This window comes from Ursus americanus, chromosome 17 (assembly GCF_024610735.1).
Source record: "Ursus americanus isolate L20-20 chromosome 17, mUrsAme1.1.p, whole genome shotgun sequence".
Classification (NCBI taxonomy): domain Eukaryota; kingdom Metazoa; phylum Chordata; class Mammalia; order Carnivora; family Ursidae; genus Ursus; species Ursus americanus.
In genome coordinates, this window is record NC_142143.1 from 31,370,535 (window position 1) to 32,523,967 (window position 1,153,433).

The window sequence follows — 1,153,433 nt, forward strand, 5'->3', positions numbered from 1 at the left end:
TTATTCTTGATACTTGAGAAATAAAGTGCTCTTGCTCTGAAGTTTTCAAACAAGATTGCGGTACTAAAGTTTAATCAGCATTCAGTCAGACTGTTCATGTGGAGGCTGAGGCTAGATAGCTGAATATTAAGATTCCCTCCTTAGGCCTTTTGGAATAAAGGGAAATGAAAGTAGAATGTTAGAACCGGAAAGAACTTAAGTGTTTTCTTCCAAAGTTTTTCTCTTCAGCCTGGCAAACAGAAAGTGTTCCTTGTTCATTCCAGTATCTTCATTATACTGGCGATAGACTGCTAACTTCTCAGGAGACTCTCAGTCAAAAGTTCTGTACACACACACACACACACACACACACACACACTCACACATCAAATTAAAGTTCAAACTAGGTTTTCTTTCCAGAGTACAAGTAGTCAATTGCAGCAGCTTTTCTGACTACATATTTCAGCATAAAAATCAAAAGGTAATGAAAAGGCAAAGATAACAAAGGAAAAAGGAATATAAAAGTGATGGGAAGCACTACTTTTTTTTCCACTTTTCTGTGTTTGTCTTTATAGGTCTTCCAAGATGGAATTATTAATAACACTTTATTATTTTTTTCTGTTACTCCTTTTAATAAGTTTTTCCTAGGGTAAATTTTATAGTTTCTGGTTGACTATAGTCCATGATATTCCCCTACTGTTAGATATTTCAATATCCTGTTTCTTTCATATAACAATGAATTCTCTAGGTTATATTCTGAGTTGTACCATATCAACTCATACAGATTGAATAAACATCATTGTTTATTTAGTTTGTCACTGGGCGCACTTTCAAATGTATTTGTAAGAAAAAACGCTGGGGGGCGCCTGGGTGGCTCAGTCATTAAGCTTCTGCCCTCGGCTCAGGGCATGATCCCAGGGTCCTGGGATCGAACCCCGCGTCGGGCTCCCTGCTCTGCTGGGAACCTGCTTCTTCCTCTCCCACTCCCCCTGCTTGTGTTCCCTCTCTCGCTGGCTGTCTCTTTCTCTGTCAAATAAATAAATAAAATCTTAAAAAAAAAATTGCTGGAAGTAGAAAGTGTGATTCAAAGTGTGTAAATGTTTAAAATTTTTATAGATGTTGCCAAGTTGCATTCCAAATTGTACAAATCACATTCATTCTAACAGTGTGTGGGAGATATCCACCCCCATTTAACTATAAAATGTTCTTTTAGGAAACATTCCATTTGGTATTTGACCTTTTAGCTATTTTACTCATTTAGTATTTTACCAGTTTAACTACTCAAAATAAAATAAAACCTCATGTTTTTTCTTATATGTTTACTTTTATATGTTCACTTGTTTATTTTACTTTTAATCATTGTGTAGAATTCATTTTCATATGAAGTGTGAGTGAAGAGTCTGGTTCTATTTTTATATATTATGTTGTCTCAGCATCATTGACTAAATAATATGTATTTTCTCCAAAATTTGGTAGGCCACATTATAATATACTAAATTGCCCTATGTATTTGGATTCATTTCTGGTCTATCCTGGCTGTAAAATTTGCATACTCTTATATCAGTTCACACTTAAAATTCTGTTAGCTTCATTATGTAGTTTTTCTTTACCTTAAATGATTTTTCAGTGCCACCTAATTAAACTTAGTTTTGAGAATTTCCCAACTATTTTGCACGCTTATGTCTGTATGAATGTTGGAATCATTTGTAGTTACAAATCTGTACATATTTGGGGGACAGAATTTATGTATAAACTGATATATCAGGGGGCACCTGGGTGGGTCAGTTGGTTAAGCATCTTACATTTGATTTCAGCTCAAGGTATGATCTTAGGGTTGTGAGATTGAGCCCCACACTGGCTCCACACTCAGTGCAGAGTCTGCTTGAGATTTCTCCTCCTCCCTCTGACCCTCCTCCAGCTTGCACACTCACTTCTTCTCTGTCTCTAAAAAAAAAAAAAAAAAAAAAGTCTTTGAACTCATATATCAGAATTTTTCTCCATTAGCATAATTGATTGAATATCCAATATAAAACCTTATAAGTGAAATAAGGAGTTTATTAACTCATATGACAGGACATCCAAAGACACAGTGATATGGGTTAGCTAAGTCAGTACTTCAAGGATGGATTCTCCCTGTTTGTGCACTACAGTTCTTGCTGTTTCGACTTTTGCCATCAGGCTTGACCGTAATGGATCATCTGTAAGCACATCCAAAGGCTAAGATCAAAAGAAAAATATGTTTCTTCTTTGTATTCGGAGTCAAGAACATTTTTCTAGGACCTCTTCGCAGAACTCATCTTATTTGTGAGAATTCCATTGTTGCCTATTATAGAACTAATCACTGGCAAGTGAGTTAATAAAAATTCACCTCTCGGGATGAGGAAGATTTCAGCTTTCACTAAAGCATAGGGCATCTCAATATCTGATGAAAGAAGGGTTTTTGCTTTTGATTTCAAGACATTATTATTATTATTATTTTAAAGATTTTATTTATTTATTTGACAGAGACAGCCAGTGAGAGAGGGAACACAAGCAGGGGGAGTAGGAGAGGAAGAAGCAGGCTCCCAGTGGAGAAGCCTGATGTGGGGCTCGATCCCACAACGCCGGGATCACGCCCTGAGCCGAAGGCAGACGCTTAACGACTGTGCCACCCAGGTCCCCTTCGAGACATTATTTTTTGTGAGCAGTTTCAGATTCACCCAAAATCAGAAGAAGGTACTAAGATTTCCCATATACCTCCTGTCTCCATACATGTATAACCTCCCTATTATCTACACCCTCATAAGAGTGGTACATTTGTTATAACTAATGAACCTACATTGACATAGGTTTTTGTGTGAATCTAAGTCTTCAGCTGCTTTGGGTAAATAACAAGGAGTGAAATTGCTGGATTATACACTAAGAATGTATTTAGTTTTATAAGAAACTGCCAAATTATCTTCCAAAATGGCTGTACCATTTTGCATTCCCTCCAGCAATTAATGAGAGTTCCTGTTGTTCCATATTCTTGTTAGCATTTGGGGTTGTCAGTGTTCAGGATTTTGGCCATACCAATAGTTGTGTATTGATAGCTCATTGTCATTTATTTATTTTTAAATTTTTTATTATCATATGTTAGTTACCATACAGTGTGCTCATTGTCATTTAAATTCATATTTCCTTGATGACACATGATGTGGAACATCTTTTCATATGCTTATTTGGGTTTCTATTTTCAAAGAAGAAGAAGTAGACAGGTTCTTGGGTAGGTAAATAAGAGTCAGCCATACTTAACCTGGAGAGACTTGATCTACTTAAATTATCAAGTTTTTCTATCCCAAACCAACATATAGCGTTACACTTGTCCAAGTACTTGTATAGACTACGAGAGGTTCTTTTATTTGTTTTCTTCATATAGAAGTTGTACACTTCTTGGTGCATTTTTTCCCCCAGAGGTTTATCTTCTTAAGTTATTTTCAATGAGCTCTTTCCTTCCTTTCAATTTTCTTAACTATTAAGACAAACACTTTTTTAAAATAATCTTTCTCTCCCTTTCTCTTTCTCTGTGTGTGTATTTTATATAGATCAGACAAAAAGTTACAAAAACTTTGTCTATGTTTTTCCACTGACTAAACATGCTTTTAGTATCAACTCTAGCACGTTCTAATAAGACATTTGATACGGAGAACCTGGTTTTAGAGGTTTTAGAGGTAAGCTTGCCTATCTTTGATTTCTTTTGATTGTCTTCGAATTTACTAAGTGCTTGGTCTTGGGTAGGTTACTAAACATCTCTGTAATTGAGTTTCCTCATAAGTATGATGGGATGATAATAGTGTCTACCTCACGGGAGAGTTGGGTGGAAAGGGGATATTTGTGAAGATTAATCCTTACAAAACTAATATACAGTAAGTATCAAGTAATTTTTCTTATTACTAATAGTACTAATCCTTTTCCCACTTTCCTAATAGATCTTTTTCAGTTTTTTAGGACTCGTGGAAAGGATGAAATGCATAATCACAGTGTTTGAGACAATTTTAAGATCACATATTCCACATGATTATAATTGAATGTGGCAATTGCTAAAATGGAATATTAGCCAAGTGCTGTGGGAAGCCAAAGGAGGGGCTGGTTCACTTTTTGGAGGGGTCAGGAAACACTAGACAAAACCTGTGATATTTGTGCTACCACTTTAAAAACATAGATTTAAACAAAACAAGTCAAGTTGAAAGTTTTCTATTTTTTCCCGCTTTGGCTTAAAGCAGAAATGCAATTTTCTGAAAAATCTGAACATGATTGAGAAAAACAATCCATATTACCCACTTGATAATGGATATGAAACCCTTAAAGTTGTCTATTAAAAGATAGTATTAAAAGATATAATGGATATGCTTGAGATTTGAATGCAAGGGTATCACAAAAGTATCACAATTTCTCGTGGTTTTTAAAAAATTTTATCAAATTTTGTCAGAAAATATTTAATGTCAGCAAAAGTATTCACTAGGAGAATCTATCATTGGATGGTCTACTACAAAATACAAAAATTCCAAATATGGACACTATGGAAAAAAGACAATAATAGAAGATTCTCAAGCAAACAGGATGAGCAGGGTTAGTTTTCTAATTCTACTTCTATCCATCAAAATGTTTTGGAATGTGTCAACATAAACCCAAGGATTCTATTAATATCACTGAACAGAACACATAAAGATCACAATTTTTTAGTTTAATTTTTTAATTAAATTTAAATGGCATACATAATGTGCATGTTTCTTTAACAAAAACAGTAATAATTTTAGAATAACAACAAAAAAGAATTAAATGGAAGCATATATGCCCAGACCTTAATGATGGTAAACTCTGAGTCATGAAAACTCATATTTATCATGGGTCTTGGGAATTATCATGTTCATCTTTGTATTTTATACCTTTTTAAAATATAAAACATTTTAATGTGTATATAAAATACATTGATATGAGATATTCTTAACAATAAAACAATCTTCATAATTGTTGATTATTATAGTAAAATATTTTCTAATTGTGGTTGGCTGTTACAATTTCCTCAAGCCTTCAGCCACACACACACACAAATGTCTTTGTGCATTTCTCTAGTGTTCTGTCATGTAGAGTGTCATGGCGTAAACCTACTACTTTAACCTCCTACTTACTTGAAAACACTAAGAAACATAGTAATATTGATTTTCTGAGTATTCCATAATATACTCTTTCATAGTTATTATTTAACATACTGGTATATGCAAAGAAAGATAATACCTTAATTTTCTTTCTCATTGGCTCTCATCCATGGCCCAGTAATGTGAAAAGTTTTAGTACAGTGCAGAAAGTTCAATCTATTAAAATAACGCCAGCAGTCTGTTTAAGTTTAATGATTTAAGCAGTGGTTTGCTCATTTTTTATTTCCCCAATTTCTTTAGAAAAGGCACAGAAGAAGCAGAGGACTTTTCAACCCTTGTCATGTTAGAGATGGGGGCTGCAACCCTTTGGTGGAACCAGTAAATTCTCTTTCTTCTATATGTGACCTTCTTCTTCTTTTGAATGTCAGAAGCTGTTATTAATTCTTTTTCATTTTGCTTTCATGCTTCAATGAATTTTATCCCTTCAAAGTAAATAGAAGGTTTTGACTAACTGTGGAGAATATCAGTATATGGGAATGCACATTTTTTCCCCAAAATTTTACATATATATTGCTTTATGCATCTTTTATTGAAGTATAATTAACACACAGTGTTATATTAGTTTCAGGTGTAAGCTTTATACTTTCTAATGGAGTTTTCATCTCATTACTTAACTGGAGTCTATTATCAGTATGGAAAAATAGAGCAGTAACACAAAAGAACCGAGAAAGGGGTAAATGGATGTTATCTAGGCACTCATTATGTGGTAGCGCTACGTGTAGGGATAAAGGAAAAAAATACACGAAGGGGGCAAAATAAAAATGTGGACAAAACTTACACAAAGCCTTATAGCTACAATGATAATTTAAGAGGGGCCTCTCAGTAAATTATGTACTGATCATGGTGAGAAAATAAAGAGAAGCATTATGGAAGAAATAAATTCCATTCATTATAGATTTATAATTCAAATTTATCTTTATTCCTTTAGGGACATTAATCTGGAATTATGCAAATTTCAAAATATGTGGTGGATGTTCTACCATTTATTCATTTTATAATATTTAATGTTGAATACTAGAATGTTATGCATAAGAATCCAGGTTTTTAAAAAAATGCTCCATCTGTAGATACAAATCCCAAACAGGAACTTTAAGTCAAGACATTGTGAATGTGTTTTGGAATAAAAATTCTGACAATCAAAAAAATTAAATTGAAAACTGATTTTCTTTTTTTTCAAGCATTGACAATTTCAGTTCAAAAGTTAAGAACTGGGAAAGAGATTATATCAAACTAAGATAACATTGCTTGATATTATACTTCCAGCTGTGAAAGAAAAAAAAACCTTGACATCCCACCTCTAATTTGTGAAATCACAAGGGTATAGTTATAAGAGTAGTTGTTATATGTATTTGTCTTAAAATTTTTGAGACATTGAGAACTGTTTGGAACTAAGATACAGGTAGAACTACTCTCCCTATAGAAGAAATAAATGGAGGCATTAGATATAATATTAAAGAATATTAAATTTATAGGTTAGAATTCTGTCTTCTCACGTTTTCAACTTTATTGTTTTATATAGCATGCCTAAATTTGCTAAATAGTATGTACATATACAGGTGACCTGTCCTCTTATGCGTAGATTTTTTACAGTACAGTAAATGTGTTTTTTCTTTCTTATGATTTTCTTAACATCTTCTTTCTCTAGCATATTGTAAAATATATATTATACATATAACATATGAAATATGTGTTAATGGGCTATTTATGTCATTGTTAAAGCTTCTGGTAAACAGTAGGCTGTTAGTAAAGTTTTGGGGAGTCAAAAGTTATAAGCAGATTTCAACTGTGTAGGGGTTGCCATCCCTAAACCTCGTGTTGTTCAAGGGTCAACTGTGTTTATGTATATATACACATATATATTCATATACAATAATGGCAGCTATGCAATATATATGTGTATGTATACAAACATATATAGCATATATACATATATAGAATATGTATATAGCAATACATAGAGGTACATATATTCAAGTTTGTGTGTATGTATGCGTAGAAACATGATTGTATTCCAGAATATATATTCAGTCATTCTAGACATTCCCTTGGATAACTTTCATAAATTCCTGATTAAAAAACTTCTAAATGTTTATTTTTAAAGAGATTGGGTAGAAAGTAGTTTCCTTTAGAGGCTTCTATTTAGACCAAGTTTGTTCTACCAGGTGAGTTAGAAATGAACATTATCATTACTCATCTCCATGGATTTAAGATTTGTCTCATTGGAGCATAGTACCTTTATTTATTTATTTATTTATTTATTTATTTATGGACTGAAATTTTAATATGGACTTAGCTATTAGATGGTATTAAGGAAGAGCTGTTAAGTTTGATAAGAATGTTAGCGGAATATGGCTGAAGAATAAGTCATCATTGATGTATATTATGATGCTTACAAGTAAAATTTTTAAGAACTTTAAAAAAGATGATATAAACATCTACTTTTAAATAGCCATATTTATAAGTCATCTTCAAGTTTTCCAATAATGTTAAAGTATTTTTAGAATCTTATAATAGATTTGATTACCTCCTATTTTGATTTGTGGCATAAATACTAGTCTCGGAAGGCTAGTTATATGAAATAAAAATTGGTTCTAAAATAAATAGGAAGGATCTAGTAGCATCCATCCCTGGCAATGATAGATGTTCATCTACAAGAATACCACACACTTGTTTTCTAATAGAAGCTTAAGCTAATATCTATAATACAAATATTGTAAAATGTATATTAACATAAAGTCCTTGGAAATAAACCAGGGTTAGAAAAGTAGAGATTCAGAGTCATTATCACATCTCAGATGCTATGCAAATTTAGGAAGGCATCCTTGGGATTTAGTTTTGCATCAGTGAAATAAAAGAGCTAAAGTTTAACAGTTGGTCTCTATACATCTAGACATTGTACTTAATGTTCTTAAAATTTTGAATTATATTGTTTCATGAGTTTTAAAGTTTGGGTTTTACCGTATTAGTATTATCAATCTGTTTCCTTTCTAGACTTAAATTTTTTCTATTTGATTATTTTAAACAAATTGTTTGTCTTCACATAGTCTTAAGTTTCTTTTTCTCTAAAAAATTAGTAGAGAATATATGGAAGTGAAATTATATGTATACATTACAAATTATCTATTTATAAATGATATATTACATATTTTATATATGTATATGTTGTATGCCTGAAAATTCTGGCACAAAGGTTATTCTTTATAAATTTTAGTTTTCACCTTTCTTTACAGTTTTGAATTTCGGGTAAAAATTGACAAACAATAAGTGATCTCATCTTTCTCTCTCTTTTTTTCCCCTGTAATAATTGTTTAAAATGTAGCCTGAATGATAGTAACTATATAACCTAGTAAGATTTTTTAAAATTATGACTCAAAAATAACAATATCATAGATATATGAATGTAAAAAAATAAAACATTATGCAATTATGAAGTAATCATAATGGTTGTAATTTCTTCGCTATATCATAAAATTCTTCAGTCTTAGACATTTCATCTAAATACATGACTGTTCCCAAAGATTTAAAACATGTGTAAAGAATAACTAGAATTCTGAAACTTTAAAAAGATCCGCATTTAGTGATTTGATTATACATGTATTCATCATCATTGTCAGCATCATCAAAATCAGACCAAATGTGTGTGTATGTACATATATAGTGTTCATTGTATATAGCACGTGTATACATGTATATAGGTATATCACATGTAGGAATGCTTCTTACTTATCCTACATATGGTACTTCTTTAGTCCTCAAAGCAGCCCTATATGGTAGATAATATGGATGTTCTTTTAGAGATGAGGACACTGAAATCCCAGAGGGTTCAACATTTGCTCAAGGTAATGCAGCTATCAAATGGCAGCAGTTGATTTTGAGTCTTTACAAAAATTGTGGAAACTGCATTCTAAAAGGAAAATATTCATCATTATGAAAGTGAAATCAGTGTCACTGAATTTCTGTGTCACTACTGGTGAATCACAAGTCTATACAGATTTTGGTTTTCTAATCTATAAAATTAGAAAATTGCATTATATCATTGTAAATGCCCCCTTTTCCTATATAAGTTGATAATTTTAGTGCTTGTTAATTATTTTAAATTCTAATTAGTAAAGCCTAACCTAAAACAAGTTGGTATAGTGCTCTTTCCCCTTGTCTAAGGTTTTAGGGGGCAATAAAGTCAATAAATATACACTTAGTATCCTCAGTTATTTATGCAATCATACACTCATGCACTCATTCACTCATTTATTTAGCTTTCACTTAATTTTTAAATACTCACCCTGGTCCAGTATCTTTGTTATTCACTGAGGTATACTGACATGGCATTATCTACTTGGGATCACAATATACGTACGTAGGAGGCAAATACTAATGAAATAATCCCATCAGTAATTTCACAATTGTAAATTAAAAAAAAGTGCTATGGGGAGCACAATGCAGAATGTCAAGAAAGCATATAAAAGCAGGAAAATTAAAAATGTCTATGTACACTCAGGGATAAGTAGATGAGCTATGAAGTGCCTGCTCTAGGAGAATCATTACAATATGGTGATACACTATACAGCAGTGTACATTTTATATCTAGAAGCAACTTCTCTTTTAACCACTCATTTTGGTACCAAAGACTTAATATTAAAGTGTTTGAAACCATCATCCAGCAGGATGGGCTAAGTTATGCTGTTGTTATGAATAACCCCAAAACTTATTGATATATGACTAAATATTTATTATTCCCTCACATGGAGTGCCCATTAGGGAGTGGGTTGGGATCTGCTTATCATGGCCACTCAAAGACCCAAGCTTACACAGACTCCTTCTCGATATGTGTGTCCATGATCACCATGACAGATGAAAGAAAATGCATCAAATAATGCATTAGATCTTAAAAGCATTAGATCTTAAAAGCATTTGTCTAGACATAACCCATGCCACTTTCCTTCATCAGAGAAAGTTACTTGTTTAGAACTACCCTTAACTGAGGCACGGGTTAGGTGGATGTGTGAAATATATGAAGGGGATTAAGAGGTACAGACTTTCAGGTATAAAATAAAATAAATAAATTCAGGTATAAAAAGCAGTGATGAAAAGTACAGCATAGGGAATATAGTCCATAATATTGTAATAACATTGTGTGGTGACAGATGCTAACTCTATTTACCATGGTGAGCATTAACTAGTGTATAGAACTCAGGAATCACTTTAGATGTTGTACATCTAAAGCTAGTATAACATTGTGTGTCAACTATACTTCAATAATAAAAAAATTAAAGAGCAAGGAAGTACAATCCTACCATGTATTCAGAAGTAAAATCTGAATGTTTATGAACTTCCTGACAGTTACCATAAAATACAGCCTGTGAGGGCACTTTGAAGAGGGATCAAATAAACCTGAATGAGCCTTCAAATAACCCACTAGTGACATTAGCATGGACTCTGTTAAGGACCATGGTTGAATTTTGTTTAGAGAAGAATAGTATTTAAAGTGCCCTTTAACTACTTGATGAATAGTTTATTCATTCTTCAGTCCCAAATCATATATCACTTCTTCTGCAAAGTCTCCCTTAACTCCCCCAAGTAGCAATAATCACTCACTCTCCATGCAATCTCTCTGTGGTTTTCCTGCTTTATTATTTATCATACTTAACTGTCAGTTTATTTATCTATGTGAACATGACTTGATGACATGTTCTTTTGAGTGCAGAGACTGTACCCTATTCCTCTCTGAGTCCTCAGCGTATGTGACAATGAATAGAACATAGAAAATTTCCAGTTCAGGTTGAATTATTTACTACATCTTGCAAGCCGTGTGTTTAATAATAAAACATATATGGTTAGTTGATGAGAAAAGATCATTAAAGACTGAAGGAAGGTTGTGTCATAATAGGATCATAGCTCGTTCAGCAACTTATTACAGATGAGTTCCAAAGGATACTACTGTATCGGATGTATTAATTATATAACCAGAACCACAGTACTTTTCATTGAGGGTGGTATATTGTTTTGGAGGCAAGAGCAACTACGTAAAAATTGGGAAAACTAACTTGTGTTTTGCTGTGTAAGATTTGTTAATTAGAAGTATTTATTAGTGGGGGCACCTGGGTGGCTCATTTGTTAAGCATCTGCCTTCAGCTCAGGTCATGATCTTGGGGTCCTGGGATAAAGCCCTGCATTGAGCCCCACATTGGGCTCCCTGCTCAGTGGGGAGTCTGCTTCTCTCTCTCCCTCTGCCGCTCTCCCTGCTCATTCACTTTCACTGTCTCTCTCTCAAATAAATAAATAAAATCTTTTTTTTAAGTATTCACTATTGAAGTAACTCTTCAAAATATACTGTTTGACATCATAAAAATGAAAAAACTCTTCTTCATTACCTAAATAACTCAACTACTCCTAAGAAGGAAATAACTATGTGTATGTGTGGGTGTGTGTGGGGGGTGTGTGTGTATCCTTTATCTGCATGTAAATATACTGAAATGTATGGTTTCTCAAGGCTTATCTCTTAGATGAATTTTCTACGTCTCTTAATTAAGGTTACTTCAAATTAAAAATATGACAGTTTAGTTAACCACTGATTGTAATGTGTAAATATGTTTTAACTCAATCAGTGTTATATATGCAGAGCTGAGAAGAATAATGATGAGGAAACTTACCATAATTACTCAGTTGCATCAACAATCTTATTGAAAAGCAAGTTAATTCAATCTGAGTTATTGACTTCTGGGTTAAAGTAAAAATGAAGGGAAAAAGTAGGTTCGCCTGCTCTAAGATGGTACATGGGCAAATGTTATATCACAAAGGAGTACATACAATTTATTTTGTTTTTATAAAAAGCCACCTCCTCTTTTTCACTGTAAAGAATATGTGGCATGTCTGGCTCTATTTTAAAAGACTTCCATGTTAAAAAAAAAAAAAAGAACTGATGGAGGAAAAGTTTATTTTTAAAACACTGATAAAAAACTATTGGGTCCATTTAGAGCACTGTTAAGGTATGTAATTAGGAAGTAGATTGGTCTGAAAGAAAGTTTTCCACTCTGGACTTAGTTACATTACATCTTCACTGAAATGGATAGCACTTTAGAATATTGTTCAGGAAATAATGATTAGTTAAATGCAATTAAGTAAAACTTGAGTTTGAATCCTTTATTTTAGTGTCTTGTTAGAAAAAGCTAATATTCATTTGGCTTATTTAAAAATGAGCTAAACGCTTTATCAAGACTCACTCTCACTTTATGAAAAACTCTTGAATCTTAACTACACTAAAATAGCTACGTCACTCCTGTAGCAGTCATGAATGAAATTGTTAGTAAAGTGGGGAAGAAAACTAAACCACTTGTTTTCATGAAAAACAAATGATTCACTAGAAACTAAACTACGGTTTAATGCAGATAAAATAATTTTGTTCGGCCATGTTTGCTAAAAAAAAGAATGGTGGATAGAATGTGAAGTAAACTCATCTGCTTTGTGTAGGCACTCTTTTAGGTCCCTAAGGGAGACAGATGCCCCAGCATAAGGCTAAACCAGGGTATTAACTTTATCAAAAGCCGAGCTTTGGCTTCAAACCCCATTGTGGTTGCTTGAAATGGTGACTGTACATGAATCACAGACTAACTGGGATTGCTAATTTGTAGATGAAACTAGGGTCAGTTTGAGGAGCTGTCTTGACCCATTTCTTGTAGGTTTTCACCCCAATCTGGCCCTCAAGATCTTATAATTTTGTAGATAAAAAGATGTGAAGAACGAAGATTTCTCAAGGGAAAAAGAAAAAAAAAATCCCCTAAGCTTAGGACAAAACACTTAACATATGTAACAAGTGTCCAGAGATACCTACTTATTAAGGATTACCAGGTGTATATACACTACATCCATTCCTTTTCTGTGATGTAAAATACCACTTGGATTAAGGTAGGATATTCTAGAATCAGGTATTAGGTCACTCATTCCCAATTTAATTATTACCAAATTGTTCTTTGGTGTGAACACCATACTCTCTGGTGTTATTTTAAGCATATGGTTAAAAAGTGTTTCTCAGGATATATTCTCTATGAGGGCAAAGGCAAATAATACTTGTTATTTCTTTACATAGATTATATGTACTTTAATAAACACACATTGTGTTACACTTAGGTTTATGATCCATCTGAATTAATTTTTACATATCGTGAGGATCTATGCTTTTATTTATATTTTTCTGGTAAGGGGACCGGAGAAACCTTTATTCTAGGGTTAATTTGTCCCATTGTTGAGTATACCTTCTGAGTACAATACCCCTGGTCCTGTGAGTTAAGGGACTTTCTTACTATGGCTTTTTCAGTATGGAAGGAAACTATTCATGGCCCTGTGGAAAATCCATTGACTGTTAGTCATGTTCCCATTCACCAAACCTTGTATAGTTTCTTCATATATGTTGCTGTTCTTTACTCATCTGTGGATACAAGTTAATCTTGCAAAGACCTCCAGAACTATCTATCTTTGCAATATTCTCCTCTCTGGTATGCTGTCCTGCATACTCTAGCCACTTTGGCCTCCTGGGAACTCCAACTCAGTCTCCTCCCTTCAGGGAAACCACTTAACTCTACCTTGGTTTCATCTTGTTCTGTGCCATGAGGATACTCTACAGGCAGTATGCGGAGAACATTCTCTTCAGTACTAGTATTGTGATAAAACTTTCAAAGGAAATTCTCATATCTAATTTGCTGTTTTACTTGTAGCATTTTCTTTATAGTCTTTCCTTTTAGGTTTAAATGGCTCCTAAATTTACCATTATTCAAGGCATGGTCTTTACCTGTTTCACTTTTAAGATGATCTTTTAAGATGTTATTTATAGTTATTTTAATCTCCACTTGTTAGTTCCAATATATTTATCATCCCAGGATTTGTGTCTGTTAGCTGTTTATTTCCTGAGTTGCTGCTCTTCTGCTTCTACTTCTTTTTCTTTTTTAAAGATTTTATTTATTTATTTGACAGAGAGAGAGAGACAGCGAGAGAGGGAACATAGGCAAGAGGGGGTGGGAGAGGAAGAAGCAGGCTCCCAGCGGAGGAGCCTGATGTGGGGCTCGATCCCAGGACTCCAGGATCACGCCCTGAGCCGAAGGCAGACGCTTAATGACTAAGCCATCCAAGAGCCCCTTCTTTTTCTAATTCTAAGCAGAATTCTGATTCTGATTGTTCTGAGTTTTCTTCTTTTTTTCTTCTCTGGTGTCTGTTATAATGTTTCATGCTGACTGTGGAAACAAAAAACAAACCTGTAGAGAGTGAGATAAACAGAATTTAGGCCAAAACATTAGTATGATCTCTTGCTTTTGTTATTGTTTTGTTTTTTCTTTAAGTAAGTAATGATGGACATTGCACCAATAGATTCATTGCAACCATAAATGAACTGGTATAGCATTTTATGATTGGCATAGTAAACTTGCATTGGAATATATACTTTAAATTTAAATTACTAGGTATTAGGCTTCTTGTAGAATAGGGAGTTTTCTTGGTTTCATAATTAATAAAGGTTGAATACAAATGAAGGTTACACAAGGTCTAATGTACTATTTCTCCAACTAATTTGAAGGTTTAAACTTTTAAAAATGTTTGGAAAAGCATAATGCCTAACTACCCTCTAGAGAATAATAACTTCATGAACCAGAACTTTTAATTCAAGCATACACAATAGTCATTTGTTACATACAGTCATGAAAAACTGTGGAAATACCAGTTTATAAAGACAAGAATACATTAATTAATGGAGCCAGTTATCTGTACTAAACTTTTGGTTTTTTGAATTATCAATGCCCTCTTTTTTCTAGATAGCCCATAACAGTTATTTATAAGTGATCCAAAAGTGTTTTTCAAGACTGACTAGAAGAATAAAATTATATTTATTATATATATTATATATTATCATTTAATTCATATTATGTTAAGCAGACTTGCTTCACCTATGTTACATAAACATAAAAATAAGAGATTGTATTAAAAGAAAGAACATTATGAGAAAAAGAAGTATCAAAATCGAGAAGCAGATGATGTTTTTTTTCACTAAAAAACGAAGAAACTATTGTCATTTGAACAAACATTTAATAATTACCTACTGTGTGCAAGACACACTGTTTAGTAGGCATTTAAAGATTATAAAGATGAATAAGTCACACTTTGCTCCTAAGGGGATGAGTAACTAATTTTATTTCAATATCTTGGTGAATTATTGAATCTATCTGCAATGTTTGGTTGAAAATTTAAAACTAATTATTTTGTTTTTCTTTCATTCTTTTTTTTTTTTTTTTTTTGGTCCAACAGGCAAATTATATGTTTAGAAATATGCAGCTCTGCTTCTTCGTAACTAAATATATTTTTGTTTTGTTATCAACTGAAGGGAAGAAAATTATTTGATACATTATTAAGTTGACATTATGTGCTTCAAGGGAAAAACAACTCTTATATTTAGTGAGTCATTTTACATTCTAACTGCTATTTCTATGAAGTACTTTTATCTGCTATTTTTCTGTTTTAAAAAATCTACATAATCACAGAAAAAGCATGTTACTATCAGACTAAAATATATTTTAAATGCTCTTTTTAAACATTTGATTTCATTAAAATTATAAGTATGTAAGATCAAAATATTTTAAGGACACTTTGAATGTGTGCTTCAAATGTTGTTTAATGATGATATTTATAATGGATTGTTTATCTGTGATCATATAGCAACAATGTAGAAATTCTAATACTATCACTCAGAAATTTGATGTTTATTATGTTATTAAGTAACTACCGTATAATGTCCTAAACACAAAATTTGGGATAGTCAGTGAGTTTTCGCAAGAAGTAACTAGATGTATTTTATGCTTCTTTGAAACTACTTTGAAATTGGGGTGCCTGGGTGGCTCAGTCATTAAGCATCTTCCTTCAGGCCTGGGCGTGATCCCAGAGTCCTGGGATCGAGTCCCACATCAGGCTCCTCCGCTGGGAGCCTGCTTCTTCCTCTCCCACTCCCCCTGCTTATGTTCCTTCTCTCACTGGCTGCCTCTCTCTCTGTCAAATAAATAAATAAAATCTTAAAAAAAAAAAAGAGAGAGACTACTTTGAAATCGATATAAAATGGATAGTAGGTGATTGAAATGTTAGCCCACCTCTTCCACCAAGGATTTTAAGACTTTAGTAATAAAGTCATTATATAAATGCCATCATACATATAGATTCCTTCTACCTAACATCTATCTAGAATAATTTTAAATGAAAAAAATTATTATTAAATGTATTTTGGTTAGTTTTGGAACATCACTGAGTATGACACAATATGAAGAGAGAAAAATTCATCTTCAAAAGAATAACAAAAATAGTGACAAATGATTTTTCAACAAAAACAACGGAAGTCAGTGAATATTATTTGCTGATATATATTTTAAGATATTTTGCTTCTTTCTTCATCCATTTCCATACTCTTATCTGCCATCTAAATCTTGATGAAAAATAATATATCAGCTAAGATCTCATTGAGATGTATCATATTGTATGTCCCCACAAGTAATTCAGACTTATTACCTCTGGCCCTAAACTCAGTTACTCATTCTCCCAATGCCTTATCTAGAATTTCAGGACAGCAGCGGGCTGGTAGGGTTGCTGTTGAATTCTGAATGAATTCCAGGTCTCCATGAAGCCTGGATTTTCAAATGCTAGATGAGTTTCTTAAGCTTTTGTATCCCTCATTGTATGTGCTAATCATACCCTGCCCTTTTCTGTCACAGCACTGTTAACTCTGTGTGGGACTATAAGATTTATAAGTCTCTCTCACTACAGTAGAAACCCATAAACTCAAGTGTGATTGCTGTTGTAGCTAACATTATATCCCTAGATCTTAGCACAGTGCCTGTTACACTATTGATTGTCAAAAACCATTAAGGAAAGAATGTATTACTATTTCTTGGCTTCTGTATGTATTCTTGCAATAAACTCCTATTACCTAAATTAACCTGGGTCTGTGACTTGTGATGAGAAAAATCTAACTACTTATTACTAGTTACCTGCAGTTTCCCCCAAAATATCATTATCTCTTTCACCTCCGAGGATCTGTCCCTACCATTTCCTTTCCTTGAAAGGTTTTCCATACCTTTTTGCATTTTTCCCTGACTTGCCCATTCTCTAACCATAGTTCAGGTTGCAGATTTTCCTTGTGGCATGCTTCAGCTCTGCAAATCTAGTGTAAGTGGCTCTCTTTTCAATCTTATAAACAGGTTCATGATGACTAATATTTGCCCATCTCTCCTCTATCATAAACCATTGCCTATGGGATTGTAAATATGGTAGAAGCCATATCAGCTATATGTAGGGTATATAATTTATAGCCAATGAATATTTGTTGAGTAAAAAAGGTAAATGACAAATCATGGCTTTGATTCAAGGCATCCTTTTCGACCATTCTTTTCACTCAAAAACAAATGCCAGGTGTTTCAGAAATCATTTCTCCCTAAGAATTATTTTTAAAAATTTAATGTTACTGGGGAACCTGGATGGCACAGCAGTTAAGTGTCTGCCTTCGGCTCAGGGCATGATCCCGGTGTTCTGGGATCGAGCCCCACATCAGGCTCTTCCGCTATGAGCCTGCTTCTTCCTCTCCCACTCCCCTGCTTGTGTTCCCTCTCTCGCTGGCTGTCTCTATCTCTGTCGAATAAATAAATAAAATCTTAAAAAAAATTTAATGTTACTAATTTAACCATTAATTTAATAGATGAATTAATTCGTTTTTTAGCATTGCATTATTAGACAACTAAATATTTACACATCAAGCTCTAGAGCCTAAAAGATATTGGTATAGGTGACTCTGAGGGAAAAAAAGTTGAAGAAAAAGAATGCTTGCTAATCATGTAAGAGCTTTGACCTGGAAACAGTATTTATATGGTATAGTATCAGGAGTATATATCAGGGGCGCCTGGGTGGCACAGCGGTTAAGCGTCTGCCTTCGGCTCAGGGCATGATCCCGGCGTTATGGGATCGAGTCCCACATCAGGCTCTTCCGCTATGAGCCTGCTTCTTCCTCTCCCACTCCCCCTGCTTGTGTTCCCTCTCTCGCTGGCTGTCTCTCTCTGTCGAATAAATAAATAAAATCTTAAAAAAAAAAAGAGTATATATCAGATAGAGTGCTAACATTAGTGAGGGAATATTCAGCTCCCCTGGGAAGGGGAGTTAAACAGAGGCTTTGAAGAAGATCAATGGTAAATTTGAGAGTTAAAAATTGGTTGTTTTCCAAATAAGGGAGAGAAGGGAATTATATGCATAGCAAAGGGACTATATGCCTAAAGTAATGGACAGGAAGGAAGGAAGGAAAGAAAGAAGGAGGAGTTAAGAGGAAAGAAGGGAGGGAGCGAGGAAGGGAGGGAGAGAGAAAGGAAAGCACTGCATTTAGAAAATTATAACTCTCTCATTGTTAGAGTATAGCATGTAATGTGGAAGAAATTATTGAGTGAATATGCATCTAAGATAAGCTACTCTTGGGGTCATGTGTTATGTCATGTGAAAGCTTCTGGCTTTTCTGTGCAGGGAATAGGAAGTTTTTAGGTAAGATAATGATACGATGACTGATGCAGGAAGAGCACTCAGCATTGTCTACACTTTGTAAAGCAAAGATTAGAACAATTCTAAGGATGATGGACGAATGAGGAGCACATAAGTGTGGATAACAATGAACAGATTTCTGTTTCAGACAGCCAGCATAGTAGTGTCACTAACAGCAATAGGGCTAATAAGAGGAAATGGAATATGCTAATCTTATTTCTATGTAAAGAAATCATCTGCGAATATTAGTGAGTAAACAACTCTCATAATTTCATAATATTGCTTAATAATGTTTGTTATAGCTGGTTAGGCTCCTGTGATTTTTTTTTAACCCTCAAAGTCTACATAAAAATGGAGAGGACTTGTTAGACTCTAACAGTGCTACCACTGCTCTTCATGGGATGCAAGTAGAAGTGTACAGCTTGTCAAAGTAATTTTGCTGAAATGAGTAAGTGAGGTAAAGGAGCCACATGCACACATTGTTGGTTTTAGGTATCTGTTTTTAACTTTCCAATTTGAATTATCCTATGTGAAATACACTAAAGAGATAATTTCACAAAAATAAGGCAGTGTTTACCATAAAATAGCCCCAGAGAAAGAAGGGGAAATAGTACCTTCACAGTAATTATGGTTGGAGTTTGTTTTCCTGAAGTGGTAATGAAATAATGGGCTTTCCCTCCCTTTCTTCCTCACCCTCTCCTTTCTTTCTCCAAGAATTTATATGTATTTTTAATTGTGTTTTCATATAAAAGTTAATAAGTAAACTGATAGCTACACATGAAATTGGAAAGTGAACCAAGTTAATATTGTTGGTGAACTTTAATACCAAAAAGTTAAAGAATTTAATATCACAAGCCCTTATTCTTTAAGCACTGTTGCAAATTTTTCCTTGCATTTAGGTTGCTAAGCAACAGCCTGAAAATATTTTTTGTTATCCATAAATACAATTCTGTGTGGTCCTAAAAAGCATAGGCATTTCCCCAGTCTTTTCGTTTGTTTGTTTGAGCTCTCATATCATATTATCGAGCAGGGCTTCTTAAATGACAATGTTAAATGAAAATGCTATGTGTGATATGCAAACACTTTCATAAATATCTTGTATTTTCTTTCCAGTGAATAACTATTGTGGCAGCATAATTATAGTTAAAAGTAAAAACATGGACTATATAAGCAATTTGGGTAGAGTTTGTAAAAGAGGTTTTTTTTTTAATATATGTGAAAACAATCAGAAATATGTATTAAAACAACACAATCACATGATAAAGATAATCTAAGAACTACTGTATATTGGCCTTTAATTTATTCACAAATTAGAAGATACTACATGGTATTAATATGCACTTACCTTGGAATATTTTATGTTTCATGATTTACTATGGCTAATACATTCCATTATATATACGTGTGTGTGTATAATATCCATGATATAATTATCACAATATCAATATGTGATTACCTGAGGGGAGGCAGAATCATTAAGGGAAAGAAGCACAAGTTCTCCTAGGAGAAATGGAAAAAGGTAATGAAGGTTGTTTATTACATGATAAGATGCGATATCACCAGATCAAAAGTTCAAGTTTACATATTATAGCAATAGGATCTGGGGAGATTATATAAAAGATAATTTGCTGTTCTGTAGATGAACTGTACTTGATACTCTGAACTTTTTCAAGGATGATAAAAGTGGTTCACATGTTTTCTTTCCTATAATTTGATATTTTGATAAGTGATACTGTAGCCTATGGGGAAATAAAAAATAATTAAATTCATTCTATTTTACCCACCTTTTGTGAAGCTCAGTCAAGAAATTCTACTTGGGGTTTTAGGTTTCTGTGTTCCTTAACTAATGTTAGATGTTTCTTCTAATTACAAATTTTGAATGTAATATGTCATTATTAATGGCATGTTTCTTGAAAGAATGGGTCCCACAGTTATGTAGAATCACAAATTCAAGTTTATCTAAGTATTGCAGTAAGTGACTTTCTAAGATTTTTCTAATGCCTGTTACTATGTTTCACAAGTGTAGTGAAAAAATACAGGTGTTCTATCACTTGCTCAGAGAAGTAATACTGGATTAAAACTGAAAGTTATATAAGCACAGTCTCTTCCCCTCTGGCTGCTTGAAGCTTGGCTGCCATCATGAATGACACAGTAACTGTCTGGACCAGGAAGTTCATGACCAACTGACTACTTCAGCGAAAACAGATAGTCGTTGATGTCCTTCATGCTGGAAAGGCAACAGTATCTAAGACAGAAATTTGGGAAAAACTAGCTAAAATGTACAAGACCATCACTTTCGTATTTGTATTCAGAACCCATTTGGTGGTGGCAAAACAACTGGCTTTGGTAGGATTTATGATTCCCTAGATTATGCAAAGAAAAATGAACCCAAACATAGACTTCTAAGACATGGCCTGTATGAGAAGAATTTTAAAAGTCTGTGCTTGTACAGGAGAGAATATGCAATGGAAAAGACAGTCTCTTCAACAAATAGTGCTGGGAAAATTGGATGGTCACATGAAGAATGAAACTGGACCACTTTCTTACACCATGCACAAAAATAAATTAAAAATAGATGAAATACCTAAATGTGAGACAGGAATCCATCAAAATCCTAGAGCAGAACACAGGCTGCAACCTCTTTGACCTTCTTACTAGATATGCCTACAGAGGCAAGGGAAACAAAAGCAAAAATGAACTATTGGGACTTCCATCAAGATAAAAGCTTCTGCACAGCAAAGGAAACAATCAACAAAACTAAAAGGCAACCTACACAATGGGAGAAGATATTTGCAAATGACATATCAGATAAAGGTCTAGTATCCCAAATCTGTAAACTTATCAAACTCAACACCCAAACAACAGAAAAATCCAGTTAAGAAATGGGCAGAAGACATGAACAGACATTTCTCCAAAGAAGACATACAAATTGCTAATAGACACGTGAAAAAATGCTCAACATCACTCATCATCAGGGAAATACACATCAAAACTACAATGAGATACCACCTCACACCACAGGAAACAGTAGCTGTTGGCAAGTATGCAGAGAGAGGGGAACCCTTTTACACTGCTGGTGGGAATGCAAGCTGGTACAGCCACTCTGGAAAACAGTATGGAGGTTCCTCAAGTTAAAAATAGAACTACCCTATGACCCAGCAATTGCACTACTAGGTATATACCCTAAAGATATACGTGTAGTGATCTGAAGGGGCACCTGCACCCTAATGGTTATAGCAGCAATGTCCACAATAGCCAACCTATGGAAAGAGCCCAGATGTCCATCAACAGATAAATGGATAAAAATGTGGTATATATGGACAATGGAATATCACTCAGCCATCAAAAAAATTAAATCTTACTATTTGCAAGGACGTGCATGGAACTAGAGGGTATTATTCTAAATAAAATAAGCCAGTCAGAGAAAGACAGTTGTCAAAGGATTTTACTCCTATGTAGAATTTAAGAAACAAAACAGAGGACCATAGAGGAGGGGTGGAAAAATAAGATGTAATTAGAGAGGAATACAAACCATAAGAGACTTTTAACCACAGGAAACAAACCAAGGGTTTTTGGAGGGGAAGGGGGTAGGGGGATGGGGTAACACTCTCCACAGTAGCCAAAATATGGAAATAGCCCAAATGTCCATCGACTAATGAATGGATAAAGAAGATGTGGTATATATATATATATATATACACCCACACACAATGGAATATTACTCAGCCATCAAAAAAAAAAAAAGAAATCTTGCCATTTGCAATTATGTGCCTGGAGCTAGAGGGTGTTATGCTAAGCAAACAAGTCAAAGAAAGACAAATATCAGGACTTCACTCACATGTGGAATTTAAGATACAAAGCAGATGAACATAGGGGAAGGGAAAGAAAAATAAAGTAAGATAAAAACAGAGAGGGAGGCAAACCATAAAAGACTCTTAACTATAGAGAGGGTTGCTGGAGGGGAGGTGGGTGGGGCAGATGGGCCAAATGGGTAATGGGCATTAAGGAGGGCACTTGTAATGAGCACCAGGTGCTTTATGCAAGTGATGAATCACTAAATTCTACCCCTGAAACTAATACTACACTATAGGTAACTAACTTGAATTTAAATAGAATCTTGAAAGAAAAAAAAAGTCTATGATTATACTACTTTAACTGAAGTGGAATATCCAGGCTATACATTGTAAGGATTAATAGTAATAGAAAATTTGTAACACAGTATAACTTTTCAGGTTTATTTTGTATTTTTTTATTTTAAAAATATGTTTTTTTTTTCCTGACCCTTTGTCTTTTGTTTTAACACAAATTGTGTATTATGTAATATAATCCCAAACCTCTCTGTCCCTACCTAAGCATTTGTTGATGGCACTCCATTAATAACAGCAAGGAGCTGTTGTACTAGGGTGAGATTGTGTTGATGTGAATTTACAATTTCCAGTCTTTGTGAAACTTTCTCTGCTTCTCTGTGCCTCCTTTTTATCATCCACAACATAGTTATAATAAAGTTATATATGTTATAAAGTTATTGTGATAATTACAGGACATGATGCTTTATGCAAAAGGACATAGAACCATAACAATTGTATTAATAAATCTCAGTTATTTTTTCATTATTACCCACAATAATAGTCATTGTTAATTATGTTTACTTATTTGGGATCCCAACTTTGAAACAATAAAAGAACCTATACAAATTAGGATAAATGTACAGTATTGGAACAAAACATTAGATAGCAAAGATTTCAGTATTTCACCTAACAGGGAATCTATATATAGGTATTTTCAGTTTTGATGCAATAATTCAGTGGTTAATAGTAAGGCTCTTACTAAATCCTTCTAATAAATTATGTTGGCTTTTGTCTTTATGTTTGTAACCTCATGGCCTGAAGATGGTTTCCAAAGCTATATTACGTTTAAGGCAAGAAGAAGAAAAGGCAGAGTATTTTAGAATTGTGTCTTGTCTTTTTTTTTTTCTTAAAATCAAGAATTAGATTTCTGAAAATTCTAGTCATCAGACTTCTTAAGAATCATTGATGAGACTCAGGTCACACTTTCCTAACCAATACTAGTAGAGGATATAGAATTATCATACTTGATTTAGACAAATAATAACCCATCCCCGGGGTTAGTGAAGAGGCTTGTGTTAATGTAGCATATTGTGGCTCAACAAAATTTGGTTTTAATGCACCAGGAAAACAAATTGTTAGCAAATAAACAGTATCTGACACCAGCAATGTATAATTGGCTGCTTTGATTTAATTGGCACTTGTTGGATAGGGAGTAGGGAGAGGAGCAGTTAGCATCATTTTTGCAATGAACAGATTGTATAGGAGAGTTGAATGCTAATTATTTGATACATGTAGTATTGACAGTATTTCTGTGTAGCTTTCATTTTTAAATTAAGATTATATACTTTTAGGTGATGGGGATTAATGGGGATTGCATTTTTTGTGATGAGCACCAGGTGTTGTAATGTTGAATCACTAAATTGTACTACTGAAACTAATATTACACTGTATGTTAACTAACTGGAATTTAAATAAAAACTTAAAAAAATTAAATGCTTTCATGTCTAATTAATACCATAGTAATTGTAATCAATGTGGAAATATTTCTAAGAGCTAATTGCCATTTTAAGTGGAGAAACAGCTAGAGAGTTTATAATAAAATGGTGACGTAAACATCCAGAAAAAATTAAAAATGTTTAGATTACTGTATATGTTTAATATGGAGAAAAAGATTAATCATTTAGAGTTAAAAATGCAAATATCCAAGAAAACAATGTTTATGATGCTAACTTCTATATGTATGTTACTAGATAAAAGCTTATCGAGCTTCTGCTTATAGGTCAAATTCATTACAGGTAGTAAAAGTACACCCAAGCCCTCGAATAAATGCATGTGATTATGTTTAAAATATCCAAAGATGTTGAATAGATTAAATATATTAACATATAATACTATACAGAAGCACAGAGGGGCATGGCCAAATGCAAGCTATTCCACTTGCTTAGATAAATAGAATTCTTAATGCAGTAGAACCACAGATGATTGCAAGAGTAAATTTTACATTTCTGCCTAGATATTAAAAAGTTTGCATGAAATGAAGTTTCTTTCCTGATTCATATCAATTTGTAAAGGTAGGCAATTCAGTTTGCTACACGAAATATTTCCTTATGAAGCATAGCAAAATCCAATTTACCAGTAAAATCCATTTAAATTAAAATCAAAGACTAATCTTCATATAATCCTTTACTTGTACCATAATGATGAAAAATGAACAGATACCTATAGTGAATACTTACTTATCCTGATTATTATTTTTATTTGATAGAAATTACCTTCTGCAGGGAAGAAAAGTATATGGAAAGGTCACATTACTTAATTTTTGCAACAAGTAAACTTATTAAAGCTATAGTAGAGAAATAAAAGATTAGTCACATTTTTCAGTCTTAGAGAATGGAACTGCATAATGATGTTCTTTAAGGCGAAGTCTGAAATATATAAAACCTTATGAATTCCAACAAAATTCTTCTAAACAACTATTGAAAATTGCTAAAGTGCCACCTTTATGATGATCTTATAAAATTTGATATATAATGAAAATTGGCAAGATCTTTCTAAAATATATACTGAAATGCAAATGGCCAAAAATAGTTAAGGAAATGTTGAAGAAGTACAAAGATGAAATTACACCATTCGATATAAAATTCCATTATAAAGTTATGGCATTTGATGGTTTTGAGTAGGAAATGAACTTCTATATAACTGTAAAGAAATCATTCTGCTCCTAGTTAAGAACAAATGGAAGAAGGCTGGGGCATATTCTAGGAGATCAGTTAGGAGGTATTAGGATAATCCAAGAAGATGCTGATTTCTAGCATGGTACTATCAGTCGCGTTGATTTAAAAACTGCTTATATTCTGACTATATTTGAAGTTACAAGCAATAAAATTTACAGATACATTGAATGTACACTATAATAAAAGTGAAAAATAAAGAATATCCTCAAGTATTTTAGCCTGAACAACAGGGAGTATATGCGAAAGAGCATTTTGGGCTGGGTAAGTGGATTAAAGTTGTCTAGTAGTGGAGATAGTGATGTTCCAAATGAGAGGTCTAGGTAGGATATATAAATTGTGTAGTCATCAGTGTATACATAACTATTCTCAAATTACTTCATTTTTTGAAATATCGGATTCTGATTTTTTTTTATTCTGCATAGGTATCTGAGATCAGTATGTACTCATAGATATCTATTTTATGCATTGGGTTTTAATCCAATCCTGCTTCATTTATTTTATTATTTAAATGCTTTCAGCTTTATCATTGGCATTTCTTCCAGTTGACTCCCGTGCTCCTTTGATATAACCCCATCTTGGTGTTTTTTTTTTTTTCTTTTCTTCTCCTCTCCTGTTATTTTCCATTTTCCCTCTGTGGGCACTTACTTACTTTCTAGCACTATAGAATGCTCTATTCTCATTTTGTGCATTTTCTTCCTTAGTACTAGAATCAGCCATTTTCTCAAAAATCCCTGGTTTATTTTATTAGAAAATTCTATTAGGAACCAATATAAGGGTACTAGGCGTGTTCCTTGTTACTGAGGTACTGCTAGATGATTTCAGCTGAAAGAGGAAGAACACAGACGGATGTATACTAACCTGTAGAAGCATGTGCATGCACACACATCCACACACACGTTAACATTTGTATCTATCTAGTGCTAAACATGACTTCATTCTAATGTTACCAGTTCTAATGTTATCTCATGGATAATTCTAGCCTTCCACTCTTGTTTATCTGCAAACTCCTCCTCCAAAAATAAGAAACTTGGCTCACGTCATCACCATTTGTGTACTTAATTGTTTAATTCTAATATGTATATTAGTTCTGAGTTGCTACCCAAGACCCTTCTGTGGAACAGATTTGTCAACCAGAATATGGTGTTTATGTATAGGTTTTGTTGTTATTTGTTTTGTTTTGTTTTTTGCCAAAAAAAAAAGTTAAATAGGTTTTGAAAAATGCGTAATGTTATGTATCTATAATAGTATTCATAATAGTTTCAATACCCTAAAAATCCTTGGTATGTCACCTACTCATCATTCTCTTCTACCCACAACCCTGGTAACCACTGATATTTTTACCATTTCTATAGTTTTGCCTTTTCCTGGATGTCATATAATTGGAATCGTACAGTATTTAGTATTTTCACACTTTTTTTTCACTTCAGAATATACATTTAATATTCATGCCTGTCATTATGTGACTTGATGGGTTATCTCTTTATCGCTGAATAATATTCCATTGTATAGATGTACCACAGTTTATTCACCTATTGAAGGGCATGTTGGTTGCTTCCAGTTTTGGAAATTATGAATAAAGTTATTATAAACATTTCTGCACAGATTTTTGTGTGGACATTAAGGTTTCCAAAATAAATGGATAAATACCTAGGAGTGTGATTGCTAGATCATATGGCAAAACTATGTTTACCTTTGTATGAAGCTACCACAAGGTCTTCCAAAGTGTCCGTATCTTTTTTGCACTTACGCCAGCAATGAATGACAGTTTCTGTTGTTCTGTGTTCTTGCTATCAATTGGTGTTATCAGAGTTGTGTTTTTTTTTTAATCTTAGCCTTTTTAATAGGCATGTAGTGGTATTTTATTGTTTTTACTTTAAATTCCCCAATGAAAAATGATGTTGACTACTATTTGAAATTTATTTGACATCTGTACATTTTCTTTGGTGAGGTGTCTGTTCTAACATTTTTTCCATTATAATGGGTTGTTTGTTTTATTTTTTACTTTTGAGACTTTTTTGTACATTTTGGAGATAAGTCCTTTATCAAATATGTGTTTTAAAAATATTATCTCTCAGTCTGTGGCTTGTGATTTTCATTCTCTTAACTGTCTTTCACAGAGAAGAAGTCAAAATATAGGAATCCAAAAACCTTCTTTCATTTTGTCTAGGCCCTGTCCCTTTCTGGCAGTGTTTCTGATGATACAATGTTTCCAGAACACCCTATCTGTCTCCCATGTAAGTCATAAAAGCCACAGCATTATATAAAAGTTTTCTATATATCCTTCCTGGATAAAGTCATCTGTAATCCTGGCTTCTACTGAGATGATTGGCTAGATCCGTGCATCACACACCTCATCTTTTCAGTAAAAGATTTTCGAGCCACACCCTCAGCCCTCTCTCCAGAGCATGGTTTTCCAAGGTTGAATTTCCTAAATTAAGCTTCCTTTGCAATCTTGTTAGACTAAGAATTTCCCAGATCATCAAATGTTTGTTTCTTTTTGCTTAGCGATTTATCTTTCCTCTCACATTTTACTATGAGCAGCAAGGAGAAACCAGGCTGCCACTTTAACATTTTGCCTGGCAATCTCCACAGGTAATTGCATCTATTTATTACAAATTCTGCTTTCCACTCAACAGTAGAATAAATTCAGCCAGGCTTAATGCCACTTTCTAACAAGGCCTGCTGCCATTCCTCCTGTCTCCAGTGACATGTTCCTCACTTCCTTCTGAACTCTTTACCAGTCACCTTTAACAGTCATGTTTCTACCCATCACCTCTTCAGGACAGTTGAGGCTTTTTCTCTCATGTCCATCTAAATTCTTCTAGCCTCTATGCATTGTCCAATTCCAAAGCCATATCCAAATTTGAAGGTATTTGCTACAGTAGCACTCTACTTTTTAGTACCAGAATATGTATTAATTTCCTAGGACAACCATAACAAATTATCACAAACTTGGTGGCTTAAAACAACAGAAATTTATTCTCTCATAGTTTTGGAAGCCAAAAATCCAAAATCAAAGTGTCAGCAGGGCTGATTCCTTCCGGGTACTTGGAGCAACAATCTGCCCAATGCCTCTGTCCTGGAATGTAGTAGCAGCCAGCAAGTTGTGGTTTTCTCTGTCTTGTAGACGCATGGGTCCCACACTGAATCCAGGGTGATCTCATCTGAGCATTCTTAATAACATAAACAAAGACTCTGTTTTTAAATAAGGTCAAATTCACGTGTACTGGAGGTTAGGATTTGGACACACCCTTTTGGGGGAGACTATTCAATTCACTGCACAAACCAATATAATTTTCTTTCTTGACTGAAGAGCTTTTTAAAACATTTCTACAGAGCGTGTCTTATGGTAATAAGTTCCCTCATTTTTTGTTTGTCTGAAAGAGTATTTCTCCTGGTTTTTTTTGTTGTTGTTGTTTGTTTTGTTTTTTGGTATTTTTGAAAGTATATTTTGCCTGGTTAAGAAATTCTAGGTTAGTGAGGGCTTTGTTTTGTTTTGTTTTTAATTTTAACACTTTAAATATTTTACTTCACACTCTTTGCGTTTACATAATTTCTGCCAACAAGTTTTTTCAGATTCTTATCCTTGTTCCCTCTGAATTATTTCAAGATTATCCCATTGTCTTTGGCTTCTGTAGTTTTTATATGATATGGCTTGGTGCAGACTTTTTCTTTTTTTTTTTTTAAAGATTTTATTTATTTAACAGAGAGTGAGACAGCGAGAGAGGTAACACAAGCAGGAGGAGTGGGAGAGGGAGAAGCAGGCTTCCCTCTGAGGGAGCTGGATGCAGGGTTCGATCCCAGGACCCTGGGATCATGACCTGAGCCAAAGGCAGACGCTTAACAACTGAACCACCCAGGCACCCCTTGGTGCAGACGTAATTTATCCTACCTGGTGTTCTCTGAGATTCTGAAGTCTGTCATTTGATTTCTGTCATTAATTTTGGAAAGTTCTCAGCCATTGTTACTTCCAGTATTTCTTCCTCTCTGTCTTCTTCTTCTTGAATTCCTATTATGCATGTTACATCTTTTGACATTGTCTTTCCTTCTTTAAAAATTTTTTTTAGTTCTTTTTATTTTACAGTTAAATGAAGTATGGCAACAACAAGAGGAATAACAACCATCCAGGGTCAACACACAGGGCCATCACAAATGTAAAACATAAAACAAGGAAAAAACCTCTTTAATCAAGTCATTATACAACAATTAGCTATTTGAAAAATCAAAATGATTAACAATACATTTAGAAATAGGTATTTTAAAAAACACATTTTCATAAACTAAAAATACCTGAGGCAAAAAATAAGGAAAAAAATAATCAGCAACTATGAAACATGAATTTTAGCTCTTGTTCTGCTGGATTACTTAAAACATAAACACCATGTAATAAAAATAAAAAATTCTTATAATCTGTTATAAAATATAATGATGATGACTCTACACTCTGATGATAATGATGTCTAACATCTCTGAGTTTTTTCTATGTTCCACAAACTGTGCTAAGCAATTTATGTCACAGTAGAGAGACTTGCTGTTTTTACCCGTCCAGCATTCATTCCCCACTTCTTCTTCTTTTTTTTTTAATTATTAACATATAATGTATTATTTGTTTTAGGGGTACAGGTCCATGATTCATCAGTCTTACACAATACACAGCGCTCCCCACAACACATACCCTCCCCAGTGTCCATCACCCAGCAAACCTATCCCCCAAATCCTCGCCCCTTCAACAACCCTCAGTTTGTTTCCTGAGATTAAGAGTCTCTTATGGTTTGTCTCCCTCTCTGGATTCATCTTGTTTCATTTTTTCCTCTCGTCTCCTATGATCCTCTCCTTCTCAAATTCCACATATCAGTGAGATCATTTGATAATTGTCTTTCTCTGATTGACTTATTTTGCTTAGCATAATACCCTCTAGTTCCATCCATGTTGTTGCAGATGGCAAGATTTCATTTTTTTTTTGATGGCTGAGTAATAGTCTATTTTGTATATGTACATTCTATTGTGTATGTGTATATATACACAAACGTGTATATATGTATACGTATGTGTGTGTGTGTCATCTGTCGACGGACACCTGGGGTCTTTCCATAGGTTGGCTATTGTGGACATTGCTGCTATAAACATTGGGGTGCAGGTGCCCTTTTGGATCACTACATTTGTATCTTTGGGGTAAATACCCAGTAGTGCGATTGCTGGGTTGTAGGATAGGTCTATTTTCAACTTTTTGAGGAATCTCCGTACCGTTTTCCAGAGTGATTGCACCAGCTTGTGTTCCCACCAACAGTGTAGGAGGGTTCCCCTTTCTCTGCGTCCTCACCAACATCTTTCGTTTTCTGACTTATTAATTTTAGCCGTTCTGACCGGTGTGAGGTAGTATCTCATTGTGGTTTTGGTTTGTATTTCCCTGATGCCGAGTGATGTTGAGTGCTTTTTCATGTGTCTGTTGGCCATTTGTATAAGACTCTTCTTTGGAGAAATATCTATTCATATCTTCTGCCCATTTCTTGATTAGATTATTTGTTCCTTAGGTGTTGAGTTTGATAAGTCCTTTATAGATTTTGAATATTTAACCCTTTATCTGATATTTCATTTGCAAATGTCTTCTCCCATTCTGTCAGTTGTCTTTTGGTTTTGTTGATTGTTTCCTTTGCTGTGCAAAAGCTTTTTATCTTTATGAAGTCCCAATAGTTCATTTTTTTTTTTTAAATGATTTTTTATTATATTATGTTAGTCACCATACAGTACATCCCCGGTTTCCGATATAAGGCTCGATGATTCATTAGTTGTGTATAACACCCCGTGCACCATGCAATACGTGCCCTCCTTACTACCCATCACCGGTCTATCCCATTCCCCCACCCCCCTCCCCTCTGAAGTCCTCAGTTTGTTTCTCATAGTCCATAGTCTCTCATGTTTCATTCCCCCTTCTGATTATCCCCCCTTTCTTTATCCCTTTCTTCCCCTACCGATCATCCTAGTTCTTATGTTCCATAGATGAGAGAAATCATATGATAGTTGTCTTTCTCTGCTTGACTTATTTCACTTAGCATTATCTCCTCCAGTGCCGTCCATGTTGTAGCAAATGTTGAGAACTCGTTCTTTCTGATAGCTGAGTAATATTCCATTGTATATATGGACCACAACTTCTTAATCCAGTCATCTGTTGAAGGGCATCTCGGCTCCTTCCACAATTTAGCTATTGTGGACATTGCTGCTATGAACATTGGGGTGCATATGGCCCTTCTCTTCACTACGTCTGTATCTTTGGGGTAAATACCCAGTAGTGCAATGGCTGGATCATAGGGTAGCTCAATTTTTAACTTTTTAAGGGACCTCCACACTGTTTTCCAGAGTGGCTGTACCAACTTTCATTCCCACCAACAATGTAGGAGGGATCCCCTTTCTCCACATCCTCTCCAACAATTGTTGTTTCTTGCCTTGTCTATTTTTGCCATTCTAACTGGCGTAAGGTGGTATCTCAGTGTGGTTTTGATTTGAATTTCCTTGATGGCTAATGATTTTGAACATTTTTTCATGTGTCTGTTAGCCATTTGTATGTCTTCATTGGAAAAGTGTCTGTTCATATCTTCTGCCCATTTTTTGATTTGTTTATTTGTTTCTCGTGTATTGAGTTTGAGAAGTTCTTTGTAGATCTTGGATACCAGTCCTTTATCTGTAGTGTCATTTGCAAATATATTCTCCCATTCCGTGGGCTGCCTCTTAGTTTTTCTGACTGTTTCCTTGGATGTGCAGAAACTTTTAATCTTGATGAAGTCCCATAAATTCATTTTATCTTTTGTTTCTCTTGCCTTTGGGGATGTGTCATGAAAAAGGTTGCTTTGGCCGATGTCATAGAGGTTGTTGCCTATGTTCTCCTCTAGAATTTTGATGGATTCCTGTCTCACATCGAGGTCTTTCATCCAATTGGAGTTTATTTTTGTGTATGGTGTGAGATAGTGGTCCAGTTTCATTCTCTTGCATGTAGCTGTCCCATTTTCCCAGCACCATTTATTGAAGAGACTGTCTTTTTCCCACCGGATGTTTTTTCCTGCTTTATCAAATATTAGTTGCCCAAAGAGCCGAGGGTCCATTTCTGGGCTCTCTATTCTGTTCCATTGGTCTATGTGTCTGTTTTTGTGCCAGTACCATGCTGTCTTTGTGATCACAGCTTTGTAGTACAGCTCGAAATCCGGCATTGTGATGCCCCCAGCTTTGTTTTTCCTTTTCAACAGTTCCTAGAGGATTCGGGGCCTTTTCTGTTTCCATACAAATTTAAGGACTGTTTGTTCCAGTTCTTTGAAAAATGTCCTTGGTATTTTGATCGGGATAGCATTGAAAGTGTAGATTGCTCTGGGTAGCATGGACATTTTAACTATGTTAATTCTTCCGATCCATGAGCATGGAATATCTTTCCATCTTTTTATGTCTTCCTCAATGTCTTTTAAGAGTGATTTATAGTTTCTAGAATATAGGTCCTTTACGTCTCTGGTTAAGTTAATTCCAAGGTAACGTATGGTTTTTGGTGCTATTGTAAATGGGATGGATTCCCTAATTTCTCTTTCTTCGGTCTCGTTATTCGTGTATAGAAATGCAACTGATTTCTGAGCATTTATTTTGTATCCTGCCACGTTACTGAATTGCTCTATAACTTCTAATAGTTTGGGAGTGGCTTCTTTTGGGTTTTCCATATAGAGTATCATGTCATCTGTGAAGAGAGACATTTTGACTTCTTCTTTGCCAATTTGAATACCTTTGATCCCTTTTTGTCGTCTGATTGCTGTTGCAAGGACTTCTAGTACTATGTTGAATAATAGTGGCGAGAGTGGGCATCCTTGTCGAGTTCCTGATCTTAAGGGAAAGGCTTCCAGCTTTTCCCAATTGAGAATAATATTTGCAGTAGGCTTTTCATAGATGGCTTTTATGAGATTGAGAAATGTACCTTCTATTCCTACACTCTGAAGGGTTTTAATCAGGAAAGGATGCTGTATTTTATCAAATGCTTTTTCGGCATCGATTGAGAGGATCATATGGTTCCTGAGTCTTTTCTTGTTGATATGATGTATCACGCTGATTGTTTTGCGAATATTGAACCACGCTTGCATCCCAGGTATGAATCCCACTTGATCGTGATGGATAATCCTTTTAATGTACTGTTGGATTCTATTAGCAAGTATCTTGTTGAGGATTTTGGCATCCATATTCATTAGGGAAATCGGTCTGTAATTCTCCTTTTTGAGGGGGTCTTTGCCTGGTTTGGGGATCAAGGTAATATTGGCCTCATAGAATGAGTTTGGTAGCTTTCCTTCTGTTTCTATTTTTTGAAATAGCTTTAGGAGAATAGGTATTATTTCTTCTTTGAATGTTTGGTAGAATTCCCCAGGAAAACCGTCTGGGCCTGGAGTTTTGTTATTTGGAAGGTTGTTTATCACTGACTCAATTTCTTCATAATTAATTGGCCTGTTTAAGGAATCAATTTCTTCCGGTTTCAATCTTGGTAGTTTATAGGTTTCCAGGAAGGATTCCATCTCTTCCAGATTGCTTAGTTTATTGGCATATAGCTGTTGATAAAAATTTCTAATAATCCTTCCAATTTCAATGGTGCTCGTCGTGACCTCTCCTTTTTCATTCATAATTTTAATAATCTGGGTCCTTTCTCTTTTCTTTTGGATAAGTCTTGCCAGTGGTCTGTCAATTTTATTGATTCTCTCAAAGAACCAGCTTCTAGTCCTGTTGATCTGCTCTACTGTACTTCTGGTTTCTGCTTGATTGATTTCAGCTCTAATTTTGGTCAACTGCTTCCTCGTGCGTGGATTAGGCCTGTCCCTCTGTTGCTGTTCCAGCTTCTTGAGGTGAGAATATAAAAACTGCATTTTAGATTTTTCTATTCTTTTGAGTGAGGCTTGGATGGCTATGTATTTCCCCCTTAGGACTGCCTTTGCAGTATCCCATAGGTTTTGGACTGTTGTATTTTCATTCTCATTGGTCTCCATAAATTGTTTAATTTGATTTTTGATTTCCTGGTTTATCGAGTCATTCCTGAGCAGGATGGTTCTTAGTCTCCAAGTGTTTGAGTTTCTTCCAAATTTTTCCTTGTGGTTGAGTTCCAATTTCAGAGCGTTGTGGTCTGAGAATATGCAGGGGATAATTTCAGTCTTTTGGTATTGGTTGAGACCTGTTTTGTGTCCCAGAACATGGTCTATTCTTGAGAATGTTCCATGGGCATTAGAATAGAATGAGTATTCTTTGGTTCTGGGGTGTAGTGTTCTATATATATCTACGAGGTCCAACTCGTCGAGTATGGCATTCAAAGCCTTTGATTCTTTGCTTAGTTTTTGCCAGGGTGTTCTGTCTATTTCTGATAGTGGAGTGTTGAGGTCCCCTACTATTAATGTATTTTTATTTATATGTCTCTTTATTCTGGTTAAGAGTTGGCTTGTGTATCTTGCTGCTCCCCTGTTGGGGGCATATATATTTATAATTGTCATATCCACTTGTTGAATACTTCCCTTAAGAATAATATAGTGCCCTTCTGCATCTCTAACTATAGTCTGTAGTTTAAAATCCAATTTATCTGATATGAGAATTGCTACCCCAGCTTTCTTTTGAGGTCCATTTGCGTGAAAGATGGTACTCCATCCCCTTACTCTCAGTCTGAATGCATCTTTGGGTTTGAAATGAGTCTCTTGTAGACAGCAAATGGATGGGTCATTTCTTTTTATCCAATCTGCAACCCTGTGGCGTTTTATGGGAGAATTTAAGCCATTAATATTAAGGCTGAGTACTGAGAGATATGCTTTTAATGATGCCATGTTGCCAGTAAAGTCTTTGTTTGTATTGGCTGTGACTTTCTGTTCTGTATCACTCTTGGGGCCTTTTTACTTTTATAGAACCCCCCGTAATATCTCCTGTAGGGCTGGTTTCGTGGTTACAAAATTGGTTAGTGACTGGCGATTCTGAAATGTCTTTATTTCTCCATCAATTCTGAATGACAGCCTTGCTGGATAAAGGATCCTTGGCTGCATGTTTTTCTCTGAAAGAGCTTTAAATATGCTCCCCCAACCCTTTCTCTCATTCCAGGTCTGTGTAGACAGGTCTGACGTAATTCTGATGCTTTTGCCTTGGTACGTGAGAAATTTCTTTGCCCTGGCCGCTTTCAATACTGTATCCTTGCATCTAATATTTGCGAATTGCACTATGACGTGACGTGGCGTAGGTTTGTCATGGTTGAGCTTGGGAGGGGTCCTCTCTGCCTCTTGGACACGAATGTTTGTTTCCCTTGCTAGATTAGGGAAGTTTTCAGCTACAATTTGTTCAAATATCTCTTCTAGACCTCTGTTTTTCTCCACCCCCTCGGGGATGCCGATGATTCTAACATTGGATCGTTTCATTGAGTCAGTAATCTCCCGTAACCTACATTCGTGGGCGTGGATTTTTTTAAGACCATCTTCTATTTTCATTTTTTCCTCTATTAACCCATCCTCCAATTCACTAACCCGTTCCTCTGCTTCTGCGACCCTGGCCGTCAGAGCCTCTAGTTTTGCCTGCATTTGGCTCATAGAATTTTTAATTTCCGTCAGATTCGCTCTCATTTCTGTCCTTAGGGATTCTATATTCTCAGTAACCTTTTCGTTAATAGTTTTTTCAATTCTACTCATCATTTTGACCATCGTTACTCTGAATTCCATTTCTGATAATTTGGTTACATCCATATCCATTATTTCTGCGGCAGAGGCCACAGAATCACTGTCTTTTCTTTGCTGGGGGGGGCTTCTCCTTCTTGTCATTCTGATGAAGAGAGGTTGCGGGGTTTCCAGAGCCCAAATTATTGACTGGGTCCCAGGCCGTGCCCCTTGTTTTATAGGGATCTTAGGGATGTGGGCTTCTTCTTTAAAGATTTTATTTATTTATTTATGTGGCAGCCAACCAGCAAGAGAGGGAACAGAAGCAGGGGAGTGGGAGAGGAAGAAGCAGGCTCCCAGCGGAGGAGCCCGATGAGGGACTCCTTTCCGGAACGCTGGGATCACGCCCTAAGCCGAAGGCAGGCGCTCAATGACTGCGCCACCCAGGCGCCCGGGTTGTGGGCTTCTTGATCTTTCAGCCTGTGTTCTGGGGGAGGGGCCTGCTGCGCCGATACTCAGGCAGCCATGTTTGGGTAGAGTCTCGGCGTCCCCTGCGAGGGGGGATGGGGATGGGCACTCCCTGAGCCGGTATTTCCAGGCTTTTGTTCTCTGGCGGCTTTTCCTGGCGGTTTGCTGTGCCTCTTCTGAGAGTCAGAGCAGCAGCGGCCAAATTTCAGGCTCTGTCACAGAACAGAGGGATTGCGGCCCGTTCTCTAGTAATGTTCTGGCCACTTTAACTCTGTTTCTGTTGGTGCTGCTCAACCCAGCAGCGTCCGGGATGTGCGCCCCACACCCGGCGTCCCAGCCCTCACTTCCAGGGCCGGCGCGTCTCTGTCCTTTGTGTTTCTAACGCCGCCAGCTGCCAGCCGCCCCGCGCGCGCTCCCGGATCTCCAGGTCTCAGTCTGGATCCCGTGAGCACACCGGGATTCCGGTGTTCCGCGAGATGCCTGGTGGCGCGCGCACCCGGCTCACGGTCTCAGTCTGCTGTTTTGCGGGTGCCGTCCGCGAGCCCCGCCCGCTCTCCCGTGTAAGTGGCTACCGCTTCCCGGCGCCTGAACACTGCGGCTCCCTCCCCCTTCCGTTTATCTTCCGATATCTGTGCACAGTTTCATGGCTCCCCGCTTCGTACCTCAATACTCAGCGCTGGAGATGTTCATTTGTAGAGATCCAGATGCGTCTTCCTGCGTCTCAGGCTGGTTCCGTGGTTGTTTAGGCTGGTCTGTTACCTATCCAGCTCGACTCGGAGGACCGGCTGAAAACGGTGTCTCCTACTCCTCCGCCATCTTAACTCCTCCCCCAATAGTTCATTTTCAAGTCTTAGGTGATTTATTATTATTGCCATCATCATCAACATAATGATTTTAGTTCAATTTCAGTTTGAGAAGTTGATCCATCTTCAAACACACTTACCCATTTCCAGTCATCTTATAACCCCATCAAAGACATTCTTCATTTCTTTTAAAGTGTTTTTAATTTTTTGCATTTCTTTTTGATTTGTTAGAGTTTCTGTATCTCTGCTTACATTACCTATCTATTCTCGGATGCTATCTGCTTTTTCCAATAGAGCTCTTAACATAGTAATCATAGTTGTTTTGAATTCCTGAGCTGATAATTCCCATATCCCTACATATTTGGGTCTGATTCTGATGCTTTCTTTGCATCTTCAGACTTTGTTTCCTTCTACCATGATTTAAAATTATGTTGAAAACTTAACGTGATGAAAACTTAACAGGTATTACCGCCTGACTTAAATAGGCTTTAGTGTGAGGTTTTATATTAATCTCTATGGGAGTTGGGCTGGGTTTAATATTGTAGCTGTAGATGCCAGAAGATTCAGATTCCTCTATTGATCTTTTGTCTTCTCTGCTGTCTTTGGGGTTCCTTAACTCCTCATCAGATAGAGTGTACATCTTACTGCTCTTTGAGCTGCAGTCATCTGTTGCTATATTGAGGTCTTGTTGGCATAGTTGTTAGGTGTAAGGGAGGGGAAGAATTTCACAATTGTATGATTAAATCTCTGTCTTTTAGTGGGCCTGTGTCCATGGACTTTGACTTTCACAAGTGTGTCTTAGAACCTTAGGTGAGACAGAGAGTGACCTGGAGTGAGAGAAATGACATTTTGTTTGGTGGGATGTGGTTCTAGTTGTCTTTTCCCTGTACAGTAGGCCTTTGATATGGAGAACACTCTGAGTGTATTTTACAGGGTTTTCCATCCCCTACCCTTGCCAAAATCACGAGAGGATCTTTCTTGGCTCTCCACTGTGACAGCTTGGATGGATTCCTGGAGGTAAACCCCATGAAAATTGTCTCTCCCCACAAAACTGCAGCTTCCAGGAGTTTTTCACTCTCAGGCGAGTTTATACTCACCTTCCAGTATTTCATCAAAATTACCATTAAATGTACTTATCAGTTTATGGTTCCAGTGGACTGTGCTTCAGGTAGGATCTCAGTTGTGACTTTCTGTACTTGTCTGTCTATCCATACTTCAATGTGCTGATTTTCTCCACAACTTCAGTCTTGGATGATCCATGCTAAGTCATTGATTGCCGCGACACCACCCATGGAGCCACGGCATGATTCGGGAAAAGGATGGGGCACAGACAGGTTAGCTGTGAAAGAGAGCATGGGTGCAGGGGACGACCGCAAAGAGTGTGACCGCCCCGAACAGCTGCAACCTTGTGTATTTATTGGTGGTAAACAATCAAATACAATCAAGGGGAATCTCGTGATCCTAGTGAATGGTAGTACATCACGGGAAAGGTCACGGGATTAGATGATGTAACATTCAGCAAGTGAGGCCTATTCTTAAACATGTTTTTATGGACCCCACGGGCTACTGTCAAGAGCAATCAGGTTTCGGTTGGTGCGGCGTTCCGCCCTTAGCAGACCAGGTGTTCCTGGCCACTCGTTATCGGAGGGGATTTCGGGAAGGGCAGTGTTCCACCCTGAGCAAGCCGGGCGTTCCCAACTGCTCTTGCTCTGACGTTTATGCTAAAGCCCGCAGGGTCACAAACATGTTTTCCTGTTATATCCTTAGCATAAGCTCTCGGCCAGGGCTGCTGCAATTGATTTTCCATTTTTCACCTTTTTCTTATAAAAATGAGAGTGACAACTTCTAAAACTTTTGTATGTCAGAGCTTAGCTAGCCAGAATTTTCTCTATACTTTTAAAAGCCAAACTTCTTCAGATAATTGTTTCCAAATATTATGTCCAGTTTTTACTTCTTGTTCACTTTTTTTAACATTTGATTATGAAAAAATTAAACACATACAAATAGAATAGTACCACGATTCCACGGAGTCATCATTTAGTTTCAACAATTATGAAACGTATAAGAGGAACTTGTGATATCCTTTCAGATGAGATAGAAAGTAACTGAAATACTTCACATTCTACTAAGATTGTGTCAAATTGAGACTCCAACTTGAAGAAGCTACCATTGACCTAAAATAGGACAATATGAGCACCATGAAGGATCACTATTGGAATTGACTGAAACACTTCAAACTTATTTAAATCTATGAGTTCATAACAAAAAGATACAAACCTAAAGATAGTGAATAAACTCATCATTTTTAAAACTGGTAAAATAAAAGTTTGAATCATTTATCCTGTGTTTCCTAATTATTGTTACCAAGTATGAATATATTTTTTAAATTTTTTTGGAAAAATTTCTCTTTAAAATATAAAGTATATGAGACACCTAGGTGCCTTAGTTAGTTAAGTGTCTGCCTTCGGCTCAGGTCCTGATCCCAGGGTCTTGGAATTGAGTCCCACATCGGACTTCTCTGCTCATCTGGGAGCCTGCTTCTCCCTCTGCCTCCTGTTCCCCCTGCTTGCTCAGTCTCAACCTCTCTCTCTCTCTGTGACAAATAAATAAAATATTTTAAAATATATATATAAAGAATAGAGCAAGATTAAAATATCACCATTTTGGAACTATTAATATTTTAATGAATCTCGGCATCAGGCATTAGTGACTACTAACACTAGGAAAAACAATGGCATCTATCCAAATTCCTCCCTGATAAAAGATAATTAACTTCCCTATGAAGTACTCTTACCAAAAATATGTAATCTGAATCTAATGCTCTGTAGATCTTATTAATAAGGTATAGGAAATAGAGGGCACAGAGGAACATATTACTGTACATTGTGAGGATAGAATCAGCAACTCTCAGACTGGAAAATGCTATGGACCAAATAACCCAGTTACTTCCTCAAGAATATTGACAGCAAAAATGGAATGAATGGAATCCTATCATGCTTAATAAAACTTAATAAAGAATGAGAGTGTGCTAAAAGATTGTTTTTCAGTTCTGGCTTTTTAAGACCAAAAAGTTGGAATATATTTTATGTTTTTTCTTTTATCTTTGTTAATGTTATTGGTTATTTCTTTTTCTAGGCAGTTCTGCGGCCCTATGATATACATATTTAAGGCTATGTTGTACAGTTGTAATCCTCTAAAATTAGTCAGAACTATCATAAAATAACACTGACATCATATCAAAATTAGGAGAGAAATAGGTCAAATACTACAATTTGAAAAGTTATCCCAAGAGAGTATTTAGAGAATTAAAATTTAATGTAACTTATACAATATTGATTGTATTTTCTTTAAAAGAGCAAACCTTGGAACATAAAAGTACAATTGGATTATAGGTTTTACCATTTTCAGTTCCATACCTGCATTATGTTTAGATAATCCCCAAACCATAAAAGTAAACACCCTTACATATTTGGTACAGAACACATGGATATGGAAAGCGTGTAATACAGTTATAGAAAATTTTAAGAGAAATACAGCGATGATGGTGATGATGATGTGCTCTCTGAGGTAATGTCAAGGACATGAAATTTAGAATATGAAGCCAATTTAAAAAATTGAAACTTCCAGGGTACCTGAGTGGCTCAGTTGGTTGAGCATCGACTCTTGTTTCAACTCAGTCATGATCTCATGGGTCTTGAGATCAAGCCCTGCATCAGGCTCTCCACTCAGCAGGGAGTCTGCTTGAAGATGTTCTTTCTCTGCCCTTGCTCCCAGTCGTGTGAGTGCTTGTGCTATCTCTCTCTCTCTCTCTTGCTCTCTCATTCTTTCTCTAATAATAAATAAATAAATCTTTTAAAAAAATTGAAACTTCCTACAATCACCTATTATACTAAAAAAGATTTCATTTCAAATTGTAGTATCAGGTAAGGAAGTCAAAGAACTAAGATGTATTAATTTCCTCCATTTTATGTTATAAACTTTATATACTTCCATTATTAAACTTTTACTTTAAAAAGTTTGAATATACAACATCCTAAAAAGCAAATTATATTTATGAAAAGATGGATTCTCTGGGCTCTCCTTCCTATTCCTCCATTATTAAACTTTTACTTTAAAAAGTTGGAATATAGAACATCCTAAAAAGCAAATTATATTTATGAAAAGATGGATTCTCTGGGCTCTCCTTCCCATCCAAGGCCTAAAGCTAATTTTCTGAAATAACCCAAAAGGAAGGAAAGTTTTTCGAAGTGTTGAGTACTGGGGAAAAACATTTCAATTATTATGTTTGGTTCTATTAATATGAATGAAATTGTCCTTTTTTTTTTCTATATTAGTTTAAGTCAAGAAAATTCATTTTTCTCTAAAAGTTAGTTATGCCTCCAATACAAATTTTATAGCTTGTAACAGTATCAACCAGCTCTTTTGCAATAATGCTGCATAAAATACTCTCCAAAAGAAAGAGGCAAGTATCAGTCAGTCAGCATATGTTCTTATGTTCACGGTTCTGAATGCATCTTCAGGTCAATATATTTAAGCTGAGTTCAGTTGTGAAGTTCTTTTTCAGACCACTGGTCTGTAGGACTTGGCTTCTTCCTACAAGTTTAGCTAAGATTCAAATGGCATATATTAATATTAGCTAAAAGAGAAGCAATAGTACATGAAAGAAAGCCCATTCATGTGAGCATATTTGAACCCCTTACTCTATAATTAATATCCAGTAGGCCAAAGTAGGTCACCTGGCGTGAGACATTGATTCAGGGAGGGGTCAGGAATTACAAAAAGAATAATTAAGTCTGTCACCACTGTCAACTCCCTTAGTCAGTTATTTATGATCCTTCCACACACAATTTATTCACTTAATCCCCAAGATTTACCAATTGTTGATCAGGATTTCAAAATCTGCATCAGGTCTGGAATCAATTATTTTTATATGGAGACCTATTAACTAAAAAACAAGTTATTCTCCATCCACATACCCAGTGTGATTGTGGAACAGGAATAGGATCATTGCAAAAAATACTCTCATTTGGTAAGAGAAGAAATAAGAGACTTATGGTAGCCACTGATCCCAGGAATTCTAAAATCCTATTAGGCAAACACTATCATGTACTTCCATTCTTGATACATAAAATTTTCTTGATCAGACCCTGGTTCCACTTTCTGGCAGAACCTGTGGTCTGTGGATCTTTCCATTTGACACTTTGGCATTTTCTATTTATTCTCTGCCTATAGTAAGTGGAGGACTAGAGTTGTTTGTTTAACATCTTGAACAGACTAGCAACATGCTTACAAATGTAGACATCTCAAAATGTGTCTAAATGGGTGATGGGTGTTAAGGAGAGCACTTGTGATGAGCACTGGGTGTATATGTAAGTGATGAATCACTAAATTCTACACCTGAACCCAATTTTATCATATATGTTAACTAACTGGAATTTAAATAAATACTTGAAAATTTTAGAAGTGTGTTTTTTTTTAAATGTATTACAGTCAATTATATGTGCTAACAGCCTCACCCACAAATCTATTGTTTTTGAAAATATTTTTATTTATGTATTTGAGAGAATGAGAGATCACAAGCAGGAGAAGGGGCAGAGGGACAAACAGACTCCCCACTGAGTAGGGAGCCCAATGCAGGGCTTGATCCCAGGACCCTGAGATCATGACCTGAGTGAGTCTAAGTCAGACACTTAACTAGCTGAGCCACCTGGGCAACCTTACTCACAAATCTTTTAAAGGCATTATTCTTATCACACTTTTGTGAGTCCATGTGTTTTGCTTTATTAAGGGTCTGTTAATTCAGTTATAATTAAGAGGTGTTGCCTTACTTATTTTAGAAGTCCTAAAAAAAAGTCTTAGTAAATTGTGAGGCTCCCAAGCCCTTGGTTTTGTGTATTTACACCTACAAGAAGCATTTGAAAGCTGCATAGTTTTTCAAACTTTGTTCCAAGGCTGTATTTTAACTTTTGAATCATTGCTGTCTGGAGAGATCAAAGATGAGAAAGTTTTATTTTCAAAGCCATCATGTCCTGGCATTTCTAGTTTCTCCACAGTCCTTCTTAATTCTATTGGTTCATGTGCCTGCTCTCTTTGTTTCAAGCTCCTGTAATAGGTTTTTAAAATTAATTAATTTATTTATTTTTGTTTCAAGTTTTTATTTAAATTGTAGTTGGTTAACATGTAGTGTACTGTTGGCTTCAGGAGTAGAATTTAGTGATTCATCACTTACATACAACACCCAGTGGTCATCTTAACAAGTGCCTTCCTTAATATCCATCACCCATTTAACACCCCCTACCTCCCCTCCAGCAACCCTCAGTTTGTTCTCTGTAGTTAAGAGTTTATTTCGTGGTTTGCCTCTCTCTTTTTCCCCCATGTTCATCTGTTTTGTTTCTTAAATTCCACATGTGAGTGAAATCCTAGGGTATTTGTCCTTCTCTGACTGATTTATTTTGCTTAGAATAATACACTCTACCTCCATTCATTTCATTGCATATGGCAAGATATCATTCTTTTTGATTCAAGCCCCTGTAATGATTTACTCAGCTTGTGGTATCCAGTCCCAAAGCCCATGCCACATTTTTAGGTTTTGGTTTTGGCAGCATTCAACTTCTAGATGCTAGTATTTTGTTTTGCTAGCTTATTGAGTAAATAATGCTCAATAACAATTCATTCCAAACCCTAGTGACCTATAATAACAATAAATATTTCTTATTCACAGGTCCCCAGTTCTTTGTGAATCAGCTAATTGAGGCCAGGCTTGGCAAAGTGAATCTCTCAACTGTGGATCCGGATGGACTTAGCTCATTACTACAGAGTGAACTCAGGTAGGCCTCACAGGTATTCATTCTGAGGATGAAGTTAAAACGGTTCTTAGCTACTTGAGAGAAGCTCTTTTCATGTGAATGGCAGCAATGCTAGGGTCCAAGCCCATCTACTCAGGCACACCTGACTAAAGCTCCCCTTTCATCACATCTGATAACATAGGTTTGGTGAAAACAGTTCATATGGTAAAGGGTGTGGATGCACGAAAACATGTATAATTGGAAAACATAATGTAACCTGCAACAATAATATTATTACATTTATGGTAATTGTTTACTTTATTGCTATAAGTCTATTTTAATTTATTTCACTAAGAAATTATGGACTGCTTTGAAAATCATAAAACTTAGTTAAAAAAATGGAAACAAGGCCTCAGACACACAAACCTGTTATAATCTAAAGCATCATAAATAATTTACCAATTTACTGGTGGAAATATTATGTTCTCACTTACATAAACTCTTTAACCTTTGAACACTAATTTTAACTCAATTTGTTCCTAATACATAGGCACAAATAGAAGAATCTCAAGGTCAGTGCTGTCTGGCTTCAAGGAGATAAACATAGCACAGATTTTAAAACAGATTTACTCACAGTTATAAACCTTAGCTTGGAACCAGTTTCCCCCTTGGGCACTCTTTTGAGGAAGGTCAGTGAAGATGTGGATTGGCTTATTTTTGCTAATAGTCTCTTTTCCATTCACATGTTTGGTAATAATTCTCTTACCCTTGTTTAATTGTCTCTTTATTTCTACCACTTACCTACAAAGAATCCTTCCACTTTCCCTTGAAGGCAGAGTCATGACAAACTTGTAACATCTTTATCTGTCTCCCTTCTCTAACTTTCCAACGAAGGACTGCTATCCCTGTGACTGGACAACAGAGTACAGGCATCTCTGAAGGAGATGTGACCTCAGGCTTCTGTGTTACTCTTCAGTTACACTCTCTTGCTTTCCCAGGGACAGATGACAGAACTAATATGGGAGTAATCATGGAAGTTGACTATGTGTTTGGATCTTCCAGTTTACACAGAAATAAAATGTTCAGTCATTTTCCCACCCAAGTTTGAGAAAAACAGAGAGATTCTGCTCACTCTGTAAGTTAACATGTTCCATGTCCCCTCCTCTGCCCCCCAGCATCTACAGCGTGGCATAGCACTCACTCTGTTTAATGATGGTTGCACTTGCCTTTTGTCTTCCATGGCAAGAACAAGCTGATAGGTCTTTTGCAGTGACTTTCTATTAAGCCTACCAGTCTGAATGGTTTGATCAGTACCCATCTCAGTTGTAAGTATAGTTAGTTGATTATGAGGTTTTACAGAATAAAAAGGTGGGCCATAAACTAAGGCCTTGCTTGGGTTATGCAAGTGAAACATCATAATCATCAACAATAACAAAACAATAATGATAACAAACACGTATCTAATGTAACCAACAGAAGCTGAACTGACCCACCTGTAGTTACAGTCTCTGACTAATTTTCAGACTTGAGTCAGTTCAAAGAATTAGAGTGCTTCATTGAGGGTAAGGTTGATACATTGAGGGAGACCTGTTATAACATATGAAGTACATGGTGTATATTTTCCTCTTTATCTCCCCTGAAAGAGCTCATAAACTGTTCATTAAACAGAGAAATAGCGCATCAGGGAAAGTAAAATGCCTAGTCATTCCTCAGCTTAAGGGACACTGGTCCTGAGCTATCACAAATCCCTGTTGAATAAAAGTACCACAAAGGAGAATAATGCTTTATGGGGATCAGATGATAAATGGAGTTTTGTTTCATGTCCATTTCACTGTAGGAGAGTGTGTCAGCATAAATGTAACTTGGTCCTTTGCCCAGTTCTTAAGAGATTAATTGGAATAGAACTAAGTGACAACTGCAGAATACCAACATTGGCTACCAGATTACGTTGTGAGAGCCATTATTACAGGATGATCAAGTGTAAAACTGTGTGGAGTCTCACCCTCCCACATCAAAATCACAAATTAAAACAGTACTGAAGACTTTGGTTTCTAGGTAGGCTCTAATAAGTAGCAGCAGGCCATTATTCCTGCTGAAAAAACTAGGAACATTTGTATAAATTACCAAAGGTGCATTTTCAAAGGCAGGAGGAGATAGCTATGGAAGAAATAAAATTTAGGTAAGCAAAAATTCTACTGAGGAGATAACTTTTCCTTGGTAAGCTGATAAACTGCAGTCTTTTTTAGACCCCTGTGGACATTAGCTGATTCTGGGCACAGGCTTCGGATCAGACTTAGCTCAAGCAGAGTCTGCTGGAGGAAGGAGAAAACTGAGAAGTTTTTAGTTGACATGCAGGGCTAGAATAACAAAGCAGAAAACGGCGGCACCTCAAATGCTTGACCAGTTCTCTCCACAGGACTTTTTCTGAGTTCTGGGACTATGTTGGGAGTCTGGGGAGTTGAGATAAAATTTCTGAAAGCTAGACTGAAATGTCCTGCAGTCTACAGTACTTAAGAAACAAAGTCCTGCTGGGGAAAGCAGCAGGACCCAAGTGCGTGGCTGGAATCCCTTCAAGGTATTTGCCAGATTTTGAACCTTCATGAGAGGGAGAATATGAAGCTTGGCTGGCAAATTCTGAAGGCAGAGCTTGGTTTTATTTTTAAAAACTTTGGTGTTATCCCCTTTCTTTCATTGCAAATATTATCATTTTAATATTTCTAATGATAATGGTGGTGGACTTGGAATGTTTTTCACGTATTTCAGAATTATGAAATTCTGAAGCTCTGATGTGTAGAGAGCACATGTATTGGTAAAGTAGTCACCTTGCACCTAGCTTGAGACCGTTAGAAAGTCACATGAGGGGCGCCTGGGTGGCTCAGTCGTTAAGCGTCTGCCTTCGGCCCAGGGCGTGATCCTGGCGTTCCAGGATCAAGCCCCACATCAGGCTCCTCTGCTGGGAGCCTGCTTCTTCCTCTCCCACTCCCCCTGTTTGTGTTCCCTCTCTCCCTGGCTGTCTCTCTCTCTCTGTCGAATGAATAAATAAAATCTTAAAAAAAAAAAAAAAGTCACATGAGCCATAAACCAACACAGATCTCTGCTTTATATGAAGATAGGGCTATTTACTCCACCGTGTTCTCAATGCCTACTGTTCATGTGGCCTAGAGTACTTGTCCTCCTACTTTCACACATCAATTCTCATTCTTGAGATATTGGCCTGCATATCACCTCCTCAAAGAAGCCGTGACTGACCAGATTATCAGAGGTAGACAGCCCCTCATTTTCTGCTCATACACGCTGTTTATTTCTGTCTAATCACCTATAACACTTTACAGGTGATGTATGTATATTTTCTGTACTTTGGATTGTTTTTCTCTTGCAATTTCCCTCTCCGGAAAATTTGCTCCATGAAGGTAGGGACCATTTTTGTGTCTTTCTTCTTTGCATGTGTTCACAGTCCCTAACACATGTCATGTACATAGCAGTCACTGAATAAATATTGATTGGATTAAATGGGGTAAATCAATGAATATTATTGTAAAATATGTATTGTGTCATCCCCTATGCTAATTTCCAGTTTATTTTTGGTATATACATCTTGGTTGATTCTTGAATCTGTCCAGGTTTCAAGTTTTATTACTCTGTCCATGACAGAAAACACATATTCACAAGCACAATATATTATACAACTTTTAATATGATACTATGTTAAATGATGAGTCTAGAAATAAATAGACATTTCTCTGAATGTAAGTGGTTATTGAACACAATGCTGTTTTTGTAGTCTTATCAAATAAGAAAATACATTCCTTATATGTCATTTAAAATAATTTTTAAGATTAAAAACCTCCTAAGTATTTTCTTAATGTCTAATTTCGCATCCTAAGTGGGAGATAATAGTGCATGGAATTCCAGTAGTGTTATTCATGACTAGATGTCTGTGTACAGCTATCCTTTTGATAAAACAGGTCAGTGTTAAGCTTCAATAGGCTGAGAAATTTAACATGATTAGTTCTCATTAATGTCAGAGTTAAGCTTTTTCATTATAATAAAGGCAGAGCCATTCAAACAGGATTCTTGCAGAACCCAAATATCTGTCACACAGTGATTGTCCTTTCTTGCACCATTAATTTCAGGTCAACTAACAGAATATTAAAGGAAGAGTAGTACAAAAAAATCAGTGTCCTGAGGCTTAAAATTATATAAATTTAACATTTATGAAATAGATACATATAAAAAACACTAATTCATCTACTGTATGTATTTAATGATACTTTTTAAATAGCATCATTTTGTTTCTCAATACTAGAAAACTATATTCTATCTTAAAAGATTGAGAAATATGCAAAAGAATATATGCTAAATAATAATCATGAAGAAACCTAAAATCCAGTGAAAATAATCACAATGATATTGGTATATTTCTTTCTTGACCTCACTACTGGCATGCCTGAGGATGACCAAGACTAAATCATACACTTGCGATTCTCATAAGCATTTGTTGAAGAAAAGGCTATAGGAAAGTAGGGAGTTCTGTGAAAAGGCAGGTTGGAGGCCTGGCATTGTGATTTTGACATAAAAAATATTGTGACTCACAACTTGGTGAACCTTTTAATAGACCTGGTAGAAACCATTTTAAAATTTCTTTAAAATTTAATAAAAATTCCATTTTCCATAATTAGTTGTGATAGAATTTGATTATTTATGTTTACCTTTCGGTATTATAAGTGAAACTGAAATAAGGATATTTGAATTCAAGTCTTTCTGGGAATGTCTGCTTGTTTCTAAAGGGAAAAAATGCCAATGAAAGAAGTATATGTCAAAGCATAGAAAAATGAAAATGTGATTTTGATAAATTAGCCTCATAGAAGTTTTAATTTCACATTTAGCAATTATGATGGGAAAGTTTTCAAAGAATTTTTATCAGCATCAGGTGCCATTCTTTTTAAAAAAATATTTCCCGGGGCACCTGGGTGGCACAGTCGTTAAGCGTCTGCCTCCGGCTCAGGGAGTGATCCCAGTGTTCTGGGATCGAGCCCCACATCAGGCTCCTCCGCTAGGAGCCTGCTTCTTCCTCTCCCACTCCCCCTGACTGTGTTCTCTCTCTCGCTGGCTGTCTCTCTGTCTGTTAAATAAATAAATAAAATCTTAAAAAATATATATATATATATATAAACACACAAAAAAAAAGAAAAAAAATATTTCCCACTACAACCTCATTAAAATGTGGGAATTTGGTTTATATTAAATTTGGTAACATTGATTTCAATTTATGTTAATTATGTTAGTGATTGTATCATCTTTGTTCACTTTGTTATTATGATGCCACTTTCCACTGGAATGAGAAGACCCTAGCTCCAGAGACTGGCCTTTTTGCACTAAACTGAACTACACTGCCTCTTTTTTTATAACAGATCACAAAATAACATGCAATTCTATTATGTAAGGACAATAATGGGCATCATTCTTTCACACACAGACACAGTGAAGTGAGGAATAGGAATGCTAAATACGAGAAAATGTAATCCCATTTCAATTAGCATTAAATGAGGAAAAAGAAGATAACTTCATATTTATTACAAACATAGTTCATTATGAATATCTAGCAACCTATATGCAATAAGTAATCTATTACTAATGTATCAGATGCCTTTTAACTCAGGAATATGTGACAGGACATAATTGTGTGTGTGTGTGTGTGTGTGTGTGTAATTTATATGAAATAACAAACATCATATTATAGTGTATTTGACTTCCTATGACAAGAAAAAAAGAGATGATCATATTTAATAGCTTCATGGCATCCACAGGAGGTTTAGTCGCTGGTAGAAGTTAGAAACCCATTGATTTTATGGAGTTGAACATTGTTTCTCTTTGGGACATGTAGAGTGTTGTATATCTCTAAGACAACCAAAGAACTAGAATACATAGTTGAATATACAGGACTATAGTACTGAAGAGAACTCTGGACTTAGATAAATAGTTGAGAAGTAGAAAATGATTGAAATAATGGCTGGTCTTGAGATAACCGAAGGAAAATATATAAGCACTAATCTCAATCTGATGGATCTACAGATGTGTGATTTAGCCAATGTAATGTTTAAAAAATAGGCCAGCGAATTAGAAAAACCTGCCCAGCTGGAGAATCTATGTTTTACCTAAAAGATAAGCTCTGTTTGTTCTTTCTCCCCGTGAGTGCCTTCACTCAATCACATTATCTGTATATCTGTATATCTCCTGGTCACTTGAGTTCTCTCATGTTTATGATGAAAGAGATAAGTTAGGCTTAGGACTTAGCATTGGGAAATCTCAATTTTGTACATTTGATTTGTGGGATGTAATGTGCTTTAGAACAATCCCCATCAAAATATCTGTGGTGAAAGACCAGGCCTCACTGTGTGTGTGTGTGAATATATATAATAGTCTGTCAGATCCATACTGAAATGAGAAAATGAATAAAAGAGAATTACTTAAATTATATCATGAAGTTATATAAGTAGATACAATGAGTATTTTCACTATAAAAAGGGTACAAATACTGTTTTATAGTAAGGGCTCAAAAATATTTAAAAATAGTTACAATATCATTAATAGAATCACTAGGACCATAAAAGAATAAATCCTGTACTTTTGTGGGAGAAAAAAAAAACCTTTGTAGTGCTAGATAAATTATTAAAAGAATACAAGTGAATGTAGTTTTTATTAATATGTCCAGCTGTGTTTTATACTGTCCCTTTGGCATTTTTGTTTGCAGTTTTGAAAATTACTGTTGCATTATGTCATGATATGGTAAGAAGTAATGCAACTTTCTATTGTTTATAAATATTTTAAGAAATTTTTTTTTTTTTTTTAAGAAAGTAAGATGAAACATATTATAGACTCTGCTAAGAGCGTGAAATCTGAGGCCAAATTGCCTGGATTCAAATCCTAACTTTCAAAGACTTGCTTGTGATCTTGAGCAGATTACATAATGTCTCTTTACCTCCATTTTCTCAATATGAGAATAAAATAATCATTATGAGAATTAATGAGTTAATATGTGTAAATGAGTTATATTTGTATTGTTTGCATGCTCTCTACCTAAAAATATTTTCTGAAAATTATTACTTTATGAAGTCTACTATTTTATAAATTTTAATAATTTATAAATTTTAATAATAAAAATATTTTTTATAATTTTAATAAAAATTTAATTTAATAAATACATGTTTTAATAAAGCCCACTATTTTATAAGTTACCCACTGTCGATTTTGAAGACTAGATTTTAATATTCACATTTTATAGGAGTTCAATTAAATCATACTGTTTCAACTGTTGATTAAAAATGATGTATACCAAAACATAAATTATATCTGAACTCATCAGTTATCTCCAGCACCAAACAAGGTGTCAGATGGATAATAGACAGCTATTTTTTTAAGTTAATTTGTAACTTTCCTGAAGACATATTAGGATAGAAAGGTGGAAATGTGGGCTGAGAACAGATAAATGATAGGACATCCACTTCTCTGGATTCTCAGTATTCTTTCTTTCCCTTCTACTCATGCTTAAAACAGTAATGACAGTAACATCTTCTTCACTACATGATGCAGGCATCTCTCATAAATCTAAAGATATCTGACCATCTTCCAATATGGATGTTTTAAAATATAGTGTAATGGTAGAAAATTTGAGGTATAGTAAGGTGAACACATCAGCAGATTATTGCCATTGTAAAGATTGTTTATTATTCACAGTTCTCAAGATGAAAAGGCATGCCATGCCTTAGGGGTAGGGTCACATGGGGAAGCCCCCTGGGTTGATCATGAGGCAGATGGAATGGAGAAACAGGGCAAGAGCCATTACTGTGATTTCCGTGGAAAGAAATGGGTAAGGCAGGGTAAGCAAGCTTAGAATTGGCTAGTGTCAGGCCCTGAGGCATAAAATCTGTCCCTAATTGTTGGGTACCTGGTCCTGGGTGATTAAAGCAAGTTTCAGTGACAGAGAGTATGAAAGCCCAATAAGGAAAGTAGTTAGGAGTGTGGACTCTGGATTGGTAGATGTGTGTTTGAAAAGTGCACCCCCAGGAGGAGGACTCCTCTTGAGAAAGTGAGGTGGCACAAGGGAGTCAGGAGGCCAAGGCACCATGATATAGACATATTATCAGGTTGTCCAAAATAATACCTGTCTGGCATATGCATGTAGGGCAGAAGCTGGAAACATGAATAATACATCTGGTCACACCAAAATCTTACCTCCTCATCTATTGTATTCACATACACATATGGATATTCTGTAACCTTAAACTAAGTTGCAAAAGTAGCTGTTACTATTCCTTATATAAAATATTAGGACAAGGGTGGAAGGTAAAAAGGAATAATGTGCTAATACCATTGATCGTAAGGGAGTAGTTCAAATTATTGCTGCAGTCTTCCTTTACTCATTTTATATCCCTTTTTCCTTGACCTGAGTTTTTTATTGTCAGAGGTCTCTAGTTGGTTGGGTTACTCAAACCACATTCCTAAAGGCTTGATTCTCAGTAGTTTTGCTATTATTGAGTTAGAGATATTTCATTAACTTTTATCTCTGGACATGGATATAGTAGGAGGGACTCCAGAGGATTTTCTGAATTCCAAACATAGTTCTATCTGCCCTTGTGGTTATTTACTGATACGCCACAATGATAAATAATTTAATGGATACCCACAAAATAGGACATTGTGCTTCTTAAATATAAGAAGTTGCCACAAGAAGACTAGTTCCTCATAAAGGAGTTGATTATAAATATATAAAGCCATTTCTGACTTCTATTAGTGAGTAAAATGATCTAATGACAATCTATAAGAAAAGAACAACAAAGCCAAAAGGGAAAGAACTGGAACTTTAAACATCATTCAATATACACCAGAAGTATTCTCAAATTTAGAGAACAGCAAATGAATGAGGTGCTTTGGCTTGGAGGTATAGTTGTGGTGTTCTGGCTTTACTAATATTTGATCATGCTGACTGCAGAAAGCCAAGTAGGTCAGAAGAGAAATAGCCTGAAAACACTAACACAGACACACACTCAATACATAGAGATCTTCCTTACCCAGATTCACATATTCCACAGTGGAGTTTTCAATAACTATTTTATCAAGTCATAGAGGTATATAGCTACTCACGGAAATGAAAGAATCAGTTGATCAGGCTCAGTGTCATATTCTGTAGGTTCTAATGTCAAGTGTTTGTGTCTTTAAAATTTTCGAAGGGAAGAAAAGGAGTAGAGCCTCCTCATTTTCCCCAACAGTAAGGAGTGACAGAGTACACATTTTTTTTTTCAAACTGCTCACAATAGCAAATAACTTGACAGGAAAGTTCTCTTCTAGTATTATGAATATGTAGAGATTTTGTAAGCTATATGTATAGATTTTGTAAATTATTTTTTCTGAACATTTTTTCCCAATTTTATCATCTAGAGATCTGCCTCAGCAAATTATCAGGATAAAAACTGATAGACATGCTTAAAAATGATAATAATAAAAGAGAATGCCCTTGGAGAACACCACTACAATTATTATTATATAGTAGCAATTATGTAATTTTTAAATAGCTACCAAGCATTGAAATGGCATGCCAGGGCCGAGGTATGATTTTAATATTGTTTAGTATTCACAGTAAGTTAATATTTTAGGGACCTTTTCAATAAAGAACTATGAGAAGTGCCAAGATTATAGTTCTAGAGAAAAATATTAGCTATTTTAATATGTTTTTAGATCTTGATGTTAGTTTCAGTACCTGTGAACTAGAGAAAAACATAATTCTTCCTCTTTGCATGTTAGTGTTTTGTGAATCCTAACCTTCTCAAGTCCCACAGAAAATAAGATGACTCAAATCTTCCACCCTCTCTGGTGTATGTTACCCAAGGTGGCCAAAGTCAGTGCCAGCATTGTGATAGGGACTCTAGTTGTACAATGATATAAGTTTCATAGTGACTTCAGTCTTGCGTTTGTTCCATTGTAAACCTCTAAGAATGGGACAAAAGTTCCCCCCAAACATTCTGTTAGATTTCCAGTGGTCCCTTGGAGCTTACATATATCCCGAGAAGTATAGGAAGGCAACAACTATAGTAGTCAGATGGGTGCTGGGCAAGGTTCTGTTGAACTGGTGTTCATCCCTCTTGCTGGACAGTGAAAGGTATGACTTCTGTGGAAAAAAACGGGACTTCTCTCTTTGAAGCAGGTGATGTGATTAACTGGCTGATAGCCAGGGTGTGAGGTTGAGAGATAATAGTTACCAGTCAGGTGTTTACTGAAGAGGACCTCTACCCAACTTAAATCCTGAGAACTCAAATATTAATCATTTAAAGTGATACTTCTCGATCTGTGAAGCCAGCACTTTTTAGGAAGGCCAGTAACAACTCTGTCCTTTGGCAACTCTATTAGCCTCAAATCTCCAGATTCTTGAGCCCAACCCATAAGTTATCACACATTGTTTCCCTCTCATTTGCCATTTCTTCTTTATCCATATACAAAGGCTTTCTGGTTTGTTTGATTTTTTTTCCCCTATGGACTTTCAGACAGTAAATGAAACTGATAACAGTAATCGTCGACAATCAAACTTTTTTTTCCCCCTCAAACACAAGAAGTAGTCAAACACATGCTGAAGGTAAGGAAGATACACGGAAGTGCTACCATGAAAATCTGAATCATTCTATAGCAGCAAGAAAAATTTTTAGGGCACCTGGGTGGCTCAGTTGATTAAGTGACTGCCTTCGGCTCAGGTCATGATCCCAGGGTGCTGGGATGGAGTCCTACATAGTGCTCGGCCTGCTCGGCGGGGAGCCTGTTTCTCCCTCTGCCTCTGCCTGCCACTCCCCCTGCTTGTGCTCTCTCTCTCCATCAAATAAATAAATAAATAAAATCTTAAAAAAGAAATATTTTTAAAAAGCAAAAATGTTAACTTCCACGTTAGAACATATGATATTCTGTTATAATTGTGTATGATGCACTGATTCAGTCATTCTAAACCCAATATCTCCACATGTGGCTCCCAGATTATTCTTGGGGAAGGAAAGGAATGGAAGTAAGGAAAGGACAGAGAGGAAGAGGAGATATGTGACAGTCATCTGATGTGACTCAGATGTGACTGAGCAAAAGAGAGAACATTACATTACTCAAAGGTAACTGTTGAGCCAATTCCAGTGGCTCCTGAGGTCTTCTCATTCCCACAAACAGTAGTATCCCATAGTTTGTACTTAACAGGGACATAAATGCAAAGATTAAGCATTTATCATAGAGTAAGTCATGCTATACTACTCCCTAAATTGCGTTTAACTCAAACATTTCTCAATACAAAATCCCATAACTTTTTCAAGCTTAGTGCCTTGAACATGGATAATAAATGAAATGTTACATGTAGCACAAAATTTGAAAGAAATAGTTTATACTATTTTATTTTTTTCATACATTTCATTAAAATGTATCAATGATAGAATCATTTCTATGTTACATGTGGTAGGCTGAAAAATGTCCCCACAAAAGATAACCATGATCTAATTTTTGGAACCTATGTATGTTACCTTACATGACTAATAATAATAAAATAAAAAAGCTGTTTGTAGTTATACTTAAGGATTTTGAGATGGAGAGATTACCCTGGATTATCCAGTGGCCTCTAAATGCAATCTCATATATCCCTGTAAAAGGGTGTCACAGGGAGATTTAACATGCACAGAGGAAAAAGCAATGTTAAGATGGAACAGAGAGAGTTTTAATGATATTGGCCTTGAAGGTTAGAGTGATGTGGCCACAACTCAAGGAATGACAAAAGCCACCAGAAGCTGGAAGAAGCAGGGAAGTAATTCTTCTCTGGAGCTTCCAAAGAGAGGGTGGCCTCACTGACTTTTGCCTTGATTTCAGCCCAGTGATACTGACTTTGGATTTATGGCCTCCAGAACTGTGAGAAAATACATTTCTGTTGTTTTAAGCCACCAGTTTGTAGCTATGTGTCACAGCAGCCACAGGATAGGAATACATCATGCAGCTGCATGTTTGGTAGATAGAAACACATTGAATTCAATTCATTCATTTAACCAGCTCTTACAATGAGCCTGATACCAGTCATTGAAATCGATTATGTCAGTAAGAATTAGTGAAAGCATGATTCAGGTTGTTAGGTGACTCACATAAAATTAGACAAAGTTCCAGAAGAGTATGGGATCAAGACTATAGGTGAAGGAATCTACTTAACAAAGAAGGAAAGATTATTTCTTCAGACAAGAATAATAAGAAAAAAGGAAAGACAATTAAATCATTAAGAATGGAAAGAGGGGCTTTGGGAATTACCCTTCCTAGATACAAATCCTGCTCTAAGACTAATCTACTAACTTCTCTAAAAATATAAAAATGAGTATGCTAAGTATGTCTATATTATAGAGTAATTGATGTGATAACTTTTTAATAATAGCATAAAATAATGTGGCTGGCTTATAGTAAGTGTTTATTAGATGTTGGAAGTCATCAAGATTTTGAAGAAAAGAAAGATCATTGTGATTATTAAAATTGTTAATATCAACAGGTATTCTTTTTTTCTATAAAATTTGGATTCTTTACATTTTTTATTATGTTCAATTAGTCAACATATAGTACCTAGTTTTACTTGATATTTGGATTTTTAAATTAAAAAATATAATATTTTAGGTAGGTAACATAGAGTACCATATTGATTTCTGGAGTAGAATTCAGTGATTCCTCACTTACATAGAACACCCAGCGCTCATCATAACAAGTGCCCTCCTTAAAACCCATCACCACGTAGCCCATGCCCTACCCAGTTCCTTCCATCACCCCTTAGCTTGTTCTCTATAGTTAAGAGTCTCTAATGGCTTGTTTCTTTCTCTCCTTTGTTTCTTTTCCCCCTTCCCATAATTTCATCTGTTTTCTTTCTTGAATTCCACATTTGAGTGAGATCATATGGTATTTATCTTTCTCTGGCTGATTTTGTTGAGCATAATATACTCTAGCTCCATCCATGTCATTGCAAATGGCAAGATTTCATTCTTTCTGATAGCTGAGCAATATTCCATTGCATATATGTACCAAATCTTCTTTATTCATTCATCAGTCAGTGGACATTTGGGCTCTCTCCATAGTTTGACTGTTGCTGATAATACTGCTATAAACAATCTGGGTGCATGTATCCCTTCAAATCTGTATTTTTGTATCCTTTGGGTAAATACCTAGTGGTGCAATTGCTGGATCATAGGGTAGTTCTATTTTTAGCATTTTGAAGAACCTCCGTACTGTTCTCCAGAGTGACTGCACCAGTTTGCATTCTCACCAACAGTGCAAGAAGGTCCCGTTTCTCCACATCCTCACCAACACCTGTTGTTTCTTATTCAACAGGTATTCTTAATAAAATAAGAAACTAAAGCCAATTTTTTTGAGAATTAGAAGCATAAGGAAATTAAAGTTTAGTAAATGAATAAGCATCACATTTTGGACTACTGAATCAGAAATTCCCAGGTGGTACTTGTAGTTCTGTTTTTCTAAAAGTCTTCATAGAGGTCCTGATGCAGCTAGTCCAACATTAGACTAACAGTTCACCGAAATGATAACTGTAAAATATTTATTATGGAGCCTAACATAATATGAGCACTCAAAACTTAACAAGGCAAGTATGTTTATAATGTGGAAAATAGACTAAAAAAACTACCAAGAAAAGATCTGAAGAAAAAATTCACAGAATGGCCATTTTAGGGGCCCATAGGTGATAGAAGGCGAGAATGGTAGTCTCTTTTATTTTGGTCAGGCCCGGAGAGTTAAAGGGCCAAATTTTTTGTTTTCCTAAGATTTTATTAATTTATTTAACAGAGAGAGAGAGCACAAGTAGGGGGAAAAGCAGGCAGAGGGAGAAGCAGGGGCTTGATCCCAGGACCCTGGGATCATGACCTGAGCCGAAGGCAGACACTTAACTGACTGAGCCACCCAGGGGCCCCAAAGGGCCAATTTAATGAATGTGCCTTCGCATTTTTAGAACAAGTTTAATAAGATTATCTTCTTTCTCTTTCCCTCTTGAGTATAGAGTCCCTCTCCTAGGATCTTGGGGCATTCAAATATAGAGACCAAATTTTCAGAATACATCCATTTCTCATCTCACCATATCAGGGTACGCTGTTCTTTCTCTCTAAATTGTCTTTATTCCAATCATACACATTTATTTAGCAAAATTCTGTATGTGCTTCAAGACACAAATCAGTATTATCCTTGACAATGATCTCCTATCATGTTGTTGTCAGTAGTTAATTACAGTGATTATCTTACTGTTAAAATTACATATATATAATAAAATATATAATATACATGTCATATATATATATACATGCTATATATATATAAAATATACATTATATATGTGTGTGTGTATATATATAAATATATTTATATATATATAAATATATCTCCTTTGGAAAACTCTGGTTCTAAGGAGGTCAAATACTATATATTTATTCATCACAATATCCCCAGAATTTCACTCAGTACTTAGCACGTAGGTGACCTAAAATACAAGTTTGGAGAATGAATGAAAACCTCATTTCATGGTAGAATAGGAACACATTCTGATCCCAGTAGATTCATTATATAGATGATTCTAAAGATAGAGAGGTATAAAAGTAAAGATGAGAAGGTGATTAATACAATCATAACACTATTAGAGGAGACAGCTTGGATCTGCATACATTTAAGTACATATTCCATGATATTCCGGGAAGGGAGAGAGGGAAGAGATGGGAAACTATTAGAGGGAATATGAATGATGAAAATACATGAAACCACAATGGTCCTCCTCCACCACCCATCCTGAGCTAAAGCAAATGACAAGTATCAGTCTGTAGGAGGAATTACCACCAACACCTAAGTAATGAGTGACCCTTGTGACTAAATTTCAGCTGTACTGTGCCTTGGATACTGAAGATAAACTTGCTCACATGTGTGAATGTGTCCTGATTTAAGTGTCTATACTAAAGTCATGATTCCTAAATCACAAGGGTTGGTGAAGTATTCATGCCTGCTACAACATGAACTAACCCATAACACATTATGCTAATTTAAAGATGCTTGTCACAAAAGGCCAAACATTGTATGTAGACTGAAAATAGATTAGTGGTTGCTGGAAGAAGAGTGACAGCAGATGTTCTAAAATTAGATAAAGGTGGTAGTGCTGCATGGCTGTGAACACACTAGAATAGCACTGAACTGTGCACTTTAAAAGGATGAATTGTGCAATATATGAATTAGATCTCAATAAAGCAGATATACAAAATTGGAGGTAAAGAGTTTGGCGTATGATCAGACAACAGAACACCTAATTAAAATCAGGAATCCTTTGAGAAATAGATGGCATGTAGCATCCAACGTTCTTTATATCTCCTCATTAGTTTATGTGCCCTTTACATTTTAAAGAAACTCTTAAAAAATACATCATATTTCACAAAATAATGTGTCAAAAGCCCTATGTTCCCATCACCACAATAAAAAAAAAACTATTAGCAGTTTGTCCTATATGATTCAATACTTTTAATATGCAAAAGAAATAAAATATTTTGCATAAATGTAAATGCCTTTTCAACCAATGGCTTGGGTCTGTATTCCTATTTTGTTGGAAATCAGAATATGCTTAAGTCACTTAATTCTCTAATCGATATTTACCTAATGTTCTATTGGGCAATAGAAAGTGCAAACCAGCCACCAATTATTAACATTAATATTTTCAAACTGCCAGTTAAGGTGCATGCATTGCAAAGTATAAAAATAAAATGCTCATTTAAAAAATGTGAAAATTAAATTAATAAAAACATTGCTATCAATCTCTGTTAGGAGAGGCAATGACAACCCTAACAAAAACTATTTCAGTACAAGTAGTTTAGAAAGATGTTTAAATTTTTCAGTAATGTGAATAAGAAGAAACTTGACAATACCATTGGGAAGATAACAAATACTCAGTTTTTCTTTCATTCTCTTCCAGATCTCTTAACGTTTTAGTTTGAAGTAAAGTAGGAAAGCCTATAGGAAAAAAAGAAGTTAGAAGAATGGGTTAACTGACTGATATAAATCAAAATAAATAATAGTGTTTTATTTTGTTTTAGTAGAACAATAGTTTTGAAATGTAAGAGCAGGAACTGTAACTTAACTTTCTAAAACTCAAATTCATTTTAATTTTGGGCTCCCATCTTTTCAGATGGGTGAGGAACGTAATCCAATTATTTGTAAATATCTCCTACTTTCTTTATAAACTACGGTCAATCAAAATATTGGAATTTTAGTGGTCCAGAATAAGCCACCTCATATGGATCATGTGATTCTCCATGCAAAAACTATATTTCATAAAATGGAAATTAATATGGATTTTAAACACTTACTTCACTGCATGACCTCAGGTGCTCAGAGTTAGTGGACAGGTTAGTGTCAAAGTTCAGAGAGACATTTCAAAGAGCTGAACATGGGCAAAGACCATTTATGCAAGAATATTGTTTGAAACACCATCATTGTCAACATAAATGCTCAGATTCATCACCTGTCTGAGGCCAGTGTTTCAAGTGGTCACAAAGGAAATGTCACAAGACTATCTGCGGTTCTCTCAGGTTTTATAATGTGTCATTTCTCTTTGAACTCCTTGACTCAGTGGCATTGTGAAACTCCCATCTCACCCAGGTGACTGCAGGGAAGCATGGCTCAGTTTCTCACACTCTTTCACTTCCCCTCTGCTCCCACATCCCTGCTTGCTCCATAGCTTCCTTGCCTTTCCCAAACCCAGACTAGGGGAACCTTTTCCTAATCCATGGTGGAGCCTACACTTGCTATTCCTGTTCACATCAACAGATAGATGATAGACTAGATAGATAGATAGATAGATAGGGATAGAGATCTAGGTATAGCTATCCTTTCCTTACTCAAATGCCTCTTCTTAGACACAAGTTTTGGCTTTCAGGAAAAAAAGGCAGGAAGAGCCACAAGTTCTTTTTGCTTTTTATCATATCAGCTAAGTTCTTGAATTGGGAAAAGAAAAATGCCAGTATTATATACCATTATGTAATATGATAGGACATAGATAGAAATAAATAAATAGATATAGATAGAAATAAATAATAGATTAATGTCTCATTGTCTGTAATAGGCTAAGGTATGTGAATGAAAACACTTTAGACATGCAATAGGCTATTCTCAATTTTTACAAATAATAAGCTTTTAATAACATTTAAGAAAATGAATGTATAAGGAAGAGACTTACATGTTTAATGGAAGATTTCTCTTTCTAAAGAACTAAAACTCTTCTAATATCCATAATTGGGTTTTAATATCCAGGGTCCTTGAATTTGTATTATGTGCAATACCTGTGTAGTGTCTTACAAGATATTAAAATATAAGCATTAAATATAATTAAAATATTTTTTAAACATTTTACATTTTTCTTTCGATTAACTTGAATTTTAATAGATTAAACAAAGTACTTCAATGTTTGACGGAAGTGTATTTTGGTGATTTTGCAAAGGATTATTCAGAAAAGCAAAATATTTTTGCATGGAGATTGTGTTGATGATTTTGATGAGTTCTTAACGTATTTCCTTAAATAAATTGTCAAGACAAATTTAAAGGCCAGATTTCTTTTTTAAAAAGATTCTGTTTTTTTTAATAATAATTTTTTATTATATCATGTTAGTCACCATACAGTACATCCCTAGTTTTTGATGTAAAGTTCCATGATTCATTACTTGCATATAACACCCAGTGCACCATGCAATACGTGCCCTCCTTACTACCCATCACTAGCGATAGATTCTGTTTGTTTTTAGCTCAGAGAGATAGAGAGCTAAAAAGAGGATCATTCCCATCCATGCGACATTGATAAACCTGGGACAAACTGCACATTAATTACTTTTCTCAAACCCATCACAGTTAGGTTGCAGTGCAATTAAGTAACTTGAAACCTTAGGAAGCCTTAGGAAAGAGAGCCACCTGCAGCAACAAAACAAAACAACCCAAACGGATCCCCCTCATTTGCATACTTAGAGTGGATAAGAAACACAGATTAGATTATTTTAACAAATTGCTAAAGACCGATATGGATTAAACTAGTGTGGGAAGCCCATTGGAGCAGCAAGATGTGAGGAATTCACAAACTTTTTCAGACCTTTTGTCCTTGAACCTGACCATATTATAGAAAAAAATCAGGGAGAATCCAAGAAAGCTCTTCTTCTGGTGCTGGTTGATGAAGTAGATAAGCATCAGCTCCTAAAATTTTGCCCAGATCCTATCTCCTCTATCTCCCATTCAGAATAAAATATTTAGTCTTCAGAGGGAAAACAATAAAAACTGTTGCTTAAGGCACTGGTGGAAACTCACTGCAGCTGATGGAAGGGAAGAAATTTTACCAATTCCAAACAATATCTTCCAAAAATAGGAGGGAAGCAAACAATCCTCAACTTACTGAAAACTCAACATTTTCTTAATACCAATGCCAGACAGAACCATTTAAAGAAAACATCAGACCCATGTGGCTTATAAAAATAAATTTAAAAATTCTCACCAAAATATTAACATGTTAAATTCAGCAATGTATACAATACATCACCACCAAGTAGGATTCACCCCAGGAATGCAAAACTGGTTCAACATTCAGAACTCAATGTAATTCTTTATATCCATAGACTAAAGAAGAAATGCTGTATGATCAGCTCAATTAAGACCGAAAAGGCATTTGAAAAAAAAAAAAGTCATTCATAACAAATATTTTTAGCAAACAATGAATAAGAGAGTGACCTTAACATAATAAATAATATACTTTTTCCCTAAGTTCAGGAAGAAGGAAAGAATGTCTACTCTTACCATTGCTATCCAATATCATACTGGAAGTTAAAGCCAGTGCATTGAAGCAAAAAATAAAAGGCATAAAATAATATAGTTTGTAAAGGAAAAAATTAAAGTAAATCTATTCACAGAATACCTCTTTTGGTATGTAGAAAAACCCAAAGAATTGACAGAAGCTAATGCATTTAATTTATTTACTTAGGATATAGGGTCCAGATACAAATCAATAATATAGCCATAGTCCTAAGCAGACACTAATGATATGTGTTGAAGTATGGACTGTCCAATACCCCCTCTGACTCTCTTTTTTTAGAGATTTATTAAGTTCTTTGTGTGTGTTCATTTTTCCATAGGAACTTCATTATTAATATTCGTTGTTCCAGAAAATACAAAGAATAGCTTATTGACTACTGTATTGGGGTTGCATTATGTATAAAATACATTAATCAGTGAAGCACAGGATTTTTGCATATGTATATTCAAAGAAGTACATTAACCAGACATATCTCTACATCTTTATGATGCTGAGTAAACTTATCTATGAAAAAGGGATGGCTCTCCATTTGTTCAAATACACTCATAAGTCTTTCAGTAGTGTGTTTTTTTCTCATACAAATGTTGCTCATTTAAAAAAACTATTAATTCCCTGAAGGTGTATATTTTTATCGCTCTTTTATTCTTATTTTATTTTTTTTAAAGATTTTATGTATTTATCAGAGAGAGAGACAGAGCACAAGCAGGGGGAACGGCAGGCAGAGGGAGAAGCAGACTCCCCACTGAGCAGGGAGCCCAATGTGGGACTCGATGCCAGGACCCTGGGATCATGACCTGAGCTGAAGGCAGACACTTAACAGACTAAGACACCCAGGTGGCCATTTATTGCTCTTTTAAGTGGAGTTCCTGTTCCATTATGTCTTGTAACTGGTAAATTTTGGAGCTTTGTCAGAAATCTAAGGATTCATGCTAACGATTGAAAAATGTGGGTTTCTTTGGCAAATGATTTATTTTGCAAGTTTTAGCTGTGCATTTTTAAATGAAAAAGAATGTTGGAGTGGATTGTGGGTTTGAGTAAGAAAAGTTGTTTTCAAGTGTATTTTCAAGAAAATTGAATATATTAAAATATTAGGAAAGGGTCCAGCAAAAAGGAATAAGTTAAATATGTAAAGGGAAAGGGAGCTAATTGATACTAAGAAATCTTCAAAGGGCCCCAGGCCATGTACGGAATAATTATTTTTTGAGAGGATGAGGGATATTTTATCCAGTGTGACAGGACAGAAAAGAAATGATTGGTGTTTTTGAAGTTCGTGGTGTTTAGCTTAATGAAGTATTTGTGTGCTAAAAAGTCCAAGTCATTTACTGAATGCGAGAAAGTAATTGGAGGTTACATTGAAAGAACTTGGGGCAGCCCGACTGTGAGAGTTGTGAAGATTGGGAGAAAAATCTAACAAGGCAAATACCAAGATTTCTGGGTGCATTGAAAGCCCACTTGGGTTGGAACCACAAAGGTATAATAATCAGTCTAGAGCTGTGCTGTTCAATATAGTAACCAGTAGCTATATGTCTATTAAAAATTGAAGCAATTAAAATCATAATTCAGTTCCTTAGATGCACTAGTCATGGTTTTACTACTCTGCACGGATACAGGAGATTCCCATCACTGCAGAAACATTCTGTTGAGTAGTCTACACTAGAAAGTTGGCTAATTGGTTTGCAAATAGTGTTCAGTAGTTTAGGAACAACAGTCGAGAGTACATACATTTACATGGTCCCCTTTCTGTGGAGAGTAGGAGATCCATTGCCAAAACAAAACAAAACAAAAAGGTTCCTTGTGAAGACCAATCTGCATAGAAAAAGATAAGAAGAATAGGAAAGGGCTGATACATAACTACTCTTAGAGATGTCAAGAACTTCAGTGTTTGAAGAGGCTGAGTCACAGAATGAAAGAGCTGGAAGATTTGTGCTCAGAGGGAGCTTTGAGGACTAAGCTCAGGGTCTTATGGAAGTAGAGTGTGGACTTAGATAAATCTGGGCTTCTAACCTCAGCTCTATACCATTTACCTGACATTTAATTTTGGTAACATTATATAACTTCACTAAATTTTCTTTCTTCCTTTTTAAAATTTTTTTTTATTAAAAATTTTTATTATGTTATGTTAGTCACCATACAGTACATCATTAGTTTTTGATGTAGTGTTCCATGATTCATTGTTTGCATATAACACCCAGTGTTCCATGCAATACGTGCCCTCCTTAATACCCATCGTGGGGCTAGCCCATCCCCCCACTCCCCCCCCCCCCGAAACCCTCAGTTTGTTTCACAGAGTCCATAGTCTCTCGTGGTTCATTCCCACTTCTGTTTACTCCCCTTTCATTATTCCCTTCCTTCTCCTACCTTTCTCCCCGCTATTTCTTCTGTTCCACAAATGAGTGAACCCATATGATAATTGTCTTTCTCTTCTTGACTTATTTCACTTAGCATAAGCTCCTTCAGTCCTGTCCATGTTGCTGTAAATGTTGGGTAATCATTCTTTCTGATGGCTGAGTAATATTCCATTGTATATATGGATCACATCTTCTTTATCCATTCATCTGTTGAAAGACATCTCGGCGCCTTCCACAGTTTAGCTATTGTGGACAATGCTGCTATGAACACTGGGGTGCATGTGGCCCCCCCCCCATGCGCCTTCTCTTCACTACATCTGTATCTTTGGGGTAGATACCCAGTAGTGCAATTGCTGGGTCGTAGGGTAGCTCTATTTTTAACTTTTTGAGGGACCTCCACACTGTTTTCCACAGTGGCTGTACCAACTTGCATTCCCACCAATAGTATAAGAGGGATCCCCTTTACCTTTCTTCCTTTTTGAAATGGAAATTGTAAAACTTATCTCCAAGAGCATCATATGGATTCAACAGATGCGTTGACCCACCTCCTACTCAGCCTTCTTTCTTTTCCCACTGTGTTCCAGCCATGCAATCATTTACCCCTTGAACACAGCATATTCATTTTTAACTTCAAAGCCTTTGCATTCCTGTATCAGCTAGGTTCCATCTGAGAAGCAGAGATATTGATTGAAGATATTCTCCTTTACATAAAGTCAGCTGATTTAGATGTTAATCATATCTGCCATATGACTTCACAGCAAGAAGTAGTTAAGTGAATGATCAAATAACTAGTGTTTGAATAATAGTAGCCTAACCAAACTGATACATAAAACACACCATCACAGCTCTGTAGCCTGATGTGAACAATTTCCCTTGCTTTTCATGTTCCTGCAGACTACAGACCTAGGAAGATTTTTTTTTGGACTGTCCTATATAATATACCTTGTTCACGTATTATATGTCCCAGAAACCATGTTTGTTTATTTTATACTTGTGTCTCTTCTGTTTATTTGTTTCATTTATTTCTTGTCTCCTACACTTGCCTTAAGGACTTAAGGATCGTAAGGGATCATGCCTATTCACTTCACTGCTATATCCCACATGTCTCACACTGAACTTGCCACATAGCACATAGAAGTTCAATGAATATTTATTGAATAAAGTGTCTGGAAAAGAATTAACATTCAAATAATTAGAGTTTCCAGTTGTGTCCATGAGTTAGACTTCATTTTATAATTAATAAATGAGTTAATGATTTCTTTTCCTGTTTTTGCTCTGTCTTACAAATTTTATTTGTAGATTTTCTTACATATTTACCTGCTATATACACAAACATTTACCAACCTCCCCTGCATACACACTAAGGAGTATGGGTATGAAGGCAGTTTACTTGAAAATTTAGACTTGTTTCCTCCATATTGTGTTATAAAATGTGATGCATTATGTTTCAAAATTTGGGGTCACTTATAAGTTGACCGTCTATTGTATATGTTTGTTTAAAATTCCATAAGTGTGACTAGGTTATGCCATTTTTTTATGTACCATGTACTTTGTTCATTCTTTTTTATTTGTCTTTCCCACATTAGCCTCTTTGCTTTTTCTTTACGAATATTTACCACTCTGACCACTCCTGTTCACTTCTGAAATGTATTCTTAGTATATTTATCCAAGTGTATGTAATTATAATCAAATATATATAGGATCGTATCCTATGCTGAGACTTGTTTTCTCAGTATGACCTTGTAGAATTAATCGACTGATACCGTTCTAACTTAGTCTTCCTAAAATTTCACATGAGAATATATGGTGCAGATGTACCTTCATTTTTGAGCACTTTCTCTGTTTATGGACACAAAATATATATTCACATGTTAGCCCTACCATCAGTTCTTTAGTTCACATCCTGGAAATTTTCATTACTTCTATTTCTGTGGGAAAAAACCAGGAGAATGATTGAGGGTCACAGGTAGCTTCCAAACAAGCTTTATCAGTTCACATTCCTACTGACAATGATCTCTAAATTCTTGCCACAAGTAGATCTTGTAGCTGTTTTAATTTTTGTAAGTCTGATTAGTGTAAATTGATTTATTTTATTTTGAACATTTGTATTTGTTTGGCATATCATTTAATATTTAATCATCCAGTTGTAAATACAAGTAAGTCATAATATTTTTCACTAAAAAGATGCCTTTAAAATGATATTTCTGTTTTGGAATTATGCATGTCCTTTTGGTATTGGATATATCTTAGGAAAGATTGTGGTGTTAAATTTTTCATTTTCCTTAAAGAGTATCCTGAGTCCACACTGGCATGTGTTGAAGTAAAGCTGGATGATTACATGATCTTCATAAACTTACTATTTTTTTGGTTTTTTGAAGACCTAAAAATTTAATTTACTTGAAATCAGACTGCTTTATGTTACATTGTAAAACATACTCTATTATATTTTTAAAATATGGGTAATTTTGAAATCTACAATGCATTTAGACAAAAATACCACATTGTGTGTATGTGTGTGTGTGTGTGTGTGTGTGTGTGTATGAAATAGAAACATTTCTAAGATTGAGAGAAGCCAAAATGAAAAAAAAAAAGATCACAAAAGACAACTGAAGTTTTCTGATTTTGTTTCTACTTTTCCTAGCAGTAGCATATATGCACTAATATTGAACTTTTTGGTGTTAGCGAATGTATATGTTGTAGGAATAATGAACTATGGGAACACTTTGTTTTAAAATGCATATGTGTTTAAAAATTCTTTAAACAAAGGATGACCATGTTTCTCAGTTCTGAATATAACATTATGCATCAATTTCATTAGGAGATATTAGGCTTATTGCTGTTTGAGTACTCATTTATTTCCTACACTAAGTGCATTTCTCTTTTGAGTAACTTTTCAGAAAATATAATTAGAACATAGCAATGTTGAAAGGATACATCCAAGAACACATTTTGTTGTTAAATGAGACTACTGTGTATTTTCTTCACTTAAAATATAAGATACATGCAAAATGTCAATGGTCTTATAATGCTGCTTCTTTGTATCATGTATTTTAAAACCAGTCTTTAAAAATTTATTTATTGTACCGGAAATGGATTAGAAAACTTTGGTGCAATTTACAATGTCTCATTTCACTTAGAAATTTCACATATATTTCAGCCACTTTTGTTGACAATAGCTGCAGTTGAATTTCTGATTGTGTTTAGAAAATGGCTTAAGGTAATCATACAACCTGTCTGAGTTTTTATATTTTACCTACCTCCCATCCCAGGAGTTACTATTTGATATACAAATTCACTGTAGATTTTGATCAACTGGAATGGGCCAAGAGAGGACACTGTAGATAATACAGTGGTAGAAGTGAGATGTGAGATTTGGAGATAAAAATAAAGATGATAGAAAGAGAAAGGTTAGTTTTTGTGTTTGGCCCTTTCTGAGCTGGAGTTCCCACAAACTAAAAGATGGTGTGATGAGTAAAGCTGTCATGAAGGACACATGAGAATGCTGGGAAGGCTCTGGTTGCTAAAAATTGTGTGTCATGAATTATCTTTTGTCATGAGCAGAAATAATTTGCTCATCACTATTCTGGAGTGAAAAATGTGGGACAATTATGTTTGCTTGAGAGGTTTATTGTAACTAGAAGAATTTTAACAAACTTACTCATTTTAGGTTTTTTTTTTTTTCTTAAAAATGATCTGTAAGCTAATTTTTTTTTATTATTATTGTCAAGTAGAGTAAATGTAGTCTAAGGATTATTTTGCTAGTTTTGGGGATACAGAATGATTAAGTATGACCCCTAGCTTCAGTAAAAACTTAAGAGTTTGTTAAAGGCTATTCAAAAGATAAATAAGTACATCCAAAAGGAAAACTGAGGAATGAGGTTAAAAAAAGAAAAGAAAAAAAGGAGGAGGAAATGCAACATTTATATTTTATATCAAAAGACAAAATGTAAAACCAGTTTTTCAAAGTACATGTTTAGTTAAATTTAAAACTTAAAATATTTAATTTCATTAATTTTTTATAAATTTCACTACCTCAATTTTTATACTCTGAAACTTGTTAATGTGAGATATCAATATCCTGAATGTGGGTTCATGAGTAAATGTACTACCTAGATAGTCTTTCATTGAGAGAGCATTTCAAAAACAAAACCTTACCCAGTTGTGAGAGTTCAGGCTCTAAGATAGAAGGAAATCTTTTAGATAGGGTGTAACTTTCAACCCTTTTCATATCATTTTGCTTTTTCTAGCAAGTTTTAAACATAGACAACTTAAAATATAACCATATAGGCACACATTATGTGTCATGTATATTGGTAGGTTGTTGAAAAATTTCTGTGTTTATCTGGTTCACAATTCCTGTGGTGGATATCTAATGAATAAATTTGTATTGACTGCATACGCTGTGTTTTCTGTGAGGGTGAGTAAAGAAAGATGTATAATAAAGCATTTTTAGTGCTAAAATGCTACATCAGTCACCTTAATTTGCTGCAAATAAGACTAAATTAGAGTTTAAAATGAGAACATTGCTACCCTGTTCTTCTCGTAGCAATGCAGCATCCTAACAGCATGTAAGCCATCACAAGATTTAGAGCTCAACTCAATCAGTGGCAACAAAATTAGAAATAAATAGAAAAGGATCAATACAAAGTGTTGTCTGGAATAATGAAACAGCCTTTGGCTGGAAAAATCTATTTTATTTTTCTTCTTTTAGTTAGGTGTTCTGGAAATATCTGACCTAGCTCAATAGAAAGGGAGTCTACTTTGTTTATAAAGACAAAGAAGAGTCAGTGATAAATACTATATATTATATGTAAATATAAACACACATATCTTTTTTAAAGATGAACTGGCAGAAAAATAGGGCATGTAGGGAAGACTTAATTATTAAAATTAATTTAAATTGATAAAACAGCTTTAAATATGTCTGCCATTTGAAATGTTATTAACCAGTCTCATTATTTTTCCTTAAATGAATTCCTTCAAGTTTTATTTTGGCAAAGTTACTTACACAAGGAGCTTCTAATACATTTAATATCAAGATATTTCAGTTATATACCTTGGAAAAGTAAAGATAATAACCAAAACATGATAACTAATCATTTGTTCTAAGATTCTTAAAGTGCTCAGTCCAACCTGTGAGGTAAGGAACTTTGAGCTACCCTATTAAGGAAGTCCTGGTTTCTCCTCTCATGTGATTGGGGGCAAGGTTACAACAGTAATGTGGTTTGTTAGAATATCAGCACCAGCTTCATCCTGGTAGGTCAGCATTGGTGCTTAGTGGAAGAACCAGCCCTTCGTATGGCATGATTAGGGAAAAGGGGTCTGATCCTTATGGTTGCAGCTATTTGATGGAGCCTTCAAGTGGTAGATTTTTACTGTATCAGCCTTCCTGTTTTGGGGCAGGATCACTTTCCCTTTGACAACAGAAGTGAGAATATAGTCTTAGTGTCTAAGCCTTAGCAGTGACCAGATTGAATTTTTTCTTTTTTTTTTTTTTTTTTTTTAAAGATTTTATATATTCGACAGAGTTAGAGACAGCCAGCGAGAGAGGGAACACAAGTAGGGGGAGTGGAAGAGGAAGAAGCAGGCTCATGGCGGAGGAGTCTGATGTGGGGCTCGATCCCCTAACGCCGGGATCACGCCCTGAGCTGAAGGCAGACACTTAACCGCTGTGCCACCCAGGCGCCCCCAGATTGAATTTTCTTAAACCATGAGCATAAGCCAGTTTCCATAACATTTCAAGAATGGAAAATACGTTTTCTAGCAAGCCAGTCAGAAGATGATCTGTCCTAAGAAGTTATTTCTTTCCTTTCAGTAGCTTTGTTTGAAAATGACTTATACTACATTTGGCTCTTGAATATTAATAACACATCTGGCTTCTGAACATTAATTAAAATAGGAGCTTACCTGAATTTTTACCTATAAATCAGAGCTATGGATAGGTGAGACTATTCCCTTAAAAATGCCCTTTGAAAGCTTGAGTTACAGTATATCTGCCATAACCACACACAACAAATTCTATTGAGAATAAAAATCTTTCGAATGGAGATTTTTTAAAAAACCCATATGAAAAATCTTTTCAAGTAAAGAGTAGCATCACCAATTGATATAAACATTTCAGCTTATTTTAAGGAACATAAATGCCAAATTTGTATTTTAAGAGGTTATTTCTCTTCTCATAGGAAATGATTCTTTAGAAAAATAATGTTTTAATCGTATAGTTTTATTTCAATTCAGACCCTTGTAATTATAATCTTTATTAATCATCTAACAAATATGTTGCCTACTAAAGTATAATACCCACACATAGACTACAACCAAAACACCCCAAAAAAGTAACCCTTATTGTTCACGATGTTTAAGAGTAAAATTTTAACATATTTAGGGAGAATTTTAGAACTTTTTTTTTTTTTTGGAAAAGTTTGTTTTTTTGGTATTCTTTATATATAGAATAGAAGTGAGGTATAAGAAATATAATTCCTGGGTGGCTCAGTTGGTTAAACATCTGCCTTTGGCTCAGGTCATGATCTGGGGGTCCTGGAATAGAGCCCCATATCAGGCTTCTTGCTCAGCAGGGGGTCTGCTTCTCCCTCTCCCCTGCCCCCCCCCCACTTGTGCTGTCTTTCTCTCTCTCTGTCTCTCAAATAAATAAATAAAATATTTAAAAAAAATAAATATAATTCCTTTCCTTACTTTTTAATACAATATACAGATTACACTAATACTTCACTTGTTTTTCATTAGTTTTTACTAGAAATTCAGTAAGATTACATTTTTAAAAATGTAAAACCTCAGATACCTATATTTAAATATCATTATATTCAGAGTGATTATACTGAAATGATGACTATTTTAATGCCAATTTTAATTGGCTTTTATTTACAGTATCTGATTTTTTAAAGTGTTCATAGAAAAATTAACTGTAAAATGTTTTAAAGGCTACAACAGTCTCCTCTATCAATAGTTCTAATTTATGCGTAAAAATTCAAATGAATTTATAATTTAGTTAATCTATCATAAACAGATGTGTAACAAGTGATTTCAGAAAATAAACACTTTCCCACTTTAATAGCTTGAAGTGATATAATCAACAAGCTTGGATCAATGCTTTCCATAAGCTGCAGTGTCTATGATAGAGCAAGAATGCACCATCTAATTACCACCTTAGACCTTTGAATGGTGAAGGAATGTCACTGGTATACCTCAAATGTGGATGATAATGGGAAAACTTCAATTTCTGTCCCTTTGAGATTACACCTGTGACATTACTTCTTCCTTAGCTATTCAGAATTAGGTCACCGCTTGTTAACAGAATTCTTAAATATCATTTGCAGGGAATTCATTGTAACAAATAAAACAGCATTACCCAAAGTCTTTATGAATACCCTGAAAACGTGTAAAATGAAATTCAAAAGTAGATTTTATTTCCTAGCCAGAATGTTATAACCCAGATGTACCTTTAAATGCTCACTTAATTGGGTCCTAAGAGTCAGGAGAGGTTAAGCACTAAACAAAATTAAAGTTAGGGGAAGGGATATTTTCTTGCTGGTACCTTATTTTAATTTTTTTTCTTTATAGAATTCTTTTTTTTTTCTTTTTTCCTTTTGTGTTCTGTTCTTATAAAGGAAGGAATAGATGTATTTCTGCATTGCACATTTTGGGGTGAATGTAGCTGCAGTTATGTGACTCCATTTTTCCCTTTCTAAATACCATCGCTTTTCATCAAAATAAATTCTGCTGGTTTTTTAATTTAAAAAAAATCAGATATAAGATGAGACCATTAGAGTTCCTTGAAGTATACCTAACAATCACAATAATAAAACTATGTGCTTAATAACAGAATGAATACATTGGAAATAATGAGCTAGAAGACCAAACTCAGGATTTTTTTAAATAAAAATTTGGTAAAATTCAGGACAGAGATGAAAGAGAAATAAAATAGATGATACAAATGTAAGCTACGTGAGACTAGAAAAAAAAGAAAGTTATCAAAGAAACAATAAAAAAAAAAAGTTTTCCGCAAATGAAGAAAAATGTTTTAGATAGAAATTACCATCTAAGTACTGAACAGAATGAATATAAAAACCTAAGTACACGATGCTAAAATTTCTACAAAAACACCCCTAAAAACAAGCATACACATACATATTTTTGTGTATACATACTTACATGATAGATGGGGAACTTATAAAGATATGAGAATAAAAATATCCATAGCCAACTTATGCACAATGCTTGTAGAAAGAATCATAGAAGCAATGATGAAATAATCACTCATTCTGGGGCGCCTGGGTGGCACAGTGGTTAAGCGTCTGCCTTCGGCTCAGGGCGTGATCCTGGCGTTATGGGATTGAGTCCCACATCAGGCTCTTCCGCTATGAGCCTGCTTCTTCCTCTCCCACTCCCCCTGCTTGTGTTCCCTCTCTCACTGGCTGTCTCTATCTCTGTCGAATAAATAAACAAAATCTTAAAAAAAAAAAAAAAAAAAGAAATAATCACTCATTCATTCATCAGCAGATTTAATGGAACAATGACTTTTTTAAATCATGGTTCTGGTTGCTTGATATATATCCATGAAAAAAACATAAAAGTGTTCTTACCTGCCCTTTTTCATCAATGATTTTGAATCTAAGTGTGAATGGCCACTGGAAGGGAAAAGAAGTATCTTTTTAATATTTAGAGATTCCAGAGATAATATCAATCACAGACTAAGTTGGAAGAATTATCAGAGGGGGCGCCTGGGTGGCTCAGTCGTTGAGTGTCTGCCTTCGGCTCAGGGCATGATCCTGGCGTTCTGGGATTGAGCCCCGCATCAGGCTCCTCTGCTGGAAGCCTGCTTCTTCCTCTCCCACTCCCCCTGCTTGTGTTCCCTCTCTTGCTAGCTGTCTCGCTCTCTGTCAAATAAATAAATAAAATCTTTAAAAAAAAAAAAAAAAAGAAAGAATTATCAGAAAATATTACTCAGACAAAAAGGTAACCACAAAAAAGGGAAAGAGTAAGAAATTAACAAACATTTAGAATATCTTCTTAAGTTGACATGTAATCATGTTTTTTTAAGATAAAAGAGAATTAGCTAGCTGTTACTATGGGCAAATTACAGCAAATTCTGTGTTTTTTGCTGCAAAGGAAATATAAATATGGCAGTAGGTAATGCAAACATACAAGGCTTATCTGTATTAATCTGAAATACTTGCATGCTGTACCCATAAAAGAGTACTACAGACTAAACCCACTTCTTAATATTTATGTAGAAATCTTAAATAAAGTGTTACCAAACCAAAGACAACATCTTAAGAAATATTTTAAAATGGATTTATTTCAGAATTCATGGAAATCCATTATGTGTGTGTGTATATATATATATATATATATATATATATATATATATATATAGTATATATGTGATCCTTTAATGTATCTACTACATAATATATTAATTTATATTGTTGCCCAACAAATTATCAATAAGCTTAGCATCCTAAAATGATATACATTTATTATCTCACAGTTTTCATGGCTCGGAAGTTCAAGCACAGCTTAACTGGTTCATCTGCTCAAGGTGTCTCCAGGCTGCAATTAAAATGTCTCCTCTGAGGTCTGAGGTTCTCTCTCAAGATCACTTGGCATTATTCACTTACTTACATTGGTAGAACTGAGGTTCTCTTTACAAAGGGGCCACCTCTCCCCCATTTGCAGTTCACAGCAAGCTTCTTCATGGCCAGAAGGAGAAACATGGCTATTTCTGACTTCTGTTTCTCACTCCTAGACCTGCTTTTAAGTGACTAACCTGATTAGATTAGACCCACGTAATATAATCTCCTTTTTATCTTAACTTAAAGTAAATTAAGGGCTTGTATTATATCTGCAAAATCTCTTTTTTAAAATTCTGTGTAATATAATGCAACCACAAGTCTAATATCCCATTACCTTTGCCGTATTCTGTTGGTTAGAATGAAGTCACAGATCCTGCATACACTCAAGTTGAAGGGACTGAATAAGGGCATGGGTCATTATGGATAATTCTAGAATTATTCCTACAATATAATATTGTTATATAACTATATAACAATATAACGATATATAATAGAAATAAGAATCCATTAATATTTCCATTGAGCCATTCATTTATCCATTATGATATTTTAATAGAAGAAAAATAACATATCACCTCTGTAGATTCTTAATAGTTGTTTACCAAAATACTACTTTTTAACATGACAATCAGTAATTCAGAATCAATGCATTTAACATGTTAGAATTAATGTACCTCAGCTCTAGAACCAGACACTTAATGGAGAAATGCTAAGTGGTTTTCTATTTAGAAATTTTAAAAAGGGTATCTTTTATCTTCTCTACTACTTTACTAACATTGTGTTGAGAGAAAATTCTCCATGGTCGTTCTGCAGGTCTCAATTTTTATTCTAGAATGTATCTTAATTTTGTTTATATAAGTAAATAGTCTTAAAGTACAGACATAATGGCTCCCCGCAGGGCCAGGGCAGATTTGTCTACTAACCAGGGTAGTAAGGAAACTATGTGTCTTTCTCTGGGACAAAGGTTGAACAGATTTACTTATTTCCTCTTTATATGATTTGGGTTATCCTAAGTTGGGAGTTCATCAGTTGTGATACAGATCCACTGTGTGCACGGTATCTATCTAGGCTGTTGCATATCACCCCTGTGTAGAACTTGGAGGGCAAGGAGAACCAATAAAAATATGAAACTTTGCTGTAATAAAATCCTTTGTCTCAGGTCTCTGTCAGCATCCCTGGAACTGTAGCAGTCTAGTTTGTGAGCTTGCAAATAGGGTAACATATCAGACCCTTCAAAGTTCATGACATATAGTTTTGGAGATGTTAGTTATTGCAACGAGTTGAGATAAAGCAATGAGCAGAATCAGAATTGGAAAAAAAAATTCTATTTGCTTATAACTGGAATACACATCTTGGAATCCCCAAAAGTTCAATTACAAAATGAAAACAAATATTAAGCTAGTAAGTCAGACAGAGAAAGATAAATACCATATGATCTCACTTATGTATGGAATCTAAACAAAACAAAGAGCAAAAATCATGGATATAGAGAACAGATTGGTGGTTGCCAGAGGCAGGTGGTGGAGGGTGGGAGAAATGGGTGAAGGAGGTCAAGAGAAACTTCCACTTACAAAATAGAGAAGTCATGAGGATGAAATGTACAGCGTGGTGACTACAGTTAGTAACACTGTATTGTATATTTGAAAGTTGGCAAGAGAGTACATCTTAAAAGTCCTCATCACAAAAAAAAAATAACTGTACGGTGACAGATATTAATTAGGCTAATTGTGATCATTTTTTAGTAATTACAAATATCAGCTCATTGTATACCTAAAACTAATGTTGTATCAACTATACTTCTATTAAAAAATAATATGTTAGGGGCATCTAGGTGGTTCAGTCTGTTAAGCATCTGCCTTCTGATCTCAGGGTTCTGGGATCAAACCTCACATTGGGTTCTCTGCTCAGTGGAGAGCCTCCTTCTCCCTTTCCCTCATTCTGCCACTCCCCCTGCTTGTGCTCTCTCTCTCTCTGCCAAATAAATAAAATCATATATATATATAAATAAATGCCTGGTTTTTCAACCAACGTACTGAAAACAAATAATCTTCATTGATATAAGCAAAAAAAAAAAAAAAAGAAAATGAAAAAGAGGAAATATTGGAAGAGAAGATATTTTGATAGCAAAAATGAAATATTCTTAGGCATAAACTCAAGTAATACTAGAGAACCTATACAAATAACTGAAACACATTTTTTAAAAACACGAAATAGACTTACAGATAGGAAAAAAACGCCATCATTTACTTGGATAGGAAAACTCAAAACCAAAAATCCCCAAAGTCCCCAATTAATTTATGAATGTTTTAAAATTTCAGTTAAAATAGGGTTAGGTCCCTGCTTCCAGCCCTGAGCTAGGCACGTTGGTTAGAAAATGCACTTGGAAGAACAAATAAGTGAGATTGTCCAGGAAACCCCCAACAGAAACAACAATGGAGAATGATTGGCACATCAACAGATTAATGGAAACAGTCCACCATAAATGTCATGCCATACTCCTGCTACAGTGAACTGGTGTACACTGTAGCACACAGTGGCAAGTGGAAGCTATTTTCTGGTATACTTGCATTTGCACACATATATTCTCTTTCCGTCTCTCTCTGGAGGGGAATCAAATACTTGATGGCGTATGTATTTGTGTTTATTTATTTTATTCTTTTATAGCTACTTTTAAAGGTCATGGCCATACCTCTGAGATTTTTCTTGGATTCTATTTTTCTTTGACTTTAGTGAAACATAGCTTATGTGTTTGTCTTACTGAGATTTTTATTGTGGCTTTCCCATGTTTATGGTCCCCAAGTTGTTCTGTGGGAGTCTTTCCTTTTTTACTAGTTTACTTATTTTAAAATTGTAGTACCATAAACCCTTGCTGTTATTTTCACCTCAAATATCACAAAAACGTTGTCAGAATAATTATTTTCATGGTAAAGTAGTGTTTCAGTCTTTTATTTTCAAGTTGAACACATATTGATCTGCAATTTCTGGATTATAGAAGAAGATTAAAGAACATAAAATGTGCTACTTAAACACTATTAAACTTTTCTGACAGTTTATTCAAAAGCCAATAATTTGTCATGAATTCATTTTTCTAAAAGTGATCTTTAATCTTTAGTATATTTTCATACTGTCGATTCCTCCATTCTTTTTTTTTAAACAGTACATAAATGTCTTCTCAGGAAAAAAAGTAAAATTTCTTTGGCATCAGAAATGGAGTTGGGCTTATCCACTATTAAGTTAACATTTTTTGAACATCTGCAACATGCCAGACACCATGTCAACAGGTGGGTATAAGAAAGGGTTAAAAGTGCCTTTGATCAGTTTGAGTTTGGATAGAAAAAAATAGCATGAAAAGCAATACATTTGGTATTCAGAGTGTCAAAATGCACCAGATGTAGTGAATTACTAAGAGATAGGGACTTCAGTAGCTGCCAAAGGTAAGTAAATTTTACCTGGCAGCAATGGCTTTCCTTCTCTTGTCTTTTGCCCTTCCCTTTTGCTTTCCCTGCCATTGTCCTTTGGCAGTTGCTTGACAAAGTTCCTTTTGTTTCTTCAGGAGGCTTTTGGGTGGTCCCCTTGTCTTCTCTATTCTCTTGTTCAGTCATGTATTATGTATCATGCTGTTTTAAATTCTCTTATGTAATTTATGATTTCTTCATATTCTTTCTGATAGTTTGTTGATGATAACATTAATTTTCCTCTGACTTTCTTTATATAAACTTACCAGTTTATTTTGACATAGACTTGCTTTGCATTGCTTATTTTGACTTTCCTGATGGCAGTTTATAGCTTTATATTTACTTACTAAATGATGTACCAGTTCTCTCCTCGTTTGACCATTCAGAATAACTTGGTAGTTGAAAATAAGATATACTTTAGTTACCCCTCATCTGCTAGTAAATGTAGTTTGTTTCTTTGTTCACTATATATATATTCAACAACTTTGTGCACATTGTAGGCTCTGGGGATTTTTTTGGTAGAATTACCCATTGAACATAATAAAGCCATGATCCTCATAAGATTAAGCTCTTCTTTGTGGCGGGGAACAATGACAATAAAACTAAAGAAAAAATAATATACAGTCGTGATAAGCTCAATATTATAGTGTAAGGCAGGATAAAGGGACAGAGAATGATGGAAATGAGGACAAACTAATCATTTATAAAGAACAGTCAGGTGATTTCTCTCTAAAGAGCAGCTTGCCCCAGATGGACAAAGGGCAACCATTCATGCAAAGAGCTGTGTCCAATTAGATTGAAGAGCATTGCAGCAGAAGGGAGAATAAGAACCAAAGCCCTGAGGTAAAAATGAGGGCACTTGTTTGTGGTATAGAAAGGAGGGGTTAAATATAGAATGGCAAACAGAAAGGGACTCAAAATGAGCGAGGTATAATTTTTTTAAAGATTTTATTTATTTATTTGACAGAGACAGTGAGAGAGGGAACACAAGCAAGGGGAGTGTGAGAGGGAGAAGCAGGCTTCCTGCCGAGCAGGAAGCCCGATGCGAGGCTCAATCCCAGGACCCTGGGATCATGACCTGAGCCGAAGGCAGACGCTTAACAGCTGAGCCACCCAGGGACCCCTATATTTTTTTTTTATTTCCATTTTGGAGATGTTTTTCTTTTAAAGCACTATACAAATATTATGTATTCATTTGTATTTATCATTTCCCCTGGAGCAGCATGTAATAATTAAAATACAACAATTAATATATATTATTATCTTATTTAGTCATCATAATATCTGTGAGTTTATAAAAGCAAATATGTCAGTGATTTTTACAAGTAAAGAAACCAAGGAATTACGGCTTGTTTAGCATAAGCAGGTAAGTGATGTATTTGGAACTTGTTGAGGATTCTTTGTACACTCCCTTTGTCACTGATTTTTATTATTTAGAAACAATGTTCGCAGAAGCAAATTGGTATCATCATTAGCTTTATTAATGGTGACCGAATAACTTGAGAATCCTTATTCTTCATTAAATGTAAGATGCAGAACACAATTTAAGCTGATGTCAAATGAGGTTTTCCTACTGGGGGCCTCAAATTGAGACATTGGGTGGTAGGGGAGGAATTTACATCTCTCTGCAGTCTAAGAGTTCACTTAAGATATCTTCATGTAGTGATCTCAGTTTTGCTTTGCCAGTTCCTTAACTACCAAAGAGTGTGTGAGAAAGAATGGCCCATCTATACCCAAGAAGAAAGGTTTTGAGATCTGAGACTTCCCCAAAAGTTCAAACAACCTGGTAGCGGGGAGTAGAAAGAGACTTCTCTTCTAAATCATCCATCCATCCATTCAGTGGCACAGTCCAGAGAGTCAGAGACAGATTCCTGTTGCTGTAGCAGTTAGTGAACCTGAACACTGGTAGTGTAATACAATGATATTAGGCCTTCACAGATGAAATCAACCACTCTTCCACTTCAGAGTAGATACAGAGTTAAAGAGAAAGTTGCAAAGAGAAAGCAACTCAGAGTTATTTTTTTTTTTTTTTAAAGATTTTATTTATTTATTCGACAGAAATAGAGACAGCCAGCGAGAGAGGGAACACAAGCAGGGGGAGTGGGAGAGGAAGAAGCAGGCTCCCACCGGAGGAGCCTGATGTGGGGCTCGATCCCATAACGCCGGGATCACGCCCTGAGCCGAAGGCAGACGCTTAACCGCTGTGCCACCCAGGCGCCCCTCAGAGTTATTTTTTTGATCATTCTTCCTTGCAAGGATAAAGTGACTTGAGGTTGGGTGGAATAATGATTCCCTTTATAGCACAAAGAGCATAATTTCTGAATGCTACTCCCATTTTTTGTCCATCTACATTTTGAGAATTATGTGTCATGTATATATAATAAAAAGTGGACTTTCAAAAAAAAAGTTGTGAATCGTTAGCAGCTGAATGGCACATAGAAATGATGTGTAATTTAGATAATTTAAACTGCTAAAGAAGATCGGTTGTATTAGTTATCTATTTCTGGATATCATATTACCTCAAAACTTAGTGTCATAAAACAGTAGTATGTATTATTTCAGTTTCTGTTTTTAGGAATCTAGGCATGACTTATCTAGGACCTATGGCCCAGGATCTGTTGAGAGGCTTTAATTGAATTGTCTACTGGGCCTGTAGTGATCTTGAATCTTGACTAGGGAAGGATCTAGTCCCAAACTCACTCACCTGGTTGTTGACAGCAGTCAGCTCATGTGCTATCACAATAAGGGCCTCAGTTTTTTGCTGCTTATTGGCCAGAGATTGCCTTTCATTCCTTGTGAAGTGGGTTTCTTGATAAGGCAACTCACAACACGGTGGCTTGCTTTATTAGAGCAAGCAAGTGATGAAAGGGAGAGGGAGAGATGTTCAACCACTTTTCAATTTTCAAAGAACAAGGCTGTTTTCTCATCTATTAAGTGGGGTCATGATACTTTCCTTGAAAACAACATCATGTAAGAAGTACGGCATGGTGTGTATGTGAAAGCATGTTAAAAGCATCAGGTACTTATGTAAAAAACAAGCTATTATTGTTGTCAGTAGTAATAGTATAATTAAAAATAATGTCTAATAATGGTATATTGAAGTAACATTTATGAAATAAGGTTTGAATAAGGAGCCTGCAAAAGCAGTGTTTTACATAGTAGCAGAAGCTAAAGATAAAACCCTAATTTTTGGAAAATGTGGATTTTAAGGTGAAGTAGTAGAGTGAGCAAAACATTCATTCATTTCACAAACATATTTGAGCATTTTTGCAGTGCTAATCACACTAAATGTGGCTCAGTTATAGATCTAAAGTGAGTTCAATTCTATTATGTGTTAGGAATAGATTTCAGGAAAGGGTGGGATAAATGCCTCAAAGGAATAATAGAATTAACCTCATTCAAACCTCATGTTTTATAAAAGTGGAGAGAGGCAGAGTTAAAAGTCTACCTAGATCATACAGCAAGGAAGCATCAGAGTCATCTCTAGACTCTGTCCTCTGATATCTAGGGCAAATTTCTTTTTTTAAAGAAAGATAGTTGTTTTTATTCCTACTTGTTTTTTTTTTCTTTATCTCCATTGATATTTTATTATTTTTGACAAAAAAACCCCCACAAAAACCTGACTAGTTGTAAAAAACAGTAGATAAAATAGTGGGAATGAATGTTTCATTCTAACATCATAAATTCAAGCTTTCTTGTTTTGTTAGTGTGGTTCTATTTTCAAAAAAAAGTTTTTTGAGGGGCGCCTGGGTGGCACAGCGGTTAAGCGTCTGCCTTCGGCTCAGGGCGTGATCCCAGCGTTATGGGATCGAGCCCCACATCAGGCTCCTCCGCTATGAGCCTGCTTCTTCCTCTCCCACTCCCCCTGCTTGTGTTCCCTCTCTCGCTGGCTGTCTCTATCTCTGTCAAATAAAGAAATAAAATCTTTAAAAAAAAAACAAAAAACAAAAAAAACAAAAAAACAAAAAAAAGTTTTTTGAGATTTAAAAAACATATGCAAATATTTTTGTCTACATGAGTAAAATATTGTAGTGAAGAGTGTTGGAAACTCTTGCCATTAAAGTAAGGCAGTATTTGTTATAGATATCATAAGGGAAATATAGAGGTCACTGTAATTTTCATTTGCATGAGATTACTTCATGAGAGCTGAGAGCAAAATTACTTATTATTTACACTTACTATTATTTATAGAAGGTTTTGGAACACACATGAGTGATTCCATGATAATAGGCATACATCAAGTGTGGGTATTTGAATATTGGGTTAAAGCTAGTTCTCATTACTGGCTTCTGGGTCTAAACCGGGGGAGCTTTAAACGATACTGATGCCTTGACATCATACCTGACCAAATAAATCAGAACCTCTGGAATTGCAGTCAAGGTATCAATATTTTTAAAGTTTTTTAGGTGAGTCTAATGTATAGCTGGGGTTGAGAAGCCCTGAGTTATAATAAAAAGAAGATACTAATGTGATATCCACATTTGGGTGCATACATTGACACTGACTGGTACAAATACTTCCCCAAAAGGGTAACAACTTTAGATACTCAACTGATATTTACAGTTACTTTCTCTTATGAAGTTCTTTTGAGCTAATATACACGATGGCTTGTAAGGAGTTGCAACAACAAGTTATCAAATTAATAATGTGTCATCACCTGCTAACATGAAATAGGTGTTATGTTTCTAATAGCAAATGTTAGATTAATGTCATTTTAGTCACAAGAAGTTCTAAATCAATTTCAATGCTAATCAACAGTTGAAAGAATAGATTAGTAATGCAGGGCATGCCATTACCCTTTCAAGCATTTCTTTTATGCAATACTCCCCGCTGAAGTGAATTAGGTTGTGGGGCTATAATACAATAAAGCAAAGGTATCAGATTAAAAGAAAGAAAGAAAAAAGATCCTGGAGAAGAAAAAGTTAAGTTAAAAAAAATCCTTATTATATTTAGTTTTGCCTACAATAGACTGTCAGTAATAGAGTGAATATTTTAATATTTAAAATAAAAATCTCTTCCAAATTTAAAAAAATGATTTGTATGATTTTGAAGATTTTTGTGTTGTCATTTTAATTTTAATATAAATTCTTAACTCAGAATTGTTATTTTTATCTCTACTGGATGATACTATTTTAGACTGATTATTATTATATTTGCTCTACTATATTATTAAAGTAACCTAATCAGTAGAAGACAGCATCACAGTAATATTCCTAAGAGAAAAATCTGGTCTTGTTATTCTAATCCAGTGGTAATTTGTAAAGGACCCAAAGCACATTTTCTCTTACTACAGATCTCTTTCTCATTTTTAGTGTAGGTTTAGATGATATTCTGTGACTATAGTTACTTTGTGCATACAAAAACATTACCTATGGAGAGAAATTCAGATCCACATGAGATTCTCAGTTCAAGGAAGTTATTTAAAAATTTGATTGAGGATGAAGTCTTTTTGTATATCATTTCTCTACTGTAGGAAAGTTTAGCAGAAAAAAAGGTAAGAATATTTTTTTAACTTTCTCATTTTGCTTCGAATTCTAGTATAAAGCCATGAGTTGTATATAATACATTTAAAAATAGATTAGAAATTGAACTGGAACGCAGAATGATCTGTATTTTTCAAAGTCAGAATATATTGAGGATATTAGCTGTGTAGATATGGATAGTAGATGAAGTGCAGGATATTCCCTCACATCAGCAATATGTTCTTACCACATTAAACTAGGGATACCTTGCTAGTATTGGGTTCTTGGCTCATTTCCTATAATGTGTATTCACTTTGGAGCAGTGCCTCCTTAATGTGATCATTGTGCAGATAAGAGCCAAATAAGAGGCTAATTGAAAGGAATTGTCAGGCAATGTCAACCCATTTTCAGTTTGAAACATTGGATCATATGATAGCCATGACCTTATTTTAAGCATTGTGGCAAGGCTATATTTTTATTTCCTGGATTCTTCACTAAAAAGTTCTCATTTTTATCATTTGATTTTTGACCGAATATCAGTTGTCTTTTCCATCTTAATGCCTAAATTTATTGACTTTCTTTATTGCTTTTTATTCTTGGTTGCAAAAAAGGCAAATTCTTTGAGTTTCTTATAGAGCCTGGTCAAACACAACTAAGCAAAAAACACATGCTACCAACAAGCTATTTTTAACATCCCATCACTCACTACCCTAGGGTAAATTACCTGTATTATATGTCTTCCAACTTATTGCAGGTGTATTGTACTGAATATTTTTCCACTATACCATTAATATGGATATTGTCCCATACTCTGATAATGATAACTTCTTTTTCTCACTTCAACTGCCTGACCCCTAAAACAGTGCCACAGGTAACAGATTTTAATTTTTGAGGCAGCACTCCATTCATAGTTACCAATTTCTCTCTCAGACAGGGTGGGTTAAATTATGCTATTTTAAAAACACCATAAAAATCTCTATTTTTTAAAATTAATAGACTTTGCTTTTTAGAACTGTTTTAGATTTACAGAAAACTTGAACAGAATATATAGAAAGCTCTCATATGTCCCCATTCCCCACCCAGAATTTATCTTATCATTAACATCTTCCCTTAGTGTTGTACATTTATCATAATTGATGAAGTATTATTGATATATTAACTAAAATCTATAGTTCACATTAGGATTCAGATTTTAATTTGTATAGTTCTCTGGGTTTTGAAAAATATATACTGTCTTTATCTGCCATTACAGTATCATACAGAATAGTTTCACTGCCCTAAAACCCTTCTGTGTTCTCCCTAATCATCTTCCTGCCCTCCATTCACCTGGCAACCACTGATCTTTTTACTGTCTCTATAGTTTTGCCTTTTCCAGAAGGTCACATAATTGGAATCATACAGAAGACAGCCTTTTGGATTGTCTTCGTTCATGTAACAGTATGCCTTTAAAGTTTCTCCAGTGGCTTTTTATGGCTTGATAAGTTATTTCATTTTAATCATTGAATAATATTCCATTGTATTGATGTACCATAATTTGACCATTCATCTTTTGAAGGATATCTTAGTTGCTTCCAAGTTTTGGCACTTATGAATAAAGATGTGTAAGCAATTTGGTGGAGGCTTTTGTGTGGACACAAGTTTTTAAGTCGTTTGGGTAAATACGGAGTGTGATTGCTGGATAATACAAGACTGTTTAGCTTTGTAAGAAACTGTCAGACTATCTTCAAGAGTGTCTGTACATTTTTGCATTCTCACCAGCAACGCATGATATTTCCTGTTGCTCCACATCCTGGCAGTACTTGATGTTATTAACATTTTGGATTTTAACCATCCTAACAAGTGTGCAGTGGTATCATTACTCTTTTAATTTGCAATTCCCTAATGGCATATGATGTTAAACTTCTTTTAATATGATTATTTGACCTCTTTATATCTTTTTTGGTAAGGTGTGTATTCTTATCTTTTGCCCATTATTATTTGTTTTTTTATTGTTGACCTTTAAAAGTCCTTTGTATATTTGGATGCAAGTCCTTAATGAGGTATGTTTTGCAAGTATTTTCTCCCAGTATGTGGCTTTTCTGTGAATTCTCTTACCAGTGTATCTGCAGGAAGAATTTTTTACTTTTAATAAAGACCCACTTCTTAGTTATTTCTTCCATGTATGATGCGTCTGATGTTGTATATCAAAGGTTATCTCCAAACTCAAGATCACCTAGATATTCTGTGTGCTCGGAATCTTAGAGTTTTACATTTTAAATTTAAACCTATGATCCGTTTTGAGTTAACGTCTGTAAAATGCTTAAGGTCTGTGTCTATATTTTTTTTTATTTATGTGTATGTCCAGTTGTTCTAGTACCATTTTTCTTTCTAGACTCCTTTTTCCATTGGATTGTTTTTCCTTTCATCAAAAATAATTTGACTATATTTGTTAGATCTATTCCTGGGCTCTCTATTATGTTCCATTGATCTATATGTCTATTCCTTCACCAATACCGCAGTAGCTTCGTTATTATAGCCTTATAGAAGGTCTCAAAGTTAGGTACTGTCGGTCCTCTCATTTGGGTCTTTTTTTTTTTTTTTTAAGATTTTATTTATTTATTTGACAGAGACAGAGACAGCCAGCGAGAGAGGGAACACAAGCAGGGGGAGTGGGAGAGAAGAAGCAGACTCATAGCAGAGGAGCCTGATGTGGGGCTCGATCCCATAACGCCAGGATCATGCCCTGAGCCGAAGGCAGGTGCTTAACCACTGTGCCACCCAGGCGCCCCTCATTTGGTTCTTCTTTAATATTGTGTTGGCTACTCTGGATTTTTGCCCTTTCTCTATAACTTTAGAATCAGTTTGTTGATAGCCACAAAATATCAGTTTGTTGGGATCTGGATTGGATTGCAGTGAATCTGTAGACCATGTTGGAAAGAACTGATGTCTTAATAATATTGAGTCTTTCTATCCATAAACATCAAATATCTCTATTTAGACTTTCTTTGATTTCTTTCATCAGAATTTTGATTTGCTGTGTTCTGAATGTTTGGGTGATCCCACAATTCAAATGTTGAGATTCTAACTTCCAAAGGTGATAGCATTAGTAGGTTAGATCTTTGGAAGGTGGTCAGGCCATCAGGGTGGAGCTCTTATAAATGAGATTAGGGCTTTTACAAAAGAAATTCTAAGCTGCACAGCAGAGGAAACAGTGGATAAAACCAAAAGACAACTGGCAGAATGGGAAATGATATTTGCAAATGTCTTATCAGATAAACGGCTAGTATCCAAATTCTGTAAAGAACTTGTCAGGCTCATCACCTAAGTAACAAATAATCCAATCAAGAAATGGGCAGAAGACATGAACAGATATTTCTCCAAAGAAGACATACAAATGGCCAATGGACACATGAAAAAATACATCACTCAGCATCAGGGAAATACAAATCAAAACCACAATGAGATTCCACCAGTCAGAATGGCTAAAATTAACAAGTCAGGACATGACAGATGTTGGCGAGGATGCAGAGAAAGGGGAAGCTTCTTTACTGTTGGTAGAAATGCAGGATGGTGCAACCACTCTGGAAAATGGTATGGAAGTTCCTAAAAAGTTGAAAATAGAGCTACCCTACGACCCAGTAATTGCACTACTGGGTATTTACCCCAAAGATACAAATGTAGTGATCCGGAGGGGCACCTGCACCCCAGTGTTTATAGAAGCAGTGTCCACAATAGCCACTGTATGGAAAGACCCCAGATGTCCATCGACAGATGAATGGATAAAGAAGATGTGGTGCATATGTGTATGTATGTGTGTATATATACAATAGACTACTACTCAGCATCAAAAAAAATGAAATCTTGCTATTTGCAGCAATGTGGATGGAACTAGAGGGTATTATGCTAAGTGAAATAAGTCAGAGAAAGACAATTATCGTATGATCTCACTGTTATGTGAAATTTAAGAAACAAAATAGAGGATCATAGGGGAAGAGAGGAAAAAATGAAACAAGATGAAATTAGATAGGGAGACAAACTGTAAGAGACTCTTAAACATAGGAAACAAACTGAGAGTTACTGGAGGGGAGGAGGTAGGGGATGGGGTAATTGGGTGATAGACATTAGGAGGACACATGTTGTAATGAGCACTGGGTATTATAGGTAACTGATGAATCACTGACCTCTACCTCTGAAACCAATAATACACTATATGTTAATTAATTGAATTTAAATTAAAAAATGGAAAAAATAAATATTGAATAAATAAATAAATAAATAAATAAATAAATAAATAAATAATGAAGAGCTCCCTTGCTGCTCCTTATACCCTGTGAGGACATAGTGAGAAGTCTGTCATCAGGAAGAGAACCCTCACCTGACCATGCTGGTACCTTAATGTCAGATTTCCAGCTTCTAAAACTGTAATAAATTTCTGTTGTTTATAAACTACCCCGTCTGTGATATATTTTGTTATAGCAACCTGAATATACTAAAATATTAATTTTCTTCATATTGTTCTGGTACATATTTTATGAGATGGACACCTAAGCATTTGAATTTTTGCTGTGAATATAAATAGCATTATGTTTTTAGTTTCAAGCTGATAAATGGAAATACAATTAACCTTGTAGCCTGCAAACTGCCATCTTTGCTTATTAGTCCCAGTTCTTTGGGACTTTGGGATTTCCTATATAAACAGTCATATCATCTGTGTACAAAGATAGTTTTACCTCTTCTTTCCCAATCTGTAAGCCTGTATTTCCTTTCTTTTTCTTTTTTTTTTTAACTTTGTCACATTAGCTAGTACTTCCAGTTCAATGTTGATAGAAGTATTGAGAGGGTACATCCATACCTTCTCCCAGTCTCTGTGTGAAAGCATTCAGTTTCTCGCCATTAAATATGATGCTGGTTGTAAGGTTTTTGGAGATGTTCTTTATTAAGTTGAGAAAGTTTTCCTCCATTTCTTGTTTGCTGAGAGTTTTTATCATAGATCAGTGTTGATTTTTGTCACATGCTTTTTCTGAATCTATTGGTATGAGCATGTCATTTTTCTTCTTGAGCCTTTTTTAAATTTTTTAACAGCAAAATATACAAAGTTTATTAAATTTTTGTAACACACATGCACAGAGTCTTCATAAGAGCATGAAGGCCCAAAGAAATGACCAAAGCAGGCATTTTTTATACCTTTTAAATAAAGAAATAATAAATTGGTGAAAAATTGACGAGATAAGGTAGTTTTGGTTAGGAGTGTTAAAATGGTGAAAAAGTAACTAGGAAGATAACTGTTCACTTAACAAGTTTTGTTTGTCCAGATTTATCTTCTTCATCCTATTGATATGATGGATTCCAATAATTAATTGAATCAAACTTGCATTACTTGAGATAAATCCCATTTGCTTATAGTGTATAATACTTTTTATACACTGCTGGGATTTTTTCTAATATTTTGTTGAGGACTTTTGCATCTGTTTATGAAAAACAGTGGTCTGTAATATTCCTTTCTTGTAATTTCTTTGTGTGGTATTCCTGTTAGATTAACACTAACTTCAGGGTCACCTGGGTGGCGCAGATGTTAAGTGTCTGCCTTTGGCTCAGGACGTGATCCCAGCGTTCTGGGATCGAGCCCCACATCAGGCTCCTCCACTAGGAGCCTGCTTCTTTCTCTCCCACTCCCCCTGTTTGTAAAGTTCCCTCTCTCACTGGCTGTCTCTGTCAAATCAATAAATAAAATCTTAAAAAAAAAAAAAAAAGATTAACACTAACTTCATAATATGAGTTAGAAAGTATCCCATCTGCTTCTATTTTCTCAAAGTGGTTCTGGAAGATTGGTGTCATTTCTTCTTTAGAATTCACTAAAGAATTCACTAAATTCGCTTTCTGTTTTGGTTATTAGTTATTGAATGAATTTCTTTAATAGATTCCGGTCTCTTGAGGTGATCTGTTCCTTCTTGTGTGTTTTTGTAGATTCTGTCTTTCAAGGAATTATTTCATCAAATTTATCAATATTGTGGGCATAGAGTGGTCCATAATATTTCTTTATTATTCTTTTAATATCTGTGGGTTCAGTAGTGATAGTCCCTTTTTAGTCTCTGATAATTTGTGTTTTTTCTTTTTTTCTTTTTTTCCCCTTGGTTAGTCTGGTTAGAAGTTATCAATTTTAGTATCAAAGAACCAGCTTTAAGTTTTGTCAGTTTCCTTCTATTGATCCCCTGTTTTTAATTTCATAGATTTCTGGTCTATATTATTTCTTTATATCTGGTTTACTTAGAATTTCATTTCATCTTTTTCTAGCTTTGTATTTTAAGTTATAAGCTTAAATTAATGATATTAGATCTCTCTTTTCTAATATGCAATGAATGTGAAAATTTTCTTCTAAGCACTGTTTTCTTTGCATCCCACAAATTTGCTAAGATTTATTTTTATTTTCATTCAATTCAAACTATTTTTAAATTTCTTTAACCCAAGTGTTATGGAGAAGTATTATTTAATCTTCAGATACTTCAGTGTTTTTCAGTTATTTTTCTCTTACTGATTTCTAACTTAATTCCAATACAGTCCGTGAGCAAACTGTATGATTTCTATTCTTTTAAATTTATTAAGAGGTATGGCTCCAAATTTGGTTTATCTTGGTGAATGGTCCACATGAGCTTGAGAAGAACGTATATTATGCTGTTTTTGAAAGAGGTAGTCTTCAATTAGATTTAATTGGTGATGGTACTGTCCATTTGAACTATATCCTTACTGATTTACTGTCTGCTGAACCTGAAATTACTGAGAGATTGGTATTGAACTCACCAACTGTAAAAACATTCTTGGTCTCACATATTTTTATGCTCTGGTTTTAGGTTCATATACATTATGAGTCTTTGGTTCTTTTTGGATACTTAACCCCTTTATATTACGTAAGCCCTTTTCTATATCTGATAATTTTCCTTGCCATGAAGTTGGATTTGTCTGAAATGAATATATTTTCTACAGATTTCCTTTGATTAGTCTTAGCATGGTGTATTTTTCTCAATTCCTTTACTTTTTATCTATTTTTTTTCCTTTTATTAAGGTAGATTTCTTTTCTTTTCTTTTTTTTTTCCTTCTCTTGCCATTTTCTTGAGTTACATTCAATGCCTTTCACTGAGACTGATAACACAGAGTCTAGCTAAAGATTTATACCCTTATTTAGCATCTTTTAATCTTCAAAACTTGACATTTACTCTCTTTTCAGTTTCTTTTTTTTTTTAAGCCAGCATATAGTACATCATTAGTTTTTAATGTAGTGTTCAACTATTCATCAGTTGTGTATAACACCCAGTGCTCATCACCGCATGTGCCCTCCTTAATACCAATAACATGGTTACTCCATACTCCCACCCCCTCCCTTCTGGAACCCTGTCTTTGGTTCCCGGAGTCCAGAGTCTCTCATGGTTTGTCTCCCTCTCTGATTTCTTCCCATTCAGTTTTCCCTCCCTTTCCCTATGGACCTCTGCACTATTCCTTATGTTCCACATATGAGTGAAACCATATGATAATTGTCTTTCTCTGCTTGACTTATTTCACTTAGCATAATCCCCTCCAGTTCCATCCATGTCGATGCAAATGGTCGGTATTCATCCTTTCTGATGGCTGAGTAATATTCCATTGTATATATGTGCCATATCTTCTTCATCCGTTCATCTGTTGAAGGGCATCTTGGCTCCTTCCACAGTTTGGCTATTGTGGACATTGCCGCTGTGAGCATTGGGGTGCATGTGCCCCTTCTTTTCACTACATCTTTGGGGTAAAAACCTAGTAGGGCAATTGCTGTGTCATAGGGTAGCTCTATTTTTAATGTCTTTAGGAACCTCCATACTATTTTCCAGAGTGGCTGTACCAGCTTACATTCCACCAACAGTGTAAGAGGGTTCTTCTTTCTCCACATCCTCACCAACACTTGTTTCCTGTCTTGTTAATTTTTGCCATTCTAACTGGTGTATGGTGGTATCTCATCGTGGTTTTGATTTGTATCTCCCTGATGGTTGGTGATGGTGAACATTCTTTCATGTGTCTGTTAGGTAGATTTCTTGTAAACAATAGGTAGTTAGATCTCTTTTCTTTCGTTCTTTCTTTCTTTCTTTTTTTAATCCACTGTGATTGTTGTCTCTTTTAATTGGTGAAGTTATACCACTGACACTTAAAATGATTGTTGATATAATTGGTTTCTAACCTATTTTTAAACTATATTCTAATCCTTGTCTCCTTTTTTCTCACTATTTGTATGCTTTCTCTGATTTTAATTTAGTATTTTATATGACTCCACATTTTTTTCTCCTTTCTTAGCATTTCAATTACACGTCTTAAAAAAAAAAATGTTTTTGGTTGCCCTAGTGTGTGAAAGACACATTTACAACTAATAATTCCACTTTTGAATAAGACTATACTGTTTCACTGGTAGTGTAATTATTTTATAACAGTTATCGAGTTCCTCTTCCCTCCCTTTAAAATTGCTGTCATTCATTTCACTTAATCCATAAACTGTAATCACCTAATACACATTGCTATGATTATTTTGAGCAATCATGGTTATGAAGAAGCAAAACAGGTATTGGGTATATAAAGCTCATTTGAAGGCTCAAAGACATTGAGTAGCTTAACATCTGATCTAGCAAGCAATTTATTACTACAAATTAAACTTCTATAAACACTTTTATATTATCATAGTCCTCTCACCTTTCTGTCCAGAAACATCAAACATCAAAAATCATCTCTGTATTCGATGGACCATGTATCAATATGATTTAAATTAAAAAAAAATGTTCTCTTGGCATATCTGTAAGATCATTAAAATGCATACAAAGTTTCTCGTGTTATCTCAAATTATGACTTTGATTATCTCTTCAAAATGAAACATGACTTTTCATAAAATAGAACAACATTTCTGATAAGAGTATTAATAGTACTGATTTTAGTCATTATAATGGAGTGGTGATTTTGAACTTAGTTGTTAATTTTAAAAATCAGTAATAGATCCTTGAAACACATTTGAAATTAAAAGTCAAGTGTAATTTTTAGGCATCTTTGCGATAACCTTTTTTTTTTAAATCACTATATGAGCATATCACTCAAGATAATTGAGAATAAGAAACCCAAAATATGGTCACAAGTTAGGAACTGTTCATAGAATCCCTTACTCTGTGAAATAATCATTTCAGTAGCCATTTATATTTTATTAGTACCTGGTAGGTTTTTTTTTTTTTTTTTTTTTGAGAGATGTTTTTCTGACCAGTCGTTGCAAAGCCCTTTTTGGTTTGTATATAAATCTTAGAAATCCAGATACAGGGGCGCCTGGGTAGCGCAGTCGTTAAAGCGTCTGCCTTCAGCTCAGGGCGTGATCCCGGCGTACCGGGATCGAGTCCCACATCGGGCTCCTCCGCTGGGAGCCTGCTTCTTCCTCTCCCACTCCCCCTGCTGTGTTCCCTCTCTCGCTGGCTGTCTCTCTGTCACATAAATAAATAAAATCTTTAAAAAAAAAAAAAAAAAAAAATCCAGATACAGACAGAGAATTTCCAAAGAAAATTTTCCTTTTTTTTTTCTTTCCAAAAGAATATATACTTTTCATATTCTGATTCAAGTGAAATGCAGTGCAATCTACATTAAATATGCAATAAGTTTAAGTTTTTGGTAACCAAATGTTGACTTTAGAAAGCTGTAACAACCAAGTGCTTATTTTTCATTTTCACCTCTCTTCAGTAGCTGGGAAATCCACTTCAGAAATCTTTAAGTCTTCCAGTTTTAAGTTCTAAGCTTTCATTTGATTTATATAGATGGTTACTTCCACTTTAGTGCTGGGTTACTGTATAAATATTTATTATTCAGGTATCTCATAAATCATTTTGTATAAATAACCCTAATGGTAGTGAACTATATAGTATAAGAGTGCACCTAGAAAGTTCTAGCATGTCTTTTGGTTTCAAGATTTTATAAAACAGTAAATAAAATAATGGCAAAAAATATTGTCATACTTTTGACGACTGTGGTGATTATTAAACAAATAACCATGATGCAAGGCAACTACTGTGAGCCAAGAACATAATATGTCACCAGGGACAATTATGGCAAATTAATTACATTGTAGAAGTAATTTTACAATGAAGAATAATTATTATTTTATTCCTGTGGTCCATGACTCAATATTAGCTCATAAAGTGGGGCTCTATTGAGTGTAAAATGATCTTTTCATTTCTTTAATAAGAAAAATCCATTTTAGAGGAATATCTGATGTAAATTAAATAAGATGTATGAAAATGCTTAACACAGTGATGTCCATATTCATATTCTGTAACTATAATTGTTTAGTGATACTTTATTAGAACACTTCAACTTTTCATTGAAATATGTCCTTTTTTCCCAGATTTTTATCCGTAGTAAAAGAAAATTATATTTTTTCATTTAAAAAGATAATTTGTTCATTTAAGAAACACCAAACTAATTTAGTAAAGAAGAAAAAGAAATATTCCACTATGAATTACTTTTTAGTGATAATGAATATTTAACACATTTTGAAATGTAGAAGAGGAAGCTCTCACAATCTACTCTTTGAGAAGCTAATTTTGATTTCCTGAAATAAAGTTTAAGTGAATAGAGCACTTGTGGTTTATCAGTTACATTATTCTTATTGTTCTTGCCAAACTGGTATCTGCAATAGCACTGCTGGCCCGGAAATCCCAGAAAAAGGTAAGTCACACTTTATGTATATGGTTTTGAGCTTCGTGCTTCTTTTGTTTAGTGTTCCTGACAAAAGAAAAACCATGTTTTCTCCAAAGGTATTTTGTGTTTCTCCAGGGCGCACAGAAGCATTATTCCAGTTTCTACCCTTTCTTCTCATGGAGTTAGGTGGCAGTATGTGACCAATTTCACTTAATAGAATGTGGGAAGAAAGATTATGTACCACAACCAGATTTGGATTGAAATCTTTTCATTTTCCTTCCCCTCACCCACCACTCTGTTAATACATTGTGGGCATATGTTAAGGAAGTCAGTTTCACAAGATAAAGGGACGGGGTGTGGTTTCCTAATGGCAACCATACTGGATTTTGAGCCTTACTGAAAGCTGAGTAACCAAGTCTCAGTGTTAATTCACTCAGAATTTTTTTTTTTCTGATACAAAAGCTTGCATATTTACCCAAAGCCTATAAACTTTGAATTTACTTAAGAATTTAGATGTAGTGTAACAGGATGTAATTCAGAGTGTTTAGGAGATGTGATTTAAATTGAACTTTAATATTATGCATTGTAAGGAAAGTTTAGTTAAGTGTAAAAACATCTAGTTTTTTGTTAATACATTTTATTTAATACTATAACACAAAATACATGTTATCCTGTAATTATAGTATTGTCTATATTTGTTACATAGTTAAGCTATGCAAGCACTATACTCTGATTAATAATTCTCCTATGTATAACTTAAAGATAAACACAGATTGAATTTGCTGCTCTGCTTATATATTAACTAAAGGAGAGGTCATTTTAAGGATTATAGAATAACAAATATAAAGCTATGTCTTACTCCTATAATTTTAATAAATGGATTAAATCCTAATATACAGCCTTGGAAACACTTTTATTTTCAAAGTTTAATGCCCTCAATAATGAAGAATTAAAGTTTTTATTTTATTTTTATTATTTATTTTTTTAGAGAGAAAGAGCACGAGGATGGAAGGGGTAGAGGCAGAGGAGAGAATCTTAAGCAGGCTCCATGCTTATCCCAGAGCCCAAGCTGGGGCTCGATTTCACGACCCTGAGATTATGACCTGAACTGAAATAAAAAGTCAGACACTTACTGACTGAATCACCCAGGTGCCCCTAAATATGAATTTTAGATGCAATAATTCTGCATTGGGAATTGTCATCATGGAATAAAATATCTTTTTAGTTTTTTAATATTTTGTTCATAGAGAAAATAACAATACAGTTAGTCGTATATCTGTTTAGGCCATAATTCTATGAATGTTCATTAAGTGCAGTGTAATCTGCTCAGCCACATATAGTATGTCATATATATATATATGTCAACATATATTATCAATTATAAATATCATATATAAAATCTTTGTAAAGACTTATCAAAAGTAACTAATGGGTGTATTTCCACAGCCAGTTCTGTAGTGAGCAAGCCAAATCATATTTGTGTCTTAATTAGATAGGAAAAGGGACGGGGATGTGCTCTGATTTAAAAAAACAACACTCCCTATGAAATAAAAAAGGATCTTGCACCAGGCAGTTAGGCATATTTCCATCACCGGAATGGCTCTGAAAATTGATCTCGGGCACTGGTAAAATGAATATTCTTCAATATAAACATCAGACAAAAAAGCCTTTTGTACAGAGAATGAAAGCTATATAATGTCCATATTTATTTTCCAAAAAGTTACGTAGCTTTTTTGCAATGCAGAGACACTGTGTAAAAAAGCTTGTTCTTTCACACTCTGCCATGAGTATGAAGTCTAATTATAATATTGTCTCTTTTTCTATTTGAATGTGTCAGTTTTCATATTATGACTTTCACACCTGTACTAGCTAAGATTAAACAGCCATGTCATCTGAGACCACCCAGCAACTAAACTGTGAAAATTAATTTCAATTTCACCTAAGCTCAACCCCATGCTGTTTTCCCATTATTCCCATACCAGGGTATCTGTGACTTTCGCCTACCAAATGGCTTACTTATTATTATAGACAATACTCTAAAGAGTTATAGTGATGAACGCTATCTCATATTTCTGTAAAACTTTAATAAACACATTTTATGTTAGATAGAAAGATATTATGAAAGTATTTTTCTTGTTGACAAATATTTAACTGAAAACCTCCTAATGATAAATATTAAACTCTAGAAAGTATTTAGGCTAGCTGGCAATATGTGTGATAATGTTATATAATAAACATATAAATGCCTTATATAAGAGGTATTTTAAAAAAGATTTAAAATATAAATGAAGTAAAAACTGACACCTAAGGAGAAAGTAGAAAAATCTACAATCACAGTTGGAGATGTAATGATTCTTCATTAAATGATAGAACAAAACAAGACAATGACATTATAAGGACACTACAGCCCAATATCCGAGTGTGTGTGTGTGTGTGTGTGCACGCGTGCACACGTGCACGCACACAAAAATATGAACGTATCTTTAAGATTTTCATTAAATATTAGCATTTAGAATCTACCAATGCATAAAAATGATATTACACCATGATTAAATAGAGTTTATCCCTGGAATTCAAGACTGTTTTAACTTTAAAAACAATCAGTCTACCATATTGGTAAATCAGAAAAAAAAGTCATCATCTCGCTAAATCCAGGTAAATTATCTGACACAATTGAGCAACATTCATAAGACCTCTCAGAAAACTGGATAAGAAAGGAATTCCCTCAACCTGATAAAGTGTAGCTTAAAAAAAAATAGAGCTAACATTATACTTAATGATAAATATGAAATGCTCTCCCCTGATGGTCAGGAACAAATCAAGGATGAGTAACTTCACACGATTTCTAGTCTACGTACCATGGTTCTAGATAATATAATAAACCAGGGGTGTTGGGGGGAGAGAGAGAGAGAGATAGAGAGTGAAAAAGAGGTGGAGGGAGGAAGGGACATACAGAGGATGGGAGGGTGAGGGAGAGAGAATGGGAAAAGAGAGAAAGGGAGACAGAGCATGCAATTTGGAACAAAGCAGTAAACTTATTTACAGAGGATATGATCAAGTATATAAGAAATTCTAAGGAATCTATAAAATTGTTACTAGATTCAATAAACTCTAATATGAGTTTACCAAGTCATAAAATGCTAGATCAGTATACCAAAAGCAATTTTTATATATAAACAATTAAAAGTTGAATTTAAAAATATCACTTAAGTACATTTTAATGACATGAAATATTTTAGGAATAAACTTATATAAGCAAAATTTGTAAACTGAAAACTACAAAGTACTGTTGAAAGAAAGTAACAAATATCAGAGTAAACCTAGAAGTATACCTTGTTATTGGATTGGAAGACTCAATGTGGTTAAGATAGAATTTATCCTCACATCAATCTATGTATTCCTTGCAATGACAATCAAAATCCTAGCAAACTTCTGTAGAAATTGACAAGGTTATTCCAAAATGTATATGGATATTTTAGGGACATGGTACAATCAAAAAATTTTTGAAAATAACAGACTTAGAGAACTAACACTACCTATTTCACTGGAATACTATAAAACTACAGTAATCAGGACCAGTGCCGTATTGGTATAAGTATAGGTATGTGCATGAGTGGAACAGAATAGAGTCCAGAAGTAGAGCCACAACTTACACAGTCAGTTGATTTTAAATACATGTGTAGAAGTCGGTCAGTCAGGAAAAACTCTCCAACAAATTGGACTGGAACAATTGGACACTCATAAAGACAAAATAAACCTTGAACCATACTTCACATCGTATGCCAAAATCAACTTGAAAATAGAGCATAGACCTAAATACAAAAGTACAACGTTTCTAGGAGAAAATCTTTGAGATATTAGTTTAGGAAAACTTTTTTTTTTTTTTTTAAAGATTTTATTTATTTATTTGACAGAGAGATAGCCAGCGAGAGAGGGAACACAGCAGGGGGAGTGGGAGAGGAAGAAGCAGGCTCCCAGCAGAGCAGGGAGCCCAATGCAGGGCTCAATCCCAGAATGCTGGGCTCACGCCCTGGGCCGAAGGCAGAGGCTTAATGACTGAGCCACCCAGGTGCCCCTAGGAAAACATTTTTAACCAGACCACAAAAAGCATAAACAAACAAACAAATAAAAAATTGTTTAAATTTTGTTATCAAAATTTAAAGCAGCTACTCTTAAAATACTTTAAAGAATTTGGGGACGCCTGGGTGGCACAGCGGTTAAGCGTCTGCCTTCAGCTCAGGGTGTGATCCTGGCGTTATGGGATCGAGCCCCATATCAGGCTCCTCCGCTAGGAGCCTGCTTCTTCCTCTCCCACTCCCCCTGCTTGTGTTCCCCCTCTTGCTGGCTGTCTCTATCTCTGTTGAATAAATAAATAAAATCTTAAAAAAAAAATACTTTAGAGAATTTGAAAAGGCAAATTTTGCACATATATACATATGTATTTTTTAAATTATATGTAGACTTGTGTCATTTTTTAATCTTAAAATTCATTAAAAACACAACTAACTCAGTTACAAATAGACAAATAGACAAACAGGCACTTGAGAAAAATATATTAGCTAATATGTTTATGAAAAAAACAGTAGTTTTTTGGTCATATGTAAATGCAGATTTAAACTGTAATGAAATAAAATCTCAAACCTATTAGAATAGCAAAAATTAAAGAGATGGGCAATATCCAGGGTTGATGAGGATGGGAAGTAACTATAACCTTTGAAAACCATTTGGAAGTTTCTTTTAATACCAAGTATATGCTTAGAATACAGGTAGTAATTCTGCTAGATATTCAGAACAGATGAAAAGTGTATATCCAAAAAAAATGAGCACATACTAGATGAGTCCATTAATATAAAGTCTAGAACCGGTAAAACTAATGTATAGTGATAGAAATGAAATCACTGGTTTCTGGGCCAGCAGATTGGTGAGTAGCAAGGTGGGGGATGACTAAATGGACAAGCGGGAATTAATTATTTGAGTTGTTGAAATTCTTTATATGTTGATTTTGGTGGTGCTTACTTGGGTATGCAAATTCATCATGATTAAATGTATATGTAAAAGAATGTGTTTATTTGACTCACAATATAATACAATATGTATGAAATACCAAGTGAGACCATGCCTCAAAGAAGATTTTCAATGGAATCAGTTTCACAACCTTTAAAAAGTAAAATTTACTCACACCAGAAGGGAATAGGAAGGCTAAAAGAATGATTAGTAAGAGAGGATTTTATTTGGAAGTGTAGGAGAAGAAAATTTCTCCTTCACTTCTAGGTTCTTTAACTAAATTGATAGAACAAGTTAACAGGAGAAAAACAAATTTTGTACATACAGGAGCTCCATAAAAACATGAAACTTTTTAGCAGTCAGTATTCGAGGCTCAAATACCATCCTGAGCTAAGGAGAAGAGGTTAGGGGTCTAGGGCTTCAAAGGGGAGGAAGACAATTCACAGAAAGATGGGAAGAGCAAATAAACGTTTGCCTCGTGCAGGTAAGTCTTTCTGATAATAAGGAATTATCTCTGGTAATAGTTTTCTTCCTGGCACAATCCCCCTAAGTTATTTTAGGCAGTTAAAGGGAGGTTAAAAACACTTCTTGAGTCTGCTGGGCCTTGATTATCTTCAGCTTGAAGTAATCCACATCCCAAACAAGGTAGCGCATTCTGGGGTGGCATAGTCTGTGCCTTCAAATTATTTAAAGAAAATTGTTTCCATACTGTAAGCCGCCCTGCTACCACTACATCCATACGCTAAGGAGAAAATGGGTGGGGTGAGCGTCTTTAAATTTAAAGGGAGAGGGACCATTTGGAAAGCTTAGTTAGATGTTGTCATGGGTTGAATTGGGTCTCCAAAAAGATATGTTGAAATCCTAACCACAGGTACTTATTAGTGTGACTTTATTTGAAATAGGGTCTTTGCAGGTATCGTCAAATTAAGATGGGATCATTGAGGTGGGCTCTAATTCACTGAGTGGTATCCTTATATGAAGAGAAGAGGCACATATAGTCACAGGAGAGAAGACTGCCTGTCATGTGACGACAGAGGTAGAGATTGAAATGCTGAAGCTGTGAGCCTGGGGATGCTAAGGATTGCTGGCAAACTATCAGAAGGTAGGAAGAGGCATGGGTGGATTCTCCTTAAAGGTTACAGAGGGAACATGACTCTTCCAACACCTCAGTTTCAGAACACTAGCCTCCAGAATAGCGAGACAATAAATTTGTTCTAAGCCACCCAGCTTGTGGTACTTTTTTCATTAACACTAGGAAACTAATAAAGATGTTTTCATTAACCAAGATTGTGACTTTGAAAGAGGAAAATAGAGAATGAGATATTTTGACTAACTTTTCCAATGAATGGAGTAAGGGACAAGTTGCTTCTGTGTTGAATTTAGCCTGTACTCCCATATTTTATGAAGGCCAAAGATTGTATAAATGTTTCCTGTGGACCAAATGTAGTCCATTTGGGAGATAGCCAGGGTGGAATTAAGTCCTACCCAAGCCAAGAGTATTGCCTTCAGGGAAGACATAGAAATTGTGTGGGGTAGATTACTGGAAAGTCACTCTGGAAAAGAATTGCCAGCTGAAGCAATATCAGGATCAACATCAGGTCAGTGGGGTTTGAGTTGATGGGTTCAGAGTGGGTATGTGAGAGAAGGAGTAAACTTTAAATATTTGCCAAGCACAGAATGTGCTAAATTCTTTTACAAGAGCAGCCACCAAGTAGATATTTTTCTATACCCCTTTCTTTCTCATTTTTGCTCTGATCCTGGAGGGTCAGAAATAGCAGCTAGTGAGTGGCAAATAGAGAGAGAAAAAAAAAAAGGCTCCAAGTATATGCTCTTTTTAAAAGGCAGAGAACCTGCTTCTAACCTGCACTAGTTAGGGGAAGGAAAAAATTAAATAGAAAGGCTTACTGTTCAATTTGGATTGAGGACCTGAGTAATAATATCAAACTGTATATAAGATTATTTCTAGAACAAGGCTGTGTTTTCTGGCAAAAGTGATAAAAAATTGTATTAAGAGGATTCTGGAAAATCATGAGATTTGCCCAAGTTTTTATCCAGGAGCAGAGGAGATACTTACAGAATATTTTTAAAGAATGTAGTAGAATGAAAATAAAGGTTCTTCTATGATTACATCCCATGGGTCCTAATTGTTTGTAAACAAATCTTAGAGACAGAGATCAAAACTTGAATAAAGTCAGGCATTCCTGGTCTGATCATCATATCATGATGAGGTGTCTTGTGAAAACAATGTATTGGAGGGCTATTTTCAACCCCAGCAGATACTTTCTGGAGAAATTTAAATAAAAAAGGTAAAGAAGGAAAGTCGGTGTGGTGCTAAGTAAGACAGAGGTTTTTAAAACAATGCAGACGTCAAAAATTGCGGTTAGTAATAACTAGAATCTGTGTGGTAGGAAGATAGGAGAAGTGGTAATGGGATTTAATGTATCTGAAAACTGTGGAAGGGTTCTGTCTAGATAGAATAAGGAGCAACAGATTTATCTAAGTCTCGAATGCCTGATTTCCTTTTGGGACACAGCAGTTGTCACTGTATTCTGAATAACAAAGAACAATAATCTCTGTCTGGAGACCCAGGGTTTGTTACTGCGGAGGAGCTTTGTGTGTATGTGTGTTTGTGTTTTTCCCATGATGTTTTCTTAGTATCAGCTCTTATCTCTAGAGATAATCTCCAGAGATGGCCCAGTTTTCTTCCATTGTACATACATAATTTAACCACTTACTGATAACCAAGATATAACCAACATATTTATATTGGTTATCAAAATACTGTTTTCTCATCTCCCTCTCTCTCTACATACACATACACTATATTTATAAACACATCTTTAACAATGATGATGAATGCATAATATGCCATCATTTAACAGTTTGTTTTAATGAACCTTTTTTTTTTTTTTTTGAGGGAGAGGTGGGGGGAGAGGCAGAGGGAGAAAGAAAGAGAGAACCCCATGTAACCCCCTATGCGGGGCTGGATCCCACAACCCTGAGATCATGACTGGCGTGTAAATCAAGACCCAGACGCCTAACTGAGCCACCCAGGTGCCCCTGTTTTAATGAACATTTTAATTGTTTCCAACTCCTTTGTCATTATCAACAATTGTTCACAGATACTTGTGTATAAATATTTGTACCTGTTACTTTTTTATGATATATATATATGTGTGTGTGTGTGTGTGTGTGTGTGTGTGTGTGTAAATTGTATTACCCAACAAAGATTCTCACAGAAATTGTAACCAAATTCAAGGGGTTCATCACTTGGGATGCATCAAATTGAACACAACCCATGGAAGTTTTGGAAATAAAGAACATTTTATTACTTGTTACAAGTAAGGAGACAGGGAGATAGCTCTCAAAGCTCTGTGTCCCCATAGGGTTAGTACAGGAAGCCTTTATTCAGTGTATTAGGGGATGGGGACAGGGAGCTTGCCCGGTCACTTCTGTTGAGTTGCACATGGCTGGCACATCAACATACTGGCATATACATATTCTGTTCAAAAAGTGGCAGAAAGACATGACATTTTGGGCCTGAGAATTCCAATTCAAACTATGTTTGAAAAATAGAATGTATTTGAGAAAAAAGACTATAATTATGTAAAATTCTAATTTCATAGTCACATTTTAAAAAATATGTAAATAATAACTGACCTTTAACATGTGTTTGACAGATATAATTTAAAAGTAATTATATGGAGTCATGAATTTATACTCCTGAGTAATTTGAATGCTACTTCCCTTACTTTTTAGATAGAAGAACTAAAATTAGAAACTTTTGGTGTTACATTATTTGAAAGAGTATCCTTAAAAAGTGTGGTTTTAAAAAGAGTTGGAGTATAACATATATACACACACAATTGTGCAAAAAACAGTCACAAAAACAAGGTAATACCTACAAAGACAAATCTTTAATTGTACTTTTCAGTGACTAAGAATGTATAATATTTGCATTTTAAATATTAACTTTCTGTATTTCTCTTATGAGTGTTAGCTTTTGTCTCTAGAAAAAAATTATATGAGAAAAAATGTCAGAAGACTGATATGTACATCTTAAAGGTGTCTATTTATAGAAAAATATATTCCAATATGATCCATAGACACAGAAGCACACATATGCATATGTATATTATCATTCTAAGGTAATAATTTTCCATATTTTAAAACTTTTGAGAGAAAGATGTAGGGGATATAACTTAGGAATCTAAGTTAGGTTAAATTATTTAGGGTTATTTATTTTCTAAATGCCTCATTTTTATGTACTGTAATAGGAACTAAATACAGAGAGGACTTGGTGGTAAAGCAAAGTGGGTGAAGTCTAATGCTTTCTGATAAATATAAATTTGATTTGTTTTTAATTGATTTCTTTCTTTCAATATAGAATCTTTGCCCAAAAGATTTGGACACTAGAAAAAATGAAGGACTTAAGAAGTGTTCATTCATATTCAAACTAGCATTTCCTTTTTTTTTTTTTTTTTTTAAAAGATTTTATTCATTTATTCGACAGAGATAGAGACAGCCAGCGAGAGAGGGAACACAAGCAGGGGGAGTGGGAGAGGAAGAAGCAGGCTCATAGTGGAGGAGCCTGATGTGGGGCTCGATCCCACAACGCCGGGATCACGCCCTGAGCCGAAGGCAGACGCTCAACCACTATGCCACCCAGGCGCCCCCAAACTAGCATTTCCTTTTATAATGTTAAAATAAGATTAATATTTACTAAAATTCAACTCGTTTTTTCCTTCATTCCTTCCATCGTCCCTACCCTCCTTTTCCTTTTTTCTTGCCAAAAAGAGAGGAAATGTGATATTTTTAAAAGAGAACATGTAGGGGCATCTGGGTGGCTAAATCGGTTAAGTGTCGGCCTTCAGCTCAGGTCATGATCCCAGCACCCTGTGATGGAGCCTCACATGGGGCTCGCTGCTCAGTCTGCTTCTCCCTCTGCCCTTCACGCTGCTCATATTCTCTCTCTCTCTCAAATAAATAAATAAAATGTTTAAAAAAATAAAGAATAAAAGAGAACATGTTTTAGAACATTGGTCTTAGAATAAAATATAACATTTGTTTAAATATGATGATATACTTTTAAGAAAACAAATAAAAAGTAAATAACCTCTCCACCAAAAAAAAAAAAAGATATCTACTAACTGAAGTTTCAAATAATTTTATTTTGTTTTTAATTCTTTTGACCAATGAACTGAGATTCAGAATCCTCTCCCCTCACTTCCTTGAGTTTCATGCTATTTCCTTTTTAATGAATTTGTAAACTATTTCATTTTATGAGGAAGTGTTCTACATTATAAGTTTTTTCAATGTCAGAAAAGTTGGGGGTAAATGAGAGAAATATCAGTGTTTCCTAAACATATTCAAGATTTTTCCAAGCCAATGAACTGCCATGTATAATGTCAGATAGTTGCATGTTGGGAGTGCCAGCTTGACAAAGAGGGTCGTATTAACTGTCAGTGAAAGCAGTTAAATTTTTATAGAGTAAGCCAATAAAATTAGAATGATGGGTGCTATAGTAAACTTTGGAGAGAGGAGGGAGAAAAGCATATATACAATAAGCATGGCATATTGATGTAAATACCATAATTTTTTAATTTTTTTTAATGATGACTACTATTTATTGAGTTTATATTAAGTTCCAGGAATTGCTCTCATTTAATCCTTAATCCAGCCCTATCAGATAGATGCTATTATTATCCCCATTCCATAGGCAGAAAAACTGGGAATTGAGAGATTAAGTAACCTGCCTAAGATAATTATATATGGAGAAGAGCTGAGAATCACACCAAAATAATATACCTTATTATTTATTTATTTATTTATTTATTTATTCATTCATTCATTCATTCATTCATTCATCCATTTTTAAGAAAGGAGAGGAAGAGAGAGAGGAGAAAGAGAAAGGAGAGGCAGAAAGTGAGGGAGAGAGAATCTCAACCAGGCTCTAGGCCCAGTGTGGAGCTGGATGTGAGGATTGACTTCATGACCCTGAGATCATGACCTGAGCCAAAATCAAGAATCAGATGCTTAACCAACTGAGCCACCCAAGTGCCCACCATAATTTTTTAAATTTAATATATATAACATATGTTATTAAAACAAAAATCCAAAATGGACATAGTGTGAAATGTAAGAACTAAAATTATTAAACTTCTAGGAGAGAACAGAACAAAAGTTAGGCATATATTGTCAAAGTACAAAAAAAAAAAAAAAAGCGCCAGTCTGCAACAAAGAAAAGCCAATAATAATAATAATTAAAAGGTTTTAACCAAGATTAAGACCCTTCTGTCTTTGAGGAATTTATATAATCTTTGTACTAGATGTAATTGATTTACATTGTTTTTACTTTTTTAATTTAAATGTTTTTTTATTAAAAATATATTAGTTTATTTTTAATTGGGGTAAAATTGGTATCTAACATTATATTAGTTTCGGGTACACAATGCAATAATTTGATTCTTGATTCCTGTATACATTACAAAGTGATCACCATAATAAATCTATTACTCTCTGTCATCATATAAATTTATCCCTTCACCCATTTCTCCAATCTTCACTCCCTTCCCCTCTGATAATCACCAATCTATTTTGCATATCTATGTGTTTTGTGTGTTCATTTGTGTTTTTTTTAATTCAGCACATATGTGAAATGATATGGTATGTGTCTTTCTCTTTCTGACTTATTTTACTTGACCTAATACCTTTAACTGAGGTTCACCCATGTGGTTGCAAATGGCAAAATTCCCTTTCTTGTGGCTAAGTAGTATTTCATTGCGTGTGTGTGTGTGTGTGTGTGTGTGTGTACACCCCATATATTCTTTATCCACTGCTGTATCAATGAATACTTAGATTATTTTCATGTTTTGACTATTGTAAATAATGCTGTAATGAACATAGGGGTGCATATATCTTTGAATTAGTGTTTTATTTTCTTTAGATAAAGAACCAGAAGTGGGGTAGCTAGATCATATGGTAGTTCTATTTTTAATTTTTTGAGGACCCTCCATGCTGTTTTTCATACTGGCTATACCAGTTTACATTTTTACCAACAGTGTGCAAGGATTTGCTTTTCTCCACACCCTCTCCAACACTTATTATTTCTTGTCTTTGTGATAATAGCCCTTCTAACAAGTGTGAAGTAATATCTCATTGTGGTTTTAATTTGTATCCCCCTGATAATTAGTGACTTTGAGCGTCTTATCTTTCCTTTCCTTTCCTTTTCTCTTTTCTCTTTTCTTTTCTTTTCTTTTCTTTTCTTTTCTTTTCTAAGATTTTATGAATTTATCTGACAGAGAGAGACAGTGAGAGAGGGAACACAAGCAAAGGGAGTGTGAGAGAGAGAAGCAGGCTTCCTGCCGAGCAGGGAGCCCGATGGGGGCTCGATCCCAGGACCCTGGGATAATGACCTGAGCCGAAGGCAGACACTTAATGGCTGAGCCACCCAGGTGCCCCTGAGCATTTTTTCATGTGTCTGTTGGTCATCTGTATGTCTTTGGAAAAATGTTTTTGTTTTGTTTTGTTTTGTTTTAGGATCTCTGCCCATTTTTTAATCAGATTTTTAAAAAATTTTTGCTGTTGAGTTGTTTGAGTTCTTTGTATATTTTAGATATTAACCCCTTATCAGAAACATGGTTTTCAGATATTTTCTCCCATTCAATATGTTGCCCTTTCATTTTTTTGATCATTTCCTTTGTTGTGTAGAAGCTTTTTAGTTTAATGTAGTCCCACTTATTTATTTTTGCTTTTGCTGCCTTTGCTTTTGGAGTAAGGTAAAAAAATTAAACACAAAGATCTCTATCAAGGAGCTTACCACCTATGTTTTCTACAGGGAGTTTTATGTATTCAGGTATTAAATTCAAGTCTCGAATCCATTTTGCATTAGTATTTGTGAAAGATATAAGATAGTGGTCTGTTTCATTCTTTTGCATGTGGCTGTCCAGATTTCCCAACACCATTTATTGAAGAGATTATCCTTTCCCCATTGTATAATTTTGGCTCCTTTGTTGTAAATTAACTGGCCATATATATGTGGTTCTCTATCTCTGGGCTTTCTATTGTATTTCATTGATATATGTGTCTCTTTTATGCCAGTACTATACTGTTTTAATTACGACAGCTTTGTAGGTAGTTTGAAATCAGAGAGTGTGATACCTCCAGGTTTGTTCTTCTGCATTAAGATTGCTTTGGCTATTCAAGGTCTTTTAAGGTTCCATCCAAATTTTAGAAGTATTTGTTCTACTTCTGTGAAAGATGCCATTGGAATTTTGATAAGGATTGCATTGAATCTGTAGATTGCTTTGGGTAGTATAGATATTTTAATAATATCCATTTGTCTAATCAGTGAACACAGGATATCTTTCCATTTATTTATATCTTTTTCATTTTCTTTCACCAACATCTTATAGTTTTTATTGTACAGGTCTTTCATCTCCTTGGTTAAATTTATTCCAAGTATTTTATTCTTTTTGATGCAGTTATAAATGGGGTTGTTTTCTTAAATTCTCTTTCTCCTTGTTCATTATTACTGTATAGAAAAGCTACAGATTTCTGCATATCAATTTTGTATCCTGCAGTTCTACTGAACCCATTTATTGTAACAATTTTTTAGTAGAATCTTTAGGATTTTCTACATATGGTATGTCATAGGCAAGTAGTGACAATTTTACTTTTTCCTTTTCAACTCTGATCTTTTATTTATCTTTCCTATTTGCTGTGGCTAGGACCTCTAATATTATGTTAAATGCAAAAATGGCACTTACCAGTGCCTTTGTCCCCCCAAAAAGTCTCACTGGTCCTTGCCCCTCCAGCAGATGCTTTAAGATTTAGCAAATGAATGTCCTTCACATATAATCCCATCACTTCTCGAATTGCTAGTTCAGTAACCCTGCACATGAGCCCCATAAAAGGAATATCTCAGATCCACACAGTCTCCCAGGTCTTTTGTACATAACCCTGTTAGTTCCCAAAGCCAGACTCTTTTGGGGACTTGTCTCTTTGGTGCAGGTCCCAAGGGTTGGGGAGGCTATCGTGAAAAACAAACCTCTCACTCTTCAGGGAGAGGCTCCAGACCCATGACATTCCTCCCTATTAAGGGTTACTATGACTGGGGGTGGGAAATATTTTGATGAGACCATATCTTTGCCTCTCCTCCCCTATCTGGATTTGGCCATTTTATCCCTTGTGGAGGGAGCTGTTCAGCTACATTTTAATTCTTTTTCAAAGGGAAGTATTCCATATGTAGTTGTAGATTTGGTATATCTGTGGGAAGAGGTAAATTCAGGTTTCTCTGTGCTGCCATCTTGGACTACCTTCTACTCTTGAACATTTTATTAAATTTATTTCTAAGCATTTCATTTCTTAATCTAAGTGGGTTCATTGTTTTCTTATTTTCTTTTCTAATAGCTCATTGCTATTATTTCAAAATAAAATAAATTTTTGTATATTAACCTTATAACCTTGCAAACTTTTAAAATTTACTTTTTAGTTCCTATAGCCATCTTCAAATAAGATTCTCTTTTGACCTTAAATATTTTCTACCTGCACATGATTTCCCCTCCTTACCTCAAATTTGGTTTAAACTCTAAAAGTGACCTTTAGAAAGATTCTTGACCTCACCTCAAACCAAGTTATTCACTCCTTTCTCTATGCTCTCACTGAACTTTTGTCATATTCTTTTTTATTATATTTGAAAATGTCTATGGTAAGCTTTGTAAGTATGATATGAATCGGATTGAATTAAATCTATTATTTCTCCATTTGCAACTAATACTAATAGACAGAGCTAACTGATGCCATTAAATTGTGAGAGGCAGCATAATATACATATAGGCTACTGGTGTAAACACAGCCATGTTGAATGAAGTTTTATTTCTTAAGTCTTCTATAAACATTGGCCTTTGTTTTCTAGTCTGTTAAATGTACGTAGGTATATTCTTATTCAGGTATTTTCTTATTCAAGCTGCTAGTGTAGAGTTAGTCAAAAAGGGTGTTGTTGTTATTACTATTGTTAAGACTAAAATGCCCTCTTTACCCAAAAGAGATTTGCATTTTAACTGATTTTCAATGGCTTAACTCAAATGAATTATCAAATTAAGCACCATGATTGTTTATTTGGTGCCTTACTTTTAGACAGCACAATCTCCCATCTCCAATATTAAAATTTAAATATTCTTTATTTTCCTTGATATGAGGCAACCCTTACTGTCACATAGACAGTAACCAAGTGGCAGCTAAGCTTATTGTCAGCTTCAAAGGGAATGGATAAAAGTACAAAAAATTGTGAAAATGAAATATTGCTTGGTCTAAAAATACAAGATTAATTTAATTCAGGGAGTTTTAAATTTTTAAAGAACTGTTCAATCTCTGCTGACCTATGATACACACATACCTACTCCTTAGGGAGGAGTAGTGGTGAGAAGCTATAAAAAGTCTAATATCTGAAAGCTTAAATTAGATTTGAGAAAGCTACAGGATTCTCAAGTGTTTAAATGATGCAATTATTGTAGAAACAAACTTGATTGTACCTGATAACATAGAGATTTCTTTATATGATGTTTCTGCCACTGGAGATATTATATTACCATAAAAAATTTTTTTTCAAACCCATCCAAGTAAGTTATCTTAGAAAAGATTTAGTAGTTGTTTAATTTAACTCATAAAAAGACCCATAAACAAGTATCAGCTTACGAATTGAGGATAAAACACCCACGACCAATAATAGTATTTAATGCTTTATGAAATGTAACCCCATGAAAAATACAGTGTAATTACATTTAGTGACATGCTTCAATTTAATTAGGGTTAATTAAATCGAACTATCGGCAATTTTTGCTTATTTGCTTTATTTAAAAAAAAAACTGTGATTTGAAGGTTAATTGCAGTATTTATAAGAAAATAAAATCGTATCTCCATCAACTTTTTTTTCATATAAATACAGATGGATGATTTTGTCACTCTGTAAATAAATTCGTGGATGTATTATTTAATATTATGAATTGAACATAAAAGAATGGACAGCTTAAACTATGAATATAAAATTTTATTTTAAACTAATAATTGCTGTGTTGGTGCTTTTTTTAATTCAGAAGAATGATTCTTCTTAAAGCTCAGGAGGATGGTCTTCTGTGTTTAAGGAGCTTGCTTTTGGGGTTGTCTTATTGGTGTCACTCATCTTATGAGATATTTCACTTGTGCCTGCTTTTATTCACACTTGTGCTCCTTATATGCTCTCCAGTTTATTTATTTGTTTTATAACTCTTTACCCCACTTTCAAAGATCTCAAGTTCTCAACCTTCATCAAGCTTAGTAGTTACCATCTTAATTGCTTTATGGTTTTGCTGCTTCTCCGGTAGGAACCCTTATCTTCACAAACTGTCAGCTCTGCTGATTTATCTGTCACCAGTATAAACTATCCCTTGTTAAATCATCTGTTTTTCTTTTCTTTTCTTTTTTTCTTTTTTCTTTTCTTTTCTTTTCCTTTTCTTTTCTTCTTCTCGTTTTTCAGAACATCAGTAAATAGTGATCCATTCCAACTAGAGTATAGCGTAAGGGAGAAAATTGCAAACTAGATCAGGATGTCTGAGTTCGAATTATAGCTCTACCACTTACCCACCTGTATTATACTGGGAAATATGCTTAACTGCTCTAAACCTCAATTCCTTTAACTGTAAAATGGGAGTAATAGTAATGTATTAAAGGACTCAAAGAGGGGTGCCTGGATGGTGCAGTTGGTTGAGCTTAAGACTCTTGGTTTCAGCTCAGGTTGTGATCTCAGGGTCATGAGATCAACCTCTACATTGGGCTCCACGCTCGGTGTGGAGTCTGCTTAGGATTCTCTTGCCCTCTCCCTCTGCCTCTCCAGCTCAAGCTCTCTCTCTGTCTCTCTAAAATAAAAATAAATGTTAAAAGAAAAAGAGATTCAGTGAGATAATGTAACTAGCCCATGCTCTAATTCATATTAGTCAATATTTGTATTATTGACTTTGGTCTTTTACAGTTAGCTTCTCAGTCAATTCATGTCCATTATCATCATGGTCAACCTGTCAAAAACATGTCAATAATTGAAAACTACCATAGTGATGTGACACCTCAAAATTTACTCTAGATAAATGTATTCATTGGAATGGGAGAAAATGTTTCTTTGCCCTGAAAGGCAGGTTAGATATTAATGAAATTAATAATCAGTTATAAAGATGCATTTGCTTCTTTGCTTTCTCTATATCCTTTCTCCTAAGTTGTGACCACTTGTTCCCATGCAGCTCCAGCTCAGGCAAATTGTGAGCTATGAATATAAATACACATGATCAGAGGAATCAAAGGAACGGCAGTCAGGTACATATGGCACTCAGACCACTGAATGTTGAAGCAGTGCTCTTCAACAAAGCCACAATGAAACCAAGTGATTCTATTTGGGCAAACTCTTAGTAAACCATTGTAAAATGCGTGGTTTCTGGCCAAAAGGAGACTGCATAATTCTAGAGAATGTAGTTTAAGGAAATGGCTAAGGACTTTGGGAAGAGAAAACCTATGTCTTAATTATGATTGCTCTTTTACATCTTTAATATAAATCAGTTCTAGATGTTTATTAATTTTCTGCAAGGACAGTCAAAACATTACATAATTCAGCCTCCTATTTTCATGTTTAGCCTATAATCATGTGCCCGTGAGAAGAAAATTTAATACTGAAAAGCACGGAGCTGAATGTTACAGTTCATGTTTCAATAGTGATATGACAAAATCTCATATTCTTTGTCCTGGGATTTTATTTTACCATTCTTATAAATCAGAGTGTTGTGAAAATTCATTGGAAAGACTTGCACTATGAAAAATAATCATTTTATTTTGTATCATCTTTTAATGATGTACTTAAAATTTCTAGCATCATGATATGATCTCTTCACATTTATTCCAGTTGCTACTCTTTCACTCTATGCTTTACAGATATGAAAATACTATTGAAATAATCATAAACACGTGAAAGAGACTAGAATAATTCTTTTTAAAACCACTTTCATTAGAATGTTCTAATGAAATACATCCTTCTCACTTAATAACTTTAATATAAAACTGAAATAAGTTGTATCTGTTTAATATTGTCACCAATACTAATTACATTTTTTGCCTGTGTTATTTCATTAGAAGAGGTGAACAAATTAATGAAAAGCAAGCAATTGGCAGTATTTTAAGTGTGATATCTCTCTTCAGTCTCATTTGGGAGAAGACATTATGATTTAGAGTTTTCTTAGTGGCTTATGCACCTAAATAATTATCCTAATAACATTGTATTTTAAATTATAGACTTAAAATAGATAGCAATATTTACCATTAAAACAAAGTATTTATTTCATGGGTATGTATGTATGTATGTACTTAGACTAATTGATTTAGAATGACACAAGTGTACGAAAACATGAAAATATTTTGCAACTCATGTTTTTAAATAATGCAAGTGTAGAAAATTATGACCTTCTTTCTAATGTACGATAGATATTCTAGTGCAGCTTCCAATTTTAAAATAGCGTGAAGTGATTAATATTCATCAAAAGGAAGTGGGAAGAGAAGCATCATTTTATTTTCAATTAATAGAAAACATGGCATTGTCTATTTTTAGTCTCTTAGCTATTTATCCATTCCCTGTGAAAGTGAATGGGCTTCCACACTCCTTGTCTGCATTTTTGCTAAAAGTGCTTGCTTGCCTGTGCTGCCAAGCTCACCATGCAGTTTCTATCTGCTATTGAAGCACTATCTTTTTCAGCCATGCAAGTCTGTGTTTTGTGATAAAGTATAGTTATGGGCAGCCTTGCTGACTCTACTCTGCTTTAGAAAGAACTCTCCCTCGCTACAGTATTCCATTTGAAAACTCTCTCTTCTGATGCTTGACTTTCTTCTGAAATTGTTCTTGCAGTCCTAATGGTTCTCTCTTCAATATTTGAACTCATTTTATTTGTTTAATATGAACTAGATATTTAATTCTAAATTGAACAGTGAGGAAGTTTCTGACTGCTACAGATGTAATTTTATAAGAGATCAACTAGAATTTATATACTTGATTTAACCTGGCATATATCACTTAAAAGTAGAATTTAGAATTTCTAGGCCACTATGGAGGTAATCTGATTTGTGATATGTTGGTCTATTCATTTCGAATTCTACAAGATCTACGGTGATTATTTCAATCTATGTGATGGCATAGTGGCTATATCACTGTCGGTTATTTCAGCGTGAGAAATGAATGCGTTGGTTGTCCTGTTAACCATTTATTTAATGTGTGTCTAGGCATTACCTTGGAGCATCCATTTCTGGTGTTTTATAGGTACAGGACACTGCTTCAAACACATAGGAAGGATTTATAGTAACTTGGTGTATCTATTTATAATTTTACCTAACAAAGTTTCTTTAAAGTTTTTTTTTTTTTTTACCTGCATTTATAAATTACATGTATTTAGTTTTCTTTATTAGGTGTCACACAAGCGTGACAGAGAAAACTCACAACTCTTAACAGGAAAATCTCTCCCAAAACTGTTTTCATAAAAGCAAATTTTCATAAAAGCAAACTTGTACATTGGTAAATTAAATTCCGTTAATACTCTAATGCTGTTAGCAGAAGATCATCTTAGACATTTTAGCTAAAAGTATCAAATATACCATGTTCCCCTAAATATCATAAGCACTTTAATTAAAAAAGACACTGATAATATAAACTTAATAATGAAGTATGAGTGATTTAGAGTTGGCTTCCTTCATTATATCTTAATTATCTTTTAACTTACTAATGGGCACGCTGAGGTTACTTGGTAGAAAATTAAAAACCATTGTACTTTGCTATGCTAGGTTAGCTGTAATTGGTATATTTGTTTATTCATAAATTTGAAATAACTTTATGAGAACTGTATATATGCCCTGGATTCCTCCCAGGACACTGATGAGACAAGTGGGAACGTTTTTAAAGCTGTCTGATTTGGTAGGTAGAATTTCCTACTCCTTTTAATTTATTACCTAATTGAAATCTATTTCTTCCCATGATCTTCTCTGACTACAATTCTAAATATCTCTAGCACTGCCACAATTCTAAATTTGTTTTAATGTCATCTGTTGGGTTTCAGAATTCTTCACCTATCTTTGTTTTCTGTAGCTGTAATTCTGATGTCAGGCTAATGACATTTTAGAAGCAAAAGAGAAGGAAATTTATGAGTAGCAGAAAATAAGAGAGGTATTTGTTTCTTTTTCCCTCTAATACAGATTATTTCTTTTAAGCTGTTTGTATTTATTAAGTTGGCTTTTAATTCCTCATCTTATTGGGTAATAGCAAATTTAACATTCCTGTTTATATAGAAAAGGGCACATGTCAGCTAGTCTGATATTTTAGGCAATATGTGTCTAATTTCAGCTGGGACCCTAAAGTTACAATGTAGACTAGTGGAGAGAACTTGGGTTTTAGGGTTAGACATGTGTCCTAATCTGACTTTATCAATTTTCACCTGGATGATGTTGAACATGTTACTTAATTTTTAATGTCAGTTTTCATATCTTCATATCTGGGGTAACTAAACAAACCACACCAATTTATTGTGAAGATAAAATCACATCTCTTAAGTGCATTTTAACATGCCTGACCCATAGATAGTGCTTATTAAATTATAGTTGCAGTTAATCTATCAAAATAATCTTACATATGCTCGGGTGGAGTGGTTCATTACTGATTTAAATGTAGCTTCTAAAATAGATTTTACTTTTAAGCTCACTAGGGCAAATAATTTAATTTAAAATCTGCCATATTTCATACAGATGTCAAGATCTGTGAAGGGAGTGATTTTGCCCTATGTGTAAGTTAATAAATTACCTTGCCAAAAGTTCATGTACATCTGCAAAGACACAAGGCACCTGCATGAGATAAAGGACAGTTTATGACTCCAAGCAACAGCGATGGTCAGCATTGTATTGTTTACACTAGTTCTCCAAGCCCTAATTCGCACACGTCACATGGTGACTGGACAAGGTCTGGGTGATGCCTGTACACACAGTGGGTTGTGTTAGGAGGAAAAACTGCATTTAAAACCTTATATTTAAAAAAAGGAGATCAATTACTTGTAAATGTCTTAATAGTGTTTCAGAGAGAGGACAGGAAAAATTGCGATATTTATGAGGTTTTTTGATATAATTAAGGAATGTATTTCATTGTGAGGTCTTAATTAGTATTGGTTCATGATATAGTGTTTGAGGATTGGTGGACCAGGCAAGGCTAAGGTTTTGAGAAAAAGGTTTCAAAGTGAGTGTTATGCATTGAAAGTTAACAGATTATGTTCATATTAATGAGTTTTTCAAAAGTGCTTGAAAGGAAAAATAATGTTACTTGCATCTTTTATCTCTCTAGGTTGGATTTTCTGCAACAGCAAGAATAAGTGTAAGATTAGTGAAGTCATGGTTATGTAGAGATTAAGCTGTGTGGATTCTTCAAAGTCAAATGACCTTTATCCAGAGCCTGTCATTATATGAACATATATGAACCTGGACTTGTGGCAGAGAGAGTTCTACTCAATTTTAGTAGATTAGTTTTACATTTTGAAGACAGTGTTGGAAAAAGGGATAAAACACAGAATATACCAAATGGGGAAATTAGAGAAAAATTGACATGGTGTGGGAAAATGACCAATTTAAGGTTAAAAAAAAAATGTAGAGAGAAACAGATAGGTAAGAAATTTTAAACACAGAAGAATTCTGGCAGAACACTAGGATCTGCTCTAAGAATGAATATAAGGCTGGAGTCACTTTAATATAAAAAAGGAATCTTCCTTGCATTTACAATAGAGAAAAACAATTCCAATCACAATACCTGACCCCAGTACATATGCATATTTAATCTTATTATGGAAAATACTTAATTGAGCAGTATTTTTAAGATGATTATAATGAGTCTCAACTTGTAGCCAGCTGAGAATTTTTCCAGATATTATTTGTTCTTTCCTTATTTTCCCTTTTTGTATACATCTGATTTTTCCAAAGTCAAAGTTACATAAATCCCTATAGGCAAGGGGTGATTTATAAGCATAGAGGGTCATCAAGATTAGGATGGAGTTCAAAAGAAGCAATAAGAGAGAAACCACTTGAGAAAACAAAAGTCATTTTATGCTCCAATAAGAATTCCCCAAGCCTATCATTCTCAAAGTAGGCCATCCAGAAAATAAAGGCTTTTCTTAAAAATAAACTTTCGGATTTTAAAAAATACTTCCTGTTGCATATGACAAAATTAGAGCTTTATGACCGATGGGCTTCCATTTTCCAGGATAGTTATTAAAATATGAGAAAACAAGGAAGTAATACTAGCTGTAAATTTAAAACATTTAGTTCTTCCTAAACAGAGTTGGCATTTGTTCATATAGTTTGGTGGGCTGCCTTTTTTTTTTTTTTTTTTTAACATTCTGGTTCGTATTCCAGTTTCCCTGTTGAAGGATTTGCTCTGGTACATTAATAGGAAGCCCATTATTAAAACTAACCAAAGCTGCAGCTTCCAAATTCACCTGTATCCATAGTAAAGATGACACTTCATCTGCATCATTCTGACATTTTTGTCTTATCAGATGTGTTTCTGAATTTGATATGGTAAAAAAGAATACAATAACCTCTAACAAAAGAGGACACAAGGGAAGAGAGAGCAGACTGGAATGACTCCTTCAGAGGGAGCTGTTTGCTGGAAAATTGGCATATAATCTCTTAAAGCAGGAGATTGAGAGCTGGTGACAACAGCAATTAAGGAACAACCCTTGTAATATCGTGACAGCTTTATTTAGTTGTCACAGAAAATTTAGGCAGACTTTATGGTGGATGACTGGACAGATCAGTCTAAAAACTTTAAACATTATAATGTGAGTTTCAAGGTGAACACTTTTCCTGGGTAGAGGCACAGCTACCTCCTGTTTTTTTTTTCATGAAAAATGCCTGATAAATTAATACCATTTGCCACTAAAGGAAGACATAGACAGGAAGGCACATTAAATGTTCCTTAGCTCAAGGTCTACCCTGAAAACAGAACCTGAGTCAAAGGTTCCCAGGTAGGAGGTGGAATGCAAGGCAGTGGCAGTGAATGAAATAGGAAAGGAGGAAGAGCTATTGCAATTATGTGTTATGGAGTTGAATGTTCTCTGGGCAACTGTTACCCATTCCCACTGGGGACCTTCTGAGGACTTTATAAAATGGACCACAGAATTGTCCACCCAAGGACAAAACAGGGAAATAGTGTCCAATCCTTTTTTCCGTGTTGGTCTGGGATGACCCTGTTGACATCAATTCCTTATACTTCCAGATCACAAGCCAGTCTGACTTGATGATATTCCCCACCTGGGTCTCACAGAAATTCCAGGGCAAGACTCACAGTGTAAGATCTTCAGCTTGAGGCAATGCTCTGTGAGGTTGCACCTGCAAAAGCTCTCTACAGCTTGTGTGAATCTGATCCTGGGACCAGAGGATTTTCAAATAGTGTATATGTTGTGTCCAATGTAAAGAATAGTCAGAACAATAATATTGTATTGAGTCTAGGCTGGGGTTAGTCTGATGAAGCACAATTTGGGAGATTTAATGATTTTCATGATCCAAAAGGCAGTGCCATACTAGTGTATTTGATTCCCAGAACTAATCTCTTTTTATTACTCTTTTCCTTTATATGATGGAATTATTTTCAGAAATAATCATGAATTTAAATAAAGTAATAATAATGGTCAAATAAAGCATACAGTGATTTTTTTTTAAATTCTGTACCTATAATAATACCAGTAAAATAGTATAAATATTAATTACAGGGAACGCCTAGGTAACTCAGTCAGTTAAGCACCTTCCTTTGGCTCTGGTCATGATCCCAGGGTTTTGGAATCGGGATTGAGTCCCACATGGGGTTCCTTGCTCAGCAGGGAGCCTGCTTCTCCCTCTGCCTGCTGCTCCCCCTTCTTGTGCTCGCTCTGTCTCTCTGACAAATAAATAAAATCTTTAAATATATATATATATAATGAATATCACTGTACAAAAAAAATTTAATGATTAAATCACTTTAATTTAAAAAATCTGTGTTTTTGTAAAATATTAAAAGCCCTACAATTTTATATCTATAATACCGGTCTATCACAAAAATGAATAATAACATTACATTTTAGTTTTGATCTGTAAGTTCTGCAAACTTGTCAAAAGCTTTGACAAAATATATTCTTCATATATTAATGTTTATTTAATAAATAGCGTCGCCAAATTATTCCATTTTTCATTCATGATTGATAAAATATTTTAATATTCTTTTAATTTCAAAAGGTTTTCACTTGATGTGACAATTATACAAAAGAAGTTCTTAAATATGATAGTTTGTCAGAGATTAATAAAAAATAAATTTTGAAATAAAATCCAGACATTCCCATAATGTCTGTGTATATATTTCTTCAGGATTGATCCTAGCAGATTTCAGTATTTCTGTAATCCAAAAATATGTTCACCAAACAATTCATCTTACATAATCTGTTACATTTGATACAAATATATTTGAAATTTTCTTCTTTAGAGAAAAATCTCTAAATGTTAGTGTATACTGACTTCATTTGATCTACTGTTTTGGAATAATTGCCCAGTTGTTAATAAAAACAATTGAGACATTCAGATACTGTCTTTTTAATTTTATTATGTTGATATAACACCACTATTGTTTATCATTTCTTTTGGTATTTGTCTCCTAAATTCAATTTTTTTCCTCTGCAAATATTCATTTCCTTACATTTTATTGTTGCAAAGTTAATACACTTACGCATGTTTTTCTGTGAGTCAGTCTTCAAGGGTTAATTTAAAAATTGATGTTTCACAGTAAATGATTCAAATCTTCTAGCTGTTTGCAATATTCATATCTTTCTAATATTTACATCTCAAATGTCATCTTCAAATGAGATAACTCACAGAAGACATACACAGCAGAAAACAACATCTGAGCTGATGTTCATGTGTCCACATTTTCCTTTGGATCACCCAGTACATTATAGGTTGAATTAACTGTCAGTTGTGTCTTTCCTGCACTCACAGCTTCATAATGAGCACTAAATCTTATAGGAAAGTCCTTTAGTGATGATATCTACATTCTGTAGTACTTTCTCTAGATCAGGTGAACCTGGTAGGATAGATTTATTTTTCACAAATTCAAAATACATTACAATGAGCAAAATCCTTGTAAAAGAGTGAATTCTGTTAAGCTTTGGAGAAAAATGTGCTCAAGGGAAAAATGAGAATTAAGGATTAATGTATTTGATGTTTTGCCCTCATGTGTATTGGCCACAGTTATAGTGTTGTCATATTCTTGACCACTGTGCTTTGGGTAGTTTCCTGGAAAATACAGTAAAAGCTCAAAATTAATTCCTTTGTTTTATCTTGACCACCTTCAAGATTGTTCTGTTTGATCAACTTGTATAAATGAGCAGAGTTGTAAAACTTTGGGAATGTTGAGAATTTCAGACTACTTTGCATTTTTAATACCTGTAACTATCTGTTCTTTGAGATAATTTCCTAGAAGATGATTACAATTATTTGGATCAATCTCTCTTCAGAAAAAACTAACATAGTAATAATTAAGAAATGTTCTTTCAACTTTGGGTCATAATTTGAGAGTAATTCCCTCAACGTCAATGTAATGTCCTTTATTGCTGATGATATATGGTTTTTGTGATAAGGGAAAGGGTGATATTTAGAGATCAAAATATTCAGAGGGTAAATGGACACCTGTTATTTCATAATCATTGGTAATATGTGTTAGTAAGCCAAGGAATTTCTTCATTTATGTATTTGAGTTATTCTTTACTCTGACATTCTTTTTAGGATTTATTTCTGAATCCCAAGGTAAGAAGAGGAAAACATATGAAATTATCCATGATAAACTTCTTCAGTTGTAGCATACTCCTTAATTGTATACACCTAGAAGAGTATTGTAATGTCTCTAGTAGCCTAGCATACAAGAGAAAAAGTTAAATTTTTAGATAACTTCACAGTTGAGGTTTTCTATGCTATAGACTTAATGAAGCTTATTTTAGTTCCACACATGGACCACGCTCTTTCTCACTTTCAGACTTCAGCCTCTGTGGTCTATTCAATTCTGCAGGCCCTTCTTCTCCACTTTTGATTTTAAAGTACATTAGAAATTTACTTTCTCATGAATGTCTTCCAGAGCTCTTAGATTATTATTTCCCCTTATTTTGTGCTGCTGTTTTACCCTGCACTTTTCTGTTTGTTCAAATGTTGTGTTTTGTTTTTTTTTTAATTGTCTGTTTCACATCTGAGAACCTAAAGCACTATGAAGCCTGAGGTCATGCATCTGTCGAAATTTGTTGAACAGATATTTAAATGAATGAATAACAATGGAGCACACATATTGAGTGTGATGACAAATGTAGGATCATGAGGTTCAGGCAGGTTGCAGAAGAAAACAAAACTCAAATAACTAATAGTCGCAATGAGTAAAGCCATGATAAGAAACCAAGTTTTCTCATTTTTAGTCCTATTCCTATTCTACCACAGTACATTGCCCTAATTAATCATGATCCTCTGATTATATGTTATGATAAAGAAAAAGAAAGAAAAAGAAAAAGTGGTTTTAATAAGCCATTTTGCTAAAATCCATTTTGGGGTTAATATCTATATCCATTCTTACTGACTTTAGTAATTCACGCACATTAAACTTGCTCCAGAATTTTAACTTATTTTTTTCTCATTTACATCTCTAAAGAGCAAGGATTCTATCAATGAATAATGAATCACAACAGTTGGACTTTTATTGCTGAGCAGATATATATAGTGCTATAAATAAATCAATATTTTTATTTGTGTGCTATGGCCACAGTATTTTTTCTCTGTTAAATTAAGCCTTAATGAATTTTGTAAGTGATCTTGGACTTCAATAAAAAGTCCATCAGCAGACTACAAAGGTATTCCTTTGTGAGGTATTAAAATAGAAAAACAGCAATGGTAGATAGCCTACTTTGTAGAAGGAAAAACACCTAGATTTTAAAGGCCTAATTTGATCTCACTCTCTGATTATGCTTCCAGAAAATTTTGAGGAAAAGAGTAGGATAACCCATTGTTAAGAGAGACAGTAAGGGTGTAAGAGCAGTAGAGAAATAATGCAGTATCCCATCAAAGGGAAAGAAAGGGAAGCATCTTTTCTCAGGTTGGGCACACTTATGCTAGCTAATAAGTGCTTCCTTTAAATCTCCAACATCTCTCATAAAGAGGAAATAAAAATACTATAAATCAAGAGAAAAAGGTCAGAAAGGGCATTTCTTTTCTTTTTCTCTCCTAAGTTCTTCCTTGCAAAGGAAATATGTAAAAGAATCTCATAAATATTCTTCTTAAAGGCTATGTAGCACATTTTAAAATATTCCTTTCAGAAAGGATCACTAACAATTACTTTTTTCCTTATTACCCTCTAGTTGAAATTTATTTTGTACATAACACATGTTATTTTATATTATTAGAATATCAAAAAAAATCCCAATATGGTAATGCTGCTGTACTACTTAAATTTCCTTATCAGCCATTTGATTACATACCTAAGTCACGTTCATTTGATTACTATAAATCTTATATGCTTCATTTTACAGACAAAATAATGAAAACAGGATTAACATCTATATGCAATTCCTTTTTTTTCCTTTTATTTAAAAATACAGAAAATTTTATTGTTTCTAGGCAGAAAACAGATGTTATTTATAAAGGATCCAATATTAGCCTCATTTCATGCTTTTTTTCCTGCAACTATTTTAACAAAAGTCAGTGGCATAATTTCTAGAGTCTGTGGGAAAATATTTGTTCTTCAATATTTATATAACTAGTTCTACTTTGTTTGAAAGAATGTGATGGACTCACACTGGTAACAACCACAAGATTAATTAAATTCTAATTGAACACTATATATTTCTGATTTAAATTAATTTTAATGGTGATTAGATTGTTATTGAATCATTCAATTTTTAAAAGAAAAACAATGAAAATTTGTCTTCATTGTGAAAGCAAAGTATATTAAAATGATAAATAAATTTTTGGAAATGTTCTTTTTCAGAAAATTTAGTTTTTTAAATTGCCTTAACCATTGGAACAAATTAACAGCATGAATCGAGTTTGTTTCTAAGACCTGAATTGGTTTTTACTACATCACCAAGGGACTCAAGCTTTCAGTCTGAAAAAGTAATATGTGCCCTGTGTGTCTTAACCACATCGCCACTAAGATAGGAAGAAATAGTTATGTAAGTTAGTGTGGAGAAAACACTGGGTTATCCATGATGTCCTTCCTGTCCATGGCAAAGGCAAGGTGAGGGTTCTGCTGGTGGTTTGATTCCTTTTGTCATTCACACATCTCTGAAACATCATGAACTTCTGTCAGAGTTTGATCATCTAGTCCACTTTACTGCCCAGTTATATCATCTTCTACAGGCAATATTAAACTGATTTCTTCAAAATATTTGTGGCTATCTACTCTATACCAGCCATATTGAAGTGTTAATGAGAACTACTTTGCTCTTTCCTAGATAGAGAAACATTATCAAATAAATAATTACATGTAGCAACTGAATATTTTAATAAAAGCTACCCTATAAAGGATAAAAGAGGGAAATGGAATTTAAAATAGTAAGGTGAAAAGGAGAGATAGAATCTATAGCTCTTATTAATTATGTAGATATATCAAGGTTTAAAGTGAAGTAAAGCAGGAAAGAAAAATAGGTCTAGCTAGTGGAAGAACATTTTCCTAACAGGAAAATTGGGAAAAGCTATATTTAATTCTACATTTGTATTGAATTTTTTTTTTTTTTAACATTTGAAGAAAGTGGTGCCCAAATAAACATGGCATTGGATTTAACATTATTTGAACCCTGACCTCCTCTTATAGAGGACTTTTATTACCCTCTGACAATATCCCCTTTTTACACAAAAGATAAATATTTCAGTTTTGCTAAAATCTCTATGAGTTTGTGTTAGAGTTTAATGTACCAAAAAAGATTATTCATCATATAACATGTGTTAGATCTTGACCAAAATCATTTCAGAAGGCCTTTCTAATTTGACAAATTAAAACTGTTGGAAGTGAAATTCCTAAAGGCAGCAACACTGTCCAGGAGTGTGTAATTTTTACGTGTGTTATAAAGAGAAGCTCTGCACAGGGGCACCTGGGTGTCTCAGTCAGTTAAGCATCTGACTCTTAATTTTGGCTCAGGTCATGATCTCAGGGTTGTGGGATTGGGCTCCATGTCAGGCTCTGTTCTGGGCACGGTATGGTGGGGAAGAAAATATGATAAGGTTATGGTGATGCATGAAGGGTTTTATAGTTCAAAGGTTGTAAAAATGGAAAAGTGATTTCTTTATTAATTACCCACATCAGAGTTCCCCAGAAAACACTTTTTTCTCACTTGGGGGAATAGTCACTGTGAAAGTCACTGTGAATAGTCACTGTGAAAGTCACTGTTATTGCTATAATGGTGGCCCTCATTAGTGATAAGATATCCTGACCTCCATTAAAGTATTTATTTTGAACATTGAGAATATAGTATATACCAGGTCCTATTTAAAAACCTGGTAATTGTTTCAGAGCCCATAGGATATAATGGTTAATGGCTAAGACCTCCAAATCAGGCTGAGTATGAATCCTGCTTTACTGCTAATGAACTTTGTAATCTTAGCCAAATTACTGCGTATATCAGAGCATAATCTGAAAAAGGGGATGTGATATGTTTGATAATATATGTAGAGTTAAGCAGTGTCTGTCATAGAGGAAGAGTCAGTAAATATTAGCCATAACTCTCTGGGAAACAACTGAGGGCTTCAGAGGGGAGGGGGTTGAGGATTGGGATAGGCCGGTGATGGGTATTAAGGAGGGCACATATTGCATGGTGCACTGGGAGTTATACGCAAATAATGAATCATGGAACATTACATCAAAAACTAAGGATATACTATATGGTGGCTGACATAACATAATAAAAAATTATTATTAAAAAAAAGAAAAAATATTACCCATAACTGTTAGTATTATTTGTTGTCATTGATGTCATTATTATTAAAGTTTTTCAAGGACAAAAACATCTAGACTTGAAAATTACCTTCTTTGGAACTTTTAGGAGGTCATATATCTTCTAGGCTTATCAATTAATAAATCACATTAAAATTAAATTCTTTCAAGTAACAACTGCTTATCTCATTGAATTCCAAAGAGTAGCTTATAACTTGGTACTATACAACTAAATATGAAACATTTTCGAAGTTTCAAGTGGATAATGGAGAAAGATATTTAGAATGTTTTATAGATCCTTGGGGATTTTATTTGAAGAAATAATTAATTCAATAGTCCTTTAACTATGTCCAGAACTTAAAATACTTTGATCATTCTTGGATTTAATGAGGGTTCATTTTGCTGTACTACATTCAACCATATTATAAAGTAGAATATCTTTAAATTTCCAATTAGACAATGGTATAGATAATTACCCCTTAAAAGCTTATATAAACACAGAATATGAATATTTGATTCTAACTCCCAACTATTCAAATCAAATTTTATTATATGTAGAATAGTCATTTATAAATAAATTAGACGCAGCACTTTTTTTCATCTAAATGTTATGTCTTTCCCAGTTGATGTTTATTGTGCTTGAGACTGCTTTCTTGAAATGAGAATATATAACTTTATTTCCAAAAGGAATGTGTTCTGAATGTCATTTTTTACTTTGTTGAAAGTTCTACACATTTATTTCCTATGCTAGCAAAGAGGATATTAGAGAGTTGAAAATGTTCAACTCATATATAAAATGAAATTTGGATTTTTTTAATTAAAATTTGAGGTTTCTTCATTTACAAATAAGGACAAGGAGATAAGGGAATTTATTAAATTAATTTATTCTAGGAAAGGTTTTTGCCCCTGAAATATTTTACTTCATACTTATTTCATAAAAACTGGTGTTAATAGTTTCATATTTGTTAGCAAATATTAGTAGGTTTCTACTATGAACAACCTAAGTAAAGATTAAGAGAATGAGACTGAATCATCACATCCACATTAAATCATCCAGCTCCAGGTGTACATGGCCTACATAAGACTGAAGTGAGAACAGAAGAATTAAGAATTCCACTCTGTCCTCAACAGCAGTCCAGTACTAGAGATGAGGCAAGAGCTTGGAGAGGGATCCCTTCATACAGAGACTGCTGAAAATAGGGCAGAAACACTGAGAAAATCCTAGCACCCTTTCATAAAGCATAAAGGAATTTGAAGGAATTCTGTGGGAATTTGAAGTCAGATGTGCACTAAAGAGCCTTAATCAACCACAAAATGCAAATACAGTTCAACTATTGACTCAGCATTCATAAGTTCCCAAAAGAAAAAAGAGGCATGACTATCTTCAGGTGTAAATGCTATTTATCTCATATGATACAATAGTATAGTAGCATATGGTGATAAAGATAAAAATATGAAAAACCTTTATGAATAAAATTTTAAAACTTTATAAAAATAATAAAGCAGATATTCTTAAATATGGAGATATGCCATTCAGTTAAATCAAAAAGCTTAATATTAAAGTAGGTTTCAATTATCCCTACATTGATCTGTAGATTTAATGACATTAAAATTATAAATGTTTTGACATTGCATTTCTAAAATTTTAATACAGATACAAATGTCCACAAATAGCCAAGTGGCACTTAAAAGAGTACTTTCATTGGTACTGATAAGACAAAGATGGAGTTGGACAGAGGAACAAGGATCATCTCTTTATTTCTAGTTTTCATTCCAAGCATCTGGTGATTGCATGGGAAAAAATGGAATTAGATCCTTACCTCACAAAATAAACACTTAAAAATTCAAAGAAAATATATAAATATAAAACTGTATTAAATGATCAGAGTAAAATGTAAGAAACCATATTCATGATATTTATAAAGATTTCTTATACAAGAAAAAATAAAATATTCATGAATTATCCAACATTAACATTACAAGCCGCTGTTTATTAAACAACTCTGTCAGGAAAGTGAAAAGAAATGCCATGAACTGTCTTGGAACACATTAACTATTGAAAGATTAGTTACTTTAGAGAAAATAAAATGAGCTTTTTTAAATCAACATGAAAAGAAAACAAACACTAGAAAAATAGTAAAAGAAAAAAAGGATTTCAAAGAGAAAGTACAAATTGCCTTTAAACTTTGATTGATATGTAGATAAGTAGAGAGGGATAAATGAGTAGACAGATGGTTGGATAGAGATAGATATATCAAGAATCAGAGTAATGTAGCAGAAGGCATTATTTTCTACTCACTAAATGAGCATCTTTTAGAAAACAGATTCTGCTAATGGTTGAATGTGGATTTGCAAGAACTCAGTCCCTGCAGATGGAGTGTTAGTTCGTACAACTTCTTTGGAAAACTGAACACACTTACCTTAAACCTAGGGATTCCATTCATAGTTATCTGATGCAGAGAACCCCTATACCCCTATGAATGTATATATGAATGCAAATATCAGCATTTGTGTGTGTTCTAGCTCTAAATTCGCATAGCTCTTTTTTGACTTAGATACCACCATATAGCTACTTTTATAAGGCTTTATCACATTTCTTTTAACAGTACATACACAATTTCATGTATTCTTTATATGTTTGCTGCTTACAGTTTTTTAATTTTTTATAATAAGTTTTATTATGTTAAGTTAGTCACCATACAATATATCCTTAGTTCCATGACTCATTATTTGTGTATAACACCCAGTGTAAAAATTTTAATCACATTTGATAATTCTTTTATACAATAATGTATACTTGCTTACATATATATTGCATAAATGTATAAATTTACATAAAGTATACTTGTTTATATACATATGTCTACAAAATTTTAGCTATAAATTAATATATCAATATTTTAAAGTAAATTTTCAAATGTATAGTTGAATATAAATACTTTGCATTAAGTAGTACTTAAATATATACTTGTATATCAAATAAAATTACTATAAGTATATGAATTCAAAGATTCTGTTACAGTTCATTTATATTTATTGAGTTGTGTACTAAGTGCAAGGATTAGGTATATACTGGTATATAGGCACATAGAGTTCAGTGTAAAATGCAATTCAAATACAAAATGCCTACTTCAAAATTCATAAAATAACTAGATGTATTTAATAGCATTGGAACAAAATGCACTTTTAACACTATTTATCATGAGTAATAATAAAGAAATCCATATATCTGTTATTTTCTCTAAGACAGAAAGATGTCATTTTAATTTAAGAGATTTTAGAGGTTTTATTTTATAATGATTTTTTATTTTATTATGTTAGTCACCATACAGTACATCCCCAGTTTCCGATGTAAGGTTCGATGATTCATTAGTTGTGTATAACACCCAGTGCACCATGCAATACGTGACCTCCTTACTACCCATCACCGGCCTATCCCATTCCCCCAACCCCCCTCCCCTCTGAGGCCCTCAGTTTGTTTCTCATAGTCCATAGTCTCTCATGTTTCTTATATACATTTATTCCTTGTAGCTTTCAAAATGTATGATTATTATTACTCATCGTCATTTGTTACAAATATCTAGTATAGAATCCTCTAGCACATTCATGTCTTTTTTTTCTTTAGTGAAACAGTCTGAAACATGTAGGTTTAGCTAAAAATGTTCTATAAAATGAATAGATTTGGGGCTAGAAATTGGACATGGGTTGTAAAGGTATTACTAGAAATGGAAGTAGGATAAATCAGATGGACTCACACATTGTTTGAGGAAACTGCCATGTGAACTCCCACAAAAAACATGTCACGCTGACTTTCATGAAAGAAGTAATCTGGGCTTTGTGGGTGACAGCTGTGGGGGTGGATAGAGGAAACAATTTTCAAAATATTACATGTTCTACCAATAAAATTGTTCTACAAGTGCTAAGGAATCCTTCTGGATATGGTAATGTGACTTGACTATAAAAAAATATTGAGCATGAGAATGAATGCATACAAATACCCACATAGTCCTCCTGTGTTATTTCCTTAGACTAATACACAGGTAATAATTGCTGGAAAACATATATGCTATTTGTCTGCAGTGTCATATGAGAATACTTTGAAAATGTAGAACTATACGTCATTTCATTAGTGGAGAAAATAAAGCTTTGCTTTATACTAGCTTCCTCTTGTGTGGCTGTCCCCTCACACAGCAGTGCCAGGATTGTGCCTCCAGTCAGCATGCATAGTATAGTAATAGGATTTGGGGGACTGAATTTAGCATTTTGATATCATTGCCAATACTTTTTGGTTGTGAAAATTTCCCAAATTGCTACAAATAGATGTTTAATAGGGAGCATTTTCATTAAACAAGGGTGCACCTTGTTTAAAGAAGCTTTGAAACACCGCCTATTTCTGCAACTCTGTGCATTCTCTTTTGTAGTACCACACTCTGCACCTCATATTCCTCAGTGTTTCTCTAAGCTGTTAGAAGCCCTGCTAGCAAAATCATTGCATCTGTACATACCGGCCAAGTGGGGAAGGGCAATCTAGCCTTTTCTCATAAGTAAGGGGTAGAAAAATGTTTTTGAAAGGCAGAATCAAGCACAAAAACAGTGTTTGTTAGGGTCTTTCTTAGCAACACACTTTTTTTACGCTTTTTAAATGGTCATAATTAAAGTGTAGTTCAGGGACAAAGTTTTATAATTTATAAATTGCGACAGTGTGAGATATAAGGATTTGATGCACCTAAATATATTCTTTAAAAAGTCAGTGAACCAGATTGTAAAAGAAGCGATACTTTTTTTTTTTTTTTTAGCAGCAGAGGTATAGTTGGCAAAATGCACGACGGAATCACACACACAATAGTAGAAGCTACTTTGAAATGAGAGTGATGATTTAAAATATAACATAAATTTACTATGAAAAACTAATGTTACAGCTGATGAAAAGTTCCTTTCAGAAACTTGAAGTATAAATGATGAAAACAAAATGTAGTATTAATTTGATATATGTGAGAGTTTTGTTTTTTTTTACCCATTTATGTTAATATTATCTGTTTAGAATCCCTTTTTTACATATAACCTAGGGAAGGTCACTGAAGTCGTAAGCCAAATTCAATATATCACATAGTTATATATGTGTATGTGTGTATATTTGAATGCACCCCCACGTGTGCACATAGGATATTGATAGTTACTCTCTTTCATACAAGTAACATATAATTCTATATAATACAGGATCTTTCTAAGTACAATCTAGTACTTACCAGAAACAAAATTATTTCTAGATTGTATTCTTAAAATCGTTCAAGTAGTTCTTGCGACCTGGGAAAATCCCTTTATATATGTAAGATTATAATCGTATAAAAGCAAATTTGATACACTCACATATATTTCATCAAAAATATCACATGCAATATATTGATATTTTTTAATGAAAAAATCCTTTTTGGAGCAACCCAATATCAAATTTTGAATGAGAACTCTAGTGAAATTGTGATAAAATATACTTCTTGGTGGTTATGCTTAATGGATTGTTATTAAAAATTAGGGCATTCAGAAATGTGATTTGAAAAGTGGATGAGATCTGAGATTAAAAAAACTAATATTCAGCCATGAGTAGTATGCTAATTAAACTGCATAATCAAGTAATGTCAGGGACTTAAAGATTATTATACAGCCGCTTCAGAATAAGTGTGGAAAAGGAGTGAGGATAAATTACCGTTTACTCCCTTTTAACTCCTTTAAACCTTGTATGTATGCAGGTTGGAGGTGACAAGCAGGGGCCTAAGAAGAAATCACTGCAGGCTGGCCCATCTTCCCACTTGGAAACTCCTCTTTCCACCTTAACCCAGTCTTCTCATTTCAGTCTGTTTCTATTTGTTTTCTTTAGTGCAAATCTGTTATTTCACTAAATTTTGTCATTGGCAATTACTCCTTGGTTTCGAAGTCCTAAAATATGGTTACTTCAGGGCACTAGGCTCTACACCCACTTGAGCCCTAACAGGCCACCAGCAGACCCTCAGCACAAAATTCCTTTACATTCACAGATTGGAACGAGATAAGAACAAGATGAATGGGATACTATTTGAGTGAAGTCATCTATTTCCACTTGCTTTAAATGTTATAGTGAATTTTCTTTTTTATTTAGGGTGTGGCAATCCTAATTTATGAGGGAAAATATTATCTCTTAAAATACAAAGCAAAAATTCTATAGTATTTGCAACCATGAAAACATTGGTTATGGTTTGCCTTAGCCATTCAAAGATTGAACATTTTTGTTCCAAAAACTTTATGCACATTCATAGAAAGATAGACTGCATACAAGGTCGATACCATTTCCACATTTCTTCCCCAGAATGACTGAATGCTAAACATTAATTGTAAACAAAGAAGTTCTGCAACTTAAGAAGGCCAGTATTAGATGAGAAGAGCATTTGCATACACTGAAGTGTAAGCTCTGGATGAGCAGGAGCCATTTCTGTCATATTTCTGTCACATTTAATGCTGTAACCTCTGTGCATAACCTAATACATTGAGTGTACTTGTCACTCAATGGATATTTGTCATATTAAGTAATAAATGGTAATATAAGATAGGAATGTTATTTTAGTGACTAACATTTCTTGAGAACCTTTTGGTGCTGCCATTATTTTCCATTATTCACCATTATTATTGATGATGATAGCAAATATTAATAACTTAGAGTATTTTAACAAATAGTATGCACTGACCATATACTGTGTGAGGGCTTGTTGTTACAGACTGATTCTGGATATTTCTTCGCATAGACTTATTTGAAGTGTGCAAAAACAGGCACGTCTGATAGTTCTATCTGTATTTCCTTAAAATGACCTTTTTTTGCATCTTATTTAATTTGTTTAGCAGATATTTAAAATATGTATCTCTAATTGCTTATGAATGAAGAATTTTACACAGGACAATATTTTTTAAGTGAGTGAACTTATTTTTGAAAACACTTTTTTTTTTTTAAACAGACTAACGTCCATTTTACTTTATAGGCTATTAATGTTAACATGAGAAAATAAAACAGAAATAATGGTTTACCATTGCATAGAAAAAATCAAATATAAGTTCATTGTAAATTTAAATCACATTCATAAAATTGAAACCATCTCTTCTCCTTTATTGTTATTATACCCCTTATGATCCATTTGTTTTGTATTTTCATACTTTTTTAAATCTCATAAAAGGAGTTGTTATTCCAATGTTGAATTCTAGCAACTATTTTAAAATCTGAAATGTGAAACCTGTATTTAATGATCAGATTTAAAAAAGAAACAGAAAGGGATTCTGGTTTCAGCTCCAACTTACAAAGAGCTTGAAAGTTGTCAGTCGTTTCCTTACAACAACAACAACAACAACAACAACAACAACAACAACAACTAAAATGAACAAAATGAAAATGAAGGGATTGTTTTGAATCCCTCAGATAAATGAGGTTGCGGGGCAAATCACCACCCTAAAATCTGGAGAGAGAGTGAATGCCGAGAACCAGAGTCAAGATCTATTTACCTGGAACAAATTCCATACCGGAACTATAAGTATCAGGAGCTCTCAATTGGTAATTTTGATGAACTGTTGAAGGCTAAGTGTAGACTAACTAGAGTGAGAGTGAAAAACTCCTGGAACCACAGTCTTGGGATACAGCTTTTGTGGGTTTTACCTTCAGGAGTCCCACCAGTTTCTCATGGTACAGAATCAGGAAAGATCCTCTGGTGGCTTTGGCAGGAGTAGAGAAACCTAAAACTTTATATTAAAAACCTAATTGCTGGGCTCCAGCAGACATAAACATCAATGCCCACAAGGCAGACAATATGAAAATAATGCATGTTAAATAATGCTAACAACTGAGCAACAGATGTGTGGTCCATTTGAATCATGGCTCCTCAGTTCCTGCCTCCAAAATCCTCTCTGATTTGAACACTCTGAGCTGGCTTCTAAGATGGCAGAGAAGTAGGGGGCCTTGGGGCTTCCTCATCCCTTGGACACAGCTGGATTGAGGTCAGATCACTTGGAACAAGCAGGAAATTGATCTGAGGATTCAAAGAAGGATTTCTATGGTTGGAGGGAACAATGTGGCAGGTGCAAGATGTGTGGAAGTGAAATGGGGGAGAGAAAAACTGCCATGCTGTGGAGGGGAGGGAACCCTTTTAGTAGGGAGAGAAAAGGGAGAGAGGGGTTGAGAGAGTGCGGTGTCAGCACAAGAAACCTCTCGGACCATAAAATAGGGAGCTGGGGGCACAGAGTGCACAGGTTTTTTGCAAACAGTGTAGCTCAAGCTCTGAGCTTTTGCAGGTGCACAAATTTTGTGGGAGAGTTGCTATAGTATGTGCTCTGGGAGAGAAGGACAGCTCTGGCCCAGGAGGGCACGCAAAGTGATGTAATGATCTTGGAGGTTGCACTGGGAGAGATTGGTCCCCTTCCTAGAGTACATTTGGAAGAGGGTATGTATCCTCTCCAAGGACAAAAGTCCCAGGAGGAGCCCGCAAACAGCCTTTTGTTGGCAGTGAACAAACACACGTGCAGAGGCTGGGTAACCTGGTCTCTGCTATTCATGTTGCCAAAGCACAGAATCCATGCACAGCGCAGACAGGGGAGACTGTTTTGCTGGGACAAAAAGCACCAGTCAGAGTGCAGCAAGCCTCTAACCCAGAGACGGGAGCAGATCGGAGAGGTGCCAGCTACTTTAAGATTTGAAGTTTTGAATCCCAGCCACGTCAGAGATAAACTCAAGATAGCTGGGCACCAGCTGTGCTGACAGCCCTTGATTTTCTGTGAGGACTTCCTGAACGTTGCAGGGCGGGCAGTGGTGGTGAGATCCCATGGCCCACCGAGAGAGTGGGGAGTCACCATTTTACACCCCCCACCTCCCCAACAGGGTTGGATGTTAGAGAGCAACACAGAAGCCTCCAGTGGAGGTGGAAGCCACTTACATCAAACCCAGCTCCCCTGTGCTTGGCAAGTGCTTTTTTTTTTTTTTTTTTATTGGGCAGGATCAACTCTGAGCCAGTGCAGCAGGTCTCTCCCCTAGAAGAGGAACACAGGCAGCACACACCACGTGCACCAAGTCTACTGATCATAGGATACCTCACAGTGGCCCCTTCAGTTCTGGTGGAAATGGGACCAGGCTGGATTTTGGTTTTTCTTTTACTTTTTTTTCCTTTGGAATCAGAATTATAGTTTTTTTGTTTGTTCGTTTTTTCATTTCCTTTCTCTGTTTTTTTGTTTTTGTTTTTGATCAGACTTCTTTTTTTTTCTTTCTTTTTTCCTCTCTTTTTCTCTAGAATCAGGCTTATAGTATTTTTTTATAGTCTTTTTTTTTTTCATTCCTTTTCCTTTTCTCTTATTTTTGGATCAGGCTTCTTTTCTTTTCTTTTCTTTTCTTTTCTTTTCTTTTCTTTTCTTTTCCTCTCCTTTTTTCCCTTCGTTCCTTCCTTCCTTCCTCCCTCCCTCCCTTCCTTTCCCTTCTTTTCCCTTCCTTCCTTCGCTCCCTCCCTCCCTCTCTCTTTCACGGTTTTTTTCAGCAAACAAATCAAAGCACACCTAGATAAATGTCCAAACACTCCACACTGCAAAGCAAGGAGGAGCTCTGTAGAGGATAGGACTCTGGGAAAGAACAGCCAAGACGCAACAACGGAGTACTACACACAACATATACCTGAAATACTTCACTAGGTGCCAGGCCTCGGAGAGTATATGACCTCTTTTTAATATAGCATTACTCTGAAGTACGGGAAACACAACAAGCTTTCATAACACACAAAAGACAGAAATTTAGCCAAAATGAGAAGACAGAGGAACTCTCCCCAAAAGAAAGATCAGGAAGGTATCACAGCCAGGGACTTGCTCAAACCAGATATAAACAACATATCTGAACAAGAATTTAGGTCAATAGTCATAAGAGTACTAACTGGATTTGAAAAAAGTGTAGAAGATACCAGAGAAACCCTTGCTGCAGAGATAAAAGACCTAAAAACTAGTCAGGCTGAAATAAAAAAATGTCATAACTGAGATGCAAAACAAACTGGATATAATCACTACAAGGATTGAAGAAACAGAGGAGAGGATAGGTGATATAAAATTATAGAAAATAATGAAGCTGAAAAGAAGAGGGAAAGGAAACTATTAGATCACGAAGGTAGCGTTAGGGAACACAGCAATTCCATAAAGCAAAATAATATCTGCATCAGAGGTTTCCCAGAGGATGAAGAGCAGGAAAAGGGCAGAAGATTTATTTCAACAAATTAGTGCTGAGAACTTTCCTAATCTGGGGAAGTAAACAAGCATTCAAGTCCAAGAGGAGCAGAGAACTCCCTTCAAAATCAACAAAAACAGGTCAACACCACAACATATTATACTGAAGCTTGCAAATTACAAAGATTAAGATAAAATCCTGAAAGCAGCTTGGGACAAGAGGTCCTGAACCTACAAGGGTAGACACATAAGGCTGGCAGCAGACCTGTCCATAGAGACCTGGCAGGCCAGAAAGGACTGGCACGATATACTCAACATACTAAGTGGGAAAATATGCAGTCAAGAATACTTAATCCAGCAAGGCTGTCATTCAGAATAGAAGGAGAGAGGAAGAGTTTCCAAGAAAAAGACTAAAGGAGTTTGTGAACACTAAACCAGCCCTACAAGAAATATTAAAGAGGACCCTTTGAGCAGAACGAGAATCCAAAAGTAACAAAGACTAGGAAGGAACAGAGACAATCTACAGGAACATTGATTTTACAGGTAATAAAATGGCACTAAATTAATATTTCAATATTACTCTGAATGTAAATAGACTAAATGCTCCAGTCAAAAGACATAATGTATCAGGATGGATAAAGCAAACAAACGAACAAACAACCCAACAAAACAAGACTCATCAATATGCTGCTTACAAGAGACTCATTTTAGACCCAAAGACATCTTTAGATTGAAAGTGAGGGGATAGAGAACCATTTATCATGCTAATGGACATCAAAAGAAAGCTGGAGCAGCCATACTTATATCAGACAAACCAGATTTTAAACCAAAGATTGCAATAAGAGATGAGGACACTATATCATAATAAAGGGGTCTATCCAACAAGAAGATCTAACACTTATAAGTATTTATGTCCCTACCTCCGGAATAGCCAAATATATAAATCAATAACAAACTTAAAGAAGCTCATTGACAATAATACAATAATAGTATTGTAGCAGTGGACTGATCATCTAAACATATCAATAAGGAAACAAGGACTTTGAATGACACATTGGACCAGATGGTCTTAACAGGTATATTCAGAGCATTTCATCCTAAAGCAAGAGAATACACATTCTTTTTGAGTTCACATGGAACATTCTCCAGAATAAATCACATACTGGATCACAAATCAAGACTCAACTGATACAAAAAGATCAAGATCATAGCATGCATAGTTTCAGACCATAATGCTAAAAAACTTGTAGTTGACCACAAGAAAAAATTTGGAAGAACTACAAATACATGGAGGTTAAAGAACATCCTAAGCATCCTACTTATTTCTTGGTCAACCAGGAAATTTAATAAGAATTAAAATAATTCATGGAAGCAAATGAAAATGAAAACATGATAGTTAAAAACCTTTGGGATGCAGCCAAGGTGGTCCTAAGAAGGAAGTATATAGTAATACAGGTCTTCCTCAAGAAGCAAGAAAAGTCTCAAATTCACAACCTAACCTTACACCAAAGAGCTGGAAAAAGAACAGCAAGTAAAGCCTAAATCCAGCAGGAATAGGAAAATAATAAAGATTAGAGCAGAAAGCAATGATATAGAAAAACAAAAAACAAAAAACAACAACAAAAAAAAACCCCACCAGTATAACAGATCAACAAAACTAAGAACTGGTTCTTTGAAAGAATTAACAAGATTGATAAATCCCTAGCCTGACTTATCAAAAAGAAAAGAGAAAAAAACCCCAATAAATAAAATCATGAATGAAAGAAGAGAGATAACAACCAAAACCGAAGAAATAAAATTGTAAGAGACTATTATGAGCAATTATATGCCAACAAATTAGGCGATCTGGAAGAAATGGATAAATTCCTAAAAACCTATAAACTACCAAAACCGAAACAGGAAGAAATAGAAAGCCTGAACAGACCCATAACCAGCAAAGAAATGGAATCAGTGATCAAAAATCTCCCAACAAATAATAGTCTAGGGCTGGATGGTTTCCCAGGGGAATTCTGAACAATTAAAGAAGAATTAATATCTATCCTTCTGAAACTGTTCCAAAAAGTAGAAATGGAAGGAAAACCTCAGAACTCATTCTATAAGGCCAGCATTACTTCGATCCTAAAAGGATCATTCCTAAAAGGGAAATTACAGACCAGTATCCCTGATGAACATGGATGCAAAAATTCTCAACAAGATATTAGCTAATGGGATCCAACAGTACATTAAATAATGCAGAATAACACTGGACCACTTTCTTACACCATACAGAAAAATAAATTCAAAATAGAAGAAAGAACTAAGTGTGAGACAGAAATCCATCAAAATCCTAGAGAATAACACAGGCTGCAACCTCTTTGACCTTGGCCACAGCAACTTCTTGGCTGACACATCTCCAGAGGCAAGGGAAACAAAAGCAAAAATGAACTCTTGGGACTTCATAAAGATAAAAAGCTTTTGCACAGTAAAGGAAACAATCAACAAAACTAAAAGGCAACTGACAGAGTAGGAAAAGGTATTTGCAAATGACATATCAGATAAAGGGTTAGTATCCAAAATCTGTAAAGAACTTATCAAACTCAACACCCAAACAACAAAAAATCCAGTTAAGATATAGGCAGAAGACATGAATAGACATTTCTCCAAAGAAGACATACAAATGGCTAACAGACACATGAAAAAATGCTCAACATCCCTTGGCATCGGGGATATACAAATCAAAACCACAATGAGATATCACTTCACACTGGTCAGAATGGCTAAAATTAACAACTCAGGAAATAATAGATGTTGGTGAGGATGTGGAGAAAGGGGAACCCTCCTACACTTTTGGTGGGAATGCAAACTGGTACGCCAGTAAAATAAAATAAAAACGAGCCTAATTGCCCTAGTTACTATTACCACATATATCTGGTTTTTAGCAAAATATTACAACACATGCTCTAAAAGCCAAGAAAAAACAGTCTGAAGAGACAAAGGATGTATAGAAGAAAATCTACACGAACTTGGGTTCTTTAATGAGTTTTTAGCTACAGCACAAAAATGTAATCCATGGAAGAAAATTTGACAAGTTCTTCTTTATTAATATTAAATAAGTAAGACTGTTAAGAGAACAAAAACATAGCCATGCACTGGGAAAATATTTGCAAAACAAATATCTGATAAAGTATTTGTTTCCAAAAATTGTATAAAAAAAACACTTTAAAATCAACAATAAGAAAATATACAGCTCAATTTAAAGATGGGCATAAGATTTGAACAGACCCTTCAACTAAGAAGATATACAGATGGTGATCAAGCACATGGGAAGATGCTTAATATCATTAATTATTAAGAAATTACAAATTAAAACAGCAATGAGGTATTATGACACTCATAATGACTAAAATCCAAAAAGCTTACAATACAAATTATTGGTGAAGATATAAGAAACAAAACTCTCATTCATTGCTGGTAGGAATGCAAATGATACAGACACCTTGGAAGACCATTCTACAGTTTCTTACAAAGCTAAACATAATCTTATTATATGATCCAGCAATTGTGCTTATAGGTATTTACCCAACTGATTTGAAAAATTATGTCCCCATGAAAACTAGCATGTGAATCTTATTAGAAATTTTATTTTATAATTTTATATAAGCTCTATAGAAGCTTTATTTTATAATTTTATAGTTATTTTGTAATTAATACAAAATGGAAGCAACCAGTATGTCCTTCAAAGCTATTGAATGAATAAGTAATCTATGGGTGCATCAGTACAATGGACTAATATTCAGTAGTAGAAAGGAATGAGCTGTCAAAATATGAAAAGACATTGGTGAATCATCAATGCATATTGCTAAATGAAAGATGCCTATATGAAAAGGATACATATATGATTCTGGAAAAGGCAAAATTATAAACTGTGGAAATATCCATGGTTTCTTGGGTTTCAGGGGGAAAGAGAGGTAAAGTGGTATTTTTTTTTAGGACCTTAAGGCTATTTATAGTTCTTTAATGGTAAATACATGTCACTATGCGTTTGCTAAAACACATAGAAATTTACAGTACATAGTGAACCCTAATATATGCAAGCATATATATATTTTTTGGAGGTCAGCCATCCCAGGCTGGAATGTGAAAGGGATAAACAGTCTAACTCTATTGCAAATGCATGAAACAATCTCACTGAAAGAGGGGAGGAGGAAAAGGATGCTGACCTAATTAACTTTGGAGATGATTAGCGTCTGTACATGAGCACTGTACTTCAGATGATACATTTGTTTCCATTGGGTATACATATTAACAACTCTGATACCACTATGCATGTATAATGGATTTAAACAATTAAATCAATGGATGGCTGATGGCAGGTGTCAGGATTATCATGATTGGAGTTGGGGTTGACAGATAAGCAAAGATCTGCTTACCTGGGCCAGATGGGAGGGGGATAGAATAAGCCATGTGATAACGGAGTGTAATAGAAGGAATCCATATAAACTCATCTGTCGCTTAGTGTGGACAGAGATTGTTACATACAGAAATATTTATAGATATTTGTATACACCTGGGTTACTATACACAGGTATATTTCCTTGCTCTGTTAGCTGAGAGGGCTAAGAAGCAAGAATTTCTCAGTAACAATTAGCACCTTTAGCACCCAGATACTGTTTTTTAAGCACAACCCTGAGATCTCACAACCCTGACATCATGACCTGAGCCAAAATCAAGAGTTGGATGCTTAACCAACTGAGGCACCCAGGCGCCCCAGTAAGATTTTAATAATAGAGAAATTAGTTGAGGTGATATATGGGAACTGTAAGCTTGTTAGTTTTCTATAATAATAAGAAACTACTCCAAAATGTAAAGTTCATTTGGAAAAAACAATCTCTCATCTCTTTAATAAAATTATGAAAACAATTTTGTAGTTTTAATACTATGGGTTTTTTTTGCCCTCATTACTGACAAATTAAGCAATATGCAGATGCTATTCATTTCTGGAAGGTGGCTTTTGAATGTAGGTTACCTTTCCAATTTTCTTATTATGGCTATAATTGGTTGTCTAATTATTTTTGGATCAAGTATTTATTCTTTGAGAGTACATTATTAGAATGTTTGAGAAATTTTCAACTAATTATAGGTTTGGTGTATTTGACTAGTAAAATTGAATTTGAAATGGTTGGAATAAGAATTAAAACTTCCTATGAGCATATTAAATCATTTAGTATGATGGCTTGGTAGTGTATTCATATTAAAATGCATATTACTGAAGGATTGGTGGTTCCTATACGCTAACTAGAGAACATCTTGTTTGATAATCACTCTTTTTCTTTTTATCAGACCTTTTAAAATTGACTTGGTCATTCCAGATTTGGTATATTTCATTAAACCAACTATGTGCATCATAGTGGACAATGTGCAAACTGCAAAATGTTCTCTAGGGTTACTGGCATATCTACTTGTACAGCTTCTTAGAGATTAGCTTTTCACATTTGGAAACTTCTGGATGATTTTCTAAAGATCTTTTTATGTCATTCATAGCCTGTTGAATTTGGGAAATATGCTAGAGAACTAGACGCATTTTAATAGTTTCTAAGTCCCTTGTGTGTTTTGCATGGCTATTTTCCAGAGATTAAATGAGACTTTTCCTAATACACAATACTTTCTTCACTCCACTGGTAAAGAATAGGTTTGACCTTGCTCTTTTACAGTAGGATATAGCCTGCTCTCATTATGAAGTAATTTTATTTTCTTATCAAGTTTGCTGCTCCACAATATAGTTAGTGACTACCAATCCCTATTTTGAATTCTTAATTGCACTTTGTTTGTAACTCTTCTTTGTTATAGCATGTTTTGCCTTGTGGTTTGATTGATTTTAAGCTTTCCTGTTGAATTGTTTCTAAGATCTTATAGGAGTAGTTAGTATTTTTCTTCATTATTTTGTCACCTGGAGTGCCTTGCACAGTGATTTAACAGAATTATTAAAATTTTTGTGTGGCTGGATAATACTATGTAAAGTAGTTGATACTTCTAGACTTTTTCCATAGATGAAGGTATAGTATGGTTTGATGAAATGAATATACACAAAAAAATATCAGTTGTAGATTTTCTGTCACTGACTTTGGGGAACACATCAAACAAGGGAATAAAGAAAAAAGGGTTGAAATACATGATTTATAAAGTGTTTTTTTCACAAATTTAAATGTATATGATTTTTTTTTTTTAAGATTTTATTTATTCGACAGAGATAGAGACAGCCAGCGAGAGAGGGAACACAAGCAGGGGGAGTGGGAGAGGAAGAAGCAGGCTCACAGTGGAGGAGCCTGACGTGGGGCTCGATCCCGTAACGCCGGGATCATGCCCTGAGCCGAAGGCAGATGCCGAACTGCTGTGCCACCCAGGCGCCCCAAATGTATATGATTTTAAAACACTCCCAAAAAGAAATATTTACATGTCCTGTATTTCACTGGAGCCAAAAGACATTCAAAAAAATTAGAAAACACTATGAAATGGTTGTCCAGAAACTATGCACTCAGTAATTTGGTGATAGGGGAGAATATATTTTGTTCATGATAATCACACTCAGCTTTCTTACCAATCTAAGAGAAGATCCAATAAAGTTGGCTCTTAGTGTATAATTTTAACATTTTTTCCCCCACCCTCAATAATGAAATAAAACCTCTGCCTATTCCTAAGAATTCCTGTCCTGCATAATTTCATGAAATTATTCCAAAGGTGTTTTTGGCCTTGAGCATGACCTTGACATTTTCTTATTTGAAATTACATTACTTTGTCAACATGAAGTGCATAGGTTTTTCTAATACATCTGTATTTTTTTAGCTTTGAAAATTGGCTTAAGTATTTTTTGATACATGAACATGTTTTATAAAATATTAAATTTTTAAGGTTTATACTAGAATGTTTAGTGTTTTGATGACAAATTTGAAAACAAATTAGTTGCTGTAATTGTCACTTTAGAGCTAAAAAAGTGTTTACTTTAATGCCTCTCAACCTGACTTAAAAGCTTACATCTAACATAAGCCTTACTGATATATAAACTCTTTATTTTCTTTCTATCCAGAAATGTATCAAAATATTCATAGATGACCTACAGAGCAGATAGCAATTCTGAAAGCCAGAAGCAATTCAGATCATTTGGATTGGAAATTTCTTGCCGCTATTATATATATATATATATATATATATATATATATATATATATATATATATATATAAATTATATATATATGTTATATATATTACATATATATTATCACATATATATTCACATATATTATATATATGAGTTTATATATATATGAAGATATATATATATATAATTTCAATTGAGAAAGTATATTGTTTATTTTTATGCAGTGTTTTAATAGTTTGTGTATCTGTAAAAGGAGTATTATTCTGGCAATGGAGTTCAGGTGATATCTTAAATCATTTTTATCTAATCCATAAAATATTAACATTAGTTACAAAATGCTTTTAGGTAGTTTGAGAATTTTTAAAATAATATTTCCTGGAAAAACAGTTTATTGTTTATGATACAACCAAACTCTCTTGAATCATAGTTGTCAGTACTATGGATTAATATTAAATTCTTCTGAAGTCATTTATAAATACTTTATTTTCGTGGAAATCAGTAACAATTTGTAAATAGATAACTGGGCTGAGGCTCTTTAGAGTTTGAATATAGAGAATAAATAAGAAACTCATTTAATTTTGGAAGAGCAAAATATAGCTTGCTACTGAGTTGCTTTCAAAATCAGGGTTCGCCTGTTTAAAGAAATATAAGAGAGCTCCTATGTGTTTTACCTTAAGCTGCTTGTGAGAGAGGTGTCTATCATTGGATCTATCTGTGGAATCTCCTGAGTGTTAATATTTCAGCTTTTTGAATATACCAGACACTTGTGTTTCTGCTCTTTAGTCAAAGTTGCAATGTATAACATGAAATGCTGCACATTTTTAATGTAATTATCAAGAATATTTTGCCTTGGGGCACCTGGATGGCTCAGTCAGTTAAGTGTCTGCCTTCAGCTCAGGTCATGATCCCAGGGTCTTGGGATCAAGACTCACATCAGGCTCCCGGCTGAGCGGGGCGCCTACTTCTCCCTCTGCTGTGCCTAACTTGTGCATGCGCGTGCTCTCTGTCAAAAAAATAAATAAAATCTTAAAAAAAAAATTTTACCTTGAGTAAAGAAAACAAGAAAGTTACTTTTTTATTGGTAAAATTACTTTGAATTTACCAATAAATGATTAAAAATGTATTTTAAGGAAATAACTGAATGATGAATGAAATTTCTTTCATATAGATTTTGACTTACAATATTAATATGAATTCTAAGGCTTATCATGGATTCTTTTTTTTTATTTTTTAAATTTTATTTATTTGAGAGAGAGACAGTGAGTGAGAGCGAGAACACGAGGGGTTAGGGAGAGAGGAAGAAACAGACTCCCCAGCTGAGGAGGGAGCCCCACTTGAGGCTTGATCCCAGGACTCTGGGATCAGGAGCTGAGGTGAAGACAGACTCTTAACCCACTGAGCCACCCAGGCGCCCCTCATGGACTCTTTTTAAAAATATGTTCTTATAATATATGATTTTTTGCAATGATTTTTAAAACTCATCTTCCATCGAAAACATTTTTTTTTAAAGATTTTATTTATTTATTTGAGAAAGAGAGTATGAGAGAGAGTACAGGCAGGGGGGAGGGTAGAGGGAGAAACAGACTCCCTGCTAACCAGGGAGCCCAACACGGGGGCTCCATCCCAGGATCCTAGGATCATGACCTGAGCCAAAGGCAGATGCTTAACTGACTGTCACCCAGGCACCCATCAAAAGCATTTTTAGAAACATATTTATTATATGATTTTCAAAATTTAAATTGTGATAAAGTACACATAACTTAAATTTATCATCTTATATTTTTACTGTATGATATTGTTAAATACATTTATATTGTTCAGCTGATCTCCAGAACTTTCTCACCTTGCAAAACTAAATATTCTTATTCTCTTTCTGTAAATATATGTGTGTACACATATGTAGTACATAACTGTACATAAACATATATACATACACTTTTCATGAACATATGGGAAATTATATATATATTTAGAGAGAGAGATTTTATATATATAAAGTCCTGATATGTATATGTGTATTTTATAAGTTTATGTATATGTGTGTATATATACATATTTAAAAAAGAGAGATTGGAGGAAAGGATATATCGTTAAGGTGTTAACAGTGATGGAATTTATGCATTTTATTCTTTTTAACCCTTGTATTCACATTTTTCTACAATGAATGTATAACTTTTTGTTAAAAGAAGCAATAAATCTTATGTTTGTATTCAGACATTTACATTCTTTTTTTTTTAAGATTTTATTTATTTGAGAGAGAGAGATAGAGCAGAGAGCACAAGCGGGGGTGGGGAAGCAGGAGAAGCAACCCCCTGCTGAGCAGGGACCCTAATGCAGGACTTGATCCCAGGACCCTGAGATCATGACCTGAGCCAAAGGCAGAGCTTAACCGACTGAGCCACCCAGGCACCCCTAGACATTTACATTCTTAATCAAAGAAACCATGTTTTTGTTCCATTATTTTACGATGAAATGGTAATAAATAGAACAGATATCCCATAACTCAAAAACGAGATGCACGGTTTTTGAGATCACTTACTATGCCATACAGAAAACAGCGTATATGTTCAATGCTTTGATGTTAAAACACTTTACACTTGGAAAATTAGAATTTCTCACCTCTGATTTTTTTCATCAGAGGTCAGTAATGTTTAATATTTACTTTTGGACCTTTTTTTTTTTTACTGTGGTAAAATATATAACATAAAATTTATCATTGTAACCATTTTTAAGTGTAACAGTTCAGGCATACTCTGCAGTCATCACCACTATTCACATCTACAACTTTTTTCATCTTCTCAAACTAAAACTCCATACCCATTAGAAAATAGCTCCTCATTCTTTCTTTCCCCAGTCTCTGACAATCGCCACTCTTATCTTCTGTCTCGATGAATTTGACTAATCTAAGTACAGTCATACAAGATTTGTCTTTTTGTGCCTGGCTTATTTTACTCAGCATGTCTTCAGGATTCATCCATATTGTAGTATGTGTCAGAATTTCCTTCCCTTTAAGACTGAATAATATCCCATTGCATATATATTCCATATTTTGTTTATATAGTCATCCTTAGATGGGAACTTGGGTTGCTTCCAACTTTGAGCTATTGTGAATAATGCTGCTATGAACATGGGTGCATGTATATCTGTTTGAATCTCCTTCAGTTCATTGGGGTATATATCCAGAAGTGAAATTACTAGATCATATAGTAATTCTATTTTTAATTTTTTGAGGATCTGCCACATTGTTTTTCATAGCAGCTCAGAATTTTACGTTCCTACTAATAGTGCACTGGAGTTTGAATTTCTCCACCTCCTCACCAACACTTGTTATTTTCTGTTTTTCTGATGATAGCCATCTGAATGAGGGATATCTCAATTGGTTTTGATTTGTATTTCTGTAATGATTAGTTATATTGAACATCTTTTCATTTGCTTATGGACCATCTGTATATCTTCTTTAGAGAAATGTTTATTTAAGGCCTTTGCCTATTTTTTTTAAATTGTGGTGTTTGTGTTTTTGGTGTTGAGTTCTAGGAGTTCTTTAAATGTTTTAATTATTAACCCCTTATCTGACATATTATTTTCAAATATTTTCTACCATTTTGTGAATTGCCTTTTGATTCTGTGGACTGTGTTGTTTGCTCTGAATTTTTTAATTTGATGTCTTCCAGTAGTTCCAGATGTCATATCCAAGAAATCATTGCCAATGTAATGTCATGAAACTTCCTTCTATGTTCTTCTTAGAGTTTTATAGTTGTATGTTTTTCATTTAAGTCTTTGATCCATTTTGAGTGAATTCCTGTGTATAGTTTAAGTGTTCAACTTCATTTTTTTTTTGCCTGTAGGCATGTAGTTCTCCCAGCACCGTCTGTTAAAAAGACTGCCCTTTCTCTTGAATGATCTTGGTGCCGTTGTCAAAAATCATTTCACCATAAGGGGTGCCTGGGTGGCACAGTTCGTTAAGCGCCTGACTCTTGGTTTCAGGCTCAGGTCATGATCTCAGGGCTCTGTTCTCAGGGTCATGAGATCAGGTCCTGCACTCAGTGCAGAGTCTGCTTGGGATTCTGTGTCACTCTACCCGTCTTGCTCATGCTTGCTGTCTCTCTCTCTCTCTAAAATAAATCTTGAAAAAAAATCATTTGACCATATGTGTAATTTTTATACATATATGTAATTTTTTTTACTCTCTGTTCTCTTCTGTTCTATATATCTGTCTTTATGCCAATACAACACTGTTTTGATAACTGTGGCTTTGTGGTCAGTTTTGAAATCAGGAAGATGAGATCTCCCATTTTGATTTCTGTTTTAAGATTGTTTTGGCTACTCAAGGTCCTTTGAGTTTCAATATGAATTTTAGAATGGATTTTTCTATTTCTGCCAAAAATGCCTTTGGAATATTGATAGGGATTACACTGAGTCTGCAGATAACATTGGGTGGTATTGACATCTTAACAATATGAAGTATTCCAATCCACATACATGGAATGTCTTTCTATTGATTTGTGTCCTATTTAATTTTTTTTTTGGTAACTTTTTATAGTTTTTAGCGTGCAAGTATTTCAAGTTTATTTCTAAGTTAAATATTTATTATGTTTTTAATGTAAGTCTCTATTTCTTTTCAATGCTGCCAGTTCAGAAAGACGTTCTATGAAAGTTGCTTTTTATTAAATCTCTCATAAATATTTCCTGTCTTCTAGACTTACATTTCTTTTATTTAAAAGCAAGATGCTATGTCTATGTTTATTTTATTCTTAACTTTATCATGCTGCAGCTATCTCCCATGTTGTAAAGTTGGTCACCCTAACAACTACTTAAGGATAAAAAGTTTTTAAAATTTAAAAATGTATAAATGTTGAGCTGATTTTTCATAAAATTAGCAACATTTTTGGAGTGCTATAGCTAACATCAAACTAAGAGAAAATAAATTATTTTATAAATCATATACAGTGACGAAGTAAATTTCCATTCTGATTATTGCTATTAAAAATAAATTTTGAATGATAAAAATAATTTTGCTCGACATGCAGATTTTTATTATTTTAATTGAAATTGTAACTTAGGAAAAATAGTATTTTACAATAAAGCTTGTAGAGAACCATGAGCTTAACAACAAAATAATTAAAAAGCCAATTTCTATGTAGACCTATATCACAAGCATGTAACGAAAATCAAATGCAACCCTTTCCCACAATTTAGTTTGTGTATCGTTAATTGAAGAGAGTAAGAAAATGAGAGTGTCCATCAGTTGGAGAATTTTTCAGTGTATTTCTCCAAAAGTTAGTAAGATGGTTTCAAGGTCTTTATTTTTTTCTTTTCTTTCTTTCTTTTCTTTTTCTTTCTTTCTTTTTTTTTTTAAGATAGTAAGGGACTCTTAACTATAGAGAGCAAACTGATGGTTACCAGAGGGAGGTGGGTAGGGGGATGGGTGAAATAGGTGAAGGGGATTAGGAGTGCACTTGTGAGGAGCACTGGGTGATATATGGAAGTGTTGAACTACTGTATTGTACAACTGAAATTGCTATCATACTGTATGCTAACTGGAATTTAAATAAAAACTTTAAAAATGATAGGGATTAGAAAGGAGGAGAAATGAAGCAAGCAACAGGTCAGAAAGAAGCAAGAGGAATAGGAAAATATAGAAGAATGAATGAAGAAGGGAATAAAAAATAGGAAGAAAAACAGTAAAAGAGAAGTGGAAAAATATAAATGAAAATATCAGGAAAAAAATAGATGACAAGAGAATTGAGGTGTACAGTATTTGCCACGAACTTAAATATATAAATCTACATACATGTATGGAAAGTGAATAGCAAGCATAAGTTGTTAAGAAAGGAAGGGAGGGAGGGAGAGAGGGAGAGGGAGAAAGAAAAGGAGAGAGTCCAGGAGAGGAAAGGGGAGGGTTGGGAAGGAAAGGGGAGAGGAGTTTCCAAAAGGGAATATATATTTTACCTGAGAATTGACTTTATTGAGATGGTCACCAAACCATTACATAAGAGACAAATATTAACCTCAAAGAGCAAAATTGACTATGTGAAGGAATCAGGATGGCTTCAAAGAGAAAATAATATTTAACAAAAATATTCCATATTTAGGAAATCCATATAAAGGAGATCTAGGTAGTTCTAGTAAAAAAACTCTAGGTAAAAGGGGCAGTATATTTGTGGAGGTTTTAGAAGTAAAATCCGACAATGTGGTTAGTCCTTTTTGTCCTTAAGGTGGCAGTCTGGACAGGGTAGGTGTCAACTGAGAACACACTACAGTCAGATCTTGTTAGAGGAGGTCATCAGAAGGATGTGACCCCTAACCCACTAGTGGACCTGAGCAGCCCCTCTTCTGTGCTTGGAATGTAACATCCTGCACACCACTGCTGCAGAGCTGTTTTCAAGGATGCAGCCTTGAGAGACTGCTCAACACAGTTAAAGCCTCTGTATTAACTTTTAAGCTTAGGGCAGGTGTGGAGATGTACTCATTTTGCAGCCACCCAAGACAAGCCTCCCATATAAGTTCGCTTGCTTATTAAACTTGCCACCTACTCATCTGGAGTGGCCTGCTTCTTCTGTCTCTCTGTCTCCTTTGCATAGGGGGGCCAGTTTCACACTTCATCCCGATGTTCCCAAGGTTTCAAACCAACACTTGCAGATCATTTTAAAGATTTGTGCATTATTCTTCAGGTGATGATGATTACATAAATTGTCGTAAGCAGGAGAATGATATAACTATGCATATTTAGATAGAATTGGCAGCTATATAATAGGTTTTGATGTAGTAAATCACTTGAAACAGGGGTATGAAATAAAAGGTTCTTGCCATTATGGAGGTAGATGAAAGCTAGAAATAATACCATGAAAGCTAGAAATAACAAAAGATTTTAAAGAAGTTGGAATCAATAGATAACGATCTGGATATTAGAAATAAAGACATAAATAGTATGACTACTAAGTGTCTGGCTTGGCAAACTAGTATGTGGTGATGCTTTTTACCTGACTAGTGTGACATGAGGAGTGATCTTTCTGAAATGCAAATATGATTATTTCTCACCCTGATTTAGAGTCCTCAATGACTCTCTATTCAAAGATAAAGTCCAAACTCTTTTATATAGCATAAATGACACATTATCTCTCCAGATACATCTTTTTTTTTATGCCCTTCATACCTCACTCTACACTTCAGCTATACTGATATACTCTCACTTATCCAAATGTAATATGCTATTTCCCCTGGGGCTTTGTTCCCAGTGCCTGGAAATATTCCTTATCCTTTTAACCAGGCTCTACTTAGCCTTTTCTTAACTGTTACTTCCTATGAGGAACGAGTCCTAATACCCCAGGAATAGTTTAGGTATCACTCATATATAATTGCATATGGTCCTGAATGTATCTTCGATGTAGTGTTAGTAAAACTGGCAGTTTCTAAGTGGAGACATACATCGGAAATTCTTAAAGTATGTTCTTTGTTCACTACTGTAATTATTATATTAACTGAGATGCTCAATGCACATTTGTGCAATGCAGTTGGATATTGACTCAGTTGTTAGCTATTAGATATATTAACTTTTATCATTTTTCATTTTCTTTATGTATCTTCAGCCACCATGGTCATTATAAAAACAGCAATTGAGAGTGATAAATAGCTTTCCTCCTTCCGTTTCTTCCTTCCTTTCTTTTTCTTTCATGGTCTTTGAAAATCTGCTATATAACTATAATTCCCAACTGGGATACTGAAACTACTTCTTTTGGACTGTTGTGTTTTATCCCCAGTGATAGCTACAGTGTTACCACTTCTGAAGAGGGAGAGAAGCTGGAACATTTGCTCCAGTGTTTCCTTATGCCTCTCCTATTTCTTCTCCCCTCCATCTCCTGAATAAAGTGATCAGCTACAGGATGGATGGAGGAAAAATGGAAAGTTTGATTTACTTTTTTCTTTTGGCTCTCAGGTCATTACATCAGATCGTCTTTGCTTCCCTCACAATGTATACACCTAATTTTCGTCTTGGAAGCAACAATGTGTTTACGCAGGAAATAACCAGACATAAAGCATTACAATATGTCATGAGGAAAGTTATGAAAGGATAATATTCTAATTTTTTTAGCAGCATTTAAAAAAAGTTACATGAACTCATGGATTATGATGGTCTTAATTGTCCTTTCTGATAATGTACAAATTGTCTTGTATAGAAAATCCAAGTAAAAAATGGAGCAGAAAATTTTGATAACTCTTCTGTGTTTTGTGTATTGCTAATACACTGGTAAAGTGTACTAAGTCTCAAATCCAGAATATTATTAGAATTCCGAAAGAGCTATCTAATTGAACAGGAAAAATGTTATATCACAACATATCATTCAACTGAAACAGAATTCAAAAATGGCTTGTTTTTATTTAGAAGGAGAATAATTTGTGGAGCATGGTATAATTTGGAACATCATCTATTCTTTAGGAGAATATTCAGAGTCCAGATTTACTTCTGTGGTCACATATTAGGATTCCATATCCCCTTTTCTAATTGTGTATAACTTCTGAATTTTAACTTCTGTTGAAAATGATGCATTTCTTTGTGGAACCACATTAAGAGAAGTGATTGTTAATGTAAAAATATATAATTATTCATATTAAGGTAGTGGAATTTAGAACAAAATCTACTGCATATAATACAGTAAAGTAAAATGGCTTTTGGACCTAAAGAAGACATGTTCTATACATAAATGATCTTTAAAACTGCAAAAGGGATATGATTTAATATGTTAGCTGAAAACTTTAAATGTTTCTCTCAGATAGAAATGTATATAGCATGATAGTATGGATTCTAGACTGTAGTTTGAAAGAAAGCAATAGTGAAAATGAATTTCATGCCAGTAGACACTTTAAAAACTAGATTTAGCAGCAGTCACATTAGCTTAGATAATGGGAGAATTTTTCTTCATTGAAAATGCTCTGTGTCGCTTAAGAAGAACTTACTGAGGCAGCCTGCCATCTAGCTTTTTCACAGAAAAACAGGCTTACAGACTGCAGATGAGAGAGTCTGGAGCAGAGACAATTTTAACTTAGCCATTCCTAATTTATCTCAAGCATTTTCAATTCATCTTCACTGCTCTATGCACACAGGAACACCAGATTGCCATCCCTGGGGAACAGAATGCAACCAGGGATCTGGAGAGCTGTCACATTCCAAGAAATATTTAAATTGTGCTGATTTTCTTCTGGAGAACTGAGCCCAGGGAATGAAACTCTCCATCAAGTCATAGCTTTGCGGGCAATAGATCAGAGGATATTGCCAGTTTTCTAATGGATTATTGTTATCGGGCAGGTTTTCTCTGAAGGTACGTATTTTCTCAATTCATTACCCTCTCCTATTTATCAGGTAATGATCTAATGAGCTGGAGATCCAAACCGGTGAAAAAGAGAAAGATGTTAAGTAGTCAGTATTGACTAAAGAATGACACTTTATTGCTGCATGTTTGTAGGTGAATAATCCGACTCCTTTAGTAAAGATTAGTAGGGTATAGTTTGAATTGCATCGTCAGCAAAAACAGGCAAAACCAAAACAAAACCGTGCTGCAGGCTGCATTATCATAAGTTCATATTAATTCTCTTGAGGATTTTTTGTAGCTGCAGTGTATAATGAAGGGAAATACATACTTTGAAAACTCAGTTAACCTTATGCATCTTACAGATATTTTTACATGATCATGATGTTTCTTCCGTATATTCTCAAATACAAACTTTGTCTCAAATGCTGCTGTTAATTTTGGTGCCATTGATATTTATAGTATATAAATATATGAATGATAAAAGTATTCAATTTAAAGAAACTCCAGTGGGAGTCTTCATGAAAATATTATATTGGTGTAATTTTCTGGCTTTATAGGTCTTCATTTTTAAGTTTGAAAGAATCTTCCTAAAATTAATTGCTACATTTTTAGTAAAATATCTTACCATAAAAATTTGTTATTCAACTTTGTTCTGTGAAGTGAAAAGCCCCAATACATCTGTGAAGTACACAAAACTGTTTAACAAAGTAAAATGTAAAAAGCTGGCAAACTTCTGAATATTAACTGAATTAATAAAAATGGAGAAAGCCTTATCCTACCCTGAAATTTAGCTTATTATACCTATGATATTTTAGAACAGAAAGAGGGGTGACTACTGTACCTGTTTCCTAAAAGTTAAAGGTATGTGTGTAGAGGGGTGTTTTGTGTCAGCAAGTGAGTGGGGGTGTAGGATAGAAAGCAAGCACATAGTAACCACAGTGAGTTTATGAAAATTAAAGAAATATTTTAAAATATGATATTAGGGCTCTTGATGTTTTTAAGTGTTTTATTATTGTGTGAATAGTCTCAGTGAAACCTGCCATGGTGTTGATATTCTTCCGTGTTAAAAATGACTATTAGAATAGGTAGAATAGCAGGTGTATTTGACCTGGAGTGTGGTTTACCTGCTGCTGTATTTGGACTGGAACACAGAGTTTGTGGACCCATCAGTGGGTTAATCACAGGCTCAGGAGAGGAAATGGTTGCTCAGCTTCATGAAAGCACTTGTTAAATGTGTTCTCATTTCTTATGAACATTTGAGAGACTATTAGAAGAATGAAGGAGAGGGAGAAAAAGGGTTGAGTCACCCAAATAGTTACTTCGAGTTTATTTTCTCTTATTCTCAGAGAGATTGTAAAAGGCAAAAAATGGAAAAGATGAAGAAGAATAGTGTCCTCAAAGAGTACTTTTAAGTGCTTCTTTTCTTTTCATGAATCTTACAAGAATTGAGGAACAGGGGCTTAAATTAAGGTTTCCCTATGGATTCCTCCATTTGGCAAGCTTTCTCTCCTTTATAGAATATTTTCCCTCCACTCACTTAAGGAGAAAAAAAAAAAGTGAGCTTGCTCCCGGTCTGGTTTCTTCCCCAGTAACTTGCAGCCCTAATTTAAACCTACAGAAGTATGCTCTCTAAAACTGCATACACTCCTGAGTGTCTCAAAGTTTTATAATTCATTGACTTATGAGTGCCAAATCTAAAGTGATTTAACTTCGTTTATTTATTTACTCAAGCATAAGGAAGATATGACAACAGCTTAGTAATATATCCTATAATTTATATTTTGGATGTTAGATGAATAGAACAAATATGAAAATCAGGAGGGGCAGTTTTAGTTGTCAAACTGCAATAAAATTTTTTATTGCTCTGACCTCCTACTAACCTTTTCTACCGTATCATGCTAGTGTCTCTTGCCTCCCTGTAGGGTTCATTCACTTACCCAGCTATCTAAATCTGCTCAGCTTCCAGGTCTAGTGCTAAAACTTGTTTTACTTCATCTAATGGTGAGTTCATTGCAAAATATATTACTATAATTTCATTTTATTAGTTGCTCTTAAATATTTAATATTTATTGAGTGCCCATGATCTGTTTGGTGTTTCAAAGGAAGATGTAGGAAGAAAGTACGTAATGGTATTTTCTCTTAAATCAGCCAGTTTATTAATATTTCAGAACTTGTAATTGGTGCCCATAGAGGAAGGCAATTAAGGCTGGCTTTTTAGTGGCTGCTTATGCACATGTAAGACAAGAAATATCCTATATTCAGTCAATGATTTGCATTCATCTTTACTGTGGATCCCAGACTTATCATCCAATTGTATTCAGAGACTCTCTTCACTCTAATCCATAGGCCAAAGTGTCATCATAGGCAAAACATTGGATTGAGGATAAGGAAAACGAAATTTAAATGTGTTAAGCAAGTTTGTGTAAGTTAATTGGTTTCCTGCATACCTCTCTCCTATTAGGTGTATAATAGAGATAATGGTATCTACTTTTTAGATTAGTGTGGGTAGTAGAGATCACACACATTAACTAACAAACACATAGTGTGTGCACAACATATGTTTGATAAACAGTATTTATTTATGAATGCATTGTATCATAGAGTCTCACATACAGAATGTACCAATTGAAACTACCTTGACTCATCTTCAATGATGCATGTGTGTGTATGAATGTGTATGTATGTATATATGTGTATTATCATAGATCCATTGTTTAACAGTCTTAGTGATAAAAATAATGTATTGATCATGTAGTTATTGCTCAGCACTAAAGTACTCTATAGAAGTACTTTATACATAGATAAAATTAGAAATTAAGATTAGCTTGAGAAATAGGTTGGCGTATTCTCTATGGCTATCAAACAGCTAAATTTTCAACCATACCTTACCAGAGGAAGCAGATAGAACTCTATTTCATATTCCCATTTTTTGCCTTCTCCCAAAAGATAGGGAAATAGAAGACAAGCCAGTAAATCCTCTTGCTCATTATGTTGTGCCCTTTGCCTTTTTTTTTTTTTTTTACATTTTATTTTGCTACAGTGGCTTGTCTAGTGAGATGGCCTCAAATTCTAACTGCACAGAGTAGTTTAAGCATACAAACCACCCCCTCAAGGGACAAAGCAAACATATGAATACTTTTATTTTTAAAAAAGACAGCTTTTGCTTTGAAAAAATGCTAAACATTTTTTAATGAAAGTGAAACTGTTAAATGTGAATGTTCAATCCAGCCAGATGTTGACCTTAACTGTGAGTTTGAATCTTTACAAAAATAGTATGCAAATCCAAGCTAGAAACTGCTTTCTTTAGGTCACAAGACTGCTGAAAAATTCTGAGTCTGAATTTCTCAGATACATTTCATATTGAGTTAAGCACATACAGAAAACCTACTTTAATATTCTGAGTTATATGGGGAGGTAAATTAAGCATCATACATGTCTTTCATATATCTTTTATTGGAATTTGGAAACAGATGTACAAATGTCCTCTTTATAAAAGGGAACCACCAAGTAATTATTTTGAAAGTGTATTACAGGAAATTATCTTGCACATTATGACTAGATCAAAATGTGGACACAAACACAAGTACCTGCTGAGAGGTATCATTTCCTTTCCTGTCCAGTCCTTTCCTTTTCTTTCCTTTTCTCCCCCCCCTTTTTTTATTTTTTTGAGTCAGTGTCTGTTGTCAGTGCCAATCCTGTCTTAAAATCAATGAATCAACCTGCTTACCAATAAAGTGAAGGTTTAGGCATCTGACTTCATTCTCCACAAGACCCTTGAATTTCTTGTTCTATTGCTATTTGATTTCAAACTTTGGATATTTTGATGCAATATCTAAGGAGATTAGAACCTGTGTCCTAATTCCAACCAATTTCTAATCTGTAAACATGTGTGGGAGGGTAATAATAATATTCATATGGTTGTGTGGAATGAGTGACAAAATGTCATAAATTGTACTGTAGGGGCTTATTGATATAAGTACTAAAAAATGGTACTGAGTGTTGTATAGTTATCACAACATCACCATCTCCAGGCCTGTCCCCGATATTGGGCTTCCTTTTATTCAGTGTGATTATCTGACCCCTTTGTGGGACCCAGATATGTGTTCGCCTACATTCCTCTGCCTATGGCTTCCTCTAAGTAAATATTTTCATTAAATCAGCCCTGCCTCTTTTTACCTAACCCTAGCTACCAATTCCTTGAGGTGTTTTTCCCTCAGCATATCCAGCATATCTTAATGGGAAATCAGGTATCTCTGAGCTTAGTGATTCTCTCCTTCTGTCTCAATTTGTATTGGCAAACACTTATTAAAGGAGACACAAAGATACTGGTTCCCATGTCATATATAACCTCCTCAGGCTTCTAGAACACAGGCTAGTAAACTTTTTCTGTGAAAGGCCAACAAAACTGAGGGGCTGAACTGTCCGTAAAATTCATATGCTTAAGTTCTAACTCCTGGTCCCTCACAATGAGTGTATTTGACAATAGGGTTTTTTAAAGAAGTGATTAAATTAAAATGAGGTCATTAAGGTGAATCCTAACCCAGTATGACTGATGTCGTTATAAGAAGAGGAAATGTAGATACAGACACATATGGAGGGAAGACCATGTAAAGACACCAGAAAAGGCAGCTCTCTATAAGCCAGGAAATAGGTCTCAAAAGAAGCCAACTCTCCTGACACTTTGATCTCAGCTTCTAGCCTCCAGAATTTTGAGGGAAAAAAAAAAAAAAGTCTGTCGTTTGTACCATCCAATCTGTGGTACTTTATTCCAACAGCCCTAGAAAACTAAGCTCTCTGCCATGTATTCCTCCTCTTCCTTCCCTCTTTGTCCTTATTTAACCCTTTAAAAATGTAAAACAAAAACAACAAACAAACAAAAACAAGAAAAGAAATGTTTTTAGGGGCCATATTTGTCCAAGAGCATAGTTTTCCAACCCTTGTTCTAGAACAGAAAGATCTTCCAACGTTTGGGTGAAATATAACACTAAACTTCCATGTTCAGGATAGACTACTTTGCAGATAACCACTTATTTTTAGGCTAAAAATATAACTTTATCCTTTTCTTCTGCCAAAATCCTTCCAAATTCCTCAATTTGATGTGGATATCTATAGAGAGTATTACCTTCACTCTTAATGGACCCTTTAAAGCCCTAAAGTTAGAATGGCATCTGAAAAATATTAATAATAGCATTTTGTATTTGTCGAGTATATTCTGTGGGCTAAAGACTATTCTAAACACAACATATATTTTCTCATGTTAATCCTACCAATAGCCTTGCATGGTAGCTCCTGTTATAACATTTTTCTGATGTGGAAATCGAGACAGAAAGAGATGAAGCAATTGCCTGTGGTTATTTAGCATAAGTAGCTTAGTGGTTAAGCAAGGTTTGGATAGAGAATCTTAGGCTCAGAGTCTTGCATTTAACCATTATACTCTAATGGCTCTTGGATCATGGCAGAGTTTTATGTTTACTGTAAGAACAGCTGTGAAAATGTTGAAAAATACATATCAGACAACAATTCAGGTGAAAGAGAAGGGAAATGATGCAGTGCTTATTTCAGTCCCATATTTTTATGCGAATATAGTAGGCATGATGGTTTTCTAGTGAATTATGCAATTTGTTTGTCTTTTCTTGTGGAGTTCATGAATTATCTTTTTAAGACTTTTTTTTTGTCTTCAAAATATCATATGGTGAATGAATATGGTTAAGGAGGTTAGGTTTATCAAAGGAAACCTAAAGAACAAAATGGTATAATTTTGAAGCTCACAGGAATTTCACATTTAATTTTGCATGTAAGTAAGTTAATGCTTAATTTAATAATTCATATTATATGGGGAAACAATGAATAACCAAACTGACTACTGGGCATAAATACTGTATTATTTCTAGTTATTTTCATGAAATCAGTAGGTACTCAGTTTGAATATGTTCAAAAAGCGACCTGTTCAAATGAAAACTTTGCCAGGTGGCAATTCTGCTTTAATTCTAAGAAGCATATGTTGTGTGTTGTATGAATTCCTGGATTGTCCTTTTTAATTTCATCAATACATCTGATATGCCTTCAGTATTTCTGTGCCACTGAATCATATTTTCTATGCATATCTGAATTTGGTAGAACTTCTTTGAAAAGAGAAATAGGCCACTACTACTATGCGATGTAAGTACAGTTGACCTATTTCATAAATTATTCTTCTGTCACTTCATTAGCACAAAAAAATTCTTGTGATATTGTCCAATGTCCACATCTAGTATAAGAAATATCATCATCATAAAGTTAGAAGGTTGTCCATCACTTGCCAAAGTCTATTAAAGTAAATAAGCAGTTTTAATAGTTTCAGCTTTGAATTGTAATGTCTAGTAATTAAAATACATGCATGTGTATATGTAGAACCTTAACAAAGAACTATTACTGTTCAGAAAAGTATTGCAGTGGGTCTTGGTATTTTAGGTTCTACTAGGTCCTTGGACATTGTAGAGCAAAACCAGAGTAAACTTTCTTTGGTTGCATTTATTGGGACATGTAGGTAACTGGGCATTCTATTGTTCTGGAATTATCTTTAATATGAATTTATATTTACTCTCTCTAAATTTTTTTTAAGAAGACATGAGTAGCCATGTGAATGTGTGTATGAAGGCATTTGTGCACATGTCTGTGTGTGTCATGTCCGCTTGTGTTTTTTTCCAAGAATTACCCATGGGAGATTTGAAAGCAGATCTTTAGTTCACAGGCAGGATATTGAGATTCATCTTCTCACCTCACCAGCAAGTGGACCTTGAAATATATAGGAATTAGAGCATTAAATACCACCCTGGGTTATCTTGCAATTCTCACCCTCCTTTTACTTAGTGTTATTCCTCAAAAAAGAACTTAAGCTTTAGAAAATGTTCTACCAGGATTTTTTTTTTTTTTTCTCCTTTGGATTATTCTTGTGGGGTAGAACATGGGAACATTTTAGGAAAGGGAAAATCTTTATGAGAATTGGTGGAATTTACATGAAGGGATGAAGGTTTGCCTTACCAAAGAAGAAAATTATTTTTAGGTTGTCAACAGGGGTGGGAGTAGGCTGGATCTTGAGAATAATGCTGAGAACTGGGATATTCCCATAAAAACAAATCTCTGAAGTGTTTAAGTTCTTATATATTCTCCTTTGACTCTGAGAACAGTTGTATTTGGCTTTAGTTACAACTCTCTTTTTCATTTTGAAACCCCTTCTAGCTATCTCCAGACCTTTAGTCAATACCCACATAGTTCATAGGGTAGAGTAGAGACTAAATCTGGACTACAGGAAAAATTTTAATATGCACCTAGGTACACATAGTATCATAGACAGGCACGTACCTGCATATGGATATATATAGAACAACAGATATACAAACAGGGCCAGTCTGACAAGTAAATGTGGAGAAAGATTGACAGTTTGGAACTGACAACGGGGCAGGGATGGACGGACCAATACACAGGGACAGGCAAACTGACAACCAGCCAGAAACATATTACAGAGAGATGTAGATGAATAGACAGGCAGATACACGCAACAGAAAAATTGATGAAGAGACGAAAGACAGTGAGACTCAGACCCATGCTCTAACATGGACAGGCAGATGTGTTCACTGATTGGCAGCCCAGCATAGATGTAAACATAGACATGTATGTGTATATACACTATATACTAGAATTTTACCTTATCCATTCATGAGGCAAAATCTAGCAGTAAACCGTTATTTTTATTGCTTATTAAACGATCATTTCTAAGGTATATTCATCTATGCATTTTTGTTTTTCACTACATAGATACAGTAAAAAGAATCATGGATAAGTATGAAAAACATGCTTTGTCATTCTTTTAAATTTTATCTAGTACTTCTGTCTTTGGATAAGAGTAACAAAAATAGTGAAGTTATTGTGAGGATGCTGTTGAAATGTTACCTTAAGTTTTTTTCAAGCTCTGTAATGTAAGAGGCAAGTCAGAATTCAGACAAGAGAATGATCATTTTTCTTTCTCCAGGAGAAGCAACAATAATTATAAAACAAATAAACAAAAGAACAAAACACTTATGCCTCGAAAACATTATTAATGTCAAAACAATTATTGCAGCCCTTAGTCTTTTGCTGTGGGTCACTGAAACCACTTCTAAGTTATAAATGCACTTGATATTTTTTGTTGCAATAAAATGAGAAAAGCTGGGGGAAAGTATATGCTCTTTTGATTGAATGAAATTTTAATGGCTTGAATGGACACATATCAGACTTTTAAAGTCTTATAAAAAGTTTTGACTATTGCTTTATATTTAACTGTTGATTTGAAATACTCAGTCTTTCAAAATTTTTTTAATTTTAAGAATTATAGGATTAAAAGATGGCAAAATTTAGTAGTTATTTAGAAGCTGCTTTTAGAGGCTTAGAAGGGTATATGGACTGTATAATTAAATGGATGTTTAATTATCATTAGATAAATATTTTGCATGTGGTATCTTGCTAGTACTTGTAACCACCCTTCATTTTCACTGGTAGGTGGGCATATTCAACCTGTTCTGAACTTTAAATAATCTTTCATATATTTTATTTTTTTAAACTATTTCCCCACCTTAAAAAAAAAAGATTTTTACTTGAGAGAGAGAGAAAGAGAAAGTGTATGAGCAGGTGGGAGGAGCAGAGGGAGAGGGACAAGCAGACTCCTCTTGGAACAGGGAGCCCAAAGACTCGGGGCTCAATCCCAGGATCCCAGGATCATGACTTGCCAAAGGTAGAAGCTTACCCAACTGAGCCACCCAGGTGCCCTGTCTTTCATATTATTTTAAAACTGCTGTTGTGCATCACATCTGGTACTTTTACAAATTAACACCAACTGAAAATTGAGATTTGTGTTTGAGATTTTTTTTAGTAGAGGGTATTTTCCTTTTTATTTTGATCTCTGGAAAGCATACGTGCTTATATATTGAACCCCCCCTTTAAAGAGCTTTATTGAGGTATAATTTACATATCATAAAATTCATCAGTTTTAAGTGCACATTGTTCAATGACTTTTAGTACATTTACTGTTTGTGCAACTCTTCCTACAACTGAATTTTAGAACCTTTCCATCATCACAAAGAGAAATCTTGTGTCTATTTAGAGTCACTCTCATTTCTCATCTTGACTCAAGTCAACCACTAATCTACTTTCTGTCTCTCTATATTTGCCTTTTCTGGACATTTCATATAAACGGAATCATACAATATGTAGTCTTCTGTGGCTGGCTTCTTTCATGTAGCATACTGTGTTTGAAGTTTATCCATGTTGTAGTGCCTTTTCATTGACAGATAATATCTCGTTCTTTGGACCTACCAAATTTTACTTCTCCGTCAACTAGTAAATGTATGTATGGATTGTTTCTGAGTTTACCTTTTATAGCTGTTTACTCTCAAAGAGTGAAGATTGTGTTTATTTTTTCTAGCCTCTCTCTATTCACAAAATGAATATATGCTTGGAAACTAATGTTCAAATTAATTTACATTATATTGAGATTTGCAAGACTGCTTTTTTAAAACTAAGAAAACTAAGCAAAGCTAACTAATCAAAAAAAGTTTGTTTATGGAAATATATTAAGATGTTGCATAATGATATATTCTATCCTAATAAGCTTAAGGTTACTTATAAATAATATAATACAAATATATTAAATATAAATAATCTTAAATATAATCTTACCCTACATATAAAACATATCTAAATAGAAATAAAAATGACAAAGATATAAAGTAGTTAATATTTTGAGTCCTGTTTAAAATAGAAAAAAAAAGTTCTTGAAAAGTGTTGATGTTTTCTGACTGAATCAACTATTATGGAAATATAAAATCTTCAGATAATGAACTTTATTGTGCCCTTTTTGTTTATAACAGATTTTCTACTTAAAATCCATTTTTTTCTATTTCTAGAAATTTTCTATGCATAATCTTACCTGTTTGCATGAATTACCATGTGAAAACTGTTTTAAGTTTGGTATTTAGGGTTTGCTAACTTACTGAAAACAGTGTAGGTGTTAATTTTCAAATCATATGGATGACTGGGGCCACCTATGAGTGAGCCTTTTTATCTCAATGGTTCCTGTCTCTTTCTAAATTGACTGACATCCCAGACAGCTTGTAAACCTTTTTATGAGTTTTATACTTGATGATGATCTTTCTCCTTCATTTATTTGTGATTAACTGACATGGAACCATGACTTTATTCATATTCTCATTTCAAAATAGGTAACTTGGAGATGAAGCGAAATTTGACTTTTAAATGGATTTTTTTTTCCTGCCACATACAGTATATCAGAAAATCAAACAGAATTTACTGGAATACTTTCTTTCTCTTAGTTTAAGTGTGAGAAACGCACATCTTTCCAAGATACTTTTCCTTCTGTGCATCTTTCAGTATATATTCCTCTAAGTTTTATTTTACTTTATTTTTCTTATTTTTACTCAGCCTGGGTAGTTTCATCCACTGCTACATCTTCACCTCCATCTAGTTTTATCTAGGTCATCTGGTCATCTAGGTCAACAACTCTAGTCATGACTTCTTTCCTTTGATCCTGACCTGGAAGTTTCAAGTTCAATATCCAATAAAAACTTTGTTTATTAAGATAAAACAAAAACAAACAAAAAAATAAGACTTATTCAAACACATATTCAAGAAAATATAAAGGAGAAAGTAGTGCCTACATTTTTTAAAATATTTTTTTATTATATTATGTTAGTCACAGTACATCCCTGGTTTTTGATGTAAAGTTCGATGATTCATTAGTTGAGTGCCTACATTTCTAAAGAGAATTCAGATGGTTTCCCGTTTTATAATGCACACTATTACACCAAGAATACAGAGAATTTGGATCTAATTAAATGCTCTGTTTTCCATCATTATTCTTACAGGTGCTATAAAACCAAGCTAGTCCATTTTTGTTGCAAATGTGGCTAGTCTTTACTTGGTTAAATTGAGATTATTTTGGGAAAGGGTGCCATAGTCAAGCAGTTTTCCTATAAACAAAATAAATGTATCTTCGAATTTGTTACAGTGAAATATTTTAATTCTATAAATGATATCATTAAAATTTGCTGTGTCTATTATAATGTGAACTTCTTTTATAAAAATTAAGTACCACACTCTGTTATTTTAGAAATATAGAGGATTAGTAACATAATTAAAGAATTTCTTTGACTTTAGAATCTTTTTGAAATAATAATTTTATTGTGCTTTATATTTTAGAAAAAAATAGACATTGGCTATAATTGTAAAACCACAATGTTAACATTTTACTTGAGGTTTGGCAGAACATCCACTGTTCCCACTCTGTTTCAATTTAACTCAGTTGCTGATTCCCAGAAGCAATCTAGAAATGTTGTAATACATCAGCCTAAGGAAAACCACACATACTCTCATGAACTATCCCATTCTGACACATGCCCACCACGCACAAAACACTATATCTGTTGGATTCTCTTAATTACGATACTTACATCTCCATGGATTAAAAATGTGATGAACTGTTTTGGGTAAAAAAAATATTTTCTCTTAGCTCTTGCCACATAGACAACATTTAAACAGATTGTGATGGCATCATTGAGGGCATGGACATATGAAGAAAACTTTGGGTATAATTTTTAAATTGGACTTGAGTAAATATCTTAAATTACCACATGCAAAATGGGAGTGATTAGTAGACTTCTGGAGTTCCTCAATTTCAGCCAATTTTTTTTTTTTTTAATTACCTGAATCTGCCCTGCATCCCACCAGATTAGTGTGGGATAACTATGACCTCATGACCTAAACTATAGTAATTAGATTCTCTTTCCCTGGAATCTAGAGTAGAGTTATAGGAACTCTAATCAGTCTTAATTTGGTGTCTAAACTGGGTAGTCAAGTAGAGCAGGAATTTGGCAGCCATTACTGGGCTGTGTGCAAATGGGGCAGAGAAAGGCAGTCTGCAGAGAACAATACAGTGAAATAAAGCTTGGGGGGGGGGGTTTGCTGGTGAGACACTCCACAGTTACAGAGCTGGGAGACAGACATAGCAATAGACTGAGTAGCTTTTCTGAGTCCTGACTGCCTTTACTTTCTGCTCTTGGATTCTGGGAATCATCCAGTACCCTGTATCATTCCAATTGACCTGAAATAAGCTCTTAGCACTAGTGCTAATCACACTAACTTGCTCATTACAGCAGTCTATTGCTCTTTCAGAAAATTATTTCAGCAGTTTTTTTTTTTCCTTAAACCTCTAACATCTCTCATTTTCACTTGTTTCTTGTTTTAATCAGAAGAAAAATTTCTGTCTCCTCTTCAAATATATAAATATATTTATCTGCTTCAGCCAAGAGGCACTCTAGAATCGCAGTATAGGATGCTGGTCAAGAGATTAGTCTCTGGAGCCAGTGATGATGAGTGAGAATCAGACCTATCATTTATTGTAACTGTATATATTTTATTTTATATATTTAAGTGTTCTGTGTCTCCTTCATTTGTTAAGGGTCCAGACAGGTGAAATTAAATATCCACTACTAATATGTTTCTTTTTATCCTTGTTTTTCCTATAGATGTTAATGCATATTGAAACTCTTATTTGATATGTTGATATTCTATTTTATCTACTATATTATTTGTATTATTTAATATTATAAAGATTCCTGATATGTCACTGGGAATGCTTTTGACCTGAATTCACCCTTGTTTGTTATTGATATAGTGAATTCTACTTTTTTTTATGTTTGAATTGCCTCTGTCTCTGTACATTTTTAAAAATCTTTATGAATCACTTTGCTTCAGGTTTATCTCTTATATACAACAAAGAATTAGGATCCTTTTGAAATCCATTGTGGAAATCTTTCCCTTTTAAAAATTTAGTTTTGTTAATTAAAATGTACTAATTTGAGAAATGTTTGTAAGTTCTATCTTTTTGATGTTACCCATTATCAGAAAGGTGAGGAATCAGCATATGTTCTTCTTTCATTGCTCTTTCCTCTAACTGTGGTGCTTATGGCATTTCTACATTAAGGCATACAACACATACCTTCTGTTCCTTCCCCCCAAACCTCACGTTTACATGTACAGATAAATGTATAAATGTATCCACAGAAAACCCCTCCACTCCTTTCCCAGTAGTTTTTGTAATACCCTTTTGGTCAGCTGGGGTTCAATGTGTAGCACTTATATCAGAAACAGTTCATAGAAATAGTTTTTGTATATTCAAAATATTTTATTATTTTTATTCTTGAAAGATTATTCAACTCAGTATAAGCTCCTTGGATCATAATTCCTTCCGTTGAGCATTTTTATTTTTCCATTTTATTTTCACAATTAAAACTCTTCAGAAGAGTTCTAAGATGAGCCTTTTTTCCTCTTAATCTTAATGTAAAGGATTTTTTTTTTTTTTTGCCTGACTCTGTGTACAGCATCTTTGATAGGATATTGTATTTAATGTCAATTTACAGAGTATACTTGAGTGTTGATAGTTTGGGGTGATTTTTCACTGGGATGTGGTACCCCTTTTTTAATATGCAGATTCAAGCCCTTTGCATTATGAAATACTAGCTTTGCTCCAATATTTTGGTTCAGTGGAGTGCACTTATACAAATTTTGGTTCCTTTTATGTGTCTTTCACATCTACTATTTTCTCCATAATCCTTTTTCAGCTTTCAAAAATTTTACATTTCTTTTGCTCATTTCCTATTCTCTGTATTCCTTTTGTTTTCTCCTTATTTTTTATGTCTATCACTTTCTTCATAATCCTTTTTAACTCCCTTTTTTTAAATTTGTACTTATTTTTGCCCACTTCCTATCCTGCATATCTTTTTGGTAAGTTTATCATTTTATTCCACTACTTTTCTAAGCCTTAAAGGGCTCACATTATATCTCCTTCTGTTGTCTTACCATTTCTTCCTTAAGATGGTAAAATTCTGGTTTGTGCTTATACTGAATCGATATATTTGTCTTAATTTTTACAATTCATGGAAAATGTTAGATTATCTGCTCGAGGCAGTAATTTTATAGGGTGATTTATCTCTGTCATTTTTTCTTGTTCTCTTCCTTTAATTTCCCTTTTTAAAAAAAGATTATTTTTTAAATACTTATTTATTTATTTTAGAGCATGAGCAGGAAGGGCAGAGGGAGAAGGAGAGAGAATCTGAAGCAGACTCTGTGCTGAGCACGGAGTCCCATGCAGGGCTCCATCTGAGGATTCTGAGATCACAACCTGAGCTGGAAACCAAGAGGTGGAAGCTTAACCCAGTGTGCCACCCAGGCACCCCTAAAAATTATTTCTTTGTATGTTATGTGTTTGTTGATTTTTGTTTATTTATTTTCATAAAAGTTTAATTACCCTGAACCATTAATTGGCAAGAAAGTCCTGTAGGTGAGTGACCAAGGCTGTATTTTAGGCTAGGTGGAGGTTTACTTATACCCAAGATTTTGAGCATGAGTATATTTAGTCTTTACTCCTCCAGGTTCAATAGGGATAGAAGAAAAGCTTCACCTCTTTCACATAGTCATGAAGACTGCTCTTTGCAAATATTGACTTTTCAATGTGATTTCTTATCTAGAAAAACCTCTTTTGATTTTTAGGATGGAGCTTACTCCAGAGTATCACCCACTTCTGATACACACCCCCCATTCCTGCATTGGCAAATGTGAGATAGGTTTCGACACCTGAATGTTTGCATTCATGTTGAGAAGCGACTTTACTGGCTCTTCATAAAATTTCTGGCCTTGCAGTTTTCTTTTTGCCTTCTGCTTCATACGCTGGCCTTTATATTTCCTATATTTCAGAAGCATTTCTACCTTTCTGTTGTTTGAGGAGTTAGCTATTGCCTAGTTTCACCAAAAATGTAAATTTTCTTCTTGATTTCTTGTCTCCCTTGTTACTTTTGGACAGTTTTTGTGGGAAAAAATAAAGGGAAAATATGCCAATTCTATTTCTCTGTACCCAAACTGAAATTTTCTTAAATCATACTTTAGAAATATGTATCAGATCATGATCCACTCCTCAGAATTTTCTGGTGATTTCCTATGACCCTTAGCAAAAATATCAAGTCCTTAAAGGGGTCCACAAAATCATGTGATGATGTGAACTCAGGCCTGATCTCAACTTTCACCTTCTGTTCTTTGTCCTTCTCCACCACGCTGCTCTAGTCATGCAGGCCTTCTTGCCATCACCTAATTATGCCAATCTCAGTTTTTTGCTTTTCTCATTCCAGACATTTGCACTTTCTGTTCCTTGTGTCTGCAGTAATTTATATCAAAATATTTGCATAGACAGTGCTCTCATTTCGTTTAGGTCCCTGCTTAAAAATCTCTTCCTCAGAGACTCATTCACAGACTTTATTATTAATGTTAGCTCGTTAGTCAGTTGAATTTTTTTCATATTACTTAGAACTCTCTGATACTATAGTGCTTGTTTTCATATTGCATTTTACTGTCCCCCTTAGTCCAATATAAGCTCTATGAGGACAGAATTTTTTTTTAAGATTTTATTTATTTATTTATTTGACAGAGAGAGAGAGACAACCAGTGAGAGAGGGAACACAAGCAGGGGGAGTGGGAGAGGAAGAAGCAATTCCCCACACCCTAGTCCCCAGTGGAGCAGGGAGCCTGATGCGGGCCTTGATCCTAGGACCCCGGGATCACACCCTGAGCCAAAGGCAGACACTTAACGACTGAGCCATCCAGGAGCCCCAGGACAGAATTTTTTTTTATTCTTGTTACTGTTTGATCTCCACATCTAGAACAGTGTCTGCCATATATAAATATTCGATATGTATGTTGGAATTAAGAAATGTTGCTGAACTTTTCCTTAATGTTTTCTTTTGATTAAAGTGGAATTCCTTCTGACATAATAAATAACTAGCAATTTATACTACTTGCTAAGTACTCTTGTAAGAGTGTTAAGAGTATTTATTTACTTTGCAAACAACCCTTGGGTTAAATACTATAATTATGTTTATTTTACAGATGAAGAAATTAGGGACAGAGAGGTTAAGTATTCCCTAAAAGTGATGGAGAATGATATAATTCAGTGCTGTGAGTCTTAGCCAGTTTGTATCTCTCTCTCGATATATGGCTTTCTTACTTAACCATAACCTGCCCTTTTAAACTTTTACCTTTTTGCTCAGTGTTGGATCCACCTGACAGGTGGTGGTTGTTGTTTTAATCACATTTCTGCAAAGATCCTACTATTTTAAACTGTGAGTCACATAACTTTTCAGTAAGCGATGTCAGTTCTTCTCTATCACAGAATTCTCTTTTCCTCTGATGCTAGTATTGCTTCTTTTCTTCATTTATTTTAGCTGATCTTCTAAACTGTATGACCAAAGCTGTATCATGATGTCCTAGGTTTTTAGCAATCTGCTCTAGACCTACATGAGATGCCATTATGTCTCTACATTAATGAGATTTCAACTGCGTGGTGTTTTTAAAATTTATCCCACACTTTTCCAATTAAGTTGGTTTGTCTATGCAGACTTATTCTTTAGATGCTCTTCTACGCATCTTACTGAAATTATATGTGTACTTCAAGACTCTTGTCAAATATGAGTTTTCATCAGAATTACACAAATCTTTCCTTACTGCATAAAACCTAAGTCTGATCTGTCCCTCTTTTAAAATAGTATCACATTTTTTTGTACTCCTCCTCTGTTACTTATGTGTTATTTCATTTTGTATTGTAGTAATGCTATTCATCTTATTCTTATCTTCATTAGATGGATCTCCCTTGATTTATCAATTTATGTTAGATCCAATCTATCTGTTAGACTTTTTCTTCATCACACTTTTTACACTTTATAACTATGCATTGTTTTTGTGATTAAGTCTGTATTCCCATTAAATTAAGGTCCAATTGGCTGGGAAGTATGTTTAGTATAGGGCCTGTACATAACTAAAAGGTTAATAAACATTTTTATTCGTTGAATGAAAGAAACGTATTACATTTAACTTACTGTATTTAAATCTCTTTATTTTAGGTAGGTATTTTTTTATAGGTACCTGTTTAATTCCTATAGTCTGGCATACATTGGTTATCTATAAATATTTATGAAATTTAAAATTATATGAAAATGCCAAGAGAAAATCAAATAATACCAAACTTCCCCTGAAATAATGATTTCATATCCTGGGTACTAATTTTTTTTTAAATTGAGATATAATTACACATAACGTTGTGTTGGTGTAAATAGTTTAGATACACTTACATATTGCAGTATGATTACCACCATCATGTTAACTGACATCTCCGTCACATTCACATAATAGTGATTTCTTATTTGTGGTGGAACATTTAAGACCTAGTCTCTTAGCAACTTGCAAGTATGTAGTATTGTTAACTATAATCACAGTGATGTGCATTAGCTCCCCAGAACTTACTCATCTTTTAACTGCAAATTTGTACTCCTTTGCCAAGACCTTCTCAATTCCCCACACCCTAGTCCCCAGTAACCACCATTCTACTCTCTTTCTGTAAGTTCATCTCCTTTAGATTCCACATGGAAGTTACACAGTATTTGTCTATGTCTGACTTATTTCTTTTAGCATAATGCCCCCAAAGTCCATCCATGTTAAAACAAATGACAGGGTTTCCTTCTTTCTCATGGCTGAATAATATTATATATATAAATTTAATATAAATATTATAATATATATAATTCATATATGTGTAATTCATGTATAAAAATAATATTCAATATTAATATATATGAATATATGTTAGTTTATACATATATGTATGTGTGTGTGTGCGTATGTGTATCACATCTCCTTTATCCATTCATCTGTTGAGAGACACTTAGGCCATTTCCATATCTTGGCTTTTGTGACTAATGCTGCAGTGAACATGGGAGTGTGGATATCTTTTGGAAATCCTATTTACATTTCCTTTGGGTATATATCCAAAAGTGAGGTTGTTGGACCATATGATAGTTCTATTTTTAACTATTTAAGAAACCTCCACCCTGTTCTTCATAGTGGCTGAACCAAATTACAGTCCTACAAACAGTGCACACGGGTTCCCTTTTCTCCACATCCTCACCAAAAATAATGCAATTAAAAAATAAGCAGAGAAAGTGAATTGATATTTTTCTAAAGAAGACATGCAAATGGTCAACAGGTACATTAATGGTGTTCAACATTAGTAAACATCAGAAAATGCAAATCAAAACCGTAGTGAGGTATCACCTTACACCTGTTAGAACGGCTGTTGTTAAAAAGACAAGAGCTACCAAATGTTGATGAGGTTATGGAGAAAAGGAAACCCTGGACACCTAGTCTCATTTGTAATTATTAAATGGATATCCAAATATACATTCCAGCAGCCTAGGTACCAGGATCAATGAAAAGTTTTATCTCAGTACTCTGTTTTCCCTAGCTTCTTTGTCAGTGTGGGGTGCCATAAAAAAGGACAGTAAACTGGATGGCTTAAATAACAGAAATTTATTTCCTTCAATTCTGGAGGCTGGAAGTCCAAGATCAGGATGCCTGCATGGTTGCGTTCTGATGAGAGCTTTCTTTGAAGCTTGCAGATGGTTGCTTTCTCACTCTGTCCTCAAATGGGAGATGAAAAGGGAGAGGCGGAGACAGAAGGAAAGAGAGAGGACAGGTTTCTTTGTGGTGTGTCTTCTCTCTTATAAAGGAACTAATCCCATGAGGGCCCCATTCCTCTGACCTCATCTAGACTTAATTAACTCCCATGACGCCTCTTCAAATACCATTACCTTGTGGGGGCGAGAACTTCAATATATGCACTATGGAAACACAGTTCAGTCCATAGCACCTAGCTTTGGTGCACGTACGAAAGGATCAAAGGGTCAAAAACTCTTATGAATGTCTAACAAGTGATTCAGTTGTATCTATGATTCTATAAGTAGGGTAGATTTCCATACTAGAAATTATATATAGAGAAATTCTGACTATAGTGATTTATGAATGTTTCTATTATTGATACCACTTATTACTTACACTACTGATTTACTTATGTCTTTATGTCTTTTAGAACAGTTAAAATTTCTCCAGTGTGGGGTAGCTTCATCTCAGGTGTATCCCAGAGACTCTTTGGAGCCTTACAGTATCTCACAACCATTCTACTACCTAAGTATATTTAAAATGATTCTAATACTTATGGATCTAAGTTATTTCTTTATATTCTGTCAACAGCAGTCATTCAAATTAGCAAATATTTATTAAAGACTAAGTATTGAGGATATAAAACTGCCCTTCTGGGAGTCTATATATATATAAGCATAGGCACAGTTGGTGCATGTAGCAAGGACAAATAACTCAGCCTGTGAGAATGAATTAGGAGAAGTTTCTTTATGTAAACGATGTCCGAGCTTAGGCTAGACTCCTTTGAAATAATCTTTATTAAAAGGCAATAATTTTCAGGATATGTTTAGTGGAAAAAGCAGATCACAGAACTCACATGACCTGCTGTTTATCTGACATGGAATAACCATAAAATACTCATTTTATTTCTTTTTTTGTACCTACAGTGTTCAGATTTTAGTCATTTTTCCAAGTGCGAAACAGTTATTTGAAATGTGTAAGAATAACAGTTCCCTTTAAGAAAACATTTATAGTATTGTCTAATTCCCATCATAGTAACTAAAAATAGTGCTTTATAGATTTTAAAAATCCTTGCTGATTCTTACATGTAAATTCAAGAAGAAAAATCTTTAATTTAGAATTTTAATCAATATTTGTTAATAGTTTATTCATGAAAAATAATTAGTCATGATTCTATAAATATAGAATTTCACTGATGACTACTAGAATAGGAATTAACTTTGTCAAAATGATCTAAAACCTCAATATTTAAAGAATTTAAAAAGTCAAACTCTAATATTTTTATTAGTAATTTGATTTTCTTGTATTTTTATTTCTTCTCTTAATTCTTAAAATAAGAATATATCTATTTTATTTTTTCAACATCATTTTGCAGCTGTGACACTTCTTGCAGATGAGCATACCATTAAAAAATAAAATATATCACAGTATATATAGTTTAATAATAATTTTAGAAATTACTCCATTAGTGTTAAAATAACTCATGTTAAATACCTTAAAATTCACTTTGTGATAAATGTTACCAAGCAACTTGAACTAATATTTTATCAGAAAACATTTAAGGCAGATATGAATTTAAAATGTGGCTATGTTCAAAGCATTGAATGTTTTAGTTAAAAGTTTATATACAGTAAATTAAATTTGAAATAGAATATTCCTTTTACACTAAGAAATATCTAATTTTATGGTTCTTAAAATGTTCTCATTTGGCTCACATAAACTGTATTCTCATTTTGCAAATAGAAAACAAGATGTAATAGATGGTCATCTAGTTCTTTGATTCATTAATTAAAGAAATTATTTGTGCCTATTATGCTAGATTTGGAGTGCGGAATCAAAAATTAACAATCAAGACTCAGTTCCTCTTCTCAAGAAACTCACAGAATGTTCTCTTTTTCTTTAGTCACTTTGTACCTTCTGCTGTACCTTAGGATGGCCTGGCTACACTAATTTCTTTCTTTTTTCTTTTCTTTCTTATCTTTTTTTTTGGTGGGGGGAGATGTGGGGGCACAGATGTGGGGCAGAGGGAGAGGGAGAGAGAGAATCTTAAGCAGGCTGTATGCCCAAGAAGCCGGGCTCCATCTCAGGACCCTGAAGTCATGTAATGAGCTGAAAACACTAGTACGTGGCTTCACCAGCTGAGCCACCCAGGCATCCCTGGCCTGGCTTATTTCTAATTCAGTCTCCTAGTCTTAGCTCCAGCATCACCTTTTGTTTAAAGTGTCTGTTTTCCCTGCTTCCCTCCATGTGTCAGACTGAGTTAGAGAACTCCTCCTTCTGTAGCAAACAGAATGGGCTCCCATCTTCCATAATAATAGTTATTCTTCAACTGAGGTGTAACACGTTGACTTAATTTACTCTCCCTACCCACTTGCCATCTGCGGTATAAAGAAGAGTGTTTGGTGTAATATTAATTTGATATTCTCTAAGTGTATTATCATTACTTATTCAAAAAGGGTTGCATGGGGGCGCCTGGGTGGCTCAGTCGTTAAGCATCTGCCTACAGTTCAGGGCGTGATCCCGGAGTCCTGGGATCGAGCCCCACATCAGGCTCCTCCGCTGGGAGCCTGCTTCTTCCTCTCCCACTCCCCCTGCTTGTGTTCCCTCTCTCGCTGGCTGTCTCTTTCTGTGTCAAATAAATAAATAAAATCTTAAAAAAAAAAAGGTTGCAGAAGAGCATGCCCTTCTGCTTCTGGTGCCTTTAATTCTCTAACTTCCCAGTATTCCTTTTTTGTCATCCCCTTTACTTAAGATGGAAGCTGATCTTTCATGAATGCTTGGCTGGATGAGGGAGGCTACCAAGTAATTGCAGTAACTATCCCTTTTTTTTCTCTTTTATTTTATTTTGGGAATTTTGAAAAATACTAAAACAGTAGAAATAAAAACCAAGCGCTCAATATTCTGATTTCCCAGAATTATCCACTCTTTTTAATTTGGCATATTCGTTTGCTGTTTTTTTACTGGGTTTCCATTTATATTGCATCAATGGAATATAAATGTTGTTTTCCTTTAAACAGTACACTATTAAACAAGAAGATGAATTATTTCATGTACATAAAGCACAGATTCTTTCCCCCAAATCCAGGTATAATGACTTTTATAGGTATGATATATGGAATTCTAGTCCATTTTTTGTCATTTATATAGCGGTGACAATAGATCTTATTTACTATTTGTGGGTTTTTTGTTTTTATTTTCTTATTTTTTTCAGTTTTACTTAAATGGTATTATGTAGGGGCGCCTGGGTGGCTCAGTCGTTAAGTGTCTGCCTTCGGCTTAGGGCGTGATCCCGGCGTTATGGGATTGAGCCCCACATCAGGCTCCTTCGCTTGGAGCCTGCTTCTTCCTCTCCCACTCCCCCTGGTTGTGTTCCCTCTCTCGCTGGCTGTCTCTCTCTCTGTCAAATAAATAAAATAAAATCTTTAAAAAAAATAAATGATATTATGTAACATGAACTATATTATATTTCTTTTTTTTCACTTAGTAATTTCCCAGAGATTTTTCAGTATTACTATACATACATATATGTATGTATATGATTGTATGTATGTATATGTTTGGTTCCTTCAATTGCTATACAGTCAATAGATGTTGCATATGTTCATTATCCCTTGCTCTATTTATGCATAATTAGTGTGTGTCCTGTTTTTCGCTATTATAAACAAGGCTTTAGTAAAGTTCCTTTTAAATTTTGACGTGTCTCAGCTTACAGTAATGTTTTTCTGAGCAGGATACTTGGAATTACAATAGTGAGCATAGGAAATATGCTTTCTCAATTTACTATTTACTTCAAAGTTGTATCAGTTTATATTCCCACTCAGTGCTTGATCTCTTCAGATCTTTTTAAAACCTTTTTTTCCCCCTCGGTATCTCCTGAAATAATGCATAAACTATAGTTGAAATTTGGTTTTTCTTCCCTGTAAATTGGCTTCTCTCAAATTTTAGTGCTCTGTAGTTTAAGAAAGGTTAAGTAAGACCTTATGAGAAAGGCTTTATAGGGAGGAAAATACCACAGGGTTTAGAATTAATCTCAAAGAATATATATGGGAAATTGCAGGAAGTGTATGCTCAGTTTGGCCAAATGTGAGTTTACAGACAGACTACTCCACACATTATTTTAATAAATACTTACTCAGCAAATATCTTTTTATGTATTCTGTAAACAAAGTGTTGGGCTGTGTGAGTAGGAGGGAACGGACAGGGTATGAGAATGGAGAGGGAAATAAATTTTGATCATCCAGAGTTTACACTATCTTGCAATTAATTCGGTTACCAGCACTACACAACTAATACCTAGACAGAGAGGTCTGTCTCTTCTTGTAGCACCATATATCCAGGCTAATACCTGCCCTCTCTTTGCAGCTTAATTTGATCCACAAATATTTTGTCTTCTTTGGCCCTTTAGTATCTTTGCTAAAATTTGTTAAGTGTTAAACATAGCATTGACTGAGTCAGGGGCTTCATGGTGAAAAATAACATACAGATAATTCAATCAGGCTTGTGAATTTCAAAGCCATTTTCATTTTTTTGATTGCTTTCCTCTGCATGCACTATCAAAAATAATGAGGACTTTTCTGTAGCATTTACAGTAATTCTATTTGCCTCTCTTATCTAGGTATAATCTATACTCTTTCTGCTTTTTATGTTTATATATGACAGCTGAAGTGAGTGAGCAGTGGGTAGATAATATAATTGCAAGCGTGGATCAGTTGTCTTCATTATATTTTAAAATCAAAGGCAGCAATTTAGAACCTTTCTTATGGTTTGTAACATCCCTTAAGATATTGATTATGCACCACTAAACTAAATGTCCAGTAACTCTAAGTACCTGCTAATACTATAGCTTTTCACAACTACTGCAAGCAGGGAGATAGCATTAACCTGTAATAAACTCTTCCCTGATGCATTTAAAAAGTTTGCTTCATTTGGGTCTCAGTGATTTACCATTCTTCCATTCATTCATCAGTGCAGCCTGTATACATTTACAAAATGCCTGGCCTGGCGATTTTATACTTGCTGCAGGTACATCACTGCATAAGAACAAATTTCAAATTCTCTGAGAGCTGATATTGTGTTAAGATTTTTCCTACCACTTAAAATTTCTCTTCATGTCTTACATTCATACTTACTTTTAATGACTCAGTTAAATAATAATATTTTTCTTGAATGTCTTGTTTTGTCATTTTAGCTTTAAGATTTGCCAAAGATAATATATGGCTTAAATAAGATTTCACATGTGTGTTGGGAATTGTTTTTTCTTTCTTGTCTCCGATAAAGTTCTAATATAATTGAGGATATTCCACCATTGGATAGTATCAAGATTTTTATTCATAGAGCCAAATTTGGTGGAGCTCTATTTAATGTTCCATGCATAGGAAATGGAGAATTATTTATAATAATTATTTAACAGTGGCCACCAAAAGAATTTCACCATGACCTAATATTAAAGTTTTCAACTCTGTACATCTATTTTCTTAGACATATATTCTACTTTCAAATCAGAAACCAACCTTAACTAAATTTAAGATATTATATCTCTGTTGTGTCCCTTCATAAACCAATCTCTGGTGGAACTTTTGAAAAATATATATATATCTTTTTATTATTAAGTTCTTTAAAAAATTAAATTGGGAATAACATTTTAAAATTCTATGGATCATGGTTATTAGGGCTGTTCAAATATATTGTGGTTTTCCTTCTTCCAGTCATATGGTTAAATTGCAATTTCCTGCCACTTAAGGGGTCATGGTCCCTAGATTTGCTTCTGTCAATGAAATCAGACATAGTCTCACATGTCAATTGAAGGTGGGAGGGATTGATTGATGCTGTCAGATTTCAACCTTTCTTTTTCTTTCCTAGCCTGAGAAATTCTATATGTGTGGAGATTAAACCTTTGTTATCCGGAATCCCTGAAAGTTCCTTATAAATGGAGCCCTCCTGCCAACCCCAATTAGACAGATTACGGGCAAGAAATAACCCTTGAAATATTGAGCCAAATGTTGTGCTCTTTGTTATGGACTATATCATTGGCCATTTGATTTGTTTGTTTGTCTCAAGTTTATATTTAAATTCAAGTTAGTTAACATATAGTATAATATTAGTTTCAGGAGTAGAATTTAGTGATTCATCCCTTATATATGATACCCAGTACTCATGGGAGGTGCTGTCCTTAATGCTCATCACCCATTTAGCCCATCCCCCACACCTGCCTCCCCTCCAGCAACTCTCAGTTTGTTCTCCATAGTTAAGAGTCTGTTTTATGGTTTTCCTCTCTCTTTTCTTTTCCCCCATGCTCATCTGTTTTGTTTTGTAAATTCCACATATGAGTGAAACCATATGGTGTTTGTCTTTCTCCGACTGAGTTATATCCTTGGCCACTTATAAGACCATAGGAGAAATGATAATCTTTTATATTGAATTAGAGACAGATCATAAGTTTCAATTAAAAATTTCTTTCTTTTGGTTTAGATTTATTCTTAAAATCTTGCTAGATGAAGCTCTGATTAAACTTCTCTTCAGATTTTCTAGTAGTTGCTTTTATAAACAGTAAACAAAAATGAAAAGGAAGGAATGAAAACAATATTTCCTCAGGTGCATCCCGTGGAAATATCGTGTGCCCAAATAGCCCAGTATAGTCTAATCTTCACAGCACAAAGGTGATACTCAAATAATGCTTTTTGGGTTTTGTGTGTGTTTTTAAAACAAAACTTTGTAGAGAGCTTTAGTATTATATTTGTTATATAATCACTGTTATTAAGCACTGTTTTTCATACTGAGGAATTGGAGACATTTTGTTATTTATTAAATAACTTTTTAAATCCAAAGCTTTTACAGTACAAAATTGATTTTCATTATGATTATATTTTATAGCAAAATAGGGAGGATATTCTAAATTAGCTCTAAGTTAGTACTGCAGGGCGGTTCATGAAAAATGTATTCTTTGTTTTTTTTTTTTTAAGTGTTTTTTTTTTTAATTTATTCATTTGAGAGAGAGAGAGAAACAGAGACAGAGAGACAGAGAATGAAGGAGCAGAGGGCGAGGAAGAAGCAGACTCCCCACTGAGCAGGGAGCCCTATGTCAGGCTTGATCCCAGGACCCTGGAATCATGCCCTGAGCAGAAGGCAGACGCTTAACTATCGGAGCCACCCAGGCACCTCTATTCTTTGTTTTAAAATACAGGAGTGCCTGGGTGGCTCAGTTGGTTAAAAGACTGCCTTTGGCTCAGGTCATGATCCTGGAGTCCGAGGATTTGAGTCCCACATCAGACTCCCTGCAGGGAGTCTGCTTCTTCCTCTGACCCTCCCCCTCATGTTCTTTCTCTCTCTCAAATAAATAAATAAAATCTTAAAATAAATAAATAAGTAAATAAGTAAAATAAAATACCAGTAAGAATTGCTCTGACTACTAAATGTTGATTTAGTAAGGTACATTAACTGACACAAGAAAGTTTTGGAAATCTTGCAATAAAGAAATATATTTTATGTTGTTCACTGTGGCTTTTCCCAAATATATTTGATCACAATACCCTTCTTCACAAAACAGATTTTATTTTTGTTTCAGGTTTTGTTTTGTTTTCCTTTTGTTTGTTTGTTTTGCTATCATATGTCTAGATATATCCTACTCAGGAGCACTTGGCACTTGTGTTTCTTGAACTTGAATAGTCAAGATTTTTATCAATTCTGGCATATCCGCAATCGTTATCTACAAAAAATTACTTTGCTTCATTTTTTCTAATTCTTAAGGTATTAGGCTTGCTCATTCTAGTTTACAAGCCTCTTAACCATTCATTTAGAGTTTTCATTTTTTATTCTTCTATGTTTTTTCATAATTATTCAGTTAATTATTTATCTTTTCAAGCTGTGCTACACTGTGGCTTTACCTGTTCATTAATATTTTAAATATGCCTTTTCGATTTTGCCTTTTTAATTTTCCTATAATACTTAAACATTTGTTATGTTTGTTTTGATTCACTATTTTATAACTTTATTTCTAAAACAGTTTCTATGTCTTGATTATAGTTCTGTTGTTAGTCTTGGAAATTCTAATTCTCTTCTTTCTTGCTTTTGAATATTATTTATGGTAGAAGTTTTCCTTGTGTTGTACAATTTTAAATAAAGTATGTATCTTCTGTGATGAAATTTTCTCCTGTTCTGGTAATACACCCTCAAAGCATACAGCAGACAAATGGCTAAACAAAGTGTGATGCGTACATATCACAGAATACCACTTAGAATAAAAGGGAACAAGTTGTCTACACAGGGAACAACTTGGATTTATCTCCAAGGAATCATGCCAAATGACGAAGTCAACTCCAAAAGATTTCCAACTGTAGAATTTCATTTAAACATTTAGAAATGACAAAATTTTAGAAACGGAGAGAAAGTTAGTGTGTGCTACATGTTAGAGTTGAAAGTGCAGTGGATAGGTGAGATGGAGGAAGAATGGCAAAAGGGAGATGGGCATTATTATGTAAAGGCAACAGGAAAGATTATTTTGATGGTATTGGTCAGATTTTTGACTGTGGTGATGAATATAAGAAACCACATATATGATAAAATTTTATAAAATGAAATATATACACATACACAAGTATAAGCAAGTAAAACTGGAACATATTGAATAAAAGCTGTGAATTGTATTAATGTCACTATTCAGGTGGTGATATCATACCGTAGTTTTACAAAATAATACCATTGTGGCAAACTGGGTAAAGTGTACACAGGAAATCTGTATTATTTCTTATAACTTCATGTAAGGCTATAATTACCTCAATAAAAAGTCCAATTAAGCACAGAATGTATAAAGAAATATGCCATCCACGATCTAGGAAAAGATGTTTGCAACCTATATAACTAACCAGGGATAAGTGTGAGAATATATACAAAACTCCTAAAACAAACTTCTGTTCCAATGAGTGCAATTCATTGCTTCCTCAGTGATGAAGGGGCATAATGTGATCAACCTGCCAGGAGGTGAAAGAAAGGCTCATGGCCGTGGGGAGTGCTGCCACAGTGGGTGCCTAGCACTAGCCTTTATTGTTTGTAAATTAGACACTACACAGTCTAGTCAGATGAGCTTGAGGACAAGTCCATGCTGTGTAGTTCCTGAGAAGAGAATATACTCAGATTCTGTGCCCACTCTTGGAGGTCCTACCACATGCCAGTTCCTCAGATTTCCTCATAACCAGTTTCTGGTTTTGATCTTTATAAATTCCTGAACTCGTTGTCAAACTGTTAACTTTGGATCAGTCTAGATCCATATATCAGGCCATTTCTCCTTCTACCCAAGAGGACAATAAGAAATAGTGCCTGGTATATGCCAACTAGGATTATTTCTATTTAACATAATCCTTAAAAGACACTACATAATGAGGAGATGAAACAGTGGCAGTGTACTCCTGCTATTGCTACCATGGATTCCTTCTTCCATCAAAAGCGGGATTACCCCATGAGGCCATGAGTACAAGCGAGGAAAGGATGGGGATAGAGCAGAAAAAGGTATTATGGCATCCATTTATTAGGTTGTGCCTTCAAACTCTATGTTAGCAAGACTTTATAATATACCGTTGGGAAAGGCAGTGTTGTGCATACAGCCTTTCAGCCCCTCCTTGGTCGTATAAGAATAAAGGCCCTGGAGTTCCAACACTTTCTTACCCCCATAAAGAGTCCACATTGCCTGTGCTGAGCTTATCAAGGCTTGTGTGGGAATAGCTTTCCCTGCTCTAGACTCAGTATGCCCTCCTTTGTTCTACTGAAGTGTCTGTCATATGACCCCTGGCTAACCCCACAACCATATCTGTACCCTATGGGAAGAGGATGGGATTCTTTATTCTGTGGCATAGAAAGGGTTTGTGCAAGCCCTGTATCAGCTGCCAAGAGGGACCCACTGGCTAGCGGGGATCTACACCTGCTACTGAAGTTGATTTTGCTCTGTCTCTTCTCCGTGTGAGTAGGGTGTTGTTCCATCCAGCACTTGACTGTGCTGCGCTTTCCTTGGTGACTCAGATACCAAGAGGCAGTGGGCGGAAGTGTTGGATTTCTGCTCCCGGTGATAGGCAACTGATGTTATTTTCCAACATATACCATACCCATTTGATGATAGATTACTGATGCTTATGCCTAACTTTATGGTTAGTGGAAAACGTCTAAGATGGTATAGTCATTGCCCCATAGTTAAGTGTTTGGTCTCCACTATAGCCCATAGCAAGCCGAGAGCTGCCTTTTAAATACAGAATATTTCTCTTATTTCCTTCTCTTCTACTTTCTTGGTCTTCACTTCTCTCCAGTTATAAAGATCTTTTGTGTTCCTCAAATATATCAAATATGATCTTATCTCCTTTGTATTTGTTATCTTTAACATTTTTCTCTCAGTAGCTGCATGACTTATAACCTCCCATTCTTGGTGTCTCTGGCCCCACAACGCCTTCTCAGGGATGCCTTTCCTGACCACCCAGTTAAAATAGCAATATCCACCCACTCCCATAATCCATTTGCTTTACTTTTCTCCACAGCATTTTTTACCTCCAGTATTATATATTTTACCTGTTGTTTTCATCATCTATGTCCATCACTACCTTTACTAGGTAGCTTACATTTTTTTGTTTTTTTCATAGTTTTTGTTTGTTTTTGGATCTTTCTTCCCTTGGTTACTTTGCCAGTAATGCAACTTGTACCAGTTGTTCAGTAAATATTCACTTAGTAAATGGTTCACTTTCCCTTTCTAATCTTGTTTCTAATATTGACTGAGTTTTCCCTCTTTGTATGCCATAGAAAGAATAGTAATTAACTGTATATAATCACTGTATCATGTAAGTTATCTGAATTAAAATTTGAATATAACATTAGGCACAATTTGGGAAATGTCTGTTATGTTTGATATAATCTTATAAAAAGATTGCTTTGTTGACTTCTTACTATATGAGATATTGAAAACAAGAGATAATGCTGATAATTTAAATATAATAATATAAGAGAAAAAAGAAACTTCATGGAATTGAACCTTATGGGACATATTTACTTTCAATCTAATATGAAACCATGCACCAAATATAAATATAAGTATAATAAAATTCAGTAAGTAAATAAGACTTATAAAGGTGGGAGCACCCTCATTCCTCCAGGTTCTCATACTGAAAACTGCTTTGAACAGTAATAACAAAAATTCTTGAGATTTACATAATGTTTAAAACCTCAGTCTTAGAATAATTTCTAAAATGTGTTTTCTATGTGCATATTGCAAAGGTGATAGCTGAAAATGCTTGCTGTCTCACAGCTGCTCTTTATCATTATGTCAGTTTAATTTTAAACCATTATTTATGAAGCAGACATAGATTTAATAATTACAAAAAGAGTATCTCAGATGAGAGAACAATCTAGAAGCTACTTAAGAGTGAAGCTTCTATCATATTTTGTACTAGGTGATCTTTCCTATGGCTTTTCATATTTGCCCATAATGTGGACACATGTGTTAAGGATGTTACAAAAATTACTGTATTTAAATTACCACCATCTCTTTTGCTTTAGGCTATCTCATATTGTGGAGACTCCACAGAGCAATCTTTTTAAAAGTTTGTGTCAAACAACATAACAGACATTTCCCAAATTGTTGTTAATGTTATATTCAAATTCGGATTCAGATAACTTACAAGAGGGAATGATTGTATGCAAATTATAACAAGCAGAAATCACTAGAAAAACATGTAAATGAGCAAGAGTCATGGTGATTGTGCTGGTGAGGGCAAAAGAAGGTAAGGAGGTGTCAGGAGTGATAAATAGATAATTACCTCAAAATATAGGCTGCATTTACAAAAACCAAATCCTTTTGTCCCTATTGATTTTCATATTCTGAACTTCACCTTACTATAATTCAGATTTTGTTAATTAACTTTGGCACTGGTTATTTTAATTGGACAAAGTATGCTAGGCAAATTGAATTATTTAAGCAAAAGTCCCTCCTATAAGGTGACTCTGGTTTTAGTAGCTTGCACTATTCCTGAATGAAACTTGTTTTTCAAGCTGTAGCAACACTTAGATTACTTGGTTAATATACATTAAAAACCAAACCAAACCAAACAATCCATATTTAAGTTAATAAAATAACTTGATGTTTATAAAATACTTCATTTAACTCACCTTTGTATTTCTTCAAGACTTTGCATACATGCTAACCAATTGATAACATGATGACTAGTTGAAGTAGAAATAACGAATACATTCTTTAAATGCGAAGAATAGCCAGTGTTCTAAGCTCCATCACTCAGCCTTTATTCCAATGGCATGCTTCATTATTTTTTTCACTTTCTCTAAAGAAAAGCAAAGCAATGTTTGCCTGCTTTTCTACACATGTTGCTTAGATTTAAGAGCCCTATATGCATTGAGCATCTGTAAAATGCTAGACAAAGATAAAAAATATTAAATCATTACCCCCCAGAGGAGATCAGAATATATTAGAAAAGGCTCTCATATAAAACTGAGTTAAAGGGCCCCTAGGTGGCTCAGTCAGTTACGCGTCTGGCTCTTGATTTCAGTTCAGGTTGTGATCTCAGAGTTGTGAGATTGAGCCCTTCGCTGAGTGTGGAGCCTGCTTAGGATTCTCTATATTCCTCTGCCCCACTCCCCTCTCTCCCCTCTCTCTCTCTCTAAAAATAAAATAAAATAAAATAAAATAAAATAAAATAAAATAAAATAAAATAAAATTAAATTAAATTAAATTAAATTTAGAATTGAATAAAAAAATGCCAATAATTAAGCCTGGGGAATATCTAGGTTAATTTACTTGTATGTGTGAAAGGTAGGAGGGTGGAATGGTTCCTCAGACAATGACACCTACTCAGATACTAATCTAGAATATTTAGTAGGAAGTATGTTCAGCAAGGGAGGTGGGAAGAACATCACTGGTAGAGAAAACAACACAAACTAAAGAAAAGATGAAATAAAATGAGTATTATGAATAAAAGTTAAAAAGAAGAATGTAATGTGCAAATTATGGTTAATTAAAACAGTTTTGTATTTGATCCTAACATGTTAGGGCCAGCTTCATGGGCATGTGGCTATTGATAGTTTTATATTTCTTAGAAAGGATATAGTCAGTTATTCTGACAGAGGAAGTCACTAAATTACTGTTATATAAGAAAAGGATATTACTATGGTCTTAATGTTTATATCCCAAATGGACTAACACAGATCTGATGTGATTAACCTTGGTAGCAATTGGAGAGATAGATAGTTACAGTTAGTTATGGGTAAGATATGTAAGTAAGAATACACAGATTATAAAGAGAAAACAAATAAATTGCATGGTAATAAAGATGAAGAAGTAGGTTCAGGAGTATTTAGGAGCTAAGCGTGTGTGAACTTAGCAATTGACAGGTTGTAAGATTGAAGAAAGAAGGACTTCAACAGATAGAAGTGTCTTGATTGCCCAAGATGCTAGCTAGGGTGACTTGGTGTTAGTAATTACAAGAAAGAATACCAAAGAAGGAGAGGTTATATAAAGAACAAGGACTTCAGACTTGAAAATGTTGTTAATAAAATGCTTTATATCGTTTGAAGATGTGGCTTTTTTTTTTAAGTGAAATCTAGAGAACAGTTTAAATTATCTAAAGAGTTAGAAGAGGATTAGAGGATGTACTTATGTATATACTCTGTAAATTGAAGTCAAGAAATACTCAAAGAGAAGCAGATAACTGTGGAATCAATATTGGATCATGTATATTCTTGAAGCAAGGTTCACAGACACATTGGGAGCAGTGTTTCTGTGTTTTTTTTTTTTTAATATTTGTAATTTTTACAATGGTGTTGGCTTTTATATCACCAAAACATAGCTATAATCACAACAAGGAAACTTTATGAATCTGATGATACATTTTATCATATCAAACCAAAGAGAATCTTTGATTTTTGGTACTCAGTTAGTTTTGCCTTAATTTATCGGCTTGTCTTAACTTATTCAGCTTAGCTTATTAGACTTCAGGACAATTAAAGATTTCAGCGTTCCCTCAGAGGAGGTTCTTTTAAGCACACATTTAAGAGGCATCTTTCATTTAAGAACATGAATGGCCTTTGTGCTATTTTCTATTAAGAATAAATTTCTGTCATGATTTTAAAAAGTAGTATTTTAAAGGAGAATCAAAATGATCAGTATTGTAACAATGTATTCTAGATTTTAATTGCTTAGTAAATATTAACATTGGGTCAAGTTCCAATAATTAGAAAATGGATTATAACTGAAGAGTGAAATAAGCTGTAGAAAGAAATTAAGCACGTTAACTTTTTCAGAACACAAAATTAATAAAATATTTCTAAATCCTAATTTTATTAAAATTTCTGATAATTGAATATATAAAATAATTCCTAGTTTATTTGTGGTAGATTTTAAAGTATATTTTTAAAGCAGTATTAAGTTCTACATAAAATGTTAAAAAGAACATTCAGTCACATTCAAAGAAAACAAGAAAGAATGTTGATTTCTTAATATCAAAATTCTATTATAACTCTAATCAAATAAAAATTTACTCTGTTGCAAACATATTTACTTTATTATTTTTATTATGATACCATATTGCCATATCTTCTATATTTACTTATCTGTGTAAATGTATATGCATTCTTTAATATGTGTTTGAATTTAAGTATTGCATGTATATGGAAACATAAACCCATACATTCTTATACCCCTTACTTGCTCCCCAAATTCTTGGTGTATTGATTTCATTTTCATTGTTTTTATTAGTGATAAGTGGAAGAATTTTCCAACATTTTTATAAGATTTACCCATATCCATGTTTTAGTTTTCAATTCAACTTAATCTATAAAAAAAAAAAAAATGGCACCAACTAAGTTGCAGATGGAAGAAGATTCAATGATTATTTAAATTATTCACAATTTAATAAGTAGATAAATTGAATTAATAAAATTGTGAGAATTTTTATGTGCCCTATCAAAAGAAATTTACTATTACACAGTTAAAGAAAACATTGCCAGGTTCATAAATGTGTACTCAGAAATGTTTGTTAACTGAAAGTAAATGAGCGTGTGTGTAATTTTAAATCATTATTTTATTCATAGTTTTGAAATCATCCAGGCTTTTTTCTGGCACTATTCCTAATTTCAGTAAAAATGCCCATATTCATTTTTGGTATTTTTTACTTTTTCTTAGAAAACAAGCATAAAATTAAAATGAAATAGAAAGTTCTATTAAAATCCAACAATATTAAAAGTACTAATAGCAACAGTATAAATAGTACTTTACATTTGAAAAAGAGTACCTAGCTTAGCCCAAGTTAGCATTTGCTTATAATTTGCACTGAGTTGGTGTCGATTTAGTTTGCCTTAATTACTCAATAAATCACTTCCCTTCTGAGTAATGATACACTCCTCTGAACAGCAGTAGCATCTTTAGATAATGCAGAGCAAAATTAAACTAAAAAATGGACCCTGCGTAATTATCTTTAAAACGACTGTTAATAAAAAATAAAACCCAAAAACAAAAAAAAACAAGTGTTAATCAAATCCAAAATTCAGTGGCCAGTTAAATAAGTTAGATTCCAAAGTTTGAAGACAAATATGGGGTAAGTTATTATTTTCTATCAGATAAACGATAGGCTGTTGTGAGTCTGAAGTCACTTCAAAGTCGGAGCAGTGGTAGGTCCTTCTTCATTAGACTTTCCAGGCAATTAAATTTTACCTTGAAAAATGTATCTATTTTCTTCATTTTTCTAAAATGCACAAACTTATAGTATTTTGTCTGAGTCTATATATTTGCTCAAGATTTTTTTTCCCTTTTCTTTTTTTTTTTTTAATTAGGGGCTTTGTATTCTGTCAATGACTTGAAATCTAAATAGAGATATATCAGGAACAATATATATTTATGTGACTATACTAGGAGATTTACTCTTTTCAGATGAAATCTCTGATAGCAGCTTATCACCTAGTAAAGTCTAAGGTGCGTTGGCTTATCCTTCTGTGCAAGTGTCTCATTCCTCTCTCTCAAAATATTGCTCAAGTATACATTTTAAAAGTATGAGCATATTACCATTTAAATGTGCACAGGAAATAAAGCTTTTTATTATCTGTAATATATGTGATTTCTTCCCTCTCAGACCCACACCCTGACTTTAACCTTCATATTCACCTGATGTGTAAGAGAAAATCAACCAAACAAAAATAAACTATGAATTTAAGTAGCACTGTTTTTTAAAGTTAAAAAAAAATATCTTTCTTGAAAATGCACAAATACTCAATTTTTATGACTCCCTATTCCTTTCAAGATGGTGTTAGATCTCAGATGCATATGCTGTTCTGGATATCTGTTGTGGAGAGGCTCCTCTGCTTTTGACCTTGGGGAGAGACTTGTATTCTCTGGCTTTTCAGAGAGAGATTTTTTTGGTACCTGTTGCTGGTGTCTAAGGTCCTGGTCATTTTCTGCATTTATAAAACCTGCAAATAAAACCCCCTAGCACTTGACTTATCCTTTGGCCTTCTCAGCACTTATGTGTATCCTAACAAAAGTGCACAGGAACTTCTGGATCCATTAAAGGCTGTGTTTAAATTGGAGAGAGTTAGAAAAGCTTCCACATGCTTCATCTCCATGGTAAATTCCCTATTGCCTATATGATGTGGAGATTGGTTATACAGTGTCTTTTTAATTTTTTCCTAGAAGAGTGTTTTTCAACACTAACCGAACATTCAAAAACACTTGGTAACTGTTTTAAAAATATGGGCAACCAGGCTCCATTTTCAGAGATTGTATTTATAAGTGTGTAGTAGGGCCTTGGTGTTAAGTCTTGGTCTTACCATTACCCCTTTCCCTATGGAAAAGGTTTCTGTACATCACATGTGATCTCTTTTTCTACTGTGACTCAGTATTGATGGGGTCAGGGATATCCCTTCAAAAGTATGGGGCAGAATCTATGATCTCGTCTATGAGAATTGGCTTTTAGTGTATTATTGTAATCTAACGAAACATAAAACTACACATCTTTTTTGGTAGAGTCTGCACTTCAAAGTCATTGCTTTGGTATAATGTTAAAAAGGAAGCAGGATCAAAACCAAAACTACCCATTGAAACCTAAATCTAGCCATGGCTGTTTTGTTCCCGGCAGCACTGGCCCTCCTTCTTCTCCCTGGGTTGAGAGATTTATAATAGGTCTTGGACTATCAGGAACATAATTAATGGGAGAAATGAAATTCATTAAGGTAATACACTTTAAATGTTAATTCTGGCTACTTTACCTGTCCACAGATATATTCAATAACAGTCATCACATGTTGATGCATATTCTAGTAATTAGGACTTTGAGCTCTGCCCTCAGACAGACCTAGTTTGAATTCTAGCTCAACCATTCACTGGCTAATTGCTTCAGAGTAGCTATTTAATTTCTTCGTGCCTCCATTTCCTTATCTTCTGGGAAATAACACCTGACATTTTCTGTTGCACCATTCTATTTTCAGCACGTGTGGTTTGTAAAGGAATGTCCTTATTATCTTTTCAGTGGATGAATGACATTACAGTAGAATGGTTACTTTGTAGACTTAAGAGCCAGACAAATTCTAATCAAATTCCATCTCTTCCACTTGACATCTATGTGAATATTGTCAGTTAACCACTCTGTGCCTCAATTTTCTCATCAATATAATGTGAATCATAATAGCGCATTATGTATTATGGTTATTGTGAAAATCTTTAGTCCAAGTCATTAGAATTTGAAAGTAAATATAAATGGTCACTGCTATTATTATGATTATGATGTTTATTACTTTCACACAGTTTTTTTGTTGCAACATGTGCAAGTCAAACAGAACATGTCATCCTGATTGTGTTAGATATGAGTACCATCTAATGTAGACAGTCAGAATCAAGCCAAATGTTGTTTGGATAGATGACTTCAACATGTTGAGGGATAAGAAATGTTTCTTTCCTCTAGACTTTGAGTTAGTAGTGTGTCCAGTTGGACTTATCTAGCCATCCTGTGATCCTGAAGGGGTTAGATAATGACAACTCATGAAAAAGGGGAGATTCAGAGTGAGAAGCTGAAAGTGTAAATCTTGTTTATAGATTTTAAACCCTTTAAGACAACCCTCTTCCAGAAAATTTTATTTGTGTGAACCAATAAATGTCCTATTTGCTTAAACAAATTTGGATTCAGGTTTTGTGTTTCATTTTGACCAAAGAGCCTTAAGATTTATAAAGCCTGTCCTATAACACATCTTGTGAGGCTTAAATGAAATAGTTTGCATAGTTGCCAAGATAGATTCTGCCATTTCATTCTAAATACTTTTTAGCTGTTATTAATAGCAAAAGTTGTTTAATGTTAGCAAGAGGTTTGATGAATACCTGACATATAAATTAGATGGCATTTTTAATTATGAAAATAAATTTCTTGCTTTATATTGTTTTTATCCTGAGTCTGTCCTTCTTTGTTTACTCTTAACCTTTTATTTTTTTACACAGAAATTACTTAAACATAAATATATTTCTTACCAGCTGCACATTTTCAAATAATTGAAAATATCTTCTTTAAGCTCTCCAAGAATAATCTAATTCTTGTTTTCTCAATATAAATTATTGATTTTATGGGCTTGCTACAAAAGCATGAGAAACTTATTCTTTTCAAAAACCCTTTCTAATTCACAGTTATTTTGTGTACATTGATTTATGATTTCCCTCAAAGGGTAGCACAGCATTTTCTACATAATGATGTCTTGGAATAATATCTGTACTACAGAAACTCCTTCACTGCACAGATCTTTTGATTTTTCATTCTTGCTTTGAAAACTGCATATATGAAACAAAATACTGTTTTATCCTTACTCCCACAATCTGTATGAAAATGTTACATAATGTAATTCTCTTGGTTACTGAGTAAGAGTACTTTGGTCTTAAGCAACCAAAATAAACTCTACCCTACTTAAGGGAAACAAAAGGGTTTTATTGGAAGGGTTCATGGCAATTCATAAGCCAAAATGAGAGCAAAACAACCAGCTCTTGCAAAGGACAGGACATGGGAAAGTTGGCAGGAAAAGGAAATATCTCCATGACACTGTAATTGGTGTGCTTCATCTTCTCCCTTTTTCTGTCCTCTGTCAGTGGCGGGGATTCAAATTCCTGGGAGAGACTGTCCCTTAGTGAAAAGGGATATTTCCAAAATATAATTCAGGGTGTTTTTACAGAAAACAAATAAGACTAAAATAAAAGCAGGTAAAAGATTTAGGGTGACCAAAATCAAGATACCCATTCTAATACCTAGCCTAAACTCTTTAGCTGGATATTCAAATCTCCCTCCTTCATAACCCTAGTTTTTCTTTTAAGCCTTATCTCATTTTATTTATCTACCCATGACATATTTTCTAGCCAAAATGCAGACGTTTCTTTATTCTAAACAGTTTCCACCTTCCTAACTTCAGTGGCTTTTATAGAATTTTCTTCTCTCTTGAATGAGCCACTGGATCTATTAAAATTCTTTCTTGCGAGTTCCAACTCTAGTTCCTTCTTTTTCAAAATTCTTTCTCCATCCTTACTAAAACATAACTAAAACATCCTTGAGGGCAGGATCCATGTTCATGTGAAATTTTTCATAACAAGTAATGATGTGGCCTAGAACAAATATATATTGAATAAATAGTAAATTTTTGCCAAATCTGGATAGTTCCTCATTTATGACCCCTCCTGTATCTGTCTCTTCTGATTTTTCAGTCCTATCTTATCAGTTCAGGTTCTGTTATTATTTGCCTATTAATTAATAATTTCCTCTTACTTTCCATGCTCAAAAATTCTCCCCATTCCAGACTTTACTAAACACATCAATACTCTACTTGTAATTGTTTATTTACTTATTTATTTGAGAGAGAGAGAGCAGGGGTGGGGGAGCATAGAGGGGGAGAGAGAGATTCTCAAACAGACTCCTTGCTGAGCATGGAGCCCAGCTTGGGGCTCAATCTCATGACTATGCGATCATAACCTGAGCCAAAATCAAGAGTTGGATGCTTAACTGACTGAGCCACCCAGGCGCCTCACTGCTTGTAATTTTGTTGTCTTCCTCTTGCTTATTGATTGAGGAATTGATTTTAATCACACAAATTTCTGGAGTCCCCTATTCTAATTACAGCCTGAATTTCTGGTTCTTTTACCCACTGATTAATTTAAGAAAGAATTTAAGAAATTCATTTATTAATTCTTTCATTCATTACTTACCTATTTTATTTTATTAAGTTTACATTCCCCATAGCAGGACTACTTTCTCTCTCCTATTATAAGTCATGTTTTCCTACATTTCCAACCATTTTGTTTCCTATGTCTGGAATAGCTGTCAAATCAGCATGTTCAGATCATACTCATGTATTTCAGGGTCTTTCTTGAAATTATAATTTATTCATTTTTAAAGTCAAAGTTTAAGCATCACTACAAACAAACATTTAGAGATGCAAAAATGAATAACCTATAGTCTCATTCCCCAGTTTAGGTCTGAAGTTTAAGGTGAACTTCCTGCTTATGAAAAAAGAAATGACTTAATTCAGTTAAATGCAACAAATATTTATAGATTCTCTATGCATAGCATTAGAGACAATATTTTTTAAATATTCAGAGAAAATTTCCTGTTAAAATATGTACTATTTAAAGAGATAAGACAGAGAAGAGGCTAAGCAGTATATGAATAGTGCTAATATAAGTAATCCAGAGGGCTACTTTTTAGAAATTCAAAGATGGAGAGGGCAGTGGAGCGCAAACCAAAGGAAATATCCTCAAAGAGGCACTAGACCAACACATATTTCCAGCCATTGTGGTCTGGATTGGAGACAGATTTTTTTTTAAGGATAATTAGTATTTCAGAAAGAATAAACATTTGTGCAGAGAATTGGAGGTAAAGAAAAGCTAGTGTATTTGAGAAATGAAACCCCTTACCAATTTGAACATTTATTACAATCACATAAACATAGTTCCCTGGCATATTTGCCTTGTTCTTGCTTTTTTTTTTTTTTTTTTTTTTTTTTTTTTTTTTCCGAAACAAAAAGAAGGAAGGAAGGTGGGGAGGGAGGGAGGGAGGGAGGAAGGAAGGAAGGAAGGAAAGGAAGGAAGGAAGGAAGGAAGGAAGGAAGGAAGGAAGGAAGGAAGGAAGGAAGGAAGATTTAATATCAAAGCCTAATTCTAAGTACTTCTTTTGTTAGAAGCCATTTTTAACTATATAGTGTATTCCCTGCAAATTTGGTCACTCCCTTATCTGTGGTCTCATAGCACTTTATACATAAATTTTCATAGTATTTACCACATTGAATTTAGTTAGCTGTTTGACTGTCAGCCTTCACCTGCTGCTTTTCTGAATTTGTAGAATGCAAGATAATGTTCTATTCATTTTTGTTCCCCATAACAGATAGCATTTGACTACCACATAGTAGGTGTGAAAGTTGAGTGGTTATAAATCTTAAATGGCTCTAGGGGGTGAATTACACTGCTACAGACAACGGAAACAGAGGAACAATATTGTGTCACATGTTGGAGATCTTTGGTTAAATGATTTGAGAAGGCTGAAAAAATAAGAATTCAAGTTGTGTACTTGTTCCTTAAGCGTTAATACTCCTCAATCACTTTGAAATGTACTTTTAATGACCAGAAAAAAAGGGCAGATTTGGAGTACTTCAAATATTGTAAGCTTTTTTCAATGCTATATTATATCATGGTAATACAAAGTTAAATTATAACTTTCTTGCAATAGTAGATGACTTTAGTTTTGGAAAACTAGAATAATAACACTTTTAGTTAATATTGTGATGGTGAAATTATGTTTTAGTTTATGTTACCTCTGGTACTTTTTATTGAATATCAGATTTTGTTTTCACTAAAAGCATAAAAATACATTATTTTAATGGATTTTACATTTGATACTCCATATTCTAGAAAGCTGTGTTTGTGTGACTTATCTGACCTATGTATAATTTTCATAACATCTACACATATCTTCATGGAATTTGATTTTTTCCTCAGTATTGGTAATTAATTCTTAAAAGTATTTATCTAATTTTCATGTATGAAATTTCCAAACATTTGTTGTGCATACTGTCAATGTTATCTCAGTCAGCTCAGGCTGATTGAATATACCACAGACTGGGTGACTTAAACAATGTTTCTTGCAGTAGAATCTGGGAAGTCCAAGATCAAGCTGCTGGTAGATCCAGTGTCTAACGGGGTCCCTCTCTCTTCCTGGTTTGCTGAAGAACATCTCATTGTATCCTCACCTGGCAGGAAGGGAGAGGGAGCAGGTTCTTTTCTGCCTCTGGTTACAGGGGCACTAATCCTATCATGAGGGCTCCAACCTTATGACCTAATTATCTGCCAAATGCTCCATCTCCAGATACCATCACATTTAGTATTAGGGTTTCAACATATGAATTTTAGAGAGATAGAAATAGTTTATAACAATTGTATTTATATTTTCCCTAGATTTGACTTTTTGAAATACTGCAGTGTTTCTCATTCAATTTAGTAGTTATTTAGTTATAGAGAAAATACCCAAAAATGAGGAATAGCTATTTCAGTATCAAAGCAAGGGAATATTGCTGTTCATTATCTTGTAATCAATATACTGCAATCGTTTTTCGAGCAAATCGAGACAGACATTTATGATAGTTTAGTTTTCTCATGTTTGAATGATAAATAGTGCATGAAATAGCTGTATAATTTAGCTACTGTATTTATAAAGTTATTCCTGGAAGCTAATACTGCCTTCCATGTAAAGAAGAAAGGTATAAAGAAGAATTATTTTAGCCATTAACAAATATCCATTCTTCCAAATTTATATCATGCACTGAGTAGAAGACCCAGATCTGTCTAATTCCAAGAGCTTAATAACTGTTTTCCCATATCCACCTAAGGCTCCCTATAATCATTTATTTTTTCTCTCTACAAAGCTGCATGAGTTATCTTTTAAAAACACAAATTTTGTATTTTCCCTTCATTAACCCTTACATTTTAAGTCTATGGGTACAGACACTGCCTTCTAATACCTTTTCTTTTTTTTAAGGTTAAAATTAGCCAAGCCCTATGTGTTAGAATCAGTCTCTACTTCCTCATTCAGGATCCTAGAGGGTCACTCTCTGCTCTAGCTAGACTAGCCTCCTGTGAGTTTCTTTTACCCATTGTGACATTTATTCATTCACTCATTCACTCACTTTACTCATTCATTTATTTAATAAAGATTTTTGCCCATGCTGTTGCGTCTGTCATACACATTGCCGTGATTGCAATTTCACTTATATTTAAAAGTATGTGATCAGTTTTCAACTTCCTGGTTAGACTGAACTCTATGAAATTGTGCATGGCATCTTTTCTGCTTGCCAATTTTGTATTCTCTGTGCTAAGCCCAAGTATCAATCTACAGAAAACAATGTATGTTTTCAAGAATAATGAATGGGAAGATGGCAGTGGAGTAGGAAGACCCTAGGCTCATCTCATCCTATGAACACAACTGGATAACTATCAAATCATCCTAAATACCCCAGAAGCCAACCTGCAGACTACCAGAAAAATTCCACAACTAAAGGGAGTGAAGAGGCCACATCAAAGAAGGTAGAAAGTGTGGAGATATGGTTTAGGGGAGAAACAGATTTTGGGTGCTCTAGAGGGGAGGAAGTTATAGTCATGAAGAAGGGCAAGAGAGAGAGGAGCACACAGAGGAATATACAAGGAGAGGAGCACACAGAGGAATATGCAAGGAGAAAGTTTCCCCAAAGTCATTGGCTTGGAAACAGAGGGGCTGAATTATGTACATTGTTGTAATCAGTGGGACTTAAAGTCTGGAGTTTTAAAGGTCAGCAGACTTGAATGGCATAGAGCTAGGAGGGCACTGCGCTGTTCCTGGAGAAAAGGCAAGCAAACAACCCAAGGGCAAAGAGCATGGAAAGGGTGATCTTAAGAACACCTGGGGCACACAGGGGGGATACTATTCACTCACTCTTCTTGGAATGCTTTCCTGAGAGGAAGCATTCATGGAGACACCTCTTCAGGAACAAATGGCTGGCACCATTTTCTCCCCTGGCCCCTAGCATAAACAGGGAAGCAGTGCTTTACTGACATTGACTACCTAACTTGCTTAGACCAAGTTCCACCTCCCTGTGCTCTGGAGGGACTACCTTTTCTCAGTGTAGCTTCCCTCAGTACCAGAATGGTGGACCCCCTCCCCTAGAAGACCAACACAAACCCCTGCCCACACCACATCTCCTGATCAGAGAGTTCTGCAGGTCCTCAGTTCTGGTGGAGTTGGTGTCAAGTCTTTATTTCACAAGAAGACCAGAACACACCTACTTAAAACTCACTACATTCAGGCCAGGGACCAAACACTGCCCACAGCAGGAAAGAAGGCCAGATGACTGGCCTGAATTAAAGAGCAGCCAAAACACAATGGCAGAGCACATGTAGCACACAACAGAGACACTCCCTGAAATGCCAGGCCTGGACACTACATGACCTCTTCTTCATAAGGCTATTACTTTCAGGAGCAGGAGACATAACTGGTTTTTCTAACACAGAGAAGAAGGCAGAAATTTATATAAAATGCCAAGGCAGATGAATTTATCCCAAATGAAAGAACAAGATAAAGCCGTAGCCAGAAATCTAAGTGAAGCAGATATAAGTAACATTCCTGATGGAGAACTTAAAGCAGCAATCATAAGGATACTCACTGGGCTTGAGAAAGAAAAATAGAGACATTAGTGAGACTCTTACTACAGAGATAAGAGAGTTAAAAAAGAATCAGAGATGAAGATGCAATAAACGAGATTGGAAACAGGCTCAATGCAATGAACAGCAGGCTGGAAGAAGCAGAGAAATGAATTAGTGAACAAGAAGACAAAATAATGGAAAATAATGAAGCTGAACAAGAGAGAAGGAGAATTATATAACATAAGAATAGCCTTAGGAACTCAGTGACTCCATCAAGCATAATGGCATTTGTATTATAGGTGTCCCAGAAGAAGAGGAGAGAGAAAAGGGCAGAAAATTTATTTCAAGAAATAATAGCAGAAAACTTTCCTAATCTGGCGACGGAAACAGATGTCCAATTCAGGAGGCACAGCAAACTCCCATCAGAATCAACAAAGCACACCAACACCAAAACATACTGCAATCAAATTTGCAAAATATAGTGATAAAGAAAAAATCTTGAAAGCAGCAAGAAAAAAAGAAGTCCTTAACTTAAAGGGAAAACCCATAAGGCTAGCTGGAGATTTCTCAACAGAAACTTAGCAAGTCAGAAGAAAGTGGTATGATATATTAAAAATGCTGATTGGGAAAAATCTGTAGCCAAGATTGCTCTATCTAGCAAGGCTATCATTCAGAATAGAAGGAAAGATAAAAAGTTTCCCAGACAAACAAAAGCTAAAGGAGTTTGTGACCACTAAACTTCAAGAAATATTAAAGGGGACTCTTTGAATATAAAGGAGAGACCAAGAGTGACAAAAATAAGAAAGGATCAGAGAAAGTCTCCAGAAACACTGACAAAACAAGTAATAAAATGGCAATAAATACGTATCTATGAGTAATTACTATGAATGTAAATGGACTAAATGCTCCAATCAAAAGACATAGGGTGTCAGGATAGATGAAGAACAAACAAATAAATTAATGAAAAATAAAAAAAAAAAAAAAAAAGCAAGATCATCTATATGCTTCCTACAAGAGACTCATGTTAGTCCTAAAGACACCTACAGATTGAAAGTAAGGGGTTGGAGAAACATTTATTACACAAATGGCTATCAAAAGAAAGCCAACATAGCAATACTTAATATCACACAAACTAGACTTAAAAAGACTAAAAAAAGACAAAGAAGAGCATTATATAATCATAAAGGGGATAATCCAACAAGAAGATACAACTATAAATATTTATGCACCCAACAACATGGAAACACCCAAATATATAAAACAATAACAAACATAAAGGAATTGATTGATAAGAACAATAATAATAGGGGACTTTAACACCCCACTTACATCAATGAACAGATCATCTAAATAAAAAATAAGCAAGGAAACAACAGCTTTGAATGACACACTAGACCAAGTGGACTTAACAGATATACCCAGAACAGTCCATCCTAAAACAGCAGAATACACATTCTTTTCAGGTGCACATGGAACATTCTCCAGAATAGGTCACAAATAGGTCACAAAACAGGCCTCAGGAAATATAAAAAGACTGAAATTGTAGCGTACAACCTTTTCTGACCACAACGCTATGAAACTAGAAGTCAACCACTAAAAAATATTTGGAAAGACCACAAATACATGGAAGTTAAACAACATGTTACTAAACAATGAATGGATCAAAGAAGAGATTTTTTTAAATGTGGAAACAAATGAAAATGAAAACACCATGGTCAAAAACCTTTGGGATGCAGTAAAAGCAGTCCTAAAAGGGAAGTATATAGCCATACAGACCCACCTCAAGAAGCAAGAAAAATCTCAATAAACAACCTTACCCTACACCTAAAGGAGCTAGAAATAATGGCACCAGTCTCAGCAGATCAGGGTCCCACCTTTTTGATGTTGTTTGATGGCAATTCCCTCCCTTAATGCCTTGTGTCCAAATACAATCATATTGAAGGTTAAGGCTTCAATATATGAATTTAGGGATATACAGTTCAGCTATAACATAAACCTTGCAGTATTTTGAAAAATAAAGCACATTTATACCACCAGTAACTTATGGTATTTTTTATTAATCCTGTTCCAAGCAACTCCTAATTTGAAAATTATCACCTGTCATTGAACTTCAATAAAAAATGAATATCTTTAAGTAACACAGAGAAATTGGTTTTAATTTTTGCATAACAAATTTTAATGAGTGCTAGGATACAATCAAATATTCTACATAAACATAAACAATTTTATGTTAAAGCATTACGATATGGGTATAACTATATGGTGAAATTATCAAGCTTTAAAAAATAATTTTGAAATATTTTGTGTCCAACTTAAGATTTGTTATCTCATAGGAAGAAAGAAAGCTAGAATGGGAAATATTGAATATTGAGAAGATTACTGTCCAAAATGATATCATGAGAATGGGATTTTTGTGAGGAGAGGGATGTTGTCTGCTTTCTTTTTTGCCACAATATCCCCACAGCCTAGAGCAGTGTCTTTCTCAAAATAAGGGCTCTAAAAAAGTTGGTCAAATAGATAAATAGCACATTGTTTGGTCAACCTAACTTAATTTCCTAAATCACTTTACAGTTCTCCTGAATCCTTACCATAATGTCATAAATTGGTTAAAGAAAGATAGGTTTTGAAAATCTGTACAGCTCATTGGGCAGAAGCTTTCATACTGTCTTGTTGCTGTTGTTCTCTCTAACTTAAAAGTGCTGTGTTATCATCTCAATACCCTGTATCTACTTTTTAAAATTTTAAATGTCTCAGGATCAAAAATCCATACCTTCTTACCTACAGAAGTGTGATTAGAGTTAATGTATCCTAACTGCAACTTTAAAGTTAACATTGATTCTTAGGAAACAAAAATGAATAAACTATGATTTTATAAATCATAAATTTTGAGGCCATATATAATATATAATCACAAAACCAATGGGAAATTAATGTAAGTATCATTTATTTGCTTTGTAAGAAAACTCTAAATTGTTCTACTTTGGGCAAATAATCAAAAAGAGACATTACTGTTTATCAAAGATATACTTTCTTATTTTGATGATCTGTATTGACAGATGTTAATTACTATTAGTTTTCACAAGATCCCCAAGGGAACTGAGGAATACTTCATTTCTTATTTTTTACTTTGCCTTTTGTCATTTTATAATTTGTCTTTTAAGTGAAGTAATTAGAATGCAGAAAAATGTAGGGAAAAGAGTTCTGGTTTTAGAATTAAGCATAACATCATAATCCCTGATGGCTAAACTGCTTCCTGGCTGTGTGTTCTTTCGAAATTTATGTATCTTTTGTTTTCTCCTCCAGAATATGACAAATTTTAAAGAGAAACATTAGGCATAATAAAAATGGCTCAGATTCTATTCTTTTATAAATAAAATATTTGTATTATGTTAAATCAATTTAGATTTTCTTCATAGGAAAACTATAAGACTTAGTGTGGGTCTCTAGTATAAGTAATACAATTAGTTGCATACCATGCAGGAGAATTTTAAAGATTTTGAAAACATAAAAAATAAATATGTATTTGGTAGGAAAGCCAACTCCTAGAGATTCTGTCCTCAACATTAGTAAACGTTTCAAAACAGGGTTGATTCAAATCACATAAGGATGTGAACTTTTCCTTGTTATTTGTCACTAACAAGCTTGGCAGCAGTGAAGATGTTAGTGACAAATGTAAGAAAATAGGTCATCTTTGCTCATTTTGAATATAGTAGATACTTCTTTTCTTATGTGGTTGTCAGATTAGACCTGGGGATATTTTTCAGGTTGCCAGATCTACTATGTTTACTGTGTGTAGTAAACTACTACTATTATCTGTGTGTAGATGTTTGGCTTTATTTTGATGCCACCAAATTTAGTACTAAAATAGAAAGCTTTTTTTCTTAAATTCTTTCAAGTCTCTCTTCCACCAGCTTATATTCTTCAATTAAATTTCAGAAAGGTGAGCACCTGGGTGGCTCAGTCGGCTAAGCATCTGCCTTTGGCTCAGGTCATGACCACAGGGCGCCCTGCTCAGTGGGGAGTCTGCTTCTCCCTCTATCCCTCTCCCCTGCCCATGATCGCTCTCTCACCCTCTCTCTCTCAAATAAATAAATAAATAAATAAATAAATAAATAAATAAAACCTTTAAAAAAATAAATTTCAGAAAGGAGAAATTTCTCAAAGAAGAGTGTACCTATGCTCTTTGGTGTCTTTTGTAAAATATACGTAAATAGGTTTTCTAAAATAACACATCTTTTCTGTCTTTATGCAGCTTATCCTCTTTTTTATTGTCTCAGTTCCTCTCTGTTTCTCTGTGTCTCTGTGTCTCTGTCTCTCTCTTTCTCACACACATACCTGCTTGGTGAAAATAGAAAATTGCAAACACTCTTCAACATTAGGACCTTTGACATTGACCTTGATGCTTTACATACATTTATCTCTATTTCCACTCTCCTTTGAGGATAGTAGTATTTTCATTTTCATGTGATAGAAAGATGCTTAGAGACAGAAAGGGGCTTGATGAAGGACACAGAATTAGCAAGCTAGGAGATGAGATTTGAATCAGTTCACCTGGATCAATAGGTTGTACTCAACTCACTTCCCTCCTTCCCTCCAGAGGGAAAGGAGTAAGAAAAAAAAAATGTAATGAGATTATTTATTTTAAAATACATTTTTATTATTATAAAGACTACTTGATAAGTATTATTAAAAATTCAAAAATTTAGTTCCACATAGAGAATTGATTTAAAAATTTGTGGAAAGGGGTGCTTGGGAGGCTTAATCAGTTAAGTGTCTGCCTTCAACTCAGGTCACAATCCCAGGGTCCTGGGATCAAGCCCCAAGTTGGGCTTCCCTGCTCAGCAGGGGAGTCTGCTTCTCCCTTTCCCCACTGTGCTCCCATGCTCTTTCTCTTGATCACTCTCCCTCTCTCTAAAATAAATAAAACCTTTTTAAAAATATAGAAATAATAAAAATAAATAAAAATAAAATATATGGAAGAATAAAATTCCATGTATAGCTATTTTGCCTAATTTTATCAGTTTTTCTTTTATGACTTAAGTTAGTCTTCCTATTACAAATATACAGAAAACACTTGAAAATATATTTCAAAAAACCTCTAGAAGGGATCATGAGTAGGGAGTCAACTCAAATTCTTATATTTCATCCTACACTGAAAGGCACAAGCTTCCTTTGCTATGTATTTCACTTCTCATGTTCCTCAATCCCAGCTCTCCAGCTTTCAAAATCTAACACTCTTGAATAAGAAGAAATCTGTGCCAAAGACTATTCAGAAATTTTTCAACCACAAGATTCACAGGCTTTGGCTGTCTCTAATTCATTATCTCCTACATATTCATCAATGATGCAAGCCAAACACCAGCCAGCCAGGATACCTTCTGATATGCCAAAGCAACTTGTGAAGGAGGTAACCAGTCCAATTCTGATAAATTTTCTATGAGTGAATTAGATAGTCTTCTAGCAAACATCAATACTGTAACCAAGCAGAGATGACAGAATTCACAAGCTATTTTATCACTGGAATGTATCAGATGGAATACTTTTAGTAACCATGATGAGTGTACTAAACCATCTTTCCAGCATTGTATTTGGATTTAATAAGAATGACTGGGCCACATGACTGATTATAATGCAACATTGTGATTTGGCAATTTGACATTGATTTTCATATATTAATCTTACCAAACTGGATAAGTTAGTCCTTTAAAATTATTTATTAGGACTAGATAGATTTAGGTGCAGTTTTAATTGACTATATGTCTTAGTCAAGTAGGCAATTTTAAATTTATTTTATTTTTTATTACGTTTTTAATTTTAATTCCAGTATCATTAATATACAGTGTTCTATTAGTTTCAGGTGTACAACATAGTGATTCAACAATTCTATATATCACTCGGTGCTCATCATAAATCTACTCTTCAATCCCCATCACCTATTTCATCCATCACTCCACCTACCTCTCCTCTGGTAATATCAGTTTGTTCTCTGTAGTTAAGAGTCTGTTGATTTTAGCCATTCTTTTTTTTTTTTTAAAGATTTTATTTATTTATTCGACAGAGATAGAGACAGCCAGCGAGAGAGGGAACACAAGCAGGGGGAGTGGGAGAGGAAGAAGCAGTTTCATAGTGGAGGAGCCTGATGTGGGGCTCGATCCCATAATGCCGGGATCACGCCCTGAGCCAAAGGCAGACGGTTAACCGCTGTGCCACCCAGGCGCCCCGATTTTAGCCATTCTGACAGGTGTGAGGTAATACCTCATTTTAGTTTTGATTTACATTTCCCTGATGATTAATGATGTTGAGGATTTTTTCGTGTATCTGTTGGCCAAGCGGATGTCTTCTTTTGAGAAAGATCTGTTCATATCTTCTGCCCATTTTTGAATTGGATTATTTTGGAGGGGTGTTGAGTTGTATCAGTTCCTTATATATTTTGGATACTAACCCTTTATTGAATATGTAATTTACAAATATCTCCTCCCACTCAGCAGGCTACCTTTTAATTTTGTTGATTATTTCCGTCACTGTGCAGAAGCTTTTTATTTTGATGTAGTCCCAATAGTTTAGTTTTGCTTTTTCCCTTACCTCAGGAGACATACTTAGAAAAATGTTGCTATGGCCAATGTCAGAAATTACTGCCTGTGTTCTCTTCTAGGATTTTTATGGTTTCAGGTTTTACACTTAGGTCTTTAATCCATTTTGAATTCATTTTTGTGTGTGGCGTAAGAAAGAGGTCCTGTTTAATTCTTTTTCGTGTTGCTGTCAAGTTTTCCCAACACCATTTGTTAAAGAGACTGTTTTTTTTTCCCTGTTGTATATTCTTTCCTCCTTTGTCTAAGATTAACTGACCGTATAATTGGGGGTTTATTTCTGGGTTTTCTATTCTGTTCCATTGATTTGTCTATTTTTGTGCCAACACCATACTGTTTAGATTACTACAGTTTTGTAATATAATTTGAAGTCTAGAGTTGTGATACCTCCAGTTTTGTTTTTCTTTTTCAAGATTGCTTTGGCTATTCAGGGTCTTTAGTGGTTCCAAACAAATTTTAGGATTGTTTGTTTGTTCTAGTTCTGTGAAAATGCTGTTGGTATTTTGATGGGATTACATTAAATGTGTATATTGCTTTGGGTAGTATAGAAATTTTAACAATATTTGTTCTTCCAATCCATGAGCATGGAATGTCTCCATTTCTTCATGTCATCTTCACTTTTTGTCACCATTGTTTTATAGTTTTCAGAGTACAGGTCTCTTACCTCTTTAGTTAGGTTTATTCCTAGATATTTTGCTATTTTGGGTATTTATAAATAGGATTTTTAAAAATTTCACTTTCTACTGCTTCATTATTGGTGTGTAGAAATGCAGCATATAGATATGTTGACTTTGTATCCTGCAACTTTACTGAATTCCTTTATCAGTTCTAGCAGTTTTTTTGTGGAGTCTTTGGATTTTTCTATATAGAGTATCATGTCCTCTGTAAATAGTGAAAGTTTTACTCCTTTCTTACCAGTTGGATGCCTTTTATTTCTTTTTGTTGTCTAGTTGCTATGGCTAGGACTTCCAGTACTCTGTTGAATAAAAGTGGTGAGAGTGGACATCAAGTAGGCAATTTTTTATTTTTATTTATTTTTTTATTTTTTTAAAGATTTTATTTATTTATTTGACAGAGATAGAGACAGCCAGCGAGAGAGGGAACACAAGCAGGGGGAGTGGGAGAGGAAGAAGCAGGCTCATAGCGGAGGAGCCTGATGTGGGGCTCGATCCCATAACGCTGGGATCATGCCCTGAGCCGAAGGCAGATGCCTAACCACTGTGCCACCCAGGCGCCCCAGTAGGCAATTTTTTAAATATAATTTTCTGTTGTGTGGATAATGGCAAGTAAGAAAGAAACTGAATCTTTTCATAATTTATCTTCTTGGGTGTGTCTTAATAGTCATACTTTAAAAATACATTCATGTGTCTTACTTGATTTAGACATATTAAAAAAGGGGGAAAGAAGAAGTATAACAAGTGTAAAATGTTGTATGAGGCAGTTCCATGTATTTTCACTAATTATTCCTTAAAACAACTCTGGAACATAATTATTATCCAAATTTTATAGATGGCAAAACTGACACTTATAAATGTACAAGATCACAAAGTAGTAAATGAATATTGTTCTCCTTAGTGCTTTGAATTCTCTACCAGCTCATATAAGGCTCTATTAATGACATCAGTTTAAATTACTTTTTGAGAAAAAGTATTCAGTATTTTTTTAGTGAGTTTTACTTCCCATGTTAAGCTGTAAACCACTTCAGGAATAAGATGGTATCTTAAATAAATATATTGTTTTTATCGATTAATGAAGGCTCTCATACCTGGAAATAGTTATCTGAATTTAAGCTAAAAATAAAAATAAATTATTATAAATGTTCTTTTACATCCATAACTTTTAGTAATGTTTAATTAGTACAATATTTTAGGAATGGCCACTTAAGTGCAATAAATTTAAAGGTGATATTTTTTTCTTTTCTATCCTTACCCTCTAAAACTGATTCTTTCCCAGTATTTCCTGTTACAGTAACTATTTCCATTGAATATTTGCTCCCTGTGCTAATGTATGTATTAGCGCGCACGCACACACACACACACACACACACACACACACACACACATATATAGTATATAATGCTTACAATATATGTATGTATATAATGCTTACTCCTTTTGCTCAACTCCTATATCTAATCAGTCATCAAATTGTAAAATTTCTGACCTGTTAATGTCTTCCAAATCTGCCTCATTCTCACTCTCATCACCTTAGGTCAGGTTTTATCAACACACAATTGCTTTTAAAGGCAAAATTCTAAATTTTAAGCATCACAGTTAACAATATTTTCATCAAATTTTTATGGGTTGTTCTCGTTTTGTATACAGGAATCTATTGTGCAATAAGAGGGCAAAAAACCCTCATGCTTGATAAGATAGGCAGTGACTCATGAGAGACTATGGTCTCTGAGAAACAAACTGCGGGCTACAGAGGGGAGGGGGGTGGGGGAATGGGATAAGCTGGTGGTGGGTAGTAAGGAGGGCATGTATTGCATGGTGCACTGGTGTTATACGCAACTAATGAATCATCGAACTTTACATCAAAAACCAGAAAAAAAAAGATAGGCAGTGACTCAGGTGGTTGTGATTTTATATAAATTTCAGGGAAAAAAGAAAGCACTTAAAACTCCAGAAGGTTGAAAAATAAAAATAACTGATGATTTAGAAATAGTAAATCACATTGTCTAGCAAAAAGATTGTACATTTCTGTAACTCAGATTCCTCCTACCCTTTTTCTTTCAAAGGTTATTGTCCACATATTAAGTATATCAGTGACTCTGAAATCTTTTTAAACCCGTTCCAAAAGGTTTGCTTCTCCTTCTTCCTTCCTGTACCACTTTCATATGCCTTGTGTTAGAGCTTGTCCAGTTTTAGTTTATTTGATTATATGTGTGACATCACCATGAGACTTTCACCTCCTTACAGAGCTGAAATGCTGCCTTTTCTCATCAGTATTTGGAATAAACACTCAACAAATGTTTTTAATTGTAAATATATATACTAATTTGTGAATATATATTAAATTAATTTTATTATTTATATTATAATATGTTAAATTAATTTTATAAGTAATTAATCATATTATATATATTTTATATATTATACAATATATATAATATAATATAAATATAATATAATATATAATAAATTAATTTTATTATTTATAATATGTATATCATTATGTGTTACTTATATAATAGGTAAATTATTTTACGTGTTAATTATAAACAGAAATGAAAAAATGACTGACTGTATTTACCTTTATTCACATGGTTTTGTGTTAAGCTATAGTGCTGTATGCTATGTTCAGTAGGATGGTAAGTTTACATTTCCCAATTAAAAAAACAAAGGTGACTGGCCAGTTTTCTAATCTGCAGGAGGAGAGTTTATATCTGTGCCTATGTGAAAAGCACCTGAGAAAGTCATTTGCAACACCTATTTCATGGTTCTTTTCACTAAATAGGAACATCCATTTTAAAGGCCTGTTACCTTTTATAATAAAATGTATGGATTTTTAAAAGATAATTTTTTATAATTTGTAAAAATTAACCACTAAACAACGATTTTTGCCTAAGTATACTTGACATACAAATAATCCATTATACTGATTCTGCTCTCATCAATAGTTCTCTTTTTTCCCAGAATTGGTTGTCTTTGGGGATGTTACTTTATTACATAGTAAAGTACTCATGAGGCCTCATTATAGAACCAACTCTATTTTCAGTCATTAAATTAGTGTTCTTATTAGATGAAGTGTGAAGCTGTTTGGATAGCTGCTTTCTTGAAATAATACTTAAAGTATTTAAAATCCTTTAGAATGGAGAAGGAACATTTTTTTGTAGTAATGAAGAATGGTATTTTTAGGTTAAGAAAAGCTAATTGGAATTAAATTGATATATGTAGTGAATTATTTTATATACAGACTGAATTGATGCAAGCATGATTTCTTTTCAAAAGATAAAAAAGTATGAGAATATCATAATTATAATCATTTGACAGTATAGCCACTCCCAACTGTGAGGCAAATAACTTTAAAAAAAAATTTTATCAAAAGCATCCTTATGCATTTAGCCTGTTGCGTTTCACTTGTGTTTAGTTGCATGGATAAGAGTAAAAAAAAAAGAAGCACTTTAAAGTTACTTTTATTTAATTTATCCTTATTAAACTGATATATTTTGGCTAAGTAGAGTTAACTATCTAATGTAACTTAAATAATCTGTATTTAATTATTTTATTCAAACTTACTAGATAACCATAGGTACACTAAATTGTATGTTATACATAAATACAAATAAAAGTTAATAATTATCTTTTACCTGAAGGAGCTTAAAATGAGTAATATAAGTAACTATGTGGATATGGATATACATGTGTATGGACATGTATATATACACACATATGTACCATTTGCTTTATAAATAAGTAGTTAGATATTAATTATTATATTTATTATGCAGTAGCATTGTAAGACTTTTAATGACAAATGATCAAATTTTACATTTATTTTCCTATTCAACAACAGGAAAAATTTAAGAAGTGTTTTAGTCAGTTGTCTTCTCTGTCAGTTTGCTTGTGTTGCTACAACAGAGAACCATAGACTGAGTGGATTAAACAACAGAAATTCACTTTCTCACAGTTCTGGAAGTTATAAGTCCAAGATCAAACTCTGAACTGGGTTGGTTGCCTCTGAGGGGCGCTGTCCCAGGCCTCTCTCCTTGGCTTATAGATGGTCGTCTTCTCACCGTGCCTCCACACCATCTTCCCTCTGCACGTCTGTGTCTAAATTGCCACTTTATACAATGACCGCAGTCATACTGGATGAGGGCCTACCACAATGACGTCATTTTATCTTAATTACCTCTGGAAAGTAATCCCCAATATGATGATACCTTAGATACTAGGGTTTAGGACTTAAACATATGAATTTTGAAGGGAAACAATTAAGCCCGCAATACTCCACCCTTGGCCCCCTTAAAATCCATGTCCTCCTCATATGTAAAATCTGTTCACCTGATTATTCCAGCAACAAATATAAGTTCAAATCACCTCTAAGAAACACCTATATCAGGTATGGGTGAGACTTGAGATATGATTGATTGACTGATTTGTGAGTGAGAGAGAGAGAGAGTTCACACGTGCATGTGAGCACGGGGGAGGGACAGAGGACGAGGGATAGAGAGGCTCTTAAGCAGACTTTGTGCCCAGCTCAGAGCCCTGTGCGGGGCTCAGTCTCACAGCCCAAAGGTCATGACCTGAGCTGAAATTGAGAGTCCGATGCTTAGCTGACTGAGCCACTTAGGCACCCTGAAGTATGATTCATTCTAAGGGAAAATTTCTTTCCAGCCCTTATCTAGGGCTGTTTTACCAACTTACCACAAACTAGGTGGTTTAAACAGCAGAAGTTTATTTCCTTATAGTTTTGGATGGTAGAAGTCCAAGGATCAAGTTTTTGGCAGGCTTGTTTCCTTCTGAATGCCGGAAGGAATAAGTCTGTTTCAGATCTTTCTCTGTGGCTTATAGATGGCTGTCTTCTCCATGTATCTTCATATCATTTTCCCTCTGTACACATCTATGTCCAGACTTTATCTTCTTATAAGGACACCATTCATATTGGACTAAGGCCACCTTACTAATGACCTAATTTTAATTCTGATGTACTAGGGTTAGAATTTCAACATACACACTTGGGAGGGGTACAATTCAATCCAGAATACTTTCTTCAAACTAATGTCATATTTATAATACTATATCTTCCAACTAAATATTTCCAGAGAAACAACTCAAAATTTTTACCCTTAATTCCAAATTTATTTTTCTGATTTAAAACCTAAATTTCTAATGGTGCAGAGTAAAGTTATTAACTATTTCCAAGAATGAATCTTTGATCTTAACCTTGAAGGCATCCTTACATAAATTGGTGACTCAGCTGTTAAGCATATATTACTGAATTACCTGGAATTTATTTCCACATTCTATGACAAGTACATTATCTATGTAAAAAATCTGACAATTACTTTTTTAAGATTTTTTTAACGGTCTTCTGTAATCCCATTTCTATGCATCATATGCAAATTTTAAAATAGTTTTTAGAGGCCTCAAAATATATATAAAGCAAAAATCACAGCTAACAATTATAGAATGTTCTTCAAGAACTTTGGTTAGTCAACAAAATAACAAAACAATATTATTTAGATATAAATATGTAATAGGTATTATTTTTCAGAATTGTATTAATATTGGGAAATAAAAGGATTATTGTAAACTATACATATTTCCTCAGAGTTTAAAGTCTGTAATGATAAAAATTTGTTGTAGTGCATATAGGCAGTTAACTATTTCTACACCATTATTATCACCATAATTGATACTTATAATGAAACTTTGCTTTATTTCAATACTTACTTATGGAAGACCATTGCTCTATGAAGAGGTTGCTGTGTTCCTGAATATAGGTTTAAACCATTCTCACTAGATCATAAACACTAACACCAATGCTAAATTTTAAGTCATAGAGTTTCTAATAGGATGGAGCCCACAGTACCATTATTCTTAACTGTGTCCTAGATAAAGCTTAACTAAATCCTAGTGGGTTGATTTATAAATGTAATTACAGTTACCAGTTACAGAACAACTACTATGTATCAGGCGTTTTGCAGATACACCGTATACAACGGGTACACACATTTATGTGTAATAGAGTGCAAATTGGTATGCCTATCCCTCTATCAATGAAAATTTATGCTTAGATTACAAAATGCTTAAAATTTTGTGAAATACTGAAATCAGATTTATTGAAATTATCTGTAGAATCAATATTAATTATTTTTGGTAATATTCAAAGCATAGGTATGGACACTAGTGAAAAAAGAAACATGAACTAATTCCTGCCTCTTAGTTCATAATATCTACTTTGGCATGTCATGTATATGTGAAATATTAATAAAAATCCAGTAGGGCATATTAATGGGATATCAAATAACCACTATATTTCATCAGTATAGATTTAGGTATGGTTGTGATAAAATGAAAAAAAAAAAAAAAAGTACTACATATAAACACAACTCCAAAAGGAGTAGACTGTAGAGTTGTCTCTACCTAGCTTCCAATAAACCTTTGTAAAGGGAAAAGTTCATTAGGAATTGTAGAATCGGTTCATAATTTTGTTTAGAACCTAAATAGGCCTCACTTTCTTTCCTCCCTTGTCATTTATATACAAATTTATGTTTTGAATCACATTTAATGTTTTTCTCTTGATAATTTCTTTTTGTGGTTTCACTAAAATAAAACAGGAACACAAAGATATATGTTATTATTCTCTTTTTAAACCAATGACAAAACCCTAAAATATGCTTATTTCATTTCATTCTTCTTAAAGTATCAGAAAATTCAATAAGGTACCTTTTGTAACAAAATGTCTTGAAGAAGCATAAATTCCATAGAGAGTGAAACATATGTTGCAACTCAGTATCTGATTTATATTGAACACCTGCAGACTGGAATTCTTTCTATTTGCTTTCCATTTGAAAAATGGCAGAAAAGAGCACTGAGCATCATCAATGTGACTCTTTTATTTGTCTGCTTTGAACCTGCTACTGCTTTATGATGACATGTTTTTCTACTTTGGAATATGTTCATTGTTTGTTAGTACATGGTAGGCGGTGCCTTCAAAAAAGATAAAATATATCGAAATGTCAAAAGTACTTACAAAAGGCTTCTGCTTTTTCCTAAAATGTGTAACAAAAATATTCAACCTAACTTGCTTAACTGGGGGAAAATGCTGACTAACATAGAACTAAGGTTATATAAGACACCGATCATCATAATAACAAAGTAAATTTTTGTGAGTTTGAAAAAGTGCTGCATGATGTGAAAGTCATGTGACGAGATCCTGAGGTTGACGTCTAGCTGCTGATAGTGATTCCCTCAGCAGGCAGCCAGTAAGAAATTCTACAACCTCAAGTCTGCCAACAACCTGAATGAGGTTAGAAGAGGACCTCTAGCCTCATAGGACTGTACCACCCTAGCCATTACCATAATTTCAGCCTGTTGCGACCTGAGTACGGACTCATTGTGGTAGACTGAATAGCCATTTCCCAAAGATATCCACGTCCTAATCCCCAGAACCTATGAATGTGACCTTAAAGGGCAAAGAGGCTTTGCAGATGTGATTCAGTTAAGGATCATAAGAGGGGACATTAGCCTGCCTTATCTGGGTGGGCACTAGATGCAATCACAAAGGTCCTTATAAGAGAGAGCAAGAAAGTCAAGAGAGAAGAAGGCAATGTCAAAATGGAAGCAGAGATTGGAGTGATGCACTTTGAAGATGGAAGAAGAGGACACAAGTCAAGAGATATTGGTGGCCACTGGAAGCTGAAAAAGGCAAGGTAATTGAATCTCCCCTGAGAGCATCCAGAAGAAAACAGCCTTGCCAAAACCTTGCAATTCAGCTTTACTTTAGTGAAATTGATTTTAGATTTCTTACCTCCAGAAATATAACAGTATAAATTTGTGTTATGTTAAGAAACTGAGTTTGTGGTAATTTATTACAGTAGTAATAAGAAGCTAATACAGTCATGCTGACCCTTGATCCCTGGAAACTGTGAAATAATAAATTTGCATTATTTTAAGCTACTAGATTGTAGTAATTGTTATGCAGCAGTAGAAAATAAATACAATGTCTTTGTAGATAATTGCGGCTATCCCACAACAGTATTTAATCCCAAACTGCCTCTGTACTTTCTCATATGACCCAAATTAACTAATATTCAAGCCAAACTAATCAAGTTACAGACCTCTAAAAACAATATAGTGCTGCTCTACTTGCACCATTCATCATAGTCTTTCCTTTTATTTTCTTTTAGTAAACGCTATCATTCCATAAAGACTGTCTTAAAAGGGTCAGACTGTTGTAACAAATTCCCACAAATTGGGTAGATTAAATAACAAACATTTATTTCTTTTAATTCTGGAAGCTGGAGGTCCAAGATCACAATGGCAATATGGTCGGATTCCAGTGAAAGCCCTCTTCCTGGTTTATAAATGTCCATCTTCTGGTTGTATCCCCACATGGAGGAGAGAAAGGGCTAGCTGTCTTCCTCTTGTTATAAGAATATGAATCCCATCATGAAGCTTCACCATTATGACCTAATTATTTCCTAAATGCCCTACCTCTTAATATCAACCTATTAGAAGTTAGTGACCTATGCATTTTGAAGGGACACAAATATGACATTCACAACAAAACCAATTCTAAAGCCCAACTTTCCTTAAAACATTGTACCCAAACCAGACATTTTTATAACATTGAGGTATAAATAAATATAAATTATGCATATTTCAAGTGTATAGTATGGTAAGTTGTGGCATATTTATATACCTGTGAAATTACTACCCAAATTAAGATATTGAATATAACCTTTACCCTCAAAAGTTACCTCATGGTCTTGTGTAATCCTTCCCTACAAATATGTGTGCTGAACCGCCCCAAATAATCACTGATCTGCTGTTGATTAAGTTTGCATTTTCTAGGGTCTTATGTAAGTGGAATTATATACTATTTTTCGTCTGCCTTCTTTTGCTCCACATAATTACTTTGAGATTCATTCATGATATATTGTAATTCACTCCCTAAGCTTACTTTCAGCAAAATGTTCCTAACTTAGGGACTCCATCTGAATTCTCCTTTGGTATGGCCTGGACATACTCTCAGTAAGCAGAGGCACTGTGAGACTCAGCATTTTGTTTCTTATTACTTTTTTTTTTGGGGGGGGGGTAGTTGATACAATGTTATATTAGTTTCATGTGTAGATTCTTGTTTCTCAGGGATCACTGTCCTTCCTTGCCTGATCTACTGTCTTTGAAACTGTGAGCAAATATTTTTTTTTCTTTTTATATATTTTTCTTTTGGTTGTTTCAGGCAAGAGAATCCTATTACTCCATTTTGGATACAATTGGGAGCCTCAAACAGCTCTGAATTCTCATCAAATTTATTACTCGAATCACTTATTTTACATTTGTCATTTACTATTTTGAAAAGATGCTTACCTTTTCATCTACAAGCTAAGAAATATAAATACGTTCTTATATTTCATTCTAAATCTGTCAGGAGCATAGTGCTCTGCTCATTTTTGTGTTCAGGAAATGTTGGGCCATGGTATCAAAACCATAAAATCAGTGCAAAGAAAGTGAGCTCTTGTGAAAGTTTATGATAGGATCCTCGGAGTTACCAGTTTTGCCTAATAAAATATCTGCCATTCGTGGACTTGATTATGACTCAACTTCTTTGTACTTGACTCATTGCATTTACTTGAATTTGAAAATTTTAGTACTATGTAAATATGATTACATGCAGAAATCTCTAGAACCAGAGTGCCTCTGTTTGAATTTTGATGTTGTCACTTACCATCTGAATGAGTTGAGGAAATTTATTAAATTTCTCTGTACCTCAGGTTTCTTATCTATGAGGGGAAGGAAAGTTAATAATCTCAAAAAGCTGTCAGTGATTTAATGAGTTAATAAAAAAAGAGTAATAGAAAATGTATCAAAGAATTGTGCTAAGTAAAAGTTATTTTTTTAAAGCACTTAAAAAAAGTTTACTACCTTTGTTTTCTAAGGTTTGTGGCTTATCAAAATTCCTTTGATTCATCTTTATCCAAATATGTGTTTCTGTGATAACCTGCCAACTTGGTCTAGCAAAACCTTTAGTGGTATATGATTGCAAAGCTTTATAGCAATTTATTTTTGTGACACCCATGTAAGAACCAAAGGAGCCTTGGGTAATTGAAATGCGATTTGTTGAATTTCAGTAGAAACTCATGATGTAAGATCTCAATCAACAGCTCTGCCACCTATCATAAGAAAAATGTAAAGTGTCCCATAAATTGTGCTCAATATAAAATGTTCTTTGGACACTTTTGAAAAGAAGCTGTTAGAGAAAGGCATTTTCTCACTTACTTTTCGGTTCACCCTGGGGATACTATATGTGATATCCATTAGTTCCATAGTAACTGAATTTAAGAGGTTTTAAAAGTGACCAGATATGACCCATAGAGGACATAAGAATTTCAGCTGTTAAAATTGAGGTGAAGCTACGGTTTTAGCTGAATTGGAAACTGAATTACTACTTACTGTTAGACAGAATGGTTATTTTTAGTGCCTTGAGGTTAAAGTCAGTGGGAAGGCAAGAATCAGTGTTATATTATATTGTAGGGAGCTGCCTCTATTGTGGCAGGTATACAGTTCCATTTGTGACTATCTTTCACATTTCTAAGCTAAAATATATATTCTAAGAAGAACAATAATCCAGATATAAAAATATTAAACTGTATGCAGTATCACCTAAAACTAGCATTTTCAAATCATTCCAGCAGCATGAAGGAAGAAAGGGTTCCAATGGTTTGCCCTGGAGAGAAAGGGACAAAGTAGATGCAGATTCAGATCTCTGCATTTACACGCATATGTACCACCTAAAGCCACCCAGTCAGTATATTTAGTCCACTGTATTTCATTGCAAGTATTTATTTAAAGAATAATTTTCTTCTTTAAAATAGATTTCAAAGCCTCGTTTCTTAGCACTTGTTCCCCACAGTTGGGGAAAATATATATTAGTAAAATACACAAAATACATTTTTAGGCTATTTTTGCATATCTTTCATCCAGAGTTTTTGAGAACTATTCTGATCATAACTTTTAGATAAGTCAATCAGCAACAGCACTTCTAAAATAATTTAATTCAACTTGACAAAGGCCTGTTAGGGTTACTATAAAATTGAGTGAGTGTAACACTTTGGTTTGCTGGAAACCTAATTACTACTCAGTTTTTAGAATAGTTATCTTTAAGGCCATTGAGGGTAAATCAGTAGAACTGCCAGAACCAAAGAGTTTTTATTGCAATTGTCCCTATCTCTGTATTGCATACCAACATAGAGCTCTTTCTTTTATGGACCTGAAGATATTTTGAAATAGTGTGATGTAACAAAATAATAATATTATTCTAAACTGTAAGGAAATAGTTCTTGTTTCTGCTGACAATATTTGATGCTGAGCAAGTCATTTGGCTTTTTCAGTGTTAGAGTTTTATTTTTTTCTCTTTCTATGAAAAATAGTGATGATATGCTACTTAGTCTACTTGATATAATGGCTGTTAAAATCAACTGAAACAAAATATGTGATAATGTTTGAAGGTATATCAGACTCCAAAGAAAATAAGTTATTAGTGTGATTTGGAGGAAAACATTTATGTATTGGGATGACCTGAACTGTGTCCTCCTCAAAATTCAAACGTTGAAGTTCTAACCCCCAATGTGATGGTATTTAAAGATGGATAAAGGTAATTAGATTTAGATGATATCAGGTTGGTGGGACCCTCATGATGGGATTAGTGCCCTTAAAGAAGAGACACCAAAATTCTTGTTCTGTTCTTTACCTGGGTGCATGTGCTAACGAAAGGCCGTGTGAGCATGTAGCAAGAAGGTGACCTTCTGCAAGCCTGGAAGATAGCCCTTACCAGGAACCTAATTAGCCAGCACCTTAATCTTAGATGTCCTAGCCACCAGGACTATTCGTAGGAGATAATTTTAATAAGACATCCAGTCTATCATATTTTGTTATGGCAGCCTGAACTAATACATGTATTTTAAGATTAGATGAAAAAAATTTTGAAAATTGTATTTTGTTAAGGCAACCTGATCTAATACATATATTTTAAGATTAGAAGAAAAAAACAAAATTTGAAAATTGTAAACCAGTCTTTAAACATTAGTGATTATTATCTTAAATATCATCTTGTAAATAGTTCATGAAGTATTAAAATATGTTTTAAGTTTTGTGATGAAAAATGAAGAGTTCCACGAAGTGTTGAAATCAGGAATGATATTTCTCCTCATAGTAAAACAATAGCATTAGTACATATTATATTAGTAATTATATCAGTCTACATTCTCCAGAGAACCAAAACCAATATGATATACATCGATCTAGGTAGTAAGAGATTTGTTTTAAGGAATTAGCTCAGGTGATTGTAGGGGCTAGCAACTCTGAAATTAGTAATGCTGGCCAGCTGACCAGAAACTCAGACCAAAAGATGATGTTGCAGTCTTCCTTCCTCCCTCCCTCCCTCCCTCCCTCCCTCCCTCCCTCCCTCCCTCCCTCCCTCCTTTCCTTCCTTCCTTCCTTCCTTCCTTCCTTCCTTCCTTCCTTCCTTCCTTCCTTCCTTTTTGATTTTATTTATTTATTTGAGAGAGAGAGAGCACAAGCAGGGGGAGGAGCACAGGGGAGAGAGAGAGAAACAGGCTCTCCACTGAGCAGGGAGCCTGACGCAGGGCTGGATCCCAGGACCCCAGGATCATGGGATCGCAGTCTGAGCCAAAAGCAGATACTTAACCAACTGAGCCACCCACATGCTCCAGATGATGTTGCAGTCTTGAGGCAGAGTTACTTCTCTTGGAAACCCAAGTTTTCTCTTTTAAGATCTTCTAAGTAGTTGGATAAGGCCCATCCACATCATCAAGGGTAATCTTTACTTAAACCGACTTAAAGTCAACTGCTTGCAGTTGTTAAATACCTCTGCAAAATAACTTCACAGCAACATGTGGATTACTTTTTGATTAAATAACTGTGTACTATAGCCTGACCAAGTTGAATCATATAACAAACCCTCATAGTGTTGTTGAAAATCTCTTTAAGGAAACATACCATAAGTAAAGGACTGGTTTGAAGTCTAATTGGATATATTAACATGGCTAAAGAAAAAAATGTGCCAGTTGCTATTCAGACTAACGTGGAAGCAAGGAAGCTGAGTCACAGAAGAAAATATTGACAATACTCTTTTTAGTACTGTCTAGGGGAAAGGAGTTTTAGCAAAAGACCACTAATTTTTAAATCCTCCTTATGAAAATCTACCCTGAAGTAGAAATGGATACATCAGGCTCCTATGACTATAGTGGGGAGAGAGCATAGATCCTTCCTAATGATATTCAGATTCACTTCTAAAGCAATGTACAGTACAAACAAAAACATGTCTTTGGGTCGAATCAGCCTCCTTGAGAATGGGACCTCTATGATAAAAATGATTCCTAGTGATAGCTTTTTCAACTGAGGTATTACCTTCTTGGGAAATATGTTCCTATCCTGTGAGGCTCTAATTCAGCACTTGTATAAAGACTGACTGCATTTGTATAGAGTTACTAGAACCCTGTGTAAACCAAATTATTCTTGCTATCTCTCAACAGACCTTTCTCAAGGAGGCTGCTTCTCATTTGTCAGATTTTGACAATATACACTCCATCTCAATTTACTCATCTGGGAACCAGGGAGATAAAATCAACAATCAAACAAATATGTTGATTCCTATCATGCTCTAATTGTATGCTAGGTATTCTGTGGGGTTCAAGATAACCAAAGTTGTTCCTACAAATGAACTGAATAAACTTGATCATTACCATTCAACCTGGGTAAATTTATTTTCTCGGTGGCTCTTAACATATATGTGATACAGTGGTACTAATTTTAATTTCAATCTCTGCTCCAGCTAAGTGGAACTCTACTTACTGAAAGAAAATATTTCCTCAAACATGTTAGATATCTTTAGATTTTATTCAGGGAGAGTCATGGGTTTTGAGCTTCACACTATTAATATCCAAAAGTGACTTGAAATTTTTTGCCATGCAACAGTGTTTACCCAGCCAACTTACCCAAGAAATTTGACATAGAATTCATGCTTGTTTTGCATTATTAAGTGATTTAAAGAGATCTAAGGCCGCCATTTTTTTTAAGTCAAGAAACATTTTTAAAATTTAAAATTTTAAAAACCTTTTAAAAAAACATTTTTAAAATCTTAAAACATTTTAAGTCAAGAAACATTTTAAAAACAATTTTAAAATTTTAAAACATTTAAAAATACATTGCACTATTTTTTCTTTATTTTCTTTTGTTACCCATTTCATGATCATTTAAAGATAATGGTTTGTCTCTGAAAAGGAAAAATCAACATCAGAGGAAAAGCTAGTACTTTGCATTCAGTGACAGCTGCTATTTCTGTATAAAATAATTGAATGAAGACATAGGTTTTACATCAGAAATCCTTACCAAAGTGAAAGTTTCTATATATTTTACGCAAACTAACACAATTTAAAAATTAACACGACAAAAGACTGATCATTTGGTAAAGTACTCCAAAGGTTGTACATTGTCAGAGGTTATTTCTATATAACCTTAAAAATAGAATAAAATGTGAAAAAGATAAGTCTATTACATAGAAGAATGGAATATAAGAAGAATCTGAGTATTGAGAAAATCTGCCATTCAAAGATGTCGGATTGCTCTTAATATTACTCTATGTTTTCAGCTACTGTTGCTGACTAGATCATCTAAATTGAGAGAAGAGAGTTGGGGGCAGGTTTAGGATGTATAAGCCAGGTTGGATGAGTACCAGAATGAGTGGGTGAAAGGAAAATAAAGCAGTAAGTGTCAGCTACTTTCGAAAGAAATTTAGTTGTAATCAAAGAAAAAAAAAGTTGAAGAAAAGTATATTTCCTTCAACTTAAAATTTATGATTAAACGCTCAACACTTTTGGGGCTCCTGAGTGGCTCAGTAGGTTAAGTGTCTGTGTTCGGGTCAGGTCATGATCCCAAGGTCCTGGGATAGAGCCCTGCATTGGGCTCCCTGCTCTGTGGAGAGCCTGCTTCTCTCTCTCCCTCTGTTGCACCCCCTGCTTGCATGTGCTCTCTCTCTCTCTTTCTCTCTCTGTCAAATAAATAAATAAAATCTTAAAAAAAAACACTCAACACTTCTAATCATTAATAAACATCTATGTGAAGAACTGAACAATTGCTTTGGCTGAACTTCCTACTGATATCTTAAAAAATTTTAATTTTCTCCATTTCCTGATCATTTTCTACGATATGGCTGTGTAAATGCTAAGAAAAATATTCTGACTTGAATAACACATTAAAATGCACATCTTATACCCCTTGAAGTCTCTATAAATATTCAGTAGTTGATTACCATTTCCCTTTAGTGTTCTCCTTTGGTTTACATGAAATTATACAATATATTTCTGACCCTGGCTATTCCTTCTCCTACTCTGAATTCCAAAGATAGGCATTCCCTTCAGTTCTGTTCTCAGGACTCTTTCTCTTCTTTGTCTGAGTCATTGCCTCATCTGGTGTCTTAATCCATGTGAATCCCAAATGGGAAAGCCAATTACCCTTGAAGAGATTGGCATGTTAGGAACATGAACCAAAATCCACACCAATTCAGCTTTCATTGAGGAAATAAAATGTTAAATTTCCGGCTCTTTGTCATCCTCCCAATTTCTATCATGATAAATTTCTGATATTATCAAGAGGCTATGGCCCATATCTAATATTTGTAACATTTCTGATTGCCTATATTATCTGAAGGTGAGCTGATCACGGTGTCTAGATGAGTGTGCCTGATAGTCATCCATTTAGTATTAATGTTTAGTATATTAATAGATTAAACACTCTCTTATGAGCTACAGAATGCTTGGTCGAAAGAATTTTGAATATATTGAGATCTCCTTAACCAAAAATCCACTGACATATTGATAAGTGAAATAGCAATGAGTAGTAGAGGGCTAGGGTCCTGTTTGTTCTTAAATCTTCACAAGGATTGATGCAAATCAAATCAAAAGTTTTGGCCTTAATTTTGCTGGATAACTTAGGTATTACAGAACCTGTTATTAAAGACTTGAAAATGCCCAATTCATTGTGTGGATAGAAGCTTTTCTTCTGCATTTGTCATTGTATTTTCTGCCATCCCTTCCCTATATGTGTGACCCAGGTCTCTGATCTTTCAAATTGAACGTATCAACCATTTATTACCAGTTCTATATTAATTTCCTTTCCAACTACCACTTGAAGTACAAGATGCTAGTTGTTTTTAATTTCGCTTTAGACAGCAAAAGATATATCTGCATGATTAAAATGCCAGATATCTATATAACTGTTATCAATTATATTAATTAAGGAAAAATTATAGCAAAATTTGCTCTGAGGGAGGAAAAAAAGTATTGCCCTGAAACCTTTATTAACACATGGATGGCCACAAGGTATTATGTTTCTCATAGTTTACTTTTGATTTGTCCAGTTTTAACACAAAAATTTTAGAGGACTTGGGAAAAAGTGTAGTTTTAAGGAGAAATAATTGTGAAATTGGTACCTGTGAACATCATGAGTAGCTACTTTGATGCAAATTATAATAACCTCCACACAAGTACAGGTGATGAAATAGCTGAATTGAATAATTGTTTTTAAATATATGCCTGGTTGGACACCCATTTACATTCTGTAACAAGCTACACAGTTCAGAAAGTTTTTAAGCCACTTAGGAAAATGAACCTTATAGCTCAACAGCATTTCTACTAACATCTAGAAAATTACGATTTGAATTTAAAATGATTATAGCTGTAAATCAGTATTTAAAGAGATTTTACATGCATTACCTCATTTAATCCTCACTGAAATCCTGCAAGATAGGGAGCATCAGAGGATGCTGTGAATTTATTAGAAGCTTGACTATGATCCCACAAATGGTATTGGAGTGCAGATTCAAAGTCAGGTTATCTACTTCCAAGTTTAGTGCCACCCTTATCCACTCATTTATGTGTAAGTATCTCATCTGTGTCAGTACCTGGTACAGATATCATAGGTTGGGAACGGAGAGCACAATTCTGAATAGGTTGATGTTTTTGCCTCCAAGTAGCTTTCAATGTAGCAGGTGAGACAAACACCTAGGTCATGTGATAATTTTAAAGTATCCTATCCAGGGTAAGTGTAAGGTGTCTTGATAGGACCTAGGAAGGAGATGTAATTTTTGTTTGGAGGGGGCACAGACAAAATATCTGAAATGATATTTGCTGGTCCTTCTGTAATTAGTTACATCTCTGGAGATGAAGGACTGTTTCAGAAGAGGAGCATACAGACGTATCTAAGGTAAGAGAAAGCATTGCTTACTAAGTGCACTGTGAGTAATTCACTGTTGATTGAAGTTTAGTATTTAAGTGAGAAATAGTCTACATTGAGGAGGTTCTCTAGCCTTCCTATGAACACTTGGAAATCTCTAGAGATGTTTTTATATGTTATAATGACTGAGGAGAAGCATTACCAAGATCTAGTAGGTATGGGACAAGATTTCACTGCAGGGGCTTCTAGCACAGTGGGTGATTTTCTCACCCTAAAATGATCATTGTGCTCTCCTGAGAAACACAGACAACGAATCATCAACAGCCTTCTAGGATATACTGAGACATTTGGACTCTCTTTGGAAACACTTTTCTGGGCCACTAAGGGCTTTTAAGCAAAGGGTAGACATGGTAAGATTTTTTCTTTACAAATCTCCCTCTAGTTGCCTTGTGGAAAGTGAGTTAGAGGGTATGTGAGTAGACACTAACACCACAAGTTCATGCTTTGCCTTGCAACAGGAAAATCTAAGAGAGCAGGAACAATTTGGCCAAGCCTGAGAGAATTTCCATGCACGGACTCTTCCTACTGGAAAATGTGGATGTTAGCTCCCTTGAGCAGACTGAATGAGAGAGGGTGAAGTGTGCTAGAAGAACAAACCCCATTAAAAGTCCCTATAGTGGGCCAGAGCAAAAGCCATTCATTCCAAAGAACAATGGCACACTCTTTGCCAAGGAATAGACAGCTCTACGATTTTGCCACGTTAAACATTTTTTCCTAAAGATACATCAATCAAATCCCTATTTAGTTTAACTTCCTGAAGTTGGATTTCTGTTTCTGCAACTGAAAGAAACCCTTATTGATTCATATGGGGAGATTCAGTCATGACATATCTTGATTCTGACATATTACCAGAGACAGTGCTCTATTTATATTTTAGTACGTTTATGAAAAAGAAGATGCTTTCATGGAGCCAGAGTTTTTCATTCATTAATTCATCTATGTATGCATGCATGCATCCATCCATCCATTTAGTCATTATTCAAGAAATATGTATTGCAGGCATTGATTAAACACTGGAGAGAAAAAAAATGCTGTTCAGAGTTTGGTCTTATAGACAGATCTCTGGAATTCACCTGGAAATTTGTATTTCCAGGAATAATTCTATCATTTTGTTCATACTTTTGTGAAACTCATCAGTATTGTAAGAACCTATGCCTATTGTGTTATGAAGTTTGGATTTCAAAATCAGAAGTAGAAATGCAAAGCATGAGTTACATTCATAATAGTATGTGAATATCTTCTGAAACTGGTACTTTATACCAAATATCTCTTTAGTTCGTCAAGATATTTTGATTACACTGAAAAAGGGAATTTCTTCATTCTCCAGATGCAAACTGCTTCATTTACATGCCCATTTAGAATCTGAATATATATGCCTTTCTTTGTACCATTTAGTTATTCTAGAAATTTTAAAAGATGGGATGCCTTCAGTAGGTGGTGAAGAGCCTTTTAAAAGCATTTTTATTTTACACAGGTGTAACACAGGTGGTACACCCTTTCCTCTCTGCCCCATAGGGTGTAGCTCTAACTACCCTCTAGGGAAGAGAAGGTTGGGTGAACAGCCTTACTATTTCTCCAGCTCAGTAATTACCTGCAGGAACATTCTCTTCACTCTTCAGGAGTTCTTAAAGGAAGTGCAGGCTGATGCATACAGAATGGCCTTGCATCGTGATTCTTCTACGTGTCACTTCAGCTTCTTCCCCAAACCTTATACACATGTGTGGCTAATTATGTTTTACTTTTTTTCCCTCCTCTTAATTGAAGGATTCAAGTCTCTGTCATGAAATTGTGCATACTGTGGTGGAAGGGCCTCAGATATGGTGCCCTGATATAACTACTTTGTTTTTAGTGACACATGTGGAGGATAGTTTTCACTAATAGAATCTCAGGGGATTCCTACAAAGACACACCGTTACCCATACTTAGATTAATAACACTGGTTTTATTATACTCAGAATATCCTGGGTTTCATAATAAAGTGTATGTAAAAAAAACAAATGATGAGAGAAGCAGAATTCTTCCATTTGGGATTTAGATGAACTAAAATGTCTTTTGAATCAGGATGGGGTGAAGGAGAGGGACAGATTTAGATTCTCTTGCTTCTGATTTGAAACACTGGATAGGTTTGTTAGATACACTGTTTACCCTTCCAGGTTTACTTTTCACCTTTCTCCACCCTGCTCTGGCACCACAAGACCAACCTTTACCAATTTCATCAGTGGCCTTTTCTTTCCCCCTAGCTTCCTGTTCACTTTGGCTAATGGAAGTCATAATGGGAAAAGATTTGGCAGGGGGAGATTGAAGTTGCAGTATTTACTTCTGTGATTATCTCCCTGCCAAGGGACAGATGACCTTTTTCTGAGTTTTTCTACTGAAGTCCATAGTTACTATTCAGCAGTACTGTCTTGTAACTACAGCACCAGCTTCGGCCCTCCCTACATTTCATAAATGCTCCCACCCTCTCCTTTTTAAGCCAAATGATGTTGACTTCCTGTGGTTGCTAAACTCAGGGTGACTCACCATGCCTTGATAGCTTACTTTAAACATGTTCTCATATTTATTAACTGTCCCTGCATTAACTGTCCCTAAATAATTGCATTTAAGTGTGCCCTTTTTTTCTGTTGTGATCATTGCTGATGCTAATGTTCATACTACTTAGCTACTAAGTAGAGAAAAAAAGAAGAAGAAGACCACCACACTTAGCTGGGGAAAGTAGAAGTGAATCTAATTTTAGACCTGTCAGATTTCAGATGTCTGACTAATATCCTGTAAGTCAGATATCTGACTAATATTCCCATATTAGTCTAACCCTAACCCTAACCCTAACTCTGGGGGAAGTGAAAAGAGGTATCTGGGATAGGTAGTTGATTTGGAGATCTGATGAAGTTTATGAATTTGGGAAAATCTGGGTTTCATTTAACACTATAAAATTAAAGAAATCCATGGATTATTTCTCTGTGCTTCCATCCTTGTGAGCCTTTATTTTATGTAGAGAGCTGATTAGAAAAGCAGGAGCTTCAGGACCCAGGAATCTATTATAGCCACAAAACTTACGTGAAAACTGCAGTATCTCATTTTGTGGCAGTAATTCCTAGCCATTACATCAAATGTAAAATGATTTCTTCAAGAGGAAGCTCATCTTCCTCTGAGACATATTTACTCTTCAAACATAGAATACATTCACAACATGAATTATCAAGGCACTGATATGTGTTACAATTTTAGGCAGTATGTAATTGAATAATATGTTTTCTTTGTATATAACACAACTCTAATATTAAAATTTTAAAAGTTATACCATATGGCTATTTCTCAATTTCTTTATGAAGAAAAACTTCTTGTACTAACTCTATATAGTACTCATGGTATCTAAATGGAAGCCAGAAATGACACCTATTTACATAAAATATTATATGATATAAAAACATTATATCAATTATATAATGATTTTATGTATTATTTATTATAATTATAATATAATATTTGCTATAATTGAGCTCTTCCCTTAGGTGGTAATCTATATATTTATAGGTAAAATGTTACACCTTTCAGTCTGTGAGACATTCTTAAAATATCTTTAATGTTTCACAGCCGTGATTTTGAGAATAATTCATCACCTGTGAACACTACTCAGGAGGGAAGATTTAAGATATGATGCTGCTTTTACTATTAATAACCTTCTAAAGTGTTTACTACCTTTCTGTATTTCTTATAGTCTTATTAAAGGTTCTGAATAAATGCTCATATTCTATGCTAGGGAATGTTAGTTTTCTGCTATGTAAATGTTACATAACAACCTCCCCAGAAACTTACTGTCTTAAAATAATTATTTATTTAAACCTCAGTGGTCTGCAGGTCAGCTAATCTCAGCTTGGATATTTTGATCTAAACTGAAGACCACAGGTTTTTGGTCATGTATTTTCGTTTTAGTAGTTTGGCTGAAACAACAATGGATAACTGTGATATGGCATTTTCAAGGAACAGGGTGGAAGCAGAAACACATACACACTGTTAAGGCTTCAACTCAGAAATGGCACCCTGTCACTTTTCCATTGGTTAAATCAAGTTACATGACCATGTCGAACGTTAATTCCTTATGGAAGTATACTCTATAAATACCAAGCTTTGGGAGACACTTGGAGGAAAGGAAGAATTTATTGATAAATACTATAATCTGCCAATAGTGCTTGCAAAGAGACATGTGTTCTCAGTGGTTTTAATCAACCAGTGTTTATTATGCTTTTGTAGGATTTAGAAAATTCATACAGAAAAGTGTACCTTAAGTCTAGAAGGAGACCCAAGACCACAAACATGGATAAGAATAAACTCAGGATAAGTACATGAGAACCAAAAATTAACTGTTTGTGTTAACTAACAATGCCTAAATAAATGGATAACCCTTACAACATTAAAAAAGTACTCCAATATGTGAAGATAATTTTGTTAAAATGTGATACAGGAAAGATTTTAATGGAAGCTACTACACTGGTTTACTTTTAAATATACAGCTGAAAAATGATGAAAGAATTAAGTCAACCCTCTTGTTGATGGTTGGTTTCCTATTCTATTTTGTAATCTGAAGGAACATTTTATTGAAAAGGGGAATCTCTGGATTGGAAGAGCCCTTAAATGATGAAAGAACCTCAGGAAGCTGTGTAGGAATAAAATTAAGATGAATCATTGTACACAGGCAAAGCCATTCTTGTGTTTATTAAACTTCTGAAATTTTCCTGGATACTTTCTATGCATGAGTTCAAGGACTGTTCTTAAATGATCATTTTGTATTGTGAGTTAAAAGGAAGTTTTATTTTGCCTCTTGCCTATTACATTTCTTTGTTCAAGTGTTGTGTACTCTTTGGATATTTTAAATGGTACCAATAAAGCACATTGGTTTGCTACTTTTTAACTTTATATTTCTAAAACCTAACCTAAGAACAAGACAGAGAAATTTGGCCGTTACGTTTTTGAGAAACTCATTGCAGCAGTTTTTTTTTTTTCAATTTATTCAATATTTGTTTTCTTTACTCTTGTGCAAAAAGGAAGCAATGAGTTTTTATTATGAAGAGACATATATTCTATAACTTCAAAAGACAAAAAAAATACATTTTTATGAAATTTCTATGTATGGTAACTTAGAACAACCTAAAATAAAATCATATGTTAAAATATATTATGAAGCCGTTTTAAATATCATTTATATTAAATGGTTTCTGGAGTGAATAATCTTCTCTCAAGAACTGTGTGGAAATTTAATACTATTTTAACAAGTATATCATCTATTTTGTTTCTGATTAATAAAAGCTTATATTTGGTATTTCAGGTTTTTTTTTCAGTTAAAAAGTAATTTTACAGAATCCTTTTCTTCAATTTTACTTTAAAATTGTGAAGTCTGTTTTATATTACAACCCCATTTTCCCATTCCTCGGCCCCTGGCAACCAGCATTCTGTTGCCATTCTGTTTCTATGAGTTGGACTTTTATGTGAGTTAGAATAGTTTTCAGTATTGTCTGAAATAATTTGGAAAGGGTTTGAAATAATGAAGGGCTCTTACTAAAATGAAATTGAACATTTTGCTTCAAATACCTTTGTAATTCCAAAAATAATTATTGTGAATCAGTTAATAGTTTTGTAATTGAAGGAAAAATTGGTGCTTCTTATTGTCCTTAGAGAAGCCTTTTAGCTATGGATAGTTCATAAGAATATTATATTAGGAATGGACTCTTTCAATTTAGAGAAATATCTATATTTCACTTTATGTAAATATATAATAAGAATATAGATTTTATAAATTTGAATGTTACTAAAAGTAAATATTTTAAATTTAAATATCTAAAAATGCATATTTTAATGATTGTATTTTTAGCTTCCTTCTTTTGAAGTATAGTGGACACACGATATTGCATTAGTTTCAGGTGTACAACAAGTATGCATGTTATGCTATGTTCACCACAAATATAGCTATTACCATGATCACCATACAATGCTATTACAATACTACTAACTAAATTTAAAGTTGGGTTTTAAAAATATGTATTTAAATTTGGAAGTTACTCTTTAACCATGGATAAAATATCTATTTGTGAGTATACTATCATATTCTGAAAAAGAATACAACAATTTACAAATATTTGCTTTGTACTTAGGTTTATACCATTTATATGTTATTTGTTTTCCAAAAGATTTTTGTCTCAATCATAAGATTTATTTCGTGTTTATACAGGGAGCATAGCTGAATTAAAAATCTTTGTTATTTTTTTCCTAATCCATCTTAAAGAGATTAATAGAGCTACCATGATGACAGTAATAACTGACATTCGTTGAATGCATACTACACACCAAGGATCTCCAATGATACTTTATACATAGAAACCTTTGTTTAATACAAAATTGAGCATAATTTCTTAATTTTCTCTTTTCCCCCTCTGCTTTAGATGTGGACAGACATTTAATAAAATTTTATAATGAAAGAGCTTCCACAATCCTTTATCTTAACCTCTTCATTTTTAGAGGAGAGAATTCTAGGAATCAGCTAATTTTATGGCAGGCTAGAAATTCAACTTGAAAGACCTAATGAATAAGTTCAGTCTTGTTTTATTAATTTGTTTTACAATTGAGATCCACAAAAGTAGGTATCATATTCTTAACATTAGTTCTATTAGTAATCAAATCTGAAATTTTATTGGTATAGAACCTGACTTCCAGAAGCAATAACATATTTGAAAAATAATAACACACTTCTTGTAGAAGTTTGATTAATGTATACTGAGTTTCATACTTGACATTGATTATAAAATGGAACAAATGACATTATTCATTTATTCAACAAATATTTATTGAGCATCTGTTATGTGTACAGGCTCTGTTATCCATTAGTAAACAAAACAGACAAAAATCCCTACCTTCTAGTTAAAGTAGACTGAACTGTCTCACTGAAAATGTGATTTTTAAAAATAAAGATCTGAAGGAAATGCAAATGTGTGTGGGAAGAGCATCCCCAGCAAAAGGAACAGAAAGGACAGAGACCTTAATGTGGGAGTGTAGCTGGCAGGTTTGAAAATTATGGAGGAGGAATGGGGGATGACTAAAGGAAGTGTTGAGGTAGATGAAGAAACAGTTAGATTATAAATGGTTTTACAGATTAAGTTGAAGATTTTAACATTCGTATTGAGAGGGAAAACAATTGTCAGTTGAAGACTTTTCAGTAAAGTCATTTAAGGGAATCAATAGAGTGATATGGTTCAAAGACTGAATCTTATGGTTCTTACTATTTAGGTGTTAGATAATTTAAAAGCAAAACAAGACAAAACAAAAAAGTAGATTGAGGAAGGATAGCCAGAAAAGTGGAAGGAAGCCAGGTTTGTTTTTATTAGAAAAGAGGCCAAGTAAAGAAAGTATTTTGAGTTAGAATGATCTATGGTGCCACCTGCTCCTGACACATCTAAAAAGGTGAGAGAATTGACCATTGGACTTAGCAGTGTGGAGATCAATAGTGACAACAAAATGAGCAGTTTTGTTGGAGTTGTGGCAATAAATATATGATGTAGTAGGTTTGAGAGAAAATAGGAAGAAAGACATTCAAAAAATCAAGAATAAGGAGATATTTCAAGGAGTTTTACTTTATACTTAGAAGAATGAGGTGATAGCTGCAAGAAGTGGTATCAATATAGTTTCTCTTTATAAAATGAACAACGTAACTGCATGTTATTTTGATACTGAAAGGTATGTACCAGTTGATGGGGAATATGTGATAATTAAAGAAAGACAAAGGGAAAATTGCTACAGAAATGTTTTTGAGAAAGAAAAGGGAGATGAGATTGTGTACACAATGGAAAATTTACATTCAGTTAGAGTGCAGTCCATCCTGATGATAGAGGGGAAGTTAGAGTATTCAGGTACAAATGCAGGAAAATAGATGTGCGAGGGCAGGTGGTGGTTGGAATTTCTCTTCTGACTGCTTTATTTTCTTCATTGAAATAGGAAGAATGGTCACAAGCTGGGAGTGGGAGAAAAGTTTGAAGCAAAGGGACCTAGTACAACAAAATCTTATAGTAGAGAAAAAGAGTGAATGGACTATAGAAATACAGTATGAGTTAGTGCTCAGGAGTTTAAAGCTAGTCCAGATGGTTTGGGGTTTCTTCCAGGCTGGTGTGGTGGTGCAGGTTTAGATATGCAGCTAGTAGAGATTCGGATTTAACTCTAATTGTGGTTTAGCTAAGAGAGCAAACAAATATTATAGAAAACAATGGAGTTGATGTTGCATTTAAGTGAGAGATTTTATAATAACAATTAAATTTAAGCTTGATAGTAAGAGAAGTGTGTGTATTGGATCAGGGGTGAGAGATAAAGAAATAGGTTAAGGTCTCACTGACTTTAAACCATTGTTGGAGTTGGTCCTTTAGAAGGATTGAGCTGCAACATAGAACATTGTAGTAAGACATGCTCGAAATTGAGGTTTTAGGAGAGTAGCAGTGATTAGTAACAACAAAGTCATGGGTACGATCACAGAAGTGAGTTTTGAAGTTAGCGTGGGGACCAAAAAGGTCGAGAAGAAGAATGGAAAGGTCTAGGTCTTAGACTTTGGACTTTGAGGTCACTGCTGAAGAAGTAGTTTGGGAGATATTTGCAGTGAGCCAGGAGCTAATATTGTCAAACAACAAAGGGAGGTGACATGGGGGACAAGGCAGCCAAGGAGATGTTTTATAGAGGAAAGAGATTCATTTGTATGGAATAGGATGATGAATACAGAAAGGGTACTTACTGGAGTCCCAGGCTTATTAAGTCTACAGAAGAAGCAGTATCATCAGGAAAGAACAGATTTAAGTTAGGACAAGACAGTGGGAGAGACATTCAAGGAAGAGATCAAGGACATAGTCAATTTTTCTAATGTTAAACTTGAGAGGAAGAAAAAAAACTATGGATGGTGGGTGGATAAAGAAGATTCAGAAGAGATCTAGGAGTAGGAAGAGACTTCAAAGATGATATAATCTAATATTTTATAACTTGAAGGCTCTTCATAATATAACTAATACTTATCTGGTCTATTTGAGTATTTTCTGTGACTGGCTTCTCACAATGAAGCCCATTCCAAAAAGGAGATATCTTCTATGTTCAAAGATAACTTCCATTTGCCTGAAAACTCAATAAAATCTATACAACACAATTTCCTTATAGTAAGGACTCTCGCTTCTTTGCTCCGTTACATTCAAACACTCTGGTTTGCCTGCTGTCTTCCCTCATCCCTTTCGGAGACTGGACATTTATAGATCTCCTAGTAACTCATTTCAAATCACTGATAATTTCGTCAGCTGACCACCCTAACAGCTACCACCATTTCAAGCAACTTTGGTGAGGAAGTACCCAATTCATTGATCCCCAGTTGCCTCACTATTGATTAGATTCCTTCTACTTTCACATTATTCCTCCATACCCACCTTCTCTTTCTGGTCATATCATATTTACTAATATTCCTTTCAAAAATATTCTTGACTCCCTTTCTCTAATCTCACATAGTCAAGAGTGCAACTATGGACAAATCCCTTTCTATGCCTATATCCCAACAGCTAAGCATCAAACAGTAGATTGGAGGTACTATAGTTTCACATTTACCACACTCAAGTTGTCTTTCCACAATGCATTCAAGAACCTGTTTCTCCAGAAAGTTTAATCTGCTTATTTCCACAATAAAATCACATTTTAGCCACTCTACTTAAATCTTTTATTACTTCTTTCTTTCCTCTACTAATCTCAGTGTATGGCTTCACTTCTGACCAGAGAGAATGCATCAGACAGTAACCACTTAATCTTTTTGCTACCACATCTAAAAATTAACCTGCTGCCTCCCTTTCTCATGACCATGAAGAAAGTGCTACTCCAGTCCAAATCCAATCCCTTCATGTGTGCTTCTTTGCTCCCACTGCACTTCTAGCTTTTCTGTCTCCTGCATCTCAGCATCTCGATTTCTACTACACACTCCCTTTGATCAGTCAAACATGATCTAGTACCTGTAATCTTAAATAAAGCAAGACAAGCCTTGACTTGACCTCATATATCCCTTTAGCTATGACTTTTATCTGTCTTTTGTTTCCCATCTTTTCATAACTAGCTTTTCAAGAGAATTTGTGTGTGTGTGTGTGTGTGTGTGTGTGTGTGTGTTATTTATACTATTTCAACTTTCTCACCTTCCATTTGATTTTTTATTCTTGCCATTCTAGGGTTCTGCTTGCAGGGTTATCAATTAATAACATGTTTTCTATCCTAATTTAGTTGTCAAATATTCTACATAATTGAGCACTATTTTCTTCCTGTGGAGATCAAGAGGATGTCTTGTGGTTATATATATTCTTGGGCTTTAAAATTCAAGTGATGACAGTATGTAATTATTTTAACTTTAATTTATTTTTTTTCTTATAACCACAATTAGCTTTTGAGTTCCCATTCTACTTGGTAGCAAAAACAAAGATAACTGAATCAATTCTAAGTAAATGTGTTTGCTTGAAAGTATTCTCAGGCTTAAAGTATTCTCAGGGTTAGGTTTTCAGTCAAATCAAAGTTGCCTTTCCCCCTCCTCCTTCTTTTCTTTCTGGATTGGTTTAATTTCTGATAAGTTTATGTAATACTATAGTATCAGATGGTGAGGCATCTGGGCTTCATCCTTCCTTTGTCCTAGACTGACATCTGTTGCAATGTACAAGCATGTCCCATGTCCCTACCACATTGGCATCTGTTGAAGTTTCTGTATTCCCACCTGGTTTCTTGACACACATCCTCACACTGCTCTTTGTTATAATTTCCTCTCATCATGACCATGGATCCCTTCAACATCTGCCTGCTTCCTCTCTCTCAGCCAAGTGTCTTGTTATCAGAGGCAAAAGGAAATCCTGTTGCTTCCTCTTGTTACCCAGGGACCACATGAGACTTGCTATGGCTGTCTTGTGTCTTTTCCCTTTCCAGAAGCAAAAAGATATCTCAGCCCTCTTCCCCCAGTTTTACCTGGGTTACTAGGGAATCCTAAAAGGATATTTTTTCACATTGTCCTGGAAAGGATTAGGGTAAATGTATCCTTTATTCATGGGTCCCCAGACTGTTGAGTAATTTTTGTAAATACCCATTTTAATCTTTCCTGATTTAAGAGCAGAAAAGACAATGCATAAAACTTTTCCTTAGGTCCTTTGGGGTCTAAAGGATTATCTCCAACACATTGTTCAATTTTTTTCTGTACCAAAAGAAGTAATTATTCTTATTATTCGAATGAGGGGGAAGAGCAATTTAATGTTTCCATTCTTCCAACTCTTTGTTGTATTAGTAACATAGCTTTCATTAAAATAATAACCAAAGATTTAGCATATCTGCTTTTAGGTCTCTGTTTTCATTCCTCCCAGCTGGCTGGGCTGGGAAAAAAAAAAAAGGACCACATGTTAAAGGTGAAGATACTTGATGAAGATTAGGGGGAGAGATTTGCATTTCTGCAGTAGGACAGAAAAAGTGATCTGCCCTCTCTTTGGGGAAAGATTATAAATGCTGAATAGATTAACATATTTAAATGTATTGATGAGCTGACTAGAAAGTAAGGAATACTCAGAGGCAAAACTAAACGAAAGGAGAAAATGAAAAGTAATAAGCAACATGTTGATCCTACCTTCTATCTCGAGAACAATTGTGAATTCTAGTGACTTGAGTTTTAGTTTTCATGGATTTGGAGAGCATAGAAAATAGATAAGTACTTTCTTAAGTTAGGAAGGCTAAAAGACTATGATCCTGTCATAAAGCTAGGTCCAGCAAATTGGCTAGTCCGTTGATGTAAGTGTAAAAAATATGTAAATGTACATTCACTGAGGGTTTTATAAGAAGATATTCTTATCTTAAATCCTAGTGCTGAATAAGAGGGAAAAATAATCCTAGCTTAAAACCAACTCTTATATTGGATTATAGCCTGAATTTACCTTACTTAGGTGATGTGAAACACTTTAATGCAACACTACAGTTTAAAGTGGTCTGAGGTTGGTATAGCCCCCCAGTCACCTGGCAGAAATAATTGTGAACTTTCTCTGAAAGAAACTGTCTTTAGTCCAAGCCACAAATAATTCCCCTAAGTAAAATTTTAAGAAATACAGATTTATAATAAAAAATCACAAAACACCCAAGGAAATAAGATACCACAGCTAGAGTCTCCAAAAAGGAGTCAGAATATCAAAGCTGAATATACAAAATAAATTTGCTTCATGGGTTGGATAAATAAATTAAAATACTGAGAAGAAGATGGGGCGCCTGGGTGGCTCAGTCAGTTAGGCATCTTCCTTTGGCTCAGGTCATGATCCCAAGGTCCTGGGATGGAGCTCTGAGTCAGGCTCCCTGCTCAGCTGAGAGTCTGCTTCTCCCTCTTCCTCTGCCCCTCCCCGTCCCCCTGCTTGTGCTCTTTCTTTCTCAAATAAATAAATAAAATCTTAAAAAAATATATATAGTCTGAGAAGAAGAAAATAGCAAGAGATTATTAAAGAGACCGGAAAGATTTAGCTAAAAAGATTCAAAAGATTGGTTTGATATTGAAACTACTGTTTAAGGTCAGAGTCTCTGGAAACAGACTCTGAGATACACATTTACATGCAGGAAGTTTACTTGAGTGTGTTCTTGGGGGGGAAAAACAAAAACAAAAACAAAAAACAACCTACAGGGTGGTAAGAGAAGCCTCATTAGGTGAGGAGCCTAATGCAGCAGGAGCCTCAGCTGACGTTATCATAAACTCTGGACCTATTCTCTCCTAAAATTACTACTCAGAGCCAGACACATTTTTAGTGTTTCTATTATACAGAACAGCAGCCATCCCACAGATAGAATATCAGGTTATAAGGGGAAAATGAGATCACAGGCATGAAAATTTCTTAGAAACTCTGAAAGTTCTGCACACATGGTTATCATGATCATGTATCCAGGAATCAAAAGTACAGCCACTGGAATCAGATAATTTCAATTCACTTCTGACCCTGATACTCACTAGCTACTAGACTGAAAGCAAATTACTATGTCTGTCTTTTCCTCAGTTTTCCCATATCTAAAGTGAAATGTATAAAAACTACTTTGTAGGATTGTGGAGGAGAGGAACATAGCTGATGAATAAGCGTAACACTTATTATACAATAATAGTTTATTACATATTATCTGATACAATAAAGATACTTTTGAAAGGAGAGGAGGATATTAACCATGATCCCTAATTTAGCATCTCCCTCAACTTTCCTATATTTATTTTGATGTATTATTTTAATTCCCTGTCCCTATGACATTTTCTGACCATAGCATATGGAGAACATAATTCCCTCTCCAAAAGCAAAACAATATTTTACTGAAGGTTAGCTTTACTGAAATATATGCATTCTAAAACCTCAGGAGGACTCCTTCTCTGACTTTTTCTGTACTTCTACAGAAAAAAATTGCCCATCTTACCTTTGTTATGACCGCATATCACATATTTGCACAGTGATACTATTTCGTGGGCTAAGCATTTTATTTTATTTTATTTTATTTTATTTTATTTTATTTTATTTTATTTTATTTTAAGATGTTATTTATTTATTTGACAGAGATAGAAACAGCCAGTGAGAGAGGGAACACAAGCAGGGGGAGTGGGAGAAGAAGAAGCAGGCTCATAGCGGAGGAGCCTAAGCATTTTAAAATAGGGTTTTTCCTTTTATCTTACTCCTACATTGACAAAACAAGTATAGATTATGGCATTGAGATTTTTGTTGGCAGAAGCATTCACTATTAAATAACATTGAAAAATATGTTTTTATCTGTGCCCTGAAAAGACTATATATGATTTTCTTCTTGTGTTTTTTGTTTTCCTACACTTAGAACAAGTGAAGTACAATTGTTTCACTAAAGTAAAGTCCCTGTATTCTGGCCCTTCAAAAAGAGTGAAATTACTGCTAATTTTTATGGTTGAAATTTCCAACCTATCCAGTAGCATTGGAAATACATCTCATATGGAAACTGATCCACAGTGGATTTCTTTATAGCAATAAACAAGTACTTTGTTTTATTCTTTATGTTTGACCAGATTTATCCTGTTCTTCTTTAAAGAAAATCTGGGGCAAGTTGGCTCCTACCAGAAGCTGTCAAGATGAAAAATCCACACTGTAATGTCAATTTGCAATGCTTGTGGTTCAAAGGATATTTATGGCACATGTGATTTATTTTTCAATCACCTAAGATTTAACAAAGAAACTATATTATGATTAATCTCAAAAAAATTGAGAGGTAATTTATTTTTACAAATTCTGGTTGAACAGCAAAAGCATGTCATTTCTAAAGGTGCTATTAAGAACAACAATAGCACACCAGCTATTGAAGTATGTATAGACTGAATATTTTAAATTGCAAAGAAAACAAAAGACAACACCCGAGGAAAAACTAATATAGACACTGTACTGTCATTTTAGGGAATGCTTTCACGGATATTAGATAGGTGAAAGTGATGTATAACATCTTTTTAGGGCTTTTATTATGAGATTAACTTATTTCTCAAATGCATGTCATCCTTTTGAGTCTTTCTAACATGGTAATTTTAACACAAATTTTAGTTTTCTTAATAAAATTGACAAAAATAAATTAGTTGAGATGAAAATTCAACAGTGTTGGAATAGCTCCTATGTTTCAAATGCTCTGATTCTCAATTTTGGCAGATAACTTCTTGTACTTCTTAGCATCAACTTCGGAAAATCTACTTCAGAATTAATCTCCTAATATTCTCTTTTCAGCTGTATTCTTTTCAGGATTACACCTTACGACCTGCCTTCTGCTTATGAGTAAGTCCTTGGCTTCCTTACTTACGCAATTTTATTTTCTTAACGATAATATTCTTCATTGCAAATTGCATCTGACATAAATTCTCCTTAAGGTCTTTCTCCTTGTTTTCCTGTAAAACTGATTTAGTCTTGTTTTAACTATAAAAACTAATAATTGACAGTTCTTGTTAAAGTGCATTATTCTGTTACCAAAAATTATATAAACTAATCATTTTTGTTCTTTTATTACAAGTATATAAACAGTAAATAATTAGATGTGTTTGAATCAATATTGAAATATCTAAGATACAGTGTTAAAAAAGTTGGTTTGAAAATAGTGTGCTTTTTAACTATAGCTGTCTGTAGAAATATATTTGTTCATTAGGTAACAAAGTTAAAACACGTTGGTATGTGCTTAGAAAAAATCTGGTATGACATGCAGCAAATTTAGCATTCATTTATTGAGTGGGATTATAGTGAACATTCATTCCTTGTATCTTTATGTGAATATTTGGCAAGAGAGGTTTTGTTTTGGTTTGGCTTGGTTTAAAAATTAAAATGTTGCATTTATTTTAACACAACTGAATTTAGTGTGGAAAGCATTTTTGTTTGTTCGGTTTGGTTTGGTGTTGGCTTTGGTTTTGGTAATAAAACATGGGGAAAAGACCAGAAGCATGTATATCCACATATTAACAATGATAGAATTACAGGCAACCTTAATTTCCTTGTTTCTTGACTATATTTAAAATATGTGTTCATAAAAAAGAATTATCAATTTAGGCAGTGCAAGGTAGAATCATATGAACGGACTAAAATTCAAAAACTCTCTTATTTATGACACTTGTAAAAACATCTCATTCCTCAAATACTTTGTTTTGGAAATATGATTTTATTAGTATGGTTAACTCTGGATGAAATTTGCTTATCAGTAAGCTACCTTAATTGTGTGAGCATTGTTAAAGCAGCAAACCAAATGTAGCACATCATAGCTAAGTTATTGCTTGACTTTCTCAAAAGCTTTAGTCAGTCGTGAGGGGAATGACAGTTAAGTGAGGTTTTTCTTTAACATTTTTTTTTCTTGATGGTTATGTCAGTTTTTCATTTGTTTGTTTTTAATAGGGTCACAGGTAATGACAGTAGAATAACAGCATACCCTCTTTCATGTATAACAGGGAAAATATATTGGGAAGATTAGTTTCTATTTGTAAATAACATTAAAAGAATTTAAAAAATAAAAAAAATACTACTTAGGAAGCCGTTGTTTAAGATATTTATTTCCCTTCTGTTTTAATTGGTTCAACCACTCTTTCTTACGAACCACATAGACTTTTGGGTTTCATTAATTTGTTTTAAAATTCTTATGTCATTAAGTGTGCGTGTTTAATTCCTAATTATCCATTCTATTTTTCTTGCTATTATTGTCTTTCTTTGACTTCTGGCTTTCCTTTGCCTTTTCAAACATTTCCAGCAATATTTAAGATCTTTGATAGCTAATGGTAATGTCAGAGGACATTTTCTGGATCCAAGCCAATCATAACGTGTTTAAGTAATGTTTATATATACCAAGCTTGCCAGCTACTTACCAGTGCATAACAGAAGATAAATGTACACCATTCTACTACCAAGGCTAAAAGAAGCCAAGCCATCTGACTGCTAGCAACCTAATTTTTACATAGCTGTTTATAATTCTCATCGTCATGTTACAGCAATATGATTTATTAATCCTTCTGGCATTTTTCTCCTTGACAGCTTCTCAGCTGCTGTTACATCCTTCTTGGATGGGTAAGTTCTATATACTATTTTGAAACTGTGAGTCAAATTTTATGTGTTGAGACTTCATTTGTTTTAGGCACTTAGTCTACTAAAGTGGAAGAACTTGAATTTAACACGATCAAAGATAAAAAAAAGTAGGGTTCAAGAGAAGTAAAAATGAAGAAAAATGAATTTGGAGTTGTGATTGCAATGGAACCTTTCCATAATTTTAACTCAGAGTGGGTTAAAATATAACATACATTACAGTTTTTACAGGCAGGGCATAGCATTTTACCCCAAATGGAAAATATACTTTTAATACCTTGGCATTCTCTCATGAACATTCAAGTACTTTGATTCAGGACCATTTTTGCCAGAATATTTAAAATTTTACACCTTTTCACTATACTTTTACATTTTCAAGTTAATTTAAAATCATCAATAATTAGCTAAAACCATCAATTCAAGATGGTGTTTATGCATTATGTTTCATGTAATTTTTATATTATAAAATTAGATTTGATGCTACTTACATATTATATATATTTAATATGAACAATAAAAAAATATTGGAAAGGAGAGTATACACACACACACACACACTCTGTTTTCGTTTGTTTTTTGTAATAAAACATGGGGAAAGACCAGAAGCATGTGGATCCACATATATTAACAATGGCTAACTCCCACAGAATTATAGGCAATCTTCATTTTCTTTATATGTGTGTATATATATTTACTTCTTATTTATATATTACATACACACACACCAGTGATTTACTAAACTAAGCTCTAATCAGGGTTGTATTGCCAAAATCTATAGCAAAAAAAGAAAAAAATTTTGAATTCTATAGTTCCCTTTGTCTAATAAAAGAAATGAAGTATTTTTATTTAATGTGGACAGACACATTTCTTCATGCGAGTGAATCCAGAAGCAATTCAGCCATGTGAAATATATTATGTACTATCATATTGTCAACTATAAATTTACACAGACTATTTTTTTCAGATGGGTAAATCATATTTTTAGATCTCTATCTGATCTGCTGTCTGGATATTGACATCCTACATCTGTAGTGTTACGTCCTAACATTGTTGAAAATTTGGCTATGGAAAAATGAAGATAATGTGGGTTCATGTTACTTCCTTATGATCTAATTTGATACAGTTAGTTTAAAAATGTAAGAGGAAGGTATAGTTTATCATGAGGTGATCTCACTCAAAATTCCAGTGCCTCAAACTGGCTATTGTCAAGTGATAAATTATGTTGCTGTGATGATTATTTGAAATTTCAAGATAAACATCTATTGGAGTATATTCTCTAGTGTTAGAGAAGGATCTGTAATCTTTAGACATTAACATTCTTCTGTGAGAGCTTTGGTGTGTGATTGTATGTTTCCTCAACTATTCAAGTGTTTTCTATCACATTTCTTCAGAGAAGTAAAACAAATGGTTAATTCCTGTAGGAAAAATGCAACCATAATACAATTTAGAATCTGTTTTAACCTCAGTCAGGAGCTTGTTTTGAAATGCAGAGTTCTTCACCATTGTATTAGAAAGTCATACTATTTGTCTAAAGGATTTTATTTTATTTTTTTTAAAGATTTTATGTATTGGGGCACCTGGGTGGTGCAGTCGTTAAGCGTCTGCCTTGGCTCAGGGCGTGATCCTGGCGTTCCGGGATCGAGCCCCACATCAGGCTCCTCCACTAGGAGCCTGCTTCTTCCTCTCCCACTCCCCCTGCTTGTGCTCCGTCTCTCGCTGGCTGTCTCTGTCTAATAAATAAATAAATAAATAAATCTAAAAAAAAAAGATTTTATGTATTTATTTAAGAGAGAGCAGAGCGAGAGAGAGCACATGAGTGGGGGTGCAGGGGCAGAGGGAGAGGGAGAAGCAGGCTCTCCACTGAGCAGGGAGCCCAACATGCAGCTGGATCCCAGGACACTGGGATCATGACCTGAACTGAAGGCAGATGCTTAACCGACTGAGCCACCCAGGGACCCCTGTCTAAAGTATTTTAAACACAGCTGTGCTGATTGCAAGTGAATACACAAAATAAGAAAGAATTTTTGTCGCTGTGTCTATCCAATTTCTTGTGGAGTCTTTTGTCTTAGTCTAACTCAAAATCATTACTACTTATACCTAACTTGTTTAAGTTCCGTGAAAACTGGTAAACAATCAGTGGAGAACCAGTTAAGTAATTATTAATTTTCACATAGCTTCTTCCTCATTAAAAACTAGGGAAAATAGAGGAAAATCTGGTATACTCTAGATTTTAAGAAGTAAATTCCTCTGTTTCAATCTCTTCTTTTATAGTGTATAATAATATATGGTAGGAGATAATGTCACAACATCCAGAAATTTGAATTTTAAGTCCGTGATCTTTATTAATATAATAGTACTATGAGAGATCCTTTTAAAGTTGTGTTGATATGTAAACTTTCAGTAATTGGACAAATAATTTACTTATGTTCACATTATTAAAATGACATTTCACCAATAGTAAACTGCATTTCCCAAAATTAGCACATCTTATTTTCTTTCTGAAGTCACATAAAGAAATTAATTTGTAACTGTTGATATTGCATATGTGGTGGGGAAGTTTGGGCCATTATGAATTTACAAATATAAAATACATGGTTTTATATACATATATGCACATCAATTGTGGTATATGCAATGCATATGGTATATATCATAATCAATGTAACAAACTATAGAAATGATCCCTGAAAGTATAGTCTTCATAATCAATGTATATATACAATTAATGATTAAGCAGTCTTTATAAGGTTTTAGACCAGAGAAAGTGGATGCCCCAAAAGATAGCTCTGGTAGTGATAGTAATAAATTTAAAGCATTGGATTACCCAGTTTTTGAAAGACTTATTAATGAGTAAAGATTTCATTTTAGAAAATTATTAGGAATGCCTATAATTCTGTCAAAGTTCAGGTAAGGAAATCTTCACAATTTGGGGAAGGGCAGTGTCAAAGAGGTCATTAAAGATTGTTGCATCTTGCACTTTACACGTCACAAAGAAAAGATTTACAAAGAATTATTAATTGGGTGCTGATTTACCATTAACCATTTTGAATCATAATTAATGACAAAGCATTTATTTTGAATCACAATGAAAGTATTTCATATTTTAAAAAAATCATGTGTAGTAAAAATCTATGAAAATGCATTTTTATTCAGGTTTGGAGTTTTTCAGCATCTTATAAAAAGTGAAATTTACAATGCATGGATATTGTGCAGAATATGTCTGAATAAAGGAAAAACTTACATGTGCTTATACAGAAGACTTATTCTCAAAAGCCCCAAAGTGCCTTGATTCTCTTTTGCTTTCCTCTTTTGATTGTTACCTAAGTTAAGACATATATGTACTCAATTTGCAAACATTCGATTTCAGAAATGTTCGCAGAGGTGAGAAATTTAATTACATGTTTCTTGCATGTTTACCAGTGAACTTTATTGCAGTTGTTACATTTTATTTTTTTTATCAAATTCAGAGAATTAATAGTATTTTGTGAAATGTGTAATTATGAATTTCTAAGGAACAGTGATGAACCTGGCAACATTAGTTTTTTGATATTCTCAAAATTCAAAGAGTAAGAGGAACCAACTTTCTTAGCTAATTGTTATATAAAACACTGTGTGATGGGGCTATCAGTGTATAAAATTGCTTTAAAGACTTGGAACATGACTTCAACCTCAATGTAGCACATACGTCTCCATATTCTTCCCAAGAAGAGGAATAAGGGGTGCCCGGATGGCTCAGTTGGTTTAGTGTCGGACTCTTGATTTCGGCTCAGGTCATGATCTCCAGGTTGTGAGATAGAGCCCCACATCAGGCTCTATGCACTCAGTGTGGAGTCTGCTTGAGATTTCTCTCCCTCTCCCTCTGCCCCTCCACCTGCTTGCACACACTTACTAAATAAATAAATAAATTCTTAAATTAAAAAAAAAAAAGCAGGAATAATAAGCATGAGGACCCCTGAGTTTAGCATATATAGGAATATGGCAGACCTGTGTTTTTCATATGCATACCGTATCTTTCCCACTAAAATAACCCAATTCATTACATGTGTATCAATTAGTGGGGACCCAGCTCCCATCCCTTCATAACCCCCTACAGCATAATAGGGGATGGACCATATGACTCTGGTCTATAAAATTGGAGTCCACTATACCATTTGGTCAGATTGGTACTGGGCTATGTGAGAAATACAAGTTAGGTTACTACTTTTGTCTTCACTTGCTATTATAAAGGAACAGAGTAAAGCAAACCTGAGACGTGAATAGAAACGGAATCCCTATGTCATGGTTTGAGACCTAGAATCTTTTCGATAACATTTGTCAATATATTCACTTTTTAAAAAATGGTTGTTATTTTGAGATTGATTCTTGATAAATCCAGGAAAAATATTGACTTGGTGGAATATGATATTTTGGGACTTCCATGTCATTCTCTGAGGTGTTCTTGATGACAGTATGGTAACTGAATCTAAATGTTGTGTGACCAAGATCTAGACTTTGCACAAAATTTGTTAAAGTCGGGGAAAATGAGCCATTTAGATACATATTTTTACAATGTGAGTATGTGTGTGCATGTGTGTTTGATTTTTTGGGGTTAATTACAAGAAAAGACCCAGTAGCAGAATTACAAGTGTCAGTTCTTTTTTTAGCATCTGAAGAATTGACCTCTGTGTCAGACATTTGACTATTCTAAGGATATTGGCTCTGTTCTTCGGTGTCTTTTGGGATCTTTGGAGAAGCTGCATACATAGAATCTTCTGTGACCTGCATCAATGCTAGCATTCCTTCGCTTTCATTTTACACCCTGCTTGTTTCCTGGTATGCATAGTTTACATTGCCCTTCCTCCTGCTGTTAACCTCATTTCTCTAGTTCTTGAGATGCCTAATGGGAGAAGAGAACCATTACTAAACAACGACTACAATGTGCTAAAATGCTCACCCATCCATAAGATTCTTCTATTTACTGTCCTTTTTATTTATGTCGGTATTTGCTTGATCTAAGATGCATGTAGTTAACATATTGGGTGATTTAGAAAGACCATGCAAATAAATTTTATCCGCAATTCTTTCTTTCATTGAATTACATGAGATTAATAATATCTGGGGTAATGATTTTACCCACACTAAATGTTGTAACATCTTTGTATCTACTCTTTTAAAATACAGAAGCACGGCATGCTGTATATTATCAGTAGGATGGACTTGCACAATTGAGAATATATTTAGAATCCACTGGCAGGCCCCATGGTTTCTGTATTGTTTTGTTTTTATTATTATAATTTTGATCAATCTTATGTTATCAGATGCCTTGTGGTCACTTTAAGACAAAAACACAATTCCAGTTTGGTAAAACTGAATTGCCTAACCCCGCATAGTAATCAAATGTGGAATGTAATTTAAAGTTAAATATTTTCCCTTTCTCCTTATGGACCCCATAATATAAGGCAGAGGAATGAATCTTTTATTCTATTTTATTTTATTTAAATTCAGTTAATAGCATGTATTGTATTAGTAGTTTCAGAGGTAGAGTTCAGGGATTCATCAGTTGCATATAATACCCAGTGCTTATTATACCCTCCTTAATGCCCATCACCCGTTACCCCATTCCTTCATCCACCTCCCCTCCAGCAACCCTCAGTTTGTTTCCTGTAGTTAAGAGTATCTTATGGTTTGTTGCCCTCTCTGATTTTGTCTTATTTTATTTTTCCCTCCCTTCCCCTATGATTTTCTGTTTTGTTTCTTAAATTCCACATACGAGTGAAATCATATAATTGTCTTTCTCTGATTGACTTATTTCGCTTAGCATAATAGTCTCTAGTTCCATCCACGTGATTTTTCATTCTTTCCTAGCTTGCATTCCCTCAACCAACTCAGCTATTTAGCTAAGGACTCTTCAGTCGCCATGATCAAAGGAGAAGAGGAGGGAAAAGAAAGCAGATAAGCACACTTTAAAGGTGAACTCATGCCTTCTAGGCCAGATGCATTGTTTCAGTCAAACTTTCTTTGTTCTTATGGATCATTTCTGTAGCTCTTTTGTTGCTAGGTCATCATTTTGGACAAGATAGCATTTTAAATGACTGCAGGCCAGTGCTTCTATTGCTAGATCCATACCTGGTACATCAGATTCTTGTACTTTTTAACTTAGCATTAGGGCAAGTGGTGTGGTCTTGCTCTGGCAACCTTGTGCTATTTCCCTTTTAGCTTTCTCAAGCATAAGTCAGGAACCACGTCAGTGTCATACCCCCTTTGGTGACATATACCCAATTCCTTGATTGGCCCGTTAAACTTCCTTTCACTGACTTACATTAGTTTTACCCTCCACTTTTTGAAGTATTGAACATAGGAGGGATTGTGGGGGAGGACAAAGTATACAACTTAGTGTTCAACTTTCTCCAAAGAAGTCTTTAAATATTCCATCTTTATTTTCCAGCTCTTAACCATCTGTGTCCTTGATGTGACTGAGGGGATTCATTTTAATTATTTATTCATTTATTATCCATTTAATTATTGTTTTAGGTCACTGTTTTTGGCTGTTACGCAGAAGTAGATAACCAGAACAAGAACTACGAAATATTGAGAGCATTTTTCCTTTAGAAAAATGCATAAAAGATGAACCAGTTACAGAGTTTATTTTACCATTATGGTTCAGATCAGGATTCCTCAAAGTAGTCCTACTGACATTTGGGGCCAGATAATTTTTGTTGTGGGGGGCTTCCCCGTGTATTGTTAAAAGTTTACCAGCTCCCTGTTCTACTAAATGCCAATGGCGCATAATCCCCTTAGTTATAACTACCAAAAATGGCTCTAGAATGTCCAAATCTCCAAATCCTGGCTGAGAATCACTGGTTTAGATAATCTTAGGGAAAGAATGGTAGGAGAAAAAAAAGTCTTGGGAAAGAAAAAGTATAAAATGTTATAATCTAAATAGTCAAGAATTTATATCAAGCCCATTAATAGTAAACCATGAAGTAGAAACATTACTGAAAGAAGCACATTCCAGGATTAGATGCACTGTTCACAAAATCATCAAAATGTTCACGCTATTCATACTTTTGTAAATACATAGGACTAGAGCTCCATTAAGTTACGCAGTTAGTGAAGTTCACCTTCATGAATTGTTTTGTTTCTGGTACTTTGTTTCTCTTATTTCATGCTTCAACTGATTTTTCGTTATTTTGGATTGTTTCAATAAAAAAACATTTTTATAAATGAATGGCTTTCCAAGAGATGAGTTTTGTCCCTCAGATAACCCCATGATTTAGCATTTGGAGCTTTTAAAAATACTTATGAGGACACAATTACTAATTGAGATTAATGGGATATGCTGTACATTTCTGACAGTATAATCTACCTCTTCAAATTTTGATGATAATAATTGCATGGTAACTTAACAATTCAGAAAGGAAACACTATCAGAATTTTTACTCATGGAAAAGGAACAAAAGGGTTAGGGTTTAGAGTAAGGGGACATTAGATTTTAAAAAGAATCCTTGTTTTCTTCTCCAACATGAATATTTTAAACTACTGGCATTATAGTCCCGATTTTTCACTTTTCATATTCCTATATAAGTCATTTAAGAAGGGGCTCTGGGTACTCCATTGTAACTTATTACAATTGTTTCGAACTTTTATTTTTGAACAAGGAACATTGTGATAATTACAATTACTTGTTTGTTTACTTTTGTAAATTGTTTAATAGTCCAGAGGAGCTTGGCCAAAAAGAGAGGCAGTGAGTTGATTTGGTTTTCATCTTGGAGCCATTGACAGTGCTATTATTTCCTAACAATTCTCCTTCAAATGCTGGTTGTCACAAATGGTGAAAAACTGTGAGAGGATTAGTCCAAATCTGTCTTCAGTATTGGACAATGCAAATCTATCACCAGAACAATGAAAACATCCCAGAATATAATATATATATTGCTAGGAGATGAGAAGCATTAACTACAAGTTTAATAGGCAAGAGATTTGCCCACATTCCCAATGCTAACGTAGTGGTGTTTCTACTGGAAGTCTAGGTAAGTTAGTGCCTCATCATATTCTGGACTTAACTTTCAAATATACTAGACATTATCTTTTTTTTGGTAATTGGCATGTCACTCTTACAAGGCATATATCTGTCATCAGTTGACAGCTACCACTTATCAAAGGAATAGGACATCCATTGCACAGAGGATTAAAATAGATTAAATCCATTTTTCTTCTTTTTTTTAAACAAACTTTACATAGTACAATGACATATAAATTCATTTGTAAACTATAACTTCTAGATGGGTTTGCCTCTTTCATTTTTCAGGAAGTAAAGGAATTGTTAAAGCTGAATAGATCTGGCATGCCAGTATATTTGCCCTTCTATAACTGATTTTTATTTTAACATTACTCTCTTTTTTGTGAGGGCAAGTTGCTGAACAAGATGAGATAATTTATATTTTGTCACATTTGCTTTGAAGGATTAATGTACATCAACAGAAGAATCAAAAAGATAATATTAGGTAGAGCCAACTTATGAAGCAAAGAGAGTAGACTACTATCTAAAAACAAAATTAGGTTGCATGCTGTTTATCAGTATGGTTTCTTAACTTTCATACTTATTTAATTTAATTTGGCACATGTCCTGTTTAATGTCTAGGAGTACCTCCTCTGTCAGATTGATGTTGGTTTATAAATGTTATTGGTAATTAGGAGGCAATTTATGTCATACTTTTTAGAAAACTACTAGAACTTTTTTTTATAACAGCAACAAGCAAAATTAAGCATACTAACACGTTATGTTGTCATCTGCCCAAATCAATAGTTCTTAGATTATATATAAATCAATTAACTTCAGGGGAATAAATTGAAACAAAGAAATAAAAACCCAGAACCTAGTTTTGTTCACTGTTTCTCTATCAGAAACACATTAAAACCATGTGATTTGAAAGTATATTTTTTATAAAGGTCAGTCTTTTCTCTCTTGAAATTTAGATATCATCACTAGTAAACTTTAGGTATTCATAATCCAGAATAATAACCTAAAACTGATGTCGATTTATGATATCAAATAAATCAGATGAAGTATACCAAAGTTCCAAAGTAAAAGGAAGAGACTTTTCGGGTATGTGTACAGTAAATATTGAGGGAAATAAATGAACATGGGAATAATACCTAAGAGCCTAAATTCTGAAATGTTTTTCTGTGATACTCATTTACTTCTCCCATGTCTTTATGTTCACACATACACCAAAAAGGAACAAGGTCGATTCTGTAAAAGATTTTATATGTAGGTAAACATCTCTAAATCATTTGAAACTTACCGTTTTAGTATTATTTTTATATTTACTTTAAATTGAGGAGCTATTTAGAAATTATTATATATAATTACACAAGGCTTAACACTAATGTAATGAGATAAATTTTCCTGTGACTTATAGTTGAATTCTTACAACTTCACAGTCATCCCTCAAATATGTCAAAATATATGAGACAATCTTATTCTGATTACTTTTTGCTCATTATGTGTACCTTCTACAGTTGTCTTCTACCATAACTGTCTAAAATTACTTTGTATGCCCAAAAGAGCTTTATTTGTATTTATTTTTGTTTGGCATACATATTATTCTCTTCTCCTGTGATAGAACAGAGTAGATCACAGTATTTTTTGCAAAATAGAGCTCAATACCTTCGTGGTGAGTCCATAAATGATAAAATGAAGGCACAAACAAATGACTGATGAACTGAATGATTGGTGAATGAATGAGTATCATATGATACTTTTTTCCTGGTGTTCTCTCTGATCACAAAATCTTTTCCCCCTTGTCCATTATCATTGTCTGTTTCCCAGGCTTCAGTTTTCTGCTATTTTATCCTTCTTTGATCAATTCATTTGGTATCATTATCCTAATAAGTTATTGTTTATAATAAACATTCTTCAATGAAATATTTTGACATACTTTTTAACAGTGTTTTCTTGTATCATTTCTAGGCCCTCTCTGGTTACTAACATGTACAGAAAAGTTATGAAAAGAATATATAATTTCCAAGTAGGATGTACGTCAAGAATATTTATTTATTTATTTATTTATTTATTTATTTATTTATACATTGACTAATTAAAGAATCAAAAACAGTCACTTCTGTAAATGCCAAAAGACATTTAACAACTTTAACACACATTTTCAAATAAAAACAATAAATAAGTAGGAGAAATATATTTTCTTAAACTGATAAGGAGAATCTATCAAAAACAAGCATCATAGTTAATGCTGAAACCCTAGAGGCATCTCTGTGGAAATGAGAACCTGAACAAAGATACCACCAATTTTCATCTTTAAAAAAAAGTCATATACAATTTGATAAAATCATTTTAACAACAATAGTCAAAAATTGTGACATACTTTGATAAATCTACTTTTATGGGTGATCACTAGGTAAATTTTGTAAGACAAAATTAGAAATCTAAATGTTTATGAATGAGACAGTAGAAGACTAATTCAGTTATGTTGATGTAATGAAATAATACATAGTCGTTTGAAGATGAGCCATGTATATAGAACAATATCCTAGTTATAAAATCATGTGGTAGAAAATATAGATTATATCATTAAATTTTGGAGGGGGAATATATATATTAACCTCTGTATATATGTATACATATATATTTAATACCTCGTATCTGTAAAAAGAATGAACTAGATTCATATATACTAGAAAGAATCCATAATATGTAAAGAAAGAAAATTAAAGGAGGGGCGCCTGGGTGGCGCAGCGGTTAAGCGTCTGCCTTCGGCTCAGGGCGTGATCCCGGCGTTCTGGGATCGAGCCCCACATCAGGCTCCTCTGCTATGAGCCTGCTTCTTCCTCTCCCACTCCCCCTGCTTGTGTTCCCTCTCTCGCTGGCTGTCTCTATGTCTGTCAAATAAATAAATAAAATCTTAAAAAAAAAAAAAAAAAGAAAATTAAAGGAAAATACTGTAATATATGTATGTTTACATATTAACTTTGTTTTTTAGAATTATAGATTGTATACCTATAGTCAATTTTTTGATGAAACTATCCTTTCCTAAAGTGTAGAGTCTTCTGCAAGTCCATATATACAGTGTGTGTGTGTAGAGTGTGTGTGTGTGTGTGTGTGTGTGTGTGTACATATACACCTTTACAATGGAGGTACAAGCCCTTAAATAGATTAAATGGATGTTACCCATTTTAAGCCTATGGCCATAGCAAGTGCATTTATGTATATGGTGTGATAACCCAAGAAGATGAATTAAAATTTTCAGAATAAAATGATACATCCTCAGAGGGTGGGGTCAACCTAATACTTGTTGTTTGAAATGTTCAACAGCTGTTTGAACATGCTGTCATCTGGAAGTTAAAAAAGGACCAATTCATCAAAATCAACAGTACTCACAGGGGGAATGGTCTCATAGCTACCTTTATATTAAATCTTGAAAAAAAAAACATCATGTAAACCATCTGTTGTACACAAGAAGACACTAGTTAATGGCAACACTGTTATCTTCAACAGAAGCAGAACTGCTGAACAGTAACACCGTGGAAGCCATTGTTTGTGTGTATGTTTTGTAGCCTTGTGTATTTGAGCAGAACAGTTTCATGGTAATTAAATCAAATGAAAAGTTGGTTTACAGAGATTTTCAGAATAAATAGTGGGCAATTACAGAATGATTAAACTTTTGCACTGCTAACCTTTTGACAAAATCTCTTTCCATGAAACAATTTTATCAATGCTCATTATTACTCTCATGGTGAGAAAGTACCTTTTCATTTTCTGACTTAATGGCCATAGGTCATCAGGCATTGGGTTGTAGAAAAATACAGACTCTATTAGGGAAGGGAATCAAAGGAGGAAAATATTGTCTACTGTTGGCAGATAATTTTTCTGTGTAAACTTAATAGAGCTTTTCCTTCTTGATACCTGGATAAAAGAACCTAGATACTTCATTCTCTCTCTCTTTCTCTCTCTCTCTCTCTTTCTCCCCCAAATTACTTTTGTTTATGTTGTGGACTAGAAGGTGAAAATCTGATTAAAAAAAAAAAAAACCCACAACAACACCATGTTCTTTGCCCAGTTTTAATGATTAGTGCTCAAAGAAAAATCTAATTTTCAAAAATAATAATTTTGTCATGACTCAAAGTGACATCTGATGACACAAAAAATTTTGTGAAGAAGGCATGTAACTCGTGAAATGTTGGACATAACTCAGATGATTCCTGCATCCCCCAAATGACTCATTTATCCTGTACTGCTAATATATAGCCTAGAGCATTGAAATCACTCAAGTTTGATGAGTTTTGGCTTTGACTTAGATGCATTCTGAAGTTTCTTTTTCCTTCTTCCTTCCATCCCTCCCCTCCGCTTCCTTTCCTTTCCCTTCCCATGGTCAGGTATTGATTGTGTTCTTCATGGTCAAGAACTGGTAAACATCTGAATCTTGAAAAATACTTTTTACATTTCCTATTCCATCATTATATTTTTTTCTTGAGTTAGGATATTTTATTGATTCAAGGTAAAGAAGAGTAGACTTCATATTTATACATCCTTAAAAATATTTAAATACTAAAAAACTTGAATATATTTTCAATATATCATGTTTTTTAGGTTTCTTTTCTCTAAATGTCTCTTCAACTAAAATCTTAAATCTGTTTTTTTTGTCATTTTATAAATGGATGAAATAGAGAACTGCGACAAATTTGGAATCTAAAGGGCTTTATTTTATAAATAGTTTCTCATATTGTATAAATACCTATCTCTAGCATATGCCAACATATCAAACTAGAAAATTTCTCCACTTAAAAACTATATTTATTTATTCCCAGGGCAGGACAGCCTTCATGGAAATGTGACCTACAGAGTCAAACATGACCCTGTTCTTGGTTTATGTCTCTGTTTTTGCTGCCCTGAAATTATTAATAATTTTTAATAGTGAGCCCCATATTTTCATTTTGCACTGGGCCATTCCAGTTACATGTCTGCATAAAGATACAAAGTATAAAAATGTAAAACTATGTGTGTATGTATGATTTACTTAAATAACTGAGTTTGTGAGGTGAAAACCTATCTAGTTTCCATATTTTCTTCTTTCCTTCTGTCCTTTTTTTTCCAAGTTAATAGAGATCTTCTACTATTGAACAAAAAAAACCCTGTATGACTAAAATGAAAACTAGTAAGATTCAAAACCTAATTTTTCATGAGTATAACAGTGTAGTGACCATCTACACACAAAATCTTGAGTTCATATTTGTGAACTGTTTTCAAACTATGTGGTAGACCTGCTTCATTACCGTTCCCATAGCCTCTCTATTAGGCCAGTATCCTCATTTCCCAGTTTCTAAGTGTCAAGTGTTAACGTTCAATTTAGTCCACCCACAGCACTTGTACTAACTGGTAGGGAGGCAACTCTGTAGGAAGATCCAGGGATTGACTTTATCTTAGACACATCTTTACCCTTTCTTGGCTTTTTATCCTTCCCTTACCTGCTTCACTTCTTCCCTTAAGAATCAAATTATTTGTGCCTAAATCCCTTCTTAGACTGACTTAAGTCAGAAGCGAACTTTAAACAGTTTAAGTTTTAAGGAAGCTGATTTGGAAAGAACAGATCCCTGGAAATGGAACCAAAGATGCAATGATAATGAGTAAGTTTTGAGAAGTTGCTATCTAGAAAGATTACATAATATTAAATTGTCCACATTTGATGTTCAAGAGTATTTACCATCACTATATCAGCACAAAAGTGACCTGTGTTAATGTGAAAAAGAGGATAGTATCAGGGATGTCCAATTTGTGTAAGACAACAACTAATTTTTAACTTATTGTACTTTAATGATTCATGAACTTGAAAGATTTTTAATGTATCTTTTGGTTGTCCTTATACCTTTTTTGCTGTTCTATTGTGACGTAAGTAGGAATTAATATTGTTTATTCTATAAAGAGTAATGATCTCACAACCACTGTTATTTGAAGAAAAGTTTCACCAAGGTCATAATTAATAATTATCAGTTGTCACTAAGATCAGAAAAAAATAACTGGGCTCAACTTGCAGAGCTTGTACTTTTGTGTATGTGTGCATATACGAGAAGATCTTTATACCAAACATGAGTATTAAGACAGAAATAGGAAAGATAAATTCTAAGATTTCCTTCTCTGCTGATATATTTTAATGTGTATATATACATATATACACATATACATATATACACATTTATACATATACCTGTTGACAGTGATTGTAAGTACATCTATGAAACACTCAAGTCCCTTTATAGATTCAGCACCTATAATTATGAGCATTTCTTAAAAGTGTTCAAAACATAATTAATCATAAATCTTGTATGGCTGCTTGTGATAAAATAACCATTTCTTAGGGTTTATAAATGTTGAGGGTTTTTTCCTTAACACTTCTTCCTGTAGGTAAAAAAGTGACCTGATTATCATCAAAGAGTTGGGCATTTTCTTTCCAGGAAAGGTAAGTCTAAGGTTGGAAGGCATTGATATACACAGAGAAAAACTGGACTTTTTGATTCAGCATGAATTTTAAAATTGATGAGATCCATGTATTTTATTCAGTGTGGAGTTGTTGACATTATGGAAGAGTCATTATTCTCCTCTTCAGCTCTTAGATACTGCATCATATCAGCACCTCTTCTCTCTCCTTCCCAGTCCTCTAAAAATAAAGAAATGATAAGTTTTCTGTTCTACATTCAACTCTTATTAAGTCCAGGCACTGTACCAGAAATGCTAGGTTTCTACCTATCTTTCAATTTAAAGTGTTAGTGTTTAAAAGTGGTTTCAAGAGGTGAGATGCTCTGAATTTTGCTTACTTGAAGAATCAGTGGTAGGAGCAATGAAGAAAATTTCTTGGAATACATTGCTGAAATTGCACATTTCGGGAAGTTATAAATGAGTTTATTTCAGATTCTAGTCCTTTGCTGTATACAAGCAGATAGAAATTCATTTGTTATAGGGGCACCTGGGTGGCTCAGTCGGCTAAGCATTGGACTCCTGATTTTGGCTCAAGTCATGATCTCCAGGTTGTGACATGAGCCCTGTGTGGGCCTCCAGTGCTCTGCCAGAAGTCTGCTTGAGATTCTCTCTCCCTCTCTCTCTGCCCCTCCCCCCGACCCCCATGCGTGCTCTCTCTGTCTCTAAAAATAAATAAATAGATCTTTAAAAAATTCTTCTCTTATATAAGTGAGAAAAAATTGTATACTAATTGAGCATGCTTTTTAAACCCTTTAAAAACACTCAGCATTTAAACTTGTATTTGAGCTTGTGGGTGTTCTTTTTGTTATCACGTGTTCTCAAAATTTCCACTGTCTTCTGTGAGTAACTCAAGAAAACCAGTTCTTTCCAGATTCCTTATTTGATTTACTTAATTAGGCATTACCTAAGTACATTGTATTATTACCATAAATGGGTAAAAGTAAATTTGGTCTTGTGAAACCGTGTCCTGTGCTTTTATATTCCACAAAGTAAATTCATTTTCACAGAAACTCAGTATTATTTCTAAACCAGAAATTTTTCTTGTGCTAATAATGCTATAAGAAAGAAAAGTAAATGAGTTTTTTTTCTGCTTAAAAATATATAGTAACGGGATTTCTAGCTACATTAAAAATAAAGTATGATTTCAAACTGGAAAAAAAAAAAGATCTGTTTGAATCTGACTTGTGGGTCTGAAGGACATGTCTGTACCTTCCTACAAGAAATATTTTTAAATTAACTCTGCTTGTAATTTGAGAAGGTGGGGTGAAAACACAGGAAGATACCTAAAACAAGAGGCTGTTCAGTGTGAATGAGGGAACACATAACATGAAAAATATTCACTCGATATGGATGGTTATTACAGAATGTGTGTTTATTTTGTTATTCCTTAAAAGCATTTACATTTTAGAAGTAATAAATCATGTGCTATGCTTTTTCATAGAGACCCAGAGTCTTATTTATCTGGATTCTAAACTCCATCCCATTTGTGTGACTTTGGGCAAGAAAATTAATTTCACTCTCACCAATCAAGTTTACTCATCAGCAAATGTTGGGTAATAAAATCTGTCTCATAGGGTGATAGTTAGAACTAAAGGAAATATCTTAAGTGCCCAGTACAAGTATTAGGTCCCTTATACCTGGGTTTCCAGTCTTTCTCTCACCCTTATATATTATTCTATAAGTATTTATTAATATAATAATGAGCACATAAGGTTTTCTGTCACTTTATTTTCTGCTCTATAGGCTTATTGTTACAACTTATAGAAGAATTTGGAAATTAGTTGTAGTAGATATACGTTTTACTGTCCATCATAAAAAAACTCTAATAGTATTCAGTCTTTCTATTGTGTGTTATGGTAGGAACTATAGACCTGTCCTATGTGATATAAACCAGAGGGGCCATTCCTACCATTTTATAAAGCCTGACATAGCCAGAGACCTGACCCATAACTTAAGTTGGTAAAGATGTTTTCTACCAACAGAAAGACACTTGTTCTTCAGGAACACAGAGAAGTTATTCGATGAGAGAATACTAATAACTTCTTCAGTTTCCTTTAAAACATAAAAGGACATAATCCAAGCAGGACACTCTTAACAGATCCTTGAATACAATTATAAATCAATAAAATACAACTCATTGTCTTTGTTACTTTGGTGTTATTATTATGGAAGTTCATATTAACTGTAAAAGTCATATTTCCTTTAAGGTTGTTTAACCAAACTGTTTTCTACAAAATTTGCTTCTGGAGATTCCTTGGTACTTGTTTTTGTTTTTTTTGTTTGTTTGTTTTCTAAATCTGCTATACGTTTTGAGAACTCTTGATATCCTTGCAATACTTAAATCTTTTGTCTTAAAGTTAGATTTAGATTCTGTTGCTTAAAAACTAAGAACAGTAACATAAATATACCAAAGAAGTTTGCCTTTGAAATTGTAGTAATAGCCTTGGTTTGCTTAATTAGTTGTTGGTTGAATTGCATGGATTTTGTACTTTTATTTATTTATTTTTAATATTTTATTTATTTAGTTGAGAGAGAGAGAGAGTGTGAGAGAGCACAAGCAAAGGAGAGGGAGAGGGAGAAGTAGACTCCTTGCTGAGCAGGGAGCCTGACTAGGGTCTTGATCCCAGGACCCTGGGATCATGATCTGAGCTGAAGGCAGATGTTCAACCTACTGAGCCACCCAGGAGCCCTGATTTTATACTTTCAAACAGTTAATCTGTCCAAGACCAAGACGGATAAAAGACACTGAAGAATACAATATCAGAGTCTGGCTTCTGTTTAAAAGCCTGAAACTGGGACACCTGGGTGGCTCATTTGGTTAAGCATCTCCCTTTGGCTCAGGTCATGATCCCAGGGTCATGGGATCAAGTCCCACATCACACTCCTTGCTTGGCAGGGAGCCTGACTCTCCCTCTGCCTGCTGCTCCCCCTGCTTGTGCGTGTTCTCTCTCTCTCTTTATGAAAAAGAAATAAAAACTTAAAAAAAAAATAAAAGCCTGAAACAATAGATGTTTATATGTGCTATTAATAATTTCTTTTTTTAATTGAAATATAATTAACATACAGCATTATATTAGTTTCAGATATACAACATAATTCAACAATTCTACATATTATTCAGTGTTCACTCTGATGAGTATAGTCACCATCTGTCACCAAACAATGTTATTACAATCTTATTGGCAGTGTTCGCTATGTTGTACTTTTGATATCCATGACTTATTTAATTTGGAACTAGAAGTTTGTACCTCTTTAATGCTCATTATCTATTTCACCCATCTACCCACCCATTTCCCCTCTGGCAACCACCCATCAGTCCTCTGTCTTTAAGAGTCTTATTTTTTTGTTGATGGACACTTGGGTTGCTTCCACATCTTGGCTATGGCAAATAATGCTGCAATAAACAAAGGTTGCATATATCTTTTCAAATTTGTGTTTTCATTTTCCTTAGTTAAATACCCAAAAGTGAAATTATTCAATCATATGGTATTTCTATTTTTAATTTTTTGAAATCCTGTTTCCCACAGTGGCTACACGAATTTGCATTCCCACCAACAGTGCACCAGGGTTCCTTTTTATCCACATCCTTGCCAACACTTGTTATTTCTTTTTGATTCTAGCCATTTTGGCAGGTGTAAGGTGATATCTCATTATTGTTTTGATTTGCATTTCCCTCATGATTAGAGAAGTTGACCATTTTTATGTGTGTGTTGACCATCTATATTGTTTTGTTTCTGTTTTTTTTTTCTTTTTTCTTTTTTTGGAGAAATCTCTGTTAATGTCTTCTGCACATTTTTAATGGATTGTTTGTGTTGGTATTGAGTTGTATAAGTTCTTTATATATTTTGGATACTAACCCCTTATCAGATATATCATTTAAAAATCTTCTCTCATTCAGTAGGTAGCCTTTCTGTTTTGTTGATGGTCTTCTTTGCTTTGCAAAAAATATTTTGACATAGTCCCAGTAGTTTACTTTTGCTTTTGTATTGCTTGCCTGAGAAGATATATCTAGAAAATTATTGCTATGGCCAGTGTCAGAGCAATTACTGCCTGTGTTCTCTTTTAGGATTTTTATGGTTTCAGGTCTCACATATAAGCCTTTAATCCATTTTGAGTTTACTTTTGTGTATGGTATAAGAAAGTGATCTGCTTGTGTTCTTTTGAATGTAGCTGTACAGTTTTCCCTATACCATTTGTTTAAGAGACATTATATATTCTTGCCTTCTTTGTCTTAATTAATTGGCCATATATGCATGGGTTTACTTTTGGACTCTGTATTCTGTCCTATTGAACTATGTGTCTGCTTTTGTGCCGGTATCGTACTGTTTTGATTACTAAATTTTTGTAGATCTTGAAATCTGGCATTGTGACATCTTTAGCTTCATTCTTTTTTCTCAAGATCACTTTGACTATTTGGGGTCTTCTGTGGTTCCATACATATTTTAATATTATTTGTTCTAGTCATGTGAAAAATGTTGGTATTTTGATAGAGATTACATTAAATGTGTAGATTGCTTTGGGTAGTATGGACATTTTATCAATATTTGGTCTGCTGATCTATAAGCACACAATATCTTTCCATTTATTTGCATTTTCTTCAGTTTCTTTCATCAATGTTTTATAGTTTTCAGATTACAGATCTTTCACTTCCTTGGTTAAATTATTCCTAGGTATTTTATTCTTCTTGGTGCAATTGTAAGTGTGATTATTTTCTTAATTTCTCTTTCTGCCACTTCATTATTAGTGTTTAGAAATGCAATAGATTTTTGCATATTAATTTTGTATCCTGAAACTTTACTGAATTCATTTATTAGTTCTAATAATTTTTTTGGTAGAGTCTTTAGGTTTTTCTGTCTATAGTATCATGTCATCTGCAAATAATGACAGTTTTACTTCTTTACTAGTTTGGATGCCTTTTATTTCTTGTCTGACTGCTGTAGCTAGGACTTCCAGTACTATGTTGAATATAAGTAATGAAAGTGGCCATCTTTATTTTGTTTTTGGTTTTAGAGGAAAAGCTCTGTTTTTCCCCATTGAGGATGAAGTTAGCTGTGGGTTTTTCATAAAAGCCCTGTATTATGTTGAGATATGTGTCCTCTAAATCTACTTCATTGAGAGTTTTTATCATGAATGGATGTCGTACTTTGTTAAAAGTCTTTTCTGCATCTATTGAGATGATTTTATGTTTTTCATCCTTCCTCTTGTCAGTGTGATGTATCACATTGATTGATTTGTGAATATTGAACTACACTTGAATCCCTGGAATAAATCATGGTGAGCAATTTTTTTAAAAGTACTATTGCATTCAGTTTGCTAATATTTTGTTGAGGATTTTTGCATCTATGTTCATCAGAGATATCGGTCTGTAAGTTTACTTTTTTGTGGTGTCTTTGTCTGGTTTTGGTATCAGGGTAATGCAGACCTCATATAATGAACTTGGAAGCTTTCCTTCCTCTTCTGTTTTTTTGAAATAATTTGAAAAGAATAGGCATTAACTCTTCTTTAAATTCTTCTTTGGTAGAATTCATTTGTGAGTCCCATTTGGTCCTGGGCTTTTCATTTATTGGGAGTTTTTGGATTACTGATTCAATTTCATTGCTAGTAATCAGTCTGTTCAAATTTTCTATTTCCTCCTGATTTAGTTTTGGAAGGTTATGTATTTCTAGGAATTTATCCATTTCTTTAAGGTTGTCCAATTTTTTGGCATATAATTTTTTATAGTATTTTCTTGTAATCCTTTGTATTTCTGTGGTGCTGGTTGTTATTTCTCTTTCATTTCTGATTTCATTTGAGTCCTCTTTTTTTCCTTGATGAGTCTGGTTAACAGTTTACCAATTTTGTTGATTTTTTTCAAAGAATCAGCTTCTAGTTTCATTGTTCTTTTATTTTTTTGTTCATTTTTTCCCTAATTTTTACTATTTCCTTGTTTTCTACTGGCTTTGGGCTTTATTTGTTTTTCTTTTTTCTAGATCCTTTAGATGTACATTTAGATTTTTTATTTGAGATTTTTCTTGTTCCTTGAGGCAGGTCCATATTCCTGTAAGCTTCCCTGTTAGTAGAACTGCTTTTGCTGCATCCCACAGACTAGACTGTTATATTTTCATATTCTCATATTCACTTGTCACCATGCATTTTTTTAATTTCCCCTCATGTTTTATTTGACCCATTCATTGTTTAGTAGCATCTCATTTAGCCTACATGTATTTGAGTTCTTTCCAGATTTTTTTCTTGTAATTGATTTCTTTTTTTTTTTAAGATTTTATTTATTTATTTGAGAGAAAGAGAGATCATGAGCAGAGGGGAGGGGTAGAGGGAGAAGCAGGCTCCCTGCTTAGCAGGGGACTCGATCCCAGGACCCTGGGATCATGACCTGAGTGAAAGGCAGACGCTTAACTGACTGAGCCACCCAGGTACCCCTCTTATAACTGATTTCTAGATTCATACCATTGTGTTCAGAAAAGATGTATGTTTAAAAAAAAAAAGATGTATGATAAGATTTAAATCTTCAACTTACTGAAACTTATTTTGTAGCCTAATGTGATCTATCCTGGAGATCTATCCATGTGTACTTGAAAAGAATGTGTATTCTGTTTTTGGATAGAATATTCTATATATATCTGTGAGGTCCATCTGGTCTAATGTGTTGTTCTAAGCCACTGTTTCCTTGTTGATTTTCTGTCTTGATGATCTATCCATTGAGGGAATTGGGGTGTTAAAGCCCCTTGGTATTATTGTATTCCTGTCAATTTCTCCCTTTAAGTCTGTTAATATTCCTTTATATATCTATGTGCTCCCATGTTCTGTGCATAGATATTTGTAATTCTTATATCCTCTTGTTGGATTGTACCTTTTATTGTTATGCACTTCCTTCTTTGTCTCTTGATACAGTCTTTGCTCTAGAGTCTGTTTGTCTGCTATAAGTATTGCTATCCCAACTTTCTGTTTGCATCCATTTGCAGGGTAAATGTTTTTCCATCCCTTCATTTTCAATCTGCATATGTCTTTAGGTCTGAAGTGAGCCTCTTCTGACAGAGTATAAATGGATTTTCCTTTTTTATCCACCCTATATCTTTTGATTGGAAGATTTAGTCCATTTACATTTAAAGTAAGTGTTGATAGGTATACACTTTTTGCCATTTTGTTCATTTTTTTAATTGTTTTCTTGCTGTTCCTTTCTTCTCTTGTTCTCACCTTTGATGGTTTGATGGCTTTCTTTATTGTCATGCTTTTATTCCTTTCTCTTTTTTGTATATGTGTATTTATTATAGGTTTTTGATTTGTGGTTGCCGTTAAGTTCATATATAACCTCTTATGAGTATAGCATTCTATATTAAGTTGATGGTTGCTTAAGTTTGAACACATTTTAAAAGCACTAAAATTTTACTCCACCCCCATATTTTAGGTATATGATGTCATATTTTATATCCTTTTATTTTGTGAATCCCTTCTCTAAATTTTATAGACATAATTGATTTTGTTGCTTTTGTGGTTTAACCTCCATACTGGCTTTATAAGTGATTAATCTACTACTTTTATTGTATGTTACCTATGATTGCATATTGCATTTACCTATGACTTTTTTTCTTTCATAATTTTCTTACTTCTAGTTATGGCCTTTTCTTTCCACTCAAAGAATCCCCTTTAACATTTTCTGTAAGGCTGGTTTAGTTGTGATGAACTCCTTTCATTTCTGTTTGTCTAGGAAATTCTTCCTCTCTGCTTCTATTCTGAATGATCATATTGCTAGGTAGAATATTCTTGGTTGCAGGGTTTTTTGTTTGTTGGTTTTGTTTTGTTTCTTCCAGTACTTTGAATATATCTTGCCACTCTCTGCTGGCCTACAAAGTTTCTCCTAAAACTCAGTCAATAACCTTATGGGATTTCCTTTGTCTCTGTTTTCTTTTCTCTTGATCCTTCTAAAATTCACTCTTTATCACTACTTTTTTGCCAGTTTAGTTGTTATGTGTCTTAGCATGAATTTCATTGGGTTAATTTTGTTAGGGGCTCTCATTGCTTCCTTGATCTGGATGCCCATTTCTTTCCCCCAAATGGGGAACTTTTTAGTTATTATTTCAGTAATTTTTTTTCACCCTTCTCTCTCTTCTGTGATCCCTGTAATGTGAGTGTCGTTATGCTTGATAATGTTACTGAGTTTCCTTAACCTATTCTCATTTTTTATTATTCTTTTTTTCTTTTTGCTGTTCAGCTTGGTAGCTTTCCATTGCCCTTTCAGGTCACTGATCCATTTTCTGCATTCTCTAATCTACAATTGACTCCCTCTAGTGTATTTTTTTATTTTAGTTATTGAGTTCTTTACCTCTGAATTTATATGTATATATTTCTTTGTTGAAGGTCTTACTGAGATCCTCCACTCTTTTGTCAAGTCCATGAAGTATCTTCATGGCCATTACTTTTAAGAATTCTTTATCAGGCATATTGTTTATTTTCATTTCATTTAGTTCTTTTGCTGTGATTTTGTCTTAAATTCTTTTATTTGGGACATATTCCTCTGCTTCCTTATTTTGCCTACTCTCTCTGTCTTTTCTGTGAATTAGGAAGGTCAGGTATGTCTCCCGAACTTGAAAGTAGTGGCCTTATGAAGAAGAGGCCCTGTAGCACAGTGCCCCCTTCTACAAGGATGTTTTCTATGTGGGCTGCATGTACCCTACTATTGTGACTGAGGCACGTTTGCCTTCAGCGCAGTCAGCTGCAATGGCCCACTTTGCCTGTTGTGGGTGCACTGGGCAGGGTTTGGTTTGGTGGTGTCAAGAGGAATGTCTGTGGTAACCATGGACACCACAGTTGGGTGGCATCTGCAGTCAGGCTAGCTGTCTGTACACAGTCTGTGTGTTGCAGTTCTGTGCCCACCAAATTGGAAGACACTGTGCTGCCCCTTGAAAGGCATTCTTTGATGGGTGGGGCTGGCAGCCAGATCAGACATCTGCCCTGAGTCCCTCTGTGAGGCTGAGTTGCACTGAACTGTAGGGTGCTCTCCCTGGACTGCCAGCAAAAAGGCTCAGGCACTTTGGGATGTATAGTTATCTCCCCTTCTCATCAGGCCAAGAGTCACTTTGGGGAGACACCAGTCCCTGTCTGGGCTGCTTACATGGTATGCCTGGGCAGGAGCCTTTTTGGAGCTAAGCCTGATGGGTGGGCAAAGTTGGATGGAGCAGGTCCACAGAGAACATGAGGATAGGGCACTCAGTGCTAGCAAGTTAGGTGGAGAGTTTTCCTGCTGGTTTCTGCAATTTTCCAGCTATCTAAGCTGGGGAGGGGAAGCAAAATGGCACCTACCAGCACTTTTGTTCTTAGAGAAGTCTCCTAAAGATCCCTTGCTCCTCCGGAGCATCTCCTTCACGTATACCCCAGGCACTTTTCAAACTTCTGCTTCTGTGCTCTGTCTCTGCTGGGTTATTTGTTTTGCTGGCTCCTTAAGGGAAGGATCTATTTCCTATTGCCCTCTGGCTCTCCCAGAGCTAAGCCTGCTGATTTTTCAAGTACCCAGAGTTGGGCCCTGCTGATTTAAAAAACTTGTGAAGTTAAGCCCTATTGGTTTTCAAAGCCAAATGTTGTGGGGACTCATCTTCCCCATTCAGGTCTCCTATGCCTGGGCTGCCTTATGTGGGGCCTGATCTTCTTGCTTCTCCATGCTTGAGGAGTCTTTCCCATTTGTACTTAGTCTCACCTGGGGTTTGGTTTTCAACCATGTTTCTGCCCCTCTTACCCTTTCTGATGTGGTCTCCTCTCTATTATTAACTGTGGAAAGTCTGTTCTGCCGATTATATCATATTCAGAATTAGTTACCTACATATAGCTGTTATCTTGGTGTGTCCTTGGCATGAGATAAGCTGAGGATCCTCCTACTCTGCCATCTTCCGAACGCTTTAACAACAATTTCTTATTTTATTTAAATTGAATGCAATTCCTTGAAAGACTTCTTACTATATTTTAATAAATTAGTTGTGTCATTTGCTAATTGTACATTATTGAGGAAGTTTCTTAATATCAGTAAAGCTTAATTTTCTCACTTGTGAAAAAAATAAAATAATGCTTTTCCTTACTAAGATGTTTTTGGTAAGGATTACATTGGATATTATATAAAAGGCATTAAGTAGTATTAGTTTTGGGTGGGGTTTGTCTTTTTTTTTTTTTTTAACCAAAATAAGTTGCAAGATCTGTATTTATAATAACAAGAAAGTCTTGGCTTTATTTTATTTATTGAATCAGGCCAAACCAAAGTTAAAGTCATATGGTTTCTAGTTTAATCAAAGCATCCCATCTTTCACTTCTATCTCTGTGGATATAGACGTAACTCTCCATTCTAACATATTATTGTACTATACGTCTGTCACATTTTCTTGACCTTACCTAGAAACAATACAATTAGAATGCCATTTCATTTAAATAATGCCCATTATTTCCTTTGAGAGATATTAGGTTAAGGCACAGTGGTATGTCTGTGAAAAATCTTCATTTTACTTTTCCTAAAGTCACAACATGTATATTTACTTCATATTTTAGTGGGCCAACAGGCAAATAACAATATTTGTCAATGATTTAACTTTTGTATGTTTAGATTTGTTTGTTGATGCTGTTACAGTTGTTTTTGTTGTTTTAATTAGTTGTTTTTGTTTTTTGTTTTAATTTGAGGGAATTGTAAGAGTGGTTTGGCTATTCATCATTAAAATTTTGATTCCTCTGGGAACAATTTGCTTTTTCCTTGAAGGAATTTTTGATATACTTTAATTACTTATATATACACCATATTTATGTGTCTATACATATATAAAATTATGTGTATATACATATATATACTTATGTGGTGCAGTTTTCTAAGTATTGAATTGACTTTATTTAACTACACACTGGTCAGCTACTACTTATCTGGTACCAGCATGGGCAAATTTATGCAGATGTACTTTAATTTTACATTTTGTGTTTAACATCTTTTATTTGCTCTCTTTAGTTTTTTTTGCAGTTATTAGATATTAAAAATGTTTTGATCATAAATAACAAAGCATATACATATTATATATGTATTATATATATATTCTAAAATTAACTCTTTGTTAGTCAATATATTGAGACTTTAAATCTACACACACACACACACACACACACACACACACACTGATGACCCAAGTTGATATGTAAATTATATATTCATTCATGGTGAAAATATAATCAGAAATAAAGTGAATAGATGGAAAATACACATTTTATTCTCTCTCTTTTGAAAGCCATGGAAATAATTCTCTCTAGTACACTAGAAATAATCTAAGTGCTTATATTGCAACAGCATATTGATTTTCTGACTGTAGGATCCGTCATAATTGAACAGTAAACGAGCCTATTTAATTTGTGGAAGTGTTGTCAGAAGTATATAATGTAGAATTATATATTAAATAAATTTAAATAAGGCCCTTGGATTTATTTATCTACCTCATTTGAATTAACCTGCCCTTCTGTATGGTAATGAGAAGACACAGAATTCCTACGTAATGATGAAGAATGATTAGAATTTTAACCTATCTTTTGAGATATAAATTAATTCTCTAGTTAGTAAAAATGGAGAATAATGTGCCTTGTTGCTCTTAACAGAGAATGCTATCTTGCCCATTAACTATGAGCTTACTGTCTCTTTTTCCTTGCATGTTTTTCTAATCAAGGACATACTTTCTCCCCTGAGGCACGTGGGAGTTTAGCAATTACTTGCAGCTCTAACACTAGGCAATTTCTTCTGGGACTGCAATCTGTTAGAGTTCAATTTTCTCAACCACAGACAAAATGATCAGAATGAATTCATTCCTTCAGAATGAAACCAAGTGAATAAACTAAATTTGATTGAAATGAACTTAGGTGGCACTCATACATAAATCAACAGACTACCCCGGCATATATCCCGACTGTACATACTTGTGGCATGTGTTTCTTATTCTAGCAACTTTTAAAAGTTTCTTTTTAGTATTCCAAAAAACATTTTTTAAAATCCCAATAAAGTTCAATATGAATGTAAAAATTGTAATTATGTATAGGTATTACTGTATCATCCTGCAAAGAGGTTGCATTTTATTACCCTGCCCTCCAACGTGCAAGAGAGCTATATCATGGCCACACATCTTCACCAATGCTTGGTGGTAACAAATAATTTTGTTTTTGCCAGTCTGTTCGGTAAAACAACAACCACAAGGATAAAACCCATTTTGGAAAATTTGCATGTATTTCAGGATGAGTAAGGTTAAATAATTTTCACATGTTTATTGGCCATTTATTTATTTTTTATTTATCTATTTATACCTGATTTACATTTAAGTAAAGAATCATTCTTTTTGGCTTTTAGTAATGTTTATATTTAAATGAAAATTATCCTGGGAATTTTTTTAAGGCTTTTGTTTATTTTTTGGTTTTAGTTTGTGTGTTTTTTGTTTTTGTAAAGGAGAAAATCAGTAATGGTCATAAGTACTGAAAGGTGTGGATGAGTGAGAGACACTTGGGATAATGACTTCTCATTTGTGTAGCTCCGTGGAGGATAAATCCTCATTCTGATTTTTCTAGGTGTGATTTTGTCTCATGCTGTGGGAATCAGGATATCTGATTTATTTTCCCAAGGGTCATCTCCCAATCGTACTGCAGCTATAAAATGAGAAGTTTGGACTAAATAAACTTTAGGTTCCATTTTATCCAACTATCTATGATTTCCTGGCTGTTATATTTTAATATCATTATATAGTTAAAATTGTAGAAATACTCAATATATATGAATGGTAAAATGCCAAGATTACCAAGGCAAACTGCATGAAAAGTTCATGAGGCTTCAAATAGGGGGAAAGTTGCAGGTAATTTCTAGTTAATACATGTGGGAAATTCTAACCCATATTGCACATCAGGTCATGATCTTTATATTACCAATCACCTATGTAGAGCGCATGGAATTTCCCAGAGGACTGGATGAATTGCCAGCCAAAGGAGATATTCTCACTTGTACATAGGAATTACTACATTAATCCCTGTACTATTTTAATTCAGTACAGTAAGAATTTATCAACCAACTCCTATAAAATCTGAGGAAATTAAATGAGTCATAGTAGAGAGAAAGGGTAGTCACAGGGTTGTCTCCTAACATTTACTTGTTTAGAATATAGTCTTCTTCCCTATAGTCTCAAAATCCACTTGTTCAAAAACAGATTTCTCTCTGTATAGTGGGCTCATATAAACCAAACCCATGAGAATGGTGGTAATTAATCAGAACATCACATGACTGATATTATTTTTATTTCAGCAGACCCATAGGGTAAGATAAATGAAAATTGGAAAGTTGTATGGAGACCATAGGTTTGAACTATAGAAAATGAATTTAGGTTTAGTGAATTAACTAAAATATCCTAGGGGCACCTGGGTGGCTCAGTTAGTTAAGGATCTGACTTAATCTAAGGTCATGCATGATCTTGGGATCCTAGGATTGAGCCCCACATTCGGCTGCCAGCTCAATGGGGCATCTGCTTGACACTCTGCCCCTCCCCCTACTTGTATTTTTTCTCTCTCTCTAACAAGTAAATAAAATCTTTAAAAAATAAAAATAAAATAAAATAAAATAAAATAAAATATCCTGTTGCATTCCCTTCTTGCAAATGGTATTTTCATATAAATGGCACTGGCATTTGCAAAGTACTTTCACTGAATCTTTTGTACTCACTTCTAAAAGGGGATAGACTTGCCACCAGGAACACCATGTCTCAAAAGCCCTTGCTTAAAGCTTGCTTATGAAGGAATAGACTTGAGAGGATTCTTCTGGATTTTACTTGTTTGTTCTAATTGTCTTATAGAATTCTGGTTCACTCATATTGTGCTTAACAACTTTTTTTTGGGTAAGTACTCTTAAGAATTCAAATCCTACTGGAATGGGAACATTGCAATCACTTGAAAGTAACCCTGACTTTGCATGCTTTCATTAGTGGTATACAATTTTGAAAGAGGTATCTCATTTGACTTATCAATCAAGGGAAAAAAAATCATCAAACCATTCAAATACTGGTAATATGCTATTTGTACAGGTGTTACAAAAGATGCATTTCCCATTTTCTACTAACTCATCCTAAATATTTTTGCGGCTCTGGTGGCCTCATATCAAGATAAGCATAATTGTTTGAAAATCCTAAAGAAAAGTTATGTTAAGGAATCTACAGTTTTAATGATGGCCTTTCATGTTTTGTCAAGTTCAAAATCTATTTCAAATATATAGGAAATGTCATTTATAAAAAGTACAATAGAAGCAAAATAAAAGACTAGCTTGCTAAGAATAATTAAAGTGGAGGTGGTACCTAAGATCAGGAAAAAGGAGGTTGAAAATATCTGATTTGATGTTCACTAAGGAAGAGGTGAAAGTGTAGAACAATACAACAGGTAGATCTTTGGTCAGTTTGTTTGGAAATTCAGAAACACTAAATATGGCCGAAGAATCTGGAAGCAACTTGTTAAAAATGTTCTCTGTCTTATGGTTTTGCATCCCAAAAAGGGGGACATTTCTCTTTATTTATTTATTTTTTTAAATTTGAATATAGTTAACACACGATGTTACATACATTTCAGGTGTGTAACATAGTGATTCAACTTCTCTATACAGAGCACTTGTTTTTAAAGTCCAAGTTTCAGAATAGAAGCCAAAGAATAATGAATGGATGCCATTATTGGCTAAATGTCTCAGACATTACCATTTGTTGTCCAAAAAAAAAAAAAAATTGAAAAAGAAACAAATAACTGAGGAGTTTTTAAAACAAAATGGAGAGCACTTGAAAGGGCTTCACATCAGACATAAGGTTCCTGGAGGAGACAGAAATACATTAAATTAAACTGAAAAGAAATTGATAAGAAATAAAGCCTTTGCAATATTGTCTTCTATGTTTGTAACATAATTTATCTTTCTATTTTTTATGTTTTTAATATTTCTCATTAATGATTTCATTTTTTGTAGCAGCCTTAAACATTTTTCATTAGACTTATTTCTAAGTAGTTGTTATGTTTTTGATAATTTATATGTAATTCAATATATAGTATATATATTGAATTTACTTTATATAATGTACCTAGTGTGATTTTCTTTGTAGTTATACTATTTGCATCATTGACTTTATCTGTTTTTCATACATAAAACTTTCAAACATCTTTTCCTTAAATATTGCTTCTGCCCCATTTTCTTTCTTCCCTTTTTACTAGGACTTTAGTTATGAGTGTTTGGTCCTTTCTGCTGTGGCCCACTATCATTCATAGTTTTTTATTTATTTTCCATTTTTTTAAAAAAATTTCTCTTATGCTTATGTGGGATCTTTCCTTCTGACTATTCTTTCAATATAATAATTATCACCTCAGTTATGACCAATGTCGTGGTAAGCCAATCCACTGATACCTTAAATTATTACATTTTCAGTTGTCATTTAATTATACATATGCAGAAATAGAATTCTCTATTGAAATTAATTTGTCTTTTTTTCTTTAAAAGTTTTTATTTATTTGAGAGAGAGAGAGAGAGGGAGAGAGAGAGAACATGAGCAGGGCGAAAGACAGAGGGAGAAGCAAACTCCCTGCTGATCAGGGAGCCTGATACGGGGCTCGATCCTGGGACGCCCAAATCATCACCTGAGCTGAAGGCAGACACTTAGCCAACTGACCACCCAGCCACCTTGAAATTGTTTTGTCTTTTAAGATAAATATTTTAAAGCCTACATTTATAATAACTATTATCTCAACTTGCTATAAATTAATGTTTCTATTATATGCCTTTTATCCCTATTTCATTTTTATTCTTTTTTAACTTTTGATGTGTATCTTATGCTAACTAATTTTGTGCTGTCAGAGATAATATATGAAAAGTAGGTGGAGATAATTTGAGACTCTAGATAATGTTATATTTTGATTTGTTTTGCTTATAGAAGACAGCTATAATATAGAAAGATCACCTTAATCCAATTACAAATTGAACTGATTGATAACTGGGCTTTAGTCCTACTTCATGTTGGCTGTTTCAATACATTCATATCCCTAGGATGTAGTCATTTGGGGTTCCAACACAAAGCTTACTAGTGTGTCTTTGTCTTGGCTCGACCTCACTGACAATTTTTATGCTTTCAGTACAGTGATGTCAGGAAGTTCTGCTCAATGTGTCTCAACATCTAACTCACTGCTTTTGGAAACTGTAACTCAAAGAGAAAATCAGTTTAAATTCTGGATTTACTTCCCTTTGTTTTTCTCCGTTCCCTGATCTTGACCCTGTTAATTCTTACTGCCACCATAGCTCCACTATGTCTTTTTTTTTTTTTTTTTAAGATTTACTTATTTTTTATTTACTTGAGAGAAAGAGAGCATGAGCAGGGGGGAGATGGAGAAGCAGGCTCCCCACTGAGCAGGAAGCTCAATGAAGGATATGGGGCTGGATCCCAGGACCCTGGTACCATGACCTGGGCCAAAGGCAGACGCTTAACTGACTGAGCCACCCAGGTACCTCACTCCACTATGGCTTAAAGCATATACTGTTTTATCAATTCTTCTAGTTGCTGTCATCAAGAGGATTGTTCCAAAACATGCTAGTCCTTTATTGCCAGTGTAGGAGCAGAAAAATTTTTCCTTCTTCCCGTCTAGGTTCTTTGGCTAGTCTAATAATTAAATTTAAATAAAGCAGATTAACAAGAGAATAAAATTTCATATGTATGGGGGCCCTATCAAAATATGAGACTCAAAGAAATGACCAAAGCAGGAAGTGTTCATACCTTTTAGACAAGGAAACAAAATTTGTGAAGAAGTGACAAGACAAATGGGACTTAGGGTACTAAATTGGTAAAGAAGTAACAAGGTTTATTTATACAGCCTTTTCAGCCCTAACTTTCCTATTTCTGGTGATAAGGACATCTACCCTGCTGTTATAGGAGGGTACCTTCCACGTGAGAGATTTATTTCCTGTTTTCAGGGAGACAAAGGAGGATCAAAGTGTCCTTCTTGGACTGTTTCTTAAGTAACTTTAATTCAAAATAATATGCCAAAATGGCACATTTTGGTGTGGCATATTCTGTACCCTTTCACCAGTAAGAACTAGTAATACATATAAACAGACTGAATATGGAGTATAATAGAAAATAAAGTATCAAGGAGGCCTTTAAAGTTTAGGGCTTGTGTAACTGAGGAAGAAATTTTGCCATTTATTATACCAGTGAAAATACTGAATAAAGACCAGGTTTAGGAATTGATGAAGATCAAAGTTATTGTCAAACATTAAAGTTGTTTACATACATACAATGTATGTAGTTGAATAGATACATCTAGAATTTATGAGAACAATGGGTTGATATACATTTCAGATATCATATATACATTTCAGAATCATTACTATAAATGGCAATATAAAGCCACTAAACTGGATGAGACTAAGAACTGTTAGATAGAAAAGTCAAGTGATTAAAAGATTGACTCCTAGGAATCCCAGTATTTAGAGGTTGGGATCAATGAACAAGCAAAGAAAATGAAAAGCAGTTTCCAGAGATGTGAGGGGATGAGTAGATGTGTGGAATTAATGTGGACATATCATGAAATGATCTGTTTTAAGTTGTAAAGTACATAGATTGAGAAATGTTATTGGATTTGGTAATGTGTTGATCACAGAAGACCTTATAAAAGTATTTTCAGATAAGGAATGGGAAGGATATCATGAATAAAGTATTTTCAAGCAAAGAGGGAAAAGAAGTGCACACAGCACATGTAGACAATATATTTGAGCAATTTTCTATAATGGATCAGACAACTAGGGAGTGTTGGAACTATTTATAGAGTTTTCTTTTAATTCACGTGGGACATTTTTTAGAAATCATTCTGCTCAGAGGGAAGATGTGGTAATGTCAGAAAAAAAAAAGGGAACATTTGTAGAAGGAAATTACATGACTAAATTAGAATATGAAATGATGGACACAAGTGGAGGTTGGCATTAGATAAGACAATGGGTAGGTCACCAGCTGCAACAGAAAGAAAGGGAGTATGTAGGTGTGGATGCAAAAGTTATTGGTGCTATGGTTTTTTGCTGCTTGTTTCCCCCCTAATTACCAAAGAAGCAAAGTTTTCTAAGCATGAGAAAAACGGAGAAGGATTATAACTTTGAAGAAAAGATAATACGTGAAAAAGGACTCAAGCGAATGGGAGAGGGGGGTAACTAAGGAAATGTTATAGGAAAATCAAGTCATTGCTGGGGGCTCACTCCACATCTGTGATGATAGATCTAATGTGAGACAAATTAGCATCATGGTGAATGTTTCTCCAGCACCATTCATCTTCACTGAAGCACATAATTCAGCTTGGATTTAGCAAATGTTGAGTTTTTGAAAGAAGAGCAGGCATGACGGTCTATTTCCTACCCTAGAGGTGGGAAGATGTACTTAAAAGGATAGACAATGATATTTAAACCTAGCAAGTACAGTGTTGAAGATAGGGGATAGGGGATGCTGATTGACTATGTAAAGCTCATATTCTCTGAAAATTTCCTGAGACCCATTTTATGATTTGGAAAACTTGATAGAAAGAGAGAAAGAGAGATAGAGAGGGGGGAGGGGAAGAGGGAGAGGGGAAAAAAGAAAGAAGAGAGAGAGAAAGAAAAAGAGAAAGGAAGAGGAAGGAAGAAAGAGATAAGCAAATAAACAATTGTTTTGTATTGAATCTTCCCTCTGTGCTAGAATAACGCTCTGAGTGTTTTTTTTAATATCTTTAATTCATTAAACTCTATGAGGTATTCTTATGTCCATTTCATAGGCACACTGAAACATAGGGATATTATCCAATTCACCCTAAGTCACAGACAACAGGTCCAGAGTCAAGTCTCAAACTCAGACTGTCAAGATCCTGGAGCCTACTTTCTTAAACATCACAGTGTTCTTCCAGCCCAGCAAAACGGGGAAAATTGGAGCAATCTCTCTAAGTTGCCAAACCTATATAATAAAGGACATTGGTTAAACGCCAGTGTTTACACGTGGGAGGAGGTGATAGTGTTCAGACAAGCTCATTATGGCTTATATCTCCTAAAATTATAACTAGAGAGAAAAGTGGGTCCAAGTCCAACTTTTCTTTTTTATTTTATTTTTATTTTTTTTTAAGATTTTTTTTTTTTAATTCAACAGAGATAGAGACAGCCAGCGAGAGAGGGAACACAAGCAGGGGGAGTGGAAGAGGGAGAAGCAGGCTCATAGCGGAGGAGCCTGATGTGGGGCTCGATCCCATAATGCCGGGATCACGCCCTGAGCCGAAGGCAGACGCTTAACTGCTGTGCCACCCAGGCGCCCCCCCAAGTCCAACTTTTCAACTGAAGTTACTCTGTTGTAAAATATATTTGCTAAATCTTTCTCCTTGTAGTCCATGGACTATAGACTCGTTCTCTGTGAGGTATGTAAGTAAGTGCATTTTACACCGCTTTGTTTCATATTGAGCTCAGATTTTGAATTTGTTGAAATGGAAGCGTAGCACTTCACACTGTGATGTAACCAGCAACTTTTTTTACCTTAAGTGTGGCCTCCCACATCTAGTTGTCATAGTAGTTGTTGATGAAGAGAGCTTAAATTACAAATGTTTAGTTATGAAAAATATAACTAGAGCCAAATATACCACCAACCAGTGAGAAGGTTCAAGATTACTTTTAAATATAGATCTCATTTAATGGTTCAGAGAAAGAAAAAATAGTTTTATAGCTTAGTTATTGTTACAGACTGAATGTGTTCCCCCAAAATCCATATGTTAAAATACTGATCCCCAATGGGATGGTATTATGAGGTGGGACCTTTGGATGATGATCAGCTCTTGAGTATGAAACGCTCACGTGTGGGATTAGTGGCCATATAGAAGACACCCCAGAGAGCCCTCTTGACTCTTCTGTCATCTGAAAACACAGGGAGAAAATGATCATCTATGAATGAGGAAGCAGGTTCTCACCAGATGCCAAATCTGCCAGAACCTTGATCTTTGACTTCTTAGCCTCCAGGGCTGTGAAATATAAACTTTTGTTGTTTATAAACCATCCAGTCTTTGATAATTTGTCATAGAAGCGTGAAAAATACACCCATTGATTATTTGAGGTTAATCTTATGGTTAAAACAAATACACTTTCTTGAACTGCCCTGAAAACTTCTCAAAATCTTCCTAAAATGTAAGGTTTTGAGTCATAAAAAGCATTGGGCAAAATGTTCTGCCTTGTTATGATGATTTTCATAAATGTGATTTAAGGCTTCCTCTTCCTCCTTCTACATAAGATTGATGAATGTCTATGCAAGAATTTAACATTAGAAAAATTTCATTGTTGTAAGTTAATTATCTCTGTAACCTTGGAAATTTATCATTCAAATATTTATATTCAAGGTAGTCTACTAACTTGGAAACTATAAAAAAAGAACCAAATCTTTCTCTCATTGAATTTATTATTATCAGTAAAAAATTAAATGAAATAGAGAATTTAAAATAAAAATCAAGTTTCATACCATTTAATAAATGGTAGTTCCTATCAATTGCCAGTTTTTACTCCCACTGAAATTTAAAATTAATAATTGAACATGCCTATATTACTTGCACATATGAGAAAGGATTTTTATAAGTCATTAGAAGTATACTTGCAGCAACTAATATTTGTGATGCTGTTTTACGTACACAAGCATATACCTATATTCAGACTTAAACTTAAAAATCTGAAATCTTTGTTTTCAATCCATTGAGGAACATTTTTGAGTGCTCCAATGGCCATTTGTGCCTTCTTACCTTATAAACAAGATCATATATGCATGTTGATTGTTTTTTAAAGAAGATAAGGTGGGAACACCTAAGTGGCTCAGTCGGTTAAGTGTTGGTTAAAGGTAGGACTCTTTTTTTTTTTTAAGATAGATTTATTTATTTATTTATTTATTTAAATTTTTTATACTGTTCAGTTAGCCATTGTGTAGTATCTCATTAATTTTTGATGTAGTGTTCAATGATTCATTAGTTACATATAACACCCAGTGCTCATCACAACATGTGCTCTCCTTAATACCCATCAGCCTGTTACCCCTCCCCCCAACCCCCTCCCCTCTGAAACCCCCAGTCTGTTTCCTGGGGCCCATAGTCTCTCATGGTTTGTCTCCCTCTCTGATTTCTCCCCCTTCAGATATCCCTCCCTTCTCCTATGGTCCTCTGTGCTGTTGCCTATGTTCCACATATGAGTGAAACTATATGATAATTGTCTTTCTCTGATTGACTTACTTCATTTAGCATAACCCCCTCCATTTGCATCCATGTCTATGCAAATGGTGGGTATTCATCCTTTCTGATGGCTGAGTAATATTCCATTGTATATATGGACCACATCTTCTTTATCCATTGGTCTGTTGAAGGGTATCTCGGCTGCTTCCACAATTTGGCTATTGTGGGCACTGCTGCTATGAACATTGGGATGCATGTTCCCCTTCTTTTCACCACAACTGTATCTTTGGAGTAAATACCTGGTAGTGCAATTGCTGGGTTGAGGGGTAGCTCTATTTTTAACATCTTGAGGAACCTCCATACTCTTTTCCAGAGTGGCTATACCAGCTTACATTCCCACCAAGAGTGTATAAAGAGCTTCTCAAACTCAACACTCAGAAATAAAGATTGGACTCTTGATTTCGACTCAGGTCATTATCTCAGGGTCCTGAGATCAAGCTCCCAGTTGGGCTCTGTTTGTTCAGTGGGAAGTCTGCTTCTCTCCCTCTCCCTCTCCCCCTCCCCCATCCTGCTTGCATGCTCTCTCTCTAAAATAAATAAATAAATATTTAAAAACGACAACAACAACAGAAGATGAGTTGGAATAACAGCATCACTAGGTAAAATTGCCTGGATTTTGTCATCTTTCTTCAGCAGATTTCTACTTTCCAAGTTCTAGTACTCAGCTGTAAAAACTCAGAAACTTGATTTTTGCTGCCAAACTAAGAGGGAATCAATCTTCCATACTTTGGCACATGTTAATCTCATAAAAATTTTATATATGAGAATTCTAATGTGTTAATTTATAATAAAATATGTAATTGTTAAATAGCCCAGAATATACTGGTATTCTCAGCAGTCATTAGGTAGATGGAAAGCCATGTGATAATTGTTGTTTTCTTTGTTTGTCCTACTAAGCTATAGATTTCATTAAAGCACCGATTATTTAAATTTAACTTTTTAATCCTAGCAACTATCACTGTACTCAATAAACATACAGTGTTTGATGAACAAGTGAGTGAATTTGGATGATATTATCTTAAAACATCATTTATAATTAAAAGAATTATCAAGGCACAGTTTATGTAAGCTTTTAATGTAAACATAAAGGAAAGGAAAATCTCACATTACACCAAGATTATAAATGTCATAGCCTATAAAGTAATTTGTCATAAGAGACCTTCCTCTTTTTTTAAATCAAGCTCTATAATTTGCACTTTGTTGTATATACATTTTTATTACATCAACGGCAATCTGGATCATCCTGATATGGTTGTTATAAAGGCTATTACTTCCAAATTCATAATGAAATCTAAGTTCTAAAAGGTATGATCCTAGAATATTGCATGGATAATACAGTATTGGTATATAGAACCACATATATCACAGGACTTTCTAGGTTATGTCTATTTTCTAGTTGATAAGAAATAGGTCCTTTCTCATAATTTATTTTTTAAACAAGTGTGTTAAGGAGGTTTTGAAATAAATTAACACTACCTTGGAAATGGAATGCACAAAAATCCCCTGAGCATAATGTATTACACACCAGAAAAACGGTGCTTACAGATATGTAACAAATAAGGTTTCTTTATTTTCCTGTTTCTTCCTGAAGTCTTGGCTTCAAATAGCTCTAAATTCATAGCAATAGAAAGAAGGAATGAAAAGAAACATAATATAGAATCTTAAAATTCATCAATTACACATAATGGTTTGCCTATCACATTCAGTAATAATCAATCTCATTCTAGCTCAAGTGCATGGTTATTAACTTACCTCCAGTACATCCTAGCTATGAATGTAACTTCTACACCAGGAAAATTAGGTAAGCTAATTTTTATTTTGTCTCTAAGTCATTGTTTACTTAGTGGATAAGTTATTTGAAGAGCTTGCTTTTTAAAAATGCTGTCTTGTCTAAGAAACTATATAACCATATGGCTAAGAATTATACTCCATGTATCTTTCATATTGCACTAAACACAAAACAATTGCACATTAGTCCTGAAGCTCAGCCAGAGAGAAGGTAGTATGAAGTCTAGAAGTACATCAGAGCTGGTATCTTCCCTTGTCCTAATAATTGAATAGATGCTGGTCCTAGGAAAAGTTCTTTAACCTCTCTTAGCCCCATTATTCTCATTTGTAAAGTGAAGATATCTTAATCTATTTAAACTCTGATTATCATATGAGATAACCTGTGAAAGTGCTTTGTAAAATGCAACACATGATAAAATTTCCAATTGTTAATTTAAATACTATAACCTAACCACCTAGATGTATTAAAAATAGATTAGCAATCATCAAATGCAGCGTCCCTGCATGTATTCATTCATCCAGCAGTATTTTTACATCACCTATAGCGTGTCAAATAATCTTCCAGCATACTAAGTATTTGGTCAAATTATCTGCCTTTTTGGGTGAAGCCTATGTTTAGGAGCAGAGATAGACCAAAAAAAAAAAACAAAAAAAAAACCCAAAAACTTCAGAGTAGATAGCAAGATGGAAGATCTGTCTGAATCCGTGACATTTAATCAAAGCCCTGAATGAGGTGAGGATATTCTCTGCAAAAGGAACATTAATCCCAAAGGTCCTAAAGAGAGAATAATTTAGAATATTTTATGAACCATGAAAAGGCCATAAAGTTGGGCTATGTAGATCACAGTGTTTAGATTTTATGCTGAATACTATAGGAAGTAATTGGAGAATTTTGGATAAGAAGACAACATGACATGTTTTTGTTATATATATCATGGTGGATACTGTGGTTAGAGAAGCTTTAAGGAAAGCAAAAGAGGAAATGGGGTGACTTGGAGGTTGTTGAATTAGGTAGAAGGTGGATGATGCAACCAGAGCTAGACAGTGGTGATAGAAGTGATAAGCCAGCAGGCCCACTGAGCCATCATGGGTTGGGGGGGTGGGGGGGTAGGAGGTAAGGCAAGCTGAGGAATAAAGCATGAGTCTTATGCTTTTGGCCAAGTATTTGCGAGGTTGGTAGTGCCATTTACAGAAATGGGTAACCTAAATGGAGGATCGGGTTGTTTGTTTTGCTTTGTTCTCCCTTTACTATGCTATAGTATTTAGCATAATCAAGGGATATTTGAGATTGTCATCAGAGATATCTAAATGGGAGAATCATTGGGGGCGCCTGGGTGGCACAGTCGTAAGGCGTCTGCCTTCAGCTCAGGACGTGATCCTGGTGTTCTGGGATCAAGCCCCACATCAGGCTCCTCCGCTAGGAGCCTGCTTCTTCCTCTCCCACTCCCCCTGCTTGTGTCCCTCTCTCACTGGCTGGCTCTGTCACATAAATAAAATAAAATCTTTAAAAAAATAAATAAATAAAACAAATGGGAGAATCAAGTTGGCTGAAGTATAAGTAAATCTAGAACTCAGGATGAGTTCAGGACAGGTGATATAAATTTAAGAGTCATCAGTGTATATTCAGGATGTAAATCCTGGGACAGGATGCTGTTTTGGGAGAAGGGAGTGTAAAGACAGAAGAAAAAGCTCCAAGAGATAAACACTGGAGAACTTAAATATCTAGATATTAGGGAAAAGAGGACAAATAGTTTTCTGCTTAACAGTTCTAACCATTTATTTTCTAAAGCATTATAAATTAACAAGGATAAATTAATAGCTGTGTTGGTATTGTACCTATCCCATTTAGCATTTTTTTACTATTGACCAAATTGTACATCAGCTACTTAAACAGCATGAAAATTAAATTTATGTGAAATCCATTAATTTGTTGTATCATATTTATAGCAGATTAAGAATACTTCAAGAATTATTATTCTTTTATCCCTTTTCTCCTGACAAAAATATATTAAACTTTCTACAGTCTTTAATATCTTCTCTGTAAACAAAATATAATCACTATCTCCATGAAATTGCACAACGCTTCTAAAGGCTTTTATTATCAATTATTTTTCAAAACTTATTCCAGATGGCATGGAATTAGGAGGATTTGACCTTATTCTTTATTCCTTAACAGAAGAGTAAATCTGATGAGTATATTTTTTAGTAGCCATTGTGTACAAAGCTCTACAGCTATCATTTGGGATTTTACAAAGAAAATGAAAGATGCAGTTAGTACTAACTCCCAACTTAGGAATTTGCAATTCAATATCCAATAGGAGATTGGTAATAGAACAGGAGGCATGACTAGAATTTCTGTAGCTAGAGATAGGTGGGGTTAATTAATATGAAAAATAGTTGGAAGCAGAAACTGTTTTTATTTATTTAATTCAAGAAGACCATTATGAGTGATGACATAGTTTCTCAAATAAGAAATTGTGTAATTAAATATTGTTTGAAAAACCAGGTAAGTATATGTAGGGTTTTGTGTGTGTGTTTTTGTTTTGTTTTTGTTTTTTTAAGAAAAATACTACCTCACATGCTTTTTATTCCTCAACCTTCTGCAGCCTAACTGGTAATCTCTGTCACATCACTGTGGAAACATTATTCTATTGGAGATTAATTACCTAACATCAGTCTCTCTTGGTTTTTCTCTTACCTTTCTAGTTATTTCTTCTTCATCTCCTTACAGGTCTCTATTCCTCCACCTGTGTTTTAAATATTTTTGCTTCTGAGAGTTCTTTTCTTTAGTCTCAATTTCCATATTCACTTTATTGAACTATAGTTCCAAATATCCTATAGACTTGTTTCTCCATATTTATATGCTCTATCTTGTTCTCGCTTGGCTTCAAGCCCTTTATATATACATATGGAATGTGTTCGGTTGACTGTCTCGTGGTCAACATTGACAAGCTGGAATGGAAGTTACCTTTTTCATCCTCTTAACTTCTACTTCTATACTCCATGCCTCAGTGATTGTAAATGGCCAACCCATCCACACAGATTCTCTGAAAAGATAAAAGATCATTGGTTATTCTTGGTTATTACAATGACTTCTCATCTGACTATCAATCTCCAAATGGGATATATCATCATTATGTCTTCAAAATTTGTAAATGACAGTATTGCTATAGAATAATCATGTTCTAATGCTTCAGTCATGAATATGAAATGTATTTCTGTGTTTAGTTTGCACATTAAGATTCTTCAATGCCTTCCTATTATCTCTATGGTAAAAATGTAACATCTTCGGCAGGACATTTAAGTTCCTCTTTAACTGATTATTTCAAGACTCGTGTCTCTATCCTTTACTCCATTTTTTTCTAACCAACCCTCATACTGAACTGCGTACTGTAAATCTCCCCAAATATTCTACATCGTTACATCTTTTTAACTTTGCATACTTTCCTCCTGATCAGGAATACCTTTCCTCTCTCTGACCCTTTCCTTCTTCATCTAGGTGAGTTTTTCAAGATTATACTCAACCTTTGCTTCCTCTAGAATTCCTTATATAGCCTCCTCCTCCAGGTTGGTTTAGCTGTGCCCCAATCTGCACTGTTACAGGAATCTACAATACCTCTATCACATTGATTACAATTGTCTGTTCACTTGTTAGTTTTTCATCTTCACCTATGAACTCCATTGGAATAGAGTTTTGTAAATCTCTATAAATATCAAATACAGCAATAGAAAAAAATGTCACAGAAAGAAGGAAACAAGGAAAGATAATCATAACAGTACCAGTAATTGCTGCAATATTGAAGATACATATATGAGGACACTGAAAATGTTAGATTGCTACATTCATTATTTATGTTTCTGCACCCTATTCTAAGTATTTAGCTGGAGAATTGCAGAGGGAAATTGGGGAAAAAATAGGAAATATTGAGTAATTTTGATGGCAAGTAGGAACCCTTTGCCTAACTATGCAGAACTGTGCACCAGCTTCAGAGGATGAAGTGAGGAGGCATGTACATAAGATGATGAAAAATACTGCTAAGCTAGAAACTGAATTAGAGTGCAGTGCATACCCTTCATTTAGAGATTTACTGATTCTTCTAGTGAGACAATGTGTTTCAGATTTAAAGATACTTTAGAGATTGTTAAATACTATATTTCACAATTCTGGCTGAAAAACAAACAAAACACTTTAGAGTTATTTAAAAAATACCAATGATGGGAGCACTTGGGTGACTCAGTAGGTTAAGCAGCCAGCTCAGATAATGATCTCAGGGTCATGATCTCACGTAGAGCTCCAGACGCAGTGTGGAGTCGGCTTGTCCTTCTCCCTTTCTCTCTGTGCACCCCCAAACTCATGTGCATGTGTATTCTCTCTCTCTCAAATAAATAAAATCTTTTTAAAAAAATTACCAATGATGAAGCTCCATTTTAGAACAATTAAACCAGAATCTCCCAGAGTGGAACCTGAGCACTGATATTTGTAAAAAAGTCCCCAAGTGATTAAAATATGCAGCCTGGGTTGAGAACTGGTCTGGTATAGCAACCTCATTTTACAGTTGAGAAAACTGAAAATCTTTCCATATAAACTTTAAAAGCCTTGGTCATCTGGTTCCCTGACCCAGAGTCCCTGAGAGGAATCAGAGCAGAAGGCTGTTAGATGCAGGCGGAATGATGGCAGACCATGACAGCTGACAGCTTGACAGGCACAGCATTACCACAGGGTATGGTAATGGATGTTCAAGATGGAGGCTGTGACTCATCAAGATAAAAGTAAATTCCCTTTAGTGAACTATTTTTAAGAAGACAGAGAAGTGTTAATAGTCTTTGAGAAGATTTCTATCAAAAAAATGTTGAAAATAAATGTTTCCTCAGGACCAAAAAGGTAATTTCCACTTTTGGAAATTCAGTAGGTGTATTCTCCAGTGGTGCCAGACAAAAATAGCGTTATCAGATTATGCCACAGTAATTGAGTGCAGGTCATCTTTTGTGTAGCGGGAAGCGACTTGGACTCGTATTCAAAACCTGCATTCAGATTATCAACCGTGGCCTGTATTTGCAGCACAATCTTGAAGACGTGGCATAAGCTTTCTTTTGAATTATCTTAGTGCTCTTGCTTAAGAACAGGAAAAGTAACAAATACCTAATAGGTTATAAAGAAGACAGAACGGGGTTAAATGTGCCTTGTGTAAATATTTATATCTGTCCCATCCTAAAAAGGATATAAAGAAGCTGGAGAAAAGGATGTGTATTTTGTATTTGTATTTTTGCATTTTATAGTCTATCTGGATTTTTTACTACACTTTGTTTTTGTGCTTGTTTTGTTGTTTGTACCTGAAAAATTGGGTTTTGTATGATGTTAAACTTATAAGCATTCATTTTAGAATTTATTTTTACAAAGGTCAGAAAGACAAGGTGACAATGGTTTATACTTTAGTGACAACGCTGTCAATTATCACATTTAAATATTTTAATTTGAAACTACTACCAGATTTTCGAAATACCTTACCATAAGACTAATTCATAAGTGTGGAACTTGGAAGCAGTTGCTTTTATTTGTGACCTCTCACTGAATTTCTATGCCAAGTCAATACAAATATAGTTCTAAAATTAGAAATGCACATGTAATGTTCAATTAGAATACAGAGGCATATAACTAATAGGAAGAGTAACCTGTCAATGGAGTAAAATTACCTTAACCCTTTCAGGCAAAATTTTCACTATAATTGTGGTAACTAATTGATAATATTCTTTTTGCTCAAATCCATATATTGAAATAGCTATTTAAGTATGCATTTAGTGTAAAATATACTTTTATCTCTTCTAAAGATTAAATACTCCTTTATATTTTAAAACAAGCTCTGTTTTTCAGATTGAAATGAAGAACATGAGTAGGAAATTACTGTCATATTGAAAGTTGACCAAGATATGTGTTAATGTTCATATAAAGGACATTTGTCTAGATCACCTAATTATCTTGCTAGCCAAAATTGTGCATGTGCATGTATGTGTGTATGTGTGTGTATGTGTATTATTCTGATTATTTAAAGGGAGTTTCTTTTTTTTTTTAAAGATTTTATTTATTTGAGAGAGAGAGCACACACATGACAGGGGGAGGGGCAGAGGGAGAGGGAGAAGCAGGCTTCCCACTGAGCAGGAAGTGAGATGGATGTGGGACTGGATCCCAGGACTCTGGGATCAAGACCTGAGCCAAAGGCAGATGCTTAATCAACTGAGCCACCCAGGCTCCTTCAAGGGAGTGTCTGACAATGAGGAAATGATACTTGAGGGGGTGATTTCTGATAAGGATAACAAATCAAACAACTTTATAAAGCTTACTTTGTGTCAGTCCCTAGTCTAAGTATTTTACATAGGTTTTTGCAAAAGACCTCTATGGAATATCTCCATTTTGTAGATGAATCACTGAGGAACAGAGTTTAGGTAACCTGAACAAAGTGATATAGTAAGAAGTGACCCAACTCTGATTTGTGTCCAGGCAGTCTGTTTCTATAGACCATCCCCTTAACCACTGTACATACAACCTTGAAAATGTAAATGTCCTCTTTAAAATTAGATATGCTGTTTTCATTTCAGCACCAAAGCCTGAAGTTTTGCTAACTATCCTATAAGAAGGTACACATTTTGCCATATATTTAGACATATATTAGATCTATATGTATTTCATAGAAAAATACAGCTAATTATTTTAAAATATCTGTCAAGTCTTTAAGATGACTTTATAATAGTTAGAGCAAAATACAAATAAAAATAGTCCTAGGCACAATCTGCCGAATCTATTTAAATTCAAGATTTTATTTGTCACTAAATTAAGCCACAGGCTTTCATGTCAGAAAAACTGAATTAGAATACTGCAAGTTGCTGATGCTATTGATTCTTGAAACAAATTTCAGACTAGAGAATTCCTGCTAAAACTACTCACATTTTGCAGATTCCCAGCATCAACCATGCTCTCTTATTACAAAGGTTTTATTTCTCTAGCTTATGTGCCAGCAAACTACAACAGACAGGTCAAAACTAGCCAGCATCTATTTGTGTGTGTTCTGATAACTAAGAAGTATTTTTATACGGTTTTAAGTGGTTGGAAAGTAATAAAAAGAAGAATATTTTGTATCATGTGAAAACTTGAATTTTAGTGTCTATAAAGTTTTAGTGGAACATAGCACCATTCATTTATTTATATATTGTCTATGATTGCATCCTCACTGCATAGATTTGAGTAGTAATAACAAACACTAAATGGCCTGCAAAGCCTGAAGTATTTATTATCTAAATCTTTATGGAAAACATCTACTGCTTTAGACATTGAAATCTTCTTTCCCTGGGTTAAGCAGTGATCCGATTTGCTGCTTATTCAGATAATATGTGTATGAATTCTAGTGATTTGTAGATTTTTCAATCTAGATCTTTGTATCTCTGACCATTTGTCCTACTGGATCAAAATGAAAACTCAAAAGTTTACACGTTGGCCTGGATTTTCCCTTGGTTACTGTGTTGATTCTGCCAAATCTAGCATGCATCTGCTACATAACAGGTGCATTCCAGTATCCCCTTCTCCTGGTACAAGCCTCTCCTGTTGGCTTCACAGTGACTCTGCTCTTCACTCTTACTCCTGATTTTACTCTTAGTTCATACACTCCTTTTCCTCTTAAAATTTTACTTTATATTTTGCAACACAATTTCCACTGTGTGCATTTTATAGACTATACTTCAGTGACTTGATTTCTTTTGTACTGTGGAAGTATATTTGATAAAATATAAGAAATAGACATCAAGCAGGAGCACAGAGCAATTTCAGCATATTCCATGATCAAAATGTTTCCTAAATGCATGCATCACATATCCCTTTACCACTAGGTAGCCAATCATTCATTGTAGGCTACCGTTGATTCTGCTGACAACTGTGTTTGACAGAAGTTTTGTTGGGCTTTAGCTCTATAAAAGTGAATTTGAATGGAGATAACATATTTTTAAGAGTTTTTTTTTTTTTTTAAGTTACACGATCTGGTTAATGTTTATTAGATTGATAAATGCTCACCAGATGTCAGTTTGGGGGGAAAGCTGCTGTTTCATTGCTTAGGGACATCTGATTCAAAGTGTGTCAGAAAGACTGGTCAGTGTGCTAAACTCCTGACGGCTCAGAGGAAGTACTTGAAACTTTTTGCTTAGAGGTATTCTTAGAGCACAGTGCTGTCTTCATGTTTCTAATTACTGAAACACTTGTGGAGAAACAAAGGGGCTCCTTGTTATGATTCTTGTTATTTTTCATAAAATAATAATTTTATTTGTGAATCATGTCAGAGAAGATGAGTCCATGGAAAATGAAGGTTAACAAAGTACTGATTCTCAGTAAACTTAGATCCTACATTTCTGCAGTTTTGTTTAGAAAAAGAGCAAGGCATACAATCCCAGAAGATGTTAAGGAAAAAGTATTGTGGAAAAATAGAATGCTTTTGTAAGTATGACATGACACATCAATAATATTTAAGGCTCAATGGATTACCAGCTTGCTTTCAAAAAGGATTTAACAAAGGTCCATTCTTAGTTGCGAGGTTTTTTGAGAATAAATTCTATCATATTTAAGTGTGTTATTTTAATTTAAATGACAATGCTGATCTCAGAGCTGTAAAGAAAAGAATTAGACTAATGGTGTCAGAGTACAGGTCTTGAGAAAAATAGCTACAAATCGGAGGTGTGATCTAACGGTCTGCTGTAGAGACATTCGATGTGCAGCATCTTTGTGGCATTGTCAGCAAAAACAGAAGCACAAGTGTGAGAAAGAAAGTCTGTTTTTTTCTTCTTTTTTTTCTTAATGCTTGAATCCAAAATTGCCTTCAGCTTGTCTGAAGAGCTGCAGTTTTGATTGTCACTTTTCCAGCTTCATTGGTCGAGTAATCTAGAAGGCAACTTTGTACAACATGTCTTTAAAAAATGTACTTGTTTCCTTGAACTGGAAGACTGCAAAAGACTAAAGGAAATAACCAGAGGTATGCAGAATGATTGCTTCATTATTTTATTTGCTTTTTGGAACTACTTCTAATAGTTATCTTTAAATAAAGATGCAAGCATAAATAAATTCAATCTTAGGCAATGTAATCAATCTGCTTCAGTTTTGCCAGGAGAAAAATGATTCCTTCCTCCCTCCCTCCCTTCCTTCCTTCCTTCCTTCCTTCCTTCCTTCCTTCCTTCCTTCCTTCCTCCCTCCCTCCCTTCTTTCCTTCCTTCCTCCCTTCCTTCCTTCCTTCCTTCCTCCCTCCCTCCCTCCCTCCCTTCCTTCCTTCCTTCTTTCCTTCCTTCCTTCCTTCCTCCCTTCCTTCCTCCCTCCCTCCCTTCCTTCCTTCCTTCCTTCCTTCCTTCCTTCCTTCCTTCCTTCCTTCCTCCCTCCCTCCCTCCCTCCCTTCCTTCCTCCCTCCCTCCCTTCCTTCCTTTCTTTTTTTAGATTTTATTTATTTATTTAAGAGAAAGAGCCAGAGTGAGCACAAGCAGAGGGAAGGACAGTGGGAGAGGGAGAAACAGATTCCCCACTGATCAGGGAGCCCTGCATGGGTCTCTATCCCAGGACCCCAAAATCAGGACCAAGTCAGACACTCAACCATCTGAGCCACCCGGGTGCCCCGAAAATGATCCCTTTCTTGAACATCACTTTTTTTTCTGACATTCTTATCTTCTCCCACCATGGTTCTGAACAGAAAAATCACACTTCTATAAAATTTCCAACATAATCGCTTTTCTGTAACAGGTTTCAAATTGTCTATTTCCCCAGAGTTAGTCAGAGAAAACTGTAAAGCAGCTGAGAACTGATTTTTAAATCCATTAAAGTTTTGTCATCTTACGTGAGGCTGGCCTTCCACTGACTACTGTATTCTACAGACACTGCTGCTTTTACTGGCAAATGATCCCATTGTCCAGTGTAGCTACTTGACACTTAATTAAAATAAACCGATTCCATATGCCATCTTCTTGAAGGCAGTTTATCTAATTAAAAAAAAATTTAAAGTGCAACATGGAGTGGACAGAACAAGGGAGCTAGACTGTAGATAATTCTACTCTGTGTGACCGAGGGCAACTTATATCGTCTCAATGATCATCAAGCATAAAATGAGGGATACTAATATACATAAAAAATATAACAAACCTGATAAGATGCTAGAACACAACTAATTAAATGGCCAACAATATGTGAATTGTGTCTGATTTTATTCAAAAAATTTACTATGAATGTTATTATTTAGTTAATTAAAATGTCCAAGCAGAAACTTGGAATTTTTTTTCTATAGGAATTTATTTTATGGGATCCTTCATATAGTTAAAGCTTTTTAATATTTTGAATGATAATTTAATTATCTATACCTTAATAACTTGTCCAGTTATTAGGTGGCTTTTTTGTTGTTATTGTTCTTTTAATCTTTTCTTCTTTTAGTCAGTAATTAATGTCTGGAAATCAAATTGCTTTACAGAGCCAGAGAAAAGCATCAATGTAGCACTTTTAACTACGAAATTCTAAATAAGTCTGAAAGTTCCCAGAGAACTTAAGTGGGCATGCCTGAGGGGTGACTGTTCATGGCACAGAAACCAAAACCATAAACTGCTGGTATCTGTTAGCGTGGCAACAGAATTGTGTTCTTTACAATTTCATTCTACTGTGGTCAAAATCTGGGACAAATAAAATAATAAAGTCTGTTTCCTGATGAAATTGCACAAATATTTTTTGCACAAATACTGGAATTTTACGTTATATTATTTCTTTTGCGCTTTCAAATCTAAATGAAACAAGACAGATAAAATGTGGAAAACAGGAAGGAAAGAAGGAAAGCGAAGGGGAGAGGGAAGAAAAGAAAGGGGGGAGAGAAAGAAGGGAGAAAAGTAGAAAAGATGCAGGGAGGTGGACATGAAGAGGTAAATAAAAGCATTACCCAGAGCAGCTACTCCTGGATAGCTGTGCAGGAGGTTCTCTGAAGAACAAAGAATATTGACTGTGCAGGACCAGATGATAAACAGTGTCTCCAGAATTCCAGCAGTTTTGTTGCTGTTTGTTTCTTTCCCTGAATAAACAGATTTCCAAATGCTCGAGTGCCAAGTCCCAAAAGGTAATAAAATAGAGCCAACTAATGACAACTTGAAAAACAAAGCCAAAATGAAAGAAATACAGAAAGTCACATAATCAACCCCTCCATATAATTGGAACTTCATTTTTGTCAGAAGCACAGAAATTCTTTGCCCAAAAGCATAGAAGCTTTGAAACAGTAAATGCAGTTGTTTACTTTTTACACTTGCCGCATGGTTTCACTCAAAAAGCTGAGAACCTTGTTTTCTGTTTCAGAAGTGAGTAGCACTTTGTGAAGGGGCAGGGGTGGTAGGGAGGTGGCGGGGCATATATCCTTTTCTTAAAGCCTGATTTTACCCACCTGTGGCCATCCCATTTCTGTTCTTGATTTTCTATTGGTTGTCATTATAGACAAGAATAGTGTATTAAAAGCCATAGTTAAAGGTCTAGATGGAAAAATCAATAGGACACATTTTCCAAGTAAAAATCAATAATACTTAAAACAACTTTTCTTACCTTAGAGGCAAATCCTATTGTGGTAAATAACTAAAATTCTACATGTGCTGTGACCGTGTCATGTCTGACTTATCATGTCCTTTTATATTTATATGAATGGTCATCAGACCAGTTAATCCTGACAACACTAGTTACTGAATAAGAATACACTAATGTGAAAGATGCTTGGATAAATGAATTAGCACGGAAGTTATTTTAACTGCAAGTATCAGATATGTATTTTATTGTACAATGACTGCAACATAATCTGAAGGGAAGGTCACTGAAATTTTTAAAAAGAGTAGCAGCGCTGATTTTTTGACACCAATTAATTGAGTTAATTGGCTTGCTTGTGGCCTTTCAAAACCTTCCTAGTATTCAAGTTAGTTTATGATTGAAGATTAGTGCTAATTCCAGAACAGTGCAAACTCAGTAGCTGTAAGTATAACAACAAAAATGAGAGGTACTTTTCACTCTGTGAGATACGATGTGCCAGATGTTTTGTATGCATCATTTTTAATCTTGAAAATAGCCCTACAAGTTGCACACATTAAAAGCCTGAGGAATCTGAGATATTAGGGGAAAAACTCACAGAGTAAGGAACAGACTTAAGATTCAAACCTACAACTTTATGTTTCATTATACATTACAAATGCTTCTATAATTTATTAGATCATGGCAGAATGATGAATCAAAGATTGAAATTATGCATAAGTCATTGCTTAAGCTTCTCTGCCTATAATTTTCATAGAGCAATTATTCTTCAAGTCATTCTGAGATAAATATATAATATACAAATAGGAATTTTCCACCACCAGCTATATCAGGACTATTGGCCAAGTTTTTAAAAATTTTTTGTTCATTATGTTTTTTCTTTCCTACAATATAATTTTATATTTGTATTTAGTATACACCAATGATTTATGGTATGCATGAGTAAATGTGTTTCTCTGATTTTCTAGACTGCTGGGATTTCTGAGAACATTGAACTCATTAATGTATGGTTCTTAGTAGGTCACTGGGGGTCTTCAATTTTTCTCTGACTTGAACTGTAGCCTAGAGTAAAACAAGATCATATCTTGGCAAACCATCCTTCAGGGCAATTAGGCCAGGTCAGTCCAAGGTCATGGACTGTTCAACAAAAATCAGATACATAGAAAATACTAATAAGAATCTAAATCCCTGCCCGGCTTATGTTTGATTTCTTCACTTCTACCCTGCCACTTCTCATTCAAATATAGGTCATAAACTGACTTTGGACTATCCACTTTTATTTTTTAGCTTTAAAGAAATATAGTTTTATACTTTATAGTTACTTGGTTATTAATTTCATGGGTTCATATAAATATCTTGTCTGAAGGTTTTAAGATTATTCATTTCTTTCACATGTTTAGATATACATATGTTTTATTATAATCATTCTTATTTTAAATATTGTGGCTTTAACTTTTAACTTAAATTTTATATTGTATTTTCTAGTTATGCTTACCTCTTTAAAATTATTTATTTCAATATTTTTCTTGTTTTTACTCTAAAGTTTTAATTGTATCTAATCTTTTTTTTTTCTTATTCTAATTTTCATTTGGCTCTTCTCGTTTTCCTCTTCTTGCTTTTCTTTACTGCATACTTTTTGCTTTTATAGTTGCTGGCAGGATTGTGACTATAATGATGATAATATGGAAAAAGCCCAAACCATCAAGGGGAGGCCGAGGACTTTCTTACCCACAGACTTTCCAACAGCAACTCTCTGACTGCCCAAGGGAACCTTCTAACTCATCGAAGAATGATTCTCCATGAAAACTCACCCTGGGAAAGGTAGTTAATTCCACCCAGGGCTATAAGTCACCATGCAGATGTCACTCTTCATTTATTAAGATGATGTTGCCCCCTGATAGCTCATATCATTCAGTCATAGTATGAGAAATTGTTTTAAAAATTCATTGTCAATAACATGAATAACTACTAGATTTTAGGTGCAGGAGGCACACATGTTATAGTTTGCCATCATTCAGGAAAAAGATGTTATATGGAGTGTTCCAATGGAGATAAACCCTCCGTGTGCTGTATAAAACCTGGCCTTGTGAAAGGAATACTTGGTACTGAATGTCCTGATGGAAGCCAGGGGAACAAAAGCATACCATTAAATACTAGTTTTTTTTCTGGGTTACATGTCTTTGGCAGGCTTCTCTTTTCACTCTTCATTCTTGATTGGTATAATCCAATGTCTGTTATTTTACCTAGCAACTCTCTGCTGGATTCTATATCAAGTATTTAATGATTATTTTGTATGAAAAGTATAAAATCCATATCCCAGTTTGTATCCCCTCCTGAGCTCCAGACCTTTGTATTCAATTATCTAAAGGACACGTCCATCTAGATATTTAATATGTATCTTTGATTCAATGTGTCTACAACTTCCTTTAATAATTTTCTTCCCTGCTGATCTTCCCAAGGATCATTTCTTCTTTAATTTCATATTTTAGGGAATCAGTCATCCATGGTCAAATCCGAGGATTAGATTCTTCCTCTTTCTTCCATCCCACATCCAATCTGTTAACAAATTCTGTCAAATCTACTTTGCTAATGGCTCTACATCTCACAAAGGTAGTCCACCTCCCTTTCCATGCTCTTGGAATAGTCACCGACGTGTCTTACCTGGCATGTCAGTTATCAGTTCACTGCCTCTCAATTCCAAAGTCATTGTGCATTGCCTTCTCTGTAAACATGTATCTGGGAATCTTTAAATTATTTTCTTTTGGCAATTGGTATGATTGTAAGCTTTTCCCGCAGAAGATGTTGGACAGACATTGTAAGAGGAAAAGGTTTTCGCCTCCTTATTTTTGTGTGCTAGCATACGTGGCTTATCATGTAGTCCTGTAGTTGATAGTGACCTGCATTTTCTGTGCACACTTCCTTAGGTGGTTTTGCAGTAGAGTGTCTCAGTAGGACACTGCTCAGCACTATAGGGGACATATTTCCAGCAAGTTCTACAGGAACAACACCATAGTAATTTCTTTGACATGCAATGATTCAGAACAATGCCCTCCAGTAAAGTCTATGTCTCAGCTCTGGATGGAAAATGGAGGGGTGGAGGCAGGAATGGGGTCTCTTCCTTGGGCCTTTTATCCCAGCCCTAGTACTACTTATACATATATATTTTTTTTTCCTTTGGTATTTGTGTCTGCTCCTTCCATTTGCTATTCCTAGATCTTGTAAGTTCTCTTTATCTCTTACTAGCCTATTCTCTATTACTCCACTCCTCTGTTGTAGTTAATGCTTCTGTATATTGAACTTCCCCTGTTCAAATTGCTATGTTGTTTCTCTTTCTTGATTTGCCTGGACTTCATAGATAACTATAATACCAGTGCTTCAATTTCCTACCATCCCACTTTGATTCATTTTCTCTTTTCATCTGGAAAGAAAAATGAAATTGACACAGTCAGTGAGAGAGCTTGTATCTCTCCTCTGGCATTTTGGAGAGATTAGGTTGAATCAGCCTTAGGTTGAAATGCCCTTCTTCCTCCCATGCACCTTCCATCTGGCTAATAATTACCACAGTCACTAAACTAGGCACTGGGGATTCAGCAATGAAAATACTAAAGTCTCTGCCCTCATGGAGCTTATATTTTTATGTGTGGAAACAGACAATAAACAAATAAAGATATCTATGTTAAAAGGAAAAAAAATGCTATGAGAAAAAAAAGTGATGCAAGTTAAAGGAAGTATACCTGCAGTTTATATGAGATACTGGGAATAGGCTGGTTATACTGCGATAACAATCAGACCCCAAATCTCAGAGGTTTACTACAGTAAACATTAATTATGGCTAAAACTACCTGTCAGTCACAGGGCATGTTGTTTTACCCTGAGGGCTCAGGTTAAGAACAGCTTCTGTGCAGACCATGAGGGCATTTGGGCTGTGGGAAATGAGATGCGAGCAACAATGTAAAGATTCTCAAAGCTTCTGCTCGGAAGAACGTGTGCCACTTCTCTTCACATGTTATTGGACAAAACAAGTCGTATGGCCACACCCAAAGTCCAGTCTCCTCCTGGGAGAGTGAATAAATTGTGAACAAAAAAACAATCTCACATAGGTGATAAAATCTTTTATGAGAAAGTGCTATCTGATCAGTGAGACCTGAAAGAAGTCAATGAGGGAACTGTGAGGATATCCAGGGCGAGATCACTCCATAATAGGCACAAAAAGACTACTTGTATTCTTTTTGTTTTAAGTGAAAACACTTTAAGTGCAGAGAAAATGATTCTTTTAATAGTAATTCTCTTGACAGTAATTGCTGTGATATGTCATGTCATGTATAGTTAGCATGTGAAGAAAATGAATCAGGCACATTTCCTAATAACAATTATTCTAGTGAATGATGATTCAAATAGACAAGAGGATAGGAGCTTCCTTAAGTGCTTATCTGTCTTGAAACTTAATGAAAGTTTTGTGTTTTAAACATAAAATCCTTAAAGTCTGTTTTTGTGAAATACTTTCTCAGATATACCTGATTTTGCCACTGAGAGATTCTTACTAAAACCTTTGTTATTCGGTTGATCCTTTTCCAAAATGAATTGTTCTGACTATGTAGAGACAGAATTTATGAATCAATACAAACTAAATTTGATTTAATATCTTATACAAATATTTAACTTAGTATAAATAATTTAATGAAAACTCTATATCTACATATATAATATAACCATGTTATCTCATATTTGCCATATTTATATTCTGCTTTGGTTATATGAATAAATGTGATCTTTTATTAATCTTTAAGCTAACTTCTGAGCTTTTCCATGGCAAAACTTACTTCTAATGTTTTATTGCTGGTTTTTAAAGTAATGAATAATTTATAAACAATTGCAGTTATAGCAACCTACAAACCTGGGTAACCACTGTTTGTAGGTTATAACGTGCTCTTATGTTCATGAAAATCTCGACCATGGTGCTCTTTTAGTGAAAATATCTCACCGTATCTTAATTTTATTTGTTGGCTCAAATATAAATTTTCTTTGTTGGCTTAAATATTACATATTAAAATTTTTCTTTGTTGGCTTAAATATTAGAATTCTTTTAAAATTAACGCTTTTCAAGAACATTTTTCTACAAAAGTGTCCATTGTTCATAACATTCTCATATTTTTTAATTGCTCCCATTCTAGTTGTACTTGCTTTCATTCTAACCTCCGTAACTTCATTTTTTCTCTTGATTATAGAGTTGTCAGCATCTTATCAATATAATATATTTTAAAGAACTGAATCTTAGTTTTGTCAATTCTACAGTTATCCAGTTTTATTAGCACTTAATTTCTGCTTTTAACTTCCATTTTCTATTTCTTTCATTTATTTATTTTCTGTATCCTCACGATCAAGGCTTGAAAGTCCTACTGGAAGCTCCCAAGGTCTTTTCATTACCTCAATTCCTTCACTATTTTCTCTTTTTATATAGAAACTATTGAAGACACCAGTTTTTCCTGTGGTCATGGAAGCATTCCTTTTAATCATCATGGATTTCAGCATAGGATTGTAAAACAAGAGTGGTACGAGGAAGAGTCCCATGTAGTGTATTGTTTTAAATCAAAGTTTTATCTCCTTGTTTCGCACAGATCCCTTCTAATCTTTTCTGGTTTATTGACTTTTATGCCCAATTCCATCTTAATTTAATCTTGGTCCCCCACTTTTGTTCATGAATTCTCAAAGTGAGAATATAGTAGAAGATAAAGTGTTCCGGCTTTTTGCTCCTCACTTTCTGTGACTCAAAACTGGTAAATGGGATTTTACTTTGAAGTCAGTTTACATTTTATATTATTTACATATATATAATTTATAAATCGATAAACATATATATTTATATTATTATACAATTGCAGTAGACATAATTTCAGGATACTAAGATTAATAGGGATTCCCAGTGTTATATTATTCCAAATTGGTCAAAATACAAATACTTGAAAATATGTTCAGATACTAAAATTGAAGAGAAAAAATACATAATTTCAAATGTGATCCTAAGTCTTTACTAAAACTCTATTTATGTGGAAGCAATTAATTAGTAAGGTGTTAATTAAACTCTCAGGTATTGAATTTGAAAAGCAAAGGAAACCTTGGCTAATAGCATATTTGCCTGAGTGTCAGAAGATGTGCCTACTCCATTACTCCACAAACACACAAGGTTTCCATCTATTCTCAACTTGTGAAGCATTTTTCACACTCAAGTGTACTCCTAAAATGCTTTTTTGAAACTGTTATTTCAATTTTGAATATTAGATAAAAAAATGGTAAAATATTTGAAAAGTTTTAGTACACATGTCTGAAATATTCCAGCTTAGGAACGTGGTCCTCATGTGGCTTGTGTTAATACTCTTTCTGAGTCAGCCAATATCGATTCAGAAATACAACACAGGGGTTAGGAAGAAACACAGTCACAGATTTGTTAGCATCTCAACAAATTGTTGATGGCTGATTTTCCCTTTTTTAACATTGATCCTACCCCCTCAAATATGCAAATTGGGCATTAGTTTGTTGCTTTTGTAATGAGATATACTCATTTTCTTCATATTGGAATACTCTTCTGACTTGTTTTCAAAAGTATATATGCCAATAAACTCATCGGTAATATATTACGATTGACCACAGAAGTACCACTTATTCTTTTTTTATTAAGCTACTATGTGGTTCTAATAATTTGTCTGATAAGTTTATCTAGAATCCATATTAATGGGACTGTACTATCTTCCTTTATCTCTATTCCAGTTGGTTTCTGTAAATAATGAAAGGTCACCTATTTTATTTTACTTTTTTTTTTTTTTTTTTTTTAAAGAGTGCTCCAGAGAACACAGAGAATGAGCTGAGTAAGAATAAAAGGCAGGGGCGCCTGGGTGGCTCAGTCAGTTAAGTGTCTGTCTTCCGCTCAGGTTATGGTCCCAGTGTACTGGGATCAAGCCCCGCATCGGGCTCCCTGCTCAGTGGGAAGTCTGTTTGTCCCTCTCCCTCTGCCGTTCCCTCTCGGTTTGTGCCCTCTCTGTCCCTCTCTCTCTAAATAAATGAAATCTTCAAAAAAGAAAAAAAGAATAAAAGACGATGTCTGATGTTGCTCACTGTCTAATGCTTATCTGTGCGCCTGGCTCATAATAGGCAAACAAAAGACATTGTTAAATGAATGTTGAATCTAAACTTCCTTGCATTTTTTTTGTACTAAATTACTTAAAACTTTTATACATCTTCTTCTTCCCTTATTTTCATTCTCAGTACACACTGAAACAGTAATAGATAACATTTATTTAGTGATTTTGTGGTGTGTGTGGTGTGTGTGATCACCGATCCTTTTAAGTTTGCTAGGTTTGTATTTCCCCAAAAGTCCATAAAAAGAAGCTATCAGTGTTAGCAAGTGGCTTTTCTCAAGTCATGCAACTAATGAGAATCAGAGTCAGAATTAAAACTGAGTTCTACTTGAGTTCACTGTCCTCTGCTTCTAAAACTCTTCAACTCAAGTATCAGTAATAACAGAGGACATTTACGTTACTTCGCTCTGTAATAATAAAGGGCAGAGATAGGATTTAAAACCACGCAGTACAGCTCTAGAATTTGTTTTCTTAATCATTCTCCTTAAATTCAGAGGGAGAATATGAGCATGCATCACCCAGTGAAAGTAGGGTGCTATTTTACCTATTGTATGATGAACTAAGATACACATTCTTTCACTTGTCTAAAGGAGCATGTTTGAGGAATATTTGACAAAATAAGTTTGCTGAATAAAGTCTCATGTCATAGAATGTGGCATTTGTATTGTGGGCATGAATCTAAATTGTGGTACATAATAGCTTTGTGAAGGAGGACTGAGAAGAAAGCCTGGATACTGAGTCCCAGGGAGGTATATGAAAGTGGGAAGGACTTAGAAGGCAAAAAGAGATATCAATGGATTTATAGTATGTAAGTCTTTGGTCTACACACGAAATGTACAGTATTCACCAGAACTTTTTGAATGGGGTTAGAAGGGGATGAGAGAGAGAAATGATTAAGAACCGTAGTGTTACAGGATGTGTTCAGGTCAAAAGCAAAACCTGCCAAAGTAGGCACAGCCACATATTTATTATCTTTCCTAATACTTAATGCAAAATCTTATTTTCCATAATTTGTATGCTTTCATATATCAATGTGGTCCTGGATCCCACAAAATCTTCAAATAAATGATGATCCTAAAAGATGTTCCCTGTTTATCATGAAACTTTTCTGATCTTCAGTGCAAAACTTATCCACAGTATAATGCAGCTTCTTCAGTAAACATCCCAGAGAAAGTCAGATAACACTTTATAAATATATCATTTTGAGGGTAAGAAAATAGATACGGGGAAATAAGGCCTTGCTCCAAATCATGTAATTATATTGATATTTCTAGTTGAGGATCCAGGATTCTAAACCCATGTTCTTACAGCTAAAATAAAGATTCCACAAACAGACTAGAAGCAAACGTAACTACACTGATTTGGAAAGCTAATCTGATTGATATTGAGCCAAAAATCCAAATGGAAAATTGTATTTTTTTTTAAATCTCTAAAGTTTCAAACTAAAACCTTCTCTTGGACTAAAATAAGATGTATGATTGCTGGTACATAGATCAGGTTTATTTTCCTATTTCAATCTTTTTTTATTATTTTGTTTCTCTACCACTTTGAAAAGAAAGCTGATTTCTTTTGCTTTAAAAAAAAAACCCTTAAACTTATTTTTCATTAGTTTCGAACTTCTACATTAGGGTTTTTCTATCTTTCTCACATCAGCCACAATTTGTAGACTTTACTCTCCTTGTCTGATGCAATCAGTGTAAATGAAATGGAGAATCGAAAGGTCAATACCTTTCTAATCCAGGAAACACCATCTCATTTTTACTTTCTCCAATTTCTCCTAGGTCATAAGTCTTTGTTCATCAGTGATTAAAAATTTGGAACCATAGAGATTTTAGAAATATAGACATTTTTCTGTTTAATGCTCTGTAACATCAAAGTTTTTCTTGGAACATTATGGCAAAATAGTAACTTACTCTAGTTTGTAAGATACTAGTTTGGTGTTTGGTAGTTCGGTTTAAAAACTTGCATTCCTTATTTAAACAGAAAATCACAACCCTATTATAATTTGTTTTAAAAACTATGTAATGAAGTAGATTGGCCTTTAAATAAATTAATGAAATTCATTTCATATTTTACTGTATTAAAATATGTTTCTAAATAAGTTTTATGCTTGTTAATACATATATCATGAGTAGAACCTTTTAATGGGTGAAAAAATATTCAATTGGCTGTTGATAAAAATCTCTGGTATTATTGCTCCTGCCAACCTATGATTTCTAAGTATTTTTGTTATACAGGAAAGATCTATACAAAAAGATTATATCAGAAGATTATTTCTTGGCAGAGATTTTAATTTCTCACCAATCTCTTTCTCCCTGTTAGTAATAGAACCCTCCACACCCAACTCCTAGCAAGTCCCATGGCTAAAGTTAAAAGACCTCCCATAGAATTAGGTATGACCATGTGGAGAAACCCTTGCTACAAGAATGTAAGCAGATGCGTTGTGTGCAACTTTCATGTTATTTCCATAAAATGATCCTGCTTGTCACTCATTTCGTCCTTCATTCCTTTCCACTGGCTGTGAGCTTGAGACTCCTGTAACTGCTACTTTAGGCCCAGAGTGGGAAACTGCTTTTTGCGGAGAGTAGAAGTTACTACCAATTTGAGACCCTGGATAGACATATGAAGTAGAGCTGCCCTTGATAACTTGCCTACCTGGAAGATTGTGTGAAAGAGAAATAATCTTCTATATTACTTAAACTGCATACACTGAAAGCTCAACATTACAGATGAATGCGGTTATATTGCAAAAGACAAAGTTAAGCATTATAATATTCTTTTTTCTCTAAAATAATTCTACTGTACATGTACATTCCACAAGGAAAATATCAATGAGCTACTAGTTTAAAATGTCAAACATTCATATACCTTTATCTCTCTAGAAAAGAGTAATTAGTTGTGAGTGCTCAAGAATGAAATAAACTTAGGTATGATTATCTTTGTTAATATAGGATTGTAATCATGGAGAGTTTTATTATAAAATAATAGATACCCATTCAAATGAGTTTAAGTAAAATAAGAATGTATTGCCATATGGAAAGTATGAAGGATTAATTGCAAGATATACAATGTGACCACAATATAAGTGTAAGTTTATAGTTCCTCCCTGTCTTTGTGTGGCTGTGAATCTTTTCATATCTTCCCTCTATATACATTTGTTCAGTTTTCCTCTCTGAAGACTGGCTTTTGAGGCAGGGTGTTTCATTTTTGTTTTCCATAATTTTTACTTGACCATTCATTGCTTTAGCCATTATTGGCACCAACAATAGTGCCAATGATATGAACAAAGTTGATACTAATTTTGACATCTAACTAATGCACTCTTCTATCAATATTCCAAATTCCAAGAAGAAAAACTAATGATTTGCCCATTGTGGATCAGGTGTTCATTCTCAGGTTCCCCAATCCTCTCCCTTATCTGAAGGGAGGTTGGGGGTGGGTATGTTATTTGGGGAGACAACAACTGGGATCTCTAGCAACAAACTTAAAAAAGAAATCATATAGGAAAGAGGGAATTATGTTTTAGGTAACTAAACATAGTTTAGGTAACTAAACATGTTGTAAAGCATAAAGTGTCTATGAGGAAAGGAGTACACATGTGGGTTTGATTATTTCTATCAAGAATCATATTTAAAATAAGAATTACATTTATGTTTCTCCTATATGGATTGACATTATGCTAATTATGATCAACTCAAGTTTGAAAAAGACTGTGTAGAGGAAGAGGTAGTTGTCACCATAAAGGTGAGCCCTGCAAATAATTTCCAAGAAAAGTAGTTACTTAGCAGTTTCAGTTATTTAAAAATATTTCCATAGCAGTCATGTGTGTCTTGAAACAGGCCATCTTGACTTCACCTCTTTGATAAACTCATCTTTAGTCATTTTCACCCAGTCATTAAGTCACAGACTCAGATAATATTTTTTTAGTTTTATTTGACTTGCTATTTATCTACTTTTTACAAAAACAAATAGCCTTAACATATTTTTGATAATTCATATAGTTCTATGAATCTAAATCATTCAGTTCTAATGATAACCTGTTCCATAATTAAACATTCATCCACTCATTGATTGCAATGTTAATCTAAATGAAATCCGGTGATTTCATTTATTTATACATTATTTACCATCTAAAAAAAAGTGGAATCATTAAAAAATGAAGTTGATGGTTGCTAGGCTGGAGAGATATATTTGTGGTACTGTTTTTTTACACTATTATGCATTCTGTGTGTAGGGAAAGAAATCATTAAGGAATATCAGGATTTTTTTTCTTTTCATAGTTATTATATCTACTTATAAGTAATAACCAAGCCCATTCTTGAAATGAATTTTAGATTGTCAGTTTAAAAAACATATTCTAAATTGTAATGGAGTAAGGTATTATATGGATTTTTGAAATGAAACAATTCCACGAGGACCTTCCTGATCTTTTCATTTGACTTTCCAAATATGTAGCTACCTGCTCTTTGTTGAAAGTGGATCTACTGATGATTTTTTTTTTTTTAAGATAAATAGATCTACAATTACATGGATTCTGGTCTCCATTACTCTAGCATTCCATTTGGTTAATATACCATGAAGAATCTTGTACTTCCCTAATAGATCTTAGTAATATAGATAGGTTGGAACTCTTTTCTGAGGTAGAGAGCACACACAATATATTACCTCTTAACACATTTTAATATTACATATAATTAGAATGTTAAATGCCACCAACTACACTTTATAAATTATAGCTAATGTACCTCTCACCAAAGAGTTGCTCACCTGCAGAGCAGCCATCATATTTAAAAGCCATTTCCAAGTCTTTGTATGCCCTCAAGGATAAGATAGGCTAAAGTAATGATACTATTGGAACTGCACGTAATCAGCTCCTATAAAAACATCTAGTCCTGATTCCAATTATGTTAATTCATTGCAGCGGGACTGTACATTTCAATCACCAAAAGGTTCAGTGCCTTTCGGAAGCCCCTTGGCAGCACAGGCAGTCCCCATGAAAGTATTTAGGAAATCCTTTTGTGATGCATGAGGGTTTTAAAGTGGTAATAAACCAATCCCTTTACATTGATAAATTTCTCTTAAGTCAATGAGGGCTTTGCTTGGGACTGAAGTCTGAAGATTTTTCTTCTTCATTTCAGTCTCCAGAAGAATCTTGGAAAATGTATAATAATATAGACATCATTTTCAATGTCTGGATCCACTAGAGGGCAAGGGGATCATAATTCACAGTGAAACAACAGTTTAAATCTGAGCCACCTAATTTCAGTCCCTTAGAAATGCTAGCGGTACTTTTTTTGCAGCAGTTTGTATTTAAATGTGTCACTGCTGCATTTCTGTATACTTAATAGAGCACTGAAGACACATTTATTGTGCTGTGGAAAGGGATACATTACAATATTTTTGCTTTATCAGTAAAGCTCCTTTTGTAATAAAGAGGTTGATTTTTAAGTCCATAGCAGAGTCTATGCATAGAATTCTACTGAAGCAAAAGCACAATTATATTTGGAAACCCAGAAAGGATATACCTTGTAGAACTATAAGCTTAGTATGAGTATTAACCTACTGTCTGACATAATTCCTTGTTGTGGAGTAAATGGAAAATTTACTTAGAATTTCTTTTTTTCTTTTTCTAAACACAAAACCATTTCTTAGTGACTAAGTATACCCAATATTGTCAGAGAAATAGATTCTGAGGTGAGCAGCAATTGTAAAATATAGAATGCCACGAAAAAGTCTATTAAAGTTTATAACTCCAAAAGCATGACTTAATTAAGAATTGTAGTCTGCAGCCCTTATTTAGCAAACCTTGACTTTTTTTCAATTTTCCAGACTGATGGTGCATTGCAGTAGGAAAAGTCTGGCAAGGGTTGTCCTACTGACTTTGAAATTCTTATAGCATTGTTAATATTTTTTAAATATTCTAAATATTCCAATTTTTAAAAATAGTATAGGGATTTAAAATACATGATCCAATATATACTAGCAAAAGTTTTTATGTGTGTAAATTATCAACACCCTACATATGTATTACTACCTTGCTAGATTTTAGGAACTTTACTCAATGTTTTAAAAGAATCTATAAAATAATGGCCTGAAAATTTAAAAGAGATCAGATCTTAACTTAAATGTTAATACTTCCTTTGATCTGATTCTTGGTAAAGGATAAGCTTAAAGGTATCCAATCTAATTTTGTATAAAAAGTACATTTTGTTAGGTGGGCTTACACTAACGTCTATATGCTTTGCTGCCTTCTAATGAAAAAGTTATACACACGCACCCACCCTCACACAGTCATTGAGGTTTTAAAATTCTTTAAATCCTACATTACATGAATCAGAAATAATTGTCTAATATCTATATAAACTGATTGAGTTCAAAATGTCTTATAAACACCCCATACATTAAAGATTTTCTGGTAATAACAAGAAATGAAATAAATGTTCAATGGTGTTTTAGTTCTCCCATCAAGGAGCTTAGACCCAATTGAGTGAGCAGAATCCATATATAGATCATTTCAATAGAGTATAAAACTGTTCTGTAAAGGTATTTTTTTTTAAAGATTTTATTTATTTATGTGACAGAGAGACAGCCAGCGAGAGAGGAAACACAAGCAGGGGGAGTGGGAGAGGAAGAAGCAGGCTCATAGCGGAGGAGCCTGATGTGGGGCTCAACCCCAGAACGCTGGGATCATGCCCTGAGCCGAAGGCAGACGCTCAACCGCTGTGCCACCCAGGCGCCCCTGTAAAGGTATTTAAAAAAAAAAAAATTAGAGACGGGGTGCCTGGGTCACTCAGTTGGTTAAGCATCTGCTTCAGCTCAGGTTATGATCTCAGGGTCCTGGGATTGATTGAGCCCCCTGTGGGACTCCCTGCTCAGTGGCGAGTGGGCCTCTCCCTCTCTCTTTGTCCCTCCCCCTGCTTATGCTCTCTCTCTTGCTCACTCTCTCTCAAATAAATAAAATATTTTTAAAATTATAGACTCAGAAGAAGTATCCTTAAAGCAGTCTGAAGTACTCAAGTATTCTGAAAGAAGTAACACTATTGTTGGCTCTCAAAAGATATTGAGCTATAAATATTAGGTATGTGAGGGGCACACAGTTATCTCGAAAAGGCCACCTAATAGGTATTGATTGTTGTTATTATTACAACCATTGAAGAAAATTGCATGTGTTAATTTCCTGGTTAAGTGTAGCAGGATCTACCATAGGAAGGCCCTAGATAAAATTATAACAGATTTTTTTAAAAATCACACAGTGAAATCAAGGACTACGAATTTTAGAAAAAAAGTTATGGTGGAGAACAATTTTAAAACATAAGAAATTGGTAGCATTTACAATTTAAATTTTTAAGTAGGGATATTAAAATTGCCAAAATTAAAGAACTCCACAATATGACTTATGATTGAATTAAAACACTAAAGACCAGCAAGTATATCTGTGTTTGGTTCAGTATCCCCAGTTCACATAAAAGTGCCTAGCAGTGAGTACTCAATATATCTCAAATAAGTAATGTCTTTCACAGAAAATTATATATTCTCTTTCTATTGGTGGAAAAGATAATTTTGAACAAAATAGATTTTAGAACAAAAATCATATATATAGATAGAAATTTCATCTGAAAGATTTAGACATTATATATCTAATGCACAACTATTTTAAAGAAGTAAAAACTGATAGGAAAAAAGAAATTGACAAACCCATCCTCACAGTAAAAAATTTAAATAAATGTCTCCAGATGATAGGGAGTTAAAGAAGGTCAGAATATTAAGGATACAGAATATTCACACAGTACAGTTAAAGAAGGTCAGAATATTAAGGATACAGAATATTCACACAGTACAACTACATCATAATATATGCAACATCACAGAAAACAATTGGTGATTACCTTATATTCTCAAGATCTCATTCATACTAAATAATTATTTATATCAGACAAACTAGATTTTGCTGATAAAGTTTCATTAGAGGGTCAGCTAATTTTTCATTTGGTGAATATCTGGTATTCTTCCAACCTAGAATTTATTTGCCCTTCATTCAGTAAAATATCTTTTATCTTTCTGGGTAACTATACATATCAGGTGGAGATAGTAACTCAGTTAAAGGTTGTAACATGTGACCTAGACTGAAGATAATCAGTGTATCCTATATTGCAATTAAACCCAAGTAGAATTTTCTAGGAATTCTATTTTGTTTTGTTTTGTTTTGTTTTTAGAGATAGAGAAAGACAAAGTGCAAGCAGGGAGGGAGAGAGGGCAGAGGGAGAAGGAGAGAGAGACTCTTAAGCAGACTCCACGACCAGCATGGAGCCCACACAGGTCTCAGTCTCGCCACCCCGAGATCATGACCTGAGCCAGGATTAATTGATGAATATATATGAAATAATGCAAAATTAAGAGGAAAATTAGGTTTTTAACCAATGTTACTTGAAACCTTGATTAATTTACATAAAAACCTAGTTGTCTCTGGATTTATGAATTTTGTGACACAAAAAATTCCCTGGTTCCTTAAAAGAGTTTGATTTAGGTTTGATTTCATTTTAACTTTTTAAATAAATCCTAATTGATGGTACATAGAATTATCAAAGTAGTTGTATCAAATAGTTTTGGAGTACTGAATTACCCCAAAATTTAGTGACTTAAAATGAGAATTTGTTATTTCTGATGATTCTTTGGGTGGTCAGACAGTTTTCTGTTCTCACCTGGGCTTATTCATAGGGCTGCAGTCAGCTGGTGGGTCAGCAGGGCAATGGCAGCAGCTGGAATGGTTGGGATGGTTGGGTCAGTGGTTTTTCCACAGGTCTCTCATCTTTCATCACAGCATAGGCCCAAGGTTGTCAACAGAAAGAGAGGGCAAGCCTCAATGAACACTTGCTTTGAAAGCCTTTGCTTGTGTCACCTTAGCTACATCCCACTCGTCAAATGAATTCACGTGGTCAAGTCCAAATTTCTGGCATATAAATACAAACTTCACCTCTTAATTGCAAGAGTTACAGTCGCACTCTGAAGAGTGTACAGACGGGTGGGAGAAATGTGTAACCATTTTTGCCATCTACCACAAAGGTTTTTAAGCAAATAACAGAAGTGAAAAAAAAATTGCAGAGAGAAAATAGAATGTAAAATGGCCAGAGCTGCATAAAATGTGTCATTTACTAGACCCATGAAATAAAATAGAAATGAGATGCCTTTATTGGCATCTTACATTTTATTTTCTCAAGAGTAGTTGGAGTCCATTTATACTACCTTGAATGATTGACTCAATATATTGAATTATAATAGTTGTTTATGGATTTTTGAGATCTACAAAGTAGCTTTCATAGCCATGTTCTCATAGTATTAAGCAGACATCAAATGTTACCCACCTTCTTCCCATAATATAGTGTATGCCAGTCAGTATTTATTGAATAAATTAGGTGATTTTTTAAAAAAAGTTTTTATTTGTCAGAGAGACAGCACAAGCAGGGGGAGTAGCAGCAGAGGGAGAAGCAAGCTCCCGCTGAGCAAGGAGCCCGATGCAGGACTTGATCCCAGGACCCCGAGACCATGACCGTGACCTGAGCCAAAGGCAGGTGCTTAATTGACTGAGCCACCCAGGTGTCCCTAAATTAGGTGAATTTTTATGCCAGCCAATATACAAGAACACCAAAATAATGATTTATTCAGATGAAAACCAATTTATCCTGGTGTCTAACCATAGCTGTTTACCATTTTTCTTGCCATTGCTACTTGGCAAATGCATTTTGATTGATTATGGCCGACTCTCAAGAGCCCCTCCCCCTTTTTTTAATTAGCAGCAATCTTTTTTTTTTTTTTAAATTTCAATTGTAGTTAGTTAACACAGTGTAATATTAGTTTCAGGTGTATGGTATAGTGATTCAGTACTTCCATACATCACCTGGTGTTCATCACAGCAAGTGCATTCCTTAATCTCCATCACCTATCTAACCCCTCACCCCAACTCCCTTCTGGTAACAGTCTTTTCTCTGTATTAAGGGACTGTTTCTTGGTTTGCCTCTCTCTCTCTCTCTTTCTTTCTGCTCATTTGTTTCTGAAATTCCACATATGAATGAAATCATATAGTATTTGACTTTCTCTGACTGACTTATTTTGCTTAGCAGTTTACTCTCTAGCTCCATCCATATCATTGCAAATAGCAAGATTTCATGCTTTTTTATGGTAGAGTAATATTCCATTATATATACCACATCTTTATCCATTCATCAATCCATGGACGCTTGGGCTGTTTACATAACTTGGCTATTGTACATACTGCTGCTGTAAACATTGGGGTGCATGTATCCCTTTGAATTAGTATTTTTGTATTCTTTGGATAAATACCTACTAGTGAGATTGCTGGATCCTGGGTAGTTCTATTTTTAACTTTTTGAAGAACCTCCATACTATTTTCCACAGTGGCTGTACCAATTTGAATTCCCACCAGCAGTGCAAGAATGTTCCTTTTTCTTGTTTTTAATTTTAACTATTCTGACAGGTGTGAGGTGATATCTCATTGTGGTTTTGATTTTTATTTCTCCAATGATGAATGATGAGCCTTTTTTTATGTGTTTGTTAGCTATTTGTATGTCTTCTTTGAAGAAATGTCTGTTCATATCTTCTGCCCATTTCTTAACTGGATTATTTATTTTTTGGGTGTTGATTTTGATGAGTTTGTTATAGATTCTGGAGATTACTCCCTTATTGGAGATATCATTTACAAATATCTTCTCCCATTCTGTAGGTTGCCTTTTAGTTTTGTCGATTGTTCCTGTTTTGATTACTACAGCTTTATAATATAACTTGAGGTCTGGAATTGTGATGCCTCCAGCTTTGCTTTTCTTTTTCAAGGTTGCTTTGGCTATTTGAGGTCTTTCGTGGCTCCATACAAATTTTAGGGTTTTTTGTTCTAGCTCTGGGAAAAATGCCGTTGGCATTTTGATAGGGATTGCATTAAATCTGTAGATTACTTTGGTCAGTATAGACACTTTAACAATATTTGTTTTTCCAATCTATGAGCATGCACTGTCTCCATTTCTTTGTGTCATCTTCAATTTCTTTCATCAGTGTTTTAAGATTTTCAGAGTATAGGTCTTTCACCTCTTTGGTCACGTTTATTCCTAGGTATTTTGTGTGTGTGCAATTCTAAATGGGATTGATTTCCTTAATTTCTCTTTCTGCTGCTTCATAATTGACATATAGATATGCAACAGATTTCTGTACATTGATATTGTATCCTGCAACTTTACTGAAATCCTTTATCAGTTCTAGCAGTTTTTTGGTGGAGTCTTTTGGATTTTCTATATACAGTATCATATCATCTGCACATAGTGAAAATTTGACTTCTTCCTTGCCAATTTGGATGCCTTGAATTACTTTTTGTTGTCTGGTAGCTAGGATTTCCAGTACTACTTTGAATAAAAACAGTGAGAGTGGACATCCCTATCTTCTTCCTGACCATAAAGGAAAAGCTCTTAGTTTTTCCCCATTGAGGATAGTATTAGCTGTGGGTTTTCATATATGGCCTTTATTATGTTTCCTCTAAGCCTACTTTATTTAGGGTTTTTATCATGAATGGATGTTGTACTTTGTCAAATGCTTTTTCTGCCTCTAGTAAAATGATCATAAGGTTCTTATCCTTTCATTTATTAATGTGATTTATCACATCGGTTGATCTTAATGGCCTTGATAGAATTTTTCTATCATCCCAATTATTTTACACAGAAAACTTAGAAATAGTGCTGTACTGAGTCAACAGAAATATATATATATACTTTTTCTCTTCAACTTGTTTCTAAACTTATGAGACTCCAAAAAAATGTTATTTATGTAGTTTTAAATAAAACTAAATGGGACATCATGAAATATTTAGATTGAAAAACAGAAATCCTTTTCTTTTGGAAAATTCTGATAATTGCAGAATAATACCATGAGCGTGTTAAGTATAAGCATTACCTATTTTGAGTAGAAAAGGGTTACTAGAGTCACTGGACAATGTTGTTTTGAACTTCCTTATGTGGTTAGATTTCTCTTTTGAAAATAAGTGTAAAAGGCCACTGCTGTCAAGAAGAATGAAATGTAGAAAGTGTCTGCCATATAGATTTGGTGCAGGATCATAAAATATTGAATTGTAAAATTTTAAAACAGATTTATGAGAGAAATGCTTCCATGTAATTCCACAGCCCTGAATACCTGAAAAACTTGCTGAGATTTTAAAGTTTGCAGATTTAAGAAGGTAGAGGGGATAGGAATAGAAATTATTACCAAGATTTCACTTTATTGCTTGCTGAATATTGTTCACTGTCTGAAAATGTCTTGACACAGGTGACTGATTTTGACCACAGAGCATTTCCTCAATAATGGTCCCATGCTACATTGAAGTGATTTAAAACTGATAACTCTGAAAACATTAATGAGAAAAAAAATGTATTTAATGTTGCTTATAATTTTGCATTTAAACATTATATAAGTGACACATGAGTGACCTCAGTGAAATAAAATTTTAATATTTTAGGAGTAAATAGTGAGCCCCTAATTTGTATCCACCATCCTAGCCTAATACTCAGAGGTAAGCACTGCTAAATACTGTTTCATCCAATAAGAGAGTCCCTTTGTACTTATAAACATTAAACATCTCTATTTTCTATATCATATATATGTAATACATTTATAAACTACAAAAATACGTTGCCGGGAATGGCCAGCAATCCCTGTACGTTGGATGAAAGATTACTCCAAACTTTGCTATGAAAGAGAGGAGAAGGCACGGGGGTCAATGCGCAGAGACAAGACCCTTTGCCCTTCTTTGCTCGGGCTTTTATTGGTCCTTCAGGGTAATCACAAATCCTTATCACTGTTTCTCAAGCACAGATGTGTGACAAAGGGTCTTACTGGAACTGGGAGGAGCTCTTTCGCAGAAAGATATGAGATAGCCTAAGGGACAATGCATACATCTCTTAGGTCACAGGGCGGCTGTTTGGGCTGAGAAAGCTTCTGGGAAGGCAACTCCCCATGGCATTCCAACGGCAGAGTGGTGGTAGTGCAGTCCTCCGCATTCCGAAGGCCCATGTCCTTCTCTGAAACCTTCCCTCCCTGCCAGCGTCCTGTGTGTTGTTACATTTTAGCAAGCTAGGTATTATGGCTGATTTCATGCTCTACATTAACCCCAACAATACGTGATATATTAATGTCAAGTATCATATAAATTTATAGATATGGTTTTGTTCATAAGTACATATAAGATCATATGTTTAATATTATTTGGTAACTTGAATATAAAAACAATTATCATGAGGTAAAACACCCAGAAGAATGCAGGAATTATTACTCAGTGATTGAATAACCACCACCCAATTCAGGATATAGAACATTAGTAGCATGTGAGAAATTCCTTTTTTTTTTTTTTTTTTTAAAGATTTTATTTATTTATTCCACAGTGATAGAGACAGCCAGCGAGAGAGGGAACACAAGCAGGGGGAGTGGGAGAGGAAGAAGCAGGCTCCTAGCAGAGGAGCCTGATGTGGGGCTCGATCCCATAACGCTGGGATCACGCCCTGAGCTGAAGGCAGACGCTTAACTGCTGTGCCACCCAGGCGCCCCCCGCATGTGAGAAATTCCTATCTATTGCCTCTTCTAGTGAATCCATGCTCCCTTCTTAAATCATGATCATGACTTTTAATACCATAGGTTAGATTTGCATGTATTTTTAATTAAATTCATAATTTCATATGTGGTTGTGTTCATAGATACGATATAGGGGAGGTTAAATCTCATTTTTTGTATGCCATTCATTAATTTTCAATGATGGTAAAAGTTGAACATCCTTTTACTATTGATGAACTTTGGGTTGAAAGAACAATACTTTGAACATTCTTGTATATGTTTTTTGGTATTCACAGCCTGGCATTTTGTTGACTGATACTTAGGAGTAGAAGTATCTCCTTGGGTCACAGCATATGCATATGTGCATCTCTAGTAGCTAAAGCCCAAGAGTTTTCCAAAACAGTAGTATCAATTTGAATTTCCACCAGCAACACAGAAGATATGCTAATTTATATTGTTGCCACCATTTGATATTGCCATTTCTGGAAATTTTATTCATTCTGATCTTTATACAATAATACATAATTTTAGTTTTCATTTTAATTTCCTAATGAATAATGAGCATTTCCTAATGAGATTGAGCATTTTAAAATACATTTATTGACCATTTGTGTATACCTTTTTGAATTCCTGTTTATGTCTATTTTCCAATTTTAGTAAGGTTATTTATTATTTATTATTATTGATTTGTATTCTGATTATGAACCCTTTGTCAGTTGTGAATATCTCCTTCCATCTGGGGGTTTATTTTCCATTCACACGTGGTTTCTTTTGATAAGCAGACATCTTACCTCTAAGTAGTCAGTGCTTGTTACTTTTCTTAAGTTATCTTTCTGTAAAACAAGTGCATAAACATGACTTTTTAAAAGAATCCACAATCTTAATTATCATTTACATTTAACTTTAAAAATCCACATATAATTTATTTAATTGTATTATTTTTATTGAGATAAACTTCACATAATAAAAATTTACCTATGAAAGTATACAGTTCAGTGGCTTTTAGTATATTCACAAAGTTGTAATTCCAGAATATTTCCATCAACCAAAAAAAAAAACCCAAAAAAACAAAAAAAAAAAACACCCAACCAAAAACAGGTACCCATTAGCAGTCATTCCTCATTTTCTCCCCACTGGCAACCCCTTCCTTACATTGCTAAATTACTTCCTATCTCTGTGGATTTGTCTAATCTGGACATTTCCTGTAAATAGAATCATACAATAATTGACCTTTTGTGTCTGGCTTCTTCCATTTAGCATGATAAATTCAAAGTTCATCCTTGTTGTGGTATGTCTTAATATGCCATTCTTATTGTGGTTCAATATTACTCCTTTTTATGGGTATACTGTATTTTGTTTATCCATTCATTAATTAGTGGGCATTGTTCTTTCAAGTTTTGGCAATTATGAATAATATGGTTATGAACATTCAAGTTTTGTGTTTAAAACACATATGTTTTCAGTTCTCTTGGATATACACCTAGAATTTCTGGGTCATAGGGTAACTCTACATTTAACTTTTTGAAGACTGCCAAAGTATTGCCAAGAGAACAATGATGTGATTGAGCAATGTAATCTAAGGTGGAGAGGGGAAGAAAGACAAAACCATAAAGTTGAATGTCTAATGAGGTTAAATGAAGTCCCTAATGTCAAATTTGTGGTAACTGGCGTAATTAGGTCTCCTGACTCCTTTACAAGTGTCCTAAAACAGCACTATTAATTTCAACTTAATTTGAAAATCCTGTTTGTTTTTGGGCAAATGCTAGAACTTGCAGCCCTTAATTCATCAATACCCAAAATAGTATTTTATCATGTTATACTCCAACCCAAGGCATTTCATTATCGATGAATTAGGTATTCTAACTTGTTCAGAGCTCTCTGACCCCATCCCTTTAGAGTTTCTTTCCATGTGGTGTTGTCAGCAGGCAAAATTGAAAAGGCAGTATATATTCATATATATTTGGTCAGTTGTAATGGTTGTGAGCATACCAATAAGGGAAATGGCATGAGAGACGAATACCCAAGATGTTCTGCAGCTTTTAGGTTGAACAAATTTCTTTTCATTCATGTGTCAAATTCTTATCTATATAATTTCATAGCACTTTGTTGATAGCAGAATTTCTCCTTATCTCCATATTGATTTTTCCTCTTTTGTAGTCATAATAATGACAGAACTATACACTTCCTTTGTTGGTTGTTCCCATTTTATTCTTATATTCTTAAGTAGCTTATAAAATACGTTCTTCACGATGCAAACAAGTTCTTGTTTACAGAATCTTTTACTGACCGAATACATATTATTTTATCAAAATTATTTTTAATTAAAATACACAAAATATTCCAAACAAATATGACCATCTGTAGAGCCACCGGCAAGTTTCTTTACTCATATATTATTTAACCTAATCATTTCTGCTTATTTAAATGTTACTGTCCCTCAGCAATCAGGGATATCTTTGAATTACAGATTATTTTCCCTTTTTTTGAGGGGGTTATATGTTTCTCTTTGCTTTCACCATTCTTTGCTGATTTGCTGATTACCTGCCTATCTTTCTGACTTTATCATAGCAGTCCTATTCCCAGCTAAGCATGGTTGCTTATAGAGTTTTTGCAATACTTCATTCTGTTTCTTCAGTCAGCTATAGGAAAGCAATCAAAATCAGTGCTGCCACCCATCTCTCCTCATACATTCCCATCAGAGATCAGTGCTTCACCTTAGAATTCTTAAAACTTAGTGTTATAGGCAGTCTGAAATAACTCTCCATTTATTTTAGAACTTCTACTTTAAAAAGTTTGACATATTTCTATTTAATCTTTATCTAATCAAAATAACTCCAGTGTTTATTTACATAGTTAGTTATACTCTTCATGAGTTTAACTTGAGAATTAATGATCAATATCAAACCAGTCCTATGGGAATATAAAATACTTGCATATGGTAAGTAAGGCTATCTTTTGAATAATTAAAAATGAGACAGAATTGATCAGGGATATACAAAAATGGATGAACCATAAATGACATATATTTGAAAAAAAGAATAATAGCTGCATATTAAATTAAATGAAATGAATGTTAGAAATCATGTATCTAACAGAGCCTATCACTAGTTGATCCACTAGCCAGCACAGGAGGCCAGTTAGAGGAGAAAAGGGATCCAAGAATCTTTATAGGCTTGATGTTGCTAAATTTTCTATTCTAGTGTTGAGAAATTTTGAGTTATTGATTCCATTCAAAATTAAAATTAAACATTGGTACATATTAACAGCAATTCAATTCCTATTATGCAATGTTATTTAGAAAATTCCCCCTGACACGTTGGGAACTTTTATATGAGTATGTAATGACAAACATATATTATGAGCAAGGCTTATGCCAAATGATAATAATTCTGGGTGTCTTAGTCGTTTTGTTCTTCAGTAAAAAAACAACAACAACAACAAAAAACCATAGACTGGGTGGCTTAAATGACAAACATTTATTTCTCACAGTTTTGGAGGCTGGGAAGTCAAAGATCAAGATGCTGGTAAATCTGGTATCTTTTGAGACCCCACTTCCTGGTGAAAGATGCCCTTCTTTTCCTGTATCCTCACATAGTAGAGGGAGAGTAAGAGAACTCTGTGGGGTCCTCTTTTTTTTTTTTTTTTTTTTTTTTTACGATTTATTTATTTGAGAGAGAGAGTGAGCGCACAGGAGGGATAGGCAGAGGGAGAGGGAGAGAGAATCCCAAGCAAACTCCATGGTGAATGTGGGGCTCGATCTCATGACCCTGAGATCACAACTCTGAGGTCACTACCTGAGCAGAACCAAAAGTCAGACACTTAACCTACTGTACCACCCAGGTGCCCCTGTAGGGTCCTATTTATATAAGAGCTTTAATCTCATTCATAGGGGCTCCACCCTCAGGACCTTATCACCTTCCAAAGGCCCCACCTCCTAATACCACCACATAGAATTTCAACATAAAAATTTGGGGAGGACATATATATTCAGTTCATTGCACTAAGTGATTAGGAACGGATCAGTTTTGAGGTTCAAAAACTTAGATCCTTTTCAAACCCTTTATTTAATCAATCAAATAACTATATTATTGGTATGATTTTGGCTGCCTCTATTTATATTTTCCTAAATCATTGATAGGTTTGCTTTGTATTTTCTCTTTTTGTTTCACCTAAGTTGTCTTGGTAATCCACAGAAAACATTTGCTTTTCTATCAACAATGACCCAAAAACAAAAATAGAAAATACCTACTCAAAGTTCTCATACTGATAGATTTTTTTCTTTCTTTTTTTTTTTTTTTATTTGAGTATAGTTGACACACAATGTTACATTAGTTTCAGGTGTACAACATAGTGATTCAACTTTTCTTTAGATTGTCCTATGCTCACCACAAGTGTAGCTATCATCTTGTCACCATACAAAGCTATTGCAATATCATTGACTGTATTCCCTATGCTGTGCCTTCTATTACCATGACTTATTCATTCCTCGTAACTGGAAACCTTCATCTCCCATTATCCTTCACATATTTTGCCCATCCCCCATCTCTCTCTCCTCTGACAACCATCAGTTTATTCGCCACAATTATAGGTCTGGTTCTGCTTTTTGTTTGTGAATAGGTATTTTCAAATTCATCTGCTTTAGATAATTCTGAGAGTCTTGTGATGAAATAGTATTAAAGAATATATTGCTTGATGTGATATGTAAATTATAAAACAACAATGTAAGTCTACTTTAATTATTTTGAAATATATCCTTTATTATCAGATGAACTTTTATAAGAAACCAAAATATTATTGTATACTGAGTAAAGCAAAATAATTTTGGTTGATGACATTGTGCAATAGAGAGCAGAGTAGACCAAAGGGTGAAGGAACTGGAACTATTTGAGACAAAAGGGCCAAAGTGATTCTTAAGACTCTCAAATTGTTCTTTCTTCATAATATTTCTATCTGCCAAATAAATAATTTTCCATTCTCTTACATTGTATTGCACTATAATGGGGAGATTTTTTTGTGGCTCTCAAAGAGTTTACTATGAAGATTTGGAAAAAGAAAATCAATAATTGAATGTCACTGATGAGTGTTATAATAGAAGTATGGCTATAGCAAAGGAGTAAATTGGAATATGAGCTTCAGGACCTAGAGAAAAACACATTTTCATAATATACAATATGCTTAAGGAAAGAATTTTTTAATATGGTCTTTGTATTCATTATAAAACATTTTCATGTTCATATTTAGTTTCTATGGTCAGATTTCTTGGGCATTAATCCTGGTTCCTTCTCTTATAGAGCTGTTATTTGATGCAAATAACTAGACTCTTTTTTAATTTCCTAATCTGCGAAATGGGGACAAAAATTTTACTGAAGTCATAGAATTGAGTGAGGGGTTATTTTATTGACATACCATAAACCTTTAGAATACCCTGGTTCCTAAAGCACTTGATAAATGTTGGATGTGTGTCCTACTTAGCATGTATCCCCAGTTCTTAAAGCAGCACTTTGCACGAAGTAGATGCCTTAATTAATATCAATTGACAGAGTAAATAAAATGAATGAATGCCCCAAAATAAAATTTTAAAGTAGGGAAAGTTTGATATCTTTTTTGCCTCTAACTAAGCCAAATCACTCATTTCAGCATCATTTTGAAAATTTTGGCACTTCCCAGCCACTGGTCACATCTACTCAGGAACTCCTATAACCACCAAATTCAAACACTTCATTCATGTGCTGTATCTATCCTAATTGGCTCTGATATAATAAAATACCAAAATTTTACCTGATAAGTAAAAAACTGACCTGTACATTTTAACCTTCATAGGAGTTTCACATTTAAAAAGAGTTATGTAACTTTTTCAGCTCCTAAGGAGGAGGCAGGTAACATAGAAGAGAATTGAAAATTGTTGGGTGTGTTGATCAAAAGTGTCTTACACGATGGTTAAAGTCTAAAAAGGTCAACTGTGAGGAAGGTGATGAGGTACTATAATTGGTGACTATCTACTAAATTTATGACTGTAGTAGGTAGAGGAATTATTTTCTGATAGCAAGGGAGTGAAAGTCATCTTATTAGTAAGTTTGGAAGGAAGAATGTCTCTGGACAGATTTAAAAAAATGAATGTCTACTAAATGTAATTCAATTATAAAAGTCATGACATTTCAATAGGCTCATTTAGTATTTCATTTGTATATTTGTAGACATTGCCTTGGACAACTAATGTTCTAGGACCTCACGAACAAATATAAGTAAAACCTGAGCAAAGGCACACAGAGATAAAAACACAGAAATCCCAGTAACCCTACTCGAGTAACTTTTCAAGATATTATCTTGAATTACAAGAATTAAAGAGAACTCTAAATGATATCCAGAAGATGAAAACGAGAGTAAGAAAACCCTTTTGAGAAGAATATTGAAATAACCTCTTCCTTTTTTAGACTGGTAGGTTCAAAATGAATGCATTCTGTTAGTGTGATGGGGAAGAATAAGACTCTGGGGTTCCCTGGGTCCTACGGGAAAGATGGGATATTCTTGTAACACCCTAGTTGGGAATCTAAAGCATTATGTGATATGGTTCTTTGGGGAAAATATATTTAATATTCAAATGATAATGCTGTGTTAGACAGAATTCTAAAGATATTTCCCAAGATTCCCATTTCTGATTTTGTGATCAAACCCTCATTTAGGTTCTGATGTGAAGGGAATTTTGCAGTTGTATTAAGGCCATTAATCAGCCAATCTTAAAAGGGGGAGACTGTCCTAGATTGCCTAAGTAGCCCCCATGTAATCATGTGAGAGTCCTTAAAAACAGAAGAAGAAAGGAGAGGAGAGATGAGGCAGAAAGTGAGGTTAGAGAGATTCAAAGCATAAGACAAACTCTACCACGTGTGCTTTCTTTGAAGGTGATGTTAAGGGGACAAATGCCAAGGAGTATAGGCAGCCTCTCAAAGCTAAAGACATTTCCTGGTTGATAGTCAGCAAGGAAACAGAAACCTTAGTCCTACAATTGTATGAAACTGAATTTTACCAAAACCCAGATTATCTTTGATGTAAATTTTCCCCCAGAACTTCCAGAAAGTAAAGAAGTCCTGGCAACATCTTGATTTTTGCCCAGTGAGATCCACGCTGGGCTTGTATTCCGCACACTGTGAGATAACACGTTTGCTGCTTCAAGGTGCTAAATTTGTAGTATTTTGTTATAGCAGCAATAGAAAAAGGATACAGTGATACAAAAATATAAAAACCCATGATTATATCACGTTAAAGGACATGTGGCTGATCTGAGAAATTATAGAAATGAAATATTCCGAAAGAAGAGTCCATTTCTATTTCTTATAGAGTTAAGTCACACCATACATGTGAACATTGCCCTTTTCTCTCCTCCAGGACGTGATTTTTTTATTAATATATTATTTAAATAAAAATTTGAATTTCAAAGGAAGAATGAGTCTGGAGAAGGTAACTTTGTTTTTTGTGTGTGTCTTTTTTTTAATAGAGTCATAAGGCACACTAAGTGGGAAATATTTTGTTGCACTAAAACTACTATGGGAAATATATAAATAAGCACAGGAGTCATGGCAAAAACAAAGATGTATGCTTTAATTGAAGATATTATGGAAACCAATGTTTTAGTTAGCATTGTTTCTTTTGTGTCGTATTTTATTACATGAGTTTTTTTGGGCAGCAGTCACCTTTGACTTGTCCAAAAAGGATATGAATTTGGATTCTACAGCTCGGAAATGTTGACATTTTGAATTGCATCATTATTTGCTATGGGAGGCTATCCGGGCACTGGTAGGGCATTTAGCAACTTTCTGGGCCTCTAACCACTAAATACCAATAGCACTACCCTCATATACACACACCCCAACTATGACAACCAAACGTGTCTCCAGACATTACCAAATATCCCCTGGGGACAAAATCACCCCTGACTGAGAACCACTTTTCTATGTGATGAAGATTCTATAATTTAATAGAAAGCACAATTATGGGTCCAGGAAATTAAGGAGGCCGCTGTACAATATTAATGATATCATATATATATATATACACACACATATATATAGATCAAAGAAATATATATATAAATAAATATTATATATATATATATATATATATATATATATATATATATATCAAAGAAACAAACAAACTGTATTTTCTTTTTCATTTGAATTGCAGAAGAAAACCAAATCTCATTTTGCCTTTACGTGGTTAGGCATGCAGTAATTTTTCATAATCTTGCTTCCAAGGTATCTATTGTAATCAACCAGTGCCAGATGCCTTGGGTTCAATGATTGTATCAGAGAATATACTCAGCTATGTTGATGATATAATAATTCTTAAATTTGAAAAAAATGTATTTAAAACTGTTGGTAGCTCAAAAGACAGAGTAAAATTGGTTTATAGTCATCTAAAGATTCAAGGACTTAAGTAACAAAAGAAAAAATTACTTAGGTTGGAGTTGTTAGAAGCATTATCTAGTAATTTATTTTTATTTTTGAACTACTTCAAAATGAGAGGAATCAAACTGGATCTTTTTGGATTTTGGAGGATCCTTACATATATTTATCACTATTTGGAGGAACTCTTTGTCATCTCAGGTTACCATAACAAAAATATCATAAACTGGGTAAGTTAAACAACAGAGTTATTTCTCACAGTTCTGGAGGCTGGGAAGTCCAAGATCAATGTGCTGGTGAATTTGGTTCCTGCTGAGTGCTCTCTTTCTTGCTTGCAGGTGGCTGCCTTCTCTCTGTGTGCTCACATGGCCTTTCCTCACTGTGGAGAAAAAGAGCAACTTTTCTCGTGTCTCTTTTTATAAGAGCATTAATCCCCACTTCATGACCTCATCTAACCCTAATTACCTCCTAGTGACCCCATTTCTAAATATCATCACATTGAGGGTTAATGCCTTAACATATGAAATATGGGAAAACATAACATTCAGTCCATAACAGGTACTCTGGATATGCTGACTTATGGCTTTGAGGGATATGAGCAGATGTCCTGGATTGTAGTAGAAAGGCTATCTCATGAGGAAGTCAGTGATCAACAGAGCTCTCTAATTAAATTGAGCTGATTTATTTTTAGGAAGGTATTGGGTCATGAAATAAGAAGCTCCTACATGTTCCAAGACAGTTCAATATCCTTTCGAGATTTAATTCCTGTCATAATAGATACAGTGATTCCCAGCATTTGGTATATTGTCAGATTCAAATCAAAAGGTAATTAGTTTATAGATGGAAGTAATAAAATGATTGAAGAAATAAAGGGATAGAAAAAAAAAGGTAAATAAGGAAAAAGTAAGTCTGCTTAAAATGTTAAACTGCCTGCTCTCTGGCTATGTGTGCTGTGTTGATTGAAACTAATAATCCACAAATGGTATACAGCACCTTACTCATTTGGTCAGGAAAAAAAAAATGAACAGGAAAGAAGGGATTATCCAAAGTCCTATGATATGGAAACAGGAATTGTGAAAGTTTTTGTAGTCCTCTCAGACCATGGATTATGTAGACAATGTAGATGAAATCTGTGTGCTCCTAAAGAAAGTATTAGTGATTGAAGTAGTTTTGGGAGTTTCAGGGCTAATACAATTCATGGGAAAAACAGCAAGATTATTAAGATAAAGATCATTGTCCAGATAATAATCACAGGGAATAAAATCTGATTGTCATTTTAACTGGCTTGGGGTACCCCAACAAGTTATATCTAATATATTTAAAAATAAAGTGGTGGGAAGGAAAAATTGCCAGAAGGCAGAGAGAAGCTCCAGAAGATTTTCTGTTCAGAAATTGAGTTGGGGGGCGCCTGGGTGGCACAGCGGTTAAGCATCTGCCTTCGGCTCAGGGTGTGATCCCGGCGTTACGGGATCGAGCCCCACATCAGGCTCCTCTGCTATGAGCCTGCTTCTTCCTCTGCCACTCCCCCTGCTTGTGTTTCCTCTCTCTCTGGCTGTCTCTATCTCTGTCAAATAGATAAATAAAATCTTAAAAAAAAAAAAAGAAATTGAGTTGGAAACAGTAGTTCCCCAATGAGGAGAGGAAGCTTTATAAATCCGGCCTATTATAACCTCAGTGTTTGGGGGTACTTGGCTAGAACTCAGTTTTTAAAATAATTCTGGTTATTCACTCTAGAAAAAATTTTTAATATGCTAACAGAAATGGAATCAGAATTGTATAGTCTGAAATCCTAGAATACCAAACAAACAAATTATGAAGAAGGTATGAAACTCAGAGTACTTGAAAATATAAGATGAAAGTAGGCCTGCAGTACAGCTTCCTAGCAGTTTAAATAGCCTGAATAAATATTTATGTTCAATATACAATTAGTAGGAATGATCTAGATTGTAGAAGATCAGAGGCTAATGCCCAGGGGCAATCAATGGTCTGTAATTAATGAATGCTACTTTGCAACTCATTTCTTTGCGTAACTGTCCTTTTATAATCAGTCAGTGGTTATGACCCCAGAAATATTTTGGAATGTAATTACTGAAACTTGGCCTCTTGTGTATAATCCTCTTTCAATCTTGGAAGGTGTCAAAAAAGAGGATATTTCTGGAAAGGAAATAGCCTTAATAATGACCAACACTTGGTATCAACAAATTACTTATACATTGAATTATACTGATAGTCGTATAATCATGAATATATTATGGGACACAATGATTGTATATGGAGTAAACATTTTGATAGCACTGTGTAACTGATGTACGTTGATAACTTGAAATGATAATCTCCTAGTTCTCCAAAATATAGAAAACAACTGTCCAAGTTATATATGATTGAAGATGAAGTCACAAATCAGTAAATCAATCTACTTGCAAAAAGCAATACCTGTTCATACAAAAAGGTGAAGCACAAGTTTTTCAATTGATTAATATGAAACTCCCTCTCAAAGAAAATGGAAAAGTATCGTTTATTTATCTAATCCTGTTTTTCTTTTTTCTTTTTTTATTATAATATTTTTTTATTGTATTATGTTAGTCACCATACAGTACATCCCTGGTTTCTGATGCAAAGTTCGATGATTCATTACTTGTGTATAACACCCAGTGCACCATGCAATATGTGCCCTCCTTACTACCCATCACCAGCCTATCCCATTCCCGCACCCCCCTCCCCTCTGAAGCCCTCAGTTTGTTTCTCAGAGTCCATAGTCACTCATGCTTCATTCCCCCTTCTGATAATCCCCGCTTTCTTTATCCCTTTCTAATCCTGTTTTTCTTAATCTAAGCATCTCTTTGGGTATTTCACACAGGTATTGACACAGTAATAGAAAAAACGTTTGGGATGTTATCAAGGATATTAATATGATTGTAGAAGTTTTGTAAAGAGGAACACCAATGAGATAGTAAGGTGACTATAGGAAATTGCAGACCAGGCGATATGTTACCTGCTTATAAAGGAACCTCAGAGAAAACCATTGGAACACTCACCTACAATCCAACCTAGTCTAAAATACCTATTGACAATGGTGCTAGTACTTGTACTGACAGGTCACCATGCTGATAAGGAGGATGGAAGTGATATTCCTAGAAAAAGATATATTATTGTTAATTGACCCATGGTTGCACTAACAGGAGTGGGCTGACATTGTGTGGAATTGCTCTGTGTCCTCATTTTTTGAGAGTGGCCACAGCAGTTTAACCCTCTCTTTCCATTCCACCAGTCGGAGGAACTGTCTGGGTCTTCACCTTCATAAACTTGTAAGATCTACATTTGAATTTCAGGGGATGCAAAAACCAAAGAATGACATCACTAGCTGGTAGCATGCTATTGTGTCCATTGTGCTATATGGTCTCCCTGTTCATAAGGATAAATAAGAGTAAGTTCTTATAACTTCTACCCTTATTAAAGACATGTGTTTAATTTATCTCTCAATTGGTGTCTTTTCATCAGTCCTTATCACTTTTGTGGTAACAGTTTTGTTGCATAGAGAGCCAAGGACCAGTGGCCCAGAAAAAGAGACACTTTTTGTTTTCAAAGATTTTATTTATTTTATTTTTTTAAGTAAACTCTCCACCCAACATGGGGCATGAAATTATGACACACGGTCTACTGACTGAGCCAGCCAGGCAACCCAGAAAGTAAGAGACTCTTTAGAGAGAAGACCGTGAGAAAACTTTTAAGGCAGCCTAACAGTTGAAACAACTGAATTCATAAAGCAACCAGAAGCGTATGATAGAAAGTGGAAAGTTTTGCTAGGTAACAACAGCAGTAGTAGCTAAGAGCTAGAATTACTGAGAATGTGCTCTTACCAAACAATATTATGAATTTTTGCCTGTATTAGTTAATTTAATCCTCATGTGTTAGACAAACCAAGGTGACATCTCAGTGAGTCATGTGCTTATATAATCTTTCCTTCACGACGGGCAGAATCTGTTCCTTGCTGTTAACCAACAGAATATGGCAAAAAGGATGAGATAATTATTCCTGTGATTACTTTAGCTTAAATAAGATCCCATCTTATCAGACAGAGATAAGAGATTCTCCAGCTGGCCTTGAAGAAATAAGTTGTCATATTATCAGAGGCCCTATGAGAGGTCTTCCTGGCTTGGATTGCAGGAGGCCTCCCAGAGCTAAGAGCCAAGCCAGAATGATAGTCAGCAAGAAAACAAGGTCTTCAGACTCCTGACTCATAAAAACCATAAGGTATTAAATGTATGTTGTTTTAATCTGCTAAATTGGTGGTAATTTGTTACAAAAAATAGATAAATAATATATTTTAAACCAACCCCACTGATGGTTGCCGGAGGGGAGGTGTAGGGGCGGGGGTTGGACAAAATGGGTAAAAAGGAGTGGGAAATACAGGCTTTCAGCTATGAAATGAATAAGTCATGAGATAAAAGGCACAGACAGCATGAGGAATGTTCAATGATACCATAATGGTGGTGTATCAGGACAGATGGTAGCTACACTTGTAGTGAATAAGCGTATGTATAAACTTATCAAATCACTGTGTTATATACCTGAAACTAATTTAACATTGTATGTCAACTATACTAAAAAAAAAAACCACAAATTCAGTACTATTATTTTTCTTATTATTTCTGATATGATAATTGAAGTATGGATCGATTAAATAACTTCGAGTTTGCATAGCTAAGACATGGTAGAACTAGAATCTTGAACCGGGGTGGTACAAAGATGAAAATGGATGTCTATAATCTTAATTTGATGTATAGAAAACTAGAAAATTCACTGTTAAATAACCACTAATGATAGGCTACAATCTATTATATCCTCTAAATGACTATGAATTATTTTCTAATTCTCAACATGCCTGTTGAGAATGTTTCCTTGTTTTTATATTCCCATATATATTTACGATAAGCTCCTTTTAATTAGGTTACCCAGAAAATATTTTTCTTCCTCTGTTCTTAAAACACCTTAGGAGTTAGGAACATCTATGGGAAAGTAAAAGTATGTATGCCTGTTGTCCATTACTACAGTAAGAAAGGAATTCACATGTTATATATGGAATTATGGAGAGAGACATCTTAATAATCTAAGAATTTCATTTCAAGAGCTTCTAAGATATACTAGTGTTACAGCTAAATAACATAATATTTAAAATCTAGTTTACCATTGGGTTTTCGGGAAACATTTTAATATAAGCACAATAATAATGAAACTAAAGTATCGCAGCTTTAGATACTTAAAATTTTTTTTAATGCAACTAAACAGCACATTATTCAGTAGTCACAAAGCTACAATATTGAGAGGAATTTTGTACAAATTTACTACATCTAATTATAATTGAGATTATGGGGTTTTGTTTGTTTGTTTTCATCCTAAAGGGAAAAAGTCTGATTAAGTTGTATTATTTTCTTAATAATGAGAATTTGAGAGGATTCCTGTCATAGTATCTTGCCAACCACTTCAAAAAGTGCCACCAGCTTTGGAAATTAGGAGATGCTGAAAGAATCATATTAAATATTCCTACAAGTCTGAAAATGAAAGGCAGTTCCCATAGTTAATTTTTACATCATCTATAATACTTAAAATAATTGGAAACAGAGATAGTAAATACAGCCTAATTATATATTTTAGAATTAAATAATGTTAGAATATTTTTATGGTCACACAATTTAAAATATTTTTAAAACATTGACATGGGTGAGAAGGGAAATAATCTATGGTTCATTGCCAACATTCCATTATGTCTCAAGCCTTCTTAGCTGAAAACCTGCAATAATAGATTATCTTTAAAAGATATTTATTACCTTCTATTATAATCATACATGATAGAATATGAAATAATTAGCTTCATAAAATGTGATGTGTAATGCACTATCCCTTTGAAATTTACTGATAAATATTTGGAAAAATATATATATATACACATATATAAACAGGAAAATATATTTACACAAATAACTCTCTTTTTGTGTGTATTTTATCTTAGATATTAAATTCCAGTACAATTTCCCCCACACAATTTTTCAATGCTTTATAACATAATATTAGTTACTATTCATTTAGCAGCATTTCCCAAATGTTTTGTTAATAATTTAGTATCTATAATCCTTAAAGTAATACTAGGAAATATCAGAAAGGCATAGTACTTTGCCTAAGCATGTAATTTCTTTTTTTTTTTTAAAGATTTAATTTATTTGTTTGAGAGAGAGTGAGAGAGAACACGAGTCAGGGGCAGAGGCAGAGGGAGAGGAAGAAGCAGACCTCCCCCACTGAGCACGGAACCCTATGCAGGGCTCAATCTCGGGACCCTGAGATCAGGACCCCAGCTGAAGGCAATGCTTAACCGACGGAGTCACCCAGGTGCCCCAAGCATGGAATTTCTGAAACAAGAATTCAAACTCTATCCCTTTCTTCCCCTACCGATCCTCCTAGTTCTTATGTTCCATAGATGAGAGAAATCATATGATAATTGTCTTTCTCTGCTTGACTTATTTCACTTAGCATTATCATGAGAGACTATGGACTCTGAGAAACAAACTGAGGGCTTCAGAGGGGAGGAGGGTGGGGGAATGGGATAGGCTAGTGATGGGTAGTAGGGAGGGCACGTATTGCATGGTGCACTGGGTGTTATACGCAACTAATGAATCATTGAACTTTACTTCAGAAACCAGGGATGTACTGTATGGTGACTAACATAATATAATTAAAAAAAACATAAAAAAAAAAAAGAATTCAAACTCTAGTCTGGATTACTTCACATCCATGTCTTTGCTCTGATCTATACTGCATTATTGTTTTCTCTTCATTAGACTAAAAACCACCACAATCACCACACTACAAGTTGTGTAATAAAATTAGAACATATTAAGGTTGTCTGCTTTGCACAAAGTAAGTTCTTGACTCATGTTTATTTCATCTATTGGGGCATAATTCTTGTCAAGGAAAATACTTTAAAGTAAGATTTTGCAATTTATTTTAACTTCGAGAAATCAGGAAAAGAATTGGGCTATTTAAAAAAAGAATTGAACTACTTACATGTACACATCAAATACAATCTTTTTTTCTTTTTATGACTCATATTCATTCAATTCTTATATCCTTAGATTGTGTTGCAAACAATTTTGTTACTTTATCTAGTGTAGTCTCAGTCTTGTATTAATATAGCCACTTTTGCTTTCTTTTTAATTCATTTATGTATCCTTTTTTTTTTTTTTTGCTTTCAACAATCTGTATTTTTATATTTCAAAAAGATTGCTTGAAAGGAGTGTATAGTTAGGTGTTGCTTCGTTTATTCAATCTGACACTGTCCCTTTTAAAGGGGACATTTAGTCCATTTAAATTTAATACCATTATTTAAATGGGTATATTTATATTTTCCATCTTTCTATTAGTTTTGTATTTTTCTCCATTTGTTCATTTATTTTTCCTACTTTTATGCATTTTTTATTAAATGAAGACTTTTTGTAACTTATTTTACTTTCAAAATTGGCTTAATAAACCTAATTTTTTGTTGTATTATTTTTAGAGGTTGGTTTAGGATTTATAAAATATTTATCCTAGCCTAGGCAACTTAGAATAAAAGTCAGTACTTCAGATGTAGTACATGAACCTTTAAGAGTCTTCCTATATCGGGGCGCCTGGGTGGCACAGCGGTTAAGCGTCTGCCTTCGGCTCAGGGCATGATGCTGGCGTTCTGGGATCGAGCCCCACATCAGGCTCTTCTGCTATGAGCCTGCTTCTTCCTCTCCCACTCCCCCTGCTTGTGTTCCCTCTCTCACTGGCTGTCTCTATCTCTGTTGAATGAATAAATAAATAAAAAATCTTAAATAAATAAATAAATAAATAAATAAATAAAAATAAAAAATTAAAAAAAAAAGAGTCTTCCTATATCTTCTAGACTTTACACTATTATCATATAATTTATTTCTTTATATTTTGTGAACATATACAGTACTTTTCATTTGTTTGCTTTAAATCTTTAAAGGTATTTGTAGAATTAAAAAAATTCTATACTTACATATTTGCTACTGGTGATGTTCTTCATTTTTTTGTGTAAATCCAAATTTCCATGTGATGTCATTCTCTTTCTACCTGAATGATATAATTTAATATTCACTTATAAATGCAGGTCTTGCAAGTGGTTCTTTCAAGTTTTGAGTATCTGGAAAACCCTTTATTTCACTTTTTTTTTTTTAAACAGAGGGATTTTTCGTAACAGTTTTATTGAAATATAATGTATAATGATAAAATTTACCCTTTTAAAGTGTAGAATTAACTAATATTTAGGATATTCAGAGTTGTGTAAGCATCACAACTAATTTTAGAACATTTTCATTACTGCAAATGGAAGTTCCATGCTCAGGTATTCAGACCTGATAATCTTCTCATCACAACCCTTGACAAACACTAATCTACTTTCTCTCTCTACAGACTTATTACGGATACACTGTGTAAATGATATCATATGTGGTCTTTTGTGATTAGCTTCTTCCAATTTGTGTAATGTTTCCAAGCTTCATCTATGTTATAGTATATATCAATATTTTACCCCTTTTAATTGAAAATAATATTCTGTTATATGGATATGCTAAATTTTGTTTATCCATTCATCTACTGATGAACATTTGGGTTAGTTCCTAATTTTGTCTACTATGAGTAATTCTGCTATGAATATTTATATACAAGTTTTTCTGTGGACATACGGATTCTCCCTGTTTTTGTTTATCTGGGAATGTCTAATTTCTCCTTCATATTTGCTTTTTTTAAGTTTTTATTTTAATTCCAGTTAGCTAACATACAGTATTATATTAGTTTGGGGTATGCAATATAGTAATTCAACACTTCCGTACATCACCCGGTGCTCATCACAAGTGCACCCCTTAATCCCCATCACCTATTTCACCCATTCTCCCACCCACCTTCCCTCTGGTAACTATCAGTTTGTTCTCTATAGTTAAGAGTCTGTTTCTTAATCTCTGTCTCTCTTTTTTTCCCTTTGCTCATTTGTTTTGTTTCTTAAATTCCACATATGAGGCAAATCATATAATTTGATTATATGGCTGACTTATATTGCTTAGAGTTATACTCTTTAGTTCCTTCCATGTCATTGCAAATGATGAGATTTCATCCTTTTTTGTGGCTGAATAATAATAATAATTATACACACACACACACACTTTTACACAGTGGCTGCACAAGTTTGCAATACCACCAACAGTGCAAGAGGGTTCCTTTTTCTTCACATCCTTGTCAACACTTCTGTTTTCTTGTGTTTTTGATTTTAGCCATACCAACAGGTGTGAAGTGATATTTCATTGTAGTTTTGATTTGCATTATTTCCCTGATGATGAGTGGTGTTGAACATTTTTTCCTGTGTCTGTTGGCCAACTGGATGTCTTCTTTGGATAAATGTCTGGTCATGTCTTCTGCCTAATTTTAAAATTAGATTATTTATTTTAGGGGGGTTGAGTTTTGTAAGTTCTTTATATAGTTTGGTTATTAACCCTTTATGGGACATGTTGTTTGCAGATATGTTCTCCCACTCAGTAGGTTGCCATTTAGTTTTGTTGATTGTTCCCTTCACTGTGCAGAAGATTTTTATTTTGATTTAGTTCCAATAGTTTATTTTTGTTTTTGTTTCCCTTACCTCAAAATACATGACTAGAAAAGAGTTGCTATAGCAGATGTCAAAGAGGTTACTGCCTAAGTTCTCTTCTAGAATTTTTACGGTTTCAGGTTTCACATTTAGGTCTTTAATCAATTTTGAATTTATTTTTGTGTGTGGTGTAAGAAAGTGGTCCAGTTTCATTCTTTTGCATGTTGCTCCTCAGTTTTCCCAACACCATTTGTTGAAGAGATTGTCTTTTTCCCATTGGATATTCTTTCCTGCTTCTTTGAAGATTAATTGACCATATGGTTATGGGTTTATTTCTGTGTTTTCTATTCTTTTTTCATTGATCTATGTGTCTGTTTTTGTGCTGGTATAATACTGTTTTGATCACTATAGCTTTGTAATATAATTTGAGGTCTGGAATGGTGATGACTCCAGCTTTGCTTTTCTTTTTTAATTTTGTATCAGCTATTCTTTTGTGGTTCCATACAAATTTTGGGATTGCTTATTTTAGCTCTGTGAAAAACACTGTTGGTGTTTTGATGGGGATTGTATTAAGTCTGTAGATTGTTTTGGATGGTGTAGATATTTTAACAGTATTTGCTCTTCCAGTCCATAAGTATGGGATGCCCATCCATTTCTTTGTGTCATTATCAATTTCTTTCATCAGTGTTTATAGTTTTTAATGTACGACTATATTTTGCCAATTTAAATTCAACATGTCTTGGTGTGGATGTGCTCTTGTTGATTTTAATGGGAGTTCTCTCTGCCTCCTGGGCTGGATATCTGTTCCTTCCCCTAGTTAGGAAAGTTTTCAGCTATAATTTCTTCAAATCAATTTTCTGCCCCCTTTTCTCTCTTCTTCTGGGACTCCTATAATATGAATGTTATTATGTTTGATAGAGTCACTGAGTTCCCTAAGTCTAGTCTCATTTTGCATAGTTCTTTTTTGTCTCTTTTGTTCAGCTTTATTAGTTTCTTTTACTCTGTCTTCTAGTTCACTAATTCGTCCTCTGCTTCTTCCATCCTGCTGTTCATTCCATCAAGCATGTTTCTCATTTCATTTATTGAGCCTTTATCTCTGCTATGTTATTCCTTATTTCTGTGTTAAGGGTCTCACTCGTGTCTTCCACTCTTTTCTCAAGTCCAATTAGTATCCTCATGATCATTATTTTAAATTTTCTCTCAGGCATGGTACTTACATCTGTTTCACTTAGATCTTTGGCCATGACCTTGTCCTGTTCTTTCATTTAGGATAAATTTCTCTGCCTTCTTATTTTGTCTAAGTCTCTGTGCCTGTTTTGTGTGTTGGGAAAGTCATCTATGTCTCCTCTTTTTGATGGTAATGGCCTTATGAAGAAGAGGTCCTGTAGTGCCCAGCCATTTGTTCTTTAGGGCCTAGTACTTCTGAGAGTATCTCCAGTGTGTGCTTTGTGTACTTTGCTGTTTTGTTCTGATTGCTTTGGCCTTCAGACCAGTTATCTGCAGAGGCTGTCTTTGTCTGTTGCACATAGTGTTTGATCCCTGGACTGAATTTGGCACATTTTAACCAGTTGTACCCTGGTCTGTTTGTGAAATGAGACTTGTTGCCACTATCACCAGAACCAAGGCCTCGCAAAACTATCAGGTCCGGACATGTGGTGTTGGCTGGTGTTTGGGCCAGTCTTCTGGGCAATGGGTCTGCTGTGCTGGGACTGAAGCACGTGTGATTGGGAGAGGCAGTTCTACCAGATTTCAGTGTGTCAGGGCTTGCTGTAACAAGTTAGATAGTGAGTGTGGGATTGGGGTGGTTCCTGCAGGTGACTCTGTGTTTATGCTGAGGAGTGGGATAGGTAAATGATGCCATGTCCTTTGTTCCTGGTGAGGTGTTGCTGTGAATGCTGCTTCTCAGGAGCAAGCCTCCCAGAAGAATGACTAATCTCCCTTCCATTATGTGCCCCAGGTGCTCTTCAGATCCTCTTCCCACACTGCCTTCCCCTGGATTGTTTGCCTGCCTTCTCATCAGGAGCAGACACAGAGCCCTTTGGGCTCTATCCTAACCAAAACCACTGACCTTTAAAACTCTAAGCTTTAAGCCCCACTGGTTGTAGGAATTCACAAAATTCAGCTACTCTCTTTTTCCAAGCCAACTGCTATGAGCATTTGTTTTCTCCTTGTGCTCCCTGTGTACTAGTCTGTTTCCAAGACTGCAGCTCCCTCTCCACTACAGTGACCACAATCTGTTTCTCTCTCAAACCATGTCTCAGCACTTCCTACCTTCTTTGTGGCCTCTTCTCTGCCTTTAGTTGTGGAGTTTGTTCTTCCAATCTTCAGGTCAATTTCTGCGGTATTTAAGATGATTCGATAGTTACCTAGTAGTATTTGTGGAACAAGGGGAGCCTAGAGTCCTCCTATCCTATCACCATCTTCCAGTTTCCCTCTCTCCTTCATATTTGAATGATAATCTTGCCGAAGTAAAATGTCAGTTAAAATTCTCTGGTGATGAAATTGTGGGGGAGAGCTCTAAACCCACTTTGTTGCCTTCATTAGCTGCTAGGTTGCTTATATTCACATTACCATGATTGCAAGGCTGCTGATTTTCAAGGTTTCATATAGCTGAAGAGAGAGGGATGAGGGTAGACTAAATAAAAACACCACAAAACTCACTGCTCTTACGAAGATTGACCTAATTTTGTTGAAGAGGTGCTTCTCAGATTGTTACAAGCTTGATGTTAACGTTCAGATTTCTGGAAAAGCTGATTTTCACAATTTTTACCAATGTTTTCATTGTTTTTATGGAGAAAAGGAATTATTTCCATCATTGTGTGAGCTCTGAGGTTTGTTCTAATTCATGGTATTGGTTCTTTCCAAGACCTAATATGGATGGGCTGGTCAGAAAACAGGAGAGACTCAAGGAAACCCTTTGCAGAACTCCAGAGCACTCTCTGTATAAACCTCTTATCTCTAATACTCTTCCTAGAAAACTCTTGCTGCTTTCACTTCCTAGATCCCTACCTTGATCTCCCCATCTTAGGGACAGTCCCCAACTTGTCTTCTTTTCCTTTTCACTGTAGTAGGATGTGAATACACTCTTAATGGAGTAGGCCGTAGGCACTCATAGGATTTACCTCTTTTATTTCTCCTTGTTCAGAGATCACTGTCCTGTATAGCATACTGTCCCCTGAAAAATCATTATTTCAAATATTTATCCAGATTTTTATTTATCTAAGGTAGGAGGATAAATCCAGTTTATGTTACTGCATCTTGTCCAGAAACAAACATCTCTTCCCTACAGTTCCATATTTACCTAGTTTATTTTCTTTTTCTTTTTTTTTTTTTAAAGATTTTATTTATTTATTCGACAGAGATAGAGACAGCCAGCGAGAGAGGGAACACAAGCAGGGGGAGTGGGAGAGGAAGAAGCAGGCTCACAGCAGAAGAGCCTGATGTGGGGCTCGATCCCATAACTCCGGGATCACGCCCTGAGCCGAAGGCAGACGCTTAACCGCTGTGCCACCCAGGCGCCCCAATATTTACCTAGTTTATTTTCATTTAAAACTATTTTTGAATATCTACCATGTATCTAATAATTTATTTTAAATAGAAAATTACCAGGTACTATAGAAAATTACATTTTTAATTAATTTATTACTTCAACAAATGCATATCATTTTTCCAAATTTAGGTTTATTCTTAAATATATACCAGAAGATTCTTACATTTTTTTTCCAGTAATTAGTTTGCAAACTAGTGAAAATAAGAAAAGTATAAAAGCAAATGTGTTTAGGTTGCTTCTGCCAGCAGAGACAGAGTAGGTCTATGCTATAAAGATGCTGTTTTATTTTCTCTTTCACTAACTGGTAGGATTTTTACAGATGAAAAATGTGAAGAGTTTTGACAGAAGAAAAGGAAGCTGTGTAAAATAAAAAAAGTTAAGAAAGAAAAGATTATAAACTGGAAGAGGAGGTGGAGTGAGGTGGTGTGAAAAATGACCTGTTGTCATGGTTATACAGAATACATAAAGGAAAATTAAAAAAGCAAGTCTTTAGAGAGGAATAAAATAATATGGGAAGATATGAATACCACTTGGGTGTTAAGATTCCTTTTGTCAACAGTGAGGACCATGGAAAGAGGGAGATAATTAGAATTAAACTTAGTCGCAAGGACTTGGTCCTACTTATGTAATATGGAGTATGCCCATGATAGAAAGTAAAACAAAAATAATGAAATTAAAGTTTCTTGAGGATATCACTCTGGAGTTACTGTGGTAGCAATGGCATTATTAATAAAAGAATCGGGAGATGAAGAAAGTTTAAAAGGGAAAAATTGAGTTTTGTTACAATGAAAATAATACATACAGACATAAAGATAATATGTAGCTATTAAGAAGATTAAGTTAGGTTGTTAAAATAATTGTGTGAGTGCTAAACATATCTGAACAATGATAAAAAAAAAAAAAACCCAACTATTAAAGAATTGGCCAACATTGAGGCAGATTGCAGGGGTTAAAATGACTAATACTAACTCATTTTCAGAGTGTGCTTGAACCTCAGATTTATTACCAGATGCTAACCAACTAAGCCAACCTATTTCAGTCCACAAGGGGAAACAGGTGCTCTAAATAAAGAGATTATTAAATACTTTAAAATTTGGTCTATTAGTGTACTTATTTAATTAATGAATTTTGTTTTGCTCATTGCTAAAATTATTATTTCTTTGGTTCTGTTTTCTCCAGTGATATGTCACCAATAGTTGAGCACAAGTTACTTGTTTTTAAGAAGTAAGTTTATGCAGGTGACCTAGCAGTGAAAGACTTATGTCCCTCTGCTAGTCTTCTAAACATCTAGTACTTTGCCTGAATGGTTTGTTATATCAAAATATTAATAGATGTGTATATGCCTATGTTTACTTTTCTCTCCCTGGGCTTTCGTATGTCCAGAGGTTGTGACAAACATGTTGAGAGAAAGTTGTTTTCAGGGAAAAGAAGTCCTGTCAACTCTAATAAAAGTCAGTTCACATGAACAGCATACAGCATACAGAAATAAATGAGTTGCATGTTCTGTGTAAAATCTCATTTTTTAAAGAAGATTTTAATTGTTTTTTCCAATAAGATCAAAACAAAGATTTTTATTGTTTATTCCAATAAGATCAAAACAAATGATACATTTTCTGATCATCAAACTATAACTCATATGAACTAAACTTTTGAAATGTCCACACAAATGGTAAAGCTCACTCTTCCCCGTTCTTGTTTTCATTGCTACAAGGTTTATAATTCAATGATCGCTTATGTTTGTAGACGTTTAATTATATTTATATTGCTTTTACTTTTAACAAAAGTTTTGTTCCAGGGAATATTCTAATAAATTATAATTTTTTCTAATTCAGAAATCGTTCATTTTTCAAATGGTAGATGTCAGCAATCCAAGTATAAAGGAACAGAAGCAATCTGTTTCAAGTACATCAGAGGTTCTTAAGACTAGACCTAAAAATTATAAATCGGGTGCCGAAGTTTCCCAAGCTGGTAGTAACAAAAACTGACACTATACCCTAAATGATTCAAATCATTACTCTAATTCTCTGTGAATACCAGTTTCAGATCTAAATCATTACTATCTAAGGCATTTTGTGCATATCTTTATTTGTGAAGTAAATAAGAACTATGAGCTCAACACAACTAACCAGAATTTTATAGACATTTTACAACTTCTTTACTAGACACTGGCTGAAAACGTCCAGCTAAATAAAATATTTCAGGAGTATTTTGTTATTTCTATAATTGTGCAAGATTCTTTCTCAGTCATGGATTTCATCATTCACTAAATTTTTTTATGTTTATTAATTCTCTAGCTGTGTTTCTATCTAACCAAGCTAAGCCTGATCTATTCCACTTTTGACTACAGTGTTTTACGTAAATTAAAAAAGAAATGCTGAGTTTATATAAATTCAGGAAAATGCCAAAACAATTCCTCCATTACTTCACAGAGCCGTGGATTTGATAATGTGACTTGTGATTCTCTAGTTTTTTCATTTCTCAGAATTGCACAATATCTCACAGGATTAATGTTGTTTGAAACATATTTTGGTGAATGATGCTCCATCTCTGTTTAAAATACAGTCAACTTTATTTCTTCCAAATCGTAATGTTAGCTTATTGAACACTGCTCCAACACTCAAAAATTTCAAGCTAATTTCCTTTTAATAAAATGCTAAGTTGGGCTTCACCGTAAAACACAGCAGAAGATGAATAATTGAGTACTGTTAGCTCTTTCTGTCATCTTAAGCAAAGATGCAAGGTGAGACTAGAGTTTCCAATGATGTCTGTTAAATATTAGCAAAAAGGAATTAGTTGTGAGGTACACTGCATCACCCTCTTATAAACACATTGTCTATTGATACAAATTGAATAATTTCAAGGTGGGAAACCAGGGATGATTTCAGGCTCCTTTTTTTAAACTTTTCTTATTATTCCTTTTTTTACTTTACTTCCATTTTAGAGGCTGCTTACTACAATAGCATTATTTTAGGTATGCTGTGGAAGATGTGATATTATAGAGTAGCCTGTCAACACATAGGAATTATTTCTGTCAGAGTGCAGAACCAGGAAATTATTGCCTGGCTTCTAACAATGTGGTCCATATTTTACATCATGAGCACTGTAAATATTTTATGTAATTATGCTTCTGTCTATTAGGAAGTTTAAAGGTTAATTTGAATTGACTTTTAACAATTGCAGAGGATGTTATGGTGTACCTTTAGTGTACTAAAATCAGCTTGATTTCTATTCATTATTGTACTCCGATCCATTTGCCCAAATTGCCTTAAGTATCTTTTTATGTTGTATTTTTTTTCTTCCTTTTCAAAGATTTTATTTATTTATTTATTTATTTATTTATTTATTTATTTGAGAGAGAGAAGGAGCAGGGGGAGGGGCAGAGGGAGAGGGAGAAGCAGGGAGCTGAGCAGGGAGCCTGATGTGGGTCGTGATCCCAGAATGCTGGGATCATGACCTGAGCTGAAGGCAGACACTTAACTGACTGAGCCACCCAGGCGTCCCTTATGTTGTATTTCTATATGCCTTTCACTTTGTGTTTGAACTATGGGTAAGGGTTATAAAGGATATTAAAGAAATAAGCATTCCTTACTAGGTTTCAGATTTATTTCTTGTTTCAAATGACACTTAAGTTTGTCTTTGTCAGACTAAATAGCTATAGTTTTGGTAGCTCACTTTACATGTTCTGTTTAACATATATACACCTAAGGCTACATTATACCCATTGAATCTATAATATGGAGGTTTTTCTGCTCTAATGAAAATTACACAAAAGATTTTATTGGCTAATCTCCTTTCTTTAAGGTGCTTCTAGTTATAATATTCATAGGGTCTCTGAAATATTAGTAGTTAAAACATTGAAAAGTTTTTTAAGTACATACTTTAAAAAGTCATATTTCAAGACTATGCTTTTTGACAGCTGTGAAATAACAATGTAATTGCATCATAACTGTGAAATATGACTTTTTCTTGCTTGTAGAAAGTGGATATTTTGCCAATCCTGAAATGTATACAACAGCTTCCAGGCATCCCATATTTCTTGATTAATTAAGTCTGCCATCCACCTTGTCAGATTCATTGCCACCTTGCCCAAAAGTTGATATAAGCAGATTAAATATATAAAATATAAGTAGATAGTTTGAAAAATACAAGGGTACTTTCTTTCATAATTATATATTGGGATACACTATATATAGAAAAATTTATGTTAAGTAATTTTAAATTCAGCGTTTTGATAATTTTTTTCTTTTTACATCAGCAATTATAGACAACAGAGATTTCATATGACTTGGTATGATCATCCTCAAATATATTAAAAAGCTTTCAGCTATCCCCAAGTAACTCTTTTAATTTAGATATATTACTATGGAAGTTGAAATGATTAACTTATTTATCATTTACAGGGAAAAAGATTATGTAATTAATCCTTTTAGAGAAAAATGAACTTTAGATACAAATCATGAAGTAATTTTGGTCATGTTATCATGAAATACATGCAAATGCATTGATTCATATTTTTCTGATTCATTTGATAAGCACCTTAGGTTGGAAAGGAGAATGCTAGCTACAGCAGGTTTTGTAGTTACATGAAAGCTTTTCAGAATTATCTCAAGCACAATAAGAGATAGTGATTTTTGTAAGCAGAACTTTTTTATAATTACACTTTTGTTCTTTAAAAAATGGCTTGATATGATGGTCGCCAGCGATGAGGCAATGGGGGGGATGGGTGAAATGGGTGAAGGGAATTAAGAGTACACTTATCACAATGAGCACTGAGTAATATTTAGAATTATTGGATCACTATATTGTACACCTGATATAACACTGTATGTTAACTATACTGAAATGCATTATTTTTTTTAAAAAAGCAGAAAAAAGGCTTGAGAGGAGAGAGGGAAAGAGATAGATACAGATATGGCACATCTACCATTTTGATTTACTCTTTGTCTTCTTTAGAACATAAGAATAAGTTCTCATTCTTGACCTCAAAAACTAAGGGATAAGATAGAGTAGGCATCTATGGAACATGAAGAACAGAAGAGAGTATGCAGCCAACTAGGAGAAATGATAGTTAAGCCAAGGATTTAAGGATGTATGTGATTTAACCAGGTTGTGGAAGATGGACGTAAGTGGGGGTCTCTATTCATGGAGGATCGCATAACTAAAAAATGCAAATCTGAAGTAGAATAATGCATTCAAGTAACTACAAGCTTTTCATTAGTACTAAAGAATAAAATGTGTGATGTGAAGTGGTGGACTATGAGGTTGGTTGGAGAACTGGATAGAGGTCCTAGAATAAGATGTTGAGTTTGAATATGCCCTGAGGCCAAAAGTTGCTATAACTTAGATATCCTCCAAGTTGCCAAACACTTCACAGCAAATAATGGCAGTTTTTCCTGACAACTTCCTACATAAATCCAAAATTTCAAATTAGTTTCTTAGAATGTAATTAAACATTAAAAACATCTATCTATCTATCTATCTATCTATCTATCTATCTATCTATCTATCATCTGTCTATCGATAATCTATTACATATCAAACTATCATAGTAAGATGTAAAGCATTTAAAATATTGCCTGTTGTGGTGCCTGGGTAGCTCAGTTCGTTAAGCATCTGCCTTCAGCTCAGATCATGATACCAGGGTCCTGGGATCAAGCCCTGCATCAGGCTCCCAGCTCAGTGGGGAGCCTGCTTCTCCCTCTCCCTCTGCCACTCTCTCTGCTTGTATTCTCTCTCTCTCTCTCAAATAAATAAATAAATAAAATCTTTAGAAAATATTGCCTCTTGATCCATGAACAATTAATATTGTTGCTAACAAAAAAATTGCTTGCAAAATTGTACAATTTACACATTGATACTGTAAAGTAAAATCTACTCTTATAAGAACTATAAATAAAATACAATAATAAATTTATTATGAGAAGATTCAGAAAAAATATTAAAAAGCAGCTTCCTATATTGAGTCATTTAAATGAAGTTGATAGTGGAGAAAGTTGAGATGGGAGGAGACAAGGGTTGTTGAAGCAGTCAATGGATGATTTGTTGAGGGTGACATGCAGCGGAGTTAGGTGAGGAAGGGGAAACCTCAGGTAAACTGTCAGATCCAGCAGAATGACATAATTTTTGTATCATTCTGTTAGTGCTCTAGAGAGTCCAGAATAGCAAAGCTTCAGGCTGCTTCTTGCCCATGAGTGAGCACGGCAAGGATACTTACCAGAGTCAGCCATTTCTGATCCTATATATGATGCCTCCAGTGGGAAATCCGTGCTCTGTCTTTCCCCCATCAACTGCCCAAGACTTTCTCAAAGTCTGAGGCTCTTTCTAGACATTCTCATTGCTTCATCACAGATGTCAGAATTGCACTGTGTTCTGAAGGCAATACCCACCTACTTCTGATCCCTCACTCCTTTATCTTCATAAGTATTTCTCTCAATAAATCTGTTGCCCTTTTACTTCTGCCTTGGTGTCTGCTTCTGCAGAATCTGAACTATCACAGTAAGAGACATAAAACAGTATTCAAAAGAGGATTTTTCATTTAGCCTGTACATTTAAGAACAATGTTTAACATTACATTTGCATGGCCCATACATTCCTTCAAAGTGTATGGCACCTGTGGTTCTACCGTGTGCCTCTTAAAGTTGTGATCATATCCATTTCTTCAAAGGATTATATCCTTCTCAACAAGTGTGGCTATTAATTTCTCTGTGTGTGATTTCAAGAGCTCTCTAGCATCTTTTTCATCAGCTTCATCAAAATTAATATCCTTCTTCAGTGATGTCAGTTTTCATTCTTCCTCAACCATCCTTACAAAACCTTTCAAATAAACCACAGTTGTGGAGTTGGTTTCTTGTATCCTTTGTGTCAATGTAGAATTTTTTTTTTTTTTTTTGCCATGCCTGGTTGGTAAATTCTAAAGCCCCCTTTTTTTGTGTCAAAAGTTTCAAATTTTCTTTTAGTAAAGCTTCTTGTTTGACCTCTGTATCCTGGACCAGGTTTTGCATAAGGAATTGATAATCAGTCTGGACAAATGCCATAATCATACGGACTATAAACTAGAGATCCATGGGTTACATATGTAATGAAATATTTGAAGGGAAGAAAATCACTTGGATATTAGCACTATATTCTGCATTCTTAGCTGAATGTTAGTGGTCAAAAATGTTTAGGACTTTTTTTTTTGCAAGATTTTTGTCTGTTAAGGGTCAGAGATAAGATTGTATATAATTCTCAAAAATTTTCCCGTGTCAAGTAGACTTTGAGGATTTCCCAACAATTTGCATTTTCCTTTGGACACATTTTGGAGTAAAGGTGTTTTTCAGAATTCATGGTAGTAAGTTGGGTTTCACATATTATTATCACAAATGCCTGGATAAATAGATATGAACAGCTCTAGACCCTTTATACCCATGTATTTTATTTTCCTGATGGATAAACCTACAGTACAATATTGCTTTCAAAACAATCCTGTTTCATCTACAACAAAATTTATTTAGCAGTATAACTTCCTTTTTTATGTATAGTTAGTACAGGAAAATAGCAATTTCTTCATAGAGAATTAAGGTAGCTTTCAATATTATTTTAATAATATGAGCTGTTTTAACTTGCTCAGGCTGCTATAACATAATACCATAGATTGGGTGGCTTAAATAAGACATTTATTTCTCATGATTCTGGAAGCTGAGACGTCCAAGTCAAAGATGAAGATGCCAGCAAATTTGTGTTTTGGTGATGGCCCTCTTCCTGACTTGCAGACAACCAACATCTTGCTATGTATTCATATTACCTTTTCTATGTGTTCAAGGAGAGGGAAAAAGAGCTCTGGTCTTTCATCCTCTTCTGATAAGGGTACTAATCCCATCATAAAGGCCCCATCCTCATGGTTTCCTTTAAATCGAATTACCTCCCAAAGGCCCCACCTCCCAAAGGCCCCTATCACATTAGGGGTTAAGTCTTTAACATAGGAATTTTGAGGGGATACAAACAGTGTGTCCATTACAGGAGCATAACTTGGCTCTTGATACTGTTGAACTTCTCAGGCTTGCTCTGAAAGACAACTCCTTTGCCAACTAATTTTTCTCTGTCATTGCCTTCACCTTTAACTTCTCAGGCATTATTGTCTTCTTCTGAATTAACGATGGTAAAGAATCTGAGACCTTGAGTATCTTGTCTCTCTATCCGTTTTGCCAATTATTTTGCATGCTTTTCCAACAAAGAATGCTATATCTTGTCAAATCATGCATGTGAATGCTGATTCATAATTCTTTTAATTATTATTTCATTATTATCATTATGGTGCACATCCTGGTAATTTGTTCTTCAGCATGCATGCAATTTCTTTACCGTGCTCAGAAGAGTAAAGAATTGTCAAAACATTTTAACTATTTCATTGAAATAAAGCTTTCTCACTTGCTTTGCTTTGATTTCCATATTTTTCTTTATAACATTTTCAACTGTTTTATGATTCATTGTAGAACATAGACAAAAACAAAAGCTAAATGTAACAGATATTGTGTAAAAGTATTTGAGACAAGTACAAGAAGGCCAAGAAAGTTTCACACCAAGTGTGACATTCTGATGTCTTTCTTATTCCCATCACCATCACAACACTGAAAGCACATTTCAAACAGTCTTCATGTAATTCTAAAATTCTCCCGGTTGTGCTTGGGGATATAGCTCAAGTTGGTTCTCTGGTCCCACAGATTCATTTATTTAAAATAATGCATTGTGTTTTGGAAAAGTGAATACAGATTTTTTCCTATATAATTTTGGTCAAGAGCTTGAGAGATTTGTATGTTCTGTAAAATGGAAACATATTTTAATGTGTTAAAGGTCAAATCTTGTTCATATTTTTAACTTTTCCTGCAATATTAGATCTTTTTATAGAATTTTCTTACATGCTGCCTGATATATCTCTTCTGTGTCTCTTTTCATTACTGACTTTATCATGTGGTGTGGCCATTAGGGCCCCCTATTTATCTTCTTCATCAGATTACTAACTCATTAAAGGTAGATATTATGTTTTCTTTTTCATCATATTCTCTTTTTGTCAATGAATCATGAAAGACACATAATCAGTCTGGACAAATGCCATAATTCAGAGAATTAAAGTTTCTTTAACTGAATATAAGATGCATAGTAAAATATTGATAGCTTAAGGATATGGAGCAGGTGTTGTGACTTAACCTACCTTGGTAAGCTTTGATATCAGGCAGAATTCATAGATTGAGGAGAAAGTATTCAGAGAGAAGTATGAATGGTGAATCAAAATAAACTCCTCTCACTTAAATAAATTTTCAAAGTCTACCTTACCTCAATCTCACCCTTTTATTTTTTTTCTCTAAGGTACTGTTTGCATAATAAAAAGTACAGATGTTGGTAACTCAGGACACCACCATTCACACTGTTTTCTGTGAACATGAAATAAAGTTGTGCAAGGAAGTCCTGTGTGGTTAAGAATAATGTCTCATGCTAGTGTCAGTGTCGTTACCGACATGACACAAAGAGATGCAAACATGAAAGAGACATAAGATATATTTGCTGTAAGTTTTGAGTTCTTTTGTTTTTTTTACAAAGCTGCATCTAATTCAGTATGTAATCTATACTTTACAAAGAATTGTTAGTGATGAGATAGATTGTAAGTTTTAACATTTAGAAGTATTTTTAACACTTATATTCATAATCATTGACTAATATCTGTTGGGCCAAAGATTAGTTTAAAAGAATTAATGATACATGTGGTTAAAAAAGATCCTAGCTGCTAGGTAGGGGGGCGGGGAGGAGGATGAAGAGGTGGAGCATAGATCACTGAACATATACTCTGTACGACATCATAATGATGGGCACATGTCATTTTACATTTACCCAAATTCATAAAATATACAACACCAGGAGTGAACTCTAATGTATACTATGGACTTCGGATGATTATGATGTATCGATACAGGTTCATCCTTGATAAAAATGTAACATTCAGAAAAATGATGCTGATATGAAGGAGGCTACGCTATGCATGTGTGGGGAAAAGCAAAATATGAGAAATCTCTGTACCTTTTTCCCAGTTTCATTGTGAAAATTTTCATTGCTCTAAAAAAAAAGTCTTCAAAAAAACAACAAAAACAAAACAATGTATAACTTGTAGAAGAAAATATGGGCAAATATTTTTATAACCTTGTGGTGCAGAAGATCTTCCCAACCAACCATACCAGGAACCATAAATAGATTTGACTCCACATAATTTGTAAACTTCTGTAATGGCAAAAATCTACACTAAAATAAAAATGAAATAAAACTGGAAAAAATATTATTATACATATAAACTATAAATGTAAATTTAAAGTACATTCTAAAAAATATTCACAAATAGTAATAAAAAAAATTAGACCCCTATATAGCCGCAATTTACTTTATGGAATAGACATCCTAAGATTTTTATTTTTCCTATATATGCCACTGACCCTATCCACTTTCCTCCCCTATGGAGATAACTATTACCCTGAATTTCTTTATTTTTGGTACAGTGTTGTCAAAATGAATTTACCCCTGAAGATACTTTGTTTATTATTTAAAATTATTAAATAGATAAAATCATGTTTTATATTAAAAATGTTGTTATACATAACTCTATATACATCAAGAGTGGTAGGACTTTAATTTCAGAGTTTAATGCCTTTTAAAAGAGGTAAATGGCATGTGTTTGTAATGACAAGAGAAAAAAAAAACATAGAATTTCCCTTTTCCTCAGTTATTACTCACTCTTTATAAATTAGTCATTTAAAAATATTCAAGGTCTTTTTAGCTGCAGTGAATCATATGCTTACTGAAATATAAAGGACAAATATCATTACTCAGAAAAGGTGTTTTAAAAATTCAGTGTGTTCGCTATTGAAACATGTTACGGATTATTTAAATATTTTAATGCTAATAGGTAGATTTTCAAACTAAGCAATATTCAAAATCTATGTGTGTGCAACCTGCCATTTTATGTAGAAGAAATTTATTTAGAAACCATGTGTCAGAGTGATCTCCAAGTGCATAGAGATTCAATACCAGAAGAATTGCTTTATCTAAGATAATGTGATCTTCTTTCCAGCAATCCTGGTAGTTGTTTGCTTTTATCATGTAATACTGAATGCCAATGAGGACAGTAGATGTTAAAAATGCATCTTTTGGAACAGACATTCAGAGGTAATATGCACAGCTATGTTTTCTGAGTGAGTTAACAGGGACTGGAGCTATGAACTTCTCAATCAGCAGGGCAAGCTGCTTATGCTCTGCTGTAGCTCAAGAAAGGAGCTACATGAGCCAAATGAGGTCCCAAATGTCTGCTATTTTGTGTATTCATTGCTAATTACAAAAGAATGATAGAAGAATCTGAGAATCTATATTTTTGGTGTTTTTTTAATGTATTTCCATACCAGATGGCAACGAAAAATAATGCCTTAAAGTTTAAAAAATGGGAATATATTCCATGCCCACATCACACTAATTCCAGTGGTGCAGAAATCTAGGAGACTAGAGGCGTAGTAATAGTCTTGAGGTAATATTTCACTACTGTGTACATTTAGTATGTAATTGCCTATGTTTGTCAAATATGTACCCTCTCTTACTCCACAACTGTGATCTCAGGGGATTCCATCTAGCCAACCAAAGTGAAAAAATAACTTGATCGAGGTTGACAGTGATTCTCAATTCTGCCAGTACTTGCTGAGGATGGAGTGTTCCTGAATTTCTCTCAAAAAGGTATTTCTTCAAGTGATCAGAACTTCCAGAAGTACTTATCATTGCTTGGTTTTCCTGGATGGAGAGACCTAATGCAAGATCTATGGTCATGTTGAGGGTAACAACTATTAGATACAATTGACTTGGATAGTGAGAGAGCTGAAATGAAAAATTGAGAATTGGCTCTGGAAATGGACTTTCAGAAAACCTAGAGACTAGAAATATTGATAATTGAGCACCATAAGATTATCATTGCTGTCAACAATCTTATGGACATGATAACCCTATTTAGTAAATGCCAGTGATCATGTATACTCATCAAAAAAATAATTACTTATTAAATGGGTGAAAAAAAATTGATCATAATTGCAGAGGTGAAATTTGCAGGCTTAACAGCATGAAACACCTTTCCCTAAAACTGACCAAAATCTGTATCTAGCAGAAAATTAAAGAACCAGCTGTACCAAATACGTTTAATCTAGAAACATCCATCTAACCTTGTGTAACAATTGAATGCCATATTGAAAATTAAGCTGTAAGGTCAGTTTTAAGCGGACTACACTTTGTGAGGATTGGCAGGTGTTTTTCAGAATTCAAAATATTCTGTGAAATAGTATCCCTTAATCAAAATAAATGGACCAGAATCCATGTAGTAACACTTCTTAGCTTCACACTTAATAGTCCATAAACTTTAACTTTCTGTACTATGACTACACACTTAGCTAGTGGTCTTAGAAAGAAATTCCCAAAGGAGAAATACGTCTACCCCAGTGAGCTAGAATAAGAACTGAAGGCAAAACAAAATTGAGAGGAAAAGTGATAATTGCTCTCTAGGGTTTTGTCACACTTGCAAATATGAGGAAAAATATTTTTCTTATTTGCTGAGTGAAATCATTTTTCCTTTTATTCTATTTTGTATAGAAGAATATGCATTTTCATGTATTCTTTTTTCACTGTATAAAATAGGATAGTTATTAAATTTTAATTTGTTTCTAAAGTTTTTTAATATTGCCATATACAGTATCCATATATGTAGCATCCATTCTATTGTCTCTGATGTGAGTAGCTGGATTGTGACTTCCAGTTATCTCCTTTGGTGAAGAAGAGTCCCTGGGTCATAGGGTTTTGTTGTGTTAAGAAGGTACATTCTGAATAGAGGGAGATAACATGGTGTGTTACCTATGTGTATATGTCTATGCATCTGTATGGATGTGTAAACAACATACCTATGGTAGAATGCTAGAAGATGCCAATTACGTTGAACTTCTGGAATTTCCCATTCCTTAAAAGAACTTCAAAGGCCTAACCCCTTTTGGTGTCTTACATTCCCAGCCCTTGATGATTGATCCAAGGGTAAGCCAAAGCCCAGCTGTCCGATCATCCCTTCTGGGAATTTTAAACCTTGAATGGAGAGATCAAGAAACTTGAAACCCTTAGAGTTGAGCTTTGGTAAAGACAGCACTGAAGGGAGAAGTTCTTCTAGCCCCAGCTTCCTTATGTCTGTCAGGTGTCATCATCTCAGCTCTTCTAGCTGGAGGGTATTTTCTTAGCTGTTCCTGGGATTCCATGAAGAGCCAAGCTATCTTTCCAATAAAGTCCCTTTTTCATTAAGTTAGGCAAAGTCAGTTTCAGTTGTTTACAACTACAGCAATCTTAATTAAATCAACTCATTACAAGTAGTAAAATAATAACAAAGAACCATTTCTCTTGATTAAGAAGTTGAAGAGTTTGTTTTTTTTCCTGACACTGCAGACTTAATTTGCTGCCTACAAAAATGAGGAGGAGGATTTTAAGGGAGACTTGTAATTAGAAGTTCAGAAGACACCAAAAAATAATAATTCCAGTAGAATTTGAATCATTTGGGGGTACTAGAAGTTACCCTTGGGATATTTTTTCAAAAGAAAAGTATTTACTAACATGTTAATGATATCCTTGTGTCAGACTTTTGGTTTCTCTAAGCCAGATTTCTAACCCAAGATGTAAAACATAGACATTTTGTAAGGATAACATTGTGTTCTTTCATACAATATCTAGTGCTCAGAATCACACCTCAAAATTTTCAGATCATATCCTTTGTGTAAGTGCTCCATCACTTTAGGAAGATGATTTTCATTCTCAAACAAGAGATACCACTTCGTGATGAAAATGTTTCCTGTGAGAGCCATAATACTTACTGTTTATGAGTATAGGCTTGGGAGTTGGGCTGCTGGAGGTGACAGCCCAGGACCACCCTCTACTATCTTTGTGACCTGTGCAAATTACTTCATTTTCTCCCTCAGTATTCTTACCTACAAAATGTCTATAGTAACAGTGAAGTTTGGGGAGAAATGTATTAATGAATATTTGAAGTAGGAGCCTGGCACATAGTCCTTCATAAATACTAGATATTATTATTTCTTTTAACTTATTGATATTACTTATCTCTGGGGTGACAACCCTCACTTATGCAAATTGTCCTGCAATATTTATTTAAAATCTTTTCTATCAGTCTCAAAAGTGTGCCTGATTGATGATAAATTGTATACTGTCTTTGCCATCTCAATTTCAGTTCTCTTCATGATATGAATCTGTTCCTTCCCATCTGCCCCAATTAATAAATCACATTATTCTCAAATTAAAAAAAGAGAAAATGGTAGTCATCATTAATTCCTCCTTTTTTCTCATTCCATACCTCCAGTCCATCAAGATAGTCCATCAATTCTTCCTCCTAAATACATCTCTATTGTGTCTACTTTTCTCCATTGATAGCTTCCCTTCACCCCCAATCCCAGTCCAGGCCGGATAAGGATTTAACACTCAAATAACAACAAAAGCCTCCTGATTTGTTTCCCTGCTAACATTCTCCACCATTCAAACAGGTCTTGTTAAAAATGACCTTTTATGATGTAAAAGGGATCATCCCATTGCCCTGTTTAAAACCATTAACTGGCCTCCATCAGATAGGAAACAACATCTAAACTTCTTACCGTGATCTACCTGCTGTTACACCTCTTTCCTACTTGCTAAGACTCAACCTGGGCCCCTCCTGTCTTGTGTTCCAGTTTTGATAACAGGCTTTCAGTATGTATTCCACCACAAAACACTTGTCATAACTGTCTTTTTTTTTTTTTGTCTGAAATGTCCTCCCTGCTTGCCCTCCTTTGTATCTTTGCTTCAATGTTACTTCTAACAGATAACCTTCCCTGATTATCCTTTCTAGAATAAGTTCCACTCAGCCTAATTGTGCTTCTTTTGTCTTGGCAACCTGTTTGCTGCTTTCCTTGAACTTAATCACATGCAGGATTAATTTTTTTTTGTTTGTTTGATTTTCAGTCTCCTGCACTACTTACTATAAGCTCAGAGAGAAAGACACCCTGTCTGTCTTGTTCACAGAGGGAGCTGAGCTAATAGAACTATGTCTAATCTTTGATAAATATTTTTGAATGAATAAATATATTTAACAGACATTATATAAAACTGTACATTTTTTTATTTCTCCTCAGAGTTACCTCCTGATATTTTTAACTCTGTTTTTTCTTTTTTTTATTTATAATAATTTTTTATTATATTATGTTAGTCACCATACAGTACATCCCTAGTTTTTGATGTAAAGTTCCATGATTCATTACTTGCGTATAACACCCATTGCATGTAACACCATTACTTGCGTATAACACCATGCAATACGTGCCCTCCTTAATACCCATCACCGGCCTATCCCATTCCCACACCCCTCTCCCCTCTGACGCCCTCAGGTTGTTTCCCAGAGTCCATAGTCTCTCATGGTTCATTCCCCTTCTGTTTACTCCCCCTTTCTTCTTCCCTTTCTTCTCCTACCGATCTTCCTAGTTCTTATGTTCCATAAATGAGTGAAACCGTATGATAATTGTCTTTCTCAGCTTGACTTATTTCTCTTAGCATTAACTCTGTTTTTTCTAAGACAGTTCAACAATGCTCTGAAATGCGAGGAGCCACTTTCTATCTCTGCAAACTTAGAAAGTAATTAACTTCTTTATATTCCAATTTATAGCCCAATTTCCTCAGTTTAAAAACACAAAAATATCCATCCCATCCACAGTCTTGAGCTTAGATATGTGACATTAATGGCAAACTCTACAGCACCATAACAATGTATGGTCCCACTGTTTGGCATATAGCAACAATTAGCAATCACTCTTATTTCTTACTTATAATTAATTTGTTTTTCAGGCTAAATCAAATTATGTACAACATTCATAATGGTTGAAAATGTTCAAAACTTTGATCTCATTTGGCTTGGTTTATCACATATTTGTTGACCGGAATTCATTTCTGCAAATGGGTTAGATTTCCACTGAAGAGCTAGAATTTAAATTATAATGTTCACAGATAGCATAATGAAAGTCATAATAATAGTTGGCATTCTTGAGTGTACATAATGTGGCAGACACTGTGGGAATAAATTTACATATCTTACTTCCTCTAATCAACTATCCTTTGAAATATATATTTTTATTATCCATTTTATGGGTGAGGAAATAGGCTTACAGGATCTATGCATTTTTCCTAGATTCCGAAAGCTGCTAAATGTAAAAAATGTATATCAAGGCTAGGTATATGGACAGATAACACACTCCCCTTGCTACTTTTAGTAGTTTATATGCAGTGAAGAAGGAAAAGTGTATTTATATTATTTTTATATATTACATATTCCTCAAAGGACACATATCAGCTCTCTCCTCCATTCATACATTCTCCCATTGTGTCAATGAGTACTTATTTACTTGCTTCAGACTATCAGGTATTTCCTGTCTAAACAAAATGCTGTATATAAAATACATACAGTTTATTTTATTATATGACTATATATGAACACTACTACAAAAAGCAAAAGAGGTAATCAAGAGGTCTTTGCCTACAGGGAGTTAAAGCTTTATCCACTACACAGTGGAGGCACTGAACTAAACAAGGCACTAAACAAGAGTTTTAGTCTGTTAGTAACATGATTAATTTTGTATTTTGGAAGAATCATTGCGTAAAACTATAAAGAGATAAAGGAAATGAATTTTCTTGATAAGCTTACATGATATGACAATCCCGGCAACAAAATGTAAATAGAATGCAACCTGTTTAGGTTTTGTGATGAAAAGGAATTTTTCGGGGCAATTTCTATCTGCACAATTAGAAACAGAAGTAGCTTTTTTTGTTCTAAGCCTTAAAGACTACATCTTTCTAGTCTTATAAGGAACCACAATTTATGGCTAATTTATAATAAATACAATTTGTATTTATACTGTTTTTGTGGAAGAAGTGTAATTATTATATATTTAATGTGATATATATCTACATATATAAACTTACACATATCCATATATATGAAGTATATTAAATATTTTTTGCAATGAAATGAGTTAATGGGGACGCCTGGGTGGCTCAGTTGGTTAAGCTTCTGCCTTCAGCTCGGGTTGTGGTCTCAGGGTCTTGGGATCAAGCCCCACATAGGGCTCCCTAATCAGCAGAGAGTCTCCTTCTCCCTCTCTCTCTTTCTGACTCTCTTCCCTCCTTATTCTCTCGCTCTTAAAAAAAATAAAAAGTAAATGTACCTTGAATTCATTTAAGAACTTATAGAATACTTTTAAAATAACTTGCGTAGAAATAAGTAAAGAATTTTAAGAAAAATACCCACAATCATGTACAAATAGATAATTATCATAAGGACTTACAGAATGATTATAGTTACTTGAATTGTATATCAAATAATTGCAGGTAGAAATTCCTTTAAAATATTAAGTCCCTTTGGAACTCCATAACCATTCAGATTGTATATGCTTTTATACATTTTATACATTATACAGAACATTTGGGTAGCAAAAGAAATACTCAGTTCTTTTGTAGTCCACAAACCTGAAAGAGTTTATTTTTGATGGTATTATAAATAGTATTGCTTTCTTAATTTCCCTTTCAATCAGTTCATTGTTAGTGTATAGAAATGCATTGATTTTTATAAGTTGATTTTATATCCTGTAATTTAACTGAATTCCTTGCTTAGTTCTCCCAGTTTGTTGGTGAACTCTTTGGGGTTTTCTATATAAAAGATCATGTCCTCTGTCAACAGAGACAATTTAACTTCTTATTTTCCTTTTTAAAAAAATTTTTATTATTTTTTATAACTTTTTATTTTCCAATTTGAAGGCCTTTTATTATTTTTGTCCTTACCTAATTGCTATGATAAAGACTTCCATTACTATGTTGAATAGAAGTGGCTAGAGTGTGCGTCTTGGTCTGTTTCCCGATATTGGGGGGAAAATTTACAGCCTTTCACCATTTAGTATAATAGCTGTGAGCTTACCATATATGACATTTATTACGTTGAAATATATTCTTTCTATACCTAATTTTTTGAGAGTTTTTATCATGAAAGGATATTGAGTTTTGTCAAATGCTTTGTCTGTAACATTTGAGTTAATCATATGACTTTTATCTTTCACTCTGTTAATGTCGTGCATCACATTAATTGACTTAGATGTGTTAAATCATTTTTGTAACTCATGGATAAATCCCACTTGGTCATGGTGTATAAGCCTTTCAGTGCACTGTTGAATTTGGTTTGCTGGTTTTTTGTTGAGGATTATCACATCTATAATCCTTAGGAATATTGGTCTGTAACTTTCTTTTCTTAAAAGTGTCTTGTGGTTTCTTGTAGTGTCTTGTAATTTCTTGTCTGATTTTGTTATTGGTGTAATGCTGATGTTTATAAAAATAAGTTTAGAAGTGTCTACTCCTTGCGATGTTTTGGTAGCCTTTAGGAAAGACTGGCATTAACTCTTTCCTAAATGTTTGGTAGAATTCACCAGTGAAGCCATCTGCTCCTGAGCTTTTCTCTGTGGGGACATTTTCAATTATTGATTCAATCACCTTACCAGTTATAGTTATTTAGGTTTTTACAGTTATTTAGATTTTTTTATTTCTTTATGAGTCAATCTTGGTGCGTTGTATACTTCTAGAAATTTATTCATTTCGTCTGAGATGTCCAATTTGTTGGCATACAATTGCTCATTCCACTCTCTTACAAAAATTTTAATTTCCATGACATCAGTTATATTGACCTTTTTATTTGTGATTTTATTTATTTAAATCTTCTGTTTTTCCCTTAGTTGAGCTAATGGTTTTTCAATTTTGTTTGTCTTTTCAAAAAACCATTTCTTAGTTTTGTTGTTGTTTTTATTTTCTATTTTTTTCTAATCTCTATTTGATTTATTTCTGCTCTGATTTTTTTGGATAATTTTTTGTTCTGTTTTAATTAAGTTTTTATTTTAACTCCAATATGGTTAACATACAATGTTATATTAGTTTCAGGTGTACAATATAGTGATTCAACCACTTATTTGTGGTTACCATGAGTCTTGTACAGAATATTATATGTATTATATATAGCGATCCATCTATCACTCAGAGCTCATCATGACAAGTGCCCTCCATGATCCTCGTTACCTATTTCACCCATCCCCCCACTCACCTCCCTTCTGGTAACCATCAGTTTGTTCTCCAGTTAAGAGTCTGTTTCTTGATTTCTCTCTCTCTCTTTTTTTCCTTCACTAGTGTCTTAAACTCCACATATGAGTGAAATCACATGGTTTTTGTCTTTCTCTGACTGACTTATTTTGCTTGTCTGCTCTGATTTTTGTTACTTCCTCCCTTCCACTAAATTTGGGCTTAATTTGTTCTTCTTCATCGAGGTACAAAATTAGTCTGTCTTTTTGAGATGTTTCTTTTTTCTTATGTAGATGTTAATAGCTATAAATTTCCCTTTCAGAACTGCTTTTGCTACATCTCATAAGTTTTGGTATGTTGTGTTTCCATTTTCATGTGTATCGTGATATTTATTTATTTCCCTTTTGCTACTTCTTTGATCCATTTGTTGCTCTGAGTATGTTGTTTAATTTCCATGTGTTTATGATTTTCCACCTTTTCCTGTTACTGATTTCTAATGTCATATTATTGTAGTTAGAAAAGACGCTTGGTATTAACAGTCTTCTTAAATATGTTAGACTTGTTTTGTGACCTAATATATGATCCATCCTAGAGAGTGTTCTGTTTGTGCTTGAGAAGAATGTATTTTCTGCTGCTGTGGAATGGAATGTTCTCTATATGTCTGCTAGGTTCATTTGAACTAAAGTTTAGTTCAAGTCCATTATTTCCTTATTGATTTTCTGTCTGGATGATCTATCCATTGTTGAAAGTGGGGCATTGAAATCTGCTACTATTATTGAAGTGCTGTCTATTTTTGCCTTCAGATCTGTTAATATATTGTTTAATATATTTAGTTGCTTCAATTTTGAGTGCATATATATTTATAAATTGTTCCTTCCTCTTGATGAATCGACCCCTTTATCATTATGTAATACCTTTTTTTTTAGGTTTTTTTACTTAAGGTCTCTTTTGTCTGATATAAGTATAGCTATTTCTATTCTTCTAGGTTTCCATTGGCATAAAATATCTTTTTGCATTTCTTCACATTCAGCCTATATGTATCCCTACAGCTGCAATAAGTATTTTACAGACAGCATATACTTTTATATCCATTCGGTCACAATTTTTATATATCCATTCTGTCACTCTATGTCTTTTGATTGGAGAATTTAGCCTATTACATTTAAAATAATTGTTGACAGGTAAAGGTATGTTGTTGCTCTCTTACTGTCTTCTGGCTGTTTTTTAGTTCTTTTGCTTTTTCCTTCCCCTTGCTGTCTTCCTTTGTGATTTGATAATTTTCTATACTTGTATACTTTGATTCCTTTCTCTTTATCTTTGGTGTATCTACTATAGGTTTTTGGTTTGTGGTTGCCATGAGTCTTGCACAGAATATTTTATAATCATAATAGTCTCTTTTATGCTGATAGCAATTTCACTTTAATCATCTATAAAAACTCTACCCTGTTACTCCCCTGATTTTGTGTTTTAATATCATAATTTATCTATTTATATATTAATATATATATTTATTAAAACATTTTTGTACCTATAGTTATTTTAATACTTTTGTTTTTAACATTTATTCTGTAGTTAAGTGATTTATGTATTACCATACCATTACAGTATTAGAATATTCTGAATTTGACCATATGTATACCTCTGCCAGTGTGCTTGTACTTTTATATGTTTTGATGTTACTAATTAGCATCATTTAATTTCAGCTTGAAGAACTCCCTGTAGCATTTCTTGTAAGGTGGGTGTAGCGGTGATAAACTCTCTCAGCTTTATCTGGGAAAGTCTTTCTCTCCTGCATCTTTGTAGATCAGTTTTGCCGGATATTCTTGATTGGCAGTTGTTTTTGTTGTTGTTTTTCTTTTAGAATATTGAATATATCATGCCACTCTCTTCTGCCCTGTAAAGTTTTGCCTGGGAAATCTACTAACAGCCATATGGTGATTCCATTATATGGAAAGAGGTTTTTGCTTGTTTTTTGTCAAATCTGTATGGGATGCTATGCTTTCATGTACCTGGATGTCCATACATCTCCCCAGCTTTGGGAAGTATTCAGCCATTATTTGTTTAAATAAGTTTTCTGTCATTTTCTGTATTTTCTTTTTCTGGGCTCCCATAATGAGAATATCATTTCTTGTGAAGGTGTCCCATAATTCACCAAAGCTTGTGTCAGTCATTTTCATTCTTTTTTACTCTTTTCCTCTCTGAATAGTTTCTTTCAACTGTCCTGTCTTCAAGTTCATAGACTATCTCTACTGCTTGTTCAAGTCTGACATTGATGGTTTCTACTGCTTCATTTTTATTTCATAAATTATATTCTTTAAATCCAGAATTTGTGTTTCTAATTTTTTTAAATCTCTCTGTTGAATCTCTTGTATTGTTCAGGCATTGATATCTTGATCTTGTTGAGTTGTCTATGGTAGCTTTTTTAATTTCCTTAAAATAATCATTTTAAACACTTTGCCAGCCAATTTATAAATTTCCATTTCTTTGGGGTCACATACTGAAAATTTATTGTCCTCCTTTGGCAGTGTCATATTTCCTGGACTGTTTGTGTTCCTTGAAGTCATGCATTGCTATTTTCACATTTGAATAAACAGTTATCTTTTCCAGTCTCTACTGACTGACCTCAAAAGAGAATTACCTTCACCTCTTATTCCAAGGTGAAGGTATTTTGAGGCTTTATTAGACCTTTTGTAGAGATATGCCTGCTTTACAGTTCTGTTTTCTGTTGGTAGTGGTGGCGGAGGGTTGAGTTCTTAAGATTGTATGCCTTCTCCCAGTCTTGCAAATCCAGGCTAGGTGTTGCAGATCTTCTGTTTGTTTTTCCGAGGCAGTGCCCTGAAATGCACATGCTCAAGTTTGTGAGTCTTCACCTCTCTCACAGAGTTGGACTGGCTCTCTGCACTTGCATGCCAGCAGTCTGCAAAAACTTACTCTCATTGTCGATAGGAGCATGTGTTAGGAGTCAGCCATGAAGAGGTGGGTGAGGTATGTGGACTGTTAGGGATGTCCATGGACCAGTTAGGGGGTTCACAGATGAAGCTTCCCCAGTGTCTATGTACAGACTTCCTGATGGAGTCTGTGAATTGGTGGTAGGAAGAATCATGAAGCAGTCAATAGCATCCCAAAGTATCCTTTTTTGGGATTGACTTGTTTGAATCTGAGAAGTATTTAAAAACAGAGTGTTTTGGGACGCCTGGGTGGCTCAGTTGGTTAAGCATCTGCCTTTGGCTCAGGTCACGATCCCAGGGCCTTAGGATGAGTCCCGCATCAGGCTCCTTGCTCAGCAGGAAGCCTGCTTCTCCCACTGCCTGCCACTCCCCGTGCTTATGTTCACTCGCTCTCTCTCCCCCACACTCTCTCTCATTCTCTGACAAAAAAATAAATAAATAAAATCTTTAAAAAACAACAACAACAGGGTATTTTTATCCCCTGATAATATTATCATTATTATTATGATGATTTTGTTTGTGGCTCACAATATAAAAATCTAAAATAGAATAAAAAGATAATATATTTTCCAATAATAGTGCTAGCACTATTGGAAAGGTACAGATGAATATGCAAAACATAACTTAAAAAATATTATCTTCTCTGGCAGTGGATCTATGGCATATAGCAGATAAAAAAAAATTAATGAACTCTGAAGTTGTGGTATGGTGTGTGATTCCATGGTATTTAAACCAAGATCTTTGTCATCTCTGTTTCTCCTTGTTTAGTGAGATGTAGGCTCTACTCCAGAATGAAACAGTAAAAAACACTCTCCCTCTCTTCCCAGCTCCCAGTCAGGGAGCTATTTGGTACTGCTGAATAAACTGGGGCCCTGACCACCCTGGCCCAGATTTTGTAGTAGAGGTTCCATGATGAAAGAGGCAAACCAAGGAGACCTGTGTTTGCTGCCTCCATGTACCAGGGTCTCAGCTCCTAAAGTGAAAGTGATATGTAGAGAGAAGCAGGCAATTGTCTCCATCTTCACCTTCATCATCATCAGATATAGTTGAATCCTTGTCAATAAGACCTAATGAAAATCTGTAGAATACTACATCTACCAAGAGAAAAATGCCACATTCTTTTTAAGAGCACATGTAAGACTCATTAGAAAAGAACATATACCCATATAAAAAACACATCTTAAACAAACAAACAAACTCAATATATTAGGCATGTTGTCTGACAACAATGGAATGGAGTGAAACATCAATTATTAGAAAGATATTTGGGAAACTAACAATTAGGTGGAAACTAAACAACATACTCCCAAATAACAGATAAGTCAAAGGAAAACATCGCATGGGCAGTTTTAAAATATTTTGAGATGGATTAAAATGAAGACACAGCACATCAAAATTTATGGGATGCAGCTAAAGTAGTGCTTAGAGGGAAATTTATAGCTATAAAATGCCTAGATTGAAAAAGAAGGAAGATATCGAATCAAAAACCTAAACTTCAGCCTATGACTCTAGAAAAAGAAGATTAAATTAAATCCAAAGCTATAAGAAAGAAAGAATAAAGATCAGAGCATACCTTAATGAAATAGAAAATAGAAAAACAATGGAGAGAAATCAGTGAAACCAAAAGCTGATTCTTTGAAAATATTTTTTTTTTAAGTGGACAAACCTGTAATCAAATTGACCAAGAAACAAAGGGACAAGACTAAAATCCCTAGAATCAGAAATGAGAGAGCATTACCCTGACTTTGCTGAAATAAAAAAATAAAAGTTATAAAGAAACACTATGAATAATTGTATGTCAATAAATTAGACAACTTAGATGAAATGGAAAAAAATCCTAGAAAATCAAGAGAAACAGACACACACACACACATACACACCCACCCACACACAGATGTTGGGAATTAAAAGAAGACAGTAAGAAGTTTACATCATAGTGGAAAGTTTATAAATAGTGACAAAATTTACTTAATTATGGTGTTATATAATTACATCCTCTTGATATTAAACTGATTGCTTTGTGTTCTCAAATGACTGCTAAACTTTCCCTAAGTTACCAACATTTGATACAGACAGAAAAGTAAGTATTAATATGTTATTCATGGTTTCACCAGTCGAAGAGAAGTAATTCAATATATTTTAGGTGAAAAGTATTTAACATTAGGGGGAAAAAAACTATACACAATCTTTAGAACTAGGGGAGTAAAAATTGTGATGGAGTCAGTGAAGTTTGGGGGAATCAATAGGAAAGATCTCAGCCTGAAGAACTAAGACCATGGTTCCTAAGAACCTGCTATGGATTTCACCTCTGCTCACACATCTGACTACAGCTGCCTCTGGCTACAGATTTAATGGCATGCCTTCCTCCCCCTTCCAAATCTTGGACATGTACCTCTCATTGACAAATCTGACTAGGAACCTATAGGAAACAGATTCTGAGAAATGTACAGGAGACATTAGAATATGGTAGCTGTGAACTTACCCCCCCCCAAAAAAAAGTAGACAAAATAATATAATACTTAATATTTCTATCTAACTGAACAGTTTTTAAAGACATATATATGTGTGTGTGTGCATATATGTAATAAAACTTCCACAACTATTTTGGGAGGTAAACATAATGTTCATTTTACAGCCTTGAAAACAGTCTCAATGGGGCTAAATGACATTTTCAAATTACATAGTGATTAATATTTAAGCCAAAAAGGAAATTTAAGTTTTCTCATGAAAGGCTGTGGGTTATGTTCTATCACAGCCCCTTCTACCAAAATCCCCTATGTGCTATTTTTACAAAGACTGAGGCCTATATTTGATTTGAGACTTGTTTCAATCAACTTCTGGTAATTTAAATGTTATACCTATAGTTACAAAGCTCTGTTTGCATTATTTTGCTTTCATTAACATATGGTTTCCACTCTGTATAGCTGCTATGCCTTTCCATACTGCTATTAAAAGATAAATAGAACTTTCTTTTTAAAAAGTAAGTAAATTTATATATTAGAAGGCTATTTGATTTAGTGCAGAAATAAGATATTATTAACTTGTGGACAGTGTTCTTTGGTTTTTTGTTTGTTTTTTTAACAATAAAGTAGTAAATATCTCAAAAGGTAAAAAGGTATTATAATTTCTCATTTAAGAAAGTTCCAATAAGGGGCGCCTGGGTGGCTTGAGGTGCCTGGGTGGTTTAGTCGTTAAGTGTCTGCTTTCGGCTCAGGGCGTGATCCCAGAGTCCTGGATCGAGCCCCACATTAGGCTCCTCTGCTGGGAGCCTGCTTCTTCCTCTCCCACTCTCCCTGCCTGTGTTCCCTCTCTTACTGGCTGTTTCTTTCTCTGTCAAACAAATAAATAAAATCTTAAAAAAAAAAAAAAAAAGAAAAGAGAGTTCAAATAAGTAAATAACTTGGGTTACAAAGAAAATTGAGAAAGTTGTTTGAAATTCATACTGGTAATTAATTTCTTTGTATTATTGGGGCGCCTGGGTGGCTCAGTTGTTAAGCGTCTGCCTTTGGCTCAGGGTGTGATCCTAGAATCCTGGGATCGAGCCCCACATCAGGCTCCTCCACTGGGAACCTGCTTCTTCCTCTCCCACTCCCCCTGCCTGTGTTCCCTCTCTCACTGGCTGTCTCTCTCTCTGTCAAATAAATAAATGAAATATTAAAAAAAATTTTTTTTGTATTATCAAATTTGTCAAAGGGTTATAGAATATTATGTATCTGATGATTTAAATTCTAGAATATTTGTATATCTACTTCTTAAAATGTACTTAGAGGCAAAATATATAAGTTAATATGTATTGTATTGAACCATATCATTTTCATAAGAGCATGTTTTTATATGTCATTAGTATTCTCCTTTCTTCAACATTTGTTTTGGAACCTTAGTAATTTTATTGCATTTATATACTTTTCTTTTATCTTCCAGTTAGATGTAAAAACCTGGTGATGCAAAATATCAATGCATGAAGTAATTTTTAATAGTTAGAATGCTAGGTGAGGAACTCAGATATGTTTTATTCAATGAGGCAATTGTACTATATTTAAGATTATGATTTGATCTTATTTATAATAGCCATAAATTATGAATGGTGTCCTTGGAAAATGAATAGCTTCTGTCACAGAAGTGACACAGAATGCTATGCCACAAAAACACTACTATGAACCTACTATTCTTTTGCCGAATTTAATTTCCAGGGGCTGGATGCATGCTGACCAATTTCGATTTGATCTAAAGAAGATTGTCATAGATGTAATCTCCAATTTGCTGAATATGCTGTTTGTTATTAAAGTAAAGCATACTTTAAATTATTTTATTAAATTGGATGACAAATTGAACTCCTTTTAAAACAGGAGTCAAATCCTAATAAAAATGATGAAATTGCCTCTCTACCTATTTTGAAAGGATTATAGACAGCTTTTAATAAAACTGCTGACACTTCTATCCATGTAATATTATATACTCAAGAGAAAGAGACACAAAGTAAAAGTGTGCAACATATTTTACTAGATTGGCTATAAACTCTCTGATGCATTTCCAGGTGCTGAAAATAGGCTTTCTCGCTACATTTCAGGAATAAATCCTTTGTATCTGATTAAAATGCAGATGAGCATCATAAACTATTGTAATTTGAAAGGACTGAACTCATGATGCAGTCTGCCTCCATCTGCTTTCAGGTGTAAAGCAGGAGGGAGTTTGCTGAAAGGACCACTGAATCCAATTTAGGTTAAAATTCAGGAAATTAAACATGCCAGTCTGAGTCCCCACATTTTTGTTTGTTTGTTTCTGCATTTATGTCATTTTGTTGTGTGCCTGTGTAAGTTTAGGCCATCTGCATAATCATATTGCTGTTAATTATGACAAGAGTATTTTATTTTTAATATTTTTCACAAAGAGATGCCATACACGTATGGAAAAAGAAAAAAAAAACAGTTAAAATTATTGGCAGGGTTTTGAAAGAGCTTTGGAATTAAATTGACTGCCATAGGCTCATTTCTTCAATAAGGTGTTTTGCTCTTCTAACATTTTTCAGCAGATACGAGAGCAGTGGAATGAAGCCATATGTAGTGAGCAGGAACCAGTTAAATAGCAAACATGCAGCTGAGTCATTGCTCCAAGGGTAGGAGCAGACAGACAGGGGCTTTGGAAAAGATGCACTTCAGTCGGAAACCTAAGTCTCCTGCCTAACAATTGTGTGTTTCAGGGGAATTCTTAAAGTTTCTCTGAGCTTCAATTTCATCTTTGATAAATGGTCATGATGAATGTGTGCATCTGTAGGGTTTATGGGAGGATCGTGGCTAGAGAGCAGCTAGCGAAGTGTCCGCAGACTGCTCGTGTAAAATGTACGTGGTCTGCTTTTACTCTGGCGTTTATCTGCACAGCTGTACTATGGACTTTTGTTAGTAGGAATGAGAGAGGGGCCCACAGGTCGGTGTTATAAAAAGTGTATCCCAGGGTTACACCCATGCTTCTAAAACTTCTCTACAGTTTTTGTACTTTGTATCTTTTGTTTAAATATGAATAATAAAATACAGAAGCTATTCTGAGTCATTGAATGACTGAGTTTAAGGCCTGGACTTTTGTTTGTGTTTGGAAACATGTTACTTCCAAGTATTATTATTTTAAAGTTTAAATTTGCAAGCTCTTTGGAAAATTACAAAGATGGTCTTCGTGATGCCTTAGGGACAAGTGACAGTAATACCACAATATGCTGTAGATCAAGTAAATGTTTTATAAGTCAAGGAGGCTCAGAATATTGAGGCATCACATGATCCACTGAATAGCCATCAGTACCATTTTCCCACTGCAAACGACAGGCTAGCTCTAGGCCAAACCATCATTTGTCACATTTAATTAATGTGATTTATATTAATATTGTGTAGAATTTCAATTTAATCAGTCATCGTTTTGCATTTCACATTATATGGGAACCATAATCATACGAAAAGTAGAACACCTAGTTAATGAAATGTACATATTTAAATAATTTTTTAAATGTTAAATTCATTCTAGAATCATAAAAGCATTTTGGTTTAGAATCATTTTTCCAGGTCTGCATATAAATGAAAACTTAATGTATTAATTTTAAAGAAATAAGAACAGCTCTTTGAATGAAAAAAGTTACACTATTGTGTATGAGGCTTATAATTAAAAACCATAATATTAAAACAAAGCATAAGAAAATATATGTATAGTAGAGATTATAAGAAATTAAAATTTTTGTTTGATAAAGAAACTACAAACAAAGTCAAAAGACAAATGATAGACTGAAATAAAATGTTTGAGTGAGCTATCCTGAATTGCCATTTGGTAGATCAAAAATTGTCACAAATTGGGGTGTATGGCTGGCTCAGTCAGTTGAGTGTCAGACTCTTGGTTTCAGCTCAGGTCATCGTCTCAGGGTCCTGAAATTGAGCCCCTTGTTGGGCTCCCCAGTCAGCGGAAAGTCTATTTTCCCCATCTCTCTCCCTCTGCCCCTCCCCCTGTTCATGCACTCAGTCTCTCTCTAAAATGAAAGAAAGAATTGTCAAAATTGGCGAATGTGTATCATTTGACCTATTTGTGACATTTAACACCTAAGGAATTAATATTTCTACTTTACACCAAAAATTATACATGTTAATGAAATGAAAAAAATAGCCACGAGAAAAATGAGCAAAGAATATAATCATGAAATTCACAGAACAGAAAATGCAAATGGCCTTCTAATGAAAATAAATTCCACTTCACTAGTCATCAAGGACAAAGTGATTGAAACAATGAGATCTTTTTTTAAAAAAAATCAGGTTGACAGAAATCTGAAAGATCGTATTCATTGCTGCCAGGGATGTAACACAACCATAACCTTTGGCCAATAAAATTGGACAATACTCCAAAGTTTGTGGAATTTGTCTGGCAGCATTTTTTAAATATTAAAGTGCACATACCCATTGAACCGGTAATTTTATCTGGGCCTGATACAACAGAAACTGAAGTATCATCACATAGATGGTATTATTTTTTTATTTTTTAATAAGATTTTATGTATTTGACAGAGAGAGAGAGATGGCAAGAGAGAAAGCACAAGCAGGGGGAGCTGCAGGAAGATGGAGAGGGAGAAGCAGGCTCTCTGCTGAGCAAGGAGCCCAATGTGGGGCTGAATCCCAGAACCCTGGGATCAAGACCAGAGAGGAAGGCAGATGCTTAACTGAGTGAGCATCTCAGGTGCCCTGATGATATTATTATTGATATTTTTAATTTATTATTATTTTTTATATTTATACTTCATTTGAAATGGAAAAAATAAAAACAAAAGTGATTTGAATATCCATCACTTGGGGGATACTGAATAAATTTTGGTGAATCAATCTCTGGAGTCAATTTTTATATATTTATATTGAGAAAAATATATTCTTAACTTAAAAAAGCAAAGTACAGAATATATTCCTATAATAATTTTTCTTGAAAAAACATCTCTAAGCTTGTATTTGAAAACTGTGAAAAACAATTTCCAAATTGTTACTCTGCCTATAGTAGGAAATGGGATTTAAGTAGAAGATGAGAATTTTATTATACTTTTTTCCTTCTTTTTAAATTTTTTATAATAATGTTTTATTATATTATGTTAGTCACCATACAGTATATCCTTAGTTTTTGATGTAAAGTTCCATGATTCATTATTTGCGTATAACACCCAGTGCACCATGAAATACGTGCTCTCCTTAATACCCATCACCAGCCTATCCCAGTCTCCCACCCCCCAACACTCTGAAGCCCTCGGGTTGTTTCCCAGAGTCCATAGTTTCTCATGGTTCATTGCCCCTTCTGTTTACCCCCCCCTTCATTCTTCCCTTCCTTCTACCGATCTTCCTGCTATTAAGTTTCATAAATGAGTGAAACCATATGATAATTGTCTTTATCCGCTTGACTTATTTCACTTAGCATTATCTCCTCCAGTCCCGTCCATGTTGCTGCAAATGTTGGGTAATCGTTCTTTCTGATGGCTAAGTAATATTCCATTGTATATATGGACCAGATCTTCTTAATCCAGTCATCTGTTGAAGGGCATCTCTGCTTCTTCCACAATTTGGCTATTGTGGACAATGCTGCTATGAACATTGAGGTGTATATGGCCCTTCTTGTCACTACGTCTGTATCTTTGGGGTAAATACCCAGTAGTGAAATTGCAGGATCATAGGGTAGCTCTATTTTTAACTTTTTGAGGGACCTCCACAATGTTTTCCAAAGTGGCTGTACCAACTTGCATTCCCACCAACAGTGTAAGAGGGTTCCCCTTTCTCCACATTCTCTCCAACATTTGTTGTTTCTTGCCTTGTCAATTTTTGCCATTCTAACTGGTGTAAGGTGGTATCTCCATGTGGATTTGATTTGAATTTCCCTGATGGCTAATGATTTTGAACATTTTTTCATGTGTCTGTTAGCCATTTGTATGTCTTCACAGGAAAAGTGCTAGTTCATATCTTCTGCCCATTTTTTGATTTGATTATTTGTTTCTCATGTATTGAATTCGAGAAATTCTTTGTAGATCTTGGATCCCAGTTTATTATCTGTAGGGTCATTTGCAAGTATCTTCTCCCATTCCATGTGCTGTCTCTTAGTTTTCTTGACTGTTTCCTTGGCTGTGCAGAAGCTTTTTATCTTGATGAAGTTCCACAAGTTCATTTTTTCTTTTGTTTCTCTTGCCTTTGGAGATGTGTCATTAAAAGTTACTGTAGCTTATGTCAAAAAGGTTGCAGCCTATGTTCTCCTCTAGGATTTTGATGGATTCCTGTCTCACATCAAGGTCTTTCATCCATTTGGAGTTTATCTTTGTATATGGTGTGAGAGAGTGGTCAAGTTTCATCCTTTTGCATGTAGCTGTCCAATTTTCCCAGCACCATTTATTGAAAAGATTGTCTTTTTTCCACTGGATGTTTTTTCCTGCTTTGTCAAAGATTAGTTGCCCAAAGAGCTGAGGGTCCATTTCTGGGTTCTATTCTGTTCCATTGGTCTATGTGTCTGTTTTTGTGCCAGTACCATGCTATCTTTGTGATCACAGTTTTGCAGTATAGCTTGAAATCCAGCAACATGATGCCCCCAGCTTTGTTTTTCCTTTTCAACAATTCCTTGGTGATTCGGGGCCTTTTCTGGTTCCACACAAATTTAAGGGCTGTTTATTCCAGTTCTTTGAAAAATGTTATTGGTGTTTTGATCGGGATGGCATTGAAAGTGTAGATTGCTCTGGGTAGCATAGACATTTTAACTATGTTTATTCTTCCGATCCATGAGCATGGATATTTTTCCATCTTTTTATGCCTTCTTCAATGTCCTTCAAGAGTGATTTGTAGTTTCTAGAATATAGATCCTTTACCTCTCTGGTTAAGTTAATTCCGAGATAACATATGATTTTTGGTGCTATTATAAATGGAATGGATTCCCTAATTTCTCTTTCTTCAGTCTCATTGTTCGTGTATAGAAATGCAACTAATTTCTGAGCATTGATTTTGTATCCCGCCACATTACTGAATTGTTCTATAAGTTCTGGTAATTTGGGGGTAGAGTCTTTTGGGTTAACCATATAGAGTATCATGTCATCTGCGAAGAGAGACAGTTTGACTTCTTCTTTGCCGATTTGGATACCTTTTCTTCCTTTCTGATTGTTGTTGTCTGATTGCTGTTGCAAGGACTTCTAGTACTATGTTGAATAATAATGGCGAGAGTGGGCATCCTTGTTGTGTTCCTGATTTTAAGGGAAAGGCTTCCAGTTTTTCCCCGTTGAGAATGATATTCACTCTAGGCTTTTCATAGATGGTTTTTATGAAATTGGGGAATGTACCCTGTATCCCTACACTCTGAAGTGTTTTGATCAGGAAGGGATGCTGTATTTTGTCAAATGCTTTTTCTGCATCATTGAGGATCATATGGTTCTTGACTCTTTTCTTGTTGATGTGATTTATCACACTGATCGATTTGCGAATGTTCAACCACCCTTGCATCCCAGGGATGAATCCCATTGGTGATGATGGATAATCCTTTTACTGCACTGTTGGAATCTATTAGCTAGGATCTTGTTGAGAATTTTGGCGTCCATATTGATCATGGATATTGGTCTGTAATTCTCCTTTTTGATGGGATCTTTGCCTGGTTTGGGGATCAAGGTAATACTGGCCTCATAGAATGAGTTTGGTAGTTTTCCTTCTGTTTCTATTTTTCGAGACAGCTTCAGGAGAATAGGTATTATTTCTTTGAATATTTGGTAGAATTCCCCGGGGAATCAATCAGGCCCTGGAGTCTTATTTTTCGGGAGGTTTTTGATCACTGCTTCAATCTCTTCATAATTAATTGGTCTTTTTAAAAAATCAATTTCTTCCTGTTTCAGTCTTGATAGTTTATAGGTTTCCAGGAAGGCATCCATTTCTTCCAGGTTGTTTAATATATTGGCGTAACAGTGTCGATAAAAGTTTCTAATGATCCTTCCTATTTCATTGGTGTTGGTTGTGATCTCTCACCTTTCATTCATAATTTTATTAATTTGGGTCCTTTTTCTATTCTTTTGAATAAGTCTGGCCAGTGGCTTATCGATCTTATTTATTCTTTCAAAGAACCAGCTTCTAGTTTTGTTGATCTGCTCTACTGTGCTCCTGGTTTCTAATTTATTGATCTCTGCTCTAATCTTGATCACCTGCCTTTTTGTGTGTGGTTTAGGCCTGTTCTTCTGTTCCTGTTCCAGCTTCTTGAGGTGAAAAAATAAAAACTGCATTTTAGATTTTTCTATCTTTTGAGTGAGGCTTGGATGGCTATGTATTTTCCCCTTAGCACTGCCTTTGCAGTGTCCCATAGATTTTGGACTAATGCGTTTTCATTTTCATTGGTCTCCAAAAATTGTTTAAATTGATTTTTGATTTCCTGGTTTATCGAATCATTCTTGAGCAGGATGGTTCTTAGTTTCCAAGTGTTTGAGTTTCTTCCAAATTTTTCTTTCTGATTGAGTTCCAGTTTCAAAGCATTGTGGTCTAAGAATATGCAGGGAATAATCTCAGTCTTTTGGTATTGGTTGAGACCTGTTTTGTGACCCAGTATATGGTCTATTCTGGAGAAAGTTCCATGTGCATTCGAAAAGAATGAGTATTCTGTTGTTCTGGGGTGTAGTGTTCTGTATAAATCAATGAGGTCCATCTGGTCCAGTAAGTCATTCAAAGCTCTTGTTTCTTTGTTGATTTTCTGCTTAGGTGATCTGTCTATTGCTGAGAGCAGAGTATTGAGGTCCCCTAATATTAACGTATTATTATCTATATGTCTCTTTATTCTGGTTCAGAGTTGGCTTGTGTATCTAGCTGCTCCCCTCTTAGGGGCATAGATATTTAAAATTGTCATATCCACTTGTTGGATACACCCTTTAAGAATAATGTAGTGTCCTTCTGTATCTCTAAGTACAGTCTTTAGCTTAAAATCTAATCTGTCTGATATGAGAATTGCTATCCCAGCTCTCTTGAGGTCCATTGGCATGAAAAATGGTTTTCCATCCCTTCACTTTCAGTCTTGATGTATCTTTAGGTTCAAGATGAGTCTCTTGTAGACAGCATATGGATGGGTCATGTCTTTTTATCCAATTTGTAACCCTATGGCATTTATGGGAACATTTAGGCCATTCACATTGAGAGTGATTATTGAGAGATATGATTTTAATGATGTCATGTTGCCTGTGAAGTCTTTGTTTCTATAGATTGTAAATTTCTATTCTGTATCACTCTTGGGGCCTTTTTACTTTTATAGAACTCCCCTTAATATCTCTTGTAGGGCTGGCTTGGTGGTCACAAATTCCTTCAGTTTCTTCCAGTCTTGGAAGGTCCTTATCTCTCCATCAATTCTGAATGACAACCTTGCTGGATAAAGTATCCTTGCCTGCATGTTCTTCTCATTTAGAGCTTTGAAAATATCTTGCAACCATTCCTGGCCTGCCAGGTGTCTGTAGACAGGTCTGATGGTATTCTGATATTCTTCCCTCTGTACGTAAGGATTTTCTTCCCCCTAGCTGCTTTCAATACTGTATCCTTGGATCTAACATTTGCAAAATGCACTATGATGTGACGTGGTGTGGGTCTGTTCTCGTTGACCTTGGGTGGGGTCCTCTCTGCCTCTTGGACATGAATGCTTTTTTCCTTTACAGATTAGGGAAGTTCTCAGCTACAATTTGTTCAAATATCTCTTCTAGACCTCTCTCTTTCTCTCATCCCCCTTGGGGATGCCGATGATTCTGCCATTGGAACGTTTCATTGAGTCAGTAATCTCCCGTAATCTACATTCTTGTGATTGGATTTTTTTGAGCCAAGTTTCCGTTTTTACTTTCTCTTCTACCATCCCATCTTCCAATTCACTAATTTGTTCTTCTGCCTCATTTACCCTGGCCATCAGAGTGTCTAGTTTAGACTGCATTTGATTCATAGCATTTTTAATTCCTGTCAGATTCGCTCTCATTTCTGCCCTTAGAGATTCTATATTCTCGTTAATATTTTCGCTAATATTTTTTTCAAGCCTTCACATCATCTTGACTATTGTTACTCTGAACTCCATTTCTGACAATTTGGTTATATCCATATCCATCAGTTCTGTGGCAGAGGCCACAGTCTCTGTGTCCTTTCTTTGCTGAGGGTTTCTCCTCGTCATTCTGATGAGCTTAGGTTGCGGGGATGCACAGAGCCCAAATTATTGAGCAGGACCCAGGCAGTGTGCACTTGTTTTATAGGGACCTTAGGGATGTGGACTTCTTGATTTTTCAGCCTGCCTTCTGGGGGAGGGGCCTGCATGCTGATACTCAGGCAACCCTGTTTGGGTAGAGTTGCCCCATCCCCTGTGAGGGGGGATGGGGATGGGCACAATGTGAACTGGTATTTCTGGGCCTTTGTTCTCTGGCGGCTTTCCCTGGTGATTTACTGTGCCTCTTCAGAGAGTCAGAGCAGCAGTGGCCTATCCTAGCCTCTGTCACAGAACAGAGAGATTGCAGTCCACTCTCCACTGAGCTCTCCTTGACACTTTAACTCTGTTTCTGTCGGTGCTGCTAAAAACCCCACAGCGTCCCAGGATGTGTGCCCCACAGCCACTCTTGCAGCTCTCACTTCCAGGGCTGGCACGTCTCTGTCCTTTGTGCTTCTAACACCGCCAGCCGACTCCGGTTCCCACGCGTGCACCTGAGCTCCCTGTTTCAGTGTGGTTCACGTTTGCTCTGGAACTCTGGTTTTCAGTCTGGTCGCACATGTGCTCCCAAGCTCCGGGTCTCAGTCTGGTTTCTTGGTGGCTACCGGTCATTGAATCCAGGATGATCCCCAGTGCAGTGGCTACTGCTTCTCGGCGTCTGAACACAGTGGCTCCCTCCCCCTGCCATTTATCTTCTGATATCTGTGTGCAGATTCACATTTCCCCACTTCGTACCTCAATACTCAGCGCTGGAGATGTTCGTTTTTAGAGATCCAGATGTATCTTCCTATGTCTCAGGCTGATTTCATGGGTGTTCAGGATGGTCTGGTAGATATCCAGCTCGATTCAGGGGACAAGCTGAAAAAAGCTCCCCTACTCCTCCGCCATCTTTTCCCCCACACCTGAGAATTTTATTATAGTTAATACTTCTGTACTGTTGACATTGGGAAAATATGAAAATATTGCTGAAAATAAATGCACAGGTGTATCAATTTTAGAACATAAAAGAAAAATTGCAAAGAACTTCCTTGTTTTACTTGGCTTTATAAAATTGTTTAATTTATCTTCATAAAATATGCCTAAGATTGTGAATGCAGAGTCAAAGAGGACACAAAATGTTTAACCATCTGGCCAGGTATATTAAAGTTATTTCACCATTTTATAATATTGATATTATTTAAGATTTCCAAATTCATAAACTCACCATTGCAATGGGTTTTGTTTTTGTTTTAAGATGTTTTCCGGGACACCTGGGTGACTCAGTTGGTTAACCATCTGACTCTTGATTTCCGCTCAAGTTATGATCTCAGGGTCCTGAGATCAAGACCCCAGTTGGGCTTTGCACTCAGCATGGAGCCTGCTTAAGATTCTTTCTCTCCCTCTCTCTCTACCCTCCACACTCTATCTCTTAAAAAAAAAAAAAAGTTGTTTTCCAATCTAATAGGCAACATTTACTCCTCTGTCTTTTTGTGTTTCATGTGCTTGACATATACAAAGTACTCAATCCGTGAATATACCCTGGATTATTAAGAGTCTTAAAGTATTTTATAAAGTGTTTGAATCGTGTGTTTCTTCTTTGTGATTACCTATCTTTGGCATGTCAAAATAATACACATTCAAACTGTACTGCTTTATTGGTAGGATAAGGTAAAGGGAGAGGCGGTCTGAAATCTGTATGCTAAATAATTGTAAATAATTTCTGAATATTGAAGATTGAATAGCATTAAGAATCTTTGAGACTTTTTCTAGGAATATAGTAAACAAATATTTTAAAATGTATTTTCCGCATTGGAGAGCAGTAAACAATTTTGAGCAAATTAATTTTATTTGAATTTTCATTCTTGAGATTTTGAACTATTTATGAAGGTTTATTGAACTCTTATTATGTACAGAATGTATTTTCACAGAAAGACTGCTTAAATAAGCTAAAACTGCTCTCAGAATGAAATAAAGGAATAGTTAAACTTTTTAGTACTGTTTAAGTACAGTATAAAACTAGAAAATGCAAAGCTTGAAAGCTGATGTTGGTATTTATTAGCAGATGTGTTGATAAATAGAGTTCAGTTATTCAATGGCATATAGCACCACTGATGAAGAGAGAAGAGAAATAAAGAGCTCAGCCTGAAAGGAGTTTTTCCTCCAAAATGGGTTACTGTTGCCAATAGTTTTCTTTATTACTTTTGTTATTGAGAAAAAAGTCATTGAATATTTCATTCGCTTTCTTTTCAGTAGATGTTTTGATAGCCCGAGTGTCCCTTTATGGGAAACTCATTTCCTCAAAAAAACGTTTTAAAATAAATCTAAGAGATTTGAAGTCCCCAGGGGTCTTTTTACTTTGTTCTTTAGTTTCTTAGTATTTTATGTGAAATATGTAGTCCTAAAGGCATAATGCTATTTAAAACATGAACTTTCTGGAAACTTCTTAGGGAGGAAATATTCTGATTTTGATTTTCTAAAATTTTATACAAAAGAGGTCATTGCATCTTTGAAATAGTTTGTGTAAGCCAGAGGCGATATAGTGCAATTTTAATGTCCTTATTTTGCTTTTTATATCCTTGTCCAGTTTGTGCCATTTTCTTATCTGTTTGTATTCCAAGAGTAGTATACTATCGTTTAGGTAGTTTTTAACTGTAAAAAGAAACTACAAGCTTGAAATACCTTCTTTTAATAGATTTGCTTGGTTAACTTGGAAGAGTTTGTGTGCTGTTGGCGTTACATTTGTTAATTCTGCCATTTCCAGGTACAGTCAGGGAACTGTTTTGTCTATGTAAACCCCAGTGTCCTGGGGACTTTTTCCTCCATTCCTAAGTGAAGCATAATTGAATCACTTTAGATATCACGAGACTACTTGACCAGACTGTATACCTCAGATGGTTGCTCTAATATATAGTACATTTTCAAATATCAGCAGTTACCTGCTGGAATGAAATGCTAGAAAGTTTAATTTAGTATACTTTTTATTGGTGTTTATTGTACCAATAACAGACTTGAAAACAAAATATTCCAAATTCTACCATTCCATCAACTCAACTACAGTGACAGGTTTGTTCCCTTCCAACTGTTGTCCATTTGCATTCATGAATTTTGCATATTTGTAATCATAGAGTAGGCACAATTGGATTTCATTCAATATTGAAGCAAACAAATTGGCCCTAAACAGCTTTGTTCTCCTGACTCTGGGGTCTTAATATAGGCTGTAGGGAGTTCTCATCGACTCAGCTTCGCCTAAGGCTAAAATATTTTATTGAAATATTGAATTATTAAAAAGTACAGCTTATCATTTCACATTCAGAGTTAGAAAATTCACAAAAAATATAAACCATTTCATGAAAACTCTGTTGTTTCTATCAGCAGATGCAACATTTGTTTCAATCATGAAAATGTGAAAACATTGTATGTGACCTTTGTATGTACATTTTAATCTTGTAATACGTTAGCAATAAGGCTCTCTGGGCACCTGTCAGATAAACAAAATTTAATACATATATATTGGCTTCTGAAAATACCTTAGTTTATGTGCGTTATGGTGACCTAAGAACTTGAGGATGCAAGCAAAAATTCCTAACTTATCATAGAGACCTATCCCAGGAAATCTATTAAAACACCTGCCATATCTTTTCCTATTAATGAAAGGGGAGGCCAGAAGATATCAGCCTGAGTTAACTACTAATCAAAGATTGTTCCTGTCCATATATAACACTGACCTTCTAGAAGGTGAGCATAGGTTTATGCAGACTACAGAGCACATCCACATTAATTGTTAACAACTTGACTTAATTTGTAGTTTGTGTATTTTCAACATTAGAAAAACTGTTTAAGATTAAATAAGAATGTTAATGTAATTCAACAGGTAATATATTTTTCCCAGAAATATTTATTTATAACAGATGTATTTGAAGTAAATCCTCCTGAGGAGCAACCAATTAGAGAGAGTGATAATTCTTCTTGAGACATGACTGAAGTGAAGACATATTTCAACTTTCATTAGTACACTATTTAAGCAGATCAGCCACAACCACTTATGAAAAGATTATATTAGCATTAAGTGGAGAAGCAGCGCTGTGAAGCAGGAGGCTCTGTGGTTCGTCTTGGTATGTTAGCTTTCAGTTGCAGGAAACAGAAAGCTGCCTAGGCAATTACTAGCAGAAAGAGAGTTTATATAAGAGCTTAGATGCTTACCCATCACTTGAAGGACCTCTAGGCCTAACACTCAGAACCACTCAATGCAGAAATATCTTGCCAGGGAGCTTCTGTGTCTGTCTGACTTTAAGAAAATACCACCGTGGCCAAGATCCAGGGACAGAAAGTTACCAGGGTAGCAGCTTCCTCTCAAAAGCACACAGTGAGTAGACACAGGGCTCTGTTGCAAAAAAAAAAAAAAAAAAAAAAAAAATCTTGCTGATACTGTGCTGCTCTGCAGCAATAGCCAAAGCAAAGGAGGAACAGTCTCTCCTATAGTTCTACCTTCTAGATCTCACACTACGCATTGAACTGGCAAAACTTTATGCATACTCAAACACTTAAAGGAAAGAGAATCTTGGGAAATGGTTTAACTTTCCAGCCTCTGGAAACAATGTAAATGATGCTCAGTGCTAATCCACTGTGCTCAGCGCACTTGGTGTGCCTTTAATTCCTTTTGGTATCTGAATTTATGTGTACCTATTAGGTAGGCAAATTATATGCTCTGGTTTACTTGGGGCAGTCCTGATGTGTGTCTGTCATCCCAGTATAATTATAAATAGTTCCCCTTTTCACTCTTATTGAGTTCTGTTTTGGAAGATAAATTCCATGTTCACTTTATGTATGTGTATCATACCCTATGGGGTATAAGGAAGAAAGATGAAAATGCCACTAACTGGTCCATGTCTTCTTATTCAGCATTTAGAATAAGGCTGTGAGGAATTATTAGCATTTTTACCTTAGTGAATATAAGACCTTAAGAATGTACTAACCAGCCTGCCATGGTCACACAGTGATAAAGCTGGGGTGAATTTAAATTTAAGCCTGTCTGACTTCCAAGGACGTGATTTTTGGTTAATCATGTAGCTCCTTTTTTTTTTTTTCCTTTAAGACAGGGATGGGGTGAGAAAAAGGGAAAGGGACAGAAGGAGAGGAAGAGAGAGAATCTTAAGCAGGTTCCATGCCCAGTGCACAGCCTGACCTGGGGCTGAATCCCAAGACCCTGAGGTCATGATCTGGGCCAAAATCAAGACTTGGACGCTTAACTGACTGAACCCACCCAGATGCCCCTAATCATGTAGCTTTTAGCTATAATCAATTCTGTGCTGTTGTTTCTGCCAAAGTTATGGACTTTAAGCATTTTATTTTCCTGCATTATTCATTTATTTATTAATTCATTCTACAAGTATTATTTGGGCACCTAATATGAACCAAACATTAACCTGTGCCCTAGGGAAATAGTATTAGACTAAATAGACAAAAATCCTTACCCCTGGCAAGCGTATAAGAGAGAGAGGACATACACTTTTAGGAGAGGGTTGCTATTTAAATTTGGATAGTCACCAATAAAGTTTTATTAGATACACAAAATAGGTCAAATTATCATGAAGGTGTCTATGTTAAGAACATTTAAGGCTAAAAAATGTAAAATATAAACCAGTGGCAAAAGTGAGCTTGGAGGGGAACCTGGGTGGCTCAGTTGGTTAAGTGTCTGCCTTCAGCTCAGGTCATGATCCCAGAGTCCTGAGATGGAGTCCTGCATAGGACTTCTCCCTCTCCCTCTGCCCCTGTTCTTGCACGCATGCTAGGCACTCTCTAATAAATAAATAAAATCTTAAAAAAAAAAAAAAGTGAGCTTGCAGAGTTTAAAAACACGGAGACCAGTTTAGGTGCCATGGATGAATGAGGGCATGAGTAGGAGGGAAGACACAGGGTGTGTGTGTGTGTGTGTGTGTGTGTGTGTGTGTGTGTGTGTTGCTGAGAGGAAGGTAACAGCCTTGTGTAACCTAAGGCTTTAGCTTTGAAGTGAGATAGGAAGCTGTTTAGCATACTGGTATATTTTGGCCAACTATAGATATAACCCAATTTATCACCTTGGAAGAGTATTATTCAAAGATAAGCTTTAGAAAAGAAATGGGTAATATTATGCATAGTATCTAACTTGTTTAATCCTCGAGCCCCTCGCCAGTAAAGATAGACTAATAAAAACATGGCAGAGGTTCAATACAATTATAAATGCACTTGCTTAGCACACACTAAGTGCTCAGTGAAGTCAGTTGCTATTAGCTTAAATGAGGAACAATTTTAATCAAGTAAGCAGCATATATTTCTAATTGCATTCACTTTGCTGTTTATGAACCACATAATAGAATTGTTAAATCTTATGCAAGATTTAATCATGCATCCATATATGTACATTTCTAGCCTTAAACTTTTTTAACATGCACAATAGAGTAACCCGCTTTGTTCCAAATATAATGGCTGAAGATATTATTATAAGATTTAGAAGATGATTTACCGACAAAAAAAAATTAGGAAATTGATGTTTGGGGTTAGAAATGTATTCTAGACTTCAAATCAAACAGTAACTATTGAGTATCTGTGATGTCTGAAGCTCTGTGTCAGGGACTGACACAGCAAAAATAACTGAGTATATATAAATAAATATAATTAATAGTAATAATTTGTTAGTATTACAGGTGATAAACTTGAAGTTCTCTTTGGGTACTTTGGGAGCAGAAGAAAACATCTTTCCTAGCTTTATCTGAAACTGAAGTCTTATGAATAGAGGTTTTCTGAGGGGTGGATCCCAGCTATCTTCCTTTCATCTATTGACATCCAAAAAGATAGATATCCAATTCCGAATAGCTGGGAAGTGAGAGAAAGAAAACAACAAAACTTCTGGGTGGGGAGAAAGGAGATATGCTAATTTCCATATAATTGCTTTTTTTAGAAAATGAAGAAAAAAAAGAAGAAGTACTTCTACAGTGGAGTCCTTAAGAATGCGTAGTTTAGGGTACCCTATGAGAGCCTGTATAGGGTCTATTCTCAGTGTGGTTTTTCAAGGATATCATGTGAGAGGAATTTCTTGGTTCCTCATAAATGTAATATTTACAGGAATTTAAGGTATCTTTCTGATAAACTTATGTGAGGAAAAAGTGGTGCAAGGAAAATGTATCTTGTGAAATGTATTTAATTTTATAGGAACATGCAATACATGAGTTCTGGATATTGAAGATAATAGCCAACATTCTGAGAGACAAATCATGTTAAAGTCAAGCTTTTCGAAAATTAAATAATAAATTCGAAGAAGCTGATTTAGATGTGTATATGAGGAATTCTTTTCCAAAACATTAAAATAAATATAGATATTGCTTCTACCATATTAGTGAATATATAGCAATTGCCAAGGAACACTTTACAGAGTAGACAAGGAAGCTCACACCATTTTTGTCTTTATGAAGCTCAGATTCTAGGGTGCTGCTGGTGGTGGTAGTAAGGATGTCCTACAACTATATATTAAAACTAGCCCTATATGTCAGCGTCAATTTAGTGCAATAAGTGTATTTTGAATGTGTGAGAGTGCATAAAATCAAAAGATTACTAAATAAAATGGACACTAGTTTTTACCCTTTCATAACGTTGAACTGTAGGATTATAGGCAAGCTATTTCTGTGTGCGTCAGCTTTCATACAGATAAAATAAAGGAAATACAAAACTTTCAGATAATCTTTAGTTCGTTTTGCCTTTTATATTTCTCTCTGTGTATAAAGAAATACGCATGGTATTATGACTACATGTAAAAACTTTAATAATTATGTGAAAATAATGATTGCTAGGATTTCTTTCACATATACCATGTGCTAGACTTTATGATGTTTTATTTATTCATTCCAACAATCTGATGAATTAAGTACTACTAGATACTAAAAAAGAAAAGACGTACATAAGTTAAGTAATAAGTAAATGCCTCTGCTCTTGGGTCAGAGACTAGACTGGGGTGAAAAATAAACATTCTGTCTATACTAAAACTAACATTCTAGTTAGTTGCCTTTACAAGTACCTATATGTTGATATCTCTCCTGTATATGATGGCTAGATTAGAAATACATATGAGCCTTGCCTTGAAGGTATCCACTATGCTAAGGAAGGAGGGAGGGAGGGACTGAGATATGATATATGATTTATGATTTGTTAACAAACATCTTCATTCAAGCTCCATGAAGAAGAATGCATAACACTATCTGACTAAGTGTAGGAGAGCCAGAGTCAACAGAGGAGTTGAATTTTGAGCTGGTTTATACAATAATTAGAAGTCTATTTAAAGCAAACAAAACAAGTTAAGGAAAAACATTATAAATCAAGAGGACAGCTTATAAAAAGACAAGGACTGCATGAGTGACCAGGGCACATTTGGAGAAGAGCAAGTAGTTGAGTATGTCTACATAACCAAAGGATCCATATGGGGGAATTGTAGGAGATGCAGATGTAAAGATCAGCAGACATGATGGTGAAAAGTGTGTCCTTCAATGGCCTTCTAAAGCATTTTGAGTAATGAAGGGACATAATCAAGATTACATATTAATAAGAAAAATTATAAAGAAGTAAAAAATAATTTCAGGGATATATTGATTATAGAAACCACAGGATTGCCTGACTGATTCAGTACAAAAGGATAGGAAGTGAGGGAGAGAAAGAAGATAAAGGTTATTCCTAGAATGTTTGAATGTATTTTCTAGATAAAAATTGACTTACTAAGTTAATTTATTTTTAAATAAATCTCTCTGTCTTTATTTTAATCCCACATTTTGTTCAATATGTAAAAGCTAATCTTTAAAGTAAAAATATACTTCAAGTTCTGAAAATCTTTCTATCTAATTCGATATGGGGAAGTTGGAAAAGTATCCATTCTTGCCTTGTGCATATCTAGGTTTAAATAAGAAAAGGTAAGTTATGGTTGAAATAACATGATTAAACACACAAATTATCACTAAGTTTTTGAGAAGGGCATGATTTTATTGATAAAAGTAAAAAAATCTATGGATAAAATAAAATTTAAAGTGAATTATTTTAAATAAGATTTATGATCATGAATTTAACGTGAACTGTCTTTTTAAAAGGGCTTCTGAAAATCTAGGTGGAAATGTAAGTGCTTAATCTACATTTCATCTTTTTGACCTTAAGTTTACAGAAGAACACTTAATATTCTAGCAGCAGTGTGGGGATTGTCTTTTGAGTTTCTTATTCAGATAAATTTAAAGTCTTATACAGTTAACTCCCCATTATCCATGCTAATGTAAGATTAAAGCTGATAATACAAATGACGCATGTGCATACATATACATACCCATGCATGCATGAACACGTACACACACACACACACACACACACACACACACACACTCTCATATTCTATTCAGGAAGAATTTACCATACATTCTTAATCTATTAGGGATTTCTTCAGAGAGTATATAAGCTACACTACTGCATGGCTTTCATTACTTTGAAATCCAATTTTGGCACCTATTCAGGGTTTTCTTTAATGCATGTTTTAGTATATATATCTGTCTTTTTGTGTATAGTACACTGGTAACAAAGGGACTATGTGTCATATTCACCTTTGATTTTATCTCTGTACCTAATAGACTAACTTAATTGCTTTCCACCAAAACTGGTTTCCTAAAAATACCACTGTAGAAAATATTGCAAGAATAAACTGTATTTTAAAATACACTGAAAAATATAACTAGCATATTAAGCTGACAAATTAATGAATATTATTATTAAAATGAAGCTAGGAAAGAAAGAGTCAAGTTGAAGAAAAATATTAAGTAAATAACTGATCTAATATATGGATATAGCTAAAATTTAGCAGTTATATATGGACTAAAGTTAACCTGACTGATATTTCATCTTCAAAATTAATATATTATTTATAAATCAGAAGCAATATTTTTTATAAACAGTACCCAGATAAAAGAGAAAAAAAATAGTCTTTCTGCAAAAATGGGATTAACGGTGGCAACTTTTTCTGTTTGACAGTAAGTTACACTAAAGAGAAGGTCAGTATCCAATTCAATCAACATGGATGGCATGAACCAATTAGATATTAAACCCAGGAGTGTGGTTGGATTTAGAATTTTCCCTTTGGTCTCAAAATCTCTACTTTTTCTAAATACACAGAGAAATGTGCATGACAAAACCTTTAAAGCACCGTAAACCTAATGGAGACAGCACTTGTTAAACACCATATCCATTTTATAGTCTGGATATACAACAGCAAAAGGATCATTAATATTCTATCATAACATCTACTCATGTGAACCACTGAGCCAGAGTAAGCCCAAAGGAGTTGATAGACTTGAACTGGTGCTAAAGAAATCTTAGGGAGAGCAGTAGCTAAGTGAGACCTTGAGGACAGTTCAGAAATAGGAAAGAAAAAAGAGTGTAGTGAAGTCGACAACAATGCTTAGAAGACTATTGCAATGATGCAGGATAAGGGGGGAAAGGAGACAAAAATGTCAGTGGCAAAAGCAATGGAGAGTGAAGAGGTAGAATTAACAGTACTTGGTGACCATTGGCTCTAGAAGTTAAGAGAGAGGAGTTAAGATTAACTCATAGATTCCTAATTTAGAACTGGATCAATGGTGGTTCATTTTCGCTGAGTTAATGAAAAAGAAGAAAAGAAAAAGGTTTAGGGTAGTGATTGCTAACGGGGATGAATTGTCTCAGGGAGTGTTTGGCAATATCTGGAGACATTTGTGGTTGTCCCAGCTAAGCAAGGGTGCTACTGACATCTTAGATAGGAGCCAGGGATGCTGCTAAATACCCTGCAATGCACAGGGCACTCCCTTCTCCCAACCCCGCAACAAGGAATTATTAGCTCAGAATGTCACCAGGAGGTTCAGAAACACTGATACATGGTGAGAAAAAAAAATCGTTTAAGTTTTGGACATTGGGGCAGGCAGAATAATCATCCCATAAATATCCTAGATCTTAATCCCTGCACCTGTAAATAGCTGATTTTCCATGGCAAAAGGGACTTTGCAGATGTAATTAAAGTAAGGATCCTGAAATGAGGGCATTTATATTGGACTACCTGGGTGAATCCAATGTAATCGCAAGGACCCTTCCTTTCAAAGAAGAAAATATGATAACAGAAGCAGAGGTCAGGGAATGAGAGAGAGATTTAAAGATGTTATACTGCTAGCTTTGAAGATAAAGGAAGGGGCCATAAGCCAAGAAATGTGGGGAGCTTCCAGAAGCAGGAAAAAAAATGAGGAAATAAGATTCTCCCTTAGAACATCCAGAAACAATGCTGGCACCTTGATTTTATGCTCAGTAAGACCCATTTTAGCCTTCTGATACTTAGAATTATAATATTTGATAGATTAAATAGATGATAGAGATATGTACATACATATGTATAATTTTAAACACTGTGTGTGACATTTTGTTACAACAGCAGTAAGAAACTAATATAGAAATGCTGAGTTTATATTGCACACTAAGTAGAGGTATCTAGTAGTGAAAAAGGGAAAACTTGACTAGCAGTATTGTTTAGAGGTCCCCAATACATAGTGACGAAACTAAACACAGCAATAAGATCTTCCCCATGAATAATGTGCAAGTAGAAAAGAAAATAGGATCAAGTGGAAGTCCTGAAAATAACCACAATTAATGTGAGGAAATAGAGAAGGGTCTTGTGAAAAAGTCTAGAGAGAGGAAGATACAGTGGTGAGAGGTTGGAGAGAGGGGCATTATGGCAGGCAAAGGAGGAGAGAAGTCCAAATAAGAAGCAGTAACAAATAATGGCAAGTGTACGTAAAAATAAATCAGGATTGAAAAGGGTTTGTTGAAGTTAACAGGTAATCACTTGTGTCCTTGTTCAGAGCAATTTCAGTGGCATTATCAAGGAGAGAGAACATACGGCAGTGGTCCAAGAGGTGCACTAAAGATCAACGGTAGAGGCAAAGACTATTTCACTTTTAAGAAATATGAGAAAAGAAATACTCAATAGAGACATGGGGTTGCCTGAACATTTGTGTGCCTGTGTTTATATGCCATAAGGATTTCTTTTTTATGTTCAATTAGCCAGCCTATAGTACATCATTAGTTTTTGATGTAGCGTTCAATGATTCATTAGTTGCGTATAACACCCAGTGCTCATCACCACACTTGCCCTCCTTAATACCCATCACCCAGTTACCCCATTCCTCCCAACTACCTCCCTTCTGTAACCCTCAGTTTGGTTCCCAGAGTCCAGAGTCTCTCATAGTTTGTCTCCCTCTCTGATTTCTTCCCATTCAATTTTCTCTCCCTTCCCCTGTGGTCCTCCGCTCTATTCCTTATGTTCCACATATGCGTGAAACCATATAATAATTGTCTTTCTCTGATTGACTTATTTCACTTAGCATAATCCCCTCCAGTTCCATCCATGTCACTGCAAACTGTGGGTATTCATCCTTTCTGATGGCTGGCATGAGTTTTTGAGATAAGAGAACTTTGGACATGTTGAGGATAAAAAGAGAATTGAAAAATATGAAAAGGGGGAAGAAAATAGAAAGTCCCATAAATGTGAGTGAAATTAAGTGGAAGGGGAACCTCTATGCTGAAATGTAAAGGATGGAAGCATGAATATAAATTGAAAGTGTTTCATAAATGGGTAGGGGACCAATAAGTTCTGGAACTTTCTGACTAGATGTCGACATTTTCTTCTAAACCTGGAATCAGGTGTTCTGAGATAAATTTATGCTAAAATGAGGGAAGTAGTAAATGGGTAATGGGCACCCCTGGAAGACAAGCTTCAGATTAGCTTTTCTAAAAATGAGCTTGTCAAATAGTAACACTTCAAAGTTTTAGAGAGCTAACTTCATGCAGCCCTACTCTCAAAGTTGTTTTGGTGAAAATATTTGGTCATCTATCCAAACGAGCTACAGACAAACTGGTATCATCAGGAGGAAACAGGTTTTCAGGTAAAACAAATTGGAGGAGACAGTTTTAAAGATAGAGAGGGTAATAGAACAAGTTTCTATGGGAGTATGAAGCTGGTTGAGTGGAAGTAAACATAATTAAGTGAAGAGGATCACATTTAGTTATTTAGTTATCTGCTTTTGAAGTTTTATGTTAAAGTTTGCATAAAACTTTATTCATACAGGATTATTTTGTATTTTTATTTTGCTTAGAGTTTAGGGTATGTGTGAGTTTAATAAAGTCAAAATGACTTATATACCTTTATTGGTCACATGGTCACCCCTTGAAGGAAGTGGCCCAAGGTCAGTTAGAGAATATTGAATCACACTTTCATTAAGCCTGCAACAATTAGAATTAATAGAATTTTCTGAACGAAATAAAGGTTATGCCAAGGTTTTGCTGACTGAGCTGCAACTTTATTGCCATGGATTAGATATAAACATGACCTTAAGTAATTTTCCTGATAATTATGTGCTGGTACACAAGCTTTTAAATTACTTTACAGAAATACTTACCTAGATGACATGCTGGTATCTTTTAAAAATGTTTATTATTTCAGTATTCTTTACCACTAAGAAAAATAAAAAGATTATGGCTAATATCAAACTAGAATATGCATCATATGTGTACATATTTTTGATGCAACTCATTAAAATTAAGGGAAGTGTTTATGCAATGTATTTCACAATAGTTGCCTAGCAACCCTCAGGAAATCAATAGCTTATTTTACAAAGTCTTTATAACTCCCTTTATATTTTTTCATTTTTTTACCTACCCTATTTTAGTTTGAAGTTGTCGTTCATCATTTCAGGCTCTAACTAGAAGCAATACTAAAATTTGAAGGGGGTGAGAAACAAATGAGTTTTTCTAATAAGGAAATAAAGCATTATTAAACCTAAAGCCATAACAAATACACTGTAAATTAGCATATTTGAATTAAAACAAAACATATTTCTAGACATAAGCCAATGGGTGTAACTGCTAATTAAACTTGTCAGATGACTTAACAATTACATGCATTTGACAGGACTCTAATAACGTGTTGATGAGTAACTTTGTATGATCCTTTCTGATGAAACATTGACAACTAGATGAATTTCATATGCAAAAAAAATACTAATATTCCCTTATTTCCTTAGAAAAAAGTTATATAAACAATGCATGTTAAGTGCATCTAAAGTAGAAAATAAGTCACTAGCAATCTCACCATGTTACTCTTAAAATTTTTCAATATATATGGGATACCTTTATAGGATCATCACCATCAACACTATTATTATCAAAATAACTCACTCAGGGCATCTGGGTGGCTCAGTCATTAAGTGTCTGCCTTCAGCTCAGGACATGATCCCAGGGTCCTGGGATTGAGCCCCACATCGGGCTCCCTGCTCAGCAGGAAGCCTGCTCCTCCCTCTCCCACAACCTGCTTGTGTTCCTTCTCTTGCTGTCTCTCTCTGTCAAATAAATAAATAAAATCTTAAGAAAAAAAATAGCTCACTTTTTAAAGAATGTTACTATGTATCAGGCTCTGTTGTAAACACTTTTTATATTGTAATTCATGAAATCCATATGAGTAACTATAATGTCAATTTCATAGATGGACATATTAAGTTACAGAGAAGTTAAATAATGAAGATGTTACACATGGTAAAGCCAGGCTGTAAGATGGTCAGACCCCTCCTTTGGATTTAGTCTCCCCCAGTTTTTTTTCTAGGAGTTTACTTCTTGTAGTATGTATTTTAAAAACAATAGGTAATACATTTATTGTTTATAGCATGCTATACAAGTTATAAATGCTTTGCATGTATTGAAATTTTTCATCTTCACGAAAAATGTGTGAGTAGCTTCTATAATATTTTACAGAAAAGGAGACTATAGCACAGCTAGTGATTAGATGAAGTTACTCCAAATCCACACACCTAATGATGTGAAGAGTCAGAATTTGAATTAAACTCAGTGTGATTTCAGTATCTGAGGATACAGTTGAAATAGAAGATGGTCTTGTAAGTCAACCCTCCATAAATTTAATTTCTAATCTGGGAGACAGACAACTATAAACTAAATATACACACCCATGCATGTATATGTTCATATGCATATGTAACAGTATGAGATATTAAGAGATAGAGAATAATAGGGAGGTGGAGAAACTTCTTTAGAAGTGTAGAAGTTTAGAAGTTTAGACCCCAGGCATGGGAATAGAATTCTGTCAAAATCGACATTTCGACTGAGATCTGAAATGCAAGATAGTAACCAGTGTTGAGTAGAGAGCATTTCCAGTAGAGAAACCAGCCTGTACTGTGAAATATGTTAGCGTATTCTGAAAAATTTGAAAAGTACATGCTTCCCACCGACAAACAGGTAACATCATTCAGCCATCTCTTTTTGTGGTTAGATTGGTCTAATCAGGCAAGACTTGGCAAAATTCAAGATGTTTTGACCACAGTAATTTGATTCCACCACTTTTATCATGGCGTTTTGAGTATATTATGTATTGAGACCCTTTAACTCTATTCTAACACAGAAATAAACAAAAGTTATAAAATATTTAATTTATGAACAAATAGCATGCAATTGTCAACAATTTAACTGTACATTGTCATATGTGTCATTTAACTAAAATGTGTCTTATTGGGTGCTTTCCATGACTTCAGACATTGTTAGATGCACAGGCAATGTATTAATGAGATAAATAGTAAGAAATTCCTGCCATCATGGAGATTATAATTTCTCAGAACATTTATATTTGTTAGAAATTATTCAGGCATGGGGTACCATATGGCTCAGTTGGTTAAGTGTCTGACTGTTGATTTTGGCTTGGGTCATGATCATAGAGTTGTGAGATCAAGCCCGTCATCAGACTCTGTGCTGGGCATGGATCCTGCTTAAGATTCTCTCTCTCCCTCTGCCCATCCCCCCCCCCCAAAAAAGAAATGATTCAGACATATTGGACTTGATGAGAATAAAAGAACAGGGAAGGAGAGGGGCACCTTGGTGGCTCCATTGGTTGAGCACCCGACTCTTTGTTTTGGTGCAGGTCTTGGTCTTGCAACTGTGGGATCAAGCCCAATGTTGGGCTCTGTGCTCAGTATGGAGTCTGCTTCGGATACTCTCTCCCTCACCCTCCTGCTCATTCTCTCTCTCTCTCTCCCCACCTCCCTGTCATAAATAAATAAATAAATAAATAAATAAATAAATAAATAATAAAATCTTTAATATATATATAAAATAAAAGAACAGAGAAGGAGAAAAAAACAAGGAGAGGAAGAAGATAAAGTAGAAGAAAAAACAACCTCACTTTGTAGGAAAGGCTACAATTATTAAAATTTGAGATAAGCAAAAGGTATGATATATCAAATTTTGTCTAGTATTGACAGAGAAAAAAGTCAACACTGATGAAAATAATGATAGTAAACTAAAAATAAAAATGGGAAAAAATAGAAAACTGTGGTTTATGGAAAGTAAGTTAAGAAATTATATTCTCTTATTGATATTCTCTAAGAGAATTAATTTCTCACAAAAATAAATCAATTTTTTTACATAATGGTGATTAAACGCCTTTTATTTATTAAAATATGCTCACATTGTCCTTGAAGTTAAAATTATAGAAATAATGTTGTGGGCTCAATCTACCCTGTTTCCTCATACCTTTTCTCCAGCATTTCTGTTCTGATCATATCACTTTGATGTGGTATCTAGATACTGGCTTTGAGGGATATCTTCTTTGTGATTGTTTCCACACATCATTTTAAAAGGTTTCCATGACATTTCAGCTTCCACATCCAGCATAATTTTTCAGATTAATGTACTTGTATATGCATCCGTGTACATACAGCTTAGAAAAAAAAAAACAATTTTAAAGTTTTCAAGTCAATACACTTTTCACTTCAGGTAGAATATAATAGTTTTAGTTTGTTAGAAGGTATTTTTTAATTTGCCTCTGCTTAATTTTTTGACCTTTAAGTCAAAAGTTAGTTTAATTTGAAAACTATTTTAAAAAGGCCTTTAAATTTTTTAATAGCCTTATACCTTATAACCTTTTTTCTTAGTTTTTTTAATTGAAGTATAGTTGACATACAATTTTACATTACTTTCATAAAGGAAGTCTTTTGTAAATTCACAAATGTTTGGAGAAATGTGGTTTCATTTTTTTTTTTCTTCAGCATCCAGTAGGAAATTATTCTCCTACCAAGTTTCAAAGTGCCCATGTAGAAATCAATAGGAACGCTGAGCTACCCCCCACCCAGATCCTATACCTATTACTATTAGGTATATGAAATGATGTATAAATATTTTACCATTTGTTCTTTTCCACTTTAGGGTACAGTGATAAACAGTGATACAACTATTGTACAATCTTACAGAAGAGAAATGTAGAGTTCTCTAAAGTCAGTGGTAGAAATTTTTTGTTGAATGTTAGATACAACAATATGGAAGAAGAGAGCAAAGTACATAGACATGCTCCAAACTGAAATTCAGCTATATAGATTTGTACTGTTCCAGAACTGTGTACTTCAGACGTGATCCGAATAGGAATATAACTCTGATTCAAAGAGGTCAATGCCATTGACATTGCGATCTATTTATTTAATTTCATTGTAGATAACATGGCATGTAACTTAAAGAAGGTGTTTCTGACAATTTTATATAATACTTGGAGAAAAAAAAGTCCTCTGAAAACTATTTTCTTTTTTATAAAAGCAGTGTAAAGCTTTAAGTATTGTTGTTATTCACTGACACTTTCATAAAAGAAACAGAAATTTGCTTTTGTGACAATGTCCTTACTACCTTTATCTTTTTGGTGTTAATTGTGAGCCTGAGAGGTATTTTCGGTTAATTTCATTTTTTCTAGGTCAAAATACTATAATTCTATTCTATCAAGCTGAGATTTTAAGATCATTTTTCTTCTACTTTGTAGCCTTTATGCTTTCAAATATTATCAAAATAAAGGTTTATTTTATTTGATTGCTTGCAGGATAAACCAACACTGTTTCTAAAATCCTGAAAAAACATTTAGAAACATATGGTAATTCAAAAAGTCATAATCTGGCACTATAGTAACAGCCTGTTTATACAAGAGGATTTTGTGATTTGAATATTGCTTGTCATCTAATCTGGCAAGAAAATGTAATATCAAATATGTGCTTTATTTAGAAGAGACACAGACTATGGTTATGTAAAATTACTCAACCTACATTGAACTATAGAGTAAGTTCAAGTTGAAATAAATATTTTGTGGTATAGTTTCTACTTGAAATTATTGAGGTCATCTTTTCGTATTAACCGTTTAAAAATTATAATGTATTATCCTATTGCTACTGCATCTATTTTAGGAAAATGAATTCATATTTAATGAGTTTTACAATGCAGTCTTCTTGTCAATAAGTTGTATTACTCTCTGGGCAAGTGTATAAATCATCATTTATAAATCAATTTATATTTTAATATGCCAGAGGATAGCTATTGAAAGGAATACTGTGACAAATCGATTTGTAAATTAAATGATCACTACCTACTTTATCCTCTTGGATCCAGATAGAGAAATGTTTGTTAATCTTTCTAAGTTCAAAGCACACTCTACATCTAGAATTTTTTGGAGTCTCACTTGAAAGAATTGAAAGACTAAAAGTGAGATTAAACAAGTTAACAATGATTATAAAACAACCACTATGAAATTTTAAAAAGGTTGCATGGTGAATATAAAAGCAGAAAATGATAATATAGCTGTGTGAATATAATAGTTGGTTACCTGACCACAGCTATCATTTATTAATAAAGCAAAACATTTACAAGTTTCAGGAAGTAAGCATTTGTCTTTGCCTCTTTTTGATGCTATGCTAAGCCTTTTATTTCTTATTCATAGCAAGCTGTGCCCTGCTCAAAGTACATTGATTTGACTGGCCAAGTAAAGCTCTGTTTCACAGACAGTGTTCTAACTATATGTATACTGTACGTAGTTGCAGCAAAAATGTGTTGTGCACATCAGAGGCAAAGCAATTTTTAGTTAGACCCTATGCTCAAGCATGCTAATTGACCACTAACCAAAATGTTTGCATAGGGGATGTATTGTAATTAACAAACTCCTTTGACTATAGAATGGTTTCTACTTCTCAATCACTAACGAAAACAAACTTTCGGAAACATAAAACAGTTTTTATGGAAATAAACTATACAGTGTTACAGGAAGATAAATTAAGGATCCAGGTAACTTCACCAAGAACATATATCAACATAATAAATTTTATAATTTTTATTAAAATATGAATGAATAAATGAAACATATTTTTGAGTAATTGGACATATCTTCAAATTATTAAACTTTTGGTCACCTGCCATGGAGGTATTGGGTGTCTTCTCAATTATACACCCAGGCATATGATTATATCTAGCATATGTGAAATTGGGATTATTTGAATAAAAACACAATTCAGACCTTGTTCTAAAACTACATACTAGAAAATTTCTCCTCTGAGTCTAGGCTTGGCCACTTGATTGGTTTTGCCAATGAGACAATCCTCAATAATGATGCAGGTAGAGGTTGGAAAGTGATTATGTAATGGGTCTTGCTTTCTTGTTGAATTTGGAAATCTGATACCATATGAACAGACCTGAGCCAACCTGATGGAAAGTCCAGGTAAAGAGGGACTAAGGCACTGTGTTTGACAGTTGGCCAACTGCCAATCAGTGAATGAGGCTATTTTAGACTATCTAGATCCAGTCAAGCCACCAGTGAATGATAGATATCAGCTAGTCAGTGCGGTACAGAGAATTGTGGAAAATAATAAAGGTTAGTTTTAATTAAGCCACTAGATTTGGGGTTACACAAGAGATAATTGATACATTATTAGAATCAATAGTGTAATTCTTAGATGTAATTCATACTGGCAATGTCACCTTAGACAAATTAGTGACATCTTCGGACACTTAGTTTCCTATCTATAAAATGAAAAGGCTAAAAATTATCTTCAAACTTTTGTATATAAATTAATTGCTGTAATATGGATAAAGTACTTAGTGCTATGCCAGCAAATAGTATGTACATTATATAATTCCATTACCTTTACTTTGAAAATCCTATAAACTGAATAACATTTCTTTTTTTTTTTTTTAATGATTTTTTTATTATATTATGTTAGTCACCATACAGTACATCCCCGGTTTCCGATGTAAGGCTCAATGATTCATTAGTTGTGTATAACACCCAGTGCACCATGCAATACGTGCCCTCCTTACTACCCATCACCGGTCTATCCCATTCCCCCACCCCCCTCCCCTCTGAAGTCCTCAGTTTGTTTCTCAGAGTCCATAGTCTCTCATGTTTCATTCCCCCTTCTGATTACCTACCCCCCCTTTCTTTATCCCTTTCTTCCCCTACCGATCATCCTAGTTCTTATGTTCCATAGATGAGAGAAATCATATGATAGTTGTCTTTCTCTGCTTGACTTATTTCACTTAGCATTATCTCCTCCAGTGCCGTCCATGTTGTAGCAAATGTTGAGAACTCGTTCTTTCTGATAGCTGAGTAATATTCCATTGTATATATGGACCACAACTTCTTAATCCAGTCATCTGTTGAAGGGCATCTCGGCTCCTTCCACGATTTAGCTATTGTGGACATTGCTGCTATGAACATTGGGGTGCATATGGCCCTTCTCTTCACTACGTCTGTATCTTTGGGGTAAATACCCAGTACTGCAATGGCTGGATCATAGGGTAGCTCAATTTTTAACTTTTTAAGGGACCTCCACACTGTTTTCCAGAGTGGCTGTACCAACTTGCATTCCCACCAACAATGGAGGAGGGATCCCCTTTCTCCACATCCTCTCCAACAATTGTTGTTTCTTGCCTTGTCTATTTTTGCCATTCTAACTGGCGTAAGGTGGTATCTCAGTGTGGTTTTGATTTGAATTTCCTTGATGGCTAATGATTTTGAACATTTTTTCATGTGTCTGTTAGCCATTTGTATGTCTTCATTGGAAAAGTGTCTGTTCATATCTTCTGCCATTTTTTGATTTGTTTATTTGTTTCTCGTGTATTGAGTTTGAGAAGTTCTTTGTAGATCTTGGATACCAGTCCTTTATCTGTAGTGTCATTTGCAAATATATTCTCCCATTCCGTGGGCTGCCTCTTAGTTTTTCTGACTGTTTCCTTGGCTGTGCAGAAACTTTTAATCTTGATGAAGTCCCATAAATTCATTTTGTCTTTTGTTTCTCTTGCCTTTGGGGATGTATCATGAAAAAGATTGCTTTGGCCGATGTCGTAGAGGTTGCTGCCTATGTTCTCCTCTAGAATTTTGATGGATTCCTGTCTCACATCGAGGTCTTTCATCCATTTGGAGTTTATTTTTGTGTATGGTGTGAGATAGTGGTCAAGTTTCATTCTTTTGCATGTAGCTGTCCAATTTTCCCAGCACCATTTATTGAAGAGACTGTCTTTTTCCCACCGGATGTTTTTTCCTGCTTTATCAAATATTAGTTGCCCAAAGAGCCGAGGGTCCATTTCTGGGCTCTCTTTCTGTTCCATTGGTCTATGTGTCTGTTTTTGTGCCAGTACCATGCTGTCTTTGTGATCCCAGCTTTGTAGTACAGCTCGAAATCCGGCATTGTGATGCCCCCAGCTTTGTTTTTCCTTTTCAACAGTTCCTTGGAGATTCGGGGTCTTTTCTGGTTCCATACAAATTTAAGGACTGTTTGTTCCAGTTCTTTGAAAAATGTCCTTGGTATTTTGATCGGGATAGCATTGAAAGTGTAGATTGCTCTGGGTAGCATGGACATTTTAACTATGTTAATTCTTCCGATCCATGAGCATGGAATATCTTTCCATCTTTTTATGTCTTCCTCAATGTCTTTCAAGAGTGATTTATAGCTTCTAGAATATAGGTCCTTTACGTCTCTGGTTAAGTTAATTCCAAGGTAACGTATGGTTTTTGGTGCTATTGTAAATGGGATGGATTCCCTAATTTCTCTTTCTTCGGTCTCATTATTCGTGTATAGAAATGCAACTGATTTCTGAGCATTTATTTTGTATCCTGCCACGTTACTGAATTGCTCTATAACTTCTAATAATTTGGGAGTGGCTTCTTTTGGGTTTTCCATATAGAGTATCATGTCATCTGCAAAGAGAGACATTTTGACTTCTTCTTTGCCAATTTGAATACCTTTGATCCCTTTTTGTTGTCTGATTGCTGTTGCAAGGACTTCTAGTACTATGTTGAATAATAGTGGCGAGAGTGGGCATCCTTGTCGAGTTCCTGATCTTAAGGGAAAGGCTTCCAGCTTTTCTCCATTGAGAATAATATTTGCAGTAGGCTTTTCATAGATGGCTTTTATGAGATTGAGAAATGTACCTTCTATTCCTACACTCTGAAGGGTTTTAATCAGGAAAGGATGCTGTATTTTGTCAAATGCTTTTTCGGCATCGATTGAGAGGATCATATGGTTCCTGAGTCTTTTCTTGTTGATATGATGTATCACGCTGATTGATTTGCGAATATTGAACCACGCTTGCATCCCAGGTATGAATCCCACTTGATCGTGATGGATAATCCTTTTAATGTACTGTTGGATTCTATTAGCAAGTATCTTGTTGAGGATTTTGGCGTCCATATTCATTAGGGAAATCGGTCTGTAATTCTCCTTTCTGAGGGGGTCTTTGCCTGGTTTGGGGATCAAGGTAATATTGGCCTCATAGAATGAGTTTGGTAGCTTTCCTTCTGTTTCTATTTTTTGAAATAGCTTTAGGAGAATAGGTATTATTTCTTCTTTGAATGTTTGGTAGAATTCCCCAGGAAAACCGTCCGGGCCTGGAGTTTTGTTATTTGGAAGGTTGTTTATCACTGACTCAATTTCTTCATAATTAATTGGCCTGTTTAAGGAATCAATTTCTTCCGGTTTTAATCTTGGTAGTTTATAGGTTTCCAGGAAGGATTCCATCTCTTCCAGATTGCTTAGTTTATTGGCATATAGCTGTTGATAAAAATTTCTAATAATCCTTCCAATTTCAATGGTGCTCGTCGTGACCTCTCCTTTTTCATTCATTTCATTCATTCTCTTTTCTTTTGGATAAGTCTTGCCAGTGGTCTGTCAATTTTATTGATTCTCTCAAAGAACCAGCTTCTAGTCCTGTTGATCTGCTCTACTGTACTTCTGGTTTCTGCTTGATTGATTTCAGCTCTAATTTTGGTCAACTGCTTCCTCGTGCGTGGATTAGGCCTGTCCCTCTGTTGCTGTTCCAGCTTCTTGAGGTGAGAATATAAAAACTGCATTTTAGATTTTTCTATTCTTTTGAGTGTGGCTTGGATGGCTATGTATTTCCCCCTTAGGACTGCCTTTGCAGTATCCCATAGGTTTTGGACTGTTGTATTTTCATTCTCATTGGTCTCCATAAATTGTTTAATTTGATTTTTGATTTCCTGGTTTATCGAGTCATTCCTGAGCAGGATGGTTCTTAGTCTCCAAGTGTTTGAGTTTCTTCCAAATTTTTCCTTGTGGTTGAGTTCCAATTTCAGAGCGTTGTGGTCTGAGAATATGCAGGGGATAATTTCAATCTTTTGGTATCGGTTGAGACCTGTTTTGTGTCCCAGAACATGGTCTATTCTTGAGAATGTTCCATGGGCATTAGAATAGAATGAGTATTCTTTGGTTCTGGGGTGTAGTGTTCTATATATATCTATGAGGTCCAACTCGTCGAGTATGGCATTCAAAGCCTTTGATTCTTTGCTTAGTTTTTGCCAGGGTGTTCTGTCTATTTCTGATAGTGGAGTGTTGAGGTCCCCTACTATTAATGTATTTTCATTTATATGTCTCTTTATTCTGGATAAGAGTTGGCTTGTGTATCTTGCTGCTCCCCTGTTGGGGGCATATATATTTATAATTGTCATATCCACTTGTTGAATACTTCCCTTAAGAATAATATAGTGCCCTTCTGCGTCTCTAACTATAGTCTGTAGTTTAAAATCCAATTTATCTGATATGAGAATTGCTACCCCAGCTTTCTTTTGAGGACCATTTGCGTGAAAGATGGTACTCCATCCCCTTACTCTCAGTCTGAATGCATCTTTGGGTTTGAAATGAGTCTCTTGTAGACAGCAAATGGATGGGTCATTTCTTTTTATCCAATCTGCAACCCTGTGGCGTTTTATGGGATGGTTCAAACCATTTACATTAAGACTGATTACTGATAGATATGATTTTAATGTTGCCATGTTGCCAGTAAAGTCTTTTTTTTGTATTGGCTGTGACTTTCTGTTCTGTATCACTCTTGGGGCCTTTTTACTTTTATAGAACCCCCCGTAATATCTCCTGTAGGGCTGGTTTCGTAGTTACAAAATTGGTTAGTGACTGGCGATTCTGAAATGTCTTTATTTCTCCATCAATTCTGAATGACAGTCTTGCTGGATAAAGGATCCTTGGCTGCATGTTTTTCTCTGAGAGAGCTTTAAATATGCTCCCCCAACCCTTTCTCTCATTCCAGGTCTGTGTAGACAGGTCTGACGTAATTCTGATGCTTTTGCCTTGGTACATGAGAAATTTCTTTGCCCTGGCCGCTTTCAATACTGTGTCCTTGCATCTAATATTTGCGAAATGCACTATGACGTGACGTGGCGTAGGTTTGTCGTGGTTGAGCTTGGGAGGGGTCCTCTCTGCCTCTTGGACACGAATGTTTGTTTCCCTTGCTAGATTAGGGAAGTTTTCAGCTACAATTTGTTCAAATATCTCTTCTAGACCTCTGTTTTTCTCCACCCCCTCGGGGATGCCGATGATCTGAATAACATTTCTTAAAATAAGAAAGAGAAGCAAAATAATCTAAAGAAAATTTTTAAATGTTTTGGTAATTTCTCTTTTATCAGTCAGAGACTGCCCTGGGAGTTAATCAGAAATGCTTCAAGGCTTATAAAAGGCCAGAAATCTGAAACTTGTCGGTATAACCCCCACCTAGTGAAAAAAAAAAAAAGCATATAAAACTAAAACTGTATATTTATTGCATTATTAACATGAATATTGTTGAATTGCTATGCCATTGATATAGCAGGTGTATAAAACAATGCCATGAAATTTTTCTTTATTATTGCAGCTTTTGAGCTGTTCTGGATGTAAGTGTGTGGAAAATTTACTCAATAGCTCTCTTGCTAATATAAACAAAATCCATTCAGTTTAGTTACCTCATTGACTAATCCAAAATGAACAAAGTAAAATTTCTTCAGCTGGAAGTAGGGATTGACCAAAAGAAAACATAAACATAATTTCCCAATTAGACTTAGAAAAAATTAATTTGAGGTCAGAATTATGGAGAAAAATCACAAAAGGAGGCAAAACTGTATTTGACTATATAAAATCATAAAATATATGTTTTTTAATTTAAAATTGAAGCTCAGTCTTCAATAAATAAGCAATTAAATGTTTCAATAAGTAAGCAAATTTATGAACTGACCAAATATTTGTGGCACGCCTACCATTTGTCCCTTACAATAATAGCTCAGAAGAACCCAGTGAAAAGTGAGACAGACAGGAGTTTATAGCCAAGCATTCATTCACTTTATTCATTCATTCCACACATTCATTTTGTCTATAAAATGTCACGCAGTAATCTAGACATCTGATGGTAAAGAAAAAAGACATGGCCACTGCTCTCAAGGAACTATGGGATGAAAAGATCCATGTTAAATAATAAAACACACAAAAATAAATGTCACACTCTTTTTAAGTAGTATGAAGGAAAATAGAGATAATTAAATGTGGTAATGGGAAGAACAAAATGTGGTAATGGAAGAAAAACTTTATGGGAACAGAGGGAAGGAGCACTGAACATATTTTGGGAGATGAGGAATAAAGATGATGTTTAAAAAAGGGTTATTACTAAAAGTGAATTTTTAGCAGAAAATGAGGCATCTAGTGGAATATGCCTGCAGGAAAACTTAGGTTATTGTTGAAAAACTAAAATTTGGCTAATATTGTTAGATTGTTTCATTGTACACAGAGAGATTGTCATTATTCTAAGAAAATTTTCTTCAGCTTGTGTGAATCTCTTGAATGGAAATTAGATATGCCTGTATTCTTTACCATATTCTTGGACTGTGAGAACATCGTAGTATTAATTCAGTAGTAATTATTCTTGCTCCTGGGTCAACACAAACGAAAACTACTGTCATCAGGACCTATTACTCACAGAGTTATTGGCATCACTTCTCAGCTTATAAAGCATTGCAGTAGTGCCGGGTGCTGATAATTTACTCTCTCATGCTTATCATAAGAAAGGTAATTTTAAGAGAGATGTAAAAAGGCAGTATCTGCACAGTTCTGACTGTGTTTATTGTCTGGTTTCTTCTACATTCTAATTGATCCTCAGTCTTTAATATGCACTTGAATTGCATGAAAGGCTTATTAAAAAATATTTCTGAGCCCCAGAGTTTCATATTTTGTGTGTCTAAGGTGTGGTCCAACAGTTTATACCCATAACAGGTGCCCTGGTGATGCTAGTCCAAAGATCACAGTTTAAGAACACTGTCCTAGTTAGTGAAAATTCCTCTCAGACACTTCCAGAGGTTTAAATATCATGTTTTGATTGAACACTGCTAATTTTGTTTTTCTTCATCTACATCATTGGGAATATTTCAATAAAAGTAGGATGACATACAAGGAAATGCTACCTTACACAAACTTAAACCAGAAGTGAATATAAACATAATATTTGTCTGAAAGGCCATATTGATTTGACTGTATAGAGCTAAAGATGGCATAAATCTAAAGGTGGGAGTGAAAACCTGGATGGGGGATGAATTAACGTTGGCATCCACTGTTCAAACATATTTTTAAGTCATTGCAAATAAGTGCTTTTCAAAGGCTATCATCACTTATAATAGCTATAGACAAAGTGACATAGAACTTAAATATATAATTTGACTACTAAGTTTACATAAATGTAGAGTTTCATTGGGCTTAATTATAACTCTAATTTGCAAAACTTGAGCAATTGATCAATGTACTTTAAGTTTTAAACTATTATTATAAAGTATCTGCTTATTTTATAAGTTGCAGATACAGTAGTGTTTACATATGGACTATTTCAGGTTAAATCAATAGTAATAAAGTCAATACCTTTTTTTTTTTGAAAATCATTTTGAACTTTTTAATCAGTTTTTGAACTTTTGCATAATCCACCATTTAGTATTTACCAGTCATCAATATGTTCAATTGATCGTAGTATACTAATTATGTGATGCTCTAAATTCTGGCTGACTTCCATAGATGTAGTCAGTTTTATATGAACTTATTTTGATGTTCAAAGCATATTTACACTAGCTGAGTTGCATTTTCTGATGTTCCAGTTGGAGACTGTTTGGAAGTATTTTTTCCCATACTATATTGTTTTGTCACCCTACTGAGAACAACATGAAGAATTGGGAAAACTTAGTATATTTTATTTTCAAATATCTTTTATCAATTTTGTCTTGTATTTGGGCACCTTTAATTTACACCTTTAGTGGAATCATGGAAAACTTCAATGAGAAATGCTTTAGAAACAACTTCATGGTAGCCTTTGTATATCAATCTGGAAATTTTAGCTTGAGTATTTATGGTGAAAATAGACTAAGTAAAAATATGACCACTCGATGCCTCTCTACCCTTGTCTACTTCAAAATAGATGCATTATTATTTATCCATTGCTGCCTAACTACCTTAAAGTTTAGTGGCTTAAAAGAACACAAACATTTATCATTTCACAGTTTCTCAGGGTCATGCATTCAAGAATAGTTTAGCTAGGTCATTCTAGACCAGAATTTCTCATAAGAGTTCAGTCAAGATGTTGACTATGGCTGGAGTCATATGAAGGCTTAACCTGAACTGGTGTGTCTGCTTCTGACATGGCTCACTTACTTGTCTGTGAAGTTAATGCTAGTTGTTGGCAGAAAACCTCAGTTTCTCACCATGTTGACATTTCGTTAGGGCAGCTGGCTTTCCTCAGAGTGAGCCATCTGACAGAAGCCACAGAAGAAACCACAATGACTTTAAAGCATCACATTTTGTTATTTCTACAATATCCAATTTGTTGCACAGGTCACTTCTATTAGTGTGAGAGAAGATTATGCAGGAAATGGATACCAGGAGGCGAAAAAAGTGGAAGACCATTTTGGAGGGTAGTTATCATAGATTATAAACAAAACTCTAGACAGTTATCTTATATATCTTAATTTTGTGGACGAAGGCTAGGATATTACAAAATCATATAATCCCGTGATTTTAATTGTTTCTGTTTAGAATGGTGATAGCTTTTTATGCTTACCTTCTTCTTTCCCCACAACAGTTTATCCAATAACCATTGGATTAAGGTTTTAGATGTGTATATTTTATTATATATATTAGATATAATATATTATATTATTTCATGTCTTCTTCCTCTTCAGCCTTTTCTTATTGGTCAGGCAATATTTTATTAGGCCAATATATTAATTTGTGGTCACATGTTAGTAAATTCTAACATACACATACATGCAAGCCTTTCGGAAGAAAAAATTTTTATTGTGGCAATTTCATGTTTATGAAAGAAGGAGAAAAGAGATATCTGGGGATCTACAGAGATTTAGTGACCATAAATATCACCACAATGATGTTGATTAAACTCAATTGGTTGGGTTTAGATGAGCCATCAAATTCATGGAGAACTCCAAGATTGCATATTTCCCATCAGAAAGTATTCCTTCCTCTTGGGGCTAATAATTATATTGCTACTTCTAAGTAAATTTTATCCACAACTATGGATTCAACTATCTTCTGTGCTATAGTGATTCACAATCTATATTTCTTGGCTAGGTCTGTCTCTTGAGCTTCCAATCCAGTTTTCACCTGCTAATTGGATAGCATGATGTACTGAAAATAGAAGGCAAGCTGAAGTTAGACAGACATGGATTTAAATACTGGCTCCATAACTGTATTAACTTTGTGGCGTTAGGCATATTACCTAATAATTCTTAGTCTCACCTTCCTATTTGTATAATGATAATAATATTCTCTTCCCAGCAAATCTTTTGTGAGATTGAGGATAATAATATATGACAACAGTCATCAAGGAGGGATGCTTTTTCACCTAGGGGACATTTGCAGTGCCCAGAAACATTTTTGTTGTTGTTGTTTTGTCGTCCCAGTGGAGGGGTGGTACTAGTTTCTGGTGTTTGGAGGTTAGGTATATTGCTAAATGTTCTCTAACGCACAAGATCACTTTCCACAATGTGATGGTTAATATTATGTGTCAACTTGACTGAGCCATGGGGTGCCTAGATATTAGGTAAAACTTTATTCTAGGTATTTCTGTGAGGGTGTTTGGGATGAGATTAACATTTAAATCAGTAGACAGAGTAAAGCAGATCACTCTTCTTAAAGTGGGTGGGCTTCATCCAATCAGGAGAAGGCCTGGCTAGAACAAAAAGACTGACCTCCATGAATAGAATTCTTCCTGCTGGACTGCCTTCACACTGGAACATCAGGTTTTCCTGCCCTTGGACTCAAGCTAGAGCATTGACTCTTCCTGGGTATCACCCTGCTGATCTTGGACTGAAACTACATGATTAGCTCTCCTGAGAATCTCCAGCTTGGTGACTCACCCTGGAGATTTTTTTTTTTTTTTAAGATTTTATTTATTTGTCAGAGAGAGAGAGGAGAGCACAAGCAGGGGCAGCTGCAGGCAGAGGGAGAAGCAAGCAGAGGGAGAAGCAAGCTCCCCACTGAGCAGGGAGCCCGATGCGGGGCTCAATCCCAGGACCCTGGGATCATGACCCGAGCTGAAGGCAGACACTTAACCGACTGAGCCACCCAGGCGCCCCCACCCTGAAGATTTTGGGACAAGTCATTTTTCTTAGTTACATGAGTCAATTACTTATAATAAATTCCCCTTATTCTCTGTCTTTACGTATATAGACATACAGATATAGATATATGTCTCCAACACAATACCCACAATTAAATTGAAACTGATAAGTACATTATAAAACAACATTAATTATAATTTACAGGTACGGTCAAATGACATGTAGATTTTGTAAATATACCAGTTATAAAAGTTTGGTTTTCTGATATTTTAGTAGTCTTATTCCCCATTTCTGTTATTCTCTGGGTTCTTTGTTGGTAAGTTTGGACTATTTGTTGTTTATTACTATGTTTATTTATATATGTATTTGATCATATGAGGAAAACATTACTTCACATCTTTCTCAGTTCTTTTTTGTTATCTTGGATCTCCATTATATAACATTTCCAATTAAATACAGAATAAGTCTAAATTCCAAATTCAATTTAGATATTTGGATAATAATTATTTCTTATTTCTTGAGAAAAGCATATTCTTATCGAGGTACCAAGCACATTCTTTTAATACTTCTAATCAAAACAAGGTAGTGTTTTATAAATTGTCAATCCTCAACATTCAGTTATTGGGATGTGATTTTTTTCTTAACACCAGATCTCTTAATATTTTTACCAGGAATCAGTATCCATGTGGTGAGATTGATATATATTAGGTGGTATTAGAGATTTTTTTATTTTCAATTTTAAGAAAAGGGATATGAGGAAATGGGGTTAGTTGTCTCCTATTAATAAAAAAAATAAAAGAGGAAAGGTGGAAAGAAAAAGAAAGGGACAGAGACAGGCAGAGAAAACTTGAGTAAGTATTCTGTACAAAACGTAGTATTTCAACAAGTATTTTAAAGTTTTTGCTTCTACTTTATTATAGCACAGATATGTCTGTATTTTTGTATTTTTTAAGATTCTTTGGAAATTAAACGAGAAAATAAAAATATTGTAATTGCATAGATATTTAATAATGTTTTTAAAACATAAAAAATTTAAATAAAATGAGATAATGGAGTAATTTATAAAATTCTTTCCACTTTGTCCACTCTCTAAAGTGGGTATGAAATGTTTTATCAGTAAAGGAAAATGTATAAGACCCTCATTTATAGCTTCTGGTGATCACAGATGTCATAACACTTTACCCAGTCCACAGCAGATATATTTAAGGTCATTGGGCACAATTGGGAGTTCCAGTACTTCCGTGTCAATGCCATGATGAGGTGCTCTGGACTATGGTGACTGATGTCCAGCCCTTGCCATTCTCACAACCACTCATGCAGTCCTTTTTTTCCTAGAACTCTGCCATCTCAAGCACAATGTATTTCAGAAATTTCAGGTTTCTGCCATGGAATCTCCAATTCCTCTTTTCTCCTTAATTCTGGAAAACCAAAAAACATTCTGGTTGTCAAAACAGTACTTTTGCCAGTCCCCTAATTATACCATCTCATATGCTTTCTCATCTCAGACTTAAAATTAAGATGGTCTTTTTTTTTTTTAAAGATTTTATTTATTTATTGGACAGAGAGAGACACAGTGAGAGAGGGAACACCAGTGGGGGAGTGGGAGAGGGAGAAGCAGGCTTCCTGATGAGCAGGGAGCCTGATGCGGGACTCGATCCCAGAACCCTGGGATCATGACCTGAGCCGAAGGCAGACACTTAATGACTGAGCCACCCAGGTGCCCCTAGATATTTGCTTTTCTACGGGTAACCTGTTTTTCACTGGATGTTTAAAGGAGGTTTTTTTTTTTTTTTATTTACAGTCTTTAGTGTACATGTTTCATCACTTCTTAATTTTAATATACAATGAATCCTCTTAACTAAGGACTCACTTTTGTTGAATACTTGTTTTGTTATCATACCTTATATTTCTTTCCTTCCAAAATATGTTTTAAGAGCCCATCTATGAAGAGGTTACTATGCTTCCACTATGGATCCTGTTTTGACAGGAACACATGACACTTTCAAGGTTAGACCTCAGTTCCATGTCCTTTAGGAATTTGAGAAGTCATATTAGGTATATACTGCATATTGTAATATCGGTGTCTGTTGTAATATCCAACAACATGTTTTCTTCTTTCTTTGTGTGTCTTCACTGAAAGGCATCATAGAGAGTCTAAAGGGTACATTCTTAACATGGTGAATAAATTAAAGATCAGCTGGGAGTATATGTTGCCATTTTAATGAGATTATGTATACTTAATACAGATGGTCCCTTTAATGTAATCACAGGACATTTGCATTTCATGTGCATTGTACTCATTTTTAGGGTTCAAATATTTATTCGCAGTTTACATATTAAATAAATTATATTTTTATTAAAAGTATGACTTCATAGGTGTTTCACCAAAGAAAAATCCTAAGAAAAAGATTAGGAAAACACTAAAAAAACCCACTCAGTAGAAGTATCTAAAATAACTTTTTATGTATTTTGTTAACATACGTAATATGATTATATTTTGCACATTTCTTTTGAATCCAGACTTTCATTTAAGTAAATGTTTAAAGGAATGTAATTGCTAATGAAACTAACTGTTCGCAGGGATAGAGAAAAAAATGTGATAATCCCAAACATGAATTCACAAAGGAATAATTTATGTATGTATTTGCATTTTGGGTGCTTTATTAGTGATTTTAGTGGAACACTTCAAAACGATTAATTGCTTTGGTTTGCACAAGTTCTTTATTTATCATCATTAGAAGGCCTGTTGAAGGAGGATTTGTATGATATAATGTATCACTTACTAAAATTCTCTTTTTGGCAAGCCGACAAAAAAGTATCTTAGATGTTATGCTGTCTAATTACACGTCTTAAATCTAACAATTATTTCCAATTTGTTGGTCACAAGATATGAGGATGGAGAAGCTGAGTGAATCAGCTCTTTTGTCTTATTGCATGTGACGTATACCCACAGATAATGAACAAAGGATTTCAAAAATTTCAATATATAATGTGTTGATGTATATGCTGAAAATCAGACATGAGACTGCATTACCCTTTTCTGAAGGAAGATTTTAATAAATTGTGAACGAATGCAGTTCCCTTTGTCTAAATTATTTCATAATTAAGAATTATAAAATAATAATTATGTTGCATGGAAATTAATATTGGTTAAACTTTCATAATGTTGCATTTTGCTTTTATTGAGTTAAAATAGGTCATCCCATTTTATGCATAAAGTACATGGGTAATTGGCAAATGATATTAGTTTAAATAAACATGTTAAAGATGTTTCCAAGACAACATAATTACTATAATATAAATAATTGGACTGAAAATATTTTCCCTTTAAATTATGTGTTTAAAACATTTCCTCATTTAGTGTTTGCTTTATCTTCACAAATGTCCTTGTAATTCAGTGTGAACATATCATATTTAGAGTTTATTCTGCATATATCTTTTATTTATTTTTAAGATTTATTTATTTATTTATTTTTAGAGAGAGAGAGAATGTGTGCAGTGGGGGAGGGGCAAAAGGAAAGGGGAGGGAATCTCCAGAAGACTCCCCCCTGAGCGCAGAGCCCGATATGGGGCTCCATCTCAGGTCCCTGAGATCATGCATGACCTGAGCCAAAACCAAAAGTCCAACACTCAACCTACTAAGCCACCCAGGCACCCCTATTCTGCGTAAATCTTTTTTGAGTTATTTCTTCAGTATGGGTTTTACGTCTAAAGATAAGAAAGGAGGAAATCAATTGGGCTTGAGAAATTATTTGAATGGTCATATTTCAGGCTAGGAGTCAGGGAGGCCTAGCTTATGTTATTTCTAAACATAAAGCAGAATAGGAAGTCATGTGGGTAGAGCAAGAAAAATATTTGAGATTTTAAAATTAATACTAAAACCTGGGCAGAATAAGTAGAAGTAGAAAAAAAATGGGAATTACAATTACATCTATTGTAAATCAAAATCCATTGAATTGTAAATTTGTAAGCCCGGGCATTAGGGCAAAATAGATTTAGCATCAGAAGACATGGGTACTCTCTGAGCTCTGCCATTTATTTGTTCTAGCACCTTTGGCAAATCATTCTCAGCCATTTTAAAGGAGATAATCTACTTCACACAAATATGGTAAGGGTTAAATGAGATAACATATTTAATAAAATGTCCATCTAGTTAATTTTAGCTATTCACTGAATGTTAAGAGAATCCGAGAATTGAAAGTCACTACTTGAAGTTGAAGGAGGGAAGTTAGAATTCTTTGGAGAGGTACAAGAAGGCCAAAAAATGCATTACAAGAAATAACTTCAGAACAGTGCAAGTGACTATTTCTTCATGGAATGGGTTGCATTTTGAACTTGTGAAGCTGTCCCTGGAAAGTGGTTTGCAAAAGAGTTCAGTGACAACCTTGTAGAGATTATAGGCATTAGACTGGAAGATCCTTAAGGTCCCCTGAGTTCCTGAGATTCAATGGTTTATAAAAATGTTAGTCTAATTAACTTTCAGATAAACATTTCATTCTACCAGAAAGGAGCAGTAGAGCACAATCTTTAAATGTTGGGGCTCTGGAATACAAACTATGTTCACATTCTGATACAGTATTCTGATTTAATAATTATAAATTATATTAATAATAAATGAATTGGTATTCAGTTGTATAAAAATTCTATGACCCATCTAAGGCTTAGCTTTCTTATTCAATAGATGGTGATAATAATCATATTTCAAATGGTTGATGTGAAGATAAAATGAAATGGTGTATGTTAAAGGCTTAACAGAGTGCCTAGAATGTAGTAAATGATCTCTGTAATTATCAGTGTTTTATCATTATTAATCTATCAACTTGGTGGAGCTGATAGGCCAAAGCTAACTCTATCTATATCTCTATGTGAGAAACAAGAAATCAATGCATAGAAATGTATGACTATTTGAACAATGAGACAAGATCAAGCAATAAGTTGTTTGTAAAAAAATTAATATGTAAAATATCATTCATATTAAACACCAGGTAGTTGTGCAGGGACAGATAGCCTTTGTGATGCAGGCTTATCAGAATCATGCTCAATGTCTAGTTACCAAATCCATACCGTTGCCTAAATTTACAAATATTTAAATACCTGTGCTATTAATGTTACAAACATTTTGGTGGATGGATCATGTACAATTATCAAGGAGTCCTATGACTGAATCTACAGGTTGTCTAATAAGTCTACAATCATTACTACTAGTTATTGCAGCTCTATTTTCCTAAATATACTGGGTAGCTTATTTTCTTTCTTAGGCTCATCTAAAATATGGGAATTTTAGTCACTTATTCTAACTGGTAAAAAAAAATATCTTATTCTAAGATAAGGAACCCATAAAAATAACTGTGGTATCTTGACTGACACTATTTTTAAAAAGAAGATTGAGTATTGAGAATATTAATTTGAATTTGCTATTCGCCAATTAGATGATTCCATAGGATCAGATAATCCAATAATCAGTCTGTAAAGCCAGTTGTTCCAGTTACGTTAACTACAATGCCCTTGTACTATGAATTTCAAGTTTATCAGAAAATGTGCTCTTTTTCTTAATTTTAAAGTTCGAGCTATACCAAAGGCTGTAAGAATAAAACTCATAATAAAATATTAACGTAAACATTCAATTTCAGAAATAAAGATAAAAAATGAAATAATGTGAAAAAAATAGCATTTTCTCTATTGTGCTACCTAAAGGGAGAAATTTAAAGAAAAAAAAAAAGCTTCTGTCCTAAGTTCTACAAATACATAACTGAATGGGTAAAAAGTCTGAAAGAAAAGGGTCTTTAATGCAAAATCTTAAACTCCAGAAGTTTGAGAGTTGAATTTTAAGCCTGCAGTTGGTTGTCTTCATTGTCTTGACTGTGAATGAAGGAAAGGGCAATCAGTAAACAGTGTATCCCTTTACCGAGTATGGCACTAATGACCACAGGCGATACCTAGCATCACACTGGGAAGCAAATTGGTAGTCATTGGAGACTGCTGTGCTTTGGTGTGATATTCCCTGAGGCTAAAACCAATCAGCAGCCAGGCTATTCTGTACCCCATGAAGCCTAGAGTGGTTTCCAGGGGTAACCTCTTTGAGAACACATTTGAATAATCTAATTTGGAGTTTTAAAAGTAGGGAAAATGATGGGAAAATCACATGCTAACTAGCACCATTCTTTAAGTTGCAGGAGAAGGACTCTTATATTTGAAATAGTTTATGATGCATTTTTTAAAATAAAACCAATGTTGCATAAGTATTTGATGGAGCACAAACACAAAATTCATTTTCAGTGCTCTGCTCTTTTCGTTTACTTCTTTCCTGAATATTTTTAAAGGTCACCTTTTCTTTTGAAATAGTGGCGGGGGCTGCTATTGTTAATCGCTATTAAACAGATTTCAGAAATTAAAAAACTGACAAATTTACAAATTTCCATGTATTAATTATGTATAGGAGTTGACTGTTTCTATTTCTGTAAGAAATACTTACGGAATACATATTAGGTGCTACTTACTATGCCTAATAAACATGGTCTTAGCCCTCACAGAGTGGATTTTTTTTTTTTTCAAAAGAATTGAAAAGGAAGTTATGTTGAAACCGTTAACAAAGCAATGTTTCTTCTGAGAATACCTACAGACAGTGTCCTTGAAAGGGAAAAAGTAAGCCAAATGTTTATGTTTTGTGAACCTGTTCAGACTACTAAATTGCCTATGGAAAGATGAGTACTTTTTTGAACTAGTATATGTCCAAATAAATGCTTTGGAAGGAAGACTACCCCATAAATTTAAATATTTAACCTTCTAGAAAAGTAGAATTTAGGAAATTGAAGGATATAGCAAATAAGGTGTCATTTAGTTCACTGAGCACCTGAGTCAGTGTTCTTTTGAACAGCATACTATTCATCCCTAGGGAATATAGTTATTCCTAAGAAATATAGTTCTTTGGTTCATCATTAATGAAATAGGAACTTGGCTGATGGAGCATTTACTGGAGCAGAGGTGGGACTGAAACAGTAGTCTATGCAGATCCTGAGGTTTGTGAGGGGCTATCAAAATAGGACAATATGGAGAAATCTAGATTATTAGGTAAAAGTGAGTGTTGGTTAGTAATACTAGGGATTGAAAGACTTTAGATTTCAGGACAGGTCTCTGTTCATAAAAATAATGGATCAAGCACAGCAGTGACCACTTTTAAAGAAAGGATTATTTCAGTAGGCAGCTATGTTTTTGTATTACAAAAACAGTGCTAGCACTGCATTGTGTACAAAGAGAAAAGCTAAAACAAATATATATGGCCTTTAATTTAGAAGAATCTGCTATTAGAAGCACACAAAAACAATCAAGTTACTGGGCCTAGGAGGCAAGGTGGAGGAATGATTGTGGACAGTGAAACATGATGGGAATTATGACTGAGGTGTCATTTAAGAGAAAATTGGCAGTGCGGCTGATTTGATGCTGAAGTAGTAAGTCATGGGCTCATAGTCCTTAAATCTTTTCTTAAAGAAAAATGATTTGGGGGGTGCCTGGGTGGCTCAGTCAGTTAAGTGGCCCCCTGCAGCTAAGGTCATAAACCCAGGGTCCTGGGATCCTCGAATCCCTCATTGGGCTCCTTGCTCAACGGGAAGCCTGCTTCTCCCTCTCCCCCTGCTCACGTTCTCTCTCTCCCTCTCTCTCTCTTTCAATAAATAAATTAAATCTTTAAAAAAAAAGAAAAAAGAAAAATTATTTTCACTAGATATTAGAGCAGGTCTGAGTTTATGGAATTATGGATTAAATAGGCAAGGGACTAGTTTCCAAGGGGTATATTACATTACAGGCAGTGTCCTGGAGGCAAAGGAGAAAGTTGACTTTTCACACTGGTGCTCGCTACAGCAAATTGCTTTCTATTCAAAAATAAAAATGGCAGTTATTGCCAAGATGGACTGTACTTAAACTTCATGAGGGGAGACATTTCTAACCAAGAGCATAATCTAAAATTGAAAAAGGTATTCTGTGGAGCCAAATGCAAGTTGGTGTATTTAATACACTTGTCCCTTTGGATCATGATCAAGGCTAGAAAATCAAAGGAGAAGGAAAACAATTTGTTTGCTACCCTAACACCTATCTCTTTGTCTCTATCAAACTGGAGGAGAGTTTTATGTCTTTTACTTTGAACTTCCTTTTAGTATTAATTAAGCTTGCTTACATTGCTTTAATGTGGTAGCTTCCATTATCAACTGTCAAAAGCTGATTATCAGAATCATAAGTTAGTAACGAGTTAAATGAGTAGTGAAATGAAAATAAATAAATGAATAAAAAGTCTGAAGCGTGTGCCAAAGTCTTAAATCACTGGGAGTATTTCAGAGACTGGGGTGGATGATGTATGATTACATTTCTCTAAGAATGACAAACTTAGAATTCCAACATAATACTTGTGTTTTGTTTCATTTTTGTATAAGTTTAAGTTATTGGTGAAATTAATTTTCTAGCAGTCATTAGCAAAATGAAAAAATATTTAATACCAACAGAATGCACTATAAAATCATTTTATTTCCAGCACATTTTCCATGCCAATGAGAAATTACATTTTAATACTGTATTCTTATACTGAGAAAGAAACAGAAGATATGTTTAAATCTATCTGTTGAACATTTATATTTCCTAGAAAGGCAAATATTACATATAATAGAATTATTAAATACTTAAAGAAATTTTATATCTTTATTTTTGAGAAACAGCATGAAATTGTAAGTATAATGAAGCCACCTCTTTTTTTAAAAATTAATTATCATTTTGTTGGCCATGGATTCTTTGCTCTGACATTATAATTACCTCATACACAATGGTAATTTTGCTTTACTTTTGATCTTATAAAAAGATATAAATTAATTATTCCACTTTCAAATGTTTCAAATGCATTTCTTCAATACTATTCTCCTAGAAATTAATATTTTATAGAAAATGAAACTATATCATACAGAGTCATGTTATCTTTATTAACTTTAATGAGGTTTAATTTATATATGATCAAAATATACACATTTTAAGTAAACATTTTGATGAGATTAATCAGTTTATGAACCAGAGCAACCACCATGATCTAGTTTTATAAAACTTTTCATCCCACCAAAAAGTTTCCTTGTATCCCCTTACAACCACTGCCTTCTCTTCTGCCTTTGGACCAAGGAACCATCTATTTACTATCATACTAGATTAGATTTGTCTTTTCTAAAATGTTATATAAACTGGAATCCTTCAGTAGGTCCAGCTCTATTTTTTTTTTGCGAGTGGATATCTAATGGCTCCAGTGCTATTTGCTAAAAAGATTATTCTATTTCCCATTGAATTATCTTGGCACTCTCATTAAAAAAAAAAAAAAAAGCCAATTGATTGTAACTTTAAGGGTTTATACTTGGAATCTCAATTATATTCCATTGATCATATGTCCATCCCAATGCAAGTACCATATCATCCTAATTATTGTATTTCTCCAGTAAGTTTTAAAATCACGTAACGTGAGTCTTCCAACATTGTTATTCTTTTTCAAGACTGTTTTGCCTGTTCTGGATCCCTTGCATTTCTATGTGAATTTTAGGATCTGCTTGTCATTTTGTGGAAGAAAAGGAGAAAAAAAAAGCTAGCTAGGGTTTTGATAGGAATTTCTTTAAATTAACTTCAGATCATTTGGAGAGTATTATCATCTTCACAATATTAAGTCTTCTGATCCATCTGAATGTGAGATGTCTTTCCATTTACTTGGTTCTTCTTTAATATATTTCCATGGTATTTTGTAGTTTTTAGTGTAGTCACCTTGCAATAATATTCTTAATTTTATTTATAAGTATTTTATCCTTTTTGATGCTATTTGATGGAACATTTTCTTATTTTCTTATTTTGGATTCTTCTTTGCTAATGTATAAGATACAGTTGCTTCCTGGGAATTGATCTTGTGTCTTGCTAATTTGCTGAACTTATTTTTGGGTTCTTATGATTTTTTGTGCATTTTGAGGAATTTTATATATACAAGATGATGTCTTCCGAAAAGAGAATAGTTTTACTTCTTCTTTTTCATTCTTGATGCCTTTTTAATTTTTTTAGCTTAATGGACCTAGCTAGAATTTCCAGTACAATGTTTAATAAATGGGGTGAGGGATGATATCCTTATCCTGTCTCTGATAGCAGAGGGGAAAGCGTTCAGTCTTTTAACATTAAATGTGATGTTAATTGTAGTTGTCTATAGACAACGTTTGTGAGGTTGAAGAAGTTTTCCTCTGTGAAAGGCAGAGTAATTGCCTCCAGAGATGTCCACATTCTAATCTCTAAAATTTTTGAATGTGTGGATATACCCTATTTCCTTTCATATCTGCCAGAAGGATTTCCTTTATGTATCTTGTAGTGCAGGTCTTCTAGCAATGTATTCTGTTTTTGCTTAACCGTGATTGTCTTAATTATTCTGTCATGTTTGAAAGATACTTTTTGTAGAAGTAGAATTCTTGGTTGATAGCTGAGTCTCTCAGTACTTTGAATATATCACCTCACTGCTTTCTGGCTGCTTATGGCTTATGATGAGCTATCAGCTTTTAATCTTATGAAATGTGGTAGACAGAATAATGGACCTCCAAAGATGTTCATATCCTATTGTCTGTAATCCATGAATGCATTAGGTTTTATAGGAAAGGGGAATTAAAAATGCAGGTGAAATTAAGATTGCTCATCAGCTGACACTGAGTCGAGGAGATTATCCAGAATTATCAGGGTGGGCCTAGTACGCTCATAAAGGTTCTTTTCAGTAGAAGAGGGAGGCAGAAAACAGAGATTCAGAGAGATACAGAAACGTGAGAATGATTTGAGCTAATTTACTGGCTTAGAAGATGGAAGGAAAGTACCATGATTCGAGGAGGAATGCAGGTAGCCTTCGAAAAAAGGCAAGGAAACATATTCTCCCCTAGAGTCTTTAGAAGACATTCAGGCCTTTTGACTCCTTGAGTTTAGTAAGTGATATTAATTTAATATGACTTAAAAACATAAGATAGTAGGCTTGTGTCTTTTTAAACCATTAAGTTTTACCAACTCAACAACAGGAAAATAAGACATTGTGGATCACTTTATGCAGAGTCATTTCTCTCTGTCTTTGTCTTGAGATCATTTAAATGCAATGAGTCTTGTTCTAGGTTTCTTTGATTTTATTCTACTCAGAGTTCTTTGAGCTTCTTTAATGTGTAGGTTAATGACTTTAAATAAAATTTGGGAAGATTTCAGCCATTATATCTTCAGTTATTCTTTCTGCCTCTTTCTCTGTTCATCTAGGCTTCCCACCGTATCTTACATTTGATTGTGTCCTACAGGTTGCCAAACTGTTCATTTTTTCCTCCCTCCCCCCCTTTTTTTCTTTTGAGCTTTCAATTCCTCAGATGGATAATCTCAATTAACTTCAAGATCACGTTTTTCCCTGTCACTTCAAACACGAACTTGAGCCCATCTAGTGATTTTTTTTTCCATCTCTGTTATTGTACTTTTAAATCATAATTTCTGTTTGGTTCTTTTTTATTTATAATTTTATGTCCTTATTGACATTCTTTAATTTGGTGAGATATTATTATAATTTCTTTTAGTGTTTAAACTAAGTTTCCTTTAGTTATTTGAACATATTTTAAATAGTTAAGTAAAATCTTTCTAATAAGTCTAAAGTCTGATTTCATCAGGGATAGTTCCTACTGACTGCTTTTTTTATATGAATATGCCATATTTTCTTGTTTCTATGCATCTCTCTCTTTTTTTTTTTAATTTAAAGCTGGACTTTTAAAATAATATAATGTGGCAACTCTCAGAATTCCTCCTCCCCAGGTTTTATTGTTGTTACTGTCTGTTGTTGTTGTTGTTTTGTGGTGGCGTTTGTTGCTGTTTATGTACTTACTGAGTTTATTGAACTAATTCTGTTCTGTTTTCTTTGTCCTATGTGCCCACAGAAGTCTCTGCTCAGTTATCATAGTGGTCAGCTAATAATTAGACAGAGATCCCCTTAAACGCCTTGAATCAGTAATTCTCCCAAACTTTACTGCAGTGCTCTGTGTGTGTGCATTGACACACACCTTAGCACTCAGGCAGTTGACAGCTCTGCTTAAGTCTTCACTTTTTGTTTGCACTGCATGCTTGTCGTGTAATAACAGTTCTCAAGGGTTTTAGTTTTTGGAGACTTCAAACCCTTGATGCTCTCCCCAGTGACTGCCAGGCTATTGCTTTTGTTGTTGGTTTTCAAATCTACTATGAAGCTGGAGAGAGGGAAATGGGAATAGAACAAATTAAAAATGCCATAGAGCTTACCTGTTTTACCAATATTCTGCTGTTTTTTTTTGAGTAAAAGACTCCAATAATCTGGTTCATTTTCAGGATTCTGAAAAAGTTGGTTTTTATCTCCCCCCACTGCCCCAGTATTAACACTGCTGCTATAAAGGAGCAGATATTTGAAGGTCCTTATTCTACCATTCCCACTAACACCACTCTAGGTTCATTTTTTTTCTCCCTAAAGATACTCAGTTGTTCTGACATAATTGGTTCAAAAACTATTCTTTTTTCTACTACTGAGCACATTGGTTTAAAATCACTTGATTATATTTGTGTGACTCTATGTCTGGGCTCTCTATTCTGTTCCATAAGTCTGATTCTAATGTCAATACCACACTGACCCAGGAGTCTCATGCTTTCTGCCAGCATCCCATAACTGTGGCAGGCTAGCTAGTTAGCTTGCAAGTAGGGAAAATTTTCAGACCATTTGCAGTTCATAACATAACGAAGTCAATCTAAGCACATTACCTGGGTGTCTCCTTTGTATAAGATCTACCTTTACTCTTATATTTATTTAGCATGATTTTGAATCATATGGTGCAAGTCAGTAGTAACTACTTGTTGTTACTTGCCATATTTGAAATCCAAATACTCCTAAATGGCTATCTTGTGATTTTTAAATAAAATATTTGCTATTTTATTTCTTGTTTTTATAGCTAACCTTATTTCATAAGTATTACAATTTTAATGAGTTATTAAGGACTATGGAGTTACAGATATGTGTGCTATCACCTTAGTTGACCTCTGTAATTTATTTTTCTGTTGAGAGAAATAAGAATAAACATGAACAACTAGCATACAGAGCATTATATGACAAACGTTACAAGGTTTAGCATCCCCAGTCGGCTAAGTCAATTTTTAAGGAGGATTGTTTCATTTGTTTTGCCCAAAGAATTAGTCATCTATTGGCATAATGTGCATAAGAGACAACCTAAAACTTTCTATGACTTTCAAAAACAAAGATTTATTTATCGTTTACTCATTTGTAAGTAGGTTGGGATCTGCCTCAACTAAGGGTTTAGGTGGCCTTGGCCCCATAAAGTGGGTACAGGTTTACTTCCTGTATCTCTCATCTTCTTTGGACGAGTGACAAGCCAAGTAATATCCTTCTAATGGTAAATTACAGGAAACTATAGAGCAAGCCCAACCAAACACTCATCTCATTTTAAACCTTGAGTTGCCTCTCATCCACTAAAATCCCACTGGGTAAAACAAGTCAAATGTCTAAGCCTCAAATCAAAGCACTTGAAAGTATACTTTACCTAGCATGAAGTCAAAGAAAGGTCACATAACAAAGCTCAATGTTTATGATCTGGGAAATACATCCTTGCCATGGAGGTATATGTGTGTGTGCAGCACGGGGCTAAGGAGTGGATATTAACTGAACAATAATAGGACACACCCAATCTCAGTAGCAGAATCTGCACTATATTTTGTCAGACAAGGTTTACTGGATCAGATAATATTCCTGCCAAAACAGAGAGATTATTTAATCTCAGTATTTTAGAAAAACAAAAAGGGTTTTGTTGAAAATAAGTGTAAATATGTAGTTTGCTATAATAGTAACTTTAAAAAGAGAACTTGTAATGTAGCAGACATTGTGTATTGGCCACCGAACAACCAAGACAGTTTCATTTCTTTGTATTCTTCTAATTTCCCATCTCTCGAGCCTCCTTTTTTTTTTTTTTAAGGATGTCTATATTATACAATACTGATCCATTTTGGAATAATAGCTATTAAAAAACTTAAGAAGAAAGCTTTACCCTTTTTCCTTAGCTATACCTTTTCTTTCTCCCTTTATCCAATTCAAATGTCATACTTGAGAAATAAATAACCATTTTTCAACCAGGACGTTGAAAACTGAATCCGTGGCATACCTGGGTGGCTCAGATTCTTAAGCATCTGCCTTTGGCTGAGGTCATAATCCTGGAATGGAGCCCCAGGTCTGGCTCCCAGCTCAGCGGGGAGCCTGCTTCTCCCTCTGCCTCTCCCCCCTGCTCGCTTGCTCTCTCCCTCTCTCTCAAATGAATAAATAAAATCTTCAAAAAAAAGAAAGAAAGAAAACTGAATGTGAAAGATGTTTGAACTAAAATAACAGGAGTCTGAATATTAATGATATTTTGGAGCTACTGGACTATAATTCTGGACTTCCTGGTACATAAAAACTGTATATATCTATGTGGTTAAGCCATTGGAAATTGGACTTTGTATTACTTGTAGCCTAATAAGAGTTGTATGTAGTAAAGTATAAGTCAAAATCAGAGTGTTTTTATTATAAATATAAAATTATTTTCAATAAATAATTGGTGTTAGGCTGTTTGTATTAACATCTACTTCTCTTTCCTAAGTGATTGTTATAAAATGCTCTAATGTTTGAATTCTTCGGTTTTAGCTGATTCTGGTTTGAGAGTCACAATATGTTCTGTACTTCAATCAGATTCCCTTTCAGAAATTCTCAATCTCTACCAATAATTGCTTGTCTTCTTTCATCTCCAAGTCTTTAAAAATAATATTTATACGCACATTTATTTTTTTCCTAACTCCAAGTGGCACTGTAATACGATATCCTAATGAGTTCTCTAGAAGTACACTGAACATAGACATTTTATAACACTTAATGAGTTTGAGCTGCAGAGGCTCTTCTGCAGTGCTGGCTTACAGTAAATGTTTAAAAAAATTTTTTTTTAATTTGAATATAGTTGACGCATAATGTTACAGTAATTTCAGGTATACAACATAGTGATTCAGCTTCTTTATACATTATGGTATGCTCACCAGAATGCAACAGAACAAAAACTGTCATTTACCTATATTTTCCTGTTGGGTTATCTTTTTATTTTCATCTAGCATGTAACAGTACGTTCTTCTTGACAGGAAGAGTGAATCTATTTGAGATGTGACTTGTAAATGAATTCCCATTGAATTGCATCATGACAACTGTAATGGAGGCTGCTAGTTATCGCTCAGAACCTTCTTTCTAAAACAGTAAATGTCCTGATCTTTGCTGGATACATGATCATTCACAATGAAGATTATATCTACTAAATTTCCTTGAAGTTAGATGTCACTGTGTGACTTATTTCTGATCAGTACTTAAGGGCAAGTGATTTGTCAAACATCCTGGATATGTCAGGACACCTGGTTGGCTCAGTTGGTAGAGCACGTGACCTTGATTTCAGGTTCGTGAGTTTGAGCCCCACATTGGGTGTGGAGCCTACTTAAAACAAAACAAAAACAAAAATATCTTTGATGTGTCATTGACAAGAAGTGAGATGGCATTTCATTTTTCTTTTTCTTTCTTTTTTTTGCTTGAAATCTGGATTTTTATGAGCAGAGAGCCCCACCTTGGATCATTTGTATAAGGCTTTCTCCCTAGGGATAATAAAAGAGAAAGCTGGAAGGGGTCTGAGTCTAAAAAGACATTAGGCTGCCTTACTATGCCTGAATTACATATATGTGAAATTTAACATGATAGAGAAATACATTTCTTCCTTACATAATCCAAGGTAATCTGTAGTACATTCAAACAAACCTTTGTTATAATTAAGGCAAACACCCTTACTGATCTTCCTTAACATTATTAAAAATGTTCATAGCTACAAAACTTACAAAGTATGCTTAATCATTTAACATCTCTTATTTTGTGCTCTAATTGCTGTTATAGATATTCCATGGGAAATAAAATGAAATAAAATGTATTTTTCAAGGAAAGAAAAGTGGTGCTTCTGGGAAGATGGCACTGGTGCTAGCTCTGCTTTATATAAGAAGAGAACTTTGGGTAGACCTGACATCTGGTCTTACTTAACATTTCCTAATCACCTTTGGAAATTGGAAGTTAAATTCAACCTGGCTTATGGAGTTTTCTTGGTAATGTGTTGGGGCTTTATTTACCATTGCCTGCATTGACAAAGGTAATGATGTGAAAACTCTAGTACTTGCAAACCACCTTACATAATTTATGACTTGTATTTGTTTGTATCAAGCCAGAAGGCAAACATCTAGCCAGAATTTTGTTTCTCTAAACAATTGAGAGTAGCCATGGGCAATTAATATTCTCTGAGAAGGACCCAGAATTCATTTCTCTAAGAATTTGACATAAGCACCATTCCCAGTCAGGCATTATCAGTGGTAGATGCTTAACCCATAGTGAGGACTGGAAAGCTAAGTGGGGCATACATTGAATTGCTATTTGTCCACACGTCTGTGTTTTTATACACAGATAAGACATGGTATCCTTTAATTAATAAAGTTAGATTATTCCTCTATGTATGTAGTACCCTTCTATTAACACCGTATACTGTAGGGAGAAGTGATGCATCCTAATAATTAAAGGATTTTACTCTGAACTTAGATTGTATTTTTATATAGGCTTCCCCGCATATAAGCCTTGTGAAAAAAAAGTCGGCTGTCCTTATTCCTCAGTTTATCTTTTATTGATGAAACAAGAAAGTATTTGTTTCTCTTTCAGGATTGTTTTGAGGATTAAATTAGTGTGTGACATATATACGTTACAGTAAGCACTACATGTGTCAGCTATTATCACTGTTATTGTCATCATTATTTTATTTTTTATTATCATTGTATCACTCCTTTTAAAGATTTATTTATTTATTTATTTATTTATTTATTTATTTATTTATGAGAGAGAGAGAGAGAGAGACAGAGAGCAGGAGTGGGGAGAGGGGCTGAGGGAGAGGGAGAGAGAGAATCTCTTAAGCAGACTTCACACTGAGTGCAGAACCCAATACCCGGCTTGATTTCAAGACCCTGAGGCCATGACATGAGCCAAAACCAAGAGTCTGACACTCAGTCAACTGAGGTACCCTGGCACCACTTATCACTCATTTTACCAACACATAGTGTGAAAATGACAGAAAACTCAATTCAAGCTGCCTTCATTTCATCAGTTGATTGACTTATTAATTAATTCATTCAACTTTTATTTATTGAAAGCCAAATACATACTGTTTACTGTTCAGGAAGCTGGGAGTCGAGTAGTGAACAAAGTCATATAAAATATGACAAGAAGTAGTAAGAACTATGAAAAAAAAAGAAAGAAATGAGATATAAATTGAGAATGGGAGACTATTTAAATAGGATTGTTAAGAAAGTCCACTATGAATTGATACTATGTAAGCAGAAGCTTGAAAGGAACAAAGGAACAGGGTATGCAGGTATTCATGCAGAGAATATTCCCACTCTTTTGGAAGGAGTAACAATTATTCTATATCCTCGCTAGGTATTATTTTTAATTTTAGCCATTCTGAAAATATGTTAGTGGCATTTCTTTGTGACTTAAATTTGATTGACCCTATCGCTAAATGAGTATGAGCACCTTTTTCATGTTTACTGGCCATTTGGATAGTCTAGATTTGAAGTACATTTTCACATTTCTTCCCTATTTTGATCTGAGTTATTTATACTTTTTTACTAGTTAGGAGTTTTTTAGATATGAGTTCTTTGTTGAATATATGCATTGGAAACATCTTTTCCCATTCTGTGGATTTTTTATAATAAACTTCATTTTTTAGAGCAATTTTATGTCTACTGGAAAATTGAGCAGAATCTACAGAATTCCCGTTATACCTGTTCCTGCACTAAACACAAAGTTTTTCCTATTGACTAATATCTTGTATTTGTGTCATAACTGAGTAACTAATATTGATACACTATTAACTAATGTTCATAGTTTACATTAGGGTTCACTCTTTGTGTTGTACAGTTCTATGGATTTTGTCAAATGCATCATGTTATATATTCATCATTATAATTTCATACTGAATAGTTTCACTGCCCTAAAAATCTCTTGTGTTCCACCTATTGATTATTTCATTTTCCAAGCTCTTGGCAACCCCTGGTATTTTATTGTCTCCATAGTTTGGCCTTTCTTAGGAGATCATATAGTTGGAATCATACACTGTGTAGCCTTTTCATACTGGCTTCTTTCACTTAGTAATCAGCATTTAAGATTCCTGTTAGTTTGTGGCTTAGTAGTTCATTTCCTTTTATTGCTGAATAATATTCCAGCCCAATAATATTCCATATCCATCAAGCAATAAATAGTTTGTGTATTGGATATTCCTTTATTAAAGGATAGATACCTTCTGTGGATTATTTTCAATCTTTTAATGGTGTCTTGGATCAATCTTTATTTTAGTCATCTCCAATTTATCAGTCTTTTCCTATATAATTATTCTATTTTGATTTCTAATTATGGCTTTCCATTCATCCCAGTGTCATGAAGATATTTTCCTATGTTATATTCTAGAATTTTTCTCTCTTTCTTTTTAAAACTTCACACACACACCATATACCTGGAATTTATATTTGTATGTAGGATGAGGTGGAGCTCAAGATTTTTTTTTCCATGTGAATACACAGTTAAAGAAGCTCCATTATTGAAAAGATGATTCTTCCCACTCTACTTTCCCACTGTACTGAAGCTATTTCATAAATGTGGTGAATGCATATGCCTGTTTCAGAACTCTCTTCAAGGTAATTTGCAATACAAATATCCATCACAAAATAGTCTTCAAAATCTCAGTGGAAAATTGTCTCTCAACTTGGACATCGTTGTCTCATTCCTGATGTTATAGAGAAAGTATTGAATAGTTCACATGAAGTATGATGTTTACTAAAAGTTTTTTGTTTCTGAATAGACTTTTTTATGTCAAAGGACCTTCTGTTTCCAATCTGCTCAGTTTTTTTTAAGTATTTTGTCATAACAGAGATTCAAATTTTATCAATAGACTTTTCTTCATCTATTATAATTATCCTATTGTGTTTCTCTTTTATTCTTTCTATTTGATGTATTACTATGGCTGATTTTTCAAAAGATAAACTAAATTTGCGTTCCAGGAATAAAACCCAGTTTGAGTGTGACCTATTATTAGTTTTATATTTTGCTTAATGCAATTTATTATTATTTGTTTGAGGTTTTTATGTTTATATACATGCAAGATATTGGCCTAAGATTTTCATTTCTTGTAATGACTGTATCCAGTTTTGATAGTTTATATCAGCATCATTGAAAGAAATAAACTGCTTATCCTATCTTCCTCATATCTTGAAGTGTTTATATGAAATCGATGGGTTATTTCTTCCTAAAATGTCGGAGAAGATTAACTGTAATTTAGACTTGGAGTTTACTTTGTGGAATGATTTCAATTTAAATATATATACTTAAGTATATAAAGGTCTTATGATATCTTCTGCATATTCTTGTGCCCGTTTTATTATGTTTCTTAAAGGACTTTTCCATTTCATATAAAATATAAATTACTGGCTTTTTAAATAATCTCTTATCCATTTATGCTTTAGGATATTTATTTACATGCTCTCTTCATTACTAATTTTGATAATCTGTTCTCTTTCTCTCTTTCTTTGGTCCATCTTGCTAGTTTATTAATTATATAAATAAATTTGATAAGATCCTCATTATTTCCTTGCTTCTACATTTTTGTTTTTAATTTGCTGTATTCATTCTTAGAAGGCATGCACACACACACACACACACACACAAGGCTATAAATTTGCCTCTAAATTTTAGATACACTGTGCAAGTTTTGATATTTTGATAAAAAACAGAATGCTTTCTATTTGGTCTCTAGGCCCACCCCATAGAAATTGGCAAGTCCTAAAAAGAGAAAGAAGAAGAAAGTGCCCCACTTACTTCTTTGTATTTCTCTTCTTCCTGTGATCCTGGGATCTTTATTCCTGGCTGAAGATTTGATACATTCAAACTAATTTAAAAGTATTTTCATTTCCCTTCTCTAGTTGCTCATGACAGAGGGTTTTTTTTTAAGTTTTTATATAAGTTCCAGTTAGTTAACATGCAGTGTAGTATTAGTTTCAGGTGTACAATATAGTGATTCAGCATTTCCATACATCACCTTGTGCTCATCACAAGAAGTGCCCTCCTTAATCCTCACCACCTATTTCACCCACCCCTCTCTTACCTCCCTTCTAGTAACCATCAGTTTGTTCTCAATAGTTAAGAGTATGTTTCTTGGTTTGTCTCTCTTTCTTATTTTTTCCCCTTTGCTCATTTTTTAAAAGATTTTTTCATTTCATTTTATTTATTTATTTGACAGAGAGAAAGAGGGTGAGAGAGAGCATAAGCAGGGGCAATGGAAGAGGGAGAATCAGACTCCCCACTGAGCAGGGAGCCCGATGTGGGACTTGATCCCGGGATCCTGGGATCATGACCTGAGTCAAAGGCAGACACTCAGCCAACTGAGCCACCCAGGCACCTCTGTTCATTTGTTTTGCTTCTTAAATTCCACATATGAGTGAAATCATGTGGTATTTGTCTTTCTCTGACATATTTCACTTAGCATAATGCTGTCTAGCTCCACCTATGTCGTTGCAAATGGCAAGATTTCGTTCTTTTTTATGGCTAAATAATATTCCATTCTATATATATATATATATATATATATACCACATCTTTTATCCATTCATCAATCAATGGACATGGGTATTTCCATGATTTGTCTATTGTAGATAATGCTACTATAAATTTTGAGGTGCGTGTAAACCCTTTGAATTGTTATTTTTGTATTCTTTGGGTAAATACCTAGTAGTGCAGTTGCTAGATTGTTGGGTAGTTCTATTTTTAACTTTTTGAGGACCTCCATACTGTTTTCCAGAGTGGCTGCACCAGTTTACATTCCCGCTAACAGTACAAGAGGGTCCCCCATTTTCCATATCCTCTCCAACACCTGTTGTTTCTTGTGTTGTTGACTTTAGCCATTCTGACAGGTATGAGGTGGTACCTCACTGTAGTTTTGATTTGCATTTTCCCTGGTAACAAGTGATGTTGAGCATCTTTTCTTTTATCCGTTGGCCATCTGTATGTCTCCTTTGGAAAAATGTCTATTCATATCTCCTGCCCATTTTTTAATTGAATTATTCATTTTTGGGGTGTTGAGTTTTATAAGTTCTTTATATATTTCGGATTTGACCCTATCTCAGATATGTCATTTGCAAATATCTGGGAGAAGGTTATTTAAATCTAAGCTACTGCATCACAGTCCAAACAGAAATTCTGATTTCTGGCTACTATGTGAAAATGTATTATGCTAGGAGTAGAAAAATAAGAAGTATTAGGAGACTATTATACTAGTCTAGACAAAAATATGAAGATATCATTGATCAGCTATTTGGGTAGAATGGTGACAAATGTTTAGTTTTGTTATATTTTTCCAAATAAGCCTGACAGTATTATCCAAGGTATTAAAAGTGGGGGTTGGATGGGAGAGAATTGAGAATGATGGCTCCATGTATTTTTGCCTTAAGAACAAGAGAGATTATTTTGTTCTCACTTAGGCTCAGTCTGAGATAGGTTCTCCTATCATAGAAGTGATATGTCTGTTGCAGTTTAAATTTCTATACTTCCTGTGTTGAAATACATACACACACACACACACACACACACACACACACACACACCTGATTAGATTGCTTATCCTGAGGCAATCACTATAGTCAGGGATGGTTTTTAGTCTCAATCAGTATGTATATAATAGGAACAAGTGGAAAGACATGTCACAAAGAAGGTTATGGTAGTGTTGTACTAAGAAAAAGGAACGGATGCTTATAAATAAAATATGGGGGGGGAAAGTCTATCATAATGATGAATAAAACGTTCGTAAGCAGAGGTTGGACTAAAGATTATTCAAAAACAGAAAAGGATTTGATACTTACATTGTAGGGAATTTAATGAGAAAAAAATTTTTAGAAAACCTGGTAATAATGAGAGGGCCCATTTTCTGAGGTAGAGAATTTCTATGGAACTGCCGGAGTTGAAGGTGAAAAATGAACATCACTATGCTGATTAGAAATAATGGGCCACAATTAGGTTAAACTTCATGAAAAGATATATTGTTAAAAGAACATGCAGTTTTACAGAAAAAATATAATAACTTGAATCATGTGCATCCTGGAAACTTTATGAAGTTGTCTGATATTAAGAGAATGGGCTTAGCATACTCTGGGAGTATCCTAAAACTTTGATATGTCTTATGGCTTCTAGTGTTACTGTCTAGAAATGAAAGTATTCCATATGGTTTATAGCAGGAGATCAGAGTCCATTTCTTACAAGGATGGATTTGATTAGTTTTTTGTGCACTAGCACTAAATATTGTAAACCAATTTATCAATGAAAATAATAAAATAACCATTCCCTTCTTTTAAACATGATTATTTAGTTACTTTGGTATAAAACATTGATAAAGGCAGTTTTTGTATTCAGTTTCTCCTCTCCTGGTCAAAGCCTCAAAAATCCTGCATTAATTTTGAAATGACATGGTCTATAGATATATACTCCTAAGAGGCTGATTTATCAATGCTTAATTCTTTGGATTATTTTCTTAGTAGCAACTTGGTTTTGCTAATAACATCAATAATGCAGAAAGAAATCAAGTAATTTAAAAGCAATTATAAGGAAGTGCACATTTTGAATTCAAAATAATTGTAATTAACTAAATCTTTACTCAGCAATTATAGCCATCTGGATTTATCAGAAATATTTGAATTTTGATAATGCCTGATATTTAAAAAGCTATGTAGTATGTGTTTAAATTTTTAATGCCTCTTCACCTTTGATTTGAGACTGCAAATGGAAGAGATAAAGTTTGATTATTTTTTTTTGCTTTTAAGAATACACCTACTGTTATCTACTCTCAAATTAGATCTGGCTGTTAGGGGTATTTTAAAAGCTTCATCAATGTGATTTTATAAGAGACCCATATGGTAGCAGGTACATTTTCTACCATGAACTACAGTGCTTACACAAATACTCAAAGTAATTACATGATTCATAAAATATTTAAAAGCATTTAGTGATGAAAGTTTTTAAATGACTAAATGGTGACCTCGATTACAGTGAACCATTTAGCTAAAGACATGCTTTTCCATAATCAATGTTAGTCTTTAAATAGAACTTCATGTATATCCAAATATTTATTGCCTGATTTTCTATGCAATCAGGTTTATTAACAGTTTTTCAAGCCTGAAAACAGAACATGAAAAACAAAAACAAATGTATCACACTTTCAGAGGTATTTTTAAAAATCCTAAAACAATCTTATTAAATTTATTACCACATAATTTTAGCTATTGACACTCATGTTTCTCTATCCTGTACCTTCCTCTAGAAAAAAATTGAGAATGTGAATCTCAATATTTTCCCCCACCAGAGTTCATTTGTTTCTTTCAGATAGAATGCCAATGATTAGTCTAATTATTTTTTATTATGTGCATTCATTAATTGAATGGCTTCTACAAGATAATTACTAGGCTAGATCCATGAGTTAGGTAGGAAATGAGCTTAACAATTGGGCTTGACTATCTGAAAGATCAAGCCAATCAAAATTTTCTTCTTGTTCATGTGGTAGTTAGCAGAAGAGCCACTCAGGACCCAGGCTCCTTCCCACTTTTGCCTTCACCACTCCATAGGTCACCTCATCAGATGCATCCAGCCAGAGGAGGGCACCATTGGGAAGTTTTCAAGGAGTCAGTATGGAAGTGGGTCACATAATTTTTACTCACTTTCCAAAACTCAGTTATGTAGCCACGCCTAAACCCATGTGAGGTTAGGAAACAACCTATTGGTTTCTGTGCCTAGGATAAAAAAGCGGATCTAAGTAGCAAACTTTACCATTCTAGATAAATACATTCAAACATATATTTGTTTATTTATTCTTTTTTCAAGTTTTTTATTTAAATTCCAGTTGGCTAATGTACAGTGTAACATTAGTTTTAGGTGTAGAATTTAGTGATTCAACACTTACATACAACACCAGTGCTCATCAGTACTAGTGCCCTCCTTAACGCATTACCCACTTAAACCATCCCCCTGCCCACCTCCCCTCCGGTAACCATCAGTTTGTTCTCTATAGTTAAGAGTCTGTTTCTTGATTTGCTTCTATTTTTTATATATTAATCTATTTTTATCATAAATTCCACATAGGAATGAAAGCAGATGATATTTGTCTTTCTCAGACTGATTTATTTTACTTACCATAATACTCTCTACCTCTGTCCACATCATTGCCCAGGACAAGCATTCATTCTTTTTTCTGGCTGAATAATATTCCAGTGTGTGTGTGTGTGTGTGTGTGTGTGTGTGTGTGTGTGTGTATGGCACATCTTCTCTATTCATTCATCACTGGATGGACATTTGGGCTCTTTCATAATTTGGCTATTGTATATAATGCTGCTATAAACATAGGGGTGCATGTATCCCTTCAAATCAATATTTTTGTATCATTTTGGTAAATAGTAGTACGGATGCTAAATTATTAGATATTTCTATTTTTAACTTTCTGAGGAAACTCCATATTGTTTTCCAGAGTGGCTGCACCATTTTTGCATTCCCATCTACAGTGTAAAAGTGGTCTCCTTTTTCTGCATCCTCTGCAATACCTGTTGTTCCCTGTGCTGTTGATTTTAGCCATTCTAACTGGTGTGAGATGATATCTCCTTGAATTTTTTGTTTATAGTTCTCTGATAATGAGTTGTGTTGAGCATCTTTACATGTATCTTAGCTATCTGTATGTCTTCTTTGGAAAAATGTCTGTTGATGTCTTCTGGCCATTTTTTAACTGGATTATTCATTTTGGGGGTGTTGAGTTTGATAAGTTCTTTATATATTTTAGATACTAATGCTTTTTCAGATATGTCATTTGCAAATATTTTCTCCCATTCCAAAAGTTTAGTTTTCCTGATTGTTTTCTTCACTCTGCAGAAGCTTTTTATCTTGATGAAGTACCAATAGTTTATTTTTGCTTTTGTTTCCCTTGCTCAGGGGACATATCTATTATGAAATAGCTACAGCCAATGTCGAAGAGGTTACTGTCTGTGTTCTACTCTGGGATTGTTATAGTTTTCAAGTCTCACACTTAAGTCTTTCATCCATTTTGAATTTATTTTTGTGTATGGTATAAGAAAGTGGTCCAGTTTCATTCTTTTGCATGTTGCTGTCCTGTTTTCCCAACACCATTTGTTGAAGAGATAGTCTTTTTCATATTGGATAAACTTTCCTGCTTTGTGGAAGATTAATTAACCATATAATTGTGGGTCCATTTCTGGGTTTCTATATCTGGGTTTTCCATTGATCTTTGTGTCTGTTTTAGTGCCAATACCATACTATTTTGATCACTGCAGCGTTGTAATATAACTTGAAGTCCAGAATTGTGATGCCTCCAGCTTTGCTATTCTTTTTCAAGATTGTTGTGGCTATTCTGGGTCTTTTGTCTTTCCATACAGGTTTTAGGATTCTTTGTTCTAGCTCTGTGAAAAATGCTGGTTGTGTTTTGATAGGGATTACATTAATTTTGTGGATTGCTTTGCATATTAGAGACATTTTAACAGTATTTGTTCTTCCAATCCATGAGCATGACATGTTTTTCCATTTCTTTTGTCATCTTCAATTTCTTTCATCAATGTTTTATAGTTTTCAGAGTACAGATGTTTTACTTCTTGGATTAGGTTTATTCATAAGTATCTTATGGTTTTTGGTGCAAATATAAATGGGATTGACTCCTTGATTTTTTCTTTCTGCTGCTTCATTATTGGTATATAGAAATGCAACAGATTTTTGTATGTTATTTTGTATCCTACAACTTTACTGAATTCCTTTATCAGTTCTAGCAATTTTTTGATTTTTTGGGCTTTCTATATGGAGTATCTTATCATCTCCAAATAGTATAAGTTTGACTTCTTCCATACTATTTGGGTTCCTTTTATTTCTGAGGCATCAGACATCCAGTACTATGTTAAATAGCAGTGGTGAGAGTGGATATGCCTGTCTTGTTCCTGATCATAATGTAAAACCTTTCACTTCTTCACCATTGAGGAGTATATTAGCTGTGGGTCTTTCATATATTACCTTTATCATGTTGACATATGTTCCTTCTATCCAACTTTGTTGAGGGTTTTTATCATGAATGGATATTGTACTTTGTCAAATGCTTTTTCTGCATCTGTTGAGAGAATCATATGGCTCTTATCCTTTCATTAATGTGGTGTATCACATTGATTGATTTGTGAATATTGAACCACTCTTGCAGCCCAGGAATAAATCCCACTTGATCATGGTTAATGACTCTTTTAATATACTGTTGGATTCAGTTTACAGGTATTTTATTGAGAATTTCCCCATCCATGTTTATCAGGGATATTGGCCTTTAGTTCTCTTTCTAGTGGAGTTTTTGTCTAATTTTAGAATCACAAAATGCTGGTCTCATTATAGAATGAGTTCGGAAGTTTTCCTTCCATTTCTATTTATTGGAATAGTTTGAGAATAGGTACTAACTCTTCCTTAAATGTTAGGTACAGGGACACCAGTGTGGCTCAGTCAGTTAAGTATCCGACTCTCGATTTCAGCTCAGGTCATCTCAGAGTCATGAGAACGAGCCCTGCATTGGGCTCCACACTGGGTGTGGAACCTGCTTAAAATTCTTCTTCCTCTGCCCACCCGCCAAGTAATAAAATTTAAAAGATTAAAAAAATTTAAAAAAAAAACGATATTAAGTAGAATTCTCCTGAGAAGCCATCTGGCCCTGGACTTTTATTTGTTGGTAGATTTTTGACTATTGATTCAATTTCTTTGCTGGTTATCAGTCTGTTCAAGTTTGTATTTTTTCGGGGGGGGGCGGAGTTAAGATGATGGAGGAGTAGGGGTCCCCTTTTTCAGCTGCCTGAGTCGAGCTGGATATGTACCAGACCATCCTGAAAACCCACGGAATCAGCCTGAGATGCAGGAAGATACTTGTGGATCTCTACAAATGAACATCTCCAGCACTGAGTATTGAGGTACGAAGTGGGGAGCTGTGAATCCATGCACAGATATCTGAAGATAAACAGAAGAGGGAGGGAGCCTCCATGCTTGGGCGCTGGGAAGCGGTAGCCACCTGCACTGGGGAGCGGGACCAGACTTGTGGACCGGCACCCATGAGAGCGCAGACTGAGACCATGAGCCTAGGAATGCGAATAGACTGAAAACCAGAGCTTTGGAGCACTCACTGGAACCAGACTGATACCGGGAGCTGGGGAGCCCACGCGCATCCAAACTAAAAACCCAAGCTCCGGAGCGCTCACTGGAACTGGACTAATACCGGGAGCTCGGGAGCGTGCACAGGGGCAGCTGGCAGCTGGCGGTGTTAGAAACACAAAGGACAGAGACGAGCTGGCCATGGAACTGAGGGCTGGGACACCGGCTGTAGGGTGCATGACACGAGACGCTGCAGGGTTTTTAGCAGCACCGACAGAAACAGAGTTAAAGAGGCCAGGAGAGCTCAGTGGAGAGCTGACTGCGATCTCTCTGTTCTGAGACAGAGGCTAGGATTCGGTCACTGCTGCTCTGACTCTCAGAAGAGCCACAGAAAACTGCCAGGCAAAGCCGCCAGAGAACAAAAGCCTGGAAATACCAGATCACATTGTGCCAATCCCCGTCCCCCCTCGCAAGGGACAGGGAGACTCTACCGAAACAGGGTTGCCTGAATATCAGTGCGGCAGGCTGAAGAATCAAGAAGCCCACATCCCTAAGGTCCCTATAAAACTAGTACACACTGCCTGGGTCCTGGTCAATAATTTGGGCTCTGGGCAACCCCACAACCTCTCCTCATCAGAATGACGAGAAGGAGAAATCCCCCCCCCCCCAGTAAAGAAAAGACAATGAGTCTGTGGCCTCTGCCACAGAACTAATGGATATGGGTATAACCAAATTATCGGAAATAGAGTTCAGAGAAACAACGGTCAAGATGATGTGTAGACTTGAAAAAAGTATTAACGAAAATGTTAATGAGAATATAGAATCTCTAAGGGTGGAAATAAGAACAAATCAGGCAGAAATTAAAAATTGTATGAATCAAATGCAGTCAAAACTAGATGCTCTGACGGCCAGGGTCACTGAGGCAGAAGAACGTATTGGCGAATTGGAGGATGGGTTAGTAGAAGAGAAAGCTAAAATAGAAACTTGGCTCAAAAAAATACAATCTCAAGAACATAGATTACAGGAGATTACTGACTCAATGAAATGTTCCAATGTCAGAATCATCAGCATCCCAGAGGGGGTGGAGAAAGAGAGAGGTCTAGAAGAGATATTTGAACAAATTATAGCTGAGAACTTCCCTAATCTGACAAAGGAAACAAACATTCGTGTCCAAGAGGCAGAGAAGACCCCTCCCAGATTCAACCACAGCAGACCTACGCCACATCACGTCATAGTGCAATTCGCAAATATTAGATCCAAGGATAAAGTATTGCAAGCAGCCAGGGCAAAAAAAATTCTCACGTACAAAGGCAAAAATATCAGAATTATGTCGGACCTGTCCACACAGACCTGAAATGAGAGAAAGGGTTGGGAGGGCATTTTTGAAGCTCTTTCAGAGAAAAACATGCAGCCAAGGATCCTTTATCCAGCAAGGCTGTCATTCAGAATTGATGGAGAGATAAGGACCTCCCAGAATCGCCAGACACTGACAAATTTCGTAACCACAAAACCAGCCCTACAGGAGATATTAACGGGGGTTCTATAAAAGTAAAAAGGCCCTAAGAGTGATACAGAACAGAAATTTACAATCTATAGAAACAAGACTTCACAGGCAACATGACATCATTAAAATCGTATCTCTGAATAATCATTCTCAATGTGAATGGCGTAAATGCTCCCATAAAATGCCACAGGATTGCAGATTGGATAAAAAGACATGACCCATCCATATGCTGTCTACAGGAGACTCATCTTGAACCTAAAGATACATCCAGCCTGAAAGTGAAAGGATGGAAAACCATTTTTCATGACAGTGGACCTCAAAAGAAAGCTGGGGTAGCAATTCTCATATCAGACAGATTGGATTTTAAACTAAAGACTGTATTTAGAGATATAGAAGGACACTATATTATTCTTAAAGGATGTATCCAACAAGTGGATATGACAATTATAAATATCCACACCCCCAACCAGGGAGCAGCTAGATACACAAGCCAACTCTTAACCAGAATAAAGAGTCATATAGATAAAAATATGTTAATAGTAGGGGACCTCAACACTCCACTATCAGCAATAGACAGATCACCTAGCAGAAAGTCAACAAAGAAATAAGAGCTTTGAATGACATACTAGATCAAATGGACTTCATAGATATATATAGAACAGTACACCCCAGAACAACAGAACACTCATTCTTTTCGAATGCACATGGAACTTTCTCCAGAATAGACCATTTACTGGGTCACAAAACAGGTCTCAACCAATATCAAAAGACTGAAATTATTCCCTGTATATTCTCAGACCACAATGCTTTGAAATTTGAACTCAATCACAAAGAAAAATTTGGAAGAAACTCAAACACTTGGAAACTAAGAACCATCCTGCTCAAGAATGATTCGATAAACCAGGAAATCAAAAATCAATTTAAACAATGTTTGGAGACCAACAAGAATGAAAACACAATGTCCAAAATCTATGGGACACTGCAAAGGCAGTCCTAAGGGGAAAATACATAGCCATCCAAGCTTCACTTGAAAGATTAGAAAAATCTAAAATGCAGTTTTTATATTCTCACCTCAAGAAGCTAGAACAGGAACACAAAAACAGGCCTAACCCACGCACGAGAAAGCAGGTCATCAAGATTAGAGCAGAGATCAATGAATTAGAAACCAGGAGCACAGTAGAGCAGATCAACAGAACTAGAAGCTGGTTCTTTGAAAGAATAAATAAGATTGATAAGCCACTGGCCAGAATTATTCAAAAGAATAGAAAAAAGACCCAAATAAATAAAATTATGAATGAAAAGGGAGAGGTCACAACCAACACCAATGAAATAGGAAGGATCATTAGAAACTTTTATCAACATCTTTATGCCAATAAATTAAACAACCTGGAAGAAATGGATGCCTTCCTGGAAACCTATAAACTATCAAGACTGAAACAGGAAGAAATTGATTTTTTAAACAGACCAATTAATTATGAAGAGATTGAAGCAGTGATCAAAAACCTCCCGAAAAATAAGACTCCAGGGCCTGATTGATTCCCCGGGGAATTCTACCAAATATTCAAAGAAATAATACCTATTCTCCTGAAGCTGTCTCGAAAAATAGAAACAGAAGGAAAACTACCAAACTCATTCTATGAGGCCAGTATTACCTTGATCCCCAAACGAGACAAAGATCCCATTAAAAAGAAGAATTACAGACCAATATCCCTGATGAATATGGATGCCAAAATTCTCAACAAGATCTTAGCTAATAGGATCCAACAGTACATTAAAAGGAATATCCATCATGACCAAGTGGGATTCATCCCTGGGATGCCAGGGTGGTTGAACATTCGCAAATCGATCAGTGTGATACATCATATCAACATGAAGAGTCAAGAACCATATGATCCTCTCAATAGATGCAGAAAAAGCATTTGACAAAATACAGCATCCTTTCCTGATCAAAACACTTCAGAGTGTAGAGATTGAGAGTACATTCCTCAATTTCATAAAAACCATCTAAGAAAAGCCTGTAGCAAATATCATTCTCAATGGGGGAAAGCTGAAAGCCTTTCCCTTAAAATCAGGAACACGACAAGGATGCCCACTCTCGCCATTATTATTCAACATAGTACTAGAAGTCCTTGCAACAGCAATCAGACAACAAAAAGGGATAAAAGGTATCCAAATCAGCAAAGAAGTCAAACTGTCTCTCTTTGCAGATGACATGATACTCTGTATAGAAAACCCAAAAGAATCCACCCCCAAACTACTAGAAGTTATAGAGTAATTCAGTAATGTGGCGGGATACAAAATCAATGCTCAGAAATCAGTTGCATTTCTTTTCTTTTCTTTTTTTTAACAGGAGAAATGTATTTAATTGTTACAAGATCATAAGTGTCAGATGCCTGATAAACTGGGATGTACATTAAGTCACATCATCTCACTCAATGTTAATTTTCTATTTCTGCTGAAACAAGTTAGCACAATTTTAGCAGCTTATAACAACACACATTTATTTATTTATTTATTTATTTATTTATTTATTTATTTATAAATTCTGTATGTGAGAAGTCCAGGGGAACTTGACTGGGGACTTCGTTTAGAATCTCACAAAGCCCAGTTGCATTTCTATACACGAACAATGAGACTGAAGAAAGAGAAATTAGGGAATCCATTCCATTTACAATAGCACCAAAACTCATACATTATCTCGGAATTAACTTAACCAGGGACATAAAGGATCTATATTCTAGAAACTACAAATCACTCTTGAGAGACATGGAAGAAGACACAAAAGATGGAAAAATATCCATGCTCATGGATCGGAAGAATAAACATAGTTAAAATGTCTATGCTACCCAAAGCAATCTACACTTTCAGTGCCATCCGGATAAAAACACCAATGACATTTTTCAAAGAACTGGAACAAACAGCCCTTAAATTTGTGTGGAACCAGAAAAGGTCCCGAATCACCAAGGAATTATTGAAAAGGAAAAACAAAGCTGGGGGCATCACGTTGTCGGATTTTAAGCTGTACTAAAAAGCTGTGATCACAAAGACAGCATGGTACTGGCACAAAAACAGACACATAGACCAATGGAACAGAAGAGAACCCAGAAATGGACCCTCAGCTCTTTGGGCAACTAATCTTTGACAAAGCAGGAAAAAACATCCAGTGGAAAAAAGACAATCTCTTCAATAAATGGTGCTGGGAAAATTGGATAGCTACATGCAAAAGAATGAAACTTGACCACTCTCTCACACCATATACAAAGATAAACTCCAAATGGATGAAAGACCTTGATGTGAGACAGGAATCCATCAAAATCCTAGAGGAGAACATAGGCAGCAACCTCTTTGACATTGGCCACAGCAACTTTTTTCATGACACATCTCCAAAAGCAAGAGAAACAAAAGAAAAAATGAACTTGTGGGAATTCACCAAGATAAAAACTTCTGTACAGCCAAGGAAACAGTCAAAAAAACTAAGAGGCAGCCCATGGAATGGGAGAAGATATTTGCAAATGACACTACAGATAAAAGACTGGTATCCAAGATCTACAACGAACTTCTCAAACTCAATACACAAGAAACAAATAAACAAATCAAAAAATGGGCAGAAGATTTGAACAGACACTTTTCCAATGAAGACATACAAATGGCTAACAGACACAGGAAAAAAGGTTCAAAATCATTAGCCATCTGGGAAATTCAGATCAAAACCACACTGAGATACCACCTTACGCCAGTTAGAATGGCAAAAACTGACAAGGCAGGAAACAACAAATGTTGGAGAGGATGTGGAGAAAGGGGATCCATCCTACATTGTTGGTGGGAATGCAAGTTGCTACAGCCACTCTGGAAAACAGTGTGGAGGTCCCTTAAAAAGTTAAAAATTGAGCTACCCTATGATCCAGCCATTGCACTACTGGGTATTTACCCCAAAGATACAGACGTAGTGAAGAGAAGGGCCATATGCACCCCAATGTTCATAGCAGCATTGTCCACAATAGCTAAATCATGGAAGGAGCCGAGATGCCCTTCAACAGATGACTGGATTAAGAAGATGTGGTCCATATATACAATGGAATATTACTCAGCCATTAGAAAGAACGATTACCCAACATTAGAAGCAACATGGACAGGACTGGAGGAGATAATGCTAAGCGAAATAAGTCAAGCAGAGAAAGACAATTATCATATGGTTTCACTCATTTATGGAACAGTTAGAATCGTTAGGAGAAGAAAGGGAAGAAGAAAGGGGGGGGGTAAACAGAAGGGGGAATGAACCATGAGAGATTATGGATTCTGGGAAACAAACTGAGGGCTTCGGGGAGGGGGGAAATGGGATAGGCTGGTGATGGGTATTAAGGAGGGCACGTATTGTGTGGTGCGCTGGGTGTTATACGCAAGTAATGAATCATGGAACTTTACATCAAAAACTAGGGATGTACTGTATGGTTACTAATATAATAAAAAATATTATTAAAAATGTATTTTTAATATTTAAGTTTTGGTACTCTATATGTTTCTAAGAATTTATCCATTTCTTCCAGATTCCCCAATTTGTTGGCATATAATTTTTTATAATATTCTGTTATAATTGTTTGTATTTCTGTGATGTTGGTCATTATCTCTCCTCTCTCGTTTATGACTTTATTTCAGTTCTTTCTCTCTCTCTTTTTTTTATTCCTTAATGAGTCTGGTTAGGGTTTTTCAATTTTATTAATTTTTTCAAAGAACCAGCTCCTGATTAATTGTTCTGTTCTATTGGCTTTTTTGTTTGTTTGTTTCCATATTGTTTATTTCCACTCTAAGCTTTATTACTTCCCTTCTTATGCTGTCTTTAGGCTTCATTTGTTGTTTTTCTTTTAGCTCCTTTAGGTTAAGGTTAGGTTGCATTTTTGAGATTTTTCTTGCTTCTTGAGGTAGGCCTATATACACTTACCCCTTATAACAGCTTTTGCTGAATCCCAAAGGATTTGGAATGTTGTGTTTTCATTTTCATTTGTTTCCATTTATCTTTTTTTTAAAGATTTCTTCTTTAGTTTCCTGATTGACATATCCATTCTTTAGTAGTATGTTGTTTAAACTCCATGTATTCGTAGTCTTATTAATTTCCATAGTTCACTTCAATTTTCATAGCCTGTGGTCAGAAAATATGCATAGTGTAGTCTTAAGTCTGTTGCACTTGTTGAGGCCTGATTTGTGACCCAGTATGTGATCTATTCTGGAGAATGTTCCAGGTGTTCTCAAAAAGAATGTGTGTTCTGCTGCCTTAGGATGAAATGTTCTGAGTATATCTAAGGTCCGTCTGGTCCAGTGTGTCACTCAAAGCCATTGTTTCCTTGTTGATTTTCTCCTTAGATGATCTGTCCATTGACATAAGTGGCGTATTAAAATCTCCTACTATTCTTGTATTATTATCAATGAGTTCCTTTTTTTCTTTTTTCTTTCTTTCTCTGTGTGATTTTTTTAATTTTTTTTTATTTTTATTTTTTTTGATGTAAAGTTTGATGATTCATTAGTTGTGTATAACACCCAGCGCACCATGCAATACGTGCCCTCCTTACTACCCATCACCAGCCTATCCCATTCCCCCACCCCCCTCCCCTCTGAGGCCCTCAGTTTGTTTCTCAGAGTTCATAGTCTCTCATGCTTCATTCCCCCTTCTGATTACGCCCCTTTCTTTATCCCTTTCTTCTCCTACTGATCTTCGTAGTTCTTATGTTCCATAGATGAGAGAAACCATATGATAGTTGTCTTTCTCTGCTTGACTTATTTCGCTTAGCATTATCTCCTCTAGTCCCGTCCATGTTGCAGCAAATGTTGAGAAATCGTTCTTTTTGATAGCTGAGTAATATTCCACTGTATATATGTTCTTCTTAATCCAGTCATCTGTTGGAGGGCATCTCGGCTCCTTACATGATTTAGCTATTGTGCACAATGCTGCTAAGAACATTGGGGTGCATATGGCCCTTCTCTTCACTACGTCTGTATCTTTGGGGTAAATACCCAGTAGTGCAATGGCTGGATCATAGGGTAGCTCAATTTTTCCTTGAGTTCCTTTTTTATTATTAATTGGTTTATATATTTGGGCAATCCTACGTTGAGGGCATAATATTTACAATTGTTAGATCTTCTTGTTGGATAGACCCCTTTGTTACAATATAGTGCCCTTGTGCCCTTCTTCAACTCTTGTTACAGTCTTTGGTTTAAAATCTGCTTTGTCTGATATAAGTATGGCTCCAGCTTTCTTTTGATGTCCATTAGCATGATAAGTATTTCTCCACCCTTTTACTTTAAATCCACAGGTGTCTTCATGTCTAAAACGAATCTGTTGTAGACAGCATCTAGATGGGTCTTGGGTTTTTTTTGTTTTCTTGTTTTTTATCCATTCTGACACCCTGCATCTTTTGATTGGGACATTTAGGCCATTTACATACAGAGTAATTATGGATAGATATTAATTCATTGGTAGATATGAATTTAGTGCCTCTGTATTACTTGTTAAGTTGTTTCTGGAGATTTCCTCTGTTCCTTTCTAGTTTTTGTCACTTTTGGATTTTCTCTCCCACTGAAAGAGTTGTCTTTAACATTTTTGACAGGGCAGGTTTAGTGGTCACAAGCTCCTTTAGTTTTTGTTTGTCTGGGAAACTCTCTATCTCTTCTACTCTGAATGGTAGCCTTGCTGGATAGAGTATTCTTGGCTGCAAATTTTTCCCATTCAGCATGTTGAATATCTCATGCCACTTTCTTCTGGCCTGCCACGTTTCTGTGGAGAGATCTACTGCTAACCTTATTTGTCTTCCTTTATAAGTTAGGGACTTCTTTTGTCTTGCTACTTTTAGGATTATTTCTTTATCACAGTATTTTGTAAATTTACTACAATCTACCTTGGTGTTGGCCTGTTTTCATTCATTTTGATGGGAGATCTCTGTGCTTTGTGGATCTTGATGTCTGTTTACTTCCTCAGATTAAGGAAGTTTTCAGCTCTAATTTCCTGAAATAAACCTTTTGCCCTCTTTTCTCTGTTTTTTGGGGACTCCTATGATACAAATGTTATTTGGTTGGTGGAGTCACTGAATTCCACAAATCTACTCTTGTGATCCAAGATTTTTTTTCCCTCTTTTGTTGAGCTTCATTATTTTCCATAATTGTATCTTCCATATCACTTATGCATTCCTCTGTTTCTTTCATCCTTGTGGTTGTTATAGCCAATCAGTTCTGAATCTTGGTTATTACATTTTTCATTTCAGCCTGATTGATTTTAAACTATTTTATCTGTGGTAAGAGTATCCCTAATGTCTTTTATGCTTTTCTCAAGCTCAGGTGGTATCCTTATGATTGTTGCTTTTAAATCAAGATCAAGCATATTACTTATATCAGCCAGGTCCCTGGCTGTGACCTTTTCTTGTTCCTTTTTGGGGATGAATTCCTTCATCTTGGCATTTTGTCTGGGTGCCCATCTTCTTCTGTGTTAGGAAAGCCTGTTATGTTTCCTGCTCCGGAGAGTAATGGCTTTATGAAGAAGAGGCCATATAATGTCCAGGGCCTGGTGCTTCAGGAAGTGTCTCTGGTGTATGCTGTGTGCACTCTGCTGATGTGTTACAGCCACTCTATCCCTTAGATCAGTCCTCCGCAGAGGTTCTCCTTGCCTGCAGTGGAGTGTTTGGACCTTGGCCAGAGTGTGGTGAGTTTAATTAGGTTGCTCTGCTCTGCTTGTTAAAAGAGACCCGGTGGTATTTCCACTAGAACTGAAGCTTTGCATAACTCTATGGTCAGTAGGCATGGTGCATGGGGGGAAAGGGTGGAGGTTGTGTTGTGCTTCTGGAGGAGGGGCCTGTTGAGCTGGTTCTTATGAATGCTTGCCTAAGAAAAGTGGTACCATCAGAACATAGGTTGTTGGAACTTGTAAGCAGGTTAGGCAGCCAGTGTTGGCACTGTGGTATTTACTGAAGTTGGTTGGTTTATATTGAGGGACAGGGGAGAGCAATGGTGCTAGCCAGCTCCTTTGTCCCTAGAGAGAGACGTTTACAATTGCTGCTGTCAGAGAAGGCCTCCCAGAAGCACAGTTTCCCCTCCTGAGTCCCAGGCATTTTTCAGATTGCTGCTTTCACACTGTCTTTGGGTTGCTTGCCTGCCTGGAACAGTGCAGTGCACTTGGGGTTCTATCCCAACTAGCTCAGCTTAGTTTTAAAATTCCAAACTTTAAGGACCTGGGGTGATGTATACCTGTGCTGGTCTTCTGGGGGAGGGTCTCGCTGCACCAGGATTGATTCAGGTTGACCCAGAAGGGCAGTTGCACCAAAGCAAGGAGGTGGAATTTGGAGCAAAGCACACTTAACAGCCAGTGTCTGGTTTTGTGCCCTCAACGGGTGCCTCTGCCCCTATGCTGGGGTGGAGGGGAGAGAAATGCCACCTGCCAACTCTTTTGTCCCCAGAGAGACAATGCCACATCTTTCAGATGCACTCCAAGAAGAGCAAACAGTCTCTCCTAATATATCTTACATGATCCTCAGATTACACCATCTACTCCTGGATTACTTGCCTGCCTTCTCCACAAAAGCACTGCAGAGCAGGGCTCAATACCAGTCATGCCACAAATCTCTGAAACTCAAGTCTTTGAGCCCCACTGGTTGCAAAAACTCATAAAAATCAGCCCCCCTCATTTTCCCAGTCAATGGCTTTGCAGAAGAGTTCTCCTTGTGTGATCACCTATGCATTCCTTTCCTTCTCTCTTGTCTTTCTCTGAGACGAGGGCTTCCTCACCTCCACAGCACCTGTGATCTCTTTCTCCCGCAAACCACATCTGCACCTCCTACCTTCCACAATGTGGCCCCTTCTCTCCCTCTAGTTGTGCAGTTTGTTCTGTCATTCCTTGAGTAGATTTCTTGAATATTCAGAATGATTTGACATTTTTCTAGCTGTGTTCAAGTGAGGAGGCAAGCCAAAGGTCCTACTAATACTTTGTCATCTTAGCTCCTTCCCCATTTAGTAGTACTTTAGGTCTATGTTCTTTTAATTTTGATCTCTTTAAAAAGTCAAATAAATAAAAGGTCAAGTAATGCAATTACTATTAGAACTAATGATCTGCATTAGCAAATAAATGCAGTATCTTAAATCTGTAATCATTATTTCATTTAAAATGAAAAGCAACAGTTGACTATGTATTTTTCTGTTACAAATTAAAACTCATTTAAGTCCCTTCAACCTATTAAAAACTTACCAAAATTCGGTTTCGATTATGTGATAACAGAGCTTTCATTGTTAATATATGGACCTACTTAAGATAATTTTATTTGCCAAATGAGAATAGGAAGAAATATTCTTAGTTCCACATACTATCCTGGGAGTTTAAATACTGAATCATGCATTTAATGTTTGAAGAGCTTATTTTTGAAGAAAATTCCAAGTAATGGGTCTTCAGTGATTATGTTAATCATTTACTCTTTTCCTTCAGTGATACTGAAAACTACTTTACATATACATTCACAGGCATGTAGAGTATCTTATTTTAATTTCTGGTAGATAGCACAATGGCTGCCACATCCAAGGCCTTTACTCTAAGCTTTTGCTGAATGAATGAGTGGAATATTTTGTGCATATAGCCTATGCATTGATTTCAGAATGCCATGACACAGGTTTAATTTAGGTCATTTGTTCTTTAATATATTTTACTTGATCTTGGTCCTATCCTTGCTTTTCCAAGGGAAAAGATAAAGAGAATTATGCTTAGGTGCAATGAGTAGGTGGAAGAGAATTTTGGGAGAATAAGATTTTCAAGAATGTAGGACTTTATGGTGGGGCAGCATTGGCAATGTAACTTAAAGTGTTTAAATGTAATGTTTTAGGAAATACTGGAAGGATAGGCTTAGACAGAATGCCTTTAAGAAGAAATATCTGCAGTTAATGAAACAAGAATGAGGACAGTGTTCTAGGCAAGAGAACAGTGTGAGCAAAGGTCCCTTGAAATAAAATCAGGGTAGGAAAATGAAAGTTAAGTCAATGCAGCTACCATTTTGTAAGTAACCCGTCTGTCTCATTAATTCCATACTAAGTGCTACCACAAAAAGCTTCTAATAATTATATTTTATTCCATCCTTTATCTTTTCATTCATTCATTCATTCATTCATTCAACATATAGTGAGCATCTTCTATCTAGAAACTAAAAATAACTGGGGAGTACAGTTAACAACAATCCTCAATCTTATAAGGAAAGCAAAAGTAAATGACCAATTAAAATGAAAACCTTTACCTTAAAAGTGTAAAGAAAGTGCTGTGGGAATATGTGTAAATGAGTTGCAAATTGTTCTTAAATGAGAAGAAAGTTTAGGAAAGGTTTTTCAGAAGAAATAGAGTTTAAGCCAAATCTTAAAAGGAGAATGGATATAACAAGCAAATGAGGAAGTGGAGTGAAAAGGCTTTTCAAGTGTTGTAAATAGCCTGTTTAAGGAATACTGATGTGGTGTGTTTATGAAGCTATGGTAGCTGGTGTGTTTTGTAATGATAGAGTGCATGTCAGTGAGAAGTGAGTTGAGAAGAACAGACAGGCCCACATGCAGATAGTGAATTTTATTCTGTATAAAGGAAAGGGCTATTTAGAATTTTAAGCAGAAAAATAGATTGTTTCAATTTACATTTCATAAATACCACTCATGATTCTGTAGAGAATGGCTGGAGAGGCATGGGTGAACAAGAATGAAACCAAGTAGAAGACTTTCAGTCTCTGCCAAAGACTGAGGTCCCTGAAATAAGGAAGTTCCATATAAAAATGGAGGAGTGGATTGATTCAGAAAAGAATAGATAGAATCACTCTCTAAACTGCAAATGAGTCCTTATTGTCTAACGAATAAAGTATATTGTCCTAAACTTTATACACAAAACCTTCTATTGTTTTCTCTCAATGTATCTCTCTAGCTCAACTATACTTCTAGTGATACTTGGGCTCCATAAAATCATTTGATCTTTCCCTCAGGAATCTTGATTTTTTTTTTTTCTGTTTAGAAAATGAACACCACACAGTAATGGCACTTTTAACAGTAAATACTTTTTGGAATAAAATCTTCTTTATTAGATGATGGCCTCTATTAAGGAGAAATCAAATCCTATATTTTTGCTTCTGCTCACTCACACTAAGCAGAATGTCTTGAAGTTTTCTCTATCAATATTCATTGGAATAAATGCATAAATGATATATTAGTATTTGACCTAGTATTTTTTTCCTTTGAAATTCCAAAGCAAGTGTAATTAGCAAAATTGAAAGAAGTATCAAAAATGTACATACTCTGGTAAATAAACGTAGGCAAAATTTATAAATTCTGGGGGAAAACCAAAATAATGAATTTTATATGTGATTAATATTTCACTGGACCTCTTCATGAAACTCTGCCATCTTTGTAACTTCAGTAAAAAGCAATTGACGAAGAATTGAAAAAAAAACTTACTTCTGAAAATCTGATCCCTTGTGAATAAGAAAATACTGAAAATTCTATATTTGCAAATAATGTATTTCCTGCTTAATACTTCTTGAAAATAAAAACATTTAGAGTTATTTTGAACAAATACATAAATCATGAGGGTAGAAAATGTAAATTGCTGTCATAATCGTGTAAACTCCAATCCTTTGACTATTTTATCACCATTATGAGCTTATGCTTATCCCAAGAGTTTATTTGTGGCTAAAAACAAAGATGCATCAACTTTGTAAAATTGATTATTATAGAAAACGTTAAACTATGTCTGCTGAGAATATAAGACTAATATGATAGCAACATTTGGAATCTCTCTTCGAAAGATAACTTTACTGAAATATGATAACATCTATAAATTTTACCACTCAAACATATTTTGGACTGTTATTTTCATGTAGCTAATTAAGTTTTTATATAAAATCAGAATAGTGTTGCTCTAACGCTTATATAAAATAGAAATACACTTGTTAAATCTAGTAATGCCATAGGAAAATTTTTGTGGTGAAAGTACAACTTACTTTGATTTATAATTTTCTCTAAAAGGAAAGGGGTGTGTGTGTGTGTGTGTGTGTGTGTGTGTGTGTGTATGTGTGGTGAAAAAAGTTAAAAATATAAATAATAAAAAGAAGGAATTTTGTCCATAATCTAGAGACTATCACTATTAAGGATATTTTAATATATGCTCTGTTAGTATTTTATATTTATTATGTATTTTTAAAAAATGTATTATATCTACATATCGTGTTGTAAATATTTCTACTTTATTAAGCTAATGTTTTTTAATATGATTAAATATTCTTCCTCAAATTCATTTTAAGTGTCTCACTAGTATACTATTTCATATATGTACCATAATATACTTGATTTTATCCATCTTGCTGGACATGTAGTTTGCTTCCAATTCTTTGTAAATATCTATGTTTATGCAGATGCTACTGCTATGCACATTTTTGCCTCTACAGATAGTACATCTTTTTGGCATTTTCTTTTAATGTGAAATGCTTTTCCAAAGCAAAATGTGCACACTTATTTTACTATCAATTTATTTTGATTAACTGAACTGCAGAATGGTTGTACCAGTGTACAATTTCACTAACAGGGCATGAGAGCAATAATTTCCCTCACCTCACCACTAAGTTTCTAACTTTTAAAAGTTAGAATATTCTGAATAAATTGTTTAAACAGTCTTTGCCATTTGAGTTGGTAGTGGGTATTAATAAGTCCAGAACCCAATTATTCCTGACTCCCATATGACCCTGTGATCCAAGCTATATAAAAAAAAAAAAAGCTGTGCACTTTTCACCATTTTTAAAAAAGGAAACTAAATGTAAATATTTCTCATATAAAACATTAAAATTTATAACATTTTAATTTTGGGGGAACATAAACTTACTTATTTATTTATTTACTTATTTATTTATTTATTTATTTTATTATGTTCAGTTAGCCACCATATAGTACCTCATTAGTTTTTGATGTAGTGTTCAATGATTCATAAGTTGCATATAACATCCAGTACTCATCACAACACATGCCCTCCTTAATACCCATCACCCAGCTATCCCATCCTCCCAACCCCCTCCCCTCTGAAACCCTCAGATTGTTTCCTGGAGTCTGTAGTCTCTCATGGTTTCTTTCCCTCTCTGATTCCCCCGCCCTTCAGTTTTTCCTCCCTTCCCCTATGGTCTTCCATGCTATTCCTTATGTTCCACATATGAATGAAACCATACAATAATTGTCTTTCTCTGCTTGACTTATTTGACTTATCTTAATCCCCTCTAGTTCCATCCATGTTGATCAGTGCAAATGGTGGGTATTCATCCTTTCTGATGGCTGAGTAATATTCCATTGTATATATGTACCACATCTCTATCCATTCATCTATTGAAGGGCATCTTAGCTCCTTCCACAGTTTGGCTATTGTGAACTTTGCTGGTATGAACATTAGGGTGCAGTTACCCCTTCTTTTCACTACATCTGTATCTTTGGGGTAAATACCTAGTAGTGCAATTGCTGGATCATAGGATAGCTCTATTTTTAACTTCTTGAGGAACCTCCATACTGTTTTCCAAAGTGGGTGTATCAGCTTACATTCCCACCAGTAGTGTAAGAGGGTTCACCTTTCTCCACATCCTTACCAACATTTGTTTTTCCTGCCTTGTTAACTTTTGCCATTCTAACTGGTGTACAGTGGTATCTCATTGTGATTTGGATTTGAATTTCCCTGATGACTAGTGATGTTGAACTTTTTTCACGTGTCTGTTAGCCATTTGTATGTCTTCTTTGGAGAAGTGTCTGTTCCTGTCTTCCGCCCCTTTATTGGCTGGATTATTTGTTTTTTGTGTGTTGAGTTTGAGAAGTTCTTTATAGATCTTGGATACCAGCCCTTTATCTGTACAGTCATTTGCAAATTCTCCCATTCCGTGGGTTGCCTTAGTTTTGTTGACTGTTTCCTTTGCTGTGCGGAGCTTTTTTATCTTGATGAAGTCCCAGAAGTTCATTTTTGCTTTTGTTTCCCTTGCCTTTGGAGATGTGTCTTGAAAGAAGTTACTGTGGCTGATGTCAAAGAGGTTACAGCCTGTATTCTCCTCTAGGATTTTGATGGATTCCTGTCTCACGTTGAGGTCTTTCATCTATTTTGAGTTTATCTTTGGGTATGGCATAAGAGAATGGTCCAGTTTCATTCTTCTTTATGTAGCTATCCAATTTTTCCAGCACCATTTATTGAAGAGACTGTCTTTTTTCCATTGGATATTTTTTCCTGATTCATCAAAGATTAGTCAACCACGGAGTTGAAGGTCCATTTCTTGAGTCTGTATTCTGTTCCACTGAACTGTTTTTATGCCAATACCATGCTCTCTTGGTGATCACAGCTTTGTAATACAGCATAAAGTCAGGCAACGTGATGCCCCCAGCTTTGTTTTTCCTTTTCAACAATTCCTTGGCAATTCAGGGTCTTTTCCACACAAATTTTAGGATTGTTTGTTCCAGCTCTTTGAAAACTGTCATTGGTATTTTGATCGGGATGGCATTGAAAGTGTAGATTGCTCTGGGTAGCATAGATATTTTAACTATGTTTATTCTTCCAATCCATAAGCATAGAACGTTTTTCCATCTTTTTGTGTCTTCTTCAGTGTCTTTCAACAGCTCCACAGCTCTGGTTTTCAGTCTCGTTCAGGTGAGTGCTCCGGAGCTCTGGTTTTCAGTCTGTTCGCAGGTGCGCTCCTGAGCTCCGGGTCTCAGTCTGGTTTCTCGATGGCTACCAGTGCATGAATCCGGCCCACTCCCCAGTGCAGGTGGCTACTGCTTCTCGGCGCCCGAACGCGGCAGCTCCCTCCCCCTTCCATTTATCTTCCGATATCTGTGCATGGATTCACGGCTCCCTGCATTGTACCTCAATACTCAGAGCCAGAATCGTTCATTTGTAGAGATCCAGATGTATCTACCTATGTCTCGGGCTGATTTCATGGGTGTTCAGGATGATCTCCTAGATGTCCAGCTCCATTCATGGGTCCAGCTGAAAAAAGGTCCCCTACTCCTCTGCCATTTGTTTCGCTCAGTCTTGCCTCAATGTTAATGGCTCCTGACTCATCAGGGTGGTGTTTGCTGAAAGTTGGGGTGTCTGTGGCAGTTTCTTAAAATAAAACAATAAAGTTTTCTACAAAGACTGACTTTTATTTTCATGAATGCTTTCTCTGCAGCATATAATGCTGGTTGATAGCATTCTACGCACAGTAAAACTTGTTTCAAAATTAGAGTCAATCCTCTCAACCCCTTCCACTGTTTTATCAACTAAATTTATGTAATATTCTAATTATTTTATTGTCATTTCAACAATCTTCATAGCATTGTCACCAGGAGTCAATTCCATTTCCAGAAACCACTTTCTTTGCTCATCCATAGGAAGCAATTCTTCATCCATTAAAGTTTTAACATGATCAGCAATTCAGTCACATCTTCAGACTTACTTCTAATGCTGTATAGTGAAAAAAATTGAAATATTATGAGAATTGCCAAAATGTGACACAGAAACATGAAGTGACCAAAGGTTGTTGGAAAAATGGTGCCAATAGACTTGCTCGATGCAGGGTTGCCACAAACCTTCAAATTGTAAAAAACACAATATCTGAAAAGTGAATAAAGCAAAGTACAAAAAAATAAAACAAATTATATGCCAACAAAGTGAGCAATCTGGAAGAAATAGATAAATTCCTAGAAACACATAAACCATCAAAAGTGAAGCAGGAAGAAATAGATTTGAACAGACGGATAACCAGTTAAGAAATTGAATCAGTAATCAAGAATCTTCCAATAAACAAAAGTCCAGGGCCAGATGGCTTCCCAGGGGAGTTCTACCAAACATTTAAAGAAGAGTTAATAAATATTCTTCTCAAACTGTTCCATAAAAAAAAGAAATGGAAAGAGTACTGCCAAACTCTTTCTAGGAGGACAGCATTACCTTGATTCCAAAACCAAAGACCCCACTAAGAAAGAGAACTACAGGCCAATATTCCTGATGAAGATGGATGCAAAAATTCTCAACAAAATACTCAGCAAATTGAATCTAACAGTACATTAAAAGAATTATTCACCATGATCAAGTGGGATTTATCCCTGGGCTATAAGGGTGGTTCAGTCATCACAAATCAATTAATGTGACACACCACATTAATAAAAGAAAGGATAAGAACCACGTGATTCTCTCAAAAGATGAAGAAAAAGCATTTTACAAATTACAGCATCCATTCATGATAAAAACCCTCAACAAAGTAGTGATAGAGGACTATATCTCAACATAATAAGGCCATATATGAAAGAACCACAGCTAATACCCTCAGTGGGGGAAAACCAAGAGCTTTTCCTTTATGGTCAGGAATAGGACAGGGATGTGCAGTCTCACCACTTATTCAACATGGTACTGGAAGTCCTAGGCTCAGCCATCAGATAACAAAAAGGAATAAAAGGCATCCAAATCGGCAAGGAAGAAGTCAAGCTTTCACTATTTGCAGATGACATGATACTCTAGAAAACTGGAAAGACTTCACCAAAAAATTGCTAGAACTGAGACATGAATTCACTAAAGTCTGAGGACACAAAATCAATGTATAGAAATTTATTGCATTTGTGTACACCAATAATGAAGCAGCAGAAAGAGAAATCAAGGAATTGATCCCTTTTAAAATTGTACAAAAACCGTAAGATACCCAGGAATAAACTAATCAAAGAGATAAAAGATCTGTACTCTGAAAACTATAGAACACTGATGAAAGAAATTAAAGAGGACATAAAGAAATGGAAAAACATTCCATGCTCATGGATTGTAAGAATGAACATTGTTAAAAAGTCTATACTAAGCGAAAGCAATCTGCACATTTAATGCAATCCCTGTTAGAATGCCACCAGCATATTTCACAGAATTAAAACAAATAATCCTAAAATTTCTATGGAATCACAAAACACCCAGAATAGCCAAAGCAATCTTGAAAAAGTAAAGCAAAGGTGGAAGCATCACAATTCTAGACTTCAAGTTATATTACAAAGCTGCAGTGGTCAAGACAGTAATGGGACAAAACAGTGGTCAAAGACTTCAAGTTATATTACAAAGCTGCAGTGGTCAAGACAGTAATGGGACAAAAACAGACACATAGATCAATGGAACAGTATAGAAAACCCAGAAATGGCCCCACAACAAGTTAGTTGACCACAGCTATATGGTCAACTAATACTCAACAAAGCAGGAAAGAATATCGAATGGGAAAACAACAGTTTCTTCAACAAATGGTGTTGGAAAAACTGGACAGCAACATGCAAAAGAAAGAAACTGGACCATTTTCTTATACCATACACAAAAAATAAATTCAAAATGGTCTGAAGACCTAAATATGAGACCTAAAACTATAAAAATCCTAGAAGAGAACACAGGCAATAATCTCTTTGACTTCAGCTATAGCAACTTATTTCTAGATATGTCTCCTGAGGCAGTGGAAACAAAAGCAAAAATAAACTATTTGGGACTACATCAAAATAAAAAGGTTCTGCACAGTGAGGGAAATAATCAACAAAACTAAAAGTCAACGTACTGAATGAGAGAAGGTATTTGCAAATAATATGTCTAATATAGTGTTAATATCCAAAATATATGAAGAACGTAGAAAACTCAGCCCCCCAAAAATAAATCAACCAAATTTTGAAAGCAGAAGACATGAACTGACTTTTATCCTAAGAAGACATCCAGTTGGCCAACACACATACGACAAAAGACTAAAAGTAACTCATCATCAGGGAAATGTAAATCAAAACTACAATGAAATAACACCTTACACCTGTGAGTATTACTAAAACAAAAAACACAAGAAACTACAGTGTTGACAAGGATGTATAGAAAAAGGAACTCTCTTGCACTGTTGGTGGGATTGCAAACTGGTGTAGCCACTGTGGAAAACATCATGAAGGTGCCTCAAAAAGTTAAAAATAGAACTACCCTATATAGAAAACATATATAGAAAACATATTTTATAATGCTAAGTATCTCAGGAATTATGTGACCAGAGACAAGTTGAAGTAAATGCATACTTTTTATAGAATATGTAGACTCTCTCTCTCACAACCATGCCCTTTTTCCTGAAACTCTTTCCAAATTTAAGCCTAGCAATTTATTATTATATATTCTATGTTATCATATGATATATATTATATATTATACAATATATAGTTATATAGTTTATATTAATAAATACATTATTTATATACTTTTATTATACATATATATTATATATTTGAAATTACACAGTCATTCCAAAAATTCTAGCTGTAATGATGTTAGTCATCAATTTTATAATAGTAAATTATTCTTTGTGTATTTTATACTTGAATTTACTTTCAAGAAATAAATTTCTTGCAGTTATGTTTCCAATACTCTGTACAATTGTGTTTAACTGATCATCCTATATCCAGATTCCATTTAGTAATGATTTATGGAATTCATACTGTGTCCTGGCGATTATGCTAAGCACTTTTTTTTTTTTTTTTACTTTATCTCATTTAACCATTAAAACAAACTTTTCAGTTAGTGAATATTTTGTTCTCATTTTTTAGTTGAGGAACCTAAATTTTAACAAGATTAAGATGTTTTCAAAGGTTGCACACCAAGTAAGGAGTATTGGGGAGTTGAAAACAAGCACTCTGACTGAGTTAGGTCTTAATTCCCAAGTTATACTATTCCTGTTATATAGCTTATTATTTTCAAAATGCACAGTAACATTTATGCCATTAAAAGCTAAATTTATGACATTAAAAGCTAAATATAAATTTGGAATTTATATTTTTAATGTTCTCTTAGGACATTTGATTAGTTTACATGCATGTACATGAAATTTTCGCTCATATATTTCGATTATTGATGAGTTAGAAATTGAAGAATCTACTTATTTACTTTGTGTTGTATAGAAATAAACATATATTTATGAAGCTGTTCATGTCTTAGAAAAGTACAAAGAAACAGGTTAAAAAATTTATGTAATTTTGAATTCAACATTTACGTGACCTATATGCCTCAGTGAAAAACCTCTAATTACTATTAAATAATGGGCCTTCATATAAGAAAAAAAAAATCTGAACAGCCAGAGTATGAACCTTCTCCAGTAAAACGGAGAGCTTTGTCATTTATGCAGTTCATAAAATCAGTTTAACCTCCCCAGACATGAATGTGTATTTATAATTTAGATACTTAATTACTTCTAGTCAAGAGGGAGGCTTAAACATTCCTGTCCCTGACTTTGTTTGCTTAAGAAAGAGATCTCATTATTATAGCCTATCCTAGAGAGACTTGGGGCGGGGCGGGGGGGGGGGGTGGGGATCAGGAGGGAGTATGGAATTGTATAGCAGCGAACGGAGGGAAAAAAAAAAACTTTGACAGTCTTATTTTTTAAATTTTCCATTGATAGAAATTTCTGGTTTTTGTTACACAGTAGATCCTATTATACAAATTCTCCATAGTCTGAAACCGATTTTGTGAACTATTATGCTTCAAGTATATTTGGTATGAAAAGGCCCATTGTCATATCTGAAATACCTAGCATTCCCCTCTACTTATAATTACGTGTTAAAGGTACACTTTATCCATTAAACCAGAAAGGATTAAATATTGCTCTACTTAGGGAAACAAATTATAAAGTCTTAATATAGAGTTTAATAATAAGTGATGTAGTGAGTAGTGAGCAGAATTTCTAATCTTGTAAAATAAAATTATTAAGCACTATTAATTAATCTTCCTAACACTGTTCACACACTTTCTCAGCACTCTTGAAGCCAGTAAATGGAAGATTTTTGGACTTCTTATTCCAAATTATGTCTCCTTTCTTATGACAGATTCAACATCTTTTCTTAGTTGTAACATGAGCAAAGGATCTGTATATGAAACTTAAGAGTTGTTTTTCTCTTTTTCCAGAATTTTTTTAGATGTGTGCAAACATACTTTTGAAAGAAAAAAAAAGGGGGGGGTCTTAAGTCTAAGCAATGCTCAGAAACCCACATCAGTCATTTTATACTACCAGAGATCTTTCTGTAAAAATACATCAAAAGCAATACTTCTTTTGTAAGAAATGCGTAGCATTTTATTTTATGGATATTTCTTAGTGTATGTGACCAATCCCCTGCAGAGGGAGGATTGTTTGCAGGTGGAGCTTTAAGTCTTAGAGAGTTTGATTTTCTGACCCAAGTTCATCACAGCTGTAGCCTTTTTAGCTCGATCTGGGAAAGAAACATTTTCTAGGACACTGGTGTTAAATGAAACGTCCAATACTCTTTTAGTCCTAACCCCTTGCCTCTTTCCTAACAATAATATGTTAAGGAGCAGTCAGTATTCAGATCACAATATTGGTTTAATCATGTTTGTCTCCACCTCTTATATAGGTGTCATCTCAGATTTCTTTGAGACTGGCTTCCATTCCCATTTATTTTTTTAATTTTTTCAAAATTTTATGTATTTGAGAGAGAGAGTGTATGATGGGAATAGCCAGCAATCCCTGTACCGATGGATGAAAGATTACTCCAAACATTGCTGTGAAAGAGAGGAGAAGGCAAGAGGGTCAATGCTCAGAGACAATACCCTTTGCCCTTCTTTGCTCCGGCTTTTATTGGTCCTTTAGGATAATCACAAATCCTTATCACTGTTTCTCAAGCATGTAATATGTGACAAGGGGGTCTTACTGAAACTGGGACGATCTGTTCACAGGAAAGATACGATATGCTAATCTGCGTGTTCTACAGTTCTGCTAAACATAGCCTAAGGGACAATGCGTGCATCTCTTAGATCACAGGGCGGCTAGTTGGGCTAAGAAAGCTTCGGGGAAGGCAACTCCCTGCAGCATTCCAACCGCAGAGTGGTCATGCAGGCCTTGGCATTCCAAAGGCCTACGCCCTTCTCCGAAACTTTCCATTGCCCCCAGCGGGCTCTGTGTTTCATTTTAGCAAGCCAGGTATTATAGATGATTTCATGCTCTACATTAACCCCAACGAGAGTACAAGCATGAGCAGGGGAAGGGGCAGAGGGAGAGGGAGAGGGAGAAGCAGACTCCGCACTGAGCAGGGAGCCTGATGGGAGCCTTGATCCCAGGACCCCAGGATCATGACCTGAGCTGAAGGCAGAAGCTTAACTGAGTCACACAGGTGTCCTTTTTAGTCCCATTTAAATGAAAAATGTACCAATATCTTCCTCCTTTCTCCCTCATTTTCTCCTTGTTATATCTACTTATCTATATCCAACAATAGGATCTTTCATTAAAGATATTTCTCCAGTTGTTTCTTTTTCTCTCTTTTTTTTAAAATTAGGGCTTAAATTGAGTATTTTGTGACTGAAAATTTAGATTTGTTGGTACCTCAGGCAATGATTATTTTATAAGACTATACTCAAAATTACTTCTAATAAAGGACTTGAAATTGTAAAAATCTTCGCACTAAAAAGGGCGCCTGGGTGGCTCAGTCATTAAGCATCTACTCAGGTCATGATCCCAGGGACTTGGGATCGAGCCCCACATCAGGCTCCCTGCTCAGCAGGAAGCGTGCTTCTCCCTCTCCTTCTGCTGCTCCCCCTGCTTGTGTTCCCTCTCTTGCTGTGTCTCTGTCAAATAAATAAAATCTTTAAAAAAAAATGGTACTAAAATTATTTGTTACAAGGTCCATGTGCTCCAGAATAGAGCATATTAAAATTACTATAATGTAACACTTAGAACGTTTAACCTAGAAAAAAAAAATGTGATTACCATTAGATTGTGGCTATATATACAATAAAACATGAAAATAGTGTATATAATGATGGGTGAAAAGAAATTAGAACTTCATTTTTAAATGCAAGCTTTCATTAATGACTATAAGCTTTTAATTAAGTTTAGTACCATACTTAGCTGAAGATGAGGCTTGTACAATGTCTGGTCTTAGAAACAGCCTTGAACCCAGAAGGAAAAGGTGAAAAGGCATCTGGCAACCCATGAACATAGTTGTTAAAGACCCTAAGCTTCCTTAGGCACTTGCCTTCAGCTAATGTACTGAAAGTTTTATATAAACAAAGTTAAGCTTTTTATAGGCCTGATGATCCAATTTTCTAGGAAGCCAGAATATCAGTAATGATAATTCAAGAGGCCTATATAATTGCTGAAGGAAGACTTATAGAAGGGAGTGAAAGTATAAAAGCAAAAGCCCCTGAGGCCATCACTTTATTCCAGCCCAGTCCTATAATTACTTACCCTACTGGGAATATTAAAAACAAACAAACAAACAAACAAAACCACAGAACATTAAACTAACTTTACCAAGAAGTAAAGTATGTCTTGAAAGAATTTCTGCTAGATACTGTTAAAATACTAAAAAACAAACAAAACAAAACAAAACTATTAGCACTTAACGGAACAAACAAACAGAACAAACAAAACTATTAGCATTTAAAGGAATATATTTTAGTATATATCAAAATGCTACACTGTAAAATACTATATTAAACAATGTTGGCTAATATTAAAAATAGTCACTATAAATATCACAATTAAGTTAAATTACTGAGTAATAGCATCTGGAAAAACTACTGCTATGGTTCGTAGAATTTTCAAATAATAGTTGATGAACTATTGTACGGATTGATACTTATAAATAAAAGGTGGTATCCTGTTTGCTCACCATAATTTGCCATCTATTCAGCTCAGCTGCTGTCTTCTACATCCTGTTAAGTGCTCATTTATCTGCACTGAGGCAACCATTCTATGACTCATTCCATCTCCTCCAGAATTTTCTCACTTACCTTTAGGGCTTCGGCTTTATTGTCCATTATTTCAAATACTCTGTTTTGTACCATGTATATTCTGATTTTGTTCCTCTATTTACTTTTTTCCTTTGTTTTATTTGAATATATCTAATGTACTTTGTAATTAATTTATTGCCTTTCTAGCTCTAAACCTTTGCATTTTTTTTTCAGTGTTTCCTCTAGGGATTACAGTATGCATGCCTAAATTACCAGTTTACTCAGAGTTAATAATTTACTCTTCGAGTAAAATATAGAAGACCTACATGAATATAGGTCATTTAACCTCCCCTATTGACTTCAATTTGTAGTAGTCATATAGATTGCTTGTACATACAATGAATACGCAGATAAGAGTTTTTTTCCTTCACCAGTTATGCATATTTTAAAGAACCTAAAAGTAGAAAAATAATTTTTATGTCTATTCAGATATTTATCACTTCTGTTGTTCTTCCTTCATCAGATTCAAATTTCTCTCTGGTATTATTTCCCTTTAGCATGAGGAACTTCCTTAGCATTTCTTTTAAATTAGGTCAACTGGAAATAAATACTTTTGGCTTTCCTTCATCTGAGAATGTTTTTATTTTTCCTTTATTTCTGAAAGATATTTTTGTTGGGTATAAAATTCTGGTAAGATGGTTCTTTTCCTTCAGTATTTTAAAGATACTGTTCCACTGTCTTCTGGCTGTCTTTAGTGCCTGGTGAGAAATCCATGGTCATTCAAGTATTTTTTTTCTTTCCTTGGAAGTTAAGAATAATATAAATATAAATATAATATAGGGACACCTGGGTGGCTCAGTCAGTTGAATGTCTGCCTTCAACTCAGGTCATGATCCTGGGGTCCTGGGATCAAGTCCCGCATCTGGCTCCTTGCTCAGTGGGGAGCCTGCTTCTCCCTCTGCCTGCTGCTCTTCCTGCTTGTGTGCTCTCTCTCTCTGACAAATAAATAAGTAAATAAAATCTTCAAATATATATATATATATATATATATATATAAACATAAATATAAACTTTTTGGAGAAATACATTTGGAGTTTAATTAGTAAGAAAAGGCAAAATGGATATAGGCAAGTAGTCATATTAGTTTTATTTTTCATGATTTAGATATGTTAAGTATCAGAAAAAACATTGAGAAATAATCTATATGCTCCAGAATTTCACAACCTATAGAAATGTTAGTTCTAGTTTCATGTTTTCAAAAATCGTAGGACTGGTATTGCAAAGGACTCCAGAGATTATGAAAACCAAATGCTTGTTGATTAGATAAGGGAATGGAGATCCACAAAGACCTCGGATCAGCCAACCTGTCAGAGTCAAAGATGGAAAAAGAACACCATCTCCTCTTCCAAGTCTAGGGTATTTCCAGAAACCGTACTTTAATTGAAAAATCAGTGCATTTTCTGTCTTAGAACATAAATATGCTTTGGAGATAGGGAATAGTTTAGATAGTGTTATTCTTATTATGTGGTCCAGGAGTTTTTCCCACAGTCTTTTTCCTTTTAGAAACAATTGTTATATAATAAAGGAACATTAAAAGTTGATTAACTGATCTGAATGGCAGGTATAAACATAATTTAATTTCAAAGGAGGGAGTGGTGGGTTATGCTTGCATGTCATATGGTTATGTATCTTAAGTATTTTGTCAATAATGGGAGGCATATTAGAATTTTTAAAGGGGTATGAAAAGGGGAGTAATGTAACCTAGCACTTATATTTAAGTTGTATTTTATGTTTTGTATATTTTATACATGTGGGCAAGTATTACAAAATTAATGGAACACTAAAAACTAAAATCATATATTTAACTTAAGATTTCTGTTTAGAACTGATTAGCAGAAAAACATAACACAAGATAGTAGATGTGAGCTGGCCTTATACTGTGTGGGTTAAAAGCCCAGTTATGTCTTTATGAGATGTAAACTTTACACTGGAGAAAAACTAAACACTCTTGGTTTCCACCCTTCCCATAGAAGAAGGTTATTATGTATACACAATGTATACACACTGTTTTGTGTTGAGAATTATTTTAGTAATCAACTCCTGCATAACAATCTCAAAGATTAGTGGTTCAAAATAGCAACACTTATTATCTCACAGTTTCTGTGGGTCACAGGTGCTGCTTGGCTAGGTCCTTGAGTTCTCATAAGTTTGCAGTCATCCCAAGTCTCAACTGGGAAAAATAGCTTCTTAGCTCATTCACATGGCTATTGGCAGGATTAAGTTCCTTTCTGGCTGTTCTAAGGCTTCAGTTGCTGCTTGTTGGCCAGATGACTCCTTCAGTTGCTTGCCATGTGTGCCTCTTCACAGAGCATTACATAACATGGCAGTTTAATTTATCAGAGAAAGTAAGCGAGAGAACAGGAGAGAGTGCCAACAGGATAGAGAATGCTAGCAGGACTAAAGACACAGTCTTATGTAACTTAATCATGGAAGTGACAGCCCACCACTTTGACCTTATTCTGTTCAGTAGGAACAAATCTCTAAGTCCAGCCTACACTTGAGGAGAGAGATTATACAAGAGTGTGACTATCAGGAAACAGCTATCATTGGACTCCACCTCAGAAACTGCCTACTACAGGAGTAACTGATTATATATATATGTATGTATACTTAAAATGTATAGTACTATGACTGAAATACATCATGTACGTAGTATTTCAGTAGATATTTTTTTGGCAGATACCATGTATTCTAGGCCTGGATGCATCAGGGAAAAAATTAAACAAATTCCCTGCCCACAAAGGAGAAAAAAGAGAGAGATAATGAATGATAAAATAAATAATTAAATTAGATAATATATAAGAAGATGGTATATGTTATGGAAACAAGGATATCAGAACAAACTGAAGAAGATTGGGAGGGTCTAAAGGGCAGATGGGGAGCTGGGGATAAGTCATGGTATTAAAAATGTTATTTATTGAGAGAGTAAGATTCAAGCAAAGACTTGAGGAAGGTGAAGCGGTTATTAAAATGAATGGGGAAAAAAGTATACCAGACAGCGAAAAACTGGGGTAAAACCACTAAGATGGGAATGTGTCTTATCTGTCTCTGAAACATTAAGGAAACCTGTGTTGCAGAACTGAGGAAGGGGAAAAGTCTTAGGAGAAATACCAAGCAATGTTTGTGTAAGGCATTGTAGGTGATTCAAAGGACTTGAACTTTTGTTTTAAGTGAAGTGGGGAGCAACCATAGGGTTTTGAACAGAGGATTGATATAATACAACTTACATTTTTAAAAGACCACTCAGATCCCTGAATTTATATATAATATATATTATTAGGGTGGGGATGGTTGGGGAAAAGGGATAAATTAAGAGTATATAGAAGAATTCTAAGAAATGATTGCTTATCGGGCACAATGCTAGCAGTGAAAAGATTTAGAACTGGCCATATTCTGGAAAAACCTTTAAAATGGCGTCAAGAGGGTTTTATGATAGACAAAATGTGAAGTATGAAGAAAAGATAGGACCAATGATGATTTTGAAGTTTTTGGAAAGAGAGGTTCTTAGACAGAAAAATTATCAAGATGGAGTAATCATCTTGGTATTTTCATCAAGGATTCAGGAGTTAGTTTTGTGCATATGTATAGTGCAAGTGTCAGGTAGACAGTAGAGTATGTGAATTTTGAGTTAAGGAAATAATTTGTAACTGTGCATATACATTTGAAATATGCCACACTATAACTAGAAAATAGGAGTTAGCATAGCTAGGTCACATGGGGCTTCAAGGAATGATGGGAAATATTATCTGTAGCCATATGAATGAATTTAGGGAGAATTACTATGCTTCTATATCAGCTTGAAAAGTCCCAGGCATAGCAAAGCCTTGTTGGGTTTTTTTTTAATGTAAATAAAATATATTAAATATATTGATGTATGATATGCCGTGTAGCAAATTCATGTAAATATCTGAAGATTAGTGAAAATTGCACAACTTGGAAACTTATAGAAATCAACAGAAATTATATGGATTTCCAAAGATTTAGCATCATGTAGAAATGAAAGTGTTTTTCAGTAGAAAGAGCACCAGACATTAATATAGAAAACCCAGAGTTCATAATCCTCATGTCCATCATTTACTACCTACTTGACTTATGGTAAATTCCCTAACTGTTGTTAGCCTCAATTTCTCACCTGCAATATAGAGTTAATGGCAATTCTACCGCCTATCTCAAAGATTTGCTAGATGATCCAACAAAATATTGTGAATATCAAAGCATTTTATATAGTATGATGTATCATGTAAATAAAATGTATCATTCATATCTGAGTAGTAAGCTGAGTCTTACATCAGAGTCATAAATTTGTTTGCCAAATGTAGGTGAAATGCTATTAGTATTCAATAAATAATTTATTAATTGATTTTCTTTAGATAACAGAGGAATAATATTTATGTGAATTTTAGTTTAGTTTTAATATTTTTATAGATACACTCTTTTTGTAGAGAATTGAACTGAATAAACAAGTAAGTACTTATTTGGAAAAAAGCTGAATATATTTAGATGGATAGGGTTATTTTGCTCTTGTAAATTTTGAAGGATCAGTTCTGGAGAAGCTTATTTTCATAAACATTTTCTCGAAGAACATCTGCAGAAATTTGAATATACAATCATCGAAGCAAAATTTTAGTGCAGATGAATTAGGTATATATTGAGAGTATAGATGGTTATTTGAAACACTGATGTTACAATCAGATATAAGCAGGTGCACATGTTTGAATGATCATGACTTCCATATTCAATGATTTCAATATAAAATCATTTTAAGAAGCACAGATGCAATTTTCTCTATTCCCACTGCTTATTCTTTCTTATTTAAATACTGCAAAATGATTCTTTAATGTTTTAAGTAAACAATTTTCCTGTAACTTTAGAGAGTTTCATTAGATTAGCAGAAGACTGAGCAGCACCCTTGATGATATTCTAGGTGGTTAAACTGCCCCATATTCTCCAAATCACCTAGTAAACTTTGCTTGAAATCGTCAATGAGGTGTCAAGGAAAAAAATTATGTAAAGCTACTTCCCAAGTTGTACTGTCTTACAGTATGGCAACACCTGTGAAGAAAAAAGATGATGAACAAACTTAAAAAGTGCCCAGAGAGAAGGCTGGATAAATTAAAAACTCATTGGCTCTGTGGTGCTGCTTTTTTAAGTAACAGCAACATTTCTGAAATAGCATAAAGAACTGGATATAGCTAGAGAATCACAAGAAAGATTATAATGTATTGATTTAAATAAAGCCTTTTTTAGTATGCATTTTAAAACTTAAACTTTGCATTCTTTTCTACCTATCCATGTCTGAAGACCTCATTCCCAGTAGATACTGGTACAGAAAAAAATTAGCCAAGTAGGGGAGTATTTTACTTGACACAGAGAAAAAGTGTATGATTGTTTTCTTTTTTACTATATTCATTAAGCACCTAATTATTGTTTTTATTCTTGCTGTATATGGTGAATATTAAGCAAGAAATTAAAACAAAGCAAGATTACTGTTCTTAAAGGAAAATTAAAAGTTATAAATGAAGATATTTCAGGTGAATCTAACTTAATTTATAGGTCAGGGAAGATATGCCTAAAAATAGGAGTGTGAATAGGAGCTTGCAAAGAGAAAGACCAAAAAGGAAATTAAGGATGAAGGGTCCTTGGTGAGGGCAATAGAATTTGGAAAAACCTGGAGGCAAAGGAAATTCCAGATGCATGCCAGGAACTATAGAAAATTGAATAGAACTTGGACCTCACACAAAATAGTTAAAAAATATGACAGAAATCATCTACTCCTGGCAAGACAACACACAAATAAGATTCCAAGCAATATACTAAGACTAAGGTAGAATTTCATTATATGAAAAGGTCATATTTTTTCAAATGATTGCTCACTGTTGTATTTTTTTTTAATTCTTTGGCTTCTTTTCTAGCTATTTTGATGGAAAATATATAGTGAATATTGAATAATAAGTTAATTTCTTCTAAGTTGTCTATGCCTACAAAAAAGGGCAGAGTGCCTCAGCTGGACTCCAGACCTAAGCTCTATTGCCAACTTGTTGCAACTACCAGAATTGCAGACTTAACATCCTGGATTCTATGAAAATACCACAGACCCAGTCACTGCAAATAGAGGTGCTTCAAATGTTCCATATGTTACTGTGTTCTACGGTCTCATTCTCTCTACCGAATTGTGATCTTATCTTGAAGGCAGGGACCACGTCTCGTTCATCTTTATAAGCAACTCCATACTAAGCACATTGTCTGAAATAACAGGTGCTCAGTAAATATTTGTTGAATGAATGACTTCATTTTTTTTAAGTTTGAAAAATTTTTATGAGTAAATTCAAACAGCAAATTTCCTCATGTAGAAAAACTATTGCTAGAGACACATTATGTTTAATATATTCCAGAAAGTCACAAACCCATTTTATAGTGAACTAAACTTCTGTTATATGAAGGAATGCATGCAATATCAGTTATTTTAATGCCCATATTAGTTTAAAGTGAGCCTTTCACCATCTGTTCCAACTCTTAACTGTGAACGCAAAAGAACACATTTCCTTATTACATTTGTAAAATGTAATATATAAATGATTTAAATACAGTTAGATACTCATGAAGTAATATTGCATGCAGCTGGTATGGGGCTCCCTTATGTTACAAACAGAAATACTAAAGGAGAATGCTTGTTTCTCCCTGACACAGAGTTTCGTGCTGTATGACTTTTTGTTAACGGCACTGGAAGGTCAAGTCTTTATCATAGCACAAAATTGATTTTCTTGGTAATGCATTTCATTTATAAATTATAATTCCTCCCATCCCTATTTTGTTAAACCATCTGTTCAGGAGTGCATTTTAATTTCTCTAAGAAATTTATGAAATTCTGTGACGTCTGAAATAATGAACATTAGTGTCCCTATTGGAATTCCGAGTGCACCTCATGAGCCTTACTGATTTTGCTGTGGATTTTTTGCACTGAGACAAAAAGGCCCACCAAAAGAATTGTTTATTGATACCAATTAAAGTACAGTCATCCATATAATCATTGGCAAGAAGACATTTTAAAGTTTAACAAACATGCTTAATTTGGCCTACCTGTATTGTGGAACTTACTGCAAAAGCAATCAAAAATCAAAATAAAATGTATACTTCAGTACTGTTTGTCATATCTACATCCATTCATCATGATAAACAGTGAATGGCTTTGAGACCTACTATTTTCCAGAGAGCTATATTCATGGAAAAGACATGAAGCATAATAAATATTTATATTTTATATTTTAAGGTGGATAAGAAATGAGAATTGCCAGGAAAAAATGTGCAAAGATTTTAAAACTCAATGAGACATAATTGTCATTGGAGTGTAATTAAGAATGTATGCTATTTCTGCCCTGGCCTGGTTTAATATTGACATTTAGTAATTTTTTTTTTTTAATGCAAGGAGAAAACATTTACAGTTTAACTGCTGTGAATTAGACAAGTGACTCTGGAATTCTCTATTTACAAAATACATTTCTCAGAGAAGTAAAACCTAACAGGCTATATTTTTACTTCTGAGTTAGTTTCAGATTTATAGACTATCTTTAATGTGCTATTTTCTGTTAAAGATAAAGCCTATTCATACAAGCACATGCGCGCGCACACACACATACACACACACAGACACATACACACAATCTTGTGTTGTAAAAATATTATAAGACCATACAGGTAGTTCAGAATAAAGCCATAGAAATTCTACCAAAGAACTGCTAAATATTAAGTTTAAAGGTGATATTCACAAGGTATTACCTTCTATTTGGTTTTTAAACATGACAGTTTACCTACCTACTACAATGTCAGTGTTGTCTTGCTCTTTACAGTTTCCATAACCCTAAAAATATTGATCTACTGAATTAGGCAGTGTAGACTCAATATAGGGTAGAGCTTACCGGGTCCCTTACTCTGACTCCTGCCCAGGGATGGAAGTATTTAGAGACCAGTTGTATTTCATACAAACTCAGATGCTTTACTGCTCAAGATGTTTGATGTTTTGATAACTTGAGTTACAAGACTTCAAAATCAGTACAATGTCAATATCTCACTAAATAAAGATGTGTGAATACCATAAAATATAGGGAATAAACATTTTCATATAGGAAGCTACTGAAGAATAGATTCTTTATATAATACAATAGTGGATATAATGTATTCTTTATTCAGATAAATTGTTAATCTCTCTAAGCCTCAGTTTCCTTTTTTTTCCTGGGGTGCGAGTAGAGGAGGGAACAGAAGGAAAGGAGATTTATTTCTGTGGGTGAGGTTGTAGATACTTCTTAACTCAAGTTAGATTTACTCAGGCCCAGAATCCATGTGGAAACGTGTGTGCATGCGTGTGCGTGCGCACGCACACACACAGACACTGGCTCATCTGCTCAGGCAGATACTGAAGAATACAGGTGATTTTCATGTGGGGAGTTGGTGTCTTCTTCAAACATAATTGGTTGTGGCAGATTTCACTTTCTGTGTCTGCATAAGTGAGGTCCTCATTTTCTTTCCAGCTGTTGTCCAGAGACTCTTTCAACTTCTAGAGGTTGCCTGCATTTCCTTTCATGGCAGTACAGCATGGCTGTTTACCTTCTCCAGAAAACCAGCAGAGAGTCTCTCTGACCCTTTACTTTCTTTAAAAGATCATCTGATTAAGTGAGACCCACCTAGTATAATCTCCCTTTTAATTAACTCAAAATTGACTGATTTGTAACCTGTGATATTCCCATCATAGTTGTAGATTCTGCCCACACTCAAGGGAAGGCAATTATATAGTATGTCACAGGTACAGGAATCTTAGGAGCTATTTTTAAAACTTGCCTATCACACTAATGATAATAGGAACACATCAGTCAATATTTTTTCTTTAATCTTTATCTTGTTCTATTAAAAGTTCTATTTTGGATATGGATTATAATACACATAGTCTATTAACATAGTAACACTTTTTTTTTTAAGTAACCAGCACTGGATTTTATTTTATTTTTTCCAGTTTTATTGAGATATAATTGACATATCACATTGTATTAGTCCAAAGTGTGCACATAATGATGTGATATATGTATATATTGCAAGATGATCACCACAGTAAATTTAGTTAACATCCATCACTTCATATAGTTACAACATCTTTTAGTAATATTATTGTGATTCATAAATATATTCATATTTTGGGATAGGTTTTTAAAATGTCTTCACATTAAGCCTCTTCTCTAAGAATTGAGTGTAGTGCTGAGGTTGTGGTGGTGTGTGAAAATATTATTTTTAGAAAACTAAAAATCAAATCATTGGATATAGCATCTAACAGCTTACCTCACTCCATTACTATCTCTAAAACTGGAGGCAAAGTCAAATATCCTGGTTTGGGTGTGCATACATTCAAAAAGTATTCCATACATTATAATAAATGTTTTTGTAAATAGCTCTCACAAAAAGAGAAAAAAAATTGCCTGTTAGAATTAACAATATTGTGAGATAATCACAATTTGTCTACTGTTTGCATTTTACCCTATCAGAAAGGACTTTGTGATATTTATTCCATGTGTGTAGATCATACCCATTTATGGTTTTTCCATGCTCTTAATTATAGCTTTCTGTAACTGTGAGGAGTAGATTAAATGTGTGTCATCACCTCATGTGGTGATGAACACACATTGTGTACCCAATGGATAATTGTTTTCTTTATGTTTCTTACCTCCAAATGAAGATTTATGACTCCCCTTGCATGTATATAAATATTAAATACAAATACAGTCTAGTAACCTGGTTAAGAGAGTTTCAGGATCATACCATATTGTGACCTGGAAAACTGGGAGAGTCAGAAATGACCCAGAAAAAGGCCAGTTGCACTTCTGACAGCTTTCAGAGTAAGGATGTCAAGGATTATAAGGTCTACTTGGCAACTGAGGTATTGAAGACCATTAAAATCTGGATGAGGATGTGGAGTAAAACACTTAAAAGGAGGGTTGTATTAGTTTTACAATCTGTAATGATTTTAAGTATTTTCAAAGGTATTCATACCTGTTCTTCTAAAATGAATCTAAGGCAGCTGCTAAAACACTTCAGGGAGCTAATCACAAACTGTTCACCTTTAAAGATAATATTCAACTCAGAGATTTCATAGTTATTTTCTGTTTGCTCTTGATAGTATTTTTTAATTTTTTTTGTATTAACAATTTTAAAAATCTGGTCTATGATTTTCTGACTTTAAGTCTTGAACTTTTAAAAATTTTTCAATTTAAAAACAGTCTTTAAACAAATATTTTATGACAGTAGATACATGGGTTATTGCACAGTTAACGTACATGAAATGAGGGGGAAAGAAAAATCTGTGATTTTATTTATTATTATTGCATTTTTGGTTTTTAACAAGGTTCTGCTAAAGCAATATGTTTTGATTTTCCTAGACATACCATTATTCTTTTAGTGGATGGAAATAGCAATTGCTGACAGCTTCATCAGCAGCTGTAGCCTCTAGAGTCTAAAATCTGTGACCAGAAGTCTCTCTTACTGAATAAATTAACATGCTATTTTCTTTTCCTTTAAAAACTAAGATGACATTTCAGCTAAACTATATTGAAAATAGCTTCCCAAATCAAAAAAATCTCCAGCATATACATTCTTTTTATCATGAACTGAAAGCAAATGGACAGCAGTAAACCAGAAATAACATTATCTTTCCACCAGGTTATGGCATGGCTTAGCCGAAACAAATCTATTCATAAGGAAAATTAAGCACTTCTATTGAGACAGTGAGAAAAATCTATTATTTTAAATTACCATTTTAATCCTGGCTTTTATGCATTTTTCTAACAGGTCAATAGGATTAAGTATTAATTTGCATGTTGCCTTCCATTAATTCTCTGTGTTATATGCTTTTGCAAAAGAAAGTAGTGAAAGTTAAATAATGAAAATTGATATTCCTCAATTGCACAAGAAAATACTACAGCATTGTAACTAGTATACCAGTTATGAAGCTGTTTGGTTCTATTCAAAGAAATTATGATATGTTAAACTCAATAATTCAAAGAAAAAAAAGAAAGAATTTAGTCTCTTCTAAAATTATAATCCTGTCATAGATAGTTTATCTATTACATATATATATATCCATCCCAGTGGATTCTAAAACTGATGACTATAGTAACCACTTAAGTTGACTGAAATAGGTTCTTTCACTTCAGTTGACTGAAACAGGGACCTCCTGGATCATTTGACCTGAGCATCCAGCTGAGTCATTCTGCAATGTAATCCAGGAATCTGGATTTTGAAACTACTCCCCAGGTGTTTCTCATGAAGGTGAATATACTCTAGAGATACAGATAGATGTATTCTAGATATATATCTAATATATACATAGCTGATTCAGAAACCACTATTCTACCAGATGTTTGGGAAGTTTCTAACAGAGATCCCTGATAGGACATAAGAGCTAAGACAATACAGGATTCCTGTAAGATTTTATCTTATGAGTTTTTAAAAATGTGCATGTTTAGCTTGGTTCACCTAACTTTCCTCAAGTGTCATACAAGTATCCTCTGTCTGTGCCTATAAATGTGCCTCCTCAGACTTTCCTTAGGGAAGAAAAGGAGGGAAGTTGGCTAAAATTGACATATCCTGAATCAAAATTTTAAAACAGATTAAACTCTACCCTTGTTTTGTGAATCTCTTAATTCATCAGGATATATTGAATCATGAAAACCCTCTTAAAATCTAGAACTCAAATTATAAATTTACTCATTTCTAAAAAGTATCTTTTCTGGCAGAGTGCTGAATAAAAGAACAATGCCAGACCTAGCCCAAAAGGATAAGAACATGCCTGGGTATTTGAAAATTAGATATTTTTAATTTCAGGAACTAAAACATAAACTAATTTGAATTTGTGGAGTTGTCCTCTTTTTTCTTTATTTCCTTTCTTTCTTTATTTATTTTTTTAGAGAGAGTGAGCTCGCAGGAGCAAGTACAAGGCTGGGAGGGGCAGAGAGAGAGCGAGAGAATCCCAGCAGGGAGCCCAGCAGGGGGCTTGATCTTACAACCCTAAGATCTTGACCTGAGCTGAAATCAAGAGTTGGATGTTTAACTGACTGAGCCACTCATGTGCCCCAGTTGTCTTCTATTTTTGCCTGCAAGCATGGATATGTGACTTCAGTTGCATATTTTCCAATTTTAAAACTGTATTGTTTCTGGAATTTTATTTAGATGCATATTCAGAGTCCTTTCAGAGGTAGGAGTGAGAACCTCTATGTGATGCTTATCATGAAGTTCTTTTCCTAAAATATGATTTTCAGAGAATTATGTTTAGAAGTATTTTATTGTCCCTATAAAGGAAGAGACTTCTTTTGTGTATTATTTTTCATTTTTGTATTTTCAAAAAGAGCAAAAGGTTTAAAAAATCCTATTTTCCCAGTAAAATAACATGAAAGAAATAAAACTTTCAGTTATTTAACAAGGAGACATATTGGGTAATAGGAATTGAACTAGGGTCAACCTCATCCAGAGGAACAAAAACTTTCCTGAAATAGACATTCCTCACACAAAGAATGATTCAATTACTGTATTAGTATATACACCACTGGGCTGTTGGAAAGACAGGCAATTGTGTTGAATAGTTGGGGCCTGACTTTGAAGGAAGTCCTCCTCATATGGGGGATTATTTGGTACTGGAATATAGCAGAAATTAATCACTTTTCATTCAAGGACATTTACCACCCTCTCTTATTTTTATTCCCATGTAAAGAATAAGAAGGCAAAATTTAAAGAGTTTAAATGACTTGTCCAAACTTTCATCTCAGGCAGGAAAAATGTACAGATATCAGTCTTAGTATCTCATGTAACCACGATAAGAGCTTGAGCTGAATTAAGAGAAACCAGGTAGAAAACAGCTGTCTGGGGCTTAAAAACAAAACCAAAAACTTGGCAGTCACTGCATTAGGAAGTCCACAATTGGCATTCAGGAACTAGTGAGGAAGAGTGACTGGATCATGCCCCACACTTTCAGTGGAGACCCACTGAGAGATCCACCTAGCATAAAAGCAAACAAGAAATGAATCAACCTCAACTGAATTAGGTGATTTGTCCTAATAAATTTCTGTCTGCCATCAATTAAACAAAATAATTGATAATTGATCCCACTAGAAAATAGGACCCAAATTACTAAAAACCAAGAGAAGATTAAGCAACAGAACAGACCCACAGCATAGTAGATATTAGAATTATCAGACACAGACTTTAAAATGATCATAATTAATATATCCCAAAATGAATAGAATATAATTAATATATCCAAAAATAGAATAGAATAGAACATTTCAACAGAGAACTGTAGTTAAAAGTGTGTGTGTGTGTAACGTGAAAAAAAATCCTAGAACTGAAAATTTTGATAACTGAATAAAGAATTCAGTAGGTTGGTATAAAGGAAGATTGACATTGCAGAAGAGAGGATTACTGTCTAATCTTCTTTTAAAGCAAATCTATTGAATTAAGCAAAGAATATCTTGAAGAACAGAGGGAAAAAAAAGGATGAAAGGTACATTTAATTAAAATCCTAGAAAGAGAGAAAAGAAGAGGCAGAAGCAAGATTCAAAGAGATACTGACCAATAATTTTTCTAATCTGACAAAAGATATGATACCAAAGATTGAAGAAGATGTAAAAATGTCAAATACAAAGAAAACCTAGGCACTTCATAATAAAACTGCTAAAAACCAAACACAAGAGAAAATTGTTAAAAGGAATCTAAGGGAAAGGCCGATTGTTTCCAAAAGAACTAAATGAGACTGACAGATGACTCACCTTCTTTATATGATCATCGGATATGTGACAAATATAGCACTAAATGTAGTAAAAAAAAAAAAAAACAGTTCTTTCAGTATTTGCCAAATATATATGTGTGTGTGAATAGACATAGATGCATGTATATGCGTGTGTATGTATGTATATATTTAGATGTAAATTAATGTATGTATGTACATACACACCAAAAATGGAAAGGAAACTAAAAAGAAAAAGAAAGAAGCTGGATTACTACTTCACCTAGTACAGAATAATTAACTGAAGGGGATCTTAGACCCAAAGGTAAAAAGTAATACAATGAAACTTCTAGAAAAAAACATAAAAGATACTCATGACTTTGTGGTTGACAAATATGTGTTAACAAAACTCAAAAACACTAACTACAAAGGGAAAAATGAGAAATTGAGCTACATTAAGAGAACTGTTCACTATTAGGAGAGTAAAAAAAAAATCAAGTGACAGAATGAGAGAATATTTTAATAATTTGAATAAATGCCAAGGAACATTTTTACATGGTGAAGAATTTTTGTCCAAAATACGTAAGGGATTCTTACAAATCAGCAGGAAAAGGCAACCTAATAAAATACGTCTGCCTAATGAAAAATTAGGTGCTTCATTTAAATAGCTTTTTCCAGATAGTCTACATGCTCAGGTATAGGGGCCCAGGATCATTCATGTTCAGGGAAATGCAGATTAAAACCACAGTGAGTACAGACGGGGGGAAAAAGCAATGTTGGCAAGGATGTAGAGGAACTAGCAATCTCACTTACAGTGAATATAGTAAATCGGCATTGCCACCTTGAAAACTTGGCAATGTCTATTAAAGCTGAACATATGAATATCCTATAATACATGTAGGCTAAAAAAATGTGAATAAAGGCCAGAGCAACACAATGCTTTTTGTTGAGGTGAAATTCACATAACATAAATTAACTATTTTAAAGTGTACAATTCAGTGATACTCAAGCACATTGAAAGTGTTGTACAAATACCACTTTTATATAGTTCCAAATCATTTTCATTATCCCCATATCCATTAAGCAATCAAAGCAAAATAATTATTAATAGCCAAAAATATCTCAAATTTTCATCACATTTAGAATGGATAAATTCAATAAGGTTTAATCATTCAATATAATAGTATACAAAACTGAAATGATCAAGCTCTGCTACAGCTGCTACGTGGAACAGTAGTACTAAAACTTATATTCAGAATGCTCTGCAAAAGAAGTCAGATATAAAATAATATATAATGTTGTTCCATTATTAAAAATTTAAATAGCAACCCAAATTAGTCTCATGACGACAGAAGTGAGAAGAGTTGTTACTGCAGGATGGTGGGGGAGGGATAAATGATGCCTGTAGGGACCATAAGGCAGGCTTTCATGCTCCTGGAAATATTCTGTAATTCAATTTGTTAAAAGACTGGCTCAATAAATGTGTTAACTTTGTAAAAATTCATCAAGCTCTCTAGTTTAGAGTTGTGCACATTAACTTAAATGGGTTTATTCTGCTGTTGTTTTGTTATGGTTTTAAATTAAGATTTGTTCATTTTTTTACAGCAATTTTAGGTTCATAGCAAAATTGAGGTGAAGATACAGAAATTTCCCATATACTCCATGTCCCCACACATGCATAGCCTCTTCCATTATCAAACCTCCCAGTAGAGTTGTACATTTGTTACAATTGCTAAACCTTCATTGACACATCATTATCACCCAAAGTCCATCATTTATATTATGGTGCACTCTTGATGTTGTGCATTTTATGGGTTTGGACAAATGTATAATGACATGTAGCCATCATTATGGTAGTGTACAGAGTATTTTCATTTCCCTAAAAATCCTCTGTGCTTTGGCAATTCATCCTTCCTTCCTTCCCCCAACCACTTACCATTAGCTATCTCTATAGTTTGCCTATCTCTGTGAATTTTCCAGAATGTCTTGTAGTTGGAATCATACAGTACATAGTCCTTTTAGATTGGCTTTTTTCACTTAGTAATATGCATTTAAAGTTTCTCTATGTCTTTTCATGGTTTGATAGTTCTTCTTGGCACTGAATTATATTCCATTGTCTGGATGTACCACACTTTATTTATCCATTCATTTACTGAAGGATATCTTGTTTCCAAGGTTTAGAATTATAAATAAAGCTGTTGTAAATATTTGTGTGCAGGTTTTTGTGTGGACATAATTTTCAGCTCCTCTAGGTAAATATCAGAAAGCATGATTGCTAAATCATATGGTCAGTGTATGTTGAGTTTTGTAAAAACAAAACAAAACAAAACAAAACAAAAAAACAAACCAAAAAACCTGACTTTCTTTCAAAGCGGCTGTATCATTTTGCATTCCCACCAGCAGTGCATGAGAATTCCTGTTGCTCTACATCCTTGCCAGCATTTGTGTTGTCAGTGTTCTGGATTTGGGACATTCTAGTAAGTATGTAGTGGTATCTCATTGTTTTAATTAACATTTCCCTGATGACATATGATATGGAGTATCTTTTTCTTTGTTTATTTGCCATGTGTCTGTCTTCTCTGTTGAAGTGTCTGCTAAGGTCTTTGGCCCATTTTTCACTTCTGATCAGTACTGGGTATTGTACGTAAGTGATGAATCATTAAATTTTACACCTGAAACTAGTATTACATTGTATGTTAACAAACTGGAATTTAAATAAAAACTTGAAACTAAAAAAAAATTATTTGCTTAAGCTTCATTGAATTTTTTTTCCATTGTCAGAGATCATTTGACTACATTTATGTTCATCTATTTTTGAGATGGCTATTCTGTTCCATTGATCTATTTGTCTACTCTTCCACCAGTACTACACTGCCTTGATTACTGTAGCCTTGTAGTAGTCTTGAAGTCAGGTGGGGTCTGTCCCCCAACTTTGTTTTCAATATTGGGTGGGTTACCTTTCTTTTCATAGCACAATACCTCCAAAATATTATTTAAGAGGACCACAGTATTAAGCAGACTAGCTTAAGATGGTGAAAGATTAGTTTGAAAATGGTTGGGTTGCCTGGGTAGCTCATTCAGTTAAGTGTCTGACTTAGGCTGAGGTCATGATCTCAGGGTCCTGGGATCGAGCCCTGGGTCTGCTTGTCCCCCTTTCTTTCTGCCCCGCTACCTACCCATGCTCTCTCTGACTCTATTTCAGATTGATAGATAAATAGATAGAGAATAAATAGATAGATAGATAGATCTTAAAAAGAGACAAATGAAAAAACTATTAACACTAAAAGGGAAGATTCTGAATCAAAGTCTGAGTTAGAATGCTTATATCAGCAATTTGAGATGTGAGTAAGGGAACTCAGGTTCAATAAGGAAGAAATATTTCAAAAAATACTTAATTTGGAGAACTATCACAAGTTTAAATGGGCATTATTAAAAAATGTCCAATGACTCAGAGCTCAAGAGTACATAATACTGCCACCCAACCTAAACAGGAGATTTATTTTTATAGAAATGCTGAGGACAGAATCCAAGAGCTAAGATACGCTGATTATTTTATGGGAAAGAAGAAAACAACAATGCGTGATAATCTTGTAAAGACTTTATTTGTAAATGATAAATGTGAATATTGTGAATATTGGTTGGTACCTCAAGCTGGGACTTAAAATAAAGGAGACAAATTAGTTTGAAAGTGGAAGCTGACAGACCTAATAAAGAAGAAGATATGGTAGATAAAAGAAAGAAAGTAACTTGTGCAGTAAGTGGAGCCCTCAAACCTACGTCTGGCATATAGAGGGAATTCAATAAATATGAGCTGCTATAGTAATGAGAAGAGTAAACATAAGAAAGAAGAGAATGGGATGAAGAGAAGGGTGGGACTGAAAAGGGAGAAAAATAAGATGAAAAGGGATAAGAAAAAGAAAAAACCAGCATTAACTATGAATATTGCCATTTAAATTCAATTTTCATCTATCATGTTGCATACCGATTTTTAATGTTTAATGTTTTATAGTGATAGTCAATGTTGTTATATCCTATTTTTATGTGTTTGTTTAAAATGTTGAAAAACTAACATGAAGACCAGTTTATTTATTATGGAGAAGTTTATTATACCCCATTGAAAGATCATTATCATAAGCTTTTTATATAAGTATAGTTTTGTGCATATTTAATTTTATTGTTGTAAAATCTGTGCAGATGAGAAAAAGGGGAGAGAGTGTGCATTTGATAAACATTTCACAGAAAAGGTGAAGTTTGAGATGATATATGAAAGAATAAGATGTGGCATGAAGGACAGTATTTGCTATATAACTCCAAGAGTACCATTACCTTTACGAATAGTAATCTTTTGGAGTTGTGCACTGCTGTGGCCTATCTGAAATTCAATTTCTCTTATTGTTGGGGGGGTGGCCCTTTTAATTTTTTCTTACTAGTAATACATTTTGTTGAGATACACTTTACAAATAATAAAATATACATTTCAAGTGCACATTTCCATGTATGTGATAAACTTTGATAATGCATATAACTACCACCACATCATCATATGTAAGAGTTTCTTCTCTTAAACAGTGCTCTTTCTGGTCAGTGTCTCTGCCCCTACTTCTCTGCCTCCAGCTCCAGCAAGTCATTGATCTACTTTCTGACAGGATCCCACCATTAAAAAAATTCATATTAAAAAAAATCACAGAAACTATTTTGCTCTTAGGAAGAGGCAAAGATGTTAAATGATTCTTACATTTGAGAAAATCAGTCTTACACATGCAGTCGAATTCTGAAATACTAGATTAGTTGACATAATAAAATGTCATGGCATATGCATGTCATGGCAAAAAGCATGGGTAAAGATTTAACCTCCAGTGGGATTTTTTTTCTTATTTTCTCTTCTTGCTCTTCATTGCTTTCATTTCTCTAATTTCTTTCTCCTCCCTCTCTTTTTTAAAAAAGATTTATTTATTTATTTGAGAGAAAGAGTGTGTGTGTGTGCGCACAAGTGCGTGCAGTGAGGAGGGGCAGAGGGAGAGGGAGAGAGAGAATCTCCAGCAGATTCCCTGCTGAGCCTGGAGCTTCATGCGGTCTCCATCTCAGGACCCTGAGATCATGACCTGAGCTGAAACCAAGAGTCCAATGCTTAACTGATTGAGCCACCCAGGCTCCCCTTTCTCCTCCCTCTGAGTGTTTACTTTTGGGGTCCTGACTATTTAAAGAGATCTCTTTTTTTCCCCCTAAATAAATATTGAGGAAGACTATAAATCAAGCCTACCTAAAACAATAAAAGTTATAATGAGATCAAACTCTGGTCAATCCCCGTGCTTCTTACTGAAAGCAATTCTGTTAAGCTTGTTTCTTTTTTTAAAAATATAACTGATGTTTATGCAATGCAATGATTTTATTTAGTAGTAAATAATAATCTTTAAGCTTTTATAAGTTTATTGACACACTTCTTGTTACTTTAAGTTTTTGCCGAGTATTTCTGGACATTGTTTTTTACTCAGACCAAAATGGTCATTATAATCATCAGTTATTTAAGCAGAATTCTGTTCATTCAGAAAAACGGCACTCTTTGGAATACTGTTTTTGCTATAGGGCCAGTGTTCTACAATAGCTCTTCTCCTTGGTATTATTCATCTTTTATTCATTTCATATCATTATATTCCAAAATTATCTACTATTTAAAACACTAGTGCTGCATGGCCAAAAATCACCTTGGTATTAGTGCTTAATGTGATAATAAGTATTTAGATTATAACATATTTTATGTGTTACATATGATGCTTCCATTTACAATGTGTAAAGGTCTATTCTAGGCACTTCATCTTCATTATCTTATGGTCTCCTCAAAGTCAGGAAGTTGAGTATTACCATCTCCTTTCATAGATGAGGAAAAAGAGGCATGGTACCAATATATAACTTGCAAAAATTGAGATATATTCAAGCCTGTTTCTATATCACTATGATACCCACATTTTTCCCAAACATGACTAATTGTATCCATAAATATCAGAAGAATGGGTTACATGATTAGCTTAAGCCCTGATGTCAATTTTCATCTTATTGTGTAAACAGTAGATAAAATAGAAAATAATACATAGATACATACATATTAATAATGTGAGGAAAAAAGTAACAAGATAATATAAATGGTAAGATGCTATTTTTTCACTATTTTTCTGTTAAGACACTGACTTTGTAAATCTATACAAAAAAGCAAGTTTATTTCTCTAAGTCAGAACCTCAAGAAGTTTCATAAACGGAAAATGTAAAATGAATACAGAGTAATGTCTGTGCTCTAATGGTGTATTATTTTAAGAAATCAAATGCATTATTTCTCTTGACAATGTCATCTGAAGCAGCCTTCCTGAAATAAGTAATTATTCAAATGGCTACTTTCCTACTGGAACATTTTAACCTTATCTTCCATAGGATTTATTTTCATTATCAAGATAAAATGTAATATTGCCTTAGCACTACATTTCCACAAACATTTTAAATCTGTTCTTTAGAACATATATCACAATTATTTTATTACATCTTTATATATATGTATATATGTATATATGTATATGCTATGTTATATATACGTGTGCATGTTTATATATATGCATATATATGTAAAAAGTTATACTGAAACATATCCAGAAAAGTACAAACTCTTATATGAATAACTTAGTGAATTTTCACAATGAACGTATCTCCATATGTAAATATAACCTTAACAGGAAAGGAAATATTACTGATATCTCAGGAAACTATTTTGTATCTCTTCCTAATCATAATCCTCAATTTACCTCAATAATAATAATAATAAGTAATCAGTAAACTGACATCTATTATCATAAATTAGTTTTGACCATTTTTGAACCCAATATAAATGGAACTATACAAGATATATTATTTGTATATAATGTCTTTTCTCAGCATTACGGTTAAGAGACTCAGCTGTGTTATGTATAACAATAGTTTGTTACTTCTCATTGATGTATTTTATCACATTATATGAATATTCCAAAATGCATTTATTCATTTTACTGCTGGACATTTTGATAGTTTTTAGTTTTTGGCTATTGCTGATGGACTTTGGACAGTTTCCAAATTTTTACTCTGGCTCTGAGTAGATGCATATTTGCCTCAATTTGCCCATACTTTTCCAGAAACACCTCTGCTGTGTTAGGTTTTAATCACTTGCAGTAGAATTTCTGAACAACCGTCTGCATTACTTACAATGTTGACAGGATTGTGTGGGAGCAGAAGTGCTGATTGAAGAAGGGACAGTTTGTTTATGCAGGAACTGTAAGCAATTTAAGGTACATCTTTTGATGCCTATGCATATACTTTAAAGTATAAAACCGGGGGTGTAGTTGTTGGATCATAGGGTAAGGATGTTTTCAGCTTCAGTGTATACTACCAGTTTGTCAAAGTGCTGGTGCCAGTTTGCCAGACTTTAAATGTATAAGAGCTCCACTTGCTTTACATTCTCTCCAAAATATTGAAATAATGTTTTAGATATTTTACTCACTATGGTGAGCATGCATTTCTCTGATAAGAAATAATGTTGAGCACTCCCTCATGTGGTATTGGCCATTTGGATATCCTCTTTTGTGAAGTGCCTACAAATATTTTTGACTTTAAACATCAGATAGACAATCGTGTTCTAATTAATTTTAGGAGTTTTATTTATGTTTATTATAAATGTTATTATCTCAGTAAAATTGACATAAATTGAACTGTACATATTTAAAGTATGCAATTTGATTACTTTTGACATACACATACATTCGTGAAATGATCGAGATAATCAGGATAATGAACTCATCTTTTATCCACAAAAGTTTCCTTAAAATCCTTGGCTGTCCCTCATACCAGTTCTACCACCCTCTTTTCTTGTCTCCAGGCAACAACTGATCTGCTTTCTATCACTATAAATTAGTTTGCATTTTTGGAATTTTATATATGAATGAAATCACACAGTATGTCATGTTGTGTATCTTTTTTCACTAAGCATAATTCCTTAGAGACTCATCTGTGTCATTGTATATATCAGTAGATCATTGCTATTGGGGAGTTGTTTAATGGGTATAGAGTTTCAGTTTTGCAAGATGAAAACATTCTGAAGATGGATGCAGAATAGTGTGAATATACTTAACACTGCAGAACTGTACACTTAGCAATAGCTAAGATAGTAAGTTTTATGTTAAACATTTTTAACCAATAAAAAATAAAATTAAAAAGCCCCTTTGCTTTTCAGCTTTAAATAATTGGCAAATTTTACTAAAATAAGGAAGACTGGAAGGGTGAGATTTGCAAAGACATGACAAAATCAATTGCTCTGCTTCTATCATGTTTGAATTTTAAAATGCCTGTTAGAGAGCCAAGACTTGAGATCAGTAAGCAGATGGAGTATCCCACTTGGAGAACAGTGGAGAGGTCAAGCTGCAGTTATATATTTGGTAGTCAAAAGGATAGACATTCTTTAAAGCCATAGACCTAAATAAGAACATCTATAGGGAATGTAAACTTGAGAAGACAAAGGAGTCCAGGACCAATCAAGGAGTAGTCCAATCATTATTCAGGCAGAGGAGGTGAAGCCAGCAAATGAACCTGGCAATGAAAGGTCTGCAGGTTAGGGAAACATCATAAGAAGGTGGCATCACTAAAGCCAAGAGAAGACAGTGTTGCAAGAAGGAATTAGTTAACTGAGTTGACACCACTGAGAGATGGGGCAAGATGGGATTTATTTTAATGGTTTGATGGACCGTCTGTGAGACTTGGTTGGAAAGGAATTGGAAAGTGTGAAAGTAGAACTTTCAAAATTTTTTTCAATAAAGAAATATGGTGACAAGAGGAAGAAGTGGGGGTGGTGGGAAGGTTTTATCTTTAAATACAGGGAAATATTTAAAGCAGGTTTTTAAATGCCAGAGAATGTTCCCTGTAAGAGGGAGTAATCTGACGTGGATGAGAGGAATTAGCACAAGAGAGTTCCCTGAACATCTGAAAAAGTTCATGGGTAAAGTTAAAAGGAGTTTGGTAGATAGTTGGGTTAATCTGGATGAGTTGGAAACTCCTGTATGGTGAATACTATTTTCTCAGTGAAGAAAATGTAAAACAATCCTATCCATTGTCATTAGGAAGATTGAAAATAACAAGAAGAAAGAGAAGGTATTTCTCTTGTGCACCACTACATCTTAAAAACTTGACTTTACCTTGTAGATACTTAATAGGTAGTTCTTAAATTTTAAAAAAAAATGTTTAAAAGAAAATCATAAAGAATTATCTTTTTGAAGTTCATTTGCAAATCATTTCCAAAATCATTGTGCCTAGAATGATCTTCTTTAGGTTTCTCAATGTATCACAGCTGCAAATACATGATAATAATTCTCTAAATATTTGTTCCCGTTTCCAGTGAGCAAGCTAACTCACACAAACTTTGTTGTTGTTGTTGTTGTTGTTGTTGTTTTACTCTTAGATATATTGTTTTTGAAGCAATGGTTTTAGCACATAGTTGAACAGCATCAGAAGGCACTAGCTTAAGAATTTCCTGTTGTAATTTATCAAATTACTCCTTCCTGAGCCTTATTTTTCTCATGTGTAAAATGGAGAATAGTAATGCCCTCTTCACAATTCTGATGAAAGAATTAAATGAAATGTTAGTGGAAAGTTTTATAAAGGCAAATGTTATATTAAGCTAATAGTTCACTGATACAAACCTTAAAAAAAAAAAAAACAGTATATAGGGCTTCTTCCTCCACACCCTGCATCTCCACGTAGTATAATGAGAAGATTAGTCATCTGTGCTCATAGAAGAGTAGTATATATTTGTCCGTGGTAATCTGAATTATAATCAAAATCTTTAAATGGCACTGATATCTACAAATATGAGTAAGGAATATTCAGCATTCAAACTTTTAGATTCCTTTAATTTAAAGATGCTACTTAATAAGACTCCGCAATACATAGAGTTATACCCTTGTAGGGTATCTAAAATTTTACTTGCTTCTAGGAGACATATCTTATAAATTGTCCCTATTTGGTATTTTTAAATATTGATGCAGTCATAGTTTGTATATTCCTAAACTGTTTTGTTGTACTTGTTTAATGTGTGTGATGAAAAATAAGCTATCATATATAAAAATGCAAAAAAATTCCAAAACCCTTCTACATGTTTTTTTTTTTAATGGTGGCATTGCTGATAACTGTTAACCAGGCTTTATACACATGGGAAGCAAGGCAAAGATGATACTCTCATGTAGTTGAAAGATCAAAGTATTGCTGAGATGGTTATAAGAAGTAGTACAATTTGAGAGCGTATTTTTCATTGAGATTTATTTTTTTGATCTAGTGATCACATTTTCTTGGTAATAGCAATATGCCATTCATAGTTACAATCACGTAATGCTCTCATAAAAATTGAATGTTTAAAAATAAGAAAAAAGCCCAGGTTTGTGATGCCTCCATTAGTCCCATAAAAATTAAAGGATTTGATTGAGTCTGGACACAAGTTTGGGCAAAGGAACAGTGGACTATTTAACATGACTTAGAAATGCAACACAGTTGGTCTCAGACTCTAGGGTATATTATAGGCATTATTGATGTGGCTTCTGTGCAAAGTAGAGATGTGGAATGTTCACTTGACTTTTATCAAATAGTGAATGAAAGAGACTTAAAATTACTGATATCTCATTCACATGTAAATAATGGGCCAAATATTGTCATCTTTAAAAATAAAGACATATGGATGCCAAGTAAATCTATCCGACAACGTCGTCCTGGTTTATTTATTCTTTTTAAGTCTGAACCATGCTTTCACAACCCAAAGGTCTTGACATAGTAGTAGAGCGGACACTGATATTCATGGTCTCTTTTAAGGATATTAATCTCAGCATTGAATAGAGAAAACCAAACAGCAAGATTTGAAAGTAGAAACGTAATTGGCCTGTTTGGAAAAAGTCCACTAGGGTAACAGTGACTAGATTCAACATGCAAGTGCCATCATGATGAATGTTTACAACACTTTTTTGAGAGCCAATTATACCGTTTTTTTGTGTGTGCAGGGACTGGAGATCAGCCAGATCAGTTGTATGCACAAAGCCGCTTTGGATCTGTCTTTTCAAACAAGAGCTGCAGAAAACGTTATAGCAAGGTTGACGCTTTATTCCACTCTGGTAAGAGAAGCTTTCTTTTTCTTTGCTATGGTAAAAGTTTGATAAGAAATCCTTTTACACCATAATGTGGTCAGGGAGAAGAGAAGCTGTTCTATGTTACAAGTCATAAAATGTTTTCTTTTCTTTTGAACTACTTTTTTTTTCAGAATGCTTTTTACCTGTATATTATAGCAAAATAAAACTGAAACACTGAGTCATATTGTACGTGTTAAATTTGTAATTGAGGTAGGAGAGTCTTAAACTATGCTACTGTTGAATGAAATGTGGTGTTATTTCACGTTTTATGCTGTTGATCGCCTGGACAGGACAAAGAGGGGAAGGTCAGTATTTTTCTGATGCCATGGCTGAGTGTGAATCCGTGTTTTTATGTTTTCCCCCGACCCATGATATTATTAATATCCAGCGTCTAACCACCATAAAGCTTCAAGAACCCAACCAAATTTAGCCTTTGGGTTTACTTACAGATATTTCTAATCACCCTAACCTTTCATTTTAAAAATTGGAAAATCTGGAGATAGTATTCTGGGTGAGTTCGTATATTGCTTTTGTCACTTTAGTTTTAAATAATATAACTGTATACATATATACAAGATACATGATTTTGTTTGTCACATAAATTTCTTTGACCTGTAATGTGCCTCAGTATTTCCACAAAAATTTCTACCTCTTAGAAACTTTATCTGAATTCATTTCTGTCTAAAATGACAAGACATACAAACACACACACACGTAACTATGTACAAATATTTGACAGGTACATAATTAATTTTAGATAATGGCAGATTTACACGTTATAGCAATGTAATCCCTAGAGAAGCTTGTAATTTGAAGTTTGCATTTATATAACTCTTCATTTTCTTGGTAAGCATTTGTTCAGAAAACAATGATATAAATACTGAAAAGACTTTACAACCAATCAGCTGTATTTAAAGCTAAATCTATTTCTTAAGTGAACTTGTCCATAGTTTCTTTTTTCAGTAGTTCAATTACATATTAGATTTAATATAAATATCCACGAAATTTTAATCTAAATATTTTATGAATTTACCTGAGTGGTATTTCCAGCTTCAAAGATATAAGCAGCTGGCAATGTCAGTCTGATACGTCACTAATAAATATTCATGCTCATTTGATCATTTTAAATTAGTATTTATTGACAATCTATTTTGCTAAATGTTCAATAGGAGGAAATCTGCAATTTATAAAAGAAATGGAACATATGATATCTGTACAGATTTAATGATGATTCGACAAATGTGCTTGAAAATAACTAATTTATATTACAGTTTGGGCCAAGGACAAATAGGTAAAAGTATTTCACACACAGAAAAAATCAGGGACAACAATAAATGCAATGAGAATTAATTTTTCTGTTTTAAAAATAATTCTACCCTTTAATGCATGAGTCTAAAAAACTGTAGCAATGCCATTTTTTCCCTTTTACCTTCTCTTAAATTATATGTACATTTAATACACTCGTTTGAAGTACTTCAGCTGTGTTTATTATGCTTAAATATAACGACAGCCCTGCCCCTGAAAGATATTCTAGTTTAAGGGGAACTGGGGCAAGAGAATAATAATAGTAATAAATAAAGACCAATTATATCACCAAGAGTCCATAGAGTAAAAGGAAAAAAAGAGAGAGAAAGAAAAAGTCAGTCAACGTTCTGTGGTTTCTGGCCTCTTAAAGAGTGTGCCTTGCCCTTAGTCACATGCAGCTAGCAACAACAGCAAAATGCCCCTATTCTCTGACTTTTGCTCCTTTCCAGATTTTGAAGTAAATCTCAGATGTAAAAAAATATCCTTGTAGGACATGGGGCACCTGGATGGCTCAGTTGATTAAGCATCTGCCTTCAGCTCCTGTCATGATCCCAGGGTCTTGTGATGGAGCCCAGCATCGGGCTGCCTGTTCAGCGGGGAGTCTGCTCCTCCCTCTGCCTCTAACCCTCCCCACCACTTGTGCTCTCTCTCTCTCTCAATTAAATAAATAAAATCTTTAAAAAATATCCTTGTAAGACAACAATCACATTTAATGGCATATGTATCACCATTTCTGTTATTATCTCTGCTATTAGAAACTAAAGTTCTCTCTCTCTCTCTCTCTCTCTCTCACACACACACACACACACACACACATACACACACCCTATTTAGAAGACAGGAAAGAAAAGCAGGTGTAGCACCTCCATCCCCTGATGAGTATGGTACAGCAGGATCTCCCAGAATGTTTTACTCTGAAGCCTTTCCTTGCATTATTCATACCCAAGAACACTGCTTTCTCTATTGTCTCCTATGCAGGTTCCATCCATCCTTTAGGGCTCAGAGTAGAGGCCACTTTACATCTCATATCTTCCCAACAATCACTATATTGTGCACCTTAAATTAATTGAACCATTATATGACAACTATACATCAATATAAATAAATAAACATAAAAATAAATATCAGGAATCTTACAGTGAAGTGTACCAATAGCTAGGTGATCTTTTGATAAAATAAGGATACACTTGACAGGCATATTTGATTTTGGATCAGCCAATAAAATACCTTCCAGCCTAACCATTGTTTGATTAGGTTCTCCCATGTTTTTATTTTACTATTGAATATCACTATATATTATTGAATTTCATAAATTCACTATTTCTTTAAGTATGCAAATTAATGGGGACAAAGAAGGGGAAAATTATATGGAAATAGTAGAATAAACAGATTTTGTTACTCAGGTATTCATACCCTTTAACAAAATAAGTAATAAACAATGAGAGTCAACATACTGCTTGAGAGTCAACATATTGAGAGAAATACTGCAAATGCTAATATAGTTATCTTTATTTTGAGGATTGTGGGATTTGAACAAAGATTCATAATGGACAGCTTTTTCTTTTTTTCCATAACGGACAGCTTTTAATCAAATCGAGAAGAAATGTCTGAGATAGAGGTATAGATATGAAAGTTACAGCAGTCAGTTTCTTTGGGGTTACAATGAATAGAGGAAAAGAAGTTGCCTCAGCCATTCTTGTGGAGAATATATTTCACAATAGAGTTCATTTAAAAGCAAGTATCATTTTTATTGAGGAGTATTAATGATTACATTGTGGATCACTCCAGGCAGTGTTTGGACATTTGTATAGGATTAAAAAAATAACAGAGAAAAAAGACAGAAGATAATGCAGAAATAATGAGAAATTATCAAGAAAGAAAAGAATGACTTGCAACTAATACCTAATGCAACTTATTTTGAAATAGTGAGAATTTCAACAAGGGAAATAAAAGGTCAAAGAAGTTTTGGTCAGTTGCAGGTTAGAACAGAGGAAGAGGAGTACATAGAACACAAGGCTAAATCTGTCTTTAGAAGAAAATTTAAATATTATACCATTTTAATTATAAATGCATAAAAGTTTAGTATCTCTGAAATGTGTATTTATCTATAAAATGTACTTTGATTTATAAATTAAAAATCTCTAAATTAAAATCTCTTTATAATAGGCTTCATTTTGCTTCTGATTGATTTTTCTAGGCATATCATTTCTGCTTTTAATTCAAATATGATTTCTTTAAAATCTAGGTTATATTCTGAATTATAAAGATTTTTTTTCTTACATTTGTTTCAAAGGTGGTTAACCTTATATAATAAATTCTTAGCAAGTAAGTTTATCCACTGGTAGATAAATTAAGGAATTTGTTAGTTATAATAGTAGCACTTTTTGTAGATTCAGGTGAACACTACTGAAGAAAATATAGCATAACTGATCTCTGTTCAAATGAGCTAAGCTGGATTCTGGAGGTGAAGAGAGATATTTTAATTTCTCTAGAAATATCTCGGATACCAGGGGACATGATATGATTTCTCTATAACAGCTATAAGCTAACAAGTGGTTTCCAGAATGTGTAAGTAGATATGGTTTTAATTTTTTTAAAAGCACTAGCACCACCCTAAATATGTATATGTATGTATGTACATATTATGTTTTGTTACATATGATGTATACTATATGTATGTATGTATTTAATAGAGAGAGAGACAGAGATAGGGAAAGAAGGGGGGGGAGCTTGACATTAATCATATAGAGAATAACAACTTAGGCCCAAGAAATAAAAATAAGAAGCACTCTTATTGCCAGATCTCATTGCAAAATATCATGTTATTTAAATATATTTAGATTTGATAACCTGTTAACAAATTGCAACTCATTATATTGTTTCTTTTCTAGTTTCCCTGTGTTTTCTTCATATTTTAACTTTTTTCCACATAAATAAACTATCACATAACACTTCATTCCTTTATCTGAAAATAATAGATATATATGCCTTATATAGCTAAAGATATACTATGAACATATCAACAGACTAGGTATAGAAAGGAAGTTCCTCAACTGGATGAACAACATCTACCAAAAAAAAAAAAAAAACGAAAGAAAAGAAAAAAAATCTACAGGTAACATTGTACTTAATGGGGTTCTGGCTGAGATCTAGAAAAACAAGATATCCCCTCTCAGAACTTCTTAACATCATACTGGAAGTTCTAACTACTACAATAAAACAAGAAATAAAAAAAAGAAAAAAGAAAAGGTATACGTATCGGGAAGTAAGATATAAAATTGTCTTTGTTTGTAGAAGACGTGATTGTCTTTATAGTAAATCCAAAATAATTGGATATAAGATCCTCGGAACTAAGAAGCAATTATAGCAAGGTTGCAGGATATCAGATTAGTATAAAAAAATCAATCAACTTCCTATATACCAGCAATGAACAAATGGACTTTGAAATTAACTACCAATCTACCAAACCCTTGATCTTGGACTCTCAGCCTTTAGATCTGTGAGAAATAAATTTCTGTTTTTTACAGGCCACTCAGTCTATGTTTTTTTTTTTTTATTATAGCTGCTTGAATAAGACAGACTTATTCAAATATACAAATAATTCTTAAAACTCAATAGTAAGAAATGTAACCGCCCAACAAAAAATGAGCAAGAGGACTAAACAGACACCTCACCAGAGAAGATACACAGGTGGCAAATAAGCACGTGAAAAGGTAGTTGGAATGAAAAAGAAAGAATAGGTAGTGACATCATAAATCATAAGGGGTTACAAATTAAAGGAAGATATCACGACACGCCTATTAAAATGGCAAAAATCTAGAACGCTGACAACACCAAATATTGAGGATGTGGAACAACACAACTTTTCATTCATTGTCGGTGGGAATGTAAAATGGCATAGTAACTTTGGAAGATGGTAATCTCTTATAAAATTAAACATGATCTTACCATATGATCCAGCAATCATGGGTTTTTTTTTTTTGTACTTAAACAAAGGAGATGGAAACTTATGTATACACAAAACCAATACACAGATATTTATAGCAGCTTTATTTATAATTTCTAAAACTTGGATGCAGCCAAGATGTCTTTCTTTAGGAGGTGGATAAGTACCCTGTGCTACATCTGAACAAGATAATATTCAGATCTAAAAAGAAATGGGCTATCAAGCCATGAAAAAACATGGAGGCAAGTTCAATGCACATGACTAAGTGAAAGAACCCAATAGGAAAACATACTGTATGATTCAAACCAGATTCTGGAAAAGGAAAAACTATGGAGACAGTTAAAAGATCAGTGATTGCCAGGGGTTAGGAGGAAGGAAGGACTAGGCAGAGCACAAGAATTTTTAGAGTAGTGGAACTATTCTATATGTCACCGTAATGGTGAATACATGTCATTATGCATTTGCCAAAACCCACAAAATGTACAAGTGATAATAATGTGTCAGTGTATGTCTATGGACTGTAACATATACATCACTGGAGCAGGATATTGATATTAGGGGAGGCTGTGCATGTGAAGAGACAAGGGATATATGGAAACTCTCCATACCTTCTGCTCAGTTTTGCTGTGAACCTAAAATTGTTCTAAAAAACAACATGTATTTACTAGGAAAAAAACAGATGAGGAAGAGTGTGAGGCAGCAAATACAGGGCTTGGCTTTATTGTAAATTTACCGCATAGGTATCTTTGCTAATCCTAGAGTCCACCAAGAATGAGCTTGCCATAAGACATTTACTTTGCTGTTCCCTCTACCAAAAACATCATTCCCCCAGATATCCTCATGGATTACTCCCCCATTTTATATATTCACTTCAAGTATCACCTCCTCAGAAAGATTGCTCCAGCTTCCTGCTGTCACTCTAAATACTGTTACCTGTGGTCACTCTATATACTGTTACCACATTTTTTTTCATATAATTTACAACTACTTGATATTTTATTTACTTATTTGCTTTATTTTTCTTTCCTAGAGCATTGAGAGACTAAGTTTAACACTGCGTGGGAAGTGTGTGGTATCTTCAAGAAAAATACGTTTATACTAAATTGATTACCCTAGCTATTCTTTCTTTGTATGGTCTGTTATGTAATTATAGTGACATGTGAGGAACACATAACATCATTTACTTAACCCTAACACTTTATGATTAACACACACACACACACACACACACACACTGTATGACATTTACTTATGAAAGTAAAAAAAAAATTGAGCTTTGTTTTTTCTTCATCCGTTCACATACCTTTTTGTGAGAAAATATTCTACACATGACAAGTATGAATAAACCTGATCCCTGTGATATTTCCCTAGGGAACCTGTACTCATTCATTCCTTTCGATTCTTCAGGCAAGGCTAGTGGTTAAGGCCATGAGGTCCTATGTTTGACAATTTCTGTTTTAAACCAGGCACTTCTCCTTCTTACTGTTTGTGAATTTAGGCAAAAAAAATATAAACTCTCTCATTAATATAATGAAGGTAACATTTCTGTCGCTCTAAAATGATTCAGATTGAATAAGAAAATACATATATAGGGGCGCCTGGGTGGCGCAGTCCTTAGGCGTCTGCCTTCGGCTCAGGGCGTGATCCCGGCATTTCGGGATCGAGTCCCACATCGGGCTCCTCCGCTATGAGCCTGCTTCTTCCTCTCCCTCTCCCCCTGCTGTGTTCGCTCTCTCGCTGGCTGTCTCTATCTGTCACATAAATAAATTAAAAAAAAAAAAAAGAAAAAGAAAATACATATATATCACTAATAAAAATGCCTAGCACAATTTACTGTGAACAGGTTAGTCATTACTATTTTAAGATATTTTGATACTGCAGATATCCCCTGATAATTGTCTTTGCATGTGAATGGTCAAAAGGCGGGGCCACACTTTCTTCCATTTCTAGTAATTTTGTTAGGTAACCATTGCACTAACAATTTTGCGCTTCAGTTTTAATAACCATCATTCTCATTGTCAGTCTGTCCCTAAATATTGATATGTTCATTTCCTTTGTCACATTCGACTAACACCATGCTATATAATCAATACTAAGTTTTACGACTTCTTGTTCTCAAAGTATCTCCTGATTCGTGTTTTCCATTGCCATTAATTTACCCTGAGAAGTACCTTTATAAAAATTTCTCATCTATATTGTTCAAAAGTCCCTAATCTATTCTTATGTGTTTGCCCATATCAAGTCACCCAACTTAGCCACTAATCAACCACATGTACTATCTCAAAGGAATGTTCTTTCCCCCCCTTTTTGCAGTAATTTAAATGCAGTAGGTTGGTGAGATTCCTCCTAACTTTAACATTTGTAGTTTCTATCAAAGTATTTGTAGTTGATTCCTACAGTCACTGTCATGTTGGAATTTATCATCTCTGCTCCACATATTTCAATTTCCTTTTGGTACCAGCAAGCTAGCCAGAATCTACCCTTTTCTTCTTGTGGTGGTGGCAGAAATGTGAGAGAACAAGCCCAAGAACTTCTCAAGCCTTCTCAAGCTTTTAGAGTAGTCACTAACATTGTATTGGCCAAAGCAAGTCATGACCAAGCCCAAAGTAAAGAGGCCTGACACTATTTTCTGCCCATGGATATTGGGGGAAGGAGAAGATACTTATTTTCAAACAACAATCTAATACCCCTGCTATGTAAAGAAATGCTTAGAAATTCTATTAATATTATTTTATTGTTATAAAAGCTGTATATCAGTGATATCAAGAATATCACAATCTGGGGATGCCTGGGTGACTCAGTCAGTTAAACATCTGCCTTCAGCTTGGGTCATGATCCCAGGATCCTGGGATCGAGTCCCACACTGGGCTCCATGCTCAGTGGGGAGTCTGCTTCTTCTCTGCCCCTCCCCCTCTGCTCCTGCTCTCTCCCTCTCTCTCTCTTGCAAAAATAAATAAATAAAATTGTTTAAAAAAAGAATATCATAATCTAAAAACTTCATGTGAGAAAGTTAAAAGAACCAATATTAATCTATTAGCTAGAATGTAATTTTTAATTTTTATATTATAGTAATAGTGACATAAACAGTGGAAAAACTTTTTCCATGTATGTTACAAATATTTTTTTCATTTTTCTTTACTTTTAATTCACATGAAGTATGTTTTGGAGTATAGAAAATTAAATATTTTCTCCAAAAATAGTAATGTAATTTTATCAATTTAATTCAATTTTTGTTTTGTTTTAAGGTGGGTTTTTTGTTATTGTTTTTTAGACTTCATTGGAAAGGACTTTCCTAACTACAGTCAACTCCTTCAGGGTGTCTGCATCATTTTGTAATTTTCCTACAACACTTTAAGTTACTTTTTTTTTTTTAAGATTTTATTTATTTATTTGACAGAGATAGAGACAGCCAGCGAGAGAGGGAACACAGCAGGGGAGTGGGAGAGGAAGAAGCAGGCTCATAGAGGAGCCTGATGTGGGGCTCGATCCCATAATGCTGGGATCACGCCCTGAGCTGAAGGCAGATGCTCAACCGCTGTGCAACCCAGGCGCCCCCCATAAGTAACTTTGAATTTATTTGGCTGAACTTTTTCAAGTTAAAACAAATTCATTTTCCAAAGATTTAATGTTTCCTCATATATTAAGCACATATCTTCTGTGAAATATATTTCACTTTCCAGATGTTAAGCATAGAATATAATAAATTGAGAAATAATCCTTTAGAAAAGAGAATATTATTAAAAGACAGAACAATTTGTAAGATAATCCATGCATGCAGGGAGTTGCATATTTGCCTATATACGATTTTTAACTTTATTACAAAGTTAATCTATGGCTTTTCCTACTAACAAAGCAATATTTATTCTGCAAACAATTTATTTATGTTTTTCTAAGCACATATGTTTTAATATTGGTACACTTTATTTCGAATTTTAAAAAGTAATAGCAAATAATAAAATAAAATAAAAATTAAATGTAAAGTAAAATCCCATATTTGAGATATGTGTGTGTGTGTATATATATATTTTTTTCACTCCAATTCATGGGATATATAATTTAATTCATGACCAAGCTAGATTTAGGATTTTGAAAACATATTATTGAAAAATAAATAGGATGTGGAATTTTAAAACCTGTATGCAACTACCTATCTATATCTCTCTTTTAAGTATAATGCATGTTGGGCCAATTTATCCTGGTTATCTCAAACTCTCATTCATATATTTATGAGCGTTTTTTCAGGTTGTTCTTGGTAGCAAAATAAGTAATCTGATGTACTTAGTACTCAACAGAATTTAAGATTACTGTCAACTTGAAATATTATTTACTTACACACATAAATATATATAAAATATCAGATTGATAGGTAGATAGATGATAGGTCGACAGATGGATAGATAGATAAAATATTTTATATTAGATGTCCTTTTGACAAGATGTCACTAATTTTATGCCCTGAAAAGTAAATGACTGTATGAAGAGCATTACCTAATTCCTTGCTCCTCAGATTAGATTTACTGATAAATAAAAAGAATCAGAATTTTTTAGTATCAGGATCTTGATGCCTAGTTCTTTACTGTGCCAAGCTGATGGGACTTTCCAGCACTTTTGTGAATGACCTGGCAATGGAACTGAGCCTTAACCTTCAGAGATTCATTTCTGTTACATGGCCCAGGCCTGTTCTCTGCAGGTGCATATTTAAGAGCAAGTACATTAGAATCAGGCAGCCTTAATTCAAAACCGAGTTCCATCACCTACCAGTTGTAAAACTTGAACGATTACTCTAACCTCTATCCACCTGTGTTTTCCTTATCTCTAACATGGAAGTAATAACATCTATTTTATAGGATTAAATGAGATAATCTAGGTAAAGAATTCAGTCTTGAATTATATATAATACATGCATTTCCTATTTCTGTAACCTGACATAAAGTAATTTGTCACAGAGATATTATACTATATTAGCTTTTAAATATTCTATGTGAATGAAAAGTTCACCTTTTGTGACATTTTAGAAAACATATGGCAATCAGATATTTTACTTCCACCAATATAAATGGAACAGAATTGTCTATTATTGGACAATTAAAAATATGACTACTAGGGATACGAAAACTTCTCCTCCTGAGTGTATAGAAGAGTCTGAACATGTGCAAGTGCATGTGTGTGTGTGTGCGTGTGTGTGTGTGTGTGTGTGTGCAAGGGGCTGGGAGAACAACAAAAATATTTCCATAGTAAAAAAATACGTTCAGTCAGTCAAGTACAGGTTTTGTAATATTAAACACTTTATTTTTGAAGGGACAGAAAGTGAAAAGCAGAAAAAATATATTTTAAAATGTTAAAATATCTGTAACTGTATTAATGTAATAATTATAATGATATTGTATGTAGTACTACCTACCTATCCTGTAACTAGATAGTCAAAGTCAGGACTGCAAGTATGAAGTATATATCTATTTATGGTCCATATCCTACCACAAAGAAATGTAGACTGAGAACATGAGAGTTGTATGCTAAAGGAAGAAGGTGGCCTCTCCTTACAAAACACAGTCCTCTTCTTTCCTTAAAATTTATAGAATAAAGCTGTAAGAATAGTATCCTGAACCTATGATTGCCTGTCTTTCTTCAATACCTCCTGCCTCTGTTAGCTCACTTTAACTAGGCATAGACTCATTAAATATGGACAGTTCTTTGCATATCAGTTATACCTCAATAAAGCTATTTTTAAAATAAGATGTGGACACTTGAATAGCATAAGAAAGTCTACATATAATTTTTATACTTTATATGTGAAATTTACCTGAGATGATATAATTACAGTGTCTGGTACCTTATAAATGATCAATAAATTAGAATTTTATTGTGATATTATACTTCCTCTTCTACTCTTCTTAATATCTAACAGTAAGGCAGCAGGCTTTTGAGGCACTGGGTGAAGGAATGGCAACATAAGATTTTCCTTTTGTAAAAAATGAAAAGAGACACTAATGATCTAAGGACAGTGCTGAAATAGAAAAGAGCCAGAAAGTCATTGACTGTGATAGACTACATATTTTGAATTGTTAGGGACAGGTGCCATGATATATTGCTTATCTAGATGAGTGTCTAATAGGTGGTGTCCATCTAATATTGAGAAAATAGTTATAAAATGTCCTCATAAGATATTTAAATATATGTATGCATTTACATAGCTTGCTTCTATTATGGAAAGAGGAAAAAGTTTTGCATTTTTATTTACTTGATTGAGATAAAATATATAAGAAGCATACCACGGAACAAACTATATAGTTATTGATATAGGTATTGATTATTATTATTGCTATCATTAATTTAATTAACACTCCTTAAATTATGCAGAGACAGAAAGGCATTTGTAAGTTCTCCTATAAATAGAAGAAAGCTTTGTTGTACAAATGCAAGTTTAATATCCATCCATTGACCTTGGAAAAAACCCAAGGTATTGGTGAAGTTATATGTATGTGATACTTCCATATTTTTATATATTTTTATTGGAGAAGGTATCATTATGTAATTTTATTGGTTGGTTGATGCAAGACACTGTAGAACTTGGAGCAGAAGTGTAAGAGAATGGACTCAGTGCTATCTAAACTTGCCACTGTCAGTATTCACATTGTCAAATACACGTGTAATATGTAAAACAATTTTGAAAATATCAAGCCAGTACATATATTTCTCGTTCTTCTTAAATTATAAGGAAAGTCTGCATGCCATAATGTCCAAACCATAAGAGGTGGAGCTGCTACTTTGCTGCCTTGGCTTAAATTCAGCTTCTATCACTAATGACTATGTATCTTTGAAAAGTTACTTGATTTCAATGTGCCTCACTTATCCTCTATAAAATAGATGTAATAATAGTACCTACTTTGCTGAGTTGTTAATTAAAAGATTTAATAAACATGTTCTTAGTGCCTGGCATAAGACATTAAGCTCTGTGTAGGTGTTTAATGATGGTGATGATGATGCACACGCCCAGCCAGTCCTCACTCACAGATGCTTCAGGGACTGAGAAGATACAGCCTAGAACATCCAGTTCTCAGTTCCGTCAAATTAGTTTGGTAAATCAATCAGAGAAGAGGTAAGCTGGAAAACTAATCATCGAATATAGTAATAATAATAACAACAGTATAGTCCTAAGTTCTCTTTTAAAATAAAGGAAAAATTTGTATGAAACTTTGCTCCAAGCTAAAGCGAGAATGCTGTGCACAACATAAGAGAAGTTCTAACCAACTAGAAAGAGAATAGTACATTTCCACTGATTGCTGCAGGAAAATGTGGGCAGAACCTAAAGAAAAGGGCTCATTAAACCTCTTAATCATAAGAAACATTATTGTTATTCCCCTTTTACAGATGAGGAAATAGAGGTTTTAAGGATGCTAATATGTAGTAGAAATGGGTCTGGAACCTTTTTTTTTTTTTTTTTTTACTTAAACTCGGTGTTCCAAACACTTATTTCCTTCTATGTTTTATTATATATGTCGAGTATCCAAAATCTAAGCTGTGATGAGAGAAACTTGTCATGTCTTACATGCTAACACAAATATTCACATCCATTTTTCATGATTTGCTAATCTACACTATTAATTTTGATTTTTATATAACTCGAGTGAAAGTGGAAAGTTTTAAATCCAGAAAGCATAGGTCTATGTATTTTCCCTTTGCTCTGTATCTTTGACGCTCCTTTTCTAAATATCTATCTTGCGTGGTGAATGGTCCAAAGTGGACACATACTTACAATGACCGTCCACACATTGACTCTCTCAATATTGAGGAGAGAGAGAGTGCTAATCCCAATGTGAAGACCCATGCTAATAATTTTCAATACATTTAGGGATAGATATTTTAACACTTAAAGATTTGTATTTCCCTGGTTTTTACTCTCAATCCCTTCTCCTATGAGGCTTTTTCAGAATCATTAAACTTCTATTTATTAAATGTAATGTAATTACAGCACGCCCCCTGATTCTTTATGTACATATGTGTGCATACATGCACACACATGTGCACACATGTACTCAATAGGGGAAGATATCATATAATTGATTGCCAAATTCTTAGTTGTTCCGTTGCAGAAAATTCCATTCATGTTGATAGAACTAAAAAAAAAAAAAAAAAAAAAAAAAAAAAAAAAAAAAAAACCAAAAAACGGTTGCCATATGTTTTCTGAAACTTCCCAAAGACATTTTTTTAATTTAAATAGAATATTTACAGGCTGATACAATATTAAAACTCTGGCTTAAATATTTTTATTTCAGGTTAAATTCCAGTAAGCAGAAAATAATGCTGCTTTAAAGCTTTTAAAACATTTCATATTTAATAGTATTTTATTTACTTTACCCTGACCATACATATAGTAAAACATAATATTTTGACACTAATAGAAAATATTTTTATGGTCTTAAAACATTTGTTAACTAATGTAGTAAAGTTAGGAATAATTTACATCCAAACAAACTTAGTATAAGCAGAGTTTACAAAGGAAATCTCATAAAACAGAGTGGATCTTCTAATTCTCCTGCATCTTTCTTATAGCTATGCTTAGAGACCATTTTATTCTCATGTTTTTGCAGATTACTTTCTGCCCATTGTCCATTTTTCTCCCTGCATTGCACAACAAAATAAATAGGTGATAGCTCTCAGCACTTGACACTGGTAGGAAGGATTAACAGGAATGTTGACTTTGACAAATCAGATATATTAAGCCTTTGCTGGAGGGACCCACTGCAGAAAAGCTGGTTTGTCATTATAACCAAGATACTGTTTGCTTTTTTTCCAAAAACAAACAAACACTTTTCATTATAGTGTATTAAAATGGAACCTAATTACCCACACACCTGAATTTTAAATTATTTTGCAGTATCCTTTTCGGTTTTGTAACATTATGCAAAACATTGACCCATACCATTTCATAAAGAGAAAATACAGATTTTGTGTTTCATTTCAAATGAGAATTACTATGGGCATAAAAATTGATTTTAAAATACTACCTCTTTGACACATAAGTTCCTTGTTGACCAGATTTATACTCCATTGCGGCCTTATAACCATAGCTATTGGTGTGTTTGTGTTTTCATATGCTATACCAATTTTTAAGATTGTTGAGAGTTGAAAAATATTTTTCTAAATGTGTATTGATGTTCTTTTAACTGAACTGTAAGTTTTGAAGAGAAATTGATTTCTCTTCAATTCTATTTTTAATGGTTAAGGCAGCTACCTAGGGCTTCTCACAATTCCAAAGGTCTGAACATTAGCAATATATCTGCTGATAGTATTTTGTACTTCAGTTTACTGTGTTTAAGAGTGGGAGAAAAGAGGGATAGAGTTGATGGAAAGGCACGTTTGAGAAGAGTGTTTGAGGGGTAAAATGTTTAATATAAACTCTATCTCCATTTATCGTAGTGTTGTTTGTGGGTCCTTGACTTCTGTCATTCTGTCATTTTGTGCCATACTAGCTCTTCTTTGAAAAGAAACCCTGATTATAAGCCTTGATTCAAGAAAAATCATATTTTATACTAAACCATTAGTAGATGATTTGGTTTCTCTTCCTGCACTAAATTATTAATAGTGACTCTTGCAAATGACTTGCAGATAAAGACTTGTGACTTCTGCTGATGCTTCATATTTATATATTTTATATTTTCTTGAATCTGTGCCAGATATACTTACATATGTTATATGGGATTTGTATTTTTCTCCTTATATTTTAGATTTGGTCTTAGACCTAAAGTATTTGAAAAAGTATAAGTTTTCTTGGTGAATTGTGAAATCTGGATTTGGGGAATAATATCTTTCTGGAAGGCTATTCAGGATAAATTACTATATACAGTAGATAGGTTTTGAGAACCAAATAAATGAGCCTCAGCTGAAGTCCGCACTTAAAGATTAATGATAGGTATGATAAATGTAGTGAGGGCCTAGTTTCTGGAAATCTAAATATTGAAGTCACTATACCAGTGTGGGTTAGAGTAATTATCTTAAACATAGACATGTCTTAAATTTTTTTAGTATAATTGAGCATCTGGTCTTGATGCTAATACATAAAAGTGCTTTCTTTTACTTCTGCCATGTAAAGACTCTCAAAGAAGGATAAAAAAGACCCAAGTTTGAAATATATTCTATCCAACGGAACTCTTCAGATTCTGACCCAAATTACATTTCGTTTTGTTCTCTCACTATGAAAATAATCTTGAAATGTGTTCCAGTTTGAAGGGATAGTCAGAGCTTCAACCTACCTCTGAGTTGACAGTCATTCAGATTTTACCAGACAAAAATTACCAAGTAAACATCTATACACGGGCTTTTTATGGCCAATTTTTTCAGGTAGTAGGCCCGATGGAATTAGATCATATTTCTAATCTAGAGTGATTCAAAATTCAAGTTCTTGTACACCACCCTAAAGCACAATGTGGTTTGTAAATATTGCCCATTTTTACATGATTTATTTCTGTGGAGAGAGACTGGTAATTTTTAGAATTTACCTAGATAGTGACTTCGTATTGTAAGCTGTTAAAACATGGCTCAGCCTATTTTGTAGTACTATAAATTTTGCTCAGATTTAGAGAATTTGTGAATAGGCTTGCTACCTATAAATTAAACAGTAAACCCTTGTAAAATATATTTTCATCAGTATCTACATGAATAAATATAGAGGTTCGGAACCAGACTTAAAATAGTTAACTTTAAAATAAGGCAGGGGAGGGAACGTTATTGGCAATTCCTTCCCTAAAGGGAACATGGAACAATGTCATATGTATCCCTTTTCTCCTCATATTTGTGTCTCTACCCAACCCATACATACAAATGGTCTCCGCTCTGGTTTTCCACGTCCTAGTATAACTCACTTGATAAAGCAAAAATTCCCCTTCTTTCTCCCAGTACCACCACCAACACCCTGCACCCTATCATAACCACACTGATTGCTTGAGCATTAAGGGCTTGTGCTCCTTTTATTACCCAAGTACCACAGGATAACTTTGTCGGGTGAAATGGCTTTGTCAGTTCATCTCCATTTAAGTACCAATACAGTACTATTTGTTTCTCTGTGTATTTTGACTTCCTTACTCCTTTTGATACATTTTTCTAAGACTAAAATGTCACCCTTTTCTTTTTCTAGTCTCCTTTCAAAATTCTAAATGAGCGTCTTACTTCATTCCTTGATCTAAGAAGCTGGAAGACGGGCTGAGCTAAAGAAGTGTTAATGTAAATTTACATACATATTTTACAGTTATTTATATAATATACTTATATGTTTTGCATATCTATATATATCATGCGGAAGCTGGAAGAAAATCAAGGTTCTTTTGGATTCACAATCTTGGAGTTTAGGATTTGGAAGGTTAGGACTTTCAGCAGGAATTTATAACAGACCTGTGAGTTTAAGAAATCCTCTTTTTTTTTTTTTAAGATTTTATTTATTTATTTGACAGAGAGAGAGAGACAGGCAGTGAGAGAGGGAACACAAGCAGGGGGAGTGGGAGAGGAAGAAGCAGGCTTCCAGCGGAGGAGCCTGATGCGGGGCTTGATCGCAGAACGCCAGGATCACACCCTGAGCCAAAGGCAGACGCTTAACAACTGAGCCACCCAGATGCCCCTAAGAAATCCTCTTAATTTAGGTATAATAAATCTTACATTTATTCCCCTATCTTTAGAAAATAATCGTGTAACAGATCATGAAGTTGTGAGATATGGAGAGAGAAATGATGTTATTTTGTTTCCCGAGTAATTCCTATGAATACATTTGATTGAAACACACTATAGTAGGTAAAATATTTTGAAAATGTTTTGTTTCTTTGTTCTCTAATATAAACCTTTTTTGCAATAACCATAATCACTCCCAAGACTAGAGAAAGTTCTGAAAATTGTTCTGGGTGAGAAAAAAAAGAAAGATTAGGATTTTTCTGGGAAGTTATTTCAGCAGAATATTTGACCTCAACCTTCTACTAGATATTTTGCAGAGTCATAAATGGTTTCTTGGCAAAATCCAATCAACTTCTTCAATTTTCTTCCTTTCCCCAGTTGTATTTGCAGTCTTTCTAATGTTATTTTCTACTTTATCTTACCTGAAACTTTGCTATTTTTTTTTAAACTTTGTTTCTCCTTACTAGCTCTTCTTTTGATAATCAATTGCTGATGAGCTCAGTTTTATGTGGTATTCTCTAAGCACTAATTCATAGTTAACTCTTTTTTTCAACACGAATAATTATTCTTTGCCTGTTTTGTATGAAATACTCCGACAATCCATCAGCCACTGTGCCATAACCCAGACTTATATTTATATATGTGTTATTCACAAATCATATGCTCTGACTATTCACTCTATCTTCAATTATTTTATAGTAAGGTTTGAAATGAGAAGATTAATATCAGAATATTTTATCAATAGTCTTTTGATATGCCTTGTACTACTAAAAAAAAAAGAAGAAAATAAAATGCAATGAATGGATGTTCTCTAGATACATAATTATGAAATTTACTCAAGAAATATAGTGATTAGCCATAAAGTTTCTGGCATGTGACTGGGCTCCCGCTCTGTCTCCAGTCATTTCTCAGTTGTGTGATTTGGACAGGACACTCATGCTCATTAAGCATCAGTTTTCTCATCTGTACAGTCAGCATAATTGCAGCTACTTCATTATTCTGTTTGTTTTTGTTCTTGAGAAACAAATGGGGTAATCTCTGTAAAGTCTGTGATACAGTAAGCATTCCTGAAAGCCTAGCTGTCATTATTATCATCACTGCCACTATTATATTGTTACAGGAAAAAACCATCTTTGTTCGTCCCTGCACTATACATCATCTGAGGTGTCAATAAATTTTTCAATTATGAATACTGCCTATAAATATTTCCCAAACAATTTAAATATACAAATAATTAAATATGTTTCACAGTCAAGTATTTATTAGCTAAAAAATGTGAACAGACACCCACATTCACAGTTAGGGTGAATGCTTAATTACAATACATTTTTGTTTATTTTAGTTTACATAAATTACAATCTAATTAAATTAGTGTTGTATTACAAGCAGCTACACAGAATCACTAGTTATATATGCTTTGTGTGGGATAGAAAATGCAAATAAATGATTCCCATCAATAGATCTTAAAACATTTAAATACATAATATGTTTACATTCATGTTTTACTTTATTTTAACAAAGTGTGAAAGAGCATGAAAAAAATCAGGTTCTTTCAACATTGGGAAACACTATGGTCATTGAATAGTTCAATAGAAAATGCTAAAAGGCATGTGTGTTTTTGTCTAAGACTAAGCTGTTTAAAGGATTTTCCAATTTACTTATTCATATTCTTGTCATATATATCATAAATTAATCACTTATGAAAAACAAAATGAAAAGCATTTTATGGTTGTGTAACTAGTTTTCTCTGCATTCTAAAAACTGATTAATCTGTACAGATCATTGATGATAATTCCTATTGGGTGTATTAGTTGCCTAAGGCTGATGTAACAAAGTACTACAAATTAGAAAGCTTGAAATAACAGGAAATTATTGTCTTGCAGTTCTGAGGGTTAGAAAGTCTGAAATCAAGATGTTGGCAAGGACCATGCTTTCTCTGAGATCTATAAGAGTCTTTCCTTACCTCTTCTGGTTTCTGGTGTTTGCCAGCAATTCTTAGCAGTCCTTGGCTTGTAGATCTATTGGTCCAATTTTTGCCTCTTTTGTCACATAGCCATGTTTTCCACATGTGTCTCCATCTTCACATGGTCTTCCCAATGTGAGTGTCTGTGTCTTTTGTCCAAATGTCCTCTTCCTGTAATGACACTAGTCATAATGAACTAGAGCCCACCCTAACAATCTCAGCTTAATGTGGTTCCAGCTGTAAAAACCCTAGTTCCATATAAAGTCATGTTCACATGTACTCGAGATTAGGATTTCAGTGTATCTTTCCGGGTGACACAATTCAACCCATAACATTTAATATGTGTTTGTTGTTGTTGCTCCTTTCCTTTCCCAGCCTTTCATAGCCTCCTCCTGGTTGCACTTTTTTGTCCCTTCAACAAGCACTATACTATAATACTCATATACATTGTTCTTGTTATTCTACAAGTTCCAGTCTAAAAACCTTCCTACCCACAGACTTGAAAAAATGCTTTCTATTCTTCTGTACATATGTGATTGTATAGACCGAAGGCAATTTTGAAATTGATAAGACTGTTGCCAGATACAGTGTCAGTCCTCCACTGGATAATCAGTGCCACTTGTCAGTATTTCTTAATGTCTTAGCTAGTTTCTCTCCTGCTCTCTATGACAACTTTTTAAAAAACCTTCAGTCTTTTAAGTTCTCTACCACCTCAACATAAACCTCATTCATAATTAAATTAATTGCTGATCCACAAAGAAAAAAATTGACTCTCAGAAGGAAAATTGTCTACCCCACAAGTAATTTATCTTGAAAAGTTGTACCACATTTCTTTCCATCTCAGCAAAAGACATGTTCCTTCTCCTGAATAAGATATACCTACAATGGGTTTTGCATCCTGTCTACCCTTGGTTAGAAATCTTGATTTAGTTAATATTTCCCCTCTTAGTCCATTTTCAATATCTGCCTCTATTGGATTTTTTTGCCCTTAGCATACAAATTTGTAAATACATGCCTCAATATAAAACAAAAAACCAAACTAAACAAACCAAAAAAGTAAAATGCCCTTCTTAAGAGCCTGTTTTCCCTCAAAAAATGGCATTGCATCTCATTCCCTTTGTAGGGCTCCTCTTCTTTTTTTTTTTTTTTTTTTGTTTAAGAGAGATCCTCACCTGACTATATTTCCTCAAATTCTATTAGTACAATTGTGGCTTTACCTTCAATACTGCACTGAAACTACTATGACAAAGAGCACTAATGATTATTATTTGCTACATTTCAGTACACATTCAAATAGGATTTTGGTCATTTGTCATACTGACACCTCCATTCTTTTCCTTGATTCCCTTTTGTTTTTCTTTCCAAGAATCCTATAAAGTTCTTCTGAATTCTGTTTAAATGTTAGGGTATGTTGAAGTTATACTCCTTCTTCCCTTCTTCCATCATTCTATATATTTTGCTTAAGTAATCATATCCACTCTCAGAATTTTCTCCAGCCCCAAACTGTCCTCTTAACATCAGATTCTTTGTCTTAGCCCCTATACCACATTATTTGTACTCCCAACTATCTCTTAAACCCATCTTCTTTTCTCTATCCTCAAAATTCAATCCAGTCTTTCTTTTCCTTTTATTCCTTATTAACTATTATGAAAGGTCCCATGTCTCAAACTTTTTATCTCAATAAATCCTATCCACGGCCTTGCCAGAATGATTTTCCTAACATTCAAATGTTAAGGTATTATTCCCTGGTCTTAAAAATCTTCAAGTGTTCGTGATCTTCATTGTCTACTGGGAAAAAAAAATCCAAACTTTGATTGCCATTAAAGTCCTTAAAATTATGGGCATAGTCTCTGTCTCCAAACTCATGTTTCATTACTTCTTCAGAAATAATAGCATATTCCTATGTGTTCACATGCTCTCTACCTTTTCCTCCTCTCTCTCTATCCTTATCTCCTACCTTCATAGGCACAGTGCTGCAGTCACCTTTGTATACGTAGTTATTAGTATAATGTCTAGTATACCATGGATGTTAATTAATGTGGAATGAATGATATTGAGGAAAGAGAGTCTGATATCCATGTCATTCAAAAAACTATTCCAATTTTGCCCCAATTAGAGCACCTAAAAGTGACTGAGCTCTCTTCTGTATTTCAGGTTTGCTGATGCTGTGATCTAATTTTCTTGTGCTAGTTACAAAGAATAAGTCACTGGGGCCCAGGTGTCACTTTGCCTCTCTTCTTGCTTTTCTCTTCCTGAAGTTTTCCCATAGATTACCAGTCCATTGTGCAGCTGGGTTTGGGGTAGAAAGTAAAAAAAGGAAAGATTTGTCTAGCACCACCAACAAAAACTCCAGATGCACCTTGCATTGATCATTGTTATAAATTCTTATGTGATGCTATCCAAATAGGGCTCAGTCTCATTATGGGTTAAATTCACTTTTCAGAGAGAAGGGGCATTTGGCCTATAAAATGAACAATCATTTATAACATGTATGCAGCAGCCTCAAATAGGCTCCTACTTCTACTGATGAAATTAGGGAAATGTCAGTTTGGGAAAAGTGGCTTGAATTAGTAAGTAGTCTCCCCATCTGGCTCAAAATGAAGCAGCCCTGTAACTATGACGTTTGCAGCACAACTTCCAGTCTCCTATTGAACAGTCAGCCATTAAGGTACATAGTTAAAAACAAAAACCAAGAAAAACAAAAACAGAAAAGACACAATGATTAGTATTATAGATCTTCAACATGAACTAAATTAATTTTTGCTCAAAAAAGTAACTAATGATTGTTTTAAAACATCTGTAGTCAAGAAAATCTTGTTATAGCTCTAAAAAAAATGGGGATTTTCTGACAACTCATATATTGTCTAAATCAATAAAAGTAGCTAATATGTGCTCAGCATTTTATAAAAGAGGCTCTTGGGTTTGAAATTATTCTTATGAGAATAGGATTAACTTGCTACATTTTGCTGAACAAGTATAATATTGTAAACACTATATTCGTGAGGGGAATAATGAAAAAGCAAGAATCTATTTTTCCGTACAGTATATCGATTGATGCATATGATTTCCTAGTCTGAGAATTTGTTTAACACTAATTAAAATCCATTCTTAGAATCTTCAGGTTTATTTTTTACAATGGTCAATCTAGTTCAAGGTCTTTGATCCTTAATTAATTTAGAAGCATAGAAACTATCAAATTATTCATTTTATCTTTTCCTATCTCTCTTCTCAACAGTTTATTCACATCATTCCTTAAATATTTGTAAAGGAAATTAAACAAAAAACCTCTCTGAGTTTACTTGAGTATTTTCTTTTCTGAAATACTTTCTTATTCTGGACGGTCAAAACCTGCTATTAATTATATATTGTGCACAGACAATTCTCGTTAGTCACAAAACAGTTACTAAACAAAGCAATTTGTTTCTGTCCCTGCCTCTTTCCCTCCCTCCTTCATGCCTCTCACCCTCTCTCTGTCTTACTTTCCCTCCCTTTCCTCCTCCTGTTTCTCCTCCATCCTTCCCTCCCCTCTCCACCCTTTCCATTATATTAATTTCAACCAGTTTAGATCCAACCCTCCTGTCTGTAGCTGGGAAGCTAAAGATGATGGAAGAAAACAATATGTCCTTGGAAGAAAACAATATATCCTTGACCCAGTTTTATGGTCAAGTCAAGAGCACTAATTTAGGTAGGCTCTTTGTGGTAACATCACCATCCTGCTGCATTTCCCTTGAAATATTACTGTCAAGAATCTTGGTTTATAACATCTCTGCTCTGCTCGACTGTCTTACACCTTTCGCATCTCCTGACTTTCAGCTGCCTCTTCTCTTTCTATTTTACTGACAAAAGCTCTCAGAAGAGTATTTCCACACCATTGTGGTTTACCATCCACACCTCTAGGGCAATAGATGTTATTCCTTTCCACCTAATTTAGATCATAATCCCATGAATTTGTCCATATGCAAGCTTACAGTTCTGGCTATGTACACTCTCCTGAGTTCCAAAGCCTCATGTTCAGTTTATTAGTCATCTTACCTTCAGGCTCAGCATTTCATTTCATTCATTTTCTTCTGAAAAATCTTTGCTTCTTATTGCCGTCCCACTTAGTGTTTTAGCCAAAACCTAAGAAGAATGAAGTCCTCCTTCACCCTTCCCTCGTCCTCTACAGCACACCCTACATTAATTTCAGTTTTCATCTATGAAATGTTTACAGTTAGTCCACAATCCCTCCATTCTTATTTCAAGAATTTTTAAAATATATATACTCAAACTTGTATCTGGACTGTTAGAAAGCCTCCACAATTTATCTCTTTGCCTCTAATTCAGATCTTCAATACATCTTGCACAACAGTAATCAAACGGTAATGAACCTAAACACAAACATAAAGAACCACATTTCATGGCTAAAGTGCTTTATACCAAGGCGTTGTAATAATTCATTGGTTAAAAGGATATACTCTGAAGTAAAATAACTTAAATTTAAGTGACAGCTTTGCCCTCTTGGGTTTTACTTTAAGTTCTTACGCCCTAGTTTCCTTGTCTGTAAAATAGGAATAATAACAGTAAGTTTTAAAGGTTTACTTTAATGATAAAATGTTATGATGCATATAAAGATCTTAAGTGCTTAGAACACATCAAAGTTTTATAAATGCCAATTTGCATTATCATTATTACTCTTTTTACTTTGAATTCTTTTGGTGCTTCAATCATGAATATTACTGTTGTTGTTGTTGTTACTGTTTCCAGTACTTCACACAATTCTGAGAACGTGGTGTTTCTTGGATAAAACTTGGTTGGCCCATGGGTGCCTGGGTAGCTCAGTGGGTTAAGTGCCTGACCCTTGATATCAGCTCAGTGTCCTGGGATCAAGCCCTGTGTGGGGCTCCCCGCTCTGCAGGGAGTCTGCTTGATATTCTCTCTCTCCCTTACCATGTTTTCCTTGTGCACTTTTTCTCTCTCTAAAATAAATAAATAAATAAATCTTTCTCTAAAATAAATAAATAAATCTTAAAAAAAAAACTTGGTTGGCCAATGAATAGACCTTTTATTAATATCTGTATTCACTAATTTCTAGAAAAAAAGGACCTTAATGGAAGGAGTACTGAAGAATTTAGAATTTATTGGAGTGGTGTGATGAATAGGAATTCTTTGCTCTCCCTAAAATCACTTGCTTTCTTAGATGTTTAGTGTATCTATTTCTAAGCTTAGTCCTTCTTTCCCTGCTACACTGCTACAACCCAACCAGCATACACCCTTGGGGGCATCACAGGAAAATATGTCAGAATGGAAATGTTGAAAATTTTTTTTTTCAAAAGTAATTGAATGACTAAACCTAGAAAGCCACAAACCATTCTGGAAGAAGTTTCTGGAATTTGGGGGGAAAAAATTAGCTAGATACTATTTAGAGGACAGCAAACAGGATCAAGGAAATATATGGATATTTTGTTCTAGAAAGATGGGAACTGGAATTCTTTCATCTTGAATAACAAGTTAAATACTGAGTTCAGTCTAGTTCCTTCTTCAAAGAAGACAGAAGAAAAAATTAGTTTAACATGATTGATTTGCTGAGTGACAAATATTACAGAATTTATTTTTAATATGTCCCTGACTAACAAACATTGTTATAATCCTTCCTTTAATAATAAACTGTGTATGTGAATTTCAGAGAGAGAATCTAACTGTGTTAGACCAATTAGGAAAGCCAACAATAAATAAAAATATATAAAATAAAATAAGAAAAAGTTGTAAATCTCCAACATATATGAAGGTATGTGTATACCATTTACTGAGTAATACCATCTTTATTCCAGTTATATATATGACAATGAAGAAGGTATTTATTTTTGTTCCAGTTAATTTTGTTTCACAAAAATCGCCTCAGACAGTGGTAAAAATCCCCTAAGAATATTCGATTTATCCCAGAAAATAAATGGTTTCACTCTTTAAATATATTGTGGGTGATTGAAAGTCTATAATAGGTCATATTTTTATTAAAGGCTCACACCACGAGGCGTACATTTTACAAAACAAAATGTGATTTTGATATCACCCACGTGTGCATTCAAATACATTTTATGGTCACACTGTTTTTTAAAACACAAGAGCTTTGGTCATTCCTGCAACTGTGTGTATGTATGTCCTGATAGCATCAAATTACAGGAAGTATTTTTAATCTGTCCTGGGAAGTTGCTTGGTAACAACATTAGAGACAATTGTATTGCAGGGCACAATATATGCCCATGTTTAGATTGCTATTTATCTTCATTATAACTAAGTAATTTAAGTTGTCAACTCTCTTGTGACTATTGGATATCTGTTAACTATACATTTAATGCTTGACTAGACTGAGCTTCCAAAAAAGGAAAAAAAAAAAAAAAACCCCAGCTATAAATTTCTGTGTTGGGTTTAAACCTTATGGCAGACATAAGGCTACAATATGTCTTCATCTTCTTGGAAAAACATTGTCTTTCTACCAAATGTGTACTAAATGGACCTTACAGAGTAGTGAGGGGTATGATTTATTCACGGATTCATATGGAATAAACAATTTTTGACACTGAATCAAATTGCACCTGAGGGGATTGTTGAACCAAACAGCAAACTGATTAAACTTAAAAAAAAAAAAAAAAGCAGTATCTAACTCTAGTAACCTGCACTTTAAAATGACATTAATCCTACTGAACCCAATGGAGAATGCATTTTTAAGCAAATAAAAACTTCAACCAAACTTTCTTTTCTTTCTCACAAATACTGAACTCTACATGCCCAATATTCTCATAAAAATGTTTTTAGACTCTGGGAAACAAACTGAGGGCTTCAGAGGGGAGGGGGGTGGAGGAATGGGATAGGCCGGTGATGGGTATTAAGGAGGGCACATATTGCATGATGCACTTGGTGTTATATGCAAATAATGAATCATGGAACATTGCATCAAAAACTGGGGATGTACTGTATGGTGACTAATATAACAAAATAAAAATTATAAAAAAATGTTTTTAGAACAGATAAGAATGGTCAAATATGATGTATCATTTCCTCTTTGTACCCATTAGTTACATCCTAAGAGCAGGTATAATCTTAAGTGGCATCTTCCATTATAATTTGATATATAATACCAAATATTATAATATTGAGAAAAGCTGTTTTACTATATACCCTACAAAAATATTTTTAATGTAGATATTAAATTTTACCACATATTTTTAAAAAGAGTATTAAGTAAATGAGAACTAAATTCTTCTTTATATATAACATGTTCTTAAAGATAATAAAATTGTTAGGAAATGTATGAATAAAATAGTGAATAAAATGCAAATCCTGTTTTTAACCATGTTTGCGAGTTAAATATATCATAAACAAAGACAAAGGCAATTACTTTTGCTTAAATAAAAAAAGCACTTTATAATTTTACATAATAATGGATGATTTTGTTTTCTACATCCAATAAAAATACATAGAATTTATTTGCAAATTTAAACACTGATGTCATTGGCCATCATTGAAATATGAAATGTCAAAAGTATGTTATGATAAATGACTGTCATGAAATAAGGATAATAGTTTGGAAAACTTTGATTTGCTTTGGAATAAACCCTGTTAAATTTTACAAAAAAATGTTTCCAGGAAATTTTCCTAACCAAAGATATGATGTAGATTGTTTTTATGTCTGAATTTTTAATTAAGAAGAACAAATAAAAGCATAATAAAACTGATATATATATATATATATACTTGTTTTGCCTCTTCTGAGATAATAATGCTGAATAAGATGTTTGTTTTGCTATCCATTAAATATGTTATTTCTTTTTCATAATGAACATGTTTTGTTATATAAGGGAAGACAATATTTTTATTTTCTGCTAGTATTTAAACATGTAGCCTAAAATTAAGCATTTATTTTCAGAAAACATGTTTCCTTTGTATTAGAATTAAAAGTAGATGATTTGTGAAGCCTTGGAAAACTTAAGATTTCATTCAATTGGACGGAAGGGTATAAATTCCTGAAATATCAGAGCAGGTGGAGTCTTGTGCCAATGGTTTAATTGACATAATCCTTAATTCTACTCCACCTAAACTGTAACCACAAGAAATGTTTCACTATTTTGATTTGTTCCCTGACATTCTTGATATCTCAATTTACTATTTGGAGTTTGGTGGAGTGGTGATGGTTGAAAACTAACATTTACTAAATGACTATCGTGAACCTAATGCCATTGAGGGCCCTTGATATCACCAAAGCATTTAATATTTTACTGATGCTAAGGGGCTGACAATATTATCTCATTTTAGAGATAAAGGAATAATCTTTGATTAGTGACTCACAAGGATATTTAAACAGAGTATGGTGCATTGTTTAAAAGTCTGTGAACTCTGCCCTTGCTGCACTGCTCTTTTTTGTCAGAAAAAAACTTGTGCTAAAGGCTCTTATTTGGTCTTTGACTTTCTACTTTTCTGGATAGGATTTTGGTTGCTCTATTTAAAAATCCCCTCATATTTTAAAAATTCTGACCAGTCTCTGCTGGAAGTTTTGTCAAAGTCTGAGTTCAGTTGGGGTCCCTTCAACTGTGTCAGTTTTTGTAGTGAACTACTTTCTTGAAGACTCCAAAGTTCTTTTTTTTTTACTTCAGTTCTCAGCTTCTGATGCACCTTTTTTAACATTAAAAATTTTATTTTGAGAAAATTGTAGATTCACATGGAGTTACACAGTAATACAAAGAGATCCCATGTAGTTTTTGCCAAACGGTAACATCTAGCAAAACTATAGGACAGTATCACAACGAGAATATTGACATTGATACAATGAAGATACTGAACATTTTCCATCACCTCAAGGATCCTTCCTGTTGCCTTGTATAGCCAAATCCACTTCCCTCCAATCCCCAATCTGCTTTTAATGTCTGACAACCATCAATCACTTATTTCTATAATTTTGTCATTTCAAGACCATTATATAAATCGAATAATACAGAATGTATCCATTTGAATTTGGCTTTTTTTTTTCACTTAATATTTAACTCCCTGGAGATTCAACAAGGTTGTTCATGTATCAATATTCATTCCTTTTTATTTCTGAGTAGTATTCCATGTTATAGATAGACCATAGTCTATTCACTCATTTATAGAAATCTGGTTAAGCTGTTATGAATAAAGCTGATGTAAATATTCATGTACAGTTTGTTGTTTGTTTGTTCGCTTTTTTATAAACATAGGTCTTTATTTCTCTGAGCAGATGCCTAAGAATTCAATTGCTGGGTTGTATGGTAGTTATATGTCTAGTTTCTAAGGAAACTGCCATACTGGTATCTAGAGTGACCTTATCTTTTTATATTCCCACCAACAACGTATGAATGACCAGTTTTATTGTATTCTTGCTAGCATTTAATTCTGTCACTAATTTTTATTTTAGCTATTTGTATAGGTATATAGTAATTTAATTTGCATTTTACTGATTGCTAATGATATTCAGCATCTTTTCATGTATTTATTTACCATTTGTATATAACCTTCAATAGAATGTCTCTTCATGTCTTTGGTTTATATTCTAATTTGATTGCAATCCTTATGTCAGATATGTGGTTTGCAAGTATTTCCTCTCACTTTCGAATTTGTCTTTTCATCCTCTTAATAGGTAATATCAGGGAACAAAAGCTTTAATTTGAGTGAAGTCAAGTGTATCAATATTTCTTTTTATGGTTTATCTTTGAGCTATCAAATCTGACAACTGTTTACCTAACTCCAAATCCCAGATATTTTCACCTATATTTTATTTTTCTAAAAGTTTTAGTTTCATATTTCACATTTAAGTCCATGATCCTTTTCTTTTTTTCTTTTTTCCTTTTTATCTATATATGCACAATTGTTCCAGCCCCATTTGTTGAAAAGCAATCATTCCTTCACTGAATTGTTTGTGCAACTTTGTCAACAACCAGTTGGATTTGTCTGTATGGATTATTTCTGGGTTCTCTGTTCTGTTCTATCAATTTATGTATCTATCCCTCTGCCAAACCACCGCTTTGATTACTGTAGCTATATATTAAAACTTGAAATCATTGAACTGATTTTGCCAACTTAATTATTCTTTTTCAAAATCGTTTTACGCATTCTGACCCTTGCTTTACCATATCAATTTTAGAATAATATTGTCCACATATATATGTAAATGTTTCTGAGATCTTGATAAAAATTGCATTAAACCTATTTATCAATGTGGGAGAATCAAAATCTTTACTATTGAGCCAGTCAGGCCATAAACACGGTAGATGTCTCCATTTTTTAGATATGCTTTTATTTCTTTCAGTAATGTTACATAGTTATTATATAAGTTCTGTGCATACCCTTTTGCACTAACACCTAAATATTTCTCTTTTTTGAGCAATTATAAGTGGTATTGTTCTTTTTATTGAAGACATAATGTTTTCTTTTTTTTTTAGAGAAGTAAAAGTTCACAACAAAATTGAGTGGAAGGTACAGAGATTTTCTATAAATCTATAGATCTACTGCCTTCACATATGCGTAGCCTCCCTTATCAATGGTATTGTATCTTTAATTTTAGTGTCCATATGTTCATTGCTAGTACATAAAAATACAGTTGATTTCTCTATGTCACAGAGCTATTTTTATTATAACAGTTTAGGCTGTTATATCATATCATGTATCAAGTGACTATTCTGAACTTACCTTCTAGTTCTAAGAGTATTTTGTAAATTTCTTGGGATTTTCTACATAAGATGGTAACGCTATCTTCAAACAAGAATAGTTTTTTCATCCTTTATTTTCTTGCTAATAAGCATAAGATAGATGGATTTGATTTGGTCCATGGGCTGCTTTTTGAGCTTTTAATCAGCGATCCATCATTCAGGGGAAAAAAAAAATCCAAGAGACATGGATGTGAGGCAACAGCAACTGGAGAAAGCAGTAAAGATCAAGATGATTTAAAACAGAACTTTGGAGGCAAAGTCACTGAGTTATCTTTTGATTTTATTGAGCCATTCCTTTATTCCACACATATATATTAATATATGCAATGTGCTAAGTACTGTGCTAGTAGCTGGGGACATAGAGAAAAGGATCCATTTCCTGTTCACCATGAAATTCCTCTGTATTTTTAAACATTTCAGTAGAATATGGCAAGTGCTATAATGAGTAAAACAAAAGTAATAGTGGGAGTGCTGATACTATGAAGGCAAATAGTGTATTAAAAGATTAATGAATATAATAACCAATGTAAAAATACAAAATACAGCCATCAATTCTTGAGGATTCTTGTTCACTTGTTCTGAATGAGACTTTGAAATGCATAGAATTTTGGTAGTTTTAATACAAGTGGTCTTCAAAATGTACTTTGAAAAATGCTTCTGTAGAGTAGGTTGATGAGTACTTGCTAAGGAACATCTGCATTAAAAAAAAAAAAAAAAGGAGAGGGAAGACTAGCCAGAAATGGCACAAAATAAGTAGGCAAAGATATTGCTGGAAACTCACAGAATGCAGTGCCACAGAGCTATTTTTATTATAACAGTTAAGGCTGGTATAAATCACTACAGATGTACTCTAATCTTTTTCATGAATGGAGCCAATTAATTCTAGTTTTGTTTGCTCTAAAAGGATAATGAATTATATAAAAGTAAAATTTGCAGCACAACATTGTGGACGTTGGATTTTTGTCTCTCTGTCCCGTCTGCCCCCTCCTGCTTTTCTGCATACTACCTCACTGTCCAAAATACATACCTTTGCTTTTTGTTGTTGTTGTTGTTGTTAAAGAAAAGATACAGATAAAACATAGATAAAATTCTTCCAGTGGAAATGTGCGTGGCCAGAGGGTGCAGTGGACATCCAGATAATTGCCAGTAGAGTTAACTCCCTGCTGGTGGTCAAATGCAACCATTCCCTCCAGCCTAAAGATACTGTATATTGGCTTATTAAATTTAAATTTAAAAAAGTACCATTAAAGAAAAGATATGGTGGGAGAGCAGTCTTTTAAGATGTGCGGAACTTGATAATCTTCATATCTTTTATACTACAAAATTATTTGATTCTAAGGATTTATTTATATAAATGAATAATTATAAATGAAAAGGTTTTTAGTCAAAGGTTCTTAATTTGCCAATACCTACGAATCTTCTGTAATGCTTTTAAACAGTAATGATATAGATGTGCTTCACTCCGGAGCAGTAAGTTAGAATTTTTGTAATAGGACTTAGGAATCAGCATATTAAAATATGTCCCAAGGGGCGCCTGGGTAGCGCAGTCCTTAAGTGTCTGCCTTCGGCTCAGGGCGTGATCCCGGCGTTCCAGGATCCAGTCCCACATCGGGCTCCTCCGCTGGGAGTCTGCTTCTTCCTCTCCCTCTCCCCTGCTGTGTTCCCTCTCTCGCTGGCTGTCTCTCTGTCACATAAATACATAAAATCTTTAAAAAAAAATATGTCCCAAATAACTATAACATGCATCCAGTTTTTAGGTCTGTTAGCTAAATATAAAGGTTTAAATTTCACTTTTACATTTCACTCATTTTACTCTCCATTTTACTTTATAAAATGTTCATAGAATCCACAATATTATTGTTTAATACTAGTTATTATCTTGAGGAAATAGTCTATAGGAAAAAATAGCAAAAAAAAAAAAAACAAATAAAGGCAGCCCAATTATATTTACTTTACATTTAAATGTGGGCTAGGAAAATTGGGAGAGAGGAAATTATACTAACTACATAAAAGTTTCCAGCTTAGAAAAATGTAAAATTCTGATTGGGCTATAATTCAACATAATATTTTTCTATAGCATTTTTATTAACTATATACTCATAACACTAATTTAATTATTTTTGTGCAACTCTGAGACATATTAACATACTCTGCAAGTATGTAATAAATATATCAGTACTGACAAGCACACACACACACACACAAGACAGATGGGTCTTTGCTGTGAAGGCACTCACTTTAAAACTACATTGTACATTTCAAGGGAAAGAATATCAAGAACTTATTATGGTATTGTAGTTACTGTGCACTGAATTGCAAATCCAAAAGGCCACTGCACTTTTAAAATATAAGAGCTCAGTGCTACACATCAAAAATCCTCTTTGGTTGACTATGCATAACAAAGTGCAAATTTTATTGGAGTAGTTTCCTTTCAATGTAGTTTTGGAACTAAGCTTAATAATTCAGCTCAATTCTCTTTTCCTTATTGGGCAAAATGCAATTCTTAGGTACACAGAGTGGCTTCCATTTTGCTATGCTTATTTAAAAGCATGATTTATAAAATGTGCTGAATGTGCATTATCTATTAAAACATTTTCCTTGTTGTTGGTTTATAAACTGGCCCCTGGACATTTAGGGCAGGGAGAGACTGAATAAAGAGGCAGACCACTTCAGATTGGTAGATGGCAGTTTTAATAAGCAAAAGAACTTACCTATGAAGCTCCTGTTGGGTGGCTAAGAGATGAGTAGATCTCTGTACCCACCTGCCAAATCTTAGAAGTGTATACTGAGGTCTTAACTGGGTTCAGTTATGTATACAGTCTAGATAGTCTTAAGACCACATCACTATCTCAAGACTATGTCCTTGGGACAGCGTCTTGTGTGGAGAAGACAAAAAGAATGCACATCCCAAGAAAGAGGAGGGGGTGAAGAGCCTCTGGTTGCCTGGGTCCAGCTCATAGTTCTTCTCAATGACTTCCCCCAGTATCTTACCCCATGTGACTGGCTCTCACAATCTCATATCCCCCCTTCTTCCCAGTGTGCCCTGAGTGGGTAGCAGAGGGTTTCACTAGATGGATGTGGCTCCTTTGGTGACTATCTGGCTCCATTGGAGGTAGATGCCACAGCAACAATAAAGGTACCTGTAGGAGAAAACACAGATTAAGACAGTGATTCTCAAAACTGACGACTAATTTTGCCACCAAGATTCCCATGATCCAAATAAGTTATTAACTCCCCTAGACTGGGTGTTGGATCGCCCAGGGCATCCACTTATATCTTTATTGTGATTTAATTAAAATAATATATTTTAACAGACTCATTAGGTATGAACACACAACATTTTGTTTGGATAGTGGCATATGTGCTTCCTTCCAAAACAATAATAATGTCCTTGGCCATCCTATTTTGGAGGATAGTTTTTCTCATTAGAGATATTTCAGTGTTCATTAAGGACAGGTTTTGTTGGCTATCATTTAAGGCTTGCTGGGTGAATTTAATAAGGGCTTCTATGTGTACTATTGTTCTCTAGGCCAATGGAAGAAACAAATATGGTGGCCAAATGATCATACCATGAAAAACAGAATATTCCCACCTGGGCTTGAGGAGAGGGAGGCTGGCATCTTTAGGAAGTTGACCTGGTTGTACAAAGCATACATGTTGGCTAGGGACAGCAGCACTGTCAAGTGTGAGATGGCCTGGGGACAGGATACACTAGACCAGTACCCATACTTTTCCACCGGTTTCAGTGGTACATGTTCAAGCCGAGGCATAGTGCATCTCAACAAGTACAGCTTGTAGCAGGACAATGGGATCCCAGGGGAGATTGAGTAGCTCCCCCTCATCCAGAGGTACAAAGTAACTCCTCCATCCTGGCAGGATGTTCCATTGCAAATTCCAGCAGATAATTTCTTTCTCAGTTGCTGATTAGGCTTGGTATTCTCAGCAGCATAGCACTTAGCCCATGGTGAGAGTCAAGCCAATGGCTGTTTTCTATGATTTCCATACTTTTTCAGTATTGGGTGCCTTGGCAGGAGTCTTTGGTCAGGCACATGGGACAATAGGCCCTACTGGGTAATCACTCAAATGTATTAAAGCTTGGAACTGTACTTTAGGACACCCAGACAGGGCAATTTTAGCTGTTAGTAATATAATCTTCTGCTTTAATATTCTATTTTTTTTTTCCTTTCTATTAACCCACCTGTTTGAAGGTTATAGAAAAGGTGGAACCTCCACTCAATGTCATGTGATTTTGCCTAGTCTTCCATATCATGATCTTGGGAATGTGGCTTCTGATTACTGTCTAGTCAATGAGGCTACCTGTACATGGTACTTAGCTTCTCTAACCCCCTAATGGTGGTAGCCTGCTTTGCATGGTTACAGGGGACACTTTGGTTTCGGCCAGCTACAATGTCCACATAAAGCAGGGCATATTTAGAACTCTCACTTGGAGGGAGAAGGCTAATATTTGCCACTCCCTCACCAGTTTGGAATTCTGGTGGAGGACCCCAGACTCCTTTGGTAGTTGCCTTGGGCATTGTTTAGAACACACAGGACACACTGCTACTGCATTAACCATGTCAGTATTTTTAAGGGCAATCTGGCCTCTTTGGCAATATGCCATCCTACCTGCGCACAATGGTGGTCACTCTGCACCCAATCTGCTCTAACTACTAAAGTGTCAGTTGCCAGGAGTTTGTATTGAGATAGGACATCAGCTTTGTGATTGCCAGGGCTTGTCAGTTTTTGAGCTGCGACATGGAAGACAATGAGAACAGCTTCAGGCTCTTGTAGGTGAACCCAAATGTCCCGCCCCCTCCCCCCATATGTCCTGACCCCACAAGGGCCCATTTGTGATCATCTACCTTTGGCTTCCCATCATCCAAGCCATGAGGTTAATCCCTTTAGAACAACCCAGTGGTCAGTAAAAAAGGTTAATGGTCAGGACTTATGACTGATCATCAGCCAAACTGCTCTGAGTTTATCCCATTGTCTGCTGTACTAGCTTCTGTATGAGAGGCTCTCCCTGGAGGAGGACTGTATATGCTGCTAGAAGCTGTTGCTCTAAGGTGGTAGATCAGGTTTCTCTCTCCTTTGCTCAGCTGGGACCATAGTAGGGGTACTCTCTTCTTTTGTTGTCTCTGCCATAGTGCCTGACCCATATCTTCCACATACATATAACTCAAATGCTTAGAAGATGCCTAGAGCTTTAATTTGCTTCAATAGTATTTTTGTTTTCGCAAAGATACCTTACTGCTTTGATCCCCAATTTCATAGTGTTTTTTCTTTACCAAAAGGTATAAAGGATGAAGAGACTGTGCTAGATGGGGAATAAAAATCTTCAAAAACACCAAAACGCCTATAAAGGCTTAGATTTCTTTCACATTTTTAGGGGTTGTTAAGGCTTGCATACTAATAATCATAGCTCCTGACACAATGCATGTCCTACCTGACCAAATGATTCCCCAAAACCCTACAGTAGTGCATGAGCCTTGAATTTTCTATGGGTGTTGTCCCCTTCCTTTCCCTTGCAGATATTCCTACAGAGTCTGTACTGTGTCCTGCATCAGAGGCAAGCTTTTACATGTTAACATTATATCATCAATATTATGGGCCCATTTTACTGGTGGGAAAAACAGGAACAGGTTTCAGATTACCATCCCACCACATATGGTGGGACTCTGCAGGTAACCTTGGGGAAGCACTTGAAAGGCTCATTGTTGTCCCTCCCACGTGGGGACAAATTGATCTTAGTTATCAGAAACCTATACTTGCCAGTCTTTTTTATGAATCTGCACAAAGGTGAAGCACTTTCATAGGAACACTTTTGAAAAGCCATCAGAATAAAACTATAACTATCTATACATGACAAAAGATTTAAAACTGACCCTGGTTCAAGATTTGAGGAGAGTTCATTTTAACATAATTGACAAGGGAGCTTGGTTATTTTCATGACATACATTTTAAGACTATGACTGATATTACTATTCAGGGCATATTAGACTTTTAGGAATTTCGTATAAATATACCCTAAAGAAAGTTTAACATCTTTGCTTATTTAACAATGCTTCCCATACAACTTAACATTCCAAATAAGCCTGATTAGTTCAACATCTTTTCTTCCTTTCTTTTTTAAGATTTATGTATTTATTTCAGAAAGAGAGAGAGCGCACAGGGGGTGAAGGGGGTGAAGAGAAAATCTCATGCAGACTTTCCACTGAGGATGGAGCCCAGCGTGGGACTGGATCTCATGACCCTGAGATCATGACCTGAGCCAAAATCAAGGGTCGGATGCTTAACTGATTGAGCCACTCAGGTGCCCCAACATCTTTTTTTCATGAGGGAGAATTTGTTCCAGGACCACTCTGGAAAATCTCAAAGTTAGTTCAAAGGCAACTGGACTTCATTAGAATTTGATATTTTGAAAGTTTGTCAAAAATATCAAAAAGTTTAAAACACTTGATTAAATAGGATCATAAGTCAATATGAGACAACGCTTAGTTATCCATTTAACCAAAGTGACAAAGACTTCAAAGGCAAATACAGAAAGTTACATAGTTGCAAAACATTTAGCTCTTTTAATAAAGAAGACTAAGTTTCCTTACGTAATAAGAGACCTGATAAAAACAACATGAAGAAGAGGAAATTATTTTCATAAAATACAGAATCTTTGTTTTCCAGGCAGATTACATAAAAGATTAAGAAAGACCTTTCATAATCCTATCAAGAACAGACCAATAGTGAGGAAAATTTTGTCCTTTCAGCAGATGAAAGAAAAATAAGTTTCAGCTTATATAAGCACACTTTGATATGAAAGTTTATTTGTTTAGGCTGGTTAAATAGAGCTGTCTGCAAAATGATTTCAGCAATACCTTCCAGAGGTAGAAAAATATCACATATACATAACATATATCCAATAACAAACATAAACATACAGACAGACATAAACAGAGACCCCATAGCTTTTATTCCAAAACTTTAGCCATGAATTTGATACTACTCGCAAGACTAAAGCTTTCTGGTACGAGGGAGCTTCTGTAGCAGTCTATATTTTTAAAAGCTTGCCTTTCCCTCTTTTCTCTTAATCTCTGTAGACAGTGTCTTTAATATCTCCTGGGGTGTTTACACTCCAAAGACATGGTAAGATTTGCAACTTCAAGGGAAAGAATGCAGGTCTTCTAGGAGTTTTGGGGTATATTTTCCTATTATCAGAAGTCTAAGGTAATTGCTATTTAAAATTTTCCTTTATATTGGGGGTTAGACAACATGGGACATTTTATCCATTTCATTGTGAATCATAACATCCTTCTTTCATTCTCTTCACCTTTTCAGGGATTTTACCTCCTAGCATCCTAATTAGGCTCTGTCCTAAGTAGTATAAGTATAAATAAGTAGAAAATGGTATATAAGTATAAATAAAAATAAACCATAAACTTAATCTGAGATGGCTGTGTCCTCCTAGCTTGCAAAATGGCACACTAAAGTCTCCAATTTATTATCTAATTCTCCCAACTGGTCAACTAGCCTTGAAACTAGCAAAGTAGTGGACAAATGCATGTCCTTTTCCAATCTCAGCTCTTTTTCCAACTTTTTAACTTGACCTCCAGCCTCTAGCTGGGCATCAGTGACCAGCTGAACTCCCCACAATAGAGGCCAGCCCACTGCAGCACCTGTTCCTTCTTTACTTCAGTGTATTATGCGTGGTTCCTAAAACAAGCATATTAAAGCAGCCAGTGTTTTCAAAGCATCCCCGTACTCATGTGGTGGTCCACAAACATCAGACATATAGGCCACACCTCCCCACACAGAGGTTGATGGAAACAGAGGATTTCTCCTGAGGGTGCCTCTTTCCCAAGGCTAGCAAAATTCCAAGGCTTATCCTGGCAACCCCTCCCTTCTACACAGAAGTAGATGGCCAACTTAGGATTTCTTCCAAGGATGCCTCTTTCTCAATGCCCAGTTCTTTGGTCTCCTGGCTAGCTGAACAATTGTAGGTTGGTAAATTGGCCCCTGTATACACAGGGTAGGGAGAGATGGAGAAAGAGCCAACCACTCCAGATTGGTACATAGCAGGTTTAACAAGCAAGGCGACTTACATATGAGGCTTATTTTGGGTGGCTACAAGATGAATAGATCTCTGCACTCACCTGCGAAATCTTGAAAATTTGTATAGTGGTCTTAACTGGGTTCAACCATGTATGCCCTCCAGATGTTCTCAACACCACATCATTATCTCAAAGCTATGTCTTTGGGGCTGTTTCTGAAAGTGGGTAAGACAAGTGGAATGCATATTCTAAGGACAGGGAGTGGATGGTTAAGAGCCTCTGATTGCCTGGGGTACAGCTCATAGGTCAAGGGGGAAGTTACATCCTCTCAATGACATCCCTCAACATTTATGAATGCTTAAATAAATTAGAAAGATAAATAAACCATAAACAGTATTATAGGAAGAAAAAATTGTTAAAAATAAGGCAAAAAGTCTATATAATACAAAGGAGGATCTCTTTTTTCCTAGCTCTAAAATTGAGCAAAATTTTTCAGTATATGGGAAAGAAAATGGCTAGTACTCAAATTAAAAATCTTTGTTACTTCAATTAGTTTGTTTTCTATAAGCCATTTATTATGTTCCATTTTTTTCTAATCTTACATTATTTTGCTAGATTATTTAATGCCCTGTTTATCATTCAAAGATTATATTTTTCCTTTTTTTAAAGCTGTTAGACATACTTTCTCTTGGCAAGAGAACATTGATAAAAGTGAGGAGGAGAGGGACTCATGAATTCACTCCCACTAATTTACTTTAATTAGTGATCTGGTAATTTCTTCTCTTCACATATAATATTCCTCAAAACACAAATAATACAATTGGATTCCCTGTAATATTTAAGAGTTATGAGAATATTCAGTGGCCTAATACCAATAGTTAATATAGCTTCCTTGAAATTAACAGTAGCTTTAGAATGACTTAACAATAGCTAAACAATATTCACATATTTTATTTCTAACTACCAAATTTACCCAAGACATTGTATCATCATGCCTTGAAGAACAAATGACAGAGACCCCGATGGATAGTATTTAATCTTTGTAGCTATGTATTTTTTTGTTAATTGAGAAATACGAAGGTATGCATTCCCGGAGTTGATTCAATGACTTTCCTTTCTTCTCTATCATTTCGTTGTTGTTGTTGTTGTTGTTGTTGTTGTTAATTGGGTTGGTGACCTGATCATCATATGGTGGCTGCTCAGCTCCAACTACTATAATCTGTAGGGAGAGTGTACAAAACAACATGGAGGTGTACTGGGGGAAAGATGAGTGCTACTCCCAGGACTACCTCTTTGTATCAGGGAGGAAAATCACCACAACAGACTTCATTTTATGTTTTATGTGGCCCAAACTGGGTAACATGCCCATCCTTCCACTCATTCCTGGCACAGTGAGACAAAATCACCATGATTAGTTAAGCCCATGTTTCCAGTTGGCAACATTGGCATTTTGGATAAGGCAAGTCTTTATAGTGTAGGACTGTCCCATGATCCCTCAGCACTAAAAGCCTGTGGCTAATCATCATGACAGACAACATCATTCTTCATACTTCCTAGAGGAATAGCACTGCCATCTGTTGAGAACCAGTAATTAGAACATCCACGATTCATCCTCACAGGCTGCGTATGTTGCCAAGAGAATACATTCAGGTTTTGTTTAGCATAGGAAAAAGGGAGACTGGTCTTGAATAGATGACCAACAGTGTCTGCCCCACTTCTGGAAGGAAGGAAGTTAATGATTTGATTATATCATGTTTACTTATGTATTTCCACTTTACAGATAACATAGGAAAATAAAGTGCTGTAGGCCTAACTTCTGTGTGGTAATTGTGTTTTATTGGGGAAATTGTTTCCTCTCTCTAAACTTCAGTTTTCTAGTCTCTGAAATGATGGTTTTGGACTGCATGATCTCTTATATTGCTTTCAATCCTAAAGAGCCACAGGTGTGTAAGGTTTTTGTTGTTGTTGTTGTTGTTTTGTTTTGTTTTTGTTTGTTTTTAACTTCAGGCATTGTGGATTGGATATATTGTCATTGAGAGGTGATGCGTATAATAATTTAGAGTTTACCTATGAGATTCTGTAGTTTTCCACAAAAGAACACTTGGCAAACCAATCTGAAGAGTAAACATTTATTTATCCATTGTACCAAACAAATTTAGAATACACCTATTACATAATTGTAATTATAAGAAAAACAAAGTTAAGTAAGAGGTTTTTTTTTTTTTTTAAACTAACTTTCCAAAAAGCTGGAAAGATAGCAATGCTTTGCCTGGAAAAACTGACCTTCTAAGCTTTGTTAAATTTATGTGTTTGAGTGTATATATTAAAATACTACACAATAGCAGTAAAACTGTTTAAAAATTTAAATGATCTATGTATAAAATTCTGGTACTCTGGATTGTTGATAATATGACTATTTATATTATACAAAATGTTTTCCCAACAATAATTTTCTTCCAACAGTTATAATAGGAAAAAGAAATTTTGTCAACAGGTAAAACTTCATTCAATCCTTTACTCACATATTTATCAATCAAAATTTTACTGAATATTAATGCATATGCCAAAGACTCTGAACAATTTGATATCCCAATATCCACCGTTTAGCAAGTTGCACTCCTACATACCCTTCAAAACTCACGTAAAGTATCACTTGCTCTAAAAGCCTTTCTTCACTACCTTGTATTGATTAAATATTCTTTGTGATTTTTATTGCACTTTGTGCCTCTAAGACTTTTAGGGTACTTACATTTACTGAAATTAGGTGATAGTAATTAGGTGATAATTACTGGCTCTTCCTCCACAAAACTATAACTTTTATCTTGGTATCTCCAGTACCAACACTGTGCCTGTCATGTGGTATGTATTTCCCAGTAGTCATAAAAATAAGCTTATCATTTAGGTACATATTATTTAATCATTATCACAATCCTATAAGGCAGGGTGTTATTACCTGAATTTTATTGGTAAGAAAATCAGGATATAAAGAGGACAAATAATTAACTCATTACACATTGCCATTTTGTAGCAGAAGTTAGAGTCCAAATCAGCTTTGATCCGCAGCTATTTGTAGATGCTAACTTTTATTTTAACTCAAGTATAGTTAACATACAATATTATGTAAGTTTCAGGTGTATAATATATTGATTCAAGAATTCTGTACATTACTCAGTACTCACTATGATAAGTGTATTCTTAATCCTCATCACCTATTTCACCTCCCTTGACCACCCCCTTGGTAACTACCTGTTCTCTATAGTTAAAGAGTCTGTTTTTGGTTTGTCTCTTTTTTTTCTTTGTTCATTTGTTTTGTTTCTTAAATTCCACATATGAGTGAAATCATATGGCATTTGTCTTTCTCTGAGTTCTTTTGCTTAGCATTATACTCTCTAGCTCCATCTATGTTGTTGCAAATGGCAAGATTTCATTCTTTTTTATCACTGAGAAATATTCCATTGTATATATACCACATCTTCTTTATCCACCCATCAATTGATGGATACTTGAGCTACTTCCATAATTTGGCTGGTGTAAATAATGCTGCAATAAACATAGGGGTACATGTGTCTTTTGGAATTAGAGTTTTTGTATTTTATGGGTAAATACCCAGTAGTGGAATTACTGAATTATATGGTAATTCTACTTTTAATTTTTTGAGGAAGCTCCCTACTGTTCTCCACAATGGCTGTACCAGTTTGCATTCCCACCAATAGTACACAAAGGTTCCTTTTTCCACATCCTCGCCAGCACTCGTTTCTTGTGTTTTTTATTTTAGCCATTTTGACAGGTGAGAGGTGATAGTTCATTGTGGTTTTTGATTTGCATCTTACTCATGTTAAGTGATGTTGAGCATCTTTTCATTTATCTGTTGGCCACCTGTATGTCTTCTTTGGAGAAATGTCTTTCCATGACTTCTGCATACTTTTAATTGTATTATTTGCTTTTTTGGCATTGAGTTGTTCTTTATATATTTTGGATACTAACCCTTTATTGGATATGTCATTTTCAAATATCTTCTCCCATTCAGTAAGTTGTCTTTTAGTTTTACTGATTATTTCATTTGCTGTACAGAGCGTTTTATTTTGATGTAGTCCTAATTATTTATTTTTGCTTTTGTTTCCCTTGCCTCAGAGATACATTTGCAGCCATTGTCAGAGAAATAACTGCCTGTGGTCTCTTCTAGGATTTTTATGGTTTCAAGTCTCACATCTAGGTCCTTAATCCATTTTGAGTTTATATTTGTGTTCAATGTAAGGAAGTGGTCCAGTTTCATTCTTTTGCATGGAACTGTCCAGTTTTCCCAAAATCATTTGTTGAAGAGACAGTCTTTTTCCCATCGCATAGTTTTGCCTCCTTTTGTTGAAGATTAATTGACCATATAATTGTGAGTTTATTTCTGGGCTCTCTATTCTGCTCTATTGATCTATGTGTCTATTTTTGTGCCAGTACCATCACTGTTTTGATTACTACAGCTATATAGTATATCTTGAAATCTGGGATTGTGATACCACCAGTTTTGTTTTTCTTTTTCAAGATTGCTTTAGCTATTTAGGGTCTTTTGTGGTTCTACACAGATTGTAGTATGATTTTTTCTAGTTTTGTGGAAACTGCTATTGGTATTTTGGTATGGGTTACATTAAATCTGTAGATTGCTTCCAGTAGCGTGGACTTTTCTAATCCATGAGCATGGAATATCTTTTTACTTGTTTGTGTCATCTTCAATTTCTGTTATCAGGGTTTTATAGTTTTTAGAGCACCGGTCTTTCATCTTCTTAGATAGATGCCAATTTTTTGATTGACTAAAGTAATCTATGAACTTGCTTGATAAATATTATCACTGGACCTTATCAGCCATACACATAACTTCTTCTCATCCAGAAATCAATGATATTTCTTCCTCTTGAAAAAAGGCTAGCATATTTACATATGTATTTGCCCATTATTGCTCTGTGCATTCACTACTTTTTTCACATTCTGATTATCCTGTGAAAGCAGCAACAATTGAAACAATTGTTGTCCTGAGTTCCATGCTCAGTAATAATAAGATAAGCCGTAGTGTTTTACTCTAAAAATCAAAGTTTACTGGTCATTTCACGTAGGTTGGAATTTCTTTCTCCAAGATTGAGATATTTTCAGAATATAGCTATTTCACCCTCTTTAGCTGTCCTTCATAGTATCCAAAAAGGCTTTTAAATAAACCTTCTGAAAACTCAGAACTACCTTCGCTGACAGTGACTCAATTGAAAGAGATATTGTAGCAAAAATCAAATTTTGAATACCCTATCCCATAAAATGAGAAGGAAGAAAAAAAATTAAGTCATTCAGTATCCCCACATTCTGTAACTTTTTAAATCCTTTCTAGATGGGGCTCCTGGGTGGCTCAGTTGGTTAAGTGTCTGCCTTCAGCTCAGGTCATGATCCCAGGGTCCTGGGATTGAGCCCTGCATTGGGCTCCCTGCTTAGCGGGAAATCTGCCTCTCCTTCTCCTTCTGCCTGCTGCTCCCCCTGCTTGTGCTCTCTCTCCCTCCATCAAATAAATAAATAAATAAATAAATAAATAAATAAATAAATAAAATCTTTTTAAAAAGTACATAAATCATTTCTGGAAAATAGGATGTTTATTTATAAAAGGTAAAAAAGGTAGTTTCATGTGGTTGATACATGGAGAGTATGGGGGTCATAGAATCTGAAGAACTGGGATCAACTCTTGCTTCTATCATATGAAAGTTCTGTGTCTCTGGGTCTGATATTAGTTTTCTTGAGCCTGAGTTTCTCATATGATGTTCTAATCCCTTGTTCTAAAACTATTTTTTGTTACTTATCAGATTTTAAAGGTGCAGAACTGGGTTCATTTATCTGTTTATCAATTTAAAAAACACATATGAAAAATAAGGTTGTGAATATCAGTCCCAAATTCATTTTGAACATCTTTATCAGGCAGTGATTCAAATTTTGTGTTAGAAATTGGCATTCCAAAATGTTTGCTATTTCTGTGTATATGTAATTTTAAGCATGCCCTCAAATGCATAATCCTTTGCAGACTTGATAAACATATATTATTATCTTATTTAGAAATGTTAAATGAATTTTATATATCATAATATGAAATATTTCTGCTAGTTTTTTACTTCCCATAAATATTTGCCCAGGTTAGAGTATAATTACTAACTCACTACCCAATAATAAAATATGTAATAGCAGATCTTAGATATATGAATTTAATCCAAGTTAAAATAAATTTGTTTAACTTCAAAAAATATAATAGTTTTTAATAATAATATCCCATAAAGTCATGTGTGTATTTGTGAACTCTACAGTAATGCTGCATTAAAAATTTTTTTTTAATTCTAGCTAACCATAAAACTCACAAATCTATGAGTGGTACTGCTGGATTCTGCTGGAATCACTGTAGTGATTCCACTTCAGGCTGTGGTTCAACTAAGCACGGTTTTAAGATCTCAGTTGTGTCCAAGTCAGCTTCAGGAGTCTCAATCTGGAGCCAGGCTGAATAAAGCTGTTACTGGAGTGCATGCTCTCTCACAGAAGATCAGAGGAAGACATAAGCCAAATCAAATTGCACAAGCACAGTTTAGACTTCTATGCTCTCACATTTTTTTCTTGTGGCCAAAGCAATTCACATGTCCATACCCAAAGTCATCATTTTGGGGAAATATACTGTACCTCTGGAGATAGAAGAGAAAAATGAACATTTCTTAAACAATAACTCAACTTATCACATAAAACATTCATTTGGAAATGATATAAAATTTTGACAGCTGTGTTGTAGGAGAAAATAACTCCCCAGTATTAGACATAGCAAGTTGTAAAACATAATAATTTGATATTTAGACTCAGTAGTTTCAGTGAGGTTCACATATAACTAGTAAGTTCTTTCCATATACTGCCAGGAGAAAATAAATCTGTATTTAGAAATGAAGCCAAGGAGTTTATCAGTCATCAAGTTGCACTGTTGGGCAGCATGGTTCAATGGAAAGATCTCTTAATTGGGAGGTAGTTCCAATTTAACTTCTTTTATCTCCTTCTCTGATAAATCAAGGTAGCCCAGGTGTAAAGTAACTTTTATGATTTGATATTTAAGAGCTGCTTTAAAAATTATATTCTTGCTTTAAAATATTGTTTCATTGCCACCAATATTACTTTTCATTTGAAAAGAAAGAGTCCTAACGAGCTAGCTTCTCATTCCAAATCTTTACGAAAATATATACAAAATGAAGTAATTCTTCTCATCTTAGAAATCATAGTGTATTTCTTTTCCTAGGAGGATGATAAAATTAAAAATTATACAGTAGGTATTGGTTTCTTTATCACATTTATATTTTCTCTCCAAAATATATATTCAAATCTAATTAAATACAAACTCATAAAGCTTTGTGAAAAGCTTCTGATTTTTTTCTTCCTGATTGAATGAGAACTCTAGTATTTTAATAATATATTATCATTACAGTCTTCCTGGTGCATTTATAAAAATGCTTTGCAGGAATCATTCAAGATAGATGGCTTGAATATTTATATTACTGAAGGAGAAAGAAATTTCAGCAGCCGTGTCTGAATTATAAGCATCTATTCTGTCTTGCACATATGTGTCTGAGCATTAATATCTTGAAACTACACTCTTACTGAATTTCATAATACTAGTTCATGTTCCTGCTTCATAAAACAATAGGGCATTTTGTCAGAGTGCCTTTACGATATACACATTCATCAAATTATGATTAGCTAAGGTCAAGCTTGCAGCTACAAATAACATCCACAGTATTTGATAAATAATGCAATAAAATATCATTAACTGCTCAATGTAATGGATGATCTACTTTTTTTCCCCTTCTGTTGCTCAGCTATAATCTTTAGGGCTGCAGAAGTCATGCTACACCTTCAGTAATAATGGGCTTGTTATTGAATCCATTAACTTAATATTTTCCTATTTTATTGCACATTCTAGATAAAAGAACCAATTGACAACGTTTATAAGTAATGTCATTGAACATTCATTAAATAGATTTTTACTATGCTTCCTCCCTCAGTAGTTCTTTATATGAAGCTCATGGATTTATTTATAAACAAATAATTGTAAATGCATAAAATAAATAAATAAATAAATAAATAAATAAATAAATAAATAACATAAACATAGATATTTCCACAATTCCTTGAACTAAAAAGTCAACATAATGTGTTTATAAATATTATATATTTAACTCTAAATGGATAATAAGAGCATAGGTGTTACACATATGTGAGTGTGTGTGTATCCAGATGGATACACATATGGATTGCAATAATAGTAAGGAAAAGGAGGATGCCCTGATCATTAACTTGTGTGAATCTTGAAGTCAGAAGGTGCATAATCATTATCTCTGGGGTGATTAGCACTAGAAAGTAAGTAGGCAGTAAAATTTTTATTGCTATAGGCACAAGATCATTTGGAAATTCACCAAGACTTAAAAGGATTATTTCAGACAACTATTTACATTTTGTATTTGCAGTCTGTTAGAAGAGTGCCTGAAATATTGGCATTAAATGTATAATATTCATAAAATTATACCAATATTTAAGCCAATTTATGTAAAATGAGGAATAAAAATGACAAATCATATCCATGCAACTTGCTTAAAATTTTACTCATTTGGTAGCTTAGACCTCTCAGAAGGAAGTTATTTAAAGTGATATATTTTATTAGTCAGCTATGCAAGCGCACAATAGCTAAATTGACCATTGTATGACTGTGTTTGTGCTGTGTAGTTAAAAGGTCAAACAGAAAAAGAGACAATTTCTTGGATTGTATATGTAATGATGTCATTCAAATTTTAGTAAATTTTACTTAGGTTCACTGAGATCTTTTAATCATTATCAACTTTGTTCTCTTGTGATCCTTTTTCCACTGAGAATAATAGTCCAAAATATTAAATTATTTGAATTTAAGCAGTTCCTCACCACATGGAGCAAACTTAGAAATAAGCAAAAACAATGTAATTGCTAAGAACACAGAAAAGCTACGCATACAATTCTGTTTTACAATGTGTACATGAGTTAATCTTTCAAAATCAAATATGTTTCTCTGGGGTGGTGAAGTCCTGAGTATGAACAGAGACTTACCCACACAGGGTCAGGGAAGCTCATTCATCAGCGAGTGCTGTCTATTATGTGCCAGTGCTTAGGAGCATAGGGATGAAGGGCGGGTCCCATTTCTTCAGCAGTCCTGCATAGTTGAAAGAAGTAGGCGAATTTAGTGCTCCTTCCAGCTAGACACTGTTTTGTTTGCCACTGCATCCCCTGCACTCCCTAGAGCTAGCACAGCACCTTGTGCATGCTTAACTCTCTGAAATGAGTATTGATGGGTAAGAGTGATGGTGTTGTTACTACAAGACTGAGAGGGAACGCACAGATGTGCATCTAGGCCACAACTGGATGACAGAAAATGATACTGCGAGGAGGTGCCATCTGGACTTAATTTTCAACAATGTGGAAGAATTAGCCAAATGAATGAAAAGACCTGAGTGAGACCAGGGTCAGTAGAGAGGACATGGCTTACAGGCAGGCAGAGTAACAGATAGGTGATCAGACCCAATCCCATAAAGTTGATGGTGCATATTCAGTAATGTCCTATGGCTGGAGTAGTCTAGGCTAGTGGTGAGTAGGGAGATGAGACTGCCAAGATGTGAGAGCTCCAGTCATGAAAGGCCACACATGCTATGCATGAGCCATTATATTTTACCTTAAAGACAATGAGGAGTCGTTGAAAGGCTTTAAGCAAGAGTTTCAGGCTAATATTTTCCTTTTATAAAATTAATCCCCTATCCCATCAGAGAGGAGGAGTTGAAATAGGAAATTAGTTAGAAGTCTATTGCATTAATTGTGGTGTGACATGAATAGAGCTTGCAATAAGAGATGACTATGTAGACAGATTTGAAAGTCATAATATAAGAGGTGGAAGGAATTTGATTTACTCTCAAGAAAATATTTTCATATGAAAGAGGCCCCAATAAACTGAAATGCATATATTATTTTGTTTATTATTACTATTATTATTATTACATCTCATTCTTGTTTTAATTGTCTTATGTCATCATGCCAGTAACCAATTAAAAATTATGCAACTGCCAGATCTATTGCTGCAGCAAGTGTTCATTGAGCACCTATTGTGTATTTTAAGTAGTAATGCACAATTTTCAAAGTATATTTTTCTTACTAGGTGTGGGGAAAGACTAGTGTGGGAATTCCTAGGCAAAGACAGGGGTTAGGAGAAATTAAGCAGATCAGAAATTGGTAGACATTGACTCTATAAATCAACCATTTAAAAGAGAACAGATTCCTGAGTGGAACCATTGACAGGTGTATATGCTGACATGAGAACCGGAGAGCATGTTATGAGAAGCTTCAAGGGCAGGCCATATGAAAAGGAAGTAGCAGCTGTAAATTTACAAAGAGGCTATGATTTTATCCCACCCAGAGCACCGGACATTAAACAGGAAGCCTAGTTGTATGGTAATCTGGTTAACGAGGCCCACATCTTGTTTATGCTGATACAGAAAGAAAATGAGAATATGTAGATATTTTTATTACACTTCATTAAACACTGGATAAAGGAGAATAAGTAATTCTTATTCTCTCAACAGCGGAATATTTTCATAATTTATATTTAATTTCTTGCTCTATCACATACATGTTTGTAAATTTGGGCAAGATATTTGATCTCCTTTAAGCCTCTTCATAAAATAATAATGATAGGGTCTACCTTATTTTCTGCTCATGAGGATTAAATAAAATACTGCCCATAATTGGCTTAGCACAGTTTCTAGTATCACCTTTAGGTTTAGTCTCATCATGATTTTTTATCCATTACTCTTTCAGGTGCTGAAGAGACAGCCTGATTAAACCACAAAATCCATACCCTCAGGGAACTTACCTTCTTTGAATGAAACCATCATAGTTATTACCTGATTTTGGGGTGTGTGTGTGTGTGTGTGTGTGTGTGTGTGTGTGTATATATATATATATATATATATATATATATATATATATGGCATATATTTAGTGAATATATATATATGGCATATATTTAGTGAATATATATATATACATGGCATATATTTGGCATATATTTAGTGAATATATATATATATAGCATTTATATATATATAGCATTTATATATATAGCATTTATATATATAGCATTTATATGTATTATATGTTATAATATAATATATTGGATATTATATGTTATAATATAATATATTGGACTAAGCATAGCATTTATATGTATTATATTATATGTTATAATATAATGTATTGGACTAAGTATTTTAAAAATCTTCTTCCCCTTCCTTCTTCCTCTTTGTCTCTGACATGCTAGCAGTATTCCAATGTATATAGAATGATTACTAGCAGTAATGCCTCAAAACAGCAGGGGTCTATTCTGTCTGTTAAGCATTATTAAGACAGTGAATCTTTTTAACTAAGAGAAAAGGAAGCTAGATATAAAAGCATTCCACAAAATTGGTAATCTCTTCAATTTCTTTTCAATTTTAGTTTCCAGTATCAGTGAAACCTCTGTAGAAGCACTATTTCTTAGTGTTTTTTACTGTACAGGAAGAATGTGCATTGTGATGTAGATCAAAAATTATTAAGCAGAACAGATTTAATATATTCCAGTGTTACAGCACATTAGACAGTGTTATCACAAAAAAAGGAAGAAAATGAATCATTTAAGAAATAATTTTAGTAGGCCTACCCATTTCTAGTCATTAGCCATTCAATAATATCTAGGACACCAGCAAATTTAGAAGTCATTGAGTAAAAGGTTAGAATAATATTTGACTGTACTATCCCCCTCCTATACAATACTCACTATGAACCCCCACACATTTTTTCCATGCAATAACTCACTCAATTGCTTATGAATTACCTTGGGATGTTAAAGGAGTATGTTTAACTAGAACCCCTTATGCTAAATCTGGAAAAAATGTAGTTCTGGATTAGGGAATGGCAGAATGGGAAAAGATATAGTTATCAGAGATTAAATTATTAAAAATTGCAGTAGGACTGAGCAAGCTTTAAATCATGATGGTTGAAAGTACATTTTTAATTAATTTTCACCTACTTTAAAAGAAAATGTGATTTACATATACAATGGAATATTACTCAGCCATCAGAAAGAATGAATACCTACCATTTACATGGGACTGGCAAGTTAAGGCTGAAATCCATAGGGCAGGCTAGCAGGAAGGGCAGGCTGGACCTTCTGGGCACCAGCTGAAGCTGCTCTTCACGGTAGGATACCTACCATTTGCATCGACATGGATGGAACTAGACGGTATTATGCTAAATGAAGTAAGTCAATCAGAGAAAGACAATTATCATATGGTTTCACTCATATGTGAAATATAAGAAATAGTGCAGAGGATCATAAAGAAAGGGAGGGCAAACTGAATGGGAAGAAATCAGAGAGGGAGACAAACCATGAGAGACTCTTAACTCTGGGAAACAAACTGAGGGCTGCTGAAGGGGAGGTGGGTAGTGGAATGGGGCAACTGGGTGATGGACGTTGAGGGCATGTGATGTGATGAGCACTGGGTGTTGTATGCAACTGATGAATTATTGAACGCTACGTCTGAAACTAATGTTGTGCTATATGTTGGCTAATTGAATTTAAATTAAAATAAATAAATAAATAAATAAATAAATAAATAAATAAAACCAGATGAAGCCCATTGTTTTATTTAGGAAGCCCCTAGAATGCTTAAATGAAGCAGTTCTTTTTTTATTCCCTCATTCACTCAGCAAATATTTATTGAATGTTTAGTAGGTGCCATGTATCATCCTAAGCAATCTTATAGGTCACGAAATAACTGCTGGCATTATTTATCACAATTGCAACTTAAAATGTTTGGGAGGGCAGTAAGTTTCTTGGGTTAAAAATGTACATATCTAAAAAACAGAAAATTATTTTTATTGTTTCTTTTATCAAAAAAGATTATACATCCATTGTAGAAAAATCTGAAGATATGGGTCAAAGAACAGATTAAATAAATTCTTTTTTAAATTATTATTATGTTCAATTAGCCAGCATATAGTACATCATTAGTTTTTGATGTAGTGTTCTGTGATTCATTAGTTGTGTGTAACACCCAGTGCTCATCACCACACATGCCCTCCTTGATGCCCATCACCCAGTTACCCCATCCCTCCACCCACCTCCCTTCTGTATCCCTCAGTTTGGTTCCCAGAGTCCAGAGTCTCTCATGGTTTGTCTCCCTCTCTGATTTCTTTCCATTCAGTTTTCCCTACTTTCCCCTGGTATCAGTGTCAACACTTTTGAGTTGTATTCTTTTCTCCAGTTTTTCTGTCTCTGTCTCTCCATCTCTGTCTATTTGTGTGTGTGTGTGTGTGTGTGTGTGTATGCAATTATTATAATTGCCTTCTCTTAACTTTTATGATAATTTTATCATGATTATTTATTAACCATATTATATGAGTATTTATATGAGTATATTTAATTTCATTTGTAATTCGGTAACTTCTAAAATGGAATTTGAGGTTGTTTAGCAATATAACTATTCCATCACTTAAACTGCCTATTTGTTGAACATCTACAATATGCAAATTGGTATGTTGGGTATTATAAATCTAGTGACAAAAGAAAAACTCTGTAGTAAACAGAGGGCAGAGGGAAAAGCAATCATAAGAAATCGTAGTTGATACAAGCTATTGTAATTGTGAAATTATCAGAAATACATGGCAAGTCAGTGTTTATCAGTTAGATATAATTAAATGCAGCACTCCATTGTCTAATTCCTTTGTTTTGGATTGCTACTATATAAGGAATTACCAGACCTAAATATATAATACTTCACGTAGATTTGGGCTGTCTACCCATAGAAGCTGTTAGAACAGAAATATTTCTTATTCTTTCAGTAGATGGACTGCATAATTTATCATTTCTCTAGTAATGCCCTAACAAGAAACTGCCATTGTTTTTCATCTGTACCCTGTATGAAATATGTAGCAGTAGAATGATATGATTTTAAAGTATTAGTTTTGTTCAAGATTAATTGCTTTTTTTCCCTTTAATAAGAAGTAGGAGACATATTATAGGATTAAGATACTCCAGGGGATGTTTTATTGATCCACTAATACATGATTTGGGTGGTTAAAGCACTTAGCCTTTAGGTTTGCAGCTCATAATGTACCCTAGGCATGAATAAATGGAATAATAAAATGTACCCTGGAGTGTCTTGATGCCATATTAAAAATAATAAAACACATGAACTGATATATTCTGAATTCAAATAAAGAAAAGGTTAGCTATGCAAACATTCAGTACTCTGAATTGAATTAAATTGATACTTTGTAAAAGCCTAATAATATGGTTACTATACATAAAATTTTATTCTACTCAGTGTATACTGTTAAATTTGTTTTCTAAAAATCATTTAATGGACTAAAAAAATTTTTTTATTAATTTTGAAGGACCCAAAGCCAAATATTGAATATTTAAGCTCAGAGGTACCCTACAGTAACATTCTTAACATCTCTGCTTTCAAAAATAACATTTCTTTCATGATTTATTATGTTATTTAACTTCTGGGTCTTGTTCTCAACTCTGGGTTAATTTATTTTTATTTAATTCACTTTAAAATGTATTGTATACTTTCAACATGACAAGAACTGGGCCAGGAACTATGCCAAGTACCGAAGATTCAAAGATGAATAAAGTGCATTCCCCACCTTTAAATAGTCACTCTAGAAGTGAAAACAGCATATGAGTAATTTCATACAAAGAGAAAAGTACTATAATTCAGAGTCCTGTCTACTTCTGCCTTTGGGATAGCTTTACAATGAAGACACATTAAAAAGATAAAGAAAGGATTTGAGAGGAAGGTGAAAGGCTGTGGAAGAGCTAATGAGGTGAATCGGTATCACATAGTGAGGAGTGTTCTATGACCTGTGCGATTTTGGATTTCTTCCTGAAGGCAATAGAAGGCTACCAAATGCTTTTGTTGTTCTATTTATTTGTTTTATTTTATTTATTTATTTTTTTTTTTTTGCAAGGGAATCAAAAGAGCAAATTTATCTTTTGGAAATATCCCTCTAGCAGCAGTATGGAAGATTGATTGTCCTGGAGTGAAGTAATTACCAAAGTTTAAGGGAGAGATGGTGAGGGACTAGAAAGAGTGGGAAGGAAATGAAGAGCAAGATTTGAGGAAAATGTCTGAGTTAAAGTTTTTTCCTTCCCAATGCATACCTGCAGACAGCATGTCTTAGTGACTAATAAAATCTAGGAATGTTGGGAGTCGAGGGCAGGAAGAAAAGAAGACTTTTGGAATATTTACTCCTCTTTACCTGGAGCAATAACTAATACTAGCTGAAGGGGAGTAAGCACCTTTTGTAATTTTATTAATCTACAAGTCTCAGTGTAAATTTTATTTCCTGCAGGAAATATTTCCTAAGTCAGCTGGTCTAAGATCTCAACCTCTGTCTCTCTGTGTGTCTGTCTCTCTAGTTATATATACAGTTGACCCTTTCTTCTGAACAAAATATTCACAACAGCCTTGTTTTGGTTTTGAAAAGGAAAGAAAACTTTATCATTATTATAGAAACCTAATAGAAACAGAATAGAAAAGGGATCTACACGTCGATGAAGGTAATAGTAGGCAAGAAATGAGAATAAGGCAAAGTTACATCAAATTGGGTACTTAAAACATCCAACCCCATTAGCTGGGGAAGCCCTATGGAACAGCCTGGAGTCCCGATTGTGAGGCCTGGACAGAGGGTCCTCCCCTCAGGTGAGACTTCCAGTTGACCATCTCCATAAGGGCTATATTTATAGGGCAAATAACAGGGTTTAAAATGAAATGTTTGTTTACCTACATGCAGTTTGGAGTCAGCTGCATTTCTATGTTATCGTGTTTTTACATTTTCAAGGAGCCTGGGCTATGTGTGTCTGTCTCCCCTCCTAGATTCCATTCTGGGGAGCCAGCCCAGCCTGAAGCAGGAGGGAATGTGAGGCAAGGGTTGCAGCTCTTGGTATCCAGAACAGTAGGCCAGTTCTGACCTGGATGCCAGATAATATATTTTAAATAACCAGGCTCCCAAGTTTATTTACATTGCAAGAGTCTCACAAACAACATTTCTTAGCCTGCTTGTGTATGTGCAAGTCCATGTGGTCGGTTATGCAGGACAAATCACAAAAACATCTACCCATATAGAACACCCTTGAACAACACAGGTGTGACTGCACAAATCCACTTATATACAGATTTTTTCAATAACTATATTGGAAAATTTTTATTTTATAAATAAACATGAATTCCTTTTTCATATCATCTTTTCATCTTGATGTCTAGTGTTTGTAATATGTATAACATCTACAGTGTTTTGTATCACAGAAGACAGTATTGATGGAGGTACTAACAGATGATTTGCTTTGTAAAAACGTTAATTTACACTATTGATAAATGCAGTGCAGTACTGTAAATGTATCATCTCTTCCTGATGATTATCTTAATAACATTTTATTTTCTCTTGCTTACTTTATTGTAAGAATACACTATATAATACACATAACATACAAAATATATGTTAATTAACTCTTAGTCATGGGTAAGACTTCAGGTCAACGGTAGGCTATCAGTTGTTAAGTTTTCCAGGAGTCAAAAGTTATACATAAATTTTAAACTGGGGGGGGGTTATTGTTCAAGGGTCAACTATACACACACACACACACACACACACACACACACACATATATATATATTGCATAATTTTGTGAAATCATTTTGGTGTACTATTGAAAATGACTGTGCTGTCCCCTGGTAAAATAGCCGGAGCTGGAGCCCTGTCTTGTTTATCTTAATATTTCTAAGGCTTAGCATGATGCATGTCATAGGGCATTATCAATACTATTGAAATAAATGTACCTGGAGAATTAGTCATGCTTATTGACTCAGAGAAATTTTGGAGATTAAATAGGCCAAAACAATAACAACAAAAACAAAACAAGACAAAAATAAATACTGAGGAACAGTAGAGCTACTTCATTGAGTGATGAGAGGTTGTTCATAGACATTTTACCCTCAGTACTCTATGCTGCTCCCATAGTGGTCTTTCAACTCTGTAAATCTATTCAGGTTATTTCCTTTATTAGTACCCATTTATACTTCTCTATTACTTTCCAAAAGAGATTCAACTCTCTTAGTAAAGAAACAAAGTCATTGAAGATCCAGTAACTGCTTACATTGCTCATTGAAACTCATCACAAGCCAAGTTCTCACATACAGCATGTGGTTCAATTATACCAAAATGCTTGCTGTTTTCTTACACATCATGTTTACTCACTTCTTGATATTTTATACATGTTGCTTCCTCAAGCTGAAAATTTCTATTTATCTGTCAAGTTTCAGTGCCAGTTTCATCCCCTAGTGGAAGACTTCCCTGTCACTCTCTGTCTAAATGAGATATTCTGCCTTTCCTTCCCATAATGTATCTTTATTCTACCATCTAGTACACTATGTTATTACCTCTTCACTTTTGACTGTGAAGTGAAACTCATTCCTAGCTCAGTAAATGTTACAAGTTGGCACTCAATAATCATTTTTGAATGAACAGGAAATTAAGTTTCTTGTTGATGCCCCAATTCTACTGCTTTCCTGTAAAGCAGTTATTTGTACATTATGTACACCAATCCTTTTCTCAAACAGAATTAGGAAACACAGAAGAATAGTACAGGAAAAAAAATTAAGTTATTCAAAAATTAGGAAAGGAAGGGGATGCCTGTGTGGCCTAGTCGGTTAACATCTGACTTTTGATCTCAGCTCAGGTCTTGCTCTTAGAGTCGTGAGTTGAGCCCAGCATCAGGCTCCACTCTTGGCGTGGAACCTACTTTAAAAAAAAATAGAAAAGAAAGAAAAAGCTATAAAGTAGGATCCAGAATGATACCTATTAGCAGTCTGGTCCAGCTGAGATCAGATAAATAGTAGCTGTGTTTACAAAGGTAATTAAACACCATAAAAGAATCTAACAAAGAATCTATTGAAGATAAAAAGAGGTAGTTCATTAAAATTAACAGCATTTTGTATTTATACTTCAAACCAGCAAAACAAAAAATACATTGTGGAAGATAGAACTACAGAAATGCATAAAACATTCTACTTTATATTTTCAACATTGTTGGAAAGGATGATATGTAACTTGACTCTATATAAGGTGCATTCCAAAGGAATAGGAAATAATCAGCTTTTAATTGTAGCAGAAGAGAGTGGAGAGAGGAGTAACTTGTTCAATTACCTATGTAATTCTTGTCCTAGCAATATGATGTTCTGATTCAATGTGGACTTCCCACTGTTGCCACAAACACTTGAAAATATTAGATAAGCTATCATGAACTAAATAGTAAATGCATAATTGAGTGCAAAAGAAGTCATGAAAAGGAAATCCCCAGAAGGCACAAGCAGAGAATGAACTTGGGGCTAAAGCAGTAACCTTTTGTGCTGATATAGTTGCAGTGGGTAGCCAGGTTTGATATCAGAATTAGATATACACATTTAATGGCCACGAGTTCTATAGAGAGGTCTGTTTTTTAACAGATATTGGTAATTTTTGCTCTTTCTGTCACTCCCTAACTGGAAAAGGTTAATCAATATTATCAAAATATCAGACTTTTAAAGAACCCATGTGTGGTTCCATTGATTTTGTTTATCTGCTCTTAATTTCAGTGTTTTTAAAACCACTTATCTTTATTGGAACTTATTTAAAATATCAATTTACTAAATTTATCTTTATTGAAACACTATCAAAACTTGAAACTTATCTTTATTATTTTATTTTCTGCTTGCATTGAGTTTTATTTTCTCTTTATTTTCTAGTTTCTTAATGTGGAAACTTAGATTATTGATTTGATGTATCTTCTTTCCTAATATAAGCATTCAGTTTTATATATGTCCCTCTAAATTCTGCATTACTGCATCTCACAAATTTTGATATCTTGCATTTTCTTTTTAATGTAGTTTAAAATAGTTGCTGATTTATCTTGAGACATCTTCTTGACCTATAGATTACTTCCAAGTATGGTATTAAATTTCTAAATATTTTACAATATTCACAGCCATATTTCTGTTATTTATTTTCTAGATTACCTCTACGAGATGAGAACATACTTTGTATACTTTCAGTTCTTCAAAATTTGTTGTTTGTTTTTTAAATCCAAAGTATAATCTATCTTGATAAATGTTCCATGTATACTTGAGAATGATGTGTATTCTGTAGTTGTTGAGCATGGTTTTAAGTTAGTTGCTATTATATTGGTCAGGTCTTCAGTATCCTTGCTTATTTTCTGTGTATTTGTTCTATTCATTAATATTCATGGGAATATTAAAGTTTCCATGTAAAATTGTAAACTTTTCTACTTCTCTTTCAGTTCTATCAGATTTTTTTTTCTCTTCTTCATGAATGTAGAGCCATCTATTTTAGGTTTATTTACTTTAGTGTTGCTATACCTTCTTGAAGAATTGCTTTTTTGTTTGTTTTTATGCAATTTGTTTTTGTCAGTGGTAAATTCTGAAATCTACTTAATCTGATATTAGCTTTCTTTTGATTACTCCAGCTTTCTTTTGATTATTGTTATCATGTTTTTTAAAACTTCTTTATATAATTATATTTAAAGTGTGTTTCCTGAAGAGTACTTTGCTGAATCTTGTTTTGTTGTTCTTGTTTTATTTTAATAAAATCTGACAATAAGAATTAAGGCTTCTTAATTGGTGGGTTTAGCCATTTACATTTAATGTAATTATTGATATGGTTGGATTTAGGTACATCTTATTATTAGATTTCTGTTTATCATCTCTGCTTTTATTTTCTTTGATTTTGTTCTTCTGTTGTCATTTTTATGTCCTTTTTTAGAGTATATGAATACTTTTAGTAATCTACTTTATTTTTCTGCTTTCAACTACATATCTTAATATGTTTAAGTGAGGTTGCCCTAGGAATTACAATATATAAATACAACTTTTCACTATTTACATAGAATTAATGTCTTATGACTTCAAATACAAAGTATATACCTTACCACCATATAAGTCCCTTTATGTAATATGTAATATATATTTTATTTATGTACTTTAAAAATCTCCCCAGCCTTTTTTTTCTTTCAACACATACACATTTTAAAGAACTTAGTGTCAAAATAGAATGTTTCATTTACCCACTTATTTACCATTGCTGTTTTATCATCCTCAAAGTTCTAGATTTTTTTATCACTTTCGTTCTGTTTAAAGAATTTTCTTTAACATTTCTTTGAGAGCAAGTCTAATAGCAAAATATTCTCCTGGTTTTCTCTAACCTGAGGGTGTCTTTATTTTGCCTCCATTCTTAAAGGATATTTTTACTATATATAGAAACATGTGTTATCAGTTATTTTCTTTTGACTCTTTAAAAAATGTTGTTGATCTGTTTTCTCATCTTATGTAATATATAATTTTTCTCCCCCTACCTATGGGTTATTATTTTTATCTTTAGTTTTCAGCAGTTTGATTAAACTATGTATGTATGTGGTTTTCTTTGCATGTATTCTGCTTGGGATTTTCTGAATTTCTTAAGTCTGTAAATGAATGTTCTTTACCAAATCTGGAAAGTATTCAGCTTTTATTTCTTCAAATATTTTTTTCTTCATTAGTCTTTTCCTCACTTTCTGTGACTCCAATGACACTTTGTGATATTGTGTCACAGTCCCGGGTTTGTTTGTTTTTTTTTAATATATTCAAACTTTAGTCGATTATCTAAATTAGATCATTTCTATTAGTCTATCTTCAGATTCTCTGATTCTCTCCTAAGTAATTTCATTTCCAGTGATTTTTAAATTTATGATATAATTGTTACATGCAAAATTTTTGATGGTGCCTTCTTTATAATTTCAATTCCACACTTGAGAACTTGTACTTTTCCACTCATTTCAAGAGTTTTGTTTTGTTCTTTTTTCTTTCATGGAAAAAAGTTATAAGAATTGCTTTAAGATTTTTATTGACATTCCCAAAACAGGTTAACTTGTCTCTGAAGTCATTGTCTCTAAGTGGATTTTTTCCTTGAGAGTTGTGAGGCATGTCTAATTCTTTCATATGTTGGTTAATCAGGGATTATATTCTGGATATTTTAAATCTTATGATATGAAACTCTGACTCCTGTTCCAATCCTCCAGAAAATTTTGTTTTGTTGTGTTTTGGCTTGCAATCAATCTGGTTAGATTCAGGCTGAATGTTATGACCCAACTTCTATTCACTATAGTTCCAACATCATTATAGTTGATAAAGCCTTTGCAGTTGTATTCTAGTCCACCCAACATGTCAACCAACCAGATGCTAGTTTGCCACCAAGAAAGTTATTTGCTTTATATAAGAAGTCATCATAGCTTGTAATGTGTTGATTCAGGCCAGTTCAATACACATACAATGTGGAGTGAGCCATGGAGTTCATGTATAGATTTAAAGAATTGCTTTTCCCAGCTTATGCTCTTCATGATGACCCCACACTCTCAAAATTGGGTACCTCAATTTTGGCATTCTGATTATTATGCCAAGGTACTAGTGTCACTAACTTTGCAATTTCTATAACTGGATCCAACTTGGGGCAAAATAGCAACAGGAAAAAAAGGAGAAAAGAAAGGGGATTCCTCCCATACTTTTCATATGTCAGGGGCCTCTTTCTTGTTTCTCTGTTAAAAGAACAGGATTTTTTTCCTGAATGTTTTAGGTGCCTGCAAGTCCACTGATGCCACCACCACTGCTGCCACTGTCCACTGTCACCTCCATAGGATGTAGCTTCGTGACTGGGACTTGACTTGGGTCAGTTCTAAGAGCATAAAAACAGAAAATCCAAAACACGAAAATTTCCTCCTGGGTTCTCCATCCCATAATGGCCTCCTTTCCAGGTTTCTGCACCAGAAAGAGAGGTTTTCTTTGAGCTTTTATTGTCTGCACTGCTACATAGTCTTAGGATTCATCCTACTCTATAGTTTAGGCCAGAGATGGGAGAAAGAATAGAACAGAGAACTTGTCCCTATACAGGTCCTCCTTCTTTGAGTTTTGATTTTCAGTGTATCTTATTCCACTTATTATTATTTTTTTTCAGAGGATGAAGATATTGTTTCTGTATTCTTCCCAGGGTTTTAATTTTATTCAGTGGGAGTGATGGAGTGATACGTATTTACTCTATCTTAGTGAATTCCAGAAGTTCTACCTTATATTTTAAAAGGATAATTAGTACTGTCTATTGTTTGGAGACTAGACTGCAAAGGAGACAAGCATTGAAAGGGGATCCCATTTAAGAGGCAATTATATTAATGCAGGTAAGAGATGATAGCTCAGTGGAAATAGTGGAAAACAGTTCAATTCTGAATATATTTCTAAGGTAAAACCAGCATGGTTTCCTAACAAATTGATATGGTGTGTGAGAGTAAGCTTTGAAAAAAAAAAATATGAGGAAGTTCACCTTTGACTTTAGTGCCTTGTAGAAGACGGACAGATACAACTAAAAAACCTTGGGAAATGTTGGGTAAAAAACAAACAAAAAACAAACAAAAATATGTTTATGAATGTGAGGGCAAGGTATGATGCATCCATGTAACAGAATGGTATGTGATCATAAAAGAGAATGAAGAAGGTCAAAGGTATACTGATATGGAAAGATTTCCAAGACATATTGTTAATTGGGAAAAAACTAATCTGCAGTAAATTCTGTATAATATGCTCTCATTGTGTAAAAAAAGAGAAATATTACACATAGGTTTTTGTTTGTATATGTAGGTAGAGAAAAGTGGCTGGCAGATGATGATGGAAAGCAGATTTTTTTTTTCCCACTGTGTGTTCTTTTACCATTGTTTGATTTATGTGATTCATTATTTACTCAAACTAAATTAACTTTTAAAAAGGTGTCAAAGTTTTCTAATCTCAAATTTATTCAACAGATATTCATCAAAAACATGCCATGTTGAAGCCATTATTTTAGACATTAGTGCATAAAAATTTGAATAAGACATAGAATTTACCTTTAAAAATTAAATTGTGGGATTTTTTTAAAAAGCTGTCTAGTTATAACAAAAGCGTAATAAAGCAAAGTTGCATATAACAAAAGCTTAACAGTAATTAATTGGTAGACTAAGCATGATTTCAAATCAGTATCACTTAGTAAGTGCTCATAGCTGTTTATTCCATGAATACTATATAACTAAACACACACTTCCTATTTATTTCTAATTTTCTACTTTTTAAATTTTTCCCATGATTTTTACATATTAATGATAAAAATAATAGGAATAGGCATATCATAGTAATCCAATTATCCTAATGTAGCTATTTCATATTTTTTCAGGTCCCTTTTATTTTTTTACCATACAAATTAATAATTTCACTTTTTACTATAATGGTCTTGACATAACTTTTATATATTACATTAAATGGATATCTCATGTAGCTAGTGTAATCACAATTTTAATTTTAAGGACTAAGTTGGTGTGCAATAATTTTACACTAATCAGATTTCAGATTGCTTAAGACATTAGTCATTAAAATTAATGTTATAATAAATCTTGGAGCACCTGGGTGGCTCGGTCAGTTCAGCGTCCGACTTGTGATTTCAGCTCACGTCATGATCTCAGCATCATAAGATCGAGCCCTGCATTGGGCTCTGCACTGGGCATGGAACCTGCTTAAGATTCTTTCTCTCTTTCTTCTCTCTGTCCCTCCCACCTACTCACTCTCCCTCTCTCTCTCTCAAGAAAGAAAAACTCTCAATGCACAAAGCTGCATTTTCTTTTGATAGACTTCCTCAGAATTAATTACCAGAAATGAAATTATTGAGTGAAAATATGTGCATATTTATGGTTACTGATAATTCTTCATAAACTGCTTTTCTAAATTATCTTACATACAATAATTATGTTAGGATGAGGGGATTATGTGTTATTTCATTTTAATTTTAAATTTTCATTTATTTTGTTATAATTGAGAAATGTATTCAACAATCTCTCCTCTACTTTGGTTCTACTTTATGCAATGTTTTATTGTTCTTGATTATTCTGTACATCATTTCTGCACCATAGAAGTTTTTGAAAATACGTGTATATCATAGTCATCTATTCTGGTTATTTAGATAAGTTAGAAACTCTCAAACAGGAAGAATATAGGCATTATTAAAAATCATGGTTAAACAAAACATCTTATACTGCATGTATAAGAGAAAGAGAAGAATATGAGGCAAATTCGGCCTAGGTTTGCAATTAAACAACTTCCAGTATCTAGAAGTGCCCTTCCTTCCAACCCTCCCTGTTCCACCACTTCAGGCCAGAGATCTGCTTAAGTGTTAATGTATTGAACTTGAAATAAATGCCATTTACTGCTGTATATTAGGAAAGGGTTTTAGAAACCACCTTGGTTGAATGTAAATATTTCCCTTAATTTTAAAAGTTAAGTTGGTTACCCAAAAACAATCAAAAGTTTTCCACCAGAAGCAACCAACCTTTTATTTGTTTGTGAAATTAGAGTAAGGGCTTAGAGAAACAAGTCCAAAAAATACAGTAAGAAAGTCAAAGGATTTGTTGATTTGGACAGAGAAGTCCTTGCTGCCAACTTCTTCTTAATATGCATAAATATTCAACAAAACAAAATTATTTAAAAAAAAAAAGGCCTTCTAAGAAAAAATCCAGATGGTCTCCAGTAGAAGTGAAAACAAAGAAAGTAGAAATAAACAACAACAAATGTACCTAAGTCACAGACTCCTTAAAGAGAAATTATATCAGTTTATATTATCTCCAGAAATGTATGATTATTCAAGTTCCACCATAACCTTATGAAAATTAAATGTCAAATATTTAGCTCCATTATAAAAATGTATTAAAAGGTGATAGTTGAGTAGAAATACAGTGAGACTTGCAGAGACTGAAACCCAGACTCAAATTACCTGAACCCCTTGTCAAATTAAGATAATCTTCCCCACTTTAAAGTCCCACCTAAGGACAAAGAAATCTTTTATCATCCTCAGGAAGATAAAATCATGTAAAGTCTTTCTTATTTTCCATACACAATATCTGACAATTATGTATGAAAATATATCCCAGGCTCTTATGTAACTCACCATAAGAGTCTGAAGGCATGGTGACCACATATGTATAATATATAGTGGAAATAAATGCAAGTAATAATACATTTAGTTTCAAAGAATTGCTATTGGGTTCTAACCAAATAATTTTAACACACGCCTTAGTTTAGCCAGTGCATATAGTTCCTCTTCTTTAAATGAGTAATATAATAATAAAAATTATATAATACAAATTTCCAAGGGTTTGATCTTAATTATTTAAAAGAAAATTTATTAATAGAGTCCAATTTTAATTTCCCTGAGTTGAAGAGAGATAGTTGTGCCAAGATTTTTTAAGGTTTCCCAATACCAAAAGGAAAACAAAAAAAAAAGATAAAAGACCTATATAAATAGACATCATTGTTATGTCTCTGAATCCCAAGAATGAATAGAAGATCCAAAAGTTTTCAAGGAGAAGAAACAAACAAGAAGTACCATCTACTGAAGAATTAGAATCATGCAAATAGCTGCAACACTGGGTACATACAGTGAGGCAATGCCTTCAAAACTTTGACATTCTGTACATGGACGAGGTAGTCAAGTGCCAGCAGCCACTTGAAGATAGCTTTAGGTAACAAAAATGTAAAAAGTTCACTTATAAATAAAGCCTTTTCTGAGGAAACTACTTAAATATGTAATCTAGGAAAGCTAGGGTAAGATCCAAGGAAGAGAAATACATAGCTACAAGAAATAATGAAACTTTCTAAAGATTTAAGTGAAAAGAATCCAAGCTATGTAACACTTAGAAAAGAATTAGTTTAAGTTAAACCAGTCTCTATTGGACCCATGACCCACGTCCAACCCAGTGGACCCCATTGCCAGTCTGGCCCCCAAGGACTCAGAACCAGGCTCACCCCCATGGACCAAGTCACTAAGCCTGCCCCCAGGGCCAAGCTGGCCCCCAGCGCCCATCAAGCTCAAGGCCCAAACTGTCAACCAAGAATATCATATCCATAAGCTGCCCTTTAGAAATGAAGGCGAGATCAAGACTTCCCTGACAAACAAAAGCTTACGGAGGTTATTACCACTAGACATACATCACAAGAAATGCTAAAAGGAGTTCTTAATGTTGAAAGAAAGGATGATATAGCAATAACATTAAATATATGAAAGTAGAAAACTCACTGTAAAGGTCAGAATATAGTCAAATTGAGAAGACTAATACTATAATGATGATATGTAATCTACTTTTAACTCAATTATAAAAGTTCAGAAACAAAATAATTAAAAATACTCATAGCTATAATAATTTGTTATTGAATGCTCAATATATAAAAGATGTAAATTTTAGCATCAACGACATAATATGTAGGAAGAGTGTAGAATTGTTGTTTGCAGTCAAACTTAAGTTGCTATCAGCTCAATAAAGACTTATAAGATGTTTTAAGTAAGCTTCATGGTAACCACAAAGAAAAAAATCTATAGTAAACAAAAGTTGAAGAAATCAAAGCATACAACTAAAAATATATATATATCACAAAGAGAATGAAAGGAACAAAGTAACTACAAAGTAGTCATGAAACAACTAGCAAATGATAATAGTTAAGTCCTTACTTACCAATAATTAAATATAAGTGGATTAAATTCTTCAAACAAAAGATACAAACTGGCTTAATGGATAGAAAATAAAATTCAACGAAATGCTATGAGAGACTCACTTTATTTTTTTTATTTTTTTATAGAAGTATAGTTGACACACAATGTTACATTAATTTCAGGTCTGCAACATAGTGATTTGACAACTCTAAACCTCATGCAATAATCACAAGTGTAGCTACCATCTGTCACCATATAATGCTGTTATAATACCATTAACTATATTCCTTATGCTGTCCCTTTCATCCCCATGACTTATTCATTCCAGAACTATAAGCCTGTACTTCCCCCTACCTTTCACCCATTTATTTGCCTCTCCCCCAACTCTCCTCTTTTCTGGCAACCACTAGTTTATTCTCTGAATTTATTGGTCTGTTTCTGATTTTGTTGTTATTGTTTGTTTTGGTTTTAGAATCCACATATAAGTGACATCATATGGTATTTGTGTTTCTCTGACCAACTTATTTTGCTTAGCATAATACTCTCTAGCTCTTTCCATGTCATTGCAGAGGGTAAAATTTCATTCTTTTTTTTTATGACTGAGTTGTATTTCATTATATATATGTATATACAACATATATGTACATAACCATATTATATGTGCCACATCTTCTTTATCGATTCATCAGTTGATAGACACTTGGGCTGTTTCTGTAATTTGGCTATTGTAGGTAATGCTGGTATAAACATCGAGGTGCCTGTATTTTTTTTTTTTTTTGAACTAACGTTTTTTTTCTTTGGGTAAATATCCAATAGTAGAATTGCTGGATCATATGGTATTTCTACTTTTATCTTTTTTAGGAACCTCCATACTGTTTTCCACAGTGGTTGACCCACAAGAGACTCCCTTTACAATTAAGGACATATAGGGAGCAAGTGAAGGGGTGGAAAAGGATATTCTATGCAAATGGTAACCAGCACAGAGCAGGGATGATTACACCTATATCAGACAAAATAAACTTTAAGTCAAACTGTCACAAAAGACAAAGAAGATCATTATATAATGACAAAAGCATCAATTCATCAAGTGGATGTAACAGTTGTAAATACATATGCATGCAACGTCACAACACCTAAATATGTAAAGCAAGTATTTACAGAACAGAAGATAGAAATAGAAGCAATAAAATAATAGTAGGAATTTCAATATTCAGTATTCCACTTTTAACAAAGGAAAGGTCATCCAGACAGAACATCAATATAGAATGAGGATTTGAACAACATTCCAGACTAAATGATCTAAGAGATATACACAGAACATGTCATTCAATAGAGGCAGCAGAATGCACATTCTTCTCAAGCACACAGGGAACATATGCAGGATAGAGCATATGCTAGGCCACAAAACAGATCTTAACAAATTTTTAAAAACTAGGAACATATAAAGTATGTTTTCAGATCACAACAGTATGAAACTAGAAATCAATAATGGTTGGATAATTGAAAAAATTCACAAATATGTGGAAATTAAACAAAAGACTCCTGAACAACCAATGAGTCAAAGAAGAAAACATAAAGGAAATCAATATATATATTTAAAAAAGCAAATACAATATATCAAAACTTACAGATGCCTCAATAGCAATTCTGAGAGGAAGTTTATAGTGATAAATACCTCTGGCAACCACCAGTTTGTTCTCTATATTTAAGACTTTGTTTTTTTGTTTGTTTGTATTTTTATCTCCTTTTTCTTTTTCTTTCTTTCTTTTTTTCTTTCTTTTTTTCTTTTGAAATTTCAAATTTTTTCAGAGAAGATATACAAATTGCTAACAGGTAGAAGATGCTCAACACTGATAATTATTAGGGAAATATAAACCAAAACCACAATGAAATGCCATATCAAACCTGTTAATGTCTATTATCAAAATGTTAAATGACTAGCTTGCATTCCTACCAACAACATGGGTTCCTTTTTCTCCACATCCTCACCATCTCTTGTTATTTCTTGCTTTTTTTTAATTTTATTCATTCCGACGAGTGTGAAATGACATCGTATTGTTCTTTTGATTTGTATTTTCCTGATGATTAGTGATGACCATCTTTTCCTATGTCTGTTGGACATCTGTATGTCTTCTTTGGAAAAATATCTATTCATTTCCTGTACCCATTTTTTAAATTGGATTATGTGGATTTTTTGGTATTGAGTTATATAAGTTCTTTATATATATGAATATTAACCCCTTATTGGATACATCATTTGCAAATATCTTCTCCCATTTGATAGAGGTTCCTCAAAAAATTAAAAATAGAATTACCATACAGTTTAGTAATTCCACTATCGGATATGTATCCAAAGAAAATAAAAACACTAATTTGAAAAGATATATGTACCCCTATGTTTATTGCAGCATTAATTACAATAGCCAAAATATGGAAGCAACCCAAGTGTCTATGTATAGATGATTGGATAAAAAAAAAGTATTCTCTGTTCAATTTCATCAAAAAAGATAAAAAAGATGTGGGGTGTGTGTGTGTGTGTGTGTAAATATATATATATATAATATATATTTATGTATATTATATATATGTATATATATACACACACAATATTCCATATATATTTTCCACATATATATTTCCATATATATTTCGAATATATTCCATATATATATATGTATATGTATATATATATATACATATATATATATGGAATATTATTCAGCCATAAAAAAGAATGAAATCTTGCCATTTGCTATAACATGGAGGAATCTAGAGCGTATTATGGTAACTGAAATAAGTCAGAGAAAGACAAATGCCATATAATTTCATTCATACGTGGGATTTAGAAAACAAAGAATGAGGGGCACCTGGGTGGCTCAGTTGTTAAGCATCTGCCTTCGGCTCAGGGCATGATCCCAGAGTCCTGGGACTGAGCCCCACATCAGGCTCCCTGCTCCACTGGGAGCCTGCTTCTTCCTCTCCCACTTCCCCTGCTTGTGTTCCCTCTCTCACTGGCTGTCTCTCTCTCTGTCAAATAAAAAACAAAAACAAAGTCTTCAAAAAAAAAAAAAAAGGAAAGAAAGAAAGAGAAAGAAAGAAAGAAAAAGAAAGAAAGAAAGAAGAAAGAAAGAAAGAAAGAAAGAAAGAAAGAAAGAAAGAAGAGATAAAAATACAAACAAACAAAAAAAACAGACTCTTAAATATAGAGAACAAACTGGTGGTTGCCAGAGGGGAAGGGGGTGATTGGGTAGGTGAAATAGGCGAAGGGGATTACGAGTACACTTACCATAATGAGCACTGAGTAATGTATAGAATTGCTAATCATTATATTGTACAACTGAAACCAATTGAACTGTACTTAGTTATATTTGAATTTTCCTTTAAAGTTACAAGATAACAAGTGTTGGCAAAATGAGAAGAAATATACCTTTGTGCACTGTTGGTGGAAATGTAAATTGGTGTAGCCATTATGGAAAACAGTATGGAAGTTCCTTAAGAAATTAAAAATAGAGCTGTCATCGGGCACCTGGGTGGCTCAGTTGGTTAACCGTTTGACTCTTGATTTCTGCTCAGGTCAGGATCTCAGGGTTGTGAGATTGAGCCCTGAGTTGGGCTCAGCGGGGAGTCTGCTGGAGATTCTCTCCCTTTCCCCCTCGCCCCCATTCACCATCTCTCTCTCTCTCTCTCTCAAATAAATAAATAAATCCATTTAAAAAAATAGAGCTGTCATTTGTTCCAGAAATCCTACTAAGTGAACTAATGATACAAAATCATTATCTAAGAAAGATATCTGTACTTGCATGTTTACTGCAGCATTATTCACAGTAGCTAACATATGGAAACAACCTCAGTGTTTATTGACAAATGAATGGATAAACAAAATGTGATGTGTGTGCACACACACACATACAATGGAATGGAAAATCATTTACAGTGGAATATTATTCAGCCTTGAAAAGAAAGGATATTCTGTCACTTATGACAACAGATGAACCTAGAGGACATTATGCTAAGTGAAATAGGTTAGGCACAGAAAGACAAATACTGTATGATCTCACTTATATGTAGAATTTAAAATAGTCAAACTCATAGAAGAAGAAAGTAGGGTGGTTACTGGTGGTTGGGGAAATAGGGATATATTAGTCAAGTGGTACAAATTTTCTGTTATGCAGCATGAATAAGTTCTGGAGATCTAATGTACTGCATGGTGACTATAGTTAGTAATACTGTTTTATATACCTAAAATTCTCTAAGGAAGTAGATCTTAAGTGTTCTCATTACAAAAAGAAAAAGTATGTGAGTTTGTGGATATGTTAATTAGCTTGATCGTGGTAATCATTTCACAGTGCATACATAAAACAGAACATCACATTGTAGATCTTAAATATATGCTCGTTTTATTTGTCACTAATACCTTAATAAAGCTGGGGGATAAAAAGAAATTTTATATATGATGTTTTCATCAAAAAATGAATGTATTGCATTATTTTGAATGTATTATATGGGAATTATATTGATATGTCTGGAATTTTTTTTGTTAAAATTTTCAAATAAAAAAATGAACACCTGAGATTATGATGTACAAATAATAGAATATTTCTTAAATGATTTTATTAGCATTCTCCTTAGGAATTTTAATAGGGCATATATGAGCTTTAAGAAATACATGCACCTATAAATAATTGTCCCAATAGCACAAACCAGACAGAAGTAAACTGCTATTTGCTGGCTAAAGATAATTAATTAATTATTTAGTGGGCAGCAGCCTCTTCTTGGGAAATTTTATGTTTGGTCTTTTAGATGTCATCCCACCATCTCCCATACACAGACACACACACTGAGAAAAAAGAGAACTGGATTGCTGGCTATTTAACACTTAAAAGAAGTGACATTTTTCTCAACTTTGTCTTTTGTATTTTAGGGATTTTTAAACACATCTGTAGTCTCCGTTCAATGTGTATAATGTGCAATCAATTGAAGTCTGTCTGATGCTTCTAAAGTACCAAAGAGAAAGAGTAGGGAAAGAGAATATAATTAGGTTTAACTGTATTGCTTAACAATGTTTGGCAAAAATTTTTAAATTGCTGTTTTTCAGAAGTTGGGTTTTTTTGGGGGGTTTTCTGTTTTGTTTTGGTTTTTGGTTTTTTTGCATGTGTAAGCTTTTCTTCTTTTGAATAGCAAAACTGTCATGAAATAAAAGAAGTAGTCTATTTAGTTTTTCAAAGCCTTACCTAATCAATTAAAAAACTCTCTTTTGAAAGAAGAATCCCTAAAATTAATTTAAAAGTAAGAACACAAATATAATTTCATTTTGAATTATATTCACTCTTGATTCTTCGGACAGAACATCTTCCTCTCAGCTTTCTTAAGAGCATCCGTATTTTTCTTAAGTGGTTATTTTCCTGACTTCTCTATTCCATTTATTTAGACAAAGAGGTTGTCTTTGAAATCAAATATCAGGCTATGTTTGAGAGGAATGAGTGGGGGGGATAACTTTGAGAATCTGCAATTCTCACTTCATTCTGGCAGATAATTCTATTTTCAGCTTAGAACAAGTAATGAAAATTTAGCAGAGGCAGAATGAAGAAATGGTAGAGTTGCCAAACTTGGTCCCAATTCAGGCCATCACCATATAGATTCATTGTTTGGTATGAAAATAATAGCCAAAACAGCAAGCATTCACTACTATGTAAGCACACAGACACATAAAAACACACATTCAAAAGCCAAAGAATGAATGCCTTCCTGTTTCCATGGCTTAACTTCAGTAGTTATTAATGTCAAGGATTGACTGAATGAAGCATCTTAAGAGTTGAGAAGAGAGTTGTCAGAGACTGGGGGTAGTTAAGATGTTGAAATCTCATCAGGTTGCTGATGGGGATATATTTGAATATGGACAGATTATAAGGCAGCCTTGCATCTTCGCATGTATATCTGGGATGTGCCTGAGACTTGTCTCTGTGCTTCCCATAATATATTTCACAAGTCTTGATATTTCAGGCCATGAATCCAGTTTTAATCCTGGGCTTCCTTTGTTTATCATTTTGGAGAAGTAAATTTAAAGAAAAATATGTAATAAAAATGATTTTGCCAAGATTTATTCCCTAAAGGTTTAGGAAAAGAGAAAACAGTTTTATGATACAAAATGCTCAAAAAGTTAAAAATGGAAAGTTTTCATAAGAGAAAAGAAAAATTATTATTATTTTTCTCATTTACCTTACTAATAGATCGCTGTATTAAGATGACCATAGACTTGTCTAAATACCCACGTTTCAGTTTCAGTTCTGAAGAGGCTTTCAATAAGACATAAGCTGAAGTTATTGGTTAGTGTCTAGAATAGCTCTTCTTAGGAGTCCCACCAAATTTCTTTTTGTTCTTGTCTTGTTATGCCCTCTTGCCTTCCTATTTTTTGCTTCCTGAAACCTTCCAAGGCTGAAACTAAAGTAGCAATACTTCAGACACCTTGAAGGCAGAAGCCACTGGCTAAGGGTGGAAAATGAGGAAGTCTGGGTCTTTGATGATCACAGAGCTATCAGACATCCTATCTCAATCTCATTTGGGCTATTTTTTTTATTTGCTTGCTTGTTTACTTCTATTTTATTATTATTATTATTATTATTATTATTATTATTATTATTATTATTATGTCTTATTTAGACTTGGACCTTATCTAACTTCTAGAAATAATCGTGAGGGCAACACACAGCATAATACTCTCTGCAACAACCTTTCTTTGGTAATTTCAACTGCTCGTTTTCATTGGCTGTCTCCTATGAATCATTCACTCCAAGTGCATGTTTCCTGCCAAGTCACACATCATGTATTCGTCAAATATTTATTGAGCCTGGCATTGGTTTAGGTGCTGGGGATAGGAGCAGAAGAAAAAAACTTTTCCCCTATCATCATGAATTAAACTGACAAAAGACAGATTGACAGGGAAAAAGGGATATGTTTCTTTATTTTAATTTTACATGCATGGAGGCTCTACAGAAAAGAAGTGAACCCCCCAGGACTTGGTTAGATTTGGAAGTTTATATAATATTAGTGACAAAGGACAATAAATCATGGACTAGACAAGGAAAGGGGGACTTGGGCTTCTAGGAGGGGTAAATTGTGGGAGGGTAAATAATATGAGGGAACTAATGAAAGACAAGGGTCATTTTAGTAGGTAGTTTTGTTGCTGTTGCTGTTGTTTGTTTTGGGTGAAGACTCATCTTGGTGCTGACTCTCCATCTTCTTCATGGCCATAAAACTTCCCAAGAGAAAGGGTTTTTGGCAGTCTTCCTTTCTCTGAAGTTTCTGCTTTTAATCATGTAAGGAAAACTGTGAGAAGGCTTCTTTTTGCATCTGTTGATTCTCAATTACCTGTGGCTCAACTAACCCATATTGAAAAGTGCCATATGTTAGGGTGGCAGATTCTGATCTCTTTCAGGATATATCACAATACAGGTAACCAACATGGCATATACCCTTGTGGGCCTTAAGATTAGAATAATTTTGTCAGTAGTCACAGAAATACATGAAAAATGGTAACTGTGACGCTTGCTAGGAAGGAGAGAGACTCTTTACCACCTCATATTGTTAAAGGAGGTGGGGAGTATAGTGGAATGAGCCAAGAATGAGACAGCAGGTAGAATTCTCTCGACACAAAGGGAAATCTCTTTAGCAAAGAATAAATATTTTCCATTAAAAAAAGTTTCCACATATCTCTTAAATAAGGATAATATAAAATTGGGGTAGGAAGTAGAAAAAGAAATATATTAGATAGATCTGGTAATGTAAGATTTGGGGGAAGATTATACTAGCAAAGATATAGCAGAAGCAGAAAAATTATTGTGGCAGGAGAATAGAAATCTGTCAGAATGTTGTTGATTACAGATTTATTTGGGATGAATAAACATATTTTTAAGTATGTTTAATAAATACAAGGGTATTTAGAAGATGGAATGATCAGATCTAGTTGGGAGGGGGAAAAATGTACCATTACAGATTCTTCTTTAAAGTAGACTGTGTTTGGTTTTCAAGGAGACAAATGTTCTATTCATTCCTTGAAATCTACCTGAAATATCCTTTCCTTTTTAAAGCTACTTTTATTTTATCCTCTTTGTGCTTTCTACCTTGTTGAAGTAATTCTTCTCCTACTGTCCCAGTGTTCTTTGTGTGATTCTTTAGTGTCCTCTTAGCTTACAGCAGCCGTCTCTGAGCTTCAGATACTCTAAAAACTTCTCAATACAGCACTTTTCACATAGGAATTCGAAGCACAAACTCTGGATCCAGACTGTCTGGTTTGAATCTATGCTCTTCCACATGCTATGCAAATTGGACAAATTATTTCTGTATGCTCTAGTTTTCTCATATGCGAAAGGGGAATAACAATAACACCCATAGGGTTGTTAGAACTAAATGAGGTAATACATGAAAGCAGCATAAAGCAGTGCCTGAAATATGTGTAACAAAAATAAAGAGTAGTTCTTTCTCTTAAGATGACTGATGCATTATACATTGGAAACAGGATTCATTCAACTGATTTGCTTGGTTAAACAAAACTCTCCTTACAAAATATACTAACTGGTGCTCCCAAAGACATCTATGTAGTTCATCACCTAAACACAGGATACTTTTATGAGTGAAAGGTTGTGCTATTAATAATTATAACCAGACAACAGTTAGTAAACAGAGGTATATTTGCCCCATTATTAGGCCATTCTATTAAAAATCCATCACAGTGCACACATTGACTTTTAATTAATATCCCTACAATATTTACTCAAAATTTTAACTACTACTATTTATTCTGCAGGCTTGGATTACAGCATTCACTTCGCAACTTTCAGAACATTCTTTTGATTATAATCAGAATGCTGTTTCAAAAATGTACACTTGATAATATTTCTCCATGTTTACTTCAGTAGTGTCTCTTTTATTCAAACTCTTCACCATGATCCTTATGGCCTGGTATACAGTGCAGTTCATGGTCAATGTCATCATAGATTGCTTTCTATCATGGTTGTCGTCATCATCATCATTATCATCATCATCATCACATCGTCATTGCTCATTTTCCATGTACCAAGCCTTGTGCTGACTGTTTTATGTGAGATTTCCTTTTTAATCCTGACAAAACGTCATGAGGTATTTTTATTATCCCTATTTATGAAATGGAGAAACTGAGATCAAGAGAGTTTGGACTATTTGCCAAGTCTGCAACTTGTGATAGATAGCATCAGATTTCAAAGTCTGATAGTATGATACCAGAGACTTTGACGTTGAACCTTAGCTTATATCACTTTCCCTAATGTGTTGATTAAAAGCAAAACAAGCAACTGCATAAATGCCTCTTCCTGTCTTCCTCCTGTTACATCTCAGACTCATTTCCTGGCATTCCCCTGCATCACACTAAACAATCTAGCCATTCTGATCTGACTTTTCCGTGCATGGAGTGCTCATTTTGCCTTGGGCTTTCATACACACCAGGCCCTCTTCCTGGAGCATTGTTCCTATTCCAGCATACCTCGATACGTCATCATCTGTGAAGTGATGGATTCAAACACATTCATTCTATTATTTTTTTCATCATTCGTCCACTTTTGTTGGGTGCCCCGTTCTCTTCTTGCAGTTATGGTATTGATCACATTCTATTTTATATGTCAATTTACATGTCTCAGTCTCCCACCAGATTGTAGGTACTCTGAAGGCAAGTACAATGTCTGTCTTCTCCACCACTGAACTACTAGTGTGCCGGCACATAAAAGACACTTGAGACTGTGAAAGAAAAATTGTATCAGATGGTGTTAACTAGTCAAGGAAGACTTTTTTCAAGACTCTTATGTAGGTGGGAGAGGGGTATTGAACTTAACTCTGCTGAAATAAAAAATGGGAGATTTTTAAGAGCTGAGATGAACTAATGGAAAAAATACTGCAAGATGCTGGGGGGAGGTTGATGAATGTGATTAGGCCATCTGTGTTTGTTAATAGTGCTTATTGAAGTTAAGCTCCTACTCTCACATAGAGACTCAGGGACAGAGGCACTCTCTTCTTAATGATTAAATCTCAAAGTGATGGCTTTCAAACTCCTGGAGAAAGACAATCTGGGTTGTAAACTGACAAGAGGTTGGGAGAAAATTTATATCTCAAAGGGGCAGAAAAAATAATTTACAGTTTCAAGTTTAAAGTAAATGTTCTAAGAAAACAGAGGTCAAGGGCCTAGAGTGAGGGAAAGAAACTTTTCTAAAGTTTAGTCAAGCTGAGAGGAATTATAAGGCCATCTTAGTCAGGAGCTATTTGTTGAATTAATGAATAATTAACCAGAAAAATTGAACACTCCATTATACAGTAAAACACTCTTGACATGTAGTGATTAAAGACTATTACATGACTTTGTATTTATACAATTTAAATAAAGTGTTCAACAATATACACATGACGTTTGGCTTTTTAAATATTTAAACTAATTGTCCTAATTACTTTTCACAGTTTTTTTTCTAATTCATAAAAAGTAAACTAACATTATTATAATGTGGTACTTCACAAGTGAAGTTTAATGTTTTAATTGAACATTTTAGTTCTCCATTTACCGAAGCGTCTAAGAAGTTACTGATAACGTTAAAGTACATTGTAAATAAATAACTCAATATAAACACAGTAGCTAGATAGAGCAGAAATAATAATTTTATTGCCTGCTAAGTGAAGTTCTTGCATATTTTAAATGGTGTTTAATGTTGCTTAAATTATTGTGGCTGTAAAGGACATACATCCAATTTAATTAAACCTGTATAATTTCAAATAAGGTAAATTTAGTAGCTACATTTATACCTCCAAAGTGTCATTGGATATGGTATTGATGTTTTCAAAGTATATTTGCTTTCATTTTTATACATTTAGAATACTATGAATCACCTCATATATAGGACAACAGTTAAGTTAGTTAAATCTGTCATATTGTACATTCTTTCAACCATATTTTTTGGTTTTTTTCTTTCCAGCATTATCCTTCTCTCTCTCAAATTCAGATGCCCAACCGTTGTGCATGTTTATGCTTAATCCTAAATCTGAATTTCATTCACTGACCCCATAGGCATAGTTGAGTTTCTACAGTAATGAGTTCATTGGGCAGAAATTTTGCAAAGATTGGGGGAGAGGAGTAGGGGCAAACATTATCTACATTTGAAAAGACCGAATTTACAAATCAGTACTCTTTAATGCAATTTTTTTCTCCTTGACTAACTGGGGGTTTATTTGTATGCATTCTGAGTGGCAGTGCCATGGGAAACTAAGATTTTTGTCATTTTGGTTTAACACAGATTCACCCAGAAAGCACAACCCTGATTTTGCCTGAGAAGGACTACCAACAGGACCTGAAATGTGAGTACTGTTTATTTTTGCTATTGAATTCTATGCTATATAACTGACTCAGTGATATGACGTGGCCTTTATTAAGGTCTGTAATGAAAGTCTTGATTAAATGTAATTACAGACAATAAGAAGTGCAGAAACTGAAAAGTGATATGTCTGTTTTATTGTTCCCTTTAAAAGAATTTTCTTAGTTAATGCTTAACTTTGAAGGAGATAATATATTTGTGCTATTCATTGACATTCAGTTTAAAGCATATAGTTTGTATAGTTTTGTTATTCCAATGTATCTGTGGTTGATAAGATATGTAAATAAGGTCTCTTGCAAATACATATCTTTTGTGTTGTTTTGAACATAATTTATTTTTCATCTTTTCTATGATCAGCATCCCTAAGAACTTAGAGCATATATTTAGTATCTCAGTTTTTCTCTGTTTTTTTTCCAAATGGAATCCATAGTCTGCTGAAGGTAAAAGCTTGTTGTGTCTTTCTTCCCTGTGTCATAGATCTGTCTTTCAGCTACTTACTAATTGTTGGCATCTCTTCTCCCTGTTTGGCCGCTGATGAGTTGTCTTTAATAACCTGTTGTTTTGTTCTTGAACTTTGCCATGGTTGCAACTCTGGGGTATCAGAACTGTCAAAAATAAAAGCGAAAGAGCAAGAGGCACCGAGGTTATGAAAGTTAGAGAAGACATAAGGCCTGGTATTGATTGATGAATTTCCCACTGCAGATAGTTTTCACGTTATCCCATTTGCTGTCACAGTACACAGTACCTGAAATAATGAGGAGATTTTTTTCCTTCAATAATGGACGATGGGGGCTGTTTGCTTTGTGAGAATCTGCCAAGGCCACATGCCGTGTGGCTTTATCTTTGAAAGTGAGGGTGCAACAAGCTTGCCAGGCTCAGATAAGGGACTTAGAAGGAATCCTATTCAGATGTACCTGTCACTAATTTATCTGGAGGTTTTGTGATTCATACATACTGTTCTGTGTGCCATGGAGCATTAAATTGCTTTCCTCTGGGAGCAGGTCACATTCAGGGGTCATCAGACCTATGCTGTGGGATGGCGCATGCTTGATTCATATAGCTTCTTGCTACTGAATTTTTATCTATTAGAAAGCTGGTAATTTGAACATGTGTTGGATGATCTCTTAGAATATTTCAACAGCAAAGGGATTGACAAAAATTTAACTATCTATTAATATGCAAGTGTTTGTAACAAAAAATTAATCATCCCTTCTGTTGTTAGCAGAGTCATTTATTCTGATGATTAAGTAGCTTAGATATGTTTCCCAATAATGGCCTAACTCTTGATTAATGCATTTCCATGGCTTCTTTATTTATTTAAGCAAAGGGATATGTACTTCAGTGCATTAATTTTACTGGAAAAAAAAAAGCAGAGCTGATTTTAATCAGGTGTCACCAAAGAAAAAGCTTTAGAAAATAAAGATTTTCTCCCCATTTACAATATAGTTTTCTGCTGTGGAAATTCCACTTTATTACCCTATATATTTTGAGAGAAAATGTCATACCTTGGAAAATGAGACAGACACGAGTTCAAATTTGAAAAGGACATGAAAGAGATGCTTATTTTTATGTGTTAAAATTGTGCTGAGAGACTAGTACAGATCTATCTTTTTGGATGTGGGATATTTAGCAAATGCAAAAAAACTCTTTTTTTTTTTTTTTTATTTCCATTATGTGGTATATAAAACTAAAGCCTAATATCCTCCCTTGGGTTTTAAGAGTACTCCATTTTGTGTAAAATTAAGTCAATAAATGACAAAGAGATAGTTAAATGAAAGCAATCAAAGAAATCTTTTTAAAGTGTTTTTAGCATGCATGACAGCAGTCTTAAAGGTGGGTAAAGTAACTATATAAACTATATGTTTTCTCTCTCTTTTTTTAATTTAACATTGTTCTTTATACTCCCTATTGCAATCCAAAACAAATGATCATTTCATGAAGTAGCAAAAGGAAAACTCTTACAACTGGGTAATAATGATGACTTTATGCTGCATTTATATGGTACAAGTCTTTTGCTATTTGTCCTAGTTGTGAAAATGTGGAACATTTAACATAAACCAGAATTTTCATATTAATGAATTAAAGCATAAATAGGGCATTACTGTGAGAACTTGTTCTATCATTTATGCATAATTTACAGTATTTAAATAAGGTATTCATCACATTTCCCAATCTTTAAATTACACTGTGACCTTAAAACATTATAAGGCCTCCTAATAAATAGGAGTGTGAAATAAATATATTTAATAATATTATTTTAGGATTTCAACATGTTCTGTTAAGCATTTCTGTGGGAAAGAAAGAAAGAAAGAAAGAAAGAAAGAAAGAAAGAAAGAAAGAAAGAGAAAGAGTTCATAAAACTAAAAAAAATACCAACAGACTATATGCAAAGTACATACAATCAGACATATTTCTGCCCTCTTCTTTCTATTCTAATTTTTTTTCTATTGAGGATGGGAAAAAAAAGTCTAAATTTTGAATTTTCAATGTTTTTACACAAGCTTATTATATACTTCACTAGGAGGTATTTCTTTTTTAAGGAAAACTATTTAAAACACAGACTAAGGGGCGCCTGGGTGGCACAGTCGTTAAGCGTCTGCCTTTGGCTCAGGGTGTGATCCCCAGCATTCTGGGATCCAGCCCCGCATCAGGCTCCTCCACTGGGAGCCTGCTTCTTCCTCTCCCACTCCCCCTGCTTGTGTTCCCTCTCTCGCTGGCTGGCTCTCTCTCTGTCAAATAAATAAAATCTTTAAAAAAAATAAAATAGTAAAATAAAAACACAGACTAAATTCATATTATTTTTAGAGTAATTCAGAGAAAACTGTTTTGTTAGAGACAGAGGATTTAAGTAATTTTTTGTAATGTTATTTTTAAACAGTTCTCTGTATCACAAAGTTTCTTCTGTTCTTTATATCAATAGGTCCCCAACTTTCAGGCTCTGCTAAACTAGCTTAAATGTCATTTTTTTTAAAGGTCTTTTTTAAGCATCTGACCTAGGTATCACCTCTTAGGATTTTTTTTTTTTTTATAACTTCATGGCATTTACCATAATTTTTAAACATTTTATTTATATTTTATAAATAAAATAAAAGTAAATATAGAGAGAGAAGAGAGAAAAATATTTACATGTTTATTTTTGTGTCTCTTACAAAACTTAAGCACAATATTTAGTGTCCAGCATAGTGCCTGGAATATAATATATAGTCAATAAAATTTGTTGAGCAAGTAAGGTTAGATAATGAAAACCAAATCATTCCATAAATAGGAACATGAGAAATGTAATGTATATGTTAAATACATAGTACCAAATGTTATGTACTCACCAGTTTATTTAACAAAATAATTACAAATACACATTTTATACAAATAGAGAAGTCAGCAAGCTTCAGACTTCACAAGCTTTAGACTACACAACTAAAGCCTACCAAAACTTATTTTTTTTTAAGATTTTATTTATTTATTTGACAGAGACAGCCAGCGAGAGAGGGAACACAAGCAGGGGGAGTGGGAGAGGAAGAAGCAGGCTCATAGTGGAGGAGCCTGATGTGGGGCTCGATCCCAGAACTCCAGGATCACGCCCTGAGCCGAAGGCAGACACTTAATGACTGTGCCACCCAGGCGCCCTCTACCAAAACGTATTAAATATTAAGTGTCCTGACACACATAACTAGTATTGTCTAAGAGTAGTTATGAACTATTCTGTGGATATCTTTTAAATAGTTTAAAGAAAAACAATAAAAATCTATGGTTATTAAAAACATCCATTTATTTTACAAGCATTTATTGAGATGACTGTGTATGTATGTGTGAAACTGTGCAAAAGTCTATAGATTTACTATTATAAATTGTTAACTCTCATTTCATAAAATCAATATATAGTAAGGAATTTCAATATATACTTTCAGGGGCGCCTGGGTGGCACAGCGGTTAAGCGTTTGCCTTCGGCTCAGGGCGTGATCCCGGCGTTATGGGATCGAGCCCCACATCAGGCTCCTCCGCTATGAGCCTGCTTCTTCCTCTCCCACTCCCCCTGCTTGTGTTCCCTCTCTCGCTGGCTGTCTCTATCTCTGTCAAATAAATAAATAAACTCTTTAAATATATATATATATATATATATATATATATATATATATATACATACTTTCAAAAATACAGTAGAGCTTTAACTATAAAGAGAAGCCAAAATGAAGCTGACACAAGCTTTGAAGAAAGCCGAAGGAATTCTTGGCACAGGGAATGGCCATAGAAAAGGCCATAGAAAACGTATTAGTAAGAATTAGTTGCTTATCACTTATCATCCTAAATATAGGTGGATGTATTATGTTATGTTTGGCTATGAATGGACATTTTATTTAGAAGTAGATTAGAACAAGATTGTAGAAGATTTACCACTTGTTTAAGGAATCTGGGATTCTGTTGGCATGTAGCTATGTCCCTTGAACATGTCCAATCTCTTCCTCTTTTAAAAGCATAGAAAATAAGCATGTGACTATTTTGAATGGCAGTCCATACAGAAAAGTCTGGTTGTAGGTACTACAGGATGTTCCTTTGATATGTGCTGTATACATACATGCACATATATGCACCCCCAACACGTGTGTTGGTGGTATTTATGTGTGTAGGTGTATGTACTCCACTTAGTCTGGCTTCATTTTACAAAATAAATTAGAGGAGGAACCATTATCAATATGTATAGAAACTGCTAATGACTTTGAAAATAGTCAATAAATGAATAAAGCAGGAAGCAGGAAGCCTGAATAAAATATCAATAACAGAGGGCTTATCTCTGAGAGACACACTTGAGGAAACACTCATAAGGATAAAGATGATGACTTGTAAAATGCAAAAAAGAAGAGGTCAAATACTTAATTAGACTTTGATGAGCAAAAAAGCAAGATACCTATAGTCTGTTAACTTCCTGAAACATCTTTATACCTTACACAGTGAAACATGTAAATAGAAATTTTGTGATCATTATTTTTGATAACTGATAATAATCTCTTTGAAATTATCAAAGAAATTTGGAAAATATTATGCCAAATACCTTTTTTAAAGTTGAGAAAGTACATTAGCCTATTAAAAGTTCAAAGAATTCTTACACTAACAGTTGGTGTTTAACCCAGTATTCACCAAACTAATTTAACCAGGTTACCTTTATTTCAGGTCATGATCTTTCCATGATTCCATGTTACCTAGATCTAGATTTAGAACATCATTCTCTGAAAGCATTTATGGTGGGAAGAGTAAATGCAAACTGTTATTGTTTGGTGTTTTATGTACTATTTAAGAATCTTTGCATATTTCAAGATTCCAAAGTCATTCTCCTATATTTCCATCTAGAATCATTTTGCTTCTGGCTTTACTTTCAATTCTATGAACCAGCCAAATTAATTTTTGTGTATTGAAAAAAGTAGGGATCAAGAATCATTTTTAGCTCAGACCTTGTTCCAAAATTCATTGAAAGTAATTGTGTGAGCTTTTTACTGTTCAATTCATCTATTTGTGTATTATTAAATACTTGAAGTATACTACTGATATGTTTGTCTATTATTATTCTAGATTACGAGCAAGTTTTGAAATATGTTAGTGTAACTCTACCAAATGTATTCATTTTCAAGATTATTTTGACTATTCTAGATTCTTTTCCATTTCATCTTAGAATCAACTTATATTCTTATATTTTGATTGACCTTGTACTAAAGCTAACAAATGAGGAAGAATTAACATCCTAAAAATATTGAGTCTTCTCCTTTATGAAGATGGCATAGCTCTTTTTATTTAGGCCTTATTATTCTCTAAAGCAATTAGTAGTTTCCATAATAGAGATCACCCACGTATTTTGTTGGATTTATTCCTATTTAATGTTTATTGATGCTGCTATTAATGTTAACATTTTCAATTTTTCATTTTCCATTTTAGTGTATAGAAATACAATTAATATTTATACTGACCTTTTATCCTATGGGCTTGCTAAATTCATTTATTACTCTATGTATTTTTAATACATTCCATATGCTTTCTTATATATATGTATTATCTGATATTAAAATTTTCATGCCAACATTTACATTTTCATTCTTCTTGTCTGATTTCATTAGCTAGAGCTTCCATTACAATGTTGAATAGAAATGGTGAGAATTGGGGCTCCTGGGTGGCTCAGTCTGTTAATCATCTGACTCTTGATTTTGGTTCAGGTCATTGTCTCAGGGTACAGGGATCAAGCCCCACATAGCACTTCATGCTTGGTAGGGAGTCGGCTTGAGAATTCTCTCCCTCTCCCTCTGTCCTGCTCCCCCTCCCCCCGATCATACGCATGCTCCCTCTCTTTCTCTCTCAAATAAATAAATAAATCTTTTTAAAAACATGGCGAGAAAAACATGGTGTTTCTCTACAAGTATTTTAATTTTCATGTATACTCTTTATGGGATTCAGAAGGTTCTACTCTATTCCTAAGTTTTTTAAGTTTTTATCATAAATGAGTGCTAGGTTTCAAATATTTTTTCTGCATCTTTTGTTATGATATTACTTGTCTTCTCTATACTTTATATATATCAAATTGCATTAACTTCTGAATTCCAAACCAAACCTGCATTGCTGGAATATATTCCAGTTGGTCATCATGTAGCATCTATCATATACATAACTTGACTTTCTTTGCCAATATTATGTTAAAGATTTTTGTGTTTACGTTTGTGAGAAATATTGTGCTGTATTTTTCTTTCCTTTCAGGTCTTTATATAATTTGTTATAAAGACATAAAATGAGATTGGAAATGCTTTTTTCCTCTATTTTCTAAGTTTGTATATTATTTCTTCTTCAAATAATTGATAGAATTCACTGAAATAGCTACTGGAATTTTCTTTGTGGAAAACTTTTAAATTGTAAATATAATTTTCTTAACGGATAAAGGGATGTTCAGATTTTCTTTATTACCCTCTGTCAGTTATGATGGTTTCCATCTTTTAGAAACAATTTGTCTATTGTTTCTAAATTATTGCATCTATTAACATAAAACTATTCATTAAGGTACTATTATGAAACTTTACTGTGGGTTGGATCTGTAATATTGTTCACTTCATTTCTGATAATGGTATTTTGAGTTCACCCTCTTTGTCTTGAAACTGGCTAAAGATCTATCAGTTTTATCAATCTCGTCAAAGAAAGCAGTTTTGACTTTGTTGATTTTTAAAGTATTTTTCATTTCCAAATTTATTGGTATTTTTTCCTATCACTAATTTTCTTATTTTCTACTCTTTTTGAATTTTAAATTGATTTGTTTTCTAACTTCTCAACATAGAAAATTAGGTCATTATTTTGATATTTCACTTCTCTACTAGTAGAGTAATTTAACCAGGTTTTTTTCTATGCACCACTTAAACTATGTTCCGCAGGTTTTGGCATGATCTGCTTTCATTATCACACAAGTCTGAAGTAGTCTCTAAATGACTTTTTGATTCCTTCTTTGAACCATAGATTATTTACAAATTTGAGTTTAATTTCTTGTTATTTAGAGATTTTCCATCTTTTTAAATCAATTTTTAATAAATAGCTTTCTGGGAAAATAGTATACTGTACATTATTTGTCTGAACTTTACTGGGAGTCATCCTGTAGCTTATGGTATAATGAATGCTCTGTATACCTCTAAAAATAATGTATCTTAGAATTTGCGGAATAGCACTTTATAGGTGTCAATTAGTTTAAATGAATTGATAATTTAGTTGATTGTTTTTTGGTTTTTTTTTTTTTTTTGTCTTCTTGCTCTCAATTACCACAGCAGTGCTAAACTCTCCATACCAAAGTGTGGATTTGAGATTTATTTCTTCAAATCTGTCAGTTTTTGTCTCCTGTATTTCTAAACTCTGCCCTTAAGTACATATATAACTAGGTTTGTTACGTCTTCTTGTTGGATTGACCGCTTTTATCCCTCTGAAATCATATTCTTGATATCTGGTAATACTCTTTGTCTTAATATCTACTTTGTTTGCCTACAGTTTTTTATCCTATTAAGTAAGTACTAAATAATCATGGCATTAACTGAAATAATTAGTATTATAATAACTATTAAATATAAATTAGTATATTTATTAAAATGTTTCCCAATGTGTGATTCAAAAATTTTTAATACTCAACCTTAGTAATTGAATAAAAAATGCTGTTCACACATTTACTTTATGTGAAAAAGCTTTTGAAAACTTACAAGATGAAAATTAAATCATGATATGCATATAATATTTAAATGAGAGACTTTAAGACCTGAGTAAATAATTAAAACCCCTTTATGGTAATTTGAAGTTAATAGGAACATTAGTGGTCAATGTTCCACTTTACATGTGGAAAAATTAATACGGTGAGAAGCTGAAAACTAGTCCCAAATCACAAATGTTGCTAAGGTCTAGAATACCAGTGTTCTTTGTTCTATAAGTTACTGATGCTCATGAATAAGGTCCTTGTGGAGATATCCAAAACTTAATGAAAAAAAATAAAGGTATCAAAATTTTAATGATGATAACAACTTGGAAAAATCAATGTTGTAATATTCTTAACCAAGTGCCTTAATCTTTATCCATCATTTTTCTCAGCTACAAAAGTGATCGTAATTCATAATGGTAAAAATATATCTTTGTGTTTCCTTCTAGCGTGGGGGAAAAAAAGACTGTGATTCCAATTTCAGGTCACTGCCTCACGAATAAAATATTCTCAAGAGCAAATGAGTGTGTTTACCTGTATAATGGAAAGGTGAGAAGAGAATAGCCTGAGTAAATACCATTCGTGCTAAAATAAATGCCAAAATATTCTTTGGGGAGAATAGTCTTACTTCTACAGTTATATACAGAGAAGGAAAAACAACTGTTGTGTCCACGTTTCTATTCTTACATGTGTACTCCCAATAGGATTATACTTACCTTGAGTATAAGTACCTTAGAGAATGACTCCCATGCCGTTTAATAATTTTAAAAGTACAGGTTAAAATGTCCATTATATTACTTGTTTTAAAGGGACTAGTGAATGGTTAATTAATCATGAATGCATAGACAAAGAAATGCCAGGGACAGTAGCTTGGCAGAAAACCATTAGGTTGAAATGCCCTTTTTAGCAGGGCATTAAGAATGTGGCAATTAAGGTATAGTTAAGCCCTTTGGAAATATGTGCTCTTAGTCATTTCTTTTTCCTAACAGTAAGTAACAGAGACAAAGCACGTGGTACCTGAGTGTAAATATGATTTTCAACTTCTTGAACACCAAGACATTTTTAAAAATTCTATTTGGTGCTAATTGCTTTTGTTTACTGTATTTTTCATGATGATAAATTTAAAGCACTGGGAGACGCTCACTGGAATAAAAGGTCATAGCAGTTTGTTAAAGAAGCTTTGCCAAGACTCTATCCTTAGTACCTTAATAGAATGTCAAGAATCAACTCATGTTCTCAGTGTTTTTTTCTGACTCCACAGAAAGTAAAATAGTTTCCTTTGACATTTGTTTGTCATGTTTCCTTCATGAGCTGTATAAGTTTCTTCCATCTAGACTACATATATTATAAATATTCTCTCCTAAACAAAACTGAAAATCAAACAGTGCTTAGCAGGTCAAGTAGTAAATTCATCCATTTAAATCTTGTTTATACTTCTATTGTCAACATGTAGTGTTCTAATTCAGTAAGTACACTGCTAATTCAATAATGTTAAGAATGGGTGACATCCTTTTGAGGAAGTACCTTGACAATTATCTTTCCTTCTTGCCTTCATATCTTGCTCTAAATATGCTGAATGAATGATTTGAGGCTTCCCCCTTTGGTGTGTTCTCATATCCTTCTAGAAATTTACATGTACTACAGTTATATTTGACTAGAGATTTTCCTATTTCCATCATTCTTCTAGTACTTAGTTGTAATGTTTTAATGATGGAGCTTAGAAGTTATCTTTTCTGATAGACTTCCCTGAGCTACTGAGCTGTGGTCAAACTTCCTCCTGGTTGTACCTATAGCACCTTGAGATTTTTTCCAATATAACACATTTCAGACTATAGAAAATGCCCATTGTTGTGTCTATTTTCTCTGAAAGAGTGTATGCTCAATAAAGAGTATAGTATCGGTACATAAAAGATGCTTAAAACTCTCTGCTAAAATGTAAATATATTTTGCACATCTTAATCTCATTGTAGAAATTTTGACTCATGTCATGCTATTTTTGTGCTGATAAAAGTTGTAGTGTCTTATAAACACAGTAAACATTTTAAAAGCCAGACTTCAGATGAAGGTGGTAAACTGACCACTTCTCTGCCTTCTCTTCATGCACTCCACTAAAATGACACTAAAGGGTATTTTTCATTTCATGACACAAACTTTCAAGTTAGGGGAGTTTGGGGGTTAGAACAATGCAAGAACATTTTGCAAGCTAAGTCTCTGGACTAGCAGTAAATAATAAACATGTGAGAAAAATAACCTAAATTGTCAGTGGGAAAAGACAAGAGATAATGTAATTGACATCACACTGCATAATTCCCCAAAGTCTTAGTTATTTGCAACACAAGATATCTCTGGTTTGGGCGATAAATGATGGGGTAGGGAGGAGGAAAAAAAGAGAGAGAGAGAGAGATTGGTTGAAAATAAAGAACTGTTCTCTGGATATTTCACATTTTGAAAATAGCATCCAACTCTTGGTGACAATATCTACATATATCACTAAGCTTATGAAGTCAATTTTTATTTGTTTATTTTGATATCTTATTTTATTATCTCCATTTCCTCCAATTGTTTCCATATTTTTAAAAGTTCGATTTCAGTAATTCCAATTCTATACTAGCTGTAGTGTTCTTGGTTTGGATTAAAAACCAAACTTTGGAAACACAAGAGACTTCAATGAGCACTAGGTTTACCGAGCTTTAAGAAAGGATACGTATCAGGGAACATTTTTTTTTTCAAGTTGGCTTCACATCCAGCACGGATCCCAGTGTGGGGCTTGAACTTATGACCCCTGAAATCAAAACCTGAGCTGAGATCAAGAGTCAGACAGTTAACCGACTGAGCCACCCAAGGCACCCCACATCAGGAAACATTAAGCAGGGCTGAGACAAAGTTGAATCAAATGAGGTACTTGCTTTGAGTGCAAAATTTAAGGGTACACCAATCAACTTAGCAATTTAAAAAATCCCTATATTTTAAAAAATATTTTAAAAACAAAAACACGTAAACATAAAATGAACAAAATATTTTTTTTAAATAAAGACAAGATCAGTATTACTGATTTTTTCCTTTGCCTCAGCTCCGTTATTGCTCAGCATAGTGTTGGAAGGTAAATAAGAAAAATTCAGAGGAGGTAAAACAAAAAATAAATGAAACATAAGAAAGAAAAGCAAATCAGTGTATTCATCTAGGGTTCCCAATGTCTGAAGTGCAGAATTTCTTTCTTTCCTTTTTTTTTTTTAAAGATTTTATTTATTTATTTGACACAGAGAGAGACAGCCAGCAAGAGAGGGAACACAAGCGGGGGGAGGGGGAGAGGAAGAAGCTGGCTCCCAGCGGGGGAGCCTGATGTGGGGCTCAATCCCAGAACACTGGGATCACGCCCTGAGCCGAAGGCAGACGCTTAACGACTGAGCCACCCAGGCACCCCTGAAGTGCAGAATTTCAAAAAACAAGAGCAATAGTATGGATAGGAAATCATCAATAAAATAATTTAATACAGTTTTCAAAAACTGAAAAACATAATTTCCATATTGCAGATGCCACTAAGTACTCAATACAGTGAATGAAGATAGAGTGAATGAGGCTTCCTAAAATATTAAAATTTCAAGATTATGGAAGTTTCTGCATATTACCAGGGATGGAGCAGGACAATAAAGAGATTAGATGCAAAACACCAAAAACTAGAATGGATTGGGATTTTTGACCGGCACTTAGTTTCTACCAAATTCAGATGCTTTCACAAACCACAATCTTTAAAGGCAAAGATACCTACAGAAATTTAGTTGGTAAATGTTTTTGAAGGAAAGAATGGACCAAATTGATGAAGAAGATCTAAGAAGGGCCCAGCTGTACAAATATGAAGATATTGCATGACACCAAAGATTAATTTGTTCCATGTTAAAAATTATAACTAAGTATTATTGGTCAAAACTTCCTGAGGAGAAATAGTTTCCAGTCTACATTTCTATGTCCAAAGTGTCCATCAAATGTGGAGGTTGATTAAATATCTCATTAGGCATTCAAGCTGTCAAAGCATTGTTTTTCATGCATCATTTCTCAGGAAGCTACTAAAAAATGTATTCCACCAAAACAAGGTAGCATATGAAGAAAAAAATATGTGTATGTATATTAATTATATATTTTTTAATTATATATATAGTAATATATATTATATATTAATATATATATATATGTACACACACGCAAATAAGAAATGAGAGATTTAAATAATAAGAAAGACAACAGGCAATCTCAGGATATTGGTGTAGGGGAAACAGGATAATGGCTGTGTGCCAGACATGCAGCAGGCCAAATCTGAGCATATCAGAAAGCTCTCTGAGAACTTTCTCCAAAAAGAGGAAATTGATAGAATACTTATTGTGTCTGATCATATTGAGAGGAGATTTAAATAGGTGAATGTTTAGGGTGAATGATGAATAACAAAAACAAAAATTGTAAATATAAGAAGATCCAGCAAAATTATTGTCAAGAAAAACCAAGTTACATGAAATATGAAAAGAAATCATCATTGAATATATAACTGTGGTGTCAATAGCATCTGTATTGTCAATATTTGGGTTTTTATTTGGCTTACATTACAATTACATTAGGTGGAAAGAGTTGTAGGAAGGTTGTGCATGTGTAGTTAGAGTAGAAGGAAAGCGTGCTAAGTTCTTTACTGTCCTAGTGAGTGATCAATATATGGTGCCTAAAACTGAAAACAGATAAGCAAGAAGTGTTGTTAAGAAAGCAGCTACAGGGGCGCCTGGGTGGCTCAGTCGTTGAGCGGCTGCCTTCACCTCAGGGTGTGATCCCAGAGTTCTGGGATCGAGCCCCACGTCGGGCTCTTCTGCTGGGAGCCTGCTTCTTCCTCTCCCACTGCCCCTGCCAGAGGGAACTCTCTCTCTGGCTGTCTCTCTCTGTCAAATAAATAAATAAATAAATAATCTTAAAAAAAAAAAAAAAGAAAGCAGCTACAAAAATTACAAGTGGTTATGGGGCTAAGGAGAAGAAAATGAGGAAAGGGAGGAGGGTAACTGGTGTTTTTAGGAGTAAAACAAAAGTGCAAACTATTTCAAAGTCAGTGCTCAAGAAATGATCCTGATTACTGCTATACTATCCACTAACTGGACTAATTATTAATATCTTATTTAAATATGTTTTACAAAGTCATACACTTAAAAACAAAAACACACTCAAATGCATATACTCTTACACATACAATTGACCCTAAATTACAAAAAAAAAAAAGTTTTCTAAGTAGTTTTTTTAAGCACTGGTATTCATTCTTTATGTGTGTGTGTCTGTGTGTTTGTGTGTAGATAGACGTAGAGATATTGAATTAGTCATAGAGATAAGCATGGAGAATGCCATATAAATAAATACAATGATATGGCCAGTATTAAAAGCAACAATAAAACATTTTATTGTTAAACATCAACATGTTTTAGGCACTATTAGATGAAATTTAATAATAATGTTTTTATTGAGCATTTTTTGTGACAATTATTCTTCCAGTTCCTTTATGTACATATCTCATTTAATCTTCAGAGCAATTGTGAGTATGAATGATTATTTTTCCTTATTTTGAAGGTAAACTTAAGTACATTCATATGCGGTATTCCATCTGCACAGATGTAGGCGTTTTCGATAAATATTATCTACTCATTTCCTATTTCGTCTTACACAGTTTCTAACAATGGTATGGGAAAAATGTGAAATCCGTCTTAGAAAAAAACACGACAGCTAAGCAAATGGCCTGCATGACAGACAATATTTCAGAGAGTGGTTAAATAGAAACTGACTTAGAAAGGCTTTCAAATAAATAGATCTTTTTAAATGTATAATTCATTGTGTGCAGTATGTTGTTACACAACTGTGTTTTAGGCTTTCTTATGGCATGATTAGCTTTTTTATCTGGTGATGTATTTAAAAATGCATCATTTAGAGTATTAGAATATGCAGGTATGACTGCTCATTTAAAATACATGTAAATGTGCACATACATAAGCATACATATACATTTTTCTAAGTTCCATAGAAATATCAGCAAAACTGTTACACTTTAAAATTTTACCTAGAATTTTCTCAGTAAAAAATTTACAGAAGTATCTCCAAAGAAAGCCAAAGCCTTTTAGGACTTCTCTGATGATAAAAGCTACAAATTCAACCTCACTGTTCTGAATTGTGGCATTTACTGCTCATGCCAAATTCATTCTTTGAAGTGGTGAACATGAGTGTCTTATGGAATTTTAGCAGATGTCATTAGTCATTAAATTTCAAAAAGTTGCATGAGTTGCTTAGATGATCAAGAATTTGGAAAGAAGTCCACACACCTACTAGAATAGTCCACAGCACAAATACAAGCAGACTTCTAGAAAGGTCTTCCCATTGCAGGGTAACCCTCATTAAATGGATGATGATGTGGGAAGTAGAGTAACAAACAGTTTCAAACATTATCCACAGTTCCCACCTGCAGGACCTTTCCAAAGACATTAGAATCTTGGAGAACATTTCCTCTTAGTCCTTCCTGCTTCTCCCTACCACTGCACTGTGCCCTAAATTAATAGATGACCAAGAGAAAAAGTATCTTTAATTTTAACAAGCTAGTTGAGGCAGGTAGCAAATGGAGAACTTGCAGAAAAAAGAACCTTGTCCTTTACTTGATATAAATCTTCTAATCCTTGCACATTTGTGGAGATAACTTTTTGTGGGCAGTGTATATAATATGGGGCATCCTAGGACCTTAAGGTGATGGTGAAATTATATTATGCTTTATTGTAAATGGATAGGAAAACAATGGTGAAAGCATTTTTTAGTCTCTTTGCATTAGTACCTGTATGTTTTTATCTTACTGTGCTTATATAACTGATTATAATAATTTAATAATATGACTACAGTTATTTTAAGAAAAAATTTAAGAAAGGGACCCTGAGCTGACTAAAAAGCATCCTGATATTTTAGGACGTCATATAAAAATCTTCCCAACATTAAAATACAGCTTGTCTAAATTATCCTCCTTAATGATCTTACTACCTTATTTTTGTTGTTGTTGCTTAAGGGGCTGTAAGGTAGGGCTCTTTTAGAGTGGTTTTTGGAGTTAGTTAAAATATTTGGGTTTTAATTGTTGACTGTTTTCACTTCTCATTGTTCATTTTCTGTTGACTTTTTTTGTAGTTTGGAGAAAGAGAACTAGTACAATATTTGCCCACTTCCAGAGATGTAAAAGTTCAAATGTTGTTTTTTTTTTAAATTAATGATTAGATAAATTAGTTTTACAAATACAATTTTCTTCTGTGACATAAAATATGATGTATGTTTGCTTATAAATTAAAAGGGTTATGTATTCTTTAGTAATTTCATCTGCCTTTTCTGTAATACAAATTTTACTATTTTATTACAATGTCTAATGGATTTAAATCTTTATGATTCTTTTCTAAAGCTAAGTGGCTAGGTAGGATCCTACTTATTGGCCAGTTACTATGAAAAGATATGGCTTATCTAATTTAACCCTCTGATAATATTATATAAAAAATATGATCTTCATCTTTATAAATAATAAGCAGATTCATGTTGGAAATACAATTTGCTCAAAGTCACATAGTCAGTTAGCAGAATTAAAATGTTCTTCCTAATTTCAAAACCCATGCAATGCTCACCACACCACTTGACCCTAATAGTGTAATCTCCTTGATGGTAATAGAATAAAAAGGACTGCATAGAAAGCCCTGTGTCAGGCATGAATTTTATTGCTTTTAGTACAGTACCTCCTTTAGGTCCTTCCACTTTAAACTTACCGACTTTGCAGATGAATAAACTGAGTTATAGAGAGGTTTGGATTTGCCCATCCCCAGAGACAGAGAAGTAAAGTCAGGTTAAATCACAATCCTGTTTAACTGCACAGTTAGAACTGGAAACTTTTGCCAGTATTCCACTGTACATTTATTTGTGAATTTGGTTAATGATTTCTTGTGCCCTTTATCACAAAACTATAGTAACTTCTAAATAAATACTTGTTTTATATGTCACTGAAGTATGTGATGATTAATGAGAACTTCATATGAAAAGACAGAAGGGGCCAATATATGGCTACAAGGAAGGAAAAACAACCTTTTATAATGCTCAATATTAACAGCTACTATGAACTAAATTATATTAGAGATAATTGAATTTAAAGTATCAACAAAATAAATGTCTGTATTTGAATGTCTTCTACTACAAATAAACATGCATTGTATTGATCTCGTAGCTTAAATTGTTATTCATGCTTGTGTGAAGCATCAGTGAAGTAGGCAACACTTATATTAAAACAATTGATCTGCTTCTAAACATCTACTATAGGTCAGAAAATTTGACATTTATTCTATAACAGGTATCAACACAGCTGAAATAATTTTTAAAAACTCTCATCTAAAACTGAACATATCATTTTAATACTGCAGGGCTGGATAATAATCATTAGGAAGTAGTTCTTTGGAAAAAACAAACAATTGTCATTAGATTTCTATGACTTCATCGAGTGGTTCTAATAAGCCATATCTCTTGAGAATGATACAAACCAAGTAAATATCCAGACATAAATCTGGGGCAGAGAGCAAATGTTTCTGGAAAAGAATTAATGATTATTTTCCTATTTTGCTTTGCAGCAGCAGAAAAAACAAAAACAAAAATAAGTTTGTTTCTTTATGGATTAGTTACCAAAGTATTTATATTCTTACCACTTTCCCTTCTAATATTAAATTAGAATATTCTAAATGGTACAATTACTATGTTGCTCATATAATCCTCCCTTTAGAATTCACACTGAATAAAGTGGCATATTTGACATATGCTCTAATTATTCCTGGGTTTTTTGTTTGTTTTTTAATGATTTTATTTATTCATTTGAGAGAGAGAGAGTACAAGCAGCAGGGAGAGACAGAGGAAGAAGCAGAAGGAGAAGCAGACTCCCTCTGAGCAGGGAGCCAAATGTGGGGCTTGATCCCAGGACCTGGAGATCATGACCTGAGCCACAGGCAGACACTTAACCACCTGAGCCACCCAGGCGCCCCTATTCCTGAGTTTAAATTGCATTTTTAGCAATAAAATGTACAGCTAAAAGTGATTAAAAACAAAAAGGAAATAAAGAAATATATCAAAATCAAACATGATACAATAAAATGAATGCAAAATACATTATAATCAATTAGTAACTAAGATGCACAAAAAGAATGGGGGAATGTTAAGAATATGGAAATATATATCAGAAACCATATCATGATGAAGCCAAACACGCTTGTGGCTCTTAATAGAGTATAATAAGTGTTTACTTTCTATGTAAATGGATCACACAGAGGCATCAATCTCTCTTTTGCCACCCATGAGAACCTGCAGAAATTTGTGAGATGGGGATAACTGAAATAAAGGAGCAATATGTAACCAAACTTACAAGAAAAAACTGTATTTTTTTAACTATAGAAATTTATCTTGCTAGTTAAGAAATGATCAATGAGTTTGTGACAATATACTTGATTTAACTTACTGTACTCAATTCAAAGAAAAGAAATTGTTTCCAGTGATAAATCAACTAAAGAATAAAACTAATTGAAGTCAATATTTTTCCCATTTTTTTCTTAATTAGTAAAGGTTTATATAAGAAGTTTATCATTGTCTGAATTCAACTATGGTATTTTGTCTTTTACTGATTTCTATATTTTATCTATAGAAATATATGTATTGGGCATAACCCCATGTTGATTCATTTAGGCTAATAAATAAGATTGAGTGTCATTAGTCTTTGATTTCAAATATCAAATTGGTATAAAAGGGTTGTGGAAAGTATTAACAATTTTAGTAGGACATGTTTCTGTCAGAAAACATAAAGCATGGAGCTAAAAATTTATTTTTAAATAATTTTAATACATAAATGTAGAAAAAGAAGATATATTATAAATTCAATTGCATTTTTTGAAACTATTATAGTTTTTTTTATTGCTGTGAAATTCCTTTGAGTAATAACTTGAAGCATAACACCTCTATAAGAACAATGTTATGAGTTTCTTAAACTATATCAAGTATATTATCTTTGTTTCACATACTTATTCTTTCTTTGCCTGTTGCATATTGAAAATTGCCTTAATAATTTTATAATCCTAAAAAGCTGTTGGTTTTTTCATATTACCACTCCCTTAATCTTATTTACAAAGCTTAGAGCCAAGGAAGCTATCATGAGAACAGCTAGGGGGAAGAGATTTCTTATGTACAGAGGGAGGAACATCAGAATAACATCAGACCTGACCACAGAGACCTGACAAGCCAGAAAGAGCTTGCAGGGCATATTCAGGGTACTAAATGAAAAGAACATGCAGCCAAGAATATTTTACTAGCAAGACTGTCATTCAGAATGGTTGGAGAGATAAAGAGCTTTCAGGACAGGCAGAAACTGAAAGAATATGTGACCATCAAGCCAGCCCTGCAAGAAATATTAAGGGGGATTCTGTAAACGAAGAGAAACCCAAGAATCACATAGACCAGAAAGAAACAGAAAACCTACGGAAAAAGAGTTTACAGGCAATACAATGGCACTAAATTCAATATCTTTTAATAGTTACTCTCAAAGTGAACAGGCTGAATGCTCCTATCAAGAGACACAGGGTTTCAGATTGGATAAAAAAGCAGGACCCATCCATATGCTGTCTACAAGAGACTCATTTTGAAACTAAGGACACCTCCAGATTGAAAGTGAGGGGACGGAGAACCATTTACCACACCAGCGGACCTCAAAAGGAAGCTGGGGTAGCGATTCTTACATCAGACAAAGTAGATTTTAAACCAAAGACTATAGTGAGAGATGTAAGAGGGACACTATATCATATTTAAAGGGTCTATCTAACAAGAAGATCTAACAATTGTAAATATTTATTTTAAAAAATAAAGATGGACTATATTAAACCTGTGCCGTATTAACTAGTAACAAAATTAGATTAACAAAAAATAAGAAAAATCAAGTGGGGCATTAAAATACAGGAGATTAAGATAATTTACCCTAAATTCAAGTGACTTTAGAGAGAGAGGCAAGTTATCTTATGGGTCAGGTGCTTTACCACTCACTGATAAAAAAAGAAAACAACAATACAACAGTAAGAGATATTTCTTTATTGTTATTTTACATAATTCTTCAGCCACTGTAGCTAGAAATAACATTGTTAGAATTAAATAAACAATTGGAATTTCAAAATATGTATCAGAAAACTTGAAATAAAAAGTATACTTTTTTCAAATGTATTCACAAATCTGATATTGATAAATAGTATCAAATGTCTTATATCCTTTAATTATGACTACCTTAAAATTGATTCCTTTTTATTTGAATGGAAGAAACTAGCTAAAACAAAATACATTTTATAAAAAGCATCATTTCTTTAACCAATAAAAAGTCAATTCATCTACAATCTAGAAAATCATGACTACATATACATATAGATGTATGATATATCTATGTGCACTTATACCATGTATCATGGCTATATGTACATATAGATGTATTAGCATAATTACTATTTATCTGCTCATGTGTACAGATTAACATAGAATATACATAGCAAATCAGGATTTGATGCCTAGATATGCTATTAACAATTTTATATATTTGTTCTCATGACATAAAATTTGTATAATACAATCTTCGGGATAGCTACTACTATCCTCACTTTACAGATGAAGACATTGATATATATGTACAGTAACTTGCACAAGGTCACAAAACTACTAAAAGACAGAATCAGAGTTTGGTCTGAAGTGGTCTTGCTCTAAAATCTGAATTCTTACTCATTTCCCTGTACCGATGTGTCTTTACCATCTGAATCAATAATCTTGCCTGAAGACTTTAAAACCAGTGGTTTAAACAATTGCGTGATTTTTTTTCAGGGATTTTTAATCAAAGTGAATACTTGGCCTTATTTTTATGGTTGGAGGAAAAGACACATTCTTGCCCTCACTTGACAGGGATAATAAAACATGTAGAGCCCTGCAGTAGTTTGCCACTCTGAAGAAGGCCAGCATAAGGATAAATCCAACCCATGAAGAAAATGTAACTGAAGGATTTACAGAGAAAAGAATCTGCATGAAGCTGGACTTGCATCAGCTTGGAGGCTATACCACATTACTGAAACAAACTGAAATTATAGTCCTATAACAACAGTATTCTCTCCACATAAAAGCTTTTATAGCTGAAAACCTCCATAGAAACGTAAAGATGGAGAGTAATAAGTTTCACCTCTGTTAATTCAGTACTTTAGCCTCTCTAATAATATTGATATTGGGCCATGCTACTTCTTTCCATTAATCTTTTATCATGACCAACCATACTGTTTCTCAAACAGTATGCAAAAAAAATTATGCAAAAATTGATAGGGGATCCTAATATTTTGTTCTACTGCTCAACTTTTATACTTTCTCATTTACCATGATTTTTCTCTTCTTTTACTATTCCCTCAATAAATGCTACCAGAAAAAAGAAATATTTAGAATTGTCTTTTATATAAGATTATATGTTCATCTATCTGTTCTATTTTCACATTAGGTACAACTTTCTAAAAGTTGTAAAATATCATACAACAAATAATGAAAGCATAATCATATTATATGAGATATAAACCTTCCGACTTCAGAATTTTTTTATAATCAGAACAACAAGATGCCATGGCTTAGGAAAAGATTCCTCTCAATCTTAAAGGCAATCTGGAATGGGAAGAGAGATGGCAGTGCTCTAATGGGCTTGTCCCCTTTCTATAGAAAGTCCTGTGCAAGAGCATCTCAGAAGCAGCAAGAAACAATAACCATGTGTGAGGATGGCTCAAAGACGATTCCAGGAACCGATTCAATATGATTGCTTTAATGTAAAGAATTAGCTCCCTGGGTTGCTTGGGTGGCTCACTCAGTTAAGCATCTGCCTTTGGCTCAGGTCATAATCCCGTAGTCCTGGGATTGAGTCCCACATCAGGCTCTCTGCTCACCTGGGAGCCTGCTTCTCCCTCTGCCTGCTGCTCCCCCTGCTGTGCTCTCCCTCCCTCTGTCTCTCTCTCTTTCAGTGTCAAATAAATAAATAAAATCTTAAAAAAAAAACTGTATAAAAAAGAATTTGCTCCCTGAAAGTACTAGGAAAATCTGTATTTGCATACGTCATCTCAGGGCAGGAGGACATGCATGTCTATGATATCTATGTGTCAAAACGGAAGTATCAATAGCATGCAATTCTAAACATTTTGTTGAACTTTAGCAAATTAAATAGATACGAATATTTCTATTTAGTGTGTTAAAAAAAGTGTGAAGACCTGTTGAAATGCTATACCTTTAGCTTCTAACAATTCTTGATGCAAGTTAAATTTTTATTAGTACACTACGAGGTAGGGAAATCACAACTAGATAATGTAAAAGGGGAGACCAAGAAAGTCTTTATTAATAAGTCTTGTTATTTCTTTTCCGTTTGTTTCCCCTTAAAGGACATGTTTACAGAAATACATTATAGAATTTCAAGTTTAGAAATATATATACATAGTTATGGATTTTTAACACATGTTCGTAGCTTTATTATCTTTTCTAAAATATATATGCAATGTAAATTTATCTAGTAGTGTACATATATAACTTTATATAAATACGTATATACATATAGGTTATATATGTATATGTGTATGTGTGTATATATACAGAGAGAGAGAAGTAGATCTGAACTTTTATTGACTCAGAACTTTGGTATAAAAATGATATCGGATACATTACTTAGGATCATGGAATAAGTCTTTTCCATGTTCAGCTTTTGTTGATTTTGATCATCCTTGTTCATTAGCATTCCAGATCCTCATGACTGCTTTGGTAGATTGAATAATTATCCTCATCCATGTCTTGTTTCTGGAAGCTGTGTTACTGTATATGACAAAATGGATTATGTAGATGAAATTAAGTTAAGCATCTTGAGATGAAAGGTTATCATGAATTATTTGAATGAGCCCTAAATGTAATCACAAGTGTTTCTAAAAGAAGGAGATTTTACAGGAGAATAAGGTGATGTGAAGACCGAAGCAACATAGTACCTTGTAAACTTGGAAGAAGCTATAAGCTCAGGAATATAAGGGATGCCACTCTAAAAGCCAGAAAAAGTATGGACACAGATTCTCCCCTAGAACCATCAGAGGGACACAATCCTGTTGACACAATGATTTCAACTCAGTGAAACTTACTTTGTACTTTTAGCCTCCTAAAAGTCTCAGATAATAAATCTGTCTTGTAATAGATGGAATTTGTAGTAATTGTTATAGCAGCATTAGGAAACTAATACATATGCTGTATACAGGTTTCCATCCATCTTAAAGCTGTTGCAAGGCTATTCCCTTTGTCCAAATGCAGTTTAATTAGATGTCCGTATAATAAATGTCCTTACATATTTAAAATGTTTGCTTAAATCACAGTGAGACCATCCTAGTAAAATAAAAATTTCAGCTGGTTTGCAATACTTGTATCAGACAAAATATATTTTATAACAAAGACTGTAACAAGAGACAAAGAAGGACACTATATAATAATGAAGAAGATAATCCAACAAGAAGATATAACAATTGTAAATATTTATGCACCCAACATGGGAGCACTCAAATACATAAAACAGTTAATAACAAACATAAAGGAACTAATTAATAATAATACAATAATAGTAAGGGACTTTAACATTCCACTTACATCAATGGACAGATCATCCAAACAGAAAATCAACAAGAGAACAGTGGCTTTGAATGACACATGTAACCAGATGGATCAACAGATGTATTCAGAGCATTCCATCCTAAAAAAGCAGAATGCACATTCTTTTCAAGTGCCTATAGGACATTTTCCAAAATAGATTGCATATTAAGCCACACACAAAAAAAAATCTCAATGAATTTAAGAAGATCAAAGTCATGCCATGCATCTTTTCTGACCACAACACTAAGAAACTAGAAATCAACCACAAGAAAATATTTGAAAAAAAGAAAAAAAAAATACATAGAGGTTAAACAACATGCTACCAAACAATGAATGGGTCAACCAAGAAATCAAAGAAAAATCAAACACTGCATGGAAATAAATGAAAATGAAAACACAATGTTCCAAAATCTTTGGAATGCAACAAAAAACAGTTCTAAGAGGGAAGTATATAGCAATACAGGCCTATGTCAAGAACAAGAAAAATCTCAAATAAACAATTTAACCTTACAGCAGAAATAAATGATACAGAAACTAAAAAAACAAAAGAACAGATCAATGAAACCAGGAACTGGTTCTTTGAAAAGATTAACAAAATTAATAAACTTCTAGCAAGACTCATTAAAAAAAATAAAAAGGGGGGCACCTGGGTGGCTCAGAAGGTTAAATGGCTGCCTTCAGCTCAGGTCATGATCCCGGGGTTCTAAGATCAAGTCCCACCACGGGCACTCTGCTCAGCGGGAGCCTGCTTCTCCATCTCCCTGCCACTCCCCCTGCTTGTACTCTCTCTCTCTGTGTCAAATAGATAAATAAAATCTTCAAAAAATATTTTAAAAAATAAAAAAGAGAGGACTCAAACAAACAAAATCAATAATGAAAAAGGAGGAATAACAATCAATACCAGAGAAATACAAGTAATTGTAAAAGAACATTATGAAAAATTATATGCCAACAAATTGGACAACCTAGAAAAAATGGATAAATTCCTACAAACATATGACCTGCCAAATTGGACCAGGAAGAAATAGACAATTTGAACAGACCAGTTACCTGCAATGAGATTGAATCTTTAATCAAAAAACTCCCAAACAAACAAAATCCAGGACTCCACAGCTTCACAAATTTTGCCAAATACTTAAAGAAGAGTAAGGGATGCCTGGGTAGTTCAGTCAGTTAAGTGTCTGCCTTTGGCTCCGGTCATGATCCCAGGGTCGTGGGACTGAGTCCTGCATTGGGGAATTTGCTTCTCCCTCTGCCTGGCGCTCCCCCTGCTTGCGTGCCCTCTCTCTGGCAAATAAATAAGTAAATAAAATCTTTTAAAAAATAAGAAATGATTAATACCTATTCTTCTCAAACTATTCCAAAAGAGTAGAAGGAAAATTTTAAAATTCATTCAGTGAGGCCAGCATTACCTTTATATCCAAACCAGATAAAGATATCACAAAAAAAGAGAACAACAGGTCAATATCTCTGATGAACATAGATGCACAAATCCTCAATAAAATACTAGCAAAACAAATCCAACAATACATTAAAAAAAATCATTCATCATGATCAAGTGAGATTTATTCCCAGGTTGCAAACATTGACAAACCAATCAACATGAGACATCACATCAATAAGAGAAAAGATAAAGACTATGTGACATTTTACTAGATGCAAAAAAAGCATTTGACAAAGTACAACAACCATTCATGATAAAAACCCTCAACAAAGTAGGTATAGAGTGAGCATAGCTCAACATAATAAAGGCCATATGTGAAAATCCCACAGCATTTTTTTTACCCCCAAAATACAAAAACACTAATTCAAAAGTATACATGCACCCCTATGTTTAAAACAGCACTATTTATAATAGCCAACTTATGGAAGCCCCCCAAGTGTCCATCAACTGATAAATGGGTAATAAGTGACATATATATATATATATATATACAGAAGAACATTATTCAGCCATAAAAAAGGAGTGAAACCTTGCTATCTCCAGGGACATGGAAGGAGCTAGAGAGTATAATGCTGAGTGAAATAAATCAGTCAGAGAAAGACAAATACCATATGATTTCACTCATGTAGAATTGAAGAAACAACAACAACAAAAAAAAACAAGCAAAGTAAAAAAAAAGAGAGAGAGAGAGAGAGATAAACCAAGAAACAGACTCTAAACCATAGAGAACACACTGATGGTTACCAGAGGGAAGGTGAGGGGGGATGGTAAAATACATGATGGGGTTTGAAGAGGACACTTATCATGATGAGCACTGAGTAATGTATAGAATTATTGAATCACTATATTGTTTACCTGAAACTAATATAATACTGTTAACTATGTTAACTATACTGGAATTAAAATAAAAACTTTTAAGAAAAGCCAGCTTGCTGAAACTAGGAAGGTTTGGATATGTTCCCAGTGGGATTATTTAGCAGGACTACAAATGCTAACAGCCACTCACCCCCAGATTTATTGTTAGATGAGAAGATTAAAGTTATTTTTGTTCTGGCCACTATAATGAACTTGTCTAAGTTTGCAACTGAACACATTTGTAATTAATAACATTTCCATCTTAAACATAAGAAATATAAATTTTTCATGTCCTTTCATTTTGGATCCCCTTAATTTTTCTACTTGCAACACAGATAACATTTTTGTATTATTATATTATATAATTTATTTACTTACATTTTTTTCACTTGTCCCCTTTGTTAGAACATAAATCTCATAATAGCAGGAATTTTTATTTGATTTGATGTTTTTGACAGATACTACAAGCTCTTAGAGTTGTATCTGAAAAAAAACAACACATATTTGCTATATGAATTCGTTAATCAATAATCTGAAGTTAAAATAGATTACTAGGGATTTAAATAAATATACTAGGGATTTAAATAAATGATGCATATGGATGTGAGAAGGACTGAGTAGCACGTATTTTTTTATGTGTTCTTTTCACTCTGATACCATGGGGAAAAAGGGGACGGAGACACTGAGGATAGAAGGAATAAAGGGAATAGATATGAGGAAAGGGGTATCTGGTAAGACCTTTTTTCAGGTACTTTTTCTGAAATAATTTTATTTAATGAAAACATTGTCAACTGACATCTTCCTCTCTTGCTGTATCATCTATCTATTTATCATCTATCTATCTAATCTATCTATCCATCCATTTAACTACCTATCATTGAGTTTTCTGAAAAAACACACGAAAATTTTATATATTTGTCAAGTAGTAAAAGAGAGTTAAGTTCCCATTAGTTTAATTATTTTTCTAACTATGTACCTTAATTTTTTTATAGACAACTTCAGTAATACATTGCATTTTATTTAGGATTTCACTGAGATATTTAAAAATTCTACAAATTATTTTTTTTTAATTTTCTTACTAGCACATGTATATAACTAAATGGTTTTGTATGAATAGTTAACATAAAAGACAACTTATATGAGACTATTTCTGCATCTACTAAATCTTTTGTATCCCTCTAAAATTAAACTACTCAATAACCTCATGTATTGCTGAATTTTACAATAGCATTTTAGGCTGTGATGCAAAGCCAATAAAATGAGCAATGTTTGTGATGAGTTTATAATCTTTTTAACAATTCCTTGAATAATGAATCAAATCTAGAGTTGACTCCCCTCTCCCCTTTCCTAGCGATAAACTGGACTATGTACACAGAAACTGAAGCAGCATTAGTATAAATTTGAAACTCATATATTTGCAAACTAAATCTAAAATACCTTATCTCATGCTACTACAATTTTTCAATCTTAAAAGTGTATGCTCTAAAGCTCAGATATGAACATAGTCCTGAACTACCAAAAATGACAGGAGGTCATGTCTGGGGAACATGTTTTGTGTTTTCAAGTCAAAGCAACTGAATTGGCCTTCTTGTTGATCACTGACACTGAATTTCAACAGAGTCACGGTAGAGACAGTTCTAACAGCAAAAGTTTTAAAAAGAATTAAAAGGAACCTCTAAATTTCTTTTTTTCTAAACAAATTCATTATAATACTGATCTAGCTTCCATTTCTTAAACACACACACACACACACACACACACACAAGAAAAAGGATATAGCTGTTAGTAAGGTAATGGCTCTAAAAAAGGAAGTAACCATGTTAGTTCAGTATCTAAAGCAGCGGTTTAGAATAGAGAAACATGGAAGCAGCTGTCTGATCTAAAAATTACAATATAAGAGTATTTTTAAGAAGAACATACCGGTACTTGAATATATATACTTTCTAAAAAGCCATCTCCAACATTTTGTTAAGATATTTATTTAGTATTGTATCAATTTTCTCATTAACTTTTAAAATTACCAAAAAAAAAAAATTCCAAACCATCAAGATACTTCCTAAAACTCAGTGAAAGTCAAATAAAAAGTTTCATTTAGTCTGGAAAATTAAAAAAAAAAAAGTTTTATATCTGCTTCCCAGAGTAAATGGTCTATTTTGTATCACAACATATTTCAAATTAAACCAAAATAAGGAGCTGGAAGAACAAGGATACAAATGCAGTATTTTAGATACAAGATATTTTAGTCTTTAAGAAAGCATATCTTAGGTTACTAGGTATGCAAATCATTTGATTAATTTGATGTTAGTTATTTGATTGAAAAATATTGAATAGCTGAACTCTGTAGCAAAGAAAGCATATTTGAACTCTTTTAACCCAATCAGAATTGAATCAGATTTTAAGAAATTAAAACAACCCGGGTAAGTAGGAAGTATACATTAAATCAAAGTGTTTGCTCATGAAACTGAAATGGTCTTGTATTTTAAAATAAAAGCAGCCACATCTTTTTATCTTTTTCACTTGTCAAATTTTTAAAACAATTTTCCACACATAGGTCCTGGAGAATGTTGAAAAACAAAACAGAAAGATTGATACCTTAAGGATCCTTTTACTACAAACAATAATAATGGTACATTTCAGTAGATTTAAAAATGTATGGAGTTAATTTTTAAATTTATTTAGATTTTTAAATATTTATTCAAATATTTACATGAACTTCTAGAATATCAAATTGGACATTTTTAAATCTTTGGGACTCCTCTACTTGATTTTACTTATTTATTGAAGATCAAGAATAAGATAAAATGGTGCATATTATATATGGTGGTAGATTTTGACCCAGTAAGGAAAATGCTGTGGTAACAATTAGAGCTAAATAAAAATGCAAATTGTACTTTATAATGGCATGAGTTTTGCATTGTTCACAAAAAAAGGAACTTGACCACCTTTCAGGACTGTTGTAGGGGATTTATACATAAGCTTTAATGGAAGATGAGATACAACCCTATTCTAACATGATCTATTTTTGTGAGAGTCCTTAGAGGCTTTGGAATCATAAAGATCAAAATGTGAATCCCAGCCCCATCACTGACCAGCAGTGAGAAATTAAGCATGTTACTTAACCTCTTTTTTTTTTTTTTTTTTTTTAAAGATTTTATTTATTTATGTGACAGAGAGACAGCCAGCGAGAGAGGGAACACAGCAGGGGGAGTGGGAGAGGAAGAAGCAGGCTCATAGCGGAGGAGCCTGATGTGGGACTCGATCCCGGAATGCCGGGATCACGCCCTGAGCCGAAGGCAGACGCTCTAACGACTGCGCCACCCAGGCGCCCCTACTTAACCTCTTTTTAAACTTATTTTTCTACCTGTAAATTTCGGATAAAAGTGATTTTTTGCAGTATTACTATGAAGGCAAAATGAAATAATGTTTGAAAAGCACAGTGTTTGATACATGTTAAATGCTCAATATATTTTAGTTACTTTTTATTACCATGAAAACATTGACTCAATAGATAGTATTAAAAAGAAATGTGTTTTACTAATTTTTTTCCTTAAATTCCTCTATCATTTTTATGCAAAGAACACTTTTATGTGGCATAATTTGAGAAGCTGAAAAAAAGTAGTATCTCTCCTTACTAAGAATTCCAACCCATTTCTTGAGTATTATTTACTCATTTCATTGGGTTAATGCTTATTGTTTAAAACAAATACAAACCTCCAAACAAGACGAACCAGGCCATTATTAGACATTAGCATTTTTGCTCAGATAAGGTTATCAGACTAGTTTCTTTCACCAAGCTGTGAAGGAGAAGGGGAAGCCTAAGTGGATTTTGTGGAAGGTGTGATGAAGGGGGTCTTGTAGTGATAGGAACACCAGCTGGATCAGACCAGCATAGAGCTTCATGGCTGAAAGAGAAACGATAAGGACCATGCGGCAGGTTTTCTGTAAAGCCAAATTCACTCAATATATTGTGAAGTTATATCATTACTAATTTATGGGATTGACATTTTATTTCTTTTTTAAATTAGGGTGGATAGTTTTGTTTTAAAATTTATTACTGATTGAATCAATATATTCAACATTTTGAGAGAGGTAATCACTGAGTTCTTGACAGTTTTCAGATACTCAATGGAAAGACGGGGAAATGGAAGATACTGGGACAATAGTGAGTTTCATAGGTAACAAACAGAAATATTCATTCACTCACTAAATAAACATTCATTTATTCACTCACTTAAAAAAAAAACAACAGACATTATTTTAGGTTTCAGGAATAGAGCAGAGAACAAGAAAAAGATCCCTACTGTCATTAAACTTATTTTATAATGGAAGAAGCCAAGAAAATAATCAAACATTACCACTCTTTACAGAAATAAATGCTAAGTGAATACAGAGCAGAGAAGTGAGCAATGGGAAAAGCCATTTTATATAGGAGTTGATAAAGGCCTTTCCAAAGAAATGATATTTGAGCTTAGATCTGAATGATATGAAAGAATCATCCACTGCCTCTCTGAGAGACTAAGTGGAAAGTTTTGGTGGCTTGTTGGGACAGTATACTGTCCCAACATTAATAATGTTAATGTTAATGCTAAAGAAATATTCCAGGATCAGATCATGAAGAACCTTATATTCCATGCTAAACGTGCTAAATCCTTTGAATTTTATCCCAAAAGGAATCATGAAGGGAAATTATACAATCAGAATTGCACTGTGGCAAGATAGGTCTCGCATTGTACAGAATGATTTGGTGTGTGGAAGAGAGAGAAGATCATACGGAGTCTGTGGTAATAACAAGCTCTTCCTTGTTAGATATCTGTGTGGGCTTCAGTGAGAGCAGAGGAGTTCTGAATATTATCTGCGGTGGATCAAAAACAGCTTCCTTGCAGAAAACATTTAACCTGAGTTTTGTATGAGGAGTAGGTATTTGTTGCATCTTGAAAAATAGGGGTTGGATGTTACAAGTTGAAATCCCAGGCAAAATAGGAAGAGTAGGAAAAAGTGCAGAGAAGGAAAACATGTTAGTAGTTAGTTGATCACTAACACTATGGCTAAGGCGTAAGAACATAGAGGTAAAGGTCAGAGGTAAAATTAGCAGTCTTATCTCTTGAGAGTGGTAATGAATAGAAGCCTAAAAACCATTAATAACAGGAACCCAGAATAATTCTGAATAATGAATGTATCAGTGGAAGTTTCTGCCACTTAAAAGGAAGATGTGTCGTTATGATGGTGTGGGTAGACGCCGAAGGAGAAACGTATACCATTTTATATTTGTATAAGATAATGTGTATATTTATATTTATATGTTCATATAAGATTATGTAACATACCATACTATACTAGTCTGTAATACAATATAATATAGTCAGTTGTTGGTGTCTTAGGTATGGAAGCTCCCACTTAATCCAACTATATAATAGGTTCATAGTACAAAAAAACCCCATAATATTTGAAAGAAAAGCCATATTCTTGATTTATAGGGTCTAGAAATTAGGTTCTATATGGGGAAGTATGTTTCAACAATTACAGTGGTCCAACAAGGAAGTGGGCTAGCTGGTGCCAGCACCATTCGTCTAGAGAGCCAGGTCACCTTCTGTGTATTGTCAGACGCAAGGGGCAGTGATGGCTTACTCAGCTGTGTTATGGCTACTCCCTCAAGCATAGACAGGGCTGTTTGGTACTAATGTTTCAATTTTGTGAAAAGTGTTGAGAAAGAAAGTTTAGGATAACCTGTAAGAATCAACATTACCTTTTTCTCTGAGGTATGAATTCAAACTGGGTATGGACAATAAGAAAATCCTCATAAAATACTTGTATATTTTATATTACCCAGAGAAAACTAAACCAAATAAATCTATCCTCACAGAACCAATTTCTCCTACATAACTTGTTTATGTACTTCTAGCCTCTTTTTCCTTTGATTTCTCTAAGAGTTTTCCTGCAAAATTATCTTCCATGGAAATTTAATATAAGGCTTTATTTTTGCCTTGAGTTCAGTTAAATCTGTTGTTTTATTTCTAAAAGTCGAAGTCATTTTAATGTAAGATATACATGGAGAAGGAAAAGTAGAATTGTAGGATTTCTTATTACAAAAATGCAGTTAAATATTATATTAAAAATAATTGATATGAGTATCTAGTAGCAGTTCTTTGAACATCTTTCTGCTAAAAGCACATCAAACCATAGAATGTGAAATTGGAATGTCTCTTACGTGTGCGAAACATCCCTCAATTATCTTATTGAAAATTCACTTCTCTACAAAGTGGTTTATTCTAATGTTGTTCATTAGAGAGGATTTCTGTATTTTCAGCTAAACTTGTCTTACAACCCACGCTCCAACTCTTCAAACTAAATATCCTCATTCTTAAAAAAAAAAAAGGTTGTATTTTTGTCTACTTATTACATGTCCAACATCATAACTACCCAGACATACTTCCTTCCCACTCCCAATTCTATTTCCCAAAAGACAACACTGTCTTATACTTGTGCGTGATTTTTTTTCTGATATGTATCCCTTAATAAAATACTTGAACATTGTATCTTTATTTATCATTTTGTAGATAATACCTGCCTTTTTCTACCTGATATTTATATCCATCCCAGAAACTAATATCCTTATTTTTTCAGCCCCAACACCAAACTTGCATTTCTTGTTTCTTCAACTAGTGTGTTATCTTTTGATTTTCCTCATTAAAATGATATTCCCTTCCTTCCTTCAGCTTACCCTCCTCTCTGACTTAAAACTTCTGCCATCTATAGATGTGTTTTTGCTTTCTTAAGGTTAATAGCATCCAATACTCTTCTGAAACTCTCTTTGTCTTCTGCCCTTTGCAAAGAGATGGATTATAACAGTTGAAAATTAGTATACAAATTGGCTTTATGTAAATGTATTCACTGTAGTCATTGATCATCTCATTTATCTTTTTGTGCAGCTATGTGTTCTGTTTTTCTGTGTGTTTTGCCTTTTGTTTGTTTTTTGCTTTAAACAATTTGTTCAGTCTTTTAGTTCATACTTTTTTTTCCTTCATTTAATTGCATCTGCTTTTACTTTAGGACTTCTCTCTTCTTGCTGCAATCCGGAATGGATTGTTTCTATGCCTGAAGCACAAGTGATAGAGTACAAATTCCCTTTCTTTTTTGTTTTCTTTTTTTAATTTTTTAAAAAGATTTTCTTTATTTATTTGAGAGAGAGTGAACGAGAGAGAGCGCATGAGCAGGGTGGGGGGCAGAGGGAGAGGGAGAAGCAGACTCCCCAACAAGCAAGGAGCCTGAGGTGGGGCTTGATCCCACGACCCTGGGATCATGACCTGAGCCAAAAGCAGACACTTAACCAGCTGAGCCACCATGAGCCCCTCTTTTTTTAATTTTTAAAATTGTTTTTAATAATTACTTTATTTGTAAAGCCAGTCTTTTCCAGATATCATTCCTTTTTGATGTACCCTCTAGCCAAACTGGGTCCCCTAGAAAGTAGACTCTGGGATAGGGATTGGGATTTAAAAGTTTTCCGGGGCATGTTCTTATGATTGACGCCCGTGAGAGAAAAGAGAAGGAAGCGGTAGGACCGAGGGAGAAGCTGAGTGGTGATGCAGCCTTAATGAAGGCTTCAGCTGGGATGATCCTTCAGCATTTTCCTGAGTTGGGGCAGAGGAGTTACGCCTTTATACGCCCACATTGATCACTCAGTGGGTGTGTGCCACCCTAGAAGGGAGCTCTCACCTTCAATGAGCTGGCTTTCTTCGGCTGAATTGATCACAGATAAGAGCCTTCTGCCAGCAGCACTCTCAGCAGCTGAAGAATCTAAATCCTTTGTTCCAAAAAGGGTCCTGGGAGCATGATACAGTATCCACTATTACCCTTACCACCCACACTGGGATCCTATAGGCTTTTGAATACCCTCTTTTCCTGAGGGGAACTTGGGAGAGGAAGCCCTCACCACTGAAGTTGGTCTCAGGTTGCAAAAGTTATTTATTATAATCTTCCTCTATTATCCACTCTAAATTTCCTCAAGTCAGCTGGCATCTCCTGGCCTCAGTGAACTCAGTCACTTGACTCAGACCCTTATCCTTAAGGTCTGAGTCCTTGGACATCATGCTTTTCTCATCCAGAACTGTTGTGCTTGTCTGTTTTTATTGTCAATAGGAAGCAAAGGACTAGTTAGAAGTGCCCATGCCCCAAATACATTCTTCCTTGCCTGTACTAAGAGCAGCCCTGCTTTCTGAAGATCAGGTCACTTGTCCCTGCCGAGATAGGGTCAGACAGCAGCTGTAGCTTATACTTTAATGGGGCTGTGACTGGGTCCCCTGGCAGAAACATTTCTCCTTCAGGAATTTATACTTCTACAATCCATTACTTATGGGGCCTTTCCTATTTTTTTCAACTATCTGGTAAGTTTCTTCATCTGTTTATCCCCATTGTTCTCTTTTTCCACTAGAACCTTTAACATGTTAATCATTATGATTTGTCTAAGTATGTTGTTTGTGTTTATTCTAAATATCCATCTAGTGTGTTTTAGGTGTTTTGTTTTATGTGTTTTGTGTATTATGTGTGGGGCGCTCCGAGCTTTTCAATCTGTGGATTTGTTTTTTATTAAAATCTGGAAAAGCATTATTTCTTCCATCCTTTCCTCCCCTTCTAAGACTCTAATTATGTTGATGTTAGATGACTGAATATTATCTCATAGGTCAGCATATTTGTTTATTTTAACACTGTCTTTTCCTTTGGGATAGATTCCATTTCTAGGCATTTGTGTGAAATTATTTTCTTCTATGTAGTGTCTAATCTGATGTTAAATTTATCCAGGATATATATAATAGAATGTTAAATCTATTATTCCTATCATCTGTTTGTAATAATTGATTGTTTTGTTATAAGTCATATTTTTCTGATTCTTCCAGTAATCTCATGCCTGCGTGATGTACATTGTGAATCTCTGCATTTTAAAGTTGTTGAATTTTGTTCTAGCAAGTAGTTAATTTATTTTCAAATCACTTAATTCTTTCCAGGCTTGTTTTTAAAATTTGCTAGTGTGGTTATACAGTATCCTTTATTTTGAGGATGGTGTAATTCTTTTCTTAAGGTTTAGTCTTTCCAGTATCTTCACTGAATGTTCTTATAGGAAATATTTCCGCTAAGGTTGGTTGGACCACAAACATCGCCCAGTCCTGTGTCACCAAGAGAGTTGTTACGTTTATTGCCCCCTATTGTTTCTTTCTGCAGTAGTTCTTCTTTGGCTCTCCTTGTGATGTCTCACCCTGAGCATCTGCCACTCAGCATTTAGCCAGACTCAAGTGCAGATTTCTTAGATGTCCTTGACTGTGGAGATCTTTTTTAAATGATAATCTATCTTTAGCCTTCCTGAATTCTGATTTCAATTTTCTTGGTTTTAGCAAGGCTGCTATACTCTGCTTTTGACCCCCTGTCCTTGTGCTACCTCTTTGGTTGAACTTCTGGACAGAAAGCCTCAACAGGCATAGGGGTCAGCTCATTTCTTTCTCATTCCTCAGCTATCACAGCCTCGAACTCCCTTTGGCTAATATCTGATGTGTATTTTATTAAATAGTATGTACTGTTTTATAACTTTTTACAGAGAAGGGCTAGTTCAGTAGCTGGAATTAGGCCTGGAAGTAAGAATCTTTATACATTTTAAAAAATAGCTTTATTGAGGAAAGATGGACTTATAATAAACAGCATATGTTTGAATTGTACAGTTTGATAATTAGTGATACATGTATGCACCTATGAAATCATCACCAACATCAAGATAATGAATATATCCACTATCCCATGTTCCTTTGCAATCCCTTTCTCCCTCTTGCCCCTCTCCACGGCCTCCTCTTATCAATAGGCAATTGACTGGTCTACTTTCTGTTTCAATAGATTAACTTGTATATTCTGTGATTTTATAAAAATTGACTCACACAGTGTGAACTCTTTTTTACCTGACTTTTTTCACACAACGTATTATGATCGTCATGTATGTTGTTCTTTATATCAGTAGGTCACTCTTTTAATTGCTGAGTGGTATTTAATCGCATTGGCATAATGCAGTTTGCTTATTTACCTGTTGGTGGACATTTGGGTTACTTCTAGTTACTGACTATTTCAAATAAATATTAATGAACATTCACATGCAAGTCTTTGTATGGACATATACTTTCATTTTTCTTAAGCAAATTCCTAAGAATACAATGGCTGGATTAAAAGACAGTAAAATGTTTAAAATTTTAAGAAACTTCCAAAGTAGTTGTACAAACTGTATGAGTGTTCCAGTTTCTCCACATTCTCACCAGCATTCTGGTGTGTTCTTTCTTTTCTCATTCCTTCCTTCCTTCCTTCCTTCCTTCCTTCCTTCCTTCCTTCTTTTTTTTGGGGGGGGGGGGGGTAGCTATACAGTACAGTATTGTTAACTGTAAGGGGAGTGTTGTATAGCAGACCTCTAGAACTTTCTCTATTTCCATGGCTGGAATAATGGTCATAAAATTTCAGTCCTGCAAGATGGTCTTTCTTTTAAAAAAAAAAAAAAGTCTAATAGCTGTGTAGTTGCTCTAAATCAGAGTGTGTCTCCTCAAAATCCATATGTTGAAGTCCTAAATCCCCAGTGTGATGGCATATGGAAAATGGGGTTTGGGGGAGATAATTAGGTTTAGATGAGGCCATCAAGGGTCATGGGACTCTCATAATGGCATTAGTATCATTACAAGAAGAGACATTAGAGGGCTCTCTCTCGCGCGCGCTCTCTCTCTCTCTCTCTCCCATGTGAGGACACAAAGAAAAGGGAGCCATCTCCAAGCCAGAAAGAGTGGTCACCAGAACCTAACCATGCCAGCATCTTGGCCTTGAATTTCTAGCCTCCAAAAATCTGAGAAAATAAATTTCTGTTGGTGAAACACTTAGTCTATGATACTTTGTTTTAGCAGTCTGAACTGATTAATACAGTAGTGATATCTTATTGTGGTTTCAGTTTGCATTTCTCTAATTTTTTAAATCAGATTTCTGTGTTTATGAAAGAATGTACTTACTTGGAATTTCATTGAGTCTATAGGTCAACTTCATATGAATGGACATCTTTATATTGTCTTCCTAATCCCAAAAATTTTCTGTTGATCTTCCCCAATTTTTCAGCCATATTTTATAACTGTCTGCACACAAATGTTACACCTCTTTTGTTAATTAATTCGTTGATACTTCATAGGGGTTTTTTTTGCTCTTATTTTAAATGGAGTCTGCTAAATTGTGTCATAATTTCTTAATTTATTTTTTGATGCCAACTGAGAAAATTTTTCTTGACAATTTCCAATCCTTTTTGCTTATCATTTTTTTAAACTGCCATTCAATGATACCGTGCTTGTATTTATATTTATGCTTATATTTGAAACATTTCAAAATTGTCTTCATAAAGAAGTCTAGCGTCATTTAAACTGCCTCTTCTTGAGTATAACAGATTCTGGAAGAAAAGTGTCTTTCCCAAACTTTTCCAAAGTATTAAATCTCACCATGTCTCTGTTAAATATTTACTCTATAATTCCCGAGGCTATCACATCATTATTGGATAGCAAATGTTGCTGGTGGTGGAAGAGAGTGAAGAGAGAAACTTTTTGTTAAGGTATTCATTAATATTCTTTATAAACCAAAACCCTGAAAAGGAAGTAAAATAACTATACGTTTCCTTTTTTTTTTTTTTAATCAAACAGATTTTAGAAGATTTTGTGAATTCAAATACAATGGTTGTCACATAATAGAGATCAAATGGTTTTGGATTCAATATTCTTCATTGACTGTACCGGCAATTTCCAATGGTATTTCTTACTCTATTACTTATCTCTCTCTTCTCTTTCTTCCTATTTTTATCTACTCCATTCTGTGCTGTTAAAACATCCTACAAACTTTATTCTATTGTGCTAAGCTTTTAATGACCTCTACAAGAAAGTGGAGAGTGAATGGGGCCAAAAAAAATAGAAAAAAAAAGATATGTGAGAAAGTGGGGGTGGGGAGGTGGTGGTTATTACTCCCTTGAAACAATAAATAAAGGGAACATTTGTCTGTTTCTATTGGATACAGAACAAGAGAACATAGATCCAAATTAGAGTAAATATGGTTTTATTTAACTCACTGACACAGAAGTGATTTGTTCCATAACTTCAATGGAAATTAATTCCAACTGTGGTACCTATAATTTCAATAAAGATTTAAACTTGTTTCACATTTGTGCAATCCATTTCATGGTACTAGCTCTCCTTCCATAGACACTGTAGATCATTTGGAAAATGTTTTTGAAACTCATAAACTTTCACCATGTACTTCTACCATTTATTACCAACCAAATGATTATTTCTGATAGTCTTGGCAATTAGAACCTAATTATCTTTATCATATTTGTTTTTTGCTGAGATGTGATTTAGTTAACCAAGTCACATGCAAATATTGGATAAATATTAATGAAACGATTTTGCCCATGTTTACAAGTAAGCTGTTTTCTATTGATTGCATAGCTTTTCACAAGTTCATGAAAGAGTAATTAAAATTTTTGTTTTAGCTTTTCTTGTTTGCAAGAATGGGATTTGTTCTACTTTTAGTTAACTGCCTTAGAGGTCTTCTGCTGCCTTCTCTTAGTCGTTACTTGCCTATACTTTTAGTAGATGTATATACTATACTTATTTGTTTTAAAGATTTATTTTATTTATCTATTTGAGAGAGAGAGAGTGCAGGGGAGGGAAAGGGAGAGGATCTCAGGCAAACTCTGTGCTCAGCATGGGGCCCAAAACAGGGCTTGACTCTAAGATCATAACCTGAGCCTAAATCAAGAGTTGGATGCTCAGCAGACTGAGCCACCCAGGGGCCTCAGGAGTTGTATATGCTGTATGTATATACTATATGTATATACTGTACTTGATATCAACTGAGTTACACAGTATCTTTTAGTAAGCAGGATACATGTTTCTTAAGGCTACACATCATACACCATAAGGACTCCTGAATTGCGAGGCCATGGACAGTATACGAACCAGGAAATTAAAGAAGAAATAATAATAAAAAAAATACGAGGAAACAAATGAAAATGAAAACACAACAGTGCAAAAGCTTTAGGATGCAGCAAAAGTGGTCATAAGAGGGGAGTATATAGCAATACAGGCCTACCTCAAGAAGTAAGAAAAATCTCAAATACACAACCTAATCTTATACCTAAAGGAGCTAGAAAAGGAACTGCTAATGAAGCCTAAAATCAGCAGAACAAGGGAAATTATAAGAATTAGAGCAGAAATAAATGATTTAGAGGGGCGCCTGGGTGGCTCAGTAGGTAAAGCATCTGCCTTTGGCTCAGGTCATGATCTCAGGGTCCTGGGATCTAGCTCCTTGTCAGGCTCCCTGCTCAGTGGGGAGCCTGGTCTTGCCCCATGCTCCTCTCCTCTGCTTGTCCCCCCTGCTTGTGCTCGCTCTCTCTCAAATAAATAAATAAATAAATAAATAAATAAATAAATAAATAAAAATAATTTTAAAAAAGATATAAAAGGAATAAATGATATAGAAACAAACCAAAAAAAAAAAAAGCAGTAGAAAAGATCAATGAATCTAGGAGGTGGTTCTTTGAAAGAATTAGTAAAATTGTTAAACCCCTAGCCAGATTTATCAAAAGAAAAGAGAAAGAACTGAAATAAATAAAATCACAAGTGAGAGGAGAGATTACAACTGACACCACAATAATACAAACAATTATAAGAGAATATTATGAAAAATTATATGCCAACAAATTGGGCAAACGGGAAGAAATGCATGAATTCCTAGAAACATATAAACTACCAAAACTGAAACAAGAAGAAATAAAAAATTTGAACAGACTGATAACCAGTACAGAAATTGAAACAGTAATCAAAAATCTCCCAAAAACAAAAATCCAGGGCCAGATGCCTTCCCAGGGGAATTGTACCAGACATTTAAAGAACAGTTAGTACCTATGCCTCTCAGACTATTCCAAAAAGAGAAGTGGAAGGAACATTTCCAAATTCATTCTATGAGGCTAACATTACCTTGATTCCAAAATCAGACAAAGACCCACTAAAAAGGAGAATTAAGGGTTAATATCCCTCATGAATAGGGATGCAAAAATTTCTCAACAAGATACTTACAAATCCAATCCAATAGTACATTAAAAGAATTTTTCACCACAATCAAGTGGATTTTATTCCCAGGCTGCAGGGATGGTTCAATAGTGTCCAATCAGTCTACATAATACACCAAATTAAGAAAAGAAAGGATAAGAATCATATGATCCTCTCAATAGATACAAAAAAGCATTTGACAAAGTACAGCATCCATTCTTGATAAAAACCCTCAACAAAGTAGGGATAGAAGGAATATATCTCAACATTATAAAGGCCATGTATGAAAGACCCAGAGCTTATATAATCCTCACTGGGGTAAAACTGGGAGGATTTCCTGTATGGTCAGCAACAAGACAGCGGTGTCCACTCTCATCACTTTTATTCAACATAGTACTGGCAGTCTGAGCCTCAGCTATCAGATAACAAGAATAAAAGGCATCCAAATTGTCAAGGAAGAAGTCAAACTTTCACTGTTTGTAAATGACTTGATAGTCTATGTAGAAAGCCCAAAAGACTCCATCAAAAAATTGCTAGAACTGATACACAAATTCAGTAAAGTCACAGGATACAAAATAAGTGTACAGAAATCTGTTGCATTTCTATACACCAATAATGAAGCAGCAGAAAGAGAACTCAAAGAATAGATCCCACTTACAATTTCACCAAAAACCATATGATATCTAAGAATAAACCTAACCAAAGAGGTAAAAGTTCTGAAAACTATAGAACACCAATGAAAGAAATTAAGACACAAAGAAATGGAAAAACATGCCATGCTCAAGATTACCAATTCTGCAGGTGGCAGAATTGGAATTTGAATGAGGTTTGTCTGAACACATCAAGCTCTGCCTTATACATACTATCTGTGAGAAAACAAAAGTGAGCAAGCAGGTGTGTTTAAAAAGAAAAAAAAAGTGAAACCTATTACAGAGGCATTGGCTTACACACCGTCCAGATGTGGAGTATAGAGGGCAATGCCGGTTCCTAAAAAGAATCACCACCCATGTCTTTTAACTAAACTTTTTAAAACTCTCATGTTTTGCTTTACTCTTAAGCTTGAAATTACTTTTAGGCAGAAAAGGTTTGGGGATACAAAAGAAAGAGTACACTGGTAATAACATACCCTGGTAAGCAGGTCCAGCTACTTAATTTTCAGGGTCCAGCATAAAATGAAAAATATGGGACACATTCAAAAGGCAGAAAAAAGTCTTGTCTTTTCTTTGTGGTCATTCTTGAACTGTCAGGGTGTTCTTTTATCTTCTATTAATGTCCTGACTTTCAAGCATCAGGATACTTTGAGGGTGAGTATAGTGTTTCACAGTTAGTTACCTGGGGCCAGCCAGAGTTCATGCGCCTAACCTCAGTTCTCACCATGCCTGTGCCCAGGATCCTGCCAGAGTGGAAAGCGGCCGTAGCACCTGGACAGCAGTGGGGAAGCTGCTGGCCAAGAACCCATCCTGGGAGATGGAGGGCTGGTCAGAGACAGAAGGAGCCAGGATGATGTGTGAGCAGGGGATCTAAGCCCCTGACTTGTGATTTGTTGTCCAATTAAACTTCACTTACGAAACATAAAGTTGTTAATAATGTCAGGACAGCAGCTGTAGAGTATTCATTAAACATCAAGGGGAGTGTGGAACCCTTTGCAACTGTGATGGAGTCTGTATGGCGTGATAAGAGTATTCATATAGGTTTAAATATTTTTTGAAGGAGTTGTCACTTTCAGATTTGTCATAAAATTTGGATTTCCCCTTCTCCATAAAATCGGAAGTTTTGTTAATATTGGCTAGAGCTGAATTGTGGCTACTTCTTGTCCTCTTCTAGCGCCAACAGGACTGCTGGTGTGCCATATCATTCTCTTTGTTTCCAGAGTGAGGATGATACTCTTAAATCACCTTTGAACCTTTTTTAAGAAAAATACTTACTTTTGTTTATTTCTCAGATGTGGGTGAGGAAAGTCATAAAAAGAGGAACTGGTTTCCTTACATCTACCCCAATGTGCTCATTTGCATTATCTTGAACGAAGAAGTGGGTTTGAGACCCTGCCTTTGCCCTTGACTTGCCCCATTTTACCATTAGTTCAAACATTTTTCTACTTTTTCCTCTTTCTACATTGTCCTTTCTTTTTTCTGCTCTGTTTTCTACTATATTTTGTAATTGAGCCTTTACCTTCCTCTTCCTGTTTCTTTATTCTATCTTCCTTTACTCCTTCTTCTTCCCATTATCCCACCAATCCCTCTTCCTTGAGGATCTCAAACTATCACATTTTTATATTATTTTTATTATTATCTTAACGCAAGCAGAGTAAAATAAAGCATAAGAAAGATAAAATTGTTCTTAAAATTTTGGAGTCTTTTGGGGCTTACTGGAATCTGGGCAATTTACTGAAGAACAAGAAAATCACCAAGAAAAAAAGATACAAAACAGTTATTTCTTAATATTTTGTTGCTAGGTTTTATTGTTTCAGAGGAAATTTCAAATTCTTATAGCCACTGATCTAGAAAACCGCCTCATTTCTTTTGCTGACTTGTATCTAGAGATCGAGTTACTGATTGTGAGCTAGCTGATGCGCGTGACTGGATTTGGGTTGTTACTCAATTCTGCACACATGAGCAGATCCACCATGTAGGGGTCTATAAATGAAGGTCAAAGTAGTTACTTGATTTTATTTTGAATCAGCAGGCAATTTAAAGATTAGAGAATTGGGTTAATGTGGTAGTTGAATGCTATACTAGCAGCGACTAAGTCGGAGCTTTTAATAGAACTAGGTCGAATATAGTGTTATGGAAGGGCAAAGGGTGTTAATAAAGAATAGATTTCACTTGTTTAGTCAAATACTAACACTAAACAGTTTCTTCAAAAGAATATAGTGTTCTAGTTACAGAAAATCAGAATTCCACTGTGACTTTAGGTAAGTCCTTCCTCCTCGAAGGCCTCTTTAAAAACATTATAAAACAAAGATAGCAGCCTAACATAACAAAGTTATTATAAACATCAAATAAGTGCTTTAAAAAAATTCAACCAAGTAAATCTGAAGATCTAATCGGCTTTACTAAGCTATTCATGGATTGGGCAACATCCCATCTAGCAAGCGGTGGGGAGTTCTGAGGAGTTGTACTAAATGGAAGTTTTTTTATAGGAAAGAGGGTGGTGTAAGAAAGTTAATAGCAAAGGAAAGGATTGTTTCAGGAAAGACCACCTTCCTTTATGGGGAGAGGCAGGTCATCTTATTATGCTGGTGCCCTCTTCCTTTGGGGCATAGTGAAGGCCCATGTGACAGATTACCTCAGTGATGCTGATCAGAAAATCCCTGACTGACCTAGTAAAAGACTACATTTTGAGGGAAAGGGGTTTGAAACTTGCTTAGTTATCAAGTCCAAATTTGATGACTTGGCTTATGTGACACCATTTTGGTCCTGTGGTTCATTTTTGAACATATTACAGTGACTATAAAATACTTAGTAGAGTGTATCAATCAATAGTAGTTAACTTCATACTAAACATTGGTACCAAAAAAAAAAAAAAAAAGTCATTATCCACTGAGGACTTCTGTGCTTGATGGAAGAAGGAAAAAAAAATCCTTTTCTCTGTGTTTATTTCTCAGAATTTTTGTATTTGCCATTTTCCTCCTCCTCCACCTCCTCCCTCCACCTTCCCCACCTCCTCCTCCCTATTTTCTTTTACTGGTCTATTTACTGAAATCACTACCATCAATGTTAGGCTGTTACATGACCAAGCCAGGAATCAAGCTTTTCTTAAAACGATAAATAAATACTTTCTAAGTCCTTATGTGATTATTTTTTTCCCAAAAAAAACCTTTTTCCCTCTTCCCAGATGTCTTTTAGCTGAGCGTGAGCTTGCTGTTTGTCTCATAAGCTTCTGGAGATTCATATAAATTCAAAGTTTTCAGCAATTATATCTGGAGAGAAATTAGATATAAAACCCACCCTAAGGGTAGGGTTGGTATTTTATTTGTATTCTTCTCTCTAATATATGTCTGGCACAAAATAGGCATTCAGAAACCTATTTAAATTAATAAACAATTAATAAAAGGTATCACACGTTTCAAAAAGTAAGATATTATCCCAGTAGAAAAAATGGTCAGAAGTTCAGTATATGCATTATCAATGTGTGTGTGCATGTGTACATACACATAATTTATTTTTAATACCTTTTTAAGGTGTCACACATTTTTAAAAAATAGGTAATACCTAAGAAAGTAACTGAGAATATTGCCTTCAAAATATCCCAAAACAAAGTAAGTGTGGGCAAGATTTTCCTGCAGAAAACAGAAAATTGTGTGCTCCCTTTATTTAATGTAAATTTTTGCTGAGAGCAGCTGCCCAGCCATAGACTTTCCTTCCCAGCCATGTTTGCACCTGGGTGGAACTTTTTCACTAATTCTAGCTGATGGCTAGATGGTGGTGGTTCTTATTATCATTTAGAATGGGATGCATTTATCCATCCTTTCCCTCCACACATATTTCTTTAAAGTCCACTATGTGGTTAAGTAGTATGTTAAATAAGATTACAGTAAAATTATAAGCAGTGTAGAAATACATAATTTATCTCATGCAATACACCCCAAAGCCTCTAGTTAATAACTATAAATTTATTACAACATAGTATTAATTTCTTATGATCAGTACGAGACAACTATAAATGTAAAATACTGTATTCATTAGTGTCTAATATTCTGTTCTTGTGATAAATACAGACATTCTAGTAGAATCTATCAGTGACAATATTTTATCTTAAGTGATGGTTTTCTGTTTTGAGTATTTTATATGTTACGCAATTATGATGAGTGGCTCAGGAAGCAATATGATTGAAAAATTCTAAATATAGAAGTAACATTTTTCATTATGACTATTAGGAAAACATACTCTGGAGGCTATGCATTTATGTGTTTGAGTTTTTCTTCACATAATTTTATTATGAAAATTTTCGAACATGGTGAAAATTGAAAATAATTTATAGTACCCCTATATCCACATTAATGTATTCCACTCTTAACATTTTATGACATCTGTATTATTTATCTTTTCATCTATCTGTAATTCAAATCTTATTATTTTATTTATTTAAAAAAATTGTGTAGACATCAGTATACTTTTCCCTAAATACCTTAACATGTATGCAATCGCCTAAAGTTCAATATTCATTTATAATTTTTTGTTTTTTAAGTTTTTTTTAAGTTTTAGTTTTAATTCCAGTATAGTTAACATACAATGTTATACTAGTTTCAGGTGTACAATATAGTGATTCAACACTTCCATACAATACCTGGTGCTCATCACAAGTTCCCTCCTTAATCCCCATCACCTATTTAACCCATCCCCCACCAACTCCCTTCTGGTAACCATTAGTTTGTTCTCTATAAATAATTCTATTCTTGGTTTCTCTCTCTCTCTTTCCCTCCTTTTCCTTTGCTCATTTGTTTTGTTTCTTAAATTCCACATGTGAGTGAAATCGTATGGTATTTGTCTTTCTCTGACTTATTTCACTTAGCATTATACTCTTTAGCTCCATCTACGTTGTTGCAAATGGCAAGATTTCATTCTTTTGGTGGGTAGTATTCCGTTTTGTGTGTATATATATATATATCACCTTTTCTTTGTCCATTTATCTATCAATGGCCACTTGGGCTGCTTCTATATTTTGGCTGTTTTAAATAATGCTACTATAAACATAGAGGTGCATGTATTAGTTTATGATTTATTTAAAAATAAAATTCCCATATGATAAAATGCCCATATCTTAAGTGTATCACTTCATGAATTCTGAGAACTGAGAACTGTATAAACCTGAGCAATTCAATCACCCATCAAGGTTTAGAACATTACCCTCACACAAGAGAAGACGTGCTTTCTGATAGTCAGTCTCTTCCCCCTCCAACCCCAAAGACAACACTTCATCCTGACTAATTTCACCTCTTTTAGAAACCCATATAAATGAAGCCACACTGCATGTATTCTTTTATGCAGCCTTCCTTCATTTAGCATGTATTTTTTGAGATTTATCATGTTACTGTGTTTAATTGATAACTTCTTCATTGTTGTTGCTGAAGTTTTCCATATATAAATATAAATATGTAAATTTATCTCTTTTTTTTTTCTTATCCATGCTGTTGATGGCAACTTGGGAAGTTTTTAGTTTTTATTTATTTTGCTTGAGTCTATGAACTTTTATTGTTTGTTTGTTTTGTTTTACTTTGAGCTTTTTCTTTTTCTTTCTTTTTTTTTTTTTAAAGATTTTATTTATTTATTCGACACAGAGAGAGACAGCCAGCGAGAGAGGGAACACAAGCAGGGGGAGTGGGAGAGGAAGAAGCAGGCTCCCAGCGGAGCATGGAGCCGGATGCAGGGCTCGATCCCAGGATCCTGGGATCACACCCTGAGCCGAAGGCAGACGCTTAACAACTGAGCCACCCAGGTGCCCCTGAGCTTTTTCTTGACAAGTCTCTATAGACATTTTTATTTCCCTTCGGTAAATACCTAGGAGTGCAATTGTGAGGTCATATGACAGGGGTCTGTTTAGGTTTATAAGACACTGCCAGATCTTTTTCTCAAATGATTGTAACCTCTAGTTTTATTCTCTTGTTAAGCTCTAATTTAGAAATTAGCCTTTCTTACCTCATTCCCTGGTAAAAGAAAGGTTCATATTAAAAGTGCAATGGATTACATGCCAGGATGACTCCAGTAGTAAAGCAACTTCTTTCAAAGATGCATAAAGACAGAGGTGCCTGGGTAGCTCAGCTGGTTAAGCATCTGCCTTCATGCCTTCGGCTCAGGTCATGGTCCCAGGGTCCTGGGATTAAGCCCTGCATTAGGCTCCCTGCTCAGGCTCTCTGCTCAGGCTCAGGCTCCTTGCTCAGTGGGGAGTCTGCTCCTCCCTCTCTCTCTCTGCCCCTTCCCCCTACTTGTGCTCTTTCATGTATGTGCACTCTCTCTCAAATAAATAAATAAAATCTTTAAAAATAAATAAATAAATAAATAAAGATCCACAAAGACTGAAAGTGAACAACTTTATAAAAAGTAAGTAGATATTATTTTTAAGAGGTATTTAATTTAAAATCACTAAATAGAATATTGAAGAATTTTGTTAAAATAATATAGTCTTTATTCCTATAAATATAAGCAATCAGAAGATAACAGCATTTCTTTAGCTATCAGTCACTTAAGTGTTGGCCATCATCATTTACTACTTTGAACCAACCCTAATTTAAACCATAATTACAACAAAATTTATTTTTAATGTAGAGCTGAAGGTATATGTCAGTTTTCTAGGGCAGCCCAGGCAGACCAGTAGAAACTATACAACTTAAAATGACAGAAATCTATTATCTCACATTTCTGAAGGCCAGAAATCTGAAATCAAGGTGATGGCAGGGTGATGCTCCTTCTGAAACGTAGGGAGAAATTCCTTTAGCCTCTTTCCCACTTTCTGGTGGTTCTCTGGCAATCCTCAGCATCCCTTGGCTTGTAGTCTCAGCACTTCCATCTCTACCTCCATTGTCACAGAGTCTTCCCCACCTCACGTGTCCGTCTGTTCTCACAAGAACACCAGTCGTATTGTGTTACAGCTCACCTTAAGGAGCTCACCTTTACTTGATTGCACCTGCAGAGACCCTATTTCCAAATAAGGTCACTTTCAAAGGTATTAACGGTTAGGACTTCAACATATTTGTCCAGGGGTCACAGTTCAAGCCATATGATATTTGATTTATTTCCCATTATGAGTAAGTATAAGATGGTGACAAGATTAAAATTTTCGTCATTCCCTCCTTAAATATATTAGGATGTTTGATGACGTAGAAATGATTTGGCTGTTGACATAAGTATATATTTTGAATTTTGCTAGAAATTTTTCATCTCTCAAGTCTAATAGCTTTAGAAACAATTATATAGAAAATAAAGTATGTAAATAGTCGACTGTTTCCTTCAGGCTCTTACACAAAAACACCAAAACCAATAACTTGTTTCACAAAATAACCAAAACATTCCTGACTGAAAAAAAAATCAGCTTAAAGAAGGAGCTTGCATGATTCTGCATCATGAAAGCCTATATGCTACCAAAAAACATTTGGGATAGCTGAAAACAACTTCTGTTTTTAAAAAACAATATAATACACTCAAAGATTAATAATTTCAGGTCTAGGAAAGCCACTCATTTTTTCTCTTGCTTCAGACTAACAAAGTTTCACATCAAGAAAGTCTAAAAGCTGTTAGAAGTACTTAAATTCTATAAGAAAATAGAACTTCCTCACCTTGTGTCGTATTGAAACATTTACCTATTATCAATTCAAGTTTTATTGACAGTGTCCACCATCTATTCCGGTAGATAGAAGAAACATGACAGATACAGAAACCAAGAGAGAAAGAGGGATTGATTTCATGCAATATAACAGGAAAACTATAAAATTCTTACATTTTTAATCCTTTGAAAACGAATGTATTCTAGCAACAGTAAATGTACAAGTTAGCTATGACTCTTGGGGCAACATTACAAATTCAAGACAATATTCTTTTTTATAAAATGTTCCACATAGAGGAGGTAAAAATGTAATAGCCTCCATCACAATACGCAGAAACTAGGGGTCAGAGTTATCTAAGGTTACATACTAGATGAAGTCGGAGACTAGAGTTGATTCATTTCTTTTAAAACCCTGGAGTTTAATCATTTCACTTGTCTTTTAAAAATATCTTACTTGAACCATTCACTAGGGTTTATCTACAAAAGCTTGCTTTAAATCCCAGCTGTATAAGGGCCTGAGTCAGGTAGAGAGAGATATTAATACTATCTTCAAATGCTATTCTATCATAAGATTCTGATTTCATCTATTCCTATGGGCACAATGCAGCTAATGGTCTCTTTTAAAGATTTAAAGGTTTATAAGTATGTGTAAGTAATTCTATTAGATTCTAAGTCTTGTATTTCAATTAGAAAATTTAGAGAAGCTAGCATGGTTTGTAGGCTGAAAAGGAGAAATACAGACACAATCAATAAATAATAACAACTTGGAACATTAGCCTTAAAAGAACAGATATGTAAGTCTAAATCAAATTGTAAGTTCTCCTGCTTTTATTTATTTTTTTTATTAGAGCAATGTAACTGAAATTAGTTCCACAAAAGAAGGGATTAAAATGTTAAGAGTTACAATGAGAGTACTGGAAGAAAATGTAAGTTAAAAAATGGGAGTAAAATTAATATTAGAAAACTAAGAAAAGAAACGTTCAAAGCCCTGCTCTGTTAGCTGGTGACAAAAGCCTGTATCTTCACAGTGTGAGGGAAGAAGTAACCTTTCCTCAGAGGAAAACTTGTCATTGCTTCTTACAATCTTGGTCCCTTAGCTTTATCCTCCACACCACTATCCCTCCATTCAAACAGAGGCAGTAAAAGTGTATCAACTTTCAAAATCACTGGTTGGCTTAGAGTCTCAGATTTCTTTGTGTTCAAGGCAAAAAGTGGATCCGGTTAGAAAAGTAAATAAATAGCTAAATAAGTAACTAAACAAAAGAGATTGCAGTTGTTGCCTCTGCCTCATTTGCAATTTCATGCAAAATATAGATCTTTGTACAGCAAAGGCAATCAAATTCTCCTAAGGTTTATTTACAACTTGACTATTTTTTTCATTTTCAACTCTTTATTTAATCAGATGTACCAAAGCTTATATTTGTTTGAAGCATTTTTGAAAAATCTTCATATACAAACTTATTTCCATACCAGAAAGTCCATTCAAGTCTGTACATGCTTACACATTGGAACAAAACGCTGATTCAGGAAAGAATAATCTCAATGATTGAATACTAATAGTACATTGGGATTGAGACATGAAACAGATTTATTTAGATATGGATTTATTCTAAAGTTTCATAAGTGAATAAAATAGATTAATGAAATATAGTTGATGACTTTTCACCTATTGATAAATAGATAAATATTCTTATGAATACTATATTTTGCCAGGTTTAAGATTCCATCAGTCATAAGGTTCACCATAAACCTTGATTGTACCTTTTATTTGTGGAAATTTCATGAATGTGCACAGCAATTTAGAATGAATCTTGGTTTGAGATATATTAAAATGAGAAAAATTATTTTGAGAAGAAAAGAAGTATGTGTAATTTCTAGAATGTTTCTTTTTATTTATTAAAGTGAAAACACTTTACAACAGGATGGTACAGTCCTCCTAAGGTATGGCAAACCATCCATCAATATAACAAGAGTAGATGAAATTATAGGATAACATGTTTTTCAAAGAAAGAAAGGAAGGAAGGAAGGGAAGGAGGAAGGAAGGAAAAGGAAAGAAAGAAAGAAAGAAAGAAAGAAAGAAAGAAAGAAAGAAAGAAAGAAAGAAAGAAAGAAAGAAAGAAAGAAAAAGAGAAAGGAAGGAAGGTAGGAAGGAAGAAAAAAAGAAGGAGGAGGGAGGGACAAAGGAAGGAAGGAAGGAAGGAAGGAAGGAAGGAAGGAAGGAAGGAAGGAAGGAAAGAAAGAAAGAAAGAAGAAAAAAGGAAGAACAAACATACATGAAAACGCTGTGGCATACATTTGGTAAGAGTGCACATAAATGCAGAAGCAGAAAAATGTCTGCACCGAGAAACCTATCACTCCCTGAGTACAATGTATTCTAAAGTGGTACTAATTTGTGATTCATAATAATCACAGTATGCTGGGCTGGAATTTACTTTCAGCGTTCTAAAAAATAAAAAATGGTTTTCCAAGCAAGCTGATAATGTAAACGAGGAAATCATTTATCCTACTTAAGAGTGAAGGTCAGCAAACTTGCCAAGGCTTGGAAATAGTACTGTTAAAAAATAAATGAGTTCATGATAAATGATCCTTATCTTTAAAAGTACTAACAAGACTCCCCGAGCTACAAAGGCCCGCTTAACATGATCTGTTTCTTTCAGTAATGCTTTGAGATGGTCTGTGCCTCAGACTTAGTACTACTGGTGAGTCCCTGAGTACGGATGAGTTAATGAGGACGTAGCACGTCACTACCGCCTGATAAAATGTAAAGGGCTGAGGAGTAGAATTGAAGAGTTAATGTCTCTGAACGCTCCCTCTTGTCCTCACAAAATTGGATTTGGTATCTCTCCTCCAAGTCCCCATAGCGCATGGCAAATATTTCATTTAGAGCAATTGGCCCACCTTTTTTTTAAATTGATTTGATTGTTCTTAGACCTCTCTCCTTAGACTGTAAACATCTGTATTTTAGGATCATACCTAGCATAACTTTTATATCTCAGGGGCTAGTGACTGCCTAGATTATAGGCACTTAAAAAGTGTTGAAATAACTTCAGCAAGTGTTATTTTGAATTACTTATGAAAGATGCATGCTTAAGTTTTGGGTGGATTTTAGCAAGAAAAAAGAGTAACTTTCACATGCTAGTTAATTTGGTATTAAAATAAATTGAAATTATGAAATACATTTATAAGAATAGTAATATTTTTAAATGTTAGGTTTCTTTCTTGATTATGAAAAATACATTCAACATTATATCATTAAAACCATATATATGTGATACAAAATATTTATCTACTAAATTAATGTCTTTCTCACATGGAAGTGGATAATAGCTCTGTTCCACACTGACGCTGGAGGGGAAGTTTTTCTGTATCTTGCATATATATTCCTCTGGCTGAGATTTCCAGCTTTTGCCTAGAGCGACCTCAAATATTTGTTTCAGAGTTTTGTTGAGATATCAGTGTTATGGATGGGGATAATAGAATCACCCACTTGATTTGACAGCGTTATGCAGTGCAACTTTATTTTAGACTCACTCCATAAAATGCAAGTGAAACTGAGTTTTCACAGAAAGTCAGAAAGAAAGAGAGACAGAGGCACACAGAGAGAGAAGAAAATATAGGGCCATTGCTATGTGGCAGGTTATAGTAAATAAAACTGTAAAATTCAAGCTACTGCTTTTCAGTGACAGGATGCTGACAAGCTGACTGTATGTGGAATTTGAAGGGGCTCAGTAGTGCTATTATTTCTTGGATAAAACGATCACTTCATATCGGTCTTTGTCATAGAAGAACTACTCTTCTCTGTCTTTCCTGTCCCGTGTCTAAATACAAACTCTATATACATAGAAGGGTTTTGATCAATTTCTGCTTAAGTGGTTTGAACAACCATATTCAGTTTTATTATTTCAATTTAAGAGATGGTGGAGTTTCTGAAATACGTATATTTAAAATTGCAGGACCGTGTCTTGATGGTCAGGAGCAGACAACTAGTTTCTGCTATAATTTACTTGTTAATAGAATAAGTATGTTTTTCTTCCATGCTGGTTATTCTTGATGACTTGCATCTCAGTGTGAAGCTCCTGTCAATTTCTAACTAACACAAAGGAAAAGAATAGAAAAAAAAAATGAATGCACAGGGAGTAAAATGCCATTTCACACTGGGTGCTTTGTAAATGTGAGCCAACTCACACAAATCCTTTAGGCATCAGTAGAAATGGAGCCGAGCCAGAAGAGAAGAAAATATGTCCAAATAGAGAAAGTTTGCTCAGCAAATTGAAATTCAAGCCTGAAATTGAAAAGTTTGAATTAAATCTACTGCAAAGGGCACATTTCATCCTTTACTCATTTTTTCCCCTAAAATGCAAAGTTTATTAAATATTGATTTTTGTTACAGATTCTTTGCATATTTTCATTCTCCTTCCACTTAATCTTCTGACATAGTAATCATCACTCAGGTAAATGGTAATAAAAACATAATGCTAAATATTTGAACAATTTCATCTGAGTTTTCACACAGAAGTAAAATATACTCTTCTGTGTAATTACAGCTCAATATGGAAAATATAATTTGGCATTATTGGCTCAAAGCAAATACCTTTTATATCATTGTATAATATGTTTAATAAAAAAGCAGTTTAGGTGTAAATTGGAAAACTTTTACAGTAAGTACTGTGTGATTTCATTGTTTGAGATTTGAGTATCAATCTTATGAATATGAAAGTATTTTATAATCTAAAAATTAAATTTAATATAAGAGGTGGGATAAAATTTATTGACAAAACCAAAAGAGAAAGTGGAGTTAATAATATATTAAAAATTATTTCTCTCTTGGGGCACCTGGGTGGCACAGTCATTAAAGCGTCTGCCTTCGGCTCAGGGCGTGATCCCGGCGTACCGGGATCGAGTCCCACATCGGGCTCCTCTGCTATGAGCCTGCTTCTTCCTCTCCCACTCCCCCTGCTGTGTTCCCTCTCTCGCTGGCTGTCTCTCTGTCACATAAATAAATAAAATCTTTAAAAAAAAAATTATTTCTCTCTTGTGATCCAATTTGAAGCATAAATAGAGTTCTTTCCATTTCCAAATTTTAATTGACCGTATTATTTACCAACATTTGAAACTTTTTCAAGTGGAACTTTATTGGCAAAACTCAGCATACTCTATAAATTTTCTTGTTCTTCATCCACATTCCAGCAGAGAAAAGAAAAGAACATTTATCCCTAAACCTTACAGAAGGTTGTGGTAGATATATTATTAAATAATATTTATATGTTTTGATTATAAAAATAATATACACTCATTGGTGAGAATTTCTAAATTGCATGAGTGTAAAAAAAAAAAACCAAATTAATTAATTAAAATTCAAGTTTATTCTCTTAACAACTGTTTTTTGAGCGGCTAATATGTACCAAGTACCAAACTAAGTGTTGAGCATTTAGAGGTAAGTAAAGTACAGTATCCTCATTTCTTGCTTACAGTATAGTGGTTAATTATAAGAGCATATAGATAACTGCTATTGATATTTTATATTATTTCAACAGAATAGAGTTTCTCATTATGCTTTTTCCCCACTTAATATAAGGACTTTTTTATTAATTCATTAAAATTTTGCCCAAACATAATGTTTCATGGCAGCATCTGATAGGGCACTTAAAATCATGCTTTCTAAAACCTTTGCCACGGGGATGCCTGGGTGGCTCAATAGGTTAAGCATCTGCCTTCAGCTCGTGTCATGGTCCCAGGGTCCTGGGATTGAGTCCCGCATCGGGTTCCCTGCTCAGTGGGGAGCCTGCTTCTCCCTCTGTCTGCCACTCTCCCTGCTTGTGCTCATGCGCGCTCTCTCTCTGACAAATAAATAAATAAATCTTAAAACAAAACAAACCCTTTGCCATGAAGTTGATGCTTCATATTTGTTCCAGTTTTGTTATAACAAATAACACTATAAAAATATATGTATGTATTTATGCATGTTTTGATAGTTCCTTTACCATAAAATTCTAGAAGTAGAATTCCTGAGGCATAAGTTACTGTATTAGTAAGAGTTCTGCAGAGAAACAGCATCAGTAGGATATCTATTTCTATTTCACTGGAGAACCAGAAAATATATATGTTTTAGACATTTATATATGTTTGAGACAATGGGGAATTGTGTCACATGATTAGGGAGGTTGAGAAGCCCCACAATCTGCCATCTACAAGCTGGAGACCCAGAAAAGTGGTAGTCTAATTCAGTCCAAATCCAAAGGCCTGAAAATCAGGGAAGCAGATGGTGTAACTCCCTGAGAGCAGGCGAGATTAGATGAGATGTCTTAGCTCACTCATAAGGCAGAGAAAATGGGGCAAATTCCCTTTCTCAGCCTTTTGTTTTATTCAGACCATCAAAGGATTGAATAAAACTCAGTCACAATGGGGAGGGCAATCTACTTTACAGAATTCATTAATTCAAAAAGTAATCTCATCTGTAAACACCGTAACAGACACACCCCAAAATAATCTTTAATCTGGGTAACCTCTGGCCAGTCAAACTGACACATAAAATTAATCATCACACTAACAAACATTTTAAAACTCCTGATGCACAATGTCAAACTGACTTTCAGAAAGGTGTCAGCAAAATTACATGACTTCTAATTCTATATACAAGTTCCCATCTCATCAAATATTTGCAAATATTTAATATTATTCTTTTACAATATTTAATGATTTGACACATGTAAAATATCTCTTTATTATACTTTTGCTCTTTATGACTAATTAAGTGGAATACTTTAGGGTTATTAACCATTTGGAATTCCACTTTTTTGACTTGTCTCACTCAAAGTCAGGTACAACATAATGATTTTAAGACTGAACTTTGAAACCAACTCTCACCAGCTACACACCTACTAACAATACGTGAAAATTCCCATTTCTTTGCATCCTCACAATGTTTGATTCTATTAAACTTTTCTAATTTTTTTAATTGCCACTGAGTTTGCCTTCTTAGTTACTTCTGTGAATTTCATCCATTTTTATTAATTTCTTTCTCTTTTTTCTGTTTCGTTTATTGTAGATAGTCTATGTTTATAAATATTAAACTCTTGCCAAATTTTGTGTTGCAAATGTGTCTTCATATAATTTTGTCTCTCATTGAATAAAAATCATTGTTTTTTATAGTTAAGCCTATCTGGTTCTCTCTTTAATGTTTGTTTTTTACTCCTTTGGGTTTTATAAACTTTTTTTTTTAATTCAAACCATGACTATAAATATACTGCCCTATATTCTCTTCTATTAGTTGTATGAATGTATTTATGAATCCATGTATCTGTCTCTCCATTATTTACATCATTTATCTATCTTTACTTTTATACTTTTTCTCCACATAGTAAACCCCATTGTTTTCCAACATCATTTGCTTTAGAGTTTAGGATTCTTTATTTAATTTTGGTACTACATGTATCAAGTTCTTATATTTACATGACCTCCCACTCTATTCTGTTTCATATTCTGTCTTTATTAGTAACATGTTTGTATTAATATAACAGTATAGTAGGTCTAAATAAATGAGTGATCCCATCTCTTTATTTTTCTTTTCTCAAAGTTGAATTCAATTTTCATAAATCTCGTAAGTTGCTGAACATAGTCAAAGGTGTAACAAACTCACAAATCTCATCAGGATCAATTCTGTCTTTTAAGAATAGACCCTTCTGGTTTCTGAGTGATCTTCTATGGAAATATCTTCAGTCTTCCACACATATGTAGCATTATCAGACAGGTAGGGATTTGTGTAGAGTCTACACTCAGATTCTGGTTCTTAACCCTTCTGCAATTAACTTGATTCCAGAATTGTCCCCTTACGTAAAATTCTAAATAAAATTTATTTTTGGAAGTTCCTTTCAATGAATGTTTATATATGTAGAAATATATCTATTTTTATATCAAATGGAAAATTATAATATTACTGTGCTTCAGAGATTGAAGTAATATATCCCTGCCTCCCATTTTTTCCAAGAATAAACTCTTGAGGACATAATCATCACAATTGTTAAATATTCACAAGCTAATGTCATCGTTCTTACACATTGTTAATGCAGAGTTTTTGCAAGGTATTTAAAAGCCCCGGTCACCTTCTCAATGGTGGAAAATAGAGTATTACTTTTCCTCCCTGTGGATATCTTTTCTATTAACTTTATTGGGTTATATCTTCTGTCAAGTTTTTCACTGTAGATTTAACCTTTCTTTTCTTCACTTGGGAAATATTTTCTTTTCCAAAGAAAATGGAAATCTACGATTTCAATTTGTCTTCATCTTGCTTCATACCAGAAAGTATTTAATCCTTGACTTTTACATTTATGAAATGGTGCAAAATAAAAGTTATCAAAAATATCTTTATAATTTTAGAAATTGAGTTGTAAAAGAATACTAAGATTAGAACAAAAGATCCATGTACAGTGGTGAAATATGTGTGTATTATTTTAGTACATTATTGAAAATTATTTTTTAGGGAACTATAATATGTTGAGGATGACTAGATATTTGAAGTCGAGGAATAAAGAGATAAGCAGCATAAAAGCATGGGTAGTGAGTATGTAACAGATTTCAAATAAAATTGTTATTATAGTAACGTACTATGTTTTAAAAGGTGTGGTGAATAACGATGTGGTGACTTGGCTGGAAAGCGAGCAAGGGCAATTGAGCAATTTTGAAATTATCGAAGAAAGAAGATTTTGTGACAGGTGTTACAGTGGGAATGAGAGTGAGACCTGGACAAAGATATCTAGGAATTATTATTAATAGCACTAATGGTTGATTTAATGTTGGGAGGGATAGATGAAGAAAACGCAGGAATAAATGATGGGAGACTCACAGGTGTGTACCTGAGGCAGCAAAGTGTTTCAGGGTTCCATGTTCTAAGATAGTAAGAAGGAAAGTAACAAGTTTAGGCATTAAGATGGTGAGTTCAGTTTCCTGTACTTTGAGTTCATCTGAATACTAACCAAATGAGATAGCCTAAAGCAGCTGGAAATATGAGCTAGAGTGTAATTCTGACATAAAGCTAGAAATATTTGAAAGGGAAACCACCATTTCTTACATAGAGTTCTGTGTAAACCTCCGTGATCTGACAGCTGCCTAGATCCGCAATGTCATCTCACACCGTTAGTATTTTCTGTCACTAGGGCCAGAATACCCCAGATTTCTCTCTACCTTAGAATATACCACGCTTTCATCCATTTTAGTGTTTTTGCCCCAGCTGCTCCTGTGACATAGATATTCCTTATAGAAAATAAGTTTTGCCTCCCTTCCTATGATTTCACCACCTATATTTACTATAGTTTGTTTACTTTCTATCACTAGTAATTACAGTAGTACCTGGACTCAATACATATTTGTTGAATGAAAGAATCTATATGTGAATGTAGGAATGGACAAGTTTAACCAAGGAGTGTTGAGAGAAGAAAGAAGAGGGCCTGTGGTAGAACCATGACGAACACTGTCTCAGCCATAATGAAACTCAAGTACTTCCCATTGCCTTAAAAAGAATAATGCATTCAGATCATCACAGTGTCCTCCTAAAGCCACTGTTGTACTTAAAAATATTTATATCTATGCTTTAGGGGTGGGGAAGGTCTTCAGGTCTCTTGCATTCAGTCCTGCACTGTGCCTGTTTGTCAGCTATCCCTAATCCAACAGAAACATTTTAAGCAAACTGTTGAGAATTTGTTATCTTGCCCAATATGGTAAAGATAGGGATAAATTAAAACACTTTTGAGACTGAGTCATGATTAACCAGGTATGAAGGAGAAGTAATGTAATCTATGAAAAGGACAATTCAATTAGATATTGGGAACATGTTGGGGTGCCTGTGTGGCTCAGTTGGTTAAGTGTCTCAATTTTGGCTGATATCATGATCTCAGGGTCATGAACTTGAGCCTTGGGTCAGGCTTAGTGTTCATCATGGCATCCGCTTGAGTTTTTCTCCCTCTGCCCCTCTCACTGGCTCACATGTGTGCGCGCTCTCTCTCTCTTTCAAATTAATTAATTTTTAAAAAAGAAATTGGGAACATGTCTGTAGAGTTCTGATGGGAGAACAGGAGTAATGATATGTGTTTTGGAGTATACTTACTTAAAACCAAAATAACCCATGAACTCTTGGGAACAAGAATATAAAATGACAAGTGTAATAGCAAAAGACCAAAACGCAGTGTTTTCTGAGATCAAAGTGAAAAGGAGGAAAGAACAACCAGCTAGCAAAGGGGATAAAGGAAAAAAAAAAAAAAGTTAGGAGAAAGGTAATAAAAAAGGTAGGACAGAAGTATGGAATGAAGGAGTAGATTTCAGTAAGTAGATGAAGTTTTTTAAAAAATCAATGTACTAGGAGGCCTTTAAAAATGAGGATACAGAAAGAGCCCTGAGATTTTGTGATTAGGAAATCACTGGAAACTCTGAGCAGGCAATTTCATTACAGTGATTGCCTCACAAGTCAGTATGTGGTTAAGCAAGAAAGTGGTAGAAATAATATGGTGGCCATGGTTGCTAATTATCCATTGCAAAGGTTTTGTACCATTGCAGAGAGCAAAAAAACAGATTGTCTGGAAGGACATATGTTAGGATAAAATGGAGTACTTTTTGTTCCTTTTGGTTTTTCAGAATAGTCAAGCCCTGTGTATATTTTCAGGCAGAGGAGAATGAGTGCATTTGGGGAGGCATGTGGTGTTAGACAGAAAGAGAATAAATTTCGAAGCAAAGCTCTAGAATGGGAAAGTGATAGTAATTAAGATTTAGGATATCCCCTGAGATATAGGGGAAAAAAGTAAGAAACACAGATAAAGCTACATGAGATTGGAATTAGACAGAGGTAAGCTAAGGGAGAGAGAGGACTGGAGGCCAAGGAAACTATCAACCATTTTAGTGACTTGTCTAGCTAATGATTAGCTAAGTAAAAGAGCTTCCGGGAAAGTCTTAGATAGAGTTGGGCAGGATAACTTTTTTTTTTTTTTTTTAATTTCTGATTGCCGAACGGCAGGCACACTCCTAGGTCCCCCAACATTTGTCATGGTCTCTGTCCACTCAGGTTGTGTTAATATTACCTGGTGGGAGATGTCATTACCAGGGGTTAGAGCAGAAGAATTAAAGAAGAAACACGAGACAATATTGGGGTCTGGATTGCTGACCTTCTCATATACTGAACTGCAGTATATCATAATGGAAAGTGACCAGTTATTAAAAACTTGGTTTAGACAGTAGAGCTGTTTCCCAAATTAAAACAAAATAAAAAACAATTAATAGAAAATGCTGCAGAATCCAGTTCCTTAATGGGAAGATAGAGTAAATAGTGTTCAATTACCAGAGAAAGTAAAAACCTTGAGTTCCTAGAGTTTTTATAGTTGCAATGAGTTTTGCCTTCCTATTATTTAAGAAAAGAGGAAAAAGAAACATACCAAAGAAATGTTGATAAAGGTGAAAGCCACGATGCTTTTTTTTCTTGAATAACCAGCTCATTATCTCAAAATAATTAAGCAATATTAATATTAAATTAACAATATCTGTTTTCTTTTCAGCATCCAACCCCTCCCCCATATATATATATATACTAAGCAATCCATTCCAATCAGTGAGAATTGAAGCACAGATGCTTCCTGACTTACAATGGTTCAACTTAATGATTTTTTGACTTTACAATGGTGTGAAAGTGATACACATTAAGTAGAAACCATACTTTGAATTTTGAATCTTGATCTTTTCCCAGTGAGTACTATGTGATGTGACACTCTCCGGTGATGCTGGGCAGTGGTGCTGAGAACTCGAGGGTAAACAACCAATACATTTACAACCATTCTGTATCCATACATCCATTCTGTCTTTCACTTTAAAGACAGTATTTAATAAATGACATGAGGTATTCAACACTTCATTGTAAAACAAGCTTTGTGTTAGATGACTTTGCCCAACTGAGGGTAATGTAACTGTTCTGAGCACAGTTAAGGTAGGCTAGGCTAACCTATGTGTTCAGTAGGCTGAGTGTATTAAATGCATTTTTTATTTACAATATTTTCAAATTATAATGTGTTTATCAGGATATAACCCATTGTAAATCAAGGAAGATCTGTAATCATATTTATAACTAAGATCATTTTCAGTTTTTACTTCAAACTAAATATCACATATTCAAATAATAAGGGCTTGGCAGCTTGTCTGCCATAAAAATCTCGTTTACTAGGGGTTGCACTAATGTTTAGAACATTTTCAAACATGCGGTTCTTCTTGGATCATTTGTTATGTCTCTAACCTATATCCAAATAATTCTCTCTTTTCCTTTATGTTAAATTACACAGCAATTAGCTTTCATTAATTGTTTAGAGATTAACATAAACTCTTTGAAACCATTAGTAAATTGCTGGTGATGATCTACAAGTCCCCAAGTCTCAGGTTAAATAGCAAACATTTATTTCTTCTACCTTTCTGTCTCCATTCTAACACTAGATAACACACAGCAACTATTTTGTTGTCTTCTGTCAGGAAAGCTGTACCTACATGATTAAGATGGCACACAAGCTCTAACTGTTACCAATTATACCAATTAAGGTCAAATAGAATGGAATAGCCTTCTTTGTGGAAAACAATACAAGCAAAAGAAACTGTTATTAACTTAGAGACATCATATATACCTATGACAGCTTCTTCAGAAGTTATCATTAATTATTTCTAGATAGTCACCTATAATCACATCTCCCAAATCCACAAATTTTGTGTTCCTTGAATCGTGGGTAAAAATAGGCTCCAGTGAAAATCAGTGTTTGCCAAATGGAATAGCGCTCCTGACATCTTCACTGAAAAAGTAGTAGGAGTTGTTTTCTTTCTTTTTAAATGAAAGACTTTGAAAAATTATAAATGCTATGTCTTTGGGAGGAAAAAAGACCAATTTCAACCTCTTTGTATAAAATATGCTATATATTTTTTCTTTTAAAATGATATTTTAATTTTTGGTTATAAAATGGGATTATTTTTGCTAAAAAGTTGGTTACTCTATAGTCAGGGTCATTCATGCTAAAACACGTATCAACACCACCACCAAAAATCCTATATCAACACCACCACCTATGTCAACAACACCACCAAAAATCCAGACGTCTTAGTGACTGAATGCAAGTGAAGTGTATCTATTGCTCCTCCCTTCCTGAGTGGTTTGCCTACAAGCAGTGACAACAGGCTCCTACTATTGTCTAATGCTTCCATATCCATCTTACAGAAGTAAGGATGGAGGATCAGGCAGGAGGTTTAATAGATAAAAGTTAGTCATATGATCTCAAACTAGTTAAGATGGGGACTGAAAAATGTAGCTTTAACTATGCATCCAGGAGGAAATGGAAATGGTTTAATAAGTATATATCAATATCTTCTATACAAACTATTCTTTTGGTCCCCAAATACTCCTTTCACACTATCTCTCATATTCTCAACTTTCCCATATGAATAATCCCCAGTCTCATCCAGTCATCTGGTTTACGTTCTGGGATCTTTGGATGATGACAGTTGTCTTTATCAGATCTATATATACAACCATATCCATGGTTCTGAAATCTGAAAATTTTTTAAAAATCATGTTATATGCCCCCTGATCATCCAAATACACATACTTACAGACAGACAAGGTAATCCCAATAACTCCTGTTTGGAAAATGGGAGAAGAGAAGGCACATAGAAATCTTTGATTCGGGGTGCCTGGGTGGCTCAGTCGTTAAGTGTCTGCCTTCAGTTCAGGTCATGATCCCAGCATTCTGGGATTGAGCCCCGCATCAGGCTCCCTGCTCAGTGGGAGGGAGAGAGTTTTCCCTGTCCCACTCCCCCTGCTTGTGTTCCCTCTCTTGCTGCCTCTCTCTCTGTCAAATAAATGAATAAAATCTTAAAAAAAAAAAAAAAAGAAATCTTTGACTCATGGTATAATGGAATCCAGCTAGGCAGATATTATTGTAAAGTCCTACTTCTGGAGAAATAGGAAAGATTCTCAATTCAGCCTGATTATCTTCCCTGGGAAGAACTCCCTTGTTAAGGAAACCAAATTCACTGAAGGTTATCTCTTATTCTCCTTGGCCATCTGCAAAGTGGGTATTGAAGAATAGGTCTTTCTTGGCTACTCAGTTTACAGAACCCGTCTCATGCTTATGGAAATATGGGTGTCCAAAAGTTTTTTCTAAGAATTATAGAGTCAAGGGGTGCCTAGATGGCTCAGTGCTTAACTGTCTGCCTTCAGCTCAGGTCATGATCCTGGGGTCCTGGGATCAAGCCCTGTGTGGGCCTTCCTGCTCTGCAGGGAGCCTGCTTCTCTCTCTCCCACTCCCCCTGCTTGTGTTCCTTCTCACACTGTCTCTCTCTCTGTCAAATAAATAAATAAAATCTTTAAAAAAAGAAAAAAAAGAAAAAACAATTATAGAGTCAAAGAGGCACCTGGGTGGCTGTCAGTTAAAGCGTCTGCCTTCAACTCAGGTCATGATCCTGGGGTCCTGGGATGGAGCCCCATATAGTGCTCAGCAGGGAGCCTACTTCTCCCTCTCCCTCTGCTGCTCCCCCTGCTTGTGCTCTCTCACTCTCTCTCTCTCAAATAAATAAATAAATAAAACTAAAAAAAAAAAAAGAAGAAGAAATACAGAGTCAAAGACTTTTTAATATGGACTTGTGGCTATTTGGTAATAAAATTCCTATAAAAACTTGGCAAACTATTTGCTTCCCGTCAATTTCAAGCTAAAACTATCAGACTTTGTTCTCAAATATGTTTCATTTCTTTGCTACCTTGTTGTCATGTCTCTCTGTTCAACTTCAACTCAGACAATTTTGAGGCTGGAAAGTTTGAGTGGGTAGAGCATTCCCTTTATTTGATCTTTGGCACAAATCTGAGTCACTGCGTATCTGAGAAATCGCACTGGATCTTTGTCGTTCACTCTTTCAAATACTATTATTTATTTTTCTAAACTTCTCTATTCCTTTTCAGTTCTACTTTAAATCTGCCAATTATTTTATGAGCTCACTTCTTTCTTGTAATACTTTGCTGAAACCATCAATAATAATAAAACATATTAGTAACGTGTGTATTCCAAGCATTTCTAGAACTAAAAGCTCAGTAAGCGTTGGACTGTCTTCCAAGCTAACACAGGTGACAGTTTTTAAATGTCTTCATTGCAATCACCAATTGACCAACCTGCTTTATCCATATTCCTAACATCTGCTGCCCAACAACTTAGCTATTGTCACATATTGCAGTTTTTGTTACTTCAGCATCAAATTTTGAGGTGCTGGGTTTTTTTAATAGTCTATATAAATGCTGGCTGCTACAAAAAGTAATCACAAAACTTTTGTGCTATTTACACTCATGCAAAATCAGTGTGGATGTTCATAATTGCAAAACGTTCCTGAGAAGTTCTCGTACAAAAAGGATTTAGGGGGGGTGCCTGGGTGCTCAGTTGATTAAGTGACCAGCTCTTGATTTTGCCTCAGGTCATGATCTCATGAGATCAAGCCCCCCATTGGGCTCCGTGCTCAATATATAGTCTGCTTGTCCTTCTCCCTCTGCTCCTCCCAGAGAGAGAGTGGGAACTCTCTCTCTCAAATAAATAAATAAAATCTTTTTTTTAAAAAAAAGTGATTTAGGGATTTAGCATCCTTGCATCTAGTAACCCCATAATCTTTAATTATGACCTACGATATGAGAAATTGCTACAGAGTGTTTATAGGTGGGCCTGGAAGCCTACATTTCATTTTTTAGTCATATGTTCTCAACTTAAATGCAAAAGCTGTAAATATAAGTTAGCTATGAACCTAGGAAAAAAACACCTTAATAGTAAATAACTGAAAAAGGAAAACTTAATGAAACAAAATAAAACTTTAATAATCCAGTGGAAAAATGCTATTTATTTTATTTTTCTATAATTTAACTTTTTTTTAAAAAATTCACTTTCCACTAGGAAACTATTGTGAAACTGTCACGAATAGTCAGTTTGTAAGGTTTTCAAGTCTAATAAATATTCAGCTTACTGACACATTTTAAAATGTAAATGCTTATTAGAGTAGAGAATCTTGGCCCATTAGTTGTATTATTTTCTACATCCCAGTTCTTGTTTCCCAAACAAGTACAAGTACGTGCCAAATTTGAAACACATTTTCATGGAAAGCTTAATGTGGAAATAGTGCATGGCCACTTACTGCTAAAGATGGAGGTTTAATTAGGGCATCTCTAATGTTCTTTTTACTGCTAACATTTTATCAAATGTGACACCCTTAAATTTAGGCAAGTCATGTTAAGCTAGCATTTTAATGTGCACAAAACTTTACACCCTCTCTCCACTTACTAAATGTAATAATCAAAATTAGTTTTCTGATGATATTTTCAAAGAACAAAAAACTGATACAGAAATTAAAATGAAAAAGCTTTTAAGGAAATTTTTGTCCTGATTTGTAAAAAGCATGTTCATGATAGAAAAAAAAAAAAAAAAAAAAAAGAATCAAAAGGAAGAATAAAGAAGAAATAAAAGCTTCAAAGACCTTGTCACCCCCAAAATAGATAAATTCTTTCCATTTTGTTTTTCTTTTGTGTGTGCATGTTTCATAATAAATGTGATTTTCTAAATATTCAGTTTAGTTTTTAATTTTCATTATTTCCACATCATTAAATAGTGTATGACTACATTATTTAAATGCCTGCACAATATTCCAACATATAGATGTCACATTATTTATTTAATCAATCTTCTGGTAAATATTTAGACAATTTACACTTTTTAACTGACATGAATATATCTGTAAAAATATCTTTTACATAAATCTTTATATACATCTCTGAAGAATTTAGAATATATTAATGTTTTTGAGGCTTTTGAATAAATATTACAAAACTGTGTCCTTCTGAAAAATGTATCTGATAATGTAGAAGTGTGGCTCTTCCATCATTGCTATTTCAATAGTTATTGTTACCATTTTCTAAATTTTGTCAGTATGATAGTTGGATAGTTCTTAAGATGGTCATTTGATTTCCTCTGTTGTTGAATATTTTTGTATGCCATCTACATTCTGGTATATGCACGTGTGTTCTACAAATGACTTGATCATGTTTTTTTTTTTTCATTAAATATAGATTTTTTACTAGTTACAAGACACAGTGCCATACATTGGAGATAATTGCTGTGAACAAGACAATCGAAATTCCTGTCTTTATAAACTTAGAATTAACAAAATAAATGACATTAAATATGCACAAGTGAAACTCTCTTCTATGAGTGCTACATAAGTGCCTCTCCAATTTAATCAACACCTTTCATTCCTACAGCAAAACAGGGCAACTTACAACTGTAGGATCTCAACACTTGTGCCTATAGGGGGCTAGTATCTGGCAAGAAAGTGTATTTCTGCTCCTTTTACTTGGGTTATATGTCTACAAAGACTCAAATGAGTGTGATTACATATTTGTTGGTCTAAGATGTTCTTGTTATGGTAATTTTGTACTTTTCTGAATATTATATAGACTAAATAAATATGTATGCAAAAGAAATATGGCTTTGTTTCTATTAAACTTTGGTTTAATATTTAGAAAGACTTAAAATTTAGTTGCTAAAAGTATTATATTACATTATGTAAAAATGATTGAAAAACAGTGAATGTTTAGAAAATAAATGCACTCAGGATTTTCTGATTTAAATTATTCTTCCACCTAAAATTTAAAAAAAAGAATCCTGAAATCCAGGATATTCACAATGGCTGTTTTTAGTCTTGAAGACTGCATAAATAAACTCTGATCAGCAGACTATAGCCAAAAGAAAAAGACTTAGCTATAAACATAAGAAAAAAAATACATGAGCACTTTCATGGTTCATGTCAAAATGAATGTCTAATTCATGCATATATGGCTGTTCATGGCTTCCCATTTTATTCTACTGTTTGTTCTCAATTAAAGTGTTTGATAATAAGAGGGGTTTTATCTGTAATTAAATTATGATAAGCATGAGAAATAAGGAAGAATTACAAAATACTTTTCTCCTAGGAAATATGACTTGTTTTTTGTATGATTTTTGATAGATTTTCTCAGACTAGTTTAGACTTCAGAGACTCATAAATAGGAAAATCTTGAGCTAGATCTTAGAAACAGGTGAAAGCACTACCAAACGAAGTGCTTCTAGGGAAATTTTGCTAGGACCACATTAATTATTTTTTATCATCTTAAGCTAAGGAAACTAATGGACATTTTTATTTTTAACTATTATTATTTACGTGCCTTTATATATTTTAAAAATTGTTTTTATAAAGAACAATCTGTTGCAAAATTATAGGGTTATGTTTTCCATACCCTGGATAATATATTTGTATCTATGTTGCATTTTACTTTATTTTTTTTCACGTAAACATTTTTGGGGGGACTTTTAGTCACTGCACTTTGCTTAGGTGATATAAATACATTTATGTTTGAGCCCTTTTAAGTGTTTTGAAAATTTCATGTTTACTTTTAATTCAGCCATAAAGTTTAGTGTAAGTGTAATTTTGGTTATAGTAGATTCAATGGGTACAGACAGGATCAAATTGTAAACATTTTGAAGCAGAAAAGCCTTAGCACAAAGTGTTGAACATGCTTTGAATTCTATATAGTGATATACTGTATCTCTACAGAACTGTCAGGGTGAAGAAAAGAAGTGTTGCAACAGTTATAAACATATCACATACAGACATTTATTCAGACAAATAGAGATGTAGCTGGGTGTCATTTTAAAGCTCAACTATTTATGCTCTTGGCAGATAGTTGAAAACAGAATACATTTGTAGTTCAGAGTTTCAAAAATGTAAAAACAACCAACAAACGGTGCATTGCCAATGGTCAGTGTATCAGGATTAGCATAAGCATGTGAAATACTGATAGTTCTTATTATGTCTTGATTTCACTTTTAATCATTATTAATAAAAGGTAGATCAGTGAAGAGACTAAGCTTGTTCCATTGTGAAGGACATTTAAACCTTTTTCATTTCCCATTTTCCATCTCATTCTTACAGAAAATATAATGATTTAAAAAAAAAAAAACCAAGTTCATATAGCATTTCGAAAAAGGAAAAACAACTTCTAAAGAAGATAAGGAAATTGATTATATATGTAATTTCCACTTCTGTCCATGACAGACAGCTTATTTGATACCTCTTCCACTGTCAACCACTCTAGGACCAGGCAAAACAGGCGAAGCAACAGTGTTCAGAATTTGAAAAACAGAGAGCAGAGGACTTTGAGAAACAAAAGAGATGAACATCACAATTGTGTCTGTTTTCTGCTTGGAGAAACTTTCCTGATCATGGACAGAGAGACAGAATCCAAGTAAAGCATCCCACCATGCCTCATGGCCTCACAGTGCTGAAGAAGCGAAGATAAGAGGTTGACGATGATGAGGTGGTTGAAATTGGTCCTTCCAAGTACATAAAGAATTATCTCCAGGACTTTACAGAGGGGTGCTCTTATATCTTTGCTGAAGACTGAGCCTACACATGCCTCAAGTAATATTCTGCAAGGTTTTGCTTAGAAAAAATACTGAACAACTAGAAAACACACCAAATTTCATGTGAACACCCTAGTCATTTCATTGAGATTTCAGAAAAGACACGTAGTCTAGAAAAGCTTTTGTAGAAGGGCTTCTATAGTACTAAATTAAGGTTACTCTAGAACTACAACAAAAAACAAACTGAAAAACAAGACTGGAGATAATCAAGGTGATGCTATCAGTAGATTAATTGCTTGTCAGAAAAAGAAAACAAAACAAAAACTCAATACTTTAAGGAAACACAAAAATCAGTTTGTCAACAATATACACTATGCAGAATATACAATAAATATTTACTAGATTTCTGAAGAAACAGGAAAATGTGATTAAAAACCAAACAAAACAACCATTAGAAACAAACAGAGACATGTCAGAATTAACTTCTTCAATAGTTTATTTTGCTATTATAAATGAAGATCTAAAGAAAATAATCTAAATGTAATGAATGAATGGAAGGGAAATCTCAGTAGAGAAATGATAACTATAAAAAAGAACTGAATGAAAATTCTAGCACTGAAAACTACAATTTATCAAAATAAGAAAAAGGTACTGGATGGCTTAATAGAAGATACAATATTGTAAAATATATTATCAATCATCTTAAAGATAGAAAAATAGAAATTGGGGTGCCTGGGTGGCTCAGTCGTTAAGCATCTGCCTTTGGCTCAGGGCGTGATCCCAGAGTCCTAGGATAGAGCCCTTCATCGAGCTCCCTGCTCCGGTGGGAACCTGCTTCTTCCTCTCCCACTTCCCCCGTTTGTTTCCCTCTTTCTCTGGCTGTCTCTCTCTCTCTCTGTCAAATAAATAAATAAATAAATAATCTTAAAAAAGAAAAAAATAGAAATCATTGAAACTGAGGCACACAGAAAACAAATTAAAGCAAAAATTAAAAGACACTCAGAGACCTATGGGACAATATCAAGCAGTCTAATATATGTATCATTAGAATCCCAGAAGGGAAAGGAGAGTGTATGGGATAAGTAAATAAATAGTGGCTTAGCATCTTTTTTTAATTTGAAAAATAAATCAACCTGTAAATTAAAGAAAGAATCACAACAAATGTCAAGCAAGATAAAGCAAAAAAAAAAAAAAAAAAAAAAGCCACACATAAACACAGCATAGTCAAACTGCTGAAAGCCAAATATAAAGAACTCTTAAAAAGCAGACAATAGGGGATACCACACTACCTACATGAGAAACTATGATAACTATGGCCTCATAACTTTTCATTTAAAAAAAAACAATGAAATTAATCATTAAAGGCAAAAAAAATTGTTTAAATAGAATTCAAAGTCCAGAAATAAGTATCCTTCAAATACCATTAAAAAATGGAGACAACATAAAGATATTTTCTCATGAACAAAAGCTCAGAGAATCTACCACTAGCAGTCCTGCACTTTGTGAATGTTGAAGCAGATTAGTTAGGCTAAATGATATTGATACCAGATGGAAATTAGCATCTATACCAACAAATGAAGAGGGCTGAGTATGGTAAATATGTGGCATGTGTAATAGTCTTTTTTAAAAATCAATTTTTGAACTTCTTCAAAAGACACTTGATTGTATAAAATAATTCTGAAAGGGGGGGGAATGAAATGTATCACAATTGCATAAAGGACTAGAAGGAAATGGAAGTGTACCAATATAAGTTCCTTCAATTATGCATAAAATAACAAGAAGACTACTGTGATACATATTGTAATTCATATAGAAACCACAAAAAGCAGGGAGGGGCAGAGTGATAAAAGCAATAGACAAGATAAAATGGAATAATAAAATGTGCTCAACCCAAAAGAAGGCAAGAAAGAAGGGAAAAAAAAAAAAAAGAAATGGAGGACCAGCAGAAAGTAAATAGTAAGATAGTAGCCATAAACCCATGTCAATAATTATGTTATATTTTAAAGGACTAAATAGTCTAATTAAAAACAAAGACTGCCATCATGGTTACACATAGAATGACCAAACCATATGCTGTACATACTAAATATAAAGGTATAGAAAGCTTAAAAGTAGTATGCAAAAAGATATTTTGTAAACACAAATCATAAGTAAGTCAGTGGCTTAATAATGTCAGACAAAATCAATTCCAGCATAAAGAATATTAGCAAAGGTTTTTAAAAAGTTTTTTCACAGTGATGAAGGGTCAATTTATCAAAAAGCCTTAGAAATCCCACATGTGTAAACTAGTAACAGAGGTTCAAAATGTAAGTACCAGTGGGGCGCCTGGGTGGCACAGCGGTTAAGCATCTGCCTTCGGCTCAGGGAGTGATCCCGGTGTTGTGGGATCGAGCCCCACATCAGGCTCCTCCACTATGAGCCTGCTTCTTCCTCTCCCACTCCCCCTGCTTGTGTTCCCTCTCTCGCTGGCTGTCTCTATCCTGTCAAATAAATAAATAAAATCTTTAAAAAAATAAAAAATAAAAAATAAAAAAAAAATGTAAGTACCAGTAATGGACAAAATAATGAGAAATAAATAGGCAAATCTATACAACAAAATTTAAAAGCCATAAATAGGAAAAAAAACAGTTCCAAATATTTTTATATATAAGAACATTTTTTAAGGGGTGCATAAGAATCTGTTAACAAGGGGCACCTGGGTGGCTCGGTTGGTTAGTGTCTGACTGTTAATTTCAGCTCAGTTTGTGATCTTGGGATCATGAGATCAAGCCCCGTGAAGGGCTCTGCACTGGGTTTGGAGCCTGGTTGGGATTCTCTTTCTCCCTCTCTCTCTCTGCCCCTCCCTGCCTTGCTCTCTCTCTCTCTCTCTAAAACAAGCAATAACAACAAGAACAAAAACAAAAAGAATCTGTTAACAAAGCTTTATTTCTGAAATGGCAGGCCGTGAATCCTGAATGGAAAAGATAATTTTAATTTTTCTTGTATATATTTTGTTTTGTATTTCTCAAATATTTTGTAGTGTACAGGTCTCATTTTATAATATACATAAAATTAAAAATAAAAATAATCCCTTCCTCTAAAAAATACATTCCTCATCTTTTGTAGCCCTGACCGTTTTTTTTTCTTTTTTCAATAATAATATCAGCTAACATTTATTATAGAATTGTTATATGTTAATGTATTAGTTTCCTACTGCTGCTGTAACAAATTAGCACAAACTTGGTGGCTTAAAACAACACAGATTTTTATTTTATAGTTCTAGATGTCAGAAGTTTAAGATGGGGGCGCCTGGGTGGCACAGCGGTTAAGCGTCTGCCTTCGGCTCAGGGCGTGATCCCGGCGTTATGGGATCGAGCCCCACATCAGGCTCCTCCACTATGAGCCTGCTTCTTCCTCTCCCACTCCCCCTGCTTGTGTTCCCTCTCTCGCTGGCTGTCTCTATCTCTGTCGAATAAATAAATAAAATCTTTAAAAAAAAAAAAAAAAAGAAGTTTAAGATGGATAAGCCCAGCTTTGTTCCTTCCAGAAATTCTAGGGGAGAATCCTTGCTTTTCCCAGCTTCTAGAGGTTGCTTCAAACTCTGCTTCAATACTGATTCCTCTTTCCCTGGCTCTAATTGTTTTACATCCCTCTTCTCAGCATCTTTGTCATTACATTGCACCCACAAAGATAATATAATTATTATCCAGAATAATGCAGGTAATTCCAGAATAACCTGCCAATTCAAAAATCCTGACTTAATCACATCTATGAAGTTCCTCTTACCTGGTAAAGTAACATTCATAGGTTCCAGAGATTAGGACATGGATATCTTTGGGGGCCATTATCTGACTTCCACAGCTAGGCATTGTGCTGATTGCTTTTCATTCATCATTTCACTTAATCCTTATAAAATCTTTATGAGCTGGCTCTGTTCAATAGAGAAAACAATGTTGAGAGAGATGGAAGAGTTTTCATGGAGTCACAGATTGAGCTGAGAAACTGGGAATTGGGAACTTCATCCAAATGACTCCAGAACCTTTACTCTTAGCCATTATACTATATATTCTCATAGATATTATAATATTGCTTTTAGGCATAGATAATTTGTGATGTTACATGTTGATTTTCATTTTAATTTGCAAGTAACACTTATTACGTATTCTAAATAGTGCACATGGTATCATATTAAATTAAATCAAGATGGATGAACTATTGACTATAGGTTAGTTTTGTTTTCCTTGAACAACCTTACCAACTCCTTGAAACAACTTTAGTTCCCAAGATCCAAGGACCATATAAAATATCTGTGAACCCCCTTACTATGTCATCCTATGCTTAGCCAGTCTTTGCCATCTGATGACCCAAGGCTTTTCTGCTAAGAGGTTTTGTAATTCTGGAACTGCTCACTTTTCTCATATCCTTTTTTTTCACAGAATGGTGTTAACTCTTTGGCAGAAATTAATTTTCAAGTCCACTCATATATTCTGCCCTGGCAAGTTGGGAGGCCGACAACTGACCCCAATGCTGTTTTTCACCTTAATGTAATAGGATAACTCCAGAAGGTCTGGATATATAATAGAGACAAAGGATGGTAGTTGACAATTTGCCAGAAGCAGATAAAGGTTTTGCTTCTTGTTCGGTTCCTGAAAGCTCACTTTTGGAATATCCCATTTATAAATCTGCTAAGGAATACTTCCTTATGGTTGGCTAGCCGTTCTACATCAGTATTTGGTGCAAGACCTCAGTTGCCACAACACTTTCAAGAGTTTATTCTATGACATTGATGTGATATGGGAACTGCCCACATTGTTCCACATTATGTTGAACTCATATTTATATTTAATGCTAGTTTCTAGTATAATGCTGGTTTTATCAATAGAAGCCTTATATATATTGTCATTTAGATGAAAACTACTTTTAAGATTAGGACATCTTGGGTGCCAAAAACCACTGAAGTTTTAGAGGTATGTAGAACTTTTTGTTAAACTAAAACTGTTTGTGGTTATCGTATTTTGAATCATTGGGATTTCACTACTAGGCCCTCTTCTCATGTGTATTCACTTTTGGTTATAATATGCAATTTATATGCTGATGAATCTCCAAATTTGGGCTCCAACTCTAATCTCCTTTCTCAGAGCTTCATACATGTATATTCCATTTTTTTACTCAAAATTTCTATTTACCTCACATCCACACATAAAATTCAACATGCTTCCTTCCTCTATATTTATCTTTCATTGTTTTTTTATCGTAATAAATGTTATCAGTCAGTCATCTTGCCATAAAACTGATGTCATTCTGATGTCTTTCTTTTCTAAATATATTTAACTAACAAATATTTATATAGTTCTTCCTATGTTCTAGTCCTTGTTCTAAGAACTTTACCTTTTAATTTATTTAATTCATATAAAGTATTAATGAAATAGATACTGTTATTATTCTCATATTATAAATGAAAAGGCCGAGACACAGAAAATTTAAGTAATTTGCTCAAGGCCACACAGCGAATAATGAAATTAGGATTGGAACTCAAGCAGTCTAGCTCAAGAATCTGTGTCTTTAATCAGCATTCTATGCTATAGACAGGAAACTGATCTCACCAAGTCTATTTTTCAAATATTTCTTCATCCTAATTGCCAACATGCTGTCTATTCCATTAATATCTATAATGATTTGGATAACTACAAAAAACCTCCTAACTCACCGTTTTTTCCCTTTGTAGAGAAACAGTGACTAACTGGCAATTTGCATTTAAGAAGAGCTTTGCTGTTGTATATGCAGGAGAGGGTCATTATCAGGCTAATGCAAAGTCAGATTCTCTGACCTCCATGCATGCAGTGACTGTATAGGTTTATTTCTGATATCATCATTGCATTAATTTCTTACTTGGGGATTGTTTAGTTTCAAAGAGATAAATAAACTCTTAGGTATCATAGATGAAGGAACACTTTAATAAAATAATACAAATCTTAACAATATGGTGGTTCCTCAAAAATATTAAACATATAATTACCATCTGATCTAGCAATTTCACTTTTGGTATATATCCCAAAGGATTAAAAACAGGGACTCAAACAGAAGTCTGTGCACCAATGTTGACAACGACATTAATCACAATAGCCAAAAGATGGAAACAACTCAAATGTCTATTGATGGATAAAAGGATAAACAAAATCTGATCTAAACATACAATGGAATATTCAGCCTTAAAAATGAAGGAAATTCTGATACATGCTATAGCATTGATGAAAGTTGAAGATATTATAAGTGAAATAAGCTGGACACAAAAAGAAAAAAAACATGCATGATTCCCCTTATATGAAGTACATAGAATAGTCAAATTCATAGAGACAGAAAACAGAATCGTAGTTGTCAGGGGCTGTGGGGAGAAGGGTATGTACAGTTATTGTTCAGTGAGTACAGAGTTTCAGTTTATGAAGATAAATTTTGAAGAAGGATGGTGGTGATGGTCTTACAACAATGTGAGTATAATTAATTCCACTGAACTGTAAAAGTAAAAATGGTTAAAATAGTAAATTTTATGTCACGTATATTTTACCACAATTTAAATAATCCAGTTCTTATGGAAATACAGGAATAGTTGAATAACCCTTTCAAGAAGGTTAGAAACTAGAGCAACCTCCAAAACATAAAGAGCCAAACATTATCGACCTTCCATGCAGTCCTTCACTCATTACTATAACCTAGATCTTACATCTCTTAGTTCAAATATCCACCCTGGGGCAATGAGTTTTCAAGAAGGGGTAGTCATTTAGCGTGAAGGAGGTAGAGCCCTTTGCAAGGAAGTTCCTCTAAGAGAGAAATGTGGGGGTAAGCAAAACAAATAATACAGATCTCTAGTACAACTGGCAACCAAGATAAACACTGGGCTGGAAAATTTGTAATTGAATTAACACTGAGAAACTGTCTTTGTCCTAAATGACCCTGACTAGAAGCATGTGCTAACAGTTACATTTTATGTTAGTAGTTAAATGGGATTTTTTTGACTACTGTCAAAAACGTCAGGAGATCCTGGGGAGCAGAGCTATATTCAGATATGTAACCATCAGGGGAAAAAAAAAAGAACAACAACAAGAAAAAATCTTATTTAAATATTTCTTGGAACCTATACCTCAAAATTAAAGACAAATATATAGATCAGATAAGAGCTGTTAAGAGATATTTTAACTCATTTAATGATATAAAAATTTTAAGCATGTTCTTTCCAAACACATACAACCATAAGAACTTTGTGCTCTCCTTTACTTTTTTTTTTTTTTTAACGCTTCTTTTGAGGAGCTCATGATTATCTGCTAAGGTTCAGAACAATTCAACAAAGTGGCATGAAGTCAGTAAAAACAGTGTGAGAATGAAAAGATATAGATATACATACATATAAAATATATATTAGATATTTAATATTAGTTAATATATCTATGACAGAATATATACAAAAGACAAGTGTGTGTGACGTGTATGTGTACTGGGGAGGAGCAGTTGGGTGGGGAGAACATATTTTCTCCACTTACAGGCAAAACAAACACCCACACAAAGCTTGCTTCTTGTTTTAAATATATATATGCATATATATTAAATATATATAACTTTTAAGAAGAAAGTATGTCACTTTTTCTTCAAATATTTTTTCAGAGAAATAATACATATAAATAAGGACTGAACTAAAGAAAAATAAATCTATTTATGGTAGAACACAAGGACATCTATGTACAGTTAAAATTCTTTGAACACCACCAATTAAATAAGTAAAACAAAATATTTTACTAGGATTGTACCTTGTTTTTTACTAATGTTTTTAATAGACACTTCAAATCTTCGAGTTCTTAACTAAAAAATATGGTAGATATCACGTGTAAGAGAGAAAAAAAGACGTCTCTCTCTCTTGACATATATATATATATATACACACACATCTATATATGTACATACATACATATACACAAAATTAAAATACAATACAAATATGTGTGTGTGTGTGTGTGTGTGTATGTGTGTGTGTTTATATATACACATTTTGTATATCAGGTACTTTCCATATACAATTTTGCCTATCTGCATGAGCAAGGTTTTGACACAGTAAACATTTTTGATGATGGGCCCATTGAATCTAAGATAGGAAAAAGTGTGTTATAAAGAAACAAGAGTTAAAAGAAAAAGAAAGGAAACAAGGGTTGGAGGGTTGGAGAGCCAATCAAAGAAGTCTAGCTTCATAATAAGGATGTCTTTAGCTATTGAGTTATTTGACTAGAAATTCTGGATTTTATTTTTCTCATATGTAGTATATACAGTCTGAATGAAATGGTGAAATTAGTCATTGCTACAAGACCACTAGCAGCTCTATAATCTCCTATGTCAATATGACTAACATAAACATTCTGCTTATGATGAAGACTACTTATAATTCAGGGCTGACGTATGTAGTCATCTTTCTAAGCATCTTCTCTAAAGACCTCTTGATACTTCAAAACCAACCTCACCAGAATAATCTCAGAATATCACTGAGTTCAACATTGTCTAATCCCACCAAAAGTCGTATCTGTCCAACTGTGACTATTACACATACTTTGGTGAGAAAAATTACTCCAGAGGTATTCAGAAAATTCATTGCCTATTTTCAAAAGATATGTTTGTGTAAAAAACTGCTTCTAAGATGTGAACAGCCTCTCTTCTAAGACTAAAAAAAGTCCTTTTTTTTCTACCCCCAATATGTCCATCTCTGCTCTGCATCCATTCAGTTACTTTCCAGCCAAGGATGAATATTGGCTTGTGTTGTCTTTGGATGTCTTAATGTCTTTTGATTCACTTTTATAATTGATTTACTCCCCTTTCATTGAGTTATTACATCATAATGCATATAATGTTTGAGAAGACAGCTCAGAAATTTAAAAAATTAATGAATACAAAATTTTACTTAAAATGCAGATTAACATTTATTTGGCTCTCTCAAAAAATGTATCTAGACCCGTATTTCTGGGTTTGGGTTTTACTTGCCAATTTATGGGTTACTTCACAACATCAAGTCACTTTAGGAAAAAAAAATTCACCTGTACTGTAAAGGTAAAATCCAATATTTTTTAATTGTATTAAAATAATCATTTTTAAATATTGTATAAAAAATCTTCTAAGCCATTTTATAAGGAACATAATCATTTGGGAATAAGGTTGGAAACTATCCCATATAGAAATCCAATGGGTCAAAATTTGAAAAGTATCAATAATAAGTAAAACATTGGGATGTCTGTGTGGCACAATCAGTTAAGTGTCTGCCTTTGGCTCAGGTCATGATCCCGGGGTCCTGGGATCAAGCCCCACATCAGGTTCCCTGCTCAGCAGGGAGTCTGCTTCTCCCTCTGCCCCTCTCCCAGCTCATTCTCTCTCTCTCAAAGAAAGAAAAATTTTTTAAAACTAATAATAATAAGTAAAACATTTTAGCAAATGTTATAGTTATACTAAAACACCTTATCTTTCCTCTAATTCTTACATCAGGTAAAAGTTACTTTCCAAAAGGATTATAAAATGCAAACGATGTGGAAAATTAGAAAATTAAAAATAAATAGCCTACCATGCCAAAAACTTTAAGCCTATGTACATGTTTTGTGTAAAGTATCTAGACATTCATTTAGTCTACAAAACATATTGAATGCCTAACCTAGTAACCAAAAACAAATAGAAGGTCTGCTTTCAAAGACATTATACTCTAGTGGAAGATACAAACATTTTAAAAGTCACAGAAATCGATCTATTTATTGCAGTGATAAACACAACAAAAGAAAGGTACTTAGATTATGAGAGCATATAATAAAGATTTGACTTAATTAGGGAGGCCAGGGAAGATTTCTTTGAAAAAGGACTGGCTGATCTGGGATGAGTAGAGATACCTAGATGAAGAGGGAGATGGATTGGGTAAGAGAATATTTAGACAGAATAGAATGCATGTGCAAAAGTCCTATAGCCAAAAGATGCAGCATGATTGTGAGTTAATAACAGAAGGCTCACAGTGGCTTTAGGTGTGATAGCAAGGAAGAATATGAAAAGAAGAATGAGTAAAGGACATTTTAGTCAGAAGAGACAGTCTGGGTGTACATGCAGGCCTGTAGCAAAAAGTGAAGAAATGGGACTAAAATCTGTCATTTGAGATAGAGAAGAGAGGGAACAAGAGTGAGGTTAAGAAGGCTCCTGGGATTGAGGCTAGAGTAATTGGGGCCAGATCAGACACGATATCATAAATCATACCAGGAAGAATCCTCCTTTTATTTTAAGAACAACAAGAATCTCTGAAGTATGTTAAGCAAGACCTGGAAGAGGTGGAGTGGGGTGGGGTGTTAAGGGTTTGATACATTTGCATTACAGACCCCGTTCCCTGTGATTCTTAGCTCCTCTCCAGTGCAGATCCAATGGTAAAGTAAAACACACTTCTGTTATTCCTCTCAATTAATCATGAACTCTATTACATGTAATCAATCCAAGATGATTCAGAAGGTACTTGAGTGTCTTGATATGCTTCTTGGTCTTGGTTGTGTGTATTGAAAATCAGTACAGTATTATAGATACACAGGTTTCAAAATATTGGTCTGAATCAGTCACAACATTATTATATATCTTAAAAGTTGCTTTTCTCAGGAAATTGCTTCTAATAGCTTGCTGGTTTGCTTTTTTTTTTTTTTTTTTCTATTAACACAAGCATGAAACAAGCATTTGGTGTTTTAGCCTTCTAGGTAAATTTATGTTTATCTTAACTGGCAAAAAAAAAAATTGGTCTGCAATATTTTATTTAATGTTTCCAGTTCTCTCTTGACTGAGAATTCCTTGAGACCAATGTAAAAGCCACATTCATGTTTGTATCATAGCAATTAATGTGACATCAAGCCATCAATATTTGTTGATTGCATGAGTGGAAATGGAATGAACATAATTTGTTTCACATATGTTCTGCTACAATATTTCACTGTCTTAAAATGTCAAATCAGGGGCGCCTGGGTGGCACAGCGGTTAAGCGTCTGCCTTCGGCTCAGGGCGTGATCCCGGCGTTCTGGGATCGAGCCCCACATCAGGCTCTTCTGCTATGAGCCTGCTTCTTCTTCTCCCACTCCCCCTGCTTGTGTTCCCTCTCTCGCTGGCTGTCTCTATCTCTGTCTAATAAATAAAATCTTTAAAAAAAAAATGTCAAATCAATTCAGTAAATATTTAATGAGTGTGTACTCTGCACAAGACAATGTGAGGCAAGTATTTAAAAGTGCCTCATGACTGTTTTCAGATCTTACTTCTAAAGATAGTTTTATTGAGAGCTATCATAGTTTTACCACATGCCCCATTGACTTTTTTGCTTCTGTTGAATACTTAGGAGTAGTTATAAATGCTGTTTGATGAACAGCTTTCCTCTTTAACTAAAACTACAAACACATATACACTTACATAGTCTATAGCATTTTCATTTCACAGATTATTATATAAAAATGATTTGGAGCAATTAGCAAGTGCTAAATAATGATCTAAATAACTTATGTACTTTATTTCTCCTTTTAGTAAGTTTAAGAACCTTTTGAGATAAATTATAATTATGACTTTATGTTAGATTAAGTTAGGAAAAACTGTTCAACTAGGTAAATAACATGCTGCTTTTCAAGATGACATAATTCTTAAGTATAAAATCAGTAATTGAACCCAAGAATCTCTGATTTACACTCTGTGTACTAATTTGATTCTATTATTGGATGGGAACCAGGGAGAGTAAGTGTAGATTATACCTAAGTCTACTTTATCATTTCCTATGGAAACACTCTGCTATAAAAATCATTTGTTACTCAGAGATTGCTGTCAGGAAATTGGCATTTAGTGGGTTATTGTATGTTGTTTGATAAAGTGTTTTTTGTTGTTGTCGTTTTTTTTTTGTTTTGTTTTGTTTTGTTTTGTTTTTAGAGAGGGAGAGGGAGCAGGGCAGAGGGAGCCTTAAGCAGGCTCCACACCCAGCACAGAGCCTGTCACAGGGCTTGATCTCACAACCTTGAGATCATGAACTGAGCCTAAATCAAGAATCAGACCCTTAACCGACTCAGCCACCCATGCACCCCTGTCCATGCCTGTTTTGAATTCCAATCAATAAAGGCCTTAATTAACCGCCTGGCAATTGTGGAGGGATAAGTTGGGACACTAGCTAGAATTAAGACAGTATTTTAAGCGACCAGTACATCTTAATTTCAGTGGGAGGTTTAGCACCTGCGACATTGGGAACCAGAGGGTGAACCAATAAAAGATGAGATGAGAGCCAACTGTGGACAGTAGGCATCTTCTCACAAACATTTTGTTTGTGTTTCTCTCTGTGCATTTTTAATTCTCTTACCACCGTTCCCCAAACACAAATTTATGAGATATTTCAATTTTATATTCAGCTTATCCTTCCATTATTTTAATAAAGTCTTTTTTTTTTCAGGCAAGTTTTAGGTTTACAACAAAATTAAGAAGATACAGATTTTCCATATGCCCCTTTCCTCACACATACATAGCCTTCCCCTTAGTTACCACACCAACATGACTCACTACAATGTTTTTTGTTGTTGTTGTTGTTTTTTGTTTGTTTTTTGCCAAGGATGAACCTACATTGACACATCGTAATCTCCTGAAGTCCATAGTTTACCATACAGTTCACTGTTGGTGTTACATATTCTGTGGATTTGGATAAATATGTAATAATATGTATCCATCATTATAGTAATGTACAAAATGTTTTCACTGTCCAAAAATCCTCTGTGCTCTATTCATCTCTGCCTCCCCTCCACCCAATACCAAATATCAAAACCAGAGAAAGACTATACATCTTCCTCTCAGCACTGCTTTCATTGTATCCCACAAATTTTGACAAATTGTGTTTTCATTTTTATTTGGTTCAAAATGCTATTTTATTTTTCTTGAGATTTTTTTCTTTGATCCTTGTTATTTAGCAGTGTGTTTTTTAATCTCCACATATTTGAGGATTTTGTAGGTATGTTTCTGCTATTGATTTCTAATTTAATTCCATTGTGGCCTGAGAGCCGACATTGTATGATTTGTATTAAGTTTGCTAGGGTGTGTTTTATGGCCCCAAATGTGGTCTATCTTTGTGAATTTTTCATGCGAGTTTGAAAAGAATGTGTATTCTGCTGTTCTTGGATGAAGCTGTCTGCAGACACCAGACTAATGATGTCTTGAGTTCAACTATGTCCTTACTGACTCTGCACTTTGTACCCATTTCTGAGAGAGGGATGTTGATGTCTCCAACTATAAGAGTGGATTCATCTCTTTCTTCTTGCAGTTCTTTCAGTTTCTGCCTCATGATTTTTATGCTCTGATGTTAGGCACATGCAACTAAGGATTGTTACATCTTCTCGGAGAGTTCTTCCTTTTATCATTTTGTAATGCTCTTCCTTATTCCTAATAACTTTTCTTTCTCTGAAGTCTGCTGTGTCTAAAATTAATATAGCTAGTCCTACTTTCTTTTGATTCGTGTTAGCATGTTATGTCTTTCTCTCTTTACTTTTTATCTGGATGTGTCTTTATTTTTAAAGTGTGCTTCCTGTAGGCTACCTATAGTTGGGTCATGTATTTTAATCCACTCTGACAATCTCTATCTTTTAATTGGTACATTTAGGCCACTGATGGTCAAAGTGATTATTGATACAATTGGGTTAATACTGACCATATCTGTTACTGATTTGCATATGTTGCTTTTGTTCTTTGTTCCTACTTTTGCTCTGACTCTTTTTCTGCTGTCTGTGGTTAATTGAGCATTATTTATTCACTTCTTTCTCTTTTTTTAGCATATTAGTTATACTTTTTTTACTCTTTTTATTCATTGCCCCTGAGTTTACAGTATACATTTACAATTAATTTAAGTCCACTTTCAAATAACATTATATCACTTCATAGATTGTGTAAGTGCTTTATAACAAAATAATCTTAAAACCTCCCTCCTATTTCTTGTGTCATTGTCGTCATTCATTTAACTTACATACAAGTGTACAGATTCTGTGTATCTCTCCCCTTTTAAATATCAAGATACATTATTGCTTTTATTATTTTAAACAAATTATTATCTCTTAGATCAATTAAAAATAAGAGAAAATTTTTTATTTTACCTTTACTTATTCCTTTTCTTTCTTTTCTTTTTTCTTTTTTTTCTCTTTCTTTCTGTCTTTTTTTTTTTTTTTTTTTTTTTTTTTTTTTTAAAGAGAGAGGGAACACACCTGAGATGGGAAGGGCAGAGGGAGAGGGAAAGAGAGAATCTCAAGCAAATTCCATGTTCAGCATGGAGCCCAAAGCAGGGCTTGATCTCAGGACCCTGAGATCATGACCTGAGATGAAATTGAGTTGGATACTTAACTGACTGAGTCACCCAGGCGCCCCTTCTTATTTCTTCTCTGATGTTTTCACTTCTTTATGTAGATCTGAGTTTCTGAGCTCTATATCATTTTGCTTCTCTCTAATGAATTTATTCTAACATTTCTGGCAAGGCAGGTTTATTAGTAACAGATTCCCTCAATTTTTGTTTGTCTATCAATGTCTTATTTCTCACTCTCTCTCACTTTTGAAGGTACAGAATTCTAGGTTGGTGGGTTTATTTCTCTAAGCATTCTAAATATTTCACTCCACTATTGCTTGTGTGGTTTCTGAGGAGAAGTCGGGTATAATTCTGATCTTTATTCCTCTGTAGGTAAGATTCCCCATCCTGAACTTCTTATAGGAATTTTCCTTTATCTTTGATTTTCTGTAGTTTAAATTGATGCCTATGTATGGTTTGTTTTTGTTTTACATATATCTTGCTTGGTGTTCTCTGAGCTTCCTGGGTCTGTGCTGAGATGTGTGACATGTATTGAGGGAAATTCTCAGTTATTGTTTCAAATAGTTCTTCTATTTCTTTCTCTCCTTCTTCTGGCGTTCCTATTTTTTATATATTACATTATGCATATGCTTATGTAGTTGTCCCACAGTTCTTGGATAAATTTTGTGCTTTCTTGTTGTTGTTGTTGTTGTTTTTCTGTTTTTCAGTTTGGGAGATTTCTATGGAGATAGCCTCAAGTTCAAAGATTCTTTCCTCAGCTGTACCAGCCTATGTATAAGCCCAGCAAAGACATTCTCTGTTTCTATTATAGTGTGTTTGATTTATTTTTGGTTCTTTCTTAGAATTTCTAACTCTCTGCCTACATTGTCAACTCTTCTTGCATGCTATCTGCTCATCCAGTAGAGTTCTTCATGTATTAACCACAGTTGTTTTAAATTCCTGGTCTGATAATTCCAACATCCCTGCTGTATCTGAGTCTGATTTTCATGCTTGCTACATCTCTTCAAACTGTGTTTTTTTTTGCCTTTTTATGCCTTATAATTTTTCTTGATAGCCAGACATGCTATACTGGGTAAACGAATCGGCTGTAAATAATCCTTTAGTAATGTGGTTGTAAGGTGTGGGGGCAAGGGAACCATTCTATAGTCTAATAATGGATTAGGTCGCAGACTTTTAGTGAGCCTGTGACTCTTGACTGTGAACTTCACATGTGTTTCTCACTTTCGGGAGTTAGTTATTTCCCTTCCCTCAGATCATTAGACTGTGATAAAACCATCACAGGTTAGGCTCTGGTTAACTATTTTCTCCAGAGGGCAGACCTTGTTTAGAAGCACAGAACGCTTTGATGTATTTCAAAATGGTTTCTTTTTCCCTCTCCCTTCCAGAAACACAACAGGTTTTTTCCCCTAATAGTCACTATGAGAACCTAATAGAATTCCAGGAGGTTAAATTCACAAAATGTGCCCTGCACCCCTATCCCTGGTGGCGGGGTCCCACTGTCATTTCTATCATTCAAACTTGTCCATGGTGAGCCTCTAGCAATTCCTCAATTACAGTTCAGGTTTTCCTACCCTGACTGGTTCCTGAGGTTGTTTCAGTTTGTGGGTTTCTATTCTGTAAGTTGAGATTCATTGTATCTGCTTATTGGTCTCTCCAATTTTGGAGGCAGCAGTTTTCCCTGAGAGCTCATGTTTCTGATGGATGTAAGAAGATTTGCTGACTTTTTTAGTTTGTTCAGCTTTTCACTTGTTAGGGTTGAGTGTCTACATCAAGGTTCTTATAGGCTAGACTAGAAACTAGAAGTTTGATTAATTATTTCTTAAAAAGCTTAGGGGCACCTGGGTGACTCAGTCAGTTAAGCATCCAACTCTTGATTTCAGCTCAGGTCATGATCTCAGGATAGTGAGATCGAGCCCTTCATCAGGCTCCATGCTCAACATAGAGTTGCTTGGGATTCTCTCCCTCTCCCCATCCCCTCTCACCACCCCCACGTGCACCCATGCAACTTCTCTCTTAAAAAATTAATTAATTAAAATAAATAAATAAATAAATAAATAAATAAATAAATAATTTCCATGTAGAATTTTTGCCTTTAGTGTCTCCTACCATTATGATATAATTATATCACATTTTAAAACTTAAATATTCATTAGTATAGAAATAGTGGTGTAGTGGTAAATTCTCTTGCTTTGGAAAACTTTTAGTTTCCCTTGCCTTAATAAGTACCTCATTTTTTATTGACTTCCTCAGTTTTCTACTGCCTTTCTCTAATTTGGACTTAAATGCTCTCAGAAGAATACACCTTTCCTCAATATGTTCAAACACATCAAATAATCTTTTAGTTTTATTTCTTTGTAGTTGCTGGTTATTAAATGATCCTTCCTGGAGAATGCCGTCTTTTTGTTAGAATTTGCACATGATTGCTGTGTAGGCCTGTGACCTAGCTGTCATCCGAAGATTCCCTTCCATTATCATCATCTAGAAAATTCCCATGGCTTCTCCCACGTGATCTGTCCCCTATTTTCCAAACTCACATTTTCCTCTTTCTTGCCTTACCCATTGCTCTGATGGAGCACATCCTGCAGCAACTTCCAAGAAAGGGTGTGGAAGGTAACATTTTTATGAGTTTGTGTGTCTGAAGATGTCCTGACTTACTGCTTTAAACTCAATTGGTAATGTCGATGGGTATAAATTTCTGTTTTGAAAATAAGTTTATAAGTAATCACTGTTCCATTATTTCCTTTCTGTTTTGCTATTGAAAAGTCTGGTGCTACTCTGATTCCTGAAGTGGTTTTTTTTTTTTTTTTTTTTTTTTTAGGTGACTAGTTTTTTTAGGTGACAAGTCATTTCAGACTTGTAGAACCTTTATCCCTGGTGATTTTACATTTCATGACAATGTGCTTTAATGTGGGTCTTTTTGATTAATTTTGTTAGGGCAATCCTGGGTCTTTTCAGCATAGAAATATGTGTCTCACCAGGACTTTCACCCCATAAATTACATAAGGCAGGAAAATGACTCTGTCTCTATTTTGTGAAGAATCAATGTTGAGACGCCTGGGGTCCCAAGGGACTTCTTGCCAATACCATGATTTTACTTTTAAGGTCCTTAAGGCATAACTTATCTGAAGTGAAATATGAGGAACATTTTTTACAAACAGTATGAGTAAGACTTAACAGAGAATGAGATGAGGTTTTAATTAGAGTAATTTAGCAATCAATGAAAGACTTAGCTCTGTGTCAGGGACAACAATGGGGGTTGGGGTGAGTTATTTAAGCATGAAATAATCTTAGTGAGCCTGGTGCAGCCTGGCCACAAAAGGATGGACTCTAAGCCAATTTCTGTTCTCTGCACTATGAGCCACAGCCCTGATCCACAGGAAACAGCAATTGGTTGGCTCGTTCTGAGATCTAGAATTTGAGGAACATTTAGGAGCCTGGCAGCAGTGAGACTGTATGCTCTAATGAGGCCTACACTAAAAAAGGAGGCAACATGCTTATAGTCGCGTGTCAGTTTCTAGCTGCTTCTTTACTGATTCTAAATTCAGGATGGTAGACAGCTGGGAATATCTCCCTTCTAACCTGCAGGCTGTTTGGATCCTCTGTTCGTCACAGACAAAAACATATGTGTCAGGAGCAGGTAGCTTCTGGCAGAAAACAAAACAAAACAAACAATTTCTTATTATCTCCTCCATTTTTACACTATCCACTTAGTGGTCCTTCCACATCTACAATTTCGAAGATGGACTGACAGAGATGATAGATAAAGATGCCAGTTATATCTCAGAAGCATAAACCACACCCACTTGTCATTCACCTTGACAAAGCGTAAGGTTCCTGTGAACTTTGTAGTGATCATTTACCTTTGGTGAGTTCATGGATTAAGTTGAATAATGAGCTTCGGCACAATGATCTACCAAGATCCGGTCGAAGATCATTAATTCACACTGTGTCTCTACAGTGTCCTGAAACAGTGGTTGTAATTTAACCGCTTTTTAAAAAATGGCTGGCAGAACACCTAGGCATTTTCTATGGTAGTGACTGTGGTTGTAGGATTACACTGTTACTGAATCAGTTCAAGAAAGGTACAATTCCTCATATCAGCTAATAACAAAATAGTAAAAATGTACATGAATACACAGGAGGTCATTTAACAAAACTTGACAAAAAAACACATTTAAGGAAAGTTATTCTAGTCCTACACTGCCAAAGAGGAGAAATCCCTGAAAAAATGCTGAATTAGTGTCAGATTTTAATGAATAGGTGAAAAACAACCACTGCTGATAGATCATCATGAAACAAAGATAAGACAATTGATTTTAAAGTATATACGTTGTAATAACTTCAGATGTACGGGGAAAGAAACATATATGTTCTAGGTACTAAATTAGACACTTAAAACAATTCTTAGAATTCTTTAAGATGTCTATAAATAGCTTCCCACTAATTGTCAATTATTTAAAACTTTTTATTACATTTATTTAACTATATACACAGAGATAAATATACGTACCTCATTATTGAGACAATAACAGAGGATAGATTCTCACCTGTATCTTCAGAAATGAAGTGTAATCCAGCTTTATTACAGATGATGCTTAATGATTAATTCTAAAGATCGGAGTTCTGTGCATTTGAACAAGTACAGTTGAGATAATGCTTATCTCAGGCACAAGACTTGGTTTATGAAGATAATTCCATGGAATCATAGAGGCCTATAGAAAAATTAGTCAATTCTTTCTGTCACAGGGTTGGTTTTTACAGGTTCTAGTCCCAAACAAATATAGGTACTGGGACCTTTCCATTCCAAACAACCATTAACCATTTAGATACCATTCTCTGAGTCAGTGGGCATGTATGTATCCTGGATCTTTGAAAACGAGAATGTCAATACCGCACATTTCGAGTAAAGCTCAGTGCTGTCATATGTCAAGAGAGGGCATCACTTGTGCAGGAGAAATCTTATGTCAGAAGTGGACAGATCTGGCAGCGTTGTCCTGGTGGAGCAGGGCCCTCCAGCACTAGCACTCAGTGCTTAGTCTCTGAACGTTGGACAGGCTCCTTTTCACATCATGCCCCTACTTGTAGCTCTTTCGTCTTCCCCGGCCTCCACTCACCCTGCTCCATCACACTTTTCTCCTCAGACCCCCCCGCCCCCGCCGGCTGGCGATGTTCATGTCTTCACCTTGGGGATGCAGAGCAGTGTGGATTTTCCTTAATGCATTCTCAGAAGTATTGTTTGACATACAAACTGTGCCCTGCTTTCTTCACAGACCCAACTTCACATTTTTAGAACACTTTTTACTTCTTTCAATGAAATGTGATGTTGCTCCTGAAAACCTTTGGCTCGCATATTCGCTTGGCAATGATTTTTGGAAAAATCATTTCAGCAAAGATTTTTAAGCCCAGTTACAGAGAGAATCATTTAAGGAGGAACGTACACCAGTGCCAACCATCCCCCATACTCAGAGATTCTCATGCAAGTAGCTGGACTGAGGCTTGTCTTAACCTGTATCGGCTTCTATAACAATAATACCACAAAGTAGGTAGTTTATAAACAGTAGAAAATATTTTCTCACAGTTCTAGGGGCCAGGAAACCCAAGATCAAACTTCCTGATGAGAGCAAACTTCTTGGTTCATATATGACCATCTTTTTGCTGTAAGGAGCAAGGTAACTCTCTGGGGTCTCCCTTATTATAAGGGCCTAGGAGCCTGTACACGGCAGAAGGAGCTAGATACATGGCAGAAGAAGCTAGGTACCTCTCTGGGGTCTCCATTATTATAAGGGCACTACTCCCAATCATAGGGCTCCACGCTTATGACCTAACCACTTTCCAGAGGCTTCACCTTCTAATACCATCACATTGGTAATTAGGTTTCAACGTATAAATTGGTGTCAGGGAGGGGCGCCTGGGTGGCTCAGTTGGTCATAGGCCTTTGGCTTAAGTCATGATCCCAGGGTGCTGGGATCGAGCCCTGCGTCAGGCTTTCTGCTTGGTGGGGAACTTTCTTCTCCCTGTTTCTCTACCTGCTGCTTCCCCTGTTTGTGTGCTCTCTTTCTCTTTTATTTATTAAATAAATAAATAAAATCTTTAAAAAAAATTGGTGTTGGTAGAGCACAAATACTCGATCCATAGGAGGGCCCTATATTATGGCATTTCCCACTTGAGATTTAAATGAGCAGCTACGATTGAAAATACGGGCTACTAGTGCAAATCTAGGAGCCGTTTAGAAAGTCTTAACATTGACCAGTTTTGGAGATCTGTTGCAAAAAAAAACAAAAACAACAACAAAACAAATTAGATAATGTAAAATGTTTAGCATAGTGCTTAGGACGAAGTGAACACTCAAGTTAGTGATGATGATGATGATGATGATGATGACATTTTTCTTTCTTTTACTGTTGTCATAATCATAATCCTCCTTGTGGTAACGTGGATTTCTGTTTGATTTGAAGTCTCCTACTACAAAGTTGTGACATGGCAAAATGCCATACAATGATTAGTAATCTGTTTCTCAACATCTTCATATGTAAACATCCAAATGTGTGAAGCAATGTTGTGAGCATAGTGGGTTTCACATGAATAAGCCCTTTCTCTTGTCACATGTAAGGTAGTTGTGTTCAAACGTTGCTCATCAAAATCTGAATTTTGTTTGGAACAATATTTTGCTCCGTATTTGTCAAGATGGAGGTAGTCGGCCTTGATTTGATCTGATTTGGGCAACATGAGAAAAAAAGGCAAGGAAATTGAAGTGAAAGAAAAAAATTCATAAGTTGAAGTTGTGAAATATACAGCGGGGACAAAGCGAAATATATTTATAAGAGAGCAAGTGAGTTGATCCTTAATTAAGAAGTGATATGAAAACACAGATAATACAGTTGTTCAGAGAACACAGAAACAAATCCTTTTGCCCACTGATCTTAAGGTATCTTACAGACCTTAGCTATGATGTTCAAAGGGAATCTAGTAAAGTAAATCAGAGTATATATTAAATCAAGACACTTCCATGATAAGTTAATGTTTTCAGTCTGCGTCTAAAAACAGTGTGCTGAATCAGTAACACAACATGAACTCCTTACCTTCAGGTCTGAGAATTCCTATTTCTTTAACATATAAGAGAGGACACCTTTCTTCACCCTTATTTAGTCATTTCCTTCTTCTCTAGGGTAAAATTTACTGACACATAAACATAGTTAAACATCTTGAGGATATTTATTCTCAGAAAAGAAAGGTGATGTGGCCTAATAATTCTAAGCATTTTCAAAATTTTATCTGCACAGGAAACAGAAATAAAGATAATACACTGAAGCTGCCACACAATAGATTGAAGGTAAACATAAAGAAAAAACAGTGACAGTGGAGAAGATGAAGTATAAAAAAAGGAATATAAGCAAGGTCAATAAATAAATATTCTTATCAGATTTTGTTATGCGCAGAATTTAGTAGATGGAAAATATACTTCTCAGGTATCTCTTACTGTATCAACGAGTTATCACTGATTGACCATCTCGGTTGTTTTGAACAGTCTGTACTTCTTTAAAAGCAATACAAAAGTCCTTACAAAACAGAATGAAATGATTTCTTATAAATAGATTAACCTCTGAAATATGTTTGGGTTGAAGCATTTGTGGTAGCAGAGTAATGTTTTGAATCACAGATTTTTAGATGATTGTAATAGGTTTTAATAATTTCACTTGATCACTTATTCTACTTAAACTGAAAAGTTGCCTAAGATGAATATTCACACATGTAAGTTCCTTATATACCTCCCATATTATATTTCTGTAAATAATAATCAGGACAAGGATAAACTAGTGTATCAAGAGTGTTAGTGGTACAAACAGAGCTGCCATCTTGTGGATAACGCCATGATCGGCCAGACTTGTAAAATGCTATATTCTAATATCCTGACTGTTCAGAGTTAGTAATAATGTTCACAAGAGTTTAGAACCTGTTTAAATTCCTAAGCCCTGCCTATGAAATTATCACCTGAAGGACATATTTATTTCTTTTGAAGTTAGTATTAACCTAAACCTTATTAATATGTAGGTTGGGAAACGTTGGAGGATGGTTTCTCCAGTTTAATTAGCCTCTAGTGCTGATTTGTTTTGATAATATAAATAATTAGTTTAACCACAAAATTGATGTAACAGAAATAATTGTCAGGCAATTAAATACTGCAATGATTTCAGCTCCTGGGAAATATACAGTAGGTAAGTATAGTAATAAAGCTGAGATGTGCTTGGCTTGAACTACAAAACATCTCTACTTGATTTGTCAAAAGTATTTTTATGGATTCCATTTACTTCATATCAGAAAACATTCACTAATAAAAATTTACTCAGATTCGAGCCTAGATTAATTCCTGTAGTTATTTTCCTCTTATATTAAGCTTTTACATGGCTTTAAAGTTGAAATCTCTTTCTGTTCTCTGGAACTCATAGTGTTTGCTGGCCATTTTGGTTGGAAGAATGTAATAAATAATGAGAGAATGTAGGTAAATTCATGATAAAATGTTGTTTTTGTATTTTCTCTTTTCTTTAAGTTGATTTTTTTAAATCCTGAAAAAATGTATTTTCCTTCTCCATATGTGTATAATAAATAGTATATTCAAAAAATGACATCATCTTTTTGTTTTTCTTACAATCCCTTTAGGTATCAACATTTTTACACTTAAAATGTTTTCCTTTTTTAGTCATGTGGTCAGGTTAGATTTCTTACTAATACTATTCATGATAGTAATAAGGATTTTATGTCTTATTATCAATGTTCATATTACATATTCGCTATCTTATTTTTGGCTTTAAACCAGATGCATATGCATATGCACTGTAAAGTACCAAGACTTTACAAAAGGACATACTGCAAATAAATCACTGAAAGCCTGACCTTTAATATCTCTGCTCTTCCTAAAGAAACACTACCAAACTCTTACTAAAACTTCATAACTTCCACTCATCATTACTTTCAGATGATTAATGCCCATCATAAAGAAATATAATTTTTCTGTTCTTAGCTATGATATACCATACTGGAGTGAACACACTGATTTCCAGATATGCTATATTTATCTGAAACTTTCTTGAGTGTATAGATGTATTTATGTAAAATGAAAATACAAATTCTGTCCTAATGAATTGCAATGAAATTTGAAATTGTCTTACTATATAAAGATTATTATAAACCAACATTAATCTAAAATATTTCTACTAGATTTTCCTTCTCTCCTACTCATTCTCCTAGGAATTAAATTATATTCCATTAATTTTCTTATTTTGTACACAATTCAAATATTTATGCTTTTGTATTTAATAAGTGAACTCGCTAAAAATTTTACTGATGCATTGATTAATCTTGATCATGTGTAATGTGAAATCTATATTCTTAAAAAATCTTACTTACATATTTTAGTAATGCAAAACTAGATCCCTCTACAAAGGTATTAAGTTATTAATGAATCATGTGAAAGATGTGGGTACTTGATACAAATGGCTGCAGAGTGCTAGAAGTATTTTTATTTCCCAATCTTCATGGTATCCTATATCTATGTGGAATAGTAGCACCCAAACAAATGCAAAACAAAATAAGAAAACTTATGGGGGCACCTGGGTGGCCTAGTCAGTTAAGCATCTGCCTTTGGCTCAGGTCATGATCCCATGGTCTTAAGATCGAGTCCTGCCTCAGACTCCTTGCTCAGAGGGTAGCCTGCTTCTCCCTCTCCCTCTGCCTGCTGTTTCCCCTGCTTGTGCTCTCTCTCTCTCTCTGACAAATAAATAAAGTCTGAAAAAAGAAAGAGTCAGAATATTTTATTATGTTTATTAAAAGAGCCAGAATATACATTTATCTTAAGAATGGTGTGTGTGTGTGTATATATATACATATATATATATATATACACACACAGATAAATATATATGTATATATCTGTATGCTTTCTGTGTGCAACAGGATATAATCTAACTTTGCCATTTATCTCTCTCTTATTAAATATTTATATTATTAAAATTTTATATGATGTATGAAATGGAGGAGCATATTTTATTTTATAAATAATTATTTTCTCCATGACATGTCTTCTTAGCAATTACAATGTCTTAGCTTTATCATTTGTCTACCAGAAATACAGTTGACATTCCCATTGTCCAAATTCATCTTTCTGATCTGTAATTCAATTTTATGTCACTTTGCATGGCAATGAATCTTTTTTTATACACATTTCCATCTAAACTTCCATGTTTTTAGGCAGAAATAAATGAACAGTGTCTTTCAGGTTGGCCTCAAGTATATCTTGACAAATAGTCTTCTTGAATCTGGATTCTTGCACTTGACTAAGATGATAAATTCCGAATAATATTGAGACGGGTAATAACTTTTAAAAAGGACCACTGAGAGGCACCTGGCTGGCTTGATTAGTACAGCATGAGACTCTTGGTCTTGGAGTCGTGAGTTCAAGCCCCACATTGGGTGTAGAACTTACTTTAAAAAATAATAATAATAAACTACAAACGTAAAAAAAGGAAAAGAAAAAGGACCAATGAGTCAGTGTTATAAACCAAGTTAACTTACAAAATTACTTTAAACTTGAAATTTTAAGAGTTTTGGATAATAATATTTCTTACTTTGTTATTTTGAAGACACTAAATTGATTCCTCACTTTAATTACCTAAATGCTTTTAAAATGAATGATCTTTTGCATAACAATAATATTTTTACATAATGTTTCATACATTGCCTTATTTAATCCCTATATCAACTTTTTTTTAAGATTTCATTTATTTATTTGTCAGAGAGAGAGGAAAGAGAGCGCAAGCAGGAGGAGCAGCAGGCAGAGTGGGGAGCAGGCTCTCCTCTGAGCAGAGAGCCTGACACGGGGCTCGATCCCAGGACCCTGGGATCATGACCTGAGCCAAAGGCAGTCGCTTAACAAACCAAGCCACCCAGACTGTCCTCCTATATCAACTTTTTAAAAATCTTTTTTGTTGTAGGTAGCATTATCACTCTCATTCTATACATGAAAGTTTTTAATGTTCCAAAGTTCTCACAGATAGTAGGTGATGGAGCAAGAATTTGGAGGCTGTAAGGTGGTATCTCCGTGTGGTTTTGATTAGAATTTCCCTGACGGATAATGATTTTGAACATTTTTTCATGTGTCTCTTAACTATTTGTCTTCATTAGAAAAGTGTCTATTCATATCTTCTGCCCATTTTATGATTTGTTTATTTGTTTCTCGTGTATTGAGTTTGAGAAGTTCTTTGTAGATCTTGGATACCAGTCTTTTATCTCTAGTGTCATTTGCAAATATATTCTCCCATTCTGTGGGCTGCCTCTTAGTTTTTTTGACTGTTTCCTTGGCTGCGCAGAAGCTTTTTATCTTGATGAAGTCCCACAAGTTCATTTTTTCTTTTGTTTCTCTTGCCTTTGGAGATGTGTCATGAAAAGGTTGCTGTGGCCGATGTCGTTGAGGTTGCTGCCTATGCTCTGCTCTAGGATTTTGATGGATTCCTTTCTCACATCAATTTGGAGTTTATCTTTGTGTATGGTGTGAGAGAGTGGTCAAGTTTCATTCTTTTGCATGTAGCTGTCCAATTTTCCCAGCACCATTTATTGAAGAGACTATCTTTTTTCCACGGGATGTTTTTTCCTGCTTTATCAAAGATTAGTTGCCCAAAGAGCCGAGGGTCCATTTCTGGGTTCTCTATTCTGTTCCATTGGTCTATGTGTCTGTTTTTGTGCCAGTACCATGCTGTCTTTGTGATCACAGCTTTGTAGTACAACTTGAAATCTGGCATTGTGATGCCCCCAGCTTTGTTTTTCCTTTTCAACAGTTCCTTGGCGATTTGTGGCCTTTTCTGGTTCCACACAAATTTAAGGGCTGTTTGTTCCAGTTCTTTGAAAAATGTCATTGGTATTTTGATCGGGATAGTATTGAAAGTGTAGATTGCTCTGGGTAGCATGGACATTTTAACTATGTTAATTCTTCCGAAAGACAATTATCATATGGTTTCTCTCATCTATGGAAATTAAGAACTAGGAAGATCGGTAGGAGAAGAAAGGGATAAAGAAAGGGGAGGTAATCAGAAGGGGGAATGAAGCATGAGAGACTATGGACTCTGAGAAACAAACTGAAGGCTTCAGAGGGGAGGGGGGTGGGGGAATGGGATAGGCCGGTGATGGGTAGTAAGGAGGGCATGTATTGCATGGTGCACTGGGTGTTATACGCAACTAATGAATCATGGAACTTTACATCAAAAACCAGGGATGTACTGTATGGTGACTAACATAATATCATAAAAAATATTATTATAAAAAAAAAAGAATTTGGAGGCTGGATCTTTGGAGCCCAAATCTAGAGCTCTTGCCCCTACATCTCACATACTAACTTGTTAGAGAGATTATTTGAACAATTAAACCAATGGTCATGAAAGTCAGAACTTGACAGGAGATTTTGAATGGATGGTCCATAAAAGCGTATTTTCATATATTTTCAACTTTTAGAACTCTCATTGAGCCATACAATGAAAGTAATTTTCTGTCATCGGAAATGTGAAATAGTTGTCACAACTCTTTGCCCTGAATCTGTTATTCACAAGGACACGAATCAACATAAAGGCATTTCGGGGCACTGTTGGTGACCTTCCTTTCCCTAAAGGTGGGAGTGGATGAAACGAATTTCTCTCACTGTCTCTCCAGGTGGTTGTATTGTTTGCATGCTGAGCTGCACAGCTTTCAAAGGGCTTGCCCTGGGATATGACTGGGCTGAATTTAGAAGGAGCTGGTCATTGAATAGCTCTGGTAATTCTTGCATCTCACAGTTATGAGGCTGACAGCTCCTTTGGTGGAGAAAGCGTGGATATATTTCAAGGTGATGGTAGTTTTGTCCCTCTGGCAGCAAGCTGCGCAACCAGCTTAGCCCATTATCCTCCTCTCCCACTGGATTTAAGCCTGGGGAGAAGTCTGGGGCTTTTGTCAGGATAGAAAGGAAAGAATGGATAATTATTCCCTGTCTCTGCTCAAAGAGAACAGCACTATATTATAAAGTAGCCTTCAGTTACTGAAATGGGCTTGTCTATAATTCTAGTGACTTATAAATTACTCTTTGTAAGAACCAATATTTACTATTATTATTTTAGTGATGTTACACTTTTAATATCTCATAGTTTAAGCTTTATTACACAAAACTTTGGAGATACTATTTAACATCCAGAGGGTAAAATGCACCTCTATCTTTTTATATATATATATATATATATATATCTTATTAGAACACTTAAAAATACAGATGGCTGCTCTGCCCAAATTGATTGAAAGCCCCACTGTACAGTTGTCTACACTGTAATTTTTCTCAACTTGACTTTCTTAATCTCACAGGGTAGTTCTGCAAAATCAATACAAAGTAATTACAGAATTTAAAATCCCAGATGTTATGATTACATTAATCTTTTCCTTTAATGTCTATTCTGGGAAATACCTTTTATAAATAATTGCTATTTAATAAACATATTTAAAAAATAAAATTCCCACAGAGCCTAACTAATTAATTATGTAAATTGGTCCTAGCATATTTGAGGGGCAGTGTTTTCAGTTTGCCATCTTCCAGTAGCTCAGCATCGCTCTCATTCCCCTTTCAGCCAAAATTATAGTCAGAGATGAGCATTTCAATTTGCAGCTGACAGTTTAGGGTTAAGATATGATTCCAGGTAACAGAAGCCAATGAGAGTACACCCAGTTGATGTTTGTGACATCATCTTCCAGTCGGAGTACATAGAACAGCTGAGGTAGCGTTCAGTTTCAGCCCCAGTGCCATTATGATGGATGTTTACATCTCTTCATTGAGAGCCAATTATCTCGCTTTTGTGTGAGGCCCAAGGATCACTCATGCTGCCAGGCTGCACAGAGCCCTGTTGGATGTAGCTGAACGAATTGTTTTCCCTGTCTCTGGTAAGAGCCTCTTCTGTTTTACCTTCTCTTTCAAAAATAAAGGTAGATGTGTCTAGCAGAGGAAACAGTGCAAGAAACTGGTGTCAGGGTCAAACAGGATTACTAGCCGGTAAGCTTTTAATCAGAGCAATGTTTAGCATTATTAAGTGGAAATGTGGGTTTAGCAAAATGAATTGAAAAAGAGCATGCTAACGTTTACCTGGCAAACTAATTTGCAGTAGGAAATGAATGGCAGGTAAATTCAGCTTTTCTTTAGAAAAGGAAAGTAACTGCTGTTATAGGATCATTATTTTGAGTGTGTGTGTGTGTGTGTGTGTGTGTGTGTGTGTGTGTGTGTGTGTTTAAATACATGTGGATATGTATACTACTCTGCTCCATTTCTTTATATTTTGCTATTAGTAGCAAAGAATAGAAATGGTCAACCCCAAGTAGTGTTGCTATAAATTTAAAATGAGTCAAAGTTCCTAATTGTTAAATGATAGTTCTTTGGGACAGTTTTCCAAAGTTGTATCTATACAGAAAAAACAAAATTCACCAAGTGAGCAAAGGCTTTATAGCTTCTGAAATGAACTTGTAGTACTTTGTATTGACATTTACCATTTTTAATCTAAGGAAATGATAACAGCAAATTGTTTTAAAGAACAGTGTGGGAATTTTTTTTCTGGAATTAAGAGATGTTAAAATCATTTATTGCACTAAGTGCCTTTGAATGCACAGCAAAATACTGTTTCATGCATTTGTAGAATATTTAAACTCTAAAAATAAAGCTTTCAATTAATTAATCACTTATTAGTAGTGATACTTACACCTGAGAATCCTTACACTATTATAGCAAAACAAATATATTTACAGCTGTTGAATTGCTGTGGATGTAGGAGGGATCCTGACAGGGATCCTGAAAAATCAGATACAATAAAAGCTTTTAATTGACTGAAGATGTTCACATGCTAGCAAATGAAGAATTCAAAAACACTTTTAACTCCTCAACTATTGTTTATTATCACAGTATAAAGTAGCAGACTATTGTTATTTTAAAGTCGAAGGCAGTTATTTATGAAACAAAGACCCAGGAAAATGTAAATAGCTGGTATTTAATTTAACCTCTTATTTTATTTTAATAGCATCACCATCTCTTCTAGGGTAATAAAACTTTTGACTGATGGCTTATCCATCAGGCTTCAATATGCTTATGCTTTTCAGATTGACTTTTACTCTACTTTAACACAGAGTATTTCTGCCTGTGCAAACCAGTAATTTGGGTAATTAGAAATCAGGGTTTGGAGAGGCTCAAGTTATACTTCCAGACAGCAGGGATTTCTCAGCTATGTCACACTTCTGCGTCTTCTGCTAGCCCAGTCCTGTTTGTCAGGGCTTGACATTACTGTCGTTCGACTTGTCTCTTTCAGTCAATTCAGGTCTGAACAAAGCTGAGTTAATAGGAAGTGTCAGATGTGTGTATTAATGGAATCTAAAGAAATGAGCTTATTGTCTGAGACAAAACAGTATATTATCCATCAAACCTGAAAAGCTTACAAATATGCACCTGGAGTTAATTTTTCACAGGGACACTTAGTTTGGTAATTCTGTGAATTTCAAAATCTAAAAGTGGGAATCCCAAAGTTTTGATAATGTGAACATGAAAGAGTAATGATTCACCACTTTGAAATAGATTTTCCCCTTGAGTACTTTAAAGTGGAGTTGAATAACCCAAAGGTATTGACTATCATTTTCACAGATCAATCTTGACTAAGGGAAAACATTTGTTTCCTAACAATTAATTCTCTGAAAATCTATTTATATCATTTTGTCAACAATGAAGAAGATCTTACTCAGCCAATGAACGGTCTAGACATTTAAAATTGTATTTTCTGCTGAATGCTTTCCTCAGTGTTAGTGTCTCTGATGACAAATGCGCTGCTTTGGTAGTTAGAATTGCTCATCTCCTTGTTTTCCTCTGAATGAGTTTGTACGACATGGGTATACATGATATGATCTACCCGGCTGGTTCACTTTACTGACAGAAAGGGTTTGTTTTTTATTTTATTTTTGTAAAGGGAGGACATCAGTGGGATCAGAGCCATTTCCCATGCCACAAACTCCCTGGGAAGAATGCTTAATATAAGGAGCATAGGTGAAAAATGCATGAAGGTGCATGTACTCCTGTGTTCCTTGCATCCTTCCTAACGTATACGGCCTTTGTCTGAGTTAAGTAATCATCTTTTTTTTTTCTTTTGCATTTTTCTTCTCTATATTATCTTATCCAGTTCTTTGTGTGTGGTGGACCAAGTTAAATGTTACTAAGTGACAGGTTTTACAGGTCTGGAGCACAGTGATATAAAGCTTCCTATTACGTCTTCTGAAGTTCTCTGCATTTCCCAGAGGCTAAAATTGTTATTTATTTAATGTTTCCTTTTGAAAATAGTTCTTCAAATCCTATGATTATGTATTCCAAAATAACACTCTTCCCCCCCCTTGTATGTGTTAATTTTCTCCTAGAAATTAGTTTATTTAAGCACCTTCTTTAGCTTCTTTTCATTATGGAATACATGGATACCATTTAGGTTTCTACTTTCTTACCTGAAGTACTTGGATATGTCATGAATCCTTTGCTTGTCTTAGAAATTCTGGACTTTCATGGCCAACTTTTTAGTTAAGACAAAAATACAGTAACCATGTGTCTCTTAGCTTTGGTTTATATTAATATGAAAATGCATGGAGATTTAGGTGTATATTTTATGTACATACACAGGTTCATATATACTTTAAGATTTAAAAAGTGTTTTCATAGACATAATATCATTCAGTCTCAACAATTAGTCTGTGATAAAGTAATTCATATTATGCTGCAAAGAAAATAGAGAGTAATAGTTTTTAACTTGTTGCCAAAGATCACCTAGCCAGTAGATCACCTAGCCAGAAAAGTCAAGATTCAGAAAATGTTTTTCAAATTTCAGTGCCCCAGATCAATCAGTCAGCCTTCCTCCCTTCCTTCCTCCCTCCCTCCAAATATCTGACTACTTATGATTTTTTTTTTTTTTTTTTTTTTTTGCCTACTCTTTGCCAAGCACTCATATAGGTTCTTGGGGTTTATTTATAACTGAAGAATTTAAGATCCTTGTTTTGTGCATGTTACATTATTTTCTTTATCTGGCAGACTCCCATCTTTAAGTTACTAAAAATATAGATTGCATTTCAAGTGTGGCAAATAAAACAGAGAACTACTAATAAATAAGAAATATGAGTTAAGGGATAGATTTATTTGCATATTTTATGTTTCCATGTATCTTTAAGTTCTCAAGTATATTCTAACCTAAAATAAATTTGTAAATACTTTACATTTGGGTATTATGAAAATTTCTATCAATTATTTTATAACTTTATTTGATTCTGAATGTGATCCCTGCAACTTTACAAAAATAAAATACTTACCTTGAAATGTTGCAAAAAAATCATTTTGGGACAAAGTTTGCCTTGTATCTGTAGTGTACATTCAAGGAATCTAACTTTATATTTTTCCTTTATCTTGTAATAAAGTCCTCGATAGTCATAATGCATTGAGTTTACAGTTGCTTGATTTTAGGGAGGGTTTTTGTAGCATATAAATAGCGAGTGAGAAACAGTTGAATTTTATTTTCTTTTAATTAAGAACTTAACAATATTTTCCAAATGACAATAGTTTTTGAATAAAGCAAATGAGATAATCTGGCATTTAACGCCATTTTTTTCCAATAGTTTGGCATATATCAAGAGTGGTTCCTAGGATAGTTGAATTAAAAGTGATATTTACTACCCATCGAATTTATTTACAGATGCCCAATGATTTAAAAGGAAAAAATAAAAAAGAAGCAGCAGCCTGAAATCTAACCTCCTCAGGGAAAATTAGTCTGTACATAGAACCTATCAGTTGGAGATAAACCATTTTAGATGGTATCATTTAATTAGCCACTAAGGAATCTATCTAGTGACATACATATAAATTGTGAAACAATTCAAAGTTGCCTGCACATGCTTGATTTGACACAAAATATTTTACTTTTGTAATATTGCATAATAATCACATTATATCCCTGGACTTAGTACCTTTACTAACATGCATTTGAAATGTGCAGAATGAGGGTGTATAATGAGAATGCAATAATTAAGTGTATGAATTAGCTACATTCAGGGGCTATTAAGCGTGGACATTTTGCCAAAAAGTTTTACAAGATACTAGGCCTTGAATTTAACTAATTTTACCTTATAATATTTCAGAATTAATTTTGATAATGTTTGTGATAAAGTATGAACTGACATCAGACTGCGTTTTTTAAATGCACCATTCTACCAAAAGCAGATTGGTTGTTCTGCAATACTGATTTGATGGCAAGGAACAAAGCACTGTATAAAGACAGCTTGGTCACAGTCTTCATTCAGAAGTGACTCTCTACCTATATGCCATGCCATACTGTAAAACTCTCAGAGGTGTACCATAGCATTTGAATCAATGGGAAAAAAATGTATTTTTGCTAAAACAGAGCATGTGTATTGGTACTGCCAAGTCAGATGAAATACTGAGCTGGTGAAATTTATAATGTGGGGTAGAGCATGATGAAATCTGCTGTGATTGATAGGCCTGGTGTAAAGTTAAGTTCTAACAGCTTTTCCCAATTTAAGTGTGTAAGACTAGGAGCAGATGAGCAAACACTTCTACTCTGTAGAGCAATGAGTAGCAGATGCTTTCAAAGACACTCTTCCTTTTGATTTTTTGTTTGTTTACCTGCACCGTGCTAAGAATATGGTTTCCAGGACCAGATAACCTGAGTACAGTTTCTTGCCCCACCCCTTTCAGGCCTTAATTTCTTCATTTAAAAACTGGGAGAAAGGAAAACAGCTCCCTCATAGGGTTTTTTGTGAAAATTTCATGAGCTAATCTTGGAAGTACTGAGAACAGGGTCTGGCATAATCAGTGTTGCCTCCTTTTAGTATTTTCTCTGATACTGGCTCAAAACTCTGTGTGAGTGTGTGTGTGTGTGTGTGTGTGTGTGTGTGTGTGTTTAAATTGACTCAGGAGTTTCATGAAAACCAACATTTACAGAGAAACTTTGGTATGCCACAAACACAAAATCTTTGGAAACTAATCATATTAATTACTCTTTAAAACTTGACACTGACTTCAGGAGATTTTAGTACTAGATATAGCCTTATCACTTACTGCATAGAAGATGTCTGATATGTCATAGACTTCACATTTTTTGATGTGAAAAATGAATTAAGTTAAAAATAGATTAAACCACTTTTAGGTGCTTTTCCAACTTTAAAATTATATGACATGGGATATCTTTATATAAAAATGTACACATTCATTTATAATACATATATATACACAAATATGTGTATAATTCAAATGAAAGTCCAATAGCTTTACTTTTATATTTTACTCTATTTTACTGTCATTACCTTTTATTCTGTTATTTTGTATGAGTTGATGAGAATTTGAAACTTGTAGTTATGAAAGGTTTTATTTGTTCTCATCAACATTCTCAGGCTTTCCAACAGCTAGCTCATTGTCTCACATGGGTGAGGAAGTGATAATAGAATTGGGCTAAAGTCCTTCTCTAGCTCATGCTGTTCTGTGTCCCTAACATACACTGAAAGGCAAAATAAAAGTGTTTTGATTTTTAAAACCTGTGTGTGTGTGTGTGTGTGTGTGTGTGTGTGTGTGTGTGTGTGGTTTGTTTTGTCTTGTTTTAATGGCACATCTACCACAAGCCCAACCTTACATCAAGAGAGATACAAATAGAAAAGGGTAAATTATTCTCTTCTCCACAGTTTACAGTCTCGTAGAATCAAGGTGCTAACATATGTGTAAAACATAAAAGAACAACCCAATCATTTTACTAAAGTATTTTTTTCTTCACTTCTAAATTCCATAAATCATTTACAACATAGGCACATAGTTATAAGTACTTAGGACATGCCAACAACGAGTAAACACCAGTGCTGGTCTCAAAGAGCTCATGGTCTAGAGGCCAACACAAACTTGAACATAAATAATTAGAATACATTGTGATAAGTGTTATATTAGAGGTAAGCACAGAGTGCAGAGAGAACATAGACAAGGATTAACTTATTCTACCTTATAAAAATGAGAAAGTTATCCAAATGAAGCTATCATTTAGCTGAGTTTTTAAAAATGGGTAGGGAATTTCCCAGGTGTAGAACAGTAAAAGATATTTTAGGCAGAGGTGGCTCCAGTAAGTATAAAGTCAAAATGGGAGGAGAAAGCGCAGTGTATTCAGGTAAGGCTCAATGTTTAGTCTGACTGGAGTCAGGGATGAGGGGGAACTAAAAATGAGCACCAAAGTATCAGAACAGATGCTGGTTGTAAAAAACCAGTAGGGACAACCTGGTCCTATCTGCATAACTGTAAGCCTTGGCTGGAAGGTTAAAGTGAGGTTTTTCCTAAATTTAAATACCGTGGAAGACGTGATTAGCTACATCACTGTGATTTTGAGTAAATGTGAAATGCTTTTTAAAAGAAACAGGAAACAAGTTTACCTGAGACTATGTAAAGCAGTTTGACCCATCAAAGGAGCAAGAAACCCAAGAAAATTCGGTTCATTAAATTTCAAATAGTGTTAAATTCCCCATTCCATTCATTTATTTTAAATGATGGATAATATTCAATGAGGGGATTAATTACTCAAGAATACAGAAGAGAATCACACATGACAGAATTGAGCAGAATATCAGAGTTTGGGAAAGAGTACTTGAGTCAGTAATGATTCACTTTTGATGATTCTGACCAGGCCTCAGCTAAGGAATAGGAAATATCTATTCCTGAGTGACCTGGTGTTTCAATGTTGGGCTAGTGTCTGCTGGAAGAACCAGGGGATTGAACTCCTTCCTTATAAGATGATTCAATTCATTGTAGTTATTTTTAAAATTGTTTGAACAACATTACATGGAAGTTATTTATTTAAAAACTATTTCAAAGGAAAAATGAAGCATTTTCCATTCCCTTCTTCCTATGATTTAGGTGGAATGTGATTTATGGAAAACACAAATTAGTAATGCGGGAGGGGGAAGAGGGAGAGAGAGAAGTACTGAGCATTAGAAAAGACTATAGACTAATTAGTTTCACAGTTGTCCCATAAGACTTTCCCAAAACCAGCTATTCTAAGTTTATTCATGTATACAATAGTGGTGAGTCTCCAATATGGAGAAAGAGATGGCATCCAATGGGAGCATAATCAATTAGGCTTTCTCTACAGCCTCCCACACTTGCAGTGCTATAGTAACTCTGGTAGGTGATGGAGATACAGAGATAAGTGTGGTGTTGATGTTCAATATGGAGTATGGGTGCCATGTTGAGGCACCAGAGACAATAGGATAAGTCACCCCAGGAAAGGCAAGACAGTTGTCCGCCTGCTTCTAGGAGAACTCCTTCCATCTTGGCTGGATCTTTAATGTTAACTCTCAGAGCAATATCACATAATGGGATGCAAGTGACAACTTTAGATTAAGGAAGAGGAATGGTCTTGAAGGTGAGAAATAGACAGGAACCGTGAGGCATTAGAAAGGTGGAGATCCAGAAAAGTAAACATTTTAGGGAAAGTGGGGGGGGGTGTACCAAAAAAATCCACTAGCATACAGGATTGTGGTAGTTGATCATGGAGAGTGTGAGAACTAATTATAGAGAAGATTTTATTCCCTTGAAGTCAAGGATTCTGCCTAATTCTTTGAATACTCATTCAAAGAAAAGCATTCAGCAGATGCTTGTAAAATGAATGCCTGAAGAAGGGAAGGAAGCAAAGAAACTGGTTTTCTTTCTCCTTATATACTTTGGATATGCGAGGTTTCAGATGCCCATTAAAGAACAAAAAAGATATACTTTGTAGCTATTGGATATAGAAGACTGGAGTTGAGATATTTAGTAACCATCTTCAAATTGTTGCCATTCAAAAACAATGTGATTGAAGGACATCAATCAAAGAAGAAGCGTTAGGGAATTCTATTATTTAGAGGTTGTGAAAAGGAAGCTGAGCTAAACAAAGGACATTCAGAATGAGAGCCCTTTGAGTCAGAGGAGAACTAAATCGAAACTCTTAGAACTGCCTTTTAACTTTAGATCAGGAAGGAAAGGATGGTGCTAAGGGTGGGAAATCCACATAAACCTGTATGTAGGAAGAATACATTCTTTTTTCTCTTTCCCCATAGCCTCTTTTCATTCCCCTTTCACCTAAAACCCTTCAGTAGCTTTCTATTACTTCTAAGATAATGACAAAATTAATATCAATACAGTCTACAAGAGCCAGCATGGTTGGTCTGTACATTCCAGCATCATTTGACCTCTTATAATCTCTCTTACAATCTTTTCTCTGTCCCACTCCCAAGACTTAACTCATGCCCTTCCTTCTGGTTAGTAGGTTCTTCTGACCCTCCTTCATATATTTAACTCCTATTCATACTGCAAATTTCAGTTAAAGAAGTGCATCCTTGCAAAAGTCCTTCTTGACCTCCTTGACCAGGTCAAATCTTCCTATGACGGGCTCTTAAAACAATGTTTAACACTTGCAAGAGTTACTGTTGGAGGACTTCTTGGTTGATTAAATTGTTAATACTAGTCTTCCTCACTAGACTTTAATCTTCATGAAACTAGTTGCAGAGTCTGTTCTGAGTCACCAGTGAATCTCTAGCATCAAGAATAATGTCTAAAGTAAGGACAATAGCTAAATAAATGGTGTAGGCACATAGAAGCTGGCAATATATATATATATAATATTATATTAATATTTATATTAAATATTATATATTGTAATTATTTATATGATATATAAATACAATATATATTATTGATTTTATATTATATATATTGTAATTATATATAAATGTATATATATATATTATATGTGTTATAATATATATATTAGCACCAGGGAAAATCAAAAGCCCTGAGATGCTAGTGAATTTTAATTATAGAGAGAAAAATTGAATAGGCTTTCCTAGATTATTAAAATACTTGCCCATTGCTGTAGCCTGCTTATCAGTAATATGTGGATGACTCCATAGCTAATTATAATATTTGAAGTATATTGAGTAAGATTATAGATTGTGCACTTTTGAATTATGTGCCAAGCAACAAAAATACTGTCAATGTCTACTTGTAAATTTTGATATAAATATAGCAAGGGTCCTGTGAACATACAGATAGTTGAAGGGTATGAAGAGGTGTTAGACTAGGTAAAGGGTATAGAAATTGAGTGAGCATTCAAAAACTTGTGCCAGGTACAACTGATGTTACTGAAACTAGAAAGAATGTAATTCAGAACGTGGTGGTCAACCATATGAGAGGCAGCAGAAAGGCTAAAAATATAGAAAGAAAGAAAACTGAACTTTAAATTGAAGGGAAGGTCACTGGTGGCCTTAAAGAAAGTAGTTTGAGATGCTAGACAGCGAGGAGTCAGCAGGAAATTGATTTTTAGGAATTGAAACCATGTTCAAGCAATTTAGAACCGAAAAGGAATAAAGACCTGTTGGATGGAACTGTCAGGCAATGACTCCTTCATAAATGGAAAAACTTTACTTGGTGGATGGATGGATGAAATATTAAGTAACATTTACCCTTTTAAATTGATCTTCAAAACAAGTAGCAAACATATTTGTCATAAATAACTAGATGGTAGGTATCTAGTCATTACGCTCAAGATAGCATCATGATTTTTTAGAAAGGAGAGCAATATAGCCAAAAATGTAGGAAATTGTGATGTTATTTACTCAGCAGTTAATTTATTTGCATAAAAGTGATACTGTTTCAACTGAAGCCATTTAGAAGCATCTTCAGAGATAATAAGCAGCTCTTGCTTTGTAAGCAAATAAACAAATAAACCTCCCAACATTAAGACTTGGGCCCTCCAGAAGGCCACAAAATAATCTAAAGGGGCAGTGCTGTGCCAGGAAATATTCATGGCCTGACGAATAGAAGAGCTCCCATACCTTAAAATGTTGGAGAAATTAACTGAAACCCAAAAAGAGAAAGATACTCAATGGATATGGTTTAAAAAATCTGTGTGATTAAAGAGAATACTACACTATAATATACAGTTATGAATTCAAAATATATGTATAAACATTATATATCTTTACATATGTAAAAATATTCATGTAGTGACAGAATCATTTGTTTTCAAAGTTGGGTACACATCCAGCTATATATTCTGTAGCTCTACGATGACTACAGAATTCTTCTTAAGAGGACATTTCTGATTTGCCTAGAAAAAAAAACTGATTAATGTGTTTGTTCTTATTGTTGGGAAGGGCAAGACATCTTTAAATATTCCAGTCAGGAGAGAAACAATATTCCTGTTTCCAAAATAGTCTGAGAAGAAAAACAAAGCAACAGAATTTGCCTGCTAACTCTAGCAGCTGACTTGGAAGGAGGAGTGTGATGTACCATGGATTCAGAGAAAAGTGAGGTCAAAGGGGGTTTGAAATTGGAAAAGCTGCCCATAGCACTATGCCTAGGGGAAACCACAGCAAGCTCCATGTGACAGAGATATTCACGCAGCAAGGTTTTACAGTCAGGCTGTACTGATGAGGGCTGGGCCCTGAGGACAAGCACAGGCACAGGGACCCAAAAGCAATCCGAGGATACTCATGAAACCAAAATATGAAGACGTCCCAAAAAGACAGCAAAGCATGGTATCCGACATCTGAGAAGAGGGATCTATGCAAGGGACTGGCGTCAGAGACAAGATTCTAGTTTTTAAAAAGTCTAGGGAGGAGACCCTCCATGTGGAAACCTGGCTTGCTAACAGGGGACCTGGCAACTGGGTTCCACTTACCAGCAAGAATTCAAGCACTGGACAGAGATTCTGAGGTCAGAGAAGTTCCAGAATCTGGGGTGGATTGGGCCCTATAGGTTGGGTTCACATCTCTATTAATGAAGAATAGAGGCTTGACCTGAAGCTCACTATCTGGTTTATTCATGTGAGTTATCTTTGAGGGCACGAGAGTAGGGGGAAGGAGTGTGGTCTCTGAAGGCAGTCAACAGCACGGGAGTTTCTGGCTTCCTCACCAACCAGTGGTATGACCATGGGCAAAGCACTTAACTTGTCCGCGTCTCAGTGGCCTCACCTGAGGGATGCCGTGAGGATCAAACAGGTTGGTACATGCCATCCATTTAGTGCAATGCCGGCACCCAGGACGTGCTGGGCACCCAGCGTGACTAACCTACAAACTCCACACTTCAGTCCCACTGCTTCTCAGACACACGTCTGAGAGTTAGTCCATGCTCCCGCTGCTCGGAGCATCTGCAGTGCCGATTCCTTCTCATTCTTCACATCTCAGTTCAGATGTCATGACTGGCAGCGCGTGGGGGTTCCTTCCTAGAGCATGTTGGAATGGGTGAGGTGTCCTACTTTTGTGCTCAGATGGCACCTGCGCTTTCCTTGTCATGTATTTTACTCGCCATCGCCTTCTCAGTGTCTCCCCTTAGACTGGAAGCTCCGTATGTTTTGGGATTTCATGTATTTTATCCACTGCTATATCAGCAGTGCTGGCATAAAGTATAAACTCATTAAATATTGATTAAATGAATATATGGTGAGAGGCCCCAGACTTAGATCCCTTTGGAGAGCCATAATCTGAAAGGATTTCTCCGTTACAGCTTCATTGGAGAACTGGTAATTGGAGAGCCAGAACTAGAGGACCTGAGGTCTCTTTCAGAAAGTGGCAGTGAAAGTCACTCCTCTGTTAATCTCTGTCTGCCTCTTGGCACGATGGTGTTGGTAGGAACAGCTTTCATCTGGAGGGTATCTTGTGCAGCTCCCGAGCTGCTGGGGCAGTCACCGAGTTTCCCAATGTAGTTGGTGTGAGCTTGCCTGGAGACGGGTCCATTGAATGACAGCCCAGTACCATCTCACGGGACATGTGGTATGTGTGCTTCTGCTTGTGGGCAATTAAAGACATTGCCCTTCTGAATATTCAGAAAGTCTTCCCTTACATTTCTTTTATTTTAATGGACTTACTTATCTTTGGAATAAAAATGATAAATGAACTTCACCAGCAGTGCTACGTGCTAGAACCAGGTTGGGAGCTTAAATACTGCAGAAGCCTGAAATCTCGACTTAGAAATCACAGGGGTATGCTAGACTATGGCCCCTCTTTCTCCTCCGGGCTCTTCTCACTGCATGGGGGATGTGGGAGTTGTTTGTTGCTGTGTGGTGAATTACCACCAATGTAAATGCCTAAACAATAAACATGATCTCACAGTTTCAACAGGTCAGTGATACAGACACAACTTAGATAGATTGATCAGTTTCAAGAGGCTACAGTAAAGGTGTTTATCAAGCTGTGTTCCTTTCTGGAGTTCTCCATCAGGCTCCAGTGGTGGTTGGCAAAATTCTGTTCCTTCTGGCTGCTCTCAGTCCCTACAGGTTGTCTCAGTTCCTTGCCAGCAGGCTCTCCCCAGATCCTCTCTCAACACCAGCAGGGAGACTCTTGAGTGTAAGGCGGATCTTCTGTCACAGTAGACTCATGGGAGTAACAGCCCATCACTTTAACCACAGTCTACTGGCTATGCACATAAGTCACAGGTTCTCCCCATACTCCAGGGGAGGGAATTACACAAGGATGTGACTCATTAGGGGTCACCTTAGGTTGTGTGTACCACGGGGAGCAATCACAGAATATTCTGAGACCTCTGAGTGACTGTTAGCTGCCACTGCCTAACCATTTGTAGAGACTTTCTGCAAAGCTCTCTAAACTTGCAAGTGGCAGAGCTCACTGGGAAGAGCTAATTCTGAGTGAGGAAAGTGGATCAGTCACCAAGAGAAAGTGATAATTGGAGCCAGAAAGATAGCCAGCTGCCTCCTCCTAATCTCTCTACGTGGAAAATCTGTAGCCCCACGAACTTCCTAAAGGTTAGGAGAGGCGAGGCAAGAGCTGTAGAGTTGACTGTCATTAGACATTTTGGACAACTCCCTCTTGATAAAGAGGAGAACATTAAGAGTGTCATTGCTGGTGTTATCACTTGGGGCTACCATTGCTATTGGTATGCTTCATAATGCAAAATATCTGAGAGGCATCATGTTCCTGATTCCTTTAGCAGCTGCATTGCTGAAAGCTCAGAGGCACTCACAGAACCCTTGAGGAGCTGGAAGGTGTGTGCGTGTGTGGGGGTGGTGAGTTGGGGTGTGTCTGGTGGGGGGAGTTACTGTCTTTCACAAGCCATTGCTGGGGGGCTGTGTAGAGATGGGGTTGTAGGCACAGCTTGTCTTCCAGCAGTCCCCATCTCCCCACTTTTCCTCCTCTTTTATCCCTGCAGTATGCCTCAAATATGCCCAATATTTTAAAGCACGTTACTTACCAATCAAACCAAATCAGTAAAGGCTCTGGAAACTTCCAGCTCCACGTCATAGGGACTGATATACAGAAACTGTAGGCTTAAAAAAGAAGTCAGTACATGTGGAATGTGCAATAGGAGAAATAGTGAAAAAAATCCTTGTGTAAGGTCCCATGCCTGTTCACCTCGGGACAAAGCATCAAATCTGGGAATCTGAGAGGACTCTAAGGGCTTCACTCAGTCATTTTCAAACACGAGAAATGATACCGTTTCACTTGAGAGACGGACCGGACCTGAAGCAGCGTCAGCAGCTGACTTAACCCCCTTCCTGGCTGGTGAGCAGAAAAGGGGTGCTGTTTCTTTGCATTCGTCCCGCAAGTTCCTGCACCTGGAAAGTTTCTGTCACACGCTTTCTGGAGTTGGACTGAATGGGCGCACTGCTATGACCACCAGGCCCTGGTCGCAGCTTAAAGGGAAAAGTGGCCTGCTTGAGGCTGAGGCCCTCAAGGGGCGAACTCAAATTTCACTCAGCGGCCCTTAAATGTTCTTCCTGTGGTCTTAGGAAGCTGTGTGAAAGGCCCAGCTAAAGGGAGATACTTGGGCAGTTCGATGGGAGAGGTAAAGAACGGGGCAGGCAGTGGAGTGGAGATAACTTCTGAGACACTGAGAGGCTACAGTCGGGAACACGCATAATCTCTTCTCCATTTCCTTTCCTCCCTCAGCCTCAGATGATGTGAGGACAAGGTGGGCTGATCAGATTCAGGTGAGGCTCAGGAAGAGTGGTTTTGGTGGGACCAACCCAAATAATTGCTCAGACCAAGGCAAAGGGCTTGTCAGCGCTGTCCGACCAGGCTGAAGTCAGGGCTGGAGGAGGTGTACTGGGCGTTGGGGTGACACTTTTACAGTGGTTTCCCACAGACAGCAGTTAAGCAGGTCGAATATCTGGGGCCGCCCTGGATCAACCGCCACTGAAGCACTCGTTGCTGATTTCAACTGCCTTTTCCTAGGGACCCACTCTGGGAAAATGTGAGCACCAAAATAAGTAAGCGCAGTAATGAATTATAAGCCACTGAGCAGAATAACCATCCACAAGTCCATATCAATGATACATAGATAAATAAATGGGAGAGAAGGTATACTCCCTTTTTCCATGAGAATGCAGAGAACCAACTCGGAAGTGTAGAGAGAGGCTGGGAGTTGGCAAATAGTCATTTTGCTTCTGTAATAGTGAAGATCAGATCAAACAAGAATCACTAATAGATGCTAAATCTAGGGGGAAATTTTGAATGTGGAGCAGAATATTCACATGGTTGAAAAGTGACTCCCCAGGGATTGCCCCTTAGTTGCAAGGGGGAACAAAAATAATTATTACAGTGGAAAATCAGCAACACCTTGACTGTGATTTTAATTTTTAAAATTAACATTACTAGTGAGAGACAGATGGGTATTATGTGCCCTCAGATTCGATTCACAGAGAACAGACTCTCATATGTGTTATTTCTGCAGGAATGCGTAATCTAAAACTAATCAGAAAACACCAGACAAATCCAAAATGAGGAATATTCTATTAAAAAAGGGGGCAAGGAGAACTCTGTTCCTCAGAATTATCAGTGGCATGAAAAAACAAAGAAAGCTCTGATGTGACTTAGGTTAATGGAGGCTGAGGAGATATAATAACTAAATGCAGTACTTCATCCTAGACTTGTTCCTATACCAGAGAAGTCAAAATGCCCTGAAGAATATTTTTTGGTCAATAGACAAAGTTGGAATGTGAACATGCATTATTTTGAAGTATTATATCAATATTAGATTTGCTGAAGTTGAGAATGTTACTGTGGTTATAGAAGAGAATATGATTCTTAGAAATTCAAAATAGGGGTTCAGTCAGGTAAGCGTCCAACTCTTGATTTCAGCTCAGGCTACTTTTATGTAAATTTGAAGTTACTTTCAAATGAAAAGTTTACATAAAGAATTACCCAGTATATATGGTTAAATTTTTTAAAATGTAGTACAGTATATTTATATTGCTCTATCACTTCCTCAAAAATGAATATAAACACTAAAATATACACTCATTAATATGCATGAAAGTGTCTGGAAAGTGTCTACAACAAGAAAATGTTATTGGCATTTGCTTCTGGGTCAGGAACTATATATCTGGATAGGAGAGAGACCTAGTTTTCCATGTTTAATCCTTTGCAATTTTTGAATTAAAAAAAAAAAAGAACATGGGGTGCCTGACTGGTTCAGTCTGTAGAGCATGTGATTCTTGATCTCTTGATCTCAGGATCATGAGTTCAAGCCCCATGTTGGGCATGGAGCTTACTATAAAAAAAAAAAAAAAAAAAAAAAAAAAAAAAGAACCCATACACTTTTAAAGTGAAAAACAAAGATAGTTCAGTTCAATTCAGCCTAACATATAATCACTTTCTTTACATTGGTCTAGGCCCTAGAAATATAATGAAAAGTTGTATTTTGAATCACATGCCTTTGAATAGCTCATGTTCTGCTTGGAGAGAGAGGGATAAGATATTTTAGTCAATGAAGAAAGGTAAGAGAACTAAGATGCTATTATTAAAATGAAAAAAAGAGGGGAAAGTGTGAAATCTGTTGTACATCTGAACATCCTGTAGGATTTAATTGTCCCTCACCTAAAGCCTTTATACTTTATTATTCCCACTCTTTAAGGGGTTGAGTAATATTTTCCCACTACTTTCCACATAAGGACATTCTACGGATTAACGAGATCATTTTTTATGGAGATTCTTGAACTTTATTTGGAGAGAGTAGATAATATTATTGTCAGCTTTGAAACATGCTTAAGTAAAGGAAGGAAGAAAAGGAGGGAAGGAGGAAAGGAAGGAAAGATGGAAGGAAGGAAAGAAGAGAGGAAGAGGGAAAGGCAGGAAGGAAATAAGAGAAAGAAAGAAAAAAGAAATAGGCCTTCTTAAATTCTTGAGATTTTTGCCAGCTTTTTGAAATTTCTGTGTAATTTGGCACTTTACAGCAAATACAGTCATGTTCTTTCCTCCACAGGCTTCCATTAAGGCAAATTTTCATGTTACCAAAGCCAGATTTATTGAGACATCCAGAAGGGGATGACTTTGGGACAATTACCTTGCAGTTATTCCACTGAGATTGAATCAAAGTTTGCTATGGTCTCTGACAACTCTTTTGGAACATGTCCAGTTTTAATAATGCAATTGCTGTGGAACATTTCCTGAAGGAAAAAGACAAGAACATCAGCAGAATACCACTATATAAAAACAAAGTTAAAAAATTGTGTGCAGAAAGGAAGTTAAGGGTCAACCTTTAAGATCTCAAAAGCAATAAATTCCAAGTTTGAAGTTGAAATATGGGTCTTAGAGTTTCCCATGGCACTCTGTATTACTGTTTGTATCGAACAATTTTTAAATGCTATTCTGTAGCCCCAGAATGCATGAGGCCTGCCAGAAATGAATATTTTAGATTTTTAAAATTAACAGTAAGTTTGCATAATACTCTTTTTTTCAAAGGCTTTCACATTTATTATCTCATTTGAAAGCCTTTGCTGCTTGTTCAATGGCCTTTTCCTTAAATCACATCACCTATCCAGTAACTTTTTCATTCATCTTGTGACTGAAAAGTACACTGTAATTGTAGCCATAAATAATTCTATGTTTTATTATCGTGCTGGATGGAATATTGATTATTGAGTATAAAGGCTTAACACCTCGAAGATGGCATACAGTACAAATTGAGATCTGCTACAACGCTGTATCCATGCTGTCCAGGTTTTCTAGCACATCAGAGCTGTCCCTTCAGCAAGAGCTTTATAACTACTGACCCTGAAACCATGTAAGCTGAATTCAGATAAACTCCTTCAGAGTGTGCCCTACACCGCATGTGCCCACATTTGCATGGTAATACTCTTTTTTCATGTTTTGGTAAACTTGAGGATTATAATAGAAAACATCAAATACTGTAGCAAAATAAACCAGAAAAATATGAAAATGTATAAAACAGAACAAGGTAAACTCAAGACAACTAAATGCTTTCAATCATGGATCATTCTTTGCAAAGAGCTCATAGCATCTTGTGTGTGTTCAGACTTTTGTATTACTTGACTCTACAGTGTACCGGCCGAAGACAAGCTGTGCCAACTCTAATATTTAGGACTTGCAAACCCCTTAATTGGAACTCTCTATAGGAGGAGGAAAACCATTAATGCATTTTGATAATGACTTCCTAATGCTATCATGCATTCACAAAGCTTTCAAAAAGTAAAGAGAAATGACTAACCTGCAACTCCATCATATCATTATTGTCTAAGTATTGATTTTGTAAGAAATGATAACTAAAAGTGACCACAAATTTTACAAAATAATTCTCTGTATTCCAAATAACTCTACAATGCAGCATGAATATTTTAAGCTCGCTTATACAAGATGCCAAGCCCACAGAATACAGAGGAAGGAAACAATAGGCTAAGAAGCAAACTTTCATTCATAGGAAATGAAAATGATAAAACTCATGGTCATCAGATAAAACGTTGTTAAGAACCACATAGGTATTGTAATCATGTGATGTTTTAAAGTAGGTCAGCCGTATAAAATATGGAGGAGAAAATTCCTTATCCTTCAGGATTGCAATATAAAATTATTAATGGATTAATTGTTATAGTTATTATTATTTTTTTTTTTTTAGAGAGAGAGCACTTGAGTGAGGAGGGAAGAAGCAGAGGGAGAGAGAGAATCTTAAGATTCTCTGGCAAGGAGCCCATCTCGTGGCTCCATCGCAAGAGCCTGAGATCATGACCTGAACTGAAACCACGAGTCTGACACTTAACTGACTGAGCCACCTGGGTGCCCCTGTTATAGTAATTATATGAAGTCCTTTTCAATAGATAGATATCTATTTTCTATCTTCCTTAATGCCATATCTCCTGACTCATATTTTCATGAAAGCTTATTTTATTATCAAGGGACTGTGAGCCTCAAAAAACTTAAAGAAAATTACCTTTTGCTCCTAATATATAAACTTTGCACAATGTTGCCTCTCCAACTTCATTTTCATGGAGATATGAATAAAGAAAAGTTAAACCTATCATAGCAGTGGTTTTCATCTGCTCGTAATTTCTGATTAAAAGAAAAGGTCTTAATTGATTTTTAAGTTGTACAAATAAATGATTTTATTTTCCTATGGCTTAATATATTGTCGATAATGATTTTAATGTGATAACTAAGATTTATATGATGTTTTACACTGTGCCAGGCACTGTGTTAAGCATTTCATAGGCACTTTTTTCTTAACCCCACAACAATCCTAAGAGTTGTAAATGATTTATTATCACATTTTTTTGATAAGGAAACCTAGGATTAGTTAGGAGGGTCACACTGCTGGTGAGTGATGGAACTGGGAAACAAGCTAAAAGTTGTTTACCTATCTCCAGAACTTGTATCCATACTGTTTTATTAAATAAATTGCCATTTTGCTCTTTTGCATGTGTTTGTGTGTGTGTGTGGTGTGTGTGAGTGTATAAATTTTCTACATTCTTATCATGTTTATATTAAACTATATAACCATACTCTTTCTACTTCGTGTGTGTGTGTGTGTGTAAAATTTTTTAAAAGACTAGGCTAGTGGGACATGTAGCATACTTCTCTCCTTCAAGATAAAGCCTTTCCAGTTAGACAAATCTAGCTGAGATTTTTTGGAAACTATCTCTAGCAATTATTTAACAGGATAATCACAGTGAATAACTCTGCTTCTTAGACTCATGACTGCAGAATATTTTTGTTTATATAAACTGCCCACTTGTGTTGCCTCCAGTCACCAGCTTCTGTGTTCTTTCAAGTTGAACTTGAGGTGGTCCCTGAATCATTTAGTCGGTCAATCTGCTTGCAATTACACCATTTTAACTGACCGTATAAGAGCTCTTAGCGCCCCTGTTCCCATCCATGAAACTCATACATTTGTGCAGTAAAGAAGCATCTTAGATGTGCCATTGATTTCAGAACCTGAACAGTGGTTTTGTATTGGTCATGGTGGTTGACTCCTTGATATGCATTTCTACTTCCCCGATGACTAATTTCGTCTGTCTTTGTAATCACATCTCACTTGCCAAAGATTTACAAATGAAACTGGGACCTATAGAGTATAAGTGGAAACCTGCTGCGATGAGAGTGGAGCTGTTGAGATTTCTTTTTCTTAAAATAGAGACACAAAGATGATGAAATCCCTTTTGTGGAAATGCTGCCGATGTCTTGCCAACTCTAAGTAGTCAGAGGGCCAAGCCAATTAGCATAGGAGGCCTGAGCGCTGGAAAGAATTCAAAGCTTTGAATCCAGGTCTTTCATTCAACCAGCCCTGAAACCTTCCTCCCTCCAGACTGTTAGGTGAGACTTCACCTTTCAATATTTTCTTGTATTTGCATGGGAAGCATATTTACTTTCAGTGACTAGTATGCATATGTTTCTGTGATGTCAGTACCAAAAGTAGGTTCACATTTTGAATGACTATAAATTAGATCTTTCAGTCTGCTGCAAAGACAGTTTAATTTTTTATCTGGAACCATGACGTAATGTTCTATTAATCTAAGAGTGTATCTTACAATATGCTGGCTTTCTATTACATAGCCTTGACTCCAGTTTTTGTTGCAGTGGCTCATCTTTAATTCACATCACAAGTGTATATTGAACAGCAGTTTTATTCCAGGCACTGTGATAAACTCTAAGAAAAAAATAACAATGACTAAGACCCAGCACTGACCTTCCAGAGTCACTCTTTAGTGAAAGAGGCAAGTACTTAGTTAGGAGTAGATATTAGGTACTGTGAAATTCATAGTAAGGATGCTTAACCTAGTCTACAGCAGTAAGGGAAGATTTCCTAAAGAAGTGTTTTCTAGGCTGAGATTTTAAAAAAATAAGTACGAGTTAGCCTAGCAAAATATGTGGCATTTCATACAGCATAAGCAAACACTCAGATATGAGAGAACAATCCATAATGATCAATCGGTAAAAAAGTCAGTATGAAAAAGGCATCGTTAGGTGACAGAGGCTGGGAGAAAAGGGGCAGAGGGAAAGATGAATCTGGAGACGTTGGCAGAGGAGAGGAAATATTACAAAATGGACTTTGTAAAGCCTTAGTCTGAAGTTTGTGCTGCCACCATTGTAGAATAGGAAGTCACTGGAGAGTTTTAGTTTCATTAAAGGAGTGACACGAATATATTTACATTTGAGGGGGAAAAATCCCTTTTGATTTTCTGTTGATGGAATGGAAATAGACAGCTTTAGAACAGAGATGTCAGGCAGGTGTATGTTGAGTTATTGAGGAAAGAGATGAAGAGGCCTGAACAGAGATAGTGGCATGGGGAAGAAAAGATACACATGGATGTGAGCAAGTACAGTGAAATGAAGATGTATGATTCAACTGCATATGTAGGCCTGAGTTCATGAGAAAGAGCTGTTCTGGGAATCCTAAAGATACAAATAAAAAAATGGAATTCTATGAGATATCGCAGCAATGTAAGAGGAGAAAAAAAATATTCGTAAAGTGGAAAAGAACTAAGGGCAGGTCTTTGAAAAATATCAACTTTTAGCAAAGGCAGAAGGAAATAAATAAGGATATCCCAATAAGGAGACAAAAAACTAAGGGAAAGGTAGTATAATAGGAGTTAAGAGAAAAATCATGAAAGTGGGAGAAGGCAATAGCATCAAATTCAGGGTCGGTTCATGTGAGGGGAAAACAACAGTGTTTTAGCAAAAACGAGGTATTGGTGACCTTGGGAGTAGAACTTTCAGTGGAATAGTGTGGGAAGAATACCGATTAGCATGGGTTTAGGAATGGATTATAGGTAAATTAGGGAAGACAAAACTCAAGCAACTAATGTGAAGGGAGAAACGGAGGGCATTAAGTAAAGAAGACAACTAGTGTTGGCCAAGAGCTCTGCACTGATGTGTGAGTTGTCAAGAACTCTGACTGTGTACCCAAGAACTGTCAGTGCAAACTGGGACTTATGCTTGCATATACTGTTTACCAGAAACAGATTGGTACCTATTTTGCATTTAGAATGATACTTAAACCACAACAGCACGCTGACTCAGCAGAGTGATTCAAACTTGATGGAGAGTTTCTCTCAAGTGTGCATGCAAAATGCAGTGTTAGGCATACGGTCATTCCTCAATAAACATCCACATGATGTGGTTAAAAGACTAGGCCTATCGATCTTGGGTTGCCTATCACTTTGTGAAAATCAATTCATATCCTGAGTTTTCTTTGCTTATAGTTTTTTCCCCAATATACTGGTCCTATATCAGTGTAAGATGAGGTTGTATCACTTTCTATTTGAAATAATTCAATTTAAATATATTATTTTCAGACGTTCTTTAGAATACATCTCTTGAGAAAATATGCATACATATTTTTTTAATGAAGAACTAAACCAGATGAGGTTTCAGAGTGAATTGTATGTATTAAATAAGAAACTTTCCTCTCAGCCCACCTTCATGCCTTTTTTATTGTTATTACTATTGCTACGATAATCACACAAATTATTTTGAGTACTGAAGAAAATAATCATTATCAGGTGAGAATATCCTGTCCAGGTTCAGGTAAGAACACTTAATTAATCAATTATAAAATTCGTGTGATAAACTTGTATGAATTAGAAAATAATCACCAAATGTTGAAGGCATAATGAAATTTAAAAAAACAGCTGTGTTGTATTTAACTGATTTTGATAGCTAGAAATGCTACAATTATAATTTAGCCATACTAGAATTTTATTTCATAGAGAAGACTTGTGAAAGATTATGTAACTTAAAAGCAAAAAGAATAATTCTTTTCATAAGTTATTTAAACAAAATTTATGAATATTGTTGGATGTTCATACCATACATATTTAAAAGGTTGTTCCCAATCATAATAAAAAGAACAAACTATGAAATAAGTGAAATTGTATTTTCCTGCTTTGCTAGTATCAAGAACACTTAATTCACCCTTCTTTCTAGTCATAGCAGAAAGAAATTGTCCTAGAATTCACCAACAAACCACCAAGGCCTTGCTGATAACAACTGCAAAAACCTAACAATTCAGAAGGAGATTAAAAGTTCCACTTTTTGAAACACAGTGAGACTGTCACCTATCAAAGGTTGCACTTTTGGAGTCCTTGCAATAAAGGTCTGAAGAGTAATCTAATATGCCATTAACATCCAAGTGTCTGCCAGCCCACAATCTGGGTTTTACTTCAAATGTGTTTTGTACTAAGCACCTGGCTTGCTTCCAGGTTCTTTGTTGCTTATGGGGTAAGCACTGAAACTTTATCATAGAAACTCAGCTTTTGAAAATAGACTTGCATATAAACGGCTTAAAGAGGAAATTGTTCCCCGAAAAATATGCCTTTCTTTGCTAAAACATGTTTAATTCACATTGAGCAGCAAGGGCATTAGTCGTGCAAAACTCCCAAGATTACACCACATATGTTACAAAAGAGTGAATCTAGATCTAAAAATCTGTAACAGAAAAACCTATTTAGATTCCTTACTTAACTACCTTTATCACTGAGTCCCTACTCCACTGCTAACACATTATAACTCTTTTTCCACAGTTTATTAGATCCATATCTGTCATTTAACGTTATAGGTAATGTCACATTTTGATTGCTATACGGGATTGGGGTGTCCACATAATGACAACACCCGACAGGGGCCGGTCATAGGTGTCCAATGTTAGTGAATGGTGACATCCCCTCCTCAAAATTCTCACTTCTCACTTGCAAAACTCATTGTCTCCCCCTATCCAGCTGCCAATGACTTCTTTTGCTTTCCTCCTTGATACACAAAAATATGTACATAAATATTCCCTAACTCAATACTAAATGGGCAGGGGACCACTCTTTCTTTATTCAGCATTTCTTTTCACTAGATTAAAATATCAAATAAGTAGGTACTCTTCTAGACTTTGTACATGGTTTCCTTCATTCATCCATACCATAGCCTTCCAAGGTCAGTGTAATTTCTGCTGTGTTCTTATCAAACCACCGAAGAATAGAGAGGAGAATAAATATCTTGTCCAAGAACATTTGGTCAGTATCCTCATCAGAGTTCAAACCAAGATGCACTGGAGTCAGATCCTGGGTGCTAAACACTCTGCTTTACTGCTCATCCTTTCAGATCTCACCCTACTTGGTGATACGTCGTAGGTCAGTTTATTCAAGAAGACATTTCTTGAACCCTTTTGTGTATTTTGTCTTAGTCAAGTACACACACACACAAAGAGGATATTGAGCTAATATTGGTTTGTTAAATAAACATGTAGAATTTTTAAATCTAAAATTTTTCCACGAAGAGAAATAGAGAAGTGGGACCATCTTGCTAGAACTGGAAAACTTCAGGGAGTCCCTTAACCTCTTTAAGATCCAATTTCCTAACTCCTAATATTTGCCTTTGGTTAGACAGTTGTTGTTTGGGATTAAATATTGCAACTGATGTGCACGTTCATTGTCAAATATAAATTCCTAATAAATGCAAAATCCAAATGCAAAATAACTCGATTATAATGTTACCAAAATAGAAATGAGGATTCTACAGTCTATGTAAGTTAGGCAAATCTAATAGAATTTCAGATATGTGCAGGAGTCAAATACACAAGTTCTGAGGTTTTTTCAGTTCTACTTAGTAACGTAAAGGCATTATTTATTAACATTTAGATTATGATGATTCTTATACATATTTGATTTCCAGAACTAGACTCTTTTTGGTTAATTAAACATTCTGCTTCCCAATGACTCAGTCAGTTCCCTTCTAAATGTTACAAAGGTAATTAGGTAGGCAGAAGATTAGAAAGGCAAGCCATAACCCAGCAGTTAGGTACTCATATATAATAAAGCAAGAGTTTCACATATTTCCCCAAGTATATGAGAATACTCTCTCTCTCTCTCTCTCTCTCTCACACACACACACACACACACCAAAATATTTTTAATGGCTCCTGCCTAAAGATAAGTTATCTTTTAGCTTAAAAATCGCTTGGTGCCCAAAACATTCTCTTTTCAACTATATGGAAAATACCATCCCTGCCACTTCTTAAGTAAATAATTTGCTAAAGGGGATGTTTTAGAAAGTTTCTATTAGTGGGAAAAATCTGATTTATAATCTCTATGGATTTCTAACACATTACATCTGATTACCAGAACCATTGATGATACTAAAACTTCAGGCATAAATTTGTGGACAGGATTTTATTTCAATTTGAGCAGGCTCTTCTACCACCTCAACTGTAGTAGACATCCATTAGTGTTCATGATTGTGTTGACCCTGAGAAAATGCAGTAAGGGAGGGGATGACCTGTTCATAATGTAATGGAAATTACTTTTCCCGTTCGGCACACATAAATTAGGAAGAAAGTAAAAAAGGCAAAGTGTTTGAAGTAGATAGTCATCTGTTAAAGGTCAAATTTCCAGAGACATCTTTGCTACAACTCTGGGGAAAGATATTACTCAAAATTCTTTCCTTCATCCTGCAGATGGCAGGGGTAAAATTCTTCTTGTATTGCTGAATTTTTTTTCTTTTGGAGTATTCTCGCATAAACACCTGAAAGTGCAATTTGTTGTTGTATTTACAATTCCTTTTCCTGATCAGGATAACAATATCTGGGCATCATCAGCTTCTTCTGTGTGACAAATTCTGATTTTCTACTATACAATTAGATAACTTACACTGGACACGTTTTGTTTTTTCCCAAAGATAACTTGTCGAACTGAAATTCATGGACACAAGCATTGTAATTTAAGTGCTAATAATACCTTTGAGGTAAAGGATGAATGAAACTGAAAAGGTCAAAACCTATTCAACTTCCTTTAAACGTTTGATAGCTTGTTTACTTAAATTTATTCTACTTGAAATACCAATCCGTTTGCCCTTTTCATGTAGATTGTTGGGCTCTTCATTAATATTTTTTTCCGTCATTCACTCTAACACATTAAACATTGCTCATTGTATCTATGCGTTCATAAAAGTCAAGAGATAGTTCCTACCTTCAAATAGCACACAGTCAGGGAGATGGAAACAATCATGTAAAAGCATGTATTGGCCACCATTTTTAGTGCTTTTTTATTAACTCAACACACATTTATAAGGAACACATTATATACCAGGTACTGTTCTAGGATCTGGACACACATCAGTAAATAAAATATACAAAAATCCTTACCCTCTTGGGGAGCTTTCATCCTAATGCAGAACAAGTACACTGTTTTAGATTCTGATCAATAAGAGTAACATCTCTTCCCATGGGAATTTGCCAGGGTATGGGTGGGCAGAGATGGAGGTAGAAGAAGAGAAATATTCTCTTCTCTCTGCAATAAGTACAGCATTTTGTGTGGCTTATATCAAAGACTTCTACACAATCATATTATGCTTTTTTAATACTGTGTTTGACTACAATTATGTATAAGATTATATTGTGCTTATATAAGTGAAGTACAATACTGTTTCCTACTGTATAAACCAGATTCTCCTCCATCACTTTTACCATAAAGCTGCTGCTGACTGCTCCTGACAGAAGTGGACCCATTCTAATTTAACCCTTTAAAAAAATCTTTTTTGGGGGCGCCTGGGTGGCACAGCGGTTAAGCGTCTGCCTTCGGCTCAGGGCGTGATCCCCGCGTTATGGGATTGAGCCCCACATCAGGCTCCTCCGCTATGAGCCTGCTTCTTCCTCTCCCACTCCCCCTGCTTGTGTTCCCTCTCTCACTGGCTGTCTCTCTCTCTGTCAAATAAATAAATTAAAAAGAAATCTTTTTTTGATCCCCATTTTGTGTTTAACAACTACATTTCAAACTACCAACAGGCAAAAACTATGCAGTAATCATCACTCTATTATCGCTGGAACCTAACACAGGTCATGGCTCATACTGAATAAATATTTGCTGTATCAAGTTGAAATACAACCAATCTAAACTCAGCTTTAGAACAAAAACATGCATAATTCACACACAATAATCTCCATTCTTTGTAATTCCCAATTTGAATTTCAGTGTCATTTTGAATCACATGTGTTTTTGTCCACATAAATATCATAATACCCCCCCGTATTTTCCCAATATATTAGGTATAAAACTACAATTTCTACTTTCTAAAACTGAACTATTTCCCCAAGAGAAAAGAGAAAAAAAGATATTAAAATGTGTTATTTATTGTATTGACATAAATGATATGTTTTAAAACATTATTGCAATTCATATTTTAAGAACTATGCATTTCTAAAGTCATCTATATTGTATTTTCTGAAGACATGTACCTATATTATTGTATAAGAGGGTACAACCATAATTAATTATTCATTATTTAAATTTTATTATCCATTTGCTTTCCAATATATTTGATCTTCTGTGGTCATTAATATTCAGATTCCTCACTAACTTATAGATAATATCACTTATAGTATATGAAGCAAAATTAGGAAAAGCATCAAGCTAATTATTTTCTCTTTCCAATCTGCATACATTTCATGATCCCTCTAGACATAAGAAGCCAGAGTTCACATTTTCTCGACAACGGCTTTGATAATCCCTGATAACATTCACTAGCTGGTGGAGATTGGTTCCCTGAGGATTTAGTCAGTTGACAGGCTCTGTTTGTTTAGTTTGACTTTGCTGATCTTAACAAGAATTAATTCTCCTCGCTGTGGTGCATATATAAGTATTATAATAGCATACAGCTAACTGTTCCTTGCTGTAAATGTTTTTTTGTTTGTTTGTTTTAAATAGGAATCTTACATACACAAAGGGAAAAAAAGGGCTTACTGGCATAAGAAATCTGTGTAAAAAATATAAATCCTTATTTCTTCTGTTTCATAGAGAATATTTATGGAATAATACAGCATTCACTCTATTAGTGCAGAAAAATCACGTGAATATGAGATTACTCTTATTTCAGCCCCTCTCCCCACAATTGAGTTTATTTTTTTTTTTTTTTTTTTTTTTTTGCTGGTATATCTTTTTTTTTTGTTTTTTTGTTTTTTTGTTTTTTTTTTTTTTGTTTTTTTGTTTTTTTGTTTTTTTGTTTTTTATTAATAACGATTTTTTATTATATTATGTTAGTCACCATACAGTACATCCCCGGTTTTCGATGTAAGGCTCGATGATTCATTAGTTGTGTATAACACCCAGTGCACCATGCAATATGTGCCCTCCTTACTACCCATCACCGGTCTATCCCATTCCCCCACCCCCCTCCCCTCTGTAGCCCTCAGTTTGTTTCTCATAGTCCATAGTCTCTCATGTTTCCCCACAATTGAGTTTAAATGCTTCTTGTGATTGATTAATTGAAAGCTCTAGAAACTCTCTTTGTGTGTTCAGAGGGCTCTTAGTTCAAGCCAGAGGTTTTTATTCCACTGGTTTAAAGGAATATTTTTACAAAAAGCATTTATTGTGTACATTTTAGATGTGGTATAAAATAAATATTAAATAGCATCTTAGAATCATCTATACATAGCATGGCAGTACACTCGGATAAAATTTTGGTCTACTGATCTTTTTTGATCTTCCTTTTGTTCCTATTCACAAGATCTTCCCTTAAGAATATTTAATTGATTCCCTTTGGTTGTATCCTCCTTTTCTATTAGATTCTTTTTCCTTGCTTGCAAGAAACTCAGTAGATAGAAATGATGGATGTGGATGTGCAGTTTCCAGAGAAAACTAGATCCATGTGGCTCAGATCAGGGACCATGTCTTATTCATCCTTTATGAATGAATCTAACATCTAATACAGTGCTTGACGCATCGTGTAGTTCAAATAATATTTGTTGAAGTGAACAAGCCACACAAGGAAGTTGTGGGCAAGATCTACTGAAACAAGTTATTGTACTTGAAGAGAAAGACACGTGGGAAACATTAGAGTCATGAGTCAGAAACTTGGAACCTGAAGTTTTAGTCTAATATCAAGTTGGAGAAAGATTCTGGCTCATGTTTCTACACATACTACTAAATTTTGTTCACTTGTGGAATGGTATCTCCAAGATATTTATTATATTATTACTTTCCCCTACCTTACACACAAAATAATGTTTCTACATCAGGACAGAGAATCCTTTGAATCAGATACCTTGTTTTTGCATTGATTCCTCTTAAATATATATACTGAACTATGAAAATTTTGAACATTACATTCAAATGCAGACATATGAAAGATGCTAATTATGTAATGTTAACTAAAAACAATCAGGAGGATAATATACTATGATTATAACTATATTTAGCAAGGATCTAAATTCAAAAATCTATTCTATACACATGTTAAAATACTGGAATCTGATACACGATAATAGAACTGCCTACTTAACCTATGAAGAATTCATTTACAGGATGGGCTAAGCCACTTGAAATATCAACTACTCTATCCTGAAGAAACTTGTGCCTGAGGCCAAATGGAAAGATGCTATTATAAAGCAGGAGTATTTATGAAATCCTCTACTGATGCATTGGCAGGACACGTTCACCTTTAGAAGAGTGTAGGACTATGGTGGTGACCAGGCCATTACATTTCTACCTACAGTTACGATTGGTACTCATTGAAATATGAAATAGACACTCTCTGAGCTGTGAGAGGGAATTGTTCCTGGGAGAGGCGTATTTAAAGGACATCACGGTAGCATCTCAGCTTTATTAATGCCTGAGGCAGGCTTCAGAAGCCATGGGAATAGAAAGAACAGGTATTCTCAGAAGGTATCACAATTACAAGCCAATACTGGTCAGGAAGAAAATGATAGAAGCCAACTGGAACAGGAAGACTATTTTATAAATAGGCTTGAGATAGTTCCTGGGGAAAACTAAACAAGATGGGATGGAATTCAAGGAGACCAGAGGTCCTAAAATGAGTAGGCAAGGGTGATCCAGAGAAAGGCACTTTGCTCTATTATTCTGACACTAGCATGATAAGAGGAAACAGGATTTATAATTTTTTTTAAATGCATGGGGAAAAAAAGAAAGTTTGCAGTTAATTACCTTAAAACAATAACAATGATTAGGTTGTGTAGCTTAATTTACATGTATTTTTTTTCTATTTTGCAATTTTTTTTTGTGCTGTAGTTAAGTTGGTTTTCTCATTTACAAAAGAAAAAGATGCATGTATCTGCTTATATTATATTTTTTAAAGAAACCACTGAAGATAGGCGAAACTACCCTGGTCCAGATAATATATGCTCTGATCACTTCTGCATCTCATTTCTATTTATTTGTCTGTACATCCCATTATCCCCAGGCTTAAAGAATGATTTCTTAGCGCATGATGACTTTGAAATTTTAAGTGCGAATATTTGGAACAGATTCAAGACATACAGTATTTTTTGATTGATGGTAGGGAAGTGACTACTCTCAGGCACTCAAGTTTCTATCCATAAAGTAAATATTCCATGGGCTCCAGTAAGAACATAGACTCTCCCTCTTAGGTCCCTTCTTTGAACGCCTATCCCCTTTACCTATTATTGGCAATTCGATTTGAGCCTATAAAATTGGATTTTGTTTTCAATATTTTTACTGAATTTGATCGCTCCTCTTTCAATTTTTAAATGTAAGGTCTGAAATAATTTGACTTGTTCTAAAATCTGTGAAGTTAAGCAAATTATCCTTTCTTATAATACAAAGAAAACAAGGCAAGGTAATGTTGCACGAAACTTAGTATGAATGCTTGAATCTTGTCATCAAAAGATCCAGAACGTTTTCAGACATTTATGTTGTGTGCACGTCAGAAGGTTGGGATTGGGGTGGGGGGAATTGGGGAGGAAGAGCGGAAAGATGGGGATTTAGGGAAATATGTATTAAAGTAGTTACGTTTTATGCCCAAAACATTTTACCATCAGGGATATGTTTATTTTCAGAAACAGAAAGGTCCCATCTGCCATCCCCACCACAGCGGAAGGAAAACTCAGTTTAGCAAAAGAAAAAAAAGGTAAATCCAACATAGTTTTTAAGAAAGGACTATGAATTTTTGAATACTTCAATGGAATCCCAACACACTAAACTGTATGCAAAAGCCTATTTTATTCTTAGCTTTATTTTTTCCCCACCTCTTTTGGAGAACCAAATCATCTTCCTCACTCTTTGAAACCATTTTATAAGACTTAAATGATAATTTAGTAAGAATTTTTCAGTCGCAACTTTGCTCTAGGCAGAGTTCTTAACTCTGGGACTATGGCAGAAAACACAACAAAGCCTGTTTTTGTGGTGTTTTGCTTTCTAGGAAATATAGGTGGAAAATAACAAATGAATAATTACATCAGGTCATGACAAGTACTAGAAAGAAAATAAAGCCAGGATAAGTGGAAAGAATTGCTATTTTAGGTAGTATGTTATATCAAGATCTCTCTGACTTGGTGACTTTTGATCAGAGATATGAAACAAGTGATCCATATATTAAGGTAAGAATATTCCAGGCACAAATAGCAAATACCTTGAAGTAGACAAATGCTGAAATAGAGGAAGACCATTGGGAATGTAGTGGAAAAGAAAGGGCAAAATTAGTAGATGGGGTAAGAGGTGATAGTAGCATGGACCATTGTAGAAAAGAGGGTGATGTGCAGTGCTCGAATTTGAGAAAATTAGTATGTGGATACAGGTTCTAGTTAAAGACTCAGTACCGGGTGACTCCATTATTTGGAGGTTGAAAATGAGGAAGAAAGGCTCAGTACAGGGCGACTCCACTATTTGGAGGTTGAAAAATGATGAAGAACCAGAAAAGGAGACCCCCCCAAAAAAAAATACATAGAGAAAGAGAAAGAAGAGGGTTACATCTCTGATGCTCAGTAAAGGAAACAAGGGGGTAGTATCAAGTGTATCACATGCTGAGGAGTTTATCAAGGACTGGGTGGGCGGGAGGGGGGTGGTCAATGGATTTGGCAACCTGGAGGCAATTAATGACTTTAACAAGAGAATTTTCACTAGATTAATGCACACAAAGTTTATTTGGAGGGAGTTTAAAAAGACTGGGAGAAGGCAAAGTGAAATAATTAACACAGACCAGTCTTTAGAGAAGGTATGTGCATCTGTGGTGTTTCCTATAAACAGGAGCAGAGAAATGGACCACTAGTCAGAATGGATTGTGGAGTCGGACGAGGTTCCTTTAGAGGTGGGAGACATTACCTAATATCTATATTCTGATGTGAGCATTATAGTAGAAAGGGGGAAAAAATCATCAGTAACTGGAAAGGGTAAGCCAGTTACAAAATTAGATGCCCAGGAGTATGTGTAAGGGGTGAAGCCCTGACCATTACGTAAAGTAATTGGTCCTCGGCGCATGATCCCTTCACTTTAACAGGAGGAAAGACAGATATGAGGTTGAGTTTGTAGGTAGATTGTGGATTTGGTCCATTGGGTTGAGATGAGGGATAGTAATCTAAAAGTGCCCATCTGATTTCTCTAATTTTCTGACTCAAATACAGAAAAAGGATATCAAGTGAGACTGAAAAGAGAAAGGAAATGTTGGAGGCATAAGGAGATATAGATACAATTTTACCAGAATTTAGTTATTTCCAGGTGTTAGGAAGGAAGGGAAATGAGCAAAGGAGTTGACACAGAGTTCCTCACAAGTAAAAACAGATCCCTAGGAAGCCCTCTTTATGTACTGCATTCCAACCATACAGAATATTTTCTTACTCTTTAAATATGTCTCATGCCCAAGGTCTCTGAAAATTCTGTTGTTCTGATATAAGACCTATGTAGCTTTTAATTATTAAACCTCAATTTAAATTCCAGAAAGCCTTTCTTGTACAGATCCTAAACTTGCTCCTATCATAGCATTTATTATATTATATTGTACCTACTTTTTTCCTTTTTGTCAGCAGACTCTGTGTTTCTCACATGATGGTATCATATCTCTAGTAGCTATGGGTAAAATATTGCATATTGTAAAATTACATAGGTCTGTTATTACATGCAGGTGGTTTTGTTTTGTTTTGTGTTCTCCCTCCCACAAAAGTTTAATTCAATGAGTACCTACAAATTTGCATAGCAATTTGTATTTAGAATTATATGTTGTATTTAGAATTAGAAATTATTAAGCACTTTTTTTTTTTTTAATTTAAGCTTCATGTTAACATCTGCACGTGGGAGAATACTAGTTCAAAAATGCAAGTCTCCATTGCAGGACATATAGATTAAAAAAAAAAAAAAAGGAAAGGAAAAACAAACCAAAACAACTGAGAGGTGTGAAAGGAATAATAATGATAACAAAATTTCAAAATCTTAAAAGTTCATCGTGAGTTCAATTATTTCTGAAAAGATTAAAATTAAGTATAATCCATCTCCTAGCTAGCAGAGATTTTTTATAGTGTTCCATAATTAACTCAAACATGCTATTCAGACTTTGACTTTCATACAAATATAAAGGTATAATTTAGATGGGTAGAAACAGGTTTGCAATAAAACAATGTGACAATAAGAGACTTTTTTATTTCATTCAATGTCAGGAACATATAATAGAAAAATCTGTCACTTTTGATGGAGAACAGAGTATAATTAAATTTAGTCTTACTTGAGACCTTTGTTTCAATTTGATTTTCATTTAACCAAAGATTGCAGTTTATTTTAAAAGCTTGTAAATTTTGTTTTCTTATATGCACAAAGGGATACTTTCAAAGTACCATACCTGATTTTTAAACATACTTTCAGTTTTATATGATCTGCATTATAGTTTTCCTTAAATTAGAACTGATTCTCTTTTAAAAAGGAGACATGTATTTCTGATTTCTTATTTTGATTTTTCAGAGAGCTTAATTTCTGGTTTTTATACTGGGGATTATGCCTGTATGCTGTGTATTAGAACAGAGTTTCATTGGGAACTCCTATTTCTGACTTATACATTGTTTATCACAAAGTTACATATAACAATCTCGAATGAAAGAAATTTATTGCAAATACTATTCTCAGGTGTGTGTGTGTGTGTGTGTGTGTGTGTGTGTATTGTTGAACAAGATGGAGGATCCAAAGAATAGAAGAATCTTGCTTTTTTCTTTGCAATACAACCATAGTGACTTCCAGAAATTGATACAGAATAGGGATGCTTAGGTGGCTCAGTCAGTTAAGCATCCAATTCTTGACTTCAGCTCAGGTCATGATCTCAGGGTCCTGGGATGGAGTCCTGTGTTTGGGCTCCCCACAGAGTGTGGAGTCTGCTTGTCTCCCTCTCCCAATGCTCCTCCCCCTGCTCTCTCCCTCTCTCTGTCTCTAATAAATAAATAACTCTTTGGAAAAAAAAACAACCTAGAAATTAAGTCATACAAACACATACAAAATGCACAGCTTGTGGAAAAAGAAATGACAGGGATAGTATCCATATGTCTATGGATTAATTATAATTTGAAATATTTTTATACCCTAACTTATTTCCGAGTGCATTGTAGGGGGATCTTATAAATCATAGCATTTTTATGAAAAATAATACCTACTCCATAACTCAAAATCTACTATAGAGTTCTTCAAGGATTAGGAAATAGAGGTAAGTCATGAAGATACTTCTTTTTTTTTTTTTAAGATTTTATTTATTTATTCATGAGAGACAGAGAGAGAGAGAGAGGCAGAGGAGAAGCCGGCTCCTGGTGGAGCAGGGAGCCCAACGCGGAACCGGATCCCAGGACCCTGGGATCATGACCGGAGCCAAAGGCATTCGCTTAACTGACTGAGCCACCCAGGTGCCCCATGAAGATATTTCTATGTCATAGAATCTGAATAGAATCTATAAGAAACTGATATGATAAAATTAGACCTAACTATAGAAGCAGATCATTGGGTAGAAATGAAGAAACTTACATTTATAATTCAGCAAATATTCATGTGCATATACTGTTTCAAGTATTGCTCTAGACATCAGGAATAAAACAATGACCAAGACAGACAAGGTCCCTCCCCCCATAAAACTCAAAATGCAAGTGGAGATAGACTATAAATAAATATCAGATGGTGACAAATATGCTGAAGAAAATACAACAGGGATAATGTGATAGAAACTGAATAGCTTGGTGACCTAAATGGGGGTTGCTAGAAGGCATCTCTGGTTATTGATTTGAACAGAGAATGATAAAAATGATCCAGAAGGAAAAGGGTCTCTGCAGAGGACTCAAGAGATGCAAAGACAGAAATGAGGAGTAAGCTTGAAGAGTTATAGAAACGGAAGAATTCAGGATAACTGGATTATAGTGGGTAATTGGAAAAGTAGTCAGAGATAAAGTCACAGAGGTGGGGCCAAAAAAAGAACCCATAAAAGAATGGGATACTCTATGGAATGCAGGGGCAACTTAAGTTTCAACATAACCTGATCCATGTTTACAAAGATCACTTCAACCCCCAGGTGGGGGTTGAATTACATGGGCACCTAATGGAAGCAGAAGGACCACTTACAGTAGTCTAGTAAGGGGGTGATGGGGATTTGCTCTTAGTCACATAGATGGGGAAAATTGAAATTTGCTCTAAAAGTTTTCTTTCTAATTCTCCATATAATCTAACTGTCATTTTCAAATTGTTTTGATGGGGTTATCTCCTTCCCTTTGGACTTTGGATTGGTTGGGCAAAACCCTGTTAAGCACATACCATGCAGTCCAACATGGTATGGAGTATATAATATTAGTACATAACATTTTTCAATAAAAAATGGCTAGTGTCTCAATGCGCCCTCAGATGGATATCATAATTTCTTTTAATTAATCCGTGCTAGAGAATCAGTAAGTATAAACCCTTATAATTGTTCTTTTAAGTTTGGAGATTAATTATATAACTATTACATATAGTAATGAAAGAACATGGCATGGTATTATCCATTATTTCTATTCACTGTGAAGTTTAAAACTATTTTATTAATGCCAAAAGAGGTATTTACTTCCTTGACTTACCATATGGTACCACCATGACTTTACCACTGTGCCGTCATTTTGCCCCCCATCTGTGAATCAATCCACCTAATTGCAATGATTCCTAGTAGGAGTAGCCTTGAACAGGAAGAGCAGCAGCAGTTCTTGGGAAACGGCATTAGCTCTCAGACTCACTTTTGGAAAGAACTTGACAAGTGCATGTTTCTGTCCCCAATTGATCTGTCAATTTAGATCACTGATGCCAAAAACCAGAAAGGCAAAGTTATCAGGAAATCTCGAGTAAATTAGAAAGATGTCCTCCAGCCACAAATTCTCTTATCCTTCAGCACACAAAGCTAATGTTCCAGGAGTTTAGCTATTGAGCTGGTAAAGGCGGTGTCACACCCTGAAGTCCATGGGGAACCATGTCAACCTGAATCCACAGAACACACTCTTAAATGCTTGCTTTTAAAGACACAGTCCATGAAAGGAAATTTGCTGCAACTTATAAAAACAATAATCTCACTAATAAGCAGTGAGTCCCTTTCTTTATGGGTAACTCTTTAAGTCTTTCATATAACAGTCTTTAATATAAATTGATATTGAAATATCCAATAAACAAATAAAAATTAAAATTTCTGCTGTACCCATCTTTTTTTTTTTTTTCCAGTTCTGGCATAATAATGTCACAGTGATTTTTTTTTTCTTCTGTGGGAGAATGACTATACCTACTTTTCAATGATGCTGCTTTGTTCAAAGATATATATCCGCTGTATTTAAAACCTGTGATAACAAAAAATATTTTATAAGAAGTTTAATATAAGACCTACTACCCTTGAGTGAAGTAGAATAGAATGTTTATATGGTTGTTTCATATGTACTCTGATGAAGCATTATTAAGATGGAGGAAAACCTGTGCTTATTTGAAAAAGATGGCTTAATGGATATGCAAATGAATGGCTCTTCTTCCTTTTTTTTTTTTTTTTTTAACCTCTATATAGCCATAAAGAAATGAGAGGTCTAGGGCTCCAGTCTTAAAATTTAGGAAAGTAGGTAGTGTCTTTCTTTGATGAAAATGTTAGGAGGTAGCTTATGATTTTTTTCCTTTTTTGAGAAAACCAAAGCTCTGAAAAGATACCTGGACTATTAACTATTAACTAAGCCACACAGCAGCTCGAAAGCTCAGAGACTAAACATGGACCTGGGGATAGTCTTTGAAAGGATTCTACCTTGGTAAACAAAGAAAATAGATGAGATCTCATTGACAGGACTCACTTTTCAACAGGTGCCAAAATAGGATAAAGTCATGTAAGGAGAGAGGAAACTCCTGTCAAGTCAGCTCTTGCCTGGATTAGCTCTTGTGGAGGAAAGACATGAATAGTAAATGAATAGTAAAAAAAAGAAAAAGAAAAAGAAAAAGAAAAAAGAAAAAATTAGTAGATGTTGGAAAGGCATTAAAAAGAGGCAAGCAATTAAAGATAAGACCACATTGAGGTCAGAAATAGCTACAAGATGTTTTCTTGCAAAGACAAATGGAAGCAAAGAGGCATATTGCCATATGTGACTGCCAGCCTCTCTGATCATTCTGACTTAGGTATCTGTTCTCTATGTTCTCAGATAACTGTGTTGATATACTCATCACTTTGTATCATATCGCTGCCTTACCTCCCTCTACAATCAGATTAGAAGCAACATGAAGTCTGTTATTTCTTTATCCCCAGTGCCTAGCACAAGATATGGAATACAGTAATTATTTATCAACTATCTGTCAAACCAACGAGCCAGGTTTAAAATTATTATCCCGAGAGAGATGAAATAATCAAGTAAATATCCAAAACCAAAATAAATATTACTCCTGAGTAAAATCTGAAGTAATATGGAAATATACACAACTAATATAATTCCAATTAAATACAAAGACACTTGACATTGTTTAGCCTATAGGTAAATGATGGTTTATAGATAAATGATAATTGTGTATTAGGTATTCTGAACTATTGAAAAAGGTTCATTAAGACTTCTAGGTAATCTTAGTGATTCCTGATTGGATGCTGGTAGGCTAGAACTCAGGAAATCCATAAAAACCAAGGTCTGGAGTATTCCCAAACTTGGACTCCAAGCTGAGCTTATAGGTAAATGAATGTTAGATGACACCATCTCAGTGTAGGAAAGCTGCCAACATTGGGAAACAAGACAGACTGACAACACAAAACACAGTTCTTTCTAGTTAACTGATTTATTACTCACAGTTCTATTTTTGCAGTTTTGCACATTGCTGTCACAGAAAGTGCTAAGGAGAACTGATGAGCTTTGCATCTCCAAGTCAATGTTTCCCCCAAGGTGGAGCCAAACATTTAAGGTGGATCCAACATTTTTTTTAAAAAAGATTTATTTATTAATTTAAGAAAAGAGAGAGCGGGGGGGGGGCACAAGTAGGGTGAGCGACAGAGGGAGAGGGAGAGAGAGAAACCCAAGCAGACTCTCCGCTGAGCACAGAGCCCAACTCAGAGCTCGATCTCACAACCCATAATATCATGACATGAGCCAAAATCACGAGTCAGATGCTTAACTGACTAAGCCATCCAGGCGCTCCAACATTTAAAAAAGACTTATGTTGAAAGTAAAGATTAACATAACAACTCACTTAGGAAATACCACTGAAGAAAAGTAGAGACACCTAAGTTAAATGAATTGCCTACTATATTTACCTTCACTGTATTTATCTGTGTATAAAATCCTTGACTTAAATAGAATATTCTGAAATTGATAGGACATGGTAATGAATGGGCTAGGCAGAGAAAGTGGGGGAACAAAATGGGTTTTAAAAGAAAGGAACGTGAGAAAATTTAACCTAAGCTTTCAGGCTTCATATCTGAGAGAATAACAGAGTCATAACCTATACAATTATTAAGAGGCAAGATACAAGGCAGGTGGGTGACAGTATTAGAATATCTGTCTTAAGCAGAGAAATAATATTCCAAAACTTTTACCCAGAAGGATTTTGTTTGTTTATAGAATAATAGAGCTCTTTATCACTTTCATCTTTGGTGACTGAAATAGAGAACTGAGAATTTGTGGGAGTTAAGGAACAATGAAGAAGAAAATCACTTTCCTCTTATTTGTGTCACATTAGATCCCTTATTCCCATGTCCCCCCCCACCCTTGCTAATGTCTAGTCTTGATTTTAAATCTTTTGTCTACAGGAAGATGGAAAATACTGACCATTTTTATTACAATCAAGCTGAGAAATAAAGGTTGATTTGCTTAAAATTGGTTAAATTAATTAAACATAAGGTTGGGAAGAATTTCATGTGTCCTAAAGACTGATGCTGATGCTAAGCATATTATAACTGTTGAAAGTTTCTAAAATTGTTGCAATTTGAACTAAATGTAAGACTCATATGAAAAGTAACTATGTCAAAAGTTGTGATATCATTCTATTCATATTTTTCTTTGAAGAGAATAATTCCAAAGGCTAAAGAATACTGATAAGATAACGGCTTTGAAGTTATTACTAATGATAAATCACAGCTTAGAACAGTCTTTATTTTACATTTTTACAAATTTCTTTCTGAAATATATCTGACTTTAATGCAATGTAATTTTAACTGTATAGTTCTTGCAACTTTGATTAAATGTTATCTACATTCATAGAAAAAAATAATGTAAATGCTGTTAATATTGTACAATATTGGTGAATATGAAATGTGAGATCATCTAAGAATTCTATGCATAGAATGTCATCAGCTTTCATTAGCTATATTTTCTTTAATTATAAGTAGAATCTAATAAAAATCTATTAATTCAGAGTTCTTATGCATACTAATAGTACTACCATCATTTAGAGAAATGTAATACTATATTCTAATGCAAGATTCAGATTAAAAAGGCCCATACAAATGAAAAATTGAGTCATTTTTGAAGGTAATACATAAATTTGGTAAGGAAGCAAGTAGTGAATTTATAGGTCCTTATCAAGTTTATTTTGTACTTACATAGCTTATTAACTACTTGAATAGATCTAGTTTGGGGATAATCAATCTACGACTTAAGAGTGTAGCTAGTGTGCAGGGGTGCAAGAGCATCTGGCTCCGGGGGTCCCAAACAGACCAGGTTCAACCACTCCCGGCTCACAAAATCCAAAGGCAGAGGAATGAGTGGTAGTGAAACAAGAAAGGAATTTATTGAGGCCAACACTGGGAAGACAATGGACTAGCATCTCAAAGACTGTCTCCAAAATGCTAAAAATACTTTCAGGTTTATATAAGGCAAATGTGGGGCAAAGGTGGGTGGGTACGTACAGGTAGGCAGTGAAAGTTAAATTGATCATTGTCTTGAAGTCAGTCATAGCAGGGTCTTGCTGGCTTAGGACAGTCAGTCCTTATTGCCTGAATGAGTAGTTCCTGTTCCCATGAAGAGATGCTTTGCCCTCAGAGTCTACACCTGAGCCAAGAGACAAGCTATAAAGAAGAACCCAAGTAGAAAGTTGAGGTCAAAATCGAGGCAGGTGAAGTCCTCTTTCAAGACCATTAATTACATTGTTGAATTCGGAATGTTTGGATTAAATTGAATCCAGAGGTTTTGTCTTCAAAATGTTACTATCTCAGAGTTTGGGGAATCATAATTATATTAAAGCAAGACTTTCATAGGGAAAAATTAAGTAAGGAAGACTGTATTCTAGGCTGTTACAATGGAGAATAGAGTTCAGAACACAGTCTGAACTCAACTCTGCGAAACAAAGACTAGAGGGTTTTTTAAGGGCTGTGGTGCAGGGGATAAAGACCATTTGTGTTTGCTAATTGGCCCTATCTAAGAAAAAAGGTAAACTTCCTTATATCTTCCTAACAGAAGGTAATTTTACATTTGAAGTCAGACACTAACCTACTGAAGTTCCTTAGGCTCCTACCTTTTGGTGACTGGAGATGAAAGATTATCTCCTTGGTGTTTACATTTCAAAGGGATCCCTCTTAGTCCTTGAGCAAAACAATCCTGGGTTGTAAATTTGGCAAGAACCGTTTTAAAAAGATTTATATCTCAAAGGGGCAGAGAAAGGATTTACCATTACAATTTTTCTGATTAAATTCTCTAAGGAAAAAATAAAAGGGATCTTTGCAATTAAGCCATCTGAAATCTCTAAGGGTGGGAGAGAGAGGGAGGTCAGAGGCCTAGAGGCAGAAAGAAGTCTTTCTAGAAGTTTAGTCAAGCTGATGGAAACATTATGGTCATCTTGGTCAATTATAAGGTTCGTAGGAAAAGCCCAGAATGGATTTCATCATTGCTTTGTTTTTAGATAGTTCATTTTTTTAAGTATCAATTGAGAATATAATTTATAAACCTGAAAAACGTGATTCTTACCATACATTGTTTTCTTGTATTTCATATAAATGTTACTTTTAAACATTTGCTAGTGAGTTTGATGAGTTAGTTTTTCATTCCTGGGGGACAAAAATTGAAGTTTTTATCATTACTCTTTTTTCTAAAACTGGACTATGCTAATTTCATCACCTTTTTTGTTGTCTTTTTTTTTTCAAAGATTTTATTTATTTATTAGAAAGAGAGAGCATGAGCAGGGGGAGGGGCCGAGGGAGAGGGAGAAGCAGACTCCCTGCTGAGCAGGGAGCCCCTGGTGTGTTGATGTAGCAAAGATGATAGGGTTCAAAACCGATGGCCAAGAAAGAATTCTTGAAATGCCTTTTGTGCAAAAAGATGGTTTTAGTAAAGCATGGGGACAGGACCTGTGGGCAGAAGACCTGCACTGTCATGAGGAGTGGCCCATTAAATACTTTCAAGTTGGGAGGGGGTTAGGGATAGTGTAAGCCTCCCAGGTACTTTGGAAAAAAGGTTTCCAGGATCCTGAGGGAGCTAGCTATTGTTAGGAAAGGTCGTTTATTACTGTTTAGTAAAAATTCAGTCATGAGACTTTTCAGATGTGTAGCAGTCAGTCATATGCTTGGGAGATGATTGTCAACATGTATCTTGGAGGGGTAGAGATAAAGGAAGTTTCCAAAGGAATTTTTATATGTTAAAGTAGACTTACAGAATCCTGGGGCTTGGGCTAAGCAAACCCTTATAAAATAATATAAATAAACTTAATTTATAAAATAAATTTATTTATAAATAAATAAGGTTTATTTATAAATTATTTCTAAAATCTTATTTTGCCCTTAGCAAAATATTAACATGGAGGCAGCTGAGTTCCTAGAGGAATGTCACTCTGCCTGGTTCAGGACTTATAGATGGGCTTTATATAGTAAGGAAATGCAATAATTTTTCTTCTGCCTTTGTTTTCCACATCAATGCTGATGAGGTTGTAGAATATAGGTGAGGTTCAGTGGGGTGGAGTCCAGAGCCGACGACCAAGAAAGAATTCTTGAGGCCTCTTTGGTGCAAAATTGGTGGCTTATGAAAGCACGGGGACAGGACCTGTGGGCAGAAAGCACCGCTGCCCCGGGGTTGTGAGAGGTGGCTGATTATATACCATGGGATTGGGGGAGGTGAGGAAAAGGGGGAGGCTGAGAAACACTTTCATATGTTAAAGAAGACTCACAGGATATTGGAGGCCTTGCTATGGTCAAGTTAAGGTCGTTGACCCCTCTAGAAGGTGTTAATAGTAAGATAGTGGGGAGCTTCCCTGGAGAACGTTACTTTCCTCCTGTCACATGTCCTTATCAATGGGCTGCAGGTCCGGAAAGAAATTCCGTTTTATTTACATTTCCTTCTGCCTTAGCTTCCCTCAATTTTATGGAGGGGATGGTAATGTTAGGGCTGCAGGAAACTGAATTATGGGTCTCTGGAAGTTAGGCTATTGATAAGAAAGTTTCTTCCTTGTAAATCACTAGGACCTGTATAAACTGAGGGAGACTCAGGCCTTGCAGGATTGTGATCTCTGTTAGTTAACCATTTGTTTTTCTTTTCCTTCGTTTTTGGGCAGCCAGGGATGCCTGAGGAATGTCACGTACATCCCATGGGGGGGAGGTGGATTGCAGGGCGTCAGTTTCTGCTTTGTCCTCAGCTTGCCTTCTGTTCCCTCATCAAATGCTACATAAGATTATTGTAGGATATAGAGAATTAAGTGATTTGCTGTGTTTAGAGTACTTGATACTGGCACCTGGTGTGCGCTGTACAAGTGTGAGCAGCTTTTCTTGCTCTTCCTGTACATGGTGTTCTTGTTCCTCTTTCTTCCTCATTATTGATATTATTATTATTGCTATCGATACCATCATCATCATCTTCTAAAATCTGTATTGAAATTTCTAAAAACAAGGTAGTATAAAGAAATAGTTTTAGGCATTTGGTGAGTTTGAATTGTCACTGAAAAGGGTTAAACTAATCTCTGAGTCTCTTCTCTTTCCACATCTAAAAGCGAGGGCACCAGGCACCTGGCTGGCTCAGTTGGTAGAGTGTGCAACTCTTGATCTTGGGGTAGTAAGTTCAAGCACATGCTGGGCCTAAAGCTTACATATAAATAAATAAATAAATAAATAAATAAATAAATAAATAAATAAAGTGAAGATAATAGTAATACTTGTAATACTTGTAATAGTATTACTTCACGGGCTAGTGAAGATTAAATGAGCTAAAGAAATATAATTCAATAGAGTTTCTATATGAATTCTGGTTTGCTTCTTTCCTCTTTTTTTCCATACCTAGTAAAGATTTTTTCTACATTCTATGTTACAGTTTAATTCTCCTAGTAAATACTCAAAATTTAATTTTTAATTCTCTTTGTATTTTTGCCTTTCCCATTTGATTGGGATTTCAGTGCCACAGAAAAGTTCCTGACACATGGAAGACATTTGGTAAATATTTGTTCAAAAGAAAGAAAGAGAGAGAGAGAGAGAGCAAGAGACAAAGAAAGGAAAGAACAAATGAAAGAAAGAAATTGAGATGAAGGGAACATTTATTTTTTAATTTATGCTTTGACCATATATTTTTGGAGTATTTTGCCAGATTTTTGATATGAATATTGACAATGCAGATATAAAACTTAAGATACAATATTTATCTGTGAGCTCTTTATGTCTTTCACATAATATATGGTTAGTAAAGATTTCTGAAGGGGGTGGGGAAAGGGAGAGAGAAGGAGGGAGAGAGTGTAGAATGGAGAGAGAAAGACGGAAGAGGTAGACAAGAGACGGGGAGAGGTAAGAAATGAGGGAGGAGAGAGAGAGAAGGAAAAGAGAGAAGCAAGGAATAAAAGGAAAGGGAAGAAAGTGCAAAGAGGGGATGAAGGGAGTGAAGGAAGGGAAAGAGAAAGGAAGGGAAGAAAAGGAAAGAGAGAGAGAAAGAGAGAGTGAGACAAAGTAAGGAAAGAAAGAAGGAAAAAACAGACAAACATCAGGAGATTTGGACTTAAATATCACTTCCCGGATGATAAAAACCCAGTGCACCTTGCCAACATTTCTGCCCCTAAAGCCTGATGCCTGCTATTACCTTCTTAGCCCAGTCAGCCTTCAGCTTGCTTAGAACTATGGTGCAGTGTAGCCTTACAGGTACAGATGGAGCACCCATTAAAAACTATTCTTTTCCTCACTTGCCTTAGCTCGCTCTTGAGTGATCCAATTTTATACCTATTTTTTAAACCCGTTCTTTCTGACCAATCTTTGTTGAAAAATGTCTCAGGGTACTGTAAAGTCCTTTTTATAGTCCAAATACGGTTTTAGGAACCTCCTAAACACATCGTGCCTTTCCACTGCCTATCTCATACCCTGTCATTATTTTGAAAATTATAACAAATATTGAAAATATAAATTGAACATATAAATAGCTGAATAGTCATAATATTGATAGTTGGTACCAATATGTATGTTCCCATCTTAGAAATTTAATTAATTAGGGGCGCCTGGGTGGCGCAGTCATTAAGCGTCTGCCTTCAACTCAGGGCATGATCCCGGTGTTATGGGATCGAGCCCCACATCAGGCTCCTCCGCTAGGAGCCTGCTTCTTCCTCTCCCACTCACCCTGCTTGTGTTCCCTCTCTCGCTGGCTGTCTCTATCGCTGTCAAATAAATAAATAAAATCTTTTAAAAAATTTAATTAATTACAAAAAATATTACATGCAAACAAATGTGATTTAGCAGTGTGTATTTTATATAGAAATAAGAGACACAAGTGCATACAAGCCAAAGAACTTCTCAGTGACAAATTCTGCTTCCAATATTAGAATTATGTAAAAATGTATTTCCAAATCTGCTAAACTTTTGTTTCAAGATTGTCACTAATATAGCTTGAATTAAACACTATTAAAGACGGATCACTGTGAGATTAGTACAGATTTAATAATCTCGTTGTGCTTGAGAGAAATCCAAGTCTGTGTCTATAGCCTTCAAATAGACTATCTTGTAGATAATTTAAAAGCTGAATATTTTATACATAAGGAGTTTTATCAACTGAATTTTTGTGTGTCTCCCCCCCTCCCCATTTATATGCTGAAGCCCCAACCACCAGTGTGATAGTATTTGAGGGTGGAGCCTCTGGGAGGTAAATAGGTGTAGATGAGAGGATTAGTGTCCTTAACAATAAAAGAAAGAGAGACCTGAGTTCACTCCACAGAAATCTAAATTGAAGATTCAGAATTTTTTTTTTTAAGTAAAATGGATTCACTGACATGGGAAAATAATAAGTAACATAACCAAGTGTGGTTCTCAAAGGAGAGAAGAAGAAAAACAGGGCAGAAAAAATTTCAAAGAAATAATGGCTCAAAATACGTTGAGTTTTGTGAAATGTATCAACCTATATATCTAGAAATTCAGTGAAACTAAAGCAGAGATGAAAAGATGTTAGCATTAAGAAAATGTTAGCAAATTGAAACTAGTAATAAATAAGAGTGTCGTTCTCCATGACCAGTTGGATCTTATCCATGGAATGTAGGATTGGTTTAACATTTAAAGAGCAATTAATCTAAATCACAACAGTAATAAAGGAGAAATATCCTATTGATGTGGTTTTGGGATATCAGTGAGGTGACGACCAAGAAGGCATTCTTGAGACGTCTTTGGTGCAAAAAGGTGGCTTATTAAAGCAGGGACAGGACCCATGGGCAGAAAGAGGTGCGGCTCCAGGGTTGTGAGGGGTGGCTGATTATATACTATGGAGTTGGGGGAGGTAAGGAAAGGGAGGTCTCAAAAGGATTTTCATATGTTAAAGAAGACTCACAGGATACCTGAGGCCTTGCCATTGTCAAGTTAAGATTGTTTTTCCCTCTAGCAAGGTATTAACATGAAGATAGTTGGGAACTTCCTGGAGGAAGATTACACTCTTCTCTAACAGAGAAGAGTCTACGCATAGTTGACTGTAGTCGATGCACACATATACAGCCAACTGGTTTGTAACATAAGTGCCAAGACAGTTTAATGGGAAATATAAAAATCTTACATCATATACAAAAATTATTTTGAGATGAATTTTATGTAAATGTAGAGCTTTTAAAATCATAAAGTTTGTAGAAGAAAACATAGGAAAAATAACTTCACATCCTTGCAAATACAAGCCACAGCCTGGGAGAAAATATTTGATATGCATCCGACAAAGGAATTATATTTAAAATGCATAAAGAAATGTCAGACATGGTGGAAAATGGCAAAATCTGCACACGTGTCCAATAAAAACATGAAAATGTGCTCAACTCTATCATTTGCTAGGGAAATACAAATTTAAGCTACAAAGAGATACGACTTTAGCTCTACCAGAATGTCTAAAATTAAAATGGGTGGTGACAACAGACAAAATTATAGACCTAAACTCCCCATAATATACTGGTGGTATATAAAATTCCTAACCGTTTTTGGAAAAGTAGTTTTTTTTATAAAGTACACCATACACCTACACCATGATGTAGCTAGATATTTACCAAAGAGAAATGAAAACAAGTCCACAAAATTACTTGTACAAGGATGTTTAGAGAACTTTATCATTAATAATCAAATATCCTGTTCATGACAGGATAATGGATAAATTGTAATATATTCATAAAATTAATATAATAGTACATACAGCAATGAACTATGGATACATCAACAGCAGAGGGTGGATCTATATAATATATTGAACATAGGAAGCCAGACACAAAGGAGTACCTACTATATCATGACATTTTTATGAGGTTAAGACACAGGCCAGATTAATGTAGAGGGCAGGAAAAAAAACATAGATCACCTATGCAGAGAAGAGTTTAATAGGAGGTGTTATAAGAAAACTCTCTGATAATGGAAATTTTCTATATCCTGATTTAGAGCGATTAGTTGTATGGTATATACATGTGCCAAAACTCAACAAGCACAAGTTATACATTTTACTGGATGTATACTTAAACTTCAATTTAAAAACATTTTAAAAAAATATTAATTGGTAACTTCTAGCAGGTGGCTTTTGAGTTTGTAGCTTTCTGATAGAGCACTAACGGCGTATATTCTCCAAAAATAACAAGCTCGATTTCTTTAGAAGTTTGACATGTTTTGTACTTTACTAAGTATTTTGCCTGCATCATATTGATCATGATGAATCTGATGCCTGTTGTATCACATACCAATTTCACAAGGGAAATGCAAATTCCATGAAGGAAGATATCTTAAGCACTATTCTGCTATCACCAATGTATCTTTCATGTCGACAGCAGACCCAGGTGATATAATAGACACATATTGAATATATGCTGAATGGATGACAGAATGAATGATGAAATATGACTTGAAAAAATTTTTTAAATAACCTTTTTACGAAATTATGGTGGCCTCAATACTGAATTCAGAATGTGCAGCTTATTCAGAGCAAACTTCCACCTTCTTCTGCTCAACTGTTGCTTAGCACTCTCATCCCTATGGCTGAGGCCGATCTGTCCCTCTCCTGGCTTCTTCCGTTTTCTCTTTTCTTCCAGTCCCTGGGGCCTCTTTCCTAAGTCTTGATGCTCCAAGCGCTACTCACTGCTCCTGCATCCCTGAGGTTCTCACATTCTCCCTCTTCTGGTAATGCATGGCGCCTTTGGCGTATCAAAAGTGATACTCACATGAGGAAAAATCTGGAGACACAGGAGCAGCCTCAGTCTATCAGGACGTTTTAATCCTGGATAAACTTTGGAACACATCAGTTTGGCATGACCATTAAGATACAACCATTATGAGTAATGCTCTTAAATCCTTCAACGGCGTTTTATTTCACACAGATGGCATTTGTTCTTTGAAAGTCCCAGGGAAGTAAAATGAGCAGATTCTGCCAGAGAACTGAGCATTTGCTCTGCATAGCTGTCTCTGTCTAGTATTGAGCCATATGTGATGCCCACACTTAACAAAAATCCAATATTCTTTGTGGGGTACACCCTTGATGCCTTGGAAACAGGAAATTTCAACCTGGGATATGAAGACGAACTGTCACATTGAGCATTACAAGGAGAGAAATGGGTGGAGTTCAAGTTAATACACAGAGAAATGCTTTCAAATCATAACTGTGTCATAATAGCATCAATCCATTGTGAACCACCAATCCTAGTCAAAGTATAAATTCTACCCACAAGAGCGCCAAAATTAATAAAAAGAAAAGTTTATGAACTACCACTTGAACTGACTTGAAAATACCCAGTACAGTAAGAACTGATAGAATGGGAAGAAATTTCTGTGCACATGAACAGTGAAAATGTGAGAAAGGCACATCACACGAATTCATCAAAATAATTTTCATGATAATCCATCAAAAAAGACATAATGTTTCATAATGGTGGGGAAGCTCATCTACAAAACAAAACAAAACAAAACAGGAAAAGACAAATCAGAAATTCAAACACCATGGTGCTGGTAACAGAAAATTAGATCTTGGAAAACATTCATATTGGATTTTGTAATAGAGCTGCTATTGCCAGAGAGAGAGAGAGAGAGAGAGAAATAAAAAAAGAAAAAAAAATAGTGTCTCAAAGGCTTTAGACCCTACTGACAAAAGGAAACAATTCTGGTTGCAGGATTTTGTGATTGTTTATGTATTTATATATCCAACTAGACTGTATAATCCAGTAAATGTTTGTTCGTTGGTTACGAATATATCACAGTGACAACATACTGGGGACTTCATGTTTAAAAACACTTTACTAAACTTAATTGCATTAGCTGGTGTTTTGAATATGCATCATTTAAAGTAAAGTTTCCCATAAAATTCCAATCCTATTTAAATGAAACATATGGAGCCATGCTCTGAGCTCCACAGTTCCCGTTTACAGAGCTGTTTACTCTAACAATATATTAATTTATCTATTTTTGGCCTTTGTTTCCATCCAATTTTCAATCCATAAAAAAGATACTTTTCAAGCAATAAATTATGTTTAATGTTTACCAGGTTTTACTCTTAAACTCATACATTTCACATTTCAGTTGACACAGCAGGCTGTCTTGGCTTTGCCTCACAGTAGTTCTATTAAGAATTCATCTACTTTTTTCAGTCAATTAAATTGTCATCTGTTATATCAGCTATTTGTCTATTATTTATCTATCTATCTATCATCTATCCATCATCTCTGCCTTAAAAAAAGAGAACTAAAACTGTCATCCAAAATATATTTCCTGTTTACATAGGTATTGTGAATATATACAAATTACTTATACTTGGTACAGCAAGCCATTTTGCCCTTTGCAAAGTTAGGAGTTATAAATCAATAACACAGACAGTCTATAATATAGATATAATATAACCTCCTCTCTGTAGTATACACATATTTATGCAATCAATGAAAAATATGGGCTGTTTTTTAATGAGTGTATTTGTGTGTGATATGTGTAAAGCTGTATTTTAGAATAATACTCTGGCTAACAATGTATAAAACTTTCAATTAACAATAGAAGATTATTGTCGATATTGGTGAAAGGTATAAATCACAACTTTAAAATTTAGAGGGAAAAACCCCACAAAACATAAGTCTCACTCTCTTTGGTCCTAGATCATATTAATAACTGAATTAATAACTGAATCTACATAGTCGATTTTTGTTTCAAGCTACTGTGTATCAGTTCACAACTGCTTGAATGATGACAACCTGCATAATTAATAAGTTTCTTAATTCAAACAATTTATGTCAACAAAATTTATTAAAGCTATTTTATTGAATGTTTTATTTGGACAGTTTAATCAAATCACTATTTTATGATGCTTTTTACTAAATATAGATGTGCATAAAGTGCTAAAGTTTGGACATCTTAAATCATTTCAGTTAAAAAATCAACTGAAATACTCAATAATTGAAATAATTAGAAACAATTACATGGATAGAGCAGTTAAGTTATCAGAAAGTGTCCATAATCTGTCAGACAGCTTCCCTAATAAAATAATTAGTAGACTTTGTCACTATAGTTTTCTGAATTGTATAACTTGGTTAATATGTCATCTTCAGATTTTTTCCAGTTCCTGTAAGCATTAAGCAGATTATGGCCAAAAAAGATATATGATCAGATTTGCATGCCAAAAATTATTTATTTAAACTCCTAAAACCATTTCGATACCTTTCCTCCTTAAAACTTATATATTTGAGGGGAGGGGGATGGGGGAATGGGATAGGCTGGTGATGGGTAGTAAGGAGGGCACATGTTGCATGGTGCACTGGGTGTTATACGCAACTAATGAATCATCGAACTTTGCATCAGAAACCAGGGATGTACTGTATGGTGACTAACATAATATAGTAAAAAATATGATTATTAAAAAATTAATTAAAATCAAATAAACTTCAAAAAACCCCACAAAAAAACAAAAGTGAGGATAGTTTCAAACATTTGTTTTCTGTTATAATTGTCAACTTTCTTATATAATGATGCAGATAGTTACTTATACCTGTATAAGGTAGAATAGATGATGTTATTTCAGAAGATAGAACCAATGAATTTTAAATATTTTAGTTTGCTTTTTTTCAAATACCTATTATCATATTCTAAAATGATTATTGTGCTAAAAACTAAGAGATATTCACTCAGAAAAAATTAATCAAAAATAGTTTCTTTAATATTTTATAAACTATCCACTATCCCCTTTGTAAAAGATGGCTTTATTAATATCCTAATACAATCATTATAAATCTAATAAGAAAAAATTATAGGAGAGCAAACATCATGAAAACAACTATGAAAGCTAATTTTTTTTTAAAGTTTAAATCTATTTAAAAATATTGAAGAACACTACTTCAGTAAACAGCATTTGAACCAAGATCCTACAGAGAAGGGAATTGTACTGAGCAAAAACCAAATTTCTGTGCCACTTTTCCCTTACTGATTGCTGCAAAGGATTGAGGTGCTGAAAAATTGATCAGAGCTTTGAGCAGTCTTTAGGGACTAGAAAAGTGAAAATTAGGATTGATGTCAACTAAGGGAACCAGGAGTAGGGATGCCAAGATCACAGAAAAAAAGAGGAATGCAGAGAGGGGAGACTAATACTTGGCACCTTCCTAGGCATTTGCTGATTTTTAAACTTTAGCCAAAATGCTAAGAAGCTGAAGGGAGCTTTTCCCAGTTTTATGGGTAGAGGAGACAAACATTTAGTTCAGGTCCTGCCAAAGAAGTTAGGCTCTGGTAAATACCTTAGGCCTCAACTGGGATGAGAGCAAACCCAAATAAATCCTCTCATAAAGGCTGAAAACCAGCTTTGAATCAATTCTATCCCAGACTGATTAAATTGATCTGCCCTTACTCTACTGGCTGCCAGAAATTAAAAAAAAAAAAAAAAAAAAATCCTCTCTGGCTGAAAATAACCACATTCAGAACCACAAATTATCTTCACAATTTTGCATGGAATGTTCAATATTCAATCAAAAGCAAGCAGATTTATAAGAAGTAGGACTAAATGATTGAAACCAAGGGATAGAAAGATAATTCTTACTGGATTATCGGATGTATGTATTTAAACAAGAAAAATTAATATGCATAAAATATATATTAAGATAGATAATAGCAGAATATTAGAAACTATAAAATGAATCATGAAATAATTCTGGAATTAGCAGTAAGAACATAGTTTAAGATACAGCTAGAGTAAAGGTTAGTGAATAAGGAGATAGGTCATTAGGAAATAGCTTGAACCACAGAAAGAAGGGTATATTGAAAATGTAGGAAGGAGCAGCAAGATATAAGATGCATCCATGATGTAGAGTCCTAGCATATCTTCCAGATCCCCTGAATTAAAGGAGAGAGAGGAGGTAAGAAAGAGTAAAGTGAATTAGGCTAAGATGAGGCGATATGAGGGAAGAGAAGGGAAGGGAAGGGAAGGGAAGGGAAGGGAAGGGAAGGGAAGGGAAGGGAACAGAAGAGAAGAGGAGAAGGGAGGAGAGAAGCAATAAGTTAAACAGTGGGCAAGAATTTCCATAACTGAATGAAAAGACAAGAGTTAATGAAAGCTACATACTTTAGAATATATAAAAATAAAACCTCAAAACCTAAAAAACAAAAACAAAAATCCAACAACAGAAAGAATATCTCAAAATTAAAAAAATACTTTTCTTCAAAGGACCATCAGCATCACTTACAGTAGACTTTATAATAAACAACGACGCTAGAAAAGAGTGTGTTATTCAAAGGCTGAAAAAGATGACTGCCAACCTCAAATTCTAAACCCAGTAAAAATATCTCCAGAAATGAAGGTATATTAAGGGATTTTTATAAAAACAAAAAACAGAATTTATTATCAGCTGGTCCAACTAAAGTGAGTTTTTCAATGAAGTGAAATAATTACAGCTAGAAGCACAGAAATACGGGGAGGAAAAAATATCAATGAGAAGAGTAAATAAATACTTAGAGAATTAAAATGCATGACACTATCACTGCCACTGGGAAGGAGGAAATGGACAGGTAAGTAGTAGGGTACGTAGAGATAGGGGTTCTAAGGTCCTTATGTTGTTTCAGATGCCAAAAGTATTGATTTATACTAAATATATTAAGTCAAGGAAGTATGTCGTTGTTCTAAGCTAAGAGTGAACTTTCTTAAACTTCACCCCTAAAGAGTGAACAGCAGCAAATAGAGAGAAAATGGGGAAAAGGAGTGCCTTTCCTTTCAGAAATCCCTGGATTTTAGAACTTTTGATTTCCTTTAATTTTGTTACTATTTCTGCATTTACCCCCAAATATAATGAAAGTTAAATAGAATTCACCAAGTGATAAGCTGCAATTGGGACATGAAAAGGAAAAGGTGTCGTCAAGTGTCCTTCAAAGTCAGAATTATAATCAAATGAAATCCTATGAGAATTAAATATATAGCCTTCCTTTTGAGTTGTGTTAAGCATTCAGAGAACTAGGTAATTGCATTAATGCCAACTCTGAGTAAGGGGGAGCTGAAGGTCTTTTGACAAGTGTTTTTCCACAACCTAACTCTGTTTTTTCGCTCTGGAAGAAAAGAACTGGATTTATGATTTGAAGTGTGGCATTTATATGTTTGCATATGAAGGTGTTTTCAAGAGTGGCGAGTTTCAGGGCGCCTCGGTGGCGCAGTCGTTAAGCGTCTGCCTTCGGCTCAGGGCGTGATCCCAGCGTTCTGGGATTGAGCTCCGGATCAGGCTCCTCCGCTGGGAGCCTGCTTCTTCCTCTCCCACTCCCCCTGCTTGTGTTCCCTCTCTCGCTGGCTGTCTCTCTCCGTCAAATAAATAAATAAAATCTTAAAAAAAAAAAAAAAAAAGAGTGGGGAGTTTCAAGAAATGAAAGATTTTTCAGTTGGCAGCAGCTCTTAGAAAGCACCATTCCCCCCCCCTTTTTTTTAAAGATTTTATTTATTTATTTGACAGAGAGAGAGAGAGAGAGCACACGCAGGGGGAGCAGCAGGCAGAGGGAAGGGGAGAAGCAGGCTTCCTGCTGAACAGGTTCCATGCGGGGCTCCATCCCAGGGTCCTGGGATCATGACCTGAGAGGAAGGCAGACACTTAACTGACAGAGCCACCCAGGTGCCCCTCATCATTTCCCTTTTTAATACAAATTCAGTGCCTTTAATTTCTACATATGTGAAGAGGGGCTAGAAGAGGAAAATCTTTAAATTAAAAAAAAATTGCAGTATTTTTCAGGATCTTTTGATTTCTTGTTTTTCCTACTATTGTTCATTCCCACTGTCATACTACTACCTTCCTTTTGTTCATTTTGTACAGCTTATTGTGATTTTTTTTTTCAGGCAGGGAGCTACTATACTATGTCATTACTGCATAGGAAAGGCTGCAGGTTGGAAATGAATGCACTACACCCTTGAAAATTTCAGTTACCTTAATAAATTATTTATATATAACATTTTTGATGAGATTCCAGCTATAACAAAATGTGAAAAATAATTTAATGAGAAACCCAAATAATTTTGCCATACCAATTCTCTCTGAAGTTGGTTGGGAAGTTGAATAATGATGTGAGAAGTCCAGTGTTTTCTTTGGAGTGTTATTTTTCAAATAGAAAAGATAATTAAAATCACCCCAAATTCTAGAAATAGAAGACTGAGTCTTCATCAAAAAAAGGGAAAAAATTAAAATCATTACTAGATTCAAGTTTAAGGAATAAATGACCAGTTTCTATAATATGTTCCTCTATCTCCACATAAAACCTATCAGTTTCTGTCCAGTCACCATAACCTAACTTCTTTTCAGTGATATCCTTTAAAATGTATTTAAAAATTATTATTTATTAGTTACACATTTACTTGTATTATTTAAAATTTAAAACATAATTTAATAATGATTATGATATTCAATATTCAATAAATAATTTCATTATAATGAAGTATTAGCACTTTTATTTTTCCTGCCTGTAAATTCAAATGAATGGCAAGTCTTCAGTGTCCTTTCTCTTTTACAGTGCCAGTGGGATTTTAAAATTACATTAATTAATTCCCCATAGGTCCATAATTATAAACTACAATGCACAAACCAATTGATTCAAACTTCTCCAATGTCATACCTAAAACAAACTGTAGAGAGAATTATTATTCCTTCTCAGTAGAATTATGTAGATTATGCAATTTCTTATTTCTTTTGAACTTTCCGATTCTTCCGGTGGTATTTTTCTAATACATATGTTTATGCATCCCTAATCTATCTCCAGCATGTCTAGAGCAAGAATAGTGCCTTAGAATCCATAGACCAAATTGGGATCACAGAGACAGAATGATCATGTCCCTCCTGTTTGGCAGTTTTCCCTCATATTGTATGTGTGCTCCATATGCTATACCCTGCTGCCCACAGGCAAGAAAGATAAACTGTTTATGCTCCTGAGGAAATTTTAAATGCTATTTCAAAGCATTTCTTTTGCATTCTGCCACCAAACTATCACAAAGTATGCAACTTTCAGTTCTATTTTTCCCACTGGAAAATCATCACTATTCTTGAATGGGCAACATGAACTCCATTCCCCTAAAATCACTAGAATTTTCAATCATTTCTCATTGTCTTCTGTGTAGCTGTTTTATGCTCCTCTTTGAAAAATACTCCACCATTACCTGAGCAGAGAAGTAGCAGCAAAGAGAAATTAATCCCTGCTCACTCAAAGAGTGTACTTTAAGACAGGCAAAGTCTCAATAGTTTATCTCAGCAGGACATAATGCCTCATCTTCCACCACCGTACACTTTGGATGTAAATGCTTTGGTTGTCTTATCTGCGAATCCTCAGATAAAATTGTTATTTTACTTGTCAAGATAACTTTCTCCTAATTCAAGAATATCTTTGGATTTCTGAAGATTCCCCGTTCTCAAATGGTATGAAATATTCTTAATGAGGTGCAATTTAGATAAATAACTCTCTTAATATTTCCAAGCCTTGAGCCCTGAAAAATAGCATTTTCTTTGAAGTTGGAAGACAGGAAGACACAGTGTCTAGGGTCTCATTACAACAAGTTTATTGTTTGTTTTTAGGGCTTTTTTGTTTGTGTTTTTTGCCCATTATAGGTTCTCTTTAAATAACAATGAAATAGTTCATGTAAAAAAGAAAAGATTTATTATATGACATTCTAAGAAAGGTGAATCTATAGGAATTGTATTCATATCAGTAGTTGCCAGGACCTGGGGGTAGGACAAAAATAAATACTACAAAGGATAGTGAAAACATACCTTTAGACAATGGAAATATTCTTTATTTTGATTGTGGTGGTGGTTATGCCACCGCATAGGTTTGCCAAAATTCACCGAACTATAAACCCAAAAAGATTAATTTTATTTTAATAAGCAAAAAAGAAAGGATTTTCAAAATATTAATTTATATCAATGGAGGGCTCCATTTATATGGAATTAAATTAGAGCCCTATCAGGGAGAATCTTTAAAATTCAAGTATATGAATTGGGCTGGCCTATGGATTAAAAATGCTCGACATGGAAGTCTTTGCTGTACAATGTAGTAGGAAGAATATCATTCCCATTTTTAAAGATGTTCAAGCAGTGGTTGGTTAAACTTTAGAAGTGGATGATCTAAACTAGCGACAAATAACATCATTGATAGAAAAGACTATAGAAGTATAATTGGAATGTTGACAATGGCTTAGGAAATGAATGTATTTTTATTAGAAAAATAATTCATAATATATCAAATTCAGTTAAAAATATTGAACACTGAAAATTAAAAAGAAGATACGTTGCTCCTGTTTGGTACAAAGAAAACAGTAAAAGCAAAATTCTAAAAAAAAAATTGCTTTTATTATGGAGATTTCTTCCCACATTCTATTCCTCACTTAGTCATAGTTTAGCTAACTCTAATGTTCATCATAGAAGTGATAGTAGTCATGATAGAAGTTCTTGGGGGCACTTGGGGGCTCAGTCGGTTCAGTTTCTGGCTCTTGATTTTGGCTCAGGTCATGATCTCAGGGTTGTGAGATTGACAACCTCGCCCCCATCCTCTAGGGTGGAACCTGCTTGGGATTCTCTTTTTCCCTCTTCCTCTCCCCCTCCCCTTTAAAAAAGAAAACAAAGAAGTTCTTGATAGATGTAGAATTGGTCAGATCAGTTGTTAAAATTTTCATTATATAGGTTAATATACTTACAATTCATGAAGCATTCATTATCTGAAAGATTCCATGAAAAAATCATTTATAATATTAATTAATATAGCTAATAATTGTACCTATGATATAGTTTGTGCTAATTGACTGCTTATCTGTTGTATTTTGTACAACTGTTGCCATTTCTTATCTCTAAATATTAGCACAACTCTGTGTTACCTCCAAATCTTATGTTGGTATCGGTATCAATGCTAGGCTTAGCTAGCTAACTTCTGATGAGGCAGAATAAGTCTTAAATTACTATCAAAAAAGGCTTTAATCTAGGCACGCTTGGGTGGCTCAGTCATTAAGCATCTGCCTTCGGCTCAGGGTGTGATCCCAGTGTTCTGGGATCGAGCCCCGCATCAGGCTCTTCTGCTGGGAGCCTGCTTCTTCCTCTCCCACTCCCCCTGCTTGTGTTCCCTCTCTCACTGGCTGTCTCTCTCTCTGTCAAATAAATAAATAAAACCTTTTTTTAAAAAAAAAGGCTTTAATCTAGAACAGGTATAACCCTTAGAATGTGAAGAGTATAGAATTGGAAAAAGCAGTAGCAGAGAAGCAGGTTAGATCTAAAGATCTGGAAGAAAATCAGAGAACAAGTTCATAACAGAGGTGGGATATGAAGGCCAGAACAGAATTCAGGGATGTTGGTCAAGAAGATGGGAATACAGTTGAGTCAGATAAGGTACGCATTGTTGAGGCACATCTTGGCAAAAAAAAAAAAAAAAAAAAAAAGCTCATAACAAAATTAGCAATGAAATGACAAAGCTAGTCTTAATACTAATGTAAGCATCTTAATATTAATTTACTGGGTTTATTTTTTTTAAGATTTTATTTTTAAGTAATCTCTATATTCAACCTGGGGCTTGAACCCCCAAGTCCGAATTCAAGAGTTGCATGCCCACTGACTGAGCCAGCCAGGCACTCCTAATTTACTGGGTTGAAAACAAGTTTTACATGTGTTTCTTTCTGGGCCTAAATCTAGTGACAGGCAGCCCTTGGTTTACCCAATCAGTAGGGATGACCAGGCATTTCTGTTTGCGGGAGAGCAGTGTTAGAGGGAAATTTCTGCTAAAGTTGCTTAGCTATAAACAAAAACAGTAACGATAAAAATGTGATGAATAAACAGAATGTGGAAGGACAAGAAATGGCAATTTAATCTTCTGAGAATAGTAAAAGCAAGGAGAAAAAGTCAACATTCTGCTCTTAATTAGATTCTCAGCATAACTGAACATCCATGCCCTCAACTAAGGAGTACGGAGATTACAAACACTCTACCCAGCCAATATGCTCTGTGCAAATTGTCTACTTAATCTTCTTTCTATTAGTATATTTACTGTGCTTACATTTTCTTTTCATAATTTCTAATCATTTTAAATATGAAACTCTTATTCAATGATAAGTATAAGCAAATTGCCTTCTACATTATTAGTAGCAACTAAATATATTTTTTTAATGATTGTTCCTAATAGACTAGAATTCTTCTGTAATAATAAATTATAAACCTCAGTCCAGTGGAATAATCACAATATAATAAGAATCTGTCCTTATAAGCATGAAAATGCAAGGCTAAGATTTAGACGTAAACGATTTGTAGAAAGAGACATATCCCACATGTATTATATCCAATGTAATCATAGGATAGTTTTTGCAAATCCCTTTGCAGTGTTTTAATTATTTTATGAATAGTACTTTTTTCTCAAAGAAATCTTTTGTCCATATATATTATATTAAATATTAGGGTATTGGTGATATAGTACAAAAATCTTTTATTTTTATGAATTCCAAATGCATAAGGAGTTTATATCCCACCATGGTTTTTTTTAGATATTAGGGGAAATCAAATATTCATTAGGATAGTTCTGTTCTAGTTTGCAGGTATACTTGAAAGAATTTTCTGCATATTTAAAATAGCTCCTCTCTCGACATGTTTTTTAATATACACATCAAAAATTGTTGTCTTGTTATTTTATTAAAGATTTTGTGCATTAATGTAGGTTAAAGAAAGTTAAAAGAAAAACCTATTCATCTTTAGAAATAGCATGGATTACTTGTACGTTGTTTTGAGAAATGTAAATTGGTACAGCCATAATGGAAAACAGTATGGTGTTTCTTCAAAAAATTAAAAATATAACTACCATATGATCCAGCAATCTCAATTTCTTGGTATATATCTAAAGGATATGCAATCAGATTCATTGACAAATTATTCACAATAGCCATAGTAATTGTCCATCAATGGATGAATGATAAAGTATAATGTATATATACAATAGAATATTTTTCCAAACATAGTAAGAATGAAACCCTGCCATTTATGACAACATTGATGAACCTGAAGGACATTATGCTATGAAATTACACAAATATACTGTCTGATCTCACTTATATGTATGATCTAAAAAAATTGAACTCAGAAGCTGAGAGTAGAATGGTGGTTACCAGAGGCTGGTAAGTGGGGAAAATGGGGAAATGTCAGTCAAAGGGTACAGACTTTCAGTTTATAAGATAATTCAGTTCTGGGGACCTAATGTACAGCATAGTGACTACAGTTAATAATATTGTATCTTATACTTGAAATTTGCTAACAGGGTAGATCTTAGTGTTGTCACCATACACAAACAAGGTAGCTATGTGAAGTGATGTATGTGTTAATTAGCCTAATTGTTGGCTATATATTTGATATATATTAGATATATATGTCTGATATATGTATCAAATCATCATATTGTGCACATTAAATATATACAATTTTTATTTGACAATTACACCTCAATAAAACTGGGGAAAAAAGGAATGTTGTGGGTTAGTCCCAGAAAATATTCCAAGGGAGGTAACCCTATTGTACCATCACACTGAGTATCACGGTTGCTTCTTCTAATTAGGCTGTACAATTATATCTTCTGTTCTACCTCCAACTTCTGCTGTGTTGACGAGAATTCCTCAGTAGCCGCATCCCCTTGCTGGAGCTTACACTTGACACAAATTTGTCTTGGGAGGGCTGTAGGTCACTTGTATAATATGCTGGTATTCTCACACAAATTTAATAACCAACCACACTATACAGGATGAAGATGAGATGATGGAATAGTAAAGGGGCAGATGTGCTCAATCTGCGGCTTCACTGTTCACTGTTATCTCTGCGTTTGGGGAAATTACATAAATTAGGTTAGTGACTGCCATGTAGTAAGCTCGCAATATATATTCTTTAACATAATGTAATAATGAACAGTCACTTAATATATTACAAACATTTTCTCTCTTTACCATTTTAGTACATATTAAATAAGGAAAATGAAAACAGCAAAATTGTATTGTTTCACCCTAAAAATAATTATGTAGGTTATAATATATAATTTTATCAATATTTTATATGATTGTTAAAATTCACAACACATAAAAAATTATCCTTATTTATAAAAATAAGAACAGCATTAAAAGAGCTTTAAAAGATAAAACAGCGGGAGAAGAAAAAGAAAGTTCTTTAAATAAAATAACATCACTTGTAACTTACCCTGGTTTCTGGGCACATCCATAGGAAGTTCTTGGGTATTTATAAGATGTCTGAAATTTTCTGAGTAAAATATTAAACTTTTCAATGTCTGTATCTAAATAAATAAATAGAAAACACCAAGAATATTATTAATGTAATAGACTTTTTTTGTTATTTCTATGTCCTTTTTCAATGATTGGCATGTAAATTTTTCACTTTATAGTAAATATTAGCAGAGCTGAAATGTCAGGCACATTTCTGAATATATATATAGATAAATAAGGTAAGTAACTCATAAGGATAGTATACAAAATGAAAAAACACTTGCTAATTACATTTTGGTAAGTATCATGCACAGGTACTATCTGAGGGTGATATAATAAGACAAGAAGATTATACAAGAAGGGAGTCTGGGAATGTTTCCAAGCCAAAACTATGTTTGAGCTGCATCTTTTTTTTTTTTTTAAGATTTTATTTATTTGACAGAGAGAGAGACAGGCAGTGAGAGAGGGAACACAAGCAGGGGGAGTGGGAGAGGAAGAAGCAGACTCCCAGTGGAGCAGGGAGCCTGATGTGGGGCTCGATCCCAGGACCCTGGGATCACGCCCTGGGCCAAAGGCAGACGCTTAGCAACTGAGCCACCCAGTCGCCCCCTGAGCCGAATCTTGAATGTGATCATCAGCAAGCCAAGTAGACAGGTTGCAGAACAATGGAGTAGTGAAATAAAGGATGTTTCAGAAAGAATGGACATATCCTGTATGGAATATGGAAACAGCCCACAGTATTTAGGCCTATATGGAATATGAATAAATTTGAAAATATGGTGAAGGATTAAGTTTGAGAATGAAGCAAACAAGATCATGGAGAACATTTTAGGTCACATTAAAGCAGTAGTTCTCAAAGTATGGTCTCAAGACCACCATCACCTGGAAAAATGCCGATTGTCAAGGTCTCCTCAAAACTACTGAATCAGAAACTCTGAGATAAAGTCCTGGGTAACTTTTTTTTTTTTTATTTTTTAAACAAGACCTTCAGATGATTCTGATGCATATTAAAGTTTAAGAACCACTGCACTAAAATGTATCTATCTGGCATCACAAAACCATGCTCTTAACAAAGCTGAGAGAGAAGCCTAAATGAGTATTTTAGAATAATCCATTGGCAGATCCATGGGAAGGGGCTAAGAACAAAAGGGAGAAGATGGATTCAATAAGGTTTTTGGCTGTCCAGGGGAGAACTGATGATGTCCTGAAACATAGTAAGTGTGGTGATAAAGAGGATGGACCAGATTTAAGAGAAATTTGGGATGTAAAATTGAGATATGAACAAGAGGATATAGAAACATAAGATAAAGGGATGAGTTTTGATTGATTTCTCGTTATCTAGCTTTGTGAACTAAGTAAGCAAATTATATTATGCATGCAGTTCCTATTAGCATATGTTATCAATTTATATTTTCCTTTTTATGAAATCTTTATTTAAAAACTAATTATCTCTATAAATTTCTGTATATTCTTCATGTGGTTTAAGTCAATATCTATAATAATGTAAGTATTTACAATAATTTAAGTGACAACTGAGTTTCCTATTTATGGGAACTTATGCTGTATATGGTAAATTGTATGTATCACCTGATATACCTTGAAATAATTTTTGTGGAAATATGAAAGTGATTATTAATATACTACTAATTCTGACTGCCAAGTAGCCAAATGTTAATATTCTTTTAAAGTAAGTGTACTGATATAAGTTCTAAGCTTATTACAAAAAATGTAAATAAGAGAGAGAACCAGACAATACATTTTTTCTCTTTTATTTTTATTTCCAAAAATAACACATTTATTCTCACTTCTCAGCCTTTTAAAATTAACGATAACATTTTTATCCTAAGATGGAGCTATGTAAAGCTTACTTTAATATCATTTCATCAAGAATGTTTAGGTTAGGGGCACCTGGCTGGCTCAGTTGAAAGAGCATGTGACTCTTGATCTCAGGGTCATGATTTTGAGGTCCATGTTAAGTGTAGAGATCACTTAAGTAAATAAATTTTAAAAAAAGGATATTTAGATTATAGGAATTGCTGATACTTTCACTATAAGTAGAGCTAACAAACGTGAGCCATGGAAATGGAAGAAGGTAATGAAGAGCAGAAACTTTAAGAAAATTTCTTTCTTAACATTGGAAAGAGGGACACAAGTCGATGTAATGCATGCGTCAAGTATTATAAGAATGTCATATGCATTATCTCATTTAACCTTCCAGTGAACTATAAATTAGGAGACTCTTTATTAGCTAAATTTTACAAATAACAAAATTAAGACTTAATTTACAGAACTGATAACATAAAAACAAGAGAATTTATACCCAGATATGTCTGCTTCTGGGTTCTTAACTATTCTTTACCACCTTGTAAAAAATAAGATGAAAAAGAAGTGACTAGGCAAGTCCATAGACACAAAGGGAGATCTAGTGTAATAAAGCAAAGAAAACAGAAATATTCAAAATGAAGATGAACTTACTGTTAGTTGCTTGTGTGTGTGTGTGTGTTGTTTGATGAGAACAACCAACTTTGAATTTTATAGTAAAAAACATAGATCATGGCATTTGGAGTATCTGTTTAATACTGGTATTTTCCTTTCTGTATATGATTGTGACAATACTGTGCTCTCTACACAACGAAAACATTGTTTATTGGAGACAAATTATATCACACTATAAGCAAGCATAAACACAAAGAAGAGAGGAAGAAGGAGAAACATCAATATAATATTATAGATCATAAAATAATGCAACCTTCAAAAATTAAATGTAGGGAAGTCATAAATAGGAAAAAAGGCATAAAAAAAGAAATAGCTAATGAAATTCCCTTTTTTGTTATTTTTGCTTTTCCTTAGGATGATTATATTTGAGAAAAGTTTATCCTAGTGTACATATCTCTCCACACATTTATATAAAATATTACTAAGTTATATTTTAACATTTCCCTATCAAATGACTAGCAAGATATTCTACTGTTTAGAAATAATACCATGGAAGGTCACACAAGATACTGGATTACTACTGTGAGCAAAAATGTATTTTCGGAAATGCAAATAAATGTGATATATTCATAATTGTATAAAATATACCTCATTGTGACCAATTTCTGCTGATCTCTTGCATATTCTTTTTAAAAAAAAACAACATTTTGAATAAAAATAAAGTAGCTAATTGGAATATCCTTAAATAATTTTTCTTTTGTGGTACTACTGCTTGAGGTATGATAATAATTACAAAACTCACATCAGCATTTCTATATATATCCTCCTTGTGTAGTAAATTGATGAGTGAGTCATATTGTTTTAGCAATTTTAAGAATATATAAATGTTCATATATAATAAATTTAGTTGCCCAATATGAAAGTTGCTGATACAGAGTTTAAGTGTTCATAGTAATAAAAATCACTATTAGGTGAGGGGTAACAGGGACCTCTTCTAAGAAATATAGGAATTCTTGTTTAGGTTATTCTCTTCCTTATACTAAGCAATTTACCACCATGATCACAATTTATCCCAGCCTAAACTGAAAGTCTCCCACAGAACATTAATGCTTGCATTAAGTAGATTTGCTAGCTAACATTTTTCTCTGTGACAGTTTCATGTTCAAAATTGTATATGCATGGCCCTCTATGCATATAATTTTATGATTATATTTTAAAATGTAATGACTCCATAATTTTATACCTGGAAAAGTCATCAATAGTTCTAATAACTTTAATAAATTGGATCATTAATATTAATTATTTTAAAGATATGTAGAATACATTGAGTCAGAATACCTGGGTTTGGGACTTTGTTACCATCATAGAGGTTATCTTACTTTCATTTGCTTTCTTACACTAATCTAAGAAAAAAATCAATGAAGTTCTAATCATTAAAATATATATATGTGTTCTATAGTATACATGGGGGTGGTCTTTTTGCTCTGAGTTGAAAATCTATGGTGTGCCCTTAGCAAATGTAAAGAATGTACAAAAAAAGAAAGACTGTATAGACAACTGAATAAATTGGATAAATCAAAAGACAAGTAGGTGATGAGTTATATGTTGCCTATGTTAGCTCTAACTGAGTGTTCTGGCAGAGCATGGCTTCTTTTTATGTAATTACATATTTATGAAAATAGTTTATTATTATGTCTGTATCCCACAATAAAATATCAAAAAACAAGATTCTCAACTGTTTTAAAAGCATTTTCATCCTCAGAGACTAATAACGGGCCTGATATCTGTAGTTACTCAATGTTTATTAAATAATATGAAAAATATTTAAATTTTGTTGCATTAAACACTAAGTATTTTCAGTATGTTAGTTTGAAAATATTATCAAATATTACACATGAAGAAATTGAGCTCAATGATATAAATTAATATTCCCAAGATCAAACAAGTGGTCAAGCCTATATTCAGTTGAAGATTTCTGAGTAAAATACTAATAATTAATCCTATGATAATAATTGTAGCTAAGACATATAATACTAAGTGCCAGAACATTTTTTAAGCCCTTATTCATATCGACTTATTTAATGCTTATAACCACCTACTCTGAAGTAGGTAGGATATTACTCATATTTTACTAAACGTGGCACAGAGAGAGAGGCTATGTGAGTAACCTCTATATAGTTACACAGGTAGAGGGTTGAAGAGCTGGGATTATAAAGCCAGTCTGGTTCAATAGTGATTCTTTCAGACACTAAACGTAGCTTCTCAGAATGACCATTTCTGTTTATGAAGCAACTTGGTCCCTGTATGAATCCACTCTATAAATAATTACTGGATGCAAAGCCCATAAATACATTCTGTGGGTGAGAAATGCTCTAGAAATGCAGATACATTCATTCAGCAAACATTATGGAATTTCAACATGATAAGATTGGGTTATGCAAATCATAAAGATCACCAAAATTCATAATCCTAAGATTAACTTCTATGATATAATTTTACTTGGCAATGTGTATTTCAAGCAGCACAGTTAAGTAAAATAAGGACTAGCCTATAAGAAAAAAAATTATTTGATTCTAATCCCCAACTATATAATCAATAGCCATTGGACAGTCACTTAGTTTACCTGAATCTCAGATTCCTGATCTGTTAAATGAGGATTATAAACTCCTGATTTTATTGCTTTAATGAGCTATTAGAATAATTATTGACTTAATGTTCGTGAAAAGGCTGTGTACTGCAAGTGCTATGCAAATTTTCAATAATATCTTAATGGTTTATTTACATTTAACTCCCATATAAGATAGGAAACTGCTTCAGAACAGTGCATAATATCTCTTGGAAGGTCCCAGAATACCCAGCAAAATGTCTCATACTTAGATTTTCCGCTAGAGAACAGAATGACCAAGTGTTCAAGCTCTGATATAGGTAAACATTCTTCTGAAATCATTCATTAGCTTTGCCAGCTTGGGCAAATGACTTAAATTCTTGAACTTGGCATTGCTCATCTAAAAATATGTATCAGATCAGTGACTACTTCATCAGGTTTTTATTTTTTTTATTTTTATTTTTTTTAAAGGTAGTTTTTTTTTTTTAAGATTTTATTTATTTATTTGACAGAGATAGAGACAGCCAGCGAGAGAGGGAACACAAGCAGGGGGAGTGGGAGAGGAAGAAGCAGGCTCACAGTGGAGGAGCCTGATGTGGGGCTCGATCCCATAACACTGGGATCACGCCCTGAGCCGAAGGCAGATGCTTAACCGCTATGCCACCCAGGCGCCCCTCATCAGGTTTTTAAATGAGACATTGAAACAATGTTTGCAAACCGATGACACACAGTAAATGTATAATAAATATTACAGATAGTGAAATATGTATTCATGAAAAGTTAACACTGTATTAATGGGATCAAACAAGGAAATCTGCACTGTAACATAGGGGAGACTCTCAAAAGATTTTCTGAAATGGTCTAGGTTTAAATGGCATGACCTGGGGGTTAAGAGGTCATTTTTAATGACCCTTTAAACACACTGAGTTTGTAGTCTAGCTCCTCTTATGAGAATTCTCGTTGCATGACCAGTCATCCTGGTTTTCTCAGGACTGTTCCAGTTTCAGAAATTGAAGTTTCATTGTAGGACCTATTGCAGAACTATTGCCTCAAACCTAGGCAAAATATGACAATCAGCCACCAAGTTCAAAAAACTCCAGTCACAAGGAAACCTCTAGCCAAGCAACTGATCCTATCTCTTCTGCTTGCTGTAACACCTGAGATGGTAAAAAGTCCCCCACCTCTTTTCCACTTCTAAACCATGTGTCGTTAGAAGAACTGAATTCTCATGGAACATTTCTGGCACACGTTTTTGCTGTCTCTGTCTCCTGTGCTAGATTCTAATATGAGAAAATCTTGCTAAATGGGGAAATCATTAAATATACAACTCTTGTTTCTCTTTTTAAAGTATTTTCATTCTATAAATGTTTCCATTTTTCTTTCTCTATCTCTTTTGTTTCTTAGCCTTGGTGTTTTTTGAGTATGAAATACACTCTAATCTCTCCCCACCCAAAGGTAAGAGTAGATCAGAAAAGGTTGATCTGTATTGCCTGTATGTATTTTATCTCAGCTCCTCTAAATGTTCCATGCCTCTCCGCTTCATTTAACAATTCATTGAACATCTGCTATCTGCTTGGCTTTTTATTAGGTGTAGGTTTAGAGATGAGCTAATAAAGGAAACGTATCCATGTGGGTAACAATAGGTAAACAAAAAAGTGGAATAAATTTTTAGCAGGGAAAAGAATAAGAAACGTTTCGCATGGAGTGAAGCTTGAGCTTGAGTTGAAAAACGAATATCTTTTCTTCAGTTAGAAGAGGTTTGGGGAGTAGAAATTATCTTCCCTAGTCAGAGAGAACCATATGGAGGTTATAACACATTTTGGTGTGTTCAGAGAAGTCCGAGCGGTTCAGAACCCATAGAGAGTAGGATAAAGGGGAAGGTAAAGACTTACCAGAAAGTAAGCTAGAAATTAAGCAGGGCAAGACTATGAAGACCCGATACATGGTAAATATTACTTTTTTCTCGGCTTTATCTTTACTGTGCTTATCTGCTTATCCATTTGAGGTCTTCAGGCTTAACAAATTGAGTGGAAATAACAGAAGAAAGTGATGCATTCCCTTTCCCTTTTCTATCATTACTAAAAATCAATGAGTAGGAGAGTAAAAAATAATAAAAACTCCTGGCAGCTATGTTTATCTTTTGACTAATGTATTTCTTAATATTTTCACAATTCTTATCTCCATCATAAAATTCATTTAAAAACAAAGTAACACAAAATAAAAGTGCTGCAAAGAGTCCTGATGCTGCTTAGATTACATAAGATTCTACTCAACGTAGAATGACAGCATAGAGAATGAAGCCATAGTGACACAGGGCCCTGGGCAGTAGCAAAAAGAAAGCCTGCATAAAGACAATGTTACACCAGACACTGAATTTCAGGTTGTCTCTACCTACCACCTCCACGCATGATTTCATTCCCTCATGATCCAAGCAGCAGGAACAGTGGAAAGCACATAATCACAGCACAGCTATGAAATTCAGGAAATTAACACTTTTACAACACTGTTATCTAATCTACAGGTTTTGTTAATGTCTTCAGTTGTCTCAGTAATATCCTTTATTGAAAAAGAAAATCCAGAATCATGCATTGCTTTCAGTTGTCATATTTTAATCCTTCAATCTGGTATACTTCCTGAGCCTTTTTTTTTTTTTCTTTTCTCTTGTTTTCCTTCTTTTGGGTATTTCTTGATGCTGACATTTTTGAAATTTTTAGAGTTATTTTAAAACATTTGTCAGTTTGGGGTTGTGTGATGTTACCTCATGACTTTTAGTTTCATAGCCTCTTGGAAGAAATACTTCAGACTTCATAAGGATGTTGTACATTTTATGGGAAGGCACGTACTGCAAATTTGTTTAATTACTGATGATAATGCTCAAGGAAAAATTTAATAAATCACCAAAACAATTTAATGTGATAAAGCTGCGGCTGGGAAGTTTAAGTTTCCAGTCAGTCAGACTAAATTTGGACTAATTTGTGCTGTGCTGCATACGCATGTTGAAAAAGAGATTACTTACAGGAATTTGTAAACAAAAAACATTTATTTTTTATTTATTTTTTTGAGAGAGAAAGAGCAGAGGGAGGGGCAGAGAGAGAGGGAGAGAGAGAATCCCAAGCAGGCTCTGTGCTCAGTGCAGAGCCCTGTGTGGGGCTCGATCTCATGACCATGAGATCATGACCCTGAGATCATGACGAGCTGAAATCTAGAGTCCGACACTTAACCGACTGAGCCATCCGGGTGCCCCAAACAAAATACATTTAAAATCATGAAACAGCACTAGAATAATGTTGAGTATTTCTTGAATAACTTCCGAATTTATTAAAACAAGTGATACTTGATAAAATAACCAGTATGTTTTGAATACTTAAATACAATTACAATTTTATCATGAATGGCCATCCTACTCCTGGCAGCTGCCTGTGCAATGTTTTTTAAGTTTTTACTTAAATTCCAGTTAGTTAACATACAGTGTAATATTAGTTTCACGTGTGCAGTATAGTGATTCAACACATCCATACAGCACCCAGTGCTCGTCACAGCAAGTGCTCTCCTTAATCTCCATCACCTATTTTACTCATTCCCCACCCCCACCACCCCTCTTGTTCTCTATAGTTGAGTTTGTTTCTTGGTTTACCTCCCTTTCTCTTATTTTTTTTTTCCCTTTGTTTGTTTAGTTCTTTTTTTCCTTAAATTCCACATATGAGTGAAATCACGTTATCTTTCCCTGACTGACTTTTTTCACTTAGCATAATTCTCTCTCGCTCCATTCATGTTGTTGCAAATGGCAAGATTCATTCTTGGGGGGGGGGGGCTGAATAATATTCCATTGGATAAATATGGCACTTCTTCTTTATCCATTTGTCAGACAATGGACACTTAGGCTGTTTCCATAATTTGGCTATTGTAGATAATGCTGCTATAAACATTGCAGTACACATATCCCTTAGAATCAGTATTTTTGCATTCTTTGGGTAAATAGCTAGTAGTGCAATTGCTGCATTGTAGGGTAGTTCTATTTTTAACTTTTGAGGAACTTCCATACTGTTTTCCAGAGTGATCCCAACAGTTCATTCTACCAACAGTGTAAGAGTGTTCCCCTTTCTCTACATGTTTGCCAACACTTGTTACTTGTCTTTTTGATACTAGCCATTCTGACAGGTGTAAAGTGATATCTCAGTGTAGTTTTGATTTGTATTTGCCTGATGATGAATGATGTTGAACATCTTTTCATGTATCTGTTGGCTATCTGTATGTCTTTTTTGGGAAAATGTCTATTCATGTCTTCTGCCCATTTTTGAATTGGATTATTTGTTTGTTGGGTGTTGAGTTCTATAGGTTCTTTATATATTTTGGATATTACCCCTTTATCAGATATGTCATTTGTGGGATGCCTCGGTGGCTCAGTCGGTTAAGCGTCTGCCTTCATCTCCGGTCATGATCCCAGGGTCCTGGGATTGAGCCCCGCATCAGGCTCCTTGCTCGGCTGGGAGTCTGCTTCTCCCTCTCTCTCTGCCAATCTTCCTGCTTGTGCTCTCTCACTCTCTCTCTCTCTCTCTCTCTCTCTGTGTGTGTCAAATAAATAAATAAAATCTTTAAGAAAATATGTCATTTGTACTTACAGTAGCACACTGAGGGCAGGCAATATACCTTATTCACTGTTTGATCAAGGGCTAACTCATAGATATTTCTCAATAAATGTTTTAGTAGACTTTATTATACCTTAAAAAGATATCTTTGATTTCTAAATGTTCGTTAATTCAGATTAAGCTTTTTCCAGTTAGTTTTGATTAATGAGGTTTTATTTTGCTAATTCAGTAAATAATTATTAAATGCTTCTCAAAATCCTTGTGATAAACACTGTTAATTGAAAAATAAGACATGATAACTTACCTTAAAAAATGTACAATTTTATATGGGCATAACTGTCATTATTGTATTATTGTACTGGTTATCATATTTTGCAATTTCAATTTTAATATTACCTAGTAGAAATACATTTTTCAACACCAAAGTTACCATAGAGTAATTATTTAGAGTATGAGCTTTGGTATTGTATTAGAATAAAAAGTGTAGTTTCAGTTTTTAGAATTATGTATTTCTAGAAATGTCACTTTAAACACTTCACATGAACTCAATAAGCTTTTGTTTCTTCATAAGTGGGATTGTTATGAGAACTAATGTAAATGAGGTAATGTACCAAACTATAAGTGTACAATTTTAATTCAAAATAGGCAAGTGAAGTTAAAACAATTATTTAATAATTATATGCCTTTGCCAAAGATGAGTTTAATATTTCAAGATACATGGTTTTTATTTAATACTCTGATTAATTTGATAATGGGTTATCTTTTCTTGAATAATTTTTTAAATGTTTGAGTTATTTTGATTATTTATTATTTCAAGTAACTTTTCTTGTACATTATGTAAATTTCTTGTACATTATGTACATTGCTGCTATACTATGGAAGGATAGGAAGGTAAGGGTTACTTAGATTTCTTAATATTGTTACACCATATTTATTAAGATACTACTGATTAAGGCTATTTAATAGTCTAATTTTATTTCAAGTACAGAGTTGGGTTTTTTTTTTTCCCTTCAAAAGTAAAACTAATCCTTGAAAATGCTATATCATGTTTGGAATCAGTAATAGTTTAGGATTTAAGTTGCATTTTATTACTTTAATAATTTTGTAAATGGTTTGCAGCCTGTCAAAAGATACACTTATCCTCAGCTCAGCACCTAATCCATTATAGTTGACTGTAATTCTATGTCTATGTGCCCTTGCTTCTCAACCTCCAATACATTTAGATAATTTTGGCTGAGGTACAAAAGTCATAAAAATAAGGAAGTTGCAGACAGCAAAGCAGCATACAGGTTCTTGAAGCATGCTATTTTTCCCGGCATGCATAGTGCACCTGTAAATATAAGTGAATAATTTAGATACTACTAAATTCTTAAGCTTACTAATTTTTGACATATACAATAATCTATAAACACTTAGTGTAGTTGTTTTAAACCCTGATACTGATGAGGCCAGAATCAGCTCTGCTATGGCCAGTATCAAACACTTTGAAAAGTCGATGAAACAGCTATCTATTGTATTAAATAATGGATATGATAATGATTTGTTTATCATTGCATTTGTAATGTATTTTTGGTATCAAAATGAGTTTAGAAAATGGAATATTTTTTAAAAAGTATTAATTTTCCCTTATTTGTGTCATGGTTTTTAGTTCAATTTGAATCAAAATCCCATAGGGAATTTCATAGCACTTCACAATATAATTCTGAAATGCTAACAGTGATTCAAATAATGGACCAGCTTAAGAAAACAAAATATTTTAAAAAGGAGAAATTACAAGGAAGGAATTCCCCTACCACATACTTAAAAACAGTATGAAGCTTTAATTAATTAAACAATTTAATTAATTAAACAGTGAACTCATGTGCATTGAAATAAATATATGCATATATATCTTAATGAATGAGCCCATCATCCATATATAATTATTCTGTCTAAAAACCTAGTGGTTGTAATTAAAATCTCCCTTTGTCTGAATTCCAATAGCCAGTCTGGCTAAGTTTTATTCTAAATATCCCTTAAGTCTGCCCTTTTACTCCTATCTCCCAAATTATCATAATTCCAAATTCGGTATCATTTTTTACTTGGATAAATTACTCATTTGAGTAGGAACATGTTCCAGACTTCCAATGTGCCCTTCCCATATACTAGCCTAAGTGAATTGTTTTAAGTTCAGTATCAATCTTCTTTTTTTTTTTTTTAAAGATTTTATTTATTTATTCGACAGGATAGAGACAGCCAGCTAGAGAGGGAACACAAGCAGGGGGAGTGGGAGAGGAAGAAGCAGGCTCATAGCGGAGGACCCCGATGTGGGGCTCGATCCCACAACGCCGGGATCATGCCCTGAGCCGAAGGCAGACGCTTAACCGCTGTGCCACCCAGGCGCCCCTCAATCTTCTGTTCACATTCTTCAGTGGCTCACTGCCACTGCTCTTCTCAAGCCAATGCAATGCCAGTTAAACATTCTGAACAGCCCTGCTTAATCCAGTTCCTGCTCCTTCTCCAGCTAGGTGGCTGACTTGCCTTACTTCCTCCCTCTTCACTGCACTAGCATTCTTTCAGATTCCCAAATGTACCCCGCACCCTGTCACATCAGGACCACCGCACATGTTCTTTCTTCTGCCTATAATGCTTTCTCCCCATCCTACACTCCTCCTCCTATGCACAATCTCTTAGAACTCAGCTCAAAGTCACTAATTCAGCAAAACCATCCTACAAACCTGATACATACTCATAAAACATTATATACTTTTCTATTGAAATGGTCACAGTTTTCGGTTATAAATGTGTTGTGTGATTATTTGATTAGTGTCTGACTCTCCCATTAAAATTTAAGTCACTTTATATGTGTGTTTTTGCCCAATATTTTGTTCTCATCATCTGACAGAGTGCCTGGCATAGAGTAAGTGCTCACTGATTAATATATGATTAAACAGCAAGAAACAGGCACTTTGGTTTTCCAAAGTATTTTATTTTCAATTTTAAAGATATTGGATATCATCTAATTTATACCACTCTGCTGCCCACTTGCCTTCACCAGAATCATCAAGTTAACACAGAGCCCATAGGATAAACTTACAAATCCTTTAACCTGGCAGACATGTCTCTTAAAACACAGCTACGCCTTAAAACTTACTTTATACTTTTAACTCTCTATAAACCCTCTGCCTTTGCCAAGTTGATTTACTCTTTATCTCCCAAAGGTATCCCATATTCTTCTATTTCAGCATGTCTGTGCTTCGGGTCCCTTCAGCTCTTCAAAGCCTTACCTAAGGGGAATGTTAATTGTCTTCTACTGTGTGTTTATATATAAAATATATAACTGTATAACTATTTGTATGTAGTTATATTATATATATAACTATACATATATAATTGATAATTTGCTGTTCACTGTCATGCACACTTTCATATCTTCATGTATGTATATGTCTTTTACAACTAGATTTTAAATTGTCACATATATGAACAAGAGTTGTGTTTTACATGAAATCATATTCTTAATAAGGATTTGCAAAAACCTGATTGATTAATCGACGGAGTAAAATTTAGAAATTAAGGATTGAACTATAAGGAATTATGAAAAATCGTCTTGGTGTGCATGTAAGTTCAATGATTTCTTGATGTAATTCAAAAACATTTCATAATATCAAGTTAAGATTTCAGGAAGTTTTAATTTTTCTGATTGGCAGCCATGAAGCATTCTTATACAGAGGGCGATCTGATTAAAACAGTGATTTTCCAGGACTGATCTAGCAATAACATGGATTTATTCAGTAATTCAACAAATAAATCTGTTAAGTTTCAAACAAAGGATCAATGCTGAGGTTGCAAAAGTTTGTGAGATGGGCAGGGTCTGGGTCTCTAAGAATTTCAGAATTAAGGATGATTAATATTAATTTTCAGTTTGCAATGTCATGGGGGAAGGCTGCAGCAATTCTGGTAAGAGTTGGTAATTATTGCACTGAGATAGAATTAAACTGTGAAGATATTGACTATGGGCTAGAGACTGCAAAGAGAGATTGGCAAGATTTAGACACTGATTATAGAGATTTTATTCACAAAGGGCTCCACGCAGTATCTGAATCAAATTTGCTGGAGATACTTATTGAAATGCAGATTTCTAGGGCCTATCTCAGCCTTACTGGGTCAAAATTTCTATGGGCTGATGGCAGACATCAAGCCATTTAAAAGAGATGTAAAATATTTAACCTGAGAATTAAAAACAGTATTTAAAGACAAGATAGGAAGTTTGGTTTCTATGTTTGTAGGAAATCTGACTAGAATATTCTACAAATTATTGGAGATGAAAGGCAGACAAGTTCTGGGGGGTAAAAAAAACCATTTAAACAAATAATTTAGCCTCTATGTAATTTGAATTTATTTTTTACAAATAATTACTTTCTGAGTTCATAACCTTTATCTCACACATGATCGGCTGTCCATAAATATTCATTGCGCTAGCATCTTACATTAAAGGCCTTATAATCCTCAATTGTGTTTTTGCGAATGATTGTGATAACTTTAAATATTTAATATTCCTTAATGACCCAGTTTACCTATTGCATTCATTATTTTCATGAAATTTTCTAATTTTTAATTTTCATATTTTATGATATTGTTTACAGTTCTCTTAAATGGGCATAAAGGATTGCAGACCTTCAGGATCTGGTTTTATGTTGTTGATTCTTTTAAAATAAAATATTTGTACTAAGAGATAAAGTTATATTTTTTCCATTTTATTTATCATTGTGAACATTTACTTTCTAAATACTTTTAGCAGTTACATTTCAATATTTTCGTCCTAGTTTAAAGCAGCCAAATTCCAACATTAACTTGCTTTATTTTTCTAATAAAGAATTGTTTCAAAAATCAATTAGCAGACTTCTCTAACAGGCAAAAGTGGTCAAAATTCTAATTTTATCCTGTTATGAATTTTATATTTTTAGGGCTCTAATTGAATGATTAGGTGTCATGATGTATAAGAGATGGACACTAAATGAATATATTAATGTATATGTATGATGGATTCATCATCATGTGCTCTGGAAATACACAGTTGAATATCATTATGATCTCTGCCCTCAAGCAGTTGTGGTTTGCCAGAAAGAGATGTATATGTAAGGTAAAAGACCTAGTGTCTACCATAAATGTATCATTGTCAATGAAATTGGTATTATATTTTAAACTTCCATTTGGGCAATATGATGTGTTCATTATCATTTCAATCACCTTTAACTACTGTTGCCCCATCTAATTTTTTCCAATTTTTTTCTTAATATTCTTTATCACTGAGTTATTGAAGTTACATATGTGGATTTATCATTTTCCTAAGCTCCTTAAATCTATTTTTATTTACCTGCATAACAAAAACATGCATATTAAAAAGAGTGGTGAATAAGAAAGCAATAATGACATTTACTTAATTTGCATTACATAATATATTCTTTATGCATTGCCTTTAATCTCATTGTGAATTAAATTTTTTCATTTGAAGAAGTAATACTTGAAAAATTAACATTTTAAATTTTATATGGATATAATTGATTATAATTTTAGATTCTGAATTAACTAATGGTCATTATGCATACTCTTGTAATTACGCCATGAAAAGTCATAAGTTAAAAATAGGGAAATTTAATCATCTACTTGGGTCATGAATACAATTTCAGTTAAAAAAATTTACATTTATACTTGTTAAAAATCTTGCCGTATATGTATGCTTCTCTTTTTATATTTGCGTATACTAAAAGGCTCATACTGTGATAGTATTTGCATGTCCTACATGAGCTATACTTATCAATTTTGAAGTAACTCCTTTGGGTAAGATAATATGGGTTAAGAGGTAGTTTTCCAGTATGCCAACCCTAAATTACGGCAATCACGCACACCAGGAGGGGGATGGGAATAAAGAGAAGGGAGATTGACTAAATTGCCCATTAGCTCTATAAAAAAAATAAGCTATTTTCATGTGGAGAATGATCTCGCTCTTGTGGAAAAAAAAACATAGAATTTTGAATCAGACTGACCAGATCTACATTTGCTTTCTAACATTTTTTAGTTGTGAAACTCTGGGAGAGCTACTCAAGCTTTCTGATCCATAATTTACTTAATAGAAAAATGAAGGTATCAAAACCTCAGAGAGATTTTCTGAGCACATAATAAAATTGATGCATATTTTTCCCTGCACACTAGAATCAGAACCATTCACACATATTTCTCTATATTATCTCTTTATATAGGCTCACCCATTTCATAGCTATCTTCTACATGTCAATGGCTCCCAGATATATATCTTTAACTGCTGCATTTATTACATTATAATTTTCTAAAAAATAAATTCAGTTATCTCATATAAATATAAAACACATACCAATGATCCTGTTTAATTTATTAATTGATGACAGGTTTTTAAAATTGGTCCAAAGAGCGTGTGCCAAAATAGCTATAGTTATGTGTTTAAATATGTGTACATGCACGTATATATAATATGCAGGTAAATAAAAGAATGTTAGGATAAGATTTCCGAGTTAGAGACAAAACTGGTTAATGTCTTACAAGCAAGAAACTATAACCTTTTTTTCTATTCCACCAGATAGAAATTATATTCATATAGACTCAACAATAACAATAACAAAGCTACAAGTCAGCCTCTACCCCTACAATACAGTTGAAAAATGGCCTAGTTCATAGAAAGTCTTATGAAAGAACCCAGTCATCTCTTTTCCAAGTTTGGGTAATTTACATGTATAGATGTATATACATATATAACTTATATGGGTTAGGTGTGTGTATATATATATACTAAATGTTATATAGAATGTTATATTCTATAACATTAATGTATAATATAATATAATATAATATAATATAATATAATGTAATTATATGTAACACTTTTTTTTTTACCAAGTTGACATTTTCAGTTGGCTGTCAACTAGTGTCATCATAGTAAACCTATGTGAAACATACACATACATTCAACTAGTTCCTTCCTTTTTTATATAGGGAAATTATGCTATCATCCCTCCATATATTCAAGCCTCAACTCCAAACATTGTCAATCCTTTAATTATTCCTTTTCCTTTATATGCACATACTGCCACCATCATGTCTTGCTTTCAGTACTTACAATCTGTGTCATAAATGTATCTATTTTGCTCAGATTTCCATTAGTACTTCTTCTATTCCATGATACCATTGCCTCTTACCTATATCACTGCTGTGGCTGCCTAACAGGTCACCATTGCTTCCATTGTTAACTCCTTACCATCCATTTTCCACACATATGCCACTAAACCATGCAATGGCTACCCATTACACTTAGATACAAAATTTTTACTCTTGTCTACAGGTTCTGTGATCTGGCGCTGAATTAACTTGCTAAATTCACCTCATACCGTTCCCTGCTATGCACTCACTGTCCCTCAGCCACATTGATCTTCCTGTTTCCTGAATTCTCCAAGCTCTTGTCCACTCTGACAATAGTTTACCCCTCTTCCCATAATGCTTATCCCAGAATCATCATCTTTTATTTGGATCTGTGCTTAAATATAACCCCTTTCAAAAGTCTTCCTTGATCACTGAATTTATTTTATTTTTTTATTTTATTATTTTTTAAAAAGATTTTATTTATTTGTGTGAGAGGGAGAGCATATGTAGGGGGAGGGGCAGAAGGAGAAACAGACTCCCCGATGAGCACCGAGTCTGACTTGGGCCATCCCAGGACCCAGAGATCACAACGAGAGCCAAAGTCAGATGCCTCACAGACAGGGCCACCCAAGGGACCCTATCACTGAATTTAAATTAACACTTCTCCATTACTCTGTATCATGCCATCCCACTTTATTTTCTTCAGAGCATAACACAATGCAAATTCTTACTAGTTGGCCCTGTTTCCCCTGGAATATAAGCTCCATGAGAATAGTTATTTATTCACCTGAATCAGCACAGTGTCCTCAGTATCCAGAAAAGGCCCAGACACATGGTAACCACTCAACTGATGATTTACTTAAAAAAAAAAATGAATGACACAGATGAAGTGCTAGATAAGCTAAACTCTCAGCAAAAGTGAGTTTCTTACAGAATATGGTTGGATCCACTAAACACTAAATTCACTTATTTATTTTTCTTAGTTCTAGCTATGGCTAAAATTGTAATTCAATTCAAATTTATTGTCACAACCAATAGATCACTTTCTCAGTGACTATTCGTGATAATGCAGTTTGGAATTTACTCAAGAAATAGTCTATGTCAAAGAAGTACTGCTTTATGGTAGTAAATGTAACATTTTGTATAAATATAAATTCTAGTAACTTAACCTTTTTCTTTTCAACATGCTTTGATAATGGTTTTTCTACATCACTAAAGTGTTTTTGTTTACAGCATCAGAATCTGTTCTTTACTATAAAGTTCATGCTCAGATAAAGGAAGAACACTTATAATGAGAACAGAGCATGGACAGTGTTTGACTTTTAAGCAACCATTTTAGGGATACCGACCCTTCTGACTTGTAACCGAACATGTGAAGTGAAATCTAAACTGAGGCTGCCTCAGAGGATTCAACTATGTCTGTTTTGTGCTTTTTTAGGGTTGTACTTCCATGATTTATCTCATAGACAATTTATTAAATATCTTATTTTGTTATATTTGCCTAGAGTGTACTGATACGCTAATTTGATGATAGATGGGTTCCCCCTCCCCCCTTGTGGTCTGAACATTAGTGAATTCAAGAGATTCCCTCCAGGAGTAGGAGAACCAAAGGTCATGTACTTGGATTTACAGCTGTTTGTACTGAAAGAGGGCAATTCATTTTCTTATTCCTTGCTTTTAATGTCAGAGAGCCTATGACCCTATGGCATTCTCCACCACCTTTAGGGGCATGCAGTGGCAAAGAATATTAGTTTTACAATTAGTAGTGCAGATTAGAATCTGTGGAGTGGAAAATATAATGGCTTGTGCTGGCAGGGTTAGAGTATAGGATCTTTAGCAGGATTGAAAAGTGATCTGACCTAGATTAGACACATTAACAAATCACTAAAAGATCCCTGGGAGACTTGAGAAGAAAAAAGAATGATAACAAGGGGCTAGTTTGAAAGTCAGTTCTACATACTGATCATTTTTTGTTTATTAAGGAAAAGACTGGGAACATGTGTGTATGTGTGTGTGGGGGGGGTGTTAATGTAAATGCATTTGTCAACATAGGCATTTAATCATTTGAACATACATTTAGGCGCTAGAACTGTGCCTGGTATTTAATGGCCACTCACTAAATCCCTAAATACTTGCTGAATGCATGTTACGTGAATAAGAGCTGTGTTTCTTTGTAAGTAGAATAGTCCTGTGAGATCTACCATTCCACAAGAGGAACTCATGTAAAGACCTGGAAACGGGTGCATGGGGCTCAGTTGGTTAAGCATCTTCCTTTGGCTCAGGTGGTCCTGGATTCAAGCCCTTCGTCAGACTCCCTGCTTAGCAGGGAGTTTGCTTCTCCCTCTATCTCTGCTCCTCCTAACTCGTACTCTCTCTCAAATAAATAAAACTTTAAAAACAAAACAAAACAAAACCTGGAAACAGGATAAGCTTACTCACCATTGTAGGGCAGATGCTTCAGAGAAAGCTACAGGGAATTGAAAGAAAGCCCCATCTGACATGGCAGGAAATCCAGAAGCTAAAGAGAGAGTTGCAGGTCAGGCAGGCTGTCTTAGAGAGTTCAAGCAGGAGGTCAGTGTGTTCGCGGGATTGCAGAACTTGATTGTGAACCTGGCAGCAGATGTGAGATCAGGAAGGCAGGCTGGGTCATGCTAGTCAGGGGGGAGCTGGGAGGTCAAGCCCTAGGGCCTAGAATTTTTATGCAGGAATGTGGGGAAAACAAAGTTATAGAATAGCCTTAGCAGCGGCAGGAACAAGGTAAGGGCTCATTTCAAGAACAAGGGCATAAAAACATAAACTAAAGCATAAAGTACAACATCAGTTATGCCTACTATTAAGTGAAGCACTTGAATTACGGAAATTGGTCAGTTAATCAGAAAAGTAATTTAAAACAGGCTATTATTACAAAGTTATAATTAGGTAACTTAAGATTTTACTTTAATAAAATACTTAGATGTATGCATTCACCAATCTTCATATAGCGCCAAGATTTTTTTTTCCTCTGTGTGTTGGTGCGTTGATTTGAATTCCACTTTATATGGAAGGGCAGAAAAGGATTAACTCAGCAGACCTGGATTGCTCAAACCCTATACATTCCAAAAAAGGTTTTATCTTCAGTACCAGGCTGTGGCTGGCTTTTTAGGAGATAACTCTGAACCCTTGGAATACACTACTTGATAAGAATATTTTTATATGCCTGAGGCCTTGGGCCACTCTGTATTTAAGGTGAATACTTGTTTTTGCTGTTGTTGTTATTGTTGTTTTATTGCCTGAAGTCATGGGCCATGCTTTACCAGTTTGACCCACATAAGTTTAAGTTAATAATGTAATGTATGATGAATGCCTATTTTTGCTCTGAAGGAAGCTGGAATCTGAGTAGTTGAGGTTAGTCCTGTCAGCATTATGTGCCTATTTTACTGACCTCCAATAAAAATTCTGGATATTAACACTCAAGTGAACTTCCCCGATCAGAAGCATTTTGCATGGGCTGTCACATATCATTGATAGGAGAATTAAGTGCGACCCACGCGATTTCACTGGGAGGGAATGCCTCAAGTTTCTCCTGGACTTTGTCCCATGCAGCTTTTCCTTTTGTTGATTTAAAATGTATCCTTTCTCTGTAATAAACCATAACTACAAGTATAATAGCTTTTAAGAGTCCTATGAGTTCTTCTAGAGAATTATTGAGCCTGAAGGTTGTTTTGGGAACCCCTGAAATAATTTCCTACGTAAGCCACACGCATAATGCATTATCTATGATTTCTGGGTTTTGTTTCTTTGAAGAAGAAAAACTTAACAGCACTTGGAATCTGAGTGCAGATTCTTCCCAAATTTTATGATTTTTGAGTTAATGGAAAAGTTCAGGTTGAAAAAACATGTATGAGAAGGAATACAATTTACTCTTGTTGGGTATACAGGAGAATAAAAGGGAGTTGAAGTTCAGGGATAATTGTCCTTGAATAATAATGCAATCATTGAGCATGTAGTATTTGCCAGGTCTTATGGTATGCAGTTTATGTTTAAACTCACTTAATCCTCAGTGGTGTCATTTAGGAGATTTCTTTACAGATCTAATGAGATGAATAGCTATTAATAAGCTAGGGTGATTCAAGAAAGAGAGTTTGAGTTTTAACTTAGCTTATCAATGAAATATTTTCCTAAATACTCTTTTTATTTTATAGATGGCTTTATATCCATTTTATTGAGAACCATGGTTATCCTTCGTAATTTTATTTTTGGAGACAAAATTTGGTACAATGTTCTAAATAATTACAAATCATGTATTGAGGGAATGCAATTGAGATGCCTGTTCAATGATATCTTATTAGTCTAAGATATCATCCCACAAGGAATTTCAACTTTAGATAGTTTCTTTGTAGTTTGCTTTCCCAGTATAGGTTGGAAAGGGGAAACTGAGATTGTGTGCATTTTATCTTTCATAGCTATGGAATGCTAAATGTTACTAGTCATCAAATAAGATGTTCAGGGAAGAGGGCAATGTCCTACCTGGATGCTTAAAATGTGTTTTAAGTAAAAATCTGAAACAATTAATTCACTTCGAAAAGCATTTAAGGAAATGATATGCATTGATATTTAGAATATTGAATGTAAACTTTAGTCACACATAATTTTCCTGGTTTAACTGATGTTAAAAGGATGTGTCTTTGACACATTTATCGCCTTTAATATTATAATCTTAAAATGAGAATTTGAGGGAAGATCAAAAATTCAGTTAAGTCCGAAAGTCAGTCCTTTCAACATTAAATACTACCATCTTATTATTATTTTGAATATGAAAACACACTGAAAATATAAACATGTTTATGTTCATGTAAAATCTTTAAAAGATTTCCCGCATTGTGTCTAGTATAAAGCATCCATTCTTTATTTTTACAATATATAAGAAATCTTACACTCAACGCTAGAAATGAGAACTTAAAATGTCATGTGTTGTAGACCCTCCCACTGATATATCATATCACAGCTAAACTTTTATTTTCCTTTCTATAATTGGTCACAAAATAAAAAGGGGGGCTCAGCAGTGCTTGAGGAGAGATATAAAAATCAAACATTAATTTTATTCAGATGAGTTGATTTGTATGCAAGCTGATCAGGCTACAAGCTTATCTCATTACAAGCTCAAGGCTGTGAGCATTTCATCATTTCTCAGATGCCATTAAGTTTAATAATATGACTGCCTGCATTGTGTATTAAAAATGTGTGGCTGTTCTGCGATTCTGTATAATGATGAAGTGTTTGTGAATATTTATTACTTCAGTCTTTAGTGCTCTCAACTTTATACTAAATAGCAAAGTTAATTGCGTATACTGTTCTAATTGCATTGTTTAGAGAATACTTTCTCTTCTTCCTCTTCAGTTGCAGAGTTATTAGTAACATGCAGATTTTTTTGAAGTGCAGTAATTGGCATGTGAAAACTTGCACAGACATATAATTGCGCCCCAAATTGAAACACAGTAGGTACACTTAGTCTCTGGCAGGCTCAATTAGCTCCATGCCCTTCTTTCTGGGAATGCAAGTGGTCAGTCCTGCTGATTTTAAACAGTTACAGAGACAGTGATTTGCATGTACAATTTGTTTCCAACGATTATGGAAATAATATAATTTTTAAATACCAAAAATGGAACGTTTGCAGGAAGTTCTTTAAAACTGGACACATTCATTAGTCATTCATTTTACTATTCTCTTCAAAATTGGTAGTCCAAATGAAATGGTACAAAATGGTTTTGTTGTCATTGTTTATATTCTTTTGTTTTGGTTCTTCAAATATATCTCTGCCTTTTGTTTTGCTCTCACTGGAACCCAGTAAATATTCTCTTTTGAAACAAAGCTCTGAAATCCAGAGACTTGAGATTTAGCTTTAGTTTTGTCTCTCAAATGTTGTCTTAAGGAAGCATTTTATTTTTCTGCATATGTTTCTATGCTGTCCAAATAACGGGCACCCTACCTGTATATTACAATCCACAGCGCTTTCTCCCTAAATCACTAATTTCAGTGTTATCATAAATAATTGTACTAGTGATTTAAGAGCTTAAATATGAAAAACTTTACTCAATATGATCTTCACGTTTCCCATTCTCTAGTGATTCAGCATGCTTTAGCAATTTCTCCAGCTTGGAAGGAAGAGAGACAGGTTTTCTTCCGTAAATATCTTTGATGCCCCACTCAAATCAGACTTATACTTGGTCCAGATATATGCTAGTTAGAAGAAAGAAAATATCCTAAATAATAGGAAAAAACTGTAGTATTGATTTTTTGTCTTTTATGTATTTCTGTTATCTGGCTTTTTTTCTACCCTCACCTCACCCAGTCTCAGACACTTTGATATTTAGACCCACCTTTCTCTGTGCCCAAGACACATATGAACTTCAAGCTGAAAACAGATATCATACAAAAACACATTTCATAATTTCCAATATGCCAAACCTTTTTGGCTGGGCATTATAAAGACAAGAAAAAAATCCATCCACTGTTGTTTAGATGGGCCAATGGTTTAGTTTTTCCGCTGAGTGTTGTGTGGTACAGGCAAGAGTTTACAATATTACAGAGTAGGTCAAGTTTAAGATAACTAAGATATTGCCAGGTGTGGAAGCAAAAAGAATAAAGGCAAATGAATATAAAAGTGCATGTTATAATCTGGAATAAAGATTAGAATCTACAAAGGAATTATCAAGCAAGGTTGACTGTTGCCAAATTTGAAGGCCCTGAATCTCAATAATAATGACCTTTAAATTATGCTGATAACTACTGAAAAGCCACCAAATTTTTCACCAATTAATAAAATAACATAGAATTTATGGGAAGGGAAGGTTTCAAGAAATTTGAAATGCTCAGAAATATCCAGTGCTACATTGTCTTGAATGAAGACTTAGAAAGGCCAATGGTTTGAATCACTTGCAGGTTCTATGAGAGATTTAAATAGCATAAAAAAACTTGAAGCAGGAGTCAGAAAATACCATTCTACTTCAAATACTTTAAAAAATAACTTCCAAGTAGATATAGGAAGACAGATAGATAGATAAGCTTCTAATTATGAATCCAGAAAAGTAGAATGTGAGATGTAGAAATCAGGAGGACTAATGTAAAAAAATTAAAAGTATCATTTCCCTTGGAGAACAGAGTGCACACCCCCGAGCCAGTTGAAAAAATTAATATGCATTGAAGTGAAAAATAAGACAGAACAGGTGGGTTTTTCCAAGCAAGTATGGATGTTCCTTTTACCTGTATTTTCTGCACAGAATAAGCTGTCAGTCACAAGTAGTTAGAATATACAGCTAGTAGAATAGGTAAATTATTCCATGACTGGCTGGTAGGAGAACCCATAGATCACAGCCTCAACTCTTCAGATCATAGGAAGTAGAATAAGGAAATATTTATTCAGATATTGATAAGCTGTTAAAATTTGATAATATTCTTCATCTATGTTTCGATCAGAAATGATGTCTCTTATCCCAAAGGGATGCTGAGGATTTTTTTCATTAATAATTTTAATGAGATATTTAATGTGCTAAAATATTGTTCATATGAATATTTTTTATGCCCCACCTGATAGTACAACCTTATTAACAAGGCTGTGGCTGGAAGTGTGTTATGGCACTGCTCCTATGGATTCTAATATTGGACAGGGTTTCTTCATTATGGTGGAAAGTTATTAGTGAATCTCTCTCTCTCTCTCACTCTTTTTTTTTTTTTTTTTGCCTGAGCTTCTCTTCCTATTCCTCCTTCTTACCATAATCATCAAAATACTTTGTTTTATATACTTCTAAAACGTTCATTTCTTTGTGTATCAGTGTTCTAATGGGTGATCAAATAAAATAGGTAAAGTAGATAAGTTATTACCAGATTAACATAAATCCCACCTCACTAAATTTTCTGTGATTATTAAATCATCTACAAATACAAACATATTTAATTTCCTAAAATGATAATTCCTCACAAAACACAAAATCTGCAGGAAGCACCTCTGAACACCTGATTATTTCAGGAACATAGATGTTTTCGCAACATTAAAATATAATTAGGTCTAGCTTTGGCCAAATTCAGAAGGGTTTGAGAATCTGCTATCTCGTAATTAATGTCTAATTGTTGGTAATTATGTTGTTTAGTTTTGTGCACAACCCAATTTATTTTTTTGCACCAGGGCCCATGTCAATTATACTCTGGCCTCAACTGTCAAGGCTATCAACAAATTAAACACTGATTGCCAGGGCTGCATGATAATGGTCTCCTACCAATTTGCATAAAGTAACTAGGTTCTTAAGCCTGAAAAAACAAGTCTGTGTTGAATGTTCTATCTCTCACGTCACTTCTAATTATCTACTAATGGCTAGCCAGGCCAGAATTTAACTCAGAAGCTAGAGGTAGATGGCCATGTAAGTTCTAAAGATCTGTTTCTTATATTTAAAATATTTAGACCCCATTTAAATGTTGAATGACCTGACAGATAATGTAGCAAGATCTTTCCACTTAAACGGTTTTCTGGTTCTACAATTGCTTATGAATTACTTTAATGCAGCAAAATTGAGTCTTTAATATTTTTCTTTCTTTATTTTGTTTTCCTACAAAACAGCCACTTGGCACAAGCTGAAGCAATGTAAAATGAAGAGCATGCGTTGAAAATTTTTACTGTCTTAGTGATGAAATATTTTTTTCTCGTAAAAGACCTCTTAAAAATTGATAATAATTTAAAATCCCTAAGGACTGATTTTACAATATAACCAATGAGTATTTTTAACATTCTTGTTACTGAGACAACTTAAATAACTTTGAACATAGGAATTAAAGCATAAAATCTCTTGTAAAACTTTCCTATAATGATAATTACTCTACTTTAGCCTATAGCATTCCATAAAGATATGTCACTGAAAATATGTTACACATTACAGTGGTGATGGATAATATACTGAGATCCCTGATAAAATGAATCCTCAGAGTGAAGGTATTTGGGGTTATAATTCATGGGAACAATAGCTTTTAGTGCTTTACAGTATATCACAAGAGTGACAACTCTGTGATGAAATGTAATACATAATTCCCTTGGTCACAGACACCAATTTTTTCCTGACCTGAAGAATATTTTGTCTCTATTTTAATAATAGTGTCATGATTCTTAGCATCATAGAATAAGTAGATATAAGACCTGTACTTGAGGGTATAACCAGCAGTGTAGTTTCAATTAGAGAAAGCTATCAGAATTTTCACTGCATATAGCTTCTTTGGTAAAAGAAATATTTTACTTGCTGAAATAGAAGAACATTCATTAACATGACCTACAGTGACTATGAAAGATGAAATGAAAATAAGAATTCTAAGGCATCATATGGAGCAGGACATGTAGGATTATGTAAAAAGTCTAAAGTACATGCAGGATCTTTTAGTTACATCTTTCCCTCATGGTCTCACCTGGATACCCAGTGCACCTTAGTGGCTCCCTCTTCAACAAACCTCAGAACTGAACTTTATTATACTCATTAGTCTTGTCACTGGGATTTACTGAACACATATTAATGTACCAGGTACTGTTATCGGGGCTAGAGGTCACAAAAGAGAAATCAATGTGGTTCCCATCTTGGAAAAGGCCACCATGGGAGCAAGCTACATAAATTATTTACTATCACAATGATACCCCTGGTCTATGATCTTTTTGATTTCTTCCCCCTCTTCACACTAGTTCCTGATGCCTTCATGTTCTAGGCTCAGCAATACCTATAATTTGCTATAACAGCATGATTAGTAGTTAAAATTTCTGATAACGACACTTCCTACTACTTCTTTTTCTTCTTACCTCTATTTGCTTCTACCCGATTTTCAAACATCTGTCTTTTATTGAATTATCTACATTTGTCTTTGGCTCTTCTCTCTAGCAAATTAATGCTGTACGATAATATAAAAATCTCCTAACAGCAAAGGACTTTAAGACCATTTTTGTCAGGTGAGAGAAGTTAAGTTTAAAAATTTAAAAACCTACATATAAATTTTCCTTTATTTCTAATTAATTGCTCTTCTGTCCTCCCATAGCAAGTAATACATACCTCTGTTAGAGTGCTTACTATGTTGTATTAGCCTGTTGTTTACAACTTTCCCTGTCTTTCTGCATGACACTATCCCCCAGGTCAGAAAGACAGACATAATTCTGGATAGTAATACATTAAATGGAAATTGATTTTGTTCAAGAAAAATGTCATCCTTAAGCATGCCACAGAAGTACTGTGTGTGTAATGAACGATATATATATGTTCCAGTGGAAATGTTTCATAAGCTATAGCAACTTACAGGTTGTGTTATTTAGCATCACTATAGATTTTGGGACTCTCAGGTAAAAAGAGGCCCCCTTCACACGTGGAATTTATTAATGACTTGTATAGTCAGATTGAGTTGCCATAGCAAAATACCATAGTGGGGTGGCTTAAACAACAGAAATTTATTTTTTCTCAATTCTGGAGATTAGAAAGTACATTATCAAGGTGATGGCAAATTGGTTTCTAGTGAGAGAGATCTCCTCCTGGCTTATAAAGGGTTGCCTTCTTCATTGTGCCATCACGTGACTTTTCTTCTGTCTGCACACGGAGAGAGAGCTCTCTGGAATCTCTTTTGTTAAGGACACTAATCCCATTGGATCAGTGCCCTGCCCTTGATCTTCTGATAGGCCCTATCTCCTTAATTACCTTCTGATAAGCTCAATCTCCAAATACAGTCACATTGGGGGTTAGAACTTTAACCTATGAACTGGGACACAATTTAGTTCGATTGATATCCTTTGGTTTTAAAAAAGAAAAATCAACTTAAGTCTCAATAACCCCCACCCCCCTCCAAAAAAAAAAAAATAGAAGGTAGTACAGTGCCTTTCTACGTCTCTACCAACATAGTTATAACCATCCATAGCTGTACAATCTCCTGCGTACACTTACCTGAGAAATGTTGGGTTTTGTACAGAGAAGTTCAGCTAAAAGAAAAGAGAAATCAGAATTGGAATATACAGAGACATGTCCTGGCAGCCTGCTGTTGACATTTCCAGTCTTAGGTTTTGATGAGAAATACCTCATTTGGTCACAGGTGAGTTTGACAGGCAAATGGGCAACCTAGTATCTGAGTCTTGTATCCCCTTACATGAAAAGATATATGCGTACATAGGCCTCTTGTCAAAGGAGTAAAAAGAACTGGAAACCAGACAGGAAACTCCATCTTTAATCTCTGCATGTCTGCTCTGTTGGCTTGATTTGCTTTGCTACGCATGGTCTCACTTTCTGTCCTGAGCATCCATATAACCACCAAAAAATGCTTATGTCTATATCACTTGACTTCCAGGTGTATCACAGTAGATCTAATTATCTAACCATGAATTCCAATTCTCATTTTTCAGAAAGAACCACCCTGGCTTGAGTTAGAAGTTTGTTTCCAGTAAAACTGACTGTTGCCGGGGGGCAGGTCATAAAATTTATGATGTTTCCATAGAATCACTTCTTTTGTGTGTGAGTATTGTTTGAAACCTAGCATAAGAGCACCGCCTGGTAAGAAGGGCATGAAGACTCTCCTTATAAGGGAGGAAAATTCTGGCATCAAGCTTGTGTTGTGGCAAAGTAGACTTTTTCTAGTCTTACTCTCTTAAGCCTGGGAGTTTAGAGAAACTACCATATTGCAGAAGCAACTTTAACCAGGAATAGTCTTAACAGGTATACCTTGCATTTAAATTGTAGTATCTGCATGACTTAAATTATATGCTTTTAGTTATGATATACTCACTACCTCTGAAACTTAAATGGCTCTTTTTCTTTATGACTAAAAAGCTAGACTTGAGCATTAGGTATAGCTGGTAATTGGTTAAGAGTATTTTATATTTCAGCTTTGAAAAGTAGGGGTCATCACAAAAAAGGATTATAAAACCTTTTCTGTACAGCTAATGGAAAATGTTCCGTTTAAAACTAGCCCTTAAAATGTTCAGAGAAATTGTCAGTTATAGCTGATAATGGCTATGGTCCTTATTGTTTTATCCCCAGACACATGAAAGGATTTATGTGGTAAAAGGCTTATAATCAGAGTTTAAAATAAAGATGTCCTCCACTCAGTTTTTCCAATGTTTAAATTTATATTTTATTCTCATCCAAGTTACTTTGCAGGAAAAAAAAATGGATTTGAGCAGCTATTTATATTTCAACTTAAATTGGACTCCTTTTATTTTATTGCTAATTACTTGAGAAAACTTAAATCTGTTAACTTTGTGTCCTTTCAAGAATTTCATCTCTTTTTAAAATTTATCTAGTGTGTCTGTTAACTTTTGCTGTCTACAATTAGCCAACAAATCTTAGTGGCTTACAGAAAGAAGCACTTATATCTCAATCTGTGGTGTTTGATCCATAGTGGCCCCAGATGGATCTCATGACTCTCTTAAGGGACCAGCAAGCTAACTAGAGCATATTCTTCTTATTGTGATGCTGAAAAGCAAGATCCCATGCCTAAAAGGAAAAGCATATTCCAAATTTCTGCTCTCATCATACCTTCCACGTTCCATTGGTCAAAGCAGGTCATGGCTAATATCAATATCAGTGGCACAGAAAATACACCCCTCACTTGGAAGTTGGGGGAATTGGAAGTGTAGGGAAGATATGAATATTTGCTGAATAATAATCTACTACTTCTGGAATAAAAATTAAAATATAATGTGTGTGTGTGTGTGAATTAGTCATTCCCATTCAACACATAGCGAGTATTGACTGTTAGTCAAGAACTTGCTTATTGCTCAAAATAAATTTTTGAATAACGCAAAACCAAAGGCTGACCTGATTTGAGCGTAAAGGTTATTAATGATACATTAAATAAATAACACACTTCTTTTCTTAATTATGTTTGTGATAAATAATATATTTAGAAAACACAGTGTACAATTCTGATAGTCAAGGAGTAAGGTGCATATAAATTCTAAAAAGTCAAGAAAAGCTTCCTAAGGTAGTGATATTTAACATGAGACTAAAGAAGCAAAGTCAATCAGGGAAATAGGTGGGGGAAAAAAGAGTTCCAGGAAAAAGTTTATCATGCATAAAGGCCTTCAGGCAGAAAAGAGAAACTGAATGTCAGTGTGGAGATAGAAGGCAAGGAGAGTGTCATAAAATATAAATGATGGAGAGGTCAGAGCAAAAAGACTCCTTTGACAATGTTAAACCTTTGGAATTTATTCTGGGATCAATGAGAAACCATTAAAGGATTTTAGTCAGGGTTTGGGTGATTTAATCAGATTTGCATTTGTAAAAGGTCACAGTAGCTGCTAGATGAGGAATGGATTAGACCCCACTATCAAGTCTTGAAGAAAATGTAGAGCAGCTGAATTTCTCATACACTAGTGGTAAGATTATGAATATGAGATTGGTACAAATGTTTTGTAAAATTATTTGACATTCTCTAGTAAAGCCAAAGATATACATCCCCAAAGACCTCATATTTCTACTCCTAAGTGTTTGAAGAAACCCTTACATGTATATATCAAAAGACATATATAGAAATGTTCATTAAAATGACTCTTATAGATGTTACCTAATTAATTTTTATAAAGGGGTAACACTCCGTATATCTGCCAACATTGGACTGGATAAATAAGTTGTATTATATTTATATACAATGGAATATTACACAGCGGTGAAAATTTCAAAAACAGCAGTTTTACATAGCATGTATGAACATCAGGAATATAATTTTGAGTGAAAAGGCAATTCATAGAAGAATACTTACAGTATTATTTTATCAGTAAACACTTGAAACACAGTAAACATCAACAATATATTTTAGAAATGCATAAATAATGAAATTTTAAGGACAATAAGGCACTAAATGTGAAAACTAAAAGTCACAATAATGGTCATGTCTGAGTGAAGACAAAATTTAATAGGATCAGAGAAAGGCACGTAGGGGGCTTCTCAAACTGGATGATGAATAGAAGAGTATTTTGGTATTTTAGCCTTACACATTCTATAGCCTTTTATAATCTCTTGTAATTACTAAATATGTAACAAAACATTATAAGCTAGATCTGAATTGTCAGAGTATATAGAGATCATTTTGAAGGTTGTTAGAGTAATCCAGAAGAAATAGAATATCTCCAGGGTGAGGCAAATGAGATGGAGGGAAGTCATATGGCCTTAGGAGGAGGATGTGAAAGACTCTGAAGGTCTAAGAATTTTCCATTGTGACCTTCGCATTTTCTTGGTCTTTCAGCTATTCCTCCCCACATCCTCTCACATATAACATTATCTTCTCTCTATTCTTCTCCATCCCTATTGATATAAACCAGATTGTCCAGTGGCTACTAAGCCATATGAAAGTTTATTTATTCCTGAAAGTAACCCAATAAAACTTTCTACCCTACTCCCTCAAGTTTGAATATTCCTTTGGAGCCTTCTCATCCCTATTACTTTTTAATAGGTTCATATGCTAACAATTCTCTGGTTGATTTTCTTCAACAATGTGATCCATCAATCAAGGAGTTGAGGTAGATTATGATTTCATTCTGAGATGTATTGAGTTTGAGTTACTTGGGAGACAACCGAGCGGGCATGTTGAGGAGAGTGTTAAATATATTGTCTAAAGCTCGGGGGAATGTCTAGGGGAGGGGAAAAAACTGATTGTAACATAGCCATAAGGATAGATGAAATTGCCTCCGGAAGAGGTACAGAGTGCAATGAGTAAAGCATCTGAGACTGAGTGCTGAGGAACTCAAGCACTTGTGCATTGGATGGAGGAGGAAAAGCTGGCAATAGAGAGTGATGAAGAGGAACCAGAGTTATGTGAGAAATTAGGAGGGGGGGTATTTCAAGTCATGTCTTCAGAAGCAGACCAAGACATAATGATTCACATTCCAGTGATTTATTAGAACAGTGCTCCTGGAGAAACTACTGAGGGAGGAAGGAAGAAGCCAAGCACGTACGCGATTTCAGGCCAAGTCTCAGCTGTAGCTTGGTTCCTTAGGAAAGAGCTGAAGGATGAACTGCTACTCAGAATTCTTCCCTACTCAGTGCAAAAGAGCTGGACTTTTATAGTCCCATAGGGTGTTTGCCAAAGTCTGTTCCAGGAAGTTATTGACCCCCATGTCCTCCTGTTCACTGCAAATGGGGTGCAGTTGCCTGTGGACAGGCCTTAACATATAAGCAGGTGCGGGAAGTTAGAAGCAAGGATAACAGGAAGGAAGGGGTGGTGCACAAAAATGATAAAAGCCATCAGAGGGAATCTAGGTGTAGTGCCTGCAAGTGTCTGCTAAATACAGCATCACAGAATCCAAAGAGAAAGTTTGAAGGCATGGTAGCTTTCACTAAAGGCTCTTCTTGAGAGTTTCAGGTGAATTCTGAAAAACCAAGTATCTATTAGACTTAGTCACAAGAGCATGCTAAAATTTAGGCTTGATTGTATGATAAGTAACATCATATAAGGAGCTTTCACTTTATCCTTTAGGCAATAAGAAGCCATTGAATGGTTTTAAGAAGGAGAATAACATAATCACATAAATAATTATCTTAAGTGGGGGCAGTAGTTGAGGATGTTTGAATAAAGCCTAGGAAACCATTCTGGAAACTGCTGCAAAAGTTTAAGAGATTATAAAGGTTTAGAGTAGTAAGAATGGATAGAAGTTGCCATTTATATTTAAGAGACAAAATAAAGATTATGGCTCCACAAAAAATAAAAAAGCGGTCAAGGATGATTACAGGTTTCTATATTTGGTTACTGAGTTAATAGAGAAATATGAGAAGGATCCCGGAAATAATCTATTTCAATGCCAACAGGATGTACAACAGGTGTCTCTGGAACACTCCTGCTATCAGGCAGTTGAATACAAAAGTCTGAAGTTTGGTAGGGTGACCAGGATACCAGACAGAAATTTGCACACCATTTTCTGATCATATTTATCATAGTTAAATATATGAGTGGATAAGAAGCCCCAGGATAAGAAAAGAAATAAGCCAGTGGAATCCTGGTATAGAATGTTTAAATAATAAAAAAGCCCTATCAGATGTTAATTGACCAACTCTTCCAGGTTAGATAATATCTTTGTGATTTAACTGCTTTTCTGGTCTCTTTATTGCAATTTCTATGCAGATGACAATTAGAGATGCTCTGCCTAATTAACTCCATCTAAAATATCTGTCCCACCTCCAATCGCATTTTTCTCTACTTCCGTAATTTCCTTTTTTCTTCATAGTACATACCACTAGCTGGCATTATGGCATATATTCATGGGTATATTTATTTTGTGTCTTCTTCAGTAGAATAAAAGCTTGTAAAGATTGAGTCTCCCCTCCCACACATACACCACCAAATATATCCCCTCTTTTTAGAATGCTTCTTGGAACATGATACCCACTCAGTACTTTTTTGTTAACATTTTAAGAGTTTATTTGACCAAAACTTGACTGGAATGGTTCAGCACCCAAACAGAAGTGGTTAGGAGCACTCTGGCAACATGAGCCAGGGAAAGACTTATAGAAAGAGCAGAAGCATGTAAATTAAAGAAAGAAAGATTTGCTACAGCTTAATGCCTAGATGGTTATTTGTGATGGGTTGTCTTTAACATTTTAATTTTGTAATCTTAGATTTTGGTTTGCTCACGTAGGCCGCCAGGGCATTAGAGTCCTGTCAAATCTAATGGCCTCCTTGTTTAGTTAATTTAACAGGAACTTATGTAAATGCCACTTGGCAGCAGTGGGAAGGGGGTGCCTACTTTTTCATTTTGCTCAAGACATCATCTGCTGTGTGTCTGCGGTTGGTCTGAATGCCCTGAGTCAGTGCTGCCTGGTTTCCTGATGCTGGTGTTTTCCCAGGGCGACGAGTCTATCTCACATCCCTTTTTTGTAGTGATTTCTTGTCTGGCCCGAAGGATGATGATCTCTCCGCTTACTTCTGAGCAGCATCTGGGCGCTGGGGAGCGTTTGAATGCTCTTGCATGACAGTCTGGGAACCATGAAGATCCAGGCAGCTGACTTGGCTCCTTTAATACATAGACTTGCCCTTCTCCCCCATCTTCTTTATAATCTCTGCTGCACAGGCTGTCAGAAGCTTCTATACTTCCTCAGCTTACTCTCCACTTACCCATCTCTATTCTTGGCTCCTCAAATCAATAATTTGTAACTGATACATCCAACAGGCTTACCGGGTAGTTATTTTATGGACTCTGTTTATTGCCATTTTAGACCACACTGTTTGAAGAATCAAATTCCCTATGCAAATCACGAATCCTTGAAAAAATTAAGCCAAAGTTGATTCTCCAATTATAAAACAAATTCTTAAATTATTTTAAAGAACCTAGGACTACAAGTTTAGTCCCAATGAACAAAATTGCTTTCTTGTATAATCTTACTACAATTTATATCCCTAGCCAAGTCAGTCATGACAAACATTCATCCAGCATTTACTTGGTAAGTAATTTGTGTCCAGGTCCCACACTCATCTTAGTTTAGCAATGATGTGCCAGGCCTCGTGTATTCATAGACCGTCTGAATCTGAAAAGTACACACTGTCTCCTAGTAAATTAGTATATTTCTAACATGATATTAAGGTGCTGGGAGATCAAAGACAGGATAGATGTTCTCTAAGGGCCAGATTCTAATCAGTCTCACCATGAGGCTTGAAGCTCAGGGCACTATGTAAATAGTGTACTTTCATAATTTTTGCACACACACACACACACACGGACAGATTTGAAGCATGTCCAGAGTCCAGGTATAGTTCATAACTTTCTTTTTATCTTCCCAGCATTTATCTCTCCCTCCCTTTTGTGATACTGTCTCAATATTTCCTTGAGAAATTACATCTGTTAGCCTTTGCATGAAACCTTACAAATAAGGTTTCGTGTACATACTGTCCTCTGATGGTCACATGGCTGTCTCTTTCCAGATTCTAATTTTGAACTGAAAAAACATTTAAAACAAAAAATATTGGTAGTTGATTATTACTAATGTTGTTATTCCAATAAGACTGCCCCTTAGTTCCTCTCACCACAATTCCAGAAACTTCTTTGGATCCTGTCCTTGATCTCCTGTTTTGATTACCAAACTCTGACCATGCTACCACCCTGCCTGAGACTGCCCATCTCTGGAGGTCATGACAGAGCACTCATGAGGACCCCCCCCCCCCGGTGCCCCCAGATGTTACCCAGGAGTCCCACCGTACACATACACATATACACATATACACGTATACAACTCAGAGATGTAGGTCCTGGGTCTCCCAAGTTCAGAGCTATGGGCCTGGGATAAGACACTGGCTGAGTATGGGGGAGGATGCATGTTTTTAGCCCCTGAGACAGACTTGTTTACCCAACAAAACAAAACTAAAAAGTGTAGTTTTATGGCATTACTATTTATTACTTTCTGATGTTTGGGATTGTTAATGTACTTTAATGTACTTAGTTATCCAAAGCTGTCCAGTAGATTTGTCCTTGGTGATAACCTCACACGTAATAAAAGTTTCTTTTTCTGAGTTCAGCTGAAATATCTCAGTGTAGACAAGCCTGTTATTAGATCTTCACATATGACAAATGGCTTCTGTCAGCCACTCTTTCCCTCTCCACTGTCCATCATCCTAGCCTTGGAGATCAGCACTCTTCTCCTTTGAATGCATTAGTCATTCATGAATAATGACATAAAAGCTTAGCATGCTCCAGAAAGAGAGCCTTTTATTATACTTTTCTAACAACCATTAATATCTATAACAACTCAGTGGTTTTTAATTTTCTTTTATAAAAGGACAGGTTGTAACTACATGACGAAATGGCATGGGGTCCAAAACTATTACCAGTTTCATTAGTGAGGGTAAGAAAGGAAAAAATAGAAAAATGAGCTATACTACTATCAGATACATGAAACCTTTGATTAAAAAACGTATATATGAAACAACTTTTTTGGGGAGTGAAGGGTCATTGAATTTATAAACATTAATTACAAAAAAAAAACACTATCAAAAAAGGCTTTATTTTTCTATTTGGGTATTGCAAGAAATTAAAATCTTTAAATTTATGTTAGCTAAAATTTTGAAGTTAATGTAGGTTTTAACAAAGTTATGTACATCCATAATAATTTTGAAAAAGTATTATCCAAACAAAAATATGGAATAAAAATTACTGGTTAACCAATGAAAGTATTACTTTTTGGAACTATGTTTGTGAATCATTTCAGCAAGAATGTTAAAAGGCAAAATAGGATTTGAATCTAAGTGAGAGGCTATCGTAATTGAAAACAAAGATGGTCACAAGTATTTTAGTTTCATAGTTACATATAACATAATCAAGATTATTTTGTCTGTTACATATTACTTTCTCTTCTTGAATTTAAGAACAATGGAAAATTCAAACACAACATTTAAACTTTTTGGGGTTCTCATAAATATTTTATAGCAAAATAAAATTGGGAATAAAATTTTTTCAGTTTGAAATAAAATCTAGATTTAGGAGCTAAATTGCATATCGTTAAGTTCTCCACAAATGAGATGTTTTACTTTGTTTTGTTTTTTTCCAATTGAATATGTATTTCCAAAAGAACCAGGTCAATACCATTAATAAACTGCTTTCAGATTTTTTCCTACTTAAGTCGATTTCATCTTTCTTACTTATCTGAATGTTTATTAATGAAGATTTATTAGGACCCAAACTTTGTTTTTCATTGTGAATTCCAGTTCCTTTTGGATTTTTACAGAGAAAGATTTTTGGATCTATGTACAACATAGGTAGTTACAGAATAACCTGCATTATAATAAGCATAATAAATCAGCATAATAAGCACTGACTTAATTCTATTTATGACTCTATTAGAGTAACCCTGATTATCCTTAGAGATTATACAAGAACATATAAGGAAAATGATTTGTCCATCTAGACTACCATACTTTTTCAATTAGGGGAAGATGTTCAAATGCTTTTTCACATAAACCCATTTGTTCCTAAATTTTTCCAAAAGTTTAGAAGGCAGCACAGGTAGTAATGTCCTCATTTACAAGTAAGGAAGCTAGAAGTTTTGATGCGTGACAGACTACTGTCATACATAGCTATTTATTCCCAATCTCTCTGCAGGAAATTCTCCAGATAGAATTAAAGGGCAATCTAATCTAATTTAAAAAATGAGCAAATCAATTAATCTGTACTTTATAAGTATATGTTGTCTGCCAATTTTTTTTCTAATACATGATGATTATAGAAGAAAGAGACTTGCATATGTTTGTAGGAGAATCTATTGGAGATATATTTTATTATTAGCAGAATTACGCAGAGATGCTAAGGCAAGATTCAGGTGCTTTATGTAGGGAAAGAGGGGGGAAAAAACAGGAAAAAAGGAAGAGGACATATGCAGTGTATATAGAGTAGTAGTTAACAATAGAAACGTGAATTTTCTTTTAGAATGTAGAATAATTATCATAACATCCACAAATTTATTTAAAGATAATATAAAAACAAATGTAATTTTTTATACCAAACATATCTTATAGACTAAGGTTTAAAATCAATTTCCTATCATAATGTATTTTAAAAAAACAATGATCTCTATGATCTTCCTGGTTAAAGGCCATTTTCTCAGATATTTTTAAAAAAGAAAGACATGTCATTTAAATAGATGAATACTCTTTCTTTTTGATAACTATAAAAGAGAACATAGTTATGGTAACAACAATGAAGAATGTATATTTTTCACATAAAATGATTTGGCCCCCACCCCTTGCCCAGTTTAGTCTCCGTGCTATTCTGATCTACACTGAATACCTCCAAATCTTCCTAGGAATTGTAATAAACAGCACAGCAATTTAGATTCTCAAACCTTTTGTTAATAAAATGTTATCTTCTCCTGGGCTTTCATCAAATACCATATTTGATAGTTGCCTTATTTTATTTTTTTCCCAGAGACAATGAGTTAATCATTGTCAAGTTAAGGCACTCATTTGTACATACAAGGTTTCTTTACATGATACATGTACTGTCCTATGGGTCCACACCCCAATTTTCTATTTGCATTCTGACTTAAAGTAGTTGGTTTCTTTGGCTCTTGTATATATTTGCTTTTGTATGCATTTGCAAAGATAAATAATATTGTGTTATAATTTGTCTTTTTATTTCATATTTTACCAGGCTTATTGAGATAGAATTTACATGGTATAAAATTTACCTATTTTCAATGTGCATTTCAATGAATTTTAGTATATTTATAGAGTTGAGCAATCATCATCACAATTTAATTTTAGAACATTTCTAAACTTGTGCCCATTTATAATCATTCCCCATTTCTATCCCCAGCCCTAAGAACCACTAATCTAATTTCTGTTTCTATAAATTTGCATTTTGGGGAAATTCTATAAATAAATACTGTAATATGATTTTAAGGAACAATTTTGCTATATAGAAAGCATGCATTTATAATATTTATCAGTTCTCTTATGTATAGACATCTATGATTACCTCTAATCCAGTGCCTTGCTATCAAAACCAAAGTTGCATAGACACTTTGTCACTTTTTTTTCCTCAAGCATTTCTAAAGAATACACAGAAGGTTTCTTAGTCATTGGGTGTACAAATACATATTTTAACTAAAGCATTGGATTTTTTTTAACAATTGATGATTTTATCAGTATAATGTCATTATTTTTTAAATTTTCATTTGTTACATTAATAGACTGTGGAATATCCTTTTGTACATTTATTAGCCATTCAGGTTTCTCCTTCAGTTGGTTTCATATTAATATTCTTCTATTTTACTATCGCATTTCCTATTCCCCCCCCCCTTTTTTTTAGAGAGGGAAGGAAGGGGTTAGGGGCAGAAGAAGGGGAAAAAGAGGGAATCTCCACACCCAGTACAGAGCCCTACATGGGGCTCGATCTCACAACCCTGAGATCATGACCTGAGCTGAAATCAAGAATCAGACAGATGCTTAACCAACTGAGCCACCCAGGCGCGCCTACATTTCCTATTCTTAAATGATATTGCATTTCCGTTATTTTGCAAGAGTATCTAACATATATTCAGTATTAATTCATGCTGTGTCAAATAGCTTCTCCCAATTTATCACTATTCACATTGTTAACGTTAATCTTAATACCACAACTCTGAACATGAGTCAATTGGTATTTATGTTTTTCTATACTTCTTTTATACAAAATTGTGCAAACGTGACTATGGAACAAACAATTAATAAAGGCACTTCTTTTACACACTTAGAAAAAGACTTAAATGCAAAGAGTTGGCAGATGATTCTCCCAAGCTGAGAATTGTGGAGAACATGTCACTTTGTCTCAGAACTAAGGAAATATGTAGACTCAGCAACAACAACAACAACAACAACAGCAACAACAACAAAAACAAACACTGACTCTATTAAGACAATAAAAAATTGCCATACTTAGAGGTAAATGTGTAATTTGACTTAATTTGACATATCGATTTGGAATCCTTTTGAGGGTGGAAATAATAGCATTTAACACTGTCAGTTTTTCTTTTGTGTTTTACTTAAAAGAACATTTTTACCAATACTGTAATTGTTTTATATATTTCACTAAATTGTGGAAAAACTGATCAGAAGAAGAGTTACTCTAGGACAAAAGTCCAGCAGGAAACTTTAGGCAAAAAAAGTCCAAACATTATTGAATTTCAGAATCAATTTATATTGACAAAAAGAAAGTTCATATCCTACTTAGCATGAAGCTGCTCATTCCATTCCATTAAAAGTCACTTATTATATTTGCCTCCAAATAAAGCAACTATTTCAGATGTTCCAGCTAGTCAACCAGAAAGTATTTATTGAGTATTCATTTAATACATTGATACTAGATTCAGGATAAAGAGATTTAAAAAAAATTCAGCATTAAGGTAAGAATTTATGAATCCACACAGACTAGCAATTCCTGAAATAACTTGGTGTGGAAAGCTGTCCAGAGAGAGATCAGCTTATTATAACCAAAAGAAATTATGGAATAATTCATTTTAATCATTTGTGCCACATACAGCTTATTGCCTTTTTAGTATTATCCTGACTTGAAATTGAACTAGATGGTCTTAGTCTTATAACTGAATTAAATAGGGCACATGATAGTTTTTATTTGAAAAATACTATTAATTATAGCTATGATATTAAAGTATCCAAAATTTTAGCTATATATAATATAGAGCCCACATTGTTTATTTTTTCAAACTAAATTATTTTATTAGTTGTTTTGTGCAGATGGAAAAAGAAAATTGTTACATATATGACCTCTTTACTATGGTACTACTACTTTGCTTAGTAAATTATCATTAAAGAATTAGGAGTCTGGGAAGATAAACTTCAAAATCTGGCTAGTGTCATGAAGACATTAACAATTCACTAAAGTATTTCTGCATATTTTTCTGGAGTAGGATAACATTATCCTACTATTTTTTCACCAAATTAAAAATACATAGTTGTCACATTTTCTGAGGGAACAAACTGAGGCTCAGAGAGAATATATTACTAAAACAAAGCTATCCAACAGACACATGAAAAAATGTTCCACATCACTTGCCATCAGGAAATACAAATCAAAACCACGAGATACCACCCCACACCAGTCAGAATGGCTAAAATTAACAAGACAGGGAACAACAAATGTTGGCGAGGATGTGGAGAAAGGGGAACCCTCTTACACTGTTGGTGGGAATGCAAACTGGTGCAGCCACTCTGGAAAGCAGTATGGAGGTTCCTCAAGAAGTTAAAAAAAGAGTGACCCAGCAATTGCACTACTGGGTGTTTACCCCAAAGATACAGATGTAGTGAAAAGAAGGGGCACCTGCACCCCAATGTTCATAGCAGCAATGTCCACAATAACCAAACTGTGGAAGGAAGGGCCAAGATGTCCTTCAACAGATGAACGGATAAAGAAGATGTGGTATATATATAAAATGGAATATTACTTAGCCATCAGAAAGGATGAATACCTACCATTTACATTGACATGGATGGAACTGAAGGATATTATGCTAAGTGAAATAAGTCAATCAGAAAAAGACAATTATATGGTTTCACTCATATGTGGGATACAAGGAATAGTGCAGAGGATCATAGGGGAAGGGAGGGAAAACTGAATGGGAAGAAATCAGAGAGGGAGACAAACCATGAGAGCCTCTTGACTCTGGGAAACAAACTGAGGGTTGCAAAAAGGGAGGTGGGTGGGGGTTGGGGTAACTGGGTGATGGACATGAAGGAGGGCACATGATATAATGAGCTCTGGGTGTTATACACCACTAATGAATCATTGAACATTACATCAAAAACTAATGATGTATTATATGTTGACTAATTGAATTTAAATTAAAAAATATTGAAAAAGTAAAAAAAAATTAAAAGATTAAACAAAGCTATCTAGTTAGTAATTGGCCAAGATTTGTGTGCTCTTAACTGCTTTTTCCTCTGCACCCTCTACCACATAAAAGGATGAATGATGGGATCTGAGAAGCTTAAGAGAAATCACTACAGAACTAAGAAAAAGTCTAAATAACCACAGTTTTATAGTGGCATCAAAAGTAGTAAATACAGGGGCGCCTGGGTGGCATAGCGGTTGGGCATCTGCCTTCGGCTCAGGGCGTGATCCCGGCGTTGTGGGATTGAGCCCCATATCAGGCTCTTCTGCTATGAGCCTGCTTCTTCCTCTCTCACTCCCCTTGCTTGTGTTCCCTCTCTCGCTGGCTGTCTCTATCTCTGTCGAATAAATAAATAAAATCTTTAAAAAAAAAAGTAGTAAATACAATAGTAATAGTAGTACTTATAATAGTAATAATAGTAAAGATGTGATGGTTGTGGTGGTAGTGAAAAGAATAATCATAATAGTGCAGATTGCATCAACATATATTTAAATTTTAAAAAATACAGTTTTTAGTTCAGTAGTAAGTGTAATTCAGATGGGGAATATTTTGACTAATTTAACTTAGTTTTGTAAATTTAAAATGAACATTATATCCAGATATTAATATAAATTTGAATATTAAATGATGAATGTATTATTATAGACTATTTCAAAGAAAAATAATTTAGAACATTACTTCTGTTACAGTCTAAATTAATACGGTAGTCTTGTATTTACTTTTTTTAACATATGAATTTCTATTAGCTTTCTTAATAAAAGAGAAGGCAACCTGGCAGAATTTCATTATCTGGATACCATGTTCAGGTAAGCCATTGGTATCAAATGAGGAATGCATTGCCTTGTGTTTCCCATTGTTATAATGTAGAGATACTATTTTTCTTTGATATAACCCAAAGAAATGCAGAGATCTAAAACAAATCTTTGGATATTAAATATTGTTTTGTCCTTATAAAATTTGATTGTAAGCCATTTTATTATATTTGGCCTAGAAATTGATCATTTTCACATTTCTTATACTTCATATTCAGTATGGATTTACATAGGGTTTTTTTGCTTTTTTTGTTATAACAATCTCTAATAGTTATTCACCAGAACTAACATTGTCAAGGAAATTAATCTTATTTAAGACAAATTTTAAGTGTTTCACATTTTTGATGAAAACTATTCATTAAGGAAACATATAGGCTCAGAAATCAGCTATCCCCTGGGCTGTAGGAATAAAATTGAATAATCTCTCTGCTCTGGTGTGTTTGTGGAGGGGAGACTATAATTTTGTCCTTAAAGGCAATTATTAAATATATAGCATACATCACCAATAGATTAATAGCCCCTTTCTTGTAAAAAAAAAAAAAAAAGTACTTTGATTTTGGAGTGCCCAAACTTTTTTCAACACAGCACCTGTGGTTTCAGTTCTACTGGTGGATCCCACAAAGTGTTTAAACCAATGAGCACATCCCATTCACTCTGATATTAGGATTTGTCCAGAAACCCTCTCCTGACCCGCTGAATGCTGATGAAGCCATATTTGCAGGATACTTCTGGAATCTATCTGGATAGACACTTTCTGTCTTTGGATGGTGACAAATGTAGTTGTGAGGTCTGAAATTGTTGCAGCCATGCAACTGGAATTGTGAATGACATTGGTGACTCTGATAAGCAGTTTAAATAGAGTTATGGTGACAAAATTCCTGGTCAACAGAAAAAAGGAAGAAAGTAAAGCTCTTTCCAATCACCTTCCCAAAATATCTAATATACCTTCAGTTAATACTTTGGGATTTTCCTAGTTTAACATTATGTAAAAATAGTGAGTTGTGTCTTATTTATGTTCTTGACCCATATTGCATCGGTTATATAACTTTCAGACAAATGTTAAATTTAGTGTTAAGTGGGACAGTTTTAGCTAGTTTCTGAAATTTAAAGTGGATTCTTTTTCTGTTTCAGTATTCCTTAATACATTAGTTTTTAAGATTGATGTTTGTTAGCATATTAAAGAATTCTGATGTCTTAGCTTATAGAGTCTTTGTTAGTACTGAAATTAATTCTGTCTAATATCTTTCCAGCTTTCTAACTTCCCATAAGATTTTTCTCCTTTGATCTTCTATCTATTGTTGTGACAAATTATGTTAATAGATTAGCTAATGTTAAACTGTCTTTCTCCTCGTTCATTTACACAACTAAAAAAGTAAAGTCCATTGCCTCCTGGAGCTTACCCTGTAGCAGTGAAGAGGACATTTAAGTAAGTAGAAAATATGTCAGGTACTGATAATTCCTATGGAGAAAAATAAGGCATAATAAGAGGAATATAAAGAAAAAAATAGCTATTCAGGGTGACTACAGATATGAATAAAGGGAAGGAGTAAGAAATGTGGCTATAAGGTACAAGAATATTCAAGACAAGGAAGCAAATTCAAATGCCCTAAACAAGGAGCATGGTTGGCTTATTAGTGAAACAGAAATGAAAGCAGTTACTACAGCCTACTCATCAAGGGAGAGAGTCAGGGGCACAAGTCTAAGAGACAGAATGGAGTAGTGGTCCAGATCCCATAGGTCCTTGGAGGCACTAGAAGATGTTTACTTTTATTCTACACAAGATGAGGAACCATTGAACTGATGAATGAGAATCTTACCAGAATAATCTGGAGATTATTCTGACAACTGCACATGCTCCAGGAGGCAAGGGATGAATCATGAGGGCTAGTTAATAAAAAGTAATAGAGATATGGGAGTATGTTGGAAGAGAGTGGTGACTGAGAAGTTGTAAGAAATGGTCAGAATCGGGGCGCCTGGGTAGCACAGTCGTTAAGCGTCTGCCTTCGGCTCAGGGCGCGATCCTGGCGTTATGGGATCGAGTCCCACATCGGGCTCCTCGGCTGGGAGCCTGCTTCTTCCTCTCCCTCTCCCCTGCTGTGTTCCCTCTCTCGCTGGCTGTCTGTCACATAAATAAATAAAATCTTAAAAAAAAAAAAAAGAAATGGTCAGAATTCAGAAGAATTTTGCAAGTATGACATCACCTATTGACAGATGCAAGATGTGAGAAGACTATAGTCTAGGATGAAACCATTTTTGCTTGAGTAATCGATAGAATGGAAGCAAACCTACAAGGGAGGAGAAAAAGTGAAGGAGGAGCAGATACTGAGAGAAAAAAGGGTTTAGTTTTAAACCTGATTAGTTTAAGATGCCTGTTACAAAAATAAGAGGAGTTGTCCATTAAAGATTTACATATATGTTACAAGTAAACCTCGAGAATAAACTCCTCTTGCTCATTGCATATGATTCTTTTACTTGGTGCCTTATCTAATGTAGTGGTATTTAATTTAGAATGTCAAATTCTGTATTCCTAAATACAGAAATTATTTTATCTGTATTTTATTGCTTAATATAATATTTTGGTTTTTGGTCGTCATTTAGGGTATACCAAGGACCTGTGACAAATACAGTTCTAAATATGTACTAGCCCAACATTAGAAGGTATTTGGAGTTTAATTGGGTATAGAAGTCTACAGAGTGGTTGTCTTATGAGCTTTATGCGGGGGCCCAAGTTCCTTCTATGGTGTGGCTGCACAAGTCATTATTTCAGTCCTTATCAAACTGTATATCCAGATGAGGAAGGGAAAAGCAAATTGAGGAAGCCCATAAGGTAGTTTCATGGGCTAGGCCTAGAATTAGCACATACCACTTCTACTCCCATTGCAATAGGCAGAACTCAAATGGCCACACCTAACGGCAAGACAGTATGAGAAAAATAATTGATCACTTTAATCTTCAAAAGTAAAAGAAACCTTAGGTCATTCCCCTTGCTTCTGTAGTAATGAAAACATTTTAAAAAATGAATAAACTTATCATCCACTTGCTTTTGATTGGCTTTCTATGCAATCAACCACATTCAAAGTTCTCTGCATTCCTTTTTTACACTCCAGAGTTGCATTACATCACTTCCTTTGTAAAATGCGGCAGAGGCATGAACCTCTGGTTCATGTTTTAAATAAAACATTGTGTTGGTTTGGACTTCTTAAGCTTATTGAGTTTTCATAATTCTTTCAGTACAGCTCTATATGTTTTGATATGTTTGTCTTTGCCATTATTTCTAAGTACAGATCTTCCTCAATTTACAATGGGGTTGAGTCCCAATAAAGTCATCAGAAGTTGAAAATATCCTAAGCCACCCTACCTAATCTACCAAGCATCATAACTTAGCCTAACCTACCTGGAACATAATCTATTCACACTGGCCTACAGTTGGGCAGAATTATCTAACACAAAGCCTATTTTATAATAAAGGGTTGAATATCTCATGTAATTTATTGAATACTGTACTGAAAGTGAAAAACAGAACGGTTGTATAGTAGACTGTAAGTACTTAGGTTGTTAGACCCTCACGATCACATAGCTGACTGGACCTGAGGCTTGCTGCCACTGCCCAGCATCATGAAAGAGTATCATACTGCATATTGCTAGCCTGGGAAAAGACCAAAATTCAAAATCCAAATCACAGTTTCTACTGAATGAAAATTGCTTTTGCACCATCATAAAATCAAGGATCATAAGTTGACCATTTTAAGTTGGAGATGCTCTGTAATCTGCAATTGTAGCTTTGAGATTCTCTTTGATTCATTTCAGATACTGATGTTTTACATATACATATATACATGAATTGATATACATTTATACACGTATACAGTATATTACCAGTATTTGCTGTTTTGTTTTGATCATTTAAAATTGTGTTATTATCCAGTTTTATCATGGTGTCAGAAACTGTGATGTATCATTTCTATATTTGAATTGGTATGATCAGTTTTTGAAAATGTTTTGTGGCTTCTGAAAAAAAAAGTTTCTTCTAGGTGTGTAGCACACCAAATTTATACATATGTTAAATGGCCTTTAGTAATTATATAATTCAGATTCTCTGTACTCTTTTTCAATCTGTCAAGGATAAATTATGAACTAGAGTTCTCCATTAAACTTGCTTTGGTTAAATTTTCTTCCTGTTATCTGTTTTGCCTTACTGCTTTATAATTTGTTATAGCTCTCGTGCATTTTTTCCTTTATTAAACTTGTAAGGCACCTCATTTTATTTACTTTTTCCTAAATTATTCTTTATTCAATATTAAATATTAATACTGAGTTACATAAGGGAATTTTTAAAAAAGATTTGTAGGAGCACCTGGTGGCTCAGTGGGTTTAATCATCCGACTCTAGTATTCAGCACAGGTCATGGTGTTAAGGTCCCGGGATGGAGCCCCATGTCAGGCTCTGTGCTCAGCATGGATTCTGCTTGCCTTCTCTCTGCTCCTCCCCTGCTCCCTTTCTCCGTCTCTGTCTCTCTCAAATAAGTAAATAAATAAGATATTTTTAAAAAGATTTGTTTAGTGGCACTGGGGTGGCTCGTTTGGTTAAACGTCTGCCTTCAGCTCAAGTTATGATCCCAGGGTCCTGAGATAGAACCTCGCATTGGCTCCCTGCTCAGTGGGGAGCCTGCTTCTCTCTCCCTCTGCCACTCTCTCTCTCTGTGTCAAATAAATAAATAAAAATCCTTATAAAAATATAAAAAAATTAAAAAGAGTTTTTTAAAGGTCATTTTTAACCTTATTATTCCACTTTGTCTCTGTTAATGCCATATACTTAGTTTACTTTGTAATCTAAACTGGAAATCTTTGTCTTTTCATGGGTAATTTCACCTGATTCCTGTATAGTCATAACTAATAGATTTATTCTTCTGTCTTATTTAAGACTTTCTATTTTTTAGCTTTATTTTCTAATTTTCTTATTTCCAATTATTGTTACCTGTATAACAATTTATTATCTTTCAATGAATGACTAAATAATTTTTCTGATTTCCAATAGAAATTTTGAGACACATATTCCGCTTCTTTTTAGATCTGTGCAACTGTCACTCATTGCCTATATTTTGAACTATTATTATTATTTTAATTTAACATTATTTTTTCTGTCTCTGTGAAGTCTTTCCTGCTTCAAGATTCTAGTTCATCACCTGAAATGTACTCTAAGTTTCTTGGTGTAATGTCCTTTCCCATCATGTTTTCAAAAACAGTTACCTGTTGTCTAAAATGCCTTCTTGTTCCTTAAAATACTTCTGTTCCATAGGAAAGCATCTACTCTTCCACAGGGTAGTCCCTTTATTGTTATATATCTAGTAATTTTACCTTGTTTGCTCATTCTTTTCTGTTGTTTATCTTTATCCTTGTTTATTAAGTAGTCTAATGTATTGAGCTGTTTTATAACACATTACATAGGTTAAGAAAAGTGAGAATGGTTACTTTATTGGTTGAACCTCGCCAGTTCAGAGATGAAGCAATGTGAGGACAAATGTGACTCAAAAGCACTACAAACGGGGAACCTTTGCTTTTTGCTCTAAAATTCTTCCCTGGGTAAGATGTGACAGCCTAGAACTACCAGAAACCAAATGCTGTTTATCCTTTGACAGGTGCAGTTGTCTATATCTAATGACATAGGAGTAATCCTGTTTGACATGGTCTCCAATATCTGATGTGTGTTCCAGAGGTGCCGGTGGGATTCAGATTTGTCATCCAACATCTTGTTCCCACGATGCTTCTCATACATACATACCCAGCCTTCATTCTTCCAAGTAAGGCAGTTTATGAGTTTTGGTTAGAATTCAGCTCACATTCCCAGTAAGAACAATTGTCATATACGAACAGGGAGTTGGGGGGGGGGGGTGTTAAGTCCATTTGTCATTCCGGTCACATCTGTACTCCCTTTTTTAGAAATCTCTTCAAGTATATAAAATATGGATATCATCTTTTCCCAGTTTTTAGACAGAATACAAATTTTTCCAAAAACTAAGAGAGAATATGAATGGTCCCAAGGATAATGCTGTCATGTCTAAAGGGAATTTTCTTTTGGTATTATGTCTTCTCCATGCTTGGTAAAGACATTGCACTAAAGGGAATATACCAAATTTGCTATATGACCCTGTCTCTATGCCAGGTAGAAACTGTAAGTCTTCCAGAATTCCATCCTAGTGCCCAAAGCATCATCTTCCAGCTTTCTAAATAGCGTATCTGCTATAAGACCACAGAGGTCTTATTTTCAAAAAGTAATGAATAAAGTAATATGCAGCCCAGATTTTATGAGCCATATCTCTTCCACTGGCCCTTAGCACTCCTCCTACAAATTAGGATTGTTTTGTGTGCTTATTTCTTAATGATTCTGTTGCTTCTTGAGATAAATTATTTTGAAAAACTCATTATACTTCACACTTATTTTACTACTTCTATCAAAATTTCTAGGATGTGAAATATATCTTTCATTAGGTTACAGTGTTCTTATAGTCTTTCCATTATTCTATATATTATTTATTTTTTCTGCACTTAACACAGCACTTGAAATTTTAGCAGTGAAAATACTAGTAAATAATCACTACTGATATTTCTTACATTTCATGATTAAATTTAAGTGCACATCATAGACTAATGAATTGTAGATGAATACAAATCTGTTATTGAGAACAGGAGATAACACTGTAATACAGTGAGATTACATGTAATTCAGAGGTTATATATTTAAATCAGTTCACAATGCAACAAATGTATAGTCAAAATGATCCTTGAATAGTTCTTTAATCACCATCAGATCTCTGAAACCCGAAAAAGGCTTATACTCAGTTTCTTTTGGCTCTTTTTACTGTGGCTCTGGTCTTTCTATCTGTGGGGTATAGAAAATAAGTTTGGGGGGACTCAAAGTGAAATTTAAGGATAATAATGGACTTTTCTTTCACTTTATCTCCATTCATTATTGTATTACATAAGTAAAATGCACCTGTGCAGGGACTTCTAGTAATTTTCAACTATCCTTCCTCTGCATTTTTTTAATTTCAAGTTTTTATTCAAATTCTAGTTAGTTAACATATAAGGTAATACTAGTTTCTACTCTGTTGGAGTAGAATTTAGTGATTCATCACTTACATACAACACCCAGTGCCTGCCTTAATACCCATCACCCATTTAACCCATCCCATGCCCACCTCCCTCCCTCAACCCTCAGTTTGTTCTCTATAGTTAAGAGTCTCTCATGGTTTGCTTCTCTTTCTTTCTTTCTTTTTCCCCTTCCCCTATGTTCATCTGTCTTATTTCTTAAATTCCTCATATGAGTGAAATCATATGGTATTTTTCTTTCTCAGACTGACTTATTTTGCTTAGCATGATACACTCTATAGCTCCATCCATGTCCTTACAAATGGCAAGATTTCATTCTTTTTTGTGTCTGAGTAATATTCCATTGTGTATATATACCATAACTTCTTTATCCATTCACCAGTCAATGGACATTTGGGCTCTTTCCATAGTTTGGCTATTGTTGATAATGCTGCTGTGAACATTGGGGCACATGTGCCCCTTCGGATCAGCATTTTTGTACCCTTTGTGTAAATACCTAATAGTGCAATTTTTGGGTCATAGGGTCATTAGATTTTTAACTTTTTGAGGAACTGTCATACTGTTTTCCAGAGTGGCTGCCCCAGTTTGCATTCCCACCAATAGTGCAAGGTCCCCTTTCTCTGCATCCTTGCCAACATCTGTTGTTTCTTGTGTTTTTACTTTTAGCCATTCTGACAGGTGTGAGGTGATATCTCATTGTAGTTTTGATTTGTATGTCCTGATGATGAGTGATACTGAGCATTTTTTCATGTGTCTATTAGCCATCTGTATGTCTTCTTTGGGAAAATGTATGTTCATGTCTTCTGCTTATTTCTTAACTGGATTATTTGTTTTTTGGGTGTTGAGTTTGATAAGTTATTTATAGGTTTTGGGTACTAACCCTTCCTCTGTGTTTTTTAAATAAACTGATTGAGATATTCCAAAAATTTCTTACTTGCCTCAAAATTTAATAAGATAACAAAGATAATATAATTTAACAAAGAATTACTCTGCGGGCCCATACTTCACCTTTATTCAGCACATATAATGAACTTAGCATAGAGAGATGTTGTCATTAAGTATTTGTAGAATGAATGACCTAAGCATACCACAATACTGACTTAGCTAGAATAACCAACAGCAGTGAGATCTTACTGGGCACGTTTTTCCAAAATATATTTTAATACAGCTATTGTATCATTATGAATCTCACTTTCTTCATGCAATGAGCTTAAAATATGTACGAAAAGAAATGTATTTTTGTTGACACAAATTATATAACTTTTGATGCTCTATTATGTCTGGTTTTATCTGAAAGTTTCCCATCTGACAAAGTGATAACATAAAATATAGTGTAGATGAAATCATTGTTTCATTTTGAACATTTCAAGATCATGTCAAGATATTTTGCCATTGCTTTGGGTACTTTAAGACATCAGCGCTGGAATATCAGGGTTTTCTCATTATTGAATATTATCAAAGTTCAATTACATAGAGCAAAATTTAGAGAATTCTAAGGACAATAGATACCTTTAGGCATACACTATTGTATGAGAGATATAAGTTAAAGAGTGACTTTCTTTTCAGAATAGGATTACATATGTCCTGCTCAGGTTGACATATTGGGCAACCAATTACTTTTTAAATAATCAGATATATATTAACTGTTCTAATGCTACAATTATAATGAAGAAAACTATTTGCACATAAGAGTACTATCATTTTGTGCAAATTTGCACACACATACACACGCACACTCTAAAAGAACTTTCAACTGTTTGGTTTCCTTGTTTATTGTTTTGTTTATTCCTCTTTTATACACTTCATAGCATCTCCTAGCAGATTAATTTGCAAACTTAATGGAACCACTTCCTTCTGACTAGATCATCTTGCAGTGTTTATATTTCTGTAGTATAATGTTTACTTCTTAATTTATGTAATTAACTCAGATGAAATGCTTGCACGTTGCTTTAGAGATGTTATGGATTAATTGCTTATTTAATTAGTTATAGCTCAAATAAGACAAAAAAGTGCTGTATACATTTTAAACACTTCATTATAATAACTTCTTGCACAGCTGTAATTATACAAAAAAAGAGGTATAAGAAAAATAGAAAGGTGCCACATAAAAATTATAGAAAATAGAAGATAATAACAATGACAAAAGTTTATTAAACGTCACATTTTACTTAGGATGTTGAAAGAAAAAATGACACAAACAAAAAAAAGTGATCTTGTTCCTGTAAGTCCCTGATTAAATCCCTGAATTTTTCATTATTTTTCTATGAAAAATCAGTAAAATGTGTATTTTTGCTAATAAAAAGTATTCATTTAAAAAATAAATGCATTTAATTAAGTCTTTATGATTTATAACTTATAAACTTGAGTCTTCAAATTATTACAACAATTATATTGCCTTTTGGGAAACATGTATTGATTTTCTAATAACTGTGAACAATGACATGGTATCCCAACATTTTCTAATTATAATAGCAACTATAGTTGTAAAACTGTAGCTATTTTGCCAATTTTTAAATGGTTTCTGAGCAATTTCAATAAAATTAAACAACAAAGAATTAAAAAGAACATATTTATATTAGTGTCTTGCATGCCCCAATGCATTATTCATTTGTTTTTAAGCATGATGTTTATAATCATAATTGTAAGATATTATGAAAATTAATTATTCATATAACCCTTGAAGGAAATTCTGTTTCAAAGTTATAGATGGCTCCATTAGTTAAGTAGGATTAGTTGTTCATACATACAAAGGTTAAAATGTGACCTACTTTTAATAAATGATTTCATTTTGGGGAGCCTGGGTGGCACAGCCGTTAAGCGTCTGCCTTTGGCTCAGGACGTGATCCCGGTGTTCTGGGCTCGAGCCCCACATCAGGCTCCTCCGCTATGAGCCTGCGTCTTCCTCTCCCACTCCACCTGCCTGTGTTCCCTCTCTCACTGGCTGTCTCTATCTGTCGAATAAATAAATAAAATCTTAAAAAAAAAACCCAATAAATAAATAAATAATTTCATTTTGTTACAAATATGTAGTTGACTATCTCCTACCTGCTTCTTTTTCTATAAAGATAACATGTATTTATTTTTTATTTTTATTTTTTTAAGATTTATTTGTTTATTTTAGAGAGCAAGGTGGGGAGGGGCAGAGGGAGAGGGAGAGAGAATCTTCAGCAGACTCTATGCTGAGCACGGAGCCTGACACGGGGCTCAGTCTCACGACCCTGAGATCATGACTTGAGCCAAAACCAAGAGATGATTAACCAACTACACCAGCCAGGCACCATAAAGATAACATATATTTAGTTGAAAGGCTAAGCCCATGAGGTAGGACTTGTATTGATTATTTGCATGATAAACTAAAACATAAACAAAACACACTCAAAATCCTTGTGCATTTGAGTAATTTTGAGCAGTCTTAGAATCATTCAATACAGACAAATAGAAATAATAATACTATAGTGATATTATTCAAATGACATTGCTTTTTGATATTTCCCTAGAACATAATTTTTCCCATCCTAACACATTTTTACAGGAATGCTTAATGAAAATGAGAGTTTGTTAATACTCTTAGAAGGTGGTTTACAGTAAATCCTGTTCAAAACATTTTAGTAATATATGTTAATAAATATAGCATAGCTAAAATCTCATGCTTCAGTGATTATGCTCTGGAAAGTTGGATCTTTTCCTCTGGGTACCTAGTCCCCATCTCCAACTCCTATTAAACAACACTGTTATAAAGAACAAAAAATGAAGTTTTTTTTTCCATTTTCATTATTTTATTGATTTTTTTTTTTTTTTTTTTTTTGGTTAGAGAAAGAGTTGCGAATGAGTTGGGGGGGTGTAGTGGTGGAGGGAGAGGGAGAGAGAGAATCTTAAGCAGGCTCCATGCCCAGTGCAGAGCCTGATGTGGGGCTTGATCTCACAACCCTGAGATCATGACCTGAGCTGAAATTAAGAATTGATGCCTAACCGACTGAGCCACCCAAGGTGTCCCAAGAAATAATTATAATTTTAAAGTTCATTTTTATTTACTCTTTTAAATTTCTTTTCAAGTTTCATCTATGTCACTCAAATAAAGCAAGACTATACAGCTTATTCCTTTTCATCATGTAAATTGGCCTTTTTTGGGTCCTGTTGTTAGTGTGGACTTCTTGTTTCATAATTACCACATTTTTCAGTCATTTCCCAGGATATGATGAGTCCAGTTTGGTCACTAAAAATGGCTCATCTATTGAAATCATATACCCTTTTTTGACTACTAAATTACTACTTAGGATCTTAGGGAAAACAGGTAGAAATATTCCTTGCAGAGGCATATAACACAATTATATTGCTTTCCAGTCATCTACTGTTTTAGTAATTTTACCAAAATAAAGGGACTGAATTTTATTTGGTATCGTTTCATTTTTATGGCCCATGACAGCTTATAGTGAGTGATCTTTACTTATTTTCAAAGTCTGTACAAACCATCTTTTAAACAATCTGTTCTAGAAATGTATCTAACTTTAATGTCATGAGCCCCTGGTCTATAAATATCATATATCTTTTTTTCCATGATAAAAAAGAAGCTCAGTGTTGGCATTCAGCATTAACAGTGTCTTGGTGAGAAGGCACATCTTGTTGAGCAGGCTTTGATACTGTGTTTTTCTCACACACACTCCTGTTTCTATGGCTAACTCTTTCATGGGCCTATTGGAAAAGCACTATGGAGTCAGGGAGAAAGGTTGGCTGATAGCCACAGAATGTTTATCTTGTCCACATACTTCCTGAGCAACTTTTCTGAGGTAGATCCTCTCTGATGGGCACTAACATAAGACACACACAAAGATCCATGGACTCTGTGCCTACTGTGGTGTCCCCTTCCCAGACTTTTTCATCTACTATATTCTAGTCTCCTTCCTTGCAGGATCGGGACAGACCACTTGCAACTTCTCAGAAATCATGTCTACACAAACATGACTTTTAAAGCCCTTAATGCTCTATGCATTTTCCTTGGCACAGCTACATTAGGAAACAGCACTAGAACTCTTTGGGAAGTGATTGAGAAAATATTGGTCGTATATACTGGCAATAGCTTTGCAGCCTTTCCTTTAATCAATAGGTTCTACTTACCTGAACTTGTTAGATCTAGAAACTGGTGAAGAATTAAAAATTTCATTTTGGTAGCTGAAGCTTGCCCTCCGTTGCCAGTTTATGACTGTTCATCTCTCTCACCACTAGACTCATTATGACTGATCAATCATCACCATAGATTCCTATAGTTCAAGACGCTTTGATTGCCATTCTGACCATGATGTCCATTACAGTGATTAAGTCCACTTTATCTTTGATAGATAAGTAGTACCATATGTCATACCAGATCATTGCCATTCTGATATCCTATCAATCCCATTGATACTAGGGAAATCTATTCTTAACCCTAGTTTTTAGAAATCAGCCATCCTGAGCTGCTCAATGATGCCTGATTCTCATCACCTATACTTTCCTTATTGTTATGCTGAAAGGAGTTTTCTGTAGGCCCTTTGAGGAACATAGCCAAGTGTAGTTTTCCAATTTCACGTAATAAATCCAGTGTAACTTGTCTACATGTGTGTCATGCTGCATCTATACTCTATCACTATCTATCCTTCGATGTTTTAGTAAATGATATGCTATTGTTGAAGGGGTTAATACCACCTCACTTATCATCAGCAGTGGGGTCCACATTGCTGCCTGGCTGGTGAGTAATTCTGTTCCAGAATCTCATTCTGGAGGTTTGTTTTCTATGGTCAGTTCCAATGCAGTGACTCTTAACCTGAATTTTCATCTCTCCACCCACCACTATTGAAAAGCAAGTGCTTGTGGGACATTAACTTGAGAATTGATCCAAAGGAACAGGAGGGAAGAACTAGAAAGAACAAGAGCGGGAGGAAAATCCAATACAAAGGTGCATTATTAAGTTTGTTACCACACTAGGTAACCAGGGTGGTTTCACAGGGACCTTCTGATGAGCCAAATAGAATGCAAGCTGAAAAGACAGTCAGAAATTGCATTTTTGTTTATGTTTTTATGCCCCAGAGACAAACAGTTTAAATACTCCCTGATTTTGTTTGTAGGATATCCTGTATTTCTGTTCTGCTTGAGAAAGAAACTCCACTGTGGTCATAATACACGATTTTATGACGGTTGCCCCAAGCAGTGCCCTCAGTCTTGAGTTTCAAGTACTGACAGAACTTTAACATTCCACTCTGGGGCCACAATGAAACCTGATTCTCTCAGCCAACTTCATTAGCTAATCGTGCCAGATGCACGGCATAGCACAAATTTTTAATAATGATTAAAGTAAGATTATGATATATAGAGCCTCTGAATTCTCAATAATATACCATTAATATTACTTTGATCAATAAACTTCTTTTTCTTATACTAATAGGAAATACAAGTTGATTTCGTAATGGTTTAATTGAAACTGTTTCCGTGATCTATTTTAGAAATTAAAATTTCGATCTTCTGACACTCAATTCCCTTGGTATTTATCCATTGGAATTTGTTCCCCAAAGCACTGGTATCAGTAATTTACGATAGTTAAATCACAACAGCTATTTATATCCATGAGCCTTTAAGTCATTGCAAACGTTATTCTAGAAAGATTTCTCTCAGCCTTAAAATTGGGAAGGATTAGCTTTCTTCTAATCTCCCACCTTGCTAAACTTTCAGTTCAAGTGACAGGTACTTGTTTTCTCATAAGACAACCCACTGTATTGTTGGACAATTCCAGCTGAAGATTTTTCCTCAACTTATTAAGTCAATGTTTATACAGTTCACTTAATAATGACTAATGCGTAAACTGTAACCTACAGTAATCCAGAATGTCTCTTCTTTTGTCGGGGCTACTTAGGGTAGCAGCTTCTAAACAATCTCCTTGCTCATTTTGTTGCCCATGCTCCATCATCCACAGAGAAACCAAAGGGCCAATTAATACTTAATTCAGTTTGTCTTCTAACCCCTCTGCTTGCTTCCCACTCTAAATAAAGTGAAATGCTAGCTCCTCTAAAACCCTATGTGACTTGATATCTGGCTACCAATTCAGTCTCATTATCTGCCATTCTTCCTGCTATGCTCTGGTCACAAGATCCTTCTTGCTATTCTTTTGACATGTTAAACATATTCCTTTCTCAGAGATGTTCCCACTGCTTGAAATATTATTTCCCAATTCTTTATACGGCTAACGTTTATGGGTTGAAGTGTGTCCTCCAAAAATTACTATGTTGAATGTCTAATCCCAGTACCATAAAAGGTGACTGTATTTGAAAATCAGGCCCTTAAAGGGGTAATTATGGTTATATGAGACCATTAGGGTAGGCTCTCACAATTATAACTGGTGTCCTTATAAGAAGAGAAAATTTGGCACAAACACATATGGAAGAAAGAGCATGTGAGGACACAGGAAGAAGACAGCCATCTACAAGCCAAAAAGAGAGGCATTAGAAGAAACCAACCATTCCCACACCTTAATTTTGGACTTTCAGCTTCTAGAACAGTGAGGAAATACAATTCTGTTGTTTAAGCCATCCAGTCTTGGGTACTTTGTTATGGCAGCTCCAGAAAATTAATATAGTATCTTCTCATTATTTTAGTGCTACCCAAAAGATTACATTCTCTGAAAGATCTGATTTAAGTCCAATACCAATGTAACCATACACCCTAGTCACTCATTTTTTCATTACCCTGTTGTCCTTGATAACGTGTATTACAACATTACTTTTTTTTTTTTTTTTTGCTATAGGAACTTGGTAAATAATTATTGAATAAATGCCATGTTAGAAAACAACTGTTCTATCCTTTCATCGTATCACTTATTATGTCTTCTTTCCCTCAGTAAACCTCTTTAATTTCTTTAATTTTTCTTCTAATGTCCTTCTATCCTGAAATTTTGACATCTTGTTTACATTCCTTTTTTGAAATAACAGACTTCATATAAGTTATTCTAAAGTGACTTTGATCATCACTGAGACTACCAGGGCTATTATTTATAGTGACCTGAATTAATTAACACTAGCTAGAGTCTTATTCACCTTTTTAAAAACAACTGTTAATGCTTTTTATAATCAATTGAAATTTTAGCATTGTCACACAAACTAAAAAATAAATGTTCTTCTAGCCTACTATACTTGTTTTTTAAAAATATTTTAAATGCAAGATGTATTTGTCTTATTAAACCAAACTTAGTTTTACCCCAAATGTGAAGTATTTGGCCTGTTTAACAGTTGTTTCTGAAAATGCGCTACTCCCACTTTTCCCTCTCCTGAAGCACTTTATTCTTAATCTATGGCACCTCTTCCTTATTCATTAAATACAGTTACTTCTAGGTTGCCACTCTCAACCTTCTCTCCTTTATTTATATTGTATTTTTTGGGTAAATTTATTAACTTGCTTGTCTTCAAATGTCTTTGAAATTTGGCAGGTCCATGCTAAATTTGTATCTTACTTTCCCATTGTCTACTGGTATCTACAAAATGCTACTGAAATGTCACCCATTCTCCAAATCTTTAAGATTGCTACCATGAACGTTTCTGATTTTTTCTGGTTGTATCATTTTCTCCATAAAACAGGAGTGTTAGCAAACAGTAAAATGGATGAATTCTGGGGGGTTATCTGCTATCTCCTGGAGTGGGCTCAAAGATGATTTATTCCCAACTACCTTCATTAATCTCAGTAGCTTTCTTGTCACCAAATATCTCAATATTTCTTTAGGGTAGATAATAGACTTCATAGCTTCTACTAGTGTCTTTGAAACCATGATAAAGGAAAGGGAAGATGGAGGTGGGTGGGAAGGAGAGAGAAGTGGAAAAGTAGGTCTTTAGGGTCAGAGAGATAGGGGTTCTAATCTTAGCTTTATCTAATAACAGTGTTTTTGCTTTGAGCACCTGAAAGAACTAACCTAAAACCATTTCCATGTTTCTAATATGGCATAAATAAAACTGACATAGGAATTACATGAAAATTACAGGTAATATATTTGAAGCATTTAATATAATGTCTAAAAAACAATGTGTAATACACGGTAATTTCATTTTGAATAAAATCAAAGGGGCCCATATTGGACAGGTCATTTGATGTTCTTGTTATAACTGCACTTTTCTTATAAACCTCATGTTGCATGGAATTATCAAAAGTCTCCATTGAAAAGTTTACACATTTTGTTTGTCATGCTCTATATAGCACATGGCCTATATAATAGATTTGACACCCATAAGCTGATCCACTGATCTGTGAGATACATCAGAATCCAACAGGTGTACTTTATAGTGAGTCACCTCCACCCAGTCAGCTCTTCTTTGGATTTTGAAAGCAAGGAAGACCAAAACAAAGGGAGGCTATCTAAGAGGCCAGAAAAGGGGGGAGGCACAATAGGAAGTATTACTAAAAACAAAAATAAATAAAAATGAGGAGACTGAACCCATAAAGAGAGTAGAAGACATAATTAAGAGAGTTCCCAAACTATAAAAGAAGAAGAAGGAGAAGAAGAAGAAGAAGAAGAAGAAGAAGAAGAAGAAGAAGAAGAAGAAGAAGAAGAAGAAGAAGAAGGAGAAGAAGAAGAAGGAGGAGGAGGAGGAGGAGGAGGGGAAGAAGAAGAAGAAGAAGAAGAAGAAGAAGAAGAAGAAGAAGAAGAAGAAGAAGGAGAAGGAGAAGGAGAAGGAGAAGGAGAAGGAGAAGGAGAAGGAGAAGGAGAAGGAGAAGGAGAAGGAGAAGGAGAAGGAGAAGGAGAAGGAGAAGGAGAAGAAGAAGAAGAAGAGGAAGAGGAGGAGGGAGGAGAAGGAGAAGAAGAGGAAGAAGACGTGGAGAATTTTGTTGTTAATCATACTCAAAGGAAAAACAGGCAGGCACAGAGCAGATAGTGAGAATCTAACTCATACACTTAGCAGCCCACTAGTATGTTTGAAAGTCAACAGCATGCTTGGACTACTAGAGTTCCTATTGTATTTTGAATGGTGAAGGAGTGATGTTTCATTTTCTCATGAGATTCAGTGATGAGTCTGCCAAAGCTTTTCATGTCTCTACTACTTCTTTGGGTTTTTTGTTTTGTTTTGCTTTGGGGTTTTGTTTTTTTTTTAATCCATTACCTGAACTAACTAACAAATACATTTCTGTTTCTTGTCATGTTGGTGGATAGATCTTAATGAAAATAGGAGTTAGAAAACAGCTAGTTTAGGTTTCTTAGTTTACTGGTGAACAGTTGCTTTTACCTCTGTTCACCCAATTAGTTGGACACAGACCAGGTTAAACTCAGTGTCCTCTCTAGTTCAGTACTTTTTCTGCTCTATCCTTTTGCTTTCTTTACCTCTTCATGGTACTCAGAGCCTCCAAATTGAAGTAAAACTTTCATTGCTCTCTTGGCTTTCATGTTGTGCTCTTAGTTTTAGTCTTGATTTCCCTTTTTCTGTTTTATATTTTTTTATTAAAGATGTATTTATTTATTTGAGAGAGAGAGAGCGTGCCAAGTGGGGAGGGCCAGAGGAAGAATCTCAAACCGACTCCCCTCTAAGGGTGAAGTCTAACAGGGGGTTCAATCTCACAACCCTGAGATCATGACCTGAGCTGAAATCAAGAGCCAGACACTTAACCAACAGAGCCACCCAGGCACCACCCCACTTTTATATTTTTGTTCTGCAGTATTTCTTCCATCTTATCTAAAGAGTGCCCATCCTCTAGTGTAAATTTTAGCATGAAAAAAAAATCTACAAATCTCCTCTAGCCAAAAGAACAACTTGCTCTTGAGTACTTGTGACTAATGATCAACTCAGGCAGCAAAGCAAATATTACACAATAGCCAGAGTTTGTGACAATATTACTTCTACACTAATATTGCTTAAGTCACTCTAGAATAATTGATTATCTTTAAAAGTTCTTTCTTAAAATTTCTTCCAAAAACTCTTATAGCTTTATTTCATCATGTTTGTGAATCTAAATTAAAATTTAAAAAATAGTTTATTTTGCTTCATGATACCTAAGTAGAAGATAAAGAATTTGGTTAGCAGCCAAAAAAGGGTATACATTTTCCATAACTTTGGAAATTACCATTAATTCCACTAGAGCCAGAATCTTACTATATCATGCCCAGATTATTACAATGGTCTTAATTTTCTTGTTTCAACCTCACCCTACTCAATTGTATTTTTTCTTATACTCCTAGACACACTCCTAAGACACAATGTAATGCATTTCCATTCGCTCCCTGTTTCCTCCCAAATACCTCTGCATTTGAAGCTCCCTCATAATCATTTCCATTCTTTTTTTAAAAAATATTTATTTATTTGACAGAGAGATACAGACAGCCAGTGAGAGAGGGAACACAAGCAGGGGGAGTGGGAGAGGAAGAAGCAGCCTCCCAGTAGAGGAGCCTGATGTGGGGCTCGATCCCAGGACCCTGGGATCAGGCCCTGAGCCGAAGGCAGACACTTAACGACTGAGCCACCCAGGCGCCCCTAATCATTTCTATTCTTACCTTTCTCCTTATGTCCCACCATGTGATGCTCCCCAATGTATGCTCTGTTTCAAAAGGGCCAGTCACTCTATTGTCACTCACAAATGCAATGTTCATTCCTTTCTCACATCATGATTCATTCTGTTTCTTCCTATTTGGGGACACCCATCCAGTTTGTGAATTCTCTTATGGCTACTACAGCCCACAATATTTTCCTAGTCCGAAACTTTTGTTGTCTTAACCCTTAATCGGCTTTGATTTCATGTATATTATTTGCCACAAATAAATAGTATATAGCGGAAACCACATAATAAAAGCTATTTTTTTGTATTGCTTTCGGTAGTTAGCACAGTAGGAATTTAATTAATTAATGTTAAATAGCAAGAGTTTAATTAATAGATGTTAAATAAATACCTTGGCTAACTAACCAATTAGTCTTCCTTGCAAATGTGCATAAGGAAGAAGACAGTGTTCTATCTGTCACTGCTGATCTTTCCCAAGATGTTCATGGCATTTTCAACTATTTCTTTAGAAAGGTGGCCTCTGCAAGGACATTCAGTACATCTATAGCATTAAATGTAACAACAACAACAACAACAACAACAACAACAACAAATGCTAGAAGTTAGGAAGAAAGAGGAAAGAGAAAGGATTACACAGCACCACTTAGGGCATCTTATCCTTTCAAGGTGATTGAGATTTTAGCTAGAGAGAGCTAAATGTTGCCATAATCTTGAAGCTCACTTCACTATTAACCCTGACTATAAGATTTTCCATGCATTAATAATCTGGAGATGATATGCACAGCCATTGTTATCTCTTCCATTGTATTTAGACAATATTTACCTATTTATATGCTTAAAAGTGCAAATTCCACAGTATAGAATTCACAGTATATACATGTGCATGTATATTTGATATTTTCTGTCAGTGCCATTTTCCAGTAGCTATATTTTTCAAATAATTGCATTATTAAAATGACTGGTAATATACTTTCAGCCCCAGGTGGCTCTCTTTCCCATTCAGAAGTGATTACTGAAAGATTGAAAAGATATTTTGCATTCCATTTGTGGTTGTCTTTTATTGAACTTGGTTAATATAACATGCTTCTGTGATTTTAGGTTTTTAAAGTAAGTGCAGTCCCCTTGGAAGTGTTTGCTCATAAGCGTGGGTGAAAAACATGTAGCCACTCTAGTTAAGCTTTTGAAAAGTGCTTTTAGAAAATGTTTGAAATTGAGGCTTAGGTTATAGTCTTTTCTTAATGTGCATGTATAACTCCCACTAATCTTAAAGGGAATTAAATACGTACATATAAGGAAGAGTAATCTTAGTTCTTTTGTTTTAAAGAATTTCTAAAATCGCTTTTTCTGAAATAATTAAACAGAAGATTGTTAGAAGTATTTGTCATCTTTGTGAAAAATCTAGCAATTAAATCCAGCTTTATAAACTTTAAATGTAAAGAGCCAAATTCTTGTTCTATAGTCTTGTGTTACATATACAAACTAACAATCATTTTACAAATACACGAGGAGAGTGAGATTTGATTTTATTTGCAAAGCCACAAATAGCAACCCTTTTTATATGATTACAGAATCCAGACAAATGTTTCACAGACTATAAAAATATCAGTTTCATTTTTCTTCAACCCTAATGCCATTAACTTCTGGTTAGTTTACTGATCCATTTATACTTTTATACCTGTGAAATAAAGTTTCTTATGCAATGTGGCAGCATTATTGCTTTTCGAATATAAATAGAGAAAATTAGTCTCCCTAAAATGTCAGAAACTTTTTATGGTTTAAAAAGTATAACAGTTTCAAGACACCTGGGTGGCTCAGTCAGTTAAGCATCCGACTCTTGATTTCGACTCAGGTCATGATCTCAGGGTCATGGGATTGAGCCCCATGTCAGACTCCATGCTCAGCAGGGAGTCTGCTTGAGATTCTCTCTCCCTCTCCCCCGGCCCCTCCCTCCACTGAGGCACACTGTCTCTTTCTCTCTCTCTCTAAAATAAATAAGTCTTTTAAAAAAAGTCTAATAGTTACTTTGACATTTTATCACATTGATAGAATAAACTAGTATTTCTTAAAGCAAAGTGTTGTAGTGCTTATATTGTAAAATGAAGTAAAAATCCATCAAAAATAAGTATGTTTAACATCTTTAAACTTTAAAGAGGATGTGGACTTAGAAAAAGAACAATGGTCTCACTGCCGAAAGGCTGCATATCTCAAATTCATAGTAGACCAGTATATACAGCTGTGGCTCTTATCCTCCTCAACTGGGTCCTGTAAATTCTATAAACAAAGGTTGATTTCAGGCTTCCTTTAGACTTTTCAGATTTTTCACAAGCATACTTTTTCTTATAAATATAGTTATAAAAAACATAATTTTTAGATAAAAGCTTTATTAAAACTGAGGAAATAGACTATAAGGTTCAGGGCTTATGTTGTAAAACATGTTATTTGTTGGAATTTCTCTTAATGTTTAATGTCCTAAAAAAAATGGAGTTAATGAACTTCAAAAGTGACTTAATATGTGTTCAGAAGACAGAGTTTTCTCGATCAAATGTAGATATAATTGAAGAATTGAAGCAGCATTAATATTACACTTTAGTTTTCTCTTTTAAAAGAGATTTCCCAGAATTGCACCTTAAGAGTCATTGCTAATTTCATTTTCAGCTTCTTGGCTATGTATATGCTGCACTTATATTCATATTAGTACAATCATAATGCATATACTTACTTCAAATACTTTAATTGCTTCCTATTATTGAGATATCAAACTCCTTACATTTTGTCTAAAAGACCTTACTTGATCTACGTCCAGTGTTGGGTAGCACGTGCTTGCCATGCTGTCTATCATAAGTTACTCCGACCTGCCTGCCCTCAAAGTTCCTGAAATTCTCACTGTTACTGGGCCTTGACCCATCACTCTTCTTCTGTCAAGAACAGTCTCTCCAGTCCTTCATCTGGCTACCTCCTATTCATTCTCCAGTTTGAGCTCATCCTACAAATGCCTTGTCTACCCCTAGGCTGGGTTAGATCCTCCTGCTACACTGCTCAGAGCACCGTGTCACTTTACCCGGTACTGCTCAGTACTGTTGTGATTAACTCGTAGAGTGACCCCTTGTTTCTCATACACATCCTACTAAGGGATGAAGTCTAAAAGCTTCATAAAGTCAAGGATTTTATAATTTTGCCCACTGCTTTCTTCCTTGTTTGCAATGACTGGCCACAAATTACACACGTAGTAAATATTTGTGGAAATAAAAGAATAAATGAATATAATTTGCATTATGCTTTGTTCTAATTAAAATTATGCCACAAACATTTTTCATTATTTTTAAATAGTTTTTAATCATCACTTTAAAATGGATGGAAAACAATAAGAATAATGATGATGATAATAATACTGATGTGTCATTATTTACAGTCTATCTGCTTTATAATAATTCAGGTTAATTACATTTTTCAGACTTACAGATACCATTGATATAAATATCTTCATGTATATTGCTCTCTTATCCATTTGATTGTTTAAGGAAATTTCTCATAAATAATACCTAGTATAAGAGTATGATTTTTTTTATATTGTCACATTGCCACAAATTGCTTTGTGAAAAGATTGCATTAATTTGCAATACCATTTACCACCGTCTGTCTAAATGGGGGGATGCCTGGGTGGCTCATTTGTTTAAGCAGCTGCCATGCTGCCTTTGGCTCAGGACATGATCCCAGAGTCCTGGGATCAAGCCCTGAGTTGAGCTCCCTGCTCAGTGGGGACTCTGCTTCTCCCTCTCCCTCCGCTCATCCCTTCCCCCTTCTCTTCTCCCCTCCCCCATCTCGTGCTCTCACTCTCTCAAATAAATAAGTACAATTTTTAAAAATAAATTTAAAAAATACCACAAATGGGTTAACATTTTTTGTTGTTAAAAATTGTCTTAGAAGACAAGATAGAAAAAGACAGATTAGAAAACTTTGGTGTCAGTGTCTAATGGCTGCTGGTTTTGAAGGACATTTGATAGGAAGCATATTTGACTAGTTTAAGCTGTAGATGATCTACAATTAATCGACAGTGTCGTTCTGAGCCCCCCCCCCCCCCCCCGCTGTGGTTTTGTGGCCCTACAAGCTCTCAGCTCCTCTTTAGGAGTCAGACAACCTAGTACAATCATCTGTGTGGTTGCAGACTTTCTGCCTGAGATGTGCAAGCAACTGCAGAGGGTTAAGCTTTTTAAATTTTGCACACAGAGAAAAACTATCAGCAGCTAATTTCTTTCCTGCTTTTACCCAATTTTATATTTGGCTTGCCCTAGAATAAATTTATTGAATATAAGCCAATCATAACAGCATTTCCTCAATTACATCTGAGAGAATTCCAAAATCCAAAGGTACATAAGGCAATTTTAATGATGTATAACATTTTTAGTCATTTAAAATAAGTAGTTTCTCTATTAATAAATTTATTGGAAATCCCCTAGTATGCAATTTGCATTAATGACTTCATTAAGAAAATCTGTCATCAACTTCAATTGGTTTTGCCAGGAACCAAAAAGATGATCCATTTACGAAAGAGCAATTTTAGGTAAAATTTAAGTAATTTAGCAGTATCAGTAACAATAATAAATACCAAACCAGAAATATACGAGATGTCATTCAGTATTTGGTCTCCAAGAATTGGAGAGACAGGTTACAAAGTCTAAGAAAGAAAAATCTTTATATTTACATCTTTTGTATCATTTATGCTAAAAACATACATACTAAAAAACTAAAAATATAAATTATATGTTTTGTTCTGTCATATTTGGCTGACTCAAAATAACAGATTTATACTTCTTCTGTAGTGCTAATTGTATGCCAGCATTACGTCTGGATTATGATCTGGATTATTTTTTCTTAAAAATAAAAAAGGAATAAAATTTCATGGACTGTTCAAAGATTCAACTTCAGAAAAGAATCCTGGACTGAATTCTTAAACTCCAGTTATTCAATGTTTCCGTCATTCATTTGTGTTATGACTTATAAATATGCTTGAGACTAGAACTTTAAATTTTCAATTAATGTGAATATGTGAGCTAGTTTATTGAGTCCTGTAAAAGGATACTTTTTTACTAAGTAAAAAAGCTACACTTGTTTATTAAGTAAAATCTTACTATGAGCATTTTTAAAAACTATTTTCATCAGTCCAAGCAAAATGCCTGTGTTTCAGGTTAAACATTCACATAAGCAAATCTGGAGGGCTTAACCCTGACAGGAAGAGTGTTCATTCTTTATGGCAACTCAGCCGCTATCTGGGGAAGTCAAGGGCTGCCTCTACTTCCACAACACTCTAAAGAGTATTGATTCTCCTCGTGTTCTCTCTATGGAAACACTACATTCACTTCCAATGTAAAAATCAGGCATGATCCTACTTAGATTTGTTATTTTTCATGACCAATGGAAGAAATTGAACTCAACAGCAGACGTTGAAATGACAGCACGTTTTCCTGAGACTCCCCCTCACACATTGAAAGAAATGGATACATAGCTAAACACACTGTAGAAATAATTACACAAAAATTTAAATCACTCAGAGGAAAAAATATATATCATTAACACATTCAAAGTAAGAGAATGCTACTTTAAAATAAGAGAGATAGGGGCACCTAAGTGGCTCAGTTGGTTAAGCATCAGCCTCTTGAATTTTGCTCAGGTCATGATTTCAGAGTCCTGGGATGAGCCCCACAACTGGCTCTGAGCTCAGCAAGGAGTCTGCCTGAGAATTCTCTCTCCTTCTCCCTCTGCCCCTCCCCCTGCTTGCTCTCCAGTCCTTCATCTGGCTACCTCCTATTCATTCTCACAAATAAATAAATCTTAAATACATAAATACATAAATAAATAAAATAAGAGATAAAATGCTCCTTAAAAAAAAGGGAAAGAGAAATGTAGTAATATCAGACACCATATCAGAGGACAAATCAGTCAAATAAAAGGTGAAAACTAAACTTACCGCTAATTCCATGCAGAGTTTGCAAACCGGGGAAGAATAAATATCATCCATGAAATTTAAAACAATTTGGAAGGTATGATGTACATGAAAAGTGCATAATGCATAGAGGACTTTGTGGAGTTTGGGATTAAAACTAGAAAGAATGTAATACTAAAAATCTTTTCTGACGATGATGTTAGAGACTACAGCTGTCACTTACCACTTAGGTTCAATATTTTTTATTTTTTTGTATATTAGTCCCCAAACTTACTACAATGTAAACATTCAATAAATATTTGTAAAATTAGTGACAAAAAATATTTGTAAACTAAGTGCACAAATTAATTATTTTGATGAACTGTTTGGAGCAGGATTCTTATGTTGAAAGAATATTCTTTTTTTTTTTAAGATTTTATTTATTTATTTGACAGAGAGAGAGACAGCCAGTGAGAGAGGGAACACAGGCAGGGGGAGTGGGAGAGGAAGAAGCAGGCTCCCAGGGGAGGAGCCCGATGTGGGGCTCGATCCCAGAACGCCGGGATCACTCCCTGAGCCGAAGGCAGACGCTTAACGACTGAGCCACCCAGGCGCCCCTGAAAGAATATTCTAACATATTTTATTTTATCTGCCAGTCACTCCCCTGGCATAGCAGTAGCATATTCCTATATACAGTAAATATACAGTAAGATTTGTTTATTGAATTAAGTAAAATAATCACTAATATGGAAAATAAAAACATGAGTTGTATGTGGCTAACAATTATCCCTCCCTTTTTATTTGTAGTAATACAAGATACAGTGAGGAATGTGTTTGTTTCTTCATGTATTTCTTGCTGGTGTTTCTCATGATTCTCTTCTTCTTCCACTGCCTTTACAGCAAATGCCAGGTAGATGCTTCATAATATATGACTCAATCATTGTATGCGATTTGAAATAGAAAATGTTACTCTTACTGATTTATTGTTTCCAATAATATCTGTGCTAATTATGCCTGTGTGAGAAGTTGGGATATCATATATATAATGCTTTTCCTATACCATAATGTGCTGAATGTGATTTTGGAAGCTTTTTGTTGTTGTTTTGGTTTTGTTGTTGACATTGTTTTGTTTTTTAAGACATTCTCTGTAACTCAGTAAGATTCTTCCAGAGTTTATAAAGTTAAACCTTATTGGAGGAAGGAAAAAGATTTCCTAAGCCCCAAATATTATTCATCAAATATACAAAAATATACAAAACAATCTACTCTAAGTCAAACAGGGAATACTTAGGAAAAACACAGATCTAGAAATAAAATATCCAGGGACACATGGGTGGCTCAGTTGTTTAAGTGTCTGCCTTTGGCTCAGTTCATGATCCCAGGGTCTGGGGATCAAGTCCCACAACCAGCTCCTTGCTCAGCAGGGAGACCACTTTTCCCTCTTTCTGCTGCTTCCCCTGTTTGTGCGCACACTCTCTCTTTCTGACAAACAAAATCTTAAAAAAAAAAAAAGAGAAAGAAAGAAAGAAAGAAAGAAAGAAAGAAAGAAAGAAAGAAAGAAAGAAGAAAGAAAGAGAAGAAAGAAAGAAAGAAAGAAAGAAAGAAAGAAAGAAGAAAGAAAGAAAGAAAGAAAGAAAGAAAGAAAGAAAGAAAGAAAGAAAGAAGAAAGAAGAAAATAAATAGCGTAAATCCACCATCCTTCAGGATTGGTGTAACTTAACCCTTTGTCTTAATGTGATTTACTCAGTACAGCACATTTCATCTACATTTACATAGAATTTTTTTCATGAGAAAGGAATGTAAATTAAAATAACATATCAAGACCTTGGTAATCAAGTCTATTTGTATTGTTTATTTCTCTCAGTGGTATATTAGTAGCAAGGATAAATGAGATGATGGGATATATCACTAACCTTGAGTCCTGTTAGAACTAATGATTAAGTCTGGATCAGCCCAGAAACCTATAAGATCTGTAAAAAATATCAGGTTGTCCATATAATTTTGAACTTAACCCATTATCTGAGTGTTTTAGTACCCAATGTCCATATTTATAAAACAAAAAATCTACATTAATGACAAGAATATTTTCAGTTCAGGACACATACTTCATTTTCATATGAACTCCCATTCAACACATTTCAATTTTCCATTGCAATTTAATATTGCAAAAGGGTAAACATGAATATCTAAGTTTAGTATTGGCAAACTAAACATCAGAGGTGCTAGGTTGAAAACAAAATTTACTTTGTTTTGTAGCTTATTATATTTTTCTCCTTTTAAACTATGTCCTCCCCAGAAATCAACTTATTTGAGAATTTTAGGAAAATTATATTAAAAATTAAAAGAAAAAAGTTTTTCAAAGTGTATCCTGTCTCCCATCCCTACTTTCAAATTTGGATAAGTAGCTTCTGCTTTGTCCGTTGTTGATAATAATAATAATAATAATAATAATAATAATAATAATAATAATGAGTTTCCAGGAAAAAAAAATTCAGACCTCTGCACTTGGGATCTCCCTAAATATCTGTGTTTACTATTGGAATTTTGAGGTCTTTTTAAAGGTTTTCCAATAATTAGGAAAAGCTAGAAATCACGTTGAAAAAAAGCCATTTAAACAGATAATTTGCTCATCAAATATTTATTAAATACCTACTATATGATTCCATAACTAAGTTCTAGAGATGCAGAGATGACTGAAAGATATGTAATAGAAGAATCTTATGCTGGAGGATCTTTGATCCAGGGATTGTAGCTATCCACTATTATATTCTATCCACCTGGCTCCATCCTTGAAGTCTAAAAATATGGTCACCAGAAGCTCCCGGACTAACATGTATCACATTTGTCACTAGGATAGGATGATGTCAAAGGGTTCTAATGGGGAGGGGGATGGGATGGACAAAGAAGCCCGGAGAAATAGTCCATCCGTCTCAGCTTTTGGCAGGTTTGCAACCTGACTGATCAACTGTAGCTACATTGGTTAGGGAGGAAAGGATATTATTGGCACAGCCTAGGTCAAAGGTCCTCTCCTTGCCCTCTTCTTTGGTCTAGAAGAAGAGGGCAAGGATGCTCAAAACATAGGACACAAAAAAATATTAGTTTAGATAGAAAAATAAAAAGGATCTAGATTACTTTGCTGTGGCTGCTGTAACAAACCATTACAAACTGGGTGCCTTAAAACTAGAGAAATTCCCTTACAGTTCTGAAGACCAGCATGGTCACATTCCTTACGGAAGCTCTAGGAGCGAACCATGACTGTGGCTTTATTACTCCAGTCTCTGCCTCTGTGGTAACACCACCTTTTCCTCTTCTGTGTGTGTTGTGTTCTCTTCTGTGTGTTTGCCTCAAAACTCACTTAGCCTCTCTCTTATGAGATACATGCGATTGCATTAGGCCCCACCTGATAATATGGGATAAACTTCTCCCTCCAGAACCTTAATTTAACCACATCTTTTGCCATATAAAGTAATATTCACAGGTTCTAGAGATTAGAACATGGGCATCTCTTTGGGGCCACCATTCAACCCACTACACAATCCATTCTTCTAGCTGACATATATTGAGGTTAGTCAAGATCCCAACTGAGACTTACACACCCTAATCAGAATAAGGAGCCAATACAGATATTACCTACTGCTTCAAAGCACTAAATATATTTGAAATGCAGCTCTTCTCCTAAAAATAAAATAGATTGTCTTAGGAATTAAAATGGATTTTTTTTCTTTTAAACAACATTGTATTAGTTTCAACTTAGAAATTTACCCTTCTTAGCCAGGATAAGCAAATGCAAAATTCTCACACATTTGTACCAGCTCTTTTTGTCTAGTATTTGTCTATTGCATATTGTAGAAAAAATACTATTACTAAATTTAAAGAGCTAATCTAAAGGGAAAAAATGGGTAAACAATAAATCTATAAAAATTAAAATGGCGTCCTCAAATTGAAAAAAAAATTGCCATTAGTGTTGGGTAAGACTGTTGAGAATACCTGTATTAACATGATATCTCAAACTCTTTTTTAAGTTCTTACTTAAACTCCAGTTAACATACAGTGTAATATTAGTTTCAGATGTACAATACAGTGATTTAACCCTTCCACACAACACCCAGTGTTCATCACAAGTGCACTCCTCAGTCCCCATCACCTATTTCCCCAACGCCTCACCCGCCTCCCCTCTGATAACCATCAGTTTGTTCTCTATAGTTGAGAGCTTGGCTATCCCATACTTTGTTCTCTTCTGTGGACTTACATTTGTTTTTTATTTCAGATGATGCTGTCTTAGAGATTTCTCTTTTCAGTTATTAAATTATTTGTCAAATAAATGTATTCAGAGTAATGAAAGTATATTCCCAAACCGCTTTGATGGCCCAATATGAACTCATTAGCCTATTGCAAAGTGTCATATATTAATTTTCAATTTAATAGGTGTTAGTTTTAAATTGCTTTTAAAATTATTCACAAAAGTAAACTAATTTTCTGGGTTTTTTTTTTAAACCGGATTAATGATTTGGCTTTACGTAACATCTATTACAATAATTTAATGCAATGTTTTTTAGATGAATAGAAGTACTTAAAACAACTAAGAAAATAGCTAATGCCATCTTTGCTGCATATCTTTGGCTCATCCATCTCCCTTAAACTTTAAGGAAGTTTTAATTTGTTGTTACAATAAGAAAGTATATTCCATTCCATTCCTATATCAATAAGCATGGTCCTTTATTTCCTGTATTTTACTATGCAAGCTTATATACCTGTTGGTCTCCTCTCCTATTGATTGTTTTCACTCCAATGAAGTGTGACAGTTAAATCTTTTAAGTGAGATATAAAAGGCATTAAATATTATAATTCTTGTGTTTCTCTTCTCTGTTATTTTATGATTAATTCGGCTGCTTGACAACACGTGTTTTGAGTAAGAAACATTATTCTTTCCAAAGATAAGTTTTCATCAGGAAGAAGTTTTTTGGAAAAGCATCGTTTGATATATGAAATTCAGTAGGAGGTCTTCAACATGGGGATTAAAGGCATCGATTTCATTAATTTTAGTGCAAAAAGATTAAAACTCATAATGGGTAGGCAGTCTTTGAAGCTGTATGCACGCACATTCTCATTAAATTCATAGTCAGTTGGTAGAGTAGCAGGGGTCCATTTATTTTCCTAGGATTTAGACTAAATCACATCTCTCTTACACCTCTCTCACACCAGTACCATCATAAACTAAATGCAGCTTTTTCTGCGCTGCAATTTTGGCTCCCTAAATAGATGGTTTTGAAGCACCAACTGTGATTTAGCCTGACTAGGGCAGTCGAGTTGACACTATGTGTCTCAAAGGAGAGCTATGCATAATTAGCTATCTCTAAATTTAGAAAGGTGTCACTTTAAAAGATCATCTTACACCCGAATTATAGAGATTTACCTTCTATCTCTGAACTATTTTCTATCTCTTTACTTTTGCTCTGTCAGTTCAAGCACATGGGAAGACCTCCTGCCCTCCACGTTGTATTTTAAGGTAGGGGTTAGATTTTGCTACCGACATGTGTGGAGGGAAATGGTCTTGCCCTCTTTTGAGCTCCACTAATATTCATCCTCTGTGTTACTAACAATGTGACAGTAAGTCATCTATGTTTGCATGGCTTTTTTCAGTGACGTTCTAAACTGGGACTCAAGCCTTCCTGAATTACCTTTGTAAAGTCTTATCTCTTATCACTTATCTCACTAACTGATGTCCATGTATCTAGAAGGTAGCAACCATGTCTGACAGAGTAGTAATGAACATTTTTATTTATGTATTTATTAGTTTATTATACGTTTTACTTATGTATTTATAATTTATAATGAATGTAATGATTGTTATTATTCACTGCAGACACCCAGTTAATATTTATTTTTAATGAACTGGTGTGCAGGAAGAAAAGAAATAGGCGTCTTGGCAAAGAATAAAAAATGAACATAAAATATCTTTCTATTTCACAGTTGACAAGTGAATGGAAAAAAATAATAATAACAATAATACAGTTCCATGTTAGAGTTATCATTGTGTTACCCACAATCATAACTTAATTTTTATTGAGTAGTTGACAGTCTGATGCAGAAATCTTAAGGACGATCTTATATTTCTGTATGCCAAAAATATATAAAAATATGAAGTCTATCTTCCCACCATCTGTTCTCCACTGACATTCAACTATTCTGCTAGCCCCACCTATTCATATTTGACTCAGGAAAGAGAGAAGTGGAAAAATTCCAAAATTTTATTTGACCAAGTTTGCCTGAAAATGACTCAATTGTTTCTTACCTTGCTTAGAACTGGTACCTTGAGATAAAAATAAGTCTAGTGATGAGAAAACTTAAAATTTATACACAGTTGCGTTTACCAATTATAAATAATATACACTCCACATAAGGAACAGAAGGATGCAATGAACATAGCAAGTCATCAGTGTGTGTCAGAGTAATTGTTCTGACATTATATTTTTAAAATCAACAAAAGGCATAGATGATCTTAACATGGAATGAGTGGCAAGCATTAGAGAGCAGGAAACAGGGTAAGTTGTCTTTTTTAGAAATAGTGTATAAATACAGATTAACCTTGAATGTTCATGAAAAATCTTTTTTTATGGTTATATGTCTAATAATTTAGTAGTGACTCAGAAAAATAGAAAGGATTTGTATAAATTCTAAACTGAATAGTTTTTACTTGAGTAAGTAAAAAGAAATGTTAACCTCAAAATTCTCAATCTATCCAACAATAATGGAAAGAAAAAAAACTGCAAAGAAGAGCAAAAAAGAAAAAAAAAGGTTGTAAACAAGATGCCATTGCTAAGTCCAACATAGTACAATAGTAATAAATGTGAATGGGGATAAATTTCCTTAATAAGAAATCTTTTTTACAATTTTTAAAAGTTCTGCTGTACAATATTTTTCTGGATAAATGAATGAAATAAAATAAATTTAAAAGGTTTTAAAATAAAGGGAAAGGAAAAGACATAACAATAAAATCTGATAGAATAACAGGTATAAGGATCTACAGTAGTAAAAAGCTTTTGTTCACTTAAAAATGTAGCTTTAAAAGGTAGAGAGCAAACACTAATAGAAATGATAGGAGAAATTGGTAAATGATAAACCATGTTTAGTAGAAAAAGTTAACAGACTTCTCATAAATCAGCAGAGCAAGAAGGCACAAGAGAGAAAATTTTAACAGGAAATGTACATTTAAAAAAGGTATCATGGAATATTTCTGAAAATTTACCATGTATCAGGCCACAACCCATCCCAGAGTGCAGAAACCATAAATTTCATATTTTCTGGCAAAAACTCAATTTAAAAAATTAGAAGTTGATGTTATGAAAAAAAATCTGTACACCAAAATATTCAAAGGCAAATTCTCTTCTAAGTAAAATCTTAGTGTGAATGGAAGAATGGAAAAGCCAAAATAACAAACTCTTTTAGAAATGAATGACAAAATCATCAAATAAAAAGTCCCATGGGGTTCAACCAAACCATGATCATTAAGAATAAGCCTTAAAAGAAAGATGCAAGTCCTATGTGAAAAAATAAAAATTTAAATGCCAATCTTTACTGACAGATATAAAAAGGTCTTAAAATGATGAAGCATCACTTTCTTGTGGAAGTTGGAAAGTTGTATACATTTTCTCTAAGCCCAGGCTATAAAAATATGTTTACACCATATAATAATCAATTTGTTATTGGCACAAGTATAGGAAAATTTTTAAAGTGATTAAAGAATTCAGACATAAACCCTCATATAAAGTACAATATAATTTAAAAGGAATAGAATTTCACTAAGTGTCGTATTATTCTGTAAATGGTTTTAAATGAGAAAGAAGGTTTTATGTTATTGAATAAAATATTTTAGCATTTGAGTTTTCATAGCATAGGTATGCATGATTTTTGTTAATAAAAGGATAAGGATAATAACTTATGGAAAATTGCTATTTACTAGGAAAAAATAAAATTAGTACCCTGGTATATATATGCAATTTATGCAAATGTGAAATAATTTGTAACTATTCAAAACAAATATGTAAGCTATTCCAATGAAATATGTAAGGTTAAAAACAGCAAAAAACTATAGAAATATGTACATGGACATATATGTGTGTGTAAAAAATATATATATATATATCCCATTTTTGTTTTATAAAATCTATGCTTACATATGTTTGCGCATGTATATGAAAAGTATCAGAAGGATTAGCTATGAAGATATTAGTTATTGAGGAGAGAAAGTGAAGGAGGACTAAGCACTTTATATGTCACCTAAAACTGCAGTGAAAAGAGTGAGATTACAGAAAGCATCTCATATATAGTCTCTGCCTTTGGGCCATTCACACGCTGCGATGGCAAAGCAAACCTAAATGAAACAATGCAGGGAATGGAGACAATATATGACTGTGCCAGAACTTGTCCCATTGGCACTCAATCACACATGCCTCAGTGGTTCCAACTTAATGTACACTTCCAGGTAGTTGCATCCAAACGTTTCTCATAGCATGTGGTCAAATCATTTTGGACAGTTTCATAACTAAGAGCAAGGAAGGAACAAAATAACAAATTACTTTGAAAATCCAACACCATGATACTCGTGTCCTAGCATTAAAATTTAGAAAAGGGAAACTGATGAAGGCCATGTAAAAGGGTAATTTGGAGGGCAATGCAGTGAAATCGTGTTAACTTTTTCATAAGAATATTTTCATCTCCTAGTAAATATTGTAAATTACAGTTTACATATTACAAACAGTGTGACATAAGTTCAGGAACTGCTTCTCCTAGGAAATGGTTTTCTAAACTCAGAGTCATTTAAGAGGTGTAGAAAAAGAGTCTATGAACTGATACTAAATGTAATTCAGGCAGGTGTTTCTTCCATTAGTACGTAAGTGTCAAATGACATGTTGCTGCCCTCTATTTGACTAAAATTCTAATTAGAATTAGCTTGAAAATGAAACATTAGCTGATTGAAAAGCAAGAAGGTCTTTTCAGTCTAGTTGTGGTAATGGCACATAGTACGAACAGTTCAAGGTAGAGAATGTTTCTCATTTAATAGGTACCTGGAGTTTTCCATTGTTGTAGAAACTAGTCTGAATACAACTTCTCATGAAATGACCCTTAATAATGAAAATAATAGGCTAATTTTAAATGAATTAAAGGTACTTAAATACACCTATCAAGTTTCTTTCTTTTATTAAATACTAAATATCTCTGATAAATTCAGAAATATAATGAAATGTCTGGGTCCATGGCAAGCAAAGTGTCAAGGACATATACTCTTTATTCCTGTTGTAAATTTCAGTATGCATTTTTATGGAGATTGTCCCAAAAGTTTGCAAATGCCCTATCTTCTTGTCACAACCATATCTATTAAACAAACTAAGAAATATAATAAAATTTTATGCACTGTGGTATTGAAAAGAGTAACAGCTAGAAGGTATGTGGAAAACAGTAAATAATAATATGTTAATATTTGGTATTATAATAGTTATGTCAATTTCATTGTTATTCTAAAGTCAATGTGAAGATTTTCTGGTAAACAAATGACTAAGCCGAATTATTTTCTATAAAATTCACATATATTCTACTTTTCCTACACTTTCCCCCTATCTGTGACTATTTTAATACAATCTTTAAATTAAATATCCACACAGTAAGCTATATATATATATATATATATATATATATATATATATATAGCAAGGGACTATGTGAATCAGGTCTTCTTTGGTGGCAAAACAATTTAGACTATGAAATTCTAAGCCCAAGATATCAATTGGGGTTAATGTAATATACTTGTACTTGGAAGAAAGCCCAAGGTTTGGTTTACAAGGGCCAGTGCATGGATATATGATCCTGAAGATTAGCATAAAATGGGAAAAGTAGAAAAAGATGAAATAAAAACAGTCCAAGATACTGCAAAGACAAAGAACCTAGAAAGGCAGAGAAACCAATACTCCAGAGTGCTGACTGTGGGCACTGAGAAACCCATAAAGATATTATTTAGACTTTAGGTAGAAAAATCTAGAAGGGAACTAGTGTACTAAATTCTTGGTCAAATGTCTTATGATGATTTTATGAAAATAAAGTCAGGAATAAAATATCATCCCGCAGCAGCAAAAGATCATACTTTTCAAATGGCTCAATATCAAAGAAAATTTTATAGGATATAAAAGAATGACATAAATCAGAATTAGAAAAACTCTGATAAGCTGATAAGAGAAAAAGTAGATTTGAGAAGAAAAAGTTATAAATAAAGGAAAAAAAGTGTCACAAATGAAGATAAAACCGAATGAAACATGAGTGAATTCAAGCAGTAAACAATTGAGGTAGAAAATGGAAGGTGGTTATTTTGTATTAACTGAAGAATGAAAGAGAAAGAAAGAAAGAAAGGAAGGAAGAAAGAAAGGAAGGAAGGAAGGAAGGAAGGAAGGAAGGAAGGAAGGAAGAAAGAAGAAAGAAAGAAAGAAAGAAAGAAAGAAAGAAAGAAAGAAAGAAAGAAAGAAAGAAAGAAAAAGAAAGAAAGAAAGAAAGAAAGAAAGAAAGAAAGAAAGAAAGAAAGAAAGAGAGGAAGGAAAGCAAAGACCTGGGGTGGGGGAGGGTAATGAAGTAGAAAAAATACAAAAGATATTAATTTTTAAAATGCTTTATATAAGAAACTATATATTGACAGGTCATGCCATGTGCTGGGGAAAATCAACCCATCATGGCCAGAAACGAGAACTGTTCTAGTAAAACTATTGACCTTTAAAGAAAAAAAAAAATATTTTTTAAAGAGTATCCATGCAAAACAGTCATGCTAATTATCAGGGAACAGTTTGTGGTCAGGTATTTGACAGCAACATTGTTTTTTTTTTTTTTTTTTTTTTTTTTTTTTGCTAGAGACAATGGAATCATATATTTAAGATTACCAACTATCAAAAATCAAAGGAGACAATGTAAGAAAAGTAGAATAAGTTAATGCTTGACTTACAGGAATTAACTAGGAGTAAATATTACTTCAAATTAGATGGCATAGAGAGGGAAAGGGGAAAAATAAATTACAAGCTAATTTCAAAATTGCTTATAGGTTGGAAAAATTAGAAAATAGTCTTTCCTACTCCTCTCTCCTCTAAAAAACAAAGAAGAAATTAAAAGTATTCATAAGATATTAGTATACAGGTAATATCTAGAACAAAATACAATTGTTACTAAATAATGCAGTTGCTTATATATAAAATTCTAAAAATAGTTGCCAATAGGAGAAAACCGGTTTCAAGGATGTGAATAGCAGCTAAGTTTGAAAACAGGTAAATTATTACAAAAAGCAATTAAAAGGTATTCTTTTCAATAAATGGTGTTGGGAAAACTGGACAGTTACATTCAAAAGAATGAAGCTGAACCATTTTCTTACACCATACACAAAAATAAACTCAAAATGGATTAATGGATTAAAAACCCACATATGAAGCCTGAAACCATAAAACTCCTAAAAGAAAACACAGGCAGTAATTTCCTTTGACATCAGCCTCGACATTTTTCTAGATATGTATCCTCGGGCAAGAGAAACAAAAACAAAAAGAAACTACTGGGAACTATACCACATTAAAAGGCTTTTGCACAGCAAAGGAAGTCATCAACAAATCAAAAAGGCAATGTACTGAATGGGATAAAATATTTGCAAATGACATATCTGATAAGAGGTCATTTCCAAATATATATAAAGATTATACAACTCGACCCCAAAAATAAACAATTAAATTAAAAAATGAGAAGAGGACCTGAACAGAAATTTTTCCAGAGACGTACAGATGGACAACAGACACATGAAAAGATTGTCAACATCATTAATCATTAGGGAAATGCAAATCAAAACCACAATGAGATATCATCTCACACCAATCAGAATAGCTAATATTAAAAAGACAGAAAATAACAAGTGTTAGTGGGGATGTAAGAAAGGAAACAACCACTGTGGAAAACAGTACAGAGAGTCCTCAAAAAATTTAAAGTAGAAATACTATATAATCCAATAATTCTACTACTGGGTATTTACCCAAAGAAAACAAAAAATGCTATATAAAAGATATATGCACCTCAATATTTATTGCAATATTATTTACAATAACCAAGATATGATAGCAACCCAAGTGTCCTCGATAGATGTGTGTGTAAAGAAGATGTGGTATATACAATGGAATGTCATTCAACCATAAATAAGAGTGATACCTTGCCATTTGCAACAACATGGATGGACCTGGAGGGTATTATGCCAAGTGAAATAAGTCAGTCAGAGAAAGACAAATACCATCTGATTTCATTTGTATGTGGACTCTAAAAAAACAAACAAAAACAAATGACAGAAACAGAAACAAATTCATAAAAACAGAGAACAAACTGATGGTGGTCAAAAGGGAGGTGTATGGAGGGATTGGCAAAATAGGTGAAGGTGATTAAAAGGTACAAACTTTCAGTTATAAAATAAATAAGTCATTGAAGTGTCTGGGTAGCTCAGTCAGTTAAGCATCCAACTCTTGATTTCTACTCAGAAATTGAGTAGAATTGAGTCCCGTGTCAGGCTCCACACTTAGGGTGGAATCTGCTTGGGATTCTCTCTCCCTCTTCTTCTGCCCCCCGCCTTGCACTCAATAAATAAATAAATAAATAAATAAATAAATAAATAAAATCTTTAAAAAAAACAAAAATAAGTCATGGAAACAAAAAGTACAACATAAAAAATATGGTCAATAGTATTATAATAACATTGTATGGTGACAGATGGTGATTACGTTTGTTGTATGAGCATTGCATAATGTATACAATTCTTGAATCACTATGTTGTATGCCTGAAACAAATATAACATTGTATGCCAAATATGCTTCAATAATAATTATTAAAAAAGAAAAATGACAAAAATTAAATGTATATTCAGAACCACACCAGAGGAAACAATTTCAGGTAATATTAAATATCCTTAGGAACCCATACACAAAGGGTTCCCTCCAACCTGTTCAGAGTGGACATTTGTCCTCATGCTTCAGGACTTCTGGAACCCCAGCCATTATTCCATTATTAAAAAAGCATGTGCTAGCTACTAAATCTCTTTAAAGAACTTTTCCCACAACTGCACCCAGCAACTTCCACTCGAATCTCATTGGCCAGACCTTCAACTTGTGTTATTTCTATCAGCATGCAAATCTAGGAAATGCATTGTTCTTAAATCTCGACATAACACTACCACCGCCCCTACAAATTGGAATTCTGAAACTAAGGACATAGTGGCGAATGGATAGTGCGATGTAGCCAACATTCTCTTCCACCGCCGTTTTTGCTTAGTAAGTGCTGTGGCAGTGACCAGGTGACTTGGGCTTCTCCTCTCCTGTCTAGGGAAAGAATCAGTTCTCTAATCCTTTAATCTACAGCTTAAGGTACAAGGAAAGGTAAAAGGATTCAGAGTCCTGAACTAATTGAGCCTTGATAAAGATGAACAAATCCCTGTCATTCTCCATAGGTAGGGGCAAAATGCATAGTATTTTACCAAACAACAACAAATTTCAAGGGTCTCATACTTAAAAGGGAGAAAAGAAAGGAGGAAGACAGATAATTACAAAAATCATATTCAAGAAAATGTTCTCTGTAAAATTCAGCAAAGCAGGCAGCTTTGTAACAATCCTTTTTTTTTTTTTACAGTGAAAGGAATGAAAAGGATTGGAATACCTGCCAATGCATATAGTTGAGTTTCAAAAATATTAAGTATTTTATATTTTTATTTCTAAAAATGGTATTAAAATATCTAAAAATGAAAATATTAAAATGGTGTACAGCACACACATATCTGTGTGTTTGTGCACATATTCACATTTACCAATATTAATATACATGTGGTATTTGCTGTGCTACAACCCAGTCGTTGTCAAGCTTGCTTACTTTCAATTGAGGAAAAGTACGCTGCATACCACCTTCCCTTACACCTATTTGAAAGCATTTAAAAATAAGTTATGTACTGATCTCTGTCACTTGCTTGGGACAAAAAACATGATTTGCTGATGTGACCATTCTTTTTGTTGGTCGATATTCAGGTTTCTCTTAGTGTATGTTTTACAACTTCCTTTCTTCTCTCTTGGTTCAGTTCATATCCCACAGCACAATTCATTTGTTCCTATCCCACAGCACAATTCATTTGTTCCTATCCCACAGCACAATTCATTTGTTCATATCCCACAGCACAATTCATTTGTTCCTATCCCACAGCACAATTCATTTGTTCAGATCCCACAGCACAATTCATTTGTTCAGATCCCACAGCACAATTCATTTGTTCAGATCCCACAGCACAATTCATTTGTTCCTTCACCATTCCTACACTTAACTGAACGCTCACCTGCACCAAACAAGTACCTGTTTTCGTCTTTCTCATTCCTTTCATTTTTTACACTTCTTTAAAGTAGGCACTACCTTATTTACCCCGCAACTTGCAATTAATAAGTATGTTGAAATCATATGAAACTCAAGGTTTATGAATTAAGCATAAGAGTAACTGATAATTACAAGAGTATGCAAGAAATACAAAATTCACAGCATTTAAAGAAGTATGGAAATACCCGCGACTAACTTTGCCTAAGGAATTCAAGAAGACTGTATTTAAGGTCACATAGTAGATCCAGACGGCATAAATAGGTATTTCCCAGGTAAATAATAGAAAATGACAAGGGCATTTCATACAGAAACAAAAACACAAATTGAGAAATTCATGAAAAGGTGTGGTAACTTGAGAAGCGTGGAGCTAGAGGACTCATGAAGGGTAATCACAAGTGATGGAGCTAGAAAGGAAGACAAGGCTTTTATATGACAGCTTGGATTTCATATATTTGTAGGCAGCAGAGTAGAATCAGATCAATTAGAAAGATACTATAAATGAAATTAAATAACAATTTAATCTGCAGTAACATTTTGTAACTCAGATCATCAGAGATCGAAAAGACTCACCGTCCGCTCTATCAATGAGGATGCTGGGGAAACAGGTATTCTCAGTCATTGCTGATGTGATTTTAGATTGGAAGATTCTCTAGGAGAACAACTTGGTGTCTTCTACCCAAATTGCACCTGCATGTATTCTTTGATTCAGCGATTCTAACCTTAAAAATTTGCCTGTTAAATATATTTACAGAAATCACATATGAAAGATTATTTGTTGCAATGTGTGAAGAGTAAAAGATTTTACCTCACTTAAGGGTCCATCAGTAGGTTACTGGTTAAATAAAATGTGGTATTTTATTTAAAAAGGAAGTATATGCATTTAAAAAATGACAAAGAAACCCCTTTGTGGTGCGATATAAAACAATCTCCAGGTAGTGAAAGAAAAATGGCACAAAAATGTGCATAGCATGCTACTATTTTGTTAAAAGCAAAGAAAAAGGAATGTGTATGTACTTATTTGCTGCTATAAGCATGGAATAATTTTAGAAACAAGAATGCTATTGTCTTGGAGAGAAATTAGGTAGCTAGGAGACAAGTAATGAAGGGAAATTTTTCCCAATATATAATTTTGTGCTTTTTGAATTTTGAGTCATGTGAATATACTACCTATCAAAATATTTAGTTAAATTTTAAAATAAGTATCTTATTATTTCAGATAATGAATTATGGGAACCTGTAAGAAGTTAGTAGCAGTGAGCTTGGAAAAAAATATGTCTCGTTTGTGATTTTCAGATTAAAACAAGTCCAGTTTGAGGTATATTTTAGGATATCCTAACAGAGTAGAAAAAAAATGTCCTGAGTGAGATGATGATAGAGGTATAGATAGATGACAGTAGACATAAGTCCACAGCTAGATGCTAGTGGAAGTAACACGTAATGACAGACTGTATAAGTAGAGCAGAGGAAAGGACAGGATCTAGAACCTTTTACCAGCCAAAATGAAGTGGCAGAAGATGGAGAAAAGCTAATGAAATCGATTAGAAAGGGGTAATAAAATAATAGGAGTAGTAAGAAGAGAGTAGTGCTCTGGAAACTGTGGGAGGAATCAATTTAAGTGGATGGTATTTGACAGCATCTAATGCTACCAGAGATTTATGCTCATTCCAGTTCCTTAATAAACCAAGAATTATTTACACTGTACTACACACAATGCCCTTCCTCGGGTATTAACCCACACACTGCAGTTTTCTTGTGCTGAAAGGCTGTGTATAAACTATAAGACATAGCAAAGTGATTTCCTATAATAAACTCCAAATAATTAATTAATGAGAAGCAATGAGAACTTTACATAGATCTTTGTATTTTCTATATGGCCAATTCTACCAAATGCATTAGAGAGATACAGAAGAACGGGCATTGGGAAAGTGTTGTCTATTAGAAACTGCAGGAATCAGTCCCAAAGGAAAGGAGATAGTGGAAACATACTGTCAAAGGGTTAAACAGAATGCTGAATGAAAGAAAGTGTTGCTTCTGCAGGATCAAGAAAGCCAAAGGAAGATTTGAAAAGTATGAGAACTTTAGTTATGCTAAGACCGAGTGTAAAGAGTCAGTAGAAAGGGGCATACTGATACGATTTAAAAGAAAAGCTTTAATAATAGCAAAAGTGAGATTTTGAAGGAGAGTACAAAAGAGCTCAGGGTTAGCTTTGAAAGAAGGACATCTACATTTTCCTCTGACATTATATGGTAGATGAGAGCATGGATACAGACAAAGGTTCTAGGAGGTTTAGAGCGAGATAGGAAGCATAGCTTTATACATTGAGTTAAAGGAGCAACCACATGTCTCTTAAATGATGTGTTCTTAACATCGTTCTTTGGATTAAAGATTCAGCACTAAAGATTCAGGTAAGATAAATATAATGGTAAAAAGAAGATGGAATCTAGAACATTGAGAAGAATGGTTCAGATGGAGTCTACTTGGAACTCAAAAGAAATGAAAAACAAAATTAACTGAGAACTAGGTTAAAATGAATCTGTATGAATTAATGCTAAAATCTCCCAAGGGCACACATGTTCTACTTATTCAAATCCTCTGTGTTAGTAATATAGTATTTTCACATCCTTTATAGTATTTTTGATCACCAATTATAATGATCTTGGGAGGTTAAACCACATAAACTCTCTGGGCCTCCATTTTAATACAAATAAAAGAATAGGGTAATGATAACTTATCTCCATCCTTCTTCCAGCGACTTGCAAGCTGTACGAGTATTGTTACCTATTCAAACATGTGGATAGTGGAGCGTGCAATACTGTGATTTTGCTTTTGCACATCAAAAGGCAGTTTAAAAAAAGAGGTAGTTTTAAAATTCTTTCTTGTAGCCTATAATCATGGCTTTTGTATAGGAGCATGAGGTGGTTGTGTGGTTATTTAGGAGAAGTATGGTCTGCAATGAAAAAAACCAAAGGTCCCTTTTCATTTTTGTAGGTATTTTCACCCCGTCATATATCAGAGAAGACTAGAGGGCCAAGGGTTTCTTTGTGGAGCCACAAGATTTGCTATAGAGGATGGAGTTGAAAAGGAAAAGGAAAGGCGATTTCTAGTTCTTCCTGTGATACTAGACAGTGTGCCATTGGTGCCTTTGGGATCCTCTCTGGGAGCTGCTATTAGATAAAGGGAAGTCTGGCTTCCCTCTCATAATGTCTTTGTGTGTCTGGTGAATGGCAGAGGCAGACGCTTGCAGGTTATGTGAACCTTCTGTGGCAGCTTAGAAATATTATGATACACTTCAAGGGCTCTTCATCCAGTTAAGAGATACACAGAAACATACCTTTGTGTCAAGGAACATCACTTTACTTTTTTCTACAATTCTATATTTAAATCACTTTGCAGGGCAAGCACATAAAAAGAAGAATTGTAAAGCTATGAGTTTCAAGCTCTCATTATTTCTTTGAGTTTGCTGTTTATTTTTGCCTAAGACTTTGAGCCATTTCAGGACAAGGTCTGCTAGTCTCTAGATACTGTCATTTATACTTAACTTCCTCCTGCTCGATTAGCCATTTTATGCTCTGCTTTCTTTCGCATTTGGTTAGTGATATCGAAATGCATTAATGCTTCATATAAGACAAAATATCCTAAGGATTCTCGTAGTAACATTAATATCTGGAGCCAGTGGGGGGGAAATGGTTAACAACCCATCACTGTATTCATGTTAAGAAATTTCTACAATTACACATGGATTTGGGGTTTCCGCCTCATTTACTCAATTCTTAGGAAGTAGTTATTCGAGGCTACTGCTTTTGTTCTTTTCTTCCTACGAAATCTCTTTTTAAAAAAACATCTGAGGCAACATTGTTTTTCTTATAAAATATTCCTATTTAAGCACTGAGAATTAGAACAGTCCCTGATCTGGACACTTCAGCTTATTTTAAATTCGGTCCTATTGGTATTTGATATTTTTATTGTCTGCTTGTTTGGTTTGGCACTTTACATGGCATTTTACAGGAAAGGGGGGAATATATGCCTAACTTTTTAGATAAATTATTGCAACAAGTAAACACATTGAATCATGCTTTCCTCTGATTTTTTGTCCTCCAGTGGTAAACTAAACAATCGTTTGTGGCTACTAGGATTAAGAAAAATATACTTTAGGAACTTTCTAAGAAGGCAGCCCAAGTCTATGCCAATTATTCCTTCTCCTGCCCTTTCTTAAAAAGTTAAGTGTGATCTAACTAATGAATCTGAAAGAAGAATCCAAATACATTGGTGGCTTTGGGTTTTTAAGGAAGACTCTGAATTATCATTGTTTAAAGGTGGAGGAGTTCACCAAGGACTTATCGGCCTTGAAATAAACCTTTCCTCTGGAGAAAAAAAAAAGATAGACTGGTGTTAGAATTCTCATTGCAATATTGGAATCTAGAAAAGAGTGGAGAATATTTACAGACATCTGAGAAGAAAGTACTACAAAACTAGAATCACCCTCAGCCAATATATCACTTATACGTGTGTGCTACAGTGAATACAGTAAGACTTTCAAGAATTTAGAAAGCATATCACTCACTAGACTTCTACGTGGTAATTAGTCGAAGATCTTCTCCAGTCAACTGAAAATTAACTAAGAGAAAGAATTCCAAGATAGAACATATTGTGTGTGATAAACAGTGATGATCAGTGAATATATTCAAAATCTTGGTTAATCCTAAATAGATGATAATATTGTGATTGTGAGCAGAAATATTTGTAAAAATAAATACAATTTTAGAAAACTTGATCAAAAGGCAATATTTTCCAAAGAAAGAAAAAAATGTAAACAATAAATCCATAGCACATTTTAAATGTGGGATAAAATATATGTTATCAAAGGAATGAGACCAAATATATCACTTAGGAAAAGGAATAGGTTGAATAATATGATATTCAATGACAAAGACTCAGTTTTGAGTAAGTAAACATACACTCAGGAAAATTTGCTAAGGAGAAACCTATCTAAAAAGAAATGGCAAAAAATGATTTAAAATAAAGTGATAAAGGGCGCCTGGGTGGCACAGCGGTTAGGCGTCTGCCTTCGGCTCAGGGTGTGATCCCGGCGTTATGGGATCGAGCCCCACATCAGGCTCTTCTGCTATGAGCCTGCTTCTTCCTCTCCCACTCCCCCTGCTTGTGTTCCTTCTCTCGCTGGCTGTCTCTATCTCTGTGGAATGAATAAATAAAATCTTTAAAAAAGAATTAATTGATAAGTATGTGGTCCCACCAAGATGAAGAGCAGGTCGAGAAATGCATAAAACAAAACACTTCGCAAATGCAGAGATAAATTGTTAAATCAGCAAACACTTTCCTTAGAAATGGGATTTTAAAAACACCTTTCTGAGAATTAACAATCCAATGGCAGGTTGGGGAGAGGAAGAACAAAAAAAAATTTAATTAAAAAAACCCAACAAGCCAAAGGAACACACACACGTGTGCATTTCATGTTTGATCCCACACACAGTTTAAATCCATGAGCTGTGTCCACATGTCATTGTGTTATGCCTCTGGAACATACAAAGAGGTTGGCTACAAACAAAACTTTAATATATTAAAAATGTAGAGATGCTAAAGGATACTTCTTTGGACTAAAATGCAATAAAACAAGAAAAAGCCTTTCAGGAATTTTTGACAATTTCTCACAATATAAATAAAAGAGGAAAAGTGAATATATTTCACATCATTTTAAGTACTTTGATACTTATGTTAGGCTTCCTGTTTGAAAATTATTTACTGAAACTTACAAGCTACCATTAACCACTTATTTTTCCTCTTTCCCTAAAGACGCTTAAGCTGTGATTCACATAGTTTAGTACTAAATTTCTTTTGACACAATCAAGAGTATTCATTAGAAATCATCAGCAAACATTGTATGAAATGGCTACAATGTAAAGTGCCCCTCAATAAAATTAGGAATAAGACAAAGACCCACGATAGCTACTAATATTCTGTATTAATTTGAAGGCTTTAAGCCATAGATGTCAAGAAAATTGATATAAATACAGATGGAGAAGAGAGTAAGTAATTTATCATTAGTTATAGATGATGTGCTAGGAATCCATAATGTCTGGAAAAAGTGACTACAAAGGCTGCGGGGTCCTCACTTGGACCTCCAGGTTCAGTGGCAAGGGAGCAGGGCAGATGGCATTAGTGGCTGAAGCCAGTGGTGTGTACCTACTTGATGCCAGGAACTGGCTGCAGGAACACGCATGGTGGCAGGGGTATCTGTAGTGGTACATGCTGGGGTCAGATGTGAACAGTTGCAGGGGCCTGTGCTGTCTGCCAGGTGTGCACTAGTCTGGGCTCAAGCACAGCAGTGCAGGCCAGGGACAGGAGTCACGGATACCTGTGTCCCAGAGGCAATGGCACTGTGACATGTGGACACAGCTGTAGATTTAAACTGGGTGTGGAATCACTCAAACAGGAAATGCACACATGTCTGTGTTACACTGGGCTTGTTGGGGTTTTTCAATTAAAATTTTCATTGTTCTTCCTCTCCCCAACCTGCCATTGGATTGCTAATTCTCAGGAAAATATTTTTAAAACTCCACTTCTAAGGAAGGTGTTTGTTGATTTAATAATCTCTAAGCAAAATATTAAAGTAGCCTGATCTGCCCCTGTAGACCCTCCAATAGCTCTCTCTGCCAAGGGTCATGTATTTGTGGTATCATGGACCCCATTTGGCTGATCCAAGGAGACACCATACCCCTCAGACTAGGAGTTGCCACACACCCCTGTACGTGGCACCCCACACCACTGAACCTGGGTTCACAGCACAGTCCAGGGTACCCCCATCCTCAGGTGAAGTCTTTCCTTACTGAAATCAGTCCATAAAGTCTTGAAGGAGTGACTGCTTCTTCAAATGCAGAAACACCTATGGCTGCGGGGATCACGGTGTCAGGGAAACATGATACCAACAAAGGAACTCAATAAACATTCAATAACTGGCACCAAAGATATGGAGATCTATGGATTGTCCAAATATTTAAATTCTACTTCTTTGTGATTAATAATTGCATTTTAAGTCATTTCTTTCTTCTCAAATTTTACCCTAAACAGTCATGACATACCAAGCCACTTCTTCAATATTTTGCTTAGAAATTTCCTTAAATATGCAATGCCATTGATCACAAGTTCTACCTCACACAAAACACTAGGTCACAAATATAATTCAGCCAAATTCTTTGCCACTTTATAACAAGGATTGCCTTTCCTCCAATTTCCAGTAACACATTCGTCATTTCCCTCTGAGACTTCAGTGTTCTGTTCCCAACCATGTAGCTGTTCTGTAAGAAGATGGAGGTTTTCTCTTCTGTTCTCCCTTCTCTTCCTGAGTTTTCTCACTGATATCACCTTTAAAGGTCCATTACAGCAACATAGGCTTTTTCTAACATGTACCTCAAAACTCTTTCAGACTCTACTTATTACATACTTAAAAGCCGCTTCCACACTTTTAGGTTTTTGTTATTCTACTTCCTGGTACCAATTTATGTCTCAGTCTGCTCAGGAGACTATAACAAAAAACCATAGACTAGGTGGTTTAAGCAACAGACATTTATTTCTCTGGAGGTTGGGGATCGAAGATCAAAGTGCCAGCAGATTCACTGACCAGTGAAGCCCGCTTCCTGGTTCATAGAAGGCCATCTTCTCATTGTTCTCACGTGGCAGAAGGGGCAAGGAAGGGGAGCCTGGGTGGCTCGATCAGTTAAGCCTCTGCCTTCAGCTCAGGTCACAATCCCAGGGTCCTGGAATGGAGCCCCACATTGGGTTCCTTGCTCAGCAGGGAGCCTGCTTCACCCCCTGCCTGCTGCTCCCCCTGTTTGTGCTCTCTCTGTCTCTCTGACAAATAAATAAATAAAATCTTAAAAAAAAAAAAAAAAAAGAAGGGGCAAAGAAGCTCTCTAGGAGTATCTTTTGGGGGGCAGGCACTAATCTCATCCATGAGGGCTCCATTCTCATGACTCAATTGTCTCCCAAAGCCCCCACCTCCAAATATCTTCACGTTAGGGATTACATTTCAAGATGTAAATTTCATGAGGGCACAAACATTTAGTCTATGGCACGTTAAAATGCAAATACCAGGAGAGTAAAATCGATAGAATATGTTAGAATTATTTTGCTATTAAAAGATTTAAATTTATTTTGGGTTTGTAAATGCCCTCTCATTTCTCCCCCCCCCCACCATTAGTTTTTTTATAATGAACAAACCCCAAGTAAAGGCATTTTGTGGAGGGAGAAGAGTTTTAAATATATTTCATATCGGGGTACCTGGGTGGCTCAGTCGGTTAAGCACCTAATCCAACCATTGATTTCATTTCAGGTCATGATCTCAGGGTCATGAGATCGAGCCCCACATCTGGCTCTACATTGGGTGTGGACCCTGCTTAAGGTTCTCTCTCTCCCTCTCCCCTTGTCCCTCCCCACTCACTCATTCTCACTCTAAAATAAAAAATAAAAATAAATGTATTTCATATCATGTATAATTGGTGCTTACAATAAACTTTTCTTTTGATAATTTTGTACTGAAACTTACAATTTACCATTTACGATTGTGCTGGTTTTTTCTTTTTTCAGAAGATTCCTAACTACAGTTGATACATGTTAGTACTAAATCTCTTTTTAGAAAATCTCATATTTGACAAAAGATATGCTCCAGAATGTCTCTGAAGAAATATCATAAGACAAATGAATAGTTGCCTACCAATTCTTTTTTCAGTAAAAGCTTTTGCTTTATTTCCAGTTAGTCACGGGAATCATCCCTCTGGGAAAATAAAGACATATAATAATGCTGAAAAGAATCATAAGATTTCAGAGGTGAAAAGACCTTGGAGACGGTTTAGTCTGAAGTCCTCATTTTGCAGATAAGGAAATTGAGGCCAGCTTGCACGTACGTGGATGGTTTAATGGCCTGGCCAGAATTAGAAGTACTGTCTGGTTCTCAGTCCAGTGCCTTTTTGATTATACTATGCTGTAGTCCTCTTCTTGACACCTCTGAAAGAGGTTCTCATAAAGTGTCTATGCATGACTCACAGTGTTTCTGATGGAAATATTTTCCCTGCAGAAAAATGCCTGCCAAGGATTCTGCTACTAAGAGCTCCCACTAGGCTAGGGGTCCCTAGACAGTACATTCTGCAAACTGTAATGAGCTACATAATGTGTCTATTCTCCAGTGACATGGAGGCTTCACAGTGTAGACTTTTTTTTTTTTAATAAAGATTTTAAGCAAGCATCTTAAATGTCTAACCCTCTGCACTATGTCCCATGAGAGCCTAGAGCCAGTCACACTCAGCAATGTTATACGTTAGAACAATAGGAGGATGTTTCAAGATAGTTGGCCTTGTTTGTCCCAAGCCCATTTTTTTTTTTTTTTAATCATTCCTTTTATAAATCGGCATGATCTCTCTGACCCTTTCAGTAACTGAGCAATTGAGCAAGGTCTCAATGCAGAAAAGTTGCATCCGGGACAACAGTGCAAAATACTACTGAGATGTCACCCCTACTTCATTAATTCCTATAACAAATATTCTCCATACTGTGTTCAGAGGCTGTATTAGCCATTGCTCCCCAGTACTATCAGTTGTGCTAGATGAACACTAGCTCTTGAATATTGCAGATACCTGGATTCATGGTGAATTTATAAATTTCTGTGGGCAAAAAACAGCTATCAAAATAAATGTAAAACTATAATAAATAGCACGTATAGGAGATGAAAATAAGGTCTGTAATTTCTATCCAATGACCACTCATCCCTGATTTGGATCACAGGCTCTAAAATTTAAACCACTTTGACTATGCTGCCTTCCTATCATTGTAAAAAGTCACCATGGCAACAAATCAATAACAATGAAAACCAATTTATTATTGTTCTTTAATGTCTATAGGTTACTAGAATGTGGTTTTGGAACATAACCCATCATCTAGAAAGTTTTCAAATATTTTCTATTCATATTTCATTATCCCTGCTTTCTTACCCACAATAACTATATCTATTTTCTCCAACATGGAGTACTAAAATTATATTATAGCACCCACTCCCTCTGTCCACATTCCTTTGAATAGCAGAGAAACAAGGGTGATTTCTACTCACATCAACTAAGTATCATTCACCTTTAACTTTTTTTCTTTATCTCAAGTTGAATGCCTAGAAAACATCTATACTATTTATAACCTTGATTTCACATACAATTTTTAAAAAAAAACAGATAGTTCCTTGCTGAGAGTATTTTGCCTATTTTAAAAATTAAATACTTTAATTTTGTTACCCAAGCATTTTTACAGTAATGGAAAACCATAATTGTGTTTTTAATCATACTCTCACTGGGAAGCTAGCTTTATGGGGCACCATATTTATTTGAATATGTTCTCCCCCTAGTTAATAAACCTTTTTCTTTTTCTTTAGACCTACTAATTTTGAGTAAAACATGTAATTCCAACCACCTACTACTATTACAGAAGTAGACATGAAATTCGGGTTGCAATGTCTTGATTCCAGTTGAACTCGTACATTTGAAGTGTGTGTGTGTGTCTGTGTGTGTCTGTGTGTGTGTATGTTCACTGACAAGTTTTTACAACCAGATTGAGCCATAGACAGGTGGGATAGTCCTTTAAACTCTTTCTGCTGCTGCTTTAATAGCACTTCATATATTTCTAAACATTTTTAAATGTTCTATTTGATCATTTACAACATGAAAATATGTTGCTTATTTTTCATGGTAACCAAAATAAAATAGAAAAGTCAAAAACATAAAGGAAAGTAAACAAGAACATAAGTGTGTGATAAAAGCCTGAGTCAGTTGCTAGGGGGTAAACTAACCCAAATAAATCACCTATAACAGTGAGCATAACTGCTTTCCCAATGAAAGAAAAGGAGTTGGATTGGATAAGGCAAAGCAGTAACAGTAGCTTTTAGCTAAAGAATATTTAGATATAGCAGGTGGCAAAAAGACCAAAAAAAAAGTCCAGCTAGGAGGATCGGAGAGTGGAGGGTAGAGAATTGCAGCCTACACTGCAGTAAGAGAGATGCCTGGTCGGCACAGCACCTGCCAAAACAGGGCTCAAACAGTGGCGTGGCAGTGTGGCAAGGTAAAGAAGCATCTGGAACGTTAGCGGAGTAGTCTTATCCAGGGCTCAAGCATTAGAGCTCTTTTCTAAGGCCGCCCAGTGTAACAGAGCATGGAAGGAAGAGCTTCGGAGACTTCTGTATGGGAATAGGGTAGGAAATCAACTAGAAAATAAAAAAGGAAAATGAAGAGAAGGAAAAATCGTGGCGAGAGAGGGAGAAAGCAAGCTGATGACTTGGCCATTCCATTCGGTGATCACATACCCAGAGTGACAAAGAGTTTAGAGCTGTGAACCTGATTTCAATGATCTCCATTTCACTTTGTTCTCAATGTTTACCCATTCCTAGTGTTTACAGATACAGAAATGTGATTGTAGTTTTAACATATATATAATCTTTATATATTTTACATAGATACACTATCCGTTTTTCCATATATTTTCTTATATATATATGTATATACACACACACTATATATATACAATATAAAACATATATACATATATATATACACACACAATAACATGTCTGGGGAAATGGATAATGTGTGTGTGTGTGTGTGTAGTTCACTCATACTGTAGTTTTCAGGTAAATTTCCAGGGAAATACCCATTTTTCTTGCTGCCTTTATATTCTAACCCTTCTTCTAAGCTACAACTTCCCATCAGACAAGACAGTACTATAGAGCGATATTTAATGATGACCACCGGATGTCCTTAGGTAGTTTAAAGAGGAGATTGCTGCATGTACCTTTCTTTAGTCACAGTTTGACCTTTTTCTTTGGCTTTCATAGTTGAGCATTTCAAACTGCTACCTGAACTCTCAGCAAGTCTAGTATCATATCTTCACCTATGCCTTGTTAGTAGTGATACTAGGCAAAATTCTTAAATGGAGCAGTAGGAGAGATAATCTCTTAGGTTTTCATATTTACAAGAGTTACTAAGGTTGTTTTCTGTGTCCCTTTATTCCCTTGAGTAAATCCATCCTAGTCCCATTCATGTGAAAAAAAAATATTTATCAAGTGCCATCTCTATGCAACGATTTGACTGGATGCCTAATATACAAATGCCACTCCTGTCTGCTGGGGCTTTCTACCTGGCCATACACAATATTGACATGAATCTCCCCTTTCATCAAATATCAGTGTTTTTCCCCTTTTATTTTTCTTATTGAACTCCTTCTATCTAATGGGGTCTTGCTTCTGAATCCTGGTCTCCTGTAGACTAATTTAGAAAAGGAATAATTTACTAAAAATATGAATGAGTTAAAGTGTTTGCTTAAATTCCAAAAACAGCTCCTATACTTAAAAGTGGTAATAAAGTGGTATGTCGGATTTTTCTCAGGGTTTTGTAAACCTCACTCTGTGGGGGATGTGATGCTTACCTTTTAAAAAAATCCTTGCTTTGCTCCTATTACTGAGAGAATTACATACTATCTTTCAGATATGTAGAGGTGGAAAGAAGTTTGAGAAATAGTCCCCTTAGTAGTTCAGTGTGAAATCTTTTTTTTTTTTTTTTTAAAGATTTTATTTATTTATGTGACAGAGAGACAGCCAGCGAGCGAGGGAACACAGCAGGCGAGTGAGAGAGGAAGAAGCAGGCTCCTAGCGGAGGAGCCCGATGTGGGACTCGATCCCGGAATGCCGGGATCACGCCCTGAGCCAAAGGCAGACGCTTTAACGACTGCGCTACCCAGGCGCCCCTCAGTGTGAAATCTTAATGTCAGATGGGAAATCATTTTCAGGAAGGCAACCTTTGGAGAAATGTTAAAAATCATGTCTTACTATTTTGCCAAAAGCAAGGTTGGTAGAATCAGGGTAAAAAAGTAAGGACAATAAGACAACCAGATGAAGACCCAGTGAATTGATAATACCCCATTCAGCTTCCTTTGGGTCCTCTTCAGTCTGCAGGGGAAAAATAAAAGAGCATGGATATTTCATCTAGAGTGCTTTGTCATTAAGTTAGTAGGTAAGAGGATTTATATTTTAAAAAAATAAATGCTAAATTAAACATTAAAATTAAAAGAACTAATGTTCATTACCAAGAACATTACCTGTTGTCTTCTACTGAATTGTATAATTTCTAGAAAGAAGATGGAGATTTACACTGACCTCCACTATGAAATATGATTTGGAAGCATGAACTGAATAGGTGTATACATTCTTCAGAAGCTGCAAAAACTAAGATATCTCTTCCCTTCATGGTTTTAGATGGAAACAGTAACAGAAATAGGAGCTCTGGAGTATCTGTTAAATTTTCATTTAAACAAATGTTTTATTCGGACAGTTTCTGAATGCACCTCTCAATGCACTAAAAAACAGCTTCTGAAAATGCATTTTCTAATCAACTAGACTTACCTAAATCTTAAGAACTTCATTAACGGAAGTACCTATTAAAAATACTTGTTTTTCCATGTCCATTACTGAATGGTATGTAATAATCAACAAGCACTTGGAGTCTGTACTTTGTGGAATAATCCAATTTTTTTTTAAAGAAGTCAGCATTGCAGTTTGAGTATATGAGTACTCCATGTGGATCTCTTAAGATTCTTCAGAGCCCTCAAAAACTGAATAATTGGCTGGATTTTTTTTATCCTTTCATATGCACTTGTTTAGAAGTATGCATTGCATAAAAGAATGGAAATGTAACTCCCCATCCTCTCCGATATTCCAATGCCATAATAGTATTAATGATGTGAAACTTCAGCTAGAGAAGAAAACTACCTCAATAAGGACCTAAGGAAGTAGATAAATGAGAAAAAAGGGAATAAATTTATTGGCACAGTATTCTCTCTTCCCAGTACAATTTCAGCTCTCCCGGTTAATATTTCTTTTATTTGATTAATTAGTATATGTAATTCTCTCCCTCTCAGTCTCCCTACTCATCTACCTACCTACCTATGTATCCATCTGCTCAATCCATCTATCTATCTACTCACCTACCCAAACATCTTTCCACCCTCCCTTTGCTTTGTTGCTTAAAATATATGAAGCAAGAACGAGGAGAGAATGCATATGTATAAATATGTATGGCTGTCTGTGTGTCTCTACCTATCCATCAGTCATAAGACTCACAGATATAAATATATGTAGAGTCACATTTTGTACACTCATAAACATATTTGGCCCTTTAATTTGTATTACTTGTTTATAATTATATCATTTTATCTTCCTCTTTCCTGTGGACAGCAACAAGAACAGATGTGTTGGTCTGACCTAGAATATTTAAAAGTATTGTAGGGAGGAAAAACAGATAATAAAAGAGGTGCAGGAATTTCTAGAAAAGTTCTGAGTGTCTTTGCTTCAGAAAGTCTTTTCTTAAAAATCAGTTTAGTAACATGAGTGCTTGGGTTATTGCAATAAAACTGAGAGTGTAGTAAAGTATCTAAGAGTAAGGCAAACACCATTTACTAGCTCTGTACTTTAGGCAAGTCACTTAATCCTTTTGTCCTCAGTTCTATTGTCTATAAAAGAGGGATTATAATGGCAAATCTTTCATAGAGCTGTTGTGAGGACTGAATGTGCTAATATTTATAAAGAGCTTTGAACAACAGTTGCCATGAAATAAACACCCTATGCATTAGCTATTACTTATTGTCTGAATACCCTCATAGAAATGAAAGCTCATGAGAGCAAGAGATTTGCTTTTATGTTAATTGCTATTTCCAAGCACTAAGAATAGTGCCCAAAAGATTGAAGGTATTCAGCAAGTCTTGTTTTGAAGACACAGTATAGTGTCCTAGTTAAAAACAGTGATCATGAAGACAGATTCCCTGCCTCAAAATCTGGGCTAAATATTTATTAGCTATTTGACTTGTGCAATGTAGTTAACCCTGTTCTTTAGTCATTAGATCTGTAAAATGGAGATGTGATGGTTAACTTTGTGGGTCAGCTTGACAGAATCACAAGCTGCCCAGATGTTTAGCCAAACATTATTCCTGGATGTGTCTATGAGACTGTTTCCAGATGAGATTAGCATATGAATAGGTAGAGTGAATAAAGCAGATTGCTCTTTCCAATGTGGGTGGGCCTCATCCAATCTGTTGAGGGCCTGGGTAGAACAAAAATCAGAGAATTTGTTCACTCTGCCTGACAGTTTGAGCTGGAACATTAGTCTTCTCGTGTACTCAGACCAGGATTTATACCATTGGCTCTCCTGGCTCTTGGGCCTTTGGACTCAGAGTAAAACTACACCACCAGCTTTCTTGGTCTTCCAGTTTACAGATGGCTGATCATGGACATTCTAAAATTCCATAATTGCATGAGCCAGGGAGATACATATATTGAGAGGGGAGAGAAAGAGAGAGAAAGAGCTGTATACATAAATATAGTATATCTTTGGTTGGTGCTGTTTCTCTGGAGAGAAATTAATATAAGGTTAATGATAAAAAATCCCTAATTCATACAGTTATTGAGAAGCTTCAATGAATTAGTACCATATGTAACACCCTGGCACATAGTGCCATTGCTAATACATCACCTGATGCTAAGAGAAATCATTGACATGTAAATAGGATGTGCTCCCTAGAGCTGCACAACACAGCAGCACTCATGAGAGCTATATAAGTGTTAACTACTAATGCTACTGTTGATAACCAGAAGTAAAGTTAATAAATATTTTATGGCCTAAATGATCCTGTTATAAGCCAACTGTAAAGCATGTTTTATAAATTATTTACATAGCTGTATTATTCCTCAAAACACAGTTGGGGCTATCTCTATGAATGTTTTCTGCCTTGTTTGAGCCTCTGAATTTTGCTTTATAGCGCCTATTGATTTTTCCCTCTAAAAGAGATTGTCTTTTTTAGCTTTGACTTTCTTTTGGATCTATATTTTTCCCATGTCTACATATTCCCATGATGCCTTGATACTTTCCTAACCTACAAAAGTTGAAAGCTTCTTGCTGTGGTATTTTCACGATGCATTCAATATGATTGAGTGCACTTTCCTACTGTCTTAGTGCTTTTTCATGTCATATGCTCCATTGCCTACCACTGCATATAAGAGTAATATTACTTTATAATTTTACCTTGGGTCTATCTGTATTATTACACAAGCTGTGAGCTTTTTCTTTAGATGCAGTTTAGAGTAAGTGGTAATATTCTACGTGGTTATCTTGATTTCATCCTTATTTAGAAACAACAGCATTCTCTTGAATAAGCAAATTATGGTACATGTTTTCCCATGGGTTTTGGCAAAATAATGAATTTATTTCTTGGTCAATTTTTTTAAAAAATTATTAATTAACTTGATTATTGGAACTCAGCACAGGGGTGCCTGGTTGGCTCAGTCCATTAAGCATCTGCCTTTGGCTCACGTCATGATCCCAGAGTCCTGGGATTGAGCCCTGAGTCGGGCTCCCTGCTCAGTGGGGAGTCTGCTTCTCCCTCTGCCCCTCTACCTGTTTGTGCTCTCTCTCTCTCAAATAAATAAATAAAATCTTTAAAAAAAAAAAAAAAAAGAACTCAGCACAAAACATGATCCTGAATCTGATTGTTTATGGACCTGGTAGGAGGTAAGCACTGTAGGTGTGTCCTGACAACTATACTTCTGTGTGTTCTAGTAATATTTTATTATTTCTCTAAAAACATCTTTAGTGATAAATACAGCTTTGAAATCTCAGCTTATATGAAAAGATACAGAGACAGAGTTATAACTCTTAAAAACGATTGCCATCTGTGCAAATAAAGATTATTAAGGGAAATTTCACTACAAACTATCAACTTATACCAAAGTGAAATTTAGGGGAAAAAAACACCTGTTGGTAATTATCTTGATTGAATCTATTCAAAAGGAAAAGATTGGTTGACTAGTTTTTTCCCTCGTGTTGATTCATTCTCTCAACAAATATTTATTATATTTATTATTTGCCAGGTACTTGCAAACCATCAGAGAAGGAAAAAAATCCTATTCTTATAAAGTTTGCAATCTAGTTAAAGAGGACAAATAAAAAATAATTATATAGTATATTAGAAGGTGATAAATGGTAATAAAGAAAAATAGAATGGGACTTGAAGGGTATGAGAATGCCCATTTAGGGAGAGGAACTGGCCGTTTAATGGTTAGGATAGACTTTTTTGAGATGGTTATATTTGAACAGTGATTTGAGGGAGGGTTGGTGTTAGAGCCATATGGATATTTAAGAGAGGATATTTCAAAGAGAAAACTGGAACATCCAGTGCAGAGTTTCTACCTCAGAAACCTCACAGACAAATATGCACAGAACAGCAAAGAAGGTAGTGTGGCTGCGCCTGAAAGAAGAGGCAAGGAAGAGAGGATGAGGTCAAGGAAGGCGTCAGATCAGTGAGGGCCTTTTAGACCATTGTAACTGATATTTATCTCAAAAGAGTGAGAAAATATTATAATGATTCATGTAAAGCAATAGATTGGCTGATTTTCATTTTAATAAGGTTGATCTAGTCTAACTAGAATAGTTTGGGGGTAGGCAGTGAAGCAAGGTTGCAGGATTGAAAGAATGGAGGTGAGTTAAAACCATATTATTAGTTAAACCTATGTAGGAAATCATGGTAACTTGCACCAAAGTCATAACCATAGCTTTAGTGAGCCATGGTTAAATTATGGATGCATATTAAGGGTGGGGCTTATAAGATTTCCTGGTGAATTGGATATACGTTGTATGAAAGAGTTAAGAATGACTCTAATTGGCCTGGAGGAGTGAAAGGATAGAATAGACATTAACTGAGAATGAGAATATTATATAGATTTGTTTGCTCAACCTCCCATGGTCTACACTATTCATATCATCCTCAGTGCCATGTTATATGTGGAATGTTAGTATTGGAGACTTTGCTAGTACAGGTAATAAGTTTCAGAAAAATAAGCAAAATCTAAAACTCATGCATATACTTTGATGATTTTCTAGTTTGGAATGCTATTATTGACCCAGTCACTTGTGGAAGGAACAGCATTGCTGGTGGATTCAGTATTTGAGAAGTAAATCTGTACTATCTCAACTTTGACTTGAACCAATATCTTCGTAGAGAGGGTTGTCCTAATCAGGAGACAGAGAAGAGTTTTGTGGGGAGATGTTCGTTAAAAGAATACTTGAGAATAAACAAGATAAGCGACAAAATCATATCTTTAACTCCTCAGAGAACTAAAGACACAAAATTAAGTAGCCAAATTCCAGGAAAAGATGAACCCTTCCCGGAATAAAAAAATCCCATGACTGTTTTTATCCTTAAGGGCACTGCAGTGGAAGGAAGCAATCTGCTTTAGACAGGAACAAGGAGAAATCAGCGTAATTGTTAACGAGTTATTAATGGTCTTGTGGTTTGGAGTGATGGTTAGAATTCCAAGGAGTCTCCAAAGGAGAGCCTCCATCACAAAGCAATTCTGTAGCATTCACAGAGGGGCTCTACCAAGTGCATGGGGCAGGAGAAAAGAACGAAGAGAACCTTACCCCATGGCCGACAGGCCTTTCATCTTTGCATTATTACAGCTGCCTTGGGGGCATGGCAGCCAAGTGGAGAAAGATCTTCAGAGGCACGGAAAGCTGGGATAGTAAAAAGAATGCTTCTATAACCCATAAAACACAGACACCCACCTCAACTACAGATTAGATTGGCTCAGGCCCTCACAGACAGACAGAGGGAAAAGCAGGCCTCTTCTCTCTCCGTGTGTGTGTGTGTGTGTGTGTGTGTGTCTGTGTGTGTGTATTTACTGGAGAAGATAAAACAAGTTATGCCTTATTTCAAAACTGCAAAATGAGAATGAATCCTTGGAGTCAGAAAATGCAGAAATTGAAAGCGAGGTTCAAAAGCTTCATCAGAATCTTAATGACTAAACTGTATTAAGAACTGAAAAAACAAACTAATTAACAACAATAAAAAAAAATCTGTTCTCCCAGGAAACTAATTGTAGAGGAAAGAAATAGTTTGGAAAGAGGAATAATAATGTTGCAAAGCAGGGGCGCCTGGGTGGCACAGCAGTTAAGCGTCTACCTTCGGCTCAGGGCGTGATCCCGGCGTTATGGGATCGAGCCCCACATCAGGCTCCTCCGCTGAGCCTGCTTCTTCCTCTCCCACTCCTCCTGCTTGTGTTCCCTCTCTCGCTGGCTGTCTCTATCTCTGTCGAATAAATAAATAAAATCTTAAAAAAAAATAATGTTGCAAAGCAGAAATATGAACCATAACCTTGAAGAGTAGAATACCTACAAAAAAATATTGTACCAAAGCTTAAAAAAAGAAAAAAATTCGCTCCTTAAAAATCTGCATCATTGCCCCTGATAAGAAAATATATGATATGTGGTTGATAGCACAGGCTGGTCTGAAAAATTTCAAGGACTTAAGGAAAAATCACATATAGCAGACCAAAATTAACTGAAGTGGATGTTACATTTCAAATTTCAGAGAGGTAACACAATGTTTGTCATTTGGCAAAAGCCCTAGAGGACCAGGGAATCCTCTGAGTTATTAGGGGACGTGTCCAGTGGAAAGGACTTGTAGATCCAGGATCTGTGTTCTCTGTTAACCAATTGGCACTTCCACTTCTGCTCCTGCTCTTGCTCTGCATGGCAAGAAACGTCACTCCTTTTTTTGCCTCTGATCATCAACCATGACCAGCAGGACTCATAATCTATTACATGCCTTCTGTCAATAGAACAGATGGCCCAGTATCCTTTAAAATGGAATCCAGTGGAAAGAATCTTTAGAGATGTAGTGCACCTTTGTTAAATTTTCATTTGTTAAGTAGAGCCCTGGGGCGTCAAGTGACCAGCTGGGGTTCAACAAAAGACCAAAAAGGAACTGAAGTAAAGAAGTTTATTACTCAGAGGTCCTGGAGAAGATACACAGTATACCACTAGGGGCCACAATGGAAGTCAAGAAAGGGTGCAGACAGAGGGTGCAGCAGGACCAGGGGACCATGCCTTTAGTAGGGTTTGTGGGTAGAGTACTTTGGGGTTCCTGGGCTAAAGCCGAATTTGTCAATTCAAACAAAAAGAGTGGAGTTTTGGTAAGCTTTGCGGGGGTCTTATCAAAGTGGTGCACAAGGAGGAAAATCCTTGGAAGGTGCAGGTGACTCTATCACAAGGACTGTTGGGGTATCATAGCAGGAACTTACATTTGCTTGTGACTATGCAAGCTGTTATCTTGCCTTCGTCAGTAAGGTCATGCCTTACTGGAGGAGCTAGTGTCAGATCAAGTCCTTCGCAGTCGTTGGCCACACAAAATGATGGCTGAGGCAACAATATTATGGAATAGACTAGCTGAACACTCAACAAGATGCTTTTTGGCAATTTGCGTCTTCACCATCTGTCTCTTTACTTGAAAGTAAAACAGCTGACCCTCCTTTCTTCCTCTATCCGCTTACCAAGTTGGAGGCCCATATAGGAATCGTACAGTGGGGGAAATTAATGAGAGGAGGACACGCTTCCTTCCTCAATCTTCCTCCAGGAAGCTTATGAAGTACTTCTCTCCCTGCTCCATTACTTTCTACAGAAAGACTTTCTTTGGCAACCCCATTCCCTAGTAGCATTGAGAAATGTCTATCCTCCAAGAGGTTTCCTTGTCATCTTTCCAAACCCAGGATTTCACTTCTAAAGCCACTTCTCTGAAAGAAGAAGTGAGTCCTTTTTGGGCTGAAATCTTCAAATAAATATTCTGAAGATCCAGAATCTGAGCAAGAAATGCTTATCTCTTAACTTAAGAGAGGTCAATCTGCCTAAAGGCTTCCTTCTGTGTACCAAAATCTGATGGAGAGGACTTGAGCCACAAATCAGCCTGTCACATATCTTTTCTTAAATCATTTTGCATTCTCTTTCTTTTACTTTAACAACTATGAATTAGGAGATCATACATTTGCCTAATTCAAAACTTGATAGAATTTTAATTCTTAGGATAGAACTTTATCTTTAATGGTGATTTATTACAATTATATGAATGAACTATTTCCACTTTATTGGACTCTCTAGGTTGTATGAGTATGGTATTAAGATGTCATTAAACAGCCAACAATGGCACAAACTATAATGGGCATTTTGCATGAGTAGTTGAGCAACTGGATAGATTTTGAACTTTATAGGCCATTTCTGTTTCTTTACAATTTATAATTGTGAAAGTTGCTTGAACTTTACCTAAGTACTCTTTTATTTGTTTAAAGAAATAGATGAAAAGACATGGAACCTTTTGAAAACTGCTATAATGGAAAAGCAATTATTTATTCTCTTAGTGAAATGACTTAAAAGAGGTCAATCTGTCAAGAGGCTTGCCTCTGTGTATCAAAAACCTGATGGGGAGGCCTTGAGCCAGAAATAGGTCTGTCATATCCAGAGATCTCTGCTTCTTTTGGAAAAACTGAAACTGTAGGCCTCATTTCATTTTATATGTAATTAAATTATTCAAATCATATTTGCATGTTTCCCTCTCCACCTTCTTTGAGAACAAAGAAGGCATGTATCCATTCTCTTGCTTCTTGCTTTATTTCTGTTTCATTCTGTGTAAGGCCTCCAGCTCCAACTTCCCTGGTCAGTTTCAGTGTACTGATCTGCATCGTAAAGTAGCCAGTGTGAGATGATAAATTTTCAAGTCATGTCAGGGGCTGCTGTACTGGGGCTCATAATACACAGAGACGGACAAGTGAGAGAAGCAAGAACCAAGGACATAGACTCTTCCAATTTTAGTTCATGTAATCAGTTTAAATTGAAGTTTCACACTGTGGCTTTGTGTCAAAAAAAAAAAAAAAGTAAACATTTATGATTACCACAGACTAGGTAGAGTAGCCTTTATCAACTCTACAGACCACATCAGATTGAGGCTTTAAATTTCCTATGTTTGCTCCGTACAGCATAGATGTATCTTTTAGGAGGGAGGGATGAGGTGGAATGGACTATCTACCTCTCACAAGAGAACAAAGGAGACAGGTGTTTCCAACCTGCAGAATGGAAACTGGAAAGCCTGTCTCAACCCAGCTCCTCAAGAAGATTATGGTTGCTTCTGAAGGGAGAAGAGATCAACAAAGGGGATGAACAAACATGTGAACAAAGAGATGAACAGACCACAAAGAAAGGGCTATGTGAACATCAGGAGATGTTCATTCTTCCAGGAAAATGGAACGCGGTAGCATATGAATTGAATAAAATGTTTGTGAGCAGTGTTACTGTTAAATCAAATAGTGTTCCTAGAAAGTGTGGATATATTTGTAAATGCTTTGTGTAAACTTAAGACTGTTCATTAATAAAGTTGAAATTGGAAAGAATGTGAAGGAAAAACTTGAAAACAAAATATGTTTTTACATCTAAAAGATAAAATATTTTAACTTTTATGCTTAAGCATGTTTTGTTAGAGTTGAATGAACTCTTGCATTTTTATTAAAATCGTGGTGAGACTACATAGAAAATGTCAGAGAGACATTTTTCTACATTATATATCATGAAGTAATTTTAAATCAAACCTAAAAAGGTATATTTTATGTTGCTTTGGGGAAGTTACCAAATTTCATGTGGTCTCCTTTCTAATATGAAAGATAATAAAGATAATATTAAAAGTTGTTGAAAATAAAAGTTGTTGATACACAACTAACATTGTAGTCAATGGTAAAAAGTTGGAAGCATTTCCTCTAAGATGAGGAAGAAGACAGGGATGCCCACTTTAACAAAGTATTGGAAGTTCTAGCCAGAGGAATTAGGGAATAAAAATAAATAAAAGGCATCCAAATTGGAAAGAAAGAGGTAAAACTGTTACTAAAATGCAGATAACATACTGTTGTATGTAGAAAACCCTAAAGACTCCATCAAAAAACTCCAAATTCAGTAAAGTTGCATGATACAAAATCAGTACACAAAAATCTCCTGTGTTTATAAGCACTAATAATGAGCTCTCGGAGGGAGAAGTAGAGAAAACAATATCATTTACACTTGCATCAAAAAGAATACAATATCCAGGCACTCTGGTGGCTCAGGCACAAGACTCTTGATTTCAGCTCAGGTCATGATTTCAGGGTCGTGAAATCAAGCCCTGCATGGGGCTCCATGCTCAGTGCAGAGTCTGCCTGAGATCACTCTCTCCCTCTCGCTCTGCCCCTCCCACCCCACCCCGGCCTGTGCTCTCTTTCTCTTTAAGTAAATAAAATCTTCTTTTAAAAAAGAATAAAATATCTAGGCACAAATTTAACCAAGGAGATTAAAGACCTGTACACTGAAAACAATAAGACAGTGATAAAAGAAATTGAAGAAGACACAAATAAATGGAAAGTATTCCATGCTCATGGATTGGAAGAATCAATATTGTCAAAATGTCCATATAGCAAAGCAATCTACAGATTCAGTGCAATCCTTATCAAAATTCCAATGGCATTTTCCAAAGAAGTAGGACAAATAATCCTAAAATTTGCATGAAACTACAAACAACCCTGAATAGCCAAATCAATCCTGAGAAAGAAGAACAAAGCTAGAGGCTTCATGCTCTCTGATTTCAAACTTGAATACAAAGGTATAATAATTAAAACACTATGGTATTGGCATAAATATAGAAAGGTTAATGGAACAGAATAGATTCCAGAAATAAATCCATGCATATATGATCAATTAATTCATGACAAAGGATCTGAGAATACACAAGGGAGAAAGGACAGTTTCTTCAATAAACTGTGTAGAAAAACCCGACAGCCAAATATGAAAAAAAGAAACTGACCTCTATCTTACACCCAGACAATAATATACTTAAAACATTTTACAGGGGCGCCTGGGTGGCTCAGTCGTTAAGCATCTGCCTTGGGCTCAGGGCGTGATTCCAGGTTTCCGGGATCAAGCCCTGCATCGGGCTCCCTGCTCTGCTGGGAGCCTGCTTCCTCCTCTCCCACTCCCCCTGCTTGTGTTCCCTCTCTCGCTGGCTGTCTTCCTCTCAATGTCAAATAAATAAATAAAATCTTTAAAATAAATAAATAAATAAAACATTTTACAGAATTAAGACAGTATAAAATTTAAAGAATAATTGAGTTGTAAAAAAAGTGAAGTATAATTGAATATTATGTAAACTACTGGGGAAAATATTTCTCATAATGAGTAGACCACGAAGTTTATTTTTCTTACTGAAAGAGGTTATGAGAAGAATTTGAACATTTTATTGGGCATGAAACAAAAATTTTTCAGATTTTGGAGGGACTTATACTATTTACACAAACCACTAAAAGGAATGGTCAGAGAGGGAGCTTTCATCTTTTGGATAGGGCTTTTTAGCGTGATTATACTGTTTTTCTAGCAGATTTATTATAGCATTTATGTGTCAATTATTTTGAAGGAATATTACAACTGGGGGATAATTTAGATCCCAAAATCCTATTAATGGCTAAAATATATAGATATAAAAATACTCACTGTTCTTTAAATGTATATTTTCATTTACAGCTTCTTTTCTCTTATAAAAAAAATCTAAGCAAAGGTTTAGTTAACAACTAAGCAAAGTGAGGCAATGTAGGTTAAAATCTAGATTTCAGAAGTCCTTACATTTAAGTAAATCTATAGCAATCTATTATTTAAAATGTCCAGAAAGAATTGCCAAATCAAAAATACTTCCTCAAATAGCAGTGCATAGAATTCAAAATTGTGTCTGCTGGAAAAATCTTTATTGCCTTAAAATGTTTTTTTGAATAGCTCCAATTAGTGAGAGAATGCCATATTAATTCATTACATTTTTCACTTGGCAATTATTGAATGTCTATGATGTTCCAAACATAAAAATGATATGATTTCTGCCCTTGAGTTCACAGCATTAGGAAGATAGACATTCACAGAAAGTCTGCAGTAAGATGCAAACTCCTTTCATTGTAGTCTCAAGAAGAGAGTGACCAGCATCACTGCAGGACTTACAGACCTTCTAACAGAGTGGCACTTGATCAGAGTTTTGTCTAGGAAAATGGAATATATGTTCAAAAGCACTGAAGCATGAAGAAGTTCCCATGAAATGTGTTTGAAAATGGCAGATAGATATTTCAATGTGGCTGAGGCATAGACTTCTTGGTGGGAGTAAAATATGTAGCTAAGAAATTTATTTAACCAAATAGACAATGAGAAACTAATAAAGGGATCCGAGTCAAGAGCGATCTGACCAGATTTGCATTTTCAGACTTTATTTTGGCAATAGGCTACCACTTTCACTTATCTAATTGGCCTGAAGGGACAATAGACATCACTTAAATAGGGATATACTGAAAAGCCAAAAGGGTAGCTAGTGTGAGAAGTGGAGTATTACTCGGAGCCTGGATGCTTGGAGTACAAAAGAAAGCTCCCAAAATTATAACGAGAAAATGCAGGAAATGTCTGCCCTTAATTCATGACCTTTCTTCAAGGTCATTGTTATATGCCATTGTGTCACAAAAGAGTCATTTCAGATGTTACTCCCCCTCTCTCCACCCAGGCTCCACAATGAACTCCGTGCCCTTCTCCTGGGCTTGACTATATGGTTCCTCTTTGGAATTTGTGAATTTAACATTCCAGGTTTTTCAGTAGTAATGAAAAGACTATGAATGTCCACATTGTCTTGTAATTTTTTTTTTAATTCAAACTTTAAATGCTTTAAGGCTGATAGACGAAAAAAATCAATAGGGGGAATATGCCTAGCCAAGTCCCCAGTTTTCAAACTTCTTTCTAATGTTTAAAAAGTTCCACTGATCTTTGAATGAAGTGTAACTATTGAGAAATGATTAAAAAAAAAAAAACCAAAAAACCCAAGGAAAAGGAATCAACAAGCAAACAAATGAACAACAAAAAACAAAAAACAAAAAAAGCTTAGTAAAATATGAACCTTAAGAATAAAAAGCCATGCATTAATGCAGGTAATAGAAATTGCAAAGAAAAAAAGTGAATAGATTTAAAAACTAAATCTAGATGATTGATGTTTTGAATAGAAAAAGAAGAATGTGGAAATTACCGATGACTTATATCTACACAAAAGCCACAAAATAATCTTTATGGATACGAGCAAAAACAATTAATGAAAGAGTTTACGTAGTTTCAGAGATATATTATTATGGAATCATCAAGTTCAGAGAATTTTCAAGTCTAGGGAGTATAAAGAACAATCTTTTATATATATATAAATGATATAAATTTAATTAATATGATATTAGCTTTAAAGAAAACTACTTTGATTTTAAAGTCAAGGAAGTCCAGAAAATTTTCCCAATCAGCATCTTGTATTTGGTTATTTAACTTTTAGTTGTTATATTACTGTTTTAAATAGATTATTCATTTCACATACTGCATACTGCATATTTTTTTGTTAAAATAATTTGTTTTTACAAACGGACATCAAATTTAACTAAGATGGCTATAGCTTATGGCTAATGAGTTATTGGCAAAACAAAGACTTAACCGAGTACTGAATTAGTTAAAATTATTCAAAAGTCGTTTGTAGATACTCTCTAGCTGAGTAAAATTGTGCCTAGTTGTTACCCATCAATAGATTTGTTCTACCGGTAGTTTCAACAAATAATTTTTTCCCTTTAAAATTATTTCAAGCACACTTTTTTAATTTGATTTCTCTAAAACTTACTCTACTCCACTTCCATTGGTAGAGTCTGGATGAGGATGCCAAGGAGTTGGGCAAACAAATTGGGGAAAAGGGGAATGAGAAAAGAACTGATATTTAGAGAAGAGAGAATAAAGATATCAAAAGATATTTAAATCACAAGAAGAGGTCAAATAAAAACAAGATACCAGCTGGAGTTTGAGAAAGAAACATTCTCATATAGGTCTGGCAATATTATATTAGTGTGAGTGTTGAATATAAATCCTTTCAGTTCATGGGAATCGTGTGTGTTCCTACTATAAAAACTAAACAAACCAATGAGAGAAGTAGGCTCTTAAGACAAGGGTGTTATTCTCTTGTTGGTCGTTCTAAGCTGTATCATCCCTAATAACACCTTTTATGATTTGTGGTTTATATCCTTTTGATTCCAATGTATTTACTCATATAGTTTTCTTTATCAGGAATGTCCCTTCATGGGGTGCCTGGGTGGCTCAGTCCGTTGAGTGTCTGCCTTCAACTCAGGTTATGATCCTATGGTCCTGGGATCTAGTCCCACATTGGGCTCCCTGCTCAGCGGGGAGTCTGCTCTCCCTCTCCTTCTGCCCCTCCCCCCCTGCTTATGCTCTCTCTCTCAAATAAATAAATTTTTAAAAATCTTAAAAAAAAGAATGTCCTTCATTTCTGTGTACCTGATACCTATTTATAATTATACCCAATATGTTTTTGTCTCTAATAATTCACATTTTATATAATTTTTATGCATATACTTTATCCCTCAACTAGATGGTCAATTCTTCAAGCCCCAGAAATTAATCTTGAACTAATTAGTATCAACTTATTTCTAACATAGCACTTTATGTAAATTTATAATCTGTGGCTGCAGTTTGAATAAATCATTGCTCTCACCGAAAACATTACTGAGGATTATTATGTAAGACATGCTAGTAGGCACTGATGAAAATGAAAAATATGCAAATCTTTTAACAAAAACTTACTGAACACCTATTGCCTGCCAACAGTGTACAAGACACTGGGGATACCATTGTGCACCAAAATGAGCAGGGTCTGATTTTTATTCTAAGAGATCAAAAAGTTGTTAAATAATCATACTAGTTAACACGTAATTAGAAATTGAGGTAAGAGCTCTGAAGAAAAGAAACACAGTTGTTTCATGTAGTTTTGAATTCTATATTTTTGAGCAAAGGAAAATACTCATTCAAAACCAGGAGATTTTGGGGGCGCCTGGGTGGCACAGAGGTTGGGCGTTTGCCTTCGGCTCAGGGCGTGATCCCGGCGTTCTGGGATCGAGCCCCACATCAGGCTCTTCCGCTATGAGCCTGCTTCTTCCTCTCCCACTACCCCTGCTTGTGTTCCCTCTCTCGCTGGCTGTCTCTCTCTCTGTCGAATAAATAAATAAAATCTTTAAAAAAAAAAAAAAACAGGAGATTTTTGTTTGTTTGCTTGCTTGTTTGTTTTTTCTCCCAATTTTACACTAAATGCATTTCTTTAGAAATTATCTTTTCAACCCCATGAGAGAACCATACTCACTTCCTGTGAATCCAGATGGCCCTGTGATCTAAGTGGACCTAACAGGCAGATACCCAATGTGTTTTTAACTGTGACAGGGTGTCCTGGACCTTCCTTCTCTGTTTTACTTTTCTGTAGATGCAGACAGCCCAGGAAGTACTCAGCTCCACTGTCATGGATGAGCCTTCCCGGCATCCTTAGCTCAGCTGAGGCAAGCCACAGCCGACCAAGAGGCAAAACATGCCGCCTTTCAGTTCAAAGTGCTCAAAGATCATCAATTTGCCATTTGGTCATCTCATCTATAAGGGAGGCAATTTTCACGATTGGGCAAATGAATTCCCAATGTTGTAGGCACCAAACTTTCTTGTAAACGTTTAAGTTACGATAACAACAAAAAAGACACAGTAACTAATCATTTCCTTTAGAAGTCAGCTTAAACACGTGGGCTTTCACCTGTGCAGGCCAAAGTATGCTGGCCCAGCGCTGACAACTCTGTAGTTCCCAAAGATCTTTCCCTTTGCTTGGCTGACTCTGCAAGTCCAGGAAAGTGCAGCCAGACTCGAGTAAAGAAGTAAAGAGAACACTTTGCTTCCTCCTACCTTTGCTGCCGTTTGCATTTTGCCACCCGGCTTAGCGGGTTAGAGGGACGAAATCTATTACTCGGCAGGCAGTGCTTGCACAAATGAAAGATAAATTTTTCTTCTAGATAGGACAGATCAGTGAGACTCATAAAATATTAATGACGAAAGCTTTGGGAATTCGATATATCCCTGACCATAGGTTTCTCTTGACAGTGAAGCTCAGTCACTTTAACCCATTTTTTTTTTTCTGTAAGAACCCCATCAAGAATGATATGAAGGGAAAAGAATACATGATTTAAGATTCAGATGAGCACAGATTTTTTTGAGAAAGGTAATTTTTCTGTCTTTCGTTTTCTCTCATGTTTTGTGTTCCTTATCTGCTGTAAATTTCACTGAAGGAGGTAGTGCGGTTGATTTGATTTTGAAGCTGCTCCCGTGCTCATGAAGACAATTGCTTGGGAATAATACTAAAAGTACATGTTTATTATCATTATTTAACATACAGTATAGTAATACCTGATATGTATGCGACTGAAGTAATTTATTGATCCAGAAATAAGGGATGTGTTGAATGTGTATTCAAATAGATATCATTAACAAAGGACTTTGTATTTTTCAGAATATAGTCAACGTACAGATATTTTTCATCTGCCGAGATTTTGTTATCCTTCCGTTACCATTATAAATTTCTATTGTTTTTAGGGTTACTATCTCTTTGTACAATGCTTAGTCAATTAGCATTACCTTGAGATTTTTCCAACATATGTTTTCACTTTACACAGAAACAAAGTTTGCATTTACAAAATTTAAAGATGATAGAAATTTATCATTATTAGGACAACCTGAATAATTATATATTTATAATTGCATACTTATATATTGTATATTTAAATATCTATAATATTAAATATTTGAATATTTGAAGCTTGGATATTGGAAATTGTTGAAAATAATAAAATGATTCCATCAACTATTTTTTTAATTCTTTGAAATTTCTTTGCTAACATAATGATTTGTAACATGATTCAAAATATTTAATTACATTAAAGAACAGAAGTATATAAAATTAGCTATTGTTCATAATAATGCTTCAGAAAGAAGATAATTACCCCAAAATGGAAGTAAATACAACTAAATCATATATATTATAATTTAAGTTAACTGAAAATGCCACCTAGTATATTAACTATCAAATAGGATAAATTCTTATAATAACAATCTTATTTTTATGTCAAAATAGTATTTATAAAAAGAAAATGTATGACTTAATACAATCAGAGAAAATTATCTTTGCTTAATTACCTTTCACCTAATTGAATATCTTGTTTCATGTACAGGTACACCTCAGTATATATAAGCAATTACCAGCCAAATGTAATCTGTATAAGCCACTAATGAGCCCAGATCTTGCACTTTTAGTGTATGTTTAAGTTTCCAGTTGGTGATATGCATACAAGGATAAACCAGCACATTCCAATGTTAATCAGCCTTTCAGAAAATTCATCAACTTACTGTAAAAAAAATTAGGTCTGTTAAAACCTATCTTGAAATATAAGGTCATATCACAGTAAGTGGACAGTCAGAAGGCATAGTTCATTCGAAGACATTATCAGACATCCTGGTCTTGAAGGATGTTATAAAATTCTAAAACCAGTACAGCTCTTTCATGATTGCCTTATCATCTGATTACCACTTCTAGTGTCTGGACTCCCTCCATCAATGTGTTCCATCCATAAGTTTAAAAACATAAAGTCCATAGTCTAAATGCACTGCTGTAGCCAAGAACCAAATGCTTGCTAGAATTCGACATACTGTTATTATAGCCTTCTGCAGACCAAATTTCTTGGAATCTAGAGTGAGGCTCTTTAAATACTACCTTCTTTCTGCCCAGCCCTAACAATTGAGGGGCAATACTTCCGTATTGAGAAATGAGTTTATTTCAAATAAGAATCTCAAGAAGACTACTACCATTTTAAAAGATCAATCTCCAATCGCAGCTAGTCTTGCCATATTTGGAAGCTACAGAATTAAAAATGGAGGAAAACTTACAGAAGTCCCAGTGAGGGTGAGGGTGTTGACCACAGCAGCTGACCACAGCACATCTAAATAGAGGTGGAGAAAGCTGATGGAGATATCAGGGGAGACAGAGAAACTTATGCTTTAAGAGCATAAGAATTTTCAAACTCCAGAAAATAACATTACTGTCTCCTTGGAAGTATCTAAATAGAAGCACTGATTTTTTTTAAATATAAATAGTACTTTTAAGTATAGTCAAAAAAAGTAATGCAAAATAACAACACATTTATTCCTCAAATTATCTTTGCTCAAAGAATACCCATGTGACTTTAAAGACAATTATCTTTAGAGACTTTTCTCCATGTACTCATTTTCTTATAGTTTTCTTCTGAATATCCTTGTTACATGGCCTGGCAGACTTGCTGTAGTAAACTGTGTTCCAGGCAATGAATTTATAATTTTGTAGCAGAAACAATCTCTTGAATGTTGTAAGTCTTTATATATGATGGGAAAATCAGTAACATAGACGTTTGTAACAAGCTAGCCTGTGTACTTTTTAGGTGAAGGAACGCTAGGTAATATGGACTGAAGTTACTTCCAAAGGGCAAATAATCCTCTGCTTAAATGGAATATTATAAAATATAACTAATTTATTTACTACCGTGAAAAAAAAATCAAGAATAATGTTAAAAGATAAATAAATGTATGTATCTTTATATTATATAATATATACTTCAAACATCTGATGACTTTTTAAATAATTTTACTTAATATAAAGGGATAGTCTATGATATACATATATGAAATGTTAAAATATGTGTATTTTCTGTCAGTTTGGAAAATTTAATAAATATGAACATAATGAAACTGCATGGGAAATAGCAAATTGTCTAGAATATTTTTTATTTTATTTTTACTAATAATAAACTGGAGGATTGTATTAGTAATACTGGACTTTCTTTTTTCCAGTGTATCAACATTTTCTGTACAGGACAGATTATGACAGCTGCTTTCCTAAGGTGAGATTGGGTATCTGTCATTCACAGTAGAATTCAGAGGAGTACAAATCATATATATATTGTCAAAGATATTTCATAAAGTCAAATCATTTTGGGTAGCTACTCATGCCTAAATTGAAGATATTTGCTCATTAATTTTAAGCAATTTGTTTTTTCAATACTACTACTTTCACAGTAAACCCGAGAGGATGTTTATTGGAAATTTCTGAGTTTATCAAAGCATGCAGCTTGATGTTTTGATTTAAACTTGGAAATACATTGCTACTTGAAGAAAAAACAGATCATAGAACAAAATTAAAATATCCTAATACAACTAATACTATTAAGGTATCTTCCAGAGTGTGATACACACATACATGGGCACACACACAGGCATGTTAGTATCTTTAACTCCCTCCCAGAAAACAAGTATATTTGAATATTTTAATTCTCATGAGCCATCCAGATTTTTGTGTTAAACGTTGTATGTATTTTTGCTCTATTACTTTAAAAGTTGAAATTATTATTATTGTATTATAAATTAATATTATGTCATATTTACTCACGTATTTATCACTTATTTTTCACCGTCCCTTCTTATCAGAACTTTATTTCTCTGCTTGAAGTATGTTCTTTAGATTTTCCTTTAGTGAACGAAATTCAGGTTATTTATTTTTTTTTTTTGGTCTGAAAATATTTGCATTTTGCTCTCATTCTAGAAAATTAATATCCCTGGAGGGTGAGTCTAGATTGTCAGTAATTTTTCTGACACTATTTAAGATTTTATCCCATTGTTTTCTGGATTCTATTAGTGGAAAGTCGATGTCTGCCTCATTGCCATACCGGGGTGTGTAATGTGCTATTTTTCCTTGGCTACTTTTAAAATCTTCTCTTGATCTTTGGTGGTCTGAAGCTAGTTATGATGTGTCTAGATACAGTTTTTAAAAAAATATATTTTATTTATTTGAGAGAAAGAGAGCAAGAGAAGAAGGACAAGCAGACTCCCCACTGAGTGGGGAGCCCAACACAGGACATGATACCAGGACCCTGAGATCATGACCTGACCTGAAGTCAGATGCTTAACCCACTGAGCCACCCAGGTGCCCCGGTACAATTTTTTTTTTTTTATATCACACTTTAGATTTATTGGCCTTCCTGAACTCGAGAATAGATGTTTTTCAGCCATTCTGAATCTACTCAGTCATTATCTCCTTTAATGGGGCCTCTTCCATTTTTCTCTATCTTTTATGTCCATTAATTGTTTTTCAAATCATCTCACAGTTTCTTAATGCCATATTCTTTGAATCTTATATCCTGTTCATAGCAATAATCTGCATTTGTGACTCATTTCATATTAATCTTTTTATTCTTTTAATTTTTATAACCTTGGTGTTAATAAATTCCTTTAGAGTGTTTTACAGATTTAAGTCTCTTCTTTCCTTTGCTAATGTTCAAGCCAAACCTCTAATTTTGTGATTCTGATTGTACTCTGTGTTGTTTCTGCTTGTTTTCAGTTATGAAATTCTATTTTACTTATGTGGTTTTGTTTTTGAGTACGATCTCACACATGTGGAATATTATCAATGGGAATTCTTTGAGGCTAGATGTGGAGCTCCATTCTTAGAGTACTTCCTTTTACCAATCTCCAGCAGGGGACAAGGAGGTTATCGACCCAGGACCACATTTAAGCTAAATGCTCTGCTTTAGGGTTTCAATCCAACAAATAGCATGGATTCACATTTCAGACCTGTGATGAGGACTACCTAGTTATGAATTCTTTTTTTTTTCCCCCTCAAGCCAGCACTAAGGATAAGATTTCCTTTCAGAATCACTCTCCATGAGGTTTATTTCTCATTTTAGGGGAAAAAGGGGCTTCAATTATGCTTTCCACTCTGTTCCTCATGAAACAGTCAAAGGGGAAACTCAAGCTGTCTAAGAATTGCTAGAAGTTCTTATATTGGAAGCTGGCTTTGGAGATTACTTACCTCTCAGGGTTTCTGCTTTTACCTTTATATTAGTCTCTGCAGATATATTTTTTTTCATGTCAGATCAAAGATTCTTAAAAAGTATATACATATGTGTTCTACATAATTTTATTTTAATTGTATTTATCTTTTCATCAGAATTTTACTCTGGCTGTAGAGATCCAATATACTGGCTTGAAGCAGAAAGTCAAGTGTTGTGGTTCTATAGAAATGCTAATACTTAATTCTTTACACTTTGCAGAGTGTAAAAGGTGTTATTTAGCAGGAAAAAACATCTGCTAAAACTTTAATGCAAACTAATTTCCGACCTAGTCTTCAACCTTTCCCTTCCATATTCTGATATGCTTCTGTTATTTCTTTCTCTTTTCTGAAGCAAGGACTTTATCACATTAATCTCGCTAAATTATTTAAGTCCTGTCAGCAGGGAAAATGAGTATGGTTTTTGTTTGATTCTGCCTTTGTAGAAAATAAAAAAGCATAATTTGTGTCCCTCTTCTAATCTTTTAGACTCTTACAATGAACAATATTAATTTTATAGCCTTTGAGATTTTTGTAATTATCATTAATGCTTACTGTTTAACCAAGTGGGCAATTCATAAAATGCCCATTCAGGCTCTCTAATGAAGTTACCCATATGGTAGTTGGAAAAGGGAGCTAAAAATGGCAACACATGTACACAAGTCTTTTATTCTCTTTATTTACAGGAAAGATGTGTATATAAAGCAGCTGTTGGTGACACTTTCTGGTGTAAACATTTCAAAAATTTCTGTTTCCTACCTTTGGAGGCTGGCATTTTCATACTGGTTTAAATCAGCCAGATTTATTTGTAGAAAATAGCATTATAATGTTTATGTGTTAAGTTTTTTTAAATAAGATTTTTTTTTACTTTAAACTATACCACATGCTCTTTTCCTGTTTGTTTGTTTAAAAAAAAAAGAGATGTGAAAATGCCATTACAAAAACATTTAGTTTATAACAGGCTGTCTGTTGAGGGAGGGAGGAAAAGATTTTCAAACCAAATTTCAATCCATCAGTGCTGAGTTCATTTTCATAAGCCGTTTTATTTTTTTCAATTTTTATTTTTACAATGGTGCCCAGTAACAATTAGAATTCACAGTAATTGGTGTCTTCCCAAATATTTATAGCATATGTGGTTCATTTTTCCCTTTAATAAATTGAGGGGTAGGGCTCCTTAATTACATTTCCTACTTCCTGCATTTCCACTACCCCAGCTTCCTGTGGCTAAGCCAAAGAGTTAATAACGATGTACAAAGCAGAAGAAGCCATGCTCTTCAAATACAGTGTGATTAGCCAGCTTCATGTGAGATATTTTAGTGAGCTGTCGTGCATTGTAGTATGAAATATCTTCATAATTCTTTCATCACAGCAGATATGTGATCCCATATTAACTGTTATTTCTGATAAATACGGGCTCCTCAGGAGCTGAGTAGTCATCTTCTTGCTTTCGATTTTATTTCTTCACATAACATTAGAATAGTGAGACATTTTCAGGTCAAAATATCTTAATTTTGATCTTAGGATAATAAAATTTATGAGCAACTTCACCTTCCCCGGTGCATCATTATCACAACTCCAGTGAAATTCTTCAACCTTCAACCTCAAGCTAAATTGGGAAAAAAACCTTATGGACTCTCTCTTAGTTAAAATTCTCAGCTTCCATGTTTCCATGTTCCATAGACATTATTGCTGTGTATAAAATCAGGAAGTAAATATTTGCTTACAAATTAGATAAATCAATATTGATCAGTATTTTTGCTTGTGTATTAGAAAAGGAGGAAGCCTGTTTTGCAAGTTTAAAATAATAAGGCAGAGAATGACTCAGTATTACTAAAAATAATGAAAGCATGCCCATGGTGTATGGACTTCAAGGCTTTATAACTACACAATATGCTAGAGGAATTATGTCATGAGGGAAAGGAATAGTGATTTCTACTTGAAGAACAACTTCTGTTCTTATAATGGAGACATGCCACAGAAGTTAAAAAGTGACCTTCTCTGTGTGACCTCTGCACCTCTAACAAGCTAGGGTGGGCCTGTCCTACACCAATGAGGATTCCAGGAGGAGGAGGTGAAGCAGGAAGGGCCTATTGAGTTCTAAGCTTAGAACTGGACACTCAATTCTAGAGCATTCTTTTGGCCACAATATATTAAAAAGTCAGCTGGCATTCACGTGTGGGAAACAGACTACATCTCCTAATGGGATACATTGCAAAGTCATATTGAAGAGGGGGTACATACCAGGAAGGTTGAAGAATTTGTGACATTTTGTCAGCCCATTAACCATAGCATCCTAGATTCCAAACAAAACCATAAGGTAAAAATAATTCATTGCTTCACTTTCAATTGATTTAACTCTGTTGTATATACTATAGAAATCTGTAAGGACATATTTAGAAGTAATAGTGTTGTCTTCTAAAATTCGTTAGTGTTGTAGGCTTTTTACCCTGTAAATGTTTAGGTGCAACCAGTGTCTCAAATATAACAGACCTAAGAGATGGGTTCATACTTAATGAAATACATAAGACACTGAAATTAAGGACAACTTTGCTTATTTCTTCATTTATAATAATTTCCATATATATATATATATATATATATATATACACACACACATACATATACGTATAGACATACATATATATACACACCCACATATACATATATGCATATATATATATGTATAATCAGCAAAATCTCTCACTATAGCCAAGTAATATTAACCACACCATGGGTATGCCATCAAAAATTCACTTTTGCAGAGATCAGAAATAACCAAAATACACAATTTGAGCACATTTCTTCCTGAGAGGCAGACAAATATAGAAATCAGAATGTTTTTCTCTGATTATCAAAATACACAATAGGAGATTAGATGAGTATAGATCTAATGACATTAAACCAAGAGAGGAACATCTGATAATTGTATTTCTCTTTTCTAACAAAATGGAAAATGCTTAAAGTGTTTGCATCTCTCTCCACCTCAAAGATAACCATACCATTAAGGATAAAAATACCAACAATTTTTTTCAGCTTAAACTCCCCTTCTGGATGAGATGTTGCATACTCAGCTATTTAGAATCATATAGGTAATATAAATGAGTGATGCAGTTCAGTATTAAAATATAACAAATTGGGGGGAGGGGAGATTGCATGAAATTGGAAAACATTCGCTATCTAAATGGAATTAGCTATTACTTAGGTTTAGTCAATTGCTGTCATGTGGAAATGAAAGCCCATTATTACTGTATACTCTAATTTAAAAATAAGTCTAGATACTTATCTAAAATTTTCTTTTGCGTATTGCATGGACCAAGTCAATTCTATTGGAACCCAGATTCTCCCTTAGGTGGCTATTATTGTGAAACCTACATCATCTGAATGTTGCACATGTTGCCATGAAGTTCTTGGCTTTTGGCCTTGTTTCAATTGATATATTGCTTTGTATTGATGTTCATACATATTGATATTAATGTATGAATATTGATATTCATACATATTCACAATCTAGTCTTGCTCTCTCTTTAAAAATTTATGCGGTCTTCTGCTCTCATGCGTTAAAGTGTAGGAACACCTTAAGCAGATTTAACTCAAATAAATAAAATGGTAAAAGGTCAGCAAAAAGCAGAGAGAGCAAAAAATGGGAGAAAAACAGAAGTAACTATTTATACACATTTCATGTAGGCAGTCTTGCTCACCGTTTCACTTGTTCTACCCCGCTGTGAACCTGAGAATGAAATGGGAGATGTACGTCACTATTCCCTCAGTTATTATTAGTTCCTACGTAAGAACATCTTACTCACCAAATAGGGTGTGATTCCAGAGTCTAAAATGCATGTATTTCATACATGATGCCTAAACTCCAAAAGATTTCTTTTGGTACTCACTAGAAAATGCACAGTTGTTTATAACGTGGGGAGAACCATTGACTATGGTGAATCAAATGTTAGACAGAGTATCAGTCTTAGATGCGGCATGAAAGGTCTACTTCTCCCATATGGGATTATCCATGTTTTATGCTTTGGTTGGTGACTTTGAATTTAATGGCTAACATGAAGCATCATGATTTTAGACTCTAAGGACATCTTAATCCTTTCAAATGTATAACATTGACAGGAAACCTCAGTCTAGTCTTTGTCCTATCAGTAACAAGTTAAATCAGGCTAGCACTGATATTTTTTTCTTCTGCATAAAGTTATGGTTGGACTAATAATCTCCACATTTCTTTTTTAGTTTGAATATTCTGATTATCAGTTTGACTTTTAGGGTCATTTTTCTCATAATTTAGTAAAAAAAAAAAAGTGAACCCAAGTAAAGATAAACGTTTTCTTCCAGATTATAACGTAACTAGTATTCCGTTAGAAAACAACACATAAATTTGTATCACATCTAATCAATTTTTAACCTTTCCTTTTCAACCTTCCTTTAAAAATAAACAACTCAGTGCTCTGTGCATAGCAGATTTCTCAACAAGTATTTTCTGGTCATTGACACCAGCAGACTTTGCCATTGAATGCGCTGTATCTACATGGCACCCTTTGTTCAGGTAGTCACACTCGCAAAGATTAAGACACATTACCAGCCTCAACTCGTCAATACACAGCCAAAGGAAGATCTCTGCCATAGACTGTCACCTTTTTTATTTCACAATCATACCAATTTCAACTTCTGTGTCAATCTATAGACACAATGTCTTAGGCCATTCTGCAGTAACAAAATACCACGGACTGGAAAGCTCATAAATAACAGACATTTATTTCTCACACTTCTGGAGGCTGGAAGTCCAAGATCACAGTGGCAGCGTGGGCGGGTGAAGATTCTTTTCAGGGTTGCAAACTTCAGGTGATGTTTACATGATGGAGGGAACAAGCCAGCTCTCCGGGGGGGGGGGGGTTCTCTTTTATAAGGGCTCTAATCCCATTCTTGAGGACTCTGCTTTCATTACCTAACCTCCCCAAAACCCCATGTCCTCACACCATCAATTTGGGCATTAGATTTTCAACATATGAGTTTGGGTAGGCACAAACATTCAGACCACAACACACAAATATCATACAAATGGTTCACAAACACTTTCTTCTCACTAATTAGCACTGGATTTCAAAATGTACAAACCTAAGTATGAATTTTTATTCTACAACTTAATAATTGTGGGAATGTGGGCAAATTATTTAAATATCTGAGCCTCCTTTGCCTTCTCTGTAAAGCGGCACATGACTTATAGCTACTGTCATCTTTTTCCTTCCCTCCTTTGCAAGTCGTTGTCATGAAAGATGATATTTCCAACATAGGAAAACATAAACTCAGATTTCTAGAGTGCTCTTTTTATAGGATTATAGGCACAACAAATGCTTGCCCAAGTCAATTGCTACTTGTAATTAAGGAATGTGATTATTTTTGTTAAATGATTGTTTCTAAACTGCTCATTCAAATACAGTTATATGCAATTAAAATTAACCCCTAGACATGTTCTATGCTGTAATCATTAGGCATTCACAGTTCTTTCTAATGTTAATGAGACTTACACTGATTCCTCAATGAATAAAAGGAAAACTCTGAGCGGGAATCGAATTGCAATACAGCTATTTTATAAAGTTCCATATTAGGTGTAAATAAAGTGTTACCACTAATATCATGGGCAATAGTTTTAAATTAGATAAGTGGCTCCCTCCTCTCTGAAGAATATGAATCCAAAGAAACAGTAAATTAATTAATAATCTTCAAGAAATAGTTCAGCAAGTTCTCCCTTCCCCTTTTTTTCTTGGGACCCAGCCTTCTGACACTTTGTAAAGCAGGGAATTGTGATTATCTGAAGAAGCAGAAAGCAAATTTTGTGTTCTCACACAGTAAAAGACCCTGCTGGTTTTACCAGTCCAGATCTCTGCCCAAGTAGTTGAATAGCAAGTTGTATGTATTTAAATAGACTGCTTACAAAGCATGCTAAAATCATATTGTATCAGCAACATTTCCACTGTAATTCTCAAATGTGATAGCAGATCCAGCCCCAGACTCTGAATCGGCTGTGCACTGCCTTGGCGCGCTCTTTTCTTTCCCATGACCCACCCTACTTTTTAACCCTGTCTCTTTTGGCCTGACATTTACATTTGCCTTAAACTATGACAAGCCCTGATAGGGCTGGAGACCTTTTCTAATCTATTGAGTCATTCTGTTGAATTCATTGTTTGATTCCAAAGCTGAACAAATAAAAATGTGTGGTGTTATTGATGTAAAAGGTGTACAAAGCTTATGTAAGCACAGAATCAGTTAACTCTTATTACTAGCAGTAAAGAATAATGAAAATAAACCGCACAAATTACATTTGACTAAAGAAAGTGTAGAGTACTTTCATTATGTATGATTCTAACTTAGAGTCATCAATAAATTCAACATTTAGTTATTTACAGTTTACTTGGTGACTGGTACATGGTTAGGTTTGTAAATTTAAATATATACAATTTCTACAAGTTTTGAAATAGAAATGTGAATTAATAGGAGTAGTATTCAACTGATGATGTCAGGATAAGGAATTGATCTGATATACTTTTTTTGAGTGTATACCAAGTTCTAATTGCTTTGTTATTTCATTTAATCAAAGAAATAACCCTTGAAATCAGGTGTTAGTGTGCCGACTTCACAGTGAAGACCTGAGGATTAAGACCTTGCCTAAAATCACACAGCCATCAGTAGGAAATCCAGAATGCAAATTTAGTTGTATCTGGCTTCCAAATTATCTCTTTCAAGTAGATGCAGGAGGCGATTTGGAGTTGAGTCTGAAGGATGAGTAGAGGTTAATCAAGGAGGCAAGGAGAAAGTAATTGCAGGCAACGTAAACAATAGTAACCAAGGCACATGTGATAAAGTGAATGGCATAATTTGGGAAGCAAGTAGGCCCTTTAGCTATAATATTGGTTCTGGGAATGGAATGCTGAACAATAGAGTGGAAATGTAGGCTATAGCCAAGTTGTAATATACCCAACACAGGATGACAAGAAGCTATGTCATTGAAAGGTTTCAAATAGGTGAATAGAATTATAATAAATCTTTAGAAAAATAATGCTAATAACAGTATGGAAGATGAATTACAGGAATGAGTGGTTTTGGCAGGGCAATTAGGTAAAACCCTGTGGCTACAAACAAAGGCTTTGAGTCCAGTCAATCCTGTTGTACCAATCTATTCTAGAGTAATTTTAAAAATTAAATATAAAATTTTACAAAGAACCTACACCTCTGTGACTAGCAAATAATGATCCTCCAAAAATATTTATTGTTGTTACATTATTTTGGAAATAGGTATTCATTTGTTCATTTAACAAACTTTTGTTGAAGGCTTACTGTATGCCAGGAACTCTTCCAGCAACAAGGGACACTGCAGTGAACAAAACAGATCAAGTCCTCGCTCTACATGGCTTACATTCTCTTGAGGGAGGAAACCAGTCAGGGGAAAAAAAAAATGTCAGAGACATTTCTGAGATAGAATTGACAGAACTCGATTACATACCACGTGTGGGATGGTGTGCGTCACAAGCAGGGACAACAGAGGAAGAGTTAGGAATGATGCTGAGATTGGTTCCTCAAGCAACAGTGCAGAAGCATTGTCTTGTCATTAGCCGAAATAGGAAAGATCGATCCAAGAACACACGTGCGCAGAGTTGAGGAGAGGAGGAGGAAAAGAATTTGATTTAGAACATGCCAAACTGTAGATGTCTGTACATCCAGGTAGAGATGATGCGCTCTGGAAATTGGTTCTTATAGGTGGTTTGCTGTGGTAGAGCAGAAACAATTCTATCTTGGTTATGCCTCTATCTGTCTCCAACCCCAGCAGAATGCTGGTGTCTACTGAACACGGAGCTAACAATTTTGTTATGGAAAACAATGTATATTTTGAAGAAAATGCTATCTGGAATTCTGGACTAACTTGCAGTAAGAGTGTGATAAAGAAATTCCCTTCTGTTTCCTGTCTTTACTGTTATTTGACTCCATCACCTCTCAGATGCAAGGAAGGCATCTTGAGTGGTTTGTCTAACTTGCTGAGGTTACAGGTCCCTTGGGTAAGAGCAGCATTGTTCTTCTTTTCTAATTATAGCTCTGCTAAGCAGAGATATTATTAAGCAGAACGTAAGTTGGTATTTAATCAGAATTTAGAAGACTGTCCATTAAGAGACTCTAAGCTTTTTGGTGGGAAATATTATATTCATATTTGTGTCCTCATGCTTAATCCAGATACACAGTAAGCACAAAAAATGTGACAAATTAATAAATGAAGAATAAAAAAATGAATGTTATATAACACACAAGGAAATGAATTACCCCCAAAACAAGTTATAATTCTTCATATAATCCTACCTGAATAAAAATATTCAACTGATGGCAAAGATTTCTTCTGGAAATGTAATTCAGATACTAAAATTTGACTGTATTGAAAATAAGTGAATATATCATGTAAAGAGATATTACTTTTAGAGATCTTTTTAGATATAACAATGAACATTTTTAAATTAAATCACAAAAAACAATTATTTTAAAGTAATTACACCATAAGTAAGATACCACTTCACAAAAATATCTATATAGTACAAAATAATATACTGAACTTTGGATTTTTCAAACCGGTTTTACAATGCTCTTAAAATTCTTGGAAAATGAAAAAAAAATCTAATTTGCACTGGAATTTTGACTTTTACCCAATTGATTTATCTCCCTGTGTATTGACAAATGTCTAGCTATTCCAATAAAAATAGAGATAATATTCAATAACTAATAGACCTTATTTCCTTATTTTCCCATTCCTGCTCTTTTAGTTTCCTCAAGTAAAATGGCTGCTCCATTACTAACCCATCATTAAGATTCCACTCAGAGTGATTTCCCCATGTCTCCAATTTAAGGACTAACTTAGTAAGCCTATTTTTTTCATTTTAACTTATTTTTCCTTTTCCAGATTAATCTCCAACCTTAAAAATGTACATAATGAAACTTTTGTTATGCCATTCTATGCTGAAATAACCAGGAAACTCCTTTCATCCCAAATTCAGAGAAGGAAGAATGTGCTATGGTTAAGATCCTGGGTTCCAAATTCAGCTGCCTTTGAGTTTCCTACCTGCATCACTTCCAGACTGCGTATCTTTAAGAAATGAATTTATTTCCACATGTGTAAAAGGACAAAGATATTAATGGTGCCTAGCTCACAAGTTTTCGGTGATGGTCAGATGAATTATAGCACATAAAATTCTTAACACTGAGTCAGCACTTACTAAAAGCTCAATATGCTGGTTATATATAAGTTTGGAGATTATCAGCTTTTAATGTTTGTACCATTGTCCGTTAAAAAACACTGGGTATTTCACTACTTCTTGTCTTTAATTAGTTCAGTCTTTTAAAGTGTTGATCATATGATCTGACTATGTTAAATGCTGCGGACAATAATTACAAAATTGAAAACACAGTGCTTGGTACTCCAGTTCGAATGATCAAAATTACAGTAGCAAAAGGTTGCGATAATTACCTGCAGAGTGAAAATACAGATAAATGATGGTGTGTGATGAGAAATCTTAGGTCAGTTCTTAACTATTTATGGCCATAATATGGCTCTTTCCCTCTTATTTCCTTCACCAGAGGCTTTTGTTTTAAAGCAATCATCCTGCTCCCAACTCCCAGAGTCTCCCCTCAGGATCAAACTCTCTCCCACGCTTTTGCATACAACATACAAAAAAAATTGGTAAAATAGTGTCTTATAATGAGAACCACTTCTTTGAAGCTCCACTGAAGGTTTCTTAAATTTTAATTAAAGAGATGCTTTTGTCTGTGTTCTCAAATGGCAAGTTCATCAATTAAAAATCCACTCAAAAATGTTCAGGAACATCTCTGAGGTATACAATTTCCTAAGTAAAGTAAATATTTTGCCTTCAATGAACCCACAGTTTATTAGGGGAAAAAATGCGTTAAGAAATAATCACACTAGAGGGTTAAAGCTGATACAATGGACAAGTTACTCAAAGGGACCCAAATAAAGTACTGATCACTTCTTCACAGAAGAGGGAAAATCAGTCAATGTTTCAAAGAAGGAGCAATGTTTGAGCTCCTGCAGTGGGGAGTGCGGAGTCTTTGAGCAGGAATAGAACACGGCGTTGAGCTGGCATACTGTCAACTATTACAGCAAAAGAAAGTGACAGGAGATTTTAATGACATGCACAAGAATTTGAACTTTGTACCATTAGCAAATGGAATTATGGAATGTCTCATGCTTGAGAATGACATGGTCAGATTTGTTTTAAGGAAAGCCTGCAGAGGAGTGTGACAGAGGGATCTGAAGGGTGTAAGATATTCTTTAGAGGCAGCACTTGATGGAACAGTTTTAATAGCATGCTTTTGATGCTTCTGGACGAGATACACTTGCTTTTAAAGGCTGGAAAATTTAAATATCTTAGGTCATTGGAGAATGTATAAAATCAAATATACTGATTGTAAACCATTACTAACTATATATATTTTATGTTGATGAATTATTATTACACATACGCAATATTTTTCTAAGAAAAAATAAACAACCACATTAAAGTCTAAAACTGTTATTTCAAAGATGAGCTTAGCAAAGTGAAGTGAATTTTAGCATTAGTCAAATCTCTGGAAAATTATAGTAAAAGCTTTATGGATAGCCATGGGGCACAGAAAGAATCTTAACTGTTTTATGAATTATAAAACATTGCTACATTTAACATAGTTTCAGTGTTACATGTATTCACATAAATTCCAAGTCTTTGACTAATTTTGAAATGGATAATTCCCATTAACCAGAATATTTTATTACTGGGCCAGCATTCTTAACTGGGTAGAAAGGACAGTTAAAATGTATGGTCTGTAAAGACCTATATTCTCAATTAATGTTTTTCAACATGTGAGTTTTATGGAAAAATATCCAAAAGTTCTCAACAAGAAATAGAGTATATTATACTATATGATTTGATTTAAGTAATTAATTAAATATTAGAGTAGCCGATGGAGTACAAATGAGAAACTGGTGATTTTTAAATTACAATTTTCAAAATAAAAATCTAATAAAAGTATTGAAAAATAGAAAAATGTCTATCTTTAAATAATACTTCTTGCTGGGATATTTCAACTTAGTCACTAGCCATGGTTTTTGAGGATACATGGAAGATAGGAGAAGTCTTCTTTTAATGCTTAATTATCAGAAGAGCCTGTAGTCAGAAAAATACCTATGAAAATGCATCCCAAGGGTCCTTTTGCAGCCCTTTCGCCTCCTGTTACAATGCTATATGCTCAGTTTGCTTATGAGGTGGGGTGTAGTTTTGAAGTTAAAAATCCTCATTTCCTGAGAGTTTCCTAATAATGGTTCATGATAGCTCTGTTTTGTTACTATTTTTAAGAAGATGGACATATTTATTTATAATACACTGAGAACTGGTTAATAATGACTTTAGGAAACCAAATTCAGTGCAGATTCAAACATGCGTATTTTCTATGGAGATCACCTTCTATTCAGTAAATGACACCGTACATAAAAATGCATTGTTGTTACTTTAATTGGAAAGGACCCCTTTCAGTAATGTCTCTGGCTCTGGAAGAATTATAAACACAATTTGGAAGAGCTAAGAAATCTTATTTAACTAAGCTGTCAACAGCAATCTCTCAGATCTGCTTAAATTTATTGGGAGGCGGGAAGATCTATTTGAAATGCTGACAAGACACACAGAAGCAGTTCTGATAGTGTTACAGTTAATACACAGGGATATATTACAAGGTTAAAGAGAGTTGGCAGTATATATCATAAATGTAGCTACCCTTTAACCCAGTAATTCCATTTATAGATTATATCCAAAAATTATGCACAATAGTATATTACAAGAATTTTCACTGTATCACTGTAGCATATTTTGTAATAGAGAATATTTGGAAACAACTTACGGATGCATGTGTAAGGAGAGAGTCAAATAAATGTTGCAATTAGATGATTCAGCAATTTTAAATAATATAGAACCCTATTTGTATTGACATGGGAAGAGTCCATCGTATGTTAAGAAACAGAAAGACACATAATGTGGTTCAGTGAAATTTGTGTTATTTTAAGCAGATGTGTGTGTGCTGTGACTGTGTGTGTGTGTGTATAGAAAAGGCCCTGGGAAATTAAATTGTGGGAGGAATTGATAATTTCTAGTGGGAACTTTGGAGTATGGTAGAGAGGGATATTCACTGCTTCTATTTCTTATACACTCTTGTGTTACTTGTGTAATTAAATAATAAAAGCAATATAGTTTCTCTTTATATCTCACTCCTTATGAATGGGACTTGAACACTTACTTTTTTTTATTGTAACATTAGTGTTTTTATTTTTAAATTAGCAAAAACATAAGATTTCAGGACATATACATGCCATCACAACCACAGAACATAGCTATAGTACTATAAGCAGTATTTCTCCTAATTTATCCCTATATATTTATATATTTTATTATATATATTATAAAAATATTATAACCATATATATATATATATAGTCTTTGGTTTGAATTTCAACCATTATGTGACCCTGGACAAGTTTGTTAAACATTCCCTTAAGCTTTTTTCTTGATTTAAAAATGGATATCATAGCATCTCGTTAATTGAAGTCCCAGGAGGATTTACCACAGATAGTGTATGTAGAAAGTCTTGTAGCACAATGTCCATCATATAATGTTTCCCTAAAATGTAGATTTTTTTAGTGCTTTTTCATAGTTAATAGCCTATTTTCTTCAATAAATTATAGAATTCCTGAAACAACATATGAAAATATTTTTCTAAGAATTTCTCCACAATGAATATATTTGCAAAACTGTTTAACTTTCTAATAACATTTTAGCTATTGAATATAGAAATATAATTATTTTAATATAAAAGAGCTGGAGGTTAGCCCTGAAGAAACATATTTTATGTAATTCTTTCATTTTAATCGATTATCTGCACAATGCCATGAGTCAGTGATGTTTGGGGTACACATGGGAAATAATGCAAAATAGATTATAAGAATGAACATAGGAAAATTGGATTTCACTGTTGAAATTATTAATTTCTTTCTCAAATGAGTTTTTCATTACAGATTTTCATTATGCACTCAGGCCATAGCTTCCTAATCAATAAAGTAATTCCTACCATGGGAGAATGAAAAGGAAGAGAGACTGAAAGGTTGGTATAAAAATTATGGTTAAGGAACTGGTAATGAATCTATATTTAAATTTATTTATTTATTTTTAAAAATCACTTGACAATCAATTTTAAGAAACCAGTAGCCATGGGGAAAAGAAAAAGTTTTTATTCTGTTTCCATTTGAGGGTAAACCAAATGAACTAATGGTATTACACAACTGTTAATATTACTAGGTTTAATCCTAACCTTAGGAACCTGGGAATTGAAAAAAAAAAATAAACTGGTATATTAGAATTTTTTAAGATTTCTGATAACAAAGTGAATGATCAGAATTGATATTTTATGTTTTTAAAAATGTCAATTATACCATTGCTAAAGAATCCCTAAGCCACAGATACTTACAGGCTTTCCATTTGAGCATTTAACTATAGAAATGATTGTTTCAATTTCACCAAGAGCAGGCTATAGGATGGTTAACAATATTTGTCTTCCTGTATCTGAATTAGCACTTCTGGTCAATCTGAAATTATGTATCTGTCCAGCACTATGATGTAGAATTTTATGGCCTAAGTTGTCCATTTAGATGTTGAAGTACAGTTATGAGTCTTTTTAGAAATGAAAACTATCTCTTCCATAAAATCAACATGTGAGCAGTAATTTTACAAAATATAAAAAGAGAAAGAATTGAAATATTCCTCAGCTCAGAACACATGTTTTACAATTAGAACTAATACCTTCTAGCATTTTTGCTTCATGCTCTTTTGCATAATTTTTTAAATATATGTAGAATTTTAGTTGCTTTTTAAAACAAATATGTTGTTTCAAATATGTTATGTGTCTATTACAGAAAATTAGGACATGTAGATGAGTATAAGGAATAACCACCTATAATTGTATGAAGCACATACAGCCAATATTAATGTCATTAAAGTTCTTCAATTGTTTTTCTCTATGCATTTTTACATAGTTAAAATTTTACATGTATTTAAGAATAGTAAACATATAAGAACATTTATAGGTCTTAGATAAAAAAGAATATGTGGAGGTGATTTATTAACAAATTATATTGAATATTTTCATCCAGGAAGAGTTTTAGAGACACAGAAAAAAATTCATTTCTCAAATTTCTTGACACAGCAGTAATCTGTAAGTTACCCACCTCAATTCTACCTTTCTGATGGGAATAAAGCAAAGCCAAAATTCATTGGCAATTATGCTTGTAAGCTCCAAACTATGTAAATGTTATAGCGAACATAAACATACACAGTTTGTGAATGGAAGAAATTCAGTTACCGCTTCTAGTGGCTATAAACAAGGAATAATGTGTTCTAATTGAACATTGGATACAGTTCTATTAATATATTTCTTCTTTCTAGGGGCACCTGGATGGCTCAGTGGGTTAAGTGGCTGCCACCTTCAGTTCAGGTCATGATCTCAGGGTCCTGGGATCCGAGCGCCCCCCTCCCCCCGGCCTTTGCAGGCTACCTGCTCAACGGGGAGTCTGCTTCTCTCTCTCTTCCTCTGCCCCTCTGCCTGCTTGTGCTCTCTCTCTGTCTTTCAAATAAATAAAATCTTGAAATATATATATTATACATATAATATATATATATCTTGATTCTAGAAAATTCAAAAGTATGAAAGAGAACTGAACTTTATAATATTTATTTATTCATTTATTTACTTATTTATTTTGAGTTTATTTGCAAATAGCAGAAGAATTGCAATTTGATACAAACTATGGTAAACCATAGGCAAGTCTGAAGACACAAAGGGAAGGTCAGCCTTTATTAAGTTTTAGGAGGAAATTGCAGAGGGTTGTGTTTGTTGGTTATTTTTTTTAAGATTTACTTATTTATTTGAGAGAGAGGGCACACAGGCCTGAGAGTGAGGGGAGGGGCAGAGGGAGAGAATCTCTAAGCAGACTACCTGCTGAGCAGGGAGCCTGACCCAGGACTCAGTCCAATCCCAGGACCCATGAGATCATAACCTGAACTGAAACCTAGAGTCTGACACTCAAGTGATTGAGCCACCAGGCACCCTGAGCTTTGTAGTATTTAACACAAAGTCCAGCTTTACTGATCAGATTCCATTTCAACATGAGAACACCTAATTCTTGCTGGTTTCTTAAATTCATAATCACAACTGTGTAAAAGAAGAGCTACAGTCCTTTTTCACCATGTCTCTCCATTCTTGGTTCTTAACTCATCTCTCAATGACTTAATGGAGATCTGTAAGTATTTTTAAAAAGAAAAAATGTTTGAATTTTATTTCTCAAGACTTTACATATCAGAATAAAATATTTTATTTTGCCCCTGAGAAATAAAGAGAGCTTTTGCGAATTGCAGTTATGAAACAAGATACTTTCTCATTATCTTCCTTTTAAATAAAATTATTAAGGACTACAAGTCTGAAACCAGTCTGTTCATTTCGTTTATCAAGATCTTAGTAGTTTATTAATGTGTACTGTTTCTGCTTGGGTGGTGGTAAGATTTAAGAGAGGAGAAAAAATAACTTCAGAAAACAGAAATGTTACACTCTACATGCTGCTTTTTCTGTACCCTCTATCTGGAATCTTCCCCACCTTTACCCTACTCCATCTGCCATCCTCTCCCCTATGGAACATTTCCTGAAGACATGAACTTCCAAGCAGACAGGGCAACCTTCTTTCTCTGTTTTGTGCACATTTCTAATGCCATACTGTAACACTTCATGGATGTAATTTATTTTCCATTTACCTTGCACTAAACAGTAGTGCAAGAAAATAAACTTATTAATTTTTCCTCTCTAGCACAATTTCATGTGATAGTGAAACTTCAGGAAACATGGAAACATCAAAATCAGTATGTAACATCTAGGGCAACACAGACTAAACCATCACTTAATGATATTTCTAAAACTTCTTGATAATAGCTACCAGGAAGGTATTTCCAAACACGATATGTGCTTTTACTTCCTCAGTAGGGTTTTTTTGAGTTTTTTTCCTGTTCTAGTTAGACTGGCTATGAAATTGCGTCATTGTGCGTTGTCTAACACAGATACCTGGTACACGGGGTGAACTTTGTATGTGCTTGAATGAAAGGGTAAATAACTGGCAATGAATTATCTATAACAGACTCATTCATTCTGATTTTAGAATCTAATAACTTAGGAAAAACAATTCTTACTTAAAGAGGAAAACAGTTGGTACTAGGCACATTATTTAAATAATAAAATATATTTATGCATATATCACATTTATCTACTTAAATTGATGTTTGGCATTACTGAATTCAAGTTACAGTTTACCTGATCTATTACCGTACAAAAATGTGTGGCAATTTTATCAAGATAATATATTACAGACTTTTATACTATTCCAGTAATTGTGCCTAAATGCTTGTACAATCCCTTTGGGAGAAAAATCATCTTGTGTATTATCTTCTCATATTAATGATAGAAATATTATTATTAATGTGCTTTAATATTATTTCTTTACCCCAAATTTAGCTTGATTTGGAAGCACCTACTTTTTAGGTCTTTCTGACAAACTATTTGAGTAGACTCAAATGCATAAAAAGTCAAGGATTTGAAAACCTGTCATTTATCAGAGCTATCTAGCATACTTGCTATATACTGCCCCCGGGCACAGCATGTAATCTAGCTGATCTTTAGTGCCCTTATTTGTAATGTGAGAATAATCACAAAATGTATTCTTATCTACCGCATGAGTTTCTTTTTTAAAGATTTAAAGAGAGAGAGAGGGAGAGAGAACAAGAGCGGGGGAGGGGCAGAGGAAGATGGAGAGAGAGAACCTCCAGCCGACTCCCCGCTGAGCGTGGAAACCAACACAGGGCTCAGTCTCCTGACCCTGAGATCATGACTCCAGCAGAAACCAAAAGCCAGATGCTCAACCACCTGAGCCACCCAGGCGCCCCTCTACCTCATGAATTTTGTGGAAGACTTATTTTACACCCCTCTGAATAAGTCAGTTATCATCATCATCATCTCACTTTCTTCCCCACCGCAACTCAGAACAACTTGCATGACCATAATTTGCTTAGCACTATCTCTTATATTCTTGCTAAAATGCTTAGTTCAGTGTTGGCTATTATTGTTTCCACTCCAGCTAGCCTTTTTCAGCTCAATGGAAAGAAACGCGAAATCTGTAAGAGAATGATATTCTAAAAAAGAAGTTGGTAAATGCAGAACATTTCTGGTCTTAGCTTCAGCATTGAAAAAGAGTGTTCCTTCTTCCCAATCCTAGTTTCAAGTTTTATTATTTTAATAGTCAGTGACAGGAAACCTCCCGCTTGTCAATGCTACACATTTTCTATCTTGTGTTTCTATCTGCTTAAATTAAACGAGAAAATAAATCTTGCTGGTCATCACCACGAACCCTAAGGAATAATCTAGACTCTATAATTTTCTACTTTGCTACCACCTACAGCTACAAGTGGACCATACAACGTGGGACTGTAAAAGAAAAATCTTACATTAAAAAACAATTACATTTGTTCCATCAATATCTGAGCCCTCTGTACAAAATGTAAAGATAATCAGTTTTGTAAAACCCTTCTCATTTTTGTGACTTCCTGAAGCTTTTGCTATGTCAGCAACATTCTTTCTTTTCATCAGAAAGTATTGAATACTGCCCTGAGGGTGTGTGCAACCTTCCACAAAGTAGAAAAACAAATTGGGCAAGCATTAAAAAAGGCAACCCAAGCAAGTCAGATCCACATAAAGGCACATGTCAGACAGATGAACAGTTGATGGCAAGACTTCCTTCATGACTTTCCTAAATGTGAGGTTAAGTGTTGGCTACGAGCCCATAGGATTTGGAGGATGTGATTTTACTTTTGCATTTTGTTGATTTAAAAATAGACTATTAAATAAAATATAAGCTAAAGCTTAGTGCCTTGGGATAGATTAATGTAGACACATTCATTCAGATGGGTAAGGATATGGCTTCCCTTTTTCCTAATCTCTTACGGAGCCATGGAATAGTTTCCACTGGGGATGTGTGATTTTATCCTAAAGAGCTAGAGAGAGAACTGAGCTCATTAACATTTGGTGGTTTGTTGCATACAGTCCAAGTAACGTTCTAGAAACATGAAGAATTTGTGGTACCATGCACAAGCATATGCACTCTAAGCAAACAGCTCTGTGGTATAATAATTCACTTGTCACTTCACATCAGCATTAATTCTTTAATAAATGACCATTTTTCCTGAGTTGATCAAAACTAGCACACAAATTTCCACAGTGTCTTCCCAAGAAGAAAAATAATGAAGTGTTTGTGCAACTAATACTTTATCTGTGTCCATGAGTAATGATTGAAAATAAATATTTATAGCGTTACAATGACAGAGTCTTTATTTCTAGACATATATGTGCATATGTATGAGGTAGTAAAGATAAGCAGCCAACAGATCCAAATAACACCTGTCCCCAAATTATATGGCTTCTAAAACTTTGCACTATATCTGAATTCTGATATTAGATCACATTACATCTGTCTCAGGCTCTCCTGGCACAAACTAATTACTCTATTTTGCTAGTGTTCTTCAAAGCGTCCACAGTGTCAACATTATTATTGTTTTTTGCTGCTGCATTTCTTAAATAGTCGAAAAGATCTTGATTTATCTCAGTTATGAAATATTTCAATCCACCAAATACTAAAACTAACAAGTGACATTATCCTCACTTTTCACTTAAATTATAAAATAAACAAGAGTCTATGGTGCTTTGATAATGAACATTTTGCAACCAAAATGCCTAGAGATTATATTGTAGGTCTGGGTCATGGCAGGGAAGCTCTTAGACAACATATAAGAGTGGCGTGGGAAAGAAATACAAATATTCATGGGCTAGTAGTTTCTCATAGCCTCAAGTTCAAGATTTCTGCAATGCAACACACACACACACACACACACAGAACAGTAGTTGTTTGTTCTTTAAAAAAAAAACAAAAACAAAAACAAACTACTTCTCCAAGTACTAAAGTAATACAATTTTTTCTTTGTTCTGTTTTTTGTGTAGGCTCCATGCCCAGCATGGAGCCCAATGTGAGGCTTGAACTCACAACCCTGAGATCCAGACCTGAGCTGAGATCAAGAGTCAGATGCTTAACCAACTGAACCACCCAGGCACTCCATGATAAGAAGTTTTTAAAAAATATTCTACACACAAGAAGTTCAGAATCCAAAGGGAAATAAGATATATAAAAACAGTATCAAGAAGTAAAAAATATTAAGTGAATTAAGAGAGGTATAAATAAAATGGTAAGAGTTCAAGAAAGCGAAAACCGATTTTTGACTGAAAATGGGGTTCAGAGAAATCTTCACAAGAAGGTAACATTTTGGTGATCTCAAATTAAATTTCAAAAAATGAAAATTAGTAATAAAAGAGAGCAAATCTATGGAGATTAAAATTTGAGGCAAATGTGGAGAACAGTACTTTTCTTAAACCGATGAACAGAATGACCGAGCCTAAAGAGGAAAGGAATTATGTAGAAAAGCATGTCCACGTATAAGACAATTTATTGTTGAGCCTTTGAGAAATGAAATAGTGTCTCACATTTCTTGGCCTTACATACTTCTAAATAGTTCAATTTCTACATGTCTCTAACCAGGGTAGGGATTCCAGAATTACCATGCAGATTGGTTTTCACCTCTGTGTCACTCAGCTTTACCTCTAATGCAGGCCTGGTTCTGCTCAATGTTGTTTTCCAAAGGAGGGTCCAACAGAGTTTTGGAGATCTGCAGCATTTCTCCAGGAGCTATCTTCAGACACAGGGATGCTGATGTTGGTGTTGGTAATTGCAAAGTTCTGCTGTATCCATCCCATTTGCACACAATTTTAGTTTCCATACCTTGGGTCTAGCTTCAACCAGAGTTTTTGCGAGCAAGTGCAAGTTCAGACAATATGAAGCTATCTTCCTGTGATTCAAGTGGGATATTTAGAAATCGTCCTAGTCTAAAATTGCTCAGAGATGGGTGTCTTCAACCCTGTGACAAAACTTTGATAGCACTAGACTTGTAGAATGAGAAGTTCTAATAAATTGTATGAACATTTGTTTTTAAAAAAGGTATTGTCCTACTTGACTGGCTGTTCTGCATTAGTTGATCTGCAGATGGCAGCTCATCAAAGATTCTGAACCCCATTCCAGAAAGGGTTATTAAGTTTTGTTTAATCCTTTTTTTTTTTTTTCTATCTGCTTAACCTCCAAAAAACCTTAGTTTTTTAGTTTTTTAGTTTAGTTTTTTTTTTTTTTTTCCTGGACTGTCTGGAAGATCGTCAATCCTTCCACCTGCATTCAATGTAGTTAGAGTAGTTTCAGGGTTGCATCTGTGAGGAAGGATGTAGCCCATTCTGTGGAGTTGTGTCCCTACAACCACACATACTGCAGTGTATCCAGAATCCAGAGGTAGTCTTGTAGAACTCCAAAGTTAGTTGATCAAAAGTCTTTAATTGCGATCACTTGCTTTGCATTTTAAAAGATGCAAAACTGTATACAAACAAAACATTAGGAGTAAGCACTTTAACTTCATCTTTAATGAGGGAGGCCATTGGGCGGTGGCAGCTCAGATCCCTGAGTTGCCATTTTGAAACTATCTGAATGAAGCTACTAAGTTTCATATTTCTTCTTCCAGTTATCAGAGGAATTGACTAAGCTCCTGTCTCAACTAATCTAAGCTTCATTGTGGTGGCAACTTTGCAGTGTGTTTCTTCCAGTTTATGTGATTTGGGGCAAAGCCACAACCTGTATAAACTTCAGGTCCTCAAAGAGGAGATATCTTTCATATAACCAAGAAGGGTGGTGCTGCCTGCAATGGATTCTCCGTTGCTCCTGGGGCTCCTCTTCCAAGTCCTGCTGATTGGCATGGCTCCAGCACACACAGCTTGTGGAGAGGCAGCAAAGGGAGTCAGTACCTGAAGCAATGGGACTCCCACCCCAGTGGACACAAGTATTTCCTGTGAGAAATTTGTTTGTTTGTTTGTTTGTTTTCATTTAATATAAAGCTACTTTTATTATTACAAAACAGAACTAGCTTTGATTATTTTATCTCAGGACTGGGAAGGAGAAGTAGGACACAGGATGAAGAAATTGTAGTTTTGATCCAAAAGAATTGTTCAAATTCTCTGCCTCCTCTACCTGCCCAGTGCTCCTTGGCTGTCTTCCAAGCGCCCTTTCTCAGGAAATGCAAAGGACAAATAAAAGTGCAGCTAATGCCAGAACTTGAAAAATAAAATAGCTCTGAGCAGTTGTTAAGTTCCCCTTCCCCATTTTTTGCAAAGAGCAGGACTGAAATAGACTAACTGGATTTGGCGTCTACACAGTTTTCACTGCATAAAATTTGGGGTCTGGCTGGCAAGGGAAGTTCAGATCCGAAAGGACTTCCTCGTTGCGCTCCTTGCAGGGCTGGCTGTGCTTTTGCTAACACGTGCTTTACCACCGGGCATTGTGTTATCACTCTGATGACTGAGACCATTTGCAGGCAGCTTTCTTGATTTCTGCCCTGTGGCACAGCAAAGCCCTGTTGTTAAACGTTTTTCCTACTAACCTGACCTGACTGATAGCCCCCTACCTGGAAACACATCCTGACATCTAGTGTGGATCTTCTCGCTTCCGGCTGAGCAGTGGAACTCTCAAACTAGCTTCCCGCTTCCGGTACAGGGGCTGATACTTAAGAAACAAATGATGAACAGCATACAGGTAGGAAAAACCATCAGCAACAGAAGTATTATCCTGGACTCTGATAATGGCAGTGAGAATGGTGGGGGAGGGGGGGATTGTGGCAGGTGAGAGACTGAAGGCTCGAGACAGACCTTGGAATATTTTTGACTTTGGGAGAGCAGGAGACAACTTTTGAGATGGTTTAATTGGTGATTATAAATCTAGGCCTACCAAAAATGAGACTGCAAGGATGAGTAAGCTGGAATGGAAAACCATCCTGTAGTTTTAGATTCATTGCGTTTGTGTGAATAGCAAGAAATCTGCCTAGAGATAATAGTCACTATTCAAAAATTGGAAATAGGCTCAGGAAGGAGCTGAAGATCTAAATTTTGAATCTTGTTCAAAAAATGGTTGTAAGGTAGATCATGTAATGCCAAACGGTTGTAAAGAAAGGAGAGAAGATTGGACACAATGGTGAGAAAAATAATGTTATAGGCGGAAAGATTACTAAGAATGTCTTGTATCCTCTTTGGAGATGGTTTGTAAAGTTAAGAAGACAAAATTTAGGTAGGATTAGTATTAAGTAGTGAGAAAGAATAGTACCTTCTCACTGATTTACTTGTTTCATCGTCAGTGATTATAGCTATATTTATATAATTATGTGTATATAAGTGTATAGGATTATATGCCACACTATTTATAATTTCAAAATTGTATGTAAATAACTGAAAATGTAATATACATTTTATATAGAGTATATTTATCCATATATTCATATGTAATAATCTTTACAAAAGGAATTATAGAGTGAAAATAATTTATTTCCATTTAAAAAATGAATTATTTGGTATAGCATTACATCCAAATGATTTTTAAATAGTTATGTCTTTGAAGTAGTTTCATATATGTGAACATTCAACACCTGGGTCTTCCAAAGAGAATGTGATTCTTTAAAAAAAAGAGAGAGAGAGAGAGAAAGAAAGAAAGAAAAAAGAAAGAAAGAAGAAAGAAAGAAAGAAAGAAAGAAAGAAAGAAAGAAAGAAAGAAAGAAAGAAAGAAAGATGAAGTCTTATTGAACCAGATGTGCCAATTCGGCATACATTCGGAGCAGAGGAGTAGGGATTTTATATGCCCTTATTTCCATAACTGTATTCACAATCAACAGTGTTGTATTATAAATTTCTGATGAAGAAGCTGTTTTTGAAAACATTTGCAGTAAAACTACTAAACAAAACATGTCCCATTACACGTGCAGGAGATAAAGTGTGTTGTAGCATATGTTGTTAGCAAATAAATTTCTCATGACATTTAGGGTATAAAAGATGATATATATCATCCTGAGAAAATAATTCATCTAAACCATGATAATATGAGTTATCATTTTTCTAAATGAACCTAATCTGTAATAATCAACCCATGACCTCTGAAAAACACTTTTTACCGCTCTAAAATTATTCAAAGACTAAGTGGAAAATGTTTAACAAATAAGACACTGTTTGAACATGGAACCAAAAGACTGCTCACATAATCTGTCCTCATTTGTGTGACTGATATTTTCAAGCAGGAGCACGCTAGTGCAGTTTATGGTCTCACGATGTGCTCACCTGTTTAATAATTTCAAACCAAGTTTCTACTTTCTTGTAATACTTCCAGTTTGTAAAGGATGGTGAGCTTGAGTTTGCCAAGCTCAATTTCGCGGTTTTCAATAGTCAGTTTTATTAGTTACTTGTATTGACAAGCTTTCTTTTCACAGTAGGACCCTGAGAGACTAACGCTGTTGCAGAGTGTCTATGGATTTTAAATGGCTACGTGGAGTGCCTGGGTGGTGCAGTCATTTGGGTGTCTGACTCTTCAGCTCTGGTCATGATCTCAAGGTGGTGGGATTGAGTCCTATGTCGGGCTCCACACTTGGGTGGAGTCTGCTAAAGATTCTCTCTCCCTCTTCCCCTGACTCCCCCCCCCCAATAAATAAATAAATCTTTTAAAAAATAAAAATGGCTACCTAGTAATGCTACCATGATATCGAGGAGTTACCTTGCTTGTAAATCTCTCTGCTTCTGTCCATCACATTACCACCTAAGCCATCAGTATCTCTCTCATGGGATATGGCTCTCTCCTCCTTTGTTGGATTATTTTGTATTATATTGGTTTATGGTCAGACAGGAAACATTCTTTAAAATCCTTACCTACTATATATACTTAAAAACACACAAAAAATTAAATATTAAGAGATAATGTTGGATTATTCAGGTGCTCTGTCTTTGATATTTTTTTGACTATTTAAAATCAGATTCTGAGAGAAGAATATTATTATCTCTCACTGTGTTTGCAGATCCATAAACATGTGCTTATGTTTCTAAGAGTTCTTGATTTATACATGTTTCTGTTCTGATGTTTCACAATGTTTGGTCTCTTGACCTGTCGTGGGCTGTGAGAATTTATAGACCCCTAACATTAGGCATTTTGACTTATGAAATCTTCTGTTGTTTCTGATTTAAGAAGTTGCTGGTTGTGTTGTTTGGTGGGGGTTTGTTGGGAATTGTACCGTTTAGCTTTACAAGGTGGCCTTAATTGAGTCGTTTTATGCTTTTATGGCCTTTATTCATTCACATTATATATCGGGGTGCCAAACTGTGGTATCTCATTGTTTGAATGTGCTTCAAATACTTTGCCTCATCCCTTTGTCATGAGCCTTTTTGAATAACTGTGTTTTAAATATGTTTCTTTTATAGAGTTTCAAGTTTGAGTTTGTGTGTATTTGTGCATGTGTGGGCACACCCACACATACAGCACAGTTTGAAAATCTTTTCTTTTAAAAAATGACTTAAGCAGGGGCAGCTGGGTGGCTCAGTTGGTTAGTCATCCAACTCTTAATCTCAGCTCAGGTCTTGATCTCAGGGTCATGAGTTCAAGCCCCACACTGGGCCCCACACCTGGCTCCACACTGGGCATGGAACCTACTTGAAAGAAAAAATTAACAAGCTCCAGGCAACACAACCAATCCATTTTACATTTGCCAAATCATTTATAATGGAAAGAAAAACAGGTGCCATTAGATGCCCCAAGTAACATTAAAAGCAAGACAATAATGCAATACTATTTCTCACAAAAAAGAGAAGAAAGTACAGGCAAAGAGTTGTATAACCAGCAAGATATTTCTGACCATGATGAAGAAATAGAGGGAGGACTTACCCTCTCTCCTTAACTAAAAAACTAGACTAAATATGTGAAACAAATGTTCGCATTTTGTACAACAAGCAGAAAAGGGCATGATTCCTGGTAGGAGGGAAACAAATGAGATGATTGCCACAGCTTACTGTTCAGAGTTTCTAGGCTGCAGTACGAGGAGAGAGAATCCAATGAGGCAGTGGGCTTCCCAGGGTGAGGAGACATAGTTGAGAAGTTTGAGATTCTGACATGGCTAGAATTCACAGGCAGAGCACCAGAGAGGAGAAAGCTACATGCAGACTACAAGTGAAGGGAGGGAGTGACAGAGAGAGAGAGAGAGAGAGGGAGGGAGAGAGAGAGAGAGGGAGGGAGGGAGGGAGAGAGATCTACAAAGCGTTTCACTCATGTCTTTAAGCACTTAGTGCATGTGTGTCAGAACACTATCCAACAACTGGCAAGGAATCACTGGAAAAGAACAATTAGAACAGTTTCTGGAATGTGGTATGTCCCTCCCTTCCCCTATGATCCTCTCTGTTGTTTCTTATGTTCCTCATATGAGTGAAACCATATGGTAATTGTCTTTCTCTGATTGTTGACTCATTTCACTCAGCATATTACCCTCATTATAATTTCCCTTTCTAATAGTAATTCCTTTTGTCGATATTTGCCATCAGAGTGCTGGTGTCAGAGAAGCCTCCAGTCTTGGGCTAATTTCACCTCACTACTAAGGCAATACTCTTCTGAGTACTCTATCTGATGGCCAATCTATTACAATTTTTTACTATTGTGGATGAAGGAAACATGAATTATTTCTGTCTTTGCATTGCAAAAACTGTTCTAATTGTTCTAATTGCTGATAGGGGTCCATTTTATTCTTTTGCATATAGCTGTCCAGTTTTCCCAGCATCATTTATTAAAGAGACTATCCTTTCCTTACCAAGTATTCTTGGCTCTCCTGTTAAATATTTAGTCGACTGTAAATGTGTGGGCTTATTTTTGAGCTCTTGATTCTGTCCATTGAACTGTGTCTGTTTCTTGGACTGTACCATACCGTTTTGATTACTACAGCTTTGTAGTAATATACAGTAGTTTGAAATCAGGAAGTGTGATGCCTCTAGTTTTGTTATTCTTTCTTATGATTGCCGTGGGTTTTCAGGGTCTTTTGTCACTCCAGACAAATTTTAGAATGTTTTTTCTATTTCTATAAAAAAAAAAAATGCCACCATTGGAATTTTGATAGGGATTGAATCTATTGGCTTAGGGTAGTATGGAAATTTTAATGATACTAACTCTTTTAATACATGAACACGGGATATCTTTCTATTTGTGACTTCTTCAATTTCTTCCATCAATGTCCTGCCCTGACTTTTGAAAACTGCCTTCTGGCAACAAACTAGAAAAATCCTGGCACTTGCTTCTTTCATTTCCTTTCCCTCAGAGATTGCCCTGTGCTGCCTGTTGTCCAGTATCTGAAAACACCAATCATTGTATGTGGATGAAAGACAGATCCTCCTGAAAATGCAAGAAACCTTAATACTTTCCTTTCAATGACCAATTTCTAGAATCAGAAGTTGATGCAGCCATCACCTCTAATTGTGGTAGATAGGTTTCTTACTTTCTCTTTCTCTTTTTTTTATTATTGCCCTATATGCATGAATTTATATTAATTCAATATTTTACTATCAATCATAGTCATTTGTCGATGGATTTATTTTCCCAGATTTTCTCAATAGAAGTCTCTTCAAGCTGTTTTCTGTGTCCTTTAGATATGCTCCTACTAATCTCTAAGAGCTTCCTTGCTTCATGGCATAACACAAAGATAGCCTAACCATATAGTCCCTTCCCCTGCCTGAAATCAGCTATTTTGTTTTCCTCTCAATAAATTTAATTGACTGTAATTCTAGGTGGTTTTTTTTTTCTTTTTTTCTGAGTATTTATTTGGATTTTCCTGGACCCAGATGATTCTATTTCAGATGGGAAAGGAGTTTGGATGAATTATTAGCTTCCTTAATGTTCTTTTACTGTGGTTTCTCTGATATTGTTTGTTTAATAAATGACACATATTTTGATCTGTTTTCCAGTTGTTTGTTTGCTCTGCTTTGGGCTCCTCAGCCAATCTGCTTGTTCTGGGTGTTATTGTTTTCACTTATATGTACAGTGAAATTCGTGCTATTATCGTTCTCCTGGGTACGCTGAGGGCGTACACTGTGGACGGTTATTTGCACTCTGATTGTTCTGAATGGATTTTGGAGGATTCTAACTTGAAGGATTGGATGTTAGAATTTAGATGGTCGCCATTATTCTCTCAGGATTCTGTCTTTCTTTCTTTGTCAACTCTGGAATTACAACCTGGGCTTTTGTTGTTGTCTTATACTATTTTGCATTATTGCAGAGTGCTCTGAAATATTGCCTCCGAAGTACTATACTTTCTACTTCTCATATTACTTGAAATATCATATATCACCCACCTCCTCACATTATATATTTATATGTTTATTAGGCTAAGTAGATTTAATTAAAATTCTTTCTGCCAAAAAATTGAATTTATGTCTTTTATATTATTTCTATTTTATTCAAGAGATCGGTATCACAAATTATTATCATCATATATGTGGGATAGTTTGTTGGCAACAATATGTTTAAAATGTCATATGAAACCTAATTAATAAACTGTGTACCAATAGTGGTTAATCGAGCAGACTCTGATCAATTTTAATATTTGAAAACTGGAATCATCCCTTATAGAGACACCTCAAGAAAACCCTGGGTTTTTTCTTTCTTTTTTTATTTTTTATTTGTAAAACTAATGGTAGTATTAAAACCTCAGCACTGTTATGAAAGATTAATGAGCTTCCCATGTAAACTGTATTGCCTTGCATTTAGTAAGTATTTAGCAAATTTTAATAGGTATACTTATTTTCTTTATATATAATTATCTACATTTGAACTTTGCAAATTCAATTTGCAGTCACATTATTTACATTTTGTCGTCTCAAAAGAATAGAATTAGAATATACTTCTTCTTGACTTAGCATTTATATTGCACTGTAAGTCGAAGACCATCAGCTCTCCAGATGAAAAACAAATAAATAAAATTATTCTACAACATGATAAAAGACAAAAAGATAAGTTCTAGGTATATTAAAAATCTATCCATGAAAAAAACAAAAACAAAATAAAGGAGACTGTCCGTATAACATCAAAATTGGGAAGGATTTCTTAAACACGATATCAAAAAAAGCCATATGTATGAAATAAATTTGAAATCAAAACCACTGCACTGCAAAAGTCAGACCAGAAGAAGATAAGTGTGGGAATTCATAATGCCGGGCTAGATAAGATTTGATAAAACACATGCCTCCCTGGATGAAAGTAGTTGAAAAGCAAAGCAGTGTCTGGAAAACTGGGCCTCCTTTGCAGTTTCTGGGCTGAAAACAGCCAGATCCTTGCTGCGGCTCAATGTACTCTTCCAGGGAGTAAATGCTTAGAGAAACATTTAACTTTGGGGGTCACTACTCCACGTGCTCCCTGCCTGCACGCACGTCACCAGCACAGCTTGTTCTAATCACAGGTACACTCCCTACGCCATTGTCCTGATTATTAAAGCGTCACATTCCTTCTTGTTTTTCTTACTCCCTTTATGTGTTGATAACGTTCACAATAAAAGTGGAGGCAGTTTGGTTTGGGACCTTTTTCGCCTAGAGCATCTGGTTCCCACGCCCTCTCCTTTCTCCTACTAAGATTACTAAGTAATCTTTTCATTCACTGCCTCAGGGTTTGCTGGCCAAACCCAACGGCAAATGTAATACTTGGGGAAGATACCTAAATATTTTCAACATAAGCATATGTTGTGCATCTATGTGTGTATGTGTGCATCTAAGTATATGTGTGCATCTCTACACGTATATTTAAAACTTCTACAAATCAACAACAACAAAAATTAAAATAAAAATAACCCTAGAGAAAAATATGGCTAAAGAAAATGAACAGTAATTCTTATTTTTCTTTTTCAGAATTCTTCCCTTCTCCGCCTTTGTTAAGCCTTTCTCCCAATTCCTAATATTCTTTCTTATAACTTATAAGGATTCATAAATTCTTTCTTGTGTTAATTCATTGAAAACACATTGTTGGCCTGCTATGTCCTAGACATCATGCAATGGTTTGGGGGACAGTCCATTTTCACTTCCTGAAGTTCTTTATTCATATGATACTTTATCCTCACACTGAGCTCAGGGAGACCCAGTACCCAACTAGAAGTGGTACAGTTTCCAGACTATATTTGATTTTAGACAAAATATGATTCAACGAGTCTTCTGACCATTCCAGATATGTTTATACTTTTTAAACAAATGATCAGTAATCTAAATAAATCAGGGATTGGAAGATAACACAAAAATGTAGAAGAGTAGAATGGGGAAAAAAAATTAGATCTCCACTAATCTTAATGATGTTAGTTTTGCTTTTTTTGCAGTCTATGAATTATTGTTAACAGCTAGACTTCCAGTGAGTACGTCAAGCAAGGCCATGTAGATACGCCACCCCAGGACTTAACAAGAATTACTGGGAAAATAATTCTGTAACTCAAGTTCTCAAAGATATGTTTGGACCTAGCCCAAAGTTTAACTTCCTTTATGACTTCTCTTTCCTTGAACCAGGTTCCCTCCCAGGTGCTCTTTTCAGTGCACTTACTCCAAGATCAATATTAGGCCCATGCTTCTAGTTTCTTCCATTTTCATTACATTATAGTATGAGGACGTAGACGTTACCTTAATGTCTGTCTTTCTCTTTTATTTTTGTTCTGTTTCTCATCAAAGGACTTTTTTTTTTTTTGCATTACCATTGTCAGTGTTCATTTATTCAGAAATAACTGAGATTTGCTTTTTATTTTTATTTACTCCACATCAATATAAAGCAGTGCATTGACTTTATGTTAAGATATTAATAATCTGTGAAAATCGTATGTGTGAAATTGGAAACAACGTTAGTTACACAGGTGAAGGGTGAGTTTTATAAAGGCCTGGCTTTCGATACCTATGAAGACATACTTACATCCAAAATTAATTGTCGGTAATTCTGTGCCCCTTTTCCACAGGATAGAATGTTTAAATTTTGTCAAATGAAGCATATTTTTGAAATACTTGATAAAATGAGATGCCTGCGAAAACGTTCCACAGTGTCATTCTTGGGAGTTCTTGTCATTTTCCTTCTCTTTATGAACTTGTACATTGAAGACAGCTATGTTCTGGTAAGTTTTGGAGGTTAATTATTTTTGTTGTTGCTGTTACAAATAAGGTCTAAGTCGAATTAGGCTTAGTCCGATTGTAACCTAACTTTAATCCCAGGCTACTGGAATAGCCTTGGTTTGAGCAAAACTGTAACATGTATACTTCCTATCTAGCTACTTTTTGTATTAGTTCTGTAATACCAGCATTCCAATTATTCTGATTTATGTTGCAATGTTTTCTTTAATGCTGCATATAGTAGTTCAAACATGTATATTTGGTTATAAATAAATTAACTATCATCACTATGCTGAATTAATTTTATGTATAGCCATAATAATTTTTGAGCTTTAATTTTATATACGTAGAATTTTAAAAATTCCTTAAAGATAGTCCTTACTTTCTCAATTTTTTTACATTATCATCAAAATTTTTAAAATCTTATATTTTAATTAATGATACTAATTATGCTCTTTGGTTAAGAGGTAATATTTTATTGTAATGTATGACACCTCATTTGATTTTGAATAATCATAAATGGCCACCATGTTATATATTTATATTCACTGAAAAGTAGTATAGAACCTCAAGAACTAGAGATAATGATGTGAAAACTATTCAGTAGTTTAAAAAAGATAAATTAGTATATAATATATAAATCAATTTTTAAGTAAGTTCTAGAAATATACAAAAGGACTGACTCTGGCTAATTCTGAGAACTCAATTAGTTCTATTATTTGTTACCATTATGAGTATCACATCATTTCGTGTCTGATGAGAATAACATGGACATTTTTGCTTATTCACTTTCTATCTGAATTGAACTTAAGATGTCTGGAAAAATCCTAATCTTTATGTTATTACTCCTGTTCACGTATTCCAGAAAATCAAAATCTTTTGGACACAGAGAGGACTGAAAAGTACTTTCCACCATGCAAGCATGCTGAAAGTTTCAGTGAATATCTTAGCAAGAGAAAATCTGACAATAACCACAAAGGGCATTTCCAGTAAAATGTTTTATTTCATTAATTGAACATGATATTACCTACCCACGATTTGCCATGTACTAGTCTATATCAGTAAGCCAACCATCTGATCTTAGTTGGGACAGATCCTCTGGGGAGGTCTTCTGTAAAGCATCTTGCTTCCATTAGCATTGTCCTTTGATGACAAAATTCTGCCAGATTCCTAGATTCTGACTCTGCCTATGGCTTTTACATTCAAGATACTTCTTGATCTTGTGGTCCCTTCATTCTGTTATCCGTAGAAATCACCATAGATGAATGGAATTTGACTAGGCATGATTTAGGTAAACATAGCAAACTGGAGAAACTTACTGATGAGATGCATTTTGACCTTTTTTTAAACCTAATTGTTAGGTTTATGAGACTTAAAGACAAGGCCCACGTGATCGCCCTATTTTTTCTGGATAAAATTAAAGATCATAAATTATCGAGGAGAGCTTTTGATAAATGATTTAATTTTGTAATAAAAATTTATCTCTTGCATCTGTGTCTACTGGTAGCAGTAAATCACATCTTGTAAATCAAACACATGGTATTGGCAGGATGCGTATTGTATTCAATGACTTGCTGCATTTGTGAGACACTTTCAAACGCAATAGTATTTCATTTTAAACAGACAAAAGACCATTGTATGCAGCAAACAGCCTTATATCTTGTTGATATAGAACCTCTTCAAATTCATTATAAAATGTGTAAGAAGTAATAGAATGTATATCTGTAAGAGGATCAAGTACTATTGCCCTGTCTCGTGGATTTTTACACATTTCTATCCAAGCTTCAGTCCTACCCATCTAATGTAAAAGGTGTGATTTAATGAAGCCGCTCTTACTCTAGAGTACTTCTCAATGAAATTTTCTCTGGCTAGATTATGCATATATCTAGTCAATTTACAAATCAGCCCAAGTGTAGAGAAGAGATTGCTCCTTCATTTTAAAAATTGTAATTATTTTTATATATTAAGTTAGAAAAAGTGAGTTAAAATGATGGTTAAATACAAGCACTCCCCTTACTGAAAATTTAATGACAGTGTTTTTATTACTTTAATTTCTCACTATTTACTAGATGCTTGTTTGTTTGTTTTTTTTACCTAAATGCATTTAGAGCTAAATTTTATCCCAAGGCTTAATATGTATAAAGATTTAAAACATTTAAATAATTAATGTAAAACTACATTAAAACTGTTTTTCTAAAAATGTTTAATAGCCAGGGAAAACCAGCCACCTACTAGTATACAATGTAGTTTCTTTGTAACACTTGTCCCTTTTGACCCTTTTATCCATGTTTATTTCAGTTTTTACAAAATTATCTCATTCAGGTTTTTTTTTTTCCCCTTGACTCCAGAATGCCACAATGTGTACAATTTGCTAAGCATAGACATTAGTAGATCTTTCTTTTCCTGCCTTCCTTATTTCAGGGGGAAATAATAGTTATAATTCAGAGAAATCAGATAAACAATTACAAGTAAAAGATCTCTGGAGTTATTTAGCACATTCTATTCTGCAGTGTTTGCTAGAAAATCCATTTGTGGCCTGAAATCCTTGGTATATAACAGTTTAATGTATTGCTTACATATTCAGGACATTTGTGCCTTTCATTGGGAAAGGAAGCCAAGCTCCGTGTAAGAGACAAATACTGTTACAAGGCAAACTAAGTAGAAGAGACGCTACATGCCCAATCAACTTAGCCTCTGGGCTGTGAGCATCTTCAAAGTAGCCACCAGGGTATACACTTAGTCTGCAGCTAGTCCACTGAATTGCATTCCTATCCAGAAAATGATTGTCATAAAGCTTTGTCTTATTACTGAGAAATACACCACGGCACAGTAGCTACAGGAAGAAGGTATCCAGGGAGAGCCTAGCTGTTCAGGTAGATGCCTCTGGAAAGCAGCCAACAAGGCTGACTCAGGTGAAAGTTGCATTATTTATTTATGCTGAAAAGTGTAAAGGAGCTTGTTCTCGAGAATTTAATAAAGTGCTTTCATATAACTTCCATTTCATTTTATATTCTGTTATGTCCTTCAATCAGGATGAATGTACTCTATCTTAACACAGAAAAGGTCTGGATTTTTACACATTCAAGATAGAATTCTTAAAGAAATATTCAATATCCTGCACTTCCTTTAGAATGTAACATCACATAAGAACAGAATGGTAAAATGAATTCAGAATTGTGACTACTGTGATTTTTTATAGATATTTCTCCTAGACCCTATTGATAATGGACATTATTACGTTATTAAAGAAGTTGGTACTGAACTGAGTCCTTAGTTACTTTTTAGCAATCCTAAATTTATTTTAAAACTGTAATAATATTTTATAGGTTTTCAGAAAGACAAAGATGAAAATATTTATGTGTAAAGAAATTGCAGTAATCAGAATTCAATAGATATTCAATTAGTATATTTATAAGAAATATAGAATTCAAGGTATAATTTCATATATTTTGAAAGTCTGTAACTTATAGATGGCAAACATTATAAATATTGTACAAGACAACATATTTTTCTCAGTTATCAAAAAAATATAAAATATAGAAATACAGTATTGAAGACCAAGTATAGGTTTATAAACGTAATTGAGGGGCACCTGGGTGGCTCAGTCATTGAGTGTCTGCCTTTGGCTCAGGGCGTGATCCCGGCATTATGCGATCGAGCCCCACATCGGGCTCCTCTGCTATGAGCCTGCTTCTTCCTCTCCCACTCCCCCTGCTTGTGTTCCCTCTCTCGCTGCCTGTCTCTATCTCTGTCAAATAAATAAATAAAATATTTTAAAAAATAAACCCATAATTGAATATACAGAAGAGATATTTAGAATGGATCTTGAATTAGCAAAGACCAGACTGAAAGCTCTTCCCAGTCATGGTCTACTAGTCTCAATTTTTATTCTAAGACAATTCCAGTCTGGCCATTGATTTAAAATTTTGAGTCAGTCTCTTTTTCCATTGATATTTGAATGTGATGCAAAGTATTGAATGTTCCAAATGAGGTAAAATTTGTATTTGAATCCTCTCTAATCTTTTATAACAGGGTTTAACTAAAGTTTTATTGACCACAGGCAGATAATATGAGGACCAAATTGGTTCAAAAGCATTTACTTCCTCTATTTTGTTAATTGCTTGAACATGCCTGACCTGCCATTCTATAGGGAATAGTAGAAATAGGTCCATATAACTTCACACAGTACAGTAGACACTTGCCAAAAACAACAACAAAATTCTCTGAATAGGTTATCTTTGAATATATTCTACCTGTGGTAGTAAGCCTTATACAAAGGCCAAATAAGTCGATATTTTGCTAATAATGTATAACAAATAAAGACTTGATCAAATCGTGATAAGATAATTAAATCTACTATTGAACTTATACTAAAGAAGAGAGAAAAAGGGACTGATTAATAATTAACAGGATATATTTTAAGCTAAATATGAATCTATTTTTTTAATATAAACCTTCTCAAAGATTGAATGACATAAGTCCATTACCAATTACATAAAAGGGATCTTAAACATTAAAGGACCAGACTTCAACTCCAATGGAATACTACACACACACACACACACACACACACACACACACAAGTAACAAGCAAACATATCATGGGAAAAACTAGTCAAGTTCTGAAGACATTTCCTTGACTTGGTACAAATGTAACTTAACTAAGATATCTTGAAGACATGTGAAAAAACACTGATGTCACAAGAACCGTGGCTATCTATTCTCAACAGTCTTTGATTATAGTGGCCATATAAGTGACTGACTAAAACTTCTTGGTTAAAAAATTACCCAGAAATAATTATATAGAAATAATGTGTTGGTATTATTGAACAATGCTTAAAGAAGATGAAATAGCTTAATATGACTCAAATATGGGAAATTCAGTAAGAATTAGCTTTACATGACTGTAAAGTAGATTATTGTGAAATTTTAAGATCGTTGAATTATTGTAAAGAATTTGAATTTTAACATAAAGGCAGTGGGAGTTTTCACGTAGAGATTTTTTTGTCAAGAGAATGCCGTTATTAATGTATGCTGTGGAAAAGCAAATGGAAGAGAAGTATAAAGAAAACAATAGGGTAGGAGAGCCTGTAGTAGAGACTCTAGCTGGGAATTCAGGGGAGAGATGAGGTTCTCCAGCCTGTGGTGCCAGTAGTTGGGATTTATAAAATACCCAAGTTACATAGCAACCCGTATGTTCACTGTGTAAGAAGAAACTTTCTTTAATCCATGACCATCTATTATTTATTTATTTTCCCTGCCTCCTTCTTGGCATTCAGGAAGGAGACAAACAACTTATAAGGGAAACATCCACACATCAGCTGAATTCAGAACGTTATGTGCACACTTTCAAAGATTTCTCTAATTTCTCAGGAGCCATCAACGTCACCTATCGCTACTTAGCTGCCACTCCTCTACAAAGAAAGCGTAAGTATCCCTCCGCCTCCAAATCAAGAACACATAAAGCATTTTTGTTTTAAAATAATGACAGCCGGACTCATTTGTATGGCAATAAAACTGTATGGGCTTTATTAATATATATTCTTTGGGAAGTAATTCAGTGTTTCTTCACGAATTGCAGTGACTGATCCAGTTCCATTAATAACCAAAAAAAAAGAAACTTTTTAAAATGCCTAATTGTAATATAAACTTCCAGTTTGCTGTAGAACCTCGTAGAGAGACTGAGAAAAATCAATTTATTTGAACTTTTAAAACTTCCCTTTTAAAAATAACTTTTAAAAAAATCTCTAATACTTCGGTTTTTATGACTTGCCACTGCTTCTGAAGTAGTGAAAGTCATTGTTTTACCAAGGTGCTGTAACCAATCACCACAAACTAGGTAGTTTAAAATGATGCAAATTTATTCTCTCATATTTCTGGAGACCAGACGTTCAAAATCAAGGTGCTGGCAGAGCCGCTCTCCTGAAATTTATAGGGGGGGATCTTTTCTTGACTCTTTCAGCTTCTGGTCGCTCTTGCCATTCCTTGGTTTGTGGGGGCATAACTACCATCCCAGGCTCCGGCTCCGCAGGGTCTTCTTCCCTTCATCTCTGTGCCTGTCTGTGTTCTCTCCTCTTCCTCAGGGATACCAGTCATTGCATTTAGGGCCCTCTCTAAATCCAATATGACTTATCTCAAGATCCTTAACTAATTATATCTGCAAAGACTCTATTTTCAAATAAGGTCACATGCTGAGCTTCCAGGTAGACCTGAATTTTTGAAGAAAACTGCTCAACTCACTATCGGTAGATTGGATCTGAGAAGTAACATACACACACTTCATGGATTTCAAGACATCATAGACTGTAGAAGAAATCATGATCTAATTAATGTACCACTAAGAAAGCACACGCATTATCAGTTTTAATTGTAAGATGGCATCAATTGTAATATTCAGCCTGATTTTAAAAATGTTTCTGTGTGAAAATAAGACTCATGAAATCAATGAAACACAGTGATGCCATGAATGTCTTAATAGGTCATGTGGGGACCACAGAAATTGAGTTCCCTGTTAAGAAGTGTTTATACAAGGGAGTCTGTGATCATCAGGTTGAGGACATTGTAACTTAATTTAATTCAGGCTTCTTCAGGTCGATCTTCCATTCATTCCTTCATTTCAAATATCTATCGCTCTTAAGCTTTCTTCTAATTGCGTAAAATTGCCAATGTTTATTTTTATCTCCATCTGTTACACTACCTTTGTGCAAACATTACTGATTCTCCCTTTCCATCCAAAGTTTACTAATGTGTATTGGCACATATGCCACTGCTTTATACAAAGAGGTGATATAAAACAGAGGGTACATGCAGGGCACTTTGGATCTTGTCCCCACGCTACTCACTGGATGTTACACTTTGTGCAAGTGAACGCATGTCCTTGTGATTGAGTTTCCTTTCCTCATCTCTAAAGCAGAAATGATGACAAGTACAAAGCTGTCTCAAAAGATGGTGAGGAATATTCAAGATACACATTACAGGCAAAATGCATAGATTCCTACCTTTAATGTAGAAAGTACTTTTGTAGTATTGGCTATTCTAGGGCATTAGTAAAGGCTGGTATCCTGAGTTAAATGGTACCAGAGAACATATTCATTTTTCAAAAGAAGTTAGGGTCGTAAATCCAGGTATTTAAACAAAATGTGTAAATCTCTACCTCTCTGACAGACTAGTAAGAAAGATTATTCTTGGAAAGGGCTTTTTCAGTATTGCATAAGTCACAACAAGTAGGTGTCTGTATTAGAATAGTGATCTTGGTGAATATAAACATTTTCCTATTTTTCAAGCAGTGGTTAGGAACTTTAATTCAGTTCTGAATCATGGTGAGAATCAGAGCTTTAAAGAGTGAAAGTATTTCAAGAAAGAGACATCTACACTTCTTAGAAGTAAACTGCCATTTCGCAAGGTTTTATTTTATTCCCTACAAATATCCAATTTCTAATTTTAGATTTTAGGTGTCTGAATAAATATTTTCGCCACAGAAAATTTCTCTAAAATGTGTTTCAAAATGAGGAAAGCAGTGATATTCATATATTGGAACAATGAACTATACATTTGAATAATAATGCAGTCTTTAAACATAGTTTATAATTTTGTTGACATTCTAATTAACATTCTAGGTAAATTTCAAAATAAATTTGTGAAGTCCAATTATTAATTTTTCTGGTGTGAGATAATGACAGTGATCAAAGAAAAGTGAAAATGTAACACGTTTTCTATGAAAAATTTAAAGATGATTAAAAGAATGAGTTATGCTTAATTTTCTTTTTTATCATTTGAGACTGATTTGTCATCCTTAACTGTGAATTCCCTTCTCCTTTTGCATTTTTTAATAGTGTGGATATTATCCAAACATCTGTCTTCTCTAATGGGCATATATGAGAACATTAAGCTACAAAACACCTTAAATCATGTTTTTTATTTCATAAACAAATGTTTACAGCAATAAGGCTCATATGTCATTGTGGTTAAGATGCATTTTTACCAAAGAAAAACCAATTGTGTATTAAGTACTATAGCCTTTATATATTTAGCATACGACTTCACTCACAAAATATTCTACACATGTGTCATTTACTAGATTTACCTGATATCGTAGCGGGCCTAAGGGGAAAAGATTTTTCATGTTATTCAAAACCTACTTCACATTTAATTTGTCTTCTTTCTGAATTCTTTCACTCAGGGTTTCTTACAATTGGACTTTCGTCAGTGAAACGAAAAAAAGGAAACTATTTACTTGAGACAATCAAGTCAATATTTGAGCAATCCAGCTATGAAGAGCTGAAGGAAATTTCAGTGGTGGTTCACCTAGCGGACTTTAATTCATCCTGGCGTGATGTCATGGTCCAGGATATTACACAGAAATTTGCCCACCATATTATTGCAGGAAGATTAATAGTTATACATGCTCCAGAGGAATATTACCCAATCCTGGATGGCCTTAAAAGAAATTACAATGATCCAGAAGACAGAGTCAGATTTCGTTCTAAGCAAAATGTAGATTATGCTTTTCTGCTTAATTTTTGTGCCAATACTTCAGACTATTATGTAATGCTTGAAGATGATGTTCGATGCTCCAAAAATTTCTTAACTGCTATCAAGAAAGTCATTACATCCCTAGAGGGAACCTACTGGGTAACTCTTGAGTTCTCTAAGCTTGGCTACATTGGAAAACTTTATCATTCTCATGATCTCCCACGTTTGGCACACTTTTTATTAATGTTTTATCAAGAAATGCCTTGTGATTGGTTACTGACTCATTTTCGGGGTCTTTTAGCTCAGAAAAATGTGATCCGTTTTAAACCATCTCTCTTTCAGCACATGGGTTATTATTCTTCATATAAAGGGACTGAGAATAAGCTGAAGGATGATGATTTTGAAGAAGAGTCATTTGACATCCCTGATAACCCTCCTGCAAATCTTTATACCAACATGAATGTTTTTGAAAATTATGAAGCAAGCAAGGCTTACAGTAGTGTTGATGAGTACTTTTGGGGGAAACCACCTTCAGCAGGAGACGTCTTTGTGATTATATTTGAAAATCCAATTTTAATTAAAAAAATTAAAGTGAGTACTGGAACAGAAGATCGGCAAAATGACATTTTACATCATGGAGCCCTAGATGTTGGGGAAAATGTTGTAGATTTCAAACAAAGTAGACAATGTGTTACTTACTTAAGACTAGGGGAATTCAAAAGTGGAAACTTTGAAATGTCAGAGGTGAATCAAAAAATTCCATTTGATATAAATTGTATAAGGATATATGTTACCAAAACACAAAAGGAATGGCTGATTATTAGGAGTATTAGTATTTGGACTTCTTAGCCAATTAAATCGATATGTCCAGTTTCTGAAGCAGGCTTTCCTGTTTCCTTTTTTGCTATCTTCCTCTTTTGCTACTTTTGTCCATTGGAGGGAAAGCAATGGATGGGATATTTTCAAGGAAAAGTCTATCATTTTAGCAGTTTTGATTTACATATTGTCAACATAATTTTATTCCAATCCACACTTGTATTTATTTTAACTCCTGAAGTTGAATATCAGTCCACAGTTAATGCTACTTTCATTTATATTTTTAATGTGATCATGTTAGTTCCAAAATTTCAAGTAAATGTCAAAAAGGTGACGTGAAGGATTTAAAATGACAAAATTTAGTTTGTTGGATGGTGAGTCTTGAAAAATAGTTGCCAACTCTATGCTCTTCCTCAAGAATTAAACATTCTTTATATCATCAGATAGCTTCTATTAAGCATCTGTGTGAATATGCAGTTGGTTAGAATGATAATCTGTTTTTTTTCTTGTAAACATAGGTTTTCATAGACTTCTGTACAACTACAATGAATACCTCCTCATAGAAGTGATGTCTTTACAACAGAATTTTGTGCATAGGTGGAGTGATGGAAAGAAAAAAATGACTTAAAATATTTCTCCCCTGATTATTTATATAAAAAGGGGCATTGTTCATTGTATAAAAAACACTTAATTGAGCACCTATTGTTAATAAATTTTCTGTGGGAAGCAGTCTTTTTCTAGATTCCCTTTTGCAAAAGGAATAGTTATGCTCAATATTTTCAAGTTATATTGGGCACCTACATTTAATAGAAGAAATTAGAGAAGGCCTATAGTTAGTTCATTCTTACAAACATTTTCAGTATATGCAGAAAATTTTTGAAATTGATTTTTTATATGTTTTGTATTAAAATTCATATAATTGAAATTGTAATCTATCATATACTTTTTTTTGAAGTTAAATGGACATCTTATAAAAGAGAAAAGTAGGAAACGTAGAAATCAGTTAACTTTTCTATATTCAGAGCTAGTTCATAGTAAAGCCAAAGTGAGAGATCAGATGTTCTGCTATCCAGACAGCGCCCTTTCCCTTATATAGAGATCGCTCCTCACATAAATTAGGTTTTCTGTTTGCCTCTACCTAAGTCTCAGTAAGTTATGCTATCTTGAAATGGTTAGTATAATTCTTCCATATGTCACATTATCATTCTGTGGAATAAGCCGAAAGGTGTCTGAAATGATATTCTCGTATATATGCACTCACATGGTGAGAAACTTAACTTTTACTATAAGGGACTGGACAATTGTGCCTAAACCATGTGTCCTATTAAAGCATTTCAGGACACCTTAGTGTATCCTAAAGACATTGGTCGTCCAGAACACCCTGAACTTATCTGACCCTTTCTATCTTTTGACAAACAGCAAAGATGAAGGGGTTTACTATGACGATATGAAAAGTACTTCATGTGTGTTTATGGAGAGGCTCAAATGCATATGTTTCTATAAATTGGAAAGTATTTTATTCACTCTTATCCAAATTGATTAAATTAGAAACTCATAAAAATTTGGGAATTTTTGTCTTTTACTGATACAATAGCTACTGTGTATTTTCTTCACATCCAGTTGCTATCGTATAATAAAGAAAAAATATGAATCCATAAATATTAATATTTTGTTGCACAACTAAGTCTTAAAATCATAAGAAAAAATGAACACTGCCACTAAACTATAATCTTTGCCTTGATTTGGAGGATATTTGCCAGACACTTAAAGATATTCTATTTCCTAGGCATTTCTCATCCTCTTTCATTAACTGGCTATTTGCATAATATTCTACATAGATCTCAGAAATTACAAATGATCTTTTTTCTGCACTTTTAATGACAAAAGGTACACAACAAAGACATGTAATATCAAGACCTCGGCAGACTCCATGAAGTGATCGTAATCTTCACAGAGTCTGCGTAGGTTCTGGGAGTGTTTCCAAAGACCAGCCATTGACATCAACTTCCGGAAATTGTTTCAAGAAATATTGCCAAGGGTAACAACGAAATCAAATGTTTGCTAGAGAATTATAAATGCAAAGTGATTTTAAGGGGTTACATTTTACCCTAAACTTGATCTTTTCATTATGGAAACCAGGTTTGAATAAGCTGGTCAGTCACCTAAGGATGTCTTTATGTTTTCTTTATAGGTTAAGTGGAGGTCAACTTTTTAAGGAAAGACTTTGACAAACAAACCTTCTCCATTAGAGAACAAGGGACAAATAACCTTTCTCTTTCTAAAAGATAATCTTACCAAACATTCTTTACATGAGTCAATGTTGCATTCCCTATATTTAGAAATTCTGAATAAGGCTCCTGTAATCTTATCTCAGAAGCATAGAGCAATTAGGTTTAGCATAGAGTTATTAGGTTTAATTATGTTCAATCTGTTATTAATCATTATGTCTCATCAATGTCCCTTTGCAGTAAGTTTTTAAAAATACATACTATTTTCTTTGTTACAAATATCCATTGAAAAACACTGGAATGTAACACAAAAGTTGAGTTATTTAATTGCTACGTGAATAAGATGCTGACAGGGTTCAAGCACAAACTATGGTATGTACCTTAAATAATGTCTCAATTTGTTTACTTTAAACTGACTAAAAAGCTTATTTACATTTAAATTTCTTTTCCTTAAGGGAGCCTTTTCAGCATTTATAAACATCAAAGAAAAGCATTCATAAAAGCACAATAAAAATATGGAAATTACACATTTTTGGGAAATACACATTAAACAGCAATAACATGTCTGGATATAAAAGTACATAAAAAGTGTTAATATAAGCACTGTTGCATTATCATCAAAAAAACTATAACTTTTATAAGATAGATATTTTCCAGATATAAAAATATAATTTAGAAACCAAGCATCATTTAGAACTACTTTTCTCATATAGCTCTACTTATGAGACTAGAACATTCCATTTCTTACTGAACCATTATTCTCTGGGAATTTTTATAAAGCTATCTTAGAAAAACTATGCTGTACAATAATGGCACCCAAATGAAGGAAATATTTACAAATTACAAGGTATGGTAGGGAAGGCACTTGCACTTCTAAATGTCCATATAGCAAGCATCACTCAATATTTGCCAGTTTATCAATATGTCCTTTAGAACATGACACCCAGGATTAACATGGAAAACTCTACTCTCAGTTTCCTCCAGCATCTGAAGATAACAGTGTGATCCTCTTCCTTTGTCTCGTCAGTATTTCCACTAGCACTGTTTGAGATTACATTTATTTTTATCACCCTACTACTGACTTATTAAAGCTCACATTCAAACTTCAAGACATTCATTACACAATTTCTTGATAAAATCTGATTTGCCATTTTGTGTATGTTCAGTTGACTTTTTTTGAAGGTTTCTTGTAAAATTTAGTATTAATTTCAAGAGAATTTCATTGTTTCTTCTGACCCATGACCCCATATTTTCCAGCTCTTGATTCCATCATTCAGTGTTTTAACATAACTCCCCAGCTTTCTGGTACCACAGATTTGGTATGTGTGCCTTTTGTCCTCTCAGGAAGTACAGTTGAAAGGTCACGTAGACCTGAGCTTGAAACCCAGTTCTGCAGTGACTGACCTCCAGATCTGAGGAAAGTTATTTAACCTTTTGAATCTTAGTTCTTTCATCTGTGAGGTTGAAATTATTTTACCTTATTGGCTGTTTGAGCTGAAAAGGAGATAACAAAGTAATCAAGAAATAAATGTTTCTTTTGTTTTTAGCCATGTTATATATGTTAAAAAAGCATATGGCCCTTCAAAACACTACCAGAGGGCTTCATCCTGATCAATATCAGCAACTTCATTACCCAATAGAAATGTCATCAGACCACTTTTTATATTTATATTGTTAAAGAATGTCATGTAGGACTATGTAAATGCCTTCCTAAAATCAAGATATATTATATTCCTGTCATTCTATTACTCTAGAAACCTCATCCAAAATTTGTAACAGTTGTTCCTAATATTTCCATTGTAAATATTAATGATCATTTCTTTTAAAGAAATCTAAACCTATTTATTTTGAAAAATTAAGAAAATAGGCCCTTTGTAATTTCTAAAATTTTGCCCAGAATCTACAGTAAGCTCACAGAGCTGCAGTTTACAGAGTCTTCCTTTTTGTAATATCAAGTTTCTATTCTTTTATTTTTTCCATTACTGGCGAAAGTTATCAGTGTACTAGCTTATAAATTACCTAGGCTGTGTTCAAACTTGAAAACAGGCTTCTCCTCTCCTTGTCTACCTTGAGTTTCATCATTTAGATTTCTACTGCTTTGAATTTCTTCTTGGTTCATTTCAGGATATTCTTGTCAGAAGGAAGAAGGTCATAACAAAATGTAATTTGGCTAGTTCTTGCTCTTTGTCTTTTGTTTGCTTTTAACACTTTGGTTTTGAATGTTCCAAAATTATTGCATCATCGCATATATGGGTGTGTGTATCTATGTCTAGAGAGATCTGTGTGTGTGTGTGTGTGAGTATACGTGTATGTATACATATACATAGATGTGTATACATGTAGATATCAATGTGTGTGTACATATTTGAATATATATGTATTTGTGTGTGTATGTTTGTGAGAGCAAGAGGAGAGAGGAAAAAGATGAGGGAGAGGTGTGTGTATCTCTAGCATTATTTTTGACAACCACACGTCCACTTATTCTTGGCCTTAGTGTTCCTAACACACTGCCTGGTTGTGTCTCCCTTCTGAACTGGCTTTTGGTTATGTGTTCTTACATATTTTGTACATCACATTCTCTGAAAAAATCATAGCTCATTAGAAATTTTTGTACAACATTTTAGATTCTCTAAATTCCTTTAAAAGCTTATTTGTTCATTAGAAGATCTTATGTCTCTCAAAACAGGACTTGACGTTTAGAATTTCAGCTTTAAATTTATTTGAATTTCTTAACATTTGAAGATTGAAATATAAGTTGCAAAGCATTCTCTTTCTAAACTATAAATATTATGAAAACAAGGTTATACCATTCCAAAATTCTTGTCTCTTCCACCTCATTAATCTGCTCATGGTGGTTACTCTGACTTAAGTCTAGAGTAGTACTCACTTCATTAATTCCAAAATCTTCTGAGATGCATTAATGTTCTATTTTGAGCATTGAAACTGAAATATAGATTTGAGGCCATTTATGTGAGACCAAAGTAGTTTTTATTTGAACTACTGCTTCAGCTTCCCATTTTGCTCTGTCTAGGTATTCTCTTCAAAAATTTACCCAAAAGTTCAATTTATTATGTGATAAAATGAGTAAGATTTTAATGCTTAAAGAAAAACGTAATCACATTAAGAATATAGTATGTTCAAATTTCACGTCTTATTGAAAGAAAAGCAATACCCTACATAGCCATCTCTTCAAGTAGCTGGATTAAAGATATATAGATAAGATTCTCAATATTTTTTCCTATTAAGTGAAAATTTTTATAAGGCATACACTCATTAAATTTAATAAACAGGAAATTATCATTTTATTTAATGATTGTTTAAGGGTAAACAAAGACAGTGAATAAACAGTATTCAGAAACTTAGCCTGTACTTTCAATATACTATGTGTTACCACAACTTAAACTATAATAGCCAACATAACCTACAATCATTCTGCCTAGCTGAAGATAAATATGATTTTAATGCTTAAAAATAATTTAAAAAATCAATGCATAAATAATGCATAAAGAAAGTTAGCAGTTGAAATTGAAAGCCAACTATTGCAAAACTTTTTAAAATATTTAATTTATGGTGTGCTCAAAGGTCTGGAAGAAATGTAAGGAATTTTTCTCTTCTATCTCCTCATTCACTTCACCATCTGTGTAATGCACAGAGATAAATGGCAATCCCATTGACAAACTCCAAGATTTTAAATTCTGTTACAAACCAGACATTTAAAAAATGCTTTTATTGTATTTTCATCTAAGTCAATTTTCTTATTCCATAATAAAGTATTATTTTCTCAGCAGTATGTCCCCAACTATATACGAAAAAAATCTTAAAATATTAAATGCATCTTTTCCCCCATGAAATTCTTCACATTTAACTTTTTGATATGTCCTTTTTTCCTATCTTTAAATAATCTATATAGTTCCTGTCTACTTTTAAATATATTGATATTAAACACTGTTATTCCACATTGTTTACTTTATCAGTGAGTGGAGTAAATTTCCAAAAAGTTAAAATAAAGATCTTGATTCCTTTACCATTGCCTATCTGTTACAGTAATCTGGTTTTGACTACAGGTTACATTGGTTATCTTACATTTGTGTGTTATGGTCATTATGGGACCACATGAGATGATATCAATAGTTGGCAGGTGTTATTCCCTACCATTACAAAATAAACTCAATAACTTAAACTGCGTTCTGCACTTTAATAATTAATACTATTGAAAGATTTTGAAGGTTTACACCTTTCTATTTTTTTATATCACATTGGATCTATTTTTTAATTATAATTCTTTACCTATAAATAATTTCACTATTAATAAAAGGATAAATATAAAAAGGATAATTCCCTAAAAAGTCATTTCCTTGACTTATAAATCAGCCTAAGACAGTTATTTTCAAAAAGGCAAACTGATCTCTGTTAGTAAAATGAATGATGCTTTTTCCCTACGTGAAAATATAACCTTAGCTTTGTATAGAATTACAATAAAGAGGCTTTCTCCTATGAAGTCAGTATCCAAATTAAAAATATAAAAATCCCATTAATGCAATTTTAACTTCAATACTCAACATTTCTTAAGCTCTAAATCGTATGTAAATGGGCACAAAAATTTTGTTTATTGTATGTGGGACCTTTACCTACCATAGTCTGGTAATAAATCATGACCTCATTAATGTCCTTAAAAATCACTTAAGAGAAGCAATTATATTGGAGCTTTACTTGAGAAATTTGTCACTAATAGTCAAGAAGATTTTAAGACTTGGGGCGCCTGGGTGGCACAGCGGTTAAGCGTCTGCCTTCGGCTCAGGGCGTGATCCCGGCGATCTGGGATCGAGCCCCACATCAGGCTCTTCTGCTATGAGCCTGCTTCTTCCTCTCCCTCTCCCCCTGCTTGTGTTCCCTCTCTCGCTGGCTGTCTCTATCTCTGCCGAATAAATAAATAAAATCTTTAAAAAAAAAAAAAAAAGATTTTAAGACTTAAGTGTGTACTTGAAGTATCTATAATTTAATGGTTAGGATACATTCACTTAAACCCATAAGCCAAAGGGTATATTTCTATCCTCTAACTTTCTGCTGACTTATTGTAACCAGTCATGTGTTTTTTATAAAACTGATTATAAAAAAATGTAAGTGCCCTTCTAGATAAAACAAACTAAGCTGAACATCTTTTCAAAGTAAAAAGATATTTTGTAGTGTTTCTTTCTGGTAAATTTTTCGGTTGGCCAAACCAATTTAATGTAATTAAAGCTACACATTATTCATCAGCATACCACCAGGTAAAAAGGTGCTTAATAAATAATGATCTGATGCACTACTGAAAATAGCTATCATAAATACCCTTCATACAGTGTGACCCTAGCATTTAGTATTTTGTTTTAGAAGAAGAAAGTGACATTTGTTAAATTATTTTGATAATACCTATTGTATTCTTATGAACATATTTGTATTATTACTATTAATGTAAATTTTATTATTATGAATAATGAAGTTTATTATAAATATATAAATTTTTCACCATTTTTCTGATTTTCATTAATAAATTTAATAACAATTGTAATTGCTCTCACAATATAAGATTTTGAAAGGCACAATTTTGCTTAACACAATAAGCTACTGTTTCATTTTATTTTAATCTCATAATATATGCAATTGTTTTTGCTTTTTTAGCCACATGTTTTGGGAGTTATATAAATAGACATTGTTTAATACAAAAACGCATTTTTAGTAAGTTAAGAAACCAGTTTTATATACTCTGTCAACATTCTAGATTAGTCAGTTTATTGGTCTTGCCATGTAGAATATAATGTAGAATATTGTTTTTGTTTAAATTCCTTAAAATTTCTCCATTTGATTTCAAAGCATATTAATATCTGAATCATAAAAGCACGGCAAATTTGGAATAATCAAAGTACTCTAAGTTCAATTAGTTAAATCGCTAATTTTCTTCATAGTATATTCAGGACAGGGAATTTATTGAAATGAATGCACACAGGAAGGCACTTATGTCCATGAAGATTTAAAAATAAAAAGAAATATATGGTAGAGTTATAGTGAGATTATACTAAGTAAGCATTCACAGGTTTTATAGTAGTCTAGGAGGATTTTTAAGTAATGTGTCTAATTCGTAATCACTTTAATGTCCTGACCCAATAATTTAGGTTATATTTCCAGATCTCAAAAAAAAATTTGTCAATTTCATGATAAATTCAAGTTTATGAGTTAATAGAGTTTATTATGTTAATAAATCTCCCAGATGATTCAGAATTCATCAGTTGCTTCATTCCTAAGTGAAATTGCCTATCAACCTATTGGAGAGAAATAAAAATATAAAAAATCAGATGTTGGTCATTACGCAAACTAAACCACTAAAAGAATTATTGAATTTTATCCCATTTAATTAAAGAGTGACCTAGGAAAGACATTCAGTTCCCTCTATTAACACTTAATTAATTTTAGTGAATTAATAATATTTCCTTAGAAATTGAGTAATGAAATCATGATGTTAATAATTCATATTTAGTGGAGGGTTAAAGGAGAGGCCACAGAATGAGACTAAGTTATTTAGTTCCAAAGAAAAGACATCTGTGCTGATAAGAAAAGGAAACAAAAATAAATCTTCTCTAATCTGCAGATCACTTAATGTAGGCTCGGCGTCTAGAAGGGCATCACACGGAAGCCACATGTTCTCAGCAACCATGAGACACAGTGGGAAGACTTCACGTTCATTTCGCTATCTTATATAATAGGTAAAAAAAAAATCATATGAGATAGAAACTATTATTAAACCTAAGAACATATGGGGAAATTAGGTTTTAGTAACTTGTCCAAAGTCATATAACTAGTAAGGGACTGAAGATTCTATTTCAGGTCCATGTAACTCAAAAGTCTGTGCTCCTAACCACTTCCTAGTTATGGTAAGAGTATATTGACAATGCATATGGCTATAAAGTGATTCTCTACAAAATATGACTGTATTAAGTAATGTGAAGTCTTAAAATGAATTTAGATAATTAGAAGTCCCTTCTAGGGAAATATTTGTTCTCAATTTTTAAAATTTGAACATCTAAGACACTTGCTTCTATAATGTATTTCACTGAAGGCAACTACAGCTTGGAAGTCTAACTTTTTTATCCCCCTAATTTCAGTTATTTAAAAAAGAAAGCAAACTCATGGACTCTGGGTACATTAAAGGACTCCAAAAGTTGTAAATTTGAATTAATGCATTAAATGATGGTCTTCTTTTTTTTTTTTTTTTTTAAAGATTTTATTTATTTATTCGACAGAGATAGAGACAGCCAGCGAGAGAGGGAACACAAGCAGGGGGAGTGGGAGAGGAAGAAGCAGGCTCATAGTGGAAGAGCCTGATGTGGGGCTTGATCCCATAACGCCAGGATCACGCCCTGAGCCGAAGGCAGACGCTTAACCGCTGTGCCACCCAGGCGCCCCTAAATGATGGTCTTCTGTAAAACCAGGCTTAAATCTGCAAATTAGTAGTTTGGCAACATGTGTGCAACATTTTTGGTTGTTTAACTCAATTTTTGTTTGTTTTGTTTTAGAGAGAGTGAGTGAATGGGGTGGGAGCAGGGAAGGGCAGAAGGAGAGAGGGAATCTTAAGCTAAGTGTGGAGCCTGCTACAAGGCTCAGTCTGAAGACCCTGAGATCATGACCTGAGCCAAAATCAAGAGTCAGATGCTTACCCCACGAAGCCACCCAGGTGCCACGATTAACTGAATTAACTTTCCAGCTAATATATTAGAGAGGTTAGGAAACACTAACAAAGTCTAAAATTTCATTTATCAGCGTAGAGCTTACATCTATTGAGTGCTTAATACGTAGTGGATGTTCTCCTAATGGGTACTTCCATTACCCATTAAAGTAATGGTTATCATAACTCATCATGTAAAAGAATCACCTAGATAGTTTATTGAAAATGTATATGCCAGGCTTCTAGATTCCTAACAGTAGATCTGAGATGGGTCTTGGCATTTTTAATGTATTTCAGTTAACACTGAGGCAGGTGCTGCCTAAAATTTTTGCATTAAATCCTTATGGCACTGTCAAGTAGGAATGACCACTCTTCCTACTTCACGGATGAGGTATCTCAGGGTTGGAGTTAAATAATTTGCTCAAGTTCACACAGTAGAGATGAATCAAACTTCTGACCTTGGTATTGAAATCGTAAACCCAGTTCTTTTGAACTCTATTATTCCCTATTCATATTTATCAAAATCAATAGTTTTTAAGTCTGCCTGCTTGTTACCGTCACCAGGGAAACATTTTACCCATTCTTCATCTCTACTCTCAGAGTGCCTATCATAATTTTTTTAAAGTTTCGAGGAATCAGTATTTTGAAAAGAAAATTTTTCCTAAGCGATTCTAACGTACAACCAGAATTGGGAACAACTGTACAATTGAGAATCACTGTACCACAATAAATTCCAAAGTTAATCATTTATCCAAGTTGGAAAAGCCATAGAGGAGGAGACAAGGTGAATGGTGTAGATTTTCCTTGTCGTTCCCTTCCTTTTAGGTTATTTCAATACGATTATAGTTGGATTGAAAAAATAGAAGCACCGGCCAACTTCCTATTGCTTTGTTAAGTTTATTGAAGTGACAGTACATGCCTTCTTATGGAATCTGGAATTCTAGTTCCGGGAAAACTGCCTAAGTAATCTTTTTTTTTTTTAATATGAGTCTTGACATACACATCTTATTGATGAGAAAGTACAGACCTTCATTCTATTACATAAAATCTCATGGTGCCATCTCTTCAGCTCGTGAAAATACAAGAACATAAAGGCAATGCTTTTCAATCCAATGCTGTTTGTAAGCTGAAGTATCTTCCTCTCTTAAAGCCGGGTGAACTTACTCAAGAAAGAGGGAGAAAAACTACCACTTAATTAAGCTTTGTTTCAAATTTTTCAGGATGCTTTTTTCATAAATCTTTTAAATGTCAACATATGTGTTTTACTTTGCTCATATTACTCAAATATCTAATTCATTTGTATTTCTTTTTCCAGAAACTGGGTGTTTTAAAAATGTATTTGTCAAATTTTCAAATTTTAGATAACAAGCAGAGAACACATTGGCTTGCCCTGCATGTTTAGAAACCTTGAGGTAACTTGATCTAAGCCTTCATATGTACTCTAAAAGAGGGATTAAATGTTTACTTAAACACCTATAAAATGTATTAGTGGTGGCTACGTGAATCAAAAAGAACAAAGGTAACAAATAGAATTACGTACACATGCATACATACATTCACACATCCATTCATGCATAGTTCCAAGGAATCCCCTTCATTAATTCCAGCTCACAACTTCTCAATACTATCTGCTAAAGAGAAACATGTCTATCTAATTAAATTTACTCGTAAAAAAAAAAAAATCTGGTCACTTTTTCTTTTTGAGACCACATTTTGATGTTTTGTCTTATTCTCAAATATGATTTTTTTGCACAAAAGCTCTAGTTAAAATGAAGTATTTTTTGTGAATGGAAAGACCTCTTAAATAATACTCTGAGGTCATTTTTTATGTTGGAGTCACATGATTTTCAGATTTGATCTACATAAAATTAGAGTTTCAGGAATATTCATTTGTATCGCTTAGTTGCTCTTCGCAAGTATTAGTGGGATTATCAGATATTAAGCGTAAATTTACAGATTTTACATACTTAAAACATAATATATAGAGATTTCTTACAGTTATTTGATAGTCTCAAGATAGCCAATATAATCTTTAAACTTCCCATTAACTTACAAGAAATAACATTTTCCTCTAAGATGAAATGAAACTTGTTTTTTGTCAAACACCACTTAAACCAAAGACTTTATAGTTGATTACCCTTGATTGATAGATAATGAATTTGAAATGCCAGAAGTTTTGACAAATATGTCTGAGGATTTATTGCTTGTTATTATAAAAGAAAAAACACAAATGAATATTGTTTCTTCAGCATCTAATGCTCTGTCTACCATTTATCAAGATTGTGAATTCAAAAAAATGCATTCAAAGAACTAAGATTTTAAAAAAACTATCTTTGATTATGTAGTTAGAGTGCATGGTAGAATAGAATGGTTGGGTTTAATAGTTTCACTAATAAATGATTAAAAAGACCGCCTTGATTAAGTACCCTTATATCCTTATGCAACCCAGAAATTCCATACTAGTAAATGATGGGTGATGGGTGACAGAGAAAGTTATATGTCAGCTTTAGAGAAAGAAACCTGCAGCTTCATACATGAGCCCAGCGAAAATAAAAGGAAATGAGAGAATATGGCCAAATCAGATAGAAGTAGATATGAGTGAGTAGTTAGGGGGTGGTCTTCAAATTAACAATTAATGATAGAATATCATTTTTTTGATCTTAGTATTATTGTTGTTTAGTTTTCTGATAATATACAAGTGAATGTTTTATGAAACTATTTTGGATACACTCTCAGATAATATAACCATAATGCAAAATTTGTGGATAATGGGAAAAACAAACACTGCATTGACCCTTTCAACTGTTTGATACAACTAAATGTCATTTATTTATCAGTTCTTTAGTGAGTGTCCTTCTGCGTTCCAGGAAGTCCCCTTTTTTACCATAGACTTACAAGACAGTCTTGTGTACCTTTATTAATAGAGATATTCTGTGAAAATCTATTTTTAAATGCAGAAACAATCCAAATAGATGAAGACATGGTAATTTTAGGTCTGTAGACTTGGCATGAACTGTGACTCAAACAACTGGACAAAATTTGTCAATTTTAAGTGAGTTTCACTTAATACATAGCTGAAAGTTTTAAACATTCAGAGTATAGAAGTTCAGTTTCAGATTCAAGTTTTCACTTCATGAAATTCACATTTATTCATAACTATTCCTTCTCTGGTTCTTAGAATGGTTCTTTGTCCACATGCTCAGTGACCTTTTTGCCAAGTTTATGATTTTTATAATAGTAAGAAAGCAACAAGATATGTTAAAAGCAATAGATTCTACGAAGAATTCTCTTGCAACATTGAACAACTCTTTCTAATTGAGGGGAAAATATGTCTACAGAGGTTAATGTGCATTTCATGCGCTTTCACCTGAGGTACTAGGAAGAATTCATGACCTCCACATTTGACTGAGAATAAAAGGCTCCACTGAGGAAGATCAGTGATAGTTCATTTGCATTTCTCAAGGGCTTTCTGCAGCCCTACTATCTTACCTGAAAAGTGAGCCTAATAATAGGAATTTGGGGCATCAACCCACAGATGGGATACTTATTTTAGGCTGGAAGATTTTTAACAAACCACGTTACCTAAGTGGCAACTAATTCTACTTACCCATATGGCTGATTCTGTAGGGGGAAAAAAAAAATATATATATATATATTTATATATATATATTGCTGTTGATAACTGTTTCTCCTTTACCTTAGAAATGTCAGAAGAAAAAGTAAGTGAAAGTTTTAAAACCAAGCTACAATATTGGGAAAAAATAATTATAGTTTTCAGAGAAACAGTAGTTTTTCTGGGCTGTGTATCAGATAAGGGTGTATTACCTCCCATAAATGGTTAATGTTCTCCTTATCAGTAAATATATTTGCCCTAATCTAGTCAGTTTCCTTCACCTGGATGTCCTTCCGGTTAAAGCATAGTTTATTCAAGATAACAATCTACTTTTAGGAATGTTCCTAAGGTTGTGAAATAGAATGATGCTATTAATTCTTTCCAGTATAAAAATCTCTAAAATTCTCTCCACAACTAGCATTCTATAACTCTATGGCCAATGTAACCATTAAAATTTTATGTAACCACACAGAAAATATATTATACATTTGTCTTACATTTTTACAAAATAGAATATTTGGGGGTTAAATTCAAAAATGTCCATGACAAATTTTGTCAGTGGTACAACAGATGAGAAGGGTAAACTGTATCAATGCCTAACATTTTTCTAATTACAAAATCTAATCATTGGAGTTGTATTATCTTTTCATGATTTTTCATTAGATGATAAATACTGGCATTGCTTTTCTATTATAACACGTCATTCTTTTATATTACCCCAACTGATTTTATTTTCTGATTAATTGATTTTTCTAAGCCATAATCTTAGTTATAACCCAAGAACTACACAAAACACTGGTACCTTAGGAGTATAAAATTGGGGCAATTGTTATGAATGTTATACATGTAGCATGACTGTTTTTCAATTTTTTCTTGATAGCGTATAATCTCTTGGTCTGTCAACCCCAAGTATTTGTTCAGAATCAAATCCAAAGGTTTTTGACTTGGTGTTATGACTCAAGGTAAACCCAAGCATAGTTAGCAGTGATCTTTAAATTTTAAAACTTAAACTGTGTGTGTGCATGTGTGTGTGTGTGTGTATGGGTTTTGAGGACAGAATGTCTGTGCTTTCATCATATTTTCAAGTTTCAGGACTGCAAAATGGTTAAGAACCACTAGTACGCATGAGTCACGTACAAGAATATTTTTCTGCACAAAGCTGTTGTATTTATTCCACCAGCAAAAAGCCATGGAACAATTTATACTTTTCAAATAATCAGGAGAAATAAAAATCCAACTCTTCCACTTTAAAAATCTAGGATTTTATTTTGTAACAACCTCCAGAAATCATTTGGAAATACACAAATAATTAAATCAACACAAGGTATTTATAGCCCAGAAAGCAAAACGATTTTCCCAATTGCAATAAAAAATCAGTATTACTTTAGCATGTGGATAGCTGTTTTAAAGAATTTATTAAGTATGTATTAATTGTATTCTTATAAGACACTTTGCTATTGGAAAGGACCAATGTTTTAACTCTAGCAAATATTTGATTTTTATGCAATGTTTCTGTGAGGTAAGAAAAAAAGCTTAAGTAACAAATAAATACCCCACAATATTAATAGAAATAGCTAAACATCTTGATTCAAGTTTTCAGTTAATTACATGATAGTTTATTTTTCAGTGAATTGAGTAAAAATAGATGTTATTTTATTTCTGCTAAAAATATCAGGATTAATCAAATTAATTATGCTTTATTTTCATCCTATATAAAATGTAATTGATGACAAAGGCATAAGAATAATGTACGAGTGCAATTTGCAATTCATTCCTAATTGAATCCATGCACACAATCTGTCATCTTTCACTTCTTCCTCCACTCAGTCATTTAATACAGTTACTACTTACTTGACACACAGGATTTGGAAAATCGGTTTAATAATAATAATAATACATATAGTGTTGAATTTTGTGAGGATCAAAAAATAGTCATTATTCACTTGTGCTTAGTATTGTATTACCTAAAGAACTACATAATGCAATTTTATTTTATTAGATCTCGCAAATTGTTTTTATTGTATAAACCATTGGTTTAGCTATTACACATTTGAATTAAAATAGTCAAAGCAGTCACATCAGAGTTCAGATGTTGACTTTGTTCTGCAAATATCAGAAACAAAAGATATGGTGGGATATTTGAACCAGAAAAATGTGTGATAGGACTCCAGGGGCAGGAAAGTATTTGACACTTGTCTTGAGACAACAGGCTGCACAGTACTGTACTAACTTCAGAACGCCTTCCACATTCTCTTCGATACATACCATCTGGGGCATATCAAGCTCATTGACATGGGAACTTATTCTTTCCTAAACAAATCGTTTAATGTCTTTGTATGGTTTTTATAAATTACAGTTTTAAAAGTTTCTACGTGGACTGTAACTATAGCCTACCATTGTGTTTTCCACATGTGTCAGTCAGGTATACAAAAAGACTGAATAAAACGGGACATACCTCACAGTCTTACTACTCTGTTTGATGATGGGGAATAGTTTCTGACAATGAGTAATCAATTCTTACTTCACAGGCTCCATTATTATAGAATAACCTTAGGATCTTAATGAACTACTGGGGCTGAAAATTGTATTTAATGCTGCCAAATCCAAAACTTTTGACTGTGTTAATCCATTGTTTTAGGGTCAACGGAAAGTGAATATCAATTTGTCTATATGCAGTGTGAAGTAGGAACGTTCATGCAAGCAAGGTCAGGCTAAAAAAAAAATAGAAGAAGAAATTCAAGGAAATAGGAGACTGTGTTTTGCTGTTTAAGTGTTTTTATCGTATCTGGCGTAAAAATTCCGTAGAGTGAAATTTGTAGACAGACAAGCACATGCAATACTCCTGAGGTATTAAGACAGAGTCAATGAAAGAAGATATTGGAGGAAGTATTTGTTGGGTGATGACTGTAATTAGAAATTAACTTATATGCATATAAATTTCTCCTGATTATAATCTAAATCATATAATTCCACCATTCACTAGGACCATTTCCCAGACAGGTCCCCTCTGCTTCTTACTTTTCTCCCTCTCTGGGATGGAAATAACAACAAAAAAGATGTCTAAATGTTCATGTCAGACATTTCTTCTGAGCTCATAAAGCTTATTTTGTCATTTAATTGTCTCTTCTCCATAATAAGACAATAAAGATTGCAGTGTTTTGAGGCTGCTAAACAGTGCCCACCCAGGTGACAGCCTCAGGAATGATGGCGAAATGATGGACTCAGCTGCTATAGGTCACACTTTGTAAATCCGACTGAAGCAGGACTAGAATACTAATGAAAGCTAGCCACCATTTCTTTGCTTGCTCCCAATTTGTAATTCTAGCCCTGGTGGCACATATATTACAGAAAGAATATTGTTTTCTAATTTATAGTCGGAAAGTCATTGGAATGACTCTGACCCCGTTCTTTAAATAGATGGTAAGTGTATTGTCTTATTAAAAAATGCATACCACCCTGGAAAGATGTGTGAATAAAATGACTTCTTTTAAGCTAAGTGTAGTTTCATAAAATAAAGTGTCATATCTTATATAAATAAATACTTAGAGGTTCAGTATAGATCAAACCGGTGATAGGAGAAAATTCTTTCAATGTATGATTTTAACATCAAATTATTACTTTTTGGCAATTCAATTTTGCAAGAATTTACAGTATGAGGCCCCTCATCTCATAGGCAAAGAAAAACCAGCTGTCAAAGTTGTCCATCCAGTTTGTTCAGGATGGGCTTCGGAGTACTTTCCCTATGACTCACTTTGCAAAGTATTTCCAAATATAAAACAATGCGGCTCATTCTACATGTGAATTATAGGCTGCCCATAGAGCTCTCATGACCATCTTAATTAATTTGAAGTTTAAAGAAGAGAGACAGGGAGTGAAGGATTAACTTGTTAAGAGCTTGCCTTATCCTAACCCTTGTTCTAGACTTTTTATCTATTTCTCTCACCTGATTCAAACCACAAAGTTGCGTAGTGAGTATTGTTATCCTTATTCTACACAGTACTTAGTAGTGTGAAGTGGATTCAGACAAGATTCTGCCTTTTCCCTCTGTCAGATTCTCCCCAAAAGTGAGATGTCCTGGATGCTTGTTCTAATTTGGTTAATGAGAAAGTCCCTTCTTTGACCCTCACTATCTTTGTATAATGAGGGGAAAAGACAAAGATATCTGATGAATATATCTTCCAGTTACATAATGCTTTTGTTCTGAATTGGTCGTCCTTTGTTAAGCCCGCCCGGGTTTAGCTAGTGATACGTAGTGACCGCCAGGGGGCAGCAAAATAAAATAACTGAAACCAACAAGCTAAATCAGACCCTCATCAATGCGGTCAATGCAATACCACTTTCACACTAAACTGCAGCTTATAAAGCAATGTTACCCTGCTCAGCACAATAAAACTACAGAATAAGGAGAGCAGGATATTATTTTTTACAGTTTTGCAGAAGACTGAAATATTGGCCCTTCCTTAAAGAAGTTTACAGGTGAATTTTAATCCTTCAATAAGCACAAGATTTATTTAAAAATTTAATAAATCAACATCAACATACTACATAAAAGTAGTTTTATAAAATAACATAGCCCAAAATGTTTCAGTTAACTTTAAGGAGAGTTGACCTAAAAGAAAATAAATATTGATCCAAATTCAGCAAGCAAAATATAGAAAAATGCAGTAACCAGACAAAATGGTTAAGAGGAACAGCAGAGGTTGCTCTGGGAAACTGTAGCAAACTTCGAGTAGTCATTCCAAGGTCAAGGTCAGGTTTAAAATCACTGTTTCAATGCAATTTTTGAATAAAGTTTCCTCCATTTGTCGGCAATAGTAAAATAAATTGAGACTAAAGCTGTATATGGATTTTCTTCCTCAGATCCAATCTAATGTTCAAGGTTTAAAATTAAAGGAGCTCCTGAGAAGAAATGTCAAAAATAAAGAGGAAGGGGAGGGGGAGCAGGGGATGGGGGGAAAGAGAAAGAGGAAAGGAAGAAAAGAAAAATGTAACCTGAAGCCTGAAAAACAAATATTTTAATAACTTGCCAAACTTTTGAGTCCATACCCCCTTTTATTAGAATGTCTAAAGAAATTAAAGAATTTTTTAGAAGTGTAAATCTTCTAGTCCTCCCTAGATTTTCCAGATTTTCTGCCTGCCACCTTATTTCAAATTGTTTAAGAATTCTCATTACTTGGGTATAAATCATGTGAATATAATTAAACAAAATTATAGAGCAGTTTGTTTTCATTCTACCACATTATAGGTAGAACTTCAAGAGTATGAATATTGTTTGGATACGGAGTCTCCATATATTATATTAAATGGTTAGCAGAGATTTAATGACATAGCAAAGGTAACTGAACCCTTTCCTCTGCCCCATTCACTTGTATTTTTCTTACTTCAAAATGTGAGAAGGAGAGTCATATACCAAAGTACAGGTTTGGTAAGATTATGCACAATTTAGCCATCTAACAATTAATTTGGGCATTAGTTCATTAAGCTGAGCGAAATTGAATATTCATGCTACCACCACATGTTTTTAACCCTAATGAATCCACATCAGTTTTCGAAGGAGTTTCAATTTAGTAGTATATGTCTTTAAAAGTGTTAGTTCTCGGGGCGCCTGGGTGGCACAGCGGTTAAGTGCCTGCCTTCGGCTCAGGGCGTGATCCTGGCGTTCTGGGATCGAGCCCCACATCAGGCTCCTCTGCTATGAGCCTGCTTCTTCCTCTCCCACTCCCCCTGCTTGTGTTCCCTCTCTCGCTGGCTGTCTCTATCTCTGTCAAATAAATAAATAAAATCTTTAAAAAAAAAAAAGTGTTAGTTCTCAATAAATTTTCCAAAGATTAACTGGTATGTTCCTTTACTCACTCGACAAGTAAATAGAATTATCCTTGCTTATTAACTGCCAAATATAACTTGGTGCTTTCCAGTTAGTTTTTAAATATTAATGAACTGTGTTGCCCAAATATTTCAGTTCTAGACAGTATATAGTCCATTGTAGGTTCACAATATGAATTATTATGACATATGATAATTTCTTTCCTTGAAGAAATAAGATTGATCCACAGCAAACGTAAATGTATTTGAGACATGAGTATATTTGACTGCTTAAACTTACGTGATATGAAATATCCGAGAAAGTGGAAAACTTAATTAAATCTCATATTTGGCAGAATGGTGAGTTGTGAATTTTGCTGGAGGTGAATGATAAGTCTCTTACTTGGATAAGCATAATCCAAGTGAAATAATTTGAGCCAAATGAAGCCGTCCCGCATTTACATGGAAACAAACCAGCAGAAGCAATAAACAATGGGCGCTCCTTTCCTGCTTTAATTCCTTAACCTGCCTTGAAAATCTTTGTTCCATCTGCACAGCCCTGAACTGATGAAATCTTTAGCTGAAGGATTTCAGTTTATATCCTTACTGTGCGAACAGACTGGACTCACTCTTTTCATGACTGATAGGTTTTTTTGCTTTCTCGTTCGACTCTGCAATAAAAAGGAAAATTCGTGGTTGTCTTTGACACAACAGAGCTATCTCCAGCTATACTTAGAGGAAGGATCCTAGGATAAAGGTCCATTTTCTTCTTCCTTTGAAGCAAACTTATATTTGTAGGCTACTTAAAAGTATCTCGTAAGGGCTGTTGTTCAACTTCCAAAACTGTTCATTCCCTTCTAGCTGCTACTTGGAATTCATGTGTGTGGTCAGAGGAAGGCTGGAAGGTCAATTTGTATACAGATACCCCAGCCCATGCCCTTCAAAAAGATGGAACTATGACGAATTTCTGGAATCTTTGCAATGAATAAAGTGACATGGCCTCATCAGAGAATAACCACAAGATTCTCGACCTTGGTGCTTCACAAATAATATGCCTCACTTATAGATGAAAACAATTAAAATAAAGACTAAGCATAAATGTAGCTCAGAAAACAAGAAACAATAATAGAAATTAAGCATAAACATAGCTCAACTCTCTGCCTCCAGCCAGGTAGAATATTGTCACGATTTCTTTGATAAATAACTGAATTCTGAATAATGGTCTTTAAGAGAACCACTATGAGGAAATATAGGTAACAGAAAAAATAACAGCTTCTATTTTGTCAGGTTTGACACTGGCAAAGTGCTTTCACCTATATTCTATCATCATTTTGTCTGACCCACCAATGATTCCATGCCTGCTTGAAAGGCCTGTAAGTATAAAATCAGCTTTTGCAATAGGAAGATCTCCATGAGCACTTTTGTAACTTATTTTAAAATTGACTTTGGTATTTTTCTTATGGGTGTATTTCTGTGCTTTTTTTGTGACAACTCAACAAGGCTTCCCAAGCGAGGTTATTCCAAGTATAAAAAAAATTCTGCAGATTCAGAATCTCATGTCATAAACAATGTGCGTCCCTAGTCTTCAACTCAGTTTCATATTTTCATGATTAGCTTTAGCTGAGGATAGAATTGGGCCTCATGATTCATTGTCTAATTATGCAGTTTGCCCCCTGTGGTTTGGGCTAAATCCTACACACAAAAAACTGAAAAATGAACATTTTGATGACCCTTTGTTTTCTCTACATTATACCAAGTATTGGGCTTGATTGAATTAGATCTTTTTAAAAAGACTAAACATAATCCAAACAGTGTTCTGTGAATTTTCTCAAGTCCTGAAAGCATATTGTGGTAAGTTTATCAAATTGCTTCAATAATTTTTTAAAAGTTTACCTTGAGGTATCTAAAATGCGAACCTATTGCATTTATTATTTCTATTGTCTCAGCATAAACAAAATACCAAAGCTCTTGAGAAGGGATTCCCATGTTAGTGTAAATGACTCATCTAGTTTCTTCTATGAAACTGAATAATAGAGCAATCTATATTTTCAGTTCTCTGCCAGTTGGTTTGATTGAAAATTTCATGCTTGTTTGTTTGCATAGCCAAAGAGTGTTTTCAGAGAAAATTATTACAATCCCCACTGTTCTCCACACAAAGTGAAAGGCTATGTCCAAGTTGAAAAAAAAAAAAATCCGACCCATCAGAACTCCCTACCAGTTAGATCTATTGTTTGTTCTCTAAGAAGAGAAATTTAGTTGTTCGTTTGTTTGTTTTTATGAATCTGGTTTGTAAAAATTAAACTTCTGTTAAACTAGTTGAAAAACTACTTTTTACTGTATGTGTTCATGGACTTAATGTCATCACAAATAGAAATAATTGTGCCCCAAAGAGTGTCCTTATACTGATCTTGTGGTCAACATTTACTGATTGATGTGTACATATATAAAATATGTAAAAACTAATGATCTAGATGTTTCTTCATTAGATAGCACAAATGGTTATTGTAAATCTTGGTCCTGTATTTTTGAAGCTGTAACACGGTGGTAGTTTGCTACTTGCTTGCTGTTTTCATACCTGTGCTTGTAATTTATTATTCATTGAAGCAACAAATTGAGAATCTTTCAAAATTGTGAAGACTAAGAAACGTAAAAACATTGTGTATACTTTTTATAAATATTTGGTTTCATCATCTGAATCTTGTACTTGTCCCAAAAGAAAAAAAAAAAAAAGCTGTCATTTGTCTTAAGCACATCTTTAAAGGTGATAAGTGAGAGGACCTCATGAATTGAAATGGGAAAATATTCTTTCTATTCTTCCATTTTAAATCATGTGGGCATACAAATCAAAACATTCCTGTATGAGAGTAAAATGGATGAAAAATATAGCCAGAAGTAGCTACTATGCTGAATTAAATGTTTTATGAAATAAACAAGTAAAGGTTGCCTCAAAATACTAAAATGACTGAACTTCCAAAAGATACGGGAAGCTCTTGAGGGCGGTTCAATTACAGAGACTTGGATCAGGTGCGCCATCTAGTGGTCAAATGTCACACCTCCCAATACGAATGGCCCAAAGACCTGTATTCCCAGTATTTTCCTTTGAACGTACTTTTAGTTTATCATTTCAGAAGTTCTGAGTTTTTTATAAAGCTATCTGAAAATTTTCTAATCTTATGACCACATATTTACCTCAAAAAGTAAAAGCATCAATACATAAGTCAACAATCGCATCATGTAAAACAAAGATTCATTTCCAGTTTTATAATTTTAGTTTTAGTAAGGAAAAAGGACAGAAAGGTTAAAACAAGGATGACCTGAAAAAAACAGCACATCTAAAAGTAAAAGTATACAACAGTTTGGTCACTGCTACTCAGAAATTCAATGAAAACACCAAGGCAGTTTGACATCAATAGTACTAATTACCAAAATTTGCAAAGGTAATCGTGCGTACTGTAGAGTGAGCTGACTCAAAAAATATTTTTTTCGGGGGGCCGAGGTGGCACAGTCGGTTGAGTGACCAGCTTTTGGTTTTGGCTCAGGTCATGATCTCAGGATCCTCAGATTCGAGGCCCACATGCAGTCTGCTTTGGATTCACCCCCCCCCCCATCTACCCCTCCCTGCTCTCTCTAACACACAGAACCATTTTTCTCTAGGTAATAATATTAAGCAACCCTACCTAAAATACTAGCGACTTTTCTTGGAATCATGGGCTAACCATTTGTGAAGCAATGGATGTTTTTGTTGGAATTGAGATAGACCTGAGTAGATATAGGGGCAGACAAACTTGACTGAATTTTTTGCAATATTTTAAATTTTTACCTGAAGTTTCAATTGCATCACTAGTATTCCAGAAGAAAAAGTAAATATCCACGTGGATTTTAACTAAGAAATTTCTATTAAGAAATTCCAATTAGTTATTCTTACGTGAAATAACAGAATGATTAGCTTAACTCTCTCTTAATAATGGACTTTTTTTTTTAACTTTCTTTCTTAGCTTGTATCCAAAAGAAATGGCCCGATGATTCAGCTCCTACTTGGCTGGAATGTGAGGCTTATCTTCTCCTGTTCTCCCATATTGTCTTCAGCATCCCGCTCCTTAGATAGAAGGCAGGATCTTCCTGCTCCAGGTGAGGCCAATCGGAGCAATTAGGCAAAGATTTAGGTCCCCTGCACTTCTGAGGTCACCAAGAGGCTGCAAGTGCTTTGGTGGAATTAGCAAATGGGATAAAAGCCCCCTGGTTCTGAGAAAGACAAAAGGAAATGTGGTTGTGTGCACACGCACACTCTTAAAACCTCACTCCCTGACATCTCCCCATAGCTATCCTCAATTGAATGTTTTCTTCTTGCTATTCCAGACCACAAGGATGTTTAACTACACTACTTTAAACAAAGCAAAACAAGTACACAACAACACAATAACAAAATATGAGATGTTAGAGATTCACCATCCAAGGGCCCTACATGATAGCCAAGTGGAGGTGTCTCGTTAGTGACAGCCTAAGTGTGATGATAGTTGCTAAAAACAAAAACAAAAAGAACCCCAAACACACAAACAAACAAACAAACAAAAAAACAGCTTTAATATTCCAGAGTAAAATTGTCTACTCTCAATGATTTCACAGGGCTGACAATGATTACTAATGGTTGATGAAGTCAATGAATGAACCATCTATCAATTGAACCCAAAATACATTTAGACAAGGGGAAATTACCTACTGTGCAAAAAATAATTAACCATACTGTTTAGTTCAGTATACACTTGGTAAGAGTTAACACAGTTTCAAAGAACTAACTTGTATATAAAGCCAAAAAGATATTCAGGAAGAGTGTCAATGTGAGCTCTTGTTAGGGTTACCAGACACGCTGGTGTTCCCAGAATAGCCCTGAATTCCTCAATTTATTACACGTGCCAACCTCCCTTCCTCTGTCTCTGAATCCTCATATTTATTTCATAATTAAGGAGATGTGATGGAGTGATGCTTCCAACAGGAATGAAAGAAAATATTAATCAGATTTAAACTTTCATATTTTAATCCAAATTTCAGAAAGAAAATATAAATGCGTTGCTAATAATAAGAATTTTCTTTACACATTTTAACTTTTATTATATGCTTTTTTGGTTGGTCCACATCCAACCAAAATTTGACAAATGACTATGCTCAGCAATGTTTGAGCTTTCACATACTTGATATAAAATGTATCCTTTAAAACAAGATTTAACTTTAAAAATGAATTTAAGGTGAGTAAAACAAAATGTGTTAACTAGAATGCCTTATTTCCTCATAATTTTCCCTAGAAAAGATATCATTCAAAGTTTAACTCCAGTAAGAATATCTCTTGTTTGCGGCACCTGGGGCTCAGCCCGTTGAGCGGCTGCGTCTGGCTCAGGTCATGATCCCAGGGTCTTGGGATGAGCCCCGCATCAGGCTCCCTGCTCTGCAGGGAGTCTGCTTCTTCCTATCCCTCTCCCTCTTCCTCCCTCTCTCCCCCTTCCCCCAATCGTGCTCTTTCTCTCTTTCAAATTAACAGATAAATTCTTTTTTTGAAAAGGATTATCTCTTGTTAACATACTCCACAAAATCCTATTCGGTCTAGGTAGGCCTGGCCTGGATCAAGGTCGGTTTCCAGACGCGGGAAGCCAGCTTGTGAATAAATCCTAAGCACTGAGCACCACCAGAGAATCACTAAATATGAAATACTTGATAGGCTGATTGGAGTCCTTGCTTGTACCGCTATTGTGTTTGTATCTAAGGATTTCTTTCTCCTTCCAATCTTAAAATATGATTTATGGTCCTGGGTTCAAAATACATCACATTATATTCCTATCTCTTGTAGTAAATTTAGGTGTCTAATTATATACTTGGCTCTGATACCAAGATGTTAGAATACTTTTATTTTTAATACCTGTTTTAACCACTAGATGGGAAGGTAGTGCAAATTATAAACCAGGCAAAAATGAAAGGACTTTTTTCTTAATGCATTGTTTCTCTAGCTTTCCTCATAAATATTTTTTTTTAATTCTTTGTGTTTGACTCATAATTGGGACACTGATTTCCTATTCATAATCCTCCCATCAAGGTTTTTATGTTATTATGTTAGGTTTTTGAAAAAACTGTATATGTAAAAGTAATTCTTTTTTAGCTACTTGGTAACAACAGGAATTAGTTGTAATTTTTATTTTTTATTCTTTTAAAGATTTTATTTATTTATTTGACAGAGAGAGAGAGAGCACAAGCAGCAGGAGCGGCAGGCAGAGGGAGAGGGAGAAGCAGGTTCCACTCTGAGCAGGAAGCCTGATGCCAGACTCCATCCCAGGACCCTGGGATCATGACCTGAGACGAAGGCAGACGGTTAACCAAGTGAGCCACCCAGGCGCCCCTGTAATTTTTAATTTCAATGTCAAGTGTTCTAATCCAAAGAATAGCAGACATTCTTCCATATTAGAGTTACAGAAAAATTTATATATTACTCTTTTCTAGAATAAGGAAATACATTTTTAAATGAGTTACCATGCATAGTATTTCACAAAATAATTAAAAGGCAGTAAGAATATCCTTTCTTTAAAACCTGCTAAATATAATCTCATCTTTGCTAATTCGAAAGGAGCTTGGTTATTACCCAACTGCTCTGAGAATTGTGGGCTGGGATCTCAGGATGGACGATGACAGGCTGCAGCCAATTGAAAAGAAAGCTTCCAGAGTTCGTAGAGCTCTAGTTCCTTAGTACCCTGCCCCAGCCACTACCCCCTACAACAAAGTTTGGACAACCTTCCTGGTTTTCCCCACACATTCTTAAAAGGATGTTGTTTACTTTTTCTTTTAAAATTATTTCCCAAATGTTTATTTTCAATGCTTTAGGAGTTTTCATGAAAACGGAGGGGACCCATTCAAGGTGAATGACCAAGGGTCCCATTCTTCAAAGGTGCTTCTAAAAATCATCCTAGTAAACATAGCTAATTTTAGACAACAAAGCAGTTGTCTAAGAGTAATAGAGACTCATATTTACCATAAGCAGTAATAGAGACTCACATTTGATATGATAAATGATACATACATGCATGGTTATTGGTGGTCCTATATAACCTTATAACTCTGTTCCATTTATTGACTACGTTAATAGCTTTCCACTGCTTGGAAAGAATATTTTGTCAATAAAACTACAATGCACACATAAAGTTTTCCAATGCTTAGACAAATTGAATATCATTTTTTGCAAATAACCTGAAGTTGTTTAGCCATAGGGCAAAATACCAATGCACTATAAAGTTAATCAAATTGCATACTATCTGGATGACTTGGCAGAATTTTTGGTTCTTTTTTTAGTTTTATTTCATCAAACTAAAACATACTAAACATGAAACTTGGGGTACATTTTTATTCTCTTTAAGATTAAAGAATTCCATTTTTCCCATCTGTAAAAATTAATGTAATAATTAATAAACTGGACAATTATTAGGATTCAATGAATTAGTGTAAAGCTTACTTAATAAAATAATAAATAATAATAATAAAAATAATAAAAATTTGAATTTTCCTTTCCCCGTCTCTCTTCCTTTATAGCCATCTGTTCCTGTACTTATTTCTATTATAGATTTTTTTAACAATTTTTCAGGCTCTAGCTAATCTATATTTTTTCCACAGTGCATGGCACATAGACTTTACGCTAAAAACAAAATGTTAATATGTGCTGTAGTTCACATCTCAGTATAACATTACCTAATTTACAATATTTACAACATTATTCAGGCAATTCATTTAATACACAAAAGACAAAACTATCATATTCTAAACTTAATTTTCCGTTATCTTTTTAGGCTTCATAGGCACACCTTTTTTTATTGACGTATAGTTGACACACAAAGTTATGTTCGTTTCAGGCATACAACATAGTGAATCAACAATTCTACACATTACATGGTGCTTCCCACAGTGAGTGTAGCTACCAGCTGTTACCATACAACGTTGTTACAATATTATTGAATATTCCTTATGCTGTACTTTTCATCAGTGAAACTGGAAGTATGTATCTCTTCTTTTTTAAAATTTTTTTGAAGATTCCATTTTTTTTACTTGAGAGAGAGAGAGAAAGAGACAGAGCACAAGCAGGGGAGGAACAAGCAGACTCCCCACTGAGCAGGGAGCCCGGACCTGGGACTTGATGCCAGGACCCCGAGATCGTGGCCTGAGCCAAAGTCAGACACTTAACGCTTAACCGACTGAGCCACCCAGATGCCCCTGGAGGTTTATATCTCTTAATTCCCTCCACTCTCCACCTCCCCTGCTCTGGCAAGCATCAGTTTGTTGTCTGTTTTTATGAGATTGTTTCTGTTCTTTGTTGTTTGTTTTTGTTTACCCATTTGTTTTGTTTTTTAGATTCCACATTTAAGTGAAATTATATGGTATTTGTCTTCCTCCAGCTTACTTTTAGTGTGATACCCTCTAGGTCCATCCATGTCACAAATGGCAATATTTCATTCTTTCTATGGCTGAGTAATATTCCATGGTATCTATACACCACATTTTCTTTATCCACTCATCTTTTGATGGACATTTAGGTGGCTTTCATATCTTAGCTATGATAAATAATGCTGCAATAAGCATAGGGATTAACATATCTTTTCAAATGAGTTTTTGTTTTCTTTGGGTAAATACCCAGCAGTGAAGTTACTGGATCATACGGTATTTGTTTTTTTAATGTTTTGAGGAACGTCCATACTATTTTCCACAGCGGCTACCCTGATTTCCATTCTCACCACCAGTGCACAAGGGCTCCTCTTTCTCTGCATCCTTGGCAACACTTCTTATTTCTTGGATAGACACTTATCTTGAAGGAGGTACTTACTTCACCAAACACTTAAAATATTTTAACAACTGAGTTCTACATTAAAATGTTTGGCAACAGCTTTAATTTTGTTGGAACTGATCTGTATATACCTTGGGGAAGTGAGGTACAAATTGAAATCTTCAAGCCACTATTTCTAGTCACTCAGATGAAACTTTCCATATACAGATACCTACTTTCTAAGTATTATAAAATGCTTCCACTTAGAGTATGAAACACCGTATGTTGTGCAGAGCACTATGACACAATGTTGCTCTCATTTTTTTTTTAAATTTCAGAGTTAAAGGAACAGCAGGATGCTTATACAAGGTCCTCATTCAGTTTTAAAAATCTAAAGTACTTGCAAAGTCTTAAAAATATCTTTACCACCAGATTAGAACAATAAGTATAATAATCAGTTTCTTAATAAGTAATGTCTTGCATATAAAAACACATTTAAAATGGCTTTAAATGCATTCTTAATTTCAGCATATATTTTTATGACATGTTCACTTATGCCTAAGAATTAAAGCAAGTATATTATTCTGATGGAAATATGTGAAATTTCTCATTCCTGTAATACACAGGGATAATATTCAAGTAGAGGAGAAAAAATATCCCACTTTTCTTACATTTGTAAATGTATCCATATATAATCATCTACATGATAGATGAGGAAACCCACAAAGTTTTCCACAGGTCAGATACGTAGTTTCGGTATTTGAATCACCCAGTACCTACAGCTAACTTACAATTAGATGGCATTTCGATAAAATCAAAATGATCCTGACAAGTTCTCATAAAGAAAAACTTCCAATGGCCCGAAGACAGTCCATAATTAATGCCATCATTCAGAGGATTGTAGTCGTTCCCTAAGGAGCACAAGTTCAAGCCTGTCAACACCAGAGGTAATCATTTTGCATTAATTTATATGTAATTCTGTTTAAATTCTTCCTCCCAGTATAATGTAGGAAAACAGTCTTTCCGTAAGCAAAAAATGTGGAAACATTTAGAAACGGAATCATTTTTTAAAGTAACTGATCAAATTCCAAAGGCTACTCCTGGAAACAGGATCTTGTTGGATAGAATCCTTTCCTTTGGAAGCTTCTGCAAGCCATTAGTTAGGCCAACTCTTCTGTGTGTTGTTCTAAGAGCTCACCAAAGCATGGATCAGACTGCTTAGGTAGTACCAAGCAAACAAACAAAAACTGCTAGAAGATTGAAACGCTAATTTGCACCATCCTCCTTTCTGACAATTGGCTAGAATATCCGCATTCATGATAGCCATGGGGTCATCGTGTCCTGGTCTACTCATGACTGGTCAATTCAAATACCTCCAAATATGATACGCCAGAGGGGGCATATTGAGACCCAATATAAGCCACTCTGCTGCACAAAGAAGCCTGACACAGATGACAACATGGATAAGGGGCACCTGGGTGGCCCAGTAGGTTAAGCGTATGCCTTGAGCTCAGGTCATGATCTCTGGGTCCTGGGATCGAGTCCCGCATTGGCCTCCTTGCTCAGCAGGGAGCCTGCTTCTCCCTCTCCCTCAGCCACTCCCCACTGCTTGTGCTCTCTCTCTCTCTCAAATAAATAAATAAAATCTTAAAACAAAAAAAAAAAAAAGGAAAGAAAACATGGATGAGGTATTCTGAAAGTACAAGAGGGTTCGGGGTATTACACTGGTCTCAGACGTTCTTGTAATCAGGCTTCAACTCATCGAATCCTAGAAGGTGCCTGGCAAAGAAGATGAGGGCGGTGGTGAGCAGCATCCCCAGCGTGTTGCAGAAGACCCCGGCGGTAAAAGTCACGGGCCTGGAAGTGGAGCAGCCAGCAGTGCTGGTGGCAGCAGAGAAAGGCAGCACCCAGCCTCCTGGATAAAATCATTCCCTTCTCCCAGGCCACAGCCAGGACTGCCATGCCATCAGCTCCTGCCCCCCAGCAGGCCCCAGCCCCAGTCCAGGTGTACAATGAGCCCAGGTGTGAAAAATGAGATGACTCTGGAGAATGTACAAAAATCAGACCTTTTGTATGACTACTTCAGAGAGAAGGGACTGCAAGGCAACCAAGAAAATGGAGTTCCCAAATGAAAAATGGACCCTACAACCTTTGGCAGAACATGGAAGGAAGAGATGGGCACCATCCATAGGAAAGAAGAGATCAGCTGAAAATTTAGCAAACTTGGGGCTAAACTGAAAATTGTCACTAGCTAAGATACCTAGATATAAGGGAAGTTTACACTCGCGTACATGTTTTTTCCCGAGCATTTATTAGTGCCTATTAGAAAGATTAAGTGTAGGGCAAAAGAAGAGAGGTGTTGGTGTTGTTGATGAACCAGTGGTGATTGCCGCTGGGATCCAAGAAAAGGAAACCTGCCTACTTCCCAGGGACCTTCTTTCTAATGACATCTTAAACCTTCGAGGAAGGCAACAAACTCTCTTGTCCCCAGGCCATAGTCAAAGAGCCACTTTTTCTTTTTTTAAAGATTTTGAAAATTTATTTATTTGAGAGAGAGAGAGAGCAGAGTGTGTGAGAACATGAGTTGGGAAGAGGTCCAGAGGGAGAGGGAGAAGTAGGCTCCCACTGAGCTGAGTTGATCCCAGGACCCTGGGATCATGACCTGAGCCAAAGGCAGATGCTTAACTGACTGAGGCCCCCAGGGGCCCCCAGCCACTTTTTCTATAGAAGAGCAGAAGCAAAACTGTTTCTACAGTAGGATATATGTATCTCACCCCACTGACTGAAAGGCCAAGAAACTCTTGGGCCAAGGATAAAACAGCATAATAAGCAGCCATCTACCACCACGGAAGGAGCAGGAGAGGAAACTCTCCTGCCTAAAACCAACCAAAATGCGATGTTTGTATTGGGTGGCGAGTTGCTGAGGCGAGATCTTGACAAAAGAAACCCCTCTCTACTATTGGAATAAATTTAGCAGTTACTAACAAACAACAGCCGTCCACTACTGGGAGAAGTACAAGAGTGTGTAAAGAACCTGAGATGTGAGATTTACTCCACTAACAAGTCAACGTGTTAACTTGTTACAATTTCCTGGATGCTGGCAGAAGGTGTGAGAACCCTGGGTTAGACCAAAGACTTCATTATTCCTGTCACAGCAAGTAGTATATATTTCATATGTTTATAACATTTCTATTATTATTTACTATTTAACTCCTTATTCTGTCTCCCATCTTCTAGAATGTGGTCTCCGAGAGAGTAGTTACTTTACAGCCTTGCTCATTTCTGTATCCCTAATACCTCAATAGCTGTATAGACTCTTGACTTTCAAAATGTGTTCAACCACACACTAGGGTTGGAAGAAGCCTGTTGAAGAACAGTTACGTGGTCAGGTGAGTTTGGTTAATACTGCAGGCTATGTACTCTGCTTGGAAGTTCATAATGCCCACCAGAGTATCGAAGGCTCTAAGAAACCCTGCAAGTAAAGAGGCTTGCTAGACTTTGCTTAGCCCAGGATTTTTCAGTTTATTTTATCACATAAAGTAGGCAAAGGGCTGAGTTGGAGTCTTGAGAAAGGAAGTCTCAGACTTATAAATTTTATAATGGAGTTTACTATGAAAAAAGAGTAAATTTAGGTATGTCCAGCAAAGCATAATAGGAGTTGTCAGGCCTGAAGGTGATTTCTCAGATGATTTTTCAAGCCAGGTAAGTAGCTGTGGTGTTCTGCCTATACAGGGTAAGTTCTGGAAAGGTATGTATTAACTCAGCAGGGCCTTCCAGATTTTATTATACCCCTACCCTATCACCCATAAACTCCTTTCTATGGTTTCTAAAACTGCCTTTAGCAACTGACCTTACTTGGATCTGGAAGGAATATTCAAGTTGCAATTTACTTCCTCAGTGACACCAACCCATGTTACCCACAATATATACTGACGGGTGGACACAACACCTGTTCATCACCTGAGAGCTGCATTAGGCTGAATGTAACTGCCTCCCGCCTGCGGATATGAACAATCAGTAATGTCCACTGTCTACAAAGGAGAGACTGTAGCACGCCTGCCCTGGGTCTACCCCACTAGGAAAGTTGGGTGAATGTACATGGGTGTGCATTCAAATGTAAGCACGTGTTTGTAAATTGTGCTTGAGAGTGTGTGAAACAGTGTGTGTGTGTGTGTGTGTGTGTGTGTGTGTGTGTGTGTGACAGACAGAGAGAATTTTAAAGAATTGGCATTTCATGAAAAATATCATGGGGCTCTAAAGTAAGTTAGATGATCAAAGTACATGTGGGGGTTCTCTGTTTTTGACTGAATTTACTCAATTCAGTAAAGTTACTAGCAAAATTGAAAAGTAAAACTGAATTTGATCAAATGCTTTACTTTTTTTTTTTTTTTTTTTTTAAGATTTTACCCATTTATTTGACAGAGAGAAACAGCGAGAGAGGGAACATAAGCAAGGGGAGTGGGAGAGGGACAAGCAGGCTTCCCGCCAAACAGGGAGCCCGATGAGGGGCTCCATCCCAGGACCCTGGGATCATGACCTGAGCCGAAGGCAGATGCTTAACGGCTGAGCCACCCAGGCACCCCCCCTCTTTTTTTTTTTTTTGCTTTACTCTTCACATAATTATTTGGCCGTCCTGTGACCACAGTCGATGCCAGCAAATCATTTATCAGGCCACACCAACCTAGAGGTAAAATTTCAGTTACTCTTTAGAATATTCAAATATTTGAAGTTTTGAATTTTTAATTTGAATACTTCATATTCAAAAATTCAAAATATTTCCAACTGTATTTTATTCAATTCTCTTCTTGATAATAAAATTTTAAGACTTATATAAAGTTCCTTTCATTGAAACCTCGAAGTGGAGGCGGGGGGCTGCCTTCCTTCACCATTTCTAAATTGGGATAAATTCCTCCCTCTCCCTGGCAAAAAAAAAAAAAGTCCATCTTTCTCTAGATTGCGATATATGCCTTTCTGATCTTAAGGACATAGCATCCGACTGACTGTTCAGTCTGGTTCATCTGATGTAGGTGCAGGGCTAGAAAGAGTTCAGGAGCTATTCTCACCACTCTTCAAGCTCTTCTGCTTAAAAGAGGTGTTGAGATGACCGAGTTCACTGCACTGTACACCAGGAAAACTTGAAGGGATTCGTTTCAAGTCGACCAGACAATGGTGTTCCAGGCATAGCTCATCTTTGTGTCTTGCTGACAGATCCAAACAAAGCTGCATACTTATTTCAAAGACTGAGCTTACTTTGAAGAAGGCAAAAGAAAAAAAAAGAAAAGAAAAAGAAAAAGACTTAGACTACCCCCACTTGCATCGTCTCAGATATTTTTGAAGTTGTCATGCTTCCTTGTAGATCATTACAGATATTCAGAAAACTTGCCAATTCTTTTTCTACAGGAAAAAAAAAAAGATTCTGCCTCTAATCTCGGCATGTTTACTCATTTAAATTATTCAATAAACAAAGGTTGAGAAGACTTTAGTTAAAATAGGAATGAGTCAGTCAACTTATGAAAAATAAAAGCAGGAATAAAGAATCCAGTTTGTACCAAAGTAACAATGTCCACTTAAAATGCATTTTGTGTGTTATGCACTGAAAAACCTATAGACTTGCCCATTGAATAATAATCATTTCATAAATTCATGTGAATTTTTAACAAAATCGAAGTATAATATGTGTACAGAAAAGTACTATGGTTGGATAAACAAGTGAACATAGTCATGTAAATATCATTCCTCCCAACCAAGAATAACACATTGCCAACACCACAGAAGTCATTCCTATATCCCTCTGTCGAGAGTATATTGTATCTTGACTGATAGATAAGAAGCATGATACATGATCTGGAGGCAATCTTGATTTTTAAAAATCTTATTTTTTGAAAAAAAAGTATTGCAAGCTATGCATATAGGTAAAAATGACATTCACATTTGCTCTATAAACTATCCTATATAAACTCATGGGACAGCTAGTATCCTTACAAATTTTTGTTTTATGGGACAATTTCAAGTCACAAAGAACCTTTATTTACAGAAAAATCTCTACATTGATTTCTTACTGGACTATTTATGATTTCAGAGTCACTATGAGCTGAGTATATAAAGCATAGTGGAGAAACTATCCATGAGAAAAGTAAATGCTATTATCCTTTATTTCGAAGTTTCAAGTGATCAAGTATAAGCATCAGCCTGTATCCTAATATAAAGTGACCTTTAGTGGTATCGCCCTTATTCTCGTGGAGTTCCTTCTGAATGATAAATCTCTGACTGTAGTGAGCATACATACCATCATATTTGTAAATTAGAAGATAAAGCAGCCTACTCAAACAAAAACTAAAGTTTAGTTCTGGTCTTTAAAAAACGAACTCAATTTGATAAACTTCTATTAAGTTGAAAAATAAGGTAAAAGAAAACTTTTCTAAAAGGAGTCAACTTTTTTAGAATTAATGAAAAATTACTCTTTATTTTAGTCTATATTCAAAATAATATCTCTCAACCAAAGCAATTTCATTTAGACTTAAATTCTGTCCTCAATAATTTACGTATAATATTTAATAAATGTGTGTTAGAATAGTTTAGTAACATGTTTAAGAATTGTCTTAATCAATATATTAAAACATTTAATTTTCGCAATAAAAATGATTGCCTTGGGGCGCCTGGGTAGCGCAGTCGTTGAAGCGTCTGCCTTCGGCTCAGGGCGGGATCCCGGCGTTCCGGCATCGAGTCCCACATCGGGCTCCTCCGCTGGGAGCCTGCTTCTTCCTCTCTCACTCGCCTGCTGTGTTCCCTCTCTCGCTGGCTGTCTCTCTGTCACATAAATAAATAAAATCTTAAAAAAAAAAAATGATTGCCTTGTATAAGCTAATACAGTGCTTTTATATAATCCTCTCCATCACCTCTCTTTGTTGTAATAATTTTATGGTTGATATTTTTAACTGAATTCTGTCTGCATTTAGAATGCTAGCAGCCATGCCATATTTTAAGCACCAAAGGAAGAAACAACTTTATCTTTTTATTTTTCTGTCAAATCATGCTTAAAATTCGTAGAAATCATTTAAGCATCACTTATGATTTCCACTTGCAACCATACTCTGTGCTGTAGAATTATGATTAGCTAAACTTACTATCATGAAATAACCTGGACATACTGAGCATATATAAAACATACATGAGGCTGTAATTATAGGCATATTAATAAACTCAGTGGATTTGCTGATGAGTCATATATGTGCCTCTTTTGGAAAAAGAAACGGAAGTGACTAAAAGATAAGCAACATTATATGACAAAGTAGTAGAGATACTCATTGCCTTATCAACCTAACTTCAACTTCAAAGTACCCTCTAAGGTATATATTTGGGCTACAGGTGGTCCACTGAACTGTTTTCCTATCCAGAAAATGGTTATCGCGAAGTTTTCCTATATTGCTGAGACACATACAACAAATAATAGCTATAGAAGGAAAGTATCCAGGGAGATTCTGGTTGTTCAGATATCTTCAGAAAGGTAATAACTACATTATTCACTTATTCTTAAAATTATTTTTTAAAAAGTGTGGATTTTGAAATTTGATAATGTGGTTTTCTGTTGTCCAGGGCTCAGATCTGATTTTACCTTCCTCACAAACTAAAAAAGTTGGCTAATAAGTCATAGCTTTAGCTAATGACTGTTTCACAGATGCTGACAGAAAGCCCGAGATTCCTGGTTGAGGGATAAAGGGCCATGTGACTCAAAGAACAACAAATAGCATGAACATCAGAATGTATGCCTCCGTGTCTCCTGCCTCCCAAGTCCCAGAGGATGACACAGGGACCCAAACAGAAGCTGTGCGTATTGTGGGTTGCATAGCAGCTGAGACCCTCTAAGCTCAGGGAAGGCCCTGCTTTTATAGAAAGCAGTAAGCACACCCGCTTTTTGTCCCAGAAAGAGACATTATCTCATCCCTCGATTGCTCACTGTAAATGCAATCAGAAATACATCTACTGTAGGATAGAGTAAGTCTGTTTCTAGGGACATAACCAGTAAAACTGAAAACAATTGTCCTCAAAAATGCTTGTGCAAGAATATCCTTGGCATACTATTCAAAATAGCTATAAACACACTTTCACCTCCGGTCAGCTGGGACCCAAACTGAGAGTCTCCCCCTCAAATTCCAGCCTTTGTACTCACGTGTGCACACAAAAGTGGACATAATTATAACAGCAGAATGTAGCACCCCAAGTGCTGACGCTAATTCCGTGGAATATGTAATGCATAAAAGGAGTGTGGTGGGCTAGGAACATCTCCAGCACGCACATCAAAGAACAATACAGACGGCATGACTCCAGGTACTAAAAAAACAACAAAAACAAATAACAAAAAAAAAACCTAACCTGGCCTTTTATTGACATGTAAGTTTGAAAATGGATGGGGGGAGGGGCTGGTCAGGACACCCGCCTCTGGGGAGAGTGGGATGGGGGAAGGATGAAGGAGGCCTTTCTGTGTATCTTTTCAAGTTTCTAAGACAAAAGCAAAATTAAGCAAGCAAACAAATGATCAAAAGAATGACAGAGAGAAAGGGAGAGAGACACAAACAAATTACTAATAACAATAAAACACTGGCTATCATTGCATACCCCACAGGTGTTAAAAGACAACAAGAGAATATTATGAATAACTTCTTGCAAAGGAATTCAACAATTTAGAGAATATGGGCCAATTTTTGAAAGTCACAGGCTACCAATATTGACCCTAGAGAAATAGGTAAGTTGAACATTCTATAACTATTAAAGAAGTTTGAATTTATAGTCTAAAATCTTCTGGAATAAAAAATCTCTAGGCCCCAGTGGTTTCACTGGAAAATTATTTCAAACCAAGAAACAACATCAATTCTATACAGCCTCTTCAAGAAAACAAGAGGAGAGAACATTTTCCAACTCATTTAACAAGGCTACTGTGAGCCTGATAACATAATGAGACATTTACAAAGCATATAAAAGGAAAACTACAGAACAATATCCTTCACGAACAGAGATGCAAAAATCTATAACAAAATATTAGCAAATCAAATCAAGCATATTAAAAAGAATAATTCACTATGACCAAGTAATGTTTATTCCAGAAATGCAAAGCTGGTCCAATATCTAAAAATTAGTTAATGTAATCACCTTATTAGTAGTCAAGAGAAGGGCAAAAAAGATTATATCAGTTGTTGCAGAAAACATATTTGAAAAAAACAAGTATCTTTTCATGCAAAAAAAAAATATATCGAGCCAGGAATAGATGAGAAAGAACTTCCTCAACCTGATTAAGGAAATCTATTGAAAACCTATAGATAACATCATAATTATAGTGAAAAACTGAAAACTTTCTTCCTATGATGAAGAACAAGACAAGGATTTCTTATAACTTTTATTTAACCTTTGCTGGAGGTTCTAACCAGTGCAAAAAATCAAGAAAAAGGAATAAAATACATATGGATTGGAAAGGAAGAAATAAAACTACCCCGGTACACAGATGACGTAACTGTCTATGTAAAATTTTCAAGGATTCTGGAAAACAAAGCAAAACCTTCTAAAACTAGTAAGTTAGTTTATCAAAGGTCTTAACATACAAGGTTAACACACAAAATCAAGTGTTTGTGTATTTTTGCACTCTACAGTGGGAAACAAAAAAATTTAAATACATCATTTAAAGTAGCTCCAAAAATGAAATACTTAGAAATAAATCTAAAAAATATTACTGTAGGGGCTTTATCATTGATATGGACAAGCCAATTCCAAAATTTATATAGAATAGCAAGGAAACTACAATTGCTAAAACAATTTTGTAAAACAGTAATCAACACAGTTGGAGAAATCATATTACCTAACTTTTCAATTAACTGTATAAAGAGAAATGTAAAGGAAAAATGATTTCAAAATACAAATCTACCCTCATTATGTATATAAAATGGATATTGTGTGTAGATTTATTATTTTTTAAATATGTTATTTTTTTAAAGATTTTATTTATTTGAGAGAGAAAGGGAGCGACAGAACATGGGCTGGGGGAGGGGCAGAGGGACAAGCAGATTCCTCACTGAGTGGGGAGCCTGACCCAGGACTCCATCCCAGGACCCTGAGATCATGACCTAAGACACCAGGCACCCCTTTGTGTAGTTTTAATAACATTTAAAGGATCTCCACTTTACTAGATTAGCTTTTGTTAAGAATGTAAATTGTCTCTCTGCATTAGAATGGGGAAGTTGAAGAAGACTTTACATACCTAGTTCTTATAGAAAATTCTAACAATTTTCATTATGACCATAATCAGATTTGAGAATTGATCTAATAAATTTTGTATTCATATTACTATGATTGTAGAACTACAATTATTCTGAGATAATATATATTTTGTTGGAGGTAAATAGGCATTAATTCAATGACTATGCTCCTTACCCCCTCAAAAAATTTAAAAAAAGTGAAGATGGGGAAGTTTGTATTTGTGTAGACTGAAAAAAGATCTTTCAGGGCCAAACCTGAGAGAGATTTCTGATTCCCAGGCCAGTAGTCATTTCCTTGCATTTTGATGGCTTCCCATAAATGTGAATGATTTCTGTTCTTTATTCACTGCATTAGTCTTAGGCAATAAGATAGAGCTTCAGGAAGCAGGAGTATAAATCGTCAGCAAATCATGGTATTGAGTATTAATCCTAAAAAGTTCTAAATGATGCACTGTGATATACATAAGTCAGATAAAAAGCAAGCCTAAGTAAATTAATTTTCAGGATCTAAAGTTATATCAACCATATTATTTCCCAGAATATGTTCCTGGAGACTTAGTACATCATGATGACGGTGGCTTCACACGGTCCTAATCGTGTCACATCCATCCGAATTGTTGATTGAGAAGATAACATGAAAGTAAGTGTGATGAATAGAATTTCTGCTCACAACTTTACACATACATTTTGGTGCATGAGTCAACGTGCATGCTGTATTTATTGACAGAGACGAGGCTCATAACGCAGTGTGAGAGAGTTCTGGTCTGCTTTTCTCCTTCTTACTCTCAATAATCTCACATCCACAGAATTTTTTTACAATTCAAGATCAGATTTTAAAATCGTAACACTCAAAATACCACAAAGCAAAGCAGTGAGATTTTTACTGGGCATCTCTAATAAGAAATCACCCAAATATCTTGGTGTTTCAGGGCCCCCGGGGGGCTCAGTCTGTTCAGCGTCTGACTCTTGACTTCAACTCAGATCATGGTCTCAGAGTGGTGAGATGAAGCCCCACGTCGGGCTCCAGTCTGAACATGGAGCCTGCTTCAGATTCCCTCTCGCCCTCTGCCCCTCCCCCATGTCACACACTCTCCTTCTCTTAAAAAAAAAAAAATCCTGGTGTTTTTTTCATAACAAATATATGACTACCATGTTGGAAACAGCTGCTTTGTTGTTAGGGAAACACGGGAGTCTTTGTTCCAAGAGACTAAATATTAATATTGGGTGTATGTTGCTGTGAAAGTTATTATTGACTAGCAAATTTTGTGTTTATTTGGAGAATATTTCCCATGGTACCTGGACTTTCAGATCTTGACACCTTTAAAAACATTGTCTTTTGTTTAATCTCCTACCACTTAATGATTTTTGTTTCATAGTGTCTATACATGCAGCTGAAGTTGTACATGGAAGTTTTACTGTGCTATCAAAAATTTTCATATCCTACTGACCATCTAAAGACATGAATCCTTGTCATAATGCAGACTTCACGATTTTATGGATGTCTTCCTGTATACTTTGAGACAACTGTTATTGCATCTAGTAAATCCTAGATAATTGCCTCAAAATGCTGCCACAAGAAAATTTGTATTCTGAATGTATCAATAGAAAGCTCAATATTTGCACTGTAACACCCTTATTTCTATATAAAATATATTTCTTCATAAATTTGATTCCTTCATTATAATGAAATTTATTTTTGACAGATAAATTAAAAACAAAAGTACCTAAAGGTATTTCTATGGGTTTATTTTTTTTTAAGTTGATTCTCTTAACTCAATAAATTGAAATACTTAATCATTAAGAATTTTCCTTTCTGAGAAGAACAAAATCAGATTAAATGTTGTGAATTTGACATAAACTGATATTTTCTCTGTTTCAAATACCTGAATTTCAAACCCAGGCATCTGACTTCTGATCTATGGAGCAAAAGAGATTTATTTGGCTGGGGGTCCCTCACCAAGTTAATAAAGAATACTGCAATCTCTACTGTTTCCTTACTTTCTTGCATAATATTTTAAATTTTAATATTCTTCGAAAAGTATTTTAAAATAACATTCTACACATGAAGAGTTGTCATCTATTTTAATGGTGTATTGTTACAGACTTCAATTTTAAAATAATCTCAGCTTTTTATAATTTGAAACTGACAAAATTAACTCACGTTTAAAAAGCAAGTCTGCACCAATCACGTGTATATCAAAGAAAAATATAAAAATATACTAAAGTATGCATTTTTAGTTGAAATGACTGGGTAGATACGAATTTTTTAAATGGTAATGCAAATATTTTGGAATTTATCATTTAATTTCCGAAGTATATGTTTTTAGAAGGTAAAAATGTATCTGGATGTATATTACCATCACTGTTATTCAGCCAGTGGTACTTGTGAAAACCTCGAAAGAGCTATACAATTACATTACTCACTAATATAAAAGACATAAAAAAATCATATAAGGGGGACAGACACTTAAGTGTCATGATATATGTATGGAAGAGAAAGTACACAGTTTTGTAGAGCTTTCCATACCATCCTCCTTTCCTGCCCACTTTCTAACTTATTAAGAAAAGTTGTCACTGTGTTTCTAGAAATACAGACAAAAGCTCCAAACACTACTCCCAATGTCACTTGGTAAGGTTATAACACTTTATCTACATCAATGGCTTGAAAATCCGTTCTTTTCTCTTTTGACCCATGATTGTATGAATAAGACGGCCCATTAACAAATACAGAACAAGCATTCTTTTCAATGCCTGTGGAATACGGACCGTTTATCTTACTTGACAGAGGAGATCTGACAACAAATTAAGTGTCAACAAATTCAAAGGACTGACATAATCCAAAATTTACTGGCCACAAGATTATTCTAGGAGCCAGACGTTTATTTTAAAATATTATTGTTATTTTTAGCTTTCGTCAGCTAAATCCAACAGGAAGCCGATCATGAGAGGGAGTCCAGGGGATGCAGTTCTGGGTTATGGATATGGATATGGGGCACTCTCGAAAATAAATAGCGCCATAGCATTCTACCTCAGTTTCTGAGAGAAGTTACCATCGCGTTTCACATAAAGTTAGAGAATTGAGTCCCTTTAGATATAGGGACGCAAATGTAGATAACGGAAGCCAACATACTCTTTGATTGGAATGATGGCCACTGTTTTAATTATATTCTCTCGAGCAACTCCCTTTGAAATTTGAAACAAAAGACAAATTCATTACATGAAGAAATCACATGCAAACTATACGTCCACACTACATTATGTTCATATCAAGAAAAGGAAATGTTCAAATGTCTATGTCTCATTCCAGGAAAGAAAAAAATAATAAATTTGTTCTAGTTATCACTGTTTTAGATAACTAGGCCCTTATTTTAGTGATAAGGTTCTCAGCAATTTTTCTATTATAATTTCCATAACACATATTCTCATTCCGTTTAAAACTTCAAATTATTGAGGGGCACCTGCGTGGCTTCATCGGTTAAGCATCTGCCTTCGGCTCAGGTCATGATCCCAGGACCCTGGGATCGAGCCCCACATTAGACTCCTTGCTCAGCAGGGAGCCTGCTTCTCCCTCTCCCTCCGCCTCTCCCCTCTTCTTGTGCTCTCTCTCTCTCCCTCAAATAAATAAATAAAACCTTGGGGAAAAAAGTCTCTTATGGTTTGTCCAGAACTTTAAATTTAGTAGCAATCTTAACTACGTTGCATGTTGGAAGCATTCTTTCCTCTGGGAACAGAACTTCTTGGCCCAAAGATACCTAAGCAGGAATGGAAAGCATAAATTCCCCAAATTAGAAATGGGTAACTTGACATAATCATGAGCCAGAACACCGACCCTTGATTCTTGGACCAATATATGTCTGCCGGGGACACAGTACCATGTAATAGCCATGAGTGATAGGCAATATGAGAGTCTGGGTTACTTCCTTGTGAAGCTTTGTTCCCTCTAAACCTTTTAGAGTCCTACCCCAGATATGCCACGTCAACTTTACAATGTTCATTGATGCTTATGTCTTTGACTTGGTGGGTCTTAAAATGTCCAACCTATCATGAGCCGTAACGGCCATATAGTCAATTGCTCACCTATGGTTAGATGCTTTGTCTCTCTCAGGACCCTGTAGCATGGAAGGGGTTGCTATTTGGGTGACACATAGTTCCCTTCCATACTTGGCCTGGACATTGTTGGTTTGCAACCGTGTTGGGAGCTTCCCAAGTTGTAATCTAAAACTGGCCCCTGCACTCAGAGGGCAGAGACAGACAAGGCAACCCACTCCAGGTTGGTAGGTAGCAGTTTAAATGAGCAAAGCGAACTTGCATATGAGGCTTGTCTTGGGCAGCGGCAAGACAAGTGGATCCCTGCATGTGCCCACCAAATCTGAAAAGTTTATATAGAGGTCTTATCTGGCATCAGCCACACATACTATTCAGATGGTGTTCTCAATACCACATCACTCTCTCTCGGCCATAACCTTGGAGGAGCTTCTGGGAGTGAGAAAGGCAAGCAGAACCCACACCATAAGGACAGAGGAGGGAGTGACAAGCCTCTGATTGCCCAGGCCAGGTCATAGGTCAACTGGTGGGCATGTCTTTTTGATGACCTCCCCCAACATTCTACCACTTGTGACTGGCTCTTACAATCTCACACTCCCCTCTCTTCTGCAGTGGGGCCTGACAGTCAGCAAGAGGTTTCACTAGCATGGAGGTGGCTCCTTGGGTGGCTGTCTAGCTCCATTAGAGGCAGATGCCACAGCAACAATACAGACACCTGTAAGAAAGAACACAGATTAAGACAATGATCCCAAAATCGGTGACAACTTGTTCTTCAAGATCCCATGATCTGAACCACTGATTATCAAGTCCCGTAAGCTGGGGGTCGGATCATTCAGAGTGTTCACTGGTGTCCCTACGTGATTTAATAAGGATGATGCATTAGTAGACTCATCAGGTATGAACACACATTCTGTTTGGATAACAATGTAGGTGCCTCCTTGTGCGACAATAATAATGTCTAAGGCCATCCTATTTCGGAAGACAGCTATTTTCATTAGAGACGTTTCAGTGTTTAGTGAGGACAGGCTTTGTTGGCTATCACTGAAGGCTTGCTGAGTAAATTTAGTAAGGGCTTTTGTATGTGTTATTACCTCTTCCAAGCCAATGGAGGGAACAAAGATAGCAGCCAAATAAGCATACCAGTGGAAAAACAGAATGTGCCCATGTGGTCTTGAGGAAAAAGGATGCAGCTTTAGGAACTTGACCTGGTCGTATGTACCATACATGTTGGCTGAAGGAGGCAGCACTTTCAAGTGCAAGGGGATGGCCCTGGGGCAAGATATCCCCGATCAGAACCCGCATCTTCTCCCCTCTTTCAACGGTGTGTGTTCTATTCCAGGTAGAGTATATTTTAGCAGGCCCAACTTGCAACAGGATCATGGGATCCCAGTGGAGATTGAGTAGTTCCTCCTTACCCGGGGGTACGAGGTAACTCGCCCAGCTCAATAGGGGCATGCCATTGTAAGTTCCAGGAGCTCTCTCTTCCCAGGCATGATGGGGCTCGGTGTTCTCAGCAGCTCAGCATGTTGCTCCACGGTGAGAGCTGGGGCAATGGCTGTTTCCCACAACCTCCATACATCTGTGGTGTTGGGTGCATCAGTGGGGGTCCCCATCTGGCATATGGGGCAGCAGGCACTACTGGTTGTTCATTTAAATGTGTTAAAGCCTGGGTGAAATAGGTGAAAGGGATTAAGAGTACACTTGTGATGAGCACTGAGTAATGTACAAAATTGTTGAATCACCATATTGTACACAGGAAACTAAAACAGCATGGTATGTTAATTATACTGGAATTTTTAAAATAAATTAAAAACCAGAAAAGGTAATCACAGTTAAAAAAACAACGATAATAGTGTATTAAGGCCTGGGACAGTACTTTAGTCTACCCAGACAAGGTGATTTTTTCTAATAATTTAATCTGCTGCTTTAACATTCCATTTTTCCTTTCTACCAACCCTGACTCTTGTGGGTGATAGAGTAGATGGGACCTCATTCACTGTCATGTTCTTTTGCCCAGTGTGCATCATGACCTTTGAAATGACCCCCGATCACTGTCTGTTCAACGAAGGTATCCATACATGGTACTCATTTCTCTAATCCGCTAATGGTAACGGCTTGGGTGGCAGGGCAACAGTAGAAAGCTCGGGTCAGGCCAGATGCAGCATCCAACAAACCAGGTCATAGTTAGAACCCTCATTCAGAGGGAAAGGACCGATATAATTAATGTGCCCCTCTCTGGTTGAGAACTCTGGAAGGTGGCCCCAGACTCCTTTGACGGTTGCTTTGGGTATTGTTTAGAACACACAGGACACACTGCTACTGCATTAACCAAGTCATTGTACTTTAAGGGCAATCTGACAATATGCCAGCTCCCCCAGGCACTGTGATAGCCATGCTTTTTATGGACTCAATCTGCTCTATCTGCTGAAGGGTCCGTTGCTAAGGCCCCCCAGGCTAGGGCGTCAGATGCTTGATTGCCAGGGGTTGTCAGTGGCTTAGGAGCTGGGACATGAAAAACAATAAGGACTGTCTCAGGCTCTTGAAGACGGACCCAAATATATTTTCACTTATCGGGTCTCAAGGAAGGCTTATTTATGATCATCCACCCCTTGTCCTCCCATCGCGCAAGCCATAGGGTTCATCTCCTTCGAACAGCCTAACTGTCCGTGCAAAGGTTAGTGGCCAGGGCTCAGGAGTAATCACCGGGGAGATGGTGCCGAGTGTCTCCCACTGGCTGCCGCACTGACTGCTGTGCGAGAGGCTTTACCAGGAGGAGCGCTGTGCACACAGCTAGGAGCCGTTGCTCTGGGGGTGTATCAGGTTTCTGCCACCTTCCAGAGCTGGGCTCAAAATCCTAGGGGCACTCTTCCCTTTGGTTGTCCCTGCCACAGTGCCTGACCCATACATCCCGAGTCACAGACACATCCACCTCAAATGGTAGCCCTGCTTAGGACATGCCCAGAGTTTCACTAGTATGTTTGCTTCTCAAAGGCAGCCTGGGGCTCTGATTCCCAGTCCCCCAAGTGCTCTTTCTTTACCAGGCAGCATAAGGGACACGAGCAGTATGCCAGGTCGAGAATAAAAGTCTTCCCAAATCCCCAAATCCCTCTTTTACATTCTTAGGGGTTGGATAGGGAAGCTGAAGGGACTCCATTTAGAAAGCCTCCATCCCCGCTGTGTCTCTGCTAGGCCCCATTTCTGAATAAGCTAAGGAAGCTATATTCCCACTTCAAGGGGGAAGCAAGAAATCTAATCATTCCCTGAGTTTTGTCGTAAGCCCCAAACACCTGATAACAGGATCCCAAATATGTTCCAGGACATCAGTTTCAAACAAACCTTTGGCTGACACTGGCATCAGCACTGCCTACCTCCGCTGATTTATGTAATAACATCCATTGTTCACGTGACACTCGCCTTTGATTGGACCCTACTCTGGATTCCTAAAGGAGCACAGACCCTAGACCCCTTTCTAATACAAACTCCTAACTCCAAGCAACAATGAGATTCACTCCCCTTTCCTTTCCGAGTATTCCAGATACTCTATCTGCTATACTCTGTCATCACGCTCTTCAATAAACTCTGCTTTCCCTTTCTTGGGCTGACGATTGATTTCTATCCTGTAGGAAGTCAAGGACCCTCTTGGCCGGTCCTGCAGGAATCTCTCTGGGTCCTGGGACCCACCCTGCCTGCATCAAGAGCCCCGCTTAGCAGACACCCAGAGTTTTAATCTGCTTCACTCCTATTTTTTGCTTCTCAAAGGCAGCTTCGTGCTCTGATCCCGTCCCAAGTACACCCTTTCTTTACCAGGCAGCATTAGGGACAGAAGCACTATGCCAGGTGGATAAAAGTCCTTCAAAACCCCCAAATCCCTAGAAAGGCATGCATGGTCTTCTTTCACATCCTTAAGGGTCTTCTTACTCAGCCAGATGACACCCAAACCTTACGGCAGTGACTGAGCCTTAAATTTTCTCTGGGTTTATTGCCCGTCCTTTCCCTCGCAGATGCTCCAGAAAGCTTCCGGGGTGTCCCAGTGCAGAGGAACATCTTCACATGTTAACATTATATCGCCAATGTAAGGGGCCCCTGTTACTGACATACAGAAGAGGGACAAAGACAGGATCCCAGCCCAGACATACTGTGGGGCGATGCGGGTAGCCTTGGGGGAGCACTTGAAAAGTTCCCTATCGTCCCTCCCACAGGAAGGCAAATTGATCTTAGTTTCTGGAAACCTGTACTTGCCAAATTCTTTTCATGAGTCTCCTTCAAGAGAAAGCACTTTTGCAGGAACTTACTTTTTTGCCAAAGCAGCAGAATAAAACAGTAACCTTCTGCAAAAGACAAGACTGCAAATGGCCACGGGTAAATGTCTGATGAGAGTTCATTGTAATGCAGTTGACAAGGGAACTTCTACAGCAGTCGGTATTTTAAAAAGCCTCTCGACAGGCACCCTCTGTTTTCTTCTACAGTCTCTGTGGCCAATGTTTTGATTATCTCCTGGGGTGTTTCCATTTCAAAGACAGGAGAAGATCTACCACTTTAAGGGACAGAGCAAGAATGCAAGTTTTCTACTGGAAGTATGGGGTGATTCCTATTTAAAGTTTCTTTGTCTTAGGGGTCAGGGGCATGGGGCATTTTGTCTATTTTTCATCAATTACTGTAACATCTTCTTTATTCTCTTCACTTCCCCGGGGATTCCTCCTCTAGCATCCTAATCAGGCTTTGTCACAAGCCTTAACGGGAGGCACCTTGTACCCTCCTAGTAAACAGCACGCTAAGGACACTAACGAATTATCCTGTTTTCCCACCTTGTCCGCCAGCCCTGGAGCTGGCAGAGCAGTGGACACTCTCATGTGCTTCTCCAACCTCAGATTTTCGAACTTTTGGACTGGAGCCTCTGCTTCTAGCTGGGCATTGGTGGTTGGAGTAGAGGCCAGCCCCCAGCAGCCACCACGCGTTTCCTTTCTTTGCCACAGTACGCACAGTTTCTCAAACAAGCCCGTTGAAGCAGCCAGCGTTTCAGGGAGTCCCCATACTCATGCGGAAATCCACAAGCCTCTGACGCTCGAGCCACCCCTACCCACATATAGGTAGCTGGCCAGCCCGGGATTCGCCCTGTGGATGCCCCTTTCCCAAGGCTAGGGAATTTACTTAAGAGGCTCGTATGGGGGACTCCTGAGGGGTGCAACTGACTGAGCCACCAACTCTTGGTTTCTGCTCAGGTCCTGATCTCAGGACCTTGGGACCAGCCCCGCATCAGTCTCCATGCTTGCTCAGCGTAGAGTCTGCTTAAGATTCTCTCTCCCTCTCCCTCTGCCCCTCCCCCCTTGCTAAAATAAATAAATAAATAAATAAATAAATAAATAAATAAATAGGCTTGTATGGGCCACCCCTCCACACAGAGAGGTTGATGGTCAATCTGGGATTTCATCCATAGCTGACTCATTCCCAAGGCCCACTCCTTGGAATTATTAGACCCACTGTGACATGGTATTGAGCCAGGACTTCAATTATACCCACCTCTACGCATCCCTTACCTAACAAGGGAGGATATAATAGTTCCTTGGACAACCTCAGTACATAATTACATTGGCACTTGTGCCAGATCATCCTCAGAATAGGCATTTCTCCCTTCCCGGTATCTGATGGTCTGTGTAAATGGCTGGAAGCCTCTGGGGAAGGATGGGAAGGTCTCTGCACACTGCCATTTGTTCCAGAGTTCTTGTTGGGTTGACAGATTCTGAGAACTGTGTCTGAGAACAGATGTAGGTCTGAAACCAGGCATGGGATCATGATTTTTTTATTATGGAATCCTACCTCAGGTTTCTGCTCACTCATTCTTGAATCTCCTTTGATGATACAGTTGAAGTCATACCTTTTTGGCTGCTCATCAATCTTTCCCTAGGAACACGTTGTGTAGTCCATATGTGTGCTGTATGTGGACATCACAGGGGCCCCTCTGGCAACCATTCCAAACCTGCTGATTATTATGAGAATTTCACCCAGTTTTTTTTTTCCCTAATATTTAAGAGGTGCCACCTGGCCTCTGTTTCTCCTGGATTCTCTCAACCTCATTGTTATCTATGAGCCCAGATATAGTAACAACATCTTCTAATCTGGCCTCAGATTATAGATAATGAGGGACACTTGAGTTTCTCAAGGATTCTTCTAGAATATCCTGCCCCCTCACCAGAATAGTCTTTACTTCCTTGATAAACACATGTCTTCCTCTGCACCATGATGAGGAATGGTGCATCTGGTGGGTTTTCTGGTCATGTAGAATAGATCCATTCCAGCATGTTCCTTTCTCTGAGCCTTTGTTTTTTACTCCTTAATCTGCCCTGGTAGTCCCTGCATCACTTCATTTATGGGAGCCATCACTTTTTCCATGCTTGCCAGAACCATCTGAGCAGCAGATGAGAAGCAATTCTGGGGCCTTGCGAGGATGTTAGTTCTCAGACACAGGAGTTTCCCACATAATGACAAATGCTCTTAGCCAGCTTTATATACTGTCCACCCTCCCTTGATCCAGCCCCTTCAGGGGCCACTTCAAGCATATTCTCCAGTTCCTGCCTATACACTCTTAGCCAGATCCTGCAGCCCTTCTGGTCTAATATCCCTGTCCTCCTTCATCAGGCTCAGCATTTCCCCAGTTAGGCCTTGCTGAGTTTCTAGCTCGGTTATGGGCCTGTTGGTCAGAAGGGAGCTTAGGACAGATTCTATAGGCAAGCATTGGCTTATAAAAACATGCTACTTTTGAGGCGTCTGCATGAATGAAAAGCAAGGGGCAGCAGTATATTTCCAATAAGGAAGATTGGACACTTCCATAGGCAGGGAGATTCAGAAGCATTTGGGGCATCTCAAGGGTATCTACCCAACCCAATTTTCAGGGACCCAACCCTTCTCTATCAGGGCTCTGATTTCGGTATGGGAGACTTCTTGCCAAGAGTGAGAATGAAGTTCTGCCACTATCCGAAGTCTTCACCCTTCCTACCCTTTGACTTCAGGAGATTTCCTTCAATGCACTGAAGGAGGTTCTTTGACGCTCAAAATTTGCTGTAAATTGTACACTGATAAATCTGATTCTGTCATTGCGTTTGTCAAAACCCCCGATAACACAATCCTTATAGTTATTATTTCTTTCATACCTACTAAATATCAAAGATATTGCATGAGTTAGTGTATCCTTTTTTACTTTGTGTCTCCTCTAATTTCACCACAAATGAAAGTCTTTTTTTTTTTTTTAATATTTTGTTTATTTATTTGACAGAGAGACAGGCAGTGAGAGAGGGAACATAAGCAGGGGAGTGGGAGAGGAAGAAGCAGGCTCCCAGCAGAGGAGCCTGATGTGGGGCTCGATCCTATAACGCCGGGATCACGCCCTGAGCCGAAGGCCGACGCTTAACCGCTGTGCCACCCAAGCGCCCCCACAAATGAAAGTCTTCTCAATTGTGTTATTGTAGTAGGCTTGGCATAACTGATACTCCGCCTACCATCAGCGAGACAGTTCTCATTACCATCTGGCCAGCCTATGAGTCACGTCCAGAATTCCATCTTTAGAGTCTGCTTCTTGGAATGATTCCTGGTACTCACTGTTTTGGGTCAGGTTTCCTAGAAACAAAGACAGGGATTCTTGAGAAAGGAATTCATTAGGAAAGTGGTCTCATGAAAAAATGGGGAAAGCAGGCCAGGACAGGGGAAGAATGCCAAGTGAGGATATGATTTCAAGTGGAGACTAGCTTCAGCTTGAGCCCATCGGGAGATCTGGAGTAAAACTTACACCTGGGAGCCGGACCATCTTGAGACAAGTGATGCCACCAGGCCTCTGTTTTTCTGGATCCCTTTATATCTCCCATGCCAACTAGTCATTGCCTGCAGGCTTGTGGGTATGATGGCGCACCCACAAAGAAGCTCCCATTTGGCCAAGGGCAAGGTGCTACAGCAGGGTGTAGGCGTGAGTCAGTATCTGCCAATACTCCTGGCAGCAGTGAGATGAGCTATCGGGTCAGGCCCCAATAATGACCACTGTAACCAGTATCTTCTAGCACCATCCACAGTCTTGAACTCTAGATCTTTAATTCTTCAACCGTCCTGATAAATGGAGGTAACAAAAGAGGCACATTCCTGAATATTTATTTTAGGCCTTTGTGCAAACTCTTAAATGAGAATTTTCTCATTCGCTACTATTTCTTTTTAAAATAAAACTGCTTAAAAAAAATAAAAGTATACCAGGCTGCTATCTAGCGTTCAGACAGTTTTTGGCCTCAAAAATGACTATAAAATAATGGAGTTGGTTATTGCACATCACATCTTTAAAATCTGGTTTTAACGGACCAGAATACTCATGAAAGTCAACAATGAGGCCCCTATCTGCCTGCAGTTTTTATTTCTAAGCATCATGGTATGTATGAAATTATAAAAATACTGTTGCACTTTATAATAAATCCATTGGAGCTACACTGGAATAACTCTGAATGGACTTTTGTATAAATAGATGCTGTGTTTACGTATTTAAAAAATGCATACCTTTCTGGAAATATATGCACATTTTGCTGTTAAATAAAATATAACATAGATAAAGGACTACCACAACTGTATATAATGTAAAATGGACAGGCTCACTACCAGTGAAGTCAGTGAGAGAATTACTTCACTACATGATTCTGCTTCAAATTATTATTGTTATTATTTTCCTACCTTAGCTTGAAAGAACTTAAGATTTGGTCACATTCAGATCACAATGAAAGGATACCCACCCAAGTCAAAAATGTTTGGTGTATATATATATATTGGTCCACATATTTTTATGACAGCCTTCAGAATAAATTCCTTAGCACTTTGGAAAGTGTTTCAGCAGAGAAAGTTAACACATTCTACCTTTATAGGGTGCATTAAACAGGATAGGAATAGTACACAAGAGAAGTTACATAGTAAAGGGAACGGAGGAAGGGGGAGAGGGAAGGCGGGAAAAAGGGGAGGAGAGGAAAGACGAGAATTTACTGAAGGCCCATTGTAGGGTGATAATATTTGAGACTTCTGTATGCTTATTTTTCTGTTTTCAAACCTACATCTATTATTTAATCCTCAACACAAGAGTGTGAAATATTGGTGTCTTAATTTTACAAATGACAAAAATAACTCAGTGTCATACTATTAAATAGCAGAGCTGGGATTCTTGGAATTCTGAACTCTCTAGTCCCTCGGTGCCCCTCTTTGTTGCGGTGTTTAATGATCTGAATTTAATTCTGTCTTTACCACTTATGGGCAAGTCATATTATCTCCTTGAGTTCACTTTCCATCCATAAAGTCACTTGTTCCAGCTATATCTTGCATGATCTTACTTGAGACGAGCTAAAGAGAGCATTGTGTTTTCAAGATAAAATATACTGATTGGGGCGCCTGGGTGGTGCAGTCGTTAAGCGTCTGCCTTTGGCTCAGGGCGTGATCCCGACGTTCGGGAATAGAGCCCCACATCAGGCTCCTCTGCTGGAAGCCTGCTTCTTCCTCTCCCACTCCCCCTGCTTGTGTTCCCTCTCGCTGGCTGTCTGTCTCTGTTAAAAAAAAAAAAAAGATATATATATATATATATATATATATATACTGATCAAATCAATAAGCTCTTTTTCACTAACTCCAGTCTCAAATCAGCACTTATAGTATTAGTACTTTTATAATGACTGTAATTATAAAAATTCTATAGTTTTATAGAATTATGGTTGACAAAACCCTTATACACCATTTTGCAGTTGCCCTGTAAATAAAGAAAGCTGGACATTGTTATCTTCATTTTATATAAGACTAAGACACTTTTGTTGCCCTAGCCATATTTAGAAATTAATTTCAATTACTAAGCAGTCATAGATCCACAAATCAGATTATCCAGTGAGGGCAACTACAATACTTCCTGTAAAAAGAGTATTATGAAATTACACAATATAAGGAATTTTGCTTATATTTAAGCAGAATAAATCTATAAGAAAATACTAAACCTTTACCTCCAAATTTAGTGTATTAAAAAAAGAAAAATTCAGAAAATCATAAAAAATTAAAAGCAAACTAGAAGTTTAGAGCTGACTCTAAGAAATTGGATAGTGACTGGAAAGTACCAGCAAAAGTGATTAGTTACAAATAGACGAGATCTGGGGAGGCGAAGGAGATGGGTAGAGCATGGAATCTCATGTGGAGAAGTAGGGTCAGCAATGTCTCTGGCTGAAGGGAGCATCAAGGAGGGAGAAACCTTGGGGTCACGAGGGCCCCTGACATCTGTGAAAAGTGAGCAGAGTGTGGCTGGATGTTAAACGTGTGAGCATATCAAAGAGTGACTTCTGGATTCACAGGCAAGAGATGTTGGCTAGCCTATGTCAAAAAGTTCTGTTGTTGAAGGACGGTCCAATTTTTTTTTAAAGGTTTTGTTTATTTGTCAGAGAGAGAGAGAGAGAGACAGCATGAGAGAGCAAGCAAGGGAGCACAAGCAGGGAGAGCAGCAGGCAGAGGGAGAAGCAGGCTCCCTGCAGAGCAAGGAGCCCGACAGGACTTGATGCCAGGATCCCGGGATCATGATCCGAGCAGAAGGCAGACGCATAACCAACTGAGCCACCCAGGCATCCCCAAGGACAGTCCAATTTTGACCACTTCTATCTTTTTGATAATGTTTTATTCCCATAACTCTGCAAGACACAATGCAGAGCAAAACCCACACCTATAATTTTATGACTTATTCAAGATGGAGTGATTGACTTGGAGTGCAGTAGCTGATACCGTTGAAGAACTGGATTTTGTAATTCACAGAGTCTCCTGATTATCGGGAACCCCAACCCAGATCAAATGATAAATCTGTGCAATGAAAGTGTCTGAAGGTGCTTACTCCGCTGCTAAAATAACAATTGAACTATCTCTTTAGCATCCATTATAAATTATTGTCGTTAAGATGAAATTGTTACATATGCAGTTACTAACCTAGGAAACATTTAAATTTTATTCCATTTCAAATTTACAGGATATTCAAAGAGTCTTCTTGATGTTACAATCCACTTCCTGACCTTCAAAGAATTTTAAAAATCTCTCTGGTCCACTGAGAAATGCTTCCTCACAATTGTTGCCAAGGGGAGGGAAAGCTGGCTTATCTCTGGGAAAGATCTAGGCTCTGCTATTGTGAATGGCATAATCGAACAGAGCAGTTCTCAGTTTTGTTTGTTTTGTCTTTAAGCAGGGAGTCAGAATACCATACACTGTCTCAATTCGGTAAATATGTAACAAATACACAAGGAAGAAACAAAAGTCTCGTGAAACAATATTGAGCGTTGCCATGTGTATTTCACTCTGCTCTTTTCCTAAGCCTCTTTCTAGGACCCCTAGGGCACACATCTAGGCACGTCCACTTTATCCGCGCTGTCTCTTTTGCTTGTTTCTATAATTTGCAAGCTCTTGTTTCTCTGTACTTCATTTTATATATGTTTTTCCTGACTTATCTTTAATGTTGCTGATATTGTCTAAAGCTCTAATCTACTGAAACCATCCGTTATGTTCATTGCACCTAGTGGACTTTTAGTTCTAGTCTTTTTCTTGATTATTGCTTTGAGCTACTTTTATAGACCTCAGCTGAATTTCTCAGTCTCATTTATTATTTCCTTGAACATACACAGTACATTTATTTTAAGCTGTCTATAATGGTTCCATCCATTATAAGGATCTGCCTATTTTAGGCATTGAATATGAAAACTTTTAGGTGTGTTTTGAGGTGTAGAATGATGTTATCTCCCCCCAGAAAGGATTTATATTTGTTTCTAGCATACAAATGAGCTATATGTTTTACTATCTGATTTTTAAAATACCCTTTTGGAACAACAAAATAGGTGTTGTTCAGTATTATGAGATTTAACAGCACTAAAATCTCAGCATATAAATTTTATTCTTTAAAAACTTAATTTTTCTGTATTGATACTCATCTGTATCTTGAAAGGAAGGAGTATGGATAACTACACTTTACTTGTACTAACTTTATGATACAGAAAGTTACAATTAAAAAAAAACCTGCAGAAATATTACCTATAAACTGCTCTCTTACCACATTTTTTAAAAGACATGGTTCCATGATGTAAAACATGTGTATGTGATATTGAAATTCACTGGCAAAGCATTTATGTGAGAAACCACTGATTGACTAATTTAAACCTTACGTTAAAAATTAGTCTAAAAATAACAAAAAGAATAAACTTCCAAAAGAAGTCTTCCTGGCTGTTTTATTACAATTCTGTGGATTAGCAGTACCACCTAGTGGTCAAAAATATTTATGCTTCCCTACCCTCCTCTAATGTGGGTGCCTATCTATACATTCCTTGCTAATTTTCTTTCCCTCTAGCATATTCTTACTTTCTTTATAATTTAGAGTTTTGAATTTTCAATCAAATTAAAGGAAAAATAGTCTAAGTCCATGTAAATATATTTACTTGAAAATAAAGCGGCAGAAATATGTGAGAATATATGAAAACAGTGTATATTTTTAATTTTTACTTCTGGTTTAAATTAATTTTGATGCAATAAAATATGAAATGTAAAAGAGTAAGAGTTGAACAAAAATATACTAAAATGTAAGTGCTTATGTGTTTAATACTTATAATGTGTTACAATGCAGTCAACATTTGGAATATTTGAATAAGAGATTGATAATTGATACTTAGCAAACTTCGTAAACGCCTCTATGAGAATTTGATTTGCCACCTGGCCCCCAAGTCATTGCCCTCTAAATCCGTATTCCTAGTTGTCTACTTCAGCTACAGAGGGACTGTAGTAGGTTGAATAATGTCTCTCATATGTGTCTATATCTTATGCCCAGAATTTGTGTATATTATCTTATATGGCAAGAGGGACTTTGCAGATGGGAATAAATTGAGATTATGCGATAGAGAGATTACTCTAGATTAACTGGCTGGACCCAATGTGATTTCAACAGTCTCATAAGACAGTGGCAGGATGAGTAAACTGCAGAGGAGAACACAGTGTGATAATGGGTCCAGGATTCGGACTGATGAGCTTTAAAGATGGAGAGAAGGGCTGCAGGGCTACTGCAAGGACAGGAGACCATGAGAAGTTGAACGCGACAAGGAAACATATCCTCCCCTCAGAGCTTCCAGAGGGAACCAGCTTGCAGGTACCTTGACTTAGCAACTGGTAAGACTGATTTCAGACTTCTGGCTTTCAGAACAGGAGGAGAATATATTTATGTTGTTTTAAGCCACTAAATTTGTGGCAATTTGCTGTAGCGGCAATAGAAAACGTGTACAAAAACAGTCGTCCCTTACACAACACAGATTGGAATGCACAGGTCCACTTAAATGCAGGTTTTCTTTAATAAATGCAGTACCGTACTGTAAATGTACTTTCCCTTCCTTGTGATTTTCTTAACATTTTTTCTTCTCTAGCTTACTCTATTGTAAGAATACAGTATATGATACATATAGCATATAAGGTATGTGCTAATTGACTTGTTTAGGTTATAGCTAAGGCTTCTGGTCAACAGTGGACTATTAAGTTTTGGGGGAGTCAAAGTTCACATGTGAATTTTTGACTGTGTGGGGTATGGATGCCTCCAACCCCTGCATTGTTCAAGAGTCAGCTGTACTTCCCTACAAATCATGAGTTTGTTATTTGTAGAGCAATGACAGTCTTCTTTAGAGCCAGAATAACCCTGTGACTTCACTGAAAATTTTAGTTCTGAACTGATTTCTATGTTTAGTCATAAGTGTTCCATAAGAAGAAAAATCTTTACTAAGCATTTTACTGAAATTTTTTTTAATCTGGAAATTCTAGTTTTCTATTAGGATAGCTTATTAGAAGAAATGTTGACAGAATTTTCCATCTGATTGTATCTTAGTGCTGGTAATCCCTACACATTCTATTTAAGAGGCTTTCACTAATATGTGCCTCAAAATGCTCTTAGGTGTTTCTGTTGGCAACACCTCATTGGTTCTGGGCCCGCCTTGCAAGCCAAGGATATCAATTTTTATCTTCCCTTATTGTATACTATAGTCCATCTTGTTGAACAGTGTCCAGGATATGGTAAATGGGGAAGGTCCTGGAAGATGGTTTTAAGAAAAACATGATGGGAGGCCTGGCTGGCTCAGTCAGTTGAGCGTCCAACTCTTGATTTCAGCCCAGGTCATGATCTCAAGGTCCTTGAAATCAAGCCCCATGTCGGGCTCCATGCACAGCGGGGAGTCTGCTTGAGATTCTCTCCCTCTCCCTCTGCCCCTCCCCCCAAATAAATAATAGATAAATCTTTAAAAAAAAAAAGACATGAGAAGACTATAAGTACACACACACATGCCATCACTACTACTCTCACTATTACACATTTGGAACCTAAAGGCCTAATAACAACTTGCTGTTTGTATGCCTCTCAGCAGACCAGTGATCTCTCTCTCTCTCTTTTTTTTTTTTTTGCTAATTTGGATAGCTGGTTGTTATAACGCAGAGAATTAATTAGTGACAACCCTCCCCAAAGAATCCTAGGAGTGGCACCATTGACTATGCATAGAAGAAGCAGAACATTAAAGAAAAAGTTTCACTAATGGAAAAATTAAGATAATTTTTTATGTTTACTATTTGTACTCATGGAGGGAAAGAACCGCTTTACAGACATTTGCCTCTCTATCCACCTATTCATATGTTCATTTGTTCATTAAGCCATTCTTTGCTTATTTGATAAATATTTAATAATGGTTTATTATGTATCACTGAACTATTCTTCTCTGGACATCTACCAAGTTTTCTAAGTGCATTATAATTCCTTCAGTCTTTACCTGCTCCAGCATCAGAGAATCACACATACAACATACAAATATTATATACTATTAAGTAAGAGTTAGCAACTTCAGGATGGTAGTTTTATAATTCGATTTGCACAATTACGCCTCCATTAAATGGAAATCTTCATTTTTATCTCAAATATGAGATAAAGATGAAAATGAAGATGCAAACAGCGATACTGTTATTTTAAAATGCAAGCCATACCATATGATTTATGGTCAGTACACATTCAACTCAAATTGTATTACCTATAATATCACACGAGAAATGCTGGGTCACAATGTGACAGGAGTAACTGACGCCCCTCTTTGCACGTGAGCTTAGAAACCTCAGGGGACACTATTTGGTATTAGCACCCTACTTCTGGTGGCTTAGTAGGGGAATTCTCAGCTAGTGAGGGTTCCTTGTAATCAACAAGAAAAATACTCCTTGAGCATAAAAGGTAGGGTTATTAAGTAGGAGACATACTCTTATTAAATACTAGACAGAGTTTTTATAAAGAAACCAACATTCATGACAACGTGTCTGCTTGTCTTTAGGTAAGTAGGTCAGTAGAAACTGAGCCACATTCGCTGCTGGTTCTGAGGCATTTCCTCTCCTACTTCCCAGGGAGCTGGTGCTCACCTCTGTAAGCAGGTGTACAGAGAAAAAAGGAAAAAGAAAAGAATATTAAAATGTATGCAAGAAATAAGGGACAGGAGACGGGATTTCCATTGTGTTCTGAAGAATGCAGGCACGCTCAAAAGCATTACGGCGGGATTAAAGAAGGGAATGTTTGCCAGCTCCTCTAATCTATTTATCTATCTCCTTCCTGGATCTGGCCAAGATCCTAAGGATCCAGTTTTATGATAAACAGTTAAAAGTTGAGCAACATAGTAACAAATTCATAAATATATGTGTGGCCTAAACTTGACTCATTCTCAAACCAGTATGCAAATATGTAACCACTCTTTGACTAATTTTAGGATAATCTACTGGGGAATGTGTATATTATACTTACAACTTGATTCTTTTCAGCATTTGTCTATGATGAAGCTTCTTGACTTTAAGGTGTAAAAAAAAGCTTTGCTTTTCATACCGCTTATAGCCATCAGGTGGCAATATAATGCAAAAAATAAAAATAGTTAAAACTTCATCTCTTCATTTCCTTCTGCTCACAAATAGTCTTATGGGTATTTTCTGTGTTTCTCTGAAGTTTACCTTTAATTTAAGAATAAGATTCTATAATTGATGTGCTTATCACCTTATACATCTTACTATGAAGTTATTTCAGAACCGGAAATTATGCCAATGATGACTTTAAAATGGATGGAACTTAAAACGATGTAACAAAGAATACTAGAATATGTAAAGATAACTTACAGGTTCTCTTTTCTGGTAAGATTAGGAAAGACTATTTTCCAAAATAATTACAAAGCTGTAAGCAGGGGCATCTGTGTGGCTCAGTTGGTTAAGTGTCTGCCTTCGGCTCAGGTCATGATCCCAGGGTCCTGGGATGGAGCAGCATAGGGGCTCCCTGCTCAGCGGGGAGTCTGCTTCTTCCACTGCTTCTGCCCCTTCCCCTGCCCCCTGATCTTTCTCTCTCTCGCTCTTTAAAATAAAAAAGCTTAAAAAAAAAGCTGTAAGTATGTCCTCTAATTTAACTCATCTTTGATTATTACAAAGGAGTATTTTGGAGACCCTCCAGGAGACATGTGAGCTAGGCTGGGTCTGGATTCACAGTTACTCAAAGCAACAGTCGGCTGAAGAGCATAGATGAACTCCAGAGTCAGGGAGCTCAGAGATCTAAGACTGACCAATAATCAGTCCTTTCAACTACTAGGTAGGTGTATTTAGATCATTGGTCACACCTCTACCACCTTTTCATTGTTTATTACCGCTTTAGAAGTGTCCACAAATATTTATATTAACCCAGTTTACTAAAAAAAGTTTTAGAGAAAAAGGAGACACGATGAGGATATTGCTGTTACAAGTAATTTGATCTTAGATGTAGAAAACCCTAAAGATTCCACAAGACAGACACACAAGCTGTTGGAACTAATAAGCAAACTTAGCAAACATATCAGGGTACAAAACCAACACGCAAAAATCACTTGCATTTTTATAACCTAACAATGAACCATCCGAAAAGGAAATTAAGAAAAATAATTCTATTTACAATAACATTAAAAAGTATAAGAGACTTAGGAATTAACTTATTCAAGGAGGTGAAAGTCTCATACAATGAAAACCACAAAACACTGCAGAAAGAAATTAAAGACATAAGTAAATGAGAATATTCCCATGTTCACAGGCTGGGAGACTTAATATTAAGGTATCAGTGATACCCAAAATGATCTCCAGCTGACCCTAGAGCAACACAGGTTTGAACTACACAGGTCCACTTATACAGATTTTTTTTTAATGAATATAATACAGTAAATATATTTTCTCTTCCTTATGATTTTTGTTAATAACATTTTCTCTCTCTCTTTTTTAAAAAGATTTTATTTGGGTATTCGAGAGAGAGGCCACTAGCGATAGAGAGAGCACAAGCAGGGGGAGCGGCAGCAGAGAGAAGCAGGCTCTCTGCGAGGCTCGATCCCAGGACCCTGGGATCACGACCTGAGCCAAAGGCAGTCGCTTAACTGACTGAGACACTCAGGGCGCCCCTTAATAACATTTTGTTTTCTCTAGTTTACTTTATTGCAAGATTATAGTATATAATACAGTATATAACACATAAAATATGATTTTCAACTGTGCAGAGAGTCAGTACCCCTAGCCCCCACGTTGTTCAAGGGTCTCTACGTATTCAATCCAGCCCCTTCCAAAACCTTAACACAGCTTTAGGCAGAAATAGAAAAACCCATCCTAAATCATATGGAATTTAAAGGAACCCCAAATAGCCAAAACAATTCTGACAGAGAAGAACAAAGTTGTAGGAAGCACACTTCTTGATTTCAAAACTTACTTCAAGATTACAGTAATCAAAACAGGCTGTACTGGTGTGAAGATGGACGTATGCACCATTGTAACAGGATAGAGAGCCCAAACACGAATGCTCACATACATAATCACATGATGTCTAGCAGTGGTGCCAAGATCATCGATTGGGAAATGGACAGTCTTTTCAAAAAATACATACGGGAAAAACTGGATATCTACATGTAAAAAAAACTGAAATTGAACACTCACCTAATACCAAATACAAAAATTAACTTTAAATGGATCAAAGATGTAAAGATAAAAGCTGAAACTATAACATTCCTTAAAAAAAAAAAAGGATAAGCTTCATGATATTTGATTTGGCAAAAATCTCTTGCATATGACACCAAAGGCATGGGTAACAAAAGAAAAAAGTAGACAAATTTGACTTTATAAAATTAAAAAAATTTTATGCATTGAAGAACACCATTAACAGGAAAAGGCAGCACACGGATTGGAAGAAAATATTAGCAAATCACATATCTGATAAAGGATTAACATGCAGAATATATACTGAGCTACTTAAACCCACAAAAAGCAAACTATCTAATAAAGAAAAAATGGGCAAAGGACTTAAATCGATCATTTAGGCTACAAAAGAAATTATATGGCTATGAAGCAGTAAAACAATACATTATTATTTATAAGGACAATTACAATATCGAATATTTAGGAATAATTTTAACAAAACTTTGTAAGACCTCTGTGTAAAACTTTTAATAAATATATCATTGAGAAGGATTAAAGGAGAATTAGATAAAAGAGTTGAAAGACTCAGTTATGCATATGGATTGGCAGACTCAATAGTGTGAAGTTACCAATTTTTCCCAAACTGATCTATAGATTTAATGTGACCTTTATAAAAATCCTTACAAGTTTTATTTGTGTGTGTGTGAGTGTGTGTGTCTGTGTGTGGTACTTAACAAGTGAACTCTACATTTTTAATCGAAGGGAAGTTCCAAGAATAATTAACAGTCTTTAAAAAGAAATTAAAATTAGGAAAACTTGCTGAATGATCTATTACAAGGTTATAGTAATAACAAAAGTGTATTTATTCTTTAAGGTCAGAAAATCAACTGATGGAAACGAGTAGAGAGTCCAGACTATCACCCAAGCATAAAGAAACACATTCTTGTTAAACTGAACACTTTGGAATAGTCGCAAAAATAAAGAGTCCTCAATAAGCGATGCTGGTAAAAATGAATACCCATATGGAAAAGAAGAAAATTGATCCTTTCTCCACATTTATACAAAAATCATTTCAAAGTGGATTTTGGATCTATACAAGAAAGATAAAATACTAAAGCTTTCAGAAAATTACAGAAAAATTCACAAGACAGTGAATGATTTCTTAAACACACGATGGATTAACCATAAATAAAAGAAAATATTTACATATGTAACTACAATATAATTAAAGATGATCATTTCTTTATAAATACCATCATGAGAATGAAGGACACCACAATTCCATTTAAAAGATATTTGCAGTACCATGCAATAGAGAGTGTAAAAAAAAAAAAAAAGATCTTTTTTGTCTTATTGACTTCTAGGTGATAAATATCAAAACGGGGATATTTACATAGCCAGTAAATATGTGAGAAAGTGTTCAATTTCATTAGTCATCGGGGAAATGTGAATTAAAAACAAAATTCAATACAACTGTATACATGTGAGAATGACTACGATTACAGATAGACAGTAAGGAATATTGGTAAAAGTGTAGAAGAATTTTCAGACATTACTGGTGGGATTATAAATTGGTATGACATCTTTAGAAAGCAGTTTGGTTTTCTTTAGAAAATTTAGGCAATGCATCATCGAAGAGCCAGCAATTCCACTCCTAGATATATGTTTCAGACTAGATGAATATGTAACTATGTGCACCAAGAAACACACTTAAAAACGTTCATAGCAGCATTACTTGTAGTAACAAAAAATTAAAACCATTCCAATGTCCATCAAGAGGAAAATGGGTAATGTATGTGGTGAATTTCATTGAGTAATAGAAGGCAATGAACTACAGTTACATACAGCAACCTGGATGGATCTCACAAAGTAATGTTGCGCAAAAGAAGCAAGAAGCAAATAGTACATTGTGCATGATTCATATATAAGCCAGGCACATCTAAAATGTAGATAGGGGTTAGCAGAACATACTTTGGTGATAAAATATGTAACAAGTGAGGGAGATCCAGAAGAGTCAGCAGTGATTGTCCTTATGGAAAGCTCATTGCTTGGGATTCTGCAGGATTCTCTTTCTTCAGCAAGGGGGTAATTACGCAAGCTTTTGCGTTAGAACAATTTATGAAGCTGTACTTTTGGACTTTATGCATGTTTCTGCATTATATTTCCAAGTAAAAAATTTAAACAGAAAAAAAGATATTTAGTCTTATTTTGCTCTTGAATTGCATTCATTGAGGAAAATATAAATTCATCAAAATCTCTACCAAAGATTTAAAAAGATTTGTACCTTTAACCTGAGTACATCGGGTTTTTAAACCTGAAATTTTAACTCAGGAAGTAACCATTTCATATTCTTTCTGAGGATCTGATCGCCTAACCTAAAATTGTCCCCATAATTTTTCATGTAATTTTGTTTGATTTTTTTTCCCCAGAAACCAAATTATGAGGTTAAATTTTATTGTTTGTTTGTTTTTTAAATTTGTCACTATCTTTGTTCCCAGGTCTAGAAAAGAAGCTTCATGAAGCAGTGACCTTGGATAACTTGTTCTTCTTGTATTCCTAGTATGTACAACTATGCCTGGCATATAAAAGGGGTTCAGGGAGTAATTGTTAAGTTTGTGTTGGTGCAGGTGGTATTTCTCAAAATGTGCATATGGACATTGTCAACAAATGTTCCAATAAAGAGAGTTCTCTGATTCAATCAGTTTAGGAAATCCTATATCTTATATTTCCCACATGGTGATATGCGATGTATATCAGCATATTAAGGGTAGTGCCAAATCCTAAAATATAATGAATTAATTTTTCAGAGCATTTTCCAAACTTTGTGTAAAATATTTTCTCAGAGCAGTAGGCCAGAGGCTTGCCAAAAATGAGGAATCTGACAAATAAATCCTAAAGAAGTTATGGCCGACACAGCAAAGTAGATAGGAGTATTAGACTATGGGAATGTTTGGTGAAAATGACTTCCCAAGTTCCCAGTTCCTCAGAGAAAACAAAATGTAGTAGCTGATAATGAGATCCTTTCTGCCCCGGAAGAGGGCCTTCATGTCATTGGAAATTCAGAATGGGTTTTTCTATCTCTCTTATATACTAAACATGTCACCGTGAAACCTCAGCATAATTACCTTTTATGGTTATAAAACTACCTTTTGTGAGCTCCATCTCTTGGCTCTCTCATCTGGGTTTGAGGTATAATTGTTTCCTATGGCCTTAGCCATAGGAAGTTTCTTGTAATTATGACCAAACATCAAAATTGTGGAGTTCCATTGAACCTACAATGTGATGAGTAGTCCCGGGATACATACAGTTGTTTAGAAATGTCTTGAAGGAAATGACCGTCCTAGGCCTGGTGGGGCCTCCTCCATCAAGGAAACTTAAAAAAATTAAATTAAATTAATATTCCAGGGAACTAGTGTCATATGTAAATATTTTGAAACAACTCAACTAGGTAGTACAATAAATGTCTATATATTAATTGAATATATATATATATTTTTTTACCAAAGAGTCATTGTGTTTAAACTTCAGACGAAAATGCATTGGCAATGTTTCAATTTTCACATAAATATTTTGCCATCATATAAATAAAGTCAATGCCAACTAACAATATTTTTCAGGCCATTCCAACCTAAAGGTAAAAGTTGGATCGCTCTTCATTATTTTAGAGAAAAACTTCAAAATGTACTGGCCTTTCTATTTCATTCAATTTTCCTTCTGATATTGATTTGATGTTTCCTTTGGTTATTTTAATATTGAACTCTTTTATCACTTCCTGTCAGTGAGCTCTTGAAAGGAGAAAAGCTTTTTCTCTCCATTCTCATGTTGGCATAAACTTCCCCTCACTCCCTTTCAAAATCACAGAGGCTACTTTCCTTTATGTATTTATGGCAAACTTTCTAACTCATGGGCCAGAGCGTTCAGCTAAATGTAGAATTCTACCCCTTTCCCAGTTAATGAGTGTGACCTTGCTACAGAAGCAGAGAGCTTCTGGGAGATGTTTTCCCCGAGCTTTTAGTCACAAATAATGGAGCAACACAGGCTCTGCACCATTACCGATAACTGCTCTGGATGGATGCAGCAGGCTGATGACTTCAACACGAGCTACAGTGAGAAGCATTCTCAGAAATCACCTATGGCCAAAAAGCGTTGAGCTGACCTGGTTGACGTACAGCCCATCACAAAGAGATGAAGAGATTCTTTTTAAACACGTAGCCAGCCGTCGACTGGGTACTTTTCATCTTTGCATCTGGCTGAAGGATCCAAACAGAACTGTATACATACTTATTTCAAAGACTGTTTGGTCCTGGGAACAGGGCAAAATATGATTCACAATAGTCTCCCTGCATCAAATCCTAGATTTGTTTGAAGCTGCTGTGCTCCTTTGTAGTTCGTGTAAATGTCCAACACACATGTTGGTTCTTTGTCCATAAATACATAGAAATCCTGACTCTGGTCTCAGCATGTTTACGTGTTACGTTATTTCCCAAACCACGATTAAAAAAAAAAAACTGGACCAAAAATGAAAAGGTCATCAGTAGCTGGTGGAAAACGAAATTAGGTTGGAATAACTCTAACAATTCTCCAAGCTAAGTTTTGTTTTGTTTTTTAAAGTTTTCATTCAAAATACCTTATTCCAAATCTTCACCTCTGAAACTCAAGCCATCCGATGCAGACATATGCACACAGTGTTATGAAGGAATTATTAGGAATTAGGTTTTTGAACTGCTACTGGAAGGAGAGAGAACGCTTATGACAATTTAATGGGGTGAAGTCCAGCCCATATTACCTTCCTTTTTTGTTCTGAAAGATGATGTTTTAGTGTTTCCTTTAATTAATGAGTTTCATGTTCTGTCTTCGATACGGTGCTTTCCATATGCCCTTATGGATAGTTGAATAATGATATCATTAATAAATGTGATTTTAGTCATTTTTCTTCAATATAGTTCAATGTACCATCCCACCTTCTCTTTATTATCTTTCCCTAATTAACAACAGCAATGCACAGGGCATTAATTCATACCTATATAATTACGATTCTTAATTTTATAATTTGTATCTGCAGCTTGATCTCGCCTTGAAGCACCGTCCCCTGTGGGAATATCAAAGGATGTCTCAAACATTTATGAGACCCAGTACGAGCCAATGTCAACTCCTGAACTGTGATTTCTCTACTATTTGGGATTGGACTGTGTCCCCCTCAAATTCTATGTTGAAGTTCCAACTCCAGTACCTCGGAATGTGAAGTTATTTGGAAATAGGGTCCTTGCAGATGTAATTAGTTAAGATGAGGTCATATTGGACTAAGGTGGGCCCCTCATCCAGTACGACTGGTGTCCTTATAAAAGGGGGAATTTGGACAGACGCACCCTCACAGGGAGAGTGCCAATGAAGATGGAGGTAGGGGTCAGGTTGATGTTTATACAAGCCAAGGAATGCAGAGCTGGCTGGCAATCCGCAGGAAGCTAGGGGGAGGCACGGAAGAGATCCTTCCTCACAGCCCTCAGAAGGTGCCAATCTTGCTGTTACCTTGATCTAGGACTTTAAATTTCCAGCACTGTGAGGCTATACATTTCCGTCGTTTAAGTCATTTAACTTGTGATACTTTGTTCCAGTAGCCCTAGGAAACAAATACACCTTCCCACCCACCCGGAAGAATCAACGACCAGCACCAAACAGAAAACACATAAACAACCCAAACAAAACCACACTGTCGTCTCTTAGTATTCCCTAGTTCCTCGGGGAACAATCCAGCTGTGCATGTCGGAAACCTCGGAGTCGTTCTGAGCATACCTCTAGAGCTAACACGCCTGATCCAGTCACCACTGACTACCAGCTTTATCTGCAGAACAGCTCTCAAGTCTGTCCTCAATCATCCATCTTCGATACTAGCACTGAGCCCAAGTCACACCATCTCTGCCTGGAATAGCACAGAAGTCCCCAAAATCATTTTTCTCCCATTGGCTCTCGACCTTTTCTAATCTGTTCTCCGCTCTGTAGACAGAGAAGTTATTTTAAAATGCAGCTTTGCTACAATCACCCCCACCTCCACTTCACAGTATCTGATGACTCTTGAAATCCAAAAAACAAAACTATTCTTCATCCAATAAGGTCTTTGTGACCTGCCTTCCCGAGCACATCCTGTGCTGCTCCTTCTTTCTACACTTCCCTTACCATGAACAGGCTCTGTTTCCTCCTGCCTGGGACGTTCAGAATGCTGTTTCCCCTGCCTGAAATCTTTCCTTCTAGTCTTTCCATTCCTCCACCTCTTTATCTGCATATCATACTTAACTCCTAGAACTCATATATATTCCTTTGTCAAGTCTCTGCTCAAATGTTTATTTCTCAAGGAAACTTTTCATAATCCCCTGTTATAAGTCGTCAGACAGCATTGCACAGAAGTCCCGTCCTGAAGGAGACCTTCCGGCCACTGCTTCAAAGGGGAAGAGGGCAAGGGAAACCCCAGGAAAGAGGAGAATTGGAGAAAACACTCCTGTGTTTGGCTGATGTCATGCAGCAGAAGTTGGGAACTGTCCAGGTCAGAGAGTTCTGAAAGGTGGCAGTGATTTGGGGGCTGATTTACGAGGACCATCTTTGGCTCACTTATATAACAGGCTCCAGACTCGTAGTGTTAACTACTTACTGGACCTTCCCATCCCAAATATCTCGTAGATGTCAGCGACACAAATTTCCCCAATCTGACCACATAATTTATTCCTACAAAACCTGTTTTTCTTGTTTATTTATTCCTAATGAAGTGGCCTCATTATTGTCTCAGTCAGAAAAGTTAGAGATCTGGGCATGATGTTAGAGTCTTCGTTCATACTCCATCTCTTGTTTAATTATGCAACTAGAAAATCCTGTATCTCTTTCTTCCTAATTTTTCTTGATTTTTTTCCCCTCTCTTTTCTCCATCTCCCTGTCATTGCATGTGGGTCATTCCCTCTTTATTTGTCACTGCTTTCCTTGATTCCAGTCACACTTCTATTCAATTCATCCTTTGTGTTTTTAAATAGAGATTTTCCCCAAAGCCAGGTCATGTCACTTCTCTGCTCAAAATGCGTGTATATTGCTTAATTACTTTGAAGGGAAAACAAGCTTTAAAAAAATGCTGAGCACATGGCAGATTAGTCCTTTCATGTTCTCTTACTGAGCCTAATATTTTGATAAGACCTCATGCTGTTCCATGAATGGACCATATTGCTTACGGAGCCCTTCCCGCAGGGGAGGTACGGCTCCGAGGGCTTTCTGGGAATTAACTAACCACCTCAGGAAGTAGGTATTATGATTACCGGCTCCATTTCAAAGACGAGGAAACTGAGGTGCAGAGAGATTTGCTAGCATAGTGTGAATCTTAGCAGTCTGACACTGGTGGTGTCCATGCTCTTACTCTGGTGCCAATGCCTCAACAGTTTTAAAGGCTTCTAGGATAGTGGCATCATAAATGCCAAGCTAAAAGTAAACTGGTCCTCCCAAAGCACGAGTCATATAGGAAAATGTAGATTTTATTCCATGTCTCAACATTTCTCTTAGTGTGTTCTTCAGGTGGTTTGGGGTGTTAGTGTTAAGGTAGGGTTCTGATGCTAAGAAGTTTGGGAAACACTAGACAAATAAAATTAATCAAATTTCTCTGCTGCAGGTCTTCTCAGAACCTTGAATATTCTGTTATGCTTTGTAACTTTCCAAGACAGGAATGAATGATGCAACATCTTCTAACTTTTTTGTTGGGGGATTAGAAGTGCTAGTCACATACACTGGGAGACACTGGCCCATCTTGGTAAATGACTAGTAATCCAAATGGTGCCTCAAATTAGAAAACTTTTGGCTTTTTTGGGCCATATTCTCTATGCCTCCAATTCCATTAAATATGTCCTTCGTCATTGCTCTTAACCTTTTTCTGACTCTTAAGTGTCACCTTTAGTGATTCAAGTCAGGTACTAACAACCCAAGAGCTGTTTATAACATTACTCTGCTAAATAAGGTCTACTTGGTCTGGACACTTACAGCATTCTGGTTTCTCTGTGACTGTTTCCCAGAGATTTCATGAAAATATTTTGGCTGTCCTTTATCAGTTTCATTTTGGCACACTTTTTCCCTAGTCTTTTTGATTCGTTTAAAGATTTTTTTTATTAGTTTCAGAGGTAGAATTTAGTGATTATTCATCAGTTGCATATAACACCCAGTGCTCATTATATCAAGTGCCCTCCTTAATGCCCATCACCCAGTGATCCCTTCCCTCCAGCAACCCTCAGTTTCTTTCCTGGAGTTCAGTGTCTCTTATGCTTTGCCTCCCTCTCAATTTTCATCTTATTTTATTTTTCCTTCACTTCTCCATGTTCGTCTATTTTGTTTCTTAAATTCCACATATGAGTGAAATTATATGGCACTTGTCTTTCTCTGACTGACTTATTTCACTTAGCATAATACCTCCAGTTCCATCCACATTAATGGTAAGATTTCATTCTTTTTTATGGCTGAGTAATACTCTATTGTATATATACCACATCTTTTTTTTTTTTATTTAGAAAAATCTCTGACTTTATCTTTTTTTTTTTTTAATGATTTTTTATTATATTATGTTAGTCACCATACAGTACATCCCCGGTTTCCGATGTAAGGCTCGATGATTCATTAGCTGCGTATAACACCCAGTGCACCATGCAATACGTGCCCTCCTTACTACCCATCACCGGTCTATCCCATTCCCCCACCCCCCTCCCCTCTGAGGCCCTCAGTTTGTTTCTCATAGTCCATAGTCTCTCATGTTTCATTCCCCCTTCTGATTACCCCCCCTTTCTTTATCCTTTCTTCTCCTACCGATCTTCCTAGTTCTTATGTTCCATAGATGAGAGAAATCATATGATAGTTGTCTTTCTCTGCTTGACTTATTTCACTTAGCATTATCTCCTCCAGTGCCGTCCATGTTGCAGCACATGTTTAGAACTCGTTCTTTCTGATAGCTGAGTAATATTCCATTGTATATATGGACCACAACTTCTTAATCCAGTCATCTGTTGAAGGGCATCTCGGCTCCTTCCATGATTTAGCTATTATGGACAATGCTGCTATGAACATTGGGGTGCATATGGCCCTTCTCTTCACTACGTCTGTATCTTTGGGGTAAACACCCAGTAGTGCAATGGCTGGATCATAGGGTAGCTCAATTTTTAACTTTTTAAGGGACCTCCACACTGTTTTCCAGAGTGGCTGTACCAACTTGCATTCCCACCAACAATGTAGGAGGGATCCCCTTTCTCCACATCCTCTCCAACAATTGTTGTTTCTGGCCTTGTCTATTTTTGCCATTCTAACTGGCGTAAGGTGGTATCTCAGTGTGGTTTTGATTTGAATTTCCTTGATGGCTAATGATTTTGAACATTTTTTCATGTGTCTGTTAGCCATTTGTATGTCTTCATTGGAAAAGTCTCTGTTCATATCTTCTGCCCGTTTTTTGATTTGTTTATTTGTTTCTCGTGTATTGAGTTTGAGAAGTTCTTTGTAGATCTTGGATACCAGTGCTTTATCTGTAGTGTCATTTGCAAATATATTCTCCCATTCCATGGGCTGCCTCTTAGTTTTTCTGACTGTTTTCTTGGCTGTGCAGAAACTTTTAATCTTGATGAAGTCCCATAAATTCATTTTATCTTTTGTTTCTCTTGCCTTTGGGGATGTATCATGAAAAAGGTTGCTTTGGCCGATGTCGTAGAGATTGCTGCCTATGTTCTCTTATAGAATTTTGATGGATTCCTGTCTCACATCGAGGTCTTTCATCCGTTTGGAGTTTATTTTTGTGTATGGTGTGAGAGAGTGGTCAAGTTTCATTCTTTTGCATGTAGCTGTCCAATTTTCCCAGCACCATTTATTGAAGAGACTGTCTTTTTCCCACCGGATGTTTTTTCCTGCTTTATCAAATATTAGTTGCCCAAAGAGCCGAGGGTCCATTTCTGGGCTCTCTTTCTGTTCCATTGGTCTATGTGTCTGTTTTTGTGCCAGTACCATGCTGTCTTTGTGATCACAGCTTTGTAGTACAGCTCGAAATCCGGCATTGTGATGCCCCCAGCTTTGTTTTTCCTTTTCAATAGTTCCTTGGAGATTCGGGGCCTTTTCTGTTTCCATACAAATTTAAGGACTATTTGTTCCAGTTCTTTGAAAAATGTCCTCGGTATTTTGATCGGGATAGCATTGAAAATGTAGGTTGCTCTGGGTAGCATGGACATTTTAACTATGTTAATTCTACCGATCCATGAGCATGGAATATCTTTCCATCTTTTTATGTCTTCCTCAATGTCTTTCAAGAGTGATTTATAGTTTCTAGAATATAGGTCCTTTACGTCTCTGGTTAAGTTAATTCCAAGGTAACGTATGGTTTTTGGTGCTATTGTAAATGGGATGGATTCCCTAATTTCTCTTTCTTCGGTCTCGTTATTCATGTATAGAAATGCAACTGATTTCTGAGCATTGATTTTGTAACCCGCCACGTTACTGAATTGCTCTATAACTTCTAATAGTTTGGGAGTGGATTCTTTTGGGTTTTCCATGTAGAGTATCATGTCATCTGTGAAGAGAGACAGTTTGACTTCTTCTTTGCCGATTTGTATATACCACATCTTTATCCATTTCATCTCTCAATGAACATTTGACTCTTTCCATAGTTTGGCTATTGTGGACATCGCTGCACCCCTATGGATCATTAGTTTTGTATTCTTTGGATAAATACCCAGTAGTGCAATTGCTGGGTCATAGGGTAGCTCTATTTTTAACTTTCTAAGGAACGAACCTCCATGCTGTTTTCCAGAGTGGCTGCACCAGCTTGCATTCCCACCCCTGTGTAAGAGGGTTCTCCTTTCTCTGCATCCTCGCCAATATCTGTTGTTCTCCTGAGTTGTTAATTTTAGCCATTCTGACCAGTGTGAGGTGGTATCTCATTGTGGTTTTGATGTATATTGCATTTTGGCACATTTTAGACAGCAGGAAGCCATTTCAGGAAGAAAGAAATTGAACATCTCTAAACTGTTCTGTCTGTGGGCAGCTTTCCCTTGAATAAAAATTGGTTAGGAACAGCAAGTGAGTCAGATTGCTTCCTTGAAGACAGTTAAACAGCAGGCTTCTATCTACTGGGAAGTGGTAAGTTCTTAAGTGAACAGGAATGAGCTTTACAGGCACAACACTGAAGGTATTTTTACATTCATTGAATTTAAGCCTTAGGGACATGAAGCCTTTTTTGTAAATGTCAGACACCTTGTCTTTCCTTAGGTGGTGCATTGGTAAACGAAGCTGCCCACTGCTTTGCTTTACACCTCTTTTTAAAAGGTACCAGGAATAATAGTGCAAGAAATGGCTTACATCCTCTCCCTTTAATTTTCCCCAGGACCTTGCTGAGTACACTCAAAAACTCTTAGTTAGGTTCATTGGGCTCATATTTCCTGCTGATAGGATTTCAGTATTTGTTTGAATTCTCCTAAAGTGAAAATCCATATATCGAGTGCCCTATGAAAGTCTGAAGTAATTTAAATTGAAACAAGATAAAAATCAGATGCCATCATTTGCAAAAAGCTTTGAAGCACTAAAAGATTTTCTGTCACAGAAAGTCTGACCGCCCGTAAGACGGGGGGTTGCGATACCTGGTGTGGAAATCCATTTGTCGACCAGGGTAGCTGGACTTGATAAGAAGGTATTAAACTTCAGATGTTTCCTGGATGGATCTCAGACAGCTAGGATTGCTTTCTTTCAAGGACTCTGCTATTTGTGCTGCTTATCACACACTGAGCTCCATAAGTGAATCCCTAAAGCCAGGAGTTCTTTATGGTGCCAATGGCACTCCAGATTTGGGGAGAGCTCCATAGGCATTCTGAAATAAGAACTGGAGAATTGCTATAAGCAAAATCCTTATAGGCAGAGTGTATCTTATAGTTGAGCCTATAAAGGGGTAGATCTGGTTCTTTCTAGAGGGCATCTCTCTTAAGGATTATCCACAAAGAAGTAGGTTGAGAGTAAGAGATTGCCACCATGACAATTGCCTGTCATCTCAGCTAAACAATGATTTATTGTTCAACAAACATCTTCATGAGTGTGCCAAGAACTGTGCCAGGAACTGTGAAGGGATAGAGAGATGAGCAAGGCATAATATCTAACTTAAAGATGTTTTGGACGGTTTGCAGAGAAGCATACAACCTCTTACTGTAACAGGTGGTAAATGTGCCAACAGCGACATCTGAGGGGTATTAGAGGAGTGCAGAGGGGAGCACAGAGGAGACCTAACTGACCTCTGAGTGGTGAGTTGGTAGGTTAGAAAATGCTTCCAAAAAAAGAAAAGAAAAGAGAATGAAAGGGCATTTCATCATAGTCTCAAAAAGAATGAGATGTGATCAATTGGACAAGGGTAGAATAAAGCGTAGGTACAATAAATGGCAGGAGAAAAGGTGTGGAACAAAGAACACAAGAAAAAGAATCATGTATAATGTGTGTCATGCTGGAGGCTGTGCGGCTTATTCAGATGTATTTTCCCACTCAAACAGGTTTGGGGCAGAAGGCACGTTCAGGCTCATTTTCATTACAGTTGTCAGTTTCATCCATGTGCACAAGTTTAAAGCCTTGTACGATTCCGATCCTGTGAGTTGAGGTGTCCGAATGCTTTATTGTATCAAGTTCCGCTGGCTTCAGGAGTCCGTCTACGCCATCAACAATCATTCAGGGGAAAACTGCAAGACTGGTAACCAGAAGGAAAATTTTTCCCCTTCTGGGATACCCGGCGGATTTCCTATCTTAGTGCGGCATGGAACTTTTGTGGAGGAACGGGAGGAAAATTGTCCAAACATCAAGAGCCTATGTAAGGAACAAATAGACCTTGTTTCTAATCCCAGTTCTGTAATAAATTATCACTGTGCCCTCCAACATGTCACTTCACTACTTTGTACCTAGTTATGCCTGAGCAGCTAAACATGTTGTATAGGAATGATCACAGATCACCTTCCTCTCTAGCCAACCATGGAGAGCTCGGGGACTCCAGCGCACACAGCCTCTCGTCAACAGGAGGAGAAGCTTTTCGGAGGGAATTGTTCATCTTGGGCTTTATGATGCAAGATCAGTGAAAGGACAGAGAAGGCAGAACTTGACAGGTAAGGGACTTTGCGGAAGAGCTGCTGAGCTCCTGGCAGAGAGAACACAGTCTGTCTGTTCACTGACTTATCCGCAGTGTCTGCCCCAAGACCTGGCATAGGCTTAGGAAATATTTGCTGACGAAATGAATGAATGAGGCTAATTTGTTTTCATATTTTTGTAGCTGCTATGAATGATTTCAAAACATGATATTCTGCCCTGCAGGCCAAAGTTTGATCCCGAAAGAGTAATTAAAATCATGTTAATAAATTTACTAAGGGGTAATAAAAAGGTCTGAGAGACTCATTTTAAGTTGCTACCCAGAGGAGGAAAAAATGATAAAAGATGGTGGCAGAAGATAAATTGGAGAAAATCGTTTATTCGTAATATTGTCCAGGTTTAATTTTGACTTCCCCAAAGAATTATACTGTAGATAGAGACTTGGAATTAACTTTCTTTCTTAAAGGCTAATTTGTCACTTCAGTCAATTCATCAGTAAGTTAATATGTATTGAGCACCGACTGTTGGACTTGTAGTACAGGATTTTTTTGTTTCTCCTTTAAAACCGGACTCAAATTAGCATCCAGTTGATGTTTGAATTGACAAGCACATTTAAGTCCTTTGGCCAGTGTCTACATTTGAGCAGGTTGTGCACTGCACAAAGATCAAAAAAGAGGGTGGGTGGGCCCAGGGCTGACCTTATTCTGCTCACCCAGTCATGTACGTGAGCACAGGGCTGTGCCCACTGGGAGGAAGGGGCACCCTCTTCTGATGTGACCCGGTGGTAGCCGTCTTTTTTATGTATTCTCCAGCGACCTGGTTTCTAAGAAGAATCGTTTGTTTATTTGCAATGCACATCTCAACAGGAAAGAAAAGGCAAGTAAGAGTATAAAGTTTTTGAAACCTCAATACATTTTTAAATTCTAAGATTCTGAAAGAGACGTGTTTTATAATACTAATTTCTGTGTTTTACAAATAATAAAAAGATTGGTAAAGGATCAAATGGTTTAGTTTTTATGTTATTTTTGGTACAATAAAAGTTCTTCCATTTTGGGGAAAGAGATGGCTTTTCTTTTCAAGATCTTTGTTTTTTGACATTAAAAGCTGAATTATGTTTTCATATGCAAATAAATGGGAATGAATAATAGCTAACCTTTTCAGTTGTTAAAAAAGGCAAGAAGATTTCCATACTTGGATAGTACAGGTATTAAAATACAAAATAGAATTTGGTGACATTTCTGTATGGCCATTTAATGATTATATTTTGCACAGAAAACATAGACATTTATTCAGGGGAAAAAGCAGCAAAAGAAATATTCATGCATAATATAACAAATATATTTGAAAAAGTAATGTTCTAAAAAGTTTTCAAACCATTCATCATTCAATTACTGATATTCATCTGATAAAATAATTAAAAGGTATTGAAATGTCTTATTTGAGAATGCATATAATTAGCACATTAACATAAAATTGGAAATTACATTTTCAGAAATACTGTGTTCATTTTCTTCACCCAACAAAAGAATGTAGTTCCATGTTTTTTAGCCATTATTCATGTAAAATTTCAAATATGGAACCTCATGATCTAAAACCTCAGTATGCTGCCAATAGAGTGTTCTTTCTGGGGTTCACAGGAGTATAGCAACAGGACCATGGGCCTTAGAGTTAAGCACACTGGAGTGCAAATCCTGATTCTGTCACTTATACTCAGCTCAAAACTGGACAGGTCATTTAATCTCCCCTCAGTTTTATCATCTGTAAAATAAGGTTAATAATATCCACCTTTGAATAATATTGTGTATTTTAGTATAGTATTATACTCTTTATACAACTTTGTAAATATATATTTACAAGAAGAGAATGTGCAAATAAAATCCCAGAAACATAATAGGATTTCTAATTTTTTAAAAAAGATTTATTTACTTATTTGAGGGGTGTGCGAAGCAGAGAGAGAGGCAGTGAGAATTTCAAACAGACTTCACGCTGAGCGTGGAGCTCACTTGGGGCTCTATCCCATGACCCTGAGATCATGACCTGAGTCGAAACCAAGTCGGACACTCAAACTGTGCCACGCAGGCACCCCGGCCTTCTAATTTTGTAAATTATATTGTAAATATTATTGTCACTTCTAAAGTGGATATTTGAAACAGATATTTCATACAATATAACAATCCGCAATATAGTTTAAATATAATCTATGCTTCATTCAAAGCATTCAGACTCCAAAGGCATGAGAGCTGGAGGGACAAGGACCGGATGTACTTTTTTCAGCTTTGTTGAAATGAAACTGACAAAACTGAAAAATCATTAAACCGTGCGTGATGATTTGGTACGTGTATACATTGTGAACAAGCTAATTAGCACTTCATTACCTCACATATTTACTTTTCTTTCTTTCTTTCTTTCTTTCTTTCTTTCTTTCTTTCTTTCTTTCTTTCTTTCTTTTTCTTTTTTTAAAAATTTTTTGCTAAGCCACTTCAATTCCGATCTCTTAGTGAATTTCCACGGTAGGACGCTGTGTTACCAACTGTCGTTACTATGGCTGTTCTACATCAGATGCTGACTTTATTCATCTAACTGAAAGCTTATACCCTTTTACCCACCTCTCCCTATTTCCTCCATCCCCCCAGCCCAGCCTCTGGCAACCACTCTTCCACTCTCTGTTTCTATGAATTCAGGTTTTGTTTTAGATTCCAAATAGAAGTGATACCATGCAGTGTTTATCTTCCTCTGTCTGATTTAACATAATGTCCTACACGGGGTACGTCCATGTTGTCGCAAATAGCAACATTTCCTTCTTTTTTAAAGATGAATTTTATATGTATGTGTGTATGTATACCTCTAAGGATATACATATATACACATATACATATATACATATATGTGTATATATATATACATATATATACACATATATGTATATATACATATATACACACACAATACATATACATACACAATAAATGATGCAAATAAATTATATATACGTGTACAATTCACATTTTCTTTATTCATTCATGTGTTGGTGGACACTAAGTTTGTTTCCATACCATGGGTATTGAAAATAAAGCCACAATGACCATGGGAGTATAGATAGATTTTCAAGATAATGGTTTTGTTTTATTTGGATGTATACTGTTTTCCATAGTGTGTACCAGTTTATTTTCTCATCAACAGAGAACAAAGTTTTCCTTTTCCCTACATACTTGCTAGCATTTATCTCTTGGCTTTTTGATAATAGTCTTCTTAGTAGGTGTGATGTGGTATCTCATGATTGTTTTGCTTTACAGTCCCTTGATGATTAGTGATATTTAGCACCTATTCGTACCTGTTGGTCATTTGTACACTTCTTAGAAAAAAAAAAAAATTCAGGTCCTTTCCCCATTTTTAATTATTTGGTTGGGGAGGTTGTTTGTTTTGTTTTCTTTTGTTTTTGGGGGGTTTTTTGGCCATTGAGTTGAATGAGTTTTTTGTGTATTTTAGATACATGATTTGCAAATACTTTCATTCAGTAGGTTGCTTTTTCATTTTGTTGATTGTTTCTTATGTTGTGCAGAAGCTTTTTGGTTGGATATAGCCCACTACTGTGTTTTTGCTTTTGGTGTCATATCCAAAAACTATGGCCAAGCCAATGTCAAGGAATTTTTCCCTGTGTGTTCTTCTTGGAGACTCCTAGTTTTAGGTCTTATTTTCAAATCTTTAATTCATTTTGATTTCATTTTTGTGAGTGGTATAAGACAGGGAACCAGTTCCATTCTTTTGCATGCAAATATCCAATTTTCCCAGTGCCATTTATTAGACAAACTATCCTTTCCCCACTGAGTAATTTTGGCTTTCTTGCCAAATATTAATTGATTGTATACACATGGTTTATTTGTTTTTTAATTAATTAATTATTAATTTACTTTTTTATTTGAGTATAGTTGACACACTGTTACATTAGTTTCAAGTGTACAACTTAGTGATTCAACTTCTCTATGCATCATGCTATGTTCACCACGAGTGTAGCTACCATTGGTCACCACGCAACGCCATTACAATATCATTAACTATATTCCCTATACTGTACCTTTTATTCCCATGATTTATTCAATCCATAACCGGAAGCCTGTATCTCCCCCTCCTTCACCCATTTTGACCCCTCCCTCCCATCCCTGTCTCTCTGGCAACCATCAGTTTGTTGTCTGCATTTATAGGTCGGATTCTGCTTTTACAGGTGGTTTATTTCTGAGCTCTTGATTTTGTTCAATTGGTTTATGTGTTCGTTTCTATGCCAGTACCATCATGTTTTGATTACTATAGCTTTGTTACATAATTTGAAATCAGAAAGTATGATGCTTTCAGCTTTGTTCTTTCTTAGGATTGCTTTGGTTATTGGAGGCGGAAATTGTGGTTCTATAAGAATTTGAGGATTTTTTTTTCTATTTCTGTGAAAACCACTACTGGAAAAAAAATGAGAGATAAGCTCCCTGGACTGTCACTGTAAGTGAATACAAACTTCAATACCTCAGATTCTCTGTTGCTTCACATAAGACCAGGGACTTCTTGTAGATACCTGTGCTCAAACTCATCCTTATGAAATGTAATCTTTAAGTTTGGGCTTCAAAATCTGTAGAAACTATGTCTAAACCCCATTTTTATAACAGAAAGAGCCCTACTGCTGCTAATTTATTCATTCATGAAACCAATTCTTGCTGACATCTACCAGGCCTTATGCTCAAGCTTGGGGATCCAATTTATGAATAAGAAAGATAAAATGATGTCCTCCAGCCAAAGACCACCGGAAATACACTAATATGAAGTTGGGTTTACTGATACTGGAGATCTCATTCTTTGGGAAATCATGTGGCTTCTCAATAACAGGGTTTAAGTAGGAAACTTTTACAGGACTTGAGCTTGTGTTAGGTGCTTTGGGGAATATTCCAGAAGTGTGGCTTTGCTCTGGTTTGGGTGTTTTCAGATGTGTGGGCAATTCTGGAAAAAAAAAAAGAGAGAGGCAATTCTGTTTGGGTGTTAGGGTAGTTTTTATCCAGGAAGTGGAAGAACAGAGAAGAATTAAAACAATAGCTGGTTAAGAAGCAGTGGTCACTCAAATTATGTGGGAAAGGAGGATGGATGTTTGTTCATTTTCGTAGGTTACAGTGTTCTTGTTTTTGTTTTTCTCAGATGTGATTTGTTCAGAGTGGGCTTGTTGGTTGTCTTTTGCCATCACAGTTAGAGTGACCCTGTCCAAAGTCTTAGTTCAATGAAATTATATATGTTTAACAGGAGAAACCCGTGACCTCTCTGTTGGTGCCAGGTCAACTCCCAGCTAATAGCTCTTAGTGACTGTTTTGTTTTCTTTTTCTTTTTCAAATATTAAAAAAAAAAATAGGGCAAGTTAGGTGGAGATATTGACTCATGTATGAAGGTTATTAAAGACAGGATGTTAAGAAAAGGTTTCATTGTACATATCATACATGCAGAGATCTGGATGATGAGAAGAAATAAACCATGAGAAGGCCTGCAGAAGACTGTAATGATTAAAATAATGGTGAGATGTATCAACCAGGTTAAAAAATACAGTGTTTAAAGTAACTTAGAATGCATTTCTCTTTCAAGTAACAGTCTGGTTTCCCAGGATGGTGAGGCATTTTTTTTCCATGAAGTTATTTAAGGATTAAGCTTTATCAATCAATGCTATCCTCAAGAAAATGATATTCTTTGTGTGGTTAAATAAATTCATATTATATACACAAAAAATGAGGAAAATGTCAAAGTTTAGGGAATAAGATTTCTGCTTAAGTTATAAAGGACCCACAAGTTGAACACATTTTTTCCCCCATTTGATATCCCATTGTCTCCAACTTAACCATTCCTACCTACATGTAGTCTCTAAGTGGGTGTTTTCACAGGCTCATATAAGATAGAAGGTGAAGCTGTTGAGGGTAACAAGAGAGTGATTTTTGTTTTGGCCCACAGACTCCAAGCCAAGTAAAAAGCACAGTGGGGGCATGCATAGAAGGTGAAGAGTGAAGTAGGTTGAGACAATGGATTAGTTGGTGTGGGAGTGTTAGGTTATATTAACTGGAAAGAGAAGATGATGTATAAAGAGTAGAGTGCTTCCAATTGATATTTTGGAGAGGTTGAATTTATTGGTAGTAAAAGTTCTATGGTGTGACCATAAAGTGATTGATGATAAAATGGATTAAATGTTTATTACTGGAAGTGAGAAGGGAGATTATTGGATGGCTCTTGCACGTGGACATGCAAGTCCTCAAGGACATTGAATGAGGCAAGGAATTAGGAGATCAGTAGTTGCTCAAAACAGAAGGTTAGTATGCAATTGTGTTATGCTCTGTAGTTTTTGAAAGAGAAGGAATAAAATGGTATGAAAGTGGTTGGAAGAACTGTTAAATATATTGTGTTATGAATATGTTCAAACTCCATTCTAAGCATTTTACATATATGAGACCATTTAATCCCCCTCCAAACCCCATTACTGTCCATATTTTGTAGTTGAGGAAATAGAGGTTAAATAAGTTGTCCAGGATTACAGGGTGAATCTGGACATTCTGACTCCAGAGTACATACTCTTAATTACTAGGAAATAGTTTTTGTCTTAGGATCAGGGCCTTGGGCACTTTTTAAAAAAAAGATTTATTTATTTATTTCAGAGAGAGAAACAGAGAAAGAGAGCGCACAAGTGGGAGGAGCAGAGTAAGAAAGAATCTTAAGTAGACTCCGGGCCCAGCACAGAGTCCAACATGCAGTTCGATCTCACGACCCTGAGATCATGACCTGAATCGAATTCAAGAGTCAGCTGCCTAACCAACTGTGCCAACCAGGCTCCCTCCTTGAGTACTCTTTAATATTGAAGCTGACAGGATAGTGAAAGACAGTTGGGTGGTGGTCATGAGAAGTCATGGTTTTACCAGAAAAACTCAGAGACTACTACGCTGCTGCTATATCCTACTGAATGGGGTTTAGCCTAGGTGTAGGGCAATCTTATCAAAAGTACCTGAAGTTCTGAAGTCTCCTTCATTCCACAACTTCAATCCTGATATTTTCCCTCCTATGTAACTATGAACTAGGTTGTAGCCCTGTGGAGAGAGGTCTTCCTAGACCCCTATTAAGAGTGAGAATCTGAAAAGCCACGGTTAATGGTGGAATGTGTAGACTGTGATGGCTTATGAGACCATAAGTACGGTCTTAAAGGACATTTAAGAGGAATTATTTCAAGTATTCCTTCTGCCTCAGAAATGTTCTACTCGGAAAAAACTTTTAGTCACACAAATTCCTCGGTGAAATTAAAAATAAAGCTATCATTTACTGGGTCAAAGTGTGAGGAAAAAAAGTCGGTAAAAGGTAATTCTTCTAATGGAAGTAAATTTGTGGAGAAAGATATTGTCTTTATTAGCCATTAAGTTTATTTAATAGAAAGACAAATTCAGCTGAAGATCATTCATTAAGATAGGCATAATTAACAATAGTTTATTAATCATTCTTTTAAGATGATCCTATCATACCACTGTTACCTTTCCCATATCTGGGAGATTTATGTGAGTCTTGGAAAAGAACATGTAGTTCTCTCAATTCAAAAAAAAATCAAATAATAAAAGAAGTACTATAACTTTGTTTTGAGTCAATGATATATATGCTAGGCTTTGCCATAGGACTCCATTGTAATCCCTTATAATTTGGTTTAAAATATCAAACATTTTGACTGTTTTAAATGACCCATTAAGTGCTCTGCAAAATCACAAGACATTCTATATGTGACTTAATTAATATCGACTCTAATTACACACAACACATGATCATGCTCAAGATGTAGATTTATTTTAAAACATTTAGTCCAATTTGTATTAATGCAGAAAAATCACACCGGATAAACCACGACTGTAGAAGAGACACAATATTCAGGTTCTGTCACATTACCACACAAAGATAATTTGATATTTAATTAAAGGATGATAAATCACAATCCCATGTAAAGGAAATATTTATCCTCTCAGTAATAGTAAGAACCTCTTTTGAGTATGTAGGGTCTTCTGGGTTTATTCTCATACAGCTGCCGTTTCAGAATGTAAGGGATTTTTCTCTTTATAACTTCTTCCTTTTCATTTTTGTCATTCCCAGCATCAAGAACATCTTCCTGAAGTAACTGCAAGATAGGCAGAATAGGAATCAAACTTACAGGCATGACGTCTTTCCGAGTATTTGTCTCTATTTTATCTCTCTTGCTATTCAGACAGTAAGACGTATGTGGATGAGATTTCAAGGTTTAGAGCAATTAACTGTTTGTCCAAGGACAGATGACTCTCCACTGACTGAGACAGGATGAGAACATGGTTTTTTCTGACTCTGTTCAAGGCCACACACTAATACCTCCAGCTGAAGCCACACACCTGGCAGACATGAGTATTTTTCAGGCTTTGATTTATGATAGAGCGATGAGAATGTTATGAAAATATATCATAAATCACAAAAAATATAGAGGTTTGAATTTAGTAAGCCAAGTTTGACCTCAAAAGGCAACAGGATTTTGTATTCTCTTTGTAAGTCTGTTAACTACTGACTTAACTTGAAAGCCATTCCAAAGATCCATTTCTTAATCAACGAGGAATGCCTGCTCTGCCTTAGTTGTAGAAATTAACACATGAGGAAGCTCTGTTTAAATAGTAAAGATCTCTTTAGATTGTGGGGGCTAATAATTAGAAGCAAGTTCAGATTCAACAACTTAAGGGAGTTCATCTCCATGTAGAGTCTTATCTAATATCTCACTGAATATGCCACATTCTAAAATTAGTTCTGAGCACTTTTTTCTGGTACAGTTCTGAATCAAAAATTCCAGCTAGCGAAAAGTGTTTAAGAACTAGTCCCAGAATTTTGCACTTTATTTGTGAAATTTTTGAACAAATGTTCAAGATAAGAATTGTATTTGTATTTGTGATTGTCCTCTAAACTTTGGGGTCATAAGAAATACTAAGAGGAGACTTAGTTTTAATTATAATGCATATGCATTGAATCGTATCACCAACTCTTTATTTCAACCCACAGCATTCAATTTCAGAGAAGATAAAACAGGTACTGTCAGACAATCTAGTTTCTTAATCTTATGCTTCTCTGTGAACATAGTCTGTAATTATTCATATTATGTTCTGAATGATATTATCGTTTTATTTTAAATCACTCAATATCATTTAAAATAAGGTTCTAATCTTATGTGCACCTGATTTGTGTATATCATAGTTTATTGAGTTATTGTTATTGTTGTTGTTTTTAATTCCTGGATAAATAGTTCACAATTGACATTTATACATATATATCCATATATATATATATATACCCATATATATATATATGGATTTTTTCCAGTTTTATTTGCCTAATATATTCAAATATGAATGGAACCTTTTGGGCTTTGTGCTTGTTTATAAACACACATGACTCGGTGTTTCTAAGAAAGCATTTTGAGTTCTTAAATTTTGTAGGCACACCACCACCAAAAATTGCCTGAGTATGCCATCCATTTAAGCACAATGAAAGCATGTGGATCAAATCTGCCTTAAGATATACCCCCCTTTTGAGATTGAAGAAAAAATATTTTGCTAAACTCCAAATATTTGAAGGACACTTTGAAGATCTGAAGGAATGTTAACCTCAACACATGGTTTGTTCTTCTTTAATATTTGTAAGTCTTCCTGTTATGATAATGATCAGGGTAAAAAAAAATCAGTACAAAGGAAAGCTAACTAATAAAATGATAATTATATTAGTATTTTGTTTTTGCTTTACCTCCCATTGTTGAAAGGCCCTGCTGTGACAGATTTTTTGGAGCTGGTATATTGTCAGCATCGCTTCCAAGCTAAAGCCATCTAAGGCAGTGGGAAATTTTCTCCTCGTAATAAGCTCCTCTTCACGAAACTCTCCTGTTTCCTCGGCTTGGCTGTTCAGGTTATTTACAAAACTGCAAACATTTAGCAGGGTCATTTTCCAAGAAGAAATGCTTGCTTTACTGATCTGAAGTACAGAAAAAAATAGGTACTTAAAATTTAAAGAAAAAATAGATAGTTAACACTTGTATTATATGAATAAGAAATAAATTTCCATTGTGTTAAGCCATTATATTTTAGGGTCTAACTGTTACTCTAGCTTAATAATTACACTGTTGTCTGTTTAGTAACTTGATATCACAAAATTGATTAGTACCAATTCCTCATAAAAAAATGTATTCCTCATACATTAAAAAAATGTAATACAGTTATATACATGCACACAAGCACACATACCTGAGCAAAGCAAAAAATAGAAATAATAGAATAAATATGTAAATATATATATACATCACAGATGAAATACTAAAATTACCATTCTCTTTAGTACACTTCAATTTAGTGTCTAATGGAGCACGGACTACGATGATACTAATAGATATGGATAATTACAGAGGTGTGAGATCACTAATCGATTCCACACATCGATAGTTATAGGCAGCATCACAGCTGATCAATTTATTTATTCGCAAATTATAATATTTTCTAGAGTTACCATTTTTAAAAATAAGATCTTGTCTGAAACCACTATTACCATCAACAACTTTCCTATGTGCCAATAATAAAATGAGGAAACATTTTTAGACTTAGGAGAACTGAAATGCAAAATAATAAAAATTAACAGAAATTTCAAACAGCATAGATGAAGGAAAGCATATGTTTTTCCTAAACACACACACACACATAGATGTGAATGATGAAAGGATTCAAAAACAATAATATCACATGTCAGTTCTCTCTGAATTACTTCCCACCTGTAACGCAATTGCAAATCAAAGTTCCAATTTGGAAAACATAGGGAGACTGGAATTTGGAGGTGGGGATTTGGCAAAAATAATTATAATGTTAATTTGGAAGTATGAATGTGTGAGAATAACCAAGAAGATTTAGAAAAATAAAAAGGTAATGAGGAACTTACTTTACCAGATATTGAAATGTATCTTACAGGCTCAGTAATCAAAGGAGTGAATTAATAGAGAAAGAGTAAACATTAAACCCAACAGAAGAGAAAATAATGTTCCAAAATTGGTCAAAGTACAAATGGATGTATAATATAGAGCAAAGTTTGCATTTGAAATCCTTGGGACAGTTGGCTACCAGGAAATCTGGACTTAGATCTAGTTATAACTTTCTTGACATATTGTCATCAACAGTATCCAGATGGGTTAAATATGAGTAAAAATAAAATGGTGTCTAAATATATAGAATTTGTTCTATAAACCTAGAAAGGTATTATTAAGCCAATATCCAAACCATAATCCACAAAGAAAAGGATAATTTTAAATACTTAAATGTGTAGAACATCTCTGGAAAATTAACAGCCTGAATGAACCACCATCAGAAGCAAGCTGTATGGTAAAAGCTGCCACAAAATGTTAATATCCTTAACACAGGTAGAGCTCTTCAAAAAGAAACTGTTGAATCCACCATTTAAAAAAAAAAACTTAAAATTTTAAACTTTAGATAACTAAAATGAGTAAACAAGTCATAGAATCACTCATCAAAGAAGAAACATGTGGAAAGATGTTCAACTTGGCCAACATCAGATGAGAAGACTCTCAAAGGAGAGGTACGCTCACTTGGTGTAGTTATAGGGACATGGGGAGACAGACACTTCCTCTTCTAAATATTTGTCGGTCTGGGTGTAGATTCTTTATAACTTTTTGAAGGATGTTTTGCATTAACATTCAAAGTGTGCACATCCTTTGATTAAGATTTTATACTAAGAACATGCAAATATTTGAGTACTGAGATATTCACTTGAAAACATTATTATGATATATAATAATATATGATGGTTTTAACCAGTTTGGAAATCCTTTCAACTATACTCCGTGAATACAGTTGTCCAGCCATGCTTAAACTTTTCTGCTATGGAAAACTTACAGACGACACACTCCACTGTCTGGCACCAACACCTTATATCATGTCAATTAATGGAATACCATATTTTTACATTTAGAAAGCTCTTTATAGATCATCTAATTGAGTGTTTTCTCAAGTGTACTCCTTAGAACACTAGTTCTGCACTCACTGTTTTTCAAAGAGTTCCACTGTCAAGTAAATTGGAAAACTTGAATTTAAAGGAAATTTAAAGATTTCTTGAACTTAGGTATCCTCAGAGCTTCTAATGTGCAAATATTCATTGTAACTTTTAATTTTATTTATATATTTTAAATATTTTATTATTTTTAAGTAATCTCTACACCCCACATGGGGCTCACACTCACAACTCCGAGATCAAGAGTCACATGCTCTACCAACTGAGCCAGCCAGGTGTCCCCCTTGTAACTTTTTAATGGTGACAATATAGTATCAAACGTTTCCCAAATTAATCTGACCACAGAATGCTTTATTCATAAAGTATTTGTCAGGACTAGTCTTATCTGCTTACTTTTTTGGACGAGGAAACTGAATTAATCATCTTGTTTCCTTCTGCCCGTTAAAGTAGTCACTATGTGACTCAGTAATATGATTATTTAAGGTCCCATTAGTCCCCATCATACGTAGGAAGCACAGCACTGAAAGCATTACTGACTAAAGGATGTCTAAGTAGATATCTTGTATTTGAGAACATTGTGAATAAGGTTTCAACTATTTCATTCAGAAAAATGGCAGAATTTCTTTGAATCAGGCTCCTCTGAGCCACCTTCTTGACTTGGTCCCAACCTTGGGCTTTGCTGGCCTCTTTAGTCCAGTGTTAGCAAGAACCATGCTGAGTCAATTTACTGCACGTACATGCCTCTCACCTTTGATATCTGATCACCCTAGATATCTGATCAAATATCAGGTACTTTATCAAATTTCTGTCCTTAATATCAGAATCCTGTTGTGTCTTCTACCAAGAATCCTTCTATCCTTAATGTTTCCTCTTATTCTATCCACTGAGCCCCACTCTGCCTCGGCTATAAAAGCACATTTGCCCTACTCGTATTTGGAGTTGAGCCAGTCTCTGCAAAACCCCCGTTTCAGTAGTCCTCTTAACTAAAGTCTTCCTTACTACCTTCAGCTAGAATCATGAATATTTTTTCTTTAACAACAAACATTCTGAATTATCAAATTACTTTATACAAATGTTTATAATAGACCTAAGCCTATAGATAAGAAATTTAGAATACTATCTCTTCTTGTTTTCAAGGTAAAGAAAACAAGAGTATTTGTGTTTCTTACTTACCATTACTTGATTTAACTTTTTAATACTAAATAAGATTCTGATAGCATTTTTGTTTCCTTAATTAAATGGGAGCTAATTTATATGACCAATACTCACTCCCCATAATACACTGAACTCAGGTGAGTCCAGCAAATTGTGAATTCAAACATTTCACTGAATTGAAAATAATTTAAGTCATCTGTGGTGGAACTCTGAAGTTTAATAGTTGAATACAAAATGTGAGGGTTAGTAATGAATCTAGATTCCCATTGTTAGTTCAAAAATACTTATTAAACTCTTACTGTATACAAGGCATTGGGTTTGACCATAGAAAATGACAACATTGTAGCAGCTTCTTTGAGATCCTGAAGAAAACATACTATACCAGGTTGTCTTTCTTAATAGAACAATACAAAAGCACTAGCACTGGTAATAAAGAGAATTGTTTTGTGAGAAAAAAATTATCTTCCACTTTTCGAGCTATGAACTCTCTCTTGACCTGTTGCTTAAGTAAATTTCCCATTAATATTTCAATATCTAAATAGTGTTACTTTAAAACTGAAGTTGCTCACATATTTTACCTTGAAAATGGAAAGAAGAAACCTAGAGCTTTCTGAAGCTTTTAATAAGAGTTCTACCAATATCAAATGCTAGTCTCTTAAATTTTTAAATATAATAATTTAGTTAAAATGATTAAAAGTTTGGAGTTTTCATTTGCATAGAACTCTGCACACACCAAAAATCAATTGAGTCAAAGAGAAACAAAAGATAGTAATTTTGTAAAAAATAAGAAATAAGCTAAGCTTTTCGTTCCCATCCTAGCAGCAAAACTGAAATAATTATGCTTCTGGATGCTTTCTCGTTATAGACTATATTTTACTTTTCTCAATTAAAAGGAGGCAATGGGATTCAATTTTTTTTTCCATGATGTGTTTTAGAGACATATTTCAAGACTAAATAAAAGAGAAAAATTTTATTGTACCTATATTTTTGTGTATTTCTTTTAAGAGAAATACCAAACCATTCTATAAACTGGAATTGTTTTTCCCCTATAACTCTAGGGGAAGGAATTATAATTCTACTTCCACATTTTCACAAAGTAGCTAGCACTCCCCAAACCATACTACATTTTAGAGATTATTTAGGATTTTTATGTGTCAGTGTAAACTTAGAGTTATAGAGGTAAAATCTCTACTGAGAAACTACGGCATTCCAATCTGCCCCATTTTTAAACATAGACTATTGGCTTTACTTGTCTTCCTATTTTTGAGTTGAGGTAATTGTAACTATTGCTATTCAGACTGAGTATTAAACGTGGGATCCGTTATCTTAAGGTTATTATTTGGTTATTGAGTTTTAATGACTAAACTAAATTTGATCTTTCCTGATATGAAGACTACCAAATTATGAAAGAATTTGGTTTCAACCCATTCAACTTTTGTAGATCAGGGCAATGGTAAAAATACATGCGCTCAAATTTTCCCCAAATGTCTTTTAAATATCATAGTAGATGACATATCTTTGTTAGCTTTCATATAATAATGTCCTATACTCTCAAATAAGGACAAGAAACGGGCATGTCCCCTTCAAACCCACTATCAAACATAATTCTACAAATATAATAGGGATTGTTGTACCTAGAATGTGCTCATCCAATTGAGGAAGAGAACCGTGAGGTGGCAGGACCTGAATTGGAGAATTGCTTCAAAAAATAGCCAGGAGTTTTGAGCACTTACTTTCCTACCAGAGCATCTGTGGAATCCTCTGCTTTGATATCCCAGTGCTTATAATAGTGATTGTACCAGGGGTCTGCCTCAACTCAAAATTTATTTTTCTTTGAGAAACATCTTTTGTTGGGAACCCTGTTCCCTATTCCTGCATTTCGATACACACTGATGGACTCACACTGGGTAAATCGATGCTGTGTGGTAGCATGGTAATCAGGTGTATTCTAATTGTGTTTTATTCCTAGGTATAGGTTGGGATCTAGGAATCTTGTTTTCAAGACACCAAGAGAGGAATTACAGGGTCAGGTATACAAACTTTCCCTTGGTTCCATAAAAACATAAGCAGGTGTAGATGATACTTCTGTTATACGGAGAGTGTTAATCTAACTGTAACCTCAGCACTTAAAAATAAAGAAACGAAGGCAGGCAGTGTTAACTAAGCCCCTTGCTGAAGATAAAATCGTTCGTAAGTCACAGTTGGAGGTTTGGTTCCCCAAGCTTCTGTTCGCAATCTACTGCCCTTTAGTTTCTACCACATTTCTTTCATGAATTGTCATGAACTTCCATTTTTAATTTAGAACTCCATTTTACTCTTCCCAATATAACCAAAATGTCACTTCGTTCTCCTGGATGTGTTTAACTTGAGGCATACCCTTACCGCACACGACGTGACAGGAATGGAAACAGGATTCCTTTAAATACATTTTCATCTCCACATAAATAATTTGTGACCTAATTAAGGTTGCAGTATGCTGGCTGATAGTCACTATGATTTCTTTCCCTTTTGCATCAACGCCCTTAACTCCTTTGAACTCAAGGAAAAGTTTCCCAAGAAAGGAAATGCCTCTTGATGAACTTTTCAGTCTTGATGGGAAGTTATTAACTATAGGAAAAAGACAGCATGTTTATAACAAGAGCTTGTATGTTTTTCAATCCTTGGTTAAAGAAAAGAAAAAGTTACCTTTGATGTATGCATATTGGTCAATAAATCTGCTTCTAATGCTTTCATTTCCTCTTCTGAATCTGAGTAAAATCAAAACCACATGTTTACTATATAATCATATATCAAATAATTATATTGTAACCTACAGATTTTAGATTAATCTAAAAAAATTTAGTCTTAGAGGCTTATTGTTTTTCTATGCATTTATTATCCTTAAAATAATATTCAGAAAAAAATAATTATGGTTTTATTTTGGGCTAACAGGCAGCTAGAATAATAAAAACATTCCTAAGAAAATAAGCATATGATTATATGCCAAAAGAGCTATTGACATATTGGAGTTGTTTAATCTCTGAATCTCAGTATTAAAAAAAAAAACACCTGATTATATCATATAATAGAGATTTCATAAAAAATGCTGGTTGATTTTTACCAGCAATAGTTTACATATATAGAATATATGCATATTGATATTTTAAAAACAACATAATGAAAAGATCTGTACAAGATGCTTTTTCAAGACAAAACCAAAGGGAATTATTTACTGATAATTTTAGAATAAGAAAGACACTGAGATTTAGTCAACTTGAGATGCTATTTTACAAAACACACTTTGAAAGATTTGTTTTTCCACTTTAAATAAGAATTTAGAATTATGTGTACTTAGCTATTATCACAGGTTATTAAGCAAATTGGTTAAGCCAAAGTGGAGTTGTTCATCAATACATGTGTAATTGTGTTGAAAATGGATTTCTGACTTTTATTAGGGCTTCCTTTCCAGTTTCCCCTAGTGAATATATTGCAGAGAAGAAAACTTTAGAAAATACTATAAATAATAGAAATAAAGTTATAGAACGTCATAATTATATGATTTAATTCATACTCACCGATCTGTCATAAAACAAAGCAGATGTTAAAATGACTATCTTCCTTGCAGTACACACTCATTGAAAAGAAGTGTCACACTTAGAGAAACCACTGATTAAATTGTATCCAGAACCTAAGTTACACCAGAAATCTTTTTCTCCTATTTGTTCAAGGCCTAGCCTGTTTCTCAAGGGAATGACAAATTCCTTTGGCCATATATGAAAAATGTATACCAAAATCCCTACAAATTTTGGCTTATCACAGCAAGAAGCTCCAAGAGTTAATAAACACAGTGTTTAATAAATAACCCAATTTTTCTCATACACTCTAAATATACCTTTAACTCCATGTAGTAGATAAAATCATAACTGTAGAAAATTTGGTATTTATATCATTAAAAATGTTGCAAAGTTAGAAGCTCAAGATCTTTTTCTCATGATCAAAACAAATTAAAAATTTTGCTAAGTCACATATATATCTTCGAGATTTAATTTCAAAATTTAAATAAAATCATGGCAAGAGTTTGAATTAAATATTTCAATGTCATATTAATAAAATATAAAAGTATACAACAGGCTAAATGATTTTTGCTGCATTTATCCCCTATGTTTTTTTTCCACTTTGATGTGATATTGCAATATTATAACATTACATGTTACTCTTTTAAATTCAAATCTTATTTTCAAGGTAAGTTATTGGTAGATATTTAGCAATACATGGCTTCTTAATTATCACATGCAAAACACTCTGTAGGTAAATAATTTCCATTTATATGAATAAACCAGTTTTCCAATTACATTCTGTATGAACTTAAAAAATTAAATTAATAGTATGCTTATTTGTCACGTAGAAAGACTGTACAAAATGTGTGTCTAACAGTACTTGGAATATTTTATATTTTTTAGAAATAATTTTCTGAAAATAATGGTTCATTCATTCACTCATTAAACATCAGTTTTCACTTTATTTGTATCTTAACATACACACACAGTTAAGAAAATAATTTGGGGGAGAGAGAAGCCACAGCTTCCTAAGAGAATGACTGAGGATGAGAAAAAGCACTTCGAATGGAATGGGGTTTAACTATGGGTTCACAGGTAGTGCATCTGTACTTCTCATCAGATTTTGACCAGCTTAATTTAAGTTCTACACATTTTTTTTCCTCCTCTGGTGGTTACATTCCAAGGGGAGGGCATGAAGTGTTTCATTGAAATCTCTTTTATTACTTCGCAGATTTAAAAAGGGAAATGAAATCTTTCAGTTCTTGTAATCATAAAGACAGAGAAAGAATATATTCCGTTTCTATCACTAAAAAGCAAATTCAGAATAAAGGGAAAACTCTTCTCCCTGGATGCATTAACATAAGTAGCAACACAATGCAAAAAAAGAAAAAGAAATCACCTCAGGGAATTGTGAAATGCAGCTGAGCTTACCTGAGCACAGGCTCCAGGAGCTGAAAGCCAGAAGTATCATGCATACCAGCTGGATTTTCATTCCTGCTATCATCTCCTTGAGCCTTCTAGCAAGCGAAGTCCACAGATGTCACAGACACGCTGAAGGGGGCTTTCTCTGGCGCTTCCTCTTGCCTTCAGCTGACTTGGAAAGTGCACTATGAGAGATGCTTTGGCCATTCCCTATATATACATGCAGAAAGATGATGTCATGAGAGCACAGGGATTACTGCTCAGGATGTGCCCTCCTTCATCTCTATCCCTCCTCTCCTCTCTCCACTTCCTCCTCCCCCTTTCCTTTGTCCCCCCACTCTCCTCCCCCACTTCTGAACTTCAAATGAAAGTGACATCTACCCTTATTGCCACTGTTGCTCCAGATTTCTGACGCACAGGAATCATTCAAAAGCAATTCCATATAGAGCATACTGGAAAACAAAACTTACAGTGCCTCTCCTTCCCCACTTCCTCTCATTTCTGACTCCAAGAAGTTGTCATTTTGATTTTGTGAAGCATGAGATCTGTTATTTCTAATATAAGCAAAGTCTCCAGGATGAATGCATGAAATCAGTGATTCTTAAGCTTTGGAAATCTTAGAGTTGGGGTTCATTTCTGATAACCCACACCTGTGAGCAAATATTTTGTGGTTTAGGGGCAAATATAGGTTTTACATAATGAATGCTAGAAGAAGGAAGAAAGTAGAAGATAATCAGGGAATCAGTTAAGGTATAGGGATTAAGCAGGAAAAAAAAGGAAGAAAGAAAAAACAATTAAAAAAAAGAAAGACTAGTAGCTCTAAGAAATAGGACATTATTTCTTAACAAATTGAAAAGTTTTTATTTTATGTAACTGGGAGAATGACTGAATTGTGTATGCTGACTTTTGGCTAAATGTCTTACAAAAACGATGTCATGTTTATGAAATCCAACTATAAACTATTTATGTGAAATACGTATTAGTATATCATTGATGTTTTCCGGTACTTTACTCTTTTCTCTCTGCATTGCTCTGCTCCTTTTGGATTTATTGATGCTATATCCTATTCTTTTTTATAATCCCCTTCTCACTGGTTTTCACCATTGCAACATTTTCCCCCCTTGTTATAGTCATAAGAATGAAACTGTGCTTTTGGAAGGAAAACAATCCTAAGCAATCACCATCCACCAAAGTCAGATTTCTAAGACCGCATCTTCACATCGTCTTTTATAAATTACAATGATGCTCATTTCATCTCTGGGTTCTCAGAAAAAAAAATTGCTCAAAATGTCTTTCGGAGTGAAGCTTTCTTCTTGTGGTAAGTATTTCAGGAAACACGGAGTGATCTGTAAAGGGGATGCTGTTAGGAATGCGAATATTTGAAGGTAAATGTCTGAGACTTGTTCATTTTTTAGATATATTAGTCATGTAATAACAATGGAGAAAAATCTGGATTATTTTCTATAGAGGGTTGATTTATATTTTATGGTATATTGTATGAGATTAACTTCTCTATTTTACCTTAATCTTAAGAAAAGAGTTTAATTCCAAACATTCAGTAATTATTTAAAACAGCAAGGAATCATTTGTATAATTTGTTCAGAAATTTAACAACGGATGATATTTTTGTTACTTTTAGCTTGCTTTATGAACTTAATGTACAACGCAATATTGAACATGACTCACTTGAAGAACGTTTTATGCGAAGGGTCATTAATTGGCAAAGAAATGTGAAATATATACTGCTAAACATTTGCCTTCCTACCACAAGAGGGCGCAACAGAGGTTTAAAAGGCTTTTTATTTTTACTTAGAATTCTGAGGATTATATTTACTTTCTTCTCACCATCTTTGTGATACAATCCTTTTAAAGCCACTTTGATGAAAAAGATAGAGGAACTTTATATTCCTTGTGCGATATTTAAATTAGTTGCTGTATCTGCTTTTGGATTGCAAATACAAAAAATAATCTTTAAAAATGTGTGACAGCAGCCTACTAGTAAAGAGGAAGTGTGATTCCTATTCTCCTCAAGTGATTAGTAAATAAAGCTCAAGGAAATGTTCACAAAATATCACTTGAATATTAGCTGTAAATGTGAGAATTGTTTTAAATATATAATAAATCTGAAAGAGTTGGGGGGAAATGTGTTACCTAATGTCAAATGGTCCAAAATCAAATAGAAGCTAGACACTATTTTTCCTCTAGGGGAAAAAAAAATATGTGTAACTTTTTGTGGTAAAATTATATAGATAAACTTTATCTGATCTCTATTGGTATTTTAAAAAATCTGTTACCCTTTTCCTTTTTAGCTTCGGTGCCTTCAAGTGATGAGTAAATGATTTGTTTTCAGAAGGTAGACTATGTGTGGGTATTTGCCTTTAAAAAGTATTCTAGGGAGGGGCGCCTGGGTGGCTCAGTCATTAAGCGTCTGACTTGTCCAGGGCCAGGGTGTGATCCCAGGGTCTTGGGATCCAGCCGGGCATCCCAGGGTCCTGGGATTGAGCCCGGCATTGGCATCGGGCTCCCTGCTCCGCTGGGAGCCTGCTTCTTCCTCTCCCACTCCCCCTGCTTGTGTTCCCTCTCTCGCTGGCTGTCTCTCTCTCTGTCAAATAAATAAATAAAATCTTTAAAAAAAAAGTATTCTAGGAAGTACCCAAATGATGCCTTAAAGCAGGATTTTAGGTGCTTTCCTATGGAGATGGATAAACTATTTTTATTTTAAAGGCTTTGCCTAAAATCCTGCTGGCATTTATTTAGCCCATAAAATAACTAATACAGGGTCTGACTATCACCCTTTGATAATCTTCGTGTGTTGGCCTTCCAGTTTGAGGTCACCACAGAGTGGCTAACTCCAAATAAGTTTATCTACTTATCCGTCTAAATAGGTTTATTCTGAGGACCTCTAGATTGCAACATCCTTACGTGCATACATTTCAGAGCTCCTACTGTGAAGTAAGTCAGACCTTTATTAGGTAATTACTTGAAATAAGCAACAGAAATGCCTGTTAAGATTGGCATTTGGAAAGAGTGGTCTGTGGTCTTAGTCTGGAGATGGCAAAGCTCAGAGACAACTGGATGAGCTCTTCCATTCCAGATGATTCCTTCCTGTCCCTTTGGAGTCTCCATCATTCCCATTAATAGCTCCCCAGGCTCTCCAGCCTTTTAATACCTTAGTACCTAACACTTCACCTGAGGGGTTTCTGTTTTCTGGAATCTGCCCTCCATCTTCCCGTTGGCCTCCATGTCATCCGTTTCTGATATCGGGCATTTCTTAAAAGGCTGTAAAAGTAAACCTTTCCAAGTTTGAATTCCGAATGTAGTTTCACCTACTACTCATCCCAGTTTCTGCTAAATGCTCATCTATTCGTGGCAAACTGTGAAGGAGAGCAGAATTTGCCATCCCAAAATATGCCTCTTTGGCATGTTGATTCTGTTGAAATGGTTATTTTTAAGAAACAGAAGACACAGGAGCTCTGAAAACCATGTAGGAGTTACCTTTTGTAAGAGATACTTATGTTAATAAGGAAGATCCCCATTTGTAAGGGTGTCTCCCTCTCTGTCCCAGGAGGAGGAGGAATGATTAAATCTCTAGAAACTCTTACCAGTGAGAAGGACTTAAATCTGCACAGCAACCTCACACTTGTCTATGGTGCTTTTCTTGGTACTTTTCCATCCCTGGCTCCCTCACCCATCTCAACATCTTCTCTTGTCTTTAGCTGGAGATGGCATTTAAGGTGGAAGGTTGGGCCATTTTGGTGAGTTATCTCCCATGGATAGCTCCATATATATATAGGCAGTATGCATGTTATTAAACTTCTATTTGTTTTTCTCCTGTTAATCTGTCTTTTATTACAGGATTTCTCGGTCAAGCATCTAGATGTGTAGAGGGAAAATTATTTTTTCCTCCTCTACAACTGTGAACTTCTAGAAGGAAAGGACTCTTACTCATCATTGTATTCTTGCAAGGTTTCCAATCTATTAGTATTCAATACATATCTACTAAATTGACCTGGAGTATTAATTATTTCAAAGTTCTCACAAATTTTTCCATGCTTCCCTTTATAACTGTACTTTTAGCCACATCTCTAATTTCAATTATTTACGACTCCTTCGTTATCACTAGTCCTAATATTTGATGTGAGCCTTTAAGTAAGTCAGTTTTCTCAGCCTTTGCTCTAGTCTTTCTTTTCCTCCCTGACTGGGAAAGTCAACTTTCAAAAATTACTAATGAAGAGCATCCTAGGATCATGTGTATTTGTCAGTTAAGTGCTTAGGATAAGCTGTGGGTTTATTCCATTCCTCTAAATGAGTCTCTGGTTTGGAACTGTAGCTCTGATTCATCTGAACAAACAATGATGTCAATCTCTTTGTAAACTCAATTGATTTTTCCATTCAATTAAAGTCCATTTTCTAGACATACAGATAGTTATGTACATGCACACACCCACACCCACACAGACTATCATACACAAGAAATGCATATAACCCAGACATTGAAGACTTAGGTAAATGTAAACCAAATGCCCGATTTCTCGATCTATGTGTAACCATGCCTTGCCCATAATCTCTGTAAATTCCCAGCTCATTTCCCTTTGGCTCTTCCTGTCTCTACTCTTGAATCTTTATAGGTAATTAACTAGGAAAAATTGATGATGGATTTTTGTAGTCAAAGCATATTTTGCAACTTAAACTCCAATTACAACACAAGCTTTGCCTGGAATCCACACGTTAATGAGCTGCCATATTTAACTAAGGAGGCTGCACGTTGTAGTTACTGTCGATCTCACTTGTATTGTTTCTCATATCATACAGTCTCATTTCTCATACCTCCTATCACACCTTGTTTCTCATATCAAAATACGGAGATGCTCACAAAACCACTACCCACTATGTGTAATGCTCAAGTAGTTGTCCTTAGAAGTTTCCTTTTAGAATAAGACCAAAATGAAAGCATTACTGAAAAAAAAAAATTCCCTAACAACTTTCTTCTTTTATTTTTTCTTACTTTCACAAATTAGAGTGTAATTATCTAGAGTAAAAAATGGGATGAATTTTTCTTGAAAGAAAAATTTACCTCTTCTTTTTTAATGTTACAGAGTCTAAGAAAATTTCGGTAGCACCTGTAACACTCAAAACAGAACAGATGCACTCAAGCTACCATTTGCTAGAAGCAGATTTAGTGAAACACTTTTTCTTTTTTTTATCTTAAGAAGATATTAGATGCTGAATTTGGAACATAATGATTTATGTTATTAGTATTCCTTGGTCTTATTCCTTTTTTCAATTTAGATTCTTTCCCTAGTGATCCTGGTAAGTCTCATGGCTTTGAACGCTATCTCTTCCCTGATAACCTCCCAAATCGAATTTCTGACTACCCAAATCATGTACCCGGTCACATCCTCAGCAGCTCTACTTGGGGGATCATTAGGCAAACCTACTCTCCAAAACAAAACTTTTGATTCCTCCAAACACCATTCTAAAAATATTCTTCCAGTGTTCTCCATTTCAGGTTTGGGACCATCATCCACTATGTTGCACAGATCAAAAACTAGAAGCAATTTATAATTTTTTCTCACTCCCTACCATTTCCAAGCTATCAAAAACCTCTGAGGTGGAGGTCTGCCACCAATATGTATTCCAAATCCAAGTGCTTTTCCTCACTCCATTATCACCTCCAGGTCTAAGCCATTACTGCTCCCCTGGGCAAGAGCCACTCAACTAGCGTCGCTCTGACAGTCTTGATCCATTTCAAAGCAGTCACTGCACAGTAGCCAGAAAAGTTGTTTTGCTGTTGTTCTTTTTTTTTTTTTTTCAGGTAAACATATTCTTGTTACCGTCTGCTTAAAACCCTCTGTATGCTTCCTATTGCGCTTAGAATAAATTTCTGTCCATGGCCTATATCCTCCTGAGTGGGCCACTGCCTCTCTCTACTGTCATACCCTACCTACCATTCTTCCCTTCTGTCTGTGTATTTCAAGCACACTGGCCTTCTGGCTCTTCCTCAAACAGCCCAACTTTTGTCCTCCAAGATTTTCAGTGAACATTGAATTAGATTACTGTTTAGCAAATGCTCATTCTGCTTCCTCCCGGAGTGGGTGGAATATACCTTCCCACTCTCTGACCATGACTTCAGCCATGAGGCTTGCTCTAGTCAATGGGTTGTTAGCCGACAAAAGGGAAACAAAGACTTGATACGTGTTTGCAGCATTGGCGCTTGCCTCTTTGCTCCTTCTGCCACTGCCTCAAGAACTTTTCCTGGATGGTCCCCAAATGAGGAGAAATATGAGTCAAAGCTGAACTCTCTGTCTTGCAAGGCTGCAGAGCCAACCCTAGCGAACTCACATAGGAATGGGATTAAATCAGTTGTTTGAAGTAACTGAGTTTTAGGGTCGTTTGTCATGCAGCGTTTTTGTGGTGTTAATTGACTGATACAACCATCTATTTTAAAACTCATCCCACTGTTGTCCCAATCAATCTTTATAGTCTTTATTTGTCCATTATTATTTTGTCTTTTGTAAGCAAAAGCAATAATCCTTTTTTGGTGTGTGTTATTTCTTCTATTCTCAGAACACAAAATAACGCTTCTTCCTAGTAGTAACTCGGTAAATACTGTTCATTGGATGAATTATGAAACTAATGAAATTCTAAGCACCCCTCCCTGATGGTTTTAGGGTAGCTATCTCTCCCTTACCTCTCACAAGGACTTTTTCATTCTCCAAGCTGTGAAGAGTGAAATCCAGGAAGCAAACTGCTTTTGGAGAGATGTTTAGCTAAATGGTATGAGAGAATGCTTTTCCTGAAGGGAGTCTTGAATATTATTTTTAATTGCAATTGACATTTTGTAAATTACCATTTTTTAAAAAGTAGGATTATGGTAGTCCTGAAGGCACACATTGATGTTGCCAATTTGGTGAGCCAATTTGTTCAGAAAGAGTAAGGTAGTTAGAGGTAGGTAGTTAGAGGCAGAGGACTAAAGTAAACAAGATGGCATTCTGAGTCGAAAAACAGCCACCATAACCAATACTACAGGCCTCAGAGTAAACTGAAGACTTTTTTTTTTAAGATTTTATTTATTTATTTGTGAAAGAGCACACAAGCAGGGGGAGCAGCAGGCAGAGGGAGAAGCAGGTTCCCTGCTGAGCAGGGAGCTCGATGTGGGACTTGATCCCAGGACTCTGGGATCATGACCTGAGCCGAAGGCAGACGCTTAACTGACTGAACCACCGAGGCGTCCCTAAACTAAAGATTAAACCTCAAATTCATTCATTGAAAACCTATTCTCTGGCCCAAGGCACACTGTGCCAGGTTAATTTGATTTCATGTAACACAGCATACTATGAAGGAGAGTTCAATATTATTCCCATTGTGTAGCTTAAAAAAATTTAAAAAGGCAGAGAGTTTAAATAAGGATAAGGGGACTTAATAAGTTTAAATAAGGATAAGGGGACTTATTAAGTAGAGCTTGGATGAGACTAAACAATGCTTTCTATTACAACAGCTCGTCATTCTAATATTAACACTGCATCCAAGTACAAGTTAAAGAATATCTTGTATTAACATGTTGTAGAAAATAGTATGCCAAATAAAAGACAGGCTAACACTTTTAACTTAGAAGTACATTTAGTAAAAAGTCAGATTGGATTGTATTTTCGAACTGATTGCGATTCATCAGTTCAACCTTGTCTTTCTTCCTTTCCAGGCTTAAGTGTATATTATACATATTAGATAAAGAAACTTTTTAAGGCAGCATCTTTCTTTTTCTCAGAAGGACCAAGTAGAATCTAAGTGGGCTCTGCATGAATTGCGTTGTTTTAACTAGGGTGGCAGATAAGGAAGTCTGATCAGAGAATGAAGAGAAGAGAGGGGGGTTACTCACAGCCCAAGGGGAGTCCAGCGAGTGGCCTTGGAAGAAGAACATTTCCCACTTTGTACTCTAGGTGGAGCACTAGTACGTATAGAATGAAAATACCAGAAAAGCCCTCTTGGGGTACTAGAGCGTGCTTTAATGCTATCCTAGTCCCTTAAAGCAAAGAATGTTGGAACTGAAAGGGCTGTATGGAACAGCTAGTCTTATACTTCCATTTTACAGGGAACGAAACACAGACCTAGATACTCTTCGTGCATTACAAATTTCCTCCCCCTTCCAAGCCTTTGTCACATTGGTCATGACTGCTCAGCCTAACTTCACTTCTTACCCTAAGAGAAAGGTTATTCTCCAACATCAGTCAAGCTAGTTTGAGAAATGAATTGATCTTCTGTGAGTTTTTCTAGTGCAGCATTTCCACAATGAGTTGGGAAACATCCAAAGAGTGTTAGTCACTATCAAATGGGCTTTCCTTTTGGACAGGCCTCTCATTTTGTCCTTTTCTGTTAAACTATAATGTCTTGCTTTGGGCATTATTAGTTTCCATTGCTATCTTTCAATAAACACAAATCTGTTAGTTTCTAAATCATGGATTCTCTCTTCATATGATCTTTTCTCTCCCCTCTATGTTATAATATCACCTTTTTTTCTCTGTCCTCTTTGGCCTTGAAGTCAGGTAACCGTGGCCATACGTCAGGGATCCACACTCAATGCCTACAGGCAGCAGGAAGATAGTACGACCTATTGTAAGTCTCATTTAAGAGGGTCATCTGCTTGCAACCGAGCTCACATTGTTTTTGTTCGTGTGAAAATACAGACCCAAGATGAAAGATCTTCCAATTTTTCAGCATTTCCCAGAAATTCAGATTTTTATGGAACTGTCACAATCTTTAAATGCAAATATTTAGTTTAATTTTTCTTTTTCACGATACTCAGTGAACTACATGGGCCAAGGTAGACCACTTTTGACATGAATATTATTCTGAGCTGAAGGCAATTGAAGAATTTTGCCCCTCCCTTAACTATATAAAAAAGTCTAAATTGGAGGTCTCTCCCAGAACAAGAGTTACTAGCAGAAATAGGTTTTATCTGAGTGTCCCATCTGCATGGCAGTGTAAACATCTAATTACTAAATATCTGTTCTTCTTCTTATTGCCCTGTGAATTGCATTCTTTTCCTCTGATGTCCCAGACCCACACCCCTTCTCCTTAGTTCGGAATGACAGATATACCTCATTTTGCCTGACTGTCTTTGGAATTTCTATACCTGTGTGGATTCCCTATATGTACGCAATTAAAGTTGATTTTCTCCGGTTAATCTGTCTCATGGCAATCTGATTCCTACCCCAGCTAGAAGGACCCTTGAAGGAAATAAGAAATCTTGTTCCCTGGCAGGACAAATTGAAATGTCTCTGTCCTGAACTGAGCCTCAAGACCATTGTGTTAGTCCCTGGTTTAAGTCTTATTCCAATCACTGTTGAGTTGTGGATTTAGATTTTAACTCTCTGAGCTGATTTCATCAATATGTGGATTATTTTTTTTCCTATACGGTATGCACAGATCACAAAATGTGTATGCACAAAGTGTGTATGCCAAGCACTCAACTGTGTGAGTCTGTGCTTCCGATTATCCTCTATTTGACATTTATGTATCTTAATCTTTTTGGATCATTCTAGAATCTGTTCTCAAGATCTTAAATTAGACTCTATCTCAGAAATTCCATGTAAACTTTTTTCTTCTTTCTCTCCAAAGACTCTTTGTTTTCCAATTTGGAGATCTTTTAATGGTAGTCCAATATAGAACTTTTGTCCCTCCGTGGCTTGTTTTTTAGTTGAGGTATAATGTACATACAGTGAAAGGCTTAGATCCTAAGTGTAAAGATTGATGAATTTTGACAAATGTTTGGATTTGTGCAATTCAAAACCCATTAAAGATGAAGATCATTTTTCACACCTGAAAATTTTCTCATGCACATTCCCAGTGAATTCCTCTGACATCACAGGCAAACACTTAGTTTTGCTTATTCTTGATCTTCATATAAATGCAATCAAACATTGTGTACTTTTTTGTGAGCATTACTATTGTGCAGTATAATGTTTTTAAGACTAACTTAAGTTATTGCACATATGAACAGTTTGCACGTCATTGCTGTTATTATTCTGTTGTAGACACGTACTATCATTTGTGTGTACAGTCTCCTTTGAAATGGACATTGTGTTTTTCCAGGTTGGAGTTATTATGAATAAAGCTCTTATGAACACTCACATTTAAGTATTTTCCTGGACATAAATCTTCACTGCTCTTGTATAAAATATTTGGAATGGATGTTCTGGGTGATGGAGTAGGTGTGTGGTTAACTTAAAAACAAATTGCCAGTTTCCTATGTGGGTTGTACCATTTTAAAATCCCACCAATACTATTCTTGCAAACATTTGGTGTGGCCATTCTTTTGAATTTTAGTCATTGTATTAGGTATAGAGTGGTATCTGATTTCACTTTGCTTTTCCTTCATGACTAATAACGTTGAACTCTTTCATGTGCCTGGTAAACATTTTTATATTTTGGGGGGGAAGTGTTCTTTTCAGGTCTTTACTTGTTATTTATTTGGATCGCTTGTCTTTTTATTGGTACATTATACGGTTTTGTGAGTAGGTACATATATCGCAAATACTTTCTCCCGGTTTACAACTTGGTTATTTTTATAAGGATGTCTTTCAATTAACAAGTGTGTAAGTTTGATGAAATCTAATTTACCCCTTTTATTCTTTCTGATTAGTGCTCTTAATATCCTAAGAAATCTTTGCTTATCCCGATGTCATGAAAATGTTTCTCTATGTTTGTTTTGAGAAGCTCTATAATTTTCGCTTTTAAATTTAGATCTATAAGACATATATTTTTTTTGTAAATGCTTCAGAGGTCAAGATTAAAACTTGCCTTTTTATATTCAACTGCTTCCATATTATTTGTTGGATAGATGTTTGTTTCCGCATTGAAATTTTTTGGCACCTCCTTTAAACAACCATTGATCAGATGTGTATGGATCTGTTATCTTTCATTGATCTATTTGTCCTTATGTAAATGTCACACTCTATTGGTTACTGTGGCTTTATAGTAGCTTTGAAATCAGCAAGTATAAATTCCCCAACTTCATCTTCAGCCAAATCATTTTTGCTACTCTAGGCTCTGTGTATTTCCCATCAATTTTAAAATTGAGGTCTTTGTTTATATTTTAAAACCTTCTTTTGATTGGGTTTGACACGAATCTAGAGAACAAATTGAGGATAATAGATATTTGAAATACCTTTTTTTGGGGTCTTTTTATACTTAACTTCCCTCAGTAACATCTTTACGGTTTTCAGACTAGTGGTCTGTTAAATTTCATTTTCCAATTGTTTATTGTTAGCATATAAACACCAGATAGATAATGTATTTTATCATCGTGTCCTGCGATCTTATTAAATTCACTTATTGGACCTACTAGCTTTTTTGTATATTCCCTTGGTTTTTCTACTTAAACAATCATATTATCTACCAATAAAGACATCTGTATGTGTTCCTTCTAAACTTTAAGTCATTTGCTTGCTTGTGTTTTCTTTCCCCCTGATTGAATTTGCTAGAATCGTTAGAACAATTTTGAGACAAAGTGGCAAGAGCAGAAATCCTTACCCTATTCCTGATATTAAGTGAGAGGAGTTCAATATTTCACAATTAAGTTTTATGCTAACCAAAATTTTTTTCCTTCTTTTTCTAGTTTGCTGAACTAGAAATTAATGGGTATTAATTTTTGTCAAATACTTTTTTCACATCTATTAAGATACCATACGGATTTTTTTCATTCTATTAATGTAATGGATTGCTTGTACTGATATTTTAAATAATAAATCCATGTTTTGTTACTTGGATAAGGCTCATTAAGTCTTCTCGTTGTATTTTAATATACTGCTGGATGTAATTTCCTCGTACTTTGTTAAGGATTTTTCCATGTTTTTTCATGAGAGATAGTGGTCTGTAGTTTTGTTTTTTTTCTTGGACTATATTTGACTAATTTTAATATCAGTGTTTTTCTGGCCTTAGAAAATGAGGTGGGAGGTGATCTTTTCTCTTCCATATTCTGATAAGTTTGTCTAAGATTGGTATGATTGTTTTATCATTGTTTAGAATCTACAAGTAAAAACACCTTGACTTTGTGGGGAAAGTTCAATTTTTTAATTTTTTAAAATAAATCTAGTCTTGGGGCGCCTGGGTGGCACAGCGGTTGGGCGCCTGCCTTCGGCTCAGGGCGTGATCCTGGCGTTGTGGGATCGAGCCCCACGTCGGGCTCCTCTGCTGTGAGCCTGCTTCTCCCTCTCCCACTCCCCCTGCTTGTGTTCCCTCTCTCGCTGGCTGTCTCTATCTCTGTCAAATAAATAAATAAAATCTTAAAAATAAATAAATAAATCTAGTCTTATTCATATGTTCTATTTATTCTATCTAATCTATCTTTTATCAAAAACTAATCATGACAGAAGGGTCATCTGGTGCTTACTTTAAGTCCTTCCATGTAGGTCTACAAGACGTTGAGGGGGTGTCACAAATTAATTAAGGCATGGATAATCAACAGTTTAAATGAACATAAATATTAAGACGAACACATCACAATAATTATCTTCCATCATGATCATGCTAGGAAACGGTCTACAAATTCTGCCAATATGATCACAATATTAGTTTGAGATGTTGCCTCAGTAAGTATCTTTCTGGTTTTAAAGGCATATATAGAACCCGACTGGATTATCCTTGTTGTAGTGATTAGTGTTTTTCAATGGATTTTACTATATTACCTAAATAACCAAACTTATTCATAAGCATTTGCTCAGAATATTTCTTTATTATATCTTATTGTCTGGAGGAGCTCTAGCAGCCTTCTCTTTTTCATTCCTGATATCACTTGTGTTTTTCTTTCTTCTTTTTGGATCAATTTTGTTAAAGATTTTTTAGTTTTATTTATCTTTTCAAAAGACCAACTTTTAGCTGTGCTCATTTTCTGCATCATTTGTTCTTTGTTTTACTGATTTTCAGTCTCGTTATTTCCTTTTATTTACTTTTGGTTTGAATTATTCCTTTTCTTTTTTTTTTACATTAGAATATTGATTTCAAGTCTTTTCTCTTTTATAATAGAAATATTTAAATCTATAAATTTCCATCAAATCATGAGCTACTTTCCACTAATTTTGATAAACTGTATTCTCACTACCACTCATTTAGAAATATTTTCTAATTTTCGTGTGAACTTTAATTTGATCTACAGAGTGCTGGATTCTACCCACAGAATTTCTGACTCAGTGGATAGGGCTGGAGTCAGAGAATTAACATTTCCAGCAAGTTCTCACATGGTGCTGATGCTGCGGTTCTGCAGACCAGATTTGAGAGATCACTGCTTTCGGCACAGTCCTTACTCTCAAGGGGTGGCCTTTCTGAGACTTCTTCACTCTCCTGGTTTAGAAATCAAATTTCTCCCCAAACCTGGGCTACTTCTACAATCTCTGTTCTTTTCTTATCCTCCCAGCAATTATTCTATGCTAGGCCCGTGGAGTCAAGCCTTGTACCATGGCTTTGTGTTGAGCCAAAGTCTGAAATATGCAGATGTTTGAAGCTCCTTTTCTGTGCAAGTCTCTCATTCCTCCTACCTTGTGCCACAGAATACCAGCAGCCTCGGCAGTTCCAAAATGCCACCACTCTTCTCTTTGTCCAGGGAGGCTTTGGGCCCGGCTTCCTGGTGCTGCTGTTTGGGAAGTGCTCAGGCAGAAAACCAGGGTGAATGTGGGACTCAGCTCAACAGTTACCCTTCTTTCAGGAACTACAGTTGCATGCTATGTTTTTCCCAGAGCCTCCAAAGAGTTGTTTCATATATTTGATCCTGTTTTGTTGATTTTTTTTATGTCAGACCAGTAAACCTGATATCTATTACTCCATTACTCTGCTGTGGCCAGAACTGGTGTTATACACACACACACACACACACACACACACACACACACACACACACACACACACAATCATTATTGCAACTCGTTATCCTCAACTAAGTGAAAGATATTCCGTGAAAGACCTAGTTGCTTTTCATTTCTTCTGTTTTCATTTTCCAGTCTCCAATGTCTACTCCAACGATAAAAAGCAGCAAAATATTTAATATTTGGAACTCAATTAAACAGGACCATCAATGAATCAGAAATAACTCTCTAAACAACACATTGATTGAAACAAGGTGAATGTCAGCAAACAACCTGATAAAAAGAAGCTCTTTTTTTTAAGTATTCATTCATTTTTAGTTAATTCTTTCAATTTATATTTATTGACCCTTTACTTTTTGTTAAGCCCTGAGCTAAAGATTAGAGATTAAACAGTGAATAAGAGAGCTACATTCTTTTATGCTGTTTGGAAAGAGAAAATCTGAAGGAAGAATCTCATGGTGAAAGAAAAGAACACTCTAACTGCATGGGTCTTCTTTGGTTGGCATCTATCTTGGTGAATTCAACATGGTTTAGGATCTGGAGAACTGGATCATGTCTCAGTTCTAGATATAATCAAATTCTAGGCAACTAATTTGTGATAACTGAACTCACCAGAGAATAAAGTACTTTAATCACAAAAGCAATTTCTTAAATTATACTAAGATCTTTACAGTGTCTGCTCTCACATCCTCAGGCCAAGACATTCTTTCATGGCACACAAGTCTATTATAATCAGGAATTGTTTTATGAGAATGAATTCAGCACAATGACCATTAAATGATAAGAATGGTTTCTGGCACCAGGCTCTGGTAATCTAATATTTCATTCTCACAGGAATAATAGCTAATATTTATCGAGACACTACTTTCCCAGAGCATGTTGATGTGGTACATTCCATTAAAATCCCTGTTTTACAAATAGAGACACTGAGGCCCAGAGAGTCTGAGTAACTAGTAAGTGGTTGTGGGATTCGAACATATGGAGTCTGGCTCAAGAGCTCAAATTCTCAAGCCCTCATCTGTAGGGCTATGCAGAGTCTACTATATCAAGATCTGATATACTGATTCTTGGGATGGGCAGTACTTGTACAGAGATTGCTTGGCAAGTCACTTCTCTCTCTCTCTACTTCTCTATGTTTCAGTCGCTGGCTAGCATCTCTTTGACCAAGACATTATTTCTTTAGATATGAAAATGAATTCAATCTTGTTTCAGTGAAGTTTGTCAGGTGGCCTTGAATAACTCTTCTTAATCCATTATTGTTAATTAATAGTTAGATCTCAACCTCGAACACTCTGGTTGGTGTCTGCATTCAGAAATATTGAATTTGGCTTCAGCATCTTTAAAATCGTAATTTGTTGCCATGCATTTAATATGGTAAGATGTCATATTTAAAAAAAGTCATTGGCTATTCTTTCCTGCTTTGCTGAGGATTAATTGACCATACAGTTATGGGTTCATTTCTGGGTTTTCTATTGTGTTCAATTGATCTATGTGTCTGTTTTTGTGCAAGTACCATACTGTTTTAATCACTATAGCTTCGTAACATAACTTAAAGTCCAGAATTGTGATGTCTCCAGCTCTGCTTTTCTTTTTCAAGGTTGTTTCGGCTATTCAAGTCTCTTGTAGTTTCATAAAACTTTTAGGATTGTTTGTTCTAGCTCTGTGAGAAATGTTGGTTTTTTTTTTTTTAAATAAGGATTGCATTAAATGTGTAGTTTGCTTTGGGTAGTATAGACATTTTTACAATAGTCGTTCTTCTAATCCATGAGCGTGGAATGTTTCCATTTCTTTGTGTCCTCATCGATTTCTTTCATCAGTGTTCTATAATTTTCAGAGTACAGATTTTTTACCTTTTTGGTTAGGTTTATTCCTAGGTATCTTATTGTTTTTGGTGCAATTATAAATGGGATTGATTCCTTAATTTCTTTTTGTGCTTCTTCAATGGTGTATAGAAATACAGCCGATGGTGTTGGGAAAACTGGACAGCAACAAGCAAAACAATGAAACTGGACCACTTTATTATACCATACACAAAAATAAATTCCAAATGGAGTAAGGATTTAAATGTGAGACTTGAAACCATAAAAATCCTAGAGGGTAACATAGGCAATAACTTCTTAGACATCCACCATAGCAACTACTTCCTAACTAGGGAAAGGAAGGGAAACAAAAGCAAAAACAAACTATTGGGACTTCAGAATAAAGCTTCTGGAAACAGAAGCTAAGGAAACAATCAATAAAACTAAAAGACAACCCACAGAACGGGAGAAGGTATTTGCAAATGACATATCTGATAAAGGGTTAGTATCCAAAATATATAAAGAACTTACCACACTCAACACCCCAAAAATGAATAATCCAATTAAAAAATGGGCAGAAGACATGGATAGACATTTTTCCAAAAAAGACATAGAGATGGCAACAGACACATGAAAAGATACTCAATGTCACTCAATATTAGGGAAATACAAATCAAAACTATAATGTGATACCACCTCACACCTATCAGAATGGCTAACATTAACAACACAAGAAAGAACAGGTGTTGGCCAGGATTCAGAGGAGGGGGACCCTCTTGCACTGCTGGTGGGAAAGCAAACTGATGCAGCCACTGTGGAAAACAGTACGGAGGTTTCTCAAAAAGTTAAAAATAGAGCTACCCTATGATCCAGCAATTGTACTGCTAGGTATTTACCCAAAGAATACAAAAATACTAATTCAAAGGGATACATGCACCCTGAAGTTTATAGCAGTATTATCTACAATTGCAAAATTATGGAAACAGCTGAAGTGTCCATCCACTAATGAATGGATAAAGAAGAGGTGGTATACATGTGTATACAATGAAATATTACTCAGCCATAAAAAAGAATGAAACCTAACCATTTGCAAGGACATCGATGGAGGTAGACAGTATTATGCTAAGCGAAATAAGCCAGAGAAAGATGAATATACTTTAACTCATACGTGGAATTTAAGAAACAAAACAAATGAGCAAAGGGGGGAAAAGGAGAGAAGGAGGCAAATTAAGAAACAGACTCTATATGGAGAATAAACTGCTGGTTACCAGAGGGGAGGTGGGTCAGGGGATGGGGGAAATAGGTGATGGGGATTAAGGAGGACTCTTGCTGTGATGAGCACCAGGTGTTGTATGGATGTGTTGAATCACTATAGTGTATACCTGAAACTAATATTACCCTGTATGTTAACTAACTGGAATTTAAATACAAACTTTTTAGAAGTTTGGATTTTCATGGGTTCTCTTGAAAAATCAGAAAATGTAGCAATAATAGACCCACATTCCACACAGTGGCAATTCGATAGTGATATCCGGTCACTGAATTCATTAACCCCGTCTGCTTAACACCCTCAGGCATTTTCATTAGCAATCCTTGATATGTAGTTTAACTGGAAGGAAAGTAATTACTGTTATCATTTCATCAAATCGTATATATATATCTAACTTATTATTTTTAATACTCAGAGTTGTCTGTAATTGGAGTGCCTTATTTATTAAAACATTCTCCTGTCAAACTACATTCATACGACAATCTATACGATTTCAGCACTAGATTGGGGTAGCAGTAGAGTCACATTTTTATATTTCTCCCATCAATCACTTGAGTAAATGCCTATATTCATCAGGAAATCTAGCATCAGCTCTCTCTCCTTCACTTCCCTCCTCTTAATCTATAAAAACAAAGGAGTCCTGCTGACAGAATACTGGGAAGGGAATTTTGAAAATGCGAACTGCTTACTTGCAGCAATGGCTTTCTAGCTGCCCTTGTTTCTCTTGCTCTCACAAGGTGTCAAGCTCAAAGACAGGAGCCACAAAGCTAGCTCTGCGCCCACTACAAACAAGCCTGGATCCCTGAAAGTGCTGAAAGGGCAACTTTGAGAGTCACACCTTTCTTCCTAACCCACACTAACAAAGTTAGCTAGAATTGGAGGGCTATGGTGGCTGTGTCTTTAGACTTTTCCAGAATGAGTATTCCCTTACAAGGCTGCATACAGGGGTTTCTGTAGGACCCTACTGAGAAGGATACAACCTGCAGACTTCCTTACAGTTGGATTTCAATCATCCTGAGCAACTCTGGGATCCTGTCAGGCAGAATGGCACTTTTATTCTTTGCAAAAGTCTGTATCATTGAACCTCAAAGAGAAGGTGTGGACTGAGACCCCTGAGCTCCCCAGGAGGTTCCCAGATCCAGGTGCAAACCCACCCACCTCTTCTCCCAGAACACAAAGCGATATTATAGGAGGTAGCTTTCCTTTTTTCTTTTCTTTTTTCCTAAAGGGCAAAAAGTACTGTGATGTTCTTCCTCAAGGAAAATTAGCCCAAGTTTATATGCTTCATGTTATTATTAAATTAGTCTGGTTGAACTGCCAGCACAAAATATCACAGACTGGGCAGCTCAAGCAACAGAAATTCATCTTCTCTGAGCTCCGGAGGCCAGAAGTCCATAATCAATGTTTTGGCAAATTCAATTCTAGTGAGGACGCTCATCCTGGCTTGTAAATTCCCACCTTCTTTCTGTGTCCATCTGACCCTTTCTTGTGTGTGCTTTTGGTGAGAGTTCTGTGTCCCTTTTTCTTGTAACTAATAAGGATACTAGCCCTATTTGATTAGGGCCGCACCCATATGACTTAATTTAACCTCATTTAGATAATTCCCTAAATGCCCTATGTTTGAATACAGTCAAATTGGGGATTAGAGCTTCAACATATTAATTTTGAGGGGCACAATTCAATCCATAACAATTGGTATTAGTGCTTTGACACCTATGAAGCTAATACGTTCTCCATATCACAAGGAAAGATGGCTGCAACGTGGTGAATTAGACTGAGATTCACACACATACACACAAAAAACTCACATTCACGAAGTGTCAGTTAAGAACAAATTTCCAAAAGCCATGTAAGCAATTGTATTATAATTTTAAATCATTATTGTTGTCAACATCTATAAAACAGGAATACTAATACCTACTTCTCTGAGTTACTATTTTTCCTCAACTCTTCTTAGATTTAATTGCTTCCCTCTCACATCACCATTGTACTTTCTGTGTAGCTCAATTCAAGCAATGATACTTTATATTATAATTGTTTTTCCTATTCTACTCAAGCTTTTTGAAAGCCAGAACTTTGCCTTCTCATCTTTGAATAGTAAGCTTTATATCAGTACCTTGCAACACTCTAGGCATCCAATAAATATTTATTGTATCAAATAACTAATTAGCTTCAAGTCAATGTGTTTTTTAAACATGAACAATACATGGTAAGAAATAATGATTAACAAATTTAAGATTATGTTTGTATCTTTTAACACTAATAATTTAACAATTTGTAGTCCTATATTACATAATATTCTCTTCAACTTTACCAAAAATTTATATTAATCTCTCACATGATGCATTTCAAAGGGGGATAAGATTTTTATTTTTGATATTAATAATATTTAAAGTAAACTCTAAGGTCTTAAACCAACAAGTGATTGTTCTTTGTAATATTTTTTAAATGCTCTGAATTGAAGAATTTTTGAATTATTTCCTTCTGTACAAATGCTTATTCATCTTTAATATTTACTGATAATATCTGTAACTCAGTCAAACCTGAATACTAACCACCAACTTTAATTCCTTACAAGTAATAATTCTGGCAGTTTCACGTGTGAGTAGTTGAAGAGGTGGGAAAAGAAAAGTGAGCCTAATTTTGTGTAGGAACAATCCATTCCAGCATAATAATTTTAACCTGAATCATACATACTCAAAGTGGCAGGAACTGGAGGGAATTGAACTAACATTCATTGGCCATGTATTATGTGCTTGGAACGGTCTATGTTATCTGTTGTAATTTTTACAACAATCATATGAGGGGTGGATTCTATCCATTTGAGGTTAGTTAGGAAAATAAAGTTCATAGAGTTTAAATAACTCAATGCCCCAATGTCATACAACCAATAAAGAACAGAAGCCAGATTCAAATTCAGATATATCTGATTCCAGAACACATGATCTAAGTCAGTAGAAATGATACTATATGGCAGTAATTCTCTCTCTTGGAACATTTGTGCCTTTTTAAGGGAAGGGAGCATTAACTGGGAATTTTCATCACCAAGTTCTGAGCACCCATTGTTATATTTTAAAATTTACCTCAGTCACGAAATAGGACATATCCGATAGCTTTGCCTTTATTCAGTCTCTCTCCCTTGGAAGTATGTACCACGGTCCTGAATTGTTTTATCCCCACTTAGTTCACACACAGAAAATGTCTTTTGTCTTGGTAATCTTCTAGGTAGCAATCTATTGAAAAGTATTTACCAAATGTCAAATTGTGCATGATTTAATTGTTCTCAACTCCATATCCTTCTGTATTTCCTCCTGTGGCAACAAGTTTAGAAGCCTGCAAAGTATATTTTAGAGACACTTTACCAAGCTAGAGGCTTAAGTGCCAACCTTCCTTAAATTCTAACACTGAGAAATGTTAGCAGAGGTTTGAAAAGTGGGAGGAGCCAGGGCACTTGCAAATATTAGCTCATTACTGTTGGAGTACCCACTTCAGGGCTTTTGAAAGGAGCAGCCCTCCAGTTCTCAGGGTACCTGGGTGGCTTTTTTGGTTAAGCCTACAACTCTTCATTTTGGCTCAGGTCATGATCTCAGGGTCGGGAGATCCAGGCCTGTGTTGGGCTCTAAGCAGGGCATGGAGCCTGCTTAAGATTTGATCCCTCGCCCTCTGCCCCTCCTCCCCCATCCACGCCCCCCCCCCCATGTGAGTGCTCTCTCTCTAAAAAAAAAAAGAAAGAAAGAAAGAAAGAAAGAAAGAAAGAAAGAAAGAAAGAAAGGAAAAGAAAAAAGAAGCATCCCTGCAGGAGCAGAAGGTCAAAGACATTTCTCCAGCAGTTGAGAAGCCATTGCTGGCTCACGGGTTCCAGCAGAAGTATGGAAGCAGCTCCCTAGGATTCTGCTTCCGCTTCTCCATTCTCTTCAACATTTCTGTAACCAATTCTCTGCATCAAACTTTGCTTGGCTTGAACTACCTAAAGAGTTGCTTAGTATCCTAACTGGAAACATACGGTATTACCTTTTCTTTCCTTATCTATCCCATATTTGTTAAAGGAGAGTTGTACATTTTAAACTCATTAGTCTCATTAGACACATTAAAATTTAAAGAATAAATTTCTACTAATAAGCACATCATATATCTTTATAAGACTTACTGTTTTTTAAATTTTAATTGCACTAGAGCTTCCTGAATTCATAAAAATTCTTGTCATTGGATTAAAACTACTTTCTTTCCTTATAAAACTGTGAAATAGAGGACATTTAGGCCTGTGAAATTCGACCCAAGTTATTCAAGTACTTGCAGATTGACTGAGCATATACAGTTATATGATTTTAAAAGAATACTGACCCCGGAGAATCATCTTTCAAGCGTACTACTGTGTGAAGTGTGATGTTTCAGAATTAATTAATTTTCTTCTGCGCTCAGAATATCTCGAGCAGAAAAATGAACCCCAGCGTGGATGAATTCTAAGGTCTTTTTTAGTCCCTAGATTTTTACTTTGTTCTATTTTATATGTTAATTGAAAAGGCTATATCTGAGTTATTAATGTGCTCCAGCAATTCTCTTCTTGGTTCTACTCTATGCTGACACATGTCCGTGAGCAAGTGCATTTCTCTCTGAGTCTCACGTTCTTCAAGTATATGATGAGAGATTGGAGATGATGCTATCTATATTTCTTGGCTACTCTAAAACCATCTTTGATTCCAGTTTAACTGTTCCTTGTTTTGAGCAACAGTTAAATTGATTGATCACATGGCTTGAAACGTGGTTTTCTTATTCATAAACCTGAAATAATATGTTCTTTTTTACTGACCATATTATAATCAAATGAGGTATCAGACATAAAAGTGATTTGTGCAAAGCGTTACACCATAATATTACGATTCTATTACTTAGTATAGTAGGTGAACGTATTATCTGAGGGTGTTTATACACTGACACGCACCCATCTAATTTTATTAAAGTATCTGTGTTTCACAACCCTTTCTTTGAAGTTGAGCAATTTCTAGTGGCAGCCACCCTCAAATGGATTTGTCACTTTATCTCATTAGAGTTAATAAAAGCCAAGGCTACTAAGTGAAGAAATTTGGTCTTTTATTTAGGACACAGGTATCTGGCCAACACCCAACTAGTCAGCAATTCAAACACTGTTTAATTAATTAAAAGCTTGGAGCCGCCTATTGAAGCTGGGTGACTAATTAGACACATTATTATATAAGTCCTACAAAAGTTAAAAATGCCGTTTTAAGCTTTTCTGGAGAAGCAAAAGAACATAGAACCCTAGAGCTGAAATGGGCTTTTCCTAAACCATACAAGGTAATTATTTCTTCCATACTCCAAACCTTTTAGATAGGTTATCTCACAACCCATGACACCAACACACATTATTTAAAAGCTTCTGTGAGAAGTGATACCCTTTCCAATTTTTAGACATGATTTGTATTACTGTGAACAAATGTAGACAGGAAATAATTTCAGAAGACAGATACTCATTAGAGTAATAATAATTATATTAATAATAATGCCTTTGGAGTTTAGTTTAGCCACTTATTTCCTACTGACCTTTGGGGGGGTTTCTACCTTCTGCCAGAAACAGTTCTGTACTGAGTAGTGCCCTTTTGCCTTGTCTTAATTGTCTGAGATTCTCATCCCAGTTCTGATTTCACTCTTTGGGCCAGTTTTAATTATTTCTGAGTCCTCAGTTGTCCAAACAGAACAGGCTCTGTATCTTACTATTTCTCCATTAATTGAGAATGGGGTTTTGAGTAAATCAGATAAACTGATTGATTATAACAAACCATATGGTGTGATATTTCCTCACAGATGACCATATAAGTGGTGACAAATCAGCTCAAAGTCGAGTATCTGTGTATGATCCAAGATCTAGACCCTGAGCTCTGCTATGCTTTTTATGCAGGTCCGGGGGGAAAACTGGCTCTTACCCACACAGATATGTATGAAACTTATACCAGTAAGCCAAAATAATCATTCAAATGTGAAGAATAAATTTCTGGTAATAAGAATACAACACATTGGCACAAAACAATATTTTTGAAAAAAAATCCCTTTAAACTAACATCTAATGGAAAATGAGAATGCATTATTATCATTTTTTTTTTTCGTTTTGGAGATCAGAAAACTGAAACTTAGGTTAAGTAATCTACCCAAGATCTCTACTAGAAAATGGCAGAGCTATGACATGGATCCCTGTCTATGTAGCTTCAAAACTCATGATCTTAATCCCTATATCTACTACCCTTTTAATGAAGTCATATGTGATAAAGCTAAAAGACAGAAAAGTACATATAATAACAAAAAGCCTTGAATGTGGTTATGAGAAGTGAAGTACAGGCAGTGGAGACAAAACAGGGGGTGTTGGGAAAAGGTGGTCCAGAAGTGCAAACTTCCGGTTACAAGATAAATAAGTACTGGGAATAGAAAGTACATCATAATAACTATAGTTAACACTGCTGTATGAAATGCATAAAAGTTGTTAAGGGAGCAACTCCTAAGAGTTCTCATCACAAGGGAAATTATTCATTTTTCTCTTTTTGTTTTCTCTTTTCATTGTGTCTATATGAGATGATGGCTGGCAACTAAAGTTATTATGGTAATTATTTCACAATATCTGTAAGTGAAACCATTATGCTGTACACCTTAAACTTACGTGATGCATGCCAATTGTATCTCAATACAACTGGGGAAAATTCAATTAAAAAAATTCCTAATACAAAGGGGGCTGGGTCTATGAATAAACTAGAACAAGAATTGATACACTTATTTTCTGTTTGTTTCTTTCTTTTCTCTTTCAAAACAGGGTTTTTCCTCGACATACATGCTCTAATACTGTTTAGCTATTGCTATCAACTCAACCACAGATTATATAATCCTCCTTTGAGTGAAGAATATTCATTCATTCTTTCATTAAGTATAATGTACCATCTTCCATGTTGATTTTTCATACATTAATCTAAATATGTTAAGAAACAAACATCTATTTATTTTGGCTGAACTTCATATTCATAGGTGAGTGAAAGGATGTTCTAACTATTCTCTATCAATAAAACTCATTTTTACACATTATATCTTTTAAGGTAAGTAACCACCTTTCTTCTATGAAGACTTCCTACTGGTTTAGAAAAAAACTGATGCAAGCTCAGAGTTATTAAAAGTTTAATTTTCAAAAAATTGAAATGTATGAGTCTCATAGAAATATATAGTGGGCAAATGTCAAAGATTCAACTTTTTAATGAGGGGTCTAGTAGAATTGCAAAGCTGGTCCAAAGTTGGATAGGAAAGACTGCTATATAGTTAGTGAATTAAAGAAAGAATGCTGAAATAAAAATAGGTTGGATATAAAATTTGTTGATGTCCTACAGGGCAATAAAACCATAACCTTTTGTGTTATCTTTCTACCAGACAAAATCATTTGCATTGCTTTCTGAACAAAATATCATTTGCAATTTACCTTTTTAAAAAATAATTTAACATCTAATTTCATAGAATTTGGGCCCAATCAATAGTAAATAGCATGTTAAAAAATGCATTATTCCAGAGTATTGGATAATATTTGGGAGGAACTGTTAGACAATGCTCCACTGTATCATTGAAAGAGCATGCATTCATTAGTTTGCCTTATTTTCAAGTTGAGATAATTTTTCATATAATTCTCTACCCTGTACAAAAAATAGTACTTTGTCTAATACTATGTGTCTGCACTTTGTGTGCAAGATTTCATTTAGTTCTCATGAATATCAATAAGAATAAGGCTTTTTATAAAACTCTGATTATTTCCTTGGAAAACATTCTTATGAGAATAAACTTAGTTAAAGGATTTTGAATATTTTGAAGGTTATTGATATGTAGAGCCAAATTCATTCGTACAAGGAATATGGTTATCTGCACTACTCATGTAGAGAAGACTACTCTGACCACCACACTGACAGACTCAGGCAACGTCATTTTAAAAATCAAGCAATTTGGTAGATGCAAAATAAAACCTCATTTCAATTTACCTATATATATCTGGTTACTTATAAAGTTGATATTTTTAAACATGGTTTTATTATTTTCTTTTAAAATTGTTATTTGCTTATTTTTCTATTTAAATATTAGTGCCCATGTTTTCTATTCCTTTAGCTTTTAATATCTAAGGGACATTAACCCTTTGTGTTTTATTCTTACACATCAAAGAGTTTGTCATAAATAGTATTAATAGAATATTTTATGTGAGGAATAATAACATCCTAAATGAGATTCATCTGTACTAACTTGAAACTCAACATAAGATTATGCTAATAAGATGTAATGTTTCCTCTTGTTCCATTAAAACTCTCTTAATGAAAAATGTTTTATGTGAAAACTATATATACAAGTAATGTTAATAAGGGTGGAGAACGAAACTAGAGGAAACACGGGGATATTCGTAAATGCAAAATTCTTTGTAAATTGACTGCAATCATTATATTAGTAAGTAAACAGTATAGCTTTAGGGGATTATATTTTGAACAATTTAGAAATTATGGGCAATCTTCCATAATAGTTTAAATCATTGTTTTTGTGACTTGCTTGTAACATAAAAACCGAAACCGAAGTATACCCAACATTATTTATGTTAAATATAACGTGTGTATTTATGCATGTAATATATATGTATAAAAAATATGTCATCACTGCCTTTGGTATTTTAAAGGTTTTCTCTGGTAACACTACTATAGATCCATTTAAAAGACGGGTATATTTTCTTAAAATTATCCTATTTCCAGTAATTGAAAAAAGGTCATTGAATTAAGGCATTGGCTATTGTAATGTTTTCTAATTTATAACAATTGGGATTTATATATAATATTTATGAACAATTATAAACAATACATAACAAATTTAAAATAAGGTAATGTCACATAAAACATATATGTTTATATACATATAGAAATACACGTATATACAATATGGAGAACTAGACAGCAATTATGATAGTAAATATTGGGGAAAAAAACGATTTTTGAGCTCTGTAGAATCTTGCCTAAATTGGTGCATGTAAGAATTATAGAAACCTTTAAGATCACTTTTTTGTTTGCTGTTGTTGGGGGTTGGGGCTCCTAAAGAAAGTGTGTGCCATTCATATTCTCTGCCAAGATCCAGAGATCCACTAGCTTGAAATGTGAGTCAGAGTGAACCCATAGTCCCTTCGATTTCCTTTCCCTGGCTCCCGCCCCTAGCCGCGGAAGCCAAAGATTGGAAGCTTGGCGTTGCCCGGGGCGGGGGTTGGGGGGGGGGGTGAAAAGGGGGGAAGCTGAAGAGGCGGGGGAAGGACAGGAGGGAAGGGAGATGGTCTGGGGTCCCGAAATCCTAGGAAAAAAAGTCCTGGGGAAATTCTGCGGGCTCTGGGCCCTGGACGGTGCTTTCCCACGGCATGACGGGCGCAGGGGAGCAGGGTGGGCACTGTGACCAGCTGCCGGCACTGACGTCCGCTCGCGCTCTGCCCGGGTTGTGCGGATCGTGGGTTCGAACTCGCGTGGGACCAGGGATGCCCGCTCTCACCCCCTCGACCTGCACTGCACACTTCGAGTTCCATGAAGTCCTCCAGGCGCGTCCTCTCTCACTTCACTAGTTGAGAGGCGGGAGCAAACAGTTGGCTCTTCCTTCAAAGTCGCACGGCCCCAAAGGCTCAGTAAATGCCAACGACCCGGCAAGGGTCTGTTTAAACGCCTCGGGAGTCGGACCCCACATCCCGGCTGGTTCTGACTGCTGATGCTGTCATCAGTCAGCCCTGGAGCCCTTTGGTCCTTTAGCTCCTTCAACTTTTGGAAAATGAGCTTGCGAAGTGTGGAGGAGTGGAGCTGGGGGATACTCTTAGGCTCCAATTTCCAAATGACCTCTGAGTCCACCTTGATTCGGTCTCCGGCTTCGCTCCTCCTCAACGTATTTTACAGCCCTGATCCGCCCCCACTACCCCCCCCCCCCAAATCTTGGGCAGGGGATTTTTGTGTCCAATCGGTAGACAAAAAGTTCTTGGCCCTCACTCTTGCTTGCCACGATCAGATTACTTTTCACAGACTGGAGCTGGTTGGGAGGAAGGGGTATTTACTTTTAATCCTTTTATGTGTTTAGTTCACCTTGTGTGATTGGGTGTGGAAAGTGGGGGAGGGGGGGTTTCCAAACGGAATGAAATTCCCATTCCATGGGTATTACCATGCCCGTGGGGTTGGCAGTTCTTAAAGTTTAGCTAGTCTGCAAATAACTACAGAACACAATAGAGTCCCCCTCCCTTCCTCTCTCTCTCTCTCTCTCTTTTTTTCTTTTCCTGCTTCCAAACGCCTTCTTCGAGGCTTAAGCTGGGCAGGTCTCCAAAGGTGCAGCAGCCACAACAATCCAGCAGTTCAAAGCTAGGCAGCAGTTGCACAACTTCTAGCAACTCTGTTAGCCGGCTGCTAATGAGCTGAAAGCCAGGAACATTTGAGGAGGTGAAGAGGAAACCTTCAATCCTCCTCCCTTCACCTAGAAATCCAGATACTCCCTCCACCCCCATCCCCAGATAACTGAGATACGGCCCCTTCTCTTCGCCTGCCTGGCGGGCCATGGCTCCCTTTGGAAGAAACTTGCTCAAGACTCGGCATAAAAACAGGTAAAGTCCGGCGTGTGTGTGTGCCGGGGGGCTTCTGTGTGAAAGTAGGTGTTTTGTTGCAATTAGATGCTGATGAAAATTGCTTTTAGGGGGAAAAGCCCTGGGAATGAAGTTTTATATTTATATTCAGCTGGCGAGGATATTACTCCACTTCAAGGATCATGGAAAAGAAAAAAAAAATTATTTTGATTCTGTTTCCCCCTTTAGCCAGTCCCGGTTCCATGGCTACCATCACCAAAATCTTTGTGTTGCCTTGCCTTGTTTGAGAGTGATGGGAAGGCAAGTTTCATTTTGGTTCAGACCAAATTCTGGCATATTATAGGAAGGGTTAAAAATTTTGATGAAGATATAACTAGAATTTATTAGCCACTAATTAGAACAAAAAGCACAGCTGCTGATACAATCCGGAAACAATGCTTTGGCTCCCCTTAGAGTGGGGCATTCCTGAAATCTGGAAAGTTCCCAAAGTGAAAATACTCTGTAGAGAAACTTTCTTTGTGAACTGATTGTTTCAAATGTCTTTGAGAGCTTTAGCTGGTTTTAGGTACAAAAGGATTCAAGCAGCTGCCCTCCTTAATCGGTATTAATACAATTTCGGTTTGATTTGTCTTGCTACTTCCAGCCTGCAGTGCCCATAGTGTAAATGTGTAAAGAAATGTTTTACTCTTTCTCTCTCTCTCTGTCGCTGTCTCTCTATCTCCGTCTCTGTCACTGTCTCTCTCTCTCACACACACACACATTCAGATTTTTCTTGAGCCAGATGGGTTTTTCAGTCCTATTAAATATTTTATTAGCACCCCAAATGTTACATTTATATGCTAAAACAATGTGAGGATAATTTTAGACATGGGCTTTACTCTGTTAGTATATTTATTTTGGAATAAGGGCTTTTCCATAACTTCTCTCCATCATGCTTGTTAGTACTTGTCATAATTTACTCAGGGTAAATTTAAAAGCATACAATTACATGGTAGGAAATGACACAATTATTTTAAAGTGTCTGCATGATAATTTATGGTGATACAATTTTAAAGTAAATCTCCACATTTTGTGCACAAATGTCTACTTGAAAACTTCTGTTTTTAATTTATTCCAAATGTATTCATGATTTAGTTAAGTTTGCTTAAGAAGTGAAAACAATAATCAGTACTATGAAACTTTCTAAACCAGTTTTATTTTTCTAATAATTTGGTATCACAAATGTGGTGTTTCTGGTAATTAGTGAAACTATATGTTAAAATAAAGAAATATGTCTGGATATTCTTTAAAAAATGTTAGTGATGATTAGTAAAAATAGGTTTGTATTTTAGTGGTATCTGTGGATTAAAAAATAATCCCAAAAGGCTTCCCTTGCCAATAGAAAAGCCTTACTACTTTTTAAAGGATTATGCAGTAGCATTATTTTTGAAGTATGTTTGTTTTAATGCCATCAAAATATATAAAAATTACTCGCGGAAAGCTCGTGGTCTTATAAAACAAATTAAGTTTCTGGCATGCTGATCCTTCTAAATATACCCTTGTAGTTCAGGGTATTTCATGTATGTGTGTTTTTGTTTTTGATTTTGATTATTATTTATTCTAGAATTCTGCCATTGGTATGCCAGATAACAGTTCAGTATAACTTTGTGTGCATCCCTGCGAGTTTCCCTCAGGGAAGTACATGTCCACTTACGTTAGCTCAGTTTTCTCACTGTATCATCTACCCATAAAACTAGCTTTCGTTCAGGGAGGTGGGTATACAGTTTCTAATATGACATTTTCTATGCAAAATTATGAAAAAATGGAAAAGAAAAAAATATTTCAGGTTTTTCAGGTTTTTCTGAGAGAATGGAATGGTGTTCCCAATGGTGATGCTTTATTATGAATGTGTTTTGATGAAAGTGGTAACAGTGAGGATATGTATAAGTTGCTCTAATAATTGAGTGCTTCCCTTTACAAATTTGTATTTTTCCATCCTTAAGAAAAATGTAAGCCACAGCAGTGGTCAGAAAGATAAAAATATGGGTGTCTGAAACTAAGCAGTATATAAGCCACGTGGTGTATTGAAATAGAATTAATGTATATTTATTTTTTCAGTGCCTACTATTACTGTAGATGAGGTATTTTTGTTTTGTTCTGCTTTGTTTTTGTACCTTCTCAAAGGTGAAACTACATGTGAAACTTAGTAAATATGATTAAGTCTATCCCTGTTGTTTACTAGGTTCCATAATGATTTAAATAATCTTACTTGGACATATTGAAACTAAGTATCTTTCCTTAAATGACAAGTGATTCATCCTTTGATAGTAAATGTGATTGATGATAAAACATTTATCTGATAACAGCTAAGACATTCCTCAAATATATAGTATAAAATTCCTTGCAGAATGCAAAGGAAGAATTTGAGAAATGCATTTGTATATCTTGTGATATATAATTTATACAAGTAAAAGAGCTACTTGAACATAATTGCGTCTTTGTGGGCAGGAAAAAATAAAGATTACTAGAAGGAATCGTAGGAATTTGAGATCATAAAATTTGACAAAGTTTGTTTATTGAACTTTTCTGCATCTATTCTCTTTCTGTCTTTTCCAAGTATGAGGCATAAAATCTTTTAGAAAATACAAGCTGTAGGGGCGCCTGGGTGGCTCAGTCGTTAAGCGTCTGCCTTTGGCTTAGGGCGTGATCCCAAGGTCCTGGGATCAAGCCCCACATTAGGCTCCTCTGCTGGGAGCCTGCTTCTTCCTCTCCCACTTCCCCTGCTTGTGTTCCCTCTCTCTCTGTCTCTCTCTGTGTCAAATAAATAAATAAAATCTTAAAAAAAAGAAAGAAAGAAAAAGAAAACACAAGCTGTAAAGCTTAGAGAGAGCAGTGCCATATATGTCTACTCACCATTGTGTTTTTATGCCTAGGACAGTGCCTGCCAGATTATAGACCTGTGATACAATTATTTATATAATTTTGTAAATTAAATTATGAAAAAATAGTTACTATTTTATTCTCTAGTCATCACCTGAGCTCAGTTGGTATTGTATAAAAGTGAATACTTCATAAAGGATTGGTTGACATTTGATATAATCCAAAACCCAAGGAAATAGACAAATAATTTTATGGATTTGGGTGCCAAGTCAATCCTACCCCACTAGATAAGCTTTTCTAAATTTTAAGAAGCATTCAAATTAAAAAATGGGCAACAGTCTTTGGGGAATTTGAGAATAATGCATGGTCATGAATGATGGTATTTTGGCACACAAACTTTGTATGCTTTTCATTTCTAACTTTCATATAAATAAAAGAAATGGAGACAGGGACGCTTGGGTGGCATAGTGGTTAAGCGTCTGCCTTCGGCTCAGGGTGTGATCCCGGCGTTATGGGATCGAGCCCCACATCAGGCTCCTCCACTATGAGCCTGTTTCTTCCTCTCCCACTCCCCCTGCTTGTGTTCCCTCTCTCGCTGGCTGTCTCTATCTCTGTCGAATAAATAAATAAAATCTTTAAAAAAAAAAAAAAAGAAATGGAGACAGTATAAGATTCTTTGTTTACAATCAGAACTAATCTTTTAAAATTTTCTGATTGTAGTAACAACGCCACAAATGCTTCATCAGAAGGAAGAATTAAGTTTTGTGGTTAAGGTAAAAATTGCTGGCAAGATGGATGTTTTCTCTCAAATTAGAAGTCTGGTAATGTGTGAATTCTGCAGAATGGAAAATTATCATATACCATTTTGTCTAACCTCAAATAAATACTTAAAATTTTCCTGAAAATGGATTGAGAAATGCATGATATTTGAGTATGTACATCTTTTTAGTTCCCAGGAGTTTCTGAAAGAGATTTCCCCTGATGGTACTTGGTAACTTAAGTAGTTACTAGTTGACAGCAGACAGCCCGTTAGGAACAATGGCTGGAATGCTTTATCCCTGCCAGAAATATACCAAGAGCAGTGAAAGCAGTGAAATGGAGCTCTAGGTTAAATCTTGAATTATTATTCATACGACTAAAGCCAACTTAAAAATCCACTACACAAGATGTTGTATTGTGTTCTATATCCATTCATGAAACACGTCAAAGTGAAAGGTTCTTAAATGGACTTTTTGTAAAAAAAAAAAAAATGTTTAAAAGCTTGTAGCTGGTTCACAGTCTTATTTACAGAACATCTTTATTACCTGGACTGCATAACTTAGAAAGCATTGAAGTTATTTGATTGGTATGTTGTTCCAGGAGATCTGATAATAGCTCTAAAAATTCAGAAAAATGTGGCTCTCTTCTTTTAATTTTAGTTCTGAAAATAGAATGAAGTTGAGTAGTGGCATGTATTTACCTCTTTCAGGAGTATGTGGCTACCAGTCCTTGATAGAGAATCTCTTTGTCTCTGGCATATTGGCTTTCTAAAATGAGGCAATATGTTATCTGGACTATGTATATGTGAAAGAAAAAAGTTCAACATGCTTCTGCTCTCTAATGTTCTTTAATGTATATTTTCTTAGGAGTTTTTAAAGACATCTTTTTGGCAAGACACATACAACACATATAACATTTCCTTTTTTTAAAAAAAAATAGACTGTGATTCCTTTCCTGTGTAACCTGTTGTAAGTCTACACCTTCTATAGAAAATTTGCATATTTGTTGATTATCATTTATGAAAACTTGCTAATGTAAATGGTCACCGAAGGGCAAAGTAATTATGTCTTGTAACTGGACTAGAATCGTGGGTACATGCTCAGCACTGGCAGTGAGAAGCAAGATATTTCATGAATAAGAATGATCAATGGGTATTAAATATGCTGACAAACAAGGAAAGTTATCCTCAAAGGTTTATATATCTGCAGGCTAGAATGGCCTCTGTTTTTATAAATAAAGTGACTTGAGATATCTATAAAAAATTCTCATTGAGTATACTCAGTGAGAGCAGGGACCTTACTTATCTTGTTCCTTTCTAGGTAATCAGTGAGTAGTTTCTCAAATATTTGTTGATTGAATAAATGAATTCAGCATATACTCTTCAAATACACCTGGTCCCCATACAGTACTTGGATCAGAGTACATCAGTGTTGAGTGGATGCATAGGTAACTTAAAAGAATGAATCCATAAATTCAAGTTTGACTTCTCATTCTTGCTCTCAGCCTCAACTCCTCCTTGCTTTCAAATGGTGAAGGGCCATATCTGACAAATAGACTTTACTGGGCTTCTGATAGAAAACAAACCAAGAAGCAGGGTAACTCATCTTCTCGACATGCTCTTACTTCCCTTGATGTTCCTTGAGTGCCACCATGTCTGTCAGTGAGGTTCGGCAGACGAGGGTGAATGGCTACTATTGATCCCACTGCTACCTGTGGAGCATTTCTTCCTTCTTCTGTGATAAGAGGGAAATATGATTAGGAAATATTTGTTTTCTTACATGATATGAGGATTTATTCTCTTCGTATAGGATAATTATAGTTCATGAGACAAAGGAAAATTCTAGAAATAGGCAGAAAAATATCTTGGTTAAGAATTCCAGCAGACATTAGGTTATATCTCAGATATGCCATTACTGATTGTGTGCCCTGGGGCAAATATTTAATCTTTTTAATACAACAACAACGATAATAAAAGCATGCAAGGGAAAATCCAAGTTTGGCAGTTAGAGGAGGGTTGCTCTTTAATATACAATTATGAATAAAAGTATTACTAAGGTCGTTTGGGGGAAGACAACTGTGCAAAGGAGGCAGCCCTTATGCTTTGGCTTCATCAGCTTCAGGGTAAATCCCCCTCTGCTAACACCTCTTATAACACCATGTGCCACTGTTCTGAGTGATTTACATAATACTTAATGTTGTGAAGAAGATACTATTATTTTCCCTATTTTACATTGGAGACATTAAGACACAGAACAGTGCAACAATAAATAAGTGGCAGAGACAGGATTTGAATCCATGCACTTAACCTTTATTCTGTGGGGCCTATTTAGGACTTAGTTTTCTCATCTCTAAAACAGAGCTAATCCTAAACCACCAAGTATGAGATTAAGTCTGGTTATATTTAAAAGACAGCACAATACTAGGAGGATAGTAATAAAAGCTCAATAAATATTCACTCCTTGTTCAGGCCTGTAGGATTGAAATGCTATGAAATATATCTAAGTTTTATATTTAAACAGGGTATGATATTTTGGTCTTTGAAATCTCACCTCAGAACTTCTATTTCACCACTGATCTCTTTTCCTCTGTAGATATAAAGAGGTATATTATAAATTACTGAATATGATTAGAATGAGTCTGTCAGTGTTGTACAAAACTATCTTTGGATCTTGATGAAATATTTGAATTCTGACAGCGTTTAGGTTTAATCCTCATACCTCTTTTGAGCCAAGATATGAGACCATTAACGATTTGGCAATGTGTTTTATACCATAGTTTAGGGGATATTTCCTTATGTGTCCTTGGGGAGTTTTGATAAAAAGAAAGGATACACAATTTAAATATTTTAGTCTTATCCTTGTCTAATAAAATGAGAGATTGAATTAGATTTTTTAATTTTTAAAAAAAATTTTAAAAAAGATTTTATTTACTTATTTGAGAGAAAGAGTAAGTGAGAGAAAGAGCACAAGAGCTAGGGAGGGAGAAGGAGAAGCAGACTCCCCTGCTGAGCAGGGAGCCCAACATGGGGTTTGATCCCAAGACTCCGGGATCATGACCGGAGCCAAAGGCGATGCTTAGCCCACTGAACCACTCAGGTACTCCTGAACTGGATTTTTAAAGTCCCTTTAATTTTTAAGGTTCTATGATTCTAAAATACCCTCTGCAGAGTAGAATTTAATTCTCTTGTCTTGCTTGTTTACCTTTTCAAGATAACTTTTAAAAATAGAATTAAAAGATAAATTTCTTTGGTATGTAATTTTATTTTACCTAAAATATGATGCATTGTCACATAACTTCTACCACAAAAGGTAACATTATGGTAAAAGTCAAATGTGTTTATTTCCACTTATTAAAAGATATGATTAGTTTATAAATTATAATATCTAGGAATTATTGAGTGCTTTTGGCTGTGCACAGTTTTAAGTTTAATAATACAAATATATGAATGTTATGAGTAGCTATCTTTTTATTTTAGTTCTTTAGGAATGGTAGACTCTGTATTTGGTATTGTACCAGACATGCAAAGACACAACCTCATTCCTAAGAGATTAAACTAATTGAGAGAACAGCACTGTAGTTAAATCTCTCAAGCATGAACTTTCTTTTAAATCACTCTTCCATGGGAAGCTGTCTTTGACAGGGTAGGTAAAATCACAATCTTTATGATGCAATTAAGAGGATGAGAGTGTAGTCTCTCGCAGTTGAAGAAGGCTGTTCCTTTGTACAGTAGGTGCTCAATAAATGTTTTTGATTGCCTCTAAATAGAAGTACATAACAGAGGAGTACATGGAGGTAAAGAAAAATAAAAGAAGCATCATCATAATTAGATCGCATTTATTATTAAACTCCCACAGTTAGGTGACAGGCTTGGACAAGAGTAGGGAGCACAATAAGATATATAAAAAGATGTAGGAGGGGGCTGAATCACACAATGGTAAGACTGACTAAGATAGGGTAATCAAAAGATAAGGATCCAGAAGCAGGCGGAAATATGGTCAGTTTGGCAAGAATCCACAATCTTCGTTGGGCTGGTTAAAAAAAAAAAAAAAGAAGAATTTTACAATTGAGGAAGTGTACAGAAAAAATTTTAAGAATGTGTTTATATAACAGTATTAGACTTACAGTCAACTATAGTTGACTACTGTTCCTTCTAATAACCATAGTAAATTGGTCAGTTTATCAGTTGATAAAACTGAGGTATTCTATTTTGTGGACATTTTTAATTTTAATTTTTTAATGCAGAGTGTGGTCCAACTTTAGCAAGGTTTTATGCTCACTAATTAGGGTATATAATTGATAGGAGTTTTGTGGCTGAGTCTTCTTGATTCACTTGGACAGTGTATACTTGTTCTCAACCAATGACTAGGATGTGTTATAACCACCTCAGATACCGTTAGTGACTCTAAGGCTCCTCTTACTCTGATATTTTTCAATCCTTTTGGAATTCCCTGCAGTTGTGGTTAACTGAGGGTACTTAAGATCCAGTAGCAGAGCACTAGTTTGGGGAGACCACAGTCTTTCAAAGCCTATTTTTAGATCTGCACATAAGGACCTTACCTTTGCCTAGAAGCCATAAGAGATGCTATTGAAAAACCATGAGTGTTTCCATGATAGATGTATAATAACTGGAATCTCATATAAAGAATAGAGTTGTACACAATTAGAAAAAGTGCTTATGAGGCTATCTTGGACCTTTGAGATTTCTTCCTTTTTAATAGCGTGGGGAGTTAGGCACTTTTTAGCAGAAGACTACGGAATAGTAGCCTTGGTTTCTTGACTGCCTGTTCTACTCTAATAGTGAAAGCCCAAGAATTTCTTTCGAGAACTATTAATAATAGGCATGAGACTTAGACCAAATTACTTTTTTAAAAAATGTTGATCATCTTTAGTGGTTCTACCTTTAATTAGGAGAACTTGATGTGATCACAGTTTCCAGGATTAAGTGAAATGACAGCTTGTGCTATGTAATACTGTCCACAGTCTGAGCATACTACCGCACTGCTAACTTACCTGCCTTAGCTTCTAAAAACAAACATTCATCAACTATCCCACTTTGTCAGATTTGGCATCTACTTACATATATTTGTCTTGTGCTGACTCAAGATGATGGTTATTTGATGACTTTTTTTTTTTTAATTCAGAAGTATTAAATGAACCATACATTTGGGGGGAGGAATGATGGAAGATTAAAGATGAATCAGATATAGATCACACTTTCAAGGAATTTCCTGATCGGGAGACACACAGACATACATAAATAATTAAAATATAAAGCAGGTATTTTAAAGTATCAATAAAATTCATGTATTCAACAATAAATATTTATTTACCTGTAATATGTGCCACACATCATTATAGGTGCTGGGGATGAAATAGTGTGAAAACAGTCAAGATCTCTGCTCTCATTGAGCTGATAGTGCAGGGGAGGACAAGCAGATGATAAACGAACAATAAATGAAAAAGACGTCAGATAGTGATTACTGTTAAAAGAGTCACTATGGAGGGAGAATTGATAGGAATTCAAAAATGAGTGGATGGGGCAGTAGAGAATATCAGGATGAAAAACAGAGAGTCGATAATAACTATAATTTTGGGTCTGAGTAGCTGGGAACATAGTTGTATCATCATGAAGAAGAGAAAAAATGGCAAAGGTTTCTTTGGGGAAGGAAGAACATCAGGTGAAGAGTGAAAAATGCAAGGTCTAATTTGTATGTTTCCAAATATTCCACCTCCTAACACCTGGTGTTTGGACACACCGCACCTGAGATGGGACCGTGAAAGCAGCTTTTCATCCAGCCTACTCTGATACTTTCTGACATCCATATGCGACTGATTAATATGGAGCATACTGCACCTGGAACAGGGCTTTAAAGACAAAAGACTGGTTTCCCAGTCAGGGCCTTCAAGCTGACTAATCCTATGTTAAACCCACTCAATCTGCAAGAAGCCTTTAGCACCTATCCTTTTAGTGATCCTTTAATCATTACCTGTCGTCCAAATGACTTCCAGCATGGCCATCACTTCCAGGGGATTGTAAATTTCTCCTGCTTAAGGATTACATGATTTTCACCTTTTTATCCCCTAGAGAGTCATACATAGAATTATGTGGATTTGGGAGTTTAAATAATGTCTTTGTAGTTAGATAATAAAATCCAGATTTTTGGTGCAGGTCAATCATCTAGGTCAGGAGTCAGCAAACATTTTGTGAAAGGGCCACATAATCAATATTTTAGGTTTCTTGGACCATAATATCACTATCTCAACTACTCAACTTTGTCAATGTAGTATGAGAACAGCCGTGGGCAATACATAATTAAATGGGCATGACTGTGTTCCAATAAAACTTAACTTACAAAAATAGGTGGTGGGACAGTTGTAACTACCAGGCCCTAGCTGACCGAAAATTCTCTTTGTTTACTTCCCCCAAACCCATTTCTACCACCATGCTGCAAAAAAGAAAAGAAACATTTGCCGTCTACTATGTTAGGCACTTAGGCTTCAAAGATGAAGGATTCAGTCTGGGACTTGACTGGCAAGCTATGAAAAAGAAAGGTAGAAAATACTATTACTGAATGTGTCAATTTCCCATTTCCATCTGGGGTGGAGGAAAGGGGGTTATTCAGAGAAGGTAAGGGAATTTTCCTAAAGGAAGGGACATTTGAAGAAAGAGAGAAGAGGGGAAAGGGGTAATTCAGGCAAGGAAGCAAGTTGCAGAAAAGCCCAGAATGAAAACAAAACCGGCAGATGCAGTTCAATCCAGTCTAGAAATCCAAAGTGTGATATAGGTGACAGCCCTCGGAGTTATCAGAGATCAGCAAGAAGTCAGGGGTAGCTAGTTATGTGCGTATTCATGTGCATACTAAAGAGTACTTGGCTATGATTTGGGGGAATCAGATCATGAAAGGAATCTTAGGAGTAAGCAGGAGAGAGAGAAAACAGGAGACAGAGAGAGGCAGAGAGAGAGAGGAGAGTGAGGGAGAGAGAGATTTAAAAAGGACTTGGAAACCATTTAAAGATTTTAATCAAGGAAGGTATACAGGCCGACTTGCAGTTTAAAAAGGACAACCTGGCAATATCGTAGCACACAAATGTGAAGTGGGCAAAGATTTAGAATAAGACAAGATTTAATAGCTCACTACAAGGAATCTGTTGTGAAACGGAGAGTGGTCTGAATCATAGTGGTGGTGAGAGACATATTTAAGACATTTGGGAGAATGAATAAAGCAGACTTACTGACTGGTTGTTGAAGGGGGATAACCTAGAGAAAAGAACCTCGGAAGATCCCACTCTTCAAGCTTGAGAGAAAGGATCGGGGGACAGAGATCACATTCAATAAGATGGGGAATCAGGAGATGGAATAGTTTGGAATACCAGAGAAGAGGATTGTGAATTAGTTTTGATCAGTCAGATTTGAGGTTCCTGTGGATTATACAAAGTAAATATGAAGTAAACATGCAAAAAAGGAGGTTGCGAATAGGGGTCTAGAGGTCAAGGACAAAATATTTAGATTTGGGAATATCGGCATACAACTGGCTGATAAAGTTGTGGACAATATTAGAGTCACCCACAAAATGTGTTTAATGAGACAAGAAATGAGTCACAGGAAACTGGGGGATGCCATTTGTATCAGTTAGTACTTATTGCATAATAAAACATCCTAAAAATTAGTGGCTGAAAACAACTTGTTATTTTTCTTGTTTTTTAATTTTTGTTTTTGTTATTTTTAAATTTTTATTTGTTTGTTTTGATTCTGCGGATAAACTGGGGGTGGTTCTCCTGCTGGTTCACCTAGGCTCTCTCAATGAGAGCAGGTTGGCTGAGGTCTAGGTTCTAATGGGCCGACTGAGATGGCTGGGTCTCTTCTCCATATGGTCTTTCATCTCAGGCTTTTTCATCAAGCAGCCGTACCAGGACGGTGCTCCAGGAGGAAGAAAGTAGAAGCTACAAGAGTTTTTGAGATCTGAACTTCAGAACTTGCATACATGGTTTTTACCATCTGCTACTGGCCGTAGCATATCCCAAGGTCTATTCAGGGAGGAGGAAATGCATTCCATCGTTTGATGGAAGGAGCTGCAAAAAGATTCTGTGGCCACGCTGCATGACACCTACATTTAGTGAATATGCAGAGGAAGCAAAGCCCATGCGGGATCTGTGAAGGAGAAGCCAGAAGGGTAAAGGAAGACTTAGAGGGTGAAATCCAGAAGTCAAGACATGGATTGCTACAAGAATGGGAAGGAAAGATCACAATGCATAATGTTACAAAGAGGTCAGGTGGAATCCCTTCCAGAAATGGCTGCTGAGTGTGGCAGTTCAGCGCTCTCTGACAAGCCTGAGAAGAAATGTGTCTGTTGGGAGTGGGTTGGGGGGAAGTCACTTTATGGTAGGTTATTGTTACTGAAAAGAGAAGAACTAATGAAAGAAAGTGAGCATGGATTGCTCTTTGAGTTTGTGAATGAAAGATAATTTGATGCAAATATGTGGTCAAAATAATAGTAGTTACAATGTGACAGAATAGTGGGAAGGACCAGAGGAAAAGGTAGAGGATAAGTAGAGTTTAAGAAGGGATACATTTTGAAGCAACGTTCTAGAGAAGGTGGAGGCAGGGGGATTGAGAGCATATGAAAAAGCTTAAAGTTTGGGGAACGCAAATGGACATATGACACTTTTGTCATGGATGACCACTGTTTTTCTCTTATCCAAGATGTTTTCAAGTATCTCCTTTTTTTTAAACCAAATGGCATGGCAGGCCCTGGTATATTCCTGTTTCTACAAGTTATAAATTCTTTGTTGCTCTTTAGATAATTTATTTGCGACTAATATGAAGAGCTGATTATTTCAGATGAAGCTTCCATTTGGAATTCACATTTTATTACATTTTATTATAGAGTATGTTCAGAAAGTGGAAACCAGGGATAAAAGAGCTCATCTTGTGTTTTCAGCTATCCTACTGGATAATGCAAATTCTTACATTTTTCTAGTGCCATTCAAATATGCCAGCACATTTCAGATACATTTAGAGAGGGAAGAGTAGGTGGCTGCAGGCAGATACAAGCTAAAAAATCACCATCATTAGGGAATATCTTCCAACTAAGTAGGCAAAACCAATTATGGACTTAGCTGCCCACAGGAAAACTCATGCTAATAGCTGACATAACTACAACTGTCATTAAACTAAATATTCAGGCTAGGTAACTTTCCTTTAATAAATATATGTATGCTTTCTTGTTATAAAATATTTCTCTAAAAAGTACAAATCAACAAGGAAACTTTAGGTATTTGCCAGGCACAGGTAACACTGGGAAGTGAGCATAAGAATTTCCAGTGAGATTAGCTATTTGCTCAGCATTTCATCTGGTAAATACTACATGTTAAATATTTACATTTTGATTAAATCAATTTCCGGAATCTGAACTACGAGCTTAGTTTACTTAACCCCCAGTTGTCTCCAATACACATTCTTTACACATTCCTTTCCCTTTTCTCTGTTTATGGGATTTATGTATTATAGCTACCCTGCAATTATGTTATGTAGAGGGTTTTTCTTACTCTGCATACCTGGCTTACTTCCTAGAAAATTAAACGGGCATTAGTAAAACATAAAACTAGTGATTTCTATGTGTGTGTGTCTCTGTGTGTGTGTAAATCCTTAATCTCTTGTGCCTCAGTTTTCTAATCTGTAAAATGGGTTTAACAATAGGACCTATCTGGTAGGGCTGTGATGAAAACCAACTGAGTTAATGTATATAAAGCATTTAGAACAGTGCCTGACACACACTAAGCATTCAGCAAAGTGAGCTACTATCCAATGTACCTCTTCACACAGACACTTTACTATTTTTTAAATACCTGTCCTTCAGTTACCAGGTCTACACATAGTCATGTGAAATCACAAGTTGAAGGGGTCTTCTTTACAGACAAGATCTAAAGTATTTTTACTTATTAATTAATTAATTAATTTAAAGAAAGGGGATGAGGATCTACTTATTTATTTATTTTTAAGTAAACTCTACCCACAATGTGGAACTCAAACTCATGACCCTGAGGTCAGGAGTTGCGCGCTGTACCCAATAAGCCAGCCAAGCGCCCCTACAGACAAGATCTAAATCAGCATATTGCCCCAAATTAAGTCTCTTGAGGCTCTTTTATTTAATCAGACTTTCTACAAAGAGTTATAGGACTGGAGAATAAGTTGAAGACACTGAGGTCAATTACTATGTTTTTTATTATTATTAATTAAATATGACTTAAGTGTTACTATTATTGTTTGGTTTTTTGTGTTTGGGAATTTTATAGCATGTTTGTTCAGAGTTTATCTCATAATTTTCAATAATGCTTAAATGGTCTTGAATTTTTAGAATCTCCCTTTCAAAGCATAGCTTTTATATCACAAATTCCTGCACATAAAGATCATCTTATCTTCTATATCATTTTATCCTCAGCATTTATTCACATTTGCTGAAATTACAGTTTCATTAATGACTGTTGAAGCAATTTATAAAACTCATATACCATAATTCTGAATGGGCAATTTATTTGGAAGATAACTAACTTAGAATGGATTCAGTTAATTTGCATAGAACTTTTTTTTTAAATACATTTAAGTTGTTATCCTACCCAATTTTCTCTCTAGATTTCTGCTTGTGTTTGGGTCATTCCTTTACTCTTATAACAAAGTTGCCCATTCATATACAAAATATAAATTTTTCTCTTATATAATAATGATGAAGCTAATTTATTAAACTATTTATAGTTGTACTGTGATAATTTTGATATTGGGAAAAGATGCTATTAAATTTGGAAGTATGATATTTTTGTTTGAAAATAGCTGTAACATGTGATTTAAATGCTCAGTATCCAAACTCATTATTTACGGCATCCCCAGTATTTTAAATTTTATAATTGGCGTAGAGTTGGGTCTGTAATCTCAAATATGAGTTTATAACCTTTGGTATGGCTCTTAAATTGGTAAACTTGCTTTTTATCATCATCCATCTTTATTCTTTAATGACATATTCTTTTATTCAAAGAAATGTGAATTTCTACAAGGTATTGTCAGATTTGAACATAAGATAAACATACTGAAATCAAATTTCTTTTCTTATTATTGTCTTGTATCTCCCACTACCATTCATCATTGCTGAAACTTGCATTGTTGGGTTATTCTATCTCCCAGTATTATTTACTGATATGTTTTTAATATGAGTGCCACATACAGTGAGCCATACATTGAAGGTTCTGTTTGACTCGACGTCATACCCCGTGAGAGTTATTACTTATTTGGTCAAGATGTTTCAAGAAAGAACTGCCTAAGGATGGTTTTCATAACTTCATAGCCACCCATCTTTTCTACAAAAAATATACGTATTATGAGGCATTAAAATCTGCTTTCTGCTGGATCAGAATCTGTGCAAGAACTAAGTTTTTTTTTCTCTGTATTGCGATTTTGTATTTCATTTATCAGAATACAGGACACAAAAATGAATTACATATGTATTCGTATTGTATCAATTCTAGTTGTGTTCCTTGCTATGGCATTGAATATACATAGTGATATCAGGATAAAATTAACTTCTGTCCTTTGAGGAGTATAAATGTGTTTTGAGGTTTAATAAATAACTTGAAGGGAATAAATTGTATTATGAGTTAAAATACTAAGGAGACAGTTCTCATTTCCCTATGGAAACTGAAAAGCATTTATTTACTTTCAACTTCATGGAAAAACAATACTATGACAATATCATAGCTTGGCCAAAGGTCAGTAAAACGTAGAATATTCATAATCTTTGGTTTGTATTCAGCAACCAGATTAGTAAATATAGTGTCATCTGCCACTTCATTTGAATAATGGTGACTTGTGGACAGTATTAGAGTCCAGAGGGTCTTCTAAATAACCCAACAAGATAGTGATATATTCAATGTAGTTTTATCGCTAAGGTCGTTTTAAAGGCTATTTCTGACTTCTCTAGCATATTTTATGTCCCCACAATGCCCCCAGCCTTGCGTGGGTGCTAGAGATATTTTTCCTCATTTCCCATGGCTGTTTCTGGGAATTTCCCTTTCATCCTGTAAAGACTGCAGGTATTGTCTTGGCCTCCTCTTCCCCAAACTCTGGGTCCTTTCCTAATTCTGGTCTTCGTCCCTGCTGTCAGGACAGAATAGACTCTAAAGTAGTAAGAGAAAACAGCAATGAAAACCCCTTCTGCAGACTCCCATTCCCCCACACAACGCTGACACTGCCCTGGTCTCGTGACCATTTCTATACTGTTTCTTAATGAAGAAGAAAGATGTACTAGTCTATGAATGGAAGTTTTCTTTCTAAACTAAAATTAGCCCTATTCTGAGTGTTTGTGTTTCTAAATGTAAATATCAGCATTCCTTAGGACCAGTTCTGGGATTAACAGAGGGAAATCCAGTTGGACAGGATTGATAGTAACAAACATAAAATAGGCTGTGGGGTGAAAGGAGAAAAAAAAAGTTGCATTTGTATTCCAGTAAGTTGAATGCCAAATTTCATCATTTATTTTAGAGTACTTGAGATTGGAAATGTCTCCCTTGTTTATTATTTTTGTTTTCATAAATTTTAGTATTAGATTCTCCAGAAGATATAAGGAAAAAGGGTAAAGGTGAAACTGTGACATATATTTTGTTGTGAATCTGGAAGAGGATTCTACCATTGTACCATTTGACACCAATTGACATTTGTGTCTGGATAAGCTTTTGCTACCAGGAAACTATTCTGTGCGTCATGGAACGTTTATGTTCCCAACCTCAATCCACTAGATGCTAGTGGTACCCTCGGGCTCTAATGTAAAAATCAAAAATGTCTCCGTGCATGGTCAAATGTCTCCTGGGGGGCAAAATCACCCCTGGTAGAAAACCACTGGTTTAGAAGGAGAGAATCTCCAGTTTAAAAAATAGGTAATAGCAATAAGAAGGAAGCAGAGAACAGTCCTTGAGCAATGGACCTCGACTCAGATATGCCCCCAAAGCTCCACAGTTTTTCATCTTTCAGTCTGATGGAGCCTTCCATCACAATGCTCGGGCACAAGTGCCACTAATAGTTTGGAACAGGAAAAGTTCTAACTATTAATTTCTAAGCATGGAATATGGTTCCCCAAAATTTAAGCAATAAAAGCATTTCACTTTGAGTCACTCCTATACATAGTAGCTGGATTGTGTCAGTATCAGACTTTCTGGGCTGACCTCCTAAATAGTTGTAACAGAGGTTCTGTGGAAAATGCACTCACAGGTTCAAATTATTTTCCATATGTCTGTAGATTGCATTCTAGTGTTGTATACTGGGTTTTAGAAGCATATCTTCTAATGTAATTCTTAATTAATAATTTATCATTTTAATGATTCTTATTGATTTGAAAGTGGGCCTCCAGGGCACCTGGGTGGCTCAGTCGGTTAAGCATCTGCCTTCAGCTCAGGTCATGATCCCAGGGTCCTGGGATCGAGTTCTGCATCAGGTTCCCTGCTCAACGGGCAGTCTGCTTTTCCCTCTCCCTCTCCTCCTCCCCCCTGCTTGTGCTCTCTCTCTCTCTCCCACTGCCTCTCTCAAATAAATAAATAAAATCTTTTTTAAAATTAAAAAAAAAGTAGGCCTCCATATGAAATATTTGTCCTAATAAGTTTTATATGTCAAATTTCAATTAAACTTTAATGTCTAGTATACACTAGGAATAAATATCTCTTTGATTTATTCCCTGGTGCCCCAACTTCAATGCCCTTTCCCTCTGGACAACTGAATAAAGATGGCCAAAGTTTATCTATTTATCTTCATGTTTCTCTCCTTTCACACTGAACCTTTTTTCAGTAAATATATATTTTCAGAGATCTTCAATTTGGCATTGTAATATCTTAGTAAATACTTTATTTTATCTTAAAACTTCCAGATACAGATAGTTAATTTATTCTCTGATGCTTTGTCCACGATTACTCAGTGGAGTGTGTTGAAGAAATATTTGAGTGTATGTACATTGCATTTGTAATTATTAGCCAGCTCAACTTAATTCTGTCTCATTGTTTTTGTGTTCTTAAAATTGATTATCAATGGAGAAATATTTTCAATTTCCTGATTGATGATAGAGTGAATGCAAGAAGTCCAATATTTAATTTTAATTATTATTTCAGAGTGAATATGGAAAAGTACCCATAAGTGAGTTAATACATGTCGTTGAAGAGTTTCATTTAGCATATAAATCTTAATTTTCTGATGCTATCCAAAAAAAGACAAACACTGAATAATGAAATAGCTGTAGAATAATATATATGTATTTTTAGTGTAATGCACCTCATTAGCACAATTTTAATCAAAATCAGAGAAAGATTAAAAACATTCTTGGCTCATCTGTGATACAAAAATTATATTAATGATGTTTTAAAATATCTCTAATTAGCCAAACAGTTATGTTATATTGGAAGTGCACATGCAAAAAAAATTGATGAGTTGAAACAGGTGAAAAAATATTGTGAGACAGGTTGGAAAGTATTTGTAAAATTATATTGTTAACTACTATAGCAAGGTCAAGAAGGTTACTGAATGAACATACTAAAAACACTACACCCCTCACTGTATTAAATAATAATAACAGTAATTTTGCTATATAACCTATATTTACCCAGTACATTTTTCACAATTCTCAAAGCTCTTTTACTCATTTTCTTATTTGATATTTGCAGCAACCTTATGAAAAATGTGAGTCAGATATTACAGTATTACAGTGAAGGGAACAGAGGATTGGAAAATGGATAGAAATTCAATCGGGGCCATACTACAAAAAAATACAGTTTTCAAAATCTGAAGCCTGCTTAAAAAGTAGAATTTAAGCGTGATGAATCTTTTACTACGTACGAAAGATTTATTATGGAAATTCATTGGTCATTACCTTTAAACATATTCAATCAAAGGGTGGAAATTGAAAATTATCTGGTTTGAATTGGTGGTTGTAAAAATTCCTCAAAATATTTAGAGATAACTAACACAAGAAAATATAAAGATGTTTAGGGTAGACTTAAAAAAGTGTTTAGAGGGGCACCTGGGGGGCTCAGTCAGTTGAGTATCTGCCTTTGGCTGAGGTCCATGATCCTGGGGTCCTGGGATCAAGTCCCGCATCAGGCTCCCCACTCAGCAGGGAGTCTGCTTCTCCCTCTGACCCTCCCCCCTCTTGTGCTCTCTCACTCTCTCTCTCTTTCTCTCAAGTAAATAAATAAAATCTTTAAAAAAAAAAAAAGTCTGGAACCAGTCAGACTGTGATGCTATTATCAAAGAACTAATTTCATATGTAATGTGGAAATAATAGTATCTTTAGAATGTGCCTAATGACCATTAGGGCTACATTATCCACAAGAACTGAAAATTAGCAGATATCTATGGAGGACACAATAGATAAGCATTTGATCCTTCCAAAACAAAAAAATTCCCAATTGGAGTAGGAGGCATGGAAGTATTGGGGAATTGTCATGTATGTCATCATTATTATTCTACGTAGGGTACCAAAGAATTCCCTGATCTCAGTCTTCTTCACAACTACAGTGTAGGGTTGAAGAGGTTATAGGTCATGTGTTACTCTTTCTTACAGACACAGAACTAATGTCTCCAGAAAATGGAACAGGAGAGTTCGTGTGTGTGTGTGTGTGTGTGTGTGTGTGTGTGTGTATGACAGTTTTGTCAGCCAACACAGGTGCCCAGAACTGTCAGAAACCTTTAATACTGCATCAGAGTAAGAACAAGATTAATAAGGAAAAGGCACAGAAGGTAACACTTTCTTAAACACTTACACTCTTCTCCATGACTGGCCATTGGGAAAAGTCCTCCCTTGACCAACTGAGTGTTCTAATGAGACATTCCTATCAAAAGCAAATTTATATAATAATGTTCCCCTTAAAAAATAGTGTATTTTTTCATTTTTTTCCCCAATTTAATCCACATATCTAAATTATCAAACTAGGGGCGCCTGTCTGGCTCAGTCAGTAGAGCATGTGACTCTAGATCTTGGGGTTGTAAGTTCAAACCCCATGTTAGGTGTAGAGATTACTTAAAAAATTTTTAAAAAGAAAATCATCAAACTTATAAACTTGTTTTTACAAAATAATGGTTAGCACTGCACTCTGGAGCCTGCTATCTTGCTTGAGTTTAAATCCTCAATGCACCACTAACTGTGTGACCTTAGGCAAATCATTAAAAACCCCTGTGCTTTAGTTTCTTTATCTATAAAGTGGTGATAATATTATTACTTACATTACAGAATTGTGAGGATTAAATCACTTGATATATGCAAGAGCTTAGAACAGTTTTATTTATTAAATGTTTTATGACCGATGGTTCTAATCTTCAGTGTTACTTCTTTTTAGTAGAATATTTTTTAGAGTTTAACCATGAACACTAAAAAATAGTACAAAATAAAGGATGTCCTATGTTCTTAGTTTTAATGTAATAGCTAATGGCATTATAAGGTTGATAATTACAACAATTACTGTTTTGTTATTTTTACCATTTTTTTAAATAAAAAAATACATATTGAAACAATTGTAATATACAATAAGTGCACGGGGTATGGTTTACTTCTTTTTAAATTATGCAATTTAGTAGGTAAACTTCTAATTGCATAAAGTAAAAAAAAAAGTTTGTTAATTTTGAGTATTTTACATGCATGATTGAAACAGATGAAGGTAATGATTAATTTAGAGGTAATCTGTGTTGTATAGCCATCACACAAACAGTAGTTAGTATTCGTTACTTTGAGTACTTACTTGTTTTTGCTTAGAATGTCTTTCTCTACTAATTGAAATATGAAAATAATTCTGTTGCCCTAAATTCTACCTACTTTTTTGCTGCTTAGAATTATTAAATGATGAGTTGTAAATATTATCAAATATCACATTATTCAATGCTGGGTCATTAAATGTTAAAAATTTTTATAAGAGAACAACCACAGCCCTTTAGGACTTTTTGAATAATTATTTGTAAAATGTAGGTACAGTTAGATATTTAAATTTTATTGCATACTCTTTGTTATTTGCTGCCACTGATTTGTTATTTCACTGTTAGTAGTCACTTTATGACCTCAGGAAAGTCAATAACCAAGGTGTAATAATTAGTCATTTAAAGATAATAATGTAGGATTAGTCACTATTGGTACTAAAACATAAACACTATAAATTCTAAGTGTTAAAAGGTTCTGGGGTGCCTGGGTAGCGCAGTCGTTAAAGCGTCTGCCTTCAGCTTAGGGTGTGGTCCCGGCGTTCTGGGATCGAGTCCCACATCGGGCTCCTCCGCTGGGAGCCTGCTTCTTCCTCTCTCACTCCCCTGCTGTGTTCCCGCTCTCGCTGGCTGTCTCTCTGTCACATAAATAAATAAAATCTTAAAAAAAAAAAAAAAGAAGGTTCTAAGAGCCAGGGAAAATTTCTTCCATATATGCTTCATGGAGTCATATGCTTTGAGGGTGCTGCATAAATAAGGTAACTTTCACAACAAGCCAATTACGACCTGACAATTTTGTCTCTATAAATCATATTGGATTATAATTCACTTTATATCATTTCTTTCTTAATGTTTTTTTAAAGAGATATTATGAAAGACATGGTCAATTTGATTTACACTCATGATGGAAATATGATCATAAAAATTGTCTGCAGGGTATAGCCTAGAAACCACGGAACTTCCTTGTTTCTTTTCCTACCTCTGTGGGTTTTTTTCTTCAGAAAATTGATTTTTCTCCCCATCCCTCTGTGCTACAAAGGAAATTACTATCAAGTCTTTTCTTGTATATATGTCCCAACTCTGACCAGTTCTTAATACCTCTGCTGCTAAAACCCTTGTCCAGGCATTTCCCCTTTCTTTCTTAGATCTCTGTGCTAGGCTTTCAACTAAGCCTTCCTGCCTCTGCTTTTGCCCTCCCCTCTCCTTTTTTTATAGTCCATTCCATTAAGCGAGCCAGATATACTTAAAGCATACTTTTGATCATATCTCCTCTGCTTAAACCTTTCTCATGGCTTCTCACTAAAACTAGAACAAAATCCAAATGCCTTGTCATGGGATATGCATTTCTGCTAGATCTCATCATCTATCATTTGACCTTTCCCTCCCTCCAGCAACAATCCCCAACTGCACTACCCTCAAGCCTCCAACTATATTCGCATTCTTTCTGTCTCTAGAACATGCCTCATGACCCTTGCACTTCTGTTCACTCTTCTAGTTCTTCCCTTAGTCTCTGATGGCCTCCTCAAAATTTATGCCCCATTCAAAGGTCATCTTCTTAGAGAAGTCTCTCCTAAATACTCTGAATAAAATAGACTTCTCTTTCTTTTAAGTCATTCTCTGTCTCTTCATCTTGTTTAAGTTTGTTTAGTATTTACCATTACCTGCTATTATAATAATTACACATTTATATCTGTGTTGTCTTCTCCTTTGTGTACTGCTGTGTCTTTAGTATCTTCAGAAAAGTCGAGCATGTGGTTGGCATGTAATAAACATTTATTGAACGAAAGTAGGACTGTTTTCGATAATGGACTATTTTTAGTTCTATGACTCCAATATCACCCCACCGTTCCTACCTGTGCGTCCATGGTCTTTCTCTAGTCCTAAGGCTCCGTCAAAAATTGTCATATTTTATCTCCTTATTCATCTCCACTTTGATTATTGTCTTACCTCTAGCAGTTCTGACTGTATTATATTGTGGCTGACTTCTGTAGGTAAAATATCCTCAGTTGTCTTTGATGACAATTTGCTCTTTCCAAAGCCCACTAGGGAATGAAAGGAAATTAAGATATTTTCCTTGATTTTTTAAGTTTTTTTCTTGCAATTAAACTTCTGATTCATACGTAGTCTGAGCCTCAAAATGCATCTCTCATTAAGGATAAAATCTGAAAAGGGTATTAAAGTTAAACCATGTTTCTGAGTTTACACAAGTGATGACAGAAATATAATGTACTTTGTTTTTCTTTCAGATCTCCCACTAAAGACATGGATTCAGAGGAGAAGGAAATTGTGGTTTGGGTTTGCCAAGAAGAGAAGATTGTCTGTGGGTTAACTAAACGCACCACCTCTGCTGATGTCATCCAGGCTTTGCTTGAGGAACACGAGGCTACGTTTGGAGAGAAAAGATTTCTGCTGGGGAAGCCCAGTGATTACTGCATCATAGAAAAGTGGAGAGGCTCAGAACGGGTTCTTCCTCCACTAACTAGAATCCTGAAGCTTTGGAAAGCTTGGGGAGAGGAGCAGCCCAATATGCAGTTTGTTCTGGTTAAAGCAGATGCTTTTCTGCCAGTTCCATTGTGGCGGACAGCTGAAGCCAAATTAGTGCAAAACACGGAAAAAGTGTGGGAACTCAGTCCAGCAAATTACATGAAGACATTGCCACCAGATAAACAAAAAAGAATAGTCAGAAAAACTTTCCGGAAACTGGCTAAAATTAAGCAGGACACAGTTTCCCATGATCGAGATAGTATGGAGACCCTAGTGCATCTGATTATTTCCCAGGACCACACTATTCATCAGCAAGTCAAGAGAATGAAAGAGCTGGATCTGGAAATTGAAAAGTGTGAAGCTAAGTTCCACCTTGATAGGGTAGAAAATGATGGAGAAAATTATGTCCAGGATGCATATTTAATGCCTAGTTTCAGTGAAGTTGAGCAAAAGCTGGACTTGACTTCTGATGAAAACCAGATTCTGGACGACCTGACTGAAAGTGATGGAATCGTACACCTGGAGGAAAGATTAGCATATTACAGAATGCTCATCGATAAGCTCTCTGCTGAAATAGACAAAGAGGTAAAAAGTGTTTGCACAGAGATAAATGAGGACGCAGAAGGGGCTGCTGCGAGTGAGCTTGAAAGCTCTAATTTAGAAAATGTTAAGTGTGATTTGGAGAAAAGCATGAAAGCTGGTTTGAAAATCCACTCTCATTTGAGTGGCGTCCAGAAAGAGATTAAATACACTGACTCATTGCTTCAGATGAAAGCAAAGGAGTATGAATTCCTGGCCAAGGAGTTCAATTCGCTTCATATTAGCAACAAAGATGGGTGCCAACTAAAGGAAAACAGAGGGAAGGAGTCTGAGGTCCCCAGCAGCAGTGGAGAGGTTCCTTCCTTGACTCAAAGAGTATTTAACTTGTATACAAATGACACAGACTCTGACACTGGTATCAGCTCTAACCATAGTCAGGACTCAGAAACAACTGGAGGAGACGTGGTGCTATTGTCAACATAATTTGAATGGCCGGTTTCTGACCTGCTTTTATGTTCATGTTTGTTTAATAGGAAACTATTTTAAATATCACATTCTGAAAAAGATCTAAATCATGTTAAGTATTCAGTAGTTAATAAAAACTAGTTATTTTTGATTTAAGAATTCCAAAGTCACCTACTTACTACAAGTTCAGACGATGAACTGTTTATTACGAACGCAACACAAATAGCTTGCAGGCGTATAACAGAAATGATTTGATGGGAATTATAATCTCTTATAGCTTCTGTGAGAAATGATTTACACAAACAAAACTAATTCTTAATATTGCAGTCAGTATATTGAAACTAGACACATGAACAAGTAAAATTAAAAATGTGCCGTAATATATTTTTTTTCACAGCTCTATCATTGGAATTTTAAAGTCTGTAACGTACACGACAGTTATGCTATTGTGACTGTATTAATTCAAGTCTTGGTTCTTCTCATTGATAGTTAGAATGTATATCACTCTGTCACTTTCTGAACCCCTCTACTTGTTTAGACCCAGACAACAGGAAGTGAGAAGGGCTGCCAATGGGACATGTACGAATTCTAGCGGTGGCTTGGACGGGGGAATAGATGAGAAAGGGCCAAGTGCTACATACAACAGCAATTTTTCTAAAGAAGGCTAAAGTTATTAAGAATTATGCCTGGGCTTTCTCTGACAAAGCAAATCTTCTGATCAAACAAATGGTCTGTGCAGGTTTATTCTTTCAGTGAGGTATGATGTGGGTTACAAAGAAAATCACAGGGTCACAGTCCTGTTTATTTATGCCCTGTCTACAAAAGTCCAAGAGAGGCAACTTGGGGTCCTTTGTGTGGGTAAAACAGAGTTCTGTATACCCTAAGTATTTGCATTTTATCTCTGAACCTACAGAGAGGAACTCACATGGGAAAAAAACCCATTTATTCTGTTACACTGGAATTCAGATTGTCTTTGTAGAACTTCATCTAAGGTGCAAACTAAAAAAAAAAGTACTGGCTCTGACCCCCACTCCTTCCTCAAGGATGCTAGTAAATATCCAACAAATTGAACAGATTATTTAGATCCTCCTTTGAGTGACACTCATTATAGTGCCGGACGAGGTTTGGTTTTCCCCGGTGCTTAGTCAGGACGTTTTCCTCCCTCTCTCCCTTCTTTGCTTCTTGCCAGTGAACACATGATGTAATCATATGGTAAACAATTAGTTTTATTGTTTTATTGTACTGTTAAATAAATACCACTGTGGTCTATTTTTTCTTTAGCTGACACTTTTCCTGTATGTCAGCACACATCTAAGTAAGATTATTGGTTTACTTAGTTTAATATGTGGATATTGGTGAAGATTTCAGTATTTCTTATTCCCTTTTATTCCCATGCTTACTCTAGTGCATGTTTTAACTGAGTTTCTTAATCTACTTTTTCATTTCTCCATCCCCCAGACTTTTCACCAGCCTTTGGGAAGATATTTAGAATGTTTTAGTATTTCACTTTGGAGGGCAACTGTGTTATCATTTCTTGCACCAAGATAATGCTAAAGGCTTTAGTTGAAATTGGCTGGTAAAGAAAGTAGAAATTTCCATTCCAGGGAAAATACAGTGATAAAGAGTAAGTAATAATGTTAACATGGATTTAATAAAAAATAAAAATAAAAAGGGAATTGAATAGTCATCTGAGAAAGGGAAGTTTATTTGCTAAATATCCCATTAGATCATTCAGCAATAAGGCAGATTATTGATACGTTCATTGTTCACTACAGGGGATTAAATTCAGAAGATCATCATCAGTGATAAACCAATTGCAATTTTGTTTTCCGAAAGTGAAAGCAATCTCTTTGTATTACTCCTTAGTGAGAAAATAATGAAAAGAACATTACTTATCTGCTATATAATATGATTAATTATCTGAATTCAGAAGAGGTTCTGGTAAGAAATAGGACTGGACAGATAATTTCATTTTAGGATCTTTGAATAACTTCCGCTTTTATATAGTTAAGTACAGTGATACATCCTAAGGACCACTCCTATATTTTTACAATAAATTATGTTAAAAACTCTTCTCTTCGCAGAAAGAACCATGGATTTTTAAATACACTTTAGAATTTCTAGTTGTTCTTTAGTTATACAAATGTATTTGTGCTTTTGAATCATTACAATATTAAATCATCAGTTACCATGCTGAATCTCTAATTTAGAGTACTCAATTAATATAGATACAAAACTTAAGTACAATTGCCCTCATCTCTGGATACTGAGCTATTTTTTATTAAAGTGAGAATTTGAATGACAAATATAGAACTTGATAGAAGCTTTGATGTTTTAATTATGTATAGAATCTTTAAAGTGTTTATAAATTTTTGAGTAACCTGACAGGTTAACTATGAAATTGTTATATGCAGCTAGAAGTAGCAAACCAAAGCTGACTAGTCTTCCTTCTTGGAACAACTTAGATTTTCATGGACTGTACCTTGTTCATCCTCCCTCTTGGAACACCTCTTTTTACCTCCATCTGTGATACACGGAAACCTACCCATTTTGTCTTTTTAACATGTTATGCTTTCTATGAAACATTTATTCCATTCAATCAGTTGTAATATCTTAGCTCTGAGCCCACAACCATTTTAGGTGTCCTTTTCATAGAGGACATAGAGGAGCACTTATATTATGGTTTAGCTTATATTTATTTATGTACTTACCTAACTTCCCTCCCCCAGTGTATTTTTTTTATTGTTTTATTACTTTGCCTTCTATCTTGTTAACTATAATCCCTCCAATCGATCTCTTTACCTCTTTGCCCCTACCCAGTTTTTTAATCGAAATGCTGAATTTTAGAAGGCCACAACCATTTAAAAAATTATTTCTATGAGTGGTAAATGATGCTCATGCATTTTGTATATAAATACGCATTTCAGCAGACTTAAAACCGTAACGGTAATTCTACTTATAAATTCTTTCGGGGAGGCACTAAATCTTTTTGTTTTGAAAAAAATTTTAAATTGGCAAATTTTTTATTTTATTTTTAAATCACAGTTACCGATTTAAGGCAAGGCAAATATTGTCTTTTTAAAAGCCTCTCAATGGTTAAATTACAGTATTTTCCTTTGCATTGTATGCATGTAGGAAAAAATACGTATTCTGTAGAGTTGAATTTTAAGTAGTAGACACAAAATAACTTTGAAATAATATCCTAAATGAAATATCTATTTTATTTTCTCTTTCTAACTCAAAAAAATAAATGGCCGCTCAGTGTATAGAAGCTATTCTAATCCATTAAAATTTTATTTTTATATTATTTAAACACCTACTGTACATGACAAAATATATTTCTGTGGCTGAATTTTATAGTTTTTCAAAGTAGGATTATTGTTTATTTAGAATGTATTTTTCTAGTTGACAAAAGGAATACCTTTTAATCTAGATGTAGAGGTTTTTTTTTTAATATAAGGCTATTTGTTTTCATACTACCTGATCGGTTTAATAAACCTGATGTAACAAATGTAAAGTCTCTGTAATTTCTTCAAGTGTAACTAATCCAGAATAATAAAAGAAATAGTTGTACCCTTTCATGTGACCTTGCTTGTCTTTCTGGGTGTGTCACTTGGCTATATTAAAAATAAATTTTATATTAGTCAGATTATATAATTGCTGAGCTAACTTACACAAGTTAAGATCAGGAATTATTTCATGAGAATATATAGCAAATAAGACTTACTAAAACTTCTTATTAGGTTTCATACATATCTGTTTCAATTTGTCATGAAAGAATGTCCTCACTTCTGTGCTAGATTGCTGGCTTAATGAGCTGGTGTCTTGTTTTCTAGAATGAAATCCATTTTAATGTAATAATATTCAAGTGTAAATCTTCCTTGCTATTATTTAATTGGTCACTATCTTATTTCTCAAAATAGGCCTTTAATTTTGACTGTCTTTAATAACCAAATCATTTGAAAATTAAGGAAACTCATTTGGTCATTCTATAAATGAGCATGAGATGACTCTACTAAAAGATTGTATATAATGTCCAGTGGTAATGCATAGGAATAAGTTAACACTTTTCTTAGCCATATATGCATTTATACTTATGTATGCATAGAGTATCTCTAGAACAACTTAAAAATAACACTTAACGGTGGACATTTCTGAAGAGGGTATCTGGGATTTAGGCCATCGGTAGAAGGAAGACTTACTTTTCATGCTGTATTTTTTGTTTAGTAATTTGAATTACAGTGGTAATAATAATTTGAATATCGTATGTTTGTTTTACTTGTGACAATTTTTACATTAAAATGTAAATGTAATGTATACATGGTCCTATATTATTCATATAAAGACTCCTTATTCTGTTTGATGGCAATAGGGAATCCTATTTTATCAATTATCATAATTTATTTCACCAATACTTTCTCAGTGGGCAGTTAGGTGCTTTCCAATCATTTACTGTTATAAACAGTGTTATCCCATCAATACATTTCTGTGAACATGAATTACTAGATCAGAAATGCTGTGTCAAAGGATGAGAAATGGGTTTTTAAAATTTTAATAACTTTGCTCATTATTCTTTGCTTATGAGCTGAGTTGAAAATACACTCCCCCCCCACAGTCTGTGCTGTTTGTTTCTCTATTGATTATTTTAATGTAAAAATTAAAAAAAAAATTTTTTTAATTTAAAGATTTTTCTCATCAACAACTCATGAGCTGTTTTTTCTGTCATTCTTAAAAAGGCCTTCCCACTGCATATCTAATTTTAAAAATAAATTTCTCCCATGTGTTTTTTATACTACATTTTTTTATGCTTTACTTTTAAACGTTTGAACTATCTGAAATTTATTTTGTTACCATGTACAAAAGTAGGTATTTTTTTTTCATACTTAGCAGTTACCCCACATCACTTACTAAAGAACATTGTCCCTCTTTTTAAATGTCACTTTTTTTTTTAAATTTTTTTGGAAGTAAATTCTAGTATGTAGTTGAGCTCTATTTCTGGACTTTTATATCATTCCATTAATCGGGCAGTGTATTTTACCCCTGAAAAAAACAATTTCTCTGACCAAAAATAATCAGATCAAGGAAAATTTGAATGTGAAAAAAGTCTAACATTTCTCCTTATTTGTATAGGAGAGAGTCTATGAAGTATAGCTTGTAATATTTATAATGACCATGACCGTAAGATAAGTAAGAAGAGAAAGTCTATTAAAAGTGGGTCATTGGTCAAGTAAGAACATTATAAGGCTACAAAATGAATGTTCATGTAAGAAAAATGCTTAACCTGTTAATGTTCAACGGCAGCTCTCTTGGCGTTTTGGTCGCAGTTTCCAGGGCGCCGCTCACTTACGAATTGCAGAACGCTTAGCCCCTCAGGTCCTCCTGCCTGCTGTCAGTAGCGCCCCACCCCCAACCCTACACTGGGACAAGCACATACAAATGCCCTTTCCTAACCCCTCTTCCTACTTCTCATATTTCTAAACAACTCCCAGAGGCCAATAGTATCCTTGGTTGCAAACAATGTAGTGATACTGGAGCTGGATTATTATTAAAAGAAAATAGCACTTATTTTTAAAAAATAACGATATCGACTACAAAGGCATAGAACATTCCACTAAAAAGGAGGTAAACATGAGGGTGGGGTTCAATTTAGGATTGTTTTTATAGTGATTGACACTACCTGAATTTGTCAGGAATTCAGCCAGTCCAAATTGATGTCAAGGATTATAAACTTTGTTGTTATGCTTCCAGAGGTCCTGATGCTTGAGAAAGCACTAATCAGATTGTCAGCTTTGGAAACCACTGTCTTGTTACAAGTACTCTGTAGTTTCTGTTACAATGAAATCAAAATTCAAAACAATCTCAGTGGAGGGAAGCGTATTTCCTTTCAGTATTGTTTACTCCTTATCTACAAGGATGGTCAACAATAAGTTAAAATACTATTCTTGCAAGATAAGAAAGTGTTGTTTACAGAAGTTACTACTTAAGATGCCAGACAATGGGCAGAAAGAAAAGCAAAAAGAGCGATTAAAGAACTAACAGTTGCTAAATTTATCCATAATGGCTCTGATTTCTATGGGGGTTCCTAGTATTTAGTTCTTACGTTTTTTTTACACTATTAGGATTCATGCTGGTACCAGGCACCAGTCCCAACCACACAGGTTACTGAAGAATTTCCCACTTTGAGCATAAAATAAATGAGACAGCTTTACTTGATAGTCACCTAGATGTACTTATGGTGATTGTTAGAACACACTGAAAAGTAATTTGGAAATATTGGTATCTATCAACAATCTTCAATTATTCACAGCTTTCGATCAGTATTCTTACCACTCATAATAAATGGAAGAAAATATTTCAAAATTTGTGAAAACAAATGCATTTAGGTATTCATCTAGCTTTATGTATAAAAGCACAATAATTAATTTTGCTTAGTTCTGAGGTATTATTTGGGTGAGAAATTGGTAACTATTGATGGTCATGAGCCGTTAGGCATCTGGCTTCAGCTCAGGTCATGATCTTGGGGTTGTGGGATTGAGGGCTCTCTGCTCAGTGGGGAGTCTGCTTCTCCTTCTCCCTCTGCCCCACCTCCCCTACCTTCAGCTCTCCTGTGTGCTTTGGCTCTCTCTCTCAAATAAATAAGTAAATAAAATCTTTTAAAAAAAGGATTAAAAATGTATACAGACCAACTATGTTAAAAAAAAAAAAAACCCATACCCATGCATGTCAAAAAGCAAATACGTATGAAAATGAAAGTGCAAAATTTTTGCTGAGAGTTTTTTATTCAAGTGATAATTTGGGGCTTAGTATATATTATTTCATTATGAATATATTTAAAAATGTAGACTATTTGGACTCTTAACCAAAGAGAACAAATTTATGGTTACGAGGGAGTGGGGGTGGGAGGATGGGTGAAAGAGGTGAAGGGGATTAAGAGTACCCTTATTATGATGAGCCCTGAGTAATATATAGAATTGTTGAATCACCAAATTGCACACCTGAAACTAATTGTATATTAACTTAATTGTATATTAAGTATATTGGAGTTAAAATTTAAAAACATTTTTAAAAATTTAAAAAATATATAAACTTTCATAACATGAACACATAAAATACTTCCTGTATATGATATCCCTCTGACTCTCTTCTATCTTTGCTAGGGCTCTGTAGAGCCTTTTACACACATCAAACAGCTGGAGAGTGACGGGGTGATGAGCATGACAAGATCAACTAACTGGGGACTGGAAGCCTGAATCTTGTAAGCAAACCATTTGAATCCCAGAATGTCAGAGTCTTAACTATAAAAAAGAAAAAAAAAAGTTTTTTTAAAAGAAAAGAAAAAGTTAAAAAATCAAATTAGATAACCCTTATAGTTCTCAGCTTAGTCAAATTACATAAGGTAACACACTCGATGGGTTTGGTCCATGCTAACAAATACGAGATACTTGGTTAACTGTTCTTGGCTCTATTCTCTTCATTTTATCTCTGGTAAAACCTACACAAAGTTAAATTGAAATAGCCCACTGACAAAAGAGGGGGTTAAAACTCAAAACTCTGTCTCTCCCAACATTTTCATTCTTATCTCATTTATTTCCAAATTAGTTAGGGTGGGACTGTAGGTCTGTTACTATGGGCCTGGGTAGACAAAAAAGTCACATTTCTGTTAGCTAAACAATATATGGCCAGGAAAAGAGAACACCATACGTGTTTCCAGAACAGAAAAACTATGCTGGAAATAGAGGTGGAGAGGAAAGTAACTTGTTTTATTTTTATACTGCCCTAGTGTCTAACAAAGATTAACACCTAGTATTTGCAAAAAAGAATGCTAATAAAATTAGATGTGTAACTAAAGGGCTAGCACAGTTTTTAGAACATGAGTTGTTCTATAAATGTTAACTATTATTATTGTAAGTAATGAAAGAAGAGTGAAACTTCTGCCTTTGAGAAAAATATGCTTCCATATGAGATTCAAAATGAGCATACCTCTTTCCCTTCCTGCAGATGAATTCTTTGGTTGTTGTAATTTAAGCATCTTGGAAAGTACATATCACAAGTGTCTATCATTCAGCACAAATACACTGCCATTCATACAGATACATATTCAAAGTAAGATTTTTTTCCATTCAAATCCTATTTTTTAAAGGTTGTGTTCCCCCCCCCACACTCTAAGTAGCATTTGTCAAGAGAGACAAATGACAAGAGAGTAGAAAAAGTCGTAGACTCTTTTAGAACTGAAACGAAGATTTTAAAATACTTCTCAGCATTACCTTCTACGTATGTGAAATTTTCAGGAGTCACTCTCCTCTAGTTACATGCAAGCATTTGATATGTGATTTTAATGATTTTTCTGCTTTTCAAGTATAGATCATCGACTGAAAAACTAAATTACCTTAAGGGCAAAGAGCCCCAAAATGAAAAATGAACTGGTAGGCTGTATCAGAATCCAACCACACTACTCATTCCTGAGTGCATCTTCCAATAAAATGTACCAGTGTCAGCTAAAAGTAGGACAGAGGAAAATGCCCTTGGGTTGGATGTTTAAGTCTTGAGCCATGAGTCCTTCTGTGGTAATTCCCAAACCTGTTTCCACAACAGAATCACAAAGAGTGTTTATTTAAGATACAGATTCCTGAACTGCACCCTGGAGAATTTGATGGAGGAAGTCTGGAATGTGGCCCCATCTTTTGTGATTTTAAATAGCTACTCAAATGATTCAAAAGCAATGCCATTCGAGTGTGGTTTCTTGATTCTAGTAGAGCTGGTGAGTAACTAAAGACTTTTCACCAAGCCCAAATGAAAAGATGTGAAGAGCAAGCATTCTCAAGATGACCAAAGGGGGTCGTGGGCTTTGAAAAGATGTAAAAGATTCTAGGGTCCCAAGCCAAAGGCCATCTGAGAATAGAACCTTATTAAAAGCTGCAGGGACTGCGGGTGTCCAAGGACAGAGGGTTACAGTTTCATTTCTAGATAAGGTGCTTGATCTGAGGTGGAAATGATAGAAGAAATTAGGCTATCGTGGGGACTACTGCTGTCATAAAAGTACTACAGCTATTTTTGCTGTGCTTTATCCTCTTTTCCTCAAATATGCCCATAAGAGGGCTTGCATGTATTTTTTAAAGATCTTATTTATTTATTTATTTGACAGAGAGTGAGAGCACAAGCAGGGGGTAGTGGCAAGCAGAAGGAGAAGCAGGCTCCCAGCTGAGCAGGGAGCTTGACACAGGATTCGGACGCCAGGACCCTAGGATCCTGACCTGGCCCAAAGGCAGACGCTTAACCAACTGAGCCACCCAGGCACCTCAAGAGGGCTTACATATTAAGAATAATAAACTATCCAAAAGTGTTGTGTTTTCTTGGCTCAAATTAAATGTGTTTTCTCCTCCAAAATAGCTAAGACAGTTCTCATCCAAGAAGCCATGTAGATTCAGTTCAAATTTGGGTTCCAGCCTTTGTTACCTGCATGATTTTAGTCAAATTATTCAACCATTCTGTGCCTGAATTTCCTCAACTGGAAAATTTAAATAATATTTGACTTTGTGGAAGGTTTTAAGGATAAGAGGTGTAGCATGAAATACCCTAGCATTGCATCTAGCACAGAGTAGGCTTTTATTATTATGACAACTATTATTACTACCATAGTTTCTTGATCTTATTACTTTTTAATATGTTAGTGATAAGAAAAGAAGCATGCAGTTTTCTATTTATGTCAAAATTACTTAAATGCTCATCCGTTTGAAGAGTAGGTTATACTGTAGTTTTTGCTGTCAGTTTTGGGGGATTATTTACAAATAATGTTCATCTCATTGTCACTTCGGTTGAGTATTTATGCAATTTGCACAACACTGTAAAAATTCACTTAAGATATTTTGTTACAATCCAGTATTGAAATTAAAACAAAAATGGGTGTGGAAAAAAATAGAAAATACAATACAACACATGTTTTACAAACAATGCATGTAATTTTTCTCGAGGGGTGAACACTTCCTTTGAGGCAACAACCAAATTTTATACACTGTAAAAGTCAAGATAAAATTACGCTATATTTGATCACTGAGACACAATATGAAGAGTTTGCCTATTTAGGAAACAGACAATTGCAATTAAAGGTAACAAAAATTGCCAAATATCTCAAAAGAGAGCACAGAATTTTTTAACTTAAGAGATGCTGGTATGAGTAGCTTATGTGTCATGGAGACTATCTCTCAGGCACCAAATAATAATTTGTCAAAAATGTCAGACTGATTTTCAGGAAAAATTAATTCCCAGCAATATTTAATTTAATTATGTGAAGGAATCAAGTTAAAGCACAAGGTGCAGATTGTGTTTATCCTGTTTTTTCTCTCAAGATTAAGAGATGACGTTTATAAATATTTGTTATGAAAACCAGCATTTTATATACATGTGAACTAGTCATAATCACCAAGGCTCAAAAGTGATCTAGAACAATTTAGGGATGTTAAATGGGAAGATGTAGACCTAACCTTTGGTTATAACAGAAAAGGACAGTGAGAGAATTGTGGGCTGAGAATGCGATAGCATGCAGAGCTTCTTTTATTCCTCAAAAACTTATTGGGCAGATATGCATTATCGTAAGTAGAATATGTTTTATTTTATAATGAACATCTTATAGCAGATAACATCAAGAATGACATAATCAAGATCCCGACTTCCAAAAGAAGCCTCTTCCTCTAATTTCACTTCGCTTTAGTTGAGCTAGAGAGACCATCTGTGGCTGAACTAAGGCCCGTAAGGAATTACATGATGGTGTGATACAATTAGAGAGAAACGAGATCCGACCTTTATCCTTGATGTCACAATTTTAAAGATTGCTTTAGCAGTCAATATGCTGGAGATACAAGGGATAAAAATACCCTAGGGGTTGCATAACTATTATCTTATAAACTAAATATCAATTACAATGATTGAGAATGAAGAATTACCAAATTACGATAAAAAGATAAAATTATCGACTTATTTTGAACTTTAAAGATTTCAAACTTGTCATATAAATACAAATAAATAGGTGACTATTTTGTAGATAATGGAATCGGAGTATGTGATAAGAGTTAAAGCCTTGTTGCAGTCATGTGTCATTCCAAGTAGACCTTTAGAGCATTTTATGTGGGCCTTCGTCACCATGGAAGCTACTTGAAACTGGCTCTATAAGCCTCTGTCTCCACCTTATTGCACTTAATATCACCATTACCTGAGATCATGGGTGGTCACGACTTTATCCTTTACCCCACTATCTCAAAATCGTAATTCAAGCCCATGCTTAGTATTCATCATTCCTTGTAAACACAGATTAAATGAGCCTTGAAGAGTGTGTGCTTTCTCCATGCTAAGTGAGTAATGAGTTTTTATGCATTATGCCAGGGGAATTTTCTAGAATGGTAGAACAAGAACACACAAGTCGGAGACAGAAAAAAAAATGGTTATAGCTTTCCCAGGCAATCAGTGCTTAATTGTCAAGCATGTGAATCACCCTGGCTGCTGCTTTCTCCTCATCTTGCCTGCAATTTGAGGGAGGCAAGAGTGAACTAACTTCTCTAAAATGGTTCCCCAGATATCTGTTATCCAAATTGAAATCCTCAAGATCTCCTTAGACTCCTCACTCTACCAAATCCTCATATGCGAAGTTTCCAAATCCTATTGACACCCATGTATTTCTCAAAAATCCCATCTTCCCTTAATCATGGTCTTATGGTAGTTGGCATCTGAAACAAACTTAAGAGCTCAGGTACTCCAAATGTCTCATCTTACAAGAGAGTAAACAGAGTCCCAGACAACTGAAGTTTTATAGCTAATGGTGGAATTATGACTGAGATTCAGGCCTTTGCATTCACAAGAGTGTCCTTTTCTCTTTTTCCACATATTGCCGCTAGGAAAGTGGATTCCTCACAGCCTTTGCATTCGGGTAGCTCTTGCTGTTCCAATTCTAATTTTCTAAGAATACTGTCATTTTCTTTGGAGGAAACACACACACACACAAACCCAGAAGGGAGATGAAAGTATCTGGTAGCCTTGGAAAAGCTAGAGCCTGGGATCAAATCCTTCCGTAACTCACACCACGTATCCAGAGGAGCAACAACGGTCAGGGACACTATCTTCTTTACCGTTTCATCCTTAGTCACTAGCAAAATGCCTAGAGTTGACAAGCATTTAATGAATATTGGTTGAATTCGGGTTAGCTCAGTCACTGACAGCCAGTTGCACAATTAGAAGGCGTGTGTCTTCCCAGCTACCTCAACAAGGAGTTTACAGTTTTCTGTGTATCTACTATGGGAAAATCAGCAGCAGCTTCCAAAGGAGCTGAAGAGGGATTGTTTCTGAATTGGGCAATTTTACAGAAGCATTATTCTGTATTTAGATTTTAAAATGTTTCATTGTTGGGGCACCTGGTGGCTCAGTCTGTTAAGTACTCAGTCTGCCTTAGTTCAGGTCGTGATCCCGGATCCTGGGATCAAGTCCTGCATCGGGCTCCTTGCTTGGTGGGGAGACTGCTTCTCCCTCTCTCTCTGTCTACTTCTCCCACTGCTTGCATGCTTTCTCTCTCTGTCAAATAAATGAATAAAAAAATCTTTAAAAAATAAATAAAAAAATAAAAGACATACATTTAAAAAAAAATAAAATAAAATGTTTCATTGTTGTTTGTTGCCTTATTGCAGTGCATGTATTTTATAGAATACTGGACCAAAATGTCTCACATTCAAATATAGCTCCCTTAGTTACAAGTTTGCATTACCAGTCTCTTCTGGGTAATGTATTTATTTACTTCAGGCTTGTGAAGTCCCACCAAGTAAATCCTCTCATTTAGGCATTTGCTAAACAAATGATTACTGCTAGAGACTCTGAGTCTTGTCAGGCCTTTTACCCATGAGAAGGGAATGCCGCAGGGACACTGCAGAAGTTACCTGTGAAGGTCCCCTCCATGGCTTCAGTCACTGAGGAGGGAGCCTGCCTGCTTCTCCCACCCTGCCCTGTCTGCCACTCCCCAGGGATGGGAGAGTTTGCTCAAGGTGACAAATCTCCAAAGCAATTTGTTTATAGAGGCTCTCCCAGTAACCCTTTATCATAGATAATTGAGAGTTTACTGTACTCTGATTATAATAAAGACATCTCCAGGCTTAGTTCTGAAATTTAATGCACACAACCCGAGGGTTGAGTGAAGAAGCTGAACTTGGATGGGCCTCAACTTCAGGTAACCCATTCAGCAAGAAAGGCAGTGGAGGAAGAGTAGATCATATCGTGTGTAATGAATCATATATAATCATAAAGCTATGACTAATCTGAAGAAATAAGAAGAAATCAAATATTAGAAATCTGGGAAAAACACATCTATACAGTATTTACAGTATATACAATGATCTCATTTTATATATAGTAGCTCTTTGAAATTTTACAAAAGCCTTAAAATATCTCTATATATGATATTGTCCTACCATCATTACTCTCATGGGAGACAGTTAAAAGAGAATTTACCTACATTTTAGAGATTTAAAAAAAGTAGTTTATTTATTTATTTGACAAAAAGAGAGAGAGAGAGAGCACAAGCATGGGGAGCAGCAAAGGGAGGGGGAGAAGCAGGCTCCCCACCAGAACCAACACGGGGTTCTATCCCAGGACCCTGGGATCATGACCTGAGCCAAAGGCAAACGCTTCACCGACTGAACCACCAGGCACCCCTAGGTTTTAGAGATAGTAAAACTAGAACACCTCACAGTATTTTCCTCCCAACATTACCATGTGGTCAGTGTTGTAGGCAGAGAATAAACCAGTTTTCTGGCTTTCTCTTATCAGTATGCTGTCTTAAACTGTATACATATTTTGCTTTTCAAAAATAAGACTTTAATCCATCCTTCCCTCGGTCTTTCCTTCCTTTCTTTTCCTTTTCTTTCTTTTTTCTTCTTGTCTTTTCTTTCTTCCTGTCTTGTCTCTTTCTTTCTTTCTCTTTCTTTCTTTCTTTCTTCTTTCTTTCTTTCTTTCTTTCTTTCTTTCTTTCTTTCTTTCTTTCTTCTTTCTTTTCATTTCATTCTTTCATTCTTCTTTCCTTCCTTTTGTGTTTTCTTTTTAAATACTAAAAGTTAGGTAGCTTTTTTTTTTTTTTCATCTACATATTAGGAGCTCCCATGAAATCCTTCACAATTTTAACTCACAAGATTTTGATTTGTACTTCAATAGAAGGTTTCATAATTTCTTTGGCAAAATCCACTCGACAAATATTTGATGTTCCTAACAATGAATATAATACATGTTGAGTACTATGGTGCATACAAAAGAAGTATGATTCAAGACAGGGGTGCAGTTTCCTAGGAGCTTACTGAAGAAGCAAGATGTACAGCCATAAAAGAGTTGAATGATGATTATAATAGAAAAAAAATGACAGAAATTTAAAGAAGGCCTATATGGGAGGGAAAATCAGTTAGGAAAGAAAGCTAACATTTTGAAATCTATATTTAGCCAGGGACTTTGCAATCATTATCTCATATTTCAATTTCACAACTCTGAGAGATAGATATCACCTCAACCATGTAGATAAAAACAAACAAACAAAAAACCGAGGCCAAAGGAGAATAAGCAAATTTCCCACGATAACATGTCAGATTTGAAACTAAATGCGTAAGTCAAAAATCTCATTTTGGATCCTGAAGGATGTGGAAAGTTATAACTAGAGAGAAAAAACATAGGCAAAGGAATAAAAGACTAATGAATGAGGAAGAGATCTGAAGAGTCTAGTCTGACTAAAGGAAAAGTACTTAGAAAAAGTGACAAAAAATTTTGCATTTGCTTCTATTTGATTTTTTTTAAAAAGAGCTTATTTATTTGAGAGAGAGAGTACACGAGGCAGGGAGGAGCAGAGGGAGAAGGGGAAGTAGACTCCTTGCTGAGTGCAGAACCTGACATGGGGTTCAATCCCAGTACCCTGAAATCATGACCTGAGCCGAAGGCAGATGCTTAACCGACTGAGCCAGCCAGGTGCCCCTATATGTGGCTTGAATAGGCAATACATTGGCAATAACATGATTAAGACATTTTGACACCATTATGGTGGCACGGTCTACTGCAGAGATGTTATTGAAAAATCTAGGCCAGAGGCAATGAGGCACTTAAGGGTGGCTGCAGTTGGGAATATTGACAAAAACATATGAGAGATGCTCAGCAGTATTATCTGTAGGAAAGTGTTTGAAAATTTTGGTCATGGTTGAGGAAGGATGCAAAAAATATATAAAATTATAAATCAATAGGGACTTAGTAAAATCAAGAACAGATGAAAAGATTTAAGATTCTGATTTGCTGATTTTAAGGCATTGTTAGGATTGAAAAATTCATTGTTATAATGGAGAGAAAATACACAGAGCAGTGGCCTTAAGCCTCGGCTGTTCATTATAAAGACGTTAGGAGTTTCAATTGGTTATATTGATAAACAAACCCAAGGTGCAAGAAAGAAGGAAGAGGTGCATTGAAATATGGACTGTGATGTCTAGTGATTGGGAATCTGTTCAATCAAGGAAAGAAGTGAGAGAAGTGGGACGGAAGTGATAGAAATATTTCAGAGTTTAGGAGTAAGCAGTAGAAATTGATGTTGGGGACTAAAGAGTAAAGGCTCCTGAATTTAAGGAGTTCAGAGTCATATGAGGCTAACATGTTAGAAAATTTGCATTAGGCTAACAGTCTAATGTAGACAGACCAAGAGATAGAAGCTACAAAAGGAAATGTGCCACGCATTCAAAAAGAATAGTTTCTGATATTTTTACACAAGTATATTTGTTGGGAATTGTTCCCTGAAATACTAGTCAGATCTTTTAGATCTAAGGAATGAAGGAGTTCCTTGGCCAAAAGTTTGAGGAACTATTGCATCCTACTTTTCCTTACTGGATATTTGCAATGTACGTTAGCATATTAAGAGACCTAGAATGTCTGTGTTAAGAACAAAAGAAATACACAACAAGAAACAACAATGAAAACAAATAACCCCCTTTACGTAAGATACCTATGTCCAAACTTACTTGGTTACTAAACTTTTTTCTTCTGTTACACCTAGGAAGATGCACAAAATAACATTTTAGGAAACATTTTAGGAAACACTGGCTTACCTAATCCAAATTAAATTATAGTTTTAGCAATTATTTTCTCATATTCATTGAGAAGTAATTAAATTCATCTGGAACCTTTTTTTCCCCTCCAATTATAATTTTACTTTATTAAGTAGTCAGCTAATTTCTATTTCGCCTTGACCTCACTAGACAAAGCTTTGTTTCCATTACATTTGATTTTACATGAGTTCAAGCACACATTCGTCTACTGGCATCAAAGGAAAAGACAAATACTCATGTTTCTAAGATAATGAGACAGTTATTAATAGATTAGTGTTTGCCTCAAAATGTTCATAGATGCAGAGAAACAGAGAATAGATAGTACAGTAACAAGAATTCATAGAACATGTTAACAGGTTCAGCAACTACACATCTTTCTCTATGCCGCTGCGCACACACAATATATGTAATGCATGTGCCTATATTGATTTATGTAAATATAGAGGGGGGAAAAACCTAGAAGAACATACATCAGAATAGTAACAGTGGTGTTCTGTGCAGAAATTGGTTTTAATTTTTTCGTTTGACCCAATTATATATTCCAGTTTTCTACAGTGAGAATATGCTCTACCTGCAATAAAAAAATAAAATAAAAAATCAACTTGGTCAATTCGTTCCACTGATCACAAGAGAAGTTCAGCCCATGTTTTCATAGAAAATAAACAGACAACTGAACACAGATATGAGCCTGTGTCAGCTGCAGATCTGCACCTGGGTCAAGAGGCAATCTAGCTGGTGTTAGATATAATATTATGTTGTCTCAAGTCTAGACATATGCTGAAAAGTATGATTATAATTAGGTTTGGAAAAGATGAAATCTTATATGCAAACATGTTCAATGTGTTTTAAAAACAGTGTGGGAAGGGCACCTGGGTGGCTCTGTTGGTTAAGTGTCTGGCTCTTGATTTTGGCTCAGGTCATGATCTCAGGGTTGTGAGATCAAGCTCCATGCTGGGCGTAGAATGCGCTTAAGATTCTCTCTCTCTCCCTCTTCCCGTGCCGCTTCCCAACCTCTCTCCCTCTCTGAACAACAACAATGTGGGAAGTGAGAAACAAATATTCCTTTCTAGTGAACAATAACCCAACTGTAGGTTACCATTTCTTAAAAGAATAATTGGAAATCAAGTATTCTGCTAGGTTCAGTAATACGAAATTACTATTAAACCATTTTTCACTTAAGAGATTTGCAATGTCACTTGGCTCAAACTAACACTTGAGCATGCATGAGACCAGGAAGCTAGTCATTTACAATAGAATATATCTGTGAATTGAGGACTAGTTCCTGTGTAGAAACTAACTTGAAAAAAGAAAATAAGTGTTTTTGTTGTTCAGGACTGAAAAGTCATTCTGTTGTTTTCTTTCCCATTTTGTTATATCTTATGGTAAGGCCTTCCAAGGACAAATAATTAATAGTTTGACTTGCATTATATTGAAGACACATAATTAAGCTCCAGGGTATAGTTACACGTGGAGACATATCACTAAGTCATGGAGGAAAGAAATATAGTAGTTTTCTTTCAGGATTCTAGTGAAATGAAGGGTCTTCCTCCAGGTTACAGCAAACCTTTAATTACATGGAGATGCAACTCACTCACCGGCAGGAGAAAGGGGCACAGTAATTGCTTTCTTTCTAGCCTGAGACGATCTTAAGATCATGACTGTCTGTTTTCATTCCTCACCTGTTGAAAACTGAATATATTTTACTTGAACCCATAAGCTCTTTCTAGTCAGGATATTGACCACCCACTTCTTTCATGAAGCTTTAGAGACAAATTCTAGGTTAATGATGCCAGTTTTGTGACTTCTAAATTCTATTCGCTTTAGTTCCAGCCAATTCTCTTTCTCTAAGGAAAAGCTCCTTCTGAGTTTCTTATTTTTACAAATGACCTACTATTGTGTCATAATACAAATGTGCTACGGGAACTTTGTAGAAGTATAACAGTAAAGCCTTGGTGGTCTTCAGCGTTGTTTTTTTTTTTTTTTTTGGAACATAAGGTCTTAATTACATAAAGTAAAAGAAGAAAAGTTAACATATCACTCTGAGAAAAAAAAATTCAGAAAATTAAAGGAAAACAATGGTGAGTCAGAAAGAAAAAAAAAATAGTGGTCATAAAATTAGGTGAGAGATTATGTAGGCAAAGACTAATCTCAATGATGTGCTAAAACCAAAAACAGAATAAACAATCAAAAAGGCCCTAGAAGAGATAGGAAATGGAAAGTTCCACAGATAAGCAATTTCTTTTAAAAACAATAAAATAAATTATATGGGCAACCAACTGAGCACAATAAATAATTCAAAACAATATTTAACCTTTACATGTAATATGTGATGGAATGATTTATCTAACATCCTCTATATTAAAAAAAGAAAAAAAAGAAAGAAAAAACTTTTCAAGAAGTTTTGATTATTCTTAGAAAAAAAAGAAAGAAAGAACTTTTCAAGAAGTTTTGATTATTCTTAGAGCTGGGTGATGATGCCTTTGGGGATTAAGAAAAAATTTATTTTGGAAGAAACTGTACTTTTCTAATGATAAGTTGCTGCACTGCTTAAATAAATAAATAAATAAATAAATAAATAAATAAATAAATAAATAAGTTTAGGAAACACCAGAGAAAAAATGTATCTTTCAAGTTCTATGCACAAATAAATTCATGCAAAATTACTTGATTTGATTAGCTATTGATTGCAACATAACAAATTACCTCAAAACTTAGCAGCCTAAAAACAATTTTTTTATTTCACAGCTTCTGTAGCTCAGCAACCTGGGGAGCTCACTCTTCCCCTTCAGAAGCTCTCACAAGGCTGTAATCAAGGTGATCTCTGCTGAAAGCTCAAATGGGAAAGGATGCACTCTCAGCCACTTGGTAACTTGGAAGAAATACAAATATATGTCATATTTATTTGAAAATCACACATCTAACTCCAATGGTAGCATTTGTCAAAATCCCAGAATTAAAATAATGAACTTTGAAATGGAAATGACTGAAGTAATGATAATAATTAGAAGCAATTATAAATATTCTTAAATATTTCAGTAAAAATTATAGATGGTGCTATTTCATTCATTCTCATCCAGTAAATATTTTTGAGCCCTCATTGTTTCTGAGGATATGGCAATGAACAAAACAATGTCCCTGCCCTCATGAAGCTTATATTGTAGTGAATGGAGATAGAAAATAAATAAACATTCAACATATTAGCTGGTGATACTTGCCATAAGATAGTAAAGCATGTTACAGGAAATGTGGCTAATATATATGATGGTTCATCAAGGTCTCTCTGAACAGGTGACATTCGTGCAAGGACTTAAGTAAATAAGTAAGATGCATAAATAACAGGGTGCAGAGTTCTCCAGAGAGAAAAGAAAGTACACACCCTGAATTGTGGGCATGCATGATGTGTTCACAGAACAGTTGGGAAGAGTGGGTGTTTGGAAACATGATGAAGAGAATTCAGTAATTGGGAATCTGAGAGGTAACTGCTAGGTTGTGAGGGATGATAGGTCACCATACAGGCTACAGGTTCTCTAAGTAAGCTGAGAAGACATAGGAGGGACAAAACCTAGGTTATGTTTTAATAGGATCCCTATGGCACTGTATGTAGATCAGAAAGCTGGAGGTGGGGTACACAGGACAGTAAAACACAATGACTAGTTAAGAATCTGCTGAAAGAATTCAAGTGAGAAATGGTGCTTGACTGTAGGTGATAGCAATGGAGGTAATGAGGACTAATCAAATGAGATATGTGCTCATGTGATGGTGAACTTTTTATTGAAAAATTAGATGTGGTGCATGAGTTAAACAAGGGGGGACTTTTTCTGTTACTATTGTTTTTTGCAGATACTAAATTCAGTAGATGAAATTAATCCTTAATTCTACTGATGGAATTTTCATGAAAACAGCTGGCACTAGATGTTTTTTACTCAAAAATATTTTTTACTCAAAAAAAACCCCTGAATGTTGCCTTTTAAAATTTCACACTCTTTATAAGATTTAGAATTTGTTATAACTTTAAAATATTTACACATATTTTTGAAAGATATTTCTCACCAAGTACTCTGTGAAGTATTCAGAGAAAATGTTGTAAGACTGAGTCACATCAATTTTCACTGTTTATTTCTAATAAAGGAAAAAATCTTTAAAAAGTCTCAGTGGCTGATGCTCACAGTATATAATTATGGCAAATGTCAAAAGCTTAAGAATCAATTCAATTTCCTGGAGTGTCATATTGACAGACTCACTCTCTTGTTTACTATTGATTTATTCTCTGTTGGACAAGCATAAATAAATAAAAGAGAAGGATACTTATTTTTTACAGTGGTTAAAATTCTAATTCCTGGGATTCATTGTTAAAAGCAGAAACAATAAATATAAATCATGGAATTTGTAAGTAAATGGAAGCAATGACACTAACAAAGATGACAAAGTAATTTATCTAATTTATTGAATTACTTTTGCTTGGATATTCCTTTTTTACTATTTTTGTTGTTGTTGTTGTTGTTGAGAAAGTTGTCACATACCAATGGTCTGATCTTGGTAAAACTTCATCATTTGAATGCTCTATCCTTCATCTGCAAAATGATAATATTGGGCTTTATGAACTGCAGTCAAACATTATAATTCATAATTTTATTATGAGGAAAAGTTTAGAATTTACCAGAATTTATTATTTCAAAGTTTATAATTGTGTATTCGTTTAAATTTGCTCTATTTTAAAAGCTTGCTAAGTCATCTGTTAATACATTTATTCAATCATTATGTATTACTTATTGTGTTAATATTTTGTAGAATCAGACATGAGGCACCATCATCTCCCCACCCTGGCCCCCCCAAAAAAACCAATTTTCGGTCTTATTTGGGGAATAAAATAAATACAATACAACAGAAAATGAAAGTGCTTTGGTAGTATGTGGTCCAAGGTGGGCACTGTTATTCCTTAGGACTCTGTGGTTGCAAGTGACAGAAATGCAACTAACTTACTTGTACAAACAAACAAACAAACAAACAAAAGTAGATATGTTGGAAAGACAAAAGAGAAGACTTCACAATGGAAGGAAGTTCTATAGTAACCCTGATATCTCTGGGAATCTCAGGGATTAGAGAGCAATTCAACTCTGTCAATATTATCTTTCTACTTGCCTTTCCTCTCTACTTGGCATCATTCTTTACCCTACAGACAAGCTTTTTCATCTGATGGAGAATATGAGTACTGTCTGACCTAGATTCATGTGTTTCTTGTTCTATGTGCCAGGAAAAATAAAGAGTTTCTTTGTTAGTACAGTAAGATAAATATTAGAAAGGGATTCCGATTGGACAGGCTAAATCCTTGCCAGACCAATAACCATTGCCAGTGAAGTGGGGCTCTTGTGACTGGCCAACCCGGGGCCATCTGTCTTTTGATTTCTTGTGAGAGGTAAAGAAAGGGATCTGAGCAGGAAGCAGTAACAATAAAACAATAATTTCCCCAGTGGCTAACCCAGAACATGCAAATTCAGAGGAAGAATTATTTGAATCTTAAGGAATGAAGAGGAAAAAGTAAAAGGGATGGAAGCATGAGGACATGTTAGCGCTTGCAGACTATAACAAGAAGCTGTTTAGGGCACAGTGAAGAAGGCAGAGTACGGGTGGAAGATAGGAAGAAATAGGGTTGGAAATGTGGATTGGCTCATGTGTAATTAATAATTCAGTCTAAAGTTTTGGAATTCTCTGCCTCTGACAGAAGACAGTTGAGAAAGGAGGCCAGGAGACAATCCACACAAAGCTGGTGAGAGCTTGAGGTGAGGTAGAGATTGGGGAAGGAAAGGAGTAAGGAGGAGATGAAGAGGAAGTCTGAAATATAATAATTGGGCTTCTTGCAAAGATGGAGGGGCAAGAGAAAAGGTAAAGTCTAGAATAAATCCCAGATTGCCATCCACACTGAGAGGGTGGGACCACTGACACGGAGAGATAGAACATCAAAGGAGGAAACACAATTGACTTAGGAAAACATATTTTTTGATAACTTCAGAATACGAAATTTTCTTAGGCAGTTGCATTATAAATCTTGTTCTGTGGTTTCAACTTGGACAGCCTGGTATAGTTTTTAGTACTAATTTCTTTAGTTTTTCTATAGTTCACACATTTTACTATTTTTTACTAAATGTAACCTTGATTGGTTTGATATAGTAAGATTCCAAATCTAAGTATTTCAATCTCTGAGGTTTACTACTCAAAACCTTAGAACAGGGAAAGCAGTGTGAAATGGTATCAGAAGACTTGCTAGTTGATTCTAGTATGGGATTAACTATTATGATTACTTGTATGACTTAAAACCAATGAATCATTCTTAAATTGGGTTATTTTATCTGTAGAATGGTAACTAAAATTGCCTTGAAAATTTAAATATCTTCTGAGGTCAGCTGGCCCTTAAACAACATGGGTTTGGACCATACAGGTCCATTTACACATGATTTTTTTTTGATAAATATAGCACAGTATTGTACATTTATTTTCACTTATGATTTTCTTGATAAATTTTACTTTTCTTTAGCTTACTTTATTGTAAGGATACAGTCTATAATACACGTTACAAATAAAATATGTTTTTTTCTGACTGCTTATGTTATCACTAAGGCTTCTGATCAACAGTAGGCTACTAGTAGTTCAGTTTTGGGGGGAGTCAAAAGTTGTATGTGAACTTTCAACTGCATGGGGGGTGGGTTGGTCAGAGTTCTTAATCCTTGTCTTGGCAAGAGTCAACTGTGGGGACACCTGGAAAGCTCAGTTGGTTAAGCATCTGCCTTCATCTCAGGTCATGGTCCCAGGGCTCTGGAATCAAGCCCCGCGTTGGCTCCCTGCTCAGTGGGGAGCCTGCTTCTCCCTCTCCTTCTGTCTGGTGCTCCCCCTGCCTGTGTTCCCTCTCTCACTGGCTCTCTCTCTCTCTCTCTGTCAAATAAATAAATAAAATCTTAAAAAAAAAAGAGTCAACTGTATTTGCTTGGAGCAGACTGAGACTTGATACTATAAAACAAAACCACATTGAAAATGAACCCATACAAAACTCTAAAAATAGCTGGGAAAGAGGAAAAAGAACAAGAAAATAAAAGACTGGTCCTCAATTGCTGTCTCTTTGCATGCTCCTGGAAGGTTAGATTTTGAAGGGACTCACTATACCTACTGATCTACTTCCTTGAGATTCTCAAATTAGTCACCCACATTTTTTATCTCTGCTTCAGGTTTAGGCCTTAAACTTTATGTAAAAGCTTTCCTCCATAGAAAGATGCTCTGGACGCCTAGAATAGGGATAAAAAAATAATATGAACACACACAGTTCATAATATGAACCAGGTACTGTTTTATTAGAGTGTTTTTAAAAAAATATTTTATTTATTTTAGAGATAGCACAAACAGGGGGATGGACAGAGGGAGAGGGGAAGTGGCCTCCCCACTGAGTGTGGAGCCTGATGTGGGGCTCCAACTCAGGACCCTGAGAGCATGACCTGAGCCCAATTCAGACGCCCAACCAACTGAGCCACCCAGGTGCCCCTGTTTTGGTGTGTTTTACATACATGCAACTATTTAACCATTTCAGTAATGACATGAGGTAGGTTTTTATTTCTCATGTCTGTCTTTTGGAAGGTAAGTACACTAAGGTAGATACTTTAAGTGATTTGTCTAAAGTCCTAAAGGCAGGGAGTTGATGAGTCAGTGTTTGAATCCAGGTGGCTGTCTCTTGAATCTGTATGGCTAACTGCTATAGAATTCTGCCTCTGGATAGGCAAGAGTTTAATGCCACTAGGTTTCTGCAGGACAGGAAAGGCTGGGTGCTAGGGTATCCGGTGGCTTTGATATCTTTTGAATTTTTATTTTTGGATGAAGCAATTAATGCTACTCACTTACCATTTATTTCTGGGAGGTTCTCAGCCACAAGAGAAGAAACATTTAAATTTACTCTTACAGGGAATCAATCGACTATTTGGTTCCAAGCTTACCACGTCAGATAATTTTTACTGTACATTTTAAAATTTAATCCAATGGCAGACAGTCGTGTTTGAGTAAACCTTAATTATTAGAATTAGAGAAATGGCTTCCTATGCATTGATAGGCACAATGGCACTACATCTTACATGAAGGTTTGTCTAAAATAGATGTTTAAAGTATGCATTGACAATGAATTATTGACAAGGTGAAACATGTATGCCTCTCACAGTAGTCCAATGTTGTGGGGAAAATGAGGTAACTGATATATTTTAATTTTTTGTTATTCTCCTAACAGAGAGATTCTCTGATGTGGTGACTGTACTTATTATGTATACAAACACTCTGTTTTCAAAACCAGTCTGACCCAAAGATAGGTGGGTCTAATGTACACACTGTGCATAGATAGATATCTCTTGGTTTCTTTGCTTTTCCGTCAATGTTCGTTTGTGGCAATGGTGGAGAACCTTCAAATGTTGGTTAAACCTGTTTTGTCACCATGTTAATACACCGAAATATCTAACAGATTGGATATATTTTAATTAAATTGTTAACTAAAGCAATCAGAAGTTTCAAATTAGGCTGATGTATTGAATTATTATCTATGTATTACCTCGATACAATTACACAAGAAAGCCCACTATAAATCTTTTTAGCGTACGGTATGTGGACAGTACAGCAGTGATACATTATTGGAAACTGAATTTCCAAAATGAATGTTATCCACACCCCATACATTTTCATGGTCCCTATTAATCATTTCCACCAAACAGAATTATTGATATTATTTTCTAAGTAATATATTTTAAAGGTAACAGAGATTTCAGATGAATTAGCATTAAATTAGGATATTAATTTATCCTTTTAACTATCATACTGTATTATATATTATATTACGTTCATACATTAAGCAAGCTCTACATTATTATCTAATTGCAGGCTACATTAGAACACAGATCAAAGTTATCATAGGTATATTTAATTTTTAAGTGACAAAGAGTAAAAGAGGGTTTTTAATTTTTTGGTTTGAATTGGTTAGGGTTTGGATTTTGTTCAGGTGAAATACAAATAACTTATTTTTAAAAAGGAAACCTAAAAGCTAGATCTTCTTGCTAATCAATAAGGAGTTGCATTAGTAGAGTTCTACTCATATGCACTCTAGACAAAGTTACCTAAACACAAGTGAGGGGGGAGGAGTCCATATTCCCATAAACTGGAATAGCACTGTAAGGGACCTTGAAAGACTGGTAATTTTCAGCTGTGGCATTTGCTTGTCCTTGTCACCCAAGCTGTTTCCTCTCACCCTATTTATATATGACCTTAGCCCCTAAATTCCTCCTGACTGCACTTGATAAATTTGAATTGACCAACAAATAACTGCTAATCTGTAGAAAAATCTCTTCCTCTTTCAGAACTGATTTTTATCAGCTATTCTCCAAATTAGCTCAATTTTGTATAACCCCTCTTACTAAAGCTCTGTAAAATTCCTCCTTCCTTCTTCAGGACAAAATGTTCTTACTGAGCATTCTTGTTCCTAGCGTTGTTGAACAAATTCTTAGGCCAAGGGTACTTTGATTTTCTTCCACAAAATGAACAGAAAATTGAACAATATGTTCACCTAACAGTGTTGTTATAAAAACCAGGATATCTTTCTATTTCTTTTGATACAAATTAAGAAATTAAGCAAGAACAAGGAAGTCTTATGGTGTAAATGGAGTCATTGTCTCTAACTGATCAAAAGGTAATTTATAAATATTTATTGAAATGAATGCAACACTTGGATTCTTACCTTTTTTGGGGGGCATGGTTGCTCTTAAAAGGCAGGCTAATGATAATACAGAAATTAAAATAAATACAAATAAATAAATAGGGCAGTGAAATCACAATTTGGACCTGTTTCAAAGACTTAAAAGATTTAAATCAAGATTTAAGAACACTCAAGATTTAAAAACAAAGAAAAGAAAAATATGAATTTTGGTCTCAAGTTCTGAGAGAGAATCCTTATTCACCTTGGGTACTTGGCAAACATCTCTAAATCTCTGTTTTCTCATTCGGAATCAACATAATTACAATTAATCGAACTAAATGTGGAAACCTATGTCCATTACACCTTTGTGAATTAGGCCTTTCAACTACAAGTGACAGAAATCTACTTAAACTGCCCGAAGCAGTTTAAGAAACACTTTGTAAGCTGGAAATGGTATAGACGCTCAGCTATTCCTGTGTGAATAGGAGCAAACTTTTAAAATTCTGCTTACTTTTGTGGGAAGCTAAAATGTACCAGAAATCAAATCTGCCTCTTTTGCTACATGGAATAGGGAACATTCCTTGATTTGCTCTGCCCCTAAGCCTCCCTCTTTGGGGAATATTAAAATTTCCATTTCTTGTGGTAATGGTGAGCCTGTCAAGTATATCCTCTAAACCACTTCCGGATGTAGGAGGAGTCTGATTGGGGCTCTCATTTAGGCCTAGAGATGGACTCCTGTCCTGTTCAGAGTGATTGTTTTCAAAGGTGGGCACATAATGTAAAGTGCTGAGACATTCTTTCTTTGCTGGGAGGGCTAGAAGATTCTCTTTTGCTTCCGAATTCCCAGTGCATGAAATATGTTAACTAAGTGCTGTTAGTGTCCATTTTCCCCACTGAAGGAAGGAAGAGAATATGGCCAAGACGCAGAGAGAAACAGGGTGAGTAGGTAGAAAGAGTTCTAAGGAATAATATATGTGAGTCCTCGATCCACACCAGCACCTCTGTCACCTCCATACCTGGCCTTATTAGTTAATGTGAAATCTGCCCTTTTTTAAATTTCTTGACTTTGTTAGGTTTCTGTCAAATGAGTATTTGATACATATGAGATTAGGTGGACTTAATTCTCTAGTATTAGTTTAGTAGTTCAGTATATAATTATTTAGATACTATTAATAATGTTAATATTAATAAGAAAAATGTCTTTCATGGTATGCATAGGTGAGAGTGGTTGGAAGTAGACTTACATTGAGACAGATTTACATAAAAACTGGAATCAAATAAGATCATTTAATGTGTATGTATACATAGCTAATAGATCTATGACTGCCTTGTCTGTTCATGAAATATCTACTTCTATGTTTCTGTTATTTTTAAATTACTAATATTGTAATTAATCTGCTTGGACATTCTAAGGAGAATAATCTTGAATAATCAATACCATTGCATTATTTTGGAAGGCAAGGTGACTGCATTTTTTACAATGTCTCTTTTGGTATATCTGTCTTCCCAAAGTTCCTATCTTTGTTGAAAAACCCTTTTTTCAAGTCTATTGCGCAATGTGTACCATTCTTATTTAGGTTGACTTACAAAATACAAACTTTGTAACCAGAGCGCATGTATTGTATGTCCTTTATCACTAGTCTATGGGACTGTTATCTTTGGAGTGTTAATTTAGTAGATCCTCCTATTTCACTCTGCAATTTGCCTTGAGGATTCCATGGAACTGACACAAACAAAAGCCATGACAAAATGATTTCTTCACTAATAACATACGGTGTTGATTTGAGGATAGCTGACTCGATGCATCAGTTAAGGGCATCTTGCAAAACCAGATTGTGTGGAGGCTGCCTAACAATGCAGCTTGTCTTTGTAGGATTTTATAGGGCACCATTCTGTAGTGTTCTTTGAGGGTTGACTCAGTTCTGACTTTCTACTTTCTTATAAGCAAATCAATATTTTCCATTGTGATGATCTCAGCAACCTATGATCTGTGTCTTACAGAACATAGTAAATCATTTATATGACTCACTTTGTTCTAGAACTAATTCCACACCAGTCTTTCCTATGGCCCATCCCATCCTTCAAAAATGCTTACATTTTTTTATTTGGAGAAGGATGAGTGAAACCATTTTAATGTAACCAAGAACTTTTTAGTACAAGCTGGTTATTACACTGACAACAATTTTTAAATTTTTTATTTTATTAAAAGGGATTCTATTTCAGACCTTCACACTCCAATTTGTGTTTTCTATTGTCTTTGTTGCTGTTGTTTGTTCTTAAATTTTGAATGAAATTGAAAACAAGGCAGGTACAGATTTTGATTGATTTCACTAAGGCTTTCCCTTTCCTTCCTTTCTATCTTCCTCCCTTCCTTCCTCCTTCTTTTCTTCCCTCTCTCCTTCCCTCCTCTCTCCCTTCCTTCCTCCCCATCTTCCTCCTTCCCTTCCTCCCTTCCCTTCCTTTCCCTTCCCTTCTCTTCCCTTCCCTCTCTTCCCTTTTTACCTTCCTCTCCTCCTTCCTTCCTTCCTCCCTTCCTTCCTTCCTCCCTCCCTCCCTCCCTCCCTCCCTCCCTTCCTTCCTTCCTTCCTTCCTTCCTTCCTTCCTTCCTTCCTTCCTTCTATTTCTCCCATCACCTTGCTCTCTTAGGTATGTGAAACACGACTCAAACTCTTAAGGGGTTGAAGTTGAGGTAAGATGGGTAATTTTATAGGCAGTGATGTTCTAGTAAAAACAAAGCAAAACAAAATCCTAATTTGTACCGTTTGCTGATTTCTGTGGCATTAAACATACCAACCAAGGCCAATTTTAAACTATCAGCTTGCTGTCACTGAACATGGAACTAGAAATAGACACTAATAATTGCCTTAACTAGCAGACATAAACCTTCTCTAGCTTATCATAAATATGAGCAAGGAGGGAGGAACTGCTCAGTAATTTATAATTTCTAAACCTCTTTGCTTCCTTTAAAGTAGACCACATTCTATTCAATGAAAGGCCGAGAAACTTTTTCTAAAATCAGTACCAAAATCTAAGACAGGAGACAGACATAAAAGGAATCTTGTTGGCACCAGCAATTCTGAAGAATTGAGGGTTATATAGGCTCGAACTTGAACAATTCTCAAAACTTTGTCATCTCCAAATATAAGTCTGAAAAATTATCTTAAGTAATAGATCCAGAGTATATTCCCAAAAGTATGTAACAGTTTCTAGACCGACTGTGACTTAGAAAAATAATTGTTAAGTTCACTTAATCATTATTGTTATTTTCTTAGATGTGGCAAGGTTGGTAATGACGAGAGTCAGTCTCATATGTAAAAAACAGAGAAAGAGAAAATATTAGGAGGAAGCAAAAGGATAAAATTACAGAAAGTAGAAGCATAAAGTTCAAATAAAGTAAAACATCAATGGTCTTTGAACTGCGCTAATGATAATAGAGTAGATCTTCAATGAACTTTATGAGAGTTTACCAGTGTTTCTCAAAGAATGGTTCATAAACCATCTGAATCAGAATGAACTGTGGTGATAGTTTAAAAGTCTAAAATATAAAATTCTAGACCCTGCTCTACCTTACTGAAAAAGAGCCCCTCCTTTTGAGAACTTGACCTCTACATCTTTAATAAACTTTCTAGATGAATCTTGAGCATTCTGAATTTTGAAAACCTCTGCAATCATTATCATGTATTGTAACTCATTTTTACCAAGAAGCAATACAATGGCAGATATATTATTTTCTTACCAAGAGAGCCCTGTTTTTATCTGGTTAAAACGCACCGTTAAAAATAATTTCACTGGGGGTTGCTGTGTTCTAGCCAAAGTTGTAAGTAAAGTTCCCTCAGTAGGACAGAACCAACTGCCTTGCCTTTTGCTCTTCTTTCTGCCTGAAATGTGGTCAGGTTCCCCGGAAGAGTAACAATGTCCAAAATTACATGCTGAGGATGGCAGATCAGGAAGCCAGTGTGAGTCTTGGTCTTTGATGATTTCCTTAAGCAGTTGCACTGACCTCAATTGCCTACTTCCTGACTCTTGTTACTTGAAAAAAATAACTCCTATTTGTTTTAGCCATTGTGGTGAAGTCTGATAAACAAAATCCTAACTGATACAGGCACTAATGTAACACCAAACAATAGAGGCCATCACAGCAAAGGATTGAATTTGGTATAAAGTAAATAAACATCACTTAGTATCAACATACGTATATGGAATAAAAGTATCTAGATAATCCAATTTTGTTCACTTAATTCTTTAGAAGTTAGCCTATTTTTATTTTTATTATTTTCTTCATAGAACTTACATTCCAGAGTGCAAAAATGATAAATGACTGATAATATTTTCCATTTAACCATGAAACTTTTCAACAACTTACAGTAAAATGTGTGCAACTTTTATCTTCTTGTCTAAATTTGACACTCTTGCTTGTTATGAAGGCATTCTAAAACCCGAAAGGCAAATTATATTCTAAAAAACGAAGAGAAAAATCTAATTTTACAAAAAAGGAAATCAACTTTTTAAAGTGGAATTTAAAAAGATTGTGAAAAAAATAATAGTCACAAATTATGAAGCTGATAAGGAATTAATTATAGCAAAATGTGGCAGGAAAAAATGTCTTAGGTTTCTGATATAATCTCTGGAGGTAGTAACAATCTATGTAACTTAATTTATCAGAGACTTTTGAATACAATGCTATATATGGAAACTAAAAAATAATCAGTGTGAAATATTGGGTTTCAATCCAATAAATTTATTTTTCAAAAATCTCCCCAAAATATTCTTTTGTATTTAAAATATATTCTCTTTAGTTTTCCGGATACAACTTGAAATGAACCCAGTGGCTGAGCGGGTAGCTGAAGGAATTCAAAGAAATAGATATGATAAATACTTCCAACATGATGGCTTGGACACACCCAAACCTTTAGCTGGGAAAAGACTTATACCAGCAAAAAAGGCTAAATGGTTATCAAAGGTTCAGAATCAAAAACTATTATTATAGGGCAGGGAGTGGACTTAGCATTTTCAGATAAGAGGATATTTTGCAGATATAAATATAGATCACCTAACTATACCTTGGAAATTTGGAAAGAGAGGAAATCCCCAGTCCAGCCCTCTTTTGAGACAGGTCCTCAGTCTTTGGCTTATAACCCCTCTTCCCCTATCATCAAGTTGAGGAAAAATGATCAGTTTCTTCAGATTTTATGCTCAGAAAGTAGTGGTGAAGGAAAGGGAAAAATCCTGTTCTTCTATCAGAATGAAACAAATATAAGATGAACAATTCTCTTGCTAATATTAATCTTTTCTTTGGCATACTCTAGTGCCTTATTAGGGTAGCAAGATTTAGCCTTTTCTCATCAAAATCGTGACTGCCTTGGTCTGTTCTTAACTCTAGTGTGGACAACAGGAAGTAGTCCACTCTAGAACACTGCTAAAAAGGGAGGAAACTATTCCATCACACAGAATTACTCTGTCAAAAAAAAAAAAAAAAAGAAAAGAAAAAAAGAAAAAGGAAAGAGAATTATTTACTAGACAGATGTGGAAAAATAAAGAGCTTTCTCATTATCTTTAGCAGTAGTAACTCCTTCTGGAAGAACAGAGAGACTGACTACACAGCTTTCGTGTTCTGTTAGAGGAGAATGCTTTATGTTCAGTCCTCTGGTTTCCATGTGGAGGGACTTCCCCGACCAGTTTTCTTCTTTCAGTTGTACCCAGAGAAGAAGACGGACTATGCTGATTGGAGAGCTTAAAAGGAGCTGAGCCCGAGGCTCCACCCCTGGTCTTTGGGTCCACCTGCCTGGCCTGCTCTTTGCCTTTTGGGGAGGCCTGTCTTTGAGTGGGTAAGCCTGCTTTCCCACTTTCATAGAACTGTCAGTGGAAACAACTATATTCTCCTCTGCTTAAAGAACACCACTCCAGACACAAAGGAAAATATTGAGAATACATGGTGGATTCGTAGGCACTCCTGTTGTGTTCTACTGCACATCGGCACTAGAGTTTCCTATGAACTAAACCCCTTATGTAAACTTCATTTTCTCTGGTAACATTTAATACTCCTTATTGTCTAAGCTCATTGTTGACTGAGTTTTCTATCTCCTACCCGAGTCCATTCATTAGCAAAAATCCTTGAATTCAAAATTTCTCATAGCTAGGCTATCAGTAATTACTGAAGATAAGCTTGATGGTTCCGGCAGTCCATCAGAACTTCTGTGAATTGTTTCTCCTATATTCTTGGATAGAAACCTTGTGTCTCAGACTCTGTTTCCAAATTATAAATCACGTTTATATACCACTTAAAAAAAATCCATGGATTAAACTTGTTTTGTAGGCTCCTTTGGGCTTATTCCTAGTAATCTGGCCTTAAAATAACTGACCCCTAGTCTTATAGTCAGATTCCTAAGCCATTTTGTTTTTCCTCCCCTCCCTCCCTCCCTCCTTCCCTCCCTTCCTTCCTCCCTCCCTCCCTCCTTCCCTCCCTCCCTTCCTTCCTCCCTCCCTCCCTCCCTTCCTTCCTTCCTTCCTTCCTTCCTGCCTGCCTGCCTTCCTTTTTCTAGCATTTTTCCAATGGATTTCATTTGATCTAATAACTTCAAATACTAGGTCTTAACACATCTATTTCATCACCCTGTTGCTACACCCATATATATTTCCTACTACTTATTAGTCATTATCCCTGAAAGTAATGCAGGCACCTGGAGCTTAGCAAGCCAAATCCCCTCATTATCTTCACCTATAAACCTATTATTCCTCCTATCACTGTTTCTCCCAACTGACCTGCTTTTGCCCCTCCCCAGTCTCTAAACATAAAGGGACTTAAGTTATCAAGGCTGAAAACCATAGTCATTTTTGACTCATCATTTGCTCTTATTCCTAATTCCATGCTCTTATCCCAGGATCTTATCAAATATAAAATCAAATGAAAATACTTTTCTCCTAGTACTAATTTATAAGTATATTTTTATTGAAGGGTGCCAAGGCAGATCTCAACTAAGTATTAATATTGGACCTAGGTTTATATGAAAATGAAAGATGACTTTAAATTATTTAATCTAATTGTTTGAGAAACAAATACTTAAGGATTGTTAAGCACTGTGCCTTAAAGGTGTATGGAGAGCAAGATAGTTAGAGTAGAAAGTTTTGTTAGTTTGTTTGTTTATTAACTCCTCAGAGAGGAGTTAATACTCTGAACCTGCAAATAAAGTCAGGAAGATCTATGAAGAACCCTTTCAGTGAAATTTTCTAGACAAAGATTGCTTCTTCAAAAGAACCAGTACATTTTTTCTTTTATAAAAATGGCTGTCTGTGCTCTCATTTCTGAGATATATAGAGGTGCTTTAATTTATTTTTTTGGATGAAAGAATGAATTGTTTATGCTTTGCCTTCTTTTAAAAACTATGCATATAATTTGATTACACTCTATTACTCCATAAAATTTTGTAATTTTTATTTTTATTTATTTATTTATTTTTTTAAAAGATTTTATTTATTTATTTGACAGAGAGAGAGACAGCCAGCGAGAGAGGGAACACAAGCAGGGGGAGTGGGAGAGGAAGAAGCAGGCTCATAGCGGAGGAGCCTGATGTGGGGCTCGATCCCATAACGCCGGGATCACGCCCTGAGCCGAAGGCAGACGCTTAACCACTGTGCCACCCAGGCGCCCCTGTAATTTTTATTTATTTTTTAAACTTTATTTTTAGTTAACATACAGTGTAATATTCATTTGAATTTAGTAATTTTTAATGAATTTCTGCCATATATAGTTTTTGTTTTTCTTATAAAGCAGTCACTTTTCATTAAGAGTACAATAATTATGGCACAAAGTATCTGATACAGTTCAGTGTAACTTTACAAAGCACTGCACTTCCAAAAAAAAACTGTCCTGTTCAAAAGGGCACAAAAGAAGTTTAATTTCACAGTAATTCTCATACCTTTTTGGATGGAACTCGAAAATTTATTAGAAATAACCACGTATCCTATTGAAAAATAAGGTGGTCAGTGTGAAAAATGCATAATGTTCTGGGGATTAAATAAATGTGGCAGAGACAGAAAGGCAGGTGTAAAGGGGCAGTTAGGCAACATGTTGAAACAAGGCAATGATAAAATGAGGAGTGGGTATTAGCGACAAAAGAAATACAGGGCATGGGGAAGTATTAAGGATTGAGGCATCTTTCAATTCTTTGAACACATGCAAGAGGCATAAGGTCCTATTAAGATATAATTTTTTTTTAAAGATTTTATTTATTTATGTGACAGAGAGACAGCCAGCGAGAGAGGGAACACAGCAGGGGGAGTGGGAGAGGAAGAAGCAGGCTCCCAGCGGAGGAGCCCGATGTGGGGCTCGATCCCGGTACGCCGGGATCACGCCCTGAGCCGAAGGCAGACGCTTAACGACTGCGCTACCCAGGCGCCCCAAGATATAATTTTTATTTTACTAATAGTATAAGATAAACAGAGGCCACAAAGTGTTGCTTCATTTTGTCTAAACTAGCTTATAAATTGAAGCATGAATAAGATAACAAGTAAAACAAAACAAAACAAAACTGGAGAGTGCCGGGGAATTTTAAAATTTAAACTTAAGGAAGCAATATAAAGAAATAGAAATGACAGTGATTTAGAATAAGCAACTTACATTAGATTCTAATCAAATCAAAGAAATTAACAGTTTATTATAAATGATTGTATAATTATGTATTAAATGTCATAAATAATGTTGAAGATTCCTTAAATATTGATATTTAAAATTTTAACTGTAGAATGAGTATTGCATCCTAGTTTTTCTTTATTGTTAGAATATTAAATAGTCTGAGGTATGTTTTTTTTTAAAGGTCAAGCAACAAATGGAAAGTAGAGAGATAAGAATATTTACAAAGCCCTACGAATAATAATTATCAACTTTTGACTGCACAACTATAACAACAGCAATAAAAAAAGTTTTTTTCCCTCTTCCTTGAAATCATATAAGGGAATAAAAGATGTATAAACAAAGACATAATCAGCTAATTCCATTCTTTTATGATAGGACATAAAAAAGTACATCAGGCTTTTTTTTTTTTTAAGATTTTATTTATTTATTTGAGAGAGAGCGAGAGAGAGCAGAAGCAGGGTGAGGGGCAGAGGGAAAAGCATACTCTCTATGCGGGGCAGGGAGCCCGAAGCGGGACTCAATCCTGGGACTCTGGGATCATAACCTGAGCTGAAGGCAGATGCTTAACCCACTGAGCCACCCAGGCACCCAAATATACACCAGACTTGTATCATGAGAAGTTGAGTAAAATTTCATCACTGCAAATAAATGAATAATCTTAACCAAATAATTTAATACTTCTTAATTATTCTTGGTTCCTTGAAATTCCTAGTGTACTCTAAGTCCATAGTGAATCAAAATTCCAATCTCTAAGCAAAGAGGAAGGATAACATTCTACTATCCCTCCGCTTAATTAGCCCAAACAGGTGAAGCGTATAGTCACAGTTAGTGCATCTACGTTATACATTGTAACCTATATTTTACACATATCCAGTATGCATGTTAGAAAAGTTTTACAAAGTCAGGATTCATGTCTTATTTCACCTTTGTATCATCAGCATTTGGCACAGCGCCTAATATTAAATATACAATGGTAGAAGGAATGAGTAAGTTGAAATGAGTTCTAAGATTCTCCCTCTATTCTGTTTGCCCTTATCCTATGATTAACATTTTCCCACCAATTTCACTTCTGAATCCCATCCTTCTTCTGCCTTAATGAGACATATTATGTTTTATGCTTCAGGGTGACTAAAGAAGAAAGAGAAAGTTGAAAATTGAAAGAAGATATTTTGATGCCATCATGATAAGTGGAAATATAAAATATTGGCAAAAGTGTCTTACTGGTTATTTTTAGACAATAGAAGTTTTAGTGAAATAGACATATAAAATTTTCAATAATGATTTCTTGCCTGTAAAAAATTTAGAAGAGCAAAAGAGGATTTTTTAAAATTTAATTTTCTAAGCTGTAATTAAGATGCTTTTACTAAATCATCTTAGTCCTAATTATCTGTTGAAAGAGTCATAAAATACCTAACAGAATTATCAAATGGAAAAAATGTTCTAACTTAATAAAGGTGGGTATTAAGAGCTGTAACTTTCTGAGATAGTATATAAAATTTTTGGATTTTATATTAATTTTGCAAAGGATGAAAGCACCAATTTAAATCAGTCAAACATTTCACATGGCTTCATTATCATAACACATATAATAATGATGAATGATAGCTCTTTTATTATCTTGGTAATGAGAAAGTGATTCATTTTTATTAAGAAAGTAATTTATGTAATTTAGCAATTTAGAATTTTAAGTGCTCTTCAAAAAAACAATAAGACAAAATTTTCATTCACCACAAGATAAATGTACTATACTAATTTAATAAATTAAAACATTTCTTTTTTTAAAGATTTTTTATTTGTCAGAGAGAGAGAGAGAAAGAGAAAGGGGGAGAGAGAGCAGAAGCAGAGGGAGTGGCAGGCAGAGGGAGAAGCTGGCCCAGTGGAGCCTGATAGGGGACTCAATTCCAGAACCCTGGGGTCATGACCTGAGTGGGAAAGGCAGACGCTTTAACTGAGCCACCCAGGTGTCCCTAAATTAAAACATTTCTAATAAATACTTCATAATACAATTAATTATCTTTTTCAAGTTAGCATTTTGTGAATGCTTAAGAAAGAAATATAATTTATTTATTTATTCATTATGTGTTACTACCATTTTCTGAAATTATTTTCAAGAAAATGAGAAATGGAGCATATCTTATCCTTATGAATTTCTTAATATCCAGGAATATAAAAAAAATTCTATCTAGTCACTAAGTAAGCTATTACAAACAAATATCTTGTTTTAAATTCTTATGAAATTTATTATTGAATGAAAAACCAAAAGATTTTTTCCCATTATACCTTTTACAGATACAGTGATTATTTTTATTGGCCCACGATTCATCTAAAAAAAATAAAAAAGAAGAAATGTTGTGATTCTGTTTTTATTTTTTTACAAGTTCAATTACACTGGTATGCTTAATTGTTCACATTTTGGTGTAAGGTAAAAAGAGAAATTTGCTACCAACTTATATTCTCTCACCTGTCCTTCTTTACCTCAACATCCATCAGCTGAAGAGTGATATTAAAATATTCAATTTCACATGTGCCAATGTTGCTGTGGAGAAAGGAAAAAAGGCACTGGTAGGCAGCAATAGCGTATGTCATCATAAACAAAACACTTCTATTTTTTTCATATTAATGATTTAGTGCTCTCATGTTTTTGTTTTTAAAGATTTTATTTATTTATTTGACAGAGAGAGAGAGAGAGACAGCCAGCAAGAAAGGGAACACAAGCAGGGGGAGTGGGAGAGGAAGAAGCAGGCTCTCAGAAGAGCAGGGAGTCTGATGCGGGGCTCGATCCCAAAACCCTGGCAGATGCTTAACAACTGAGCCACGCAGGCGCCCCTAGTGTTCTCATGTTCTAAAGATAAAAATAAAACAATAAATGGAAGGGATGTGGCAAATCTTATGTGCTCCTCGATCATAGCGCTCTTTGATCTGTGGGGCAGCTGGGTTGCTCAGTAGGTGCGTCTGCCTGTGGCTCAGATCATGATTCTCAGGGTCCTGGGATCAAGTCCTGCATCAGGCTCCTTGCTCAGTGAGGAGTGTGTTTCTCCCTCAGCCCTTCCCCCCACATGTGCTTGTGCTCGCTCCCTATTGCAAAAATTAATTAAAAAATAAAATCTTTAAAAAAGGAATGCAGCTTTGAAGAGACCTTTTCCTTCAAAACTGAGAATGAAGAGACTTAAAAAAAAATGTCACTTTTTAAGGAGAAGCAGCACAATGGAGGATATTATGACATAAGAAAAAAATCTAGAAAAAAAATATGGAATTATAAAAAAACATGAATTAAAGAAAATTGATGAAAAATATCTTAAGATTCCAGAAAGTAAAAGTAGTACGAAAGTAAACGTAAAAGCAGAAATACGATTTGGATTGCTGGGTATCAAATATTCAGCACAAATATTTATTTATTTATTTATTTATTTATTTATTTATTTATTTATTTTAAAGATTTTATTTATTTATTCAACAGAGATAGAGACAGCCAGCGAGAGAGGGAACACAAGCAGGGGGAGTGGGAGAGGAAGAAGCAGGCTCACAGTGGAGGAGCCTGATGTGGGGCTCGATCCCACAACGCCGGGATCACGCCCTGAGCCGAAGGCAGACGCCTAACCGCCGTGCCACCCAGGCGCCCCTCAGCACAAATATTTAATCATGAAATAGGAAATTATTTAGTTCTCAGTAGCTCTGGATAATTCTTTATGTGCACAAATGGAAATTTAAGAGGTAAAATGGCTAGGCATAATTTTGTTACACCATCATTCTATGAAACAAAATATGAACACATTATTTTTAAGTCATAATTGAAATAAAACCATAACATTTAAAAATTTTTCTTGAGAACTTGAAGTACCTGAGAGAAATTTTAAAAACACTGTTTTACATCCCAATCTTTTAAGAAACAAAAAACAAAAGCAGAGAAAGTGAGCATTCTTGTCTTGTTCCTGGTCTTAGAGGGAAAAAAAAAAAAAGCCTACAGCTTTTCACTGTTGAGTGTGCCGGTCAAATAAAATTTTTAACAATTTTTCAATACGATTTATATAAAGTTTGCATTTGCACATTTCATTCTAGAAGTGAACCACTTTGGGTAAAATTCTGTTATGTGAGGTACTCAGATTTAAAAAATATATGAAAAATACTTTGTGAAATATCTTTAGTGAAAGAATAAATGAAATCATAATAATGAAACAATAAATGAAGTAATCCTAACAAAGTGAAAGCATAGTTTGGGTCTGTTCTATAAAGTGCTGCTTGCTGGTTTACCCAAAATGAGTCCTGAAAAGATGACTGCAAATGCCAGGTGGCTCATCTAAAAAATGAAAAGATCCGTGTTTACTGACTTGTTGAAATAAGCAGGTCCAGAATATACAAATATCGGTACTATACAAGTCAGGTGATAAAAATAACAGGTATAAATTATGAATATCTGGGAAAATTGTGCCTTAAAGCACTCTGAGCACGCCCCGTTACTAGTCACACCATGACTATGTGCAGTCTTGTACCCCGCTTTTAAATGATTCTCTTTTCTGGGGAATCTTAATTCTCTTAAGTGTATGATATGTATTCCTATGTTCTTCCTAATTCTCTTATTGTTCCTCTATGTTCCTCTCACTAACCAAAGTTTTATATTATTCAAAGTTCTGTTATGCCAATCTTATTCTTTTTTCTAAAACCTTAATTTTTGTGAACTCAGAATTTAGTATGCTCAGAAGATGTTTTTCAAATATATAGTTTCAGCTCTGGGCTAAGGCTAAAATTGTTAGATAATTTCTCAAGGTAGCTTGATATATATAGATAGGGATATAGAGGTATATGTATTTATGAAATATATAGATATATATTGACATGTATGTGTATGATACACATACATATTGTATTATTATATTAATATATGATACATAATATTTGTGTTTATATGTATATAAATTTTTATACAGATGACATACATGTGCCCTTTCTGTTAGAATTGTAGAGCCTCTAGCTACTTTTTTTTAAAATTGATTTTTATTTCTAAGGGAGATAACATACTTTTTTAAAAAAAATGAACATCTTTATTGAGGAATAATTTACATGTAGTAAGTGGCATATACTTAAATTGTACATTTGATAAGTTTTGACATGTATACACCCCTGAAACCATCAGCACAGTCAAGATAAAGCTCATATTCAGACCCCTGCCAAACTTCTTGTGTTCCGTCCTGCCCCTGCCCCAGTGTCTCCTCACCTCATCATCAGGCAACCAAATGATCTACTTTCTGTCCCTATTCATTAATTTACATTGTCTAGAATTTATACAAATGAACTAAAAATGAAACCATAGGATATGCACTCTTTTTTGGTCTGGTTTCTTTCAATTAGCATAAATATTTTGGGATTCAATAATATTTTTTGGTCGTATCCATAGTTTATTTTTATTATTTTATTTTGCTAAGTAGTTCATTGCATGAAGACAGCACAGTGTACTGATTGCTTCACTTGCTGAAGGACATTTGGTGCTTTTCAGGTTTTGACTTTTATAGAAAAAGCTGCTATGAGCGTTTGTGTGTAAGTTTTGTACAGACATATGCTTTCGTCTGGGTGTGGTTAGATGCATATTTAACCTTTTCAGAGCTTTCACTTTACACTTAGTATAAGAATCTTAAAATAGTATACTTTTTCCTCCACCTCCTGGTCTTTGTCTATATTTTCGCATGTGGTATTAAAACCCCACACAACACTAGCTAAAGTCAAGCAGCTGGGTTTAAACTTTATTGATTTGACCATAGGCATAACTTAGAACTCTGGCTGAATTTATTTCCGTTGAATTTGCTATGGCTATACTCTCCAAACGGAGTCACGTAGGAGTTAGAACTCAAAAGAAGGTAGGAAGGCGTGTGTGCGCGTGTGTGCGCGCGAGCGCTCGCGTGTGCATGTGTAGGTGGCGGGGGGTTTCCCTGGAAACCTAACAGAAACAACTATTGTACTTAGTTCGCGTCTTTTTGGTCATATTTGATCAACCAGGGTCATCGATAGGATCCTCGGAATTGTTTTTCATTTTACTGTTTTGTATATTTTTCCAAACCGTGAAGTGTAATATGGCAGGTGCACCTAGCTTTAATTAAAGTGAACTGAGAAAGCACCAAAGAGTGTTTAGCAACTCATGAATCTCCTTTTTTCATAATTAAAACAACAGAACAAAAGGCCTTTGATAAATCAAATACTTATTAGGCAATGTTTTCAAGATTCCCCAAAGGAATCTCCTCTACGTCAGACCCTGTGCTACGAGGTTTTAACATGTGTTAAAGCCTCTCTACATTAGACAAAGGGAGTCCAAAGGTTTTATCACTCTAGTGAGGGTCAAAGGTTTGACTACTTCGTAGTTTTGTTAGTGGGTGCTTTCAAGGAAGGAAGCGAGGAATTATCATCAAGAGAATGTTTATATTGTGTTCTGGGTTGGCAGTGTAATGTTGTGACCATCTGCTGATTGGGCAGCCCTTGACATACAGGGCTTCCAAGGGGAAGTAAAACCGCCCAAGAATATAGCCAGAAGTTAGAAACAGAATTTAAAAAGCCGATTTGAAGGGATCACATAGCCTTAAGAAATGATGGTAGCACAAATATGGCCGAACAGAAAAATTAAAAGCTTTTTGCAGGGAAAAAAAAGAGCTACAGTAATGAAAATAGCAGATCCTAGAGGGTTCGGTCAACATGAAATGGTGCAAAAGAGGAAAAGAACAGAGTGTAGTAATGCATTTAAAGAGTAGGACTGAGGGGGTTAGCAGCAAGCTCGAGTTATAGGATAAAGGGATACTGATTACACTGCAAAGGGAATCTGTAAGACTTCTACAATGTACCAAAGAAAGCTGTAGCTTAAAAAAACATACTTGACAAACACATAGACTTCCCAGATTAAAGAACTATTACCACTGAGATATAATCAAACAGTTTAAGTATCATTATGTGTATTATTAGTTCTGTTTTAACTTACTTATAAATTTAGTTCCTTTTGTTTTTTCAGATACTGGTCTCATAGTCTTAAAAAGTCTGTTTTAGAAACAAAGATCCTTTTGTTAAGAGCAACTTCTGAATCCAAGTGAGACCATCCTCATAATTTTGTATTGGGGTGAATTTCCTGGTACCCCACTATTTAGCTATGAGAGCTCACAGACACAGCACAACTTTCACAAAGGCAAGTACTAGTATGGTTGTGCAAATATGAATGGGAACAAGTTGTGTTTTTCAAAGTACTTTCCAAACTTATTCCCCTACATTTTTAATATTTTAGTTGTGACAGTTAGGGCTTTAGCTACTCTATTTGACAGAGATGCATTATAAATCAAAATTAATCAAGTCTTAAGTAGTTTTAAACCTCTCTTACTCAGTAACTCACTGTACCACATTGATGGCCCTGATTAATTTAATTACACACTATGTAACTTTCTAAAAACTATAATTTTAAGACATTCACAAAATAGAAAAAAACTTTAAATGCAAAGAAATAAATTCTAAAAGAGAAGTAGTTCAAGGATCTTTCACATTATACTACACAATATTCTAGGAATAATTCTACAATCCAAAGAAGGCATTTCTGCGGATGAGTTTGAACAGAATCTGAAAGGTTCTAATAAATTTTATCTGCTCCAACATATTGAAAAAAAGTAGATCAAAATATCTACCTGTAAACTTGAATAGGCAGGTATTACTTTAACAATAAGTAAACAAAGAGCTCTGTAATAAATAATTGGTATAAAATATGCTGCATATATAATGTAATGTAATTTAAACATACACACACCAAGCTATGTCTTTTTTTCTTTTTTTTTTTTTTAAGAGAGAGAGAGAGTGTGCAGGGGAGGGGGTGTTTGGGAGGAGAGGCAGGGGGGAGAGGGAGAGAGAGAATCTTAAGCAGGCTCCATGCCTCCAGTGCAAAGCCCAGCGCAGGGGTCCATCTGTTGACCCTGAGATCAGGATCTGAACTGAAATCAAGAGTTGGATGATTAACCAACTGAGCCAGCCAGGTGCCGCTAAGCTATGCCTTTTATTTTCAAGTATGTGCATTTTATAAGGCATACTCATAAAATATTAAGAATTAGATGTTTTTCTGGATTGCCTTTTATTATAGATATCGGTGCTTTCTTTTGCAGTTCATAGGCTATTTCAAATTAAATATTTAAATTATAGAAGTGATACATGTAAAAAATGACAATAGAACATAAGAATATTTAACAATAACTAATTCCATTACTCAGAAAATTCCAACGGTTAAAAAAAATAAGAAAAGAAAATTCCAACAGTTTAAGGAGCTCTATGCCAAGAACCAGGGACCAAAATCAAATATATTTCTTATTATGTCACGGTTATTGACAATTCCATATTATTTTGGTAGTTTTCTTAAGTATTTGTGGCTTGATTTGATTAAAAAGCTCAAGCGTAATAAACAGCATTTAAAATTTATTTATATAATTATGTAGTATAAAACCGATAGTAGACTGGAAATCAAATAAAGGAATGTGATGTTAATGAAATTTCCGGCAGTAATGAGAATCTTCCAAGTGGCAAAATCTACTGGGTTCTCTTAATTATTTCAGGTTTTATTTGTGACATCTGTGTTGTACTCAAATGCTACTTCTTAAACCCGGTGGTCTATTTCTTGGATTTCTTTTTTATTTGCTCTTGGTATAGCCTGGAGCTGTATTTTTATGTAGTTTGCTTCGGTAGTAAATTATGTATGCATTTTTCAGAGCATGTTTACTTTTTCTTCACATTTTATTGATAATTCAAATGTGTATAAAATTCTAGGATTACTTTTTTTTTCTTCAGAACTGCGACCTTATCTTTCAAATACGTACAATTATTGAGTTATTAGTATTTTTCCCTACAGGCAATATGATTTTCATTCATTTATTCATTCATTCTGCAAACATTTACTGAGTTCCTACTATGCATTAGAAACTGTTACAGATGCTGGGCATTCACCAGTGACCAAACCATAAAAAATTCCTACCTAGAAATTTTTTAAAAAAATCCTGACTCTGAGTCCTGTAGAGACTAATTGAATGGATCAGAATGTCTGAGGAGTCCAGCTTGAGAATCAGTACTTTGTGATGGCTCCTGTCCAACGTTAGTGCGCCGCCATGGTTGAGAACTACTGCCAGAAGGAGATTGAGCCACAGGGCTCTGTCACCTCTATCTCATACATAGCTTTTCTATTTGCATGGCAGTGGGGAAAAGAAGGACAACTGTTTAGAATGGAGCTCCTTAATGAACACTTACAATGACTGCTGTTGCTGCAATGGGTACTTGCTGATACTGAACTTGGAGCTTAACTGACACTCCCTTGTGGGAACTCCCTTGCTCGTGTCTTCAATGCAGAGTCCTCTGTTCTGATGAAGAGTTTATCTAATTCCATTAGCTATTTGGGGGGAATTTTTCAAAATTTTGTTTTGTCCATGGCACACGTTCTGTTCTCCGGTATTATAACGGCTTCGAACTTTGTTGAGTGGAACTTTCCCATTGATTATAGGATTACTGCGGCAACGAAGTTACTCTTTTAACATGTTCAATAAATACTTGGGGAATCAAGTTAATCAGTAATCCTTTACCTTCGAGTTAAAAGAAAATTTTGAAATATGTAGAGAAAATTTTAACCAAAGCTCCTCAGAATAAATCTTTCCTGCTATCCTCTTGCCTCTTGGGAGGTTTATATGAGACATCCTTCTCTAAAAAGTAACTTATACTCAGGAGGAGAGTACCAGAGTTACCTAACTTTTCTAGGGTCTTTATTATTAACAAAGTCTCTGGGAATGATTAAGAACGGTTAGGGCACCCAAATCCCTGTGTATCCTGAGGTTTAGCATGAAATGTGAAAAGTATTCTGCTTGTTTCATTAAGTCATAGTAATATTTTGTTGCATCTAAAGAGTTAAATGCTTCCTGCTTTGCCCTGTCTTATGAATGTGCATTTCCACTGTCTGAAATTTTCCACATTCATAGCAAAAATTATGTTCATCCTCTTCATTTGACTTTAATATAATAGAGATTCAAATGGTCTGTCAGCCTGACTGATCTGATTATTCCTACTAGCTCCCTTTCAATTTGCTATGCTCATTCAAAACTGGAATCTGTTTTTCATCCATTTCAATGTTAATATGCACTCCTGTGGCTCCTACTTTGAAGTCAATGGGAAAATCTTTGTGTGAAAGACATGCCTTTAGGGGATAAAATAATTCAAGTTCTTTCTCAACTGAACGTAGAAAAATTGGGCACAGCTCAGAAATTTGAAATATAGTCTGCCCTTTCTCCTCCTTTGTAAAGACAAAAAAATCCTTCAAGTATAATTTTTAACACTTTTAGTCAGTGCTGTGAAGATGGTGAGGATGTCTTGGTGTCATATTTAAAAATGAAAATCGACAGTATCTTGCTATACAAAATGCGAATTTGAAACCACTATCTGTCTCCTAGGTAGAATTAAGAGTTTACCTTTTTCACCATTTTCTCCCTCAATTATCATTATTAGTATTTTGGTTAAGTAGTTAGACACACTTTCGACAGGAAATATTAATAGGAGAAAGTAGACACTATTTTATTCTGCCGCTGGTCTAATTCCCTGCAATTATCAGAAATATTAAGCTATCACCGCAGCAAGCTTAGGCTTAATTTACTCAATGACTAAGAGAAATGAACGTTATTCATATCACTAAAATAAAAAACTGGAGACAAAAGATATAGAAGATATAAATGCAATTCATGTGTAATACTAATGTTAATTATCATTTATACTGAAGCTATGTAGCATTGTTCCTTTGAGGTTGATTTGGACTAAAGATCACTTTTATATCTATCATTAATGTTTCATATATTATTATTTTCATAATAGCTCAGAACACTCCCTTTGCAAAGAGGTAAGTGAGAAAGAAATCTGGGATATTTAATGCTAAAAGAATCCTAACTGAAAAGGAAATCTGCTCTTTCTGCTAAGTGCTAACACTCCTTTAAACATTTTTAGTACGCCAAGCACACCATCTGTGCTCAATTACTTGTTATTTTGTAATGTCAACATCTGCTTATAAGAAAATATATGCTTGCATATATTAAAGACTTGCTTTCCATATAAGAATGTGAAAGTTCTTTGTGTCAATCCACATGTAATTCATTCTTCATTCTTCTTTTTGTTCTCTCCTGAGCAATGCAAGCTAAAATATTAGAACATCAGAAAAGCAAAGACACGAACAAATCTAACACGCATAAAGCAAGGATACAAGGCAGTAAACGTGTGTCGTCTTTATGCATTCATTGTATATAGATTTACTTTTTATGTAAGTAGTCTGGAAATGTCAGAGATCATTGAATACAAAATTATATTCACACTCAGTTATATTCATAACTCAGTAAAATTACTTATTTGAATCGTAGAGATCAGATCACATATTATTTTCTCTACTGGAAACCCTCTGCTTTTCTTTTCCATCAAGGAAACGCTGAATCTCACTGAAGGTACCAAACCCAATATTTCCTCAACTAAGAATAATTTCCCAACGTCACCCACATATTTTAATCCTGCTTCTTCTATGTGCACACTATGTAGTTACATTTTTATTCATTTTACTGGAAACTATTTTAAAAAATTTTGTCAATAGAAATGCATACAGTTGAGAAATCAAATAAAATCAAGACTTTTAATGAAAAATAAGAGCACACTCTTCAGTTCTCACTCAACCTCAACCTTCTCCCAAAGACAATTATTTTCAAATATTTCATTCTTTTTTTTCAGGTATTTTAAAATAATATTTTTTGAAAACAATATTCATAAAGCTTTATTTCCTACTCTATCAAATTTAGACACCATCTATTCATTTCCTGTTATATAGCAAGTGATGATTTAGCCCTCTTTTTTCAAGCCTCTTTCCCCACCATTCATTAACCTGATGTAGTTGCATCATAAGTATGCATTAAATTAATAGACAGTTCTTATTTTATCATGATATATAAATGTGACTTATTGTCCATCCAAGCATTGTATTGTCTTTATTTTTATCTTCATATAAAATAGTTTTGACTAGTTTTTGACATTTTGACTAAATAGTTTTCCCTGGCATTAATAATTGCATTTTTCATTTGTTTAATTTTCTATGTACCTAGTGCTATTTTTTTCCTAAAACCAAAAGATCTGTCAAAGCATGGGAATAAGGATCTCAAATGATCTTATATATAAATAATATATAATTGCACTTTAAAATTTTTCATGTTATTTCTTTCTGAATGATTACTACTGTGATTGATCCTTAGCTGTAGTCCTGGAGCTTTTCTGCTCTCCTGCAACAATGGAGCAATGGATCTGATTGGATCACCTATTTTCCAGAAACTTCATATTATTCTTTTTGGGTTACTCCTGTCTTATTAAATATCCTATTTCAATAGCTTCCTAACTGCTTAAGAATTTAAAAATGAGAGTACTCTCTCATGTCAGAAAAAAATGTCACAGACCTGGAAATGAACAAAAAAATTACCAAGTGTCCTTTAGTGGAGTTCTGGAAATTATCTAGCAAACCCTTCAGGGATTTCTGATCTATAGAAAAATGTTCCTTTGATAATCTTCCCATTGACTAAACTGTTCTGTAATTGTGTAGGGGTATAAGCCAAGGTGTACAAACCTGATAGTCCTTCAAATGATCGTCTCCATAGTAATGCAAATGAGATGTATCCATCTAGCAGGTAGAGATACAATTGATTTTGCCTTGCAGAAAAGATGAGCTCAAACATCACCTCATATTGCTATAGTTACTAACGTTTCTCATAATTTCGCATTAATTTTAGCATATCTATTCAATATATATTCAAATTCTCCTTTGAACTGTTTTAACATCAATTAATGGGTAAAATAAAATCTTTGACTTATTTCATATGTTCATAACAGTCATATTGTATCTTAAAATAATTAACACATTTGAAAATGTCTTTGTTATAATCTCCTGATAAATTGATAGCTAGACTGGGTAGAGAATTTTAGCTTGCAAATCATTCTCTCTCACAATTTGGAGGGCATCATTTCACTGATTTCTAGCAGATCAGAAACCTTGTATCTTTCCCATTCATGCAACCTAGTAGAACACTTTTTTTTTTTTTTTAAATCCTCTTTCTCTCTCTAAAGCTTTTAGAGTCTTCTCTTTCTCCCCAGGGTAAGATTTCAGAATCTACCAAGTATTCAGTAGTTCCTTTTAGCCTAGAAATTCAGGTTTTTCTGGACATTGTTCCTTTGTTTTCTTTGAGATAGCATGCAGTCCTGATTATATGTGTAAGCATTAACATTAGACTTATTTTTAAAAATTTTCTGTAATCATATTCTTAATTTGCAAGAATTCTTTCTTTTAATCTGAATTTCCCGTTTCATGGCATAGCCCCTTTATGATAGGAATACACTATGTATAGTTACAACTAGGATAGTAATTAGACAAAAAAGAACAGGTATGAAGACTCAGCATCAAAAGAGTTTGTAATTTGCATACCATGTAAAAATGCTCATTTTGGACCAGAGCATCTGGGAAGAGAAAAAGATATGACCAGAAATTGAATGAGCTCTGCTACTGTCATCTATGGTTTCTTAGTAGACTTATCCTCTATTGTGTTGTGTTTCTTTAACATAAACAAATTTCTCCTCATAGTTGGTTTTCCATTCTTATATTCAATATGAAGCTTTTTTTTTTCCTGCTTCTCCAAACTCAGATTCATTCCTGGTATACTTATCCTACTCTTCAAAACACTGTTTTCTATTTGAAAACAAACTTTCACACTCCCTGTCTCCACCCAACCCAGCTTCTCTTCTCTGACATTTCCTGAGTGCTTTAGGAACTTGTATCAATTTTGTACATCACTAATGGTGTGATCAGGCAAGCTACTTTAACTCTCTGGATTTATTTTCAACATTTGTGAAATAAGGATAGTTATTCTCACCTCACAAATGGTAGGCAATATTATATGAGATGACGAGCATTGCATTAACACATGATCAAAATCACCATGGATTCTGCACACGGTACATCAGAAGATGGGGATAATCAATTGGATTTCCACAAACATCATTTTAATGCAAAAAGAGTCCGGAAAGATTCCATTTTGAAACAAATTTAGAAAATTATGGTTCCATTAGCATGGGGTGCTCAAACTACTTAAGTCGTTCCTGTCCCTTGAAATATCTGTATACCAGTGGCAGGAGACCAACATGTAAGTGTTGTCAAGGTTCTTAGAAGTTACCCTGCCAGACCTCTTCTTTTATTACAGTTATATTCTATACCATGCAATTTAGCACCTAATTATATATTGTTTGCATTTTTGTCTACGTATAATGACATGTCAGTCTCATCCGTTCAATTCTCTAAAGACAGGATCCTAATTTTTGTTTTTCTATCCCTCAAAGTACTTTGCAGACAATTAGCTGAGCACATTCAGTTAAAATAGTATTTACTAATTAGTAGGCGATAAATATTCATCTGAAATTAATAAAAATAATATATTATCCTTTTGTCTTTAATAGAAGGTAAAAGTTTATTCTGGTCTCTACAGTATGGAGATGTGGAATATTCCTGCTGGTAAGGGAAGACTGGCCTGACTTTATGATGAGAAGCAGATGTAAGTCATTCAGTTCAAATGAACATCCTGTCCTCTCTTCTTGGAACAGAGTGAGTAAAAGGTGACTACTGTTGTCCCCTTCAAGGCCAGAGTGATGGTAGCCATGGCTCAACACCAACTGTTTAGCTGGGTCCAGTAGAGAGACAATTTTATAAACATCATTTGCAACAGAGTCAGCATAAGACCCACCAAGGAGGCTTGGGTAGAAAAAGGGAGGTACCTGTTCTAAGCATTCCACATCCTGAGAAACTCTCAGGAAAAATTATTACATGGAACATAAAATTGGGTATGTGTAGATATGTACCTCTCTGTTAGCTATAGAGAAATTATTAGACGTGCAATTTTGCATCCTACTGTTTTCCTTTATTAATTATGGTATGTTTATTAAAAACTGTCTTTAAGTATGATTTCTAAGACCGTGTAACACTCCATTGAGCAGACATGTCATAATTTATTTCATCATTCACCTGTTCTTGGGTATTTATATTAATCCCAAATTACCATTAAGCTTTTTTTACTCTTTTGGTAAAAAATAAGGTATAACTAGATCATTGATTATGTTATTAGGTAAAAGTGCATGTGAAGTTTTGGGATTCATAATACATATATCAAATGGTTTTCTCAAAAAACTCAATTATCCCAACTATCTTTCTGCAATCATGAGAATAATGTGTTTGCCTGTAAGTTCACTAATATTTAGAGTTAACTATGTAAGCATTTTTACCCACTCGAGAAGTTTAAAATAAACTTTTATCTTAATAAAAAGACTGGGTAGGACTTTGCAATTATTTTCTTTTGGGGAGAGTTTAAAATTTTTCATGGTTGGGAAGAAAGGGGCACATATATATTTGGATGGTTAAATGGGCAGAGGGTAGCAAAGACTGTTTGCATCCACTAATAGCTGTTCTTTTCTTCCGTTGCAACAAATACATTTTCAGTTGTGCATATTTTGCCTAAAGACCATATTTCATAGGGTTTCTTTCAGCTGTATTCAACCATGTGTTTATTTTCAAGTCAATGGGATATGAGCAGAAATGCTGTGTGTAACTACCCTTATCACTTTTTCCCCTTCTCCATGGTTGAAATGCAGATGTGAAGGAAAGGACTAGAATAGCTATTCTGACTTTAGAGAGGAACTCCCTGTTGAAAATGGCAGGACATCAGCCTAGAAAGAAGCTGTTAGAATCCTGATGAATGTGGAGGTGCCATAATAGCCCTGGATTGCCCATCTAATTTTTTACCTAAAACAAGAAATCAACTTGTATCTTATTTAAGCCTCTAGGAATTTCTACTTTCTATTTCAATAACCAGATATCTTAACCAGATAAAAGGGAAAAAACTAGAGACAGGAAGCCTGGTGAGTCCTGCAATATGGAAATGCTTGGTCTGTGTGTCTACTCTTAATCTGGTAATATTTTTAAAATAATATTTTATGATTTAATATCTGTTAGGACAAATAATTCTCTTATTTTTCATTTTCAAAGTGTCCTTGGATATTTTGCCCTTAACTCTTCCAAATGAAGGTTAGAATCATTCTTAGACTGTTCAGGCTGCTATAACAGAATACCATAGCCTGGACAGGTAATAAACAAGAGTAGTTTATTTCTGACAGTTCTGAGGTAGGAAGTCCAAAATTAAGGCACGGGCAGATTTGGTATCTGATAAAGACTTGCTTCCAGGTGGACAGATGACCATCTTCTCTCCATGTCTTCACATAATAAGGGGGATGGGAGCTTTCTGGGGTCTCTTTTACAAAAGCAGTAATCCCATTCATGATGTCTCCACTTTTATGACTTAATCATCTCACCAAGGCCCTGTCTCCTAATACTACCCCAAAGGGTTAGGATTTCAATATTATTATTATTATTATTATTATTATTATTATTATTATTATTATTTGGTGAGGGGCATAAACATTCAGTCCATTGCCAAACCATTTGCCAAATTTGCTTTGTATATAAAATAAAGTGTAATTTATGCAGAGTTGACATCGGCTTTTAAATATTGTCTTCCTATCAGGAAATAGCATGTATAATTTATTCAAGTTTTGTTGCATATATATTAGCAATGTATAATATTGCCTATTCTTTAGTTGTAAAAGCTATTTTTGAACTATATACTAAATGTTTTTTGGGGTACACATGAAAGTACTCAATTTGTGTATATTTATCTTTTGTCCAAGATCCACTCAACATCGTTATGAATTTTAAATTTTTCAGTTAGTTGTTCTAAACAATCTAACAGAATAATTTGATTGCCAATATTGATATCCTTTTATTCTTAGTTTTTAAAAGCTGCTTTTGGTCTTTTTTTTTATTTGTTTGATTGGTTTTGTTTTTACAATCAGAAATAGAACTTAAATTTGATCAAATAATTTTCAGGTTTATTAAAAGACTCATTTTAAAATGTGTCCTATTGATGTTTTAGGACATTTCTGAATGTAAAAGGAACCATCCCTGGTTCATCATAATTATGGGTTGAATCGTGTCCCCCGGAAAGATATGTTAAAGTCCTAACCCCCAGTATCTCAAAAGGTGACTTGTTTTAGAAATAGGGTCTTTGCAGATGTAATTAATGAAGATGAGGTCCTGCTGGAGTAGGGGGGGACCCTAATCAAATACAATGGTATTATTATAAGATAATGAGATAATAGAAGAGAAGAATACCATTTGGCCACAGAGGCAGGGATTGGATTTAGAAGGCAGCAAACCAAGGAATGCCAAAGATTCCTGGTGTTGTCAGAAACTAAGAGAAAGCATGGAACAGATTTTCTCCTATAGCCTTGAAAGAGCACGGACATCTTGATTTTGGACTTCTGGCTTTCAGAACTGAGAGACAATAAATTTCCCTTGTTTAAAGACATTAAGTTTATGGTACTCTGTTAAGGGAACCCTAGGAAACTAATATATCATGTTTAGATTGACTTTAAAGATTTGGCATTATAAAATATGTGATGTTATAGAGTATCTCTTCCTGTGTTTCTAGATTGTCAAAATAGCTTCTATAAAAAATAATTTAAATATTGCTAAAACTCAGCTCTAATATACACAATAATTGTCCATGACCTCATATTCTAATATAAGCATGTATAATTGTGTAATTTTAAATATTTCAAACATCATAAGTCTGTTATACATTTAATTATTCAACAACTCCTTTTCTCATTCTACCCCAGGGTAGAAGAGCTGAACCCCAATTGAAGCCCAGGGTCTCTGTGTTGAGCAACATGGGGAAATAGAAAGAATAAGAAATATGAGTAAATATAAAACAGTGAAAGAAATATTATATTGCTTTTTAGACCCTCTGGTGATAAAGTTAGTGAAAATATAGTAATAAAACTCATATAAGCATACAAATAATACAAGTCTGTTTATGGTAAAAATTACATGAATACTACAAACTACTGGAGACTGTGAAACAAAGGTACAACTATTACTTCTGTATCTATAATCAAGGGAACCTTTATGAAAGTGATGGCATTTGGGCAGCATCTTATCAAATGGGTGGAATTTTTCTAAATAGATGTAGGAAAACAGTATATTCCAGGTGAGAAAACATTTGAGGGAAGGATGTTTTGGAGCACATCAAAGAAAAAAGGAAAATAATTTGGGAGGAAACATGGGTGTGATGGTTAATTTAATGTGTCAGCTTGACTTGGCCAGTACCAGATATTTGGCAACAAATTATTCTGGATGTTTCTGTAATGGTGCTTTCAGATGAAGCTAACACTTAAATCAGTGGACTTTGAGCAAAGCAGGGTCTCTCCAGAATGTAGGTGGGCCTCGTGCAATCAGGTGAAGACCCAAATGGAACAAAAGACTGGCTTCCACTGAGCAAGAAAGAATTCTGCCAGCAAAATGGCTTCAGGCTGGAATTGTAAGATCAGCTCTTCCCACATATTATGCACTGAGTTGTGTCCCCTCAAAATGTATATTTTTAAGCCTTTATTCCCTAATGTGACTGTATTTGGAGATAAGACTTTTAGGAGTTAATTAAAGTAATTTTAGGAGGTAATTAAGGTAATGAAAGTCTTAACCAAATGGTGGCAAAGGAAATGAAAAGGTGAGAGGAATGTTCTGAAGTTGGAATGAAGGACTCTGTGACAATTGATTACGGGAAGAAATGGGAGTAGTAATTAAGTCAAGAATGCTTTCTGCTCAAGTGATTTCATACCTTTAAAAATGCTATTCCTTTTGATAGAGAAACTCTTTCCTCACACCTCTTTTTGCTGATAAACTAACAAAGTTCAAAACCAAATTCAGTGATCCTTTCTTTTAAGATATCCAGATTGAGTTTAACAGCATCTTCTGACCATGCAGATTAGTATCTTATTAGATGTATTATGTACTTCCTAAGCATGCTTTTCATACCATAACCAGGGAATTTATCATCTATTTTTCCATGTCTGGTTAATTGCCAAATTCTCCCCTTACAGTAAGGTTCAAAGTTCATCTGGTTTTTGTATCCTCCATAGTAACTCGGCTCCAGACATAAAATAATAAAATAACATAAGACAGACTGACATGTAGAAATTATTGAATGCATGAGAGAATGATAGTATCATTAACATAAAATAAGTAATTTAGTAGTAAGAGTTAATTTGATAGAAATTCTGAATTTGGTTTTATTTTGTAGACTCTGACATGATGGTGAAATATGTGGTACAAATATCTAGTCATGACATTAAACTTAAAAAAAAATCCACATACACATAGCAATAAAAAAAGGTCTGGAATTCCAAATGGATACAGTTACTGAGACAATATTTTAAGAGTTATTTATTTCAAAATGATGATTGAAACAGGATAGTACATGATTATGATAGATAAATGGGAGAAAAGTGTAGATGATCAAAGAAATAGCCTTAATCAGTACCTACACTGAGTCAGGGATAAAAATCTTCTAGCTGTGATAAGGAAGGCTGGAGAATGACTGGACAATCAGAATCAAACATCAAAGAAGTTGAGAGGAAAAGTATTTCAGAGTCTGGGAGAGCATTTTAAAATGTTAATACTACAGAGGCACGTGGTGGCTCAGTCAGTTAAGCATATGCATTCGGCTCAGGTCATGATCTCAGGGTCCTGGGATCAAGCCCAGCATTGGGCTCCCTGCTCAGCAGGGAGCCTGCTTCTCCCTCTCCCTCTGCCTGCTGCTCTGCCTACTTGTGCTCTCTCTCTCTCTCTATCAAATAAATAAATAAATAAAATCTTTAAAAAAATAAAGTGTTAATACTGTAGATTTAACTGAAAAAAAAAAACAACAACAGAAAACAAAACACCACTCTGCATTTGAAATTTAAGGGTCAGGGGTAAACCTTGAAAGATCTTTCGTTTTCTTTCTTTCTTTCTTTCTTTCTTTCTTTCTTTCTTTCTTTCTTTCTTTCTTTCTTTCTTTCTTTCTTCTTTCTTTCTTTCTTTCTTTCTTTCTTTCTTTCTTTCTTTCTCTTTCTTTCTTCTTTCTTTCTTTCTTTCTTTCTTTCTTTCTTTCTTTCTTTCTTCTTTCTTTTTTGTAGAGTGTACTTTTTATGCTCTGGTAGAGTGTATTGTACTTTCTCTTTTGGTGAAGTTTTTAAATAAAGTTGCTTTTTTTAAAAAAAAGTAACAATTTTTTATTACAAAAATAATGTAATCACATAACAGAAGATATAGAATGCAGGAAATGGAAAAATATTCCTAATTCTATAACTCAAAAACTGGTATGTGTGTATATGTGTGTGTGTGTGTGTGTGTGTGTGTGTGTGTATTTATTTATTTATTTATTTATTTATTTATTTATTTATTTATTTTTCCAGCTCCATTTATTTGATTCCTTCAGGTCCCATAGCCTTTTAATCATTCAAACCATATTGTGGCAGCAGAACCTAATGTGATCCTCCAGTTATCCCCCACTCCTGGTGTTTACACCTTTGTATAATTCCCTCCCCTTGAATGTGGGCAGGACTAGTGACTTTCTTATAACAATAGAATTTAGCAAAAGTGAGAAAATGCCACTTTCACGATTCTGTTCTGTTACATAGAAATGTGTAAAGATGTCACTCTTGTGATTACATTATAGTATATAATATTCTATCCTAGCAGACGGGAGCTGGAGACTCTTTTTGCAGCCATGTTGGAGAAGCTCACTATGAGTGTTCTCTAAGAACTATGGGCAGCCTCTAGGACCTGTGAACATACTCCAACCAATAGCCAGTAAAAAAGCCAGGGCCCTCAGTCATACAGAAGCAAGGAAACAAATTCTGTCATCACCCTGAATGAGCTTGGAGATGGGTTCTTCTCCAGTTGAGCTGCAAGATGAGAATGAAGCCCAGTTGACACCTTGATTACAGTCTGTGACACTCAGGACATAGATATAAAATTTTCCTAAAAATTATTTTCTAATGATTAATTCACTATTTTTGCAAACAATGAAGTCCCTATTCATTATGGCAGCGATAATAATATGTGTTTACTAAACCTAATTTCATGCCCTTCCTGGAAACAGAGGAAGGTTAAATTCATGTGATTGAGCTGTGGCTAATTGAATGTGGATAGAATTGATGTACACCATCTCTGGACATAACTCCTTAAATATTTCATACCATCTTTACTCTCTCTCTTTCCTTCTCTGCTAAGTAGATACAAAGGATCCCAATCTACTTCAATGGAAGAGGTAACTCAATGCATTGGTGGAGTCATTAGAAGAAAGGAGCTGGGGTCCCTGTGTAGCTGTGTGAAGTAGAGCCTTAATAATCCATATGAGTGAGCTATAAACTGTGCTTTGTTAAGATATTAGGACTTGTAATTGTTATCAGAGAAATTAGGCTAAACTACCTAATAAGTTCACTCTGGAGATTTGCAAAATATGTATTACATATATATATAGAGATTACATATATTAATATAATATTACATGTAAATATAATATTCTAGTGAATATATATCTGGTAGATACCTTAAAATAATTCCTATACTGTTATTTCATATAGAGTACCTTAAATATAATGGAGTTGTCCATGTTAGAAATCATTTTATAAGAGAAGGAGTATTTTCTAAGAAAGTTCTGTTTATAATCTTGTCTTTTACTGAACCACAAGGACAGGTTAGCCTTAGTGATATTTACCGTGTCCATCATCTTTTTTTTTTCATCATCTTTTCTATTTTTCTTTCTGCTTTGATACCTTCATAAGAGTGTTTGAATGTTGCAGGTTGTCAATTCCGAGCTTTAGAGAAATTTCATACCTTATGATAGTGATTGAGACATTGCTCTCAACTTTGAGTGTTTCAGGATCCAGGCTGAGTGTTTTAACTATTTTAACCATTTTAAGCCTTGTTCTTTCAATTAGTGATAAATAATATGCAAAATAAATCTAATGCAAAATCTTCCGGGTAACAATTACTTTTTCTATTATTAATGCAAATAATTTCATGTTCATATTTTAACAGATGTTTTTTACTGATGTAAACCAATAGGATGCCTAAGTTATCATGAGAGAAGTTCAGATATTTTCTTAAGTTCAGAGATTGACGTATTTGGAGAAACTTTTCTCTTAGACTCTGCAGAGATAATTTCCTATATTATGAGGTAGTAAGTCTTGCCTTGGTGTCAATTAACCATCACCTCAGTAACATGTGAAGCAGGATGTTGAATTAGAAATACTGAGGGACACAGCAAGTTATAAGAGATTTCATACATCATATTACAAGTCAGAACATGAAGCACATTTCCAAAAGGAAGGCAAAGGTTTGTTTCACCACTCTTGGTCTTTCACCCACATCAAAGAGTACCAATCACAGAACCAATGCAATGGAAATGAAGAGAGGATCGGTGAGGAGGAATTCTTTGGAGATATCTGTGCTGTGATGACTCTCTCCCTCCACAAAGAAGCTAGTAGTGGAAATGCTTACCTTTTTACATCAGGTCAAGGCAGCAGACCTTCAGTATTAGAATGCTTGATGTATATCTACTGCAGTGATGAGGACACAGTGGACTATTGTCTAACTCATGTGTTAAAAAAAATCCAGAAGGCAGAAATGGACTGACACATTTTGGTAGTGCTCACTACCAGAGTAGTGGGGGAAAATGAGTGTTTTCCACTGATTAAATATGAGTTATGTGAGAGAACTGGCTCATAATCACCTTAAATTATGCCCAAAAATGTCATTTGGAGGAGTGATGGGATCCTGGCAATAAGACTCTTGTGATGTTGGTATGGGGCATCCATTAGAAACAAAATTCATCACCTTATGGAAAATACACTAAAATGATTCTAGTGATAGGAACAACGAAGTATTCGAGAAAATGAATCGTAACCTAGAACAATCATAACATAGAATTATACAGAATATTTAGGGCTGACAAAGCAATGGTTAAAACTTTTTGTTGTTTAATGTACAGAGACACTTTCTAGGCATAGGAAGAAGGATGAAAGAATAAGAATGGAATTTAAGTACTTCTAATTTAGTGGAAGATGAATGTGCTTATGCAAAAAGTAAGAGACAGAAAACATACTATTGGTAAGGCAAAGATATATGGGATGTCTATAAATCATATGTACAATTACATCAGGTTGCTATTTTAAATAAAATAAAGAGTAAGAGGGGAAAAAAAGTAAAAACTGATCCATGAAACCTATCAGTTTAGAACATTTACCAGACTCGGAGAACATTAAGCCATCCCACAAACACTCTAAGTACAGCAAGAACTTCTATGCTCACACTTTTTAGCTGTTCTCTTGGTTTGTCTCCAGAAAAGCCAGAAATTGAAGTGAACCAGAGAGAAGAGAAAGGATGGAGGCTTTAACTGAGAAAAAATAAAAGAAGCACCTTATCTCCCTTCTTTTGTTTCCATTAGCAGAAATGCCTTCCACGTGAGAGAGGTTTTAACTTTAAAGTGATTTCAAAGTTTGTATTGTGACATAGGACTGGACACTTTTAACAACTGACCCAAGGTCATGTTAATGAGTTAAAGTAATAGCAGGACTTTTTGCTATATCAGATTAAACCAAAAATCATGGATATGACCTACTTTTTATCTAGGCCAAGTCTACCCTGGTAGGTAGACTCAAAAGGACTATGAGGTTTAAAACTAAATTTTTTTTATTATTCCTCCAACAAGTATTATGAGTTTATTGTGTGTGTCCATGTAGATCTGTCTACCTGTTACTACTGCATACAGTAATTCTATTCTACATTAGATTTTCCCAGAATATTAATTCACAAACTGTACAATTACATGATATAAAAGGAAGCTATATGTATGAAATTAACAAATCTCTAATTTAAAGTATTTCAAAGTACCATGCTCTTTGTTCTTGTTTGAAAGCTAACTCATTATTCTACTGATAGCTGAAGCTTCATTGTGTTAGATCATGAAATGTAAGTATTAGTTTAAAACATTTGTGTCAGTATTTTTCATAAACTCTTATCAAACTGGTGAAAGAGACCAATGGAAGGAAAAGTATGTGAAGGGTGTTGGGTTGAATTTAATTTCTGTAGAAGGATCTGAAATTTTAATTAAATTGTTAGAAGTAGATTTGGAGAGGTATGATAGAAGGGGCAAGTTCTGGTCATATATTCAAATCTGATTAGTTATGTTAATATAAATGAAGTTAGAAATTAATGTGCGAGAGCAAATACATGACAGCTCCACCCATAGGAAAAAAAATGAAGAAGGTATTTTCCAGTAGCAACTGTGTTATTATAGAAAGTCTTTTAGTTCGAAGACTGATTTTGAAACATTTTCTTCCAACATGACAATGCTTTGTTCTACTTCATAATTTCACTAAAATTATATAGCTGTCACAAAGTCATGGTCTGTGAACTGTAGTAATGTGTACTGAGAGTACTTTGTCATCTTCTTACCATTAGCAATCATTATGGCTGATTTTTTTCACAAGTAACATCACTTAAGATTTCAAAAATTCATAGGGCTATCTGAGAAGACTTATATGATACTAATAATTCCAGTGCCTAAGGATTTGATCTTTTTATGATCCATTTTAAACCATTAACTATTATACATACATAAACACACGTGTGTGTATATGAATATGCACATATACACACAACGTATATGTATTTATATATTTACATATGTGCATATATATGTAAATACACATATGTATGTGTATGTATATGTAGATGTGTGTGTCTGTGTGTGTGTGTATTTGCCAAATGTTTAGCTTTGACTAAAAACTCTCTAAGTTCTAGATATTATGTATGTCTATTCTAACTACTTACTAGATATTTGGGCCTGGAATTTCTACTTAATCCTCAAACTCAGCTTGTTCAAAACAGAACACCTCATCATTTCCAGCTTATCTTTTCCCCCATAATTTCCTAATCTAACAAGTCGCAAGCTTCCTACAAACTTTCCATTACATCAAATGCCACCGTCTTGTTCCTCATCAGCATCCAATCAGATTTACATCCGCATAATCTCTTCTTCATTGCAATATCATTGTTCTCATAGATTCTGAAATAGTCTCTGAATAGTTCTTCCTGCTGCCCTTCTAGAATTCCAGGCCACCTGAATCAGACCAGGCCACTAAAAGTTAGCCAATATTTAAGACTGGTGAGACTAGGAACTTGGATAGGCTTATGTTATACTGACCAATTAAAGCCAATGTACAACCAAGTGGATACCACTCCCAGTGTCTAACTTGTTCCCTATTAAAGCAGAAATAAATTTCAGAGGCCAAGGCATAAAGAGAAGTAAATCAGGTTGAAAGCTAAGATTAGTAGTTGGGATATATAATGAAAGCATAAGACAACAGACATAATTGAGTATAATTACAGTAGGTCTAAAGTGTGACTCGAGAGATCTACTTAATTACACGAGGAACAATAAGAAAGGTGATGCACGTTCTGTACCCTACAAAGTGTTAGGTCTAAGGAAATGCGTGAAAAAGGCAAGAGGTGAAAGAAAAAAGTATGCTGATAATGATTTTATGATATACAACAAATAATTTTAAAACTGTTGAGCTGAAATAATAATAAATACATACATTTTAATATAATCTCTTTCCTTTTGTCTCTAAACACAACTTTCAAATCTTTATACCAAAAGCTATAAATTGTGATGCTAAAACATGTATTATTCCATTCGATTCTAAGCAATTCTAGAATAAATATATTATTTACATGTTAGAATTTATACAACTGAGGCCCAAGATCACATAAACTGTAAGTGACTGATAAGTTTAGGTTTTGAACCATAGTTTTGTATAATGAACTTCATCAAGTCACTTAACTACTAAAATAGATCAGTACTTCTCAGCTAGAGAGACTTTGCAATAGACTTTGAAATCATTTGGCAATATCTGGAGATACTTTTAGTTGTCACAACCGGGAAAAGGGGAGTTTGCTACTGACATCTAGTGGGTAGAGGCCAGAGATGTAAGTAAATATTCTACAATGCATAGGACCGCCTTTCACAATCATCCGACCAATATTCATTAGTGCTGAGGTTGAGAAGCAGTGGAACAGCTGTATGTTGTCCTGTTACTACAATAAGAAATAGAAGATAACAGAGGGTAATATAAGCCTTATAAATTGGGAGGTGTATAGAAGAAATAGGAAAAAAAATGTTACCAACTTTGTAATAATAAGATGAAAATTAAGTTCAATAAAAGTTTACTTATGCTTTATCTATGATAAAAGTTTTGTTATATAAATGAAGAGATCAAACAGAATCACATGAAAAATTTTTGCCTTCACAACATAATAAATGTGATTTCAATCATTTTAGAAAGAACATTTACAAAAACACTGTGATTTGAGCTGGTATTTTGTTTTGGGGCATCTAAGGACCATATAGACCCTATCAATTGTAAGACACATCGCCCATTTCCTGGATGCTCAGTGAAAAAATAGAAATGTTTATTAAACTGAACATTTAAAAAGACAAATACAGTAGAGCATTTGTTTCCATATAATTGCGGGCTGTTTTCATTTTTTTTTTTAAGGATTTTATTTATTTATTTGAGACAGAGAGAGAGTGAGCAAGAGAGAGAACAGGCCTGGGCGGGGGGTGTGGGGGAGGAAGAGATAGAGGAAGAAGCGGACTTCTTGCTGAGCAGGGAGCCCAATGCGGGCCTCAATCCCAGGACCCTGAGATCATGACCTGAGCCAAAGGCAGACGCTTAACCAACCGAGCCACCCAGGGGACCCAACGTTTTCATTTTTAATATCATAAAATGTAAATCTCTTGCTTATTCAGTCTAAATCATCTTCTGCATCACTGCTACAAGTGTGCACACCGTCAGGGGACTGCTGCTCATAGTCTTTGTTCATGACTTTAAAATTATTTGCATCTTAAAAAACTGACTCTCATCTTACAGCATATTAAAAAATTCTAGGGGCACCTGGCTGGCCCACGTGACTAATGATCTCTGGGTTGTGAGTTCAAGCCCCACGTTGGGGGTAGAGATGACTTAAATAAATAAAAACTTTAAAAAAATTCCATAATGTTATGTGTGTTTCCTCTTTTATGAACCCCTTCCCCTTTCGTTTTTTTTTTTTTTTTTTTTCAACACTGGAAGTTAACCAGTTTCTTTTAGAAAATCATCTGGAAGCTTCTGATAGACATTTCTTCTATGCCTGAGTGATAGCTATTTGTGACATGTTGACGAATCTTCTAACTTTTCAACCTTTGTAAATTCTCTGGTGGTCTGAAGGGGCTTGGCTATTTCTGCTCCCTAAACCAATTTGCTGGGCTTGTGACAGAGAATTATTGGTATACACAATAATTTTTGTTTTAAGAATGCACCACAGTATAATCTATGGAATAAATTTGCAGGGACAATCAGGAATTCAAACAAAATTTAAATTAAGATTTGCCACCTTTGCAAATAATTCAGCTAAGGACAATTGGATGAATATAGGTCTTTAGTGTTGTCCTCTCCTAATTCATTTATAGACACACACATGCACACACACACACACACACACACAGAATAACTATCACTATTGACTTCTTAGCCTATAGATAGGCTGGTGTCATACTCTGATTGCATTTTCAAAAATATTTAAAAATTAAAAATAGTGGATCTAAAAATTACAAGTAAGTTTCCTTATCTTTTCATTAAATTAAAATAATTTTAAAAAACAAAATTTTGTTGATTGGAATAATTACTTACATATTCTTCAAAATAAACTGTAGCCTTAAATCAAAGATACAATTTATACTCAGCATTAAAATTATTCCAAAATAATATGTATTTTTACTCTAAGAGAAGCACACATCTGTTAAAAAATAAAATAAACCATCAAAGTTATACAACCTTGCTTCAAATTATGTAAATGATATAAATAATGAATTGATAACTACATTTAGATAATAATTAAAACTTATTAAATTTTTCTGGTTCGGGTTTCTTTGGGAAAATTAAAATTAGTCTGAGAACCATGTTAACAAATTGACACAAGATTTGCACATTTCCAAAATGTTCTCTCTGTTGTTTTTCATAATATTGTTAGAAGTAAGCTGATAAGACTTTTTCCAAATTTTTTCTCATGAGCTTTTTTTATTGCTGAGCTGCAAGATTGCTTTTCTTGGTTGCCATTAGCAACAGGGACAGTTACTATAGCATCAACCTGATAATTATGTGTTTTTAAGAGATACTGGCAAATGCATGAGTGACTAATTATTTAAAGTTATTTAAATTATACCTTTATAAGGTTATTAATGGTTATGCTTTTGATATATGTATTTTTGACATATTTAGCATATGAAAGACATGTAAAACTATTAAGTGAGTCATAAAATCTATACATACATGCTTTGAAGACGAATGTATACATACCTAGGAATATATAAATAATTGGATGATTTTAGTGTTATATGATCCTAAGAATATACTGTCAATAACAGTTGACCTTGTAAAAACACAGTCTCTCCTTCTAGGCCAAATTGATTTAGAAAAATAGATTAATATAAATACCTTAAAAGAAAAAGTTCTGCCTTATCTGATTTATAAACACAATTTAAACTTTATCTTTTTTTTAATTTAAACTTTAAGCCACATTGTCACCACAAAGCTTCTATAATCACAATTTATCATCTTGCCTTATTTTACTACTTTTTTGTAGTTCCTTATAGGCAGGACATACAGAAATGAGAATTATTTGAGGACAGAAAATGTAATATAGTTAGGAAACACCTTCTGCATTGTTAAGAAGAACTTCAGGACACGAGAAATTTGATGACTAACAATCTAAATTTTCTTTAGCCCATCCGTGTATTTCCAATAAACTAAGCTCTCTTTATATCAGACCCACCCAAGAAGTGTGGGCAGGAGGAAGATAGTCTATTTATTTGTGTGGTATACAAGATGACTATGCTAATGAGCTACCTCTATCTTCCTTCACCATTAATTATAGGGAAGAAGACTAAATTACCTGAAAATTATTGCTCTCTTGTTAGATGAGGCTGATGGTAAGTTGTGTGGTGATGCTTCTTCCTGGACTATGACAAGAGTCCCCAGAGCAGATTGGTATGCCCGGTGTCTCTCGGATATGAGAAATGGAATGCCAGCTATACAGTCTACATTTTCGTCCAGGACTCAGACCATTTAGGGTATCTCTTAGAGATATATAATACATTTCTGGCTAGTGGTATATTAAATCTCATCCAAAATTATCCTCTCTCCTCACTCTGACTCTCATGGACTCAGCAATGTGACTTACTTTATCCAACAGAATTTTAGCAGAAGTGATACAAGCAAAGGTTTGAAATTGTTTGTATCATTGATGTCCCTCTCTTGCAAATATACCATCACAGCAAGAATATGCTCAGCAAGCTTGCAGAAGAAGGAAGATTAGTGTAGCAAAGTCTAGCTAGGTCTGCTTATCTTCAGTTAGCCTCCAGACTGTGGGAAAATAAAACATTGTTTAACTCATTCAGTTTGGGGGTGGTTTGTTCAGTAGTGTATCATACACGTACATGTGTGTGTCTGTGTGTGTGTGACCATACCAAGTGATAGTGTTGGAAGTGATTTGAGAACTTATAAAACAAAAAAATATGAGAGGAGATTATAGAATAATTTATATATCAATGACCATAAAATCATTAAATATATTTAATTTCCAATGTTGCGGGCAAAGGAACATGGTAGGAAGGGCGAGATATGCTTAAAGGGAGAAAGCAAGAATTCATTGATGAGAATGGAGTTCTGAGTAATGCAGGACAATCTTAGAGACAATACTTAATTTGAAAACTATCTGTTTTTTATATTTAAGAGCAACCTATAATGTCACTTCAACATCACCAGAGATCTTTGTAATGGTCATGATTGCAAGAGTAATCTTTTTGGATGTCTTTATGTAGAGTGGCCTATGGTAAGGTAGAAAGAACTTGTATTTGGAACTATATAGAAAAATTAAATTTGAAGCTGTCCAATTATCTACCTATGCATTTTTTGAATATCAGTATTCCCATTCATAAAATAAGAATAATAATTTCTTAATATATTGTTGTTGAGATTAGTGAGATATGCTGGGATCTTTCTCAATAAATAGTGGATATTGCTTTTATTATTCCGGAGGCTATACTTAGCCCATAGAGAATCTTCAGTGAATGGTAGTGATGGTATTATTGTTGTTGTTAGGAAAGAAATAACTATAGCAGTAACAATGTTGTAGATGTAAATAGTGTATTTGAGTTTGAATGAAGAATGATCCAGAAGTCAAAGTGAATGATGGCAAGACTTTTCCACAGTAGTGTACTTGCTCTGATTACAAACAAAAACATAGTATAAAAAGAAAGAAAAAAATTACATTTTATTAGAAAACAATCTAGACTTATCATGGGGACACAAGACAAGATCAATAAAGCAGCCAGATAATAAAATTTTAAGCCTCTCATTTTAAACAACTCTGGGTTGTTTTCTCCAGCAACACAGGGAAGTAGAAATGATAGAACTATAGTTTCATAATGCTCACTTAGTAATTGTGCTATATATAATAGCTATTGATCAAATTGTATATGTTTCACATTCACACATGGTCCAGACCTTATTTAAAATTATGTTATTATGAAACTGCTGAATCAGATGACTCTTCATTTATATGCACAGACATATAGTACGGACAATACACTAATTATAGCTGCCATTCATATAGTACTCACTATGAACTAGGAACTGAGCTAAGAGCTTTACATAGCTTATTTAGCTTATTTCTTATAAACTCTGCATTTTATAAAGGGGAAAAGTGAGGTTGTCAAACAGTAAGTAATTTCTTTGTCATAGAACTCTTAGGTAAAGGAGGCAAGATTTGAATTAGATTTGTATCTTTTTAAAGTCTGTGCTTGTAAGTACCGGCATTTGTAGTGTTTACCCAAGAGATGAGGTTTGAACATAAACAATGCCTATTCCTTTCTCTATCCTTGTGCCTCCTGGATTTTGTTATTGCACAAATTCACCTAAGAAGCTATAAATAAGGGTAATGGACATATATCCAGAGAAAGTTGAACAGGGAAAGAATCTCTTGTAACAATGTGTACTTGGACAATTGGGAACTCCAACTGTGCCTTTCAACAGTATCCTGATGCCATATATCATCTGTTCTTTCTTGGAACATATTGCCCTCTTTTTTTATTACACTTCTCATTTTAAAAATTTCTTTCATTTAATATATGTTCTCTCTTTCACTGGGGCAAATTTACTCCAATTACAGAGATATATCCCTCTCTTTCAGACCTTTCCATAAGCCTGATAATTTTTCTCAAACATATTAATGATGGCTCAATGTCTCTGAGATGGACTACCATATCAAAACTTTTATAGATCTCTGTACAGTTCTTCAAGGAGCTAAATACTGAACTTACTGGAATTTCTTTATGCTAAGATGGGACTCAGAATTAGTCTATTCATGTAATGAAAACACTGGCAAAAACTGTCAAAGTCAACTGTTTTAGAGCTCTGTTGCAAAAGCTTGCAACAATCTAAGGACATTTTTTCAAGGTAAATGGCTTAATCTAGGCAAGTACAACAAATCATGCAGTGTTTGTAACTTGCCCTATTCCCATTCCGCTTCCCCTAGCTTTCTAGTAGCCTTGGAAACCACAGCTGCACAACCAGTGAACTCAAGCAGTCTAGCATCAATTAGAGAGCAAAGAACAGGATTGGAGTTCCTTGAAAGCCCCATTTCCAGCGAATTGTCACTATTGACCTATCTGCAGTTCCCTGAAAAATTGTATTCATAGTTCATGTCTCCATTTGACTTAATTGAGACCTCACCCAGGATGAACAACTTTCCCTTTGGGCATTTAGGAAAAACAATTAGTGACAATTCTTTAACATTGCAGCTGCCCTTGGCAGCAATAAAAGTTGGGGCAAACAAGTTGACTAGTAAGCTTAAGAGCAAAAGCTGATAGATGAGATATCTGTAGCAGATTCTGAAAAGTGAAAAATATACTTCTGGGAATCTAGATTTTAAGATAAAAATTATTATTAACAATTACTAACCAAAGATCCCCAAAATATATGAAACGGAAACTTACAGAATTAAGGGGATAAGTAGAAAATTTAAGAATAATAACTTGAATTTTCAATACCCCACTTTCAGTAGTGAAAAGAATTTAAGAGACATCTATAGAACATTCCATCCAATAAAAAGCAAAATTTCTTTAATATTGCACAAGCACCATTCTCCAGATTATTCAAAAGTCTCAAATAAAAGAGTAGAACCTACATAAAGTATGTTATATAACCATAATAGAATGATGTTAGAAATCAGTAACAGAAGGAAATTTGGTAAAGTCACAAATATGTGGAAATTAGACCAACCCACTCCTAAATAACCAATGGGTCAAAGAAGAAATCACAAGGAAAATTAGAAGATATTTTGAGATGACCAAAAATGAACATAAAACATACAAAAATACATAGAGTGCAGCTAAAGCAGTGTTTTGAGAAATAATTGTAGCTAAGAATCCCATATTTGAAAAGAAGAAAATCAGTGTCCTTCTTAAGAGTAAGATCAGGGCAACAGAGTAAACAAATGGAAGAGTGAAAATTTAAGAAATGGGTGAGGTCATAGATTGTGGGATGTAAGGAATTTAAAGCTTATTCCAACTGTGATAGACGCCATTAAAGGGTTTAAAGCAGGCTGGAGGTGGAAGAAGATAAGGCAAATGATGTCATGTTTTGTGGGATATAACCAAGTTACATGATTTAAAAGTTACTCTAGTGACCGAGTAGACATAGGGTGAGAGTAGAAATAAAGAGACCAGTTGTGATGCTATTGTAGTAGCCAAGGTGAAAAATGATAGTGTTCGGACTAAGTAAATGGCAGAAATGAGAAGTGGTCAGAATTGGCCTACTTGCTGATGTGTCAGATGAGGGATGATAAGAAAGGGATAATGATTCCTAGGTTTAGGACTTAAGCACAAACTGCCAAATTGAGTGGAAAAATTGAGGGTAGAGTTTTGGAGAGAACATTAAGATGTTTAGAATTATTCCAGTGGAGTTATCAATTAAGACGTTATTTTAGTAGTCTGGGCTAGACATGATGATGGCTAAGTCCAGAACTTAGATGGGTACCAAAATTCTGGAAGTTGCATAATGAGAGAAAGAAAAAAAAAATTCTTAATGCTGACTTAATTCCTGGCTAAAGAAAATCCATTTTTATAACTTATATTCGGAAAAGGGAAATGGACTGGGTAACTGTCTCCCTAGAGAGTTAAATCCTTGAGAGAAAAGCACTGTGAGTTGTTTATTTCTGTGACTTTTGTGTTCAGTGTAGAACATATGAAATAATAAGCTTCAAACACTCATTGCCGAATAATTTAAATGAACACGAGGGTATAAATTCATATTTATTATGATTGCCAAAGAAGGAGCTTTCTTTGCATATTTTTTATATAATTTCATGTGCAATTCAATGCAATAAAACTGCTTTCTAATAACCTTTTACTGTTTTTCTGCATTGAAATTTAATTTGGATTTATAAAGATAGGAAACTTGCAGTCTGCAAGAATACCAGAATATTTATACGCAGAGGCCAGAAAACATCATAGCTGACAGTCATACATTTTGCTTCCTCCCTTTTATGTCTACTAAGAGTGGTTGACCCCCAGAAACTCGGGAGTGTTAATACTTATGTGACTATTTCCCTTCCATGCTGTTTAGGAGATACAGTAGACAGAAAACTCCCAGGATTCATAGTTATAGACATAATAGTCAAATAGTATGTCCTGCTGTAATCCACGGCTAATGAACTCTAATAATAAAAATAATGTTAAAACGTATAAAGGCAAATCTACTTGTAGGAGAGAAAAACTTAAAAAAAAATTAGAATATGTGTTAAGAACAAGGAAGTTCACTTGAGGTTGTAGCTTCTTCCTCTGGAAACACAACAATGTGCTTGAAAAATTCTTTTCAACTTGTTATTCAGTACACTGTTTTGATTTGTAAATAAAAGCCAAGGAGGAAACCTCAAGTAAAGTCTGATTTTCCCAGAATAATCAGATATCATTCATTGTCTGAAAAATAATACCCACGTAAAACATCTACAAAGCTGAGGCTGAAGTAACTATTATTTTTGTTACTTTTTGAAGTGAATGCCTAGACAAATGTAGTAGGTTATCAAAATAGGACCTGTGAGTCTGTTAAAACCCCTGGGAAAGGAAAAACTTGGAACAAATTGGTATTTTTTTTATCTCAAGATTTCTGTAATAGAGACGAACATTCTGATTTTTTTTTTTTAAGGTACATGACACCAAGCTGAATATCGCCACTTTGAGCTCACGCAGTCAAATATTACTGGATTCTTTGTGACCTTCTTCAGCTTTGTGTCCTACAGCTCACATTCACTATTTGCTATGTGCCGGGCAGGTCTACATGTTGTTGCATTTCTTCCACGGATCCTTGACTGATGAATCGTAATCATCCCCATTTCACAGATGTAGGAAATGCAGCCAGAGAGGTCAAATATCACGCACATGCTCACACAGTGAGGTCAGGTCAGAATTCCTGTGCAGGTTTGTGTGTCTGACTGAAAAAAAAAATGCTCTTTTTGTTGCTTGACACTGTCTTAAAATATTTTTAACCTTGATTGAAGGCTTATCATGTTATCCTCAGCAGCAATAAGAACTGAATTTTATTCCAGAATTCATTACTCTTCCCAGATCCTTAACACCCACCCCTTCACCACACTCTGGGCAGAGGAGCAAGGATCAGTCTCACTCTAGGCTCACACCGAGATCAAATCCTTCTCTCAACCTCCCCCCTACATCACCTCAAGTGACCTGGCATCTCCAATCATTCCCTCCTCCTTAGTTTTCTTATACCCAACTTATCTGCCACTCACCTGTGAGGGTTGTCTCTGACGTCAGCAGTGACTTCTCTGTCCCTAAGACCAATGTCTTATATCATTCATCATGTTCTGCCTTCATTTTAATTCTTCCAGAAGATCCTGAGGCAGATTTGAATTTAGGACACAAGAGGTTTGTTTCGTAAATGATTCCAGGAAATACTACGAGGGCCAGGATGAAAGAGAAACAGGCAATAAAGCTTTGTTGTCAGGCAAGTTTCTCCCGAGAATAGCTTCAAGTTAACAATGCCAGGAAAGTGCCATAGCCAGTGTGGAAGATGTGCCTCAGTTATCTTGCTCAAGGCACCAGGGAGTGGAGTCCTTGCGCACTCAGTCACATTCATTGGTTGAGGGCTGCTGGAGTTGACAGGAAATTCTCTGATAAGATTAGCCTGTGGTGTGAATAAGCAGGTTTTAATTCTCAGGCAGAGTCATAGTGGTGCTGGAAGCTGGAATTTGGGCAGCCATGCACTGTTCTGGTTAACGTGAGGGGGTGTGGGTACTCACGTCATCGTATGCTACCTACAAACATTTACTGTGTTGGCAACTGATGATTTTCTTTTCACAAAAACCTTCTGTGTCCCTTTCTACTTCTCTACTCACTCCTTTATTTTTGTATCTATATTCTTTTTTTTATTGCTACCACTTAAATGTAAACATTTCCTAAGAATCTATTCATGATTCTTCTCATTTCAACTCCTACCCGTGGCAATCTCACTGTTCTATTATTCAGTGCAGATGATGCTCGCATTTATAACTCAAATCCAACCTTTTATTCCTGTCCCAACATTCAATATTCCACTTTAAACCATCACCTAGGGCCTTCCTTCTTCATTTAACACCTCAGGATGTCCAAAACTGACTTTACAATCTTCCTTAGAAATATTTCATATTTGAGAAACTACTCACATATTCTTTCAAGTCAAATTGTCGGAAAATTCTTGATCATCTTTAACACATCTATTTTCTTTTCCCAGTATTCAGGTACTCTGTTCTATCAGTCTCTCTCCATAATATGTCTTCTCCATTTCTTCCTCTTCAACTTCCAGCTACTACTTCCATTCAGATACAAGGATACCATTATTCTTGACTTGGTCTACTTCAATAGCCTCCAGATTTTTCTTTAAAAAACAAAAACAAAACAAAACAAAACCCAAAAAACTTCCATGTTAGCTACTGCTAAATTGATTTTTTTAAAGATTTATTTTATTTATTTTAGAGAAAGAGAGAGTGCACAAGTGAGGGGAGGAGCATAGAGAGAATCTCAAGCAGACTCCCCACCAGATGCAGAGCCCAGTCCAGGGCTTGGTCCCATGACACTGAGATCATGGCCTGAGCTGAATTCGAGAGTCAGATGCTTAACTGACTGACCCACCCAGGCACCCCTGATTTTCTTAAAGTACAGTTCTTTATGAAATGATCATGTCATTTCCCACTCAAAAGTCCAAGAGACTCTCTGTTTCATATAGAATCTTGCTGTAATAGAAACAGCATGAGCTTTAAGTCAAACACAACTAGCCTAAATCTCTGCCCCACTACTTCCCAACTGTGTGTCTTTGATCAAACTATCACATTTTGGCAGCTTCAGTTTCCTCATGTATAAGCCAAGCATACTGACACTGTAAAGAACGATGGCATATGAAATAAGGTCATTTATGACACAATCTATGCACCACCCAGCACTATGTCAAGCACGCTGCAGGCTCTCGGTAAACTTTAATTAGTTTACTGACAATCTAACAATTCGGTTACATTGTTTTCTCTCTTTTTTTCAAGATTCATTAGCCAGGCATTAAAAGCCTTCCAGAATTTCTAGATAGAATATAGAAATTACCCAACAGGTTAAAAACAGATTCAAAACATACGCAGATGAGTGTTTATTTTTCTAATTATGGGAAAGGGCTTAATAGACCTAAAAGCAAATGGAGGAACAAGAGCAGCAAATGAATGGTTCGGAGTATGTGCAATTTTTACAAAAGCTCTATATCAAAAATGCCAAAAATGAAGTGAAAGATTTTAAAAATACAGCAATAATATATGTAACTACGTGTAGGAGGCAAAAGTTAATGACCTTTCTGAGCAAAAGGCTAGTACAAATTAATTAGAAGATACAAATACCACAATAGTAAAATTTACAAAAAAAACATGAATTGGTAATTCACAATATAAGATATGCTCAGTAGATATTAAGAATGTGTGGCTTCAGTAATAACTGAAGCAATGAAAATTAAAATGCCATGTTAGCAAGACACTAATTATTTATTGTATTCAGCCACAATCTTTCTCACTGTAATCTCCACACATGTCCCTAATACAGCCTCTGAGTCTGCAAAGACAAATCCTTATCTCAAGTATCTCCCCTCTATTAACTGAAGACATTTATTATTTTGTCCGGATAGACTCGCTACCTAATAATGGTCACTTTCTTCAATGACTACTTGCATTACTTCGCTTGAAGTTCATTCAGCATTTCAGCATTCAGAAATGCTACAAGCTTCCAGAAACTGTTTGACTATGACACCCATGTTTGAAAATCAATACCCCTGGTATAATGTGAGCAGAGTAGGGCAGACATATATTTAAATCCGTGGTTCTCTATTGGGGGCATTTTTGTCCCCCAGGGGACATTTGGCAATGGAGATATTTTTTTTGATTGTCACTACTAAGGGGATTTGTTACTAGCACCTAGGGGTAGAGACCAAGGATGCTGGTAAACATCTTGCAATGTATAGGCAAGACTCCTCCCTCCACCAATGAAGAATTGTCTAGTCCAAATGGCAATAGCGCTGCTGTTGAGAACCCTGATTTAAATGACAATTTAAGTAATTTTATTTCTGCAGGAAAGAAACACATTTTTATTTTTTTAATTCTTAGCAAATTTTTCTGAGGGAAAATAGAACATATTTTCTATAGTTATGAATATTATCAGGCTTTGAGAAAGATTCTTCTCTGAATAGCTAAACAGCCATTAAGAAATTTCCCACTGAAAATTCTGACCTCTGCTATGATTTCCTGGTGCAAATGTTACTTTCTTCATGGATACATTTGCATTCAGTTAGAGAAATACTTCATTTGCCTCATGATCTTGCCTAAGGTATTATTTTATATTTACATTTCCAGAATGATATGCAGACTTTAAAAGGAAATTGGTTTTGCATCTAAGAGATCAACAAAGCAACAGTTTGCACTGACAAAGATTTGACTGGCAGAGTTCTTGCCAAATATTCTTATAAAAATTATTCTACCTGAAAATTACCATCATTATTGGACTGAGGAAAGATTTAATGTAAGATGAATAAAAAAATACACACATACACACCTTTGAGTGTAATCTACACAAAGAATCAGAGTCACAATATTAATTTAAAATATCATAAATACCATTTCCTGGGCTTTGGGCAAGACTCATAAGAATATGGAGAGATATTTGTATGCATTGTTTAAAAAAACAAACAAACCTGAGACCAAAATAAATCCTTACTTTAAACCAATGGTCTTCTTGCAGAACTTGCAATGTAAAAAATCCCCTGTTGTCTTGATTCTAAAGAAACGAACACTGACTCATAGGAACAGTGCCTGTGGGCAGCAGGAAAATAGTGGGTCAGGGAAGCACAACCAGAAGAGGAGCAGTGGTGCTCTTGCTTCTTTTCCCTGGTAACAGTGAATGGTTTAATAGCACTAGTTAACCCCCTTCTTTAACAGCACTAGCTAACCATATGACAAAGTGATAATCAAATGGAAAGATACCAGCCAGCAACAATGAATTCCAAGAAACTCGCAATAAAATATGAACTACCTGGGGGTGTCTGGGTGGCTCAGTGAGTTAAGCATCTGACTCTTGATCTCAGCTCAGGTCTTGATCTCAGGGTCGTGAGTTCAAGCCCCATTGTTGGACTCCATGCTGCATGTGTGGCCTACATAAAAAATAAAAATAAAACAAAACAGAAGTAAACTACCTGAGTTCTCTCAGGAAGAGAAGGAAGATTTGATGATGGATCAATTGGAGTTCTAATAGCGATGGTGTCACTTATCGGCTGCATTAGGACTTACATTCAAGTCCAGCAGAGAAGCAAAGTAACATGAAAGATACTTGGGAAAACAGATTGTTAGAGAAAAAAGAGAAGTTTAACTACTTTGATTCTCCCTTCAAATGTTCTAGGCAGTGTGATATGTAAAACTCTATCTCATCCAAAAAGCATAGTTAGAAAAGGATAAATAGCAAATTATATGCATAGTGACAGATTCTTATGAATGTTTACAATATTAAGTATGTGGTGTGAGATATCAAAAAATCTTTTTGGAAGCAAAAAAAGTAAATGCTAGTAACTGGATAGGAAGTAAATCAAATAATCACTGACTCTCTTTAAATAAAATTTCAAAAGCATCTTCTCTGAAATGTGAGCTATTAAACTGATGATTATTTGACTGACAAGCATCCAGTGTAGTGTCTGTAGATGCCACCAGAGTCACAGTCAAGAGAAATTTAATAAGTCTATTTCTTTTTTTAAAGATTTTATTTATTTATTTGTGAGGGAGAGAGAGAGAGAGCTAGAGAGAGAGCACAAGCAGGGAGAAGGCCTGAAACTATATTGGCAGCTATTGTACTCTTCAATGCCAGGCCTCCATAGGGTGGCCAGTGTCTCTCACAAATGTCCTTGATCAAGGCTTAATAATTATGAGCTTTACTAAATCTTTATCTTTGATGTCTTTTTAGTATTTTGTATGATGACTTAAAAAGAAGGTAAAAATATAAGATGTTCACTGGTGATAATCCTTAAGGAGAAAATGAAAGCAGGAAAAAGGAATATTAGGGCCCAGAGGTGCGGGAGGACTGGAATGTTTGACTGGGTTGCTAGAGAAGGTGTCACTGAGAAGACAGCAGCTGAGTAAAGACCTGAAGGACGTGAGAGAGTGAGCAACATGGGCAGACATAGTTGTTTTGTTTGAAGAAACAGCAGATACACAGGCTCTGCTATGGGAGGATATCTGAAATGTTCAAGGAGGAGCAAAGGGAGTCAGCGGGTGGGAAGAGGAGAGAAAACCGGGAAGAGAGTAATAGGAGAAGTGGTTAAAGAAGTCAAGTAGGGCCTATTAACCTGATAGGAACATAGAGTTTAATTTTTTAAAAGATTTGTTTATTTATTTATTTGATAGAGGGGATGAGGGGGGACAGAGGGAGAGGGAGAGAAAGTCTTAAGCAGATCTCATGCTGAATGCAGAGCCCGACGTGGGGCTCAATCTCATGACCCAAGGTCACGATCTGAATGAAAACCAAAAGTCAGACACTTAACCAACTGCGCCATCCAGGCATCCCTAGAATTTTATTCGTAATGAGTAGAAATACCAATGGAAGAATTTCAACAGAGAATCTAACTATGTTTTAAAAGGATAACTCTAATTCCTGTGTGGAAAACAAACTAGAGTGGCAAGAAGTATAGACACAATCAGGAAACTTGCAAAATCCAGATGGATCAGGTTGGAAGTGGGAAGGCCATAAAAAGCAGGGAATTTATGCTTATATTTGGAGGCAAATGAGCTATTCCGTGGGATATGTGATAAAGAGATCAGATAAAGAATGATGGAGTTTCCATATACTGGAAGGACAACTACAGGTAGAATAGGTTGACATTGGGCATTTTAGGAGCTGGGGTGAAGGGGGAATGTAGTCTGTGAGGGAGTGGACGTGGGAACAGGATTCAGGGGGGAAAAGATAGGAACTTAGTTTTGAACCTGTTACATTTGAGATGCTTATTAGACGCTCAAATGCAGATGTATAATAAGCAGTTGAATGCATATGCTTGCAACTCAGGGAAGAGGTAGGCGCAGTTGCACTACTAGGTGTTTATCCAAAGGATACAAACAGTGATTTGAAGGGGCACGTGCACCCCGATGTTTATAGCAGCATTATCAACAATAGCCAAGCTATGGAAAGAGCCCAGATGTCCATCGACTGATGAATGGATGAAGAAGATGTGGTACACACACACACACACACACACACACACACACACTGGAATATTACTCAGCCACCAAAAAGAATGAAATCTTACCATCTGCAACGACATGGACGGAACTGATGGTATTATGCTAAGTGAAATAACTCAGTCGGAGAAAGACAAATATTATATGATTTCACTCATATGTGGACTTTAAGTAACAAAACATAGGAACATAGGGGAGGGAGGGAAAAATAAAATAAGATGAAATCAGAGAGGGAGACAAACCAGAGGAGACTCTTAACTATGGGAAGCAAACTGAGGGTTGCTGGAGGGGCGGTGGGTGGGGGCATGGGGTAACTGGGTGATGAGCCTGAAGGAGGGCACTTGACTGAATGAGCACTGAGTGTTATATGCAACTGATGAATCACTAAACTCTACCCCTGAAACTAATAATACAGTGTATATTAATTGATTTTAAATTTTAAAAAAGGAAAAAAAAGAATGGGAGTAATGTATTTTTTTGAAAGGAGATATAATAACATATTTATAAGTTGATGGAAGACATCAAGTAGAGAAGGAAAAACTGATATGCAAGGGACTGGCTTTAGTGATTCACCACGGCATTTAAGTCTCATAAAAAGGAGATGAGGACGTGAGAATATATAGGGACTCCTTCTACACCTATCAGCACAGAATATCAATTAAGAGCAAGACTACGGAAGCCAGATCACCGGGTTTGGAATTCCAGTTCTGCCACTTATTAGCAATGTGACTTAGGCACGTATTCTCTTCTCTGTGTCTCATTTTCCTCATCTCTCAAATGATGATAATAATTAAACCTTCTTCAGAAAGCTAGTATGAGAACTAAACGAGTCATGGTTGTAAAAGGCTTCAAACAGCAAGTGTTTTTCATGTTTGTTAAATACCTACATACATATACATATATTACATGCATAAATAAATACAAACATAAATAAATTCCTACTGAGATTCCACTTCTCTGAACTCCTTTTGTTCCTTTAGTCGAAATCATACTACTGACCATTTGCTAACCATCTCCCACAAAACACTTCTGTAACAAGAATGTAAATTAGACCTAGGAACTATGAAGCAACACTTAGAATGCAGGCCTGGTACTGTCCTCCTACTAAACACGTTCAATTTTATTATAACTCAAACTCCTCAGCTATAAAAAGAGAGTAAAAGTAAACTGATATCCTAGTAGTTTTGAGTAATAAATGAATAAGGCCTATAAAGCATTTTGCTCAGCACATGTAACCTGGTATACACTCAATTAAGGATGGCTATTAATATTGTTATGTTACCCTTAAGTTTCTGGCACCTTGGCTGATATGGATAAACTGCAGGAAAGAGAGTGAAATCCTCTTTCTTTTGCCGGCCTCTCCCATACTTCTTATCTATAGTTTATGCTGAAAGATAAAACTTCAAAAACATGATATTCCCCGGAGAATGAAAGGATTTGGGTCATAATAACAGCAACAAATTTTTAAGTCCAAAAATGATCATTATCAATGATGGATCCTATAACGTTTCTGGCAAGTAGATGGGTATGCAGTAAAAACATTCATTGATAACAAAACTGTATTAAAAATTTGGCAAATTTTGCATGTTTGTGTGGGGCAGTTTATATATGTTGAAGCCAAACACCTATAAATGACTCAAAAATTTGAGAAAAAAATAAGATTCAATTAACAAGTGTATGTGGAGAAGAGGAAATATAAAGGAAAATAAACACAATGGATTGAATGTTTATCCTGAATCTTCATATGTTGAAATCCTAAGCCCCACTGTGATGGTATGAGGAGGCGGAAGGTGATTAGGTCATGAGGGTGAGCCTTCATGAATGGTATTGGTACGCTTATAAAAGAGACCCCCGAGAGCTCCCTTTCCTCTTCTGCCATGTTAGTCACAAGGAGAAGAAGGCTATTTATGACCTGGAAGCAAGCTTTTCCAATAGTCTAACTGACTCTGTTGCCTCCTCAATCTTGGACCTCCTCGCCTCCAGAACTGCGAGAAATCAATGCTTGTTTAGCACACCAAGGCTATGATATTTTCTTATATGGACTATGATGATAGGATACCTACAGAGATTACCAAGTCGCAGAAAAATAAGTAGTCAACAAAGGGCCACTCAACCATGTTTACACAAATAAATACTGCTGGACTATGAGTCCTCATAGCTGAAAACACATGAACCACTTGGACAGTATCCTCAAGATATACTAATTGTGCAGCCTGCATGCTTCCATGTTGGGATTTCTTGAATTTGACAGATTCTAGGTAACTAGTTTGGAGGAGAAATCCTGAGTTGGCAAGGTTATAGATGATTAGGAAATAAAAATGAACTCTCTTAGCTAAAAAGGAAACAGAATTGGAATTTTTACCTAGATGCCATGTGAAAAACATTTTCAAGGAGTTTTCAGACCTGAATTTTTTTTTAATGCATGACACTAAACTTTAACTTGAGAGACACTAGAAAGAGAATTTGGAATGAGAAATATAGGCAATATCTTTTGTTAATTCAATAGAGATTATAAGCAAAAACAATCCTGCAGTGGCGTACTACAGTAAACACCATGTGGAAGCATTTCCACAATGGAGATGTTATAGTCTAACATAATTAAAAACCATTTGCTCAATGTAGTAAACAAAATTCAAAAAAAGATAGTAACGTGAGGTGGGATTGTTATAAATTGCAGTTGAATTTGATCTGATAGGGGATAATGAACATCTGCATCCGACAACCTCGGTTTTTAGCTGAGCGATGCAGGCATGATGTAAAGTCTTAAAAACATCATTTTGTGCATCAGGAAAATAATTCAAACAACTTTTGCCTTAAAGTGTTGTTGTAAAGATTACAAATCACTAGAAATGGGTCTAGCACAGTATTTGGCATGTAGGAGACTCCACGGATAATCGTTGTTTTTGTGGAACAATATTTTAACACAATTCATAGATAACAGGGGGATCTAAAGTGGGAGTCAGCTATCTCCTACAAGGAAAATTAAATTGGAGCAATATTAATTTTACTCACAGCTTCCGGTGGGTACGGCCTGGTTGTAAGACCCAGGTATAATGAAGGGGATGCCCTGTCCCATATTTGAATTTTGAAAGAGTAAAGTCATTTTTAGAGATATCTGCAAAGCACAGTGTTTTTCAGCTGGGTCCTTTTATAAAGTCTGGAGAAATTTCTGATGTCTGGTCTCAGGAAGTGATACCAACAATTAATGGACAATGGCCAGAGATGCCACCAGGAAGCCCTGCAGATCAAAGTTTGGTCCCAAATGTCAATCGTGCTGAGGTCGAACAGCCCTGGAATAGCACTAGCCGCAGAGCGGACCATGCAGCATCATGGCTGCGGGTGTGGGGAGGAGGCAGGGAAGGTCTAGCCCGCTGACCAGGCTGCCATGTCCGAGCAGATGGCTTCTGTGACAGCCTTTGGCATCTTGGCTATGCCTTGACTCCTGGAACTTCTGCTTGATCTCAGCATCCAGTTTTTTAAATTTAATTTTGTAAGCTGCACAACACACTCTTCCAATAAATTCCTTAATGCTTAAGTTAACCAATGTTCATGTTAGATCAATTAGCCATCTAATTAGTAGAGATAGTCTCTCAATCGCATTTATTATTAGTTGTATTATCATTATCTTCATCTTGAGTGATATAATTAATAATAATTAAATGAATTAGAAGGAGGGATGATCTAAGCTACTTTTTAATGGTACCTTTTTAGCTTTTTAAAAAGCTACCTTTTTAATGGAATCAATAGCTACCATTTATTAAATACTTATAATTGGCTCAAGTGTGTACACATGATATTCAATTTATTCCCTAAAGCCACTTTGTGAAAAAAGGATTAATGTTTCTATTAAAGAAATAATAACACTGAGGCAACCCAAAGTCATTCAGCTAATAAGTATCAGGCCCAAGTTTCAAACTCAGATCTTTTCAATTCTAAGGGCATTTTTTCGTTTAACCATTATTATATATTATCATAACATATACATTATATATATTAACATACCATATATATGTTATATATATAATGTATATATATATACACAGATTATAGATTATACATCCAGAGCCTGAATACACTCCTCTTTTCCTCATCTCTATTTAACTTCCATCCTACATCTCACTCTATTCTGAATTTCAATCCTTAACATTTCATCATACTCCCTTCGCAAATCACCAGTGGCTTTGGCTTTCTAGGTGTCAAATCCAGCCAGTTTGACTACTTTCTCCTTCCCAAAATTCCACCACCCCTCTATTGTCAGGATTTCTCTTGTAGTTTGGTTTCCTTCTCAATCTACCCTTTCTCAGTTTATTTAGCAGCTGTTCTAATTCAGTCCAGCTCTTGAAATTGGGTATTCACGTGGTCATCGTATTTGTCTCTTCTTTTCACACACACACACACTCTCTAGATAATCTCATCCGTACTCTAAGTCATTTCATAATGGCTTACAAATTTAATTTATATTAGTACTCATTACTTAATCAAGAATGATATAGAAATAATTTAAATGCTCCAGTTAAATATACTAGCCTTCAGAAACGCATCTGTCTGCTTATCAGGTAATTTAAAGAATTCCATCAACTTTAGAAAGAAAACTATCTGAAATACTTGGTCTATAGGGTTTTACCTTATCAACTGAAACCATAACATTCATTGTCCAAGGTGGGGCTTCGAGTTTGCTCTAAATGTTCTATGCTACTCCAGCTTAGAATAGCACAATATGAGATCATTCAAATTAAATCATCTCGGGCTCCCGTTTCCAGGTCGAGAAAATGGCTTTATTTCCTTCCCTGTATTCTTTTACCTGCCCTGAGACAAAAATTGATTACTATTGCTGAGGGATAGAAAGCCAGAAAGCCCTCATAAGTTGTCAGAGAATCCTGTTGTACTGTGACTATAGCTACACAGTGAGAACTATACACTGAGAACAAGTAAACCTGTAGAGAACTAGACATTCTTTCTATTTGCTGGTCTGCAGCAGTTTCTGTGGGGCTGGGTCACAGTAAGTTAGAAAAGTTCTTTCTCCCTCCATACCCCACACTATGATTAGCAATAGTTACTCCATGATAAGAGTTAGACTTCTAAAATAACATTTTAATTTCTCATGACTTTACATGCTTAAGTGCACACATAGCCATTTTCCTGAAGAAAAGCTGAATAGTGCCAGCATGGGTAGGCCAGAAGGGGACCATCTCAACACACAGTGTTCTGGGAATTGATTTTGAGCCTGGGTCAACAATCCATTTTTTCCCATCCTTTCAATGAATTCCCCTTCATGAGTACCTGCTGCCCATATTTGCAAGCTGACCTCTGTCAAGCCTTTTAATTTCATCAAAAATATTTTAATAATATTGAGCTTTAAAAGGAAAAGGGTCAAGCTCTATATTGCATTGCATTGACTAAAGGGGACCTGCTCAAATTAATTTGCATATGCCCACTACCAGAAAGAGAAATGGCTGGCAATTTTTAAGTCAGTTTATCTCACTGGGCAGTTGACCACATCATAAAACATCCTTTTATAGAAAATAGTTCTGCTTAGGGTTTAATAAATAATAGTGAATAGAATTGTTATCCTTGATTGACATCTTCCTATAAGTTCTGGTTTTATTTTAAAAAAAAGGCCTGTGAACAATATACTTAAAAATAAATTCTATCTTCATAAATATTTAAATTCATTTCTACCAAATTACTAAAAATAGGTTGAAATATGTTATATTACATGGATTTCATCTGGATTCTGAGACTATTTAGGAATAAAAAGAGAATGACATTTGAGTTTAATATCTAGGATGCCACATGTTGTGAAAAGATGTCATGTTGTAACATTTATAGTTTTATACGTTATCTGAATACAAATTGGGCATTCAAGATTCACCTGGCACCATGAGATATAGGGCCAAACATAATCACAATATAATATTTTCTGTATGTCCACTACTAGAATTATAAGTGCACCATCTTTCCCCCCTCTTTTATGGAATTATACAAAATACATTTTATCAAAATTCTTATATTTATAGGGCATAAACCCCATTGCACTGCTACAAGTGGTGAATTCATCTGTGTGTCAACTCACATTTTTTATGTATTACAGTTATATCTTAGTATATCTGATGCCTAATATACTTACAGTTTCATACATCATATTATTGGGACCTTGTCTTTGACACACTTCCCCTCTGATGGTTGGCTTTGGAGTACTCACAGGCATTTTTTTGGAACTGGATAAAGGGAAATTGAGTTGAATCGATAGTTAATTTTGTTCAGTAGTATACTATTATTTGATTTATAGTCACTTTTGTGTATAATGAAGTTATTGCTAGCTACGGTTAGAATGGCCTTCAGAGAGACCTCATCATTTACCACATTGACTCACAAAGGTGCGTGCCAGGGGTAATATGGCAATAAGAGTGTGTCCTAGATCTCCTAGCACCGGCCTTATGTGGGCAGTGGAGAAGATAAAGAAACAGAATCAGAACTAGTCTGTGGAAAACTCTTCTAGTCATTCTATCTGCAAAATATTAGGCAGTGGACTTTAGTTATTTCAAAACCTTGCCAAAACCAAAGTCCTCTCGTCAGGAATACAGTCACTTCAGCAGCAAATACAATTATATGTGCGGCCTATTTGTTAAAGGGGATTGTCCAAACTGGGGCTTCTCGTTATTCCTAGGTCTGTAGGGCAGGTGCGGACTCAGAGCAGACAGCGAATCCCGAATACAGCAGGAAGCCTCCAGGTTTACGTATAGGGAATATCTCACACATTTTTTCTAGCAGTTTCAGATAAAATGATGTGTAGAACTGATACCAGTGCAGCAAAGAGCCTGAAGAAACAAGTGTTCTGGTGATAAAACTCCTACACATTTGTCAATAATTCAAAATACATAGCGTAAGAGCAATTTGTTTACATGACTGAGTAGCTCAGTGCAACACAAGAAAGTCTAAGCATGCATTTTTAAGTGCTCTGGGGCAGGCCTTAATTTCAGATTAATTTTTTACATTTTTTTTCGGAATTATTCATTTTGCTGAAATTGAAGTATAACAAAGAGAGAGTATTCTCGTGGAAAGCCAGACAGTGAAAAAAATAAAAAATAAAAAAGATCAGCAGCGTTTCAGAATGTCAAAGCTGTTTTATTACATCTCAGTGGAATTTAAAACCTCTGATGGTTAAAAATCACAAAGAAATTTTTCTAAATTCTCAATCTATAAAAAATTAAATTTGTTAGCTAACTAAAAGAAAGACTAAATTATCTTTATATTGACACTATAGAAAATGATGTTTCAAAGTTGCAGTTATATGAGAGATAATAAAAGACTGTGCTAGGAAAATTTTTTTTAAGTATATACAGATGAGTATTCTATAACATTATGCAATAATATACAATATTAATAAAGATATTATTTTTCTATTTAAATTCTTGTAACATTTTTTCATGTTCATAAATTAGTGTAGCCTCCTGAAAAAATAAGAATTCTTATTAATCACATTTCTAGGCATAGCCTAAACAACAAAGGCAAGGTAAATGATCTACTTATTATGTCACAGTTAAAAGAGGAAAAATTCGGTTAGTGGCATAAGTATCATATTCTCCATCCAGACCTCATTACTTCTTCTCTGTCAATCATATTCTTCATAGATTCTGAATAATACTAAGATATAGTTGGATAATTCCAGTATAGTTTCGGAAATGATTTGCTTGATTCTAACATTACAAATGATACCTATTTGCAGAATGATGGCCCTGACTCCTGTTTTCCAATTGCTTAATCCAAGATCCTTGGCAGAATTCTTTACCCATCTTTTTGCCTTGTCCCTTTACCTGGTCCATTGGAAAATCGCATTAAGTTTACCTTCAGAGTATATTCAGAATCTACTCACTTATCACCACCCCAATGCTATCTTCCTGGTCTAATCCACCATCATCCCTCCTTGGATTATTCCAGTGGCTTCCTAATTGGTGAGACTTCTCCCACCCTTGTCTTTCCTTCCTCTTATAAATCAGTACAACAGCCAGGGTAATTCTGTTAAAAGTAAGTCAAATGATCCCAACGTTTTTTCCTCTTATTGTGAATAAAAACCCAAGTCTTGCCATGATCTATTTACAAGTACCTGTGTGACATGGACCCTGCAACTCCCAGATATCTCTGATCTCATCTTCTACTGCTTTCATTTCCCTTACACTTCTCCGGTCATGCTGCCCTCCCAGGAAACACCACTGTCTCGCACAGAGATATTTCCTTTGCCAGAAATTCTCTTTCCTGTATACTTGCTTGGCTCCTTTATTTCCTTCCAGACTTTAATCTCAAACCCACTTTCTCCGGGAGGTCTTCTTTGGTAACATCTACATTTTTAGCTCTCAGATACCTCTAACCTCTTCCTTGTTTCATTATTCCCTATAGTATTTATCAGTACCAAATGTAGTATATACTGTACTTATTACTATTGTCTATCTCCTTTACACTCCCGCCTGGAATGTAAACTACGTAAAAGCAGGAAATTTTAATGTTTTGTTTAAAACAATATCAGCAATGTTCGCAAAAGTGTTCTGCATGGGGTGCCTCTACGGTAAACATTGAGTTTCTTATTAATCTAAAGCGAACTTCTCTGAATGATTTTATTTTTTAAAATTTGACACAGAGAGAGACAGCCAGCAAGAGGGGGAACACAGGCAGGGGGAGTGGGAGAGGAAGAAGCAGGCTCCCAGTGGAGGAGCCTGACATGGGGCTCGATTCCAGGACTCCGGGATCACGCCCTGAGCCGAAGGCAGCTGCTTAATGACTGAGCCACCCAGGCGCCCCTTCTCTGAATGATTTTAAAAAGTGGTCTGGCTATGTGACTTGTGTTGTATCCTCTCAATCTACTTTCTAACTTGTATTACCTTTAACTTATCTTTTAATTACCTTTCTCCTGTGTCTGATCTTAGCTTCCTCATTCTCTGCAGAATTACTGCAGCAACCTACAAATTGTCTCCCTGTTTCCTAGTTTGCCACTGTTCACAATATGTTCTTTTCCAGATGCAAATCTGGTCATATCCATCCCTACTAACTATGCTTCAGTGGTTTTAATTGGATGTACTCACTGTAAGGTCACTAGCTTCCCTCCCATTCAAGGAGCAATATTGGGCAGATGTAATAATGAGAGATGAGAGATGAGAATAGTGTCTGACAGTATGGGATGAACTTAGATCCACATAGAGTTACTGAAAAGGCAATTGTTTACAAATTTGACACTGTCGTTTTGTGAGTACAAAAACATTTATGACTTACATCATAACTCATGGCAAGTTATAAATGCGTAGAGAAAATGACATGGAAAACTGGGGTTTTAATATATCAAAGGAAACCTTTCTGTTGCTTCTCTTGCTGTGGACTTGAACAACTCGATCATTTCTGTTTTCCATCCATAATGTTTTGACCAGCTGTGAGAGTTAGGGGTGTAACCCATGGTTTTGGATCAACTTAAAAGTAATTAACTTTTTGAAATAACTTCGATTTAATTTCATTTGAACTAGCTAAGCAACACAGGTGATTCATATACTCAACTGACTATGTGGTTTATACCCAATCCTTTGTAAATTCCTCAAACTGAAATTTTAATGTATGGGAATGCTATATAATCTTTAATTTTATGTGGTAAAAATTCCAAAGCCAGAGCCTAAGCTACGTCTGTTTTGAATATTTAGGTGTATCTGGGTAGGTTATAAGTAGCCATGGGTAGTTTCTTGGCAGGGATTTTATTTGCCTGTGAATATTGTAAGCCCAGTGAAAAATGGAAAGAATGAGTGCTTTGGGACTTGAATGAAAGATAGAGCAAAGATCTTGATAGTGCAAGATGCCTATTTTGCAGATAAAGTCCAGAGCTGGAAAGGGTTGCTTTTCTCATGTCAGTTTAGAGAATATAGCATAAAGCAGGAACCTCTGCATTACTGTGGACTAGAAGGGGAAAATAAAGTAATAAAGAAAAGAGAGCAGGCATTGGACAATGACTATCTTTCGAAAAACTCTCCTTTATTTCAGAAAAAAAAAAAACCAAAAAAACTTCTCTGCTTTTTGGTGGGAATAGCTCTTCCTCCACTCCATTCTGAGGCAGTGTTGGGAAATCTTCATCATGGAAGGCCAATCCATTATCCACAGGGATGGACACAGACTTAGGTCAGGCCAGTCAGCATATTTCCCCTAAGGATTTTTGTAATTAAAGAAAAAAGGGGCAATTAGTCTCTGATGGTGAAATGAATAAGATTCCAGAGCTGCCAGGTCTAAGCCTCCAATATCTTAAAGCTTTGATAGGATAAAGCCAACCCACAGAGGAAAAGAAAGAAAGAAAGAAAGAAAGAAAGAAAGAAAGAAAGAAAGAAAGAAAGAAAGAAAGAAGAAAAGGAAAAGAGGAAGGAGGAAATGTGAGAAAGAGAAAAACTGGGATATGGTGGCATTAGGGTTCTCTAATTGTTTTAGTGTTAGCAGTCTCTGCCTTTCTTGTTGTTCTGGGTTTCTTTCTTTCTTTTTTTTAATAATAATTTTTTTATTATGTTATGTTAGTCACCATACAGTACATCCTTAGTTTTTGATGTAGTGTTCCATGATTCATTATTTGTGTATAACACCCAGTGCCCCATTGTTCTGGGTTTCTTAAGCAAGCTAGTGATCTTTCTTTCTTTTTTCTGAGCTGATGTTAATTGATTTCTGATGTTTTTACCAATAGAATTCTAACCAACACAAGGTCTAACCATAACTAACATGATTACTTATGGAGATAGAAGAGAATAGAGCACAAATCAAAATAGATGAGGAGAGCTTATAACAAGCAGAATTTCAGTATACAGGTCTTCAGATTTGTTGCCATATAGTTTTGATGACCCAAATTTATTTTTTTCTTTATTTCATTGCCAATACCTTGATAAAATTTGCAGATTTTGAGGACCCTGAGTACATATTCTTCCTGGGTCCTCAGAGGCATAGTATTGGTAATTATTACTAAGAATAACAGCTGTAGTTAAAATTTCTTTTATGTGTGGAGGTAGAAAGAGAAAGGAATTTCACCAGCTGGGGTAAATGTGAGATGAAAGGAAGAATGTCCATGGCTGGTGGGAATCCTTTTTTTTTTTTTTTTTTTAAAGATTTATTTATTTTATTTGAGGAGAGAGTATGTGAGCAGGGGCAGGGGCAGAGGGAGAGAGGATCCCAAGCAGATGCCCCACTGAGTGCAGAGCCCAATGTGGGGCTTGCTCCCATGACCCTGAGATCATGACCTGAGCCAAAACCAAGAGTCAGATGCTCAATCAACTGAGCCACCCAGGCGCCCCAGGGAATTCTTGATTTAAGGAATATAAGAACAGAACTGTGAGGTAGATCTCTTGGGAGCAGAAATGGTAGGAAATGTCAAAGGAACCTTGGACCTGAAATGGTTAAACAAATATTGATATCCGTATTGTAGCAAAAACAAGATCATAGACTTGGTTTAAGATTTTAAATAATAAATTTGGCATATCCAGCTTACAATAGAATGGTTCTTGTATGACCAATGCAGCTAAAAGTTAGGTGATAATAAAGAGTAAGCCTGTAACTGGAATACCCTGTGGGTCCCCTTTAGTCTTATAGCAGCAGCACATGGTTTAGTGAATATTTATACGTCTCTATTCATTTCTTTGCAGTCATGACGAATTATAATCAATTGGGAAAATAGTGACAATTCTAGTGATTCAGATTTGGGTTCCAGAATTCTCATGACACTTGAATTTCAATATGGCCTTTGAGAGATGTCTCATATTCTTGCAGGCATGACTAGTGAGGGAAATAGATGAGAAGTGGAGAGCACAGGCTCTGGAGGCAGTCTACCTTAGAATCTTGGCTCAGCTACTCACTAGTGGTATGACTTTGGGGAAGTTATATAAACTCTCTGTGACTCAGTTTTCTAATCTGAACAATAGGGATGATAACATTACTCCTCAGAGGTTATTTCGATGATTAAGTAAATCAACAAATAGAATTCTTGGAGCTGTCTGCAACACATAGTGAGTTCAAGCTATTTTGACAAAATACTCAGATGAACTTAATGGCCAGATCCCAACAGTGTTAAATATACATGAAAGTTCTATGTCACATCCGAGACACAGAGCAACAATTAGAGTTGGATACAGATAACATGTTAATTGAAATTTATTGAGGACAAAACACTAGGAATAATGGTGATATGCAAAATAGGAAAGATTGAGTACAAGATAATCTTAGTAGGTTAAAACTAGAAACTTGTCATATAATTCATCATGACTGCTTTACAAGACTAATATCAGAAAGGTGCAACAAAATAAGAGTAAATGTAGGAAAGACTTAAAGGGTTTTGATCAATTGCAAATATAGTGTGTCAATGATGTATTGAAAATGCCACCAAAACTACCTAATTAGTGTGGCTACAGTGTCCAGAAATGCAGGCAAGAGTTTTGCTTTACTCTGTACTTATAAGACCACATCTAGAATAATACACAGTTCTTTAAGAAGGAATATAGTTGGAAACCATAACACACAAAAGATTCCCATAAAAGTTAATGAAGTTTAGCTTTATACGAAAGAGATTTCAGAGTAAAATGTCTGCCCAACCTAAAGAATTATAAATGAAATAAACATTAGACTTATTTTATGTAGCGTTAGAGAACATATTTTATACATGGTTAATGACAGAGACTCAGAGGAAATTATTTACCAACTCATTGTGTCGCTTCCTGCCTTTTCAAATTCCACCCAGTTTCTAAACCTCTTGTTTAAGTCAGAAACTGTACTGAGAATTTCTGCGTGAATGCTGAATGCATTCTGGGATAGTGAGCCTAGCATTTTCTATTAAGTGTCTGATGCTCGTGATGAGCTCTGAGTAATTTCATACCCTCCTAGTAGCTTTGTCAGGCACCTAGTATCTATTCTCTCTTTTGGTAATGATATCTCGATTTACTTTTGAATTACCCCTTCCACAGTCCCAATTCATTGTGCTTTGCATGTGGTTGACTCAACAACATACTCTGGGTATGGGCACTGTAACTGTCTTAAGGATAATTATGTGCCCTAATTTTGTCCAATGACACTTTGACACAGAATATTAAATTGTTAGAAAAAGATACTTGGGTTTCTCCCTCCCACTCCCCTACCCCCCGCACACAGTATACACTAACTGTACTTGACTCTGGGAAGCTATTGTCTTGGTATTAAATCTTTGACAGAAGCCAACGTGAAAGAGAGCAGAATTAAAACATATTTTTAGAGAACGTCCTAGTAATATAATTTGAAGCCCTGGTACTAGTATAACCTTAGACATTTAACTTAAGTGGGCTAACAAATTCCTCTTTTTATTTATTTTTAAATTTGTTTAATAGTGTTGAATGGTGACAGTATTTACACTTGTGGTGAATATAGCATAACACATAAGTTTGTCAAATCACTATCTTGTACACGTGAAACTAATGTAACATTGTGTGTCAAATATACTAAAATAATAATTAGTAAGAAAAGAAAAAGAAAGGAGTAGGTCATCTGTAAATTTAACACGTTCACTTTTCAAATTTCTATTTTAGCAGTTATCAGGAAAATACGATTTTTTAATTTCTCAATAGATTTTTCACAAGAAATAGGAAAACTTAAAGTGATAGTCCTGTATCTGTTAAAAAAATAAGTTGACACATAAAAACTTCTTCACAAAGAAAATTTCAGGGTCATATCCCATTCCTGGTAACATTATTAAACATTTAAGGGAGGGGGCACCTGGGTGGCGCGGTCATTAAACATCTGCCTTCAGCTCAGGGCATGATCCCGGCGTTATGGGATCGAGCCCCACATCAGGCTCCTCCACTATGAGCCTGCTTCTTCCTCTCCCACTCCCCCTGCTTAGTGATCCCTCTCTCGCTGGCTGTCTCTATCTCTGTTAAATAAATAAATAAAATCTTTAAAAAAAAAACATTTAAGAGAGACATAGGAGGAGGGGCATTTTCCAAATTGTCTGTGACATCAGTACAAACTTGATAATGAATTCATACTTGATAATGATAAAGAATTCATATCAAGTTCTTGATAATGGGAGCATAAAATGGTACAACCACTTTGGAAAAGTTGTCTAGTTTCTTGAAAAGTTAAAAAAAAAAATCCCTAGCAATTCTGCCTCTAGGAATTTACACACAAAAAATGAAATCTTACATTCATAAAAGAACTTATATAAGAATGTTCATAGCAGATTAATTTATAATAAATTTAAAAAACTAGAAAATGTTCCAAATACTTGTCAACTGGGAAATGGATAAATTGCAATATATTCATACAATGGAACACAACTGAGCAATAAAGATGGTTGAACTGCTGATACATGCAACAATATAGATAAATAACACCAACATAAATTTGAATAAAAAAAGTCAGACAGAAAGGGTACATACTCTTTAGTTTCATGTATATACAGTTCAAGAACAAGCAAGATCATTCTTTGGTGAAATAAATCATGATAGACTCAGCAGTGGGAGCAGGGAGATCTGACTAGAAACCAGCAGGAAGGAACGTTCTGTATCTTAACTGGGGTGTTGACTACATGGGTATATACATTAGTTAAAACTCATTACACATAAAATATGTGCTTATTACTGTTTTTGAAGTTATACCTTAATAAAAAAGTTGAATTTAAAGGAAAAATATTTTCTTGAATACAACTTCTTGAATCAGCCCATATTCAATACATATCTTTAGACACACATGTGATTTGCATTATTGCCTGTTGATTATGAATGTCATTCCTTTCATCAACATCAGTTTCCCAAAGCCTAGTACCTCCCAATTCCAACTTTTCCCTATTTCTAACTGGCCATCTGTTGAGGTTTCAGCATGTTTCAACAATATTTCTGTCCAATTCATGGAAATAAAGACTCAGTAATAATTAAAGTATAGAAACTCACTTGCAATATGATGAGCTCCCCATCACACTGGGTATTCAAAAGTGTCCACGTAGTCATTTTATTTAGTAGATGCTTTGTAATACCTATTACATTGCCTGTTACTGTCCTAGAAATTCAGCTGTATGGCTTCAGTAAATTGAGATTTAATAACTTACAAATGCATTTTTCTAATTAGTCTTTTTCTTTTTCTAGCATTTCTTAGCTGCAACAATGATTGTACTAGATATACAATTGGAAGGAAACCATAGGACAGGGTTTCCATCCTGGCCATTTTCATGATCAGCAGTTCCTTCAAATAAATCAGTTTATTGGTATTTGAAAACACTTTTTGAGACAAGACAAATGAGTCAATCTTGTTATATTCTTTTGTCACATACTTACATGACCTATGATTTAAAATTTTTTTTTGTATAAAATGTAAACTGGTCATATTAGGTTATATGTTATTAAGGATAACTACCTTTTGATGAAATATATCAGAATATTTTCATTTATAAATTCAATATAGTTAAATAAACACAAAATTGTCAAAATTTATAACAAAATATGTTGTTTACCTCTGTTTTGTTAATTTATTTTGTACTTCTTTGCCTATATACATACTATATTTGTCTAATATATACCTGGCTTGAAATCATAGGCATCATTAAAATGTAGACTTTTATTATTGCTACAGCTATTATTAAATTAATCTACTAATAAGTGCGGCAATGCAATCTTGTCATCTATGATGAAATCCTTAACTTACTCAAATATCAGAGCTGTCAAAATTTCAATTCAGTAAGCAAAACATTTGTTCTCATATTTGCCAATTGATTATCTAAATTAGATAAGACTAATGCAAAACTTTAGTTTAATTTTCAACAGCTCTAGATTTATATGTATTTTTCTCTGAATTTTGTTTTTATATGTTAATATACTATGTACTATCAAATGTCTTCTTATAAGAATTATAGCATATACTACCTAAAGAATTCTGTATTTGCCAAATTCAGATTAGGAAATAAAATATCAGATTCAAGTTATTTAGAAATATTTAATTTTATAAACTTTAAAGTAATTTGCAATGTTTTATTCAATGGAAATAATGTCTACCTCTTATCTATTGTGAAATTAATTGCATATCAGTGTTACTAGTATGTTATAATTCAGCATAGTTTAAGAGAAAATTTGAAAACATATTTTATGAAGTCCCAGCTAATTATTAAGGATAATATCATAAACATTATTTATAAATGTAAATTCATGTTTTATTCTGGTTACCTAAATTATTCTCATGGAAAAAAAATGTCTACCATACCTTAAAATATTTAAGCTTCCATTTAGGATTTTCTTGTCAGTGGTAAAATTAAGCACTATTCTAATTCCATTGAAAATGTATTTTAATCTATTTCCTCTTACTGAAAGGAATTTTACTACATAAATTCTTGATTCTAAGGAGACAGAATTTGGCCAAGCATTTACCTGTTCAGCTAGTATAATTTTGGCAAGCAGAAGTACCTACCCAAATTTCTGTCTAAATTTATTGTACAATGTAACAAAGCTATAATGATGACAACTGTGTGAAAGAAGTGTACAAAATTACTGGCTTAAATAATTTACTATATGGGTTAAGCTGGAAATAGGCTTTATTGATCTTAATTTCATTAAAGAGCATTTTTCTCTGGTGTCCAAGATACTGCTCCAAAAGTGAATTAAAAATACATCCCAGACTACAATTACTCCATCCCTCATTAGTGTTCCTTTTGAAAAATGGTACTAACTCAATGTGTTCTGTATTTGGTGGGAAGTCATAAACATATGTAAATAGTGTTTCTGTTTATTACACTTTCTAAAACTCCAACAATTAATAAATGGGATTGCCAAATGTCAGAATGTTTTCTTAAACTGGCAAGCCTGGCAGTCAAGCTTTCTATCTCTGGAAAACAAACTGGACTCATACAAGTCGGGTTTTCCTTTCCTTTTTTTTCCTACTCGAGTTAGTTATATTACAGTCACCTTGTTGCATGACTCTTGCTTTCTGGGCTATGCCTTACATTGTTATTTAGAAACCACAATTAGCAGAACATTTCTCTTCAGCACAGTGCAGAGAGCTTTCCCAAATATATGTGACTCCATTTTGATGTGGTTTACTAATTAGGTTGTATACAAATATGTAAACTGTGGGATGATTTACTTCTAAAATTATTTCATTCATGATTGTGTTGCTTTTCCAATTTTATACAGAAATGTTAAGGTTATCTTGACATGTGACCAATCATTTAAAAAAATACATCAATGGATATGAACCAATGGTTGCAACAAATGAAATAATGAGTTAGCACAAAGTGAATAGAGAATTTTTTGAGGTATGGTCCTTTTAATTAATGGGAAAACTAAGATTTGAAATACTAAAAATAAAAATATATAGATCTCCATCCCCATCTAATGTAAAGTATATGACATATATAGATTTTTGTTAATAACTGGGTAGAAGTAACTACCCAGTAATTACCCTAAGGATTGATTTCTATATAATTTTTGTGATATGAAAAATATTTATCAGGTGACTGTCACTTTTGTTGAAATGGTTTGGAATCGCCACCATTCAATTTAATTAATTTGGTCCAACTCCATATCTCCTATAATTATTTAGCCAAGAGGTATCTTTCTCTTCACACACTGGGAAGTGAGTTTCTCACTAGTATCTTCACTGAAGTATCATCATATGAAGATATCCTTACAAAACAATAAATACAGGCATTTGGTAAGCGTGCATACACTTTGCAAGAGGAATATCCTCTTACAGAGATTATAGAGAACAATGGGGTTTGGTTTTGTCTTTGAGCTGCAACTATAAGTCCGGTCCCCCACCCCACCCCCAGACTTCTACTTCCTGAACTGTTCCTCACTGCAGGGAAATTGAAGATACTCTGGCTGAAACACCTGTTCTATGCTGTTGGCACTGCTAGTCTTGGCAGGCAGATGGCCCCTTATGCACCATGTGGATACTCAGAAAAGGAAGATGATCTTTCCCTTCCCAGTAGCGTCTTTCACTGAATGTGATGCTTTCCTCCGCCCCCTTCCTTTCTTCTTTCCTTCCCTATGTTTTTCCTTCCTTCTCTCATTTTTTCCCTCCTTTCTTCAATTTTTGTGTTTACTGAATGACTACTAAGTGCTAAATGGTAGTTAAAAGAATATAATCATGAAAGAGAGACTGTGGGGAGACCGATAAGTAAACCCAATTACAATATTATGATAAGCGTAGGCAGAATCTTCCAGGGGAGCACAATGGGGTGGTAGATAAACAAATTTTGGTAGGGAAGACATCACAGAAGCAGTTTATACACTGAAACTAGAAGGATGAGCAGGAATTATCCAGTCAACTACTACAACACATTCGTTATCCAAGTGTTTTTTCATTCACCAGCCAAGTCAAGATTGTATTTCTTTATGCTATCTTAAATACTGAGATAGAAATCTCATTTCAAGTAGGGACAGGGGAAGCTAGAGGGGGAACACGGATTTCATTCCAAATAACCACTCAAGTTTCTAATAGCTTTTTTTTTCCTTATAGACTTATATTTTTTCTTTTTCTTTATAATATTTGATGCCCTGGTTTTTCTTAACCCCCTTATTCTAGCCCTGAGGGTTTTATTTATTTATTTATTTATTTATTTATTTATTTGAGAGAGAGAGTGAGAGAGAGAGAGCACAAGCAGGGGGAGCTACAAAGGGAAAGGGAAAGCAGGCTCCCTGCTTAGCAGGGAGCCTGATGGGGGGGCTCTATGCCAGGACCCTGAGATCAGGACCTGAGCCGAAGGCAGACAACCAACTGAGCCACCCAGGCGCCCCTACCCTTGAGTTTCTTTACAACATTATCATCCCTACTCTGTTGCTGTACTGGAATTTGAATTTTCAGTTTTGAATCCTGTATTTTGAATCCCGTATTGAATCCATGATGTTAATTAATAGATAAAATATATATATATTTTCTTTTCCAATCTAATGGCAATTTCTTACCTGATAGGTAAATTACATTATTCAAAAGAAATAGAAGAAAATAAAGTAAGTTAGAAAAGACATAGCAGAGTTTGAAATATTCACCTTATTTAGTTCTAGCCAATAATGAGAGCTATTTAGCCAGAGGCTTTTTAATGTCAATTACATTTATCAGTTATTTGTTCAGCTCTCAAAATGCTATCAATATTTTAACTCAGCCATTCAGTGAAGACTAGAATCATAATTTGGTATTCTCCAGGCCTAATTTAAAGCTCTTTCTATCCTTTTATCTTTGTTACTAAGTTTGAGAGAATTTGAAAGACAATTTATTCAGCTAAATGGTCTTAAAGTAACACATTATTAGAATGTTTTCTTTTGTATTTATTGCTGAACTTACAAACACACTTAATTTTTCAATGATGAATAAAATTTGGGGGAACATATGGCTTGTATTTTATGTAAATAAAGCACGAATAGAAATTTCAACCCAGTATGAATACATTAGATACAATTATTTTCCAGAGGCCAAGAAACTTGAGGAGACAAAGAATGCTGGCTGACTGAAAAATTAGCTGTGTAACACCTTTTGGATGGCCTTCAATAGCTTTTCTAGGAGAGAAGAAAGTCAGACTGAGCTCTTTATTAGTTTTTATCAATAAGCCTTTGTTAGCAATTGACACAGCATTTCAAGTGATTCAACTGGAAAAGGTATCAGTAGAGACTGAGCATAATTGACTCTATGGTAGCAGAATTCTATTTCAGTAATGACATACTCTATTGCTTCCAAAACTATTTTCTGATTCAAATATATTAAACCAATTTAATAGTTGAAGTGATTTATTTTGGGGAAGTTAGGGAAAACTTTTTGAGATAAAATCTTAATCAAGAAAGCAAAATTTAAATTCAACAGATATTAATATTTTATGACAATTTGGTTATTGCACATCCAGACACAATAATTAGAGTGCAACAGAATTCCTTGAAGTTTTCCCTTTAATTCCAATTAAATGACAGCAAATGTTTAAAATGATCTGTTTATTTTATTCAAGGTAATTGTCAATCAATGTAATTGAGTTCTGAAGTAGATCATTTCTATTAAAATCATGTAGTATTGCTTTCTACTGAATATAAAATCAACATATCCTGCCTTTAATATGACTGCTGTTTAATACAATTATCAAAAGATAATAAGATCAAAGATACATAACGCAATTACATGAACTCATATGGATTAAACTCAGCATATCATCCCATTTCTCATCTAATTCAAAAATGTTTGTTGAAGAAAAATCACTAACTTAAACTGTAACTATCTTTTCCACAACAGAAAACACAAATTATCCAGGAAATAAAATATCCAGAAAAACACTTACGACATCAGAAGTGAATATATAAGCCTCTAGAGCACCTTGATTACCATTCCCATGATGAATACATAGGAAATAATTTACCAATGTTTTTGTGTAACACTCGTGTATAAACAAAAGATACATGAATCTTTCCAAAATAAAATTAACATTAATTATGAACAGGTTGTTCGCTGGGGAAGGAAACAAGATAATTAGAGGGATGCTTAGAGGTAAGTTGTGGGAAAGGCAAATAAAAATTTTATTCATCACTCAGAACAATTCCTTGGTGTGAGAACCAGGCAAGTAAAGGGGATTTGGTGAGACTAGTAAACTGAAGGTATAATGACTTTAATTTAGACAGGTTTCTGCCACAAATCCCCCACCTTCAAGAGCTAAAGGACTGAAACAATACGATCAATTTACCCTCTTCCTGAAACCAAGTTGAGAAGCTTCTTTCAAGCGAATGACCAATTCAGGACACTGAGCAGCCGATGTAACTACGACAGCCCAGCTGCACGGAGCTTTACGGTATCCAAGAGACACAAAGGAGAGCGCTTTTTCTTGAGGTTGGCAGAAATAAAACAAGCTTCTCTGAAAATAAATAGGTGATATTCTTCATTTCAACTGTGGTAGTTAGGCGAATTCAGATCAAAAGAGTAAGTTAACTTCGGATTTCAGTAACTAAACAAAGAATTTAAACATCCATAACCTTGGCTATTAATTTCCTCATTTAGAAAAAGAATGATTATATGTGTGAATGTGTACTCTTAAAAGGATTGGCTCACTGCTAACAGAGCGAGGATGCAGGGGAAAGACAATTTATTAGGCATTAAAACACATGGTTTTCTATAAGAAAATAAACACAGAGGTTAATATATTTCAATTAAGTCTTTCGATAATGAAAATAAATGGAAGCATATTATTATTAATTTGACTTATACATCTCCTCTGTATTTCCTGGAAGGCTACCAAAACAAACTTGAGTTGAAATAACTTTTTTTTAAAAGATTTTATTTATTTATTCGACACAGAGAGACAGCCAGTGAGAGAGGGAACACAAGCAGGGGGAGTGGGAGAGGAAGAAGAAGGCTCATAGCGGAGGAGCGAGATGTGGGGCTCGATCCCAGAACGCTGGGATCACGCCCTGAGCCAAAGGCAGATGCTTAAGGACTGCGCCACCCAGGCACCCCTAAGTTGAAATAACTTAAAAAAGGTTTTGTGACAAACAAGATTGAAAAGAAAATATGCTAAATAAAATGGTACTTTAAATTGTTAAAATATAATTTCTATTGTCCAACAGATGTACATATATTTTGTTAAGATTGATATCTTTGGTTCATGGAGCCAGTATCTAGATAACTATCTTCTTTGTTACCTACATAACTTACTAGAACCCCCATTAAGAAAGATGTCTACTATTTGTACATGTAACCAAAAAATATAATAGAGGCTATTGATTTATTTGAATATTTCTTAGATAATATGTTACATTAAATTTTATATCTAAATTAAATTCAAATTTTAATTGGTTTTGTTTTATTCTGATTTATTGTTTTTATGTGTGTATGTGCAAGGAGCAATAAGATGATTAGTAATTGTAGTGATGATTCCATGTTTCCAAGAAATTCTTAGTTAAGTTCCATTTACAGTTATAATCCCCACTGACCTAATGATTTCTTTTTAACTTTCCCTTAGAGAGAAGGATATAGATAAGAAATTATGAAGGAGGGTTGAATGAGACGGGAAGCTCTTGAACTTCCCTCTTCCCATGGACACACTGAAAATATAACTACACAAGGAGAAATTACTTCTGAAGGAAATTCAGAAAGTGGCTGATACATCAGGCAAATGAGAAAATATCCACATTGATAGGGTAGGAAAAGTTGAGACATAATCTCACCTTAAATGCCACCCCTGGCAGAGAGCCATAAAATTAGGAGGGAATTCACCTGTCCCAGCTTCACCCTGAGGAGCAAAGGGTTTGGAACCCACATTTAATACCCCAACATTTAAGACTCCCACCCAAGGTACAGGTCTCCTCCTAGTTCTGAAAACCAGGGAGGCTTGGGTTCATGAGACTCACAAGACTGCCGCAAATAAAGCAGCAGTTGTTGAGTGCACAAGCACTCACAGCAGCTATCCCCTCGGGGGGCTCAGTGCAGGGGGAACAGGCAAAAGTGCACAGCCCCCTGTCTTTCCCTGAAAGGGGTCTATCTGCGTACTTTGCATACTATATGCATACTATTTGCATACTTTGAAAGCTCTTATGGCCATTGGGGGGCTGGTTGTGGTCCACCCTGGACCCCGGGGAAACTGGCAGACATCTTCCCCACTAGCTCCCTCTAGTCTGCTGCTGGTCACCAGTATCTTCCTAGAAGGAGCTTGTACATATGTCTGTACCTCAGTTTTTGCACTTGATGCCTAAGAACAGCTCCCCAGAGCATATGGCTCTGATAGCCACTGGTGATTGCATTCATGAGTCCCACAGGATTATAGCAAACAAAGAGGCCGTTCTTAATGGGTGCAAGAGCGTCCCCTTCCCCTTGTGGCTATACACCCACTATACTGTACTTCAATATAATTGAAAGGTCTTAAAATGTAAGGGTTTTACATTTTACATTTATATTACACAAAAGTGTTCTCAATACATTTCAAGTAAGGTGTACTTTTATTTTTCTTCTCATAAATATCGTAACAGTACAATCGAAATGTGTAATATAAAATTCCTGTGAGATGATTTTGTACAAAAACTGTGCTGGCTTACTGCTTAAAGTTGCTACGAATGGGGGCACCTGGGTGGCTCTGTCGGGTTAAGTGTCAGACTTTTGGTTTCGGCTCAGGTCATGATCTCAGGGTCCTGGGATTGAGTCCCATATCAGGTTCTGTGCTCAGTGTGGAGTCTGCTTGAGATTTTCTCTCTCCCTCTCCTTCTGCCCCTCCTGCTCTTGCTGTCTCTCTCTCTCTCACCCTAAAATAAATAAAATCTTTTTAAGAAGTTGCTACTAACCAACAGGGGGACCTGGTTTTTGAATCCACCTTAAACAAAGTATGGAAATCTGATTGGATGTCTCTCCATCCAGTCATTTCTGTACTAAGAGAAGCTATAAAACCAGTGGTATCTTTAAAATTCATGCCCAACTCCAAGTAAAGCTACTCTGTCAATCACCCAAAGAAGGGAAGTGTGTGTATAGGAGAGGGTACAGATATACTTGGACTTATAAAAATAAAAAACTCAAAGAATCAGCATACATTTAGATATTATTGCACTGAGCTAGAATTAATGTGATATGATACTATCTAAGTATCATATGATATTTTAAATAGGAAATGAAGGAGCCCTCTTAACTGGTCCCTAGATTCCTTGAAAACCTGAATTTCCTTTTTATCGTAAAAGAGCCAAAATTATGCTGTTCCTCAAAAAGGGATCACTTCCAATTTTCATAAATTCCAAGTATAAAAAAGTTAGAAAATAATTGTGAACTATTACTTTCATACTGAATGAACAGAGAGTAGTCCTTTGAGTCCCTTTCTGACTAAATTAAAGCTTAAAAATAGTAGGGCTATCAGGGTTATCAGGACAACAGATACTACCTATGGTTTCTCTTTTTTTGTTTTTTTTTAATATTTTATTTATTTGTTTGTCAGAGAGAGAGCACAAGGAGGGGGCGTGGCAGGCAGAAGCAGAGGGAGAAGCAGACTCCCAGCTGAGCAAGGAGACCGATGTGGGGATTGATCCCAGGACCCTGGGATCACGACCTAAGCCAAAGGCAGACACTTAACCGACTGAGCCACCGAGACATCCCAACCTGTGGATTCTTTGTGTAAATTTAAAGATGCACCTTTCTGAAAGAATTTGGAAAAGGTGACTTCTCTGGATGGGGGAAATGTCTGCTTTTCCTTCCCAGCTGACGAGCCCTGTGTGGTTGCTTGAGTCTCTACGTGTTGCATGGCTTCGTGAGCTAAAATGGTTTGACTTTAGCCACCATCCATCCCATCAGCCAGGTACCTTTGCAAGGACCCTAAACCACACAGCCATTCTCAATGGCCCTGACTGTTATCTATTCTTTGATTCCTAAATCAAATAAATCATTAAGTTCACTGGGGAGAAGTATGGCACTTTACATTTACTTTTTATTTTGACAACAAATAAAAGTTTTATTTATTCCTTAAAAATAAGTACCAAAAAAGTAACTAAATCATTGGGATCCAAGTCTCTCTCAAAAAAGCCTTCCTATGCGACCTTTCAGTTACTTTCTATTACTTTGCCTTGTTTCTTATATTCAAAATTCTAATTAACATCTCAGATGATCTTGCTTATTTCTTTATTTCTGATCCCTTCTCATCTTCAACGTAAGCTCTATGAGGGCAGGGACATTCTCTACCTTTTCATCACTGTGTTTTCAGTGCCCATCTCAGGGACCAGAAAATGGGGCCACCCAATAGAGAACTGTGTATCCAGTAAGTATCCATCAAATGCTATGGTTCATTGAACCCATATTTTAACTCATTTGTTGTAGAAAGGAAGGAAAAGAAAAAGAAAATCCTAATAAAACTATAGGCAATGTAGTTGGCAAAGGTTAAGTAAACAGGATTACAATACTGTCAGAAGGGCTAAGACAGAAAAACATAGCTGGTGTCTTGAGAAGAGAATGAGTGACACTTGAAGCCCTAAGGTCTCTCCTACTTTCATACTGAGGATGAGGATGGTCAGTCATATAGAGATTCCTGGTAGAGATTCTGCATGAACCAATTCCCAAAGGACCAAGAGAAGTTGGTTGGGAAAGGTATTGAATGCATAAATTGCAAAAGGAGTTCTCTACAGTTGTTATTATTTCTACTACTATTGTTTACTACTCAACTCCTATAAGAAAATCAGGTAAATAATTATTAAATAAAATAAATCCAGCTAAAGGTCCTGAAAAATTGGTGGATTAAAACACAACGCTATTAAGTTATGTTAAGGCAAAGGTGCTGAAAGACGTAATTGCATGGCTCCAATTTACTCACTCTGTAATTACAAATTATTTCATACAATCCCACGGTATAAACACCAGATTTATTGACTTTAATACACAAGAAGAAGTCTTCCTGACAACCCTTTTCCCTCAACTCTCTTATGAAGGAATGGGTTTGTAGTCAGTTCATGACAAGGGAAAAATATAGTATCTGTTAGTTCATGAACATCAAAAAAAATTCTTCTTTCATCCCCATAATCATGCCTCTGATTACAGAGAAAAGCACTGGAGAGAGAAAATTTTCCCACTTAATTTTTATGTTTCTGAATTTCTTTCTTGACCTAGTGCTTTCATTGGGCCAACGGTTCTAAATAGATCATTTTGGCTCCCATCTTTACTCTCTTTGGCCAGGGTGGAATTATCCAAAGAGAAACATTATATATCCCTCCCTCATTTTCCCGGGTGGACAACTCCCCAGATGATAGTTTCTTTCTGGTTCATTATCAGGTAAGAGTGAGTTGAACAAAGGTTATTTGGGGAGGATAGCTTTCGTGAGGGGACAAGTGCCTCTTTTAAAAACTTATTCAGCTGGTGAGAGAAAAGGGACCATAGGTTATAGGCAGATGCAAGTAGAGCTCATCTGAAGCCTGGAAACTACTGGGGGCCAGGGGATGGTTTGGAGGGTTATTTTGAGTAGGAGTATGAACTAGAGAGTTAAAATGTTCTGCATTGTCTGATGAGAAAGAAGGAAACTTTGGAGAAAGAGAGCTTCCATGATTTCTTAAATACCACGGTATTAGATTCCTAAAGCTGACGTAACAAATCACAAATCAGATGGCTTAAAATAACAGAAATCTATATTCTCATGGCTCTGGAGGCTAGAACCTCTGCAGGGCCAGGCTTTCTCTGAAGTCTCTAGGGGGTAATCTTTCTCATACCTCTCTCTTAGCTTCTCTGTCTCATTCCCCAGTGCTTACGCTAGTTTCTGACACACAGTAGGATCTTAATATGTATTGGGCAAATTAATGAATAATTGGAACACCTAACAATTGTTTACAACATTGCTTTTCTAGGTGACATGTGTTCTGATATCCAAATGGCTTATTAATGAAGTTGGGGGAAGCCAACCCATACATGAACTGGAAATTTCCTGTGTATTTTTCTGAGAGAAGAATAGACATTTTGGTTGTGCTGCTAATAAAAGCGTCTCATTGGTCAGAAGTAATTTGATTCATTGATTGATTTTAAAGTTATTACATGATTGTATATTAAGAACGGTTACAAAGTTACTTTGCTGTTATTATTACTAATATGTAGGTAATGTAAGTCCCTAATAGAACACTTAGTAAATAAAATTCTTATTTTAAGAGGATAGAGAGAATAAAATATAATTACAATCGATCTCTAGTCTCTCCATATAAGGATAAGCACTATTAACACTTTAGTATGTACCAGTTAGATAATCTGATGCATTTACTACAAAAATGACATCTTATTTTACCTACTCTCTAGTAACATAAAGTTTTTACTCAATAGTACATTTTGCTTATTTTTGATGTCACCAAATGTAATTACACTGAGTAATGTTAACAGCTTCATACTATTCTATCATATAGGAATTTTATGTCATGACTTATTTAAATAATTCCCAATTGTTTTACTGTGACTTCAAACATGCTTTAATGGGACTGTGTGGCAAACTCTTTGTTTGTGTCTTTAATTATGTTCTTATGATAAATTCTTAGAATTAGAATGACTAGGTGACAGGAGGATGAGTCCGGTTTAAGATATTTCCTTGACTTGAATTTTTAAAAAGATTAATTTGTTTAGAACAAAATAAATTTTTATCAGTTTGAAAATACTAATGAGAACAACAGTCACTCAACTAACATCTCATAGATGCATAGACCTGACTATTTCTAGTCTGGGAGTACTGAGTTGCAGTTAAGCGGATATATATGTACTAGTTTAAATGCTAGTACAGCACATAGTGGTATTACACCGAGGATGTACTTCTCCATATTTAATCCAAAGGTAATAAATCAAAGATAATAATTTATGGCTTCAGTTATCACAGCTAATTATAGAAGAAGAAACTAGGGTGTGTTCTCCCTGGCTACTCAAGCGAGTTATTTAGAACTTCTGAATTCAATATAAGAGGGGAATTGGGGCAGATGCTTGCATGATGTGGTTCTGGTAATTGTCCATTTAATTGGTCACTGCCAATAGCAATGTCTTACCAGGTCTTTTTTGCAAAATGAAACAAATATGCTCTATCTTAAGCTTTTCTACGTTTATATGTTTTTGCCACTTGCTCTGTTACTCAATTTTCTAAAGATTTGATTAAAGTAAGCCAATTCTGGGGGCACCTGGGTGGCTTAGTCCGTTAAGCATCTGCCTTCAGCTCAGGTCATGATCTTAGCGTCCTGGGATATAGCCCTGAATTGGACTCCCTGCTCAGCGGGGAGTCTGCTTCTCCCTCTCCCTTTGCCCCCAAAACATTCCCTCTCTCTTTCTCAAATAAATAAATAAAATCTTAAAAAAAAAAAGAAAAGTAAGCCAATTCTGAAAGAAGATATAATTAGTGACATTTAATAAATCAAAGCTAATATGTATCAAAAGATAATAAATCAAAAGCTACTAGTTGGCAGCTTTGTAGTGTTTTCTTTTAAGAAGTAATTTTTTGGCCTTTGATGATAAGTGATTATTGTACCCGAGCTACGTATGGATGAAACAAAGCAAAGATTCTGAGTGTAACTTTACTATTTCAATTTGCATGCCACATTAATGGTGAAATCCAACAACACACATAAATATAGCTTAGCATTCACTTATATTCAGAGAAGGAGTGATAAAAAACAGTAGACTGAATAATTCTTCCCCAACCAAGCTCTGTTCATAACTTATGGTTTTGTAATAGTGCACCCTTAAAATTTGGTTTCTTCACTTAAAACTATGATAATTAAAAAAGGATTTCTTATGACTTATTTATTTCTGGGGGGAATTAAGTTTAGTTAGGAAAATGGATGCATATTAATTATAATTTTTCATACAAGTTTATCTTTATTTTGAGGGTAAAACAAAGAAGGGAGATGTTGGATAAACAGGAAATAGCTGCAAAGACAAAATGGATGGGGTTGAATCAGAATGGTCAAGAAATCTGTTAGGCTTTAGAAAAGGATACTTAAGGAAGAGATACTAAGTTTGTAACATATTTCTAAACATATAAGTGAAAAACAATATAAAACAAAAACTTCTTGTAATATATTGCTTCTTACATTTTTATTCATGACAATATTGATAAATATTTTCTATTTTATCATCTTTTCTAAAGGAAGGGATGTTATGCAATTGACTTATCCAAATGTATGACTATAGGTTTAATTTGAAGCAGCAAAATAGCTTATTCAGCTGTACTAAGAAGCATTACGTTGAGCTTTTAAAAACATGTTAGCACATGCCTTGCCTGTGTTCCCAATTTTTCTACCTGGGTAGTACTCACTTGTCTCTACCTCTAAGGACTAGGAGCTATGCGAAAATATCACAAATACAATATTTTCTGGCAAGATCAGTGCAGGAAATTGTTGTCTCAGAATCTGCATTTCTTCAGGGAAGTATTTTTTCCTCTTGTAGCAAGGAGACAGCTTACCTTGTATGTGTTGTTTATCATTAGTGTGTTATAATGGATTGATCTGGAAGGAAGCATTCATCAAACCCCACTATGACACAAAGGCCAGCAGCGAGTGGCAGTAGGAAGTTATTGGAGGCAACAAATGGTAAGTGGTAAGATGTGGCGGTTGACACAGGTTGGATAACGGTAAGGCATAGGTGAACCTTACCCTTCAAAGTAAGTGTTGGACAGAAGTCCAACAGAAACTCATTTATTTACCATCTCAGAAAGAAGTAGAGAACTACATAAATCAGATTTTGCTATTACTCCGTTTTATAGTCACTGTTACATATTCATGTTCATAATTTATGTAACTTTATATCCAAATTCCAGCAGGTTTTGTATTATAGTCCTTCAAACAAAGGGGGCTTTTTTTTTCTCTCTAGGATCCCACAGAAAGGGACTATGTAGATGAAAATCTAGAGACAGCATTTAATTCCAGAGCCAAGCATAAGGGAGAGACCCCAGGGGATGAAAGGAGTAGCTGGAAATCAGAAAGAGAGAAAAGCAAGATGACACATTTGTGCCTCTGTCCAAAAAAAAGGGGGGGGGAGGATATAGAGAACTTGACTAGGCCTACCAATGGGTGCCACGGAAAGATTTAGAGTCAGTTAACCAGAAAACAGGCTTCCCATCATTGCTGCAGGTAAGCACATTACGCCCTGCCTGAGGCTGTGTAATTTTCCCACTTCCACAAATCTTACAGAAAAGTTCAACGTGGTAATCGTTAATCTAAGCAATATTTCTTACAAAGAGGCTAAAGCAAATTGGAGTGTCAGAAATCTGGAAAGTGAATGACATTTTGAAACTTTCATGATTGATTTTACCGCTATGAAGAACAAATAATAAAGCAGCTCTAATTCTAACAAAAGAGTGGGGAAGGGACGTAAGAGGAGATTGAGTGACAGTCGAGATAGTAGAAAGATGGTGGCAGCAGAAAAGCAAATTCATATATTCAACCTTGGCTTTGTAAGTAAGTAATTTCTTTCTCTATTACGAGAAGAGGGTTGACATTAGAATAGCGGAAGACCCTCATCTTTAAAATGAGAAAAAGAATATAATCTGCAGAGTGTTGTTTTCTCTAGTAAATGAAATGACTTCTCTAAAGGATATGGGAGTTTCTAAAAAATTTCTACCTTTTTGTTTGTGAGTTTTGAACTCATTCTTTATGGGTCAGTAATTCTAGATCTTCTTCTTAGGGTCTAGTTATTTGATTTCAAATGAAATATTAGGTCTAAACTAGTCATAGAAATTTTAGACATTCTAAAAGGTTTTAGAGATCCAGTAGATTCTAAGCTATGGTATCTCTTCATTTTCCCCCTCTGAGCTATTCTTTGCACCTGTCCCAGCCCCCCTTCTTCCTCAGGACTCCCTGAGGTAAAAAAAAAAATTATTATCCCTACTCATTACCAGTCTCGTTTTTTTTTTTTTTTTTTTTTAATTTAGAGGTAACACAGGATGTGTACGTATGTCAATAAGATACCATTTGCCTTACGGGCACACAGACGTCTTTTCACTGTACTTATTCTGGCTTAGGCATCCCTCATATTATGTTTTTGGTGGTTTGCCTATATGCTACCTCATGGGAACCACACTTGTAATAAAACAACCATATAATTTAAAGTGATAAATGTTACTTAACTAGATTGTAGCATTCTACTTTGAGATTTAGAAACATTCTTAAATTAAGGTAGATCATTATTTTAGATGCCTAAGGTAAAGAATTCTTGCCAGAACTCTAAGGTGTTTGGTTTGGATGACTTCTTTTTTCTTCAGACACATGATTAGTTCACTGTTTCAATACAGTAAAAAGAGTTCTTTTTCTTAAGGATTATAGATCCCTGCTTATTCTCACAACCTCTTTTTCTAAAAATATAACAGCAGCAAAGCCAATAAAGCAGTATTGGCCCTACTGAAACCTTTATTGAATTTTATTTGTTAAATCTTATGGCATGAAATCCTAAAATAGAATTATTTTACTTTTTTCAATTTACTGTCATGGTTGCAATAAAACAATTGGGAGAAAATAATTTTCTAAAACAAATGTCTGTTTTTTAGTTATCCAGGATTATTTTGTTGTTTGTCCTGAAGTAAATACTGTTTTTTTGTTTTTAACCATCAGTGATTATTTTTTTGCCTGTCCACAACTTGTAAAGCATTGTACTTCATTAGGGGTAAGAATAGGTAATCTTCATAAAAATATTTTTTCACAATTTCTAAGTAAATTTTAAAGTGCCAACTAAATGGTTTGTGAATTTCAAGAATATGCTTGTAGAGCCAACTATATTGCTATGGTAACAGTAAATTATTGTAACTTCATAATAATTGCTGTAATAATATACTCACTCTGTCAGAACAAATTAAGATAGTTTCTATAACTATCAAATGAAATCATTATAGTTGTTAGATACTAAACATAAGGTTTCTTATAAGTCGATTGGTTTCTATGTAAAAGGAACCATCTTATTAATTTGAACATGCTTACATCATAATAATTATGATCCTTATTTATTTTCTAACATATCAGTCAATAAATGAATTACTGGTCACAATACTAGATAGGCAGATAATTCAGCTCTTGAATTCAATTAGTATTTCTGTGAGCCTTTCTGTTCATAGCTTTTTAATTTAATGTTATTTACTTATTTGAGACAGACAGAAAACAGGGGAGGGACAGAGGGAGAGGGAGAAGCAGACTCCCTGCTGAGCAGGAAGCCTGATGCAGGGCTGGATCCCAGGACACTGAGGTCATGACCTGAGCCAAAGGCAGCCGCTTAACCAACTGAGCCACCCAGATGCCCCTGCTCCTGTGGTTTTAACACATAAAAATCTGATCACCCTTTCCCTGTTGGACTTCTCCCTTTCTTCTTCACATGATTTCCACATCTCATTCTGCTTAGAGCTGCTGGACTCAGATGTTAGACTTCTCTCTGATTCTTAGATTTAACTTGGCACTGGCTGCTTAATTCTTCCATCTCTTTATTCTCTGAGCTGGGAATTTCATTATTTTTCTCCTCATAGCCTTTCCTTCAGTAAGACTTGGTTTTTATTTTTTTTCTGAGCCCGGTTAGACATCTTCATAATTTGGTGCCAGAAAAATGCCAACAGCATTGGTTTTTTGCTATAGAGTTTGCATTAGACAAGAAGTTTGTAGATCTGATTTCCACCCACAGCTTCTATTAAACCTTGGCTGGATGATCATACTCTTGTTCAGGGACTTAGAATTATCTTGGTAAATGGAGGAGCTGACATAGGTTGTCTTTAAAATCTTTGCAACTTTATGCCCGGTCTACCAATATCGATAGGCCTCAATATATTCCCATTTCTTCAAAATGAATGTAATGGAACAAAATAATTTATTCCTTGGACCACCTTTACTCTAGGAAAGTTCTCTAAATCCTCTAGGAAAATTCTCTAAGTAGGGCTTGAGAACTCCTCCTCCATCCCGACTCTGTAATTACATTTTTCTTCTCGTAGGCAGTCCTGAGAACTGTGTATACTACCACTTCAGCTAATTAACTTATTTCATGAACTACTACATCTCTCGTAGCCTTCCAAATAACACAAAAATCCTTTCTCTCTAAATTGTGAAAATCATCTTTCCTAGCTTCAATAATTTCCTGGAATTTCTTTTTTCACGCAATGCTACATTTCATACGACACAATATAGGTAACACTCACTCCTCACTGAACTTAGACTTCAGCATTTTTCAGTTTCAACATACAAGACCCAAGTTAATTTCATATATAAAATATGTAGCAGAAAAAAGCTTAGTTGTGCCTTATTCCCAATTGCCTTCTAAATAGATTATATTAATTGGATAAATGTGATAAACATTGACATTTAAGTACTTCAGCATTAAAAAGTGGGCATATTGGAGTTAAAGTTACAACTTGATGCAACTGTATTCTAATCAAGAACCTGGACCCAAGGGTGATGGGTTAGCATTTTACCACAAAGGTCATAATCCATATTAAATTATTATCTTGATGTAAGCCGGATGCTTTGATAATTAGCATAATAAGTGATATTAATAGTTTGTTGAGTTAGTGTAATGAATGTTAGAAATGGCTTTCCATGGGTGAAATTAAAAGTACTCAAGATCTGTGGATTTGCTAAATTCTTTAGAGACACTTCCTTCATGTGAACAGTGTATAAGACTCTAGCCAGGTCTGTGGACTTTGTCTAAGAATGGAAGCCAAGATTTCATTTCCCAAGTAGTTTTACATCCTGCCATCATTAGAAGGCCTCCTGGTTGCCTGGTGACAACTAGATTAAAAGATTTCTGCTTCTGGCATAATTTCGAGTGAGCTCTTTGGAATGATGTCAAGTGAACATGTCATGGAGACAGCCCCTGAAAAGACAGGAGCATATCATGAATCTTGCCAAACAGTGTGAATGAAAGAGTTTTATGCCTGCACAATCACGAAGGATTGTTTACTAAACGTCTATACGTGGCAGATATGATCCAACAATCTGTTTACTTTCATTATAAACTGGTCTCGATGCTACATGGTAGACTAAACTCTGACTACCACTGTTTCAAGAGCGACTAATAAATGAACTAAGACCTGTTGATGACTTTTTTGGGTTGGGTTGCTTGGCAACAGAGCCTCTTTTGGTGATCACCTTGAAAGGGGTGGCTGCAAGTTGGAATACAGAAATAGGAAACACGACTTATACTGCAAAAAAAGGAGGAGCGTTTGAGAGTGGGAATGTTTAGAAAGAAAGAGACAGGGACAAGTGAAGTGGCCGTATGTGGCTGTTGAGCGCTTAAAGTGTGGTTAAAGTCTTTCCTTACCTCACCACTCATATTGAAATGTTAGATATACTCACCAATATTAGTAATTGAATGTTATTGATGAAAAAATTAAAATGCTGGAAGAATATTTTGTCGAATTAATAGAATTTTAGAGTAAGGCATAGCTTTTCCAAGCAAAACAAAACCAGATATAATTTTTGACATTCTTGGTACATAAAAACTTAAAAGAAAAGATACAGAGTGTTTAAAAAAAAAAAGGAAAAAACATCAATTTGTATTGACAGCATTGAGCAACCAAAACAGCAAATAGCTCATTTTCTCAAGTTAAATAGTCTATATACACAAAGCCACAATAAAATAATATGATACATACTGCAATTACACTCGGAAAAGATTAAGAAAGAGTAGCTTTCAAAAAAAAACTATAGATGTACAAATAGATTTTCAACCTCATTCATACATAAAGATACACAAATAAAACATGAAATTCTATGTTTTTCCCGTCACACAGACATATATGAAAAGTTGTCTAATACCCAGTATTGGTGAGAGGGTAGGTAAATAAGTACTGCCACAAATTTTGGGTGGGGATGTAAAAGGACGTAAGGAAGGAAATTTGGCCGTATCTATCAAGATGTATACTGCACATACTCTTAGTTCCAACATTTCATATCTATTAATGTCATCTTGGACAGACTCACAAGAATTATCAAAACATATGTTCAAAGCTATTCATTGCAACATAACTTAAACAACTAGAAATAAAGTCAATAACCAGGATTAAGTAGAAAACTGGTGAAATGAGTCATGATGTGTCAATACCATGGCATATAATAACGCTTTTACTCAGACAAAAAATGACTATCTATATTGATATAGACAGATCTCATATAAAAATTAAAACGGAATCATTGCAAGCATGTTTGTATAGTTTTTTAAAATATTAAATTATTTTAGTGGAATACGTAAGAAACTCAATAGTTAATTTTTGAGAGAAGTCAGAGTAGGGGCAGGTAGGTAAAGTACTTTTACTTTCCATTTATAATGTCCGAACCACCTGAATGATACTTTTATTTTAAAATAATAGCAAAAGTGGTTTTTCTTTACATGTCCAATGATATAAATTATGAAGAAAATTTTAGGCATGAATACACATTTGATGAGCTTGAGGAATAATATTATTACAGGTAACTGTTTTAGGAGATGTTATAGCCTGTTACAGCACAGGCATTTGTTATCTGAGATATCAAATTACTTATTTCTTGAATATTATCCCTAGTTAAAATAATAGTAAATATAAAAATGTATGAACTTTGGCCCTAAAATAACTTATAAAGACTACAGTTACAGGAGTGGAATTTAGTGATTCATCACTTACATATAACACCCAATGCTCAAATTCAACTCCTGAAGCCAATATTATACTATATGTTAACTAACTAAAATTTAAATAAAAAATTGAAAAAAAAAATATATATATATATTTTAGAGGGAGGCAGAGGGAGAGGGAGAGAGAAAATCTTAAGCAGGCTCCATGCCCAGCATGGAGCCTGATGTCACAAACCTGAGATCATGACCTGAGCTGAAATCAGGAGTCAGATGTTTAACCGACTGGGGCCACCCAGGCACTCCCAAAATATTAATATAGTTAAAAAGAACTATAGCTACATGATGGTTTGGTTGATTGGAAGAGATCTTTAGATACTTTAAAGTAAGTTCAAAAATGTTATTTATAAAACTGCAAATCTTTCTTCATAGCTTTCATATTAAACAAAACTAAAATACTGGTTATAGTAAATACACATGAGAATTTTTTCTAGGTGTACAGTAGGTATAATTCAAGTTACATGGTATTTAGAAGAGAGAGAATCAGTAATTTTCTTTCAAGGGAGCACTGGATTTCTGGGACAAAAACCATTTTTGGTATATGACTAATCCGGATTGGATTGTATAATCTGATTTATCAGGAGGAAAAGAGATTTGTAGATATCTTTTATTTAGATTTGAATTAAGATGGGAATAATTATTTATTATCACATGCTTAGAAGATAAAAGGCATTTGGCAAATATTTGTGGAAAGAATGAATAAATAACTGGGTGAATATATGATCTATATTTAGTACAAAACAGCAACTTAAAATTTCTTATTATGGATTACAAAAATGTATTTTACTCTAAATAAAACATTAGCTCTCATCCATCTCCATTTAGGCCTAATACACACACACATACTCACACACACCCACACAAGTGGGATGGACAAGCAGGTTAGAAAACCTTGATATCATTTAGTATAAAATTAGCACATATAAGGTGAGTTGATGACCAAGTAGAGGATATACTAAAGATCAAAAGAATATAATAACTGACTAAAAAAGTAAACAAATGATAAATAGATATAACTTACTATCTGTATCTTAAAAGAATGATGACTTAGCAATAATCATGTTATTTTGGTCAACTTAGATACAAAATGAAAAAATGTAGAACCAGCAGTTTCATCTGAATTTTCCCATATCGAATCTTTCAGGGATCAGATTAAATTATTGCCATATATCCATTCACCCTGTGTAAAAAACTTTACAAGTCACATATTTAGTGTTTTCAACCGTATTTTATATAAAGATCGATATATTTGGACAGAATTCATAATGCTACACTCAATAGAAAGAGGACCAATGTGAATAAAACACATATTTGCATCCAGAATTCTTACTTAATTCCACGAATATATATTTCTTGATTGAGTTAGAAATATTAATTTAAACAAATAGGTATTTTTTGGCTTATTGTTTTCATTCCCTAAAGGTGGTGTACCCCCATTAACATTCATCCTGATGTCCTGCGTGTCATAGCACGACAAGAACTATTGTTCAGCTGAATAAATGTTTTCAAGGAATAATAATATTTTGACAAACACATCCATGTTCTCTAGGGAAGAAAACAAGTTTGAAGAAAACATCCCCTGTTTTCTAATTGTCAATAAGTTATAAGCCAATTCAGCTTTCTAATTGGCTGTTCCAGAATAAAAACTCCCATAAAACACCTGTATAATCTCAGAAGACAGTTTCACCATCAGCCTAAATGACAATGCTATCAGCAGATTCAGTGCGTTGGAAATAAGAAGAATAAGTAAATATGAGGATCAGAGTGAGGCGGGGAACATTGAAATTTCATTTGTCTGGGCCATTTTCATCACGTCTGCCAGGCTTAGCAGTAGGAAACAACTTTTAAATCCAAGATGTATACTTGCATACTCATTTAGGGAGATGTCATCACCTTTTCTTAATTGAAATACTTTTCTATTTAAGCTCAGTTCTTAAAAGCCAAAATTTAGGAATTCAGCTGCTTGTGTGTTTAGCACATATTTGGATTCAGGAGGACACATTTATTTGTGAAAATATGACATGCTCCATCAGATATGTGTTGAAAACAGATTCACAAACCAGTCTATCTGTACTTAGAGTTATATTACCCTCAAAAACTCATTGTCGGACCATTCTAAAACTTCCATAATTTCGTTACTATAGAACTATAGTATATAGGCATATAAAACAATTTACCAAGTTGTGAGATATAGTTATTTATAATAAAATACAATTCAGTCATTTATTTAAATACCCAGGATACAAATCTAATTTGTATTAGACTATAATCAGACTAAATGACTATCAGTATCAAAGACTGAGTATAATAAAAGTATAACCAAGGCCAAAATAACCGTATAGATGAGCAAGGGAAATTGTATTGAATTATGTTGGGAAAAATCAGAGTGGTAACATTTGAGTTGTGTCTTAAAGAAATAAATTTGACTTGACTTTAAAAAACTATTTTAAGTCTAATTGTTTAGAAACGCTTTTACCTTTTCAGAGGTACTTATTATAGCCTTTATTATGAAAAGAAACTTTTAACATATTATGTTAAAATACACCCATAAATAGCTAAACCTTTCAAGAGAGCACTATCTAGTTTTTTCTAAATAATATCAACCCTGGCCAAAAAAAAAAAAAAAAAAAAAAAGATGTTTCTCAAGATTCAACAAAATTCATGAAACAGCATGTGTTTATTTCAAGGTCTGTCATTCCTGAGAAATACAGGCCCAAGCCTGCTTGGTTTGTGACAGCTAATAATATTATTTTTATATTAGTTATGCCCTGTACCTGTTTGGTGAAGTAAGTCCCCAGCTTTGCAAGTCTTACTTCACGAGCAAGCTCAACTCCTGGTCATCAAAGGCCATTGAGCTGCCACACGACCAAAGCAGCAGTGCTCGCCTATAAATCTGTTGGTGCCTGAGCGAAGGAGAATGAGACAGCTTCTAATTTGAACGGGACGTGGGTGGTGGGTGGTGGGCAGGCGGGCCGATGTCAAAGGCTGGAGCTCTTATGAAAATGTCATGTACACAACAGAGAGAGATTTTATTTGAGAGAGTGGAGAATTAACTTGAAGGAGGGGCCAAATCACCTGTGTGCAAGAAGTCAGCATCTTCTGGTAGTAACCCTTCTTCACAGGAGAGCAACTTAAGAGAATCCATCTTCAAGGAAAGCCCAGTTGCACAACTGTTTTGGGGAACAGTATCCGGGGTGCCCTAAAGTACCACGGCATCCAGGTTGGGGAGCCCTGGCCTAAATCGGTGAGGCAATTTCAATTGGATAGGAACATAAAGAAAATGATGGTCTAGTCCCCGGTGGCTGTTCAAAAGCTCTTTAAAGTTCATTGACGTTATAAAACACCAAAGGCAAATTCACTTCGTTCATTTTAAACTTGAAAAGAAAGATGGGTGGGGGGATAATTTGAGTACCTTCATCTCCGTGGGGAGTTGTAAACCACTCTAGTCCTTAAAACATGAAAGGAATTTATTTCATTGCAGAATGTCTCTTAATTTTGTAGTTCTGTGGATGAAAGGCCTTTCCATAGAAACCGAAAAAGAATATTGTAATAGAGCTGCTGGCATAAAAACATATAAAGTTAATTCTTTCATATGGCTTTTTAAACATAGCAATAAAATTCTGTAGCTTTTGACGACCTTGTAAGCAACAGAATTACAAATGGGAGTAATTTAAATTTTCATTATCTAGTTCTCCTGATCCAGAAAGGTAATAAAGGAGTAAGTTTTAGTGAAAAAGCCAATCGTAATAGGCCAGGCTTGAAACTTGCAATAAACATGATGGGACTGCATCGGTGGCAAAGGATTCTTAGCAAGACGTAACAGGGTGGAATTAGTGTTGGAGCAATTATTTTAGCAGTATGCTCATTTTCTTTATGTAATTTATGACTTTAATCACTTGTAGGCAAATTCAATCATGAGGCAATGCTCCTGCTATCTACACTTAGTAACACTGGCAGTTCACGGTGGATGAAAATTCTTCACACATGGCTTCTCCTTCCACAAAGGAAGTTTCCTACAGCTTTTTATTTGTTTTTGATTTTTCAACTCAACAAAAGGATGGGGATCTGGCTTTTGAAAACAAGCCCTTGGAAAGGAGCCACAGATAGGTGTCAACAAGTCTAGGCCTGCTTTCTCATCCACAAAGCAATGCATTTATTTTCTTTTGTGCTAAACAATATATGTGGGGAAATAGACCCCAGGTTCATGTGAAATTGAGACTGAACTTGATTGCTAATCAGCATTCTGAGTTACACCCAAGAACGTTCTGACTGTATTATACTAAGCCCAAGAACACAACCACAACAACAATATAAAAGAATTGGTCGATGAGTAAGGGTGTGGGTGGCAGTTTCATGTTGGTGGGCCAAGACAGGTCTGATGCAATGCTTCATTGAAGTGTCTGTCTCAAAACAGAATTTTCTATAGAATAAAAAAAGTTTCAGACAAAACTCTACATCAGTAGTATTAATTTGAGAACACTATAAATTTCTTCAGCTTTAAATTCCAGCTGGCCCATGCTTCATCTGAAGCATGCTTCAGGTCTTCTATATTCTCATAATATTTTATTTATATCTCTTACCATTCAGCACTATCTATTTACATACCTATTTCTGTTATTAGATGCTTACTTAGCTCCTTTGGGATAAGAACTAAATGTAGTTTATCTCTCTATCTCCAATATCTGCCCTATGCCCGGTACATATCATAGTTAACAAAAAGTGACCTTAATATATGCAAGACGTAATGAGTCCTCTGTGTGATAAATAAATGACTTGAATGAGTCTTGAGAGACAGAAAGGTATTTATTGTCAGTCCATTTATAAATTAGACACCAGCTTCTATGATTATCCCAAACCTTCCACAGACTCTCTAGTTAAAGAAACTCTAGAAACCTTACATTAAAACCATTAGTCGAAATACTCGTCTCAACAAAACTAACTGACCAAAGATTTAGAGTTATGTGTCGAAGGGATTGGGGGAAATAGGGAAACAAGAGCATTCAGAGGATGGATTTAGCAAAGTATTTTCATCACCCCTAAAATATCTAGGTATGATATATAAATATCTAATGTATTAAATATTTAATATTTGTATCTAAAAATTCTAGAATATGCAGATTTATGGGATTCTAGGACTCAAGTAAAGAGACCTCATAGCACTAATGGAGCAATCTGCAACATCGTTTATGGGATACTTAGAGATAACACGTAAATGTGGGAAAGACAATAGTGCAGTTAAATGTAGGTGAATAAGTCACTATACATAATGGACATCATTTGAAAAGAGGTTTCTAAGATCATGCCACAGGCTCTATCTTTGTTTTATTTCACATTTGTAATTAACATTGGTGATTCCAACGTATCGACATGTTTGAAAATACATTGGAAAGGATTATCAGTACAGTGGATTTATGATGCCATATAATACTGACTGATCAAATCTAACTATATTTCACATACACACACATATAACACATATTGAAAAAGTAAATTAGGGCTTTATTGCATGTTCGTTCAATTTAAGTCAATAGTATGACATCAAATGAGCTAACCACAGTGTGCTCCTGAACTTATACTTGTCTATCCATGGGGGTATCTTAGTCTTCTTGTCTGTTTAGGTTAGGGTACCACTGTGTACACTATGTCTAAGTACCACACCAAGAGGACATTGAAAAAGCCAAATCTTTCCCAAAAGAGAGAGTCTTGGATGAAAAAGAATCCATGCTATATGAGATCGTTTAGTGGAAAAAAGGGGAATATTTAAAGCCGCTCATAAAGGCAAACACTGTACTCTAGACTAGAAGCAAGAAACTCCTTCAACTCTGACTCCAAAAGAATTAGAAGCCTCCAAGCCCCTATCTGAGCTTCCCTTGCTGAGACACCGGAAGACTCTGTGTCCAAGTTGTTATTAGAGTTCCAAACTTTATGGTCAGATCATTGCAATATGCTTTCCATCCTGCACTTTACATCTTGATCGTCATTCATTATGGAAACCTCTCTTTTATATACTGTTTACCCAAGCTCACTCTCATACAAAGCTGTTCTTCCCCTCAGCCCTCTTCCCACACCTTTTAAATACGCCTAATGAATTACTAGTCTGATATTTTAAAATATAACAAAACAGAATAAAAAGCCAACTCTTTCTACCTCTTTTACTAGGAGAAAACCCTTAAATCCCCCCCCCCAAATATTTGTTTTTCCACATGCTCTAAGGTCTGGAAGGATCATTATCATTATTAATTCCCAAACGTTTACACTCTACTCTCATGTAATATCATGAAACCTCTGTTTACAGAGATGCTGTTTACAGAGATGCTGACACCTTGAGTCATCTTAGACCCTGTATTCTCTGTCACACCCAATTCATCACATCCTGCTAAATATGCTTTTGAACTATTTTGTCTTTTCTACAGCAACTGCCCTATAGGTCCAGACTATCATTACATCTTAGGTGGACTATTGAAGTAATCATTTAATTGGGCTCCTTGCTTCATTCTTACCTGTCTTTAATCCACCTTTGATACCACTGCAAGTAACAGCACATGAAAGCATGTTTAACTTATACAAGTAGAGTGTGATTTGACTATATTTGAAAGTAGCTTCAAGGAGTAATTAATCGTATTGTTATACTTGGTGAATAATCTGGAATGTCATTCTTCAGGTCACCAAGTATAGAATATGACTTGCTTGTAAAATAATTAGTTCCTCATCCCCATAGCTATACTCCTACAGACTGATTTCTTGGAAATCGAGCTCTGTACAAATACTCCCTCTGACTTGAAGGGGGAAGATATTTTCTGAGGTGTTTTTTAAAGGGTTGTCATTATCTATTGGCTAAGACATGTCTCTAAGTGCATGTATCCGCCCCTCACCACCACTCCAGCAAGTGGAACTACTTCTGGCTTCCATCAGGGAAGAAGTAATCCACTGACATACACTGTCACAGAAAATCTGTTTAAACTCCCCTTCCACTCCCACTCTTGACTCTATTTGACAGTAAAGAAATTTATCCTGGCCCACATATCATAGAACTAAAAGAACTTCCGGACATGGAAGTTAAGGAGGAAATAGAATGAGTTTCTGATCTTGGGAACTGGAAATAGCTTTAAATTTAATCTGGGCTTTGGGCTCATAGTTTAAAACAGATCATGAATCCTTGCTTAGTGGTTAGAAAAGCAGAGAAAGGAAGGTACAGCTTTGACTAGAAAGGACTGAGCTCAGAAAAGATGCAGAATAAGAAATTCCTAATAGTTCCCTCCTACGTTGAATGATTCTTGTAACTAGCTAAATCCTGAACCAGTATGTTGCCCATCAAAAGTTAATACCCTTAAAAAAGCAATCACATTATTGAATAACGTGTGTTAATAAACTGCAATAGGCTCTACTGCAGAGAAAAAATCCTGAAGAAGATTAAATATCAAGATCACATTCCAACATTAGATAAACTTTCAGGAAAAAACTGCCCAACTGACAGAGTATTTGATATGCTTTTAGTGGACCCTCTGGGTTTTAACTGATTCTACCAGGTGTGTAGCTTTAACTGGCTTTCTGCTGATTAGGCCGTTTTACATCTCTGTAAAAGTAGAAGATAACATTAAAAAAAATGTTAGTAGTCCGAATCACTATAGCCCAGAAAGGAGAAAATTTATTTCTGCCCTCTAGAAAACACAACACCAAATATTACCCATTATTGCTGTATGGAAGATTAAGCAGTTTTGCATCGAATTAATTTTGCAAATTAATTTCAGCATTTCTGAAGGCTCGATTGCCAAAATCTCCTCTGAATTCATTACAGTATCTTATCGGTTCCCTCATCAATTAATGAGTTAAATAAAATTTTTGGCTCATGTTCATTTTATGTGAGAGTCATGATTTTACATTTTTGTAAATTATAAATTAACAGCTTTACAGTTAGAAGGAAACCCCTGGGAAGACCAACCAATAAATTCAATGAACTCTCTGATAGGAAGGTACAAAGTTTCTGTCACCTAGCCAATAAATGGTGATCGACTGACTTATTTCATGCAGTTATCTCTACGTCGAGAAGATGAAGTAGGAAAATCTTGCCAAGCAGATAATTTTACACCTTAGCTATCTAGATGTGTACTATGTCTAAACATAGAAAGCTTTAATTTAGAGCTGCCTAAAGGCAGCAGGTGCTGGATATTTCTCATCATTTGGTTTCTATGTGAATGTTTCTTGCCAGCAATGAAACTCCCCATTTTCTACTAGAGTGGTGAAATTTTGGTAGAGAAATTTTAGTGATCAAGGTTAATGTTGATTGGAGCACACATTTCTAAATATAAATTGCTTGGACCTTCTAATGAATGTTGCAGTGTATAATCACAAAACAACAACACTAATAAATACATCTTCCCTCTCTTCAAAATACCTATCCTGTCATGAGATTTAATCGAATGCAATTTGACTCAACATTTTTTATGTACCTACTCAGATGAGTAAAGCAATGTATTATGTTCTGTCCGTGCTCAAAGAAATAGGTAAGGCAGGTATTTACCTACAGGAGTTCCAGATCAAGTAGGAGAGAAAGAAATGCATACCTGTATGTAGAATGTGAGGTAGAATATAAGAATCCTAATGCTGTATACTTGCCTTTCATTTGTGGATGATTAATTGATCTGTTTTTTGAAATACTGTGGTGAAGGGGCACCTGGGTGGCTTAGTCAGTTAAGCATCGGCCTTTGGCTCAGGTCATGATCTCAAGGTCCTGGGATTGAGCCCCGCATGGGGCTCCCTGCTTGGCCGGGAGACTGCTTCTCCCTCTCCCTCTGCCACTCCCCCTGCTTGTGATCGATCTCTCTCTCTTTCTGTCAAATAAATAAATAAAATCTTTAAACAAAAAGAAATACTGTGGTGAGATGAGATGTATTCCTTTCTTTAAAATGTGTACTCAGATTAATAAGAGAAATTCAAAAGCTAAGAGATCCCATCATTTGAGTATTAAGCATTTGTCTTTCATAGGGAACCCATTTCAGTATCCGGGTGAATAAAGGAAGCAAGATATTTCCTGCGCAAGATGACAGGTGACTTCCTAAGTGGAACTGACCTTCCCAAATGACACTGAATTCATATTGTTCAGATGCTTGGTAATACAGCTTATAAATATAGAGTTATCCCAAGTTATTTTTTTCCTTTAATCTTTATTTTAAATTAAATCACAACTAAAAAAAAAGTCCTTTTGTTTCAAAAGAAGACCTCTGATGATAACTGTTACAAGGCCATCTCCACAAAGGAAAAATGGTGCTCATCAGACACGAAGTGGACAAGAATGTGTTTTGCTATCAACTTGCTTCACCATAGTGAAAACACAACCAGAGCAATGCCAGTATAATGTGAGAAAAAACTAAATATGAAAAATCCTTGACCATGACAGACACTTGGATATTAAAAAAAAATTTATAATGGAGAAGCAAGATAATAAATTCATGGTTATAGACTAATGCCATCTGAAGTTGCACTTTTCTTTGTAAATATTAATATTTTATTCAGATTCATGTAACATGTAAAAAAATAACACAAAGGATTTTTCTCTTGTGTTTTTATCATTTTTACTTCTTTTGAGAAAATTCAACCTGATTAAAATTTTTTAATCACTTCGCAATTTTCAAGAATGTCTCTCATCTAAAAATTAATGAGTAGAGATGGCATGTGATCAGAACAATGCTTTAGGTAGCTTATATTGGCCAACTTTCAAAGGAGTTGTTATGGTAGGTCAAGATTAGAGCTGGAAAAGGAGAGATCAGGAAGGAAGGAGGGAAAATGGCGTCCACAGAATACAGTACTTACAACCAAGCTGCAGCCCAGCAGGGCTACAGTGCATACACCGTCCAGTCCACTCAAGATATGCACAGACCACCCAGCCATATGGGCAGCAAAGTTATGGAACCTATGGACAGCCCACTGATGTCAGCTATACCCAGGCTCAGATCACTGCGACCTACGGGCAGACCGCCTATGCAACTTCTTATGGAACAGCCTTGGCTGGTTACACTACTCCAACTGCCCCCCAGGCATACAGTCAGCCTGTCCAGGGGGATGGCACTGGTGCTTATGATACCACCACTGGCTACAGTCACTACCACCCAGGCCTCCTATGCAGCTCAGTCTGCATATGGCACTCAGGCTACTTACCCAGCCAATGCACAGCAGCCGGCAGCCCCCGCACCCGCAAAACCGCAGGATGGTAACAAGCCCGCTGAGACTATTCAACCTCAATGTAGCACGGGGGGTTATAACCAGCCCACCCTAGGATATAGTTATCGCCATGTACCTGGGAGCTACCCCATGCAGCCAGTTAGGGCACCACCTCCTTATCCTCCTACTAGCTACTCCTCTACATAGCCAATTAGTTATGATCAGAGCAGTTGCTCTCAGCAGAACATCTATGGGCAGCCAAGCAGCTGTGGACAGCAGAGTAGCTATGGTCAACAAAGCAGCTATGGACAGCAGCTGCCCACTAGTTATCCCCCCCCCCCCAAACTGGACCCTACAGCCAGTTTCCAAGTCAATATAGCCAACAAAGTAGCAGCTACACGCAGCAGAGTTCATTCAGACAGGACGACGCCAGTAGCATGGGTGTTTGTGGACAGGAGTCTGGAGGATTTTCCAGACCAGCAGAGAACAGGAACATGAGTGGGCCTGATAACTGGGGCAGGGGAAAAGGGGCATTTGATGCTGGAAGCATGAGCAGAGGTGGGCCAGAAGGACTGGTAGAATGGTCGTTGGAGAGTGAGGTGGTTTCAATAAGCCTGGTGGACCCATAGAGGAAGGACCAGATCTTGATCTAGGCCCACCTGTAGACCCATATGAAGACTCCAAAAACAGTGCAACTTATGTGCAAGACTTAAGTGACAATGTGATCCTAGATGATCCGGCAGACTTCGTTAAGCTGTGTGGTGGTGTTAGGATAAACAAAAGAACTGCACAACCCGTTTCCCATATCTACTTGGACAAGGAAACAGGAAAACCCAAAGGCAATGCTGCAGTGTTCTGCAAAAACCTACCAACTGCCAAGGTTGCCGTGGAGTGGTTTGATGGGAAAGATCTTCAAGGGAGCAAACTTAAGGTGTCTCTTGCTAGGAAGAAGCCTCCGATGAACAGCATGCAGGGTGGTATGCCTCCCCGTGAGGGCAGAGGGATGCTGCAGCCACTCTGTGGAGGTCCTGGGGGGTCCCATGGGTCACATGAGAGGCCGTGAAGGAGACAGAGGTGGCTTTCCCCCAAGAGGGCCCTCGGGAACCCATCCAGAGGAGGAAACTTCCAGCACTGAGTTAGAGACTGGCAGTGCCCCAGTCCGGGGTTTGGAAACCAGAACATTGCCTGGAGAACGGAATGCAACCAGTGAAAGGCCTCGAAGCTTGAAGGCTTTCTTCCACTACCCTTTCCACCCCTGGGCAGTGACTATGGCAGAGGCGACCCTAGTGACATGTGGGGAGAAAGAGGTGGCCTCATGGACCGCAGTGGTCCTGGTGGGATGTTCAGAAGTGGTCGTGGTGGAGACAGAGGGGGCTTCTGTGGTGGCTAGGGCATGGACCAAGGTGGCTTTGGTGGAGGAAGATGGGGCAGCCCTTGTGGGCCCCCTGGACTTTGATGGAACAGATGGGAGGAAGAGGCGGGTGTGGAGGACCTGGAAAAATGGATAAAGGCGAGCACCGTCAGGAATGCAGAGACCGGCCCTACTAGACGCAGAGACCCCGCACAGCTGCATTGACTACAGATTTATTTTTTAAACCAGAAAATGTTTTAAATTTATAATTCCATATTTATGATGTTGGTCACAACATCATGATTATTCCTTGTCTGTACTTTAGTATCTTGAGAAGAAACATTAAAACAAGTGAAATGGTAGTGTGCCAACTTTTTTTCCCCTTCTGCTCCCCCATGGTGAAGGTGTTTACTTTCATTATTCAGCAAACATTTACTGAGTACTACTAAGAGTTAGGCACTTGATTTCATAGATGACCTGGTCTCAAGGACCAGGTCCCATAAGAGTGGCCATTTACAGGGGGCTCACTCTGTGCGAGCCTAACGGCTAAGCACCTCAAATGCATTACTCATTTAATCCTTACAACTTCCCTAGGAAGGGGAAATTATGCCCACCAACAAATGAAGAGACTGAGGTTTAGGATCCTTAAATAACTTGACAGAAAGCATACAACTTGAAAGTGGTAGAACCGGGTTCCCACCAGTGTGTGTGACTTTCAAGCCTGTGCTCTATCAACTACCGTCTACAGCACTGCATCACTGGGGGCAAGAGGGTTGAGTGGGGAAGTGGGCCGCAGAGGTTAGTCTGGATTTCATCAGGATAGGTAAGGTACTTGAGCTGAGCCTGACCCCTAAAGGTGAAGAAATTTTCTTCCAAACTGGGCCAAGATTTTGGCCACTCCAGGAAGCAGCAGGAGCACGCTAAGTGTGAAATGGTAACTTCTGGGAACTTTATGGAGCAACCCAAGAGACTGGGACATGAGGAGCTGTATATCCACTGTTGAGCCTGGAGAGAAGTCAGAAGCATCATATCCTGATCTAAGGAGTTTTCACTTTATCACTAAGGCCCTGGAAGTGTTCTGAGCAGGAAGTTATATGGTGAGATGGACCACATCTCTACCCAGTAAGAAGTTGTCATATTAGGGGGGAAGCATGCAAAAGAGATTTGAAAATAATGAGCACTAATATACCAACAACACATTCATAAGTTTAATTTAGTGTGCATCACACTGAGTACATCAGTGCTTGAGAGAATGCATAGAAAGGATTGATTAAGGTCAGGAAAATTTTCCTAGAAAAGCTTTGTTTGGAACTTGAGTTTGATATGAGAAATAAGGACAGAAAGAAACATTCAATTGGAAGCAATAAAGTCAAAAAGCAAGAAGGAGCAAGTTACATGTGAGAAGGGGAGTGGGGCTGTCAAAATAAGCGTTGGAATATAAAAATGTAAGATAGAATTATTTCCTGGTATCTAATTCATTTGGGAATGATGGAGAAAACGGTTGTTATTTCAATACAGAAACAACAATGTTTCCAGAGAGATTTTAATCAATCTTATCATCACATTACTTTATCAGTTAGCCCCTTGAGAAAATTCTTACTTAAAATGCATATGTAGGGGCGCCTGGGTGGCTCAGTCATTAAGCAGCTGCCTTCTGCTCAGGGCGTGATCCCGACGTTCTGGGATCGAGCCCCACATCAGGCTCCTCCGCTATGAGCCTGCTTCTTCCTCTCCCACTTCCCCTGCTTGTGTTCCCTTTCTCGCTGGCTGTCTCTCTCTGTCAAATAAATAAATAAAATCTTAAAAAAAAATGCATATGTAAGGGCGCCTGGGTGGTGCAGTCAGTTAAGCGTTTGACTCTTGGTTTTGGCTCAGTTAGTGATCAGGGTCGTGGGATCCAGCTCACTGTAGGGCTCCACACTCAGCCCAGAGTTGGCTTGACATTCTCTCTCCATCTTCCTCTGCTGTCCCCCCACCCTTTCTCGCTCACTGGTGCTCTCTCTTAAATAAATAAATAAATCTTAAAAAAAAAAAAAAGATGCATATGTAAACACATTAACAAAAACATGTTAAGTGACTTCAGTTTTTTGTGAGATGTAAGATGATTAAAACAGATCCTGATTTTAAGGAGTTAAGGAGATAAGCTCACCACACATCCAGAGAGCATATGACAACAGAGGCTTTTACAAGTGTATATTTATATTGACTCGTGCAAAACAAAAAGTGTAATGTGCAATAAGTACAGAAAAAGTAGTATTGTTTCCTGGAGAAAAGACTTAGAGTAAGCACTCGTGATTTTATTTTCTCTTGAAGTACAGAGAGTTGGTTATATAAACTTTCCCCACAGCTTATTGGGAAAGGTGTTATCTTCTAAGAAATTCTTATCTGAGATAAGGAGGAATCTGCCAAAACCTAGAAAAAGCTCAAGCTGTTTCCTTCTGCTGAGTCATGAGAAAATGAGTGTTAGTGCAGAAAGGAATATGAATTACATTTCTAGTAACTTGGAAGCCTGAAGGATTTGGGGCAGGAAGTTTGGATCATACAGGTGGAGCTGTTATCTCTCTAACTGAAAAAAATGCATTTGGGGCACTTGAAATTAAGTCCATCTAGATGATATCAAAAAACTTAATTGTGTTTTCTGGGCTACAGCTCCTCATTTCAGAATGATGAACATCAGGGAAGGAACAGGGAACAAGAGAAAATGAAATGATCTGAAGTTCAGTTTTTTCCATATGCTGCTTCCTATAGGAAGGCTTTCAATTCATTTTTATCATCTTTACCATTTTAGATTATTTGTAGTTTGAGTGAAAAGATGGAAAACATACTTTTATACCTGAGAATATCACAAACATAAAGATGAGAAGAATTGATGGGCTATGGATTCAATTGTATTGTTTGAAAAGAAGACCCTGGTTAATAGGACGGAAGCTAAGAGGTATTAATGTAAATTCGCACACCTAGGTTCAGAAGTTAGCTGGACAAGCACAGAATGATTGAAAACTGGCTTAACTGCATTTTCAGTAAGGACAAACACCTGGGTGACTAAAGTTGGTTTTACAATTCTATACAAGCCAACTGTGTGATGTGGCAGCCAAAAATATCTAATGAATCCTCAAACTGCACTAGCAAAATTATAGTGGCCAGGGAAAGCAAATTAATAATCCTCTGACTTTTGCTTTAGCCAGACCACATCTGGAGTTATGTGTTAAGTTCTAGGCCCCAATGGACAGGTAATTACAGTACACCCCAGGAATATGGTCAGTTGTTAAAGACTATGGAAATCATGAGACATGAAGAACAGTTAGAAGGAACTGTGTTTAACCTAGGAGAGAAGATACTCACAGAAGCTTCCTTAAAGTCTGAATGACCGTCAATACTCACAGAAGCTTCCTTAAAGTCTGAATGACCGTCATATGGCAACGGGTTTCTATTTACATTGTATAGCCTTTGCATTGTGATTAATGCCCATCCAGGGGCAAATTTCATGGAAAAATATGTTGGGCCAACACAAGAGAAATTTTTTTAAAAAACTTAAACTGTCCATCATTACGTGGGCTACTTCGTGAAGTAAAGGTCATTCAAAATATTTTTAATAGAGATAGTTGAATATCGGCAGCATGTGCTTGAGTCAGCAGCTATGAGCGTGAAAGCCTGTTTGTAAATATTTAGGAATTTTGCCAGCTGGTTTGGTAACTTGAAATCAGCAAACTGGGAATATTTACACTAGAGAAGTTGGCAAACAGCATAAATTAGTATTTTTTTTCTTTTGAGATCCAGTTTACCAGCACACCACTGGATTTTTATAGATGATGTCACTTTAACAGATAAGAGTTTTAACTCTTCCAAATCTAAAAGCCTATGGATGTATTAATATATAGCAGAATATAAGATGAGTTTAGAAAAAAATAAAAAAGTTACATGGGTAGTAAACTCAGGGAAATTTGTAAAAGAGGTTGGAGGTAAAATGTCAAGAATAAATGAAGAATAAATACTAGGGAAGTGGATTATATTCTATGGGAACAGGGAAAAACAGAGTTAGGGAAAACTTTCCAAATATTTTGAATTTGTGAGATTTGTCATTTTGAGGAGAAAAGCATATCTTAGGCATATCTGGTTTTTTTTCTTTTCTAGAAATAGATATATTAAGGGACAAGTGAATTGTTTATATCTAGAAATTGCCAAGTGGATTAACTATGAATTTTGAGTCTAGAATAATTAGACTAGCTTTCAAAAATGCAAATACATTTCACTGTGTTTTTTTATAGTTAAATGTAAGTGCTACCTGAGATCATTTCTTATGTAACATGAATTTATATTCTTCATTCTATAATTTAGGGATGGGCTAATTATTCCTACATTTAATCATAAACATAAATTACCTTAATTCCAGGGGTATTTAAGATTCTTTTCATATGGGTGGCCCTTTTGATATGTAGTTAATTAGTGCCTGGCTTGGATGTTTTTTGTTGAAATAGCCATAATACAATGTTCAATAAAAACAAAGCTCTGTAGTCCCTCATGTTATAAAAATTTAACCATCTCATGCTTCAAAGTGCAATAGCTTTGAAATTAAAAAAAGATAATACTTCCAAAATGTCCTTAGTTTTAATAGACTTTTACAGATATTTTATTTCAAAACATAAAGAAGACTTTTCCAATTTGAAAAAAGTTTCCTTCCTATTCTCCATCACAGCAGCACAATAAGGAAATAAAAACAGAAAACCCCCTACTTATCTCTCCTTTCTTTGAGTAGCTATAACACTATGTATATACTCCTGGTAGACTAACGACTGAGTTAACACTATGACTCACAGATTATAATTATTTTTGCATTAAATCAAATTCAAATATTTATTAGAGCCTTAAGAGCAATGTCCGTGTCTCATTCATTTTTGTGCACATACAAACGCACACACGAAACGATTTACAAAAACATGCACGCAGTACCTATTTAAAAAATATTTTTGAATGAGGAGGTTTGTTTACACAAGCTTCCGTTAAATAACACAAGCAGCATGCTGTTTTTTGTGGCTATATTCAGAAGCAACATAAGCCCATTCCTCTATTATTTTCCTATAGTCTGTGACTGCTAGTTTTCTGTTGTCTTCATTAAAAGTGCTCATTTAAAATTTATAGATACAAGTTAAACCATGATTTTTTTGTAGATGGAATTTTGAAAGAATAAATATTATGTTTAATCAGATCCAAAATAATATATTTGCCATCAGTCCAGCAAAAGAATACATTTTAATACAAATCATGCACACACAAACATACATGGATGCATAGATATGTACGCATATGTGACACATAACCATACACATACATATATGTGTGAAAGCATCTATTCATTCAACGGATATTTAAAGAGTGCTTACTGTAAGCCAGGTACTGTTTTAAGGAACATTGATATATTAGTCAACCAAAAAAAAAAAAAGAGAGAGAGAAAGATGCTGCCCCAGTGGGGCTTTCATTTTAGTAGAGGAGCTAGCCATTGAACAATAAAATATAACTTTTAGAAAGTGACTAATATTTTTACATAAGAAGGTAATATTTATCATGAAAGGAAAAAAGCAGTAAAAGGGCAAAGTAGCAATAGGAATATCAATTTCATAACTATTTCAGATAGTAGTTTGGGCCTAGTAAAAGGGTCAGATTCCACATACATTTTTGGGCAGAGTCAGCAGTGATGGTGTTACTGTCAACTGAGTTGTGGAAAGTTATGCTTGTAGCAAGTGTGGGAGGGAAGTACATCAAAAGCATGAATTAGGAAATTCCAAGATAGATGTGCTCAAGAATAAGCCCACTACACAAATGACTCAGATTTCAGACCCCAGAATGGATGTAAGAGCTAACAGACTTTGTCCCAGTGAATTGTTAAAAGAGTATTCTTCTCCTTGGTTACCACAAAATAGTAACTAACACGTATTTTATATCAATGAAAAAAATTATAGATGTCTGACAACATTTCCCTTTGTATTTTTAAAAATATTATACATACTACACATGCAGTTAAGAAGCTGTCCTTTTTATGGCATGAAATTCCAAGAGGAAGGCATTCTTCAGAAGGGTTGAATATTTTTATGGTGTTAGAGTTAAAGATTCAGCCTATCGACCACTAAACTGTGCTCTTTCCAACTTCTGCTGGTTCTCAGGTTTGTATGAGCTGTGAATTTTCCACACTGGGTAATAAAATGTCATTAGTTTTCATCTTAATTCAGTGAAATTTGTGCCTTTATTGACTGAAATTGGGATTAAGCTGACCTTTATACCGTCAACATAAAATGACTTGTTGACCAAATGAATTCCATACCAAGAACAAAGAATCTTTTCAAACTACTAAAGGGAGCAAAGGTTTCTCTGGTACATTACAGTCCACAACCACATACAGGTGAAAATATGCCATGTTCCAAGCAGCACAAGGATACAAAAAGTAAACACACCATGATTCTAACCCCTAACTGCTCACAGTCAGAGGAGATTAAGTAGCCAAGAGGAAACCCAAGGAAGACTGTGCTAACTAAGAGCTTTATAGGATAAATAACCTTCACTGGTGGTCAGAGGGAGCGATTAATTCTGACAATGTGATTGTAATAGCAAAGCGTAACTCGGGTAAGCCTGGGCTTTTCTTTATTAAAATCATATCTCTGCTAGACATTTATTCTTGTTTGAGTTCCTATATTATAAAATCAATGCATTGAACCAGTTAGACTAGGTTGGGCACAGATAACACAACTATTCTTTTTCATCTCTACCTTTTAGATTCTTTTTTTTTTTTTTAGATTTTACTTTATTTTTCTAAGTAATCTTCACATCCAATGTGGGGCTCGAACTCACAACTCCAAGATCAAGAGTCACATGCTCTACCAACTGAGCCAGCCAGGCACCCCACTACCTTTTGGATTCTATCTGAAGATTTGTTGTTTTGGTTTCCTTTTCTTAGATGAAGTTGGGTAGATTCCCTAGTTTTTAGAAAACATTTAAATAACCAAAAAATGTAGGCCTTTCTCATTAAAATACAGATCACCATCCAATTTAATTTCTTTCCTACTTCCGCTCACACATGTCACAGGGGAGGAAAGTCATGATTGACTTCATTCTTTTTTTTCTTTTGGTGCACTTCTTACCTCACATTTCTGGTCTCCATAGTGTCAGGTACTGGTGAGTAGAGGATTGGTGAAGGGGCAGAAAAAAGGCCTTACGTAATGGATTCAGCTGTAACTTAATGTTGGGTCTTTGTATTGGATGCTGGCTTTTTCTCCCCTGGGATGCTTTTTCCTCCCACAGCATCCCCTGTTGGCACTTTAATGTTGCAAGGTAATGCTTGCCAAAGGAATGCAGCTTGCTCCTACAGCTCAAGAAAGCCCACTGTGTCAATTTCCAATTCTGTGTTCAGTAACTGCGTGGTGCTAACATCAAATCCACCACAGTGGGAATATTTACATAATGGAAATTGGCAAATGCTACAAATCAGCATTGTCCACAATAACTAAATTGTGGAAGGAGCCAAGATGCCCTTCAACAGACAAATGGATAAAGAAGATGTGGTCCATATATACAATGGAATATTACTCAGCCATCAGAAAGAACGATTACACAACATTTGCAGCAACATGGATGGGACTGGAGGAGATTACGCTAAGTGAAATAAGTCGAGCAGAGAAAGACAATTATATGGTTTCACTCATTTATGGAACATAAGAAATAGCAGGAAGATCGGTTAGGAGAAGGAAGGGAAGAATGAAGATGGGATAAACAGAAGGGGGAATGAAGCATGAGAGACTATGGACTCTGGGAAACAAACTGAGGTCTTCAGAGGGGAGGGGGGTGGGGGTCTGGGATAGGCCGGTGATGGGTATTAAGGAAGGTACATATTGCATGGAGCACTGGGTGTTATACGCAAACAATGAATCATGGAACACTGCATCAAAAACTAAGGATGTACTGTATGGTGACTAACATCACATAATAAAAATTATTATCTAAAAAAATACGAATCAGAGCTTTTAAAAAATTTGGGGGGAGGTAGGAGCTGGCATGGGGGTAGTGTCTGGCGATTATTAAATTATACTAGCACACCAACTTATATATTGCTTCCTCAGGCCTCTTCAGCTAGTCTGTTGTTCAAAAGCTCTTTTTGAGAGTGATGGCACATACCAGTCATGGTTCTCTTTAGAAATATAATGTAAACTGTCAGAGTTCTTTTAAAGAGTCCCTCGCTCTGGGGGAGTGGGAAGGGAAATAGAATTCTAGCACACATAATGTCAAATCCTTCCCCCAAATCTCTTACTACCAGAAACTGATGTTGATAAAGTGATGGACAGAGGTTCACTTGCATTTTCTTAGGCATTTCTTATAATAGATAGAATTCAGGGTTTTTAAAATCTCCCTCTAGTGTCTGTTTTAATTTTAGTAGGGTTTGAGAAGGGCAGAAAGATAAACCATATTATCAAATGACCATTCTTATTCTGTAAGTCTTAATGCTGTTGCTTTAAAAATCAGAATAACTTAATCTGCCTTCTGGGCTTGTTGTGAAGATTAAAAGCTAAAATTCATATGAAGAACTTAGTACCATGCCTGAAAGTGCATAAGACTGGCCTGTATATGACTTATTTTACAATGCTGAACAATGGAAATTATGGTAGTTGCTTTTTGTGTTAGTTGTGGCTTATAATACTGTTTTGGAGGCAAATAACACTATATTATTATTATTATCATCATTATTATTATCACATTTAGATTGCTCCTATATATATTATGTATATAACTATATCTATAGTTTCTTTTAAATATCTGAGGAGTTATTTTAATAACAACTGCTATCTGCTAAAAGTTTTAAGAAGTATTTTTTCTATTTTATCTAATATGAAAAAAGTGAATGGCAGTTAAATTTCTTTATAGGGCACTTAATCAATTTATTTTATGAAGTGTTACAACTAGCCATGACTGGAATGCTTATCATATTTTTACAATTCACCATGGCACTTTGGCAGGAACTGGCTATAAACCTTTTTATCCTCTTCATAGAATCCCATATACATTAGATTTTCACTACATAATTCATAAAAAATTAATTACTTAATATTAAAAATTGAGAACACCTGGGAAATGTACAAATGAACTATATAAATATTATTAAAATAAAAGAGTATATAATTAACTATCCTTATATTTGAAAAGTAATATCTGACATCTATTGAGTGCTTACCATATGCCAGGAACTGTTCTAAGCTCATAGCATTTCTTTTTATGGAATGTTCTAGTAGAGAGTTTCAAATATTATGCTTCTGCTGCCAGCTTCTGATTCATAAAATTTTAAATTATCTACTTGCTTAATAACTGGTTAGTTTTTTTACTCCTCCCTCCCCACCCGTGTGCTTAGTTCCTCTTCATCAAACATTACACTCTGACAGAATCTATGATGCTTAATTTTCTGTGTCAATTTAACTTGGCCACAGGGTGCCCAGATTATTTGGTGAAATATCTCCTATTTTGACTATTTTAAGACTGAAATGTTAGGTTTTTCCGACTTTTAGATTTCAGGTGAAAAACTGGCTCTTCCTGAGTCTTGAACCTTTCAGCCTTCGGACTGGAACTACATCATTGGCTGTCCCAGTTCTCCAGCTTACGGACTTTGCATATTTTGAGACTTGTCAGTCTCTGTTAACTGTGTGAGCCAATTGATGATAAAACTATGTCATATATGGGGCGCCTGGGTGGTACAGCGGTTAAGCGTCTGCCTTCGGCTCAGGGCGTGATCCCGGCGTTACGGGATCGAGTCCCACATCAGGCTCCTCTGCTATGAGCCTGCTTCTTCCTCTCCCACTCCCCCTGCTTGTGTTCCCTCTCTCACTGGCTGTCTCTCTCTGTCGAAGAAATAAATAAAATCTTAAAAAAAAATATGTCATATATGTGAGATATATAAATCTGCATCCTACTGGTTCTCTTTCTCTAGAGAACCCTGACTAATACCAGAACCCAATGCCGTTCTAGAGCAATTTTGTTTAAATAAACATTCAGCATTTGCATTATTAGAACTATGTAACTATTGTTCCCTGGCAAAGCCTGGCTTCTAGGACAGAACTGGGTGGAAGGAGAAGATACTACCACTGTGTACATATACTTTCTTTTCCTCCCTAGTTTTAATTTTTATTTATTTATTTTTTCTGAGAGAAGACTTTATTTATATTTTCTTTATTTTTTCAAATTTTTATTTAACCTGTAGTTATTTAATATATAGTGTAATATTGGTTTCAGGAGTAGAACTTAATAATTCATCACTTACATATAACACCCAGTGTTCAATGCAAGTGCCTTCCTTAATACCCATCACCCATTTAGCCCATCCCCCACCCACCTCAGTTCTCTATAGTTGAGTCTCTTATAGTTTGCTTCCATCTCTTTTTTTTTTTTCCCCTTCCCCTAGGTTCATCTGTTTTGTTTCTTAAATTCCACATAAGAGTGAAATCATATAGTATTTGTCTTTGGCTTATTTCACTTAGCATAATATACTCTAACTCCATCTACAGCATTGCAAATAGCAGGATTTTATTCTTTTTGATGGCTGAGTAATATTCCATATATATATATATATGAAATATATATTTTTACATAGTCTTACATATTACATTATATATGTAATACATATATACATATAACATTATATATGCAATATATATTTACATATTACATTATATATGTGTAATATATATTTCTTACATATTCTTACATATTACATATATGTATGTAATATAGATTTCTTCTTCTTTATCCATTCACTTCTTCTTTAGCCATTCATCAGTCAATGGTCTTTGAGCTCTTTACATAATTTGGCTATTGTTGATAATGCTGCTATAAATATTAGGTGCATTTGGCCCTTTGAATCAGTATTTTTGTATCCTTTGGATAAATAGCTAGTACTATAATTGCTAAGTCATAGGGTAGTTCCAGATTTAATTTTTTTTTTTTAAAGATTTTATTTATTTATTCGACAGAGATAGAGACAGCCAGCGAGAGAGGGAACACAAGCAGGGGGAGTGGGAGAGGAAGAAGCAGGCTCATAGCAGAAGAGCCTGATGTGGGGCTCGATCCCATCGCGCCGGGATCACGCCCTGAGCCGAAGGCAGGCGCTCAACCGCTGTGCCACCCAGGCGCCCCTAGATTTAATTTTTTGAGGAAACTCCATATTGTTTTCCACAGTAGCTGTACCAGCTTGCATTCTCACCAACAGTGTAAGAGGGTTCCCCTTTCTCCACACCCTTGCTAACATATGTTGTTTCCTGTGTGTTAATTTTAGCCATTCTGACAGGTTTGAGGTGGTATCTCATCATGGTTTTGATTTGTATTTCCCTGATCATGAGTGATATTAAGCATCTTTTCCTGTGTCTGTTGGCCATCTGTATGTCTTCTTTGGAAAAAATGAATAGACATTCATGTCTTCTGCCCATTTCTTAACTTGATTGGTTTTTGGGTGTTGAGTTTGATAAATTCTTTATAGATACGTCATATGTCATTTGCTAATATCTTCTCCCATTCCAAAGTTTGCCTTTCGTTTTATTGTTTCTTTTGAAGGTTTTTATCCTGATGACATCCTAACAGTTTCTTCTTGCTTTTGTTTCCCTTGCTTCCAGAGATATGTCTAGTAAGAAGTTGCACAGCCAAGATCAAAGAGGTTGCTGCCTGTGTTCTCCTCTAGGATTTTGATGGTTTCCTATCTCGTGTTTAGGTCTTTCATCCATTTTGAATTTATTTTTGTGCATAGTGTAAGGAAGTGGTCTGGTTTCACTCTCTGAATGTTGCTGTCCAGTTTTCCCATCACCATTTGTTGAAGATACCACTTTTTTCCACTGGCTATTCTTTCCTGTTTTGTCAAAGGTTAGTTGACCATATAGTTGTGGCTCCATTTCTGGGTTTTTTATTCTGCTCCACTGATCTATGTGTCTGTTTTTGTGTCAGTACCATACTGTCTTAATGACTACAGCTTTGTTATATAGCTTGAGGTCCAGAATTGTGATGCCTCTAGCTTTGCTTTTCTTTTTCAAGATTATGTTGGCTACTTGGGGTCTTTCCATACAAATTTTAAGATTATTTGTTCTAGCTCTGTGAAAAATGCTGATGCTATTTTGATAAGGATTTCATTAAATGTGTAGATTGCTTTGGGTAGTATAGACAATTTAATAATATTTATTCTTCCAATCCATGAACATGGATTTTTTTTTTCATTTCTTTGTGTCATCTTCAATTTCCTTCATCAGTATTTTATAGTTTTCAGAGTAAAGATCTTTTATCTCTTTGGTTAGATTATTCCTAAGTATTTTATGATTTTTGGTGCAATTGTAAATGGAATCAATTCCTTGATTTCTATTTCTGCTGCTTCATTATTGGTGTACAGAACTGCAACAGATTTCTGTATGTTAATTTTATGTCCTGCAACTTTACTGAATTTGTGTATCTGTTCTAGCAATTTTTTTGTGAAATCTTTCAGGTTTTCTATATAGAGTATTATATCATTCACGAATAGTGAAAGTTTGACTTCTTCCTTGCTGATTTGGATGCCTTTTATTTCTTTTTGTTGTCTGACTGCTGAGGCTAAGACTTCCAAACTATGTTAAGTAACAATGATGAGAGTGGACACCCCTGTCTTGTTCTTACCTTACAGGGAAAGCTCTCCATTTCTCCCCATTGAGGATGATATTAGCTGTGGGTCTTTCATATGTGGCCTGTATGATTTTGCGATATGTTCCCTCTATCCCTACTTTGTTGAGGGTTTTCATCAAGAATGGATGCTGTATTTTGTCAAATGCTTTTCCTGCGTCTATTGAAAGGGTCATATGGTTCTTTTCTTTTGTTAATGTGGTATATCGCATTGATTGATTCATGAATATTTAACCACTCTTGCAGGTCAGGAATAAATCCCACTTGATCATGGTGAAAAATTCTTTTTTTTTTCTTCAGGTAGGGTATACCCCCAGCATGGAGCCCAATGTGGGGCTTGAACTTATGGCCCTGAGATGAAGACTTGAACTGAAATCAAGAGTTCAATGCCCAACCAACTGAACTACACAGGCACCAGGTACTTTGAATGTACAGTTAGATTCAATTTGCTATGATTTTGTCGAGAATTTTTATATCTATGTTCATCAGGGACATTGGCCTATAATTCTCCTTTTTAGTGGGGTCTTTGTCTGGTTTTGGAATCAAGGTAATGCTGGCCTTATAGAATGAGTTTGGAAGTTTTTCTTCCATTTCTATTTTTTGGAACAGTTTGAGAAGATTAGGTATTAACTCTTCTTTAAATGTCTGGTAGAATTCTCCTGGGAAGCCATCTAGCCCTGGACTTTTATTTGTTGGGAGATGTTTGATTATTGATCCAATTTCTTTGCTGGTTATGGGTCTGTTCAAATTTTCTGTTTCTTCCTGTTTCAGTTTTGGTAGTTTGTATGTTTCTAGGAATATATCTATTTCTTCCAGATTTCCCAATTTGTTGGCATATAATTTTTCATAATATTCTCCTATAATTGTTTGTATTACTGGGGTGTTGATTGTGATCTCTCCTTTAATGGTGATTTTATTTATTTGGGTCCAGATAAAGTTCTTTTTGGCTAGAGGTGTATCAGTTTTATTAGTTCAACTTCCAGGATTCTTCTCCTGGAATACCATATCATTTTTAAATGAAACGTGGGGATGAGAGGCAAGAGAGACTGAAAATACTCTATTTCTTTTCAGCCCACCTTGGATTTATGCATTTATTCAACAAACAATTATTGAACTCTTATTCTATATTCTATATTCTATATCTATATCGAATATGCTACATATTGTGAGGGATACAAAGATGTCCCTAAAAAGCTGAGCCTAAAACCCAGTCAGGAAACGGCATTGTGTGAATGCCAGTTCAATCAAGAAATACCCTTCCATAGATGCAGAATTTAACTCAGGATCTAAGTCATTAGGGAACGTAAAAAAATTTTTTAAAATTATATCTGTATCTATAGATATCTTTTTAAACAATACAAAGTATTAAACCATGAATATTTTTAAAGTAGTTATTATCTGAAAAGTCCATGGGTGATTATTACAGTTTAATGGCAACCTGTGCTACAAGTTCTTAAATGTTAATTCATTAAGAAATGGAGGGCCACAGACATTATTATGTTAATGATCTACATTATTTGCAAAGATTTTTCTTGTAAGATTGTTAGAGTTTAGGGCAACAGAACAATGCTAAGGAAATGTCAAAATAATGAACCCCCCACCCCCCAAAAAAGCCTTTAAATGCAGAGGATAAATAGTTATTCCAAAGATACTGGTAAAAATTATATAAACGAGTGAACCACTTAAGTCCTGATAAATCATGAGTAGTTCATGAAGAGCTAATAAACAGAAGTAAAACAAAACACAAATGTTTTTAAGGAAGTTTTTATACTGTTTCCCCTAGTGTTTATGCTCACTAACTCATTGTCGAGAATAGCTGCTTTGATGGGCTGTCTTTCCAAAGGTCACACAGGAAAGAACCAAGAGAGGCCTTTAGAGTTGCCTGGATCACAGTGACTTTCAAAAAGCAGTTCCATTGGAGTAGTGACAGTAGACAAGGAAGGGACAAACAGAATGTGGTTACTGTTGCTGACAGCTGGCATGATCCTTGTCTTCATGAAGTTCAATATAAACAGGAAAGGGAGAAGTTAAATATTCCAAGACACAAAGACATTAATGAAAGTAACGAGTTTATTTATTTTTAAAAACAAAAGAAACCTGGTTGTTTGGAAAGCAGCTGAAAAGTCAGTGAATTGGGAGAGATGGAAAATACTTGAAAGGAAGGAGAGAATTATAAGACAAGAGTCTATGCTAAGTCATCAGGTCAAAGACCAGGTGAGAAGCCCGCTGAGTTAGGGATGGAATGAAGCGCTGAGACACAGAGATTGGGTAATGCCGAATAAGCACAGAGAGCGATGTGGAGAAGTGGTAAAGGGTGTGGACCCTGGAGCCAGACAGCCTGGGTCTGAAGCTGAGCCCCTCCCGTTTTTAGTATGCTGTCCCAGGACAATCGTTTTCACTTTTCTGTGCCTTCATTTCCTCACATGTAAAACAGGGATACTATCAGTATCAGTATCTTCATCGTAGCCTTCATCGTAGAAGGAAATGTGTGAATACTTAGAAAGCATTCAGAATAGAACCTGGCACATGATAAATTTTAAATGCTAGCTATACTTATTTTTTAAAATTACCTGCTGCACTGGGAGGGTAGAAGAAAGGAAACTGATGTCTTTAAAGAGAGAGAAAAGTCTTGATAGTGGTCTAGAGTGTTATCCACACATAGTAAATCCTATTACCACGGTAACATAGAACGAAACACCAAGTAACCAACAGGGTGCTTGCTCTTTTCAGCACTGTTTACTCCTTAAATATTCGCAACAAAGCTTTGTGGTAGATCCTACAATTATCCTTGTTTGCAGATGAAGAAACGTATATATTAAATAACAAAATGGGCATCAGATATCAAATGAACTCTGGAAGATTATTCTGAACTGCACTGAAATATAATAAACTCTATGGCCTCTATAATTTGTTTCAAATCCTATTCATATATGAGGATGTTCAGTGAAAGCTGTGAGCCAATTACAGCATTAGCCACACACTACAGAGGTGACGTATTTATTAATAAGTTTGTACAGCTGGTATAGGTTAATGATGAAGTAAGAAAAAAACAACCCACTAGGATCAGCAGAGAAGAAAGGAAAGCTAAGCCAAGGAGTACAGGCTTGATCATGTATGCAGAGGGGAGCCATCCAGTGAATGAAATGTGAAGATATTCTCAGCGGTGAGCACAAGAGGAGTCTCTCCCTGCCTCATTACACAACTCTGTGTCCATGCTGCACTCGTCTGATGGTGTACACGTTATGCAGCAACAAAATTATCAAATCCATTTTTCTCTCCTCAAGGAAGAGTAACAAGCCCAGACCACCTGCCATATTAACCTTTCCTTTCCTCTCTCTCTCTTTTTTTTGTATTAAAGTTTTTGCCTCCCGTTCACTTTTCCTTTCCTCCTCGCTCATACGCATTCACTTTCCATAGGCTTTGCTGAAATTTACAAGTTTTCCCAGCGCTGCAATCCCAGTTGGTGTATCACTAGCTTTTTTTCTCCACTTATCTGTGATATGCAAGTAACCATCTGCTGTTTGAAATGGCGTCGTTGCCAGCATAAACTGTGAGAGGGAGGCTAGGAAGATTCAAATCTTTTACTACTTTGCAGAGGAGAGAACCTGTTTTAAATATTTCTGAAGGTTGCTTTATATCAAATGCTTGACTTATTTCCATTTGAAGAAGTTAAAAAAGAACTAGGATTGAAAAACACTGATAACACTACCTAGAGGCAGGCAGCCTAGAGATAAGTACCTCACTGGAAAATGTGTTTTTACTGTTGGTTATAAGGCTCTGAAGTTATACAATAGAAGGAACTCTGTAATTGTAGTTTTGTTATTTGTGTGTGTGTGTGTGTGTGTGTACGTGTTCACAATTCTAATCAAAGCAATACTTTGTGATTGTTTCATGTAACATCTTATTGCATGTTATGTATTAGTTTAATTATTATTTTTCCAGAGCAGCTTTCATTTTATATTTTTCTTAATAGCTAGAGATGACCAGTTGGCCCAATAAGTGGTTTAAATTTGGAATCTTTAAAAAGAGGATGCTCTTTAGACCAGGCTTTGAGGTGTCCAGATGGAAGGGTTATTCTTACCCAGTTGACCTGACTAGACTACAGTCAAAGACAATGCCTTTCTTAGGTCAGATCACAGCTCTCTCACTGAAACTACAAAGCATATATCAACTGCAGCCAGCATACAAAAGTGATCATTATAGCTTTCCATATAAAAGATCTGAGAGGGGCGCCTGGGCGGCTCAGTCTGCTAAGCGTCTTCCTTTGGCTCAGGTCATGATACCAGGCTCCTGGGATCCAGCCCCGCATCGGGCTCCCTGCTCAGTAAGGAGCCTGCTTTTCCAGCTTCTGCTGCTTTATATACTCTCTCTGTCAAAAAAATAAATAAAATCTTAAAAAAAAAAGATCTGAGATTTAGGACTCAAAACTACTTGTTACCAAAGATTAAATAGGTGATTTCCATTTTCAAAACATATTTGGGAGAAATCTATCCCCTTGAGAAGCAGAAGGGAAAAGACAGCTCTCTATCTTCTACCTTACAAATTCTCCAGGAAAGTCTGTCCTCGAAAAAGACCATAAATACCTTCCTGAAGCAGCATCTTGGTGCCCAAAGGGAATTATCAAATTGCTTCCTCTGTCTTGACTAGCCACTGAAAAGTTTTTGATAAGAATTTTCAAGAAAATAATAAAGATCATTAAAAGAAGGGAAGCCATAATGATCAGGGAGCCTGAAGTGTATATAGTCATGGTGCTTGAAAGGAGAGCCGGGGGGAAAATGTCATAGAACATATGACACTAAATGTCTAGAAGCCACTTAGCATTTAAGCATGCGGTCTTGGAATCTGGGGCAGTGATGAAAATAAAGTTGATTAAAAGGAATCTGTGCATAGAGATTCTGTATATGTTTGATGGGTGTGTAATTTACAAAGGTTTAGGGTATGACTGCGGGAGCCAGGTCAAGGGCAGCGCTGCACAACTGAGTGAACCCACTGGTCAAGATACTCCAGGTCTGTTTTGGAGTGTCTCTGCTTCCCACCTCCTCTGATAAACAGGATGTTGAGGGAGCAAAAGATTTGCTCATCTGTATAATTTTGCTAAAAGTATACCAAGATATATCCAGCTATACTTTCATGGAGAGTTTAAAATTTTATTCCCAGGGTAGAAAGAAAGAAAAATGTGATCCTGAGGCTCTCCACTCATTGAGTTGGAAGGCATGTGACACATAGTAGGTGCTCAAAATCTTTGTTGGATGCATTAATGAATGAATGAATATGTCAGGTGGTATCAAAAGCAGTTTCAATGGCATAATGGGAATGAAGATGTGCTTATAGTGAGTTAAAGAAAACATAAAAAGAATAGAAGGGAAGAGAGCAAAGAAGGCAATACTGCTGAAGAGTTTTGCTGTAAAAGGGATGAAAGAAATGGGTTAGGAGCTCAAAAGGAAGGTAGAGTGAATTGGATTTTTATTAAAGGAAATTACTTGTTATTTTAGGCGGATATACTATAGTATGTTTGTGCTTTGATAGGAATGATCCAGGGGAGGGGGGAGAATTGATAGTGAGGGAGACAGAGAAATTACCGAATCAATGTCCTTCGGTGGAGGAGAAAGGCCGGCCATGAACAAGACAGGCTCCTCCTCTGTCCGTTGGTTACAAGGAACTAAGGGCTCTGCCAGCAGATGGATACAGGCTAATAGGTGCTAGAGTGTAAAATTGCACTCTTCTGATTCTTTCCATCTCCTAAGTGTTCAAAAAGGAATCAATGTCATAAGCACAGAATGAGGCAAGAAGTATTTTCAATTTAAGAAAAAAGAAAAGGGTACAAAATAGTCCAGGAAGGTGGGAGGTTGAATGGACTGTACAAATATCCTGAAATTACCAGGTAACCCTAACAAAATTCTTCTAGTCTTCTTTAAAACTTATTTGCTGATCTTCTCTACCCCTGAGGTTTCTTTAGAACTTGAAACTAGGTTTACAAGGAAAAACTTCATAAGAAAAAATCCTATCACGTGTTTGACTGGTAATGTTTAAAAGTTACACATTCTTGGGAATGTATTTATCACTATAGCCTTTCGCAATCATATTCTTTTATAAATATGACAGAGCTGGTATATCTAGTCAAGCTTTGTATTACTGTTTCTATAGATGAGCAGCTATTTTCAGAACCAGGACTTTACCCTCATTTCAGGTTATATAAATCAGTGAAACTTCAATTCAATTATAATAATATGGTACTGCAATGTGTTATCAATTGCAATTTTGGACAACTTTGGATATATTTTGATGTTAATATCTTTCTTGTGAATATGAAAATAGAGGCTCAAAAATATCATAACAAGAGAAACAAAATCTGGGAACAGGCGATGTTTGGGTGTCTTGGGCTTCTAGGAGTGACTTAGCTGAATTACCTGAAGGTGTTTCTGTTAAGTTTTATTGGTCTGCTCCTCGTACTACCTGAGAAATCTGAAGGGGAAAAAAGGTAGAGATTATGGCTAAAAAATCCTTCATATAGGAAAAAAACTGCTCTCCAGGGAATAATTTTATATATTGTTACATAAACATATCAACTATAATATTTTTCTTATCTGCTCAAAATTATTTTATGAAAATTTGGGGAACTATCAAAAGGTAGACAGGGTAATCATATTTCACAGATAAAGTTAAAACGAAACAAAACAAAACACATTTCAGCTCCTGTCTCCTGGCTTAATTTACTAACCTTTCTTCGGACTGAAAATGCCTCTGGTAATTTCTGGCTACAAGAACTGCAATTCTTTTGGAGATTCTGTATAATATTCATGGAGAATACGATTATTATTTTCACTAGTGTGTGGAATGCACAGAGAATTTATAATAAACTTCCATATGTTCAAGGTCATTACCATCATTAGTTCTGTCTGACATAGTCTTTCAGGAATGTTAACACCTCACGTGAATAAACTGAGGCATAAAACTTGTTGAGGCAGTGAATGGCAAAGCAAACAGTGAATAACAGCTTCCTTCTGCAATCTTGATCCCTGGGAAAAAACTCATGGGCGTTATTTTATCTCTGCTAATCCATTATCTTTTATTCCTGTTCTTTGTCTAAGGCACTGAGATATTTTAGAAAAGACTCAGTCCTGGGATCCATGCTAGGAAGGTCCTATAAATGCCTCTGAGAATTCTGGCCTCAGTACAACCTGACATACGTCAGTCAGGCAAGTGACAGGCTGTCATGTACAGAACACGAAATGACTCACAGACTTTATCTTAGGGCACAGTTTCAGGGAGAGACGAGCGTCCATTGGATTAGTGTCATTGTACCCCAGCAGTTATTAAGTCTTCTCACTGGCAGACATGGCAGTGGCCTAATAAGGGATTTTCCACTGATTACCCTCTTCTACAAGTAGGAGCCAAGAACATTTTCTCCCTCGAGGAGAGTGGGAATCAGAGGGCAGCAGGGAGACTCTGCAAAGGGAACTCTAAAAGGGAGTTCAAAAGAGTTTCATGTTGCATATTGCAAAGGAGAAGGTTAGAAAACTCAGGGAAATACCAGATGAGATAAAGTCCTGGTTGCACAAGAAGGAGAATAGGACTAAACATGAGGCAGTGGCAAACATGCATAAATTAGCTGAAATATTTGAGTGGGGAGGCAGATTAGGAGAGGAAATTCCCTGTAGGGATATTTTATTTGATCAGGTTGATAGGTTGTTATGCTGGGAAACTGTGAAGGTAAACATTTATAAATCAGTCCAATCCAATGACTTTGGCATGTGTAGTGGAGTGTGATTTATAAGATATATGGATTCAGGCATTTCAACGTGACATATGATTATGGATGATAACTTGATCATCTAATTCCAAAGTAAACATGGTTGGCATTATTAGAAGTTCAGAAACATTTATTGCTTGGTGTTCACATTGATGTTTGAGGATCATTCTTTCAGAGCTTTCTTTATGAGAGAAAATAGGGAGGGAACAGAAAACATGAGTTATTATCTCTGTTATGAATTGAATCATCTCCAAAATTCATATATTAAAGCCCTAAACACCAATACCTCAGAATAGGAGTTTCTGGAAATAGGGCCTTTAAAGATATGATTAAGTTACAATGAGGTCATTAGGGTGGGCCCTAATCCAATATGACTGGTGTCCTTATAAGGAGAGGAGATCAGAACACAGACAACACAAAGAGAGGAGGAGATGAAGATAGGAAAGGTAGCAATCTGCAAGCCAAGGAGAGAGGCCTCAGAAGAAATCAAACATGTTGACACCTTGATTTTGTACTTCTAGCCTCCAGAAAATTCACTTCTATTGTTGAAGCTACCCAGTCTGTGGGATTTTGTAGCCCCAGAGAACTGACAAGCCTTTCCTCAGTTTCCTCTGGTTGCTCTCTTCTCAAATTTAGAGACAACCCTTAAGGACTGTTTAACAACTTATTGAGGTTTCATTTACATAAAATGTACATATTAAAGGTAACTTTTGTCACTATAGGCAGTCATTTATCTGCTCTTTGTTACTATCGGTTACTTTGCAATTTCCAGAATTTTATGTAAATATAAATGCCCTCTTTATTTTGCCTGACTTTTTTTCACCCAACATAATGAACTTGACATTCATCCAATTTTGGGTGCATCAGTAGTTTTTCTTTTTAGAGCTGAGTGTATTCCACTGTATGGATATACCTTACCTTATGTTGTTTATTTACCTATCGATGGGCATTTTGTGTATGATTTTTTTTCCTCTTGTTTGAGAACATTACAAATAAAGCTATATTCAAAACTTATTTTTTCCATAATCATCAAATATTGATTTCATCAATAGGCGCTGTAGCTTGGTAGTTCAAATCTTGTCACTATACATTTTTGTATACATTGGTCAAGTTTCTTATAAGTGCTTGAAGTTTCTGGTGTGTTGTTTTTCTTTTGTTTTTGTTAACACCAGAAGAATAATTAGTAATTAGAAGTGAGTTTCTTTGGTGGAATGAACAATGTTCAAGACAAGTAGACTGTGTAGAAATCTTCTGTAAGAACACATAACCTTGCATGAACAGATAAAACAATGTAACATATCTGATAGTCTGTACCCATCAGAATGATATCCCAGAAAGGGAAGACTGCTGGCCTTATGTTAAGACACTTAATAGAGGATTTTCTCATTGACTCCAACTGGGAGATAAGCTGATTTCTGCTACTCTGCCTGTAATATTGCTGTTTTGGCCTTGAATGAAACGTTCATGATATGTGCTGTCAGAGTGCTTAAAAGAATAAAGAGCTGAGATTTCATCAAGCATACATAACAGGTGGTATGGCTATTTTTGTACCTATTTGCTGTTAACTAGGAGACAAAATTCACTTGGAGACTTGAGTTCATTATAATTCATGCCACCTGTATCAAAGTTGATTCTTAATGATATTTAATTATATCTACCTAAAACAATTTCATAATTATGAACAATCAAATTGATGTAGTTTGGTTCACAACAGTTACCTTCTGTGTAAGATGGGGGTAATAATGGTACCGAACAGACAGAGTCTTTGTGAAAATTAAAGGAATTATACATATAACGTGTTTACAACAGTCCCTCGCATTTGGTAAGGGTAATGAAAAACGATATGGGTATCTATCTATATATCTTAGGACTCTTTCAGGCTGAAAATTTTATAAACACCAGAATGTTGATCAGAATGAAAGCTTTAAACTGAAAGGATAAAGCTCTCTGTAGGAAAATCTGATATTAGCAGAGGCACACCTGAGACAATGGTGTGGATTGAATTGTGTACCCCAAAAAAGATATGTTGCAGTTCCAACTCCTTGTACCTGTGAATATGACCTTATTTAGGAATAGGATATTTCAGGTGCAATCAAGAAGTCATCTTGGATTAGGAACCCTAATCCAAAGACCAGTGTCTTTGCACAAAGAGGAAATTTTGGGTACAAAGGCATATACAGACACAGGGGAGAAAAGTCACGTAAAGACAGAGGCAAAGATTGGAATTATGGTGCCACCAACCAAGGAATGCCAAGGATCACTGGCAACCACTAGAAGCTAGAAAAGGCAAAGAAGTATTCTTCCCTAGACCCTTCATGGGAAGCGTGGCCTGTGGACGCTGACATTTCAGACTTCTAGACTCCAAAACCATGAGAAAATAGATTTCTGTTGTTTTAAACCACCTAATTTGTGGTACTTAATAGTCATTAACTTCAAATTATTTAAACAAACAAATAAATAATTAAAATCTCTTATCTTAGAAATCTGTGATTCTGATGGAAATAATGGAGAAATATACAAAATTTCTATTCAACTGACTGAATTCTTACATATGCTTTATTCTTTGTGTCATCTCCTCTTTGTCCAATCATGCTTAGATGACAAAAATGGAAGACCATGTTTTACTTAAATTTTAAATATTTCATGTAAAATTTTTATCCCCTCAGGAATTATACCATTAAAATAATCAGATTTTTATTATTTACTTATTTATGATTTTATTTATTTATTCAAGAGAGAGTGAGCACGAGCGGGGAGAGGGGTAGGGGGAGAGGGAGAAGCAGACTCCCCGCTGAGCAGGGAGCCCAACACACACTGATCTCAGGACCCTAAGATCAAGACCCGAGCCGAAGGCAGCTGCTTAACCAACTGAGCCACCTATGTGCCCCCAAATAATCAGACTTTTAAAAAGAAAGAAAGTTTTATCATGGTATTTCTTCATTTATAACAAAAAGAAGATAAGGACCTAATTTTGGAAATAATCACTTTCAGTCAGTGTCTCCACCGAGCGTTTTGACTACACTTCTATTTAAGTAGTTAATCCTACTTTTGAATTCCTTTCTTGGTCTCAAATATAAATAAAACTCAAAGAAATACCTAATTAGGATTGAAAAGTTTAGAAAATTACTTTCAAGTAGATATTTTGTTCTTTTTTTCTTAAAAAAAAACTTAACAAGGATTGAGAAATTCAGATAACCCCGGCATAAAAGAATAACAAAAGAAAGATAAATGCAAATCTAACTACAGTAAGAAGAAAAACAATGCCATTAATTTAAAAAAAAAATCTCCCAGTTGATTAATGTTGAAAGTGTCACAGGGAGTTATCATTTTTCATGGATATTAAGAGACTGAATATGCAAATAGACAATGGCCAGACCATATATAAAAATAGAATTCTGACCCACAATCTGCAACAAGCAGCCCAGGAAACCAACCTGTGCTCTACGGGAACAGCTCTAGAAGCCAGCCTGCTATCTATAAATCAGACTTGTAGAAAGTCAGACCACCATCACTAGCAGCAATCTAAGCAGCTAAAAAATAATCCCTGTAACAATTGGCCCCAAATGGCCACCACTTGATTAATAACTGACAACTTCCTTAATTTTTATCCCCGCTTCTAATTTAAAGATCAACCAGAGAAAGCCAGATACGCACCGAACGTAACTAATCACACAGGATTTTCAGGTTCCAGTTAGCCCACCTGCAGCTTCCCCTTGCCAATGGACTAATCAAGGCGTACCTGAAGGCTTCTCTTTTCTATAAAACTTTCCCCATTCCTCTGCCTGCCTTTAAGTCTCTGCCAAAATGCAAGTGATGGTGCTCTCTTGCTATAGCAAGCTCTGAATAAATAATCTTTGTGTATTCTCATATAAACTTTTTAGGTAAAAGAGCCAAACAGAGGATAAACTCCTTAGAACTACCTGCTATTTCTATGCGTGTTCTAGCCACAGGTGAGTGTGCAACCACAGTGCTCAAGATATGTAACTGTAGAAAAACTTATTTACAATGGAATTATAAACTCATATTACCTTTATTCATTTATCTGTAGACTTAAGGTAGTGGCAGAGGGTATATTCATGATGAGCAATAATTGAGGTGTGTGAACACGTTCAGTTTGGCACAAATTGAAGACTTAGCAATCTTATTCTCTAAAGACAAAAAATAGCTGTGACTTTTTATTCTATTCATACAAGGTGTAGAAGTAATTGGTGAATAATTACAAGTGTGTCATGTATGCATTCAATCCACTGGGACTAAAGTTCACCTGCAAAGTCAAACAGGCAAACTGCATTTCTCGCTTAGGTTGGTTCAGGAAATAACACTGGTTTCACAATTTATCAGATAAAGCACTTTAAAATAAGAGCTTATATATGATAATATGTAATATAGGATATATATTTGTATATATGTACTTATATATAATTGGTATGTTTGGTTTGTTAGGTTTAACACTAAACTTTTAACTCAAAAAATTGTTTTTCTAAGATTTTCCCCATTCTCACAACACTAGAATTTTTTTTTTTTTTTTTTTTTAATGTAGACTCCATGCCCAGTGTGGAGCCTAAAGCAAGCTCAAGAGACCTGAGACCAAGACCTAGGCTGAGGTCAAGACCTGGGCTGAGATCAAGAGCCAGAGGCGTAACTGACTGAGGCACGCAGGTGCCCTTTACAGGAGAATATTTCAAAAGATTTGAAAACTTGCTTCAAATCATATTCTGTTCATGATATGACAATCACTGTAACTGGAAAGGGCTGAATATTGAGCAAGTGAATTTTAACCAGGTCAACATTGGATTACTCGGCATCTGATTATCTTGCTTTTAAATTTTACACACCCTGCTCTTTTCTGTATCTGCCTAGCATTTCATAATGTTTCTCTTTCTAAGGCTGCCTTTGTGACTTCAAATTTCTCAGTGTAGAGCTGCACTAACTGGTACGGGAACCAGTACCAGCCACATGTGGCTACTCACCTCTTAAAACGCAGCTAGTGGGACTGGAAACCAAAGTTTTACTTTTAATTAATTAAAATTAAAATTAAAACACCAATACCCAACTCAGCTATTAGAAAACTAGAACAACGTAAGTATGTAAATCCATTTTTTAACAATAAATTTTATGACATCTAAATACAGAACACATATTTCCGATAGAAGCTTAGTGTCTCAATTGATATGGTCTATAAGTGAAAGATAAACTCCACATTCAAAGATTTAGTATGAAATGACATACAGAAATGATGCTATTTTGGACATATTAGTTAAAATTTATTAAAATTGAGTTCATTTGCTTCTTTTTTTACCTTTTTTAACATCACTACAGAAATGTTTCAAATTTTTTAGTTAGTTTGAATTCTATTTCTACAGGACAGTGATGGTCTAATGTATTCCAGGCTCTATCTCAATTCTCTCTGGATAATAGATCTGCCTTTTCTAGTCTCAGCCTACTGTCACTTTGCACATCCTAGAGAAATCCCATGAACCTCTTAAACACCTAGCATTTCCCTCAGTCTCTTTCCTTTAATCTCCATTAAAGGAAACTCGAAATCCATGTCTGTACCTAGAAAACCCTCTATGCTATTCCTTCTGTATTAGTTAAGGCTCTGATTATAAATACCATAACCCAACTTAGGCTACCATATGCAGAAAGGGGATGCATATTAGAATAAAAACTCAAGGCGTACCTAACCAGCTCAGTCGGTATACATGCGACTCTTGATCTTGGGGTTTATGAGTTTATATTCCACATGGGCTGTAGAGTTTACTTAGAAAAAAACTCAATTATTTCAGGGCACCTGGGTGGTTCAGTTGGTTAAGTGGCTGCCTTCTGCTCAGGTCATGATCCAGGGGTCCTGGGATCAAGCCCATCGTCGGGCTCCAAAACTCAGTGGGGAGTCTGCTTCTCCCTCTCTCTCTGCCCCTGCCTCTGCTCATGCTCATTCTCTCTCTCTCTCAAATAAATAAAAGCTTTAAAAAAAAACCCTCAACTACTTCATCAGATGAATGATAATGAATAAATACATATTACAATTTATCAATGGTAGAATGTATAATGCTTGAGTGAATTGAACTAATTATTTGCTTTTTTTTTTTAAGATTATTTATTTGAGAGAGAGAGAGGGAGAGAGAGAGGAGCACACAAGCGGCAGGGGCAGAGAAAGAGGGAGAGAAAATCTCAAGTAGACTCCAAGCTCAGTGCAGAGCCCCATGCGGGGCTCAAGCCCATGACCCTGAGATCACAACCGGAGCCAAAAACAAGAGTCCCACACTTAACCGACTGTACCACCCAGGTGCCCCCTAATTACTTGCCTTTTAAATTTTTCAGTTTTCCTTCCTTAGTTTTCATTTTGGTACATAACAAGGACAATCAAGGTGAAAAAAAAGGCAAATTAACCACATGACAGTAGCTTATTATTCATTTTACTGTTACCTAATTATACCAGAAGGACCCTAGTAGTAATTACAGCACCTATTTATTTGTAGATTGTTTTTAGACGTATTTTTGACTGTAAGAAACTGACTGAGTCATTTAAACTCAGTTCAGGGGTTAGGCGAACAAAGGCCTTTAACAAAAGATTTTAATAATAGTGCTAATGATTCAGAATTACTAACTCCCTTTTATGAAACAAACCTCCAGAGCGAGAACTTTAATATTGCTTTTAAAAATTAGCAGCTGATTCAAATGAAAATAAATGCTCACAATCGCCAAGAAATAAACCAGTTAGGAGTTAGAGGATAAGATTGCTTCTCTAAATAATTCAACAAGTATTTACTGAATGCCACCTGTCTGAGGGAATACTCTATGAGAATTTATAAATAAAACACAATCCTTGATCTTGAGGACTAAGAATTTAGTGACTAGGATGAGTTATTATGTACTTGGGAGAATTATAAAGACAAAAAAATACCATTTTTCACGTGTTATGTTTTTCCTTTCCACAAACTCAAAGAATCTCCTTTCCCCCTATCTATCAGTATTAAGTCCTTCAAAAATCCAAATACTAGGTAATATCACATCTTTTTCCTTAGTAAGTAATAATCCTAATTTGTTACAGGCCCACTGCTGGAGGAGTAAAGCTGGATGCCACTAGAAAGCTAGGAAAGAGGATGGGCTTTGAGGTGAAGGATGGGAATGTCTCTGCCTGTGAACTAAAATCCACAAGAGGGAGAGAGTTGAGGAATCAAAACCCCATTTCAATGCTATGCATCCCAGAGCAGTGGGATCTCTGGATAGGATTAGCTCCATCCATGGCACAACAATCATACAGGCTCTAGAGAGGAAGGCAGGGGAGGCGAGGAGGAGAAGCAAGGGAGAAATGGAGAGACAGTGTGAGCACATTTCCCCTACACACTGAGACTGAGATGAATTTCCTGCCTAGCCCAAGAGCTGGGATGGAACCTGATATACCTGATCTTAGAAAAAACTGAAGACATGCAATAGCGCTAACATCTGAGGCTGAGAATAAAATTCATACTGTCACAGGCTGATAACCACGACTGACGGTCAGCCAGGAAGCACTGGTTTGGCCTGTTAATAAACAGCTGCCGGGTCAAGCCCACTGACTTTCCTTTCCACTGCTTCAGCTACCCCGCTTCAGGTTACACTTCGCTAAGTTCCCCACACTTTTCTCAATCCAGCAACTAAAGACGTAATACTTAGTATGTCGGGAGCCCCAGGACCCCACTTCAACATTAAAGCAATCACCCCTTGATCTGTCTGCATCCATTTGCAGTCGTAATATTGTGTTATCTGCCCTGTTTATAACCAATCAAACCTGGCAAAAATTGTGTTACCAGGAATTACTTAGACAATTAAAAAAATAAGTCTACTGGGGCACCTGGGTGGTGCAGTTAGTTAAGCATCTGACTCTTGGTTTCTTCTGGGGCCATGATCTCAGAGTCCTGAGATTGAGCCCCAAGCCAGGCTCCTGCTCAGGGTGGAGTCTGCTTAAGACTCTCTCTCCCCCTCTCAGCCCCTCACCCCATGCTTTCTCCTCCCTCTCTCTCTCTTTCATAAACAAATGAATCTTTAAAAAATGTCTATTTCATTATTTTTTTAAAAGTTTTTATTTATTTATTTGACAGAGATAGAGACAGCCAGAGAGAGAGGGAACACAAGCAGGGGGAGTGGGAGAGGAAGAAGCAGGCTCATAGAGGAGGAGCCTGATGTAGGCCGCGATCCCATAACTCTGGGATCACACCCTGAGCCGAAGGCAGACGCTTAAGACTGTGCCACCCAGGCGCCCCTCTATTTCATTATTTAAACATGAGAAATAGGATAGATTATTCTCATTTTTAATATTGTCACCTTGAAATTCATTTTTTTCACCTTGTGTTTAACTTACATTGATGTTTACTAGAGTATATACTTAAAAGAGAGTGAAATGATAACTAAACACTATTTAAAAATCAATAATTAGTGTGGTAATTAATAATAGCAACAGCCGATTCACTGTATTATTGCTACTCAGGTTTTTTGTAGTTTTGTTTTTGCTATTTTGTTTTCTAAGGTGTACCAGTACACACAGTTGGAAAATATTTTTGACATATTAACAAATCTATCCCTCTAATTCTTTTATTATCATTTTCTATTTTATACCATGAGTCCCTCCCCCTATTAAAACTAAACTTCCACGTTAGAATATGTATAGTTCCTAGATGGTGCGCATAAAAAGAATATTTAAAATCTAGCTTTGGGTGCCAAAATAATCTTTTAAAACTTAGAGCAGAGACAATAATCTTGAAACTGAATTTCTCATTTGCAAGAGCTGGGTATATTGGAGCTCAAATGGCTGAGCCTTGATGGGAGCAGAGCATGAATATTATGCCAAATACAACAAATTACAAAAGCAATAACAAAAGAGCCAAACCACCCAGCCTAAGGGCTGTCCAGGTTGAGGCAAGGAGAGAAAAGAAATGAGACCAAGGAGAAGGGTTTGTGGTGGGAGGACCACATTTGAAAATCCTAATAGTCAGCATTGAGAGTTGTCAAGTCTCCACATGACACATGCCAGGGAGTGTCTATGTAAACCGAGCCTTCCTCAGGGGACCAAACGCACACCATTCCACTGAGTGTAACACATCATCCCAGGCCAGAACATAGAATTCTTGTAATTCTAAGCGCCACGTACAGTCAACTAATCAGTTAAGCAGGAATGACGTCGATGTCCAGTCCTACCTTGTGGGAAACACTGATGTGCTCCACGTCTTCTATCAATGTTGTAGAGCCCTCTCCCTTCCCCCCCTGCACCTCCCACCAAACAGAAAAGCTGGCTACTCAGAGAGGCAGAGATGGTACAAGAGACAAGGTGTGGTGTGGAAAGGAAAACCGTCAGCATCTTTACTTGTTTGGGGGAGAAAGGAACTAGTTCACAGTTATCACCTTTCTTAATTTGAATGTAGACCAATTACATGTAATTTTCTGTTTAAATACTGAATACCTAAAAATAACTGAACTTTCAGTAAAAATATCTTTTAATGCCTAAGTTTACCTTATAAATGAAAGCTTTCCTAATACTAAAGATAAAAAATGTCACCAGACACTGGGTTAGAATCTTATTCCTCATAGATATGCCTTGGCATTTTTTTTTTTTTTTTTTTGCCTCTAAAGTAAAGTTCTAGCTTCAGTTGCTCATTAATGTCTTTCACGAAGATAATGGAGATGAGAATTATTCAAAGCTTTTTTAAAATGTGTTCTAACCATTGGGAAATATCTGTTTCATATTTTAAATTACAGAGCCGCTCTTTAGTTCAACAAAGTAATGTGAAAAAAAAACCCTGACTTTTAGAATTTTATTTTATGACTTATTTATTTATTTATTGTCAAAAGGTGTATCCTCATCATCTCTCAACAGGCCTGAAAAGGCAACAGATGTTTCCTATCATGCGTTTCCTCTCAGTCTTCAGTTGGTTTCTGACAGGCTGAAACCAGAGTATTTATCACTGTTGGTGTGCTCACTCAGTAATTGCTATCTGTCAAATTCACAAAAACAGCTTTTAAAGAGATCTAGCACCATTTAAACGAGGGCTAATTTGACTATCATGACAACTTGTAGTCAAAATCTCAATCAAATAGCTGTATAGAATAAACTTTCACTTTCTACAACAAATGCATGCTCAAATTGGCAATTCACAATGATTTAAATGTTCAACATTTAAGACATAACAATGAATTTAAGGAAGTTTCCAAATATATGTAAAAACAAAAATAAAGCATAATTAAAAAGAAAAAAATAAATGAAATCTTCTAAGTAAATACAATCTGGAAGGCATGCGATATTATTGTTAATGTTATTGTAATAGAAATGATCATAATTGTAAATCACATTTAATGTATTCTATAATTTAATAAGAACTCATAAGTTTAATGCTTATCCTATAATTCTCTCAAGACAATCTGATGAGTTAGAATTATTAGTCATTTTATCAATGAAAAAAGAGAGGCAAAGAAAGGTGAAGAGATCCAGCTAGGTTTACGCTAAGAACAACTTTTTAAATTTCGTGCTGATATTTTAGCTTATTAAAATTAGTGACTGGGGGGCCTGGGTGGTGCAGTCGATCGAGTCTCTGACTCAATTTCAGCTCAGGTCATGATCTCAGGGTCCTGGGATAGAGGCCCTACCACGCTTGCACTCAACACAGAATCCGCTGGAGATTCTCTCTTTCCCTCTGCCCCTCCCACTCATGCTCTCTCTCTCTCAAATAAATAAATAAATCTTTTTAAAAAATATTAGTGCTGGGCAACCATCTCAGGTCCCCTACCGCTTTGGGAGCTTTGAACCATCATCACCCAATAAATCTTGCTTTGCTGCTCCCCACAAAAAAATTAGTGGCATCTTTTGATTTGAAACAAATCATGTCATTCATGTGTATGCCGCAAGCCCAGATGGACATGGGGGCGGGGCACTCCACAGTGCTGAAAAAGCAGGCAAAGCAAACTCACACTTCTTATCTACTCTTACAACATCTGCTTCAACAGACACTCTGTAAGTGGGGTCCTGGCATTTATTTGATGCAAATTATTTCTAAGTTTCTTATTATCAGAATGACCCATCTCTATTTTGGGAAGGGAATTTGTTGGGGGGCTATCTTCAATGCTGAACTGTATTTTTCATTACAAATAGTAGTTTTTAAATAAAATCAAGTATCCCATTGATACCTTCAATTCAACCATCAGGTTCTATTCTTTTCAAGTCTGTCTCAGAGTAGATTTTAAAATGAAGAAGGATCTTCCCTCCCCTCCCTTTAGTTTTGATTACAAGAATTTCTTGAGGTATCGAGGCATAGCAATATCAGGTAGATCTGGATTTTGCAAATATTTCTGGGTGAAAACTCTTGGGGAGTTTAGAGTCTTATGAACTGATGAAAACCCAATCTTTAATTGATATGGATAATGCTGTTAATTCTATATAATATAGCCAACCCCTTCACCTCACCTTTACCTTCTCATGTTTCATGAAGGCAGGGATCTTGTCAATCTTGTTTACTATCTTATCCTCAGGATCTATAGGACGCTTGATTTTATTTAAAAAAAAAAAAAACTACTATTTGGAATTAAAAATACAGTTGGACCTTCAAGATCAGCCCCCATCACGTTTCCTACCAAAATTAAAGATGAGTCGTTCTGGTGATAAGAAACTTATAAGCAACAGTTTCTATAACAATGGTGACACATGGCAGGGGCTAAATAATACATATTGAATGAAAAATGAGAGAATAATCCCTGAATTTGAGAAAATATGTCCTACAACTAAATAATTCATCTGGCTTTCAGGTGATATGAACTATAGCCTTGCCTAGACAGTAAGTAGACACAACCATGTATCCTCATTAAAATTTTAGTCTTTTATCACCCTGGTTATTAGGAGAGCAATTAAGAGAGCAGAACTACATACTGTCCATTTGTCCCTGGGCCCTGAAGAGATATACAGGCAAAAGGAGCTACTGAAGGAGTCTAGGAAGGTGTAGCCAGAAAGATAAAGAAAAGAAGCTTGGCTTGGGATAGGAATGGGGAAAGCAGATGCATGTCCTGAATACATGGGAAAGGAAGTCTTTACAAGCAGGAGCGAACAACCGTGGTGAGTATTGATCAAAGTGTTCATTGCCTTTGACAATATGGAGACTGAGTCAGAAGCTGGATTGGAGGATTGAAGAGTGACAGGCAATTAGGAAATAAATTTGCCATGTTTTTTTAGACCCCTGCTTTTCAAGGAGTTTAGAAATTCAGGGGAGCAGAGAAATGGTACAGTTTCTGGAAGGAGATGTGGGGTCAAGAGAAATGTTTTTTAATGGGAGATGATATTAGAGATTGGTTGAATGTTAGTCAGAATAATTGATTAGAGAAGGATAGCTTGAAGGCTCAGGAGAAAAAGAATATAACAATGAAAAAAATTCTTGACAGGGTTGAGAGGCAGTGGGATCCATGCTGTAAATGGGGATATTAAACTTTACTACCAGCAGTGACACTTGCAAGAGATGGAAATTTGAACAAGGTTGAGTCAGGTACAGATAAGTTTATAGAGTTGCTGTTGGAAAAAGAAGGAAATTCCTATTTAATAATTTCTATTTTACAATAAAAGATGAGGAGTTTTATCAGCTGATAGCAGAATGGTACAAAATTTAAGGGGAAAGGTATGAAAAAGCTGTTAAAGAGACATGCTCTTATTGTTAACTTTTAAATTTGCTGACTGCATTTAGAGCTAGACATTGGTGGAGACTTCCATGACAGATTTGGTGGAATGTCATAGGAGTCCCTTCTTTTAGAAAATATGACATTAGAGAAATACTTCCCTGTGAGATACAGGTCTTATTTAAGAGAGAGGTCTTATTTAAGGTCTTATTAAAGTCTTAATGAAAGGCCAAGTTCTTATTTAAGTGCATATTTCCCAAGTCATTTATTCATAGAATAAGAGATTGTGGGAAAAAATGTCTAGTTCTCTCTAATGATCAGCTTATAATTTCTCTGGTATTTTAACGCTGGACCTTGCTGTCTCAAAATCCATCAGCATATGGATTAGACTGAGGAAGTCAGGCCTGAGCAGTCAAGTGATCTGAGAGGGTTTCAACCTGATCTGTGTTCTATGGTTAGCTATTATTTTTTTAACAGATTGTCTGTAACTCTATCTCAGGTACCTTAAAGATAATGTTTACCTGTTTTTCATAAACCATGATGTTGTAGATAAGCTTAAACATTTTTAAACCATTTATATTTCACCTACATAGAACCTAAATACTCTCCCTCAAATATCTTCCCTAAATTTGATCATTTTCTCTCTCGGCCTTAATGTACTTCATGGCCTCTGCCTGTTCATGGTTAACCTGTCATAGTCCAATGCAAACACTACCCACAGTATGAAATCATCTTTGAATCCACTGGCACACACTGGCTTTTCTGAATTATTGGTTATACCTCTTTTATTGCCATTATTTCCATCTGACCTTTCATTACAGTTTACTGTGGAGACTTCTCGACAACCCTAGGACATTATGAGTTTGCTGAAGATAAGACTATTGCTTATCTTTCTATCTGTTGCCTTTGTATCCTTCACAGCACAAGCAAAGTTAGTGACTTTTATATGTTAGTGACTTGTACCCAAAACGCAAACTTTTTTGAATGACTGAATGAACTTCCTGGTCATACAGATTTCAGGGACATACCTGACTAAATTCACCTTGTACAAGTATTGCTTGTATGAGATTTTAAAACATCAATACAGGAAATATAAAAACCACTTGTTCTATTTACGGTTTACTATTTCTGAAAATTAAATGTACTGCTGTCTTCATGGCATTTGTGTATGACTATAAAATTGATTTCTCTCTCTGAAAAGGGGAATAAATTGAATTTATTTATTGAACTGAACCGTTTCTAAGGAACATCAAATCCAGCCTCCTACTGCCTATCTAAATAAACAAGGAAAATAGAGTCTTGCAACCCTAACAGCGTATAACTGGGCAGTATATCTGCATGTGGTGATCACTAAAACTTTCTTTCAATATTTGAGGGCTAGAGGCCACATCATCCTAAAAATAAGTATGGATTATAGTTGCCAAATCACTACCCGTTTCCTTAAATACTCATTACTGTATTCAGGCAGGGAGTGGAAGACATGATACCAAAACATGATAAAGAGAGGAGCAAATATAATTTTATTTTATATATCCATCACATAAGTAAAAAATTTTGATTTTTAAAAGCCATATTTTTTCAGTTTTATTGAGATGTAATTGACATATAACATTGTATAAATCTAAGGTGTATAACATAATGATTTGATATATACATATATTGGGAAATTATCACCACATTAAGTTTAGTTGATCTCTATCACCTCACATAGTTAAAATTTTTTCCTTGTGATGAAACTTCAAAGATTTACTCTTTTAGCAACTTTCAAATATATAATACAATATTATTAACTACAATCACCACGCTGTACATTACATACCTAGAACTTATTTATTTTATAACTGGAAGTTTGTACCTTTTGACCACTCTCACCCACTTCCCCTCCCCCCCATCCTCTGTGTCTGGCAACCACAAATCTGATGTCTGTTTTTATGTTTCTATGATCTCTGCTTCTGAGTTTTCTATGAGTTTCTATGAACTTTTGTTTTAGATTCCACATATAAGTGAGATCATACAGCATTTGTGTGTGTGTTTTTTTGACTTATTTCACTTAGTGTAAAGCTCTCAAGGTCCATCCATGTTGTCATAAATGGCAGGATATCTTTTTTTATGGCTGAATGGTGTTCCATTATATATAAATCACATTTTATCCATTCACCCATTGTTGGACACGTAGGTTTTTTCCACATCATGCCTACTATAAATAGTGCTGCAGTGAACATGAGGGTATGGATATGTCTTTGGGATAGTGCTTTTATTTTCTTTGGATGTACATCTAGAAGTGGAATTTCTGGACCATATGGTTCTATTTTTAATGTTTTGAGGAGCCTCCATACTGTTTTCCCATAGTAGCCAGACCAATTGACATTTCCACCAACAGTGCAGACTGGTTCTCTTCCCTCCACGCCCATGCCAGCATTTATCTCTTGTCTTTTTGATGATGGCCATTCTAACAGATAAAAGTCATAATAAAAATAGGAAAAACTTTTCATTAATAAAAAATTAAATTCATGTTTTTGCCCATATCACTTGTTATAGTATCAGTTTTTCTTATTCTTATCATGTTAATCATCTTTTAGTTTCAGGAACTTAGTTTTTAAGGTTGGTACAAGTAAATATGGGTCCTTGCTTTTAATTTGAACTCCATGAGAGAAGGGATTTTGCCTGTCTTATTCATTATTGTGTGTCTGAGCATCCAGTCTCCATTTAAGTGGTGCTGTCTCATTTCACATATAAGAGGACAAAAATATTGTTCCATGTCTGCTCTCCTGTCCTTTTTTTATATGATTACTTCTACATTATATAATAAAACCTTACACTACATTGTTCTTATTTAAATAATCAATTAAAACTTTAAAAGGTTTGTAGTATGAAAAAAGTGTTATACGTAGTTACCACCTCTGGTACTCATCATTGCTTTCTGAAGATTTCATATTTCCATGTGTTCCATATTTCTTTCTGTCTGAAAAACTCGTGCAGATCTACTGCCAGTACATTCTTTCACTTTTTGTTTATCTTTAAATGTCTACATTTTGCCTTCATATTTGAAAGATATTTTCTCTGGTAGAATTTTCAGTTGATAGTTATTTGTTTTCATTTTTTATTTCAGTACATTCAAGATGCTGCTTTATTGCCTCTTTGCTCTCATTGTTTCCTTATCTTTGTACATCTTTAGGATGTCTTTTTTCCCCCACTTCTGGTTGTTTTTAAATTTTTCTCTTTATCATTGGCCTTGAGTAAATTGCCTATGATGTGCCTTGAAGTTTTCTTCATGTTCCTTGTGCTTGAGTTTTATTGAACTT

The 1,153,433-nt window shown here is 34.9% G+C and overlaps 3 protein-coding genes, 1 long non-coding RNA gene and 3 pseudogenes across 12 annotated transcripts; 4 read left to right on the forward strand and 3 right to left on the reverse strand.

The window, feature by feature from the left end:
• Window positions 1-20,825: 20,825 nt before the first annotated feature.
• LOC148108655 (small ribosomal subunit protein eS24 pseudogene) lies at window positions 20,826-40,536 on the forward strand (annotated as a pseudogene).
• A 110,322-nt stretch (window positions 40,537-150,858) lies between these two features.
• On the forward strand, window positions 150,859-861,805 carry MGAT4C (MGAT4 family member C). Of its 9 annotated transcripts, none has more exons than XM_087868878.1 (8): window positions 150,859-151,195; window positions 235,494-235,526; window positions 467,738-467,848; window positions 543,442-543,502; window positions 810,841-810,890; window positions 842,923-843,075; window positions 848,350-848,497; window positions 851,250-861,805. In XM_087868878.1, the coding sequence occupies exons 3-8, from the start codon at window positions 467,765-467,767 to the stop codon at window positions 852,389-852,391; spliced, it is 1,638 nt and encodes a 545-aa protein (XP_087725004.1). In that variant the 5' UTR covers window positions 150,859-151,195; window positions 235,494-235,526; window positions 467,738-467,764; the 3' UTR covers window positions 852,392-861,805. The 9 variants fall into 9 exon arrangements, with proteins under 9 accessions (XP_087725004.1, XP_087725005.1, XP_087725010.1 ...); XM_087868879.1 differs by lacking the exon at window positions 150,859-151,195 and adding an exon at window positions 233,738-233,765; XM_087868883.1 differs by lacking the exons at window positions 150,859-151,195; window positions 235,494-235,526 and adding an exon at window positions 825,960-826,045 and having other exon boundaries at window positions 467,834-467,848.
• On the reverse strand, window positions 238,145-238,241 carry LOC123780982 (small nucleolar RNA U3; annotated as a pseudogene).
• Window positions 691,600-717,749, reverse strand: LOC123780948 (uncharacterized). The gene is made up of 3 exons (XR_006776549.2): window positions 717,561-717,749; window positions 698,323-698,416; window positions 691,600-697,948 (listed from the first exon to the last, which is right to left on the reverse strand). It is a non-coding gene; the product is annotated as an uncharacterized LOC123780948 (long non-coding RNA).
• A 71,811-nt stretch (window positions 861,806-933,616) lies between the features above and the next one.
• Window positions 933,617-944,203, reverse strand: NTS (neurotensin). The gene is made up of 4 exons (XM_045779992.2): window positions 943,979-944,203; window positions 941,697-941,758; window positions 935,598-935,822; window positions 933,617-933,963 (listed from the first exon to the last, which is right to left on the reverse strand). The coding sequence occupies exons 1-4, from the start codon at window positions 944,049-944,051 to the stop codon at window positions 933,811-933,813; spliced, it is 513 nt and encodes a 170-aa protein (XP_045635948.1). The 5' UTR covers window positions 944,052-944,203; the 3' UTR covers window positions 933,617-933,810.
• Window positions 944,204-970,926: 26,723 nt separating this feature from the next.
• RASSF9 (Ras association domain family member 9) lies at window positions 970,927-999,617 on the forward strand. The gene is made up of 2 exons (XM_045779884.2): window positions 970,927-971,509; window positions 994,058-999,617. Exons 1-2 carry the CDS (start codon window positions 971,463-971,465, stop codon window positions 995,316-995,318), a joined length of 1,308 nt encoding a protein of 435 aa, XP_045635840.2. The 5' UTR covers window positions 970,927-971,462; the 3' UTR covers window positions 995,319-999,617.
• Window positions 999,618-1,115,377: 115,760 nt separating this feature from the next.
• LOC123780878 (RNA-binding protein EWS-like) lies at window positions 1,115,378-1,117,341 on the forward strand (annotated as a pseudogene).
• Window positions 1,117,342-1,153,433: the final 36,092 nt, after the last annotated feature.

Coding starts and splice junctions, on each gene's coding strand:
- MGAT4C (XM_087868878.1), top strand. CDS start 467,765: ATGCACAAAGCCGCTTTGGATCTGTCTTTTCAAACAAGAGCTGCAGAA. Junction 467,849..543,441: donor TGACGCTTTATTCCACTCTG/GTAAGAGAAGCT, acceptor GGTTTAACACAG/ATTCACCCAGAAAGCACAAC. Junction 843,076..848,349: donor TTGAAGACAGCTATGTTCTG/GTAAGTTTTGGA, acceptor CTTGGCATTCAG/GAAGGAGACAAACAACTTAT.
- NTS (XM_045779992.2), bottom strand. CDS start 944,051: ATGATAGCAGGAATGAAAATCCAGCTGGTATGCATGATACTTCTGGCT. Junction 935,823..941,696: donor CCAATATGCATACATCAAAG/GTAACTTTTTCT, acceptor TCTGTACTTCAG/ATCAGTAAAGCAAGCATTTC. Junction 933,964..935,597: donor GGGCCTTTCAACAATGGGAG/GTAAAGCAAAAA, acceptor CCTATCTTGCAG/TTACTTCAGGAAGATGTTCT.
- RASSF9 (XM_045779884.2), top strand. CDS start 971,463: ATGGCTCCCTTTGGAAGAAACTTGCTCAAGACTCGGCATAAAAACAG. Junction 971,510..994,057: donor AAGACTCGGCATAAAAACAG/GTAAAGTCCGGC, acceptor TTTTTCTTTCAG/ATCTCCCACTAAAGACATGG.